Here is a 1,153,433-nt window from a genome sequence, read left to right on the forward strand (position 1 = left end):
AGGCAAAAGCAGCATAATTAGCAAGGCATACATGCAGCATTGGTTCACTTTCACACAGGACATTTTCTTCATATTTAAATTTTCAAAACTATTTCACCAAGGTCTTTTGAAATAATTATCCTTGTGTTTAATCCTTTCACATTTTAACTATTCAGATTTGTTCAACCTTTGTAAAATTTCAAGGGCAAATTTAACCGCAAATAATAAATTATTGAAAACCCATAGAAAATGTCTTTCTGAATCAACTCCCACAAAGCAAACATTTCCTGAATCTTAATCATCTATCACCTTCTATCAGATGCAAAAGAAACCAGGCAAGTCAAGTAATATCCCTAGAGTTTCTATTTTGTGAAATTATGCCTAATTCATTGAGACACACAGAGATTCTTGAATCTCAGATCTGGAAGGAAACCCAAAGATGGCTATAGCCCAAATCTCTCACGTTACATATGAGAAAACTGAAGCAATTTCTTGTCCAAGATTTCACAATGCGTTACCCTCTGCCAGCATACCCAAAATGTAGAATATACCAGTATCTTTACATTAGAGTAGAGATGAAGAAGAAATGTTTTTATCTTTAAAAATTTCAAAGCAGGCATAAAACAAAAATGAATTAAATACTTTCTCAATGAAATGACCAGTAGCCACAGGGTTTTTGTTTTGCTTAGAGAAGGGCTGGCACCCCAGATGGACATCACTCATCATTAATTTCATAATTAAAAACTCATTCATTTTCACCCATGAATTTAAAAAATAAAAACTTCCATTAACCTCTTTTTATTTTACAAACAATATTATTCCCTTGTTCAAATATTTTTAGTTTCTAATAAAATGATGAGCATAATAATTCTTAGGTATTATTATGTGCCTTTATATCTATTTCACAAACATATATATATATATATATATATAGAGAGAGAGAGAGAGAGAGAGAGAGAGAGAGGGAGGGAGATGGAGAGCCAGTCATGTATGATTCTAGTTTGTTTTGACTGTAGCATGAGGATACTGTGTGACTCCTGGTCTTAATAGTTTATGAAGCTGTACTGTATGACTCAGAATGTGGTCTGTCATATTGAATAGTCTATGCAAATTTGAGAAGAATGTGTGTTCTTCCATCATTGTATGAAGCTTTTCATAACTGTCAGTTGGATCAAGTTGGGTAATAGTTCAGTCCAAGTCATTAGTAAACATACTGCTTTTCTACCTACTTTGTATATTAATTACAGGTATATTAATCATAGATTTTTCTATTTTCCTTTCCAGTTTATCAATTTCTACCTCATGTTTTGGTGTTCTGGTGTTAGGTACAAGCACTGGTTAGATTGTTATGTCTGTTTGGAATATTTGTACCCTTATCTTTATCTGGGCTGGAGAGATAGCACAGCGGGTAGGGCATTTGCCTTGCACGCTGCTGACCTGGGTTCGATTCCTCCACTCCTCTCGGAGAGCCTGGCAAGCTACCAAGAGTATCTTGCCCGCACAGCAAAGCCTGGCAAGCTCCCCATGATGTATTCAATATGCCAAACACAGTAACAAGTTTCACAATGGAGACGTTACTGGGCCTGCTCCAGCAAATCGATGAACAACGGGAGGACAGTGACAGTGACAGTTTTTTAATATGGGAAACTTCCTGATCTATCTTCTCATGATTACATCAATCTATCAGTGAACTCATCATATGTATTATTTCTGTTATTGAATTTTTTGTTGCCATAACTTTCTTTTAGAGTTTTTCTTGTGAAGAGTAATTTTATATTCCCTATCTGATAATTACAAATATCTGTGCTTTTTCTGAATATGTTTATTATGATTATTTTCTCTGTTCAGATATCAGATATGTGCCTTTGAGATATATTGTATTTTTGTCAAAAGTTATATATGTTTGTTTTGCTATTGATTTATTCTGGTCATATTGATTGCAAGGGACTACATGACTTATTTATGTATTTATTTTTGACTACATGACTTTAAAGATGAACTTTGATCATTTCTTAAAGTGTTTATTTTCACAAGAACAAAGATTATGAATGTTGAGAAGTCTTTTAACTCAAGCCACGATTAGTCAAAAAAGAATTGTGTGCTACCTTATGTTTTACTTTTTGCCTAATTGCTTAGAGGAATTTGCTAATAATATTAGAGGAATACATAAGAAAATTTGCCTAATAATCTTAGAGGAATATTAAATGAAAGAATTAGAGGAAATTCTTAAATGAAAGAATTTTCATTTTTATGTTTTTTTAATGACCTCTTTAAATCCTTTTTGAAAATGGGTATTGACTTAATTTTAATTCATAGCATTCTAGTTAGGTTGGGCAAATCAGGCCAATATGCCAGCTTTAGTGTTAGTTTTTGTAAATAAAGTTTTATTGGAACACATACACAGAAACTGAAAGTTGTGCATATTGTATAAGATGAAAGGACCTGAATAAAATGGTCTTTAGTGTGAGAATTTATGTTAGTATGACTTAGAACTAAACTATGTTTAATGTTGACTAGAAAGATAGATGCCAGAACTTAAAAACTATTCTATTATTATTTTTATTGTCTGTCATCATAACTTTGATCTTCCTCAGTAGTAGGTAGGGAGAGACAGAGAGAGAGAGAGAGAGAGAGAGAGAGAGAGAGAGAGAGAGAGAGAGAGAGAGAGAGAGAATGTTAATATTTTATAGATATTTCAGCAGAAATCCACTATTACCTTAATGAAATTTTTTTGGTGTTCATAAAATATGAATGAAAGAAATATTTTTTACAATTTTCTAATTGTGTCTAAATTTTTAGTGGGCATTTTGAGGCTAGTCTGTGACATTCAAAAGCTTTTCTCCAGTGGGAGAAATTAGGAGAAATGATTCTAGATTGCATCCATGAGAGGAGGGGGTCTTAGGTGCTCTATCATATTCACTGTTCTCATATGTGGAATAGCAACCCATAAGCTAACCATCATTAGTACTGTATCAGAAATCTGGATTTTCTGACTAGCAATGTGATTAGTTGACATAAGGTATTTGTAAAGTTATTTGTTCTTGAACCACTTTATAATCATTTAAGCTGAAATGGATTAAAACCATTTAGGTAATACTGAGTACTGAGGAGAAACATGGAAGAAAGGGTCATGTAGGCCATGTGTCAGTAATATAATAAATATTGAATGACATTTACATTATCAAGTCTCCAAGGTGGGTTTGACAAGCCCACCCACAATTTTCTATGAAATATCTCCCTCCCCCACCATTTTTTGTGGTATCCTTCTTCCCAACATGTAGCTTGTCAAGAAAGGAAAAAAAAAATATCAGAGGTTACTTTTTTTTTATTACTGTGAAGTCAATTCAGTCTAGTTTCTCAGTATTCCACTGAAAACCAAGTAAAAGATTACATTATTTATTTATTTATTTATTTATTTATTTTTTGGTCACACCCAGCGATGCTCAGGGGTTCCTCCTGGCTCTACACTCAGGAATTACTCCTGACGGTGCTTGAGGGACCATATGGGATACCAGGGATTGAACCCTGGTCAGCCACGTGCAAGGCAAACACCCTATCTGCTGTACTATTGCTCCAGCCCCTTAAATTTTTTAAATAGAAGAAAAATATTTATTGAGAGTAATTTATTCCATTTGAGAAAATTAAATGAGAATACTGTTCAACTACTTGTAATGTCAGAGAAAATTCCCATGAATATGATTCTGAAAACACTTCATATTTTGGTTATGTTTACAAGCAATTCACAACATAAATAACTATTCAGAGTCAGAGTTAGTGATCTATTTAAGAATTAAAGACTTCAGATGCCTCTGCTTGTTATTTTTCTATATGATTTCTTTAACATATCTATTATTAAATAGCTATTTCAGTTTTTTTTTAACTTGTTTTCATTTCTTCTGTAGAGTAGGTAATTGAAGACATAAAATGCACTTTTAATCACATGGGGATCAGTGAAGTAAGATAGTAAAGAAAAATTTTTTGTTGTTACTGCTGGTAGTAATGCAGCACTTGAACTTTTTTTTTAATCTTGTGGAGTGTTTTTTTTATTAGATGTTTCATATTGTCTTAAATTGTGTAACTACCATAACAGTGGATTTTTTAAAAAATTTTTTAATTTTTTTTATTAGTGAAACACCATAAGGTACAGTTATAGACTTATAAATTTTTGTGCTTGGGTTCCCTCCACCAGTGCCCGCTATAGCACTCCTGGGAATATATCCCAGAGAGGCAAAAAGGTATAGTCGAAGTGACATTTGCAATTGTTTGTTCATTGCAGCACTCTTTACAATAGCCAGAATCTGGAAAAAACCTGAGTGCCTGAGAACAGATGACTGGTTAAAGAAACTTTGGTACATTTACACAATGGAGTACTATGTAACTGTTAGAAAAGCACTTGAACTTTTAAAATGTATTTTAAATTTTCTTGCTTTTAAGAAACTTTGTTAACCTATTTTGTTATTTTACATTACACATTATTCATGACTACGTTTTTTTATGAATCATTTCTCCATCTTAGTAAATAATCACCTTAATCAAAGAACATTATTATTTTTACTCCATTATGCCAAAGAGAATGCTAGCACAGAGATGCTGCTCAATAAACAAATATATACGAAGATAAAATTTACATGAAATCCAGTCTATATTTCATTCTGAGCTCTAAATTTGTGTATGTAAACTGCAGAATTGGGATTATTATTATACTCATTATATGTAAATTATAATGCATCTAATTATGATTATATTAAATCTATAAGCCATGCTAATGCATTATTACAGTAACATAATAACTCTGTGAGGAAGCATCTGTAAAGTATATATATATGTACTTTACCAATGAGATTATTGAGACTCAGAAATCAAAACCTGCCCAACATCATGCAAACAGTAAGTTTGAGAGCTGGAGTTGGACTGAGCATTTGTGCCTGTAAGTTCTAAGCAATTTAAACTTTTCTTTTTATAACTTGGAGTTTTAAAAATGTGTCATTCTTGATATTTGGCAGTGAAAAATTCTTTCCAGGAGGGTTAGGGGTAGATCTGTGCACATTTAACAGTGTACTTGGCCTCTACTAATTAGATACTAGTGGGATCATCAATCCAACTGTGCCAAACAAAAGTGTTTTCATGCATTGCAAAAGGTCCCCTGAGGTCTAAATAAATTCCACTTGAGAATCAATGGTTTTAGAAAAGATTTGGAAAACAATATGGGCGTTCCTCAAAAAATTAGAAATTGAGCTCCAATTTGACCCAACAATACCACTTCTGGGAATATATCCCAGAGGTGAAAAAAAGTACAGTAGAAATGATATCTGTACTTGCATGTTTATTGCAGCACTATTTACAATAGCTAAAATATGGAAAAAAACAGAGTGCCCAAGAACAGATGACTGGTTAAAGAAACTTTGGTACATTTACACAATGGAATATTATGCAGCTGTTAGAAAAAATTAAGTCGTGGAATTTGCATATAAGTAGATTGACATGAAGAGTATCATGTTAAGTGAAATGAGTCAGAAAGGAAGGGACAGACATAGAATGACTGAACTCATTTGTGGAATATAAAGTAGCACAATGGGAGACTAACACCCAAGGATAGTAGGGATAGGGACCAGGAGGACTCCTCCATGGCTTGGAAGCTGGCCTCACAGGCTGTGGGAAAAGGCAGCTGAGACAGAGAAGGGACCACCTAGCAAAGGATGCTTGGAGGCCTCACTCAGGATGAGATATATGTGCTGAAAGTAGAGTATAGACTGAACATGATGACCACTTCTGCCTGTATTAAAAACCATAACACCTAAAAGGAGAGAGAGAGTAAAAGGAAATGTGCCGCCACAGAGGCAGGAAGGGATATACTGGGGACATCGTTGGTGGAGAACGGGCACTGGTGGAGGGATGGGTACTTACTTGACCATTGTATGTATGACTGAAATGTAATCAGGAAAGTGTCTAAGTCTGTAATTCTATCTCATGGTGTTTCATTTAAAAAAAGTTTTTAAAAAAGATATAATGTGGTAAGTACTCCAGGACAGGTATTAGTGAAATGGTGGGAAATGTTTAGATCCTTTCATAGTAAGAGCATTGTCTTTGGATGTTTATAATATTATCTACTAAGTATTTTTTAGGAAAAAACTGCCTTGCTTCATTTTGGTTGCAAACTAACCTATAAATAAGACTGAATCATCATCTATTTGTACTGTCAAAGAAAATATGTATTCTAGCAATCTCACTTTGTAAGACGGAATCACTTCTTCAGCAATTAATTTTATGTTTGATTTTTGTTTTGGAGCCACACATTGTGTTTAAGGCTTACTTATGGCAAGACTTGGGGAACCATATGTGGTGCAAGGGCTCAAACCTTGGTCAGCCCCATGCAAGGCAGATACCTGACCAAGTACAATCTCGTAGCTTCTTTTTATAGAAAAGGAAACACTTCACTTTGTCTTAGTAAAGAATGTGAATCTGATATTCTTGGGAGACTGAAGTTTCTTCTTTGATTCAAGTTTATACTTCACTCTAATAAAACCATCATACCATAATTGTCTACATATTTTTGTAAGAAAGAAAGATAAGTGAGAAGAGTATTGTGATGTTTCTGGCTTAATATAGATACCAGTAAAATATTTTATAAGAAGTATATGAATGTATGTGTTGAAGAACCATGTCAAGAAGCAAAATTTAGGGACTGGATATATAGTACAGCAAGTAGGGTGTTTGCCTTATATACTGCCAGCCTGGTTCAATCCCCATCATCTCACATGGTCCCCTGTCTGCCTGTTCAAGCCTGCCAGGAGTGATCTCGGAGTGCAGAGCCAGGAATAAGTCCTCTGCACTGCTGGGTATGACCCCAAAACAAAGACAAAAAAGAAACAAAACTTACCAGAGTTCAGAAAGAAAAGAGGATGCAGTTATCAGAAATAATTTGGAAATACTGTTGTTGGAACTCCCCTTACTGAAGCTATTGTGGAGAACTTTGATAAAATGCAGTTTTTCTCATTTCACATCTACTGTTTATAAAACTCTATGATTAGGGACTTCCACTCTCTCCCCAATCTATTATCTGAGCCAGTTACATTGCTATCAAAAAGACTACCAGTCTCTCCACATGATACTTGATGATTTATTTTCCATTTTTATTTTACATTTCATCAATATATGACTTTACATTTTATTTTACATTTCATGAATAAATGATTTATTTTACATTTCATCAATACCATGGACTTCATTCTAGACTCATCAGCAAACTGTTGATTATAATGTGGTTTTAGATCAGAGGTTTCAGTTCTACAGAATTCTCCAGTACATTTTTAGCCCTGTATTGGGGATTGTATGTGGCAGAGGAGAGTTTGCATGCTTTTAGCACTTTTAACCATTCCCCCCACTATCACTTCTCCTCTACCCTGTGCTCTCACTTCAAGAAGTAAACTCATTTAATTTCAATCAGAGGCTGTTTTGGAATGGACGTGTATGTTAGCTCAGACTCCATTACTGAACTTTAGACACATGTATACAAATGCATGCTGATATACCCCTTGGTGCATCCAAAAATCTTCAAGCTCTATTTTTAAGACCAAATCTATTAGAACTCACCATAAACTTACACTCCTTAAGTAAAGTCAACAAATAAAAGGGTATTGTCCGCTTGTCCAGGTTGGAAATCTAAGTATAGTCTGACCACTGCTTCTTTGTACATGGTGGGTCAGTCAAAAAGACCCACCACAAAGTCCTAAAACAACTCACATTCTCTAGCTCCGTTTTTGGGTCTGCTGTGTCTCCATTATATTTACCCTGGTTCTGAGCAACCGAATTTCAATTTTGTTTCTTCTTATCCTCCATACTGAATAAAGAGGGCTTTTTTTTTAAAAAAAAAAAGAGAGTAAGTCAGATCATGTCACTTCCCTCTATTCTCAGAATAAAGTTTCAAACTGTTAACAGCATATGAAGTCCCTCATGATTTGGCTATTCTTCTCGTCAGTTAGATTCCTTGATACTGACACTATATCTTATGCAATAGTCATAATTAGGTTCTGACATTTCTTCAAGTAGACCATTTCTCTCTTTGCACATTCTGCCTTCCACCTAATCATCCCTTTATCCCCTACCCCACACAGAAGGATAGAGGCTTCATAGAGGCTAGCATTTAATTCCTAGCTCTCTTATGAAGGCTGCACAGATAAAAGTGAATATAAGATAACTCAGTGACTAGAAATCACTGAAACTGCCTTTTCTTTCATCCTGCTTTCCTAGGACAATTCACAGATAGTGAAAACAGTATAGAAGGGGGATTCCAGAAGAATTATTCTTAATATTGCACTTATAAAAATCATACTTTGACACTATCAAATCATTTATATTTTTCAAATCTCACTTTCCACATTCCTGTCACAGAATGGAGTGAGTCTATGTGTTATTTCAGCCTTCATGAAACTTCTGGGCTCCTGAGAGTAAGGATCTTCAATGATATTGGAAAAGTGGGAAAAAGCTTAAAAGATAAGAAAGATCTTCCAGAATGGGATGAGCACAATGCATATTTATAAAATAATTCAGAATGGGAAATAGTAGAGTGGTTGGAGCAGTATCCCATTCTCCACCACTTGTGCTGAACCAATAGCTTAGTTGGCCAAGATTCAAGAATTGACAGTGAGACCCCAGACATCCTGAGCACTACATGAGATACCTACTCTCGCCAAAGAGAGACTGTTCAAATTTTGCTTGCTGATGCTAGAGACTAAGAGGACCATCACTGGCTCTCACAGAGGGAGAAGGAAGATTTGATGACACCTCTTCTACTCCATACCATTCACAGCATGACCATTTTTATGTGTTGGGGATCCTCTTTGGAATTGAAAATAAGTTGTCCAAAAGTAAGTGAGTAGATAAAGAAACTATGGTACATATGCAAATGGAAAAATACCCAGCTACTAGAAAAAAATGAAACCATGCAATTTTCTGCTACACAGATGGAACTGGAGGGTAACATACTGAGAGAAATGAGCCAGAAGGAGAGAGACAGATACAGAATGATCTCTCTCATATGTGCGATAGAAAGAAGCATAATAAAGGAATAACAAGTGGCCAAAGGCAACAGAATTTAAGAAATAGTCTACAGAACTGAGCTTACAACAGAACTGAGCCTACTATGGCAGGAAGATGAGGTAGGGGGCATGCTTTGGGAAGGGACCATGGGAAGATAGGAGGGAAGTGTACACTCTAGTGGATGCTGTGGAATTAGAATGTTGTATGCATGAACCCTATCATCTAAAATATCATAAATCATTGAGACTAAAATAAAATAATAATAGTTTGAAAGTTTTATGGTTTTCCCCATTATTTTAGCTCTGGCAATATAATTATCAAACTGAATAATGCTGTTGGCATGTATGATTCAAAAGTAGCATTAGTTTTTAGAAAGCTCTTTGGCATAATGTTCTTTAGTAGGTTGTATGTTGAATGTAACTGAAATTTACCTTCCTATTGTGAAGTTTTCTCCTCTCAACTATCATGCTTCATAGATTCTGAAATTCCACTGAAGGAAATAGAACTGACTCTATTAGCCCACAAAATTCATTCTCCTATTTGATCTGGGTCTGTAAAACGTCTGTGTCTATGTTTTATTCCCTCTGAACTTTGCAATAGAAGTTCCAGCGAATTGAATGCCTCCACCCAGAATAGCAAATTCTACTGTCCCCATTTTCCAGTGATACTTTGCATTGCAAATCGTTGGGTTAGTAACACACAGTACCATAACCATGGTAACCAAATGAAGACAAGTTGGCTCAACGAAGGCTTTCCAGCCTGCATTCAGACCTCATGTCTAATAACAGGTCAAAAGCATAAAAGGAACAGTCAGAAGGTTGATAGGAATAAACTTACAACCAGAACTATTGTGTTCATCCCTCACACTCGCCTTCTGTGAGTTCAGGATTTGTTACTAATAATGCCTGCCATTTCTGATTACTTTCTTATTATGTTCTTTCCTCCTGTAAGGGGAGGGTGGAGAGAGTCAATGTGTAACTTTATTCACAACTTGCCCATGGATCTTGGCAAGCAGATTATTTCAGCTTTCTATGAGTAACTGTTAAATAGGAGCAAAAAGAAACCTGGGGATTAGTATTGGTTCTGTGGACACAATTTAGTAGTGTCAAGGAGAAAGGAAGGCACCCATGTTCTCCTCAGATGTTTTTTGAAAACAACTGCAGCAAGCTTCTAAAATCGTCATGCTCTTAAGAGAGTGACTTTTTTTCTAGTATGGAAACTCCTGTCATTTGTTTATTGGCTTCCAGACTGTGAAGGGAGGGGCATTAATTCTCTGTTCTCTTTTCCTCTCAGCTGGAATGAAAGGGCAGCTATGATGCATTCAGAAAGTTCTGTAACTGCAGCCATGTGACTGGGTGATTCCTAGGAAGGAAGACGACTATTAGCAGGTGAGTGAGTCAATAGCCATGGATTCTGACCTGGATAATTCTAGGACTGTCATGAGTGACTGGGAGCCATTAACCTTTGAGAGGGGTCCAAAACACATGGCTATGATGTTGCTTCCATAACATTATCCCTGTATTGTCATTTTCTTAGACAGTATAATTTCAAGCAATGGCTCTGAAGTGAAAAGCAGAAGTTGTGTTTTCCTTCTCTATTCAGATAATCTTGAGGTTTTTATGTCATTTTCAATTATTTATTTCCATACTGTCAGGGAGATCTAATTCATTAAGACAAAGCTAAGAAGTTAAAAGCTTTGTTTTTTAACTACTCAGGGAATTCACTAAATATGAAAGTGGATCTTGTTATGGTTGAGTAATAATAAGATTTCTTTTTTTTGGGTATTTAGGTATACACTGTATGAAAAATTTCTCCTTTTGAAGGAATGGGTTAGAGATAGGGTTTATAGATAAATACAAGACATCAAACAATATTTGAATTTTAGATAAACAGCTTTTTGGGTGTATAAATATGTCCCAAATAATGTACAGGCATTACTCACACTAAAAAATTATTTTTGTATAAGACTGAACAATCCTGATCAGTGTGCCCAAGGATGTGTCCAAGGTGTAGGAAGATACTAATCCTCAGGAATCTTGGACCTACTCCTAGGAATATTAATTTTTTAATGTAATTTTTAATATTAGAATTTCAAATGAAGCTGAAAATATGTATTTTTATATCCTGAAGAAGGCAAACCAATTTAAGAATGACAAATGAAGTTGAAAAAACATTTTTCCCAAAAAAAATCTCAATACAAATTTTTCTAAATAATTATCTTTTGTGGTGTGTGAAGCAAGATAGTGTTTATTGAAAGAAACTTGATTAGAAAGATGTCAGAGGTGAGAAAGAGAGAAAATGCATGTGCAGGAGAGAGCATGGGCTTCTTCAGAGTGGGAAAAAAAATCTAGTAGAGAGACATAGAGACCAGCGAGATGTGTGTTCAAGGGAAAACAAGGGTTTGAAAAGAGAACCTATTATTACCTTATACCAAATTAAAAAAGAAGGATTTCCCCCTTCCTCACATTTTCTATTTGTTGTGATAATCAAGGCACATACACTTGATGCCAGACATCATATGCTTATTGAAAAATCATCGATCACAAACAGCAGGACCACTGGATTGAACTGGGCATGTGGTTCAACTTAAGCTTGGGAATCAAATTCATTTTCCATTGTTCCACTCTTGCAAAGCAGTTACTCTACTACTGAGTCACATCCTCAGGCCCAGGAAACTATTTGAGTTAAGATTTTAAAAGGAGGAGGAAGCAAGAGTGAAAGAAAGTCTGGTGTTGGGCAATATACACTGGTGAAGGTATGGGTGTTGGATTACTGTGTGACTGAAATCTAATCATAAACAGCTTTGGAATGGTCTATCTCACAGTGATTCAATAAAAAAGTTAAAAAAATGGAGTGAAAGTCTAGAGTTCAAGAATGACTCCACATGCTGATACATGATTTTTTTTTATTAGTTTTTCAACTAAAGATTGAAAGTGAGCAGGATCTATATAAGATTTATGAGCACGTATAGTGTCATGTGTAGGATTTATGACTGTTGAATAGTTAATGCATAAGACTGAACAATCCTGATCAGTGTGCCCAAGGATGTGTCCAAGGTGCAGGAAGATACTAATCCTCAGGAATCTTGGAACTATTTCTCAGGAATATTAATTTTTAATGTAATTTTTAATATTAGAATTTTATAATGTGTTTATCTTGCCATTAAAATTTTTATTGGACCATAGATATTTATGATGCCATTAAAATTTATGGTAACATGTCCTAAAGTTAGATATTTGAATAACTTTGCATTACTTATCAAAAAACCCTGTCTTTTTGCATGGGTTTATCTGAAAATAGTTTTTTAAATTTATTTTTATTTATTTATTTACCATTCCTTCTTTTCTCATGTTATTTAACTGACTAGTATATCCAGAAAAAAGTTTCATAGAAGTGATGAAGCAGGTACGCTTGTCTTGTTTACAAGTTGTGGGAAAAGTCACAAATGTTCACTATTAGATATAATGCCTTTACATATTTTTATAGATGACCTCTCAGTTTGAGGAGTTCACTTTTACCCCTAGTTTGCTAAGAATTTTTTAAAATTTATTTATTTATTGAATCACTGTGGGAAAGGTTACAAAGCTTTCAGGTTTAGGTCTCAGTCATGCAAATATCAAACACATTTCCCTTTACCAATACTTATTTTTACCATGAAGAACCCCAATAAGACCCCACCCCCCACCCCTCCCAGTCCCTGTGAGGCAGATGAATTCTAGTTAACACTCTATCTGCTTTGATTAGATTCATTGTTTCATTAAAAGATTCACCACTATTATTTAGAGTTTACCCCCCCCCCCAATCAGACATGCTGAAAAAGCATTGTGAAGTGATTTGCTTTCTACAGCTGGGTTCAAGAATTAAATGTTGGTTTTGGATTTCTGCTATTTTACTTATTGACCCTGGAAGTATTTCTACTGAAAGTCAGATAGTTAAGAAATTGGCTTCTGTGCTCTGGAGTCTTGGCCATGCTGGAGAGCCGCTCGTGAGGGGCAACTGGTGGCTTTGGTAAGGCGTGAAGGGCAGACCGAAACGCCCCCCTTCCCATGAGGTTTTAATCTCCCCCACACCCCCGGCTCATACCTGCTGTCCACAAAGCTCCACTTGCGGCCGCCATCTTTCTTTCCAGAGAGGAGAGGGCGAATGGGGCAAAACCCTTTCCCCTCCAGACAGACATGATGGCCTGGATTAACGCATAGTCCGTTCACTTTTCTGCTCCAAGCTGCCGGGTTCTGCATTAAGTCCTTGTGCCTCTGGGGCTGTGGCTGTGCTGGAGAGCCACTCGCGGGGGGCAACTGGTGACCTCGGTAGGGCATGAAGGATGGACCGGAACGCCTCCCTTCCCATGAGGTTTTAGTCGCCCCCACACCCCAGGCTCATACCTGCTGTCCACAAGGCTCCCATGCGGCCGCCATCCTTCTTTCCAGAGGGAGGAGGGCGTAAGGGACCAACACCCTTTCCCCTCCGGGCAGACATGATGGCCTGGATTAACGCATAGTCCTTTCACTTTTCTGCTCCAAGCTGCTGGGTTCTGCATTAAGTCCTTGTGCTTCTGGGGCTGTGGCCGTGCTGGAGAGCCTCTCGTGGGGGGCAACTGGTGACCTCGGTAGGGTGTGAAGGACGGACCGGAATGCTCCCCTTCCCATGAGGTTTTAGTCGTCCCCACACCCCCGGCTCATACCTGCAGTCCACAAGGCTCCCATGCGGCCGCCATCCTTCTTTCCAGAGAAGAGAGGGCGAATGGGGCAACACCCTTTCCCCTCCGGGCAGACATGATGGCCTGGATTAACACATAGCCCGTTCACTTTTCTGCTCCAAGCTGCTGGGTTCTGCATTAAGTCCTTGTGTTTCTGGGTTTGTGGACATGCTCCAAACTTAACTCTGATTTTCAGGGAGAAACGTTGGGTGGTTTACTTCCCATTGATTACTTTGTATATAGAGAGATGTTGCGGTTTTGAGGAAAAGTCCTAGTTCCCGCATACTCGAGCTGTGCTTGTAGAGGCTTCTGGTCACCGGGGTTCCATCTGGGGAAGGCGGGATGCGGTACCTACCCCATCTGGGACTTCCCGATGATCTCGGCTCTTTTTGGAACCTGTTTTTTTCTTTTTCTCCGGGAGCTGTAGGTCCCGCCCTCCATGTGGCCCTTCTCTTCCGGCTGTATGCTGTAAAGATGGCGCTGGGGGGCGGGCTGTGGGCGTGACTTCCGGAATTAGAGGTTACCTGGGAGCTGTAGTCCCTGCAGATTTGAGGAAAAGTCCTAGTTCCCGCTTACTCGAGCTGTGCTTGTAGAGGCTTCTGGTCACGGGGGTTCCATCTGGGGGAGACGGGATGCGATACCTACCCCATCTGGGACTTCCTGATGATCTTGGCTCTTTTTTTTTTTTTTTTTTTTTTAAATTTTTTTTTAACAATTTATTTATTTATTGAATCACTGTGGGAAAAGTTACAGAGCTTTCGGGTTTAGGTCTCAGTCATGTAGATACCGAACACATTTCCCTTTACCAATACTCATTTTTAACCCCGAACCCCAATAGACCCCCACCTCCCACCCCTCCCAATTCTTGTGAGGCAGATGAGTTCTAGTTAATACTCTATCTACTTTGACTAGATAGATTATTTCGATAGAAGATGCACAATTATTGTTTAGAGTTTACGACCCCCCCCCCCCCCAATCAGACATGCTGAAACAGCGTTGTGAAATGATTTGCTTTCTACAACTTGGTTTAAGAATAAAATGATGTCGCGCGGCCACAATAGCGGCCGCACGGTTTTGAATTTCTGCTATTTTACTTATTGACCCTGGAAGAATTTCTATTAAAAGTTAGCTAGTTAAGAGATTGATTTCTGTGCCCTGGAGTCGTGGCCGTGCCGGAGAGCCGCTCGTGGGGGGCAGCTGGCGACCTCGGTGGGGCGTGGGGGACGGCCCACAAAGCCCCCCTTCCCATGAGGTCCCCGCCGCTCCCGCGAGCCCGGCTCAAACCCGCTTTCCACAAGGCTCCCGTGTGGCCGCCATCTTTCTTTCCAGAGAGGAGCGGGCGGGCCGGTCAACGCCCTTCCCCCTCCGGGCAGGCTTGGTGGCGCGGATCAACACAAGTCCATTTGCTTTTCTGCTCCAAGCGGCTGGTTCTCTGTGCTAAGTCCTTGTGCCTCCGGGGCCATGGCCGTGCTGGAGAGCCGCTCGTGGGGGGCAGCTGGCGACCTCGGTGGGGCGTGGGGGACGGCCCACAAAGCCCCCCTTCCCATGAGGTCCCCGCCGCTCCCGCGAGCCCGGCTCAAACCCGCTTCCCACAAGGCTCCCGTGCGGCCGCCATCTTTCTTTCCAGAGAGGAGCCTCTTGGCTCTTTTTGGAACGTGTTTTTTTCTTTTTCTCCGGGAGCTGTGGGTCCCGCCCTCCATGTGGTCCTTCTCTTTGGCTGTATGCTGTAAAGATGGCGCTGGGGGGTGGGCTGTGGGCGTGACTTCCGGAATCAGAGGTTACCTGGGAGTGCTAAGAATTTTTAAAATCGTAAATGAGTATGAATTTTGTAAAATGCGTTTTCTAAATCTGTGAGGTGATTATCCATTTTTTTCTTTTATTCTTAGTATGGTGATTCTTTTTTTTTAAATTGCAGTTGTTTTATTAGACTGTGAAACTGCAGGGTAGAAAAAGTGAAGGAAAAGAAAAGTTAGGTGCAAAATTAGTTGGAAAATAAAGCAAGGTGATGATTTATTTAGCAAGCTGGCTATTCATATATTTGGGGCAACTCTAGGCCAATATAGTGATAATTAATCAATTGCATTCTTAGGTAAGCCCTTCTTGGTTATTTCCTGATATATTTTCTACTTTACCTATCATTGGAGTTATTCGATATTTTCTATATTTTCACCTACACTTATTAAAGATATTAGACTAAAGTATTATTTTTCATAATATTTTTTATCAGTTTTGGTATCATAGTTAAGCTGGTCTCAAAGAGTGTATTAAGAAGGGTTTCTTCCTTATTTACAGTAAGAGTTTGTGTAATATGTGTTATTATTATTTCTTGAAATGTTTGATAAAAGCCACCAATAAAAAAACATCTAAATCCAGGACCCCATAACACAAAAACATCTGGAGCCAAAGTTTTCTGTAAGAAGAATTTCAAGATTTTCCTGTGAGAAGCATTTCAATTACAAGTTCAATAAATTCACTTTCTCAAAAGCAAGTGAAAATACTAAAACACTTATTTTTATTTGAAAAATAAAATAAATGACCCATAATACTCCTGTTAGATATTTATGCAAAGAATATAAAAAATTCAAAAATTTATATGTCCTTTTATGTTCCTAACAGGCTTGTTTACAATAACCAAGTTACAAAAGTAACTTAAAAGTCTACACATGAGGGGGGATGGGGGGGTGGGAGGGATACTGGGATCCGTGGTGGTGGGAAATGGGCACTGGTGGAGGGATGGGTATTTGATCACTGTATAATTGAAACCCAAGCACAAAAATTTGTAAGTCTACAACTGTATCTCATGGTGTCTCACTAATAAAAATTTTTTAAAAGTCTACACATGACTAGATAGAGAAAAAAACGATATATATTCTCAGTGGAATTTCACTCAGCTATTGGAAAGGGAATCTTTTTTTTTCTCAGAGGACTATGGGTAGAACTTGAGGTGGTTATTCTTAGCAAAGTAAGTTAGAAAGCAAAAGATTACTTCTTGCATATGTGGAATTTTTATAACCAAAGTAAGTAACAAGTCACAACAGAAAATAACTTTTAGATGTTATCAGAAATTTGGTGCATACCAGAGCAGTTGAAAAGCCCATGGGGGGTGGGAGGTGAGTCTGATCCTGCTGTCATGGGACTTGGCACTAGAAATTGGATGATGGACGCAGAAAAGCTTGTGCACTTACAGAGGTACAAAGCTGTGCAAACACACATAATGCACATATTATATTATATATGAATAAGCACATTAATTAAGTGGCTGGAGAAACTGTCCAAGAGCTCGGGCACTTGCCTTGCACACAGACAACCCCAGTTTTAACCCTTGACACCACACGGCCAGGGGTCACTCAACAGCTGACCTCTTTTCTGTCAGAAACAGCCACATCTTTGCACCACTAGCTGAGAATTACTGAATGGGGCCTCCAATATTCCTGAACACTGAGAGGGAGGTCCCCCAAAATATATGGGAAGTTTTTAGCCAGTGTATTTATTCTGATGCTGTTTTCACAAGAAAACATGATCTGTTTGATTTTTTTTCTTTTGAACTTCATTAGTATATATTTTAGTACCCAGGAAAAGGTGTCCCTAATGACTCATGTGCAATTGAGAAGACTTTTAGATCTGGCTTTTCTGGGAGCGTGTTTGGATAAAATGTTGGTTAGGTTGAGTCAATTTATAGTCCTGCTCAATTTTTTTATATTCTTTCTAAACTTATATTTTTATTATTTGTTAAAGACTGTTCAATTTCCAACAATTAACTTTTATTCTTCTTTTTTCATATTATATCTTTATGTCATTGTTGTATTAAGTATATGATTATTTTAGGTGGAATATTTTGTTGATTTGGCCCTATCATTAGAAAAATTTTCCTTTTAATGACAGTATTTTAAGTTTTATTTTTTGGGGGGGTCACATCCAGTGTTGTACAGGGGATACTTCTGGCTCATGGACTCAGGAATTACTCCTGGCAGTACTTGGGGGACCATATGGGATATTGGGAATCAAACCCAGGTCAGCTGCGTGCAAGGCAAATGCCCTACCAACTGTGCTATCTTTCCAGTCCCTTTATTTATTTAGTTAGTTAGTTTGTTTTGGGCCATATCCTGCCATGCTCAGGGCTTACTCGATTCAGAGATTGCTCTTGACAGGGCTCAGGGAACCCTATATAGTACTGGGGATTGAACCTGGTCAGCTTTGTGCAAGACTAGTGCCTTACCCATTGTACTTCACTCTCTGGCCCCCTATATATCAATATATTAATCTACTGTCCAATATATATGTATATCTCATTAATTTAAAAATAATTAGTATAGTATGCTATATATGTATATCTTTACATATAACTATCAAAAAGTATAACTTCAGTGCTTTAGCAATTTTTACTTTTAAAAGTATTATTTATTTCTGTTAAACTGATTTTCTACCTAATATAATTTCTTTTCATTCTAAAGATGTTTCTTATTCACTTTTTTCAGTTGGGGGGGTCATACCCTGTGGTTCCTTGAGTTTACTCCCGGCCCTGTGCTCAGAGGTCACTCCAAGCAGTGCTCAAGGGACTATAGTGGAGTCAGAGATTGAGCCCATTGCAGGGCAAGCAACTTACCACCTGTACTATCTCTCTGCTCCCTCATTATTTATTTTTCTACTGTGAATCTGCTGCTGCTGAATTCTTTTGTTTTTCCCTATTTAATATTTTCTGTTTGTTTTTCTTTTTTTGAAGAGTATCTACAGATATGAAACTAAAAGTTTTCCTTTTAAAAATCTTTTCAGAATAGCAAATATGTTCTTCTGTCATTTTTTTTGTTTGTTTGTTGTTTTTATTTTGGGGGGGCCACACTTGGAGATGCCTGGGGGTTACTCCTGGCTCTGCACTTAGGAGTTAAGCCTTGCTGTGCTAGTGGGACCATATGGGATGCCAGGGATCGAACTCAGGTCTGCTGCATGCAAGGCAAAAGCCCTCCCTGCTGTACTATCACTCCAGCCCCTTCTGTCATCTTTTATATAAGAAACCAACTGACAGGCACGGAGAGATAGTGCAGTAGATGGCACTCACACACAACCCACCCAGGTTCTATCTCAGCATCTATATGGTCCCCCAAGGACTGACAGGAGTGATTCCTGAGTGCAGAGCTGGAAGTAACCCTTGAGCACCTCAGGTTGTGGGCCTCCTGCGACCCCAAAAGAGAGAGAAATTAAAAAACAAAATTTGTTGGTTTGGGGGCCACACCTGGCAGTGCTCAGGGGTTACTCCTGCATGCAGGGATTATTCCTGTCCAGCTCATAATTATATGGGGTTCCAGGAATTGAACCTGGGTCTGCAGCATCGGAGGCAAGTGCCCTACCTGCTGTACTACTGCTCTGATGCTGTCAACCATTATTATTATTGTTGTTCTCTGTATAAACTGTGTTTTACCTCTGGGTGCTTTGAAGACTTTTCTCTTCAACTTTCAAGTTTGATCATGAAGTGTCTTGATGTGGTTTTCCTGTTCGAATTTCACTGCACTTTCTGGTTCTGTAGTTTGATTCTTTCTTCAATTTTGGATAATGCAGCATTCGGATAATGCTGCTACATTCATTCTTTTTGTTATCTTTTAAGACTTCAATTATAGCTTGAATAGATCATTTTATATATTTCCACATAGCCTGGGTAATCCGTTTATGATAATCATTTTTCATTGTTACTGTTTTTTTTTTATCTCCATGTGTTCTGGTTCTGGTTTGTGTTCTGGTCTCTCTTTTGTCTCATCTTCAAAGTCAAACTTGTTTTCCCTCTTTTGTGTCCTCTGTGTTGGTGTACTTATCATAAGAATTCTATATCTCTAGTACATTGGCTTTTTGGTGAAGGTAGTGGGGAGGTACTACCAATATTTTTCAGGAACTAGAGAGCCGGGCAAGCTACCGAGTGTATCCTCCCGCACGGCAGAGACTGGCAAACTCCCTGTGGCATATTCAACATGCCAAAAAATGTAACTGTGGAGATGTTACTGGTGCCTGCTGGAGCAAATCAATGAACAACGGGAGGACAGTGATACAGTGCCACTCCTAGCTCATTCCCGGTGGTGCTTGAGAGTCCATACAGTGATAGGACCTGAGCTATTTGTCCACTCAAGTTATGTGCTCCCGTCCCGAGATATACCCTCTGTCTCTACAGAACATTTTTTCATATTTAGCATTTTTAATTCATTTTATTTTTCAAATATATGTCTTTCATTTGTATTCTCTGTCAATTTATATACTTTTACACAAGTGTCAAATATATTCTACAGTTATTTTAGATCCTTTTATAATGATTTCACTATTATTCCATCTCTGTGTCTGAATGGATTGACGATTACTTCTCTGAATACTTGATTGCACTTTCTTGATTCTTTTTGTGTGTTGTAATTTTTCATTAAATGCTAACTATCGTACATAGAACCAAGATATGGGTAGAAGTAAAAGTAAATATTTTTTATGCTCTTTCTTCCATCAAACACTTGTACTGCATGTCGAGTTTAGTCAATGCTCTTGTTAGGCATTATTATTTCTTTAGTTGGTTTCAGTTCAGCACTTACTTCAAATGATTGGAGGGTAGGATCAGAAATTTCCCTTTAGCAGGGGTTGAAATTTAAGTACATATGAATTTACTATTACCTGTTTTAGTTCAGCACTGGTTTCAAATGATTGGAAAGTGAGGTCAGGTATTTTTTCCCTTTTGAAGGATTATTCTTTGCGTATTTATAGAGCTTGTTGCAATTCTATGCCTCTCTTTAGGTTGACTCAACTCATCTGTTCCTTGGTGATAGTATTTCTTTACTTCTCTGCTCACCTAGCCCAAAGCCTTTATTACTTCTTACTCAAAGTCTGGCAAACTTAGTTATGTGGTTCCATCATGAAGTTTCCAGAAACCTTTGTGTTCCTTAGCTGACTAGGAAATCTCACTCATCCACCTTGCCTTTCCTCCAGTAATAGATTGTCACTACTCACTATTAAATGTAGTGCCTGGTAGGTTTCTCAAGCAGTTTAGCTGGCTTGAGTGGCTGCCCTTCTAAGATATGTCCTCTTAACATTCCTACCTTGCTTCAAATCTTCCTTACGAGCTCACTGAAGACCTACAGACAGTGAGAGGAAACTTCTGTTCAGGACTTTTGAGGTTCTAAAGTACTGAAAAACAGACCAAAAATAGGTATATAAACATACATACTTACTCAGGAGGTTTTATTCTTTCCTTTTGGAGTGCTGCAAATACTGAAAACAGGCTTGGATATTTTCTTTGCTATAAGAAAGAGATGTGTCACTTTCTAGGTTTTAATTTACTGAGTGTTTTCTTTAAAAATTAACTTTAAGACAGATGAAGGAATAGTACAGTCAGTAGGGTGTTTGCATTACACACAGATAACTTAATCACTTAATCACTTAACTTCCCGTTAATTGTCGATTTGCTCGAGCGGGCGCCAGTAACGTCTCCATTTGTTCCTGTCGCGTGCTAGTGTAGCCCAATGGCATCTGTTCGCTCTAGGAACATGAAGAGCCTCAAACTGATCATTCATGATCTTGATGAAGAAGTCTGACCATCTGGTAGGTGGGCGGCCACGCGGTCTTTTGACATCCCATGGAATCCAGTCGGTAACAGCTCTAGTCCAGCGGTCGTCTTTAAATCTCATTATGTGACCAGCCCATCTGACTTTTGACACCTTGGCAAACGAGACAGCGTCCCTGATTCTTGATCGTTGACGGATGTCAGAACTCCGGATTCTTTCTCTCATTTGAGTGAAACGTGATATTCCAAGCATAGCTCTTTCAATTCCTCTTTGGGAGACCCGAATAGGATTCTCATCGTGTTTGCGTAGGGCCCAGGTCTCTGAGGCATATGTTAATGCAGGAAGAACAATGCAATCAAAGAGATGTGCCCGGAGACCGAGGTTCTTCGTTCTCTTAGTTATTTCTTCGACGCTCTTGAAAGCGTTCCAAGCTTCTTTCTTCCTCCTGTGCAGATCGGGTGCCAGGTCATTAGTCATGTTGACTTCTCCACCTAGGTACACACAGCTGTTGCATTCGGAGATGGTCGTTCCATTGAGAGCGAATGGGGCGTCAGGAACGAGGCTGTGTCTCATAAACATTGTCTTCATAAGATTCAGCTGTAGTCCTACCTTTCCACACTCATGGTCAAAGTCGGCCAGCATTTGTGCCGCTTGGCTGGTGTTTGGTGTTATTAAAACAATGTCATCAGCAAAGCGGAGGTGGTGTAGTTGCCGACCATCTATCTTCACTCCCATTCCTTCCCATTCCAGTCGTCGCATGATGTTCTCGAGGGTGGCACTGAAGAGTTTCGGTGAAATGGTATCACCCTGCCGAACCCCTCTCTTGACATCAATGATTACTTCTTTGTAGAATGGTGAGATCCTGGTAGTGAATCCGCAATACAGCTCACGGAGGATCTTGATGTATTGGGCTTGAATGCCCTGATTGGCTAGGGCTTCAATGACCGCTTCCGTCTCAACAGAATCAAAGGCCTTCTTTAAATCAATGAACGTTAGACAGAGCGGCATCTTGAACTCCCGAGGAAGCTCAATGAGCTTGGTTATCGTGTGGATATGGTCGATGGTGCTGAATCCTTTGCGGAACCCGGCTTGCTCGCATGGTTGACCTTCATCTAGTGTTCTGCCAATCCTATTTAGGATGACTCGAGTGAACAACTTGTAGATGACAGACAATAGGCAGATTGGGTGATAGTTGCCAATGTCATGGATGTCTCCCTTCTTAAACAGTATTACAGTCCTGCTGGTTTTCCACTGGGACAAACCTTGCATTCAGACAGGTAGCGTGTGAAGAGCCGAGCCAGTGTATTGATGAGTACTGATGGCAGGTTCTTCAGGTGTTCAGGTCTGACCTTGTCTGGGCCTGGTGCTGCTCGTTTCTTTACTGATGACATGGTTTGTCGGATTTCGGAAGGGAGAGCATTGGGAACGACATACTGTGGAATTTGGTATGTCGCCAAATTCCAACGTGGTTTATTCGCCAACATGGCTTATTCGCCAACCTGGTTTGGCGCATGCCTCAGGCAACCGCAAGCTAACGTCCGAGCTCGCAAAGCAGTGCAGAGATGCGATCAAGGAAGACCTCAAAGAGAGAAGAGCAGAAGTGCTGGTAGAAGTGGCAGAAGCCGGGAAAAGCATTCGTAACGCCCGCCTGTCCTTCGCCAACTACAAGAACCAAAGGACTGTCCTCCGACGTCCTGATGGATCTATCACATCCTCCAGAATGGCAACGGAGAAGATTATCCATGACTTCTACTCAAATCTCTTCGATATCCATGTCCACAGATAACTTACCTGGGTTCAATCACCGGTACCCCCATCTGGTCCCCTGACCTTACCAGGGCTGACCCCTAAGCACATAGCCAAGACTAAGCCCTGAACACTGCAGGATGCTGTCTCAAAACAAAACAAACAAAATTAAATTTAAATCTATAAATAATTTTAAAACATTTTTTGGCTTATATTGTTAGATTGGTGATGCATTCTTGTAACTGTTCATATTATGTGTGAATTAGTATATTTTGCAAATTTATTTTGTGATTAGTATATTTAAAGCATATTTAACCCCTTTTATTTTTTCATTTATTTTATATCTTTGAAGTATAGAAAAGTTCATTTGCTTTTTTCATAATGAAAATTATTAGGTGACATTAAAAAAGATTTAGACAAATCAGAATTACCAAACTAAGAATAAAATATCCCCCATGAGGCTTACCACTAACCTTTTGTGTGAGAGAGAGAGAGAAAGAGAAAGAGAGAGAGAGAGAGAGAGAGAGAGAGAGAGTGTGTGTGTGTGTGCCCTTTCTTGTGGGTCTTGGGTCCTGTGGTGCTGAGGGTCACCAGGACTTACCTGTGATATGCTCAGCAGTGCTAGAGAGCATGTAGTCTAGGTTCCCACTCAAGACCTCATACATGCGAGGCATGTACTTAAGCCATATCCCCAGCCCAATTTACTATATTTAGTTAGTATCTTTGCTAGAATTCTTAATTGTCAACATTTTATTTCATTAACTTTATTATCTTTCTCTGTAACACATGTAAAATTAATATTAATCACCTTTTGAGTATAATCTACAAAGTTCTCAGTGGTGCAGGGGTCACAGATACACTTATGGTGCCTGGGATCTAATTTCAGCCCTTGCACATGGATTTCCACCTCTTTCCTGACCCTGTTTGTGGGCATATTAATTAGTCAAACCCTATTAGAGAAGAGTTATGTAATAGCATCCATGTATAAATGATACAAACCTATGGGAAAAGGAAAACTATTCCTCAGAGTAGAATGCCAACAAATAGTGGTAGAAGGAATAATGAAATTGGAAAATCACCAACTAAATCAACATAGTGAAAATAATTTTAGCTGCTGGGTGCAAATATCAGTGGATTAAAAAAATCATAAAAGGAATAGACTATCTAGATTGCATCAATGCATATACAAAAGGAAATACCAGGAGATAGCTCATATTATGATACCCTAAGTTTCTATCCCTGGAACCCCAAGGCCTCCCCTTCAGGTGCAGCCCTTGGGGCTCAAGTAACAGTAGGTCTCACCTGCTCTGCATGATGATGCAAGGCTGACAGTTCGATACTTGTGTCCAGTGGTACTAAGGAACCTTCAGGGTTTAACCTGGTTGTATTTTAGGAGGAAAGGGGTGATTCCATACCAGGGAGCAAATTCAGGTCCGTGTGCATATAAGGCACACACTTTACCACTTGAACTATCTCCCTGGCCGAAATATTAAATTATTATATAATTAATTCCATCAGGATTTTTCCTTATATTTTTAGAATCTTTAGTGACATTTCTTTGCAAGTATTCTCATCACTTTACAATTAGGAAAATATTCAACAACATTTTATTCTAGGGCTATATTTATTTTTTTCTACTTAAAGCCTTAGCATATTTGGACTTTATTTTGATTCATTTTTAAAATTATAAATGTTTATAGATTAACCTACTTTTATAAAAAATAATACCAAGTCCACCTGCCTTAAGGGAGGAATATCTTCAACAAATTATAAATAACATATTTGTAAACACGTGGGATTTATTTGGACAGGATTTGTCTTCCCAACAATATCAATAACTACAAACTTGTAATATCACAGCAGTTACTTTCTGATCATTTGTAAGGAATAAACTCCTTTTTCCTGAGATTTTTAAAAAATTTTTTTTATTAGTGAAACACCATAAGGTACAGTTGTAGACTTACAAGTTATTGTGCTTGGGTTTCAGTTATGCAATGATCGAGTACCCATCCCACCACCGGTGCCCATTCTCCACCCCCACCAATCCCAGTATCCCTCCCACCCCCCCACCCCCCATCCCACCTTGCCTCTCCCTGAGATTTTTAAGTCTGTGGTTATAGTGATGAAGGAAAGATGATGGCTTTTCTGACATTAGAAAAACAGAAGCAGTGTTAACAGCTCTTTTAGAATCTTTTCACCAGGTATCCCAGTTGCTATCAGAAAGCCCCACTCCCCATCCCCAAAATAAGAAAAAGGAAGTAGAGGGTATCATAGGAATTTGTCTTTGTAAATACTGTAGGTGGTTGAAAGACAAAGCTGTCTTTGTCTCTTATTCTACCTACCAGTTATTTCTTTGTATTCTTGGACAGAACATTTCTCATTTACATAATCAATAACTTTACCATGATGGTTTCCTATTGTACTAATATTTGTACTTCTTTTTTATACAGCAATGCATTTTTAAACTTGAGGTCTGCACATTTGAAAATCTTAAAGCAAATTGACCAGTTTTTGTCATTGATTTTAAATATTTAAGAACTTCAAAGGTCTAGGTTTATACTTCTATATGGATATAGGATTTACTGAAACACCCATTCTAACAAATTTATGTGCCATTCTACTGCTAAAGAGTCTTCTTCCATTATCACACTCTCCCTCTTCTTTCTTTATGTTAGTTACCTTATGTAACTTACCTTAGTTATCTGTGAGTCTAGAAGTTAGTTTTATTGTATTTTAGCAGTTTGTATGCATTTGTTATTTTCATTCTATACATGGACAAAGCATTCTTACCATTTTTTGTTTATTATTCCACTTGGCATAATTTTGTCAGTTCTATTCACTCTGTCCAAACTTGCATACTTAACATTTTTAATATCAGAATAGTATTGATAGTATTCCACTGGCTATATATATATGTATGTGTATATATATATATATATATATGAAAGTGATATATAGGTATATGTATCAGAGTGCTATTCATAGTATTTCATTGGATAAGTATATGTATATGTGTGTATTTACATATGTAAAACATATACATGTACAAATATATCACTATAGTCTTTATCCAATCATCAATACATGAGCATTTGTTTGATTCAATATTTTTATTATTGATTATAATGCTGCTAGAAAAATAAGCATGCAAATAATCTTTCAAATTTATGCTTTTGTATCCTTCAGATCAGATGACATTTAGTAGCATTGTTGAAATATATGGATAACATAGCACTGTGGCACTGTCCTCCTGTTGTTCATTGATTTTCTTGAGTGGTCCCAGTAATGTCTCCATTGTGAGATTTTGTTACTGTGTTTGGCATATCGAATATGACATGAGTAGCTTGCCAGGCTTTGCCGTGCAGATGAGATACTCTCAGTAACTTGCCGGGCTCGCCGAGAGGGGTGGAGTAATTGCACCCGGGTCACCCGGGTCATCTGCATGCAAGGCAAATGCCCTACACACTGTTCTATCACTCCAGCCCTATGGATAACATAAATATATATTAATAAAAACATTTTTTGAGGATCGGAGATATAGTACACTTGATAAGTTTCTTGTGTTGCATGTGGTTGACCCTGGTTTAATCTCTAGCACTTCATAATGTTCCCTGAGTTCAGAGCCAGAAATAAGCCCTGAGCCTTATTCAGTGAGACCCAAAACAGAAAAGTAAGGGACTAGACAGAGAGAACACCAAATAAGGCATTTACTTTGCATGCAGCCCATCTGGGTTTGGCACACGGCACTGCATGTGATCCCCTGAGGACCAAAAGCCCCCTAACCCCGTCCAAAAAGAAAAACCCAAACAGAAAATAAACCGAAAGAAAAATAATGGTTTTTAAGGAATTATCTGTTTCCATAGAAGCTGTATCAATTTATATTCTCACCAATGCACCAACGGTATACCAGAGTTATCCTACATACTTGTCAACATCCATTATTGTTGTTTTTTTTTATTAGTGAAACACCATGAGGTACAGTTGTAGATTTACAATTTTTTGTGCTTGGGTTTCAGTTATATAATGATCCCATCCCTCCACCAGTGCCCATTCTCCACCACCAGGATAATATCCCTCCCCCCCATCCCCCCATTCCCCCCTGCCTCTGTGGCAGGGCAATCCCCTGTGTTCTCTCTCTCCTTTTGGGTGTTGTGGTCTGCAAAAGAGGCATTGAGTGGCAAACATGTTCAGTCCATAGTCTACTTTCGACATGCATCTCCCCTCCTGGGAGGATCCTCCAAACACCCTTTATTTGGTGTTCCCTTCTCTATCTGAGCTGCCCTTTCCTCTAGAATGCCCAACTGGCCACTAAGCTATGGAGTAATCCTCCTGGTGCTGATCTCAGCTATTCTTGGGTATTAATCTCATATTTTGTTACTTTATATCCCCCAGATGAATGCAATCTTTCTATGTCTATCCCTCTCTTTCTGACTCATTTCGCTTAGTATGATACTTTCCATGTTGTACCACTTGTATGCAAATTTCATGACTTCTAACAGCTACATAGTACTGCATTGTGTAGATGTACCAAAGTTTCTTTAACCAGTCATCTGTTCTTGGGCATTCAGGTTTCTTCCAGTTTCTGGCTATTGTAAAGAGTGCTGCAATGAACAAACAAGTGCAGATGTCACTTCGACTATACATTTTTGCCTCTCTGGGATATATTCCCAGGAGTGGTATTGCTGGGTCAAATGGGAGCTCAATTTCTAATTTTTTGATAATCGTCCATACTGTTTTCCAGAAGGGCTGAACCAGTCGACTTTCCCACCAACAGTGAAGGAGTGTCCCTTTCTCGCCACATCCACGCCAGCATCGGTTGCTTTTGTTCTTTTGAATGTGGGCCAGTCTCTGAGGTGTGAGATGGTATCTCATTGTGATTTTGATCTGCATCTCCCTGATGATTAATGATGTAGAGCATTTTCTCATGTGCTTTTTTTGCCATTCGGATTTCTTCTTTGAGAAAGTTTCTGTTCATTTCATTGCCCCATTTTTTGATGGGGTTGGATGTTTTCTTCTTGTGGATTTTAACCAGTATTTTGTATATCCTTGATATCAACCCCTTGTCAGATGTGTATTCGGCGAATATCCTTTCCCATTCTGTAGACTGTCTTTGTATTTTGGTCACTGTTTCTTTGGAGGTGCAGAAGCTTCTTAGTTTAAGATAGTCCCATTTATCTATCTCTGTTTTCACTTGCTCGGCCAGTGACGTGGCATCTTTGAAGATACCATTAGCTTCAATGTCATGGAGGGTTTTGCCAACTTTGTCTTCAATGTACCTTATGGTTTCTGGTCTGATGTTGAGGTCTTTAATCCATTTTGATCTTACTTTTGTACATGGTGTTAGGCAGAGTTCTGAGCCCATTTTTTTGCATGTAGCCATCCAGTGATGCCAGCACAATTTGTTAAAGAGGCTTTCCTTACTCCACTTCACATTACTTGCACCTTTATCAAAGATTAGATGATCATATGATTGAGGGGAGATGTCAGTGTATTCAACCCTGTTTCATTGGTCTGTAGTTCTCCCTTTGTTCCAGTACCATGCTGTTTTAATTATTACTGCTTTGTAGTACAGTTTGAAGTTCGGGAGGTTGATTCCTCCCATTTTCTTTTTCCCAAGAATTGCTTTAGCTATTCGTGGGGGCTTATTGTTCCATATAAATTTCAGGAGTGTTTGCTCCATTTCTTTTAAGAATGTCATGGGTATCCTTAGAGGGATGGCATTGAATTTATACAATGCTTTCGGTAGTATTGCCATTTTGACAATATTAAGTCTCCCGACCCATGAGCAGGGGATATCTTTCCATTTCCTCATGTCCTCTTTTATTTCCTGAAGTAGCGTTTTGTAGTTTTCTTTATACAGGTCCTTTACTTCCTTAGTTAAGCTGATTCCTAAGTACTTGATTTTCTGGGGCACAATTGTGAGCGGGATTGTTTTTTTCATGTTGCTTTCTTCTCTCTCACTGTTTGCATATAGGAAAGCCATGGATTTTTGGGTATTGATTTTATAGCCTGCAACTTTACTATACGAGTCTATTGTTTCTAGGAGTTTTTTGGTGGAGATTATTGGGTTCTCTAAGTATAGTATCATATCATCTGCGAATAGTGAGAGCTTGATTTCTTCCTTTCCTACATGAATGCCCTTAATATCTTTTTCTTGCCTAATCGCTATTGCAAGTACTTCCAGTACTATATTGAACAGAAGTTGAGATAGTGGGCATCCTTGTCTCGTCCCTGATCTTAGAGGGAAGGCTCTCAGTTTTTCCCCATTGAGGATGATGCTTGCTGTAGGCTTGTGGTAGGTGGCTTTAATTATGTTGAGGAAGGTCCCCTCTATACCCATTTTGGCTAGGGTTTTCATCATAAAGGGGTGCTGGATCTTGTCAAATGCTTTCTCTGCATCTATTGATATAATCATATGCTTTTTATCTTTTCTTTTGTTGATATGATGGATTATGTCAACATCCATTATTTATAAACGTTTTGGCATATACCTTTCTCAGTAATGTTAACCAGTCATTTTAAAAGACATTAGGAATGACATAGAACTGTAGCACTGTCCTCCCATTATTCATCGATTTGCTCGAGTGACACCAGTAACGTTTCCATTGTGAGACTTGTTATTACTGTTTTTGGCATATATAATATGTCACAGGTAGCTTATCAGGCTTTGCTGTGGGGGCGGGATACTCTTGGTAGCTTTCCGGGCCCTCCGAGAGGGATGGATGAATCGAACCTGGGTCGGCTGCGTGCAAGGCAAACGCCCTACCCGCTGTGTAATCACTCCAGCCCAGGAATGATATATGTAAACAAATCACGATATAAAAGAAGTAAAACCTATATTAAGAGAAATGACTGTCTGCATGGTAACGACTCTCTTGATAAGTGTAACTGAATCCATACCAACCTGTTTATTCATGTGACATATATACACGTATACGACATATACACACAAACAGCATGTTCATGTTATATATGTACACGCTAAGAAGAATCTGCAGAGTAATATCAAAGAAAAGGGCATGCTTGGGAACAGAAGTAGTTCTGTGCTTGCATAACATAGTTATAAGACAGCTGAAATGCAGTCATGTTGGAAAGACTAGGAGACCAGAAGAATATCATAGGTGTTCCCACATAATTTAATCTTCCTTCCTAGTAGGATGAAAAGCCAATGTTGAGCAGTCAAGGGTATAAATGCAGGTGGAAAAGGCATTATTTTAAAAATATCTCTTTAGGAAGGAATTGGAAGCAGGGTTATGAGTAAATTAATTAGTTTGTCCAACTTTGCCAAGTCCATAAGCCTTTATAAATGGAAACTCTCTTTCTATATGGTTTTTACATCAATAATATTTTGCTTATATTCACCAACAAAAGTTTAAAGTCTCTAAGTCTAAGAGAATTAACTTTCCACTCCAACTTGGACACAATTACTTCGTCTTTAAATCTAACTTGCTCCTAAATGGCAGCATGAGCGCCCTTCACATATTTCATGGTGGGAGGAAGCCACCCACAGAACAAGTCATCACAGACTGCCTGTTCCTCCCAGCAGTGTGTTGACAGAACACTCTATTCCTTGAGATCTGCCTCGACTTCACTGAATCACTTGGAAGTCTTTTAAAATGTTTGTGGGACTTTGATACTTGGATAGTAAGAAGGAGCAGAAGGGCATTACTGACTTGGCTTTATTAAGCAAGTTTTTGAGAGATCTTCCAAACCTATAAGTAATAGCAACCATGTTTTATTCGTCCCAGTTTTGTAGTTTTGAAGAACATCACTTTGAAATGTCTTGAAAATATGAGCTGTATGAGCCAAATACTATGTGAAGGTTAAAAATAGAATAATAAACTTAGGGGATTTTCTTCTCATCTAATTCTTTAATATTATGCAAAAGTAAATTATATTCCAAGACAACCAGAAACTACACACCCAGTGCCTTACAGTCAATTAGCTACTTGCTGATAAATTTAAATAAATTACCTTTTTTTTGTTTCCCTGGTGATAAATTAAGATCTTTCATCTGCTTAGTTGTTGAAAGACACATAACAGAGTATTTAAAAAGTATTTATTCAGTTATGTTTAAAATTGTAAAGTGGGCATCTAGCAATTACTCAAAATATACATATGTATGCATACATATAGTGTGCATATGCATTTGTGTCTGGGTAGATGTGAATATATTCATATGCATGTAGCATAAGATGTGTTTGAGTATATGTACATAATCTTGTCACTTTTATAATTGAAATTTATGATGCATTTTTCATTGATATGGTATATATTCCTGAAGAGACTCACCTTATGAAAAGTTATTTAACTGCTTAATCTCAAGATATTCTTGTTTATTAGAAAAATCATACCTATTTTAATATTCCCCAGTTCACTACTGAATTCATCTAAATATTCATTAAAAATATATCGAATACATTTCTGTACAATTGTGATATGAGAGCTAAGATCTCTATCCTGAGGAAAATCCCAGGGTAATTAAACAGAAGTGCAAACACAGACTTATAAAACAATGTGAAAATATTTACATAGTTATTTACACTCAACTATGGGATTATGGAGACGCAATTAAAGCCACAATCATATAGGGAGAAGATGTAGATAGATAAGAGAGACTGAGGATTGGGATCGAAAGAATAATATCAGCAAAAGAGCTTGGGGAAATAAAAACTTAAACTAAAGTAGAAGAAAATGTAGAGAAAGTATGGCATTAAAAAAATAAATTAAGTACTGGAGAGATCATGCAGTGGTTAAGAAACATTCAAACAACTGATCCCACTTTAATTCCTGGATCCCTGTGGTCCTCTGAGTATGGACATGTGCAGCCCTGGATGCCCCCAAGCACTGCCAGGAAACCTGAGTAATCCCTGGCACCTCAAGATTTGAGTAACACCACCACTTTAGGATTTCAGATTGAACCACTAGAATCACTGGAGTGGTCCTGAGGGCGCCCTAAGCACCACTTATGGAGGTCACTCAATTAATTAATTTCAAGATTTTTTTTTTTGGACAAACTTGCAGGCTATCGAATGTAGCCTGCCCACAGGGCAGAGTCTGGCAAACTCCCCGTGGCGTACCAAATATGCCAAATACCAGTAACAATGATGGGTCTCATTCTCCTAAAGAGCCTTGAATATAATCTCAGGGCTAGGATGAAAGAGACGTTACTGGGGCCTGCTCGAGGCAATCGACGAATAACAGGATGATGAATGAATGAATGATGAATGAAAAGATTGTCTTTATTAATAAGAAATTGTCAACTACACCAGATGCTGCTGTTGAAAGTTCTAAGATGACTAGAACTGACAGTTGGCAATTAACATGCTTATTTGAATGTGTTCTAGAGAGAAATGGAGGTGTGGATAATACTACAATGGGAGCCTTTTCCGATAATACAACTGCTCTGGTTCACATCAGGTTAATAGCAATGTAGGTAGAGGTCTGAGATATACTTGAGTTCCTTGGAGACGAGAGAAAATATAGGAGTTAAGGCATATGCTCTGCATGTGACTGACCCTGCTTTGATCTGCAGCACCACAAGTCCCCCTGAGCAGTGAGAGGGTAGCCCTGGAGGTCTCTGAGCATTCCCTGTGTAACTTTGTGTGATCCCTGGCACAGCATGGCTTGAGCAGCACTGAATTTTTTTTAGGTTATATTTGTCCTATTTGTCCTTTATTTTATTTAAAAGGTAAAGGCCCTCCCGTTGATCGTCGATTTGCTCGAGCGGGCCCAGTAACGTCTCCATTGGAGACTTTGTTGTTACTGTGTCTGGCCTGCGGAGCGATAGCACAGCAGGTAGGGTGTTCGCCTTACAAGCGGCCAACATGGCCGACCCGAGTTCGATTCCTCCGCCCCTCTCGGAGAGCCCGGCAAGCTACCGAGAGTATCCGATATGCCAGACACAGTAACAACAAAGTCTCCAGTGGAGACGTTACTGGGCCCGCCCGAGCAAATTGATATTTTATTTAAATTTAAATAAAATTTTAATTTATTATTTATTTAAATTTTATGTTTAAATTTATTAAGATACTTATTTACATACTTGTTTACACTTGGCTTTTACAATCTTGCCACATCCGATCTATGGTGTAGAGGTGAAGTGTATCAGTAAAGTACTGAACTCTTGACCCCTGACATTGAACTACTAGCTTGGTAGGCCAAAATTTGACATAAGGGGTCCTGTCTCCTGAGCACTATGGGGACCCCCACCCTCTTCCTCCAAAACATAAGCAAGTTCACTCTATCTCTTTGAATTGCTTGATGTGATAAGTGAGCAGAATAGAAGAATCAAAGGAGACTCATAGTTTTTTTTTTTTTCTGACTTGGGCCACGACCTGAATGTGTGTCACTTACTGAGGTAGGGAGAATACTGGTATTCATTTATAAGTTACTGGTAGGTATGTGTAAGTTAAGTAAAAGTGAAGGAAAGAGGAAAGAAATTCTTTCTTTTTAGAATCATATAAATTTTTTTAATGTTTATGACTAGGTGGAGATGTCAAATATTGATAATAATACATTTTAAAGCTCTTACGTTATTCTAAAATTCTGAACTCAGTTAAGAAATACAAATTTGGAAATCAACCTTAGTTGAAGAGAAGCTAGAGCAAGAGTTAAAATGAGATTCGGGGGCCAGTGGAAGATGATGTTAAAAAGGGGGATGTTATAGCATGTATTCAGAAGGGAATCCTCCAGGAGAGAGGAAAAACCCATGTCTTCAACAAAGTATGTGAATACGAGGTGCTGGATATTAACATTTTGGAGAGCATTAAATTTTAGTGAAGAAATTTGACCAAGAAAATTGTGTAAAGGAAAGTATTGTTCAAAGTGACCAAATTATTTAACTGAGTGGTCAGGTGTTTATGGGTCATGAGACTGTTCGGAAAGATATCAGGAATACTATTCCTATACATTTCAGGAAATGAAGACAAATCTTTTAGATGACTACACGGTCTGATAGATCATGCTTGGGCAGAGAGGGAACAGGTCTGAAAGCAGTAATGGGGAACATGAGAAAATTTACATTCTCTTCAGGTCTATGGTCTCAATGAGTGAAAAATCAAAAGTCAGCCTGAGTGTGTGATAAAGTAAAAGGAGGTAAAGTGATAGTGACCATCCATGAACTCTAGAGGGCATGTAGTTGGGCAAAGCCTGGAAGAGTAGAAGGTTGGGCTAGCTGAGGCAGCATTCACTGCCAAATGGGTGACTTTAGAGCGTGATGGGGTTGGTGCCATGGTGTGTAAGAAAGATGAATCAGTTCTCTTAAATGATCTGACTCTCAAGATTCAAGTCTGTGGTAGCTGTATAAGATCACTTGATCACTTGACTTCCCGTTAACCGTAGATTTGCTCAAGTGGGCGCCAGAAACGTCTCCATTTGTCCCTGTCGTGTGCTAGTGTAGCCCAATGGCGTCTGTTCGCTCTAGGAACACGAAGAGCCTCAGACTGATCGTTCATGATCTTGATGAAGAAGTCTGACCATCTGGTAGGTGGGCAGCCACGCGGTCTTTTGACATCCCGAGGAATCCAGTCGATAACAGCTCTAGTCCAGCGGTCGTCTCTAAATCTCATTACTTGACCAGCCCATCTTATACTGTTCAAAAAACAGTATAAGAAGTAGGATTGAAGTTCATGCTAGCCAGCTTTTTCTTTCCTAGTTTGGGTCACACCCGCCGATGCGGGTAACAGGGGTTACTCCTGGCTCGTGCACTCAGGAATTATTCCTGGTGGTGCTCAGGGGATCATATGGGATGCTGGGAATTGAAACTGGGTCAGCCATGTGCAAGGCAAATGCCCTACACATTATGCTATCTCTCCAGCCCCTAGCCAATTTTTTGAGAGCATAATGACATACGTTTTCTTTCTAAACTCCTGTAATATTACAACTGAGGATGTTACTGCATTTCCAGTGATGTAAGAAGCAGGTAACTAACTGCAAGACCTGTTTATGTTGACTTCTCTTCAATCTTGCTAATGGGGTCAGCAATGTATATGGAGGGTGAAGAGGAGCAAAGATAGCCCACATCTAACTAACTGAGATCATATGAAGGTTTGAACTGAGGTTTTAATAATGAGGAACCACTGCAGAGACTAAAGGTGGTGACATCCCTTGTGTACTTTGGTGTACCTGAAGACTGTTCTCCTGTGGTAATGTTCTCTTCTTGACCGCAGGGTTTATTTAGAAGTGGTGGCTAAGGTTAAAGCCACAGAGTATATCATTATAATCTTGAAAGCAAGTCTATAGTTAGAAGATATTTTCAGACTCTCATACAAGTTTTAACTCATCTTAGGGGTTTATGCACTATCAGTCACAAAAATATTCACTCTTAAGCCGACTAAATATGTTAACTCTACAATGACCTGATGCAAATAACACAGGAATGGTGATGGAGGGTCTCTGTGTTCATTTGAGATTCCCAGGTTCTTCAATATTTTCAAGAATGAAAATATTGAGTAATAAAGATGCTCAGACTTGGGGCTGGAAAGTAAAAAGTTTGTTGGAAAGTCGAAGAAAGAAAAGGAACTCACCAACTGGGGAGGAACTTAGTGTATAGGAATAAGTTAAAAGGGAGTTTTGTGTAGGCTCTTTAAAGGCTCCCTGTATTTCTTATCAGTTGGCAAGTGTTCACAAAAGATGCCAGAAAATCACAGGGACATCTAGCTGGTATAAATTTCTCCAGGCATTATTGTCCCTTATCTTAGTCTCCCTGTTGGCCTAGACTTCAGGGCAGAGTTTTACAATCCTGAGAAACTACAGGAACACTGAGGCAGGACCTTGAGGATGAAATGTATGTCAGGTTGATTGTGGAGAGATGGTACAGATGACAAGAGGAAATGGTGGCTTCCTCTCCACTGACAAGGGGAAACTCTTTCCGATCCAAACAAAGTAATTTTAAGATGAAACAGATTATGTCAAATGTAGCTTCTATGAGAAAAACTGCATAACTCTTCTACTTGAGAGGGTTTTATTAATTTGATTTCACAGATCCCACCTAAGACTTCACATAGGTAACCAAGTATTCTGCTACTGAGCTACACCCAGGCCTTCCTTGACAGTGTATTATAGGACAATAGCAGGACAAGACAGATAAAAGGGAATGAAAAACTAAGCAGGTTTTTTGGGTATTTTTGTATACACACTGCCAAACAACTTTATTGGTGGTTATTTTACACTCCTATTAGGAGATAAAGAAATAGATTATCAAAGATATTTGAAAACTTCCCACAAGGTAATATCAGAAAATCAGTTTGCAGTTGGTGGGACCCAGGGGTGGCTTATGAGAGGACAGAGATGGTCACTTTCTCCTGAACTGCCTCTGCTACTCCAGGACTGGCTGGAAGACTAAGACTTATAAAGTGTGCAATGAGCCTCTGCGCAGCATGGGCCAGACCCCACCAGCCCCACCAGGTGGATTCCAAGCCACACCTGATGTCCGCTTGATCTTCTTGGTATGGAAGTTGATCCCTACCACCTGGTTTCTGGGGGAGCCACCGACTCAGGTGGGAGCAAGGATTTGCTCTTCGCAGGAAAGGAAAATCACTCCTTGGCTTTACCCAGGGTTACTGGGTTCTTGTCTTGCCTCACAGAAAAAGAATTTCAGGAGTAGACGAGCAGTGAAGTAAAAACAGATTTTATTTGGAGTATTTTTAAGAAGGGGAAGGAGGGAGAGAAAGTGAAGGAGAGTAATGAGCTCAAGAAAGACTGTGGACTTCTCCAAATGTGGAGAGAGCCCCAGTAAGCATCTCAAGAGGGGAGATGCAGGAGACACATGTGCTTGGGCACCACCTGTGCTTGGCCACGTGGACATTAGCAGCACATAGGCTCTGGCAGCATATGTGCGTCCTTCCTTTGTTCAAGGTGGCTTTTATAGAGTTTCTCCAACCTGACCCCATGTGGGGCTTTCTAGCTAGGTAAAGTCTGTTGCTAGGGTGATTACCAACGGGTTAGAGTTGGGAGTGGTTGATGGTCCTTTTTGAAATTCCCTTCTTGGCCTTTTGTTTCTGCTGGAGCTTCTCTTGAAGGTGGGGTCCAGTCTTCTGTGGGTCTGTTACTGGTGCCAGGTGAGGGTCTTATCAGGCCTTGGTTCCTTTGTTTGCAGCCTTGGCCCTGTTGGTTTTATTACATTCTAGGAATTCCATTGCCATGAGGGTCTTTCCCTGACTACTTGCCTACATCAAGTTTAACTGAGATTGAGATCTGAAATTGTATTCTTGAAAGTCCTTGCTCTTTAAATCCCATAAAGAATCAAATATGCTGGCTTTGCCAAATTTTCCTCCACCAAATAACTAAACACTCATCTAATAGTTTTAGATTATTTATCCTGGGCAAAATAAAATGCTGTAGTCGGATCATGAAGAACAGAAATATAAAACATTTGGTATTCTGCAAGTGAGAACCTCTTTGACGGGACAACCTGTATTTATGAAATTGTAAAAATCTAAAATAACCCCAGGGGACAAAATTGTAATGATTGACACTGCTAGCTGTCAAAGTATCTAATTCAATGACATCAGTGTGGTCTGAAGATCTTCGTAGTCAAAAGGAGCCTGCACACTTAGCTTTGCTCAAGTGAAAGAAAATGCCATGTAAAATTAATGTAACAAAGTCAGGTTTTTTTTTCTCATTTTTATTATGTTTACAACTTGGAAACCTTGATTACATTTCAGTACATTTCTTTTTTCCCCCAATATATTGTTTTTACAAAACTAAATTCTTGATGCACATGTTGTTTTATCCACTTGTTTTATTCAACATGATTAATTTTAGAAATCTCTCACATTCTTGGAATTCTCTGATAAAAAGATTCTTGATGTGACCATCAAATAGTGAGGTTCTAAAGAGAAAGAAGAGGACCTTAAGCACTAAGAATAATGTAATTCAGGGAGAATATTCACTTTGGCCCAGTCAGATTTTCTAAAACTTTGATTGCAAATAAACTAGAGACAAAAGGGAGTTAACTGGGGCACTTAGCAAGGGCCTCCAGCCTTCACCGCCAGCGCCCCTGGCAAGTTAGTTCTGCCCTGACGGACCTCTCTTTCAAGGGCTGCTGTGGGCGGTAACAGCAAGTAGATACCAAAGGAAGGTTTTCTAGCACCGGAGAATCATTTCCAAAAGAAGATTTGTTTACTTACTGGGAAGTCATCGACTAAAACTCAAATGACAAAGGAGTCTTTCTTTACAAACTGGTTCCTGACTCTTGCCTTTAGCAAGGGCTCCCACCTTCCTTGGCAAGAGCCTTCCTGCTCCATAGCCAAGAACAACTGAGCTGTCAGGACACAAGACCTCACTGATTTAGTAAGGTTGATGGCTGAGGTCAGTGAAAGTCTGGAGACAGAGGAATAAAGCATTCCCCTTTACTAAAACAATGATTTTTATAGTATAATATTTGAAAATGTGGTACACTTTTGCTCCTAACACCTAGCAAAGTATTCTGTGGCTAGAAATTTCTGTGTTTAGAAATATCTTTTGCCTGCTCAGAAATAATGCACTCTGATCCACAATCAGAAGTGCAAAGCATCAGCAAAAAAAAAAATCATTTATTCAAAGTATCTAAAACCTTTGTAAAATTGAATTAATAAAAAGTCCTAAAGTTTATTTTGATTTGTGATGTGGATATTGGTGTATCAAACAATTCTATAAATGTTAGCTATACCATCTAATCTGGGCTGGAGTGATAGCACAGCAGGTAAGGTGTTTGCCTTGCACACAGCCAACATGGCCAACCGGAGTTTGATTCCTTCACCCCTCTCAGAGAGCCCGGAAAGCTACCGAGAGTATCTCACCCGCACGGCAAAGCCTGGCAAGCTACCTGTGACATATTCGATATGCCAAACACAGTAACAAGTCTCACAATGTTCCTGGGCCCGCTCGAGCAAATCAATAAACAACAGGAGGACAGTGATACAGTGATATCATCTAATCTATATTATTTTATTTTGTGTTACCATGAAAGATTTAATAAGTATTTATTTTTTTTATTGGATGTTCCTGAAGTTAACATGATGTAGTTTATTGGTCAAAATGTTCACTGTTCCTCAGATGACTGGTTAAAGAAACTTTGGTACATCTACACAATGGAGTACTATGTAGCTCTTAGAAAAGATGAAGTCATGAAATTTACATACAAGTGGTACAATATGGAAAGTATCATGCTAAGCGAAATGAGTCAGAAAGAGAGGGATAGACATAGAAAGATTGCATTCATCTGGGGGATATAAAGTAACAAAGTATGAGATTAATACCCAAGAATAGCTGAGATCAGCACCAGGAGGATTACTCCATAACTTAGAGGCCAGCCAGGTATCCTAGAGGAAAGGGCAGTTCAGATAGAGAAGGGAGCACCAAATAAAGGATGTTTGGAGGATCCTCCCAGGAGGGGAGATGCATGTCGAAAGTAGACTATGGACTGAACATGTTTGCCACTCAATGCCTCTTTTGCAGACCACAACACCCAAAAGGAGAGAGAGAACACAGGGGATTGCCCTGCCACAGAGACAGGGGGGATGGGGGGATGGGGGTGGGAGGGATATTATCCATGGTGGTGGAAAATGGGCACTGGTGGAGGGATGGGTATCTGATCATTGTATAATTGAAACCCAAGCACAAAAAATTGTAAATCTACAACTGTAAAAAAATAAAATAAAATAAAGGGAAAAAATTTTTAAAAAATCTACAAAAGAGCTTTCAGAAACAATAAAACCCCAAATGACAAAGTTAAAAAAAATGTTCATTGTTCCTTTAGATATTATTTGTTTAAACTTTGCCCTAATTTTTAAGTAATTGTGGTTTCTTAGTATTTATGTTCTACACAAAATGATTAATCATCACACTTGTGATTGATTTTGCAGTAATTTACTACTGTAACAATAAATGTACATTTATACAGTAATTGAATAATAGAATTTTAATATCTAAAAAATTTTTACTACAAATTGTTTCTAGAATTCTGACCAATACTTAGACTATTATTCATATCTTACAATAAATATGAATGGTCTCAAAGAATACTGGTTAGAAATGATGGGGTATATGTCATGTAGTAAGAGTGTGCATAGGTTTAGGAATGCCAGAAATGCTACTGACAAAAATATTTGACAATTTGGTCATTTCTCTGAATGTGCAAAATGAGCTACTATATATCCAAATAAGTGCTACAGAAGGAAATTAGTCAAAAAGTGTGGTTTTGAACATTAGTTTTGCTACTAAAATTTTTGTATATATTTATACTGTATTTTCTATGTGTTGAGAATATAGTCAAATACATGACACATCAATGAATAAGTGAGAGGCACATGTTCTGAATGTGCTGATAATCTGGGAAATTTAAACAATTTCCATAGCTAAACTCAGCTTCTGTCTTCTTTAGGCCTTTGTTACACAAGGATGTTAATAAAGACCAATAAGATAATAGGGCAGCTGATAATTTTTTGTACCCATATACATGATCCATTTCTTAATGTTGTAAATTGTCACAAATACCCAATCCAATAGGGTTAATTGTGTAGTTTATTCACCATTGGAGCATGACTGGAGTCTAGTGCTTGAATTTCAATCCTGTTTTCTGTGGAAATCTGGATATATAAACTAACTCCTCTCCTCTTCAGTTTACTTTAAAATGTGATAACTTCTTTCATTTGCAGTTAATACAAAAATCAGCATCATACTTGGGCAGAATAATATGAGCTCAGAGCTCTGTTCTTAGAGACCACTTCTAGTGATGCTCAAAGGATGCTTATTATGTAAATCTGTATTTTAAAACTTAGTACTTGGGTGGAAACGCCCTTCTGCCCAATTCCTCTGCTCTTTGTCTACATATCAGAGCATCAGTTTGGATCTTTCAGCTGGAGTGAGGAATGTAGTCTGTGACCACTGAGGTTACCTAGCCTAGCAGTAGGTCCATTGACAGGAAACTATTTCCCTGCAATGAGCTCAGCCTAGGTGGATGATCCAAGATCCACAAGGTTATGAAACAAGCTTCATTCATTGTGGGGGAAGCATTCTAGTCAATCTAACGGAGTCAAGCTCAGAGCTGAATTCAAGAGTATCTGATTTTTTTATGTGCATATTTTAAATTAGTTTGCTGAGTTCCTGTCTTATGATGGCGGAGAAGTCACATGGATCTGAGAACCCTCAAGGAGATCAGGAAAAGAACAGAAGAGACATCCTGAAAATCACCAAGAGAGCCTGGGTTCCCCTGTATGAGCAACTGCCTCCTGACACAGAGGAGGAAAGTCAGTCTTTTGCGGTTCCCAGGCTGGGTAAGAAAGGGTCCTCAGGGCTACTTGGAAAATGTACCTGTGTGGGTGGTAAGGGATATGGGAACACTGACTCGGGAAAATAATTCTGGAACAGAAAGTTGCCTTTGAGGTTCTTGCAAGAGATCAGAGCCTTGCACAAAATGGGTTCTTTTGACCTCCCGGAAAGAAACTCAAAACACAGTCCTTCCTAATCAAAGTAGACCAATCAGAGGATAATCTCTACCTTCCTTCAGCTCCCCTCACCCTGAGTCCCCAAACCTCTAGGTTGGGTGGAGTCTATGTCAGACTCATGAGGTTTCTAGCAGAACATCAATGTTTACTGGAAAGCCTTGCATGAGACATTCACAGTTTTAAGAGTTTGAAGAGCAGTAAGAAGGACAAAGAGAATAATCTCTCTCCACTGGGGTCACCATTTGGCAGTCTCATTTCTTTGCCCCCTTAGCAATTCATTTTAGCTACTGCAATTGACCCTCTCATGTCCACCTCTCTTGTTTGGTTTGCCAGATGCCTTACTCTATGGTCAAAGAAATGCATAGAGTAGACCAGGGTTAACAAAAATGAAAACAAATATTTAACAGACATGCTTTCTTATATCTCCTTTTGTCTGTTTTCTTTGTGTTAAGAATGATAAAAACCCACCTTAAAAGAAGAGTGTCTAACAAGGATGCCTTTGGCAGTCCTGGGATGCTAGTGCAATTTGTCCCTGGAATGAATGCAAATTTGGTTTGGAACCTGGCAGAAAACTCTTTGCAAAAAAACATAACTGGCTTGCTCCCTTAGGTAAATGCTGATTCAATAAGGAGAGGTTCCATGGTGATTTATATCCAACAAGAGAAAAACAAAATCTCCCATCCTTTTCACCCTTTGTATATGTACACTCCAGGTAATTGAAAAATCATTCTAACATCTCTTGCTCTTTGGTGATTTTATTTTCTTCCTGCTCATATCATCTTTTCAAGTTTTTCTTCTGCCAAGTTTAGCAGCCTTTCCCAGGAAAGGCTGCCTATAAAATCAGAAGTTTGGGGGGGAAAAAGAATGTGATTATTGAAATGCGTGATTTAAAATGTAGGGAATAGAACTATTGAATAGTCATTGAGTAATTGGGTAGAGTTGTTTTCAGTTGCTTTGGTTGACTTCTGTTTCTTTCTTACTTGTAGAAGATTTGTACAAACAAGAAAGTATTCAGCACTGGCTGGACTCTGGATTATTGTAAGTGTTCTTTTTTTTAACCTTTACAATTTTCTCTTGCAAAGATTCATGACATCAATGCGACTATCCCTGCTGGGGCAATGGCATCATATACAGATTTTTTTAAATAGGTGCTGAAATATTAACATTTTATTGAAAAAAATCATTATAGGTTAAAACACAGTAGAATACAGTTTTAGTTCCTGATTGTTATTTGGTTTCAGAAGTGTTCTCATATTCTCATATGTTTAATTAGAAAGCAATTTAGTATAATTTAGTTATGCACCTTGTTTAACTTGCTGTGTATTTGTTTATTTATAGTGTGTCTACAAATAAAAACTGCCATCAAGTCACTGACCACACTGGTAAGACAAGAGAATTCAAAAAAGGGACTGGAGCGATAGCACAGCGGGTAGGGCATTTGCCTTTCACATGGCCGACCCAGGTTTGATTTCCGCCATCCCATATGGTTCTCTGAGCACCGACAGGAGTAATTCCTGAGTGCAGAGCCAGGAGTAACCCCCCACCAATGAAAAAAATCACTAAAAAAAAGAGTTCAAAAAAGTTATGGTCTGTGAACCTGCATAAAGGGTTAATTCAAATGTATATGTGAATAAATGAAACTTATCAAAGGTTCTCAGAAGTAAAAAGGATCTGTCAAATGTATTTCATGAGACTCTGAAAGGATAGGTAGTTGGTCAAGTTAAAAAAACAAGACTCTTGTCACATTGCTAGATAACTTAGTCTTAAGCAGAGAACTCATTAAGACCTGTAAAGATATTTTGTGAGGATGCCATTGTGTAAATAAAATTGTTTAATTTTTTTCATGCTGTATTGTACTTTGACTTTGAAATCTAGTTCTTTCTCTGCTTTCAAAATAATGCTTTCTCTATTGATGTAACTTTTTCTCAAAAATAGAGATGACTCTCAAGCCAAAAGTGCAAATATTTTTAAGACAAAGAGTTTTACACTTGTATTATTTGATAAGAGTATTATAGATAATTACTAGTTTCATAGTGTTCATCTTCGTTAAATTAAATTCTGTATTTTCAGAATCTAAGAGCTCTTGATGGTAAAACAAAACTAAACAAAGTATTGGGCAGGGGAATATAGTTAAAAGACTTGAATATATGCCTGAATTTGATCCCTTGAAATTCATACACCCTAGCACTTCTGGGGGCACCCATAAGCAACATATCCTCAAGCAAAGCACGCTGTGGGGTAAGGGGTAGCCCCTGAGTACTCCTGGGTGGTACCTTCCTTTACAAAAGGCATTCACCACCTACATAAAATGCCATTTAAAGAGAAAGGAGCAACAACAGCAAATGCTAGAATAAGTGAAAGGCAACATAGACTAAAGCAAACATTAATTGATAATATAGCATATATAATGTATGTAAAAGTGACATCGATTAGGACTTCAATGATTTTTAATTATTAGCCCAATAATTACTTAGCTGATTTTTATCATTTTGCTTTCCTCACTGTCATCTTAAATTACGATTAACCGTTTGTTACGAACTGATTAAAATTTGGTTTCTTTAAAAACCAAATTTGGTTACTTTAAAAACCAAGTAAGCATATCATAGAAATTTTCCCCTTTAATAGGCTTCTTTTTTCATATAAAAGCTCCATGATGCCAAAATCCTGAAGATGATTATAAACTACTTGAACTTAAGTTCCTCTGTTCACAGTAGCTCAAACTCAAGAAAAGACAATAACTTGAGAAATAAGGGCAGAGTGTCTTTTCTTGCTGCAGTTACATCTCTTCTGGGTCATGATGAGAGGCCTGGAACTTGTTCTGGGTTATCAGCATATTTAGTAAAAGATTTGCTCCCCAGAAATTAAAGGTAAATCAAGTTGCTGAACTGGAAAGACACAGACATGAGGTGAAGTGCTGGGGAAAGAAGGTTTATTAGTATGGCCTAGAGATCAGAACTCTGCAAATTTCTATTTGCTAGGTTCTTCATCTTCAAAGAGGTCCTTAATAATAATGGAATAGCTTCTTACAAGTTTAATTGAGCCTTCATTTTTCCCAGGTCTTTCTCATTTATCTTGTTTAAACTTCAGGAACCTGTGTCATAGCTAGGTTGGTGTCCATTTGTGTTTTCACGTGAAGAGCTTGGGGCACAGAATGGTGCAGGGCTGTGATTTTGGTCACAGAAAATAGAAGCAGGTAGAACCTCAGATGTCTTAGGCATCTGTGTATTGATTTAGCAATGATCAGATTCATGCACACCGACTTTCAGAAAGCTAAGGGCAGAGTCACACTGGGAAATGTAGAAACTGGAATATTCCAGAAACAGATGACTTGAAGGTCATGGTAAGCAGGACCAGGGGAACAATTGTGGTGAAATGAAAAGCAACTAAGGAGAAAAAATAGAAGTGTCACTATTGGGTGGAAATTTTTGAAAAATGAAAATAATGAATGTACGATAAAAAGTGGTCTCTTCGTTCCTAGGTCAACTGTAACATATTATCCCAAACTTGGGCCACAAAAGAGAAATTCAGACTCTCAGTTCTGTAGGATGAAAGTCTGAACTTGAGGCATATAGAGTTGATTCCCACTCTGAAGCAGCAAGGGAAGAGCTCTTCCTTGCCCCTCTCTTAATTCTCTGGTGGTTGTTAACAATTCATACAACCTTTGACTTATAGCTGCATTGCTCTATTCTCTGCTTCTCTCTTCATATGGCTGTCTTTTTTTTAGGTCACTGTCACTGTCCTCCCGTTGTTAATCGATTTGCTCGAGCGGGCCCAGTAACGTCTCCATTGTGACACTTGTTACTGTGTTTGGCATATCGAATACATCATGGGTAGCTTGCCAGACTCTGCCGTGCGGGCGAGATACTCTCGGTAGCTTGCCGGGCTCTCCAAGAGGGGAGGGGGGAATCGAACTCGGGTCAGCCATGGCGCCATAGTCAGCCACGAGCAGCCCAACATGCCTTCTTCTTGTGGCTGTGGATGCCTTTCAGCGATGCTTTTTTGGGCTTCAAAGATTTGACTTCGGCTTCAGCTTTGGGTGGTGCTGGGGTTTCCTTTTTGGTTTTCAGCGTCATCTTTGTAAAAAGAGATATTGCTGACTTTACCTGTAGATTTTTTTCCTCTTCTCTCTGCAACAGCTCTTAAAATTTGCTATATCATTAGTTTGCAATACTATAAAACTGCAATCTAGCTCAGTATCTCAGTATATTTATAAGATTCTCCACACCCACCACTAAAATACCATTGCCACAATACCACTATAAAAGATTCTTATACCCCTTCCTCCCATTCCACTTTTTCTCTGGAAACTACTCTAGTTTTTACCAAGTCTAGTAGTTAGTTTTGCTGGGTTTCGTCCGTTCATTTACTTTATTTAGTTAGCTAGTTAAACACCACATGTGAGTAAGAAAGCTTTTATTAATTTTCAGTTTCTTATGTAGTTCACTTTAAAAACTCACTGAAAGCTCTTTGTTTTCCATAAGGACACCAACCATTAGTGTTAGAACCCATCTTAATCCAGGGAGACCTCACATTAATTAATTAAGTAGGCAAAGAACCTTTTTTAAAAAAGAATCATTCAAAGGTCAAACAATGTAAAACCATGTGTATGTATTCCCATAAATGCTTTGACTTTTACTCAACATGAGAAGGAAGTGTATTAAATTTATGCTGAAGAGCACCATAATCTTGATTCTTTCTAACTAGACGGTTCTGGTTCTTACTTTTTTTTTTTAATTAGTGAAACACCATGAGGTAAAGTTGTAGACAGGGTAGATTATGCTTACAGAGAGTATGTAGTATGTAACTAGAGCAAGAGAGAAGTCAAGAATGATTTCAACTGATTTGTCCTAATATCTGAGACAATGGATTGTCATTTATTGAAATGTAATGAGTTAAGATATGGGAAAATCAATTTTATACATATTTGATATGCATGCTTAGTAGTTTCCTCCAAATATCTTATAGAGTATGGTTTATATTAATAAAAAGTGAAAATACAAATTCAGAGTTCAGGGGTAAGTCTGGGAATAGAAGTATGTGTTTGAACTAGTTAGCATATAGACATGATGTTTGAAACAAAATTCCATGATAGAAAACAATCATTCAGCTTCTTACTTCACTCCATATCTCTCCTTTGACATAGACTGAAGACTAGAAAATAAAGATGTCAAAACTTCATTTCTTTGTCCATAAACATGCAAAATTTCAAACAGATCCATAATAATTCTTTAATCCCTAACCCTCTACTCTCTTTTCTGCTCATTTAGCTCCAACAACTCAAGTCTTATTTTTTCTTTTTATTTTATAGTTTTCTCATGTTATATAAATTATCAGAGAAAACCATATGGGATTCCTTCAAATTCTTTTTATTTTATCTTTTCGAAAACTACAAACACTTCGGTTATGGATTTAGTCCTATTAATGGTTGACAATTTCACAAGCAAGTAAGTTTTAATCTCAGTTTGAACTCAACAAACATCCACAATCACAAATACAATAAATATTCAGAGTTTCTTTGGGGTGAATCACATTGCTAAATAGAACCTGATATGAAGATCCCTCCTCTTAAACTGGTCTTTATCCTAGATTACATATTAAAGTTGTGTATAAGAAAGCTTGAAGAGTGCAGCTGGTGTGTAGCAAACAACTCCCATCACAGGGAAGAAAACCCTATATTAAGACTGTTTTATACATACACATACATACACACATACAAACACAGATACATACATACACATACATACACTCAATGACCATTCCGGAGTGTAGACATATCCAATACATTTGTTTAATGTTACATTTATCCAAACTATGGCTAAAAAAACTAAAGCTAACTTTTACAACAGAGAGACAGTTTCTATTAGAGATCTGCCTGTTGCCATTGACTACTTGATGGTTTGTTAATTCATTTGTCTTTTTGATGTTTAGACATATCTTCTCTAAGTACCCAGAGAACCCTCTGATTAATCAACAGCTCTCTTTCCAGAAGGAATCCATTGAATAATAAGAACATACATAATCAAATTATAGCTTTTGTGCTTTGTATATAAGAGGTCAATGTAAATATGAATAAGATAGTGAATGTGATTTTAATGCTTATCAAATGAAAACATTCAACATAAGAACAGTGGTATGGAGAATATGAAAAGATGTAGTTTTCAAAAAGGATATAGAGGCTGGAGAGGCAATAATGGGTAGGGTGCTTGCCTTGCACAAGGCCAATTTGGGTTTAATAGCCCAGGCACTCCATATAGTCCCTTGAATCCTCCTTGGAATAATCCCTGGGCACTGAGCCAGGAATAAGCCTTGAGCACTGCCAGGTGTGGCGCCCAAAACCCCCCACTCCCACCTTGCCCCAAAAGATGTATGTTATATGCATCCTGCTTTCAGGTATGCCATTGTACAATCTGAAAGTAACCCATACTAATTTCTCCAAGACCAATTAGTCTTTATGTTTCATTATATCTTCTTATTATTTTCCTTAATCCAATATCTCCTGCATTTCCAGTTCTGTTCACCTCTTGTCTTATTTTGAGTTTCTCTGTAAGCCCCTTCCTTACTTCTCTACTAAGAGCCACTATCTCTCCTCTGACACAAGTCTGTTCCATTATTGATTTCACCCAAAAGGCCTTGGTCTATGCTGACTTATAGTATTTTTTATAGGAATTTGTTTTATTTTAAGGAATAGTAAGAAAAATACTTTGTAGCTGGTACAAAGTAAAGGTGGTAGAATTCTCTATAAAAGTGGACATCCCCTCACTCTCCCCCAAGCTTGTTGGACTTTTTGCCAGAGCTAATTGGGCAAAGATGCACACTGGGAATGAATTTCTCTGGTGTCAGCTGATGTATGGGATACATCACTTGATGCCAGAACCTTAGTAGGTTCTCAGTGTAGAAGAGGAAGAAACATCAAGTAAGACTCTTAGCTCCATTGTGGTACACATGGTCAGAGGTAAATATTTAGGAGAGGATAGAATCATTGTTCTGAGTAGCAGTTAAAGAATGGGACTAGGAATTCTGGGAGGCTCCTGGAGAAGATGACATCTGATTAGAGTTTTGAAAACTGTCTGAGGGACATGATAGCCTTCAGCCCAGACAGAGATCTGCAGAGTAGCTGGTGTGTTTGGGGGAGCTGCAGGTAGTTGGATCTAACAGACAGATGGAGGCAGTGGGAATGACACCAGAGAAGTATGTCTGTGTAGTGGGGAGGTTTTTGCTGCAGTGCTACCTACACTCCAGCCCTTTGTGCCATCCCATCTCTGCAGCCCCTATCTGACTTATAGTATTATGTAAATGGTTGGCCCTCATCAAAACTGCAAATTCCACTGAGACAGATAGCATTTGTAACTCATATTTTCCCTTTCTAATTATCAAATACATCTTAGTAAAATACGGTCATGAGTCAAACTGAGATATCTCTGCTTCAGAGAGATAGCTCAGTAATCTGGAATGCAGACTTTGCATGCAGGAGGCCTGGGTTCAAACCCCAGCTCCTCATGGTCTCCAGAACACTGAGGATTTCTGGGTATGGACCCCAAATAGAAACCAAGCACACAAAAATAAAATTGGGAAATATTTAAAGAATAGGTGACACTTGTATTAGATAATAAAGAGAGATCTAATTGTGCTAAAACAGTCAAAATAAGACAGTGTTATTGGTGAAATCAGTATAAAACATGACCAAAGACAGTATGGACGATTCTCAAAAAATTAGAAATTGAGCTCCCATTTGACCCAGCAATACCACTCCTGGGAATATATCCCAGAGAGGCAAAAATGTATAGTCGAAGTAACATCTGCACTTTTTTGTTCATTGCAGCACTCTTTACAATAGCCAGAATCTGGAAAAAACCCGAGTGCCCAAGAACAGACTGGTTAAAGAAACTTTGGTACATCTACACAATAGAGTACTATGTAGCATTAGAAAAGATGAAGTCATGAAATTTACATACAAGTGGTACTACTTGGAAAGTATCATGCTAAGTGAAATGAGTCAGAAAGAGAGGGATAGACATAAAAAGATTGCATTCATCTGGGGGACATAAAGTAACAAAATAGGAGATTAATACCCAAGAATATCCTAGATCAGTACCAGGAGGATTACTCCATGGCTTAGAGGCCAGCAGGGCATGCTAGGGGAAAGGGCAGCTCAGATAGAGAAGGGAGCACCAAATAAAGGGTGTTCGGTGGATCCTTCCAGGATGGGAGATGCAGGTTGAAAGACTATGGACCAAACATGATTGACACTCAATGCCTCTTTTGCAGACCACAACACCCAAAAGAAGAGAGAGAACAAAAGGGAATGCCCTGCTACAGAGGCAGGGTGGGATGGGGGGATGGGGGTGGGAGGGATACTGGGATCCATGGTGGTGGAAAATGGGCACTGGTGGAGGGATGGGTATTGATCATTGTATTATCGAAACCCAAGCACAAAACTTTGAAAGTCTACAACTGTACCTCATTGTGTTTCACTAATAAAAATTAAAAAAAATACATGAACAAAGACATAACAATTAAAGAATGTTAATGTGTAAAGTATTCAATAAAGCCAGTGAAACCTGATCAGAGATTAGAGAAATAGTTTCATGTTTGCAAGAAATCTCCCACTAAAATGAATACCGTCAAGTTAAAGATGTGTACTAAAATGTAGAAGGAGGAAATCACACTTGATTGATACAGAGGCCAAGTCGAATCATCTTGGATTCTGACTCGAAGACAGGTTGCTTTAGTGAATGCCTGGTTTTTGTGGAATTCATAAAACACATCTTTGTTTAGTGGAATACAGGGTCATAAATAATTAGTGATAACTTCCATCATGACAGCTTCGAAGAATTCATTCAAGCTTGTTACACATTTGCCATCTCTATTGTTTCTACTGTAGCAAGTTAGGAGTGCTTTCTGTGAAGAAAAATGACAGATTGCAGTGTCTATCCTGGCAATGGGGAAAAGTGCATACCTTGAGAAGAAACTGTTGTGAACTCAGGCTTGACATGATTAAGAATTATTTTGGAGTCAGTGGTGGAGTGGAGAGAAAGTGTCAAACTCAAAATATAAGTCACTATGGAGATGAAGAAGAGCGGAGCATAGGAAATGCCTTATGGTTTCAGTATGTCAGGGACAATGTAAGAATCCCAATTTTGGGGTGGTGGTTGAGAATATAGATTAATAATTTGCCAGCTATTAAAGGTAATTTCTGTGAACTGCCTTTACTAAGTGCCTTGGTTTTGCAGGAGTTAAATATACAGAATGCTGCAGAATGCTATTATTTTAGAGCCCTGTGAAAATATAATATGATTAGTCTATTGGACGATATTCCAAAGAACCAAATGTCTTCCATGAATCAGTCAGAAATGCTTAGGAAAACCAAAATAAAAAATGCTTTCTAAGCCAATAAAGGTGCTAATTGGTGCCTTCTGCATATCTCACTACGTCTTCTCCAGTAATACATTTTGCAGGGTTAAGTGCGGTGTCTGCTGCTTCAGATGGCAGAAGTCCACCTACCAGTCGGGAGGGTGCCTGGAGACATGAGTATCTAAAAGGGAATCCAAACTGGCATTTTAACCCATACTGTGGAATGTATTGAATGAAGCAGAGAAGTTTTTCTCTTCACTTGTGCTTCCAACTCAGCCGTAGGAAACTTGGGGCTAATATAAACTTTTGTTTTCTTTCTTTACCCCCCCACCCCCACCCCCAAACATCTAGAGGGTAAATTTTTGTTTCAGAGGGGAAATTCTCAGAAGAAACTCTTGGAAGAAGTGAAATGAGAAAGTATCAAGAGAAAGTGTCCAATGAAATGAGGAATTGAGGCTTTCTGTGGTGAATACAGGAATATCTCGAAGGGGCTCATCTCCTAACAGTGTCTACAAGCCTTGTGCCTGCAGACAGGGTAACAGGAGTGGTTTGCATCACATTCTGACATTCTCTGGGTGTTAAATTCTTGCACTGATAAGAGGCAGCAGCTAATATGCCTATAGAAGCCTGGCAGATCATCTCAGGAAGTCCAGGCAGGCCGACCAGCCATAATAGAATTCGCACATTGCCTTCAAGAGATCAAGACTTCTCTTGCTAGTGTCTCTTCTTAGTTGCAATGACAGTTTAGGAATCCCAGTTTTACTAACAACTGAGCCTATCAGTGTTTGCGTTTTGGTTTGGGATCATTATTGACAATACACAAAAGGAAGCAAAAATTACATTAATAAGTTCATATTCAGACTCCAAAAAGTTATCTTCACAAATAAGAAAAACAGATAAAATCAAATGATTCCTCCAATGAGCAATAGATGTTGGTGTCACACTGTTCTGTGTGAGATTATCAAATGCAAAGCTGAAAAAACCAATCTGCTTCAGAGTCAGGAGGGATGCAAAGTCACAAAGACCCAGTTCTGGGACTTCAGAATGCAGCATTCCAGGAAGATAAGTGGAAAGCAAGAAGTTGAACTAAGTTGGATCAAGTAATAGTACAGCAGGGAAGGTAGTTGCTTTGCCTGCACCTGACCCAGGTTCAAGTTCCAGCACCCCACAGTGTTCCCTGAGCCCTGCCAGGAGTAATTCCTGAGTACAGATCCTGGAGCAACCCTTGAGCACATCGGGGTGTGGACTAAAACAGACCAAAAAATTCAAATAAATAAAAATAAAGTCCATTCAACAAAAATAACGGGACTTCCATCTCTCCCTTCGGAACCCCAGGCATCCTGGCAGACGCCTGGAGAAACGCAGCCGTGAGCGTCTGCCATCCCCTCTTCACTCCTCACGCGGCGCTCATCTCATCTCAAACCCAGTTTTCCGTAGAGGTGTGGCCTCTTCAGAAGTGGGCGTGGCTTCAGAGTGGGCATGGCCTATTTTCTGGCCAGCGGCCCCTTACGCGGCCGCAGGTTGTTTACCCATTCTGAGGAACCTAGTTCCCAAGGAATTTAGTCCCCAACCTACTCAGCAATATGAAGAAACAAAGAAAATCCCCACCACAAGTGGAGGACAACAAAAACAATCCAGAACATTCTGTCGATACAGCTCACCTAAGGGACCTCTCTGACACAGAATTCAGATACGAAGTCATAAAGATGTTCAATCAACTCAATGAAACGGTCAGACAGACAGCCAGTAACACCACAGAAAAAATCGACAAATTACGCAAAGAAATGAGAGCAGAAATGTCACGATTAAAAGACTCCGTAGATGAAATGAGAAACTCAGTTTCTTCTCTTAAAAATAGAATGACCGCAGCTGAAGAGAGAATCCGTGAGCTGGAAGATCAGCTGCGCCAAGCCAACACGGAACAACAAACAGTGGCAAGGGACCTCAAAATGGCTCTACAGAGAATCAGAGTCCTAGCAGATGATTCCAAGAGGAACAACATTAGAATCATGGGACTACCTGAAGCTCAGGGAAACAATCCCAACGAAAAAAACACTGTCAAACAAATCATTGCTGAAAAATTCCCAGAGCTCCACAATGCAGCCATTCAGGTTCAAGAAGCCCGAAGGGTGCCAGCTAAAAGAGACCCCAACAAAAACACTCCAAGGCATATCATAGTTAGAATGATTGATGCTGCCGATAGAGACACAATACTGCAAGCAGCAAGGGCAAATAAGGAAATCACATACAAAGGAGCACCCCTTAGATTCACAGCAGACCTATCAGAGGAAACCCTGCAAGCCCGAAGGCAGTGGCAAGATATAGTCAAAAAACTCACTGAAATGAATGCTTCACCAAGAATACTCTATCTGGCTAAACTCTCCCTCAAAATTGAAGGAACAGTACACTATTTTCTAGATAAACAGCAGCTCAGGAACTTCATAGACTCAAAACCAAACCTAAAGCAAGGCCTAAAGGGGCTACTATAAGACAAGACAAACCCTACAACCACAACACACCCTACAGAAAATGACACAAAACCCCATAACCATACTCTCTCTCAATGTCAACGGTCTAAATTCACCAGTTAAGAGACACAGAGTGGCAAAATGGATACAGAGACAGAACCCAACATTCTGCTGCCTAGAAGAAACTCATCTCAACAGCCAGAACAAACACAGACTCAAAGTCAAAGGATGGAAAACAATCCTGCAAGCAAACAGCCCTTTCAAAAAAGCTGGGGTGGCCATACTAGTATCCGACAACATTAATTTCACATTGAAAAATATTAGAAGAGACAGTGAAGGCTATTTTCTCTTCATCAAGGGATACATACAGCAGGAAGAAATCACACTCTTAAATGTATGTGCACCTAATGAGGGAACAGCTAAATATCTAAAACAACTGCTAACAGATTTTAAGGAGGACATCGCTACCAACACAATAGTACTTGGAGACTTCAACATCGCCTTATCAACTCTGGATAGATCAACAAGAACAAAACCCAGCAAGGAATTATTGGCTTTGAAAGAAGAAATAGAAGAGAAAGGGCTTATAGACCTATACAGGGCTTTATACCCCCAAAAGAAAGAATACACATTCTTCTCCAGTGCGCACGGAACATTTTCCAAAATAGACCATGTCCTAGGACAAAAAACATACCTCAACAGAATCAGGAAGATAGAAATAGTATCAGCCATCTTTTCAGACCATGATGCACTGAGGATAGAAGTGAACCACACACTGACACGGAGAACAAAATCAAACACCTGGAAATTAAACAACTCCATGCTGAACAATGAGTGGGTCAAGAACGAAGTCAAGGACGAAATCAAAAGATACCTGGAAACAAATGAGAATGAAGACACAAACTACCAGAACTTATGGGATGCAGCGAAAGCTGTATTAAGGGGAAAATTTATAGCTCTGCAAGCATATCTTAGGACTGTAGAAACGATGCACATAAACAACTTGACCTCACAGCTCAAGACCTTAGAAAAGGATCAACAGAAAGAGCCTAAATCAGGCAGAAGGAAAGAGATCATAAAACTTAGAGCAGAAATCAACGACATGGAAAACAAAGAAACAATCCAAAAGATCAATAAAACCAAGAGCTGGTTCTTCGAGAAAATAAATAAGATAGATAAACCACTAGCAACACTCACAAAGAAACAGAGAGAGAGAGAGCCTTAATAAATCGAATCAGAAATAAGAATGGGGATATCACAACAGAAACTAAAGAAATTCAAGAGATCATCAGAGACTACTTTGAAAGTCTGTATGCCACAAAACAAGAGAACCTAGAAGAAATGGATAAATTCCTGGATTCCTATCATCTCCCAAAGCTGAAGCAAGAAGATATAGAGTACCTGAATAGACCTATTCACATCAAGGAAATTGAAACTGTAATCAAAAGTCTTCCCAAAAACAAAAGCCCAAGTCCAGATGGATTTACTAGCGAATTTTTCCAAACATTTAAAGAGGACCTATTGCCAGTTCTTCTCAAGCTTTTCCAGGAAATTGAAAAAACGGAAACTCTCCCAAACAGTTTCTATGAAGCCCATATCTCTCTAATACCAAAAGGAAACAAAGACACCACAAGAAAAGAAAACTACAGGCCGATATCCCTGATGAACACGGATGCGAAGATTCTCAACAAAATACTAGCCAATAGAATTCAACAACTCATCAAAAAGATCATACATCATGACCAAGTAGGATTCATCCCAGGGATGCAAGGATGGTTCAACATTCGGAAATCAATCAACATAATCCATCTTATCAACAAAAAAAAAGATAAAAATTATATGATCATATAAATAGATGCTGGGAATCGAACCTGGGTCGGCCGGGTGCAACGCGAAATGCCCTACCCGCTGTGCTATCAAGATCCAGCACCCATTCATGATGAAAACCCTTGGCAAAATGGGGATAGAGGGGACTTTCCTTAATATAGTTAAAGCCATCTACCACAAACCTACAGCAAACATCATCCTCAATGGGGAAAAACTGAGAGCCTTCCCCCTAAGGTCAGGGACGAGACAAGGATGCCCACTCTCTCCACTGCTGTTCAATATAGTACTGGAAGTACTTGCAATAGCGATTAGGCAAGAAAAAGATATTAAGGGCGTCCAGATATGGAAAGAAGAAATCAAGCTCTCACTATTCGCAGATGACATGATACTATACTTAGAGAACCCTAAAACCTCTACCAAGAAACTCCTAGAAACAATAGGCTTGTATAGTAACGTGGCAGGCTATAAAATCAATACCCAAAAATCCATGGCTTTCCTATATGCAAATAGTGAAAGAGAAGAAAGTGACATGAAGAAAACAATTCCATTCACAATTGTGCCCCAGACAATCAAGTACCTAGGAATCGCCTTAACTAAGGAAGTAAAGGATCTGCACAAAGAAAACTACAAAACGCTACTTCGGGAAATAAAAGAGGACACGAGGAAATGGAAAAATATCCCCTGTTCATGGATGGGGAGAATCAACATTGTCAAAATGGCAATACTTCCCAAGGCACTGTACAAATTCAATGCAATTCCTATAAGGATACCCACAACATTCTTCAAGGAAATGGAGCAAACACTCCTGAAATTTATATGGAACAATAAGCCCCCACGAATAGCTAAAGCAATTCTTGGGGAAAAGAAAATGGGAGGAATCAACCTACCTAACTTCAAGCTCTACTACAAAGCAGTAATAATCAAAACAGCATGGTACTGGAACAAAGGCAGAGTCGCAGACCAATGGAACAGAGTTGAATATACTGACATCTCCTCCCAAACATATAATCATCTAATCTTCGATAAGGGGGCAAGAAAAGTGAAATGGAGCAGGGAAAGCCTCTTTAATAAATTGTGCTGGCAAAACTGGATGGCGACATGCAAAAAAGTGGGCTCAGATCTCTGCCTAACGCCATGCACAAAAATAAGATCGAAATGGATTTGTGACCTCAACATCAGACCGGAATCCATAATGTTTATCGAAGACAAAGTTGGCAAAACTCTCCACGATATTGAAGTTAGTGATATCTTCAAAGATATCACGCCACTGGCCGAGCAAGTGAAAACAGAGATAGACAAATGGGACTATCTTAAACTAAGAAGCTTCTTCACCTCAAAAGAAACAGTGACCAAAATACAAAGACAGCCTACAGAATGGGAAAGAATATTCACCAAATACACATCCGACAAGGGGTTGGTATCAAGGATATACAAGGTACTGGTTAAACTACACAAGAAGAAATCACCCAACCCCATCATAAAATGGGGCGAGGAGATGAACAGAAACTTTCGCAAAGAAGAAATCCGAATGGCAAAAAGGCACATGAGAAAATGCTCTACATCACTAATTATCAGAGAGATGCAGATCAAAACAACAATGAGATATCATTTCACACCACAGAGACTGGCCCACATCCACAAGAACAAAAGCAACAGGTGCTGGCGTGGATGTGGTGAGAAAGGGACCCTCCTTCACTGCTGGTGGGAATGCAGGCTGGTCCAACCCTTTTGGAAAACAGTATGGACGATTCTCAAAAAATTAGAATTTGATCTCCCATTTGACCCAGCTATAGCACTCCTGGGAATATATCCCAGAGAGGCAAAAAGTTATAGTCGAAGTGACATCTGCAATTGTTTGTTCATTGCAGCACTCTTTACAATAGCCAGAATCTGGAAAAAACCTGAGTGCCCGAGAACAGATGACTGGTTAAAGAAACTTTGGTACATTTACACAATGGAGTACTATGTAGCTGTTAGAAAAGATGAAGTTATGAAATTTACATACAAGTGGTACTACATGGAAAGTATCATGTTAAGCGAAATGAGTCAGAAAGAGCGGGATAGACACAGAAAGATTGCATTCATCTGGGGAACATAAAGCAACAAAACGGGAGACTAACACCCAGGAATGGCTCAGATTAGTACCAGGAATTTTGCTCCATGACTTGAAGGCCAGCCACATGTGCTAGGTGAAAAGGAAGCTCAGATAGAGAAGAGAGCACCAAATAAAGGGTGTTGTGAAGACCCTCCCAGGGTGGGAGAGACATGCTAAAAGTAGTCTATAGACCAAACATGATTGCCACTCAATGCCTCTCTGGAAAAACACAGTACCCAAAAGAAGAGAGAGAGAACAAGGGGGAATGCCCTGCCACAGCGACAGGGTGGGACGGGGGGTGGGGGGGTGGGGTGGGGTGGGAGGGATGCTAGGACCCGTGGTGGGGGAGGATGGGCACTGGTGGAGGGATGGGTACTTGATCATTGTATAACTGAAACCCAAGCACAAAAATTTATAAGTCTATAAATGTAATTCATGGTGTTTCACTAATAAAAAAAATGATAAAAAAAAATAAACAAAAAAAATGAAATGAAGCAAATTAATATTGATGCCACTTCCACTCCATTTCCAAGATCTGGAAGATGGAATATAAGAAGTCTTAGAAAGGGTGCAAAACAGTGTTTGTATAACAATGAAAACGAGGTTCAAGTGTGAGGGGCAGAGAGCGTACTTGTTCTCTACCTGTCAGTGATAGTCAGGCCTTCCAGGGGGCTGGGAGGTCAAAGAAGAAGTCCATTTCTTCGGTCGTATCCAATCTACAGCATCAGACTGGAAACCATCCAACATCAGCACTGTAATCTGGGCTCTTGTCCATTCCTCTTTGCACAATCCCAAATCAGCATTGCCCTCAGTTTCCTGCCTGGCAACCAGATGTTCCTAAACACCAATGGCTGTACTATGGTCCTCTGGATTGTGGTTGCTAGATCTGTGCAGACATTAGAATTCTATAGAATCACCCTGGGTAAAGAACTATGGATTGTCCTAGATAACAAGACTTTCTGAGGGTTAAAGTATCTGAAAACTTAGCAAAACTGAGCAAACTCTTCTCATTAATATTTGAAAATCCACAATTTCCTCAGTCTCTTACAATTTTGTTATTGTTGGGGGTGGTTGTTTAGTTATCGTTTTGGGTCACTTTCAGCTGTGCTCAAGGTTTATTCCTGGTTCTGCACTCAGAGATCACTCTTGGTGGGGTTGGGGGCTCATATGCCAGGTATTGAACCCAGGTCAGCCACGTCTAAGGCAGTGCCCCACCCACTGTACTATCTCCCCAACCCCTAATTTCATCTTTTACACTTTGAGCAAGATTCTTTGGTCACAGACTCACACTTGTGGCCTGAAAGTACACATTTCTTCAATGTTTCAGGAAATTCCGCATTCTAGCAGAAAACCATTCTACAGCAGTAGAAAGAATAGTGGTTGGCAGACTCTGAAAACAAATGGCCTAGGACCAATGGATGTGAGTGAGGAGTGAGGAGAGAACAAACACTCACAAATTTTCTGGATGGCCTAAGTAAAACTCATTGGGCCTTACCTTTGTGAATTACATGTCAACAAGTGCTGCAGGGGTTTACAGTAGGTAAGGAAGTCAGAAAAAAAGAAAATCTCACCTAATATAATAAGTATGTTTTCTTTCATTTGAGACGTTTATTATTTAGTTGATTATGGAATCAAAATTATAATACAACTCTTAAAAAATTATAGCAGAGCCAGAGCAATATACAACAGGAAGGGCTCTTGTCTTGCATACAGCCTACCAAGTTCAATCCCTAACACCATATAAGGTCCCCTGAGCCCAGTGATGAGTGATTTCTGAGTCATGTATGGTCCAAAGACATATATAATATATATTCATATACTAACACACATGTGCACACACAGTGATTGCATCTATGATATGCTAGTAAAATGGCAGGTAGGAGTTCTCTTCTGTGAGAACTTCAACTGACATTGGTTTTATGTGTTAGAAGCTCTGAGGTTATTAACTGAGCAAGAGTATTGTGGGAATGTTCAATGCCTTCCTAGATAAGATATTTGGTATTGCATAGATGGTTTTTAAATGAATCCTAGAGGTGCTTCCTAAGATAAAGAAAGTGCTAGATGGCAAAATGTTATCTTAAAAGGTCCCTTTAAATCTGTTTCATTATTAGGATTTTTGAAAAAGAATTTCTCCATTAAAACGCAAAATGATAAAACTTCTGACATAGTGGACAAAGTTTGGCTCTAACTTCTTCTCTACCTTGGTGCAAAAGATTAAGTTGATACTATTTAATGAAGTACATAAGTATTTGTCATCAGGTATCACATAGGATATTTAAGAATGGTCACATTTGTGCCATAATGATGAGAATTTATGTAGTCCATACTCCTCAATGACTCCCTGGAATGTTTTTTTGAAGAACCTTTGTGAAGCATGGTGACAGACACTGGTGCAGATAAGACCCAACACTGCAAAGCGGCCCAGAAGCAAAACCTAGCAAGAGGGAGTATCTGGGCAAAGTTGGCAAGAACAGAGTGTCAGCCAGCACCAGGTGTTCGGTCTTGAGCCTCACTTGACCTCCTAGTCACATGAGCTCTAGACACAGGAACTGTCACTTATGCTTAGCAAGTCATGCTAACTGCAGCATCTAGCCTTGATTGGGATTGGATTGGGGCAAAGCAGAGTTGGAGAGGTGATAGGCCTATAATGCTGAACTTCATGTGATTGAACTTTCTTGTAAACAGAGACCCTCTATAAAATGTGTATATCTGGCAATAAGGTGCATAGCCATCAGCTGCTCCCAAAGGGTGTTTCTCTGAGTGCCCATCATCCTTCGCCCCAGCCAGCCTGGACCCGGTGCACAATGTGTCTGGACACTGTTGAGGGGAAAACTGTTCCACGATATACCTATATATGTCCACACTCTGCTTTTCACAGAGAGGCATTTTCCATCCTATTAAGCCTACAAATTCCATTTTTCTTACAAATTCCAGTTTGTAAACCAGATATTTATTGTATCAGTTTTCTCATTACTTATTTAAATTGTTGTCTTGGATTCTGGACTTCACTGAGAATCCACCATTTCTCACATCTCAAAGATAGACCCCACATCTTTTAGATCTGTTCTCTTTTCCCATTCATCTAGATCACTGGAACTTTGCCCAAATCATTAAAAATCATGTGTGTTTCTGTCTTCTCACAATCTGACATTCAAAGACAAGTCCACAGATATTGTGAGATATCACCTGTGCAAGAACTGTAGTGCAAATGGAGAAGCCTTTCTTACTTTCAAGTATTTCCTCCATGTCTTTCAATCAGTCAGGTTTATTTTTCTAAAACAACCTCCAACCTGCATTATCTTTCTAATGGTAAGAAATTTCACGTTCTAACAGAAACCTTTGGTGGCAACACTTCCCACTTTATACATGTCACACCTTGGCAAGTAGAAGAGACATACAAGCAAGACAAAACTGGTGAACCTTATGAAGAGCTTGTCCACATGTGAAATATTTTCTACTGACTTCTGTTTCAGTGTTCCTCCATGATAAGCACTTGGAATACTACAAAGGTCCCCCTAATAGGCCTGTTTGACTTCCAAGATTTCTCTTTTCTACTTTGTGCTTATCTTCACTTATTCAAGCAAATAGACCATCATCAGCTTTTTCACATATCCTTGTTTGCCCCCAAATCTTCCATGGTTTTCCATATCCTGAAAAAAACATATAACTACCTCTTTCTGGCTTTCAAATAAGCTATAAGAAATTCTGTTGGCAATGTGATGTTTGGAAAAGAGCATTGGCAATAAAATAAAATATTCGGTGGTATGCTCCTGTTTGAGGCAAATTTATTAAATTTGCCTCAGCTTCTTCTTCCCTTTATCCAGTGAGAAGTAATGCCAGTCCTTAGATTTTTTTTAGTGAAAATTTAAAGATACTTTTCCTATGTGTATTTAACACATTATCTCATACAAAGCAAAATAAATCATAACTATTTTGGCTGTAAAAAATTAAAAGGTCATAATAATTTCCTGGACATGCTATTTTTGACTCTGGTCCTGGGGTCTTACACAATTTCTGTGAGTCTTGGTTCCTTACTGGACTACTATAAACTGTCACTGTCACTGTCCTCCTGTTGTTCATTGATTTTCTTGAGCGGGCCCAGTAACGTCTCCATTGGAGACTTTGTTGTTACTGTGTTTGGCATATCGAATACATCATGGGTAGCTTGCCAGGCTCTGCCGTACGGGCGAGATACTCTCGGTAGCTTGCCGGGCTCTCTGAGAGGGGCGGAGGAATCGAACTTGGGTTGGCCATGTTGGCTGCGTGCAAGGCAAACACCCTACCACTGTGCTATCACTCCAGCCGGACAACTATAAGAGTTGGTAATTACAAAAATGAATGAAATATATTAAATAAATGCTAAGCCCCTCATGTATTTTTATTTGTTTATTTGGGGGCTGCACCTGGTGGTGCTAGGAGCTTACTCATGACTCTGTGCCCAGGGATCACTCCTTATGGTGTGTGGGGAACCATATGCGGTGGTGGGGATCAAACCCAGCTTAGCCATATGCAAGATAAGTGCCCTATCTGCTGTATTATAACTCATATATTCTTTTGTTAGTCACATCCTTGCTCTTCAACATTTTGTGCAACTTTACACATGAGAAAGTATTCCAAAATGTTCTTTGATCCATTCAAACTACCCTCTTACTTTGCTTTGTCCTAGTAATAGACACTATTCTTTTATGACAGCATCTCTTTCTCATCCATCAAGTCCTCCCCTTCCTTAAAAATCTGAGACAGTACTATTTTCTCCACTTAGACTTTGCTGACTACTTCATTTGCCTCTGATTTCCCTCCTCACTGAGCAAGTACCATATTTCTTCAAGTGATTGTCATACAATTTAGCTATTAATTATATTGTCTTGTTCATGACAGACATGCCTTGTACCTCATGCCTATACAATTTCGGATATGTAAATCCATTCCATGTTAGTTCATTTATGGATGAGAACATCTTCCATGAGATGAAAGGGAATTCATCTTTATCTCTATTTACTCCTCCCCCCTTTTTGTTGCAGCTTCTTTACATGAACAAGGAATGGTTCAGATGACTGTGAAAGACTTCGTGAGGTAGGTGGCAGAAGCAGTGTTACCTGTTTGAATACGTTATAGCCATGTATTTCATAAATAAAATGAAATTTAAGAGCTTTCTTAATAATGCCATGGTACTATCTTGAAATCTTATTTGGTTTTAAACTAATCTGGTTTAGTCTAAGTGCCTAGAAAGTTTTTACTAGCCTTGAGAAAAATTGATGTTTTTCAAATATAAAGAGTAAGTAATAAAACCAACAAATGCTGACTTGGAGAGGAGGATTTAGTTAAAATACATACATAAAAGGAAGGCTACTATAATCGAACTGCTAATAAGCACCTATTCATAAAGTAGTTTCAGTGATGTTTTAGTTGGGCTGGTAGTATTTATCAGAATTTTACTCACTGGATAATCATACATAGATTTTTTTGATGTTAGGTAGAAAGTAGTGAGAGTCCCTTCATGGGAGGATAGACTCAGTCTCCAATACTCCTAAGGGCAGCATAATTATTCCCTGGAAACTTAATAGAATTGCAAGGATGAATCAAAACATTCTAAGGTAGGGCTCAGAAATTTGTGGGGGGGTATTTTTCAACCCATTATGGTCTAAAATACACTCTAGAGTTATTATGTACTTTTAGATTATAAAAATAATCTTTTTCCTGTGCTTCAGTCATCCTCGAATTTTAAGAGAATCCCAACTATTTAAAACCAAATATACAACACTGTATGCCTCAGACTCTGTCAATTCAGACACAAAATATGTGTTTGTCACAGTTCTTATCTCTTAAGGAATCAGTTGTTTGTGGAACTCAAAGAGACCATAGAGATCTCGTTGGCAATTCTTGTTACATCAAAGAGAAGAATGAATGAGAGCCAATATTAAGATTTGCATGGTTCTGTGAAAACTATGCCTGTTTGTGAGGTTTCCTGAATCCAAGACCAGGACAATACTGTATAAACACCACAGCTTCTCCACTTAACAGTATAAAATAAAGTCTAGTCTTCAAATCCAGAGCAAAACAAACATAAGCAGACCTAAGAAGAGTAAGAAAAAGCATATCTTCTGTTTTCAAGTCAAGATCAATTGTTTGTTAAATTCAGTCTTTGTATTGAGAAATCTACACTCTCTGCCTCAAAGTAGATAACCAAAGCAGTTGAACAAAGAAGACTCAGGGGGCTGGAGCAATAATACAGAGGGGAGAGCACTCGCCTTGCCTTGTATGTGGCCTACCAGGGTTCAATTCCCAGCACCCAATATGGTTACCTTAAGCCGGCCAAGTGAGATCCCTGAGCATAGAGCCAGGAGTAAACCCTGATCACTAATGGGTGTGGCCCCCAAACAAACCAAAAATAAATAAGAAAAAACCACAGAGGAGTCCATGTCCAGTTATCCTTATTAAATGCTGCAGAAAATATGGCAAATTTCTCTGTCCTAATAAAATAACTTGGTTTTATGGCTACTACTGTCTTGGATAAGATTGGATGCATTTCTGGTATATCTGAGTTTATCTGTATGTGACAGGGTTTCATTCAGTTTAGAAGTTCTTTCAAATCACTTGCAATGAAGGCCTAGTAGGAGAGAGACTCATTTTCTTTGCAATAGAAGAGGTTTGTTACTATTGCATATGAATGGTTCCAGGAGCCTTGGAGACAACAGTTAGAGACTGGTAACCATGCGATATGAAATCTTCCACCATTAGGAGGATTAATGTGTAGTCGCTTCAGTGGTTCCTTGCGGTATCTCTTTTCCTACATTATTTTACTTCTTCCTGAAAGTTGATGCCTAGCTAAACTGTGCTCCTGAAAGGTTCCCCAATGATTTGCCATCTGTCAAAAGTGAGACATTCTGTCACCTTTATAATGAGCACTAGCGGGTACCTAACACTTAAATTCTCACACCTTCTGTAACACAAGGTCCTTGAAAAGACAAGCAGCTCCTCTGATGCACACTCTCTCCTTCAAAGGTGTAGCCATTGTGGGATGATTAGAAATAAAGAGAAAATGCAAATGTTTGCTCTGGAAGGGAAAGAGTCACAGTGATCTCCCAGGAGAACACATAAACCAACACATCTCATCATTGGTATTTTCCTCCCAACTGTAGATCTCTGCATCAGTTTTCAGAAACTCCCACCCTATCCAGAGGGACCAGTTTCAACTCTTGCCATTCTGCTACAAGTATACCACAAAGGTATGTGATTTCCAGTCACTTGTCATCTAGAGAAATCATTCTGTGCAACAATGGATTTCATGAAATTACAAATAGGCACTTGGGAAATACTTGTTGAATGGATGGATGAGAGAATGAATAAAGGATTTCTAAACTCCAGATCACATGAATAATATGAAACAGTCATTGAAATTGAACTAAATATCCAAATAAACTAATGCCCTTTCCATGGTATGAAATTGTTTACAGCAATAAAAGGAATAGGTAAAAATATACACACTAGCTCATAATAATATTCAAGTCATATGTTTAAGGGGAGGGGGAGAAAGATGCAAAAATACATGGTATGTGATGCTATTTATAAATAAACAAATGAGAATCACAGCATATATTCAACTATAGAAAAAGTGTCTATGAGCATACACATCAATTTAGCAGGAATGGGAATAGCTTTGCAAAGATACTGAGGGGTTAAGAGAGTCTAGAACAGATTTTTATGTGTTTTCTTACACAATTGAATGTGAATAAAAGAGTTAATGCTACTGAAAATGTTTAATGGCAGATGGAATATCCCTGGACATGAGACTGTGAGCCTGTGGAAGGCAGGTTATGTCTTTGTGTCTGTGTATGCCACTGCATTGCAGGGGCACAGAGGAAACTCCTCCTACTCCTCTGGGCAATTCTACAGCTGATAGAGCAATCAAATTAAAATAAAACAGATTAGAAGAGGTAAAGAATAAATTTAATTGCATATGTAGGGAGACTATATATGTAGATTCTAAAGCAGATGAAGTAAATTGAAGTAAAGGGGCTGCTGGGGCTTCCGAGATTAAAGAGAGAATACACATAATAAAAACAGGATAACTCCTCTGGTACCAAAAGCAGACAGAGACACCACAGGAAAAGATAATTACAGGCTGATAAACACAGATGCAAAGATCTGCAACAAAATACTAGCAAATAGAGTACAACAAATCATCAAAAAGATTATACACCATGACCAAGTAAGAGTCATCCTGGGGATGTAAGGATGGTTTAACATTCACAAGTCCATCAATATAATACACCATATCAATAAAAGAAAAGATAAAACCATATGATCATGTCAATAGACCCAGAGAAAGCATTTGACAAGATCCAGCACCCATTTATGATAAAATCTCTCAACAAAATGGAAGTTGAAGGAACTTTCCTCAACATAGTCTAAGCCATCTATCAGAAGCCCACAGCAAGCAGTATCCACAATAGGGAAAAACTAAAAGTCTTCCCTCTGAGGTCAAGGACAAGACAAGGCTGCCCACTCTCACCTCTTCTATTCAGTATAATACTGAAATTACTTGCCATAGCAGTTAGGCAAGAAAAAGATGTAAAGGGCATCCAGATAGTAAAGGAAGAAGCCAAGCTATCACTATTTGCCAATGACATGATACTATACTTAGAAAATCCTAAGAAAACTACAAAATGCTGCTAGAAACAATAGGTTTGTATAGTAAGATGGCAGGATACAAATTCAATACCCCTAAGTCCATGAATTTTATATATACAAATAACAAAAGACAAGAGAGGTACTAGAAAAACAATCCCATTCACAATTGTGCCTCAAAAAAGTCAAATACCTCAGATGCAGCTTAATTAACTAGGTGAAGGAACTACGCAAAGAAAACTGCAAAACCTACTTCAAGAAATAGAAGTGGATATGAGGAACTGAAGATGCATATCTTTCTCATAGACTGGGAGAATTAACATTGTCAAAATTGCAATACTCCCCCAAAGCATTATACAGGTTCAAATGTGGTCCCTATAAAGATACTATGAGATTTTTTTAAAAAAATAGATCTGAAATTTCTGAAATTCTTATAGAACAATAAGTCCCCATAAATAACTAAAGCAATCCTTAGGAAAAAGAAGATGAGAAGCATCACCTTCCCCAACTGTAATACAAAGCAGTAGTAATTAAAACAGCATGGTAAGAACTTAAGACATATAGAACAATGGAATAGAGCTGAATTTCCTGACACAGAACCTCAAATATATGATCATGTAATCTTTGATAAAGGAGCAAGAAATATGAAGTGGAACTAGGAAAGCCTCTTCAACAAGTGGTGCTGGGAAAACTATACAGCTACATGCAAAAAATGAACTCAAACCTCTTTCTAATGCCAGGAAAAAAGTCAGATCAAAATGAATTGAAGATCTCAATATTAGACCCAAGTACATAAGGTACATGGAGGAAAATATAGGTAGAATGCTACATGACATTGATGCTAAAGGCATCTATCTCTTCAGCCTCACATATGATGTTCTTGCTATGCTTTAAATTGTGGTTTTATAATTCACAATTTGTGAATATAATTTGTATGTCTAAATTCATCAAGGTTATTAGCTTTTATGTCTATTCATAAGGGCTATTACCTTTTTAAAAATTTTTGTTAGTGAAACACCATGAGGTACAGTTGTAGACTTACAAATTTTTGTGCTTGGGTTTCAGTTATACAATGATCGAGTATCCATCCCTCCACCAGTGCCCATTCTCCACCACCACTGATCCCAGTACCCACTCACCACCTTGTGTCCCCCCCCCCCCCATCCCACACCGCCTCTGTGGCAGGGCATTCCCTTTTGTTCTCTTTCTCCTTTTGGGTGCTGTGGTTTGCAAAAGAGACATTGAGTGGCAATCATGTTCAGTCTATAGTCTACTTTCAGCATGCATCTCCCATCCTGGAAGGATCCTCCCAACACCCTTTACTAAGTGCTCCCGTCTCTATCTGAGCTGCCGTTCCCCCTACCATGTGGGACTGGCCTCCAAGCTATGGAGTGAACCTCCTGCTATTTATCTCAATTATTCTTGGGTGTTAGTCTCTTATTTCGTTACTTTATATTCCACAAATGAATGCAATCATTCTGTGTCTGTCATTATATATGTCTATATCATTTCACATGATACTTTCCATGTAGTACCACTTGTATGTAAATTTCATGACTTCATCTTTTCTAACAGCTGCATAGTACTCCGTTGTGTAGATGTACCAAAGTTCTTTAACCAGTCATGTGTTCTCGGGCACTCGTTTTTTTTCCCCCCAGATTTTGGCTATTGTGTTGCATAAATGTGGGGAGAAAGAGACTCTCCTTCACTGCTGGTGGGAATGCTGACTGGTTCAGCCTCTTTGGAAAACACTATGGACGATTCTCAAAAAATTAGAAATTCAGCTCCCATTTGACCTAGCAATACTACTCCTGGGAATATATCCGGGAGAGGCAAAAAAGTATAGTCAAGCATAGCTCTTTCGATTACTTTTTGAATGACCCAAAGAGCGTTCTCATCCTGTTTTCATAGGACCCAGATCTCTGAGGCCTATGTTAGTGCAGGGAGAACGGTGGAGTGAATAAGATGTGCTCAGAGCTGGAGGTTCTTCGTCCTCTTAGCTATTTCTTCAACACTCTTGAAGGCATTCCATGCTGCTCTCTTCCTCCCGTGCAGCTCAGGTGCCAGGTCATTCATCATGTTGACTTCTCGATCTAGGTACAGATAACTGCTGCATTTGGAGATGTTTGTTCTGTTGAGAGCAAATGGAATGTTAGGAATGAGTTTGTTTTTCATGAACACTGTCTTCGTGAGATTCAGCTGCAGTCCGACCTTTCCACACTCATGCTCGAAGTCGGCCAGCATTTTTACCACTTGGCTAATGTTTGGTGTTGTTAGAACGATGTCATTTGTGTAGCAGAGGTGGTGTAGTTATCGACCATCTATCTTCAATCCCATTCCTTCTCATTCCAGTCATCACATGTTGTTCACGAGGGTGGCACTGATGAGTTTTGGTGAGATGGCATTGTCCTGCCGAACCCCTCTCTTGATGTCGATGATCACTTCCCTGTAGAATGGTGAGATCCTGGTGGTGAATCCATAGTACAGCTCATGGAGGATCCTTATGTATTGAGTTTGAATACGTTGTTTGGCTAGGGCTTCGTTGACCACTTCAGTCTCAACAGAATCAAAGACCTTCTTTAAATCTATGTGTGTTAGAGTGGAATCTTGAACTCCCGAGAAATCTCAATGAGCTTGGTTATCGTTTGGATATGGTCAATTGTGCTGAATCCTTTTCGGAACCTGGCTTGCTCACATGATTGTCCTTCATCTAGTGTTATGCCAATCCTATTCAGGATGACTTAAGTGAACAGCTTGTAGATGAACAACAGGCAGATCAGGTGATAGTTGCCAATGTCATGGACGTCTCCCTTCTTGTACAGTAGTACAGTCCTGCTGGTTTTCCATTGGTACAGAACCTTGCATTCAGATAGGTAGAGTGTGACAAATACAGTTGACTGGTTCAGCACCTCCATGATTGTGCGAGCAATGCTGAGAGAGAGAAATCCACAAAAGATGCCTATCTTCAGAAACTCTCGAGCTTATTCACCAACGTGGGTTGGAATGAGCCTCAGGCAACCACAAGCTAATGTCTGAGCTCGCAAAGCAGTGTAGAGAAGTGATAAAGGAAGACCTCAAAGAAAAGAGCTGCAGTGCTGGCCTATGCAGCAGAAGCAAGGAAAATTATTCAGAACCCTCACCTGTCCTTTGCCAAGTACAAGACCAAGATTACTGCCCTCCGACATCCTGATGGATCTATCACATCTTCCAGAAGGAGAAGATTATCCACGACTTCTACTTGGATCTCTTCGATAGCCACGTCCACCTGCCCACATACAAAATTCCACAGGATGGATATGTCATTCCCAATGTTCTCCCTTCTGAAATCAACACACCATTTCGTTGGTAAGAAGCAAACAGCACCCAGCCCAGACAAAGTCAGAACCGAACACCTGAAGAATCTGCCATCAGTACTCATCAAAACACTGGCTCAGCTCTTCACACGCTGTCTGAAAACTCTGCCCTGAATTTTAATTCTTTAAAAAAATATTTTATATCAGCACTGTAATTTACAAAGTTATTCACAGTAAATTGTACAATTTTTCAACACCAATCTCATCATCTAGCACAACGGTAGGGCGTTTGCCTTGCATGCAGCCAACATGGCCGACCCGAGTTCGATTCCTCCACCCCTCTCGGAGAGCCCGGCAAGCTACCGAGAGTATCTCGCCCGCACGGCAGAGCCTGGCAAGCTCCCCGTGACGTATTCGATATACCAGACACAGTAACAACAAAGTCTCCAATGGAGACGTTACTGGGCCCGCTCGAGCAAATCGATGATCAACGGGAGGGCCTTTACCTTTACCTTTAATCTCATCATCAGTGTTAACTTCCTGCACCAATTTCCCCAGTATCTCTTTCACTCTCAAGCCTGCTTCCTTGGCAGGCACATTTTTAAAGTTTTGTTATAGTCTAGCTTTCATGATTTTAGTTTAAATTGTTTTGTGCTTCCTATAGATAGAAAGATAGATAGATGATAGATAGATAGATAGATAGATAGATAGATATATAGATAGATAGATAGACTACAACCTTACAAGGCAAATATGTTCAAGACTCACTGCTTCTATCTCATCTAACTTTCCCCTTTTGGTTTCTTTCCTCCCATTTCCTCTCAGTTCTATAACCTAAGGATTAGGGTAATCTACCTGTTCCCACTTTGATCCTTTGCATTCCCTGGTCTTGTTATTGTACATATCATTGATAAGTTATATCATCTGGCATTTGTGTTTCTTCTGACTTTACTTAACATGATATCCTTTAGTTCCATCCAAGTTGCCCAGATTTTCATGATTTCATCCTTCCTTGCAGCCACTTAGTATTCTGTTGTGTGTATAGGTAAGGTAGTCATTTTCCACTCATCTATCTTTGAAACCTAGGGTGATTTCATAGCCTACCTATTGTTTTTAGTACAGAAATGAATAATGGTTTGTGAATTTTCATTCTTCTAGTTAATTAAGGGAGACATAGAAGTTTCTCATGAGCCTACAGGACTTGAGTTGAACTCAGAATAATCCACTTGCTAATATGGCACATCTTTGCCTGTTCTGATCATTTGGGATTAACCAATCCATCAGGTACCTAGTTGAGAGCAAGAATATGGCAAAATATTCAATAAATATTTGTATAAAGGAAGATGAAATTTGTATAATGGATTTAATAACAAAATATGTCCAATTTTTCACTTAAAAATAAATGTATTGTTACAAGAATTGTTTTCTTCTGTACATTATTTATGTCTCATATGTTGAAATATCAAGTCATTGGCAGCTCCATACTTCCAGTCTTTTGATTAATATATTAAATGGCATCATTTGAGGCACATAGGAAGTTTTCATAGCTTACCTATTGATGAATCAGGAGACAGAACATTGTGCTTCTATTTGGATATAATTAAATGTAAATGTCCAAATGAAAGAATTGTAATGAGTCTAATTTAAATGGTGGAATAATGAGACAATCTTCAAGAAGGTCCTTAGTATTGTATATAAAGTCAAACAAAAACTTTAACAAATGAACATAAATACATAAGCATAAGGAATAAATAAACATAAGAAATGAACATAAGAAAATTTAAAAAGCGCTCATTCTGATAGAGTCCAAGAGTTTCAGAAGGTCCATGTATGTCTCAGGGAAGTTCACTAATTAGGATATGCATTGTCATATCTAAGTAAAGTTTCCAGATAACTGATTGGTAACAGCACCAAAGCAGAATAAGACAATTTGTTAAAAAGCACTTCTTTTTCAGGACTTTTTCAGTCAAGTCCCACCACAAGGATGAAAATAGAAAACAAATTTTAATCCTTCTAGGGACTTTACATCATTATTTGTAAATGTCAGATTATGGTCTGAATTTTATGATATATTCAACAGGCTTGCCGACCTATGGATGTCAGAGCCTGACATCCTCAAAATATGCTTGAAATCCGTTGTTTGTTTGTTTTTCCTGTTTCATCTCTTAACATGAATATCTATTTCTTTGTGGCTGTCACTACACTACTACTGGCTTCTGTTACACACTCTCCCTTCCCCATCTAATTGAGCATTTACTTATTATGAAATGGAAAGCCTGGTAAGTCAAATCATTGATATTGCATGTGAACTACAGGCAAGCAGTCCCTGAGTGGGGGTGACTGACTGGCCTTTAAGTAAGTGTATATGAGACTAGTAACTGTGCCATCTGTTAGCTTATTCATTCTTCTTCCACTCAACTTGTGCAAAAATTGGGATTTGAGGGAATCTTGAAAATAAATTACTTTTGGTCAAGTGAGCTATTAACTGAAAAAAGTTATTCCTGTTTTTACCACAGCATTCCTGAATTGCTGGAATTTTGGGAAAAAGATCCAGTGGAGATTCTCTTGGATCTGGGATTTGGTGCCGATGAGCCAGACATCTGTACACAAATCCCAGCCAGGTTCCTGCATTGTAGCTCAGCAGCCAGAGGAATCAATATCCGTGTTTTTCTCGAGGCTCAGAAGCAGCGAATGGACATTGAGAATCCTAACTTGTACGGTAAGTGAGTCCCTTGTTCATTCAAATTTCTGCATGACAGTGAGCTATCAAGGGGATCTACCGTATTTGGAGGGAGATAAAAATCAGTCTCTCCCTCAGAAGGCCATCAAGCAGAAAAGTTCACGTTAATCATTCTACTGCCAGTTGATCATTCACTGCCACTGCTAGTGGCTATACATGTTTAGGGAAGAAGGAATCCACTTCACATTATCCTTACTCAGGACATCGTCATTTGGACCATCCCTGGTTTAATAATAGGGAAACAAACAAACAAACAAAATCATCTTTTAAATCCTCCTGCTCGTGATTTACACATATCTTCTCTGCTCAGAATTCTCTGACCAAAAGTTCACGTGGTGCCATTGAACTGCAAAGAGGTCAAAATGTGTAGTCTAACCAATATACCAAGAAGAAAGAGCTGATAATTCTGGTGAGCAGTGTTAACATACACCTAAGCTAGGAGATAAAGAAAGTAGCATCTCACAAGGTTTATTATAAGTTACTAAGTGAAACCTTCATCTCCTCAACTGCAAGACTTACCCCCTTCTTTCTGGACCAGGAGCTATAAGTGGCAGTTATTAATCACGCATGTCTGTGACTTAACTATGCCTTAAACGTTTTGTTTCCATGCATGCTGCTATTTTCCCCCAAATTAGTGGTGAATAGATATTTTCTCATAATATTACTAAGGATGTTCTTGGGGGTATATATGCTGAGTTCAAATGATTTAGGGGAAAGATGCTTTTAAGACTATCAGTTTTGCTTACTTCAAAATCTGCTTCATAGGTAGACATATTCTGTCTCTAAGAATTGTTTTAATGCAGAACACTCTTAGAGGAGCTTTAAGAAATATCTTTTGTGGGAAAGAGATTGTAAATGTCTCCACTGGGAGAAATGCAAAAATCCTATTTCTGTAATGAGTTTTTTTAAATAAAAAAAAAACCTTTGCCAGGAAGACCAAGTGAGGTGAGGTGTTTTTCTCAAGCAAAAATTTGAAACAGAGGCTTCACTTAGATTTTTTTATTAGAATTTGTTGCTCCCGCTTTCCTGTGGGTGAAATGGGTCTAAATAATTCTTAGCAATGAAAATTTTTTTAAAGAGCATGCAAACCTGATGATATTAAAATGTGACATGTCTTTACTCTTTGGAAGAAATCAGTATTCTTTGCTCTCTCTTTCTCCAAGCCACGCAGAGATTCAAGTGCATCAATCAATTCTTTATTTGGGAAGAATAATAAGAATTAACAATATTTGAAAAGTATTTACTTCTCTGATATGTGTAAATTACTTCTCTGATCTATGAAGTAAACATTTTCCAGATAAAGTTGACACATGCTTTGTAGGGGATTCAGGAGTTGGCCCTTGGTCCTGTTCTTATTGGCCCATTCTTGTCTCATCTATTGAACACTTTGGATAGTACATTGTAGCTATTCACACTCAACCCTTACCAAGACACTTTTGATTCATGAAAGATGAGAAGGTCACATGTAAAACAAGCAATAATAAAATTAGTTGATCTACTAAAGGCATAATGAAAGTATGTCTCATTTAAATTCAATATAAGAGGTTCAACTCGGGGGTATGAAAATCAATTGGTTCATTGTTCAGTCTACCCAACGGCAAAAAATAATCCACTTCAGACTACTGTGTTCTCTAAACTGACTGAACCAATTAAATTGATAGGCTTTGTCTTAGTCTAAGTATAAAATTATGCTATGGGGTGTATATTTAGACGATCATAAAAACAGAATTATGATTCAGTTGTAACCTCAGGCTCACAAAAGAGATTCGGTTTCAACTAAAGATGAATGTAGAAGGGAAACGGAATAAGAATGCTTCCCCTAAATATCCAGTACAAAAAATACAATTCACACATGCAGAGGGATGGGAAGATGTGAGTTGTCAGTGGGCTCTCTGGATGGCTCTTTCTTGCTGCCCATGTTCAGTGCTCTGGATCCACTGTGTTTGGATGAGATCGGGATGGCTCCTCCTTTGTGCTCTGCTTCTATATATGCCACTGTGCTATCTTCTGTCTTTCTATTTTTGACTCTGTCTCTGTAGTCTCTCCTCTGGTCTCTTCCAATCTCTCTTTCTCTGGAACACTTCTGCTTCTCTCTCTGGAGCCCTTCACTCTGGTTTCTGACTGCCCCCTTCTTTCACTCTCTGCTTCTTTCCTGATCCTGACCCTGATTTCTGGAGCCCGACCTTGACTTCTGGAGTCTGACTGCTCTCACTTCTGACTCTGACCCCCTCCACTATTACAGTCTTAGTTTATTTTAATATATATATATATATATATATATATATATTGCTTTTTCTTGGGTCACACCCAGCAATGCACAGGGGTTACTCCTGGCTCATGCACTCAGGAATTACTTTTGGTGATGCTCAGGGAACCATATGGGATGCTGGGAATTGAATCCGGGTCAGCTTCATGCAAGGCAAACGCCCTACACACTGTGCTATTGCTCCAGACCAACAGACACATGCATATATATGTATATATATGTATGTATGTATATATATGTATATTAGTTTATATAGTAATCACATAGGGTGGTGACACAAAGGTAGGTTGAACATTAACATATCAAAGAAGGGTAAAACTGCTCCTCCAGGAGGTAACACAAAGATAAAAGTAAAGGTAAAAGGTAAAGGCCCTCCCGTTGATCGTCGATTTGCTCGAGCGGGCCCAGTAACGTCTCCATTGGAGACTTTGTTGTTACTGTGTCTGGCATATCGAATACTCTCGGTAGCTTGCCGGGCTCTCCGAGAAGGGTGGAGGAATCGAACTCGGGTCGGCCATGTTGGCCGCGTGTAAGGCGAACGCCCTACCCGCTGTGCTATCGCTCCATAAAAGTAATCTAAAGAGATTACTCCGGATTACTAGGAGATCCGATTAAGGGCAGGATCCCATCCAGGGTGTGTCGCTTTCTTCTTTCCTCAGCTAGTAATCCATTTAATTAGTTACAGTAAATTTTACTTCTAATATTTCTAGCAATGTCATTCTGTATGAGCACAGTAAGATATATATCAAACTTAAAGTTTGGTTCTTCCTGAGGACATCTTACTATATATTCCAGAACACAGTCCTCAGGCCAGGTTAGTCTTCCAAACCCCAGCAGGGTCCTAGTCTCGTCATTACTTTTGGATCATGACACCATTTGTCTGTGATCATGCTCTCAATTTATAGTTGAGTATTGTGGTGCTTTGGCCTAGCCCATTTTGATGCCAGGGTAGTTCACAGCTTGCCCTGGGTCCATTCAGTCCCTCGTTGGGACTCTGCTTTTGGGGTGCTAGGAACTAAGGGCAACTGAGTTGAGATAGCAGATGCCCAGGAGTAAATATTATTGAAGTCAATCAACTCCCAAGTTACAAAGCATAATATTAACTGTCTTTCTATGTGCATACAGAAAGGACATTGCTTTAAGGTTATGTAACTAAGTTCCCTGCAACAATGCTGAAAGGATAAACCTAATGTTATCCTACAACTCAGTATATGAATTCCTCTAGACTTTGAAAGAATATGTCTTATGCATCACATTTTTGGAAGGCGTAATAGTATGTGTCTTCTCCCTTTCAGGACAAGAAAGCAGGTAGGCACAAAGACAAGCTCTTCAAAAACTTAGTGGTATTGCTACTTTGGTGCAAATGATAGTCAGAATGCAGTCCTTGACTATTATTGATTTCTGATACTCTGCATGTCATCCTGGGCAAACAAAATAAAACAGAATACTCTGTTGCCATGGTTGTATTGCATGAAAATACAAAAAATATTTTTATAATTTTTTTCAAAGTGGCAATGAGTTCCCATACTAGTTTTTGCTGTCTTAGGTTTCCACAAACATAATTTAATGAACCAGTACTTGCATATTGTCTAAATAATTAATGCCAGGTTATCCACAGACTTAGAAGTTGACAAACTGATTTTTTAAGTGAATGATTTTTAAGTTTTAAGTTTTCACATTGATGACCATCTTAGAAAACTGAGGAAAATCTATTCTTTTCCTGAATCTTACACATTTGAATTGTTAATTGATGTTTTTTAAACAGTGCTTTCACAACAGATATGAGAGATAAACAAAACAGATATTATTACCTTAATCTTCAGAAGAAGAAGCTGATCTGTGACTCAAACAGGCCTAAACACCATGTATCTATTCATTCTTCAAATACTTTGTGACCACAATTTCAGTAATTGAATCAGGCATTCTGACTCCATTTGTCATGATCTTTGCACTCTTTAAGGGACAATCTAAAAGGAGTTAATAGGACTGAATGATGTATCTAGCCTAAAACTGTGGAGAAATATTCAGAATAACCTCATATTAAAAAAATAAGTTCAGTTTTTTTTTAGGTTCACTCTTTTACATGTCATTCAATTTATAACTTAAAACTTCAGATTTACCTATACTGATATGTTAATGCATAAAAATGTACACATACATTTTATTTATATAGTTTTATTTAGATAGCTGTATATTTTCAGCTAATTATAAATGTATAATTTATATATACACTTTTAAAAGTTAGAATTATGCTACTTGAGTTTTTCTAAGGACCTAAGTTAGCACAGAAGAGCCTCAAATTACAGTTTAACTCAGTGTGATTTATTGCAATAATGTGGAGGTGGGAGTAACAGGGGAAGAATCCTGATTAATGTTGAATGAAACAATGTTAAATAAAGGATATAAGTTTTAATTATACATACTTTCACTTGAAGTTGAAGTTTACAAGAAACCATTATTGACATCAAGTGAGAGCTTACTGTATTTTTATCAACCAAAGTAAATCTGAAGAGGTTTTTTTTGCATTTACATCAAAAGGTCAAAAAAAAAAGCAACATCAAAGATTTGCTATACCTTACTAGTTTAGAGGCAATTCACTTACAGCCTGTACACTTCAACATTCCTGCTTTATTTTATCATAAGGTTATTACAGGGCAAGTGTGTGTGTAGTGATGGGGTATAATTTGGTGGTGTATTTGGGCAGGGGGTGTTCTGGGAACACAATTTTTTTCCATAAAAATTAATTTACTTACTTTTGTGATTACAGCATTCTGGCTAACAAAAATGTTCAGTGGAAATGCTTTGGAGTTCCACAAGAGGGGAAAAATTGATATTTGCTTTCCAATAACCTCTTTGTAGGGTAATCAGTTCCATGACAAACAATAGCATGTGTCAAGAAAATCTGAGTTTCCACAGGACAGTTTTTCCCATTTTGAAATCTCATGTGTTAATTATTCTTTTCAGTTTTGACTCTATTAATTCAATTTTATAGGAGAGACTGGAAGAAACCTGAAAGCTGTGTGTTCTTTGTGATTTTTAGGTCGTTTCCAACAGCTTCGGATCCTGGACCATGTGGCCAATGCATTCTCATCTTTGTTGAACGATGTTAATGACCTACAGAATGAAACAGAAGATAAATATGGACAAAAGAGTGTGCAAAAGACTTCAGTGAATCGGGCAAAAGAGCATCAAAGAAGAATGAATAAACATTACAGGAGGTCTTATGAGCAGAGCATCAGGAGGGGGTGTAATATAGAAACATCAGAAGCATCAGATGTAAGGGAGAGATTTTCCCTCACCTCTGCAGAGCCAGCCGAGTGTGGAGTGAGCTTAGCAGCAACAGCAAACCACTGTGACCAAAGGAATTTGTCTTTTTCAGTGGAGTCTCTGTTCCTCCAAGTCCATGATGACTCTGATCTTTGTCATATTCCTTGTGCTCTTCCAAGCAAGCAGAGGCATCACCCATCCATGTCAGCCAAACAGACCTCCCCTTCCTGTGTGTCTGAGAGATTCATAAAGGACAGAAACCAGAAGGAAAACTCAGTTCATGCCAACAAGCTCAAGAATCTATTTTGTCGTGCACGCAATGCACCAGATTCCTTTGAAATGGAAGAGGTCAGTTTGTACCTAAGTTGTCAGTATATGTGTGTATGTGTGAGTGTACATATGTATGGTGTAGCATGCTGGGGATTAAAACCCAGGGCTTCCCATGTGCTAGTGCCTTACCACTGATCCACGCAGCCAGCCCCTGTACTTAACATTTATATATATATATATGAAACATATATATGTATATATATATGTATATATAAATGTCAAGTACATGTATATATCAGGATCACAATCATGATCATCCTGTTATTCATCGATTGCCTTGAGCAGGCACCAGTAATGTCTCCTTCATCCTAGTCCTGAGATTTTAAAAAGTGCCATATTCAAGGCTCTTTCAGGGTTAGGAGAATGAGACCCATATTATTACTGGTATTTGGCATATTGGGTACGCCATGGGGAGTTTGCCAGACTCTGCTGTGTGGACAGGTTACATTCGGTAGCCTGCCAGGTTGTCCAAAGTAAGAATGATGTGAGGGCGATCTGGCTGCAGCATCTGTCACCCCATTGATCACCAGGGTTGATTTGGCTGATCTGGCTGGCTAGGCGGGTGTCCCTTTCCTCCCTCACCACTCCATGTGCGTCCCTCCCAAAGCTGTGCACTCGGTGGAAGAGGACGGCCTTCCCTGAATACAGACTACTGGTCTTCGGTCAAGAGTCAAGGGTATATGAGTAGCTGTGCTCCCCTGCTAGAACCTACAAACAAGCTCTCAAAGTTAGAGTTGAAAGACTAAAAATCGGATTCGATTCCCAGCATCATATATATATATATATATACATATATATGTATATATATACATATATATACATATATATATCGAATTGAATCCGATTTTTAGTCTTTATATATATATATATATTTGGTTTGGGAGTCACCACTGGTGGTATACAGGGCTTACTCCTACCTCTGGGCTCTGGGATCACTCTTAGCCAGGCTCTGGGGTACCAGAGGAGATAGAACCCATGTAAGTTGTGTGCAAGGCAAGTTGCCTCCCCACTCCTGCACTCTACGTTTAAGGGTCATAATTGCATAAAAGCCTGCCAACCCTCTATTTCAGCCTGTAGAAGTTGTACACTCAAGTTCCAAATGCATGTTTAGGAAAGAACTTTGTAGTTGCTTTAGTCAGCACTAAACTATGGAAACAGCTTCTGCTTTCTTATCTACTTTTGCCTTTACTGATCACAGTGGAAACCACTTCTCACTTTTTACTTTGCTTTGATTTTATATAAATAGTTTTTTTCCCCTTTTTCTCATTGCTTGTTTGGTTAGGGCTATTCCTGCAGCTTGAGTCCATCTCACATACATTCTCGGTACCTTCACTTCCACTTATGCTCATGTACTTGTTTATACTACCATATAGCTGTCATCCTTATCAGAACTTGTCTTTCCAAGAAAATTACATTTTCATTCGTTTCTCTGTTTTTTACTATTTTTTTTTACAAAACCCAAACATTTCCCTCCTTTACATGTAAATTATCCAGTAATAAGGTATGTTTGTTGTCAGTCCCAAGGTTGGGTTTCCTCTCATCTTAGTCCCCTGTTCTCTGGGCTCAAAGGACAGACTGTGTCGAAACCATGACACAGGGTCAGGGAATGCACAGAAACCAGGTATATGCAAGGGACAATAGCCTTGCTGATGTGATTCTATGTCATTACATAGACATTTGATTTTGGGGGGAGCAATAAAAGATATTTGAGGAAAGTCATTGGTCTATACTCAGCAGTGTTTGGGGTACTATTTTTGGATTTGTTATCAGGGATCACTTTCAGTGATACTTGGGGAACTTGCAATGTTGGGAACCAAACTGGAGTTGGCCACATACAAGACATACATCTAAATCCTACTATCTCTCTGACTCAAACAGATTCTGAATCAAGCATTGACCTAAATAACTTGGGGGAGATTAAGTCTAGCCATAATTCTTTAAATTTTTACATTTTATTGAGATAACACTAGTCCACCCAAATGTCTGTGTTTTAAGCATACAATTTTGTGCTTCCTTAAAATGTGTCAGCACACTAAAATTATCACCAAAGAACCAATATTCCATCACCACAGTCCATTAGTACCAGTCCCTTCTTTAATTTCTTCACTTTCCCCTGAGTACAGAGCTGGAAGTAATTTCTGAGCACCACTGAGTGTGGCCCAAAAACCAACCAAACAAGCAGACAGCCAGTGTCAAGAAATATATCTGAGTAATTACAAATAGGCACTAACTTCTTCAATCAAAAGAAATGGAGGAATTTTTAAAAAAAATTTGTTAGCGAAACACCATGAGGTACCGTTGTAGACTTACAAATTTTTGTGCTCGAGTTTCAGTTATACAATGATCGAGTACCCATCCCTCCACCAGTGCCCATTCTCCACCACCACTGATCCCAGTAGCCCTCCCAACTCCCATCTCCCCCATCTCACCCTTCCTCTGAGATAGGGCATTCCCTTTTGTTCTCTCTCTCCTTTTGGGTGCTGTGGTTTGCAAAAGAGGCATTGAGTGGCAATCATGTTTGGTCTATAATCTACTTTCAGCATGCTTCTCCCATCCTGGGAGGATTCTCCTAACACCCTTTATTTGGTGCTCCCTTCTCTATCTGAGCTGCCTTTTCCCCTAGCATGTGCAGCTCGCCTCCAAGCCATGGAGTGAACCTCCTGGTACTTATCTTGGCTATTCTTGAGTGTTAGTCTCCTATTTTGTTACTTTATGTTCCCCAGATGAATGTATATCTGAATTCTATGTCTGTCCCTCTCTTTCTGACTCATTTCACTTTGCATGATACTTTTCATGTAGTACCACTTGTATGTAAAAGAAATGGAGGACTTTTTAATTAATACTTTTTGTATTGCTGAGCCCCCTGGCGCCGTGTAATCCCATCAACGGCCAAGACTCAGAGACTATAAAATCCAGCTCCCGGAACCGCATCTTATCAGGACATCTTTTATGACATATTATCATCTCATTCCTACTTTGGACAAACTTGCAGGCTATCAAATGTAGCCTGCCCACATGGCAGAGTCTGGCAAACTCCCCGTGGCGTACCAAATATACCAAATTCCAGTAACAATGATGGGTCTCATTCTCCTAAAGAGCCTTGAATATAATCTCAGTGTTAGGATGAAAGAGACGTTACTGGGGCCTGCTCGAGGCAATCGACGAATAACAGGATGAAATGATGAAATGAAATGATGATGTATTGCTGAGCTATCGTAATGGTTTTCTTTTTATCCCTAAGTTAAATATTCTGGAGCATATGTTCTATAATGTTTAAAACATTTGACATGTAGAAATAGATTTCTGTACAAGGATTCTCATCTCAATGTTAGATTAAAAATTGCAATATTTAGAAAACATTTCAACACTGGAAGACTCATTAAGTAAATTAATGTACCTTTAAAATATGGCCTATTGTGCAGTCATTAAAGATAATGTTCTTGAAGAAATTTATGATGTCGAAACAAAGTTCTTCCTCTAATTTTTTTTTGTGTGAAAACTGACTAAATAACTATATCCAAAATAAATGTACTAAAAGGAAAACCTGGACATAAACATTCAAAAATATTAATAGTTAGTATTCCTGATCTTCATGCTCTATATTTGTTTCTATAATATATTATTTTTGAGGAAACAGTTATTATTTTGCTACAAAAGTGACCTTATTGCCATCAAGAAATTTATGAATTTCTAGGAAAAATTTATGTAGGAATTCTACTCTATTAACTTAGAAATGAAATATTGTTTTCATTTTATAAGGTTGTCTAAACCTTACATAGCAGCTATCCTGTAGGGAGATAGTTATAATTTTCTGAATTATTCTCCACAAATTTACCACATTGCAAATTCCTTAGCTAAAATTAAATATGGGAATATATTAAAGACGGTCTCCAAATAGACTTAAAAACTCCTGGGGGTAAGAATATCCTAGCATAGTACTTTAATTTTAGTTCAATTTAAATGCTATGTCTTCCAGTACTCCACAGTACCACCAATGATCGGTTTGAGGCTCTGCATGTTCCTAGAACGAACAGATACCATTGGGCTATGCTAGCACACAACCGGGATGAATGGAGACATTACTGGCACCCGCTCGAATAAATCGCTGAATAACGGGGATTAAGTGATTAAGTGATTAAGTGATGTCTTCCAGGCAGGATCCTTATACCTCTCATTCAGAAATGATTTGTTCCTTCCCTCTCCTGAATGCCCTTAGTTTTTTAAATTTTTTTGAGGGGGCTAGAAGGGCAAACCCAGCAGTGCTCAGGCCTATCTCCTGACTCTGTGCTCAGGGATTGCTCGTCGTGGGGCTCAGGGGACCATAGGAGATTCTGGGGATTAAACTGTCACCTGCATGCAAGGCAAATGCCCTCCCTGCTACACTATCTCTCCAGTTCTTTGAATCTTTAACATAAGTATTTTGACCTGTGACCTTACTGCAGCAGATTATAAATTGTTTTGTTAGTTTTTTTCTTTTAAATTTTAGGCACTGTGATTTATAGTACTGTTTGTGATAGGGTTTCACGTATACAGTTTCCAACATCACACCCCCACCAGAGTGCCGACTTCCCTCCACCATGACCACAGTACCACCAATTTTAAATATCCCTGTCATGGTGAGCTTATACTATTTGAGCTCAAAAATCATGCTTATGTCTTAGTAGTAGCTAGTATGCCCTCACTATATATTTGCTAAATAAAATCACTGTCACTGTCATGCCCTCCTGTTGTTCATTGATTTGCTCGAGTGGGTCCAGTTCAGTAATATTGTGAGACTTGTTACACTAAATAAAATGAATTTATTAAAACGTTTCTAAAGATATTACACATTTTGATGTCTCAGGTCCTGAGCTTTGAAGATGAGAACAGTAACCCTCTTGATATGAATTCAGGAACTGCAGGTAAGAATTCAGTATTCATTCATAATTTATTGAGGTTTATAATTTCATCGGTGGACTTTCAAAAAGAGAATCTAAGTAACTGATCCTCAATTTAATGTGGAGGACAAAAATTACCTCTGAGAGACCTTGCTATATTCTATTATATTCTGCTGCTATTTCTACATACTACTATTCAAAATCTGTAAGTAATGCAAATGTCCACATAATTTTCAAGTGTTTACCACAATATTTACCACGGCGTCCTTAAGTCTTCCCAGTCTAATGCAGTATGTGACTTGTCTAACATTAACTTTTGTACACGTGTAATGGGATAGTGGGATACATTTTACATAGGATAGGGATTGTCACTGTCACTGTCACTGTCCTCCCGTTGTTCATCGATTTGCTTGAGCGGGCCCAGTAATGTCTCCATTGTGACAACTGTTACTGTGTTTGGCATATTGAATACGCTAGGGGTAGCTTGCCAGGCTTTGCCATGCAGGCAAGATACTCTCGGCTTGCCGGGCTCTCTGAAAGGGGCGGAGGAATCGAACTCGGGTTGGCTATGTTGGCTGCGTGCAAGGCAAGGGCCCTACCACTGTGCTATTGCTCCAGCCCAGGATAGGGATTAACTGAGTAAATATACTCTTGTACTTTCAGCTGCTTGGAGCCACAGAAGTCATATTTTACCTCTTTGTTCTGTCTTTAACAAAAAGATAGTGTAAACTTTTTTTTTTATTTTAATCTTATTTTCCTTCTGTCTTATTGAGATATAATTTATACATGGGGGCATTGGTGGAAGGATGCTGACCTGTGGGGCTGGAGTTGAAACATTAAAGGCTTAAAATTGGGTTTGACAGTATCATGAATCACAGTGACATTTTTTTAAAGTTTCTTAAAACTAAAAACACCTGAAGTTTACATTTTCAAAAAAGACCCTATGTCAGTTTATGGTGTATAGTATAATGATTTGACTCATATATTTTGTTAAATGATTACCACAAATTCTGTTAGCATCCAACACCTTATAAAAAGTTCTTGCATTGAAATGAGTACTTTTAGTATCTACTCTTGTAGCAATCTCAAACATATTATACAACAGTATGATAATCAGCATCTTTTTGTACTTTATATTCCTAGCATTGATTATTTTGTTTCTCCAAAATGCCACTCTATCTTTAGATATTTAAATTTGTTTTTATTTTTCATTCAATTCCCTTTCCCACCCACCCCAAAAGCCCCAAGTACAGAAAATGTTTCTGTTTTCTGCCAGTATTCATATTCTAAATTAAATGATTGCATCACATTTATATTAAACTTTCAGTGAAAACAAGTTGTCTTATTGTAACTTTCAGAATCACTTCTTAGAATGATGTTGGATCATTCTAGACAACAGAAAGGGAATCTTTTCTCACTAGTTCTTCTTATTTGTTTGTTTTGCTGGGGGATGGAGGGTAAGCACCAGGTTATGTAAGGGCTACTACTCTCATGTATTGCAGAATCAGAGATCAACACCGATAAGCAAAGATGCACTTAGCCCACTGACACATTCTCTGTCTCTACTCCTGATTCTGATTCTTGTGTCCATTCAACCTGAGTGTGAATCAGCATGTTCTTTACCTGACCCCATACCTGAGCTAGAAATAGAGGATTAGTGAAGTAAGATAAAACAGATTAAGCTAATGTATCCCCTAGTAAAAAAAAAAGGAACATATGCAAATTTTATATTTAATTTAGTGTGGTGTCAAGCACATCTTTTTCATTAAAAAATTCTATGTATGGGCTCATTTTGCTAAATTCTATTTAAAATTATGCATTGTAATTATAGGGTCCTGCTGATTGCATGAATTGTTATCCTGCTCTTTTAAGTAATTACCACATAACCCACATTGATGTTTGTAAAACTAAAATAAGCATCTTTTTTCCATCTAAATTAATGCATCTCAATGAAGCTAAAGGTCTCTTTGCCAATGGGAACTGCCTTTCTTGACATTCAATGAAGTGGTTTATTAATGTTTATTAAAGGAATTCCTTTTATTCCTCCAAAATTTTTTAAAAATAAGATAAAAGTATTCAATGGCAAATTGAAAGAGCAAACTAAGCTATGTGAACATTAACCTAATAGTGGTAACTCAAGTCATAGTAAAGCAGATATTGCTAAATGGCTTTCAAAAATCATCAATAGATTATACGTTAGATTGATGGATATGACTCTGTTACTCAAACTCTTCAAGGGTAATTTGTTCAAAACTAAAAATCACATGATCTGTTTTAACCAAACGAGTATGGCGGAAGTGTTGCTTTGCTACTTCCAATGCATAACTCTTAACAACTTTAGCTGCCATGTGGCTTTTAGTACCTCCACTCTGGAATGTTCCCTCTGAACCTAGCTCTGATATTGTGAGAAGCCCAAGTCATAACAGAATGTTGCCTGTAGCTATCCTAGTAGACAGTCACGACTTTCTCATTATCCGCTCTTAACATAAATAAGTTCGTGCTTTCAGATGCCATGTGACTGCCACTGCATAACAGGATCTGAGAAACAACCAAACTCAAACAAAATCATCCCTTGGAACTATAATAATACATTTTTGGGTTTGTTTTTCCAATTTTGTTCAGGCCACTGAGATTTACAATAATGTTGATGATAGAGCTTCATGCATACAACATTCCACCACCACACCCTCCACAAGAGTTACAGTATCTCTCCACCAATGTCCTAAGGACCCCATGCACCCTTGGCTCTCTTGATAAGCTCAGTTTTGTAGACAAACTCAGGTTCTGTTGTCTTTGGCCATTTGTTATTCCGTTACCATGTTTCTTTACATTCTACATAGGACAGAAATCTTTCTGTATTTGTCCCTCTTCCTCTGACTGATATGATACCCTCTAGTTCTATATATGTAGTGGAAAATTGCATAAATTTATCATTTCTTATTGCAGTGCAGATATATGCCTATTTTTTATCCACTCGCAATCTTGGGCCCTCAGATTATTTCTAGATCTTGACTACTGAGAATAGTGCAATAATAAATATAGGAATCCAAATATCCTTTCAAAATTGTGTATTGAGGACATTGGGATTAATACAAAGGAGTGAAACTGCTGGGTTGTACAGAAGCTTAATTCTTCTTCTTCTTCTTCTTCTTCTTCTTCTTCTTCTTCTTCTTCTTCTTCTTCTTCTTCTTCGTCTTCTTCTTCTTCTTCTTCCTCCTCCTCCTCCTCCTCCTCCTCCTCCTCCTCCTCCTTTCTCTTCCTCTTCCTCCTCCTCCTCCTTCGTCTTCTTCTTGAGAAGCTGCCATAAAGGTTGAAATAGTTGACATTTCCACCAACAGTGGTGAGAGTCCCTTTTTCCCTACATCCTTGTCAGCACTGTTACTATGCCTTCTGCTGTGTGCCAGTACCACTGGTGTGAGGACAGAGAGCGAGAAAGAAGAGGAAAATGCCTGCCATAAAGACAGGCAGTGAGAGGGTGAGAGGAGAGAAATTGGGGACATTGGTCTTGGGAAATATACACTGGTGAAGGGATGGCTGTTTGAACATTATATGACTGTAACCCAATTATGAGCAACTTTGTAACTGTGTATTTCACTTTTATTCAAAAAAGGAAAAATTGGAGTGAGTTTAGCCCTTCTTCCCTTTTTTTGGTGGAGTTATTGGTTATTTGTCAAGTGCTTTCTATATCTTGGCTACTAGCCCTTTGGACTGTGTGGTGAGAAAATATTTTCTCCCAGTTTGTGGGTTTGTCCTTTTATTCTACTTATCGTTTCTTTTGCAATGTATTGCTCCTTAATTTGATGTAATCCTGTTTGAATATTTTTGCTTTTGTTTGCTTGACCAATGGCATCAAGTCATTGAAGATGCCTTTATAGTCAATGTCATAAAGAGTTATGCATGATTTTCTTATAATTTATGTATTCAGGTATAACAGTTTTTGATCGACTTTGAATAAAATTTTGTGTATGATGTAAGATAGAATATATGTTCATTTTGGTTTGTTTTGCCAGTAGCTAACCAGTTTCCCAAATACCATTTGTTGAAGAAACTTTTCTTGCTCTTCTTCATAAACTTATATCCTTTGTCCACATACCTGAGGATCTGTCTCTAAACAATCAATTCTTTTCCATTGGTATACGAGTCTATCTTCATTCCTGTATTGAGAATTTCAAAGAAAAGTGTGGGTGCATGTGTAGGACTCAAGTGTTCAGAGGCCAAGAGCTGCCTCTCCAGGCCGGGTGACAGCAACAGAAGGACCTGGGGAACAGAGAAACAGGGACTGGATCCCAGGCTGATCAGTCAGTTTATTTCTCTCTCCTCCCCAACTTAGTCTGATCTCTCCCTTATAGCACAATGGTAGTCATAGTTTTGGTCGTAGTCTCAGTCATCATAGTTCCATAATAAAAATTATCTGATGGAAGGACCACATGGAGGGCGCGGGAACCACAGATCCCAGAGGAAGAAAAAAAAAACAGGTTCCAAAAAGAGCCGAGATCACCAGCAAGTCCCAGATGGGGTAGGTGCCGCATCCCGCCTCCCCCAGATGGAAACCCGGTGACCAGAAGCCTCTACAAGCACAGCTTGAGTATGCGGGAACTAGGACTTTTTCTCAAATCTGCCGGACTACAGCTCCCAGGTAACCTCTGATTCTGGAAGTCACGCCCACAGCCCGCCCCCCAGCGCCATCTTTAAAACATACAGCCTAAGAGAAGGACCACATGGAGGGCGCGGGAACCACAGATCCCAGAGGAAAAAAAAAAAACAGGTTCCAAAAAGAGCCGAGATCACCAGCAAGTCCCAGATGGGGTAGGTGCCGCATCCCGCCTCCCCCAGATGGAACCCCGGTGACCAGAAGCCTCTACAAGCACAGCTCGAGTATGCGGGAACTAGGACTTTTCCTCAAAACCGCGTGGCTGCTTACGTGGCCGCGCAACATCTCTCTATATACAAAGTGAACCATAGGAAGTAAACCACCCAACGTTTCTCTCTGAAAATCATAGTTAAGTTTGGAGCACAGTCACAGCCCAGAAACACAAGGACTTAATGCATAACCCAGCAGCTTGGAGCAGAAAGTGAACGGGCTATGCATTAATCCAGGCCATCATGTCTGTTCGGAGGGGAAAGGGTGTTGCCCCATTCGCCCTCTTTTCTCTGGAAAGAAGGATGGTGGCCGCATGGGGGCCTTGTGGACAGCAGGCATGAGCCGGGGGTGTGGGGGCGACTAAAACCTCATGGGAAGGGGGGTGTTCCGGTCCGTCCTTCACGCCCTACCGAGGTCACCAGTTGCCCCCCACGAGCGGCTCTCCAGCACGGCCACAGCCCCAGAAACACAAGGATTTCATGCAGAACCCAGCAGCTTGGAGCAGAAAAGTGTAAGGACTATGCGTTAATCCAGGCCATCATGTCTGTCCGGAGGGGAAAGGGTGTTGGTCCCTTCCACCCTCCTCCCTCTGGAAAGAAAGATGGCGGCCACATGGGAGCCTTGTGGACAGCAGGTATGAGCCGGGGGTGTGGGGGCGACTAAAACCTCATGGGAAGGGGGACGTTCCAGTCCGTCCTTCACGCCCTACCGAGGTCACCAGTTGCCCCCCCGCGAGCGGCTCTCCAGCACGGCCACGGCCCCAGAAGCACAAGGACTTAATGCAGAACCCGGCAGCTTGGAGCAGAAAAGTGAATGGACTATGCATTAATCCAGGCCATCATGTCTGTCCGGAGGGGAAAGGGTGTTGCCCCAGTCACCCTCTCCTCTCTGGAAAGAAAGATGGTGGCCGCATAGGAGCCTTGTGGACAGCAGGTATGAGCCGGGGGTGTGGGGGCGACTAAAACCTCATGGGAAGGGGGGCGTTCCAGTCCGTCCTTCACGCCCTACCGAGGTCACCAGTTGCCCCCCACAAGCGGCTCTCCAGCACGGCCACAGCCCCAGAAGCACAAGGACTTAATGCAGAACCCAGCAGCTTGGAGCAGAAAAGTGAAAGGACTATGCGTTAATCCAGGCCATCATGTCTGCCCGGAGGGGAAAGGGTGTTGCCCCATTTGCCCTCTTTTCTCTGGAAAGAAGGATGGTGGCCGCATGGGGGCCTTGTGGACAGCAGGCATGAGCCGGGGGTGTGGGGGCGACTAAAACCTCATGGGAAGGGGGGCGTTCCAGTCCGTCCTTCACGCCCTACCGAGGTCACCAGTTGCCCCCCACGAGCGGCTCTCCAGCACAGCCACGGCCCCAGAAGCACAAGGACTTAATGCAGAACCCGGCAGCTTGGAGCAGAAAAGTGAATGGACTATGCGTTAATCCAGCCATCATGTCTGTCCGGAGGGGAAAGGGTGTTGCCCCAGTCGCCCTCTCCTCTCTGGAAAGAAAGATGGCGGCCGCATGCGAGCCTTGTGGACAGCAGGTATGAGCCGGGGGTGTGGGAGCGACTGAAACCTCATGGGAAGGGGGGCGTTTCGGTCCACCCTTCATGCCCTACTGAGGCCACCAGTTGCCCCCCACTAGCGGCTCTCCAGCACGGCCACGACTCCAGAGCACAGAAACCAATTTCTGAACTATCTGACTTTCAGTAGAAATACTTCCGGGGTCAATAAGTAAAATAGCAGAAATCCAAAACCAACATTTAATTCTTGAACCCAGCTGTAGAAAGCAAATCACTTCACAATGCTTTTTCAGCATGTCTGATTTGGGGGGGGGGGGGTAAACTCTAAATAATAGTGGTGAATCTTTTATTGAAACAATGAATCTAATCAAAGCAGATAGAGTGTTAACTAGAATTCATCTGCCCCACAGGGACTGGGAGGGGTGGGGGTGGGGTTTTATTGGGGTTCTTCATGGTAAAAAATAAGTATTGGTAAAGGGAAATGTGTTTGATATTTGCATGACTGAGACCTAAACCTGAAAGCTTTGTAACCTTTCCCACGGTGATTCAATAAATAAATACATTAAAAAAAACTGGCTAAGCCACCCCATGACAAGGAGTGTCCAGGGTACTGTTGCCCCAATTTCCGTAACTATGTTTGGGGGTAAGGTCACCACAGTCTGAAGTATACACGGGCGGGGTTGGAGCAATAGCACAGCAGGTAGGGCATTTGCCTTGCACGTGGGCGACCCGGGTTTGATCCCCTGGCATCCCATATGGTCCCCCAAGCATTGCCAGGAGTGATTCCTGAGTGCAGAGCCAGGAGCAACCCCTGAGCATAGCTGGGTGTGACCCAAAAAGCAATAAATAAATAAATATACACGGGCAAAAAAAATTATCTGATGACTTGAAACTTTTGGAAAAAGTATTTAAAAAATCAAGTATACCTCTATTTCAGGTCTGAAAATGGAAAAACAGATAATTTGGACAGAAAAAATTACTTGAAGAAATATAATCATGCACCACCTATTGACAAGGCTATGTTTGAAGAAATTCACTGTGAGGTTATTTTGTCATAGTGCCAATGTTGCAGAATATAATGACATAAATGGCATGATATAACCTACTACATGTGTAGGTTACAGAGGGGAGAGAAGCATTGTTGTGCAATGCATGGATGGCTGTATGTTAGCAAATTTGTTAGATCTGCTGAAAGATGTACATTTATAAAGAAGCTGAACAAGTCATAAGTACGATAAATATAGAGGGCTACAACTTAAGTGGTATTACGGTTAAACTGACATAAAAATTAAAGACAAGAAAAAGTGCTCAAAGATATTATAGAAAAAATTATGTGTTTCACATAGGGAATTGCTCACTGTCACTATCATCCTGTTGTTCATCAATTTGCTCTAGCGGGCACCAGTAACTTGTGACACTTGTTACTGTGTTTGGCATATAGAATACATCACAGGGAGCTTGCCAGGCTTTGCCGTGGGGGTGAGATACTCTTGGTAGCTTGCTGGGCTCTCTGAGAGGGCCGGAGGAATCGAACTTGGGTCAGCCAGGTTGGCTGTGTGCAAGGCAAACGCCCTACGTGCTGTGCTAACATAGAGAATAAGAATTTAGAAAACAGAAACAATGGAGATTGACAGAGAGAAACTGTGGGTTAGGTTCAATATGAGGGAAAAATATTATTGAAGAATGAAGAAAACAGACATTTTCAGATCAAAAGAGATTAAGAAAAAAATTTAATATATCTGCACTTTATACAATGCTAAAATAAGTTATTCAGAGTACAGATAGACAGTGGACTGCGATGTCCACACCATATGCAGATATAATACCTAGGATAATTATCACTTAGAAATGGCAGGATTGGTAAATGAGTCAATACAGTTGTAAGGTTTCTGCACTTTACACAAGTGGTACAGTATTAAATGCTAGTAGATTGTAAGAACTGAAATATAAAACAACCACTAAAACAATACAGAGGTATACCAAAATGCTAATAAATAATAAAGGCCAATAGGAAAAGTAAAATATTATTCAAAAAACCCAGTGAAGGGAATAAGTGACAGATTGAATATTGCAGAAAAGTAACTAAAATTTTAAAGTAGGAGACATGTGTGAGAAATTATTTTTAAATTGACTGGAAAAGGACATGGATATAACAAACAAAATGTCAAGGCATGCAGTGCCAAGGAATATTACATAGATGTAACATGTGGTTGGTATGACAATTCTATAGAAGCTGCTTTCTAAGGACATTGCATGAACCACTCGCATAATTTTTGAAACTTTTGGTTTCAAAAATCACTGTATCACTGTATCACTGTATCACTGTCATCCCATTATTCATCAATTTGCTTGAGTGGGCACCAGTAATGTCTGCATTCGTCCTAGTCCTGAGATTTTAGCATCTTCTCCTTACTCGTCCTTCCCAGTGGTGCCACATTGGAGGCTCTTTCAGGGTCAGAGGAATGAAACCCATCATTGTTACTGTTTTTGGCATACCGAATATGCCATGGGAGCTTGCCAGGCTCTGTCTTGCGGGTAGGATACTTTCAATAACTTGTCAGGTTCTCTGAGAAGGAGCACTGGACTGTAAGACACAACCGCACACTTCCGGGAGCTTTGTTTTATAGTCTCTGGATCATGGCCGTTGATGGGATTTCGTGGCACCAGGGGCAATTTGTGGGTGTGACTGCCTAGCTACTGGAAAATGGGGGATCAGGGTGGAGGAAGCCCAGTCCTGATCTGAGCAGGCTTGGAGATCTCAGCCCTGAGACCCACGCACCTGGGTTCCTCTGCCGGTTTACTTCATGCATGAGGCTCATCCAAGTGTGTGGAGAGCGGCCTTGAGCATGGCTCTGGCTGGAGGTCTTCAGCTGCCGGGGCTCTGCCTGGGGCTGGGAGGGAAACTCAACCCGCCCCCCTCCGAGGGGCCCGGGTGAAGATAGCCTGGCACGCAGGCAGGAAACTCTGCATCGCTCTCTTCCGGGAGCTTTGTTTTATAGTCTCTGGATCTTGGCCATTTATGGTATTTCATGGCACCAGGGGAAGTTTGTGTGACTGCCTAGCTACTGGAAAATGGGAAATCTGAGTGGAGGATGCCCAGTTCTGAACCGAACAGGCTTGGAGATCTTGGAGCTCAACAAACTGGTATATAATGAGAGAACATGGAGAGAGAGTTACTTAATTGGTGAACACTTTTGACCTACTCTCACTGCACCATTTGGAGGAGGAGTAGCTATGTTAATTTGCTTGTTCTGTTGGGGGGCCACATCCAGTGGTGCTCAGGGTTTACCCCTGACTCTACACTCAGAGTTCACTTCCAGGGACTTGGTGAGTATATGAAGTTCCAGGAATAAAAACCAGGTCCACTGCATGCAAGGCAAGCAGCCTGCTCACTGTATATGGCTCCAACCCCAAGAATGTTAAACTTGAACTCAATAGAGTAAGAGGACTTAAGAAGACAATACAAAGAGAAGCTTCATAAAATTTAGCAAGTAAAGTCACAGTGTGAAATGCACTCTCTAGGTGCTTCACCATCACTGAATCATCTAATACTTTAAGATAAAATGTTCAGTATGGGCTATTATTTTTCATGTTTTAGAGGAGAAAAAAAAAGAGCAAAACTCAAATATATTCTCTTAGATCCATAGATAATAATAAGCAGTCTCTTTTTGTAAAGTGAACCTAGTTCCAGGGACTGCACTCTTAATTATTGCATAACATGAGTTCAAAATCATGCCCTTGCAGAAAATTATGTAGTTTGTACATGAGAACACTATTAGAATTCATGAATTCATGACTCCAGGTTTAAAACTTGTCAAGAAAAGAGGGCAAGAGAAGATCAAGACAAACATTTTCCCAATGTGTCATCTTTAAAATCAAAATACATTTTACAACTGAGATAAGTCATAGTTAATTGGAAGAGGAATTTTTTTTCTCAGTGGTACATAAAATACCAGTAGTCTTAAATTTGGTGGTACCCAATTTTTACATGAAATAGATATAAGGAATAGGAAATTTCTACCAAATTGCTGACCCTGCAATGAGTCACATTTACACAACCACAAGAATAAGACTGTTGATTGGCTGTTAATTGGATGTCTTATGTGAGATTTGACAAAAAAAGATAACAGGGAAAATTTAATTCTGGTCAGATAGCAGACTAGAAATAACAAATTGAGCATTTTGAAGATAGCAGGATATAAACAATGGAACTACATTAAACTAAGAAACTTTTTCACTTCAAAGGAAATAGTGACCAAAATACACAGAGAGCCCACTGAATGGAAAGAATGTTTACTAATACCCATCTGATTAGGGATTACTATCTAGGATATACAAAACACTAGTAGAATTTTACAAGAAAAAAATCTCTAACCTCATCAAAATATGGGGAGAAGAAATAAACAGAAGCTTCCTCAAAAAAGAAATATAAAAGGCTCATGAAAAAATGCTCTACAACCCTAACCATCAGGGAGATGCAAATCAAAACAACAAAGAGATATTATCTTACACCAGAGACTGACACACATTCAAAAGAACAAAAGCGATCAGTGTTGCCTTGGATGTGGGGAGAAAGGGACGCTCTTTCTCTGTTGATGGGAATGCCAACTGGTTCAGCCTTTTTGGAAAAAATATGAGCATTCCTTAATAAACTAGAAATTGAGCTTCCATATGACCCCGCAATGCCACTTCTGGGAATATATCCCAAGGGTACAAAAAAGCACAGTAGAGATGACATTTGCACCTGTGTTCACATTGCAGCAGTCTTTGGCTAGTCACAATAGCCAAAATCTGGAAACAACCCCAGTGCCTGAGAACAGATAACTGGTTAAAGAAACTTTGATACATCTGTAGCACTGTCCTCCTGTTGTTCATCGATTTGCTTGAGCGGGCATCAGTAACGTCTCCATTGTGAGACTTGTTACTGTTTTTGGCATATTGAACATGCCACTGGGCTCTGCCATGAGGACGGGATACCCTCAGTAGTTTGCTGGGCTCTCTGAGAGGGATGGAGGAATCGAACCGGGGTTTGATTGCAAGGCAAACGCCCTACCCACTATGCTATCACTCCAGCCCTTGGTATATCTACACAATGAAATACTATGCATATATTAAGAAAGAAGAAGTTTTGAAATTTGTTTATAATTGAATGGTTATGGAGAGTATCACTGTATCACTGTCATCCTGTTGTTCATCAATTTCCTTGAGCAGGCACCAATAACGTCTCCTTCGTCCTAGCCCTGATATTTTAGAAAGTGCCACACTCGAGGCTCTTTCAGGGTCAGAAAATGAGACCCATCATTGTTACTGGATTTTGGCATATCTGATATGCTGCAGGGAGTTTGCCAGACTCTGCCATGTGGGCAGGATACTCTTAGTAGCCTGCCGAGTTCTCCAAGAGTAAGAACTAGATAATAATCCAGATAATCCAGGAGCTGAGTTTTATTGATAGAACAGCGGTAGGGCGTTTGCCTTGCACGCAGCCAATATGGCCGACCTGAGTTCGATTCCTCCACCCCTCTTGGAGAGTCCGGCAAGCTACCGAGAGTATCTCGCCTGCACGGCAGAGCCTGGCAAGCTACCCGTGATGTGTTTGATATGCCAAACACAGTAACAACAAAGTCTCCAATGAAGACGTTTACTGGGTCCACTCGAGCAAATCGATGAACAACGGGAGGACCGTGACCGTGACCGAGTTTTATAGTCTCTGGGTCTTGGCCATTGATGGGATAACACGATGCCAGGGGCAGTTGGTGGGTGTAACACCTACTGGGTGGAGGAGGCCCAGTCCTGATCCGAGCAGGCTTGGAGATCTCAGTCTTGGATCCCACATGCCTGAAGAGTATCAAGCCAAGTGAAATGAGTCAGAAAGAGTGGGACAGACATAGAAGGACTGCACTCATTTGTGGAATATAAAATAACATAATATGAGACAGACACCCAAGTACAGTAAACACAGGAGCCAGGAATATTGCTTCATAGTTGAAAATCTGTCTCATGGAACTGTGGGAGAAAGCAGCTGGAATAGAGAAGGGATCACGAAGACAATAATGGTTGGAGGGATTGTTCGGCATGGGAGACATATGCTGAAAGTAGATAAAGGACTAAACGTGATAACCTTCCAGTATCCATATTGAAAACCATAATGCTCACTTTCCATGCTGCCCAGCGAGGGACCCATATGGCATTGTTCACTATTCCCACCGTAACTTAAAGGGAAATTTCACAATGTCCTGCAGATGAAGGAGGAGGATGTCCTCAAATTCCTTGCAGCAGGCACCCACTTAGGTGGCACCAACTGGGACTTCAGATGGAACAGTACATCTACAAAAGAAAAAGTGATGGCATCTCCATGATAAATTTGAAGAGAACCTGGGAGAAACTTCTGCTGGCAGCTCGTGCCATTGTTGCTATTGAAAACCCAGCCGATGTCAGTGTGATCTCATCCAGGAATACTGGCCAGTGTGCTGTACTGAAGTTTACTTCTACCACAAGTGCCACTCCAATTGCTGGCCGCTTCACTCTTGGAACTTTCACCAATCAAATCCAGGTGGCTTTCCAGGAGCCGAGACTTCTGGTGGTTACTGATCCCAGGGCTGACCACCTGTCCCTCACAGAGGCTTCTTACGTCAATCTGCCTACTATTGCTCTGTGTAACACAGACACTCCTCTGTGCTATGTGGACATTGCCATCCCTTGCAACAACAAGGGAGCTCACTCTGTGGGTCTCATGTGGTGGATGCTGGCAGGAGAGGTTCTGCGCATGTGAGGCACCATCTCCCATGAACACCCATGAGAGGTCATGTCTGATCTCTACTTCCACAGAGATCCCAAGGAGATTGAAAAGGAAGAGGAGGCTGCTGCTGAGCAGGCCGTGACTAAGGAGGAATTCCAGGGTGAATGGACTGCCCTTGCTCCGGAGGTCACCGGGACTCAGCCTGAGGTTGCAGATTGGTCTGAAGGGGTGCAGGTGCCCTCTTTGCCCATTCAGCAGTTTCCTACTGAAGATTGGAGTGCTCAGCCCGCCACAGAAGACTGGTCTGCAGCTCCTACTGCTCAGGCCACTGAGTGGGTTGGAACCACCACCAAGTGGTCTTAAGACTCAAGACCACTCAAACGGGAAATGAAAATAAGGTTGACAGAAAATAAATGAGTTTCTAAAAAAAACCATAATGCTCAAAAGTAGAGCAAGAGTACGGGGGAAATTGTCTGCCATAGAGGTAGGGGGAGGGTTTGGAAAGGGGGGTGTGTACTGGGACATTGATGGTGGAGGGATGGATGTTCGATCATTGTATGACTGAAACTCAGACATGAAAGTTTTGTAACTATCTGACGGTGGTTCAATTAAGAAAAAAAGAAGTAGATAGCAGGAAAATATTTGAGAAGTCCTAAGTAGAAAGGTGAAGGACAGTTAGAGATTTTTCTACAGAGAGAAATAGAATTTTATCTGCATGGCAGTAGAACGGTTTCTACACAATAGTGAGCGAGTTTTAGCAAGACCAGCAATAAAGGTTACAAAATCCTAGGTTCCAAAGCCTTTGGGAGAAATTTGTTTTCACATTTGTAGGAACACAAGACAAGAAGCTAGGATGAAGAACTGTATGGACTAACCTTGCTTTCTGTAAAGATAAAGATGCTATTTTTTTCTTTTTGGGTCACACCTGGCAATGCTTAGGGATCACTCCTGGCTCTGCACTCAGGAATCATTCCTGGAGGTGCTCAGGGGACCAATGGGATGCTGGGATTGAACCTGGGTCAGCCGCATGTAAGGCAAACGCCCTACCCATTGTGCTATCGCTCCAGCCCCTAAAGATGCTATTTTTTTAATTTAAATAATTTTTTTTAAAAAACCTATTAATCAAAACCCTACCATTTTCTTATTTTAAAATATAAAATTAATTATCCCTTAGGGGGACGGAGCGATAGCACAGCAGTAGGGAATTTGCCTTGCATGCAGCCAGCCTGGCCAAGCCGGGTTCAATTCCTCCACCCCTCTTGAAGAGCCTGACAAGCTATCGAGAGTATCTTGCCCGCACAGCAAAGCCTGGCAAGCTCCCCGTGACATATTCAATATGCCAAACACAGTAATCAACAAGTCTCACAATGGAGACATTCCTGGGCCCGCTGAAGCAAATTGATAAACAATGGAAGGACAGTGTTTGTTTGTTGTTTGAGACAAAAGTGGATGGGCTTTGAGCCTATTATGAAGTAAGTAAGACAATTATCTGTGGTTTCACTCAGCAATGGAATATGAAACGTACTAAAGCAAATGAACTAGGAAAAAAGCTGCTTCCAAAACTCATTGAGAAGGATGCTGCTTATCAGAGTTAAGAGTAAAGGATGGAGAGGGGTGATGGGATGAAAATTCGGTGGTGAAATTATTGACAGTTACACACATAGGAAGGTGGGGAGCTAAATTCCTGAAACTCCATAACATTATAAGGCAATTATAAATCAATGAAAAATTAAAATTGACAGTAAGAATTTGTTTAGTTTCTATTTTATTGCCAGAAGTCTTTGGAGATAGGTCAATTTTGAAAGACTAAATGTAGAATAGAGAAATAAAGATTAAAAATCATTACATTTATAGCAAAAGAACATGATAAACTGGACTTCAGAATAAAAGAAACTATTACATTTAAAAGACAAAATAAAGTTAAATTATAAACTTCATTTAAGATTTAACATGCTCATTAAATATGTAATAATATTCATTTATTTTAAATCTTCTTTTATAAATGTGTTAAAAATCACAAGATTTTAGATTAATGTGGAATGTAAATGCGTAAGTTGTCCAATGAAGAAATATACAATATTCACACAAATAGTAAAAGGTGATTAGTGTCTTCTAAAGAAATGCAAATTTAAACAATAGCATATTTCTTATCCGTCATATTGGCAAACATATAAAGACTTAATTTTATCAACTGATTGTAAAAATATTAAACAAATATTCTTAGTTTGGAGATACAAATAATTATTTGAAGAGTAATCTGTTTATCTTACACAATTTTAAGCATGCAATTTTGAAATTTAACTTACTAATAGACACACAAGAATTTTTACTGAAAAAAGTGTCAATTAAAACATATAACTAGAAGCAACCTAGAAACCCCAAAATGTGATTTTGCATTAAATAGTTCTGATATGTTCTTGGGCCTGGAGAGATAATACAGTGGATAAGGCGCTTACTTTCTATGCAGCCAACCCAGGTTCTATCCTGGCACCCCATATGGTCACTTGAGCATCACCAGGAGTAATTTCTGAGTGCAGAATCATGAGTGACCCATGTGCATCTCAGGGTGGGCCCAAAACAAGCAAACAAAAAAACAATTCTGATATGTTCTGACATTATTAAGATGAGAATAGGAAGATCTATGTACATAAATTTGTAAAATGAGACAAGAAAGGTGTGTAAAAGAATCTGTAGAAATTCTTTGTGGGACCTAATGATAGCAGGTAGGGTGGGCGCTTGTCCTTCACACTGCTGCTGACAACCTGAGTTCAATCCCATATGGTCTTCTGAGCTCCGCCAGGGCAAAGCCCTGAGCACAGCTGGGTGTGGCCCCAAACAAAAACAAATGAAACAGGGAGTTCTCTTATATCGAAAGAACAAATCTATTACTATTGAAGAATGTGGGGAAACAATGATAGAAATCTTCTGGAAAAATGTATAAGGAAGAGTTAAAGGAAGTTTCTTGACATAAGGGAGACTAACATATTTAAAATTAATTGGCATCTTTTAATTTCTTTTGTTATGCTGTGCATATGTTATTTTTACAACACCACTTAGCGAAAAATTCTGGCAGTACCAACGAATACTGACATAATAAAATTGGGAGAAATTTTTGTTGTTAATTTTCTGCTCCATTCCCCATAACAACCAATTCAACAATTTCATGTTTTCTTTCTTAATTTTCATAAATTTTTTTATATATTTAGGTAGGTTATATGATATTTTAATGTACATATGTATAGCGGAATAACTGTCATTGTTAAGATAATTAGCATAGTCTTAACATATTTTATTTTTTAAGTCTGATTAATGCACCTGAAATCTACTCTGAGTAAATTTCCATATGCAATATAGTATATAAATTATAATCACCACCTTAGATTTCTAGAATTATATTCACCCTATATGAATGCAATTTTGTATCCTCTAACATTTCCCACAAGACTATATTTTAAAATCCCTTTATTCTTTAATTGATCAAACATAAAGTAATAGTGATATCAATGACATTAACAATATAATTGGTAACATGCATTTATTATTAAAATTATTAAAATAAATGTTATTTAAAGTAATTTTAGTTACTAAAATACATAAATTTATAAAATCAAATATTATTTCATATGTTTATCAAACACATGTAATTAATTTTGCCATTTTACCATAGATTTCAATGCAGTCCAGTAATAAAAATATAAAGAATACTTTGCAAATACAAGCAAACAAAACAATATATCAAATCAAGAATTTGGGTACTAAATTCTCCATTCTAAAGAAAATGCTTTGTTAAAAAATACACACTTAGATATCTGAATAATAATAAACATTTTATATCAAATTGAAAGAAGCAGTAATCTGAGGCAAATTCATAGCACATTCTCTTATTTATTAAATTAAATGAAACTAAACTAAAATAATTTCCTTAAGAAGTTATTAAAATAACAAAGCATATTTGGAGATTAGAATTGAGTTATAAATTATATTGTAGCATTGTAGCACTGTCCTCCCATTGTTCATCAATTTGCTCCCGCGGGCACCAGTAACATCCATTGTGAGACCTGTTGTTACTGTTTTTGGCATATCAAATACGTCATGTGTAGCTTGCCAGGCTTTGCCGTGCAGGCAGGATACTCTCAGTAGCTTGCCAAGCTCTCCGAGAGGAATGGAGGAATCAAACCCCGGTCAGCAGCATGCAAGACAAACTCCCAACCCGCTCTGCTATCAGTCCAGCCCCGAATTAATAATGTAAAGATAAGAAAACAATTTTAAAGAGAATGTCCAACACTTAATATTTAGTGGGAGTAAAGACATATCTGTCTATCGATAAAACACAAAAAAGGCATACAAAGATAATCAAAATTAAATTTAACTCATACATAAAAATGCAAAATGTTTGGTGGTTTGAAGGCAACAAAATAGTTAAAGAATTCTAATTCTTGAACAATTAGCTTTCTTCTAAAGATTTCTGTTATAATATTTTAAGGACTAATATAATTTATTATTATAAAATATTGCTACTATAGTAGTCTATGAAAATTTTTATTAAAGTAAATATACATGATCAAGTTGTGCTGGCACGAGTCACAAATGAACAGAGTAAGAGACAGCTCAGGGTAAGATAGAGAGTTATTAGAAGCTCAGTGCTGAGGACCCAAAGTCGATAGAGAAAGACGTGGATCCCCAATCTGCTGAGGGGATCTCTTTTTTATTCTCTAAGAGTGAGCTCTAATCTACAAAAAGAAAAAAAATGAAGCATCTTTTCCGGCCTTCAGATGTTTCCAAAAACAAACAAGAGGGACTGGAGTGATAGCACAGTGGGTAGGGTGTTTGCCTTGCACGTGACTGACTGGTTTTGATTCCCAGGATCTCATATGGTGCCCTGAGCACTGCCAGGAGTAATTCCTGAGTGCAGAGCCAAGAGTAACCCTGTGCAATCCCGGGTGTGACCCAAAAAGAAAAAAATCAAGAAATATCTGTGTCAGTATATCTTGCCCATTTGGTGTGACCTTCATGCGTCATCTCCCAGGCATTGCCCTAAGTCTGGCAGGCCTCATGCTTTCCTGTTCATCTGATGGGTCGTTATCCTACCTGATTAGGGTCATATAGAGCAAAAAAACCTCTCTTCCCTTCTCTGGCTGACCTTGGGATTGATTTCAGTGTCTCAATTAATTTTCATTACATAAGTTCCTTATTTGCAATTTCTTATTTGTCATTACAAACTATATAGATTTACCAGCAGAAACTTTACAAGACATTTTAGATGATAAGAAAAGAGCTACAAATTAGAAAAGGATTAGAAATATGAACAAAAATGAATACTTAGGTTATTTAGAATACAAGGTGATTTTTTAAAGCTTTACTTAAAATGCAATAGCCTTAATAGATTTTCCTAACTAAAATTGAAAGCTAATATTAAAAAAATTCATATAAAACAAAAAGCAAGTGACGCTCGGAATACATTTTTCACCATCAGCAAAGTATTGTATTTTTTTCATATGCTTTATTGCATATCAAACATCTTACAACAATGCTTTTTCCATAAATTCAAGGATAATTCAACACCATTCAAACTACTTAAAAAATATTTCATTAGGGTCCAGGGCAATAGTACAGCAGGTAGGCATTTGCTTTGCATGAAGCCGACCCAGGTTCAATCCTTGGTCCCCAAGCACTGCCATGAATAATTCCTGAGCACAGAACTAGGAGTAGCCCCTAAGCATCACCAGGTGTGACCCAAAACAAAAACAAACAAACAAAAGAATACTCCATTAATAGTTTAAAAAACATTTAAATATTATAAAAATTTAAATAACTATTTAAATTTGGGGGAAAATATATTAAAAGGTAAAGGTAATTCATAATTAAAAGTCAGAAATAAAACACTCTGCAAATAATAAGTTCTTATTTAGAGACCAGGCATCCTTGGAAATGCTCAGATCTAGTGGTCATTTGAGATGCCAGCCCTTGGGGGCTATTAGAGTCACCCCAGGGATTTTGGGACCAAATTTGGGAACTTCTGCATACCTGCTATGCACTCCAGCAAGGGGCCTGTCACCTCCAACTGAGGAAGCACATGGGATATGGGGGTGGGGGGTTGGGATGGATCAGGCTTGGCTGTATGCAAGGCAAGAGTTTTAACTCCTGTATTATCTTTCCAGCCCTTGAAGGGAAATTTCTAAATCTAAAAGGAATCTACCAAATCTCCAAGGCAAATATACATCTTATAATCAAACCTTAGAATAAAATTCTATGAATCCAGAACAAAATTTTCTACATTGCTTTTTTAAAGCATTGAACTAAAGATTAAAGCAGAAAAAATAATGATATAAAATAAGTATATAAATTGAAATGTTTGTGTTTGACAGACATATGTAAACATTTGACAAGACATACAAAATCCAATACAAATAAGGTTTTGCAAATTGGTTAAATGTTAATGAAAAGACAAAAATCAGAATCTTTTTTAAAACAATATATCAGCGATCACCAATTCGGAAGTATTTAAGAGAGAAAATGCTTTCTTCATAATTTCAACATGGCACTAAACCTATAAATGTAACTTAGAATCTAAACAATATTTATTGAGGGAATTATAACTATTAAATAAAAGTAGAGAGATGAGATGTGTGTGAATGGGAAAACATCATTATTAAGAAACCAAATATCTACCAATAAATCTAGAAACGCAACACAATTTCAATTAAAAAATCCTGATCAAGTTTTTTTTTGTTTTGTTTTGTTTGTGAGACCTGCAACATTGCACTAAAATTCTTATGTTCTAGTAAAAGGGCCAGAGAAACCTAAGACAAGTTTGAAGACATGGAGAAGCAACTAGCTACACGGTAACTGAAAACTTGTTATATGGAAATTATAATTAAGGCATGCCATTGGTTTGTTTTGTTTTGGTTTTTTTTAAATAACTGGATCAATGAAAGAGAACTCAGTGGCAGACTCCCAATTTTTGGAAATAAGAAGTCAGAGAGAGTGTTTTAAAATCAGTAAATAATGAATAAATGTGACAGAGTCACTTAGCTTAAGTAAACAAAAGTTGACCCTGGAGCAACAGTACAGCAAGTGGGAGCAGCAGTTAAAAGTCAACCATGAGTACCACCAGGTGTGGTCCCCAAATAAGCAAACAAACAAAATCATGTCTAATCAAGGTGTAAATGGGAGAAGAAAAGCATTGGTGTTTACAGAAATACAGATCAGTGGAGAAACAGTTTCTTAAATAGAACATAAAGAAGTACACCCTCTTTATAGGTAAGCATTGATTGTGTAACTTCATTATAATTGTTAATACAGTATCTACCAAAACAGCATAAACAAAATTTAAAGATCTGTTATGAAGAAAATGTCATTTTTCAATTTATGTACATCAACATTTTCACACCCAGGTCCCCTGAGTATTGCCAGGAGCAATCATTGAGCACAGAGCCTAAAGTAAGTCCTGAGCAAGACTGAGCATGGCCCACAAACAACAACAACAAAAGCACCAAAAATCTTTTCAAATATTTATTTACCAAATTAAGTGTTTTAGATGTTGATAAGAAAAGGGCAAATGCCAAGAAAACACGGACAGAGTATACAATTCACAGAAATTCTGGAGAATAAAGAAGAAAAATTAATTTGCCACATTTTACTCAGAGACAAATCAGTTGATCTGACAAGATGCCATTTTAGATCCACAAGATAATCAAAAGAATTCCTACGATGCTGAGACCAGAGAGATCTCACAGCAAAACTGACTCATATTTGATTCCTGGATTGCATTGCCCACCAAAACGACCCCCCAAGAAGGAGTAAGCCTGAGCACAGGTGGTGCAGCTCTCAAACAAATAAACAACAACAACAAAATGATGCTAAATGGGGCCAAAGCGATAGTACAGCAGGTAGAGTGTTTGCCTTGCACTAGACCAACCTAAGTTCAATTCCCTGCATTCCATGTGGTCCCCCTACCAACACCAGGAGTAATTCTGAGTTCACGTTAGTTATCACCAAGTATAACTAGGTGTGACATAAAAGGCCCTCCCTCAACTCCAAATGCTAAGTATTGGTAAGTCCATGAAGTAAGGAAAAAACAATAACATATAAACTGGTCCTGATATAAACTGGTATCACTATTGTGCAAAGCAGTTTGCCAAAATCTAGTAAAGATTAAGATGCATACACGAATTCAGCTAAGTTTGTATTCAAGAGAAATCCATCTGTGGATGCAGAAAGATACATGTAAAAGAACACTTTTTGCAAAGTTGAAATAGTAAAGACTGAAGGCACCTAAAGGCAATCAAATTAGCAGAAAAATGTTAAAGATATTACAGCATAGTTGAGAGGGGCGGAGGAATCGAACTCGGGTCGGCCATGTTGGCCGCTTGTAAGGTGAACACCCTACCCGCTGTGCTATCGCTCCAGCCCTGTAGTAAAATAATAACATATAACAGTGATAACAAACAGGTTTATTCAGGCAAAAAATTGAAGAAGAGAAGGTGTAGGAAAGCAAATAATAATCAATTATGTACAATATATATAAAATTATCTTAACCGTAAACCTTTCTATTAAGAATAAAAATACGAAAATAAAAGCACAAAAATATGCTAGAAAATAGGTAAATACCATCTTCAAAATGTGTTTAACTCTGTAAATGAAAAACTGAGAGAAAAATGTGATTAGAAAGGCATGAACCCAAGACTTCTATTATTTCTGCACTTTAAAAAAAATAAAGTTATGACAAAATGCCAAATATTTATAAAGTTGACCAATCTATAAGAAACAAATTTATTATGTTTTTTTTTCTATACTTCCTATGTGCACTACTTCCTAATTCCTGAAAATATTACAGTTTATTGCTTTCTGGAATGCAAGATATTAAAATCCTGTGGCAGTGCTTACATTTTGACTTGTATACACCTTTAGAAAGTTTTTTCTTTTTTTTGAAACTTTCATATATTTTATTTTCATAAAGTAGTTCATAATAGTTCATTACAGATAATATTCAAACACCCACCCCACCAGTGAGCATCTTCCCACCACAATGAGAGGGAAGTGTGTGAAGGTTGTTGTATTTCAGTGGAGCAAATTAAGCCCTGATATAAGAGAATACAAACCAGTATGTTAGAACCAAACAAATGTGTGCTACTTTAGCTACAACAGTGGGCTAGAGTATAAGATGTTCGCGGCCGCGCACTCCAGGAAGTACTGCATCACTCTCTTCTTAGAGCTCTATTTTATAGTCTCTGGATCTTGGCAGTTGAAAAGATTACACAGTCCTGGGTTTGTGGGTGTGACTGCCAAGCTACTGGAAAACTGAAGAGCTGGGTGGAGGAGACTCAGTCTCGATCCAAGCAGTTTTGGAGGTCTCAGTCACAGGTCCCGCATACGTGGATTCCTCTGCCGGTTCCTTCATGGGTGAGGCTTGTCCCAGTGTGTGGAGAGTGGCCTTGAGCATGCCTGTAGCTGAGTTCTGGGGGTTTTTGGCTGCCCGGGCTCTGCTTGGGGTGGGGAGGGAGACTCAACATGCCCCCTTTCCAAGGCGCCCTGGTGAAGACAGCCTGGCGTGGGGACAGGAGATTCTGCCGAAAGTTTTCTTAAGGCACTTATGACAGATTTTAAAAAATTAGAATTAGACTAAAAACCACATGTAGAAATTGTTTATATAATTATATATAATGAAATTTAAAATGAGGAGACATTTGGTATCTTATGACTCAGTGGTTAAAGACTTAAGGTTGGTTAAGAAATGAAAACAAATAATATCACGAAACATAGCACTATAGTACTGTCCTCCCATTGTTCGTCAATTTGCTCAAGCAGGCACCAGTAACGTCTCACAACAAACTGTGAGACTTGTTGTTACTGTTTTTGGCATATTGAATACGTCATGGGAAGCTTGCCAGGCTTTGCTGTGCGGCCAGGATACTCTTGGTAGCTTGCTGGGCTCTCAGAGAGGGGCAGAGGAATAAAACCCAGGTCAGCCAGGTCGGCCACGTGAACATCTGTATAAAGCATATAAAATTGTGAATGAGGAAAACCATCGTTAATATTTTGCTGATGCCCTCATGGAAATAGAATACAGGTTGTAAGCTTTTTTTCCCCTTTATTTTCTTTTGTCTTGTATTTTCTTCCCTCAACTGTATATGATGTGGGAATAGATCCAATATCTTCACACATGTAAGTGCTCTCTGTCATGCTACATTCCTGACCCCCCTTTTAAATTTTTATGTTATGAAAATTTAAACTTTCAAACAAGTTTGTAACTCTCATCTCTTCTTACAATTTAAATAGATAGGATGAAGGAACAAAGGAAGAGATAGAGAGAGAGAGAGAGAGAGAGAGAGAGAGAGAGAGAGAGAAGGACCTAATGTGTGTGATACAATCACATCTGGTTTTCTTTGTTTGTATTTTCAAACTTGTCATCAACAGAATAATCAATTGTTAGGCAAGGATAATCCTAAATGTTTAGTTTTACAAATCGTGTGAATTGAGGGATTAAGTAAGAGCTAAATTATTAGAGTTTTGCTTCAAAACAGATTTGGAAAAAGTAACTTTGAAGTACCTTTTATATATTGTGTCTCCTGATTAGCTATCTTTCTCATCAGCTTATCAGTTACCACTAAACTAGATTGTTTGTGTTCTCCTCTCTCTCCCTCTCTCTCTCTCTTCCTGTCTCCCTCTCTCCCTCTCTATCCTTCTCCCTCTCTCTCCTTCTTTCTCCCTCTCTCCCTTTCCCGCTCTCTCTCTGTCACTCTCTCTCTCTCTCTCTCTCTCTCTCTCACACAACACACACACACACACACACACACACACACACACCCTTCTTTCTTTCTGTGCTACTTCAAAAGAGCCTATTACTAATTAAGACCAAATAAAGACAGTCCTTCTCTAAGCAAATGACAAATTCCAGAGTTCACAATACCCTTTCTCCTTTTCTTTCTCTACCTATAACCTCTTCCTTCATGCTACTTTGATCCCTGATAAATGATGCATGCACAGTTGTTTAGACAAACTCTACCATTTGCTCACATTTTACTTTATTGTTCCAGTGAGGGTAAAAATCTTGTCTTTTTTACCATATTTTCCCAAACCTAGCACAGTGCCTTTTTTTTTTCTCCACTAGGCTGGTCATGTCACATGTCACTGTCTTAGCCAAAAAAGTTCCTATTCTAATTTAAAAATGGTTATTTAACTTCCTAACAGTGCATTGTGGACAGAGTAGCAATTACTGTCATTAAAACTTACTACATAATATTTTTGATGACTTTGTTGGCTTATATTCCAGTATTTGTAAATTACAAACAATATCAAGTTTGTATATTTCTATAAAACTAATACATAATGGTGCTTTTTTGCATGTTACCTTTAGTCCTAAGTAATGTAGACTAAATTTACTTGTTTTTGCATACATTCCAGGAACATCTCCAGAAACCTAGTTTACTTGAAAGTCCTTGGAATCTCCTTTAACTTTATGTTCCAATTAGTTACAATTGTTTTAGACAGAGTTGCACACTCTAATACAATTTCAATCACATTTTGAATGTAGCTATCACAACATCTTTCCTCTTTAGAAATAAGACTTCAACAAATTATTTAACTTGCCTAAGTTTACACAGCTGGCAAAGGGAAGGATCCCAGCCCCTAGCCAAGGTCTTTCTAATTCAAAACTAGAGTTCTTCCCCTATTGAATTCATTCATTGAACAAATACTTAATGAGCAATATTCACGTCAGAACCTGCCCTAGGTGCTGACAACACAACAGAATTATAGATCTTATAGGTATCTGAAGAAAACTAGCAATTATTGCATATAATTGCGCTAAAGTTTTACTCTAAAAGAGCCTGAGAGAGTGTAGCAGGCAGGGCGCCTGCCTTGCACACTGCAAGGCTCAATTTCTGGCAACTCAGATGGTTTGCAGAACACTGCTAGGAATGATACTTGAGCAGAGTCAGGAGTAAGACTTGGGCATCGTTAGGTGTGCCCATTCCCCCCAATTGCTCTAAGTATCTTAAAGAAAAAGCAAAAGGTGCATAAAAAGCTGCTAACTCACAGGAAAGAGTTAAGTATAGACTTGATGCCTGCTAAAGCATCCCTTAAAATTCTTGGCAATGATTCCTGAGTGTACTTACTCTGCCAGGTGCAGTTCCAGCCACTTTAGACCTATTAATTAAATTCATTCCTCCCTTGGAGTTGGAGTCTTGCATTTCCAGTCCCACCATCTAGGCGAGGAAACTATAGAGATTGTCACAGACTTCAGAGACCCCTGGATGCCATGTATTTTTTTTCCACCAAAATGACTTTGAAATAATACCCCAGGTCAGAAACTTCGTGTGCCTGCCTCAAAATCCAGTCAAGCAATGGTACTGAAACAATGAAATTTACTCAAATATAAGAAACTTTTTTCAGCAACAATTTTCTGGGCATTAATCTCTTTTGCCATTCAGGGTTGCTGACGTGGATTATTATTCATTTCCGTGATCTTCCCGGTGACGCTAACTGGGAAGGGAAAATAAACTCCAACTCTGTTGGCATTGAGAATAGTGTCCAGTGTGCCCCTTGCTTTTGGTCTTTGCTGAGCGTGCATTGTGGACTATTTGTAGAGAATTTTCACAGCGAACAGGGAATGTAAAACAGGAAGGAAAGTGATTTCTGTGACTGTTCACAGGACGAATTAGGACCAGGATATTGGTGAAGCCCAGATCTCAGTGGCCCTGTCCCTGGGCTCTGCTGCCTGGCCTCAATCTGAGTCCAATTGCTTAATTCTCTGCACACCCCACACAAGCCAATTCCCATGCCGCTCTGTGTCTTCTTTATAGTTCTCCATAATGCAATCTCTGGCTGTTTAACTGCAGCAGGCTTTATGATAAGGGTTGTTATTTGGTTTTTTTTCCTCCTCTCTTGGCAGTAGGCAAAGACTTAATTTTAAAAGACACACTCAAACTCAAACAGCCCTGAATGACTTACACAGAAATCAGGGTGTTTTCTGGGCTTGTTTTTGAAATATTACAATTTTTTTATTAGGCAATTTTATCATTGTTATAAATAAGTAATTGTACTGGGGAGAAGGGATAATCCTTATTTAATTAAATTCATCTATACTCCCAGGTTGGCAGCAACAAGACATATGTGAGACTAATACCCACAGCCTGCCTCTTTGCATGTGCAATTAAAAATTCACTCTACAGTAGCACTGGCAGTTTAGTGTTGCTTTTGGCATTTACAAATTCTTTTATTTTGTGACTTTTTTTTTACCATACACATATGCTGGAGCAGATGTTGCTTATTTGTTGTTTATTCAAATCTGTAGGCTCTGGCAGCTAACTCCATTGTTCTGTAATGAAGCTTTATTCACTGTCCTGTATTAGGACCCAGCGCCCGCACCAGAGGCTGCGTTCGTTCCCAGTAGGATGCCACAGTTATTGCCCTTGTAGTTGGCTGTTTATAGTTGGAAGCTGGCATGGGGAGGGGGGGAGCACCAACAACAAAGAGCTGGGTGGTGACAGGGCCGGGTGAGTGGAAAGGAGCAGCAGACTGGCAGGAAGGTCACCCCACAATGCCGCTCTCTGGTTCTGCCTCGTGGGCTCAGCCTGGCTGAGACTCATCTGCTGTGGGGATTTGGTATGTGAGGCTTGAGGGCAATCCCCTCCTGCTCTTTCTCGTCTCTTCTCCTTTTCTGCTCTCTAGTTATTTCATTTGTTCCTAATAAACACCCAACGGCCTTATTTCTACCGGATTCAGGGATTGGTTAGAGCCTTCCTTAGCACAGGAGCTCCGTCCTTTACCAAAGCCCACCTTTCTCTCTCTCACACAGCCTCATCACATCTTGTCTCCTCCACAGACTGGCTTTGGATGGCTGTGTGTTGGGGGGAAGCCACATTTCATAAAGTCGAGAATGTCAGGTTATGTTGACCGAGATAAAGACCTGCTGATCCCTGGAGCTCCAATGCCAATTTGGAGATGTTCGCCTTCTGGAAAACCCCTGTCTTGGCCAGGAGGCAATCAATCAGAGATGTAACCACCTCCATCTGGCACATTATGACATGGAACCTCACTATTAACACATTTGTGATTCATCTTGTCCCAACGAGTGGTGCCAGGGATCAGACCCCATCCTCCCTCCCGTGGCAGCTGGGAGCACTCTAGCTTCCCAGCATGCAGGGTTAACACATTGGCTCCTGTGACATTGCAAGTAACAATTCTTTTAATTATCACACCTTCCCTCCCCCTCCCCACCCACTCCACAGACATTTTGGCACCATGGGGATATTTTGCAGCCGGCAATCAGTACTTTTCTTAATTGACTGAGTATGTTCCAAATTGCATGAAGTCTGGTATTTTCCCTCTTCAAATAAAAGGGGGCAGTGGCTTGGTGCTTGCTTCTATAGCTGTGTTACCCTACACTTATTCGTGGGCCTGTATTTCCATAAGAATAATATAGCATTCATTCATAATTTTATTTTTTCTGGTAATTATCCCGACATGAATGTGAATCTCTTTAGGATGGAATCCAAGGTCTTTTCCATTCTGGCCTCACTCCATCCTTCCCGTCTCACTTCATCTTCCATAACCCAATCACTATGTGCACTTGGTTGCTCGTTGTCTTCCAGAATTCTGCATTTTTACATCTCTTCAGCAATATCGCTAGTACCCTTTCCATGAAGTCCACTTCTTATATTCTTTGATGTATAACCAAAGTCATGTATCTTCAAAGTCTTCAGCAAATGATCACCTCTCTCCTCTCCACTAAGATCTCTGATCCCAGAGAAGACACTTTTATCAAGGGTCCTTTAAATGTTGATATATGACTTTATCTTGATATCTAACGTGATATGAATTATTATGAGCTAAGTAAAACATAGGTCCTTGACTAAATTGCTATTTCTTTGAATGATTCTTTGCATACATCTTTACAGCCAGGTCTCACTCAGGGTTGAGATCACACCTATAAAGGGGTTAGCATGGGAATGACCTTAAGGAATAGGAATAAATAAGCATTGATAGTCCTATATGTCAGGTACTATAAGAAGCACTTTATATTTCTTTGATAGGGGATGGATGTCTAAGTAGTGCTCAGGAGGTCCGAGGGTCCTCCGGATGAGTTCTGCCAACTGGGCTATTGATTCAATGCAAGGGTTGGAGAATGCAATGCTGTTTGTGCCCTAGAGTTCTGGAGGTAGTTAGGCTACCTCATCGGTGTTGGGGTTCTGTCCCCAGGGCTGCATCTGGAATTGCTCTGGAGGCCTTTTGTACCCAGGAAGGCACATGCCAGGCGTGCAGTCTGCTTGTTGTACTCTCCCAGTCCCTAGCACTTTACATTCTAATTGTCTCCAAACAACCATGAAAGTAAGTAAATTCTATTCCCATCTTATAAATGATGGAACTCAGAAAAGGTAAGAAGAGAAGAAGCTGAATCCAAAGTAACACAGTGAGTCAGCGACTGAGATAGAATTCTTACAGCCTTGTCTTAAACCAAAGCATTTCTTCTTGTTTTCTATTGTCTTAGAAAATTTTTTAAAATGTTTTTGCATGAACATTTTAAAGACTGTAGATAGATCTAGATTTGTGTTTCAGGTGATGAAATACTGAAACATTTGTTATTATTATTATTTTAAATTTGTTCATTTTTTTTGGGGGGGGGGCACATCCAGTGATGATCATGGCTTTACTCCTGGCTCTGTGGTCAAGAATCAGTCCTGGCAGGACTGGGAGCCAGAACCATATGTGATGCAGGGACTGAACCTGGGTTCACTGCATGCAAGACAAGCACTCTCTTAGCTGTAGTATCTCTCCAGCCCCAACTGACACATTTAAAAGTAGATACTAGGGCACATGTTTGAAATGATTCACAGCAAAAAGGAGCAAACTGAAATTCATCACTTAACCAGGGATTGGACCTATTTAAATTCAGGATCCAACTACTCTCTTCCCACAATATGCTAAATATGGAAATAAAATGGGAGAATGCTTACCTGAGACCCATGGGGTTTTCTTTTTAAATGATTTTTATTGAGTTTCCTGGATTTTAAATAATGTATGCTCACACTTTTCATGCATACATTATTCGAACACCAAAGAGCCTGCTTCCTTCTATAGTGCTCTAAAGACCTCCCCTCACCCCACCCTACACGCAACCCCCTCATTAAATTCAGTTCCATAGACAAAATCTTCAGTTCCATGACCTTGACCATTTGATCTTGTCTTTCTGTGTTTCTCCACCCTTACCCCTACTCCCATATATGAGAATTATTTTCTCTGTAGAGAAAATAGTTACACCAGGTACCTCTTCATAAAGGCCCTCCCGTTGTTCGTCGATTTGCTCGAGCGGGCCCAGTAATGTCTCCATTGGAGACTTTGTTGTTACTGTGTCTGGCATATCGAATATGTCACGGGGAGCTTGCCAGGCTCTGCCGTGCGGGCAAGATACTCTCGGTAGCTTGCCGGGCTCTCCGAGAGGGGCGGAGGAATCGAACTCGGGTCGGCCATGTTGGCTGCGTGCAAGGCAAATGCCCTACCGCTGTGCTATCGCTCCAACCCTCTCGGAGAGCCTGGCAAGCTACCGAGAGTATTCAATATGCCAAACACAGTAACAAGAAGTCTCACCTCTTCATGTGTTTCAAAAACCAATATCCTCCCACCCACCCAAAATAAGACAAAATGGAGGAAATCAAAACCAAATCAAACATGTGGTCTTAAGCTTCATATTTTTAAAAAATTCTTTTTGTTTACCTAGACATGTGTTTCAAAGTTTTTTCAGAAGACTCTATGTTAGACATGGTAAAGGTAAAGGCCCTCCCGTTGATCGTCGATTTGCTCGAGCGGGCCCAGTAACGTCTCCATTGGAGACTTTGTTATGTCAGACATGAAAAAAACGAAAATAAAAAAAACTTTTCTTTTAGACAGAGAGGCTTGGAAAGAGATTAGAAAATCAATATTTCTCAGGAAGCCACTCCCACCAATCCTCTAGCCTATAATTTCAGGTATGATTGCTCTCATTTGTGGGATATTAAAAAAAAACCTTAGTGTGAGACTAATCATACCCAAGGACAGTAGAAATAAGGGCCAGGAGAATTGGCTCACCATTGGAAGGCTGCCTCAAGGGTTTTGGGGAGAGGGTAGTTGGGATTAAAGAATGACAATGATGGTTGGAAGTGACAGCTCTGGATCAGAGATACATGCTGAAAGTGGGTAAATGACCAAAGAAGATGGCCTCTCAGTATCTATATTGTCAACAATAATGTCCCAAAGTAGAGGGGGTGGGGTGGAAAGTAAAAAGAAAAATGCCTGCCATAGAGACAGGCTGGGGTGTGTGTGTGCGGGGTGGGGGTTTTGCGAGGGGGTGATACTGGGGACATTCATGGTGGGAAATGTACATTGGTGGAGGGTGGGGTGTTGGAATTAAGACCCGATTATATGACTGAAACCCAATCATGAACAGCTTTGTAATCATATCTCATGGTGATTCAAAAAAAGAAGAAAGAAAGAAAGAAAGAAAGAAAGAAAGAAAGAAAGAAAGAAAGAAAGAAGAGAAAGAAGAGAAAGAAAGAGAAAAGTTAAAAAACAAAGAAAATCAGTATTTCACAGTCTTTTTTGATTCAGGTGATTTTAGAAAGGAAAGAGGATGTGGGCAAGATAATAGAAGTGATCAAAGAGTAAGACTAGGGAGGTAAAGTAAATGCATTTCATTTGGTCTTTACCTCATACATTTGATCCCCAGTTCTTCCCTATGTAATCTCACCACTTTTCCTGTATCCTCTCTTTTATTACTAAGTGTAAGTCTATATCCAACCACTAGAGGTGACGATGACATCAAGAAATAAGAGTTTGTGTTTTGCTAACTTTGAAGGCAGTTTGAATGTAATGTAAATGTCAATGGTTTGGAAGAAGAAAAATATTGCTTCCTACCTTCTTTACAGGGAGCTTTTCGAAGGAAGATGCCAGTTTTGTGCAGTAAGCAACCCCCTTTATAATAAGCATGAAGTTATAGGGAAAAGTTGGGCAAATAATATAGCCCACTGTCACTGTCACTGTCCTCCCATTGTTCATCGATTTGCTCAAGGGGGCCCAGTAACGTCTCCATTGGAGACTTTGTTGTTACTGTGTTTGGCATATTGAGTACGTCACGGATAGCTTGCCAGGCTCTGCCGTGCAGGCGAGATACTCTTGATAGCTTGCCGGGCTCTCTGAGAGGGCCGGAGGAATCAAACTTGGGTCAGCCATGTTGGCTGTGTGCAAGGCAAATGCCCTACCGCTGTGCTATTGCTCCAGCCCAAGATAGCCCAATCAGTAAAAAGAAAAGTTATGCTAGAAGAGGCTTTGAATAATAGGGCGGTTGATCCTCTGGGATTTATTTTTGTTTGGGGGCCACATCTGGCTGTGCTCCTGGCTCTGTGCTCAGAGTGGTGGTGTTCACTTTTGGCGTTGTTCAGGGGACCAAGTGGGATACCAGGGATCAAACCTGGGTTGGTCGCATACAAGGCGATCACTATCTCTCCGGCCCCAATAACTGATCTTCTGGATGTTCTCATTGCCTTGGAAAGAGTTGACATTATGCTCTCCTAGCGTTGCCTGAGAAAGTTGAAGCCAGAGGTGGGGAGAGAGGTCAGAGAGTGGCTCAAAGCCAGCTGAGTTAAAATTTTTATTGGTTTCTTCTCTTGCTAACTCTAGCCTGGTGCACACACAGAAATCATTACTCTTAGCTACCGTGGTTTATTTCCTTCTCATGTGCAACTTTTCCACCAGTATCACATTCACACATGTTTAACTTTGGTTATGAACCAACATGTCAACCAAGAGGGTTTACTTTTCAATTTTTTAAATAAAACCTGACATGAATTTGTAAAAGCTCTATTTTGATCAGATGGCTTTCTTTAAAAATTATAGGCACTTGATCAATAGGGAGTTTCAATGTTCTCTTTTATCATTTTATTCTTACTATATTTGCTCGAGGCCCTCCCGTTGATCATCGATTTGCTCGAGCGGGCCCAGTAACATCTCCATTGGAGACTTTGTTGTTACTGTGTCTGGCATATCGAATACTCTCGGTAGCTTGCCGGGCTCTCCGAGAGGGGCGGAGGAATCGAACTCGGGTCGGCCATGTTGGCCGCTTGTAAGGCGAATGCCCTACCTGCTGTGCTATGCGATAGCACAGCAGTAGGGCATTTGCCTTGCACGCAGCCAACATGGCCGACCCGAGTTCGATTCCTCCGCCCCTCTCGGAGAGCCCGGCAAGCTACCGAGAGTATCTCGCCCACAGGGCAGAGCCTGGCAAGCTCCCCGTGACGTATTCGATATGCCAGACACAGTAATAACAAAGTCTCCAATGGAGATGTTACTGGGCCCGTTCGAGCAAAATTGACGAACAACGGGAGGGCCTTTACCTTACTATATTAATTTATAATATTAGTTGTATAAGTACCTGCCTTCTTAAAATTATGACTATTTCATAAAAAGTAATATTTTATATTTGTAGGTTACAATGCAAAGAAATTAAGATTTCCTAGTACCCCAATGATCCTAACATGGGTATTATAGTAGTATAGTGAAGGATCTGACACCTATAAGAAGTCCAAAAAGTGTTTCTCACTGGGAAAATGAGATCAACAAAAAAATTTTCTAGAACTATATTTCTGCCTGTGATAGAGACACAAACAGCCCATTCTAAATAGAAATAGACTCATGGTGGCTAAACAAAGAGAATAAAATAAAGCCAAGTTCACTTAGATTAAAAAAAACTGTGAAAAGATAATGTTACCAAGTTTTATAGATCTTGTTATCTGTATTAATATGAGAAAGAATTTTGAATTTGACATCACTTAATCACTTAATCACTTAACTTCCCGTTAGTCGTCGATTTGCTCGAGCGGGCGCCAGTAACGTCTCCATTTGTCCCTGTCGCGTGCTAGTGTAGCCCAATGGCATCTCTTCGCTCCGGGAACATGGAGGGCCTCAAACCGATCGTTCATGACCTTGACAAAGAAGTCTGACCATCTGGTAGGTGGGCGGCCACGCGGTCTCTTGACATCCCGTGGAATCCAATCAGTAACAGCTCTAGTCCAACGGTCATCTTTAAATCTCATTACGTGACCAGCCCATCTGATTTTCGACACCTTGGCAAATGAGACAGCGTCCCTGATCCTTGATCGTCGACGGATGTCAGAACTCCGGATTCGTTCTCTCATTTGAGTGAAACGTGATATTCCAAGCATAGCTCTTTCTATTCTTCTTTGGGAGACCTGAATGGCGTTCTCATCTTGTTTGCGTAGGGCCCAGGTCTCTGAGGCATATGTTAATGCAGGAAGAACAGTGGAATCAAAGAGATGTGCCCGGAGCCGGAGGTTCTTCGTCCTCTTAGCTATTTCTTCAACGTTCTTGAAGGCGTTCCAAGCCGCTCTCTTCCTCCTGCGCAGCTCGGGTGCCAGGTCATTTGTCATGTTGACCTCTCGACCTAGGTACACATAGCTGTTGCATTCGGAGATGGTCGTTCCATTGAGAGCGAATGGGGCGTCAGGAACAAGGCTGTTTCTCATAAACATTGTCTTCGTAAGATTCAGCTGTAGTCCTACCTTTCCACACTCACGGTCAAAGTCGGCCAGCATTTGTGCCGCTTGGCTGATGTTTGGTGTTATTAAAACAATGTCATCAGCAAAGCGGAGGTGGTGTAGTTGCCGACCATCTATCTTCACTCCCATTCCTTCCCATTCCAGTCGTCGCATGATGTTCTCGAGGGTGGCACTGAAGAGTTTTGATGAAATGGTATCACCCTGCCGCACCCCTCTCTTGACATCAACGATCACTTCTTTGTAGAATGGTGAGATCCTGGTAGTGAATCCGCAATACAGCTCACGGAGGATCCTGATGTATTGGGCTTGAATGCCCTGATTGGCTAGGGCTTCAATGACCGCTTCCGTCTCAACAGAATCAAAGGCCTTCTTTAAATCAATGAACGTTAAGCAGAGCGGCATCTTGAACTCCCGAGAAACCTCAATGAGTTTGGTTATCGTGTGGATATGGTCGATGGTGCTGAATCCTTTGTGGAACCCTGCTTGCTCACATGGTTGTCCTTCATCTAGTGTTCTGCCAATCCTATTCAGGATGACTCGAGTGAACAACTTGTAGATGACAGACAATAGGCAGATCGGGCGATAGTTGCCAATGTCATGGATGTCTCCCTTCTTGAACAGTAGTACGGTCCTGCTGGTTTTCCATTGAGATGGAACCTTGCATTCAGACAGGTAGCGAGTGAAGAGCCGAGCCAGTGTATTGATGAGTACTGACGGCAGGTTCTTCAGGTGTTCAGGTCTGACCTTGTCTGGGCCGGGTGCTGTTTGCTTCTTTACTGATGAAATGGCGTGTCGGATTTCGGAAGGGAGAACGTTGGGAACGACATACCCATCCTGTGGAATTTGGTATGTCGGCAAGTGGACATGGCTATCGAAGAGATTTGAGTAGAAGTCATGGATAATCTTCTCCATTGCCGTTCTGGAGGATGTGATGGATCCATCAGGACATCGGAGGGCAGTCATCTTGGTCTTATAGTTGGCGAAGGACAGGCGGGCGTTACGAATACTTTTCCCGGCTTCTGCCGCATCTACCAGTACTTCTGCTCTTCTCTCTTTGAGGTCTTCCTTGATCGCATCTCTGCACTGCTTTGCAAGCTCGGACGTTAGCTTGCGGTTGCCTGAGGCATGCGCCAAACCACGCTGGCGAATTAGCTCAAGAGTTTTCGAAGATAGGCGACTTTTTGTGGCTATCTCTCTCTTGGCGTTCCTCGCACATTCATGGAGGTGCTGAACCAGTCGATCGTATTCCTCGTCAATGTTGTCAACAATGGCATCTTCCCATGTTGCCGCAATCGTACCAAAGAGTTCCCAGTTGGTGGTCATTCTGGGAGTTCTCTTTTTGAACTTTGCAGCCCTTTCTCCCCGCTCTGTGAAGTAGAATTTTGCACGAAGGAGACGGTGGTCCGATCCCGTTCGAAATTTTGGGACAACAGCGACATCAGTCAGGCAAAACCGTCGATTGAATATGATGTGGTCTATTTCGTTGTGGAATCGTCCACCGGGAGACTCCCATGTCCATCATTTAAATTCTGCCTTCTGGAACTGTGAGTTACCATGAATGGTCTTGGTCGACATGATGAACTCAGACACTACTTCCACTGAATTTGACATAATGTAATTTTATGATTATCAAATATTAATTACTATTTTTATTTCAACTTGGGGATTTCATCAAGACAATTGATCAAGAAACCAAAACCTTACAAATGAAAGTTTCATAAAATAAGTGAAGTTTTTCCAGCAACCTCTTTTTTTCACCATCCTTTGTGCCTATTATAAAACACTTTCTGATATCTTCTTAGCATATTTTATGACAAAATAAACCATTATCAGGTAAGTGAGCAAATAGCATTGGAATCTACCCTTTTACTAGTTTTCCTTATCCCCTCTCCTCCTCCTTAATATGACCATATTTAAGCTATTTGGAATCTCTCTTCTTCAGGGAGTTTTTTAAATTTTTTTGCCTCTTTCTTGAGTTTTTTTTTTTTAATTTTTTTTATTAGTGAAACACCATGAGGTACAGTTGTAGATTTACAATTTTTTGTGCTTGGGTTTGATTATACAATGATCAGATACCCATCCCTCCACCAGTGCCCATTTTCCACCACCATGGATAATATCCCCCCCACCCCCATCCCCCCATCCCCCCTGCCTCTGTGGCAGGGCAATCCCCTGTGTTCTCTCTCTCCTTTTGGGTGTTGTGGTCTGCAAAAGAGGCATTGAGTGGCAAACATGTTCAGTCCATAGTCCACTTTCGACATGCATCTCCCCTCCTCGGAGGGTCCTCCAAACACCCTTTATTTGGTGTTCCCTTCTCTGTCTGAGCTGCCCTTTCCTCTAGAATGCCCGACTGGCCACTAAGCTATGGAGTAATCCTCCTGGTGCTGATCTCAGCTATTCTTGGGTATTAATCTCATATTTTGTTACTTTATATCCCCCAGATGAATGCAATCTTTCTATGTCTATCCCTCTCTTTCTGACTCATTTCGCTTAGCATGATACTATCCATGTTGTACCACTTGTATGTAAATTTCATGACTTCATCTTTTCTAAGAGCTACATAGTACTCCATTGTGTAGATGTACCAAAGTTTCTTTAACCAGCCATCTGTTCTTGTTTCTTGAGTTTTTTTCCTGTAGTTCATATATTTTTCCTCTGACTCAAGTTTTCTTCTTTATTTTTTTGTTCAGAGAAAACATTCCAGTTATTTCATGATATAGAATGATGTAGAGTAAAAACAACAAAAAGATGACTCTCATTGTTCTTTGCCCATAAACTGAATGGAATATTTTAATGAATGATGCAGTTGTCTTTCTATGATGTTTTAGCATAATCAACTAGGAAAATCCCTTAGATAGATCTTAGCTGGTTTTTCTGCCTGGGGACACTTGCATGTCTTGATTGACTTTATTTTGTTAAAAGTCTGTTTCACTTTCGTGGAAGTCTGATTTCAATGAATTTAAAAATGTGCAAGAGAGCTCCGTTTCTTTGAGACCTTGTGTAAATAAAAAATGTCTTTAGCCTGCACTCACACTTGATAGATAAATTGGCTTAATTTCTGTGTTATTTATTTCCTTTAAAATTCTGAAAACTCCACTCCGCTTTTTTTCTGGAAGCCCATAGTAGATTATCGGGAAATCTAAAGGACGATGAACCCAATTCCCTCCCACCCCCACGCGGCTTTCCTCCCCTCTCCCGCCTTTGTGTTTTTGGGTCACACCCAGCGAAGCTTAGTGGTCACTCCTGGCTCTGAACTCAGGAATTACTTCTGGTGTTGCTCAGGTGGACCACATGAGATGCCTGGGATCAAACGATCAAACGTGCAAGGTCAAAAAAACACCCAACCCGTTGTGTTATCAGTCCGGGTCCCTCCCCCACTTCCTTAGGAGGATAAAGACTTTCTCTTATTCTCGGGTGTTCCAAAATTTCATAGTGGTATGAATGGCCTTTTCATAATGGTCTTTATCTATTAGACTAAGTTTTCAGGATCAATTTTAGTCCTAGATTTGTTTGACATTTAATTTGTATTTTCATTTGATCATTTGATTTGATTGATTTGAGATTAATAAGGTATTCTTTACCATTTCTGATTTGAGACAAAGAATATTGAGTATTTTCTAATAAAAAATTATTTATTTTTTCCCATGATTAGCCAGTGTAAAGTTGATAAGATTTGCATATATTCAAATAACCAATTTGTGGCTCGATTCTTGCCATTGTTTTCTGTAGTCTATTTAGTTTTTTCTACACTAGTCTTTACTACTTCATCCTTCTGTGTATTTTGAATTTTCTTTTTATTGCAACTTTTCAAGTTGTAGAGTTAGCTGTTTAAATTTGGTTTCTTAAAATATAGATAAAAAACAGATATATACATTTAATACATATATGCATAAATTTTCCTTAAAGAACTATTTTTGATGCATTTTATGAATTTTGATGTTTATTTTCCACTCATAATATAGCATGTATTTTAATTTCCCAGTGATATATTCTTTCACATATTGTGAAAGTTGTGTTATTTAGTAATGTGCTATTTAATTTACATATATTTGTGAGTGTCCTAAATTTGCTTGTTATTGACATCTAATTTTATTCTATTACATCCAATGATTAAAATTCTTTTTCATATTTAGGTGTATTTAATGGTCTTGCATATGCTTTATCACTAAGAATTTTTCAAGTACACTTTAAGAGAATGTGTATTATTTTGTATAGTGGAGTGTCCTATAGTTTTTAAACTGTGATTTGATCTTACAGATGATCGCGTAACAATGTTGAGGTCATGAAAATTTTTTTTGAAAACAAAGTTATAATATATTGTTAGTAAATGTTTGATTATATACCTATTTAATATAAGTTTTTATAAAAATTTATCAACCAAAAGGATCACCAGTGGAAGAGCTTAAGAAACCCTTTCTAGGGGCTAAAGAGATGTACAGTGGGTAGGGCACTTAGGTTGCATGCAACCTACCTGAATTCTATCACTAGCACCACATAGGATTCCTCTAAGCCCTGTCAGGAGTGAGTCCTGAGCCAGGCGTAAGCACTGAGCACTGCTGGGTGTGGGAACCCCTCCCCCAAGGGGAAAGGAAAAGAATAGAAAACCCTTTCATATAGGTGTTCAGAAGATTGAGTTGGTTTATTGTGTTGTTTAAATTTTCTATTTTGTAGTTCTGTTTATTATAAATGTTCTATTTAAGAATATAAAATAATAAAGCCTCTAACCATTATCTGTTTTTCTTTTCAGCTCTCTTTGATTTTGTTTCATATGTTTTGGGGTTCTGTTTTTTGGTACCTATGTCGTTTTAATTGCTTTGCTTACCTGATGAACTGGAATTTTTATCATTATAAAATATTCTTTGTCTTCAGTAAAACTTTTGACCTTAATATTAATGTAACATGGTATAACAGTATAATGGCATCTAGTTCTCTTTGCCTGGTGAATTTTTTCCACCATTTTAGTTTCAATATGTTTCTTGATAAAAATAATTTATAATTATACTGTTTATAGTCAGCTCACATTTTTTCCAGTTTTTCCTATTTCTTGTCTTTAAGTGTTTAATCTATTTAAGGTTAGTGTAGGTATTGATGAGATATTATATTTCCATTCTTCATTTTTTAAATTTTTTGTCCTCTATTCCTCCATAGCTGCATAATTTGTATTTATATATTGAATTCCAATTATCATTTTCATTATCTTGTTTATGTTATATTTTATCTTTGTTGCTTAAATATCCATTGTTTGGGGCCCACATCCAGCTTTCTCCTGGCTTTGCACTCAGGAACCACTGCTGGTGGGCACAGGGGGACCATAAGGGATCTTGGGACTGAATCTGGTCAGCCTCATGCAAAGCAAGTGCGCTACCTACTGTATTATCACTCTGACCTAAATTACTATTTTAAGTTACTAGAAATATTGTAATATGTCAATTTAAAAACACTCTTGCTAGTTTTAATACCAACTTAATTTCAGTTTGTTATATGAAAACTTTTCTCCAACTTTGTTTCATTCCCTTACTACTAAGCAAATACATTATAATTTCATTAATCAAGTACTATAATTATTCCTTTATTAAGCTTCTAATAAGTCAGTGAATAAATCAGCTAAATCAGAAAAGACATAAAAGTATTTTTTCTCTAGGAAAAAATGCAATTTATTTCCTTTACATGTGCCTCTGCAATTTCTTTTACAGTGCTATTTATTTCTTCATGTGGATCTGACTTACTTTCTAAAGGATTTCTTTTTTTCTCATAGAACAGATCTGCTAGTGATTAATTTGCTTGCATTTGGTCATCTAAGAATGTCTTGAATTGTCCTTTGCTTTGCTATATAGAATTCCTGGCGGACGTGCCTTTTGCAGGACATGGGAATGTCAGGATGCTAATCATCTCACAACCTTCTCATCTCTATGTTTTCTAATGAGAAACAGCTACTATTCTTATTGAGTTTTCTTGTATTTGATGAATTATTTTTCTCCTGCTACTTCCAAGACTTTTTTTGTGTGTGTGACAAGTTCACTGTCATATATCTAGGTGTGATTTTCTTTGAGCTTTCCCACCTTGGGTTCAATGAATGGTTTGTTTATGTAGATTTAATATTTTTCAAATCTAGAGAAACTAGATTTTCACCATCAATTCTCAAACGATTCCTATACTGGGTATCCTATTACTTGTGTTAGAATACTTGATAGTAATCTTTAGGGTTCTAAAGCTTCCTTCCTTCCTTCCTTCCTTCCTTCCTTCCTTCCTTCCTTCCTTCCTTCCTTCCTTACCCCCTCCCTCCTTTCTTCTTTCCTTCTTTCCTCCTTTCTTTCTTTCCTCCTTTCTTTCTTTCTTTCTTTCTTTCTTTCTTTCTTTCTTTCTTTCTTTCTTTCTTTCTTTCTTCTTTCTTCATTCAGGGATCGCTTCTGGCAGGATTTGAGGAATCATATGTGCTGCTAGGGACCACACCCAAGTCAGTCACATATAAAGCAAGTGCCATAGCCATTGTACTATTACAGCAGTCCCTGTTTCTTTTTCCTTAATTTTGTATCTATTATTCCAATTTGGATAATTTTAACTGACTTATTTCTTTATTCATTTTGTTTTTATGGACCTACACTCAACAGTCCTCACGTCTGCCCTTAGGAATTATTCTTTGCAGATTAGAGAACCATGTGTGGTGCCAGGAAGTAGAAATTGTTAAAAATTCTGCGTCAAAGAGAGAGGGAGAGAGAGAGAGAGAGAGAGAGAGAGAGAGAGAGAGAGAGAGTAGTGCCTGCTGTAGAACAGACTGGGGATGGGGGTTCCAGGAGAAAAAATGGGGATTAGTGATGGGAAATATACACTGGTGAAGAGATGAGTGTTGTAACATTCTATGGCTGAAACCCAATCATGACCAACTTCATAGCTGAGCATCTCACTATTCTTTTTAATTTATTGTTTTAATGATTCATTAAAAACAAAAACAAGCAGACAAAAAACAACCACAAACACACACACACACACACAAATTATGGGTCAGTTTCATGCAAGACAATCATCCTATTTACTGTACTATCTCTCTGGACTCTCAACTGACATTTTTATGAATTCTGATTCAAACTTCTGCCACCTCACATCTGATATTGAACCCTCTAAACCACTGTCCACTATCCACTGCCCTCCCACTGTTCATCGATTTGCTCAAGCGGGCCAAGTAATGTCTCTATTGTGAGACTTGTTGCTACCGTGTTTGGCATATCGAATACACCACGGGTAGCTTGCAAGGCTTTGATGTGCAGGCGAGATACTCTCAGTAGCTTGCCAGGCTCTCCCAGAGGGGCAGAGGAATTGAACTTGGGCTCACCGGGTCAGCCATATGCAAGGCAAGCTCCTTACCCGATGTGCTATCCCTCAAGCCCCCTCCAATATCAATCTTTTTATTTTTGATATTGTTCTTTTAAGATCCATAATTTTATTTTATATTTTCTATCATTATTCATATTATGCTTGGGAGTCTCCCGGTGGACAGTTCCACAGAGAAATTGACCATATCATATTCAATTGAAGGTTTTACCTGACCGATGTCGCTGTTGTCCCAAAATTCCAAATGAAATCGGACCACCATCTCTTTCATGCAAAATTCGACTTCACAGAGTGGGGAGAAAGGGCTACAAAGTTTAAGAAGAGAACTCCCAGAACGACCACCAACTGGGAGCTCTTTGGCACTATTGCAGCAACATGGGAAGATGACGTCGTTAACAACATTGATGAGGAATACGAACGACTGGTTCAGCACCTCCATGATTGTGCGAGGAACACCGAGAGAGAGATAGCCACAAACGGATGCCTGTCTTCAAAAATTCTTAACCTCATTTGTCAACATGGCTTGGCGCAAACCTCAAGCAAATGTCAGAGCTTGCAAAGCAGTGCAGAGAAGCGATAAAGGAAGACCTCAAAGAGAGAAGAGCAGCAGTGCTGGCAGATGCAGCAGAAGCTGGGAAAAGCATTCGCAATGCCCGCCTGTCCTTCGCCAACTACAAGACCAAGATAACTGCCCTCTGAGGTCCTGATGGATCTACCACATCTTCCAGAAGGGCAATAGAGAAGATTATCCATGACTTCTAGTATCTCTTAGAAAGCCAGGTACATCTTCCCACATACCAAATTCCACAGGATGGAAATGTCGTTCCCAACGTTCTCCCTTCCAAAAACCGAAATCCAACATGCCATTTCATCGGTAAAGAAGCAAAAAGCACCCGAACACCTGAAGAATCTGCTGTCAGTTCTTATCAATACACTGGCTTGGCTCTTCACATGCTACCTGTCTGAATGCAAGGTTCTGTCCCAAAAGAAAACCAGCAGGACTGTACTATTGTACAAGAAGGGAGAAATCCATGACATTTGCAACTATTGCCTGATATGCCTGTTGTCTGTCATCTACAAGCTGTTCACTCAAGTCATCCTGAATAGGATTGACAGACCACTAGATGAAGGACAACCATGTGAGCAAGTTGGGTTCTAAAAAGGATTCAGCACAATCGACCATATCCACATGATAACCAAACTCATTGAGATTTCTCGGGAGTTCAAGATGCCTCTCTGTCTAACAATCATCAATTTAAAGTAGGTCTTTGATTCTGTTGAGACTGAAGTGGTCATCGAAGCCCTAGCCGAACAGGGCATTCAAACTCAATAGATCAGGATCCTTCATGAGCTGTACTATGGATTCAACACCAGGATCTCACCATTCTACAAGAAAGTGATTATCAACGTCAAGAGAGGGGTTCGGCAGGATGATACCGTCTCACCGAAACTCTTCAGTGCCACCATCAAGAACGTCATGCGATGACTAGAATGGGAAGGAATGGGAGTGAAGATAGAAGGTCGGCAACTATACCACCTCCACTTTGCTGATGACATCATTCTAATAACACCAAACATTAGCCAAGCAGCACAAATGCTGGCCAACTTCAACCGTGAAGGTCAGACTACAGCTGAATCTCACAAAGACAATGTTTATGAGAAATGGTCTCATTCCTGACATTCCATTTGCTCTCAATGGAATGAACATCTCCGAATGCAACAGTTATGTGTACCTAGGTCAAGAAGTCAACATGACGAATGACCTGGCACCTGAGTTGCATAGGAGGAAGAGAGCAGCTTGGAACACCTTCAAGAGCATCGAAGAAATAGCTAAGAGGATGAAGAACCTCTGGCTCCGGGTACATCTTTTTGATTCCACTGTTCTTTTTTTTTTTTTGCTTGTAATTTTTTAAAATTGAATCATTGTGGCTTTGACAAAGCCACGCAGGTTCCGGGGCCGAGATCTCCAAGCCTACTCGAATTGGAGTTGAGCATCCTCCACCCAGATCCTCCAAATTCCAGTAGGCAGGGGTCACACCCACCACCTGGCCCCCTGGCGCCATTTAATACCATCAGCGGCCAAGACTCAGAGACTATAAAATCCAGCTCCTGGGACCGCGCGGCCGCATTTGCGGCCGCGCGACATCTTATCAGGACATCTTTTTATGACATCTTATTATCTCATTTCTACTTTGGACAAACTTGCAGGCTATCGAGTGTAGCCTGCCCACAGGGCAGAGTCTGGAAAACTCCCTGTGGCGTACCAAATATGCCAAATACCAGTAACAATGATGGGTCTCATTCTCCTAAAGAGCCTTGAATATAATCTCAGGGCTAGGATTAAAGAGACGTTACTGGGGCCTGCTCGAGGCAATCGACGAATAACAGGATGATGAATGAATGAACGAATGAATCATTGTGAGATACAGTAACAAATCTTTCATGTTTGAATTTCAATCATACAATGATTGAATACCCATACTATCTCTGAGCCTCTTCCTGTTCATCCCGAACGCCATGCCTGGTCTTCTTTTCCACTGTTCTTCCTGCATTAACATATGCCTCAGAGACCTGGGCCCTACAAAAACAGATGAGAACATTATTCGGGTCTCCCAAAGAGGAATCGAAAGAGCTATACTTGGAGTATCATGCTTAACTAAAGAGAGAGAAAGAATCCAGAGTTCTGACCTCCGTCAATGATCAAGAATTAGGGATGCCATCTCGTTTGTCAAGGTGTTGAAACATCAGATGGACTGGACACGTAATGCAATTTGGAGACAACCGCTAGACTAGACCATTACTGACTGGATTCCACGGGATGTCAAAAGATCACGTGGCCGCCCACTTGTGAGATGGTCAGACGTCTTGGTCAAGACCCTGAACAATCGGTTTGAGGCTCTTCATGTTCCAGGAGCGAGCAGATGCCATTGGGTTACACTAGCACGTGACATGGACAAATGGAGAAGTTACTGGTGCCCCCTCAAGCAACTCGATGAGTAACGGGATTTCAAGTGATCAAGTGATTAAGCTTGTGATGAGATATTTCTTAATTTACTCCTTTAATTCTTTAGATACTTTTTCTTTACATTCAAACATTGTATTAGTTTACTGGCCTCTTCAAACAAGTATTCTAATACATCAAGTTTAGAAAAGCATATGACATTTAATTCTCATCCTTAATAATTCATAATTGTAGGTTTAAAAAGTTCCTGATATTTGGGTACAGTGATTTTTAAATTGGTAGCTTGTAGCTTAAGTATTGACACCAGAGTGATCAGCAGGCTTTGCCAAAGGGCTGTTAGGATATGCCAAGCCATGATACCACAACTTAGATACTTTTTAATTTCTTGAATATATTTATTTGTAGTTATAGTTTCATTAGTTCAACTTTTGCACTTGACTCAAGAATACTTTAGCAGTATGTTTGAACAGATAGAACCAGGATTTAGGTGCATACCTGACTGCAGATGACCCTAGTTAGTTCACTGGCACCACATCCCACCAGCACTGTTGAGGGCTGCCCTGGAGGAGCTCAGAATTGCAGGGTGAGAAGCTGGAGACCCCAAAGGATTGTCAGGACTAACCTAGGTAGTGGACCACACGCTCAGCTCTCAGACTGAGCTAACGGTGTTAATGGGAGTGGAGGTGTAATTTGTGGAGTATTCCCAAGAGCTGCTCAGATGCCCAGGAGCCTTTAGGAGGGCTAACTGGTAAGGTATTCCCAAGTGATGCTTAGGACATCCAGAGTCTCCTCCTAATATTTTCAGTGAACTTGGCTAGCAATTTAGTGCAAGGGTACAACGATGCAGAGCTGCTCCAGTCCTGCAGAACTGAGCATCACTGGCATCACCCCTGGGTGCTCAGTGACCTTTAGGGCCACACTCTGCAGTGTCTGGAGGCCTCACGGGCTTTCCCTCGATGGCATGCTCAGAGCAGCATGTGCTGAGAGTAGTCAGTACTTCTGGGAACTGAAGTGAGGCATGTAATTTAACAGCCAAGAGCACAACCCCTCAGGAATACTTTTGATTGACTTCCCCACCCACTCCCCTTTGTCTTTGCATATCTTGTATTTTTTAAGCAGAAATTGAACTTTAGTGATTTATTTTTTGCGGGGAACTTCAAGCAGATCTCTGTGGCCTGGAAACCACTCCTAGTAATAGCCTATCAAGCAGCTCAGGCAGTTCGATGTGAAGGCCTCAAGATGCAGAACTGCATGAGCTCTGCAGTGCTGGGAACCAAACGAATCACCTTAAAAGTGCTCAGAGGCCACTAGGGCCACACCTACCTGGCAGTGCTCAGAGGACTCCAGAGTGACGGTTGTGTTTGCAGGACCATGTGGTGCTGGAGCTCTGAGCCAGAGTCTAGTGCACACAGGGTATGCAGCCCTGCCTGTTGACTTCTCTGACCTGCCCCAATCTGGTGATTATTTTTTTAAATTTTATTGAATCGCTGTGAGTTAGTTACAAGCTTTCATGTTTGGGTTACAATCACACAATAATCAAACACCCATCCCTCCACCAGTGCACATTCCCCACCACCAATATCCCCAGTATACTCCCCTTTTCCCACTTTCCCTCTGCCTCCATGGCAGAAAATATTCCCCATACTCTCTCTTTACTTTTGGACATTATGGTTTGCAATACAGACTCTGAGAGGTTTTCATGCTTGGTCCTTTATCTACTTTCTACACACATCTCCCATCCCGACCGGTTCCTCAAGCCATCATTTTCTTAGTGATCCCTTCTCTATTCTAACTGCTTTCTCCCCTTTGCTCATGAGGCAGGCTTCCAGCTATGAAGCAATCTTTCTGGCCCTTATATCCACTGTCCTTAGGTGTCAGCCTCGTGTTATGTTGTTTTATACTCCACAAATGAGCACAGTCCTTCTATGTCTGTCCCTCTCTTTCTGATTCATTTCACTTAGCATGATACTCTCCATGTCAATCCATTTATAAGCAAAGTTCATGAATTCATCTCTCCTGACAGCTGCATAGTATTTCATTGTGTAGATGTACCAAAGTTTCTTTAACCAGTCATCTGTTTTAGGGCATCTGGGTTGTTTCCAGATTTTGGCTATTGTGAACAGTGCTGCAATGAACATATAGGTACAGATGTCATTTCTGCTGTGCTTTTTTACATCCTCTGGATATATCCCAAGAAGTGGTATTGCAGAGTCATACGGAAGCTCAATTTCTAGTTTTTTAAGGACTGTCCATATTGTTTTCCAGAAAGGCTGGACTAGTGGGCATTTCCACAAAGGTTAGATACCCACCATGGTTTGATTGCCAAGGTGGTTTATCGATTGAACACTGAGCTCTCTGAGTAGAGACTTCAGTGCCTGAATATAACAAAGAATATGTACTTTTGAGAATTAACCTAGTGAAAAAGTTAATATATAAGAAGTTAATAAAGTTAATCTAGGGAAATAAATTTAAAAGGAACAATAATAAACCACATGGTGCTAGGGACTGAACCCAGGTTGCAAGGCAAACCCATCTACCTACTGTATTATCACTCCAGCCCCTTGTTAGCAAATTGTATAAGTCAATAAACATATTCCAGAATTTAGCCCTTAAAATTAACTGATAGGTTCATCCAACACATATTGTCAACATGCTTCAACTTCTTCAGATGTCTATATAGGAATGACTGGTGAAATATTAAACATCTGATGTGTAAACTTTAATAGAAAAAGCATAGATGAATTCAAGATTAGGTTTACATGAATAACATATGTGTGTGACCTGTCATAAATTAGTTGAGGTTACAAATATGAATTCTTTTATTTTCATTATGGATATAATAAAATCAACTACCTAGGCAGTTGTAGAATTAAGACAATATACATAAAACACCATAAACAATAACCATGTACATTAAAATTCTAGATAATATCTCCATTGTTATTGCTATGAATCCATTGGGAAAATATTTTTCAAATATTAATTATATTTTATGGGCAAAGATATGAAGACTTGATCAATGATTGTCAGTATATAGCTCCAAGCACTCTCTTATGCAAAATGAGTCATAACTGATTATTTTGTCATTAAGTTTTGTTTAGTAGCACTGTCCTCCCTTTGTTCTGTTCATCAATTTGCTCGAGCAGGCACCAGTAACGTCTCCATTGTGAGACTTGTTGTTACTGTTTTTTGCATATTGAATATGCCATGGGGAGCTGGCTCTGTCTTGTGGATGGGATACTCTTGGTAGCTTGCCAGGCTCTCTGAGAGAGATGGAGGAATCGGACCCGGGTTGGCCACTAATAGGACAGCAGGTAGGGCATTTGCCTTGCACGCAGCCGACCCAGGTTCGATTCCTCTTCATGGCGTCAGGGCATTTTTTGTGTGTGACTGCCTAGCTGCTGGAAAATGAGGGATCTGGGTAATCCCAATCTGAGCAAGCTTGGAAATCTCAGCCCCTGGACCCATGCACCTGGGTTCCTCTGCCAGTTCCTTCAAGCATGAGGCTCATCCTAATGTGTAGAGAGTGACCTTGAGCATGGCTGTGGCTGGAGGTCTTCAGCTGCCGGACCTCTGCTCGGGGCGGGGAGGGAAACTCAACCCGCCCCCTCTTCAAGGGGGCCCTAGTGAAGACAGCCTGGCACGCGGACAGGGGACTCTGCCATTATACATTATTATACTAAATGACTAATTTAGACCTAAAATAAGTAGTGTCTTAGTGCTATTGAGAATTCTAATCCAGTTTTTTAAGAAGCCTGACAACTGAACATTTATTTGACAACAATACAATATCCCTGCTTTATAAGCAAATGTAAATTAGTGATATTATAATTTTCAAGAGTTCTGGTTTGTCACCAACATCTTAGTACATTTGTACCTTACACTGTTGAGAACATGGACTTTAAAGACAGGGTGATCAGGAGATAATTACCTGAATTAAACTGCACTCGTGGTGCCATGTTCTTGATTATCTAACTTTTGAAAGTATCTTAACGATCTTTAGACTTTGATAACAGATTTGATAACAGAACTGAGTTTACCACGGAGGGAACGTGCAAAGAGTAAGTGAAGAGAAGGAACCTAAGGGGTGTGGTGGAAGGACAGTGGCACTTTGGTGATGGGTGTGAAGCAGCAACATTGTACAACTAACGCATAAATACCAAAACTAGTATAGACATATTTACTTCAATCATAATTAAAAAGAAACAATAATAACATGTTGTAAACATTTTAAATATATATTATTTTGAAGTGAATGCTTTTTGTCTCTTCTTAATATTTTAAAATGTAATTTTTTTCTCTTTTATCCCTATCTTTATGTGGTACTGTGACTTACAGTACAGTTAGTGATAATTTTATGCATACATTGTTCTATTGTTTTTTGCATACACACCCACCACCAAAGAGTCCACTTCCCTCTACCAACATCCCAAAGACCCTTCCCATCCATCCTTTCCCCATCCACCTCTTTTCCTTCTTAGGTAAGCTCAGTTCTGTGGACCAACTCTCCCATTCTGTTGACTTTGGTCACTTACTACTCTATTACTGTGCATGTATCCCACATAATTTTCATATGTTATATTTTGACTATCCCTTCAGGACCTTCTGATGAATATTTACATACTGGGCATGTGGTTTTCAATAATTAGATATTTTTTAAATAAAAGGGTTAAGTTATACCATCTTTACATTATCTTCTACTGGATTCCCAAGAAAGAAATAGTTGGAAATATATATATATATATATATATATATGACTTATTCACACATATTCCCAGAAAAAGCAGTGGGATACTGGAGTGGGACCATGAAGAGAAAGAGGTATTATGATTTTTGACAAGTTCTTTTACATACTAATAAAAGGACCCAATTCTTTCATCAGCTCATTGATTCTACAGGCACTATCTGCTCTTTTAAGTTTGAAAATATCTAGTACCTTTAGTCACACATAGCCTCCCCAGATAGTTGGGAAGTGGTTTTTCAATGGCTTTCCCCCCTGATTTTCTCTATGCCTAAAGCAAGAAATAGCATGAGGATTATACACAAGAAAATGAAACAAAACAAAACTAGATCAAGACTTTTCTAAAATTCATCGGTTGGCAGTGTAAGAAAGTTAGCTTATCTTTGGAACTATTGTCAGTTTCTAAACCTCTCCTGCCTACATTCTCGCCCTTTCTAAACCTGAGTATCCTACTTAGAAAAGGAATTATTTTAATCTTGGTGGTTGGAGGGTATAGGGTGGTTGTCCTGGTCCTGTTCCCATCTAGATAATTATATCTCTGTCCCTCAAACTCCTGCTGCTTATATTCCAAGCGGCATTCTTCATCCCTTTTAACCAAGTACTCCCAAGCACCTCTGTGAGGTAGTAAACAGCTGGAAGGAATTACTCTGGAGATGTTGCATGTCAATGGTAGGTGATCTCTTCCCAGAACAGTTTGCCCATTGACTTGTTCAATTTTGAAAGCATTTGGCATCTTACAGGAAAAGAAACCTGGTAAGGGGAATATCCCATTATTATTCCTATAACCTCAGTAGATTTGAAGTTCTGCTCTAATTAGAATAGAGATGACACCAGCGATTAAAAAGTGATAGACCTTTGCAGAGAAGGTGATTAATGTAAATGAGTTTCTCAATATCAAGTATTTCTCGGATAACATAATAAAATTAGTCTTAAATTTTAGATCGCCAAAGGTATTAAGTATTTCTAAGTTAAACAGCGGGGACATTGAGATAGTAACAATCATAACCAAATATCCCCAATAGTTTAATTAAAAGAAAATATATATGCATGAAATCAAAGCCATCTTGCTTTTTTGTGAAGAAAGTTTAATTTTAAGTGGAAATGACAGAACTGAGACAAAACAATTTCAGATAAAGTACATTTTGGGTTGAATGGTGGTCTCCACCATTCATGCTTACCTTCTTTCAAAAATCATTTAGATAGTTTCTTTTCCTTCCCATTTTGTTGCTGTTATAACTCATGGTCACACTTTAGTTTCAAAATGTGCTCTTACACATTTTCGTTGCAGTACTCACAAGGGTCCAAAGTTGCTAGTCACACACATTTCATTTTAATTGCAGCAGACATCAAATACTTTGATGTGGTACCAGGAATCCTAAAGTGCAATCCTAAAGTGCAGAAGTGCTGGCATCATGCTTAAGCATGTGAAGTGGTTTAAGCTTCAATCATTAAACTTTTAATTTAATTTAAACTTCCAGAATCAAACGCAATACTTCACATGTGTGGATAGCTCTACCTGTAAGTTGTTCCTAATCCTACAAGTTTTTAGACATATATCTTACCTTCTAAACAATTCAATGTCCCATTTTTTATTTTTAATATTTTACTGAATCACTGTGAGATGCAGGTACAAAGATTTCATGATTAATTTTCAGTCATATAATGATAGAACACCCATCCTACACCAGTGTACATTTTCCACCACCAATGTCCCCAGTATCCCTCCCGCCATTCCCACCCCATCCCACACCTTGCCTCTTTGGTAGGCATCTTCCTTCTTACTCTCTCTCTCTACTTTTGGGTACTATGGTTTGCAATACAGATACTGAAAGACCATCATGTTTGGTCCTTTGTCTACTTTCAGCACACATCTCCCATCCTGAGCGATCCCTCCAACCTCGTTTATTTAGTGATCCCTTCTCTATGCCAGCCGCCTTCTGCCCCAGCTCATGAAGCAGACTTCCAACTGTAGAGCACTCTTTCTGGCCCCTGTCTCTACTGTCCTTAGGTGTTAGTCTCATATCATGTTATTTTATATTCCAAAAATGAGTGTAGTCATTCTATGTCTGTCCCTCTCTTATTCATTTCAATTAGCATGATACTCTCCATGTCCATCCACTTATAAGCAAATTTCATATCTTCATCTTTCCTAACAACTGCATGGTATTCCACTATGGATATGTACCATAGTTTCTTTAACCAGTTTTCTGCTCTCAGGCACTGGATGGTTGTTGTTGTTGCTGTTGTTGTTGTTGTTGTTTTAAATTGAATCACAGTGAGACACAGTTACAAACTTTCATGTTTGAGTTTCAATCATACAATTATCAAACACCCATCCCTCTACCAGTGCATTGGTAGCACATTATTCACCATCATGTCCTCAGTCTACACCCCTCCTTTTCAACCCTCCCCCAGCCTCCAAGGCAGCCAGTTTCCCCCATTCTCTCTCTACATTTTTGGGCATTATAATTTGCAACACAGATATTGAGAGGTTATCATGTTTGGTCCTTTATCTACTTTCAGCACACATCTCCCATCCTGAATGATTCCTCCAATCCTCATCGTCTTAGTGATCCCTTCTCTATTCCAGCTGCCTTCTCCCCCAGCTCATGAGACAGGCTTTCAACTGTGGGGAAATATTCCTGGCCTTTGTGTCTACTGTCTTTGGGTGTCAGTCTCATATTATGTTATATTATATTCCACAAATGAGGCACTGGGTTTTTTTTTTCAGATTTTGGATTCTGAACAGTGCCGCAATGAAAATAAAGAACATAAAGGTGCAGATGTCATTTCTACTGTGCTTTTTTGCACCTCTAGGATATATTCCTAGAAATGATATTGCTGAATCATATGGAAGTTCAATTTCTAGTTTTTTGAGGAATGCCCATATTAGTTTCCCCCAAATGCTGTCAATGTCCCATTTTAAAAAGAAAAAAAGTGTATACTATTTTATAATTCTCTGGTTTATTATGATACCCTTGGGGAATCCTGTGTTACTTTAGGAATACCAGCTAAAATAGGTTCAAAAATTTGCTTGAGATACTTGATCACTTGACATCCCACTTGACTCATCGATTTGCTTGAGCGGGTGCCAGTAACGTCTCCATTCGTCCCTGTCACATGCCAGTGTAGCCCAATGGCATCTTCTCATTCTAGGAACACGAACAGCCTCAAACTGATAGTTCAGGGTCTTGACAAAGAAGTCTAACCATCTCATAAGTGGGTGGCCATGCGATCTTTTGATGTCCCGTGGAATCCAGTCAGTAATGGCTCTAGTCCAGCGGTCATCTCCATATCTCATTACATGTCCAGCCTATCTGATTTTCAATGCCTTGGCAAACAAGACAGTGTCCCTGATTCTTGATCATAGACAGAGGTTGGAACTCCAGATTCTTTCTCTCACTTGAGTGAAGTGTGGTATTCCAAGCATAGCTCTTTCGATTCTTCTTTGGGAGCCCCGAATAGCATTCTCATCCTGTTCTCGTAGGGCGCAGGTCTCTGAGGCATATGTTAATGCAAGGGAGAACAGTGGAATCGAAGAGATGTGCTTGGAGCTGGAGGTTCTTCATCCTCTTAGTTATTTCTTCGACGCTCTTGAAGGCATTCCAAGCCACTCTCTTCATCCTGCGCAACTTAGGTGCCAGGTCATTCATCATGTTGACTTGTCGACCTAGGTACACATAACTGTTGCATTCAGAGATGTTCCTCCCATTGAGAGTTAATGGAGCATCAGGAAAGAGACCGTTTCTCATAAACATTGTCTTTGTGAGATTCAGCTGTAGTCTGACCTTTCCACACTCACGGTGGAAGTTGGCCACCATTTGTGCCACTTGGCTGATGTTTGGTATTATTAGAACGATGTCATCAGTGAAGCAGAGGTGGTGTAGTTGCCAACCGTCTATCTTCACTCCCATTCCTTCCCATTCCAGTCGTCGCATGACATTCTTGAGGGTGGCACTGAAGAGTTTCAGTGAAATGGTATCACCCTACCGAACCCTTCTCTTGACATCAATGATCACTTCCCTGTAGAATGGTGAGATCCTGGTAGCAAATCCATAATACAGCTCAGGTAGGATCCTGATGTACTGACTTTGAATGCCCTATTTGGCTAGGGCCTCGATGACCGCTTCTAGTATGATATCATTGGTCAGATTGAGACAAGAAGGCATCAATCACATCACGTCATTTTCGACACTGGGGAAGAACTGTTCCTCGGAACAAGCGACAAAAGAGGCGTTGTTGGTGTCAGTGTCCTTGTCAACACAAACTTGGCCATAAACATTAATAAATTTGAATGCCTAACAAACTGAATCAACTATTACACTTGAATAGATGTGTCTCACTGCCAGAAGTTTCTATCTTCGTTGTCTATGCACCAACATCCAATTATGATGAAGAAATTGAGAAGTTCTACATGGAGCTGGAGAAGTTCTATAAAGAAGACTACACCTTCTACAAGATCATTGTTGGTGATTTTAATGCCAAGATAGGAATGAGAATATCAGCCGAAGAACTCCACATCAGGACCCATGGCCTACAAACAGGGTGAAAGAAAGTCCGAGTTCATCATGTTGACCAAGACAATCTATGGTAACTCACAATTCCAGAAGGCCGAACCTAAACATTGGACATGTGAGTCTCCCTGTAGATGGTTCCACAACGAAATTGACCATATCGTATTCAATCAACTGTCTTGCATGACTGATGTCGCTGTTGTCCCAAAATTCCAAACTGGATCAGACCATTGTCTTCTTCGTGCAAAACTCTACTTCACAGAGCAGGGAGAAAGGGCTGCAAAGTTTAAGTTTAAGAAGAGAACTCCCAGAATGACCAACAACTGGGAGCTCTTTGGCACTATTGCGGCAACATGGGAAGATACCATCATTGACAACATTGACGAGTAATACAAACGACTGGTTCAGCACCTCCATGATTGTGTGAAGAATGTTGAGAGAGAGATAGCCACAAAAAGACACCTGTCTTTGAAAACTCTCGAGCTCATTCGCCAATGTGGTGTGACACAAGCCTCAGGCAATCAAAAGCGAAAGTCCGAGCTTGCAGAGCAGTGCAGAGAAGCAATAAAGGAAGACCTCAAAGAGAGAAGAGCAGCTGTACTGGCAGATGCAGCAGAAGCCGGGAAAAGCATTTGCAACACCCACCTGTCCTTCACCAACTACAAGACCAAGATGACTGCTCTCCAACATCCTGATGGATATATCACATCATCCAGAAGAACAATGGAGAAGATTATCCATGACTTCTACTCGGATCTCTTCGATAGCCATGTCACCTGCCCACATACCAAATTCCGCAGGATGGATATATCATTCCCAAAGTTCTCCCTTCCGAAATACGACAAGCCATTTCATTGGTAAAGAAATGAACAGCACCTGGCCCAGACATGGTCAGACCCAAACACCTGAAGAACCTGCCATAAGTACTCATCAATACCCTGGCTGAGCTCTTCACACGCTACCTGTCTGAGTGCAAGGTTCCATCCCAGTGGAAAACCAGTAGGACTGTACTACTGTACAAGAAGGGAGACATCCATGACATTGGCAACTATTGCCTGATCTGCCTGTTTTCTGTCGTCCACAAGCTGTTCACTCGAGTCATCCTGAATAGGATTGGCAGAACACTAGATGAAGGACAACCATGGGAGCAAGACAGTTTCCAAAAAGGATTTAGCACAATCGACCATATCCACACAATAACCAAGCTCATTGAGGTTTCTCGGGAGTTCAAGATGCCGCTCTAACGTCCACTGCTTGAGTCAATGATGATAAAATATTTGAAGAATAAAGCTAGAAAAAAGTCACTTAGAGTAAGGAAGACACTTGCCTTGCATGAGCTATCAGGGTTTAATCCCTGGTACCATATACATATAGTCTCCTGAACACTGCCGAAAGTGATCTGAGAAAAGAGCCAGAAGTAAGCCTTGAGCACTGCCAGATGTGGCCCCCCAAAAAATATTTGAAGAGTATTTTAACTGCTTAAAAAGAATGGTACATCAAGTCAATTCTAGTATTACTAATCACAGCAGGAAAATGTAATTCTTTTTTATTTGTAGCCAGGAAAATCGTGGGGACAAAATTTCACAAGCATGCTTACCAACAGGTAGGAGTCGAGAAATCTTAGACTAACACTTTTGTAGTTGTAGCATAGAAGGCGAGGAAGGAAAGCTGTAGAAGAAATAATTCTTCTTTGACTAATAGGCCCTTAGAAAATTGTTCTGTTCTCTTGATACTATTATTGCAAAAGCAAAAACTATGAAATCAAAGGTATAAGCATTTCTTTAGACTTGTACTCAATGTATAACTCTCCAGTCACCATCCAATACCACCCATCTTCCCTCTACATAACAAGGAATTGCATAAGAGTATCAAAGGAGGGCTGAAGCTATAGCACAGCAGGCAGGGTATTTGCCTTGCACAAGGCCAACATGGGTTCGATTCCCACCATCTCATATGGTTCCCTGAGCACCGTCAGGAGTAATTTCTCAATGCATGAGCACCTGTGCACCTCTGGGTGTGACCAAAAAAGAAAAAAAAAGATAATTAAAGGAGGGCTTTCCTGTGGGGAAGACTTCTCAAGTCCTTTTCTTCCTTGTAACATGCTACTGGTAAACTTCTTATAGCAGATACTCCTGAATGTTGCAGTCGGTGCAGTTTTCATGAAAGTTTTGGTCAATAAAATCAAAGTACAGGAGTTTCTTTAGTGATCTGGAGCTTCATCTCAAGCCTAAATGCTTTCAGGGAGTCATTTAAACTTTTCTGCCTTCCCTTTGTTGTTGTGTAGTCATGATGCCAGGATCACATGCGTGGTCGCTAAAACACTTTTTTGCTTAGACAATGGGTTATCAGGTGCTGAGGATCCTGGGTTTGGCACTCGGTGATGGGTTATGTGTCACGCATGCAAGGCAAGGATTTTTCCACTGAGCCACATCCACAGAGTCCCTTCTCTATAAAGAAGGTACTGAATCAGGAAAGATTTGGGACCTGGTGCCAAAAAGACAAAGCATTTGTCTTGCCTGCTGTTGACCCATATGTTGCCCTCTAAAGCACTATTCAGACTGATTCCTGAGCAGAGAGCCAAGAGTAAACCCTGAGCACAGCAAAGTGTGGCCCACAGCCTCCCCCACAAAAATAAAAGACTCTGAACTTGTTAAGCAAAAGAGAGTCAAAATAGGCGAAGCACAAGATGTCACATCTTGTGTTAAATGTCCCTTCCTTAATTAGGTCACTCTGTAGAACCCCCAAGTTATATTATAGTGGAGTATTCAAACTTACCTAAACTGATTTCTAATTTGTTAAGGAGGAAACCAAGCTTTATAAAAAATCAAGAAACTCACTCAAATTCACTCAGCTGCCAAGGGTGGGTTCTAGAAGAAACTGAAGATCGCCAAAACAGCATGCCCTACTTATTCCACAGACAAACAGCAGACAGGTAGTAGCTTACTCTAAACATGCTTGACTGAGGCCGACTTTGTTTCATATGAAGTCAGAATGGATCAGATGTCTATGACCTCTGTCCTGAGGGATGGATGGGACGACCTGAATTGTTTTTAAGTTCACTCTGCTGATAGCCAATTTTATAGTTTATCTGCAAGGAGACCCCTCTATGTGCTCACTTGCTCCATGTTGATGTTTTTCTTCCAGCTCTGAATCTATATGCATATTACATCTAATCTGTGTCGATCATATTTATGAATCTCTTGAAATTTTCTCTAGCATGTCTCTCTTGCCTTTTCTGTAAATACACAGAAGATACCCTTCTCCTGCCTCCCTGGGTTAGTGGGTTCTATTCAACCAGTATACATACTCAAGGCAAAATATGAGGAGGTGGGTTATTGTTTTCAGGCAAGCATGTCATTATGAGATGGCAGCTTAAATGGACATTTTAATCTTACTCTCACACTTTATATCTGAGAAAGGTCTTATACATTAGTGATTAGTTTCCAAGTCCTGCCATGATTTGTGACAACTCCAAACCTAGTCATCTCCTTTCTGCATCTCATAATTCTATTTTATGACTAGCTATTTCTCAATGTAACATTTTTTTAAAAACTTATTCTTTGCTTAAACCATATGTATAAAGCTAAGTTTAAGCAGATAATTCACAACACCATAGCATTTTGGTGGCAGTAATATTGTTTTATTTTTCTTCAATTCCCAGAATTTACCTTAGTGCCTGGCATGTAGCAAAAACTAAAACATATGTATGTTAAGGAAACAAGGGATGAGGTAGGTATGTAAATAAAGTGGCATCTTCTTTAGCAATTAAAAAATAAGAATGGGCTTTCCTACTCATACCTTTTTCGGTTTCTTTTTTTGTTTGATTTGGGTTTTTAATGTTGTTATTGTTATTTTGGGCCACAGCTTGAAGTGCTAAGAGATAACTCCTGGCAGGTTCAGGGGGCTGTATGAGGTGCCAGGGATTGACCCTGGGTCGGCTGTGTGCAAGGGAAACAAGCACCTTACCTGCCGTACTATCGCTTGAATCCCTGAAATATCTTTTTAAAAATCTTTAAATTTTAGACCAAACATGATTGCCACTTATTGCCTCTTTTGCAAACCATAACACCCAATAGTAGAGAGAGAACAAAAGGGAATGCCCTGCCACAGAGGCAAGGTGGGATGGGGGCCATGGGGGGTGGGAGGGATACTGGGATCCGTGGTGGTGGAAAATGGGCACTGGTGGAGGGATGGGTATTTGATCATTGTATAAATGAAACCCAAGCACAAAAATTTGTAACTTTACAACTGTACCTCAGGGTGTCTCACTAATAAAAATTTTTTAAAAATCTTTAAATTTACAAATGTTTAATCAAAATAAGATGATCTCGCCTCAAATTAAGACAATGTATTTCAGATACAACTACCCTAGATGTAAGTAAGTCTTATTTTTTAATGTATAGATCTTATAATTCAATTAAAAATTTTAATTAAATAAAATAAATCAATGTATAGATCCTGGTGATGACAAAAATCTTAAGTAAACTTTTTAAAGGCCCTCCTGTTGATCATCGATTTGCTCGAGCGGGCCCAGTAACGTCTCCATTGGAGACTTTGTTGTTACTGTGTTTGGCATATTGAATACTCTTGGTAGCTTGCCGGGCTCTCCGAGAGGGACGGAGGAATCGAACTCGGGTCGGCCATGTTGGCCGCTTGTAAGGCGAACGCCCTACCGCTGTGCTATCGCTCCAGCCCTTACACAAAAGTGGCAAGAATAATTTAGTTAGCTAGAGTCAAACTTTTCGCTGGAGCGATAGCACAGCGGTAGGGCCTTTGCCTTGCACGCAGCCAACATGGCCGACCCGAGTTCAATTTCTCCGCCCCTCTCGGAGAGCCCGGCAAGCTACCGAGAGTATCTCGCCCGCAGGGCAGAGCCTGGCAAGCTCCCCGTGACGTATTCGATATGCCAGACACAGTAACAACAAAGTCTCCAATGGAGACATTACTGGGCCCGCTCGAGCAAATCGATGAACAACGGGAGGGCCTTTACCTTTTACCTTTAAACTTTTTAAAGCTTTTTAATCTCTGGATAAACTTCTGATTTTTCCAATGTTAAAAGATGTCCAAGTTGGTTCCCAAATCAAAGAACAGACAGAAGTTCAAGTGGGTTGTAAACTTGGCAAAAACATGTTTTACCAAGGGGGGGGGGGAAAGAAGAATTTAGCCTCAAAATCTGTTACTGTGCATGCAACTTCTGGTTTTTCTTTCATAAGAGCAAAGTCCAGAAAAAAAAAGAATCCTAACGTCATATGAACCAAAGAATTATAGTGTGTGTGACAGTGACAAGACATAATAAAATTCTTGTTGGCAATAAACATCAACTCCTTTGGCAAAGTGTGTTGAAACCACCTTGTGGCCACAATCACCCTTGAAGTTTCGTAGTACAGCTAACACTGGGGGACTGATGGGTTAATTCCCAGCGTCTCTGTAGCCTTGGCACTGAGTCAACAATCTTAGTATCACTAGGTGACCCCTGGGCCCTTATGTACTATTTGGAAGTACCCCAAGCTCAAAAAAAGGAAAGTGTGGGTGTGAACTTATGCTCCAAGCTCTACCATTAAAGACATTTTAAACTGCTAACCTGATTCAGTGATTAGAGGGAAAACATGTATTTCTAAGATACTTTTATTTGCGCACCACTAGATATAGAGCCATGCCTATTGTCCTTTCATTCTGCTTTGTGTCCCTTTGTTACTATGAATATCACAAAGAGAGATAGCATCGTTTTATTTGATTTTTTTTCCTGTAGGAGATATTTAGGATTTCTTTTCAGAATAGATTTCAGTATTGAATCAAAACAGTTTTCATATTAGTGAAAACCGTGCTATCAAGGAAGAACCAGTGCTGCTGAAACCCAGATGAAGGGACCTAATTTTAAATCTACCCCAAGTTTCTTGGCATAAAACAGTTTATTCTTTGTAAGGGCTACTAATGTCCTCAGAACTTATTCTCAAAAATGTTTTGAGTGTCAACATTTTGGAGAGAAAAGGCACATTTCCATTCACCACATTTCCCCCTAAATCTAGTGATTTTTCCAGTATATGCTCAATTGATAAATATTTGTGGTGTGAATGAATAAATATATATTTTTTCTTTTTATTTCCCCTAGAGTGTGACTAATTATCACCTTCAAGAAAATTTTATTTCAGGGGCTGGAGCTAGAGTTTAGCAGGTAGGGTGCTTGCCTTCACATGCTCCCCACACCCCATATGATCCTCCAAGTCCACCAGGAGTGATCCCTGAGCTCAGAGGCAGGAGTAATCCCTGATACCTGCCAAGTGTGTCCCAAAAGTCAAAATAAATAAATAAGTATTTTATTTCATTGCTTAGGAGGCATGCCTTGTTTCTACTTTGGGGAATATACATATATTATATGTATATATATAAATTTTCCTCATTAGTTTTTCCTAATATGTAACTAGTCCATAGTCCTCTTTTTGAAAAAGAACTATATCTTTCGACTCTCCCAACATCTGTCTCAGAGTAACCAAATAGTAAATGACTATTATTGAATGAATTAGAACCTATAAAATAATTTATAGTAGAACTTAAAATGACTTGAAGACAGTAAAATAAAAAATGTATCATGGGTAGCTATGTATGGGTAGCTATGCTTTATAGAGAATTATCAGAATAAATAGGACAAAGGGATATTATAAGTATGACAGATATGAAAGAGAGTGTCTAATGCTCTATGCATCTGCCCAACAAACAAGTATAAATTTAGGTTCCTAAGAGCCCCAAACTCCTTTTCATTTAAAAAATAAGAGTTTAATTAGTATTTAAAAGATGCAGTGAAGGGACAGAGAGATAGTACAGGGGTTAAGGAGCTTGTCTTATATGTGATTAGCCTTGGTTTGATCTCGGCACTCTATGTGGTTCTCTAAATGCTGCAACAGGAACAAAAGGAGATATTATTAAATCATTCTCTCTTAATATATTGCCCCATGTGTCCTTTTCAGTGATTATTAAGGTATGTTGATATTCTGAAGGTATATTAAATATTTTCACAAGGCAAAAAAAATTGTGTGAAAAGGTGGCAGAAGTAGCAATGTGAATTAGTGAATTTAAAATACAATGGTCAGAATATGCGACCAAGAAAGAAGCGTTTTCATGTTCACTAGCTTCTCAACAAATATCTTTCTCTAATGAAGATCTAGAAAATAGTGGAGATACATTAGTTGCATTTTAAAGTGGAAATTTTATAACTCAAGAATTCCATAACCTTTTGAGGTTTTTGTACGTGTATGAAAAGTTCTTAAGAGTACAAAACATCAGAAAGCAGAATACTCATGTTTTCTTTCTTAAATCTGAACACCAAAGATGTGTGCAGCCTAATGAATGAAGAATTCCTATCGAAGAGGATGGATAAGGCAACTTCTAAGGAATTATAGTTAATACAGATATAATGGGCTGGAGCGATAGCACAGTGGTGGGGCATTTGCCTTGCAAGCAGCTGGCCCAGCCGACCCGGGTTCAATTCCTCTGCCCCTCTCAGAGAGCCGGCAAGCTACCAAGAGTATCTCTCTCACACGGCAAAGCCTGGCAAGTTACCCGTGATGTATTCGATATGCCAAACACAGTAACAACAAGTCTCACAATGGAGATTTACTGGGACTGACGAAGCAAATCTATGAACAGGAGGACAGTGCTACAGTGCTACAGATATAATGCAAATATCATGAAATGTCTTTAAGAAGAAGGACCATGAGAGAAAATAATTTAACAACATTATTGATCTAAAATCCTAGCTCACATCACAAAAACTGATTGTAGAGGAAAACAAAGTTGGTGACAAACATTGTAAACAAATGACTGGTTATTTTCAGTAGATAGTTAACTCATTGATATTTTTAAATAGGTCTTAATTTTTTTAAGTTAATAACAGTTAAATTTCAGTATATACTATGTGCCTTTAAAAGAGTAGAGGAAAAAAGTTATCAAAGAAAATGAGATACAGTTGGCAAAAATTAGCATTAAAATCAGATTACTATCAATATTGACTGTCAGAAATTTTTTGTTTCTGATGTATAATTTTTTAAATATTATGTCCTTTAATTCTAAGTGTCTGAGAAAGCTATCTTGGATCCACTTCAAATTAGGTTTTCTCAAATGTAATGTATGTAATACACTCCTTTTTATATAATATAGTCCTTATGTAATATAGTCCTTATTATGACAACAATAGGATAACAAATAGAATATAACTTGATTCCCAGTCCTTGTTGATTACTACTGGCCATCAGTCATATTAAACTGAGAGATATTCTAAGACTGAGACCTAGCTCAGCAGAAAAGATTGTCATGGATTATTAGTGTTGTCTATTTTCATAACAAGAGGGAGGATTCACATCAAGTATGTTATATATTTGCTACATCAATCACAGTTACAAATAGACAGCATAAAATTTAAAACGAAATCAAATGCATATTTTATCAAAATAATTATATAGAGAGTAAATGTTTCTCACAAAAAAAGATGGTTTATTGAAAATTTTTATTAAATAAAAAACCCATACAAATTTAAATAAATGCTCAATGGCAAAGTGCTGAGAAGTTTGTTTTGTCTTCCAAAGAAACTCCTTTAAAGCTTCTTGCAGACCTGGTTTCAAGGCTATGACTAAAGTGTTGCCTGTCAATGAAACTCTGTGTCTTTGAGGTGGGCGGTGGGGTTGAAAGGAAGGGACAAAGGAGCATTTGGACCCTTGGAGAAGGGGGTGGCACACTGGTGTTCCAACTATGTTGGAATTATGTGCATAAGAAAGCTTCATTAACAGTATTATAAATCACAGAAACTCAATTAAAATGTTTTAAATTACAAAACAAAAAATTTTCAGAAAAACATTGAAATTGCCCATGACAGTATACAATTATGGCCCCAAGTTATCTAGATCAATTTATCAAGTTATCTAGAAATTTCTTATAAAATTTCTCCTAAATTTTATAAGAAAACAAATTATTCTTTTAGGTTTCAAGCCATTTCTTTCACAATGGCAAACAGATTGATCTTGATGTAACCCAGCACCAGACACATATTTCGACATAAACACTTTAGATTGTCTGTATAGAAGTGGAAAAATCCAGAGGTAGGAAAAAGCAGTCCTCTGTTCAATGGGGATCATCTCCCGATTACAAGGCTCCATCTTTTAACAGCAAATAGAATTAAGTGAGTTTTTTTTCTTTTTGGGTCACACCTGGCGATGCACAGAGTTACTCCTGGCTCTGCACTCAGGAGTTACTCCTGGAGGTGCTCAGGGAACCATATGGGATGCTGGGAATCAAACCTGGGTCAGCTGCGTGCAAGGCAAACACCCTACCCTCTGTACTATCTCTCCAGTCCTAAAATTAAGTGAGATCTTTCTTAAAAATACAAGACACAAGTGCTATTCGATATGCCAGACACAGTAACAACAAAGTCTCCAATGGAGACGTTACTGGGCCTGCTCGAGCAAATCGACGATCAACGGGAGGGCCTTTACTTTACTTTTACAAGACACAAGTATTGTGGAAAACTTACTCTGTAAAGGCTATCTTAAGTGATCTGAGGAAGTTTAAGCCAAGCAGAAAAGGCTTGGCAAATGCAAGAGAGTTGTCTTGAGGTAAATGGTTTAGACATGTGAATCCATGGAGCTGGACTATGACCAATAAACAAAAAATGCTAAAGTAAACTTGGCTTAATATAAGGATGCCTTTTCTAAATGATACAAACTGCTCTGGATGACAATGACATAGTAAGTGTGGAAATTCTAATTTGATAGACATCTGTAAAAAATGTTCCAGAAGGATTTCTGTATTGGATGGTAAATGGTGCCATCTGGTTTCAAACCTAGAGACCCATGGATTCATTGACTCAGAGGGGTTTTGTCTGTTTCATGAAACCTTTAAGATTAATTTTTGAATGCCTTTGGAGGAACACACAAACCCAAGTCTAAACAGTCCATACTGTTTCCTATTGTTTTGAAACCTCACTGTTCCTTATACTTTTGCTATCTGGCCGAATCCTAAGGGCATCTGAGTTTGCATAATCAGTAATATCCGTGAAATTTGAAGATAATTTTCTCCTACAATTCAGCTTTTACCACAGTGCTACACCAGAATTTTCTACCATAGGGGACAGAATAGAGAGGAAGTTGGCACATAAACTGGTAATGAAGAACAAAGAATGTATTTATGAAAACGGTGGACTCCAGTCAAAGGCAGAGCCTTTTTGCGGGGGCTGGAGGTGGGCAACACAGAATCAGTACAGTACGTATATCACTCCCCTTAACGACTCTATCTTTTTCTCCCTCTCTTCTTTTTATACTTTAATTCTGTTGTCTTTGTTTTATTTCCTTCTTTACTTGAGCCTGTATGAACTCGGACAACACTAAGTGTGAAACGTTGAATTCAAAAACTTTTGTTCCCAACTCTGCTCAGGAAAGCAGCCCCCTTAGGTGAACTTTTTCAGCTAATCTCAGCCTTTCAGGAGTCCCCTTTTCTCTGTGGTTTGTGTAATGCTGCCACCTGGTGATGGTTAGGACACAGTGCCCGAGGCATCTCCTCTCAGGAAGAAAGGCTTTCAGGATATGGTAGAACAGCCCTGCCCTGGCAGGGTCAACCTAATTGTTCCTTGAGGGCTTGTATGTAGATTCTTTAAGGGACTGCAGCTGATCAGATGCATCAGTAAAGAATGGTCCGCTTCTATTTATGAAGAACATCCTCTTCCAGTACTCTTCCACTGAGCACACAGTTCCAGGACTCCAGGAGGGACACGCGGGAAACCAGAGATCGAGGAAAAGTATACCTGCCTGAGCAGACAGACACAAATGGAGGCTGAACCCTGGCAACCAATGGGAGGACAGATGTTACAACTAGATCCCCTCCACATTCTAGAGTCCAACGAATAGGGAAGGTAAAATCTAACTTTGTAAGGACAGTTGTGCTGAAAAGATTATTTCTGGGCTGGAGCGATAGCAAAGCAGGTAGGGTGTTTGCACGCGGCCGACCCGGGTTCGATTCTCCCGTCCCTCTCGGAGAGACTGGCAAGCTCCCTGTGGCATATTCAATATGCCAAAAACAGTAACAAATCTCACAATGGAGATGTTACTGCAGCCCACTCGAGCAAATCAACGAACGGGAGGACAGTGCTACAGTGCTACATACTAGTATTAATATTTATACTCACTAATATTTAATATTGATATCAATAATTCTTGGGTGGTCAAAAAAACTAATATTTTCACTAGCAAAACATGACGATAGCATCTTTTACATGTAAGGTCTTCATAATGACATAGATAGGTAGATTATTGTGTATTATTTTCATCTGGGTCCCAACAGTTGTCTTATATGAGGAAGAGAGCGAGGACCACTTTCATTGGATCCACCTCTGTTACAGCTGGGAAGGCTAGGACTGATAACGTCTGTAATGAACCCCTACACAGCACAGGTTAGAGCCCCACCAGTCCCACTAGGTGGGGGCCAAGTGCCACTTGATGCCACCTGACCTTCTCGGCATGGAAGTTATTCCATACCACCTGATTTCTGGGGTGGAGGAGGGGGAAATGGACTCAGGCTGGAGTAAGGATTTGGTCTTTGCAGGAAAATAGTCAGTCCTGGGCCTTACCCTGGCTTCATGGGTCCTTGTCTTTCTCACAGGAAGTAAACAAGCAATGAAGCAAAACCAGATTTTATTTGGAGTTTTGTTGAGGAATGAGAAGGAGGGAAAGAGAGGGAGAGAAAGTGTTCAAGAGATAATGTGGGCTTCTCCAAAGGTGTCAAGAGCTCCAGTACATAACTAAAGAGGGAGATTTGGGTGGCACATGTGCTTGGGCACCACATGTGCTTGGCCACCTGGATACAAACAGCAAATGGGCTCAGACAGCATATGCATGCAGTTCCTTTTTTCAAGCTGACTCTTAGAAGGTTTTTCCAAAGCAACATCATGGGGGGATTCTAGCTAGAGTCCGTTGCTAGGGTGTTTGGTAGAGTTGGGAATAATTGATGGTCTTCTTTGAAATTCCTTTCTTTGACCTTTTTTCCTGCTGGAGCTTCTCTCCAAGTGGAGGGTTCAGCCTTCTCTGGGTCTGTTGGTACCAAGTGAAGTCTTTTATTTATTTTTTTATTAGTGAATCACCGTGAGGTACAGTTACAGACTTACAAACTATCGTGCTTGCATTTCAGTTATACAATGATCGAGTACCCAGCCCTCCACCAGTGCCCATTCTCCACCACCAATGATCCAGGTATCCCTCCCACCATCACCATCACCCCACACCCCCACACCCCACTCCATCTCTGTGGCAGGGCATTCCCTTTTGTTCTCTCTCTCCTTTTGGGTGTTGTGGTTTGCAATAGAGGCATTGAGTGGCCATTGTGTTTGGTCTATAGTCTACTTAACCACATGCATCTCCGGCAACTGAAGTCTTATCAGGCCTCAATTCCTGCATCTGCAAGGTGGGATTTTTGCAGCCTCCAGACTATTGGTTTCCATACTGCCAGTACTTTGGACCCGGAATCTCTGTGGAGTGGCCCCGCCTCCCTCGGCTCACACCGTGCCCCTTGGCCCCCAGTAGGTGGCTGGGAGCGCTCCGTGGGGGAGTTTCCCTCGGGCCTGGACGAATTTGCTGTACCGTTATGCCGCGGGGTGGGCTTGGGGCGTGGGTACCCAGCCCATTCGGGCAACCTAAGTGGTTCTGCTCCTTCCTCAGAGCTGAAGCAACGGCCCAGCGTGGCAGATAGCGGCTCCGCGGCACGGCTGGAAACCTTATTGAAGACCCACAGGAAAGCAGAATCACTCATGTGAAAGGAGATCTTTTTGCAAATAGACTCTTGAGCCCACTGTATCAGTGAGGCTTGTCGTATGGGAGCTGGAATTGCTGTTCAATTAAAAAAAATAATTGGAGGGGTACAGGATCTGTTAAGTCAACAAAAGAAAACTGGAGAAGTGGCTGTTCTGAAGAGAGATGGGCCATACATATATTACTGGGTTACAGAGAAAAGGGCATCACTTAAGCCAACAAACCAAAGCCTACAGAAGAACTTAGAAGTCTCATTGTCTGAAGAATGTAGTCCCAGACTTCTCCATGCCCAGAAGATATGATTCAGAGCCCAGGTTTGGCTCAGTGGTAGAGAACCAGCCTTGCAGATGATGAGACCTTGAATTCAGTCCCAGCACCAGTCCACAAGCCAGTGTTGCCTCAATTAAAAAACTTTCTTGGGGTGTTTTGAAAAAAATAATCATCTTGAAAGATTTCATCAAAGATTGGTCATCAACAGATTTAAGATGGTTAGTTTCTAAAGACTTTCTAGTGTACAAGACAAAACTGACCAACTATTATAGCAGTCAATTAACTTTCTTTGCTTTTCCTTTGTCCTTTGCTGTGTTATGACTGGTGTGGGTTTGTGTCTATACAAATTTTATTTGATTTCATATTAAACCTCAAATAAATGTTTCCTTATGTGAAAAAAAGACTATTGGTTTTATTGCTTTCCAAGAATTCCATTGCTATGGGTGCTCTTCCCTGTCTGCTTGCCTATATCACCCTCACAAGTATCATTATTACCTACCATATTCATTCTTCTCCTCATGAGGTAAGTCTCAAGATGGAGTTAAGTGATTTGACTAGAGCATACAATGAGCAAGTAGGAAAGTCAGAATCTGAATCCAGATCTGGCCACCAATTTTCCAGATGAGTGGGTCATAGGACTGAGAAGTTAACACCCTTGAGCAGAGCAGGGAAACAAGGGTCTCAAAGGGGCTTTTCAAACTCATGCAGTAATTGTGGTTAAGAACTAATTTCACTAAGTCAGGTTGGAGAGTTGAGATAATCAGATTAGGTATGTGTGTGTATGGTGGTGGAGATGGGGGTAAACAATGACAATGTAGGTTGACAAGTCAAGGCAATATGGATGAGCCATGTTAAGGCCTTGTCTGAGGATTTACTAAACTGTTTGTTGCTAGTTGAGCCTTCTGTGTTATTGTCTTTGTTGAGTTTAGTTGGTTTCTCTGTTACTTTCCCTTCTAATTATACTGGAATTTCGTATTGAGGAATCTGGAGGTCTCCAGACTTCAGAATCTATGATCCGAGCCATTAGTGAGTAGTGAAGTTGAATCCTTGGCATGGCTACAGTGGTGGATTTTGGGTGCAGCTACAGAGGCTTCAACAGGGCTGGTACTCACTGCCTGCCTCCCAAGAGCACTCCAGAGTTTTTGGCCACAGTGACTGGTGTGTCCATGAATTTTAGCTGCCTGACTTGCATATTCTCAGAGATTTAGTTATGAATTGGTAGAGCAGAGCAGTGGGTGAATCAACATGGCTGCAGCTCGATAAAATCTCTTTGGAGGTGATGAGGCTAAAGTTATCCCAGTCTTGGTATGACAGCTTCAGAACTGACTTGTTTTGACCTGGAGATGTTCCTATTGTAATTACTTCTACCAGATGCCCATCCTCCTGTTAGGTGTGAGGGTGTGGACATAATGAATGATGCACATTTGTATTTGTCTTCTACTTTAATCACCTATCATAGCCACCTTCAGCTAGGTGATTTCTCATCCTTTGTCTACAATCAATGGCTCAATAAGAATATTTTTAAAATGTGCAACTCCAGTTTCTAGACATTTATAGTTCAATTCCTAGATTGTCAAGAAATATTTTAAGGGGCAAAGGAAACGATTCAAAAAGTTGGAATATATACTTTGCATATTGGAACTTAGGGTCTAGTCCCAGGATCACCTAATTATCTAAGTATAGCTGGAAGAAGCCCCAGAGCATTAAGCCAGGAGAAGGTCTGAAATCATTGACTTAAACACTAAATTAAAAAAAAAAAAAGAAAAGAAAGGAAATACTTTTAGCCTCCTAAACCTAAGGCCACATTTTATTTGGTGAATTTTTCAAAATGTTTGAGATGCTTGTATTTGATATCTAACACAAAAAATCATTGAGATACTTGTATCTGACATCTAACACAATTGGGCAAGTTCTCTTAGGGGTAGTTCTCTACTCTTGAAAGAACTTGCCCAGTTCCACCGTTGGAGCTTACTGTCAAAAGGAGTTTCTGGAACTTGGTTGTTTGACAAATTCATATAAATGACTTTCAGAAGTTCTAGCTTCTTTGGTTTTTGAGTCTTGTGATTTATGCAAGTTCAGTTCATTAATGATAACCACTATAATACAAATATATCACTTAGATGGAGTTGTTCAACCTTTGTGGTAACTTTCACTTAGAATAGACCAAAAAGAATGAGCCTTTCTAAGCACAAATGGGCTCTAACATTAAAATTTTGTTTTAGGACTCTTGTATATGATTTCATACTAGAGCTATAATAATGGGAATAATGGGACCCAAAGCAATAAATAGCACAGGCGGTAGAATATTTGCCTTGTATGCGCTTGACCCAGGTTCAGTCCTTGGCATCCCATATGGTCCCCTATGCACCACCATGAGAGTAATTCCTGAGTGCAGAGTCAGAAGTAAACCCTGAGCACCACTGGGTGTGACCCAAAAAGAGAAAAAGGAAAGGGAATAGCAACCTTTTTTATGTTTATATACCAGAGTAGTAATTATTTAGAGATTTTCTAAAGAGTTTTAAAAAATAACCTGCTGAGCGCCCTCTCTGACTTGTGTTACAAATCTTACACTAAATCATATAGAAAGAGCAAATGATCCCAAAGTCTATTTTGGAACCTCCAGCCAGATTCCTCCTTGTGAGTACTTTTTTGGTACTACTGAAATAGCCATGTTATGGAAATAGGAAGTAAGGAGTGAAAGTCAAACCTATCCACAAGCTTTATACTTTTGCAGAGAGGTCCTGGGGTTTAGAGGAGAAGTGAAGGGCAATGGGTCTCAAAGTACACAAGGAAGTTGGGAACAGGAGGTTGGTATGCAAAGATCTTGAAGTTGGACTGTCCACTCTGTAAGGTTAATTAGTAGAGACACTCCAGCCAAAGTGGCCTTCATGTAATAACCCACTCAACCTGAAATTCTACACTGAGTTTTTGAAAGTTTTCTGTCATAATCAGGATTTATTTTGTAGCTGATATGAGAAAAATATAATAAAATTTGCAATCTTTTAGATTCTCTAAAATAATAGAAAAATTTTGAACATTGGCTGAGTACTTTTTAAGATAAACAGATTTCTTTACTGAAGAACATCTGAGACTATATTCTGACAATTTCCAAACTAATTGTCTTACAGAGAGAACACTGAGTCAGTGCATCCCACACTTAGTTGAATCTAGAGATTATTTTTCATCTCCATATCCTGGAGTGAGAATTCCAAGGGACACACTTTTGGAAACACTCTCTGGAATTGAAAATAAGTCAATAAATCATAACTGACCTGATTCTACACTCTTTAGCTGGATATGTAATTCATATATATTATAATTAATATAATATGGATTTGCTAGAAATAGACCTGCTAGAATATATGAATAATAATTATATGACTTACATATATAGTGTTTTCCCAGTGGAAAATACATGCGATTTTACCCTGAAGAATTTAATAATTTTATCTACATTTTTATTGTATTATTATTTAGTTTGCAACATTACAAAAACAAGGCTTACTTTCACACCTCTGTATTTGTGCAATTATTACAACACTTGCAACTAAAATACTAATGCCAATGGAATAAGACATGTCCACTCATTCTCCCTCACCACACAGACACACACAGTAACACACACACACACATACACACATTCCCTCTGGTAACCATCATGGTTTTCACTGAATTTAAGCTTGTTTTATTTTTCTTTTAACCAAGTTATTAGGTTAAAAACAGTGATCTGCAATTGTATCCCAGAAAATAAAGTATCTAGGAATCAGCTTAACTAAGGAAGCAAAAGACATGTACAAAGAAAACTATAAAATGCTACTTCAGGAAATAAAAGAAGACACAAGAAAATGGAAAGATATCTCTTGCTCATGGATCTGGAGAATTAATATTGTCAAAATGGCAATACTACCCAAATCATTGTGCAAATTCAATGTGATCCCTATAATGATACCCATGACATTCTTCAAATAAATGGAGCAAACACTCCTGAAATTCATATGGGACAATAGGCCCTAATGAATAGCTAAAGCAATTCTTGGAAAAAAGAAAATGGGAGGCATCAACCTCCTTAACTTCAAACTCTACTACAAAGCAGTAATAATTAAAACAGCATGGTACTGGAACAAAGGCAGAGCTGTAGACCAATGGAACAGGGTTGAATATACTGATATCTCCCCCCAAGCATATGATCATCTAATCTTCGATAAGGGGGCAAGAAAAGTGAAGTGGAGCAGGGAAAGCCTCTTTAACAAATGGTGCTGGCAAAACTGGATGGCTACATGCAAAAATGTGGGCTCAGATCTCTGCCTAATGCCATGTACACAAGTAAGATCAAAATGGATTAAAGACCTCAACATCAGACCGGAATCCATAAAGTTCATTGAAGACAAAGTTGGCAAAACCCTCCATGATATTGAAGCTAATGGTATCTTCAAACATGACATGCGACTGGCCAAGCAAGTGAAAACAGAGATAGACAAATGGAACTATCTTAAACTAAGAAGCTTCTGCACCTCAAAAGAAACAGTGACCAAATTACAAAGACAGTCTACAGAATGGGAAAGGATATTACCCAATACCCATCTAACAAGGGGTTGATATCAAGGATATACAAAGTACAGGTTGAACTCAACAAGAAGAAAACACCCAATCCCATAAAAATATGGGTCGAGGAAATGAACAGAAACTTTCTCAAAGGAGAAATCCGAATGGCAAAAAGACACCTGAGAAAATGCTCTACATTACAAATCATCAGGGAGATGCAGATCAAAACAACAATGAGATATCTCACCCCACAGAGACTGACCCACATCCAAAAGAACAAAAGCAACCGATGCTGGCGCAGATGTGGCGAGAAAGGAATCCTCCTTCACTGCTGGTGGAAATGAACCAGTCTTGGTTCAGCCCTTTTGGAAAACAGTATGGATGATTCTCAAAAAATTTGAAGTTGAGCTCCCATTTGACCCAGCAATACTACTCCTGGGAATATACCCCGGAGAGGCAAAAAAGTACAGTCAAAATGACATCTGCACTTCTATGTTCATTGCTGCACTATTCACAATAGCCAAAATCTGGGAAAAAACCCCGAATGCCAGAGAACAGATGACTGGTTAAAGAAACTTTGGTACTTCTACACAATGGAGTACTATGTAGCTGTTAGAAAAGATGAAGTCATGAAATTTACATACAAGTGGTACTACATGGAAAGTATCATGCTAAGTGAAATGAGTCAGAAAGAGAGGACAGACATAGAAAGATTGCATTCATCTGGGGAATATAAAGTAAGAAAATAGGAGACTAACACCCAAGAATGGCCAAGATAAGTACCAGGAGGTTAACTCCATGGCTTGAAGGCCAGCTGCCCATGTTAGGGGAAAAGGCAGCTCAGATAGAGAAGGGGGCACCAAGTTAAGGGTTTTGGGAGGATCCTCCCAGGATGGAAGATGCATGCTGAAAGTCGACTATAGACCAAACATGATTGCCACTCAATGCCTCTTTTGCAAACTACAGTACCCAAAAAGAGATAGAGAACAAAAGGGAATGCCCTGCCACAGAGGTGGGTGGGATGGGGGGTAGGGAGGTAGGAGAGATACTGGGATCATTGGTGGTGGAGAATGGGCACTGGTGGAGGAATGGGTACTCGATCATTGTATAACTGAAACACAAGCACAAAAACTTGTAATTCCACAACAGTACCTCACGGTGTTTCACTAATAAAAATTTTTAAAAAATAAAAAAAGCAGTGATCTCTTAAATATTATGCAAGAGCACGCAATTAGTATACACTTCAATATTGAACAAACAAATTTTATAAAACAGATATAAAATGACTATATAATTTTCTTTGATAAACACAAGTATTGCATTACTCAAATTAAAGACCCTGGAGCTGAAGCGATATTATAGCGGGTAGTGTATCTGCCTTGAATGTGGCAGACATAGGTTTGATCCCCGGCATCAAGCATGGTCCCCCAAGTACATCCAGGGGTAATTCCTGAGTGAAGAGCCAGGAGTAACTCCTAAACAACACTGGGCATGACCTAAAAAAAGCCCCCGAAAGTAAAAGTTCCTATAAAAGTCATACATCACAGTTAAGTGAAAAATTAATCATTGACAGTTCCTTCCATACAAACTACTCAATTTTCTCAAAACAGGTGTGGTTTTTTTGGAGACTCTTCTAACTCATTGTAACAAACCCCACAATGGATTGCCAATTTTGTCATAAAGCCAGTTATTTTAAAAGAAATAAATAATGAAATAATCTTAAAACTTACCCACATCATTTTTTTAATTTCAGTACTTTGAAGATGTTCCTCTTCTATCTTCTTGTTTGTATTATTTCTTTTGTTTTGTATCATTTCTGATAGAAATTCAATACCATTCTTATCTTTTATTTGTCAATATGCAATGTGCCTTGCCCCACTGTTTGGTTTAAATATTATACCCTTGATTATTGGTGTTATACAGCTTCATTTTCATTTGTCTATATATTCTTGTTTTTGAAGGGTGAGGATTTCTTGAAACAAACCTTGGAAATATGTCTTTAAATTTCATCTTCTCTTTGTGCTATTCTAATTACCTACATATGTGGCATTTGGAGTTGTTTCAGAATTAATTCCTTTAGATTCATAAAAAATTTTATCTCTGTATTTGGGGAATGGTTTCTATGGCTAATGTTTTCAATTTCAATATTTATTTCTGTAATCTCCAAAATAATACTATCCCTACATAGCACAAATTATTACCTGAGATATTATCACGATCATGATCACGATCATCCTGTTGTTCGTCGATTTCCTCGAGCAGGTACCAGTAACGTCTCCTTCTTCCTAGCCCTGAGATTTTAAAAGAGCCATTTCATTGCTCTTTCAGGATTAGGAGAATGAGACCCATCATTGTTACTGGTTTTTGGCACATTGAGTATGACACGGGAAGTTTGCCAGACTCTGCCGTGCGGGCAGGATACAAAAGTAGCCTGCCAGAGTCGGTTTTCAACCCCTGATCTGTGTGGGACGGGCACAGAGGCCCAGCTCTGGGCAGCAAAGCTGAACGGCTCCAATTCCAAACAGGAGACGTTCCCAACTCCTTGCCAGTGCCAGGGACTCTTTCCGGAGCTGCAGCCGCGTTAGCGCCCGCGAAATATTTTCCCACTACGTATGCCATAGGAACCATAAGCTACCTTCTTAGATGGAAACTTCTCTATTTTAGCTCAGCCACTAGAAACACAGTAGCCAATAACTCATAAGCCTATCTTAACTCACACTGCATATCAAGCAGAATAGTAACAGTGAATGTGAAGGACTAAACCACACCTCTCACAATGGTAAAGCAAAGCAAAAGCCCACCAAACTTTCATATTGAAGAGTCTAGCCCAGATGACACCAACAGTACTGTAGTGTTAGACAACCTCTCTGACAAGGAATTCAGAAGGGAGCTACTTAGGATGCTTAGGGAATTAAAAGAAACAATGGAAAGCAATGCCAATAGAAGACAAGAGGATCTGAAGGCAGAAATGAGGAAAATGCAATCAGAAATGTCAGACCTGAAAAATCTCGTAGGCGAATTGAAAAGCTCAGTGGAAGGCCTCAGCAGCAGAGTAAGAGCGGCTGAGAACAGAATCAGTGAGCTCGAAGATGAAGTTCAGAGACTCTCCAGAAAAGAGCAGAAAATGGAAAAGAGACTCACAATTCGGGAACAGATGGCAAGAGAAGATCGTGATGAAGCCAAGAGGGGTAACATAAGAATTATTGGAGTCCCAGAGGTACAGGAAGAAAACCTCGATGAAGAAGAAACTGTCAAAGACATCATTGCTACAACATTTCCAGAGCTGAAGAAAACTTGTGACCACATTCAGGAGGCCCGAAAGGTACCAGCTAGAAGAAATCCGAATAAAAATACCCCAAGACACATTCTGATCAAAATGACCAAAACCTTAGACAGAGACAAAATTCTGAAAGCAGCAAGATCGAAGAAAGAAATCTCTTACAAAGGAGCATCCTTAAAATTCACAGCTGATTTTTCTGATGAAACCCTCATGGCCCGAAAACAGTGGTGGGACATAGTAAAAAAACTCAATGAAATAAATGCCTCCCCCAAAATACTTTTCCCAGCAAGACTCTCATTCATAATAGAAGGAACAACACACAGTTTCACAGACAAACAACAGCTCAGGAACTTCATAGACTCAAAACCATGGTTACAAGAACAACTAAATGGGCAACTTTAAGGCAAGAAAGGCCCCTCAAACACACCAAATTTCAACAGAACAATGGGACAAAATCCCATAACAATAATCTCTCTCAATGTCAATGGGCTAAATGCACCAATTAAAAGACATAGAGTGGCAGGATGGATTAGAAAATTGAACCCAACATTCTGTTGCCTGCAAGAAACGCATCTCAATAGTCAAAGCAAACACAGACTCAGAGTCAAAGGCTGGAAAACAATCCTACAGGCAAACAGCTCCCATAAAAAAGCTGGGGTAACCATCCTTATATCAGACCACATTGATTTCAGAGTGAGGAAGGTCATAAGAGACAGTGAAGGCCATTTCTTATTGATCAAAGGATCTGTACAACAGGAAGAACTTACAATAATAAATGTATATGCACCTAATGAGAGACCAGCAAAGTACTTAAAACAACTACTCATAGATTTGGAAAAAGACATCAATAGCAACACAATACTAGTGGGAAACTTCAACACTGCTTTGTCACCTCTTGATAGATCAACCAGACTCAAGCTTAGCAAGGACATACTTCATTTGAGGGAAACAATGGAAGAAAGGGACTTAGTAGATATATACAGGACACTTCATCCACAAAAAGCTGAATACACATTCTTCTCAAGCGTACATGGAACATTCTCCAAGATAGACCACATGCTGAGCCACAAAACATGCCTCCATAAAATTAAGAAGATACAGATTGTATCAACAATCTTCTCAGACCATAATGCGCTGAAATTAGAAGTAAATCACACACAAAAACAGAAAACTAAATCAAACACTCTCCGCACACATGAAGGTACTGCAGAGGGACAAAGCCACGCGGGTTCCGGGGCCGAGACCTCCAAGCCTACTCGAATTGGAGTCGAGCATCTTCCACCCAGATCCTCCAAATTCCAGTAGGCGGGGGTCACACCCACCACCTGGCCCCCTGGCGCCGTGTAATCCCATCAGTGGCCAAGACTCAGAGACTATAAAATCCAGATCCCGGACGAGACCAGTGCAGTCTCTGCCCCCGCGCCTGGGTGTTCCTTCCCGGAGTCCCTTGGAGGGGAGCGGGTTGAGCTTTCCTCCCCGCCCCGACCAGGGCTACGGCAGCCGAAGACCTCCAGAACCAGCCACCACCATGCTGAGACCACTCTCCGCACACATGAAGGTACTGGCAGAGGGACAAAGCCACGCGGGTTCCGGGGCCGAGACCTCCAAGCCTACTCGAATTGGAGTCGAGCATCTTCCACCCAGATCCTCCAAATTCCAGTAGGCGAGGGTCACACCCACCACCTGGCCCCCTGGCGCCGTGTAATCCCATCAGCGGCCAAGACTCAGAGACTATAAAATCCAGATCCCGGACGAGACCAGTGCAGTCTCTGCCCCCGCGCCTGGGTGTTCCTTCCCGGAGTCCCTTGGAGGGGAGCGGGTTGAGCTTTCCTCCCCGCCCCGACCAGGGCTACGGCAGCCGAAGACCTCCAGAACCAGCCACCACGATGCTGAGACCACTCTCCGCACACATGAAGGTACTGGCAGAGGGACAAAGCCACGCGGGTTCCGGGGCCGAGACCTCCAAGCCTACATCTTAACAGAATTTTTTTTTTATGACATCTTATTGTCTTATTCCTACTTTGGACAAACTTGCAGGCTATCGAATGTAGCCTGCCCACAGGGCAGAGTCTGGCAAACTCCCCGTGGCATACCAAATATGCCAAATACCAGTAACAATGATGGGTCTCATTCTCCTAAATAGCCTTGAATATAATCTCAGGGCTAGGATGAAAGAGACGTTACTGGGGCCTGCTCGAGGCAATCGACGAATAACAGGATGATGAAATGAAGAATGAAAAATGAAAATGAATGAAATCAAACACCTGGAAATTAAACAGTGCACTATTGAACAACGAGTGGATTAGACAGGAAATCAAAGAGGAAATCAAAAGATTCCTAGAAACGAATGAAAATGAGAACACGAGTTACCAAAACTTATGGGACACAGCAAAGGCTGTGTTAAGAGGAAAGTTTATAGCTCTACAAGCATTCCTCAGGAAGGAGGAGCGAACACACATAAGTAACCTAACCTCACAGCTTAAGAGCTTGGAGAAGGACCAAAAAAGGAGCACAACCCGAACAGGAGAAAGGAAATAATAAAACTCAGAGCAGAGATTAACGAGATGGAAACCCAAAAAACAATCCGAAAGATCAAAGAAACCAAGAGCTGGTTCTTCGAGAAAATTAACAAGATTGATAAGCCTCTAGCAAAACTCACAAAGAAAGGGAGAGAGAAAACCCAAATAAACTGAATCAGAAATGAAAAGGGGGTCATTACAACAGAAACCACAGAAATTCAGAGGATCCTCAGGGAGTACTTTGAGAAGCTTTATGCCACGGAACATCAAAACCTCGAGGAAATGGATAAATTCCTAGACTCCTATAGACTCCCAAGGCTGAACCAAGAAGACCTGGAATACCTGAACAGACCTATCACCATCAAGGAAATTGAAATGGTAATAAAAAGTCTCTCCAAGCACAAAAGTCCTGGCCCGGATGGATTCACTAGTGAATTCTTCCAAATCTTTAAAAAGGACTTACTCCCAAAGCTCTTTAAGCTTTTCCACGAAATTGAAATATCAAAAACACTTCCGAACAGTTTCTACGAAGCAAATATCACACTGATACCAAAAGCAGACAGAGATACCACAAAGAAAGAGAATTACAGGCCGATATCCCTGATGAACACAGATGCAAAGATCCTCAACAAACTCCTAGCAAATAGAATCCAACTACTCATCAAAAAGATCATACACCATGACCAAGTAGGATTCATCCCAGGGATGCAAGGATGGTTTAACATTCGAAAATCAATCAACATAATCCACCATATCAACAAAAGAAAAGATAAAAAGCATATGATCATATCAATAGATGCAGAGAAAGCATTTGATAAGATCCAGCACCCCTTTATGATGAAAACCCTAGCCAAAATGGGTATAGAGGGGACCTTCCTCAACATAATTAAAGCCATCTACCACAAGCCTACAGCAAGCATCATCCTCAATGGGGAAAAACTGAGAGCCTTCCCTCTAAGATCAGGGACGAGACAAGGATGCCCACTCTCTCCACTGCTGTTCAATAGAGTACTGGAAGTACTTGCAATAGCGATTAGGCAGGAAAAAGATATTAAGGGCATTCAGGTAGGAAAGGAAGAAATCAAGCTCTCACTATTCACAGATGATATGATACTCTATTTAGAGAACCCAATAACTTCCATCAAAAAAACTCCTAGAAACAATAGACTCGTATAGTAAAGTTGCAGGTTATAAAATCAATACCCAAAAGTCCATGGCGTTCCTATACGCAAACAGTGAGAGAGAAGAAAGCAACATGAAAAAAACAATCCCGTTCACAATTGTGCCCCAGAAAATCAAGTACCTAGGAATCAGCTTAACTAAGGAAGTAAAGGACCTCTACAAAGAAAACTACAAAACGCTACTTCAGGAAATAAAAGAGGACATGAGGAAATGGAAAGATATCCCCTGCTCATGGGTCGGGAGACTTAACATTGTCAAAATGGCAATACTACCGAAAGCATTGTATAAATTCAATGCAATCCCTATAAGGATACCCATGACATTCTTCAAAGAAATGGAGCAAACACTCCTGAAATTTATATGGAACAATAAGCCCCCACGAATAGCTAAAGCAATTCTTGGGAAAAAGAAAATGGGAGGAATTAACCTCCCGAGCTTCAAACTGTACTACAAAGCAGTAATAATTAAAACAGCATGGTACTGGAACAAAGGCAGAACTGCAGACCAATGGAACAGGGTTGAATACACTGACATCTCCCCTCAATCATATGCTCATCTAATCTTTGATAAAGGTGCAAGTAATGTGAAGTGGAGTAAGGAAAGCCTCTTTAATAAATTGTGTTGGCATCACTGGACGGCTACATGCAAAAAAATAGGCTCAGAACTCTGCCTAACACCATGTACAAAAGTAAGATCAAAATGGATTAAAGACCTCAACATCAGACCAGAAACCATAAGGTACATTGAAGATAAAGTTGGCAAAACCCTCCATGACATTGAAGCTAATGGTATCTTCAAAGATGCCACGCCACTGGCCGCGCAAGTGAAAACAGAGATAGATAAATGGGACTATCTTAAACTAAGAAGCTTCTGCACCTCCAAAGAAACAGTGACCAAAATATAAAGACAGTCTACAGAATGGGAAAGGATATTCACCGAATACACATCTGACAAGGGGTTGATATCCAGGATATACAAAATACTGGTTAAACTCCACAAGAAGAAAACATCCAACCCCATCCAAAAATGGGGCAATGAAATGAACAGAAACTTTCTCAAAGAAGAAATCCGAATGGCAAAAAAGCACATGAGAAAATGCTCTACATCATTAATCATCAGGGAGATGCAGATCAAAACCACAATGAGATAACATCTCACACCTCAGAGACTGGCCCACATTCAAAAGAACAAAAGCAACAGATGCTGGCGCGGATGTGGCGAGAAAGGGACACTCCTTCACTGTTGGTGGGAATGTCCACTGGTTCAGCCCTTCTGGAAAACAGTATGGACGATTCTCAAAAAATTAGAAATTGAGCTCCCATTTGACCCAGCAATACCACTCCTGGGAATATATCCCAGAGAGGCAAAAATGTATAGTCGAAGTGACATCTGCACTTGTTTGTTCATTGCAGCACTCTTTACAATAGCCAGAAACTGGAAGAAACCTGAATGCCCAAGAACAGATGACTGGTTAAAGAAACTTTGGTACATCTACACAATGGAGTACTATGTAGCTGTTAGAAAAGATGAAGTCATGAAATTTACATACAAGTGGTACAATATGGAAAGTATCATGCTAAGCAAAATGAGTCAGAAAGAGAGGGATAGACATAGAAAGATTGCATTCATCTGGGGGATATAAAGTAACAAAGTATGAGATTAATACCCAAGAATAGCTGAGATCAGCACCAAGAGGATTACTCCATAACTTAGAGGCCAGCCGGGTATCCTAGAGGAAAGGGCAGTTCAGATAGAGAAGGGAGCACCAAATAAAGGATGTTTGGAGGATCCTCCCAGGAGGGGAGATGCATGTCGAAAGTAGACTATGGACTGAACATGTTTGCCACTCAATGCCTCTTTTGCAGACCACAACACCCAAAAGGAGAGAGAGAACACAGGGGATTGCTCTGCCACAGAGACAGGGGGGATGGGGGTGGGAGGGATATTATCCATGGTGGTGGAAAATGGGCACTGGTGGAGGGATGGGTACCTGATCATTGTATAATTGAAACCAAAGCACAAAAAATTGTAAATCTACAACTGTAAAAAAAATAAATAAATAAAGGGAAAAAAAATTAAAAAAATAAAAAATAAATAAAAAAACAAAAGTAGCCTGCCAGGTTCTCCAAAGGAAAAATAAGATAATAAGATGTCACAAGGCTACAAATGCGGTCAGATATTATAGTTATAGATAATATAATTACATTATGGTTCATTTGTATATTTTAATATATTGCATATACCCACTTATTCCCCACTTCGGACTTCAAAGTTCTCATTTGAATATTTGCTCTACCACCAAGATCTGCACCTGCAGTGGCTCCACCCAGGCCCACACCCTAGGTTTCAAGGCTCACTGCAGTGGCCCTCCTACTTATCAGTGGCATAGCGTCCTTGGGGTTTTTCTGGGACAGGCCCGTACTCAAGGTGCTCCTATGCCCCTCTCACGCACCACCGACTTCCAGTGACGGCCGAGTATGGGCCCGACGCTCCTGCACCATCCATTTTCAGGGCTAGTTGATTCCAGACTCCGTACCAGGCTGTGGGGAGAGTGAAAGCCCTCCCTGCCCCAAGGGACCACCCCAGCAGCCGACCTCCACTACCCAACCATGCTCCAGGCCACTTTCCGGACCCATTATAAGACATTTTCAACCCATTTTCCACTATTATTACACCATATCTGATGGGGTTCAGACAGTAGTCAGCAAATCATAAAGAAAAAATATATGAATTATATGCCTCTCAGAGATTCCGGCAAGCTACCGAGAGTATCCTGCCTGTATGGGCTGAGCCTGGCAAGCTCTCCATGGTGTATTCAATATGCCAAATACAGTAATGACAACAGGTCTCATTCCCCTGACCATGAAACAGCCTCCAATCATTGGGAAAAGACGAGTAAGAAGAGGCTGCTAAAATCTCAGGTCTGGGAGGATTAGAGACGTTACTAGCGCCTGCTTGAGTAATTTGGGTGGGATGACAGTGATACAGTTATACACACTTATTAAATCTTTCCTTTTGATTCTTTAACATGTGTCCTATGATCATGCTAAGTTTCTTATCCTTTGCTGGTAAATTCTAATATGCATCAGTCTCAGGTTGTTTCCAATAGATTGATTTTCTTCTGTGCTGGATTATATTTCCCTGTTTCTTTACCTTATTTTTAAAATTATTTGCCACGTATTATGAATTTTACCTTGTGAATACTAAAACTATATTGCTATAAATATTATTGAGCTAAGTCTGGGACATAGTTGAGTAATTTGGAAGCAGTTTGATAATTTTAGTCTTGCTTTTAAAATTTGTTAGATGAGAACCATGCTTTACCTAGTACAATATTCCTCATTCCTGGGACAAGATCCTCCTGAATACTTTATGCCCTGCAGACTTTATTATTTGTAAAGTTTTGGCATCTGTTAGTTAAACCATACACAATCCCAGGGTTGACAGAATGTTTGACACTATCCTTTTCTTAAAATAGGTGTTCTCTCGCTTGCGTAAATTCAATGGTATGTCATAATGCCCAAAAGTAGAGAGATTATGGGGAATCATGTCTGCCATGGAGGCAGAGGGAGGGTGAGAAAGGGAGGTTATAACGGGGATATTGGTGGTGGGAAATGTGCACTGGTGGAGGGATGAGGTTTGATCATTGTGTGATTGTAACTCAAACATGAAAGCTTATAACTATCCCGCGGTGATTAAATAAAATTTTTTAAAAATTCAATGATATGCAACAGAATTCTCAAAGGAAGTTCTTCTCATCTTTTTCCCTGCAATATCTGACCCAATCTTTCTAGCCTCTGAATTTGGCCTCTTACTCTTGGAAAGTCATCCAGTTTTCTGCCTCAGATCACCTTCCTACACTATGGCTTCTACATGCTCTCGAGGCATCATGTTGTGAAATCATAGGAGTCACATTAGTTGCTTTTACTTTTCGGTAATCGCTGTCTTTACCTGATGCCATTGTCTTGAAAACTATACTTGACATTTTTTTAGTTGTTTCGAGTAAGGTAAAAAACATTCAATTATTCCAGCTCTTCAGAAGCTATTTCATTTAGGTCTATAACTAGTAAACATTTTCTATATCTGACCTTTAGTTATTAAACAAGCTACAAAAACTAGATCAAAGATGTTGTTTTTACCAAAGGCTTTGTTTACATTTTTTTCCATCTGTCTATGATTCAGCTATTAAAAATGTATGCTCTTGGACAAGAGAGAGATAGTACAGGATTAAGACATTTGCCTTAAATGCAACTAACACAAGTTCAATCCCAGGCTCTTTCCGGAGTGATCTCTGAGCATTGTATTTAACTCAACCTCCACACCCCAGACCCCTGCCTAAAAATGTTATAAATATTATTTCCCCCAACCCTTGCTTAAAAAACAAAAAAATAGCATCTCTAATTCTGTCTTTTACTTGAGGCTGAATTATTAAAATTCAGTTCAATAAATTTACATAGACACTCATTTCCTCCAGATCTATAATGTAACCATATTTTTATGAGATTACAAATATAATATTTTATAAGATATTACCAAAAAAATATAAATTCAAAATACTAGTGTTTAGAGATTTGTCACCTGCCACATTTAACATTCTCTTATCAGCCCCTCCAGCCTCTGAGGGTGACAAGAACAACAATCTGAAACGGAGCTCTGACTTGTACAAACAGTCCAGATGAGTCTATTAAAGGACTCGTACTTACTGTGGGGAAAAAAAAAGAATGTGTGTACCACTCTCAGCTCAGGATGTAGAGCAGAATACCATGGCTTGGGTGGTTTATGAGCAGCAGAAATTTATGGCTTAGCTCTGGATACATGATGTTCAAGATTAAGGAACCAGAAGATAGTGTAAGTTGAGAGCACACAGATGGAAGTCTCTTCTCTATGTTCTCAGCTGGAAGGGGAAGGAACTCTCTGGGTTCCCTTTCATATAAGCACTATCATCATTCATGAGAGTTCTGCCCTCATGAATCATTCCCAAAAGGCACACCTCTTCATACCATCACCTGTTTGCTTTCCTGTTTATTTTTAGGGTGAGAAAGGTTTGGAGTGATGCTTAGAGGTTACTCCTGGCTCTGTGCTCCTGGGTCACATCTAGTAGTGCCCAGGGCCTATATGGCATACTAAGGATGGAACTTGGGTCAGTTGCATGAATGGAAAAATGCATCAACCCTGTGCTTTCTCTTTATTTTTTTCATTAATTTATTTATTTATTGAATCACTGTGGGAAAAGTTACAGAGCTTTCAGGTTTAGGTCTTGATCATGCAAATATCAAACACATTTCCCTTTACCAATACTTATTTTTCACCACGAAGAACCCCAATAAACCCCTACCCCCACCCCTCCCAATGCCTGTGAGGCAGATGAATTCTAGTTAACACTCTATCTACTTTGACTAGATTCATTGTTTTGATAAAAGATGCACCATTATTATTTAGAGTTTCACCCCCAAATCAGACATGCTGAAAAGGCATTGTGAAATGATTTGCTTTCTACAGATGGGTTCAAGAATTAAATGATGTCCAAATGGTTTTAGATTTCTGCTATTTTACTTATTAACTCTGGAAGTACTTCTGCTGAGAGTCAGATAATTAAGAGATTGGTTTCTGTGCTCTGGAGCCATGGCCGTGCCGGAGAGCCGCTTGTGGGGGGCAACTGGTGACCTCGGTAGGGCGTGAAGGATGAGCCGCGAACGCCCCCCTTCCCGTAAGCTTTTAGTCGCCCCATCACGACCAGCTCATAGCTGACTTTCCATAAAGCTCCCAATGTGCTTTCTCTTTAGCCCTGGGGATTACACTTTGATGTCATGACTTTTGTTATTGCTGTTGCTCCTACAGTTGTTGAGGTATCATAGTTGATAATAGTATTGGAATCATTATTTTGTGATTGTAGAACTACTTCTCCAATTCTTCCACCAGAGGCAATACATAAAGATTCAGTTCTCTGAGACAGATGAATAGATAGATATGCAGAGGTTGAAACTTGAAGATACAGAGACAGACATAGATACAGATATATAGGTTTATATATACATATAAATGATGTTCTTTTGTTAGTGTGACATTTCAGGCATCTGGGTTTCTTTCTGTTTTTAGTGAAGAGGCATCTCACAATTATATTGTCATTCATTTAACAATATTTTAGAGTTTCTATTTTTGCGATTTACTACATGACTTAGGTATCCAGTGAGACAATCTTATGTGAACTTCCTCACAATTGAGAAAAAGATGTCCTTGTAACTTTGTCATTTATTTATTCTGTCCCACAATAGGCATTTATGGAAGATATGTGGCATGTAAGGCAAATTAAGGGTTTCATCTTATGCCCACTGTGGCCTGTTCATGTTACTGATCCCAACTCTCTCTCTCTCTCTCTCTCTCTCTCTCTCTCTCTCTCTCTTTCTCTCTCTCTCCAGGTGTCATGATGAACAGAGCAAACAGTTGCCAGTCTGACAGCAGCGGCTTCCTTGAGGAACCACTGGAACCATCAGCTCTGCAGGTAGATGGCCACCTGGGTTGAATTAGGACTTGAAGGAAAGCATCTGACTGTACCTGGAACTGCTAACCCACACTTAGAAGAAACATGCTCAGACATTTAAGGGGCTGGGGATAAGGAAGACATCCTAGACAAGGTGCTAGGAAGCTCAACTTTCAATTACTTTTTGGATTTTCTCAGTAAGGAAGTTGAACTTCAAGGTAGAAAGGTCCTAGGTACAGCAGTATTTGATGGAATCTTGAATTTACAACCCTCATGGAAAGGCTCCTATGTAATATTAGGAAACATTTCACATTTCACAAACACTCTTAAACCTAATACCTGACCCTGTCTGACCCATGTGCCTCTCTCCCAGTTTCTTCTGCAGATGCCACTTTTGCCAAGCAGTCAAAGTTCTGCTGAGAATGGATGCATTATGTCAGAGGACAAGAGCCACAGCTTGCAGTCTTTCCAGGACTTCCATCAAGAATCTGATGAATCTGATTCCAAGAGTATGGCGAGCACATCTTTTTCAAGTCAAGACTGGAGTATCTTGGAAGAAAAGATCTCTTTACCTGTGGTGGAGAAACAGTCTCAGTTTGAGGACATGAGGGAGCCACCAGAGCACTGGGCACCAGGAATGGCTCCAGACGAGACCTGCACAGAGGTAGAATGTCGAAGGACAGACCACCACCTGCAGCATCCTATACCAATGCCCTGGAAAGAAAATGATGTGGACATAAGCACAGTTACTTCCAAGTGGGAATGTGCCCCAGGAGTATTGGTGTCCCACAGCACAGAAGTGAATGATCGGTCTCCAAGATCCAAAGGAGCTGGAGAAGTATATGTGCAAAGCTACCACCATGAGCCTCAAAGATCACCTGAGATTGACTATCTTCAAGACAAATGTTTATGCATCAACTGTGCAATACTAGAAAAAGCAGAAAGCAGTCAGTTTTGTCCTGACATTCACAGTGACTCACTTCCAAGAAAAAGTCTGCCATCAAATGGCCCTGAGTCCAAAGAAGCCACATCTCATCCAGTTGAGTTTGTTTTAACATCTGAAAAGTCCATTCCCCAACTTGGTGAATTGGCTGGAGATACACCCCAAAGGAAGCCACGGTGTCTAGCTTTGGGTCAAACACCCCCTGGACCAGAATCAGAGATGAAAAGTTCTCCTTCAAATGCTGACTCCAACACCAACAGCTCTAAGTCTTTATCAATCCAGTTGTCCTCCAATAAGCCATCAGCAATTCAGAAGACAGTGGAGTTGCGTACTGATTCTAGAGGAGCAACTTTAGAATGCACTCTGTGCAACCATGTCATCACAGTAGAACCAGTAGCAAGACAATTCAATGATGTTTCTGTTCAGACTGATCAATGTGAACCCAGCCTCTGGCATTGCTATTCAGCGTTAAGTAACAAGGCCTTGATATGTGCTGCCCAGCCCCTCACCAAATCTCTCTCTCTAGACACAGGCTTACCAACTGTCCGCCCAGTGAGTATCTGCTGTGCTGTACCTGCTCACTGCCACTGCATCTGTTGTCATCACCATCCTTACTGCCACCCCCAGAGACAAAGCCCCGCCCCAGTGCCTTCAGCCTGCAAGCATTGCCCTTGCTCACACAATCATCATACTGAAGCCCAGTTCCTGAAGACCTTGAAAGCTCTGCAAGAAACTACAGTGAGAGAGCTGTGCTCTGTAAGTAGCTCAACCAAGTTAGGAAGGCAGCTGCACCTCTCACACCTCAAGGGACTGCTCAGCCTTCCTTTTGGAATAATGCGCTAAGATTTGACAATGCCACTTCAAATCATGAGTGAGATTGATAGAGTGCATGATTGTCTATGATATAGCCTTACCAAACTCTTCTTAATCCTTCTTATTTGGTACTTCCAATAGCCTTGTAAAGTAAGAAAGCCAAATTTTATTATTAACCCCTATTTTCCACAGGAACATAGAATAATAAATTCATATGGAAAGTTATAAATATGAATGCATTTGTACCCCCTCTCCTATTTTGAGTCTTAAATTCACCTAGTAATATAATCTGATACAAACCATTTAAATTTCTCTATACCTAGTTTCTGTTCTGAAAAACAAGGAGACTATTTATGCCACCGAAATAAGATTGTTTTAAGATTAAATGAAGAAAAGCATGTGAAACAATTTGTATACTCACTCAGCATAGTACCTGGCACATAGAATTCAAGATAAAGTGGTGTAGACTGGGAACAATACATAGGCCTGGGGCTGGGGATGTGGAGGTATGAACTGGTAATTGTTTTTGCAAAATTTCCTTACTACTTTATTGTTTGTTGAGATCTTGAACTTAATACCTCATATCATAAAGGGAAGCTTTAAGTATGGCTTTTGCTATGTTTGTTTAAAAGCAAACAGTGGGTTACTGAGACCTGACTGACCCTCATTTTCGTTCAGCTGCTGATAAATCAATAGGAATTTAATGAGTCTTTCCAGTGCCCCCCTCTTCAACAATTCTCAAGGTGATAAATGATCTAGGCTGTCAAGTTAGTTACTGATTAAAAAGCCAAGAGTATAACATTTAAAAATACACAGAGAGTAATAAAAGGGTAAAACAAATGGTAATAGAGGAGGTAATAGAGGACTACAGCTTTCAAGTGAAAGTGAAAATAACTCAATTGGCATGAAACCTATTGTTTGGTGTCTGCCAACTTGCTTTCCTATTTTTTTTAATTCCACAATAATCGTTCAGTGCCTATGCTAACCATTTAACTGTCTTATGTCAGCTGACCCTCATTTCTGTCCAAGCATTAAATATTTATTGAGTTCCTAATATGTGTCAAGTCTCCATGTTTTTTAGATGAAGAAATAAGAACTTAATGTAATTTTCTCAACTTTTCCAACACTAAGTGATTCGTATTCAGACTTCAAATTCAACTGACAACAAATTCTTGGAAAATATAGTCTAGGAAAAGAAATTATGATTTTATCTGTGTGGGCTGCTAGAAATACACAGGGTTTTTTTTAAGCATCTACTTTGCTGGCCCTACAGCATTGGAATTTGGTTAGTGTGAATAAGGAGGGTACTATTAGACAATTAGAAACTTCTGCCATACTAATCTAGGAGAGGGTGGGTCCCAAAGCAGCCTGATAGAGAGCCAAGGCTGAAAAAGCTTTAATATCACTCAGAGTTCAGTGCATAGTGGAGACTGGGTTTCATGAACCAACCAAAACATGCACCATTGAGGCCAGAGTGATAATACAGTGGGTAGGGTGTTTGCCTTGCATGCGACTGACCTGAGTTCAATCCCTGGCATCCCATGTGGTCCCCGAGGTCACCAGGAATAATTCTTGAGTGCAGAGCCAGGAGTAACCTCTGAGCATCACCAGTATTATCCAAAAAGGAAAAAAAAACATGGGCCAGTAAGAACTGGAAATCAAGGAGAACTGGTAAGAATCAACCAAATCCTCTGCTCTTCTGAGAAATGGCTTGGGATTAGTAGAGGCAAACAGATATTGAAATCAGACAAAGCAATTGCACAGTCTCAAAAAGTAATATTTAAAGAATGACCCACATCAGCAGCAATGTAAAGGAGTAAAATTGGGAGAGTTGACAGTTCACTCCTACATTACAATTTACGGCCAGGATGGAATGTCTAATCTAGGCTCACCTAACCCTGCATGGGATTGTTAGCTGGGTAAATTTGATTCTCTATTTTTCAACCTCTAGGGATTATAGTTAGGCAGGATTTAGACTAGTAATGCATAATCTGCAAGACTTTTGCTAATCAAACACATACCATTCAGATGGATATATTCCAGATTACTGAATAAGGTAGGACTCAGAACCAATGTTAGCCAAGTATAAACAAGATTCAACTTTCCTAAGAACAGACCAACAGTATGACCCTTCCACCCCCCCCCCCACTTCACACCCCTCCCACACACATCACCATGCTCTCCAGACTTCATTCCTGTTTCCAGATATGAGGTCTTCAGGGGCCAACTGAAGGCTGTACTCTTTCTGTCCCGGCCTCTAGTTGTTTTACAAAGTCAAAGACTCGGATTTCCCTATTCACTTCCCCACACACCGCAGCAGAACTTTGCTGCAAACAGGCGAGTTTCTACGGGAAGGCAGTCTCCATAGTGGGGAATGCTTGAGTGAGTCAGAGCTCTTCCTTCTCAGACCTTTCTGTTCTCAGTGCACGGTCCAGGAGATGGAGGCTATGAAGATGGTGTGCCAGAGTTTCCGAGAGCATCTAGAGGAAGTTGAAAAGCACCATACAAGACAACAGGCCCTCTTTTCTAAAGACATGACAGAAGAGGAAAGGTAATTATCTAAGGGAGCCATAAAAGTAAGTACAAGTCCACACACCTGGGGAAAAGAAAGGTTATCAGGGCAGGACAGATGCACACCCAGAGTAATCTAATAAGAAATTGGGTGAGGTTTCCTCTGCATCTTGCTCTTATTCTTGCTTCCTTGGTGGTGTCTGTGAGAGTCTTTGGCTTGATAGCAATACTTACTCTTTAAGACCAGACCCATTTGAGGTCAGAAAATGGACTGTGAGTTGAAAGATGGGGTTCAGCCAGTGGGATATCTTTAATCAATATGAATGAGGCTAACAGAAATGCAAATATTGAGGGTTATGAGTTTGGGAAATCTATATCATTTTCACAAAGAAAAAAAGATATGTGTCACCAGAAATTAGACTAATCAAAAGTAGTTTAGCTGTTTTCTGGGGCTGAGGGATAGGATTAGGAATTAGTCAGGGGGCAAGAGATTTCTTACTGGCTAGATGGAAGTGAACAAACTTGGACAGTTGTGGCAGTCACATAAGTTGGTGGATTTACTAAGAATCATCAAACTCATTCTTCAAATAGGTAGACTATATAATATGCAAATTATTTTGTTAGTTGGTTGTTTTTGAGAGGGGTCATACTCATCTGTGCTAAGGAATTACTCTTAGAGGGACTCGGGACTATATGGGGTGCCAGAATTGAACTGGGGTTGGCTGTGGTGTGCAGGGCAACTCCATATTCCCTGCACTGTCTTTCGATCTCAATAAGAATTTTTTTTAAAAAAAAAAGTTAAAATAAGTGCATCAGATACTGGATGATCTCAACTATCTGCAGAGTATGGAAGAACAATAAGAGAAGATGCATGGTCTCAAACAGTGGGTGGAAGGGAGGAATGCCCAGATTACCCTTGACCCTTAAGCATAGAAATGAGAGGGACAAGTAAGGAAAAAAACTGAGGAGGGTAATAAGAAGAGAGGGTGAGGAGGTAATAGGGTAAGGTTCAGAGTCCTCAAACACATCATCAGTGTAGAGATAAGGTATATTTATACTGATAAACTACTGAGCCAACAATACTGTAGAGATGAAATCCAAACCACAATGCTGGAACTTAAAACTGTGCTTGTCAAGGAGGCTGGCTGGTGATGGGGAGGAATCCTGAGGACAGTGGTGGAGGGAAATAGGCACTGGTGGTAAAATCAGTGTTGGAACATTGTACTCCTAAAACTCAGCTACAAATAGCCATGTAAACCATGGTTCTTTAGTATCTAATAAAATGAAATGAGATGAAAAAATTAAATTTCAATACAATTTTTTAAGTTAGAAAAATCAGGCCGAGAAATAGATCTATAAGCCAGCAACTGGCATAATCCACCTATTTCCTTTAAGACTTATCAAAGGAGTAATGTATGTTTTGAGGAGACTGTGAAAGACTGCATCTGAAAGTGACTGTGAAATTTGTTGTTTTGTTATTTACCCACAGGGAGGAGGCGGAGGAATTGCAAACTTTACGGGAGGCCTTGTGGCAGCAGATGAAAGAACTAGAATTTCAATTAGGAGACCGGGCTCAGCAAATCAGAGAAGAGATTCTATTGGTATGAAAGATGAGGTGCAGAATTGAACTATTTCCTGTCCCCCAAAGAATGGATGAATTCAATAAGAAGCCTTGTTGTCTATTAATTTCAAATTCCAGAATTATGTGCCAATAACCTTCAAGTATGATAAAATGGAAACCAGAGAAGTACTTGTTCTATTCAAGGTTCCTGGAGAGCTAATGGTGATTCAATAAGTCAGGCCAAGTAACTCTTGTGTCAATCTTTCCATTTTGCCCAACAAACAAAATTATTAATATTATCCTGTTTTCTCACTTAGAACAAGAAACACACACTGCTTCAATGTCACAGAACCCATTTCAGGGAATCTGCCAACATTAACATCATTCCCACAAATCTGACTTAGGTGCTTGGTGCAAATAGGGTAAGTTTCTCACTCTTATTATTGTTTCTTTTTAGCAGCTTGAGCTACTCACTGGAAAATCTGAACAAAATACCAATCTCCATCAATTTAACTGGACTGAAGAAAAGACCAGCCTGACTCCTTGTGCTAAAATTCATGGATCCATGAACCCCACAACTGACTTTTCTTCAAATGCTGGCCAACAGGCTACTTGTTCAGAGGACAGCCATATTGCTGCCTTTTCTCCATTTTCCTCAGAGTATAGTATTCCCAGGATGTCTCCTCCTTCACTGTGGACAGGGGCAGATTCATCCCACTTGTCAAATTGTCCTGTAGAAGAAAAGGACACAGATATCTTCCTCTAGAAGAGAGTGAATTTTACATCCTTTCTTCAAGACCTAAGACCTAGACAGAGTAAGAAAATATGAATTTTCCAAAGAGGAATCTACCAAACTTTCACAATTTTTAAAAATATTCTAGTCTATGGGTAAACCCAGAAGGCGCTCATAATATTTTAATATTCATTCAGTATAATACATATGAGCACCTACTATGAGTTTGGCATAATATGTGATAGTCATGTTGTATACATCAAAGTATACTTGATATATAATCTTTGTTATGTTCAAATTTAGAGTCTACTGATATGTACATATATATGAATTAGAAACTGAAATAATTTTTAAGGAAATAGAGTTTTCTGACAAAGAATGGAGTGCAATTTAAATAGGGAAGTTATAGGATATAGTTGGGAGAGTGGTAGAACAGGGAAAGAAAATCCAAGGGTCAGAGGTATGAAACTTTCCAATAGCCTTCAGTTGGTCGGAAACCAGAAGTTTTGAGGAAGCACCTTCAATATAGCAGGAACTTTTCCAGTGTTGGACAGATATGGCTAGAAATGAGACAGACTAAATTTCTTCTACTCATAAAGCTTGAATGAAGAGCAAGAAGAAAAGCACTAACAAATAAAATAATTTTCCTACTGACTCATGTCTTGGGAAAGTATTTTATAATACTATAGAGGGTGATCAAAATTGGGAGGGCATTGTTGAAAATGTGCAGCTTTGCTGAAAGTGGTCAGGGAAGGCCTTGCTAAAGGCGAGCTATTTGGTAAACCCAAATGGTGACAAAGATGTAAATTTTTTGTTTAAAATTATATTTTATTTTATATATAAAAATGTGCTCCACAATTTGTTATGAAACTTAATAACTTGCTGATCACTTGAAATTGAATATATCCGCCTATTGATCAATTTATAATACTATCAATATCATTGAATTTCTCCCTACCTAATCCAATTTCTTGGCCTTGTTCACATTATAGTTAATTTGTTGCTTTTTTCACATACTCATACATGCTGTTACGCATATCCAATCTTATAACATAGTGTAGCACTGTCCTCCAGTTGTTCATTGATTTGCTCGAGCAGACACCAGCAACATCTCCATTGTGAGACTTGTTGTGTCCTTCTATTAATTCTATTTATATAATAGTGTAATAAAAATTATACCATTGATGTTTCTATCACAATTTCCACATCAGTAGTAACATTCATCCAAAACACACTCTGTATTTGAGAAAACAATTATTTGAATGGTCCAAAATTTTGTCCTGTCAAAAATTCTAATTCTCACCAATATTGTAATAAAAACAAATGCAAAACGCACATATATCTTCAGCAGAGTAAATAAACCACAAATGCAACCAAGAGTATTTCTGAATCTCATGCAAAGTTGATTTGTGCTGTTGTAGGTCAGGCGATTAGCTAGGAGGGGACAGTGTGGGGAAAGAAGTGAAATTTTAGGGAAAGAACGTTTAGAGCAGAAGGAATAGAAAGTTTAAGCACTCTGAGACAGAAACAGAGATGTTCACTTCAAGAGCAGTGGAGGAAGAGAGTCGGGAAAATAAGCTACCCTGTCAACTGCATGTGGGAAAATGTTAACCCTGGTTCTTTCTCCTAATGTGATGGAAAACTATTGAAGAATTTATGCAGGTTTGTCATATGACATGATTCACACAAAAAGTTCCCACTGACTGCTGAACCCTCTGCTGTGATCTAAGCTCTAGTCAGAACTTCCTGCTAATATAAAGAGGATATCTTTATATTCATTATATTCCTTAGGATAAGAAACAAAACTTTCCAGTTACTTCCATACAACTGGAGAGGCTGTTAGCCCATACCACAAGAAGAAGTGGGAAAGTATATACAAAAGATTCTCCAAGTAGTGGAAAAATTCAAAGTAAATTGGACTGTCATAAAAGATCATGAAAAAGTCACTTTTGAGGGGAGTTTATATCTCCTGTAGGAAGATAGGCAAGATTTCTAGCAAGGAATCTAAGAAAGCTGGTTTTTTTTGGAAACTAGCCTTCCTGGAACTGATCTCACTCCTATTCTCTTTGCTTGTTACAGTCTCTGTCCTCAGAGATGTTCTCTCGATCAGAACATCGTACAGTTTCCTCCATTGGCATAAGCTCTTTGAGTACGGTACCCTACTTTCATCCTGAATTATCTTACTTCTCTCTTCACATCATCTTCCTCAATATACATACTAACTCTATAAATGCTCTACCAGAGTTAGCAATTTATCCAGAATTTCTGTCCAGTATTTCCACTCACTACCACCTATTCTCACCTGTAAGACTTGTCTGGACATCTCATTCTGCATCTCAAGCAGATCATCTTTTCTCTGATCCAGTTTATCAGGCTGAAATTTTCTGACAATGGAATCACTATTCTTAGCATGCAGATTTGGAACTACAGATTGACAGTATCTTCTCCTTTAAAATCTCCATCTCTCACTTTCCTAGAAATCAGCCCTTGTTTTGAGTCCTGCCACAATAGAGCTCCCCAAAATTCCTTCAGCACCAATTGCCTGGTGATGGCAAGACCATAACCCAGGCCTCTCCTAAATGCCTCTCTCAGCTCTCAGCTTACTTTTCTCCAAAATTCCCAAACTGGTATCTGGCAGGAAATTTTTTTTTCTTTTTGGGTCACAGCCAGCGTTGTAAAGGGGTTACTCCTGGCTCATGCGCTCAGAAATTATTCCTGACGGCGCTCGGGGAACCATATGGGATGCTGGGAATTGAACCCGGGTTGGCCGCGTGCAAGTCAAACACCCTGTGCTATTGTTCCAGCTTTCTTATATCATATTTCACTGGACTAGAGTGAATAGCCCAGGAAGAACTCCTAAGATATCCCAGAGAATTACAGAGAATCTTCTGTGCCCTAGAATTACTATGACCATCTCAACTGCCTTGTTTGACTGCCTTAGCCACAGCACTCTTTGACTTGTGCATTATAGCTCAGCCTCCAACTCCAGCTTGGCTCCTGGTATATGGTGTTGGATCTTCTCCGTCTCTCCTCATACACATGTAGATACTTGTTTCCCTTTAATTAGACTATTTACTCTTTAGCTGTGTCAGACTGATCACTTCCATTTGTTCAGTGTAGACTTCAAAACGCTTACTTGTGTTTTTTGTTGTTGTTGTTTGTTTGTTTGTTTTCTGCTTTGTTCCTTCCCTCTTACACCTACTGAGTGCACAGGAATACATCCATCTGAACCCTCCCTATCAAACAGCCATCTACATGTCTCACAGCTTATTCTGTCCACATATGAATCTTAAATCCTATGCCCCCAAACCATTTGTGCCTTCCTGTACCTTTTCCCAAGTCAGTAAAATGAACTATCTCTCCACAAGGACCTAGAATGGACCTCATCCTCTGCAGAAACTCATTTCCTTCCCCATTTCTTTCCTTCCTTCCTTCCTTCCTTCCTTCCTTCCTTCCTTCCTTCCTTTCTTCCTTCCTTGTCTCAGTTTCCCCTTGCCAGCTGTGCTAACATCTCCATTTGAGCTATCTCCATTCCACATTTTTAATATTTCTTCAAATTCCTAGGCTCTTTCTGAGACTTGGGAAATTTACAATTTCCCCAAGACCATAAATTCTGCCTCAGACCTTGGCATCACAGGTGAATAAAAGATATTGGGGAAATACCTGGATATATGGTAAAATATATAACCTAAAACATTTTAAATAAGGGCTGGAGAGAGTATAGCATATAGAAAGCCTGCTGACATGGGTTTGATCCCTGGGACCCCGTATGGTCCCTGAACCCCTTTTAGTTTACAGTTTTTAAGAGGGGTTATACAGTTGGATGACCTTGACACTCAGGCACTTCAGGAGAAAGAGGAGAAAAGAGGAGGAGAAAGAGATCATTGTTTTCATATGAAGGGTGGTTTATGGAATCCCAAACATTCAGTGGCTTCTGCTTTGCTTCCCTAACTCTATTAGTGGTATGTATTCCTAACTTTGTGGGTTTTAGAAGAATTGCATGAAAGATTGGCATACAAAACTCAGAAGAAGCCAAAGAAGTTAAAGTTTATTGTAGAGTTCAAGTAGATGGTCTGGGCCCCTCCCCAATGTCCAGGTCTTGCCTTTTACCCATGTGCAATGTCCAACAGGCCAATGTATATGCCCAAAGTCCTGCTCTTTGCCATCTGCTGCCCCCAGGATATGATGACCTCATCTTGTCTCTACACCATTCTTTATCCAGTGTACCCCAGTGACTCCCTGTTCCCTTGGCTTAGTCTCTACTTACAGCCATGTGAGATCCCTGCTGTCCTCCTGGATGTCTGAGCTTAGGTGAACAGAAAAAAGAGAGTTTCCTGGCTGGGAGCTTCCTTTAATTTGCTCTTATCTGCCACCCCCAGTCATCCCACTACCTAGTTTGACTGGAAGCCTTTTCTGCAGAGGAGATTTCAAATAATTTATTAAATTAACTAGTCCACATACACTCCACCTTCCCACCACCACAGTATCAGATCTTCAAGAAAGAGCATGAAAAGGAGACTAGGCATCCAGTCCGAAGCCTGTGCTTGTCTCACTGCACCATGTACTGGTCACCTGTGCTACCCTGACCACCATCTTCTACAGTTCATCCCACCTCCTTCAATGCCTATGAGGTCACTGGAAACCCAGCAGGCCTAGCGATCTGTGCATTAGCAGCTGCTCTACCCAGGGATTCTTCCAGATGACCCTTTAGGTTCACTGGAAGGTTTAAAAAGTACTGCTGATGGGACTAGTGCTATGGTACAAGTGGTCCTACTTGCCATGAATACAACCCACCTGGGTTTGATCCCTGACACCCCATATGGCCTCCCAAACCCTGATAGGAGCAATTCATGAGCACAGGGCCATGAGAAATCCCTGAGCAGAACTGGGCTCTAAAACAAAAAGCAACAATAAAAATACGGGTGTTGAAAACCCTACTTCAGATTACTCAAGAATCTTCAGAGGAAGGGTTAGGTATCTATATGTGTTTAAAGCTCCCAAGATAATTCTGATGTGAAACTAAAATGGAGAATTACTCCTCTAGATGAGGGGATTACAAGACAAATTTATTTGTCCTTGTATTTTTATTTTAAGGAATCTTCCTCCACCCCCCCCACACACAATTCTTTGCCTTACAGTTCTCATCCTCTAACCAGCTCTAAACACTTATCAATAATTCATCTAGTAAAAACAAACACTGAATTAAAAATAGGAAGAAAATTAAAAGAAAAATGACATGTGAACTTTATTTCTATTTTATATCTCTTATTCCTTGCTTATCCACCTCTAGATTTTATTTTTATTTGTGAGGTGATGAAATAGAAGAATTTTTCTGTATTCTCAATTTTCCTCTCTTTCCCAATAATCCTAATTTAAAAAACTAAAAAGCCTATCCAAATCTAAAAAGTCAATATATAATATATATGTATATATATATACACACACATAGATAAACAGCACACAAACATATATTTATACTTATTATCAGTAATCAAGTTAAGAACCATTTGTTTTTTAATTGAATTCATTCACTTGCTGACATATAGGTACAAAACAGTAAATTACAAAACTTATGGAAATATAAATATTGTTTAAATGTAGCTAGTTCTGTCACCATAATTCTAAGAAAGTGAGTAATTAAACAATATCCTTTATAATATAAATACTATACAGGATCAGAAACTGGGTGTTTCAAATAGTATTTATAGCACATACGGATACAAAGTAGGTCTCTCAAGGACAGAATCAACAACACATGCTCAAGTAATACAAGCCTATATCTTTTGTATTTCCATTTTTTCCAGAAATAAATTTTAAAACAGCATGTATCTATATAGTGTGTATAGTAATACCAGTGATCAACCCCTATATCACTTGATTAACTTAAAATATAATATAAATTGTATGGATATGGGCAAAATGCCAACGCGCTTTCTGTAGCTACGCAACAAAGAAAACAACTTCAACCTCAAGTCTCCAGGTCTACCTTTTTAATTCAGTGTGATTCACAGTATTGCTCTATGCCAAGTACTCAAATTAGTATCTCATTCTCAAAATCAAACCCCACAACAAAAATTAAAGCATGGGAAAAGCTTTCAGCATGGGAAATACTTGTTTTTTCTGGAAATCTGAAAAAGCTAAATAAGATTCTCTTTTGGAATTTAGGTGTGTTTAGACAAAGTTCAGAGAGGCTTTTTGCCAATTACAATAAATAGATATAAAATTTGGAATTATATCATCATTATTGTTATTGGGTCATTATAGGGCTGGAGCAAAAGAACAGCGGGTAGGGCGTTTGCCTTGCATGCAGCCGACCCAAGTTCTATTCCTCCACCCCTCTCAGAGAGTCTGGCAAGCTACCAAAAGTATCTCGCCTGCATGGCAAAGCCTGACAAGCTACCCATGACGTATTCAATATGCCAAAAACAGTAACAACAAGTCTCACAATTTGTTGTGAGATGTTACTAGTACACACTAGAGCATATCGATAAACAATGGGAGGACTGTGCAGTGTGCTACAGTTGGTCATTATAAGTTATTATCAAATAAACTTGATAAAATAAATTGACCATGCAACTTTTCATCTGCATACACAAAATAAATTACTTTTGCATGTGAATTTTCCCTGTATTGAGCCTGACAATGCTAAAGGAAGTATTCCCTATTTTAAGAATGAGGAAGCTAAGGGATTGGCCTACACAAGTGCATTCTATTTTATCATGAATGAAAAGCTATTGAATGCAAGGATAAAGGTCACAGACTATGAAATTAAATCCAGGGTTTGAGGATTAAAACCAACTCCAGTCCTTAATGAATGTACTAGACAAACTTTCTAACCTTCCTAAGCCTCAGTATCATCATCTGTGAATTAACAGAGGCAGTGCACACATAGCTATTGACTCCAAATTTAGAACATGATTCTACTTTCATTTTGTTCTGAGTTTGGGATAATAAATTGAGTATAGCTCAATATGGTTGATGATCATGAGGATGACAGTAATAAGAATAGTCACAATTTTAAGTAGCTACTTCTCTGTAAGGTACTAAGAGACATACTGTGTACATAATTGTGTATCCTCAAAACAGTCCTAAGAAGCAGAAATTAATATACACAAACATATATACATGTGCACAAAATAAATATATATATTTATATATGCACAATCCTTTTTTAAAATGGTAATATCTAAGGAGCAGCAACTAGTATGAACTGTGACTTGATTTTTTTTGATCCCCTGTTTTTCCAGTGGTTAACCTTTATGGCTGGCTAATTTGGGGCTGATTTGGAGGCTCCTAGTATGTTCATACCTACCAGAGTGACTCTCCTTCTTTCTGCATATGCATTGTGTTTTAACCAAGATTTCCACTAAAAAATACCTTTACTATAGAAAAGTATGAAACACATTGTAATAAACTAGTCACATGGGACTATTGCAGTTTGGTAAAGATTCTGCATTGAATTGAATACAAAGAGATGACTTATACCTGGAAGGGACCATCCTAGCAGTTCTTTGCTTACTATTAGTTTGCCTAGTGCTGATAACAATGGCAAGAGTTCCTTAGTCATCCTTGAGTGATTATTAAGAAAATTTTTGTCAATGTTTCAAGTTTTAGGTTCTTGTCTTCTCTTTCCTTTTTTTTCCGCTTTTGGTCACACCTGGCACTGCACAGGGGTTATTCTTGGCTCTGCACTCAGGAATTACTCCTGATAGTGCTCAGGGGACCATATAGGATGCTGGGAATCAAACCCGGGTCAGTCTCGTGAAAGGCAAACACTCTACCCGCTGTGCTATTGCTCAGCCCTCCTCTTTCCTCTTAAAATTGACTACATTTGGAGCCAAATAGATGTACAGGAGTTAGGGCACATGTCTTGCAGTCATCTTCAATTCAATATACATAGCCACATTGTACTCCAAGCGTTTTTGGGTGAAGCCCAGGCACATCTTGGGTGGTATGTAGAATCCTGATAACTGCATCTCACACCAGAGAGACTGGCATACATTCAAAAGAACAAAAGCAAGCAGTGCTTGCGTGGATGTGGGGAAAAAGGGATACTCTTTCACTGTTGGTGGGAATGCCCACTAGTCTAGCCTTTCTGGAAAACAATATGGACAGTGCTTCAAAAACTAGAAATTGAGCTTCCATATCACTCCGCAATACCACTTCTGGGAATATATCCTGAGGATGCAAAAAAGCGCAGTAAAAATGACATCTGTACCTATATGTTCATTGCAGCATTGTTCACAATAGCCAAAATCTGGAAACAATCCAAGTACCCTAGAACAGATAACTGGTTAAAGAAACTTTGGTACATCTACACAATGGAATATTATGCAGCTGTCAGGAGAGATTAAGTCATGAACTTTGCTTATAAATGGATAGACATGGAATGTATCATGCTAAGTGAAATGAGTCAGAAAGAGAGGGACAGACATAAAATGACTGCACTCGTTTGTGGAGTATAAAACAACATAACATGAGGCTGACACCTAAGGATAGTAGATACCTGGGACAGATATATTGCTCCATAGCTGGAAGCCCGCCTCATGAGCAAAGGGAGAAGGCAGCTGGAATAGTGAAGGGATCACTAAGAAAAAGATGGCTGGAGGAATCAGTCCGGATGGGATTTGTGTGCAGAAAGTAGATAAAGGACAAAGCATGATAACCTCTTCGAGTCTGTATTGCAAACCATAATGTCCAAAAGTAGAGAGAGTATGGGGAATATTTTCTGCCATGGAGGCAGTGGGAGAGTGGGAAAGGGGGTGTATACCGGGGATATTGGTGGTGGGGAATGGGTGTTTGATCATTGTGTGATTGTAACCCGAACATGAAAGCTCGTAACTATCTCACAGTGATTTAATAAAATATAAAAAAATCCTGATAACTCATTGCCCTAACATCACTGCATCTTCAGACCCACACATTGAACTGCCATTTTGCTAACTCACAATTGCCAGGAGAGGCCCCCAGATCTACTGAGCACCTCTTGAAAGACAAAAATAATTGACTCTACTCAAGACGACAATCACTGTCACTGCCCTCCCGTTGTTCATCGATTTGCTCCAGCGGGCCCACCAGTCACGTCTCCATAGTGACACTTGTTACTGTCTTTGGCATATCGAATACGTCACGGGTAGCTTGACAGGCTTTGCCATGCAGGCAAGATATTCTCGGCAGCTTGCTGGGCTTTCCGAGAGGGGCAGAGGAATCAAACTCGGGTCAGCCATGTTGGCCACTTGCAAGACAAACGCCCTACCTGCTGTGCTATACAGAGAACAAATAACTGCAATAAGTATCTGTAGAAAGTTAATAGCATAGAAATTCTTTTTTATTATAAAACCTAACTTGGAGTGGAGTCATTTCACGTTAGTAAGAAAGGAGAATAAGTAAAATAATACACTCTAATAATTTTCAAATTCAAAAACTAGTAAAGGAACCACTTAACTCCTGCCTTACATCAAGGCATGAGTCCCTTCTCTGTATTAATTTCATTTCATCCTGATTTCATTTCAGCACTTAAAGGCAAAAGCTTTGAATAAAAAATTCTGAGTTGAATAAAAACACTTGGCAATTCACAACACATAATTTCTCTGTTTTAGTTATGCTTCAGTGAAGACCCAGAGTTCACGATGGAGACAGAAAGATAAAACCATTCTTTTTTTGAATGATGCTCTAAGCACAACATATTCCTGGACCTTGTTGATTTGTGTGAACGAATCTACTTTTTAAAGCATATTAAAAAATTTCTCCAGAAAAAGATGTCCCGCTAGATTTTGATTTTCTATGTTTAGAACATATTCCTTTGTATGTGCATTCTTTAATTTTTGTTTTATTTTATTTTATTTTTGATGTGCAGGCCAGAGTTACTTTGTCTTCTAAAGAAATTAATTCTTCTGAAAAGTAAAAATGAAATAAAAATATTCTAATGAAATGAAAAAGTGATCTGTTTAACCTTTTTCTTTGTTGAAAAATAATCAGTCTATGAGGTACAAGTTATTTGTGAAGAAGTTACAGAATCAAAGTCATTCCTTTAGAGAATAAAAAGCTTCAAAGTCTTTTATGATAGATATGATGGTGGATTGCATATCTATTTTTAAATTGTTCTTGAAACAACTAAGAACAGCCATGATTTTTAAAAAATATGGGTTATTAAGATGATTGTAAATTGACCTTCTTGAAGCTTAAGAGAATGAGAGCCGTAGCCCAAGTATGAACGGCACCTATTCCTAACATAAACTACATACTCTATAGCTTAATTTTAAACATTAACAGACCTGAATTTTAGTATGAAATATTCCCACTCTGAAACTGTCTGCAACTAAGCAAAGAAAGAAACCTCCAAATGTAGAATGTAGGTCTCTTATTCACTGCTGTTAGGAATGCCAATTGGTCAGACTTGGCCTTGGGTTCCATCCTGAATACCCATTTTTAAGAAGCTTTTAATATTCTGTATTTCTTATAGAAACGTTTTGTCAAGACATAGTAGACAACTTTGACTAAGAGAGATATTTATCAAATGCACTGATCTGTAAATAAATCCCATGTATAAAAGCAAAATATTAACTTCGATTTGTATTATCAACTGATGCAATTTTCTTAAGCTGTTGAAAATTGAACTGAGTGAACTTCATCTTCACATGATCACTTATTGCTTAGAAGGGAAAGACTCTTGCCCCGTTGCTCCACCAATCTCATTACTGCCCCTTCTTATCACCTGGCCTCCTACCACATCTGTTCCACAGTCCCACGCTACACCAACCCCTCTGCTTGTTTTTCTGTTCCCAGTAGAGACACCAGCATTTGGGAGTGCAAGCAGTAGATTAGGATATTAGTTTGATTACCTTATATCTGTGTTTTGTATTTTGTTTCAGAAAACAATTTCTTACTAGGTATTTTAATCTTAATAAGTGTAGATATGGCTCATCTACTTGCCTCCTCTGAAAATATTTTCTATATGGGAATATTATATGAAATCTATTTTCATTATATGAAAATAGACTGATTTTCTTATGGTTGGGTCATTTGTTTTTTAAAACTTTTTAGGTGGCAAGAATATATTTTATGACCTTGTGAACAAATTCAGATAACTTAGAATTATAACATATACTTCCAACCATTTTATTCACCCTTCACAATATCAAATAATAGCACCATGCTCTTAGTTACTTTACTGTTAATATAATAAAAAGTATTAAAATAACAAAAGATGGCTTAGGATGGTTTTTTTAGGGTGGGGTTAATTTTTTTAACTGAATCACCATGAGATATAATTGCAAAGTCGTTTAAAATTGAGTTTCAGTCATACAATGTCCCAACACTCATCCCTTTACTAGTGCACACTTCCTGCCACCCTATTAGTTACCCAACACTCATCTAATAAGAGGTTAATATTCAAGATATATAAGGCATAGATCTTTAAAAGTATATGAGATGGTTAAAAATTGTCTGATAATTCCCCCTCTAGGCCATCTCAGTGTTTGCTTTTGAAGTTTGTTGTAATTTTCACTTTCTTAGTAAGTAATATTATATTTATACTGGACATTTTCACTTTATCCAATGAGACTTGAGTATTATGTTAAATTTAATCTAGAGAATAAGACTTTTGTTCTTGTTGTTTTTGGTTTAGCAGAAAATCAACCAAGGAGGCTCAGGCCAGAGTTCAATCTATCTGCAGAATGTTGTTCCAGTGTCAACTTTGTCCTCACAACTTCTTTGTATGATCTGACCTGTCCTATTCATAACACTACCCAGGATTTAGTCTAATATCTATTATTATTAGGGGTCTAAACTGAAGTTCTAGCCTTAAAGATTTTTCTATGTTGTTTATAGTCAAGTTGCATGAAATAACTTACAATGAACACAAGATTTTATTTTAAAAAATGGAAGGATTTTTTTCTTCAGCTACTTTCTTTCTGTGGAAATAATCTTATGTTTGGTTTAATGTTTATGTGTTTAAATGCTTATATGATTAATGGCTTACTAGAAGGTTCTATCATGGGGAAGGGACTCGTCAATTACCATTACATACTTTGTCTTCAGGACACCACACCAGGCCCATATTTTTCTGATTCTTTTTTATGAAGACCCACATAGAAAACAATCAATGGCTTTAATATATATATATATACATATATATATATATATATATGAGAACTTTCTAAAACTGTCTGTACCTAAGGGTAAAATATACAGAGAAAGAGCATGCAATGCCCCTGTTGCTGTAACTATTTTCCCTGATTCCATTATGGCTGTGGAATGAAATGGACTTTCATCCCAATACTACACAGCACTGTGAAGACAGACCCAGGCAATAGAGTGGATTCTATGTCAATACTTGGGGATTAGAGTTAAAAGATCTCTGTTTCCTATCTCTGGCATGGCCATGACCCCAGAGGCACATGGACCTAATTCGGAACCCAGCGGCTTTCAGCAGAAATTTGAATGGACTATGCATTAAGCTACAGTGCCGTGGCCACCTCCAGGAAGGAAAAGATATCTGTCTCTTTCGCCTCCCCAACCCCCCCGCCGGAGGCATGGTGGCCACCGCCTCAGAGCTTATTGGACAGCCAGGTATAAGCCAGTGGTGTCGGGGCAACTGTGGCCTCATGCGATGTGGGAGGGGGAGGGTGGAACCAGCACGTCCTTTCCACCCCACCAAGACCACTAGTTGCCCCTCCCTCCCCCCCACGAGCATCTCTCTGGCATGGCCATGGACCCAGAGGCACACAGACCAATCATGGAACTATGAGAATTTTAGCAGAAATCCCTCCAGACTTAATTAGTAGAGTATCATGGTCACGGTCCTCCCATTGTTCATCGATTTTCTCGAGCGGGCCCAGTAACGTCTCCATCGTGAGACTTGTTACTGTGTTTGGCATATTGAATATATCACGGGTAGCTTGCCAGGCTCTGCCGTGCGGGCGAGATACTCTCCGTAGCTTGCCGGGCTCTCCAAGAGGGGTGGAGGAATCAAACTTGGGTCGGCCATCTTGACTGCATGCAAGGCCCTACCACTGTGCTATCTCTCCAGCCCAGTAAAGTATCAGAAATCCAAATCGTAGTCACGTGACATCATATGGTCCTCATAACCAGCAATAGAAAACAAATTATTTCACGATGCCTTTTCAGCAGGTTTGATAGTTGGGGTGAAATTCCAAATACTAATGGTTCATCTTCCATCGAAATAATGAATTTAATCAAAGTAGAGAGAGAGTTAAATGGATATCATCTACCTCACAAGCATGGGGAGGGGTGGGATGGGGGGTATATTGGGGTTCTCGGTGGTGGAAACTATGCACTGGTGAAGGGATGGGTGTTTGATCATTGTATGACTGAGATTTAAACCTGAAAGCTTTGTAACTGTTCTCATGATGATTCAATAAATAAATTAAAAATAGAAACAAATCTCACTTTCCATGGGACTTCTTTCCCAGCCCTCTGGCCCAAGAAAGTGGATTGGTCATTATTGAGGTGGGTGCCCTTTTTATTAGCAGCTCTTGCTCAGTTTCAAGATTCAAGATACACTTCCAGAAAATATGGAGAGAAAGAAGCAAGAGCTCGTCTTCATTGTGTTGTTCTTCGAGTTTTTAAGTTTTCTTTCAAAAGTGTTATTGTTTACTTTCCGATGATTGTATGGCCAGATGATTACTTACTACATTTTGTTCAAGATGTTCATTTATAATCAGTGGAAGAGATAGGGTGCATACATTTACTTTATCTTAACCACTAAAACTTGTCAACATATTTATTTGCATTTGTTTGTTTGGGGGTCACACTTGGCTCTGTACTTAGGAATTACTTCTGGAGGTGTTAGGAGGACCGCATGGGATCCCAGAGATCCAGTCCGGGTCTGCCACATGCAGGGCAACTGCCCAACCTTCTGTACTATCTTTCCTGCCCCACAACCTATGCTTTAAATGTTTTCTTATAATAGCTTTTAGAAAGCCAACACTTGTTTACAAATAAAGAAAACCGACAGACATTGTGGTAACCATCATTCTCCACATTCTAAAGTTATAAAACAGACCCTTACAAAGTTTAGGTGACCTGCTCAATGTCACACAACCTGAAAATCAGATATGGTCCTAGGCTGGTATGTTTTCAGAGCCCAACTGAATCCCTCTGCAATCCAGCCGTGGCCAGTTCTGTCATGCAGCCAAACTGAGACCAGAGCTGCAGACTGTGATTATAGGTGAGGATCAGGCAGCCATCTTCTTGGAGACCTATGTTTTCCTAGCTTTCAGCATTGATTAGGTCAAGTTGAAAGATGTACTTATGCACAAGACAGGTTGCGATTTCATACTGCTTTGTGTTAGTTATTGGGCAGGTGTTTGTTTAAAGGAAGTGGAAACAGGTGTGTGGGCCTTGATTCAATTACATGATGGAGGGGAACACACTGATCCATGGCCGTTTTCAAGGAGAGATGTTGATTGTGCTAATTAATCATTTGTCTGTCAGAGCAAAATAGAACATAATAGAAAATGATGTTCCGTTATCAGAGGTAGGGAACACAGGCTTTCCCACAACTAGATGCAACTGTTTATGATGACAGCAATTAAGATGCAGTACCAGCATCCTCCTGGATTACCATGTCTGAGATGGTTTGAAGGAAAGGTGTATTATAAACTCTAGCCAACAGAATGGGCTCTCATCCAACAGGAATTGCTTCTCTCAAAGGAATGCCTTTCCTTCAGAAAAGACTAATTGAGTCCTTTTTGGATTGTTATGGTATATCTGAGACAATGCTGAATAGAGTGTTTTTCTATTCCATGTGTTGGAACACTCAATCTGCCTTCACCTAACTAAGACATTTATGTTCATAATGGAGTGTCATAATAGTATTTAATTTATTCTTCACTTATCCACTTACTACCCAACAGAGTAGTCTTAAAAACATAAATCAAGTATATTGCTCTCTTGCTTAAGAATCTTTAATCACTTTTCAGTACATTTATAATTACATTCGAACTCCTCACCAAGATCTATAAAATTGAATGTGATTCAGTTCTGTATACCTCTATGAATTCATGTCATAGTACTCTCTTTCTAATTATGCTACAACATCATGAATCTTCTTGATAATCCCTGAGTACATTAAGGTCACTCTCACTTCAGGTTCATTCCCCTTGCTGTTCCCTCTTTGAATTTGCTATTCCATATTCCCCAGTTATTAATGTGGCTAATACCTTCTTATTTATATATCTATTAAAATACCACCTCTTCAACGGTCTTCCCTTGATAACTATTCAAAATAGGACTTTTTCTAATACATATCACTGTTTTCTATCTAGTTATTGTACATTGTTGTCTTCATAGTATTTATTACCTGAATTTTTATTACTTTCTTTCCATAATTTATCTTCAGGCCTAAAAAACTTCCTGTATCACTGTATCACTGTCATCCTGTTGTTCATCAATTTCCTCGAGCAGGCACCAGTAACGTCTCCTTCATCCTAGCACAGAGATTTTAGAAAGTGCCACATTAGAGGCTCTTTCAGGGTCAGGAGAATGAGACCCATCATTGTTACTGGTTTTTGGCATATTGAATACACCATGAGGAGTTTGCCAGACTCCTGAATAACTTCCTGAAAAGACTTAATTGAAGAATCTGAAAGTAAATGAACAAGAGAATTAATTGACTAATCAATATATCAATGCTATAATAAATATTATATATACATAAATAATCTAATCAATAAAGGACTTTTTACTTTAGAGGGAAAGTATGTTGCTAAAAGCTGCCCTTTTTATTTCTTTATATGCTCTAAAAAAATCTTCCCACTAATAGCCTGAGGTTACTGTTCTCTTTAGGGAGTGAAGAGATGAATAAAAACTGGGAAGATGATTTAGTGACTAAAATGACATCCTTGCAAGTGTGATGCTACAAGTTCAGTTCCTGGTGATGACTACATTACCATGTAAGACCCTGGAAACTCTTTTGTTTGTACCTAACGGGTTTATTGTCTGGGATACTTGGCAGTGCAAATGATCTTTGGAGTCATCACAAATCAGGTGTCCACTAGCATCTTAAAATGTGTGATCCCTAGTAAACTCTATAACCAGATCATGCACAGGCAAGACAACTAGAAAGTGCAACCCCAGTGCAACTAAAAACCATCACTAAAAGAGTTCAATGTATGAACAACTGCAATGTAAGGAGTGGGGCCCCTGTGAGCACTGTGGCCAAGTGTACATGCACTACAACCTGATGTATGATTTCAGCAATGCATTAGGATCAAACATGTGAGCACCACACCAAAGCATGTGTTTGATTTCTGCATACATCAACGGGAATAAGGGAAATGGGAGGGAAGAATTTGAGAAAAGTGTTAGGATAGCATCCTGGCAATGCAACCTAAGTACTGTCTCCTCTCTCCTGTTCTACTCCCTCTAAAGTGAGTTGTTTCTTGGAGCTGGAGCAATAGCACAGCGGGTAGGGCGTTTTTCTTGCACGCGGCCAACCTGGGTTCAATTCCCAGCATCCCAGATGTCCCCCGAGCACCACCAGGAGTGGTTCCTGACTACATGAGCCAGGAGTAATCCCTGTGCATCCCCTGGCGTGACCCAAAAAGCAATAAATTAATAAATAAATAGAGTTGTTTCTTAGTTGCAATATCACAAGCACAAGTCCAAATTCTATAATTTACCTCCGTGTTTGTCTTCAAAAGCTCCCCCCCCAATATAAAATAGAATAAATTTTGCTAGAAAATGGAGACAGCACACAAGAACTGATGGGTAATGTAGATAGACTGTTTCATCAATAAAAAAGAAAAGAAAATGGTAGAACTGAAAACAATACTTTTGTTATGACTCAGTGATAGAACATGTCTTGCCTGTGAGGCATGGGTTTGATCCTATGCACTGCAATTGTAGTAGTAGTAATAGCAGCAGTAATAGTAGAGGTAGTAGTTGTAATAATAATAATAAAATAATTCAAAATAAAATGATAAATAAAATAATTGGGAGGGGTTGGGGGTTACTTTGTTTTTTCATTATTTTTTAAAAGTTTTTTTTAAATTTACTTTTATTCACTTTGTTTTTTTGCTTTTTGGGTGACACCTGGCAATACACAGGGGTTACTCCTGGTTCTGCACACAGGAGTTACTCCTGGCGGTGCTCAGGGGACCATTTGGGATGCTGGGGATCAAACCCGGCTCGGCCGCATGCAAGGCAAACGCCCTACCCGCTGTGCTATCTCTCCAGCCCTGTGGGTTACTTTGTTTTATGGTCCACACCTGGCTATTCTCAGGGCTTACTCCAGGCTCTGCATTCAGAGATCACTCCTGGAGGATCATATGGGGTACCTGGAATCTTAAGGAATACCTGGGATCGAACCCAGACCAACTTTGTGCAAGGCAAGGACCTTACCTGATGTACTATCTCTCCAAACCCTAAAATTATTTTCTACTAAACAAATGTATAATATATTTAAACTAATGAGGTACTGTACTCAGAAGAAAACAGAATTCATTTTATTTCAGAAACAAAGGAGCAAAGTCAATAATCAAAACTTCAACTTAGGAAATTTGAGAAATAAGAATAATCTAAATCTCAATTAAACTGAAATAAAACCAAAAGAATTAAATAAAATTGAAGATGAAAACAATAAAATATCAAAAAATAAAAAATTGGAGCTTTGTAGAAATAAATAAAATTTATTAATCTCTACCCAGGCTAATCAAGTAAAAGTAGACTATCCAAATTACTAATATTGCAAATAAAAGGGATCATCACTATAGACTTCATGAATATAAAGGTATAATAAAGAAAAATCACAACTCTTTGTCCATAAATTTGATGAAATAGATAATTTCTTCTGCATATACAAACTACTAAAAGGGAAAAAAATCTAACTACTAATCTGTTAATCTACTAAAAGTAAAACAAATAAATAACTTTTCATGAGAAAAGTACAAAACCCAGATGTTTTTACTAGTGAATTTTTTAAAACTTCAGAAATGGGGCGGCTGGAGTGATAGCACAGCGGTAGGGCGTTTGCCTTGCACGCAGCCAACATGGCCAACCCGAGTTCGATTCCTCCGCCCCTCTCGGAGAGCCCGGCAAGCTACCGAGAGTATCTCACCCACAGGGCAGAGCCTGGCAAGCCACCCATGATGTATTCGATATGCCAAACACAGTAACAACAAAATCTCCAATGGAAATGTTACTGGGCCCGCTTGAGCAAATCGATGAACAACGGGAGGGCCTTTACTTTTACTTACTTAAAGAAAGGACACCAATTCTCCACAATAATTTTTAAAAAAACAAAACAGAGACACTTTCAAGTTATGAGACCAAAACTTATTTGACCTAAGATCAAATTAGATAAAGACATTGTAATTAAAAGAAATCCATATACCATTATCTTTTATGAACATAGATATAAATGTCCAAACAAAATGATATTTGAGTGAAATCAAATATATCATTTTGGAAAAGTAAAACTTTTAGATAGATTAAAAAGTAGTACCAAGGGATTTAAGGGTAAGTTACCTATAGGTGTATAGGTGATTCATGGGAGACATATTAGGACTGGGAAAATATTCTATGTGGAATTATTATGTGAATGTTATCTATGTGGTAAAATTCCTAAAAATTTACAGCACAAGTAAGAAATCTTAATAAAAAATTATCAATAATTCTGGAGGTCAGGGGATCTAAGAATAAAAGACAGACAACGACAAAATTAATTTTGTTCACTTGATCACTTGACATCCTGTTACTCATTGATTTGCTTGAGCAGGCACCAGTAATGTCTCCATTCATCCCTGTCACAGGCTAGTATCTCCCAATGGCCTCTGCTCATTCTAGGAACACAAAGAGCCTCAAACCCATCGTTCAGGGTCTTGACGAAGAAGTCTGACCATCTTGTAGGTGGGCAACGACGCGATCTTTTGATGTCGCTTGGAATCTAGTCAGTAACGGCTCTAGTCCAGCAGTCATCTCCAAATTGCATTACATGTCCAAGCCATCTGATATTCAACGCCTTGGCAAACGAGACAGTGTCCTTGATTCTTAATTGTCAACGGAGGTCGGAACTCCGAATTCTTTCTCTCATTTGAGTGAGTGAAGCGTGATATTCCAAGCATAGCTCTTTCAATTCTTCTTTGGGAGACTCAAATAGCGTTCTCATCCTGTTTTCGTAAGGTTCCAGGACACTGAGGCATATGTTAATGCAGGAAGAACAGTGGAATCTAAGAGATGTGCCCAGAGCCGAAGGATCTTTATCCTCTTAAGTATTTCTTCGATGCTCTTGAAGGAATTCCAAGCCTCTCTTTTCCTCCTGCGAAATTCAGGTGCCAAGTCATTCGTCACGTTGACTTCTCGACCTAGGTACAGATAACTGTTGCATTCAGAGATGTTCGTTCCATTGAGAGTGAATGAAACATCAGGAACGAGACCGTTTCTCATAAACATTGTCTTCGTAAGATTCAGCTGTAGTCCAACCTTTCCACACTCATGGTCGAAATTGGCCAGCATTTGTGCTGCTTGGCTAATGTTTGGTGTTATTAGAACGATGTCATCAGTGAAGCGGAGATGGTGTAGTTGCCGACCATCTATCTTCACTCCCATTCCTTCTCATTCCAGTCATCACATGATGTTCTCAAGTTGGCACTGAAGAGTTTCGGTGAAAAGGTATCACCCTGCTGAACCTCTCCCTTTACATGGATGATCATTTCCTTGAAGAATGGTGAGATCCTGGTAGTGAATCCGTAATACAGCTCACAGAGAATCCTGATGTATTGAGTTTGAATGCCCTGTTTGGCTAGGGCTTCATCTTGACCGCTTCAGTCTCAACAGAATCAAAGTCCTTCTTTTATTTATTTATTTAATTGAATCACCGTGCAATAGTTACAAGCTTTCATGTTTGGGTTGCAATCACACAGTGATCAAACACCCATCCCTCCACCAGTGCACATTCCCCCCCACCAATATCTCCAGTATACGCCCCCTTTCCCCTTCTCCGCCTACCTCCACGGCAGACATGATTCCCCATAATATCTCTCTACTTTTGGGTATTATGGTTTGCAATCAGACACTGCGAGGTTACCATGTTTGGTCCTTTATCCACTTTCTGCACACATTACCCATCCCGACGTATTCCTTCAGCCATCTTTTTCTTAGTGATCCCTTCTCTATTCCAGCAGCTTTCTCCCCTTTGCTCATGCGGCTGGTTTCCAGCTATGGAGCAATCAATCTGTCCCAGGTATCTACTATCCTTAGGTGTCAGCCTCATGTTATGTTGTTTTATACTCCACAAATGAGTGCAGTCCTTCTATGTCTGTCCCTCTCTTTCTGACTCATTTCACTTAGCATGATACTCTCCATTTCTATCCATTTAAAAGCAAAGTTCATGACTTCATCTCTCCTGACAGCTGCACAGTATTCCATTGTGTAGATGTACCAAAGTTTCCTTAACAGAAAAGAGTCGAATATTCTGTCACAGACCCCAAAATATATGACCACTTAATCTTTGAAAAAGGATCAAGAAATGTGAAGTGAAACAAGGAAAGCCTCTTCAACAAATGGTGCTGGGAAAACTGGACATCTCCCTGCAAAAAAATGAATGTTGACCTCTGTCTTATGCCAGACACAAAAGTCAGATCAAAGTGGATTAAAGACCACAATATCAGACATAAATCCATAAGGTACATAAAGGAAAATGTAGGCAGAACTCTCCACGACATTGAAGCTAAAAAGATCTTTAAGGATAAAACACCACTGATCATGCTAGTGGAAGCAAACATAAACAAATGGGACTACATCAAACTAAGAATCTTCTGCACTTCAAAATAAAGTGACCAAAATAAAGAAAGAGCCCACACAATGGGAAAGAATATTTACACAATACCCATCTGATAAGGGATTAATATCCAGGACATGCAAGACACTAGTAGAATTGTACAAGAGAAAAACCTCCAAAACCCCATCAAAAAATGGGGAGAAGAAATGAACAGAAGTTTCCCCAAAAAAGAAATACAAATAGTCAAAAGGCACATGAAAAAATGCTACACATCGCAAGCCATCAGGGAGACGCAAATCAAAACAACAATGAGATATTATCTCATACCACAGACACTGGCACACATTCAAAAGAACAAAAGCAACTAGTGCTGACATGGATGTGGGGAAAAAGGGACACTTTTTCACTGTTGGTGGGATGCCCACTAGTCCAGCCTTTCTGGAAAACAATAGGGACAGTGCTTCAAAAACTAGAAATTGAGCTTCCATATGACCATGCAATACCACTTCTGGGAATATATCCCGAGGATGCAAAAAAGCACAGCAGAAATGACATCTGTATCAAAGGCCTTCTTTAAATCAATGAACGTTAGACAGAGCAGTATCTTAAACTCCCGAGAAACCTCAATGAACTTGGTTATTGTGTGGATATGGTTGATCATGCGGAATCCTTTGCGGAACCTGGCTTGCTCACATGGTTGTTCTTCATCTAGTGTTCTGATAATTCTATTCAGGATGACTTGAGCTTGTAGACGACAGACAACAGGCAGATCAGGAGATAGTTGCCAATGTCATGAATGTCTCCCTTCTTGTACAGTAGTACAGTCCTGCTGGTTTTTCATTGGGATGGAACCTTGCATTCAGACAAGTATTGTGTGAAGAGCCGAGCCAGTGTATTGATGAGTACTGATGGCAGGCTCTTCAGGTATTCTGGTATGATCTGTCTGGGCCGGGTGCTGTTCACTTCTTTACCAGTGAAATGGCATGTTGGATTTTGGAAGGGAGAATGTTGGGAATGACATATCCATCCTATGGAATTTGGTATGTGGGCAGGTGGACATGGTTATCTAAGAGATCCAAGTAGAAATCATAGATAATCTTCTCCATTGCCCTTCTGGAAGATGTGATAGATCCATCAGGACATCGGAGGGCAGTCATCTTGGTCTTGTAGTTGGCAAAGGACAGGCGGGGCATTGCAAATGCTTTTCCCAGCTTCTGCCACATCTGCCAGCACTGCTGCTCTTCTCTCTTTGAGGTCTTCCTTTACCACTTCTCTGCACTGCTTTGTGAGCTTAGACGTTCACTTGCGAATGAGCTCAATAGTTTTCGATGACAGGCGTCTTTTTGTGGCTATCTCTCTCAGCGTTCCACAACCAGGGAGGTGCTGAACCAATTGATCATATTCATTGATCGAATGTTGTCAAAGACGGCATCTTCTCATGTTGCCACAATAGTGCCAAAGAGCTCCCAATTGGTGGTCATTCTGGGAGATCTCTCCTTTAACTTTGCAGTCCTTTTTCCCCACTCTGTGAAGAAGCATTTTGCACGAAGGAGATGGTGTTCCAATACCATTTGGAATTTTGGGACAACAGCGATATCGGTCAGGCAAGACCATCAATTGAATATGAAGTGGTCAATTTCATTGTGGAACTGTCCACCATGTCCAATGTTTAGGTTTGGCCTTCTGGAACTGTGAGTTATCATGGATGGTCGTGGTCGACATGATGAACTCAGACAGTCTCTCACACTGTTCATTCCATTCTAGGCCATGGGTCCTGATATGGAGTTCTTTGGCTGATCTTCTCAGTCCTAACTTGGCATTAAAACCACCAACAATGATCTTGTAGAAGGTGTGGTCTTCTTTATACAACTTCTACAGCTTCATGTAGAACTTCTTAATTTCTCCTTCATCATAATTGGATGTTGGTGCGTAGACAACAAAGATAGAAACTGCTGGAAGTGAGCCACATCTATTCAAGTGTAATCATCCAATTTGGGCTGTTAGGCATTCGAATGAATCAATGCTCAAGGCCAAGTTCATGTTAACAAGGAAACCAACATCACCAACACCACCGACGTTAAGAAGGATGAGGAAGAATAGGCTGATTATTTTGTTAGGCAGATGAAAATATTTTCTAAAACGCATAAGGAGAAATCTTTTGTTCTAAGTCACTCTGGAAATAAATTGAGTCTGTAAATATACAGGTAAAAGAAACTTTATATGATCCACAAAATCTACTTGATAAATCTTTCTGAAAAAATGTGTTAGCAATTCTCAAATTACTATACAGGTATTCTAGAATTGAACATATTGTATAAATAACATATTGCATATGGATGGCGGATAGTGAAAACTAGGTGTGAAGTTTACAAAAAAAGTAAGATCGAACAGTCCTTGTGGTAATAGGCTATAGCCAGAGATATAAGAATAAGGAATTATCTCACAGTTTTATGTTTGTGTGCATTTGTCATGTATGTGTTACTCTGCACACATATATTTTCTTGTCCTGTAGGTTTAAAAAGCATGAAAACAAAGATATTCCAAGGCCAATAATCACAGTAGCACTTGTCCTTACTTTTTGTCACTTTCAGTAAAAAAGGTGCTCATCAAGATGGAAGGAATGGGCAGGGTTGTAGGTGAGGGTGGGGTAGGAACCTGGGAGCACTGGTGGGGGAGAATTTGACACTGGTGGGGGGATTAGTGATGAAACATTGTATGCCCCAAACCCAACTATGAGTAACTTTGTAACTCATGATGCTTTAATGAAATTTTGGAGAAAAAAATTTTTTTTGAAAAACAAGTGTGGAAGCTGGGAATATGGCTCAAGTGATAGAACACAAAGGTACCTTGCATGAGACCCAATTGTGAGCCCCAGCACTTGACACCCCTGCAGAACTGAGGGGTGGGACCAGCAGGCTGGTTTACTGTGGACTCAGGGAAGTGCTCTCCACCCTGTAGGGAGACCATTGCCAGGATTGGTTCTGGGTCCTCTAAGCACTGCAAATTGATCCCTGTAGAATAAAGAAAACAAAATAAAAGTTCATTTCTCTTGTGAATGACTACTATCAAGCCCTTAATCTTCTGTGACAGTGGATCCTTAGCTACTTAGAAAACTGAGTTATGTGTCATTGTGAAATTTCACAAGCTATATGAAAGGCAGCATTTGTTCTGTATAACTGCACATTTTGGGGAATACTGTCCCAAATTTTGATAGTTCTGTCAATTAAACATTGCTTTTATAAGTTGGATGCTGAGATTTCAATAAATAACAGTTGAGTACAAATCATATACCAGGCACTATTGTAGGTCTTGAACATTCAAACCAGATAGACAAAAATATCTTTACTATGATTTGTATTCTAATATTTAGTGGAAAACTATAAATATATAATAAACAATGCAAAAGCAATGCAAATTTAAATAATAATGTGTTGATTTTTTTTCTTTTTCTGTTACACTCAGTGATGCTCAGGGGTTACTCCTGGCTCTGCACATAGGAATTACTCCTGGCGGTGCTTGGGGGACCATATAGGATGCCGGGAATTGAACCCCAGATAAGCTGCTTGCAAAGCAAATGCCCTACCTGCTGTACTATCACTCCAGCCCTAGTGTGTCCTCTTTCAAATGGATACAAAATAAACATTAAACAAATTCAAAACTCGGGATCAATTTTCAATATCTATGTCAAAGATTGAATCTCCTTACTCTATAATGAGTCCTTACATTTCAAAAAAAAGATATCTTTCTGCTCCTATGAAATTGTAGCTACAAATAGACAAAGGCTAGATCTTACATTGGGCTGGAGTGATAGCACAGCAGGTAGGGCGTTTGCCTTGCACGCGGGCAACCCGGGTTTGAGTCCTCTGTCCCTCTTGGAGAGCTCGGCAAGCTACCAAGAGTATCCCACCCGCACACCAGAGCCTAACAAGCTCCCCATGGCGTATTTGATATGCCAAAAACAAGTCTCACAATGGAGACGTTACTGGTGCCTGCTCGAGCAGATCGATGAACAATGGGAGGACAGTGACAGTGACAGATCTTACATTAAAGGACTCTGATAGTCATTATTAAATTTCTATGCTTTGATAATCACTACCATCATTCCTTATTTTTTTCATCTTCCAACTCACAACCAACCAGAGGGGGGAGGAATGTGCTCCCCAAATCAATGACATGGAATGGTTCCCATCTAGTTAGTTCATTCCCAGCTTTTCCATGTGAACAACTTCCTTTAGGAACCCACAGAAGCTTTTTATTATTTTAAAATAAAAATTTTTAAGAATCTCTTCCATTCCCTGCTTGCCCAGAGTCATAGTCTCAGACATAAAGGGATGATGGCTGACTTCCTGGTTTTAACAAGTTCTGAAGTGAACCACCAAGTCTTGCCTTTATTTTAGTGCCCTTCCTTTTTTTCCATACTCCAAGCATGCTCCAACAACATAAAGTGGCAATTAAAAACAATAAAGAAAAAAGATCAAAAGTAATATGTAATAGTTTCTAAAAATGAAAACAAAAAACACAAATTTAATACTTAATATAGTTGCAGTTTTACTCTCTCTCTCTCAAAAACAGAATAAACCAACCAATGTGGCATTCCCCACCAGCACTAAAAAAGCAATCTGTCTGAGAAAATATTCTCCCTTCTTCAGGGAAGTGCTCTACCTAATAATCATATTAAACACTCTTTTTCACTCAAAAATTTTCTTTTATATTATTGAGGGTGAAATAAGGCTACCACCTTACCCACTGCACTATCTCTTCAGTCCTCAACTTTGGCTTTTTACAAATCAAGAATCAGTAATCTGCTTCAGTCAGCTTAATCAGTGGCAGAATAAATAGCAGTACTCCTACATTAAAAATATAAATAAATACCAGTAATCAATGTTTACAGCATTATAGAAGGGATATAATGATAAATTATATATGGGACATAATTATAGAAGAGAAATAAATGATAAATGGCGTATTCTATATGCCAAAACCCAGTAACAATGATTGTTCTCATTCCCCTGACCCTGAAAGAGTCTTGAATGTGGCACTTTCTAAAACCTCAGGGCTAGGACAAAGGAGACATTACTGGTGCCTGCTCAAGGAAAACAGGATGACAGTGATACAGTGATAATGATAAAGAAAGAATTTCCATATTATAAACAATAAAGTCTTTAATTAGGGTTTAATGGAGTTAGAAGAAGGGAAAGGAGGGAAAAATATAGTGTTAATGTTGGTTTTGTTCTAGAGTATTATTGGATTCTTGGCAGATGCTGCGAGGTTTGAAAATCCCAGAATTCAGTATGCTTACTACTTTACACTGAGCTTCTGGTTGAACCACAAATGTGTCTGTCTCAAGACAATATGTTTAAGCTCTAAAGCTGTACAGACTGCTTGCAATATAACGCAAGCATGGTAGTCAATAAAGGTGTGCTTTATTTAGGGTGTGCAAATAATATGGAAGAGAGCTAGATATTCTAGTGTGCCCAAGTTTGTGTGGAGGAGATGGCATGGAGTGACAAGGCACAAGTAGGTCACAATTGAAAGACTAGCTAGCACCAAAACACAAGAAAATGAATGACCAATGAGGACAAAATGGGCCTTTGTATCAGAGGAGAGAAGACAGTCTCATAGTACAGGGTGCTTTGGTCTAATGTTAAAAGTCATCTGCAAGTTTACTTTGAAACATCGCTCTAGAATCAAGTTGTAATAGTAATCAGTCAACAGGGGACTAAGCAAAGTTCACAAGGAAACATACGATCATAAAGGTGAGAAACTGGAAGAAAATGACATTGCAGCAAGGAAAGCGTTAGAATTGACAAAGACTCTGAAACCAAGGTTGCAATCACCAAGGGATGAGTAAGGCTCAACTTATGCAGAAGTGAAGATGAGATGGCTCCATGTTTGGAGCAAGCTGAAAAACATAATGTTAAATCACTTGTATTTTCAGAATGGGTTGTTTTTCTGACATAAAATATCTGGATCATCTAGAGAGCTACTGTGGGCCATATCACAGGATTGGAGGTTTGGAAGAGTCTCGGATAAAAGTACCCTCATGGCTTACAAAATGTTTCCTCTTGCTGAGTCAACTGCCACTATCAGATGAACCAAGGGACTCAAAAAGATGGAAGATGGAGAAAAGAGGGAATATTTTGTTTTCTTTTGTTTACAAATTGTCTTTGGCAATTAAATGCCTGCAAGGCAACAATTTAGCCCTAAGGAAAGTGTCCATTGGAAATTGTGTTGAATGGCAGACCTCAAATCTGATGACATGAGTTATGGTTTAACAAAGCCTGCCTAGTCTTTGCCACCCATTTGAGCATGTATGATGGAAATAACCCCTTAAGCAGGAAGTGTGGACTAATACAAACACTTTTTTTCTACAGATGCCATTATTGTTCCTTTTTAAAATATAGCACTAGAGAGCATAATTTGTGATGCAGGAAAGTCATTTGTCTGTTGTGAGCTAAGAAATTGGTGTGGAAAGAGTTGTCACAAAGTGTCCTATATTTTATTTTGATAGAGCTATTTGAAGTGAAAAGCAAGTTTTGATACTAAATTGGGATAATATTGTCTTTATAAGAACTCATTATATAAGAGAAGTTTAAATTTTTTATTATTAAAAGATTTTTCTCTTGTTCCTGGCAATGTGAAGTTCTTGTGGGTTATTGTTAAAGGTTTACAGTGGGCCAAATATTCTGATTAGTCTTTTCTAGAACAACTCATGACATCTGTTCTGCTAAATATAAAGTGACCTTGATTTTTATTCATGATAGAGAGGGAAAGGGAAAGAAAAGAAAGCAAAAGGAAGAGAATTTTTTTTTAAAAAAAGGGGGGAGGAAGGTAAGAGAAAAGAAATATACATTATTGAATGTTGCTCACACTATTATAATAAATGCTCCTTGCTGATTTCTCTGCCTCCTTTCATGCATTCTGAAAGGAACTGAGTGAATTATTCATAAGGCATTCAGACTTATCCTAATATACATTACATTTTGTCACTATATTTCTTCAAACCTTCCAATTGTTTTTCATTACGTTGAAAATAAAATCCAAACTCCCTCCCTGCCTTAATAATTCTACCAGAGCTAGTTCAGATTGCCTTTTTTCTGTACTGGCTCCAGTATTACTGTCTTTCTTTTCCTAAAACGGGGCAAATTAATTTCCAGCTCAAGTGGTGTACTTGCTGTTCCCTCCTTAGAAACCTCTGCCTCAGGGGGGTTTGCTTATTTTTTAACAGCACATTAATGTATAATTTGCATGTAAAACAATCAAAGCAAACATTTTAATGGTTGTTAGTTTAATTACAAAATTGGGCAACCATACCCATAACCTAATTTATGAATATTTTCATAAGTCCACAAAGAAATCTTATACACACTGACAGTCCCACTCTCCAGCCCTACAAAATGTCAATCTACTTTCTATTTCTATCAAATTAAATATCCAGTAAAAAATCCATAAATTATATCATAAAATATAAATATCATGATAAGTGAAGTAAGCCAAAAAAAAGAACAAACAAGAGGATCTAACTTAAATGTGACATATAAACTATCTGGACAGTGGAATATTTTAAAGGGGGGGGGTGCCTAGATCACCATTGGCCTAAAGTATAGGGAGAAGAAGGGCAGAGTAGGAATAAAATCAAGGGGGAAAGCTACCTGCAAAAAAAAGAACTCTGACCTCTGTCTAACACCAGGCACAAAAGCCAAATCAAGGTAAATTAAAGACCTCAATATCAGACATGAATCCATAAGGTACATGGAGGAAAATGTAGGCAGAACCCTCCATGACATTGAAGCTAAAAGCATCTTTAAGGATAAAACACCACTTAAAGAAACTTTGGTACATTTACACAATGGAGTACTAAGTAGCTGTTAGAAAAGATGAAGTCATGAAATTTACATACAAGTGGTACTACATGCAAAGTATCATGTTAAGCGAAATGAGTCAGAAAGAGCGGGATAGACACAGAAAGATTGCATTCATCTGGGGAACATAAAGCAACAAAATGGGAGACTAACTCCCAGAAATGGCTGAGATTAGTACCAGGAATTTTGCTCCATGGCTTGGAGGCCAGCCACACGTGCTAGGGGAAAAGGGAGCTCAGATAGAGAAGGGAGCACCAAATAAAAGGTGTTGGGAGGATCTTCCCAGGATGGGAGAAGCATGCTGAAAGTGGACTATAGACCAAACATGATTGCCTCTCAATGCCTCTTTTGCAAACCACAACACCCAAAAGGAGAAAGAGAACAAAAGAGAATGCCTGCCACAGAGGCAGGGTGGGATGGAGGGGATGGGGGTGGGAGGGATACTGGGACCCATGGTGGTGGAAAATGGGCACTGGTGAAGGGATGGATACCTGATCATTGTATAACTGAAACCCAAGCACAAAAATTTGTAAGTCTACAATTGTACCTCATGGTGTTTCGCTAATAAAAATTTTTTTAAAAAAAAAGGATAAAACACCACTGACCAAGCAAGTGGAAACAAACATAAACAAATTGCACTACATCAAACTAAGAAGCTTCTGCACCTCAAAAGAAACAATAACCAAAATACACAGAGAGCCCACGTAATGGTAAAGAATATTTACCCAGTACCCATCTGATAAAGGATTAATATCCAGGATATACAAGACACTAGTAGAATTGCACAAGCAAAACCCTCCAACTCCATCAAAAAAAGGGGAGAATTGAACAGAAGCTTCCTCAAAAAAGAAATACAAATGGCCACAAGGCACATGAAAAAATGCTCTGCATCCCTAATGGTCAGGGAGATGCAAATAAAAACAACAATGGGATATCATCTCATACCACAGAGACTGGCACACATTCAAAAGAACAATAGCAACCAGTGCTGGCGTGGATGTGGGAAAAAGGTGTGCTCTTTCACTGTTGATGAGAATGCCGACTGGTCCAGCCATTCTGAAAAACAATATGGACAATCTTTCAAAAATTAGAAATTGAGCTTCCATATGACCCAGCAATACCACTTCTGGGAATATATCCCAAGAGTGCAAAAAAGCACAGTAGAAATGACATCTGCACCTATATGTTCATTGTGGCACTGTTCACAATAGCCAGACTCTGGAAGCAACCTGAGTGCCCGAGAACAGACACTGCTGTTAAAGAAACTTTGGTACATCTACACAATGGAATACTACGCATCTGTTAGGAGAGATGAAGTCATGAAATTTGCTTATAAGTGAATGGACATGGAAAGTATCATGCGAAGTGAAATGAGTCAGAAAGAGGACAGACATAGAAGGGCTGGACTGAACTCATTTGTGGAATATAAAAATAATATAATGTGAGACAGACACCCAAGGACAGTAGACACAAGGAGCAGGAACATTATCCCATAGTTGGAAGCCTGTCTCATGAGCTGGAGGAGAAGGCAGCTGGAATAAAGAAGGGATCACTAAATCAATGATGGCTGGAGGATTCATTTGGGATGGGAGATGTGTGCTGAAAGTAGATAAAGCACCAAACATGATAACCTCTCAGTATCTGTATTTCAGATCATAATGCCCAAAAGTAGAGAGAGAGAGAATATGGGGGAAATTGTCTGCTATAGAGTCAGGGGAAGGGTGGGAAAGGGGGGGTATACTGGAGAGATGGGTGGTAGAGAATGTGCACTGGTGGAGGGACGGGTGTTCAATCATTGTATGACTGAAACTCAAACATGAGAGCTTGTAACTATCTCACAGTGATTCAATAATAAAAAATTTTTTAAATGTAAAGAATTAATAGACCAGAAGCAACAGGAAGCTGGGATCAAGGGGACCTGAGTTTATCAGTTGTGTAGAGGAGTAGTATATAATTATCCAAACCAGAGATTCAGTAACACTGGAAACAACAGATACAGGCTTCAGCAACCAAACTTAAAAATGCGACTGTCAAGGTGACAGACCGAGGATGGGGGTGTGGGTTGGAGAGAACCTGGGAATGCTGGTAGAGGGAAGAAGACACTTGTGGTGGGACTGATGCTAGAATCTACTCTGTCTAAAACCAAACCTTGCATAACTTCGTAAATCATGGTATTTTTTAAAAAAAAATTCATGAATAATTCTTCTGTGAACGTTGATGTACAAGTTTATTTTTTCATTTACTTGGATAAAAGGAATGGAATTAGGGGGTCAAATGCTAACTATGTTTAACATTTTGAACAAATGATCCTTACTTTCTGAAGCTGTCTATACCATTTTACATTATAATTAGCAAGAAAGAGACTCCCAATTTATCCATATTTTTGAAAATGTTTGATAATATCTCATTATCTTTATTCTTTTATTCTGGTCAGCACTCCAATTGAAGAGTTGGTATACCTCCATGAGCCAATATGATGTAACTTTTATAGTCATTATATGTATAATGTACCATATTACATGGTACAGTGATTCAATAATAAAAAATTTTAAAAAACATTATATGGTACATAATACATCAGATGTATTATGTATTTTATTATTTAGTGATTACTGAGGTTTTTTCAGCTACTAATTTATATAGCCTCTTATTAAGTTAGCTGAAATTTTTTTAGCACATTCGACAATTATAAAAATGGTACTCGTCTAAGAACTGTACTACTTTTAAAAATGTATATCTAGAATTTATGTTTGTATAAAGTGTATGGTGGAAATAGAAGTTTAGTTTTCTTTTTTTTGGGTGGGTCGGAGGTGTGACCACACTTGTTTGTCCTTGGAGTTTACTCCTGGATTTGTGCTCAGGGGTCACTCAAGGAAGTGCTCTAGAGAAATAAATGTAGTGGCAGGGATTTAACTGGGGTTGTGCAAGGCAAATGTTTTACCCTCTGTACTACTTCTATGACCCCTTAATTTCTCTTTTATCACACTGACATGAAGTTTCCTCAACAACAGCTAGTAGTACATTCATCCAATGACCATCAAAAGTTTTGATTTGTAGAAAATTATAAAAGCATGTCAATTTTCAATTAAACTTGAAGTTGAATAAGTGCCTTACAGATCTTTAAATGGTATGTATTCACTCTTGGGAAGTAAATATTACCATGAGCAATTAAAACAAAATCTAGAGTTCATTATGTCAGTGGAAAAATTCATTTTATTCTCAAGAGATTATTATTACGTGTGCATCAGTTTTTTCGTTAAATATAAAATAAAATGAGTCAAATCTTAACGTAACATTCACTAACTTCTGACAAATAGTTGCTTCTATGTAACTCAGAAAATTATCAAGAAAACAAACATCATAGTTATTCCAGAAATTCTGTTTCAGAAGTTCCCTCATGTTTTTTACTGGTCAGGCCTGACTCAACCTCCTGAGGTAATCATTGTTCTCATTTCTTTTCAATGCACATTAATTGAACCTGCTGTTGTCTTCAGCTTATTTTGAAGTTAGCATAAATTTGTTCTCAATGAAAATAATTTTAAATTTTTCTGTTTATAAATTTACATAATAAAATATGATAATAAAAAGTAGGAATCAAAAAAGAGCTAAAGATCTGGGAAACCCTATTTCTTTACCAATATGAGGCCATAGGTTCAATCTCCCTCCATGCTAAGTGCAACCTCAACAGCACTGCTATTTGCACCACAATAAAGTATACAATCTCTGACACACAGCAAGCATATGTGTACAAGCACCACAACTAATAAGCGTGACTCCTGCTAAGCACTAAAATCATTGTGCACTGCATCACAATTAAAGTATTTCAAGCCCATGGGAACACCACAATGAAGTGTGTGCAACATCCAGTTATTTTACTAACAAGCAAAACAGAAAAGAGAAAAAATTTACTTAGAAATGAAGGAAGGAAGGAAGGAAGGAAGGAAGGAAGGAAGGAAGGAAGGAAGGAAGGAAGAGAGGTGGAGAGATGGGGGAGGGGAGAGAGAGGGATATAAGGAAGAAAGCTGGGAGATAAGGAAAAAGGACAACAAGTGGAAGAAATAAAATGTTAAAATACTCTGGAGAAGATCAGGATAAGGAAAATATTGATATTGATAATGTAAAGAAGTTACAAAATTATATTAATCAATACAGCACAGCCTGGTAAGAGAAAGAAAAAACTGACTACAAGAATAAAGAAGCCAGAAACAAATCTACCCAAGTGCAGAAATTAGATTTACGATGGAAATGGCATTAAAGAGCAGTGGGGGAACAATAACATCTTTTAAAAAATGATACTGGATGACAATTGGTCTTCATGTGGAAAAAAATAAAAGAAAAATTGCTTTCCTTGACAATATTAGATGGATTGACAATTAAGTGATACAACAAAATCGTAAAAGTTTTAGATGTGTGAGAAAGAGTTGACAAAATTTTCAAAATCCGTTCCTGCTTTTTCTGTTATAGGGCGTTCGCCTTACAAGCGGCCAACATGGCCGACCTGAGTTCGATTCCTCCGCCCCTCTCGGAGAGCCCGGCAAGCTACCGAGAGGATCTCGCCCGCACGGCAGAGCCTGGCAAGCTCCCCGTGACGTATTCGATATGCCAGACACAGTAACAACAAAGTCTCCAATGGAGACGTTACTGGGCCCGCTCGAGCAAATCGACGATCAACGGGAGGGCCTTTACTTTACTTTACTTATCCTTGTAATGCAAAATTTAAAAAAGTAAGTCATGTTTCAAGCTCTCAGCAGCTAAGGACAAGGTTACAAATTAGATCTCATCCACTTGGGGCACAACCCTGAGATTAAGAAGGTGGCAATAAGGTCAAAGCTACCTATATAAGGCTTTATATAAGGCTGTTTGCTGCTTTAGGCAAGTGCATAGAGGCTAGCTACCACACCAGGGGAAGAAGGTACAGTGCCAGCACATACTGGCTCTGTTCCACTTCTCAGTCACCAGCCTCAAAGACTGAAACAAATGTCCATATAATGGTTATGGCGGTTGTGTGATTATTGCTTTTTGATCCTAGATCAATCAATTCACTTTGATATTGTATCCAGATTTCATCAGATTTGAAGTGGCTCTTTTAAGTCACTGTTTGGTCCAAACACCTAGATTACACTACCTATATTCAACATTGACTGATCCACAATACAATGAGAAAATATTCTTATGGTTTTATTGTGGAAAAGTATTTCTTACAGAATGTGACTTATACAGACAAGTCATAAATCAGAGTAATTCGTCTTCCATGATTTGATGTCTGTTCAAAAAAAATACAATCCAAAAAAATTACCAAATGGTTTATGATCTTTGCTACACATATAACTGAAAGGATTCTAATTTAAAATGGTGGGATTTTTGTTTTGGTTTTTATTGTAATTTTTTTATTGAAGCATTGTGATTTACAAAGTTTTCATGGTTGAGTTTTAGACATACAATATTGAAGCACTGATCCCACTGCCAGTATCAAATTCCCTACACCAACATTCCCAGCTTCCCTTCCATACCACCTTCCTCTCTAGTGTGCCCTCTTGACAGGGATTTTTCTAAATTTGGTTGTTAAAGTTTAGGTCTCTTGATTTCAGAGTTGTCGACTCTGTAGTTTGGATATTTGGCTCTGTCATTCCTAAACACCACCTTTGTGCCTTAAACCTCTGGACTGGCCTGCTTTGCTTCTCCTCTCTCTCTTCTCCCCTCCCTTCACTCTTTCTTTCCTTCTCCCTATACTCTGGGTCCAGGTTGATCTGGGCATTCCTCCTTTGAAACATTACATTATTTTATCCAGTTGTACTACATACCACATATAAGTGATACTTTTAATCCTGCTTCTTCTGGCTTATTTCATTTAGCATGATGTCTTTCAGTTCCATCCATGTTGCAAAAAAGTGCATGATTTCAAAATACTGTTTAATAAAAATTAGAATAAAAGTTGTTTATTGACAAATATGTGAGCAGAAAAATGTTTGAATGTCTCATATTGAAATTGAATTTAATCTCACTGATAATAAAATTTCAAATTTAGATCATAAAGCAAAACTATACCCATCATGTTGACAAACAGTGTATGATAAGAAATATATTTTGGAAATAAAAAGAAATCTTAAACACCCCTAAAACATTTATCTGCTATAGCCACATTGGAAAACCTGAAATTGTCTAGAAAATTTCAACATGGCCATTCTTTATAGCATATACATTCTACTAGCAGAGAAGTAACTCTGAGGAACTCTTATCCAGAGGTAAAAATAAGAATGTTCTGGTCGTATTTATTCTATAGTAGCACGGTAGCACTGTCCTCCTGTTGTTCATGGATTTGCTCTAGCAGGCACCAGTAACGTCTTCATTGTGAGACTTATTGTTACTGTTTTTGGCATATTGAATATGCCACGGGGAGCTTGCCAGGCTCTGCTGTGCAGGCGGGATATTCTCGGTAGCTTGAGGGCTCTCTGAGAGGGATGGAGGAATAAAACCCGGGTCGGCTGCATGCAAGGCAAATGCCCTACCCGGTATGCTACCACTCCAGCCCTTATTCTATAGTAAAAGTGAAAAATAATCAATGGGCAGTTTTAAAAAGATGGTGGAAGAGTTAAAAAAAAGCAAATAAAAAATAACTGAATCACTTCCATTTCCTCGTGCCCTCTTTTATTTTGTGAAGTAGCATTTTGGAGTTTTCTTTGTACAGGTCCCTTACCTCCTTAGTATAAAGTAACAGACTGCAAGACTTACACCCAAGAATAGTAGAGATGTGTACCAGGAAGATTGCTCCACGGCTTGGAAGCTGGCCTCACATGCCGGGGGAAAAGGCAGCTCAGATAGAGAAGGGACCACCAAGAAAAGGGTGCTTGGAGGGCCAGCTCGGGATGGGAGATGCATGCTGAAAGTAGACTATAGACCAAACATGATGGCCATTTATACCTCTATTGCAAACCACAAAACCCAAAAGGAGAGAGAGAGCAAAAGGGAACACCCTGCCACAGAGGCGAGGTGGGGTGAGGGTGATGGGGTGGGGGTAGTGGAAGAGATGCTGGGACCACTGGTGGTGGAAAATGGGCACTGGTGGAGGGATGGATGCTCGATCATTGTATGACTGAAACGCAAGCACGAAAGTTTGTAAGTCTATTACTGTACCCCAGGGTGATTCACTAATAAATTTTTTAAAGCAAATAAAAATAACTGAATCACTTCCGTCCTACAGTTAAAAACAAATAATTGATAGATCAAACAATAGACCCTAAAAAAAGGAAGCTAGAAGAGCTGTATCTTTACAGAGAGGCAATGCGAATGCCAGAGAGGGTAGGAAGACACTTTCCCTACCCCAAGGGGAGGAGGAACAGCGCTGAGAAGAGGCATTCTTTCTAACTGAAAGACTTGCCCTTGGAGAGACCCGCAGGGTCCTGGGAACTGTGCCAGTGAGGACAGCAAATGTGATCAGGTGCAAAAATCAGAAGTCTCCCTCCTGAGAACAGTTACTGAGGAGCTGCAGAGGTTTTTGGCCAAGTACCAGGGGGGTATAGCGTTACCTGCAAGGCCAGATGTGATGTTGCTAGAAACTAACACAGGAGCCAGGGCTGGAAGTCCAAGTAGCCCACTCTCAGCTGTTGGGGCATCTAAGTCACCTGAAGTCCTTACCACTGCTGGTTCAGAATTTGTTCAAAGTAGTTACTGACATCTTGGGCCTAAAATTCCTGGTGTGGGAAATCTGGAATCCAAGGCTTCAAGGAAAACAGAGTTAGAGGGGCTATTTCAAACTGAAATAACCCCACTAATAGCCTCCTCAAAGAAGAGGGAACTTTCGATAACTTGCTTCTGTGTTGTTGGAAATACCTGTCCCAGCATGCCCTAGAAATCACTGGATAACTTTTGTTTCCTGAAATTTTGCTGGGCTGGAGTGATAGTATAAAGGGTAGACCACTTGCCTTGCATGCTACTGACCTGGGTTGCATCCCGGGTATTTCATATGGTTCCCCGAGCATTGCGAGGAATAATTCCTAAGTGCAGAGCCAGGTGTAACTCCTAAACATTGCTGAGTGTGTGACCCCCAAAATCAAGAAAATAAAATAAAAGTGTTTACTGTCTGTAGCTAGAGCTTAAAGCACTTTTGTGTTGACAACAGAATCTTACCTCTCTAGGAAAAACTCTGTTCTTGGAAGTTACTGGGGACAGAGCTCTGTCACATGACCTCCTAACCACCACATAATGATAGTAATTCCTTTCTGGCGTCTTAACCTCAGGATCTGAAAGGTCTGTAAGAGAAATTATATTTTACAGATATTCTCAAACCTTGGAAAACAATTTCCCTTCATCTGCCTGCAACCACTATTGGAGCTATTTTTTTAAACTTTTTTTTAATTGAATCACTCTAAGATATACCCTTACAAGGCTATTCATGATTATATTTCAGTTAGTATCCCAATACCCATCCCTCCACCAGTGCACATTTCCTAGCACCAGTGTCCCCAGGTTGCTTCCCATCACCCCCATACCCTCTCTGCCTCTATATCAGGCACTTTTCTTCTCTCTCCTTCTGTCTCTGTCTCTCTCTCTGTATCTCTGTCTCTCTGTCTCTGCCTCTTTCTCTCTCTCCCCTTTTGGCATTGTGGTTTGGAATATTTATACAGAAAGGTTATCAAGAATAGCCCTTTACCTATTTTTAACCCTAAGATTTTGTCCAGCATGATCATTCCAAGCTATTATTGTCATACTGGTCTCTTCTCTATCTTCCCTACCATCAGCCCCACTCACACTTTTGGTTAGTTCCAACCATTGACCAGTAGTCCTTTGAACCCTGTTTTCCCTGACCATGTATATTAATCTTCTGTAGCACTATAGCACTGTTCTGTAGCACTGTCCTCCTCTTGTTCATCGATTTACTAGAGCAGGCCCAGCAACGTCTCCATTGTGATACTTCTTGTTACTGTGTTTGGCATATTGAATATTGACATATTAAATACATCACGGGTAGCTTGCCAGGCTTTGCAGTGTGGGCGAGATACTCTCGGTAGCTTGCCGGGTTCTCCGAGAGGGGCAGAGGGGCAAACGCCCTACCGCTGTGCTATATATATTTTTATATGCCACATACTATGAGAAGTGATTATAAATTGTTTCCCTGTTCAGATAACACAGAGTATTTAGTTATACAAATCTAGGTGGTATAAGCTACTGGACTAGACCTAGACCATATGCTATATTCTCATGGTTTTCAACAGATCTACAGATATTAAGAGTTTGAATATCACTGTAGTACCCTGTTTGGACTGTTGTATATGTTGACTGAAACTTTTAAATGCTGCATGACTGCACATAATAATCTCAGACTGCATATTTCATGTACTCCGCTTATTTTGTGTGAATTTTACCACAAAAGTCTGTCTAGAAAAGACTGTAGAGGAATTAAAATAGAATAAAGTACTATTAACAGTTCAAGAATAATAAAACCGATTACTAGAACGTAGCTTGATGTTCAAACACAAAGCTGTAAATATATAGACTGGTTAAACAAAATCAGATGCAGTAACATACATTAGTCATATGAGTCCATTGAACAGTTGGAATGTGAGTACTAATTGAGATGTATATCATATATGCTTTTTTTAAAATATAACACACATTAGATTTTTTTACAAATGCTTATTAGATAGTGATACTGTACTATTTGTTATATATTGAGTTAAAATAGTTTGTTGAAATTGATTTTGTTTTGCTTCTTGATGTAACTACTGGAATATTTAAAATTGTATCACTTGCACCACACTTTTTTTTGGTATTACTAGCATAAAGGTAAAGGTAAAGGCCCTCCCGTTGATCGTCGATTTGCTCGAGCAGGCCCAGTAACGTCTCCATTGGAGACTTTGTTGTTACTGTGTCTGGCATATCGAATACTCTCGGTAGCTTGCCGGGCTCTCCGAGAGGGGCGGAGGAATCGAACTCGGGTCAGCCATGTTGGCCGCTTGTAAGGCGAACGCCCTACCCGCTGTGCTATCGCAGGGATTTTTACTTTTTTTCTTTTTCTTTTTGGGTCACACCTAGCGATGCACAGGGGTTACTCCTGGTTCTGCACTCAGGAATCACCCCTCGCGGTGCTCAGGGGACCATATGGGATGCTGGGAATAGAACCTGGGTCAGCCATGTGCAAGGCAAACGCCCTACCTGCTGTGCTATTGCTCCAGCCCCAAGGCAGGGATTTTTAAACTGGATTAACAGAAAGCAAACTTTGATTATACTGTCCACTATAGTTAACATGCAAAAACAGCAGGAAGGTAAAAAGGTGCTCAAACAGTAATAAGCACAAGAAAGTTAATGTGATTTTGTTAGTATCAGACAGTAAGTTTTCTTCCTGGTCAATTAAAGACAGAGTCTCCCACAGAGTCTCCTGCCCCCCACCCCCCGCCTGGCTGTCCTTGCCGGGGTCCCCTTGCAGGGGGGCGGGTTGAGTTTCCCTCCCCGCCCCGAGTACAGCTCCGGCAGCCGAAGACCTCCAGAACCAGCCACAACCATGCTGAGACCACTCTCCACATGCATGAAGGTACCAGCAGAAGAACAAAGGCATGCGGGTCCTGGGACTGAGATCTCCAAGCCTGCTCTTATTGGGGTTCAGCATCCTCCACCCAGATCCTCCATCTTCCAGTAGGCAGGAGTCATACCCACCACCTGATCCCCTGGCACTGTGTAATCCCATCAATGGCCAAGACCCAGAGACTATAAAACCCAGCTCCCAGAAGCGCATTTGCAGCTGCGTGACATCTTATTATCTCATTCTTACTTTGGACAACCTGGCAGGCTACCGAATGTAACCTGCCCACACGGCAGAGTCTGGCAAACTCCTCGTGGAGCACCCAATATGCCAAACACCAGTAACAATGATGGGTCTCATTCTCCTACCCTGAAAGAGCCTTAAACATGGCACTTTTTAAAATCTCAGGGCTAGGACAAAAGAGACGTTACTGGGGCCTGCTCGAGGCAATTGACGAACAACAGGATGATCGTGATCATGATGCCACAAATGAATGAAGTCATTGTGTATCTGTCCCTCTCCTTCTAACTCATTTTATTCAGCATGATACTCTCCATGTCCATCCATTTATAGGCAAATTTCATGACTTCATTTTTCTTGACAGTTGCATAGTATTTCATTGTGTAGATGTGCCACAGTTTCTTTGTCCGTTCATTTGTTCTTGGGCACTCATGTTGTTTCCAGATTCTGGCTAAGGCGAATAGTGCTGCAATGAACATGGAAATGCAGATGGTGTTTCTGCTGTGTATGTTTGGGCCCCCAGGGTATATTTCCAGATGTGGTGTTGCTGGGTCAAATGTAGCTGTTTTTATTCCAATCCAAACCATAGCTCTTTGATATCTCTACTACTGCTTGCACTCCTGTGAAAAATGTGGACTGTGGATTCTGCAGACCAGAGCTGGATGACAGCTAAGAGATGGGTATTAGCCTGAGACTTTTGGCAAATCTCTCACATAATTTGAACTGGTACAAAGAAAGCCATTTCTCTCCTGGTTCAGATACCAGCAGCTTTCCCAGGGAAAAAAATGGGAAAGCTCACATTCTTGGTTCCTTCATAAAGCACCATCTCTATTCCCCACTGCTTCAAGTCCTACTCTATACCTGTTAAAGATTTGAATTAACAAATTAAAATTCAATGAGTAATTGAATGCCTTATTTAAACTTTTTCAACTATAGGAAACAAATGCGGGCTCATGTTAAAAGATGTTAGAAGACAACCTTACAAGCAAATAGCAATTTTATAAAAAGATGAGTACAGCTAAAATTGTATCAGATAAGAGATTTCCAGATAGATAGGTAATAAAATGATTTGATGGAGCGTCTGCCCTCCCCTCTTCACTCCTCACGTGGTGCCCATCTCATCCCAAACCCAGGTTTCCATAGAGGCGTGGCCTCTTCACAAGTGGGCGTGGCTTCAGAAGTGGGCATGGTCTATTTTCCTGCTGGCCAACACTAACGTGGCCGCAGGTTGTTTACCCATTCTAAGGAACCTAGTCCCCAAGGAATCTAGTCCCCAATCTACTCAGCAATATGAAGAAACAAAGAAAATCCCCACCACAAGTGGAGGACAAAGAAAACAATCTAGAAGATTCTGTCAATACCACTCACCTAAGAGACCTCTCTGACATGGAATTCAGATGGAAAGTCATGAAAATGTTCAATAAACTCAATGAAACAGTCAGACAGACAGCCAGTAACACCGCAGAAAAAATCGACAAATTACACGAAGAAATGAGAGCAGAAATGTCACGATTAAAAGATTCCATAGATGAAATGAGAAACTTAGTCTCTTCTCTTAACAATAGAATGACTGCAGCTGAAGAGAGAATCAGTGAGCTGGAAGATCAGCTGCACCAAGCCAACACGCAACAACAAACAGTGGTAAGGGGCCTCAAAATAGCTCTACAGAGAATCAGAGTCCTAGCAAATGATTCCAAGAGGAACAACATTAGAATCATGGGACTACCTGAAGCTCAGGGAAACAATCCCAACGAAAAAAACACCGTCAAACAAATCATTGCTGAAAAATTCCCAGAGCTCCAAAATGCAGCCATTCAGGTTCAAGGAGCCCAAAGGGTGCCAGATAAAAGAGACCCGAACAAAAACACTCCAAGACATATAATAATTAGAATGATCGATGCTGCCAATAGAGACAATACTGCAAGCAGCAAGGGCAAAGAAGGAAATCACATACAAAGGAGCACCCCTTAGATTCACAGCAGACCTATCAGAGGAAACCCTCCAAGCCCAAAGGCAGTGGCAAGATATAGTAAAAAAAAAAAACTCACTGAAATGAATGCTTCACCAAAAATATTCTATCCGGCTAAACTCTCCCTCAAAATCAAAGGAACAGTACACTATTTTCTAGATAAACAGCAGCTCAGGAACTTCATAGACTCAAAACCAAACCTAAAACAAGGCCTAAAGGGGCTACTATAAGACAAGACAAACCCTTCAACCACAACACACCCGCACAGAAACATGACACAAAACCCCATAACCATACTCTCTCTCAATGTCAACAGTCTAAATTCACCATTTGAGAGACACTGAGTGGCAAAATGGATACAGAGACAGAACCCAACATTCTGCTGCCTACAAGAAACTCATCTCAACAGCCAGAGCAAACACAGACTCAAAGTCAAAGGATGAAAAACAATCCTGCAAGTACACAGCTCCTTCAAAAAAGCTGAGGTGGCCATACTAGTATCCGACAACATTAATTTCATGTTGAAAAAGATTAGAAGGGACAGTGAAGGCTATTTTCTCTTCATCAAGGGATATGTACAACAGGAAGAAATCACACTCTTAAATGTATGCGCACCTAATGAGGGAACAGCCAAATATTTAAAACAACTGCTAACAGATTTTAAGGAGGACATCGCTACCAACACAACAGTACTTGGAGACTTCAACATCGCCTTATCACCTCTGGATAGATCAACAAAAACAAAACCCAGCAAGGAATTATTGGCTTTGAAAGAAGAAATAGAAGAGAAAGGGCTTATAGACCTATACAGGGCTTTACACCCCCAAAAGAAAGAATACACATTCTTCTCCAGTGCGCATGGAACGTTTTCCAAAATAGACCATGTGCTAGGTCACCAAACATACCTCAACAGAATCAGGAAGATAGAAATAGTATCAGCCATCTTTTCAGACGATGATGCACTGAGGATATAAGTGAATCACACACAGACACGGAGAACCAAATCAAACACCTGGAAATTAAGCAACTTTATGCTGAACAACGAGTAGGTCAGGAATGAAGTCAAGGACGAAATCAAAAGATACTTGGAAAAAAATGAGAATGAAGACACAAACTACAAGAACTTATGGGATGCAGTGAAAGCTGTATTAAGGGGAAAATTTATAGCTCTGCAAGCATATCTTAGGTCTGTAGAAACGATGCACATAAACAACTTGACCTCATAGCTCAAGACCTTAGAAAAGGATCAACAGAAAGAGCCTAAATCAGGCAGAAGGAATGAGATCATAAGACTTAGAGCAGAAATCAATGACATGGAAAACAAAGAAACAATCCGAAAGATCAATGAAACCAAGAGCTGGTTCTTCGAGAAAATAAATAAGATAGACAAACCACTAGCAACACTCACAAAGAAACAGAGAGAGAGAGCGCGCCCTAATAAATCGAATCAGAAATAAGAATGGGGATACCACAACAGAAACTAAAGAAATTCAAGAGATCATCAGAGACTACTTTGAAAGTCTGTATGCCACAAAACAAGAGAACCTAGAAGAAATGGATAAATTCCTGGATTCCTATCATCTCCCAAAGCTGAATCAAGAAGATATAGAGTACCTGAATAGACCTATTCACATCAAGGAAATTGAAACTGTAATCAAAAGTCTTCCCAAAAGCAAAAGCCCAGGTCCAGATGGATTTACTAGCGAATTTTTCCAAACATTTAAAGAGGACCTATTGCCAGTTCTTCTCAAGATTTTCCAGGAAATTGAAAAAACAGAAACTCTCCCAAACAGTTCCTATGAAGCCCATATCTCTCTAATACCAAAAGGAAACAAAGACATCACAAGAAAAGAAAACTACAGGCCGATATCCCTGATGAACACGGATGCGAAGATACTCAATAAAATACTAGCCAATAGAATTCAACAACTCATCAAAAAGATCATACACCATGACCAAGTAGGATTCATCCCAGGGATGCAAGGATGGTTCAACATTCGGAAATAAAGCAACATAATCCATCATATCAACAAAAGAAAAGATAAAAATCATATGATCATATCAATAGATGCAGAGAAAGCATTTGACAAGATCCAGCACCCATTCATGATGAAAACCCTTGCCAAAATGGGGATAGAGGGGACTTTACTCAATATAGTTAAAGCCATCTACCACAAACCTACAGCAAACATCATCCTCAATGGGGAAAACCTGAGAGCCTTCCCCCCTTCTCGTCAGGGACGAGACAAGGATACCCACTCTCTCCACTACTGTTCAATATAGTACTGGAAGTACTTGCAATAGCGATTAGGCAAGAAAAAGATATTAAGGGCATCCAGATAGGGAAAGAAGAAATTAAGCTCTCACTATTCGCAGATGATATGATGCTATACTTAGAGAACCCTAAAACCTCTACCAAGAAACTCCTAGAAACAATAGGCTTGTATAGTAAATCAATACCCAAAAATCCATGGCTTTCCTATACGCAAATAGTGAAAGAGAAGAAAGTGACATGAAGAAAACAATCCCTTTCACAATTGTGACCCAGAAAATCAAGTACCTGGGAATCAGCTTAACTCAGGAAGTAAAGGACCTGTACAAAGAAAACTACAAAACGCTACTTCAGGAAATAAAAGAGGACCGAGGAAATGGAAAAATATCCCCTGTTCATGGATGGGGAGAATCAACATTGTCAGAATGGCAATAATTCCCAAAGCACTGTACAAATTCAATGCAATCCCTATAAGGATACTCATGACATTCTTTAAAGAAATGGAGCAAACACTCCTGAAATTTATATGGAACAATAAGCCCCCACGAATAGCTAAAGCAATTCTTGGGAAAAAGAAAATGGGAGGAATCAGCCTACCTAACTTCAAGCTCTACTACAAAGCACTAATAATTAAAACAGCATGGTACTGGAACAAAGGCAGAGCTGCAGACCAATGGAAAAGAGTTGAATATACTGACATCTCCTCCCAAACATATAATCATCTAATCTTCGATAAGGGGGCAAGAAAAGTGAAATGGAGCAGAGAAAGCCTCTTTAATAAATTGTGCTGGGAAAACTGGACGGCTACATGCAAAAAAGTGGGCTCAGATCTCTGCCTAACGCCATGCACAAAAGTAAGATCGAAATGGATTTATGACCTCAACATCAGACCGGAATCCATAATGTTTATTGAAGACAAAGTTGGCAAAACTCTCCATGATAATGAAGCTAATGGTATCTTCAAAGATGTCACACCACTGGCCGAGCAAGTGAAAACAGAGATAGACAAATGGGACTATCTTAAACTAAGAAGCTTCTGCACCTCAAAAGAAACAGTGACCAAAATACAAAGACAGCCTACAGAATGGAAAGGATATTCACCAAATACACATCCGACAAGGGGTTGATATCAAGAATATACAAGGTACTGGTTGAACTCCACAAGAAGAAATCACCCAACCCCATCAAAAAATGGGGCGAGGAAATGAACAGAAACTTTCGCAAAGAAGAAATCCGAATGGCAAAAAGGCACACGAGAAAATGCTCTACATCACTAATCATCAGGGAGATGCAGATCAAAACAACAATGAGATATCATTTCACACCACAGAGACTGACCCACATCCACAAGAACAAAAGCAACCGGTGCTGGCGTGGATGTGGCGAGAAAGGGACCCTCCTTCACTGCTGGTGGGAATGCCGGCTGGTCCAACCCTTTTGGAAAGCAGTATGGACGATTCTCAAAAAATTAGAATTTGATCTCCCATTTGACCCGGCTATAACACTCCTGGGAATATATCCCAGCGAGGCAAAAAGGTATAGTCGAAGTGACATCTGCAATTGTTTGTTCATTGCAGCACTCTTTACAATAGCCAGAATCTGGAAAAAAACCTGAGTGTCTGAGAACAGATGACTGGTTAAAGAAACTTTGGTACAGTTACACAATGGAGTACTATGTAGCTGTTAGAAAAGATGAAGTTATGAAATTTACATACAAGTGGTACTACATGGAAAGTCTCATGTTAAGCGAAATGGTCAGAAAGAGCGAGATAGACACAGAAAGATTGCATTCATCTGGGGAACATAAAGCAACAAAACGGGAGACTAACACCCAGGAATGGCTCAGATTAGTACCAGGAATTTTGCTCCATGACTTGGAGGCCAGCCACATGTGCTAGGTGAAAAGGAAGCTCAGATAGAGAAGAGAGCACCAAATAAAGGGTGTTGTGAGACCCTCCCAGGGTGGGAGAAGCATGCTAAAAGTAGTCTATAGACCAAACATGATTGACACTCAAGGCCTCTCTTGCAAAATACAGTACCCAAAAGAAGAGAGAGAGAACAAGGGGGAATGCCCTTCCACAGATGGGGGGCTGGGAGGGATGCTGGGACCCGTGGTGGTGGAGGATGGGCACTGGTGGAGGGATGGGTACTTGATCATTGTATAACTGAAACCCAAGCACAAAAATTTATGTGTATAACTGTACCTGATCGTGTTTCACTAATAAAAAAAGGATTTGATGAACAAAAAACAATACTTAGAAATTAATTCAGTAAATGATGGAGCACCGAACGAAATAACTAGTGATAGAATTTAGGAAAAATATTAATGACAATACAATATTAGTGGGTATTTTGACACCTAACTCACAATAAGGATAGAACAATCAGAAATAAAATTTTCCAAAAATGGCCTTAAATGATTTCAGAACTGATAGATTTCATAGACATGGGACACTCTCAAGGATAACCAAACCCTGGAACAGAATACAAGTGTCAATAAACTTATGAAGGTTGCAAAATATTTTTTCTGGCCACACTATTATAAAATTAGAAATTAACCATGAAAAGAAAACTGGGAAAATGTTGAACATGTGTACACTTATATGTCTCTCAATGATAATTTGATCAATAAGAAATCAAATTAGAAATGAAAAAATATGAAAAAATGCCAGAAGAATTTTTTTTGTTCCGTATACTCCAAAAATAGTCAAAAGCTCAGGATGTGGGAAACTAGCATGGACCCCATTAGGAGACAACAGCCATACTTTTCTCAAGCAACCACAACTGAAGAATATATATCCTTGGGTTGTCTTCTGGGTTGTCTAAGTTTAATTTTGTTTCAAGAAGCCAAAGCAAAAATACTTAGAAAAAATACTTACCACAAGGATACAAGTAGGATTTGAGAAAAAAAATTGAAAGCTATTTCAAGTCTGACTACAAGGCCTAAGTGATATAGCCTCCCATGGGCAGAATTCCCACATTCAAGAAAGAGTGTAAAAACCCAAACAAAGCAAAAAATTAGGTCTTTTACTCTGGAGTAAAGTCCTATTTGCTTCTTTGTAAGAGCCCTGTTTCCCTAATAAACTTTTCTTGTGCTTATAATTCTCTCAGTGAATTAATTCACAAATCTATTTACCCATACTCTACCCCTTAAAATACATATATAATGTACATATGTGTATATTAGTAATCTTAATTCTGCACAGAGTTCCCTTTAAAGAATAGTTAATGTTAGGGATGTTGAGATTGCTTAGTGGTCAGGGGTATATGCTCGGCATACTCAGGGCTCACCAGCACTGCTGCATTGTAGCCCAGCGTCCACAAGCACCATAAGGATGGCTTGCATCGTCCCTGGAACCCTGTCACCAGGAAGCTTCACATTCTGGAGCTCTAGTATCAAACTGCCCACTTGGTTGTCTGAGAATCAATAGCAGTGGCCCCCAGAGCCCCTGAGCCATTCCTGGAAGATCTTCCTTACACAAAAATCAATTTGAAAGTTCATAGCTTCAAGTTAGAGAAATAAGTAGTAACATTTTTTGAAGTATTTTTTTCTTCTATAGGGGTTTTTAATGTGAAGAGTTAGAATATTTCGTCTGATTTTCATTGAAAGCATAAGATTTTTTCCACTGAAATAAGTGCAGTTAGAAAGTGACTTCAAAGTCTTTTCAAAAATTCCCCAAAATATTTGGAAACAAATGAAAATAGAGACATGTTATCAAAACCTGTAAAAATGCAATGCAACAAAAAATTATACTAAGAGGCAAATTAAATACAAACAGAGGCTACATCAAGAAATATTTTGGCCACAACACCCATTCTTTGATGCTCCCAGGGTTCTGTGTCTACTGGCAATGGAGCCCCACCACTAGAATGCCATTTTTCCAACCTTCAGTGACCCCAAGTTTCACCTGTCCTGTTCATCTGTGGAAGCCCCCAGTTTCAATCATGCAGGCATCTCTAGCTCTGGGTTCCTGTTGCCCACTAATACAGACCCTACCAACTCACCTGTATGTTCCCCAACCTTCACTAGATGAGTTCCAGGTTCCACCTGTCCCCTCCATTTGCAGAAACCCTCAGCCAGAACTGCATGGCGAAAGAGCCTCTCCTCCCAACAGATAAGTACTCTGGTAAACAGCTTTTGGGAAATAGTAAAACAAGAAGAAAAAGCCTAGTTCTGAAGTAGTCCAAAGGGCCACATATCTTTGAGATCCAATCTAGAGCTCTTTAAAGATGGAGAAATGGAAGCATCACTCAGATGCATAAATTGAGTCATAACTCAAAGGAGGATGGACTTCAGAACAGTAGAAGGTATATGAGAATCTAAAAGTTGAGATAAGAATATGAAAGGATCTTCAAGAGTCCAAGACCTTCCCTGCATCAATAATGAAAAAGAAAGCCTTAGTTTACCCTTGTGAGTCCCATTTTTAACTATACCATCCTTATTTTTAACTTCCTGAAAATTCCTGGACTCTTTCTGATAAACAGGAAGTTAACAATTGTCCAATATAAAATTCTGCCCCAGGCTTACAAGATGACTAAGATATGGACAATGCCTAGTGCACACACAGTCAGAAACACTCAAATCAGCTAACCTATTCTTTAACTTCCTGCATTCTCTGTCATACAAATAACCAGTTTTCTAATAAAAAAAAACACACAAAATGAGCCATAGTTAACTTGGTCCAATACTAAGTTCTCCCCACATGGGAAGTTACTTTTTCTTTTTTCTTCTATTTTCCAATAAACTTTTATATTTTCTAACTCTGAGTCTGAGCATAGTTTTTACTCAATATTTTCATTCTTGAAAATATTGAAGAATCTGGGAACTGTGAATGAACACAGATACCCCACCATCATCACTCCTCATCAATATGCAGATTAACTTTCATGTACACAGAGAACTCCAGGCCCAGACAATTTTGAAAAACTCTATCAGACATTCTCCCAAAGTCATTTTCCCCTCTGGAGAAGACCATGTTCTCTCCTGAACACATATCTATCTCTTTTCCCTTATATTTCTTTAAGTAATTTTCTTGAACTAAAATTTACTTCACTATTTCACCTCCTCCTGAAATTCTTTTTCGAGTGAGAAGGTAATGTTTTTAGAATTTCTGTGCCAAGATTGGGATTGGCTTTCCTTTTCCTGAAAAGAGAAATTCCTTGTTCCAGCTTGAATCAGTGACTTCCTGAAACTTAGGTGGTGGGACTAGTTTCCATGCTGTGCAAAATAAGTGGGCTTCAGATGCAGACTGATGGCTGTTTTATGGGACAGCTAGGACTCAGCATCTAAGTCATGTAGGTCTTAACCTGTCTTGATCCTATGCTAAGGCAGAGGAGGAGGAGAAAGAGGATGAGGAGGAGGAGGAGAATTCAATTGTTTTATATATGGAGGCAGAATATATATGATAGCCATATCCACCTGCCCACATACCAAATTCCACAGGATGGATATGTCGTTCCCAAAGTTCTCCCTTCCGAAACCCAACCCACCACTTCATTGGTAAAGAAGTGAACAGCACCCGGCCCAGACAAGATCAGAACCGAACACCTGAAGAACCTGCCATCAGTACTCATCAATACACTGGCTCGACTCTTCACACACTACCTGTCTGAATGCAAAGTTCCATCCCAATGGAAAACCAGCAGGACCGTACTACTGTACAAGAAGGGAGACATCCACGACATTGGCAACTATCGCCCGATCTGTCTGTTGTCCATCATCTACAACCTTGACTCATCCTGAATAGAATTGGCAGAACATTTGATGAAGGAAAACCTTGCAAGCAAGCCAGATTTCGAAAAGGTTTCAGCACAATTGACCATGTCAACAAGGTAACCAAGATCATTGAGGTTTCTCGGCAGTTCAAGATGCCACTCTGTCTATCATTTGTTGATTTAAATAAGGCCTTTGATTCTGTTGAGACTGAAGCAGTCATCGAAATCCTAGCCAAAGAGGGTTCAAACTCAATAAATCAGGATCCTCTGTGAGCTGTATTATGGATTCGCTACCAGGATCTCACCATTCTACAAGAAAGTGATCATCAACGAGGGGTTTGGCAGGGTGATACCGTCTCACCGAAACTCTTCAGTGCCACCCTTGAGAACATCATGCGATGATTGGAATGGGAAGGGATGGGAGTGAAGATAGACGGTCGGCAACTACACCACTTCTGCTTTGCTGATGACATCGTTCTAATAATACCAAACATTAGCCAAGCGACACAAATGCTGGCCAACTTCAACCATGAGTGTGGAAAGGTCAGACTACAGCTGAATCTCATGAAGACAATGTTTATGAGAAATGGACTCATTCCTGCTGTTCCATTTGCTCTCAATGGAACGAACATCTCCAAATGAAACAGTTATGTGTACCTAAGTCGAGAAGTCAACATGACAAATGACCCGGCACCTGAGTTTCACAGGAGGAAGAGAGCGGCTTGGAATGCCTTCAAGAGTGTGGAAGAAATAGCTAAGAGGATAAAGAACCTCCAGCTCTAGGCACATCTTTTCGATTCCACTGTTCTTCCTGCATTAACATACGCCTCAAAGACTCGGGCCCTACGAAAATAGGATGAGAAGTCTATTCGGATTTCCCAAAGAGGAATGGAAAGAGCTATACTTGGAGTATCATGCTTCACTCAAGTGAGAGAAAGAATCCAGAGTTTGCTGTCTCGTTTGCCAAGGTGTCAAAAATCAGATGGGCTGGACACATAATGTGATTTGGAGATGACTGCGGGATTAGAGCCATTACCGACTGGTTTCCACAGGATGTCAAAAGATCATTTGGCTGCTGATCTACGAGATGGTCAGACTTCTTCGTCAAGACCCTGAACGCTTGATTTGAGACTCTTCGTGTTCCTGGAATGAGAAGACGCCATTGGGCTACACTAGCACGTGACAGGGAGGAATGAAGACATTACTGGTGCCTGCTTGAGCAAATCAATGAGTAAAGGAATGTCAAGTGATCAAGTGATGGAGGCAGAAATCAAGATAAGCCATCAAATTTGCCAGAATACTCAAAGAACAAAATAGTGAACTCAAAGACAAAGCACAAGATATCAAGAAAAAAGAAGTAGAAAAGGATATTCAAAAAATAAAGACAGGAAATTTAATGGATAATAGTAAGAGGAACAACTTCAGAATAATAGGGATGCCTGATGGAGCAGAGAAAGTTGGGGGAAAGACTAGTTGAGGAGGAAATAGCTGCAAACTTCCCACCCTAAAGAGGGTAGTCTGTGACCAGATCCAAAAGGCCCAAAGAGTTCTGAAAAAATCAACTAAAGTAGAGAAGCAAGATTAGATGACACTTCCACATAGAAGACATGCAGATGTCCAATGAACCAGTGAAGAAGTACTCATTATTACTTCATAGCAGGGAAACACAAATCAAAATGATAGTGAAGTATCACCTCATACCATAACACTGGTATATATTTAAATATTTTTAAAAACTGAAAACAACAAACGTTGATGGAATATGGTAAAATCTGAATCCTCATTCACTGCAAAGTGGGAATGAAAACTGGTTCAACATCTCTGGAAAACAATGTGAATTCTTTTAAAGAAAAATGGAACTTGCATTTGATCCAGATATCTCACTTGTAGGTATCTACCCCAACATACAAAAAATATAATTCAAAAAGATTTATCTACATCCATGTTTATTGGCATATCGAATACTCTCGGTAGCTTGCCGGGCTCTCCGAGAGGGGTGGAGGAATCGAACTCGGGTCGATATGCCAGACACAGTAACAACAAAGTCTCCAATGGAGACGTTACTGGGCCCGCTCGAGCAAATCGATGATCAACGGGAGGGCCTTTACTTTACTTTACTTTACATGTTTATTGAAATTTTTAGTATAATATCCAAGATATGGAAGCAACTGAAATATTTATCAACAGATGCATAATGAAGTTGTAGTATATGCACACATATATGTATGTATATGTATATGCTGGAATACTATGCAGCCAAGAGACAAAGTTAGTCATGCAGTTCATAGAAATTTGCATGAAATTGGAGGGTATCAAGCTGAATGAAATAAGCCAGAGACAGAATGACAAATACTGGATGATCTCATTCATCTACAGTATACAGAGAAACAAACCAAAGGCAGGGACAGTATAAATCTATAATAACCACGAATACTGGCAATTTGACTTGAGAGTGCCAGGCTGAGGTAGGGATAGGATGGAAAACTGAAATATTGACTGAAAATAACACAAAAGGGTGGAGGGTCTCAAGCACTTGCATAGATAAGGGAGGTAATGGCACCCACTGAAACCATAAGTGGGGAGATTTATTTATTTAAACAAATAATGGGGAGAGGAGTAAAAGGGAAGGAATGTTGTACTTGATGTGACATAGGAATAGGGGAGAAAGGGTTAGGGCATTTTGGTTGGTAAGGATGTGCAATAACTACATAAACACCAAAAACTTGATCACTATTGTAACCCTATTACCTATATTATAATTTAAAATAGGAAACATGTTAAATAACACAATCTTTCTACCTAAAACATCTTAAAAAAATTAGAACAAGAAAAACCAAAAGTTAATAAAGAAGGTAAATATTAAAACTCGCAGTGAAGGTAAATAAAAATAGAGAAAAGAAAGACAATACAAAAGATCAGGAATATTGAGCCTGTTTTTCCATAAGATAAATAAAATTAAAAAGCTATTATCAAAGTTCGGGGTGGGAAAGAGAGAAAATTCTAATAAATTGAATACTTTGAAAAAACAAGGGATTATAAGAGATATGATGTGGGGTGGGGGGGGGGGGGAGTGCTACATCCAGCAGAGCTCAGGGATTACTTCTGTGCTTCTTTTGGTTCTGTGAATTTATGATAGAATTCTCTCTACCCTGCTCCCCAGATTCTGGACTGATCATCTCTAAAATTGGCAAGGGATTTATCTTGATTATTTCTCTTTTGCTCTTCACTTTAGTGGATTCTAAGACCTGACGTAGCCTCCAGGGGAATCTCATCTCTTCAGCCCTTCACTCAACATTCAGTGGACTGAAACACTATTTAGTACGAAGAATGAACTATGAGTCATTTAATACTCATCACAACTCTGTGATGCAGGCACAACTATCTCCATGCTGCACTTGTGTAATATAAAGTAACAGAATGGGAAACGATTATGGACCAAACATGATGGCCACTTACTACCTGTATTGCAAACCATAATACCCAAATGGAGAGAAAGAGAAAAAAAGGAATGTTTATATGAGGCAGCGGGGATGGGGATGGGTTGGGGGTGGGATACTGGGAACATTAGTGCTGGAGAATAGGCAGTGGTGGTGGGATGAGTATTCAATCATTATATGCCTAATACATAATCGTGAAAGTTTATAAGTCTGTAACTATATCTCACAGTGATTTATTAAAAAATTTTTTTAAAAAATTTAAAACAGAGCTTGAATAGTCTGTGATCTCATAGAATGTAACTGGGCATAGTTGTTTTATATATATACATATATATCACATTCTTTACTATTCTATTCATGTTTTCCTTCCCAGTGTGTTAGAAACTTGAGGCAAAAATAGGAAGAGTGAGGAAAGAATTTAGGAATGGGTAGCAAGGTTAGAGAGGTACAATTCAAGTCAAGTGAGTCTTCATAATAGTTGAAATGCTTGCAATTGACCTCAAAGGCAATCGGTACCATTTGATTTCTTGGTGTTGTGATGGTAATGCCAGAAAAAGTTCTGCGAACACAGTCGGAGATAAGGTCTGGTTGACTTAGTCTCCCAGAAGTCTAAACAACCAAGCCCAAATGACACACAATCTAGTAATAACCACTTAATTTGCAAGCACAGCTCAAAGGTATATCCTCTAACCTTGCCTGCCAACCACAGTGTACCCTGGGGTTACTCCTCTGTAGATCTGCAACTTTTCCTGCGGACAGACAGGAGAAGGCGCCAGAGATCTGCATGGAATCCTTGCCAGAAACTGAGGCGCTGACCTTCTCGCTGGCAAAAGGCAACAGAGTTTCCCACTGGGCTTTATGAGTATAGTAATATGAGGCATGTAATTTCCTTGAAATCAAGTACAGAAGTTATAGCTGCTATTTTACATACATGCTGGGTTGAAAATTCGCTTTCACATATTCCAAAATTGTGGATCATTTTTCATGCTGTTGAAACCAAAGAGGCAAAGTCTTAAAACTTTAAAACATTTCTTATATCATGAAAGACCTTAGTCAACACTTTTGCTTGTGTTCGTAGAGTTAATGAACTGACTTATTAATATTTTGGTAGCACAATTCGAACATGATAACCCCTCATTTAACAACTTATCTCTGAGCAACAGAAGCTTTAAACTACATTGCACATACCTTATAATTCTACGTGGCCTTTGGGAAAATAGATGTTCTCCCTCCCTCTGTGTTTAGAAGCCCCCATAAACAGTGTGTCATGTCTGCCGCTAGTACCATCTGGTAGCTGACATCAATTCCCTAGCTGATTTTTTTCAACAAAGCAGCCTTATATGAGTGCTTGCAGCAACATTTGACAGGCTTTGGTGGCGCAGTGGGGATTAGGCTCAGTTCCTTCATTGTGCTGCCTCTCTGGTGGAGATTGTTCGGATTTCAGACAAATCTCATATTTGGAAAATTCTGCTCGCGTAAAGGGAAGGCTGCAAACTTGAGTAACAGCAATGGCCATGCTCCCTGAAGGCCTATTCATTCTCATGTGCTAAGAGCAGTAACCAGTGACCAGAGAGCATTTGGGCACCCTTAATGACTTCGAATTGCATTAGTCAGCAGATTTTCAACATGTTTCTCATCTTTAGTACACTCCTTCGAGCATCTAAGAGAGCATGATAGAATTAATATTCAAGCAAAGCTTCGAATTAGTAACCGAATAAAAGCCACATGGTTCCCTTGCTGTTGTGCTGAGTAGTGATCACTGTTTTATACAGTAGCCAGATGTCCAGCTTTGAGAATACATTACTCACAAAAGAATTAAATCAGCGTGGTTTTCAGGGGGGGGGTGGAAAGTGATGGGTCAGATCTGTCTATTTCATTGATGTAGGAAAACAGAAGAGTATAAAGCATGGGAAAACCACCAATGTGGAAAGAGCTCAGGGAAGAGTCACATTGGTGGAGGGAAGAGCAGTGACTGGGGGTTCAAATCACTGCCTTGCTTTTTAGCAGCTATTCAACTTTGGCATTTGATCAGTATCTCTGCAAATAAGATAGACCTGAATTCAATCCTATAAAATGAAATACAGACACCTGGTGGAGTTGTGATACATCTTAACCAGAATGCAGTTAAGAGACTGAAACTTGATCAGAGGTAGCATGTTCAGCGTTACCTTCAGAGAATTGAAAACAAGTCAGTGTGATTGTGCACTGACACTCAAAATCACTGGGATTGTGGTCTCTTTGGTCAAAATAAAGCCCAAGGACTTAGTAGCATGGATTTTTATTGTATAAAAATAGCACTAGATAAAAATAGATATAAAAATATAAAAAATAGTATAAAATAGCACTAGATAAAAATAGGACTAGATAGAAATACAAGCAGGTTAACCTTGGAAATGAATCACCTTCAAGAAATGAGAGAAAAATCAAGGGAGTGGTAAAGGTGGAAGAAAAGATGAGGTGTATGTGGGAAAGGAGGATGTATCACAGATAAAATACTCAGTCAGGCATCAGAAAGCTCCAAGTCAGGTTCTGGCATGGGTACATACGCTAAGAAACTTAAGTGAATTAACTGACATGAGAACATAGTTGCCAGCTCATCTGATTTAAAGGCAACTGGTTCACATTAAGATTTGTTTAAAATTTGATGATTCTTGGACTTGTCACTATTTTTTAGAACAGCAGGAAAACAGGGATGCTGTTACTCTTCACTGTCTTAGTATCCTATACTTCCAAGCATGTGATTTCTCAAATTATGGTTGGATGGATGTTTGAGTAAATGGGTGAACAGAATGATGAATAGATGGTTGAATATGTTTTCATTCGTAAATCTAGATTATATTTTCCTGAATTAAATAAGTCATCCTTCCTTTTTTCAAAAACCTCAACTTCTTCCCAGAAATGGGATCCTGCTTCTTTACTCATGTGATCCCATACATATTTCACTAATGCACACAGTGTATCCTAATAATTTCTTCTGATCTGTCTCCTTTTATTTCTACCAGATAATAAGCACCTTAATGGTAGTAATATTGGTAATATTGGTAATATTCATGTTAACTCCCTAACTGGGGGCTAACCTAAGCATGATATCAAATTAAGACAAAACTTTTTAATATTAAAGACATGTAAAATATACTGACAGCAGTCCAGAAGAAAGGACACCTACATCAAAGAAGCTCATAAGAAAGTGAATTTGTTATCAGAAATGAAGGATACAAAGGGAATGGCATAATTGTCATTGAATGCTGAAAAAAATTACATATTCTGTACCTATCACATTATCCACTAGGAATTAGAGAGAAATAAAATTATCCCTTGACAACAGAAAATTAAAACAATGTGTTGTTAGCAAGCTTACTTTCCACACTGACTTGAGATGAGCAGGGAATATGGCTGAAGTGGTGGGAACATATGCAAGGTCTGGGTTTTGTCCTCTGTGTCATCTGATCTACTAAGCAAGACTAGGTATGTCCCATTGAAAACACTGAAGTATGTTCTAAAAGAATGAACATGGTGAAAATAAAAAAGGGATCTCATGGAAGACTGAAGACACAGTACAGTGAGTAGTACACTTACCTTGCAAATGAACAGCCTGGGTTGAATTCCAGCATTGCATATGTTCCCTGAGCACCACAGGAGAAATTCCTGAATTCAGAGTCAAGAGTAACCCCTGAGCATCATTGAATGTGGCACAAAAACAGAAATAAAGGAAAAAAGAATCTCATGAAATATAAAAGGAAAAAAGTAGTATAAATATTACCAAAACCTAATATTTTCTCCCTAAATTTTCTAAGTAATTATTAAATCAAAGTATTAACTTTATCTGATATCCAAAACAATGAAGGTAAGGAAATCAAACGGAATACTAGAATTCGGTGCCCATATTTTTTTAAAGTGGTAAAGTATTGAGCCCAAGAGATAATAAAAGGGTTAAAGTACCTGCCTTGCACATGGTCAACTTGGTTCAATTTTCAAGGCTACATATAGTTCCTGAGCACTGCCAAGAAGGATCCCTGAACACAGAGTCACCAGGAGTAAGTTCTGAGCAATAAAACAAAACAAAGTATGAAAGAAATAATTGACTAAAATATTCTAGAAGTTTTTAAAATGAGCATTTTTTTATTAAAGTGGATAATTTTAACTAAACTCTCCAGAACGTGAGTGGGCTTCATCCAAATCAGTTGAAGGACTTAATAGAACTAAAGATCTCTCCTCAAGCAAAAGGAAATTCTTCCATAATCCAATTTTCAGACTTGAATTACAACACTGGATCTTTCCAGGCTCCTAGCTCCCTTCCCCAGGCTAGTCTGTAATCAATCAGTTTGCCAGCCTGAAGGTTTTATTTTATTTATTTATTTACTTATTTATTGCTTTTTGGGTCACACCCAGCGATGCACAGGGGTTACTCCTGGCTCATGCACTCAGGAATTACTTCTGGCAGTGCTCAGGGGATCATATGGGATTCTGGGAATCGAACCCAGGTCGGCCGCTTGCAAGGCAAACACCCTACCTGCTGTGCTATCACTCCAAACACTAGCCTGAAGGTGTTAGACTCTTGCTGATGCGTGAACCAATTCCGTAAAATAAAACTTCTGTATGTATCACGTCCTATTTGTTGTTTCTCCAGAGAAATTAATTTCAAAAAATATACTTAAAAACTCAATAACCAAATGAAGGTGTAGTCTTTTGAATATTTAATTGACCTAAAGGAAGACAAAAAGAAATAGAGGAACATGAATTTAAAAACGAGAGAAAGCAGATAATAAAATAATGAAGTGGAAATACGTCAAGTGACTGAAATTTATAGATTGGGGAAAATAAAAATACTACCCAACTATATGGTGCCTATAAGAAATCTGCTTCAAATTCAACATGGATAGTTTGAAAGTAAAAGAATAAAAAAGGCTATGAATTACAAGCCGTGTAATCCCATCAATGGCCAAGACTCAGAGACTATAAAAACCAGCTCCCGGAACTGCACAGCCGCGGCATCCTATTATGACATCTTATTATCTCATTCCTACTTTGGACAAACTGGCAGGCTACCGAATGTAGCCTTCCCACATGGCAGAGTCTGGCAAACTCCCCGTGGTGTACCCAATATGCCAATTACCAGTAACAATGATGGGTCTCATTCTCCTAAAGAGCCTTGAATATAATCTCAGGGCTAGGATGAAGGAGATGTTACTGGGGTCTGCTCGAGGCAATTGATGATGAATTACAAGCAACTTTTAAAAAATCTTTTTTATTGAGTCACAGTAAGATACAATTACAAAGTTGTTAATGATTGGGTTTCAGTCATACCATGTTCAAACACCCATCCCTTCACCAGTACAATTCCCACCACCAATGCCCCCCTATTTCCCTCCTGCCATCCTCCTCACCCCACCCCACCCCTGGCCTGCCTCTATGACAGACACTTTGCAAAATACTTGTAAGTAGAACCTAATGGAGAAATTTACATGAAACGAAGAATGTCGCAAAATGATGAGAATCAACATACTGCATGGAGACCCTTGCAGCCCCAGGTGACACCAGTACCATTGAATGTGAAGTATACTATCAACAGAACCATAGCAATTGAATCATCAGATTCACAGAGCCAGATAGTATCCCAAGAAGAGGTTCTTTCTTCCCAAGCATCCCCGGCAGCAATCCACCAAAAAATTTTTTTGGAATTTGCAAAAGAGTGGAAGGAACTGGAGAGAATGATGTGTACTGCACTGTACTGTCCTCCCACTGTTCGTCGAATTGCTCGAGTAGGCACTAGTAGCATGTCTATTGTGAATATGCAATTCTCGGTATCGAATCTAAGTCTGCCACTTGCAAGGCAAGCACCTTACCCTCTGTACTATTTCTTTGTTTCACCTGTAAACATTTTTATTCGGTTTAAGTTTTAGTCTTATTCTTTGGGGGAATAAAAGGAAAAAAAGAAAAGAAAAGAAAAGAAAAGAAGTACCATCAATTTACATCTGAGTCCCAAAAGGCATATAACAAAAAAATCCGTGCTGCTTTACATTAAAACATAAAAATAAGTGCATGTGTCTATATGCTGTATATATATATATAATTGCAATGGTGACTTAACTCTTGAGACCAAAATAAGACAAAAACAAAAAAAGCCAGAAGGGATTGCTGAGGTCACACATTCTGTAGGGGAAAACAAAACAATTGAAAAGTCTCACCATGGGGAGCAACAGCATGATATTTCCTATAATTGCAAATAATAACTATAGTTTCATAAAATTTTTGAAATTTTATATACTGTAAAATCATAAATGATTTCTTTAAATAGTTTAACATTTTTCTGTAAATTATTTTGGATAATTGCACTATTTCTTATTTCTCTATAAATTCTTATAATTGTAAGGAATGAATTATTTTCATTATTTCTTATCATTGAATCCATAATTATCTCAAATAAGTTAATATAACCTCTTATTTTGATAATGCCTTTTAAATTATTTTAAATGATTTTTTAAAAGATTCTGTACTTTTATTTCAGTCACATAAGAAATGGTTGATTTGTTTTCTATTAACTCAAATAGCCCTCTGTTATGGAGAACTAAAATGTGCTTGAAGCTGTCAAAAACATAGACACTTATTTACCAGAAGATATTGATTTGAAACAATTCTCCTAAGGCTAAAGAATACACAGATGATGTGATCCAGCAAGAACTCTGGAATAAAGCCAGCCTGCAAATATTTAGTTCTCTCTCTCTCTCTCTCTCTCTCTCTCTCTCTCTCTCTCTCTCTCTCTCTCTCTCTCTCTCTCTCTCTCTCCAGGAGAAGCTGGAACCCTATCACCCACTGACACAGAAACTGCTATAAGTTTATTTTGGTTGGCAAATATTTTAAGTGCATATTCAGGTTATAGACTATAAGTTGTCTAGAAATGTTCAACACTATAATCACTGTCATAATAAAGATTAAGTATTTGTGATTGATATAAAAATAATTTCATTTAAAGCTAGTTACCATTAGGCATCTATCAGGAATGAAGCCAGACCAATTCAACCAGACATCAGAGGGCCCTTGGACCTACAAATCATGTCATGAGCACGAAGATTCCTTCCACTTATACCGTGAGCGCTGTAGGCCAAGGGTCTATAACTTCCAACACTGCACATATGTGGCTGCTATTTAGAACTCTCTGAGGCATAGATTTACATTACCATCTGCCATCTCTGTTGCTGTTTACAACTGCCTTAAAGGGGGGGGGGGGTATAATCAATTAAAAGGGTGCATTAGAAAGCCCTCAGAAAAAAAAGAAAAAACAGCAACCTGAACTTGGGAGAAGTACACATGTCTAACCAAAGGAGAAATCTGAAATTTACACTCTCAAAATTATTCCCATTGAACTTGAGAAAAGAGAGAGGAGACTGCTTTAAATTCCTAACACAGTTCCATGTCACTGAAACAATAATCATGACTAAACATGCTTTAAAATGAACTAAAGGATAAATTAGACTTCATCAATTTTTTTTTAATTTTGAAAAGACTGCTAAATGCGAAAAGATAGAGAAAATATTTGCAAATTATATTTCTGAGAAAAGACTAGTATTCAGAAAAATTTTCAAAAGCCAATATCAATAAAACAAACAATCCAATTAGAAAATAAGAAAATATGTAAAATGACATTTTACCAAAGAAACATACAGATGGCAAATAAGCACCAAAAAAAAAAAAAGACGTTCGACATCATTAGACTACAGGGGAATGCAAATGAAAACACAATGAGATATCACTGTACCCCTATGAGAATGACTTTTAAAAACTGTAACAATACTGAATGATGCCAGGTATATGGGGAAACTGGATCACTCATAAACGGTTGGTGGTAAAATGGAAATTTTCCAGAACCACTCTGTAAAACAGTTTGGCAATTTACTAGAAAATTGAATGACAAGTGAACTCCTGGGCATTTGTCCTCAAGAAATGCTCATATTTCTTAAATTTGTGTGAATATTATATTTACACTAAAGCCTGCACATGAATATTGATAATAGTTTTAATTTGTAATAGACAAACATGAGAAATTATCCCAATATCCTAAACAGGTGAATGGTGATATCTTAGTACATATGCAGAATACTACTGCCTTAAATTATTAATGCATAAAATAGCTTGATGGATCACCAGGAGTAATGATGAATAAAGAAAAGTCAAACCTGAACTATTGCATTCTATATGATTTCACTTATATTATTTTTAAAAGACAAATCTATAACAATGGAAAACAATTTACCAGTGACCACGGATAGGTAATGTGAGACAGGATGAGAAGGGTATTGAGTATGATTTATAAGGTCAACATTATAGATACTTATGATGATGGAACTGATTTGTACCTTGGCTATATCAAAATATTATTATATTTATTATATTATTGTATTGTAGCTTGGCTAAATCAATATATTATTATATTGATTTATCTAGTTTTTGTTTTGGGTTTTTTGATTGTTTGTTTGTTTGTTTAGGGCCCACACCCAGCTGTGCCCAGGGCTTACTCCTATCCCTACATTCAGGGATCACTCCTATATTGAACACAGGTCAGCCAAAAATAAGGCAAGTACCTTCCTCACTGTACTAACTCTCCAGCCCCTTCGCAACAGTTTTGCAAGATGGAACCACTGGAGGAAATTGATGAAAGGATACAGATTTCTCTCTATTCTTTCAACTGCACATGAGTATAAAATTTTCTTCAAAAAGTCTTACTTTTTAAAGATAACTGAATAATGTAGAAACTATATTTCTTATTTAGATTTCAAAACAAAGAAATTGCTAACTCATTGGCCATCAGACTTTTCTTAAAATAAAGCAAGCAATTTGCAACAGAGCTGCTTCTAGGACTCCTCCCTCAGCATCCTGCAGTCCCCCTTCCTGACAGGGCATGTTAACTTTTGACAGCCTGTCTCATTCCAGGATGTTCCAGTAAAATTAGAGAAAAAATAAGCCAAATAAGAAGGCCAACTCTCCACTTGTTACCATAGCCTTCGAAGAAATTCTAACTGTAGGAGTCACCTACAGCATGCATTCATTATGGCTTCAGTCCTGTTATTGGACCAGCGTAGAAAGAATGATAAATCAATGCCTTACAAGCAGTCTGCTTCCCAGCACCTTCACTGCACAAATCTCAAGATGGAAAGCGGACTAGAGTATCGCTCAAGCATTTCCCTCTTTCTTCACATCACCAGTGGACAGTCACCTCCTTAGAATGTACCCCTAATGTCTCCCAATAATGCTGATTCCTACCAGATTCCCAGACCAACCTTCTTTTGGTGCCTAGACAATCTATGTCCCTCCAATCAGCACATGACTTTTCCTCCGGTTGGCTTTCACCAAGCACAGACCCTTCATCTGTACCTGACAACTTAGCACCCCCATTTTCCACCCTAGCTTAACCATCCTTTGACCCAAGACTCTCCTGCAAGGCTTATGAAACCATAATTTGAACATAAGATGCAATTTCTTTGAAGCAGCACTTTTTTTTTCAACCTCCACACCCCAACTATGAAAGACAGGAGCTAATTTCTCCAGCTTCTTTATGTTTTTTCTCCAGTAGCACCACAAAGTGAAGAACAAAGACTCTAGCATTCCTTTGCCCAGTTTTGTCTGGGTACTGCCATTTATCAGGATGAGACCTGGGACGGATAATCATCAGCCCTGTGCCCCTGCTTCCCTATCAGTGGAGTGATGCCAGCGGCTTATCTCACAATGCTGCTGGGAGATCACCTCAGTCAGCAGGAGGATCAGGCACATAGCAAGCCACATGTCAATGTCAGCAATTGCCACTACCATTCTTATTCTTATCATGATACTACTCTAAATGGCGGCAGGGGTAAGTGAAAGTTCTCAGAATTTAATCTCAACTAGACAGGAAAGGGAATGTAACTTATAGCTCTTGAGGGGAACCCATAACCTTTGTTTGCCTCTGTTTCCGTCTTTGCAAAGACAAGTAACAAAAACCCCGTTCCAGCCCAGAATTCTTATAGGGATAGAAGGATCTAACTAGTTTGTCCAGAGTTCTCTGGGGCTGACACTCCACGTACTTTTTTTTTATCATGAACAATTATTGCAGGTGGAGGAATGGCTGAGAGATTAGTCCTCTTTTCCTCTCCAACCCACTTGCCCTGCCGTCTGAGAAACAGAGCATCCCCATGGCAACAACGGCAGCTGGTCCCTTGATAAGAGAACTGGAGCCGAGCAGCCAGAGCCACTGCTGCAGAGGAGCCGGCCCAGCCTCGGAGCAAGCGCACTCTCCCCGCGCCTGTCTTCTCAACCCCGCACCTGAACACACTGGTAAGTGTTTGAACTTTTTACTCCAAGAACTTTAGTGGTAAGAGAAGCAAGTGTTCAGTTAGGTTCAGCTTCTTTATGAATTCTGGACAAAGAAGGCTATCTCTGGTGGTGTGGGGTGAAGGGGTGGGGCTGCGTTTTCTGGAGCGAGGCTGGTCTTGGTTAAATATAGAGCAGAATAAGGCATCATTTTTGAGTCTCTTTGCTTTTTTTTTTTTGAGAGAGAGAATGAGTGAGAAGGAGAGGGGGGAGAGTCAGAGTCCTGCATTCTATAAGAGACCAAGTCCTTGTAAATCAAGTTGGAAAGTTGCAGGATGAGTATCTGTAGCTGCATATTTCACACAAGGGGAGGCTTATCTTCCAAAGTCTCGAAGAGTGAGCTTAGCAAAAAAGCCTTTCCATGCCCTACTTTAAGTCACTGCTCCTTGAGAATACAGTAAAAATTTAGGTCTTTTGAATGAACACATTTGAGTTTATAAAGTGGCAGTTTTTGACCTGACTTCAATCTTCAGAGTAAAAAGAGATTTGATAAAAGTTATAAAATTTCTATAAACTAGAATTTTTTAAAGAAGACATCACATTAATCTATAGGAATAGTCGTATTTTTTAAATAAAATAGTCTTCAAGTTTTTATTCCACCAAATCTATACCTGGTTACTTAAAGAAAATTTTTTAGATTGCCATACCACAAAGAACACCTTGCTCCTGACAATTAGTCATAGACACATTCTTAAGATCTGAAAACTAGAATTCCATAGTTGTGTAGCCAACTTTACACCGTGGACCATTAAGATACTGTCAGTGGCTTCCAAGAATGTCAGAGATGGGACAAGGAGATGATATAAGTGATTCAATTTAGATAAACACATCTAATCACAAGTTAGGGACTGAGAAAGCAGAGAAGGCAGCTCACACACGAAATGTTAACGTGCTCTGGGACCTGGGCTAGGAGTTTTACAAATATCTGGTTGTCAATACTCTCAACAAATCTGGAGAGGAGACATTTTACTCCAATTTTACAGATATGGGAGCTAAGTGTCCAAGAGGATTATATAACTCGGCGAGTTCACCCACCTAGAGTGGTCCAAGTAACCAAATACTTGCTCCCTTCAATTGCCTCCAAGCACCAAATACAACAAGAAATATTCTATCCGTGAGTCAAATTGTTTATTCTAACACCCAACTGGGAAATCTACTTCGTGTAAAAGATGCAACAAAATGCATTTGACAAACTTCTGATCTCAAACTAGACCATTTCTTTCCTTTAACTATGGAAATACCCACCCCCATCTCCTGCAGGAAGGATTAGCTCTGATCTATGGGAGGCAGGCTCCCCCAAATGTCTTCTCAGTTCCAATGACTTTCTTTCTGCCTCTTGGTGGGATTCCTTCCCTGGAACTCCTGAACTTTTCTGGGATTTCTGTTCCTGTTCTGACAAAGGGAGAGTAACCTTTGCTATTAACAACCCCTGTGTAATGTGATATGGGCTAATAAATCTTCTCTATCAGAGACATTTCTATTTACACAGAATTAAGAATTAGCAATTTCTACAGTTTAGCATCTGGAACCTTGAAGACATTCTCAATGATATTCTGGGTCTCTGTACATGCTACCGTGAACAACTTCCATTTTCTCAAGAAACAGTAATGAGAAAAATTTTATGGACGTATATGCCTTTATTCTCTAATAGAAAAATCAGAAAAATTCTGAAGAACTTAAATTCTGGTTTGGTTAGAAAGTTTCACATAAATTCATTAGGTAGCAAGAGTGGACCAGAAAGGATCAGAATCATTTGTTGACTTTTTTTAGTCCATTTAGGGGCAATATTCCCATTTTTGCTACAGGAACAATGTGTGTGACTGCAGGGATGTTACATAATTATTTCTGAACCTATATGTACTCAGGTTATTTAGGAGAAGGCAGTCAGGGCCCTATTGTTATTTCACAATGACCATTGAAGTCACCAGGGTTTCTGCTATAACTCAAAGATTTGATTTACCTTTGGTGACAAGAAAATGTGAAAGATCACACACTTTTTTCCTAGAGAAGATTTTATGAAATACTTCCAAAGCATCCCTTATTGTCTTAGTTTTCTGGTTGGAATTCAAAAACCTAGGGACAATATTTAGGTGTGAAAGAGCTGATGCTTCAGGATGTTTCTGAATGATAGCCAGCTGCTGAGGGCAGTGAGGAGAGTAGTAAGAAGGGCCGTGTTCCCTTCATGGTGCCTGATGCTCTGGGAGAGACCGAGTTAAAGAGAGTTCTGCAGGGCCAGAATCAGGAATGGGACATAAAAATGTTCTGGTTCTTAGTTTAGAATTAATCAGACTTGTTCCTTTACTCACGAAGCTCAAACGTTTTCCCTAACACAGGGTACTCCTATAACCAAGTCTGAATTCTGGGGTTTTTGTGAAATCCAAAATCTAAAATCATCTTTCAGATTCCTAGAAAACATAAATTACATATTTACTGCCACCATTCCTATCATCACCCTGATTTAAAATAGTGCTGTTATTCCACAGATGGCATGATCCTGGAGGAGGAAGCACATATCCATTTTTGTTAGTAACTACTAGCTAACCCTCACCTCATTCATGGGCCTTGATCACTTGCATAATTCAGCTCTCAAGGGCAGATTACTATCTTTTAGGAACTGTATTGTGAAAGCCATTTTGCTCAACTGAGTCCTTCTATAATTCAGCTTCTAGGTAAGATTTGATGATTTTTTAGAGTTTCCCTGTTAAACAGGTTTTCATTAGCCAGTTACCTATTGTGATATAAAATAGTGATTCTCAATCCAGGGCCTTATGGGTCCCAGTTAACTCCCAGGTTGTTCCATGATGCCCATGATACAAAAGTGGGAGGTTAACCAATTAGATGGGGCATGGGAGGAGGTGACTCACAGGAAGGAAACAAGTTCTGAAGGAGACAACAATTGGAAAAAGGTTGAAAAACTCTCATATAGACTGATGCGTGACAGTAGCTTCTCCTGACTCAATATTTACAGTGTAAAAATCCTAGAGATGCTCAATTTTTTTATACACACACACACACATATATATATATACAATTTATTAATGGCATATTTTTAAATAATTTATTTATTTATTGAATCGCTGTGGGAAAAGTTACAAAGCTTTCAGGTTTAGGTCTCAGTCATGCAAATATCAAACACCTTTCCCTTTACCAATACTTATTTTTTACCACGAAGAACCCCAATAAAACCCCACCCCCCACCCCTCCCAATGCCTGCGAGGCAGATGAATTCTAGTTGACACTCTATCTGCTTTGATTAGATTCATTTTTTCAATAAAAGATGCACCACTATTATTTAGAGTTTACCCCCTTCCTCCAAATCAGACATGCTGAGAAAGCATTGTGAAGTGATTCGCTTTCTACAGCTGGGTTCAAGAATTAAATGTTGGTTTTGGATTTCCGCTATTTTGCTAATTAACCCTGGAAGTATTTCTACTGAGAGTCAGATAATTAAGAGATTTGTTTCTGTGTTCTGGAGTCGTGGCCGTGCTGGAGAGCCGCTCGTGGGGGGCAACTGGCGACCTCGGTAGGGCGTGAAGGACAGACTGGAGCGCCCCCCTTCCCATGAGGTTTTAGTTGCCCCCACACCCCCGGCTCACACCTGCTCTCCAAAAGGCACCCATGTGGCCGCCATCTTCTTTCCAGAGAGGAGAGGGCGAATGGGGCAACACCCTTTCCCCTCCAGGCAGACATGATGGCCTGGATTAACGCATAGTCCGTTCACTTTGTTCACTTATCCGCTCCAAGCTGCTGAGTTCTGCATTAAGTCCTTGTGCTTCTGGGGCCATGGCCGTGCTGGAGAGCCACTCGTGGGGGGCAACTGGCGGCCTCGGTAGGGCGTGAAGGACGGACCGGAACGCCCCCCTTCCCATGAAGTTTTTGTTGCCCCCGTACCCCTGGCTCATACCTGCTCTCCACAAGGCTCCCATGTGGCTGCCATCTTTCTTTCCAGAGGGAGGAGGGTGGAAGGGACCAACACCCTTTCCCCTCCAGGCAGACATGATGGCCTGGATTAACGCATAGTCCGTTCACTTTTCTGCTCCAAGCTGCTGGGTTCTGCATTAAGTCCTTGTGCTTCTGGGGCCGTGGCCGTGCTGGAGAGCCGCTCATGGGGGGGGCAACTGGTGACCTCGGTAGGGCATGAAGGACAGACCGGAACGCCCCCCTTCCCATGAGGTTTTTGTTGCCCCCACACCCCCGGCTCATACCTGCTGTCCACAAGGCTCCCATGCAGCCACCATCTTTCTTTCCAGAGAGGAGAGGGCGGAAGGGAGCAACAGCCTTTCCCCTCCAGGCAGACATGATGGCCTGGATTAACACATAGTCCGTTCACTTTTCTGCTCCAAGCTGCTGGGTTCTGCATTAAGTCCTTGTGCTTCTGGGGCCGTGGCTCTGCTGGAGAGCTGCTTTTGGGGGGCAACTGGTGACCTCAGTAGGGCGTGAAGGACGGACCGGAACGCCCCCCTTCCTATGAGGTTTTTGTCACCCCCGCACCCCCGACTCAAACCTGCTCTCCACAAGGCGCCCATGTGGCCGCCATCTTCTTTCCAGAGAGGAGAGGGCAAATGGGGCAACACCCTTTCCCCTCCGGGCAGACATGATGGCCTGGATTAACGCATAGTCCATTCACTTTGTTCACTTTTTTGCTCCAAGCTGCTGGGTTCTGCATTAAGTCCTTGTGCTTCTGGGGCCGTGGCCGTGCTGGAGAGCCGCTCATGGGGGGCAACTGGTGACCTCGGTATGGTGTGAAGGACGGACCGGAACGCCCCCCTTCCCATGAGGTTTTTGTCACCCCCACACCCCCAGCTCACACCTGCTCTCCACAAGGCACCCATGTGGCCGCCATCTTCTTTCCAGAGAGGAGAGGGTGGAGATGCTCAATTTAATCCTCAAAGTTACTCTGTGACATTAATACTATTATCTCTACTTCACAGAAAAGAAACTGAGGGCAATAATGTGGGGAGGGAGCAGGACATACCTTCCTAGGAGCAAGTCTATAAGTATACTACAAAAATTCCCACTTTCGTAAACTCCATAAAAGGAACCATAATTTGTAGGGAGAAAGGGCAACGCAATTACCAAACTCTTGGACTCCATTACCTCTAAGATTAAAGTTCTTCACCAAAGTTATCTGACTTTTTTATGAGGTAAGATTTAATCTAGACCTATTTGATGGGAGAACCCAAGTTCAAATTAAATAGCCAGCTGTTAAACACATAGGAGCAGTCAAGAAATCCAAATAGAGGAAATTGCCCATTTAGGTAGATAAGATACAGTTGCTGTTGGCACATCAGACCTACAGTACAAGGTGGAGGACATGAGTCCAAACAATCATTCTGACTCTGGGTGTGTAACCAAGGGTGAATTTTTTTATTTTTATTAGTGAGACACCATGAGGTACAGTTGTAGACTTACAAATTTTGTGCTAACCTCTTCGAACCCACATGAATATCTGAGTAAATATTTGGAAGGTTCTTTGCTGTGTGATTTTCAACACAAGTCTTTGACTCAAAAGCAAAAATTTGGTTTTATAGCATATTTGAGGTTGTATTCTTGCTGTTAGACCTCAGGCCTGAACACACACTTCCCAACTGTCAGTCTCTTAGGCTCCCTCCCTACTCAAGCAGGTAGGGCTTCCTTATGATCCCAGGGAATTTCCAGTTGCTATACAAACACTAAGAACAATGGTCTGAATTGATTTTTGCTGAAGTCACTCAGCACAATCAGTTTCCTCAGAGTGACACTAAGAGCTGGGCTCAAGTAATCCATTAATGGCCCCATCTGCTATGCTATGATCTCAGCATGGAGGGGGAGAAGCCCTCCAGCCTTCCCAAAGAAACTGGCTCATTCCTCAGAAGACTACCAGCTATGAGTTTAAAATGTTAATACAACTGGTCTGTGAGTTCATTTGCTTTGAGTGATCCAGGACTCTCAAGAGAATAAGAGGATCATTTCAATCTTATTTCTCTCTATCCGTTTGTGCTGTGAAAGGGCATGAGTAACAAATTATCTGAAAGAAACTCAAGAACCAGAATCTAGGAATATTCTAATGAATATTTTCTATAAATCTTAAACTAATGTACTTCTCTTTCAGACCTGACATATGTCTATTCTGAATTTCTATTCCTCCTGGAAAATCGCTACAACTAATAATAGCTCAGGAAGATTTACTGAGTTTGTGGTCTTGGAAATATAGGAGTTGAGAGGGGTAGCTAGGGATTAGAAGTAGCTCTAACATCAGGATATGTAGGATAAAAATAAGATCAATTTTAAGGACTAGAATCTTTGCTATCATATCTTATCACTGTAATATGACCAGGAAGGAACCACATTCCTTTTTAGTTAATTCACAGGGTTCCTTTCTGGGAAAACTAAAAGCCTGGTCCAATTTAACACAAAGAATTCTCTTTATTTTTAAGGGACTTGGGCGTACAATGAAAGTCTACAAAACTGTATTTACATTCAGTCTTGGTTCTTTATTATGTGGCTAAAAAAATCAATTTCGTTTTGGAGCCTCATTTTCTTGATCTGTAACCATAGCGGGACTCTGGAGGATCCATAGTGGGGCATAGTTGGTCTTTGTAGGATCCCAAATAAGCCAAGTTTATTCAAGATTTTCTGTGACTCTCAGTTAACTTGTTTCAAATTCACACTTAACAAATAAGTTTCCAAACTTCAAGTGCCTCTGAGAGAGAATGTGATGAATCCTGATAAATCCATGTGTGTGCATGCATGCGTTTGTGGACATCAATCTGTGTCTGTGCATACATAAGCGTCTTCTAATTTGGTTGTAATCTTGAGTCACTAAATAAGTTTTAAGAGAGAGGCAGAACAGAATTGAAGTGGGACCATGAAAGTAAGTGTTTGATAATTTAGGACTTACCGAACAAGTAAATGACTGAAATGAAAGCATCCCAATGGATTTCCTTCTTGTACCTCTATAGTGCTGGGGAAGAAATCATCTCTTGGTGATGTCCACTGAGAAAATGGAGCCATTAGAGCTCTCAGAAGACAGGCTGGACCAGCTCGACCCACGTTGTAGCCACTTAGGTAAACACTGCAAACTGAATGTTAAAGCCTGAGGGTGGCGGTGAAGAAAGGGGGTGTCTGCTGTCATTTAGTTTTTTTTTTTTATTTGAATAACCATGAGATACACACTTGCAAAGTTATTTATGATTGGGTTTTGGTCATACAATGTTTCAACACCTGTCCCATCACCAGTGTACATTTAGCTCAAAGAATTTTTTTGTTTGTTTGGTTGGTTTCACACCTGGCAATGCTCATGGGTTACTCCAGGCTTTGCACTCAGAAATCGCTCTTAGTGGTGTTCAAGGGACCACATGAGATCCCAGAGATCAAACCCTGGTCTGCCTTGTGCAACACAAACACTAACTGTTGCATTATCTCTCCAGGCCTTAGTTTGTTTCTTTACAACAGAACAAACTGAATTTCATTTGATTTGGTGATAGGAAATGTACACTGCCATTTAATTTTAAGGCAAGTCAGAGGGAAGGGCTTTGAAATCTCATAATCTGTGTCTTCTGCTGACACCTAAAACCAGAGACACAGGCAAACAGCCAAGGATATGGGGTCTATTAGCCAACACATGGAAGAGATGTTCATTTAAGTTTTGAAAAAGAGGTAAAAGACATTGCCCTCTCTTTGGAGTCCGACAGAGTCCCAGGCAAAATGTTTTTAAGGCAATAAATAAAATGTGGCTATAGAACTTATTTCCAGCATTTCCAACATACTCATAGCCCCACATGCAGTGCCAATAAAATATTTCAAATATCTCTCTTTGCCTATCAAGACAGAATTTTAAATAGCCTTTTTCTGCTTCATTGTCAATCTGTTTCCTTTCCTGAACTGACTTTTTGCATAACCTTTGTAATGAAAATACCAGAAACATTTCCGCCTCTACCCATTTCTAAAAATGAGACACTCAGACTTTTGATGGATGGGTCTTTTGCATATTCATAGTCTTTGTTTGTGTCTCGCCTGGTTATGTCTACCCCCCTCATCTCTCTCCATTTGCCATCAAGATATTTTATGTTTGGGATTTCTCCAAAATTGGGCGAAAGTACAGCTTGAAGTCAAAGTCAAATTTAAAGTTAAATGTCTTGCACTTATATGTGCATTACCTCTTAGGGTTGCAATCAGGTCCATGTTTCCTGAGACCCCACGGCTGGCGCATATCTATTCAAAACAGCATTCATTGAAGAAATGTTTATGGAATGTTTACTCTAGAGGGAAATTAGCAAACAAAGCCTTGTGATTGCCTTTTCAACTAATTCCTGAGATATACAGTCCCAAGATACTGGGTTTAATTGTGATCCCATAATCTTTCAGAAGTGTATCATTTTATCTGGCCTTCTACATCTCAGTTTCCTCATCTTCCCTAGATGAGGACTTCTATCTTCCCTAGGAGTGGACTTAGTATGAAACCTAAATGGGATGATGTGTTCAAGTTAATATCAATAATTAACAACTGACAAGGCATAGCCTTTGACAGATCAGGAAAAAAACATTGTCCATCCATTCACTAGAATGACGTGAATTCATTTAATGTAAAAGGGAGAGCCAATAAAATCCTCCCTCAGAATTATTTTTGCATCTATAAGCTTAAAGCCTATATTTAATATTTTACACATACTATAATTTCATAAATGTTGATTATACTAAACAGAATAGAACTATTTAAGGATTCTTACGTGAAATTAAATATCTGTTTCCAACAACAATAGCAAATGTTTATTAATTATATATAGAATGACTTAAGAGAATAATACTACTTAATTTGGGGGAATTTTATATTTTGTGATATTTAGTAATATGTTCTTACTAAATATTTCCAATACTGGATTTTCTGAAGCAAAGGAATATATAGATCCAAAACCCAATAAACTATAATAAGAACCCGGAAATAATATTATTTTATTCCAGAATCTAGCTCAAGTTATATCTATATATTAATATAAGTTATATTTAATATATATGTTATATACGTTGCTCGAGCTCGAGGTAAAGGCCCTCCCGTTGTTCGTCGATTTGCTCGAGCGGGCCCAGTAACGTCTCCATTGGAGACTTTGTTGTTACTGCGTTTGGCATATCGAATACATCACGGGTGGCTTGCCAGGCTCTGCCGTGCGGGCGAGATACTCTCAGTATGAAAAAAATGCTATAGATGTTCAAAAAGTGAGAACGGTACTCAGTATTGGGGTTAGTATGAAAATATTTGTAAAGAAGGGAGGGGGGGGTTCCTTGTGGACCTAAAGGAATCAACAATGGCCAGAGTGAACATTTGTTTTACATCTGAAATGTATCATATCATGCTTTGCTAATATTCACAAATTTAATTCTCTCTCACCCTACTCACATTGATCTAATATTATTTCCACTTTGAAAATCCAGAAAGCAATGAAATTTCTAGAACTAAAAGTTCAAGTTAACAAAACAAGGGTCAAGATATGATATCAGTCAAATTTGGCTTAACAGGCTTTTATCAGAGGAAAAAGCATATTAATATTTAATGCCAAAATATAATCTTTATTCTATAAGAAGATATTATCATTATAGAACAAACAAGTGCTAGTTCAAAGGAAAGCAATGTAAACAAAAGCATAAAAGAATAAGATGAATCAAAAAAACTGCTTTTATGGGTAAGGGAAGACCAGATGGGTTCATTAAATAAAATCTGATAGATATGAAAGAAAAAGCTCTGCTGAGGGGATAGAGTACTAATGAAATCATTGAGATAAATAAGAGGACAAAGGACATTGGGATAAGGTGGAAAAATAACTGCAAACTTAAGGGGCTATGAAAAGATCAAAGTTAAAGTCCAAGTACAAATAATCAGTGTGATCTCACTAGCAATTGAAATAAAGTCAGGGTAGGTGTTATCTGAGAACCTTAGCACAATATCAAAGATAAAATGAGGCTCTACATTGTTCTGGGGCCTAAAGAGAGCATGTCTTATGCAAAGAAAATTAAGAAGGACCATTTTACAAAGAAAGCCTAGACCCCCCAATCAGAAACTTAACACAATTGTGTGGCCAACCTAACTATATTTCAAAGTACCTCTTTCACTTGTATATTCATCTTCCTTGAGTTATATTCATTTGAAATTTTATAAAATTCTAGTCTTCTATGATAATATGCATGTAGATATATACATATGTACTTATAAAAAGCTACTGAATTTCACTGTAGAAGAGGTGAAATAAAACCTATTTTTTTCATACCAGTTGTTTCTATTCCAATGAGGAGGTATGATTGGGTACCATGTTTGTTATGGGATTCTTATTTGTGTTACATTCTCTTTTTCTTTGCATCTTGCAAAATCAGATGACCTTTCGGACCAGTTCATTAAGGACTGTGATCTTAAGACAAGAAAGGGAAAAAATGGGCAAGTCACCCTGAATGTTGAATCAGATAAGAAAAAACCAAGAAGAAAAGATACACCAGCACTACATATCCCACCTTTTATACCAGGTAAGGGATAATGAGGTCATTTGCATAGCTATTAAGGAAAAGTGCTTGCCATTAAGTCCATGATCTTTAACCTTATTCTACTGTGGACCAAAAATTTCTGGGAACCATAGTTGAAATCTACTGTACTAGATAGCATATTTTAAACAGATTTTTCCTTACAACTATGGATATTTAAATAATTGATGTTCTCCCTACATCTGGCTTAGCTACAGTATAGCCATCATCTGTAACAGATAAATTCCAAAGTATTAGTGGCAAAACACAAGTTCATGTTTCACTCATTAAAACTGGGGGCTCTACAGGTTGGAGAAATAGTACAGCAGGTAGGACGTTTGCATTGCATGCATCAAACCTAGATTTGATCCCTTGTACCTTATATGGTCCCCTACCCCACCAGGAATCATAACTGATCACAGAGCCAAAGGCCTGACCACAGCCAGGTGTGGCCCCACAGCAAACAAAAATAAAAAGTGAAAGTTCTAATGGGAGAGATGAGAAGGGAAATTCTGATCCTTAATTCAGTGCCCTGGACTGATGGATTCTAAAGTCACCATGTCTATCAGTATCTAGTTGGCATGGGTGTAGGGATAGGAGAGTCTAGAAGGAAAGATGCACAGCCCTGGAAGTAGCACACAAAACTTCTTCATTCTAATTGGTTTCACCTAATTTCAATGGCGGCTCGAAAATTAGGACGTATGCAGACCCAGGAGAAAAGCAAAAATAGTTTGGTGAACAGCTGATGTGTCTGTAACAACCTTGGGCGTGACATGTGCTACTCTCTGACTACAAAACTTTTGACTGGTTTCCTTCTCCCTTTCCCTCCTGGCCACTAATTTAGTTTTGTCTATTATTCACTTATCACTTGCAGTATATTGTAGAAATGGAACTTTTTTTTATTAAAGAGAGCTGAAATATGAAGTAATATTATCATGAAAGTCTTTAGATAGGACACCAGGAATCCAGTGTGGGTGAGAAGTTATAGGAGGATTCTCAGAGGTGGCTCTTTGGGGAGTTCATAAAAAATGGAGAAAAGTTTCAGGTGTAGGAATGCTGTCACATGTGGTTGTTGGAGGAGGAAGTGGCCCATCTCTCTGAATAGGATAGACTTGGATTATCGACAAGCCCAGACAGGATTCCTGCCTCTGACGCTATGAGCTGTGTTATCTTGGATATAATTCATTTGCTCAGTTTCCTCAAATGTGTGCTAATAGTAGCAATAATAAATTTCTTATTAGGTTTTATGAAGGACTGGAGTGATAGCACAGAAGCTAGGGCGTTTGCCTTGCCCGCAGTGGACCCAGGTTCGATATCTCCGTCTCTCTTGAAGAGCCCAGCAAGCTACTTGAGAATATCCCACCCACATGGCAGAGCCTGGCAAGCTCTCCATGGCATATGCGGTATGCCAAAAACAGTAACAACAAGTCTCACAATGGAGACGTTACTGGCGCCCGCTCAAGCAAATTGATGAACAGGAGGACAGTGCTACAATACTACAGGTTTTATGAAGCTAAAGTAAGAACCAGGCCAGAGTGATAGTACAGCAGGCAGTGCATTTGCCTTGCATGCAGCCAACCTGAATTTTATCTCCAGTATCCCCGAGCACAACCACCAGAAATGATTCCTGAGTGCAGAGCCAGGAGTAAACCCTGGGCATCATAGGATATGACTAAAAAAATTTAAAAAATAAAAATTAAAAGATAAGAACCTTTGCATATAAGATATCGATTCATGTGACCCCCTGATTCTAGATCTTACTGGAAAGAAATATATTGTAAAAATAATTGCAAGAGTGGGCTGGAGCGATAGCACAGCGGGTAGGGCGTTTGCCTTGCACGCAGCCAACATGGCCGACACGGATTTGATTCCCAGCATCCCATATGGTCCCCCAAGCACTGCAAGGAGTAATTCCTGAGTGCATGAGCCAGGAGTAAACCTTGAGCATCGCCGGGTGTGACCCAAAAAGCAAAAAAGAATTGCAAGAGGCTGGAGAGAATAGTACAGGGGCTAAAACATGGCCCTTGCATATGGCAGACCCTGCTTTAATCCCCATCACCATATAGTCCCCTGAGCTTTGCCTGGTACATCCCTGAAAACACTGCCAGAGTGGCCCAGGTAATCTGAACCCTCAAAGGGTCTAAGAAGCATGCCATACTGTTATGCCAGCTTGGTTGATTGGCGGGAACTGCCAGGAGGGGCCCTTACACCTCCTGCACATGGCTTGGTCTAGTCTTCAGGAAGGTTAGCATCTTACTCATTTTATATCCGAACTGGTCAAATTCAGTGAGCAAAATGAAACAGAAATGTCAGTAGGTCCTTGCAAAGAATGAAATACCCTCCACTTCGTCTTCATGGACCATGCGTTCTCTCTCTAGTGGCTGATTCTCCCAGGTCATGTCGACCGAGTGGCCAAATCCTCCCCCGCCATGATGATAAATTTGAAAGTTCGAAAATATACATTAACTCAGGCACTCAAATAATTGTGCAAATGTGGTGTTCAGTCTCAAGGAAAAAGTTATAGTATTTGACCCTATCTCTCCCCCTCTTTTCCCTTAACCATGCAGGTGTGTTTTCGGAACAGTTAATTCGAAGATATGATGTTCAAGAGAGGTACCCAAAGGATAAGAATCCTGCTCTTCATAACACTGACCTGGAACAGAAAAAACCAAGGAGAAAAGACACACCTGCTCTGCACGTGTCCCCCTTTGTAGGAGGTAAAAGAGCTGGTGCAGGGAATCTGTAAGGGTGATGGGATCAGCACATGAACTTTGACATCTGGAGGTATACAGGCATGGGCCTTGTCCCCCACCCTCCCCACACTCACAATCTGCATTGCACAGAAATCCTCCGGGGGAGGAGCATAATATTTTGCTTCCTTTCATGTTTATCTTCACTAGCAACTTCTCAGGGGCAGACTTGGAAATTTAGGAGAGTTAGCACATCACTCATTTTTTTTCAGCAGAACTGGTCAAATTCACTGAGCCTATGAAACAGAAATGTCAGTGGATTCCTGAGAAGAGTGAAATACCCTCCTTCTCATCTTCATGGATCATGCATCCTATCTCTAGTGATCGATTCTCCCAAGTTATGTGTACATAGTGACTAAAATCCTCAAAATAAGAGATTAAGAGAAGTGGTAGAAAGGCCTAAGTGAATGTACAAAAGAGAGATGGAAAAAAGGAATAAATATCTTAATATTTGTCATGTAAAACCCACTCCAAATAGTTGCTGAACTACATTTATGACCCCAGGCTATAAGTCAGGCGATGTGGAAGGCATATTTCTTATCTTAGAGAAATTTTTGTAATCTGGGGAATAAAATGTGTGCATTCATGACTAGAAATTCTATAAGAATAAGTAGTATGTGCACCTATTTGTGTGTGTATTTAGGCATTGCAGTGGGATTTCAGAACGAGAAAATAAATTGTTTACTGAGACCCTACTATATGTTAGGTACTGAATTTTGAATGTCTTTTATTTACCAATTGAATGGCAAAGTAAAGTGATTATCATTTCCTTTTACAGGTAAAGAACTGAGAAAGAATTGAAATAGCTTACTCAGTAATTCAAAGATCATGAAATGAATGTGTTCATTTCATTTCAAAGATCATGAAAGTGAATGAAACTGATGAATAATTTTCAGACTGATAGTAAGATTGAGGATGGAATAATTCAGTAGATGGATAGATGGAGTGGATAAAATTATGCTCAAGATAAAACACTATTACAGGGAAGAACTGGGGCTCAAACCCAGGCTCACCCAGGGGAATTTTTCACTATAATATGTTATGGTTCATATATCCACCTATATGTAGCCCTGTATCCTCCCATTGTTCATCGACTTGCTCAAGCGGACCCAGTAACGTCTCCATCGTGAGACTTGTTGTTACTGAGTTGGCATACTGAATACGTCACGGCTAGCTTGCCAGGCTTTGCCATGTGGGCGAGATACTCTTGGTAGCTTGCCAGGCTCTCCAAGAGGGGCAGAGGAATCGAACTCAGGTTGGCCATGTGGGCCGCGTGCAAGGTAACTGCCCTACCACTGTGCTATCACTCCAGCCCCTAAGAGTACTTTTGAGAAAAGATAAGATTAGGTTGTTACTATAAATCATGTTTTTCCTGGTTGTCCCTTTTATTTACTTTATTCGTTTTGATTTTAGGATCATATCCAGCAATACTCAGGGGAGATTTCTGACTCTGTGCTCAGGGATGGTCCCTGGCAGTGCTCCAAGAATCATATTTGATGTAGGGATTTGAATCAGGGTCAAGCCTTCAGCAGTCACATGCAAGCCAAAAGTGCCTTATCACCTATACCCTATATGGCCCCATTGTTCCTTTTAGTGAAGGAAAAATGAGTCTCGGAAGAAACATCATAAAAAGGCAATTAAGATCTTGGATTATGGTACAGCAATTAAGATCCTGCCTTGCATGAGGCTGAGATCAATTCAATCCTCAGCACCACATATGGTCTCCCAATCACTGCTCAAAGTTATCCCTGAGCACAGAGCCAGGAGTAAGCCCTGAGTATGCCAGTTGCCTCCCCACCCCCCAGTAAAAGTGAAAATAAAAACACACAGGGTTACACACAGGTCCACTGCTTATCAAGAAGCAGAGATAGGCAAAGCATAGGCTCAGAGGTATTCTCTGGAGAAATGGACCAAAGGACCAATTTGAGAGGGTCTGGATCTGCCTCTGTGAGCTTTGAAGCTACAGTAATTCCTACTTACACCCATATATCTAGCCCACACACATTTCTCACCCTCTGACCAGATTTCATTCCAAAGACGCCGCCATTTCGTCTCTGCTAACAGATTCATCCACGTTCAAAATAACTCCTTTCTATTCTAAATTAATTCTGCACTAGTCATTGTCATGGAAGCACCAAAATGTTGTCATCTCTGTTGGTCTTACTGTTCTTGTTGCTGTTTTTGTGACTGTTATTGTCAGATAAATTTATGAGAACTGGCCTATCATTCTGGCATTGAACTTGGTGTCCAATCCAGTCCCTCATACATAGAAGTGCTCAGTAAGCAGCTTGATTTGATTTTCTTTTGGCAGTCAGAATTGTGTAGCTAACCCTGGGCAGCTAACACAAACAACAGAAGCCTCATTTGTCACACCCATATCTGAAAGAAAGATGATAAAATCTGTGTGGCAGGTTGTTCACACAAGTACACAGAACACTTAACAGTTTCTGTCTCATTGAAATCCTCAATAGTTTCTTTTCCCACCATGCTTGGTTCAATCTTAAATTCTCTTCCCCAACTCAATTTTTAAGGGTAAGAGCTAAAGGTAATTTACCACTCCATATAAACTTGCTTATGCAAGGACGCTCCTAAAAAGTTGAACGTTACCTGGCAATGAGGGCTTAATCTATACATTCATCTCTACATCAAAAGAGAGTAACCTTCTAGGATAATAAAAAAATGTTTATCAATTAGTACAAAGTACACAAAACTGATGGGAGGAGTTGGATGTCATAGTCTCTACATATTATAGAATTTCTTGACTCAGCAAGTTCCTGCTGCAAGTTTTTTCAGTTCTAGATGGTGTTCTGTAATTCCACTTTATTAGCATATTAGCTGAAACACTTTATTTTTGAAGAGCCTTTTAGTGTCTAAAGATTTGGCAGTAATCAAAATGCTAGTTAAGCTGATAAGGATAGATTCTTTAGCAGATGTTTAGAAACAATCACTTCGCTTCTAACAAGGGTGTTGAGAACAACTCACACACAACTCACAGACACTCCAGAGACAATTTCTCTCATTAGCCCTTGGCAAGTGTGCACTGGACAAGTATTCGTTCCTTCTAATCTTTTGCTAACTACTTTGACTCCCTTAGGTTAATGAGCTGGTTTGACAGGTTTCAATGGCCAGACGATCCTCCATGAGGACCTATGTCAGGTTTTCTTGCCTGACCAAGCTCTACTCCCAACTTGGCCCACACTTGTCCAATTGTGCCTGACAATTACTGCATGGAAAGGAACAGAGGGTTGAGATGGCTTTATATGGGCATCAGAAGCCAGCTTAAGAGAGAAGAATCTTTGAAGTTTATGGCAAAAGGAACCTGGGAAAGCAAAGAAAATGGTGCTGGAAGAACTGAAAAGACGCTGGCTGGAATACTGTCCCATGAACTAGGGATCAAAGCCCAGTACTGTGCTTGGATTTGCAGAAAGAGACCCATCTGTCCTTTGAAAGTGATATTTTGTAGAAAAACAAGTCTTGCTTCCTGCTCTGGGTGCTAACATGGCCTAAGAGAGCTGACTACAAGGTTTATTGACTTCCAGAGACCTTGATATCAGCTTTAGCTTTAAAAGCATGCCAATCTCTGACAGGCAGTCAAGTTTCCTAAACTATCCTGTATGAAATGGAATAAATAGAATTGATGCAATAGTATTGTGATAAATATTAGAACATCCTCGGAGAATTTCAGAGCGATAGCACAGTGGTAGAGCATTTGCCTTGCACACAGCCGGCTCGGCTCAGCCGGGTTAGATTCCTCCGCTCCTCTCAGAGAGCCCGGCAAGCTACCGAGAGTATCTTGCCTGCACGGCAAAGCCTGGCAAGCTACCTGTGATGTATTCGATATGCCAAACACAGTAACAAGTCTCAAAATGGAGATGTTACTGGGCCCACTCGAGCAAATCTATGAACAATGGGAGGATGGTGTTTGTTTGGAGAATTTCACAGTGAGAATTACCCAATGATCTCCACAATGTGCTTTAGAATAGAGATGCTTGTCAGGTGTGATGGAAGCCATTTAGGATATTGATTGAAATAGATTGCATTGTCCCCTGTAGAAGAGACAAATTATTTTTCTCCAAATTTACAGATAAATTTTAACAGATGGACTGAGACTCAAGTAGGTCAAGTGACCTACTCAAAGTTCTCTGAGCATCAAACACAAATATTTAAAAATACAAATGTTTTCAAGTCTATATTATTTCAATGACATACTTCTACTTCCCAGAAGAGAACATGAAGACTAAACTAGACAGACAACTGTTTGTCAAATTGTGCCATCTTCAAATTACCAAGCTAATGATATGAAACACCAAGAGCAAGATTTCAGTGATGACAAACAGATGTCACTGAGTTAAGCAGCATTCTAAAAATGATAACCATGAAATAAGACATTGATGAGGTATCACATGTATTTTTATATAAGACATTAAAATGAATGATTAACTATATTAATACAAAATACTTGTCCACTTTGGCACCTGAAAACATTACTTCTATTCCTGTGGGAAATCGAGTCAACTTTGGGAAGGACTGACTTTGATTTTAATAACTAGACTCTTCTCTTCCATAAAATCCCATGTGTGTGTGAAATAGAAAAATAAAGATGGGGGAAGAGAGAGAAAGAAAGAGAGAGAGAGAGAGAGAGAGATGAGCAGAAGTAGAGGTGATTTGGGGCAGTATACATGCATATAGGACCCGGTTTCAAGGCTATGCAAAATAACCAGAAGTTGACTTGTATGTTGGAGTTGAAAGTTTCTGACCCACTTAAATAAACTAAAACTTGGCTTCATATGAAAAAATATCAAGGTAGGTAAGAGAGCAAGTTTAGGGGAATCAGCATAGCTAAGTCTGTTCTCCTGCCAAGACAGCCTTAATTTCAACTAAAAATCCAAACCTCTACACAACTGGGAGAAAACATCTCCCTCCCACTGTGTTTCATAAGCGATTTATGCAAAAGCCTTAGTTTCAGCCAAACTCTTGAAATTGTTTTTCTCCTCCAATAAATATCAGCTAATTGGTAAAGAACCCATATGAACAAACTAGGAACTGAATCAAATGAATAGTAATTACATTCTTCACATAGTTTTCATTAATTTGCCACTGTTGAGTGGAGTCCAGTGCCAGAGAAAGGCCTCCAGTGGAGCATAACTTTCCTCCCTCAAGTTCAGATCTTTATGAAATGCTTCCCAAATGGACAGACCTCAACCTAGGGGATGGAGGGCAGGATGGTGAAAGCAGTAAAGATGGGCAGTGTTGGCTGGAGTGTGATGACAAAAGTCAAAAGGTCTAGTCTTGAATCATGGTTCCTTTGTCTTTTTATTAAAAGACTCATTCCCATATTCTTGCTTTCTTATGTGCTGTGAACTCTGTAAGCTTCTGACACTTTTGTTCTGTTTTGTATTGGTGGGTGGCCACACCTGGAGGTGTGAAGAAATTCTTCCTGGCTCTGCACTCAGGGATCACTCCTGGCAGGCTTGAAGGGACCATATGGGGAGTCAGGGGTCAAAGCCAGGTCAGCCGTGCACAAGGCAAAATGCCTTACCACTGTACTATCACTTCGGCCCCTACTGACATTAAGAACTAGGAAAACCTGACTTAGTTGATCCCTGGTGTTCCTCTGATATAAGCTTTCTATTATTTCTATATAACCTTTTATTTAGTCATTGGTGCCTCATAATACATTGAGATTCTGAGGTCTGATTGTGCTAACTGAACGCAGATTAAGTGAGTGATCAGCTGAAATGCAGAGCACTTGGACCCCACTCTGCTTTCCATCCTCCTTTACTTCAAGTTTTGAAGCAGATTATAAACAAGACTGAGTTTAGGTGTCCCTTACCACCTTAGAATCAGAGCAATGTCCTCATTGAGACACTGTACCCACTGGGAAGATCAGATAAGACCACTCAGAACCCTCTGTCTTCGTTGGCACCTTCATAGTTAGCTTTGCAGACACTGCATGACTCCTGGGCAGCCAGCTCCTTCACTCTGTGTCTATGTTGTCAGATTTGTCTGATATTTTCATTAGAGGTATCTAATTTCAGGTTTGTGCTTTGTTTTTCAGGTGTGACACTGCTCCGGGATGAGAGACCCAAAGTGATCATGGAAGATGAGGAGAAGGATAGTGACAAGATACCTATTTAAAGCTATGTCCCCTGAGATCACATGTAAATAGGTTAGATTGGTTCCCAATGGTGACCTAGGGAAAAAATAGACTTGGTTCTGCTCCCTTTTTGAAAGTCTGCCTTTGAGATCTGGATTCCTTTTCCCCCAGGAGGCATTCTGTATCAGATTGCTAGTCACCTCTTTCTCCCTTGAAGTTGATTTCTATTCCCACCTCTTGAATTTTCATCTTCTAATGCAGTGGAAATGAAGCAGACCGTCTGAAACTAGGAGATAGAAGGAAAAGGTACGTTCTCAGAGCAGAGAACATGGATCACAGAGGAATTTTTTCTTAGACATGTATCTTGCTTCTGGGAAGGACTTGACAAAGCACCATCCACACACCAGTCCAAATGGGGGCTCCCTTCTGCCTGTGGGTAAGAGTATGTTTGCTGGCTGTTCTGGTGAAGATGGACTATTTTATTCTATCTTAAGAGTTCAAAATTTTCTAATGCCAAACTTGGGAACTTTGTAGTTGATACTTTAAAAGAAAATGCATAATCTAGGGTACTCAACCCAGCTAACCATTCTTGAACAGTAAATATCTAAGGCAGAGGACTGTGATCTATGTGAGAAGCCTGGAAATAGATCTTATTTCATTTATTATTTTTTTTAAAAAGTTGTTGTTGTTTTGTTGTTGTTTTGGGGCCACACCCGACAATGTTCAGGGGTTACTCCTCTAGGCCCTGAACACAGGAACCACACCTGATAGGGCTCAGGGGGCCACATGGGATTCCATGGATTGAACCCCAGTTGGCTGCATGCAAGCCAAGCACCCTGCCCACTATACTTCACTCTGGCCCCCTATTTCCTTTATTATTTAAAACATTTATTATCCAAGTTTTCTTACAATCTGTGCATTGTCATAAGTGTGCTATGACTAATGGCAAAATGCCATTTCTTGATTAATTTACTTTCAAAACAGCAATGTCAAAGAAAGCCATTTCTACATTTTCAGTATTCTTGTTTATTTTAGACCCAATATGATTTCTTGGACAGGTGGGGAAAATGTGGTGCTAGCTAGTGAACAGAGATCTCTATTGAAGCCTGCCTGGTCCTGCAATCTGTGTGCACCACGGGAAGGCTTTGCACAAAAGCCTCATCAACCAGCGTATAGACTTGGAGAAAGGTGAAAACTATTGCATAAAGGTAGAAAGATGAAAATACAAATCCTGCCAAAAATTATGATGTGGGAGTTCTGTAGACATCCTGGCCCCAAAAGTTGTTCATCCATCTTTCTGTCCCCCTCATGGTGGTGTAAAAAAAAATGCAAGACCCTGCTGGCAATAAAAATAATTGTATTCAAATCTCTTTCTCCTGGCGCACTTCTCCTGGAAATACGGCTTACTTACAATTATAAAAGGTTGTAAAAGAGTCAGTGTTGTTCTGTCTGTTTGATTCACAAAGTTTTAAAATATTTTGAAGTAGCCATTCTCTCAATATCTGAACTACCATATTGTAAAAGTTTGTAACTTGATCAGTTGGTACTGAGAAGAAACAGCTCATACTTAAAAATAAATAAATAAAAACCTGCTGGTCTTCAGGATCTGATACCACGTTTCCATTTTAGTTCTTTTTTTTAAAAATTTTTTTTTATTAGTGAAACACCATGAGGTACAGTTGTAGATTTACAATTTTTTGTGCTTGGGTTTGATTATACAATGATCAGATACCCATCCCTCCACCAGTGCCCATTTTCCACCACCATGGATAATATCCCCCCCACCCCCATCCCCTCATCCCCCCCTGCCTCTGTGGCAGGGCAATCCCCTGTGTTCTCTCTCTCCTTTTGGGTGTTGTGGTCTGCAAAAGAGGCATTGAGTGGCAAACATGTTCAGTCCATAGTCCACTTTCGACATGCATCTCCCCTCCTGGGAGGGTCCTCCAAACACCCTTTATTTGGTGTTTCCTTCTCTGTCTGAGCTGCCCTTTCCTCTAGAATGCCCGACTGGCCACTAAGCTATGGAGTAATCCTCCTGGTGCTGATCTCAGCTATTCTTGTGTATTAATCTCATATTTTGTTACTTTATATCCCCCAGATGAATGCAATCTTTCTATGTCTATCCCTCTCTTTCTGACTCATTTCGCTTAGCATGATACTTTCCATGTTGTACCACTTGTATGTAAATTTCATGACTTCTACTTTTCTAAGAGCTACATAGTACTCCATTGTGTAGATGTACCAAAGTTTCTTTAACCAGTCATCTGTTCTTGGGCATTCAGGTTTCTTCCAGTTTCTGGCTATTGTAAAGAGTGCTGCAATGAACAAACAAGTGCACATGTCACTTCGACTATACATTTTTGCCTCTCTGGGATATATTCCCAGGCCATTTTAGTTCTTGTGTAAAAAATTATTTAAACAACCATGATTTACAAAGTGAGTGCAGAGCTTGGAGTGACCCCTGAGCACTGCTTGGTATGGACAGAAAGAAAGAAAGAAAGAAAGAAAGAAAGAAGGAAGGAAGGAAGGAAGGAAGGAAGGAAGGAAGGAAGGAAGGGAAGAAAGAAAGAAAAGAAAAAAGGACGAGATGGAGAATGAGAAATTATTTTAGATGGAATGGAAATGGGCTGGAGCACAGCAGGTAGGGCGTTTGCCTTACACGCGGGTGAGCCGGGTTGATTCCTCTGCTCCTCTCGCAGAGCCCAGCAAGCTACCAAGAGTATCTCGCCTGCACGGCAAAGCCTGGCAAGCTACCCATGACGTATTCGATATGCCAAAAACAGTAACAACAAGTCTCACAATTTGTTGTGAGATGTTACTGGTGCTTGCTCAAGCAAATCAATGAACAACGGAAAGATAGTGCTACAGTCTGCTGATTTACAAAGTGATTGATATTTAACTTTTAGACCTATACTGTTCTAGCTCCAATAACCAGTGTCAACTTCCCTCCACCAGTGTTCCCGTGGTCCCTCACACCCCCCAAGCTGCCACCTTGTTGTAATTTGAAGCTCATGTGTTCAGTGCTGTTGACTCTTGTAGCAAGATCATTGTAAGTCTCCTTCAGAGTAGTAAATGTGCCTTTTCACTCCCAAGTCCCCATCTCCTGAGTACTGATTAGCCATACCTCGTGAAAGGCCCAGCCATAACTGCAGGAAGTGTTTTCCTGGCTATCCCAGCTCACAGGAGCCTCTTCAGATCGGGAGGGGCAGGCCAGCCTCTAGCAACCTGGTAGCCTTGAGGTGATTTGGTTTGAAGCCCAACTTCCCTTTGTACCTCTCCTCTTTGTACCTCTCCTCTGGGACAGTACAGTAGATGTTTCGTAATTAGGATGACATACCAATTAAAATAGTTTTAAAGTACATGGCAAATAAGCTCCCTTCATCCAAGTAATCGTTTTTACTGAGAAAATGGTAACATTCAGAAAAAGACCCAAATGAAATAAATCACAGTAGAACTAGCAGATTAGTTGGGTATTTGTTTATTCTGGAAGCCTCTAGAATGAATCCCAGACTCCTGGGAGAAAGACCATTTCACAGGAGTCACAGAGTCCTCCAAAGCCCCACAATCCAGGAGCCTTTGAGCCCAGACCCTCTTTCTAAGTTGCTGCCTGAGTTCAGCTCTCTTCTAAAGCCCAGTTGTCATGCCAGGAACAGATGAGGGTGCTGGGTGCCAGCAGTGCAGCTTGGGAAAATCCGCCCTTAGGATTCAGTGTTTCTTTTTCACTGCAATCAAATAAATTTTCCACTTAGAACTTGCATGGCCTGGATTATTTTCTTAACAGAAATGAGGACAGGTACAGAAAGAAATCAAGGGGGTGAGGGTGGGTGTAGTAAGAGGCAGATGGGAGGGAACAGGGGCATGGGAAAGGGACTTTGGGCACATTGGTGATGCATAGCGTGGTATAAGTATATACCTAAGGGGGCTGGAGTGATAGCACAGCAGGTAGGACATTTGCCTTGCACAAGGTCGACCCAGGTTCAATTTACAACATCCCATATGGTCCCCCAAATACAGCCAGGAGTAATTCCTGAGTACAGAACCAGGAGTAACTCCTGAGCATGAGTAAGTGAATGCTTAACTTTCTGAAACTTGTTGGCCGTCCTTGTGCTTTATGGGGGCAATCAAATTATTTTTGTCTCCCCATTTCAACACATGCCCCATATTGTCCATCCATCTCTACTTGGCAGTCATAACTACTTTTTAAAATAATAATAAAAGCCTAGCCATATCAGATCCCTTAATGTTTTACTGCTTTGAATAAAGGTGATGGTTTTAGTGACTTGGCTCCTTCTACCTTCCTTCAAACACATCAATACCTCAACCATTCCCCAAGACATACAGGGTTCCCACCTACCACAGTGTCCTTCCACTGCCAGAGACTCTTCTCTCTCCTCTGCCACCCACACCCTCCCCACTCTGACCCCATAACAACCCACAAGCAACTGCTTATCCTTATCTTTGTCACCAAAATGCCTCACAGTTTTTGACAGGACAGGTTTCCCCATTTTTTTGCATGTTATGTGATTCCCATGTTATTTTCATGATCATCAGTGTACAAAACTGATTAACACTTGTTTCATTAATTCATAACCTTGTGAATGCAGAGACTCTATCTAACTTTCACACTGTTCTCTTGATGTACTTGACATAGAGTTTGGTATGAGAGAGATGCTCAAGAAAGGTGAGTGCACCCAAGCTTAATTACCCAAGTTGGAGGAAACCAAGGCTTTGAACTTATGCAATCAGCCAGATAGTCACTAGCTGGTTTAATACAAATACCAGTTACAGCCTGCTGACCAGCTTCTGGATCCCAAGTTCTTCCCCACCCAGCATCAGACAGCCCTCTCAGTAACCAGTCAGTCTCACCAACAACAAATTCTTCTACTATCAAGTCCCCCACCTCTCAGAAATGGAGGAATCCTTGAGAGCAAAGACAGCAGCATAATGACCAGAGTTTGAAAAAAATCATGTAGGTCAAGGCAATAGATGCTGGAGTTTGGGAATTCAGCGTGAAAGGAAACAAAGGGTCACTTCTCTCCAATATCTAAGACTCCACCTTTTTTTTTTTTGAACCACCGTGAGATAGTTACAAGCTTTCACGTTTGGGTTACAATCACACAATGATCAAACACCCATCCCTCCACCAGTGCACATTCCCCACCACCAATATCCCTGGGATATATATATATATATATATATATATATATATATATATATACATATATATACACACACACACCCCTTTCCCTTCCTCTCCCTGCCTCCATGGCAGACAATAAGGATAGTAGACTCCACTTTTTAAGATCTTGGCTTATAACCTATGTGCTCACCCTAGTGGTTAAACAGTATGAGAAGAAAGTGCCTATCAAAACGACAGGGTACTGGGGCTGGAAAGATGGCATAGGGATTAAGTTGTGTGCCTTCCATGCAGCCACCCCTGGTCCTAAGACCACAAGGTCACCTGAATTCTCAGGGGTAGACTTGGGGTCCCTGGGCATCAGATGGCATTGAACTGCCAATGCAATTAGCCAAGAATTGTCAGGAGGAGTCTTAAACCCCCTGAGCACTTCTTGGGAGCCCCCGTAACCAAATGTTGGAATGCTATTTTTGGTTTGACTATGCAAAAATATTGCAATTTAAATCGTAGTCTTTGTGGGAGACTTTATGCATACTGTTGTGGGATGGTAATTTCTCTTTTTTGCCTAATTGTTAACTCAACCTCCGTTCCTTGACTTCCTCCCTCCAGTTTGATGACAGCACAGATACTCACAGTTTAAGATAGAAATTGGACTGACAGACATCTTGGGAATTGGCCCTGGCCCATTCCACAGACTACGGTCAAAGTCCTTTGTCATAGGGTCCTAGAATCATCCCAGCAGGTATGTGTCTGAAACACTCTTTAGAAAGAGTAAAGTCAATAGCTGGGACCACTCCTGGCTTCTGGAACTGGAGCTACAATACCAAACTGAGACTCCAGCTACCCAATTATCAACCCGGGGGGAAAAACGGCTGGGCAGCTCTGTTCCACTTCTTTTAACCTCATAGTGAAACTTCTTGCTTCTTACTTTTAAGTGGTTGGGGGATCCTTTTGTTAAAAGAAAATAATATTGGGAAACCTAATGTGCAGAACTCAGAGAAGCTAAGGTGCTGTATTGACACTGGAACATAATGGGGAATCCATGCCTGTTTCCTATTCCTCTCTTCCTCCCTGTCACCTCCCTGGTGTCCTTTAAGGAAACCACCAAGGACTTGGCTGTTGAGGGTTAGGAAGCACTGCACTAGGAAATTAGTGAGGCCACGCATTCCTTCAGCTGCTTTCAACGTGAGTGTCCTCTGTTCACATTCAGCCCCAAGCCTCCCGTGTGGAGTGGAATGAGGGTTTTCATTGTGTGTTTAATGTATGGGTTTTAATATACGTGTTTGAAAGCTCCATCTTTGATATACCCTGTGCATTTCTGAATAGGAACAATGTCCCTGGCGATTCCTCAGCCTGAGCAGCAGCCAAATCTTCATCCAATCTCCTATAGAGCAAAGCAAAAAGCCAGCAATAAAAAACTAAACAGCAAATCAACAGGGTGTAGTTCTGAACAAATGCACATTCATAATTTGTAAGTGTGTAGTTATAAATCCCCTCCTAGAGCTTTGCTCTAAAACGTAAAACAGAGAGGAAGTTTTGGGATTTTTTTTTCTTCTGCATCTGAGTATTTGTAAAGGAGCAATGCACATTCACAAACAGTACAAATAGTTAACACTTTTTAGTACTTCAGAGACTTACTTCAGATGTATTGAAGTTTCAGAGAATTGATGCTTGATTATACCAAACTTTGACTCTGAAATTAAAAATTCTATCAGTCACAGATTTCACTTTTAGAGAAAAAAAAAAGACCTTGATTTGATACTAGATATCTGAAGCATAGTCTTCATTACCAAATCCTCAGCTGTGAGATTACATGGGTGTACGAGTCTATGGAATTGTAAGCCCATGATTCCTTTTACCCAATATCAAGTATATGATGGCTTATAAAAGGTAGAACATTCTGGCTACATTTCAAGCTCAACCCCGATCAAGAGAAATGGGGACGTCAAAGGAGCAGAACACTAGAGCAGAGACGGAATTTATCTTTTCCAAATTATTTCAGTAATAAAAGGGCTTCTTTAGGGATGGATGTTGGAACATTCCATGACTAAAACTCAATCATGAACAACTTTGTAAAGTAAAAGGGGGGAGGGTGGGGAGGCAGGGTGGATGAGGAGGGGGGGATAATGGGAGGAAAACTGGGAACACTGGTGGAGGGATGTTGATATTGATGGTGGGATCAGTGCTGCACTATTATGTCTAAAACTCAACTATGAATAACTTTTGTAAATCACAGTGCTCTAATAAGTAAATAAATGGGGTGGTCTGTATCACAGAGTTTAAACTGGAAAATCCTATCTAATTACTTGGAATGACAATAGAAGGCCAGATAATGAGATAAATGTCTATTTAGCTATGTATAATTTATCTATTATATCTATCATAACTATTTATAATTTATTTATAAACAAATTATATTTCTTTATAAAATTAAATGTTAATATATTTATCTATTTAATAATTTATCTATTTATAATACTTATAGTATCTATTTATTATTTATAATGAGATAAAAGTCTATTCAGTTCAGTATGGCATGGCATATACTAGCCATCTCTAGCTAATAGGCGCTTGAAATTTGGCTAGTGAGACGGTGGTACACAGTGTTTTAACTTGATTTCATTTTGAGTTAAATTTATTTAGCCACACATGAGTAATAGGTATAGTATTGTGCAGTGTCAATAGAATCTGACTGGGGAGACTATGTTCAGAAGACTGATAAAGTAAGTTAGGAGGTGTAAATTGGAAGATGCAGCGGCATCCTCATAAAATCAAAGCATCTAGGTTATGAACTTCATTTTGGATGTTGGCAAATAATTACAATAATGAAATTTGATAGATATCCAGGGCTGCATGCAAAAGTCCACTTCAGGTTATAAAAACATCGGTGGAGACACTTTGGTCTTTAGAAAACTAAACAAGTGCCCAGTCACATGTGCGGCACAGAGATGATTAAGCCAAAGTGCAGGAGATAGAAGGGAAATGCTGTTCCTGGGATAACTCCCCTGAATCAGGTGCTTCCCCCAGTAGACTCTCGTTTAATCCTCACAACAATCCCACCTGAAAGGTAGGAGGAAAAAAGGGGGATCCAGAGAGAAAGTACAGCAGAAAGGGCATTTGCCTTACATGCAGCAGACCCAGGGTCTATCTCCATCATCCCAGATTGTCTCCCAAGCCTGTCCAGGAGTGATCCCTTAGCTCAGAGCCAGGAGTAAATCTGGTGCATCACCATGTGTGGCCCCCAAACAAGCAACAAAAATAACAACAACAAAAAAAACGAAGTGAAGAAACCAGAAATCATAAATCCTGTAATGGAAAAGGGATTGATTATTTTAATGCAATTTTCGGATGTGATAATATATTGTAGTTATGCAAAATTTTACCATTGGGTTAAACTCGATCAGAGTACATAAGAACTTTTCATATTATCTCTTTTATATTTGCCTGTGAATTTTTTCACTTGAAATAGAAGTTCAATAAAATGGAAAGACGATCAATAGTTTATTTATCTACATATATTTATCTCTATGTCAATAGATAGTTTCAATTTATCTGTTTGTTATTACTGGATATACTGTATATAATTGCCCCATAGATACTGCTTTTTTTTATTTTATTGAATCACCGTGAAATAGTTACAAGCTTTCATGTTCGGGTTACAATCACACAATGATCAAACACCCATCCCTCCACCAGTGTACATTCCTGACCACCAATATCCCCGGTATATTCCCCTTTTCCCACCGTCCCCCTGCCTACATGGCAGACATGATTCCCCATAATCTCTCTCTACTTTGGGGCATTATGGTTTATAAAACAGACACTGAGAGGTCATCATGTTAGGTCCTTTATCTACTTTCTGCACACATCTCCCGTCCTGACCGGTTCCTCAAGCCATCATTTTCTTAGTGATCCCTTCTCCATTTCAGCTGCCATCTCCCCTTTGCTCATGAGGCAGGCTTCAAGCTATGGAGCAACCTCCCTGTTCAGTGAGGTACTGCTTTCTTATAGAAGCAAGCTCTGTTTTAAAATAGAGGAGAACCCTGAAAAACTTTTTAAAAATGCTTGAACAATGTGTTTTATCATATCACAAAATAACATTTATGTGATTTTATGATAATATTTTTGTGACTACAATTGTGTATGTGTAGCATATAAATCAATTAAAAAGTGTCATATTGTTCCCATTTTGCTTGATTCATAATCACTGAAACTGCCAGACCAGGACAGCAGCAGAGCGCATAGCAGTGGTCTTTTAGGTGGAGGCTCTCTGGAAAGATTTTGCATTTCAAGTTCACAGATCTTCTGAATAAAGATCTTTGCTAAGAGCTTTAAAAGCATAGCCCTTGAGGCACTGACACTATGACCAGTGGGTTCAAGGGAACCCGGAGCGGCCATCTGTCCTCTGGAGGGGAAAGAAAGCAAACCCTCCTCTCGGGTGAGGGCATTAGGCCTCCAGATACCACACGGCTCCCAGGAAGCCACTAGCCTAGTGCTTCTCTTGCTAATAAGGGCCATTTTAGGCTAACCAAGTCCCAAAGCGTGAGAAATACAGCCTAAGTCTTATCTGGCTCTGTTTTTGACTATGTTGTTTTGGAAATTATTGCGTAGTCCTTCCAGTCAATTTTCTATTTTAGTTATAGGATTTATATGACTCTGCTCATGTATTTATTCCCGTTCCTCAAGTTCTTATGAATCATCTATGACATGTCTGTACCCAGAGCTCAGAGATCAAATAAGACCTGGTCCCAGCCCTGCCAAGTTGACATCATCCTGGAGGAAACGGCAAGAAAATACTCACGTCCAGGAATGGCCAGTTCAGTAAATCTAAACATATTTCAAATCTGAAAGTCAAAAGAGGGAGATAGGAGGAGGTTAAGTCGCTGTTGGGAAGGCCACAGAATTCACAGGAGAGGTGAAATTTGAGGTTGAATTCAATCAGTTGGCAGAGAAAGGAAGAACAAAAAAAGGAAAGCATCTCAGAACTAAAGATAGCTTAGTCAAGCAAAGGGTAGACCATGTACCCTGTAGTGATTTACTCCCTTCAGATGCTTATGGATCTAGAGTCTAGAGTTTGGGCTTCTTGCTTTGTAATCAGTAGCCCCAGATTAGTTTCAGGCTTCATACTTGAGATCTGACCTTTGACAGACATCTGGACCTCTCTGGAATCGTGCCTCCTCTTTGTCAGGAGAAAAACAATTGAATTGCAAACTCTGTAAAGCTTTTGTGAGAATTAAATGTAAACACATAACTGGAAATTTCTCACACTTGGTATGGCATAAGAAGGTACAAATAAATGAATGAGCATTTCAATTAAAGATTTCCATTTTTTATTTTGTCACTGGAAGAAAAGAATTCTCCACAAGGTTCTTCCTCAGAAACCTGGGGGATGTCCCTGACTCCTCGTCACAGGGAGGCTTACGCTGAATGATCCATGTTGTTCCTTTCTCAAAACCGTTACATTGACAGTAATGACCAATTTCATAAGACCTTAACTCCTGAAACAAAACAAATGTGCATAGAATAGATACTCAGAAACTCTGGATCCAGAGAAATGAGTCAAACAGGCATTGTGTTTTTCAATCCTTTACCCCATGCTAAAGTGATAGCACAGTAGGTAAGGCGTTTGCCTTGCACAAGGCTGACATGACTGACCGGGGTTCAATTCCTCCACCCCTCTCAGAGAGATTGGCAAGCTACTGAGCCTGGCAAGCTCCCTGTGCCGGAAACAGTAACAAGTCTCACAACAAATTGTGACAACAGGGAGACAGTGCTACAGTGTTACCCATGCTTAACCCTTTTATAACTTATTAACCATAAAATTAAACTTAGCAATGCCTGCTGATTCTGTTTCTTAAGAACATGATGTAAGTGACTCAGTCGTTTTCAAGAAAGTGCTGCTCATGCCGAGGGCATCGTATCCTAACAGCTGCAACCCAAATCATTTCCACCCAGATATTGACTGGAGGTTGGCAACAGTTGAAGCTCAGTTCAATAAAAGAGTAAGATCAGGCAAGTGAAGGGCACTTGGGTTTTGTTAAAGTTTTGGGGAGTGTTTATCCATTGACTCAGGATCCATAAAAGCTACATGGGGTGTTTTTCTGGTTGAGTCCGCTTTAGAAAGCAAGATATTTTGAACTGTCCTCAAAAGACTTCTGTAAAAAATACGCAAATATTGTAAGTGCACAAATGAACACATGATCAATGCAGAGAAGTGAATCGAGGCCCTGGGGTCTGAAAAGGACTTGCCATCAACTCGCCAGCTCTCCTATGGCAAATTACTTATCCCCTCTCAGGTGCAATGTCTTCAGCTATGAAAATGACATGTTTATTCTTTCATAAGCAGAATTTTCAGATAAGAAACTGAGATTGTGCATGTAAAGTTTCTAGCACCCCTGAATCAGAGGTCCCTATGGCCCACTTTTCCAAACTAAAAATCATTTATCGTCCATCCCTTCCTCCCCACCCCTCAGAAATTACCTTCTTTAACAGAACAAATAGGAAGTGTCCCCAAATTGTACCTGAGGATGTGACCAACAACCCTTCTGGATCCTTCCAGGCCCCACAACCTGCTCTTTCCAGTGACAGCAGGGCACCTCACCTTAGCCTTCAGTTCTCCTGATCAGTATCTGCTCCCTCCCTCATTAACTGTTCCCTCCCTCAGCAGATACTGAGCCAGAGAACTGAAGGTGAGGTACCCTGTAATTTTTGCAACACAGTGGGGAGTGTGTGTGTTACAAGGATGAAATTGATGTACAGAGCCTTGTTTCCCAAAAGGGGCAATACTACTGTCAGTCTTGCTCCTGGATCTGCATTCAGGGACCACTCCTGGAGGGACTGAGGGACCCATATTTTTTATTGTCAGGGATCAAATTCAGGTCAGCTACATGCAAGGCACATTTGTTACCTACTGCACTATTTCTCTAGCTCATAAATGCAATCATAAAGCCACACTCAAGAACAGAGATTGTATATGAGAGGTCAGGTTATTTCTACTCATCAGGAAGAGAGTGAATCAGAAATAGCCTGATGATCAGATCTACAGAATTGATCAGAAAGAGACAGGAGACTAGGAGGAATGATACTAGGGAAAAGTCCTCTTTTCCCTAGTATCATTGGTTGGGGACCTCTCAGACCATGCTAAGATATGGGCCTTGATCACCCTGTTGATTGGAAGATGTAGAAGGGCATGATGGGAAGCAAGGACACCATGCTCCGTGTGCTCCTGCACAGCGCGGGGTGGATATGAAGTCAGCTTCTGAGGGGAGACAAGGATGAGAAACAACTTAGCAAGCTTCCTAGAACCTTCAGGGCCCATACAGAGGAGAAAGGAGCCTGAAACTCCATAGGTAAGTTAGTTTGGCTCTTCTCAGATGCCCTACCCCATCAACCCATCACTGCTTAGAAATTACTTACTACAACAAATAAATCCTATTGAGGCTCCTCCTTCTCTGCAGAGAAAGAATCTGTGCAGATCTCTTTCACAACAGTCCAGTTTATGTGCCACCAACTTAACCTTTGGACTTATATGGAAAGGAAGAGGGGATGGAAGGACATTACGTTCCCTGAGAGGCTGCATTTCCACCTTTTCTCCTCCAACAGGCTCCGTAGCTCCTCCAGTCTGAATCTGATAAAGCAGGGTCTTACTCAGAAAGGACTCGCCCAGGTGGAGGAGGAAATGTTGATGAAAAGTACCTCTCAGCCTAGAGATTGATTGCCTCCCCTTGAGCACAGCGATGCAGATGTTCCCACACCCACTCAGATGTTCCCATTCATCAGAAGGGTCGAACATGGGTGTCTGAGGAGGAACTTGAGCATTTCATGTTCCCTAAGACATTTTCCTGGGAAACTTCTTCCATCCTGAATCTTTCCTCCCACTTGTGCCAACTGAATTGTGACAAATAGCTGGTTTTATGCAAGTTTCGAGGGCTTCAGTCATTTTTCAGACATCAATTGTGTGTCTACTTGGGTGGCTACAGCACACAGTTGTCTGGGTGTTGCTGCAAAGACATTTTGTTGATACAAGTAACATTAAAATCAATAACCTTGCTTGAAGCATGGTGTCAGTGGTCCTATCCAATCAACTGAAGGTTTTTCAAACACTAGGTGAAGATGTCAAAGAAGGAGAGATTTGGTCCCAAGACAGCAACATTAAAAACTTTGCCAGAGTTTGTGTCCTGCCAGCCTGCCCTGAAAATGCCAAACTTGCCAAAACCCATAAATTTCATGAACCACTTCATTTACGTTATTGACTGTGTTTCTGTGAAAAACACATGAATAATTCATCGGTACACTGATAGTTCTTCCTTTCTACATGTATTTGTTCTGCTCACTATTCAATAGTTAATATGGCTAACTCAATAACAGCATGTAGTGAGCCCTAGGAGGGCCTTGGGGATTAATTGGTGAAGTCCTTGGATCCAATTCTCCAAGGGGAGGGTTGGCAGAGCCCGGAGGACTCATGATTTGTGGTAGAGGACTGCTCAGTTAGCTGGGTGGAAAGAGTGAGTTGTTGGGACGCAGAAGTGAGGCTGTAGGTCGTGCTATTATTTTAGGGAAATGTGTCAGACTCTGGACTTGGAATTTCCATTATTTCGTAGGTAAGCAATTAACTGAGCACTGTTGGGAGTCAGGACATAAAGTACCAAGAATCAAACCCACATACCTGGCATGTGACCAATCACTTGAATCATACTGCTTTGAAATCACTGTATTTAAAGGGTGTATCAAGGCACCCTGGGGTAAGATAATTTTCACTTTTATTTATTTTTATTGTAGTTCACATGATTCAATAACATTAAAGTTTATTGTGCCAACATAAAAAGTAACTACACCCAATTTAAAACCAAAGCACTAGTGACCCTCTAGCACTTTCTCTTCATGATCCCTAGACTGGTCTTCTCCCTTGCTGCCCAGTATCTGGTAATTGGTTTTGTATTCCAACGCCTCAGGTCCACCATTTTCAGTACTCTCTAGACCCTTCTTTTGTGTCTCTACGTTCCACAGATAAGTGAAATAATCAAGTATTTATCCATATCCCTCTGATTTATTTTATTTAACATGATCCCAGTTCCATTCATGTTGCAGCCACTCAAATGATTTTATCTTTGCTTATAGCTGCACAGTACTCCATTAACAATAGAACACTTTTAATTTCCAAGGGAAAGAAAACAATACTTAATATCTGTCAGATTCCCTGTGAACCATAGAAACCACTAGTTCAAGTAACAGTTTATAATTTCAATATATATTTCTTTTATATTTCAGTTTACAATTTCAACATGTGTTATAATGTCATCATTTTTCGCCCCGGTTTTGGGCTGCAATTGTGCTAAAGAATGTATAACTCTCAAAATTGTTAGATCTGAAGGTGATGAGATCCAAACTAATTCCAAAGCTTAACAGTTGTACAGAGCCTAACAGAACAGTGCATCTATTTCATTAATTGTGGTCTCTAAGAAAATTAAACTGTCAGAGTTTCTTTTAGTTTCTATTACAGAAACATACTTAATAAGCAGTTTGGCTCTAACAACAATAGAATTTGTCCTTGAATACTGAGACAAGTCACGACTCAGTGACAACATGTGGAATCTCTCAAGACTGAGCTTTGGAAATCAAGGTGGGTGCCCAGTCAACCCCTTGACTGTCACGTAGGAGCTAGGGCCTTAAAATGTAGCCTCACCTTCCAGGCCCACACTAAGACTGTTTCTACCTGGATCCCAGGTAAGCCTTATCTGCTTGGTTCATGTTTCTGCCCTTCCCCTTCATTTTGTTATTACTGCTTGCAATAACCAAGGGTTGTACACGCTTGACGTGGTGTTCCCACACTTGGTTGTGGTGTGCTAAGTAAGACACATCTTTCATGAGAGGTATAAGGGCAACACAATCTAATCTTTAACTAGCGGCCTGGGACAAGCAGAGTCCTGAGTGCTGAATCCATGGTTCTGTTGCTCACTGCTCCGTCGCTGAGTGTTGAAAGAGAGGCATAGGTTCCTTCAGGTGATAGCAACCTGTTACGATGCTTTGAAAGAAGGAGAGAAATGGAGGGGAGTGGGAGCAAGGAGAGGAGGCCCTGGAGTATCATAGAAGCATGAATCAGGGGCGCTGGGCCCCTCTGTGGTGGATAAGTGACGGAGCTGTATAAATAAAAATTACTAGTTAGAAGAGTAAGCTTGGGCCCCAAAGTACAATGATTAAAATTTACAAATGTAACTGTCAAGGAGTCAGGTTGGCAGGTCAAATGGTGCTGGGCAGGACCGGGTGGAAGGATGAGGGTATATGAGTGGTTGGGCTGGAAAAAGGGAACATTGTATGCCTGGAATCCATTGCAAATACTATGTTGTAAGGGTATAGGCACTAGTAACTCCATCTTGTTCAGATTCTAAATAAACTTTTTGTTAAATCATGACTTGATTTTTGTTAAAATTAAGATGCACTTGTAAAAATCTCATTGTACTGGAGAGATAGTAAATACTCTAGATCATTTGCCGAACATGGCTGACCCAGATTTAATCCCCAGCATCCCGTGTGGTGTCCCGTGTATCGCCAGGAGTGATTCCTGAGTTCAGAGCCAGGAGTAACCCCTGAGCATCGCTGGGTGTGACCCCAAAACATACAAACAAACAAATTTTGCTTTCAGGCTTAGACTTGTGGTTTATAATGGGGGCTGGTGGCTAAAGTAGACCAAGCAGAAAGACTAATGGGCTAGCCGGGGAAGAGTTCATCATGCAGCATCTGAACTTCAGAAGTTTGACGAATTCATGGCTGGAGCCCAGGGTCCTTTGTAAAAGAAGGCGGCAGAGATGCGCATTTGCGGTGTCTACCTTCCTGGATTTGTGACGTCATTAGGTAGCTCATCTTTCAGTTGCTCTTCAGGTCTACTTTTGGCTCCTAGGTCAAGCCTGAACACGCAGTTTATAGAAACATTTCTTAACATTAGGAGAAAGACAAAAGCAAGGGGAATGAGAAAAATCAAAAAGCCTAAGGAACCAAACATAATGGCCTCTTAGTATCTGTATTGCAAATCATAATGCCCCAAATTAGAGAGAGCAAGGATTGTACCTGCCACAAAGGCAGAGTGTAAAATGGGGGTGAGGGTGGTGAGTGGGACACTGGAAATAATGTTGGTGGAAAATGTTTAGTGGTGGAGGGATGGGTACTCGAGCATTGTATGACTGAAACGCAATATGCAAGTTTGTAACTGTCTCACAGTTATCCAATAAAACTTATTTAAAAATTTTTAAAAGTAAAATAAAAAGCCTGAGGAGAACAAGATGGAGTTGTGAGTGTCTATACTCTTACAACTTCTTTTATTTTTTATTTTCTATTTTTTTTGTAGCTGGCTTAGTTCATGGGATAACGTTCTTACCCTTGGGATAACGTTCTCAGATTCATCTATATTGTACCGTGAGTCAACATTTCTTTCCTTTATGACAATAATATTCCCATGTATAAATATCTTGTTTGTCTGTTTATGACCAGTGAGCATCTGGATTCAGGGTTTTAGACATTGTGATTAGTGTGAAAAATAGCTCCTTGAGACTTTGCTTTCAGTTCTTTGTGGTATGTACCGAAAAGTGGGATTTCTGGGTTTAATGGTGATTCTATTTTCAGTGTTTGAGAAACCACCATGTTGTCTTCCAGTTTATTGTTTATTTCAATGATTGTTTATTCTTGCCAGGAGTGCCTAGGATGTAAGGCTTGTTTTTAAATTATTTTCCACAAGCCACATGAATGAATGGTCCTGCCTGATAAAAAAGGGCACATTTCTCTAAGATTGCGAGTCCCCCAAGCTAGGATGCTCTGCCTCACTCCCGTTAGATCCATTGCACATCTCTGGTAGCGTTTTGGAGTCAAGGAAGGCTCAGAAGGGTTTGCGGACTTAAACAGACCTCAACCAGCCCTTTCCTCTCCATCCTCGGCGCCGTTTTTCTTCCTACACGCTACCGCCACCTGCTGGAATGGCCATCACATAGCAGTTGCTCCGCTGTTTGTGCCTTTGAAAACAATATTCCTAAGGATAAAACACCGTACCTTTATAGGCCGATTCAGATATTTCCCTTTAAATTGTCATAATTCTCTTCACTCTTACTAAATTTTACATTTGTAGGCTTTAGCTATTCCATGTAAACTCCAAAAATATATCAGCAAAGAATTTTTTAACGGTTTTATTAATGATGAGGAAAACACGATTACTACCACAATGAGACCCAGGGACAAAATAAAATTAAATGCAATATAATTTAGATGCCAGATTTTAAAACCTGTTCATATTATAAATTATAATAGACATTATTTTATATTGTATTAATTTGGGCTGGAGCAATAGCACAGCGGTAGGACGTTTGCCTTGTGTGAGGCTGACCCGACCGACCTGGGTTAAATCCCCCCGTGACTCTTGGAGAGTTCGGTAAGCTACTGAGAGTATCTCAACCACACTGCAAAGCCTGGAAAGCTACCCATGACGTATTCGATATGCCAAACACAGTAACAACAAGTCTCACAATGGAGACATTTCTGGGCCCACTCAAGCAAATCCATGAACAAGAGGACAGGCACAGTGACAATGACAGTGACAGTGACAGTGACAGTATTAATTTGAGCTTAAACAGGTTAAAATTATGGAGTAATCATTACAAATGGACTTTCATTGATTTATTTTCTGAGACTTCCATTTGCCATTTCTTCAAGAAATATGAAAAAAATTTCTCTGTGTCTTCTAAAGGGGCAGGCTAGGGAGTAAGAGGAAATTCAAGTCATTGGTCGAGGAAAGTCACACTGGTGGGAGATCAGTGTTGCAGTATTATATGCCTACGACTACTTTATTATGAACAACTTAGTGAATCATGATGTTTTAATAAAAAGTAAAATCAGCAACGACTTAAAACCATTGTATTCAGATTCTTGAGATCCTTTAGATAAGGTTGATAATTATATTTTATTTTTTTCACTTTTGGTCCGAGATAAAATAATGGAATTAAGATTATAGGTGCATGAAAATCATGTGTGGCATGCACATGCATACAAAAGCCAAAGAACCTAAATGCCATTCCAAATCATGAGGACAGCTGTGTTGAGGGACAGTCTGTTAATAAATGGAACATCTCGAAGTGTGACAATGGTACAAAAGGAGGCAGGAGGCGAAGGCCAGATCAGGTCAGCCTGGAGGCGTTATAAAAGCAGCTACTTAATGCCACTGATGTTCTAATTACAAACTATTTGTTTATTTTAACAACTCTTCTCCCTCTCACCATAGCTGCAGGGAAAAAAATTAATGAACACCACCACCATTAACCTAATTCGGTTTCTTTGTCTCCATAGACAATCACACTGCTCCTTTTGAAACCTAGAATCAAGGGTTGGCTTCCCAGCAGTTCAAATGAATCTCTCCCCAATAATCCTGTAAATTCACTCACACTCGAAGGACATCAATTTGTCTGAAACCTCAACTTGCATCTGCTTCCTCTGCAATGGCCCTTCTGAGATTTGACCTGGGTCACTGTCAATAACATGAGATGACAAATAAGGGATTTAAGCCCTGTTGCCTCCAAGCACTGTTAAATAGGACAATATCACAATAAAAAGCTGTGTAGTTGGGGAACCTCCAAGAACCAGGATTATACCTGTAGCTCTTTAAGCCACATCTATAGACCGGGAGGCTCACCAACCCCTAACCCCCTTCTTCCCAGCTGAGCACAGCTGCTATGACCTTGACTCTGCAGTGACCACAGTTCTCCCTGCAGGCTATGAAACTGATGCAGGCCGGGGAGGGGCGATAGGGAAAGACCACCTCTACTTGTCCCTCCACCCCCAGTGGCAGGAATTCTTGGGAAGTAATAAAACCAACCAGTCCTAAGGCTGTCAGGACCCAAGACAGGTGAGCTAAGGCCTGATAAGACTGCCTGGTGCCACCACAGGACCAGAGTAGGATGAACCCTTCCCCGCCTCCTCTATCCAGAAGCTGCAGCAGGAGCAACAAAGGTCAGGAAAGCAACATCAAAAAAGACCATCAACTTCTCCCAGATCTTCCTTTAGCAAAACCACCCTAGCAACAGAGTATTATCTAGGTAGAAACCCCCACAACATTCCCACCCCAACCATAGGGCAGCTTGGGAAACCCCTATATAACCAACTTGGAAGGAAGCTTGCACATGCATGGTACCTGCCTGTGCACATGGTGTCTGTACACACAGGTCACCTGCACCTCTCCTCTTGAACTGTGTGATTTCAGGTTGTAATGTTCCAATGTGTATTTGGGCTCCCTCTCCACTCTGGAGAAGCCGTGTTCTCTCTTGAGTGCATTACTGTGTGTCTCTCTCCCATATTGCAAAACTTCCAAAAAAAACCTGTTTTACTTGACTCCTGTCTCCTCCTGAGGTTCTTTTCTGAGAGGCAAAGGCGAGGAACCCGAAGGACCTAGGGAAGGACTGACTCTCCTTTCCTGCAAGGAGCCAGGTTCATGGCTGATGCTTACCAGTCCCAGATTTCCCTGCTGATCTCAGGGTGGCAGAGGTAAATAGAGAGAAAGCGATAGATTTCTTTCTTTCATCCCCATTTCATATGTCACCCAGAGTCCCCCACTCGCATCAAAACCCCAACCAACCCAGACCCCCAGGACGAAGCCCCAATACAGTCCCTACCTGCTGGGTCCTGCTCCTCCCTGTTCCCAATTCTGCCTCCTCAGGCAACTTAAGTGATATTTATGAGAAATTTGGAGCATTTACATTAGATGGTGGTAAGCATATTCACTAGCTTTATCTTAATTTTCCATATATCTTAAGTTCTATAGTGTATATAGAAGTCCCATGGAACCCAGATAATGCAGAACTTCGTGACCTTGGACTCTGGATTCAATGGGACCCCAGAACAGAGATCCTTTGCCTGCTTCCCCCAGTCCCTGATGACTCAGGGATCATACCCATAAGCCACACCCTGCTGGCACTAGATAATCTCCTCATCGGCCACCCTCTAGAACTCATGATGATCCTCCCAGATGGAAGTATAAAATGAGGCTCCCAGAACCGAACTCTGAGCCAGGCTATGGAGCAGGTGAGAGCAGCCGTGTGACACATTATAAGACACTTCCTACTCATTTTCCACAAATACTACACCATATCTGATGGGGTTCAGACAGTAGGCAACACATCATAGAGAAAAATATATAAATATATGCCTCTTGGAGAACCCGGAGAGCTACCAAGAGTATCCTGGCCCACACAGACAGAACCTGGCAAGTTTCCCGTTGTGTATTCGATAAGCCAAATACAGTAATGACAACAGGTCACATTCCCCTGACCCTGAAAGAGCCTCCAATCATTGGGAAAAGATGAGTAGGAAGAGGCTGCTAAAACGTTAGGGCTGGACTCAATACCTCTCTCTCTCTCTCTCTCTCTCTCTCTCTCTCTCTCTCTCTCTCTCTCTCGACATTATGGTTTTCAATGTAGGTATGGAAAGGTTATCATGTATATCCCTTCACCTCCTTTCTGATTTTTTTCAGTAGTATCACCTTGCTGTACTTATTTTAATTTGTTCTATTTTTATTTTTTTTATTTGTTCTATTTTCTCTAAATATTATTCTATACTACCTCTAATCACTTACTATATAATTTGAAACTTTTACTTTTAGACTTATCTTGATTTTTGTTTGGGTTTTGTTTGTTTGTGTGTGTGTGTGTGTGTGTGTGTGTGTGTGTGTGTGTGTGTGTGTGTGTGTTAGAGCCACACCTGACTGTACTCAGGTATTTCTCCTGGGTCTGTGCTCAGGGATCACTTGTGGCAGAGCTCAGGTGACCCCTATGTGGTGCTGGAGATCAAACCTGGGTCAGCTGCATGTGAGGCAAGTGCCTGACTTACTGTACTATCTCCTCAGCCCTTATTAACCCATTTTTGTTTTCTTTAAGATCCTTCTACCTCCACTACCCAGCCGCCACACTCCAGGACGCTTTCCGGACCTGCGTGGCAGCTCCGGCCGAGACTCACGCATGACTGAAGACCCACAGAACAAGATAAGTGGAACTCTCCAAGACCTTGGACTCCAGGCTCAACGGACCCAGGGACAGAGATTCTCTGCTTGCTCCCACCAACCACAGGTGACAAAGGGATTCTAATCAGGAGCTCCACCCTACCCTGCCCTGTCTGCTTCCACCAACCACCCAGGGATCGAATTGTGCACAGAAGACCCACCCTACCCCTACTGGGACCAGATAAATACCCCACTGGCAGACCTCCACTACCGACACTACCTCCACTACCCAGCAGCCGCCACACTCCAGGATGCTTTCTGGACCCGCGCGGCCGCAAAGCAGCCGCACAACACATCATAAGACACTAAATCCCCATCTTCCGGAATTGTCGTATTCCGGAATGGCACATATTTGATAGGGTTCAAATATGGTAACACTTAACGAGGGTGATTAGAGGTCGCCCCAAAAGCCTTTATCCCTCTCGGAAAAACTGGCAAGCTACCGAGAGTATTCTGCCTGCACAGAAGAGCCTGGCAAGCTATCCGTTGTGTATTCAATATACCAAAACCAGTAACTACAATGGGTCTCATTCACCTGACCCTGAAGGCTTCACCGACATGGCAGCACTAAGAAGGATGAGAAAGGAGAGGCCGATAAAATCTCAAGGCAGAACTAGGCTGCCACAACGAAGGAAGACAAAAATGATCACTGTACTATCAATGCACATACGCTAGCATCAGATGCATCCATCGAGGACCTGATGGTACAAGTGCAAATGATCAAGTACGACATCATTGGTCTGACCGAGACAAGAAGGCACGAATCTCAACATGCCGTTTTCGACACTGGAGAAGAATTGTTCCTCGGAACATGCGATAAAAGAGGTGTCGGAGGCGTCAGTGTCCTTGTCAACACAAACTTGGCCATGAGCATTGATTCATTCGAATGCCTAACAACCCGAATCGGACATTTACATTTGAATAGATGTGGCTCACTGCTGGCAGTTTCTATCTTCATTGTCTATGCACCAATATCTCATTATGATGAAAGAGAAATCGAGAAGTTCTACATGGAGCTGGAGAAGTTCTATAAAGAAGACCACACCTTCTACAAGATCATTGTGGGTGATCTTAATGCCAAGATAGGACCGAGAAGATCAGCTGAAGAGCTTCACATCGGGACCTATGGCCTAGAATGGAACGAACAGGATGAGAGACTGCCTGAGTTCATCATGTCAACCAAGACCATCCATGGTAACTCACAGTTCCAGAAGGCAGAATCTAAACGTTGGACATGGGAGTCTCCCAGTGGACGATTCCACAACGAAATAGACCACATCATATTCAATCGGTGGTTTTGCCTGACCAATGTCGCGGTTGTCCCAAAACTCCGAATGGGATTGGACCACCGTCTCCTTCGTGCAAAATTCTACTTCACAGAGCGGGGAGAAAGGGCTGCAAAGTTTAAAAAGAGAACTCCCAGAACGACCACCAACTGGGAACTCTTTGGCACTATTGCGGCAACATGGGAAAATGTCATTGTTGACAACATTGACGAGGAATACGATCCACTGGTTCAGCACCTTCATGAATGTGCGAGGAACGCCAAGAGAGAGATAGCCACAAAAAAAACGCCTGTCTTCGAAAACTCTTGAGCTTATTCACCAGTGTGGTTTGGCGCATGCCTCAGGCAACCACAAGCTAACGTCCGAGCTCGCAAAGCAGTGCAGAGATGCGATCAAGGAAGACCTCAAAGAGAGAAGAGCAGAAGTGCTGGTAGATGCGGCAGAAGCCAGGAAAAGTATTCGTAACACCCACCTGTCCTTTGCCAACTACAAGACCAAGATGACTGCCCTCCGATGTCCTGATGGATCCATCACATCCTCCAGAACGGCAATGGAGAAGATTATCCATGACTTCTACTCAAATCTCTTCGATAACCATGTCCACTTGCCGACATACCAAATTCCACAGGATGGATATGTCGTTCCCAATGTTCTCCCTTCCAAAATCTGACACGCCATTTTGTGGGTAAAGAAACGAACAGCACCCGGCCCAGACAAGGTCTGACCTGAATACCTGAAGAACCTGCCATCAGTCCTCATCAATACACTGGCTCGGCTCTTCACACGCTACCTGTCTGAATGCAAGGTTCTGTCCCAATGGAAAATCAGCAGGACCGTACTACTGTTCAAGAAGGGAGACATCCATGACATTGGCAACTATCGCCCGATCTGCCTATTGTCTGTCATCTACGAGTTGTTCACTCCAGTCATCCTAAATAGGATTAGCAGAACACTAGATGAAGGGCAAACATGCGAGCAAGACGGGTTTTGCAAAGGATTCAGCACCATCGACAATATCCACACGATAACCAAGCTCATTGAGGTTTCTCAGGAGTTCAAGATGCCGCTCTGTTTAACGTCCATTGATTTAAAGAAGGCCTTTGATTCTGTTGAGATGGAATCGGTCACTGAAGCCCTAGCCAATCAGGGCATTCAAGCCCAATACATCAGGATCCTCGTGAGCTGTATTGCGGATTCACTACCAGGATCTCACCATTCTACAAAGAAGTAATCATTGATGTCAAGAGAGGGGTTGGACAGGGTGATACCATTTCACCGAAACTCTTCAGTGCCACCCTCGAGACATCATGCGATGACTGGAATGGGAAGGAATGGGAGTGAAGATAGATGGTCGGCAACTACACCACCTCTGCTTTGCTGATGACATTGTTTTAATAACACCAAACATTAGCCAAGCGGCACAAATGCTGGCCGACTTTGACCGTGAGTGTGGAAATGTAGGACTACAGCTGAATCTTACGAAGACAATGTTTATGAGAAACAGCCTCTTTCCTGACGCCCCATTCGCTCTCAACGGAACGACCATCTCCTAATGCAACAGCTATGTGTACCTAAGTCGAGAGGTCAACATGGCAAATGACCTGGCACCTGAGCTGCGCAGGAGGAAGAGAGCGGCTTGGAACACCTTCAAGAACGTCGAAGAAATAGCTAAGAGGACAAAGAACCTCCGGCTCCAGGCACATCTCTTTGATTCCACCTTTCTTCCAGCATTAACATACACCTCAGAGACCTGGGCCCTACACAAACAGGATGAGAACGCTAGTCAGGTCTCCTAAAGAAGAATAGAAAGAGCTATGCTTGGAATATCACGTTTCACTCAAATGAGAGAAAGAATCCGGAGTTCTGACATCCATCGATGATCAAGAATCAGGGACGCTGTCTCGTTTGCCAAGGTGTCAAAAATCAGATGGGCTGGTCACGTAATGAGATTTAAAGACGACCGCTGGACTAGAGCTGTTACCGACTGGATTCCACGGGATGTCAAAAGACCGCGTGGCCGCCCACCTACCAGATGGTCAGACTTCTTCATCAAGATCATGAACGATTGGTCTGAGGCTCTTCATGTTCCCAGAGCGAACAGATGCCATTGGGCTACACTAGCACGCGACAGGGACAAATGGAGACGTTACTGGCACCTGCTCGAGCAAATCGACGACTAACGGGAAGTTAAGTGATTTAAGTGATTAAGATCCTTCTAGAAGGCAACAACCTGCATTCTTCCAGTGTTTCACCAATAACATCTCTTCCTTCTTGGTCTTCATACACTAGTCTTCATAGTAAGCAAATTCTTAGAAGGGCTAAGAAGCTCTGGGCTGAGCTATGGAGGGCAAGAGATTAATTCTGACCTCATTGGAAGGGCTGTGGGGTTGGGCTGGCTGAAGTTGGGCAGGTAAGGGTGGGGTTGAGTTGGAAAAATAAAGAGTTGGAGTACTCTTTACTTTTCTTCATACTCCAACTCTTTGTTTTTCTTCATATTTTATTTTATTTCATTAAAGCACTGTGAATGACAAAGTCACTCAGAGTTGGGTTTTTGACATACAATGTCCTGACTCATCTTAAAGCAGATCAAAAGTTAGCAGCTTTCTCTGCTCTAATAAAACTTAGGTCCAACATGAGCACAGCCTTCACTGTGTAGTTTGGTAGCTGTTTGCTCACATAGCTGCTTATTTAACAGAGAGAGCCCCTGAAGGCAGAGGGTCACAGATTTCAAACGCCCAGCACATAGAGCACTGAACGAATTCAGTTGCAGAGATTCCAGAAAGCATTAGGTGCGTGGCATTCAGATTCAGGAATAAAAGGCATGAATGAGGAAACCGTAGAAACCAACCTCTCAGGATGTTCACTTTTTCAGAAAGCCCTTTGGCCCTGAACTCCAGTCAATAGGTTCTTAACAAATGCACTGATTTGACATCTTCCAAAGATTTCATTGATGACAGCTTCTGCTCTTTTCAAAACAGTAGTTTTATTTTTTTAAAATAAAACCTAATAAACCGAAATAAAACCCTAATAAACCGAATCAGAAATGAAAAGGGGGTCATTACAACAGAAACCACAGAAATTCAGAGGATCCTCAGGGAGTACTTTGAGAAGCTTTATGCCACGGAACATCAAAACCTCGAGGAAATGGATAAATTCCTAGACTCCTACAGACTCCCAAGGCTGAACCAAGAAGACCTGGAATACCTGAACAGACCTATCACCATCAAGGAAATTGAAATGGTAATAAAAAGTCTCCCCAAGCACAAAAGTCCTGGCCCGGATGGATTCACTAGTGAATTCTTCCAAATCTTTAAAGAGGACTTACTCCCGATGCTCTTTAAGCTTTTCCACGAAATTGAAATATCAAAAACACTTCCGAACAGTTTCTACGAAGCAAATATCACACTGATACCAAAAGCAGACAGACATACCACAAAGAAAGAGAATTACAGGCCGATATCCCTGATGAACACAGATGCAAAGATCCTCAACAAACTACTAGCAAATAGAATCCAACTACTCATCAAAAAGATCATACACCATGACCAAGTAGGATTCATCCCAGGGATGCAAGGATGGTTTAACATTCGGAAATCAATCAACATAATCCACCATATCAACAAAAGAAAAGATAAAAAGCATATGATCATATCAATAGATGCAGAGAAAGCATTTGATAAGATCCAGCACCCCTTTATGATGAAAACCCTAGCCAAAATGTGTATAGAGGGGACCTTCCTCAACATAATTAAAGCCATCTACCACAAGCCTACAGCAAGCATCATCCTCAATGGGGAAAAACTGAGAGCCTTCCCTCTAAGATCAGGGACGAGACAGGGATGCCCACTCTCTCCACTGCTGTTCAATATAGTACTGGAAGTACTTGCAATAGCGATTAGGCAGGAAAAAGATATTAAGGGCATTCAGGTAGGAAAGGAAGAAATCAAGCTCTCACTATTCGCAGATGATATGATACTCTACTTAGAGAACCCAATACCTTCCACCAAAAAACTCCTAGAAACAATAGACTCGTATAGTAAAGTTGCAGGTTATAAAATCAATACCCAAAAGTCCATGGCTTTCCTATACGCAAACAGTGAGAGAGAAGAAAGCAACATGAAAAAAACAATCCCATTCACAATTGTGCCCCAGAAAATCAAGTACCTAGGAATCAGCTTAACTAAGGAAGTAAAGGACCTGTACAAAGAAAACTACAAAACGCTACTTCAGGAAATAAAAGAGGACATGAGGAAATGGAAAGATATCCCCTGCTCATGGGTCGGGAGACTTAACATTGTCAAAATGGCGATACTACCGAAAGCATTGTATAAATTCAATGCAATCCCTATAAGGATACCCATGACATTCGTCAAAGAAATGGACCAAACACTCTTGAAATTTATATGGAACAATAAGCCTCCACGAATAGCTAAAGCAATTCTTGGGAAAAAGAAAATGGGAGGAATCAACCTCCCGAACTTCAAACTGTACTACAAAGCAGTAATAATTAAAACAGCATGGTACTGGAACAAAGGCAGAACTGCAGACCAATGGAACAGGGTTGAATACACTGACATCTCTCCTCAATCATATGCTCATCTAATCTTTGATAAAGGTGCAAGTAATGTGAAGTGGAGTAAGGAAAGCCTCTTTAATAAATTGTGTTGGCATCACTGGATGGCTGCATGCAAAAAAATAGGCTCAGAACTCTGCCTAACACCATGTACAAAAGTAAGATCAAAATGGATTAAAGACCTCAACATCAGACCAGAAACCATAAGGTACATTGAAGATAAAGTTGGCAAAACCCTCCATGACATTGAAGCTAATGGTATCTTCAAAGATGCCACGCCACTGGCCGAGCAAGTGAAAACAGAGATAGATAAATGGGACTATCTTAAACTAAGAAGCTTCTGCACCTCCAAAGAAACAGTGACCAAAATACAAAGACAGTCTACAGAATGGGAAAGGATATTCACCGAATACACATCTGACAAGGGGTTGATATCCAGGATATACAAAATACTGGTTAAACTCCACAAGAAGAAAACATCCAACCCCATCCAAAAATGGGGCAATGAAATGAACAGAAACTTTCTCAAAGAAGAAATCCGAATGGCAAAAAAGCACATGAGAAAATGCTCAACATCATTAATCATCAGGGAGATGCAGATCAAAACCACAATGAGATACCATCTCACACCTCAGAGACTGGCCCACATTCAAAAGAACAAAAGCAACCGATGCTGGCGTGGATGTGGCGAGAAAGGGACACTCCTTCACTGTTGGTATTAATGTCGACTGGTTCAGCCCTTCTGGAAAACAGTATGGATGATTCTCAAAAAATTAGAAATTGAGCTCCCATTTGACCCAGCAATACCACTCCTGGGAATATATCCCAGAGAGGCAAAAATGTATAGTCGAAGTGACATCTGCACTTGTTTGTTCATTGCAGCACTCTTTACAATAGCCAGAAACTGGAAGAAACCTGAATGCCCAAGAACAGATGACTGGTTAAAGAAACTTTGGTACATCTACACAATGGAGTACTATGTAGCTGTGAGAAAAGATGAAGTCATGAAATTTACATACAAGTGGTACAATATGGAAAGTATCATGCTAAGCGAAATGAGTCAGAAAGAGAGGGATAGACATAGAAAGATTGCATTCATCTGGGGGATATAAAGTAACAAAGTATGAGATTAATACCCAAGAATAGCTGAGATCAGCACCAAGAGGATTACTCCATAACTTAGAGGCCAGCCGGGTATCCTAGAGGAAAGGGCAGTTCAGATAGAGAAGGGAGCACCAAATAAAGGATGTTTGGAGGATTGTCCCAGGAGGGGAGATGCATGTCGAAAGTAGACTATGGACTGAACATGTTTGCCACTCAATGCCTCTTTTGCAGACCACAACACCCAAAAGGAGAGAGAGAACACAGGGGATTGCCCTGCCACAGAGACAGGGGGGATGGGGGGATGGGGGTGGGAGGGATATTATCCATGGTGGTGGAAGATGGGCACTGGTGGAGGGATGGGTATCTGATCATTGTATGATTGAAACCAAAGCACAAAAAAATTGTAAATCTACAACTTTAAAAAAAATAAAATAAAATAAAGGGAAAAAAATTTTTTTTACAAATTTTGTGCTTGGGTTTCAGTCTACAACTGTACCTCATGGTGTTTCATCAATAAAAATTAAATAAATAAATAAAACATTATTATTTGCTTGGAAAAAAAACCTTTACCTACATTCATGTCTCATGTGTATCTATCTTATCTCCATAATAAATCTCTCTACTATTACTTAAAAAATTATAGCATAGGCAGTATGGTTGAGATAGGGTTAAAGTGTACGGTATTGCTGTACAAATTTACTACACGGCCTCCTCTCCACCATCAGAGTGCCCATGCCCCCTCACTACTGCTTCTTCTGCTCCGATATTCAACCCTCCCTTTTTCTTCCCACTGTTTGATAATCTGAGTTTTGTACCAAAGCTACGAGTTTATTGTTTAGTACTGTCAGTTTGAAGGAGGGCGCCTCACTTCCCCTTGCCTTCTGTTGCTGAAGTCATTGGGCCCCACAGGTGGCTTTGTTGGGATCGGGAGTTCCCTAGCCCTGGGAGGCGCGGAGAGACCAGATAGACACAATTCCTGCAGGAGTAAAAATGGGGTTTATTTAGACCAGCATGCTGGGGCTCCGCAGCATACCCCAAAAATGGGCAGTGGCTGAGAGCCCTGAACTTCCTCAAAGAGGATCTTATATAGACCTTCACTGGCCGTTACAGCAAAGCCCGTGCATTTCATAGCCAATAGATTTGTAACAACATATACTTTCTTAACCAATCCATTTAAAAGTACCTCACTCCTTAGCCTATAGATTCAAAGATCAGCATTTACGTACATCGATTGTCAGCACAAGCAAGGTTATAGCCGGAATCATTAAGCCTTAGGTAATCTCCCTTGACCATCCTCGTTTTGAGTTACCCAAGTCTGCAGGGTGCTTTACTGAGACAATACATTTCAGGGACAGTAAATACACCTGAATCCTGTCACACTTGGTTTAGAAAGAAGTTATGCCCTATTCACTTTCCAAGTCCCCTCTCCCCCAGGTGCAAAGCAGCCAAGCAGTTTTACAGAAAGCAATGTTGCAAGTTAGCTAAAGTACACAAAAATGTGATGCCCTAATATGGATTCTTTCAGCTTGTGTGAAGCAAGAACAAGAAAGACGGTCACTTTCTCCCCATCTGCCTCTACCTGGAGCCAGAATTACTGAGTTCTTGTCTCAACTCGCAGAAAAGTATTTTATGAATAGATGAGCAGTGAACTAAAGCAGAGTTCATTTGGATGTTTTTGAAGGGGAGGAGGGAGAGAAAAGTGGGAGAGAGAGTAACACACTCAAGAGAGAAACTGGGCTTTTCCAAGGGCGGAGATAGCCCCTACACATATTCTAGCATTAGGCATGAAAGCATGAAAATACACATCTCAAGAGGGGAGACACGAGTGCCACACGTGCTCAGCCAAGTGGACCAAGCAGCACATGGGCTCGGGCAGCATATGCATGCCCTTTCTTTGTTCAAGGTATGTTTTTATTTATTGTTATTTTTTTTTTTAGTGAAACACCATGAGGTACAGTTGCAGACTTACAAATTTTTGTGCTTGGGTTTCAATTATACAATGATCGAGTACTCATCCCTCCACCAGTGCCTGTTCTCCATCACCACTGATCCCAGAATCTCTCCAAACCCCCCAACCCCCCCATTCCACCCAACCCCATCAAGGTGACTTTTATAGGTTTTTTCCCAACTGCCCCCATGTGGGTCTTCTACCTAGGCAAAAATCTGTTGCTAAGGAGGTTGCCAAGGTCCTTTTGTTTCTGTTGAAGCTTCTCTGGGTCTGTTCTGGCCAAATGAAGTTCTTTCCAGGACTTAGTTCCTGTTCTCTTCAGGGCTATTATTTCCCAGGAAATTTACTGCCATTGCCTTGGAAGGGGGCCTTCCCTGCCTGCCTGCCTACAACACTGCGAGTAGTTCCAGTTTTGATAGTCCCATCCTACATGTTTGACTTCCTGTGAATTCCTGGGCTCTTTCTGATAGATGAAGTCGACTGGCCCCCACAGGTGGCTAATGTGAGGCAGAGAGGAGAGAGATGGTCACTTTCTCCCAATCCACCTCTGTCACCCCCGGGACTTGGCTGGGAAAGCTAGGATTAAGTCTGTGATGAACCCCTTCACAGCACAGGCTAGAGCCCTGCCAGCCTACCAAGGTGGCTGTCAGACCACACCTGACCTTGCTTGGTGTTCTGGGCATGAAACTTGATCCCCACCACCCAATTTCTCAAGTAGCCATTTAGTTGCTGCAGTGAGGAGTTGCTCTCAGTGAGAAAGGAGAAGAATGGTCTTTTCAGCCCCAGGCCTTACCCAGGGTTTCAGATACTTTGTCCTGTCTCACAGGAAAGAACTTCAGGAGAAAACAAGCAATGAAGTGAAAAGAGATTTTATTTGGAGGGTTTAGGAAATCGTGGACCAACAGAGACCCACAGTCACCACTCCCGCATCAAGTTCCTTTGGTTTGTTTCTCTATTTACTATAGAAGAGCAAGATAATTTGGCTTTTGTCCTCTCTCTGACTTGTTTTGCTTAACATGGTGCCCTCCAGCTCCACCCAATTCGTAGCCAACTGCATGGTTTTGGCTTTTCTTACAGCTTCATAGTATTCCACTGTGTACATATATCACAACTGGAAAATTATACTTGAGCTGAATTCAAGGAGAATTTCCCAATCTTCTTTTACTAAAACAACACATTGGCCCTCTCAGAGATCTCGACTTTCACATTCTCAAAGTTTAATTCACCCCCAAGCACCAACTACTGTTGTGCAAACAATGCTAAGTGCAACTAGGGGCCAGGGGAACCTGACCATGGACATTTGGAAATGACACAGCTTGGTTTCTTAGAGATATGTCATTCAATTTTAATCTTCTGAGCTCTCAAGCAACCCATTAAACGACTAATTGTGTAACTCATAGACTAATTGTATAACTCATAAACTCATAAACGCTACATGAGCAAAGCAGAATGATGGCTCCCAATCTGTCCCCAGGGCACCCGTCGTCCACACTCTGCCCCCTGCTCTCCATCTCAGTCATCAGAAAGTTAGCTCCCCTCTCTTCACTGCCATCCAGATCTGCGAATTCTACTTGGCAAGCTCAGTTCTCAGTTCCAGCTCCTGTGAGCCAATGTCTTTCTTAAGATAGACTCTCTATACCTTTGCCCTCTCCTTAGTTTTCTCTCATTACACTTTGTATTACACTTTGTAATACACTCCCTACTTGGCAGTCTCAATGACCCTTTTGGAACATGAACTGAGGGGGCTAGAATGACAGTACAGCAAATAGGGCATTGAACCCGGCCAACCCAGGTTCAATCCCTGGCATCCCACATGGTCCCCTGAACCCACCAGGAGTGGTCCCTGAGAACAGCTGGGGGTGGCCCCAACACTGAAACAAAAACAGACAAACAAAACATGAATCATATCTGCAGGAACCTTGCTAAAAACATTTTTAGTTTCCATCTCATTACTGTTACTGTGGTCCGATCCCGTTCGAAATTTTGGGACAACAGCGACATCAGTCAGGCAAAACCGTCGATTGAATATGATGTGGTCTATTTCATTGTGGAATCGTCCACTGGGAGACTCCCATGTCCATCGTTTAGATTCTGCCTTCTGGAACTGGGAGTTACCATGAATGGTCTTGGTCGACATGATGAACTCAGACAGTCTCTCACCCTGTTCGTTCCATTCTAGGCCATGGGTCCCGATGTGAAGTTCTTCAGCTGATCTTCTCGGTCCTACCTTGGCATTAAAATCACCCACAATGATCTTGTAGAAGGTGGGGTCTTCTTTATAGAACTTCTCTAGCTCCATGTAGAACTTCTCGATTCCTCTTTTATCATAATGAGATGTTGGTGCGTAGACAACGAAGATAGAAACTGCCAGCAGTGAGCCACATCTATTTAAATGTAAACGTCCGATTTGGGTTGTTAGGCATTCGAATGAATCAATGCTCTTGGCCAAGTTTGTGTTGACAAGGACACCGACGCCTCCAACACCTCTTTTATCGCATGTTCCGAGGAACAGTTCTTCTCCAGTGTCAGGACCACCGTCTCCTTCGTGCAAAATTCTACTTCACAGAGCGGGGAGAAAGGGCTGCAAAGTTCAAAAAGAGAACTCCCAGAATGACCACCAACTGGGAACTCTTTGGTACTATTGGGGCAACATGGGAAGATGCCATTGTTGACAACATTGACGAGGAATACGATCGACTGGTTCAGCACCTCCATGAATGTGCGAGGAACGCCAAGAGAGAGATAGCCACAAAAAGTCGCCTATCTTCGAAAACTCTTGAGCTAATTCGCCAGCGTGGTTTGGCGCATGCCTCAGGCAACCGCAAGCTAATGTCCGAGTGTGCAAAGCAGTGCAGAGATGCGATCAAGGAAGACCTCAAAGAGAGAAGAGCAGAAGTACTGGTAGATGCGGCAGAAGCCGGGAAAAGTATTCGTAACGCCCGCCTGTCCTTCTCCAACTATAAGACCAAGATGACTGCCCTCCGATATCCTGATGGATCCATCACATTCTCCAGAACGGCAATGGAGAAGATTATCCATGACTTCTACTCAAATCTCTTCGATAGCCATGTCCACTTGCCGACATACCAAATTCCACAGGATGGGTATGTCGTTCCCAATGTTCTCCCTTCCGAAATCCGACACGCCATTTCGTCAGTAAAGAAACAAACAGCACCCGGCCCAGACAAGGTCAGACCTGAACACCTGAAGAACCTGCCGTCAGTACTCATCAATACACTGGCTCGGCTCTTCACTCGCTACCTATCTGAATGCAAGGTTCCGTCCCAATGGAAAACCAGCAGGACCGTACTACTGTTCAAGAAGGGAGACATCCATGACATTGGCAACTATCGCCCGATCTGCCTATTGTCTGTCATCTACAAGTTGTTCACTCGAGTCATCCTGAATAGGATTGGCAGAACACTAGATGAAGGACAACCATGCAAGCAAGCAGGGTTCCGCAAAGGATTCAGCACCATCGACCATATCCACATGATAACCAAGTTCATTGAGGTTTCTCGGGAGTTCAAGATGCCGCTCTGTTTAACGTTCATTGATTTAAAGAAGGCCTTTGATTCTGTTGAGACGGAAGCGGTCATTGAAGCCCTAGCCAATCAGGGCATTCAAGCCCAATACATCAGGATCCTCCGTGAGCTGTATTGCGGATTCACTACCAGGATCTCACCATTCTACAAAGAAGTGATCGTTGATGTCAAGAGAGGGGTGCGGCAGGGTGATACCATTTCACCGAAACTCTTCAGTGCCACCCTCGAGAACATCATGCGACGACTGGAATGGGAAGGAATGGGAGTGAAGATAGATGGTCGGCAACTACACCACCTCCGCTTTGCTGATGACATTGTTTTAAAAACACCAAACATCAGCCAAGCGGCACAAATGCTGGCCGACTTTGACCGTGAGTGTGGAAAGGTAGGACTACAGCTGAATCTTACGAAGACAATGTTTATGAGAAACAGCCTTGTTCCTGATGCCCCATTCGCTCTCAATGGAACGACCATCTCCGAATGCAACAGCTATGTGTACCTAGGTCGAGAGGTCAACATGACAAATGACCTGGCACCCGAGCTGCGCAGGAGGAAGAGAGCGGCTTGGAATGCTTTCAAGAACGTTGAAGAAATAGCTAAGAGGACGAAGAACCTCCGGCTCCTGGCACATCTCTTTGATTCCACTGTTCTTCCTGCATTAACATATGCCTCAGAGACCTGGACCCTACGCAAACAAGATGAGAACGCCATTCAGGTCTCCCAAAGAAGAATAGAAAGAGCTATGCTTGGAATATCACGTTTCACTCAAATGAGAGAAAGAATCCGGAGTTCTGACATCCCTCGACGATCAAAAATCAGGGACACTGTCTCATTTGCCAAGGTGTCGAAAATCAGATGGGCTGGTCACGTAATGAGATTTAAAGACGACCGTTGGACTAGAGCTGTTACTGATTGGATTCCACGGGATGTCAAGAGACCGCGTGGCCGCCCACCTACCAGATGGTCAGACTTCTTCGTCAAGATCATGAACGATCGGTTTGAGGCTCTTCATGTTCCCGGAGCGAACAGATGCCATTGGGCTACACTAGCACGCGACAGGGACAAATGGAGACGTTACTGGCGCCCGCTCGAGCAAATCGACGATTAACGGGAAGTTAAGTGATTAAGTGACTGTTACTGTGTCTGGCATATCGAATACTCTCGGTAGCTCACCGGGCTCTCCGAGAGGGGCAGAGGAATCGAACTCGGGTCGGCCTTGTTGGCCGCTTGTAAGGCGAACGCCCTACCACTGTGCTATCGCTCCAGCTCCCGGGAGAGAACAAGGAAGAATCTCCTACCCTGTGCCTGACTGTCTCCACCAGGGCCCAACAGCTGAAGACCTCCGGGCCCCAGCCAAGACCATGCTGGGACCACTCTCCACACACTTGGATGAGCCTCATGCATAAAAGAACTGGCAGAGGAACCCAGGTGTGTGGGACCCGGGGCTGAGATCTCCAAGCCTGCACGGTTTGGGACTGGACCTGCCAGTAGCTAGACAGTTACACCCACCAACTGCCGTGTAACCCCAACAACGGCCAGGATCCAGAGATTATCACACTCAGCTCCCGGATGCGCGCTGCCGCATTTGCGGCCGCGTGACATCTTATTGTCTCATTCCTACTTTGGACAAACTGGCAGGCTACCGAATGTAACCTGCCCACACGGCAGAGTCTGGCAAACTCCCCGTAGTATACCCAATATACCAAATACCAGTAACAATGATGGGTCTCATTCTCCTAACCCTGAAAGAGCCTTGAATATGGCACTTTTAAAAAAAATCTCAGGGCTAGGACGAAGGAGACGTTACTGGGGCCTGCTCGAGGCAATCGACGAACAACAGGATGGTCGTGATCATCGTGATCCCATTACACAAAACACCAAGTTCATGAAACACTGTGTGTTTTAACCCTTATCTGTTGTGAAAGGCTTATCTCATGTCTTTGTCCCAGATGATAACCATTTTCCCCCAGAGGAGTTGAGGCCACTCCAGTGCTCTTCAGCTCTGCAACACAGTGCTCCTGGGAGTACAGCTACCAGGACCATCTCCTGGGATGCTGGGGTGAGAACATCTGGTGCAGGTTCCAGCAGGTTCCCCACATACTAGCCATGTGATCCCCCACTCTGAGCTGTCTCCCCGTCCCTGACGGGAGCCATTGATTATTTTAAGCATGTTCTTTAGTGCCAGAATGCTATTTGTGCTCTTTCTGACCCACGCCCACTTCTCACTATCTTTCAGATGCCTGAGTTCAACCTCCTACAGCAAATAAGATGAAGAGTAAGAAGAAGTAGCTGCTGTGCTTCCAGGATGTCAACACTGGAAGTCAGATCCACCTCAGCGCTGCACAGATACGCACATTTACACACACCCCAACCTGTTTAAAAAAGTGAAACAAAAGTGGGATGTGGAGAGGGTAGGATTTTGAGTGTTGGGGGGGGGGGGTCTTTGGGGACACTGGTGGAAGGAAACAGGCACTCTGCAGGTGGTGGTTGTGGTGTTGGCATGAAACTATCATTAACAATATAGCAAAGAACAGTACTCAATAAAGATGGGGACTCAAGAAATAAACGGTAGCACTGTAGCACTGTCCTCCCGATGTTCATAGATTTGCTCAAGTGGGCTCCAGTAATGTTCCAAAACAAATTGTGAGACTTGTTGTTACTGTTTTTGGCATATCAAATACACCACAGGGAGCTTGCCAGGCTCTGCCGTGCGGGCTGGATACTCTTGGTAGCTTGCCGGGGTCTTCAAGAGGGGCGGAGGAATTAAACCTGGGTCAGCCACGTACAAGGCAAACGCCCTACCCGCTGTGCTATCGCTCCAACCTGAATGTGAAGGAAGAGAAAGAAATCAATACAACCAAGGAAATGCCAAGTAATTAATGAAAACCCCAAGGCTTTTTGCTTAAGCAATGTGTAGCATTTCAGTGAAATTTCAAACAAGCAGGGTTTTTTTTTTAGTTATGAATAGGTTTCAGAGATGGCAAAAAGAGAAAAAAACATAAATAGTAGTACTTCAAAGAGTTTGTTTTCGGGGGAGGGTGGTGGGAGGGATACTGGAACCCGTGGTGGTGGAAAATGGGCACTGGTGAAGGGATGGGTACTTGATCAATTACTTTATAATTGAGACCCAAGCACAAAAATTTATAAGCCTACAACTGTACCTCATGGTGTTTCACTAATAAAATTTTTTTTAAAAGTTTGTTTTTCTGGGGCTGGAGCGACAGCACAGTGGGTAGGGCGTTTGCCTTGCACACAGCCAACATGGCTGACACAGGTTCGATTCCCAGCATACCATATGGTCCCCCAAGTACCGCCAGGAGCGATTCCTGAGTGCATGAGCCAGGAGTAACCCCTGAGCATCGCTGGGTGTGACCCAAAAAGGAAAAAAAAAAGTTTGTTTTTCTTACACTATCATTCCAAGAAGTCAGTTCAGTGATGATGATGCTGTAGCTGAGTGGAATCTTGGGAATAGCACCCTTTCTCTCTCCTTCACTATATCCAACCATTAAAACCAGTTCTAGCTTTATCACTGGCTCTTAGACCCAGGATGCTTTTGTTCATCCAGGCTAAGTTGGTTTCCAGGCAGAGGAAAGAGAACTGGGAGAGCAGCTTTACGTCACAGGAACTTCAGAACTTAGAAAGTTGGAAGAGGAAGGCTGGTGGCATCTCTGGGCTCAGCTCCTGCCCAGCCCAGTGCTGGCCTCTAGGTGAATGCCACTGGATGCCCATCCTCCTTCCCCTGAAGAAGAGCCCAGCACAAGCTCCAGCTTTATCTCTGGGCTAGCCAGGCTAGATACCTCCCAACTTAGCACCCCTCCTCCAGGAACCTCACAGTCAACATCTGTTGCTCATCAACCTCACAACCTCTGTAAACCTTCTGGAAGCCCACACTGCAGACACAGCCCACCCCTGATGTTTGCTCTTTTAAGCTTGGGACCCACTGGCCATTCCCGGTTTTGTGTCGCTCAATCATCCAACTTCTTCCCGCGTCTGGCTTCCACGGTTCCTGAGTGGGCATCGCCTGGTAGGACCCTGCAGTTCTCCATATTATCACCGATGAAAACCCAGAAACAGTGCTTAAAAATCCAAGGATATTAGCTGCTAAGGCATCAGGGTTCAGACGTTCTCAAGCACATCAAACCTTGGCATCATTTGGGGAGGACCCCTGAGTGAAGTCTTCACATCAGTGAAGAAATGAATGAATCTCTGGGAGAGAAATTCAATCAGCTCAATGAAAAACTGATGCAAAATACTAAAGAATACATGGAAATGGAATTGAAAAAAGATATAAAATACACCAGAGGAGTGGAAGGGGTGGATGTTGTGTGAGTGGGAGGGTGTGGTGTGAGTCAGAGGGTTTGGTATGAGTGGAGGGGTATAGTGTGAGCAGAGAGGTGTAGCATGAGCGGGAGGGTGTGGTGTGAGCGGGAGGGCTTAGTGTGAGTGGATCTGTCCTGGCCGGGTCCAGGGGTAAGCAGGGATCCCTTAGCTGGAAGTGCAGTGGCAGGCAGTATTGGGTGATTTCACAAAACTGAGCATCCTTGTGATGAACACGGTGAAGGGAAATGGGAGTGTTGGCGGCTAGTGGAAGAGGAGGATGGGGCACTGGGTTGTTCCATCCCAAGGTTGGCAGCATCCCAAGTGTTGTGGACAAGAGGGGTATAAACATGGACTGTGAGCCTGGAAAGGCGGCAGATCAGATCAGGTAAGCATTGGTTTCAGTCATGGAGAGGCTTTAATCGTGCAGAGCTTTTATGTTTGCTGGTGCATTACATGGTGTAAAATCTGTATTATTCTGGTTCAACGAATTAACCTAATTGCTTAAAAATAATTTTTGAGGGGGCAGAGAGATAGTACAGAGGTTAAGATGCTTTCCTTACACGCAGCCAACCCAGGTTCTCTCTCCAGCACAGTATAAGACCTTCCAAGCAGTGCCAGGAATGATCTCTGAGCACAGAGCCAAGAGTAAGCTCTGAGCACAGCTGGGTGTGGCACAAAAACAAAACAAAAATAATTCGTTTTAAGATTTAATTGAGATGGATCTAGAGAGAGTTCAGTTGGAAGGGCACTTGCCTTGCATATGACTCAGCAGGGTTCAATCCCCAGCTTCCCAGCATCCCAGATGGTCCCCCATACACCACCAGGAACATCGCCAGATGTGGCTCCAAAACAAACAAACAAACAAAAAACAAAGAAAGAAAAAAACAGAAACAAATTAAATTGAAATTAGCAGAGGCTGGAGAGAGATACCCAAAGACTGGAGATAGAGTTTAGGTTGGATACGTGGTGTTTCTGGGAGCAGCCCCCAAGCACTGAACCAGGACTAGCACCTGAACACTATTGGGTATGACCCAAATCCCCCTCCTCCATACAGCCATAACGGTTGACTCGAGAACCCTGAACTCTCAAGGTGGTCTGCCCTCACACTGGCCTATGTGTGCTGGTGTGGGGAACATAGACTCTTCTACGTGGGGGGTTCCTGTTGGTGCTGGGTGGGGGGCAGGGGCTCCACCAGTGATTCTCAGCCAGCTGGACCCGTGGTTCAGTGCAGGGGTTCAAGGCTGTGATGCTGTTTGAACCCTATAGTGTTGGGGACCCCTGAGCCATTCCTGCATTGCTCAGGGGACCACGCATGCCGGGAAGGAATTTGGATCAGGCAACCCAATCACTGTACTGTTCCCCGTCCCTGGGTTCTTTTACTTAATTGAAACAGGTGTTTTAGAATTTGGGACCCTTTTCCTAATTCCTTCTGTTCTCTGCCAAATGGCAGCTACCAGGATGTGAGACATTGTGTCCACTTTAGAAGCTCTGTCTCAGTCCTGAGCATTAGTATGGTGGGGAGGGCATTTGTCTTGCATGCACCTGACCCTGGTGTGATCCCCAACACCACATATGGTCCTCGGAGCCACACAGGAATGACCCCTGAGCACAGAGCCAGGACTAAGCCCTCAGCACCACCAGGTATGGACCAAAACCTGAAAACAAGAAAAAAAAATACAGTAGAAAGTCACAGCAATAGAACCCAGAATTTCAAGGATCATGTTAGTGATTGTAAAGACAAAACACAAGCTACATAATAAAATAAGTGGCAATAGAAAAGCCACTTAAAAAAATAAAATAGAAAATTTTGTAAACCATAGTGTCAATAATAATTTAAAAGAAAACAAAGGAATCTGGGTCATCACATGTTAGCTACCCGAGAAGAGAAAGGTAATGGGAAAAGACTTAAATATTTATCTTGGGTTATTATTTTTACAAAATACATAGGAATTAAAGGCATTACAATGAAATGATAATTAATCTAATAAAATGTAATAAACAAGAATTTTTTCATATATAAAATGGTACAGTCTTTTACTTAAAATTTACTTTAAGTCTTTTACTTAAAATTTTTATGATATTTAATAATATTTCTTACATTTATTTTCCACTACGTTCCCAGCTTTATTTTAATTTTCTTCATAAATATATTTAGCATGCATATACATGTTTCAGCGCACTCACTTATATGTAGTTTATGTTGCATTTTCCTTAATCACTATTTGATAACATCAACTCTGGGTTTTTAACAGACTATGCATTTAAGTGAATGTAGCCACACTATAATAAAAACAAGAATGGTATTCTTTGCTGCCTGGTCTTTTGATTTCTAATAAAATGTCAAAACTGATGTCAAGATCTTGGACTTAGCGTGCAAGCCACCAGGTGGCAGTGTAACACAAGAAGTGATTTGTTTTCATGCACTCCGCACCTCAATTCCATCACTTTAAATAAATGGGTAAAATTGTCAAGTGCAAATTTTGCCAAATTTCCTGTTCCACCAATTCATTAATGTTTCAATCTCATTTCCAGAAATAAGCAAAGCATAATGTCTTTTCAGTGACACACATTTTATTTGACCTTTTAGCATTCAAAATTCTGCTGGGGTGGGAATTGCACAGAAAGATAATACAGGAATTGAGACACTTGCCTTTTATGTATGTGGCTGACGTTGTTCTAGCCTGAGCACTGCAGATACTCCCCCAAACACCACGAGGAGTGACTTCTGAGCACAGAGCCAGGAGCAAGCCCTGAACCCCTCTGAGTGTGGCTCCCAAACAAACAAACAAAAGAATTCCTTTTAATGGGAGAGTATTCACTGAAATGGTGTAGTGGAAGATACCACACAAGGCATTTTTGGCCTTACTTATAAAAAGGTGTGATCATACCCTAATTGTTTCCACAGTTCTGGATCAATTGATAGATACTCCTATGCCAGAATGATTTAAGGCCAATGCACATGAGCTGCAATGCAACTTTTGTTTTGTTTGTTTTAGAAAATCTTAATGATATTCTAATCTCTAAACACATATTCTTTTTCCTCTGCCAAAATTTTGACACATGAAGAGACACTGAATCAATTGGAGTGAAAACAAAACTAGGTCATATCTTTATCCAGGGATGAAACAATGAGCCACTCTTCATTGCACAGAGGTCTGTGTGGGTAATATTTCCGAGGCTTTGTCTACGCCTGACTGATTAATGGCATTTACCATAAGCAGGAAGATGAGGCCTAGTAATATGTGTTAATAGTCATAATAGTCATTTTCTTTCTTTGGCTCCAGAGTGGTACCATTTCTGACCATTATGCTGTTGAGTAGTACTGTAGCACTGTCTTCCCGTTGTTCGTGGATTTGCTCGAGCAGGTACCAGTAACATCTCCATTGTGAGACTTGTTGTTACTGTTTTTGGCATATCGAAAACACCGCAGGGAGCTTGCCAGGCTCTGCCGTGCTGGCGGGATACTCTCGGTACCTTGCCGAGCTCTCCAAGAGGGGCAGAGGAATCAAACCCAGGTGAGCCTAGTGCAAGGCAAATGCCCTACCTGCTGTGCTATTGCTTCAGCCCATGCTGTTGAGTATCTGTTTTAATAAGGCTTTGTTGTGGGTTTCTATGAGGAGACACATGGTCTGGCTTTGGAGGTTGGGATGGTCTCTGCTTTCCCAGAAATCGTAATACAAGAGAATAATAAAAAAATCTAAAAATAAACAAATAAAATGTAACTTGAGTCAACCACTGAAGTTTCATTAAAGAAGTTAAAACAGCATTCTAAGGATAAAGGATCTTTTATAGTGAAGAAAATCAAAGCATACATTCAAGAGGTAAAATTTTATGCTACGTCTTGAATAAAAAGATTGCAAAGAGAGACTTGATGTGGAGGAAATTCTATAAAAAACATATTATAAGAAGTTGAAAGAGCAGGGTGGAGAGAGAGCACAGAGGGTTAAACACTTGCCTTGCACGCAGCCAACTGGGGTTCCAACCCTGGCATCTCATATGGTCCCGGGAGCACTGCCAGCGTTGTGCAGAGTCAAGAGTAACCACTGAGCATTGCCAGTTGTGGCTCCAAAACAAAGCCAAATAAACTCAAAAGGAAGTCAAATGAGTACAGGTCTTCACTAAGTCAATGATGTTTGGAGGGATCGCTCAGGATGGGAGATGTGTGCTGAAAGTAGACTATGGACCAAACATGATGGCCTCTTAGTACCTGTATTGCAAACCATAACTCCCAAAAGGAGAGAGTAAGAGTGAATGTGCCTGCCACTGAGGCAGGGGTAGGAAGGGGGGTTGGTGGGAGGGATACTGGGAACATTGGTGGTGGAGAATGGGCACTGGTGGAGGGATGGGTGATTTATCATTGTGTTATTGAAACGTAATCATGAAAGCTTGTAAATCTGTATCTGTGTCTCAACAGTGATTTTTTTTTTAAAAAAAAATGAGAACAGGTCTTGTTTGGATAACAATCAAAGTGAAGGCAGAGACAGAAAGAATCCAGCAGGAGTGAGATGGAGGTCACTAATGTGGGTCCCTGCCTCCAGGGACAATGGCATTCATAGATTCTCACTGATCCTTCACTGAATGGAACCACCTGGTGCTGTCTGCATGCCCCTAGGCCTTGGAGACTTGCATTCCCCTGTGTTTCTGTGCTGCTTGTAGTTGAGGAGCAAGGAACAGCTCACTTCCTGGAGAAGTCTAACCAGCCTAAGTGTGCCGACTAGCTGAAAGAACTAGCCTTCCAACACAGGGGTAATGAAAGAGTCAACAATACTTGTCCACGTTAAAATCCCTGGGACTCACATGCACTCAAAAAGCATTCACTGAAACGTAGTATATACTTTACTAGAGCAGTAGATGGATAATTTGTTTTTCAGTAACTGATTGAACTTACTTGTCTTTATTTTTATATTTACTTAGCACCCTGTCACCTTTATTTCTTCACATTGGGGTCTCCTTTTATCCAGCAGGTCACGAAAATGTGCTGCTCAAGGGAAATGATAAGTGGATTTATTTTTGTAGCTTGGTGTTAGAGAGCTTCCGAAGGCAGCCAAGCCTCAATTCAAGTTCCAAACCCAGCGAACCATAGAACAAACATTCATGGAGAATCCAGCTAATACAAGAAAATACACACAAGAAAATACAGTGTTCCAAACAGTTGCTATTTGTAAATTTCACACAAAAACACATGTCTACTTTAAAAAAAACCTGGGGGGCACACCTGATGGTGCTCAGGGCTTAATCCTGACTCTGTGCTCAGGGATCACTCCTGGCAGTGCTCAAGAAGACTATATGGGGTACTGGGGATTGAGCCTAGATTGGCCATGTGCAAGGCAAGCATCCCACCTGCTGTACTATTGCTCCACCCCGTCCACTCTCTTTGAAAATAGAACAGTGGTTGCTCATAAATCTCCAAGTTTTAAAAACAATACTTATCCATCTGTGACGCTGCAAAATCTTCTCTGGCTCAATGCGACAGCCATGCTTTAAGCTCTTGGGTCCAACCTGAGAGTCAAGTCATTAATCCTTCACCAATTTCCAACTCTTACCTCTAAGGTAACTTCACTTCTAATTTGACAGACTACCAACAAACAAAGTATTGACCCAATAGAATTTCTTAAATTTAGAAATGGTTCAAAGGAGTATAATTGCTGAAGTTGGTATCCCAGTGGGAATATAAAACCAAATCTTGTGGATGAATAAGTGGTTTTCTTTTTTACCTTGTAAGTAAGGTCCTAGACTTCAAAAAATAGTGCTGATTTCCTTTCTTCTCACAGGGCTCAGAACTCAGAGCCAAAACAGTGTTAAGTATTTTCCTTATTTCAAAGGTGCAGTGCAGGAACTCCTGGTAATACTCTCCTGAGCCATGGTGGGAAGAGGTAGAAAGAGAAAGGGATGAATAATCCCTGGGAAACTTGTGTGATCTTACTGCTCTGCCAGGTCAGGTTACTTTCATAACTAGGCAAAAAAACAACACAGAACCAACCAGAACTCCTAGGGGCTTCTTCTCAACAAGGTAGAAGGGATGTAGTGGTAGATGAGTATCAGTCACTTTTTTCTTATAAGATCTTATCCTGTAGTCCTTATTTAAATTTAATTAAAGAAATTAAATATCTCAGTAGAAGGGAAAGTCCAAAAAGAGGCAAATTGGGAGAAATCTAAATACAAAGAACTATGGATATTGTACTGAAATTCTAAGTAGCTGTTTCCGCTGCGCCATTTCATCCTAAACCTACTGTAGAATCTGTCTTACTTAGTTGGTGTGTGTTGGTGAAACTAAAGAAGAGTAAAGGAAATGAAGTCTGATGATTAATAATGGAGAAGGAATAACTACAGAGAATGAGATGAGATAGGCATTATCAAAAACAGACGGAGACCCAAGGACCCCAAGGGTCATGGGTGAAAGGAGCAATTAGGTGATGTGGGTTGCCAATAAACGTCAGAATTTATACATGAAATATAGTGCAGTCTGTATAGAAATTGCTGCTAGTGAGTGACAGCTAACAAAATCATTCATTTCTTTTGACTGAAGCTGAGGAACATTAATGACATTCATGGTGCCCTAAAATTAGGGAGGATATTTTTGTCTAACTCACAAGCTTAACTTCTCTTTATTGTATTTTCTCTAAGAAATAATAGCTAATATTGAGTTCTTACTATGTGTTCAGGTGTTATGCTGTGTCAAGTTCTACTAGCATTTTCTGTTAAGTTCTCTTATCATTTTCATTTTACAGGTGAGGAAACTAAAGTTCAGAGAGATGGCATAACTTGGGAAAGTTCACACAGCAAACAAAACACAGGTATAATTATAGCTGTTTCCAGACCTCAGGTTCCAGTTCCTAATTATTAGCTTTCAGCTTCGTCTGGCGTGATACAAGCTCTGTTGATAACGCAGGTGTTTACACATGAACTAGCTGCTATTATGGGTTACTCATGTCTCAAATTAATTCATTGGGTCTTTGGTCTAAGAAGAAAGAGTTTTTAAAGTTAAACCAGGAAGCAAAATGAAAAGCATTAAGTTCTACTATTCGTCTTAATAAGATATTCAAGACTGAATAGTGCCAAATACCAGGGGTGGGGGCTTGCGGCTAGGGGTGGGGAATCTAACTTTTTTCAAATGAATCCCAGATTCTGGAGAAGAAAAAGATGATTCACAGAGTAAGAAGTCTTTTAAAGCATCTCTTTATTTTCTATAAGAATATAGTCTGACATTTCTATACAATCCATCATGCAAAAATCATAGTAGGCACTTTACAAGCCGAATTCTCATAACTGTCCATTTGCTCGTGTAAAATATTAGCCAGGGAGCTGGTTGAAAATAACGTATTAGGAACACAGAGGGAACTGCTTTTCTGTCCCAGGATCAAAGCTTCCAAGTCAAAAAGCACAGTCAAGTAAGCATAGCCATGTTAAGGAAGAAAAGACTCAACAGTTAAGACTAAAGGTATTAAGAAATTAGTGCTGGGCACCATTTCTGGACTGACTCATTGGGCGGCAATGAGGCAACTGTGGGCAGTTTTACTGTGTGGCCAAATGACTTTGTGCAGTAAGCATTAAGGCATCTGCTATAGACAGGCAAGAATTACCTGTCAAGTTAACCAAATTCTGGTGTAGCCATCACTACCAGCCTATAGAAAGGTCCTCTTACTAGGCAGGGAGTCAGAATTACAACAGCTTTCCTATCAAAACTCAGTGATTTTTTTAAAATATAGTAATTAAATTTCTCTGAAATACCATCAATAAAGCACATTATATATAAATTACTTGGTAGCATGATGGACACTATATTCTGGAACTGACTCAACTTGCATAATAGCAACTTATCAGATGTGAACTACAGAGGCTTCAAGAAGGCAATGACATGAAACTCTATCATCAGCACCCAAGACCTCATGCTCTGAGGGTGTCTGGAGAAACTGCAGGATATGGACTGCCCACCAGTCCTTTTTCATGCTCCTATTCTTTCCAGACTCAGCAGTGGCAATCTGAGCCTACATCATCTTGACTCTGCAGCACAAAAGGCAGAGTGGTTATCATGAACCCAAATTTCTAGTTACTCAAAGTGAAGATTTTTAAAGATCACACCGTTAGTCCAATGGCTTATAATGAAATGGGATTGGGTTGAAGATCTGGTCATCAATGACAAAGTGTTCCCACTGCACCAAACTATTTCTGAAGGGAGCAAAATCTATTTCTGGCCTTGAACCTGTCATTAAAATTTCTGTGACGTTAGTCCCAAAATAAAAAATATATAGCAGGAGACAAAAAGGGCTAAAAACGTCACCAAGGAGAGAGGTGAGTTATAGACTTCCCATTCACCAATAGCAGGAAAAACAACTGAGATCTCAAAGGACCTCAGATATGTCGTAAAGTGACTTGAGGATTAATTTAAAGTATCTCCAAACATATGGAGGAAAATCTGCAATTAAGAAATTAAAATCAGGGGTGGCATACCATAGCCTTCTGCCATGGGCGCTCAAGGCCAAATGATCGCTTTGGGATGAATCTCAAATTTGCAATCTCTGAGTTTAAGCATCCCATGGATTTCTAGCAGTATACAGTGAATGAAAAAAAAGGGATTAGAGGAAGTGGAGTGAGAATGCATCTCCCCGAAAACACTAATACCCTTTAAAACTACGAAGAAACTATTAGGCATGAGTTGCACTCATATGAAAATCAAAATAAAAGTCTTTCTTTCTTCCCTGCTTTGGCGCTGTTTTGGGATATATTTATTCAGAAATACACAAACCCAACAATTCAGTCTTCTTTCTCCTCTAACATTGTTAAACTTAGAAGCACAACTCTTGCTCTGAATACATTTTCTTCAATGGTCTACTTGAATTTGAATTCAATGTTTATTTGAATTTTAAGCATTGTATTTAAAAACTGAAAGAGAGGTTTTAAGAAATGCATTTAAGTACTTGAATAGGATACCTATGATGTGAATATACTCTTATTAGGATAAGGGAAGTTTGGGAATAAAGAATCACAACGGGAGAAATTTCTTTTTCTTTTTTATCATCCCGAAGAAGTTGCAGTACTTAATTTTCGGTCCAATTTATCATTTGAAACAGCTCTATCAATCAAATCCACAAGAAACAACCCTTTAACTGATTTTTTCTGAGTCTGTATTGCCTTTCAAATCCAGCAGCTGAAAAACTATATATAACCTAACAAAGGGAGATCATTTGACTTTGCCCTGGAAGAGTCAACCATGATGGCACCAGTCCCAAAGACCCTCCAGGATGGAGCAGGAGCATCTTGCAGTGGCCAGTTGAGTGCTGGGAGATGGGGACCTCTTCACTTCCTCTCTTCCTTTTCACCTATTTTCTGTTCCAGTTATGTGAGATGTTCTGAATCTTTTTCATTTTGATCCTCTGATCCAGCATCTTGTACCTTGCCGGATGTTCATCAGTCTTCTTTGGGACTGAAGGTGCATAGGAGCTAGAGGCATAAGCAGGGCGTTTAAAGTGGCGCAGAGGCGGCTTGATGACTGGAGGCATGCAAAGGAATAGACAACTGTTAGCGTCCAGCAAGTGGCATAGCTAGAGCGACTCTCTTACCCATATCCTTGTTTTCTTAAAAGAAGGAAAGTTAACACAGTGACTTCCAGGGATGGGAGATAAACACTCTACGTCTAAAATATGTATGAATAACTCTGTAAACCATGGTGCTTTAGTAAACTTTTTTTTTAATGTGGGAGATAAGCAGGGTGAGAGTCATAGAAGAGTTTTATTATAGATCGCTAAATGAGCACATTATCAACTTGCGTCATTCACTTAAAGTTCCTGATGATAGATGGCAATGAACCCAGGACATGAAAGTCCTTTGACAATAAACAGATGCAGTTTTATAAAGTGAGAGGAAGCTTTGGGGGTCATGCTGGGAACAACAAAGCAAACATAAATGAGCAGAATCATACCTGCGACTGGCATTAGGTGTATAGCTTACATGGTTGCAAAGAGGGGCACAATCCTGACTGGTGAGTAAAAAGGCCTATCGCTGAAAAAACACTTGCTAAACACATCTATAAAGCTCTATATCCAAAAATAGGAGAAGACCTATGTTCATTGCAGCACTATTCACCATCGCCGGAATCTGGAAACAACCCGAGTGCCCAAGAACTCTGCATAGAGAAGCTGCATAGAGAAATTATGCAGCTGTTAGGAAAAATGAAATCATGAAATTTTCATATAAATAGATGGACATGGAGAGTATAATGCTGAGTGAAATCAGTTAGAAGGAGAGGGTCAGATATAGAATGACTGCATTCATTTGTTATATATATATATATATATATATATATATATATATATATATATATATACACTAATATCCATGATCCATGGCCAGGGAAAATGGGCTAGGAGGACTGGTCAATGGTTGGATCTAACTACAAGTGTGTGGGGGGCTGAGGGTAGGTGAGATAGAGAAGAGACAGCTATGACAATAATAGGTGGGAATGATCATACTGTAGAAGAACAGAGTGTTAAAAGTATTAAGGGGATACTCTTGAAAGCCTTTCAGTTTCAATATTGCAAAACACAATGCCCAAAGAGAGGGGGGGGCAAGAGAAAGAGAGAGAGGAAGAGGGAGGAGGAGGAAGAGGGGAACGGGGTGGGGGAGGGAAGAGGAGGAGGAGCAGGAGGAAGAGGAGGAGGAGGAGGAGAAGAAGAAGGAGGAGGAGGAGGAGGAGGAGGGGGGGAGGAGGAGGAGGGGAGGAGAGGAGGAGAAAGAAGAAGAAGAAGAAGAAGAAGACGAAGAAGAAGAAGAAGAAGAAGAAGAAGAAGAAGAAGAAGAAGAAGAAGAAGAAGAAGGAGAAGGAGAAGGAGAAGGAGAAGGAGAAGGAGAAGGAGAAGGAGAAGGAGAAGGAGAAGGAGAAGGAGAAGGAGAAGGAGAAGGAGAAGGAGAAGGAGGAGAAGAAGAAAAAGAAGAAGAAGAAGAAGGAGGAGGAGAAGGAGGAGGAGGAGGATGAGGAGGAGAAGAAGGAGGAGGAGGAGGAGGAGGGGAGGAGGAGGAGGAGGAGGAGTGTGTGTGGGGTGATGGGAGGAAACCTGGGGACACTGGTGCTGGGAAATGTGCACTGGTCGAGGGATGAGTGTTGGAACACTGTATGACTGAAACCCAATTATGAACAGCTTTGTAAGGGTCTATCTCACAGTGATTCAATAAAAAAAGGTTTTTTTTTAAAAAAAGGTAGATGACTAATGTTTAGGGAATGATAATCCTTGCATACGGTTGTGGGTAGTAATTTCTTCACAGTCTGCAGGCTATTTTATAATCAAAATATAATTTTCTTCTTTGTTTTAAGCCTGGTACAAAATATTTTAAACATTGCAAATATAGACAAAATTTGAATAAATGGGCAAGAATTCTGAATAAAGTAACAGGGCTTCAGTTATACTTATTATACGGGTGAGTGGTAAAGCCTTATATCCCAAACACAGACTAAACAAAACTGAAAATATGAGATCTAAGCTGCAACCACTGATACTTTGTAATGTGCCTGTCAAGTTTACAGGTGGGGTGGGGTGGGGAGGGAATAGGGGTACACTGGTGGAGGGAAGTTGATGATGGTGATGAAATTGGTGTTGAAATATAATATAATATCTAAAACTCAGATATCAATAACTTTATAAATCAGTTTTTAATAAAACAATTACAAAAAAAGAAATTCTGAATAAAGTAATTTCTGAATCCTTAAAAAATATAGAAGAACCCTCATATTCAGCAAAAGGAAGCAACCTAAGTTAAATATAAGTGAAAGATCTGAAGAAACTGTCACCAAGAGAGAAAAACATATGGAACAAAGTACAGGTCATATAATTGAACTTTTAGTTTTATTTTGGGGGGCTAGATTTTGCCGTTATCAGGGCTTACTCCTGGCTTTACTCCTGATGCGGCTCAGGAAACTGTATGTGGTGCTGGGGATCAAACTCTGGGTTGGCCTCATGCAAGTCAAGTACTTTATCTGCTGTACTATCATGCTAGTCCTTGTTTAGCACTTTTTTCCATTAGGGAATTACAAAGTAAAACAACAGTGATATATGCCTTATGGTTACTATAATGCATAAAATACAAATAAAAACCTAGTGATACGAGATGCATCCTAATGGTAGAGTACCTGGAACTCTTTTTGGTAGAAATATAAGATGTTACAGTCAGTTTGCAAGACTTTGCCAGTTCTTATGAAGCTAGACAGTCTTACATATGACCCAGTAGTTGTGTTCTTAGGTATTTGCTCACTCAACTGATTTAAAAATTTAAGTCTCCCCCATAAAAACCTGCATATAAACTTTTATAGAAGTTTACTTATAGTACCAAAATCTCAGAAATCATGATGTCCCTCAGTAATGTAAATAAATGGAACAGTCATACAATAACATTATTCAGTGATTAAAAATGAGTAGTTAAGTTAAAGACAGATGAATATTAAATGAGAATTGTTAGATGAGAGAGGTCAATGTGAAAAGGCTGCATTGTATTATTCTGTTCAGGTGCCAATCTTGCATGTTCACAACAAAGAGTTAAAAGAGATGAGAAACTGGAGCCAGAGAGATAGCACAGCTGGTAGGGCTTTTGTTTTGCATGCTGCAGACCTGGGTTTAATCCCCAGCACTGCCAGGAGTCATCCCTAAGCATAGCTGAGTGTGGCCCCAAAACAAAATAAATAAAAAGACAAGGAATTTCTGGGTTCAAAGATAAAAGGAAGGATTATGTTGAAGTATGGTGAATTTTAGGGCAGAAAACGACTCCATATGATACACATGAGTTGGTTTACACCTTAATTCCTTGATCATCTCACTGAAAGGGCACAGAAAAAAGGCAGTACTTTCTGACCTACTACAAGCCTAAACAGCATTATTTCTACCCAGATCTTGGTTTCTAATATGTTTCTCCAGTAAAAGGAGTTAGAATTCCTTAAATAAATGACTGATAAAAGAGTTAGAGAAGAAAGTGAACTTGCTGAATCTGGATTACCAGAGTATCCAGGAGGTCAAGATTACCAAAGTATCAAGATATGCTTTGAAAGAAAAACAAAAATCGTAGCAGCAGGATAAATATTCAAATACATATATTTCTCCAAAGTAGGAATAGGAATCATTTGAGCAACAAAATGAATATAGCAGAATTAGATTGTAACTAATCAATATACAAAACAAGTATAACACCATCACAATTAAATAACGGCTAGAGTCAATAATTGTAAGAGAACAGACACATCTCTCATTAGAAAAAATTCCAAACAATTTATGTACATCTCCTCTGTCAGAAAGAAAGAACCCCTGCGGTGCATCTGAAGTAGTCACATGCTTCCAGAGAGTCATCAAGAATAACTTTACAGTGAGAAATAAAACAAACAGAGCCATGAGAACAGTGCTACTGTCAGGAGGGATGTCATGTAGATAGTAGGCAACTGTGGTACATATGATGAAACTGATTTTTCGTGAGGAAAATACCACTTTACTTCCATAGTCTCACTCCCAAACACATAAGACCCCCACTTAATGATGAAAAAACATCACAATTAAGGAACAAGTAATGTGGTTCAAATGCCTCAAAACTGTCAGTGACCAAACCTTCCCTCCCCAACAAGGGAAGCTTGAGAATGTATCACAACAGAGAGGAACTTAAGGAGACAGGACTAAATGCAGTGTGCTAAACTGGATGGGAGCCTGAAATAGAAAAAAGACATGGCTCTCGGTCAATGCAGATAAACCACAGACTGTTGGTAATAAAAGCATCAGCTAACCTCCAGGCCTATAAAGTGAAGTCTTAGTGGATCTTTGCCCTCTGCTCAAGCCCCCCAGCTCCGACCCAGCACCCACATCTTCTCTTTCTTGGTCCTGTTGGTATGTTCAGTGAGCGAGACAATGAAACATTAAATGAGGGTGTAAACAGGTTAAATGATAATCACAAGCAGAAGAGCTCAAACTACTAGAAGCAAGGTGTGAAGAAGTGGGGCTGGGGCAATCCTCTGCCTCCAAGGTTCGCTCTCACAGGCTGCTTCTAGCCCTCACTTAGTAGGCCCACAAGGAGAGTGATACATGCCTTGTCAGTCTGAAGGGCAAAGACTGGGGGATAGGTTTGTTGTACCCTGAGGTTATCCATATGAAATATCAGCTTTTCAAATGTCTTTCATTGACATGAAAATGCATGGTGCTTATGATATGTACACGTTAGAACAGGGCTGGAGCACAGGTTTTGCAAGCAGACAGTCCTAGTTCTATCCCAGTACTACCATGTTCCACCAATCACTGCCAGGAATGACACCCCCCCCCCCAACCCCGCACGGAACTGGATTAGCCCCTGGAAAGTGCTTGGAGTGGCCCAAATAACAACAACAACAAAATAAGAACAACAACAAATAATGACATCCAGATTAGAAACGATTTCAATATACAATCATAAGAAACTTAAGTCCGGATACAATCTTAAAATATACTTGGCAAGGGAAAAGGGAGTATAGAGTAAATAATATCATTACTATAAAAATATACTTAAGTGTAAACGGAAATCTGAAAGTGCATCTATCCAAATCATAGCAGTGATTTTCTCTGGGTAGCACCGTATAAACACAGCTATTTAATGTCTTTGTAACCGTTTGTAATTCGACTTTCTTATTTGGACTTTCTAGTTGTTCTAAGATGACCATGTTTCAATGGTGGACTTTTCAAAAATAAGTATACTGCTACAAATGTATTCCATAGAAGCGTGTGTCACAGTTCTACAAAATCATGCACAATAGAAAGTCAGTGAAACAAATACTTCCGGCATATTAGACATCTTAGAACTTTCACGGTTGACTAGTCTTTTCAATGCCTATTCACTAATATTCTTACATCAATTTATTTGAGTATTCTCTGTGTCTTGCTAATACAATTGTGAACCAGAGAGAAATCTTTGGCCTCATGGGGTTTACATTCTAGGGACCCCCTGTGAAACTGTGGCTTGCTAACACAAGAAAAATGTTCATGTACATAATACTACACCATTTTCCCTTTGGAGTTAACAAGCAGTACAGACTCTGAAAATGGCCCTGACATAACACGGAAATACCTACACTGACGAATAGAGATTTCTTCTTAAATCTTAGAGTGCTTAATTCTGCTTCTTGGGGTAAACGAGGGGTTGGGACACAAAACATCCCAGAAACAAATGCAAAAAAGAGTCTTATTTTACTGAAGAACAGAATAGAGGCAGGAGAAGAGTTCTGATTAAAAGCTGGTTGCTGGAAATGACCGGGCTTGCTGATTTACTGCTCCCTGCTCCCAGAGTCACCAGGCCTCTCCATATTCATTCTATTTTTGCTACTCAGCATGAGCCCAGCCAATGTATTATTGAATTTCCCACTTCTCAGCATGAAGAAACATTTACCATTTGCTGGAATTCTGATTGTCAGAACAAAAAACTCTCCTTGCCACTGGAGTCACTGCAAATAGAACTGAACTCACAGACAGGGAAAGGACCCCTGCTGCAATTGTGGAAGTACTTATAGGCCTGGTGTCACCCTCACTGAAAAGGCAAGCGGGGGTTAGGGGGATAAAAATCCTACAGTTGTTTCTTATGCATTGATTGCCCTTCCCACTGCAGGGGAATGTGATTTGGTTCAATGGCAAACCGGCAGAGGAGGAACAAAAGGGCTTTTCTTTAGAGTTGCTCCTGTGGCTATGGCCCCTTGGGATTCTTTCAAGCTATTCTTGACATAAGTGACAGGAGTCTGACCCTTCGCATTTAAATGAATATCCCCCATGAACCCAAGCAGTGGAGTTACACTCCCACCCCACAGAGAGGAGATAGACTTTCCCCTCTGGACTCATTATTATCAGCTTGCTGGACCCTTCGCCTTTTGGGGTCACAATCAAAAAGTCTGATCTCCTCTCTTAGAGCATTACTTACAAAATGTATGAGAAATTAAGATAAAATTAGCTGATAAATACTTGGCAGATGTACAAATTTTTGCACAAAATCTGCACTTTGGGAAGTCTATTTTCCTTTCAAAATGTGGTTAAGAAAAGACAAGCCCAAAGTGGATACATTGGGACGATCTCATGGGGGCACTGACCGCCCAACAAAGCCCTGGAGGCCCCTCCCACACCCCAAAGCCACTGGCATTGCTTCTGAGGGGGGACCCCACCCCCTCAGAACTGAGTGCCTGAGAGAATCTACGTTCAAGGCCTTCTTGGAGTTGGGTTGGGCAACCTCCCCCCAGTACTTCTGGAAGGCCCAGCAGCCATGTCCAGTTAACTGCCCAGTTAAATATTCTGGATTTTCTGGAGCGACATGTTCAAAATCTCCAACCCTGAGGTCCCAGTAGTAGCACACTAGATCGAATGGGTTGGAATGCAGAAGCCAGCCAGGGTTGACTCATAAAAACACCGACACAGAAGGATTCACTTGAAATAACAGCTTAGTGAAACCTCAGACAAGGATTTAATGTCTCAATAGCAAGATAGAATTTTCAAAATTTTTTCCTACGGAAATAATTTTTTGATCATTGTTAGCCATTTAATGGTAATAAGCAATATAAAATAAATTATTGAGGACCTAATAAGGGGGAAGGCTTGAGGATGGTTGGAAAAATAGAGACAGTAGTGGAGTGACGGTGGTGGTCGGATTGGTGCTGGAATACTGAATACCTGTAACAAATCACCGTGAAAAACTCTGTAAACCACAGTGTTTAAAGAAAGGGGGGTGGGGAGGGAAATCCCAAAGTCACCTTTTCGTTTTACATTACCATCTTTTATTTTACAATGACATATTTGTTTCCCATCAAAGACAAAAAACAATTCAGCAGTTTCCATCTTTGTTCATTTAAATCTCTTCTTTTTCACAAGAATACAATATCTTCCTCAATATTTCCCTTTTATTTGCCAGCCACAATACCTTTTGTTTTATTTATTTCTGTCTTTATTTCTCTTTCTCTCTGAGATCATTTTACTTATTAGCTACTTTAGGGGGTGGTATAGTGGACTACTGCATTTTTAGAAAACAGACTCAGAAATCCGGATTGATATTTATTTCTTTATCAAATTAAAAATAACTTTTGGAAGAAAATGTTAAAATATGATCAAGGATTTAAAAATTTTAAGACTGTATTAGTCTACTCTTCCTTTTTTATCTTCAATTAATGGTAAATGTAATAGATGTTTGTGCTGAAGTGATAGCACAGCAGGTAGGGTATTTGCCTTGCACGCAGCTGACCTGGCAGCTGGAGTTTGATTCCTCTGCTGTTCCTCTCAGAGAGCAGCAAGCTACTGAGAGTATCTCACCCACACAGCAAAAGCCTGGCAAGTACCCATGATATATTCGATATGCCAAACACAGTAACAAGTCTCAAAATGGAGATGTTATTGAGCCCGCTTGAGTAAATTGATGAACAACGGGAGGACAGTGCTACAATAGATGTGTTGGGAATGGGTCAAATTCCTCAGTCACATTTAGCTGATTAAAATTGTATTTTGGGGGCTGGAGAGATAGCACAGCAGGTAGGTCGTCTGCCTTGCACGCAGCCGACCCGGGTTCAATTGCCAGCATCCCATATGGTCCCCCGAGCACCGCCAGGAGTGATTCCTGAGTGCAGAGCCAGGAGTAACCCCTGTGCATTGCCGGGTGTGAACCAGAAAAGCAAAAATATAAATAAATAAAATTAAAAAATTAAAAAATTGTATTTTTATATCAGGACTATTCAGGATGTAAATAATGATGATGCTTATTACTAATCCCTAAGAACTGCCAATAAAACATTTAAAAAATTTCATTAATTTGAGGAACACTCTTCAGCAGGAGTATCTCAGAGCAAGTTTAGCAGAAAATGCTTTCAGGAAAATGGTTAATTCACTATTGCACATAATAGCATATCTCCCTCCCCTCCGCTCCTCCTCCCCTCTCCTTCCCTCTCTCCATGCCCTACCCATCCTTCTCGCCTCTGCTCTTCTAACCTCTCCATCTCTCTCCTCTCCTCCTCTTTCTTCCCTCTACTCCCCTCTCCTCTTCCCAGCCCTTCCATCTCCTCCCCTCTCCTTCCCATTTCTCCTCCTCTCCCTTTCCTCCTCCCCCTCTCTCCATTCTCCTCTTTGCTCCCTCTCTTTCCCCTACCTCCACTTCCCTTCCCTCTCCTCTTCTCCACTCTCCTCCCCTCCCCTCTTCTCTTCCCCTCCCCTCTTCACTCCACAAATTCAGGACACTCTGCTGTTTTATGCTGAGGACAGATCTGAAAGAATAGTGACTCTTATATCTCCTATCTCCTATCTAATAATAATAGGTTCTAATTATTACAATGTAAATAATTTGCATTAGAAGGCTGTTTTTTTTTCAGGTTCCATGACTTTAGTGTGATCTTCTGAAGCCACTGAACTCCAATGCAGTAACAACAAAATACAGGTAAGTTCTCAATCTCTGCTGCAAGGCACAATCTTTATGGGCAGCAAGGTTCTCTTAGCTTGAAGAAATTTTAATGTGGCACTTTAAAAGGAAAAGCAAGAAAGGTGTTGGCTATGTGGTTTCTTCACTTTCAAAGGTAATGTCATGCTGTGACCTTGGGGGGGGGGAACTTCTATTTATGGGCATTTTCTATCAGCTTCTGTACATCCATAAGCAATACATACACTAACAAGAAAAACAATGATAATTGCTTCATAAATGTTGTTTTATATGGGGGGAAAAAACCCTGTCCTGAGTGAAGAACCAGAATAAGCCCTGAGCATCACCCACAAACAAAAACAAAACAAAATAAAAAACAAACAAAACAACAAAACTGAAACAAACAAAAAGCCCTGCTTGCATTTCATTTCTAACATCTGTGTGGTACTTGCATGAAATGTCTGTACAAAAATATACAAAAAATGATCCATGAGTTTTGAACTGCAAGGAAATGGAGTTTTAACATCAGTTTTATGGAGGATGAAATGATATTAGAACAAAGTCTGTGATTTTCTTTGCAGGATCTGTCAAGGTAAAGTAATTTCAGTACCTGACATAGGTTCTATATGAGATACAATGTTAACAATTTAGTGGGAAGTGATCTTTAATCTTCCCTGTAGGCAATCTTATGAGGCAAGTATTATTATCACATCACCCCATTTCTCACTGGGAATGAGAAAACTGAGGCTTTCAGAGCATACATAAATTGCAAAGCTTACTTACACAGTTACTATGCAGAAAATCTGCATTTATGAGTTATACCCATACAGTCTGAATTTAGAACCTTTCTCTCATATATAAACCTACCTTGTCCACAGTTCAGAGAGTATACTTTCTATAGCAAATTAATGCAGTCAAGTATAAATTGTACCTCACTTATACTATTACCATGACATATATTTCTGCATCTTACAGGCTTTTTAAGTACCCTTAAGTATTTGTTGCACTTATTAGTACCTGTTATATTTCCCCCAAACAAAATCAAATTATCACCCCTTCCTTCAATATAAGTCATCATTATCTGTGGTAATGGCTCAGGAAGGAATTAAACCAAAGATCCTGGCTGGTAGAGTACTTAAGTAACTGTTTTAGCCTCTTCCTTCACCTGCACCAGACTGGAATGCTACCAAACAGATATTCCCAAAGGGTAGGCCACTGGAAGTGAGCAACCAAAGCATATGGGCTCCACACTGGGCAACATTTCTAACTCTGTGTCTATACCCATTGCTACAGTTCTGAATCACTTGTGGAGCTTTTCAAAATCCTGGTTCTCAGGCTGTATCCCAAACTGATTAAGTAAAGCAAAATAAATATATCAGAACATAACTTAAATCTGAATAGTTTTTAAAGTTTCCTGCATAATTCCACTATGAAGTCTGAAAAATGCTTTACTCTCTCCAATCCTCTTCTCCCTCTTTGTCCTGCTAAAGAAACAACAACACAAATGATTTGCACTCACTAAAGGAAACTGGAAAGAGTAGGCAATGCTAATTGCTATATTATCACATCAACAAAACTGACTTATCTTCTCTCAGGACTTTCTAGGACATTTTCCAAAGGATTTGGAATTCCAATGCAAGCTTAAGTCTAATTTGACCAAGTCAGACACTTTTTCTAACTTGGTAATAATCAATAGCAGTTTGAATATTAGGGTGAGAAATACCAAAAAAATAGTATAGTAGGCAGAGAGCTTGCCTTGCATGCTGCCGACCCAAGTTAGATCCCCAGCATCCAATATGGTCTCCTAAGCACTGCTGGGAGCAACTCCTGATTGCAGAGCCAGGAGTTACCTTGAGATTCATTGTGTGTGGTCTAAAAATAACAACTACAAATTCAGCCCTAAGACCCTTAACGTTCACATCAGCTCCATGGAAGAACCGAATTCGAGCCAGGATCATTCCAGTTCCAAAGGCAGAAGCACACCTTTGCAAAGTAGTTTGACTGGACTGGTTTTCAACTCTGTTCTTTTTTAAAAGGGGTGCAGGTAGGAACTACTAATTTATTTCACTAGAAAGGGAGACTTAGTCCTGGTTCATTGACCCAGCTTTATACTGAACATTGTTTTGAAAGGAAAATATAATAACCTTTTACAAACTCAGGTGTCTGATTTTATTTCTTTTTGGGTCACACCCAGTGATGCTCAGGGGATACTCCTGGCTCTGCACTCGGGAATTACTCCTGGAGATGCTCAGGGAAGCATATGGGATGCGGGGAATCAAACCTGGGTCGGCTGCTTGCAAGGCAAACGCCCTACCTGCTCTGCTATCCCTCCAGCCCCAGGTCTCTGCTTTTTAAGGTAAGATGTCTTCTCCTTTGGCACCCTTCAAGGTACTTTTACATTCATTATATCATTTGTATCCCCCTTTCCTCCTACTTGTGAGCAGATTCTGCACCCTTAGGACACATAGCACATGATTCCTGTTTCTCATTTAAAACGTAGAAAGAACAGCACTAACTTTGAAGGGCTTGTGCTGAGAACACAAAGAAGTCATGATGGGATTTGGTGAACAGGGCACCTGGCCAGATGCTGCCTCTCTCCTCTCCCTTGGAGCAATTTCTGTATGTTAGAAACTGTCTGGAAGATTTGCAATTCCTGGGAAAATTCAGTTGCAGCAAACTTTTCCAATCTGGAATTGGTTGATCTCCCAAGACACAAAGGCATTGTAAAGTAATCCTTCCCTTTGTGAAAATACAACTTAGCAACATGGCCTCAGGTAGAAAAAGGCTGTTAAAATAGGCACGTAAGATATGGCACTGGTTATTAGAACTTAACAATCTATTCTTAAATTCTTCCAAGTGTATTTTATACTAAATCTAGAACAATTAAGCCCAGTGTCTACATTTGAAAAGTTCATAGGGTTTTGAGGGCTTTAACTCAAGAAAACACGAATGTAAATAATCTGGTTCTGTATTTCACCTGGTCTACCAAAGAGGAGAAGGCAAGAGGCCTGCTCTCAGAGAAGAGAGTTCGAAAGAATCAAGTTAATCCTGTCACAACCTAACCAAACCCATCTGGAGGTGACCTGGCCAGCATGTAACCCATAGTTTTGTTGCCCTGCATCAAACCTGCTGCAGTTGGCTCCGACCTCTGGCTCTCAACCCAGGAGACATATGAGACTAGCCAGAGATGGCCTACTCCCAATAGTCTCTCAAGCGATCCACTGTGTTTGAGGTAAAAATTAGCATGTTTTCCATATCCACTGGCCCTAAATATTTAGCCTAGTTGAGATTCAAGGTCGAAGTTTATGCTGAGAAAAAGAAGATGTTTACTCAGTCTTTGCAAGGTATGATTAGGGCAGCTCAGAGGGTCTGGTCATCACACACCAGTGACAATCATTGATTATTTGCTAAGATCTATGGCAGGGAGAAATCTATGAAAAAAGTACTTTGGAGAGACATCAGGGGCTTAAGACACAGGACTTGCATGAAACTGATCCTTTTTGACTCCCCGTGCCACATCATCCTCAGAGCATCACCAGATACAGTTCTGGAGGACCTTGAGCACGGCAGGCTGTGGTTATGGACTACTGTGAGGTTGGGGGTGGAGTGGGTGATCTCAGCTCAACAGGGCAGCTGCAGAGAAGGAGGATGGTAGAACCAGAAGAGGAACATAAACTAGGGTCAGGCAATTGGGGTCAGCTATTTCTAGCTGTAAGGTCCTAAAGGAGGAAGTATGTTCTAGAACTCAATATTTTAAATGTTTTCTTGGGCTGGAGAGGTAGTACAGGAAATAAAGCAGTGCCTTGCATATAGCCTACCCCAGTCTGATCCCCAACACACTGCTCATGGTCACCTGACTACCACCAGGAGTGATCCCTGAGTACAGACCCAGGAGTAAGCCCTGAGCACAACCAGGTATAGCCCCAAACTAAAAAAGAAAAATCACTCTAAATTTTCTCCATAAAATGGGACAAACAGCAAGCAACTACCTGGTTGTTGTGAGGAAACTGAACTAGAAATGTGATAATGTGAGTTTTGCATGCACCTCGGCAGTCACACCCAGGCCGGGCATCACAGGCACGTGGTGTGTGGCTACCATCACATTACACAGCACAGATGGTCATTTCCAGGGATCTGACAGTGTACCCTCCATCATTGACTTTATTTCCTTTTTTTGTTTTTCAGTCGCACCCAGTGATGCTCAAGGATTACTCAAGGACTAATCATTACTCATGATTCCCTCAGGAATTACTCCTCATGGTGCTCAGGGGACTATATGTGATGCCAGGAATAGAACTGAGGTCAGTCGCACGCAAAAGAAATGCCTTACCTTCTGCACTATCGCTCCAGCTCTCCATGGGAGGTTTTCTTATTATATAAAAGTCATATTATTTTTCATATAATTTTACTGGATTTTACTACACTAAAGCTCTCACCAAACAATAAAGAAAATAATTTAATGCATCTACTTGTGAATGTTTGGCTGAGAACATGACTCTCTGGTTCACAAAAGATTCATTTACAGAATGTGCATTTGTGAGAAAATACATTTATTTCTTCATTTATCTACCTGGGGAAACCACTTCACTGGAACCAATATCATTCCAAGCAGAGAAAAACCACCCAGCCCACATTCTAAACTATTTGTGCAATATACAAATATGGAGGTTTATTCTGCAAATCCCAGATGTAAAGTGTAGCTTTAGTCAAGACGAAATAAGTTTCAGTCCCTGAATTCTAATTGTGCTTTAATTAGGAAAATGAAAAAGGTACTCATGATTCTGAAGATTGTCTGTATTTGTTATACTGTCATAATTCAGTTTTTTAGTTGTCTTCATTAGAAATCATTGTTAAAAGATACTTGTTTTTTGTGTTCACCCATGTAGATAATTGGTCTTACTCTGAATTTCATAAAGGGACAGATGGTTATGTACATTTACATTTCTAGAACTTAGCCATAGTACTGATATTAGTTGAAATATTTAAGGATTGTGTAAACTATTCTATATACTACTCGATGTCTTTAATAAATATCTTTTTTACTAAAGAACAAACGAATCTCATAAAATATACATCAGCTAACAATATTGCTCAGAATCTATATAATCTAATATTTCTTCCTGCATCAGCAAAGTCTTGATCTAGATTTGTTACCCATGTTTGTTCAAGAAGAATGTCAGCAAGTTTCTTTCCTTTGAAGTTTCAAGTGAGAGGCCTGAGCACCTTTGTTTTACATATATGCTAAAATTTCATCTCAGTTATATAGGCCTTGGTGTTGTGTGAAGAGGCTCTGAGGCATGGCCTTCAAGCCCCTCATTCCTTGAAGAATAGATAAAACAGGAGGAGCAATTAATAAGGCTGGTAGCTCAGCTATTTTCAAACAATGACTATCTAGTAAATGGCCTGCAGCCTTACAATGATGATTACTTAGTTTAATCAAATTAATTACCACTTTAATTTTAAAAGAAGGATAGGACAAACCCTTCCTGAATGAGATGATTATCTCCAATTCACTTCATAGCTTTCATTTGTTTACCCTGGTGAGTTCAAAATACATGATGCATGCTGTTTTAAAGAGAAAAATATTTTGGAGATTGTGCAAGCTAAGTCTATGCATTTTCTTGTCATCCAGTGTGTCTCCTTTATGCATATGGAGATGGAAAAATGAAGCTCAATCAGGAGCTCGATGACCTTTGTTCTCAGCAATGATTCATGCAGAAGAAGTCTGTAAGTGACACTTCTGAGTTCTAGGGCTTGGAAGCAGTAAATCAATATATAATGATGAATTTTGATCTAATCTATAGGAAGAATGTTAACTGTATTTCCTCCAACTGAACTCAAGTTAAAGACTGATAAAAGAGAACTCATCAGACCACTGGAATCTTCACGTAAGAAACAGCGCAGGATCCCTTCACCTGACAGTTGTGTTTGAAATTGCCCATCTGACAGTTGTGTTTGAACTTGCCACAGGGGTGACACAAACCTCTCGCATTGCACAGATGTGGGAGAAAGACAGTGACAACAGGGCAGCCTGACAGCAGTCTTACTCCACAGGCAGGGAAATGAAGCAAAGAGCATGGCTTTGTGTCCTACTAGCTTTTGACAAACTCTGATCATATTCCAACTTCTTAATTTGTGAATTTCCTTCCATCCTTCATGGTTGTTGTGAGGAATATGATACACGTTAAGAACCAAGCACCACTCCTGATACTTGAAAGCTACACAACATATAACATAAGATTTATTGTGAAAAAGCAATCTGTTAAAAAGAGCAGGAGTTACCATTTTTGACATCAATCTCTCCACAACTTATAAAACACATTACATTTTGTTTTCAGAAAGGAAATAAAAGCTTCCTGAAATGTCTTCAGACCTCAGAGCTGGTCCCTTCTCTTCTGAAGGATCCTCTGGAAGAACATTTTATCCGTAGTCCCCTGGAATGGGACACAAAACAATGTCATTGCAAGCCAGTGGGCCTCTAGACACACAAACTCTACATCAGGCTATGGAGATTAGAAGCAGGGCTGCATCTACTGCCAACACTACTGTGCATGCCAGCAGCTGCACAAAGAGGAGCGATCATCTATCTGCATGAGCCTATCACTATGGTACTGTACCTTTCCATGTAAGGCCCACTTCGGGAAAGTCACGAGACAGGTGCCCTGGGGAATCTGCTCGGAAGCACATCACTGACTAGTCTCCATCATTAGTGGTCCTGTCTGTACTCAGTGGTGCTGGGAGCTCTGGCCACTCCTCCAGCGAGAGCCAAGTTTACCTCAGCTCTCCTGGAGCTTGGCTGTGTTCAAAAACTTCGGGGGCATTAGTTGAAGTTGGCTCTAGAAAGAAATAGGCTGCAGGATCTATTACTTGACTATACACGTTGTTCTACTACTGGCACAAGTGAATCAAGGAGGTTCCCAGAACAATTTCCTGGTGCTGAAGTTCCAGGGTCTCCCTTTTGATAATTTTGAAAATCACAGAGTTTGTTAATGAACTGGTCTACAATAGCTTCTGGTTTGAAGTATGGAACCCGCAGAACTTTCTGATTTATATCCTCATACCCCAACACCTACCCCTCCCACTAGGTTAGGAAGGAAAAATGTTAGATTCCTCTGAAACATATGGAATATCATGTCAACACAAATGAAACAAAACAACACTGTCTCAGAAGACTGTGAGAATTAAAAAAAATTTTTTTTTTTGTTTGTTTGTTTCTGGGTCACACCCGGTGATTCACAGGAGTTACTCCTGGCTTTTGCACTCAGAAATTACTCCTGGTGGTGCTCAGGGGACCATATGGGATGCTGGGAATCGAACCCAGGTCGGCCGCATGCAAGGCAAACGCTCTGCTATCACTGTACTATCACTCCCGCTGTACTATCACTCCCGCCCCGACTGTGAGAATTTTTTATTTCTTTTATCCCCTTTTGCTTAAAAGGTCTTTATTAAATTTTGAATATAGAGAAAGTATAATAAATAACAAATACCAGCTATTCTCAATGTTAGGTAAGGCTGTGAAGTGGTGATGACATTTTGGAAAACAATTTGTGTGTCTCCTAAAAGAATAGTCAACATAGAGTGACCATATGAGCTATTCAGATCCTAGGTATCTTTCCCAAAGAATTCAAAGCATATGTGTTCCTGTCCCCAAAACACATGACATTCTTAGAAGCATTATTCATTATAGAAAACAGTGGAAGCAAACTAAATGCCCATCAAATGATGAATATATAAGCAAAATGAGATAGATTCATAGTACTGACTATTTGAACACACTAAAGAAATGAAGAAATGAAGTACTGGTATATTTTAGAACATGAATGCATGAATGAGCTTTAGAAACATTTTGCTAAGCACAGATTGTCACATATTTATGACTCTATTTATGTGAAGTATCTGATCTAGACTAATTCAAAGACTCAGAAAGTTTGTCATTTTGAGAGGCTAGAGGGAGTAAATTTCTGTATATTACTGTAAACACGTGGGATTACTTGTTTTTTCATTTCAACATATTAATACATGTAAAGTGATATATTCTTGTGCCTTTGATTTGCATTCCTTATTGTTCAATGATGCTGAATATGTTTTCACATTTCATTTATTTTCCTCAGAGAAATATTTGTTCAAATCCATTGTTCAATTTTAGTTGAGTTATTTGTCTTTTTATCTTTGAATTGTAAAAATTATTTTCATAATGTGATATTAAATCCTTAGTAGCTGTATTATTTGCAATAGAAATAATTAGTGATTATTTTCTTCCTTGGTGTGGAAGGATTTCAAGGCCCATCCATTTATTTGCTTTTTAATTTTCAGATTTTGAAATGCTTTTTTGGGTCAGATTTATGTTCTTGTTTTGTTTCTATACAATTATACTTTATTAAAAAGGGATTATGATGCCTCCATTTGCATATCACTATATATGCTATTTTAAATTGCTTGGTAGCCTGCAACAAGAGCCATTTGAGAGGCAGCATGGGATGTTACTGAGGTAGGAAGCATGAGTTGGTCATCTTAGGGATTGAGGGGCAGAGTGACCCCTAGACAAAGCATGATTTATAAGGTCAAGTATTTTGCAAAATACCCATTCTACCCCTGCAAGCTTTGGAGTAGTGAGAACTTGGAGCCTACAACACCCAATGTGGAGTCAGTTTACACTGCCAAACTAAAACAAAGACCAGGTGAGGGACACTGCGCTGGAGGACCTGGGAACCAACCGGGGTGGGGGCGGCAGGTGCAACCTTCTCCAGCAGGAGGAGTCAGGTCATCTGCGCATGCTCCTGTTCATGCCCACACGATTGCGGTTTCCCTGACCGAGGAATACTATGACTTTATACAGAAGAGCAAATCCATTGCTACACACTGAAGTAGCTTGGTTTAAAGTTGTGTTCCTCAGAATATCTGCAATCTGAGCTGCAGAATAAGCAATGTCAGAGGAAGATGAAAATCCCAGGGACTAAAGAGTACGGTTTGTTGAACACGAAAAAGCACGTTTACTAACTAGACACAAAGCCAAACCTGAAAATGTGACTTAGGAGGGTTATTTTCTATAGAGTTTTCAGTCAAATCGGAGAGCATGCAGATTTATAAAGAGTACTGAGCACCAAGTCTCTGCTTGTTACTTTGGCAGGTACTGGGACAGAAAATAATACAAATATATATATATATATATTCTTTAAAATGCCACCTGTCAATTAATACAAAAATTTATATAGAAATTATTATGTCAGTTATGTGTTAGTATAGTTCCTAGATGAACTGGAACGACCACAAAGAGAAATTAGGGGAAGAAAGCGTAAGACATATTCCAGGCACCATGACAGGCAATAAGGTTAGAGTGGACAAAGATGGTCTGGCGGGAGGAGGTTATAAAAATTGGGTTGAGAAAACAGATTGGCATAGATTGATTATATTTCATCCGATTTATAACAGCACTGATTATAAAGTCAGCAATTATTGCATATAAAACTAAGACAATATTATACCAACTATTATAAACAATGAATGGCAAAACATTTATATTTCAAAGTGGCTAAAATTGCAAAGAATGTGCTTCTCAGATGGATAAAATAAGGCAATTCCCAAAAGTAAAAAATGTAAAAAAGATTAAGATAAATAGAAACCTAACATGAATACATTTTCCTCATCAAATTGAAAAGCTAGCACTAGCAAGAGCATAAATATAATGGCAAAGTCATACCTGATGTATAAAATCATGCTACTTTTCTGAAAATTGCACAGACAATAACATGTCAAAAACCTAAACATGTACATATTCTTTGCACTATTATTTCCACCTACAGAAATAAAAACTAATTATGCATTTAAAGATTCAGAAGAAAATTTATATTAAATATGCATGGTTGTTTATAAAAACAAACTATAAGTTACTTAAATCCCAAGTTACAATGACTAAACATTTATATGGTTTAATCACATGCAATATTAGTCCATCACTATTTTAAGTACTTAATAACACATGGAAAAATCTCATGATATAACAGCAACTTTTAAGAGAGGTAAGTTACAGTCCATATATGTATAATTCTAACACAGAAAAATGAATATATATTAAAGATTGGAAGAAGCAGTAGTAACTGTGGTTGCTATAGTAATAAAATGGCAATATTTTTCTTCTTTTATTTTTATTCAAAATTTGTTTCTGCAATTAACTTTGATTAGCTCTATTTCTCCTAAACATGTGTCTTTTTATAAATTCTACTTGAAAAAATTAAATTCCATTAAAGCATATAAACCTACAAATAGAATGGAAAATACACATCCCTTACATGAAATAGTAGTTATACATGGACCATAAATGCTTCACATTTTTCTAGTAAATGCTAGATGGCTTCCAACACAGATCAAACATGATCTTTCTACCACTCAATAGGAGGGACTATCAGTACCCACCCTGAGTAAGTATTATACTAAGTTTACAAGAATTATTTCTAATCTTTATCTGCAGATTGATGGGAAAACGAAAGCACTGCAACTCTGAATGTTTAGTCAGCTCACTGTCTTTGAACATGGCAGAGATGTGTTTTGAACCTAACTTTCTCACCAGAGTTGAAAGATCTTTCACTACATTAATGAAAAACAAACTCCCTTAGCATATCCAGGTGAACTTCAAGGTGATTCTCTTGTTCATATCAGTGAGCAACTATCCAGGTGATTCTCTTGTTCATATCAGTGAGCATAAGAGATTGTCAAACAGCGTTGCATCTATTGTGTCAATTCTGGGAGAAGAGGCAAAATTCTAACACAGAATGTGTAACTAAGGGGCCAGGTTCTTGATGAACTGCTAAGCTTTGAGAAACCAGTGCTCTCTTACTAACCAGATGACTAAGATATTTGGTGCAGTGCTGCTCACTCACCTGGCAAGGTAAGGCGACTCGTGGAGCTAGTACTTGGGGCTGGTGAGCCATGCGAGCGCTTCTTACTTCCTGCAAAGAGGAAAAAAGTAGCATGAGGAATTGGGAACTGACTTCTCAGAGAGACAGTATTTGGTGCATGATAGGTGAGATTGTTAAGATGCAAAATGATCCAGAAGTGTGTGTCTGAACACATTTGTAGAAGGAAAAATTCTGGATTTAGAATTAAAGATTTAGAGGATTGTTCTTATGCTGTGTCTGTAGACTTTGCTATTAGACTCAAACTGCTAAAACCTGATCTCTCTCAATACACGAGATCAAGTACAGGTTATGTACAGGCTATACATAAATCTATGTCTTTATATATAATGAACGTGGGAACTACACACACTTTGGAACCTGTGAGTGTTCTGGGAACAATCTTCCGACCATAGCAAGAGATACTTGTTTATATGCACAGACATGTGCTTTTGCACATAAAGATACCACTATATTTATGTGTACAAATAGTCAGCCACTCATTCATTCATTCATTCATTCATTTTGTCAACCAGAATGGGGAAAAAGAGACTAAGAAGTCAGAATTTGGCAAAACAGTAGATGCTGGCAGAAATGGAGAGATGCTTTATTAGAGTATATACAAGATTATGTGTTATTTCTGTAACAAGTCCCTTGAGTCTCCCTAAACAATCCACAAAGTCAGCTTTAAATTTTAGCTTAACCTCATGTGAGCTTTTTGAGAAAACTATGCCTGAGTCAACAAAGTCATGGGTAAAGATAATAAGATAACCCGTGGGCAGACCAACATCAGAGGAAAAAGGAACTTGGGGTGCAGTGAGTAAGCATTCTCTCTCTACAATGGAACACCAGGTGAGATATGGAGAAAAACACTTGGGATGGTATTTGACATGCTCTCATTTCAGTCTCACAAAACAGGCACCACCTCTGCCACTTTGTTTTATTATTTCAGTAGGAGTAGGAGTAGTGTTGATAGTTATACAAGTAAAAATAGAAAATAAAAAATTAACTTAAACATTCCATTTTATTTGGTAGGATGTGGGAGAAGCTATATGGCATGGCCTTGAGTCTCCATTTCCTGTAGAAGTTCAGAAGGCAGAGTTGGTGAGGGAATTTTGGAGGAGCAAACATAGTACCTGCCTCAAAATCAACCAAGGTGTCATTACAAACCTGGCGTGCAGGACTCTTTCCTGAACCCACAGGGCAGAGTCCAGGGAAAGGAGTCTGAAGTTTATAGTACAAATTCCTTGGGTGAGTTTAGCTATCACTAGTCTAGTGCAGTCTCTCAAGCAAGGACTAAAGGGTCCTCAGTGGGCCTCCCAGGATATTCCAAGGGGCTCATGGGTGGAAATCACATAAATTGGGCTCTATAGAATGAGGCGAGAAGATTAACAGGTAGAAAGGGGGAGGGGTTCAAGAACTAAACAATGTTGAAATGGGACATTGGAGGAGGGGGGCTGAGTAAAACTGGTCTAGTGGGAAGTCACCTCTATCATGAAGAGATAAAAGAATTATACAAAAGGATGCTGTGAGTCAGAGCTGAGGCTGGTGCTGCCTATTACTGGCTTCACAACCAGGAAGAGGGGCCATTCACTCTTTGTCCACACAGAGAACAGTGAATCTGAGTGAACAGCAATTTAGCCCTTATCAGAGTACTCTTGGAGAGCACAGTTATGCTTCTGACCTCTGTCCTGGTCCACAGAAGCACCTGACTCCCAGAAATGCATCTTTCCCAAGGATCTACCTCTTCAAGGGGGTTACAATAACCTGAAGAGTTTATTTGTCCAGTATAGGACTTTTTACTTGTCTCACAGTGTCTAGGGGTAAGGCTTCTCAATAGCAATATTATGTTATGTGGTGTGGGCCACACAATTCTTTGTTGTGAGAACTACCTTTAGCTATCGGTTGTGTATTCAATATGCCAAAACCAGTAACTACAATGGGTCTCATTCACCTGACCCTGAAGGCTTCACCGACATGGCAGCACTGAGAAGGATGATAAAGGAGAGGCCGACAAAAGCTCAAGGCCGACCTAAGCTGCCACAACGAAGGAAGACAAAAATGATCATCTGTACTTTCAATGCACGTACGCTAGCATCAGATGCATCCATCAAGGACCTGATGGTACGAGCGCGAATGATCAAGTACGACATCATTGGTCTGACCGAGACAAGAAGGCACGAATCTCAACATGCCATTTTCGACACTGGAGAAGAATTGTTCCTCGGAACATGCGATAAAAGAGGTGTTGGAGGCGTCGGTGTCCTTGTCAAAACAAACTTGGCCAAGAGCATTGATTCATTCGAATGCCTAACAACCCGAATCAGACGTTTACATTTGAATAGATGTGGCTCACTGCCTGCAGTTTCTATCTTCGTTGTCTACGCACCAACATCTCATTATGATGAAAGAGAAATCGAGAAGTTCTACATGGAGCTAGAGAAGTTCTATAAAGAAGACCACACCTTCTACAAGATCATTGTGGGTGATTTTAATGCCAAGATGGACCGAGAAGATCAGCTGAAGAACTTCACATCGGGACCCATGGCCTAGAATGGAACGAACAGCGTGAGAGACTATCTGAGTTCATCATGTCGACCAAGACCATTCATGGTAACTCCCAGTTCCAGAAGGCAGAATCTAAACGATGGACATGGGAGTCTCCTGGTGGACGATTCCACAACGAAATAGACCACATCATATTCAATCAACGGTTTTGCCTGACCGATGTCGCTGTTGTCCCAAAATTTCCAACGGGATCGGACCACCGTCTCCTTCGTGCAAAATTCTACTTCACAGAGTGGGGAGAAAGGGCTGCAAAGTTCAAAAAGAGAACACCCAGAATGACCACCAACTGGGAGCTCTTTGGCACTATTGCAGCAACATGGGAAGATGCCATTGTTGACAACATTGACGAGGAATACGATCGACTGGTTCAGCACCTCCATGAATGTGCGAGGAACGCCAAGAGAGAGATAGCCACAAAAAATCGCCTATCTTCAAAAACCCTTGAGCTAATTCCCCAGCGTGGATTGGCGCATGCCTCAGGCAACCGCAAGCTAACTTCCGAGCTCGCAAAGCAGTGCAGAGATGCGATCAAGGAAGACCTCAAAGAGAGATGAGCAGAAGTAATGGTAGATGCGGCAGAAGCCGGGAAAAGTATTCGTAACGCCCGCCTGTCCTTTGCCAACTACAAGACCAAGATGACTGCCCTCCGAAATCCTGATGGATCCATCACATCCTCCAGAATGGCAATGGAGAAGATTATCCATGACTTCTACTCAAATCTCTTCGATAGCCATGTCCACTTGCCGACATACCAAATTCCACAGGATGGATATGTCATTCCCAACGTTCTCCCTTCCTAAATCCGACATGCCATTTCGTCGGTAAAGAAACAAACAGCACCCGGCCCAGACAAGGTCAGACCTGAACATCTGAAGAACCTGCCGTCAGTACTCATCAATACACTGGCTCGGTTCTTCACTCGCTACCTGTCTGAATGCAAGGTTCCGTCCCAATGGAAAACCAGCAGAACCGTACTACTGTTCAAGAAGGGAGACATCCATGACATTGGCAACTATCGCCCGATCTGCCTATTGTCTATCATCTACAAGTTGTTCACTCGAGTCATCCTAAATAGGATTGGCAGAACACTAGATGAAGGACAACCATGCGAGCAAGCCGGGTTCTGCAAAGGATTCAGCACCATCGACCATATCCACACGATAACCAAGCTCATTGAGGTTTCTCGGGAGTTCAAGATGCCGCTCTGTTTAATGTTCATTGATTTAAAGAAGGCCTTTGATTCTGTTGAGACGGAAGCGGTCACTGAAGCCCTAGCCAATCAGGGCATTCAAGCCCAATACATCAGGATCCTCGTGAGCTGTATTGCGGATTCACTACCAGGATCGCACCATTCTACAAAGAAGTAATCATTGATGTCAAGAGAGGGGGATAATACCCAAGATAAAAAAAAAAAGCACCAGTAGAACTTTACTATCGAATGTAGCCTGCCCACAGGGCAGAGTCTGGCAAACTCCCCGTGGCGTACCATATATGCCAAATACCAGTAACAATGATGGGTCTCACTCTCCTAAATAGCCTTGAATATAATCTCAGGGCTAGGATGAAAGAGACGTTACTGGGGCCTGCTCGAGGCAATCGACGAATAACAGGATGATGAAATGAAATGAAAAGAACTTTACTAGAAACAAAATTTAACCCCATTTAAAAAATTGGTGACCTCTTTTTGCCCAAGAAATTTTTATGCAATCCTTGTATAAGGATACACAAAAAATATTTACTGATAATAAAGCATATTTAATTTGAAACATATTTTTCATGACCCCCACATTGTTATGCAACCCATTTGGATCACAACCCACAATTTCAGTTACTTACTTCCAAATGACAAAAGGCCTCCAGGAGCACAGTCACCCTCAGTAAGAGCCACTGACTGCTTCAGAAGTGAGCAGGGACGCAAGGGCCTTCTGAGCCGTCAACGCACTATTAGAAGCTTCAGATGGGAGTGTGTGTCATCTTTATTCTGATTAGCATGAGCACACTGCCATCTTCCCTCCCTTCTTATCATCGATCTGATAGTCTTAAGATTTTTTTATTATTTTCATTTAGTTCATCTATTCAATTGTCTTTTACATATACCATTTGTAAATGAAAAGTACCTGGTGTTTCTATGCCCTGTTCATTTCATTAAGCATAATACCATCTACATCAGTAGTTTTTTTACAGTGAAATAGGAGAAAGATATAAAGGACCACTGAAGCATAAATAAAAATAACATTTATAATGCAACTGCTTTATATATATTTATATATATAATATCCCATTAGATGTTGATATTAGTACGAGATATTAATCAGCAATATCTTTTGCTCAGACATGCAGGAAATTCGTCCAGACTAGTCCCAGACTGGTGGTTGAAAACATCTGCTCTAAGTCCATACATGTTGCTTGTTGCTTTTTGTTTGTTTGTTTCGGTGTTTGGGCTATACCCGGTAGTGGTCAGGGCTTAATCCTGACTCTGTGCTCAGGGATCACTCCTGGCAGGTGCAGGGGGCCATATGAGGTGCCAGGGATCAAACCCAGGTCGGATGCATGCAAGGCAAATGCCCTACCCACTGTACTACTGCTCCAGCCCCCATACATGTTGTTTTAAAGTTTTAAGCAACTTTCTTTAAAGTTGTTAAGTATTACATCATATGTGCATGTATTCTAAATATTTTTTCCTTTGTCAGTTGTCACTCTTCACAGAATAGATGTAGAAGGAATGTACCTGAACATGACAAAGTCTATATATGACCAACCTACAGCTAAAATAATCAAGAGAAAAAAAATAAATTCTATTCTTCTAAGGCCAGAAATAAGCCAAGGATGTCCAATTTTATCACCATTGCTCAACATAGTATTGGAAGTCCTTGCCTTAGCTATTAGACCAGAAGAGAGTATAAATTAAATTCAAATTGAAAAGGAAGAAAAATTAACCTATAATTATTTATGGGTTTGTGTACTTGATTCAGATGAATGGTTTACAGTTTGATCATTTGGACATTGATCAATAATAGTCACATTACACGTCATGTTCCTAGGCAACTATAATACAGCATATTTTTCATACTCTCTAAGAATGATTAAACATACACAGCTGTTTTTTCTGTTACTCTGATTTTAAAAGATTCTTATTAAAAATAAATAATTAAATATTCCTATTTTACAGAATTTGGAGAAAGAAGAGTTTAAGAGTTTGCAGTTACTGCATTTTGAGGCCAAATTTTAAGCCAAGATGCTGCAGAGTTCAACCCTAGGGAAACTTCTTCCGATGACTCTTGCTGTTTCTTGGACAATCATTGACCAGGTTTCATTCAAGTCCAGTCTCCTAAATTTGCCCAAGGATAAATACAAGCCTGGGACAAATATTTTAATAAAAAAGAAAGAAGACTAGTTTTCAGGGCTGACCAGGCTGGGACACTGCTTGCATTTCTAAAAATCCTGATCATTTCACAACTGACCCATTGATCTTAATCTTCAGGTCATCTTGAAAAACGCCATATGAGTTTGGATAGAGCAGCCCACTGTGTCAGTTGTAGTTGGAAATGTTTATTCTGGACAAGAATGTAATGCTGGAAGTAGGTAAAGAGATAAGCACTATTCAGTACTGGTATTGCAAATCATAATGCCCAAAAAAGAGAGAAAAAGAACGAGAGCAAGAGAGAGGGAGGGAGGGAAGCGGAAAGGGAGCGAGAGGGAGAGAGTGTGTGTGTATGTGTGTGTGTGTGTGAGAGAGAGATAGACAGAGAGAGAGAGAGAGAGAGAGAGAGAGAGAGAGAGAGAGAGAGAGAGAAGGAAAGTTTTGGGATGTGGCAGAAAGGAAAGAAGAGAACTGAGGTTTTCTTTTTTGTTTGGTTTTTAGACTGCACTTGGTGCTCAAGACTCACTCCTGACTCTGTGCTCAGGAATCACTCCTGGTGGAGAACAGGGGATTTGTTTTGGTTCTAGTTTTATCGCTATTTACCAACTTAAAGTCTGATGTGGTCCTATTTGTTTATTTTTTACTTTTTTCCCCTTGCCTTAGAGTAGAGTCCCCAAATAAATTTCTGAGGTTGATGTCTAAAAACTTTTAAAAAAAGAGAGAGAAGGGAACTGAGGACTTTGGTGTTGGGAAATGTATACTGGTGGAGGGAAGGGTGTTGGAACATGGTATGACTATAAAATTGTGAATAACTTTAACTGTGTATAAAAAATTAAAGAAAAAGTAAAACCCCATATTTGTGAGAGATGAGAGATTTTTCTTGTCTAAGTACTGGAAAATTTGGAATGCTCTTTCTATGGATACTTGCATGAGACTGAGTGATCAAATTTAACATTGCTTTGCAAGTACTTGAAAACCTGTAAAGTACTCACTGACTCAGCTGTCAATGTTATTTTTGCATGTAGAAACATTCACTTTTACCAGGTTATTGTGAACGCTTGGTGCAACTTTAAAAAGCCTGTAATGCAATGGTTTCCCCTGGGCCAGTTTTCCTTTCTCTTAAGGACATCTACTTTGCAGACACTGAGAGTGTGAACACTGGGGACAGTGAGTCAGAGGAAAAACAGAATGGGAAGTCCCCCTAGAGATGCTATTATGTTCTCTGTGTGCTTGAGGAATTCTCAAGTATCAGGGACATGGGGAAAACATCCTAGTAGTTCCTAGTCTTGGCATCTGCCTAGGTAGCAGTCAGACACACAGAAGATAAACCGGATTGTGAATTCTCCAGACCTCTGGGCAGCAGCCTAGACTACAGTGGGTGATTAGGTTCTGATTCAGCCTCCCACTAGCTCCCACTTACCTGAGCTTGTATTCCTAGAATCATTTCTGACTCTACAATCATCCAATTACCTCTAATTTTACTCCAAGTTCCACTGCTGGGAATATTTATGAAAACTGTGTAAACTGCATTATCTAAACCTCTTCACCCATCTCTTCTTCCCAGTTCCAGTGATTCCAACAGAAACTGAGCTGGAAGCAGAAGTCCAGATCCAGCTTCATGACTGAAACCAACCAATCCAGGCCAGCAGCCAGTCCAGGAATGCATATACCTCCCCGAGGGTCTCCTGAAGATAAATCTACATAGGGAAGCTACACATGTCACGCCTCATACTCATTGCACATTATGAACACTTGGCGGGGGGGTTCAAGGAAATATGCGACTAGCAGAGAGCTTTCTTCAGAGATGCTGTTGAGTTGGCCTAGAGCAGGTACTGTCATGATCAAGACACCCAGCATAAGGGGATGCTTTCTTTCTTCCTAAAAACTGGTGTGCTTTGTCCTCAGGGATAATGTACATATGAAAAATGTTTTTTTAAATCAATTTTCCTGGAAACTAAATTTATGACTGAGTAGAAGTCATAAATTGTGCTAACTTTTGATCTGGTGTGCCTTGTATAGACTCATTCTACTTTTAGCTTTGGATTTTATTTGAATTTCCAAAACTTAAAAACAATTAATGAGCATTATTTTTTAGAATTCTGAATTTCTATACACATGAGGTGGGTCAAATAAAAACAAATTGGGCTGGAGATAAAGTATAGGGGTTAAGGGTAAGACACTTGCCTTGCACGTGATTACCACCACCCTGGTTCAATACATGGGACCACATATGATCTCATGAGTACCAAGAGTGATCCCTGAGCACTGCTAAGAGTGGTCCCTATCCCCACCAAATAATCACATTGATATTGATTTTCCTCACCCGCACAGTTTTATTTATTTATTTTTATTTATTTATTTTTTCCCTTAAATTTTTATTAGTGAAACACCATGAGGTAAAGTTGTAGACTTACAAACTTTTGTGTGCGGGTTTCAGTTATACAATGATCGAATACTCATCCCTCCACCAGTGCCCATTCTCCACCACCACTGATCCCAGTAACCCTCCCACCCCCATGCCCCTCATCCCACCGCACATCTGTGGCAGGGCACCCCCTTTTGTTATCTCTCTCCTTTTGAGCTCCCACACAGTTTTAAAGGCATCAATTTCAGAATGTAACTGTGAGGACCGAGAAAAAGGAAGCACACATATAAACATGCTTAGGCAATTGGTCAAACAGTGCTTGTTCCAGGTTTCTATTAAAGAAATGTTTAAGTATATATATGTATATTATGTGTGCATGTGCGCGCACGCGTGTGTGTGTGTGTGTGTGTGTGTGTGTGTGTGTGTGTGTGTGTGTGTCTAATATGTTCTCATTGAAGGAAGTTAGGCATTTTCAGGTCACAGATTACACTGTACTCAACTGAGGCATGTGAATATATGGAGAATAAACAACCCAATCAGTCAGCTCAGGGCAGAAATGCCATCACCACATTATGTATGACTGGAAGTATCTTTTGACAAACGAATAGCCTTCAGATATTTCAAATTAATGCCCTTGGTTGCCTCAGCTAAAGGGCAACAAATCGAATTCATCAAGAGTCTGGAGAAGAAAAGAATGATGGTAGTGACAACAAGGCTGCCAGCATTGGGGGCAAATACACACCTATGTCCCAGACGTTTGCACTGACCCTCAGGGATGTGTAGTTTGACCTAAAACAGTTTCACTTCTGCAAAATAGGGTTAACACAGCGAAGCCCAGGCCTACTGGGAAAGGGTAATTTCAAATCTCTTGAGAGTGACAAGATCACTGTTAGTAATGGTCCAACAAGAGCAATGCTATTATCACACAACCAGGTCCCATAGGGCAGGCATGGAGGCTGCAAGATTGAAAAAGGAAGTTTCTGCCAATTTTTGCACAGCATATTACAAGCAAGCATATCCCCCGACATCTTCTCTGCAGTCCCCCTGGCCCATCACAGAGGACAACTGCCCGATGCCTCAAGTCACATCATTATTTGAGCCCCTTTATGGTCTTGAAAAAAAGAACATCAAAAAAAGCTTAAGATTTGCTTAGGGTCATGGAATTGCTGAAAGAGTAGACAGAGTTTTAAACTTGCTTGTATTTCTCTAAGAATTTTTTTCAATTGTATAGAAATCAAAACTGCACATTCATAGTGTTTAATAATCTTCTTCTTTCTCACTACAATCACCATGAGACTGCTTTGGTGTCATGATCTCTTTATCACAAGGAACAATGAAACTAAACACAAGAGCTATTCAGATATGCAAGGCTATATACTTTCTAATTATGGCTGTTTTACTCTTTGAATAGAATGAAGCAGGTGAAGGAGTCTGAAAAAATATGGTAACATCCTTTGATACAATGATTATTTATCCAGGAATTTGTCTTATTCCAAAATATAACAAAGAATTATGCACAAATAACCCCAATTCATTGCTATTCTCAACTATCACTGTCATTGTCCTCCCATTGTTCATCGATTTTGCTCGAGCAGGCCGAGTAACGTCTCCATTTTGAGACTTGTTGTTACTGTGTTTGGCATATTGAATACGTCACGGGTAGCTTGCCAGGCTTTGCAGTGCGGGCAAGACACTCTCGGAGGCTTGCCGGGCTCTCCAAGAAGGGCAGAGGAATCGAATCCGGCTTGGCCAGGCTGGCTGCGCGCAAGGCAGATGCCCTACCACTGTGGTATCGCTCCAGCCCTGCCATTCTCAACATAAAAAAATAAAGTAAAAGTAAGTAAACTGTGCTAGATTCACTCTAAAATATGCTGCTACTGAAGTGATATTAGTTTGTTTTTATTTTATTTTATTTTAAATAGGACTTTTTTATTTGGGGCAGAGAGATAGACTGGGTAAACAGCTTCAGTTTCTGGCACTGTATGTATATGGTTCCTCAAGGAGCACTAAGCCACAGAGCCAGGAGTCAGCCCCAAGTACTGTCAATTGTACTGAACAAAACAAAGCGGGATAGTGCTTCTAACTAATGTTAAACAAACCATAGTATAATGTCAAATATAGTAGTGTATGGCCTTATGGTGTAAAACCGGGTAGTTAAAGAGGCCTCAGAAAATAGCAGGCATGAGTGCAGTAGTATGAGAGATTCTAGTATTTTTATACTTTTATATATGACTTAGGGGGGTCTATCCCCAGGTAGAATGTACTTACAATACTTGACCAATGGATCAGTGGTTAAGTGCTAAGGCCCAATGATGCACCCCAGTGGGGATCTCTAGGGCTATAGTTGGTGATGTTTCGGAGGTCGGGCGGTATAAGAAATGAAACCCAGGTCAGATACATGGCAGATATGTACCTTTGCCACTCTCTGTGCCTACTTCTCTTTATTTTTTAAAATTAGCAAACTATGGTTTTGTTTCCTAAAGGGATACAAAAATATTATTTCCGTGAATGAAAGACCATCACACACTCATTGGCAAATGTAATAATCCGGCTGAAAAACTGCACAGGAACAATACAAGGAGTTGGCCCAGATCAGAGTGCTGTATGTGTAAAATGAAGGGTATCCACATGAGGAAGTCCCTCTTAGTGGCTGGTTTGAGGGGGCCATTTGTATACAAACCACTTGTATGCCCAACAAACAGTGCTAATGATCAATCTCTCTTCAGACTCCATATTGGTCTGGGGGACACAGGTGGCAGTATTCAGGGCTTACTCCTTCCTCTGCACTCAGGGATCACTCCTGGAAGTGCTTGGAGAACCATATAGAGTGCCAGGAATTGAACCTGGGTCAGCCACATGCAAGGCAAGAAGCTTATCTGCAGTACTATCTTGCTGGCTCTAAAAGACTCCTTGTATTTGTGGCTTGAGAGAAAGAAAATATTTCCAAAGTAGTTATTTCAAAAGAAAAAGAAAGGGATTTTGGAACTTTAAAACTTAGACTATAACACCATATCTAAATAAATCCATATATCTGAGCTAATCTTTGTAAAATCTAGAGATAAACTGAACACATGAAAACTAGCCTAGTTCCATGAATGTGGATTTCCTTTCCCTCTCTGGGCTTCTGATAACCTATCCACCTCATTCTTCAATGTCAGAAAGAATCTCTGACATGTGATATTCTATGCACATCTTCTAGAGTACAGGCAAAAGCAGTTAGGACCTGGAATTAATGTGCTGTCTAGAGGAATACAAGAGAGGTAGACAGCTGAGTGATTTTGGGAAGCCCCACATCTGGCAGAGAACATGAACAACAACATAAAGCATTAAAAGAAAGAGATGACAGCCTTGTTGATTTTTAAATTTCAACCAGTGAGGTCAACTCAATATTTTTATTTGGTAATTAGACGAACATACAAGTACTTATTCATTACTAGATGCTGGGGAGAGATTATGCATTGAGGAACTGTCAGTATCATCTGTGCAATAAAGACTTACAATAGACACATCTTGGATTTATTAAGAGTAGGTTAGCATATTATGTTTTACATGAATTTAAATGATTTATTTTTGTATTTGGAGATGTGATGCTATGGTACCTGAATAGTCTGTTTAGAGAAATCCACATCATAGGAAACCAAACACTCTTCTTTAGAACAGACAGCCATTATTTAGCCCTATGATAACAAATGCAAAGTGGAACTCACATTTTTTTTTCTGCTAGAAACAGTTTTTAATCACAGAAATACATTCACTCACTGCAGTAAAACCACACCAAGTTTGCTTTATCAACTTCCTTTTAGGAGAGCATCCTCAGAACACAACCAGAAATCCCTTCCTTGTTCCTCCAGAAAGTTATTCATTTGGCATGATTTGGATTGAGATTTAGGAATTCGGTTCTGTTCGCTTCCTTTCTTGAGTATTTTAAAACATTTTTAATATTTTGGATACGTCCTACAGATGCAGCTGAAGGGCAGCAAATGTAAGGCTGAAGAGATGAGCTGATATATCCACTCATCTTATGGCAAGTTCCCTTATTTGGAAAGTCTACAAACCAATGGTAATGCATAGCATTCAAAAGAGAAAACTCCTGTAACAGCAGAATATCTCTCTGCTATATGTAGAGAAAATAATAAGAGCGTTATGTTAGCTCCAAAGGGGCCCACCTTACTTTAGAGAATGGGTCTCCCTCAAGGGTCTCATTTTTCCTGCTTCATTTTCTCTAAATATTTCCCCCTCGCCCATCTCCTTTGGCCCTGACATTTCCTCAATTAGATATATCAGAACAAGACACTCTGGCTTTATTCCATTACTATGGGTTTTCATTTGCCATAAAGATGCTAAGAGCAAAATGACTTGCTGAGACAGAAGCAAAATAAAGAATTTGCAAAGGGCAGAAAAACAAGGGAGAGGTTGACAGAAGAGCATGAAAAGGAGAGGGTGTTTAAATTAGGTAAAGTGGGGTGGGGGTGGGGGAATCTGGCTGTACAGTGGGTACCAGAGCTGATAAAAACTGAACTGAGTTCTACAAATAAAAATAGAAATATTTTAAAAAATTTTACAGCATATAAAATTGTATAAAAATATTAAAGGAAGACAGAAAGGAAAATGTGTACTTTACAGATCTAGTCCTAGAATCAGATGCTGGAGGATACCCATGGTCGTAGATTTTCACTATCAATTTATGTATATTGGCATGTGACTGTTTCTGACACATCACATATATATCCACTCAACGACAAGGACACTGTTACTCAAATCCCTATTCTTTGTATGATACATATGACAGAGCAGCAAATATACAACTATGTGTTTTTCTCCTGGCAATCAATTTCAAGACTATTTGACAGTTATAGTTTTAAAAGGCTTTATTTTTCCCCCAAGAGGCAAAAGTTACACACATGTTTTTAAAAATTTCTTAATTTATTTTTTGGGTAATAGGTTTTAAGTGAGTTATCCTGAACCATGATCTCACCAAGTAATGCATCGTGAGTTTGGAAGTCACCTCCCATGGAGATACAAGGGTAGAGAGGTCCTGGAGCTCAGTGGTCTGTTACCCCAGTATTTACCCTACTGAAGGGTATTTACCAGTATTTGGGCTGGAGCGATAGCACAGCGGGTAGGACCTTTGCCTTGCATGCAGCCGACCTGGCCAACCCAAGTTTGATTCCTCCATCCTTCTCGGAGAGCCTGGCAAGCTACCGTGAGTATCTCGCCTGCACAGCAAAGCCTGGCAAGCTCTCCATGACGTATTCATATTCGATATGCCAAACACAGTAACAAAAAGTCTCACAATGGAGACGTTACTGGGCCCGCTTGATCAAATCGGTGAACAACGGGAGAACAGTGCTACCCAGTATTTACCTCCCCAAAGGATGCTGACTAAGAGAGAGAGAGCTGAGAAGCCCCACTCAGTGCCTCTGTGGTCCCTCCCAGCCACCAACAGTATCAATTCACTTCTGCTTGGAGATAGAAGCTATGATAAATGTGAATTTCAAATGCCAAATCCAGTTGCTTTTGGGAAATACCAGAAAAATGGCTGAAGTGAGGAAATTATTTGCAGATCAGGAATTGATGCTGAAATGAACTTTCATGACTCTTGCAAGCCAGATCTCCCATTGTACCTCACTCGTATCTGGGCATGAAACCAACACCTACCTTCAATGAAACAATTTTAGCTTATTACAAACTATCCTAGGGTAGTGTGCAGTCTTTTAAAAATGTCCACTAAGACCATCCAGAGGCCACTGAAATCTTTCAGGGGCCTACTTCCCATTTTTCTCACCTCCCTGGACTGAACTCCACATCAAATGTACTCTGTCAAAAGTCCTAGATGGGGCTGCTACCATTGTAATTCACATGTCACCTCTTTGCCTACAAGTTATCTTTGGTGAAAGGAAACCTCAAAAGCTGAAACCTAGTTCTGGAAGGTAATGGGTCCTTTGATTCTCAGAATGATATTTTCACATAAAATCTGTGGCTCATTCTAATTTTTGTATCAAGTTCATTTTCTAAGAGACAATGAAGCTAATAGTCAATGATTGCTATTGATGAATTACAATGATTGCTCTCCATTTATTCACACATGTGATCAAATATAACATTGCTATTGAAATAGTATGTTCTTTGATATCTAATTTTGCTATATTCAGTGCTATACTAACCACAATAGTCACAGAGAAAAACAAGACAATGATTTTCTATATTTCCTATATAGGACCTCCTATTTTCTCCCCAAGAGTGTATTAGTATTTTAAAAGTTTCAACTTGGATTATAAGTAAGTCCACGGGTATTTCATAAAAATGTTTGTTATCTTCCCTTTTGAAAAACTACTCCCAGAAAAATCTTGCTTTGTTTTTCTAAAATCTAAGAGTTAATGATGGCAAGTTTGAGTGTTTTGTTTTTCATCAATGGAGTTCTAACAGTTTCTCCTAAACTACCGACAATTCCCCATTGCTTATCATAAACTGAAGGTTATGTCCACACTTACTTAGTTGTCATCTGCTTCACCTGTATGGCAGATGTTGAGTAAAATAACAGGAAAACTGGAACTTTGTTTGCACTTGCGTGGGGAGTGAGACCCAGCAGCACATTTTTTTGTGTTTCCTGAACGTGGTCTCAGAGTCAGTCTCTTTGTGGGGGACATGCAGCTTGCTGCTCCCGCGGGGAACTGTCGAGCCCTTCAAATCAGAGCAAAGTGTCCAACTGGAAAAATAAACTTTCCTTGATCCCCCAAACTCCCTTTATTTGGGTTAGTTGCTATAATACAACATAAGCATTTATTTCAGAATCTCCTCTATCTCATTGTGAAAGATATTTTGTGCTTCTGGTTTTGTTTTTGTTTTCTCCCAAACTCCATGGGACATGCCATGAAGTCATTTCTATTATGTAAGCTTCTGTTCAGAAGCTAAGAATAGAAGAACATATATTCCACATTCTAGCTATCTTTGGAAAAATTATCTATAAAAGAAGTGATTTTAAAGGACCACAGTCTTACTCCCAAAACATAGATTACAAAATTGCTCTCCATCTTTTTATTTACTTGTTGGCTCACATCCTGTGATAATTTCACTCTTCAGTTTTTCACAATTACAAAAGGCAGGGTTCCAGGTGGAAAATATAATAAAATGGCTTTAATTCTGCAAATGAAATGAACAGGTGCACCAGATTATTCTTTGGTTCTCAGATGTTTAGGTAACATTTTATTGTTTAAGTAGATCAGGTCCTTAATGGGATCCTGTCAGATGTTACCAATAGTTTTTTTTTTAATTCCAAGAAAGGAATTGACAGTGAAAAAAATACCTTTGAATTTAACATGTTAGAAATGAGTCCCTTGCCCACTGACATGGCTATCAGGGCTTGTAACCTAAGAAAGATTGATGAATAAAAGATGGACAAACACAACTCCCAAAGAGTGGGTGATGATACCACAGAAACAAAGCACAGACAAAACCTGGATGTGAGAATTGTTTGGTGACATGAGGACTCAAACTCAAGGGCCAAATCCACTTGTCAGTTTCCATCAAAGGACACTTGGAACTTGCATCAGGGATGGGAATGCTTTTACTGCTTTCCCACATAGCATTAACCTTTTGATTTTTTTTTTATTTTGCTTTTTGGGTCACACCCGGCGATGCACAGTGGTTACTCCTGGCTCATGCACTCAGGAATTACTCCTGGCAGTGCACGGGGGACCATATGGGATGCTGGGAATCAAACCCAGGTTGGCCGCGTGCAAGGCAAACGCCCTACCCACTGTGCTATCGCTCCAGCCCTCAGCATTAATCTGTCACTCTGCTGTTTAACCCTTGTTTTCTCTGTGACCGTGGAACATGGCATAAAAGGCCATAATCTGTGTGGTCGAAGCATGTGTACCATAATGTTATTCCCCTTAGAGGAAGCTACTTCAAAAGCAGAAACCACAAACATGTGAGCTAGAGCTTTGGAAATACTATTCTTCCAGCACTGACTGGGAGTCATTAATCTAATGTTTCATCAGCTTCCGTATCAATTCAAACATTTTTTAAACAGAGAATTTTGCAATTTTACTCAGTGTGCCCTCTAAACACTTTCTGAGAATGAAAAAACAAAAGATTTACACAGAGATTTTGTTTTCTCACATTGATAATTACTGGCAGGGTTCTGTACTAAATTCCCTTCCCATTCTTTATCATTTAATGAATGAATGCCAAGCAAGTTCGTCTTTAGTGGTGCTAGAAAAAAATGGCTTATTCCTATTTCCTTTTCAAACATTGTTTAGTCTTGTTTGATAAAATACAAAAGGGAAGTTGGCTTTCTATTGTGACTGGCTGCAAAGCAGTTAAGTAGAAAAATACAGAATAGAAATGAGGTAAAAGATTCTGGCTCTAACGTTAAGAATTGGCATGCACTTGCTGGATTCTGTTCCTAACAGATTTATCTCACCTCAAAAAACATCATTTGCATGTCCTATGGACTGGGTGAAGGTCATAGGCATATTTTCTATGACTAGCATAGTGTTTTAAGTTTCTGAATTAGTTACCAATATTTTCAAATCTGGAAAGGGCTTATATAAACTCCTAGGTATCTACAATACCCCTCCTATGGAGTACGGAGCTTGTAACTGACTACCAAGTGCCATTTTAGGTCCATACATTAATCACCATCCCTCCTGCTCCTCCACACTCGCTGACAACACAGTCCATTGTGAAGCCATTGCCACCACCATTCTGGATTTATTCATCTATTTGACCACAGTTATGGTCAGAAAAGCAGGGTGGGGAAGGCAACAGGAAAAATGGTTATTAAGAAGCGAAACATCAAGTTCTCCAAAGCATCCTGTTTAAATACCAATATGCCACTGTGTATTCTGTACGATAGATTCATTTCTTCAGAACATTCTGTTGGGGGATACTTTAGTGACACAAAAGTTCTTGTAAACTATCGACATGGTCTCCTATTTGGCTGAAGATATAGTATTTTTTATTATTAATAAAAGGATCAAACTTTTTTTGTGCTTAGTAGAAATTTAATTTGGCAATAAGGCAGACACTTTATCTGTTTTTGAACTTAATCTCTTCCTACTACTAATCCCCTTCCATCACCAGCATCTTAATGTGATTTACTCAAAGGTTTTTCTGTATATCACAACCACATTTAAAGAATTGGTTGCATCCAAATCATAGCACTTCGGATCCATGAAATTACACTGTACTTACATTCCACTGATTTCCATTTTTTTTTTTTGCTTTTTGGGTCACACTGGGCGATACACAGGGGGAGTTACTTCTGGAGGTGCTTGGGGGACCATATGGGATGCTGGGAAATCGAACCTGGGTCGGCCACATGCAAGGCAAATGCCCTACCTGCTGTGCTGTCGCTCCAGTCCCAATTTCCATTTTTTAAATTCCATTTTGTTTTAGGGGCGATCTTTTTTATTCTCTTTCCACACTACATCTATTCATCTTATTTTTTATTTGTGCTATTAATTTCCTACCTCATTTTTCTCAAGACTCATTAAAAGGAAAAGAATTATGTAACATTTTTCCAGGATAAGAATCCCATTAACACTTTCCTGAATGGAAGGAAGAACGGTTAAATCAAACCAACAACAGCCAAAAGAGGATCAACCAGTGGTAGAAGTTATGACTGTTGCCCAACAAAACATAGGGATTTCTATCTGATTACTGTGGCCAGCAGAGAAACATTCAAACTCATATTAATGAATCCAAGCATAATTTAACATCAAGAAAAGAATCCTACAATATAATCTCCCTGTTTTCAAAAACCAAGAAAATCATGTTATATAAACGGAACAAAAATCGTAAGAACAAAATTTTAAATGTGAGGGGAAATTAGAGACAAAGTATATTCCTGACTTGGGAAAGGAACAACCAGAGACTGTAATAATCCTTTTGGCTGTGATAAAGGCCAGCTTGGCTGTCTCCATCAGTAGTAGTCAGCTCAGAAAGGAACAACATTGAAGGAAATTGACATCGACAGTAATGACATGGTGATTACTGTGTGTGTGGCTTTTTCAGGCCTCTCTCAGCACATCTCGGATGTCCATTCTCATGAGGCCAGACAGGTGCCTTGAAAGCCAGGGCATTAGCAAAGGATTTTGAGGAAGTACCTTCATGTTTTATTTCAGTTTGTGCCAAAAAAAAATCAAGTTGTGTTGTTTTCTCAGGGAAAAATCCCCCAATATCTAAGATCCCAAACCAACACCCAGGGACTCAGTGTCCAAGAGGGGATGGCATGAGAGAAGGCAAAGTGTGGGGGCTTGTTTTTGAAAGTTGAACACCTTTCTCAGATAGAGGTCTTTGTGGAAGAAGGAGAAGAATGAAGAAGCTCAGCTAAAATGATGCAAGACATTGTGGCAGCCTCTTTTATTGTATATGAGGTGTTTATTACTCTTCTGAATCTGAAAAAAGAAAAAGAAAAAGAAAAGTGTCAATTCTGCCTTTCCCCCCACCCTCCACCCTCCAATTCTGAGGAGAAGAAAATGTGAGGAACAAAAAAAGGAGATGGGTCAATTCAATATTTCTGATTACAGTTACTACTCTTGTAACAAGATCATTTTATTCCTACAGGGAAATATCTCAACAGTTACATTTCAAATCTTGGTAGTGATAATCTACATTGGATTACAAACATCTGCCTCATGCAATATGTATATTAAAATACCTTATTTTCAATCAGGATGAAAGTGATCTGGCCGTTTTGCCTCAGGGGGTCAGTGAAAAATTTTTTTCATCGATCCCTATCACTTCATACCAAAAACAATTCCTTTCTCAGAAGTCTTATCCAACCCTCAAAAGGTTTTTTTCATCAAGTTTTAAAATATGACCCAAGGGAAATCTTTGTGCAGATGGATAAATTACATATATTTTCTATTTCAAGTGCTAGGTGATAGTGGAGACAAAAATGAAAACATGACTGACTTAAATGGAAATAGAGAATACTGGGTTTTCCTTTCACACCCCATGTGCGTCAATGGCTTGGGCAGAAATTTTAAAAACAAAATAGAAACAAAACCTACTCTGCTGCTGCTTCCTCAAAAGAGTTGCATATTCCACACGTCATCATGCTTTAAGGTTAGAAAAGGTCCCTCCTGTTCTGAGTTCCAAACTTTATGTCCCAAAGCTTAAACTTTCAGAAAAATAACACTATCAGTTATAGCAAAGCCAGGAGTCATTAGAGGACAAGATAAGTGGCCAATTTTCCTCAACAAGACTTAGCTGAAATTAGGTGGTACACTAATGGAGAAATGTGCAAGCTCTTTCTTATCTCCTCTAAGTAAGGTCAATTCTCAATTTTCTAGGGGCCATTGACCCAGGCCTCCTGCTGTCCCCCTTTTTTTTCTAGTATTGGGAACAGTCTCCCTCCATTAGCACCCTCACCCATTTTGGAAAAAGAAAAGTGAAAAACTTCTGAGTAGTCCCTTTACTCTGTTATGAGCATGGCCAGGGAAGGACACAGTAATTAGCTAGACTGGACCTCAGTCACAGATCTTCCAAGACTTCCTGAACACTTGCTCCCTCTCTGAAGTAAGCTTCTGATTCTAAGTCTCTTAGGGTATTTACTCAGAGGTGCCTAGTATCTGAGCTTTCTGCTAGAAATCTTCTCCCCACATTCTTCAAGAGAGAGATAGTATAATTTATCTTTCTTACTCTCCTTGCAATGCCTGATGCACAGGCAGGTGATCAATAAATTATAATGGAAAGAAAGTGAACTGAATAAATACGTGACAATGGGATGGACAAAGGTATAACGAAGAGTAGAAAGCCCCTATTTACTCTTTTCTAATCTTTACCTCTAGAGCATGAAATAAAAGTCGAAAAGAAAATAATAAACACATTGGTTTTATATTCTATTCCATATCAAGGTATGTCAAAATTAATATTTCCACTTAGCAACAACAAAACCACCTGTTTTTTAAAGGGGAAGAAGCCTGGATAGACATTTCTCCAAAGAAAACATAAAGATGGCCAACAGGCATACACAGAGATGTCCATCATTACTGTGAGAGAAAATCAATGATTTCAGTGACCAATCAGTGGGAATACAAATTGGTGCAACCACTACATAAAACAGTACGGAGATTCCCCCAGCATTAAGAATGGATTTGCCATATGATACAGCTAATCTGCTTCTGGGTATTTATTCAAAGAAGCAAAAACTTGAAAAGATATATTAAATTCTATGTTTACTGCTTCTTTACTGACAAATAGTTACAACATGGAAACAGCCTAAATATCCATGAACAAATGAATGGATAAAAATAATATGACATATATATATAGGCAATTTAGAAAGAAGGATGAATTTGTGCCATTCATGACAACATGAAAGACTTTAACATTATTAAACTAAATGATATATCAGATGAAGAAAGAACAAATAGGGCCACTGAGATAGTACAGTGAAGAAGGTCCTTCCTTGCACATAATCATCTCTGGCACCTTATGTTGTCCCCAGAGTCAAAAACTTGAGCATCACGGGTGTAGCACCCAAAACTAAAAGAACAAATATTGAATGATTTTATTCATATGTGAAATAAAAAGAAATAAAACAAGCAGACATATAAAACAAAAATAAAGTTTTAGATGCCAGAAACAAACAGATTACTCGTTATCAGAGTGGAAGAAGATTGAGGGGTGAGTCAAATGATATATTCAGATGCTGAATTATAATTTTTTACTCCTCAATTATTGACTATTATAAACTAATACTACCTCAATAAAAATCATTCTTCTACATGAGAAGAAATAGCCCCGCTGTACATGATTTTTGTACTGTTAATCTCCCAGAGAAGATCAACTCTCCAGACAACTTTGACAATTTGTAAATACGGTCTGCTCTATCTTCACCCCACACTTCATTCCTTCAACTTCAAATATTTGTTATGTGTTGATTTAGTCTTATTTATTCTTACTTAACAGTTATAAACATCTTAACCTAAAATGGGGGTGAAAGTAACAAAAATGAGGGACTGAATAGATAGTATGCTACAGGTCAACCAGAGTTTGTTCCCAAGCATCCCATATTGTCTCTACCACCAGAAATAATCCCTGAGTGCAGAGCCAGAAGTAAACCTGGAGCACAGCTAGGTGTAGCCCCCAAACAGTAACTACAAATGTATATACAAATAAAGATCTAAGGAAGAATTGGAGTGATAGCTCAGAGAGCTGGAACACAGGTCTTGCAGATACTAGGATAGTTGAGTTGGATCCCTGATACCACCTGGACCCCTAAGCATCCCAAGTATGTTCCTGGTCGTGCCCAGAACTATTTGGCCCTGAGAATGAACTATAAACCCTGCACAATCAGCGAGAGTAGAATGAGGAATGGACCATGGGCATCCTAAGCACTGCTGGAAAGTTCCCTCCTCTGCCAAAACTGAGGACCTGAAGATTAAATGTAAGGGTAAGAGGCCACTTTGAATTTGAGATACCTAGTTGTCTGTTACAGCTGTTCCAGTGACTGTGAATCTATGCAGGTATTTTGGAACATTACAAGGGAAGCTTTGTATTGGGTCCACCCTTCCCTTCTTTGTATTTCTTTTTGAATCATGGTATATATGCTATCAAGAGAACAGTGATGGTGTTAAACTTTCATTCTAACTTTGTTGCCCTCTCTTGTCTTTATATACTGTGGTGTCTTGTTCCAAAATTAAATTACAGGAATAAGCTATGTCTATACTTCTGTCCCACACTGCTTCTCATGGTCTCATAGTGCTATTATTATCTGAAGGGACAGTAGCGAGATATTGGTACTTCAGTGGTGAATGTAGTGCAATAACATTGTATTCTATTGCCTAAATAATACTACTGCTGTAATCCATGCTATATCAATAAAAGAAGAGAATTTAGTGCCAAATATTGAAGGAAGCATTTACAACACACCCAACTTATGTGTACCATGGCCTGCAGCATTATTTTATTAATTTTTAAAATCAAATCACCACGAGACAGTTAAAAAGTCACCCACTATTGGGTTGCAGTCATACAATGTTCCAACACCCATCCCCTCAATAATGTATATTTCCCACCACAAATGCCCCAGTTTCTCTCCTTCAACCCACCCCCACTCCCAATCTGCCTCTATGGTGCGCTCTCTCTCTCCTTTCTCTCTCTCTCCTCTCTCTCTCTCTCTCTCTCTCCCCCCTTCCTCCCTTTCTTCCCACTTTTGGTCATTATGGTTTGCAGTATTACCTATGCTATAAGGTAATATGTATATTCCTTTACCTACTTTCAGCACTCAATTCTTGTCCGGAGTGATTATTTCAACTGTCATTGTCATAGTGGTCTCTTCTCTAATGTAGCTGCCCTCTCCCTCACCTCCCTCACCAATTGTGGTAAGCTTCCAACTTTACACCAGTCCTCCTGAACCTTTTTTCTACTGTCCTTGGATATTTTTCTCATACTATGACTTTTTTTATATCCCACAAATGAGTGCAATTATTCTATGTCTATCTCCCTCCTTCTTACTCATTTCACTCAGCATGATGTTCTCCATGTCGATTTTATTAACAAGTAACTTAGGACACTAGCAGCTCCTACACTGCCTTGGTGAGTCCTGGTTTTGGGGGCCATTTTTCAGCCTGCAAGCATTTTTTTCCTGATTAGATTTTGAATTTGCTATTTTGAAACCTCAAAGAATCCAGAGACCACAGAAGCTAAAGAAGTCTTTCAAAGAAAGTTAAGTAAGTGATGCTGGGGCATTTTAGGCATTCTACCCATGCCTCATAATTTTCTCACAACTATTAGTTCTAAGAAAAACTCAAGATTAATGAAAATAACTGTCTCCAATGTGAAAAACTCAAGATTAACTATATATATATATAGGCACACATGTATTCTATATAGTTGTGATATATATATTAAATAGCCAAAAAGAGAATATATTGTAGAATGCCACTACATAACAAATACAAATGTCATCACTTGACGATCAGCATAATTTTGGGCAGGAAATGCAAAGAGCTCTGATACTTATTGATGCTGCAGTTTAAAAATTACCACCAAATACCGGGATTCTCAAAAAGAAATGGCATCAGTAATGTAGACAATGTTAATCCCTGGCTTTGGCACATATTTATTTCAAAGGAAGCTGCACTATAAAGAAATTTTATAACATTAATAGTTTCTTTGGAAAATGTATCATTACTTGTATTTTTCACATAAAATCTTACAAAACATAATTTTTTTCCTAGGGGCAAACAGATAACTATTTATTTCATGATTACCTAAAAATTATATTGAGTTGAATGTTAGTAGTAAAAATAGAAGAAGCATCATATTTTGCCAGTTGTTTCAAAATTTTAATCCTTTGTCAAACTGGCTTCCTTTAAGAATACAATGGTACATTGAGAGTGCAACGAAATGTCTAGACGATGAAGTGAAACAGTGAAAGCTTATATACCAATAATTGCAAGAGGAAGGTAGTTTAAAAAGATAAATTTTGTCATTAACAAAAAGTATACAACATTTTTACTTGACATTTCTGCTACGTAGCTAAGTAGTTAAGAGACTAGAAACTAAATGGCCATTTGAAAGCATTAATTCACTATAGAGGTTTTTTGTAGAATAAGTAAGACAATTTAACTTTGATTCCACTAATCTGACATCATTATGCTTATACAAAATAAATCATGTAAATATAAGCATACAATTTTATATATATGTATGCACATAGGTGTATACACAGATACACAAGTGAATTTCAGTGACACAAAAATCTACAGGAGGAAAACAGTGACAATATATAATCTTATTCCTCAATCATCTAACATAAGGATGCTTATTATATACTTTACTTGAAAAGCACAGGGTTAGTTACTACACCTAAAACTGTATAAAATGCATTGGTTTGACATGGCTATTTATAACCCAAAGAACGGACTCTTCTAATTCACTGTGACTTATCAGTATTGGGATCATACGCACATAGCAAGCTCAGTATTTCCATACTCTCAAGAGTATAAGTTCTTCAGAAAAAGTAACAAGAAGTTCATCCCACTTGATCACTTTCCACACACATAATGGGTCAGTGACAGTTTTTCCCAAAATCCATCCCAGAGTCAATTGCAGTAAGTAAGTCGAACATCATTGAATTCATAACTTTTATTTGGTCAACCTAGGAGCACAAGTTCTAAAAAGCAGCTAGGAAATGACACTGAAGTATATCACTCAGAATGTTTAAGCATCAAGATCTTTTAAAATCTACTTAGTGAGGCCTTATCTAAATGCATGAGAAAATGAAAATTCTCTCCACTTCTTATCTTTTTGCTTATTTTCCTTTGACAGGCTTAGTTACTTAGGTTATCTCAGTTACTTAGTTACTTAGGTCATCACATGTCTTGAGAAAATAAAATTTTTTATATGTCTTTGTGCCGAACCATATATTTTTGTTTGATGTGCTACATAAATTATTATATAATACAGATTCATATATAATAGTATTTATTGTGAATATATTGATATGCAATGTGAATATTCCTATTTAATACATGGATCATTGGAACTTTCAGGGACAAATGGTTAAAGAAGTGAGATGAAATCAGGCAATATATTGTTATGTGGCATCTTAATTGGGACCCAGAGCACCCCAGCTGTTTGGTTCTATACACTCATGGGGAAAACCAAAAGGATACTAGAGTCTCATGTTTCAGAATATTTTACTCTGAGATGACTTTATCAACTGAATTATTTAACAATTTCAGCTTGAGAAACAATCTTTTTTTATGTGAGTTGACTTTACAAATAGGTTTTAGTTTAGGAGAAAGAATCTCCTGACAGGACCACAGCACTGATAGACACCGAATTCCTGTCTATAAAAGCAGAGGGCTTCTTTTGGCTGGCAGGTCTCTCTCAAAATTGTCCCATACCTTCTATGCACCTAAATAAAGTACTATCTTGTTCTTGTTCATAAAATAAAGTCACAAACCAAAGAAAGTTAGAGCAACAGAGTAGTTTCCTGTCAGATTTCAAGAATTCTCAAGATTCCATAACCCTTTCTATCTTTAAATTGTCTGACGTGTATTTATGCAACATACAGTGGGATGGAAGACTGATCTAAGATGATCACTATCTTCTAAGAATTGTGAAACTACTATAATTCTGACTACAATCATATTAATAGGGCTGGAGATATAGTACAGGGGTAAAGGAATTTGTCTTGAATCTTGCCAATCCTCGTTCAATTCCTGGAACCACATGGTCCCAAGGCATTACCAGGAACCACTTCTGAATCCAGAGTCAGAAACAGTCCCTGATACAGCCAGGGATGATCCCCATACAAATAATAATAATAATAATACTTCAAAATCTGCTTAGAAATAAATCAATCTTTCAGAAACTTGGAAAAGTATAAGGTGAATAATACAATTAGCTTTATAAAGTTTATATGGAGTTGATTTAAATAGAAATGTGCTCAAGATGAACAATATATTTGTGTTTCTCTGGCTGCACATAAGCCAATGCATAGCTAGCATCAGCTAAACCTGATAACAAGAAACACAGTGGGAAGAAATAGTCTATATAGTGATACAGGAAGTATCAACAATATATGGAGACTCTGATAGACCTGAAATTCCACTGTTCTGAACTGTGGTTGTTTTTTTTTTTTAAAGACAGTCCAATAATACCATCCTGGGCAAAGTGGAGGAAATGTTTAGAAAAACGATGAAATGAGTGTGTCCCTTGAAATGAGAATACAGGGGTACAGGTGTTTATACCAATATAAAAAATAATGATGGCCTCAAAAAATGCCTGCCCTCTAAACAATATTAACCAGACACCAAATAATGCTAACTTTGCCAGAGTGTTAGTTGCTTATCAAATACACAGACATGAATCTAAGTAAAAAAATATGTTTTAAATATTGCAACATGTCAATTTTGTCCTAAAATTTGATGTTTAATTACTTCCACCTCAGACTTATATACTAAAGTACACCTCCAGGAGTGTGGCAATCCCATTTATGGCATTTTTCTGAGAGTAAGTCATGTTGCTTTACTCGTCAGGCAACTAACACATCTTAAGAACAACTTAAGTAGAAAGACTTTAACTATACCCCTGGCTTATCTGTTATTAAAAAGACATTTAAAAAACAAAGCCATTCATTCCACTTTACTTCACTACAAAGTAATTTGACAGGAATTAGGTAGAAGGAAAATGGGAAAAACAGTCATTACTTCAGGTGCCTCATAAAGCAAGTCCAAGTCATGAAACATTGCTCTTGTGAAGAATCAAATCAACACTATCAACCTGGTGATTAGCCACCCCAGCATTTTTTGACTAGTGTTAGTATGACCAACTTCCATCATTTTAGTTTTGGACTATTTATAGCACAGCAGACTATACCTCACACTCTGAAAATCCCTACCTTTTAACTGGGACATTAGCTTATTTACACTTAATGTAATGTTTACACTTAATGTAATGTTTTAAGTCTATGAACTAATCATTTGTTTCCTATCAGGCTCATCTTGTTTTTTGTTCTTTTCTTAACCCTTTTCAGCCTTCATTGGAGTACTTAGCTTTATTATTTTGTTTTATCTCTTTTGTTGGTTTCTTTACTGTATGTATTTTGTTACTTTAGAAACCACTTTAGAATTGTTACCATATACTAGAGTTCATAGAAAATGCTCTTTATTTCTCAATCAACCTTCAAATGATATTATACTTCTTCATATATAACATTAGAAATCATGATTTTTTTCATTTTCTCTTCCTAATTTTTATGCTACTTTACAATATACTTTAGTTTTTATATGGTATAAGTCAAACAAGTTATTATATCACACAATCATTATCTTTGAGACAGCTAAACAAGACAGTATCTTGTATAACTGGCCATTTGGTCACCATTTTCAGTGCTACTCATCCTTTTACATATCCTTATCTCCACCTAGTATAGTGATTCTTATGCTTCCCTTTGACATTTCTTGTATTCTAAGACTACTGAATAAATACTTCTAGTTCTTATAAAGACGTTTTTATAAAAGTTGTTTCTGATCAGTTTGTAATTTCAAGCTAGATTTTTTCTTTTGATACTTGAAAGAAGATCCTCTGATGTCTTCTCATTTACATTATTTCAGATAGGAAATTATGCCACTATTATCTTTGTTAATTTTATATATATATATACAGACATAAATATATAGGTGTATTTTCTCTGACTGATTTAAAAACATTCTCTGCATTTATAGTTTGAGAAAATTGATTAATAATATGTTTAATGTATTTTCCTCATATCTTTGTCCTTCTATTGCTTTTGTTTTGGGCCATACCTGGCTATTCACAGGGATTAGTCCTGGCTTGGTTCTCAGAGACACTCCTGGGAGATGCTAGGGGACCATATGTGGTACTGGGAATTGAACCTGGGTTGGTTGAAATCAACCTTATCTGCTATACTATCTACTGGGCCCCAAGGAATATTTTATTTTTTTTTCTTTTTGGGGCAACCTGACAGTGCTCAGTAATTAGTCCTGGGAATGTCTATCAGACTGTATATGTGCCAGAGATAGGACCTGGGCTGGCTGCAAGCAAAGCAAACATATTAACCCTGTTTCCACCAGTGCCCATTTTCTACCACCACGGGTCCCAGTATCCCTCCCACCACCCATCCCCACCATCCCACCCGGCCTCTGTGGCAGGGCATTCCCTTTTGTTCTCTCTCTCCTTTTGGGTGCTGTGGTTTGCAAAAGAGACATTGAGTGGCAATCATGTTTGGTCTATAGTGTACTTTCAGCATGCTTTTTCCATCCTGGGAAGGACTCTGACATTCTTTACAATATTTTTTCTGTGTTTAATATTGGATAGTTTGTACTGCTATTTTTTTTACTACTCTTTCTTTTCTACAATGACTAATATTACCCATATTATTTGTTGGGGATAGGGAGCTTGCCTTGCATGTGGCCAATCTAGGATTACCCCCTGGTCAGATGATCCATTGAGCTCACCAGGAGTAATCCCTGAGAGTAGAGTCAGGAATAATCCCTAAACCCCACAGGGTGTGGCCCTAAAACCTTTTTTTAAAAAAAATAAAAAACGATTAATCGGGCTGGAGAGATAGTACAGCGGGTATGGCAGGTAGCGTGATTGCCTTGCACGCAGCCGACCCAGGTTTGATTCCCTGCATCCCATATGGTCCCCTGAGCACCGCCAGGGGTAATTCCTGAGTTCAGAGCCAGGAATAACCCCTGGCTCTGCACTCAGTGCATCTCCGGGTATGATCCAAAAAGAAAAAAAAAACATTAATCTCATCAAATATTAGTTAGTTGAAGTCATCTGGTATAATTTTTATATAACACTGTACTTTTTTTTAATCTATAGAAGTTTGTTTTGCTCTCTTTATATCTGTCATATCTCTACACAACTTGCAAACATATGGGCTACAATTATAAAGAGCATAAGAACTGCTTTAATGTTTTTGTTTACTAATCCTAACATCTGCTTCAGTCTGAATGGTTTCTTCCTCCACTCTCACATCTTATTATAAGGGAATATTTTCTTGAATTTTGCATGTCCAGTAATTATTGACAGAGTATCAGACATTGTGAACTTTACCTTGTTGGGTAAAGTTGCTGAAGATTTCTGTATTGACAATATATCCATGAGTTTTTACCAGGAAACAATTAACTTTTGAGAAACCCTTCGATCCTTTCATGTCTTTCAAGAATTGTTAGACAGAACCAAAGCAGTATTTAAGTCTACAGATAATTATTCCTATTTTTAAGGCAAAACAATGATGAGTGTTTCATTTATTACCTTTCAAATACAATGTTTTCAAATTTATTTAATGGGAACAGAACTTTCCCTGACCATTGTGAAGTGAGAACATTAGCACCATTCCCTTTTCTTTGAATGTTTCATTCCTGGTCTCTGGCAGTTTCCATGTTGTATGGGTTGGCCAATACTCATAAACATTCTTCAGATCACTCTCTTCAGAGCTCTCTCTCCATGTACATACTTTATCCTGTAATCTCTAACCACATAATCTCTCTGAATCATCATCCAACTCCTCAACTCAAGGACAATAGCACTCTTAATGTCCTACCCTACACTTCCTCAAACCCCCTTATATGGATATATACTTGGGCAGTTGTAAGCTTCACTTAGTTTTCTGTCTCTCCGAAATTGCTATCTTTCATTTATTCATGTCTAGTATTTTGAAAAGCACTCTTACACAGAAGTTGTTTATTGTTGTTGTTTCAAATGAAAGGAAAACTCTTCTGCTAACTCATCTTGGGCAAAAGCATATGTCATAGATTTCTTTGATACACTTTTTCCAATATTCCCAACTGGCTCTTACTTGTCACGAACCAACATCTTAAAATGTTACAATCTTCAAACATACAAAGGAGAAATTCTTGTCAAAATCAGTCCTTGGGACTTCACAAATAACCCTGTGTGATCATTATTTTTTAAAGAAACAATTTCTTATATCTAATAAAATAAACTTAAGTGAAAAAAGCTCTTGTTTCATGGACACTATGAAAAACGGTAGCAGATCCAAAAACTATGTTGTTAAAAACATGACTAAGAACACATTGAAAATAACTCATTTATATGTCACTTCTTCCAAGTTTTCCAATGACAGTGTAAAAGTTTAGGTACTGAGAGAACTTGGCTGAGATCAGATATTTTTCTGTTAGTATCTTTCCCTTGAAGGGTAAATCAAATACTTCAAAGTACTTCAAAGTTCTTTGGAGTCAGTTAGAAAATGAGTGTTGTAGGGTATTAAATGATACCTTAGAAGCCAAATGGAGATAAAGTACAACTGCAATGCGTTCATTAAGCCAGAACGTGATTTGCCTTTTCACCATACAGTCCTTCTCTCTGTGGATGCTCGCTTCAGCTCAGTAAAGGTAAAGACCCTCCCGTTGTTCATCAATTTGCTTGAGCGGGCCCAGTAACGTCTCCATTGGAGACTTTGTTGTTAACTGTGTTTGGCATATCGAATACATCACGGGGAGCTTGCCAGGCTCTGCCGTGCGGGCGAGATACTCTCGGTAGCTTGCCAGGCTCTCCGAGAGGGATGGAGGAATCGAACTCGGGTCGGCCATATTGGCTGCGTGCAAGGCAAACGCCCTACCGCTGTGCTATCGCTCCTAACCATCTGTTGTTCAGTGTCCACAGGGTTTCTTTCTGAATGTATATAGTGTTGGAGTTTCAACCCACAGTAGGTTTGATCACAGTGCAGTGAATCATACCTGCATACTTGGTTCTCAGAAATGGACAGTGTAGGTCATCACTGCTTCCAGGGACCATGAGTAGGGGCATTAAGATTAGTTAAATAGGTGCCAGAGAGATGTCCAGCAGGTAGGGTACTTCTCTTGCACGCAGTCTACCTGGGTTCGATCGTCCCCTGAGCCTTGCCAGGAGTGAGCCCTGAGCACTTGTACTGATCACATTTACAAACTTTTTTATTACCATAATGGCAAATGTAGCTAAGAATGTTCAAATTCTTTTCCGTTCCATGCTGCCAATAATTAGCTTAAATTCTCATTGATAATTGGGACTAAGATAACACAAGTAACTAAGATAACATAAGAAATCTGGTGATTCTCATTGCTAGTGCACCAAATGCGCATAGGACCCATCTGATGGTGAAGATTGGGGTTGTGGAAAACAAGGACCAATTTTAGAAAATGTTCTTTATGAGCGTAGCCTGTTCCTCTGCCCCCTGGGATAAGACTACTATTCATTAAACAGTCAACGTAGTAAAATCCCTTTATCGTGCTTTTTTTCTCTTCAGTGTACCTGCTACTTACACCTGCTTTATTATTTTGTTTGCCTCCCACTCTAAAATATATCTCATATGGTCTTATCCATTTTAGTTTTGGTGTTACCATTCTCTCAACTGAATATATTCAGTTACCTAAAATGTGGTCTTGATTTAATTTACTTTTTCATTTCCATTCACTCAATTCTATCTCTAATATAGAGATGTATCATAAAAGTCCCCAAACATAAAAAGTATCAAATGTGAAAGTCCCCAGATTCATTTTTGATGCTACCCACTTCACTTTGCTTATTTATATGCTTACCACCTTTTACAGTATTTTCCGATCTGATCTGCTCATTCTACATAAGAGCTGGAGAGGTCTTAAACCAGTGATCAGATGACGTTATTCTTTGCCCAATACCCTGAAGTGCATTCCCGTTGTACTTCATTCCTTGCTCAGAAGATCCTGTTTACCTCTTCAGCAATGCTTCGTAGCAATTAACCCTCCTCCACAAAAATCCAAGCTACAAGTGTAACTGCATTTTTTATTTGTGAGCTATCTGTAGGTCCTCTGCCCTTACCTATTTTCTGATATGTGTTTTAAATTAAACAGCCATGATTTACAAAGTTATTGATAGTTGAGTTTTAGCATATAATATTCCGGTACCTATCCCACCATCCCCATCAACTTCCCTCTACCAGTGTGTTTCCCTGCTCTCTCCTGTATCCTCTCTCCCCTTCTCTCAAAGCTTTCCTCTTCATCAAGCACATTTTTAAGTTTAGAAGTTGTAGTTTGGATCTCACGATTTCAATGTTGTTGAGTCTGTGGTTTATGTAGAGAGCCAAATCACTCCTCCCGACATTACCATATACCTGACCCCTGTTCCCTGTTACTTCCCTGTGTCATATTCTTCCCTCCTCCCTTCCCATGATTTCTTTTCTTCTCTGTCCTCCACCCTGTACTCTGGGGTAAAAGATGATCTAGGAACCCCTCCCCCACCACTTTAGTATTTGCATTTTCTCATCCAATTACTTACTCTATATACCACAGATTAGTGAGATCATCCTGTGTTTGTTGTTCTTCTTATGGTTACTTCACTTAACATTATATCTTCATCAAAAATTTGATTCCATCTCACATTCACTGAAATGTACTTGTACTCATAAAGGAATTCCCTAACCTATGTAAGGAAGTACCTTTCCCTAAACGTCACTAAAAAATAATGTATTTATCTAATACCACCTCAAAATATTCTAAAATTATTAAAAATTAAAAATTTAGTAGAAAGACAGAAGTGAAATAAAATATCTTAGTGTTATTAAAGTTATCAATACACATATTGTAACAACAGAAGTGGCATTTATAGTACAATACAGAAGGGTAACAATATTCAAGACCCATATGAAAGTTTTGTGACTTGATTTATATTTCAAGTGCCAGATGCAGGATGAAGCATGTGTCCAGGGGGTGGTTTTACAGCTATACTATTTTCCTCTATTGTACATTTTCTGGCTTCTGACTTGTTTCTAATTATGTCTGGCAAAAAGGTATTTGATTGAATTCTCCAATAACAGAATCCGACTAAAATGAATGTCATTTTTACTTCCGTAATTCACATCTTAGTCACAATCATTTAAGGAGCCTATATTTAACAGGTAAGTGGTTCTATTTGCATAAACAACTTGGTGAAAACATACACGTGTTCCCAGATACTCTGTGCAGGGTGAGACACCTGACATGAATTATTTGAGTGATCCTAAAAGGTAAGATTTGATAAATGATGTCAAGCAGTTGAATAAAGAAAGTATATCAAAATGACTTAGAAATGAATGTTGAAGGGACTGTTTCCATTTTAACAGATGTGTGAGAACTGCATCTCTATGTCTTCTTACTTCAAAATTGCTTTCCTCAATATCTGTTCTTTAATGACACTCTAACTAAACTATGCAAAAGGCTTAGTTTCTCAGATATTCCCAGAAAGTTAAGAATCAAAGAAAGTCAAAGACTACCAAAACCACCTTCTTGAAGCTTTAATTTTTCATTTAATATCATAAACATGCTTTAGAGAATTAACTAGGAGTGAGCCCATATTATAAGGAAAACAAGAGATTACATAAAGTGCAAGCATAGTTTGTTTCTCAGTATTAAAGTACAAAGTCTGATGCACAGCTAGCTCCATCTCCTAGAAAGCCGGTTTTCTCCCCTGATCTGCGCGGGACGGAGACGGAGGCCAAGTTCTGGGCAACCAAGCTGAACAGCTCCTATTCCAACCAGATACAGCCCGCCCCCAAGGGCCTGGGACCCTTTCTGCGCATGCACAGCTAGCTCCATCTCCTAGAAAGCCGGTTTTCTCCCCTGATCTGCGCGGGACAGGCACGGAGGCCCAGCTCTGGGCAACAAAGCTGAACGGCTCCTCATTCCAACTGTAGACGTTCCCAACTCCTTGCTCAGTGCCAGGGACTCTTTCCGGAGCCGCTAACGAGGCCACAAAATATTTTCCCACTACATATGCCATAGGAACCATAAGCTACCTTCTTAGATGGAAACTTCTCTAGTTTAGCCCAGTCACTAGAAACACAGTAGCCAATAACTCATAAGCTTATTTTAACTCACACTACATATCGAGCAGAATAGTAACAGTGAACGTGAAGGACTAAACCACACTTCTCACAATGGTAAAGCAACGCAAAAGCCCACCAAACTTTCTTATTGAAGAGTCTAGCCCAGATGACACCAACAGTACTGTAGTGTTAGACCACCTCTCTGACAAGGAATTCAGAAGGGAGCTACTTAGGATGCTTAGGGAACTAAAAGAAACAATGGAAAGCAATGCCAATAGAAGACAAGAGGATTTGAAGGCAGAAATGAGGAAAATGCAATCGGAAATGTCAGACCTGAAAAATCTCGTAGGCGAATTGAAAAACTCAGTGGAAGGCCTCAGCAGCAGAGTAACAGCTGCTAAGAACAGAATCAGTGAGCTCGAAGATGAAGTTCAGAGACTCTCCAGAAAAGAGCAGAAAATGGAAAAGAGACTCACAATTCGGGAACAGATGGCAAGAGAAGATCGTGATGAAGCCAAGAGGGGTAACATAAGAATTATTGTAGTCCCAGAGGGACAGGAAGAAAACCTTGATGAAGAAGAAACTGTCAAAACATCATTGCTACAACGTTTCCAGAGCTGAAGAAAACTTGTGACCATATTCAGGAGGCCCGAAGGGTACCAGCTAGAAGAAATCCGAATAAAAATACCCTAAGACACATTCTGATCAAAATGACCAAAACCTTAGACAGAGACAAAATTCTGAAAGCAGCAAGATCGAAGAAAGAAATCTCTTACAAAGGAGCATCCTTAAAATTCACAGCTGATTTTTCTGATGAAACCCTCATGGCCCGAAAACAGTGGTGGGACATAGTGAAAAAACTCAATGAAATAAATGCCTCCCCAAAAATACTTTACCCAGCGAGACTCTCATTCATAATAGAAGGAACAACACACAGTTTCACAGACAAACAACAGCTCAGGAACTTCATAGACTCAAAACCGTGGTTACAAGAACAACTAAATGGGCTACTTTAAGGCAAGAAAGGCCCCTCAAACACACCAAATTTCAACAGAACAATGGAACAAAATCCCATAACAATAATCTCTCTCAATGTTAACGGGCTAAACGCACCAATTAAAAGACATAGAGTGGCAGGATGGATTAGAAAATTGAACCCAACATTCTGCTGCCTGCAAGAAACATCTCAATAGTCAAAGCAAACACAGACTCAGAGTCAAAGGCTGGAAAACAATCCTACAGGCAAACAGCTCCCATAAAAAAGCTGGGGTAGCCATCCTAATATCAGACCACATCGATTTCAGAGTGAGGAAGTTCATAAGAGACAGTGAAGGCCATTTCTTATTCATCAAAGGATCTGTACAACAGGAAGAACTTACAATAATAAATGTATATGCACCTAATGAGAGACCAGCAAAGTACTTAAAACAACTACTCATAGATTTGGAAAAAGACATCAATAGCAACACAATACTAGTGGGAGACTTCAACACCGCTTTGTCACCTCTTGATAGATCAACCAGACTCAAGCTTAGCAAGGACATACTTCATCTGAGGGAAACAATGGAAGAAAGGGACTTAGTAGATATATACAGGACACTTCATCCACAAAAAGCTGAATACACATTCTTCTCAAGTGTACATGGAACGTTCTCCAAGATAGACCACATGCTGAGCCACAAAACATGCCTCCATAAAATTAAGAAGATAGAGATTGTATTAACAATCTTCTCAGACCATAATGCGCTGAAATTAGAAGTAAATCACACACAAAAACAGAAAACTAAATCAAACACCTGGAAATTGAACAGTGCGCTATTGAACAACGAGTGGCTTAGACAGGAAATCAAAGAGGAAATCAAAAGATTCCTAGAAACGAATGAAAATGAGAACACGAGTTACCAAAACTTATGGGACACAGCAAAATCTGTGTTAAGAGGAAATTTTATAGCTCTACAAGCATTCCTCAGGAAGGAGGAGCGAGCACACATAAGTAACCTAACCTCACAGCTTAAGAGCTTGGAGAAGCACCAACAAAAGGAGCACAACCCGAACAGGAGAAAGGAAATAATAAATCTCAGAGCAGAGATTAACGAGATGGAAACCCAAAAAACAATCCGAAAGATCAATGAAACCAAGAGCTGGTTCTTCAAGAAAATTAACAAGATTGATAAGCCTCTAGCAAAACTCACAAAGAAAGGGAGAGAGAAAACCCTAATAAACCGAATCAGAAATGAAAAGGGGGTCATTACAACAGAAACTACAGAAATTCAAAGGATCCTCAGGGAGTACTTTGAGAAACTTTATGCCATGGAACATCAAAACCTCGAGGAAATGGATAAATTCCTAGACTCCTACAGACTCCCAAGGCTGACCCAAGAAGACCTGGAATACCTGAACAGACCTATCACCATCAAGGAAATTGAAATGGTAATAAAAAGTCTCCACAAGCACAAAAGTCCTGGCCCGGATGGATTCACTAGTGAATTCTTCCAAATCTTTAAAGAGGACTTACTCCCAATCCTCTTTAAGCTTTTCCACGAAATTGAAATATCAAAAACACTTCTGAACAGTTTCTACGAAGCAAATATCACACTGATACGAAAAGCAGACAGAGATACCACAAAGAAAGAGAATTACAGACTGATATCCCTGATGAACACAGATGCAAAGATCCTCAACAAACTCCTAGCAAATAGAATCCAACTACTCATCAAAAAGATCATACACCATGACCAAGTAGGATTCATCCCAGGGATGCAAGGATGGTTCAACATTCGGAAATCAAACAACATAATCCATTATATCAACAAAAGAAAAGATAAAAAGCATATGATTATATCAATAGATGCAGAGAAAGCATTTGTCAAGATCCAGCCCCCCTTTATGATGAAAACCCTAGCCAAAATGGGTATAGAGGGGACCTTCCTCAACATAATTAAAGCCATCTACCACAAACCTACAGCAAGCGTCATCCTCAATGGGGAAAAACTGAGCGCCTTCCCTCTAAGATGAGGGACAAGACAAGAATGCCCACTATCTCCACTGCTGTTCAATATAGTACTGGAAGTACTTGCAATAGCGATTAGGCAAGAAAAAGATATTAAGGGCATTCAGGTAGGAAAGGAAGAAATCAAGCTCTCACTATTCGCAGATGATATGATACTATACTTAGAGAACCCAATAACCTCCAACAAAAAACTCCTAGAAACAATAGACTCGTATAGTAAAGTTGCAGGCTATAAAATCAATACCCAAAAGTCCATGGCTTTCCTATATGTAAACAGTGAGAGAGAAGAAAGTAACATGAAAAAAACAATCCCGTTCACAATTGTGCCCCAGAAAATCAAGTACTTAGGAATCAGCTTAACTAAGGAAGTAAAGGACCTATACAAAGAAAACTACAAAACGCTACTTCAGGAAATAAAAGAGGACATGAGGAAATGGAAAGATATCCCCTGCTCATGGGTCGGGAGACTTAACATTGTCAAAATGGCAATACTACCGAAAGCATTGTATAAATTCAATGCCATCCCTATAAGGATACCCATGACATTCTTCAAAGAAATGGAGCAAACACTCCTGAAATTTATATGGAACAATAAGCCCCCACGAATAGCTAAAGCAATTCTTAGGAAAAAGAAAATGGGAGGAATCAACCTCCTGAACTTCAAACTGTACTACAAAGCAGTAATAATTAAAACAGCATGGTACTGGAACAAAGGCAGAATTGCAGACCAATGGAACAGGGTTGAAACACTGACATCTCCCCTCAATCATATGATCATCTAATCTTTTATAAAGGTGCAAGTAATGTGAAGTGGAGTAAGGAACGCCTCTTTAACAAATTGTGCTGGCATCACTGGATGGCTACATGCAAAAAAATGGGCTCAGAACTCTGCTTAACACCATGTACAAAAGTAAGATCAAAATGGATTAAAGACCTCAACATCAGACCAGAAACCATAAGGTACATTGAAGACAAAGTTGGCAAAACCCTCCATGACATTGAAGCTAATGGTATCTTCAAAGATGCCATGCCACTGACTGAGCAAGTGAAAACAGAGATAGATAAATGGGACTATCTTAAACTAAGAAGCTTCTGCACCTCCAAAGAAACAGTGACCAAAATACAAAGACAGTCTACAGAATGGGAAAGGATATTCGCCGAACACACATCCGACAAGGGGTTGATATCCAGGATATACAAAATACTGGTTAAACTCCACAAGAAGAAAACATCCAACCCCATCAAAAAATGGGGCAATGAAATGAACAGAAACTTTCTCAAAGAAGAAATCTGAATGGCAAAAAAGCACATGAGAAAATGTTCTACATCATTAATCATCAGGGAGAGGCAGATCAAAACCACAATGAGATACCATCTCACACCTCAGAGACTGGCCCACATTCAAAAGAACAAAAGCAACCGATGCTGGCGTGGATGTGGCGAGAAAGCGACACTCCTTCACTGTTGGTATTAATGTCGACTGGTTCAGCCCTTCTGGAAAACAGTATGGACGATTCTCAAAAAATTAGAAATTGAGCTCCCATTTGACCCAGCAATACCACTCCTGGGAATATATCCCAGAAAGGCAAAAATGTATAGTCGAAGTGACATCTGCACTTGTTTGTTCATTGCAGCACTCTTTACAATAGTCAGAAACTGGAAGAAACCTGAGTGCCCAAGAACAGATGACTGGTTAAAGAAACTTTGGTACATCTACACAATGGAGTACTATGTAGCTCTTAGAAAAGATGAAGTCATGAAATTTACATACAAGTGGTACAACATGGAAAGTATCATGCTAAGCAAAATGAGTCAGAAAGAGAGGGATAGACATTGAAAGATTGCATTCATCTGGGGGATATAAAGTAACAAAATATGAGATTAATACCCAAGAATAGCTGAGATCAGCACCAGGAGGATTACTCCATAGCTTAGTGGCCAGTCGGGCATTCTAGAGGAAAGGGCAGCTCAGATAGAGAAGGGAACACCAAATAAAGGGTGTTTGGAGGATCCTCCCAGGAGGGGAGATGCATGTCGATAGCAGACTATGGACTGAACATGTTTGCCACTCAATGCCTCTTTTGCAGACCACAACACCCAAAAGGAGAGAGAGAACACAGGGGATTGCCCTGCCACAGAGGCAGGGGGGGATGGGGGGATGAGGGTGGGAGGATATTATCCATGGTGGTGGAAAATGGGCACTGGTGGAGGGATGGGTATCTGATCATTGTATAATCAAACCCAAGCACAAAAAAATTGTAAATCTACAACTGTACCTCATGGTGTTTCACTAATAAAAAAAATTTTTAAAAAAAGTTCAAAATCTGGAGACTATACCTCAACATTTAGGCTTTATAATGAACAAGGTAGCACTTGTGAAAAGCTTTGCTCAGGAAGCTCAATACCATGTGGGTTCATGCTACTTGGTTTGAATATGTCATTCAGAACTTGCCCCTCTTCTGACCAAACCCACTGCTGCACATGTTCTCATGTATGTTGCCCTTTCAACATAATGAAAATGCTAAATAAATTTTTGGTTTCATTTTCACCAAAAATAAAAACTCATTCAAGACTCAAAACAATGAAGACATGGGACCTTTCTCATTTAGGTTGCACAATTCATAATAGAAATTTTGTATTCCATTCTATTTGAATAAGCAAGTCCAGAACCAAATTCTTACAAAATATAAAATGAAAAATGGCAAATGGAAAAAGCAAGAGTACAGAATGCATTTGTGATGAAGAAAGTATGTGCAGGAAAAAAATGACACAACATTCAATTTTTAAATTATTGAGAAAAAGATAATACTCCTTAAATCTAGTGAAATGGTTTTTCCAGTACAGAAGGTTAGAATATATTTACCACTACTATTTAATTTTAGGTGTAATTCTAAGAACCTTTCATTAAATCACATATTTTTATGGAAGAAAGTAATGGAATTCTGCTCTTACCATCTGTTTTCTTTGAGTCATTTCCGACGTTGGATTGATCCTTCTTGTCTGCCTTATTTTTACCATCTTTTAAGTCACCTGAAAGCAATAAACACGGCAAACAGAATATGTAGACAGCTAAGTAGGAAGTTATAAATATCATTAAACCTATCAAAGTGAAAACAAAAAGTACAATATACTTTTAGTCATGAGGGGATGTGTTTGATTGTAAATATCTTCTGTTAGCTCATACAAAGGCTCAGGAACTGGTATTGTGATTTATAAATTAGAGCTTAAAATATCTGTTAAATAGGCTTGTACTTAAGTCAAAATATTTATCTTCTAAGAAGGTAGTTTGGTTGTACCGATAGCCTCTGGAATGGGGAAAAATATGGATTAAAATGTATATTAATTAATAATCATAATACTTCTAAGGGTTTCAGTTTCCTTATTTGAAAAATGAAAATAATGCCCATTTTCTGAGCACAATGTAAGGGTGAATTAATACACTGACTGTAATATCTGGTATATCACTCAATATATTTATTATTCTAAAAAGTTATAGATGATATTTAATGAATAAACTTACTGAAACATAATGGCCATTTAAAAAATGTCTAACTTATTTATGGGAGAACTCAGGAGAGACTGAGGATACTTCTAGAACCTTTAAAGAACTGAGTATTTTTAGGAATTTTAAACATACATTAAAATAAAAATTTTAGGTTAGAGTAGAGAAGAGCCCGTTATGCCCTAAAGGTAAATAAAAGGTTATTTGGGGGTTAACTCCACTAGGAGAAAAAAATTCAACAAGTTAGCACGTAACTTCACAGTACCTAGTGTTAACTAGATAATAAATGCTAAGTTAAATACAGCATGTTTTCTTTGAGTAGAAGCCAGTAAATTATGGCCTGTGAGTTTATCTTCCCACTATCTATTTTGTAAGTAGTTTTATTGGACCTCATCACATTGACATATTCATATTGTTTAGGGCTTCTTTGGTGCTATAATGATCAGTTAAATAATTGCAATTGTTTAGGGCTTCTCTGGTGCTACAATGGTTAGTTGAATAATTGCAATAGAGCTTCCCCCTTTAGAAAAAAAATGTTTTTTTCCTGGCCTCTCCTCTGTCTAACATAATTAAATAATCTATGAAAGGTCTAGTCAACAAAATTTTATTTTGTTTTGTCTTGTTAGGCCGCACCTAGTGGTGCTTAGGGCTTACTCCCGACTCTGCATTCAGAGATCACTGAATCAGTATGGTAGGCACACAGTATGAAAGGATATGGTTACATTTCTACTCATATTCTCAAATTTTGTATTTTTTTCTCAACTCTGTTACTAATGGTATATTTCCTTTAAGCCTGCATACAAACTAGAATAGATTACTATTACACATCTGAATGTGTGAGAACAGTTTTCACAGTGGATGAACGGGATTAGCACTCAAGGAGTACAGAGGATTATAGTAATATCACATGGCCTAAAGCTTAAATATTAATACTACTGAAGGGCATGATAGAATTTAAAAGAGTAAAATAAAGGGGACAAAATGATAGTACGGTATGTAGGGCTTTGCAGACAGTCAACCCACTCCCAACTATCACATATGGTCCCCAGAGCACCACTAAGAGTGATCCCTGAATGCAGAGTCAGGAGTAAGCCCAAAGCACCACTGGGTGCAGCCTAACAAGAAAAAATAAAATAAAATAAGCTAACTAAATTATTGCTACTTACTGAAGCTGCAAACTCTAATAACTGTAACTGGGAGTAATCAGGGTCCAAGTCAGGAGTGATAATTTATAATTTCTCTCTCTTTTTTTCTTCTTTGATTTGCCTTATGCCAGGAAGTATGCTAAATATTTTATGACAATTATTTCATTAAATTCTTACAACAACTCTATTATGAAAGCATTATTATTGAAAGTAGATGACTTTGCCAAAAACTGGTTCACTAAATGATTAACTTCACTGCAGTCACGTGGTCACCCATGTGGGAAGTCTATGGTACCGACCACAGGACTGTGTATCTACCTGTGCTTCTGAACACACCATACAACCCCACCTCTGCCCCTAACTTGTAAGTATGAATGGTAGCCGAACTATTCTTGGTAGCTACTGTATATTTGGCCTAAGCTATCTGATTGACATTTGAATAAATGATCAATTTGTCTACAAAATTATTCTGCTGAAGTCTATTATGAAGCACTGATATAGACCTTGTATTACAATCTCTATTTTATGGCTCTGTAAATCTTCTAAGGCAGATTGTGCAACAGCGCTATGAAGATCAAGTTCAGGTGGCAGCTTATTGTTTGCTTCTGTTGACATTTCTAAGTGGCTTGAACCTAAATTTTTATAAAGAAATGGTTACTGAAGAATAATTCAAAGCCATGTGAAATATTCTACAAAGTATTCTTAAAGGAATCTGACAAATCATAAGTAAAGCTAGGATTCAACAAGCTTTCCAAAATTCCTCGTATTCGTTTGTTTCTGTTTCTGTTTTTTTTTTAAGTGCTATTCTTTTTTTTATTTTATAATTTTTATTAGTGAAACACCATTCTGTTTTGGAGTCACACCTGGTGGTTCTCAGGGATTACTCCTGGCTCTGTGTTCAGGGATCACTTTGGAGTTTCTCAAGGGACCATATGTGGGAACTGGGATGAAATTGTGCTCTCTTTATAGTCCTTGTTTTTTTTTTTATTATTTGTAATTCTTAAAATGAAGTGACTACAGGGAGTGAAGAAAAGGGGAGTGAACTCTGACCAAGATGGAGGCAACCTTAAGTGAAGCTCTTAGGCATCAGCCTCTACCATCATCAATGACTAGACAGATTCCAAGGAAATTTCATAAAACAGCCTACAGACTTTCCCCTGTTTGCAAGGATGGCATACATATAGTTAATCAAATTTTCTGCAGAAAAAAATGATAGTTCTTTCTAAGTGCACCTTCCTACCTCTAATCACGTTATCTTAAAAGTTGCCATGAAAGTTGCCCGGCAATGGAACTTTCTCTCCCTAGATCTGCAGCAAGACCAGTTATCTTCCCAAAGTCAACAGGAGCTATTTGGTTTGCTGGATGCCAGCAGCCTTCTTAGTCAAGGCTGGGGAAGCTGAGAGAGGAAGTATCTTCACAGAAACCAAAGTTGGAGGAATTTAATAACTGGTAACAGTAGAAATACCTAAGCAGGTGTTTCTACTCCAGCCTGGAAATATCTTAGGCAGCCACAAAGAGGTGTGCTGGGAAAGTGACACGTGCTTGTTTGATGATGTTGGTTGAGCAGATCCATTAGGTAATTTCCCTTGGGTTGTCTATGGAGTAATGGCCAGTGTGAGCTGTTACCCAATAAATAGGAGGAAACTAAAGAGTTCTCCATGTAGTTATAAATCACTTTAATTAGGCTGCTGCAACATAGTCCCAAACTGCTATTATTGCCCCTAAATTGATTTCTTTTCCCACCTCTCATTTACTACTTAATTTTTAAGGGAAATGGTAGACAGGTGCTTACTCTGGGAAATACATAGTTGAGAAACAGATGCATCTGGTTGAAGACTTGGGCCTCTGTTTTTTCTTTAAAGTTCTCCCTAATAACTGTCTTAATAAACCAATGACTGCTCTTCCTGGGTATTTAGACCCCTCTCAGAATCTAAAATCCCTGTGACCAGCATATTCATGTTAATTGGTTTCTCTGGACTCAGTCTGGTTTTATATGGCCCCCAAACTAAAAAAAACTTTGTATTATTAAATGGTTGGGCAAAATAAGAGGAGCACTTCAAAATATGTGAAAATTATGTAAAATTCAAATTATAATTTCCATAAGTAAAGATTTATTGGCGTATAGCCACTCTCAATTGGTCAACACTTATATCTGACTGTTTTGTGCTAAAATGGCAGAAGTTGGTAATTACAAAAGAGACTGTGTGGGCTGTACAATCTAAAATATTTACTCTCAGGGCTGGAGAGATAATACAGCGAATGGGGCGTTTGTCTTCAATCTCCAGCATCCCATTTGGTCCCCCAAGCACCATCAGGAGTGATTCCTGAGTGCAAAGAGGAAGTAACTCCTGAGCATCATCAGGTATGGCCCAAACACCAAAAATATAAAAACAGAATAAAGTATTTACTCTCCAGTACTTTACAGAAAAAATGTTTCACCTCCTGGAATAAATATACCATAACTGTCTGGTGGGGAATAATTAAATCTCAATTTTTTGTTTGATTCTTCAGTATCCTTAACAGCACAGAAACTTGAAAACAGGGATGTTCTGGAATCTAGAAATTTCACTCACCAAGGTCTGAATTAAAACTGACAATTTCTCCTTCACTGTTGCTTGACCTTAAAGAAACCATCTGAAGCAGTGTTTACAACCTTTTCCACACCTGCAGACTAGCAACTGTTGGTTGTAAACAAGTAAGTGGCTCCCACCACTGGAGTTCAGCCTTTCTTCATTGCAAAGCAGCACCAACCCATGGACCAGTGGTGGTGAAGAGCTGATTTAAGCTCTCCAAGTCTCTTTCTCAGGGAGTTATTTTGACTTAGAGTAGGTAAAATAAGAAGTACAACAGGGTTTTTTTTTTCTGTTGGATATACCAACATACAATGGACACAAGAATGCAATAATAACCTTGATATGTTCACTGCCAAGTTTTCTAAATGGGCTCAAGTTGCTGTAGAAAGAACAGTCAGAAAGCTTATTAAGCTGTTTTCAATTCTCCTGTTCATTTTAACGGCAAACTCAATTATATGATCCCTTGATTAAAGCTTCTTATATTCTCTAGAAATGCTGGTGTTTTAAAAAATGTCAATACACCTGAAATATATATAATGTTATAAGGAAATGTTACCTTAGGAAGAAAATTTAAAGGTATACATGAATGTTAATAAGGTGGAAAGAAAATGCCAAGTACAATGCCTGGCACACATGAAGAATTTAAGTAATTGTGCGTATGTGTGTGTGTGTGGCCGTACCTGGCAGTGCTCAGGGCTTACTCCTGGCTCTGTGCTCAGAGATCACTCCTGGGAGTGCTCAGGAGACCAGAGGTAGTGGCTAGGATACAACTGGGGTCATCTGCACTCTAGGTCAATGTCTTAATCCATGTTATCTCTCTGGCTCAGGAAAGCCATTTTTTTAAAGTTATTTTAAAACAACTCCTTTCTAACAAAAAGTACAGAGGAAAATCTTTCCTTGCATCTCTCACAAGTCATCCATGCTCATCTTTTGGGAAGGGGAGGCTCATTTGGTAGGAGCTAAGCATGCACATCTCTGTCCCCCAGTGCTCCAATCTCCAGCCCACCTGGCATGTATTTGCCACTGGACACAATCCTTCTGTGTCACTCTGGAGGTCGGGAACGAGGTTGGTGGTGAGGGGAAGAGCTGGGTCCACCTGGCCTGGCAAGTGTGTGGAGAGCTAAGCTTACCACACACTTACCTGACTGAGTTCATCTGTATAACATAACTCCATACGCAGTGGAGCTCATATTTGAATCACTGACTTTCTGACTTTGATCTCTCTGTCTCTTCCCTCCCTCCCAATACCTTCCCCCTCCCCAGCCATACACAATCTTAAGCTCTGGAATAGGGAGAGGGTAAGAGAAGAATGTTTTGCACTGCTACTTAAAATTTCAACAGGCATACCATCAAACCTCATTAAATTGAACTTTTCTTTTCTGGGCTGTAATGCAGTTTTTGAAATTAGGTTAATGAAGTGCTGAAAAGCTAGACCATGGTCTTTCCTAGCTCCCAGATAGCCATAAGGGTTATTGGGGGGAAATGAATGTAAATTTTTTGGACACAGCATCAGCTATTTTTCTTTCTGTTTACCTTTTGGACCACACCAAGTGGTGCTCAGGGCTTACTCCTGGCTCTGTGCTCAGGGATCACTCCTGGCATTACTTGGACTATGCTATAAGGGATTGATCCTTATTTGGCTGCATGCAAGGTCAGAACACTACCATTGTACTATCTCCAGACAACAGTATGAGCTATTATTATTATAAGTATTTAAATATTGTTTTCTGATTCTACATGTTATGTTCATCCATTGTAAAAATAAGCAGAGAAAAAAAAAACCCTAGAGCATTGTAAAAAGAGCCAGACAAAAAATACTGATAGTGTTAAGTGCCTTCTACCTATTTCTCCTTTTCCTGAACTACGTAATAAAAAAAACCTAGAATAGGTCGCTTGGTGGGTCATGGAAGGTAAGAAAGTGAATCTGTAAAGATAAAACTGAAACAGCATCAGGTGTATGACAACAAATGCTGTTTTATATCTCTGGGTTGCCATCATTATCACTGGAAGTTCACCAGTGTCCCATGCCCTGAGTGATCACTTAATCACTTAAGTCACTTAACTTCCTGTTAGTCGTTGATTTGCTCGAGCGGGCACCAGTAACGTCTCCATTTGTCCCTGTCGCGTGCTAGTGTAGCCCAATGGCATCTGTTCGCTCTGGGAACATGAAGGGCCTCAAACTGATCGTTCATGATCTTGACGAAGAAGTCTGACCATCTGGTAGGTGGGCGGCCACGCGGTCTTTTGACATCCCGTGGAATCCAGTCGGTAACAGCTCTAGTCCAGCGGTCGTCTTTAAGTCTCATTACGTGACCAGCCCATCTGATTTTCGACACCTTGGCAAATGAGACAGCGTCCCTGATTCTTGATCGTCAACGGATGTCAGAACTCCGGATTCTTTCTCTCATTTGAGTGAAACGTGATATTCCAAGCATAGCTCTTTCTATTCTTCTTTGGGAGACCTTAATAGCGTTCTCATCTTGTTTGTGTAGGGCCCAGGACTCTGAGGCATATGTTAATGCAGGAAGAACAGTGGAGTCAAAGAGATGTGCCCGGAGCCGGAGGTTCTTCGTCCTCTTAGTTATTTCTTCGACGTTCTTGAAGGTGTTCCAAGCCGCTCTCTTCCTCCTGTGCAGCTCGGGTGCCAGGTCATTTGTCATGTTGACTTCTCGACCTAGGTACACATAGCTGTTGCATTCGGAGATGGTCGTTCTATTGAGAGCGAATGGGGCATCAGGAACGAGGCTGTTTCTCATAAACATTGTCTTTGTAAGATTCAGCTGTAGTCCTACCTTTCCACACTCACGGTCAAAGTTGGCCAGCATTTGTGCCGCTTGGCTGATGTTTGGTGTTATTAAAACAATGTCATCAGCAAAGCGGAGGTGGTGTAGTTGCCGACCATCTATCTTCACTCCCATTCCTTCCCATTCCAGTCGTCGCATGATGTTCTCGAGGGTGGCACTGAAGAATTTCGATGAAATGGTATCACCCTGCCGAACCCCTCTCTTAACATCAATGATCACTTCTTTGTAGAATGGTGAGATCCTGGTAGTGAATCCGCAATACAGCTCACGGAGGATCTTGATGTATTGGGCTTGAATGCCCTTATTGGCTAGGGCTTCAGTGACCGATTCCATCTCAACAGAATCAAAGGCCTTCTTTAAATCAATGAACATTAAACAGAGCGGCATCTTGAACTCCAAAGAAATCTCAATGAGCTTGGTTATCGTGTGGATATGGTCGATGGTGCTGAATCCTTTGCGGAACCCGGCTTGCTCACATGGTTGTCCTTCATCTAGTGTTCTGCCAATCCTATTTAGGATGACTCGAGTGAACAACTTGTAGATGACAGACAATAGGCAGATAGGGCAATAGTTGCCAATGTCATGGATGTCTCCCTTCTTGAACAGTAGTACGGTCCTGCTAGTTTTCCATTGGGACGGAACCTTGCATTCAGACAGGTAGCGAGTGAAGAGCCGAGCCAGTGTATTGATGAGTACTGATGGCAGGTTCTTCAGGTGTTCAGGTCTGACCTTGTCTGGGCTGGGTGCTGTTTGTTTCTTTACCGACGAAATGGCGTGTCGGATTTTGGAAGGGAGAACGTTGGGAATGACATATCCATCCTGTGGAATTTGGTATGTCGGCAAGTGGACATGGCTATCAAAGAGATTTGAGTGGAAGTCATGGATAATCTTCTCCGCTGCCTTTCTGGAGGATGTGATGGATCCATCAGGACGTCGGAGGGCAGTCATCTTGGTCTTGTAGTTGGCGAAGGACAGACGGGCGTTACGAATATTTTTCCCAGCTTCTGCCGCATCTACCAGTACTTCTGCTCTTCTCTCTTTGAGGTCTTCCTTGATCGCATCTCTGCACTGCTTTGTGAGCTTGGATGTTAGCTTTCGGTTGCCTGAGGCATGCGCCAATCCACGCTGGCGAATTAGCTCAAGAGTTTTCGAAGATAGGCGATTTTTTGTGGCTATCTCTCTCTTGGCGTTCCTCGCACATTCATGGAGGTGCTGAACCAGTCGATTGTATTCCTCATCAATGTTGTCAACAATGGCATCTTCCCATGTTGCCGCAATAGTGCCAAAGATTTCCCAGTTGGTGGTCGTTCTGGGAGTTCTCTTTTTGAACTTTGCAGCCCTTTCTCCCCGCTCTGTGAAGTAGAATTTTGCACAAAGGAGATGGTGGTCCAATCCTGTTCCGAGTTTTGGGACAAGAGCGACATCGGTCAGGCAAAACCATCGATTGAATATGATGTGGTCTATTTCGTTGTGGAATCGTCCACTGGGAGACTCCCATGTCCAACGTTTAGATTCTGCCTTCTGGAACTGTGAGTTACCATGGATGGTCCTGGTCGACATGATGAACTCAGACAGTCTCTCACCCTGTTTGTTCCATTCTAGGCCATGGGTTCCGATGTGAAGTTCTTCAGCTGATCTTCTCAGTCCTATCTTGGCATTATAGGGTTCATATATGGTAACACCTACAAGGGTGATTAGAGGTCGCTCCAAAAGCCTCTATCCCTCTCGGAAAGACTGGCAAGTTATCGAGAGTATTCTGCCCGCACAGAAGAGCCTGGCAAGCTATCCATTGTGTATTCGATATGCCAAAACCAGTAACTACAACTGGTCTCATTCACCTGACACTGAAGGCTTCACCGACATGGCAGCACTGAGAAGGATGAGAAAGGAGAGGCCGATAAAATCTCAAGGCCGAACTAGGCTGCCACAATGAAGGAAGACAAAAATGATCGTTTGTACTTTCAATGCACATACGCTAGCATCAGATGCATCCATAGAGGACCTGATGGTACAAGCGTGAATGATCAAGTACGACATCATTGGTCTGACGGAGACAAGAAGGCACGAATCTCACCATGCCGTTTTCGATACTGGAGAAGAATTATTCCTCGGAACATGCGATAAAAGAGGTATCGGAGGCGTCAGTGTCCTTGTCAACACAAACTTGGCCATGAGCATTGATTCATTTGAATGCCTAACAACCGGAATCGGACGTTTACATTTGAATAGATGTGGCTCACTGCCTACAGTTTCTATCTTCGTTGTCTATGCACCAACATCTCATTATGATGAAAGAGAAATCGAGAAGTTCTACATGGAGCTGGAGAAGTTCTATAAAGAATACCACACCTTCTACAAGATCATTGTGGGTGATTTTAATGCCCTGAGTGATATTGTGCATAAATGATAAAGACAGTGAAAGATGACATCACCAGACAAAGGCCACAGGAAAAGGAGAAACACAGTTGTGACTGTCACACCTATGGACTTGAGTGTGAAACCACCTGGCCACCGTCTGGAGGTGAGAGGGCCACAGATTCCTAGCCTTGTGCCCTTCACTAAAGGAGGGAACTGATGCGGGGGGAGTTAGCTGAGCTCCTTCTCCATCTGAGAAATCCCTGGATCCCATCTGACAACCAAACTGCAACATTTAAAATCCAATTCAGACCTCACTGCCTTTTGAAACCCTCCTTGACATTTACTTCATCCTGCAGTCAGCACCGACCAAAGTGTCTCTTTCTCTGCTCATGTCTGTGGGCACTCAGTTGGCCATAACTTCTTGTTCACTTTGCACTACTGCACTAGAATTACTTCTGAGATTGTTGCTCTCTCTTCAAAATCATAAACTCTTTACTATTTTTTTTCATTTTTAAATCCCTAGTGCCAAACCAAATACTTAGCACTGGTTAGTAATAAGTACTTGTTGCATTAAAAAAAAATCATCAGCTTCATGCACTGCCTGGTGTTTAAAGGCTTTCTGGATTTAAAACTAAAAACCCTTGAAGCTGTGGAAGGCACTCAGACTTAGGTAAATTGAGACAGTTGGCCACCCCAGTGTATGCACTCACTCTCTGTATGAACGTATACATACTGAGGTAGGTAGGTCTAATGTGGACCTGCTTTCCAGCCTGATTAGGGACAGTCCACAACAGAGGTTGATTTTTCCACAAGGCAGTAAGCACCAGAATCCATCAGGATCGTTCCTGAAGATTTTCCCTATTGGCAGGCAGGCACTGGCCAGAGTGTCCCAAACAGCTGGGAAGAGCCCAAAGGTATATTCTCCCCAGACTGTGGGTTGCTCAGGCTTCTGACTGCTTCTGATAGGATCCTTCTAGGATTCCCAGCCCTGCCTGCTGAGAGGAGCTGGTGCAGCAGCTGATACAGATGTCGGGGCAATGCCTGCTGTGGGAGCTCTCTTTCAAGGCACAGCTGTCTTCCATTTCCGACTTATCTATTAGCATTTATCTCCCCACAAAAGTTTTCCATTGGCATAATTCAACTCACCATTCTGTTGCTTTTCCCCCGAGGACTTCTCAGCTTTGGAATTTTTCCCTCGAGGGTTGTCACTCTTGTTCGCTCGGGTTCCATTGATGTGATTCTTCCCTTCTCCAGAAGTCTTTTTCTCAGCTTTGCCGGATGCATCTTCTTCAGCCTGACTTTTGGCTTCCATTTCCTTCTGCTTCTCCTCTGCGGCCAGGCGAGCTTTTTCCTCGGCTTCCTTCTTGGCTTTCTCTTCTGTGTCCATGGAAAGTTATGAAAGGCACAGAAAACAAACAAAAAATGGCCATGCCATTAGAAGAATCATATACCTGAAGAAAGACAATCATCTACACTAGATTATGACATGGTATTTTTAGAGTGTTCTGGGTGTAGCTCTGACTGATTCAGGCCATACAGGCATAGATCTTTAGGAAAATAAAAGGTTAGTAGTGAAACCATTTCTAAAAACATTAGGTGGGACAGACAGAAAGTAATAATAAGGACAGCCATAATTAATATAAAATACGATCACTGACATTACTAATACTATGATCACCAGTGTCCTTTATGCCTGGTAATTGCTAAGTGCTTTTCAAAGATTGTTTCCCCTGATTCTCAAAACAATCCTCTGCAGACTACTATTATTGTAGTGTTACCCACCTTGCAAATATGAAACTGAAGTTTTAAAACATTACAAAATCCTCCCACGTCCACAAAAAAAAATCATAGTTTCATATAGATTTGCTTAGGACTCTAAACTTAAATATGAATAGCTGATTAAAAAACCAAGAAGACAGGGAAAATAATCACCACTACAATAATGCAAAATCAAGCCAGTATTTGTAAATGTTGACATAGGAAAATGGTGGGTAAGCCTTACAATAAAATTTGGTTGTTCTTCAAGCTGTCTCAGAAGACTAAAAATTGGCTTTTAGTTTACCCAGGTCTTTTTTTAAAAACATGCCTTACCCCCTTTTTTTTAGTAGACATCATTTTTACTTCTAGTATGGTTAACTATTAGGGTCTGGTCAGCTTACTTGGAAAGCAGACTCTAAAGCTGCTCAATTAAATTCATAGCATAACTGCATATGGTTAAGTATTTATGAAAAGACACTATTGTTAATTCAACTGTTTATTATTTTGCTGCAGTGCATTCACACCATTTTGGGTAATGTAACAGCAAGTAAAAAGACTTATCAAAGGAAATACACAAATCACTAAAATAACTTCTGAGGGTAAAAACCACTTTGCAAAAGAGTCAATCAAAGCAGATTAATGGAGCAGGATCAATATACAGGAGGGAGGGACATTATATGAGAAGTTGAAATCTGATCAAATCTTGAATGACAGGAGTTGGTCCTACAATAGTTGAAGGAATGGGTTTCCTAGCAGAGCAATGAGAAAATGCAAAGGCCAGGAGACTGGAATGAGCTTGTTTTGTTCTAGGGAACTGAGTTTGGCAGCATGGTTAAAGAGAGTTTAGCAAAGGGTAAGTGATAGAGTTGAGATCACTCAGGATATTGGGAGGCAATGAAGTGAAGTTGTATTAGAAGTTGTGTTTATAATAGAAAGCTCTTTACAAAGATCAATCTTCCTGTAGAGTCTGGAGATTCACCTCATATAGCATTTAATTTGCTCAAATGACCTTCCATCAACCTCTATGTTGCATTCTTTATCTTTATGTGTTAAAAATGCCCAACACCTCATAATCAGCTGTTATCTCTATTTGCCCTGGTCATTCTTGATTCCAAAAAGAGCTATCTTTCACAGATTAAAAAATACTAACGTGATTATGCATCTGACAAAGTTCTCCTTTGCTGCTAAAGAGAACAAACTTCAAATATAATCTCCTCTGTGCCCAGAGGGCTTTATGGCGAGTTATTGCGCAGATGTCTACAATCTCTGTTTTCATCTCACTTCTTATGCATCTCACACTTGTGTGGCTCAGATTTGAGTTCTCAATGATAGATTATGAAATTTGTGTTCATACTTAATTGATTCATCAATTCGCCTACTCAAACCAAAGCTCTGGCCTTATCTCTGAGGAATTTCATCAGATTTTGGGAGGAATGGGTAAGAATACAGTATTTTAAGCACTTTCTAAATTTCTAAATAATTCTAACATTCAATCAAGGTTGACAGCACTGATTTAAATTTCCAATGTTTGCCATTAGTATTTCATAACATTATACTTTCAAGCTGGATGTAGTTATAATTTATACTAAAGAGGCAAAGGAATGTTTCTTTACAAAATAACATAATTTTATGCACATATAGTATCTTCTGACTTCCTTAGAAATATATGGAAAAAAGAAAGTCCTTGCAGAAGATGATGAGATATAATTCTCAGTAGAATGAAGGGCCATGGAAGTAATACCACCCACACCACCCCCACCCCAACTTATCCAGGTTTCTGTTCAAACTTTTGTAGTGTCCTGAGTAGTCAAATGCCATTTCTATTACTTAATTCCCAGAGCTTGGTAGAAGATCACCTGTCAAGTAGCAGGTGTTCATACCGTATTTGTTGACTAAATGAAATATGTCCAATGGGTATGATTCACAAATGTGTATCCACGGACCTGACTTTACAAATTCCATCTTTGGAAATGTAGACCTTTGTAAAAATATAAAAAGCTTATGCATGTGGAAGCCCTATTTTGGAAAAGTTGTCATTTGACTTTTTGGTGGGGAGGCATACCGAATGGTGCTCAGGGGACCAAATGGGATGCTGGTGATTAAACCCAGGTTTGCTGTGTGCAAGGCAAGGACTGCACTGTACTATCACTTCGGTCCCAAAGTTGTCACTTGATAAATGTTGTTTTTCTTAACCACTAGAGCAACTGCGTAAAATAATGACTGCTTTTACTACATGGAGAGAAAATAAGGCAAGGGGAGGAGAAATTCATGCCAACTTGGGTCTAAGCAAGATAATTTAAAATCCTCTGACAGAATCCCTACTAAGTTTGTGAAAAATGCTCAACATTCAAAATTGCCCCACACTAAAAATAATTTTAATAAAAACTGAAGGTGTTAAATTCTGGTTTGCTACAACTGAGAAAAAAATATTATGAGCAAGAAAAGTTTATTTGACAACTAAGTCAGACCAATTTTTTATGGGTATGTAGCACACACACACACACACACACAACCACTGGTAAATATATTTTCAGAACTAAATCTACTTTGGTTCAACTACAGCTGACAGCCAACAATTAGTGCTTAAATTATTGAATGGTGGCTCTTATGACATCATAATCAGCCAGATATAAGGCTGCATCATTCTTATTCCTTTCCCTGAAGCAATCTTGTTCCTGGAGGCAGATCAGCAATGTCCTTTACTTTCTCAACTCTCTCCCTATCCCTTCTTCCTATCTCTGAGATATTCAACATTGGTGGGATTGGTCATCAACATCCAATGATACCACTCAAAATAAATAGACAAAATGGCACACATCGGAAAAAAGAAAGAATCAGGCTGTGCCACAGTGATGAAATTCTCTTATTTTTAGGGTAAAGTTATATATATGTGAAACCTTCCTACCACGAGGAAAAGTAGACAAGAACACAATTTGTATGTGCTGACAGGTTCCAACAACAACAAATATGCAGAGCTTAACCTTCCAGAACTAGTAAAAAGCAAATGTCAGAGTTAAATCTCATTTCTTTTGCATCCATTTCACATCATCTGTGGTAGAGTAACATCATGAAGATGGTCAAGGTGGCAGACAAGAGTTAAGGCAGAGCAGAGCCATCACGGTGTATAAATTAACCGTTCTCCTGAGATTTGCTCAATCCCATACTGAGTAGCTGTGCAGTCTTGGAGAAATACATCGATTCCTTGATTTAATTTGCCTTTCAAATAACGATACTATAGACTCTTGGTTATAATGGTATCGGGCTAGTTGTTCCCTGGAGTAATTTTCTGAAACACTTAAACTACCTATAAACAGAAAAAAAGGAAGAAGGGAGAATTGCAAAAACATATATACTACATGAATAGTCAATTCTTGTTACTCATAACAGAAAGGTACTCATGGACACCCAGGACACCAGAATGTACTGCCACAGGAGCTTTCTAAAAATTTTAGCTAGAGTATTTCAGCCGACAGAAAAAAACCCCAAATTTAATAAATATAAATGGAGGAAAATAACAATGTGTAGTGAAACTAATACAGGTGAGTGTTAAACAAAATAATTTCTGATAAACTACATTTATTTTTGATAAATGATGTAAATATTGACTGTAAAATGATTTAAGTATTAAAAAATACCAAAATAGAGTCTGGGAAATAGTTCAACGAGATGGAATATAGGCTCTGCATTCTTGGGTTTGACTTGGCACTGAGTCTCAGAGCACTGCCAGGAGTGAGCCCCGGTGTCAGGCACTTCCATGTGTGTGACCCCCAAAGCAAAAACAGAAATAAAACTATGAGTGTGAAATAATAATAATGAAATGCCATAATTTCAGTAAATACTGGGTGATGATTAAAGAAATAAAAAATTCCTATATGTATCTCAGAATTTTAAAACAAGAATCACTATTTAGCACGATACAAACTATTTAATATCAATGTTGATAGAGATAACTCTTGTCAAAATTAGAGGTAATCTATACAATAGATAAGAATATATGAAAATGACTACATAAAATTAAAAGGCATGTGTAAAAATGAGGGCTAAGTATAAATTGCAAGATATTTTATCAACTGAATAATTACCATACATAATATGCAAAGAGTTATGGGCAATAATAAAAATACAACCACCTGAGAGTCCAAAAAATGAGGAAGATAGTGGAAGTAGAGAAATAGGTCCTCTTAGTATGCTACTACTGGGATAGGTAAAGGTAAAAGGTAAAGGCCCTCCCGTTGATCGTCGATTTGCTCGAGCGGGCCCAGTAACGTCTCCATTGGAGACTTTGTTGTTACTGTGTCTGGCATATCGAATACTCTCGGTAGCTTGCCAGGCTCTCCGAGAGGGGCGGAGGAATCGAACTCGGGTCGGCCATGTTGGCCGCTTGTAAGGCGAACGCCCTACCCGCTGTGCTATCGCTCCAGCCCTACTGGGATAGAAAATTGCAAAAAAAGCCCAAAAAAATCTTACAGAGAAATTTATCCGGATATATAAAGATTTGATATACCAAACACAGTAACAACAAGTCTCACAATGGAGATGTTACTGGCCCTGCTGGAGCAAATCAATGAACAATGGAAGTACAGTGACAGTGATATAGAGATTTAAATTTTTCATTTCTCTGACAAAGAAATTCCACATCTAGAAAGTCATTCCAGCAAAATAATCAAAGGTAGGCTCAAGTACTTTGAAATTTGTTTAAAACATGTTAGAAACATCTATGTTCCAACAAAGTGCACAATAATGAAGAAATGAAACCACACACTAATATAGAAATAGTTCAACTCTGGTATTCCATAGAACGCAATTACTTCAAATACATTTCAAGGAATATTTCATATGAGGAAAAATGCTTAAATGGGTTGAAAAACAAAATACAAGACAATTTGATTCTAACTTATGGGAAAACTCTTTACTTATACAGATACGTGGTCCATTATATTAAAAAGAATTATATCAAAATTTCAACAATAATCCTATCTGGCTGGAGAAGAGGTTCTGTATAACTTCATTTTCTTCTCTATTTTTATATTTATCAATTAAAATATAAATACATACAATTACAATACTAGATTTTTTAGTTTAAAAATGTAAATACTGGAGTTGGAGAAATAGTATAGCATATTGCACACAGCCAGGTACAATTTCAGGCACCCCATATGGTCCTCTGAACCTTGCCAGGAGTAATCCCTGCACAAGAATGAGGAGGAAGCCCTGAGCACTGCTGGGTGTGGCCCTAACTCCCAAAATAAATAAAATTTGAAAAACTTAAATAATCAAATGGAAAATATTGAATTGTATGTAAAATACATGTAACTTCACAACTCTGCTCTCTTCTTTGATATTAATTAGATATTCAAATGTTATGCATATGTTTTGGGGAATAGTGATTTTTGAATTCATAAAAAACTAAAAAAAAAAGGCATATATTGATTTAAGACCTTTCCTAAAAACTGTGGGATCTGACCTAGTGTTAGCTCTGTAAATCAGGTTGATTTATAAGAGCAAGATTTTAGAAACAACCCTATTTCTGATTAGTTTAATACAACACAGGTTCAAGTATGGAGAGAAATTTACTTTAAATTGGGGCATTGGGGTAGGGAGAGATCAGGTTTCACAAAAGTCTGGGATAATCTAATACAAACCGATGACTAAGAGAAAAATAGATATAAATTTAATCTCTTAATAACAGCCATTCATCAACATCAATGGGAGGCTGGAAATGTTAATTAAATAATGTAGAGTGGTATTTTTTACATCATCCTGACTTTGCATTCAAATCTCTAACTTTCTTTTCCAATTTTCTGAAATGACTTACCACTTTTCAAACATTCACTATGGGCAGGTTCTATGCTATGCAGTGGTTTACATATACTATTTCTATTTTTTTGCATCAACTCTGTATATTATTATCTTCCAAGTGAAAATTTCTCAAAGAATCTAGTAGAATTTGCCAACGAAAACAGGATTAAATTCTCCCTTGTCCTAACTGAAATCTGCTTTGATAACCTAACTATCTTCCAACAAAATACATGTAACTCCACAACTCTGCTCTCTTCTTTCTTCCATGGTTCCCTACTTTTAATACAACACTTCAGAGCTCAACCAGACTACAAGACCACTTCAGTTCTTGGCTACTAAATACCTTTCTATACAGCCCAAGCAAAATTAGACAAGTCTTTCTACTCTCTTAAAAGAGTTAAGCAGATCAGGATACCTAATAGGATTTAAAAATTAATGTTTAGTTGCCCTTTTGAAAGGGGTGGTTTTGCCCTGGAATAGAAACTGTCTAATGCTCTGCCCCAGGTGATTAGTTTCAGAGGTAATTTTAGTAAGCCAGATAATTGCAAACAAATTATTCTGAAGTACCTCTTTAAATTGCGTGTCGTGAGGAACTGGATTTTCGAGAGTAATGAGTGTAATTGATTATAAGAGAGAGCTTATTTTATTTTTTTTTGAGAAGATGCAGTCGCTGCCACTGCTGCTTGCAATGCCTGCCAATAGGGAAGCCTTCAATGTTTAAAGCGCCTGAATGGACGCTGAGAGGCTACTCTTAAAATATGGATGAGCCTTTGGCTTCCTCCACAGAGCAGGATGCAACATCTGTCCTAAAGTGATAAGGGCTCAATTATGCCTTTAAAGCATCATAAATATAAACCACCATCTGAAATAAATAGTCACTTAGGATTTTGTGATTCAGACACAGTGGCTGGACCTTTCATGACTTCAAAAGTAAGGTCCCTTCTCTTCCACATTGGAAGACTCACTCTTCTTCGTAAATGCCTTGTTGACACTGTGTGGCTAAAAAATGTGAAATATTTGGTACTGGAGAAGCAGTAAAGATGGTAAGGCACTTGTCTTGCACACGATTGCCCCGGGATTTATCCCTGGCACCACATACAGGTCGAGGACCACCGCCAGACATGGCCACTGAGCACAGAGCTAGGAATAAGCCTTGAGCATTGCCGGATGTGGCCCCCAAACAAAGTAAGTGTGATGTGTGTTTGGTAATAAATCTCTTGTATCTGTTGAACATAAGGGGTCAAGGCTAGGGACCTCATTGGTGAGGAGCACAAATCCAGTAAAGGAACTGCATTCTTTCTTTGAAAGAAACCACACTGCAATTCCTCCTCTCCCCAAGACTAATGGCTTTGAAGATAAGGAAGTCTGTTACTTTCGACTTCATCCTTGACATGGAAGCAGACAGCCTGGCCCAGGGTTCAATAGATACAAAACAAAACTTCCATTCTGAAGTCTCATCTCCACAAATAATGGGTCATCCATGTCTGTGTCTCTCCATGGAAATAGACTCCACTGCTTTACATCTCTAATCTCAGTTCTGAGCCCCTACCTAAATGGCATTAAGAGCCACTAGTACATGTTGGTTATTTAATATATGCTCAAAAACACAAAGTTGGGTCTGAATAACTAAATTTGAGATTTTAAGGAACATACATATTTCAATCTTGTTCTGTTTACACTAACAATAATTTACTTTTTTTTCAAGTTACCATCATCTCAGAAGACCCTGAGTAATGAGGAAAAGGAAACTATGAATAGAAAATAAGAAAGGAGAAAAGAAACTCAATATTCCTTCTATTCCAAGGAAATGGCTGAGATGGCTTATGGTCAGAATTTGCTTCAATAGAGAAAGGAATAAAAGCTTCATGCTTATAAGGGTTACATGAAATGGCAAAGATGAGCTAGCTGAGCAGAAACCAAGAAATAACAGTCAATCACTGTAGAATCTTCATATCAAGAAAAATACAGAGGCTCTACAGCACAAAGGCCATACCATCAGGAGACTTGGCAGTCTGTGTCACTCAACATGAATTGAGTGTCAGACATAGTAAAGATTTTTAAAAGGTAGATAAAAACATTCAGAATTTGAACAGACATACTGAGGCAATACTTAATTTGCAACACCTACAAAATCAGGGGCTGCATACTTCCAACCGGGTGCTGAGTGGTTTGGAACCTTCTGAAAGATGACTTAGAGCACATTACCTTTGGGCACCTTGGCCCTCCATCTCTCCCGATTGATATGCACCACCTCCGTCCAAGTGGTCTTAAAACTCTTATAGTCAACAGGGAGGACAGAGTTGTTGACGGGGGCACTTCCTTCTGAGCCAGCACTCTTGACAGCTGATCGTTTTGTGTCTGCAGAATTGATGTTGTTCAAGCTGGAGAACAAAGAAATCACAGCAGAGAGAAGGGTTAATGTTGAAAACCTGCCTGCCAATGAACAAGACCCAGGAGGGAGCAGTTAGCATCATCAAGTTACTACCACAAAGTCCTGAGGTCCATAATCAATCTATTTTCCACAGGGGACATATAGGAAATTCTTTATTTTGGGTAGAAAAATATCTAGATTTCAGTCTAGTGATCCTCATATTACGTTTCATTTTCTTTTTCTCTTTCCTTCTTTTCTTTTTTTAAATTGGGGTAGGGAATGGTAGGCCACACCTAGCAATGCTCAAGGCTCACTCCTTGCTCTGTGCTCAGGGATCACTCCTGGTTTGCTCAAGGAATCATATGTATCATATCAATCATATGTTGGAGATAAAATCAGAATAGGCCACATGCAAGGCAAAAGCCTTACACCTGTAATTTATCTCCACTTCCCCACATTACTTTTCTGTTGAGTCTTTTCTTTCCATTAATTTTCTTTTTGTTTGCAACTCTCTAAAATGAACTCATTTCAACTTGGACTTGGTTCCAGAGCTCACTGATCTGCTTTCAAATCGACCCAGTGTGATACTCCCAAGTTTACCAGTGTGAAACTATGATGTAAATATGCATCTAAATATGTTTAAATCAGTGATTTAAATAAATAAATGAAATTAAGTCAGTGATTTGTATACACATATGTATACATTGAACGATATATATATATACATATTGTTCATATATATGAACAACATTTACGTATATATGTTGCTCAAACCACTCTTGAGTTCCTGAAAATCATTGGAATTTTTAAGAAATGAGAACAAAAAGAGGGTTTGTATTATGTTAATAAAAATAAAGAGACTTTTGGATCGTACCTAAGTTTAAAAACTGGTTGTCTCTTGATTCACTGTCCACTCATCCAATCTCTGGTTAACAGGGAGGGTTGAACATGAAATCAATTGTGAAGAGTCAGTGAATCTATCCATTATGTATATTCAAAGAAGCTTCCATAAAATAATTTAACATAATGGGGTTCAGTGAGCTAAAGGGTAGACCAGTGTTCCTAGAGAGGTCATCTCAATTCTCTTTTCACACAGATAGAGGCTTCGCTGTCTTCTGGGTGTTTCTGAATTATATTCCCTTATAATAATCTAGGAAGTGAATTTTTCTCTGAATCTGTGATGACCTCCGTAGCAAATAAATTGAATCTGAGTTGGACTCAGAATGTCTCATGTGGTTGGGGTCACAGACTCCCAGGTAACAATCTGGATTCAGGGTTAGTGTCTTCAAGTTCAAGGAGGAAGTCATGAGAACTTCTAATGTGTACTTAGAGTTAGAGGCTAGCCTGATATGAGACTGTACCTGAAGTGGGGAGCAGGAGTACGGCTGCATAGGACTGAAGCCAGGTGACCCAATGCTATTTCAAGTCAGGAGCTGTTGGAAATGACCTGACTGTAGGGTGCCCAGGTGGTTTCTGAGTACTGTTTATTGTTAATACACATACATGTATCTGTAGGAAACTGGTTTAGAGATTGTTTTTACCCTACAACTTAGTCTTCTTGGTCCCATCTCCCCTTGTTGCCTCTAATCCACAAGGTCAGGATAAAGTGATTTTATGGGTTACTGCCAGGCCAGTCTGGCAAAAGAACATTTAAAACATGAATATTGGGCTAGAGAGAGTACAGTGGGTAAGGTTCTGTCTCTGTATGTGGCCAACCTGGGTTTGGTCCCCAAGAATAATGTCCCATGAACACCGCCAGGAGTGATCCCTGAACAGAGAGCCAAAAGTCAGTCCTGAGCACCACTGGGTGTGGCCCCAAACCAAAAAATATTACCTATAACCTAAACATGGGCAACTGTGCAAATAGGAGAAAGTGCCATCATCTGGGAAAACTTTAAAGAACCATCACATGCCTCTGGGTGGCTAGATCAGAAGTAATATGAGCACAAACCACTGAGTGGCTAGGGGGAATGAGGGGGCGAGCTGTCTTTCAGGCAGAGCAGTAAGGAGTCTGAAGAAGTCAGCAGGGGCAGCAGCAGCAGCAGTCGAGGTTCCATCTACCCCGACCTTCCCTGGAGTCCCGGAACCTATCATTTTGTCCTCCCTTCTCCCTGATTATTTCTTTTATTGCCCTCTGTCCCTTTCTTATTCCCTTATTTCTCTGCTTTGTCCTCGGGACTGTCACTGTCACTGTCCTCCCATTGTTCATCAATTTGCTCGAGCGTGCCCAGTAACATTGTGAGACTTGTTATTGTGTTTGGCATATCGAATACATCACAGGTAGCTTGCCAGGCTCTCCAAGAGGGGTGGAGGAATTGAACTCAGATTGGCCCTGTCAGCTGCGTGCAATGAAGATGCCCTACCACTGTGCTATGGGCTGGAGTGATAGCACAGCGGGTAGGGCATTTGCCTTGCATGCGGCTGACCCAAGTTTGATTTTTCTGTCCTTCTTGGAGCCTGGCAAGCTACCAAGAGTATCTTGCCCGCACGGCAAAGCCTGGCAAGCTACCAGTGATGTATTCGATATGCCAAACACAGTAACAACAAAGTCTCATAATGGAGATGTTACTGGGGCCACTTGAGCAAATCGATGAACAACAGGAGGACAGTGCTACTGACAGTGCTACAGTCCTTGGGACAGTCCAAGGTTCTGCATGGGAAATCAAGGAAACTAAAGTAGTACTAACAGTAATTAATAGTACTAGCAGAGGCTACCAGTATTACAATCTACAGTTTCCCCACTGATGAAACCAAAGCAGCTTTCCCAATTTCACAGCTAATAACTGAGGTCAGGATGCTGTCCATTGTTAGCTAAGTGGTAATCTACTTTCAATAGAAGGGTGTTAGGCAGAAGATGATTTAAAGTTTCCCATTCTCCCCTCCCCCACTCTTTTTCTTTTGGTTTCTTTTTGTGATAACTCTGATGAGGGGCACTTTCTTATAAGAATATCAATAGTGAAAACGAGTTGAGAATACCAGGTTTTTACGCAATAATCGCTACTGCCACGAGCGAAAGTATCACAGGGGAAATGGGTGGGAGCTCAAGGATGGATGTACAGGTGCCTGCGGCCATGTATCGGAAAATGCTCACCCCCTTCCATGCAAGCCTGGGGAACTCAAGACCTCTGAGAAAACAGAGATAAACATTTCTTCTACAAAGAGGCTGTGCTATCACTCTACTTCTACAAAGAGGCTGGAGTGATAGCACAGCGGTAGGGCGTTCGCCTTACAAGCAGCCAACATGGCCGACCCGAGTTCGATTCCTCCGCCCCTCTCGGAGAGCCCGGCAAGCTACCGAGAGTATTCGATATGCCAGACACAGTAACAACAAAGTCTCCAATGGAGACGTTACTGGGCCCACTCGAGCAAATCGACAATCAACGGGAGGGCCTTTACAAAGAGGCAGGACTAGTGCCACAACTACACCTTACAAAAGAGGCATCCTCTATTCCAGCTGATATAGACAGGATCACTAAGTCAATGGTGATTGGAGGGATCGCTTGAGATGGCAGACGTGTGCTGAAATCAGATATGGGATCAAACATGATGTTCTCTCAGTATCTGTATTGCAAACCATAATGCCCCAAAGTAGAGAGAGTAAGAAGGAAACTGTTTAACATAGAGGCAGGGGGAGGGGGAGGTGAGAGAGGGGGATACTGGGGACATTGGTGGAGGAAAATGTACACTGATGGAGGGATGGGTGCTTGATCATTGTAACACTGAAACTCAATCATGAAAGCTTTGTAACTATCTCATGGTGGTTCAATAAAAAAAGAGTCATCCTATCCTCATGGATAAGCCAATCTGAGTCTCAGGCCTTGAGCATTCACTGACCTTGAACGCCTCTGTCCAGTCCCACCAGGTTGGGAGTTTTCGTCAACTACTGGATTCACAATCTTTTCAGTCATGTCTGTGAGCACAGTGAAAGTGGGTTCCACGATGAAATCAATGAAACCTGAGGAGAAACAGCAGTGCTTCAGAGAAATTACAGATCTTCCCTTGAAAACTGTGAGTCCCTTCTTGCTTTTTAAATCCATCTGCATAGAAACTCCTCAACAAATTGATTTCATCCACGTAATACATTTCTTGATTTGAGAATTATTAGTAAATTTTACTTCTCCTATATAACTTTCCTAGGTCATTGTCAGTAGGTCATTCAACACATAGCTTTAAAAATATTAAATATAGGGTTGGGAGCGATAGTACAGTGGTAAGTCACTTGCCTTGCATGTGCCCAACCTGGGTTCGATCCCAGCACCACATATGGTCCTCAAAACTCCATCAAGCATTATTACCAGGGGTCATTCCTGAGCACAGAGCCAGAGCCAGGAGTAAGCCCTGAGCACTGCTAGTACTGCCCCAAAACATATATATATATGTATGTGTGTGTGTGTGTGTGTGTGTATGAAATACAGCAACAATCGTAACAAGTGCTATGTAAAAGCTAAGATACAGCAGACCACACCGTCTTCCCTGAGTTTAAAGATTATAAATTATTGTAAAGTGCACAGAAATGTCAAAAAGGAGAAGCCCAAATAAAGCAAATGGAAGTTTTCTTTATATATATTTTATATGTATATATAAAATATTTATATATACACTTCCTTACCTGTTAGTTTTGGGGCCACATCAGACCATTATTAGGGGCATACTTGCTCTGTGTCCCCCATTGGTGCTTGGGAAGCAGATGTGGTCCGGAAGGGTGCAGAGCAAACACCTTAACCCTATCTTCTCCATCCTGATGAGTATGTCTTAAGCCTAGTCATAATACCAAAGCTGCCCTAATCAAAAAACAATTTCTAAAATGTGTTTTTACAAAAAATAAGGCATGACAGACTTGAGGGGGGCCATTTCTGGAAATAGTATGACCCAGGAAGTGGCAATGTCCTGGAAAGGGAGTTAGAAGAAGCATAAGGTAAAGGTAAAGACCCTCCTGTTGTTCATCGATTTGCTCGAGCGGGCCCAGTAACATCTCCATTGGAGATTTTGTTGTTACTGTGTTTGGCATATCAAATACGTCACGGGGAGCTTGCCGTGCAGGCGAGATACTCTCGGTAGCTTGCCGGGCTCTCCGAGAGGGGCGGAGGAATCGAACTCAGGTCGGCCATGTTGGCTGCGTGCAAGGCAGACGCCCTACCGCTGTGCTATCGCTCCAGCCCAGCACAGCGGTAGGGCGTTCGCCTTACAAGCGGCCAACATGGCCGACCCGAGTTCGATTCCTCCGCCCCTCTCGGAGAGCCCGGCAAGCTACCGAGAGTATTCGATATGCCAGACACAGTAACAACAAAGTCTCCAATGGAGACGTTACTGGGCCCGCTCGAGAAGAAGCATAAATGAGGAAAAACATAGCAGAGATTGCATTCTGATGCTGCATGCAGAATGGGCAAAGAATGGTGAGAAAGAACACAGGCATCCTGCCACTGACTCTTGTGATCATTTAGAGATTTAGAGTCTATTTTTATCTAGGAGGAATCATGGAGACAGCAGAATGGCACTGACTAAACTTTTCATGAACCAGCCACATTCCATGAAGAAAGATGGGGCAGCCTTCATCAACCCAACCAGCTGAACACAGGAGCACAGCATGACAGAATGGAACCAGATTCCCAGCCAAAGAATCACCGGGAACGTGTGAGTTTATTTCCGTAGACGTCTTTCTCTGCTTTTCCTTTCCATCACAGAGGCTGACAAACACCTACCTACTTGAGATTGAGCAACCATGGTTGACTTTCGATCGCACAAAGGAGAAAAGGGCAGTCCCAGCTCTGCTTCTCTGTCACCCTAGGAAAACAAGAGGTCAAAATAAATTAGGAACAGTGGGCTACACTTTCTGATCTGATTCATCTGTCATGAAGGCCATAGTCTTTATTTTAATTATTGCAATTACATTATGTAACAAGTCCAGATAGGGCCGGCTCCTCTGTGTGAAAGACACCAGGAGGCCAGAGCCCTCTGGGGTCCAATCATTCCACCCAACCACAAAGGCACATGCTGTTGGTACAGAAAGCCTCAGCAGATAGCAATAGGGCTCCTGAGGAAAGTAAGAAAAGCGAGGCGTCCTGGCCTACAGCCAACCCTGCTGTCAGAATTCCTCTCTTCTCCAGGGGGCTGAGGTTGACCCCTGGCCTTTCTTGAGCCAGTGAACCCTCCCAATTGTGGGAAATATCTAAGACACAAATTCTTCCTGGAGGGACTCTCTGATTTTATTTTTTTGTGTTATTTCAAGTCACATACTCACTGGAGCAAATGTTCCTGGACCCTCTCTTTTTTTTTCCTTTCCCCCTTCCCTTCCCTTCCCTTCCCTTCCCTTCCCTTCCCTTCCCTTCCCTTCCCTTCCCTTCCCTTCCCTTCCCTTCCCATCTCTTTCTTTCATTACTATTGTTTGGGGGGTCATGCCAAAAAGTGCTGAGGGCAAGCAGAGTCACCCATGGAAGTTTAGGAACCAAGCTCAGAGTCTCCTTAGTCTCAAACATGCCACGTATGTGCTCTGCCACTCAGCCAGCTACATAGTCCAAAATAAACAATGAAACAAAGAAGAACAAAAATACATACTTGTATTTATCAAGCTGTACAATGATAAAACATGATTATCTGACCAGCCTGTTTTAATCTCACTCCAAAAAAAGCTTCACTATAAAAAGAAGATTGATGGAAAGTCTAAATCCTGATGGACAGTTTTAATAACTTGACCCAGAAGCTCATTGTCACATACCCAGAAAAGTGATGATCTATCACCCTTTTTAAAACATAAAGTTGTCCTGATTAATTTCATTAGGAAAGAATATACTCAGGGTTTGTGAGCTGGACTTGTGACAGTGGACTTGTTAATAGCTTGTGAGTTGAAATCCTTTATTCTACTAGCCATGTGACTCTATGAAGGTTATTTTCCCTCTTCAATTTTATGATCTTTAAAACAGATGAAAACTCTTTTCCACACAGGGTTATAATGGGGATTAAATAAGAAAATGCAAGTGAATAAAAAGAATGTTACTATTTTAAGTATTTTTTGGGGGGGTGGACTGTGCAACACCCAGGAGTACTCAGGAGATACTAATGGATTGGTGCTCAGAGGTCATTCCCAGTGTTTCTTGGGAAACTACAAAGTGATGAGATTTGAACACAGGGTCTCACACATGGAAGGCACATGCTGCATACTGACTGAACCACATCCCAGGCCTCTAACGCTTAAGTCAAGATTTGAGATATAAGTATGTATAACAATATAAAATATGTAAATACATAATATATATAACATATTAGAAATAAAGACTTTGCTATTTCTAATTCTCTCTGATCATTAACAATACATTAATGGTAAATAGTAAAAACAAACTAATTCTAATACCACTCCTTGATCAGAACTGGAATGCTATCTTTCAGAGTAGAAGTTTGGGGCCAGAGTCATAGCACGGTGGATAAAGTATTTGCTTTGTATGCAACTGACCCAGGTTCCATCCCCTGCATCCATATGGTCCACCAAGCACTGTCAGAAGTGATCCCTGAATGAAACCCCAGGACAAGCCCTGATAACTGCTGGGTGTGGCCCAGCAACCAAACAAAAAACCCAATGTGAAAGTGTGCAATTTCTGCACAGATTTATCATTTACGGAAAGGAAAGGAATGAGTGAACAAGAGGAAGTGGAGTGTAGGATTAAAGTGGAGCAGATGTGTCTGAGAGACTGTCCTGAGCGCCGCAGTTCCTTCTGCTCTCATTCTGTGCAGACACCTCGGGGGACATACCAGCTCCTCTCTTTCCCAGCATGCCTTGCTGAAGGCTGATCAAGCTTTCGGGGGGCCATGATAAAAATAACTTACCCCCATGCTAATTCCACAGTCTTTATAACAAAAGCAGTAGTTGTGAGGACTGTTTAGAGACGATAGCTTGCTTAAAGTCAACAAAGCTATTTCTATTCCCTACTTAACCACTATAACTATGAAAGCACTCATCAGTACTATAGGGAAACTGCATTTATTTTGGGAGAGAGTTGAAGGTCCCACCTGGAGGGGCTGTGTTCAAAGGCTTTTGCTCATATACAAAGTGCTGGTTGAACTCCGCAAGAAGAAAACATCCAACCCCATCAAAAAATGGGGCAATGAAATGAACAGAAACTTTCTCAAAGAAGAAATCAGAATGGCAAAAAAGCACATGAGAAAATGCTCTACATCATTAATCATCAGGGAGATGCAGATCAAAACCACAATGAGATGCCATCTCACACCTCAGAGACTGGCCCACATTCAAAAGAACAAAAGCAACCGGTGCTGGCGCAGATATGGCGAGAAAGGGACACTCCTTCACTGTTGATGGGAATGCCGACTGGTTCAGCCCTTTTGGAAAACAGTATGGATGATTCTCAAAAAATTAGAAATTGAGCTCCCATTTGACCCAGCAATACCACTCCTGGGAATATATCCCAGAGAGGCAAAAATGTATAGTCGAAGTGACATCTGCACTTGTTTGTTCATTGTAGCACTCTTTACAATAGCCAGAAACTGGAAGAAACCTGAGTGCCCAAGAACAGATGACTGGTTAAAGAAACTTTGGTACATCTACACAATGGAGTACTATGTAGCTGTGAGAAAAGATGAAGTCATGAAATTTACATACAAGTGGTACTACATGGAAAGTATCATGCTAAGTGAAATGAGTCAGAAAGAGAGGGATAGACATAGAAAGACTGCATTCATCTGGGGGATATAAAGTAACAAAGTATGAGATTAATACCCACGAATAGCTGAGATCAGCACCAGGAGGATTACTCCATAGCTTATAGGCCAACCGGGCATTCTAGGGGAAAGGGCAGCTCAGATAGAGAAGGGAGCACCAAATAAAGGGTGTTTGGAGGATCTTCCCAGGAGGGGAGATGCAAGTTGAAAGTAGACTATGGACTGGACATGTTTGCCACTCAATGCCTCTTTTGCAGACCACAACACCCAAAAAGAGAGAGAGAACAAAAGGGAATGCCCTGCCACAGAGGCAGGGTGGGATGGGAGGAATGGGGGTGGGAGGGATATTATCCATGGTGGTGGAAAATGGGCACTGGTGGAGGGATGGGTATCTGATCATTGTATAATCGAAACCCAAGCACAAAAAATTGTAAATCTACAACTGTACCCTGGTGTTTCACTAATAAAAATTAAAATAATAATAATAATAATAATAAAACAGAAAATCATTTTTTTTTAAAAAGTCTTTTGCTCATGGCTATGTGCTTAGGGGCTACACTATTGGTGGTGCTGGGTGGGGCCAGAAATCTACCATGCTAGAAATAGAAATGGGGTCAGCAGTGTATAAACTAAATGGTCATGGTCCTCCCGTTGTTCATCGATTTGCCCAGTAACATCTCCATCATGAGACTTGTTTTTACTGTGTTTGGTATATCGAATACGTCACGGGTAGCTTGCCAGGCTCTGCCGTGTGGGTGAGATACTCTCGGTAGCTTGCCGGGCTCTCCAAGAGGGGTGGAGGAATCGAACTCGGGCCGGCCATGTTGGCTGCTTGTAGGGCAAACGCCTTACCGCTGTGCTATCGCTCCAGCCCTGCTATCGCTCCAGCCCAAACTAAATGGTATTGACTGACTTTTTAGGGGCTAGAGTATTAATACGGTGGTAGGGTGTTTGCCTTTAAATTTAATTGAGTTGAGTAGACTCAACTATTAAAAGCTGATTTCGGGGAGGGGGAAATGGCTATTTTGGGGGCTATACCCAGTGGTGCTGAGGGTATCAGTGGTGGAGGGTATCAGAGGAATTTATAAGGTACTGGGGTTCTAATGTTCTAATGTGGGTTAGCTGCCTGCAAGGTCAAGCATTCTACCTGCTGTATTATCACTCTGGCCCTTAGAAAGCCTATTTTTAAAAAAGTGGTCAATGCGTTTCCTTTGGAGAGAAGACATATTTATGAACTGGAAACAACCTGTGAAAGTAACACAGAGGAGCTTTTTCATACATGTGAACTCACCTGTTTGATGTTACTAACTGTATGACTACTGCCACTGTAGCAGTACCAGTGGAACTATCTAGACACATTCCTTTTTCCTAAAGAGGTCAAGGGAAGCATGGGGAAGGAATGTTCATTCTTTTTTTTTACTCTTTTGCTTTTTGGGTCACACCCGGTGATGCACAGGGGTTACTCCTGGCTCTGCACTTAGGAATCACTCCTGTCAGTGCTCGGGGGACCATATGGGATGCTGGAAATTGAACCAAGGTCAGCCGCATGCAAGGCAAATGCCCTATGCTGTGCTATCGCTCCAGCCCCATGGAATGTTTGTTCTTTATGAATACATCTGAACAAATTCAGACTGATCTTCAACCCACTAAGAAAATCTCCTGATTATGGGAGCAGACTTTCAGGGGTGGCTTTCATGGAAAATACCTGGTCTTGGTTCTTTTGGGTCCTTCCCATCTCAGTCCCTTGGCAGGCCTCTGTTTTGTTTTAAATTAATGTATTAAATCACCATGAATTACAAAGTTACAAAGTTGCTCATGATTAGGCTTCAGGGGTACAATGTTTGAACACTCCCTTGAGTAGTGTTCACTTCCTTCCACAAACGTCCCCAGTCTCCCTCCTGGACCAGGGCCTGTCTCTCTGGCAGGCACTTTTTTTCTTTCTCCTTACCTTTTAGGTCTTATGGTTTAGTCAGAAGGTGTCCTACATATCACTTTACTTCCTCTCAGCACTCAGTTCTCATCTGGAGTGAGCACTTCTCTCTATCACTGACCTCTGACTGTTTTTACTGACAGGACATGACCTCATAACCTTCTTGTCAAATGTGTTCCTTCTAGGATTGATGATGCCAAACAACAGATGGTGAGTCATGTGTAACCACTGGTATAGGCAAGTGAGGCATGGTATCACGGACCTCCAGGAAACCCTCTTTCTAAGACTCGGTGATGCAAGGGGCCCCTGTTAGACGTCCCAAAGTCAGCAGAAAGTAGCTAGATTGATTCAATATCTCAGAATTTCATCTTTGAGAGAGGAGAATTAAAGAGGAAACATCAGTTTCCCCTTACAGCTACAGCTAGAAGCTCCATTTTAGCTATCTCCTTTCTACATTTTAAACATACCTGCATATTCCAGAGCTCTTTCTGAGAACGGATAGTAAATAATTTCCCAGGACCATATACTCTACTCCAGACCTTGGGATCATAAGAGACTATGAAATAAAGGAATTACCTGGACAGAAGGTCAAACAGATTCCCTGAAAGGCCTTAAGAGCAACATCCAAAGTGGAAATATAAAAGGGTCATAAGCTTAGCCTTACTAAACAACACAAAAGGCTCTAAATTAGTCAAACCCCTCTGTAAACAATTCTCTGGGAGGGTCTTGTCACTACAAGGAATACCAAAACCCAGTTACCTATAGAAAACCTACAAGAAGGAGTCACACTTAACTGAGTCCTAGACAAGTTCCTCCCCTTGTGGGAAATTCTTTAATGCTTTTCAATAAGCTTTTCCATCTTTCCATCTTTCCAGGTAAATGGTAAATTAAAATTTAACACATGTAGAGATATTTGATCTCTGAGATTTTGGGTAACCTAAATTTCTAGAGCTAGTTATCACAAAGTAAATTGTGGGTTATTTCCAACAGCATCCTAATAACCTGAGGCCACAGCAATGTGCCTCCATTAGTTTGGAGTTATCAGATTTTACTGCTGGAATTCCACTTCCGCCTCAGAACTTCTCTTAGTTGCTAATGAATCATCCCCAACATAAATAAAGGAGAAAAAAGAAGGAAAGGGGTCACTCGGAAGAGGTCAGTTTCAAAAGAGCAAAAATTTCTGATAGCTGACACAAAGTAATTTTTATACCCAACACATTATTTTCCTTCTAGGACAGCACACACACACACACACACACACACACACACACACACACACACACCATCATCCTTTTGCTAGGGGATATAATTCTGACTGTATAAAGAAACACAATGAATATTTATGGAATAAACAGGAAGATGAATTTGGTAGGAACACTTATGCCAGGCAAACAGCCTAGTTAGGCTGCTAGCTCTTCACGTAATTTCACTCCTTCTCCCTCCCCTTGTCTACACAGGTAGATTGCATTTCCTGGAATTTATTGGTTCATGTAGGTGATGTTTAAAAAAAGGACAAGGGATGTTTTCCTACTACAGTCTGACTCATACAGTATCTTATGTCTACTTTCCAGTGCTTTTACTCCATCCACTGGGTTTGTAGAGACAAGCACCCAGGAAGCTCTGCTAATGGGGAAAGGACCAAAATCACTACTCATTTTAAACCACCTACAATTTGAAAAAAGACTGTCTTGTACTCTACAAGAGTATAAGATAAGCATCTATTTCATTTGTACTATTGCATATCTGGGTGTTTTTTATTGTTTTTTTCAGCAGCTATATGTACTACTTCCACAGGAAATCAATCAAGAGAAATATAAATTCTTTCTACACTGCAAGTTTACAGGGTAGATAGCATCTATCAAAGCAAGAGCTGAAAAAGACCTTTAGATGACATATCAGTGAGTCTTTTTGGGTGCAATGAAGAAAAATGATTAGATTGGAAAGCAACAAAAGCATCATATTGAACAAAACAGCAAATATAAAGTATGAGAAAACCATTGTGATTTTGGATTTAAAATAGAGTAGTAAAGGCATCTTTGGTTTTTACTTTCAGAAATCTTTTTTTAACTTTTTTTAAATTGAGTCACCCACTGTAAGTTACACAGTTAGAAAGCTGTTCATGATTGGGTTTCAGTCATACAATGATCATATTGAACAAAAAAGCAAACAACACCCATCCCTCCACCACTGTCCATTTCTGACCATAAATGACCCCAGTTTCCCTCCGGCCACGCCCCTCCCCAGCCTCCTGCTTCTATGGTTCTATGGCAGGTTCTCTCTCTCTCTCTCTCTCTCTCTCTCTCTCTCTCTCTCTCTCTCTCTCTCTCTCTCTCTCCTCCCCTCCCTCCACAATTGTCTTCTTCCCCAGCACTTGAGGCAGGTTTCCAACTGTGGACTAGTCCTCCTTGCCCTTGTTTCAGACATTATTATTACAAGACAAGGAAAATGAGGACACAAACACAATTACTAGAAGTAACTTCAAATCAAAACAATGTGAAGAGAGACTGCCAGCTGCTGTGAATATCCAAGGAGTGCAGTAAAGCCTCAGAGAAGAGGGACATGGCATTAAATCTCAAATGATACTCCAAGAATCTAGTTCTCCAAAGCTCTTCCAGTAGGAAAATGAATGCCCAGTAACCACTGTGTGGGAAGAAATATCATATTATATTGAAAGCATATTTGAAATAATTCTGGAAATATCTTTGGATTTCAAAGGCAAAAAAATAATCCTTATGCCACAGAATCATAAAGACATTATCACCTGGCATGGAAAGAATCCAGTGTGGTCTCGTCCTCTCCATAAAATCATTAACAGGTGGAAGATGTTTGAATTAAATCTTAAAAATACCTTAGAGAAATAAGGTTTGATAAAAAAAAATGTCTTCTTCAAAGAAATGGAGCAAACACTCCTGAAATTCATATGGAACAAATAGCTAAAGCAATTCTTGGTAAAAAGAAAATGGGAGAAATCAACCTCCCTAACTTCAAACCCTACTACAAAGCAGTAATAATTAAAACAGTACGGTACTGGAACAAAGGCAGAGCTGCAGACAAATGGAACAGGGCTGAATATACTGACATCTCCCCCCAAACATATGATCATCTAATCTTTGTTAAGAGAGCAAGAACTGTGAAGTGGAGCAAGGAAAGCCTCTTTAACAAATTGTGCTAACAAAACTGGACAGCTATATGTAAAAAACTGGGCTCAGGTCTCTGACTAACACCATGTATAAAAGTAAGATCAAAATGGATTAAAGACCTCAATATCAGACCGGAATCCATAAGGTACATTGAAGACAAAGTTGGAAACACCCTCCATGACATTGAAGCTAATGGTATCTTCAAAGATGTCATGCCACTGGCCAAACAAGTGAAAACAGAGATAGACAAATGGGACAATCTTAAACTAAGAGGCTTCTGCACCTAAAAAAAAAGAAAGAAAAACAGTGACCAAAATACAAAGACAGTCTACAAAATGGGAAAGAATATTCGCCCAATACACATCCGACAAGGGGTTGGTATCAAGGATATACAAAGTACTGGTTGAACTCCATAAAAAGAAAACATCCAACCCCATCAAAAAGTGAGGCAACGAAATGAACAGGAACTTTCTCAAAGAAGAAATTCAAATAGCTAAAAGGCACATGAGAAAATGCTCTACATCATTAATCATCAGGGAGATGCAGATCAAAACCACAATGAGATATCATCTCATACCACAGAGACTGGACCACATCCAAAAGAACAAAAGCAACCGGTGTTGGCACGGATGGGGCGAGAATGGGCCCTCCCCTGCTTGTGGAACTGCTGACTGGTTCAGCCCTTTTGGAAACACAGCATAGACAATTCTCAAAAAACTAGAAAGAGTTCCCATTTGACCCAGCAATACCACTCCTGCGAATATATCCCAGAGATGCAAAAATAATAATTCTTATTTATGAAAGAGAATCTCCAACAAAATATTTATGACACAGAAACATTCCTAGCTGTATTTACTCTGTGTAATGTTACTTAGCATTGTATTAGGATACCCCCAGACTTTCTTCTATGTCTCTCCCCCTTTTGGCTGATCGGGCCTGGAGAGATAGAACAGCAAGCAAAGTGCTTGTTTTGCGTGGGGCTGGCCCAAGTTCATCCCCTGGCACCTGTTATGGTTCCCTGAACCCTGACAGGAGTAATCCCTGAGCACAGAGTCATGAGTATGCCCTGAGCACCACCAGGTGTAGCCCCAAAACTAAAAAAGTATTAAAATCTTACTCTTTGCATTAATTAAACTAATTCAAAGTATGGCTCTTTTCTGCATTCTGTGAATAGTTCTGGTGGGTTATTAAATCACAAGGAACTATAGGAATCCATGAATTTGCATCCAGCTGGTAAGAAGTTCTGGTGACCTGTGAACTCCCAAAAATAAAAAAAAAATTAATTGTGTTTGGGGTGGGGGGGTACCACCTCCAGTGCTGCTCAGGGATTACTCCTGGTTCTGCATTCATGGATAAATTCTGACTGGGTAAAAGGACCGTATGGGGTGCCTGGGATCAACCTGAGTCAGCCGTGTGCAAGGCAAATGCTCCACCTGCCATGCAATATCTCAGCCTTGAACTTCCAAACTTGCTGCTTGGTATTTAAAATGATGACAGTAAATTGGAGAACTGAGCCCATAATCTTGAAGTTTCCGTTGAATAGGTAGTTGATGCCAACGCTATGTTCTGAATCACCACATGAAAATTTGTGAAATTCCATGCTTATTATGTGACTGAGAAACACCTATTGCTGGGGCTGGTTGGTGTGGGGTGCGGGGGGTGTGAGGGGGGTGCAGGTGTTGGGGGTGATAGGAGGGGAATCTGGGAATACTTGTGAAGTTGACACTGGTGGCAGGTTCGATGATGGAACGTTGTATGTCAAAAATGCAACTATGATGGCTTTGTAATTTATGACACTTTAATAAAATAAAATTATCTTTTAAATATAAAAAAATAGTATAGTCAAAGTGACATCTGCACTTGTTTGTTCATTGCAGCACTCATTACAATAGCAAGAATATGGAAAAAACCTAAGTGCCTGAAAACAGATGACTGGTTAAAGAAACTTTGATACATGGACACAATGGAGTACTATGTAGCTGTTAGAAAGGATGAAGTCTTGAAATTGACGTACAAGTGGTACTACATGGAAAGTATCATGCTAAGCATAATGAGTCAGAAAGAGAGGGACAGACATAGAAATATTGCATTCATCTGGGGAACATAAAGTAACAAAATAGGAGACTAACACCCAAGAACAGACGAGATAAGTACCAGGAGGTTTACTCCATGGCTTGGAGGCCAGCTGCACATGCTAGGGGGAAAGGCAGCTCAGATAGAGAAGGGAGCACCGAATAAAGGGTGGTGAGAAGATCGGCCAAGGATGGGAAATGCATGCTGAAAGTAGACTATAGACCAAACATGATTGCCACTCAATGCCTCTTTTGCAAACCACAGCACCCAAAAGGAGAGAGAGAACAAAAGGGAATGCCCTGCCACAGTGGTATGGTGGGATGGGTGGGAAGGGGGGTGGGAGGGATACTGGGACTGGTGGTGGTGGAGAATGGGCACTGGTGGAGGGATGGGTATTCGATCATTATATAACTGAAACCCAAGCATAAAAATATGTAAGTCTACAACTGTGCCTCATGATGTTACACTAATAAGGTAAAGGTAAAGGTAAAGGCCCTCCCGTTGATCGTCGATTTGCTTGAGCGGGCCCAGTAACGTCTCCATTGGAGACTTTGTTGTTACTGTGTCTGGCATATCGAATACTCTCGGTAGCTTGCCGGGCTCTCCGAGAGGGGCGGAGGAATCGAACTCGGGTCGGCCATGTTGGCTGCGTGCAAGGCAGACGCCCTACCTGCTGTGCTATCGCTCCAGCCCAAGGTAAAGGCCTTCCCGTTGATCATCGATTTGCTCGAGCGGGCCCAGTAACGTCTCCATTGGAGACTTTGTTGTTACTGTATTTGGCATATCAAATACTCTCGGTAGCTTGCCGGGCTCTCTGAGAGGGGCGGAGGAATCAAACTTGGGTCGGCCATGTTGACCGCTTGTAAGGCGAACGCCCTACCGCTGTGCTATCGCTCCGCGATAGCACACTAATAAGATTTTTTAAAAAAATGTCTTATATAAGCTTTGACCCAAGGAAAATAGTAGAAAAACCTGGGGGCACACAGAAACATGCTTTTACCAGTGCATCTAGAAAAACAAAAGCAAAAACACACTTGGGTACTAGAGAGGAATACAAGTGGTATGGCACTGGCCTTGTATGTGGGCAACCCAGGTTCCAAACCTGGCACCTCGTATTGTCCCCTGAGTTCTGCCAGGAGTGATTTCTGAGCTCAGAATTAGGTGTAAGCCCTAAGCACTACCAAGTATAGCTCTCAAATAAACTAAACAAACAAAACCAATACAACAACAACACTCATGAAATAGCTAAGTACAGTCACAAGATGAATGGATTTGTCATAGCCAAACTGACAGCACAGAGTGGAACCAAGAGAAGTACTACTGGAAAGTCATGCCTTTGCCATTTTATTTTCCACTGTCCTGAAGTACCTTTCTTCTGAGAGGATCTTTTCCTCTCTCACAAACTGTATGCACAAACAAGAACACTCAGGAATTAAGGACTATTTAGAAATAGTATACTCAACAAACAGTAAACAAGTAGTTATGTTATGAAAGGAAAATTGGAAAAAGTGTTGGGAAGCAAAGAATAAAAATTCAATATCTATTCTAATGTGGTCTAGAACTATATCTTATAAAATGAATTATAGGGGCCAGAGATATAGTGCAGCTAGTAGAGCACTTGTGTTGCATGCAGCCAATGCAGGTTCGATCCTTGGCACCACATATGATACCCTGAGCCCTGCTAGGAGTAATTGCTGAGCTCAGAGCCAGGAGCAAGCCTGGTGCACTGCCTGGTGTGGCCCCCAAACAAAAAGAACACAAAACCCCTAAAATGAATTATAAACAAACAGAGCTATGTATAAATAACAAAGGTACTGATTACAATAATTAAGCAACATAACCACCTAAAATCAGATGCTGGGGAAGAGAGTGAAAAGTAGATAATTTTTACAGCAGAGAAGCAAGGCAATCTATCTATATAAAAATAGGATAGGCCCTCCCGTTGATCGTCGATTTGCTCGAGCGGGCCCAGTAACGTCTCCATTGGAGATTTTGTTGTTACTGTGTTTGGCATATCGAATACTCTCCTAGCTTGCCGGGCTCTCCGAGAGGGGCGGAGGAATCGAACTCGGGTCGGCCATGTTGGCCGCTTGTAAGGCAAACACCCTACCGCTGTGCTATCAGCAATATAGGATAGAAACTACATTATCAAGTTAGCCACACATTTTATGTGTGTGTGTAAAATAACAATATAAAGTTTCTAAACTATCAGAAGTAATAAATACATAACAAAACAGAAGGCACAGACAATAAAGTGAATAATTTTTTAAAAAAACATAAAAACCAAAAAGAACATTATAAACTATGCTCAAACATTCCTGTCATTTCATTTGATCTTAATATACAGCCGAGTTCAAATAATAAAATAAAATAATCTTACATTGGTTCATAAAAGATCTCAAATAAGAATAATGTTTAAAAGACATATCCAAATCAGTGTCCCTCCAAACAGGTTAAAAGTGATGTGCTGCTTGTTTGTTCATTGCAGCACTCTTTACAATAGCCAGAAACTGGAAGAAACCTGAATGCCCAAGAACAGATGACTGGTTAAAGAAACTTTGGTACATCTACACAATGGAGTACTATGTAGCTCTTAGAAAAGATGAAGTCATGAAATTTACATACAAGTGGTACTACATGGAAAGTATCATGCTAAGCGAAATGAGTCAGAAAGAGAGGGATAGGCATAGAAAGATTGCATTCATCTGGGGGATATAAAGTAACAAAGTATGAGATTAATACCCAAGAATAGCTGAGATCAGCACCAGGAGGATTACTCCATAACTTAGAGGCCAGCCGGGTATCCTAGAGGAGAGGGCAGTTCAGATAGAGAAGGGAGCACCAAATAAAGGATGTTTGGAGGATCCTCCCAGGAGGGGAGATGCATGTAGAAAGTAGACTATGGACTGAACATGTTTGCCACTCAATGCCTCTTTTGCAGACCACAACACCCAAAAGGAGAGAGAGAACACAGGGGATTGCCCTGCCACAGAGACAGGGGGGATGGGGGGATGGGGGTGGGAGGGATATTATCCATGGTGGTGGAAAATGGGCACTGGTGGAGGGATGGGTATCTGATCATTGTATAATTGAAACCAAAGCACAAAAAATTGTAAATCTACAACTTTAAAAAAATAAAATAAAATAAAGGGAAAAAAAAGTGATGTGCTGTGCTGTGCAGGGGTCATAATTAATTTTTTGGTTGGTTTATTTGGGGTCATACTCAGCAGTGTCCAGGGATTACTCCTGGTTCTGTGCTCAACAGTCACTCCTGGTAAAGTACTCCTGGTAGTACCAGGGAACCATAATGATGCAAGAGATCAAGTAGGGATTGATCAGATTAAAAATCATATTTTTAAAATGAGTAGAAACTGACTTCTACTGGAAAAAAACACATTACATGTGACAAAGAAGCAGACTTTATATCGATAATCAGTAACAATGAAAAATTATGAAGGTCTCATAATTAAGGCCAAACAATACTTCCAAGGCAAAAATTACAATGGGTTGAGAGAAAAATGATAAAAACATATTGTTAGTCCACCATAGATCATTTTTTAAAATGATGCATCGAATACCTAAATGATAAGTAAATGGGAGATATACATGGTTTTCTTTGAATTCTTTACCTTGCATATAGAAAATAAATCTGTTTTTCTAGAGCCATGAGCACTATTCACATGAGCAATCTAGAAAATTTTCTTTGAGAAAATCCCAATAAATTATAAGACTAGAAATCATAAAATAACCCTAACCCTCACTGGAAAGATACTTTTTTAAAAAAAATTGCCTCAATTTGAAGCAATTTTTGGGCAAAGTGTAATAAAAAACAAATTGTAGAGTATTTAAAAATGTGAACATAGCACATTATAACCTAATATTTATCATAAAAACTAATTGCTAGTTTTACATGTCATAAAATGAATTAGGCCAAATAAAAACAAGTGATTTAAAGAACTAACTCAGAGTTAGTAAAAGAATATAATACAACCAAGCAGAATAAATAAAAATGAAAAATGAATTAAGGCATTAAACATAATAAAATAATCAATGCTCTAATTCCATAGAATAAAATAAAAAAATAATGACTTGAAATTAAAAATGGAGAAATAACACAGGTAAAATATTTAAAAGGATGGTATAATATATTTGGATCTGTCACTGTCCTCCCATTGTTCATTGATTTGCTTGAGCGGGCCCAGTAATGTCTCCATTGTGACACTTGTTACTGTGTTTGGCATATCGAATACATCACAGGTACATATTTTTAAAATTTATTATTCAGAATCCAGAGACAGTACAGAGTAAGTCACTTGCCTTGACTCTAACTCAGGTTAGACTCCTGGTATTGCTTATGGTCCCCAAAGCATAGCCAGGAGTGAACCCTGAGCATAGAACCAGAATTATGCATGAGCCAAGCTGAGTGTGACTCCTTCCAATAAAAAAAATGATTGTCATTAAGTAAGTATATTTTTGTGCTAGAGATTCAATCCCAGATTTCAAACAAATGAAACATGCACTGCATAACATTTTTAGTCTAAACTTTTTTAAAACACACAGACAGAGACACACACATACACCACACACACACACACACACACACACACACACACACACCCTCAAGCCCTCAAGATTTTTATAAGATTTATTTACGGAGGTAGCAAATTCATGATTTTTTAATATCAATATTTCATTGAAAAATACCCAGAAGCAGTGATTGGGATTTTGAAAAATATAGTTACAAAAAGACATAATGCAATACTATTTCTAACAAAGCATGCTTTGTATACCAACATTGGGGTCATAACCTTATTTTAAAACATAGACAAAAAAATAAATTAAATGTATATAAAAATAGCCTAACGTTCCAAGTGGAATTGTTTTCAAAGACTCCACAGATCCAGTGAGATTTCCTGTTTGAATTGACCAATTTAAAATCTATAGTTAGGAACTGAGGCAACATTTCTACAACATGAATTACTTATAACGGCTAATGGCATCTGGGTTAAAATATGAAATCAATAAAAATAATTTACTAAATCATAATTACTAAAAAAGAAAACTCCAATCCAGTTAGCTATATTCCATTCCTCATAGGCAAGAAATTCACTTGGTTACTTTCACATCACACATAGCATATTTTCATTTCACTGAAACATTATGCACTCACAAATAAGGATGCACACGTTTCACAGATTTCTTCAATACCTCAAACTTGTATGAGGTAACTATGGTCTACTCTGGCTACAAGTTAAATATTTATTCCTGGTTGCAAGAGAATATTAATGCAAAATCAATGTCATATAAAACATATAATAAGTGTAGTGAATATTCAAAGAAAATGTTGTCATTGCTATTAGAAAAAGAGCTCCAGAAAAGTGACTCAAAATAGACCTCCATTAAGAAAGAATTTGCAGTGGCTTTCCTGAATATACAACAGGGCCACACTTAAATAGTTGCTATTCTCCCACACCAATGGATTACACCTTGAAAACTCCTCTGTGAGGCTAAGAGATGACTTTGCAAAGAAAAATAGATGCTAGACAGGAATCTGCCTGTGTGTTCATCTAGCCACTTGGAGTTCATGTGAGTTTCTGCTTGGGCTGACATGGACAGAATGAAGCAAACTGCAAACATTTAATGTTAGAAGGACCTTAAGAAACCATTTGGTCCAAACATAACCTTCAAATCCCTTCAACAAAAACAAATCACATATAAGACCATTGAGAAGAAAGAAGATGAGTGATCTGATGAGTTTTGGGCTACAAGCCAATAGGAATAAAAACTTGTGTAAAGGGACTCTATTTAATCTGCTTCTAATTTTAGTCAGGTATGAATATTAGGAAAGAAGAAAATGAAAGCCACAAAGATGTCTTCTACCATTTCCCCATTCATACCAGAATCTTAAGAATGAGTAGGTCTGCCTGTTCCAAAGAAACACTGAGACTAATTATAATAGAGATGTGAGTTCCTTATTCTCATAGTCAATGTAGAGGTAACCAGCAGTCCATTAGGAAAAAACAACAAGCAAAAGAGCCCTTTAGATGATATTTTTTACAAAACTACCATGGGGCAATGAAATGAACAGAAACTTTCTCAAAGAAGAAATCCGAATGGCAAAAAAGCACATGAGAAAATGCTCTACATCATTAATCATCAGGGAGATGCAGATCAAAACCACAATGAGATACCATCTCACACCTCAGAGACTGGCCCACATTCAAAAGAACAAAAGCAACCGATGCTGGCGTGGATGTGGCGAGAAAGGGACACTCCTTCACTGTTGGTGGGAATGTCGACTAGTTCAGCCATTCTGGAAAACAGTATGGACGAATCTCAAAAAATTAGAAATTGAGCTCCCATTTGATCCAGCAATACCACTCCCACTCCTGGGAATATATCCCAGAGAGGCAAAAATGTATAGTCGAAGTGACATCTGCACTTGTTTGTTCATTGCAGCACTCTTCACAATAGCCAGAAACTGGAAGAAACCTGAATGCCCAAGAACAGATGACTGGTTAAAGAAACTTTGGTACATCTACACAATGGAGTACTATGTAGCTGTGAGAAAAGATGAAGTCATGAAATTTACATACAAGTGGTACAACATGGAAAGTATCATGCTAAGTGAAATGAGTCAGAAAGAGAGGGATAGACATAGAAAGACTGCATTCATCTGGGGGATATAAAGTAACAAAATATGAGATTAATACCCAAGAATAGCTGAGATCAGCACCAGGAGGATTACTCCATAGCTTAGAGGCCAGCCGGGCATTCTAGGGGAAAGGGCAGCTCAGATAGAGAAGGGAGCACCAAATAAAGGGTGTTTAGAGGATTTTCCCAGGAGGGGAGATGCATGTCGATAGCAGACTATGGACTGAACATGTTTGCCACTCAATGCCTCTTTTGCAGACCACAACACCCAAAAGGAGAGAGAGAACACAAGGGATTGCCCTGCTACAGAGGCAGGTGGGGACGGGGGGATGGGGGTGGGAGGGATATTATTCATGGTGGTGGAAGATGGGCACTGGTGGAGGGATGGGTATTTGATCATTGTATAATTGAAACCCAAGCACAAAAAATTGTAAATCTACAACTGTACCTCATGGTGTTTCACTAATAAAAAAATTATTAAAAAAAAGAAATGTATTCATGCCCAAATATAAATGCACAGGACAGGACTGACATAATTTCTGAGAATCAGATTTTAGTCAAAATTTGGACATTACATGATTAGAAGTGTAAAGTAAAAGGCTACAATCCCTCCCTCACTCCTCCAAATTATTGCAATCTCAAGCAATAGTACTTATTTTTGCATTGCTTAAATAGGAAATTCAGAAAATACCCACTGATGATAACAGCCCTTAGTAGTATAGCAGCAAGATACCTGTCTGAAGAATTCCTCCAGGAGAGACATTGTCCAGCGATGATGGAGCTCCCAAGCTTTTGCTGGGTGGCTAATGTCTGCTGTGTGCAACATCAGGGATAATGCTTTGGGCTTCTCAATTCTGAAACCCAAAGAACAAGAACAGATAAGGACCAAACTGTCAGAACCTCAGTAAGAGAAAAATTTGTGAAATGTCATCCCTTCCATTCTTCCATTTTAAACCAGACTTCAGCTGACTTGGCAAAATGCATCATTTCATCCTATAATTTCAATATGCTTCAGCCTGGTTTCCCTGTGTATTGAACTGGACATCTCAAAAGTGGACTATTTCTGCGATGACTGCAGTATTCAAAAAGACATAAAGAATGATTTGTATGGGTAGCCTCTGATGAGTGACTCATTAGCTTCGCAAGGGAAATATTGAATTACAGTGGAGGGAAAATGTTTCTGACCTATGATCTCTGTTGATCCTGATGGGGCCCTACCAGTAGCATGTACAACAGGAAGCTCTTTGCTGTGAAAATGCCCCTTGATGAGACCACTCAAAGTTCTGTGGATGTGCTTTTAAGGCGCATCAGCATCATTACCAGTCCTGGCACCCATACAAGCAGCACGATGTCACAGGTCTACTCACGCTTCTGGCTGCTGCAGGGCAGTCTTCATTGCTTTGATTTGTTGGAAATGACAAGACATATCCGTGGCCATCACCATCTCAATCACCAAGGTCCGAAACTCCCTTTTAGAGATATGCCATGGAGGGAAAAAAAAGAACAGAATGTTTACAAATGGAAAGTGAAAATGAGTTTTCTTGCTGAGTCAAAGTTAATTATATGTGACATTTTTAATCTATTTTGACACTACTAGGCCATGTATTTGAGTTCATTTGTCATAAATATACAGAGTGCATATGTCATTTGGAAAATTCTGAGAAAACAATTCCAAACAGTACAGAGAGCCCCTATATATATTTCCCATCTCCTGCAGAGCTTCCCTTATTATTATCATGATTATTATTTTGTTGCATTAGTATGGTACATTTGTTACAACTAATAAGCCAACATTAAAAAATTAAGTTAACTCAAGTCCATAGTTTAGATTCCATTTCACTGGTCATGTTGCAAAGCTCCAAGTTTTGACAAATGCATGTCATGTATCCAGCATTACAATTTCACACACCATAATTTCAAGAGTCTAAATTTCCCTGTCCTTTAGTTATTCACTCCTCTTGACCTTCCCCAGTAATTACCAAACTGCTTTATCTGCTGTCTCTAGAAATGTTATTGAAGTATGATTTACATCCGATAAACTGATTCCACCTAAAATGTACAATATGATGAGTTTTAGCAGTTGAACACCACCACAATATAATACTGCAAATTTCCATTACCTTCAACCCTTTAGTAATTAACCCTGCCCTCTGCACACAGGTTCTAGGAAACCTTAGATCTCACTAGATCATTTGCTTTTCCTACATATAGCTACATATCCATCGCTGTCCGTCACTGTCCTCCTGTTGTTCATCAATTTGCTTGAGTGGGCACCAGTAACGTCTCCATTGTGAGACTTGTTGTTACTGTTTCTGGCATATCGAATATGCCACGGGGAGCTAGTCAGGCTCTGCCATGCGGGCAGAATACTCTCAGTAGCTTGCCAGGATCTCCGAGAGGGGCGAAGGAATTGAACCCGGGTCGGCCTACCCGCTGTGCTGTCACTCTAGCCCATAGCTATATATAATGGTAGAAAATGTAAATGTTCTAAAGACATAGATGTGTTGATGAATATATGAATATATGTACAGGGAATACACACAAATACATATCTTGAACTAGATGTCTTGATATCAGAAATCACATAGCAACACAGAAGCACAGACTTACAAACAACTTTAAGTAGTGAAAATATTTCCATTACTTGAGACTTTGCAACGATAATACATGCAAATAACCTCACCATAGTATGCCATTTGCCTTAATTTTGGTCATCACTGTCACTGTCACTGTCCTCCTGTTGTTCATCGATTTGCTTGAGCGGGCCCAGTAACGTCTCCATTGGAGACTTTGTTGTTACTGTGTTTGGCATATCGAATACATCACGGGTAGCTTGCCAGGCTCTCCGAGAGGGGCAGAGGAATCAAACTCGGGTCGGCCATGTTATAATTTAATAATATAAACCACATATTATTGGTTTATAGCCCCCCGTGCCCCCCAAAAACTTTCCTTTGTTCCTCAAATTGATCTTTATTTTTCATTTTTTAAATTAAAGAATGTGACTTACAAAGTTGACTGTTATGTTTTAGGCAGTATTTCAACACAAATTCCACTGCTAATGTCAATTTCCTCTACCAGTGTTCCCATGTTCCCTCCCCATCGCTGTCCCATATCATCCGTATAACTGATGACATCTAGTATCCTACATACCACGGTTTATCTATCTTTTCAAGTTCACTGATTCTTTCTTCTGTGTTTTCCAGCATTCTACTTAATCAATGTCATAAACTAGAAATTTAGGTATTTTGCATTTTAGTTCTAAAGTTCTGCTTGCTCTTGCTTATATTCTCACTTTATTGATGAATTTTATTGTGCTTTATTTATTGCAATCATGGTTTACTTCACTGGGCATAAGAACTGTTTCAAAATTTTTTATCTAATCATTCCAACATCTTTGAACTGTACTACTGATTGTCTTTTCTTTTGCGAAGAAGTCTGTTTCCTGATCTGTGCGTGCCATTTAGATTGCATCCTCAAAATTACTGTTTTAGCTTAGATACCACACTAATATTGCTCAGAACAGAACTGTTATTTTTGTACTAATGGTCAATTAACCTATTTGATTCAAAAAACAAATTCTGTACTGATTCAAAATACAAATCCCAGATCAGTCTGGTCCATATATTTTGGGTTCAAAATCAGCAGGATACTTAAACATGGTCAATATATAGAATTAGTATTTCTATTTGACTCTTCTGTGATTCCAACTTACTCTCCCACAGATATGTGGCTGTTCATCCAGAAAGATGGTGGAGCATTTTGTACAGTTATAAATAGCATTACTCACTAAGTGTTGCTGCTCCGAACCAGACTGCATTTAGGTGGTTCTACATCTTTGTATTTTGCCCACACGTGGTCATTGTATTAGCCTATCTGTTATACCAAAAGTGGTTTTCCATGTAACTCCACTTTGGACTTTTTTTTATCTGTTTGTTTTGTATATTTGCTACTGTGCCACACCCAGTTGCACTTAGGGGTCACTCCTGGCACGGCTCTGGGGACCACATGGGAGGATGCATGGGATTGAATCCAGGTAGGCTGCATACAAGGCAAGCATCCTACCCACTGTACTTTTTGCTCCAGCCTCTTTCAAATTTTAAAAGTTAATAAATATCTAGTGACTTAATCAAAGGCCCTAAAAAGTCTAATGTATTTATGTAACAAAACAAAAATCAGATATTAAATTTGCTTTCTTAGAAAGACATAATACCTACCCATCACTAATTATTTTGGGACTAATAGACTTAACAGACTAAGAGCCCTAAATAACGTTAATTTATTATCTTATCATATAATTTATATTCATTACAATATAATGACTATATTGTGATAATATTGTCTTGATAAATTGCACACAAACATTATTAAATAAATATAAAAATAAAACATTTTAAAGCTCTAAATGGAAAAGAGTAGCACCCTCAATTTGCGTAACTTACATTAGAAAATCATCACCCACACAAAAGAGAGTAAAACCAAAGCATGGTGCTACATACGCTAGCAATAAAATGTTAGTATGTTTATCTGAGACACTCTATAGTTCTAATTCAAATATATTCCACTCCTAGAGATAATAAAATTGTTTTCAACCAATAAAGACAAATACATAAGCCTAGTATATGAGCATATTTCATTATATCTTTAAATGAGTAGATATAAACAATATTTTTTTCTTAAAAAAATTGGGGGGGGCGTCTCAGAGGGAGACAGGTGAGCGCCCTCCCCGCCCCAAGGGACCCAACTCCGGCAGCCCAAATCCTCCACAACCCACCACTGCTATGCTCAAGGCTGCTCCCCACGTGCTTGGGCCAAGTCTCAGATATGAGTAAACATATTCCTGGACCGCGTGGCCATGAAAGAGGTCACGTGACACATCATAAAACACTCCCTACCCATTCTCCATAATTACCACACCACATTTGATGGGGTTCAGATAGTAGGTAACAAATCATAGAGGGAAATATATATGCATATATATGTATTTTCAGATATATATACCAAAGCTCACATCACCCAAACCTTAACAATTTGTTAGTGATATCCCATAGAATATGGGCTGGAGTGATAGCACAGCAGTAGGGCATTTGCCTTGCACGCAGCCAACATGGCCGAGCCGAGTTCGATTCCTCCGCCCCTCTCGGAGAGCCCGGCAAGCTGCCGAGAGTATCTCGCCCGCAGGGCAGAGCCTAGCAAGCTCCCTGTGATGGATTCGATATGCCAAACACAGTAACAACAAAGTCTCCAATGGAGACGTTACTGGGCCCGCTCGAGCAAATTGATGAACAACGGGAGGGCCTTTACCTTTTTACCTTTATCCCATAGAATGTCTTAATGGCTCCTGCCAAAATAGTACAATTTTCACTCTGTTTCCTATATGAACACTTTTTTGTAAGCATGCTAGCTGTTCTTCATAACAGACAATATGAAATATATTATTTTGGTTGTGTTTTGACACAGGGATTAGGGTTTGGGATGGAAACATCCCGAATTTTATGGAGGGAAGGTGTAATGATGGTGGGATTGGTGTTTGAATATTGAATGTAATCAAACATTGCGAACTAATTTATAAAATTAGACAATTAAAAAAAATAATGTGGAGTCCATACCCAATTCAATCAGCTTAATCAATAGCTGAATAAACAGTAGTGCTCTTACATTATTAAAAAAAAAAAACACCAGGGGTGGGGTGGTGTGCTTCCAAGCAGTGCTCAGGGATCCTGAGATCATTTACAGAGATAAGTTCCAACCAGACCAGACAATTCAATGCTTAATCCCAGGGATGCACTGGAGCTCTGGCCCTTGTTTCTGGTCCATCCCAGTACTTGTGCCTAGTGTAGAGATCATTCAGGAATATACCAAGCAATGCTCAGGGATCATAAAATGTCAGTGGGCTAGTTCCTGCATGCAAGGAAAATGCTCTGACCTTTTGAAGTATTTCTCCAGGGCCTTAGTCTCTTTTATACTAAACTGACCATGTTTTGCTAATCTTATAACTTGCTCTGATCACAGGTAATAATCAAACTTACAACTGGTACTTTATGAATACCCATAAATGATAATGTGGAGCTAATGATAAACTATTAGCACAGTTTCCCTGATGTACACCAGTGAGTTCAATGTGAACTAACATGTCATAGTCATGCCTAGTGATTCTGGATTTATACACTGCCAACTCAGGTCTCACAAACCTACCAGTAAAGTATAAGAGTCATACTCTATGTTAGAGTAAACTTACAAACAATAAGGCTAAATTTTTGGCAAAACTATAGTTGAACACAAGTAAGGAATTCTTAGCAAAAATACAGACCATGGAGGAGGCATCTTCACTCTTTGTAAATACAATAACTAGAGGGGCTGTGGGGTTCTTTTTTGACTTTTCAGAAAGGCCGGAATGTTCATTATTTGAACAATCTCTCACAAAATTTCTTCAAAACCACGAGGTATAAGAATATGCTTAAAACAGTTCTTTACTATTTTAAAATTGTTTATAAAATACCTTTCTTAGCAACTGAATTGGATAGAGGGTTTTTTTCCCCCATAAGATGCACTGATCACCTGAAAAACTGCTTTTTAAATGCTTTAAACTACTTTCCCATAAAATCCAGCAGAATACTCCTCTATGTTTTAAAACACTGGAGTTGAATTCAAACTAATTGGCAAGTTTTACTAGAAATTAGTTCCAAATTAATGGTTTTCTATGCCTTATTTCTCTGAACCTTTAGATAATGACCAGCAGAAAAACAATCAACAGACAACAATTTAATGAAAATACAAATACGATCTGCAGCACAATGATACAAGAATTTGAAAGAATTCAATAATTTTGACTACAAGTTTTTTAATACCCTAATCTGTGTTTATAGCTACAATGCTTTGCAGGCTTGCTCTATATGTCAGAGTGCAAGATGAATATTTTAAACAGGTAGTATTATTTATGATGACCCTAACCAAAACACTGCTAAAATGGTATCTCTTTTCTAGGAATTAAAACATGAAAGATTTGAAGACATTGAATAACTTCCTACATGGCACAGACTGGTGAGCAGCTATGTTCATACCAAACTCAGGTGCTGCTAAATTCAAGAAGGAAATGTGTTTTCAGCAAGGGGATTACCTGGTCTGTGATATTTTGGGTGGTGTCAAACTAATTTTCTTTAAACATACTGAGAGAATATTTCAGAAATTCAAATCATGTAAGAGGTGAAAAACAAATATTATATGCTAAAACTCAGATTTAAAAAACTAATATTAAAAACAACACCATTTCCTAAGAAAACAAGCAACACCAATTTTCAAAGTGCTGACAAGGTACTTGAATATTTGTGAAGCGGCAGTGAAGTGGGAGAGAAGCAGCAATACAATTTTTAGACAGAATATTACTTCCTCAGAAGTAGCAAATTTTATCTCACAGTCTGTCCCTGGCCTCCAAATCTCTTCATCTTATCCTTACCTCCAGTCATCCTTTGAGAGGTTAATCAAGATATTCATTTCCTCATCCTCTTGCAGAAGGCGGTAAGCTGCACTTAAGTGGTGATTTTCCAATACAGATCTATCATTGTACAGAATAGCTGGATCAGATCTGAACAGAGAGACAAGCAGAGTAATTCAGGATGTGCAACAATGGGATTTTTTTTGTAGAACTGTCCAAGGCAGACTGAATCTTCCGTTCTACACTCAGTGATGATCTTTGTCTGCATACTGTTTATATCAACCAAAAAGGCTGGCACGCTGTATATTTTTTGGTTATTCACAGTAGTACCAATATTCTTATTTTATTATTATATTGCTGCTATATGACGTCCTCCCCTGTTACCCCATTGATCCTTCCCTTGCTTCAGCACCCTTAGATATTAGTTCTGCTGACCATATCTCAGGGTACCCTACAAATAAAAGATAGATGGATGGAAAGTATCAATGTCAATATGCGAGTACAAAATATGTTCTATATAACCTGAAAATTCTTTGAAAACTCTTTCCTAATCTCCTCTCAATTATCTGGCTAACTTTCTCTCAATTATCTGGACTAATAGAAAAGTTGTTTTTAAAATGCAGGTCAAATAAAATTTCCCATAACCTTTCATTTTCAGTATTTGCAAACCATAAGGCCCAAAAGGAAAGAAAGGGAGAGAGAGATAGAGAGAGAGAGATGGAGGGAGGAGGAGGGAGGGCGAGGGGGGGATTGCCTGCTATAGAGGCAAGTGGCAGGGTGGGGGTGGGGGAGCGGGAAGGAAACTGGGACCATTGGTGGTGGAAAGTGAAGGGATGGGTGTTGGAACATTGTATGACTGAAACCCAATCATGAACAACTTCGTAACTATGTATATCACTGTAATTCAATTAAAATATTAATAAAAAATTAAGTTTCTCAAAATTTTCTGAAATTACTTTTTAATTTAAAAATATATCTGTTTTATAGAAGCTACACCTCATAGTGTGTGGGTAGGTGATCCTGGGATCAATTCTGGCATTCTTAGCCCAGTGGTTTGGGCCTGACGGTTTTGTGCTCAGGCGCTGTGGAGTCACAAGGTGCCAAATAAGAAACACAGGGACCCACACCCGAGACAGGTGTCTACTACTTAAGCTATTACACTTATTGTTCAGGTTTTTATTTGGCTTAGTAAAACTCTTATTCTAGTCACAGTTCTCTATAGTTTACAAGTTTTCTGTTACTAGCTTGATCTTAAAACTTGGCATTGAAAGGAATGGGAAAATAGCACAGGGGTTAGTTATGCATGTGCCTGTCTCGGATTCCAGACCTCACCCCACAAGTCCCCTGAACGCAGCTGGGTGTTACCCTGGAGGTCACTCAACCATGAGAGGGATTCTCAGCACAACTGGCCCATCTTGCTGACTGAGAATTGTAGAAAACAGCCTGTGGTTCATTGAGCACTGATGAGGATCATCCTCCCAAAATGTTTAGCATGCTAAGCATAGAAAATTGAGACTAAAGAATATAAAGATTACATGGCAATTGCTAGTCACTTTCTTCAAGACTACTGCATACCCAAATGACACCAAACATAGAACTATATTATTTCAGCACATAATTTAAGATGAAATTTTAGATTAGCTAGAGATTATTCATTTCTTATCAAGTAAGTTGGAGTGAGTTTTTCAAACTCCACAGTAAATAAGAAGCTAGGCTGAGATGAAGGCAAGATCTTTGGGTATTTTTTTCTTAGGTTTTCTAATACATTTTAAATGTTTTATTTTAAATATTTATAATCAGATGCTATTTATTCCATTTCAAATATATGATAATATATCAACTGCATAAAAAATGGTCTCCAAATAAATTTAGACATCTTCTTACCAAATTCTTATAAAGGCAATATCCTCCTAGATTTATTTGTTTATTTTTATTGAACCACTGTGAGATACAGTTACAAAACTCTCATGTTTGAGTTTCAGTCATACAATGATTGAACACCCATCCCTCCACCAGTGCACATTTTCTACCACCAGTGTTCCCAGTACCCCTGCCCCAATTCCACCCCTCCCCTTGGAAAGCAAGCTACTTAACTGTAAAATAACTTTCAAAACTAGAGAGATAGAACAAAAGTTAAGGTGCTTTCTTGGTACGTGGCCAACCCCAACTTCACCTGCAGCATCACATATGGCCCCACAAACACTGCTGGGAGTGACTCCCAAACACAAAGGCCAGGATTAAACCCTGAGCATGGCGGGAAGTGGCCCCAATTCCCCATGTCTCCCCAAACAAGTAACATTCACCTATCACTGGCCAAGTTTGGGACTATATTCAGCATAAGTTTAAAGTTTAAGACAACATTTTGTCCATCAAAGGGCAATGAACCTGATCAAAGACTCAGTTTACTGAAAAAGAATCACAAGAGCTGAAATGCTTAGGATAACATTCTGTTGAAGGCCAGTGTCTAAATTTTATTCCAAACCATGCTTAACTGAAAAACCATTGGAATTTCCTTCTCCAGTAGAGGTTATATCAACCACAAAAAGCCTGAGGCGAAAGATCTGATCTTTTTTGCTATGTAAAGCTCCAGTGGAGGGGCTGGAGCAATAGCACAGCAGGAAGGGCATTTGCCTTGCTTGCAGCCAGCCTGGGTTCGCTTCCCAACATTCCATATGGCCCCTGCGCACCGCCAGGGATGATTCCTGAGAGCAGAACCAGAGGTAATCCCTGTGCATTGCCGGGTGTGACCCAAAAAGCAAAAATAAATAAATAAATAAAGCTCCAGTGGACTTATATTTTGTCATATTGCCCTTTTCCAATTTCTATAATTAAGCCATTTCTCTCTGAATGAAAACTGATTTTGATAGTGGCTTTCACACCAGATCCATGTACAACTAACTCTTTTCCCTACTTCTTTTCAACCATGCTTATCACCAACCCCTGTCCTCAGAGCAAGGGTTCCACTTGCAAATAGCCATTGGCCAGAGCTGCTCTGTGGAATTCCATGAATGTCCAGGACTGTGAAGTAGATCTTTGTGACAGAACTATTAAACGCTGTTTCACAGCAGCCGAGTCTACTCTGAGAGTAGAGCAAGACCAAAAAATGCAGCAAGCAGCTCACATCCTTTTGTCCACTTCCACCCTATTAAATCCCCTTCTGAATAGGGATCAGATAATATTGTCTTCTTTTTTAAGTTTCATAATTAAGTGTTGGCTTCATTAAATACACGGAAACTGCTTTTGTGAGTACAAATTTATCTGGAGTGTGCACCTGCTTTTTCGAATTAATAGGAAAATATTTATTGGGTGTTTGAACTCTCATCCCTCCCTGCATGGTTCTTTGTCTCTGCTTTGCTACTTGGCCCAAGAGTCTAGCTTTTAAAATCCCCATGTTAAGACTCAGGCCTACTGTCATATTCTCTCCATTTTGTATCACCATCTTAAGAGAAAGCAAGTGTTTAGGCCAGAGAGGACAGAGAAGCTGAGAGTAGAGCAAGACCAAAAAATGCAGGGAGCAGCTCACATCCTTTTGTCCACTTCCACCCTATTAAATCCCAGTAGAGATCCACGTACAACTGTTTTCCTTACTTCATGTCAACCATGCTTATCACCAACCCCTGTCCTCATGCAATTCCATTGGATTTTCACCAATGGAATTCTATGCTCACAAATACGAAAGGTAAAACCATAACATGATGAGAAAAATATATACCAAAGTTGATTGGTGATATTTACTAGAGTCAACAGGTTTGGTGGGGGGCACTTGGGTCATATTAAACATCTCCCTCAAGGTTTGTTTTCACCTGTGCTGCTCATTAGAAAGGACACATGGTGGAGACATTTGCATGAGATGGTCTAACTGCCCCAAGCACTTGCCAGGGGCCAACATAAGCACTAAACTGAGCAGAGAAGACATCAGATGGGAAGAACATCACCAGGTACCCAGAGAGCAGGTTATTATTCAATTATTGTTAATGCCAATAGAAACCATCCAATCCCCTCTTGTCCTGATTTTGTTTACATGGCATTTACATCACTATGTAAACTATTCCGCCTCCTTTGGGAAATAAAGTATGCACTGTATATACATAAATCAACAAACAGCTAGCATCATAATAACAAGGACAAAAAAGATGGTATTGACACAGGGCGTGAATAAAATATAAGAATTAGGAGCAGATGGCTTCTTAAATTCTAATTCTTAATTGAAGCTGACTCACCAATCTCTCATTTTAAATCCATTTTGTTTCTCAGAAATGCAAAAGAGAGCAACCATGCAAAGGAAAATAAAAGTGACAAACACCTCTCTTTCTGCCAAAACTCTTTCCCTGATCCCTTTGCCTCATCTCCAAACACTGAAATATCCTCACCGAGTCTGAATGTGAAAATTGTTGGTGGTTCCGGTATGCTCATAGTCATGGATGGCAGCTGAGAAGATTATCGCAAAGATCTCCAGCTCCGTCAGCCAGTTCTGCAAAGGAGATTACAGAGCAATCAGATCATCTGTCTCTTTCTCACACAGTCTTCAGTTTGCTGGCAACAAACTCACACTGATACCTTTCCACTCTGTAGCTGCAAGCTATTGCCAAACATATATTTTCTTATGGACTGGGGCGGGGGGAGGAGAAGAGAGAGGTGCTTGTATATGTGTTGCATGCAAAAGAATATGGAGGTTTGAGGAATGCCCTGCCACAGGGTGGGATGGGGAGGTTGGGGGTGGGAGGGATACTGGGATCCGTGGTGGTGGAAAATGGGCACTGGTGGAGGGATGGGTACTTGATCATTGTATAACTGAAACCCAAGCACAAAAGTCATAAGTCTACAACTGTACCTCATGGTGTTTCACTAATAAAAATTTAAAAAATTTTTAAAAAGACAAAAAAAGAATATGGAGGTTTGAAAACAGCATAGTGGTTGAAAACAGCATTTTAAGGAAAAAAGAAAAATCAATGAATTTTTTTACATTCCCATGTTTTCTTTTCTAAATTCCAAATAAAATTCCCAGGTAGACAAAAAAGAAGTTAAACATCAATTAAATGCATACCTATGTTTATCACAGCATTACAGTAGCCAAGATATAGAAACAACCCTAGTGCCCAACAATAGATGAGTGGATGAAGAAGCTGCAGAATCATATACATGATGCAATATTATTCAGTATGAGAAAAGATGAAATCTAGCAGTTTTCTGCAACTTAGAACTAGGAGGTATCATGCTATGTGAAGTGAGACTGTATAAGATAAATTCCAGTTGACATGGAAGGAAGAAGAAAGAAAGAGAGAAAGAAAGAAAGAAAGAAAGAAAGAAAGAAAGAAAGAAAGAAGAAAGAAAGAGAGAAAGAAAGGAGGGAGGGACGGAGGGAGGGACGGAGAGAGGGGTGAGAGGGAGATAGGGAAGGAGAGGGAGGCAGGGGGGGAGTAGGAGGAGGATGGGAGGGGAGGGAGGAAGGGAGGAAGGGAGGGGAAAGCCCAATGGAATAAATCTTTAGACAGGATAAGTAATAGACACTGGAAACTGAGTGGGTGGAAGGGACTGAAAAAGTGACCACTGGATAGGGTAAAAAGATCCTGAAACACTGGTGGAAGGATTTAGATTTAAGTTCTAAATCTTTTAAAACAAGACTAGGATACGCCATACTAAAACCTGTAAAGGTCAATTCAACTTGTAGCAAAAGTAACCCAAGGGTACTAATGCATGGACCAATAATCACAGATTAACATATCACCTGAGATTTGGGAAGGACTGTTTACAGAAGGGATGGAGAGCATCAGTGAATGTATAGAGTTCATGAAATGAAATTCACCTAGAGAACTTCAAACACAGCCATCTTTCACTCTGGTGTCTTTCACTCTGTAGCAGGAAGATCTGGCTGTCTTGGGAACAAACAGAGTTGCACTGGTGGACTGTTCCTGATCTACTGGGTTGGGTGAGGTTCATGTTGCTAACTAGATTCCTGTTATAAATACTTGTTTTTTCCATGAGCTCTACTGTCAGGTAGCATTCTAAACTGCTTTCTCATATTTCTCTACACATAGAGATTATACTGAAAATATCTTTAAATGAATTTTTATTGATATGTCCTAGCTGATAATAATATTAAAGAGATTAGAATTTCAGAGCATGTTCTGGTGAGCTGTACTTGCTATTGAGTTACATCAGTAATATGACAAGAACCAAAAAAAATAAACAATAATAAAGAATGTTCATGTCTAAAGAACTAAAGCTCCATGATTTCAACACTGAGAGAACTGCTATCAAAAGAGCTGTGAAAACTACAAAACAGTAGAAGGCAATTTCAAAAAGTTCACATTCCATTTTCTTCATGAGTTTACATGAGTTTATCTATGCTCTTATTTTACCTTAAGGAAATAGAGTGGACTTTGATACTACATGTGTGCATCTGGAGAAGATCAAACTGAGTAAAGTTAGAGTGTGAGACCAACACAGAATGATCTCTCTCATATGTGGGATATAAAGAGACATAATGATGGAATAACAACAAATACAAAGACGGTTGCCACAAGAAACATGCGAGTTGATCTTCAGTAGGATGTAAAACCCTTGGGGAAGAGAGATGGGGGAACAGGACTGTGAGGCAACAGTAGTGGAAGGAAGTGTTCGACCTGGAGCAGGGGCCAGGGAGCTGATAGGTAGTGCTATGCACAAAGCCCTATCAGTAACAGTACTGTAAACTATAGTGCCAAAATTTATAAAGGTAGCACCTCTCGTAGAGGCAGACTGGTGGGTGGGAGGGAAAAGGCCGTGGGTCTGGCACTGGGGAGGGAAATGGACAATGGTGAAGGGACAGGTGTTGAATCACTGCATGTCTAAAACACAATCATGAATAACTGTGTAATTCACCAAGACTAAATAAATTTTTAAAAAAAACAACCTAGAAGCCTTCTATAGGAGCAGCAAGGATTACAAAACAAATATGGTGCCCAAATCAATAACTCAGAAAGAGTTCACAGTTTGAATGAAAAACTATAAATAAAATATATTTGATTCAAATTAATACAAAATCCTTTATAAATGAAAGATTTCATCATTTCAAGTTGGTCTTTTAAAAACATTAATTACTAATTTCACTGTTCCTCTAAGAAACTTTCTGAGAATAACTGCTATTTTAATGAGGGCTATCAGAATTCAGTCTGGTAACAAATAAGTGCAGAATAATTGGGGTGAAATTCGAGTTTTGAGAAATATTTCTACCCAAATCCAAAATAGAATATCAGAAACTTTTGACACCATGAATAATACACCTTATATACAATTTTTACTGTGATGTAAACTGAGTGCTGGGAATGGAAAGAAAGAGGAAAACTGATTTGGCGGGATGGGAACGGAGGCCCAGCTCTGGGCAACAAAGCTGAAGGGCTCCTATTCCAACCAGGTACAGCCCGCCCCCAGGGCCTGGGACTCTCTCTGGGCATGCGCAGCTAGCTCCATCTCCTAGAAAGCCGGTTTTCTCCCCTGATCTGCGCGGGACGGGAATGGAGGTCCAGCTCTGGGCAACAAAGCTGAAGGGCTCCTATTCCAACCAGGTACAGCCCGCCCCCAGGGCCTGGGACTCTCTCTGGGCATGCGCAGCTAGCTCCATCTCCTAGAAAGCTGGTTTTCTCCCCTGATCTGCGCGGGACGGGAATGGAGGTCCAGCTCTGGGCAACAAAGCTGAACGGCTCCTATTCCAACCAGGTACAGCCCGCCCCCAGGGCCTGGGGCTCTCACTGGGCATGTGCAGATAGCTCCATCTCCTAGAAAGCCGGTTTTCTCCCCTGATCTACATGAGACGGGAACGGAGGCCCAGCTCTGGGCAACAAAGCTGAACGGCTCCTATTCCAACCAGGTACAGCCCGCCCCCAGGGCCTGGGACTCTCTCTGGGCATGAGCAGATAGCTCCATGTCCTAGAAAGCCGGTTTTCTCCCCTGATCTACACGAGACGGGAAAGGAGGCCCAGCTCTGGGCAACAAAGCTGAACGGCTCCTATTCCAACCCGGTACAGCCCGCCCCCAGGGCCTGGGACTCTCTCTGGGCATGCTCAGATAGCTCCATCTCCTAGAAAGCCGGTTTTCTCCGCTGATCTGCGCGAGACGGGAACAGAGGCCCAGCTCTGGGCAACAAAGCTGAACGGCTACTATTCCAACCAGGTACAGCCCGGCCCCAAGGCCTGGGACTTTCTCTGGGCTTGCGCAGATAGCTCCATTTCCTAGAAAGCCAGTTTTCTCCCTTGATCTGCATGGGACGGGAACGGAGGCCCAGCACTGGGCAACAAAGCTGAACGGTTCCTCATTCCTACCAGGAGACGTTCCCAACTCCTCGCCCAGTGCCAGAGACTCTTTCCAGAGCCGCGGCCACATTAGCGGCTGCGAAATATTCTCCCACTACATATACCATAGGAACCATAAGCTACCTTCTTAGATGGACACTTCTCTAGTTTAGCTCAGCCACTAGAACTAGAAACACAGCCAATAACTCATAAGCCTATCTTAACTCACACTGCATATCAAGCAGAATAGTAACAGTGAACGTGAAGGACTAAATCACACTTCTCACAATGGTAAAGCAACACAAAAGCCCACCAAACTTTCTTATTGAAGAGTCTGGCCCAGATAACACCAACAGTACTGTAGTGTTAGACAACCTCTCTGACAAGGAATTCAGAAGGGAGCTACTTAGGATGCTTAGGGAACTAAAAGAAACAATGGAAAGCAATGCCAATAGAAGACAAGAGGATTTGAAGGCAGAAATGAGGAAAATTCAATCAGAAATGTCAGACCTGAAAAATCTGGTAGGTGAATTGAAAAACTCAGCGGAAGGCCTCAGCAGCAGAGTAACAGCTGCTGAGAACAGAATCAGTGAGCTCGAAGATGAAGTTCAGAGACTCTCCAGAAAAGAGCAGAAAATGGAAAAGAGACTCACAATTCGGGAACAGATGGCAAGAGAAGATCTTGATGAAGCCAAGAGGGGTAACATAAGAATTATTGGAGTCCCAGAGGGACAGGAAGAAAACCTTGATGAAGAAGAAGAAACTGTCAAAACATCATTGCTACAACGTTTCCAGAGCTGAAGAAAACTTGTGACCACATTCAGGAGGCCCGAAGGGTACCAGCTAGAAGAAATCCGAATAAAAATACCCCATAACACATCATTATCAAAATGACCAAAAACCTTAGAAAGAGACAAAATTCTGAAAGCAGCACGATCGAAGAAAGAAATCTCTTACAAAGGAGCATCCTTAAAATTCCAAGCTGATTTTTCTGATGAAACCATCATGGCCCGAAAACAGTGGTGGGACATAGTGAAAAGACTCAATGAAATAAATGTTTCCCCAAAAATACTTTACCCAGTGAGACTCTCATTCATAATAGAAGGAACAACACACAGTTTCACAGACAAACAACAGCTCAGGAACTTCATAGACTCAAAACCATGGCTACAAGAACAACTAAATGGGCTACTTTAAGGCAAGACAGGCCCCTCAAATACACCAAATTTCAACAGAATAATGGGACAAAATCCCATAACAATAATCTCTCTCAATGTCAACAGGCTAAACGCACCAATTAAAAGACATAGAGTGGCAGGATGGATTAGAAAATTGAACCCAACATTCTGCTGCCTGCAAGAAACACATCTCAATAGTCAAAGCAAAAACAGACTCAGAGTCAAAGGCTAGAAAACAATCCTACAGGCAAACAGCTCCCATAAAAAAGCTGGGGTAGCCATCCTAATATCAGACCACATAGATTTCAGAGTGAAGAAGGTCATAAGAGACAGTGAAGGCCATTTCTTATTCATCAAAGGATCTGTACAACAGGAAGAACTTACAATAATAAATGTATATGCACCTAATGAGAGACCAGCAAAGTACTTAAAACAACTACTCATAGATTTGGAAAAAGACATCAATAGCAACACAATACTAGTGGGAGACTTCAACACCGCTTTGTCACCTCTTGATAGATCAACCAGAATCAAGCTTAGCAAGGACATACTTCATCTGAGGGAAACAATGGAAGAAAGGGACTTAGTAGATATATACAGGACACTTCATCCTCAAAAAGCTGAATACACATTCTTCTCAAGCGTACATGGAACATTCTCCAAGATAGACCACATGCTGAGCCACAAAACACTCCTCCATAAAATTAAGAAGATAGAGATTGTATCAACAATCTTCTCAGACCATAATTCGCTGAAATTAGAAGTAAATCACACACAAAAACAGAAAACTAAATCAAACACCTGGAAATTAAACAGTGCGCTATTGAACAACGAGTGGCTTAGAAAGGAAATCAAAGAGGAAATCAAAAAATTCCTAGAAACGAATGAAAATGAGAACACGAGTTATCAAAACTTATGGGACACAGCAAAAGCTGTGTTAAGAGGAAAGTTTATAGCTCTATAGGCATTCCTCAGGAAGGAGGAGCGAGCACACATAAATAACTTAACCTCACAGCTTAAGAGCTTGGAGAAGGACCAACTAAAGGAGCACAACCCGAACAGGAGAAAGGAAATAATAAACTCAGAGCAGAGATTAATGACATGGAAACCCAAAAACAATCTGAAAGATCAATAAAACCAAGAGCTGGTTCTTTGAGAAAATTAAGAAGATCGATAAGCCTCTAGCAAAACTCACAAAGAAAGGGAGAGAGAAAACCCAAATAAACTGAATCAGAAATGAAAAGGGTGTCATTACAACAGAAACTACAGAAATTCAAAGGATCCTCAGGGAGTACTTTGAGAAGCTTTATGCCACGGAACATCAAAACCTCGAGGAAATGGATAAATTCCTAGACTCCTACAGATTTCCAAGGCTGAACCAAGAAGACCTGGAGTACCTGAACAGACCTATCACCATCAAGGAAATTCAAATGGTAATAAAAAGTCTCCACAAGCACAAAAGTCCTGGCCCGGATGGATTCACTAGTGAATTCTTCCAAATCTTTAAAGAAGACTTACTCCCAATCCTCTTTAAGCTTTTCCATGAAATTGAAATATCAAAAACACTTCTGAACAGTTTCTACGAAGCAAATATCACACTGATACCAAAAGCAGACAGAGATACTACAAAGAAAGAGAATTACAGTCCTATATCCCTGATGAACACAGATGCAAAGATCCTCAACAAACTACTAGCAAATAGAATCCAACTACTCATCAAAAAGATCATACACGATGACCAAGTAGGATTCATCCCAGGGATGCAAGGATGGTTTAACGTTCGGAAATCAATCAACATAATCCATCATATCAACAAAAGAAAAGATAAAAAGCATATGATCCTATCAATAGATGCAGAGAAAGCATTTGACAAGATCCAGCACCCCTTTATGATGAAAACCCTAGACAAAATGGGTATAGAGGGGACTTTCCTCAACATAGTTAAAGCCATCTACCACAAGCCTACAGCAAGCATCATCCTCAATGGGGAAAAACTGAGAGCCTTCCGTCTAAGATCAGGGATGAGACACGGATACCCACTCTCTCCAATGCTGTTCAATATAGTACTGGAAGTACTTGCAATAGCGATTAGGCAAGAAAAAGATATTAAGGGCATTCAGGTAGGAAAGGAAGAAATCAAGCTCTCACTATTCGCAGATGATATGATACTATACTTAGAGAACCCAATAACCTCCACCAAAAAAATTCCTAGAAACAATAGACTTGTATAGTAAAGTTGCAGGCTATAAAATCAATACGCAAAAGTCCATGGCTTTCCTATATGTAAACAGTGAGAGAGAAGAAAGCTACATGAAAAAAAAAACAATCCCGTTCACAATTGTGCCCCAGAAAATCAAATACCCAGGAATCTGCTTAACTAAGGAAGTAAAGGACCTGTACAAAGAAAACTACAAAACGCTACTTCAGGAAACAAAAGAGGACATGAGGAAATGGAAAGATATCCCCTGCTCATGGGTCGGGAGACTTAATATTGTCAAAATGGCAATACTACCGAAAGCATTGTATAAATTCAATGCAATCCCTATAAAAATACCCATGACATTCTTCAAAGAAATGGAGCAAACACTCCTGAAATTTATATGGAACAATAAGCCCCCACGAATAGCTAAAGCAATTCTTGGGAAAAAGAAAATGGGAGGAATCAACCTCCCGAACTTCAAACTGTACTACAAAGCAGTAATAATTAAAACAGCATGGTACTGGAACAAAGGCAGAACTGCAGACCAATGGAACAGGGTTGAATACACTGACATCTCCCCTCAATCATATGCTCATCTAATCTTTGATAAAGGTGCAAGTAATGTGAAGTGGAGTAAGGAAAGCCTCTTTAATAAATTGTGTTGGCATCACTGGACAGCTACATGCAAAAAAATAGGCTCAGAACTCTGCCTAACACCATGTACAAAAGTAAGATCAAAATGGATTAAAGACCTCAACATCAGACCAGAAACCATAAGGTACATTGAAGATAAAGTTGGCAAAACCCTCCATGACATTGAAGCTAATGGTATCTTCAAAGATGCCACGCCACTGGCCGAGCAAGTGAAAACAGAGATAGATAAATGGGACTATCTTAAACTAAGAAGCTTCTGCACCTCCAAAGAAACAGTGACCAAAATACAAAAACAGTCTACAGAATGGGAAAGGATATTCACGGAACACACATCTGATAAGGGGTTGATATCCAGGATATACAAAATACTGGTTAAACTCCACAAGAAGAGAACATCCAACCCCATCAAAAAATGTGGCAATGAAATGAACAGAAACTTTCTCAAAGAAGAAATCCGAATGGCAAAAAAGCACATGAGAAAATGCTCTACATCATTAATCATCAGGGAGATGCAGATCAAAACCACAATGAGATACCATCTCACACCTCAGAGACTGGCCCACATTCAAAAGAACAAAAGCAACCGATGCTGGCGTGGATGTGGCGAGAAAGGGACACTCCTTCACTGTTGGTGGGAATGTCCACTGGTTCAGCCCTTCTGGAAAACAGTATGGACGATTCTCAAAAAATTAGAAATTGAGCTCCCATTTGATCCAGCAATACCACTCCTGGGAATATATCCCAGAGAGGCAAAAATGTATAGTCGAAGTGACATCTGCACTTGTTTGTTCATTGCAGCACTCTTCACAATAGCCAGAAACTGGAAGAAACCTGAGTGCCCAAGAACAGATGACTGGTTAAAGAAACTTTGGTACATCTACACAATGGAGTACTATGTAGCTGTTAGAAAAGATGAAGTCATGAAATTTACATACAAGTGGTACAATATGGAAAGTATCATGCTAAGCGAAATGAGTCAGAAAGAGAGGGATAGACATAGAAAGATTGCATTCATCTGGGGGATATAAAGTAACAAAGTATGAGATTAATACCCAAGAATAGCTGAGATCAGCATCAGGAGGATTACTCCATAACTTAGAGGCCAGCCGGGTATCCGAGAGGAAAGGGCAGTTCAGATAGAGAAGGGAGCACCAAATAAAGGATGTTTAGAGGATCCTCCCAGGAGGGGAGATGCATGTCGAAAGTAGACTATGGACTGAACATGTTTGCCACTCAATGCCTCTTTTGCAGACCACAACACCCAAAAGGAGAGAGAGAACACAGGGGATTGCCCTGCCACAGAGACAGGTGGGATGGGGGGATGGGGGTGGGAGGGATATTATCCATGGTGGTGGAAAATGGGCACTGGTGGAGGGATGGGTATCTGATCATTGTATAATTGAAACCAAAGCACAAAAAATTGTAAATCTACAACTGTAAAAAAAAAAATAAAATAAAATAAAATAAAGGAAAAAAAAACCTTCACTGCCTCATTTATTTATGAAATACTAATCTCACACATGATGTCAACAATTTATTTCTTTTTCTTTTTTATGCTTGTTTTTATTGAAAATTTGTCACTTTTCTGCACTCATTTGTGGCATATAAAACAACATAACATGAGGCTGACACCTAAGGATATTAGATAGATGGGACAGATAGATTGCTCCATAGCTGGAAGCCTGCCTCATGAGCAAGGGGGGAAGGCAGCTGGAATAGAGAAGAGATCACTAAGAAAATGATGGCTGTAAGAACAGGTCAGGATGGGGAGGTGTGCTGAAAGTAGATAAAAGACCAAACATGATAACTTCTCAGTGTCTATACTGCAAACCATAATGCCCAAAAGTAGAGAGAGAGCATGGGGAATATTGTCTGCCATAGAGGCAGGGAGAGGGTGGGAGGAAGGGATATACCGGCGATAATGGTGGTGGGGAATGTGCACTGGTGGAGGGATGGGTGTTTGATCATTGAGTGATTGTAACCCAAACATGAGAGCTTGTAACTATCTCACGGTAATTCAATAAAATTTTAAAAAAAAGAAAGATAGAAATGGATTAAAGACCTGAACATGATTGCCACTCAATGCCTCTTTTGCAAACCACAACACCCAAAAGGAGAGAGAGAACACAAGGGATTGCCCTGCCACAGAGGCAGGGGGGTTTGGGGATATGGGGGTGGGAGGGATATTAACCATGGTGGTGGAAAATGGGCACTGGTGGAGGGAATGGTATTTGATCATTGTATAATCGAAACCCAAGCACAAAAAATTGTAAATCTACAACTGTACCTCATGATGTTTCTCTAATAAAAAAATTTTTAAAAAAGAGGAAAACTGATTTAAAAAAGTGAACAAAATAAGATCAAAATGAAATAGATATGATTACTAAAATAAAAAAGAAGCTGCAAAATTTTCTCTAAAATAACCAAAGGATACTCTGATAAGGGTTAATAGCTCCAAAGGCATATTTTGTACCAGGTCTATACCAGGTGCTGTGCATACAGAAACTCATGCAGTTAACACAACTCCATAAAGGTGGATATGCCATTGCCTCTGATGTTTAGTTAAGAAAACAAACTGAGAAACGTTTGCTAAGTGTATAATGGTACGCAGGTAGTCATGAGATAAGATGTAAACTATGACCCTGGAGTTCCGACTCAGAATCTTTATTATCCTTTTTTTGTATCATCATTCATGTCTTTACTCAGTTTCACATAAAATCACATGTGTTTTACTTTCATGCACATTCTTCATATTTTTCATGTGTATTTTTTCTTATTTTGATGAAGTTTTTCTTTTCTTCCTCAATGCTCTGATCCACCCATCTCTCCCAACTTCTACCCACAATATCCCCATGCATCATCTCCAATCTTAATAAATACTGATTTAAATTCATTAACAACTAAATTGCTTAATAACTACTTTCACTGTTAATTCCATCTAAACAAATCTGAATTTATAGAACATCAACTTGGGTAATTCTGGTGTATATATAATCTGGAATTATGTAATTATACATATTATAGTTATATATTAGTGAAACTTCCCTTCTTAACCAATTACACTAACAAGTCCCACATGCATTTTATTGTGTTTCCATCAGAGTGTGACAAGCCACAGGTTCTCTCATTTTGCTATCTACATACCGTGAGTGTCACGACCAATTTAATGACAGTGATGCCTTGGTCACAAGTGAACTTTGAATTTTCTGAGCACTTTTCTTGTTCCCTCAAAAGAACAAGCTCTGTGTATGTGCATATGTATGTGTGTAGCCTGCATGATGGCAGGAGAGAGAGAGAGATAGGGCTCAGTATAAAACTGGAGGAAAATGACAGGAACAAAATTGCCAAAGAATACATAACTAGAAAGCTGTTCTCTGTAATGTAGAACAGTTTTCTTTTGTTGTCTGTTTCCACCCCTATTTAAACTCTCTATTTCCCCCTTAGCCGACAATCACAAACTTAAGGCTTAAAGAAACTCTTCCTGACAGAGTGTCCGGTATCTGAAGTTTGGTCAGCGTCTCACAAGACTGAAACATAGAGTTCATGTGGCGCTCGCTGTTTCTTTCTGGATGCTCTGTGGAAAATCCACTTTTAAGCACAGTTCAGACACTGGCAGATCAACTCCACTTACTGATCCATGGTTCTCTCCAACGTCAAGTTAGCAGAGGGTGGTCGGTTGATTCCTTCTCTTACTCCTTGTGCCACAACTTTTGAATTTAAAGAACTTAAGAGATTACATTGGTTCTACCTAGAAAAACCCAGCATAATCTCCATTCTTAAAGATGCCCTGATTAGAAATTTCATAGTTTCTAATGAACATGTCAAAAGGTTTGACAAGAGAGCAAAGGTCATGGGAGCCAAGTTATGCAACCATAAATCCTAGTAACTTACTTAGCACTCTTTAACCAGATGTCATGTCATTATATGTCCTACTGCTTCTAAGTATGATCAACAACTCTTCAATCTAATTCTGTTCTAACAATTCTTCAATCTAATTCTAAGTATAATCATCAACTCTTCAATCTAATTCTGTTCAAGGAGTTTTCTCTTAGAAATGAGCAAATTAATTCTGAGAAGATTCAAAAATCTTTTAGGCACTCAAGTTAAGTAATAATGAGTGACAGAAATAGATTATAATGAGTAATAATAATATTGATGCTAAAGCTCAACCGACCTCACTTTATGAATGGCATATTTTAATTCCTTGTGCATCTTACAGCTTACAAAATTCTAACGATTTAATGGCTTTCCCCTCATGGTTTGAAAAGAAAGTTACAGTAACACTATGTTCTTCATTCACAGGAATGTTCCCTACTGTTTGTATAAGTCTGCAATGAAAGAAGTTTGTTTTGAGTTGCATTTCCAAGAGAGAGTGGGCAGAAAGTTGTTTCCATATTTAAGAATGACTTTGACTATAGCTTAAATTGATAACAAAAATTCAATGGCAAAAGTCAGATGAACTCATTTATGCAAAGCATGCAAGACATCATGATTACTGGCTGCTATGATGTAACATTTAAGTTAATGATAACTTGCATTAACATAAAATGCTTAAGAGTTTTTCTTGAGGGCTGAAGAAGTTGTGTATGATTCACTTTTAAATCCCCATGATGTAATCGCTCTCTCCTCTCTGGAAAGAAAGATGGCGGCCGCACGGGAGCCTTGTGGACAACAGGTTTGAGCCGGGGGTGGGGGTGGCAGGGACCTCATGGGAAGGGGGGCGTTCCGGTCCGTCCTTCACGCCTGACCGAGGTCACCAGTTGCCCCCCACGAGCGGCTCTCCGGCACGGCCACGACTCCAGAGCACAGAAACCAATCTCTTAACTATCTAACTTTTAATAGAAATACTTCCAGGGTTAATAAGTAAAATAGCAGAAATCCAAAACCGCGTGGCCGCTATTGCAGCCGCGCAACATCATTTAATTCTTAAAACCCAGCTGTAGAAAGCAAATCATTTCACAACGCTTTTTCAGCATGTCTGATTTGGGGGGGGGGGGGGGGGGTCATAAACTCTAAATAATAATGGTGCATTTTTTATTGAAACCATGAATCTAGTCAAAGTAGATAGAGTGTTAACTAGAACTCATCTGCCTCACAGGAATTGGGAGGGGTGGGAGGTGGGGTTCTATTGGGGTTTGTGGTTAAAAATAAGTATTGGTAAAGGGAAATGTGTTTGATATTTACATGACTGAGACCTAAACCTGAAAGCTCTGTAACTTTTCCCACAGTGATTCAATAAATAAATAAATTATAAAAAAAATAAATTAAAATGGTAAACCAAAAATAAATAAATAAATAAATAAATAAATCCCCATGATGTAGTACGCACAGTAGGCAGTAAGTGGAAGAGATGAGCTCAAAGTATATTTTCACATCCGGTTTGTTCTTTACCACAGTACTCCGAAGTATCATAGGAATATTAAAGATGTCTTTTTGGTCGAGAGTACTGCAGAAGCAGGACTAAATATTTAAATGCCTGCAATCCAGATATGTCCTGGCTCCTTCCTTCTTCTCTAAACTTTAGTATTTGGTTTTCGTGGCCACACCCAGTGGTGCTCGGGGGCTGACTCCTTGCTCTGTGCTCAGGATCTCTCCTGGCAGTACTTGGGGGCCATAAGCAGTGATTAAACCAGGGTCAGCCACATGTAAGACAAAATCCTTAACCACTGTATTTGCTCTTTCTCTTTGGTCCCTATCCATGCTGTATCTCTGTACGCATACACACTGATCTCATCTGGTCCATGACTGCTACGAAGCTGTCAGGAGAGCCTTCATACTGGTCCTCCACTCATTCTGCTCACATCCTCTTCCTCAGGTCTTAGTATTGCACAGCTCATGCCTAAAATCACTTTACATCAGGCCAAATACTACCTTTGGAGAGAGGATTTTCCCGTCCTACTTTAATTCTTGGTTGAACACTGATGACATTCTCTGGCTCTTATTCTCACTGTTCTATCTGAAATCTCTCACTAGGATGACTATTCTGTACTATCTCCATATGCATCCTCATCCTGCAAGAAGAGACCCAGAATGTTTGTTCTCAGTATATATTTAGGTTTAGTTTTTGAAACTTTAATTGATTCCACCTTGTTTTTATTACGATAGTTTCATTAGTTATTTTAATATCAAGCAGAGTAAGAACTATCCAACCACAAACATTATCTTTTTCAAAATTGTCTTAACTAAGGTGTGGAATATTTAATTCACATAAATTGCAGGGCCAGCTGATCATAGATTTCATATTAAATTTTATGAGAAGTTTCAGTGGTATTACTTTTAATCCATTTTTTTTAGTAATTTCCACACCTATGGGTGCATGAAGACCATAAGGGCTATACCCAACAGTGTGGGGAGGGGGCATGTAGTGTCAGAGGTGGCATTCGGAGACATGCACTGCATATACCAGGTTGCACTCCACCCTTGAGCTGTCTCTCTGGCACCTGCTTTGAATTTAGAAACTAGTTTGAGGAAGCAGACATCTGCATAAAATCTACATTTATTCTTCCACTTGTTTAAAAATTCATCTTGGTGCCTTTGATTCATTTTCATTGTTTCCTCGGAGAGCCTGGCCAGCTACCGAGAGTATTCTATATGCCAAACACAGTAACAACAAAGTCTCCAATGGAGACGTTACTGGGCCCGCTCGAGCAAATCGAGGATCAACGGGAGGGCCTTTACCTTACTTTACCTTACCTTTACCTTACATTTTTAAAACTGCTAGGAATATATATTATTTCTATGATGCTTATTAATTTTCAGTGAATAAGACAACTAATTTGCCCAGCTCTTACTGAGAGTTGATCTAATAATTTGAATTATTTACTGGATTTTGTAAAATATAGTAAACAAATTATTATTGTAGTGTGCTTTCCAATTTTTTTGGATGTCATATTGCATTATCTAAGACCTCTAGGAAAAGACACAGTAGCAATATTAATGTGGACCATTGGCTCTGAACTTACTCGGAAAAAACATTATCCATTGAATAATACTTTACTAAACTGAGTTAGTATCCTCTATAGTATTTCTATAATGCAAAAAATAGGCTTTTTAGGGGCAGGAACAATAATTCAGTGGGTAGGGCATTGGCCCTGCACATGGTCGACCTGGATTCGATCCCCGGCTTCCCATATGGTCCCCTGAGCACCGCCATGAGTTACACCTGAGCATCACTGGGGGTGACCCAAATACCCCTAAAACTGGGTTTTTAAAAGAATATTTTCTTGCCTTTTTATTTCACTTTTTAAATTTTTTTTTTATTGAATCACTGTGATATAGTTACAGACTTACAAACTTTCATGATTACATTTCAGTAATACAATGATCGGGTACCCATGCCTCTACCAGTACCAATTCTCTACCATCAATGTTCCCAGTCTCCCTCCCACAACCCCCACCCCTTACTACCCCCTGCCTCTGTGGCAGGCACATTCCCTTTCACTCTCTCTCTCTCTCCTTTTGGATGTTATGGTTTGCAATACAGGTATTATGAGGCCATCACATTTGGTCCATAGTCTACTTTCAGCATACATCTCCCATTCCGAGCAATCCCTCCAACCATCATTTACTTAGTGGTCCCTTCTCTATCCCAGCTGCCTTTTCCCCCAGCATGTGAGACCAGCTTCCATGCTGCGGTGTGATTCTCCTGGCCCTTATCTCTACTGTGCTTAGGTGTGAGTCTCCAATTATGTTACTTTATATTCCACAAATGAGTGCAGTCATTCTATGTCTGTCCCTCTCTTTCTGACTCATTTCATTTTGCATGATACTCTCCATGTTCATATGCAAATTTCATGATTTCATCTTTTCTAACAGCTGCATAGTATTCCATTGTGTAGATATACCAAAGTTTTTTTAATCAGTCATCTGTTCTTGGGCACTCCGGTTTTTTTCAGATTCTGGCTATTGTAAATAGTGCTGCAATAAACATACAAGTGAAGATGTCATTTCTACTGATTTTTTTTTGTACCTCCGGGATATATTCCCAGAAGTAGTATTGATGGGTCATATGGGAGCTCAATTTCTAGTTTTTGGAAGAATGTCCATATTGTTTTACAAAAAGGTTGGACTAGTTGGCATTCCTATCAAAAGTAAAAGAGAGTCCCTTTTCTCCCCTCACGTCCATGCCAGCACTGGTTGTTTTTGTTCTTTTTGATGTGTAACAGTTTCTGTGGTGTAAGATGGTAATTCACTGTTGTTTTAATTTGCATCTCCCTTATGGTTAATGATATAGAGCATTTTTATGTGCCTTTTGGCCATCTGAATTTCTAAAAGAATATTTTTAAATAGTAGCTTTATAGTATAGAAAAGCTAAAAACTGGCTGACACATTTTGTGGAAATCCTGCACGGTTTTAATAACAAATCCCAATGTCTGAGAGTCCTCTCTCAGACTTCCTAATTTTCCTAATTTTGAAGTTCTATCCCTTTTTGAAGCCTTGGCACTTTTACAAGGTAAAATACATTTCACTATTTTAGAAAGGAGGAAATCCTGACTTAGACTTGAGCAATTTTTCACAGGTCACAAAATTTAATAAGTAATTAAGTCAGAATTTATATCCAACTATATCTAGCTCAAAATCCTACACTCCTCCCACTGTATTCCATTTTTAATTCAATGAGACATCAAACAAAATCTATTAGCGTGCTTTAAAAAGAACAAATTTGTTGTGGGTTTGGGGGAGCTGATTAAGAACCCCCACCCAAAGAATGTCTATAATGATATCAGTTCTGAAGATTTCAAAGTAAAAAGTCATAAAGGCATAGTTGTTTGTCACTAATAACTATATATGTACATAAATATGTGTATACACATATGTGTTCTACATAATAATGGCTTATAAAAAGGCAAAAAGCACAAACACAACCATGTTGTGTATGTCAGTTAATAGAAAAGATTATAAAACAGAGACTCAAAAACATGTAGATATCAAAAATTGAAACCAAAAACGTAAATGTTAAAAGTAAAAATTGATTTCTAGGCTCAAAAGAATAAATAAGAAGGCAAATAAAAAGCATGAGAATAACCTTAATGCTTGTGAAAATAACCTAGTGGTTAAAACAAACTTGACTTTGCACAGCATGGCTGCCACGTACACTCAATATGATTTGGGTATGCATGGATATCATGATTGACCATAGCAAGAGGTGAATAGCACTACTCTCCATACCTGAGAATACATATTTATTGACATAACATATGGTTAGCTTGGTTATAATCTGGTAAGGATGGTAATCACCACAATTATCCATTCCACTAGTCAAGAATGAAAATTTAGAGGCAAGAGGAAACACAAAGACTTCACAAGACTGGTTAGATAATTCCTGGGTAACGGGAAGCTCCACAAAATGAGGCACTTCTTGCAGCTTTGATATCTTGAGAATTGAAAAACCCACCATTTAAAAAAAGCCAATTAAAAAATGTCATCATTGCATCACATACTGAGTAACCTAAGAATTCCTCTGTGTACTTACGGCCACTCCTGTCTTATAGAGGAGATAATGCACAGTCTGTGTAACATCAGCAGCATGCATTAAGTTGTGGTAAGGATTTTTATGCTTGCTGTACCCCACTTCCAGGGCCTCCACAAATGAGACAAGAGCGGAAATTGGGATCTGAAAGAGAGAAGTAAGGTTAATTAGCTGGGGACTCAGTAGCTTTAAGTGAGGAAACGAGAGTCCAAGACACTCTTAAGTGCCTCCTTCTGGAAGTGTATCACTTGCGCAAATTAGACCTTTTCAAAGTGAGTAAAAAAGAAAGAGTAACCAAAGAACTGATAGAATAATTTAACAGTCTTACAGGAAGTCCATGGTTTAGGAACAGTCTGCCCTGCAAGGAGTTCTTTGTGCTCTAGTTCAGAGGGCCAGGAAAGGACACAGAGCAACATTTAGAACATAATAAGGGTAGGTGCTCATTTACTTCTAAGGCAAGGAGCACATCTTTTGTTTCTTAAGAACTAATGAACAACTGGTAGGCAGCACATTTCATTTATGTGAAGAAAAACACAAAGATCTCTGTTTTAGAAAAACCAATATCTTGAATGATAGTGTGATTTCAGAGCAACCAAGAGTTGCACCCTCCTGAAAGCAACGTGGTTTAAAAGGAGAGACTCTGCACTGGACATGTGAAAGTAAAAACCAAAAATCACAAGATAGTCTATTATATATGGGAACAGAAACAAGCTCTGTCCTAATAGATAGTACTGAGAATTTCTTATTAGTGTCTTATAAATTGAAATAATGCCTCTAATAAACCTAGTTGATTTTCTGTATACTTATACAAATACATATAATCTAATTCCATAAGAGTGAAGAACAATTGCACAACGTCTATACAGATTGATTAACCCCTGAAAGCATTTACTGTATTTGTTTTCTGGATCAATTCCTTGGTAATTTTTTATTCCAAAAGATGGTGATAAAAGAGAGAATGTGCACGGAAAGTTAATAAGGAGAAAAGCACATTAATTTAAAAAAAAGGAATATGCTACTTCAGTTCTTCACAAATCTTTTGTGGATACTTTCTTCAATACTGAATATCAGATATAGTTATTAATTCATTGTCATATTAAAAAATGAAGTTACAAGACACCCAGGTTCTTTAAGATGTTCTTGGGAAATGCTTGGTAAAGGGTATGTATGTACATAGTAGATTTGTTCTCAGCAAAGGCTCTACACCAGACTCTGAAGGGCCAAGCAAGTAGAATCCTGCTATAAATAACACGTAGTTATGTAGAAAAACATACTTACAAATATTTAGCTCTTAGGAAAGTTAAACATGCAATCCAGAGACATCAGTGCATTATGCCCATTCCAGAGGCTTCCCCATGACAAGGGAAGCTGGGAAGTATGCCACGAGCAGCACCAGAGATGAAGGTGCTGGTTCCCTAGAGAACTTGGCATCGCCTCTAATGTTGATGGAATGAGAAGGTTGCAGGAGCTGGACTTGGGAAAGAACTCCTGCTCTCTACTTAAAGCTGAAGAATCCCCCTGAAGCAGGAATGGCTGGGGAATACCAAGCATCTGTCACAGACAATAAAGGAAAGGATTTGTCTAAATCTGAATCAAGTGGTGGGGATAAAAGTCTGCAGCACACTCTGTCTCCATTATTGTTGCTTTGCTGGTGGCGGCTAGTAAGTAGGACATGAAGAGAGGCTGAAAGGCCTCTATAGGTAGCGCTGACGGGACCTCCGTTAGTCCAGGTTGTTAATTGTCCTTCTAGGATGGAGGATCCTAAACATGACCCCCACCAGACAAAAAGATGCCCCCCACTGAAGAGGTCAGAGCAGTCGCCTCCGGGTACAGAGCAAGTCGTCCAGGGTAACATGGGGTATATAACTAAAAATCTGAGCCCCAAATTCATGCCAAGATGGACAAAACATGAGTTTTAAAAAACAGTATTAGTCACTGACCTTGAAACGGCTGATTAGATCGTAGCGTGTAAGTAACTCATAGAAAATGAATTTCAGTGCGTGATCACCGCTGGCTTCATTGAGGGAGAAGACATCAAAAGACCACTTATCCACATCCTGCACAAGGCCGGAAGAAGAACGCGTTAGCAGCAGTCTTACCAGCTGGAATCAGCCAGCAGCCTGCAGCCAGGATCTTTTAAAATTATTAATAATTAAATTGTCATGATACACAGTTACAAAATTGGGCTTCAGTCATGCAATACCTGTCCCTTCAGCAGTGTGCATTCCCCACCACCAATGTCTTCAGCTTCCTTCTTGCCACACCCCTTCCCACCCAATTCGTCTCTATGGCAGAAACTTTTATTCTCTCTTTTCTCTTAGGCACTGTCATTTGCAATACTGTTACTGAAAGGTTATCACGTATATCACTATCTCCTTTCAGCACTCACTTCTGGCCAGAGTGATCATTTTCAATTATCATTGTCATAGTGGTTCCTTCTCTGACCAAACTAATCTCCCACAACTTGTGACAAGCTTCCTACCATGGACTGGTCCTACTGGCCCTCAATTGTACTATCTTTGCGTATTATTCTCATACTTTTTTTTTAAATACACTCTAAATGAGCTGGATCATTCATTCTGTGTCTGTCCCTCTCCCTCTCCCTCTGATTCATTTCACTCAGAATGATACTCTCCATGTCCATCCATGAATAAGCAAATTTCATGACTTCATTTTTTCTAACTTCAGCCTATAGACCAAGATGCTAATGCCCTTTCCTCTCAAATATTTTCTCTTCTCACTGACTTACAGTGTGTACTGAAGAAAAAAAAAGGAGTCTCATAGTATTTGAGTACTAATGAGACCAGCAACAGCAGCTAGAGTTTATTGATTTCCTACCTTTTTCTAGGTATTGTGATCTGGGTTCAATACCCAACACCAGATATGATACCCTGAAAACTGTCAGAAGTAATCTCTGTGTGCAGAGGCAGGGGTAAGCCCTGAGTACCACCAGGTGTGGCCCAAGCCCCCAGCCCTCAATAAGAAGAAGAAAAAGAAAACTGAGACACAAACTGATTTCCCTAAGACACATGAAAGTTCTTAGGAACACCGATGTCTAATTTTAGGGTCTTTAAAACCTTTCAGTTACCGCTACTGAATTTCAATTTTTTATTCACTTATGACCACCTAGACTGCTTCCAGGCTCTAAACTTCTCCCCAGCCTTTCTACACTACTGATTGGCATTCTCATATCCCATAGTTGAGAAGAATTCAAAGGCATTCAGAAATACTTATGATATAGAGCACAAAATAATGTGTGATTCCAATCTACTGAGCCAATTCCATGAAGAAAACTAATTCCAATTCTAATCCAATCTACTGTGCCAATTCCATGGAGGAAACCATTATTTCATATAAAAACACATCTATTTTTGGAATTGCTAATGTGGTGATCAAGTCTTTAAATCTGTAAGTCACAAATAAAAGTTAAGCTGAACATACTCTGAATGAATACAATGTTCCTAGAGTTCAAAGTCACTTTTACCTATGAATAGGTACTCCAAAATATAGGTATCATAAAGTTCCCCAGTTTTACAAATGTAACCTCAAAGAGATGAAGTTTCTAAAGTTATTCAGTAGCATACATGGGTAATAACTTCACTAACAATCCTCAGTGATACTACCAGAAGTTGACACTGTAAACTCAATGAATAGACAACAAATTTATTGTGATCCAGACCTCATGCCCTAAATATGCCAGTAGGGACCCAGTCCACAGACTATGGGACATTTAAGATGAACCTACTAAACCTTCCCCTTGAAACTACAATTGGCATTGTCATGAGATTTAACGTCTAGTTAGTTCCAATCAATATTAGTTTTGCTCTAATAAAAGCCCACTGTAAGCTCACAAATAGAAAAATGCTGTGACATTTGATGAGTTTTAATCCTGTTTTCCAGAATATAAAAAGCAAGAAAGGCTCTTTACCACTGGATATAAAGAGATAAATATAGTAAGATTCATGATTTATTCTGAATCTCTGGATTTAGAAAAGCAGAAACTAGAGACAGGGAGATGGATAAACTCTGAGACCATATTTTCTGGAATTCTTAACTGGGATTCTCAAATTTTAACGTTCTTCAAAATCATCTGGAACATACAAGAAAAATCCCAATTCTCTAGTAGGGTCTCATGACAAGGGGCTTAGAATCTACATTTTTAACAAGTTGCTTTAATCCTTTCTTTCTCTATTTCCAAACTAGCCATGGAGAAATCATGTGTACTTCCTAGTAGTCTAATGGTAAAAGGAGTCTAAAACTTCTCACTTCCTCCCCCTTCAAACATGGAGAAAGCCCAAAGTGTCTCTTCCTGAGTCACACAATAGACAATTTTTAGAGACAACCTACTGGGACATTTCCAATGACCCCACCTTATTAGACAAGAAATCAGTCACCTCAAATTATTAACTAGCATTTATTGAATAGAAACAATAAAAAAAAACAAAAGTCAGTATCTTTCAATTCGTAGATATGTGGCTGGAGAATTCTCTTACTTGATATTTTGTTAGTTTTTCTTTCTCGGCCACATCCAGCTTACTCTTGGCTCAACATACAAGAGATCATTCCTGGTAGGACTCAGGGGACCACCTGGGATGCCAGGGAATGAATCCAGGTGGGCCACATGCAAAGCAAGCTCCCTACTCACTTAAGTACCTATCATTCCACCCCACTTAAGTATTCTTACATTAACACATTGTTTAACATGACAGAAGCATGATGGGTAATTTTTGAATTGTATTCACTCAGTCTCTGGGGAAAAGTTCTGTAATAGAAAAAAAAAAAACATCAGCAATTCCAGATAAACTGCTAGAATAAGTAAAAAATTCTAAAATGCACAGAATAAGTAAAAAAAATTCTGTCTCTGTGCCCTTTCCAGCTCACCATCAATCCACTGCAAATAAGAGTTGAGAGAGATGGAAAAATATTTCATTGTAAAAAAGTTTTGAACTAGTGGCACTATATAGAAAGTATCATGCTAAGTGAAATGAGTCAGAAAGAGAGGGATAGACATAGAAAGATTGCATTAATCTGGGAAACATAAAGTAACAAAATAGGAGACTAACACCCAAGAATAGCTGAGATAAGTACCAGGAGGTTTACTCCATGGTTTGGAGGCCAGCCACATATGCTAGGGGAAAAGGCAGGTCAGATAGAGAAGGGAGCACCAAATAAAGGGTGTTGGGAGGATCCTCCCAGAATGGGAGAAGCATGCTGAAAATAGACTGTAGACCAACATGATTGCCACTCAATGCCTCTTTTGCAAACCACAGCACCCAAAAGGAGATAGAGAACAAAAGGGAATGCCCTGCCACAGAGGCAGGGGAGGATGTGTGGGAAGGGGGGTGGGAGGGATACTGGGATCTGTGGTGGTGGAAAATGGGCACTGGTGGAGGGATGGGTACTTGATCATTGTATAACTGAAACCCAAGCACAAAAATTTATAAGTCTACAACTGTACCGCATTGTGTTTCACTAATAACATTTTTTAAAAAGTCCTGAACTTCCCAGTATACAGAGGACAGAATCAAGGGAAATAACAGGTTCAGAGTTATGCACAATAGTTGTGGAGAAAGCAGACATGCAGAGTGAGTGTTCATTCTTTATCAGCAAGATAACATGTGGGCATCTGAGAATTATATTTTCCTAAGTATAAAATCATAATTCATGCACACTCAATTATTCTGCATAAAATTATGCTTCAATTTGGAATAGTTTCATAAATTTCTTAGTACTGATATAATCATCTATATTCCACAATAGAGGAAACCATTAAAGATAAAGAATACTCATAAAGTTCCTTAGAGCTTCACTGAATGCTTCTGGTTTGATTATAAAAATCGATGTAATTTCTTAGTGGGTATTATGAAACATCAGTTCCCATGAAGTAATTCTCCTGAGTATATGGGAAATGTCACTGTAAACCATATTGATACATTACGCATTAGAATAAGGGTGAAAGAAGAGTAATAGAAAAAGTTATCTTCTTCTTGACTTCTTGACAATGCTTTCTGATTTATGGTAAAGAGAGAGTAACCAGATAACTGAGAATATGCGCCCAAACATATGTGAACTCTCAAAAATTCAGTCAGAGGGGCTGGAGTGATAGAACAGTGGGTAGGGTGTTTGCCTTGCATCCAGCTGAGCCAGGTTCAAACCCGTCATCCCATATTGTCCCTTAAGTATCGCCAGGAGTAATTCCTGAGTGCAGAGCCAGGAGTAATCCCTGAGCATCACTAGGTGTGAGCCAAAAAAAAAAAATTCAGTCAGTGAATATTCTTCATACAAGAGAAATCACTACAAATATACAAGCAAAATAACCTTCAAGAACTATATCTTGATGTTAAATTAATTAGGCACTTAGTTTATTTAATTAATTAAGTGTTTAATTAAATGCCAACCCCATTTTCACAAATCGGCCATTTAAATTATCTTCTGGAAATACCAGGTAATTCATTTTCAGAGAAGACAGCAATACTTTAACAATAAAATGCTGAAACACTCCTGAACAGATGGGTGAGTATATGCACAGTCATCAGGCAATGTCAACCAACCCCGTTACCCTGCGTCTTGGTGCAGCCACATTCTCCAACATAAAGATCCAAAGTGTTTCAGTTCATGTCTCACACTAGTGGCTCTGAACCAACATGTACCTACAGGCATACATCTGTTTGGGGTCTCTTGATATTCCACTGAATACCAAAAGCTTGCCTGTTTGGAAGTAATTCTGAAATATTTAGCCTACTTAAACTCAAACATCTGCCTGATTTCCCATGGAACTTTTGGGATTAGTGAGAATTTTAGTAAATCAGTATAATCTATGAAGAGGACCAGGGCTCTGGATACAAATACTCACGCCGTGAAATGTTAGTGAAAGATTATTACTATATGACGAGAACTCTAATACAAAGAATACGTTCTACCTCAATTATCTAGATCTTTAAAAATAAAAAGCTCTCTCTGGGTCTTAGCTTCCTCATCAAAAGTGAACTCAGAGTAGATAATAATGGTGCAATAATCATCAAAGATGCTCTTGATATAGAATCCTTACAATCAGAACAACTATGATCTCTTGTGGTTGTAAGTCTGACTCAGTCATGTAATGCTAGATCACTCTAAAAACCACTAATGACTTCAAGAGTATCTGAAGAAATAAAGACCCGCACAATATGATTTCTTTTAGAATTTACACATAAAATGGGACTAGAGAGATAGTACAGTGGATAAGGTACTTGCAAGTAGCTGATCTTGGCTGGATCCATTGTACCCCATATGGTCCTCTGAGCATGCCAGATAGGCCCCCAAACCAGAAATAAATAACAACAACTAAACGTTTGTAAATATAAAAAATGGCTTAAAGGTAATGGTAAAGGCCCTCCCGTTGATCGTCGATTTGCTTGAGCGGGCCCAGTAACGTCTCCATTGGAGACTTTGTTGTTACTGTGTCTGGCATATCGAATACTCTCGGTAGCTTGCCGGGCTCTCCGAGAGGGTTGGAGGAATCGAACTCGGGTCGGCCATGTTGGCCACTTGTAAGGCGAACGCCCTACCCGCTGAATTTTGGTGTTTTTATAATGCTCAGGCTTACTCCGAGCTCTGCTCTCAGGGATCATTCCTAGGGTTGAGGGTTGAGGTGTGGTGTGGTTGGGGACTATATGAGGTTCTGGGACTGAACCCAAGTGAGCTATTTGCAAAGGAAGCACCTGCTGTACTATCACTCTAGACCCCAAACTGGGTTAATTAAAAAGAAATGACACACAAAAAAGTGCTGTAACTGCAGATAAGAAGATTTAAAAAGTCAGAGGTGATGGGAAATCTGTAAGTGAACTATAAATGAAAAATCATGACTTTATGACAAATTTTACTGTAGTTTTTTATGGGGTACTGGGTACATTGTAAAATATTTTTAGTGGTATTACCTTTAACGCTTCAATAACAGCTGGAGGATAGCTCAGTCCAACCATATTTGATGTTCGTCTATACATCCTGGAAAAATCAAAGGAGAAAATACTTTATCTCACAAAGAAGGATGACCCTGCTACAGACTAATATCAAGTATTGACACATAACAGAAATTCATGTCATGGGAAAGCCCAAGGCACCTAAAATTTCTTTCATAATCTTTTTTTGTAGTCACTCAAGTGGCTAAAGTGCTAAAATTCAAGAGGAACCGAAACAATGCCCAATACATAAACTGTTGGGGGAAATGGTCTGTGTGTTCTAAATTAGAAATTAAATTATTAAAACAGATCACCTCTTCTGCCAGAAGTGAGTTATAGCACAGCCTAGACAGCATACAATGTGGTCATTTAAAATGGAAAAACCTTATTTAGAAGAGGTTTTAAAAACCTTATTTAAAACCTTATTTCAAAAGCTGGTGTTACTATGGCTGTTCTTGAAAACAGTCAAAACCTAAAAGAAAAAAGTGTTCCAGGTTAGCTCCAAAATGATTTTGGCATGTTCAGTCCTATAATTATGCAATAAGGATTAAAGGAAGCGTGAATCAATTTATGAAATCTATTTCTAGAGAAGGGACCTATTCAAATTCAAAGAACAAAATCTCTAAAACAAACTGGAATGTCATGGGGACCTGAAACCCCTAAATGAACTCCAAACCAGCCCATTCCCCATGTGGATATCAGGAGAGCATCTGGGTACATCAAGGGTTCCCTGTACAGGCTGGCTTCCCTGCTGTGCTTTAAAATTCAGAGACTGAACTCAAAACAACTTTAGTTAATAAGAATTCTGAGAAAGGCAAAAGTGTGCCTGAATGATGTTCCAGAGCTTAGTAAGATAGGCTTTTGCAAGACTTTTCAGCAAGAATTTTCAGAATTTGTAAACATACCAAAACTGCATTAAAGTCAAGTTTCCAGTTATTAAAGCTGGTGTTACTATGGCTGTTCGATTACTGAATGACAGTTATTTTTACCTCTCCACAAATATCCCAGCCTGCACAGCGTGGACAATAGTCTTGAACCGAGGCTTCTCTTCACTCCTTCTAAGCATCATCCCCATCTGCCGGGTAAAGGTGGAGGCCAGCCAGTCTCGGACCTCAGAGGGCACTGCATCCGATTGAATGTCGCTGAGCTCATCTTCTGTGTCCAGGAGCCGCCTGTAGACAAGAGATACAGGACACTGAGAAGAAGTCTGAAATTAGTGCTCTCTGGCCAAACTACAAACTTCTCTCCACCTTCCCTGCATAAACAGGCACAAAGAGACCAAACAAATTTTGCCATGAAAGAGACAGCACTGCTTTGGCTTCAAGTTGATGAAAGTTTCATCTATTTCAGGGTGGTTTGTACCAACCATTTCCATTCCAGGGAAGCTCAAGCAACTGGGTCAATGGCTCAAAGGAATCAGATAAAATCCACTCTGGTCCATCTCATGTTCAGTGGTCTCAGATCCACTGTATTCAGGGGACCCAGAAGGCCTGTGCGATTTGAATAGTCTAAACCTTCCATTTTTAAAAAAATGCATGAACTGGAGCAATAGCACAGTGGTTGGGATGCTTGCCTTGCACCAGACAACCTGGTTCAATCACCAGAACCCCATAAGGTCCCACCAGGAGTGGTTCCTGAGTGCAGAGCCAGGAGTAAACACTGAGCACCACTGGGTACAGCCTAAACCGCCGAAATAAACCAGACCTTGCATTCCCAGGGGTCTTATTTACTGACAAACCATGAAACATTTATTTATTTCATGAAGATGGATGTTTGGGGCTGGGAAGATAGCACAAGAGTTGGAGTCTTTATATGCACAAGACTCTGGTTCAGCACTGATTGGCCTCTGTACATCCCGAGGTGCAGTGCTGGGGGCACCCAAGCAGAGCTGAATATGGCCCTGGTGGACCCGACTACTGCCATAAGTAGGACTAATGGTTCCTTGTGGAGCCTGGTGACAGACACTGGTGCAGATAAGACCTGACATTGCAAAAGCAGCCCAGAAGCAAAGCCTTGCACGAGGGAGTAACTGGGCAAAGTTGGCAAGAACAAGGTGTCAGCCAGCATCAGGTGTTCAGCCTTGAGCCTCACTCGACCTCCTAGTCACATGAGCCCTAGATACAGAAACTGTCATGTATGCTTAGCAAGTTATCCTAACCGCAGCATCTAGCATTGACTGGGATTGGACGGGGTCATAGCAGAGAAGGAGCAGTGATAGGCCAACAATTCCGAACTTCATGTGATTGGACTTTCTTGTAAGCCGAGACCCTCTGTAAAATGTGTGTATCTGGCAATAAAGTGAACAGCCATCAGCTGCTCCCGGAGGGTGTTTCTCTGCGCGACCGTTATCCTTCGCCCCATTCCTGCCCCGACCTGGTGCGCAACGTTTCTGGGCACCATTGGGGGCAAAATTGTTCCCCAACAGTTCCCAGTACTGGGCTGAGGGGGATGCATCCTTAGGTCCAACCACTGAAATATCATGCAGTAGGCTGGGAGTGGCCTCCAGGCTCCCCAAGCACCATCTGGGAGGTTCACCTCCCTAAAAACCACTTTGAAGATTTTTCTAGACACATTGCTGTATTTTAAGCTTCAAAGTTATTAAGAAATAGGATCTTAATGTATCGAACATAGAGAGGAAATGATAAGTACATATGATAGTGCTATCAGCTTAGCTAAAAATCATATTTAATACATAGTTGTACACAAATGTATGAAACACTCAAATTGTACCTCCAAATATTCTACCATGTTGTATATCAGTTAATCTCAATAAACATCATTTTGGGAGAGGGCCCAATTGGTACTCATGCGGCCCAAGTCCCTCTCACGAGTTCTTGACCATCTGAGCCAGTGGTTCATTGTGAGGGCCTGAGGTTCTGGTGCTGCTTGGGTCTGGCAGTGCCAGGAATTATCTGGACCAGCAGTGCAAATGCTAGTCAGAAGCCTCTGAAGTTGTATCTAGCAATACTTAGGAAATCAGCTGGTGCTGGGAATCAAACTGGGGTCAGTTAAATGTAAGCCACAAATATAACCCCTTATAATCTCTTTAACTCTAAACTACATTTTAAAATAAAAAGAAAAACTTTATCAAGTACTACCCCAGTCACTATAACGCAGTCCTCTAACATAATGAACTAAATAAGAGTTTCTCTACTTTGATAGAGCATTTATAAACACTAAGAATCTAAACTCTAAACTAGAAGAGTCTAAATTCAAGCAAAATTTCCAAAATAATGCAATTTTTTCTTTGAGCACAGTGATTTAAATCATCAGTGAACTATACTTATTTTTTTTAGTTATTTGTTGGAGTACACGGAGCTTAGGTTTATCAGAATGTACCCATCACAGTGCTCCCGAGTCACTCCCATTACTTTGTCAGTCTGTAACCACTTCTATGCTCTCTTCCCCAACCAATTTGTAAGGTCTCATCCTTCTTAGACACTGAAGCTGTACTGTAAGTTAATATTGCCTTTCTCCTCTCCTTATGTCTTTTGAGCAGTTTACTTTAATGCAATGTCCTTTTGTATAGATACAGGAAGACAATTAATTAATATTATGCTTTATAACTTAGGAATTAATTGGCTTTGGATATTATTCACTCCTGGGCATCTGCCTTCTCAACTTAAGCCTCAGTTGCCCTCACTTCCTAGCACCCCAAGGGCAGGGTCCGACGTGGGACTGGATGGAACCAGGGCAAGCCGGTAAGTTATGTGCTACCCTGGTATCGCGATGGACCACGATTCTTAACTTTAAGTTAAAAGGTTGGTCATAGGCAAATGATGTCATGATCCAATAGTAACGACAAGACTAGGGCCCTGCTGCTAGGAATAGGAAAGATGTCTGGCCTGAGCACTGCAGTCTGAGATCGAGATGGCCCTAGGAGAGCAATTCTATAAGCTCAAAGTATTTCTTACTGTGTCCATACAAAATGATTAATATTATGTATGCTTATATGTTGGTTGGACAAGGAGAGGAGAAACACGTCCTAGAAGCAGTTTTCCTGTGTGTTCTGACTAGCTTGGATGAGACTGCTTTCTCCCCTTCAAACTGTCTTCAGTAAATGATTTCATATATTGAGACAGTTTCCCCTTTCTCTCAGAACCCTGGCTGGTCTTAGATATGCAGATCTCAGGTGGTAGCCAGGCTGGTCTTTGGGATGCAAATCAAAGTGCTTGCAGTTTGTGAAAGTGCTTGTGAAAGGTTTCAGCTTGGCTTTGTATCTTCTTTCCGGAGGCCAGTATTACTGGCCTGCAGATGTAAGGAAACAATGTGGATGTAAGGTAAAGGTAAAGGTAAAGGCCCTCCCGTTGATCGTCGATTTGCTCGAGCGGGCCCAGTAACGTCTCCATTGGAGACTTTGTTGTTACTGTGTCTGGCATATCCAATACTCTCGGTAGCTTGCCAGGCTCTCCGAGAGGGGCGGAGGAATCGAACTCGGGTCGGCCATGTTGGCCGCTTGTAAGGCGAACGCCCTACCCGCTGTGCTATCACTCTGTAAGGTAACAATATATGGTTTGCCCCCTCAATATTCTTTCTGTAACTCCTTTTGATGACATCACTATATTGCGCCCTTTAGAGGTACTACGATCTATATAAGGGAGATTTCAGGGCTCTCTGGGGGGACACGCGCACCAGAGAATCTGGGAAGATGGGGCTGAGGACAGAAGCGGAGAGAACAAAGGCGCACGTGCTTGAGGATTCCTGAGGCCTCCATGACATACATCTCTTCCATGTAATAAACGGCTGCTAAGACCAACCAGCCTGGTCCCCGTTTCCTTCCTTCGTCTGACCATCGCCATCGACCTTCCTGGAGTGGGGAAGCGGCCTGACCGCTGGCCTTTTTATTTTTTTTGTGTTTACACAGTTATTCAAAGGCAGGCTATGGAAAGGATCTCATGAATACTGAGGGAGGGGCCTGATTGAATTTGGCAGGATTGGGTGAGGAGAAGGTGCAAAGCTTTCATCTTTGTCATTTTAACATTTTCAAAAGGTAAGCAATGTGGGCTGAAGAGAGGTCAAACGGGAAATCACAGGCCTAGCTGACATGAGCCCTAAACTCAATCTCTGGTCTCCAGAGGTGCCTATCACAGAACTATGAGGCCCACACAGATGAACCATGCACTACTTGTCAGAAAAAAAGAAGAAAAACAGATTTGTCACTTTCCAATTCCATTATAACGGGAACTGCTTTAGTACTTTGGGGTAACTGGAGTGGAAGCAGCTTAGGAAATCAATGAAATATAGAGACTGGAGGAAGAACATGGGCCCTGCAGAGCACAGCTGCATCCTCAAGATACTCCACTTGTGGATGGATGTTGTGAATTAAAACAGGAACATAATTTCTAGGCTGAGGCTAATTCTTGTGTAACTGCAGCTTTTAAATTTTCTCCTCTGACGTTACATCACTTCACATCATGTCCGTGTTCTCAGCGAACTTCTGTATCTCCTATGGATGAGGTGAGACAGAAGATTTATGACTTGTCAAAATCTACCCCATTTGTTTGCGGAAACGAATGTTCCAGGAATAGTTATTTGAATCCTACCTCATACCATCCTGGGGTCAATTTCAGAAAAAAAGTTTTTTCATAGAAAATTTACTATCACTGCAAAAACCTTTGTCCATTAGATCTTACCTGGTTTCATCAATGTATACAGATTCAAGCACTGTGGCTGCATATTCCAAATTCTTCTTCAGATCTACTATGGAGGCCTCCCCTCTCTCTAACTGTTTGACCAAAGACCGCAACCTGTGGAGGAAAGATACGACCCACTGAGAACAGAGAAAATCAAAAAGCCTTCTAGTATAGTGAAGACAGGTTACAATGAGTGCTTTTAATTACTTGAATATAACATGTGAAAGGAAATGCAAATTGAATGGTGGGATTGATCAGTAGCTCTCAATGGAATTATAAAATAAATGTATAAATGTATAAAATTTTGCCCTTGTAAAGCAAAACCAAAAACATTCTCATCCATCATGCATTAACAGCTCCGATACCTAACAGCCTTTTAGCATTTTTAATTTTATACTGAAGTCACATTGGTTATTAACATTATATTAACAAGTAAAGGTGCTCAAATCAGATAACATTGGTTATTAACATTATATTAACAGGTAAAGGTGCTCAAATCAGATAACCCTCAGATTCTCAGAGTCTCTCTCCTCTAGAAGTCTGCTTTAGAAACCAACTATTCTGAGTTAAGAACACTGAAGGCCCTAGATGCTAAGGAAAAGCTCAAACCTTTCCTCTCATCTTTTTGCCCCGCTATGAGTCAAACAAGTGGTCATAGAAGAATGGCCTAGAAGGCCCCTATGGCCTAGGAGAATGCAGTTTGGGGGTATCTCTAATGTTCCTTAGTAAACATGCCCATCTCTGAGAACCACCTTGCTCCTTTCAGGAGAGAGGAAGTGTCCCCTCCTTATCATGGAGAGTCCCTGTCCTCTCTCCTTGGCACCCTGCACCCCCGTATTTCCTCCCTTGCCTTAGGTCTTAAATCTCTTTCTCCCAAACTATAAGGGAGAACTGTGTAACTACTGTCTCTCCTCATGAGCACATTGAACTGACTGTGGTAAGCAATCTGATGCTGTTTTGATTACTCTGCCAGCTCAAGAAGAACACAGAGGGACAGGTCATTTTCCCCTGTAGTTGACATCAGTTTTTGAGGATATGCATAAGTAAATGTGTATATACTTCCTAATGCTCACCACCCAAAGCCTAGTTTCCATCCTTTACACTACAACTGATTCTTTGATCCAACTGATCCTTTGATCCAAATGATCTCTCAACAATTCCAAAGGGATAATGGGATTAGAAAATATATATTTTTTAAATTTTATTTTAGGAACAATGTGGCTTAAAGAATTGCTAATGGTAAGGTTCATGCACAAAACATCCCAGCACCACATCCTCCACCAGTGTCCACGTCCCAGTGACTCCAGTCCACCTCCACCGTGCTAAATTTCCTACTGAAGACCAGTTTTCTCTTTCTGTTGTCTTTGGTATTTGTTGTTCCTCTACTATGTGCATTTATACTAGATCATATAAGAGCGATCAAAACAAAGAAATTTTGGAGCAACAGCACAGCAGGGAGGGCATTTGCCTTGCAGGCAGCCAACCCAGGTTCGATTTCTCCGTCCCTTTTGGAGAGCCCGGCAAGCTACCAAGAGTATCCCACCTGCACGACAGAGCCTGGCAAGCTACCTGTGGCATATTTGATATGACAAAAACAGTAACGACAAATCTCACAATGGAGACCGTTACTGGTGCCCATTTGAGGAAACTGATGAACAACAACAGGAGGACAGTGCAGTGCTATATTGAATACAGGAAAGCTAGTCTAGCAATATCAACACATACTGCTGGAGATTTGGCTATGCTTAAGGTACTCTTCAGGCACAGCCATAGAGAATAGCAACCCCATGGTTCATGTATGTTCCAAAACCGGGAAGGAGACTCAGACCACCAAAATAGTCAGAAAGAGCAGCACAAGAAGTACATAAAATATTTTACTGAACAGAAAGAATTCTTCTAGGAGTGGATACATAACTAGTTTAAAAGAAATAATGATGAATAATAAACTGATGTACTGAAGACAAGACCTTCCACGCTGCTAGTAGAGATACAGACAATATGAAAAACAAGCAAATATGCTCTTGCCTTATCCACTGTTCTCACAGAGGAGAACTTAATACAATATAGTGACAGAGAGTGGAGAAATAGTACAGTGGGGAGGGTGTTTGCCTTGCATACAGCCGACCAGGTTCAATCCCCAGCATCCTATATGGTTCCCGGGCTCCTCCAAGAGTAATTTCTGAGTATAAATCCAGGAATAAGTCTGAATGCTGCTGGGTGTGCCCCCAAAACAAAAACAAACAAACAAAAATGCCAGAGTGACAAAATACCGAAAAGATGGTCAAAGTTTGGTATCTGGGAATACTGAAAATATCACAGAGATTTGAAGACCGGACGACTTTTCAGGCTGACAGCCAGCAGAAAGCAGAAACTTGGAGGACAACTTTGCATTTGCATCTCACATTGCAATGTACTAGCTCTGAGATTCCAGGCAAGCTGACTTCTTCATGTCAGCTATAAAGGGGAGCCAAGCACCACATTTTTTAATCTTGCTTTAAAACAAAGAAATCAAGTTGATAATGATATATTCGCATACATTTACTATGTCAAGTGATATACTCATACAATCATATGGCCTATGACTTGACTTTTATCTGCTTAATTGAGATATAATAAACTTCACATCATGTAAGTCAAAAACATACAACAGGATGACATGTTATACTGTCAAGAAATTGCCACAATAGTCAATTCACTCATCCATCACTTCAGACAACTACCATTTGCAAAAGAGAGTGGGAAGAACATTTAAAACCTAGTTTTTTTCCACTAAAATATACAAAGTTGACTGAAATCTAATCATGAACATCTTTTTTATTGATCTCACAGTGAATCAATAAAACAGTAAAAAAAAGTCGTATTTCTAACTACAATCGTCATGAAGCATATTGGGTTCCCACACATTGTTTTCATAACAGGAAGTCTGTGCTCATCAAGTCTATTGCCATTTCATTCATGGACCTTAACAATCCAAGGGAGACAAGGATAACACATTCTAGCAAAATACTGAAGGTTACAATCAAGAGAATATTCTCCAAGGTCCCCACCTTCCTGACATCACAGATATTCATCTTTGAATTCTCGAGAGACAACAGAGCTAGTCCTTGACAAGTAAACTATTCTCTGCAGATCTCTATCAAAATAACTAACACAGAAAAAAAGAGTCTGGATCAACCAGAAGAGAGAGGTGAGGTATCAGTCAGAACCACCCCCAGCATCCATCACCACCACCACCACCACCACCACCACCACCAAATCCCAGGATGCCAATAATGTCAAGTGCAAAGGATATGAGATTAAGGACAGTGGCCACCTGACTTAAGACTTCCAGTCAAGTAAAAGGGAAATGAGCCAAAGATGTCAGCAGAAACTTCTGTATGACTTGAAATGAAGGGAACTCCAGAGGTCTTAGGAGCTGTACCAGGTAGTACTGAAGACTTCAGAGGCAGCCCAAGACAGGGAACTGGCATGGAAGACCTTACCCGTCCCACACAATGCAGAGCCAGCCTGCCAAAGAGTGGGGAACCAGAGTATCGAGTCCTGAGTGCAAATAAGGAATGGCAGTTCTTTAGCAAAATCTATTCCCAGCTCAGTCTGTCTCCAATTTTCACTCTCACCTCCAAAGGCCAAACTTACCTCCTTGTGGTGTTTAGACCTTGAAGTGGCAAGTAAAATGAGAGTAAATTTAAATTTATTCCCTGCACTCCCTTCATCTGAGGTTTAAAGAATCTACCAGAAGTTGTTAGGAATCCCTAATAGAACCCATATTAATTCTTGAAATCTAAGTGTAAAGGACAAAACAGAAAATATTATAAGAAAAAATATAAAATTAATAGAAGAACCAGATGTTTCTAAATAAATAGAAGCAGCATTAATCAAGTAATTCTTTTAGACTGGAAAAAAGAGTTCATTCCTCAACCCCCCTGATGGTTCCCCAAATCCCTCTAGGAGTGATTCCTGTGCACAGAATCAGATGTAAGTCCAGGTATGGCCCCCAAGCAAACCCAAAAACAACAATGGCAAAAACTAAACCTTTGAGAAAGATTTACTTATAAAATAGCCAAAATCTAAGTTTGACTTGGATCAAGGGAAATAAAGACCAGAAAACACTTCAATTATACCAGATTTTGAAGCTTATGTGGTCCAATTTAAGATATATGCCTATTTAAATATATATCTAAATTTAGTAGAATTCCCATAGCTTGTAGTGAAGCCAACAAATGTATTCTCTCACAAACAAGTTCAAAGCTCCATGCTGAAGTATGCTGGTCATTATATAACAAAACCTAAAAAATGCTATCTCTTCTCCCTTTCCCCAAGCCAATTCATAATTCTAGTGTAAATGCTTCCAATATCACTTTTTATGACCCTAACCCTAATTCTGTTTTATTTTAAATTAAAATTATTGAGAACTTTAAGTGGAATAAGGTATATATTCACTATTGTTAACTTCCCCCACTTCTGGGAAAGAACAATCCAAAGAGAATCAAACCATGGAGAACCTCCTACAATTTACAAACCAGGCAGCAGGACCACAGGCCAGTGCAAAAGTGATGCTGCAGGGAAGAGAGCACCTGGAGTCCCACCCATGGTTTGAAAAACATCTCCTCTGTCAAAGTCTCACGATCAACAGCAAATTATTGTGGGGTTTCTCTCCTGACTGGTCACCTGTAGTGCATGTCAGACACTAGACACATCACCCATCCAGGGCTGGAATCTGGCCTGGCAGATATCCCCCTCTCATGGGTCTCAAATATTCCAAAGCACAATGACACTGACTAAAGGAAGTCCAGAATACATACAAGGTGGTAAAATCTGTATCCACCCTCATCTTCCTAGTTTATGAGACGGTAAGGACATTCTACAAGATTCTACCCAGGGAAATGCGGAGAGGACTGAAGAAAAACACAGCCACTGTATTTATGGAACACACTCTGTAAACTCTTAGCGCTCCTTACTCAAGGGTAGAAATAAATAAAAAATGACAAAGACTCAGCAACAAAGAAAGCAGAAACAACGGGCACTCAAATCACAGAGAAAGGATGTGTTTTTTGGGGGGTGGAAAAGCAATGTACAATGTACAGAAGTAAATTTTAGGGAGCATCTGTGTTCAATAAAAATTCAAGAAAATTGAGCTGTGAAACAAAGGTGAAAGCTTGTGTCACAGTGTAATAAAAAGTGAATGTACTGAGAGAGAGAGAGAGGAAGAAATTAAAAAGAAACAGTATGGTAGTTTTTCAAAACACAACAGGAAACCTGTAAGAATCCTTTAAAAAAAATTTTTTTTTGCTTTTTTGGGTCACACCCGGCATTGCACAGGGGTTACTCCTGGTTCATGCACTCAGGAATTACTCCTGGTGGTGCTTGGGAGACCATATGGGATGCTGGGAATCGAACCTGGGTTGGCCGCGTGCAAGGCAAACACCCTACCCACTATGCTATCACCCCAGCCCCTAAAGATCCTTTTTGAATAGAAGAAAATGGTGACCAACTTTCTGTGCACCTGGGTCCTTCTGGACTAGCACCATCAGCTACAAGTGATGGCCATCCCTCCAGCCCCCCCCCCCCCCCTCCACCCGTACAGCTTCTGGTCTTCTGCTTTTTGAAGCTGCCATGCAAACTCTTGCACGGTCCAAATGTCCCCATCATCAAATATGGTTGAGCATCCCGTAATATACTGCTCTGCTGGCACCTCACACATTCCTCTCCCACAGCCCTTGAATCTTCTCGAAGCACCTTTTGTCCTGCACACTTTACCAGCTACCTCTTCATGAAACCGCTTTTCAGTGGGCTGAAATTTGATTTAGCTTTATCAATAGTAGTCTCAAAAAACAGAAAAAAAAATCCCCAAGTTTTCAGGAAAAAGTGACACCCTCCCCATTTTTCCATTATAGTAAATTTTTTTCCTATTTCTCAGTGCAGAAGGGTTGTCTGGAAATACTCAGGATCTTTTATTACCTGTATGAGCAAGCATTTTTGTTAAATCTGTAGATGACTACCTAAGGCAGGAAGTCTCAGATGCCTGTCTTTACTTTCCAAGTCAATTTTATCTAGATATCTTTCCACGTGAATTCATTTTCCCTAAACGGCTGATGTTGCGTGGTAATACAATCTAGTTTTTCCACAGTACTCAAAAGGATTTGGGATCTGGGCACTGAAAGGAAGAGATGAATGATGGAAGGAATGGAGGAAAGAGGGGAAGGAGATGGGAAATATACAATCAAAATAATAATAAAACTTCTCTTCTAAGGAAATGTTCATGGATTCCAGCACTTCATCCATTTCTGTCACTGTAGCTGCCAAATAATAATTCTAGCAGAGAAACACAATGCCATTTTAGGAATAGCTTATGCTTTTATACTTTGGCAAGATGCCTTTATGTTAAGATAGTGCATAATTACATGGTGAATGAGCCATTGCATCGTTGCATGAGTATTTTATTTCACCACACACACACACACACACACACACACACAAATTGATTTTTATATGCTTCTTTGAAGCAGGGCATATGCCAAAATGGTGCATTTAGTTTTTGTGTCTTTGAGTCCAGAAAAGTCCTGAATTCTGGCTTACCCTGGATCATATCATTTTGGGGGATGTTTAAAGGTATAAGAAGAATAGAAGTGATTAAGTTATGAGAGGCCTGTCTACCTCATTTCAGAAGCAGAAAATTTATTAAGTGGAAGAGAATATTTTTCCCACAAAGAAAAATTTGTAGGAGGAATGGAGTTGATGTTAATTAGGAAGCAACTTACTGAATTCACTTCATAACTTATAGTGGACAGGGCAGTATGCCTGGAGAGTGTATACACTCATTCCATTTTAGGCAGCAGTACAGAAAACACCAGAGAAGCACCAGCAAAAAAATATTTGGAATTAAAACCTACAAAACACACTTTCTGTATCTGTCCATTCTTCCAAAGGTTATGTCAGCATGGCTGACATTTCAGATATAATTTCAGCTGTTAGGGTTCTCTCAGAACGGAGAGAGAAACTCAACCTGCTCCCCTCCAAGGGGCCCCAGTGAGGACAGTCAGGCGTGGAGGCAGGAGACTCTGTGTTTTTCTCTTCTGGGAGCTTGGTTTTATAGTCTCTGGATCTTGGCCGTTGATGGGGTTACAGGGCAGTTGGTGGGTGTAACTGTCTAGCTACTGGAAGATGGGGAATCCGGGTGGAGGAGGCCCAGTCCCGATTTGAGCAGGCTTGGAGATCTCAGCCCCAGGTCCCACACACCTGGGTTCCTCTGCTGGTTCCTTCATGCACGAGGCTCGTCCTATCATGTGGAGAGTGGTCTCAGCATGGCTGTGGCTGGGTCCCGGAGGTCTTCAGCTGCTGGGACTCTGCTCAGGGCGGAGAGGAACTGAAGACCTCACTGGGGCCCCTTGGAGGGGGGCAGGTTGAGTTTTTCTCTCGGCCCTGAGCAGAGCCCCGGCAGCTGACCTCTTATTGTCTAGTTTTCACTCTCAGAGAACCCATCAGGCTAATGAGAGTATCTTGCCCGTATATATGCCTAACTGGAAACACCTGTAAAGGTGATTAGAGGCTTCCCCAAAAGCCTCCATCCCTCTCGGAGAGCCCGGCAAGCTACCGAGAGTATCCCGCCCACACAGCAGAGCTTGGCAAACTACCAATGGCATACTCAATATGCCAAAAACAGTAACAATGATGGTCCTCATTCCCCTGACCCTGAAAGAGCCCCCAATATGCCTTCACTAGCAAGTGACAGGGATGAATGGAGACGTTACTGGCACCTGCTCGAGCAAATCGATGAACAGGGTAATAGTGATAGTGATAGTTATAGGAAATAATTCGAAAGGAAAACCCAAATGTTTTTATAGAGCTTCCCAAACACATCCGAGTAAATCAGAAGTCCTAAAAAACTCATTTTAATAAAATAAAATCGGTATTCCGTCCATGTATTTGTGAAGCAAATCGTGTACTTTTCATACACCCGTTTCTGCTCTGTCATTATCTTTCCCTGATGCTTACCTAACAACCATAGAAAGAACTAAAACAACTCTTCCAGAGGGTCGGGATGAAGCTCAGTGGCAAAGTGCTCACCTTGCATTTGTGAGGCCCTGAGTTTGATTCCCGATCACCCTGTCCCCCAATCACTACCAACAACAACTAAATGCCTCCAAATGGAATGTCTGAAGAGATTTTGGAGCTTTAATGCCAACCAAAGATGCCATGTGAGCCACCTTTTGGTGACTTGTTTTTAATTAATGAAAGGACCATAACTTGCAACACTCATTCAACATTGACTGGACACTTTCTGGTGGGACACTGATAGGCTCCAGGAATACAAAGGTTGTCAATGCAATGTCTTCTCTCAGAGAGAACCACGGCTGATTAGCATCTAGCATGCAGTAAAGCAAGCTGGCACAGAGGTCTGGCAGGGTGCTAAGGAACACAATAGAGACTGTAGCAATGTAGCACTGTCCTCCCATTGCGCATCGATTTGCTCGAGCGGGTACCAGTAGCATCTCCATTGTGAGACTTGCTGTTACTGTTTTTGGCATATTGAATACACCACGGGGAGCTTGCCAGGCTCTGCCGTGCAGGCAGGATACTCTCAGTAGCTTGCCGGGCTTTCCAAGAGGGACAGAGGAATCAAACCTGGGTCGGCCGCATGCATGGCAAACGCCCTACCCACTGTGCTATCACTCCAGCCCAGTAGAGACTAATCTCCAGAGAAAGGGAACTTTCCTAGAAGGGCAGCCACAGAGGCAGCAGGCAGGGAAGACAGGATGGAGAAAGGGGTGACTCTGGGAAGCAAGAGTCAGTCTAGAGGCTGGGACCCTTTCAGGGATTTTATGGATAGAAGAAACTCAGAATACATGAGAAGAAAAGAAAAACTCTTGCAGAAGACAGGAACTACGTCCTCATGGGTTTATTGTACCAAGCTAAAGAAATTGAATTTTCTTCTGAAGACAGAAGAAAGTCTCTAGGGGATTTTAAAATGGAGAACGTGAAGGCATGGTAAGTTTAACGTAGAACCATCAACCTTACAGCAAAGCACAGCTATTAGACATGTATGGTTTGGCCGGAGAGGTAGTGCATTGGGTAAGGCACTTGCTTTGCACATGTCTGATCCAGGTACGATCATCAGCATCCCAGAATGTCTCCCGAGCCCACCAGGAAAAGTCCCCTGAGTACAGCCAAGTGTGGCACACAAAACCAAACCAAACCAAAAAATACGAAAGGAAAGAAATGTATGAGTTTGTTATAATTACACTGCTCTGCTTCCCCTAAAATGTGTAATAAAGCCACTTAAGTTCACCATTTGTATGAGTAGCTGATTTTAGAGTAAATGGGTGAGGACTTGTTTTGAGCATATAGCTTCCTCATGTAGTGACCTTTAAACCAAAAATAAGATGCCAATAATAACAACAAAGATAAGGTAAAGGTAAAGGCCCTCCCGTTGTTCGTCGATTTTGCTCGAACGGGCCCAGTAACATCTCCATTGGAGACTTTGTTATTACTGTGTCTGGCATATCGAATACGTCACGGGGAGCTTGCCAGGCTCTGCCCTGCAGGCGAGATACTCTCAGTAGCTTGCTGGGCTCTCCGAGAGGGGCGGAGGAATCGAACTCGGGTCGGCCATGTTGGCTGCGTGCAAGGCAAATGCCCTACTGCTGTGCTATCGCTCCAGCCCTTACACAAAAGTGGCAAGAATAATTTAGTTAGCTAGAGTCAAACTTTTCTAACATGATCAGTAAGTTGGTGGCTTTTGCTTCTGAGATTCCCAATTACACACGCTTAAGAGGTAAAAGTACAAACAGATTTAAATTAATTATTGGGCTCTAGCTACATTTTCATAAATTTCTTTTCTGGAACCAAAGCGACAGGACAGTCGGTAAGGTCCTTTGCCTTGCACCAACAGGAGTAATTCCTGAGTGCAGAGCCAGGAGAAACCTCTGGGCATCACCAGTGTGACCTAAAAAGTCAAAAGCAAAAATCTGACTTCTAAGTCTAAATTTAAAATACCTTAGTTATGCATCTCATACATCAGTAAAAATTTAACAAGGCTATGAAAGATTTAAAATATAATCATTAACATAACTGACCTACTTGAAGTCTATACTGAAATTACAATCAGTTATTGAATACATTCAAATCCATGTAAGTTGTCAAAATTGACTATATTCTAGAAAAATTAAGACATTTCAAATAATTGAAATCACACAGATAGTGCTTTCTAATAAAAATAAAACTCAGTTTAAAGCTAATAACAACAAACATTACTAGAAATACTCCAGATGTTTGGAAACTTAGGAATATGTATATAAGTAACCCAGGGTCAGAAAGACATTTTTTTGTTTTGGGGGAGCCACACCCAGAAATGCTTAAGTGTTACTCCTGCTCTGCACGCAAGGATCACTTCTGGAGGCTTTGAGACCATATGGACTGACAGGGATCAAACCCAGGTGAGCGGCATGCAAAGCAAATGCTGCCAGAAATTTAAGTGCAAAATAATTAAAATGATACTGATACTAGGACACATCAAATCTGCAGGTAAAGCACTGTTTCAGGGACACACACAAGCTAACAAGAATTCACCAGAAAAGAGAAAGTCCTAAAATCTGTAATTTCATTATGTAGCTCAAGAATTTAGAAAAATAAGTTAATCCAAATGAAGTAAAAGATACCAAAAAATAAACTCAAGGACAAACAGCCCAGTAACTCTCAGTATTCGGGATCTGAAAATCCATACTACTACTTTAAGAAGTCATATCCAGTGATAAGCTAAAACAAACAAACAAATAAACAGACAAACAAAAGAAAACGGGGGTGGGGGGTGGGGGGCAGGGAGCTGGTAACAATCAGGATTGGGAACATAGTTCAATCAAAGGGCTGATCACAAGCTTGCGTGCAGGCGAGTTAGATTGGATCCCCAACACCACAGGGCCCCCAAGCACAAGTAGGAACCTCCCCTGAGCATAGAGTGGAGGGTGGCCCCTGAAAGTCACCAGGTATGGCAAGCAAACTTACCGTAGCACAAAGCTGCTTTAACATTTAAAATTAATGAACAGATGAGAAAAGCCATATGACCACCATAACAAACTTAGAAACAGCAAGATTTAGCAAAAGAAGTTCACGGTAAATAGCAAAGAAGTAAAAATAAATTTCTTAAAAGATTTTGAGTCTTTAAAGCAGAAATGTTCCAGTAAGCAACAAACATGATATTGAAATGTGAAAATGATATTGAGCTGGCTAGACATTTGAAAACACCTACTAACTACGACTTCTCTTCAAGATTCCATGGGAACTTTATGCCAGTTCAATAAGAAAAGTAAATGAAATAAATGCTATAAAGAATGGAAAGAAAAAATAAACTTGTAATTATAGATTAAGTAATATGTAGATAATATAATTACATTTTTAAGTTTTTGTATTTAAAAGTTCAATTTAGCCAGGTCATTAAATATGAGCATTAATTTTTTAGTGTTACCATTTACAAATATTTACAAAAATAATTTTTAATTTTACCATTTATAATCTGTAATATGAAATATCTAGGAACAAATTTTACAAAAGGCAAAAATGTCCTCTGTGTATAAAACTATAAGATATTATTTGGAGATGTTTCAATAGCTTAAATAGAAGACAGTGTGCAAAATTTTAAAACTCAGCAATTTAAAATACAAAATCTTCCTAAATTTAGATTCAGTATAATGCCAAACAAATTCTCCACAGGTCATTCAACAAAAATAAAAGACTGATTCTAAAATTTATCTAGAGATACAACCAACCAAATATACCCATTATAGTTTTTATTTTATTTTTTAAAGCTACTTGGCTACTAAATACCGACTCACTGCATTTTATGTTTTTATTTTAAGACTTACTTAATTTTATGCTTTCTGGGCCTTCTCTCTATTCTCCCCATCCAGCTGGTATGTGTGAGAATGTGCACATATACTTTTATATTAATATAAGCACAACATAAGTAGTCAAGAAAATCTGCTACAAGAAAAAATGAAGTAGCCAAATTTAAATTGCATTTGAATTCTGCAATTGGACTTTTTTCCCCATTAGTGTGAACTCTTTCACTGAACTCCCAGTTGACATTGTCATTACATATACTCTTGGTTGCTGTGGGTTTTCTGATGAGTATTTGCTTTCCATTTCTCTTCAAGAAGTGAGACGATGGGATAATCATGCATATCCAGTGTTCTCCTGTTTCTGTCCAATAGAATAAATCTCTTTTCAAGAAGCAAGTATGTGGGTATGAGAGTAAGTGAGTATGTTTGCAAGCTTGCTGACTTGGACCATGAAACTTTTGTCCATTAGAGTTCATGTGGTAACAGAACGTTGTGATTTACAAAAAGGTTACTCTCCCAGTCGATTGTTGGTCTCAAACTGTTTTGCGACTTACTTGTTTTCACCCTCACTTAACTCACTTACATTTTGGGGGTGGAGAAATATTGTCAGGGACTTAATTCAGGCCCTCACATAAACATGCAAATATGCAGTCCACAACTGAATGACATCCTTGCACAGCTCATACATTTGCAAAATAATTTTAGGTGCAAAAATAATCATTCACATTATACAAGAAATATTCCCAATGGGGAGGGGGAGGTAAGTCTATCTAAAGCATGTTTCAAGGGAGCAGAACTTAAATGGGAAAGAAGATTAAGAAGCCATTTCCTAAGCCACTGTTGTTTGGGAAAGAAAAATATAAAATAATGAAAGGAAAAATCACTTGGAATCTACCATGAGGCCAAACTGTGAACTGTGGAGAGACGAGACAGTGAAATCATGCCAGAATGCCAATAGGTAAGTTCCAGAAACTATTTTTCATTTGTAGCTATTCATATGGAAAGAATCACCATCACTTTTCCCTGCCTATAAGCCAGCCACTTCAAAAACATCTGTTTCAACAGACCAAAGAAACATAAAGGCCTAAAAACATCATTGAACAGTAGAAATGAGAAAAGCAAGACAAGTAGCAATGGAGATATAAGTCAGTAGAAGATTTAGGAAGACTGATATCACACATGGAAACACTTCATCACAGTTGAAGAGTCAACTCAGCCCCATGTTTCCCTCAGTTTCCTTTCATGAATTTCATTTCTTATTCAGACCAGACTGTATTATTGATATGATTATTCTGGAAACTAAAGCTCATCCATCCAGCAAGTATACAGGAATTGTGCATACTAGTCACACAGTATGTCTTAATAAGATGAACTGCCTTTTAATCATTATTGCTGCTTTTAAAATTTCCTTTTAAAATAATATAAATAGGGGCCACTTGACTTGCACACAGCTGACCCAGGTTCAATCCCTGGCATCCCAGAGCCCCTCTAGGAGTGGTCTCCAAACTCTGAGACAGGAGTAGGTCCTGAGCACAGTTGGGTGTGGCCCAAAACTTAAACATACATCAAACACTGTCAAACAAAACTTAAACATACATCAAACACTGTCAAACAAAACTTAAACATACATCAAACACTGTCAAACACTGTCCTCCAGTTGTTCATCGATTTGTTCGAGAGGGCCCAGTAACATCTCCATCATTAACAAAATTAATTCATAGAGACCAAGGAGATAGAACAGCAGGAAGAATGCTGCCCTTGCACATGGCTGACTAAAATTTAGTCCCCAGAACCACATTTATAGCCACCTGAACACCTCCTGGAGTGAACCCTGAGCACAGAGTCAGAAGTATGTCCTGAGCAAAGTTGTGACCCCAAAACAAAAACAAAAAATAATTTACAGTTTAAAAGGCTGCAAAGGATGACTAACAAGATGCTGAATTTGTATAACAGCCTTAAGAATAATTCCTGGGAAGTCACTGTCACTGTCACGGTCCTCCCATTGTTCATCCATTTGCTCGAGTGGGCCCAGTAAAATTGTGAGACTTGTTACTGCGTTTGGCATATTGAATACGTCATGGGGAGCTTGCCAGGCTTTGCTGTGAGGGTAAGATACACTCGGTAGCTTGCCCGACTCTCTAAGAGGGGTGGAAGAATCGAACTCAGGTCGGCCATGCAAGGCAAACGCCCTACCCGCTATGCTATCGCTCCAGCCCTCCAGGGAAGTAATAAAATAAAAATAATCAAAGATAACTGGGATTAATTTCCATGGTGACTTGTGGATGAAGCTTTGAAGGTGTGAAGACCTGCCAGTGTGTGTCCTGGGACAGGGAGGGAGGCCTCCCACCTCCCACCTGGCCAGGAAGGAGACAATAGAAAAGAATTGTCTGCCACAGAGGTAGGCTACGGATGGGGGGTGGGATGGGATAACTGGGGACACTGGTGGAGAGATGTAAACACAGGTGAAAGAATTAGTGCTGGAACACTGTACTACTGAAACTCAATCATAAATTAGTTTGTAACTTTGTGTTTCATGGTGATTCAATAATTTTTTTAAAAAAGATACTTCATGAAATTTGCCTATAAATGGATGGATATGGAGAGTATCATGCTGAGTGAAATGAGTCAGGAGAGGGACAGATATAGAATGACTGCATTCATTTGTGGTGTACAAAAGAAATATATAGAAGACTAATATCCATGGTCAGGGAAAACAGGGGCTAGGAGGACTGGTCAATGGTTGGAATCAACCACAAGTGTGTGTGAGGCTGAGGGTAGGTAAGATAGAGGAGACCAGTATGACAATAATAGCTGACAATGATCACACTGGACAAAGCTGAGGATTAAAATTAGCCAAAGGGATATTTTTGATAACCTTTCAGTACCAATATTGCAAACCACAATGCCCAAAAGGTGTGTGTGTGCGAGAGAGAGAAAGAGAAAAGAGAGAGAGAGAGAGAGAGAGAGAGAGAGAGAGAGAGAGAGAGAGAGAAGGGAGGGAGGTGTGGTCCCTGCTCCAGAAAAAAAGAAAAAAGAAAGAACTATAAAGGTCAAGGATTCTGGAGAGTTTCGTCAGGATTGCTAGTTGCACTTGTTACAGCTTCACTAAACCTGATACTGGTTTCTAAGATAGCCACAGAAGAGACACATGTCGAAGTTTCTGAATGAGGTTAGAATGGGCTTGTAAATCAAAGTGCTTTTAATCTAAAAAATAAAAACATATTTAAAAAATAAAGAAAGAAAAACCAGTCACAGGCCACATGCCAAAAGAGAAAGAGGAGGATGTGGCCAGTTAATGACTTGGAGCAAGAGAAAGTGACAGCCTCTGTCACTGACGGAAAACAAAATCCTGTTGTGTATATCTGGTTTTTATTTAGGCCTTCTGTTTCTACCCTGTGGAGATTAAATATTACATTTCAAGGTGATATGGTAATTTTATAATCCTATGACAATCTACCAAATATTCTGATGAAAGTCAGAGAGCTCTCAAGGAAATTATGCTGAATGAAAAATGCCAATCTCACAAGGTTACAAACACCATGATTCCATGTATATGACATCCTTGACCTGAAAGAATTAAGAAATGACTACCAGGAGTGGAAGAGATGGGAGGGGATGCAAGTGATTGCAAAAAGAACACAACTGGGGGTGTCTGATGATGAGGGAACTATTCTGTATCTTGACCTTGGCATTGGATACACACATCTACAAGACTCACTCACTCACTCACTCACTCACTCACTCACTCACTCACAATGAAACTGAGAGGATCTTGAGCCAGACAGATAGTACAGGGCTGTGGAGTATTGCCTTGCATGTAGTTGATCCTGCTTCAAATCCTCAGCACCACATATGGTTGCCCACTTTCAGGAGTAATCCCTGAGTTGATCACTGAGTCAGGAGTAATCCCTGAGCATCATATATTGTGACTTATCACCCTCCACGCTTCCAAATATTTGGGCCCAAGATACAGTGTGGGGTTAAGGCACTTGTCTTGCATGCAGATGACCCTGGTTTGAATTTCCAGCTGCAATGGTTCCAGGAAGTGATTCCTGAGCATAGAGCCAGGGATTAAGCCTGAGCAGCACCAGATGTGGGCCCCAAACCAACCAAATAAACAAACTGGAAAGTCTGAAGATTAATGCATTGTATTCATGTCAAGATCTGGTTACACTGTATCTTCTTGCCAAGGTGTTTCTCTGGGGGGAAGAAAGTATACATGGGAAGATTTATTATTTCCTTGAATAACGTGAATCTATAATTACCTTAAATTTTTTTGGCTTTTGTGGGTCACATTCAGCGATGCTCAGGGGTTACTCCTGGTTCTGCACTCAGGAATTACTCTTGGCAGTGCTCAGGGGACCATATGGGATGCCAGGGATCGAACTCAGATGGTCCATGTGCAAGGCAAATGCCCTATCTCCTGTACTATCGCTCTGGCCCCTGAAATAACATTTTTAATTAAAAAACAGGACACAGTTTTGTAGCTCAATGAAAGATTAATGATAATAGCTGGATTTGAATTATCTTTACCCCAGCTGAATGTAGGAGCCCCTCTCCATTCTGATGGCCTGTTTAATATCTATCTTCCAGATCTGAAATATTCAGGATGGGCTGTTACCCCTTCCTTGTGGCTTTGAGAGGGGATCAAGAGAAGACTAAAGGCCAGTGACACCTGAAGCAAGGCCAGCACCAAAGGGATACTCAAGGTTTTTTCATGCTGGTGGCTTTCAGTGTCAACAGGAAACAAAATGCTCACAAATGGTAATTGCAGGAACAAATTAAGTGGAAAAAGGGTAAGGCACTGTGCCGACACTGACCACAATTCCTCTTGGACCCCTAAATATCAGGTAGTTTCTCCTCCTTCTCAATTCATCCTCAGAAGACTGTTTTCTTTGAAAGTAATTTCCTTAGGCCAATTGTCCTTGAGGATTTGTGAGGAAGGAAATTCAGAATTGGTTTGAGGTTGATGGAGTGGAGTAGGTAGGAGTATGAAAAGAGCTGTTGTACTGTATAGTTGTTTCCAATCAAGTAGGAAAACAATTTGCATATTATTAACATTTCAGTTCATTTTCAACATAATCGCCCTTCAATTTCCTGCCAACCATAAATCATTTTGTAATAGCTTTAGGTTGGGGGGGGGGTGGGTAGGAATCTGAACCTCTAATGCATTATCATTTGTTGACTGGCTGTACTTGTGCATTCTAATAACTGAATATGTCAAAACCTAGAAGCCTTTCCATTTTTTAGTTCCCCATTAATAGGAAAAGAAGAATTAAGGAGAGGTTTAGTTGTGTGCTACCAGCTCACTCACCAGCATTTCCTCTCTTGGTAGATGAGGGTTGGGGCTTACTTCTCTTTTCCTTCTATTAAAATAGTGTGTGTGCTTTCTCTGTGGCTTGAAACATGATTTTCAAATAATTCAGGTGGTTGAAGGAGGTAAATGCTATATAGAACCCAACTCCCATAATCATTTAGTAACAAAACTTGTCCCGGGTTAGCTATTTTCTGTAAGAATTTGCAAGGAAAGTTGATTTACAAAGGAACTTACAGCAGTAGTAGCACATACTGATGGATCAATATGGATAATGCACTCAGATTGCCCCAAGTAAGCTATTCTTCAATGTTCACAATGGTAACTTTTGCAATTTAAAAAATATTGTCTAGCACTCTAGAATTTCCCCTCATGATCTGTGCATGCTTCGCCTGCACTAGACCATCCTCACTTACATCCCCAAAACCTTCCAAATCTCTGCACATACTTTGAGTGATTGTTTTTAATGACACTTGAACCTACATGGCATCATAATGTGTTCTATTATTGAATGTACAGGAAGAATTTTCTTTTTCAGAAAATCTTGCTTGAACTTTAAAGTCTGGTTGGGGATTAGAAAGAGTAAAAAAAAAAAAACACTGACATTAAATGAGTTTCTGCTGTAGGAACAAGAGACACTGAGGGAATCACAAAATGTTCTGCACTTGTTATTGAAGCTGGAAGTCTACATTCCAAAACTGTGAGGAAGAAGTGGTATCCCGACACCCATCCTGTCCAGTGTTTCCTGAGAGGAAGTTTCCACTTCTCCTGACCAGACCACAAACACTAAGAACTGGGCCCACTCCATGTCCTCAATCTGGCAGAGCAGACCTACCTGCTCAATTCACCTGACATACCAGAGGACAGTCAAAGTAGGTGTGATGTCTGATGACTGGTCTCCCCACAGAGTTGGGGACTGGCTGAGCTTCGCCTAGTATTGGTGCAAAATAAAAATAAAATTAGCGTCTCTATTGGAGTTGGTTCTAATATAGGACTGGCTGAAGAACAAAAGTCACTTCTCTGTATGCTTATAACTCTGGGCTACTATTATTGTTCATTGAGGACTTAAGAGTTGAGTTTACTGCTTTCCCTCTTCCTTCCTGCCTCTCCACTCAAACGTTTCCCTAAACAAAGATATCCCTAGAACTGGAATTGGAATGCTAAAATTATGGCTTAAGGGACCTATTGTTTTCTACTTTCTCACACAGAAACCCAGGAGCTCTTATCAGATAGAGAATTACACTCCTCGAATTCATGGATACAGAATAGAAAAGAGTAGCTCATATTTTAATTCTTTTTTTTTTCTGGTAGATACTTTTATTGAAGTCAGTGTCCAGATTCTCTACTTTTTATGGCTAAATAATAGTTTTAATTTTTTTTTAATTCTTATCCTGAGCAGTTTCTAGTCCAAAGTTCAAAGTAGGAAGCAGTGGTATGGCTCGGGGCAGAGGGGAGAGTGCAGAAATTCAGTCCCACTGCCTTCCTGAACAGCGAAAAGGGAAGAACTCCACAGACAGCCTCATGCCAACACAAGCTGCAACGTCAATGCAGCAGCAGTTGCTCTGTAACAGATGATAGTGGCCCAGTGAGTTTCAAGTCTTAGCTTCTGTCAGAGACTCCTGTGCTCTACAGATAAATAACTGGAGGAACTGGAGCCATATTACAGCAGGTTGGACACTTCCCTTGCTCATGACCAACCCAGGTTCAATCCCTGATATTCCATATGGTCCTCCAAGTTGACTAGGAGTGATCCCTGAGTATGGACTCAGGAATAGCCCCTAAACAATGCCAGATGTTCCCCCCAAATTAAAACAAAAACCAAACCAAACAAACAAAAAGAAAACATGGGAAATTGCTGAAGTGCTGACTCGAAGTATTATCAAGCGGGACCAGCATGGCTTAGGGCCACAGAACAGTCTCCCAAGCCAGGGACCAGATAGCCAGAGTAGAGCAGGGTCCCTGGCTCACAGCAGCCGAGCAGGGCAAGCTAGCAAAAATGAACACAGACGCAAAATTAGCTAGAACTGTCTAGTTCAGACTTAGAGTGACCAAGTAGAGAAAAAATATCACTCTGGAGACCAGGGGTAAAAGAGGACCACACAAGAATACAGGGACCTGGGCAATCTTAGAGAGCAACAGAGAAGAAGAAGGGAACCTGCAAGGGTACACATTTAAAATGTTCAGTGAAGTATGGAATTAGACATTATTTTTAATTATATTTATTTATTTTTAATAGTGAGGCACCATGAGGTACAGTTGTAGAATTATACACTTTTGTGCTTGGGTTTCGATTATACAATGATCAAACACCCATCCCTCCACCAATGCGCATTTCCCACCACCACGGATCCCAGCATCCCCTCCCCCCCCCCAGCCCCGATCCCACCCTGCCTCTGTGGCAGGGCATTTCCCTCTCTCTCCTTTTGAGTGCCATGGTCTGCAAAAGAGGCATTGAGTGGCAATCATGCTTGGTCGACAGTCTACCCTCAGCATGCTCTCCCATCGTGGGCGGATCCTCCCAACACCCTTTATTTGGTGTTCCCTTCTCTTTCTGAGCTCCCCCTTCCCCTAACATGTGTGGTTGTCCTCCGGGTCATTGAGTAAAATTCCTAGTACTAATCTCTGCCATACTTGGGTGTTAGTTTCCTATTTTGTTACTTTATGTTCCCCAGATGAATGCAATCTTTCTATGTCTATCCCTTTCTTTCTAGTCATTTCGCTTAACATGATACTTTCCATGTAGTACCACTTGTATGTAAACTTCATGACTTCGTCTTTTCTAACAGCTACATAGTACTCCATTGTGTAAATGTGCCAGAGTTTCTTCAACCAGTCATCTGTTCTCGGGCACTCAGGTTTTTTCCAGATTCTGGCTATTGTAAAGAGTGCTACAATAAACAGACAATTGCAGATGTCACTTCGGCTATACTTTTTTGCCTCTCTGGGATATATTCCCAGGAGTGGTATTGCTGGGTCAAATGGGAGCTCAATTTCTAGTTTTTTGAGAATCATCCATACTGTTTTCCAGAAGGGCTGAACCAGTCGGCATTCCCACCAACAGTGAAGGAGTGTCCCTTTCTCACCACATCCGTGCCAGCACCGGTTGCTTTTGAAAAAACGGAGTTTTCTATGAAGACTAAGTGATAATATTGAAGTTTCACAAATTGGGATGTGATCAGTTTCTCCTCCTTTCTCTGTCTCTGTGTCTTAATCCCCACCCTCTTCCCCTTCCCTCCGACCCAGATGCAGGAGGATGGGACTATGAAGAAAATTAGATCAGCGATAGCACAGCGGGTAGGGCGTTCGCCTTACAAGCGGCCAACATGGCCGACCCGAGTTCGATTCCTCCGCCCCTCTCGGAGAGCCTGGCAAGCTACCGAGAGTATTGGATATGCCAGACACAGTAACAACAAAGTCTCCAATGGAGACGTTACTGGGCCCGCTCGAGCAAATTATAATAAAATCATATTATTTTGCACATCTCAAGAGTGTGTAAACAGATGTCTACCCTACTAAATCCATGGTATCAAGCAACTCCATGGCAAAGACAGTACATGAGAGCCAGAGCCAGATCTGATGCCATCCTTATCTGATGCCATCCTTAAACCCAAGGCGCTCATACCCAGTATGGGAGGCAAATGCAAAAACAAGCATAATATTCTATCACAAATCCTGTTATGGACCTATAATCAAACATAATCCAAGCACAGACAAGTGGGAAATTACTTCCTGCCATGGCAGGCCTATGCTTTGCAGGGACCAAAATGCAAGTGAGATTTGATAATTCAACTTGAACGAGAACTTCATGCATGCTCATAATATACCTGTTATTGTGCAGACCCATGCACAGAGAGTATAGTCTGGTTGGAAGGCCGACACTCACTGATAAATTCCAAACCACATTTTCATGCTTTAAAATAGACTACACATTGGGAAAATTCACAAACTTGGAATTTGTAAACTTCAATCTCTTGGGTGACACCAAGGAACAAAAGCTGAAGCCCTGTAACAAAGTTCATTGGGCCCTTCCCCTGCTTGCTGAGAGCTAAAATGTGCTTTAAGAGAGATAGTTACTGGAAGGAATGTGGGAGATAGGGGTAGATAATTGATTAGTTTCAAGTGATCTCCTGCACTGTTTTCCTTCAGATGAGGAAATACAACGTATTGGGTCCCGCAAGACAAGCCAATGTGAATCCAGCTTACTGATGTCTCCCTAGGCATCAGAGTGTGCCTGTCAGTTAGTGGGCCCGCTTCACCTGCCAGGAAGGGTGGAAGAGCCACAAACACGGAGAGGGAGAAAGAGACTGAAGAGCACTGCTGCTGGCCACTCCTTCCACCAGTCACCACCACCAACAGAGGGGAGTACATGGGAGAAAAGGAAGAATTCTTTAATGAACTTAAAGTTGTCTCTTTTCCTAATATGGTCTGTCAGGAAGGGTGGGGCTCTCCTAAAACGCACAAAGGAATATGGAAGCATTTGCTGGTGACTTTGGTTTCTCTAAAGATCAGGTGCAGAGGGAGAACAGGGCCATCCCTGCTTTAGAGACAGACTGGTGGTCACTTAAGAGGATTACATGTTACTGGGGCAAAGCTAAGGATCATTCCAGAGAGACCAAGGCACAAAGGTGTAAACCATCTGCTAAGGATTCCTTCCAAGAGTCCATAGCGTTCCCAAGGCCAGCCCAAAGTTCAGATACTGGCCAGAATGATAGTTCAGCGGTAAGTCATTTACCTTGCACGTGGCCAACCTCGGGTTCAATCCCTGGCATCCCATAATGATCCCCTGAGCACTGCCACGAGTGATTCTTAAGTGTAGAGCCACAAGTAACCCCTCCCAAAGAAAAAACCCCCAAAACAAAATAAAAACAAAGTTCAGATACTAGGTAAACAGATACCGTGAGAATACTGTCATACTGGGATTTCCTCAGGGAAGTTTGGATGAAAACTGCTCCACAGAGAAATAGACAGAAATGAGGTAGAGACGGGGGAGTTACATCCCCAAACACATGATTCTGTTACCAGAAGTACAGTGTTGTCCTTATTCTCAGCATGTAACACTCTTTGCTCTACTTGCCCTAGTGTGCCACTTGGTAGCAATGTGGTGCCACCTCCATCATTTAAGAACCAGGAAAGCTAAGTGGAACTTGCTGGATGTGTTCTCCAGAACCCTTTCCTTTGCATTTTTTAATGGCATAATGATAATGAAGTAAGAAAGTATTTCTGAAAAGGAGTTTTGACAAGATAGAACAGCATTCAGGAAGAAACAAGAAAAGTTTTGAAACATAATAGGAATAATACCATATGCATAATAATAAAGCAATGTTGGTAACAGCGTTGCCGTTTTTCTAAAATTTTTATAGTATGATGATTGTAATAATTTTCAATGTCAAAGAACATTCCAATTCCCAGAAAAGTTAAAAAAAAAATAGAACCGCAAGATAAGCATTAGCCCAATGTAAAGTGACTATTGAAATAATTACTGTATCTTAGAATTTTCTATTTCACAGTCTTATTTTTAACCAAAAAAAATCTAAATGTAACTTCTAAAATGTCTGAGAATTACACTTTTTCATGGATTTTCTGTTTGCTTACCTCTTATGATTCACATTACCAAGAATGATTCAATATTCTAGAACATATTAGTACAAGATATCAAATTAATAAGTGCAAGATAAAACTTGTATCTTTTTGAGAAATAATAAAAATACATTTAATACAGAAACTAAAGTATATAGTATCTGTAAATTAATAACAAAAAATACTAAGTCCACATAAAATCCACAAAAAATATGAGGAAGTTAATACTGAATAAATTAAATTCCATGTTGGATTTCTGCAATGAAAAGTTTACTAAAGACAAAATTTTTTCTCAAATTACATTTTTGGGATTTGGGGGCCACAACCAGCAATGATCAGGGTTTATACCTGTCTCTGCACTCAGGGATCACTCCTGGCTGGATTTGGGGGACCACATTGAGCTGCTGAGAGGTGACTCAGTCAGCCACGTGTAGGGTGTAGGGCAAATTCCCTCCCTGCTATACTATTCTAGTTTTTTTAAATTCTTTTTTTTTGGGTTTTCTTTTGTTTCTGAGACAAAGCCAGATATGCTCAGGGGTGACTTCTGGCAGGACTCTGGGGACCGTGTGGGATGCCGGAGATCAAAATTAGGTCGGCTGTATGCAAACCAAGTACCAACCACTATACTATCACTTCAGATCCCACATTCTACATTTTAAACATTTAACTTGTTGTAGAACTTGAGAGCCTATTCTACACTTAAACTAAAAGGCTAAACTTTCAAAGAGCCAATCAATCTTCAAATAAAAATAATACAAAAGAAATGTAATGTTTTGCACTACCAGATATAGAAACGTAAACTTGGAAGTTAAAACAATACATCACTGTTGTCGGATTAGACAGTACTTTTGATAGAGTAGAAAAGAATTTACAGAAAAATTATTGTCATGTTGTAGTACAATTTATGATAAATTTACTTCATATGATAATGAATCTTAAATTTCTGTACAAACTGTTGTACAAAATCATTTGTATAAATACTATGTAACAAATTTGTTAAGGAACTTTAAAAAGAATAAGCTAGGTGCCTTTGTTTTGTTAAGTCAAAATATTTTTTAAAATGACTGAAGCTTTGAAAGTGGAAAAATGAGTCCGTGTAACCACTCAAAACAAGAATATGCTACATTTTTATATAACTTGGGACTGGGAATAGGTTTTTCTAAATACAGCAGTAAAGTTCTTAAGCATATGTTGACCAATAGGCAAGCAATGAAAAAATCATTGCTGCAAAACGCTTAAAGTTGTATTATTAGCAAAGGATCATTTAGAAGTTATTTTAAAAAATCAAAATGTAGATGCACTACTTTCAGGGAATATATGCAAAGAAATAAATGTATTTTTAAAAGAAATACAAATGTCCAATTAACATAGAAAAATTTATGAGTCTCAGGTAAGCCATTAAAATTTCACCAGGGTTTCATTTATTACAGAAAAACAATTTTAAAAAGCACAGGAACAAATATTCAAAGTCATACCAAACTTTCTTAAGAATTAGTAATGTGGACCAGAGTGATAGTACAGCAGGTAGGGTGACCCAGCTTTAATCCGCAGCATCCCATATGATCCCTTGAGCACTGCCAGGAGTAATTCTGAATGCAAAGCCAGGAGTAAATCCTGAGTGTCACTGGGTATGAACCAAAAAGAAAAAAAAAAAGATTTTTTTAAAATAAAAGAATTAGTAAGGAATGATTAAGAAATGAAGACAATAAAGTAAGTTTTATGAAACTTTCATTGCGGAAAAGGTATTTAAAATTTTATTAAAGAAAATAAAGCTTTTTCAAATATTAGGGTCAAAGATGATACAAAAATTATTGTTAAATACGGAAATGAGTATTTCATCTCTCATCAGCGGTTAAGAAACCCAAGTGCCCAAGAACAGATGACTGGTTAAAGAAAGTTTGGTACATCTATACAATGGAGTACTATCACGATCACGACCACCCTGTTGTTCGTCGATTGCCTCGAGCAGGTGCCAGTAACGTCTTCTTCGTCCTAGCCCTGAGATTTTTTTTTTTAAAGTGCCATATTCAAGGCTTTTTCAGGGTTAGGAGAATGAGACCCATCATTGTTACTGGTATTTGGCATATTGGGTATACCACGGGGAGTTTGCCAGACTCTGCCGTGTGGGCAGGTTACATTTGGTAGCCTGCCAGTTTGTCCAAAGTAGGAATGAGATGATAAGATGTCGCGCGGCCGCGAATATGGCCGTGCGCTTCCGGGAGCTGAGTGTGATAATCTCTGGATCCTGGCCGTTGTTGGAGTTATACGGCAGTTGGTGGGTGTAACTGTCTAGTTACTGGCAGGTCCAGTCCCAAACCGTGCAGGCTTGGAGATCTCAGCCCCGGGTCCCACACACCTGGGTTCCTCTGCCAGTTCTTTTATGCGTGAGGCTCATCTAAGTGTGTGGAGAGTGGTCCCAGCATGGCCTTGGCTGGGCCCCGGTGGTCTTCAGCTGTTGGGCCCTGGTGGAGAGAGTCAGGCACAGGGTAGGAGACTCTGCCTTGTTCTCTCCCGGGAGCTGAGTGTGATAATCTCTGGACCCTGGCCGTTGTTGGAGTTACACGGCAGTTGGTGGGTGTAACTGTCTAGTTACTGGCAGGTCCAGTCCCAAACTGTACAGGCTTGGAGATCTCAGCCCCGGGTCCCACACACCTGGGTTCCTCTGTCAGTTTTTTTATGCATGAGGCTCATCCAAGTGTGTGGAGAGTGCTCTCAGCATGGCCTTGGCTGGGCCCCGGTGGTCTTCAGCTGTTGGGCCCTGGTGGAGACAGTCAGGCATAGGGTAGGAGACTCTGTCTTGTTTTCTCCCAGGAGCTGAGTGTGATGATCTCTGGATCCTGGCCGTTGTTGGAGTTACACGGCAGTTGGTGGGTGTAACTGTCTAGTTACTGGCAGGTTCAGTCCCAAACCGTGCAGGCTTGGAGATCTCAGCCCCGGGTCCCACACACCTGGGTTCCTCTGCCAGTTCTTTTATGCGTGAGGCTCATCTAAGTGTGTGGAGAGTGGTCCCAGCATGGTCTTGGCTGGGCCCCAGTGGTCTTTAGCTGTTGGGCCCTGGTGGAGTACTGTGCAGCTGATAAAAAGGCGAAGTCTTTTGAACTTTACATACAAGTGGTACTACATGGAAAGTATCATGTTAAGTGAAATGAGTCAGAAAGAGAGGGACAGACAGAAAGATTCATTCATCTGGAGAATATAAAGTAACAAAATAGGAGACTAACATCCAAGAATAGTCAAGGTATGTACCAGGAGGTTCACTCCATGGCTTGAAGGCCAGCCGCATATGCTAGGGGAAATGGCAGCTCAGACAGAGAAGAGAACACCAAGTAAAGGGTATTGGGAGGATCCTCCCAGGATGGGAGATGCATCCTGAAAGTAGACTATAGACAGAACATGATTGCCACTCAATGCCTCTTTTGGAAACCTCAGCAACCAAAAGGAGAGAGAGAGAACAAAAGGGAATGCCCTGCCATAGAGGCAGGATGGGATGGGGGGGAATGGAAGAGGTGGGAGGGTTACTGGGATCATTGGGGGTGGAGAATGGGCACTATTGGAGGGATGGGTACTTGATCATTATATAACTGAAAGCCAAGCACAAAAACTTGTAAGGTCAACAACTGTACCTCATGGTGTTTCACTAATATAAATAAATAAATAAATAAATGAACACTGTCTCTGTAGCTCATTGAACAGATAGAGAATCTGTTCATTTTATTTTCTTAAACAGTCTCTTATTGAAATATATTTACAAGAAGATTTTCATTCAAGGTATAAGAAAAAAACAAATATGGAAAAGCAAAATGACTCATTCAAAAATTAATTAACTACATTCATGGAATACAGAAAAAGACTTAGAGATAGTTATGATTAAAACTTTCAATGATTTATACATGTTTTTTGCAAAGTACTAAATCAAGAGATGGCTTATTTGACAAATATGCCATTAAATACAAGGACAAAAATTAAATCTTATCATCATGGCTGATAAATTAAATCAATTCAAGCAGTACAGAACTCTAATGATCCAACTCTTCATACTCCAGCACTCCTGTGAATTGTAAATAGCACTCAAATACCACAAGGCCAAATTCAAAATTAGTTCTTGCATTAATACTCACTATAAAACATGTTGGTTGCTAGGTACTAGATACTCAAGTAAGTCTAAACATAATACTATAATTGAAAAAAATTAAATGTCAAGATTAGTTTATTTGTTTGGCATAACTTCAAAGTAGGTGCATGGAACAGGGAAGGCTGTCTTCTCGAGTGAGATTTCTCCTGAGAGAGCAGCCTGAGCCAGACAGAAAGACAATTGGTCAAACTCACTGATTATCACAATCTAATCAGGTTTTACAGCTGCCCTTGGAATGCCTAGAAAATCACATTTACGAACTTTGACCAAAGGGTCAGCATAATACTTATTAAATAATCGGTTCTTCTTTGGATAGCTCTTTACTGAGATAAATATCATTAAGATTTGATAGGGAATAGCCATTTCCCCTTACACTTATTCTGACCCTCAATCTTGATTTTTCCTATTTATACTTGCACAAGTTTACAGCAGTGGTCTTAAGTGCATAAAAAAAATTCAGTCAGAATTTTTTAAACTTCACGAGCAACCTTCTGAGCGCACATGAAGATAAAGGAATCCACTGATCTACATTTTTAGAAATACTCTTCATTCTAGCTCAACACCAACCAGAAACAAAGTTGAATTCAGCCTGGATTTACTCAGAAGTAGGCTACAGGAAATAAATCACTTTATCTCTTGGTTTGATAAGCACCAAAGTATAACACAGAAAAAAATGAAAAAACAGAGAAAGAACTTTTAAACTGCAATGACTCTTTGAAGAAGTCCTTTATGAAAGTGTTTTTTTTTTTTTGAGATACAACAATTTATTTATTTTTTTTCCCTTTATTTTATTTTATTTTTTTTAAAGTTGTAGATTTACAATTTTTTGTGCTTTGGTTTCAATTATACAATGATCAGATACCCATCCCTCCACCAGTGCCCATTTTCCACCACCATGGATAATATCCCTCCCACCCCCATCCCCCCATCCCCCCGTCTCTGTGGCAGGGCAATCCCCTGTGTTCTCTCTCTCCTTTTGGGTGTTGTGGTCTGCAAAAGAGGCATTGAGTGGCAAACATGTTCAGTCCATAGTCTACTTTCGACATGCATCTCCCCTCCTGGGAGGATCCTCCAAACATCCTTTATTTGGTGCTCCCTTCTCTATCTGAACTGCCCTTTCCTCTCGGATACCCGGCTGGCCTCTAAGTTATGGAGTAATCCTCCTGATGCTGATCTCAGCTATTCTTGGGTATTAATCTCATACTTTGTTACTTTATATCCCCCAGATGAATGCAATCTTTCTATGTCTATCCCTCTCTTTCTGACTCATTTCGCTTAGCATGATACTTTCCATATTGTACCACTTGTATGTAAATTTCATGACTTCATGTTTTCTAAGAGCTACATAGTACTCCATTGTGTAGATGTACCAAAGTTTCTTTAACCAGTCATCTGTTCTTGGGCATTCAGGTTTCTTCCAGTTTCTGGCTATTGTAAAGAGGGCTGCAATGAACAAACAAGTGCAGATGTCACTTCGACTATACGCTACTTCAGGAAATAAAAGAGGACATGAGGAAATGGAAAGATATCCCCTGCTCATGGGTCGGGAGACTTAACATTGTCAAAATGGCAATACTACCGAAAGCATTGTATAAATTCAATGCAATCCCTATAAGGATACCCATGACATTCTTCAAAGAAATGGAGCAAACACTCTTGAAATTTATATGGAACAATAAGCCCCCACGAATAGCTAAAGCAATTCTTGGGAAAAAGAAAATGGGAGGAATCAACCTCCCGAACTTCAAACTGTACTACAAAGCAGTAATAATTAAAACAGCATGGTACTGGAACAAAGGCAGAACTGCAGACCAATGGAACAGGGTTGAATACACTGACATCTCTCCTCAATCATATGCTCATCTAATCTTTGATAAAGGTGCAAGTAATGTGAAGTGGAGTAAGGAAAGCCTCTTTAATAAATTGTGTTGGCATCACTGGACGGCTACATGCAAAAAAATAGGCTCAGAACTCTGCCTAACACCATGTACAAAAGTAAGATCAAAATGGATTAAAGACCTCAACATCAGACCAGAAACCATAAGGTACATTGAAGATAAAGTTGGCAAAACCCTCCATGACATTGAAGCTAATGGTATCTTCAAAGATGCCACGCCACTGGCCGTGCAAGTGAAAACAGAGATAGATAAATGGGACTATCTTAAACTAAGAAGCTTCTGCACCTCCAAAGAAACAGTGACCAAAATACAAAGACAGTCTACAGAATGGGAAAGGATATTCACCGAATACACATCTGACAAGGGGTTGATATCCAGGATATACAAAATACTGGTTAAACTCCACAAGAAGAAAACATCCAACCCCATCCAAAAACGGGGCAATGAAATGAACAGAAACTTTCTCAAAGAAGAAATCCGAATGGCAAAAAAGCACATGAGAAAATGCTCTACATCATTAATCATCAGGGAGATGCAGATCAAAACCACAATGAGATACCATCTCACACCTCAGAGACTGGCCCACATTCAAAAGAACAAAAGCAACCGATGCTGGCGTGGATGTGGCGAGAAAGGGACACTCCTTCTCTGTTGGTGGGAATGTCCACTGGTTCAGCCCTTCTGGAAAACAGTATGGACGATTCTCAAAAAATTAGAAATTGAGCTCCCATTTGACCCAGCAATACCACTCCTGGGAATATATCCCAGAGAGGCAAAAATGTATAGTGTTTTGTTTTTTTAAGTTGAAAATTATTGAAAATCCACTTACACGTGAAAATTGATAAATATGTGTTATCAGCGTGAATCTAATTAATTTCACACTAGAAGTAATAATCTGGATTTGTAGAGTAGATATTGCCCCTACAACTTAAAGTTTGCAAGAAAATCACTCAAGGTCATCAGAGAAATCCATCAGTGATTATTAAGACATCTCTTTTCATTTATGGTTCTGAGATAATTCTTAATTTTATAAATTCTATGAATTCTCCTATGTTGAGATACCACACAGGCACTTAGTCAAAAGAGTCTAAATTCAGAATTTACAGATGCTCATACATGGAGCAACTGAGTTCTATGTTTAATTATTATTTGCCTACTGATCACTGATAAGTAATCACTGTAGAAATGGTTAAGAATAATTTTTCCAAAATATACTATTTTAACATTTCTTCTAAATACCAATTCAGTAAAGCCTTCATTGAAAGTTCCACTTCAGTATTAAGATGCTAACAGTAAAATTATGTCTCCTATCTTCTGTGACTCATAGTTATAACTGACTTTAAATGATTTGTGGAAATAGTTTGGATAGGCTGATAAATGGACCATATTTGTGGGTGAAATAGTTTTATCATCATGAATTAGAGCTATCTTAAGCAGAAGTTTGGTATATTGAATAATTACTGTTAAATTGAAAGACTTGGTTTCAAAATATTTTAAGCTGTTTCTGCTTTATTCTTTGACATATATGGGAACATACTCAATGTAGGTTAGTATTTGTAAGAATTTATAGACAGCAACAGAGGAATACAACATGAGCCTTGGTCTCATATGGCTCAAAAAACAATACAAGCTTGCTTCAATGTATTAAATGATTGAGTTCATTTAATTTAATAAGTGTCTAAAAATTTAATCAATATTTGAAGACTGCAAATGTGCTTATATAGTATTCTAGACTTATGGAAACAAAAACATATAGTTGTTTGTGCAATAAGATTCTATTTGATGTCAGACAAAAGAGAGATAGTCTATATTCTTATTATTATCTAAGCATTATGACTACAACATATAACTAAAATTAAAATAGATGTGGTTTTTTATTTTTGCTTTTTGGGTCACACCTGGCCATGCACAGGGATTATTCCTGGTTCTGCACTCAGGAATTACTCCTGGCAGTGCTCAGGGGACCATATGGGATGCTGGGAATCGAACCCGGGTCGGCCACATGCAAGGCAAATGGCTTACCTACTGTGCTATTGCTCCAGCCCTGTGGGTTTTTTTTTTTAGATTGAAAGGGGGTCCACTGAATAAGATAAAAATGTCTATTTAAAAGGACTGTCTTTAAATCTCCGAGGAGATTCAGGCCAAGCAACTAAAATTCATGGGTACACTGGTACCCTGGCTGGAAACTCTGCAGCACCCTTGGGAGTGGGGCAGGCCAAGTCCCCGCCCAGTCAGAGAGAGCTCTGTCAGCTGCACCCACACTTCACCACTGCAGCCACGCCAAGGGCTCAATCTTGTTGCATCACTAATACTCTGTAGAGATGCCAAACTGGAAAAATTCAGGTACTCAGGGGTCTTCAGAGTGGGGCAGGTTGCCTCTCCCCTCCATACTTCCAGATGCCAGGCAGTCAGGCCCAACTCCCACAGTCCACACAGGGATCCTGAGGTCTCTGATTGGTCCAAACTACAAATCCTGAAGTCTCTGAACCACATGGCTGAAATAACAAAATACTGAAATTCCAGTAGCAGCACAGCAAATTATGTGGGAAAGCAAAATAGAACCAACTAAACTAAACTCTGAAGACCTCCAGGACCAGTCACCACCATGCTGAGACCACTCTCCGCACACATGAAGGTACTGGCAGAGGGACAAAGCCACGCAGGTTCCGGGAACGAGACCTCCAAGCCTACTCGGATTGGGGCCGAGCATCCTACACCCAGATCCTCCAAATTCCAGTAGGCATGGGTCACACCCACCAACTGGCCCTCTGGCGCCGTGTAATCCCATCAACGCCCAAGACCCAGAGACTATAAAAACCAGCTCCCGGAAGAGAACAGTGCAGTCTCCTGCCCCCGTGCCTGGCTGTCCTTGCTGCGGCCCCTTGGAGGGGAGCGGGTTGAGCTTTCCTCCCCACCCCGACCAGGGCTCCGGCAGCTGAAGACCTCCAGGACCAGTCACCACCATGCTGAGACCACTCTCCGCACACATGAAGGTACTGGCAGAGGGACAAAGCCACGCGGGTTCTGGGGCCGAGACCTCCAAGGCTACTCGGATTGGGGCCAAGCATCCTACACCCAGATCCTCCAAATTCCAGTAGGCGGGGGTCACACCCACCAACTGGCCCCCTGGTGCCCTGTAATCCCATCAACGGCCAAGACTCAGAGACTATAAAAACCAGCTCTCGGAACTGTGCAGCTGCATTTGCGGCTGTGCGACATCTTAATATGACATCTTATTATCTCATTCCTACTTTGGACAAACTGGCAGGCTATTGAATGTAGCCTGCCCACACGGCAGAGTCTGGCAAACTCCCTGTGGCGTACCCAATATGCCAAATACCAGTAACAGTGATGGGTCTCATTCTCCTAAAGAGCCTTGAATATAATCTCAGGGCTAGGATGAAAGAGACGTTACTGGGGCCTGCTCAAGGCAATCGACGAATAACAGGATGATTTGTGATTTGTGAAACTCTAGAAATAAAAACAGTAACTGAAGGCTCAAGTAGCAACAAGGAGCTTAGTAAATTCTCAGATAATGACTTAATAACCCTGTGTTGAGATATACAACTTTACACAAATTTTCTTTTACTTAAGCATTTTTATAATTTTATTAGCCATTTAGTTGTAAAATAAATTAGTGTGTCTCCAAAGGGGACATGCTTAAAACAATGGGGACAGATGTGGAGGGAAGGTCACTCTGGTGGTGGGATTGGTGTTGAAATATCAATAGCCCTAACAACTGTATTATGAACAACTTCTAAACCAGAGTTTAAATAAAGTATTTTATTTAAAAAATAAAAAACTATCTTTTCTTGAAAATTATGTTATGCAAGAACACGTACAATAAATTCCTTCTGCACACTGAGTGATGCTTCAATTGTGGAATAGTAATTGTCAAATGTGTACCAAGTTTTGTTTTCTTTTAACGCTCTTGTTCAAAATTCTATTCCATTACATTGCAAAATTCCATTTATATGACTGAAGCTAAATACTAAATATAGAAATTGGACTAAAAATGAAGACAAAACTTTTCACTTCATATATATATACATATATATATGTTTTCCTCTTGTGTTGAAATTGCATTAAAATGTTACTATTGGTTTCTCTCAAATATTTCGAATCCTGGACAAGAGAGATAACTCAAAGAGCTGAGAACATGGTATGTACATGGGAAGCGAAGGTTCAATTCATGGTACTGCATAGTTCTCCAAACACAGCTTGGAGAAAACCCTGAGCCAGAGCTGAATGGAGCCTCCAAATACCACTGTCTGTGACCAAAATCCTCTAATCCTCTAATTTCATACCCTTGAAGTTATTAACTGACCACAAACTTCTCTTTATACTAAGTGTTCCTAAAGCATTGCCTCATATACATACTACCTCACTATTCTTAGTGAACACTCGCACTGTGCAAGTTCTTTCAAAAGTGTTACTGTCATGAGAGTCTAGCGAGTTATTATCTCTCAAATGTCGGCTTGTCCTAGGAATTCCCCAGAGCATGCTAATTTTTTATATCACTATGAAAGTTTATACATCAATGATGGTCAGTGACTCTTGTCATTACCTTTGCTATTATTAAACTTTAGATATTAGAAACTTTGATGCTGAGATTAAGTCAGAGAAAGAAAGACAAATACAAAATAATCTCACTTGCACCACAGAATATAAAGAAATAATGTGTATATACGATATAAAGCAACAAAGAAAATCATCTGTACAAAGGCTGTATAGGGGAAAATAATCCCAAATTGGCTCTTGGATTCCAACCCCAAAACTGAGGCTGCCACAGGCAGGAGAGTTTAGAGGCACAATGGAGTGCCAAACGAGAGGATAGTGGGATACAGACTCTGTGGTACACATCAATGACAACTTACTTTTCAAGAGTTGTGAAAAAAAACACTGCTGAAATTATACATAATGTGAATTTGAAGACAACTAAAGCTATTACTAGACTTGATGGACTAGAGCTATTATTGACTGGATTCCATGGGACATCAAAAGAACACTCGGCCGCCTATGTACGAGATGGTCAGACTCCTTCGTTAAGACCCTGAACAAACGGTTTGAGGTTCTTCGTGTTCCTGGACCTAGCAGACGCCATTGGGCTACACTAGCACGCGACAGGGACAAATGGAGATGTTACTGGCACCCGCTGGAGCAAATCGACGAGTAAAAGGATGTCAAGTGATCAAATCTAATTATGTATAAACCAATGTGAATAAAAGAAATGAAACGTGTATTCATATGAATGGATCCGTGAAAAAACACAAAATGGCAGTAAGTATTCCCTTCAATCAATGTGTTATTAAATAGAGCCTTTCCAGAGCAATGTGCAAACTAATTTAGTTATTTACTTATTTACTTATTAGCTTTGGGGACACACCTGGCAATGCTAAATTTTACTCCTAGCTCTGTTCTCAGGAATCGCTCCTGGTGGTGCTCAAGGGAATATATGGGGGTGCAGGGCATCAAATCCAGGTTGAGCACATGCAAGACAAACACACTACATGCTCTACTGTTGATACAGCACGAGACATATTACCTTAGTAAACAAGTTTATGGCATTAAAAAGAACACCTATAACACCAAAAAGAGTAAAGACTTATTTAAGTAAAAGACGTATAATGAACTTCCTTTGTGTTTGAGTTGCAATAAAGAGGTGTTTAGATCAGAAATAACCATGTGCTTGGCCAAGAAAACTGTTGTGTCAACAGTGCAGTGAGTACCATATGGATTAATGAGGGAAAAGACAAGAAGTCTCCAGTAGCATGAGGAAGACGTACTTCTTTCATACTTCTGAGAATGAATGAAGATGGCGCAGCAAGTGGTCCTCAGAGTTTAACATCCACTGCTCCAAAGCCTGGCATTTTTTTTTAACATTGTATAATACTGATACAAGTTTTTCAAATTCCCAATATTTCTGTTTCTCCTTTCATAAAATAAGGATGATAACAATACTTATCTTTTGTTTTGATAGAAGATGTGTATAAGGATTAGCATAGGTTTTAAACCTTCAGAAGCTGCTGCTGCTGCTGCTGCTCTGTGTGTGTGTGTGTGTGTGTGTGTGTGTGTGTGTGTGTGTGTGTGTGTGTACTGCTCGACTCTGCTGGAGAAGACAAATCGCTATGATCTAAGGCGGAATTTAGTTAAACTAAGGATCAAGAATAGACTTTGAGGATTGAAATCATAACACAGGGGGTAGGACACTTGCCGTGCATGTGACTGACCGGAGTTTCATCCCTGGTTTCACATATGGTTCCCTGATCCAATCAGGAGTGATTTCTGAGCACAGCAGGAGGAATAATCTCTGAGAGGTACAGTGGGAGGAATAATCTCTGAGAACCACTGAGTGTGCACCCCCGCAAAACAAAACAAAACAAACAAAACAAAACATAAGTTAAGAATACGTCAAGGGGCTGGAGCAATAGCACAATGGTAGGGCATTTGCCTTGCACGCGGCCGACCCGGATTCGACTCCTGGCATCCCATATGGTCCCCTGAGCATGGCCAGAAGTAATTCCTGAGTGAAGACCCAGGAGTAACCCGGGTGAATTGCCGGGTGTGACCCAATAAGAAAAAAAAAGAGAGAGAGAATATGTCAAGCACCCATTACATGGTGAGTATATGAAAAAAGGAGGTAGAGAGAAGAGGGAGAGGAAGGAGGGTAAGTGTGTGTCAGGGTAGGGGGATAAAGAGAAAGACAGAGAGGATAGGGTCAGAACTAACCTCAGAAGTTGAGAAGTTCACTATTCACAGGTAGTACCAGGATACCTATCCTTGTTCAAGGAATCAAACTGCAAGAAAAGTGTTATTACGAGCTATCATTATAGCTCCAAGTATTATTAGAGTTATCTGCAAACCTGCATCCTTGTACGCAATTTCCTTTCTTTCCCAAACATACAAGCCTCTGTACATCGGGTCAACTGTGAGTGTACTCAGTCTATACAGAGGCTGTTCCTGAGAAAAGTCAATAAGCACAAAAAGTATATAATATATTAGTATCTCTAAAACTTTATGGGAAGCAGGTGTTCTTATGGAACATAAGCCAAATCAAAAAAGGTGATATGAAATACTGTGAGGGTTTTTTTTTTGCCTAGAAACAATGATAGTAATGCAATCACATGGCCCACAAATGAAGTTATGATAAGCCTTGTCTTGTTAAAGTAATGAATTTATATCACGGTCACGGTCCTCCCGTTGTTCATCAATTTGCTTGAGCGGGCCCAGTAATGTCTCCATCATGAGACTTGTTGTTACTGTGTTTGGCATATCGAATATGTGACGGGTAGCTTGCCAGGCTCTGCCGTGTGGGCGAGATACTCTCGGTAGCTTGCCAGGCTCTCTGAGAGGGGTGGAGGAATCGAACTTGGGTCAGCCATGTTGGCCGCTTGTAAGGCAAACACCCTACCGCTCTGCTATTGCTCCAGCCCATGAATTTATATATCTATCTATAATTTATATTCCTTACTTTCATTTCATTTGTCACTGAAGGTTAACACTGCAGTTCATTGGCAAGCAATTTATTTCAGAGTGAAACTTAATCTAATAAAACACAATAAAAACTGTGAATGTAAAAAATTTCCCACGAATAGAAGGAAATCTGTTATGCCCTCAGGTATTAAGCATAGTTCATACCTGAACTATAATACAGTTCTTGTATGCACTGTAGCACTGTCCTTCCGTTGTTCATCGATTTGCTCATGCGGATACCAATAACATCTCCATTGTGAATATAAATTATGATAGCTTTCTACATAGCTATAGTACACTTGTATGGAGTCATTCACTTTCAATATCAGAAATCACTTGAGAAGAGAAGGTTAATATTATCCTTGCAAGTTGAAAAGATGCGATTAAGTTTATTTTCAATTAACTTTAAACAAAAGATTAGACAATAGGGGTAGAGCACCTGAACGGCTTTAAAAGCAGATCATCTGAGGCTTCCCAGAAGAACAATAAATTCCGAGCAGTAATTGGCCTGGCCCAAGAGTTCCCAGCTACCCTTCCTTCAAGCATTCCCTGCAGATTTCCTTGCCCTAAGCACAGCATTGAAGATGCCTCTTCCTAGCATGTCTCTTTCAACATCTATATCCTGGCCACACTACTCTTCCAACTGAGTCTTGATTGATATAATTACTCGAGCAGTCTTACATGGCAGAGCTGTAATGATTCTGCTCAAGAAAGACACAATGTTTTCAAGCAATCAAACATCTAAAATTATTGCCATAAGCTTAATGAAAAAATATTATTTGAAATCAGAGCAGCACACATGTAAGTGTTTTTTAAAATAAAGACCACAAACTCTTGTTCATTTTAAAACATAAGTATTGCACTAAATATTCAGAATATTTTGATTTGGCATACAGATGTAATTCAATTTAAGTAAAACTTTAAAGTAAAATAAAATTTACTTTGATAGAAGGAAATACTAGTTGTATCATGAATTGATCAAAAAATCATTTTAAAAGTTTCTAAAATAAATTTCAATTCTTGAGTAGTTAAAATAATTTTCAAAGCACAAATAATTTTTTTCAAATGGCTTGTCTCTGAAACAGGGAGCTTATTCCTGTAAAAGGGTAGGATGCTTTCAAAGAGATTTTGTTTTTTGTTATTGGTTTTTGTTTTCTGTATCTGGGGCACATCTCAAGACTTACTCCTGGCTTAGGGATCACTCCTGATGGGACCTGGGCGACCCTATGGGGTATCACGGTATCAAACTCCAGGGGGCTGTATGCAAGTCAAGTGTCCTGCCCACACACTATACTACCTCTCCACTCCACACAGGGATATTCTTTAATACAGCAGAGTTAGTCGGTTAACTGGCTAACACACACAGGATCACAGAAAATAATCCCTGAAGAAAATGTGTTTTATAGATTTTGCCCATATAACTAGACTTGATTTTAATTTGATGGTCCTAATGGCTAGATGGTGGCCCCATTCTAACCTTCTTCCCTTTCCTATCATTTGACTCCTAGTCTGGTACCACGGACCCCACTGGACATACTAAGCTAATATCTCCAGTTAAGCTAATATCCTGGGAACCCTTGGGAACATATGCCCCCCAGTTGAGAAACACTGATGTACTGATATCAGATTTAAAGATGTGACTTCGGACAAGTATGGGAACAGTTTGGAAAGGTGGGGAAGAAAGTAGAATCTGAGACTCAAAGGTAACCTGAGAGATCCAATCAAATTTGTGATTTGGAGTCTCAGATCAAATGAAAAAAGTATGCAGTAATTTCAAGAGATGACAATGTGTAAAGGATGAAATACCACGTCCTTACATAGGACAAATGCTAATTTTCCAATTCTAGCCTCATAAAATTGATTCAGTTCAGGGTTTGGAATAGCATTTGTGTGTTGATTTTGCATCTCTATTCTTGAGTATAAGAACAAAGCTTTTCAAAAGAACCTGCTCAGTCCACTTCATTAATCTCCCCATACCTTCCGCCTCCATTTCACAGTTTTATGCCAGTTAAATCTACAACAATTCTATTTTCAAACTGGTAATTATCTTCATTCCTTCTTACTGACACTCCATACAGATAGTCTGAGTTAGATCCAAGGCAAAGGAGAGAAAAAGTCTATACCAGCTAAAATAAAACCACATTAATATAAATCATATTGGCTCAAAGTCACTCAGATTATTTTTAAACAACTTCAATCTGATTTACAGGTCAGATTCAAAAAGTTGGTTCTATAAAAAGTAGGAACCAGTTACAAAAATATTCCTAAAATTAAGCTATCTACAAAAAGGCAAAAGTTAAAATATTAATTAAAATAGTTTGTTTTTAAGCCAAATACAGAAGTGCCTAGAGCTTATACCTGGCTCTGTGCTCAGGGATGAATCCTCATGAAGCTTGGAGGACCAGGTATAATACCAAGGCTCAAAGCTGGGTAGGTTACATGCAAGGACAGTGTCCTGGCCCAAAACATAGTTTATTTTAAAAAGGGTAGAGATTGTATTTGGAAAACCTATCACAAAAAAGGGCAAATTATAACAGTTTGAATTCTATGTATAATAAGCAGTGACTAAAAAGGAAAAATTTGTGATGGAGGGGTTCAGAAAACAACTTAGCAATTCTACATCCAACTTGATCCAGGCACATTCAAATGTCAGTATATACTTTGCTTTTTCTATTTGTGTATTTAACATGAATGTTCACACTTAGCTATAAAAACAAGAGGAATCTACTGAATGCAGCTAGCAGACCTGCTAGCACTCACTTTATCTGTAGTCAACTCCTCAAATATCTGTCATCAAAACAAGGATGTTTGCATTAAGCAAGTTGCTATCCTTACCCCTCAATTTTCAATTGCCTTTCTTCAATCATACATAAACCCTAGAATATGTGCAGCTGAAAAAAAAATATTGCAATGTCTGGCAGTTAATACATTTTGCCTAAATTTTATTGTTGGTATTATTATTACTGCTATTGTCGACTGCCCCAGTGAACTGAAGTAACCCTAATGACAAAGATTGTATCTAAAAGGTGATTTGTAGCTCTTTTCTTACTCAGAGCTTAAAATGAGACTCCTTTTCCTTTCCATAGATAGAAACAACATCACTACTATTCATCACCTACAAGCAAATACAAGCAAAAAATAAACAGTATTGGTAGGCATAGTTCTCTCTTTACAAAAGAAAAATAAGTTTTGTCAGGATTACTGCTCTAGGATCTCAAAGATTAAAGAAAAATATTTTCGTAGTCATCAATTTCATCTGAAAGTTTCTGAGATACCAGCAAGATGTTAAGACCTTCTAAGAATGCAATCATCACACTTGGATATTGCTCGTAGAAGTAAATTAATGTCAACCTAAATATACGTGAGTCAGACCTATGAGTCTCAAGCATTATGATTCTTTATGCGGAAAAAACACAAGCCTTTATAGAGTCAATTTAGTTCTCTGATTCTGAAAATAAGCCTTCTGAAGAGACAGTTTATTTAATGACATTAATCACCTTGATATTGAGTTTGAATAGGCTACCTTTTCATATGGCAAAGAAATGAAATCCCATCTCTACCAAGAACCATGAAAAACCAGAGTCAATCAATAACATTATTTTACTTGAAAATCATAATATCAAACTTGAAGTAAAGACACGAAAAGCTATTAATCCACTCTTCATAATTCTGTTTCTTTCAAGTAACTTCTGCTCTTCAATATCTAATACTCTTTCAACATGATAGTTGATAATCAACTTGCCTATTTAATAGTTGATAATAGTTGATAGCGCCCCCGCCCTAAGGAGTGACCCCGACTGCCTTTTTCTTTAAGTCTGTCCCTGGGTTGCCACCTGGACCTTGCAATAGTGAGAGGTCAGTTGCAGGGGGTGCGAGTGCAGGCGAGCACGAGTACGTGCTTGTCACTGTGTCATGTCACCATATCACTCTCCTCCCACCTGGGGACAGTGCGTCACATGATGCATCACCATTGTCTGCAGTTTCTGTAGTGCCCAAGGATCAGCAGGAGGCTCCGTAGAAACCCCCCAAGAGCCAGTATCCAGGGATCGCCCAGTCAGGGAGAGATGAAGCATAGAGGATTTTTTGTAATTGAAGATGAGTCTAAATTCCTCACCCTTATAGTACTGATGTCACTGGAAGCTTGTCTCATGCTACGTGGATTGCTTCCTTCTTGGCTGCACTTCTGCGGCCACCAAAACTCCACAACAGCTGACGGTCGTCTAGTGAGGGTGGGATTCCATGTGTGGGGTGCTTTGCAGCTAGTCCTTAGGAAGCTCGGCTCTTCACTCGCAACCTGTCTGAATGCAAGGTTCCGTCTCAATGGAAAACCAGCAGGACCATACTACTGTTCAAGAAGGGAGACATCCATGACATTGGCAACTATCGCCCGATCTGCCTATTGTCTGTCATCTACAAGTTGTTCACTCGAGTCATCCTGAATAGGATTGGCAGAACACTAGATGAAGGACAACCATGTGAGCAAGCAGGGTTCCGCAAAGGATTCAGCACCATCGACCATATCCACACGATAACCAAGCTCATTGAGGCTTCTCGGGAGTTCAAGATGCCGCTCTGCTTAACGTTCATTGATTTAAAGAAGGCCTTTGATTCTGTTGAGACGGAAGCGGTCATTGAAGCCCTAGCCAATCAGGGCATTCAAGCCCAATACATCAGGATCCTCCGTGAGCTGTATTGCGGATTTACTACCAGGATCTCACCATTCTACAAAGAAGTGATTGTTGATGTCAAGAGAGGGGTGCGGCAGGGTTATACCATTTCACCGAAACTCTTCAGTGCCACCCTCAAGAACATCATGCGACGACTGGAATGGGAAGAAATGGGAGTGAAGATAGATGGTCGGCAACTACACCACCTCCGCTTTGCTGATGACATTGTTTTAATAACACCAAACATCAGCCAAGCGGCACAAATGCTGGCCGACTTTGACCGTGAGTGTGGAAAGGTAGGACTACAGCTGAATCTTACGAAGACAATGTTTATGAGAAACAGCCTTGTTCCTGACGCCCCATTCGCTCTCAATGGAACGACCATCTCCGAATGCAACAGCTATGTGTACCTAGGTCGAGAGGTCAACATGACAAATGACCTGGCACCTGAGCTGCGCAGGAGGAAGAGAGCGGCTTGGAACGCCTTCAAGAACGTCGAAGAAATAGCTAAGAGAACGAAGAACCTCCGGCTCCGGGCACATCTCTTTGATTCCACTGTTCTTCCTGCAGTAACATATGCCTCAGAGACCTGGGCCCTACGCAAACAAGATGAGAACGCCATTCAGGTCTCCCAAAGAAGAATAGAAAGAGCTATGCTTGGAATATCACGTTTCACTCAAATGAGAGAACGAATCTGGAGTTGTGACATCCATCGACGATCAAGGATCAGGGACGCTGTCTCATTTGCCAAGGTGTCGAAAATCAGATGGGCTGGTCACGGAATGAGATTTAAAGACGATCGTTGGACTAGAGCTGTTACTGATTGGATTCCACGGGATGTCAAAAGACCGCGTGGCCGCCCACCTACCAGATGGTCAGACTTCTTTGTCAAGATCATGAACGATCGTTTTGAGGCCCTCCATGTTCCCGGAGCAAAGAGATGCCATTGGGCTACACTAGCACGCGACAGGGACAAATGGAGACGTTACTGGCACCCGCTCGAGCAAATCGACGACTAACGGGAAGTTAAGTGATTAAGTGAAGTGAATAGTTGATAATGTCACTGTCATTGTCACTGTCCTCCCATTGTTCATTGATTTGCTTGAGTGGGCCTGGTAACATCACCATCGTAAAACTTGTTGTTACTGTGTTTGGCATATTGAATATGTCACGGGAAGCTTGCCAGGCTTTGCCGGTGGTCAAGATACTATCAATAGCTTGCCGAACTCTCCGAGAGGGGTGGAGGAATCAAACCCGGGCCCTACCGCTGTGCTATCGCTCATTACTCTGAGAAAGTCTCTGTTATGAATGTTATTATTGAATAGTTTATATTTGTTGTTACTGTGTTTGGCGTATCGAATACGTCACGGGGAGCTTGGCAGGCTCTGCCGTGCAGGTGAGATACTCTGGGTAGCTTGCCGGGCTCTCCGAGAGGGACGGAGGAATCGAACTCGGGTTTGGCCATGTTGTCTGCTTGTAAGGCAAATGCCCTACCGCTGTGCTATCGCTCCGGTAGGGCGTTTGCCTTGCACGCAGACAACATGGCCGACCGGAGTTCGACTCCTCCACCCCTCTTGGAGAGCCCGGCAAGCTACCCAGAGTATCTCGCCCGCACGGCAGAGCCTGGCAAGCTCCCCGTGACGTATTCGATACGCCAAACACATTAACAACGATGGAGATGTTACTGGGCCCACTCGAAAAAATCGATGAACAATGGGAGGACCGTGATACCATGACCGGGAGTTTATATTTTAAATCAGCACCTTAATTTAAACCCTGTGGAAATAATATTATAAAAAATAATATTGAATACTATATACAATCCATGGGCTGGAGCAATTGCATAGCAAGTAGGGTGTTTGCTTTGCAGGCGGCCAACCCAGGTTTGATTCCTCTGCCCCTCTCAGAGAGCCCAGCAAGTTACTCAAGAGTATTCCGCCTGCACAGCAGAGCCTGGAAAGCTCCCCGTGACGTATTCGATATGCCAAAAATAGTAACAAGTCTCATAACGGAGATGTTACTGGTGCCTGCTTGAGCAAATCGATGAACAACAAGAGAACAGTGCTACAGTGCATATACAATCCATATATTACAAATCAAAGATGTTTAGGACTAAACACTTTTCCAATATTAAGTTCAGGAAATTAACAAAAGTTTATGGTGATCAGACCTTCTTAATTAGAACAAGTATTCACTTATTGGTTTATTGAATCAAGGAGATCTATAAATATTTTTGTTTTACAGGATTTTTTTTCTACAATGCCAAATGTCACTTAATCACTTAACTTCCTGTTAGTCGTCGATTTGCTCGAGCGGGCACCAGTAACGTCTCCATTTGTCCCTGTCGCATGCTAGTGTAGCCCAATGGCATCTGTTCGCTCCGGGAACATGAAGGGCCTCAAACCGATCGTTCATGATCTTGACGAAGAAGTCTGACCATCTGGTAGGTGGGCGGCCACACGGTCTTTTGACATCCCGTGGAATCCAGTCGGTAACAGCTCTAGTCCAGCGGTCGTCTTTAAATCTCATTCCGTGACCAGCCCATCTGATTTTCGACACCTTGGCAAATGAGACAGCGTCCCTGATTCTTGATCGTCAACGGATGTCAGAACTCCGGATTCTTTCTCTCATTTGAGTGAAACGTGATATTCCAAGCATAGCTCTTTCTATTCTTCTTTGGGAGACCTGAATAGTGTTCTCATCTTGTTTGCGTAGGGCCCAGGTCTCTGTGGCATATGTTAATGCAGGAAGAACAGTGGAATCAAAGAGATGTGCCCGGAGCCGGAGGTTCTTCGTCCTCTTAGCTATTTCTTCGACGTTCTTGAAGGCGTTCCAAGCTGCTCTCTTCCTCCTGCGCAGCTTGGGTGCCAGGTCATTTGTCATGTTGACCTCTTGACCTAGGTACACATAGCTCTTGCATTCGGAGATGGTCATTCCGTTGAGAGCGAATGGGGCGTCAGGAACGAGGCTGTTTCTCACAAACATTGTCTTCGTAAGATTCGGCTGTAGTCCTACCTTTCCACACTCACGGTCAAAGTCGGCCAGCATTTGTGCCGCTTGACTGATGTTTGGTGTTATTAAAACAATGTCATCAGCAAAGCGGAGGTGGTGTCGTTGCCAAGCATCTATCTTCACTCACATTCCTTCCCATTCCAGTTGTCGCATGATGTTCTCGAGGGTGGCACTGAAGAGTATCGGTGAAATGATATCACCCGGCCGAACCCCTCTCTTGACATCAACGATCACTTCTTTGTAGAATGGTGAGATCCTGGTAGTGAATCCGCAATACAGCTCACGGAGGATCCTGATGTATTGGGCTTGAATGCCCTGATTGGCTAGGGCTTCAATGACCGCTTCCATCTCAACAGAATCAAAGGCCTTCTTTAAATCAATGAACGTTAAACAGAGCGGTATCTTGAACTCCCGAGAAACCTCAATGAGCTTGGTTATCGTGTGGATATGGTCGATGGTGCTGAATCCTTTGCGGAATCCTGCTTGCTCGCATGGTTGTCCTTCATCTAGTGTTCTGCCAATCCTATTTGCATTCAGACAGGTAGCGAGTGAAGAGCCGAGCCAGTGTATTGTTGAGTACTGACAGCAGGTTCTTCAGGTGTTCAGGTCTGACCTTGTCTGGGCCGGGTGCTGTTTGTTTCTTTACCGACAAAATGGCGTGTCGGATTTCAGAAGGGAGAACGTTGGGAACGATATATCCGTCCTGTGGAATTTGGTATGTCGGCAAGTGGACATGGCTATCAAAGAGATTTGAGTAGAAGTCATGGATAATCTTCTCCATTACCATTCTGGAGGATGTGATGGATCCATCAGGACGTCGGAGGGCAGTCATCTTGGTCTTATAGTTGGCGAAGGACAGGCGGGCGTTATGAATACTTTTCCCGGCTTCTGCCGCATCTACCAGTACTTCTGCTCTTCTCTCTTTGAGGTCTTCCTTGATCGCATCTCTGCACTGCTTTGCGAGCTCGGACGTTAGCTTGCGGTTGCCTGAGGCATGCGCCAATCCACGCTGGCGAATTAGCTCAATTCCAAATGTCATTTACATATTTCTCTGACTCCCTCACCTCACTTCTAAGTTCAGTGTTTGGAATTCAATTAAACAAGACAAAGGCATTTAATACACACATTCATATGGCATGCATATTATTAATATTTATAAGAAAATTGGAATCAAGAGAGGCTAATAAATAATTTGCCATAGTGGCACAGCTGATAATTGGCATAACTATAATTTGAATTCTGTCACTCTCCAGAGTTTATGACTTCTTTATTATACTACCGAAAACATATGTATAAAATTCCATAGTCAGAAGAATGAAAAGGGAGTCTGAATTCATGACATTTAACTTTTCTTTAAATAGGTCTTGTGTGATGTCCTTGGCTCCTTTTAGAAATACATCAGAGTAGTTTGAATAGACTCTATTTTAACAATCTTAGGGAAATTCTCTGGAAACAACAAGAGAATGGAATGCTTAGTACATAAAATCTCATTGCCTCAAGCAAGAACACTCTCCAAAATTAGAGCCAGATTTTGCTTATAATTTAATTGCTTTTCTCTATCATTTGCATAGTGATACAGCACTTACAGAGATTTAATTCTGAATTTATATTCCAGAAATGTCAATCTGGAGGCTGTGATCCTGCTAACTTTTCTATAGGTCTACTTCTCTGAATACTTATAAATGGTTATTTTCTTTAAGCAGCATATTTGAGAAATGTATTCTAGAAGCTTTCTTCTAAACAGAGGCTGTCACAAAACTTTCATCACCTATATTTCTCTTATAGTTAACCAAATTAAATTTGGATATTTGAGGCAGGTTAAGATACTATAAAGAGAAAAAAAGATACTACAAAGAGATTTGGGTGGACAAAATGTATGAACTGCATCCTATTTATGGGACATTTTTTTACAATTGTATAGACTGATGGGTTATGCTTGGAGAAACAGTTGAAGAAACAAAATGATTCACTCAGTGGTTTATAAGCAAAAGAGAAAAATGGATGTTAATCTTTAACATAAAGTGCAGAGTAAGACTTTAATAGACAACACAATTTACAGTGAATGGCAAAATGAGCCCACTGTCCTACTCTGGAAATCCCTGTCCTTCTTTCATTTGAAGTTTCTTTATAAACAAACTTTGCTCTCAGGGTCTGATAATAGAGTGGGGAGGGCACTTGCCTAACATGTGGCTGACCCAGGTTCAATCCCCGGTACCACATATGCTCCCCTAAACCTGCCAGAGTGATACCTGAGCACAGAACCAGAGTAGGCCTTGAGCATAGCTGGGTGCAAAACTAAATATAAAATAAAGACTTTTCTGTCAACTGGTACAAAAAATGTACATTTGAGAAGCTATGACTAAATGTAGACCTTTGACTATGCTGAATCAACTTGGGTAGGTATGTGTGTGTGAGGGGTGGGGGTTGGGGGACACGAAGGGGCTAGTATTTGCAGCAACTGATGCTGAAGTTCAATAAAGAGTTCCCAAACAGAAGGAGCCTATGGAGAATTTAAGTATGAGCCTTCAAAGTTGTCATTCCACTGGCAGCTGCTCTGAATTGCGCTTCTGATTTCAGATGAGTTGATTTTTACCTGGGCTGCATTCAGCAGCATCTGAAGGACTTTTGTTTTTAATTTTTTTTATTATTTTTAAAAAAAATTTTAATGAATCACCATTTGCTACAGTTACAGACTTACAAACTTTTGTGCTTACATTTCAGTCATACAATGATCGAATACCCATCCCTCCACCAATGCCCATTCTCCACCACCACTGATCCCAGTATCCCTTCTACTAGCCCCTTTCCCGCCCCCTCCCTACCACCTCTGTGGCAGGCGCATTCCCTTTTAATCTCTCTCCTCTAGGGTGTTGTGGTTTGCAATTCAGGTATTAAGCAGCCATCATGTTCAGCCTATAGTCTACCTTCAGCACACATCTCCCTGGACTTTTAAAGACTGTAGATTCCTAGATCCCAGTCAAGAGTAGTTAAATCCAAGTATGTGGGAATGGGAAGCAGGTAGGTTAAAGGCCCACAAACACCAGTATTTTTCAAATCTCTTGCAGAATTCTCTGAAGTCAAAATAGATCAACAGCTCAGAATTTGGGGTGCACAGCAGCCCAGAATTTCTCTTATAACTGCTAATAATTCTCTCCCAAATAACGCAGAAGAGGTAAACTGATAAATGGCTCTTCGCTTATGACTAGCTGAAATATTTTATGTCCACTCCATGCCTGTGCTCCAGAGAAAGCTTGCAAAGAACATACACATTGAATAGTGAAAACATTTTAAGATATGCGATGTGGATTCTGGCCATTTCAGGTTGCCCCCCTCTCCACCTGCCCCAACTCAACCCAATGCCATACCTGAGTATCCGAAAGCAGCAAGTGGAATTAGCCCCAAATTCCTTTTTCTCTCACACAGTGCCCCATACTCTGTAACTCTGGTTTTATGTCAACAGTAAGCCGAGTTTTAAAATCCAAATATGAGGGTGTTTATCATCTTAACCATCACTGTTTTAGAGGACCTTTCACTGAAGGACAATAATATAGTTTTCAAAATATAGTCCCTACCCTCATCAGGTAACAGATCCATTTTTATTTCTAACGGACATACCATTAAGCTGACAACCATTATCCATTCCCTTAATGCAATCAGTTTTTTTAGTTCAACCTGCACACAAGGGGCTCTTGTTTCCTGTAGACAAATGACTGGTGCTAATAAGTCCTTTGCAGCATTTCACAATTTGATCAGTAAATCAAGAGAGTCACTAGCACCTGGTGACTGTAAACTTTTTCATATAAGGATAAAGGTACTAAGCTGTCTTATAAATTTTGATAGAACTCACCAGTAAACCCACCTGGACCAGAGCTTTTGTTCCTGGGCAGATTCATAATTACTATTTTGATTTGCTTGCTCTGATTGGCCTGGTCAGGTTTTCTATATATTCCTCACTCAGTTTTGTGAGATTACATGATTCTAGGAATCTGTCCATTTTCCAAAATTTTTTTTCAGTCCAACAGCATAAAGTTATTCATAGTAACCTCTCATGATAATTAGAATTTCTGTGTCTATTGTAATTTCTCCCCTTCATATCAAAACTGACTCACTGGAGCATTTTTTTCTCTTGTTTATTCTTTCAAAGAACCAGCTCCTGATTTCTCTGCAAAAAAAGATTTCTGCTTTTTTAAAACTTAGTCATGGAGAATGCAGGAATCGATCTCATCACCTCCCACATGCCAATCCAGTGCTCTGCCATCTCAGCTAATCCCTCACCCCTAACGCGATTGCTTTTTAAACATCTATATCATGATTTTTGCTGCAGTTTTTATATTTCCTTCATTCTACTAGTTTTTGGAATTCACTAGTTGTTTGCTCCTCAGACTGTTATTCATTAAGTATCTTCCATTCACTAATTATTCCCTCTTTAGGTGTTTAAGATATATGTTTAGGTTGTTGATTTGAGTCTTTTACTCCCTAATGTAGGTCTGTATTGCTATGAATTTCCCCTTAGCACAGCTTGTGCTGTGTCTCATAGATTTAGACAGAATGAAAAAAACTTTAGAATAATTTTTTTTCATTCAGTGCTTTAATATACCATCCCACACTTTTCTTGATTGCATGGTTTCTTAAGAGAGATCTGTCGTAATTTTATGTTATTTCCTTTGTATTTGAGGTTTTTCATCTCTCTTGATGCTTTAATCAGTCTCTCTTGCTCTCTCTTTTTGGTTCTTGGCATTTTTTTCTTGAATTTATTTGCCTGGCGTTCTTGGGATAGCCTGATTCTGAATAAGCGTTCTTTCAGACACTGGGTTGGTTTTATTATCTCTTCACCAGCTGTTCTTTCCTTTTTCTCTTTTCTGCTGCTTCTGGTGCTCTCATAATTCAGACTATTCCTCTTGCTGTTATCCATTAAGTATCTTCCATTCTCTTTCATTCTTTTTTTTAAATGTACAAATTTTGCTGTTTATTCATCCTTTGATTAGGCTGATTGAACTGGGCATGAACTCCACCCTATTTTTTTTCTTTTTTATAAATTTATTTATTGAATCACCAAGAGAGCAGTTACAAAGCTTTCGGGTTTAAGTCTCAGTCATACAATGATGAAACACCCATCCCTTCACCAGTGCCCATTTTCTGCCACCAAAAACTCCATCATACCCCCCATCCCACACCCTCCCCCTACCTGTGGGGCAGATGATTTCTCCATTATTCTCTCTCTAATTTGATTACATTCAATATTTCAACACCAGACCGACCATTATTATTTGGGATTTTACCCCAACACTCAGGTCTGCTGAGAAGGCAACCGTAGAAAATTTGTTTTCTATTGCTGGTTATGAATAACATATGATGTTGCGCAGCCTCAGTAGTGGCCACGTGATTTTGGAATGCCAAAATTTTAACAATTAAATCTGGAGGCATTTCTGCCAAAACCTGCGGGGTTCCGAGATTTGTTCCTGAGTCTCTGGGATCATGACCATTAAGCAGTTTGATCAAGAACCAGAGAAGTCTTTCCTCCAATAATATAGCTGATCCAGAGGTGGTTTGTGGGTGCGTCTCCTACATACCTAACTTTTGGCTATTTACTTTCTTGGTAAACTTAACCCAAAGTTGTTGGAGTCTGGCCAAAGGCAAAGCAGCAATTTGGGGGTATCTAGAAGTCTGAAGGCACCATCAGGCTGCTGATGCACTCATCTCACAGGTATAGATTGACCTGCTGGCGGCACCATACCCCATTCTTCCATTCTTTTATTTCTCTTTTGTCACTTCCTTACTCTTAGTGACTTTTATTTTGTTCTCAAGTTCTCTGATAAAGCTCTTTGCATTCAGAATTTTGTTGCTGTGCTTGCTATTGTATTCTTTAGTTCCTTCGATACCATTTGTATCGATTCTTTCATACCCTGAATCAATTCTTCTTTAGGTTGATTGGATTTCTCTGCTCCAGTCATTGTTTAATTTCCACTTGCATTGCATAGTGTGCAGATTTGAGGTCGCTGAACTTGGGGACTTGCCTAGACTTCTGACCCTATCTCTCAGTGCAGCTGCATGTCTTTGTTATTCCATTGTTCTTAGAGTTTTGTGGGTGCTGACAGTGAAGCTTTAGATTCCTGTTTATCAGAGTACACTTGATTCATTTACATGAATCAGGCTACCCATTTGTGCTGTTCTACTTCCATTACAATGAAATAGGATTTTAGCAGGATAGGCATTTGTAGATCTAGTTCCACCATTTCAGTTGCCAGTACTTTTATTGGGTTACTCTGGTACTGAATTAAGACCTTGTAGTTTCCCTCTAGTCCTTAAGACTGTGAGAAGTGAGAGGAGTACAGCTGTTGGTACCAGATGTAGGCACGGCCCCTGGAGCGGGGAGGGAGATATCCCTGGGGCAAGCGAAAGGGGCAGGTTCCCACATCAGCACACCTAGACTGGGAGAATTTTAAATTGGCAGCAGCTGGCACAAGTTCCAACAGCTTGGTGGTGGTTAGACATAGGCACTGAAAATGAAGTTATTTTTAAAGAACCACACATTTTCATAAATGGTGTTCAAAAATATTAAACCTTAAGACAGTATTTTTCCTTCATTTTTATGTTTTAGGATATACTTGGCCATTGTTTAGGGCTCATTCTTGGCTCTGGGTTACAGGGATCACTCCTGGCAGAGCTTGAGGGAGGAACCACATATAGTTATTCAACCTTGATTGGCTTCATACAGCTTATCCACTGCACTCCAGCCCCTGGACAATAAATTTGTTAGTAAATTAAGTGTTCATGATGACTGAGGGTTTGGCAAACATAGTTAATCTGCCAGTAGCTCTAACTCTGTGCCCACTATGTGTCCTCTAAAACATTCCTCTTCCTTGTCTACCCTGCCCATTTCTGAACAAGATGATCCTTCCCCAGGAATTGTCTGTGATATAAAAAACAATGATATTTCTTTCTACACATTGCAATTTAGAAGCAGAATGCTGTGCTCTCTATTTGTGTTGAATGAGTAGAATCCATGACAATTAGGCAACACACATCCCTGTTTTGGCTCACATGCTCACAAACAGCCTGACATTCATATATATTCCAATGGTGTGTCCTCTACTTTTCAATGAGTAATTCGCTTGTCTATGACATAAAATACTTTCCTTTTAGAGACTTATGCTAATGTTCAAGCCTATATATGCCATTACTAAGAGAATTATATTAATTAAAGCATGTGAGATGTCCTAACTTGAATTCCAACAAAATGCTGTCACTCAGTATGTGCATGCAAACTGAGTATGCAAGTTTAACTCCAAACTATGAACATTTTAGGAAAGGGACCTCTAACGATAGCCATGTTAAAAACTGAAAATTCTGTTCGCTAGATGTTTTCCTCTTTGATTAGATAAGGCAGCACCTATATCCATGTATCAACACAGATTTTTTAATTTAGTGAAACCATTTAAAACATGGACAGCAGCAAATAATACTTTTCTTTTCTGAAGTAATGCTACAGTAAATGCTGACATTAAGGACAGTTTCAAGTTTATTTTCCAGAATTGAGGAGGCTTGCTTTTTAATACTGATTATCAATTTAGACAAAACCTAGAATCTAAATAAAAGGTTTTTATGCCTGATCATTACAAAAGGCCCATTATGTTAAACCAGTGCCTCACAGTTTGGGGATGATACCTTAATAAGTACAGAAACACCCAAAGAGTTAATCTTTCTTTTTAAAAGATATTAAGTTTCCACTTTCCACAGGGTAGATAGGAACGGGGATTTGTTCCAGTAAGGTGCTCCCTTCTGTGTCTCACCAAGAGACTCCATATCTCATTGCTTTACAGTACAGCAGTGCTAAGACACTCCAGATCTCCCTTGATGCCAGGAGTTTTACTCATCTCTACTGCGAGAATGACATCCATTTCAGTGATTCAATGCAACAATGGTAGAGAAAAGCGGTCACTCTGGACCAGCACTAGGTGCTGAAGGAAGATAAAGTGATATGCAAAAGATCCTGTGAGTGAAACTAACTCACCTTGCCTTAAAAGGTTGGGGGATATAAATGAAGAAAATAGTGTCTGCACAGAGGCAGGCAAGAGGGCAGGAGGGAAGCTGGGGGCACTGATGGAGAGAAGTGGATACTGGTGAAGGGATTGGTGTCAGAACACTGTATGTCTGAAACTCAAATACAAACAACTTTATAATCTGCTATTCACAGTGATTCAATAGCATTTTTTAAAATGTGCCTAGAGGAGTCAAATATTTATGCAACATATTTCTAAGACTCTTTAGTTCATTAACAAAATACCTACAAGAATAATAATATATTTAGCATATAATGATATAATAACTATGATCCCTTTTACTTATTCTATTGCTATCTTTCTCCAGATAACATGTTTTGCAGTGAGATTAGTTTGTGTTCATAGTACAACCACTTTAAAGCAGAAAATTTGTAACATAAAAAAATCTCCTGCAAATTCAATTAGTATAACAATAAAAAGTTTGGATGAGTTGATGTCAGTTGGGTTTATATAATAAAACTGTCTTACTTTAAAAGTTCATGTGAAATACTTGAAAGTATCAAATTTGTAGTACAAATGAGGAAGATTAATTTCTTTTTATGGCACTATTCTCTTAAAAGGCAGTATGTAACCTAAAATTTTCTGGAAAATCATTTGTAATGCTTGACATTCATGGACAGTCTTCTGTTTTTGGTAGTCACTATGGGCCAGAAAATTTTATAAAAAGCAAAGTATACCCACATATGATGCTCCCACACTTTGTTTGTGCCATTCCCAGTAGTACTCAGGAGTTACTCTTCGCTCTATACTATGGAATATGCTCCTGGCAGTGCTTGGGAGTACTTGGGGGACAGTATGGGATACTAGGGATGGAATCTAGGTTGGCTGTGTGCAAGGCTGTACACAGTGATAGTACCTGCTGTACTGTCACTGAGGCCCCATGCTCCCACATTTTAGTTGTGGTGTTTGCACTGGATCTCTGGCCAGCATCATAACCAAAATGTGAGCAAGCATCAAAACTAACAAATGTGACTGACCCTCAGAAAACAAAAGGGGATTAAAAACACTGGCAGCCAAGTCTGTGTGACCCTTAGTCATTACAACAAAGATAGGGAAAATAATTAATTACTAATCAGACAATATTTAAAGAAAGATCTGGAATACTGAATTTTCTTTCCAATAATATAAACATTAGATTTCAGAGGAAAATGGTAGAAAATATATCTAATTTTTTAATTCAGTAAAAGCACTGTATTTTTAAACTTAAAATTTTTATTTACAGAATGTGTGTGTGTGTGTGTGTGTGAGAGAGAGAGAGAGAGAGAGAGAGAGAGAGAAGTTAATGGACAGTCTTATTAAATAACCATCCTTTCCTTTATGGCAACAGCAAGTTCAAATGTCTTCTTCATAAGAGTCAATGCATAAAGCTATCATCTATACATGGGTCCATAAACTAAAATGTCAAGATAATGGTGAATTGAAGGCACCCCAGGAAGATAGAAAAAAGCAAATAATTTCATATATAGGCACAAAACTCTTTTGTTTAATTTAAATCAATGCACTTTTAAAGGTTTGACTGACAACCCTGAGCCCTGGGCATTTTGCATTAACAAATCAATTATTTCTGGTTGGCTCTTGCCCAAGGCCTGTACTCCACTCTATTACAGAACTTCCCTCTTACTGATTTCAGGGCACAAGTTCATTCTCCTCTCATTCTTGCTTTTCACACTTGAAGTTCATGTTTGTGAGAGGAAAACCTATAAATCAGCTCTGAGGACAAATGAAAGGCCAGCAATGCCAAGGTCAGAGAAAAGTTCCAATAAACAGGGGGACACATTTCAATTCATTATACAAAAGCTCCCACTGAGAGTCAGGACCCATTGTTATAACTCTATATGGGACTTAGTCTCTTGTCTTATGGTGTTTACAATCCAATTAGAAATAATAAAATGGATCACAGCAAGTCACAGAAGTAAAAAAATAATATATGGGAGGGTTGCAACAACTGGGTTTATAGATCTTTCACACTGTAACTGTCTGGTCGCTAAGGTCTCCTATTTACTGATCATGGTTGGGGGGGGGGCAATTACACAGAGCATGAGTTGGGGAGTTTTGTCACATTTTGTCAGCAAAGAGGGGCTTTGCTCTATTCCAATAGGGAGCATCAGAGATAATGCTTCCCTTCAGGTGATCCAGGCAGCAAATTAGGTTTAACCACTTGGCCTGATCGACTTCTACAGTGACCATTATGATATGACCTGACAGAGGATAGGTGTTTTCAAGCTTAAAACTCTATATATTTGTATTTCTGTTTTCAAAACAACCTAAGGACTGAATTACACACCGCTATTATACCTGACATATAGCTTTTATTTGTCTCATTAGACAATGGCCCAATGTTTAGGGATAGAAAATAAATTTCACCACATTCAAATTACACTGATGCTGATGAGACAAAGTGTAATCAGAAGGGACTGTTTCTGCCAAATGCTGATTGAAGTTTTAGTTTTCTTCTCAGAGATCTCAAAGACAAGGTCTACAGAGACAAAACTCAACACAGACCTTACCAACAGCACTTAAGTTCCATTTTATCCAAAAGAGAGGAAAAAAAGGCAAAAACATTTATTCCAAAATTATAAGTCAGGAGGGTGATCATAACAACCAAATATTTAGAGTTCCATGAATTGTATAAACTTAAACTTTTAATCAATGTATAAGAACTTCTCTGATTCAACAGGTGATATAAAATTAGGAACAAGGAATTAGAAAGCAAGTAGAAAGAAAAACTACATACATGAGGTTTATGGACTTCAGGTTTAATGAGGATACACAGAATATGTGCTGTAAACATTTGGTCTATAAATAAATAATTGAATTTTAAAATAAGCCACATATAGTAGCCTTGAAAGGCAATCTATTAAAAAAAATCTGATCAAATGACGCCCAGAATGAACAACTAAGAAAATACTCGTTCTGCCAGAACAATAGTACAGCACATATGGTACTTGCCTTGCATGCAGCTGACCTGGGTTCAATACCTGGTACTCATATTATCCCTGAAGTCCCATCTGGAGTGATCCCTAAGCACAGAGCCAGGAGGAAGCTCTGAGTGCTGCCAAGTATGGCCCAAATATGAAAAAAGGGCCAATTATTATATAGCTTATTAGATTAATTAAGTTAATATGGGGCTGGAGAGATAGTACATGAAGTAAGGAGCTGGCCTTGCATGCAGCCACCCTGAGTTCAATCACTGATATCTCATGTTTTCCCTGAGCACTGCCATGAGTGATCCCTAAGTGCAGACCCAGGAATAAGCCCTGAGCAGATGTGACCTGTAACAGGTGTGACCTCCCCCAAACAAAACAAAGTTTATGTAAATGTGTGCACATATAATGCCTATAATTTAACAGCAGCAACAAAAGCAAATAATTTGATCACAAAATAGATAGTTTTTTATCTCTCCTAAGAAGTTATAAAAATCATGAAAAAACAAATTAAAGATGCTCGATATCATCAAACATTAGAGAAATACAAACCAAAACCACAATGAGATACTGCCTAACATCTTTTAATAGAACTATTATCCCCCCAACCCCTCAAAAAGTTCAGATAACACTGTATTGGTAAGAATACAGTGAAATGGTAACCCTGTGCATACCATGGACTGTTATTCAGCCTTTACATGGAGGGGAATCCTGCTACAGACTATAGCACAGACAAACCGTAGGGATAGGATAGTTGTGCCAAGCAAAATAAACCAGCCTAAACAACAAATTAACTAATTCAACTCATATAAGGGGCTAAAAATGATCAAAGTCATTGAATCAGAAAGTACATGAATGATGGCTAGAAGGGGTCGGGAGAGGGTGAGCTGGGGGATTGATATTTGAAGGGGGAAAACTAAAAGCTTAGTTTTGCAAGTTGAAATACATCTGGACATCTGTTGACAACAATGCAAATAGTCTTAACACTATTGAATTATATGCATAATAATGATTAAGGTGATGACATTTATGTTAATATGGTTTTACTGCAATTAGAAATCTTTTTTAGGGCTGGAGAGATAGCACAGTGGGTAGGGTGTTTGCCTTGCATGCGGCCAACTCGGGTCGATTCTCAGCATCCCATATGGTCCCCTGAGCTCTGCCAGTAGTAATTCCTGAGTGCAAAGCCAGGAGTAACCCCTGAGCATTGCTGGGTGTGACCCAAAAAGAAAAAATATTTTTTAAAAGCATCCAGAATTACTTACTGTCCTATATGTGTATTCGCATTAGTTATATTCACCAGTATTTGCTATGGTTAATACAAAGCACTAAGAACCCAAGAACTTCAAATTTTATTCACTGTCACTGTCACTGTTCTCCCGTTGTTCATCGATTTGCTGGAGCGGGTCCAGTAACATTGTGAGACTTGCTACTGTGTTTGGCATATCGAATACATCACAGGTAGCTTGCCAGGCTTTGCCATGCAGGCGAGATACTCTTCGGTAGCCTGCTGGGCTCTCCTAGAGGGGCGGAGGAATCGAACTCGGGTAGGCCGTGGCAGCCACATTCAGTAAATTGTTGTGTTATGATGCTAATATGAGTCTCTCAGAGCTCCTATATTGATCAAATGACACAAAAATGCTTTGATACTATAACTATAAACATAGCTATTTCATGCTATGTTCAGTGAATTTGAGTTGATTTGATGCAATCAATAAACATGACTGATCTTTTTTAAAAAATCAACAAAGAATAAAATAAGGAACAAATACTTCATACCCTGAGAATCAGACAACTATCTGAGAAACAGGTATTGGTTCAGATAAATATGCAGAAAGGAGGTAGAAGCTATAGGAACTTCCTTTTTGCATTAACCTTGGAAGACAACAGTTTCACGTGCTGGAGAAAGGAGGAAAAGAACAACTCATCCCATAGCAGCCTGAGATGCCCATCCAGGTCGGCTGTGTGACACTGACTCCAGCTGAAGAATGCGTGGGCATCATCTTTCAGAACTCAAGATGAAAATCATTAACTGCATTGTGTTTTGTGTCACTAAGAATCATTAACGCCCTCCAAATTTCTGCAGGAAAAGTATCAGTTTCAGGGTTTCACCTTCCAACTTATGCCCTCAAACCAGCCTTTCATCATAACTCAATTCCCTCATGCTGCCTGCATTTGCCCGAGAAAAAAAAAGGATACATTTTTTTTAAAGTTCTGACCTTTCATTGTTTACAAACCTGGAAGAATGATGTCAGTGCCATTTTGATCCCCCAGAGAAAAAAAAACTCTAGAAAAATCATGAATTGAAATAGATTCAACAGGTACAGAAATGGATATATTGTCTCCTAGGTTAAAAAAAATGATTCCAAAGGAGTAAGCAGTAATACAAAATAATAGAAGAACTTGAGGGCCAAAATAAGCACAAAAGCACTCTTCTTGGAAGCCACTCATTTTGAGAATCAAGCGATAGTTACTGTCTAGAGGCTATAATACGAAAGCATAACTGTGTCTGGGTAAAATTTATCATAACGTTTGGTTGCTATGCTTAGGACATGTTTAAAAGTGAAAAGTCAACAAGATTTGTATTGTACTCATTTCAATTTCATATCACACAGCTATCTTCATGTGCAATAACATAGATTTCTTCATTCTGTAAGGGAATTTTTTTTGCTGCTAAGTCTAACAATCTTGTGCCTGTCAACTAAGATGTTTTCAGAAAAAAATATTACCATAGACTTTTGCTATTGTGGATAAACAAAAAATGTACAATCTTAGTATGTACAACTTGGTGAATCTGGAATTTGCACACACACATGAATCTGTGTTTCACTTAAACAGCTACATAAAATAAATGCTCATATAGGGGTCAGAGCAATAGTACAGAAGGCAGGGTGTTTGCCGTGTATACAACCAACCTGGCTTCCATCCCTGGCATTCCATATGGTCCCCACTGTCAGGAATGATCTCTGAGCGCAGAGCCAGGAATAAGCCTTAAGCACCACCAGGTGTGGCCCCAAAACAAAAAAAATAGGTAAATGAAAGAATAGGACTGTGCAGACTATTTATTATAGTAGCAAAGCGTCAATGATGCTTAAAAACAGAATTAGCTGTACCTGGTGAAGGGCAAACAGCTGTAGGCACTGAGGGGGAACAAACTCTAACCCCAGTGTAAAAGAAATTCCTCATGAAAGCATGCAAAGTATCGTCCCTAGAAAAACACTGGTTAGACTACTCCCAGAAAAGTAGTCTGGTGCTTTGGCAGTTTAGAAATATTTAAGTTTCAGGGTGCAGGGCGGAAAACACCACTGACAGGTGTTTATTTTACATTTCGTTTATATTCACATTCTCTTCTGTCACCTCTCATGTCAGCAATACAAAGAGCCATCTGCCTATGACCTGTCTCCCAACATCAAAAGCATATTTTGATCTAGCCCACTGAGGCTCAGAACAGATTTGTTTTCTCCCCCGTTGGCACTGCTCACCATTAGAAGCCCTGATGAGTGAACAGAAAGAAAGTGCAGAGATTAAGGAACATGCCATGCATAAAGCCAATCCAGGTCCAATCCCTAGAACTTCATAATTCCGTAAGCACCACATCCTTGGGCTGTTACACTGCACTGAATGTCACCAGGAGTGGCTCCTAGCACTGAGTACTGCTTCCCAAGCTAGTCAAAGATATGTTTTCTTTATTTGAAAGCATATTCTAGAGATTAACATTGATAAAAACTGCAGACTTTTTTTTTTATCAATGAACAGGTGGGAAAAACATTTTTTTTTGCACCCAATCCTTATTAATGTGGCCCCCTGCCTGGATGATGAATAATTTGACAACAGTAGGACTATGAAAGATGATAAATCCTGAATCTGAGTTCAGAACTTACCAACTTTTGAGGTGACAAAATATATTTATAAGCAGCACCATTCACCAAATTACACTGTATGAAACATTTTATGCCTGAAACCCAATCATGAGTAACTTTGTAATTTCACCGTGACTAAATAAAAAATTTTTTTCAAATGTGGTCAGAGAATTGAAACTTCTTGAAAAAAAATACAGGTGTCCAATAAGCACATAAAAAGATGCTCATCATCTTATTATTAGGAAAATACAAAGCAACAATGAAATATCACATGACAACTGTGAAAATGGCCTACTTCTTAACACAAGAAATAATAGTTGATGGCAATGTGGAGAAAAGGGAAGCTTTGTACACCACTGGTGGGATTGTACAATGTGGTTCTAGGGCATGGTGATTCTTCAAAAAATCAAAAATATAAATTCTGTAGGAATGAGCCAGTATCCCAGTCTGGGTTTATGAAGAGTTTAAAAAAAAAACACCACTTATTCCAAGACATATATGTAATTTCAGTCCATTATTTCTAAAAAGAGAAATAAAGCTTACAGTGAATGATATAAACTACCATTGGTGGTGAACACGATGCAACATATACAGATGCTTTTATAACATTGTACAATTGAAACCCATAAAATTTTATAACCTATGTTCAACAATATTTTTAAGAGTCCAAAGGAAAATGTTTTCCCTCTCAAGTATGATAAGTGTCACATTAAGCAATGGAGTCTTTGTTTTGTTGGGGAGTCACAGCTGGTGGTGCTCAGTACATCCCCCTGGCTTGGTGCTCAGGGATCACTCCTGGCAGAGCTCAGGGACCATCTGGGTGCCAAGGACCAAATGTAGGTCAGCCACATGCAAAGCAAGCCTTACCCATTGTGTGCAAGGCAAATGCCCCACCTATTGATCGCTCAGGCACCTAAACAGTGTTTTCTTATTCAAATATTCAAGGAAAATTACTGCACTCATGCCAGAGTCAAGCCAAGTAACAAGCAAGCATAGATTATATTTCCCCAGTCTCAATCATGTTTTCAGTGCTCACCATTTAATCCTAATGAATCTCCAACCACCATACATAGCACGAGCGATAGCACAGCGGGTAGGGCGTCTGCCTTGCATGCAGCCAACATGGCCGACCCGAGTTCGATTCCTCCGCCCCTCTCGGAGAGCCCGGCAAGCTACCGAGAGTATTCGATATGCCAGACACAGTAACAACAAAGTCTCCAATGGAGACGTTACTGGGCCCGCTCGAGCAAATCGATGATCAACGGGAGGGCCTTTACTTTACTTTAGCTTTTATAAACACTTAAAAAGAGGTGCACATAACATAAATGGTAAAATAAGATCTTAAGAAACTGTCTATAAGCATACTTTTTATTTCAACATAATCAAGGTAGTCATTATTTACCAAACCCTATGACTTTCTTTCACAAAGTTATCTTAAACATCTAGCCCTGATTTATCTATTTTATAATATCTAATCTTCATAGATCAAGAACGCTGAAAAAGCTTATCACAGCATCTGGAAAACAATACCCATTCAAGAAATGTTCTCCTTTGATGATTTTTTTACAAAATGGACAAAACAGCTTATAATCAAAGTGCACCCACACATTTTGTAAAACGTTGTGGGTGTTTACAATTTTAGAATAATTGGAGCACATTAATTCCTTTCCAGATATGAGATGCCTCCATGAACATTTTTAATTTTAGAGTAATCTTATATTAAGTGGTAGACAAGTATCCATCCTGGGAATCAATTTTCAGACACTTCACTTTCATCTGTAGTTTTCTTAGAACTAATTTTCCTACAACTAAATTTCTGACCATTTCTTCATTTCACCCCTTTGCATTGCTGTAATAGTCTCAGAAATAACGAACAGACATTCAAAATAGAATATACATTGCTAGCTTTAGTATTTGAATATACATTGCTAACTTTAGTATTTGTATGCGATATTTAATAAAAATTAAAATACTGGGCTGGAGCGATAGCACAGCAGGTAGGGCATTTGCTATGCACGCAGCCGATCTGGGTTCGATTCCCAGCATCCCATATGGTCCCCCGAGCACCGCCAGGGGTAATTCCTGAGTGCAGAGCCAGGAGTAACCCCTGAGCATCGCTGGATGAGACTCAAAAACCAAAGAAAAAAATTAAAATATTTAATATTTTTATTAACTTTATACTAAAAACAATTGTAATGATAACCAAATGCAGCAAAAAAAAATAACTTATGGGTGAGAGGGGTTGGATATACAGTACAGAGGGTAAGGTGCTTGCTTTGCATGCAGCTGACCTGTTTGATCTCTGGCATGAATGGTCTCCAAGTATTGCCAAGAATGAACCCCAAGGACAGAATTAGGACTAAACTTTGAGAACAGTCATATATGGTCCAAAGACAAAAACAAGAGCTACTTAACAGATAAAGACTTAATATCCCAGGAAAATGAAAATAAAGCTCAATTAATATCCATACTTTCCTGATTATCATGATAGGGTGATCAAAAAGAGATGATTATCATATTAATCAGAGCATAAGTGAAATTTAGTTTTTAACTCTTAAATAACTTGTCTCTGTTTATAAAGATGATATTAGATATGAGATCAAACCAAATATTACTGCTTATGTTTTAAGGAGCAATACAACAGTTTCATTTTTAAAACATCAATATTACATCAGGAATTTCAACATACTGAAATTACAAATTTCCATTAGTGAACTCTAGAGAACACTGTCCTAACCAAGTGATCTGACAGTACCACATGGGGACAGTGGGTGTCCTGTGGCCGTGAGCTGCCACAGTGAGAAAGAGACATAACAACTCTGGGACCTTCCTGCCGAACATTCAACACCTGAATTTGAGTCGAAGAAAATTTCCAACAAACTCAACTCGAGGGATATTCTAAAAAACTGGGAGTCTTGATTCCATAAAATATTAAGATTATAAAAACACAGAAAGATAGAGAACTTATTTTTTAAGCAAAACATGATTCTCAGCTAGAGGGAAATGATCTGCATAAAGACAAGAACACAGAAGAGAAAATAAGATGAGAGTAAGGAGATGATAGAATTCCATCATTAGCCTTCTCGACTTTGATTTCTGCACTACTAGTTTGTTAGAGAATGTCAGTCCTTACACAATGCACACTCGAATATGTACAAGCAACTGAATGCATACTCTCAAGTTCTTCTGAATAAAACTAGATAGATGGGTATATGGATGGGTGGATAGACAGAGAAAGAGAGAGATGGATAAGAGAGAAAGAGAAGTGAAAGAAGGAAAGCAGATAATGATGAAGCAAAATTGGCAAAATGTTAACAATGAAAGAATCCAAATGAAGAATATACGGGGGTGGGGATGGTACAATTCCTGTAATTCTCTGTGCTTGCAATTATTTCAAAATAAAGACATTTAAATTAAACCTACATGTCAAATTAAATTATGGGAGTGACTACATCATTTCTCAACATCTTATCAGTTGTATAGGTTAAACTATTTCAATATAGGGGCCAGGGAGATCCTCAGCAGTATCTGGCTGGCCAGGCTGCACTAGTATGGGACCCAGGTCCCCTGGACAAGACCGGATGGCCTCCCTCTCAAAACTACCTAAGTTCCGAATTGTTTTTTTTTCCTCTGCAGGATATCTGTCATAAAATTCTACTCTCCCTAGCTCCTCATATTCAAACATTTTTCAAACAATAATATTAGTGTATGTGTTCAATTTTACCGTCTCCTTTCTCAATTTTATCTAACAAATTAACACTCCTGTCACCCTCCTAAGAAATAGAAGTTACTTTCTATTCAATTAGCATGAGCTGCTTACCTCGAGAAGCAATGAACTAATTAAAGAAAGGATAAATGATCTGCAATTAATCTAGCTGAGTTTATGCTATGAGCATATGGAGAAAACTCTGAAGAGTAATAAACAAAATTATATCCACAACTTTTCACTGCTATAAAAATACTTTATCTACAGCCTACATGTTATCTTAGAGATGTTATGTATTATACATATACATGTGTATAGTCTATATACTTGTTTGACACTCCCATTCCCACAAGTATATATACATATACACACATGTCTTATGAGTATAACCCTCACACAGGTATAATATATGGATAAATTTATTCTGTATATTGCTGGAAAACACATACAAAAACATATTACTAAAATTGCCTTAAAAGGTATAAAACTAACTCTAAAAGAAAACTTCTTATTTCATATTTGATTTCTGAATGAGACATTTATCCTCACAAATGAGATATTTATCTCATTCATCCTCATTTCATTTTTCTTGGGGGGAAGTAAATAAGCCCATCTGAAGATCATTTATAACGGGACAAAACAGAACAAGGCACGAGTGAAAAAATCTTAAGTAGGCATTGATCATTTCAAGTAAGAAATTAGCCTTCCCAGTTGGTCATCTTCATGAAAGGCCTATATTCTGCCCTTTAAGCTACCTCTCCAGCACCAATATGAAATTTCTGGCATATAGTCTGTCTATAACTCCCATAATTTCATCATTCGAAATATACTGACTTGAAAAAGTTCAAAATCCAAAAGGGAATGCCCTGCCTCTGAGGCAGGGTGGGATGGGGGTGGGGCTGGTGGGAGGGATATTGGGATCACTGGTGGTGGAGAATGAGCACTGGTAGAGGGATGGGTACTCAATCATTGTATCACTGAAATGCAAGCACAAAAGTCTGTAATCTGTAACTATACCCCATGGTGATTCACTAATAAAAAAATTTTTTTTAAAAAAAGAAAAGATAAAGTTCAAAATCATTCCAGTACTTTTTCCATCAACATATAACAAAATAAAAAGATACTTAGTTTCCACTGACTTCTCAGGTTTTGAAATCAAACCAATTCTAACTAGAAGAGCTTAGATGATATGAGAAAATTGGTACTACTCTTGAGGCCATGAGTACAGCAGAGTCGGCGTTTGTCTTGTATGTGTCTGACCCAGGTTCAATCAGCAGTACCACAGAGGTCCTCCAGCCCCGCCTTCAGTGATCCCTGAGAGAAGAGCCAGGAGTAAGCCCTGGGCACCACTGGGTGTGGCTCAAAAACAAAAACAAACAATTTTATTTGATTAAATTCAGACAGTTTAAAGAATATCTTATTTCAAGACCAGAGAATTATCTCAAAGGATTAAAGTATTTGCTTTGCAGGATATGGACAAGTTTTATTTTGGTTCGGTTTGGTTTTAAGGTCACATCAGGCGGTATTGAGGACTCACTCCTGGCTCTGCACTCAGGGGTTACTCCTGGCGGTTGGGGTGAGGGTGAAGGGGTGTGGGCGGCGACTGATAAGGACAAGTTTGGCACCCCCACCTTCCACAGCACCAGGTGTTCAGCTGGAGGTCTGCCAACTACTCTCAGCCAAGCAAACAACCATGCACTGGCCCAGACTGCCGGAGCAGAGAGGGAGAGGCCCAATGGCAACAAAAGTCAACAAAATGGACAAAATGTCTTGCTAAGAGTGTGTTTGGGAGGGCTGGAGGGATAGTACAGTGGGTAGGGCTTTTTCTTTGTACATGGCCGACCCAGGTTTGATACCCAGCATCCCATATGGTCCCCCTGAGCATCTCCAGGAGTAAGTCTCTTAAAGTCTATAGTTACTACAAATACTCAATTACTAACTAATAATATTTTGGTCTGTGCAAAGGAAATGTTTAGATCACTAAGCTGGTGGGAAACGAGTCCCACCCAAAAAAATTCATTTTATTATGGGATCATGGAGAAATGGCAGGTAATATGCCAATCTAAACACTGTAGAACATGAAACCAGGATATCTCTATGGTAAGTACTAAACTCTAACATGTATTTTCCCAAACAACAAAAACAAAAAAAAATTCTCTTCCTAAAAATCCTGAGGTGGAAGGGGGAAACAGATTGGGGGACAACAAACCTATGAAATCTATAAATTTGCTTCTCAAAACTGAAATATGTTTTAAAAGTGTGGGAGAGTTGAAAAACATGGCTGCCTCCTTCCTAGAATATTAGTCTATTCCATCACTTTGAACATGAATCTCCTTTTTCTAGTTATGAATGGGCTGTAGTTCCACCTATTCTAAACAATGGAAATTGCAAATGCTAGATAAACAACTTGTAAAGATATCTATTTTGTTGACACTTATTAAGTGCCCGTGCTCCCTGCATTGAATTTCTATTTAGTTGCTTTCCTCGACACATCACTTGATCTAAACTGATCTGTTGATTACAATCTGTGAAGGAATAAAGGGGGAAAGTCTTATTAAAGCACTCTGCCTTCACAGGAGAGGACAGCATCCTAGCCACTTGCACTGGCAGACCTCACTGCTTCCCCTCACCCTGATCTGGAAAGAAGATAATGAAAGAAAAGGCAGGGAATGAACCATGACTGAGTAGATCCTATGCACCTGGCCTGTACACAACATTTTCTAGAGTCTTCCTGGGAAGGAACCTTTTGAAAGAGGTACAGTACTATTATCAACCAGAGACTTCACATAATTAAAACCTAACTGATGCATACTGGCAGGTTTGGGCGCATAAAGCTAGGGTTCAACTCTCAACTTCGCTGTTTTCTATAATATCATATTGAGTGGCTTCTTAAATTCTTAACTCACGATGAGGCTTGTTTTTTTCATTAATAGATGGGAAGTGATTGTTAATAAACAGAATTAGTACTTAAACCTTGCTTTATTATGCTATAACTACTCATAGGCCCACCCAGAAGCCTAACGTATAAAGTCCCCTATTAGGAGCGCCTTGGGTCAATAATGGCAATTACTTACATAGAGCACTGTGCCCAGTGCCAGACAAACAGCAAGAACCCAGTGACTGGCAGCCCTTGCTATTGTGACCTATATGGTCACTTCCTTTGGCCTCCACTCTCACTCTGAACCGTTCTATTGTCTCTGCTCTGTTCTGTTATGACCCATTACCTCCTTCTAAGAATGCACTGCCAGAGTATCATAGCACTGGCAGACTTCAGGTAAAACAAGACCAGTTGGAGCCACTACCAAGCACTCAGAGATCTGGAGGTCAGTCAGGTATAACTTGTCATCCTCTACTTTCTCTGAGCTACATTTTCTGGCAATGCCTGCATCCCTCTGTGACCAGTTGCTATCAAGAAACTCCTCTTCCACAGCTCTTGTGCTTACTAGCTTCCGGTAATGCTAATTCCTCTCCTGCCCCTTAACAACCATTTGAACTGTTGAACAAATAGCTCAAATCAAAAACCGTATGTTAGGAGTGAGGATAATTATCTTAGAGGTAAATTGCATGCATCGAATATGTGACACTCTGGGTCCAATCCCTGAAAACACACACACACACACACACACACACATACACACAATCAAATGTTATAAGTAAGGTGGACACCCACTTCCCATTATGATCGATTGCCAATGCTTTATAAAGTACTACCTGCCAATGAAAATGAAAATTGGAGTAGTCATGTCTACTGCCAAGTAACTACAGAGCATTTTTGAGGTGTAGCTGGCAATCTTCAATAAATGTACCTGATGGTTTATTTTGAGAAGATAGTGAAGACTTGCTGCATCTCACTCCAAAAGTTCCACATCAATTGTACCAGTGGATTCAAACCCAGTCCTGCATGTAACACCAACTCTATTACAACTTTTTCTCTGAGAAATGTCTACCTCACTTTATTCTGAGAAAAACAAAGACCACAGTTTTTTTTCAGTGAGTCAAAGGAAAATTTGAAGACATAGTCACTACAGTTTTTTCATGGTCCTGCTGAAAGATGTTTATCACAAAGTTCAAGGGATGGAAATCACAATTATCAAAATACCATCAGAGCTATTTTATAGACCATCATTTTCAACCATGTTCTAGTACTTGACAGAAGCCACTTTAGCAGATCTCATTTTTTCCCTAGCAATTCCAACTATAATTGCTAATCAATCCACAGGGCATGAATAAGCATGCAATTACTCAGTTAAAGAGTAATTATATGGGCATTTATTTGTACCCTCCAAGCTCGGGGGATTTTGGATGCAATATCCAAAAGAGGCGTACTGTATGTTTTCAAAGAGTCAAATTTGTGTTTGCTTCAGTGTTTCCTTTATGCTGTTTTTGCAGATCTTTTTATAGCTTTTGTTTTGGTGCACAGTTTTGCTGTGTGAAGCTTAGAAGCATTAGATGAAATGTTCAAAGTAAAGCACCACAGTGTTTCACATGACTGTGTAATCAGTTCTGATGATTTGAAACGATTTTATAAGTGACCCCACATTATTAGTGAATCACTGCAAATTTCCCATTTTGGAATGGAACAATGAAACAGTGGTCTTGACAATTGTTGGTCATCAACAAGCTTCAAGCTGGCAAGGCAGGCACAAAGTATGAGCTCTAAGAACCTGGAGGCTGGCCACTTTCAGTAATTATATTCTGCCAATCTTAATTCCCAGCTGCAATGTCAGCTGGATACAAAACTTTTACCCACTTCCTGCCCTGTACACTATAGCCCACAGCTACCAGGCTGCTGGGTTTCACCCCAGATGCCAGGGTTTTCCACTGTGGATTAAGTGATGGCCTTGAAAATTCTTCCTATTAGAGAAAGTCTGGATTCAAACGAATTTGTGAAGAAAGAGGCAGCCTCAACCACACTTCCTTGTCATCTGGGCCTCCTGGGACACACATTCTGTCATCCAGCCTATTTGCCCTTCTGTCAGTATGTCTCTGGACTTATATCCATCTTTCCAGTTATCAACCCTCATTTCACCTCTCAGTTTCTCACCCAGCAGACAGTGGACCTCAGATGAATACATGGTAAGTGAGTATGTGAATAATTAAACAGATGAATGGATGTGTCCACCTGGCTGTTTCCCATGTGACTTGTGTTGCCCATCTAATTAGATTCTGAATACTTAAGACCAAATGGCCTGGGGATCCTAAACCCTCAAGATCTTCCCAGATTTGCACAAACTCCAGGAATTCAACCGGTGACTACACTTGCTACCACTGATATCTCAACCAGAGAGGTAAGCTCAGGCTCTGCCTTCATCCTACTCCAGCTGTGACAGCAGTCATGTAGTGCTCCCTTCAAGAGGTACTCTAAGACTCCATTCCAGGGTCACAAGCTCCCCATCCTCTCTATTTTTGCTCTACCCACTGCCAGCCCATTGCAATCAGCCACTACGAGGAGCCATTCCTGGTATCTAGTGATTACTCAACAAATGTTCACCATTATCAGTGTGAGCAATTAAACAAATGCTATAATTTCATCTGAGTACTGACTTAAAAGTTGCCTGCCAACTTTTAACCATTTTGGAAAGAATAGCATATGGCAATAGTATCAAGCCAAAAGACAAAGAGAAAAACAAAAAATACGGCTGTTGTTAACTCATGGACTGGTTTCCATTCAGAAGGGAAAAACAGGGTACTGAGTTCATGTAGTACCTTCCTTTCAAAAGCAAAAATTCCTACAGTCCATCAAAATGAAGCTCTTAAGCAGAAGTCCCAAAGCTAATTCACATCAGAGCACGGGCCTCACTTTGGGCTTCTGAATTCATAGACTAGAGAAGAAGTTGGGGAAAAGCAACACAGATGATGAGCAAGACAAAAGTGAAATTAGAATGATTAACTGCATGGAAAAATGGGGTTCTGATATAGTTTTAAAAAACTTTTAGGGTATCAGGGAAACAGTTCAAAGTGGCAGAACACACTACTGGAATGTTTGGGTTGAGACCAGGTGTCACCCAACTTCCTAGAGCTATTCAGGTGTGGCCCCCATGCCCCATTGGAGAAGGCCCCTCTTTTAAAGATTTAGAATTGATGCTTCCTTCCTGTCAGCAATTTCTGCAGCATATCCCTTCATTGACAAGAGGTACCCAGTGATTCAAAGTTTGTCAAAGTGCATTATACCTCTTTGTCCTGCACAAATTGTGTGTTTCAACACCCAGAAGCTCAGGATTTAATGAAGGAAGGTCTTTACAGAGGCAACTGAGTTAAAACACCAGCTGTGGAGTCCATCTGACTGGTGGGTCTAGAAAAAGAAATTTAGACACACAGAGAGTTACAAAACAAAGAGGCAGCAAGAGGGTGACCAACCATAGATAAGGAGGCTGGCTTCAGGCAAGCAACCTGTCTAAACCTGCATCTTAGACTTCCGGCCTCCAGAACTGTGAGAAAATTACTCAATTTTTGTAAGCCCAGTGTGTGCAGTGATTTGTGTGTGTGTGTGTGTGTGTGTGTGTGTGTGTTTGCGCGCGCGTCTGGGGGAGGGGGCGGTGCATACACAGCAATGGTCAGGGGCTACTCCTGACTCTGCACTCAGTAATTACTCCTGGTGGTACTTGGAGAACCATATGGGATGCTGGGAAACAAACACAGGACGGCCGTGTGCAAGGCAAACACCCTATCTTCTGTACTATGGCTCTGGCTCTGTGCAGTGTTTTGTGATGGAAGCGAAGACGAACTACAGTACATTCTGACCCTCCACTTCCAAAGGCTCCAATTCTATACAATGATGGAGATGCTGAGAAGTCAAAAGGAAGTCATTGAGCAAGCAGATCAGAACCCAAACCTAAACACCTCCAGCCAAGTCCTGCTACCTGCTCTGCTGGCTGGGTGAATGAAAAAGTCTCTTCCCTCCTTATGTCACCAACTCATGCTCTGACATGCCCAGATGCTGTAGAGAAGCGCTAGCCTACACCCTAAATGAAATGACGACATGGAGAAAGTGCTACAAACATTCACACCTCAGAATGATTCTTTCTGTTATTTGAATGTGTAACCCTGAGATCTCAGTTCTAGGATTTGGAAGGGGGGAGGGGGGAGTTGTAAAATTGCTTAATTTCAGACAAGATGGCATAGACTCTGCTTCCTGTTCCTTCCCCCTAAGTACAGCTAAAAATATTCTAATTAATACAAGCGGAAGAAGAAGAAATGAAAGGGAGACTGACGCGGGACATCCACCTAGATCTAAGAAAGAGCATGGTGTCTCCCCCGCTACAGCCAGAGAAGGAAGCCCCTCCTGCAGGCAGATCCTCCAGTCTGGAAAGTCACAGCAGCCCTCTACACCACCAGTCTTTGCAACGTCCACTCCCCAATTTGGCTGTGCCATCTGGACAAAGGGAGTATTTTCTGCCTTTTGGACACAGAAGCAAGTATTTAATCAGAGATCCACCAGCACCAGCACTCTGTTAGCTCAAGACAGAGATTTCTGCTCCCACACTTGCCCATCATGCCCCGGGCAGGTGGCGCAGGAGAGCCTGGGGAGTGCCTTCTCTGGCCACATTGGACAGCAGCAAGGAATGAACAGAAAGCCCAGCAGCTTTATTCTACCAACAATTAACAGAACAGCACTACAAAAGCCCTGAAAACCAAACTTTCCTTGAGACGACAACTCACAAAAGTCAGCCAGTACCTGTTTGCATAATATAAATCCACATTTTCCTAATATTGTTTGCAAAAGTCCAGGACATCATAAAAATCATCAAAGAACCTATCAAAAATCAAGAAAATCACACCTTGAATGAGAAAAAAGAGTCAACTGAGATGGAGTTGAGATAGGTAAGGTAAGGTAAGGTAAGGCCCTCCCGTTGATCGTCGATTTGCTCGAGCGGGCCCAGTAACGTCTCCATTGGAGACTTTGTTGTTACTGTGTCTGGCATATCGAATACTCTCGGTAGCTTGCCGGGCTCTCCGAAAAAGGCTCGAGCGGGCCCAGTAACGTCTCCACTGGAGACTTTGTTGTTACTGTGTCTGGCATATCGAATACTCTCGGTAGCTTGCCGGGCTCTCTGAGAGGGGCGGAGGAATCGAACTCGGGTCGGCCATGTTGGCCGCGTGCAAGGCAAACGCCCTACCCGCTGTGCTATCACTCCAGCGATGGAGTTGAGATATCCTGACATATTTTTAAATAGTCGTAACAATGTTTCATTTTTATTGCATAAAGGAATTGAAACTACCTTTAAAAATAATGAGTAGGACACTAAAAAGAGAAATAGAATTTGAAAGTGCAATAACTGTGGGTGGGACAAAGTGGGGTGGAGGGAAACTCACTGGAAGGAATTAACAGCAAAATAAATAATAAAGTAAAAGTGAGTGAGTTTGAAGTTAGAACAACAGAAAAACACATCTCTGTAAAAGACACATCCACAGAAATACACATCCATCAGCAAGGTTCTGGCAGAGAGAGGGGCTGAAAACATAGTCAAAGAAATAATTACTAAAAATTTATCATATTTGGTAACAAACAAACCCTGATAGATTAAAAAAGATAAGCAAATCCCAAATAAGGAAAAAAAAACTCAGAGAAATCCATATAACATAATCAAATTCCTAAAAACTAATGAGAAAATAGTAATACAATGCATATGAGAAAAATTAAAATTCAATCCTCTTATTCACTGGAGAGTCTGCAAATGAGAATGCAAACAGATTTTTGTCAGATAAACAAAATAAACCTAACATTTAATACAACCTGGTCCTTTTAAGCACTTTGGTAAATATTAATTCATTTAATAGTCAAAACAACTCTATTAGATAGCTCTTACACACTAAGAAAAATCCCAGATCTGGCTCCTAGTATCTGTTTCTAGTAAATATTTTTAAAATATATGAGGGCTGGGAAAAGTAGCTCAGTGGCAGAGCCAAGGACTCACAAATTCGTGTCCTGGGTAACAAACACACACACAACACAAATATGTATATTTGTATAGAGAGATGAATTTTCTAGGAGCTTGTAGATCTGAATCTGAATTTCAATTGTATTTGAAAGGAACACAATTTTCCAGTCAGAGTAACAAAATACAAGAAAAAAATTCTGTGATTTTTTTTAAGTTGCAAATAAACAGGAGTCTTATTTTCATAATTTCATCAGGTATCAATTCTAATGTATTTTTCCAAGTGTTTTTGGAAACACTGCCTAAGTGTTTTTCTCATTAAGACAAATATACTCTAAATTATAGAAAGACATTCACTATTCTATTCTTCACTAATCTATTACGTGAAAGGGAAAGGGGAAAAAGAAAACAGACAGCTATGCTCAACAGTAGAGGCACAGTGAACAACAACAAAAAATCTTTTGTCACATTTAAAAGTGACACAGATCTCCAGGGCAAATTGTCTTTTATAGGACTGCCAGGCCAATAGCATATTTTTGTTCAAATATGTAACCATTTCCTACAATGTGGTTTCCTGCAGACTAAAAATAAATGGAAGCGTTTTGTCACACAATAAACCACACAAACGCTCATTGTAGATGACAGCACGTTTTATGGGTGATATTTACTCTGGAGCTGAAAGAGGCCACTTTGGGGAGACCATCATGAGACACGCTAGCATTCAGGAAGTGTAACTCAATGCAAGGGAAGAAGGGTAAAGGGGAGCCACCCAGACTCAGACACTTAACTCCTGCAAACTTTCCTCACCTTACTCTTCAGGATCTTGAATAGAGTGCATAACTAGTACCTCTGTAAAATCTGCTGAACAGAACATTTCTAAACTGCTACCTTTTGCCCAATCTTTCCAAAGAAAGTCTACAAATGGCCCAGATATACATGAATAAATGTCCAACGTAACTTGTAGCTTTATGAGATAGCACAGCACAGTATCACCTCACACCTCTAGGAATGGCTGATCACAAAAATGCTGGAAATAACAGGGGCTGGCGAGGATGTGAAGGGAAGCCTGCATCATGAGTAAAGGGGAGAAGGCAGCTGGAATAGTGAAGGGATCACTAAGAAAATGATGGCTTGAGGAACTGGTCGGGATGGGAGATGTGTGCTGAAAGTAGATAAAGGACCAAACATGATAACCTCTCAGTGTCTGTATTGCAAACCATAATGCCAACAAGTAGAGAGAGAGTATAGGGAATATTGTCTGCCATGGAGGCAGGAGGAAGGTGGAAAGGGGGGGGGTATACCAGGGATACTGGTGGTGGGGAATGTGCACTGGTGGAGGGATGGGTGTTTGATCATTATGTGAGTGTGACCCAAACATGAAAGCTTGTAACTATCTCAAAGTTAGTTGATTCAATAAAATTAAAAAGAAAGAAAGAAAGAAAGAAAGAAAGAAAGAAAGAAAGAAAGAAAGAAAGAAAGAAAAGGAAATCTTGGGCTGGAGCGATAGCACAGCGGGTAGGACGTTTGCCTTGCATGCAGCCAACATGGCTGAATCAGGTTCAATTCCCAGCATCCCATATGGTCCCCCGAGCACCACCGCAAGTGATTCCTGAATGCATGAGCCAGGAGTAACCCCTGAGCATTGCCGGGTGTGAACCAAAAAGGAAAAAAAAAAAAGAAAAGGAATTCTTGCTCACACCTGGTGGAAGTGTAAGTTGGTGCAGCCACTGTGGAAAATAGTACGGCGGTTACTTTTTAAAAAAATAATAAAGGAGGGGCCAGAGCAATAGCAAAAGGTAGGGCATTTGCATGCAGCTGACCTGGGTTCGATCCCTGGCATGCCATATGGTCTCTGACATTACTGTGACACAGTCAGGAGTAATTCTTGAGTGGAGAGTTGGTGTTCAACCTGAGCTCTGCTGTATGTGACCCTCAAAACAAGCAAACAAAACCTGCAAAACCCCTGAAAATTCCATGTGATCCTTTGATACCTCTCCTGAACATTTATATACAGTATACAAAAGGACCCATTTGAAAGGTCATCTGCATCGTTTAATGCATAGCATCATTATGCACAAGAGCCACAACATGGAATCAACCTAAATGCCAGATGCGGATTAACAGCTTCAGGATCTACGCTCAGTGAATAGGACTTGGCCATTCAAAAAATTAACATGAGGGCTTTGGATTAACCATTCATGCTATGTGACGATGCTACGTGAAATAAGTGTGTAAGTGAAAGACTGCCATCCAAAGACAGTTTCATTCATGTCGCAAATAAACTGGTAAGAAACAACAAGCTCCCAGGCTCAATGAAACTCCCAGGAAACTCCTAGACTCAGTGGAGACTGGTACCAGGAAAAAAAAGAGGAGGGTGAATTGGATGAGCAGAAGAATCTCTCTGATGGTGGAACAACACTAGAAATCTAGTGGTGAGAGTGGTGATAACTACACACATTTGGGGTAGGGAGAAAAACCTTTGAAATTCCAAGTATTATAAGTCAGTGATAAGTCAATAAAAACATAAAAAATTGAGTTGTACATGTAAACAAGTAAATGTCATGATATAAAAACCATACCAAACAAAGCCTTTTTCTTTTCACTATATTGTATTTTTGAAGTTCCCCAGTCTTTGTGGAAGAAGAAAATTTAAAGTCACAAAACCTGTAAGATCCTTGATGCTAAAGCTTAGTTCATAGCTTATTTAATTCATAGCTTATCTTTTATCTTTTATAAATTCATAGCTTATCTTTTATCTTTTACTTAATTCATAGCTTATCTTTTTTACCACCTGTGTTTCTCTGGAACTCTAACCACCATTACACTTAGCATCTATCTGATGAACAATGTGAAGTTTCCAGAAAACCTTTCAATAGATGTGCTTGTCCCTGTTCCCTTGCCTCTTATATTTGTCTTCAAGCAGCCGTAATACAAAATTCAAATGGGGGTTCAAGATACAACTCAACCTATTCCCCATCTGGGAAACTTTCCTGACTCTCTTGGTAGAAGTGGTTGTTTCTTTTTATGGACCTTCAAAATATCCAGTAACTCAAAATTCATAAAAACTTTTCTATTAAAGGTGACAGGCACCCACATTTTAATCAAAATGTTTTTTTTCTTACTCAGACCTATTAAGATGATAACCAAGATGTATTAAGGCTAATGAGAAGGTGATTCATGTAGAAATATTATGTATGTTCTGACTGTTGTGCATGTCAAAGAACCATATTAACAGATATGAAAAGTGTTTGCTTCTTTGTTTTTTAAAAAGCAAGGTGGGGACTAACTAGACTCTAGTTTCCGTTGCACAATATATGCTGGTGTCAAATCACTATACTTTACACTTGAGATCAATAAAATGTCAATTATTACTTAATTTTAGTGAAAAAAATCAAGAGTGGAGGAAATAATACATAAACATTTGAATGGGCTTCTAGAGAGATCTGAATTTGAGCCTTACTTTACCACTTACTAGCTATATAATGACACAAGTTGTTTAGTCTCCCTGAGAGCACTATTATAAACCCACAAAAATCTTTTTTTTCAAATTTTTATTAGTGAAAAACCATGAGGTACAGTTGCAGACTTACAAATTTTTGTGCTTGGGTTTCAGTTATACAATGATCAAGTACCCATCCCTCCACCAGTGCCCATTTTCAATCACCATGGGTCCCACCCCCCATTCCCCCATCCCACCCTGCCTCTGTGGCAGGGCATTCCCTTTTGTTTTCTCTCTCCTTTTGGGTGTTGTAGTTTTCAAAAGTGGCATTGAGTGGCAATCATGAAACCCACAAAAATCTTATGTTGAAATCCACTCCTCAATGTGGTGGTGTTTCAGAATGGAAAATTAGGTTATGTGAGTCCTTTCAGTTCTAAGAGATATCTCACATTCACTGCTCTCCACTGTATGAGATTCAGTGAGAAGACAACCATCTGAAATGGGGAAGAGAGTCCTCACCAGAGTCCAAATAAGCCTAGCACTCTGGTCTCAGAGCTTACAGCCTTCAGACTTGGAAAAATAAATATCTGTTCTTTATACATCACTAATTCCATGGAACTTGGTTATGGAGCCAGAAATGATTAAGATAATTATATAATTTTCTCATCTGTAAAGAATAATTTTAATATTATAAGGAATGGTTAACAATTAACAATTAGTTCACTTCCACTTGCCTTCTTTATTTAGACTGTTGGGCCAATAACTAATGTTACCGAAAACCAGATATATTAAGAATCGCACTGCTGATTTATACACTTCATATTGATTCAAAGGTCAAAAAAAGCAAAAACCATCACACTGAGATTGACAAACATTTACTCTCACCATTCACATCTCCATCTACTTTTAAACCACACATATGTAGAGCTTAGTCAAGTTAGGTAGTGAAAGACCTACCAGTTTCTTATTTCTAAGTATGGGTACAGAAATTCAGGGCATTATGATTACATAAAAACTGTCTTATTGATCATTCTCAGTCTTTGAAGAATGTCATCTGAAAACAGTGGTGTCCCAAAGTATAAACCTAACAAAAAAGTGCCATATTTGTACCACAAAAAGTTTAAGTTACTTAAGAAAGAGAAGAACTCCTGAAGTGGAAAAATGTTCATGTACTCTATTTTCATGTACTAGAATAATCATATTGTCAAAATGACCATCCAACCTAAATTATTATATAGGAGAAAAGACAACCCAGTGACTGGCACTTTCCAGATAGACAGATGGTCAATAGGCATATGAGAAAGTGCTCATCACTTATTACCAGGAAATCCAAATCAAGATGACAATGAGCTACAATTACACACCAATAAAAATGACACATACAGAGAAAAGTAAGAACAGTCTGTGTTGGTAGGTATGTGGAGAAAAAGGAGCTCTCATCCACTGTTGATGGGAAGATTGTCTGGTTCAACACCTATGAAAAACAATACGGATATTTTTCATACAAGTAAAAACTCAGCTGTTCTATGAACCAATAATCCTACTTCTAGGTATCTACCTCCAGGATGCTGAAACATTCATTTAAAAAGGACATCTGCACACAAATATGCATTGTAGCACTTACACAATAGCTACACTATGGAATCAACCATTGGGCTGGAGCGATAGTACAGCAATAAGGCGTTTGCCTTGCACACAGTCAACATGGCCGACCCGAGTTTGATTCCTCCGCCCCTCTCGGAGAGCTCGGCAAGCTACCGAGAGTATCTCGCCCACACGGCAGAGCCTGGCAAGCCACCTGTGATGTATTCCATATGCCAAACACAGTAACAACAAAATCTCCAATGGAGACATTACTGGGCCCACTCGAGCAAATGGAATCAACCAAAGTGTCCAATAACAGGAGTGAATTACAAAGGTGTGTCTATATATTTACAAAAAAAATAACAGAATTGCGAGGAACAATGAAATCATGCCATTTGTTGTAACCTGGATGAAACTGAAGGAGATCATGTTAGGTGAGGTAAGCCAATAGATGGGACACAGGATAATCTCACATATCTGTAGTATTTAGGAAAACAGGAAGAGGGAAAACAAAGTATTAAGAGTGTGTGTGGGTGGAGGGGGAAGAGGGTGGTATGGGGTTTTCTAGATAACTCTTGACCCTAGAGTATAAGAGAAGGAAAGAAAGAAACTTACAGGGGAGGGGTGACGTTAAGAAGGGGTGGGGTGGGAGGTAACAGGGGGACAGGGGGCAGAAGCCTCTAGTATATCAGGAGAATAGAGGTGTGATATATATCCAAGCCACAGCCAACAACACTGAAAGCAAAATAGCCAAACTATTGTGCATTTTACCACAATGACACCAATCAGATTGGTACTTTGACCTCTGTCCATCCATTGCAAAGAATGAGATGGATGGATGCTGTAGCAAGCCAGGCTTCAAGTCAGCTTTAAGAGCTGGAATAAAGTGCTGAGCTGGCCATTTATTGAATACAATTTCTCTTCCTCATCCTGACTGCCTGACTCCAGACACATGAACCATTATTTATGTTAACAGATAGTCTAAGAAAGTTTGCAGATACATCAAAAACTAACAGATGCATTTAAAGTCTGGGAAACTTACACTGGCCAATTAGCAGTCACCTAGGTGCACATTTGTAGCCTCAGATATAAACTAAACTAAGCTTGTTTTATTCGGTCCTTGCCTGGGTGCACGTTGCCAGCCCTGACTATATAAACTAGCTAAACTTGCTTTGCCAAGGGGACTGTCCTAACATTGGGGTTTTTATTAGAGGGACAATTGAGATGGTTTCCACAAACTGCAACAAACAAAATTTAAAATGTGCCTGTCAAAGAGGCAGGCTAAAGAAGTGGGAGGGAACCCGGAGACACTGATGGAGGGAAGTTGACACTGGTGGCAGGATTGGTGCTAGAACACTATGCCTGAAACTTAACCACGAAGAACTTCATAAATCACAGTACCTTATAAAAACTTTAAAAAATATTTTTTTCTGCTTTTCCTCCTTTAACTCTCCCTGAGCTCACAAAAGTGCAAGCATCATTACCAGCGCAGAAATCAAGACACTGAGATGCAGAGAAGCAAAACAAATTTCCCTGGGATGACAATGATGGGACTTGCAGAGCCAGGATTCAGATCCAGTCTGTGCCACTTACTAGGTCATACATTTCATCAACACTCCATCACTTCTACTGAAAGGTATTTTCAACATGGCCTTTAGCCACCACTCTTCAGGGATGCCCCCGCAAGGAAGCAGTCTTCCAGAATCAGATCTACAGATGGAAGCTGGGCAGAAGGGCAGCCAAGTCTGCCATCTGAGCCACACAAAATTACAATGTTAACTGATGGGTACTTAGAGAATGTACAATTCAGAAGACTCTTAAATTAAGTACAGATGTTTAGAAGATTAGTGTCAAATTAGGAAGCTCTAAGCCAACAGGAAGGCAGACCAAACTGGTCTTCTTAGGAAGCTGGGTCAGGATGGGAGAAACATTTGCTTCCTAAGTAGGCCAGGTTCCTCCTCAGTCGGCCCTGTGATTCTGGAATGAGAGGAAAGCCCAACTTTACCAGAAACAGTTTACAGATACAGCATTGGTAAAGCAGAATTTCAGAATCCTAGCTTTGTTTTCCATTGTGGCTATAAAATACACACACACACACACACACACACACACACACACACACACACACAGATAGGAGCTAACTTTTAACAAGTGCTTAATTATGCAGTATTTTATTTACTATAATGCTGCAGACCAAATATCTGGAACTTTTTTTCTTAAATCTTGCAGGACTGCCATTGGAGACTTTGCACAGTGTTGGGAGGGAAAAAAGCATACAGATTGCTTTAAAATTTTTTAAATGAGGGGAACCAGAGAGAAAGTACAGTGGGTAAGGCACTTGCCCTGCCTGCGGCACACCCAAATTCAATCCTCAGCATTCCATATGGTCCCCCGAGCAACACTGAACATCCTGAGCACAGAACCAAGAGTAACCTGAACATCACTGAGTGACATCAAATAAATAAATAAATAAATAAATAAATAAGAGATAGGATATAAACAAAAGTAGTCAGAGGTATCTCAAGAAACAGACCCAGTGTATATTTTAGAAGTCAATCCATTGGTTTGTTTTTTATATTGGCTTCAAAGTGATAGGGAAGTCACTCAACGAAATATTTTTCAGTGAAGAGAGAAGAGTTACTATCAAATAATCTTTAGTGAGATGAGAAAAAGTTAAAAAATATAAATCTATGAAAATTAGAAAATAGGAGGAAATAATTTTAGTGTTATTTAAACCTAAAATATATGACATGGCAAGATAATCTTTTTTAGTAAGTCTCCCTGATAATTATAATGATTCTTTTTTTTTTTTGCTATAATAAGGAGAGCATTTTCCAAAATTTAACACTCTGATTTCCTTCATAGACTTGGACCAGGCATCTACCCGGGGACTACATATGACTATTGTAGTTGTGAACTTTAAAGAGTCTACATTAATGTACAATTAAATAATTAATTTGATTATCTGGGTGTTTTTACTAAGTTCTGGTATACTGGGGTTTCTCGAATATATTCCACAAAGACTTTCTCTAAGCTATATTGTTACACTTTATCTTGAACTAAAAACTAAAGTATACTAAAATGATCACTGACAGAAATGACTTTATTATTCAACACTTAAAATGATTACATTGTTATTTACAGATGGGAACTTTCTGTCTACTCCTATTTTAAATGGTATATTCATCTGGAAATGAAATTTGTCTTATAAATAACACATTAATAGAAATTCAGAAATAAAAAGAAAAAAAGAAGGAACATGAAAGATAGAAAAAAGAGCTGGAATCCATCTTTTCATGCAAATGGCCTGAGTTCAATTTCTGGTACCATATTGTCTTCTAAGGTATCTCAGGAGAGAGCCCCAAGCCAGGAGAGGCCTTAATAAGCACCTCCACGAATAACCATCCCCCCCAATAGCCAGAAACTGGAAGAAACCTGAATGCCCAAGAACAGATGACTGGTTAAAGAAACTTTGTTACATCTACACAATGGAGTACTATGTAGCTGTTAGAAAAGATGAAGTCATGAAATTTATATACAAGAGGTACAACATGGAAAGTATAATGCTAAGCGAAATGAGTCAGAAAGAGAGGGATAGACATAGAAAGATTGCATTCATCTGGGGAATATAAAGAAACAAAATATGAGATTAATACCAAAGAATAGCTGAGATCAACACCAGGAGGATTACTCCATAGCTTAGAGGCTAGCCAGGCATTCTAGGGGAAAGGGCAGCTCAGATAGAGAAGGGAGCACCAAATAAAGGGTGTTTGGAGGATCCTTCCAGGAGGGGAGATGCATGTTGAAAGTAGACTATGAACTGAACATGTTTGCCACTCAAAGCCTCTTTTGCAGACCACAACACCCAAAAGGAGAGAGAGAACACAAGGGATTGCCCTGGCAGAGGCAGGGGGGGTGGGGGGATGGGGGTGGGAGGAATATTATCCATGGTGGTGGAAAATGGGCACTGGTGGAGGGATGGGTATTTGACCATTGTATAATCAAAACCCAAGCACAAGAAATTGTAAATCTACAACTGTACCTCATGGTGTTTCACACACACACACAATAATAATAATAAAAAATAATAATAAAAAAAAGAAAAAAGAAAAAAAAGAATGAAAAATGAAATTTAATAGAACTTCCAAATGATCCAGCAATCCAACTTCTGGGAACTCATTCAAAATAACTAAAACCAAGGTCTTGAAAACATATAAGCCCTCTCATATTCTTGCAGCATTATTCACAGTAACCAAGAAGTGAAAGAACCGAAACATCCACTGATGGATAAAGACATAAAGGCAATGTAGGATGCTTAGAATAAAAAAGAAGAAATCTGGAATGTAGGGTGCATCCACTGCATGTGGCTGACTTGGGTTCAATCCCCGGTACTCCACACGGTCTTCCGAGGTCCACCATTACAAATGATCCCTGAGTGCAGAGCCAGGAGTAAGCCCTGAGAACTGTTGGCTGTAGGTAACCCCCTCCCCCATACTGAGACTATCTTTGAAGTCCATTTTTCTGGGGAAAAAAATCAAAAGAAATTTACGAGCACCTATTCCTTAAAGGTCAGGCAAAACCGTCGATTGAATATGATGTGGTCTATTTCGTTGTGGAATTGTCCACCAGGAGACTCCCATGTCCAACGTATAGATTCTGCTTCTGGAACTGTGAATTACCATGGATGGTCTTGGTCGACATGATGAACTCAGACAGTCTCTCACCCTGTTCGTTCCATTCTATACCATGGGTCCCGATGTGAAGTTCTTCAGCTGATCTTCTCGGTCCTATCTTGGCATTAAAATCACCCACAATGATCTTGTAGAAGGTGTGGTCTTCTTTATAGAACTTCTCCAGCTCCATGTAGAACTTCTCGATTTCTCTTTCATCATAATGAGATGTTGGTGCATAGACAACGAAGATAGAAACTGTAGGCAGTGAGCCACATCTATTCAGATGTAAACGTCCGATTCGGATTGTTAGGCATTCGAATGAATCAATGCTCTTGGCCAAGTTTGTGTTGACAAGGACACCAACGCCTCTAACACCTCTTTTATCACATGTTCCATGGAACAATTCTTCTCCAGGTCGAAAACAGCATGGTGAGATTCGTGCCTTCTTGTCTCAGTCAGACCAATGATGTCGTACTTGATCATTCGCGCTTGTACCATCAGGTCCTCGATGGATGCATCTGATGCTAGCGTACATGAATTGAAAGTACAGACGATCATTTTTGTCTTCCTACGTTGTGGCAGCCTAGGTCGGCCTTGAGATTTTGTCGGCCTCTCCTTTCTCATCCTTCTCAGTGCTGCCATGTCGGTGAAGCCTTCAGGATCAGGTGAATGAGACCAGTTGTAGTTATTGGTTTTGGTTGTAGTTGTAGTTACTGACCGATGTCGCTGTTGTCCCAAAATTTCGAACAGGATCGGACCACCGTCTCCTTCGTGCAAAATTCTACTTCACAGAGCAGGGAGAAAGGGCTGCAAAGTTCAAAAAGAGAACTCCCAGAACGACCACCAATTGGGAACTCTTTGGTACTATTGCGGGAACATGGGAAGATGCCATTGTTGACAACATTGACGAGGAATACGATCGACTGGTTCAGCACCTCCATGAATGTGCGAGGAACGCCAAGAGAGAGATAGCCACAAAAAAAGGCCTGTCTTCGAAAACTCTTGAGCTAATTCGCCAGCGTGGTTTGGCACATGCCTCAGGCAATCGCAAGCTAACGTCCGAGCTCGCAAAGCAGTGCAGAGATGCGATCAAGGAAGACCTCAAAGAGAGAAGAGCAGAAGTACTGGTAGATGCAGCAGAAGCTGGGAAAAGTATTCGTAACGCCCGCCTGTCCTTCGCCAACTACAAGACCAAGATGACTGCCCTCCGACGTCCTGATGGATCCATCACATCCTCCAGAATGGCAATGGAGAAGATTATCCATGACTTCTACTCAAATCTCTTCGATAAGCATGTCCACTTGCCGACATACCAAATTCCACAGGATGGATATGTCATTCCCAACGTTCTCCCTTCCGAAATCCGACACGCCATTTCGTCTGTAAAGAAACAAACAGCACCCGGCCCAGAGAAGGTCAGACCTGAACACCTGAAGAACCTGCCGTCAGTACTCATCAATACACTGGCTTGGCTCTTCACTTGCTACCTGTCTGAATGCAAGGTTCTGTCCCAATGGAAAACTAGCAAGACCGTACTACTGTTCAAGAAGGGAGACATCCATGACATTGGCAACTATCGCCCGATCTGCCTATTGTCTGTCATCTACAAGTTGTTCACTCGAGTCATCCTGAATAGGATTGGCAGAACACGAGATGAAGGACAACCATGCGAGCAAGCCGGGTTCCGCAAAGGATTCAGCACCATCGACCATATCCACACAATAACCAAACTCATTGAGGTTTCTCGGGAGTTCAAGATGCCACTCTGTTTAACGTTCATTGATTTAAAGAAGGCCTTTGATTCTGTTGAGACAGAAGTGGTCACTGAAGCCCTAGCCAATCAGGGCATTCAAGTCCAATACATCAAGATCCTCCGTGAGCTGTATTGCGGATTCACTACCAGGATCTCACCATTCTACAAAGAAGTGATCGTTGATGTCAAGAGAGGGGTTCAGCCGTGTGATATCATTTCACCGATACTCTTCAGTGCCACCCTCGAGAACATCATGCGACGACTGGAATGGGAAGGAATGGGAGTGAAGATAGATGGTTGGCAACGACACCACCTCCGCTTTGCTCATGACATTGTTTTAATAACACCAAACATCAGTCAAGCGGCACAAATGCTGGCCGACTTTGACCGTGAGTGTGGAAAGGTAGGACTACAGCTGAATCTTACGAAGACAATGTTTATGAGAAACAGCCTCTTCCCTGATGCCCCATTCGCTCTCAACGTAACGACCATCTCCGAATGCAACAGCTATGTGTACTTAGGTCAAGAAGTCAACATGACAAATGACCTGGCACCCGTGCTGCGCAGGAGGAAGAGAGCGGCTTGGAACGCCTTGAAGACTTTTGCTTCATTCTATGGATATGGACCCTTCTCAGAGTCTCCGCAAAGTATCTTCAGATTTCCCTTGCCTCCCATATCTTTGCCTCCCTCTTTTGAAAAGTCATGTGATTAAAGACTGTAAATCTACCAAGAACTTCTCATCTCACAATCCTTAACTAAATTACATCTACTGAGTCCCTTTTACTGCAAGAAGGTAGCTTATTCACAGGTTTCAAGGACAAAGGCATGGGACACAAGATGACTGTGGCACGATTCTACCTACTATAGTGACAAATAGAGCTTAATTCTTGAAGTTTTTTAGAAATTAAAAAAAATAATGGGCTTTAAGTTAATTTTGCAATTATACACTATCTTGTTCACATCTTGTAACTCAATGGAGAACAGTAAGTCATGTCCAACTATAGTCAAGAATATTGACATCACTTATACGAACCTGAAACAGAAGAAAATAAAGAACTCACAAATCTTGAACTCTGTTTTTGTGCACTAATCATAACAATATGGTATGTGTCTTTAATTTTTCTGCTTTACATACGTTAACTGTAAAGTGTAATGCTAACAAAAATCAAAATCAGTTAAAATTACTTTGCTTCCTATTAAAAAGTTTAAATCAATTTATCAGTAAAAAAAGTCTTCTCATTGGATTATAATATATAATAATTTAGTACTTAAAGGATTCATGAACTATGATCTACAGTTAACCCCAACCCCTTTACCTCATATGACAAAAAAATTTACCATCGTTTTAACTTTTAAAACATATATACCGGGGGCCAGAATGATAGACAGTGGATAGGGGTTTGCCCTGTATGCAGTCGACCCAGGTTGGATCCCAGACATCCTATATGTTCCCCCCAGCACCACCAGGAGTAATTCCTTAGTGCAGAGCCAGAAATAACCCCTGAGCATCATCAGGTGTGAGACAAAAAGCCAAAAAAATGTGCATACGTAAATCAAAACTCATAGATACTATGCCTACTGTCTAAGTTAAAGTAGGTGGCATTATAAACTATTGTATATAGTTGTATGTGTCAATATACATTAAAAAAGAAGATAGTAGAAGTCCTGGTCTACATGTGTTTTAATTATATATGCATTTAACTATATTTAAACTATATTTGAACCTGATGGCCTAAGAGCAATTTAAAATGCTTTATATCTGAGAGCTAAATATGCAATAAAAAAGGGAAGTGTTTCTTTTACAGATGAAAATAATGGAAGAGAATATTTCTGAGCACATTCTACATGTAAAAAAAATTTTTTTATCTGGGGTTTTGGTTTTGTTTTGCAAGGGGCCATACCTGAAATTGCTTGGGGCTTACTCTTGAGTCTGTGATCAGAATCACTCCTGGCGGAACTCAGAAGACCATATGTAGTGCCAGGAATCCAACCTGGGTCAGCTTCATGAAAGACAAGTGTCTTATACCTTGTACTACCTCTTTGGTTTTTAAAACTTTAATTTAAGTGCTCTACTGAAACAACCATTCTCAAATAATCTAATGAAAGTACTTTAAAAACATGCTACCCTACATTACCCCATCAAAGCTAAACAGCAGAATTCATTTGTTCTGCTATTCTACCTGAAGTGCATAGCAGCACGTTCTTCCGCCTCACAAATACCCAGACATAGGTGAAGGAACCATATACAGCTCAGGGGATGGCTGTCGGTTTCTGACACACCCCCACTGAAATCTCCCACCCTACCCCATGTTTCCCTCCATGCTATATCATTGCTGGAAAAACAGGTTCAGAGGTACCCTAATGCTCCGGTATTTCAGACATTTCCTCCTCCAAAGCATACGTAGTATGAATTCAAAATAAAGAACAATAGTTTTATATAATACTCATCTAATTTATTTTGCTCAAATCATCACCAGGTAGCTTCTGTGGTAAGTTACAAAATAGGAATTTTATGTCAAATCTCTGTGTCACTATATTATAATAGTTATATTTTAGAAGTTACAAAAAATGATGATGAAAGGATAAGAATCAAGATTAGTACAATTCACCCCTAAAACTCAGTAAGTTTGAAACCAATAGGTGGAACAAATTCCTCAAGATATTAATATAAGCAATTCGATTAATGTAATACACCATATCAATGAATGGATAGATAAAAATCATATGGTTCTATCAACCAACAAAGAGAAAATTTTTGACAAGACCCAACATCTAGTCATAATAAAAATCCTCCAAAAACAAGATACAAGGAAACATGCTTCAAGATAGTAACAATTGCCTACAACAAATTTAAAACCAATATCATACTCAATGTGAAAAACTGAAAGCCATTCCTCTAAGATCAGGCATAAGACAAAGACGTCTACTTTCAACCTCTCTTATTCAACACAGTTTCAGAAGTCCTCACCACATCAATCAGATAGAAAACAAGCTATCTAAGGGATTCAAATTGAGAAGAAAAAAATAAAAACCATCACTGTTTGCAGATGACAGTATACACTGAAAACTCGTAAGACTCTTAAAAAACACAAAACAATAATCTATCAAAAAACTTTAATAAAGCAATACAGTGAGGTAGCAAGTTATACATTACACAAAAATGTATACATTCTTGTAAGCAAATAATAAACTAGAAATAAGAAACTAACCTTTTTAATAAATTTTAAACAGTCTCATTCAAAATTGTGCCCCAAAAATCAAATCCTTAGAAATCTAAAACTTAGTAAAAGAGGTAAAATACATACAGTAAAAAAAGATTGCGCATCCTTCTCTCCTGAGAGGATAACATGATGCTCACCACAACCATGCTGCTGGACCCCATGCCAGGCTGTTTCACTTGAGACATCCTAGAGGGGGGGTCGGTGAGACACCCCCCCTCGCCCCAAGGGATCCAGCCCCAGCAGCCAAAAACCTCCAGAACTCAACCAACGCCATGCTCACTGCCGCTCTCTACATGCTCAGACCAAGTCTCAACCACGAGTGAACCTTTTCCTGGATCTGGACACTTCATAGCACACACCCTACCCATACTCCAAGAGTAACACACCACTTCTGATGCTATTCGAAGTATGAGACCATCAAACTTTAGAGGGAAATATTGTATTATTTCAGTTTTGCATTGGGGCAATAGATGGAAACATCCACTGGAAACACCCGAAATAAGGTGGAGGAAGGTGTATGGTGGTGGGATTTTTGTATGAATATTAAATGTAGTCAAATATGGTGAACTACTTTATAAAATAAAAAATAAAAAACAAAAGACATACAGTAAATGCCTGGAGGACCACTAAGTGTGTCCCCCAAAAACAAAAAAATGCAAAGTAAAACCTAAATATTAGTACTTATCAGGGAAAGTCTAGCAATTTAGGACTAGAGAAATCTGGGTCACCACCAAACTGTGAGGCTTCGGGAAAGTTATTAAACCTTTCTTAGTTCTAATGATAATATCTGTGTAATAGGGCAAAAGAAGCATGCTAAAAGTAGTCTATAGACCAAACATGATTGCCACTCAATGCCTCTCTTGCAAAACACAGTACCCAAAAGAAGAGAGAGAGAACAAGGGGGAAATACCCTGCCACAGAGGCAGGATGGGACGGGGGGGGGGGGGTGGATGGGGGGGGGGGGAATGCTGGGACCCGTGGTGATGGATGACGGGCACTGGTGGAGGGATGGGCACTTGATCATTGTACAACTGAAACCCAAGCACAAAATTTGTAAGCCTATAACTGTACCTCATGGTGTTTCACTAATAAAAAAAGAAAAAAAGAATGAGTATTTTGCCTCACTCAAGCGAGATAAGGAATCCAGATTTCCGATCTCCATCAATGATCGAGGATCAGGGATGCTGCTTCGTTTGCCAAGGCGTTGAAAATCAGATGAGCCAAACACATAATGCAATTTGGAGATGACCGCTGGAATAGAGCCGTTACCCCCTGGATTCCATGGGACATCAAAAGAACGCATGGCCGCCCGCCTATGAGATGGTTGGACTTCTTCGTCAAGACCCTGAATGAACATGATGCTCTTCACATTCCTGGAGTGAGCAGACGCCACTGGCCCACACTAGCATGCGACAGGGATGAATGGAGACTTACTGGCACCTGCTTGAGCAAATCAATGAGCAATGGGATGGCAAGTGATACAAGTGATCAAGGGCAAAAGAAAATGTGAGAGCATACAAAAAGTGATGGAGATTGGGAAAACTGTCTGAAGCCTAAACCAGCCCACAGGCAAGAAGGTTTTGCGGTCCATCTGAGAAGCCCAGCCTGAGAATGCACTTAGATGTGATGCAGAATTCCAGGCCCAGAGCAAGCCTAGGGAAGGGGCTGTGGGGGAGGGGCAGAGAGCACCAACCTCAAAACAAAGGTCATGCTAAGAATATCCAAAGAAGATCTCAACAGCCCTAGGCTCTCCCTTTGGGCACCACCCTAGCATCCCCTTTGCAAGGGGAGCTTGGGAAAACTGTATATGGAATTACCCAGCAGAGGAAATGGCGCATTTGCACTCCCTGAGATATTTTCTTACCTTCAGGCATATCTTCCAGCATCTGCCTGAGCTGTGGCACTTATTACGCTGTGGCATGTGTCCTCCCATCTTGGGAATTCAGTGCAGATCCCCATGGCATGTGTACTTTGCTTTTCCCACTCTGGCGAAGCCCATGTATACCCTCTTGAGCACAAGTCTCTCTTTCCCTCCCCTCTCGTCCCATATAAACTTATTTTAATTCACTGTCTCTTGAAATTCTTTTCTGTGAGGGGGAAGACCTGAGTAAGATTTAAGATTGACTTCCCTTTCCTTCAGAGGGCAATTTCTCACTCCAGCCCGAGTTCCACATCTCCCAGAAAAATGTGGTGGCAGGGATCATTTTCCACACTGAGTAGAGAAGTGTGACTCAGGCACATTTAACATCTACCTCATGGAGTTAGTGAGGCATAAGGTCTGCACTGTTGTAGGTTCTCATAGCAGACTTTCATCATTCTTCAGGAGGTAGGAGCTAGGACCACACCCAGCTATGCTCAGGGCATACTGCTGGCTCTGAGCTCAGGGAGCACCCTGGCAGAGCTAGGGAGACCATATGTGGATTTGGAGCTCAAACCTGGGTCAGCTGTGTGCAACACAAGCCCTTTATCCACTGTGTATCTTTCAGGCCCAACTTTCATCCAGCACTACCCAGATGACCCAGGTGGATAGAGAGGGAAGTGGCAGACTTCCTTTTGGAGGCTGCAACCTCTCTGCTTCTCACTTCACCCATGCCACCTCGGGAACCCTACTCCTTCTGGTGACAGTCACTTCTCCCACCCCTGAAGGACCATATATTATATTTTGAAACTGTATTCCCCCAAACTTAAACAAATCAGGTAAACAGGTACCATAATTAAGAATATTATTGAAACCTCAGCCTTGATGTAAAAATGAGGGAAACAAAAGTCTCTTGCTCACCCACAGTCTGTCTGAGAATTCAGGAGTGGTCTCTATGAGAGGCAAACTAGGGAAATTCAAGCTAGGATATCATGGCAAAAACTCCATCCTGTGGCCTGACCCAACTTTCCTCTTCTCTCCTGTCACCTTCAGTTCCTCTTCCCACTCCATCCCTTTTGACTGTCTTCTCTCATCTCCTCAGATCCCACCTTCCTTAGTTTTTGCTTGCTTTTCCTGGGCAGCCTGCTGTATCACTAACCTACCCCATACCACCTTTGCCCTCCAGTCCAACCCCTGCAATCTTCAACCTTTGTCCTGCAGTGAGGCCTGAGCCACAAACACAGATTCAGAAGGGCCCCTGCACCTAACACTCTGAGGGTATCATCTGGAAAATCTTAATAGTTTTATTTTTTAATAAGGACCCCATGTTTTTATTTTGTTCTGGTTTCCACGAATGACATAGCTTGTCCTGTCTAAAAGATTTAGGGTTTCACTAGAGTAGGTGGAGAATTCTGGAAAATAATTCCTGAGGAAGGCCACCTCTGGTGCAGTAATCCTTTCAAAATTGATTTGTTTGTGGACTGTGTACAACCCTGATTTATAAAACTCACTACATGCTAAATAAAATGCTGACACGGATGGATCTTATCACAGAGGAATACAATCTCTTTCTATCTCTGAGAATTTCTGGTGGATCAACAACAAACTGCAGCATGAAAGCCACAGATGGGAATCCAGGAGCTCAACAAGTCACGGTGCTTCAGCACAATTGTTCGCTGAACTCCCTCACCTACAATGCCACAGCCTTTCTGCAAGGAGGACCCTTAATTCAAAATACTGGGGGATAAGTACGGAGAAATGACTACTTAGAATTCAATGATTTAAGGGAAAAAACGTGGAGACTGCAGCCAAGATTCCATTATGCCATGAGCACATAACATTTGTCTTGAGAAAAGATTGACAGGTCGAGAGGTTAGGCTGAAAGCAAGGTAGTCATTCAGTGTCACGAAGGTCATAAAATAATATCACATCCACACAGGGAAAGGAGGCACTTGCTCATGGTGCCCCTTTGTGCCCCTGAAAAAAGCAAAAGAGTCGTAAGCCATATTTTTTTCAGATTAGTGAAGATGTTTACATAACTTAATAAACTGTGTTTGTGAGAACCCTCAAAAAAAGAGTTGTTTTGTTTATTTTTTATTTAGGATTGGTTTTTAACTTGGAGACCACACCCAGTGGTTCTTCACTGGGTTCTTCACTACTGGCTCTGCACTCAGGGTTCACTCCTGGCAGGGCTTGTGGGAACCAAATGGGGTGCCAAGGGCTGATCTTAGGTTAACAGCATTCAAGGCAAGCACCTTACCTGCTGTACCCTCAAGAAAAGAGTTTTGAACTTAAATTATAATAAAAATAAAAGCAAAAACCTGAACATAAGTTCCCTTACCAGCTTGTTCCTCATTAATACCCTAAATGACAGAAGGACCTGGGCCAATTCCCCTCTACTCCAGAGATACCAGTCACTGGACTAAGGACCCTGTGAAACTTCATCTTAACCAACTAACTCTGCAAATACTGTCTTGAAAGAAAGTCACAATCCAGATAAACATGAATTTTGGACAGACATTATTCAACCCACTACAGTGAATTTACTTAGAAACAGAACCTTTGAAGATGTAATTAGCTAATGACCAAGGTGAATACCCTAAAACCAATGACTGCTTTCATTATTATAAAGGGAGAGGGCACAGAGTGAAAACTGAGACAGATAGGAGAGCAACATCTCCAACACAGGGACATGAGAGTCACCAGAAGCTGGGGGATTGCTCCCCTGAGTAGCCAGAGAGACCAGGGCCCATCTGCATCTGGATCCTGTGCTCCAGTCAACTGACCTGTGTCAAAATCAACTTCTATTGGCTTAAAACCACCAAGACTAATTGTGGCAGGCAACCGGGAGCATATAAAGAGTTTTGAACATGACCAAATGACAGTAACATTTATATGGTTTTCCAATTAAAAAAATAAAAACTATAGAGAAAGGCAGCTGTGATAAGATAAACTCCAAACAAGTAAGATTTGTTTTCAAAACTGATGAAATAAAGGGGATATTAGTTGGAATTACTTAATTTTGCTGACTCTGTAAAAAGCTCTGTAGAAGACTTCATTCTTGAGGACACTGGGATTAAGTCACTGGATATTTTCCTCTATTCAAAAAGCACCTAGTTTTTATTGAGTAGAGTGGATTTTTTTTTTAAAGAAATTGTAAATTTTTATCAGAAACCCCTATTTAGAAAAAATACAACAGAAAACAGCTATTAAGTCTGGGGAAGTAGCTCAGTGGCATACTTCTCATGTAAAAGGCCTTGAGTTTCATCTCCAGTACCTCTCCCTACAATGACTCGCAAATTTAAAAATAAATAACCAGCTCTATGTATACCAAAGGTTCATTTAAATTTCTTCATCTTTATTTTCATATCTCTTTTCTCTGGATAAAAACTCCTTTCTCTGGATAAAAAAAAAAATCAATGAAAGAAGGAAGTATCCTAACATGTCCCTTCCCAACTCAGTTATTAGTGGCACTGATGAGTATAGCTGCCTTCCAACTCAGTTACTGCAATACCAAATTTGGTGAATGTATTCTGCTGCTAAGATCTAGTCCGGTAGCTATTGTGAAATATTTTCCATCCATTAAATTAAGATTATTTTCATAAAAATGCATATCAGGTTTTCATCTCATATATCCATATTATGTATCAGCATACTTTTTTTTGTAGTAAAGGTAAGGTAAAGGCCCTCCCATTGATCGTCGATTTGCTCGAGCGGGCCCAGTAACGTCTCCATTGGAGACTTTGTTGTTACTGTGTCTGGCATATCGAATACTCTCGGTAGCTTGCCGGGCTCTCCGAGAGGGGCGGAGGAATCGAACTCGGGTCGGCCATGTTGGCCGCTTGTAAGGCGAACGCCCTACCTGCTGCTATTTATTCAGTCACTGATTAGCTGATTGAATTGGGCATGAACTCCACCTTAATTTTTTTAATTTATTTTTTCCCTTTTTATATTTATTTATTGAATCACTGTGGGAAAAGTTACTAAGCTTTCAGGTTTAAGTCTCAGTCATACAATGATCAAACACCTTTCCCTTCACCAGTATTCATTTTTCACCACCAAGAACCCCAGTATACCCCCCCTCCTGCCCTCCAAATGCCTGTGAAGCGGATGATTTCTACTTAACTCTTCTCTACATTGGTTACATTCATTATTTCGACAAAAGATGCACCATGTTTGTTTAGAATTTCCCCCCAAACAATCAGAATTGCTGAAAAGGCATTGTGAAATATTTTGTTTTCTATGAGAATTATGAGAATCATATAATGTCACGCGGCCACGATTTTGGACTTCTGCAAAGAGCCAGATAATTATGAGATTGGTTTCTGTGTGTCTGGTGTTATGGCCGTGCCAGAGAGCTGCTTGTGGGGGGTAACTCGTGACCTCGGTAGGGCGTGAAGGACGTGCCGGTACTGCCCCCCTTCCCATGAGACTGCAGTTGCCCCGTCACCACCGGCTTGAACCTGGCTTTCCTATAAGCTCTGAGGCAGCAGGCACCTTGCTGCCAGGGGGGAAAAAGGCGGAAGGGAGCAACACCCTTTCCCTCCTAGGGAGGAATGGCACTGTGGTTTAACGCATGGTCCATTTGCTTTTCTTCTGCAAGCTGCTGGGCTCTGGACTAAGTTCTTTTGCCTCTGGAGCCATGGCCATGCCAGAGAGCCGCTTGTGAGGGGCAACTCATGACCTCGGTAGGGCGTGATGGACGAGGTATCAGCATACTTTTATATTGAAATTTTCCTCTCTTTTCCTTTTCCATTTGACCTTTTCTATATATAGAGTTTAATTCAGTTTCTTCCTTGTCCCCATTTTCCTTCAGTGGGTGGTCTCCAGAAGCTGCTCATTACAATCTTTGTTGGGCCTTCGGTGCCTGATTTCTCTTTCTGGCCTTGATACCCAAGGAGACCACTTGTGACCTGTCTTCACCTACTTTCCCCTGTCTGTACTATCACTTATTATTTACACATCATGTGCAACCATTTAGTCTAAATTTTACTTTCCTCAATAAGAAGCAGAAATTATTTGGCAATTAATTGTGAACTGGTTATTGAGTGAGCGTTTCACTGAAAATTAGTTCATTCGAACAAGGGAATAAAGTTAAGAAGCCCTTCCTACAAGGAAGCTGCATTCTAAGGGGGGGAGGGAAGGAGCAGAGTAGTGAGCAATGTGAAGGGAGACAGTAAGATAGTAAATGATAGGGCAGGGCCCTGTGGGACCACCTGGGGGTGTTCTACTCCAGGTAGTCAGTGAGATGGGGTGTAGGAAGGCTCCCCAGAAAAGAAACCATTCAATCCAGCCCCCCCCAAATTCAAAGCTGAATTTTACATCCTTGATATCTAGCTGATTCTGAGAATCGTGGAAAATAAGTCCAGCCACCATCACAACAGTGAAGAGACTGTTTTCATCATTGAAATTAGTACAGATTTACTTGAATTTGACTAGGTGTAAAGACAAATGACCTACTTTGGTGAGTCTGACAACTGAACTTAATTGAGCTTCAAAATTAAATTATCCATCTGCTGGAGATTCATTTAAGAGCAGTATGATGTAGAAGAAGAGTCTACTGTAAATTAAAATTATATTTAAAACTTCAATACATCACTGTGATTTTACAATATTGTTTCTTACATTTTAAACCACCACACTTTTCTCCTCCTACCTACAGTCACGACCTTCACCAGCAACTCTGAGAGGTCTCCAGAGGGCCAGGGAGATTCCAGGCCATTGAACTACGAAAGCATGTTATGGAAATTAATGAAAATTTTTTATTTGTAATAAGTTTAACTATATCAATGCTACTGCTATCCAACTTGTACATTATAATATTTAATTTTATGCATATGCACATGGGCTGGAGTGATAGCACAGCGAGCAGTAGGGCGTTTGCCTTGCACACAGCCAACATGGCCGAGCTGAGTTCGATTTCTCCGCCCCTCTCGGAGAGCCCGGCAAGCTACCGAGAGTATTTCGCCCGCACGGCAGAGCCTGGCAATCTCCCCATGACGTATTCGATATGCCAGACACAGTAACAACAAAGTCTCCAATGGAGACATTACTAGGCCTGCTCGAGCAAATCGATGAACAACGGGAGGGCCTTTACCATATGCACATAATTAAATACAAACTTCATATTAAAAGTTGATTTGCAAGACATATAAATGGAATATAACATGCAATTTATTTCTTTTAAAAAATAATTGTTAAAAAAATAATTGTTTGTTTTGACTTGGTTTTGTATATCTTGGGTAACATGTTACAAAGTGCCAACATCAAGTTACTGCATCCCAACCACGACCAAAGTGTCCTAGATTCTCGACCACTGTCTCTATGTCACTGATCTCCGTTCTCCCTTCCCCCACTCTCCCACCACTGCTTAGCAATCTCAGTTTTGTAACCCAATATAGTAGTGTAAATAATATAGTTCCTAATAATCTAATGGATGGAGGGATAGCATAGCGGTAGGGCATTTGCCTTGTGTGCAGCCAGCCCGGCCGAGCCAGGTTCGATTCCTCCGCCCCTCTTGGAGAGCCCAGCAAACTACTGAGAGTATCTCGCCTGAACAGCAAAGCCTGCCAAGCTACCCGTGATGTATTCAATATGCCAAACACAGTAACAAGTCTCAAAATGGAGACATTACTGGGCTTGCTTGAGCAAATCGATGAACAACAGGGTGACAGTGACTGTGAATAATCTAAAAGTATTTTATATTTATATACAATAAAATAAGAAGCTATAAAAAGATTAAAATCTTATCCTTTGAACAACATGAATGACACTTGAGGGAATTATGCCAAGTGAAACGTATCACAATGAGAAAAACAAATACCAGGGGACTTCACTTAGATGTTGAATATAGGGGAAAAAATGGGCTGGAGAGATAGCACAATGGGTAGGGCGTTTGCCTTGCATGCGGCCTACCCGGGTTCGATTCTTCTGTCCCTCTCAGAGAGCCTGGCAAGCTAACAAGAGTATCCCACCCGCACAGCAGAGCCTGGCAAGCTTCCAATCGCGTATTTGATATGCCAAAAACAGTAACAACAAGTCTCACAATGGAGACATTACTGGTGCCTGCTCGAGCAAATGGATGAACAATGGGAGAACAGTGCTACAGTGCAGTGCTGAACAAAACAAAACTCCAAGACAACAGAACTGAGATTACCAGAGAGGAAAGTAGCCAGAGAGGGAGCAATGGAAATAGGTAACCCCGTGGGCTTAAGTAGTGATGGAAGGTTACTGAAACTTTACTGCTATGGAACCATACATCTGAAGAAGTTAAATGGCACTTCTAAAACACATTCAGTGCCATTAATCAATGTTACCTCAACAAACAACAACGAAATAAAATAACATGCTTTTAAATATAATGACTCCCATATTAATAGGCATGACTCTCCCCATTGGAAGTGGGGGGCACAGCTGACAATACTCCTGACTTTGTCCTCAGGGATCAGTCCTGCTGGTGCATGGGGGACCACATGTGGTATTGGGAAGCAGAGACAAACCAAGGCAAGCGACTTAACCCCAGGTCTTTATTCTAAAACCTACAGTAGAATGTTCAACCCAACATTCATACCTTTATGCCATTCCAGAAAGATAACTAATAGTTGTTAGACACTGCATGGATCTTAAGTGGCTGTTAAACAACAGCAGCAGGTATTAGTAAATGCTTGTTTACCAACAAGTCCACATTTGTTTACCAGCAAATCCCTCATTCCAATCAAAATGCAGTGAGAGCCAGTAAATCTGGGTCTTTATCCAGGGGAAACTGTTAGAATAGACTGGACCATGGTCACACTGTTCAGCAGGAGACTTTCCATTTTCTACTCAAATGAGACTATCCAAAAAGGAACCCAGATAATTTCAGAAGACATTTGGTCCTTTAATGAAATCACTTGTTTCCAGGTGCTATTTTTATTTTTATTTATTTTTGATGGGGTCAGGGGGAGGCAATTTTCCTTCTCCCTGAGTACTTTCTACAAGCCCTTTAATCAGAGATATAGCTACTGTCAGAAGGTGCTCTATAAGTTATAGGAGCAAGGCAAGAGGAGGGAAGAAAGGTAGCCAGGTACCTCGGTTGGAGGTATTCATTAAAAATAAATGGACAGGCGCCAGAAATATAGTACAACAGGTAGTGAAGTTGCCTTGCACACAGCCAACCCAATTCAAACTCTGGCATCCCATAGGGTCCCCTGAGCACCACCAGGAGTTATTCCTGAGAGCAGAGCCAGGAGTAAACCCTGTGCATCATTGGCTGCTGTGCAAACACAAAAAAAGTGAAATTAAATAAAACGGATAGGCAAGTCTATTATACAAGCTTTGTGGGCTGAAAACACAGATCTATATATCCATCTGCAGACACTCATTCTCTGCCACATTTGTGCCCAGAAGCCCTGTTCTAATGTTCAGATAGTTCCTCAACATTTTTCCAGCTTTGCATCTAAATCCATTTCATAGTAAGCCATTCTTAAAAGTATGTCTAAATTTGTATAATATTATGTTTTTAATTGTGCAGAGGCTTTTTTTTTCTTTTATTAGTGAAACACCATGAGGTACAGTTATAGGCTTACAAATTTTGTGCTTGGGTTTCAATTATACAATGATCAAGTTCCCATCCCTCCACCAGAGCCCGTCATCCATCACTACGGGTCCCAGCATCCCCCCCACCCCTCATCCCCCCTGTCCCATCCTGCCTCTGTGGCAGGGTATTCCCCCTTGTTCTCTCTCTCTTCTTTTGGGTACTGTGTTTTGCAAGAGAGGCATTGAGTGGGAATCATGTTTGGTCTATAGACTACTTTTAGCATGCTTCTCCCACCCTGGGAGGGTCCTCACAACACCCTTCATTTGGTGCTCTCTTCTCTATCTGAGCTTCCTTTTCACCTAGAACGTGTGGCTGGCCTTCCATTCATGGAGCAAAATTCCTGTACTAATCTCAGCCATTCCTGGGTGTTAGTCTCCCTTTTTGTTGCTTTATGTTCCCCAGATGAATACAATCTTTCTGTCTATCCCGCTCTTTCTGACTCATTTCGCTTAACATGATACTTTCCATGTAGTACCACTTGTATGTAAATTTCATAACTTCATCTTTTCTAAGAGCTACATAGTACTCCATTGTGTAAATGTACCAAAGTTTCTTTAACCAGTCATCTGCTCTTGGGCACTCAGGTTTTTTCCAGATTCTGGCTATTGTAAAGAGTACTGCAATGAACAAACAATTGCAGATGTCACTTCGACTATACCTTTTTGCCTCTCTGGGATATATTCCCAGGAGTGCAATAGCTGGGTCAAATGGCAGATCAAATTCTAATTTTTTGAGAGTCGTCCATACTGTTTTCCAAAAGGGTTGGACCAGCCGGCATTCCCATCAGCAGTGAAGGAGGGTCCCTTTCTCGCCACATCCGCGCCAGCATTGGTTGCTTTTGTTCTTGTGGATGTGGGCCAGTCTCTGTGGTGTGAAATGATGTCTCATTGTGGTTTTGATCTGCATCTCTCTGATGATTAGTGATGTAGAGCATTTTCTCATGTGCCTTTTTGCCATTCGGATTTCTTCTTTGCGAAAGTTTCTGTTCATCTCCTCGCCCCATTTTTTGATGGGGTTGGGTGATTTCTTCTTGTGTAGTTTAACCAGTACCTTGTATATCCTTGATATCAACCCCTTGTCGGACGTGTATTTGGTGAATATTCTTTCCCATTCTGTAGGCTGTCTTTGTATTTTGGTCACTGTTTCTTTTGAGGTGCAGAAGCGTCTTAGTTTAAGATAGTCCCATTTGTCTATCTCTGTTTTCACTTGCTCGGCCAGTGGCATGACATCTTTGAAGATACCATTAGCTTCAATATCATGGAGAGTTTTGCCGACTTTGTCTTCAATAAACATTATGGATTCTGGTCTGATGTTGAGGTCATAAATCCATTTTGATCTTACTTTTGTGCATGGTGTTAGGCAGAGATCTGAACCCACTTTTTTGCATGCAGCCGTCCAATTTTGCCAGCACAGTTTATTAAAGAGGCTTTCCCTGCTACATTTCACTTTTCTTGCCCCCTTATCAAAGATTAGATGATTATATGTTTGGGAGGAAATGTCAGTATATTCAACTCTGTTCCATTGGTCTGCAGCTCTGCTTTTGTTCCAGTACCATGCTGTTTTAATTATTACTGCCTTGTAGTAGACTTTGAAGTTAGGGAGGTTGATTCCTCCCATTTTCTTTTTCCCAAGAATTGATTTAGCTATTCGTGGGGGCTTATTGTTCCATATAAATTTCAGTAGTGTTTGCTCCATTTCTTTGAAGAATGTCATCGGTATCCTTATAGGGATTGCATTGAATTTGTACAGTGCTTTGGGAAGTATTGCCATTTTGATGATTTTGATTCTCCCCATCCATGAACAGGGGATATTTTTCCATTTCCTCGTGTTCTCTTTTATTTCCTGAAGTAGCGTTTTGTAGTTTTCTTTGTACAGGTCCTTTACTTCCTTAGTTAAGCTGATTCCTAGATACTTGATTTTCTGGGACACAATTGTGAATGGGATTGTTTTCTTGATGTCACTTTCTTCTCTTTCACTATTTGCGTATAGGAATGCCATGGATTTTTGGGTATTGATTTTATAGCCTGCCACTTTACTATACAAGCCTATTGTTTCTAGGAGTTTCTTGGTAGAGGTTTTAGGGTTCTCTAAGTATAGTATCATGTCATCTGCGAATAGTGAGAGCTTAATTTCTTCATTCCCTATCTGGATGCCCTTAATATCTTTTTCTTGCCTAATCGCTATTGCAAGTACTTCCAGTACTATACTGAACAGTAGTGGAGAGAGTGGGCATCCTTGTCTCGTCCCTGACCTTAGTGGGAAGGGTCTCAGTTTTTCCCCATTGAGGATGATGTTTGCTGTAGGTTTGTGGTAGATGGCTTTAACTATATTGAGGAAAGTCCCCTCTATCCCCATTTTGCCAAGGGTTTTCATCATGAATGGGTGCTGGATCTTGTCAAATGCTTTCTCTGCATCTATTGATATGATCATATGATTTTTATCTTTTCTTTTGTTGATATGATGGATTATGTTGCTTTATTTCCGAATGTTGAACCATCCTTGCATCCCTGGAATGAATCCCACTTGGTCATGATGTATGATCTTTTTGATGAGTTGTTGTATTCTATTGGCTAGTATTTTGTTGAGAATCTTCGCATCCGTGTTCATCAGGGATATTGGCCTGTAGTTTTCTTTTCTTGCGGTGTCTTTGTTTCCTTTTGGTATTAGAGAGATATGGGCTTCATAGAAGCTGTTTGGGAGAGTTTCTGTTTTTTCAATTTCCTGGAAAAGCTTGAGAAGAATTGGCAATAGGTCCTCTTTAAATGTTTGGAAAAATTCGCTAGTAAATCAGTCTGGGCCTGGGCTTTTGTTTTTGGGAAGACTTTTGATTACAGTTTCAATTTCCTTGATGTGAATAGGTCTATTCAGGTACTCTATATCTTCTTGATTCAGCTTTGGGAGATGGTAGGAATCCAGGAATTTATCCATTTCTTCCAGGTTCTCGTGTTTCGTGGCATACAGACTTTCAAAGTAGTCTCTGATGATCTCTTGAATTTCTTTAGTTTCTGTTGTGATATCCCCATTCTTATTTCTGATTCGATTTATTAGGGTTCTCTCTCTCTGTTTCTTTGTGAGAGTTGCTAGTGGTTTATCTATCTTATTTATTTTCTCAAAGAACCAGCTCTTGGTTTCATTGATCTTTCAGATTGTTTCTTTGTTTTCCATGTCGTTGATTTCTGCTCTAAGTTTTATGATCTCTTTCCTTCTGCCCGATTTAGGCTCTTTCTGTTGATCCTTTTCTAAGGTCTTGAGCTGTGAGGTCAAATTGTTTATGTGCATCGTTTCTATCGACTTAAGATATGCTTGCAGAGCTATAAATTTTCCCCTTAATACAGCTTTCACTGCATCCCATAAGTTCTGGTAGTTTGTGTCTTCATTCTCATTTGTTTCCAGGTATCTTTTGTTTTCATCCTTGACTTCGTTCCTGACCCACTGGTTATTCAGCATCGAGTTGTTTAATTTCCAGGTGTTTGATTTGGTTCTCCGTGTCTTTGTGTGATTCACTTCTATCCTCAGTGCATCATGGTCTGAAAAGATGGCTGATACTATTTCTATCTTCCTGATTCTGTTGAGGTATGTTTTGTGTCCTAGCAAATGGTCTATTTTGGAAAATGTTCTGTGCGCGCTGGAGAAGAATGTGTATTCTTTCTTTTTGGGGTGTAAAGCCCTGTATAAGTCCATAAGCACTTTCTCTTCTATTACTTCTTTCAATGTTAAACAGTTTAACAATAACTCACAGGGCTGTAGCGATAGCACAGTGGTAGGGCGTTCGCCTTACAGGCGACCAACATGGCTGACCCGAGTTCGATTCCTCCACCCCTCTCGGAGAGCCCGGCAAGCTACCGACAGTATCTCGCCCGCACGGCAGAGCCTGGCAAGCTCCCCGTGACGTATTCGATATGCCAGACACAGTTACAACAAAGTCTCCAATGGAGACGTTACTGGGCCCGCTCGAGCAAATCGATGATCAACGGGAGGGCCTTTACCTTTACCTTACTTCTTTCAAAGCCAATAATTCCTTGCTGGGTTTTGTTCTTGTTGATCTATCCAGAGGTGATAAGGCGATGTTGAAGTCTCCAAGTACTATTGTGTTGGTAGTGATGTCCTCCTTAAAATCTGTTAGCAGTTGTTTTAAATATTTAGCTGTTCCCTCATTAGGGTTGTATACATTTAAGAGTGTGATTTCTTCCTGTTGTACGTATCCCTTGATGAAGAGAAAATAGCCTTCACTGTCCCTTCTAATCTTTTTCAAGGTGAAATTAATGTTGTCGGATACTAGTATGGCCACCCCAGCTTTTTTGAGGGAGTTGTGTGCTTGCAGGATTGTTTTCCATCCTTTGACTTTGAGTCTGTGTTTGCTCTGGCTGTTGAGGTGAGTTTCTTGTAGGCAGCAGAATGTTGGGTTCTGTCTCTGTATCTATTTTGCCACTCTGTGTCTCTTAACTGGTGAATTTAGACCGTTGACATTGAGAGAGAGAATGGTTATGGGGTTTTGTGTCATGTTTCTGTGCGGGTGTGTTGTGGTTGTAGGGTTTGTCTTTTCTTATAGTAGCCCCTTTAGGCCTTGCTTTAGGTTTGGTTTTGAGTCTATGAAGTTCCTGAGCTGCTGTTTATCTATAAAATAGTGTACCGTTCCTTCGATTTTGAGGGAGAGTTTAGCCGGATAGAGTATTCTTGGGGAAGCATTCATTTCCGTGAGTTTTTTGACTATATCTCACCACTGCCTTCGGGCTTGTAGGGTTTCCTCTGATAGGTCTGCTGTGAATCTAAGGGATGCTCCTTTGTATGTGATTTCCTTCTTTGCTCTTGCTGCTTGCAGTATTGTGTCTCTATCGGCAGTATTGATCATTCTAACTATGATATGTCTTGGAGTGTTTTTGTTGGGGTCTCTTTTAGCTGGCACCCTTCGGGCTCCTTGAACCTGAATGGCTGCATTGTGCAGCTCTGGGAAGTTTTCAGCAATGATTTGTTTGACGGTGTTTTTTTCATTGGGATTGTTTCCCTGAGCTTCAGGTAGTCCCATGATTCTAATATTGTTCCTCTTGGAATCATCTGCTAGGACTCTGATTCTCTGTAGAGCCATTTGGAGGTCCCTTGCCACTGTTTGTTGTTGCGTGTTGGCTTGTTGCAGCTGATCTTCCAGCTCACTGATTCTCTCTTCAGCTGTGGTCATTCTATTTTTAAGAGAAGAAACTGAGTTTCTCATTTCGTCTATGGAATCTTTTAATCGTGACATTTCTGCTCTCATTTCTTCTCGTAATTTGTCGATTTTTTCTGTGGTGTTACTGGCTGTCTGTCTGACTGTTTCATTGAGTTGATTGAACATCTTCATGACTTCGTATCTGAATTCTATGTCAGAGAGGTCCCTTAGGTGAGCTGTATTGATGGAATGTTCTAGATTGTTTTCGTTGTTCTCCACTTGTGTTGGGGATTTTCTTTGTTTCTTCATATTGCTGAGTAGGTTGGGGACTAGATTCCTTGGGGACTAGGTTCCTTAGTATGGGAAAACAACCTGCGGCCACATAAGCATTGGCCCGCTGGAAATTAAGCCACGCCCACTTTTGAGGCCATGCCCACTTTTGAGGAAGCCACGCCTCTACGGAACCCTGGGTTTGGGATGAGATGGGTGCCCGCGGTCAGGAGTGAAGAGGGCAGGGCAGACGCTCAAAACTGCTTCTCTCACAGAGGCTTTTTTTTTTTTTATCTCAGTCCTTCTAGATTTCAGCACTGGAAAAATTAATTGGATTGTCAGGTTTTTGTGAGCAAGAACAGACTTCCTAGTCAACATTTAAATTTCCCAAAGGACCTCTTGGTATTTTCGATCTATACAGAGTTATTGCTGTTTGTGACTGATGAGCCAACTGGTCTCCTAGCAAAAGGCATCATATCTTAGGACCAAAACAAACAGTAAAATGCATCAATTCTGAACTGTCACCAGTATCTATCCAGGGCAAACAAATGCTGTTGTATTTGTTCACTGTTTCTAATTGGCCGGTGCTTTTTCTGCCTACTCAAGGTCCAAGTCGCTGATGCAGAGAGTAGAAGGACCTTTGGCAATGGGTGTAGGTGCAAGAAACATAGGTTTATTGGACAACGGGCATTACCTCAAGAGGGACATCTGTTCAGCAGGAAGTTCCCACTCTGTGCCAGTTTTCGGAGCCATCTGCCTCTTTATGCTTCACACACACCTTCCATGCATTGACTAGGTGTGAAACCCGAGCTGAGAGAGAAGCTGGCAGCATAAAACACCTACCTCCTGGCACAGAGCGAGGGAGCACACAATAAAGAGTTTGAATACTCTGGGGCCTTGTGTCTGGATGGGAGGAAGCCATTTCCCACACTGCTCTCATTCCACAACTGTCCCGGCCACCTCATGCCAGCACATTAATTCGCAGTCTGGGAGACTTAATAAAGATCATCCATGATGAAGTCCAAAGCAGAATCTCAAGGTCAGAGATCTATCATAAATGTCATGTCTTTCAACACTTAGAAAACTGCTTCCTGCCTGCTTCTCCTGGTTCTGCTTTTCATCCCTCCTCCTAGAATCCATGCTATCATCTCGGCAGGTATAGGAGACAGAGCTCAAGTCCGATCTCTATTCCAGGCATCCTGTGAGACAGGAAGAAACAGAGCCCGACCCTCAGCTCACAGCCAGCCCCAACCAGGGGGTGATCCTGCTGGGCAGGCTGCTTAGCGACATGGAAAAAAAGAACATGAATCTTTTAAAACAGCTGTCGTGTGGGGGAGTCAGAAGGGTGAGGCGGAAGCATTCTTTGGTTGAATGACCTTTAATTACACGCATGTCTGGCCATGTCAGAGAATAGGTCAAAACGAGATGAATATCACACAAGAGCGACAGGTGCGTGGAGGCTGGAAAAGTTGCTCGGTGGTAGAGCACATGACTTGCATTTCAGGGACCCTATACTTGATTCCAGGCCCACAAAAGAAAAAGATAAATGAAGAGACAAAGATTGGAGAAAGAGACAGACAGACAGACAAACAGAAATAGTGAGAGATCCAAACCAAGGGTAGTCAGAGACTCCAAGTACATTCCCTACTAATATGTGTGCATATGCATAGATTATCTTTGCCTGCATGTATGTGTGGAAAAGCTAGGCATGAAGCTACTGCCTCAATGGAGTCAGCATTTCCTCATCTCTGTGCACTGTTAAGCTGATGTCCAAGATGGGGAAAGAGATATTACTTCGAAAATTACTATAATGACTTTCTCATTTACACCAGATTCTAAGAAATAATTTGGAAGCATGAAAGGCAGTCAAGTAAGTGAAGAGAGTGGCTGTAAATTCTGAGTAAAAAGGAAGAAATAATAGTACAGAATCAAAGATGAGAATGATTGCAATTGAGTACTCAATCTGGCTCTCCAGTCAAGCAAAAAGAATACTATGAAAAGTGAACCAGCCTTCATGATGTAATAAAAGAGAGTATTATCAGTTTAGGAAAAGAGTGGCCTTTCTCGTACTGATTTCAGGAGGAACTGATTGCATGAAAATGAGCTGATAGATCATTGAATATTAACAAAACATTAAATTACAACAAACAGTGCTATACAAAGCAAGTTAGTAGAGAAGTTATGAGTGAGGGATTTTCAGCAAACAGGTTCAAACTATTAACTAGGAAACTGGGTAAGCTACTAGCATAAATGAAGCTTTTGATTCCTCTGAAACAGAGGTGATGGGGCACTGACACAAAGATTAAATGATAAGAAGCAGCTAAGGAATTTCAAACAGTTCCTAACTAGCAGGTGCATAATAAATGTTGTTCCATTGCCCATCACTAGCCTCCATGCATGACTGTAGGTTCATGTCTTTGTGGAAATAAACTTCAGATATCAGGGCCAGAGAGATGGTACAGTGAGTAAGGTGCTTGTATTGCACAAGGCCAACCTGGTCTGACCCCCAGAACTCCACATGTGGTCTCTTGAGTCTGCCAGAAGTGATCTCTGAGCACATAACCAGAAGTATAGCTCAAATACAAACCCAAAAAGGTAAGAGGCATGATGGTCTTGAAAGCATTTCCACTGACATTGCTGGTAATAAAAAGGTTAAAAGAAAGATTCCCAGCCAGATACAACAACAAAGCATGGCAAATGGAAAAGAATGGTAGCTGATCTGTCTTAGAGGGAAAGTGAATATGAGCCACTCTCAGGAAGTTGCTCCAAGAGTGCCCAGACTTAGTAACCTGGTAAGGACCTCAACAACAAACACACTCTGTTGCTGACCAGATAATTTGATGTTTGATATAATAGAGGCAAAGAGGTAAACTAGCATCTTTTTGACTCTCTTACACAGACATCAAGGCATTCACTGCTATCTAGGGAACTGGCATTCCTAAAGACAACGCCACCTCTCTGACTCAAAGGAAACATACCATTACTCATGACTTGCTCAACTATTTGGACTAGAGTGAACTGGAATTCCAGAATTTGCCTCACAGAGCTCTGGAGTAATAACCTCAACTTGGAATATTTAAGAATGAATATCATCTACTTCAACAACCATCAAAAAATAAAATTTCTCTACATGGCTGCTAACAAATTTTTATTTTTAATAGCACTATTACCAGATGGAAAAGTAAGTGTGTACATACAGGGTGAATGACTAAATACTTAGCAATACTCTACCATATGGCTGGCTCTGTGCTAAGCTTTTGCAAAAATACAATTTCAATTCATTATAGCAACAGTCAAACAAAAGTAGTAGGTGATGATCATCAATTACTCTTGGTGCAACTCTAAGTTTATATTAGATATCCATAAAAGAACTGTTAACGAATACAACATGGCTATATCTATAAAGATAATTAAAAGGGCTAAGGCAGAAAATGACCATTAGTAGAAAACTAAGGTAATTTAATGTCCATGCACATTGCTTTGAGCACAATTATCCATGTGATTAACACATACAAATTTTAATAATAAAAATTCTTTAGCTAAAAGATGGATTAACCAAAATTCACTTCCAGAGTCAAATTCCAGCCTCTGGCAAATGTTCTAGTGACTTCCCATTTTTTTAGACGACAAAAGAGTCACAACACCAAGCCAATATGAGAGTTTAATTTTAGCAACTATGTGCAAACACCACTGTCACCAAGAAGGTCAGGGCCAAGGTTGCAGGGCCACCTCCTACTCTGCCTTTTGTCAGAAACACCAGGAACCATTTGCAAGTACTGACATCTGAGGGAAATGTCAGGGTTCAGTCACGGAGAAACCAAGAAAGGTGCTTCATCTTCAGAAACTCTTTCTTATCCAGACCTTTATTTTCTGCTAAAAACACAACCACTCACTCGGTCGATGGTTATCAAAGTGCCAGGCACTGTGCTCTCACAGTGACATAATTCACATTCCTTTAAGTACATACAGACAAGCTTCAGGACCTGAACCCCAACTTCAGGTGCTGGGTTTTAGGGACAGGAAAGCACCGGCTGCAAACCCATTCTCTGTGAAGCAGCAGCAATGTTTTGATGGACCTGCAGGTAACTGCAGTCTAGCAGCAATGATTGAAGTAAATGACTTAGATCGAAATGCAGGCACATTGAATGCTCTTCAGAAGGGAACATAATCTGTTCACCATACTCAGAGCACACTTGGGGAGATGATCTGATGTAAGTGATACACTTTATAATAACTCCATCCAAATTGTCTTCTTAGGGTCCACATGACAGGCAAGGGTTTGGTAAGGGTAGCTGTGTAAAGCACTCTAGGTAGACCACAACAGAGCCTGGAAAGCCACCAGGAATCCCTGCATTTCCCTATCTCCTGGGCTTTGCAGGCAGGCTCAGGATTAGTCTCATGTGGTACTGATTTTTTTAAGGGTTTTTTTTTTCAAATTGAATCACAGTAAGATGCAGAGTACAAAGCTGGTCATGCTCCAGTTTCAGTCACAGTGTTCCAACATCCACCCACCCTTCCTTCAGTGTACATTTCCCAACACCACTTTCCCTCCAGTCACTCTCCCTCTAAGGCAGGCACTTTCCCCTTTCTTCCTCCCATCCCCACCCCCTCCCTTTTGAACATTATAGTTTGCAGTATAGGTACTGCAGTATAGGTACTTTAACTATTGTCAGCAAGCAGCTCTTAACTGGAGTCATCATTTCTAATTATCTTTGTCATGGTGGTCCCTTCTCTATCCCAACTGTCTTCTCCCTTAAGGCAGGCTTCCAAAGGTGGACCAATACTCCTGGCCCTTGTTTCCATTGTCCTTGGGTATTAGTGTCATATTATATATTTTAATATCTCACAAATAAGTCCAATCATTCTGTATCTGTCCCTGTTCTCCTGACTCATTTCACTCATCATGATACCCTCAATGTCCATCCATTTATAAGCAAATTTCATAACTTCATTTTCCTAACAGGTGCATAGTATTCCATTGTGTAGATGTACCATAGTTTCTTTAACCAATCATCTCTTCTTGGGCACTCAGATTGTTTCCTACACTGATTTGAATAGGTGGCACTGATTATTATATCTGTTGCTCAAGAATCAGATCAGGAGCAAAGAGTTAAAGGAGGTAAGACATAGATATTAAAAACACCCTCTGGCATTAGAACAGATGAGTTCTGGTGTGAATATGAAAGTAATCTCTGGTTTTTACACCAAACGATGACAGTGAGACTTACTTTTACATTGGGGAAAGGAACCCTCAGAGCAGCCGAGAGAAACTGGCTGATGATGTAACAGTTAGTGACTAAGCACCTACTCCACCAGAAACAATCTCCACCATGGCTGTTATTGGGGGCGAAGGAAAAGAACCCCAGGAGTGGGGGATATATCAGGCACAGGGGCATCTACTGCCAACGGTGCAAGTGTAGAGAGACAGGGAATCAGAAGGGAAGTAATATGAGAGTTGGAAGGAAAACCCAGCTCTGCAAGCAGCTTGCCCTCAGACGTGCCATTTCCTCTTGTCTGAAACTGAAATGTCTCCACTTCCTACACAGCCTGGTGAGGACCATGTGGCAGCACCAATGCTTACCATCTCGGATGGTGCTGTCAGAATGTCAGCATCTGAAATGGGGCTTCACCCATCACAAAAGGGGTGGATTTTCTTTGCCTCAAACATCCTCACTGGTAAAATAGGAATGAGAATAGTCTCTTACAGGATGGAGGTGATAGTGCTTGGAGTAAACTCAGAATTCAGGACAATGCCTGAAACACAGTGCACACAAGGAACAAGTTAACTCTTCTCCAGTTTAGAAAGGAAGGATTTTACCAGGAAAGGAGGGTGGAGGATTGAGTGGGGCTGAAGGGCAGAAACAGAGAAAGAAGAAAAACACAAAACTTCCCAGAGAAATGTCCTGGAAAGCTGGGACCAGACAGAGGCCTGGCCCTCCCTGCCTGCCCTATCATTAGCTGCTTCTTTCCCACCCAGGGCCTGGGCCAATCCCAGAACATCACTCTCTTATCAGACTCAGACACCAGCCAGAGGCCTGGGAATCAGTGTTTTCATCACAAAGCAGGTGCTCCAGATGATCCCCAGACACGCACATGACCAACAAGACAACCCCACACCTACCCACTTGCCACACACTTACTTTCCAGCCTCCACTCTCTGCCTGGGAGGTCATACTGCCCCGGAGTCCTTTCCTGATGCCACTTAACTCGAGTTCTTCAGCATTTAGTGTTTTTACATATCCCTTTTAGAAGAAACTTCTCTAAGTCACAATCTTCTTTGCATGTAGATTCCATTAGACAGAACATTCCCTGCTATCAAACCTGAGATTGAAATTTGCTCTCAGTGAAAATACAAGGTGCAGAATTGTACATAATTTGATTGCATCTCTTGTAGGAGAATGGATGCCAGCATATGCTAATAAGAATTCTTGAAAGATACAGAGAACATTTATAGAGGGTGTTTTTTTTTTTGACAAAGGGCTGAAAATCTATAGAAAGGACCAACATTCTTTTTAGTGTCCTTTTGCAACTCTTAATTGGTAAACAACTTTAATGACTTTAAATGAGTTGAATGAGTAAGTAAGAAATCCCAAATCAGAACTGTATTCTTGGGCTGGAACAATAGTACAGCTGGTAGCGCATTTGCCTAACATGCAGCCAATGTGGGTTCGATTCCCAGCATCCCATATGGTCCCCCGAGCACTGCCAGGAGTGATTCCTGAGTGCATGAGCCAGGAGGAACCCCTGAGCATCGCCAGTGTAACTCAAAAAGCAAAAAAACAATTGTATTCTTTTGTTTCATTTTGTTTTGTTTTCGTGCCATGTCTTCAGTGCTCACGCACTATCCTGAGTTTAGTGCTCAGGGGGTCACTCCAGGCAGTGTGCAGTGACCATGTGGTGCCAGGAATCAAAAACACACTGTCTGCATGCAAAACATGCACTGCAGCCCATAGAGCTGTCCCTCCATCTCCAGAAGTTGATTCTTATGCTTAAATCAAAGAATGTATTCCCAGTACCCAGTTCCTAGCACCTAATTTGTTGATAAACGGCAGCAGCCTATTGCTAATATGGTTAATATCTGCATTGTAACAACTACTGAATAATTGATAATTATTTGTATATAACCTATTTTCCTGGTAATCATTGAATTCAAGCTTATGCATCAGATTTTCTCTAGAAGCGCTGAGCTTCATGAGAATGGCACTGGATTGGTTTTCGTTTACAGACCACACACAAGGGCCTTCCATTGTGTATGGGAGTGGAGAGTAACACACATCATAGAATGACTGAAAAAACAGCTGAGGAATGACGGCCATGCCCACTGAGTCCCTGGAAGGAGTAAATGCACTGTTATCTCCATTTGACAGATTTCAGCACTGAAGTCAGTAGGGCCACAGAAAAGACCGAAGGTTGGAAGAGTAACTCAAATAATTCAGGTCTCTGAGCACAACTACTTTTGACCCATTGTAGCAGTCACATTAAAGTTCAGTAGACACAACTCCCTGTTAGAGACTAATAATAAAGTAGACCCTAGTCTAAGATCTGTGGGAACTGCTAAGAAGTGAGCCATCTAAAATAGACCACCAAAGAGCATTTCTTTGTGAATTTATAAAGGAGTTCCCCCAAACCCTAAGGCAAATTTTATAACTCAGGTACATATTGGTTTAGGAATATTATAATCTAGTCTGGTATATTATGTTACTTTGTATAACTACTGGCTACGTATACTAGAGAAACAATATGCATGCACACAAACCAATTTATTATGACAAATGTCTCCTGAGATTATTGAGAATTTGCCATCTAAATAAGAAGGTGGTGCACAGAATAAGTGCAAAGGTTTTTGGATGTCAGGGGCACTTATGTACAAGTTCCAGTGTAAGGACTGGGAAGACAAGATAAGGTATATCAGTTCAAACAATGTAGCCAGAGCCAAAAGGAGAATGACTCCTTCCTTCAACTTTTATCCTATTCAGAGTCTCAACAGACTGAACATTTCCCACCCATAATGGTCAGGGAATCTACTATGTCCCCAATTCAGTTCTCATTTCATTGAGAAATACCCGGGCACACACACATACACCCTGGAACAGTAGGTCATCTGAGGCCAATCAAGTAGTCATAAAATTATCATCTCCCTGAGGAAGTCACCTGAGAGGCATGGGGATTCCAAATGGGAAGAGAATAACGTATTGGTGGAGAAAACAACCCTTAACATACACAGAAAATGCTTACAGAAAGTCCTGACAACCAATAGGAGACTGATGCTACTGAGTAGCCTCAGAGGATGAGAGTCTCCTAGTGCACGCAACCTCTGCCATGGGACTTTGGATAACACAGAATTCTATGCACCTCGGTTTCCTTATCTGTAAAATGAGGTCAGTTCAGTATCTACTCCCACAGGACCTACTATAAAAAGATTAAGGAAAGTAATAGGAATAAATCGAACTCAGGTTGGCCATGTTGGCTGTGTGCAGGGCTGGAGCGATAGCACAACAGTAGGGCGTTTGCCTTGCACGCAGCCAACATGGCCGACCTGAGTTCGGTTCCTCCGCCCCTCTCGGAGAGCCCAGCAAGCTACCGAGAGTATCTCGCCCGCACGGCAGAGCCTGGCAAGCTCCCCGTGACGTATTCGATATGCCAGACACAGTAACAACAAAGTTTCCAATAGAGACGTTACTGGGCCCGCTCGAGCAAATCGATGAACAACGGGAGGGTCAAACCAAATCAATAGGAATAAATAATTAGAAAAGTGTCTAACATAAAAAGCACCCACAAATGTATTTACTATTTCTGTCACTATTAAATACAAGTAATAATAGAACACATACAATCATTTGTACAGAGGCACAAGAAGAATCACTTGACACTTTCTATGGTATTTTGCAGTGTTCTATCAGACTATTATCATAGCTTCTAAAATTGTATTCGATATGTCAAATACAGTAACAACAAGTTTCACGATGGAGATGTTACTGGGCCCGCTCGAGCAAATCGATGAACAACGGGAGGACCATGACCATGAGTCTTAAAACTGAAAATTATATTCTTTTCATATTGTTGATGTCTTCTATAATAATTTTTCATAAAATATCTATAAATAAAAGTAACTATATTCTGAGGTCCACTAATGTGCTAAATTATCACCCCTGAAGCTTCTCTTGATGTTCATTGAGTTTAATTTCTGCAAAGTTTAAGCCAACACATTGGATCAAATGAATCCAATTCATCAAGGAACCAGCCAGCCACATACCTATCCGGATTCAATCATCATGTTCTCTCTGGAATGTGGAAACGTAGACTTCCTTTAATAAGTTCCATCACTCTAGTAAGTTATTCTCACAATTTGGCTGCAGAAGGAGGCATATATCGGGGACCTGACATCAGGAACTCTAACTCACAGGTAAAATTCTATGAATTTAACTACTTCAATAATTCTGCCAAATATATTGTGGAACTGTGCATTTCAAGATTACATTAATAAGAAACGTAATTTCACTTCTACATAGCACAATCACATTTGTCGTCAGATGCAATTGTGTGGTTTAAGATAAAATACTGTATCCCAATGCTTATTGTCTTCAAGTATAGTAAATCACATCTATCACTGAGGCCAGACTTATTCCTTGCCTAGAGTCAGTAATCAGGAACGGCCTCGTTCCTGATGCCCCATTCGCTCTCAACGGAATGACCATCTCCGAATGCAACAGCTATGTGTACCCAGGTCGAGAAGTCAACATGACAAATGACCTGGTACCCGAGCTGCGCAGGAGGAAGAGAGTGGCTTGGAACGCCTTCAAGAACATCGAAGAAATAGCTAAGAGGACTAAGAACCTCCAGCTCCGGGCACATTTCTTTGATTCCACTGTTCTTCCTGCATTAACATATGCCTCGGAGACCTGGGCCCTATGCAAACAGGATGAGAACGCTATTCAGGTCTCCCAAAGAAGAATAGAAAGAGCTATGCTTGGAATATCACGTTTCACTCAAATGAGAGAAAAAATCCGGAGTTCCGACATCCATCGACAATCAAGAATCAGGGACGCTGTCTCATTTGCCAAGGTGTCAAAAATCAGATAGGCTGGTCACGTAATGAGATTTAAAGACGACCGCTGGACTAGAGCTGTTACTGACTGGATTCCACGGGATGTCAAAAGACCGCATGGCCGCCCACCTACCAGATGGTCAGACTTCTTCGTCAAGATCATGAACGATCGGTTTGAGGCTCTTCACGTTCCCAGAGCGAACAGATGCCATTGGGCTACACTAGCACGTGACAGGGACAAATGGAGACGTTACTGGCACCCGCTCGAGCAAATCGACGACTAACGGGAAGTTAAGTGATTAAGTGATAAGTGATTAAGAGTCAGTAATATATCTATGGATAAAGTACAAACTTTGGGAGTTAGTAACATCACTACATTATATGACCAATCCATTCTAACAATAATCTATGCTATGTTACTATTATACTCAAACAAACCTCCTTTACAAAAGAATGTCTGCTTCTAGAGACGCAATAGAAGCTTCTAAGAATTGATGTTTTATGGCATTCATTCATGTCCTAGTAACTGTTTATTGAGTGTCCACTCTGTGCCACACACTATGTCATGAATAGAGAAGAAAATAAAGTAAGAAAATAAAGTTTTCCTATTACATAATATTAGTGCTATAAAAGTCACTGCTAAGATGAACCTGGGGAGAAAATGTGAACTCAACAGCACACACCAAAATTCTCTAAATCCCTAGAGAGAGCTTGTCATAACCCAGAGTATAACCTTGTAATTTGGGGGATCACTCTTATTTTATTGTCTGTAAATAAAAAGTCACCATCAGGGCATCTGAAAATAGAAGGAAATCACATGCTAAAATGGAATTATCACCATCTCATTAAGGAGAATCCCTTACCTGAACAGGAATGAATTACTGAGGGCTAGCAAGGTGAACCAAGGGATCCATAAACGAAGGGGTCACTGGTGCCCATTTAGCCTTTATTTCAATAGTAGCACCCTCATTTCAGTCTAAAGTCACTGACTTTGGGAGGACTGCACCTTCAAGAAGGCACTCCTGACCACCATGCATTCTCCACTCCTATCTTCTCCAGAATCGGCAAAGGGTGAACATGTGACCCAATATTTTCTCCATTGAGTGAGTCCCAGGATTTTTTTCAAAGAGTAATTTAAGACTCTTTTATTTATGCTTCACTAAACATGTAGCTGTGTGAATCCTACTTGGACCAGGGGAGCTTGGCACAATCCGCCAGGAACAGGAATCTGGGAGATGGAGGACAGTTGGCCTGTAAACTTAACCTACGCGCCTGAATCAAGTCACAACTAAATCCAAAATACTCAGAGATACTCAAATTCACAATTATCTCTTTTTATACTAGTTTAAGATGACTTTTCTACCACATGATTCAGAAAAAGTCCAAATATGTGGCATAGGTAAAATGTCCTTAGTGTCAAATTATTGAGAATTGAACATGTGTCAAATTATTGAAAACTGACATGTCTTAGTATATCCAAAGAACCATTAATAGAGAATTCTAGGTCATTATGAGAAAAATCTTGATCTCTTAGAATTTCCATTAGGCAATAATTATTTGACATATCTATGTGCTCATACTGGTGCCAGACCCCATGGAGAAGGAACAATGAATGAAACAGTGTTTCTCTAACCTCAGAAATCACCTATAAGTAATTACTGATGTTTTACCAATCCATAAAGCCTTTCTGGTTACACACCACTTTAAAAATATTCAACTTCAGGTACAGAGTCAGACTAGACTCATCAAAGTCTCTGAGATGGGTCAGTGCATCATGTCTCATAAATGTGCCTTTTTTAATTAAATGTCTCACCAACCCCTTATGTATATCATCTTACTGCATCATTACAAGAAAGAAGCTCAGATTCTGATGAATAACCTAAAACTTCGAACAAATGTGCACCAGTTCCAGAATTTTTACTGGGATCAGACCACTCATCAATGAAGAGAAGGAATTCTTTTAGTTTCACTAATAAGGGATCACTGAACTGACTGGTGTACTTCAGAGTTCAGAACAGAATTTTACCACTAAGCACAGAGTTAGGGGTTAGAAAATTGCTTCTAGTACATCGCTGATTACTATCTTTAAATGAGATTTTCGAGAGATTTTGCACACATCAGTTGGTACCTGAAGTAAAGTAAAGTAAGTAAAGGCCCTCCCATTGATCATCGATTTGCTCGAGTGGGCCCAGTAACGTCTCCATTGGAGACTTTGTTGTTACTGTGTTTGGCAGATCGAATACGTCACAGGGAGCTTGCCAGCCTCTGCCGTGCGGGCGAGATAATCTCGGTGGAATCAAACTCGGGTCGGCCATGTTGGCTGTGTGTAAGGCAAACACCCTACCGCTGTGCTATAGTGAAATATTGAGGAGAGACTTAAAATCAAAATTTTCAAGTATAACAATAGAGTTAAATTAAAATATTCATGACTTTTCTTTCAAAAGTCACCTCTTTAGGATGTCATTACTGCCTTTCTTTGGTGGTATTTTCATTTTGCATATCAATAGTAAGTTTATAGTCCCTTTCTTGGTTCCCTAGTTCTAACTGAAGTCAGCCGGGGTTTTAGGCGGAGGAGAAGCACCCAGAATTCATTTATTTAATCAAGAGATAAAATCACCTAAAAAAAGAATTTAATTTTTTTTAACCAGTGATTGATTTCTACTTCTTCACCTAAAATGGCTCTTTTATTGTTCTCCTGGCATGCTAATTTGGTGAAGCTGTTTCACTTTACAGGAACAATGCTCTCAGAATAATTAACATTTTCTGTATTGGTTGATCAACTTACAAAAATGATTTTATTCATCTTAAAATACAAAATTCTCTCTCACCCTCTAGAACTTAAGGGAGTGGAGAAGGAAAGAGTAAAAAACAGAAACGCTTCCACTCTAGTATGGTTGCTGCGAAGAAACTCACAGCTCAGAACCTAGGTCCTTTAGATGCCATGTAGATGGGTATCCTGGATCAGCTGCCCTGTGACCATGAAGAGCTCCACACTCCACCATCACTCCATCACTTACAGGCAGAGTTGGCAGTGTAAGACAGATAGGTGTCATTTTCCATAGGCGGGCAGTTCAATGTTGTCGTGTTCCTGCATTGTAGAATTAAGTATTGCAACCCATCAACACCACGGCAGGAATCTGCTGCAACTCCATAAGCAGTTAAGTTTGAGAACTTAAGAGCAACAGAGTTGACACTGGCAATTTAGGATCAACAAAGTTGAGGAAGTAGAAGCTATGGTTCTCAGAGCCACCAAATTCATTCAGAGAAAAGAACCATCTTGACACAAACCATAATACATTACCATGATATACCACCATAGACACAAAATTCCCATCTATGGAGCCAGACAGGACTGGTCCTTTCCCACCTTTGTCACTGTCCAGCTTCACTGTCAAACAACAAAGACAAGAGTATGAAGAATCCATTGACTGATGAATCAAAACTTAAGAAGTAGCAGTCTCCCTCTCTACCTCTCCTCACTCATTTTCTATGACGGCCTTTGGTGTTACCTTATGTCTTCCAAGAATTACCTTATTTTTTGATAGTCAATGAATGCATCACGTTCCATGCATCATGACTAAAACTATAGTACCAAATTTAGAACACCATAAGCAATCTATTTTTCATTAAATTATTCTAATTAACTATATGAACACCCGAGGCAGTCTTAAAAATAGAAATTGACTGTCACAGAGTAAATTGTACAAATTATCTGTTCAATCCTTCTGTGCACACATGGACTTTCTTTCCTCATAAAACAAGATTTAACACACAAATCTCCCATGAACTTTTTCCCTAAAGGTCCAGCCTAGCATAGCTATCACACTGATCTCCTAACTCTACTTTGTTTCTAACACAGGCTCTTAGAAGAGGAAACATCACATGTAATACTATTCCTCTTGATTGGCATCAGAAATAAGAGTAAAGAAGCCCACTACAAGGAATTGTGTTCATAAAATGACTTTAATTTCTATTTTTAATGAATATTGTAGATGCTGACTATGAGACAAACAATAACATAGCTAATGATATAAAAATGATCAGCTCAAGACAAGACTTTCTTATCTTCATTATTTTTGTTTGAATGCCAATACACTAATATCACCACCACCATCATCAGTATCAAGAAGCCTTATTTTTCTCCTTAGTCCTGCTGGCTCTCTACACTGTATTTATTTACTTTTTTTCTTTCTTATTTTTCCCCTTGTCTCACTACATTAGAAGGGAGGCTGGAGGAAATCACTGACTTGTGTGTTTATTTTCATTTTGGTACCCCAAAAGTAGCAACTGGCACAGAGTAGCTATTCAGCAAATACGTGTTAAACAAATGCTCAGAGATATTTCGTTATAAACTTCTTTCTAACATGAATGTAACTCAAAGAAGCCAATATAATATATACAAATAATATATAATAGGTTTTAGAAAATGGTTCAAGACAATGGTAGAAATACATTCTTCACAAACAGAATCTTTAAGCTGGCTACTTATCTTGCTTCCCAATGTTCCTTTAATGAGTACTTAGTTTAAAATCCTCTATTTTCAGATGTCTGCTATACCACTGATCTATTCATGCATGGGCATCTACAATACATCCCACATTAAAAACCTGACAATTATGGATATCCGCCTGCCGTTTGGATCAATGGCTTAAATCTCTATTCTACTGACTTGATTGCCAACTCTCTGCTGTTTTAAACCATTGCTGCAAATCCCTCAAGTTGGAAAATAATGAGCAGACTCTTAAACAAAGATGCTGTACAATATAGGTGATGAGGAATTAAGTGTGGAAATATGCTCCTGACTAAGCTGGAGGATCAGAGACCAGCTTCACTTAAAAAGAGGCAATATTAAAACAATAATTTCTTAAGAGATGACATCAGGCAACAAGCAATAAGCAATGAAGAGCAATAACTGAGATGCTGTAATCCAATGGAGGAAATTCTATAACTGCAATAGCTCACTACCTTGGGAGGATTTCCAATCTCAGAGCAGGAACTGGTACCCCAGGTGGACACAATACATGTAGCAAAAACTCTTAGAACAGACTACTGGGAAAGAAAAACTGCAAAGGAAAAAGATAAGAGCTGTATAGTCAACCGCACTGAGTGGACAGCTAGGTCATGTCAATGCACACGTGTGAGGAAGACAGGGATGTCTTCATAGAACAGAGCTGAGTAGCTATGACAGAAACCATGTGACCCTCGAAGTCAAAATGTTGCATTTGCTCTTAACAGAAAAAAAAAAAAGGAAAAAAAATCCAACTCAAAGGGGATCTCGCACCTAAATGTGGGAGCTAAAACCATAATACTCTCAGAAAAAGTATATGAGAACATTTATGTGAGTTTAATCAGGCACTATTTGCATAACTCTGCCACCAAAAATATGCAATAAAAGGGAAAAACCAATGGAGATAATTATATCAAAGTCAAATCTTAGTGCTTCAGAGAATAACATTAATAAAATCAAAAGAAAATACACAGAATGGGAGAAAATACATCAAAATATACATCTTATGACATAGTAACATATAAAGAATTATTAACATTTAATAACTAAAAAGAAAAATAACCTAATAATTGTGGAATGCACCTGAATAAACATTTCACCAAGGAATATACAAATAGGCAATAAGCATATGGAAAGCAGATAAATTTCAATATCTATTAAAGAAATGTAAAAAATTCAAATAATAGATAACAAAGTTGTTACTGACCAATTAGAATAATTAGGACTCTAATTTATTGCTGATAGGATAAAAATATAGTACAAGAGCTTTGGGAAGCAAATAAATCTTCAAAATGTTACTAACACAGTTTTCGTATGCCCACAACTCAGCACACACTCAACAAAAATTAAAACATTTTTTCACACACAAAAAGAACAAGAATAACCAATACTGACATGGATGTGGGGAGAAATGGATTCTCTTTCACTGTTGGTGAGGATGCCGACTGGTCCTGCCTTTCTTAAAAACAATATGGGTATTCCTCAAAAATCTAGAAATTGAGCTTCCATATGACCTAGGAATACCACTTCAGGGAATATATACCGGGAGTGCAGAAAAACAAAGTAGAAATGACATCTGCACCTGTATGTTCATTGCACCACTGTTCACAGTAGCCAGTATCTCGAAACAACCCGAGTGCCTGACAACAGATGACTGGTTAAAGAGAGTATGGTGCATCTACACTATGGAATACTATGCAGCTGTTAGGAAAGATGAAGTCATAAAATGTGCTTACAAGTGGGTGGATATGGAAAATATTATGCTAAGTGAAATGAATGAGAAAGAGAGGGACAGACATAGAATGACTGCACGCATTTGTGGATTATAAACTAACATAATATGAGACTAATATGGACTAATAAGGACAGCAGAGACAAGGGCCAAGAAGACTGATTCACAGTTGGAAGCCTTCCTCATGAGCTGGGAGAGAAGGCAGCTGGAATAGAGAAGGAATCACTAAGTCAATGATAGTTGGAGGGATCGTTCAGGATGGGAGATGTGTGCTGAAAGTAGATAAAGAACCAAACATGACAGTCTCTCAGTATCTGAATTGCAAACCATAATGCCCAAAAGTGGTGAGAGAGTAAGAGGGAAATTATCTGCCATAGGAGAAGGGGTAGGATGAAGGGGGAGGGATACTGGGGACATTGGTGGTGGAAAATGTACACTGGTGGAGGGATGGGTGTTGAATCACTGTATGACTCAAAGTCAAATATGAAAGCTTTGTAACTGTATCTCATGGTGATCTTCTGAACTCAAATTTTGGGAAGATCACACAGATAAATATACAAAACCAATGAACTGTATTCTTTAAATGAGTTAATTCTGTGATACTGAATGATATCTCAATAAAGATATTTTGCTGCCCCCACCCCCAGATTAACTGATAATGTGAGCTTGATTTCCTAAGAAGATCCTTGGAAAAGCCAGCAGTTTATAGAGGAAACAAAAGAACACAGCTTGAAAAGACTCCTACCAATTCATTGAGGCTGCAAATATATAATTTCACATCCATGATCCCTCTTGTCTGATTCATTTACTGTCTAAGTTGAGGGACTATGACAAGCCAGGAGGGATGCAAAGAAAAGAGCCAAAAAAGTTACTGATCCCTAATGAGGTTTACCGTGAAGGGCTCCATATTGCTGTCAAGTGGGGCCAAGTATATGGCACTTGGCAGCATGGGACAAGTAGATGAGGACAAACCATGGAAATAGTGCTGAGAAATGAAGGATAAATTTAAGTGAGCAAGCAACCCTTCTGGAGAGAAGAGTCAATTATTTCTGGGTAAAATGAACATGTACAAGAAATAGTCCAAGGAATTCAAATACACACAATATGATTGGTGTAGACAGTATGCATGGTCATGCGAAAGGTTAGAGGGTTGCTTGTAAATGGTGAGGCACACCATGCTAGGAGATTCTGACAATCACTTGATAGCAATGCAGAACTATTAATGGAGAAAGTATACTTAGAACAATAGAGCTTGATGTTTCAGAAATTTTATTCTGGTCTCATATAGCAACATATGCCTTGAAGGGACTATGATTTTTAAAAAAAAAAGCACGTGTGTGTGTTTGTGTGTGCGTGTGTATGTGTGTGTGTGGAGACCATATAAAAGATGTTCCACGGGTGGCAGAACCACTGATGAAACAAGGAAGCTGGATTGAAGAGGTGTGGTACAAATAACATAAACCAGCTTTAGGATCAAGTCTATAGGGAATGGAAAAACAACTGGAGGTGAGGACAGCCTTCAGATTTGTAGGTTTGCCAACAGGATGAATGATGATCGAGCATCTCTAGGAGTAATCTTAGAGCCTTAAGAGTTCCACTGACATGAGCCCTATAAAAAGAGAATGAAACGTAGCATCAGAACCCATAGAAAGCTTTATAAGGATCAGAGATAGTGGAGGAAAAACCCTAGTTTTTTTTAAAAAACCCTAGTTTTTCAGCCTTGCTTGCTATCAAGCCCTGTTCAATTCGTAGCATGACATAGGATCCTCCCAGTGATCCACCAGGAGTGATCCCTGAGCAGAGTCAAGAGTAAGCCCTGAGTACCACCTGGCATGGAGCCCAAAACTAAAACTAAAACCGCCTTATGAGAAAGGGAATGAAAAGAATTCAAGTGACATCAGAGCCACATCACAAGTAACTCAAGGAGACCCACAATGTCCGGAGCTCTATAAAAGGAGTCAGGGATAGGGGTGAGAGAAGACAGAGGAGGAGAGAGGGAGAACACCTCCATATCCCAAAATATAGGTGGGTCAGAGCAGAGCGTACTCCTAGCATATGATTTAAAAGACAGGAAGAAATCAAATGCGCAGAAGTGAAATATGCCTGAAAAAGTTCAGGGGCTGTAAAGATTTTAGAAATTTTTAAGCACTTGATCAAGTACAAATGAAGAAACTCTTTTAATCTCAGCATGGAGGAGCCACTGAGGATTCTGAGTAAAAAAGTGCTCTGAAGTGGTTTCTATTTTAGAGAAGAAAGCAGTATAGAAGAAAATTCTAATCTAAGAGTCAAATCCCAGGTACCACTCAGCACGCTACCTTTCAAAGGTGCAAAACAAGAGTTAGTTTATAATAATTTTGCTATGTGCTAATAGACTCACAGCCACGACCAAGAACTTTATAAAGGAGAATTTATCCCAGCCAAAGGGAATGAGCAGTCTCAGACAGAATATAAACCAAGCACTGAAATTTCTGAATCTCTTCATTTTACCTGAAATAAAACCAAAACCTGCAGAAGTTTTCTATATATTTAAAATAAATTTTCTAAATTCTGAGCTCATTTTCCTGAACCAGTAAGTACATAAATTACAAAGAATTTCAGATTCTCACCATTTTAATTAGCTCCTCTCTAAACTAGCATCTTCAATCAAATCACAAAAATCTTAAGCACCATAGAAAGAAGAGAATTCAAAAATGAAGGCAGGCAAGGAAAGCCCAAATACTTGATTTTACAGAGCAAAGACATTAAGTGTTCAATTGCAGTTATATTTTCTGAAAAGCACACTAGAGCCTCAAATTCTGGCAATTTGTACCAGGGTAAAGTGTATTCAAACAAGGCCCCAAAGAGTTCGGTCTGTGTCAGACAAATTTCACACAAATCTAAAATTTTGCACCAGGGAGCAAATCAAAATCATCCTGACGAAGTACAGATCATCAAGCGTTTGTTATCATTGCAATTGCCAGGAACATAAAATTCAGAGCTACGTGTTACATTGCAGTTACTTCCATAGCTTCCGTCTGCTGAAACACTTAGGCCTGGTGAAAAAGGGAAAGTGAGCATACTTTAACTGCCGCACTCCAGATAGAAATCAACTATCTGCAGGATATAAATGCCACAAAAGTAGTATGAGGAGGGGGGAGGGAAATGAATTTTAGGTAGATTTCCCCACTAATCTCTCTGTATCTTTTCCTAATTTTCACTGATACTATTTTGCAGGCACTGTCACTTGGTTTTAAAAATAAAGTCAAGTCATTACAGGCTACCCTAACTTAGTGCATCTCCTTGGCCTTCCACATACACAGCTTCACAGGCCTTCCTCACTTTTCCTGGCAAGCAATGTTTCCAGAGAATTCTAATGTTTAGAAATGGACTTCTTCCATTCCTGTGCCATTCATGATTTTCATCCATGACACCGACCTTTTGACTGCTTTGCAGACTTTTCCCTCCAAAGTCCCAATCCACTGTCTTCTCTTTAAGCAGAAGTTCCCAAATTTATGTGGTCTATCATTTTAGAAAAAAAAATATTTACCATCACCATGGAAATCTACCTTAGTTTATTAGATGAACACAAAGTTTCCCCAGTCACACCTCTGGCTTCCATCACCTGGATCATTCCAACACCCCCAGTAAGGTAATATCACCAACCTTGGGAAACACTAACTTTAAACAAATTATGCTCAGTGGAAGGGCCCAGCTTGAAGAAAGTTCTTTCCAAAATAATGACTGTTGAGAAGGGAGAAAAAGAAGAGTTAGAAGATGCTATAAGAAAAACATATCCTACCTTTACAGACACAATCCTAGCTTAGAATTTATCAAGCACCTCAGTTATAGCTCAAGACATAAAAACTAAATTAACATGCAGTACAGGTAAATGATGGACAACCAAATGATGGTTCTCTACTTCTGTTTGTCTTTTTCATCCTCAGATCTTTCAGACTGCTAAATCTGAAGCTTTCTGTATACCAATGAAACTTATCTTCTCATATCATTTTAATTTCAGTAATATAATTTAATTCTGGCATTTTGACTTTATATCATCAACTGTACCCAGCTGATGTTAGGAAAAAAAATACAAAAAGCCACAACATTGGATATGATGTAATGTAGGAGACAACCAATCTCGATCAACTAAATATAAACACAGAATGCTTAACCTGTACAACATCTTAGCAACCTTTTATACAAAGGTTTAATGGTGAGATACAAATATCTTCATTAACTTTCTTCTATGGAAACATTCTTTGATCATCCTTTTAGCAAATTAATTATAACAAGCAATAAAATAAATTATTGATGATCTGCTATGGCGGCAAGCTCAAGGTGTAGTTGGAAAAATTGGAAATAATAGTGGTGAAAAGGTGCAGTGGTGGTGGGACTGATGTGGGATTACCGAATATCTGCAACTAAAGTAATGACGTAATAAAGTTATTTTAAAAATACAACAACTTAGGAACAAAATAATCATTCAGACATTCAAAGAATCCTGAATCTGGGAGTAAAATTTGTCTTGTTCAATCTACTTCCCTTTAAAAAAGATTACATTTACACATCCTTCTCTCTCTCTCTCTCTCTCTCTCTCTCTCAAAAAAAAAAAAAGCTTCTAAAAATGTAATATTCTCTCAACGTCCTCCCTGATAGCTCTACACTAAGAAAGTCTTTTTAAATTCCAATTTTTTAAGTTTGACATATAACAAAATATCAAATAACTCTAAGAACTGTTTTTTAAGTCTCTCCCCAGAACTGGGGAGATAGCACAGGGTTAAGGTACTTAACCCCTTCCAAGCAGTAAAGGGGTGAAAAGCACAGAAATAGCAAAGTCAAATTGCTGAAGGGCCCCAGATAAAATGTTAGGCAGAATCAAAAGAAAGTTATGTGATTTATAGGTAGGAAAAGAAATCAGGAGCAAGACAAGAGATGTCTCGCAAGGCTGTGTACTCCACAATGGCAGGGGACTGTCCTTCAGTCCCCAGCACATGACAAGCATCCAGTAAATATCTGCTGAATTCAAAAAGGGGGAGATATCTGAGATGGGGCTTCTCAAATAATCAAAAGGGACTTTCAGACAAGTGATTAAAACTCACCAACAAAAACAAAAAATTCCATCCAAAAATGAGGAGGGAAGATAAAAGACACTTTGCCAATGACATACAGATGGTCAGCTGGCACATGAAAAGTAGTTGTCATCACTGATTATCAGAAAAATTGAAATCTGAACAATGAGATAACACCTCACACGAGTGAGTCTGACCTAAACCCAAAAGTCCAAAACCAGGAGGATCTATTGGTGGGAAGGTAAACAGGCCCAGTCTCTGTGAAATATAGTAAACATACTTCTCAAAAAAGTAAAACTTCCAACTAATATATGATCCAGCAATTTCACTCCTTGGTGGAATCTATCCCAAAACACAGAAACATTAATTTAAAAAGATATCTGCACACCTATGTTCACTGCCGTGCTATTTACAGTAGCCAAGCCCTGCACAACCCAACTTCTCAACAACAGACAAATGGAAAAAGAATTTGTGCATTTATACATAATGAAATACTAATCAGCTATTTTAAAAAGTTGAATTCTTTCCTTTCATAACAACTAGGGGGAGAACCAGAGGATGTTAAGACAGAAGGTAAAAGACAGATACTGATGATAACAAAGATGGTATATAAAGGAACAAAGCAAGGGAACAAAAAAATCCAATGAAAACAAATTATTACATTCTAAAGACAGAACTTGGTTACCATGGGGGAAGGGAAGTCTGAAAGGGTGGGGTCCCACGGACAGTGGTGGAGAGATGCTGGCACTTTATGTTATGGGAAAAAATATGTGAAATCATTGAGTATGGGAAATAAAGTGGCTTAAGAAGGGTACAGACTAGCAGATGGGTCCCATATAATTGCCAAAATTATAATAATAGAAAGTATATAGTGATAGTTGTTTAAGGGACAGACCATTTGGATGAATTATAGGAATGAATTAATGAGCAAATAAGTAAGCTCAGGCCTAAAGAAAAAAGTAAAAGGAAGAATATGGCCCTTTTATCTATAATCCATTCACTGATGTCAATTACAACTGATATCTTCAGCTCTATAAAGTATCTTGTGGGAAAGCTTTCTAACAAATTAGATCTACTTGAGAAAAAAAAGGAATGGCAGAATGTCGATTATTTCATAGCATTTGCATGTCCTTTTCTTTTAATCCCAAGAAAATGGGAAATCACTCTGAAATAGACTATTACTTTCCAATTACCTACACAACAATCCAATATCAGTTCATTGATCTGGCCTTTTTTATTTCTGATAATTTGTTAACATTTAAAGCAAATGAAAAATAGGCTTTATTCCTAGTCCTGTTCTTGACTATTTTCTCCCCCATCTAATACACATACACATTAAAGACTAGTCTACCAATCTGTTCATGAAAGACTCTCCTGCTGGCTTTTATGCCTGAATTATTTCTATTAGAGTATTAAGAAATAGGACATACTGCTGCTCAACTGGCCCTGGAAGAAATGTTAGCTCAAGAATAAGATGAATAAAACGAAATCAGTGTAAAAGCTGGTGGGATTAATGAAAGCTTCAGTATTCCGGTTGCAGTGATTAAAATCTCTTCTGACCTATGATGTTTGTTAAAGACTGTATTTGCTGAAATACAACTTCAGTCACGATCATGAAGCTCTAATTGGGTTTTCACGCTATAGCTATAGAATTTTGATACAACATGATTCGTTTTTTCATAGGTAAAAGCCCCAATAAATTTTTAAACACATAGCAGAATAACTCATTCACTGGTGAGGGAGATGGGGGAGGGCCTCTCTCGCAGAGTTGGAAAGCCATAAGAGGCAGATATTCAGGTCTGGGCTACTCAGGCAGCTAGTGCCAGGAGCAATGAAGAACATACCCGGGAGTGCTAAGGAAACCACACCGGGCCAAGGAGCAAGTTATGTTCTTGTGTACCACAGGCAACTGCACCGGTCCTCAGTGTTATCTCTCTAGCACCCGAAATATTTTTTTTTACATTTTGGGTCACACTCGGCAATGCACAGCAATGCACAGGGGTTACTCCTGGCTTTGCACTCAGGAATTACTCTTGGAGTTGCTCGGAGGACCATATGAGATGCTGGGAACCAAACGCGAGTCAGCTGTGTGCAAGGCAAATGCCTTACCCACTGTGCTATCACTCCAGTCCCCCGAAATATTTTTAAATGCAGGAATTTGTACTCAAATATTCACAGCAAATTTCCTTTTAAAGCTCCAAACTGGAAACTACCAAATATTCTTCAATGAGTGAACTGCTGAACTCTGGTACATCCATATCATGATTTATATTACTCTGCAAAGTCATGTCAGATACACAAGTTGGAAGAACTCCAGGAAATTATGCTGAGGGAAGAAAAAAGTCAGTATTATCTGCAAATCCAGTATGTTGTTCCATCTATGTAATGCCCATGAAAAAACACACTGGCCAAGCATTAGGAATAAAGAGAGAGGAAGGAGCAGATGTGGCCATAAATTATATGAGATTTTTATGGTGGTGATGCTAAAGAATCTTCTGGTTGTGCAGAATATTGTACAAATCTTCACACAACAAAATTTTATAGAGGTACACACATATGAGAGTGTGTGCAAGCATAACTGGAAGTATGATCAAGTCTATGATGGCAATAATGCTGATGATTGGTTTTGATATTGTACCACGGTCAAGTAAAATGTGAGCACTGGCAGAAAGTAGGAAGATGGATGCACATAACCTCCCTGCATTTCTCTGTTACCTCCTATGAAATTAAAACTTATCTAAAAATTAAAAGTTTCTAAAAATACATGGTCAATTCACATCAGGTTAGGTCAAGAGAGTTCCCATGCCTAAGCACAGCGGGTAGGGCGTCTGCCTTGCACGCAGCCAACATGGCCGACCCGAGTTCAATTCCTCCGCCCCTCTCAGAGAGCCCGGCAAGCTACTGAGAGTATTCGATATGCCAGACACAGTAACAACAAAGTCTCCAATGGAGACGTTACTGGGCCCGCTCGAGCAAAGATGAATAATATTAAACAAAATACTAAGTGCAGAATAAAGTGCCAAAGAAACACTCTTACCAATATTGCAAACCACAATGCCCAAAAGGTGGGAGAGAGGGAGAGGGAGAGGGAGAGGGAGAGGGAGAGGGAGAGGGAGAGAGGGAGAGAGAGAAAGAGAGAGAGAGAGAGAGAGAGAGAGAGAGAGAGAGAGAGAGAGAGAGAGAGAGAGAGAAAGTGCCCGCCATAGAGGCAGGCAGGAGGTGTGGAGGTGTAGAGTGGGGGATGATGGGAGGGAAACTGGGGACACTAGTGCTAGGAAATGTACATTGGCAGAGGGATAGATATTCTCACAGTGATAATTTAAAAAATTATCACAGTGATAATGAAAAAAAAACACTGTTGAAGAAAAATGAGAAGGTGGAAAAATAGAGGAAGCAGCATTATCCCAAGGAGAAGCAAAACTGCAAAGCTGACAAGAACCTGGTTTGGGAAACACATCATAAAATCATCTTAAACATTCAACATACTTTTACATACTGAAGATTCTAGCACAAAATTTGTAAGGTGATCGTACAAATTAAAGAAATACAAGATGTACTTAGTAAGAGCCCAGGAGTCATGATATATTAATTCTCTCTTAAAAGGCAAAAAGAGAGAGAAAATTTGTTATCCCTTTATTATTCTTTCCCTGGTCTCCTGTGGCATGATGTTACTCGTTGGTAAAATACTTTTCCATGCCTTCGAGAATCAAAGACAGCAAAGATTAAAACTAAAATCTAAATCTATTTCTTCTAGGTACAGCTGGGATAAGTAAGCCTAAATTTAATCATGGGACCATAGTTCTGTAAGTTCTCAGAAGTGCAGAATCCTGTATTCTCAGAATTCCAAATATTGTTCAGCCACAGGCCTGAAAGGAAACACTTCAACAAGAGCCAGGCCTTGAAAGTTTAACCCCAGACTCTTTTCCTTAAGAATTCTTCCCAGGGTAACTGCAATTTCACTTTTCTCCGTGACTATAATCCCTTGCCTTTTACCCTCATAGCTGTCTATAATGACCTGAACAAAAGGCAGAGCACCAAAAAAAGTCATGTCTTCAAATATCACCCAATGAGGGAATTCATCCAGGGAGCTAAAAATGGAACAGCCGAGCAGGCTAAGGACCAACAAAGCAGGAAATAAATTGTCCCTGAATTGACTGATGGAAGTCATAACTATCTCCGAATGCAACAGACTCTCTTTGACCTCAGGGGTCCAAGGGGAGAAAACTGGCAGCACATGAAGAATTATGTTCCCATGACCTCTCATCATTTCAGAAAACACCTTCCTATCCTAATTGGCATCACTGTGCATGCCTGACACTAAAAAGACAGAGAAATAGAGAGGCCAAGCATGAGTCTCAGGCTATCTGGCAGTCAAGGCCAGTGGCCAGGCAGGGTGAGGAAAAAGTCAGCAGATACCAATGAATGGTGGAGCAGGAAGCTGACAATTGGGAGTAATTAGGAATTTGTATGTATGGATGACAGTATCAAAGCAGTTGCTTGCTGTCGTTCAGTACATGAGGAGAGCTGATCCCAGCACAGCTCACCAAGACTTCCAAACCAGGAGAAGGCAGAAAAACAGGGAAGAAGTGGGCACTGCCAGGGAGGAAAGGGACAGCAGCACCTACTGAGCCCTAACTCTAACAGCATCAGGAAAGAAGCAGAGTAACAAGACTGGTTCCCAAGGGGCTGGGAATTCACAGCAGAGGGCGAAGAATGGTCAAGGTAAATCATTAGTTGACTCAGATTGATTTTCCCATAATTAACCAGTTTCCACACTCTGCATACAGTTCCCAATCCATAATTACAGCCAAAGGTCACATCATCAAAATACAGGCCACCATTACCTTCATGAGGGGGCCACACTTTCTCTGAAGATAAAGAGGGAGATCAGAACTCCAACTATGCTGGACCCCGCTGTGCTTTTCTCAGCCAACAAAGTTCAGACTGCTTCTGCTTCCTTCCAGTGCCTTCTCAGGAATTTGCTTTGCTAATGAGACCCCTCTGGCTCACAGCTGCTTATACCGACTACTCTCGGAAAACATCACTGTATGTTGAGATAACCATAATGGCTCTTTCCCCCCATGCACACATATCCCCCTGTACAGTTCAGCAACAATGACCAGATTGCCCACAGCATAGATTCAGCATTCCCATTTTTCTTTTGCCAAAGGCACAGCCTACACAATGACTATGTTCATCCACGGAGCAGTTAATGCATAGCTGAGAAGTAGGTGTCCTGTCCTCTCCCTGCCATCTTCTTTAGCCCCGAGAGTCACCAAAGAAAGCAGCCACTTGCACTTCAGAACACAAAGACCATACCACAGTTCCCTAAGAACATCATGAGTCGCTGATCTGTCATATTCATGTCTCCACTGAACACTGACGACAGTGACCAAAATCCAAAACAATAACACCAAATGCTGCTGAGGATGTAGAGAAGAGGAACTTGAATTCACTGTTGATGGGAATACAAAAAGATGCTGCCATTTTGGAAGACAGTTTGGAGGGTTCTTTAAAAAAATTTATAATGAGATAGAGATAGTTCAGAAGGTAAGGTGATGGTTGCATGCAGGCAATACAAATTTGATCCCTAGCACGATATGTGGTTTCCTGAGTCCTACCAGGAGTAATTCCTAAGCTCAGAGTCAGTAGTAAGCCCTGAGCATCACCAGCAATGTCACGCAAAAATAGAAAAAGAAAACTAAATGGACTCTTACTATGTGACCCAGTAACAATCATTGGTATTTCCCCTAGTGAAGTGAAAGTGTAACTGCACACAAAAACATAACACAAAGTATTTACAGAAGCTCATTCATAATTGTCAACACTAGGAAACAACCAAGATGTCCTCCAGTAGGTGAAAGATAGCTGTGGTACAACCAGATGATACTAAAAGAAATATACGATCAGCCCTAGAAAAACACAGATGAAACTTAAATGCATATCACTAAGGGAAAGAAATCAGTCTGAGAAAGCTACTATTATATGATTCAGAGTTATGGCATTCTGTGAAAAGCAAAACTGTGGAGCTAGTAAAACAATTAGCGCCTGCAATGTGGGAGAAATATGTGAATAAATGAAGCACAGAGGATTTTAGGGTAATGAAATTACTCTATATACCAAAATGATATATGTAAGTCATAAGCTTATTCCAAAACCAAGACTGAATCTTAATGTGATCTATGTACTTCGGGTGATAATGATGTCAGTGGAGGCTTGTTAATAGTAACACATATGATTTAGGGGGAAGGAGTAGCTGAGTATGGCGAAGGCTGTCTGCGTGCTGGAGGGGGCACACCAAACTCCCTATATATTCTACCCCTTTTTGCTATGTTCTTAAAACTGCTCTTAAAAATAATGTTCACTAGGAAAAAGAAATTTGCACGGTTGACAAGGGCCAAACCCAAAACAGTGGCTGGCTTTCAAAACTAATGATATACTGTATATTGGTGTGTGATTCTTATGTGTTTTTTTAACATATTAAGTAATACATAAATGTGTTCATGTAATAAATATGCATGTAAATTTAGCAAATTTCTAGAGGAATATCATCTTTACTAACATGGCAATATCAAAACCCCCATATACCACTAATAAAAGCCACTGCCTAGATATTCTTGCAAAGTCAAAGAAATACACTAAAAAAGGTGGAGAGATTAAAGAAACTGTTATCTAAAAGCACAACACAAATTCTCTAACAAGCTGTGCTTCACTGGCTATGGACTGCATACTAACTATTGCATATAAAATAAAAAAATAAATATTATCTCAGGCTACTATGTTGGTTGCCATCTCAATTTTTTCAAAGCCGCAAAAATCTGATGTACATTGGGATCATGTTCAATTTTCAAACATCACTTTTTAAAAAAAGTATTGGAAAGACTTCTAGGGATTCAGACTTAATCGCCTTTGCTGACTAACATTTGGATCAGAACTTAAGTATGTCTTTAATAAAGAGGATGAGGCAGAAGAAATCCTGCTCAAAGCCTGTCTTTCATCCATTTAACAGCCAGAGCAGTGCTCTCCAACAGAAAGATAAAATGCAAGTCCCACATGACACTCTAAATGCCTTAGTAGTTGCTTCACAAAATATTTAAGTAACAAAGGGCTGGAAAGATAATCCATGGAGTAAAGCAATGATCAGGTTCAATCCCTGGACCACCTAGCCTGCCAGAAGTGATCCTTGAGCACAGAGCCAGGAGTAACTCCTGAGCACTGCCAGGTGTGGTCCCAAACCAAAAATAAATTTAATAAATACCATAAAACTAATTCTACCCGTATCCACATGTTCACTGTTTTCAAAAGTTGCGGTAGTGTTCGTGTTTCAGCTCATATAGTGGGAGTGGTTGCCATATCAACACAAACAAAACAGTTAATGTTTCAGCATAAATCTAAAAGATCCCAAACTTCCCCTACCAAATATTTATTTCTGCATTCAAACTCACTAATTAAATAACTCCACGTGTTATATTATTTTGGCTACAAGAAGTCTACTGATTCTGGGATCAGAGTGATAGTAGAGTAGGTAGGGAATTTGCCTTGCATATGGCCAAGCTGGCCAATCCCCAATGCCCCATATAGTCCCTGAGCCTACCAGGAGTATCTGTATCCCCATGTAAAGAGCCAGGAATAAGCCCTGAGTACTGCCAGTGAGGCCCCCAAACAAACAAAAATAATTATCTACTGATCTTACACAGAAAAAATAGATCAAGAAACATTATGAGCAATGCTAAGAAGTAATTGTAGCATTGGGTTGAAAGAAAGAAAAAAAAGGAGAGAGAAAAAGAGAGAGAGAGAGAGAGAGAGACGAGAGAAAGCAGGAAGGGTCATATTATCACAGAATTTCATAAAAAATAAACTCAAAAAACCCAAAGTTTAAGAGAAGAATTTCACATATAATGACTTTCCATCAAACAGAGTTTAAGAATTTGTGCAAATGTTATAAAAGGAATTTTCAAAGCAATGAACATTGATTACATGCACCAATACATCTGAAAGAGAAAGAAAGCACGGGGTTTACTATTGCATTTGTACATTTTAAAACCTGTCCCTTAATAAACACAGTAATAGGTGCTCATACTTCACCACAGAATAATTTATCACAACAAAAGAACTGGAAAAAACTTAAACACCAGCCTTAGGAGATCAGTACCATTTTTTATGATAGCCATATTTTGAATTTTTTTTAAAGAAGCTCTTTTTTGTGTGTGAGTGATTTTTTTTAATAAGCTGATATAGAAAAGTCCCCAAGATACGACTGAGGAAAAATCAAGACATAGAAAAACACCTATTAAATAAAATACACATACCTCATATTAATGAGTTAAAACATCCCTAGAGAAATCTCGGGTAAGGATAGCTGTGAGGACAAAGAGAATCCAAGGGAACTGGACATGACAGCATTCTCTGAAAGATTTTAATTTTTATAGAATAAATATATTCATATTTAGCTTGTGTAGAAAAAAATTAAAATATACACACTCAAATGTGTTTATCCCAATCCAAATTGAATATATTGGTCCTTGCCATATATATATATATATTTATGCTCACTGAAAAATAAAGTTCCTTTCAACAGAATTGTGTATATTTGAATATGTGGTCACATCTTAGTAGCACTTCTGAACTGCTTCCTTTTAAAATTTCAAAGGGGCTAGAGCACTTGCCTTGTATGAGGCTGCCCCAGGTTCAATCTCCAGTTCCCCTATATGTGGTTCTCCGGGCCCCTCCAGGTGTGATCCCTGAGAGCAGAGTGACCCCTCAAACCAATAATTAATTAATTAATTGATTAAAATACATATCACTGCAAGTTCTATCATGTGAAATTGAGTATCAATACATCTTCATTTATATCTGCATGTGAATCAGGGTTTGGATGATATTATAAAACTACGATAAAGATAAAATAATCTAGATGAAGTGGCCGATGCAATGGATGCATGCATATAAGGAGTCTCCCTCCAGTGCTCCCTGAGTCTATTATCCTCCACTTCCTGGTGCTGGGTGTCACCATTAGACTTGCTTTGCCCAGAGGAATGTGAATCATAAGATAATACAAAATATCCCAAGATATGTCTCACAAACAGCTAATTTGATGGGAAGTGGTTTCTGGAAGCCACCTGGAAGTAACCTTTTATAAAAGATAATTATTTATATGGCTCCCTATAAGGGTCACTCCCTCACTGGATCAGAAAGACCTCATCTCCGTGGTTTTTTGGTGGGGAGGAGAGCTTGAAAGCTGCAGACCTTAGTCCACTTTGCCTTCCCTAATAACCTCCCTCACTGACTCTCCTTCCCCAATGTTCTGTCTCTACTGAGATCCTGAAAGATGGCTTCTGAGACCAGATGAGTTCCTTAGTCTCCGTGGATCTCTCCCCAAGTGGATAGGAGAGATGTTAATAATACGCTCTGTCATGCACTTCCTTTCATCAATCTGTGACTATTCAGCCTCTGAAGAATCCTGAAAGGATACAAGACATTGAGAGAGAGAGAGAGAGGAGAGAGAGAGAGTGTGTGTGTGTGTATATGTGTGTTTTCCAACAGAAGCAAAATCTTTGAAGGTAGTTTTTTGCTTTGTCCTCCCCACAAAAGAAAGGCATCGCTCAAAATTCCACAATCCTGTAAACTGGGGGGGGGGGGGGGGGGGTGCGGGGAATGCAAAAAGATTCTTATCTTATAGATGTGCAAATACATTTGTCTGATAGGTAGTCCACAGACTTTTCCCCTTTTTGGAAAAACCTTTAATGTAGGTAGACAGGCAGATAGGGAAGGCCCCATGCCAAGGCAACGGCAGTAAATTTCCTGGGAAGTCATAGCCCTGAAGTTTCAAAAGCTAACCTTGCAGAAAATGGGAACTAGGGCTCAATAAGACCCTCACCTGGCACCTGCAACAGACCCAGAGAAGCTCCAGCAGAAACAAAAGGCCAGGAAAGGAATTTCAAAGAAGACCATCACCACTCTCAACCCTACCCCCTTGGTAACCTCCTTAGCAATGGACTTTTACTCAGGTAGAAGTATCACATGGGGACAGGTTGAAAAAAAAAACCATAAAAGCCACCTTAAACAAAGGAAGGTCATGCATTTGCTGTCCAAGCACATGTGCTGCTTGTGCCATTGTGGCTGAGCACATGTGGCACTCAAGTACATGTAGCGCCTGCATCTCTCCTCTTGAGATGTGTATTTTCATGTTTAATGCTGGGATGTGTGTAGGGGCTCTTTCCATTCTTGGAGAAGCCCAGGATCTCTCTTGAACACGTTGCTCTCCACTCTCTCCAACTATCTCTTCCTTCTTCCCCTCAAAACCTCCAAATGAAATCTATTTTACTTCACTGCTCGTCTACTCCTAAAGTTCTTTTCTATAAGGTGACACAAGAACCCTGTAACCCTGGGTCCTGAGTGGTAGAGGCAGATGGGGAAAAAGTGACTGTCTTTCTCCTCCTGCTTCATGACCTTTCCTAATGTGGGTATTTTTGGATTGTCATTGAACAAATGACAACACCTTCTCATAGCTGCAGGCTTAGTCCCCCACAATACCCCCAACACCCTCTTTTGGAGAAATGATAGAACTTAAGGAGAAAAGGTTGGTGGGAGGCCAGAATGATAGTACACCAGGTTGGAAATTTGCCTTTGAAAGTAGCCAAGTTAGATTTGAACTCGGGCATCCCATAATGTAATCCCCACCCTCACCCCCAGTCTGCAATCGTTGATGCAAATCCAGAGCTCTTTGGAGAAACCTAGGCATCCCATAGAAAAGGGTGGAACCTTCTGAAAAGGACAAGTTACAGGGGAATCTAGGATGCTAAAGCTAGTTCAAAAAGCCACATGGGACTGGAGCAATAGCACAGTGGGTAGGGAGTTTGCTTTGCACAAGGCCAACCCAGGTTCAATTCTCAGCATCCCATATGGTTCCCTGAGCACCGCCAGGAGTAATTCCTGAGTGTAGAGCCAGGAGCAACCCATGTGCCAGGTGTGACCCAAAAAACAAACAAACAAACAAAAAGCCACATGTTGTCCTGGAGAGAAAATGATGTACCCTGGGTCTTTGTTGGAGAAGGAGAGACATGATTCTTAAGCACAGGAAGAAAACAACACAACTTGCCATCAGTGGCTGATGTCAGTCCATGTCAGATCAGCAAAGACTTCACAACAAGCCCAGACTGCTTTCTCTGGTTGAGAGATGTGCTACTATCAAAAATTCACAGCTCCTGAGTCTTTCCATCTCTTGCCTTCCGGGCATAGCCTGCTTCTAACAGCTCTAATGCAAAAATCAAGTTCATGGTAAATCCTCTCCATGCACAGGTGTGTAGAAACAGCTGCTCACAAGGACCTCTATTTCTCACAAGGACATACAAAATGCAAGAGGGATTTCTTTATACAAGATGAATAAAGAAAGGACATGAGATTGAGGACAAAAATCAACACTAGCTACAAGGAATGGTCCCAGAATCTTTTACTGTAGATTAAAATCTACAATAATATATAGTTGCATGTTGGGTATAATAAAAATGAAAGACTGGGTCAGACAGATAGTGCAGGGGTTAAGGAATTTGCTGTGCACAGTGCAATCCCTGGCACAACATATGGTCCCTCAAGCACCACCACGAGTCACTCCTAGCATAGTCAGGAATAGCCCCTGAGCACCACCAGGTATGGTCCATCCTAATCCCCCCACCAAAAGAAAGAAAGGATAGACATACACATAGACAGTGCTTTCTGGCCATCTCTACAACAACCTATACGATATGCTTTTCAAAGAAGGACCAGGAAAATCAGAGGTATCAGCTTCACATGTCGAAAGTAGACTATAGACTGAACATGTTTGCCACTCAATGCCTCTTTTGCAGACCACAACACCCAAAAGGAGAGAGAGATCACAGGGGATTGCCCTGCCACAGAGGCAGGGGGGGATGGGGAGGTGGGGGTGGGGGGGATATTATCCATGGTGGTGGAAAATGGGCACTGGTGGAGGGATGGGTATCTGATCATTGTATAATCGAAACCCAAGCACAAAAAATTGTAAATCTACAACTGTACCTCATGGTGTTTCACTAATAAAAAAAAAAAAGAAAGAAAGAAATGCCAGCCCCACCCATATCTTCTGGTTCAGGACTTACATTCTAACACCTCCAGGAAATTATAGTCAAGTTTCAGAAGTGCTGTCTAAAGAATCCCCGGGGGTTAGTCAGCAGTGCTCCAAGCACAACCATGCCAAGAACTAACAAGTGAGCAGGTAAATGAAGATGGGGGGAGTTCACACTATAAACCAGAAGACATAAACTCTAGGATCGGGCAAATGCCTAGATCACAATTGGTGCCAGAAGTATAGAAAGAGGAAAAGAAATAGAGTGAAGTGAAAGGTAGAAGTGAAAGGTAGAAGAGAAGCTGTTAGAGTACAGAGTCGACCATCCCTCAAGGACAGAGAACAGAGCTGATAATGCAGATCACATAGCAAGGTTTATTGTTTCAGCTAGCTGGGGTCCAAGTATCCGCCCGATGCAGGGGGCTTCAACAAGGACCCCGAGTACTAGGTTCAGCAAGTTCTTATGCTTTCATTTTGGCAAGTAAGCATTAATCAGCAATTTTCTATTACCTACAGAGTACACATCTATTTTGTTGTTGTTTTGGCCCGCAACATCCAGCCTTCCTTCCTGACAGTTACATTCCGGAGATGTAATCTTTGACAAAAACATCTGTTTTTTCTGCTTTTCTTGTCCCTGGAAGAGGCCTAAGTTACTCAGAGCCTGTCATGGCAGTTCTCCGGCTAAGCAGGTCTTAACAAAGCAACGGGGGGGAGGGGCAGAGAGTCAATGTACATTGAGTGGTGTTAAGGAATGACAGAGCGGGAGTCAATGACACTGAAATCACAAGACACAGCTTTAATAACTAAACTTAAAAGGTGCCTGTCAAGACAGCAGGCTGGGGTAGGGAGTAGGAGCAAGAACCTGGGAACACTGCGGGGGAAGGAAGTTGACACTGGTGGAAGGAAGATGACACGGGTGATGGGATGGATGATGTAACATTGTATGTCAAAAACCCAACTATGAATCACTTTGCAACTCACAGTGCCTTAATAAAATAAAACAATTAGAAAAAAATTAATTTAAAAATAAACAAAATGAAAGGTTAAATAAAAGAGGAAATTCTAGTACCAAAAGAACTGAGAGAGTCACATCTCAAAACTCATCTTCCACTAAGAAGATACTTCTTGGAGCACCCCATGGTTACTGAAGACTATATGAGCTCACAGTCAGGGCCAGGCAGTAGGGAAGTACAGAATAGGTGGATCCCGGCGGACTTGAGTGTTGGTTCCCAAAGCTGTGCTAGGCTGTCTGATGCTCTGTGGAAAATGTGCTATTGCTCTGTGACTCACCCACAGATGAATAGGCTTATCGAAAAGAGACAAGTGAGCCATGAAATATAGTAAATTACAGCTTAATCTCTCTCACCAAGGAATCAATTCAGCAGTCTTAATGAACTTAGTCTAGAAGCTAGGGTGAAAAACTTACAGGGAATACATTAGCAGAGAGCATTTCATACCACCCCGTGCACCTTAGGAGTACAATCCTTTCTGTTATTATTGGGATAAATGTTCTTCCACTGTCAGGACTTTGGCAAAGGAAAAATTAAAGATCTTCCTCCCCAAACTGTGACTGTCTACAAGAAAATCCCAAAGCATGAAGATTCTTTAGGGCTTATTAGAGCAGTTCGTGTTTCCAGACATAGGCATCTGCTATTCACAGTTACTCTAAACAGCAGGCAGAAAAAAGGACAACCCTGAAATTCACCATGAAGCCCACCAGGATTTCTTTTCTATGGGCTGCTTCCTTTGGCTTGATCCATTGATCTGAGTGATGTCCCAATTACTTTATCTAATTCTACTCAGAGGAAATCTCAGACTTCTAGAAAGATGTTGAGTTACCCAAAGGGGAGCGTAATGTGGTACCTAGACTTATTACTATGTGTAAGTGAATATTTCATTTCATCCATAAAAGAATGCTGCTTGGGGCTGGAGCAATAGCACAGCGGGTAGGCTGACCCTGGGTTCGATTCCCAGCATCCCATATCATCCCCTGAGCACCACCAGGAGTAATTCCTGATTGCAGCCAGGAGGAACCCCTGACCATCACCGGGTATAACCCAAAAAGCAAAAAAAAAAAAAAAAAAAGCTGCTTATGTGCTGATACTCAAGTATAAGATCCCCATCAGTAATTTCCAAAGTACGGGTGATGTGACTGCAGCAGACAGGAAGATAGGAAGACCCAGCTATGAGTTTCTAAGGAAGTAATAAAACCGAGATGTTATTTTAAAACATTACTCTAACACCAGCACTAAAACATGAAGGATGGACCCATGTGGATACCATAATTGGGGCCTGATAAAGCTCTAAGTGGAGCAAACTCAAGTCCAGACCAAGGTGGACTCCCAGAAAAAAAGACAAACTTTGAAAGGATCAAAACTATGGTAAAAATATGAAAGACCACCAAAAATGCAAAACACTTCTTCCTAACACGCCCTCGCTACATTCCTAACTGTGCAGAAAGCCCTGAGCTGGGACAGTTTAGGAAGAGACTTCTGAAACCCAATTTGCAAAGACAAGCTTCTCGTTGCCATATCCTAGGGTTACCCAAATCTCAAAGTGAGGTATATAATCTTTTACTTTATGGAGGCCCCTCGGCTTGCTCTCTCTTCCCGCCTCATATTTCCCTAATAAAATTACTTCATCATTCATCTTCTAGAATTTTTGTTTGCAAGGGTAAATAACAAAATAGAAACTTGAGCAGAAGTCACAACTGACTCTTTTTCCTACAAAGAGCATTTCCCCCATCCAGCCTGGCTCCTGCAGAACTCAGGTGAATGGATCAGGCATGGTGCTGTGGAACTAACGGGATGCTGGGCTCTAAACTCTGGAGGTACTGGTCCCCTATTTTACCAGTCAGGGCTACCAAAGTTCCCACACTTCCCTGGGGAGACCAAGGTGGGCCACCTAGAAGGGCAGTAGCTCCCTCCAGGCACCACCTCCCTCTGAAAGAATCCATATTAGGGCATCAAATTTTTGTGTACTTTAGCTAACTTGCAACATTGCTTTCTGTAAAACTGCTTGGCTGCTTTGCACCTGGGGGAGAGGGGACTTGGAAAGTGATTTACTGTCCCTGAAATGTATTGTCTCAGTAAAGCACCCTGCAGATTTGGGTAAAGGATAACTCAGGATGCGGGTGGTTGGGGGAAATTGCCCTTTCCTGGAATGTCTTGTCTCACGAAAGCACCCTGCAGACTTGGGTAACTCAAAATGAGGATGGTCAAGGGAGATTACCTAAGGCTTAATGATTCCAGCTATAACCTTGCTTGTGCTGACAATCGATGTACGTAAATGCTGATCTTTGAATCTATAGGCTAAGGAGTGAGGTACTTTTAAATGGATTGGTTAAGAAAGTATATGTTGTTACAAATCTATTGGCTATGAAATGCGCGGGCTTTGCTGTAACGGCCAGTGAAGGCCTATATAAGATCCCCTTTGAAGAAGTTCGGGGCTCTCAGCCACTGCCCGTTTTTGGGGTATGCTGCGGAGCCCCAGCATGCTGGTCTAAATAAACCCCGTTTTTACTCCTGCAGGAATTGTGTCTATCTGGTCTCTCCGCGCCTCCCAGGGCTAGGGAACTCCCGATCCCAACACCTCCTTGGCTTCCTCTATCTGCCACAGAATTAGCAAACAGCCAGGTGTGTGGCCATTTGGAGAAAATTCAGGACACACAGCATTATCACAACAGTGAAGAATAAAATCAGTTGTGGGTCACAATGAACTTTTTGTTGTTGCTGCTTTTGTTGTTGTTGTTTCAGGGCCACACCCAGTGATGCTCAGTGTACTCCAGGTTCTGCACTCAGGAATTACTCTTGGCAGTGCATGGAGAACCATATGAGGTGCCAGGGATCAAATTTGGGAAGGTCTCTTGCAAAGCAAACACCCTACCCACTGTACTATGGCTCCAGACCCCATCATAATGAATATTTTTATGTACAAAAACTTAAAGAGAACATGAAATATTAAATTCAATCACTGGTGGTCAGATGAAAGTTCTGCTTCAGTTGTGTGAATAGGCACCTGTGTATGAGAATGAGTGTGAGTGTGAAACTATTAAGTCATTGTGTAAAATCTGTCTTACTGTAGATCACAGTGGCAGGAAGGGCACTTGCCACCTGAAAGTGAAAAAAGAAGCCAGTTTCTCTTGCCAACAAGAGGAGAGCCCAGTTTCCCCTTGCCAGTGTTCCATTTTTCCCCATCGACCAACCACATCTCATCCCCTAGGCCCTATCTTGGACATTCCTAGAGTTCCCCAGGACCATATTCTTCTGTTCCAGAATTAGAAGTCACAAGGTTAATATAATGAACAATATCCAAGGCAGGTACCAGAAAAACAACCTGACCACCCTGTAGATTCCCTGAATTCTCTACCTCACAAAAACCCAGTTTTCCTATCAAAATCTCACAAAAAGAGCCACAGTTAACTTAGTGCTATACTAAGTTCCTTGGGGATCTCCTTTTCTTTTCTCTTCTACTTTCCAATAAACTTTTCTACTTTTCAACTCTGAGTTTGAACATCTTTATTCTGGGAATCGTGAATTAAAACAGAGACCTGCCACTGCCACTTCTCCCTCAACTGCAGCAAAAGTGCTGGAAATCTGGCCCTTCCTATAAAGAGGAAAGAGCAGAACCATGAGAAAGAACTGGGAAAACTGGTTTCCTTCCTGAGCTTGGTACAAAGGCAGAAAAAGCAAGAAATCAAGTCCTCTTGTGTCCGGACAGATGGGGCAGTTGCTTCCAGGGAGTCCCCTCCAGCTTCCACCTCCTTTGCCTATGATGGCTCAATCAGAAGCTGCAGCTCATCATAAATCTCACAAAAAGGAAAGGTTGATTTGTGCCAGCATAGATTTGTGCCTCTGACAGAAATGCCAGTCTGGCATGTGGACTCCCCTTAGCAATACAAGAGGCAGCTGAGCAATTCAAAGACCTGAATCCTTGCACAGTTTTCATTTGGTTCTTCATTATTTTCAGAGATTTTTTTTTCTCCTCCAGGTGTGTGCATGGCAGCTCCTAGCCCTCTCAGCTTTATTCAAAGGAACAAAGAAATAAAGCAGATATCCAAATCACAAGCACCAGAATGACTACAATCAGACTGATGATGAATTAATGTAAATGTCCAGTCACTTATTTTCCTATATTCTAATATTCCCAAAGTCAACAGGGAGATGGAACAGCATAAAAATATCCAACCCCATCAAAAAAATGGGGAGATGAAATGGATAGAAACTTTCACAAAGAAGAAATCCGAATGGCTAAAAGGCACATGAGAAAATGTTCCACATCATTAATCATCAGGGAGATGCAGATCAAAACCACAATGAGATATCATTTCACACTGCAGAGATTGGCCCACATTCAAAAGAACAAAAGCAACCAGTGCTGGCGTGGACACTCCTTCACTATTGGTGGGAATGCAGACTGGTTCAGCCCTTTTGGAAAACAGTATGGACGAGTCTCAAAAAATTAGAAACTGAGCTCCCATTTGATCCAGCAATACCACTCCTGGGAATATATCCCAGAGAGGCAAAAAAGTATAGTCAAAGTGACATCTGCAATTGTTTGTTCACTGCAGCACTCTTTAAAAAGCCAGAATCTAGAAAAAACCTGAGTTCCCAGAACAGATGACTGGTTAAAGAAACTTTGGTACATTTACACAATGGAGTACTATGTAGCTGTTAGAAAAGATGAAGTCATGAAATTTACATACAAGTGGTACTACATGTTAAGTATCATTTTAAGCGAAATGACTCAGAAAGAGAGGGACAGACATAGAAAGATTGCATTCTTCTGGGGAACATAAAGTAACAAAATAGGAGACTGACATCCAAGAATGGCCGAGATTAGTACCAGGAATTTTGCTCCATGGCTTGGAGGCCAGCCACACATGCTAGGGGAAAAGGCAGCTCAGCTAGAGAAGAGAGCACCAAATAAAGGGTGTTAGGAGGATCCTCCCAGGATGGGAGAAGCATGCTGAAAGTAGACTATAGACCAAACATGATTGTCACCCATTTCCTCTTTTGCAAACCACAACACCCAATAAGAGAGAGAACAAAAGGGAATGCCCTGCCACAGAGGCAGGGTGGGATGGGGAGATGGGGGGTGGGAGGGATACTGGGATCTGTGGTGGTGGGAAATGGGCACTGGTGGAGGGATGGGCATTTGATCATTGTATAACTGAAACCCAAGCACAAAAATTTGTAAGTCTACAACTGTACCTCATGATGTCTCACTAATAAAAATATAAAAAAAAAGTTAAGAACTTGGGGGTCAAGAGTCAAATTAGTGCCAACTAAAACCAAACCCTTTGGTTTTCTAATCTGTGGAAAGTTATTCATGTTCTCTAATATTCCATTTTCTCACCCATAAAATACGAACTGTCACTGTATCACTGTCATCCCGTTGTTCATCGATTTACTGGAGCGGGTACCAGTAATGTCTCTATTCTTCCCAGCCCTGAGATTTTAGCAGCCTCTCCTTACTCATCTTTCCCAATAATTAGAGGCTCTTTCAGGATCAGGGGAATGAGACCTGTTATTGTTACCATTTTTGGCATATCGAATATGCCACGGGGAGCTTGCCAGGCTCTGCCCATGCAGGCAAAATACTCTTGGCAGCTTGCCAGGCTCTCCAAGAGGTATAGATATAGATATATAGATATAGATATAGATATAGATATAGATATAGATATAGATATAGATATAGATATATGACTTGTTGTCTCATGTCTGAATCCCATCAAATATGGTGTGGTAATTATGGAAAATGGGTAGAGAGTGTCTTATGATGTGTCCAGGAATATGTTCACTCATGTGTGAGGCTCAGCCTGAGCGTTTGGCAAATGGCCTAGAATGTGGCGGCAGTTGGACAGTGGCACTCAGCTGCTAGGGCTGGATCTTTTAGGGCGAGGAAGGCCCTCACCCGCCTCTCTCTGGAGCGCCCCGAGTCAAAACAGCCTGGCTTGGAATAGGGACATGAATAGTATATTCCATAAGCTGTGAGAAAAATTAAATGAGATAAATATGGAAAGCATTTTGCTCTTTACCAAGAGGACATACTAAATAAAATGTTAATCACTATTACCATCATAGTCATTATTATTTCAAAGCAAAGTTTAATTTCTCCTGAGTCTAACTTATTTTTAGTTCTATGCCACTCGTCACTTGTCACTTGTCAACCACTGGTATCGATTTTAAAGCATTAGAATAAGATGACGATAATATGCTTGGGGGTTTGGGTTTTTGTTTTGTTTTATTTTTCATTTTAGTTTGCAAAGTGAGGTGGTGAGTGGTTTGCCAAAATTCAAATCCAGGGCCTCATGCGTGCAAGGCAAGGGATGAACTCTATCAATAAATTACATTCCCAACCCCAGAAATGATACTGTATTATTAATGTCTATTGTTATTATTGCATAATAACGAACTCAAACAAAAATTTACAGGCAAAAATTCCCATTTCCCCTAGGAAAACAAACATCATAATTCTTCTTACTTTAAATGAGTTTTCCAAAGCTTGACAATCTACAACCGTGATGGTTTTTAATCTCTGAAGACATGGGAGCTTGAAAGTCCAATAGGATGAAACTGAAACTGTTCTAATATATGAAGTACATTTGCAAAGAACAGTTCTGATCTCTCTCAGCATCACACACCACTGCTACTGAAGAAATGGGAACATCTGCTACAAAGCACCTGGTCAACTGAAAATTCCAACTTGAAGGGAGAAGAATTTCATTTAACCCTGACTGTAATGAGCAAACAAGGCAGTCTGATCTCCAAAGGACAGATCTGATAGGGACATCTGAGAAAACAATCAACAGACACAAATGTTGAGTAATGTTCTCTGAAAGGCAGTCTGCCCTCATCTGCTATGCTTTCTCTAAGTTAGGAATTTCTCTAATTACACATACTTTTTTTAATTTTAGAAATGACTTTTCCTCCATTAATGATGTTCCATTTGTCAAAGAACCACATACCCAAAGAACAAAAGGCAAAGGAAGTGGTATCTCTCATCAGGTCAGCCACATCCACTCACCCATGTGCTCCAATAAACTCATTTTATAAGCTTACCAGGGACACAAAATGAGTTAGCTAGTCTTTTCCAGGAGTTATAGACAAATAATAGACCAGTGTGCAGGTGCAATGGTATGAAAAAGAAAGCAGGGAGACACAGGGGAGGAATAGCAATTAAGGGGAACTAAATCACTTAGATGCTTAGAAATCAGAAAATCAGGCCCAAAACAAGCCAAAATAAATAAATAATAAAGAGCACAAATCAATGAAATAAATAACAATATAAAAAGATAATAAAAAATGCTGGCATTTAAAAATAAAAGTAGAGACTGGAGTGATAGCACAGCGGGTAGGGTGTTTGCCTTGCACACGGCTGACCCAGGTTCTATTCCCAGCATCCCATATGGTCCTCTGATTACCAGGAGTAATTCCTGAGAGCAGAGCCAGGAGTAACCCCTGTGCATCACTGAGTGTGACCCCAAAAAGCAAAAAAATAAAGTAAAAAGCAAGTAGCGGAATTGATTAATAAATAGTAAAAAAATATATAAATTCTAATATTAGCAATGAAAGAACGGATATAACTATATCTTAATATATATAAAGATGGGAAACAATAGTCTACCAATTTCATCTATACTATCTTGATAAAATGAACAAATTTCATGATGAACACAACTTGCCAAGAATGACAAAGAATGACACCAAAAGAAACAGAAAATTAAATAGTCCTATATGTATTTATTGTGTCCTCTGACCAACAACGGCAGCAATACCAAAGAACTTATGATGTGGAATTTAAAAAGAAATATTGTTATAAATGTATGTTGACCTGCAGAGTCAGAATTTTGGGAGTGGAGTTTCAACATACCAAATGTTAACTTCTTGAAAATTCTGATTCTGTTTGACAAATACTTGAACACTGTCCTCCCTCAAGAAGTCCAGGCCCATGTTGTTTTATTGTTGAATTTATAAAACATATCAAAATAAATAATATACCCGCCCAACAAAATCTCTTTGAAAAAATGAAGGACTTAATTTACTAAATACTTAGAATTCATCCTATTTCATATCACTTCATATCTCTTCTAGATGGCATTATTAATACAAACCAAGACCTTTCATTTTACAAATCCAAATTTTCCCTTGAAATCTATTATAGAAGATAAAGGTATATTAGGTCCAATGACCGGTGAAGGAATTCACCAAGATTGGGTACACAGATAGCAATGAACAGATGATAGGCTAAAATATTCTCTGGCTAAAACAGTAGGATTCTTTCCTTTAGGGTCTTTCTAAAAACCTGTAATTTGTCTTCATTGTCCTCTAAATCTGTCTGAAGCAGAGCAGCTTTTTTACCTCTACCCATAATTTGCTGGCACCATTCCAACTACTCCTGACAAATGAGATCCTGAAGCACTAATCTCCTATACTAGCAGAATAAATCCTTGAGAGATACCAAATATTCCAGAATTTACACAATTTCATTCTTAATTATGATTTTTTTAAAAATAGCATTCTGGGGCATTTTTGTTGAGAAAGAGAACATTATATGAAATGCAAATGTTTATAAATTACTCACAATATCTAGAACTTGGCCACAAGCGATACAGATATTGTCTTGTTTAATCCTTACCAACAACCCTGTGTACTATGCCCTAATAATAATCCATATCTAGACAGTATGTTTGTTTGTCTAGTTGAAAAATCAGAAAATTAAGGGCAGTAAAAACATGATATAAATTTAGGTCCATCAAATGCCCAAATCCACCCTCAATTTTAAGACTGTAGTTGTATTATTTATAGACCACTGGTATAATTATGCCCCTACAATGCCCTGCATAAATCAACTGCTGAATTAAATCACTAATATCAAGGAGGGGGGAATCATCCACCCCACCAACCAAAAGACCAAAAGTAGCCCATAAACATGATTCATTTTCCACACAAGAGACTAATTTAAAGGAACATTCATTTCTTTCTATACAAAATAATGAAGCCAAATAGAAAGCAATTTAAACTTTACAATGGCTTTCTCAGAACCTCATCTGTCAAATCATCTAGCAAAACACGGAAAAAAAAAACAAGGCAATAAAGGAAAATAGGTAAATCAAATAATCAAAAGAGTCAAGTTAGTGTGATCTAATAAGCATACACCACTGTCTTCATTGTGTGCTACACAATTAATTAATCGTGTCTCCTGTTCTACCACCTACCATCACCACCACCACCATCAGCACTACCACACCATCACCATTACCGGGACAGGTAAGATTGAAGTATCTTTATTATTACTAGAAGCACTAGGTTTATTGAAGAAATTAGATTTCAGTTTATTCACTCTTGGTAATAGGTCACGAGTAAGTAATAATGATTAGTAAACACATTACACATAGTATGTGAGGATTTGTGAAATTGTCACAAAATCATTACAAAATGATTTTGGGACTTGCATAACAGAAGAAACATAATTCTTCATCACAGTCTATATTGCACATATCAGATTTTATTTTAAGCTATTTAATTGCCACGCAATTAAGAAACTCTTTACTCTGATCTAAATGACAAACACATCTAAACGATTATAGAACAGTGCAAAGTTAACCCATTAAGCTGCCTGCTTGTATTTGTACTATAAGAAACAATAAGAAATCTGGGCAGAGCACTACAATTCATAAATTCGTAGCAGAGGGGGGCTGACCCTGTGACTTCAGATACTTTCAGAATCTCTTTACTGACTAATGGACTTTACTGGCACTTTTTGTTGTCTTGGAATACTAAGTAAGAATCCATTCCAATTTATATTGGGGTATGCTTTACAGCTACCAGTTTTTGCTGTTTTTACTATAATTGACTTTTTTCTGTTGTATAAGGAATGGGAATTCATTTCCTAGTAAATATTTTGGGGAGGTGGCCACACCTGGAAATGCTCAGGGTTTACTTTGACTCTGCACTGAGGTCATTCCTGGTGGGCTTAGGGGACTAGGTGGGGTTCCAGGGACCAAATCCAGGTCAACTGTGTGCAAGATAAGTGCTCTATTTGCTTATTATCGTTCCAGCACCTCCGAGTAAATTTTTTACTTATTGTCTCTTATATAACACTATGCGATAATATCAAAGTGCTTCTTTTAAGATCTGTGGCATATCTTTTTTCAGAGGATATAACATGCAGAACTTGCTATTTATGATTTCAGTATAAGTATATTATACTTACAAAAACAGAACAATATTATCTCTTCAAGACAACTTTAAAATCCCTTTCACAGTTCAGGATTAAAAGTACTTAAAATGTTTTTCTTGTAAAGTTTAAATGCATCAGTACACCTGTAAATATTGTACATCAGCAATATAAAGTATGGAAGAGAACGCACAAATTGCTACATGAACAATGAATCACAGATCAAAAGAGAAATATTAATAATAATAAACCAGCTGAAATATTCTTTGCACTTAGAAAACTAGGAAGTACATTAATGCTTTCCATCCTCCTCTTTTTTAAACCTTACAATAACCATTTGAAAATAAGTATATCATTACCCCTTTTTAACAATAATAAAAGAGAAGCAACTAAGCAAGATTGTTTTCCATCTCAGCATTACTGACATTTGGTACCAGGTAATTCTTTTTCATGGATGTTCTTTGTACTGCAAAATATTTCCACTCATTTTGGACTCTATCTACTGAATGCCAACAGTATTCCAAACTCCCAAATATGATAACCTAGAATGTGTCCAGTCACTGCCCAAGTTCCTCTGGGGGCAAAAAAAAAACCCACTTAAGAGCCACTGCCTTAGAAAAAATAAGTAATTTATTCATGGCTACACTCAAGAAACAGCAGAAGCAGGGTTTAGAAGCCATATATTTTTTACTCTGTGATAGCTCAAGGAACATAAATTACCATGCAAAATAGAAAATTAAGTTTAGAGGACTGGAGAGATAATATAATGGGTGGGGCATTTTCCTTGCATACAACCGACCCAGATTCAATCCCCAACATCCCATATGGTTCCCCCGAGTGCAGAATCAGAAGTGATCCCTAAACACAAAGCCAGGAATGAGCCCTGAGCACTGCCAGGTGTGACCAAAAATAAAAATAATAATAATAATATTCAGGTGAACAGTTGACTACTTTTCTCTGGAGAGCTCTTCCATAAACACACTACATGGGCCCTTCCAATTTTTTTCCTCCTACATAAGGCATCATCCCAATAGCGATACCCTTGCATAGTTTGCTCCTCTTCATTCCATACTGTTACAAGTGCCCCCCAATACAATCAACAATCAGTTCTGTTGATTCTACCCCTCAGACAATAAGACACCAAGAACCTCTGTGCTTCATATCAATTTCCTTACAGGACCAAAGATTCCCCCCTTGAATGTCAAAATGCAAGACCCACCCTTGACACTGAACTCAAGCTTCTCTCTACAGAGACTCCCAAACTCTCATAATGGTACATTTCCCATACAAGGACTTATTATGTGCTTAAATACACTGTTTCACTTGAGGGTCTCAAGAACCCTAGGAAGCAAATATTATTACTTGCACATGGCCAAAATGAAACAACTCCTGAGAAGTAGAGAAACTGCCAAACATTAAACAGAATTTGTGTAGACTCCAATTTCTACCAAAGGAAGAGATGGGTTGTCTTGAGCCAACCCTAATCCCTTCTCAGTTTGAAACTGAGTAGAGGGTATGGGCTTTTCTAGTCCAAAGAATGTTCTTGGCTCAATGTACTCTCCAGATTGCTAAGAAATTTTCACTCAAGTTCCTTCTACGTAACAAGTTCCAAAGTTGTAAGAATAAACAATCTACTTGTGGAAAGAGAAAAGGGAAAAAAATCAGGCACTGACCCAATGAACTTTACAAATGCACTATCATACCAAATCAAAGAACAGAAAAATACAGAACAACTCTTCCTTTTTCTGATGCTACCTGTTTACTTTTTATTCATAAATAGTTATGTATTTATGCATGAGAGATTACATTATTACTAAATATTTTAGGCTGTTAAGTACTAAGCTTTTTGGAGGGGTAGGAATCCTGGTAGTAAAAGTAAAGGATCTTTCCCCCTTCAATAACATTATTTAAATAACTTTTCTCAAAGTTTTGATTACATTTTTCCATAAGTTTACAGTTTGAGGTTGGGTCCAAAACCTAAAATTTTCAAATATAAGATGTCCTGAAGAGAAAAGAACAACAGGCTGAGAAGGAAAATGAATTTCAAAGGGCATCCATATCATTCTTACCCTTTTAATTAAATAAGACTTATTTTTTGTTATTTGGAGTTACAAGAAGTAAAAATTAGGTCTGGGAATATAGTACAGTGGGTAAAGTGTTTCACTTGCATGCAACCAACACTGGGTAGATCCCCCATACTCTCATTGGTCCCCCAAATTCCACCAAGAGAGATTCTTGAGCAGAGAGCCAGAAACCAGCCCTAGCATCAACTATGTATGGCCCACAAACCAAAACCAAATCAAAACAAAGAAAGCAATTGAAACAGAAAGAATTAAAAAGTTTCTGACACCTCAAAAGCCTACCACTTCATACTCACCCAACAACTTCTCTGCTCTGCGACCCCAGTGACATGTCATCTTCATGTCACTTTCACTTCTAAGTATAATCAGTGTAGAGATTAAAACAAGATCATTCTCTGAAGCACCTAACACCCAGTAGATACAGAGCTTTAATTAAGTCACTTTGGACATATCGATGTTTTTGCCAAAATCTATGCTTTGACACTTGTCCCTTTATTGTCCAGCTCATGATTAGTTCATGCTATTTAGGTAAAATGACAAATGTCTAAATCAAGGATGATCTAGTAGTGGGCAAGAGATTATCAGTTTAGAATCAAGCTTTGGTACTTGCCCAGAAACCTCTGACTGGCAATGATTAAAATCAGAGAATATCACTTTTAATCAAAAGGAATCAGAGAAATTCTTATGTTCAATCTCATCCCTTCACAGATGAGACCATGAAAATTGAGCAGAGCTGAACTGTGACAGAATGCAAATCTGACTCTTTCAGCTACACCAGTGGTTCTCAACTAGAGCTGATTTTGTCTATAAGGGTCCATATTTAGCTGTCACCACTAGGGAAATGGGGGCTGCTACTGGTAGCTAGTGAGTAGAAGCCAGAGGTAATGCTAAGCATCCCACAATGTGAACATGAAAACACCAGGGGTGCTGGGGCTAAAACATTCTGGAGTTGAGGAGCGAGCTCAATGATCCATTAGGTGTGTTTTACGTGTAGAAAGTCTGGGTTCAATTCCAGGTACCACATAGTTCCCGGGACACCACCAAGAGCACAAATCTAGGAGTAGTCCCTGAACACCAATGGGTCTGATCTCCCTCCCTCCAAAAAAAAAAATGCTCAAGGGATGGAACAGTAGTGCAGTGCTAAAAATACATGCTTCACACACGTATGTTCAAAGAAAACACCACATAAAAAGGTTAAAAATAAAAGGTTCTGACCTTGCCCACTACTAGATCGTTTTTAGACACTATTCTCTAAGGAATCCAAAAACTGTTAATCTGCTGCTGTTGGGAGCTGGATTTCACCCCAATTTAAAAGTGCTCATCAAGCAAATTTTGCCATTTTAGCATTGAAGACCCCTTAAAGTACAAACTTTATTTTTGAAGCATAATCATCAGGCCAGCTTGAGTGCCACTGAAGACTTAAAGACACACTCAGGTCTTATTAAGCAATCTAAAAAAATGATACACAAAACCAATGTGCAATGCTCCAAGACAGAGCCAAATGACACACACCTCACAATTATCAAATATTCATGATAATGCAACTCAGCAAATACACTGGATACTCCACAGATTAATGGTTTCAAAAAGAAAAGATAGACTGAGGAATTGATATAAAATAAAACTACTGTCAGAGATCCCACCCAAAGCTCAAATTCCATGCTGGAAGAATACAAATAGAAAAGAAAGGGAGATTCAATGATCCAAACAACTTTGTACTTTCTGGTTCTAGTCCAAGTACACCATCTGGCTTAATGACCACAGAGACCTCCACCCTGGCCAGTATGAAGGCCAATCAAGAAACTCAGGGAGGAGAAGCACATGATGATCTGTGAAGTCATTTAAGTATGAGTCATTTACCTATCTGAGGTTATTCACCTGTGTTTCTACCTGTAATTCTGATCAGTTCTGACCATGGTAGAAATATATAAAGAACCCCAATCTGACTTATTCACTTAATCTGTACTCCCATTGTTTATCGATTTACTCGAGTGGGCCCAGTAACGTCTCCATTTTTTTTTGAGACTTGTTGTTATGTGTTTGGCATATTGAATATGTCACGGGTAGCTTGCCAAGCTCTACCGTGTGGGCGAGATACTCTCGGTACCTTGCCGGGCTCTCTGAGAGGGGCGGAGGAATCGAGCCCATTTAATAAAACACCAGGATGTTCATGGTCTCTCATTTTGGGGGAGGCATATTCCCTACTCAAATTAAAATCACAGTGGTGCCATGAAAAATAGCATGTATTCAATTAATTCTTGCAACTAACATAGAATTAAAATAGCAATAACCGAGAGAGTAAGACCTTCAAGTGGAAGATCCAAGCTGGTCCCATAGAAAAGAGTGATATTAGAACTGGATCTTGGATAAACAATGGTATTGCTGTAGGAAAATTAAAACATCCAAAATGCTAGAAAAAAAGTGAGGAAAGAGGACAAACATGACAGTGAAGAGTTCACCTTGATTGGAACTGACTGGAATTGAGTTCACCTTGATTGGAACTGATAAATAGAAGGGAGGAATAGAAACAAACAGAAAAGACAAGGGAGAGACAGATGGGTCTTAAAATGCAAGATAAAGATGCATAACTTTATTAGTCAAAAGCAAATGGTGGGGTTTTCTGTTGTTAATTTTTGTAAACCTCCATGTGATAACCAAAGGCATGATGGGAAACATAATCAGAAACAATATGCAGAATGAGAGAGGTGAAGGAAATAGGATAAAGTGACTAGTGGGTAACTCAGTATTCTATATTAAGAGCAATTTAGACTAAAATTACAAACTTAAGGTTTATAAGAAAGAGTTTATGGCCAGTTAAGAGACCCATTTAGCATGGGCAAAAAGGGAGAACAAAAAGTTAATTTTTAAAGGGATGCTCAAATTTTAATATGGATAAGTGAAGAATAATAGTAATTCTCAGAATAGAATAGAAAAGTACAGAAGTTATACCTAGATGATACTCTTGACTCAGAAATGACAACCCTGTACCAGTTATTTCTGCAGCTACTCTCTAGATGAGTTCCCAGACTCAGTTCAGGAGTTGTTTACTACAGTCCACTGCCCTTTGTCACCACGTGTGGTTCCTGCTCCACGTGTGAACTCTGCAATTGCACCCCCCCAAACTCTGCCAACATATGAGCAAGATGACTATGTGCTAAGGAACGGGTCCATGGCAACTGCCCCAAAATCTGACCATCATGTAGGCACTCCATAACTCTCCACTTTCCCTTGGCCATGTTTCTTTCATCTAAAATCCTTGTACTTCTGGGGAACATAAAGTAACAAAATAGGAGACTAACACCCAAGAGTGGCTGAGATTAGTACCAGGAATTTTGCTCCATGGCTTGGAGGCCAGCCACACATGTTAGGGGAAAAGAGAGCTCAGATAGAGAAGGGAGCACCAAATAAAGGGTGTTGGGAGGATCCTCCCAAGATGGGAGAAGCATGCTGAAAGTAGACTATAGACCAAACATGATTGCCACTCAATGCCTCTTTTGCAAACCACAACACCCAAAAGGAGAGAGAGAACCAAAGGGAATGCCTGTCACAGAGGCAGGGTGGGATGGGGAGGATGGGGGTGGGTGGGATGGATACTGGGATTCGTGTTGGTGGAAAATGGGCACTGGTGAGGGGATGGTTACTTGATCACTGTATAACTGAAACCCGAGCACAAAAATTTGTAAGTCTACAACTGTACCTCAAGATGTTTCACTAATAAAAATTTTAAAAATAAATAAAATAAAATTCTTGTACTCGTAGCACAATTTCCACATTGTTTGCTATTTTGTCTTTTGTGGGCTAAGTAATGGTGTCCATGTGTGATCTGTCCTCTAGCCAGACCCCTTTGCTGATTTCCCTGGTCAAACTAATCCACCACTGTTCACGATAAAGTTCACCCTTATTCATGGTATCTTGACATGCAAATGAATATATTCTCATAGCGAATGTACAGGCTCTTACTGCTTTGAGGGTATTTTAGTCAACATTAATGCAGAAAATTGCCTTTACATGACTTTTCCTCTTATAAATCCTCTGGCCCCTGATGTCACAATTAATTCTTAAGCTCTCAATACACTATTCCAAAAACACAAAAGCGCTAATTCAAAAGGATACATGCAAACCCATGTTCATCACAAGAACCAAGATAAAGAAACAACCCAAATGCTGGACTGTGAATAAATAGATCAAGAGGTTGTGGTCTACATACGCAATAGAATACTCTCCAGCTCCAAGACAGAAAAAAAAATCATGCAATTTGCCATAACATGAATGGAACTACAGTAGAACATGCTGAGTGAAGTCAGCAAGAAAGAAAGAGATAGACACAGAATGATCTCTCTCATATGTAAAATGTAAAGATACACATCAAGGTTCAAAAAAGGGCCAAAAGCAACACTACAGGAAAACTGATATAAAGTACTGAGACCCTGAAAGCTGTGGTAGAAAAGAGGGACACTGGGAGCCTTTGGGGAGTGAGATGAGTGCACTGATGATGGGTGAGGTGTTGGAATTGTGGAGACAGGAATTTATCTTTAACAGTATTCTAAATCAATCTAATTCTCAATCCAAGAAAAAACAGTAAAAGTTATAAAAAATAAAGAGTAATATTAAGTAAAAATTATTATATAATACTGGTTGTTTGCATGCATATGTGCCTTGATTTAGCCTATCACCCATCTTTATTTTTCCTAATAGTTATCTTGCTGTCAACTTTCACTGAAGTGTGGAGGACAACAGTTCAGTGATTCTGTATCAATGATACTGAAAAAGCTTCAGAATTCACCAGTGAGTCTGAAGTCTCAGGAATGAAATGGGGTCATGCTTCAGCAGACATTGAACCTGCTAATATGAGAATACAGTTGCCTAAATGCAGCCTCTCAAAGGGTGATACACACTCATTTTCCTACTCCCACCCACATAGGACAATCTATTTGAACAAACAACAAAAGTAGCTGATGACTCATTAAGTATGCTGATTTATGAAAGCTGAACACAAGCAGACCTGAATAAGGAAATCATTTGCTGGACTTAATCAATTACTGGGCTCATCAAACATGATTACTGAGCCATATAAAAATCCAAGTGAAAGGCGGCATTAGACACATGAGGGAAAATAACTCTTGTTAAAGAGACCTCTCTACTTGAGTCTTTTATCTCTTTGAGAGAAACCCAAAAGAACCCAAAATTCTTACACACTCAAGAGTTGGGGTAAAGAGGCACATGCCCTGCATGCTTGCAGCCCAGAGTTCTGTTTCTGGCACTTCCTGCTCCATGAGCCCTGCTGGATGTAGCCTTGTGGCCCCTGAGCATCACTAGACCCAAGGGTTGACCTGTCCATCCCAACAAACCAAGTATCACAAATAGAGGCACTGGGACCATGAGCATAATTTGTAAGTCTTCAAAATAAGAACTGGAAATACTACAAAGACAAGCTATTCTCCAATCTCTTAGCAGATGTTAAAATGCTCACACTTTCAAGTACCATGAATAAGAAGCCAATCTCCAGGTTCTCTAAGAGTTGTTCTCTTTTGTGAGAAGAATGTATGATCATGTACATATCCTTTAAAAAGATCCAGTTGTTCCTAATGACCCTCATACTTACATATATTAAAGCACTTACAGTACTTTTATTTTATCTAGTTTTTTTTAGTTTATTATTTTTATTCTGTTTTACCTCTATTCTCCTAGTGTCTTTTCAAAGAGGTTATTTCTTATAAATATTCTAAATGCCAGAACTTTAATATGTATGTGGTGATGGTGTTTCACTGAAGGATGTGTAAAATATTTGCATATAACTATCAGTAATTACCAGATGAAAGACACCGTTAATTATTCACTGATAAATCTAGACATATAAGACCATATAGCCAGAACCAAAATTCTACTGAACTATCTAAAAAAGAGCTAGGATTAATAACAAACTCATTAACAAAAACAATAAAAGAGTTCCACTCTCTGATGTGACTTAAAACTCCAACTCCTGATTAGTCTGCTCAAAGTGTTTTCATAAGTCCAGATACATAAAAACTTGGTGTGTGTTTGCAGTGGCCTCTCAGGTTTGTGGACATGTAATTATATGTATCACTGTCTCTATACTCACCAACCACATGTGTGTATGTGTATGTGCATGCATGCGCATATGTCAGAAGTGTTTCAAATATCAGTTTATAACATCATCTATGAGCAATTCCTTTCTTCAAGTTAGTCCAACAGCTGATCTTTTTTCTAAGTATTTGTTACTATTTTGCTGATTGTCTGGGAGGCTATCTCAAAGATACTCATCTTTGGATCAGACCCTGATAATTTGAAGCTGCTACTTTATTAAAAGCAACTTGACAAGAATTTTATGGAGAGGCAGATTTTCAGTATAATCCTCTCGATCATATTACCATTTTACCTCTTCAGCAAGTCTCTTGGAAGGACTGACCCTGTGAACAGTATTTATTCACATGACAGAAGGATAAATCCTCTTAATCTTGGTGATTAAAATCCAATAAAATCTTCTGTGCAGGAAAAGAACTATCTCCTATCACTAGGTGCCTTTCTGACATACTAAAAAGTTTCGATAATATCAGTCTTTTGCTTTAAGTGCTAGTCTTTGAAGAAATGAGTACATTTCCCTTCATGCTAAAAGTAATTCAGTAGAATCTCTATCATCAAATCTATTCTCAGGCTATGAAGATTTGCCTAGAATTTTATAAAATATCTAAAGAAAGACAAGCCTACCCCTGTTGAGTAGTAGTGAGATGGTGACTTTGAAGTCAAATTTGGTTTTGGAAGGTTAATAGACACATAAATAAAATAAAATTTAGAAAGAAAAATTTAAACACATTTTAAAGGCTGTAATGCTTGCACATCTTTTCAGGGAGCTCCACGCCCCTTAACCGGGATACTGGTACACATAGGACCACAGTGCAGCCATGATCATGTTCAGCTCATGAAATGGCATCAGAGATTGAATTTGGAGCCTCATACTTTGCTAGGCAGGTGATTCACCCATTGAACCATCTCTGGACCCATAACATGGTGCTCTTTATCAGTGGTCTGGTCACCTCTACCAGACTATAACAGTGCATTTACGTATTTCTTCCCGAACTGTTAAGTTCTTCAAAAGGAAAACCTGCATAGTCACACTGGTGTCCCCAGAGCCTTGTGCAGTGCCTTGCTCAGAGGAAGCTTTGCATGAATTTCTCGAGGGGTGAACAGGATTTGGGCCATACTTGGCAGTGCTTGGGTTTCTTTCCGGCCGGGTGCTAGGAAGAGGCACCCAGTTGTGCTTGGGGCACCATGTTGTGCTGTGAATTTAAGCCAGAGTTTCAGCATTAAAAGCATGCAGTCCAGTGCCAGTGAAACAGTATAGCCAGTGGAGTGCTTATCTTGCACGTGGCCAGCCAGTTTTGATCCTTGGCACCCCATATAGTCCACTGAGCTGCCAGGAGTAATTCCTGAGTGCAGAGACAGTAGTATCTAATTTTTTGGTTTTTGCGCCACACCCGGGAGCTGGTTTTTATAGTCTCTGAGTCAAACCTCAGCGCAGAAGATATTAGCTAGGCAAATTGGGAGGTAGACTATAAAAACCAGCTCCCGGAATGTGGCCGCGCAACATCTTATTATCTCATTCCTACTTTGGACAAACTGGCAGGCTAACCGAATGTAACCTGCCCACACGGTAGAGTCTGGCAAACTCCCCGTGGCGTACCCAATATGCCAAATACCAGTAACAATGATGAGTCTCATTTTCCTAAAGAGCCTTGAATACAGCACTTTCTTAAAAATCTCAGGGCTAGGATGAAGGAGACGTTACTGGGGCCTGCTCAAGGCAATCGACGAATAACAGGATGGTCGTCGTGATTCATGATTTTAAAACTTTTTATCAATTTTTTTCTAGGTTGTCTTTTCCCTAGTGGTCAAACAAAATCCACAATATTTAAAGCTTCTTGTACATTTGAGGTATTTAATTTTCCTAAATAAAGTCACAAGCTTTATTTGACTTATTACTAACTGAATTCATAAAACTACACTTAGACTTCCACTAACCAGTTGAATGCAATTAGTATGCTTAGCCTACTATGAAAAAAATCACAGCTATATCCAATCAAAATAAATCATCAAATAAATATGCATGCAACCAAACAGACCAGCAACTGAAGATTCTGAGAGATATTCTAGCATCCTACAATTCATCAAAAGAGGCAACCACATACTTCTAATCTACATATCCCTGGAAAAGTTCTCATGAAAAATCATCCTCTCATCAAAAGATGAAGTCTGTATTCCCTTCTTTTTAATCTGTGTAATTTCTGAAATAACCACCAAAAAAATATGCCAGAAGTTCTACTGTGTCTCATTGTGGACCCAAGAAGCAATTAAGAGACTAGCAACTTCCATTTCTTTCTTATCTCTTGAAAAGGAGACTCAGAAAGACAGTAAGACTTCACCTGCCCTGAGATCACTATGGAATGAGTTCAGTTTTTTCTCATTACACCCTGGAGGATAAAGCAACGTAGGGAGGGAGAAAGACAGAAATAAGGTGCGCCAAGGTTCTCACTGTATGAGTAAAGAACTGCCTTGGGGCTTGAGGAACAGTACAGTAGGATGGGCACTTGACTTGCATGCAGCTGACCAGGTTTAACCCCTGGTACCATATCTAATGGTTGCTCAAGCCCTGACAGGAGTGATCCCTGAGCAGAGAGCCAGGAATAAGACCTGAGCCCAGATGGGTATGGCCAAAAACTTAAAAACAAAACAAAACAAAACACCCTATTTTGGAAGTGGTTCCACAGCCCCAGCAACCAACTGATACCCGTGAAGGGTCGAGTCCAAAGCATGCAGCCAAATCCTTCCTGAGTCTCTAAACTATAGCATCATGAATGAAACAACTGTTTTAAGCCGTGAGTTTAGGGATGGTTTGTTATTTAATGATAAGAGAGTAAACATAAATCTATTTGCTATGAAAATATGTATGTGATTAAACACAGAAGAGTTCAAATCAATCCTTTATCAGTTTACACTTCACTCAATCTCAATGAAGCCAGTATGAGACAGACCTTTTTTATATTACAATGACATAATAAAAAATGCAACACCATTCTCATCAGATATGTAAATATATATTTTGCCTATAATCGACATATTAATTTAAAACTTGATAAGTTTGAAAAAAACCCTTTAAAATTTCCTCTCACCTTTCTATTTATTGCATAGTGGGCAGGATGCTTGCCTGGCACATGGTAGATGCAGGTTCCACCCCTGGCACTGCATATGGAATGCAGTCGAGGTTTGATTCTTGAGTGCAGAGCCAGGAGTAAGCCATGAGCATAGCCAGGTATAGCCCAAAAGTCAAAATAATAAAAATTAAAAAGTACAACAGAAACAGCCCCGAGACAGCCGGTTTTCAACCCCTGAGCCGCGTGGGACGGGCACAGAGGCCCAGCTCTGGGCAACAAAGCTGAACGGCTCCAATTCCAACAGGTACAGCCCGCCCCCAAGGGCCTGGGTTCCTCTCTGGGCACGCGCAGCTAGAAACAGCCCCGAGACAGCCGGTTTTCAACCCCTGAGCCGCGTGGGACGGGCACAGAGGCCCAGCTCTGGGCAACAAAGCTGAACGGCTCCAATTCCAAACAGGAGACATTCCCAACTCCTCGCCCAGTGCCAGGGACTCTTTCCGGAGCCGCGGCCGCTAACGCGGCCGCTAACGCGGCCGCGAAATATTTTCCCACTACATATGCCATAGGAACCATAAGCTAACTTCTTAGATGGAAACTTCTCTATTTTAGCTCAGCCACTAGAAATACAGTTGCCAATAACTCATAAGCCTATCTTAACTCACACTGCATATCAAGCAGAATAGTAACACTGAACGTGAAGGACTAAACCACACCTCTCACAATGGTAAAGCAACGCAAAAGCCCACCAAACATTCATATTGAAGAGTCTAGCCCAGATGACACCAACAGTACTGTAGTGTTAGACAACCTCTCTGACAAGGAATTCAGAAGGGAGCTACTTAGGATGCTTAGGGAATTAAAAGAAACAATGGAAAGCAATGCCAATAGAAGACAAGAGGATCTGAAGGCAGAAATGAGGAAAATGCAATCAGAAATGTCAGACCTGAAAAATCTCGTAGGCGAATTGAAAAGCTCAGTGGAAGGCCTCAGCAGCAGAGTAACAGCGGCTGAGAACAGAATCAGTGAGCTCGAAGATGAAGTTCAGAGACTCTCCCGAAAAGAGCAGAAAATGGAAAAGAGACTCACAATTCGGGAACAGATGGCAAGAGAAGATCGTGATGAAGCCAAGAGGGGTAACATAAGAATTATTGGAGTCCCAGAGGGACAGGAAGAAAACCTCGATGAAGAAGAAACTGTCAAAGAAATCATTGCTACAACATTTCCAGAGCTGAAGAAAACTTGTGACCACATTCAGGAGGCCCGAAGGGTACCAGCTAGAAGAAATCCGAATAAAAATACCCCAAGACACATTCTGATCAAAATGACCAAAACCTTAGACAGAGACAAAATTCTGAAAGCAGCAAGATCGAAGAAAGAAATCTCTTACAAAGGAGCATCCTTAAAATTCACAGCTGATTTTTCTGATGAAACCCTCATGGCCCGAAAACAGTGGTGGGACATAGTAAAAAAACTCAATGAAATAAATGCCTCCCCCAAAATACTTTTCCCAGCAAGACTCTCATTCATAATAGAAGGAACAACACACAGTTTCACAGACAAACAACAGCTCAGGAACTTCATAGACTCAAAACCATGGTTACAAGAACAACTAAATGGGCTACTTTAAGGCAAGAAAGGCCCCTCAAATACACCCAATTTTAACATAACAATGGGACAAAATCCCATAACAATAATCTCTCTCAATGTCAATGGGCTAAACGCACCAATTAAAAGACATAGAGTGGCAGGATGGATTAGAAAATTGAACCCAACATTCTGCTGCCTGCAAGAAACGCATCTCAATAGTCAAAGCAAACACAGACTCAGAGTCAAAGGCTGGAAAACAACCCTACAGGCAAACAGCTCCCATAAAAAAGCTGGGGTAGCCATCCTTATATCAGACCACATTGATTTCAGAGTGAGGAAGGTCATAAGAGACAGTGAAGGCCATTACTTATTGATCAGAGGATCTGTACAACAGGAAGAACTTACAATAATAAATGTATATGCACCTAATGAGAGACCAGCAAAGTACTTAAAACAACTACTCATAGATTTGGAAAAAGACATCAATAGCAACACAATACTAGTGGGAGACTTCAACACTGCTTTGTCACCTCTTGATAGATCAACCAGACTCAAGCTTAGCAAGGACATACTTCATTTGAGGGAAACAATGGAAGAAAGGGACTTAGTAGATATATACAGGACACTTCATCCACAAAAAGCTGAATACACATTCTTCTCAAGCGTACATGGAACATTCTCCAAGATAGACCACATGCTGAGCCACAAAACATGCCTCCATAAAATTAAGAAGGTAGAGATTGTATCAACAATCTTCTCAGACCATAATGCGCTGAAATTAGAAGTAAATCACACACAAAAACAGAAAACTAAATCAAACACCTGGAAATTAAACAGTGCACTATTGAACAACGAGTGGATTAGACAGGAAATCAAAGAGGAAATCAAAAGATTCCTAGAAACGAATGAAAATGAGAACACGAGTTACCAAAACTTATGGGACACAGCAAAGGCTGTGTTTAGAGGAAAGTTTATAGCTCTACAAGCATTCCTCAGGAAGGAGGAGCGAGCACACATAAGTAACCTAACCTCACAGCTTAAGAGCTTGGAGAAGGACCAAAAAAAGGAGCACAACCCGAACAGGAGAAAGGAAATAATAAAACTCAGAGCAGAGATTAACGAGATGGAAACCCAAAAAACAATCCGAAAGATCAATGAAACCAAGAGCTGGTTCTTTGAGAAAATTAACAAGATCGATAAGCCTCTAGCAAAACTCACAAAGAAAGGGAGAGAGAAAACCCTAATAAACCGAATCAGAAATGAAAAGGGGGTCATTACAACAGAAACCACAGAAATTCAGAGGATCCTCAGGGAGTACTTTGAGAAGCTTTATGCCACGGAACATCAAAACCTCGAGGAAATGGATGAATTCCTAGACTCCTACAGACTCCCAAGGCTGAACCAAGAAGACCTGGAATACCTGGACAGACCTATCACCATCAAGGAAATTGAAATGGTAATAAAAAGTCTCCCCAAGCACAAAAGTCCTGGCCCGGATGGATTCACTAGTGAATTCTTCCAAATCTTTAAAGAGGACTTACTCCCAATACTCTTTAAGCTTTTCCACGAAATTGAAATATCAAAAACACTTCCAAACAGTTTCTACGAAGCAAATATCACACTGATACCAAAAGCAGACAGAGATACCACAAAGAAAGAGAATTACAGGCCGATATCCCTGATGAACACAGATGCGAAGATCCTCAACAAACTACTAGCAAATAGAATCCAACTACTCATCAAAAAGATCATACACCATGACCAAGTAGGATTCATCCCAGGGATGCAAGGATGGTTCAACATTCGGAAATCAATCAACATAATCCACCATATCAACAAAAGAAAAGATAAAAAGCATATGATCATATCAATAGATGCAGAGAAAGCATTTGATAAGATCCAGCACCCCTTTATGATGAAAACCCTAGCCAAAATGGGTATAGAGGGGACCTTCCTCAACATAATTAAAGCCATCTACCACAAGCCTACAGCAAGCATCATCCTCAATGGGGAAAAACTGAGAGCCTTCCCTCTAAGATCAGGGACGAGACAGGGATGCCCACTCTCTCCACTGCTGTTCAATATAGTACTGGAAGTACTTGCAATAGCGATTAGGCAGGAAAAAGATATTAAGGGCATTCAGGTAGGAAAGGAAGAAATCAAGCTCTCACTATTCGCAGATGATATGATACTCTACTTAGAGAACCCAATAACTTCCACCAAAAAACTCTTAGAAACAATAGACTCGTATAGTAAAGTTGCAGGTTATAAAATCAATACCCAAAAGTCCATGGCTTTCCTATACGTAAACAGTGAGAGAGAAGAAAGCAACATGAAAAAAACAATCCCATTCACAATTGTGCCCCAGAAAATCAAGTACCTAGGAATCAGCTTAACTAAGGAAGTAAAGGACCTGTACAAAGAAAACTACAAAACGCTACTTCAGGAAATAAAAGAGGACATGAGGAAATGGAAAGATATCCCCTGCTCATGGGTCGGGAGACTTAACATTGTCAAAATGGCAATACTACCGAAAGCATTGTATAAATTCAATGCAATCCCTATAAGGATACCCATGACATTCTTCAAAGAAATGGAGCAAACACTCTTGAAATTTATATGGAACAATAAGCCCCCACGAATAGCTAAAGCAATTCTTGGGAAAAAGAAAATGGGAGGAATCAACCTCCCGAACTTCAAACTGTACTACAAAGCAGTAATAATTAAAACAGCATGGTACTGGAACAAAGGCAGAACTGCAGACCAATGGAACAGGGTTGAATACACTGACATCTCTCCTCAATCATATGCTCATCTAATCTTTGATAAAGGTGCAAGTAATGTGAAGTGGAGTAAGGAAAGCCTCTTTAATAAATTGTGTTGGCATCACTGGACGGCTACATGCAAAAAAATAGGCTCAGAACTCTGCCTAACACCATGTACAAAAGTAAGATCAAAATGGATTAAAGACCTCAACATCAGACCAGAAACCATAAGGTACATTGAAGATAAAGTTGGCAAAACCCTCCATGACATTGAAGCTAATGGTATCTTCAAAGATGCCACGCCACTGGCCGAGCAAGTGAAAACAGAGATAGATAAATGGGACTATCTTAAACTAAGAAGCTTCTGCACCTCCAAAGAAACAGTGACCAAAATACAAAGACAGTCTACAGAATGGGAAAGGATATTCACCGAATACACATCTGACAAGGGGTTGATATCCAGGATATACAAAATACTGGTTAAACTCCACAAGAAGAAAACATCCAACCCCATCCAAAAATGGGGCAATGAAATGAACAGAAACTTTCTCAAAGAAGAAATCCGAATGGCAAAAAAGCACATGAGAAAATGTTCTACATCATTAATCATCAGGGAGATGCAGATCAAAACCACAATGAGATACCATCTCACACCTCAGAGACTGGCCCAAATTCAAAAGAACAAAAGCAACCGATGCTGGCGTGGATGTGGCAAGAAAGGGACACTCCTTCATTGTTGGTGGGAATGTCCACTGGTTCAGCCCTTCTGGAAAACAGTATGGACGATTCTCAAAAAATTAGAAATTGAGCTCCCATTTGACCCAGCAATAGCACTCCTGGGAATATATCCCAGAGAGGCAAAAATGTATAGTCGAAGTGACATCTGCACTTGTTTGTTCATTGCAGCCCTCTTTACAATAGCCAGAAACTGGAAGAAACCTGAATGCCCAAGAACAGATGACTGGTTAAAGAAACTTTGGTACATCTACACAATGGAGTACTATGTAGCTCTTAGAAAAGATGAAGTCATGAAATTTACATACAAGTGGTACAATATGGAAAGTATCATGCTAAGCGAAATGAGTCAGAAAGAGAGGGGTAGACATAGAAAGATTGCATTCATCTGGGGGATATAAAGTAACAAAGTATGAGATTAATACCCAAGAATAGCTGAGATCAGCACCAGGAGGATTACTCCATAACTTAGAGGCCAGCCGGGTATCCTAGAGGAAAGGGCTATTCAGATAGAGAAGGGAGCACCAAATAAAGGATGTTTGGAGGATCCTCCCAGGAAGGGAGATGCATGTCGAAAGTAGACTATGGACTGAACATGTTTGCCACTCAATGCCTCTTTTGCAGACCACAACACCCAAAAGGAGAGAGAGAACACAGGGGATTGCCCTGCCACAGAGACGGGGGGATGGGGGGATGGGGGTGGGAGGGATATTATCCATGGTGGTGGAAAATGGCCACTGGTGGAGGGATGGGTATCTGATCATTGTATAATTGAAACCAAAGCACAAAAAATTGTAAATCTACAACTTTAAAAAAAATAAAATAAAATAAAGGGGAAAAAAAAAAGTACAACAAAATCTAGAAAACTTGGAAATTCTAACCTGAGAACCTGAGTGATTACATCCCTCACTGTATTTAGAAAAAGTATATAAACCTCTAGAATGTTTTTTATGATTCTGGGATCACATCCAGCAGTACTCAGGGCTTACTCCTGGCTCTGTGTTTATGGATTACTCCTGGCAGTGTCCTGGGGACCATATGCAGTGGTTGGGGATCAAACCTGGGTCAGGTGTGTATAAGGCAAATGCCCTACTACTATACTATCTTTTTGGCCTTCTAGGAAATATTCTGAAGTTTTAGCTACTTTCCTCTCAACAATCCATACACATTTACACTTAATAACAAAGTACTGTATCACTACTTTGGACTACTGATTTCATTTGGAAGCCATAGGACCTATGAGACGATGCTAAATTAGAAAAGGTATGAGTAAAGCAGTCATCTGAAAGTATCATTGTGGAAACCTCACGGTAGATTTTAAGCCTTACTAGTGATTCTACATCTGAATCTATTAAATCATATGCAATCAATTAAAACAAAAAGACACTAGGTCTTTTAGACTGAACAGGGAACTTCTAATGCTTGCCAAAACAAAAATAACAAAGAAAACTAAAACAAAACAAATAATGGTAGAAGCAACTATCTCTTTGCAATGTGTCTACCGAACTACGCAACAAGATTACAACGTTGGCATTTGCATTAAGCATATTCTGAACAATTTCTCCTTAATGTAAGGTGATTGAGACTAGAGCAGCTGACAATACCTTTTTTAAAGAAATTTATTTGGGGGCTGGAGCAATATGACAGCTCCAGGGAGTTTGCCTTGCACACGGCTGACCCAGGTTCGATTCCCAGCATGCCATAAGGTCCCGCGAGCACCGTCACAAGTAATTCCTGAGTGCATGAGCCAGGAATAACCTCTGTGCACCGCCAGGTGTGACTCAAAAACCAAAAAAAAAAAAAAAAAAAAAGAAAGAAATTTATTTAAGCACCTAATCTGCTAGCACAGCTGTAAGGCATTTGCCTTGTGAGCAGCCAGTCCAGCCGAGCCGGGTTCGATTCCTCCACCCCTCTCGAAGAGCCTGGCAAGCTACATAGAGTGTATCGCCCACACGACAGAGCCTGGCAAGCTACCTGTGACGTGTTCAATATGCCAAACACAGTAACAACAAGTCTCAAAAAAATGGAGACGTTACTGGGCCCGCTCGAGCAAATCGATGAACAACGGGAGGACAGTGCTTACAGTGCTTATTTGAAGCACCATGATTTACAATACTGTTCAAGATAGGGTTTCATCAACTTTGTAACTGTGTTAGCTCAAAGTAATTCAATAAAACATTTTTTAAAAAATGGGGTTTCATCTACACAGCATTCCAACACCACACCCTCCACCAGAGTGGCCCATTCTTTCCACCATTGTCTCTGTGTTCCCTCTGAGTTGCTCACCCCCATCCCCATGGTAAGCTCATTACTTCTGGAAAAACATTACTTTTGTTATGAAAAGAATGAGAGGGGATGCCCTAGGCTCCAAGTTTAATCCCTATGCTACAAATTCCCCCCAACACATCAATAGCTTCATGGCAAACAATACTATACCATCAGCTCAAGCACTGAAGCACACACAGGCTGAATGTCACCAGGTATGGCTCCCAGGCTCCTTCAATACTGCTTGGGAACACTTTCTCCACAGTTAATAGACGAATGAGAAATATTTCAGTTTTCATTTGGGGCAGACCACTGTAATCCTGACCCTGCGGGAAGTTACTGGGCAATTTTCTTTAAAAAAAAAACCTCAGAAGAGCTACGTAATTAATCAAATAGGGAATATACACAATAAGAAAAATAACTTAAGTTTATGCTCCAGTTAACTCCACATGCAGTTCTATACAATTCAACTGTGGCACCTCTCCCTGGAGCTATCACCAACAATCTGAAAAAATTATCAGTTCAAGAGTTCAGTCCATCTGAACAGCAGTTAATAATCATTCAGTGATTTATTCAACAACATTTGCTGAGGAGCTAATTACTATTTCCCAAGCACCATGGTAGATTCAGAAGCAATAAAAAGGTGTAATATACAAAACATTAACAATTACTCAAGGTAGAAAAAAATAGCCAAAATAGCAAACAAAAGACAACCTAGTTCAAACAGTATTATTTAGCAAAAAAAAAAAAAAAAAAAAGAGGGTACCCATGGGAAAGAAGGAACAGCACATGCAAAGAGACAGAGAAATGAGTCAGCTTGGCAGGTTCCAAGGGATGCAATACGTTCTCACTCCCTGTTGACCTAGCTGGCTTCCTGAACTTTGAATTTAACACACTTTGTCCCACTTGACTTGAGTTATTTGACACATATGAGAACTACTCTTGAGGAAATGGATAAGACAAATATATTCACTAGAAGCTGATCAAAGCTCTCTTAGAAAATGCCCATCATCCTATCCAGACCTTTAGAATCACAACTTTTACAGGAAGCTATTACTAAAGCTTAGAGAATAAAGAGCGAAGTTGGAAGGGATGTGTTGGTTCTAGAGAAAAGAAAGTACCCTCTGTGTGTTATTTTCTAACCAAATGAAAACAATTGTAAAAACAAAATCATTATACAAAATGAGCCAGTAAGTAAGAAATGCATGACATTTCCTAAGCCCTGTCATTATTCGACTATTCTGAGACACATAATCCCTTTACCATGTTCATTCAATCTGCATAATACACAAATACAAATGTTCTTCCTACAAGTCAGATAATACTTATCAAAGGGCATTTTAATAAGATTTTTTTTTGCTTTTTGGGTCACACCTGGTGATGCACAGGGGTTACTCCTGATTCATGCACTCAGGAATTACTCCTGGCAGTGCTCTGGGGACCATATGGGATGCTGGGAATCAAACCTGGGTCGGCATGTGCAAGGCAAACGCCCAACCCGCTGTACTATTGCTCCAGCCCCAGAGTGTTTTTTTAATGCACTGAAAAAATGCTTCTCTACTGGGGCATACAGGGCACTCATCCAAAGAACCAATTAAGTCAGGGGGCTGGAGAAAAACTATAGCCCAGCCCAGGGGCATTTGCATTGCACACAGCTTTCCTGGGTTTGATCCCCAGTACCCCATGTGGTCCCCTAATCACCTCCAGGAATGATATTTGAGCTCAGACCCAGAAGTAATCCCTGAGCACCTCCAGATGTGCCCCACGAAAATAAAAGCAAAGAATCAGTAAGTCAGAGACTGGGAAGGCAACATAAGAACTTGGGCACCTGCCTTGCTAAGAAGGTTGAGTGTAGCTCTGAAGGCTCCAAGCACTGCTGGGGTGACCTTTCACCCTCAGCACCACATAAACAAAGAGCACCACATCGTATCCTCAGGGCCCACCACTGGCCAGGGTAGCTGAATATATGAGCCACCTACACCATCTCAAAGATCCTGCCCACCCCTGCCCCACACAAAAGAACCAGTAGTCAGTTTCAACTTGGAAATACATCATTTGACAGTCTCATCAGTAAGTAAGCAAATAATGGAAATACATCATTTGACAGCCTCATCAGTGAAGGTCACGGTCCATCTGACCCCAGATCAAGGTTCCTCTCACTGAAGGGTCTACATGCAAAGCATATTTTCCCATGCAATGGCATACAGAGAGTCATAGCTGATGATACAGTACTTATATAAATATATACCTTTCATATTTTAGTCAAAAGGCCACCACTAAAAGGAGTAACAGCATCACAGCATTTTAGTAGTGAATTGAGCAAAAAACTAAGAGGGGGAAATTCAAAGAGTGAAAGTGTATTTAATGACACCTTTGGGCTCTTCATTCAAAACCTTTTGCATCCCCAACTCAGCACCCCCAGGCCAAGATTTGAGCAGAATCACTAAGATGGCGGTACAGCAGAGACAAGCGTTTTACCCCACACTATGATGAACTCTCATAGGAAGGTACTCACTTCCTGTGTCACACTAAATGCCACAAACCAATTTGTAGTTACAGAGGCAGCGATTTGAAAATAAAGTAGGCAACTTGCTGAGAAGGAACCAAGAGGCTGTTTATTACAATGAATATCCATCGAAAGCCAGACATTAACACAGTTGGCCACAAAGGATTCAGCCAATCAACTCCCTTTTTCAGAAAGACACTCTTACCTCTGGGACGTTTTCTTATATTTCCTCCTGTAGGAAAAGAAGCATAAACACACATCAGAACAGGGTTATTGGCTGGCCAAGGGACAGAAAAAGGAAAACTCCTCAATGAAGGGTATGGAGTTGAAATACTTGGGGGAAGCTTCTCTATGAGGCTGGTGGATTTTGAAGCCCAGTTAAAAGCTGAATTTTCTGGAGTGATTGTTGAGATTACAGTGTTCTGTGGTCAATGTATATAAGCATAGTTTTAATGGTTATAAACAATATCCCATGAATTCAATGACTCCTGTAATTTTCCTTTCCCTCTGTGAGCTTGTAGCATTCCCGCTGGGGTCAGTCTTTAAAGATAGAAAGAACATTCTAACTACATGTAGAAATGCATGTTTATGAGACTTTCTTGTGGTGATAATCTAGCATTTATACATATATTTATCAAATATATATATAAATACCAAATCATTGACATATCATGTAGATTTGATATGTCAATTATCTCTCCTTTTCAAAGAAAGAAAGAAAAGAAAGAAAGAAAGAAAGAAAGAAAGAAAGAAAGAAAGAAAGAAGAAAGGAGACAATGAGAAATTCTAGCATTAGGAGACAGCAGCATTAGGAAGAGGCTAATGACTCAATTGTGGGTTCAGTCTTTTCGAAGAACATTTCCCCCCAAAAGCCCAAGTGGTTGGAATTGTAGCCCAACTCTGCCACTTGAAGTTTTCATCAAGCATTAGGAAAATCTGTTAGATTTCTGGCTCAGTAATCTATCAGATGGAGGCGATATCTGTTCTGGCTGACATTTAAAGGGAAAATGGTCAGAAAGCATGTTGTCTCAAAAACCCAAAGTTTTCCCAGGATACGGTTTTTGTAGACTTGTAAGATACCCACAAAGGTCTTGACAGGCTCTTCCTGGAGGAGAGGAGAGGAAAAGAAATGCTGGGAGAAAAATGGGCATCTCTTTGGAGCAGCCCCAGAAAGTGCAAAGCCTCCTGGTGGTCCTTAATTCCACATCCGAATTTCCATTACAGTCACTGCACCCATAATCTAAGACACAAATTTACAGGGCTGTATGCCACACTTTTTTAAATGGCACAAATGTTTTAAATTCAGTATCATGATGGCCTGAGACACATTTGTTCAAATGAAAACATCCGTGGCTGTGATAGGTGTTAATGGAAAAAGCAGCATGTAACACAGAATCCACAGTGCGAACTTGACTAGCAGCGCACTAATATCTATTTGTCTGAAAGAAACAGAGCAGAATGATAACTAGGACCTCAAGGAAGCAAGGTAATGGATGACTTCTTCTATTTTCAGTTCTAATCACTCCTCACTTTTTCTTTCAATAATGAAGATTTTGATTATAATTAGAAAAACGATAAAATAAGTAGGTCCTAGGAATGTAAGGTACAGTAAGATGACTACAGTTCATAATACCGTATTATGTATTTGAAAGTTACTAGAGGAACATATCTTAAAAGTGCTCATCACAAGAAATTATGTTTTAACTATGTATGGCAAGTGAATATTTATAAGACTTTTGTGATGATTTAGTTTGCAAAATACACGATATTGATTCATTACAAGGTATATATATAAAACTAATGTGTGATATGTAAATTATACACAAGTTTCAATTACGTACACATATATCATCACATATATATATGATTATATGAAATATGGAGAACTTTTATGTTGGAGCTTTATCCTCTGTAGAGGAAAGAACAGAGTGGGCTGGGACTAGCACGTTGGTGCAAGCTAGTAATGTTTGGTACTTAGCTCCACATTATAAATCAGTTATTCAACCTCTCTTGCTCAGTGTTTTCATCTGTAAAGTGGCCATACACAGAGTGCCTCTCCCCCAAAGCTTGTAATAAAAAATAAGATAACACCTCTGCATGCCAATCTCCCAAGGCAGTTGAGTTCTTTACAGTGCAGTTCTTCACTGTACCCCAGTATCTTTGTACTCCGCCAAAAGTTGTCAAATGGATCCTGTCATCCGCATAGCTCACACCCTCAGGAAGCAGCCAAGACCAGAGGCTTCATCTACAGGAAGAACAGAATAAGCTGGATACCTGGACAACACTAGGCTATTGCTGTTTTTTGGCCACTGGAGTAAGGGGCTCTGGGAAGACTAGAGAGGAACACACTGAGAGTGCAAGAATCAAAGGCAAGAGGGCAGACAGGTTCGATGGATATCCCTGACTCCTACACAGAACCCCAATGCTCTTCATCAGCAGAGGGTTCTTCAGAGACCAGAAGAAGACAGACTTTGCTACTGGCTTAGACAGAATTCTCCCTGCATTGCTAAGGACCCGACAAAAGTATTACCAAGAGCACTGCGAGAATCAAAGACAAACAAAAATACAGAAATAAGAATAGCTTCCTTCTTCAGCATCTACTAGCAACAAGCACTTAAAATAATTCAGCAAGACCCATTTTGTGGCTACGGATCCTAAGAAGAAGTTCTAAAATTCTAAAATGTAGTTAGAACACTATGAGCATCAGCACTGGACTTGTAGGAGAGCTAGGGTAGCATGAGGAAAACCGGGGGAAAGAAGTCATCCTATCTAATGGGTAGAGTATGGGGCTCAAAATAGTCAAGAATCTCCTCTGATCCTATAAAAGAACTCCTTTTGACTGCCTCACTTTATACATGACAGAAATACAGCTCAGAGAGCTTAACTCACTTCTCTAAGGATACAGAACCTCAAGGTAGTGGAGAGAGAAAGCAAATCCTGAAGCTTTCAAAGAATACCAATGAAATCATGCAAAGAAGTTCACAGGGAGACAAAAGTTTGCGAGACAAAAACAAGAAAACTCCACAATAGAACATGAAGAGTTCTTCCCATGGAGACTCAGGAAGCAAGTTGGGAAACAACCCAGTTTATTCTGGGCCTTTTGTTTGTGAAGCACTTCCATGTATCCCTGATTCATAACCTGAACGACAAAGAGAATGCTTTTATGCCCTTGTAGGGGCAAGTTCAAACTGTAGAACTATTAGGCATCTATGCATTGCAAATCTCAGGACACCAGTAGTTCACTGAGCTAAAGTGGAAAACAGAGAGTGGGGAGGAGCTGAGGTGCCAGGGGCAAAGCTGGCAATGTGGAGTGGCCACATACAGGCTGGAGGCAGAGCCACGCCTGAGGTCAGACTAAAGAAGCTGCCTCTGGGGAGGGAGGTGTGCAGCAGTGCTATAAAGCACGGTTCCCATCAGTGCTTCTACTGTACACATCCACTCTCTGTGGGTGTCTTGGAGCTTTGTTTTGTTTTGTTTTAAGGAGACACGTGACAACCTCATGCTTGTGACCACTACTTGAGCTCTTTTCTATTCTCCAACTTACTCTGTCCAAAAAGCTGCATGGCACCTGCAGCTATTTATATCACCTGGCCATTCCTTTCCTGACTTGTGACCTATGGATGGATAAGAACAGGGCCCAGGAAGATAGAGCAATGGGTACTGCATATGCTGGTCTAAGGACTTGACTTTGATCCCCATCCCTGCATTGTCCTTCCCGCTCACATGAATATGCCAGGTTTGAGGCCAACCTATCAGACCCACACCACCAAGTCAATAAACACAGGACATAGCCCCCAACCCCCCTACGATGGTATCACTAAGTGAAGTCCCAGTTCTTTTTCAAAAAAGAGAAAATATGGGTAACAAAAATACTCATTTCTTGTGTGTATTGGAGTGAGAGTAAAGTGTAACAACTAATCTGAAACATAAAGCAAGTGCAGGACATCTGGTGAAAATTTCACTAAGAGCCAGCTACTATAACAACAGCCCTAGTTTGCAGGGGGAAGAAATTATTGCAATTGAAGGCAACTGGACTCCAAATTTTGCTGGGAAAAATAAATTTCATTGATTATTTCTAGAGTTAAAAAACTGAATACTCCTCAGTTCTCCATATCTTAGGACATTTGAGAGCAAAGAAAGAAGTTTCTGTTTTTCCTTACCCTGTACCCATTTCTCTGCCACCCATCACTGCCAATATACAGAAAGTCTTGTCTCTCAGCTCCCAGCTCCCTTTTGGGAGAGTAGGTTAGAGTAGGGACTCAAGTAAAATACATATTAAAAAATCCCATTTAAAAATTACTAAGATTAACACCACATAGAATGTGAATTCTTCTCCATTCAGGCCACATGCAGCTCACTCAGGAGAAAAGGGTTCAAAGTTAAAACACCACCACAGGTGGGATTGGTGCTCGAATATTAAATGTAATCAAATATTGTAGACTGCTTTATAAAAATAAAATTTAAAAATTTAAGAATAAATAAATAGGGTGGTATGGTGCCGCCAGCAGGTCAATCTGTACCTGTGAGGCGAGTGCATCAGAAGCCTGATGACGACTTCTAACTTCCAGATACCCCAAAATTGCTGCTGTACCTTTGGCCAGAACCCAAAAACTTGGGTCAAAGTTTACCAAGAAAGTATATGGCCAAAAGTTATGTTATGTGGGAGACACACCCACAAACCACCTGAGTCATGGCCTCTCTAATTCCTGATCGAACTGCTTAACGGCCATGATCCCAGAGGCTCAGAAACAAATCTCGAAACCCAATGCTTTTGGCAGAAATGTGTCCAGTCCCTGCAGTAGGTTACCAGTGGGAATAGGTTTCATGCCTTGGCCTATTCCTCCTGGCGGCCCAGTTGCCGTCATCCTCCAGAGGCCACTGGTCAGATTTGGGCCCACAGTGATGAGACACGTGGGGACTCACAAGATGGGGGTGAAGCCAGCCCTTTCCTCCCCACCCCAATGAGACTCTGAGTCACCACCCATGAACAGCCTCTCTGGCTCCTGATCAAGCAGCTTAACAGCCATGATCCCAGAGACTCAGGAACAAATCTTGGAACCCAGCACGTTTGGACAGAAATCCCTCCAGATTTAAGTGTTAAAATTTTGGAATTTCAAAATGGTGCAGCCACTACTGCAACATCATATGTTATTCTTAACCAGCAATAGAAAACAAATTGTCTACTGTTGCCTTTTCAGCAGATCTGAGTGTTGGGGTAAAATCCCAAATAATAATGGTGGATCTGGTGTCAAAATACTGAATGTAATCAAAGTAGAGAGAGAGTAATATGGAAATCATCTGCCCCACAGGTAGGGGGAGGGTGAAGGATGGGGGTATATTGGGGTTTTTGGTGGTGGAGAATGGGCACTGGTGAAGGTATGCGTGTTTCATTGTATGACCGAGACTTAAACCTGAAAGCTTTGTAACTGCTCTCACGGTGATTCAATAAATAAAATTATAAAAAATAAAAAAAAAAGTAAGGTGGAGTTCATGCCCAATTCAATCAGCTAATCACTGGCTGAATAAATAGCAGTACTCCTACATAAAAGAAATTAAAATTAAAAAATTTAAAAAATAAATAGGAGGCTGGAGAGATAGTACAGTAGGTAGGGCATTTGCCTTTTACACGGCCAACCCAACTTTGATTCCCAGCATCCCATAAGGTCCCACAAGCACCACCAGGAGTAATTCCTGAGCACAGAGCCAGGAGTAGCCCTTGTGCATCACTGGGTGTGACCCCCCCAAAATAAAAAAGCAAAAAAAAAAAGAATAAATAAATAAACCAACACCACATCTATGAAATAAGCACAGATCTGAACAATGATCTGATCCTTTGTTTTTGTTTTCCACTGGCATGTGGAATACAGACAAAACAAAGTTGTATATCTCTAAAAATTTCTACTGAATGTCTTAAATCATTTTCATGGACAAATCCAGGTATTGTTAAAAATATGTCCTTGCACTTTCCTTATCATTTCTACCAGTTACTTCATTTCCATGATGCATATTTTAAAACCCTGATTTTCAAAGGTAGGTATTGATTGCTTACTGGCCTTTCCATATTTTGAAAAGAAAAATGACAATAAATAAAATTTCTCCTGACACTTTCTGGTAGACAACTGAGGCAGGGATAGAAGAAAAGAAGGAAGAGAGCAGAGAAAATGATGAAATAGTTTTTCCTTAGCTGAAGAGGTGGAAAATTAAAATCCAAGTCGTCAGCTCTGTTTTATTGTTTAGTCAAATACGCATGTCAAGACAAAAATTTTAAATAATGCAACGACATAAACTGACTTTCACCTACAATGCAACAACTAGGGAGAAGTTGTCTTTGGTCTAATCTTCTAAAGAATTTTTCCTGCTAGGTTTTTTGTTGCAGATAATAGTCCTACTCACCCATGACACTTTATTTAGCCTTCTTAAAAAGAAAGATCACGTTCAGGGACAGCAACTTTACAAAACAATATCCTAATATGTTCAGTCAAGGTGATGAGATTCGAATCAGATGGAAGAAGCCTTTGTGAGGAGAAACTAGGGTGGGAATGATCCATCTGAAGATGAGAGAATGCAAATCTAAGAAAGAGTAAATAAAATGATCCGTTTTCTACTCACTCCAGGAATCAAGTTCTGCTTTCTGGGCAGAGGAAAGAGGAGACTCTTTGACAAGGTTTAAACCACAGGAGTCCTACATGGAAAGGGATCAACTCACAAAATTCACACTATACCCAGAGCACCCACATTTCAAAGCCCTTTTCTTCACTGCTGCCTTTCCCAGGCCACTTCTCAGCCTGCATACAGCAGGCCAGACACAGAAATCCGTATCTCTAGTTCGTGCCTGCTTTTCTACTGAATCTGGATTAAAAATTGCAGCACTGAAACTACATTCTGAGGGACTCCAGTGGGGGACTCCTATCCAAACAAAGGAGGAATCTGAATTCTGTTGGAAAGCAAGATTTTTTTTTCAGTAGATCATACACTTTTTTCCTCTAGTTAAAAATCTGTTGCTCAAAGTTGGGCACTGAATTCATTAGTGATATCAGTGAAAACATACAAAAAGGCTCTGCTCTCTTACTTCTTTTCTTCTACCCCTGCCTCAGTTGTCTGCCAGAAAGTGTCTCTTTGTAGAGAAAGAAAATAGTAAATGCCATGTCTATAGAAGTACAAGTAGTATTTTGTTTGGTTTTTTTTTTTGGAAGCCACACCCAGGTGTGGCTGAGGTGTGCTCAGGGTTTACTCTTGGCTCTTCATTCACGGATCACCTGAGTGCAGAGACTGGGGTCAAAAACTAGGGGCCATACGGGTGCCAGGGAATCAAACCCAGATCACCTGTGTGCAATGTAAAAGCCCTACTTGCATGGTAGTATTTCTCCAACCAGTACTTTTTGCATAAATGATTTATTCCTCTATATACTGATTGCATCTTGCTGTGTTGTAAGTATAGCAAAACTATGTGGGCGGGAACGAAAGAGATTTTTGTGAAGTCCTTCCTGGGGACCTCACTCATATTTAGATAAACATCAAAGAGAAACACTAAAAACAAATGTATTTCCTGTCAGCTGTAACAACAATGCTAATATGTACATATATCCCAAGGATTAACAAAATCTCCCTCTTCACAAAAATCCATATGATTAGGGAAGAGACAGATATTTTTATATAAAATTCTCCAAAGAGCAGTTTCAACTATCCACCTAATTTTTTGCCCCCATGAGACATAACCCTAACAAAAACTGTATCTTCTTCCAAATTTAACTTTAGTGACTCATCTGATTTTTATAGGCCTTTCCCACTTACATCAGTAGTATTCCTTCTCTCTCTCCTCTCTCTTATTTCTCCTCCCAACTATTAGGAGAACAGCTATTGGTCGTTTACAACTACAAAAATTCAAGTCAATACAAGAGGTCCTTAGGAACTGAAAGTCTTCTCTGGACAATTATGGAAAAAGATTGAAGTCTGTATATAAAACCCAGAAGGAAAAATGCCAGAGACGTTTCTGGGACAATTCAGTTCATGGACCAGTTCTACTGTCAACTGAAATCCATGAGCACTGGAAATGAGTTCTCGTTAGCTATAGCTATCTTCACTGAAATCCTTGCATTGGTGCCCCAAAACGGGTATTTTGAACAATCCCTGCACTTTTTTAACAAACACTAATTTCTGTTGGTGGTTTTATAGACAGAAAGGCAGTTCTAGACTCCATTTATAAAAGCTTGATTATGACAGTTGTAAATTCTTTTAACTTCAGAGCCTGGCAAGCTTCCCGTGACGTATTCGATATGCCAGACACAGTAACAACAAAGTCTCCAATGGAGACGTTACTGGGCCCGCTCGAGCAAATCGATGAACAACGGGGGGCCTTTACTTTTAACTTACAAAAGTAAAAAGGCCCTAAAGTACATTAAATCCCTATTTGTGGGAATGTTCACAATTCTTCATTTGTAAGTAGACAGTACTTACATGTTTTCAAGTAACAACCATCTGGTCTACTATATGAAATACAGTAAACTTTGGGGGGGGGGGGTATTTAAAGATATTCCAGCCCACCCCCAACTCCCCATAGAGTCTTCTACAGGAAAAAGGGGCATGGGGTATTAGTCTAAATGTAACTACTCCTAAAACACAAGTAGAAGTAGTTTTGAAAGATTGGTTTTTCACTACTAGATTTACTCAGTGTGTCTCTAGAGTGCAGGAAAAGCCTTGGTTATTTAAACATGTCGGTTGTTTGGAATCTGGATAAACAGAACTTAATGTTCGTTGGATGCACCACAGTGATTTCCAGCCAAAACACTCAATGCAGTCGTGTCAATGGTGAACTCATGTCTCTACTCCCATTCATTCTGTTCCCACACACAACCAAACTGCCTAACTTGTTTCCCCCTCGCTGATACTGATGTAAGTTAATAGCACCTGGGGAATAAACCTACTAAAAACTCACGAGTTTCTGTTAATTCTAATTCCTCCCATTTTCCCATCGTCCAAGTCTTACTGTGTCTCTCTCCTGAAAAGCTCTCACATCCGTCCCTATAGTTACAAAGCTTCTCACTGGCAAGGCCTCTGATCTAGAAGACAATGCAAATCCTCTCCAGCTGGCTCTGGGCCCCTCGCTCCAGACCTTCTTTACTGAAGCTTCTTGGTCTTCTTTTGTTTTCTCATGTTCCTGACTCTGTGCACAGGCTGTTTTTCCACATCTTAAATACCCTACCACAGTCTTCCTCCACTTTATGATTGGAAGAACTCTGCCCTTAAATACTCAGCTAAATACTCAGCTTCCTGCCCACCCTTAACGCCTTCTCTAGAAGAGCCAGCTTCCCATGAATCTCTCTGCAAGTAGGCCATTACTTCCAGCTATACAAGTCAACATCTCCTGTTAGTCTGAAAATTGCCGAAGGACCTTATGGTTTACAATACAGATACTGAGAGGTTATCATGTTTGGTCTGCTTGGTCCATTATCCACTTTCTGAAGATATCTCCCATCCCAAACGATTCCTCCAGCTATCATTTTCTTAGTAATCCCTTCTCTATCCCAGCTGCCTTCTCCCCTCCGCTCATGAGGCAGGCTTCCAGCTATGGAGCAATCTTCCTGGCCCTTATATCCACTGTCCTTGGGTGTCAGCCTCATGTTCTGTTATTTTATACTCCACAAATGAGTGCAGTCCTTTTATCTCTTTCCCTCTCTTTCTGACTCATTTCACTTAGCATGATACTCTCCATGTCTATCCATTTATAAGCAAATTTCACTACTTCATCTCTCCTTTTAACAGCTGCATAGTATTACATTGTGTAGATGTACCAAAGTTTCTTTAACCAGTCATCTGTTCTAGGGCATTTGGGTTGTTTCCAGATTTTGGCTATTGTGAATGAACAGTTCTGTAATGCCCAAAAGTAGAGAGAGAATATGGGGACTATTGTCTGCCATGGAGGCAGGGGGAGGGTGGGAAAGGGGGGATATACTGGGGAAATTGGTGGTGCGAAATGTGCACTGGTAGAGGGATGGGTGTTTGATCATTGTGTGATTGTAACCCAAACATGAAAGCTTTTAACTATCTCATGGTGATTCAATAAATTTTTTTTAAAAAAATTGCTCAAGGATGGTAAGTAGCTTGCCTACTTCTGCATCCCTGAAAACTTATCCAAAAGGCTGCACATAATGGACATAGAGTAAATGTTAACTGAGTAAATTCATGTGGTCTAAACTTTGATGATAGTATTTTTTAAAATCCAGAAAAATCAATTGAAAATACAAAGAAGGGCTAATCAAATAAGAATTATAAAACCAAAGAAATAGTTCCTCTGCCTCACTCTGCCCCTCCCCGCCCCCCGGTATATTAGCCGTGTAGTTTATAAAAGACCCTTAGGATCTTAGTGGGAAAAGTGAAAAAACTCTCAGAGAAATCAAACATTAGGCAGTCTGAGTATCAACAGAACTAAACTGGCTCCTGGAGTCAGTGAAACTGTCAGAATCAGAGGAACACTCCTTTTCCCTTCTGCTTCTCTTCAAATGCTGACCTCACCATACTCTATCAGAGAAAGATCTCTGGGAAATGGGAAATGGAACCAGCAATCACAACTCACAAAGTCAGGAGAAGGAAAATCAACACATTCCATAAGAACTACCACAGGGCAAGAGTTCCCTCGGGCAAGTGTTCCCTCAGGGTCTGTGTCTTACTTGAGACTCACAACTAGAAAGTAAAAATCCTGTATTTGTTCTGTCCTGGATTAGGGAGGGCAGATTCTATTGCCAATGGTGGTAGAAAATCTTGGAAGTGAGATAAAACAATAAACTCAGAACAATAAACAATAGACATCGCAATAAATCAGACTTCATTGTGTCTGTGTTAATTGTGTATGAATGCAAGATAACTATTTGCACACTAATGAAAGATGTTGATAAAATTTAAAAACTTGACTGTTTATTGCCCTGATACCTCCTAACCCTATTATATTAATAATATTTAGTTAAATGGAGACGTTACTGGACCCACTCAAGAAAATCGATGAACAACAGGAGGACGGTGACAGTGACAGTGAGAGATTTAGTTAATGCAAAAACTATCATTTATAGAATGTTAAATAAATTTTAAAAATCTACTATTTTAACTGCTTTATCATTTGGCAACGTACACATGTGATAGCTGAGTTACAATTGTGGCAATGAATCCCAAGGAATAAGTGAGACTCGTTCTTTCTCAGTTTGAAGAAAAATGTATAGCAGTCCCATTTTGTCACACCATCCAGCAGACTGACAATTGGAAAACTCTTGGTCCAGACGCAAGGCACAGGTCATGACTCAAATCCATGTATCCGTGGAGTTTACCCACATCTTCCAGGGAACTCTTCCAGTTCAGTCTTTGTCATATTTCCCTCAACTGGAAGATTCCTTCCCAAAAAAAAAAAAAAGCCAATGGGAGATCCTTAAAAAAATTCCAGGGGCTGGAGGGATAGCACAGCGGGTAGGGCGTTTGCCTTGCACACGACCAACCTAGGTTCGATTCTCGCATCCCATATGGTCCCCCAAGCACCACCAGGAGTAACTCCTGAGTGCAGAGCCAGGAATAACCCCTGAGCATCTCCAAGTGTGACCTAAAAAGCAAAGAAAAAAAAATCCACCCACTCCTGCAGAGGAAAGAACTACACAACTACATAAGGAGGACTAGTGAAGTTTCAGGAAACCCCAGAGTGGCTCCCCCGGAAGGTTAAGGCCACAGCAGCCCTCTAACAATATTTGTACTCTATAGACTGTTGGGGGTCTGCAGTGATAGCACAGAGGGCAGGGCATTTGCCTTGAATGAGGCTGACCCGGCTTCGATTCCTCTTCCCCTCTCGGAGAGCCCAGCAAGCTACCAAGAGTATGTAGCCACCAAGGCAAAGCCTGGCAAGCTACCTGTGACGTATTCCATATGCCAAGCACGGTAACAAGTCTCACAATGGAGTCTCACAATGGGCCTGCTCAAGCAAACTGATGAACAATGGGAGGACAGTGCAGTGCAGTGCAGTGCAGTGCTATAAACTGGGAAATGGGAACACATGGATGGGCGGTTGCAGGGCTGTGAAGGCGGGCTTAGGAATAGCACCTCCATGTCGAAAGTGGACTATGGACTGAACATGTTTGCCACTCAATGCCTCTTTTGCAGACCACAACACCCAAAAGGAGAGAGAGAACACAGGGGACTGCCCTGCCACAGAGGCGGGGGGGATGGGGGGATGGGAGTGGGGGGGATATTATCCATGGTGGTGGAAAATGGGCACTGGTGGAGGGATGGGTATCTGATCATTGTATAATCGAAACCCAAGCACAAAAAATTGTAAATCTACAACTGTACCTCATGGTGTTTCACTAATAAAAAAAAATTTTTTTAAAAAGAAATAGCACCTCCCTCAAACCACAGCTGGGCTCATAGCAACACACTACCTACACAAAGGCTAGGGGAACCATCACAGGATGGGTCATCTCAACTGTGACAGTCTCTCAAATTCACATTTCCGATATTCAAGACACTTGTTCAAAGCTGATGATGCTCAAAAGCTGAGTTCTTTATTAGCTTTTCCTAGAGAAACCTATGAAACAGCCATGTGTTTTCAATGAGTATTAAAAAGGTACTCTCTCCCAGGAGGCAATCCCTGCCCTCACAGAGCTTCAAGTCTACTTGGAGGAAATAGACAATAGCCTAACAAAGAAATGAAATAGATCTAACAGAGTATGGAAGGTGGTTAAGTATGAGGGTAATAACTTTAGAGGATTATTCTCTGTAGTCTCCTATGTGGCAGATTCATGACAAATAATAATGGCAATCATCCTCTTGCAGCAAGTAAGACCACTTCTCCCCAGAAAGAGAAGGAAGCAAGAGAAATGAGAGAATTTCGGCAAACACAGAGCCAGAGCTTTGCCACATCTTGCCCAATGTTTCCCCACTACCCTACTCAGGGAACACTGTTCATAAAGTCTTCCTCCCATCTAGTTAATGGTCATATGGTTGATAAGCTACCCAAATCTGTATTTTTTCCTCTTCAAACACTAAACTATTCACTTTTCGGTCTCTATGCTTCCTCCATCATTGATGGAGCGCTTACTGTAGGCACTGGAGGTTTAAGAAACACAAGGAACTTTTACTCTAGTGGAGATGGAAAAAGTCAGCTGTACCTCAATAAGGGAGATACCAAAGAGATAACATTGAAGAGAACAGGTGAGGGAGAATCTTGCTGTCGATTTGACTTTCAAACAAGCTGAACTTGATTAGCAACAATTTGTGATCTCTTACAAAGTCATTTCTCTGAGGGTATTATGGTAACAAGTCAATAGGAAATGCCTAATGCCACTATTGGGTCTTTGTAAAATGCTGAATGATGGCTTCCTTCTCTTACTGAAGGCCTAGACTTCGTGTGAACAAAGAGACACACTCTTCCATTTTCTAAGGGAGACACACACTTCCATCTCCTAAGGGTGCCAATTTTGTGAGCTGCAAAAGTGTCATCTCAGCTTGTATAAACAAGCGTGTGCTCTGATTCCTGAGTCTTAAAAGGCAGCTCATTATAACACAACAGTGTTTTTTTAAGTGGTAGTAAGAATTTTAACACTTTTTTCTAAACACCAAAATGACAAGAGTAACATGTCCTTTTCATATCAGAAAGTGAAGCTAGAACTCTCCTGGGACTGCTGCTGGCCAAGGTGTTTCCGTAGGAAGGCTAACAAGACAGTTTCCAAACACGGATTTGGAGAAGGAAAAACCTGTACTGTTCATGCTTGAAAGCACCAGGTACTGGGTAGACACAAGGAACTAAAAAACAAAAATGTGAATCTATCACACCTCAACACTGAGGGGGAAAGAACCCTGGAACAGGAAAGAGTGAAAGCGACAAGACTGTGCTGTTAAGTGAGAAACGCTTTACTGCACCAGCTCCATCTCAGTCTTGCTGATTTGGCCCCACACTGTGGAGGAGCTCCAAGGAGTTGGTGACAACTGTCAAACAACCAAGAGGAGGCTTTCCTGAGTAAACACATAGATCCCTCCAGCTCTGATGACCACAAGCCAGGCTTGACAACCCCTTGTGCCTAGACTTTGCTATTCAACAAACTTTCTGTACGATCAGTGGTAACCTTCGTTACATATCACGTGCGCTGGTGGCAGGCACCAAAAGAGGTGTTCACACAACAAACATCAAAAGCCTCCCAGCTGTAAAGACAAGACTTCTGTGTAAGTCTCTGCTTGTAACAGTCGAACTGTACAAAAATCAATGAATGGGCATGCCTTCCCATTCAGCTCAACAGCCATCAAGCTCACTTGGACTGTTGGTAGAAGCACTTTCATAAACTTCACTTTAAACGGGGACCCCATAAAGAAACACATACTACCTTATTTTGAATAGGGCACTTCTGAATAGAAATCCTTTGATTCTCTTAATTGGGATGTAGTCTTCCCTTAGATAAACTGGCTGACATAGACCAGTGCCTTTAAAAAAATGTTTACTTGCTGTGTGTGTGTGTGTGTGTGTGTGTGTGTGTGTGTGTGTACGCATGCACCTGCTGGTGTGTGCTCTTGCAAACATCAACTGGAACAAAACAAACTTCCCCTGCTTCTGACTTTGGTAGAAAAAGAATGGAGAATATATTTTTGAACACTAGATATCTGATGCCAAAAAACCTCATGAAATAAGTAGCTGGTAGTAATGCACTTTGCAACCAATGCATCTTTACAACATTCCTAGCTAATTGAAGAGCAAAGTATATTCACAACAGATAATACAAAAACTTCACACCTGGAGTGACCAATAGTTCATTGCTTATGACATCCTTTTCTAGGAAACAGCTTGTATTTTCAGATCATCTCTTCCCAGCACACAAAAGCAAACAGGAGCCAATAAAGAAATGCAGAGAATTCTGGTGACAGAAAAATGAATGGTGAAATAATGCTAGGAAACTCAAATAACTGTGCCACAGCCCCACTCACTCAAAAACACCCCCATCTTCCCAGCATCTACTTGTCAGCAAGTCAGAAGTTGAACTAGGCTGGGAAGAGGAAGAAGAGAATTTCAGTGGCTAAGAAAGCAGGTGGAATTTTGAACTACTATTATGTTCTTGGATCACCTACTGAGATGTTGGCAAGCACTTTGCAAAGGAAAACTCTAGCTTTGATTACTGTGTTCCTAAACTTTTCTCCCTGGGCAAAGAAAACCAGAAAAGCCACCTACAACTGAAACTGAAGGACAATTTCTCCTTGTCCCCAGGAAAGTGTGTCTTGAACCCAGAAAGCAGTGTCAGTGCAAAAGACACATCTCTAAAAGGGTGCAGTGACTGTAAGAGGGAAAAGCGGTGGTGGAACTTGGGGATCGCATTTAAAGGGACGTGCAGGGCCACGGACACTGGTGGGAGAGGGACACGCGGCAAGAGACACAGATTTACTTACAGCCCTCGGAGCCGAAGCCAGATTTTCTCGATCTGTTCGGGTTGCAGGTATTTCAGAGAGTTGCTCTCGAATTCTTCAATCTCCTTGGTCGGGGACTCCATAGCTGCAGGTCACCGCCGGGGGTGAGGCTGGAGAGTTGGAGGGGGCCCTCCCGACCTCCCCCTTCCGCCCCCGCCAGTGCGCGGGGCGCGCCTCTGCCTGTCACTTGCTCTGTGCGTGCGCTCCCGCTCGGGTGCCCTCAAAAGCCAGCCTGGGTGCGGGCTGGGGTCCGGGGTGCCCCGGGACGTGGGGGCCCCCCGGGGCAGCTGCGGGCGTGCGGCATGGTCAGGGCTGCTGGGGTTCTGCTCGGATTCTCTCTCTTTTAAAACAAAGCCACAGAGGCGATCTGGTGACAGCTGAAGGATGGGGCGGGGGGGGGAGGGGAGGGGGGAGAAGGCCAGAAGGAGAGAGTGACCTGGGGACAGGGGACGGGCAGAGGAGGGCCAGGCGCGCGCGCCTAGGGGAGCTGGAGGGCGGCCCGGCCCCTTCCCGCCCCGCACCCACCGCGGCGCCCCCCTCTCGCTTACCCGCAGCTCGGCTGACAACTGAGAAAGTCGTCTGGCGTCTGGTCTGGCACCCGCGGGCGCGGCAGGGGCCCGTCTGCGCGCCGATCCCCGAGCCCCCGCGGCGCCCCCGGCCCCCGACGCCCGCCCCAAAGCAATGACACGGCGGCGGCCCGGCGCGGAAACCCCGGGGACGGGTGGGCGGACACGCGAGCCCGCTCCGCCGAGTTAGCGCCCGAGATCTCCCGGGGAGCACGCCCTCCCGGGCCGGCCCTTTGTGAAATATTAAAGCAGTTGACAGAATTAAAGTAACCACACGTCTCACTTGCAAAGTCCTGACATCTTCTTTGCTAATAGGACTGTCTCTGTCTCTGTCTCTCTGTCTCTCTCTCTCTATACACACACACACACACACACACACACACACACACACACACAATAGCAAAAGATAGAATAGGAAACTGTCACGACTTTATACTTTACGGTGCCTGCTTATAGGCTCTGTGAAATCCCCCAGCCTCTGCTCTGCAGGTACCCAGTGAATCACCAACTATCCTTAAACATCTGATAAACGTAAACAATGGCTCATGTGTCAGGATCCAGCGTCCTGGGAAAGATAGTGCATAAAATAAATAGCCAGTATGGTCACTGCATCACTTCTCGACCTTTTGGCTAAGATCAAGTGTGCAGACTATTCATTGTTCACCGGGACCCTAGAGCTTGGACAGTCCTTGACTGTTTCCTTGAGTGTGTCAAGTTGGTCTCATTCTCTGCAACAGAGACCCCCACTGGACAGAGGGCAGGCGTGCTTTAGACACCGCCGCAGTGGGAAGGAACCTAAGCTTATGATAAGGAAGTGGCAGCCTCTGCTGATCAGCACCGGATTCACCTCAGGGTCCCTGGTAGGCAGCAGGGCTGATCATGGAAACAGTGTGACTCTCAGCATCTCAAAGCTGCAGCTCAATGCAGTGTCCCTTGAGGCCATTCACGATGAAGTGGGCTGTCCTAAACTTGGGATGGACTTGGGAGAAGGATTCAGGGCCAAAGAGAGAAAAGCTCTTTGCTCAGCTGAAGGCAGTCTTGACACCAAAGAACTAGTGCCAAACTCCTTATAAACGAAGCCAATGCCACTTCCCAGGGGTTCCGTCAAACCTGGTCGTTCATTCCCACTCTGCAAGTAATGGTTCTTTCTGTCCCACTCCCAGGATTCTTTTCTATTCATCCAATGCTTCTTCTCACAAGTAAGATCACGTTACAAGAAAGAATTTTTTTCCCCTGGGGCTGGAGTCATAGTACAGTGGGTAAGGTATTTGCCTTGCATGAAGTTGACCTAGGTTCAATCCCCAGCATGCCATATGGTCCCCTGAATAATTCCTGAGTGCAAGGCCAGGAGTAAGCCCTGAGCATCATTGAGTGTGCCCACCCACCTCTCCCCTGCCCACCAAAAAAGAATTTGTTTTCCTTCATGTGATCTTGATAAAGAAAGAACATGACAGGATCTAAATTCTCACCCATTTGTAGCTGGCATTCACTTTCCAGTACTTAGAGGTAAGAGCAATAGGGCACTATGACAATCCTACACACACCAAGATAACAGGGGCCCTGCTCACGGCGATGTGCAGACCTTCTTCACTAGAAGGGATGTGAGATCTGCCACACAATCCAATGATAGTCCTTGAAGATTTTCAAGACCCACTACATATTTTCACTGAGTTAAAGCACTATCAGGCAGACACAGCTTTAAACAGTCAACATATTGACATGAAATTCATATACTTGAATTAAAATTAACCCAGTATCACTCAGCAAGGAAAAAATGGCGAGAGTGAATGGGATCATTTAAAGAGAGAGACAGAAGGGGAGAAGCCACAGTAGAGCCAGTAAGCTGCTTACCTGGCATGCCGCCAACCTAGGTTCAGTCCCCAGAATCCCATATGGTCCATAGAGTCTACCAGAGGTAATTCCTGGTACAGAGCCAGAACAAACCCCTAAGCATTTCTGAGTGTGGCCCCAAAACAAAACAGAAAATAAGAGGAGAGAGAGGGAGGGAGAGAGAGAGAGAGAGAGAGAGAGAGAGAGAGAGAGAGACTGGGCCAGAGAGATAGTACAGTGAGTAAGGCAGAAAAGGCACTTGCCTTGCTTAAAGTCAACCTAGATTTGAACCCCGGCATCCCCCCCCTTATAGTCCCCCAAGTCAACCAAGAATGATCCCTGAGCATAGAACCAGGAGGAAGCTCTGAGCATCATCAGATGTGGTCCCAAAACAAACAAACAAAAAGACTATTTTAACAACTTTTTTTTCTGGAGGCAGAACAATCCCAAATGGGGATTCCATGAGTTGGAGCACTGTAGACAGCCTGTAGCACTGTAGCACTGTTCTCCCATTCTTCATCAATTTGCTCGAGCAGGCACCAGAAATGTCCCCATTGCGAGACTTGTTGTTACTGTTTTTGGCATATTGAATACGCCATGGGGAGCTTGCCAGGCTCTGCCGTGCAAGTAGGATACTCTCGGTAGCTTGCCAGGCCCTCCGAGAAGGACGGAGGAATCAAACCCGGGTCAGCCACGTGCAAGGCAAATGCCCTACCTGCTGTGCTATCGTTCCAGCCCATGTACATATGTGTATATATATTTGGTTTGGGGACCACACTCAGTAATGCTCAGGATCTGTGGTTTTGGTTCTGTGCTCAGGGCTTACTTCTGGCTCTGTGCTCAGGGGTCACTCCTGCCTCTGTGCTCAGGGGTTACTCCTGGCTCTGTGCTCAGGGATCACTCCTGGCAGTGTTCAGGGTGCCAAACAGGGTGCCGGGGATCAAACCCAGGTCAGTCAAGTGCAAGGCAAATGCCCTCCCTACTGTGTACAGAGTATAACTGAAAAAGGAATCTCCTAGTTGAAAGCAGACCATGCGCTCGCCAATTGCCTGTTTTTGGATTCATTGCCCAAATGGAAACAAATTGCACTTGGAGAAATGGGTGATGATGAGCTGCCCATGGTGCCCAGCTAGGAAGGGGCCCGAGGGATGGTGGGAGAACGAGTTGCTAGCTGTGGACAGTCTACTGATGAAATATAAATGAGTCATCATGATATTAATCGTAAATGTATCTGACTTCTGTGATCCAAGCATTCACTAAGGGGTTAAACCTGATGTAATACTTACAATAACTCTGTTATGTTGGCATTACATACAGACGAACCACTCTTGAATTGAAAATACATAGACTGAAAGCACATTTAAGACATCTAACACATCAGACATTACAGCTTAGCCAACATGTTCAGAACATTGACAACTGACAATAGCCAGCATCTGGGGGTGGGAGGAACATCTCAAACAAAATCAGTTTTAAAAAAAAGTGGAACATCTAAGACACAGGCCAACATTTTGTGGATATCACAGCACACAAACACACAAAACATGACATCCAAAAAACACTGGCAACACTATGACTGTAGAATATTGGCTGAGTCCCCTCAGGATCAGGTGGATGCGTAGGACTGCGACTAGTGCTACCAAGGATCATTAGCATTTCATACTACCTGTCTCTAGCCTGGGAAAATAGCAAACTTCAAAAGCTGAAGTGCAGCTTCTTTCAAATGCAATTCCTATTACTGTTACATAATTACAAAAACAAGACAATATATGCTGCATTATGTTAAATATGGGACCATTTGTATTGACATCCCCATTCTGTAATAAGAAAACGAAAGTATGGAGTTTTTCTAGACTGGAGAGGTCCAGAGTTTGAACTTCAGTTTCTTACCTTATCAAACTTTTATTACTTTATCTAACAAATCAGTCCACCTCACAGGATCACACTCTCCACATCTTTGAAATAAAGATTAGAGACACCCCCGCCAACAAAATTATTTGTTTCACCTTTATGATTCTGAGTCATCTGGAAAGATCTGGGAAAAGAAAGTGCTGAAATGAGAGTGACATATTGCTTAAAACATACACAACACCATGCTTCTCTGCAAAATAGCCTGCACTGTGAGGACAGAAGAGAAACATAATGCATGTTTTTCTCTTCCTGCCCAACACCATGTATACAACTCTTCCCTAGTGTTCATAGACTGTTAGTAAGAATGACAAAAAAAACATATTTCATATGATGAAATATCACTAGGTATATGCCAACTGTATTCACATATCAATACACTATCTATTTGTATACACATGTTTATATTATATACACATATTATATAGGTGTCAGTTTAAAATAGATCCTCACAGAGATATACAGTAGCTTATATGCTACCAACATCTGCATTATCAGCATCAAGTATCATAAGTCCAGAGAGAACGTACAATTGTTAAAGTGCCTGCCTCACACATGCCTGACCTAGATTCAATTCCCAACACTACTGGCATATGGTCCCCCGAGTCCCATCAGGCATGATCCTTGAGCACAGAGCCAGGAGTAGGCCCTGAGCATCACTGGATGTGGCCAAAACAAACAAACAAAACTCCCCAGTAAAAGGGTTCCTGGCAAAGTTTAAGGAAAAGCTATTTTCATGCCTGACTTCGTAGACATAAGAATCACCACTCTGTTCCCTTTCATATCTAAGATTCCATGTTTCAAAAATAACCACAACCACTACTGCCCTTTCAGTTACTGAGAACTACCATATGCCAAGCACCAGGCTAGCCACATCACATGTTGGGTCATTTTGTTCCTCACCAAAACACTTCATCGCCATTTACAATACAAGGGAGTCTCTAAAAGGTCAGATCACTTTTGCAAAGAGCTATAATTAATAAGTAGTCAAGTCATATTTTCAACCCTGCCCAGCATGCAAAATCCATGTTTCATTTCATTCCCCTTTGTTACACCAACTCCCTGCTGAAACAAACAAACAAAAAAAGATAAGTAAAAAAGGCATAAAACAGTAGGGTTGCAGAAGCACAGGTAAAAGATGACTAATACTGGCAGGGAATCAGGAAAGCTACAGAGCAAAGATGTATTTTTAAATTGGCTGCATACATGGAAGGTGTGTAAAGGCAGAAGATTGCTGAAAGAGAGAGCCATGCATGAAAAGTGCACAGGGCATGAGAAAAGGTGGTACCCCTTTTTTAGTGAAGGTGATTATTACAGGTAAGCAGAAGGAGTACTAAGCAGAAGGAAGCATATATTTCCAGCACTGAAAATACATTATACACTGAGGTTAGCTCTCAAAACCTGCCTCAAGAGTATGCAGCAACTATGGGGCAAATGATAACCCGGGCTCCTGAAGAGGAATCCAGCTGCCAGATGCAAATAAGCTCCTTTGTTTACAAAGAAGGAAGAGTCAGACCAGGAGACAGAATAAGAGAAAGCACATCATTGTCTCCCATGGGTGACCATCTTCCAACTATGAGATCATCTGCTTCTTTGACCTCCACAAAGCAAGTCAGTGTCCTGGATACATTTTTCATGACTTGGCAGTGGCATCCTCAAGCAAATCTGTTGAGGTGGAAATTCTGGAGAAGCATCAGAACATCGGAAGTAACATCACTAGGCACAGCAGCCCCTCCTTCCTGCCCATTCCAAATGTGGACCAGTCCCCAAAACACAGAGTTGAAAGAGGCTCTCCCCTCCCACTGGCTTCCTTTTCTTGCAAAGCGGTGTCTCTGGTGACAGTAACACTACTTCCTCTACCCCATAACACCTTCTCTGCTTTAGAATTTGGGGCAGACTGTCCCAGGAATCACTTCCACTAGAATAAACAGCAATTTTATTCAAATTGGTCAAACCCAGACGATCCCATTCTCAGCCCCATCTAAAGTGAGGCTCTGAGTAACCAACATGCATACTATTCAGTTAGTGGCCCAGAGAAGTAAGGAGTGAAGATAGAAGTAGGAAGAGGATGGAATAACCACGCAGAGGTGGTCTGGTGAAACCTGTGTGGGCCTGACCCAGTGTCTGTACCTTTTTCTGGCAGGATCCTTTCACTTGTCCAATGCCAGGAGACGCTCACAGAATTCTTCCAATAGAGATGTACAAGGAAAAGACTTGGGTAGGCACCAAGTAATATGTGACCTAGGGCAAGACCCTTCTTTCCTGGCCAAGGCTGGGAAGGGCTAGGTGCCCTTTGAATGGAAAGGATCTAGAAAGGGCTCCAGCTCTCACCTACGTTGATCAGAAAATCACACAGCCTGGCCTGGGCTAACCAAGCTATTCAGCAGCCGAAAAGAACTTCAGAAAAACCTGGACTCTGTTTTCCTGTTAAATATGACACTAATAACCGGAATTGAGGTTGACCAATCAAAAGCCATCTGAATAACATGATCACTCAGGATCTAAGACTATCCAATCCCATCTCCTTGTGGAAGATTGGATGTGGCCATAGGGAAAGAAAGAGAAATCCATTTTCCCCAAGATACATATCTCCAGGGCTTCAGGTTCTCTTAGTCCTGGGGTTATCTTTATACCAGTGCGAGTATACCAGAAAAAGCAGCACTAACAGAGAAAGAATCAGAAGTCAAGAGAGAAAAATAACACTCTCCCCCCCGCCCCCCAGAAAAAGGTGTCAAAAAATCTTTTCAAGCCCTTGATTCCACTACTACTGAATTTGCAGCTTCAGGGTTTGGTTTTTTTGGTACCTTCTTTGATTTGGGCACCATACCTGCTGGTGCTCAGGAGTTACTCCTGGCTTTGTGCTCAGAAATCATTTTTGGCAGTGCTTGGGGAACCATATGGGATCCTGGGAATCAAACCTAGGTTGGCTGTGTGCAAGGGAAACATCTTACCCTACTACACTATCTCTCTGGCTCCTACAGCATCAGTTTTCAAGGACTTTTAAGTGACAGAACCCTATATATCATCCTACCTATGATGTCTCCACCTAATTAGTTTGAATGAGAGTTCTGTCTCTAACAACAATATGAATTTAACACATATCATTTCTTCGACATTTGTTGTAAGGAATTTTTTTTAAATCTGACCCATGACAAGTATTGGGACTGATAGAAGTTCTCACAAGTCCAACAAGAATGGAAGGAAGGAAATTGGAAAACAGAAAAGGAACTTTGGACTCAGCAGAGCTTCCAAAGTGAAAAATAAGAAGACCTAATTATCCTGATAAATCTATCAAGAAATTCGTCAGCTTACTCTTCAAGCTTGTGTTCTCCTTAAACATCTATCTTACATGCTTTTATCTTAGCTTACCTTTCCGCACCCCCTCTGGAGAAGCCGTATTCTCTCTTGAAGACACACTTCTCTCTCTCTCTCCTCATATCTTTCTAAAAAAATTTTGTTAAATAAAAATTATCTTGCTTGACAAGAAAGAAAGAAAGAAAGAAAGAAAGAAAGAAAGAAAGAAAGAAAGAAGGAAGGAAGGAAGGAAGGAAGGAGAAAGAAAGAAAGAAAGAAAGAAAGAAAGAAAGAAAGAAACTTGCCTCAACGACTTTTTTGGTAATGTCTTATCAAAGCATTTCTACATCATGCATATTAGCCCCTGAAAACAACCTTAAGTCAAAATACATGTTCTCGTCCCCAGTTTCAAAAGGAAATGAATGAGATCTGAGTGCGCCACTGGCTTGTCTCTACCTATTCCAGGTTCCTGCCAATAGCCAGGTCGCTTGACATATAAAACTTCCTCATCCTGGCCCTGGTGGTCATTCTATCTTTCAGAACACATTGCCAACCCAGCAAAATTAACTTGGCTATACTAATGATATTTAAAATTTTGTTCATGGAAAACTGCTGATGCTATACCATCAGCCAAATTCTGACTCAAATGCACATTAATCAGCGGGCTGTTCTTCCTATCTCTGTAAAACAAATTTGAACGTGGAAAGATTTGGTCCTGAGAGGGACCTTCACAACTCCTTTACCAAAGCTCCTAATTATGCTGATTGGCGCAAGCCCTCCAAGCAGGTTAGATAACCGGGCAACAGGCCCAGTGATTTCTGGTGGCAGAGCTGAGACCAGAAGCCATTTACGCTCATGGCAGATGCTCTGATACCTCCAAGCTGACTGCCCAGGGCTTAAGAAAGCCTCCTATTTCCACCTGAGGGTTTAGTGGAATGCCTTGGTTATAGTCTCAAAGAAGGCATGCCAGCTAAAGGAAGGGACATCGGCAAAGCCTTCCCAAAGGGGAAAAAAATAAGGAAAACTTCCAGCAAAGCAGAATTGTATTGACCATGTATGAAAAGCAGAATGGTGCTTTAACAAGCATCACTACATTTTTTTACACTGCTTTTGACGCACCACCAGAGATGATTTGCTGATTCTAATTTCTGTATTGGAGGTGCAGGGAGTGTGGAAGGAGAAACAGGGCGGGACTTAGGGGACTAGAATCTCACAAATAATTCTGGAACCTTTTAAATTTATTCATTGACCAAACATTTGCTCATTACTTTCTATCTGCCAGCACCGGGAGATCACTTTGAGACTATAACAAGCTTGCAGCAGTCAACTATTTTTGTAAAAGCCCATGGCTGCACCATGGAACATCAATGTCATTGTGGAAACTGCAAACAAATTCAAAACAACAAATACATCATTGAAAAGTGTCAAAAAGCCTCCGTGCTAAACGTAGGTAAAGGAACAATCATGAGAACTTCACAGTATCTGTACTGCAAACCATAGTGCCCAAAGGCGGGGGGGGGGGGGGAGGGGAGGGGGGGACAATGTAAGGGAGGGGGGTGGAGAGAGAGGAGAGGGAGAGAGGGAGAATGAGAAAAGGAGAGAGAGAGGGAGAGATAGAGAGAGAGAGAAAGTGCCTGCCATAGGGACAGGCTGGGGGAGAGGTACTACAAGTAAAAAGGGGGAACACTAGTTGTGGGAAATGTACACTGGTAGAGAGATGGTGTTGGAACATTATATGACTGAAACCCGATCATGAACAGCCTTGTAACTGTGTATTTCATGGATTCAATTTTTAAAAAGTGTCTTTAGAAGAAAGTGAATTGTGATAAGGGCTGGATAAAAACAAACCCAGAAAGCAATGTGGGTGTAACCTATACATACACAGGATGGCATTTTAACCAGCTATTCCTCTATAACAAGAAATATGAGAAATAATACCATGACTATTGTTCTGCAGCACTTTACTGTCTTATTTTCCAGGGTTGTCTGGCTTCAGCCAGACTGCTCCTGAGATCTTCCTTGTTTGGAGGTGTCTCCTGTAGCTGCAGGAGGAGGGAGAGTGACTAGAATATCCAGTATGAGTTCACTATGGTTTCACTTATGTCCGGGTCTGGGCAATGAGATCATTATAGGGTCGGAACTCTCTCCATATTACATCTCCAAATGATCTTAGACCTCATTGAGTGGTAGCTAGATGCTAAGACCAATTGATCCAGGAGAGTATAGATGCTAGCAGTCCTCCTATGGCCAGACCAGAACTTCCCAACATGACTTCCACTGTCTTGGTCAGTTAAAACTGTCCTCGTGGAAGGGGAAGCTATAGCACATGTGATAGATAGCAGGTAGGGTGTTTGCCTTGCATGCGGCAGGCCTGGAGTTTGATCCCTACCACCCCATATGGTTTCCAAAGCCTTCCAAGAGTGATCCCTGACCTCAAAGCAAGGAGTAAGCTCTTAGCACCACTGGGCCTGCCGCCAAAATAAAGTAGTCATAGGAATCGCCTGGATTCAAGGGCAAACTCCACTTCCATAACAAGGGTGTGGGGATGGTGTTACCAATATCAACGTTTCCCTTTAGTCCACCTAAGTGATTAGGAATGGCCTCAGAGAGAAACTGACATCTAAGCTAAGGAGACCTGAGGGAAGGAAAGGAGACACCAGGTACCAAGCAGAATAAAAACGTTTCTGACAAGAGGGAACTACATTTGCAAAGATTCTATGGCACGAAAAGGCCTGATAGGAAAGATTAGGTAAGTGGTTGCTAGAGTGTGGCAGCTTGGGATGGTGGAAGCAAGGCCAGAGGAGAGCCCGAAGGGTGTATATAAGGACCAGCTGTCCTCTGAAGTCTCAAGAGAAATAACGGGAATTTCAGAGATTTTGCTTAGAAAGAATCATGCTGCTAGATGAAGCATGGACAGGAAGGAGCAAGAATTGTCCTGACTTAATCAGGATGTTAATGAACCCAGGAAGTGACTTGAGATAATACCAGGAGATCCAGCATCCCAAATCCACAGTGACAACAGTGAACTAAATTATCAGTGACATGAGCTAATTTCCCTGGTGGTAGTGTCACTGCAAGATTCATCAGAGTCCTGGAGAGCAAAGATCATGAAAGCGGTGCCATCACATCCCCCAAGTAAATAACAGAATAACTGACCAATTACTACCTAGCCTTCTCTGAAAGGACTGTGACATTTATTTCACCTGTGACCCAATGTGTTTCCTACCACATAAACTATACTCAAAGAGCAAACTGAAGGCCTGAAAACAAATGAATTATCAACTAGACCAGAAGTTAAGATGGGGTTACTCAAGGAAAGGCAGTGAAGCACTGCCCAGGTTACTTTTTAGATGCATAAAGGGTTTACATTCAATTATCTGGCAGCTGAACCTCCTGATAAGTGAAGTGTTACTTTCTGTGTGATTCAGCACACAAGGGAAATAAGGGACATTAACTACTCTTGACAGGATTTTCAAAAATGTCCTCAGGGAATCTAAATGGTTGACTGCAGGCCATGTGATTCTCAAAAGTGGAAGACTTTTCAAGATGCATGAAAATATCTCTATGAACGTCTTCTACCAACATGCTTTCGCCAAGTTTATGCTAGTAAAAAAGACCCTGAAGGAACCTTGATTTGATCCAAATTCCTTCACACATCCAGACTGACGGGACTCTCAGACATTGATAATAGGCTTACTTCTGCTTCGAAGATATTAACAAACTCCTGTAAGCAGGAAGTGGGACTTAATTTATGGAGAGGAATGGAAACCCATGGAGAGGACTGGAAATTTATGGACACATTTTAAAAGCAATAAGCACTCAAAGGCAATCTTTGAAAGAAGTTCTGAAAGCATTTCTGTGCCACAGTATCCCCAGTGCAACTGATGACCTCTCACAGAGAGTTACATGGCTTCCCCATGGCCTGGGCTAAATGTAATGAAGAAATGAAAATTGTTCTTCTCAATGCGTTTTAGGAAGCACTTGAGAATTACAAGCAAAAAGAGTGCTGAGTCCTTGAAAATAGAGCCAATCAAGTCAATTAAGGTCTGTTAAAACCATTCTGCTTTCACTATGCCCAAACCAAACTGCCTTCTGAATAAATTAGCCTCAAAATAACAATGATTTCATTTAATGCTCCCCTTCCCCACCAGGACACAAAGAGCATTTGTGAAAACCAACCATTATTTTGTGTTTGTTTGTACTGGGTTTTATTTTATTTATTTATTTATTTTGGAGGGAGGGGTGAGGAGGAACAATCTTGGGAGGGTCCGCCCACACCCGGCAGTGCTCAGAGCTTACTCCTAGCTCTGTGCTCAGATCACTCCTGGCAAGCTTGGGGAACATATGCAGTGCTGGGGATTGAACCCGGGTCAGCCATGAGCAAGGTAAATGCTCTCCCCACTGTACTAGTGGTCTGGCCCAAAAATCACTCATTGCATGTCTTGCCCATCCACACAAGATTCAGAAGCACCTTCTGAATACAGTCCAGAAATCAGTGCCTTTTGTTATCATGGATCTCATTTTAATTATTCAAGCAATAATTTCCCAGATACTGGTATAGTAAATTCCCTCAAATAGATAGAAACCATGCATTTCTGTAAATTCAAGTACAAGTAATTCCTAAAGATCCCTTGGACTTGTGATCTCTTTTCCTCTTTGTTCTTTTGTTTTGTTTTGTTTTTAGCAGGATTTGTTTATCTACACGTAAACGACCCAGCCAGGCAGAAAGGACATTTTTATGTATGATATTTTCAAGAGGTCCCCCACCTCCCCTTAGCAAAGTCACACTCGGTTCCAGATTTATTCAGAGGACTGGTCATTCATGACTGACCTCAGGACTTGGTCAGTTAACTGTGCCTTTAGAACCAACACTTTCATCAATTTTTCTAAATGTGTTTATGTTAGACCATTAACAGGGAGATTGGCACGGTTCAATCTGACTATAAATTTGGTTAGAACTTCAGTGCTACTTTTCCTCCTAGCTAGCCCTGGCAAACGCCACCAATAAAGGCAACCTCATCATCTATTTAAAATGTAAAGAACGGAGAAAACGGAAAAGAAGACAAGAAAATCACTCCTGACTCAGCTGCAGAATAGTTCATGTGTTGGGGGTGGGGGGGAGTGTGAGGAGAGCCCCTGAAGACGTAGCGAAGATGATTAACTTTTCTTTCTCTGTTTTTAAAGCACGGATTAAGCAAATGCTTAACACTGGGGAGCCTGGCTCAGCTCTCAGAAGGACGCGCAGAAACGTCTGCTTCTCGGCTCCCGGGCTCCCCCGGCAGCAGCCTGGCCCGTGTCAGTCCCTGTCCCGGCTGAGCACATCCCAGGCGTTTGCAAACACTCAGGTCACGCTTTTCCTGTTGGCCCGGGGTTGCCGGCCTCAGCCGGGGCCTCATTTGTCCCAGCTGCTGCTGAAGCTCGCGCCAGATCAATATCCCATCAGATGGCGCTTCCAGGGCTGCAAGTGATAGCGCCCTCGAGGCTCGCTGACGTCGCCGGGTGTTTGCAGAGCGGAGGAAAATCCCTTTCTGCGCCGCTGTCTGACCTCAGCGCCGGGGAGCTCGCCTGCTCGCCGCTAATCAGCCGTGAAATGGTGCAGGGGAGCGACCGGAGGCGGAGGGAATGCGCTGGAAAAACGCACAGGGCGGCCAGATGTGACTCATGTTTGTCACCTCTGACGGGAAGGAACATTTGGAGCAAGACTGCACTTTGGCCTGATTCCAAAGGAAGGGGGGTGAGGGGAAGAGAGAGAAAGAGAGAGAGCAAGATCGAGAGCGAGGGAACGAGTGAGAGTGAGCAAGAGAGTGAGAGAGACAGAGACCCTTCCTGTTCCCTGCAGACAAAGACCAGGCCAAGGAGTTGGAAGGGCCAACACCAACAACGCATGTGATCCACATGCAGACTTTTCAACTCTTGATAACTGAGCCCTTGTCAAAATAGAACTTTGAAAGGCCACGTATGGACAGAACCAGCCACTGTGATTAAAAGGGCAGGTTGAACCCTGGATCCTATCCAGAGGACACATCTAATCTCAGTCCTTCTCCAGACATAAACATTGCTCCAACAAGAGCAGTAATGGTAATAGCACGGTGATTTATGGTAATAATAATAATAATAAAAGCTACTATTGATTAGACATATTATATGGCCTACCCTCTTTGTAAGCATAATCTTCACAGAGAAACTAAACTCAACCAAGTTCACACAGAAAGTGGTAAAACTGGTTTTGAACTGACTTCTGTCTGTCAGTGACTTACCCAGAGCGTCTCCGAAGGTGTTTGTGTGTGCATGTCAGAAGGCTAGCCCCATAGAGCTGATCCACTAAAAGGTCTCTGACCCCAACCTTCTACTCTATTATGATTTTGAAGCAACCAATATGCCAAGCCCTTTTTACTGAGCAGCTGCAGGAAGAAGATTATGGATGCAAAGGAGAAATCAGTGCCCAAGGTCACATTCGAGGACAACAGACAAGTAACATTAAATTAGTGGGCGCAGAGAGCTCCTCCTCTCTTAGCAATTTCAAGTACACAATAAGCTGGGGTTGCAGGAGGTGTCTGGAGTGCATTCATCCTGCATAACTGAAACACCGACCCTTAATCAGTAGGTCCCTTTTTCCCCCACGCCATATTCCCCCGATCCAAAACCCCATCTTCTGCTCCTGGCAATCACTAACCTACTCAAATTTACAAAAGTTCAGCTGCTAGGGCAGGAGATGTGGCTCTGTGGCAGAGTGCCTAACTGTAAGCCCAAGTCCACCATAATGAAGTGTATGCAAAGACCACCAGCAAGTGTACAACAACACAACAGGAACAGAAGGGAAAGGCAAAGGCAAAGGACCAAGCAAGAGCTTACATCTTCAGTGTGTAAGGGGACAGGTACATTACTTAGCTTGGTGGTGGTAATCATTTCATTCTGTAAAGGTGTGACAAAAACATCACCCATTGTTCACCTTCAAGCCACCCAATTGCTATTTTCCAATTAACCTCTGGCTGAGAACAAAGGAAGCAACAATGATTGTTGTTGCATTATTTTCATCTTTCATATGAGGAGAGTCTCAAGTAGACGCGGATCAGTCACAGTAAAGCAAAGCATGTTCTAGGGCTGGAGAGACAGTTCAGCAGGTACAGCTCTTGCCTTGCATGCAGCCAAAGCCAGTTCAATGCCCGGTATCCTATAGGGTCCCCTGTGCACCACCAGGAGTAATTCCTGAGTGTAGAGCCAGGAGTAACCCTTGAGCACTGACAGGTGTGTCCCTAAAACAAAACAAACAAAACAAGTGAAGCTTGTTCAAATTTGGAGGGTGGAACGTGATGCAGGAGCTACACACGGGAATTACAGGGAAGCTTCTTCCCAGAGGTTTTAAGTGATGTGAAGGGCCTACTGTAGCCTGCTGTGGGATGCGTGGGGACAGAGCAGCTAAGGAGATCTCCAGAGCAAGTGCTCGGGAAACTCTGCTCCGCTCCCACCCCTCTTCATTTTCTTGGGTTTATCTCTGCAGCACCTTGCCACACTCTGCAAGAGAAGAGACCATACACAAATTTTGCTGGCTAGTTTCAAGAAAGCAATGGGGTTTGTTTGTCTTTTGTTTTGCTTTGGAGTCTGCAGGAGGGAAAGAGGGGTGCATTTTCTTATCTTTTCTCATTCCTGTCATCTACTTTTTCTCTCGCCAGAAATCAAAAGGGAAAAAAAGTTTTCCTACATTTGATTCTCGGAAGACATAATGATGGAAGCCAGGGTGAAATGCTACTAAGCTGAAAATAATGTACAGGGCTTCGTGAGCCATCAGTTAATGACATTAATAATAATGATGATGATGATGATGATGATGCTATTTGAAAAGCAACATGACTACATTTGTCTCTCTTTGGTATGGTCCTTTTCTCAGGCATCCCAAATGAGAACTCAGACATGTGCTGAAGGCTCAGCGCTCTGTTCCCCGTGATCTGTGCTCAGCCCAGATTAACGAAACATTGCCAGCACCTGTGCTTCTACTTCTCACACTGTCATCCCAGCCGCCTCAGGGGTGGTTTCAGCTGTGGGAGAGCAAATCTCTAAATTCCAGGGAGGCCAGGGATTCAAAAAAGCAGTGACCTTGACTGACCCAGACTCCCCTTACCACCCAGGAAGCAGGGGCCCAACACCAGTGTGAAACAAAAGGCAACTTCCACCTGGAAACAACGATCATTTTCTCATTTTCGAGGTTTTGTGACAAATCAATGTATAAAGAAACCAATTGTTGAGGGCGGGGCAGGAGAGGTTCAACTTTTGCAAATCAAGGGTTCCCTTGAAAACTTTGATAAAAATATACAGCCTTTGTCTCCACCTATTTATATAATGTATGCATAGAATGATCCGCCTGTATTTTTAGGAGGCTCATGACACCTCCAGGAGCTTATCCCAAAATTCTTTGCCCCATATCCTCCTGTGACTCAGTGATGTGTGTGTATATGACTCTTGTCTGCTCTTCTTAGAAAAAAAAGATATGAATTAAAAGAGAAAATGAGTAGAAAGTATATTTAAGTCCAATATGCCTCTTGCCTTTTGTTTTGTTTCGGGGTCACAACTGGCAATGTTCAGGGGTTACTCCTGCTCTGCACTCCTGGCAGTGCTTGGGGGACTATATGGGATCCCAGGGATTGGAGCCCAATCCACCACACGCGAGGAAAACACCCTCCCCACTGTGCTGTGTCTGCAGCCCCATGCCTCTTGCCTTTAAACCTCTTTACAATCACATAACAACACGACTGTCTTCCACATCCCCCTCTCTACCCTCAATGCCTTCGATAGTGTTGGCACTTAAACACAGGTCACAAGAGCAAATTATTAGTCGGTGAGGAAACTGAATGAGCAGACAACGAGCAAAGCCTTCAAGAGATGTGAGGGAGAGCACATACTTCAGAGAAGTATGTGAGTCCAGGAAGCAGGTAGAGCTGTGGAAGCATATGTGGGAGAGCAAAAGAACAGGAGCCAGGGCAGCTTCAGTCAGATTTGCCAATGGGAGAGTCACTGGAGACGAGACTGCTAGAGTCACTGGAGGCCATCGTGCGCTGACCAGAACCTGTCATGGTCAAGTCTTTGACTTTTACTGAGAGGGAAGCAGAAGCTTGTTGGGAGATTTGCATGGGACAGGGGCATGATCTGACATTCATCTTAAACATCTCTCGGGCTGGCAGGGGCCAGAGCAGGAGAGCTAAGACCAGTGGGGGTCCGCATCCAAGTGTTCAAGTACAAGATGACGGTGGGGGCTAGGGTGATGACTCAAAAGGGTAGAGCATATGCCTTGCACTAAACCGGGTTGAGTTAGAGTCCCAGCTCTACATACACCCCCCCCCACACACACACCCTTAGTGCTTTGTATATGGTTCTGATGTCCCCTAACCACCAGACCCTTTAAAAAATTATGGTGGTTTAGCTGGAGTGGTAACAGGTTCCGGATATGTAAGAGAAGAGAAGAATTTCAGTAGGACCGCCAAGGGTTAGGGCCCAAGGAGCAACGCAGGCATCACTGCAGGCTCCTGCCAACAATTCCAAACAAGCAAACCTTGAAAGCCACCTCTCCTGTTTTCAAGGGCTCAAAACTAATGGCAGAGAAATCATGTCTACAACTCAAAAAAAAAATAATGAAATAGGGGCTTGGAGCGATAGCACAACAGGTAGGGCGTTTGCCTTGCACGTGGCCAACCCGGGTTCGATTCCCAGCATCCCATATGGTCCCCCAAGCACCGCCAGGAGTAATTCCTGAGTGAAGGGCCAGGAGTAACCCCTGTGCATCGCCGGGTGTGACCCCAAAAGCAAAAAAAAAATAAAAATAATGAAATAATCCCCCCCCCGCCCCTCAGAGGGATGTTACTCCACATGAGAAGAGAAAACAAAAGGAGTTCCTATGAAAGGTTTGGGGTTTGGTTTTGTTTTTTAACTTGAGTTTTGGAAAGTGACCTCCCTGTCTCCAGAGTTCTTCAGGCTGCATGATTGTCCTTTCCACCTGCTGGACACCAGGTCTGTGCTTGGATGTGCCCCAACTGGCCACTAACCATGGGTGCTTCCAAACTTAAAAGCTCTCTCCATCTACTCATGAGGAGCCTCAATCTGACACCAACTGGGAGAAGCCAGGGCTGTCTCCTAGCTCCCAAGAAAAACAAAGGGATTTCCTGCATGTCTGGGCTGCCAGGCATGTGTCACACTCTCCACTCTGGAGACAATCAAGTGTGAATTTAGTGCTCCCTTCGAGGCAATACTGAACAGCCAAAGAGACAACCTACAGGACGTCAGGAGAGCCAAGAGTTCTGCAAAGAACAAATCTCCCACTTCCTTCCTTTGCGGGTTTCCCTTTTAAAGATGCTGAAAATGGGGAAGCTACGTGGAGAGAAACACTGTTTTCCTAAGGAGAAATGCACTGCACATCTACAGGTGCAGGCTCTGGGTTGTGTTTTTAAGAGCTCTCTTGAGAAACTTAAATAGCATCCTGGCACCCTGGAGTTGCTCTTGCCATTTTTCTCCCAAAGGAAAGTTAGAGAGGTTAAGAAACTTGCCCTACGTGACGCAGACCTACCAATCCTATTTTCCCCACAGCTTCCTCCAGGAAAGCCAGTGGTCGCTCAGTCTGAGAGGAAAGGGGATTGATTATTCGGAAGTGAGACTTTTTGTTAAGTGTGTAGGAAAGACCTGGGCAAACCAGGACAAGATAATCACCCTCCTTGCTTTTGAAGTGAAAATATGCACATAGAAAATGCAATCATCTCAAAAATACCTAGAAGATTTGGTAGAAAAATTGACATCGTTAAAAACATCACTTGGAATGTTTCGAGGGCACATTCACCTTACTCAACTAAGACAGAGTTCACCTTTAAGAACAGATTTCTTTCCCATCTAGTTAATTGCGACTCTTCTGCTATCAGAATAGTAGACTGCCATGAGAATATGCTGCAGAATATTAATCCCAAACTTCCTACACATTCATCCGACACCCGGATAAATTCCACCAGCTGACTCTAAAACCTGGGCCCGCTCGAGCAAATCAATGAATAATGGGAGGACTCTAAAACCAAGCTTAATTTCTGCATTCCCAAAATCCCCTCCCACTTTTTTATTTTTGGCATCTGTTTGTTAAAAAAATGCAAACTGTGTATTGTTCTGGTCATTGTGATTTATACTGATGACTAATGTATTCAAGAACTCTGGCCCAATAGCTGACTAAAAGGACACCAACAGCCCAGCTGCTTGGTAATAAGGTTCAGCTGCTTACACCAATGGTGTTACTTCTCCAGAGTCTGGTTTGCACTGTTTGCTCACTACTCATTTATTCAATATTAATACCATCTGTGTGCTAGACTAAGGCCTATCACCTTCCTAGGACTTGTCAACTGGCAATGGCTTCTCTCTCCAAGGAATCTAATTGGTACAGTCTCCTGGGGCCTCGCCTATGACTGATGAGTTAGAAGACATCATCCTCTTCACCATCCAGTTACTCCATCAATGACACCGAAGGAGCAAAAAAGCCAAGACTGTTGAAAATTTGTACCAGGGCCTCACAGGCTTGGAGCAGTCAGCTCAGCTGCACATGGGGTGAGGGGCCCTTGACATGAGCTTGTGTGCTGTAGCCCCATTGGCAGGAGAGCTTCAGGGGCAGCCAAGTCCTTCAATATGTCTCTCTGCACCGTGGGAACAGTCAGGCACAATCTCATGGCTCACTGCTCAGAGTCAGGGACAATGCTGCTGACACTGTGATTTATAAGAAATACATGTCTCATCAATCAGATGACTAAAATGTGGTTCATGCACACATTTGGTCTTCTTCCACAATTACTGCAAAACCCTCAGAATTTCCCCCCAAGTTTTGAGCATAATCAAAGTATCTTTTTGATTGTGCAAATGATGAGATTTTTTAAAGCACCTCAGGTTGGAGGTGGGTTAGCATGGAGGATGAACCATTTAAAAGGATGTAACTTCCAGTCCCACTCCCAGACCTTTGGCAAGGAGTGGAGACTGAGTTCAGTGGCCAACAACCAATGAGCTCAACAATCTTACAAAAATAATGAAGTCTCAAAAAAGCCCAAGAGAGAAGACTCAGAATTTCCTGGTTGGAGAACCAGAGCACTTCCTTCTGCCACGATGTTGGGTCCTAAACTCCACAAGGAATAACCTCCCTTATTCTTTTATTCAACACCTCACCCTAGGTATCTTTTGATTTGGGTGGTGATTTGCATCTTCTGTAATAAATTGGTGATCCAGTGAATAAACAAGTTTCCTGGGATATGAGAGATGCTCCTGTCAATGAATCAAACCTGACAAGGGAGATGTGGAAATTACCCATCCATTACCTAGAAAAGCCTAGGCTTGAAACTGGTACCAAAAATCTGGATCAGGGGTATCTGGTAGCTCCAATCCATAGCCCCTTGTTCAGAAGCACAGATAACAGACTGGCACCTCGAGATCAAGAAGGGAATCATGGCACCCACCAATCTATTACTTCTTGGTCTACATACTTTTGATCACGAAGGTGAAGGACACTCAATGTGTAGAATGCAATGCTATCTCCAAGTAGATGTACCAGAACTGAGCTGAATTCTCTATCACCTACTTGATGTCTAAGAATAGCTAACGATGCAGGGAGCTTCCACCCATACCCACAATGCAAATGGATCCAAAGAGTCTTTTTTTTTCAATGCCCAAATGGAAAGGAAGGTTAAAGGTGTCTCTGACCCTGGAACAGAGAGAAAACAGGTGTGTGTGTGTGTGTGTGTGTGTGTGTGTGTGTGTGTGTGTGTGTGCGCGCGCACGCGCGCACTGCACATTTGTCTACCCTCTCTCTTGCCATCAAGTTTTACCCTGTGCAAAGGTGTGTTGGTAAATGCTTAACATCTTGGAAATAGGGAGCCCTTATTTGTAGCACTTGCTGGATTCTGTGTATAAATACTCCCACCATGGCCATTTTCAAGCTACCAACATGATATCTTTGAACACAGTGTTGGTGAGAGATACTAATACTCCCTTTTCTGAGCTATATCTGGCACACTACCGCTCAAATCCCCATACCATAAATTCAACTCATTATCCCTCTTTAGTAACATTCTCTTCCCATTTCTAAGTAACTAAAGAGAAGGACTGTGTCCTCCTAAGGATGACCAAGCAACAAAGAGTAGGTGGGAAGAGTAGTGGTGGAAGGGACATGGAATTTTACTACTTAAAGCAAAAGAATTTCCTCTTCTAGTGCTGAAGTTTACATCTATAATTTTAGTACAACTTAAAAATAAAATCTGGTAAGTAGTGATTATTATATGAGTAATGAAACTCCTGCAAATTTGGTAAGAGACTACTAACAAATCACATGAACTGAAGTGCCAAGCCCTCTTAATTATTCACTCACTTGTTCACATATGCTCACAAAGAGTCCAGGGGGGTTGTTTACGGTGGGTAAAACAGCATTCCCCAGTTTGAAGTCTTTTGGTGATTCCCTATTACTTACAAGACAGATTCCCCAGACATGCCATATGGTATCTAGGCCATATCAGCCGCAACCTCATTTCTACAGCTTTATCTCTTGTATCAATAGCCACCCTTCTTAGAGCTTCCTTAAAATGACAGATTCTTTTTCAGCTCTGGTCCCAAGTCACACCTCACCCTTCACTACTATTTGAGACATTTTTCTCTGCCCACCATTCCCTGCCCCAGCTAAGATACACAGGTATCTTTTTCCTATGTTATTGTCTTTATTTCTTTAAAGGACAGTCTTCCCTTCTAAACTGTGTTTCAGAATAGATAGGAATTATTGAATAAATACTTGGCAGAGTCTTGTTATTTTGTTAAGAAAAAAAATAGTCCTGCAGCACAAATTCTTGCTCTGACAGCATGAAGATTAGAAATCTTGGAAAAGCAAGCGTACGGCACTGGGCCCTCTATGGATACACATATAAACCCCACCTTCATCTCCACTTGTTTTCCTCCGGACAATAGTGTCTAAGTTGTGTCCCACCATACTTCCTGCACTAGGACTCATCTTCTGTGCTCACTATAGTAATTCCAGAGTCCACATCATACCTCAAACATATGTAGAGTTTTATCTGATTCTTCTAATATGCTATATCCAGTACTATGCTCCTCATCACTCAGCCTGTAAACCTGTAGAACCCTAATGTTGTTGCTGCTTCCTCTTCTTCTTCTTCTTTCTCTTTTATATCTTCCACCCCCAGTGGTGCATAGGGCTTTCTCCCAACTCTTCACTCAGAGATCACTCCTGGCAAGATTCAGGGGAACCATATGCAGTGTTGAGGATCGAACCCAGATCAGTCACAATGCCAGGCAAGAGCGCTACCCATTTACTATTGCTCCAGTTCTTCTCTTTCTTCTTTTTGAACTTTAAAGAAAGGTGCATCAGATGATCTGTGTATGAATATAGATATATATCCCCTAGTCCTTTACCCTAACCAAGGCTCTCATTTACAGAATAGCATGATCAAAGATACCTCATACTTAGCCCCTTCCAGCTTCTACAAGCCCCAAATCCAAAAGGCTAAGCCCACCCTTTGGTCAGTACTTCCCATAACTATAAGCTGTCTAATAATATGTTATATGGCATAAATAGCCACTGGTCAAGTAAATTACTGAAACACTGGATTACAAGATATAAAGAAGGTATCTTTACTGGAATACAACTGAGAGCTTTAATATACAAGGCTTGTTTTTAAAAAAACCAAAAATACAGCCCTCCAAAACGGGATAGACTTACTAAAACATGGGACACCCCCCCCCTTTCACCTCTCTCTCTGGTTGCTCATCTTATAGTATTACTCTCCCAAACATCAGGTTGGGAATCCAGCTGATTCCCAAAAAGACAAATCTATTACACAATAAGAAGTTAATGCTTGTTTTAAAATTTATCATTTTTATATGATATAGAAAATGGACTTTTATGTCCTACACAATGATGTATGTTTTAATTTTTGGAAATGTTGGTTCTCTTCCAAGCTTCAGTTATTCAGTCAAGACCCCCAAAGAGGGTCGGAGTAATAGTCCAATACGTAGAACACTTGCCCTTCCTCTGGCTGACCTAGTTTTCATTCCTGGCATCACATATGGCCGCCAGAGCCCTGCCAGGAGTGATCCCTGAGCACATAACTAGGAGTAAGCTCTGAGAAGAACCAGATGTGGCCTCAAAAACAGAAACCTCTCCAAAGAAAGAAAATTATCTCAAATTAAAGAGAACAACAGTTAATTTATATAGATAGATATGTAGATATAAATAATTATATCTGATATGGACACATATATGCCTATATACCATTTACATATATGCCTATATATCATTTATGGAGCTATATTAAAGGGCATAATCCCACACAATTATGGAAGTTGAATAGTTCTAAGACTGGATCAAAACTTCAGTGGATGGGAGCATGCCTTACATGCAGCTGACCCATGATCATTCTCTGGCCCTGCCAGAAGTGATCCCTGAGATCCAGAGCCAGGCCTGAGCACTGCCAGGTGTGCCCCCTCCCCCACTCCACCTCCCAAAACACACACACACACACACACACACAAAATTTTTTTAATAAAATTCCCAGGATCAGCAATTAGCAAACTGCAGTCCTAGGACCAAAAGTTCAAAGTTAATCTGAAATACTGCAGCTTGAGAACCAAAAAAAAGAGTAGATATTTCAGTATAAGTCTAAAGTCAGGAAAGACCAATGTCCCAACTCACACATCAGGCAAGAGTTCTTCTTACTAACCTTTTTTGTTCTGTTCAGGTCTTCAATTAATTGGATGAGACCAACCCACATTAGGGAGGGCAATCTCATCTAGAAATACTTTCACAGGCACATCCAGAATAATATTTGGCCAAATGTCTGGAGACCTCAGAATCCAATTAAGTTGATACATAAAACTACCATCACGACATCTAAGTATAGGTACCGAATTAAGCAGGTTGAGTAAATTTGGGATTTGGAGCTATCATAAGACCAAGAGACAAGCAGCAAGTTGAAATGCCAAATGACAATCTAACTCCTGTGCCAAGATGCTTAAATCACTGAAGGGATCATTTCATAACCAAGCAAGAGTGAACTATTCTATAGTCATGTCTGTTGCCAACTTACTGACCACCAAACATCAGCAGATAAAGGCTCCACCTTCAGTGTAAACATTATTGGAGAACTTTAGAGAAAAGAGAAACTGCCTTTTATCCTGCGAACAAAGCATCCTTTGCTAAAAGCAATGTTTTCAAAATCACACAACCCACCCTTTTGGTATATATTAAAGATAAAAACAATGATTCGCCCCAGCATCTTCCAGCAATGAAAATCAAATTAGAGGTTATAAATTAAACTACAGCTGCCAAGAGAACTGAACCCTCTACTGAACCAAAAATCTGCTGCCGCTGAACTCCACACTCCATTTTCAGTGGGGACACAAGTCACATGGCAGGAAAGGAGGTAGAGAACTAATAATTGCTAAGCACTGATGTGCCAGGCCCAGTGCCAAGTCCTTTAAAGACACTGACCCACATAATTCTATCCACAACATTGAGGCGAGTAAACAATTATTTCCCCCATTTTATAAATGAGAGAACTGGGGTTCGCAGGAGTGAAGAGACTTGCTCAAGGTTCTATGACCTTGGAAGAGTTTTTATCCTCAGAGACAATGAGAGTTATGTAAACGGTTTTATTTGCCACCTTGTTAAAGATGCCAGAAAACTTCCTGGCATCTTTAAATTCAACTCAAATGATCTCAACATGATATCATTCATGGGATTTATTTTATTTCTATGTTTTCCTATGCTTGCACAATGTATATTAAATCCTTTACGAATCAAAGTAGAAGAAGAAACGTGGCTGTATAGAGCATTTGGGTGACAATCCAGACTTACCTGCTTTTACACTTTTCAATCCTTCAACTAAGGTTTGGTTGTACTGCTCTACCCTGCTACAACATAGACTTTTGAACACTTTCCTGTAAAATTTCCCTATCTCCTTCTCGCCTACTGAATGCTACTAAAGGAAAGGGGAACTAACAGTTGCCAAGAATGGAAAGCAATTCCATATACATTCTTTTCCTAAAGCTTTGAACTATCTGGAAAAGACAGTCCTCTGATGTTGAAAGTAAAAAATATCTACTTTCTGTCATAAACAAATGTTGAGATCTAGGTAAGATGCATGCTACAGTTAGGAAGAAAGACACTGATATCTGCAACTTACTTTAAAATGTATTAAGAAATAGGATGGGTAAAAACATGGGTTTATGGATAATAGAAAGATGGGTAAGATGGAATAGCATTCACCTTAAAGTTAATGTGCTTAATTTGTGCAATTAATTTATTTTAATTGCATCTAAACCAAAGCTTATTTTATTAAAATATTGGGGATTCACAGAAAGAGAACATTTAATGGCAATTTCTGGGGATGAAGGGAAGGGGAGAGTTTTGATTTCGAATGCTAAAAATTTAGATCCAGGTAAAAATGTATCTGGATGGGGATGGTACTGATGATTTTACACAATGTAAATGTAGCCAATGTCACTGTATCAGACACTCTGAAATAATTAAAACAGGGGGCGGAGCAACAGTACAGCAGGCAGGGTGCTTACCTTGCATGAGCTGACCAGGTTCAATTCCCAGCACCTCATGTGGTTCCCCAAGCCCACCAGGAGTGATTCCTGAATACAGATCCAGGAAAATTATCCCTGAGCATTTCCAAGTACAGTTCAAATGCAAAAATTAAAATTAAGACAATGAATGTCAAAGTGGTAATTTTATATCTACTAATTTTATATCTACTTAAACAGAATATAAGTAGTTAGACAGGCAGAAAAACAGAATGAAGAAAAAAGCAAATTATAGTCAAATTTTTCTATAGCAACAATTGTTCTTGACAATACAAAGAAAGAAGGTAATAAAAATAAGTTTACAAATATTTTACATGAGCATGGAAAAATAAAATAAATTAAATATGCCAGAATAAAATGTTAAATCTTTAAAAAAATTACACAAGTCTTTTGGTTTCCATAGAAAAAACTACCTAGAGGGAGAAAATGTCATCGTTGGAATTATTACCCTGAAGTAAATCAGGAAATCTGATTATCCTTCCAAAATTTTCCACGTTAATAGCTGTGTGCTGTTCTGGAAAGCAGAGTGCGCAAGACACCACTGTGTAAATGTCATCTGAAAGAATGGTGGATTAAGTGATACTTCTGATCTTTTTAAAATCTAACATTTCATAAATTGTGGAATATTCTGCATCATTTGCAAAGTCCTTGTATAGTAAACTATTGAATAGATGCTAAACTGATTTAACAAACAAGGATCACAGAACCTTGGCTGGATGCCTCTTATCTGCAAAACCAAGTCTGAACTCCTATGCAAGGCAAATGAGGCTCTTCAAACAAACTGACCCAGGACTCTTACCTTCTACACAGTATGGTCACTATCTTTTTTTCCAGGTGGACCATCTGAGTGTCAGGAGCACACTCCTGCTGGCTGGCTCCAGTTCCCTGCTCTGCCCCCCTCACTTCATACCTACCCCCAACACAGACACATGTTCCTCTGGTTCATTCTGACTCCTCCTTAAACCCAACTCAACTTTCACCTTCATGTGGAACCTTCATTTCCCACACTTCATCTCTTTTCCTCCCCCTTGGAGTCTTTAAATATATTCTGAGTTCTGGTAATTTGGAATCCAATGGTAAGGTTCCTTAATATGCATCCTATTTCTCACAATGCTGGGCACTCTGCAGACCCTTTCAATTTGGAAACTTGTGTCCATCTATGAGAAATATTATTTCATTATTTCATTCACCATAATCACCACTCACATGAAAGCAAAGCCATTTCCTACATCTCATTATTAGTTTACTCACATTGCACCTTTTTTTAAAACACAACGCTTCTTCTCTCCACGGTGAATAATTAACAAAGAAGAGCATCTTGAAGTCCATTTCATCCCCCTCCCCTACCACCACCACCATCAGGGATCCGGAATAGTACTTGGCATCTGCTTTCGTACAAAGAATGAAAGGAAGAACAAAGAGAATAAAAGAGGAGAGAAAACAAAGGGGGAAAGGAAGAGGAAAAAAGAGGTAAGCAATATTTTGGCATGCCCTATCAAACTTTTGAAATGCCCTATCAAACTTCAGTTGTTTTACCATTACATTCTTATTTGAAGAAGTGGTATATTATAAATAAATCCATACTTCTGGTTGGTCCCATTATCCATCCAGTACCACAATTTAAACTCCTGCCTGGTAGCATATTAATCTCATTTCCCTTAAATTATACACTCACGCAAAACACTTTGAGCTTCCAATCTCTACTCAAAAAAAAATCAAATAAAGGTGTTTTAATTAATTTTTTCAGAAATCTACATAAACCTTCAATCTAAGCTAAAGCAGTGCACATGCCTTCAGAGAGCATATCATCCTCTTTGAACCAACCCACCCCTTGTTCATGACCAGAATAGAAAGTGAGCAACAACACAAACCTGTATCCTATGCAACACCTGAGATGATCACATGGCCATGTACATATGTACCTGCACCCACTGATACTTTTACATACACACACACACACACACACACACACATGGTCCCTGTGTGCAGTGGTTTGGTGTTCTTCTAATTTTTATTAGTACTTGAATTGATAGCATGCAACTGACCTGGCCAACCCGAGTTCGATTCCTCCGCCTCTCTCGGAGAGCTCAGCAAGCTACCAAGAGTATCTCACCCGCATGGCAAAGCCTGGCAAGCTACCCGTGATGTATTCAATATGCCAAACACAGTAACAACAAAGTCTCACAATGGAGACGTTACTGGGCCTACTCGAGCAAATCGACGAACAACAGAAGGACAGTGCTTGAATAAATACGTGGAGAAAAGACAGAATAAAAAAAAAAACATGTCCTTAAAGAGTTTACTGTTTTGTTGGGATGGCAAATGCACACTGGTGAATGGACAGGTGTTGGAATATTGTATGATTGAAACCCAACCATGAAAAATTTTGTAACTGTGTATCTCACATTTTTAAAATATACTACAAAGGGGCAGGATAGGGAATTGATTTGCTTTATTTACCATCATCTTCTACTTTCCACATGCCATGATAGACTCAAAAGAATATTTTGGTCATATTTAATGACACTTCCAACACTTGGGACCCCTGACCAAACATATAACCACGGTGCAGAAAATAAAGAAATAAGACCTAGATCAAAATTCTCTCAACCCCTGAATATAAATTATTTTAGCAATGCTACATTTGATTTTTTCTTTTAAAACATGATCATAAAGAGGAAAAATATATGGGTGGGATTTCAACTAGAAAATTTATTCTTATAATAAAAGACCCACTGATGAAATGAATTGAAACTAAAATTTGGCTTGGGTATTACCAAAATAATCAAAATATATTTTTTAGTCAAGCACAATTAAAAGGTGGTTGGGTATTTACATTTCCAGATTCTCAAAAACACTAATTTTTCATTCTAGGTATTCTCAGAGCTACTTAAAGAGCTTTAACTAAAGAGGTGAAGGACATATGCAAAGAAAACAATAAAAAAAAACTACTTTAAGAAATAAATAAGGACACAAGGAAATGGAGACAATTGCCTACAAATGGGTGGGGAGGATTAATAGCTGATAAAACATCAATGCTCCCCAAAGCATTATACAGATCCAGTGCAGTCCCTATAAGGATATACATGACATTTTTCAAAGAAATAGATAAAACACTCCTGAAATTCATATGGCAATAAATTTCCACAAATAGCTAAAGCAATCCTGGGGGGGGGGGGGAATGGAGGTATCACGTTCACCAACTTCAAACTGTACTTCAAAGTGGTAATAATTAAAACAGCACAGTATTAAAATTTTAAAAAACCCACAGGCCAACAAAATGGAGCTGAATAACCTGATACAAACCTCATATATGTGATCACTTAATCTTTGATAAAAGAGCAAGGAATGCAAAGTGGAGCAAGGAAAGCTTCTTCAACAAGTGGTGCCAGGAAAACTGGATAGCTACAGCAAAAAATAAAAAAAAAAAAACAAACAAAAACCTCAGAGCTCTCTTTAACATCAGGCACAAAAGTCAGATCAGAATGGACTAAAAACCTCAATATTAGACCCGAATTCATAAGGCTCATGGAGGAAAACATAGGCAGAACCCTCCATGACACTGAAGCTAAAGGCATTGTCAAAGATGAAACACCACTCACCAAGCAAGTGGAAGTGAAAATAAACAAATGGGACTACATTAAACTAAGAAGCTTCTGCACCTCAAAATAAATGGTGACCAAAATACAGAGACAGCCCACAGAATGGGAAAAGTTATTTACCCAATACCCATTAGATAAGACATTAATATACAAGATACATAAGGCACTGGTAGAACTTCACAAAAAAAAAAAAAAACCTCCAACCCCATCAAAAAAAAAATAGTGAAAAGTAATAGACAGAAACTTTCTCAAAGAAGAAATACAGATGGTCAAAAGGCACATAAAAAAATGCTCTGTGTCACTAATCATCAGGGAGATGCAAATAAAAACTACAATGAGATATCTCACAACACAGAGACTGCAACACATCAAAAAGAACAAGAACAACCAGTGCTGGCACAGATGCAGGGAGAAAGGGACTCTCCTTCATTGTTGGTGGGATAGCTAACTAGCCCAGACTTTTTGGAAAACACTATGGCATTTCTCGAAAAATTAGAAATTGAGCTTCTATACAACCCAGCAATAACACTCTGGAAATATACCCCAGGGTGCAAAAACACACAGCAGAAATGACATCTGAACTTCTATACCCATTGCAGCACTACTCACAATAGCCAGAATTTGAAAACAACCCAAGTGCCAGAGAACAGATGACTGGTTAAAGAAACAATGGTACATCTACACAAAGGAATATTATGCAGCCACCAGGAAAAATAGTCATGAAAATCTTTTATAAATGGACAAACATGGAGAGTATCATGCTGAGTAAAGTGAGTCAGGAGGAGAGGGGACTAACAGAATGATTGCATGCATTTATGGGCTATATAAAGAGCACTGTCCTCCCATTGTTCATTGATTTTGCTCAAGTGGACCCAGTAACATCTCCATTGTGAGACTTGTTGTTACTGTGTTTGGCATATCGAATACGTCATGGGTAGCTTGCCAGGCTTTGCCGTGCGGGCGAGATACTCTCGGTAGCTTGCCAGGCTCTCCAAGAGGGGCGGAGTTATAGAACCCGGGTCAGCTGTTTCAGCCATGTGCAAGGCAAACGCCCTACCTGTTGTGCTATTGCTCCAGCCCATGGGTATATAAAAGAAAAAAAAAAACATAGTATGAGACTAATATCCAAAAACAGTAGGAGCAAGGACCAGGAGCACTGGTCAACACTTGGAAGTCTGCCTCAAGTGCTGGGGAGGGGAAGGCAGTTGAGATAGAGAAGGGACCATTATGACAATGTTAATTGGAAATGATCACTCTTGATAAAAACTATGTGCTGGAAGCAGATAAAGGAAACATGATAATCTATCAGTATCTTTTATTGCAAACCATAATGCCCAAAAGGAAATAGAGAGAGAGAGAGAGAAAGAGAGAGAGAGAGAGAGAGAAGAAATGTGCCTGCCATAGAGGCAGGCTGGAATGAGGGTGTGGGGGTAGGAGGGAACTGGGTACATTAGTGATAGGGAATGTACAATGGTAGAGGGCTGGGTGTAGGAACATTGTATGACTGAAATCCAACCATAAACAGCTTTGTAACTATGTATCTCATGATTCAATAAAAAGGGGGAGAGGGAAATACAGTTAAAAATTGGTTGAATATTTATACTTCTGGATTCTTCAAAACAGTAATTAGAAAGGAAAAATCCAAAACCAGAGAAATAGCACAGCAGATAGGGTATTTGCCTTGCACATGGCCAACCCAGATTCAATCCCCTGCACCCCATATGTTCCCTGCCAAAAATGATCCCTGAGTTGCAGAGCTAGGATTAAGTCCTAAGCACTACACAGTGTGGCCCCAAAACAAATAACAATATTAAAGAGAAGTCCTTTCGACCATTTTTTAAGGACATTACTTTCGCATGCCATGTATGGACCAAATATAGACCCTATGGTGTCTTCTGAAGTGCCCTGAGAATGGATGCTACTTTTTCTATCATCCTATCATCATCCACAATGATCTAATAAAGGTCTAATCAGTTTTGATCTTGGCAAACCTAGCCTCTAATCTCCATTTCTACCACTTAGCAGTGAAGTCTTTGTGCAAACTATTTAACAGTCCTACAGTTGATATTCTTCTTTGTAAAATTTGGGTGAAAATACTCCATTCAATAATTCATTCAAGCCTTTATGAGAATGAGGTCAGCATGCCTATATAAAATCACGCAGCATGTTGCCTACTCCAGATCAATGTCAATTCCTGTTCCCTCTTTCCTTTATGAAATAGCAGAGGAAAAAATTGTCCAGAAAGACAGTCAACTTTTGAGGTCCTGAAGTGGCAAATACTTCCATAAAATAGCATGCTGCCAAATGAGAGGCAAAGAAGCAAAATATGACGCTGAAGTGACTTCTGTTCAGTGAATATTTCTCCTACTGTCTTCTGGAGACCCCTGGTGAAGGTAGTGGCCACTCACCAGTCAAGATGGCAGACTTTGCAAAAGTAATTTGTGTGAACATTTTGCATTCTTCACCTGTTTCCATGCAGGTCTCTCAGCATCGAGGATTTACCAACACAGGTCACCGACTCGGCCTCTCAGGATGGAACAGCCCTGTCCCTCCTAATCTGGCTCAAGGTTGGGTCTGCCTGGACCTGCCTAGCATCAGAAGTCATGGACACATGGGAAAAGTGAGACTGAGATGACTGAAGGTGATTGAAGAAGCCACAAAAAGACAGAGCCATAAAAAAAGTCACAGAAAAGATCTTGAAAATTTATACACATACAGAAATAGCACAGTTGCTTTGAGAACCGGTCTGGCCAAAGCACAGTCTTGATTTCCAATTCCCTGTGTCCCACACATCCATTGGGTGAAATCCTCTGTCTTCTGATATACCCAGAACCTAAATGTCCAGCCATACCACAGCCAACTGTGTGTGTGTGTGTGTGTGTGTGTGTGTGTGAGCACCACAGAAAGGGGTGGTGTAACGCCCTTCAGTGCCACATCTAGGAAGTTGTGGGAGCACTGTACCCAGAAAGCACGACCTTGGGAAGTCCACGTAAACTCCACAAGAATCAACCAGCAAGCAGCACAACCATAATTTGTGGGCCTCAAAGAGGAATATGACTTACAGTGAAGCAGGTGTGCATGTATCACAATGAAAGGATTGCAGATGTCAGTGAGCACCACGGCTACATTCATGAACACGACGATCTGATGCTGGACCCTCAGTAAGGGCCACAGGTAAGACTGCAAGCACCAAAACTGGGCATTAATCCCCAGCCACATGAGAATGGCATCAACAATAAACAGAAGAGGAATAAAATATATTCTGAAAATTAAGTGTACATATTGGACCCAGGTTCAATCCCTGGCACCACATATGGTTCCCCAAGCACCACCAGGAGTATGTTCTGAGCACTACTAGGTGTGGCCCAAAATCAAAAATTTTATTTTACTTTTAAAAATTAAAATTACAGAGGAAAGAGAAAATGAAAAGAAGAAGTTCTCAGAGAAATGATACAGTAATATTTTCCAGAACAGGAGTTCCCTGGTTAAAAGCGAGAAAGATGTATATCAAGGTATACCATCATAAAATTTCAGAATACCAAGATTATACTAAAAAGGCTATACTAAAAAGGTTGGTTGTTTTGGGGGGTGCGGGGGGGGGCGACAGAGAGGTGGGAAGGAAGAAGCTCATGTTTATATAAAAAGAACTGGAATCAGGGAGCATGGTAGTTCTTTATAGCATAAGAACCCAAAAGACAAAAAAAATTTTAAAAATTTAAAAAAACCCAAAAGATAAGGAACAATGAATTGCTTTGAGAAAAATATCTCCTTCTACCTTAATCTGTATGCCTACCTAATATTTCAAAATAGTGCGGGGTAAAATAAAGACATTTGCAGACAAACAAAGTTTTCAGTTGTATTTTAATGCCTACTTTTTTTCTCAGAAGCTATAGGAAACATACTATCCACAGTGCTCAAACTTGTCTTCTTGGCCAGCCACATGTGCTAGGTGAAAAGGAAGCTCAGATAGAGAAGAGAGCACCAAATAAAGGGTGTTGTGAAGACCCTCCCAGGGTGGGAGAGACATGGTAAAAGTAGTCTATAGACCAAACATGATTGCCACTCAATGCCTCTCTGGCAAAACACAGTACCCAAAAGAAGAGAGAGAGAACAAGGGGGAATGCCCTGCCACAGAGGCAGGGTGGGATGGGGGATATGGGGGATGGGGGGGATGCTGGGACCCGTGGTGGGGGAGGATGGGCACTGGTGGAGGGATGTGTACTTGATCATTGTATAACTGAAACCCAAGCACAAAAATTTATAAGTCTATAAATGTACTTCATGGTGTTTCACTAATAAAAAAAATGATTAAATAAAAAAAAACTTGCCTTCTTTCCAGAGGTGAATTTCCATTTCTTGGGTCCCATATCAAGAAAATATAAACACTAAATATTAATGATGGAACCAACAGGATCATAAAAACACACTGAGATTGTGAAGAAACGGAAACTAATATGGCAGGAAAAGAAAAATCCTACCAAAAAGAGATGTCAATAGATTCTAATTTAAGCTTCAAAATATTGGTACTATTTAAATGCATTATTTTTATTTGAAATATTAATTTAAAGGTAAAAAGGTTCAAAAACAGCAATGGCTCACCACAGAATTTAGTCTGGTTAATCCAAAAGTGTAATTGGTTAGCAATCCAGTTCAAATGCAAGGCTCAAGGGGTCCTTTAAATATTTTCTCTTTAAGATCTGAACCCCATTTACTTCACTCTTTAAGGCACCAGGAAAAAATACATTTTTATTCCCCAAACCTGTAAGAATCCTTTCATACAAACTGCAGTTAAGAATCCCACTTCTTGGGGGCTGGAGAAATAGCACAGAGGGTAGGGCATTTGCCTTGCACATGGCCAACCCAAGTTCGATTCCCAGCATCCCTATGGTCCCCTGAGCACCGCCAGGAGTAATTCCTGAGTGCACAGCCAGGAGTAATACGTTTGCACCCCCCGATGTGACCAAAAAAAGAAAAAAAAGAAAAAAAAGAATCCCACTTCTCTCTAGCTGGTGAAACTAAGAATCTTATTACAAAAGAAATTCTGGTCTGGTCTGGTCATGCCAAGCCTGCTGTAAGGTACTGCTACTACAACTGATGAGACGGTAGAAAATAGAAAAAGAGGAAATGTTTCTAGTGAAAAGTGGTAGATAAGACTTACACACTTCCTTCCTCTCCCAAACTCTCACTCACAGAGGCATGAGAGTTTTTTTTAAGGCATTAGCATACAAAGATAAAATGAAACACATAAAATGAGGTTTTAAAACACAGAGAGCACAATCCATGGAAAGTAAGAAGAAAAATCTCCCTGAAAGGTTGAGTGATTTATGTGGCAGCAAGATGTTCCTCTGGAAGAGATAAGACTGAATGTAGGAAGATTTGCCAAGAATTCTTGAAGAATTGCACCTCCAGGGGTTCAGGGAGATAGTACGGGGATTAAAGAACCTGCCTGCACCCTGAGCACCTACCAGAAGTGATTCCAAGCACAGAGTCAGAAGTAAGCCCTCAGAACCACTGGTTGTGCTGCCCAATCAATAAATATTTAAATAGATTATTATTCTAAATTTTTTTAAGATTCCTCCGTCCCTCTAGGAGAGCCTGGCAAGCTACCGAGAGTATCCCACCCGCATGGCAGAGCCTGGCAAGCTCCCCATGGCGTATTCGATTTGCCAAAAACAGTAACAAGTCTCACAATGTAGACACTACTGGTGCCATCTCGAGCAAATCTATGAACAATGGAGGACAGTGCTACAGTGTTATTGCATTTCAAGATTTGTTACCATGTTCCACATAGACAATTCCTATATCCCACTACGTTTTAAAGATTAATCCTTTGGGTTGTCAGATGTTATAATAAATAACTGAATGTAAATCTCATAATTTTTAACTCAAAATTGTCAGGAGGAAGCATTTAGTTTTCATGCAAACATAACTATAGTCTCTGAGCAATCTGGACCAGCATAAGATGAATATATATATATGCATATATATGCTATTTCTCCCCCACTGCTAATAAAAACTGCTGCCAGGCCATAGTACAGGCCATACTCTGCAAACACCACCACACAAGTTCCTTCCTCACCTACATATAGAGCTTACAATTGGCACACTAGTGCCATTCTATGACATATGACAAGCTGGTCAAGGAATACCAGACATTCGAAGAAAGTCTCCAACATAAAAGATGGGGTCTATAGAGAGAGTAACAGAAAGAGAGAAAAGATACTTTTATAGATGATTAACTTAAAACTATTATAGCCAGACTCCACCACCTCACAGCTGAGCTCCATGGAGATGCCAAACTGCCAAAAATTTCTGGTACACCATTTTTATTGAGAGAAGGGAGCTGAAAACTCTGGGTCTTCTCTGAGCCCAGTCGGGAAACCTCCCCCAGCCCCCACCCCTATGCTTCTGGAAGCCCTAGCAGCAATACAGATATTCCACCACCCCCACCATGTAACCTCAGTGCCCAGTTAAATATTCTCAATTTTCTCGAGAGTGTGGCCACATTCATGGCTGCATAACATCTCTAAACTCTTCCACAGAAACATCCCAGTAGTGGCACACCAGATTGGATGGGAATTCAATGCAGAAGCCAACTAAGCTTGAATAACAGAAAGCTCAACTAGCAACAAGAGGTTAGTAAAATCTCAGATAAGGACTTACTGCCCCTATGGTGCAACAATTTCACAAATTTTCTTTTACTGAGGTATTTTTCATAATTCCATGAGCCATATATTGTAACAAGCAAATAAAGTTAATTATTTTCAGCCTGCTAAAGGGGAGCAGGTTTAATGAGAGGTTGAGAAAACTGGAATAATTGTGGAGGAAAAGTCACAATGGAGGTGGGATTGGGGTTGGATTACTGAATGCCTGCAACAAATGCATCATGAACAATTTTGTAAACCATGGGGCTTAAATAAAGTGGGGGAACTAACATACACCTTGCCATCACCTCAATACATAATGAAAGGGGATTTCAGCTAAAAGAATTACACTGCTTAAGAGGACTCTGAAACAACCCAGAATGTGTGTGTGTGTTGTGTGTGTGTGTGTGTGTGTGAGAGAGAGAGAGAGAGAGAGAGAGAGAGAGAGAGAGAGGACAGGGAGGGAGGGAGGGAGGGAGGGAGGGAGGGAGGGAGGGAGGGAGGGAGGAAAAAACACTAGCCAGAGCAATAGTATAGCAGGTAGGGAGCTTGCTTTATATGCCACTGGCCTGGATTCAAGCCCTGGCACCCCAAATCGTCTCCCAAGCACTACCAAGAGTGATCCCTGAGTAAGCCCCAAGCACTGCTGGGTGTGACTCCAAAACCCAAAAGTGGAAGGCGCTATTGGAGAGGCAAGGAGAGGCAGCGGACAGACACAAATTAACTCTAGTGAGGCCTGTCACACATCAGGTTTCTAAACCGGTGGCAAAACCAGGCTCCTGAAGGTGAGGAGCTGTTTCAGTAATTGTATGTCCCACAGAAAATTACAAGTATGAAATGATGATACAAGATACGTTTCTGAGGTAGCAAAGATCCTGAACTCCTCTAAAGAGCATTGACTCCTTAATAGCATCAATAAAAAGATACAAAATTGTGAGAAGTATTGGAGTGCCACTGGCTATATTTAACTCTGGAATCCTTCTCCCATCATTAGAAATACTGCAGTGAAGAGGGGTGGGCAAGGTGGCAGGCAAAGGTGACTTGTTCATACCCAGTTAGTCCAAGCCTGTAGAACTATGGAAAGGGACTGAGCTCTTCTGGGGTCACAAATGTGTTGGAGCCACAATTCCACCAGCTGGAAAAACTGTTGAAGAAACTGAAGCTCAGACAGGGGACCTTTTGCACCACAATCTGGCAGCAGCTGAACTTCAGGAAAACAGTTCAGAGATAAAGATAGGTTAAGATCAAGTACAGTTTGTGAGGTGTACCCCTGACCTGTGGAGATCAGAGTTCTTATTTAAAGACCAGCACATGAATGGTATAAAGGGCCTTATGAAGACTAGAGAGAGGTCAGAGCAAGAGTTCAGCAGGTAGGGCATTTGCCTTGCATGTGGCTGACCCAGGTTTGATCCCCAGCATCCCAATTGGACCCCTGAGCAACACTAGGAGTAGTTCCTCAGTGCAGAGCCAAGAGTAACCCCTGAGCACCAGGGATTACACCATGTGTGACCCAAAAACCAAACAAAACAAGATTCAAGATTCAGTAATGAACTCCCATAAATCACCTGCTTACTCACCTCACAGGGAAATATTAATAGAAATAAAAGCCAGTTTTTCTTCATGTTTATCCCAAGATCATTTTGGAATATTTGGAAAATACTGCTTGCATTCCTTCACAGTTATTTGGAATACACAATAATACTTGTTTTAATAGTGAGACTGTAACTATCGCTCCGTCTAGAAAGCTAAGCTTTCTAGACTCCCTGGGAATAGTGGATCTCCCAAAGTGGACTGACCACAAGTCCGGATCCTCAATCCAGGCATATAGAGATGAACACTCAGCTTTCCTCAACTCCAAAACGTTGCATCCTGTGCTTTCTTTTAACTCCCTTAGGTAATTTCCCTCCTCCTCTTCTACCTCCCTCCAGTCACGTTTAATCACCTTCTTCCTTTTTTCTCTTCCTCATTTTATACTTTTCCTAAAATCTGTTACGAATGACATGCGATTAATTTCATTTTCAACAAATGTTTTCCTAATGTTCTCAATATACCATATTGACTTATCCAACCTGTACCCACCAATTAAAAATTCCTCTTTATTGTCAGAAAGAGAGGGATAGACATAGAAAGATTGCATTCATCTGGGGGATATAAAGTAACAAAATATGAGATTAATACCCAAGAATAGCTGAGATCAGCACCAGGAGGATTACTCCATAGCTTAGAGGCCAGCCGGGCATTCTAGAGGAAAGGGCAGCTCAGATAGAGAAGGGAGCACCAAATAAAGGGTGTTTGGAGGATCCTCCCAGGAGGGGAGATGCATGTTGAAAGTAGACTATGGACTGAACATGTTTGCCACTCAATGCCTCTTTTGCAGACCACAACACCCAAAAGGAGAGAGAGAACAAAAGGGAATGCTCTGCCACAGAGGCAGGGTGGGAGGGGGGGATGGGGAGGGATATTATTCATGGTGGTGGAAAATGGACACTGGTGGGGGGATGGGTATTTGATCATTGTATGACCGAAACCCAAGCACAAATATTTGTAAATCTACAACTGTACCTCATGGTGTTTCACTAATAATAAAAAAAATCCTTGATTCAGCCGAAGAAAAGGACAACATGGAGGGCGGGATCCACAGATCCCGAAGGGAAAAAAAAAAAAACAGGTTCCAAAAAGAGCCGAGATCATTGGGAAGCCCCAGATGGGGTAGGTACCGCATCCCGCCTCCCCCAGATGGAACCCCGGTGACCAGAAGCCTCTACAACCACAGCTCGAGTATGCGGGAACTAGGACTTTTCCTCAAAACCGCGCGACATCTCTCTATATACAAAGTGATCCATGGGAAGTAAATGACCCAACGTTTCTCTCTGAAAATCATAGTTAAGTTTGGAGCACGGCCACAGCCCCAGAAACACAAGGACTTAATGCATAACCCAGCAGCTTGGAGCAGAAAAGTGAACGGGCTATGTGTTAATCCAGGACATCATGACTGTCCGGAGGGAAAAGGGTGTTGCCCCATTCGCCCTCTCCTCTCTGGAAAGATGGCGGCCACATGGGAGCCTTGTGGACAGCAGGTATGAGCCGGGGGTGTGGGGGCGACTAAAACCTCATGGGAAAGGGTGCGTTCTGGTCCATCCTTCACGCCCTAACGAGGTCACCAGTTGCCCCCCGCGAGCGGCTCTCCAGCACGGCCACGGCCCCAGAAGCACAAGGACTTAATGCAGAACCCAGCAGCTTGGAGCAGAAAAGTGAAAGGACTATGTGTTAATCCAGGCCATCATGTCTGCCCGGAGGGGAAAGGGTGTTGGTCCCTTCCACCCTCCTCCCTCTGGAAAGAAGGATGGCGGCCACATGGGAGCCTTGTGGACAGCAGGTATGAGCCGGGGGTGTGGGGGCGACTAAAACCTCATGGGAAGGGGGGCGTTCCGGTCCGTCCTTCACACCCTACCGAGGTCACCAGTTGCCCCCCGCGAGCGGCTCTCCAGCACGGCCACGGCCCCAGAAGCACAAGGACTTAATGCAGAACCCGACAGCTTGGAGCAGAAAAGTGAACGGACTATGCGTTAATCCAGGCCATCAGGTCTGTCCGGAGGGGAAAGGGTGTTGCCCCAGTCGCATTCTCCTCTCTGGAAAGAAAGATGGCGGCCGCATGGGAGCCTTGTGGACAGCAGGTATGAGCCGGGGGAGTGGGGGCGACTAAAACCTCATGGCAAGGGGGGCGTTCCAGTCCGTCCTTCACGCCCTACCGAGGTCACCAGTTGCCCCCCGCGAGCAGCTCTCCAGCATGGCCATGGCCCCAGAAGCACAAGGACTTAATGCAGAACCCGGCAGCTTGGAGCAGAAAAGTGAACGGACTATGCGTTAATCCAGGCCATCAGGTCTGTCCGGAGGGGAAAGGGTGTTGCCCCAGTCGCCTTCTCCTCTCTGGAAAGAAAGATGGCGGCTGCATGGGAGCCTTGTGGACAGCAGGTATGAGCTGGGGGACTGGGGGCGACTAAAACCTCATGGGAAGGGGGGCGTTTCGGTCCGTCCTTCACGCCCTACCGAGGTCACCAGTTGCCCCCCACTAGCGGCTCTCCAGCACGGCCACGACTCCAGAGCACAGAAACCAATTTCTTAACTATCTGACTTTCAGTAGAAATACTTCCAGGGTCAATAAGTAAAATAGCAGAAATCCAAAACCAACATATAATTCTTGAACCCAGCTGTAGAAAGCAAATCACTTCACAATGCTTTGTCAGCATGTCTGATTCGGGGGGGGGGGGGGTAAACTCTAAATAATAGTGGTGAATCTTTTTTGAAACAATGAATCTAATCAAAGCAGATAGAGTGTTAACTAGAATTCATCTGCCCCACAGGGACTGGGAGGGGTGGGGGGTGGGGTTTTATTGGGGTTCTTCATGGTAAAAAATAAGTTTTGGTAAAGGGAAATGTGCTTGATATTTGCATGACTGAGACCTAAACCTGAAAGCTTTGTAACCTTTCCCATGGTGATTCAATAAATAAATAAATTAATTAAAAAAATGTAAAAAAAAATCCTCTTTATTATATATACATGCCTGGGTTTATGTGAGCATTTCTAGACCATTACTCTATTTTCTCTATCTCTATATATACTTGAATTTGTATAATGTTTTAAACTTTGAAACATTTTAATACACGTTTCCATAAGTGAATCTCTCATTACTATCTTTTGTGTTCTGAAAGTAACTATCCTTCCACTTCAACTTTTATAAGAGATTTACATAGAATTAGAATATTGACACTCAAAATATGACACTCAAAATCTGTTAAAAGGATAGTTCTTTGTCATATGTGTTCTTGTCACAGTAAGATAAATTAGTAACTTTTTGGGAAAAGTAAAAGAAATGGATATTTTCTTTTAAATACCAATTTATTGACTAATGCAATGAATTTCAAATTCTAAATTGCCCTTACAGTTCTGGCTTGATCTTTACTTGGTTATAATGCTACTAAATTGAGCCAATTTGATAATGTTTTAGAATTTTGCCTCTACATTCAAAAAGTAACCAGTAGTATCTTTAAAGTATGTTTTGTAAGAAAAATTATAACCAAGATATAACTAAGTTCTCTGTATAGTCTCATTTTGAAACTTTTTGTGACTCAACAGTCCTAATGAGAACAGATAAACAAAAAGTCAGAGTCTAGACAATCTGAAAAATGGCTAGTAAAGAATAGCAATACATCCTAACCATTATAGGAAATAGTGATGCTTTTAAATAACAATTGGGATCATACCCAACAATGCTGAGGGTCTATTCTTGATCTTGTATCTAAGAGTGGCCATGAGTACAGCTAGGGAGAACCTATATGGTGCCAACCATCTAACAGGGTTCAGCAGCATACAAGGTAGCTCCTAACCTCCTGGACTATCTCTTAGGTCCCAGAACAAACATAAACATAGGAGACTTTATCAAATCCTCCAATTCCTTTGTCCTATTGGCTTCTTCCCTGTCCCAGTTCACTGAACAGAGAACAGATAACAACTCTATAGATCAGAATAGCCCGAGGAGGAAAGAAATGCAAGAGAACAAAATTACATGAATGAAAAAAGTCTGCTCAGGCAAAAATGTGAGGAAATCATAGTAGACTGGGGCACTAAATGGGAGATGCTTTCAAAAGAGTTTCTTCTGACCAAGCTTGGACAGTCCCTAAATCCTAGAAAAGCATAACTTAAGGAAGTTTGGCCTTCAATGCAACATTTGCCTAGGATAATAACCACAAGGTGATTTGAAAATTCAATTGATATTTTGATAGCGTCACCTTAGTCAATTCATTCCCTATTCATTTCTGCCATTAGTTCTGGCACAAGCAGTAATGCATGACTTTTACGTTTTGTGGGGGGTTTGACATATTTTCCTTCCTCCTAGTGAAGAGTTGTACATATTTCACTGCCAAAAGACATTCTTAATATCCCAGAAAACCCCGAAAGATAGTATCCCTGCTATTCTCAGGAGATCAGAATGGCGATAGTGGGGGCGGGGGCATGTCCTTGCTGTTTCTGAGTAAAGCTGATGCATCATAATAATCAAGATGCAGGCAGGGGGTTGTCAGATTTATTCCAAATAAACACCTTAAAGACCTCACCAAATGGCAGGGGACTACTCATAATAGGTGCATACATATGTAAAATAGCAAAAGTAAAGGTGCCAAAATTTTTCTGCCACCTGTACTTTTCTGGTAGATTCTACCACCTGCAGTAAGAGAAGATGAGCTGTTGGAAACATAGAAAATACAGTAACCTTGGAAAGCTAAGGGCTTAGGGAGTAGCAAGTGAGCAGGAGAGGAGTGGAAGCCAGACATGAGAGGTTGGTTCAGATTCTTTTGATCCATATTCCCTGAGAGATGCCGCATATGTGCTACTGGTATTGTTTAGGATGAGCAGAGCTGTGGAATGATAAATCTCCTACCTTTTATAAACACAGACTTATTTATTCAAACTTATTTACTTATTTATTAAACAGCTTCAGTCACATTGCTGGACAAGTTCATCATAGCAGCATATTACTGTTATTTCATGCTAATAAACTCTGCATCAAGATGGCACGCAAACACTCCTCATCCCTCCATGGCTTCCTGGACCATATGCGGGGAGGGGGAGAAGCAAGTTTATTGACAAGTTAACCAGCCAAGTTCTCATTGTAAATTTCTGCTTCTCTGTACTTCTAGTGGGAGTATGCAGATGCAAAACACAGGCTCACATCTTTCACTCGGTATGCATCTAAAGCTTATCAAAGGAAAAACGTCTTAGAAATTTCAACCTTCCTACACAGAAATCAACTTTTTTCTCAATCCAACTTGCTATGAGAGATTTTGTTTTAAAGATCAAGAGAAAAAAAAGAAGAAATCAAGCAGTTTTGCTGTCTAGGCTTTGCAAACAATTTGAACAAAACCTTTTTGCCAAATTCCACTAATAATAATAACTGTAAGAAGACAATCTCATCTGTAAATTGAACTTTATAGCTCACCTGCTGCTTTAGTGTAAATGATTGCTGTAGAGTTTCAAGTCCCCATGGAGAAAGGTTTTTGTTTCACTCTTTTGTAGACAATAAACCTGAGGCTCATAGCAGCTGAAAGACTTGCTCCAAATGATCATAGCTGCACGTGCAAACAGCCTTCTTAATGCCATTGGGGCACTCTTTGCACAAATATTTTAAAGTTATAATAACTGGTGAGTTTATCATGTACGTAGTATGTATACATTTATCACACACTTTTGTGTGCTAAGATCCATAATACTATCCCTACCTTTATTACTAAAACTCGTCATTTTCCTACCAGTTTTGTGAAAAGTGTTTCTTAGGGTAGACTGTAGTCAAAAGTGCTCAGAATCTAATGCACATATTTTTCCATCAGATCACTATTTTAAAACACTGCAATAGAGTGAGTTACTGAGAAAATGAAACTGGTAACATGCTTTTCATCAGGGAGAGGATGATGAACTCATTAGACAAAAGGAGAGTAAGTTGTTTCCCTCCTCCTGGGCTCATCTTTCAAAAAAAAAGTGCTGGGTTCTGAGTCCCTGAGGGCTGTGAATTTGAGGAAAATACTTCAGGAACAATAAGCCAAGAGACAAAAGAATGGGTGTTGGTACAAGAGGAAGAGAGAGCTGTCCTTTCCCTGAAGGTTAGATTCCAGTTACCTGGGAGGGTATTTTTGAGTATGGGAAAGAAAGGGCCAGAGATAGGAAGTAGGGGTTTCATCATTATGGGAAGTCTGCAGTTGGTGGCAGCATCCCAGTAAGTATAGAAACAGTCTCAGAGGTTGAAGGACTAGATGTCAGATGGAGTGTGTCATCTCTGATGAAATGATTCCTATGATGGACTGAAGCTAATCTTTCTTCCATTTTCCAAAACCTTATAAACGCTGAAGTCCTTATATATTCCATGAAGAGGAAAAAGCTGTCCAACATAAAATAAACACCAAAGGCAGGAGCAATAGTACAGTGGGTGAGGCCTTGGAGGCATCCGACCCCAGTTCAATCCCCAGTGCTACATATTGTCACCTAAGCCCAGCAGAACTAAAAAGAAAACAAACATCACAATTCTTTCATAAAGTTAATGGACTTACATCCAGGTTTTCTTTAATCAAGAAAAATGAAAACAAGATGTGACGTGAGTTATACACCTAAGTCACAAAGCATTTTGCAGTTGTTCTCCTTTTGTTAAGAAAAGGGGTGATGTGGAAGGTCTCTGACCCTGCCCAAAACTACTTCCAGAACAGAGCAGTATCAAATAGCATGCCAGATACTGTCAGGCATATCCAAGGTCCTGTGACTGGGGAGCTGCAAGAGACCAGCCTGAATAACAAGTTTACTTTCTCCTCTTTCCCTCCCATACTGAATCCCTGCCTTTCATAATGATCCCTGGCTATCCTCGGACATCTTCTGTTTATACTAAAATTCCAATTCTACCCAAAAAAAAAAAAACTCAAGAGGATTCTCAGAGAACAAAAATTAATGAAGGGAGACTGCAAACACTCAAGCTACTATGCCAAAACCACCAGCTGGAAACATAGAGAATGACACTGAAAAGTCCCAGGATGAACAAAAGTTTTAAATACAACTTAAACTTGCCTCATTTAAGGTTCCTACTGTGAACTCCTAGTAGACTCTCAGAAAAGAAACAGCATATTACAAAATGTTCCCATTTCCATAACAGCTTGAAACTGACCCTCCTACATACAAGTACAAGAAAATCTCCCAGCTTAAGTGCCTTGGGTTTCTAGCTTGCTTACATTTCAAATGGAACTACACCGTCAACTCTGCTGGGCCACCAGCTTACCACAACTACACATCTTGGGCTTTGTCAGCATCCACAGTCTTGTGAATCAGTTCCTCATAATAAATCTTTATCTACAGAGACATCTTATTAGACCAGTATCTCTGAAGAACCCTACCTAATGCAGAAGCTAATATAAAATACCAATTTATGAACTCTTCAGAATAAAAGAAACATAAAGCAATGAGAGCAATATATTAGCGGTTCCAATAAAAAAAGAGGATCAAGAATAAGAACCAAAAAGAAAACTTTGTGTTTGTGTGTAAGTGGGGATAGAGTACTTACCTTGCATGTGGTCAACCTAGCTACAATTCCCAACATCCCATATGACCCCTCAAGCACATCAGAAATAATTCCTGAGTACGAAGCCAGGAATAAACCCTGAGCAACTCCAGTTGTATCCCAAAAATGAAAAAGAAAGAAAGAAAGAGAAGTAAGGAGAAAGAGAGAAAGAAAGAGAAGTAAAGAGAAAGAGAGAGAGAAAGGGAGAAAATGAAAAGAGAAAGAGAGAGAAAGGGAGAAGATGGAAAGAAAGAAAGAAAGAAAGAAAGAAAGAAAGAAAGAAAGAAAGAAAGAAAGAGAGAGAGAAAGAAAGAGAGAAAGAAAGAGAGAAAGAAAAGGAGAGAGAGAAAGGGAGAAGAAAGAAAGGGAGAAGAAAGAAAGGGAGAAGAAAGAAAGACTAAAACATATTTTATCTTTTATATAAAATGGTTACACATGCAATGGCTGTATCTGGCATTTGAAATTCATAGTTTTTCCTTCTTGCTATCATTAAAGGCTAAGATAAAATACATACCACTGAAGAAGAGAAAATATTCACACACATCTGAAAGAATACATAACAGGCTCATTAAAATTCAAAAACAAAAACCCCTAATTAGTCCATCAAAAATGGTCAGAGTAGTAAGTAGACCTGTCTCCAAAAAAATAATAATAATAATAGAGAGAGAGAAATAGACAGACAGCTAACAGGCACACAGAAAATGTTTATTATCACTTATTATCAGAAAAATGCAAATCAAAACTACAGTGAGAAGCTACAATGCTATCACTTTGCACCTGCAAAAATGGCCTATAACAAAGTGACTAGGAATAATAAGTCTGGTGAGAACGTGGAGGAAAAAAGAAGCCTTGAACAGCAATTGAGAAGGGGAACGGGGGGGAGATACTGTAGCCTGTCTAGCCTCTATGAAGAACTACATGAAGGCTTCTCTCTTCAAGTGAAGGTTCTCTCTTCAAATCACCCCACAACGACTATGCACACAAAGACAGTCTTAGGGTACTGAAACTTGTGCATTGTTTTCATTCAAAGACCCTAAATTGTTTTCATAAGATAATGGAGTTTTCCCCCCTTCTCTTAGGACAGAAATGATCTTTACAGGACTGTCAGCTCAGTTCAGGATCAAAATAAGGCACATTGCTGTTTAAATATAATTATCTCCAAACTTTTTCTACAGGTTTGGGGAATTGTGAAATTTCTCCAGCTACAATTCCCCAAACCTTTTCTACAGGTTTGGGGAATTGTGAAAATTCTCCAGCTACAGAACTGGAGAATTTTCACAAAGTGATTCTAAGTATTGTGATGTGATTGATGCCTTCTCGTCTTGGTCCGTCCAATGATGTCGTACTTGATGCATCTGATGCCAGCGGAAGTGCACTAAAAGTACAGACAGTCATTTTGTCCTTCTTCGCTTTGGCAGCCTAGTTCGGCCTTGAGATTTTATCAGCCTCTCCTTCCTCATCCTTCTTAACGCTGCCATATTGGTGGCTCTTTCAGGGTCAGGGGAATGAGACCCATTGTATTTACTGGTTTTGGCATATCGAATACACCACAGATAGCTTGCCAGGTTCTGCCATACAGGCAAGATACTCTCCGTAACTTGCCAGTCTCTCTGAGAGGGATAGAGGCTTTTAGGGCGGCCTCTAATCGCCCTTGCAGGTGTTCCCATGGTTCAAACCATATTTGAACCCTATCAAATATGGTGCAGTAATACTGTACTACTGTACAAGAAGGGAGACATCCACGAAATTGGCAACCATCGCCCAATCTGCCTGTTGTCTGTCGTCTATAAGCTGTTCAATTGAGTCATCCTGAATAGGATTGGCAGAACACTAGATGAAGGACAACCATGCTAGCAAGCTGGGTTCTGAAAAGGATTCAGCATGATCAACCATATCCACACAATAACCAAGCTCACTGAGGTTTCCTGGGAGTTCAAGATGCCGCTCTGTCTAATGTTCATTGATTTAAAGAAGGCCTTTGATTCTGTTGAGACTTAAGTGGTCGTTGAAACCCTAGCCAAACAGACCGTTCAAACTCAATACATCAGGATCCTCCGTGAGCTGTATTACGGATTCACTACCAGGATCTCACCATTCTAGAAGGAGGTGATCATCGATGTCAAGAGAGGGGTTCGAGTAACGGGATGTCAGGTGATCAAGTGAACTGATCAAGTGATTCTAAGTATAAAAGATTTTTTTCTCACTACTACCTAGAAAAAACATGCCTCATCAATGTTTCCATACTCAAATCCAAACTGCTTCTCAGTTTTCTTCTATTTTTTAACATAAAACCAATTGCAGAGGCACTTGTCTTATATGAAACTGATGCCAATTCAATTCCAGGCACCATAGAAAGTTCCCCAAGCACTGTCAAGAGTGATTTCTAACACAGACCCAAAGCAGGGGGAGCCTAGAGCCGAGTCATAGGAAAAAACAGATAATAACTGAAACTTGTCATCAATCTGACCACAGCACATGGCAGGCACCTGCCTCCAGATCACTGAGCTTTCTCCCACGCCCCAAGGCTTTCTCTATAAATCCAACATTTATAAAGTATTGCATTTTCTTTATGTAGCCATCCATTTTTCCTGTCTATCGGTTACTAGCATTAAGAGAATAGCACAGTGTGTTAATAGAGCTCTGTTTTAATAAAGATCCTATAAAATACTGGATGTTATATGTGTTCTATAGGGGAGTGCGCTTCCAGAAACCAGATTTCAGGCTGCAAAAAAAGATGCATAGCAAGCAATCCACAGCAATCTAAATATAGATCAAGATCCACCTCCAGCCCGCGCACTTTCCATCCTCAGTTCCCATCAGGAAAACACATCAGCATTACCTGTTTCTCTAAGAGCTGTGCATTAAAACAGTCTTGGAGACTAAGCTCCATTTTCAGGACAACATAATGAGATCAATCCCATAGTTACAGGCTTTGCTAGGGTGTCACCAATATTAAACAGCAATATGTTGACAACCTGGGAAAAAGCTGATTAGTGGCCACAGCTAAATAAGGCCCTAAAAATTGAATAATCAGGCAGATGAGGGATGGATTCATTGCCAGCTGTTGTATTTTTGCTGTCCCCTGGAAAAGAATCAGTAAGGGAGATGACCATGTCTGTTAATCATCAGATAAAATAATGGAAAGAGCCAATAATCATTTTCCACTTTAATATTTGTCATCCAATTCACTCGGCCTATTATTCAAGTGTTGTCTACGTCAGTTGAAAGAGTGTTTCCTCTCTGTAAAGGGTGTTAACAGAGAATACATCATTTTATTCAACTCTCCATCTCCTATCCTATTCCCCATTCTCTGTGACGTCACACTGGTGTGTACCCATGTACACATAAACAACTATTTATAGTAAATAAGGTGCTCGCACACAATAACAACGTCCTCACGGTCTTCATGATTACTTACAAATTAGGTTCATTTGTTTTATATTTCACAACTTCCTGTGAGAGTTTGGCACAGCCATTTCTTAATTATCTCAGCAAAGGGGAAAGATACAAAGTCACCGTGGAAAACAAAACAAAACAAAAAAAGATAGAGATAATATAAATAGCACTGAATTTTAACTTAGAAGTTTCGTATTCAAATTTCAATTTTACAACTTTTGAAACACACGCTGGGTTCAAGGAACTTTAATGGCATCACATGTCAACAAATTTGGTTAACATGATGTACATTAAGATATTTTGAAATTCAAATATAAAACTGAATAAACAAATGATCTAATCTCCTTATTTCTCCCACCAGCCCTTCCCTCAAGACAAAGCTGCACTAATTCTCTATTTTAATTTAATACTTTCCTCCCCTAATTCCTGTTTGATGATGGTGCTCACAGCTAGGAAGTACCAACTAGGAGGCAAACCATGACAAGAAAGAAATAATAAAATTAGGGATAATCCCTCCTGGAAAATTCATAATCATAAGTGGGCAAGCATAAAATAAATTAAATATTAATTAAAATTCATACACAAATGTAGTCACTTTAATTTCAATTTATGAGGTTAATTGTCAATTCATGATAAAACTTCTAAATTCTGATTCATAAATAATTTTTGAACGATAGCATAGCGGGTAGGACGTTTGCCTTGTACGAGGCTGACCCAGGTTCGATTCTTCCACCCCTCTCGGAGAGTCCAGCAAGCTACCAAGTATTCTGTCCACACGGCAAAGCCTGGCAAGCTACCCATGACGTATTCGATATGCCAAAAACAGTAACAGCAAGTCTCACAATGGAGACATTACTGCTGCCTGCAAAAGCAAATAGAAGAACAACGGGAGGACAGTGTTACTTTTATACCAATCAAGTTACAGCGCAAATTATTAAATAGACATTAGCAGTCCTGACCCCTCACTTCTTTATAATTTTAAAACTTAGAATTTTGGAGGAAAATCAAAAATAGTACTATCCAGTAGAATTTTCAGCAATAATAGAAATGTTATACCATTTGTATTAATCCATAGCAATTAGTCATCTCTGGCAACTGAATACTTTCATTTTCCTAGGCCAAATGAACAAGTGAATTTGAAATTATTGTTTAGTTTCAACTGTTCTTGACATAAATCATCTGGAGATAAAGTTCAAAGGTTGGTTCACCAATAGACATTTAGTTGTGTTATTTCTTTACCAGCCAACAGACTACCTCAGCACCACCTTGCATGACACAAAGGCTTCAAGGAATTCTGAAAAATTTGGGCATCTCACCGTGGGCAGTCGCAGTGAGGCAGTACAGTCATGAATAATGGAAGCAGTGAGTGAATCGAGCAGCATTTTTTTACTATTAGCCAAATCTAAGCTGTGCACAGAATGACTGTATCTAACAGTTTCTTTGCTTGCTTTGTTTCTACAGGATTAGTACTCTCTCTCCTATCTCTCTCCTCTCTCTGTCTCTGTCTCTGTCTCTGTCTCTCTCTCTCTCTCTCTTCTCTCCCTCCCTCCTGTAGAATTAAAATTTGCAAGATTCTTCAATTCATTTTCAAGATCATCTGATCATCTGTAACACTATGATTCATTTCTGTTATTGACTCTCAATTCATTCAGGAACTTTGAATACATTTAAGTCGTGGGGGGGGGGGTGAAGCAGAAAGAATAGGATGTTCCAAATAATATTAGTAACTATTTTCCCTTCCAGGAACTGAAACTCAAACACAGCTTTCTCGAGTATGGGCTAGATTTAGTGACAACTTCATTGATATCCAATGAATGGAAAGAGAAAATATATGGAAAGAGAAAACTTTACAAGAATTACCTTGGAAAACAATACCTTAAACAAGTAATAAGTTCAGCATAATGAATGATATCATTTGGCTAAAATTAATCCTCTGGTATGATGTGTTCAAAAAGAACTTCACCTCTATGGTCTTCTTCCCAAGAACACATATCCATAGACAAGTCATAAGAAAAGCACCAAACCAACCCAAATTGAGGAACATTCTACCAATGACTGTACTCCTCAAAACTGCACCACCATCAAAATAAAAATGATACGAAACTGGCACAAACCAGAGGAATCTAAGAAACAAGGAAGCCAAATGCAATTACCAAAACAAACAAACAAACTAACAGACAGACAGGGGCTGGTCCCCAGTAGGAACCGACATTTCAGTTAAATTTAACTGGAACAGTGGGAAGCACTGAAAAATGGGTATGTGAAATAACAGTTCATACTAGACTGAAGCAAGTCACTGCAAAATTAGCGAGGTCCTTAACATATGTAAGCAAGGGTGTAACTGAAATAGAGACAATCAGCAAGACCATTCTGATCCCAGCACATAGGAAAAATTTTATATGTTTAGAGAGACAGGCAGGGATTCCCGTGAGAATACTACTGCAGGAGTCCAGTAAAAAGTCCTGACCTCAAGAAGGGTCAGAAGGAAAGAGTACAAACAAACTTCCCAGAGGTTGCGTCTCATCTATTGGTGGGAGTTTTTCAATTGTGCAGGAACATTTCGCTGATGGTGACCTTAAGTCACTTACAATCACCAATTCGATCCCTCTTCTTCTCATCCCCCATGCTATGCTAAATTCCCCCTATCAAGAAGTGATCAGAGGGCTAGAGTGATAGCACAGCAGTAAGGCATTTGCCTTGTATGCAGCCGACCCGAATTCGATTCCCAGCATCCAAGCACCGCCAGGAGTAATTCTTGAGTGCATGAGCTAGGAGTAACCCCTGTGCATCACTGGGTATGACCCAAAAAGAAAAAAAAAGCTATCATACATTTTGCAGCTGACAAGGATGAACAGTTCCCAGAAGAAGGGATTAAATAGGTTTAACTTGCTATTCAACAAGTGGTTTAAAACATCCTTTACCCATCGCTCAAGCTCAAGGGTTACGTTTTATTTATTATTTATTTATTTTTTATTTTGAATACCCATCCCTCGCCCGCATGGCAGAGCCTGGCAAGCTACCCGTGATGTATTCGATATGCCAAACACAGTAACAACAAAATCTCCAATGGAGACGTTACTGGGACCGCTCAAGCAAATCAAGGAACAAGGGGAGGACAGTGAACCCATCCCTCCACCAGTGCCCATTTCCCACCACCACGGATCCCAGTATCCCTCCCTCCCCCCATACCCCCATCCCACCCTGCCTCTGTGGCAGGGCATTCCCCTCTGTTCTCTCTCTCCTTTTGAGTGTTTTGGTTTGCAAAAGAGTTAAGCCTGATTTTCAGGGAGAAACGTTGGATGATTTACTTTCCATTGAGCACTTTGTATATATAAGGAGATGTCACGCAGCCGCATAAGCAGCCTCGCTGTTTGGAAAAAATGTCCTGGTTCCCGCATGCCCAAGCTGTGCTTATAGAGACTCATGGTCACTGGGGTTCTGTCTGGAGAAGACAGGATGTGGCACCTACCCCATCTGGGACCTCCCAGTGAGATCGGCTCTGTTTGGGACCTGGAGCATTCTCTGGGAGCTGTGGTGCCCTCCAGCAGTGTTCTCAAAGGTTATGTTTTAAAAGGCAAAGTATACATTTTCCTTTTATGTTTTCTTTCCTCCTCATTATTTCTCTTTTTCTGCTAAATTCTGGTAAAGAAATATTTATTGTCTAGTCAACATAAACTACAAAAAGTGTGACAGATACAAATGTTTCTCTGTCTGAACCTAAGTATTTCATAAGTAAAGGGCCACATAGGTGGATGACTAAGATAAAATGCCATGATGTGTATGGCCCTGTGCCACAGAGGGGTTTGTTGTCCCTCCTGGCTGATAGAAAGTCCTCAGGCATATCTGACCTGGGCCTGGACAATTCCATGCAACACTGCTGGGCTGGGAGAAGGGCCGAGAATCCTGGCCCTGAGTGTTCCTGGCCACAAGATGATAAAGAGCTTGCCAAGTTTGGACTAGTAAGAAATCCAGCACGTTGGCAAGAATCTTAGTTTGAATGAAAGAAACATAACTCAAACCTACTTAAGCAAGAGAGGCAGATAGAGACGGACAGACACTATATCAGCTCGTAAAAACAAACAGCACTTCAACTGCAATCAGAGGATCGAATGAGACCACCAAAATTTTGTATTTGTGTCTCTCACTGACCCTTGCTGGCTGTCAGTTCATACTCAGCAGGCTTTTTTGAATGGCAGCAAGTATAGATGTAAATCCTACCAGCTTAGCACCACTGTCCAACTCTTCCTGTAAAAGCCCAGGTTGGTTCTTACTGGTACAGTCAGAGGTATCTGCCCCTTTCCATCAATCTGCATGGGGCAGGAGTACAGTACTTCTCCTGGTCAGCACAGGATGATGAGTATACTGGAAGGGAGGGTTGGAGGTGGAGTCACCCCAAGCATGTCGAAAAGGGAAGGAAAAAAAGCTTCCCCAAAGGGCACCAGGCCATACTAGAAATAAACATCAGTATGCCTGATGTGACTGGGGCTTAAATAGTGTAGGAGATGCAGACAGTGGCAGTGGTGGAGAATCAATGTAAAAGAAGAACCATATCGGGGCTGGAGTGATAGCACAGCGGGTAGGATGTTAGCCTTGCACACAGCTTACACAGGTTCTATTCCCAGCATGTCGTATGGTCCCCCGAGCACTGCCAGGAGTAATTTCTATATGCATAAGGCAGGAGTAACCCCTGTGCATTGCCAGGTGTGACCCAAAAAGCAAAAATTTTTTTAAAAAAAGAAGGACCATATCATACAGCCCTTTTATGACATGCAAAGGAATGTGGATTTTGTTCTTCGAATTACTGACTACTTCTTGACAATTCTCTCCCACAACATAAATGATAAATGACACCGCCTGCAGATATACCTGGGGGCTAGTCAGTCAAGATATTTCCAAGCATTAGCTCTAATTCCACCTTTATTCTCCCACACTAGGTAGCAATGATACAGTGGGTCTTGCTCTAATTGGTTTTTAAAGAGTAAAGCAAAAGGAATAAATTATTCACAGACTTTCTGCTCTCTACTTATTAGTAGCAACAAACTACTTTGATTCAACAATGTCTCCCAACGCTTCAGTTGAGCACAGATGTTGGAGCCAATAGGGAGGCACTGAAGGTTTTAAGATGGAGGATGGCAAGATTTTAAGGTAGAGAGGCCAGCTGGGAGACCATTATGGTAGGAAGGTGAGAGGTGCCAGGAACATGAGCCAAACTAATAGCTGGAGAGAATGGAAAAAGAGAAACTAATTACAGAGGTCCTGCCCAGGAGGTAACTACTCCCTGAAAAAACAACCACAGAGAGATGCTTCGGGTTTAGCTGACATCCATTTCATCACCTCCATCCCATTAACTCTTTCAGTTGTTTGCCTGCCATAATGTATGCATTGAAAAAGGTAAACGGTAAGGGAGAAATATGGAAACACCTGTCTAAGCAAAGCCCAAACTCTCGGATCCAGCACATTAACTATGCTTCAAGATATAAAAACAATAATTTATCACTGTCATAGCAGTTGGTGATTTATAAAATTATTAACTATTGTATGCACATTATTAATTATACACACATTAGGATTATTCATTATTGCAAAATTGTTATTACTAATGACTTTAAAATAGTACCTTGTGTTTTTTTTTTAATTTTTATTAGTGAGACGGCTGGAGCGATAGCACAGCGGATAGGGCGTTTGCCTTGCACGCAGCCAACATGGTCGACCCGAGTTCGATTCCTCCGCCCCTCTCGGAGAGCCCAGCAAGCTACCAAGAGTATTCGATATGCCAGACACAGTAACAACAAAGTCTCCAATGGAGACGTTACTGGGCCCGCTCAAGCAAATCGATGATCAACGGGAGGGCCTTTACTTTACTTTACTTTATTAGTGAGACACCATGAGGCACAGTTGTAGACTTACAAATTTTTGTGCTTGTGTTTCAATTATACAATGGTCAAATACCCATCCCTCCACCAGTGCCCATTCCCACCACCACGGATCCCAGTATCCCTCCCACCCCCCAACCCCCCCATCCCACCCTGTCTCTGTGGCAGGGCATTCCCTTTTGTTCTCTCTCTCTTATTGGGTGTTGTGGTTTGCAAAAGAGGCAATGGGTGACAATCATGTTTGGTCTATAGTATACTTTCAGTATCCTTCTCCCATCCTGGGAGGATCTTCCCAACACCCTTTATTTGGTGTTCCCTTATCTATCTGAGCTCCCTTTCCCCCTAGCATGTGTGGTTGGCCTCCAAGCTATGGAGTAAAATTCCTTAGTACCTTGTGTTTTATAGCACTTTGCTAGCTTACACTTTCTCTTCTCCCACTTATTTTACCTCATACTAATTCTGAAGCAGGTTTTGTTTTGTTTTGTTTTTTGTCTTTTTGGGTCATACCCAGTGATACAGAGGGGTTACTCCTGGCTTTACACTCAGGAATTACTCCTGGTGGTGCTCGGGGGACCATATGGGATGCTGGGAATCAAACCCGGGTAGGCCACGTGCAAGGCAAATGCCCTCCCCACTGTGCTATCGCTCCAGCCCCTGAAACAGGTTTTACTGATCTCATCTCCCAAGCTTTATCAGACTGACTTTTCCATTTCTTACAACTGAGATGTGGCAGAGACGAGGTTGAAAGTCCAGATTTCTAACGCCTAGGAGCTAAGAAGTGATTTTGGCACTTTGTTTTGGTATTCATTATTTGCAGTAAATATTAATTTAAAAAAGTCCCCAACCAGAAATACAGTTTTAGAAACTTAGCTGCTGACATTTTCCCATGGGGAAATTCTAAATAGGAGTAATGAGAAGCTGCAGACAGCATGCAGAATAAAAATGACCAGCTTTGAGGTCAGATGAGCCCACGGTCACCCTGTAGTTTGGCTCCAAAGATTTACAAGACTCTGTCTGCAGGTCGGCTCGCCCTCATGCACTTGCAGAGTTCCAGAAACTATCAGCCTGTGTTCTTACTGCACTGCGATCTTCAGAACAGACCAACTATTATAACTACCTGGGGAGTGTATTCATTTTCTGGTGGTGGTGTAAATAATTATTATACATTTAGCAGCTGACAAACACCACAAATATATTATCTTGCAGTCCGCAAATATATTATCTTGCTGTTTGGAAGGTCAGAAATCCAAAACAGACTTCATTATACTTAAAACAAAACAAAACAAAACCAAAAAATGGTGTAATCAAAACGAGGTTCTCAAGAGGAAAGTCATTCCTTCGTTTCTAGCATCGAGAGGACACCTGCATTTTTTGGCCCATGGCCCCTTCCTCCTCATCCAATCAGCGTAGAAGCAACAAATCTCCTTCTGGTTCTGATCTTCTGCCTCCCTCTCTAACCTGTAAGAAGATGTGTGATTAATCAGACCTTCTATGATCATTTTAGATCTAAAAGATCTGATCTTCAGATTTTTAACCTAATCATATCGCAAAGATCTTTTTTTTGCCACAGAGGGTTACAACTGATTCACAAGTTCCAGGAACTAGGCTGTAGACACATTAACTATATAGTAACTGGTGGATGGATGAAGTCAAGGCAAAACAGATTCTAAGTTTCTGAGATTTCAATTAACTAAAACTATTTAGCAAGAAAAATGTCAAGTGAAGAAAGGTTTAGAACAGTCTGAAAAAGGACAGCAATGGCATTACTAATCAGAGTACTTGTGATCTTAGATTACTACACTGATCTGGAAATTCCACAGATTCTTCTGGGATAAGAGTCAATCTAGAGTGAAATATCCTACACTGGGGAAAAAAACATACTATTTATGCAAAGACATCTGAAACAGTGTTATTTATATTTCCAAAATCACTGGACATGCAAACATCAACAAATTGATTACTAAAGTAGAGTAGGTCCAGCTATGTCATGTTTATTTCAAAACGACAAAAATTTCCTGATGTCATAAAAGTTTAAACATGGGAAAATGTTGACTGAGTGAGTTGTAATGCTAACTTTTATAATGTGATAAAAGAGAAGTGAAGCATGTTCAGAAGAAAAATTAACTTTCAACAATTTGAACAGAATGAACAGGGGACCAAAGAGAGAGCACAGCGGGTAAGGCACTTGCCTTGAACACAGCTGACCTGGGTTCAATCCCCAGCATCCTATGGCATCCCAGGCTTGCCAAGAATGATCCCTGAGTGCAAAGTCAGAAGGAAGCCCTGACCACTTCCAGGTGTGGCCTCAAAGTCAAAATTGGGGTGGGGGTGGGGAAATGTTTCTTTTTCTGTCTAAAAAATGCAACTACACTCATAAATAAGGAAATCATCCTTTTCTCTGAGTTCTTGATCTAAGCTTCTTGGTAAGTCAGAAACTATCATCACCCTTTGGAAGGATGTGGCAACTATTCTAACAACACTAACTCAACACTTAAGGTCACACAGCTCTGCTGAACTAGTTCAGGCAACAGATAAAATTCAACTGTCAAAGCAGAGCTGTTTATAGTCCCAAAATACTCTGGCTGGGTCCCAGCAGACCTGCCTCCCACTGGATCACATCCATGCAGAGATGCCTTGCACACTCAGAAAATCGCCACCCACCTCTGGGAAACATTCACATTATTTTAAGAGAGTGTGCCACATTGAGCCTCAGTGATAAAGAGCCTAGAATCGGAAACCTCCCTCTGGCAAGCTGGGGCTGACAAAGACAGCTCCCCATTTCTTCCAGCTTCCCCTCTGGCTTGGGTTGTGAAGTAGACTCTCTCCTAAATAGAACTGAGCAGGGACTACACTGAAGAAGAAGCCTTGCCAAGATGACACAATCTCACACCTTGCCAATGATGAGTCCTTGGACAGGTGGAACCATTCAAATTCAAATGAAGGGTTAAGCCTAGTTGAGTGACTGAAGACTTGGATTTTAGAGCACACTGCAGGGGTTCAAAGCCCAGCTCCGGAGATGATCAAAGGGAATGAATACATACTTTGCATTTGACAGATCCAGGTTCCTCCTCTAGCACTGATACAAGCACTGGTGAAATAACCCCCACCACTCTCCCTTGCCACTATCCTGGGAGTAGTCTGAGCACTATAAGAGTGACCCAAATAAAAAGCAAACGACAAAAAAAATCAACAAAACCCACAAAACTGGTGAGCTCAGTGATCTTGAACAAGGTATCTAAATGTATTTCAACTTTCCCATCTGTAATCATCATAGTATCTATCCGAAAAGAGTATTGTGTGAATTAAATTAGTTAATATATTTAAACATCTAGGGGGAAAAGTGAAGCCCTGAATAAAGGTTAGGGCATCATTTTTTTGCAAGTACCCACAGGGGTGACACCCTGTATGAGCCTCACACAGTGATTTTATTCCTCATAACAGCCATGAAGCACAACTATGAGCCTTTCTGTTCTCTAGGTGAGGGAACTAATTCTTGGAGGAGTTCTGCAGCTTGCACGGTCACACATGAAAGTCCCATTCAAGTCACATCTTGAAAACAAGATGTCTTCCCAGGCAAGGTCGAGATTTAGACTAAAATATTTATGAGGAATACACAGATTTCTCTATCGTACTCATTTGTTAAGAAGGTTTACTGACTCTTTTAAGTATGAGGTTCTGTTCTTTACCGTGTACATCATGTATATGAGATTTTATCCTTCCTTTTCCTGGCAACTGATTTTTACCCCAGGATAAGTTGGGTGAATCAAAGACTCTGAGGCAGTGGCAGAGGTTTCTAATCCTCCAGTTCAGAAGTTCCCAATGCCATCCCTGTGGGGACATTGGAATAATCAGGGGGCAAAGCAGTAGCAGACTTGATATAACTGGGAGGTCTCCTTTGATGGTAGATTTCCAAGGGTCTCTGAATAATATTTTTTTTGAAAAGGGAATGGGAAACCAAAAGAGTCTGGAAAACAGACCTTGGGATACATGACTTCTCCATCCTTTGTCAGTCCTGCCTATCCTGTACCCCCTTCCCTGAACACTACCCCCATCCTTGCAATCTTCCATGGAAATATTAGCAACATTGTACTTCATGGTACTGGGCCATTTCCCAAGAACTTTTGTGCATAATCATGGAAATATTAGCAACATTGTACTTCATGGTACTGGGCCATTTCCTAAGAAGTTTTGTGCATAATCATCTCTTTTAACTTCACAATAGTTCAATATGTAGGACAAGATTGTGTGTGTGTGTGTGTGTGTGTGTGTGTGTGTGTGTGTGTGTCATCTAGACAAAAAAGTTGAGGCACTCAGAAGTTAAAAACTTTTTAAAGCCATATTAGGAGAAAAGTCCAGGATGTCTGACTCTATTTGATGCCCTTTCCAATGCACCAAAGTTTTGGAGCTCATGAGAATATGACCAAAAGCCCTGTTTTCAGACTGTCCCATGCCACTAAAGTCATTCATGAGGTCCTGATCCTCAGCAGGATTAACCCACATTAACCCAAAGAAGAAAACCTGAAGTCTGAAGTCTGCAGAGAGGTGCAGAGGACAGAAATCTCAAAATTCCTCTGTTTTTTCTTTTTACTTTAATCAACACAGGACAGTGAAGTCAAAGAACCATTCAATTTGCCACTAAATGCCTTGTGAGTTTCAGAACTGCCCAGGCAAACACCCAGGACACCAGAATCCACATTTCTTAGGACAGAAAAATCTCAACATTTGGTCCAGTGCCTTATCTGATGTTTTGTTAGGACAAACATGGTTGACCTGGAAGGTCTTCTTGAGTTCAGGCCTCATAAAGTCCTTAGCTCCCTGCCATGTACATAAGCTGTAAATTCGATGACAGTAGCCATAGTGTGTTTCCTTCTGTTTTATACCTCACACCTGTTACATGGCAGAAGATGGGACTCAACAAAGACCTATTACAGATGAGTGAAGCTTACGGAGTTGCCCTCATCAAGCCTGACCCAATTCCCCAAGTTGTAGAAAATCATTCTTATCCAAGTCACCCACTGCTTGACACTGCATGTTGACCACACTACTGATTGAACCTCCCCTGTACAGTGGACGTGGAAACTGTGGACGGAGCACCGTACCTACTTGGTGATGAATAAAGAGATCAGAGAGGAGCAGTTGGAGACAGCAAAAAGCCTTACAATGGGAGTAGGGTGGTTAGTTCAGAGAAAGGACCACAATAATGATAGTGGGAAGTGATTTCAAAAAGAAAAAAGAAAAGGTGGCTGCCATAAGGCAGGCAAGGGGGAGGGAAGGAACCTGAGGACATTGGTGGAAAAGAGTGGACATTAATAAAGGGCTGGGTGCTCCAACATTGTATTACTGAAACTCAATCATGAACAATTTTGTATCTCATGGTGATTCAATAAATTTTTTTACAAAAGAGGAAAAAATACAAATAAAAAAGGGAAGGAGCATTTTGGGATCATAAAGAAGGAAAGGTATAATGCTTAATGTAAATTATTACCCCAAATGTATGAATTATTATTCACAGAATAGAAAATTATAAAATGTTGAAGGATGAGGTAGAAAATAGCTCAGTTTTTATACAAGACACTAGTAGAATTGTACGAGAAAAAAACCTCCAACCTCATCAAAAATGGGGAGAAGAAATGAACAGAAGTTTACTCCTCAAAAAAGAAATACAAATGGCCAAAAGGCACATGAAAAAATGCTCCACATCACTAGCCATCGGGGAGATGCAAATCAAAACAACAATGAAATATCATCTTACACCACAGAGACTGACACACATTCAGAAGAACAAAAGCAACCGGTGCTGGCGTGGATGTGGGGGGAAAGGGACACTCTTTCACTGTTGGCAGGAATGCCGACTAGTCTAGCCTTTCTGGAAAACAATATAGACAGTCCGTCAAAAACTAGAAATTGAGCTTCCATATGATCCCACAATACCACTTCTGGGAATATATCCCAAGGATGCAAAAAAAGCGCGGTAGAAATGACATCTGTACCTATATGTTCATTGCAGCACTGTTCACAATAGCCAAAATCTGGAAACCACCCAAGTGCCCTAGAACAGATGACTGGTTAAAGAAACTTCGCTACATCTACACAATGGAATATTAAGCAGCTGTCAGGAGAGATGAAGTCATGAACTTTGCTTATCAATAGATAGACATGGTGAGTATCACGCTAAGTGAAATGAGTCAGAAAGAGAGGGACAGACATAGAAGGGCTGCCCTCATTTTTGGAGTATAAAACAACATAACCTGAGGCTGACACCTAAGGATAGTAGATACACGGGACAGATAGATTGTTCCATAGCTGGAAACCTGCATCATAAGCATAGGGGAGAAGGCAGCTGGAATAGAGAAGGAATCACTAAGAAAAAAGATGGCTGGAGGAATCGTTCGGGATGGGAGATGTGTGCAGAAAGTAGATAAAGGACCAAACATGATAAATTCTCAGGGTCTGTATTGCAAACCATAATGCCCAAAAGTAGAGAGAGATTATGGGAAATCATGTCTGCCATGGGGACAGGGGGAGGGTGGGGAAGGGAGGGGGGGTACACCGGGGATATTGGTGGTGGGGGATGTGCACTGGTGGAGGGATGGGTGTTTGATCATTGTGTGATTGTAACCCAAACATGAAGGCTTGTAACTATCTCACGATGATTCAGTAAAATTTTTTTTAAAAAAAGCTCATTTTTTTCTTCCTGCATTTTTCTACTAAGTTTGAAAGTAGCTTTTTTGCATTCCACATGATATAAAAAGTAAAATTAATATAAGAAACATACTCTAAGAAATATAAAGAGTTTTTAAGAAGCTCTTGTCCCCACAAAATGATTCATATAATTCTTTCATTCTTTTGGTCATAAAGCATAAAATCCTAAAATCAATACTCACTCCTACCTATAATCATAGTTATCTCTAAGCAATAAATCTTTCTAGCTAAATGGGCTCTGTAAACACAATGATGTTTCTCAAAACTTGTAAAAATTACCTAATTATAAATGGATATTAGTGCCATCCTCATATGCAGAAAGGAGGAGAAGGAGCAAGAAGGAGGAGGAGGAGAGAAGAGAATGGAAGGGGGAGGAGGAGAAGGAGGAGAGAGGAAGGCGGAGGGGGGGGGGGGAGTACTCTACTAACCAAATGTTCCCAGGAGAAGCTCTAATTCTCTCCCCTATTTATCGTCAAAGACAAATTTCCCAGGACATATGGAGCAGACTCTATTTCATTTCTCTTCCAACCCCTTACTTTTGTCATCATATTGATAATTAAAAATTGGCCAAGTGGGAGGGAATATTTATACTCCAGAGATTGACAAGTGCCAATATGCATCAAAAGCTGAATAAATAAATAATGGCAGAGCTACATAATAAAGTACTGCTCAGCAATAAGAAGGAATGCTTTATTGTCATATGCAGTAGCATGGATGACCATTAAAATAGATAAACTAAGTTTAAAAGGTCACATTCCTCTGTGTGTGTGTGTGTGTGTGTGTGTGATATGCCATATGGTCCCAGTTACCTATAATATAAAGACGCAAACTATTTACAGTGAAAAAATAAAATCAGAAAATCAGCAGTTGTCTGGGGGTGAACTGGTATAATATAGTAAGAAGAAGGAGTTACAAAAGAGCAAGAGGATGGACCAGAAAAATAATAGAAGATTAAAAGATGCATGTGGCCAGCCCATTTGATCCCCAGGACTGCATTTGGACCCCCAATGACCATCAGGAGTGATCTTTAAGCTGAGAGCTGGCACTAATTTCTGAGCTGGGTGTAGCCCAAACTCTACCCTCACAAACAGAGCAAAAACAGATTTCAGAGTAATGAGTATGTTCAATATTTAGATTATAGTGGTAGTTTCACAATTACAAACAAACATCAACTGTATCTCTTTGGATACAGCTGATCTATATCAACTATATCTTAATAAAGGTTTTTATAAAAATGTTCTCTGTTAATTTCTATTCTGTAGCACTGTAGCACTGTCCTCCCGTTGTTCATCGATTTGCTCGAGTGGGCCCAGTAACGTCTCCATTGTGAGACTTGTTGTTACTGTGTTTGGCATATCGAATACATCACAGGGAGCTTACCAGGCTTTCCCATGAGGGCAAGATACTCTCGATAGCTTGCAGAGTTCTTCGAGAGGGGCGGAGGAATCGAAATGGGGTTGGCCAGGTTGGCCGCTTGCAAGGCAAATGCCCTTCCCACTGTGCTACTGCTCCAGCCCAATTTCTATTCTAGCTATTCTAATTGTACTTTTTAATACCAATTACATAAAGGTATATTATAACAAATGTTTCTCTGCCATTCAGTAATTCCTTTTTGCTTTCACATTTCTCTAAGTCCTGTGAAGGCAAGAACTTTCCTAAGCCCTTCTTGGGAATATTTTCTTCTCTCTTCAGACCCAGCTACTCACACTGGAACATGACTGACTCCATTCACTGTACTTGTATTTCCAGGAAAGGAGTGAGTGAAGTAGTTCTAAGGTCGGAAGAACACAGGTTTAAGCCATGTCTCTGCTGTTTCTTAGCTGTGTGTCTTTATACAATTCATTTTTTTCTTTTCTGAATTTTACTCCTCTATTATAAGGGCGATAAAGACAGTAGGAACAGAAAGAAAAGTAACTATGTTATCCCATCAGACAATATGTCAGCAACAACAAAGAAACTGGGCCCAAAAGAGTACAAGGTTAAAACACTAACCTGGCTCAATTCTGGTTACCACATTCCGTCTCCAGTGCAACACCAGGAGTCATTTCTGAGTATGTACCCAGAAATTAGGCATTTATGGGTGTAGCCGTCCTCACCCTCCCTCCCCCCCCACACACACACACATACCACCACCATCCTCACCACCAAAAACAACAAAAAAAAGGAAAGAAACCATCAGTATAGAAACTCTATAGGTTTAAAGAAAGGGCAGGTTATCTTAAAAAAAATACAGTCTATTCAAAGCTAACTGCAGGAAGATGTCCCATCGAAAGCGCTCCTCTGAGATCCTCTTGTGATGTGTTTTTTTTTTACAAATTAAATTTAGTGCCTTTCAAACCCGTGTTTCCACTTCTAGTTATCAATCATCTAGTTAGGATAGAGTTTAAAATATGGCAATATTTGGGGCCAGAGAGATATTGTAACAAAATTTATACTATCTCTTTCCTTGAAGGCTGGAGCGATAGGATAGCAGGTAGGGCGTTTGCCTTGCATGCGGTCGACCTGCGTTTGATTTCTCCATCCCTCTCGAAGAGCCCAGTAAGCTACAGGGAGTATCTCGCCCGCATGGCAAAGCCTGGCAAACTACCCGTTACGTATTCAATATGCCAAACACAGTAACAAGTCTCACAATGGAGATGCTACTGGTGCCCACTCGAGCAAATTGATGAACAATGGGAGGACAGTGCTACAGTGCTTCCTTGCAATAGCTGGTCCACATTTGATCCCCGGCACCACATGTGGTTCCCCAAGCCTAGTAAGGAGTAACTCCTGAGCAAAGAGCTGGGAGCAAGCCCCACCTAAAGGGTACTATCAAGATGCACGAGGATTTTTATTCTAACTTTTCTGTAAAGTGAAGAAAAGTTTAACATAAATATGCAATATTTCTCTCTCCCTCCCTCCTTCCCAACGCCCCCCCCCCCCACACACACACAATGTGGCAATAGAGGAAAAATGCTCAAGATAAAATATTCAGTTAAAAAAAAATTACGACCTCAGGAGGATGCCAAAAGATAGCAGGATTACACTCAGAAATTTTTTTTCCTTTTCTCCTTTTACCATTTATCAAATGCTTAGAGTATTATTTTCATGACAAAATTATATTTTGAAAAAGATGAAGAAAGGAGAACTGGTGACTAAGAAACCAAGACAATGTCTCAAAGTCAGCTTCTCCAGGAGGTGGTGAAAACATGTCAGCCACTGACACACTAAGTAAAAATAGTCAGAGCCTAGCAAGCTTCTGGAAACTTCCACATATCACATTCCCCAAAGAAAACATGCAATTTGCCTTCATTCTGTTGAATTGGCTTTTGGAGAAAGACAACATAAGGGACAGTTGGTGACACTTGAGCTATATAAAATGGCAAGGACATATGGCATCTCACGGGGTGGGAGAGTTCATTCTCTGATCATTCCAAAACTCTAGATGCCCATTCCAAATAAGTACTATAAGGAGAAAGAAGCAAAGTCTGCATCTGGGAACTATGGCCTTATGGTCATTAGAAAATTGGTGCCCTAGAGAAGCAGGACATACCAAAGCAAAGTGGACACTTGGGGTACAGAAAAAGTAGTGGTGATCGGGCCTTCTGTACAAAGCATAATCAAAGACGTCTTTACTTTTCTGTTATTGTTTTGCTGGGGGTCACAGCCACAGTGCTCAAAGAAATAATGATTCCTGATGTGCTCAGGAGACCACATGGGGTGCCAGGGATCGAACCAGGGTGGACGGCTTGTAAGGCCAGCACCCTACCCACTACACTATCTCTCCGATCCAGTTCTCCATTTTCTTAATCAAAGCTTATTTCTAACCATTAAGATCAAAGCATTTTAGATGGAAAAACTCCCTAGACATCCCCTCTGCTTGCCCTTAGAGACTGTCCTTCAAAAAGAGACTTCTGGATTCTGGGGAGAATAAAGATATAGCAGCTTATAAAACATATAATGAAAAAGAATTCAGAATCCATACCAATGCTAGGTAGAATCTAGACAGAGAGGGAAAAAGATAATGGGGAGCAGTAAACTCTCAGTCTGAGGCCTAAAACTATCAGAACCTTCTTTCAAAGAGGACATCATGGAGACAAATAAGGAGGGAGTAAGGGAGTAGGGGGATTGGACACATGATCAAAATTAACAAGCCCAGAAATGGGAGAGCAAAGAAGTCTCATTCTTAAAGCTGAGGGCAAGGAGCCAACAACATTTCTCACGTGGTCTTCCTGTCAGCATGCACAACCAGAATCAAATCACAAAGCAAGGTGTCTGCAAAACAAGACACGTGACCTGCTTCAAAATGGTCATGTCATGAAAGAAAAGTGGAAAAGATGTTCCCAATTAAAGGAGACCAAAGAGAAGTACAACTAAATACATGATTCTGCAACCCCCAAATTTTTTTTTATGAAACATTTGGTAAAACTTGTATGTTAGGTAATATTTTTAAACCAGTCTTCTTCTTGGTAATTTATACTAAATTTTCCATGTAAGAAAACTGTCTCATCCTGAACAGCTACAATCGGTGACAGATCATGATGTTATAATTCAGGGTCATAAGGTTTGAAAAGAAACAATGACAGATGATATGCAGAGAGACATTTATCATAGGCAGTTTGTATTAAGTCTGCCTCAACATATTTGAATCCCGTTATCTGATCCAAAGCTATCACTTCTTCAAGATTATTCAAATAAAATCCAACTAAACTGACCCCCAGGGTCTGGAAGTAACTCATTCATTCTAGCTGCCTTTCACAGTAGCCAATGAAGACCAGCTAGGTTAATCTCTATGACGTTGTCTGTTCAGTAACAATTAGCTACTACCACATTTAACAATAATAGAAAATAAATAAGTCTCTGTTTGAATCCATGTGGGGCAACGTATTCTCACAAGTTCCCCTTTCCCCCGCTACCCTCACCCCGCCAATTGTCCGTGTGCTTGGTCCAGGCACCAGGGATACCCAAACTCTGAGGCCCTTTCCAGCTCCAAGACTCTTATCTCCGCCACAGGCAAACAAACAGAAGCCTCTGTTTTGATGAGCTAAGTGTAAGGAACTGAGGCATGAAATGTAATTCTTAATTCTCTATCTCAGTGGGAAAACATGCAGTTTTCTCTCTGCTTACCCACAGATTTCCGAGAGCAAATGTCTCTTCTTGTGAAATACCGAATCTCCTTCTCAAGGTAATAGCAAGGCGCTTCTTAGACTCAGCCTCAACTGTACCTTTCCAACATCTCCCTTTCACATGCTGTAGGTGCAAACCAAGAGGCTCTGTAAATACGTGACCCCATCTTCCTTCCTCCTACCTCTGGCTCACCAGGTTTCTTTCGAGTCCCTTACAGCTTTGTGTCCACCATGATCCAGGGTGGCATGTTTCTGATGACACCAAGTGTCAATACACTTCACTCACAGATGGGAGGTCCACCACAGCAGCTGGGAAGGTGCTAGTTCAGTTGGCCCTTTGTGGGTGCCTGAGTGCTTGGTGGATGCGGGATGTGTCTACCAAGTGAGCCGAACCCTTGAAAGGAGAGACAGTATCTGATTTTGGGAAGATTCTATTGCTCCTTTGCTGCTAGCAAGAGCAGAAACCTTGACCTAATAATGCTGTATGCAGGAGGAACTAAAATTTCTACAGAGCAATACATGAGATCAAATTAGTGTGAGGTTAGTAACACGACCACTGCAGCGGACAGGGACCAAGCACCAATAAAGGATTTTGCAGAAATGCAATAGCATGGGGCTCCGTTTTAAAGGGCTTTGCTTTATTTTCATTTTGGGATATCTTAACTTGACTGGGGGGGGGGGGGGAATGCAGTTGACACTGATTGCCAAAAGTTTATAAGAAATAACATATGGAACTTTTGAGATATTTCCAAGCGTGGGGTCTCTTATCAGTAAGCCAATCTGTCTTTTTAACCTCATTAAAAATTAAGGTCTGGAACTGTGGAGAAAGGGGATAAAATATAAAAGTAAATGGGGCAAAGGAGATAATCCAGTGGCTAGAACCTATGCCTGATAAGCAAGAGGCCTCAAGTTCAATCCCTAGCACTGCATGACCTCCAGGCACTGAGGACCAACAGGTACCCTCCCTGACCCCAAAAACAGATGTGGTGAGATAAATAAAAGTGGAAAACAAGACCCATAATCTTTCACTTTAAGGAATTTAGAGAAAATGGGAGATCCCTGTAAGATCAGAACATATACCAATAAACTCAAGGATCCACATCAAAAGAATTAGATAGAGGAAAACTGAGTTTTAGCTTTCCCAAGTTGGCCTTTAGCTCCACGGGATTTGGACAGATCCCAGATTCTCACCAACTCTCCAAGCTAAACTTCAGAAGTCACCTGGCGTTGGGATTGAGGAAGTTGGTCAACGAAGACTTAGCAGCCAAGAGCTGAATGCTGGGACCACCTAATGCAGAGCCAAGAGAATTATCAGACACCAAGGGGTCCAAAGCACTGAAGGAAGGGTACACAAAGGAAGCCTGCCTGCCGTTAGAGATAAATTCACATTTCCATGTGGCCTAGGGGTGAAATTCCTGTTCCAAATCAGAAAGTTTGAGAGGTTGCTCCACGGGCCCCACACAAAGATATCGGTGGAAACGGCAAGACTATTCCTGACCCTTGTCCCCTCCTGACAGTAGGGGGCGCTCCTTGCTACAATTCTACAGTGAATTATTTAGACTCTGTACAAGACGCTGTCAGAAGTTACCCTGTTAGGTATATCCCAGAAGTCCGAGGACACCTCAGATGAGCTGCATTCCTCTGAGCAAAACCTGGCTTCCCAGAATGTCTGGTTTGAAGCCAAATGTGCTCTTGAAGGGAATTAGCCTGGGAGACATGTCCACTGACTAGGAACCAAAATGTCAAAAAAACTGAACTGTCAGTGCGGCCCTCAACCTTGCTGGGCACGTCCCTCAGACATGAAAATAGTCAAATTAAAATGACCCCCTCCCTGATGCAGTTTATTTAGACAGATTTAATGTTTCCAGTTGTTCCCTTTTGAAGAGCCCGGCAAGCCACCAAGAGTACCCCGCCTGCACAGCAGAGCCTGGCAAGCTACCCGTGGCGTATTCAATATGCCAAAAACAGTAATAATAACAGGTCTCATTCCCCTGACCCTGAAAGAGCCTCCAATATGGCAGCATTGGGAAAGACAAATAAGGAGAGGCTGCAAAAATCTCAGGACTGGGATAAATGGAGATGTTACTGGTGCCGCTCGAGTAAACTGATGAACAACAGGATGACAGTGACAGTGAATGTTTCCACAAACTCTCTTATAGGTAATAAATTTTGAGACACTAAAGGAAATTGCAGCTGCCTGTGTTCTCTCTATCACTAGATGAGGCCAGTGGGCGTGAGCTGTGACCACAGCACAGAGCCGGAAACTGGTCACAGCATGGTGGGAGCCTGTGAGCCTCCTACGTCCTCTGGAAGCAGGAGGCAACAGAAGATCAGAAACACAAGAAACTCCTCAGGGGGAACATCTGTGAGAGAAAATGGGACAGAAGTGAGATGGTGGGGAGAGCTAGAACTCATGCGACGAGATGGAAAGGAGGAGGTGGGATCAAAGCAACTTTGTTTTGTTTTCGTTTTTGTTTTTTTAATTTTTATTACTGAAACACCATGGAGGTACAGTTGTAGACTTACAAATTTTTGTGCTTGGGTTTCAATTACACAATGATCAAATACCCATCCCTCCACCAGTGCCCATTTCCCACCACCACGGATCCCAGTATCCCTCCCACCCCCCATCCTCTCTATCCCACCCTGCCCCTGTGGCAGGGCATTCCCTTTTGTTCTCCCTCTCCTTTTGGGTGCTGTGGTTCGCAAAAGAGGCACTGAGTGGCAATCATGTTTGGTCTATTGTCTACTTTCAGCATGCATCTCCGATCCTGGGAGGATCCTCCCAACGCCCTTTATTTGGTGCTCCCTTCTCTATATGAGCTGCCTTTTGCCCTAGCGTGTGCAGCTGGCCTCCAAGCCATGGAGTAAACCTCCTGGTATTTATCTCGGCTGTTCTTGGGTGTTAGTCTTCTATTTTGTTACTTTATGTAAAGCTCCTTTGACCACTGTGTAAATCTTCCAGAGAAGGTTCACTAAGGACATCAGCAGGACCTCCAGCAAAAATCAACATCAAAGTCATCCCAAATCAAAGGCAGCTGGAATAGAAAAGGGATCACTAAGAAAATGATGGCTAGAGGAACTGGTTGGGATGGGAGATGTATGCTGAAAGTAGATAGGACCAAACATGATAACCTCTTAGGGCCTGTATTGCAAACCATAAAGCCCAAAAGTAGAGAGCAATTATGGGAACTCATGTCTGCCATGGAGGCGGGCAAAGGGTGAAAAAGAGGGGGTATACCAAGGATATTGGTGGTGGGGAATGTGCACTGATGGAGGGATGGGTGTTTGATCATTGTGTTATTGTAACCCAAACATAAAAGCTTGTAACTATCTCATAGTGATTCAATAATTTTTTCTTAAAAAGGCGTCGCACATCTCACAGAAATGACTGGCCCTTAGCATATCTGGTGCACAGAGTCTGTGACTGAAAGTAACCTTGAAATCAGAGCCCCAGCCACCTCACCAACAAGTTTCTTCTCAGAGAAGCTGGAGGAATGAGTTAAGAACACAACTCATGGTCTAAGGTGTAAGAGGCATTTTCACGTGGATGCCATGGAGATAAACAATGTTTTCCCAAAAGACCAACGGAAGGACCAGGAAGAATGGAGAGGAATGTTATCTGCAAGACAGACTTTAGCGGTGTCCAACACTGAAAACAACATCTATAAAAACTGATAGGGTTTATACTGTTGCTCAAGTGTAGAGTACAGGACTGACATGTGCAAGAGTCTGGGTTAATCCCCAACACCACATGGTCCCCAAGCACCACCAGGTGTGACACATACCCCAACTGAAAAACAAATGTACTGACAAGGGGTGGCCTAAATATTTCTCTCAGGAGAAGTGAACACTGAAATGGGAACTCCTCTGAGCAGAAAAAAAAACTCAGAACACATTCTTGCATTTTTACCAGAGCAAAGCTGAGGAAGAGTCAACTGGTATGATCAGCAAGGACTAAAGGAGGGAATGTCAACTCCAAGGAGGCAGCACTAAGTCAGGAAAGTTGGTGTCCCTGAAGCTCTGGCTCGGTAGGGGACCAACACCCTCCATATAGAAAGAGGTGTGACCAGACTGCCCCATGAGCTAATGGGGAATTTTAACCCATGACTCATGCCGGGGTGGGGTCTGAAGCTGCAGGGGATGCCACCCCACACCACGCCATATCATCAGCCAGATTGCACATTTCCTGAAAGTAATCAAGTCAGAAACTGGCTTCTTGGCAGCAGCCTCTGGTGGAAAAATGACTGCCGAAAACCAAAATGAGGATGAGTTCAACAATTTAATTCTGCATGGAAAACGCAATCCATTAAATGGGATCTGACAAGGCCATAATCTCATCCATAGCCAAGGGTTTTGGCTCAATGCATTACTTTCTGCTCTCTGGAACATATTCTTAGTAAGCTATGTATAGAATCTAGAAAGACTTTGCCAAAGCCCAAATAAGTCCATTCTACATGGGGAAAGAAGCTCATCAAACCCCCAGTGATTCCTTGGGGAGTGAGCAGACTATTCTTCCAAATGCAAAATGATGAAAACCTGGCAACTCGATCTATGTCCCAAAATGACCAAATGCACTGATGAACCTCAGAATTTCTACCACTGTCCAAAGATGCTAGTCCTGTGGTCAGCCTCACTTGCAAGGTTTATTTCCCAGACTGGAGGCTCATCTCAGCACACAGTAACAAAAGGGGTGGGGTACGAAAAATTCATCTGCCCCTAGGAAGGGTTCTGCAAGCTTGGGAAAGGAATGAGGGGCAGTGCCAAACACTAGCCCATTGATTCCCAACAACAGCCCCCCCAATGCCAGAGGTGACGATTGACTGCTACCAAATCGGAAAATGAGGAAACTAAGGATAAAAATTCCTGCCTAAGCCACATTTGCACTCCTTCCTGTGGCAATCAAAGCCCACATCTCCCTGCTCAGAGTGAAGTTCACATCACCTGGAGCTTATTAGAACTCAGGCCCAGAGGCTGCAACCCATCCCCCTACTGTATCAGAGCCGCACGAAAAAGGATGCTCAAGGAATTCATTCAGATATGAAGTTTGAGATGGAATATTAAAAGCATACACCTGGATGAGTGAAAGGGAACAGGGTCAATATCATAGAGAAAATGTCAAACTACATTACCTAATGCAGTGTTTTTCAATATGTCCCCTACTGTGTCCCCCTTCCAACCTTACTTCCTTCCTGCGGCCCCTTGTTCTATCAACTGCCCTCTTGTCTCATGGCATGGCTCCCTATTTATTGATTTTTACCCGTGAAATCCCCCACCCCCAGCTTGGAACATCCTGAGGACTCACAGGGGACCAACTGACCCCTAGTGGACCCAAGCACATTATATGACTGCACCAATAACAAACTCAAAGCACAAAAGTCAAGATGATGTAGTGGCAATAGCAGGTTATGAACTTGTCTACTAGGATTAGAGTCAGGTGGGGCAAACTGAAATCTCCAGATCTGACAGCTACAGGGTGTTGTTTGTTTGTTTGTTTGTTTGGGGGCTACAACTGGCTATGCACTCAGAGATCACTTGTAGCAAGCTCAGGGGACTATATAGGGTGCCAAGGATTGAGCCAAAGCCGGCTGTGTGCAAGGCAAGCACCCTACTACTATACCATCACTGCGGCCCTTGCAGGGTGATTTAGATAAGAAACATGATCTGTTGGAATCTCTTAACTTGTACAATTGGGACAGTAAAATTGACCTTCCTAGGGCAGTAGCTCAAAACGGGTGGAGAGCATGACTTGCAGGTACAAAGATTCAATAGCATCTGAATCATTCAGATATCATCTTAATATCCTCAGGAGAGGTCTCTGCAAGTCCTACCGAGGACCCCCAAAATCAGTTAAATGCAAATCAGTTAAAGAAGTCAGAGAAATAGAATAGCAGGTAAGGTGCTTGCCTTGCACACAGCTGACCCAGCTATGTTCCCTGGCACTGCATATAGTCCTCCAAGCACCACAAGGAGTAAGCTCTGAGCACTGCTGAGTGTGACCCAGAAACCATACCAAAAGAAAACAATCAGTTAAAATTCAATTAAAAATTAAATAATACCTGGCCAGGGTTTGGGAGCATCTACCTATGTAAATGATCCTGCAGTTCCTGGGCCTAGCAGATGCTCAATAAACGCTGGTTTCCTTGACCTTGGGTGCAATGTGGGCTGGATCTCATCTTTGCAAACATGCTCCCTAGAGACTGAGGAGAGCAAGGCACTCACTCAGCAGCCAACTCTTTCTTGTTCTCTTGGGTCCTCTAGTGGCGGTACTGAGATTCCTGCCAGAGCTTATCTGAGTACGTGCTTGTCTGAGTCAGTGTACATTTCTCCTGAAGAAACCCTACAGAGAACAACAGGTTCCGAGGGGAAGGTTCTGAAGAACAAGGAGCATAGGCAATCGGGTATGAAGCTACCAAGAATATCCACTTTCCAGGCTCTGACATCTTTTCACTTGGTTGCGGTTCCACTTTCCTCTCTTCAAAAGTCTCAGGTTTGAAAGCCTGCCAGAGGCTTAGTGAGCTCTCAGGGCCCACAACTTTGCACTCAGAACCACAAAACCCATTTCAGATCCAATTTACTCCGTGTTCACACTCAAAGGCACACGAAGTCTCCGGTGGGGCCGGAGCAGAGAGATAAATTTGATTTCCCGTGCACACTCCATGGCCAGCCCTCTGTTCTCATTTGTGTCTATTCTCTCCTGTAGTCCTCCCAAACCCTGGCAAGTGGGACTCTTTATCTCTCTTTCTCAAAAATGAAAAATCTGAGGCCAGATTGCAACAAAAATCCTGCTCAGTTTAACACAGCCAAAATATTTTAAGCGTTCAAAGGGATATTAGATTCCATCTAGTAGATCCTAGTCCATCGGAAGATAGAATCCATCGGAAGATAGAAAGACTCATGCTAGGACCTGCCCAGCCCTGAGGTAAATCCAAAATTAAATCGTAGCAGGTGGCTGTCAGGCACTCGAGTTTTCAAACCACTGTTGACTCCTAAACCCAACCTCATCCACCCCTCAAAGATGGCAGTTAAGAGAATTTCAGTGACAGAAAACAATTTGCACTTAGTGGTAATAAAATTGAGAGTCAATGCCAGTATAGCCACTCACAGAAATTCAACGATCCTACCTGGATATCTTAAAAGGTTTCTTTCATGGGGAGAAAAGATTGAAATCTATAGTATAATAAGAAAAAACCTGCTCCCCGTGATGTATTCGATATGCCAGACACAGTAACAACAAAGTCTCCAATGGAGACGTTACTGGGCCCGCTCAAGCAAATCGATGATCAACGGGAGGGCCTTTACCTTTATCTTCACCTATTTTCCAGCAATTGGAAACAAGATAAAGTATTGGGAAACTTCTCAAATAACAGCATTTCTTTCCAAAGGCTGCTGAATCAGCTACCACAAGACATGGAACCTCTGCCTCATTATCACTGTCCAGCAAACAGGAAGCTGAGAGGGGAGAGCTCAACAAACACATAGATCAGAGGTGACATCCCACAAATCTCAACTATCAATTTCTAACCCTCAGGAAGGAGCACCCCTCATTCTCCAAACTCTAGTTCTTTGGGGTTAGGGAGATAATTTCAGTGGTAGGGCACAAGCATAGCATGTGCAGGGCCCTGAATTTAATGCCATCACTGCATACCCCTACTCTGAAAGCACTGTGGAGCGGGGTTCTGATGCTCCGAAGCTCAGCAGGGCCAACCACTGATTTATCAGCTCACCACTATCAGCTGATCACCAGGAATGCCCATGGGCCCCTCCAAGCAAAGACGAGTGGAGTGGGGTGAAGATTGGAGGCTATAAAAAAATCGCTATGGCAAACTCTCACTTTCTTCTTCACCCTCTGGCATTCTGGCCAGCTGAGTGCTGGACACCAATGGCAACCCTAGCATGTCTTCAAGACTGACTTGGGAGCAGCCCACTTAGAAGAAGAACATTATTTATGTGCATCATAAGCAAGATTTTCATATGAGTTCATAGATGACAAATAATACCCAGCATCTGATCAAGACTAAGGACTTGAAGTCTACCCAAGCAACCCCTTGCTTCTGCCCTTGGTGACCACCAACCTATAGGCAACTTCCCATATTAGTTTCTATTTGAATTCAATCAGAACTGTAAGGCTCATGCTTATGGGCTAGTGGTTCTTTATCTCTAAAGTAGAAATTAGGGGCCGGAGACATGGTACAGCAGGTAGGACACTTGCCTTGCAAGCGGCTCACCCGGGTTTGATCCCTGATACCTCATATGGTCCCCTAAGCCCACCGGGAGTGATCTCTGAGAGCAGATCCAAGAGGATATCCTGAACAATAATGCCCCCACCCCAAGAAAATAAAATAGAAATCACCTTCAGGTTTGGAATCCAATTATTATTATAACAGGGACTCTGAATGGGATTTTTGAAACTTTGGTGAAGGAAGGGATACTTACTACTTACAAATAAAAAACTTCCTTTCATCTTTGGGAATAGAGAATGAAATTTACTTTTAGGTAGATTCCAGATGCCTTCCAAATGTGAACAAAAGAAAAAGAAGGAGTCATCACTTAACCTGTGTCGCTCAGCACTAATACACATATAGAGGAATAATGAGGACAAATGAAACTAACTTATAGCAATCATGTACTCCTCTCAGCAAACAAGATCCCTCGAATTGAGAAAGGCAGCATGTTAACAGTCACATACGAGATCCCCTGTATATGTGTCAGTGCAAATGGACACGTGTGCATGCACATACACAAAAGCATACAACAGGGTTAGCTGAGAGGCTTGAAACCTCAGAGTCAGAGAAAACAACCCAACATCTTACACTCAGAAGAGGGAACAAAGCCTGTGTCACTTGCTGGAACTAAGAACAGCAATCATGAATGCAATCATCGATGCATGAAGAATTTTCGAAAATGCAAACACCATTCCTCTTAGATTTCCCAGAGACACAATTTTGGGAGTGGAAAAATTTCCGTTTTTTTTTTCACTCTTTGAGTAAAGTAAGAACTGGGTAATATATGTGTGGTACACTACCATCAGTGTTATTTAAAATCTAGTCACGCACACTTAGTACAATAGTCACTAGAGACAATCCAAATGCCTAAGAACAAGTGAACTAATAAAGAAATTGTGGTATATACACACAGTGGAGTAGTATGAAGCTGTAAGAGAAAGCTGCTGAAATCATGCAATTTGTAGCAAATGGAAGGTACTCTGCTAAAGAAAATAAGTCGGAGGAAAGACAAATATCAGATGGCATCATTCATCTGTAGTACAGAGAGAAAGAGAATAAGGTTTGTGTCAAAATGTGAGAGAAAAAAAAACCTTTGCCCTAGATTACAAAACTCAGATTATCAAGCATTGGGAGGTGTGGTAGGGAATGAAGACAGACCAGAGGTGACATAGAGACAGTGGTGGAAGGTCTTGGGCACTTTGGGGGGGCATCTATACCTTACTTTAATGCTACCTAATTAATTATTAAAGTATGCAATTTTTTAGACATCCAATTACCAATTTTTTCTTTGCAATCTGAAACACACAGAAAAAACAAGCTGCATCATTATAAGGACATCCTTATGATGTGTATTGGTTCTTCACTTTGAATAATGTGGCACAACAAATATCACATCTAAAAATGATGCTTCAGTTCATGACAGTGCATTTGGACATATGTGCCAAGAAACAGTACTTTTCAAATCAACCATATTCTTTGGAAAAAGACCAGAATAACATACTATTGTATTAAAGAAACCATGACCATGAAATATTAGTTCTAAATCATGAATGATGGTATATTAGTACCTGCTGTTCTCTCTACTGCACAAAAGCCTTACAAGGATATAACCTTTAAGTTCCGACCTTTAAAACATTATGGTGGATGATGGCAGGATAGTATAAGGGTTAAGATGTTTGCCTTGCATGCAGCCAACCTGGGTTCAATTCCTGGCATCCCACATGGTCATCCAAGCACTGCCTAACTACTGATTGCAGAGCCAGGAGTAATCCCTGAACATCACCAGTATGTCTCAAAAATTAAAATAAATAAAAATATGGTTCAATTACTTTTTGGAAACAAGATATTTGCACATAACACAAAGATCAAATAATGTTCATGGCCATAGTACAGTACTCTACTGCAGAATACCAGAGAAGTGAAAAGAAATGAGATGGTGGCAATGGGTGGACTTGGCAGACAAGTTGTTCCTTTCATTAAAGCACCCCACTTTTCTTTTTTTTAATTTTTGTTAGTGAAACACCACGAGGTACAGTTGTAGACTTACAAGTTTTTGTGTTTGTGTTCCAGTAATATAATGATCAAGTACCCATCCCTCCACAAGTGCCCATTCTCCACCACCAATGATCCCAGTACCCCTCCCACTCCTCACCCCCCCACCCCATCCCATCTCGCCTCTGTGGCAGGGCATTCCCTTTTGTCCTCTCTCTCCTTCTGGGTGCTGAGGTTTGCAAAAGAGGCACTGAGTGGCAATCATGTTTGGTCTATAGTCTAGTTTCAGCATGCATTGCCCATCCTGGGAGGATCCTCCCCAACACCCTTTATTTGGTGCTCCCTTCTCTATCTGAGCTGCCTTTTCCCCTAGCATGTGCAGCTGGCCTTCAAGCCAGGGAGTATCCTACTGGTACTTATCTCAACTATTCTTGGATGCTAGTCTCCTATTTTTTTACTTTATATTCCCCAGATGAATGCAATCTTTCTATGTCTGTCCCTCTCTTTCTGACTCATTTCACTTAGCATGGTACTTTTCATGTAGTGTCACTTGTATGTAAATTTCGAGCGATAGCATAGCAGGTAGGGCATTCGCCTTACAAGTGGCCAACATGGCCGACCCGAGTTCGATTCCTCTGCCCCTTTCGGAGAGCCCAGCAAGCTACCGAGAGTATTCGATATGCCAGACACAGTAACAACAAAGTCTCCAATGGAGACGTTACTGGGCCCGCTCGAGCAAATCGACGATCAACGGGAGGGCCTTTACCTTTACCTTTACCATCTTTTCTAACAGCTGTGTAGTATTCCATTATGTAGATGTACCAAAGTTTCTTTAACCAGTCATCTGTTCTCGGGCACTCGGGTTTTTTCCAAATTTTTGACTATTGTGAACAGTGCAGCATGAACATAGAAAAAGCACCCCACTTTTCACATGTTCACTGAAGGCAACAATGAATCTGGTGGAAGGCGTAGCTGTAAAACAACTTTATTGGGACACCCCACAGAGACAGCAAGTAGAGAACACACTGACCAAGAAAACCAACATCCTCCCCTTCCAGCCACTGACAGGAAGCCAAACATTCACAGAATGCACGCTGCTATATTCAAGTGGGTCTTCTTGGATTTAAAACCGCTGAGCAGAGTAACCAAACCCAGAAAAAATAAAGGCATTTTGCTTTCCAATTCTTGTTTCACCACAGCATCAGACACTTTGTGTAAAGAAATTCAAACCCCTACTCATGGCTTCTTTTTAGACCTTGTTTCTAATTCTTAGTCTTCACTGAAAAACCTTCACACAATGAAATGACTTTTGCTAAGCAATTACACATGTCACCTGGATGCAAAATAGAGCACATTTGTCAAATATATTTCAGGAACCTGGGAGCCACCTGAAATGTTTAGAGGAGGAGGAAAGCAAAGCTTACATACTCTGCCAGGCATGTGAAGACTATAGGAGTTCATAATGGAAAGAAAACGAAAAGAAATAAAACTAAGATAAAAGTGATAATGGAAGACAGCAGGATAGCAAAACCTTAATCTCTATTCCCAGTCTTACCATATACTTCACCCATGAATTTGAAAGATCCAATCAGGGAAAAAATAAGTTTTTTTTGTATACCACATCCATAACCAGGCTGATTTTTTAGTACGAAAAAGAAGATAAAGGCCAAAGTTTTAATAAGTGACAGCAAAACTCAATAACTAGGAGTCTTTGTAGGAAAAGTGCAAGATTAATAGAGAAACAGGAAGAGAACAAACAACCACCTGGGAAAGCACGGAAGCTTTCCAGGCAATTCTCCCCTCACTTAGAACTTGAAATCTCCCCCTAGTCAGAACCTCCTCCAGTAAGAGACTCAGAGCTGAGAGGCACAAAGCGGAATTAATTCCCACCACATGCAAGTCCTCTGTATACTTATCTATGCGCCATCCTGCTCTAAGGCAAAAGACTCATTAATCCAATTCAAATTGCTAACAACAGTAAATCTGTTGCCTTCCTATGTAAATGCCAATACCAGTTAAATACCAACAGCGACTTAAGTACTGATATGATCTTCACTAGATTCAGAAAACTCAGCCAAAAGTCCAGCTAGCAGTATTACAATACGACTTCATCAATTCTAATTTACTTAGTAGGGGGAGAAAAATAAGGTAGTTTTTTGTCACAGTGATTCATTAAACTGAAATAACTCCACCAACAACAACAAAAAAAAAGAAACAAACTCAGTTGCAATCCACCGAACCTGAATGATGTCTTCACCAAGGCTTCTGGGCTATCCAGCTGAGGCAATTCATCAGCTAGAATTTCCTCTGGTGGACGAGGATCATTGACAATTGTTGGCCGTGGTTTCTCCTTGACATTGCCTGTGAGTCCATCGATGAGAGAATTCCACAGACAGTTCTGTGACTTAGACCCTGTAGCAAAAAGAAACAAAACATGTGCAGGTGAACTACCAACCAACTAAGTCCTGCTTACGCAGGTCAGGATCTAAAAGTGTAGCAGAAAACTTTACATAGTTTGTATGATCTTTCCCAACATCAGAGAACTCCAGAAAATATAAATTGGTACCTTATGATATAATCAGGACATACTTTTATTCATACACAGAAATAATGTATGAATTATGACACTGAATATTTTGACTCATAGTTGGGCATTAGACACATATCCCAGAAATATCTAAGATATAAGAGAATATATTTTAGAAATAATATTAAAAATATATGTTAACTGCAGCACTATTCACAATAAACAAAATCTGGAAACAGCCCAAGTACCCAAGAACAGATGGCTGGATAAAGAAACTATGGTACATCTACACAGTGGGATACTACTCGTCTTTAAGAGAAGATGAAGTCGTCCAATTTGCTGCCTTGTGGATGGATCTAAAGAGGACTGTGCTGAACGAAGTCTGCAGAAGGAGAGGAACAGACACAGAATGATCTCTCTCATGTGTGGGATATAAAGAAACATACTGGAGGAATAACAAATATCCAATGACAACAGACACTGAGAACTGGTCTCAGCAGAAAGCTCCCCACAGAGAGGCGAGAGGAAGGTTATAGGAGGGGGCAGAGGACACTGGGACAATGATGGAGGGAAGCAGACTCAGCTATTAATATGTTTTTGCAATGGGTGATCTTTGATATGAGTGCCTTTGCAAGCAAATGCCGAACGGAAGGCACCAACACCTTAGTCAGCAGCTCAAAGTCAGGCACTTACCCCATAGGCCTTTTCTGTAAGAACTATACCTAAAACTACAGTTAGGCTCTTTCTTCTGGGGATCAAAGCCTAAGTAAATGACACTACCTGGTTACTGATACTCTATAAAAAAAAACTGCAGACATGGTAGATGAACACCAAGACTTAGTCAGGAAGCTGAACTGGCGTCACTGCAAAAGCAGGGACAGGTCATCGGGATCAATATTATTTAACCTTGATACGATGTGATGCAATGGTACTATACATCTGTGCCGAGACACCCAATCACAGTGTACTAAGCATGTTTCTAGCTAGCGTAAATTTGTCTTACATGCATATCACAACACATTCAAGATCATCATACACAATTTGTTCACACATCTAAGTCATCTTACACTGGCCTCAACTTCCCCTCAGTGTCTCTAGCCAGATCAAAGCAACCAGAGTATACACTTCCAACCAGCTCTTAACAAACCTTCACACACAAAAAAGAGATCTCAGGAGAATCCCTGAACTATAACCGCAGACATCTGTGTATCAAGAAACAACTCTTAGTAACCATCATGGACCCTCTTGAAATGCCCCACATTCAAACTACTTTTACGCCCTTCTCAGAGAGCCCGGCAAGCGACCAAGAGTATTCGATATGCCAGACACAGTAACAACAAAGTCTCCAATGGAGACGTTACTGGGCCCGCTCGAGCTCGAACTTTTATGTCAATCAAGAAAAAAAGTAAAGCATATTAGTAGCAGGAAACAGACCCTCTACAAGCCTCTGAAATACAAGTTATTTTTTAAGCCCTAAACATATATCTTAATAAGATCTTGGCCTATTAATGAAGGTCTGGTTCTGTGTTAACAAAGGTCTGCTCTATGTTAACCAAGGTCTGGTTCTAGGGAGAATAACAGTATCAGCAGCCTGTTTCCTTAAATTTGATCTAAACGAAGATCTTACAGTAAATTCTCTGCCATTTCCCTTCATTCTTTCATTTATTCATTCAGTATGCACATATTGAATTCCCTCCAAATGTCAACTTCAATTCTTGGCCCTAGAAATAAGAAGATGAATGAGACTCATTCCCTAAGGTATCACTCAACCCATAAGCCACCACATTCAATAGAAAAATAAGATGTATCAAAGGGCTCATCTACTCTGCCTCAGATCCGAGGCAAAGCCACTCAGAGAATATGATGTGGAATCAAAGTGGGAACAAATATTTCGGTAAGTGGGGCACAGAGAGAACAGTTAGCACCAATTCAATCCGTGCAAAGGTTCAGAGGGAAAACAAAGAAGTTTGTTCAAGCTAGAACAAAGTAAAACCACAGACAAGGGACAAAAATAGGTAGTCAAGGCTCGTCTGGGCCAACTGCAAAGGTCAATGAATAAAATGCTGGTTATTTTGGAATTTCTCCTGGAAGCAAAAAGAGAACCAAAGATTTTATTTCTTGTTAGGTCACACCCAGTGATGCACAGGGATTACTCCTGGCTCTGCACACAGGACCATATGGGATGCTGGGGATCATATAGGTTGCCGGGGATTGAACCTGGGTTGGCTACATGAAAGGCAAACACCTACCCGCTGTGCTATTGCTCCAGCCCCCCAAGTGTTTTTAAGTATAATTGTGCTAATATGACCAAGTCTTACATGCATATATAAATCACTAATTTTAGGTATACATGAATTAATAAATTACATTATGTAAAAGTACCAATGAATTTGTGCTTTCTCAACATTTTTAAGACAGTGTATCACAGAGCCAAGTGACCTAAGCCATGAGGGGTCCCAAATGTGATAACATCTCAAAGTTTCAGCAACAGCTAAAAGGATACATTGCAACTTTGAAAGAAGACAGTGGCAGAAGCTACAGTTTTCTCAACATTCATTCCTATCTCACGTTTTACTTATAAAGAAACTAGAAAACAGCAGGGTCAATTTTTACAGTCTTCCTGAATGCTATGATGGTGGACACATCCTGAGGCTAATGTCAATTTCTAAATTTAAAAGCAAAGAATCAACAGAAGAAATAGATTTTTGTCCCTTTAAACTTGGCCTTTTCAGGGCAGGAGCAATAGTCCAGTAAGTAGGGGCTTGCCTTGCCTTGACCAACACTCGGGGCACCACAGATGGCACCCCAAGCCCCACCAGGAGTAATTCCTGAGTGCAGAGCCAAAAGTGAGTCTTAAGGATCACCAGGTGAAGCCTAAAAACAAAACAATAAATAGAATTTAAGCCATTAAAATATAATCTATACACATAAATACTTCTATATACATAATGTAATGTTAGCACAGCAGGTAGGGCGTTTGCCTTGCACGCAGCTGACCCGGGTTTGATTCCTCTGTCCCTCTTGGAGAGCCCGGCAAGCTACCGAGAGTATCCCACCTGCACAGCAGAGCCTGGCAAGCTCCCTGTGGCATCTTTGACGTGCCAAAAACAGTAACAACAAGTCTCACAATGGAGACGTTTACTGGTGCCCACTCAAGCAAATCAATGAACAATGGGAGGACAGTGCTACAGTGCTACAATGCTACAGATAATTCTTGATATGTGATTCCTAGTTGGCTTGAAATAATTGTGTGTACTTTTCCCTTCCACTCTTCAATCACAAAGACAATACTTCTAAATATTTATGATGATACTTTGGAGGACAAAACTCTAGCTACTTTTCCCAGTCAACATTCTAACAGTTATCCATTTATAAGTTTTATTATAATTAAAACTGTTATGAAAACCTTGTGTTATAAAGAAAACTGTAGCAACTGGATACATATTATACCCAATATGTATATTGAATTAAAACTACAAAAAGCATAAAAAGTGGAAGACAAAAGTAGAAAACTACAAAAAAAATACAAAATAGTAATGAATATAAGTATTGATGCACTCATATCAATAATCACTTAGAATATCAATGGTATAAATATACAATCAACAGAAATTTTCATAATAGATAAAAAAGCAAAAACCAACTATGGTTGTTTACAAGTAATCCACTTTCTATCTGATTTTTTAAAAATTTGAGATATAATAAAACATAACACATGTAAGTTTCAGATACACAATGCAATTATTTCATTTTTTCTTGTATGTTTTGTTTTACGGTATTTTTCTTGAAATGTATCTGACATTTAACATTATATTAGAACCCTACTTTAAATATTAAGACAAATTTAAAATAAATGGAGAAAAATATACCTTGCTAACAATAATCAAAAGAAAACAAAGTTCAGACAATTGAGACAGAACTCATTAAGTTCACACAGAACTGTATTTTCTGAACTATATTAAGCTCAGACAGATCAAACTTCAAAAGCAAGGAAATATATCAGGGATAGAGAAAGGCATTGCATAATGACAAAAGGTTAAATACCCAAGAAGATATAATGGTATTTAATATATGTAGCACTGTAGCACTATCCTTCCATTGTTCATCAATTTGCTCAAGCAGGCAACAGTAACATCTCCATAGTGAGACTTCTTGTTACTGTTTTTGGCATATCGAATACATCATGGGTAGCTTGCCAGGCTCTGCTGTGCAGGCAGGATACTCTCGGTAGCTTGCACGGCTCTCCAAAAAGGATGGAAGAGTCAAACCCAGGTCGGCCATGTGCAAGGCAAACACCCTACCCACTGTGCTAACGCTCTTGCCCACTTAAAACACACACACACACACACATATATATGTATATATATATATATATATATATATATATATATATATATATAAACAGATCATCAAACTACATGGGGCAAAGCTAATAGAATTGGAAGGCAAAATATATGAATCTATAGTTGAAGACTTATGGACCTCTCTACCACAGCGGACATATGTGAACAGGCAGACAAGCAGTGAAGCCATAGTTGAACTCAACCATACCATCAATGCATTTGCATTGGGTTACAAAGTAGTCTATTAAGTTAGGTTTTTTTTTTTGTCCTAGTCTCAATCTGTAGATATGACATTAGAGTTGAAGCTCTATACATAATCCCTAATCAATCTTCTCTCCTTTATTAGCATATTGGCTATAGTTCTGTTTTCACTTTTTAGCAATTAACCTGGAGTTCAAAACATACATTTAGAATTAATCCAACATCACTTTCATATAGCATTAGGGGCTGCAGCAATAGTAAAGTGGGTACAGTGTTTGCTTTGTATGTAGCCAACCCAGGTTGGATCCTTGGCATTCCATATTGTCCCCCTGAGCACCACCAGGAGTAATTCCTGAGTGCAGGGCCAGGAGAAACCCCTGAGCATTGCCAGGTGTGATCCAAAAGCCAAAAAAAAAAAAAAAAAGGTCAAGTAGCATCAAGCCTCTTCACAGGTAGTCTATCATCTTATAGTAAGAGAATAATATCAAATCTTTCATCCTACCCCTGGTATCAAAGCAATCACTTATTTCTCATACATATGCACTATAAATCATATACGTTACATAGTTATGTGTACTGCAGCACTGTAGCGCTGTCCTACTGCTGTTCATCGATTTGCTTGAGCGGGCCCAGTAACATCTCCATCATGAGACTTGTTGTTACTGTGTTTTACATATTGTATACGTCATGGGTAGCTTGCCAGGCTTTGCTGTGCAGGTGAGATTACTCTCGATAGCTTGCTGGGCTCTCTGAGAGGGATGGAGGAATCAAACCCAGCTCAGCCGGGCTGGCTTCGCGCAAGGCAAACACCCTACCACTGTGCTATTGCTCCAGCCTATATAAGCATAAACATGCAATATACATTCTACAGTCACAATATAAAATTATATAGTTGAGTAATTATTGGTACTATAGTTTTAAATAAATTTTTACCTGCTAGGTGTTTTGTTTGTTTGTGGCCTACACCTAGCAATACTCACCTTTGCTCCTGGCTCTGAACTCAGGGAGCATTCCTTGATGGAACTCGGGGGACCTTATGAGGTACCAGGATCATATCCAAGTTGGCCACATGTAAGGTAAGCTCCCTACTCATTGTATTATCTCTCCAGCCCCTTTATGTATTAATTAAAAAAAATAAATGATTTTATATTATAGTCATTTATTTCTTCTTCAGATAAATTTTTTACCTGAGTTTTTTTTCCTTAGCACTGAATATGTTTATTTAACATTTCTTGAAAAGCAGGTCCTACTGGCAACACATCTTGTCAATTTCCATCAAGAAAGTCCTTATTTGTCCTTCACTCAAGATAGGTAATATTTATCTTTCAGGGTAAAAAGTTAGAGGTTGGTGGAATTTTTCTCTCCTAGCTTTTAATATTTTATTCCATTCACTTGATTCCATGATTTTGGAAAAGCTGGATATAATATTTGTATTTGTTACTCTTTGTATTTGGGGCTGGAGCGATAGCACAGCGGGTAGGGCATTTGCCTTGCATGCACCCAACTCGGCCGAGCCAGGTTCAATTCCTCCTCCCCTCTCAGAGAGCCCGGCAAGCTACCGAAAGTATTCTGCCTGCACAGCAAAGCCTGGCAAGCTCCCCATGACGTAATCAATATGCCAAACACAGTAACAACAAGTCTCACAATGAAGATGTTATTAGGCCCACTCGAGCAAATCGATGAACAGTGGGAAGACAGTGCTACAGTGCTACTCTTTATATGTGTGTGTATGTGTGTGTATTAGTCCTTTGTTTTTATCTTTAATTTTCTATGATTTTGAAATAATATACTCATCCTGGTTGGTGTTCTCTGAGCTTCCCTGATCTGGGTTTGGTGTCTGATATTAATTTATTGTTTAAAAAATTTCTTCTATTAAGTTCTTTGTTTTCCTTCTGGTTTTTTTATGCATATTATAACTTCTGCAGTTGCATAACAGTCTTTTAATGATCTGGTTTTGCTTTTATTATGTTCTCTAATAATGTTGCATTAGAATTTTCATTGCTTTTTAGTTTTGAAGGGTCTTATCACATATCTTCTAGCTTGAGATTCTTCCATCAACTATATACTAATAATTCCATCAAAAGCTTCTTCACGACGAGACAAGGATGCCCACTCTCTCCACTGCTGTTCAATATAGTACTGGAAGTACTTGCAATAGCAATTAGGCAAGAAAAAGATATTAAGGGCATTCAGGTAGGAAAGGAAGAAATCAAGCTCTCACTATTCGCAGATGATATGATACTATACTTAGAGAACCCAATAACCTCCACCAAAAAACTCCTAGAAACAATATACTTGTATAGTAAAGTTGCAGGTTATAAAATCAATACCCAAAAGTCCATGGCTTTCCTATACGCAAACAGTGAGAGAGAGGAAAGCTATATGAAAAAATCAATCCCGTTCACAATTGTGCCCCAGAAAATCAAGTACCTAGGAATCAGCTTAACTAAGGAAGTAAAGGACCTGTGCAAAGAAAACTACAAAACGCTACTTCAGGAAATAAAAGAGGACATGAGGAAATGGAAAGATATCCCCTGCTCATGGGTCGGGAGACTTAACATTGTCAAAATGGCAATACTACCGAAAGCATTGTATAAATTCAATGCAATCCCTATAAGGATACCCACGACATTCTTCAAAGAAATGGAGCAAACACTCCTGAAATTTATATGGAACAATAAGCCCCCACGAATAGCTAAAGCAATTCTTGGGAAAAAGAAAATGGGAGGAATCAACCTCCCGAACTTCAAACTCTACTACAAAGCAGTAATAATTAAAACAGCATGGTACTGGAACAAAGGCAGAACTGCAGACCAATGGAACAGGGTTGAATACACTGACATCTCCCCTCAATCATATGATCATCTAATCTTTGATAAAGGTGCAAGTAATGTGAAGTGGAGTAAGGAAAGCCTCTTTAACAAATTGTGCTGGCATCACTGGACAGCTACATGCAAAAAAATGGGCTCAGAACTCTGCCTAACACCTTGTACAAAAGTAAGATCAAAATGGATTAAAGACCTCAACATCAGACCAGAAACCATAAGGTACATTGAAGACAAAGTTGGCAAAACCCTCCATGACATTGAAGCTAATGGTATCTTTAAAGATGCCATGCCACTGGCCGAGCAAGTGAAAACAGAGATAGATAAATGGGACTATCTTAAACTAAGAAGCTTCTGCACCTCCAAAGAAACAGTGACCAAAATACAAAGACAGTCTACAGAATGGGAAAGGATATTCGCCGAATACACATCTGAAAAGGGGTTGATATCCAGGATATACAAAATACTGGTTAAACTCCACAAGAAGAAAACAACCAACCCCATCCAAAAATGGGGCAATGAAATGAACAGAAACTTTCTCAAAGAAGAAATCCGAATGGCAAAAAAGCACATGAGAAAATGCTCTACATCATTAATCATCAGGGAGATGCAGATCAAAACCACAATGAGATACCATCTCACACCTCAGAGACTGGCCCACATTCAAAAGAACAAAAGCAACCGATGCTGGCGTGGATGTGGCGAGAAAGGGACACTCCTTCACTGTTGGTGGGAATGTCGACTGGTTCAGCCCTTCTGGAAAACAGTATGGACGATTCTCAAAAAATTAGAAATTGAGCTCCCATTTGACCCAGCAATACCACTCCTGGGAATATATCCCAGAGAGGCAAAAATGTATAGTCGAAGTGACATCTGCACTTGTTTGTTCATTGCAGCACTCTTTACAATAGCCAGAAACTGGAAGAAACCTGAATGCCCAAGAACAGATGACTGGTTAAAGAAACTTTGGTACATCTACACAATGGAGTACTATGTAGCTCTTAGAAAAGATGAAGTCATGAAATTTACATACAAGTGGTACAACATGGAAAGTATCATGCTAAGCGAAATGAGTCAGAAAGAGAGGGATAGACATAGAAAGATTGCATTCATCTGGGGGATATAAAGTAACAAAATATGAGATTAATACCCAAGAATAGCTGAGATCAGCACCAGGAGGATTACTCCATAGCTTAGTGGCCAGTTGGGCATTCTAGAGGAAAGGGCAGCTCAGATAGAGAGGGGAACACCAAATAAAGGATGTTTGGAGGTCCCTCCCAGGAGGGAGGGGAGATGCATGTCGAAAGTGGACTATGGACTGAACATGTTTGCCACTCAATGCCTCTTTTGCAGACCACAACACCCAAAAGGAGAGAGAGAACACAGGGGATTGCCCTGCCACAGAGGCAGGGGGGGATGGGGGATGGGGGTGGGGGGGATATTATCCATGGTGGTGGAAAATGGGCACTAGTGGAGGGATGGGTATCTGATCATTGTATAATCAAACCCAAGCACAAAAAACTGTAAATCTACAACTGTACCTCATGGTGTTTCACTAATTAAAAAAAAAAAGCTTCTTCACTTATGTTATGGTGTGTGTGCCTGAATGTTTAATTTATAGAATTATTTTTTATACTTTTTAAAATACTCCCATATATTTATATTGCCCACCTATTCGTACCTGTTGTCTACTCTATCCAACAATCAAGCATAATGACCCAGTGTTTTAAGTATCTGGTCTGACCATTTCCACTTCAACCTGCCTGAAATATCTGGTATTGATCTTGCTCAGTATCTTCAAGCTGCTTTCTACCTTTAGGTGCGCTTCAAAGATTTTTCTTGATGTTGTACTGTTGACATGTTGTACTGAGTAGAAGGAACTGTCATAAATGGCCTTATGAAAGGAACTGCTGTAAATGCAAGGGTAAGGTGGGAAGAATGTTAAATTCTTTGACTAGGTCTATCATAAAGTAATCCTGTGCTTCTGGAATGAATTTGACAAGTATGTTTCAAAGGATTTCTTCTTCCCCTTAGGGCATAGACATGACTGGGTATTTCCATCCTCCCTCACCTCCATCAGATACCATCTCAGGGCTTACATACTAGCAACTAGTTTCCCCAGAGGTAAACCATGTTCCAGAGTATTTTAGAATGATTTCTTTCCCCCTTCCCCAGACAGATTCAGGTATAGTCTTCACTATTTACTGTGGTGACCTGGTTGAGCTCCTGAAGGCAAATTTTATTATTCATGGGGACATCCACTATAACTGGGAGTCTGGAGACTTCCAGATTAGTCCATAATGAGTCCTCAAAAATTCAGCAATTACACGTCATGTTCTCTTTCCCTAGTACTGGTTCCTGAAGCAGTTTCCCTTCACATTTCTACTCCAGAAAGCAGTAATTTCCATAATTCAGTTTTCAATCTCAATCCCAGTCTTGGGGAGAGCAGTTTCCTTGAGGTCTCCCCTCTCCTGCTGATCCAGGAAGTCTTGATTTTTTTTCTCTCTATTCAGTGTTTGACTTGTTAGGAAGCAGTAATATCACTGATCTCCGAACCTGTGGATTAGACCAGAAGTCCATCAAAACTAACTTTCCGTGTCAGTCATATGATCTAGTAACCTTACTATATCTTTATAAAAGATAAAACCTATGCCTCCTTGGGAGGGAAAGGGTGTTGCTCCCTTCTGCCTTTTCCCCCCCGGCAGCAAGGTGGCCACCACCTCAGAGCTTATTGAAAAGCCAGGTATGAGCCGGCAGTGATGGGGCAACTGCAGTCTAATGGGAAGGGGGATGGTACCGGCTTGTCCTTCACGCCCTACCGAGGTCACGAGTTGCCCCCCACAAGCGGCCCTCTGGCACGGCCATGGCTCCAGAGGCAAAAGGACTTAATCCAGAACCCGGCAGCTTGCAGCAGAAAAGTGAATGGACCATGCATTAAACTATGGCGCCATGACTCCCCAGGAGGGAAAGGGTGTTGCTCCCTTCCGCCTTTCCCCCCCCCGCCCCGGCAGCAAGGTAACTGCCACCTCAGAGCTTACTGGAAAGCCAGGTATGAACCAGCGGTGAAGGGGCAACAGCAGTCCCATGGGAAGGGGGCCGGTACCGGCTTGTCCTTCACGCCCTACCAAGGTCATGAGTTGCCCCCCACAAGTGGCTCTCTGGCACGGCCATGGCTCCAGAGGCAAAAGGACTTAGTCCAGAACCCAGCAGCTTGCAGCAGAAAAGTGAATGGACCATGCATTAAACTATGGCGCCATGACTCCCCAGGAGGGAAAGGGTGTTGCTCCCTTCCGCCTTTCCCCCCCTGGCAGCAAGGTAGCCGCCACCTCAGAGCTTACTGGAAAGCCAGGTATGAACCAGCGGTGAAGGGGCAACAGCAGTCCCATGGGAAGGGGGCCAGTACCGGCTTGTCCTGCACGCCCTACCGAGGTCATGAGTTGCCCCCCACAAGTGGCTCTCTGGCACGGCCATGGCTCCAGAGGCAAAAGGACTTAGTCCAGAACCCAGCAGCTTGCAGAAGAAAAGTGAATGGACCATGCGTTAAACTACGGTGCCATGCCTCCCCAGGAGGGAAAAGGGTGTTGCTCCCTTCCGCCCTTCCCCCCCCCCCCCCCCCCCGGCAGCAAGGTGGCCACCGCCTCAGAGCTTTTAGGAAAGCCAGGTTCAAGCCGGTGGTGACGGGGCAACTGCAGTCTCCAGGGAAGGGGGGCGGTACTGGCACGTCCTTCACGCCCTACCAAGGTCACAAGTTACCCCCAACGAGCAGCTCTCAGGCATGACCATAACACCAGACACACAGAAACCAATCTTGTAATTATCTGGCTCTTTGCAGAAATCCAAAATTGTAGCTGCTTGACATTATATGATTCTCATAACCCCCTATAGAAAACAAAACATTTCATAATGCCTTTTCAGCAATTCTGATTGTTTAAGGGGAAATTCTAAACAATAATGGTGCATCTTTTGTCGAAATAATGAATGTAATCAATGTAGAGAAGAGTTAAGTAGAAATCATCTGCCTCACAGGCATTGGGAGGGGTTGGAGGGGGGTTTACTGGGGTTCTTGGTGGTGAAAAATGAGTACTGGTGAAGGGAAAGGTGTTTGATCATTGTATGACCGAGACTTAAACCTGAAAGCTTAGTAATTTTTCCCACAGTAATTCAATAAATAAATATAAAAAGGAAAAAAATTTTTAAAAATTAAGGTGGAGTTTATGCCCAATTCAATCAGCTAATCAGTGGCTGAATAAATAACAGTACTCCTACAAAAAAAAAGACAAAACCTATTGAAATAAGGTAACGTGGGCTGGCTCCATATATATCTTCAGAGGAACTGTGAGGAATGGTCGGTTATTCTCCTGAGGAAAGGAAGAGGGAGTATTTTTCTGCTGTTTCAGTGGGCATGGGTGATGCTACAGAATATTAATTCCCAAGTTCTTCTGGGTCAATTATGCATGTGTGTGGGGAAAATTTCATTATGTTAGTAATAACAGGATTAAAATCTACAGGACAGAAATCAATACAGAGAGAACCAAGAGGAGAGGAAGCTAGTCTCAAATGGGTACCCAATAGAGTTTATGTAGTCGACAAAATATGAAGTCTCTTGCTACTCAGTTCTGCCTTACTAAGAAGGATTTACTAAGGTTCATCCAACTCAATCCTATGTAAATTTTTTGAGCACTGTACTTTGAAATAATGGGCAAGAACTCCTCCTCTGAATCTCCATAATTGTGGGCAGCACATTCTCCTGAGACCGTAGGATGGTCTACTCGGACAAATGAAAAATAAAAATTCCTGGCCCTGATTTGTTTTAAGCTGATTTTGAAAGCATGAAATGTGTCTGATTAAATAGAATCAAAAATATGAAAGCAAATCACACAGGTCTCTCTCAATAATATTAAACCCCCATGAGGAAAAACAAATAAACTAAGCCTTCAAGGTGCCAAAAATAATTCGGCTCAGGTGCAGGAGATAAACAACTCCATTCATCCCACTCCACCTCATCTGCCGCTAGAACTCCTCTCCCTCCCCAGTTCACCTCTTGCCTTTGACTTCTCCCTGCCTCTCATCCAAATGCCTATTACATTTTCCCTTCCTGATATCTTCCACAAATTCTCTTCCTTCTTTTCACAGTCATCATTTCATGTACCTTCTTTACCTTATGAATCCTCAGTGTTATTAAAATCTTCCAGTGTCATAAACTTTGGTAGCAGTATTCAGACCACCAAGCTTATCAAGAAAACAAGTACTCAGAATGAAAAATGATTGTTTTTGTCTTGTTTTAGTCTTGGTGCTTGAGCCATACCCAGAAGTGCTCAGGACTTACTCCTGGCTCTGCATTCAGGGGTCACTCCTGACAGTGCTCAGGGGACCATACAAGGTACCAGGGACTGAACCCTGTTGGGCCACATGGAAGGCAAGCACCCTGCCCCCTGTACTATGGTTCCAGCCCTTCAGTACTAAATTTATTTTTATGTTTTTGTTTTTTGTTTTACTTTTTGGGTCACACCTAGAGATGCACAAGGGTTACTCCTGGCTCTGTATTCAGGAATTACTCCTGGCAGTGCTCAGGGGACCATATGCTGGGAATCAAACCCAGGTCGGCTCATACAAGGCAAACAACCTACCCGCTGTGCTAACGCTCCAGCCACAATTTTTTTCTTTTCTAAATGTTTTGTTGAGTATTTGCTTTGTGCATTGCCATGATCTCCTCACCTGTGTTACCTTAGTTCATCATCCATTCAACTCTTTAAAGTACTACTGAAATGACATTGAACACTATGACTTCAGTTCTCCAAAAGAATAAAAATGTATCTCATTGGACTTGAAAACAGCAGGTTTTTCTAAGTCAGAATTTTCTTCTTAACCCAGGGTTCTAGGTGTTACATCCATAGTTCATACTTTATTTATAAGCAAACAAGTATATACAAAGTATAAAAGCAGAGTGGTTCTTGTTACTATGACATGACAGCCATTTGCACATGAAAAAAGATAAACATTCTCTGAAACTACCAAAAGCCTAGCCATTGATCTCTTCCATGAAGCAGCACACTGTTCCTTTCCAAAAAAAAAAAAAACGAAGAAGGAAAAAGAGTTTGGGCATCAGGGATGAAGTATAAATAATGCAAGATGACTTTAATGGGTTGAGGAAAGACAAGAATGTAAGAAATGAGATGAGAAGAATCTAAATCAGAAATAACTACAAATCCATTTTTGAGGTGCAGCTCATGGTGGCACCTGATAAATGACTGCTACAGAGAGCCCAAGGTGATATGGTAATCCCACTGAAATCTGCCAAATGACTTATCAGCTCAGTTCTTTATAAAAAATACACAATGGTTATGCTGGCAGAAAGCTAAAAGTTAGAGTGCTGCAGCATGCAGAGGGGAAAAGAAGCTTAACTGTCCACAAAAGGAAAAAGAATTTTCTTGGAAACCCTCAATGGTTCTCAAAATAGCCATTACATGAGTGCAGAGACATCCCCCTATCCCAGGAGGCTGAGACTCTTGAACTATCTAGAGGGCAGGAAAAGTGGGGTTGAGATACAAAGGTCAAGAGCAAACCTGAATTTAGAGGGTGACATGAACGGAGAAAAAGAGAAAAATAAAGGGATGACAAGGTGGAGAAATAGAGCTCCAAGTCATAACCACTTGCAATCAAAGTGTGCACTTTCCAAGAGCACATAAGGCGCTGAGCTTGGGGTGGGGGGAGGGTTTGAGGGGAGGGACCTGAGGGAACAGTGGGGGAAACAGTGAGCATCATAGTGGAGAGTATGCTGAGAGAATGTTGAGTGAATGAAACCCTATCATGAAGTCTGTAAATCACAGTGCCTAGAATTTTAAAATTTCAAATTAAAAAGGGGAAAAAAGAGCATATACGTAGGAATGATCTTTAATGTTTGGTGAAATTGCAAAAGAGTCACCTGTCCAGAAGAGGGAACATCTTTCCCGCAAGCAACTTAAATGAGACGGATAGTAAGGAGTAAGGAGACAATTTGGAAGCTGTGAAGTATGGGCCACGACCTATTTTTGGTTGGAAAAAATGTAAACCAACAACTGAAAGACATACAGTTGAGGAAAAGAATCAACAGACTCAGGAAATAACAGAATTCATGAGAAGAATCCTAGAGAAGTTCCTAAAAAAGTCACTGGTTGAATTTGAGGGATCAAAACCTAATTTAGAGATGAGAGTTTGAGACAAATACTTGTAAGTCTTAGAGGGCAAATCTATGTGATATTTTCATTGTACACTGAAGTACTTCTTAGTAAAGAAGCCACCTTGCATTACTCAAGCAAGTTCTATGAGGTCATGCATTATTTTTGTGTACTTATATATTTGTATTGGTACAATTCTAAAGCTTTTGTAATTATATTCATAAAGATTAGCCTTTTGTTTCTTTTTTTGCATACTCACCATCATAACCTCCTGCCTAATATCTGAATAAAACTGCCCATAAAACTTTTGGAATTCAAGGTATTTTTAAGCAATTATTTTACACATTTGTCAATGTCATCTTTGCTATTGCTACATCCAGGTTATCTTCTTTTTTGCAGTTAATATTCACACCTTTGGAAATTGCCATTTTTGTAGAGACATTCAAATTTATTAGCATATAATTCTACATGTTTTCTATAAATACTGATTTTAATGTTTTATTTATCTCTTGAAGAATTTTCTAGTGCTATCCAATATGGTAGCCATTAGTCTACAACACAGTGAAATGTAAATTAATCAGAGTTGAAAAAATAAAACTGTATTTCCTCAGTTGCACTTGATAAATGTTACTAGCAGTTACTGTACTGAAGAGCACTGATATAGAATATTTAATCATATAATATCTTACTGAAGAGCACTATCAAGAGGTTTGTATTCTATTGCTTTCTTCCTAAGGAGTGAAGTTCGGAATTTATATATAATGCTTTCCTTGCTTCTAATTTGTTTTTTCTTTTAGAACTAACATTTTCATTCTCCTACTTTGAGTAAGTTTGCCCTCTTCTTTATCACTAATTTGTTTTCTCTTTAGTTTGGGGGGTAGGGCATGTGGTAAGGGTCTCCCCAAGTGGTGCTGGTGGACTTTTGGATCACTCTCGGGTATCCTCAGTCAGCTGGGCTGTTGCATTGTTGTGAGGGTCAAGGATGCAATACCGCTTGGACCCTGTGGTGTCAGGGATCACCAGGTCCAGCAGGGCAAGCCGGTAGTGCTCAAGGACCTCAAACTTCACCTGAAGGTGCTGGAGTGCAGATGAGAGGCAGGGGATGAAACTCAGACACACACATTATACACCCCTATCCCTTTATCTTCCCAATGCTACATAGTATTTTTTGTCAGCACATTTGCTTGTGTTCATGGTTTTTAATGCATATTGCAGGGGATTCTGTTCTTCTTCATTGGGCTTTGTGGGGTTTGCTTTTTTTGGAGGGGGGAGGGGGTGTTATTTGAGCTGGTAATCAGGGCTTACTCCTCTCTGTGTGTTTAGAGATCACTACTATTGGGCTCAGGGGAACATACGGGGTGCCAGGGATCAAACCCAGGTTGGCCTCATTGTAAGCAAGCACTTTACCTGCAGTACTATCTCCCCAGCCCACTCCTGTTGAAGTTTTGATGTGCCAACTTCTTACTGAATATACTTTGTAAGACTCTATCATGGCAAGGATCACTTCCTTCTTGGAAAAACCTTTCAAGTGATTCAGGTTCGGATGTTATCATTTAAGCTTCTCTTTCTTGGTCTTTCTTTTATTGTGGGGAAGGAGTAGCAGGAGGCCTCCCCCAGCAATGCTCAGTGCCATGGACTGAACTCAGGCCAGCTGTATTCCAGGAAAGTGCCTTATGCTGGTACTATCTTTCTGGACCCTTTCCTACTTTCCGACTTACTTCTTACCACCCTACTTCCTTTCTCCCTTTTACAGCGTATACCTTTTTATCGTTTATTAAAATTTCTGAATTTTGAAAACAACATGGTAAGATGTTTTCTCTGTAACCTTGATTCAGGGGATTTATGCTTTCTCCGTCATCCAAATCAAGGTGATTTTTGTAACTAACTTAATTTCTTTGATTTTTTAACTACTAAATATCAAGAAAACACTCATCTTTGTTCGGTGTAGATATAGTGCTGTTACCATTTCATGTTGCACTCTGTCCTGTAGTGAACTTTGAGTTCTGCCTTTTATAAAGTTAATATTGCCACAGCAATCTATCTCCTTTCCCTGTGCCCTTGCCAGAAACATTCATAGGGAACTGTTACGGTTAAGAATGTTGCCTGAGCTAGAATAGAGAAGGAACCACTAAGAAAATGATGATTGGACTCAGGACTTTTCCAGATTCTACCTATTGTAAACAGTTCTGCAATGAACAGACCACTGCAGATGTCACTTCAACTATACTTTTATGCCTCTCTGGGATATATTCCCAGGAGTGGTATTGCTGGGTCAAATAGGAGCTCAATTTCTAGTTTTTTTGAGAATTATCCATACTGTTTTCCAGAAGGGCTGAACCAGTCGGCATTCCCACCAGCAGTAAAGGAAGGTCTCTTTCTCGCCACATCCGCGCCAACACCTGTTGCTTTTGTTCTTTAGGATGTGGGCCAGTCTCTGAGGTGCGAAATGATATCTCATTGTTGTTGATCTGCATCTCCCTGATGATTAATGATGTATTTTCTCATGTGCCTTTTAGCCATTTGGATTTCATCTTTGAGGAAATTTTTGTTCATTTCGTTGCCCATTTTTTGATGGGGTTGGTTGTTTTTTTCTTGTGGAGTTCAACCAGTACTTTGATATCCTTGATATCAACCCCTTGTCGGATGTGTATTCGGCGAATATCCTTTCCCATTCTGTAGACTGACTTTGTATTTTGGTTACTGTTCTTTTGAGGTGCAAAAGCTTCTTAGTCAAAGATAGTCCAATTTGTCTATCTCTTTTTCACTTGCTTGGCCAGTGGTGTGACATCTTTGAAGACACCACTAGCTTCAATATCATGGAGGGTTTTGCCGACTTTGTCTTCAATGTACCTCATGGATTCAGGTCTGATGTTGAGGTCTTTAATCCATTTTGACCTTATTTTTGTACATGGTGTTAGGCAGAGTTCTGAGCCCACTTTTTTGCATGTAGCCGTCCAGTTTTGCCAGTACCATTAGTTAAAAAGGCTTTTCTTACTCCACATTTTTGCTCCTTTATCAAAGATTAGATGATCATATGTTTGGGGGGAGAAGTCAGTATATTCAACTCTGTTCCATTGGTCTGCTATTCTGCTTTTGTTAGGGAGGTTGATTCCTCCCATTTTCTTTTTCCCAAGAATTGCTTTATCTATTCGAGGGTGCTTTTTGTTCCATATGAAATTCAGGAGTGTTTGATCCATTTCTTTGAAGAATATCATGGGTATCATTATAGGGATCGCATTGAATTTGTACAATGCTTTGGGGAGTACTGCCATTTTGACAATGTAAATCCTCCTGATCCATAAACAGGGGATATTTTTCCATTTCCTTGTGTCCTCTTTTATTTCCTGAAGCAGCGTTTTGTGATTTTCTTTGTATAGGTCCTTTACTTCTTTAGTTAAGCTAATTCCTAGGTAGTTGAATTTCTTGGACACAGTTGTGAATGGGATTGTTTAATTCATGTCATTTTCTTCTCTCTCACTATTTGCAGACAGGAAAGTCATGGACTTTTGGGTATTGATTTTATCGACTGCAACTTTACAGATCTATTGTTTCTAGGAGTTTCTTGGTAGAGGTTTTAGGGTTCTCTAAGTATAGTATCATATCATCTGCTAATAGTGAGAGCTTGATTTCTTCCTTTCCTACTTAGATGCCCTTAATGTGTTTTTCTTGCCTAATCGCTATTGCAAGTACTTTCAGCACTATATTGAACAGTAGTGGAGAGTGTGCATCCTTATCTTGTCCCTGATCTTAAGGGGAAGACTCTTAGTTTTTCTCCATTGAGGAAGATGCTTGCTGTAGGCTTGTGGTAGATGGCTTTAACTATATTGAGGAAAGTCCCCTCTATCCCCAATTTGGTGAGGGTTTTCATCAAAAACAGGTGCTGGATCTTGTCAAATACTTTCTCTGCATCTATTGATATGATCATGTGATTTTTATCTTTTATTTTGTTGATATGATGGATTATGCTCATTGATTTCCGAATGTTAAACCATCCTTGCATCCCTGCTATGAATCCCACTTGGTCATGGTGTATGATCTTTTTAATGAGTTGAGTTCTATTTGCTAGTATTTTGTTGAGAATCTTTGCATCTGTGTTCATCAGAGATATAGGCCTGTAGTTTTCTTTTTTGTGGTGTCTTTGTTTCCTTTTGGTATTAGGGAGATATGGGCTTCATAGAAACTGTTTGGGAGAGTTTGTTTTTTTCAATTTCCTGGAATAGCTTGAGAATAACTGGTAATAGGTCCTCTTTAAATGTTTAGAAAAATTCGCTAGTGAATCCAACTGGACCTGGGCTTTTGTTTTTGGGAAGACTTTTGATTAAGGTTTCAATTTCCTTGATGTTAATAGGTATATTCAGGCACTCTATATCTTCTTGATTCAGCTTCGGGAGATTATAGAAATCCAGGAATTTATCCATTTCTTCTAGGTTCTCTTTTTTCGTGGCATTCAGACTTTCAAAGTAGCCTCTGATGATCTTTTGAATTTCTTTGGTTTCTGTTGTGATATCCCCATTCTCATTTCTTATTTGGTTTGTTAGGGTCCTCTCCCTCTGTTTCTTTGTGAGTGTTGCTAGTGGTTTATCTATCTTATTTATTTTCTCGAAGAAGCAACTCTTAGTTTCATTAATCTTCCAGATTGTTTCTTTGGTTTCCATGTCGTTGATTTCTGCTCTAAGTTTTATGATCTCTTTCCTTCTGCCACTTTGGGCTCCTTCTGTTGATCCTTTTCTAAGATCTTGAGCTGTGAAATCAAGTTGTTTATGTGCATCCTCTCTACCGTCCTGAGATATGCTTGCAGAGCTATAAATTTTCCCCTTAATACAGCTTTCGCTGCATCCCTTAAGTTCTGATAGTTCGTATCTTCATTCTCATTTGTTTCGAGGTATATTTTGATTTTGTCCTTGACTTCCTTCCTGACCCATTCATTGCTCATCATTGAGTTGTTTAATTTCCAGGTGTTTGATTTGGTTCTCCGTGTCTGTGTGTGATTCACTTCTATTCTCAGTGCATTGTGGTCTGAAAAGATTGTTGATTCTACTGAGGTATGTTTTGTGGCCTAGCATGGTTTAAGAAACTTTGGTACATCTACACAATGGAATACTATGTAGCTGCCAGAAAAGATGAAGTCATGAAATTTACATACAAGTGGTACTACATGGAAAGTATCATGCTAAGCAAAATGAGTCAGAAAGAGAGGCATAGACATAGAAATATCGCATTCATCTGGGGAACATAAAGTAACGAAATAGGAGACCAACACCCAAGAATAGCCGAGATAAATACCAGGAGGTTTACTCCATGGCTTGGAGGCCAGCTGCACACTCTAGGGGTAAAGGCAGCCCAGATGTAGAAGAAAGCACCAAATGGGGGGTATTGGGAGGATCCCCCCAGGATGGGAGAAGCATGCTGAAAGTAGACTCTAGACTGAACATGATTGCCACTCAATGCCTCTTTTGCAGGCCACAGCACGCAAAAGGAGAGAGAGAACAAAAGGGAATGCCCTGCCACAAAGGCAGGGTGGGATGTGGGGGATGAAGGGAGTGGGAGGTATACTGGTATTAGTGGAGGGGCAAAATGGGCACTGGTGGAGGGATGGGCACTTGGTCATTGTACAACGGAAGCCAAGCACAAATATTTGTAAGTCTACAACTGTACCTCATGGTGTTTCACTAATAAAAATTTAAGAAAACATATTAAAAAAAAGAAAGAAAATGACGATTGGAGGGATTGGTCAGGATGGGAGATGTGTGCTGAAAGTAGATAAAGGACCAAACATGATAACCTCTCAGTATCTGTATTGCAAACCATCACTTGATCACTTGATCACTTGACATCCCATTATTCATCGATTCGCTCGGGCAGGCACCAGTAATGTCTCCATTCATCCCTGTCACGTGCTAATGTAGCCCAATGGCAAGGAACACAGAGGGCCTCAAATCGATCGTTCAGGTTCTTGACAAAGAAGTCTGACCATCTCATAGTTGGGCGGCCACGTGATCTTTTGACGTTCCGTGGAATCCAGTCGGTAATGGCTCTAGTTCAGTGGTCATCTCCAAATCTCATTACATGTCCAGCCCATCTGATTTCCGATGCCTTGGCAAATGAGACAGCATCCCTGATTCTTGACCATCGATGAAGGTCAGAACTTCGGATTCTTTCTCTCATTTGAGTGAAGCATGATACTCCAAGCAACGCTCTTTCGATTCCTCTTTGAGAGACTCGAATAGTGTTCTCATCATGTTTTTGTCGGGCCCAGGTGTCTGAGGTGTATGTTAATGCAGGAAGAACAGTGGAATCGAAGAGATGTGCCCAGAGCTGAAGGTTCTTGTCCTCTTAGCTATTTCTTCGAACATTCTTGAAGGCGTTCCAAGCTGCTCTCTTTCTCCTGCGCAACTCAGGTGCCAGATCATTCGTCATGTTGACTTCTCGACCTAGGTACACATAACTGTTGCATTCAGAGATGTTCGTCCCATTGAGAGTGAATGGAATGTCAAGAACGAGACCATTTCTCATAAACATTGTCTTTGTTAGATACAGCTGTAGTCAAACCCTTCCACACTCACGGTCAAAGTCGGCTAGCATTTGTGCCGCTTGGCTGATGTATGGTGTTATAAGAACAATGTCATCAGCAAAGCGGAGGTGATGCAGTTGCCGACCGTCTGTCTTCACTCCCATTCCTTCCCATTCCAGTCGTCGCATGACGTTCTCGAGGGTGGCACTGAAGAGTTTCAGTGAAATAGTATCACCCTGCCTAATCCCTCTCTTGACATCAATGATCACCTCCCTGTAGAATGGTGAGATCCTGGTAGTGAATCCGCAATACAGCTCATGGAGGATCCTGATGTATTGATTTTGAATTCCCTGTTTGGCTAGGGCCTCGATGACCACTTCAGTCTCAACAGAATCGAAGGCCTTCTTTAAATCAATGAACATTAGACAGAGCAGCATCTTGAACTCCCGAGAAACCTCAATGAGCTTGGTTATTGTGTGGACATGGTCGATTGTGCTAAATCCTTTTCGGAAACCATCTTGCTCGCATGGTTGTTCTTCATCTAGTGTTCTACTAATCCTATTCAGGATGACTCAAGTGAACAGCTTATAGATGACAGACAACAGGCAAATCTGGAGATAGTTGCCAATGATGTGGATGTCTCCCTTCTTGTACAGTAGTACAGTTCTGCTGGTTTTCTATTGGGACGGAATCTTTCACTCAGACAAGTAACGTGTGAAGAGCCAAGCCAGTATATTGATGAGTACTGATGGCAGGTTCTTCAGGTGTTTGGGTCTGACCTTGTCTGGGCCAGGTGCTGTTCGATTTTTTGCCGACAAAATGGCATGTCAGATTTCAGAAGGGAGAACTTTGGGAATGACATATCCATCCTGTGGAATTTGATATGTGGGCAGGTGGATGTGGCTATCAAAGAGATCTGAGTAGAAGTCATGGATAATCTTCTCCATTGCCCTTCTGGAAGATGTGATAGATCCATCAGGACGTCAGAGGGCAGTCATCTTGGTCTTATAGTTGGCAAAGGACAGGTGGGCATTGTGAATGCTTTTCCCAGCTTCTGCCACATCTGCTAGCACTGCTGCTCTTCTCTGTTTGAGGTCTTCCTTTATTGCTTCTCTGCACTGCTTTGCGAGCTCGGACGTTCACTTGCGGTTGCTTGAGGCTTGCGCCAAGCCACATTGGCGAATGAGCTCAAGAGTTTTCGAAGACAGTCATCTTTTTGTGGCTATCTCTTTCTCGGCGTCCCTCACACAATCATGGAGGTGCTGAACCAGTCAATCGTATTCCTCATCAATGTTGTCAACAACAGCATCTTCCCATGTTTCTGCAGTAGTGCCAAAGAGCTCCCAGTTGGTGGTCATTCTGGGAGTTCTCTTCTTAAACTTTGCAGCCCTTTCTCCCCGCTCTGTGAAGTAGAATTTTGCATGAAGGAGACGGTGGTCTGATCCTGTTTGGAATTTTGGAACAACAGCGACGTCAGGCAAAACTGTCGATTGAATATGATGTGGTCAATTTTATTGTGGAACCATCCACCAGGAGACTCCCATGTCCAATGTTTAGATTCGACCTTCTGGAATTGTGAGTTACCATGGATGGTCTTGGTCGACATGATGAACTCATACAGTTTCTCACCCTGTTCATTCCATTCTAGGCCACGGGTCCCGATGTGGAGTTTTTCGGCTGATCTTCTTGGTCCTATCTTGGCATTAAAATCACCAACAATGATCTTGTAGAAGGTATGGTCTTCTTTACAGAACTTCTCCAACTCCATGTCACTGTCACTGTCACTGTCTTCCCATTGTTCATCAATTTTCTCAAGCGGGTCCAGTAATGTCTCCAGTGTGAGACTTTGTTGTTACTGTGTTTGGCATATCAAGTACATCACGGATAGCTTGCCAGGCCTTGCCATGCAGACGAGATACTCTCAGCACCTTGCCGGGCTCTCCGAGAGGGGCAGAGGAATCAAACCCAGCTCTACCAGGCTGGCTGTGTGCAAGGCAAACCTTTGCCCTACTGCTGTGCTATCGCTCCAGCCCAACACAATCAGCATCAAAAACTTTTTAAAATTTTTTATTATTTTATTTTTTTAATGAATCAACGTGGGGTACAGTTACAGACTTATGAACTTCATGCTTACGTTTCAGTCATACAATGATCAAGTACCCATCCCTCCACCAGTGCCCACTCTCCACCACCAATTATCCCACCACCCTCACCTCATCCCCCTACCCCCACCCCACTGCTGTGGCAGGGCATTCCCTTTTGCTCAAAAACTTTTAATTTTATTTTTTTCAAACAGCATGATTTATAAAGTTACAGCTGATTTTTACATATGCAATATTGTAGCACTGATGCCACCACCAGTGTGAACTTCCCTTCACCAATGTTCCCAGATTCTTTCCCATATCCATCCCAACCCCTTCAGCCCACTGCATCCGTTGACTCCTACTGGATGAGATGACGCAATATCCTTATTTTCTAACTTTATGTCCAGAATAATAATTTAGAAATCAGTCTGGCATGGGTTCTCATCTGTTCTTTGACATTATTTATAAATTAGAACAACGTTTTGCTACAGAAAGCAGGAGGATGCCACCTACATATGTAATTTTATATATTTTTGTAACTATGTTTACTAACAAAAAACAAATCAATTTTCATAAATTACTCTAAGTTGATAAACACAAAACATTATCAGAATAACATGCAATCAATTTCTGTCAAAATAAGTATCTGTTTTATACAGTACAGCACAACTCAGATAAATTTACATACATTTAAAGTGCTTGATAGTTACATTTTTGTGAAACAAAATGACTAGAGAATTCATTTTGATTTATGTTTCAACTGACAAGTATGTATGTGTGTGTGCGCATATGTACGTGTGTGTATTTATGTATCTTTCCAAGAATGACATGTTGGTTAATGAGCTATGCACGAACAACTCCAATACAGACTTACTGAATTTAGTTTGAACCTGGAGCATATTTCTGAATTATCTTCTATTTATGGTGACCAAAGTTTTATTGGTTTGTGTTGGGTTTGGGTTTTTCTTTGGAGGCAACATTTTTCTTTTTCTTTGATTTTTTTTTAATGTAGGTAGAATTTTTTATAAACAAATGGGTTTTTTGCTTGTTTTTGTTTTGTTTGTTTTGTTTTTTTTGTTTGTTTGGCGACACCCAGCTGTGCTCAGGGCTCACTGCTAGCAGGACTCTGGGGACCATATGGGATGCCGAGAATCGAAACCAGGTCAGTCATATACAAGGCAAGTACCCTACCCCTGTACTAGCACTATAGCCCTTGAAATAAATGTCTTTTCTTTTATGTAGGAGATAACTTAGGGATTAGGGTTGCCCCAGCAAGTTAAGAATCAAGAATGTACCCTAATACTTCTAAGCTTATATGGTAGCCCCAGCCTAAAAAAAAATGTAGCTAGCATCAGTATAATTGTGTATTATTTGTATTATAATTATTTTTAATTCATCTTTATGAAATGAGCCCTTTCAAAATGAGAACACGTCTTACATTTTTCTGCTCAGACACGAACCTTTACCTTTACACTTGATTATTGCTTCTCCTCCAGTTGTTTGGCTTTAGATTCCAAATACCCATCATTCGCTTCTTTACATTAGTTTTTTCTTATGTGACCTATTATCATTTCTCATCGTTTGCAATTCTTCATGTTTATATTCTAAAACAGTGCTTCTCCAATATGTCTTCCAAACATCGATTAAAAAAATTAGGGGCAAGAGTTTTTTGTCTTTCTCTCCCGAAAGGGAGCAAAACACGAAACATGGCATAGCCATGCCACTGAAACGCATGCCAGGATGTTTCATTCAGGGCTCCCTAGAGGTGGGTGGGTAATATCCTTCCCCGTCCCAAGGGACTAACTCCCGGCAGGTGAAAACCTCCAGAACTCAACTGCTGCCATGCTCACAGTCACTCTCCACATGCTTGGGCCAAGTCTCACCCACAACTGAACCTATTCCTGGAACACACGGCTGCATTTGCATCCAAGAATGAGACAACTCATACCTCATACTACCCATATTCCAAGAGCACCACACAATATTTGATGTGGTTTAAAGTAGGAGGCAACAAATCTTAGAGGGAAATATTTTTACACACACACATATGTGTGCATATATGTGTGTGCGTATACATATGTATGCACATACACACAAATATACATTTATATATATGCACATAAGGCTTAACCTTTAACAACATGTTAATGATCTCTTATAGAACCCGGGTTCAATTCCCAGCATCCCATCTCTCTTAATGGCCCTTGGGTGAAATACAACAATCTTCATACTCTTTCCTCTAAGGAAACTTTTTGGGAGCATTTTCAGCAGTTTTTCATAACAAACAATATGATCACAATCATGATCACGACCATCCTGTTATTCGTCGATTGCCTCGAGCAGGCCCCAATAAAGTCTCCTTCGTCCTAGCCCTGAGATTTTTAAAAAAGTGCCATATTCAAGGTTCTTTCAGAGTTAGGAGAATAAGACCCATCACTGTTACTGGTATTTGGCATATTGGGTATGCCACGGGGAGTTTGCCAGACTCTGCTATGTGGGCAGGTTATGCCAGTTTGTCCAAAGTAGGAATGAGATATTAAGATGTCTGCGGCCACGTGGTTCCGGAGCTGGGTTTTATAGTCTCTGAGTCTTGGCCATTCATGGGATTACACGGCTCCAGGGGGCCAGTTGGTAGGTGTGAACCCCTCCTACTGGAATTTGGAGGATCTGGGTGGAGAATGCTCAGCCCCGATCCGAGTAGGCTTGGAGATCTCAGCCCCGGGACCCGCATGCCTTTGTTCCTCTGCCAGTACCTTCATGTATGCAGAGAGTGGTCTCAGCATGGTGGTGGCTGGTTCTGGAGGTCTTCGGCTGCCAGAGCCCTGGTCGGGGCGGGGAGGGAAACTCAACCTGCTCCCCTCCAAGGGGCCTCGGCAAGGACAGTTAGGCACGGGGGCAGGAGGCTCTTCCCTGGCGCCGTGTAATCCCATCAACGGCCAAGACTCAGAGACTATAACACCCAGCTCCCGGAAGAGAACAGCGCAGAGCCTCCTGCCCCGGCGCCTGGCTGTCCTCGCCGGGACCCCTTGGAGGGGAGCAGGTTGCGTTTCCCTCCCCGCCCCGTCCAGGGCTCTGGCAGCTGAAGACCTTCGATGTTCTTGAAGGCATTCCAAGCCGCTCTCTTCCTCCTGCGCAGCTTGGGTGCCAGGTCATTTCTCATGTTGACTTCTCGACCTAGGTACACATAATTGTTGCATTCGGAGCTGGTCGTTCCGTTGAGAGCGAATGGGGCATCAGGAATGAGGCTGTTTCTCATAAACATTGTCTTTGTAAGATTCAGCTGTAGTCCTACCTTTCCACACTCACAGTCAAAGTCAGCCAGCATTTGTGCCGCCTGGCTGATGTTTGGTGTTATTAAAACAATGTCATCAGCAAAGCGGAGGTGATGCAGTTGCCAACCATCTATCTTCACTCCCATTCCTTCTCATTCCAGTCGTCGCATGATGTTCTCGAGGGTGGCACTGAAGAGTTTCGGTAAAATGGTATCACCCTGCCGAACCCTTCTCTTGACATCAATGATTACTTCTTTGTAGAATGGTGAGATCCTGGTAGTGAATCTGCAATACAGCTCACGGAGGATCTTGATGTATTGGACTTGAATGCCCTGATTGGCTAGGGCTTCAATGACCACTTCCATCTCAACAGAATCAAAGGCCTTCTTTAAATCAATGAATGTTAAACAGAGCGGCATCTTGAACTCCCGAGAAACCTCAATGAGCTTGGTTATCGTGTGGATATGGTCGATGGTGCTGAATCCTTTGCGGAACCCTGCTTGCTCACATGGTTGTCCTTCATCTAGTGTTCTGCCAATCCTATTTAGGATGACTCGAGTGAACAGCTTGTAGATGACAGACAATAGGCAGATCGGGCGATAGTTGCCAATGTCATGGATGTCTCCCTTCTTGAACAGTCGTACGGTCCTGCTGGTTTTCCATTGGGACGGAACCTTGCATTCAGACAGGTAGCGAGTGAAGAGCCGAGCCAGTGTATTGATGAGTACTGATGGCAGGTTCTTCAGGTGTTCAGGTCTGACCTTGTCTGGACCGGGTGCTGTTTGTTTCTTTACCGACGAAATGGCGTGTCGGATTTCGGAAGGGAGAACGTTGGGAACGACATATCCATCCTGTGGAATTTGGTATGTTGGCAAGTGGACATGGCTATTGAAGAGATTTGAGTAGAAGTCATGGATAATCTTCTCCATTGCCATTCTGGAGGATGTGATAGATCCATCAGGATGTCGGAGGGCAGTCATCTTGGTCTTGTAGTTGGCGAAGCACAGGCGGGCGTTATGAATACTTTTCCTGGCTTCTGCCGCATCTACCAGCACTTCTGCTCTTCTCTCTTTGAGGTCTTCCTTGATCGCATCTCTGCACTGTTTTGCGAGCTCGGACGCTAGCTTGCGGTTGCCTGAAGCATGCGCCAAACCACGTTGGCAAATAAGCTCAAGAGTTTTTGAAGACAGGCATTTTCTTGTGGCTATCTCTCTCTTGGTGTTCCTCGCACAATCATGGAGGTGCTGAACCAGTCGATCATATTCCTCGTCAATGTTGTCAACAATGGCATCTTCCCACGTTGCCGCAATAGTGCCAAAGAGCTCCCAGTTGGTGGTCGTTCTGGGAGTTCTCTTTTTAAACTTTGCAGTTCTTTCTCCCTGCTCTCTGAAGTAGAATTTTGCACGAAGGAGACAGTGGTCTGATCACGTTCGGAATTTTGGAACAACAGCGACGTCAGGCAAAACCGTAGATTGAATATGATGTGGTCTATTTCGTTGTGGAATCGTCCACTGGGAGATTCCCATGTCCAACGTTTAGATTCTGCCTTCTGGAACTGTGAGTTACCATGAATGGTCTTGGTCAACATGATGAACTCAGTCTCTCACCCTGTTCGTTCCATTCTAGGCCATGGGTCCCGATGTGAAGTTCTTCCGCTGATCTTCTCGGTCCTATCTTGGCATTAAAATCACCCACAATGATCTTGTAGAAGGTGTGGTCTTCTTTATAGAACTTCTCCAGCTCCATGTAGAACTTCTCGATTTCTCTTTCATCATAATGAGATGTTGGTGCATAGACAACGAAGATAGAAACTGCAGGCAGTGAGCCACATCTATTCAAATGTAAACGTCCGATTCGGGTTGTTAGGCATTCGAATGAATCAATGCTCTTGGCCAAGTTTGTGTTGACAAGGACACCGACGCCTCCAACACCTCTTTTATCGCATGTTCCGAGGAACAATTCTTCTCCAGTGTCGAAAACGGCATGGTGAGATTCATGCCTTCTTGTCTCGGTCAGACCAATGATGTCGTACTTGATCATTCACGCTTGTACCATCAGGTCCTCGATGGATGCATCTGATGCTAGCGTACGTGCATTGAAAGTACAGATGATCATTTTTGTTTTCCTTCGTTGTGGCAGCCTACGTCGGCCTTGAGATTTTGTCGGCCTCTCCTTTCTCATCCTTCTCAGTGCTGCCATGTCGGTGAACAAACAATACAAAATAAATAATTTTAGTTCTGCTTTGGGGCAGGGGTTGGGGTTCAGGATGGAAACATCCAAAATATGGTGGTGGGGAGGTGTAATAGTGGTGGGATTGGTGTTCGATTATTAAATGTTATCAAATATCGTGAACTACTTTATAAAATAAAATAATAAATAAATAAATTAGGGGCGAGGGATGTTTGAGCCACACAGCAGTGCTGAGGGCTACTCCTGACTCTGTGTTCAGGGTTTGCCCCCAAGATGACCGTGTCTGTAAGGCAAGCAAGCACCTTAGCCCCTGAACTATATCTCTGGTCCCAAGAGGATTTTTTGGTTCATTCTTTGTGGTGCTGGGGGCCAAGCCCAGATATTATGCATTCAAGGCAAGTATGCTATGCCATATCCCCACCTTCAGTGATTACATGCTAGTCCACTGTTATCTCTTTGTTTCAGTGTGGGTTGTTTTATGTGCTCTCTCTTTGGAAGGGGTGTGCTTCCCAACTGTTGCTCAGGAGTCATGGAGACTCCTCCTAGCAGTTCTTGGTCAACTGAGCCAAAATGAGGACCCAATGATGTGGTGCTCTTCAAGCCCTGTGGTGCTGTGAACAACTGGGCCACCACCACAGTGCTCACTGGCCTCCAAGGCCACACTTTACAGTGCTCAGGAATCTCTGGGGCTGCATCCAGAAATGCTGGGGACCATGTGGTGACTGGGATTGAACAAGGGTCGACCTTAAAAAAGGCATGTGCCCTAACCCTGGTGCTCTATCTCTCTGGCCCCTTTGTGTAAATTTTAATTCCTATGGTGTATATTTATTTTTGTTGCTATATATGTCTCTTTGCATCTTACTCAAAATCAACCTGCTTCTTCTCTTAAGACTGTCTACCCTCATCGCACAGAGGCTTTGCTTGCTCACACAGAAAATGCAAATTAGCATTATTCGTTTTATCTTTGGACCTTCTATGAAGTCATTTTTTAATGATACTACCTCTCCTGTAAATCTTTAATATGATTTACAGGAAGAATATTTCCCAGGTTCTTCATATTTTGTTTTATTTACTTACTTATTCTGTTTGGGGACCATGGCTCATGATGTTTAGGCCTCGCTGCTTGGCTCTGTATTCAGGAATCATTCAATGGGACACAGGGAAACATATGCAGCATCAGGGATTACAAGCAAGGCACTTACCCATTGTGTGATCTTCCCAGCCCTATTGCTTTTAAAAAAAATTAGTTAACTCGGGGCTAGTGTGATAGCACAGTGGGTATGGCATTTGCTTGCACAGGGCCAACCCGGGTTCAATTCCCAGCATCCCATATGGTTCCCCGAGCACTGCCAGGAGAAATTCCTGAGTGCAAAACCAGAAGTAACCCCTGAACATTGTGACCCAAAAAAGCTAAAAAAAGATAGTTAACTCATTTAATCATCTAGAATAGAGTGTTTTGATCAGAATTTAGTGTTTTCCTAAAGGCACAGTATGTAGGTCATTCTCAATTATTAGCTCTTTCTACTTGGCCCATCAGATCAATTTAGTGTAATGAATCATTAGTAAGTCTGACATTTGTATCAAAAGAGCTAGTGAACATATCAGCAATGCATAAACAAGCCTAAAGCTTGAGCAGAATGGTGCCCACCAGGACTCGGAGTACGGCCTTGCATCTATCATATCTGATTGATAGCAATGCCTCCTGCACAGTTTTCAAAGTCTATTTAGAAATTCATCTGGTGCCATGGATCACTATAGAGTGAGACCATCAATCCCAAGAGGAAGTATCTAGATTACTCTTTTGTCATTCATCAAATAAATGAGGCTGTTAAGCAAAGTAATGATGTAGACAGATGAAAGAAGGACTGTTTTCAAGAACTTTGACAATATTAATTTACTATACTAATTAAAAGAACTTTATCTATTAAGAGTGAAATCTACTTGACACTTTGTTAAGGGTTAGTGCAAATTAAGTACATGCAAGTTACAAAACAGTATTTTTAACATTTTCTATAATTAAAACTTTCACTAGTTTATACATTGCCTTTTTCATAATTAAGTGAAAATTTTCCAGTGCCTGGAAATATGCTAATGTCTGCAAAGCATGCAAAAAATCCAAGTCTTACCATCTGCTAGATGATTCATTTGTAAACCTGCCTAGTATTCCTTTGGGAAGTTCGAGGATTAAATTTTTTTAACCCAGTTGTGAAAACTTGAAGGGAATGAACTGAGTAACAAAATATGTATAAAAGTTCTCTGAGCACTTGGAAAATGAACCACATTCCTCCTGCGGGGTTTAAAAGGATCTTGATTAGATCCAGCACCCATTTATGATGAAAACCCTAGCCAAAATGGGGATAGAGTTAAAGCCATCTACCACAAGCCTACAGCAAGCATCGTCCTCAATGGCAAAAAACTGAGAGCCTTCCCTCTAAGATCAGGGACGAGACAAGGATGTCCACTCTCTCCACTGCTGTTCAATATCGTACTGGAAGTACTTGAAATAGCGATTAGGCAAGAAAAAGATATTAGGGGCATCCAGGTAGGAAAGGAAGAAATCAAGCTCTCACTATTCGCAGACGATATGATACTATACTTAGAGAATTCTAAAACCTCTACCAAGAAACTCCTAGAAACAATAGGCTTGTATAGTAAAGTGGCAGGCTATAAAATCAATACCCAGAAGTCCATGGCTTTCCTATATGCAAATAGTGAAAGAGAAGAAAGTGACATGAAGAAAACAATCTCATTCACAATTGTGCCCCAGAAAATCAAGTACCTAGGAATCATCTTAACTAAGGAAGTAAAGGACCTGTACAAAGAAAATTACAAAACGCTACTTCAGGAAATAAAAGAGGATACGAGGAAATGGAAAAATATCCCGTGTTCATGGATCGGGAGAATTAGCATTGTCAAAATGGCAATACTTCCCAAAGCACTGTATAAATTCAACACAATCCCTATTAGGATACCCATGACATTCTTCAAAGAAGTGGAGCAAACACTCCTGAAATTTATATGGAACAATAAGCCCCCACGAATAGCTAAAGCAATTCTTGGGAAAAAGAAAATGGGAGGAATCAACCTCCCTAACTTCAAACTCGGCAGTAATAATTAAAACAGCATGTTACTGGAACAAAGGCAGAGCTGTAAACCAATCGAACAGGGTTGAATATACTGACATCTCCCCACAAGCATACGAGCATCTAATCTTCGATAAGGGGGCAAGAAAAGTGAAGTGGAGGAGGGAAAGCCTCTTTAACAAATTATGCTGGCAAAACTGGACGGCTATATGCAAAAAAAAAAATGGGCTCAGATCTCTGCCTAACTCCATGTACAAAAGTAAGGTCTAAGTGGATTAAAGACCTCAACATCAGACCGGAATCTATAAGGTACATTGAGGAAAAAGTTGGCAAAACCCTGCATGACATAGATGCTAATGGTGTCTTCAAAGATGTCACACCGCTAGCCAAGCAAGTGATAGACAAATGGGACTATCTTAAACTAAGAAGCTTCTGCACCTCAAAAGAAACAGTGACCAAAATATAAAGACAGTCTACAGAATGGGAAAGGATATTCGCCAGCTACACATCTGATAAGGGGTTAATTTCAAGGATATACAAAGTACGGGTTCAACTCCACAAAAAGAAAACATTCAACCCCATCAAAAAATGGGGCAATGAAATGAATAGAAACTTTCACAAAGAAGAAATAAGAATGGCTAAAAGGCACATGAGAAAATGTTCCACAGCATTAATCATCAGGGAGATACAGATCAAAACCGCAATAAGATATCACTTCACACCACAGAGACTGGCCCATATCCACAAGAACAAAAGCAACCAGTGCTGGCTGGCGGATGTGGTGAGAAAGGGACACTCCTTCACTGCTGGTGGGAATGCCGACTGGTTCAGCTCTTTTGGAAAACAGTATGGATGATTCTCAAAAAATTAGAAATTGAGCTCCCATTTGATCCAGCAATACCACTCCCGGGAATATATCCCAGAGAGGCAAAATAGTATAGTCGAAGTGACATCTGCAATTGCCTGTTTATTGCAGCACTCTTTACAACAGCCAGAATCTGGAAAAACCTGAGTGCCCGAGAACAGATGACTGGTTAAAGAAACTTTGGTACATTTACACAATGGAGTTCTATGTAGCTGTTAGAAAAGACGAAGTCACGAAATTTACATACAAGTGGTACTACATGTTAAGTATCATGTTAAGCGAAATGACTCAGAAAGAAAGGGATAGACATAGAAAGATTGCATTCATCTGGGGAACATAAAGTAACAAAATAGGAAACTAACACCCAAGAATGGCCGAGATTAGTACCAGGAATTTTACTCCATGACTTGGAGTCCAACCACACATACTAGGGGAAAAGGGAGCTCAGATAAAGAGGGGAACACCAAATAAAGGTGTTGGGAGGCTCCTCCCAGGATAGGAGAAGCATGCTGAAAGTAGACTATAGACCAAACATGATTGCCACTCAATGTTTCTTTTGAAAACCACAACACCCAAAAGTAGAGAGAGAACAGAGGCGAATGCCCTGCCACAGAGAAAGGGTGGGATGGGGGGGATGGGGGAGTGGAAGGGATAGTGGGATCCGTGGTGGTGGGAAGTGGGCACTGGTGGAGAGATGGAATTTGATCATTGTATAATTGAAACCCAAGCACAAAAATGTGTAAGTCTGCAACTGTACCTCATGATGTCTCACTATTAAAAATTTTTAATAAAAAAATAAATAAATAAAAGGATCTTGATCGAGTTGCTTCCTATCCCTGAACCTCGTTTCCTTTTTTGTGGGAATAATGAAGAAAAACCTGATTTTCAGTGACTTGTGGGTATTAAACTAATGTCAAGGGGTGTACTTGTCTAACTACATATGCTGAATAAATGGAAGTAACATTTTCAATAATTATTACTGTGATTTAAAAAATGAAAGAGGGGGAAGGGAGGGAAACTGGGACCGTTGGTGGTGGGAAAAGTACATTAGAGAAGGGACAGATGTTGGAAAATTATATGTCTGAAAACCAATCATGAACAACTTTGTAAATGTGTATATCACTGTGACTCAATTTAAAAAATGGGGGAAAAGGAAAACGAGAATAAATAGTATGTGTAGTAAAGGTAAAGGTAAGGTAAAGGCCCTCCTGTTGATCATCGATTTGCTCGAGCGGGCCCAGTAACGTCTCCATTGGAGACTTTGTTGTTACTGTGTCTGGCATATCGAATACTCTCGGTAGCTTGCCGGGCTCTCGGAGAGGGGCGGAGGAATCGAACTTGGGTCGGCCATGTTGGCCGCTTGTAAGGCGAACGCCCTACCGCTGTGCTATCGCTCTTGGTATGTGTAGTATGAGCAGAAATAAGTGTTTGAAAGTTGCTGCACAGATATGTGAAGATTTAAAACAAGAGTTCCAGAGAAAAGGGAGCTGGAGTGATAGCAGGCTGAGTGCACGTGCTGCATGCTGGAGATCTGGGTTCAATCCCCCATATCACATGATCCTGGGCACTGCTGGGAGCAATCTCTGAGCACAAATCAATGAGTAGCCCCCAAGCACTGCTGGGTGTGCACCAGAAAAAATACAGACAAAAGAATTCCAAAAAAAATAGGTTTTACATAATAGTCACAGAAGGAAAAACTCTTCTTTTTTAAAAAAAACTTTTTATTAAATCACTATTGAGATAGACCCTTACAAAGCTGTTAATGATTGGATTTCAATCGTTAGATTGAATCATTGAATTTCAGTCATACAGTAGGAAAAAACTCTTTTGTAATTTTCACCCAAATTAACCATTGCTGGTAATAAGACAATAGCTCATCTTGGCAATAAGCTTTCCTCCTTTAAAGAAACAACTGTTTTTTTTAATACATTTTTAGTAACTAAAATAACTTTTCAAGATTAAGTTTTTTAATCTATGTCTAGGATGAGGCTGTAGAATTCACACTTTTTTAAAAAAATGAATAAATACCTTATCTTTCAAGTGCTTGAGTTGATCTTCCTCTCTATCTTTCCAATTCTATTAGATGAGAGAACTTATTTTCCACAAAATTTTCTAACCTGGAAATTAGACAATTCTTTCACTGGCTCCAGTAGTTGAAGCTGCTACCAACAGAGCCTCAAGGTCTATACAACTGTTAGGAGGCAATGTTTAGAGCTTTGATTGCAAGGTGATACCCACTAGCAATGCACATGTCACTACCACCAAGACTATATTCATCCAACCTGGCATTCAACCCAAGGCTTAGCTATGGGGAAATGCACACCATGCCAAGAACTACTGTCATCCATTACTAGCTTATCCAGAGCAAGAGTTATGCATAGAACATGGCACCCTGTAAGTGCTCCCTAAATATCTGTTGAAACAAAGTATGATGGGTAAATCACGAGAGACCTGTAGGTTAAAATGCACTGGTATCACCAGTACAGCACGGAGGGCACTTGCCTTGCACATAGCTGTCATGAGTTCTATCCCCAGTACCCTATATGGTTTCTTCACCTCTGCCAGGAGTGATCTGTGGGTACTACCAGGTGTGACCCCCAAAGCCCCCAAAATTATAAAACAACATGCATTAGTAACTGAGTTGGGAATCCTTAAGGACTATTCAGGGAATTAAAGGATTCCTATCCCCTTGTTTAGAATTACTACAGATCTACACTTTAATCCACTCCTCTCTTAGTCCAACTGAACATACAAAGAACATACAAACACTGAACACTATTGGCAAGAAACGGTTTCTGCTTTCCAGGAACTCTAAACCTAACAGGTAGGCAGTCATGAGACATAGGTTCAATGTAATATGAAGCAAGTATAACTATAGAGATATGCAGAACAAAGAAATAAGCGATTACCATGTTGTGCTGGGGCTCAGACCAACCTTCTAGAAAACATGGCCTTACTCAGAGGCTTGAGAGGTGAATGGGTTCACTTGGGGATCAACAGAAAGAACACTTCAACGGTGACCTCATGTGAAAATTCAAGGAGGAAACAAATGGCATGAGAGGGCAACTATATTTTTCATTTCCTGGAGCTTAGATGATAAATTAAGGTATGACAGGAGAGGTCAGCTGGGGATAGATATTTGGAGAGCTTTAGATGATGTACCAAGGGCTTAGCTCTGATATGGCAGGCCATTGAAGTCACTGGAGGCATTTTTTTAAAAAATTATTAACCCTTTCTTCATTAAAAAAATAAGTTCACAGTAAAAACAAGGGCGAGGAGGACTGGTCCTTGGTTGGAAGCCTGTCTCAAGTGCTGGGGGAGAAGGCAGTTGGGAAAGAAGAGACCATTATGACAATGATAGTTGGAAATGATCACTCTGGATAAGAGCCGTGTGCAGAGAGAGACAAACATGATAACCTCTCAGTATCTGTATTGCAAACCATAATGCCCAAAAGGGGAGGGAGGAAGGAAGGGAGGGAGGGAGGGAGGGAGGGAGGGAAGGAAGGACAAAGACAGAGACAGAGACAGAGAAGTGCCTGTCATAGAGGGGGCTGGAGGAAGGGGCGAGGGCCGGGATGGAAACTGGGAACATCAGTGGTGGGAAATGTACATTGGTGGGGTGTTAGAACATTGTATGATTGAAAATTCAGTTATAAACAGCTTTGTAACTGTATATTTCACAGAGGAGAAAAGGAGGAGGAGGATAGGGGCGGGGGAGGGGACAAGGAGGAAGAGGAGGAGGAGGAAGAATAACTACATAAATAATAAAACATTGTTAAGTTCAAGTGGATATATGGTGGGAGTAATACAAAGATCCCAATTCCCCTGATGGTACTATTTTGAACAGTATCACTCTCAGGAAAACTATCATCACCAAAAAGAGCACTTATTCTGTTCATTTATAAGTCCTCTTCCCTCCCACTCTTCTCCTTCCTTAGCAACCCTCTAATCTCTTCATTTCTATAATTTTGCCACTTATGTTATATTCATGGAACTATACAATATATAACCTCCCTTTGTTTACTGGCATTTTAATTCCACATAGATCTCTTGCAATTCACCCAGGTTGTGGCATGTATCAATACTTTGTTCGCTTTATAGAGTACTATTATTCCATGGTGTAAAAGTATCATTGAGTGTTTATTCACTGGATAAACACAGCTGGACTGTATCTAACTTGAGTTATATATAAAGCTTCTGTAAATACTTATGCACATTTAAATTTAGTGGTAAAATACACATAATACAAAATGTACCACTCAACCATGTTAGGTACAAGTAACACAGTGAAACGAAGTGTTTTTAGGTTCTTGTGCAACCATCACTACCATCCGTTTTGGGATTCTCCTCATCTTGAAAAACTGAGGCTGTGTCCCATGAAGCAATATTCTCCCCTCCTCTCAGTCCCTGGCAATCAGGATGTTACTTTCTGCTTTTATGGCTAGGATGCCTCATATAAGTAGATGTCTCACACCATAAGTGCCTCATATACATAGAATCACGTTTGTCCTTTGTGACTTACTAATATCATTCAGCTTAATGTTCACAACATTTTATTGGTATTGTACTTATGCATTTTTCCTTCTCCTGAATAATATTCCAGTTTTATTATATATATCACAGTTATAAACATATGTATACATACATGGATACATTCACACATATACACAAATACACGTGTATATATATGGATATATACACATACACACATATTCATCTATGAATGGTCAGTTGGGTTGTATCTACTTCTCCATTATCATTCAATGTATGTTTTACTTCCCAAAGATTTCTTTTTGGTCCACAGACTTCTTAAAAACATGCTGATTAGTTTTCAAGTGTTTCAAGATTTTATTATGTTCTCATAATGATTTCTAGCTTGAGTCCATTATGGTCTGAAAATATATTCTATATCATTTCAGGTATTTTAAATTAGTTTCTGTTGGCCTTTATGACCTGGAAGATGATCTATCTTGGTATTTGCCCTCTGGGCACACACAAAAAAAAAGCGCAGGCAACTGTTGCTCATAAAACATTCTATAAGTAACAAGAAGACCCTGCTGCTGGAAATGTTGAGAAGTTTTTCTATAAACTGCTTAATTTTTGCGTACTTGGTTAAGATCATGGAGAAATGTTGAATGGTTTGGGGTTTACTTTTATCTCCTTATCATCCTATTCCTATCAGATTTTGCTTCACAGATTTTACAACTGTTTTATTTGGTGCATACACATATAGAATTACCATGTCTCTTTATTATATTGATCCCTCTAGCATTATATTTTGTCCCTCTTTAATAATTTTCTTAGCTCTGAAATCTACTTCACTGACTGCAACAGATACTCCTACTTTTCCTTTTCTTCTTGTATGTGGTACTTTTTCCAGTCCTTTCCATTTCAACCTACCTCTATCATTAAATGAAAAATAAGTTTCTTTTAAAGAGTGTGTAGTGGGGTCACACTTTTAATCCCTGTCTTTTAATTAGTATATTTAAATCATTTGCATTTAATGCAACTACTGATTTGTCAGCTATACCAACAGTTTTCCAATTTTTTTCCCCTTTCCATCTGTTTTTACTACTTTCTTGTAGACCACTTGAACATTTTGTTAATATGTTTTGATTTTTCAATATCGTGTATTTCTTCCTATAGCTTTTTTTTCTTTTGGGGCCACACCCAACAATGCTCAGGGGTTAGTCCTGACTCAGCATTCAGTAGTCACTCCTGGCAGTTCTCAGGGAACATATGAGATTGCAGGGGAGCAAACCCAGTTTGGCCACATGTAAGACAAGCCACCCTCCCTTGCTATACTATCTCTCCGGCCTCTTATGTGGCTTTTGAAGTGCTTGTGCCATATACAATTATGTTTATAAACATAACTTCTCATCCTTTTCTGGTGTCTGCATTTTACCAATTTCAGCAAAATATAAAAAACCTTTCTTCCCTTTATATCTCTGTATTTCCTCCTACTTATAATTTTCTTAAATATTTCTTCTCCATACATGTATCCCCACATCAAACAGTGTTACATTTTGTGCTTCAACTACTGACATAATTCAGAACAATCAAGCAATGGAAAGTCCATCTTATTTACCTATATTTTTGTTTGTCTTCTTTCTTCTTTCCTAACATTTCTTGGTTTGTCTCTTTCCTGCATGGAGAACTTCCCTTAAACATAGTCCTTCAGCAGATCTGTTAGCAAGAAATTCTAGAAGCTTTCCTTCATCTGAGATGTGTTCTCCAGTATTCTTGAGGGCTATTTTCTATGGATGTGGAACTCTGAGGTGAGAGTTCTTTCATTTCAGCGTGTGAGAAATATTATGCAACTTCCTTTTTTGCCTCCCTGGTTTCTGATGAGAAATGTGATGTCATTTGAATTGTGTTCCTGTGTAGGAAAGCTGTATCTTTTCTCTGGCTGCTTTTAAAACTTCCCCTGAGTTTTCACAGGCTTAACTGTGATGAAGCATGTCATGAACTTTGTTGGGTTTAACTTGCTTAAACCGAATTTCTCTGGCATAGATCTAGCACTGCTTCAGTACTGACTGCTATGAGGCCTCTACTTCTGCCCAGACACTGAAGGGGAGGGGGGGCAACTTTCTTAATACTGGGAGGCAAGGAGCTCCAGTTTCCCAAGGGGGCTCCACCCTACTAGATTGGGAAGGCCTCTGTACTGTGGGCAATGATGCAGGACCAACGCTCCACTAGGCCTCCATTGCAACAAACCAACAGTGAGTAAAAGCAAAGAGGAATGCTTCATTTGCTGGTGACTAGAACTGGAGTCCAAGGTCCCTACATATTCTTCCCCAATACCGCAATGGCAAAGGGCTTTACATGCCAGTGCCCTACTCTCTATCTCTGAGAGTATCCCATTGGGATACTGCATCTCAAAGTCTTCTAAGGCTGCCCCATGGTTTCCCCCACTCAGCCATGGTTGGGCATGAGTAAAAATGGGGCTCAAACAAGTGTGGAAGCGGGGCAGATAGAGAAGGGACCACTATAATGACAGTTGGAAATGATCACTCTGGACAAGAACTGAGTGCAGAAAAGAGGTAGTGATACACATGATAACCTTTCAGAAAGGCAGGCTGTGGGAGGGGGTTGGGGTGGCAGGAGAGAAACTACTGGGGACACTGGTGATTAGAAATGTACACCGGTGGACTGATGGAGAGATGAATGTTGGAACATTGTATGACTGAAATCCAATCACAGAGGAGGAAGAGGAGGAGGAGGAGGAGGAAGACGAGGAAGACGAGGAGGAAGAAGAGGAGGACAAGGAGGAGAAATATACACTGGGGAAGGGACATATGTTGAAACATTGTATGACTGAAACCCAAATATGAACAACTTTATAACTCTGTGTCTTGAGGGATTCAAAAAAATTAAAAGAATTGGTATAGGGAAAAAAAAGAAAAGGGGGCCCCAGTTTTCTGTATTGTTTGACTGTAGTGCACTATCTACTTATTGTCTAAAAGTGTTCTTACTAGGGCTTCCCATTTCATGGTCCTTTGAGTAGAGAAAATAGGACTGGGGGAAGGGGGCTGGCATCTGCTTCTGTGAGTCTAGGTTTGTTGGCATTTCCAGATCCCTGGCTTCTCTGGCTCTGAATCTTGGATGCAGCAGGGGAAGGGAAAACGCAAAGAACTCCACCACGGTCCTCATCAGGGTCCAAAGTCTCTAGCTAGAGTGGCTTCTTCCTCCCATTTTTCAGAATCTTTGCTTACTTGCTCACATACAGTGACCAAAATGTTTAGTTAGGCTTAATGCTAGGAATAAGAAAAAGGATGCCCAGACATCTTTAGACTTTTAAGGAAAGGAAAAGTATGGTCAGATTTATCTTTGGTAATATTGTTCGTTGGGGGAAACAATTTCACAAAGGAAGATGGAGGTTCAGTGCAATCTATTAAGAGATTACAAAGGACTAAAATAAAGTTGTAGGGATGAGAATGGAGTGACTAGGTCTGAAGGAGACATTCAGCACTGATGACTCGTGTGGGAGAAGGGGGATGCACATATGTGTCTGAGGTTCCCAGTTGGTGCGGCCTAGTAAGCAAAACCGTAGAATATAGCAATTCAGTTAGAAAACACTGAGTTGAACATTACATAGAGATGATGAGTATAGCTTGGGAACTGCTGCTTTTGAAGTTGGTTCTTCTCTACCTTTTCTCACCTACTTTGGTAGTCTTTTAGTGGTCATGGTTTTTTGTCTTTGTGCCCTTTCTTATCAAGTAGTAACTCAAGAAATGAGATGTGCTTTATCTTAAAAGCTGCTCTTTAAAAGAAGATATAGAAATGACCCCAAACATTAAAAAAATGCTAAGCATCATTTATAATGAAGAAAAATGCTAAGCAGAGCTGTAACATGGTATCAGTTACACCCCCAAGGTTTAAAATCTAAAATAAAAAGCCCATAAAGTGTAGGGGAGGGTTCGCAGAAATTTAAACCAACAAAGGGTGCTGATAGAAATATAAAATGGCTCAGTGACTTTGGAAATTAGTCTGGCAGTTTCACAAAACACTTCTGAACTGAGAGTCACCATCTGATCCAACAAGCCTTCTCCTGGATGTATAGCCAAGCCAAATAAAAACACACACCCACACAAAAACATTACAAACAAATATTCGCAGCAACCTTATTCATAATGGCCAAAATGTGAAGACAAGCCAAATGAAAAGGGGGAAAAATCAAATGTAGGGGCTTGAGCGATAGCACAATGGGTAGGGTGTTTGCCTTGCATGCTGGGTTCAATTCCCAGCATCCCATATGGTCCCCTGAGTACAGCCAGGAGTAACTCCAGAGTGCAGAGCCAAGAGTAACCCTGTGCATCACCGGGTGTTACCCAAAAAGCCAAAAAAAATCAAATGCAGCATATTTATACAATCAAATAGTACTTCACAAATAGTACTTGTCTTCTGATTTCAAATCTGCTACTGAGAAGTACAGCAGGTTCACTTCCACTCACTGGTAATTATAACAATTAGGATCAAGAAACAGACTCAAAATTGCAAGCATGCATGCTGATGGCAGCTAATACTTTAAGTCTGATATTCACCTTTCAGACAGCAGGATGTTGAATGGAGAAAGAAGAAAATGAGTAAGGGTACACAAGAAGGGAAAAAGATAGCCAAGACTTATTTACAGGGACACATTTAGCTTCAAGAGAACTTGAGAAGTATTGGAGGGAGGAAGCACGAATCCCACTAAAACTCAAGGTTCTTTGCATACAGGAGGACTAAACCTGTACTCTCAGAGACAGTGTGTAGTCCACCTTCACTCCACTTATCATTAGGATTTTCTCAGTGCTAATGACACTCTGAAAGTTTCATTAGAATATATCGAGAAAATTAGCTGTCTGTCTTTCCTACTTGCAACCTATGTATGTTTCTTTAAGATGATGACTCATATCACCAAACAATTCTGAAAACTCTCCATCATTCGGTTTTGTTTCCACAGTTTCTTCCTGGTATTTCACTTTAGGACTACAAAGAGAAATAATGAACTTAAAGAGGTAACTGAAAAAATCTAATGTACATTGGTTCTTCTCCTATCATTTTTTTTTCAATGGTTAAGCTATTCTTTCAAATTTACCTAATTTCCTTATATTCTTTCATATTTGCCTAATTGGCCTAACTTCAGTTGTTTCCCTTGTTAGCCTGATCCAACAAAGCCAAATCAGTTGTGTCTGGGCATTGTTTTCTGACATTTCTTGAAATTTTACATACTCTTAAAAATATTTTTTTCTTAAAATGTCTTATTCTTTCCTTAAAGTTTCGATTCTTTTTATGTTCAAGGAAACTTTTTTTTAGATAGATACAGTTAGTGTTTTCTTCCAATTCTGTCATTATATTATCAAAGGTGTTATGGCTTTATTCTCTACCGATTATGTTCTAGTTCTTGCTCAGTGGAAGTTGCTGCCACTGCCCCCTGCCTGCCCACTCCAGGCCTCGAGACAATTTTTATAATCTTTTTTATTAGTGAATCACCATGAGGTACAGTTGTAGACTTACAAATTGTTGTGCTTGTGTCTCAGTTATACAATGATCAAGTACCCATCCCTTCACCAGTGCCCATTTTCCATCACCATAGGTCCCAATATCCCTCCCACCCCCATCCCCCAATTTTTAAGGTATCTGTGAACTTACATTTAGTGTGTCTTGTTTTCTCTGTAAGCACACTTTATAACTTGGGTGTACTTCAGAAGATTTTTGCATTCCTGTCAGTTTTACATGTGATTTTTGCCAGTGTCATTAATTTCTTAGTTTAAACTATGGTGGTGAGAGATAGTAAGTGGGCAAGGAACTTGTCTTGTAGACAGCTACCTGGTACGATCCCCAGCAACCCTATGATCTTCCCAGCACTGCAAGGAGTATTTCCTGAGTGCAGAACCAGAGTAATCCCTGAGCATCGATAGCTGTGGCTCAACCCACCCGCCCCACCCGACCCCCCCAAAAAATAAGGTAGTTTCAGGGAAGAGTTTCTCAAGAGCGTGCAAAGGAAAATTTGTTTCCTTCCCTAAGCTGACTGCTCTAGTTTGAGACTGTATCTCCCATCCTACCTGGTCCTCTGACAACATGATGTGGGTAACTTTCCACTGAGGTGTGAAACTTGGTTCTAGCTATCAGTTGCTGCGAGATAAACTGCCCCAAGTGCTGAACCTTCCCATCGGCACCACCATTCAGTATAAGCCTGCACTCCGGGCAAGGTCTCAGCGGTGAGCTCCATCTGCTCTGGGTTAGCTCATAACAAGCTAAGCGGGTTCCAGAGCAAGCATCCCCACAGGGCCCGGGGGCCAACCGCATCACCTCTGATGATCTCACTCTGCTAGTCACGGAGCACGATTTGTGCCACAGTCACAGCACCCTCCCCACCCCACCCCCCAAGATTCCAGGGGAAGGTACAAGCTCCACATCGCAGAGGGAGACTTGTCAACATCACACTTGCCACAGAAGCTTGTGGGATGAGAGATGAAGTGGCGAAATATTTTTGGAAAATGCAATCTGCCATATGTTTTTGTGGGTCCAAGTCCAAGCAGAAGTCTGAGAGTCAAGCCCCCACCCTGCCCAGCCCCAGGCCTGGACCTCCTGGGTCCATGTGGATGTTAAATGGAAACAGAGATCCCTGGACTTTGCAGCTCCAGCCCCTCTGGCCACGCTCAGGCATGAGCAGGCACATTTACAGCTGTGTTCACACAGAGCTGCTCTCTCATTTCCGTCACCTGCAGAGGGTATGGCAAGCCTAACTGTGCATTTCAAAACATTTTTTAGAATTTTTTACTCAGCATTTCTACATGCATATAAAAATAGGAGAATTTTCAGGTTTCTCTTTTACTAGAAGCAGAAGCTTCATCATCCTAATATCCTAATATATTTATTATATATGTATATATATGTGTGTGAATAGATAGATAGATAGATAGATAGATAGATAGATAGATAGATAGCACTGTCCACTGTAGCACTGTCCTCCCATTGTTCATTGATTTTCTCGAGTGGGTACCAGTAACGTCTCCATTGTGAGACTTGTTACTGTTTTTGGCATATTGAATACGCCACAGGGAGCTTGTCAGGCCCTGCCATGCAGGCGGGATGCTCTCAGTAGCTTGTCGGACTCTCCAAGAGGGATGGAGGAATCGAACCAGGTCGGCCGCGTGCAAGGCAAATACCATACCCACTGTGCTATCACTACAGCCCAGATAGATAGATAGATAGATAGATAAGCGTCATAAAGAAGTAGGAGCTTGGTGTGAAATAAACAACCCATTTTTTTTCATGATCTCCCAGAAATCTCACTACCCCCAAAAAACTGCATCAGATTTTTTTTAAGTTGTTGAGTCACAGCAGGCAGTGCTCAGGGCTTACTCCTACCTCTGTGCTCAGGGATCACTCTGGCAGGGCTGGAGGGCCCATCATATAGGATGCAAGGGTGAAACCCAGGTTAGCTGTGTGCGAAGCAAATGCCCTACTAGCTGTTCTATGTCTCTGCCCCCAGATTTTTTTTAACTGAGCAGGCTTATCCAAAAATCACAAATAATAAATGTTTGTTATTATCTCAAGAAGTGAAACCAGGGGCTGGAGAGATAGCACAGCGGGTAGGGCATTTGCCTTGCACGCAGCCGACCCAAGTTCAATTCCCAGCATCCCATATGATCCCCTGAGCACCGCCAGGAGTAACTCCTGAGTGCAGAGTCAGGAGTAACCCCTGTGCATCACCAGGTGTGACCCAAAAAGCAAAAAAAAAAAAAAGGAAGAAGAAGTGAAATCACAATTTCTACTAAAACAAGAAGATATTGGTCAGTGTGTAGGGAGAAAAAGTGTTGAGAGAGGTGAGATGCTAAAGGCCTGAGGTCAGCTGCTTTTCCTAGGATGAGAAGGAGCACCATTTTATTCCTAAGAGGGAAATGAAATTAAATAATCAAAAATGAAGAGGGTAGGGAAAGAAAGATCAACTTGGTAGTCCAGGAGACCCATCAGTAAAGTGATCTTTTAACAAATTATTAAGAGCCTCTGCCAGATGTGACCCAAAAAGGAATAAGGGAGATAGCTCAAGCTGGAAAGGCACATATCTGGCATGCCGAGACCCTGCATGCAATCACTGGCACCACATGGTTCCCAGGTACTACCAGGGGCAGTCCTGATGGCTCACAGTAACTGCATCACACAGCATTCAGACACTGAACCCTCTGGACTGCACCCCACACGCACCAGTGCCTGCAGAGGCCTGGCCTGCCCCAGCACTGACTGTTATTTTACACACACACACACACACGCACGCACATACGCACATACGCACACATACACACACGAAATTAGTGGTGTAAACTGCAGAGTGTGTTGATCCCTAAACTTCAGTCAACTGCTACTTTTAGCCTTTGTTTACGCTGCTAAAAGAGAAGGGGCTTTGAGTTGCATCTCAATCTATGTCAGAAGAGATGAGAATAATATAAAAGCAGGCAGAGGGCAATATAACCAACAGAGGTAGGAACCAAAACCAGCCAAATATGAGGTTACCCAGGTAGTCAGAGTCTGGCGTAGCCCGAGCATTGCCGGGTGTGACCCCAAAAAAGGAAAAAAAAATACACCCTGATCAAGTGCGACACATCCCAGGGATTCAAGGACAGTTCACATAAGGAAATCAATTAACAATAAACCACATTAATAAATGGAATGATAAAAATCATACGATCATATCAACTAATGCAGAGAAAGCTTTTGACAAGATACAATATCCACTCATAATAAAAAAAAATTAAAGATCTCAACAAAATAGGGGTGGAAGGAAACTTCCTCAATATAATAACGGCCATTTTTAACAAGCCATCCTTAATGGTGGAAAACTGAAAGAATTCCCTCTGAGATCAGTTACAAGACAAGGATGTCCACTCTCTCCACGCCTATTTAGCATAGTATTATAAATCCTGGCTACAGCAACCAGGCAAGAAAAACAAATAAAAGGGATCCAAATTGGAAAAGAAGAACTCAAATTATCACGATTTTCAGATGACATGATAATGTACACAGAAAACCCCAAAGTGGGGCTGGAGCAATAGCACAGTGGGTAGGGCATTTGCCTTGCATGCACCCGACCCAAGTTCAATTCTCGCCATCCCATATGGTCCCCTGAGCACCACCAGGGATAATTCCTGAGTGCAGAGCCAGGAGTAATCCCTGTGCATCGCCAGGTGTGACCCAAAAAGTAAAAAAAAAAAAAAAAAAAAAAAAAACCAAAGAGTCCAACAAAAGTTCCGAGAAACAATAAACCAATAAAGCTAAGTGGCTAACTACAAAATCAATACACAAAAATCAGTTGCATTCTATAGAAAGAATGAATCGGAAAAGAATGCAATCAAGGAGTAAGTTCTATTTTAAATTGTATCCAAAAACATAAAGTGTCTAGGAGCTATCTTAACAAAAGGCATAGGAGGTCTATACAATAAGTATAATAAATCACTTAAGAAAAAGAGGATCTTAGGAAATGCAAAAATATTCCATGCTCTTGGGTTGGAAAAATCAATATTATTAAAATGACTATCCTACTTAAGCTATAATGTAGATTCAATGCAACCCCCATCCAAATTCAGACAACATTCTCCCAGGATCTAGAAAACTCAACAATAAAGTTTGTAAGAAATCAGAAAAGGCCACGAATAGCCAAAGCCACACTGAAAAATAAAAAATTTGGGGGTTTTTCATTACCTAATTTGGAACTGTATTATAAAGTATTATAAAGTGATCAATCTGCATGGTACTGGAATAAAGATAGGCCCTCTGATCAATGAGTCAGAATCAAATACCCTATGATGATACCCCAGATGTATGGACAGTTAACTTTCAATAATGGATGTGAGAGCATGAAATGGAGTAAAGATAGCCTCTTCAACATATAATGCTGGGAAAATTGGACAACTACATGTAAGAAATTAAACCTGGATCCATATCTTGATTTTTTGGAATGAACCAAAGTCCATTCAAATTGGATCAAAGACCCTGAGATCCAACCAGAAACTATAAAGTACACTGAGGAAAATAACAGGCAGAACACTCCAAGATCAAAGATAAGGTCTTCAGTGAGCTTATACACTGGCAAAGGCAACACAATCAAAAACAAATTGAGACTGCATAAAATTAAATAGCTTCTGCATGGCAAAAGAAGGTTGGGTTAAAACAAGAGAAACGGGTTAAAACAAAAAGAAGCTAACTTAATGGGAAAAAATATTTGCATTCAACACATCAAATAAAGGTTTGAAATCCAGGATATAGAAAGTACTTACAAAGATATTTTTAAAAAATTCCAAAACCCTGTCAAAAATGATGAAAGGAAATGATTAGACACTTGTCAGAGGACGATAGTGGACAGCCAGTAGGCACATTAAAAAAAATTAAAAACACTCTTTCAAAAGGACATACACCATTTCATTGCTGCACTTGGTACAATAGCTAAGATATAGAATCAACCTAGGTGTTCAGGATAGATGAATGGATTATGTAGATGTATATACATATATATGTATGTAGATGTATATCTGTATGCATATGTATATATGTGTGTATGCGCAAACACACACACACACACACACACACACACACACACACACACACACCTGGGTTCAATCCCTGGTATCCCATATGGTCCCCTGATCACTGCCAAGAGTAATTCCTGAGTGCAGAGCCAGAGCCAGAAGTAACCCCTAGGCATCACCAGGTGTGACTCAAAAACTAAAAAAAAAAAAAAGTCTAAAGATCTTCCTTTGCATTTGCATTCATACAAACCCCTCCAGATCCTTTGGCATGTAATTTCTTTCCAACATCTGGATGTTTGCCTGCCAGAGCCCAAGAGATCACATTTTCAGGCCCTGTTTTCTTACTGCTTTGGATTTTCTTTTTCACCACTGTTCGGCTCCGGAAAGAAATGATTCTCCCCTTCTCTCCTCAATGAGGGAAACACTGAAATCTCCAGCACACAGCTGTGCAGCAATGAGAGGCGCTCCGGGGTTGCTGCCCCATCTGCGGACTCTCCCACTAATCAGTGTTCAAAAGTAACATCCATCCCACTGCCCCGGCTGCAGCCCGGGAGTCTCCGGCCGCAGACACACACACCAGATGCAGACACACACACCAGATCTGGGCTTTTCCTGCCACACTGTGGCCATGTGTGAACACTACACATGACCCAATATCTCTGGAAAGTACCATTTTAATTTTGTTCCTTCTCTGCAGGAGTAGACGTGTCCCTGTGGACTCCCACTGGCTCTAGCCAAGGTCCGTCTCCAGGAAGACGCGCTCACAACCAGTCCACCCGGGTCAGCTCAGACTCCCGTGCCTGTGCCCACAGTTCTGGGTACTGACCACTAACGCTTCCCTCATGCCCTGCTGAGCCATTTCTTTCTCCTCCATGAGACTGTGAGCTCTGAAGACAAACTTCCTCAACCCTGTCGTCTCCAGGGCCTGCTCTATAAAAACCTTCACTAAACATGCATGGAAGGAAGGGAGGTGGCATGAGGAGGACTGAGACAGCTCAGGGTAGTGGGAGAATGGCCACACACACACACACACACACACACACACACACACACACCTGGACTACCCTGTACTCATCATGAGCTGCAACTGGACTTCCAACACTTTTCCCATATGATGAGAGTTGGTCTCCACCACAGCTGACCCAGCCTCATCCAGCCACTGGCCACTCACAGTCCTGGGTCACCCCCTGACCAGGCTCAGTTGGGTCACAACCACTGTGCGGTGTTTCCAGGCAGCTGAGTCCTCACCTCTACATGTAACCAGTCACAACCCTGTCAGTGAGTTCTAATGGGGTCTCCGAATCCAGACAGAGCCCAGCAGGGTTAACTGCCTGGGACACAGAATTATGAATCCCTGGGCCCCGGGCCCAGCAGGCAGCTTGGCAGCTCAAAGGGTTGAAGTGCAAGCTTCAGTTTAAATGTAGGTGCCCTGGGAGCGATCCCAGACACTTCCAGTCTCAAAAGCAGTGCTGGGAGTGACTCCAGGAGTAGACCCCCAGCACCACCTGGCAAGGTCCCAACCCAGAATCCGATAGCAGAGCCTGGGTTTCATGTTCCAGAGATATACAGGGAGCATCCAGATCCTGTGGATTCCCACCTGACTATGGCAGGGTTTCAGGAATGTGGGTGCAGGAGTAGGGTGGGGGTGTAGGGCTCCTCTCTCTCCTGCCTTCTCTGTGCTACACACACACACACACACACACACCCCTCCTCAGGGGGTCAAATCACACCCCCTGGTGGGAGATCTGCTCTCTGTGTCCCTTGCAAAGGCCCTTTTGCTCCAAGCCCAACCACTGCAAGCCCCCTTCCATAGCACTTTCCACACTGCCAACTATTCTTTCTTTCTGCTTGCTAAATGAAATTTTTTATTTAGGTACCATGATTTACAAATGGGCCGGAGCAATAGCACAGCAGTAGGGCATTTGCCTTGCACACGGCCGATCCAGCCAAGCTGGGTTTGATTCCTCTGGCCCTCTCGGAGAGCCCTGCAAGCTACCGAGAGTATCTAGCCTGCATGGCAAAGCCTGGCAAGCTACCCGTGGCGTATTGGATATGCCAGACACAGTAACAAGTCTCAAAATGGAGACGTTACTGGGCCCACTTGAGCAAATCGATGAACAACGGGAGGACAGTGCAACAGTGCTACAGATTTACAAATATGTCCATAATAAAGTTTCACATATAGGGTATGCTACTCCCAGTGTCCAACTTCCCTCCACCAGTGCAACCAGGTTCCACTCCCCACCCCCACCTGCTTCCTTAACACCCACTTCTGGGGAGCTGTGGGGGGTCAGGGCAAGGGCCACACACAGCTGTGCTCAGAGATCACTCTTGGCAGCTCCGAGAATCACAGAGGGTGTGGGAGATGAACCTGGATCACCCATATGCATATGGAAGCACCCTGCCGGCTGTACCATCTCTCCAGCGCCAAATGGCACATTTTAAAGTCTTGTTGCTGTAGTTTGGGTCTCCTGCTTCCAGACATACCTCACCTCAACACCCATCCCGCCCCTGTGACCTCTCGCCCATCTCTTCTTACGCCCCCTCCATCTCTCTCTTACCCTCAGACCCGGCCTTTTCAGTTCTATCACCTGGTAGCTTTCTGACTCCTCACTCCAAGCCTTACTATCCTCAATGGCAGGGATCTTGTCCTGGTTGAACCCATTTCTGATGCAAAAAGTAGTGTAAGTTCATCAGGGTATTCAGTAACTACTCAGGAAACATAAATGAACAGTAGCTGAAATAGTCCCACCGGTCCCCTCTGTTTCTATACTAAGAATTTATTTTTGGGTGGGGAGAGGAATAAAGGGCCTATTACCAGTCATTTTCACCAGAGTAAGAATGAGGATTTGCATTTCCATCCTTGAAGCTTTTCCCTTTGTTGAGGGAGTTTCCGGGAGCTGGCAGAAAGGAGTGTCCCAAGAAAGATCTTCCTGCCCCAGATGGAACCATCTGCAAGAGGGGGTCAGGACACTGTGGACCTAGGAAGCCATCCTGTGCAAATGGCTGCAGGGCCTCCACCATCAAGCTGCCAGGTCCCCAAGTCCCTAAGTCACTGAATCCACAAAGCCCAGCACCTCAGGCCAGGAATGGACAGACACCAGAATCAAACAAAATTGGAACTAAGGACATAGAATTCTAGATGTGAGCAAATTCCCAAAGTTTTATCTGGACAGGTTGCCTTCATGTGTAAAATGGAGACAGCCACGGTGGACAGAAGCCTGGCCTGCAGTGCCCACAGTGAAACTCTGCCAGCTCCCCTTGCCCATGGCATTGGGGAACGAGGCCACACACACGGAGTCCAAAAGAGCTCACTGCATGATGCAGGTCACTCTGAGCTCCCACACTAAGCTGATCCAAGCCCACATGTCTGGAGCTCACCCAGTACATTAGTCTTGTTCATTCTTGGCCCTCGTTCTCTGAATACTGATCTCCTGTAGGTTTGGGAAGGAGGATAATACTATTCCCCACTTCCTGGACCTCATCTCCCCACCTTCATTTATGCCCAGGGAAATGCCTTCCTTGCTACTCCATGAGCCTGCAGTTGCTATTAAAGAGCCACTCTGATGAAGACAATCATCAACAATAGTGTAAAATCACAAGGGATGGTGATGGATGCCTAATAGGATCTGGAGTCCCCAGAGCATCTGCCACACCCATACTGCCCTTTATGGCATCACAGTGCCTCCAGCCTGTAGGTGACAGGCACTGAGCTCCACTCAGGAGCAGTGATATCAGTTTCTTCGAGGAAGACACCATGGTTGGAGGTGGCGGAGCCAGTCAGTTACACAGAGACAGGAAGTAGCGAGAAGAAAGGGGACCGTGTTGTAGAACAGACCTCTCAGAAGAGGACCAGCTGGAAAACCAGCTGCTGGCCAAGGCAGGGTCAGAAGTCAGTGTGTGGCAAACTGGATTTTGTTCTGTTGTGTTTCAGTGGGAGGTCACACCCAACAGTGCTCAGGGCTTACTCCTCGCTCTACACTCTGGAATCATTCATGGCAGGACTCAGGGAAACTATACCAGATGCCGGGGCTTGAACCCAGGTCAGCCACGTGCAAGACAAATGCCCTACCCACTCTACTATATTGCTCTGGCCCTGGAAACCACGGGGTTTTTTGGGGGGGTGGGTCACACCTGGCGATGCTCAGGGGTTACTTCTGGCTCATGCACTCAGGAATTACCCATGGAAGTGCTCGGGGGACCATATGGGATGCTGGGAATCAAATTCAGGTTGACTGTGTGCAAGGCAAATACCCTACCCAGTGGGCTATCACTCCAGCCCCCAACTGATGATGTGATGTTTCAACGGACACTCACACTCTATTTCCCACACTCTATTGCCCTCTAGTTCTCCTTTGGTTTTTGTTTTGTTTTGTTTCATTTTGTTTTTGGGGGGGTGTTTTTTTTTTTTCAGTTTTTCAGCCACACCCGGTGGTGCTCAGGAGTTACTCCTGCCTCCTGTCTCAGTGCTCAGAGCTGCTTCCAACAAGGCTCTGGGAACTACACAATTCTGAGACTCAAACCCAGGCTTCAATCTGGCAACCCACACCCCACTTCCTTTATGATTCCTTCAATAAAATCACCACTGCTCACCTCTGCTGCAATACAGGGAAAAGTACAGGTGAACAACAGGGGAAAAAGGAGATGGCCCGAGGGCATCAGGGTCCCCTTAGAATGAAAGCATTGGAAATACAAGAAAGGCGGGAAACAGACGCTCCCTTTCTCCAGGCCTTCTGAGTTTTTTTCTACTGGCCCTGAGGGCTGAGTTTTTGCAACATTTGCACCTGATCCTCCCTGCCTTCTTGATCTTAACTCCATGCTGGTAAGGTTTGTGTCATAGGGAAAGTTGCCAGGTGGCACCTTCCAGTTTCCAAAGAAAAGCCTAAATCCAGATCCACTCACCTTCCCCAGCTGGAAGCTTCATTGGAGTAAAGTGAGTCGCAATCAGAGATGCGTATGACTGACTGTTGCCTTCCTAAAAGCTGCCTGTTTTCCTGCTTGGATTTGTTACAGAAAGGTTTGGTACATTTTTTTTCTTTTGGGGTCACACCTGGCGATGGTCAGGGGTTACTCCTGGCTCTGCACTTAGAAATCACTCCTGGCAATGCTCCAGGGACTATATGGGATGCTGGGAATCGAACCCAGGTCAGTCACGTGCAAGGTTAACACCCTACCTGCTGTGCTAACGCTCTAGCCCAAGGTTTGATGTGTCATCTGGTCTCTTTTTCCAGCACGTTGCACTTGAGGGAGACTTTTTGTTCCTTTTCCTTTCCCAGGATTAGGTCCTACATAACTGGCTGTCCTAACTGTTTTTTCCTCCAGAGAAAACCTTTTCCCACCTGTCCCCAACCAATCAACCTTCCCACCCTGCTACAATATTTGGAAATCTCTTAGAGCAAAGGCACAGACTACAAGGGGCTCCTTGTGGCTTGCAGCCCCTTCCCACATTCTGAGAAATGCTCCCAGCATGTGCACGAAGGACAGTGCCCCAGGGCAGAGCTAGGATGTGGGTCCAGCTTATGAGTGTATCTGACAACTGCTCATGAGATGACCAAGCACAATCAGCATCCCCAATGAGCTGCAGGATGGACTTATTTTGGAACTACTGCTTCCAGGCAGGCAGTGAGAACTGGAGCCCACGAGAAGTGTTTTGTGACACAATTTCTAAAGGCAAGTACTTAGTGCTCTTTCACCACCATATATTATCACAGCTGCATAAAAATCATTTCTAGGAATCAGTCCCGAAGTTTTCAATCAGTTCCAAAAGTTTTAAAAGAAGCCCTGTATGTAGAGGAATAACACTTCCGACTTTACAGTGACTTGTTCTGCCAAAATCCAGTGTCAACACCTGGTCAACGAGCTGGGGGTGTGGCTCAGCTCTCAAGCACAGACCTCATGGGGTGAGGCAGCACCAAAATCAAACGTTGTGGTAAAACCCTCCCACCCACTCCTCCATGAACAATGCCATAACTAGGAATTCATGGAACTTCTCTCGTGCCACCACTTCGAAAGAGAACCATTTTTTTTATAAAGGAAAGAAAGTTGGTGTGCTTGCCCTGTATTTGCAGGTGGGAAATGTGAGGTCCACACTGGAGAAGTGGAGCGACTTCTAGTCAAAGCCAGTGCATAATAGTGGATAGAAAGTTGATGCCTGAAGATTCGCACATGTGGATCCCTCTCCAGTGAACCTACGCTCTTCACAGGACACCCCGGTTTTCTTCCCTGAAGGGCACCGTGCTCTGCTATAGCAAACGGGGTGATGCACTGACTCCTGCTCCCCCACGGGGTTCAAGATCCAGCGACACAGGAGTCAAGCAAAACGGATGTGGCTGGGAACCGCTCCAGAAGGCCCAGGCTGTGGGAAACCATTCACTCTCTCGGGCCTTCAGGATGACCTGGGCAGGGGAGCAGGCTCAGGGGCTAGTGTGCAGTCCTTGCCTGCCCAAGGCCAGGAGCTCAGTTTGCCCCCCCACGCACCTCATGTTCTGCCTCCACAGTGCCAAGTGTGGCCCCTAAAATATGTGCACCCCCAAGGACAGACACAGGATGATCCCTCTCATACAAGAACTTAAAGATACACGGCAAGGTAGCAACAGAGGGTCAAAGCCAACAAAGTGGTGGTCTGACCCCTACCTGAGTTCCTGTGTGTGTGTGTGTGTCTGTGTCTGTGTCTGTGTGTGTTGGGGGTGGAGGAGGGGGAAAGGGACAATGTGTCTCAAAGGGAGAGATACTGGGGTCCTTGGGGCAGGAAGTGGGCACATTGAGGACAGGTGCAGTGTTGGAAGTAGGTGCATGGGAAACCATCGTTAACAGTTTATAAATCACAGAACCTGAGTTAATTAAAACTCAGCTTTAAAAAATGAAGTAGTTTAAGCTAAACAAAAATATAAACATATATGTACATATGTGTCTATATTTATACATACATGCAAATACTTACATATATATGCAAATATGTGTATGCAAATATATGTATGCACACTATGCAAATTCATACACACACACACACACACACGAGCCAAGGTAAAGCCAGTAGTGCTGCTCATAAATGCACATTGTGTCGCGATAGTGTGGAGTGGACAGGAGTGGACCAAGCTCTCCACACACTCTTTTCTCACTGTCTTTATGTAAATCACAGAACCTTCCCTCGAAAAGCTGCTGCGATTCCCCAGTGTGGGGCTTTCCACATCCCAGCTGGCACAGGAGTCGGGGGGCTTGCTGAAAAGCCCACCCTGACTCAGCGGCTCTGGTGCGAGCCTGGCCTCTGCCTTTCTCGACAGGCCCTGTCCCTTCTGTGGTGGTCACGGTCAGTTCTGCTGAGTCCCGGAGCACAGCTGGGTAAGCCACAGATCTGAAGGCTGCAATAGCAACAGCAGTGCCGAGGGCACCCCTGGCGGGGCTCAAACAGGACAGCCGCCCCGGAAGAGAGCTTCTGTGTCTGTGTTGTGTGCTGACTGAAGGTGCCCGAGGCGAGCTACCAGATGAAAAGATGGCTGAAAGAGCCCAGGAAGGAAGCAGAACAAGATTTACTCACGGGAGAATCGAGCGAGAGGCCTGGCCGTCTTGTCTCCGGCTTCATTCGCAACTGGAATGAAAAAGAAAAAAGAACATGAGTGAGAGAGAGAGAAAAAAGTAGGAGGTGGAAGGGGGGCAGGGAAACTGGGGACATCGGTGGTGGGAAATGTACACTGGTGAAGGGACAGGTGTTGGAACATTGTATGACAAAAACCGGATCATGAACAATCTTGTAACTGTGTATCTCACTGTGATTCAATAAAAATATTGAATGAAAGAAAAAGAGAGAGAAAGAGAGAAAGAGAGAAAGAGAGAAAGAAAGAAAGAAAGAAAGAAAGAGAGAGAGAGAAAGAAAGAAAGAAAGAAGAAACGTTTTCAGACCGTGTCCAACCTAGAGCGCCAACTCTAGACCCTCTGTCCTTCAGTGGTGAGTGAGGGTCTCTGTGAGAAAACAGAAGTGACTTTACTCCTGCCCACTGTTCCCAAGGCTGCTCCTGGCACATAAATGAGGCCAGTTGTCTTCACCATCCTGGGAAGGACATGTGAAGAAAGCGAGAGAGACCCTCCAGAGTATTTGCTTTATTTACCGTGTCCAGAGGAAGGAACAACCTGAGCCCACTTCTTGGGTCTACGTTAAGATCTAGCTTCTCCAAGCTCCATCTGCCTAGGTCGTTCTCCAGCCCGAGGACACTCCCAAGCACCAGGCCACCAGGATTTACATGGAGACACAGGCTAGGCAGGCCGTTGGATAGAGAAGGGTCCCCATGGCAATGGAATTCCTGGAAGTAATAAAAGGGAAGGAGCCCCATAGCAATGGAATTCCTAGGAAGTAGTAAAACCAGCAGTCCCTACGCTATAAAAAGCCCACCTTGTGAGCACAGAAATTAAGGCCCTATAAGACCTTTACCGGGTACCAGCAGCAGACCCTGAGGAGGCTGGACCACTACAAAGAGAACAAACCTCAGCAGAGACAAAGACTGAGATAAGGACCTAAAGGAGATCCCCAGAAAACTTCCAATTTCAAAAAAGAAAAGAAAAGAAAACTTCCAATTTTGTCCTTTATAACAGTGCCTGATCAACTCTCCCATCTGCAGAAAACTCAGGACCAAGACAACCTGAAGAATATCGATATAAAAGTCGGTCTGAATGGCCATTCAGAGCTCTCTCTGTCTTTGGAGAAGCCCGCATTCTCTCCTGACAGTGTTTCTTTCTCTTTCTCCCTCCCTCCCTCCCTCCCTCTCTCCCCTTCCTCAAAAAATCTCCAAAGAAAATCTTTTTACATCACTGCTCACCTACTCCTGAAATGCTTCTCTGAAAGATGACGGACCCAAAAGGCCTGGGAAGGTCTAGGACTGACTTTCCTTTCCAGCAAAGAGCAATTCCTCACACCAGCATGAGTCCACTCTCTCTGGGAAACTGGGTGGTGGGGATTAACTCCCATGCCGCGCAAAACAAGTGGACATCAGGTGTGGCCTGAAGTCACCTCGTGGGCTGGTAGGACTCAGGTCCCTGCTGTGTACGGCTCATCGCAGACTTTATCAGTCCTTGACTTCCCAGCCTTCCCTGGGTTGAAGAGGTGGCTCAGGGGAAAGCGGTGTGTCAAGAATATTGCAATTTAGAGGACCAGATCAATAGTCCAGCAGGTAGGGTGCTCACCTTAACCTCCAATCAATCCCTGAGCAATTTGCTCAGGGAGCAATCCCTGAGCACTGGTCCAGGAGTAAGCCCGGAGCACCACCGGGTAGGGCCCCAAAACAAAGAATACTGCAACTTCAACACTTAATAGGGAAGCTCTAAGAGACAGAATCATGGAAATTATTCTGATTGCTACCTGAAAAAAAATCTTACCCCAAAATTCTCAGTCAGGTCATTTACTTTCCTCTGACAAGTGACAAGGCAGTATCATGTGAACAGTCACGATTAGCATCTCTTACACTTAGGAAAACCCTACTGGAGGAAAACACAGAACTCAATGACTAAGTACAAACACAAGCTTCACTCACTGTAGGTAACACTTAATCTCCATTTACAGAATGGAGGGTAGGTGCAATTTTTGTAAAGGGTGATTTACACCTTGACTTCTGTAGACAAGCACATACACTGGTGATCGGCGTGGATAAACACCCAAGGTACTCAGCTGGAAAGCTTTTCAGTTTAGGAAAAAAATTCAAAACAGAGGCAGAGTAAATCTGCTAATGTAATCACTAAAGCATAAGAAATTTCAGTCACAACATAACTCATAAACTATTGCAGACTTTATAAAAAGAAAACGGAGGGAGTTAAAAAAATTATTGTCACTCTCTCAGAAGGCGAACATTCTAGAATGCATTTAGTGTGGAAAACGTTTTACAAATTATCAGATGTCCTTTTAGCTTACTTTCATATTTCATTGGCAGCCCCCACCCCAACATGACAAATAGAACATTACGCAAAATGTCCAGCAGGGGGCAGTGGCAGTGCATTCTGCACCCAGCAAGGGTGGCAGGAAAGGAGGAAAGGAGGAAAGAGGATAGGCATGAGTTTCCCTCAAGCGTGAGTTCAAAGTCGATCTATGAAAGGACACCTATATAGATCTCTAAAGTCAGACACAGAAGTTCATTTGCCCCAGTCTGCTGCAGAAACTGGCGGGCTGTTTTTTGTTTTTGTTTTTGTCTTTAATTTTTATTAGTGAAACACCAGGAGGTACAGTTGTAGATTTACAAATTGTTGTGCTTGGGTTTCAGTTATACAGTGATCAAGTACCCATCCCTTCACCAGTGCCCATTTCCCACCACCACGGGTCCCAGTATCCCTCCCACCCCCCATCCCCCCCATCCCACCCTGCCTCTGTGGCAGGGCATGCAAGCAGGATTACAAACAATTGCCAATAGCCCCAGCCCCCACAATGCACAAGTTCCAGGAGGGAAGACAAGCACGCCCTCACCCAGAGGCCCTTTCCGCTCTCCCCGCCCGCCACCCCCCCTCTCCTGAGACAGAAGTTGTAAGGAAAAGTCAGGAATCACCATCTAGGCCACTGAGGTATGGGGTGGAATGTCTCCCTCCAGAAGCAATTGAACCCTGCCCCCAGCTTCCATATCAGTCAGAGATCAGACCTAGGTCTCCCAGCTACACCCCATGATCTCAAAGTGTCCTAATAACCGAACACCTGCCCCGGATGCTCTCCAGAGCAGCCTCTATGCCTGATCCAAGCGGGGATCAGCTTCATGCAAGGCAAGCACCCTAGCCGTGGTACTCTGGCTCAGTCACCTAGCTATATGCTTGAGAATAATTCGCCTGCCTGCCCTTCAAACCCTCTCTGGGCCTTAGCCTCCCGCCCTACCCCACGCTCACTGCATCCCCAGCCCAAGTCTTCTCATCTAGCATCAGATGTATTTATTTTGTGGCTCAAAAGCTTCCCTAGCAGATCCTCCCAGGATAAGAGATGCATGCTGAAAGTAGACGATAGACCAAACATGATTGCCACTCAATGGCTCTTTTGCAAACCACAGCACCCAAAAGGAGAGAGAGAACAAAAGGGAATGCCCTGCCACAGAGGCAGGGTAGGTGGGGGGTATGGGGGGTGGGAGGGACACTGGGATCAGTGGTGGTGGAGAATGGGCACTGGCGGAGGGATGGGTACTTGATCATTGTATAACTGAAACCCAAGCACAGAAATTTGTAAGTCTACAACTGTACCTCATGGAGTTTCACTAATAAAATTTTTTTAAAAGCCACCAGTCCTCATCCACCCCCTCCCCACCCCAGATGGACCCTCAAGCACCACCAGGAGTAATTCCTGAGTACAGTCAGGTGTGGCCCCAAAACAAAGAAACAATCACCAAAAAACTCCCACACACATTAAGGAAGTTTGCTGAAAGGCAGATTTGGACTGAGTGGTTTTGGGATGGGGGCCCAAGAATCTGCATTTTTTACAGTTCCTCAAGTCACACTCAGGAGTCTGGTTGGGGGGACCACATTTTGAGAACCACTGTTCTCAACAACAGTAAGTGCCAACATAGTTTATAAGCCAGAAGCAGTGAGTGCCACATCAAACAAAGCCTCCAGTCACTGTTTCTAGAAAGAAATGGAGCAGATTTGAGCTGAGAGCAACTGCCACAGATGGTTGTGTACAGCTCAACCTCAGAGAAGCTTCCACATGCCATGAAAAGTCCCTGGTGTTGTGTCTGACCCTTAATATATCCTTAACTTAGAGGAGTTGGGTAATGAGGAGGGAGCAGACCTAGATACGCTCTAAGCTTACTCCTCGCTGGGTGCTCAGGGTACACTCCTGATGGGACTCAGGGAAGCACATGCAATGCTGGGGATCTAACCAGGCTCAGGTATTTGCAAGGCAAGCAGCATTCTGTTATGCTGTCTCTCTGGCCCCCTTTATACTTTTCTTGTTGTTAATAAGCATTTTCTTAGCATGATAAGACATGAGAAGCAATGGGTCATTGTTATAACCAGAAAAATATATATATCTTTAGTAAGGGAGTGTGCATGGAGCGATAGCACAGCGGTAGAGCGTTTGCCTTGCACGCAGCCAACATGGCTGACCCGAGTTCGATTCCTCCGCCCCTCTCAGAGAGCCTGGCAAGCTACCGAGAGTATCTCGCCCGCACGGCAGAGCCTGGCAAGCTACCCGTGATGTATTCGATATGCCAAACACAGTAACAAGTCTCACAATGTCAGTGGGCCTGCTCGAGCAAATCGATGAACAATGGGAGGACAGTGACAGTGACAGTAAGGGAGTAGAACATAACTGGTATTAACTTATGTGCAGAGATGTATAATTTTATTTTTTTTTCGATTCCCTTTCTTTTTTTTTAATTTTTATTACTGAAACACCATGAGGTACAGTTGTAGACTTACAAATTTTTGTGCTTGGGTTTCAGTTATACAATGATCGAATATCCATCCCTCCACCAGTATCCATTCTCCACCACCACTGATCCCAGTATCCCTCCCATCCCCCATCACCCCCATCCCACCCTACCTCTGTGGCAGGGCATTCCCTTTTGTTCTGAGAGATGTATAATTTTAATAGCATGCACACAGATTTTCAGATTTCCAAGTAGTCTTAGATCACAAAATCCAAGATTTTTCATCAAAGAAAAACAAGACTCAAACAATTAATCTCCCCTCTCTCCTTCCTCCAGGGACACACAAATTTTAGGTTAGCAATGTGCAACCCGAGTTACACTCTCAAATCATAAAGAGAACTTTTTAAAAGTCCAATAGCCAGACCCCACCCCAGAGCGTAGGGATCAGACACTGGCACATTAGTTTTTTTAGCTCCAAGAAGATGCCCATGAACAGCTAATAAATGAGAAGCGCTAATAAATGGTGTAATCATCTTTATCAAAGCAACATGCAGGTAGGAGGTGTGGCTGAGGGGCCTTCAAAAACAATTACCCCATTCAGTTCTTCTTTTCAGGATGCTATTGTTGTCAGTGAGATCTTGGATGGAGACTTGTCTCAACCTTGAGAAAAACGCCACCATTAAGAGGGCAAGGGGAGCTGTGGAGTTCATCAGTTGGGGGAGGGCACTCTACTCTGTGAGAGGTTCTTTAAAACAGGCTTCACCTCACCTCACCTTCAACCTGCAGCCCCTGTACAGACCCCAACTGGGAAACATCCTGAGAGGGCAGCAAATAATACATTTCACACCAATCAGGAAAGCCAGTTGTGTCTCAGTCTGGGTTTCCCCACACGTGGTTGGCTACAGCTGTGGGTTCCAGCCCTCTCCTACCTGCAGACGGGCTCCCAGCCACAGACTAGCCACTAGGTGAAAACTCCTGAGCAGAGGGACGGACTCATCTGACGATGATTGTGATGACAGTGATGCCCCAGATCTCATGGCCCCATCCAGAACCACTGAATGAAAATGTCTTCCATAAAAGGGAACATAGCAATAACTCAGGTTTTGTTGGTGTGTGTGTGTGTGTGTGTGTGTGTGTGTGTGTGTGTGTGTGTGTGTGTTTGGCGTTTGTTTCTGTTTTGAATTTACTCCTGGCTCTGTGCTCAGGGATCACTCCTGGCGGGGTTCAGGGAAACCATATGTGGTGCCGGGAACCAAACCTGGATCAGTCGCCTGTGAGGCAAACGCCCTGCCCACCATACTATGGCTCCAACACAAGAAGCTAAGATTTAAAACAACTGCTACAGCAGCTCATGGGAGCCCACTTGTCCGACAAGCGGCATCCTGAGTGAGGTGCTCCCCTGACCTAGCTGTTGTCTACTTCTGCTCAAGAAGCTGTTCAGAAGCAGGTCTGAGAGCAAGGAAGCAGGGGAAATGAGAAGCTAACGGAGAGCTGAGCACCCTGAGTCCAGGCCAAGGTGGCATCCCAGCCACGCCTTACACAACCCAGCCCTCGGAATGGAACGTGGATGGGTGGTCCAAACAGCTGTGGCAGTGGCAGGCAGGTGCACACTGCTTTGTAACCAAAATCAGCACCCAAAATACTGACACCTTTGTTATGGACGCCCTGGCACCTGCACCTGCATAAACGCAGCTGGGAGTGCTGGGTGCCAGGGCAAACACAGTGACCAAAGGCACCCGAGGCAGAGCCTGGTTTCCTGCAAGGAAATCGACCCACTGGGCTGGTTAATACTTTGCCAGAAGCTCTGGGAACAGCTTAGGATCTGGTCCAGGTGAGGTGAGCCTGGACTCTGGAAAGCCAGGGAAAGGGATGCCCAGGTAAAGGAGACAGGAGCGAAGCCCGGGCCCCTGCTGCCCCTGGGTTGTTAATAGGTTATTGGCCTCGCTCACTAAATTTTCAAGTTCCCCAGACCTGGGCATGAGCAAGCACAACAGAAGCAATGCTGCAGAGAAAAAAAAAAAATCAAGGCCTAGATGACCATTTACTATCTTGGCTTAAACGTCACCTTTTTAGTAAGTCCTTCCAAGACCACCTTATTCAGATGGCAGTTTCTGACTCCTCCTCTTCATGTCCCCCGTCCCTCTTTCCTGTTCTACTGCTCCCCACAGCACCTGTCACCCTCTGCAATACTCCACGACTCACTGGGTTGGCTACAAGAAAAGCCTTCCACAAGCCTTGGTAGAGGCCAATAAAGAAGACTAGCTCCGCTCTACCTAAGACAGCCAGTACATGCCCTGTATTATGAATCAATGAGCGACTTATGACCAATGCACCCAAAAGAGTCAGGATCTGTGTGAAAGGTCAGCAGGCAGAGCATTTTCCTTGCTCGAGACCAAGCCGTATTCAACTCTTGGCACCGCATCATGTTCCCCTGAGCACTGCCAGAAGTAATCCCTGAGCACAGAACCAGGAGTAAGTCTGTATGCCCTGAGTACCACTCAGTGTGGCCCACAAAACGAAGCCAACAACAACAAAAGGAACACAACAGAGCCAAGAGTTAGGAGAGCCAGAAGAGGGAAGTGCAACCACCAAACACCCACCAAAGCAGCTGCTTAAAATACTCCACTCGGCCCTTCAGAAATATTTCCCATTTGGGTCTAGACTGCACGTGCCCGTGGAGTTATAAACAATCAGTCGTGGCCACTGACATCACACTAGGAGTCACTGCACTGGCATTCAGTTATGTAATTTCTCCTAGACCATGCAGTTATGTGGCATAACTCCACCCCAAACCTAGGATACCTGATTTCCAAGCCTCTTGCCTTTCACTTTGCCTCTCTCTCTTCCAAGGCTGAAGGGATGCCCCAGAGAAGGCTCCAATCAGAAAAGAGATAACTAAAGTCTGAACTTCTTGCCTCGTGCCTGAGATCCATACACCAACCTCCAGAGCATCCAGACTTTATTAGAGGGAGGTTACCTGCTTGCGACATTATACCAGCCCCGGGTATTGGCAGTGGAAGAGATGCCTTTATGTGGCAGGCACAGTGTGGCTGGGACTCACAGAATCTGGGCCCAGAAGGATAAAGTTCACCATCCTGTTCATCAAGAGTCACAGATGTGATGACTCTCTAACAGTGATAACCAGGGAATAATCTCCACATGGAAACCAGTCTAACACATAAAAACAGCCCCGAGAAGGCCAGACCAATTCTGCTGAGCAGGTGAGCAACTTGACAGGACAAGATCAATGAGCCTGGGGTCAGAGGGATGGAACAGTAGGTAGGGCACTTGTCTTGCATGCAGCATACCTGGTTTCAATTCCCAGAACCCCCTATGGTCCTCTGAGCCACACCAGGAATCATCCCTGAGTGGAGAGCCAAGATTAAGCCCTGAGCAACAAGGGTGTGGGGGGAGGGGGGGGGAAAGATGAAGAGGTTTGTCCAAGATGACAGCAAGGCCCAGAGTTGGGAATGTCCATTCCTTCTAGTTCCAAAGCCAGGCACGAACCCCATCCCTAACTCACAGATGGTGTATAATCAAGATCAGAGTAAGAGGTTTGGCTACCTTTGTGCCCACTGGGTTTCATAAACAATAACCCTTGACATTACTTGGATCTGGTTTAAAGAAGCAAAACTCAACAGAAGTATGGAATGAGGTTGAGAAGGCTTAGCAACATGTGTCTATAGGGCATTCCCAAAAATTTGTCCTTGTGGATGTGGTGAAGGAGGCAAAGAGAGAAGATAGGAAGGGAAACTGTCAAACAGGTTTAATCACACACCATAGCACTATAGCACTGTCCTCCCGTTGTTCATCAAATTGCTCAAGCAGGCACCAGTAATGTCTCCATTATGAGAGTTGTTGTTACTATTTTTGGCATATCGAATACGCCATGGGGAGCTTGCCAGGCTCTGCCATGCGGGTGGGATACTCTCAGTAGCTTGCCAGAATCTCTGAGAGGGGTGGAGGAATCGAACCCAGGTCGGCCGCGTGCAAGGCAAATGTCCTACCCGCTGTGCTGCTGCTCCAGCCTTGATTACACACAAAACAACAAAAATAGAGAATTCACAAATAAAACGGTGCTAAACGCACAAAATGTGTTGTTGCTGAAAATAAGACATGCTACATAATAAATAAGGGTCAGACAAAACAGCACTCATTTTTCACCTAATTTTATCTTCACGGCCAGTTTCTGGAGGTTTTGTTATGATTTCCCCATTTTCCAAGTGGTGGAAATTAAGTCTGAAAATTTAAAGTCAATTGCCAAAGAAGAGTCAATTAGTGAGTGGCAGAAAGAACCCAGTACCGCCTTAGACCAGAGCCAGAGCTACAACCCCCTGAGCCATCCATCACACTTACAACAGTGAGCGTCAAAGCTCTCTGAAGAGACTCAGGCTGCAGCAAAGACACCCCCACCCCCGCCGCCGCCGCCCATGCCCTATGCAGCCATAAGGAATGTACTCGGCTTCCCTGCTCCTGACACATAACACAGCTTTCAATCCAGCTGGGACCCCAGCTTTAGCCACACGAAAGACCTCTCTGGACTGGAGCGATAGCACAGCAGGTAGGGTGTTTGCCTTGCATGCGGCCAACCTGGGTTTGATTCCCAGCATCCCATATGGTCCCCTGAGCCCTACCAGGAGTAATTCCTGAGTGCAGAGCCAGGAGTAACCCCTGAGCATCGCCGGGTGTGACCCAAAAAGAAAAAAAAACTCTCTACCTCCTGGCCAAGAGCTGATTCCGGAACCACACTCGGGCTCCTTAGGAAAGCAGCGGCCCAGCACACTTCCTGAGAGTCCACTGCAAAGATGGGTGGGAAAACACACGCTGGGGAATTTAACCTCCAAGCATCTTGCTTTCATTCAGTCATTTGATCAAAGAAAGAAAGAAGAGCGAAGAGCAAGATGGTAACACCTGCCTAGGGGCAGAAAGCGAGGGGGCGTAAGGAGGCCAAGGCAAAGAAGGAGACTCAGCTGTCGAGAGGCATGAAAAGAACAGAGCTCAGCTGGGGCACCACTGCCCAGCCTGGGTCAGTCACCAGGGGGACACAAAGCCCCAAAGAACTGTAGCGCACAAGTCAAGCACACAGCTCCCGTGTTCAGCCCCCTGGGTAACCTCAGTCCCATAGTCAAAGCCCAGGAGCTTTTCTTTGGACACACACACACACACACACACACACACACACACACACACACACGTGTATGCACAAGCACAGAACCCACATGATCCCTTCCCCACAAATGTGGCTAAGCTCGTGAGTTGCCGGTACTGCTGTGTCTAGTAATATCGTGTCACATGCTTAGCAAGTGGCTTCCGGGTGGACAGATCAGATGCATGAAAAACCATCAAGTTCAGATGTCACACCACAGTAGGAGAGGAATATGGCTGGGCACCCCCAGCGAAGTTTCACGTTCTCTGCCACTGGTGTCCCTTGGACCTAGCATAGGGATGCTGGGTAAAGGTTGGAGATGAGAGGCAGAGGCCAGGCCTGGTCAGGTAGGCAGGGATCTGCAGAGAAGCCATGGTCTTAGGAATTGGCTCGAGATGCTCACCCCAGCCAGCTAAAGGCTTGCTCTAAGCCTAGTCATTGGTCTTCTAAGAGGGATGGAAGTTGGGGGACCACCTGTGGGTGAAAAGTTGAAGACATAGAGCAAGTGAGGTGTTTAAAAAGAAATAGCCAAAATTTGGAACTGACAGATGAATAAAGCTGCCGTGATGAATGCGTGGGCACACGCGTGCATGCACACACACACACACACACACACACACACACCTGTATACACACACACACCAGTGCTATGCAACTATAGGACAAGATGAAATCATGAAGTTCACTTCCCCTTGGAATGGAAAAGGGGGCACTGTGTTAAGAGAAACAGCAGAGGGAGAAGAACTAATGCCAGCTGATGTCACTTATACGTGAAACATGTCTATACAGAAGCAAAGTGAGGGAATGGACAGTGTCCAGAGAAATCAAACCGCCGACCTGCGGTTTCCAGGGACCTGGAGAGGATAAGGAGAACCAGAAGCGACACAAGGACAGAGGTGGAGGGCCCTGGTCGCTTCGGACGCAGGGAAGGTGCAGGAAGTGTGGACTCTGAAAGCCCACACATTCGCACAATCGTAACCCAGTTACTTCAACTACAATACAAAACAGATGTGGAAACTAACAAAACGCAGTTGAGTGTCGGTGAGTAACAGAATAGTCTGATGTAAAGGTAAGGTAAAGGCCCTCCCGTTGTTCATCGATTTGCTCGAGCGGGCCCAGTAACGTTTCCATTGGAGGTTTTGTTGTTACTGTGTCTGGCATATCGAATAGGTCACGGGGGGCTTGCCAGGCTCTGCCGTGCAGGCGAGATACTCTCGGTAGCTTGCCGGGCTCTCCGAGAGGGGCGGAGGAATTGAACTCGGGTCGGCCATGTTGGCTGCGTGCAAGGCAAACACCACATTGAGTCTCCGGGGCTAAGGGGGTACATCCCCTCCGCTCCCCTTCATGCAGCCTTGCAGAGTGAGGCTATATGAAAGGCCAAGGGCAGCCAAAGGAGACATGCTGGGTTCTGGGTAGAGCATTGTTGTTCCAAGTGGCACTTTCATGTGACTACAGTCTTTGGCATCTGAGTTATTTTGTGTAACACAGTGCAGAAGCAGAACTCTCGACTCTGAGTTCTAACTTTTCTCTAGCCAGTCCAGACTCCTGCACTCACACTCACAGCCTGAGCTGATTCTCCTGGGAGTTGGCTTTAAAGTAAGGATATTTGGTCAACCTTTCTGGCAGTATTGCTTTAGGAAAAAAGCTGAAGAAGCCACCTTATCAGAAAAACATCTCACTCACTGTAAAGTGATGAGTTCGAAAAGGAGGGTAGGAGTCCCTGACACTGAGATTCTGTATCTTAACCAATACAACTTTAATGGTTTGCTCCTCCGGACAACCAGTGTGACCCCTTTATTCATCTCCAGGCCGATGGGTTTAATGTGTGGTACTCCCTGCTTCCTAAGTGCATATGCCAAAGCCTGTGATGGAATTTCGAGATGACCAGGTGACTAACTCCTATGATGGATCTGTGTTCTTACAGGAAAAGTTGGAGAGCCAGGAGGGGCCAGGAAGAGCTCCCCAGGGCACCCCCCCCCACCCCACGGCCACCAAGCAGGCAAGAAGGACGCTCCGCCCACGCCGCCTTCCTTCCTGGCCCAGGGTCTCCTGAGCCTCCCCATCACCAGGCAACACTGACGCCAACCAGAGCCCAGGGGATTGGTCCTGCCCCCGGGGCTCCTGCCCATCCCAGAGCACAGGCCCAGGCAGCATTCCAAGGCAGGACTCCCAAGAAACCAGCGAACGCTGAGTCAAGCTGACAAGACATGATGCCAGTCCCAAACCCAACAAGGAAATGCAAGACCAACTCACAGTTACACACACGTACACATATGTGCACGCTCACACACGTGCGCGCGTGCACACACACACACACACACACACACGCACCTCAATGGAAATTCAAGACCACTGCCCTTGAGGCTCTCAACGACAGGGGAGGTGTTTGGGGCCCCAAAGACCACATCATAGAAAGTACTTCTGGGAGGAAAAAAAAAAAAAGCAAGTCCTCTGTAGGTGACCTCGACTCCTCATACATATTTCTTTCTGTGCCACATGCTGGGAGAAGGACATTGCCAGCCAGGTTTTTCTGCATAAATAAATAAAGGTCCTAAAGGGTGAATAACTTGTCCAAGGGCACAGATGGCTGTATCCAGATGGAAATATTGTGCACTGCACAACTCAAGAGTGCATGAGTCAGGGCTGGAGCTATCGCACAGCAGGTAGGGCCTTTGCCTTGCATGCAGCCTGCCCGGGTTCGATTCCCAGCATCCCACATGGTCCCCTGAGCACTGCCAGGAGTAATTCCTGAGTGAAGAGCCAGGAGTAACCCCTGTGCATTGCCGGGTGTGACCCAAAAAGAAAAAAAAAAAGAGTGCATGAGTCAGTCTGTAGACATACATGTCAGGAAAACATCCCCGTAGAAAGTGACTTCTGAAGAGGAATCCTGTTCTCCTGAGGCCAGCAATCATTCGAGTCAAGAAGCCTACTCTTCTGGTTGATCTGTGTCTAAATTGCAAAGCCCAGCTGACCTCTAGATCTTCCACATCAAGCCCTTTACAGTTCAACTGACAGAGACAGACACTGGCCTCTAGACCACCTCAGCTGGAAAAGACACTGACGATCAATAATCCACTGCACACCTTCCACCAGCACTGGGAAAAAGCAAAGCCCAGAGATGGCACTTGAGCTTCCAAGATCACACAGTGGCGCAGCAGAGCCAGGATTTACATTCTGAGCAAAGGAGGAGGCAGGTCCCAGCCCCAAACAAGGCTGTCCATGGAAACACAGGTGATCGGAGCTAGATTATGGAGGCAGTGACAGTCCAGAAGGTAGGGAGTTTGCCCTGTGGGTGGCTAACCTAAATTCGATCCCTGGCACCAGCCCTCCCAGGAGTAATTCCTGAGCACAGAGCCAGGAGTGACCCCTGAGTATCACTGGGTGTGACCCCCAAAAACGAAAAGCCTACAAAGAGAACGTCTCCATTTTCTTTTAGATCAGAATCACTTTCTCAACTCTAGATGCAAGTTGTGATGGAAGGGTCTCTAGGCATAGTTACACAAACGTACATATATGCATGCAAGTGCGCGCGCGCACACACACACACACACACACACACACACACACACACAGTCCGCAATGGACAACTACCAGAGAGAGCTGCAGCTCAGAAGTGTCCCTGAACTAGAGAGCGCACATTCCTCTGCAGGTCTGTAGGTCCTGGAGGGACAGTGTTGCTACACAGAGGCCTCCAAGCCCTCCCAAAAGGCTCCCGGCAGTCGGCCTCCAGCTGCAAGGGAAGACTCAGGATCTGTGACGGCCTCCCCGGGAGTCCCTGAAAACCACAGTAACTGGACTCCGTCTGGGCTCTAACCACGGTGACAGGAGCCAAGGGAAAAAGAGCACAGGGAGGAAATCCGTGCACTTGATTTGCTATTCGGTGGAAGGAGCCAATTAAAATGCTTCATTTGGAGTGACAGTACAATGGGTAGGGCCCTTGCCTTGAACTCACCTGATCCCCGGCACCCTGTATGGCCCCCCGAGCACCACCAGGAGTAATTCCTGAGTGCAGAGCAAGAGAAACCCCTGAGAACTGCCAGACATGACCCCCAAAACAAAAAAATTTAATGCTTCATTCTTCCAAAGCTGCTCATTCCCCCTGTTTGCTGGACTACTGCATGAATGGCTCTTTATGGACCCTCCTCCTTTAAGGACAGTGGAGCCCCAGCATGCTCAGGCTGTGCTAAAAGGCACAATGGCCCTGAAGACCTCAGACCGCAGGCTCAGGCCGGCACACCTACCTGGCTCTGTCCCCTGTAGCTCCACAACACATGAGAGACAGCATCACGGCGAGGGTCACTTCCAACGGCCAGCCGCCTTTCCATGCCCCTTCCTGCATCTCTCACTTCATGTTTCCTGTCTGGCTTAGGAACAGGAACCAGGAAGATCCAGAGCTCTGCGCACAGGGTTCCACAGTGGGCACCACCCAGGAGAGAACAGGCCACCACGTTACCTACAAATTGATGCTAGGAGAAGCCGTGGGTAATGCCTCGAAGAAGACCACCAGCAATCTCTCTGTACAGCAAAGTTATATTTGTACACTGAGTTCAATTTTTGACAACAGTCAGAAGACCAGTTTACCACCTCACTGAAGTTAATCTTAAAGCCCGCAGAATAGGGATAATTATTTACAAGAGAAACACATTGAAGAAATCACAGAGAAATCTTTCATACTTTCAAGGTGATTTTACATAAGCATGAATATCAGAGAATCATAAATTATACATGTGCAAACTGAATGTTAAAGTGTGCTTTATTATTACTATATGACTTCAAATGTGCTTATCATAAAGGAATTACATAAGGAATCTATTTCTATCATTCATTTTTTTTCTTTTTGTTTTTTTTTGGGGGGGCAATACCCAGCAATGCTCAGAGTAATGGCTCTACACTCAGAAATTACTTCAGGCGGTTCTCCAGGGACTATATGGGATGCTGGAGATTGAACCTAGGTTGGTTTTACACAAGGCAAAAGCCCCCAGTGCTGTACTATCTCTCCAGGTCCTATTATTCTTAAATTTTAGCACACTACAAGTGACTGTAGAGCAAAAGAAAAATATCTCCATAGACTGGAAAGAGTTTCAAGATTTAATTATGAATAAAAGAAAACAAGCAAAAACATAAGAAAAAGGGTGTGATATGGTTCCAGGCAGGATGGAATAAATGCATGCCCCTTAACTTGAAGGTCGCTTACTAAACCTGGCAAGAATGCACGGAACACCTACTTGAGAATGCCAAAAGCAAATAGTAGGAGTCAGAGAAGGGACTAGACAAGAATTCTGAGCAGCAAATAGAAGGAAAGATTTGCAAAACAGATAAAGGATTTATCGTGAAAATATATAAGGAATTCATGCAGTTTAGTAACAACAAAGCACACTCAATCCCGGACAGAGCAATGATACAACAGCTTTTTAAGCCCTGAGCCCTGCCATTTGTGGCAAAAGAAAACGAAACAAAAACCAATTCAAACTTGAGCAAAAGAGAACTCAAACAGATTATTAACTATCAAGAAAAAGCTAACTAAATCCACAATAAAAGCCTGCCTCACACTGCAACTGATGGCTATTATAAAAAAAATAAAAGATAGGAGCAGAGAGATAGTACAGAAGGTAAGGTGTTTGCCTTGCACACAGGCAACCCAGGTTCAATGCCCAGTGCTGCTTTAGTTTCCAGAGCTCCACCAGGAATAATCCCTTTTTCAGTGACTTGCTAGAATGTGACTTCCTGGTGCCAGCTGTGGAAAAGCAACAAAGAGTTTCCTTAAGATTGTTTAACACACACACATACACACACACACACACACACACACACACACACACACACGCAACATAGTCCGACTTCTGATTCATCAACCCAATTCAGGAAGCTGACATCTGAGTTCCAAGGGAAAAAAAAAAACACCTATGTTCATTTTTAAAATAAAATAAAATTCAAAACAAACAAATCTCTTAGCAAATTTAAAATCAGAAGGAAAACTTTTGTTTTGTTTTAGGCCTCACCCAACACTACTCAGGGCTTACTCTTGGCTCTGCACTCAGGGATCACTCCTGGTGGGGGCTCAAGGGACTTTATGGGATACTGGGGATCGAACCCAAATCAGTCATGTGGATGGCAAGCACCATCACCCCGCTCTGCTTTACTATCGCTCTGGCCCCAAAGAAAACATCCTCAATTAACCAAATGAAGAAAGTCAACCAAAAAATCCTGCAGAAGTATTCCTCTCAGCAGTGAAAAATCAGATTCCTTATAAAGTCAGAAAGAAAGCAGGATACCACTGAACTATTTCTGTTCAACTAGGAGTCGAACCAGACAGTGGTTTATAAATTTTATCAAGAGAATTGATAACTTACAATTAACTAGATTTAGGAAAAAAGGGCTCAGCAGTGTTGCTAGGTTTAAGGTGAACAATAAAAAAAATCTGGATTAGATTCCTTTCCACAAGATGTAGAATTGGGAAATATAATTTTTTCAAATGACATCTTCTACAACGGCAGTAAAAATTCACAACGTACCAAAGAATAAATCTAGCTAAAACATCAAGACTATTACAAAGAAATTTTTTCAAACAGTATTAAATTGGGGTGGAGGGGGAAAAACAGTGGGAAGGCGGGTAGGGGCAGGAGCGGAGTCATGGACAGAGCCCAGGCAGGGTCTTACAGGCAAGGCCAGTGCTCCACCACTGGGCTCATTCCCAGGTCTAAGAGAATTTTCTTTTTTAACCTTTGTTTTTGTTTTTTGTTCCATTTGTTTTTATTATATCACCATGAGATAAACAGTTGTAAAGCTGTGCATGATTGGGTTTCACTCATACAACCATCCTTCACCAGTATACAAATCCTACCACCAACGTCCCCAATTTCCCTCCTTCCACCCCACCACCATCCCCAGTCAGTTTCAACAGCAGACACGTTTTTTCTTCTTTTCCTCCCCCCGTCCCTTCTTCTGGTCATTAAGGTTTGTGGTACAGCTACTGTAAGGCTAATATATATATATATATATATATATATATATATATATCCCTTTACCCACTTTTAGCACTCAATTCTTGTCCAGAGTGATCATTTCCAACTGTCATTGTCATCATACTAAGTGCATCAGAGAAAGTACTCTTCTTTGTCCTACCTGCCCTCTCCCCCTTCCTCACACTAAGAGATATTTTTAAAAGCCAATTCTTTACTATGTTCATGAATGGGACGACTCAACAGCATAAAGCTGTCAGTTCTGGGGTCAGAAAAATTACAGTACATCGGGTAGAATACTAGCCTTGACATGTGGGCACTTGCCCACCAAATTCAATCTCCAATACTTCATATGGTCCCCCGAGCACCATCAGGAGTAATTTCTGAGTACGAGAGCAGCAGTAACCCCTGAATATCGCCAGGTATGGTAACACATGCGCCCCTTCTTGAAAAAAAAAAAAAGTAAGTTCTCTCCAAATGTAAGTATACCCTTTAACCATGTATTTGCAAAGCATTTAGAATAGCACCTGGCATACAGTAAGTGATATATAACTGTTGAACAAATAAATCAAAACTCCCAAAGGTTCTTCATGGAACTTGACAAACTAGTTTCAAAATTTGAAGGCAAAATAGTCCAAAAATAGCCGAAGCAATCTGAAAGAACATAGGTGGGAAGCAGGTAATTCTCATTCTATCAGTAACTAGCTCTTAACTATGAAATCATTAAGAGATGTTTTTAGGGTCAGAGAGAGGGTTCAGTTAGTAAGGCCTTGTATGTGGCCAACACCAATTCAAATCCCCCAAGCACTACCAAGGGTCACTCATGAGTACCAACTCACAAATATCCCCTGAGCAACTACAGGTGTGACCCCAAAACACAAAAACAAAATAATGTTTTCAACCGATGTAGAGGTAGATACAGCTAATAGAATAGAACAAGGAATTCTGAAATATTTGCTGTGTGGAAAACTGACCTATATAGAGAGAAGGCATTAGAAACCAGTAGATGTTGAAATGATTTCTTTTCCATTCTGAATGAAAATAAAATCCTAACTCACACCTTTCACCTTTAGGCAGAATAAAGACCCAAACATGAAAAGTAGAACGTTCCAAAGAAAAATCTGTTTCTTAAGCCTGAGAGAGTTCAGTGGGCTCATGTTCTGCATGCGAGAAGCCTGGGTTCCCAAGCCCTTCAAGAAGTGAGCCCAGGACCGAGCCATGAACCCTAAGCACCTCAGTGGCCCCAAACAAAAAAATTAAAAGAAAGAAAGAAAACATGATTTCCTTTAGATAGAAAATGATTTTGTTTGTTTGGGGGTCATACCCTACAATGCTCAGGGCTTACTCCTGGCTCTGCACTCAGTGATTACTCCTGGCAGTGCTCAGGGGGCCTTAAGTGATGCCAGGGATAAAACCCAGGTCAGCCACATGCAAGGCAAGTGTCATACCCACTGAGGTATCTCTCTAGCCCTAGAAAATGATTTCTTAACCATGATACAAAAACTATAAACCGGCCAAGAGATAGTATACATGGTAAGGTCCTTATCTTGCACATAACCAACCTTGATTCAATCTTCAGAACCAATATATGGTCCTTTAAACACTTCCAGATGTGACCCCTAAGCACAGAATCAGAAGTTTTGGTCACACTTCATGTTACCCAGGAATTATTCCTGGCTCTGTGCTCAGGGATCAATCCTGACAGTGCTCAGAGTATCATATTCAATACTGGGCTTTGAACCAGGGTTGACCAGGTGCAAGGCAAGTGCCTGAACACCGAAACTGTCTCTCCGGTCCATCACAGGAGATTCTGAAAGAAAACAAATGTCTAAAAGCGTTTATTCAAAGGATCCCAAAAATAACGATATAGGCCACCAAGCCAAACAGTAGTTATAACACTTATAAGCAAAAAAGTACAAGTGTCCAAAATACATTTTTAAAACTATAAATCAATACAAACACAATGAATCACCAAATAATTTCAAAATTTGATGGAGAATATAAGTGTGCAACTCACCAAAAGAGAAACTAAAATGGTTAATAAACACGAAAAGATCTTCAGTATTACTGAATATTACTGAGGCAAAGTAATACTCAGGGTGGTGAGAGTGAACAGCAGGTGAAACAGTGTTGTCCTCCAGAGTGGGGGTGCTTCAATTCCTGTAACTCATAACCCCTCTGCCACAAGATTTTTACAAAACTGGGGCACAGAAGTATATTAAGTATGTATGCCACTTAAAGTTTACTGAATAAATCATAGAGAAATTTATTTTAAAATAATCCGCACCGGGGCTGGAGTTATAGCACAGTGAGTAGTGCGTTTGCCTTGTACATGGCCGAACCAGGTTCGGTTGCCAGCACTGCCAGGGGTAATTCCTGAGTGCAGAGCCAGGAGTAACCCCTGAGCATCACCAGGTGTGACCCAAAAAGGCAAAATAATAATAATAATAATAATCCGCACCTTGGGCTGGACAGGATAGTAGAGCAGGAGGGGCATTTGCCTCACACAGGGCTGACCTGGGTTCAATCCAAAGCACCCCATGTATTCCGCCAAGCCCCACCAGGAGTGATCCCTGAGCACAGAGCCAGGAGTAAATGCTGAGCACTTTCGGGTATAGCTTCATCAAAAAAAAATCAATAAATCATCCCCATCTTAAGCCACAGAGCCCCATCTGAGGTCACACAGAAGAAGTCAGGCTCTAGAGAACAGGAAAAGGGAAAGAAATGGGACCTTGGAGAGCTGAGGGAGAGCTACGGAAGAGTCGGTGATACGACAATGTGTATGGTCGGGCCTAGAACTCTTCACAAACACTTGAGTTCCCTTCCTCCAGGTAGGTGGAGGAAGGGAAGTTAGTGAACTTTGTGCCTAGCACAAAGGCACTGCCCACCCCTTTGTGCTAGGCAAGTATGTGCGATTTGCTTCTGCCAAGCAAATAGATGCAGAAGCGTTATTTGTAGGTGAAAACCTTTGAGAGGCGCTGGAGCAATAGCACAGTGGGTAGGGTGTTTGCCTTGCACGAGGCCAACCTGCACGAGGCCAACCTGCGTTCAATTCCCAGCATCCCATATCCTTGAGCACCGCCAGGGGTAATTCCTGAGTGCAGAGCCAGGAGTAACCCCTGTACATCGCTGGATATGACCCCCCAAAAAAGAGAGCGAGAAACAGAGAGAAAACCTCTGAGAGCCAATTTGCCATTTGTCATCTCTCCCTTTGCCACTGTCAGCAGCTGACAATGATGTTCTCAGCTTGGACCCTCTTAATCTCTGCTCCCCTGCGGGAGGATACGCAGGCTAAAAGGGAGGCAGACTTGCGGGCCTGCTTGCACAGGCTAGCCACATGGATTTAAGAACTGTCGGACAGCAGCAATCAACTAGCCATCTCACAGCAAGTGGCAGCTCATCCTAACTGGCTGGTGGCTGGGCACGCCAGTGGGCATTCTATTGATCACATGTGTTGGATAACACTGGGTTGTCCTTGTTCTTCCCGCAGGGTTAGATTTATTGAGCCACTCCCACAACAGTGCCCCTGAGGCACACCCAATTCCATCAGGCACTAATAATCTTCTACTGCTTTACTCTTTCCTTTATGTCATTTGCATGATTTATTTCACAATGTCCTTTTTATATAGACACAGGAGGACAGTTCATGCTGTGCTTTGTAACATGGGAGTTAATTGACTTCAAAATAATATTTACTCCTGGGCATCCATATTTATTTGACTTAAGCCTGAGTTGCCTTTGGTTCCTACCACCCCAAAAGCAGGGTCTCGACAAGGGACTGAATGGATCCAGGGCAAGCTGTGGGCTACCCTGGCATTGAAATGGGCCAGGCCAAAGTGTTAACTATAAGTTATGAGCATAGTCATGGACAAACTCTGTCATGACCAAAAAAACAAGTAATTGAATGAGATCCCTGCTAGGGTTAAGAACGACTAACCTGGCCTGAGGATTGTGGTCTGGAATATATAGCAAGATGACCCAGGAAGAGCCAAATTTTAAGCTTAATATATCTCTTACTGTGTTCATACAAAATGACTAGAAATACTATAAGAAGTAAATTTACTATGACTGTTTAAATGGATTACTAGCTGAGGAAAGGAGAAAGCAATACACCCTGGATAGAATCCTGCCCTTGGGCAGATCTCCTAGTAATCTGGAGTGAAGAACCCTCAGATGAGATTGTTTCCTTGAATTAATCTCCTGAAAAAGAAGCTTTATCTGTTTGTTGTTATGATAACGTTCAACTGTTCAACCCCACCTTTGTGTATCCTATCCTTCACGGTTTCTATATAACTATGCTGTAAGGGGTAAGAGGGGACGAGATGTTAAAGACTAGAAAGTGGAGATGTTGAAGACTAGAAAGTTGACAATTAAAACGAGGACAAGAACTGAGACTCTGGGACTTTAGGACTAGAAGAAGAACTAGATGACTAGATGATGACGATGACTGGAAATAGAGAACTTTGAGGTCTACGAGGAGACTAGGATGATGGAACGCTGATGACTGGGACTCTGACCAAAATTATGTTAGGACTAACCATGAGGGGAGAGATACTACACTGGGAGGAGAGAGAAATAAATAATCTGTGGACCAGTCTGGGGCCTGGGCTCAGTTTTTCCAATCCCCCACTCCTTCGTCCATCCATTCATCGCTGTCAACTGGCCTGGAAAGATAGCTCTCGGCCATCAAATGTTCACGTCCCTCAAGTGCCCACGAACCTTTTCTTGGAAACTCACCAGATGCCTTGGGGACCTAAGCACTTTCCTAATTTTTCAAAGAATGCTCTGTGGTAAAGATGACAATAAATTATTTCCCAGTTAAATATGGGTTAGGTATGCCTTCATTCTGCAATGCTAACTGAGCACTTACTATGTGCAGATACTGCTGAGGTACTGAAGATTCAAGAGCAAACAAAAAAAGACTGTCAGCTTTGGGGGACCTCAGGAAAGGAGGGAAAACCAACATAAATACTTAAAATGTCAGGGGACATGATTTACTCTGACTTAAAAATAGGTAAAAGGGGTTAAAGAGATAGAGAGTAAAAACTACAATTTAAAAAGAGTGTGCTCGAGAAGGTCTCTGATAGGAAGAGATGGATGTGAAGAAAGAACAAAAAAACTGTAAAACAACAGGGAAATCCTTGGACCCACAGTTAAATGAGAAAGCTAGGAATGCGACCATATGGGGCCTGCTTCACCTGAGAAAGAGAAGTGTGATTTTACATGTGTTTTTAATCACATATGACCCCCCCACCCCCAACCATCACCAGACACACCACATCACCAGCTGAGCACTGTGAGACTGAGAACCACCTGGAGTGGCCCTGGGGTTCCTCAAGCACTGCTTGAGAAACTACCCACCAAAAAGTAACTGGATGGAAACAGAGAGACCAGCAGAGGGCGCTACAATGGCTGGGTCAGGAGAAAATGGTGCTTGGCCAAAGGCTAGGGTTGAAGGTGAGCAGTGATCAGCTGTGGCTGGGAGAGAATTTGCTGATGTACATGTCATATAAGAGGGAAAGATGGGCCGGGAGGTCTAAAACGCATCAGTTCAAGCAACAACACAAATGAAGATGCTAGTAACCGATGGGCTGGAGCTATAGCACAGCGGTAGGGCGTTCACCTTACAAGCGGCCAACATGGCCGACCCGAGTTCGATTCCTCCGCCCCTCTCGGAGAGCCCGGCAAGCTACCTAGAGTATTCGATATGCCAGACACAGTAACAACAAAGTCTCCAATGGAGACGTTACTGGGCCCGCTCGAGCAAATTGACGATCAACGGGAGGGCCTTTACCTTTACCTTTACCTTAGTAACCGAGTAGTAAAGAATGAAGGGAGAACAGACTAAGGGGCAGGGATTAGATCAAGACTGGCTTTGCAGTAATAATTAAAACAGCATGGTACTGGAACAAAGGCAGAGTTGCAGACCAATGGAACAGGGTTGAATATACTGACATCTCCCCTCAATCATATGATCATCTAATCTTTGATAAGGTGCAAGAAATGTGAAGTGGAGTAAGGAAAGCCTCTTTAACAAATGGTGCTGGCAAAACTGGACAGCTACATGCAAAAAAAATGGACTCAGAACTCTGCCTAACACCATGTACAAAAGTAAGATCAAACTGGATTAAAGACCTCAACATGAGACTGGAAACCATAAGGTACATTGAAGACAAAGTTGGCAAAATCCTCCATGACGTTGAAGCTAATGGTATCTTCAAAGATGTCATGCCACTGGCCAAGCAAGTGAAAACAGAGATAGACAAATGGAACTATCTTAAACTAAGAAGCTTCTGCACCTCAAAAGAAACAGTGACCAAAATACAAAGACAGTCTACAGAATGGGAAAGGATATTCGCCGAATACACATCTGACAAGGGGTTGATATCAAGGATATGCAAAGGACTGGTTGAACTCCACAAGAAGAAAACATCCAACCCCATCAAAAAATGGGGAAATGAAATGAACAGAAACTTTTTCAAAGAAGAAATCTGAATGGCAAAAAAGCACATGAGAAAATGCTCTACATCATTAATCATCAGGAGATGCAGATCAAAACCACGATGAGATACCATCTCACACCGCAGAGACTGGCCCACATCCAAAAGAACAAAAGCAACCGATGCTGGCGCGAATGTGGGAGAACGGGACACTCCTTCACTGTTGGTGGGAATGCCGACTGGTTCAGCCCTTTTGGAAAACAGTATGGACGATTCTCAAAAAATTGGAAATCGAGCTCCCAGTTGACCCAGCGATACCACTCCTGGGAATATATCCCAGAGAGGCAAAAATGTATAGTAGAAGTGACATCTGCACTTGTTTGTTCATTGCAGCACTCTTTACAATAGCCAGAATCTGGAAAAAACCTGAGTGCCCGAGAACAGATGACTGGTTAAAGAAACTTTGGTTCATCTACACAATGGAGTACTGTGTAGCTGTTAGAAAAGATGAAGTCATGAAATTTACATACAAGTGGTACTACATGGAAAGTATCATGCTAAGCGAAATGAGTCAGAAAGAGAGGGACAGACATAAAAAGATTCCATTCATCTGGGGAACATAAAGTAACAAAATAGGAGATTAATACCCAAGAATGGCCAAGATGAGTACCACGAGGATTACTCCATGGCTTAGAGGCCAGCCGGGCATTCTAGGGGAAAAGGCAGCTCAGATAGAGAAGGGAGCACCAAATAAAGGGTGTTTGGAGGATCCTCCCAGGAGGGGAGATGCATGTTGAAAGTAGACTACGAACTGAACATGACTGCCACTCAATGCCTCTTTTGCAGACCACAACACCCAAAAGGAGAGAGAGAACAAAAGGGAATGCCCTGCCACAGAGGCAGGGTGGGAAGGGGGGGATGGGTGTGGGAGGGATACTGGGATCCATGGTGGTGGAAAATGGGCACTGGTGGAGGGATGGGTATTTTATCATTGTATAATCAAAACCCAAGCACAAAAATTTGTAAATCTACAACTGTACCTCATGGTGTTTCACTAATAAAAATTTAAAAAAAAAAAGACTGGCTTCGGTTTTGTTCCATGTGCATTGTCATCAGAAAACTAAGTTTTATAAGCAAATAGGCTTTTAAATACTAAGTCTGGAATCCAAGGACCCTGAGACTCTGCTTAGCACTCACTCTGGGCTCTGCACTCAGCAATGACTCTTGGCAGGGTTAAGGAAACTCTATGGTATGCCTGGGATCAAACCCCAGTCAGCTGTGAGCAAGACAAGCACCCTGCTTAACGAACTATGGCTCTAGTCCCTGAAGTAAAAGTTCTTAAGAAGTCCCGGGAGAGGATACAGGGGCCACTGCAAAAGTGGCAGTGTTGATCTTGGTCACAGTCAAGTCACTGTACAAACAGGAAGAATGAAGTATGGACGCCAAGGATGTAGGGACAGTGGGTAGGCAGCAATGCAACAGTTCCCTCCCAAGTCTAGCTCCTTGGGGAATGAACATGCAAGCTGAGAATGAGGAGAGGGAAACAGGGGTGAAGACGTTGAGGAGAGAGGTAAATATAAACGGTGATTCCCACAGGCAGCACAGGGCCCATGAGGAGGTTTGCAAGCAGGTATCTTGGACTAAAACACCTGGCATGGCTGGATGCTTCCCTCAGCCATTCTCAGCTGATGGGAAGTGGGCAGAGAGCTGGTGATTTCCCCGACTGATTTCCCTGATATCTCTGACTGAAGGGTGGAGGCTGAGAAGAAAGGGTGTGTGTATCCAGAAAGAAGGGAGGTTCAATAGTACAGAGTACCCGAGGTGGGGGGCAGGGGGGTGTAATTAATTATTGTAGTTGAAGGAATGATCTGGAGCCACCAGAGAATGGATGTTGTTCATGGGACCACAGGGGTCAGGGGGGCAGTAAGACTGTGCCTGTGGGGTGACTAGCTATGGAAAGGCATGGTCACTAAGGACTAGAAAGAGCAGGATGTTGAAATCAGCCCTTTGTATAGCAAAACCACCAAAGTTATAACAGGAGTAGTAGACCAGGAGGCAAAATATTCCAAGAATGATTGGAGGGTTTCGAGCTGCCTGGAAGGAGGAGTGGTGGGTGGGACACTGAGGCAGGAGCTTCAAAAGACCAGGGCGCGTCTCAGCAGGCAAGAGCAAAGGCCTGAAGCAGTGGGAGGGATGCACACCCACACTCCAGGGAGCAGTAACAGCTGGGGCAGCACAGTGCCGACCAGAGGGAAGAGGTAAGACGAAGAAATACTGGGCTGGAATGATAGACAGTACAGCAGGGAGGGCAATTGCCTTGTGTGAGGCCCACCTGGGTTTGATCCCGGGCATCCCATATGGTCCCCCCAAGCATGCCAGGAGCAATTCCTGAGTGCAGAGCCAAGAGCATTGCTGGGTGTGGCCCCAAAATAACGAGAAAGATGAACAGACATAGGAGTTCCTAGTGGTAAGAGAATCGAGATCCCATAGGGCCCTTTCCCCCCACTCCAATGAGACCCCGAGTAACCACCAACAAACAGCCTCTCTGGCTCCTGATCAAGCCGTTTAATGGCCATGATCCCAGAGACTCAGAAACAAATCACGAAACCCAGCAGCTTTTGGCAGAAATGCATCCAGTCCCTGCAGTAGGTTACTGGCGCTGGACCACCCCAGGTGGGAATAGGTTTTATGCCTTGGCCTGTTCCCCCTGGTGGCCCGGTGACCACCATCCTCCAGAGGCCACTAGACAGTCAAGTTTGAGCCTGCAGTGAAGAGACACGCGGGGCCTCACAGGATGAGGCTGGAGTCGGCCCTTTCCTCCCCACCCCAATGAAACCCTGAGTCGCCGCCCACAAACAGCCTCTCTGACTCCTGATCAAGCTGCTTATCGGCCATGATCCCAGAGACTCAGAAACAAATCACAAAACCCAGCGGCTTTTGGCAGAAATGTGTCCGGACACCGCAGTAAGTTACTGTTGCCGGGCCATTCCAGGGGGGAAAGGTCCCTCCATCTGCTCCCCTTAGGCGGCTTGGTGGCCGCCATCCTCCAGAGGCCATTGAACAGTCAGGTCTGGGTCCTCAGTGATGAGACACATGGGGCCTCACAGGATGGGGGTGGAGCTGGCCCTTTCCTCCTTGTCCCAACGAGACCCCAAGTCACCGCCCACTAATGGCCTTTCTGGCTCCTGATCAAGCTGCTTAATGGCCATGATCCAAGAGACTCAGGAGCAAATCTCAGAACCCAGCAAGTTTTGGCAGAAATCCCTCCAGATTTAATTGTTAAAATTTTGGAATTTCAAAATCGCGTGGCCATTACTGCAGTCACGCGACATCATATGTTATTCATAACCATGAATAGAAAACAAATTGTCTACTGTTGCCTTTTCAGCAGACCTGAGTGTTAGGGTAAAATCTCAAATAATAATGGTGGGTCTGGTGTCGAAATATTGAATGTAATCAAAGTAGAGAGAGAGTGATGTGGAAATCATCTGCCCCACAGGTAGGGGGAGGATGTGGGATGGGGGTATGTATACTGGAGTTTTGGTGGTGGAGAATGGGCACTGGTGAAGGTACGGGTGTTTCATTGTATGACCGAGACTTAAACCCAAAAGCTTTGTAACTGCTCTCACGGTGATTCAATAAATAAAATTATAAAAAAAAAAGATCCCGTAGGGCCTTAGGGGGGGGAAGAAGAAGGGAGAAACTGAGTCCGATTAAGGAGTTAGAGAGAGAAGACAGTAAGGGAGCTGGATGGATGGATGGATGGATGGATGGATGGATGGATGGATGGATGGGGAATGAATGGCAAGCTCCCAGGGGTGGCTGGCACCAAGAAGGGAGAGACCATCTGCATGGGAAGGAAGGACACGAGGAGAGAAGCCCAAGCAGGAGCTGCCCTCTCCAGCTCTATGAACCCAGGCTTGATGCACTTCCCCGGGAAACATGATGTCCTTTGTGTAAGCGCATAAATAGCAGGTCACAAATGGGCACTGTAAGAGGTGGCTGTGCTCAGAGGCAGCGGCTGTGACTGCCTTCCTGGGTCCAAATACTGTTTGGAAGGCAGGGAAGTGGGGAACACAGGAGGAAAGCCCCGATGCCTTCCAAGATCTGCAGCAGCTGAGGGAGGGTACCTGCAGGCCAGGGGAGCAGGAGACACTGGCTCCAGAAGGAAGAGGATGCTATCTGTGGTTTGCAATGATTCACACTTGCCTTCACCCCCTTGTCATGAGAACTGGCACAGGGTGGATGTAAACAGTGCAAACTGGCCCCAAAAAGAGCCCCACGAACTCCCTCTACCATGCAGATCTGAAACGACATGCCTGGGTTCGAACCCCATGACCTCTTACCAGGGGAAGCAACACTCCCAATTTGAGTTTCTCTGTATGAGACCATGCCAGATCATGAAATTTGCTTTTCTGAGTATGGTCATGCAGAGTACAGTCTATGGAGCCATGGATAGGAAATCAGTGTTTGCTTGCTCTGTTCCTTGCCTCTTGGAGAGAAACCCTGAAACCCAGAGCACGCAGAGCTGAGTCAGGACACAAGAAAACAGCCATACACATACACACATGTGCACACACACACACACACACACACACACACACATGCAAGGATGCTCGGACACCACAGTTGTTGCACCAACAGCCGTCAAATGAAGCATGTCTCAAAACCCTTTCAAGATATGTCAGTGAAAGGTTTCCATGGAGACAGATTTTTACAAAAGTTATGATGAGAGCCACTCCTTCCACAAAGACACAGTAACAGCAAGCTCCTGTTCTCAGCCGGATCCTTCTACATCCTGACAGGTGATAGGAATGTAGGAGGAAGAGGCCTGAAAGCAAGATACAAAGGGAGCAGATCCCCACATCCCCAATGATTTGTAGAAAGAATGAATGAATTCTGCTCTCATCCCTGCAGAAATTAGGTGAGGGAGGCGAGCAAGGAGAAGGGCCTAGAAAAGTAGCCACAGGAGGTCCAAGGAGGAGACGCTGGCAGCCGCAGATCAGGCACCCAGGTCTGGAACACAATGAAAACAAGATGCAGATAACAAGAACAAACATAAGGGTCCAGATCGCCCCCAAAGCTCACAGAATACCCAAAACCCATGCAGGCAAATTCATGCCATAAATCAGAACCCCACTTTGTCATGCCTCACACTTTCCATATTTCAGAATCGGCTGGCACCAACCTGAGCAACACTACAATGAACTGAGAATGGGCTCTATGAGAAAATGTGTGAGCCTTCTTTGCTCATTCTTAAAAATGGATGTCAGTGCACAGAGATCATTAAATTAAGCAGATCTTTTGGGACATCAGAAAGTCAGCTTTACTATGGGCTAAGATTAGGTTTAGATCTAGGGTTATGGTTAGGGCTTGGGTAAGATTTATATGTTAAGTACTGCTGTGCTCAAAGATAAAAAGGGAATTGAAGAATTGGGTGATTGCTAAATTTGGGCTAATTGATAGGTTTGCCTCTATATTGGGTCATGGTTAGTATAATGATAGGATTAGCATTTTGATTAGCCTAGGGCTAGAATTAATATCAGGTTTGTTGGAGGTTTTAGGTGTTAGAATTTTGTGTTCATTCTAAAAATGAAAGCTAACTATAGAAAGATGATTAAAATTATAGCTATGCTTGGATCAAAGTTAGTATAATGATAGGAGTACCATAAGGATTAGCTAAGGGCTAGGGTGAGTGTTTGGAGTTTGAAGTTTTTAGGTGTTAGGTTTTCTATGTTCATTCTTATAAAAGAAAGTTAAGTACCGGAATGTCGTTAAGTTTAGGAAAATAGGTAGTATTTATCAATATAGACAGGCTTACTATGGGTTAGGGTCAGGATTCAGATTAGGGTTAGGGTTAGGGTTGTGTAAGATTTAGTTGTTAAGTACAATGTTAAAAGATAAAGAGGGAAGGGAAGTCTTGGGAGACTGTTGAATTTGGGCTACTTGGTAAACTTATACCTATGCTTGGGTGAGGCTTAGAAAAATCAAAGCGATAGTCCTTGCATGTGCCATGGGCTAGGGATAGGTTTGTGGTGGTTTTAGGTTTTAGTTTTTGTGTGTTCATGCTTAAAAATAAAAGTGAAGGATAGAGAGATCATTACATTTTGGAAAATTGGTTAAGTTTTTGGCATCATTAAAATTCAAGCTTAGTATGAGTTAGGGTTAAGTTAGGATTGGGGTAGGGTTAGAGTTAGGGATTTCACAGGCTTTAGGTGTTGAGTACTCTGTGTCTATCGGTTGCCTGTCCAAACATCCAACAGGAAGGGATGCTCAAAGTGGAGAGTAAGTGAGCTGTCTCTGTTGGTCACAACTGTGCCGGAGCAGCAGCACAGACTTCAGCAGCACACAGACATCAGTTGCACACAGACTTCAGCTCAAGCTCAAGTCAAGCCAGGCTCACTGGGAGGGTAATGGAGCTTTTCCCATCAATTGTTCCACTGAAAAAATAATCCTTCATGAGCACAATCTCCCACTGGAGTGTCTCACCAAGTCCACAGGGAAACCCTGCAAAGCAGGCACCTCTGTCCTGATACTATGTCTCTGGGTAAAGCATGTACAATCAGTGTGTGGCAGGTGGGGTTGTATATGGCAAGGGTCTAAGGAAACTTTCCTTTGGCAAGTTTTGTTTCCCAAGAAAGAAAAATGCATCAGTGGCTGGATAGATAGTACAGTGGAGAGGGCACTTGCCTTGCACATGATCAACCTATGTTTGATCCCAGGCACCCCATAGTCTCTTAGCACTACCAGGAATGATTCCTGAGAGCAGAGCCAGGAGCAAACCCTGAGCATCACTGGGTGTGGCCCCAAAACCAAAAAAGAAAGATGTATCAGCCACAACCCAAATGTAGTAGTACCTGCATTGAATGTGGAAGTTTTCACTGCCAATAAATACACTGGGAGAAGCTGCTGTAACCCTACCCTGGCACTGCCATCCATACAGTTCAAGCAGACAGCTTCACGCTTTGCATATCTTTAGATAAAATAACAAGACCTCTGAGATGCCCGCAGACCCTGAATGGCTTACATTGTGAAATCATTTGCATTGTAATTTGCTCTTTCAAATTACAATGAAGAATAGAATGCATTTCTGCAAGCTGACCTCTCCAGTTCCATTTCTTGCCCCTTTGCAAGCCACCCTAACTTTCTCCCACTTTGGCCACCACATGCTCCCAATTACAGCTCATCACAGCATAATAAGTTTACTGCACCCCACAATGTCAGTACTGGCCCTTATGCTCTTGAAGAAGCACCTCCCCTTCTTAGAGGCAGGTCAGAAGCAAGGGAAGGAGGCAGTGCAGGTACCTGTCCCCGCTCCCATAGTCAACTAGGTAATGCAAAAAAAACCCAGACAAAGAAGCAGGTGGAAGTAGAAATTCCTCATCTCTAGGAGGCTCCTTCATTGATACTTGCAAGAAATTACTATTGTGATAGATAGGAAGGCAGAAAGGCTAGAATCCCATTAACCGGATTTAATAAGAGTATCTACCTCTTATTATGAAAACAAAAGTCATGCAAACAGATCATCATAATCTTCTAGATTCAAGAACAGATGGACAGAAATTGGCACCAGGAGGTCCAGGAGTAACAAACATCCCTGGGAGAGTCAAGGATAACAGCAAAGACTTTTGAGTTCACAAAGGATGAGCAGGAGCTGGAGCGATAGTGCAGCAGGTAGGGCATCTGTCTTGCATGCAGATGACCCGGTTTTGATCCCCAGCACCCCAAGCACCACCAAGAGTGATTCCTGAATGCAGAGTCAGGTTCCCTGAGTACTGTGAGTGTAGACCAAAAAACAAATAAAGAAATAAAGGATAAGGAGTTTAACAGCAAAACAAGGGATTAGCTTCTGAAAGGTCAGGAGGGGATTGCAAGTGGTATGGCAGAGGGTATGAAATGGAGCACGTAGCCAGCCCTAAGAACCCAGGGCTTGGCTGGCCAAGCAGCGTTCTTGATCTATTGACTATTGCTACAACCAAATACCTGCTCTTGGAGAGGAGATGTTTTGTCCTGTGCTCCAGTGCTCAGAACAGGAACTCACCCAAAGCAAGGTCTCAAGAACTACATTCGATTCAAGAATGACATTCGATTAACTTTATTTACCCACTGGTGATAGCTAGAGAAGACAGCAGAGAAGCTTACTCAGGCCACGGGATGAAGTTGGAATGGGAGAAGACAAAGTGACACTGATAGTAAGAAAACATGCTAACAATGAGGCCTCTAAACAGGCGTGACAGGGACTGGAGCGATAGCATAGCAGGAAGGGCATTTGCCTTGCACGAAGCCAACCCGGTTCAATTCTCAGCATCCCATATGGTCCCCTGAGCACCGCCAGGAGTAATTCCTGAATACAGAGCCAGGAGTAATTCTGTGCATCGCTGGTTGTGACCCAAAAAGCAAAAAAATAAAACAAAAAAAAAAAAAAACAGGCATGACAATGCAGATGGAAGGAGGGGAATGAGCTTTATGGGCAAAGTTGAACTGACTTGATTCAATAACTGAATATACCATGTGTTCTAGTCATATTAGTTGTGGGATATCAGTTAAGTATGATACACTGTCATTCAAAACATATTTGGATGGTGCTGGTAGAGGTGTAAAAGGGAATTTCTTATTACTGCACATATTGTATCTGAGGTCTACAGGGGCTGTTCATGTAAAGAGATCCAGTTGGCAACAAGACATGGGGGTGTAGAGACTAATAATAAAGACAACAGTGAACTCCATAAAGAAACCAGTGCAAGGAGATTAATTTAAAGTGGAAGGGAAGATCAAATCCTAATCAGATCAGTACTATTCTTATTGAACACTAAGAGTGTGAAAATCCTTGGACCATAAACCCTTGCACGTACACGAGTCCTAGCCTCAAACTGTTTACTAATCTATAATTTTGTCACTTAGCAGAGGAAATAAAATGGAGAATAAAAGCAGTGTGTAAATCTGAATCAACAGATAGCTTGATTTGACTCCACAAAGGATCAGAGTCTGGAAGAAATCCTCTCAGTGAATTACTCTTATAAAAGCCAGAGGAAGTGACAGGCTGCAGAGGCCTCCGGGAGGGCTGAGCGAGCTCTGCAGGGGCCTAGAAGGACAAGGAAGATTTGCCGAAGGAAAAGCACAGGTCCACAAATAACCATCTCTAGAGGGCTCAAAGAGACAAGCCAGGACCCTCTGCTGTTGTAAATACTCTCTGAACCAGATGTTGCACCATAATTAACTTTTAATCACACTGATGGGCAAAATGTCACCAACACTTGGGAGAGAACGGAGTTGGTGAAAAGATTCCTTTTTTTTTTGAAGCATAGACATAAATTCTGTTCCAAATATGAAGAACAGACATAAAACACGTAGGATAGACCTATCAGCAGAACTGTCTCTGGAAAGAAAGAAGTATCAATGGTCATCAAAAGTAAGAAAGACTTTCACAGAGTAGAGGGATTGAGTATGTATTGTATGGTACAATGGCTGGAAACTCGTGAATCAACGTGTACATAAGAAAGAAGATGGCCAGTAGTCAAAGATAAGGGAAAGAAAGTGGCCGCCTCCGGGACAGCAAGCTGCCTTTTACTGGTGTTGTCCATGCAAAGGCTGGACAACCTCTTTTCCAGAATGTTCTGATGCAGACTCAGATATGGAGTAGAAAGAACCTTCTAAGATTCTAAATGTCTACCATTCTTAGGGAAACAACATAGATCATTTCACTGAAGAGGTAGTGTCTAACTTGCCACAAGTAGAGTTGGGAGAAGGGGTTGGTTAGAACAGAGAAGGGTTCAGTATGACAATAATAGTTGGAAATGATCACTCAGAGGTAAAGGGATATACACAATAACCTTTCAGTAACAGTACTGCAAACCATAATCCCCAAAAGGGATTATGAGAGAAACAGAGAGACAGAGAGTGTGTGTGTGTGTGTATGTGTGTGTGTATGTGTCACAGAGACACGCTTGTGGGGGGAGGGAGAGGTTGGTGGGAGGGAAACTGGGGGCATTGGTGGTGGGAAATGTACCATGCTGAAGGGATGGTTATTAGAACACTGTGACTGAAACCCAATTATGAACAACTTTGCAACTATGTGTCTCACCATGATTCAATTAAAATTAAATATAGGTGGCTTCTAGATGCTGCAGGATTCGCAAGCAGAACCATTGGTGGAGTTCTCCTACATCGGGGTGGTTCCATGCAAGCCTGCAGGAGCCGGTCAATACATGATGTGGAACTTTTTAGGAAATTAAGTATAAGCCTTGTATGTAACTGTGGGAAATAATTCCAGTGCAGAAAGAAGACTGTCACTTCAGTGGTTACAAGGGACAATGGAAGCCCTGAGAAAAACACCCTTAAAATCAGCCTAATACATACGACCATCTAATCTTCGATAAGGGGGCAAGAAAAGTGAAGTGGAGCAAGGGAAGCCTCTTTAACAAATTGTGCTGGCAAAACTGGACGGCTACAGGCAAAAAAGTGGGCTCAGATCTCTGCCTAATGCCATGTACAAAAGTAAGATCAAAATGGATTAAAGACCTCAACATCAGACCGGAATCCATAAGGTACATTGAGGGAAAAGTTCCATGACGTTGAAGCTAATGGTATCTTCAAAGATGTCACGCCACTGGCCAAGCAAGTGAAAACAGAGATAGACAAATGGGATTATCTTAAACTAAGAAGCTTCTGCACCTCAAAAGAAACAGTGACCAAAATACAAAGACAGTCTACAGAATGGGAAAGGATATTCGCCAAATACACATCCGACAAGGGGTTGATATCAAGGATATGCAAAGGACTGGTTGAACTCCACAAGAAGAAAACACCCAACCCCATCAAAAAATGGGGAGATGAAATGAATAGAAAATTTCACAGAGCTAAAAGGCACATGAGAAATGTTCCACATCATTAATCATCAGGGAGATGCAGATCAAAACCACAATGAGATATCATTTCACACCACAGAGTGGCCCATATCCACAAGAACAAAAGCAACTGGTGCTGGCGCGGATGTGGTGAGAGAGGGACTCTTCTTCACTGCTGGTGGAAATGCCGACTGGTTCAGCCCTTTTGGAAACAGTATGGACGATTCTCAAAAAATTAGAAATTGAGCTCCCATTTGATCCAGCAATACCACTCCTGGGAATATATCCCAGAGAGGCAAAAAAGTATAATCGAAGTGACATCTGCAATTGCCTGTTTATTGCAGCACTCTTTACAATAGCCAGAATCTGGAAAAAACCTAAGTGCCCGAGAACAGATGACTGGTTAAAGAAACTTTGGTACATTTACACAATGGAGTACTATGTAGCTGTTAGAAAAGATGAAGTCATGAAATTTACATACAAGTGGTACTACACGGAAAGTATCATGTTAAGCGAAATGACTCAGAAAGAAAGGGATAGACATAGAAAGATTGCATTCATCTGGGGAACATAAAGTAACAAAATAGGAGACTAACACCCAAGAATGGCCGAGATTAGTACCAGGAATTTTACTCCATGGCTTGGAGGCCAACCACATATGCTAGGGGAAAAGGGAGCTCAGATAGAGAAGGGAACACCAAATAAAGGGTGTTGGGAGGATCCTCCCAGGATGGGAGAAGCATGCTGAAAGTAGACTATAGACCAAACATGATTGTCACCCATTGCCTCTTTTGCAAACCACAACACCCAATAAAAGAGAGAGAACAAAAGGGAATGCCCTGCCACAAAGGCAGGGTGGGATGGGGGGTGGGAGGGATACTGGGATCTGTGGTGGTGAGAAATGGGCACTGGTGGAGGGATGGGTATTTGATCACTGTATAATTGAAACCCAAGCACAAACATTTGTTAGTCTACAACTGTACCTCATGATGTCTCACTAATAAAAATTTTTTAAAAAATCAGTCTAATAGAATTCACAGCTGGGAAAAAGAGACAGAAGACAGTGCACGCCGGATCCAGGGAGGACAGCTCCAGCAGGACAACTAGAGGCAGTGATTACTGCTTCTGGGAACTTGACTCTGAACTCATTTAAAAACATTTTCTTTTTAAGAACTAAATATGTTTCACAACTGCTCTCTCATGGAGCTACCCAGTCGCCCATGAGATTTCAACTTTGCAGATAAAAAACCAATGCAGGCACAAAAATAAGTCAATCATCATGATATGAGTATTGTGGAGTCATACCTTCTGTGCGGGTAAGGTTCTTAAATTAGCTAAAAAAAATTGCACGTGCTGAAGGACAGCCTTCGAAAATCCACTTAAATCAACTAACCGTACTATGTGCTTTACATATGTTTTTCTGTAGCATATAAGATAAGTACAGATAGGCATACAGTGAGGAAGTATGTTTAACAGACAATATACCGCTAAACATACCTATTAAACTTGCAAAAACTGTAGCAGTAAATAAAAATGAGGGTATACTATTGGGGGTGGGGGGGATTGGTTTTTGGTTTTGTTTTTTGCTTTGCTTTTTTGAGGCATGCCTGTTCCAAAATGAGGGTGTACTGTTAAGGCATTTTTTTTTCTTTGCTTTTTTTTTGCGGGTGCCACACCATGCTTAGGACTTAGCCCTGGCTCTGTGTTAGGGATGAATTCTGGTGGGGCTTAGGGGATCATATGCGGTACCAGGGATTGAACCCAGGTGGACCACATGCGAGGCAAATGTCTTACCCTCTGTGCTACCTCTCCAGTCCAGTACTGTTAACTTTTTTTAAGTCGGGAATGTGGATATCCCCACTCTATCATACACACAGCATTGTGAAACCCTTCGGCTCTCCAGCAAGACAGGTGGATGGGCTGCCTAGGTCAGTTGGGCTGCCAGAAACTGGAAAATTATGATAGCTACCGGTTACTGGGCACTTAACTGCAGGCCAAACTCTGCCCTGAGTATATTATTAAATCTTCTCAACCACCAATCTATGGGGTTGACTCTACGACTCTCCGTACTTTGTACCTGGCTTGTCTGAGACCGAGAGGAAGCAGCAGCCCTGGGCCACGCAGGCAGCTAGTGAGAGCGTGAACTGGAGCCAGAGGGCTGCCTGACTGTAAAGTATGTTCCAAGAGCAAGTCACAAGCTAGAGAGCAGCAGAGTAAAGGGAGAGAACCCATTAAAAGGGGAGTTTCCCTGGGAATCGAGCTTCCATATGACCCGGCAATTATACTCCTTGGAATGTGCTCCAAGGACCCAAAAAACAAGGCAGAAAAGACACTGCACTCTTGCGTTCACTGCAGCACTATTCACAATAGCCAAAATCTAGAATCTACCCGAATGCTCAAGAACAGGTGACTGGATAAAGAAGCTATGTGTAATGACAAATAAGAAGCTAGATTAATGAGAATTATGTAGCACTGTAGCACTGTCCTCCTGTTGTTCATCGATTTGCTCGAGCAGGCCCAGTAATGTCTCCATTGTGAGACTTGTTGTTACTGTGTTTGGTATATCGAATACGTCATGGGCAGCTTGCCAGGCTTTGCCGTGTAGGTAAGATACTCTCGGTAGCTTGCCGGGCTCTCCAAGAGGGACAGAAGAATCGAACCCTGGCCTGCACTGGTCAGTCGCGTGCAAGGCAAATGCCCTACTGCTGTTCTATTACTGTGCCGTGCTGGGCTGGAGCAAACACAGTAAGAACAAGTCTCAAAATGGAGACGTTACTGGGTCCACTTGAGCAAATGAGAATTATGAAACTAATGAAAATTAAGAAAATGTGATGGGGACTGAGAAACTGAAATTGACCTCCTGAAGTTAAACGAGAAGGGAGTAGCATTCCCTTTATGACCCCAATTAACCCAATTAAGGACCCAATTAAGGGCCCACCAGCCCACCAGATTGATGGGAGCTCACTGGGCCCCACAGATTGATGGGAATGCATGGGAGATGGCACCTGACAGCTGCACCAAAAATTGCCAAAATACACTGACACTGTTTTTTCTTTGAGCACCTGAAGACAGTACCATGTGGGAACAATGCACTGATTATTTTTCTCTTTCTTATTTCCTCTGTATCCTCTGTTTCACTGGTAAGAATGTATGTAGATTGTAGCCCACCTTTAAAGGATAAAAGAGAGACCCTCTCAGCAAACAGGGCTCCAAGTGTCTCTCTCTTTTGACTTGAGGTCCTCAGTGCTGAGCTTCTAATAAACTCACTATCTTATCCTGAGCTGTTCATTTGTGGCTCACACCAGAACACTATGGTGCATCTGGATCTACACCATATACTACTACTCGGTTCTAAGATGGAATCATGCTAGGCCGGAGCGATAGCACAGCGGGTAGGACGTTTGCCTTGCATGTGCCTGACCCGAGTTCAATTCTTGGCATCCCATATGATCCCCTGAGCACCGCCAGGAGTAATTCCTGAGTGAAGAGCCAGAAGTAACCCCTGCACATCACTGGGTCTGACCCAAAAAGGAAAAAGAAATAAAAGATGGAATCATGCAATTTGTTGCTATGTGGCTAGAGCCGGAGAGTATCATGCTAAGTGAAGTTAGTGGGAGGAAGAGGGTCAGACATGGAATGATCTCTCTCATCTGTGGGACATAAAGAAGCAAGATAGAGGGGCTGGAGCGATAGCACAGCAGGTAGGGCGTTTGCCTTGCACGCGGCCGACCCGGGTTCGATTCCCAGCATCCCATATGGTCCCCTGAGCACCGCCAGGGTTAGTTCCTGAGTGCAGAGCCAGGAGTGACCCCTGTGCGTCGCCGGGTGTGACCCAAAAAAAGCAAAAATAATGGGCACTGGTGGAGGGATGGGTATCTGATCATTGTATAATTGAAACCAAAGCACAAAAAATTGTAAATCTACAACTTTAAAAAAAAATAAAATAAAATAAAGAAAAAAAAATTAAAATAAAAAAAAAAAAAAAGAAGCAAGATAGAGGAAGAACAAATGCCCAAAGGCATTAGAGATAAGGAGCAGAACCGGTCCTCAGTAGGAAGCGTGGCACTGGAGGAGGAGGACCAGGTCAGGGAGAAAACACTAGATGATGGTGGAGGGAAGTGGCAGACAGAACGGACCTGCCACAGAGGCAGGCTGCAGGGCGGGAGGGACTCAGGGGATACTGGTAGAGGGAAGTGGACACTGGTGAAGGGACTGGTGTTGGGACACTGTGCACCTGAAGCTCAATCAGCAGTGACTTTGTAACGTTATAATTCGTGGTGAATCAATACAAAATAAATTTTTTAAAAAATTTAATGAATTTTTCCAAGGTCCATCTCAGGCCCTAACTCCAATGGAGTGGCCCGTACATTGCACTGAGACACCCTGCTAGGCTGGTTCGCAGCTTAATGCCCTTCTGAGTTGACCAGTGTCGGGCTGTCTGCCCAGTGCCGTGAGGGCTATTAATAAAATGCTTGATGAAGCTGCCTGATAATACCAGAGCCACATCCGCTTACTACTCAGCTCAGAAGCAACATGCTCCAAGTCCCTCCATAAATACACTCAGCCACCTGGGGTTTATTTCAAATATTCAGTAAAGCCCTGGAACCGAGACCTTTCCTGCGTAAAATGTTTCAGAGCTAATCCAAGTCGGTTTTATGCTTAAGAAGAAACACCTTCACGGACAATAAACTGGGGTTTGGCTGTCACATACCACAAACTTACCTAGTCGTGGACTTGCATTTCTGAATGGAATCAATCCTCTACTTTTGATTGAAAAGGCATGTGTGTAATCTAGTGCCAGATGGCGACATTTGTACAAGTCAAGCTGGATTAAGTCAAGAGCTTTAGCGAAGCATGATGCAGATAAATAAAAAGAGGGATTAGCAAAACACACGTGACATGCTCGGACATGCATTAATGCTAAAATTCTTTATGCTCTGGCTGTATGATTCCTCACAAATCTATTCCCGTTGTCTGTCCTTTGTGGCCCCCAGCCCCTACTAGCTAGACGGACTTCTGTCTTTTCCCACTACTGCCAAGTCCACAGCTCACGCAGATCTAGGCCTGAGTTATGGACTAAGCCCATATAACCCTCCCGCCCACCTCTGCCTGTACACCTGAAGCTCAACTAGCACAATACATCAAGAGCAGTGCAAAACTACAGCCCAGTAAAGGCACCATCATGCACCCAAATTTCCAAACCAGACACCTGGGCATCAAACATCCTTCTCCCCTTTCCCTACCTTCCACATCAGAATCTTCACCACCCACTGTCCATTCTGCCACACATCTGTCTGCCTCTCTTCTCCCTACCACTGCCAAGGAGATCCCAATTTCCTGCCCCAGGCATCAGGCTTCCTCTCAGCTGATGTCCTACCTCGAAGTGCTTCTTGGGGCTGCTTGCTCCCAGTTCCTGCAAGAGGCAGTGGGCACGCTGCATGCTCAACTGCCACCACCTGAAGTATAGGCTCTAATGAAAGTACTTCAAACTTCTCATTTTTTCTCCATACTCTATCCTGTCAACCTTTACATCTTGGCAGTTCTCTCTGCAGATTAAAATTAAGGTTCAAACCCCTTGTAAATGCCTACGAAAGTTGACCATAATGCTCTCTCCAGGCAGGTTATTTGCTACTTCCCACCTCATTCTCGGTCTGCATTCCAAAGTAAAGTTCTTTGAGTTGAGGTCCCATCTGATGCATCAATTATCTCAGTGCCATGACTGTAAAGAAAGCCCAGTGATGGCTAATGTCTCCATAGAGGATTGTCTTTCCCTGTAAAGCTAAAATACTGAGGGACTATAAACATAGGCAAATTGCAACAAGGCTAGATTTACATTAGTTCTGTAGAGACCTAACTATACAGATCACCTATCTCCTCTTTTAAGCATTAGTGCTCTCACTTTTAAGTTATAATTAATATAATTATATAACAATGTATCAGGCAACTTTTCTAGTTGATGTTCAATTCAATCAAAAAATCTTTACTGAAGGGTCAGAGTGACAGTACAGCAGATAAGAAGTTTGCCTTGCACCAGCTGACTTGAGTTCAATCCCTGGCATATTCCATATGGTCCCGACCCCAGGAAGAATGATCCCTGAGCACCACTGGGTGTGGCCAACAAAAACAGACTTCATTACTGAATATCTACCTGCTCTGTGCTTGATTCCCAGACTGGAAGAGAAGCTACGAGGCTTTTGTTGTTGTTGTTTTGTTTCGGGGCCACACTTGGAGGTTCACCAGGCTTACTCCCCACTCTGCACTCAGGAATCACTTCTGCAGGCTCAGGAGACCACACGTGGTGGTGCTGGGGATTGAACCTGGATCAGCCACATGCAAGGTGCCCTACCCAGCTGGATTATGGCTCCAGCCCACTACAAGACATTTAAGGCCTTTCCCTCATTAAACACATACATAGTCTAGTAGGAAAGTGAATGTTAGCAACAAATTAGACAATAGGTTATCTGTTGATGATTTTGTTAAGTACTAAGGCGAGAACAAGATGCAAAGCAAACATATAGCTATTATGCAGTGAGAAAAAAAACTGCTTTAGGAACCTAATGTGAGAACTGAGACTCAAAGAATAAGCAAGAAGTCAATCTGTAGTGAGGACAGGTGGGAGGAAGTGCGGAATAATGGGGGACTGTGTTTTGCAAAACCCCGCATGGCTAGAGAATGGATGTTAAAGAGGTCAAAGTGGCTGCAGCACAAAGGAAAGGGAGAGTAGTAAAACCAGATCTGGGGAAATGCACAGGGCCAGGATCCTCAGATCTGGGGTTTAGAGCCATAGTACAGTGCATAAGGTGCTCGCCTTGCATGTAACCAGCCCAGGTTTGACCCCCAGAACCTCATGACCCCCAGAGCACAACCAGGAGTGATCCCTGAGTGCAGAACTGGGACTAAACCCCGAGCAACAACAGGTGTGGGAGCAAAACAAAAATAAAAAATCAAAAAAGAGTCCTCAGATCTTGCATGTCATTTCTGCTCCAACTGTTCACAACTTCTCACAGCTTCATGGGTTGACACTTCCGTAAACTACATTGAACAGGGATTCCCAGAAAATAAAAATTTTTAAAAAGACAACAAAAACAAATCAAAACAATATACTACTAGATTTAGTAGATATAAATTCATTCCGCCAGTGATGAAAGCATTTCTAAATGCTTATAACTCTAGACCTGCATTGTGATTCCTGGTAACAAGCTCCAGCACTGAGCACTGTGCAGCAGCGGAGAGGACCCAGGCCCTCCAAAGGTGCAGGCAGTCAGAACTACGTGCTCCAAAGATTATTCTGGCAGGTGGCTGAGGAATGGGCTTGTGATATACCCAAGAGAGAATGGTATTTATTGCTTTCCAACCTGTGAACAGAGTCATCAACATCCATTCTTAAGTGACATTCAAAGTCATTTTTTAGAAAAAAAAAATCACACAATTCCAAAGAGTGAGTCAATGCACACTCTCCAAAGCTGTTTTTAAATACAGTCCTTAGGGGTCACCTTCTTGGTGACCTTCTACAAGATCCTTCCTGCTGCTTCTGTAAATAACCTTTCCATGCCAAGCTGCAATGGCCTTTACCAAAACCCCACAAGGATCCATCAATGCTTCCCAGCCTTCCAGAGAACACAGCTGCCATCCTTCATGCAAATGCCCTGTGATGAATTAAGCCCCAGAGGTAGAGAGGATCTGCTTTAGGCTGTTCTTCTCACCCTTTTCTCAGCTCTCTTAAGCTGATGAATTTCCAAGGGTCCAGACGACTTTCAAAGACAACTGAGTTTCAGTGTCCAAAAGGAGAGAGGAGCAAGAAAGAGGGGGAGTGAGTGAGGGAGTGAGCGAGAGAGAGAGAGAGAGAGAGAGAGAGAGAGAGAAGAAAAGCACCTGCCATAGAGGCAAACAGGGGATAGAGGTTGGGGTGATGGGAGGGAACCTGGGGACACTGGTGCTGGAAAATGCACACTGGTGGAAAGATGGGTGTTGAAATACTGTTACTGTATGACTGAAGCCCAATCATGAACAGCTTTGTAAGGGTCTATCTCAGTGATTCAATAGGAAGTTAAAAAAGAGAGAGAGAATTGAGTTTATGCAGATGGGGCAAACAGGGGACCACCCAGCTCTGGAGAAAGAGAAGAGGCCTTTGCCTTTTAGAGACTGTACACACGTGTGAGCTGCCCCATCACCCTCCTGTCAGAGACACTCACTGCCTCTGCATCACGACCCCAAACCCCAGAACTTTTTCCTCATCACCATCATGGAGCCAATGTCTGCTCTGTTTCTCGCAGGACCTATGTAAGGTTGACTTTGAATGTGCAGGCAGGGGGACTGGACCCTGAGGTTGTAGACTTAGGGAGCATGGTCTAAATAAATGAGGCATCTTGCTCCCTGGATACAACTCAGACATACACAAAAAGTGCCTGCAGCAGGAAATGTTCCCTGGGGGGCGGGAAACATCAAGCAGAAAAGCTAAGAACAGCATCCCAGAGAGAGGCGTCTGCTGGAGTGTCTGGAAACACAGTGAAGGAGAGGACGCACAGCAGTGAAGGGATGGGGAAAGGCAGGAAGAAAGGGTCACGTGCACCCGTCAGACACTGCAGGGCACACTGAGAATCTGGGCATATCTGAGTGCAGCTAACTGCTTATCGTCATAGCAATAATGAAAAGGTTATTAAAGGTACTCAACAGTCCTTCCTGGGTCTTCTTTAAAAAACAGTGATGCTGGGGCTGGAGCGATAGCACAGCGGGTAGGGCATTTGCCTTGCACGTGGCCAACCCAGGTTTGATTCCCAGCATCCCATACAGTCCCCCAAGCACCGCCAGGAGTAATTTCTGAGTGCATGAGCCAGGAGTAACCCCTGTGCATCACTGGGTGTGACCTTTTAAAAAGCCAAAACACACACACACACACACACACACACACACACACACACACACAACGATGCTGAGAGAGGACTGCAAGTCTGACTTTAGCAGGTGGGGATAATAGCAAGTGTTATTTGATTAAATGTTATGACTCTCTTGGACTGGTAGATCCAGGAAACTCAGCATCTCTGCATATCCATGAGAAGCTGCCACTCTTTGAGCCCTGGTCCTGGGTGGGAAAGATTTCGAGAAAGCAAGGGAAAGCCCTCTCTACACACATCCCATCCCCAACTTTAATATGGAACCATAAAGCCCATGCCTTCTTTCTTCAGCACTACCATGTTCCCAGAAGTGATCAATACATGCTATTTTAGGCACACGAGGATCAGAGACAAGAGCCTGACTGTATTGCTCTGTTTCTAGATAGAAAACCGTCTTTGGGAAATGCATGCAGAGTGGGTGAAAGTGAGTGTGGTGTGGTGTGCCGTGTGTGTGCAGACCAGTGAAAGAAAAGCAGGAGGGATCTCCAAGTCCCCTGCTGAAGGCGCTATCCACCATCAAGAAGACTTTTCTGGGCTACTACAATGAACTATCAGCTGCCAACAAAACTGCCTCAAGAAAGAACTGCTGGCCCAGAAAGTCAGATACAGACTCTTAAATCTTTTCTTATAGTGTGCTCAGGGAGCCCAGAGCCCAAGGGGGACAGGAGGTGCTGGGCTGGAACTCAGGGCCTGGAATATGCTATGTGTGTTTTCTACCGCTTAAGCCACATCGCAGCCCTGTTTAAAAAAATCTGTAGAGGCTGGAGCAACAGCACATCAGGTAGGGCGTTTACCTTGCACATGGCCAACCCGGGTTCAATTCCCAGCATCCCATATGGTCCCCTGAGCACCACCAGGGGTGATTCCTGAGCGCAGAGCCAGGAGTAACCCCTGTGCATTGCTGGGTGTGACCCAAAAAGGAAAAATAAAATCTGTACTCTGGGGCCAAAGCAACAGTACAACAGGTAGGGCGCTTGCCTTGCACGGGGCTAACCTGAGTTCAATCCCTAGCTTCCAACATCGACCCCTAAGCACCACCAGGAGTGATCCCAAGTGCAGAGCCGGGGGGGGCGGTGGTAAGCCCAGAGCACCTCTGGATATGCCCCCTCCAAATACAAATCTGTAGGCACTGTATCTGACTAGGGGGGAAAAAAATCAAAGAAAACATCTTTTCTTCCTTATCAAAAAGCACATCCGATCTAAAGCAGCCAATGGGGGCCAGAGTGATAGTACAGCAGGTAGGGCATTTGCCTTGCACAAAGCCAACCTGGGTTCAGTCCCAGGTATCCCATATGTCCCCTGAGCCTGCCAGGAATGATCCCGGAGTGTGGAGCCAGGGCAAAGCCACCAGGTGTGGTCCTAAAAACAATAAATAAAGGAGCTGAAACACTGACCTTTTTCCCTTTGCCAATCTACTCCCCAAAGATCTTTACAAGCCGAGTCTGTCTGTTTTGGAAAACACCCACTTTGATAACAAGAGTTCCCAGAGGTCACGCGAGACCAGGACATGAACCCAGAGAGGCTGTTGACACCGTGCCAAGTTGTTCAGAGTCCTCATTAATGAGGTCCTAAGAGTCAAGGTCACTCAGTTTGAAGCCTCGAGATAAACCACACAGATTTATGCCCACACCAGAGGGGTTTCGCCCTCTGCTGACAGAGCAGACACAGGCCAAAGCGGACACGGCTCTGGAGATGTTCATACCACCCCCAGCAAGGCCATACTCGAATGAATTAAATCAAGAAGGCACCAGGACTACTTGGACAACTGGCTGAAACACACATTCCTGGGGCTGAGCCCCAAAGTTTCTGATTCAGTGAAGCTGAGTGAGACCCATGCATTTTGCCCAAGCTCTCCAGAGACACTGATGAAACTGGACTGGGAACGTGTCCCACAGCCCTCGGCCATCGTGTACCAGCCCTATGAACACCAGCTTTGCACCTCAGTTCCCTTCTCTTTTAGATGATCATAACAGTGTCTGTTTGCCACCTTGGAGGTCACAGGAGCAAACGCATTAGAGGCATCTGACAGATAAAATCTATCCTTTTCCACCAAAGGAGCCATGAGCTCCCAAGACAATAATACAAGTAGAATCTTGGGGTCCTGAAATCTAAATCTTAGCAAGAAGTTTTTACACATGCACATGTGAGCACACACACACACACACACACACACACACACACACACACACATACACACACCTTCATTTACAAAGTATTACCAGGTTTCTGGTTTCCCAGCACTCTACTAGTTCTTGGGAAGGAAGAAAGAGAATGCAGCCCCAGACACCAGTTCAAAGACCTCATCAGGAAACAGCAGGGGCCACAGTTTGTGTTTGCTGGCCCCTGATGAAAGGAATCCCTTTTCCAACCCTCTTAGGGAGTCAGAGAGAAGCAAATGATTAAAATAACCAGTTTATAATATGGCACTGGAAAGATTATAAAACTCTATAGGAGCCAAGAAGAAAGGTATTTGTACCACCTCTAAGGAAGCAAAAGATGATACCACTGCAAAGGGCCACTAGGATACATAGGAAGAGGAGAAAGGACTCCCCCCCAACACACATCCCCCCTCCCGGTCCAGCAGAAATGAGAGCAGAGAGAGTACCACAGACAGTGAAGTCAGAAGAAAACTCCAAGAGGCAGAGCGAGGATGGATTCTGCAGGAAAGAGAGGCAGGGGCTAGAGTGGCAGGAGAAATCCTGGTGGAGGGGGGGGGGACACACTGAAAGCTGCAGCTGCCAAGTGCCACAACTGTGCTGTGTTTGCAAGAGGAGCTGTGACGACTCCAGAGGTGAGTCAAAAGTGCAGGAAGACACACGAGGAAAAGACGGTCTGAGTTTGACCAGAGAAACAATGCAGGGAAGATGAGAGACAGAGAGCAAAAGACACCTCACCAGGATGTTCCAAAGTGAGGTGTCACTTCACAGAAAACAAGCTTCATCCTGAGAGACCTGAAGGCTCGTCGTGGGTCTAAGGTGCACGAAGCTAGGGCTGGAGTGACAGCACAGTGGGGAAGGCATTTGCCTTGCATGCAGCCAACCAAGGTTTGATCCCTGGCACTAAATATTGGTCCCTAAACACCACCAGGAGTGATCCCTGAGCACTGCCAGGTATGGCCCCAAAATTTAAAAAAAAATACATATATATGCAGCTTATTTGACAGCGTTCTCCAAAAGCTTGGCCATGCTGTTGGGAGTTGCAGATAATGGTTGCCATTGAGGATCCACCCGCACCACCACCCACCTGGGTGACAGCCCCAAAGAAGGTGGCTCTGTGGCACAATGGATAGCACATTGGACTTCTAGTGACAAGTTCAAGGCCCCATAGATGATTGGGCTGCTGTGCCACTTGCCAGCTGACAAAGCCCAGGAAAACTGCATTCAGGTTCTCCTTCCTCCAAAAGCAAAATAAGGGATTAATCCTAATGGCTAGCAGCAGAAGGCCTGGATGTTCAGTATCTTTGTATCCAATCACTCCAGCAGCTAGTCAAGAGATGCCTTTTGTCCACCCAGCCCCACCAGGCCTCAGCGGCTGCTCTGCACCTCACCTAGCTCCCCATCCTTCTCTGGGTCTTTCAGTCCCATGGAAACCCACAGGAACAGGCAGTATGACCATGGGGAGATCATTTTCTTTCTCCTCCAGGCCTGTTTCTTCACCTGTGAAATGGAAACACTCCACCACTAACATATTCACCATGAATATTAAATAAGGCAAAGCATTAAAATATGTATTAAGAGCTGCAATCACTTGATACGGCACCATCATTTCGACTTGCAACCCAGTCTCCTACTTTCAGCCTCCTGGTTCATTTCTCCCTGCTTGGAGTCCGTCTCCAAGAAGGCAGAAACTGCGAGTCTTCTTCTTTACCCAGGGAAGATCATTCTGAGGTTGCTGACTGGGTGACAGGGCTGAAATTCCTCAGTCTAACTGTCCATCCACCCGTTCCTCCATTCCACAAACATGTATTACACGTAATTCACATACGGGGTGATAGTGCTCCAGCTGGGGTGACTGGAACATGGCTTTCAAACTCTAGAAACTGATGGGGAGCCAGAGTGATAGTACAGAGGTAGGGTGCTTGGCTTGCATGTGGCCAACCTGGGTTCAATCCTAGGCACCTGATATAGCCCTGAGCTCAGAGGTGATCCCTGAGTGCATAACCAGGATTAATCCCTGAGCATCGCGGGGTATGGCCCCACAAAAATTATCGAAGTTCATGGCAAGGTGATTCAGCCTCAGTGCAATGATCAGCTAATTGTGCACCCATGCAGAAATGAGGCCAAAATGAGGGCAAATAAAATGACTTCATGGATCTGGAAGTAAGGTGTTTATCTTGCATGCATCTTACCTCAGTCCAATTCCAACACCATATATTGGCCCCCTGAGCCCACTAGGAAGGATTCCTGAGTGCAGAGCTGCAAGGGTAAGTCCTGAATACCCACCAGGTATAGCCCGAAATTCAAACCATAAAATTAAATTTTAAACTTTTTAATTAAATTTAAAAACCCTTGTATTATTTTAGAGACATCAAAGAAAGACATGAAGAAAAGAAATAAAATCATGAGAAAAGGGAATGGAAACTTGGGGGTGTCAGTGTGCATAAGTGCGAGACTGCCGGTGTCTGCCTCCCCTCCATTCCCAGCCCAACTCCATGTCTGGATGCAAGTGGAAGTTCAATAGAGACTTATCTGCACTTCTGGGATGTGCCAAAGCTGTGTACATCCATTCAAATGCCAAGCCCTCCCTTACTGTGTGACCTAAGAACAAATAACATGACTTCTCTGTTAACACCCTCCTCTATCAAACAAAGACATTGATTATGCCTCCTTATGAATTAATATTTGTCCCATGCTTAAAACAGAGCCTGTTGTCATTATTCGCTGAGTGCTGGCTATTGTTACTGGCATTGGTGTTCTATGATCATTGATTACTGAGCAATGGTAAAAGGGAAGTGATGGTGGATTTCTCTAAGGCAGCAGGACAGACCGAGACACTCAGGTGCACAATCCCCTCAACTTCCCCTGATGAATGTGGGCTCATATTGAGATGAGATCCCAGCAGAGAAAAGGATGTTGGCCAAACAGACCACATTCTGTGCACAGCCACATTCTGCCACTGAGAGCAGAAATAGATGCCCTTGTAGCTTCCAGATGACACCCCAGCAGAGATGTGGAGGCAGCCGTCCATAGCCAAGGGTACACGCACTGGGTTCACATGAAATCCATCCATTCTGCCTCGCCAGACACATCAGATCATATCCATAGGGTAGGAGGGCAGGTTCATTCCACCCATCCGAGAACTTCCAGGGAAACATGCAAAGACATGACGCTGACGTCTCTGGATTTGAATTGGGGTTCTACATTACCCATAGGAGAATCCCTGCCCTTAGAATCTGTATGTCCTCATATGTAGCACTGTAGCACTGTCCTCCCATTGTTCATCGATTTTCTCAAGCAGGCACCAGTAACATCCCCATTGTGAGACTTGTTACTATTTTTGGCATATCGAATACGCCACAGGTAGCTTGCTAGGCTTTGCTATGCGGGCAGAATACTCTTGGTAGCTTGCCAGACTCTCCAAGAGGGGTGGAGGAATTGAACCCAGGTCGGCCACTTGCAAGGCAAATGCCCTACCCGCTGTGCTATCACTCTGGCCCATCTACAGAATGAACATCTACGTCCTCATCTACAGAATGAAAATCAAATCCAATCTTTGCACATCATAGGCTCTCCAAACCTGTGAGGTGAAACAATTCACTCCTTCTCTTGTCTAAAGCTTTTGTTTTGATGGGGGGGGGGGGGGGGGAATGGGACACACCTGACAGTGCCAGGGCTTAAACTAAGGCCAGCTGCTTCCAAGGCAAGTGCCTTACCCATTTTACTACCTCCTGGTCCTCCTAGTTGCTGACTCTGTTGTTACATCAGCCTTTGTCTATTAACCTGCTCTGACAATGACTCAACAATGCATTTTCCATGTGCTTTTCTTGCCCCTGAAGGCAGGGCCCCTGAGGGCCAGGCCCTGCAGGAAGCATGACCTGGGGGTAGCTGGTGTACACTGGGACAAGGGCAAAGGTTTGGCCCTGGTGAATTCTCAATTAACAAGCTATGCATGTGCCCAGCACACCCAGTGCCAGCCAAGGGAATGCCAGGCTCTGGGGTCTCAGAGGAATCACCAGAGTTCATGTTGCTGCTGGTTATTTGTTGTGGTTTTGGTTTTCAAATAATTGCCAAGACAGTGAATTCAAGTGCCTTGATTTGGAGACTGATGACTCGTGCCTGGAAGCACCAGGAAAGCCAGTGAATAAGGGGACTCCCCGGATTTTGGACACACTTCGCCTTTCTGCTCTGGTTTGGTTTTCTGGTGGTGAGGATTGAAGTCAGTCCCTCATCCATGCAAGAAAGTGCTGCTCTGGGCTGGAGTTATAGCACAGTGGGTAGGGCATTTGCCTTGCACACAGCCGACAAGATTCAATTCCCAGCATCCCATATGGTCCCCTGAGTACCGCCAGGAGTAATTCCTGAGTGCGGAGCTAGGAGTAACCCCTCTGTATCACCGGGTGTGACCCAAAAGCAAAGAAAAGAAAGAAAGGAAAGGAGGGAGGGAGGGAGGGAGAAAGAAAGAAAGAAAGAAAGAAAGAAAGAAAGAAAGAAAGAAAGAAAGAAAGAAAGAAAGAAAGTGCTGCTCTGTCACTGAGTTACATCCCCAGTTGAATTCTGTGACTTTTTCTAAGGTCAAAGAGCCTTTTTCTTCTGACTTGAGGCTGGATCTGAAGACTCCAAGACTCCTCTCCAGACTTCCCAGGGACACAGGCTTATCGTGGGAGCAACCATGAAGACTCAGAGGTGATAGCATAGCTGTGTCTCTTTAGGGGAAGGGTCCCTCAGGGGACTCCTGTGTGTCTCGCTCCACAGCTAGAGCCTCAAGGGGAGTCAGTAAAGGTGGATCAGGTGGGAAAGACCAGATTTACAATACTGATGCATCAACCACGGCTTGTTTTTTTCTCTCCAGACTCAGAGATGCTCTCAGCACCAGCAAACAGAAAGTCTGCCTGTTTGCCCAAATTCTCCAAAGGGAGGAAGAAGAGCGTGGACCCAATTCGGTTCTTCTTCCCTTTCTCTCTTCATTAGTCTTTTTCAACGCATGAGCACAAGAGGGCCAGTCTACGGGTCCAGGACAAAGGCCTCTTATGCTGGGTCCCTTCTGCCCTGCCTGCCCGGTCAGTACAACTCATTCAGTCTCATTCAGGGCTCCGCTCTGGACTTTGGGCAATTTCTAATCTATGTCCCCATCAGGATGAGGGAGGATTCTCAGAATCTGAACGAGATGACAAAATCACATGGTTTTCTAACTGCGTTTAGGTTGAAATTCTGAAATGAAACTGAACGATGGCATAAAACAAAATTAAAACACTTCTCTGAAAGAAGAACTTTATTTGTTTTCTCAACCACACTTTTTCCTTATTTCTGCACTGGTTATGTAAGTAGCTGGTCAACAAACTGGGACTGAATCACCTTGCCATGAGCTTCTGTTTTTAGTTTTTGTTTTAGAGGCCACACCCGGTGGTGCTCAGAGCTTAATCCTGGCTCTGCACAGAGAGATTCCCTCCTCGCGGGGCACAGGGGACTGTATGGATTGCCCAGATCGAACCCAGATCAGCCACGTGCAAGGCAAAGTCCTACCTGCTATACTTAAGCCCCACCATGAGCTTCTGGAGTTTGTAAACCACCTTGCCACCTTGTAGTGTCACCACAGAAGCCAAAATGGAACTAGTTAGAGAGAGAAAAGTGTCCACAGAGGCTGTCTGGCACCCCACAAGCCTCTGGGCCTTCAGGCAGGGGCAGGTGTTTTATTCTGTTTATTCATTCTATTCTAGAAATTCATTCTGTTTATTCATTTATTCTGCAGACTCACCTCTTAAACAATTAGACACACACATCTCTCTGTCACTGGATAAACTTTCAACATAAACCCAGAGAGGCCTTCCTTCACCCAGCCAGGGCTGGGTGCCCAGAAATGCCTTGTCCCATAGAAGGAACATCAGACCAGACCCTGAAGACTGGATCAAGCCAGTCTCCACAGAGTTGCTCAGCGGCATTTCCTGTTCTGGCCTCCTGACGAGGGCCAGCTTACCAGAGGAGACATAGGCAGTTAGGCCTTTGCCTACAAATTCTGACTCAGAGCAGGAAGTCGGAGAAAATCAGAGTCAAGGTCAGCGGCATGGAAGCCTTGAAGGGGAAAGCAGTAACTCAACTCAGTCCAATTAAAAGCCAAGTGCACACCAGCATGGCTCCACCCCACATTAGCCGCATGACCTTGGGAAAGTCCTTTCTGGTCCTCGGCATGCCCACCTGCAAAGGGAGGTAGATGTGTGAATCCTCTCCACTCAGCCTGCCGCTGTGCATTATGGGACACTGAATGTTCAAACAACCTGGCACCTCTGGGGCAGGCCCTGAGGAGACACGAAGTTACCACCCCTCCCCTGCCTTCATCTGATTTCACCCCCTTCTCTAGGGAGCAGAGCAGCTGTGTTTGAAGGGCAGCCCTCCCAGGGCTCTCTCTTGTGAGAACTCATCTCCCTCACCTCTGAGGTACTGAGGAAGACACACGACCACAGGCCTCTTGGAGCTCACCCTGGCATCTTGGACCAGAAGCCAGAAGAGTAACTTAACTTTGATTTTCACACAGAAACTGCCCTTAAGTGTCTATTAATGAGACAGCCAGAAGCTAGACTGTCATTTTGGCGAGTGGAATTCACTCACTATATTGAGAACAATTATTCCCTCAACACCAGCTCACTCTCACAACTTCGTAAATTTTTCTTTGAATGTGCCACCTGTTTTAAAGTATTATATTGCCCTTAAGTTGGGGGAGAGAGGAGTGAAGGTCTAATTATCCTGTGCCTTCTATTTTGAAAAGAAAAATGGTTATAGAAACCACAGCTAACACTGTCACTGGCTTCCTCCACCCCACCCCAGGTGACTAGCTGGTGGCTGCTCTGACACTCTCAAATGTGACACCTACTGGTGTGACTAAACCGCTTTCAAGGAGCAGGGAGAATTTCCAATTTGTGCTGAGTAGATATGGGCATATTCTTTACATTTTCTCACTTCTAAATCAAACTGTGCACCAGAAACAGATAACCATGCAACAGAATGAACTGGACATTGATTTGTATTTGTTACCATGGACTTGTATATTCTATGGTTTCCTCATCCAGTTCCAAGCAAGTGGCTAAGTTCGCGGCCCTATATCTTTCTTATCACTATAAACTCGCTCAGATTGTGCAGGTGGGGGAGTGGGTGGAGGTGGTCCAGAGGATGGCACAGGAGAAGCTGAGTGGCTCTGAAAGACAGAAAATCAATCCCCTAGATGAGGAGACACAGGAAGGTGGGTGGGGTCCTCAGAATGGAGGGCGTAAGGCCTTGGGGGCTGACACCCACGCACAGGCTCATTGGCTGGCCAAGGATTCCAATGCTGAACATGGTGAAGGAATAGCCAGGACACCACACAGACCTGCAGGGAGCCGGGCAGAGGGCCAGCAACAAGGCCCCAGGTTGGGCCATGGAGTGGTGACTGGGGACCCCGTCCCTGCTCTCATTCCCAGCAGCTTCAGGAAATTTGCAGGAGACCCCTGTAATAACTCTCTCAACTTCCCACCGACCCACTGGGGTTGCAGGTTATATGAAGCTTACATTCAGTTTTAGAAAATTAAGAAAGATCATTTTGTGCACAGGTGTGTAGATAAAAATTGCTACCTGAAGGCCTTCCTCTGCCTCCTAATGGCTCGTTCCCCTCTTTCCTAGCTTAATCCTTGAGTCCTCGGCCCCACATATCATTTCATTCAAGACTATGATTCATGGATTTACCGCCTCTGAGCTGTCAGTAAAGAATTCAGATGCGTTCTCTATCTGAGGGAGCACCAAATAAAGGGTGTTGGGAGGATCCTCCCAGGATGGGAGAAGTATGCTGAAAGTAGACTATAGACCAAACGTGATTGCCACTCAATGCCTCTCTTGCAAACCACAGAACCCAAAAGGAGAGAGAGAGAGAGAGAGAGAGAGAGAGAGAGAGAGAGAGAGAGAACAAAAGGGAATGCCCTGCTACAGAGGCAAGGTGGGATGGGGGGGATGGGGGATGGGAGGGATCCTGGGACCTGTGGAGGGATGGGTACTTGATCACTGTATAACTGAAACCCAAGCACAAAAATTTGTAAGTCTATAACTGTACCTCATGGTGTTTCACTAATAAAAAAAAAAAAGAATTCAGATGCCAGGTGTGCTACTGGCTGCAGTCAGGTTGCCCACTCCACCTCAAGGAAGGTCACCTTGAACATTTTTTTCAGTACCCATGTAATCATCACCAAAACCTCAAACACCTGGAAACCCAGGTTTCTGGGGGTATGGGAAACAGGGAAGGCATGATATACTGTGTTTTACTTTTGGAAAATAATGCCAAGCTTTTAAAAAGTTGCAAAGATGGCACACAGAACTCAGAACCACTTTTACTCTAATTATCCACCATAAACATTATTTTATCTTGTTAGCATTATACTCTCTCTTTCGTTCTCTCTCTCTCCTTCTCTCCCCCTCCATCCCTCCTCCTTCCATACGCACATGCACAACTCTATGTAACTGGGTGCTCATGAGCCACTAGAATCAGTTCTCTTCCCCTCTAATTCTTGAGAATAGTGATAACCACAATGGCCATCAACTTCATAAATTTATCCTGGCACAGTATTTTATGCATTTCAAGTCCCTGTTCCAATTTTGCTAATGATTCCTGTACAGACGCTGCCTCTCCCAAAAAGGCTCCATCCAGGCTCACTGCATGTATTCGCTGCCTCTCAAGCTTTCTATTAAGCCTCATGGCTCTTTTGACCATTTCCAATCATCTTTCCTTGCCTTGTATGACTTGGGAATTTTTGGAGAAATACACACACACACACACACACACACACACACACACACACACACACGAACGTTCCTCATTCTGTTCCTGCATGTTTGATATTTAATCACTATTCAACTGTGGGACTGAATAGTGATTTTGTTTGTATTCTCTACCAGAACACTGCACAGACAATATTGCTTCTTCTCAAGGTCTGAAATTTGGAGAAATTTAATGTCTAACTGTCCCTCAGAATTCATTTTTATCCATCAAGATAGTTCCATATTTTTCCTTAACAGCCCAACACTTTTATTTCCTCTCTTCTAAGACGGTCTAGCAAATATCGACTCTACATCAGAACCCTATATTTAGTACCTATTGATGACCTGTATTTAGTCAGTGCTCACTGTCCTGGCTACTCAATGATGACTGCTATAGATCCCAGGCCACTGCTCTACTGGACCTGGGCACTGGGGCACTGCTATACTGCAAACAATGGGTAGAAAACAATGGCGAACAACACTGACAGTTGTTGGAGGAATAATGTGCAAAAAACCTGTGTCCTGAAAAACGCTGTTGCCAAAGTTGTTAAGGTAGTAACAATTTCCTTTGATAATAGCACAGCGGTAGGGCGTTTGCCTTGCACGCAGCCAACATGGCCGACCCGAGTTCGATTCCTCCGCCCCTCTCGGAGAGCCCGGCAAACCACCGAGAGTATCTCGCCCACACAGCTGAGCCTGGCAAGCCACCCGTGATGTATTCGATATGCCAAACACAGTAACAACAAAATCTCCAATGGAGACGTTACTGGGCCCGCTCGAGCAAATCGATGAACAACGGGAGGGCCTTTACCTTTACCTTTTTTAATGCTTATTAAAAAGGGAACAGAGGGGCTGGAGCAATAGCACAGCAGGTAGGGCATTTGCCTTGCACGCGGCCAACCCGGGTTCAATTCCCATATGGTCCCCCGAGCACTGCCAGGGTTAATTCCTGAGTGCAAAGTCAGGAAGTGGCCCCTGTGCATCGCCGGGTGTGACCCAAAAAGCAAAAAGAATATAAATAAATAAAAATAAAAAGGGAACAGAGCCCACATTTAACAAGGACCTACTATATTCCGAGCCCTGTCACTACAGTATCTCGTGATCCTTCATCATTACCACCTGGGGTGGGTACTTTCACTCTTTCAAAGACCCTAACAGTGACACTCAGAGGAAGAGTAAACAGGACCAGATCAAAGAACTACCATGTCTGCACTAAGATTCGAACACAGCTCCAGCTGACTCAAAGGCCTTTTATGCTCTGCTCCTTCCATGACATGCTTTGGTTTCCCTCCGTAACAGGTCCAAGCTCGATTGTTTCCCCACTCTGACTGTCCCTGAGCAAGAGACAGCACTCAGAAACACCCCCAGGCCAGCCAGAACTCTCTTGGTGGGGCCCATGAGCAATGGTCGGGGTCAGCCAAAAGGAGCCACAAAGATCATGCGCACAACAGAGCCCACTCATGACAGTCCTTTTCCAGCTGTCCTGACAGAGGAAACAAAGTCTCCACACGCTCCACACCCCTGGCAAACACCCAGAACACGGAGCAGTAGCAGAGACTCTGCCTTGAGTCTGCACAGCCTCCTTCCTTTGCAAAGGCTTTCCCCAAATCCTCACACAGATGCTCTCCTGCTCCTCTATTTTCACGGGATAATAACCCCAAGGTTCTTTCATCCTAATTACAGTAGAATCTGGAGTTAGCTTTGCCAAGGTGCAGGGAGAATGACCCAGTTTGTGCTGAAACTCGCTCACAGACATATAATTAAGAGAAGTGATAGTTTTAAGCAACTAACAGAAACGATGAAGCACTCCTGAGAGATCAAGATTAGCAGGAAATCTTTCTATGTCTATCCCTCTCTTTCTGAGTCATTTAGCTTAACATGATACTTTCCATGTAGTACCACTTGTATGTAAATTTCATGACTTCATCCTTTCTAACAGCTACATAGTAATCCATTGTGTAAATGTACCAAAGTTTCTTTAACCTGTCATCTGTTCTCGGGCACTCAGGTTTTTTCCAGATTCTGGCTATTGTAAAGAGTGCTACAATGAACAGACAATTGCAGATGTCACTTCGACTATACTTTTTTGCCTCTCTGGGATATATTCCCAGGAGTGGTATGGCTGGGTCAAATGGGAGCTCGATTTCTAATTTTTTGAGAATCGTCCATACTGTTTTCCAAAAGGGCTGTATTCATCTGGGGAACATAAAGTAACAAAATAGGAGACTAACACCCAAGAATGGCCGAGATTAGTACCAGGAATTTTACTCCATGGCTTGGAGGCCTGCCACACATGTTAGGGGTAAAGGGAGCTCAGACAGAGAAGGGAGCACCAAATAAAGGGTGTTGGGAGGATCCTCCCAGGATGGGAGAAGCATGCTGAAAGTAGACTATAGACCAAACATGATTGCCACTCACTGCCTCTTTTGCAAACCACAACACCCAATAGGAGAGAGAAGACAAAAGGGAATGCCCTGCCACAGAGGCAGGGTGGGATGGGGGGATGGGGGTGGGAGGGATACTGGGATCCATGGTGGTGGGAAATGGGCACTGGTAGAGGGATGGGTATTTGATCATTGTATAACTGAAACCCAAGCATAAAAATTTGTAAGTCTACAACTGTACCTCATGGTGTCTCACTAATTTTTTAAAAAAAGATTAGCAGGAAAGAAGTTTTTTTAAAAAGTAAGTAAGGGGTCTGGAGCGACAGCACAGCAGGTAGGGCATTTGCCTTGCATGCAGCCAACCCAGGTTCGATTCCCAGCATCTCATATGGTCCCCTGAGCACCGCCAGGAGTAATTTAGAGCCAGGAGTAACCCCTGTAGAGCCAGTAGTAACCCCTGTGCATGCCGAGTGTGACCAAAAACACAAAAATAAATATTAAATAAGAGAATCTGTTTCCCCAGCATTTCGTGTGCCCTAACAACCTTGGTGCTCTAATAATTCATTTGTTACTAACTGTGAGTGGTCCAGGCCATGCAGGACACACTCGGCCCTGCCTGAGGGGAGGGGGTTTCAGTGAAACTGGCACCATTCATCAGCTGCAGGAGTGGGCGTGGGGCTTAAAGCCTGGCTGGCTAATCAGTGCATCCAACTGTCCCCAGACAGAGTGATTCATTTGGGGATTGGCACAGGACCCAATCTAGGTCCAGACTCTATCACAAGACTTTATGGAGGGACAGTGGGACAGGAATAGAATGTCCTTCCCTTCATGCAGCTGCAAGCCAACATGCAGAGTTCGCCAGAGTGTGGAGCCAACATGACAGGAAGTCGGAGTCAAGAGATGGATACAGGGGGAGGACAGGGGTGAGCCAGTGCATCCGGCTATGCCTACCACTAGGTTCCTCTTGCTCTTGTTTTGGGAGCCAATATAAAAGTTTTTTTCTTCACTGAAGTCAGTTCAACTGAATCTCTGTCACTGGCAATCAATGGAATCCGGACTCGTAGATATACCTATCCAAATAACTAAAACGGGTCCGAATGGTACCACAGGAAGGAAAGCCTACAGTATTGTGTTTACAGGTGTCACTGCTTCCAGCGGGGCAAGCTCAAAGAACACTATATAGAAATCTTGAGTTTTGTTTAGGGAATGAAACTTGGGTTTACTCTTGGCTCTATACTCAGGGGTGACCCCTGGCAGTGCTCAGAGTACTGTATGAGGTGTTGAGGATCAAATCAGGGTTGGCCATATGCAAGACAAGCATTTTAACCCCTGAAAAATCTCTCCAGCCCCAAGAAATAAGTCTCATTTGAATAAGTCCCTAATGGAAATGTGAGAAAATCTGGGAAATCTCCCCCAGAGAATTTAAGAGAGAATGTTAACCGTCCTGGAGATGATATAGCAGATAGGTGCATCTGCCTAGCCTGGGTTCAATTCCCACACAAGGGTTAGAATTTCACTGAAAAAGATGCCAGGGAGTTCAGGGCCGCAGAGGCTAGAGGAGCAGAGCACAACGCAAGGGTGGGCCCTACTGAGCAGAGGGGGAGCAGGGGCAGGGGGCGGGGGCTGGCACCTCACCCCTCACCCTTTCATCAAGTCTCAAGGAGGTATGCAGGCACACGAGTGTGACTCCACTAAAAATAAATCCAACCAGGATTCAAGGAGTCAGGGATAGGCAACCTTCCATCTCCCCCCCCCCACCCTGTCCTTCCAGTTTCCTGGCAATCACTCCCACAAACCACCTCTGGGCGCCATTTAAGCTCATTAATGGTCATGATTCAGAGACTCATGAATGAATCTCAGAGGAGAGCAGCACACCACAGAGATGCCTCCGGACCCCAAATATTTAAAATTTTAAAAGTCCAGGAGTGCGCCTGGAACTATTCATAACAAGCAATACAAAATAAATTATTTAGCATAGGCTTGGATGGTGGTGGGAAAATTCGAAATAACGGTGGTGGGATTGGTGTTGAAATATTGAATGTAATTAACTATTGTAACAACTTTATAAAAGTAAATTTCTTTTTAAAAAATTTTAAAGAGATGTGCAGGACATGGACACTGTTAGACACACCTGGGGTTCAGAGAGTCCCCCATGAGTCTGCCCATGCCCACCCAGCTGTTGGCTGAGGATGCTCAGTGCCCAGAGCCTGGAGCTCCCCCAGTCAGTTACATGAGTCAGTTGCATTCCCTCCTGAGAGGTCCTAAGTACTGTGAGCATAGCTGGGGGTGGAGGTCAGGTCGGAGAGGAATGCCAAGGACAGCAACAAGCACAAGGAGACAAGGGGACTTTGATCTAAGGGAAGGGGGTACTAAGGGGACACTGAGCTCGGAGTGTACTCAGCAGCTGTCCAGGGATGTTCAGTGGAGATGTCCAGGAGCCCATGAGTGATGGGGAGCTGGGTCTGTACTTGGAGCATGGCTTTTGGAGTCTGGCCCACAGGGGGCCAGCAAACACCTTGGAGTAAGCGGGGCCACTCCCAGCAGAGGGCACCTCAGTACGAGATTCATGGAGAGGGGCTAGAGAGAGTATAGCGGGTGAAGCAATTGTCTTGCACACAGCTGACCCAGATTCAGTCTCCAGCAGCATGCTTGGTCCCCCAAGCCTCACCAGAAGCCAGGAGTAAGCCCTGAGCACTGTCAGGTATGGCCCAAAAATGGAAAGAAAGGAAGGAAGGAAAGATGGGAGGGAAGAAGGAAGGGAGGAAGGAAGGGAAGATGGAAAGGGGAGAAAGGGGAATGAAGTGCTGAAGAAAGGGAAGGCTGTCCTCTCTCTCCTCTCTCTCTGTCTCTTGCTCTCGCTCTCTCTCCCCCCTCCCACTTCACTGCCCACCTCACTCTACCCCCACCTTGGTCCCAAAGACTGAAGCCCCTTCGGGTGGTTGGAAATACTGGAAATAATAGTGGTAGGAAGATACAATGGCGGTGGGATTGGTGTTGGAATACTGAATATAACAAATCATCACAAACAATTTTACTAAAAAATAGGTAAAAAAAGGTAAAAGGCCCTCCCGTTGATCGTCGATTTGCTCGAGTGGGCCCAGTAACGTCTCCATTGGAGACTTTGTTGTTACTGTGTCTGGCATATCGAATACGTCACGGGGAGCTTGCCAGGCTCTGCCGTGCAGGCGAGATACTCTCAGTAGCTTGCCGGGCTCTCCGAGAGGGGCGGAGGAATCAAACTCGGGTCGGCCGTCTTGGCTGCTTGTAAGGCGAACTCCCTACCGTTGTGCTATCGCTCCAGCCCACTAAAATACTAAAATATAAAATTTTTTAAAAGGGCAGAAGCCCCATTTCAACCACCTTAAGTGGTCTCCCTGACGCCCCTGGCCACTAGAAGGAAGGGTTAGGAGCCTCACAATCATTCCTTCTGGCTCCTAGTCATGCCTCATTTCCACACCCAGGGAGAGCTATGCTGGCCTCTGTGCGAATCTGCACATCAGGGCCTCCAATCTAGGAAGCTTTCAAGCCCCTGACATAACTTAGTGCTTTGTTTTGCATTTTTTTAATAGTGGCCTCATTTGGCCAGGGCTGGACCCAGCAGGACTTAGGGGCCACAGGGTGCTGGGACTGAGCACAGGCTCCCAAGCCTGGCTTGCCGGTCTGCACTTGAGCTATCTCCCTGGCCCCAGCTGTGTTTTTCAGTCACAGAATTAGGGGTTATTCTTCCCCCTCTCCAGGAGTGGAAACAAGCGTGTGGCCGCTTAGTGAGGACTACAGTCTGGAAGGGGTGATACCCCCATAAAGAAACTGCTGGCTGCAGGCCACCAGGACATGTGCGCCCTCAGAGCAAGACGAGGGAGCAGCAGGGCCCTCCGCAGTGGCCAAAATTCCCAGGTGGCCCCCCAGAGCTCCACCATGCCCAGCCCCAGCCCTGCACTTCCCCCAAAGGCTTAGCCTTCGCTCACCATAAGGTATGAACACAAGAACAGGCCTGGGGCGGGTTTGGATTCAGACTCATCCCTCCAGCCTCTGTTCCTTCAGTAGGAAGTTGGGGGGAATTTGGCTGAACTGACAGGAAGAACGAAGATACAGAAAGCTGGGAACAAGGAAGACACAAGAATTGTAACTGGGAGAAACTCTGCCTAAATCAAGGCTCCAGGTTCATTACACTCTGGACTCAGTTGTGTCCAGCTGGTGGGGTCCATCATTTATTGTCTGGGGCCCTCCCTCCGATCTCCAATCCCTCCCTCCTCTCTCTTTCATTTGCTAAATTTACTTGGTGCCCAGAAAGTAGAGGCCCCCATATGAAATAAATTCATTTGCATTAAGCCAACAAAGACATAACTCTCCCATTTAAGTACACTCTGAAAATTCCTAACACAAATTAACAGCTCCAAGTTAATTGTCCACAGTGAGATTTATTACACAGCAAAAACAAACTTTCAATGAGCAAAATATTCAGTTAAGGTTACCTGTGCCAAATTTACTATTTATTTAGACATTATTTATTTGTACCTTGCCTTGTTCCAAAAGAGAGTTAAACAGCTGGTACACAATAAATATTTGTTGGCTGTGTCCATGTAAAATAGAGATCAAAGAGCTTGACCTCCCTCAGAAAGACCTAAAGAGAAAAATAAGGGGGAATGTGTCTACAATGAATTTCTAAAATTGTTTTTAAGAGCGATGATTTGAACTGCATTGATTCACTATGGGGGAGGGGGGTGAGTTGGTTCAGTAAAGGCTCTCTGAAGCACAGAGCACTGCAAATAGTAGACAGCTTGGCACAGACAGCACTGACCGAGGCCTCTCCCTCCCATCTGCAAAGGTATGGGTAAGAAAAGCATCCTGAATACTGGCCTGAGCTGGGGCTACAAGTGCTCAGGACCAGCAGCACCAGACCACTGTAGCACTGTCCTCCCGTTGTTCATCGATTTGCTCGAGCGGGCCGAGGAATATCTCCATTGTGAGACTTGTTACTGTGTTTGACATATCAAATATGACACAGGTAGCTTGCCAGGCTTTGCCGGGCAGGTGAAATACTCTCGGTAGCTTGCCAGGCTCTCTAAGAGGGGCGGAGGAATCAAATCCAGGTCGGCTGCGTGCAAGGCAAATGCCCTACCCACTGTGCTATTGCTCCAGCCCACAGCACCAGACCATCAGTATGAATTATTCTGGAGAACCTGGCCCATCCCAAGAGTTCTTTCCCATGGGATGGACCTGAATGAGGCCTTGAGCACCAGATTCTAAGGGGAAAAAACCAGCCCTCACTAGAGCGAATCTCGCACACTGGGGAACTTCTTCCTCCACCATCTGCTCCAAGGGCTGGGATATGATCTCCACTTTGAAGGGTCTCACCTGTTCAGCCCAACGACGTCTCAGCAGGAACAGTGCCTGAGAAATAAAGATGCCACTGACTTGGTTCAGCAGATTCAGGGATGCAACAATAGTGCCATGAGACAGAGCAATAGGTAGCCCTCTGTGATCAGTCCAGAGAAGAGAGACTAGGCAGACAGAAAAAAAGAGCTGCCTGGCCAGCGGGGGAAGGTCTGAGAACCCAAAACCCAGCCTGATCCAGCAGCACAAAGGTATATGGTGGGGCTGAGAAATGACTGAATTCTAACATCCGGGACAAACATGTTAATCATGACATTAGATCAGTTCAGATACATGTACACCTAGGTCATATACACAGCTCCTGCTTCAAAAGGAAATTCAGAGAATACATTCATTTACATTAAGCCAACAAAGATTTAATACTTCTATTTAAGTACACTCTGAAAATTCCTAGCACAAATTAACAGAGCTTCAAGTTCATTGTCCACAGTGAGATTTATTACACAGCAAAAACTGACTTTCAGTGAGCAAAATATTCCATTAAGGTTACCTATGCCAAATTCTACTTTTTTCTGGAGTGGGGGAACACCCGGCAGTGCTCAGGGATCACTCCTGGTGGGCTCTGGATACCATATGAACTGCCAGGGATCAAGTGTGCAAGGCAAGTGCCCCACCTGCTGTACTACAACCCAGCCCCCTGTGCTAAATTCTTTTTTCTTTTATTTATTTATTTTGACATTTGGGATCACACCCAGCGATTCTCAGAGGTTACTCCTGGTTCAGCACTCAGAAATCACTCCTGAAGATGTTTGAGGACCATATGGGATGACGGAGATCAAATCTAGGTCAGCCTTGAGCAAGGCAAATGCCCAACCCACAGTACTATTGCTCCGGCACCCCTATGCCAAATTCTTAACTGTCTAACCATCAGATTTACTTTCTTCAAAGACTAACAAATCCTGGCAAAAACTAGTTTGGGTGAAGTACACCTGGTCTCGTGGAATGACTTATGATGGATCTAAGTAAAGAGGGTCTCCTTCTACTAAGTTAGTGATTGGTCTAGAAGTGTGCATGTGACCCAGTTCTGGCCAATCAGAATTAAGTAAATAACGGCTGAGGCAGTCAACTATTAAATCGTCATATGATGATGAGCCAGGAAAAAACTGAGAAGTGTAAAGCTATTTTTATTGGATATGCATGTCCAGTAATATAACAGTATTAAAAGAAAAAGGTACATTGAGCAAAATGAGACAGCCCACGTTATAATTTCAAAATTATTTATTAAGCATCAATCACATGCTTATTAACACTATGGTATTAGGTCTGAAATAATCAATGGGTGTGTCTGTAGCACCTGCTTGGAGAAGGGGTCTTTGAGGGGGCTTTTAAACAGGAAGTGCCTCTTTTAAAACACCTGACAATCGAGTAATCTGCCTCAGCTTGGGTCATGCCCAGAAAGGGACTCTTCAGTCAACACGAAAATACTATAATTTGCAAAAAAAAAAAACAGTAGTAATAGGAGCTGTGACAGTAGTAAGAGACAGACATCAGGGCCAAGGACGCCCACTCTGATGCTGAGAACAGGAAGCCTGGGAAAGATTTCTTCAAACCAGGGAAGTAGACAATCAGTACTGGGTAAAGTGTGTTAGAGGAAAGAAAAATCTATTCATATAAATGGATTGGTGAACGTCAGGGAGATCGCTTCAATGGCTGTGCAGTGTTTGCTTTGCATGAGAGAGCCACAGCTGTGATACCTAATCCCAAATGGTCTCAAGAGCACCCCAAAGGGAAGCCCCACAGCAAGGCCAGAGTAACCCATGGCAGCACCAAGTGTGACCCAAAATCCAAAAGAAATTCAAATTAATTCACTGGCAAAAGTATTGGGTCTGGGCTGGAGAGATAGCACAGCGGGTAGAGCGTTTGCCTTGCACGCGGCCAACCCAGGTTCGATTCCCAAGATCCCATATGGTCCCCCCCACCACCACCAGGAGTGATTCCTGAGTGCAGAGCCAGGAGTAACCCCTGAGCATCGCTGGGTGTGACCCAAAAAGAAAAAAAAATTCTTGGGTCTGTGCTTTGAGCCAATGCATAAACATAAACTGAGTACTTCCTGTAAGTGCAATGCTTCTGAAAGCATGCTGAGGCTACAGCAAAGGACAAAAGTCATCCCACAACTATTTCCTGAGTGAAATCAGCGTTATCTGAGTGAGGAGGAGGAGCTGGAATCCATCCATGTCTTTTGTGGACCTTGGTGCTGGTTTGCTAGGACAGTATCCATTTCAGGGCTCAGGTCGTCAAACTTGATAAAGGTGAGAGGAGAATATCCCTGAAAACCAGAGGGTGATCTCTGAATTAGGTCCTCAGTGACCAGTACAACAGATTCGTGGTGGGAGTGGGAAGTAGCTGCAGCCCTGACTGTGTCTATAGTCAACATGAAGCCAAGTGAGTCATTAACAAAATCAGCTGTATCAACATCGTAATTGCAGTAGCAGCCCAGTTAAGAGAAATTAAATGTGAAAGTGTCGAAATCAAAAAACACTGATTCCTGGTATCACCAATATGGTGAGTTCCCGGAGACAGTGATATACACAGGCAGCCAGTTCATGCTGCTGCCTCTTTTCTGGAGTTCTCAAAACATGAGCTCAACTTGCACTGTAGAAGAGAGGAGAGAGGGTTGCCTGGTATCCATGCATACCAAAGGGCAGCAGAAAGACAAATCTGTTTCTTTTTCAGTTATGTGGTAGCCACTCCTGTGGATGCTCTGGTGGGGCCATAAACAGACAGTGGTGCTGGGGATGGGGGCTATTCCAATCCCTTAAAATTAAATCATGATGAGCACAGGGGTGCAGGAGGTGGTTTCCAAGCAATGTCAGGGGACAGGACACTGTGGACTGCGGGGACCAACCTCAGGGCCTGATACATACAAGGCATACATTCCTGACCCCTGAGCTATCTCCCTGGCCAAAAAGTTTAGTCTTAAGTGACTTCCATTCTGTTTTTGCAACAGCGAGGATCAAACAAGGGCTGTCATATGCAAGGCACGTGCTCTACCCACTGAGTCAAATCCCTGACCACAGAGAGGGTTTTTAAAACCTTGGGGGAAACACAGAAACATTGGGTTACTGTGTACTGAACTTCAGTTCTAACATCAGAACATTTTATTCAAATGAAATTTTGCACAGAACCCCATATTGATATAACTATATAATGGTATGTAATTAGTTTCGTTTATTTCCAACGTGAGTTTTGTATACATTATAAAGAAGAGTGATAGTACAATTAGTTCTGTTTTGCCGTATGTGAAAAATTTCAAATTGGAGGTCCAGAACAACTGCTGTGCACTGTATCAGCTCTAGCACCCATGTATTTCTCTGTATTTCTCTATACTGTTAAAACAGAATGAAGAAAGTCCTGATTGGTACTTACAAGTTGGGATAAACTGAACAAGTTTTGCTAGTCACTCTGCAAACTCAAGATACTTTTCAAATAAACTGAAATAACAGAAGTCTTATTCCAAGATCCAGTAGAAAAATAGCTAATCTTTCAACACAAATCAACATATTTATAACTATAGCTCTGCTTTTGTAAACTGGAACATTTTATGGAAAAAAAAGGAACCCTTTTAAGTTAAAAAAAATTTAAGTTAGGGGCTAGAGTGATAGCACAGCGAGTAGGGCGTTTGCTTTGCATGTGGCCAATCTGGGTTCGATTCCCAGCATCCCATATGATCGCCCGGGCACCGCCAGGGGTAATTCCTGAGTGCATGAGCCAGGAGTAACCCCTGTGCATTGCCGGGCGTGACCCAAAAAAGCAAAAAAAAATTAAGTTAAAAATATTATGTTAGAAGCCAGAGAAACAGTCCAGTGAATAGGGCACTTGCTGTGTACGTGGCCAACCCAGATTTGATCCCCAGCACCACATATGGTCTCCTGAGCATCACCAGGAATGATCCCTGAACACAGAGTCAAAGGAAAGCCTTAAACACTACTGGGGTGGCCCAAAAACCAAAAAGAAAAATATACAATAAAAATACTATTTTAAAACTGATTTTTGTAAGGACCAGTAGATCTGCTCCATGGCTTGGAAACCGGCCTCACATGCTGGGGGAAAAGGCAGCTCAGATAGAGAAGGGAACACCAAGTAAAAGATGCTGGGAGGACCCACTCGGGTTGAAAGATGCATGCCAAAAGTAGACTATAGACCAAACACGAAGGCCACTCAATACCTTTATTGCACATCACCCAAAAGGAGAACAAAAGGGAATGGCCTGCCACAGAGGTGGGGTGGGGGCAATGGGGCGTGGGTGGGAGGGATACTAGGAACATTGGTGGGGGAGAAAGGGCACTGGTGAAGGGATGAGTAAATGATCATTGTATGACTGTAATGCAAACATGAAAGTTCATAAGTTTGTAACTGTATCCCACAATGATTCACAAATAAAAAATAAATAAATAAATAAATAAATAAAACTGATTTTTGCGCCAAACAGTTGCTTAATTCCTAAATAACCTCTGCCAGGCTTCAGGACTCTACAATGCTGTTTAAAATCACTGGTAGTATTAGTTTCCCTGATTTTATAAATGAAGAGTTTAGAAGCAGATTGGGGAGAAAAGTGCTCAGTCTTACAGACAAGGTACATCTGGAGACCTGAGACTGCGAACTTTTGTTTGGGAGGGCCACACCCAAAAGTGCTCAGTACTTAATCCTGGCCTAAGATCTAGAATTTCTTTTATTTAAATATATATTTATTTTATATTTATGTTTTCTAATAGTCCAGTTGCCCAGATCCTTTAGTTACCTTTAAAGAAATGTTTTGAATTGAATCACCATGAGGTACACAGTTACAAAGTTGTTCATGATTGGGTTTCAGTCATACGATGTTCCAACACTCATTCCTTCACCAGTGCACATTTCCCACCACCAATGTCCCCGGTTTCCCTCCTGCCCTCCCCATCCCTCACTTCCACTGAGCATGCTGCAACTCTAAGAAAAACTCTTCCTTTCCATATAAGAATGCAAGCGCATATATTTTATTTCATCATATGGGAACTTGGATACCCAGATCTGTATTTCAAAGTTTAAAAGCAAGAAGAGAGCTGGAGCAATAGTATAGTGTGTAGGGCATTTGCCTTGCACAGCATCCTATATGGTCTTCTGAGCACTGTCAGGAGTGATACCTAAGTACAGAAACATGAGTAACCCCTGAGCATCACCAGATGTGGCCCAAGAACCAAAACACTCATTAGTTAAAAACAAGAAGAAGTGGGGAAAAAACTTCTAAACACACACATCTCTGCCAAATGCCCACATTCACCCATCCTGATGACTTGTCGCTGCTGAAGGCATGGCCTTTGCACACCTCTCTACAATGAACCTTGCTGAATAAAAATGTGAGAAGGGTAGTAAACCCAAAGATGTTTCACGGTGAAAATTTGGTATCAAATAAATAGCAGCAATCAATTAGACAACAGTCAACTCTGGTGTGAAAATTCTCCACACTCCCTTATCTGTATTTCAGTCTTTATTCTAAGGCTTCCCATACCTACATATTGGCAGAAAAAAAACTTGGGGAAAGAAAAAACAAAAACACAAGCCTTCTTGGAATATTCCTGCAAATAAATCCTGGAAATGAGTTATGGGACAAGGAGGGCAATTAAGTCAAGCAAATAGGCAGAGCGCCCCTAGTGGTTCATTTATACAAGCACTCCCAAACCCAGGACCTGGAAGAGCATAAATATTGTCTGTTTCAGAACCTAACAGAGTGCCTAAAACAAGTGTATCTCCTACCCATAAACAAGTAATTGGTAGCAGCAGTTAGCAGATTTGTTGCTGTGATGACACAATACACCATCACGTTGTATTAGACTCTAAATTTGTAGATGACAGCTCATCACGTTGACAAACCTTGCCTAGGACCAATCTAGTCTGTAAAAATGCAGAAGTACAAAAGGCTATAAAAATAACACAATTTTATTATAGACTACCTTTTTTGGCTGGATTATGACAACAGGTGCTGAGACTTCAGCTCTGACACAATGATGCAAAACACAGAGCCCACACAAAGAAAAAGAGAAAGAAACAGAAAGACAGATGCTTCAGACAACCCCTGCATCACTCAGCCTCCAGTTCTGTTCCCAGACGTCCATCTTGAATTCCACCTCTTCCACACCTAAACAGTAACCGCAATAGAGATGGGAGAGGGGAGCGGAAGAGACGAGACATGATGGTATCAGATTAGAATCCTTATCAATAAAGACAGTATGACATCAAATGCACCATGACGGCATGCAGACTGGTAACTCTTGTGTGTCTGTGTTCAGAGGGTCAGAGAATTGGACAGTGAAAGGAGAGAGAAGACGCTACCCCCACAGAGCAGGGAAGCCCTAACGGAAATTAAAAACTAGACTGGAAGTAATGCACAGCAACATGCTCATGTGTGATAAGGGCAAAATAAATGGGGAAATAATCATTAGAAATATGCAGGTAGGTATTAAGGTAAAATACACTGCAAATAACACAAATGAACGAGAGAAGGATGAGGTCAAAGAAAACAATAGTAAATAATGAACACATGGAAGATACTTATGAGATCTGATTTAATGATGTAAAAGATAGATTTGGTGGTCAAATAAAAGCAAAATTAAAAGAGATAAGGCTGGAGTGATGATACAGTGGGTAAGGTGTTTACCTTGCAGCAGCCAATCTGAGTTCAATCCCAGCATCCCCTATACAGTTCCCCCCACCAAACCTGCCTGCTAGAAGTAATCCCTGAGCATCACTGGATATGGCCAAAAACATATATATGTATATGAAATGCCATGGAAAATAAAGTAATTCTGGTTGTGGAAATCAGAGAATGGAAAGTCAGCTTTGAATAATGTTGACAATTCCTGGAGAATTTAGAACGAACAGGGAAAAAGTAATAAAATATCATAGAAAAATTCATTCCCAACCTGAAGGAACTGCCTAAGAAGAGCACATGGGTTCTTAGTTCTCCTTAAAAATTATGTTTGCCATTCAATGCCTCTTTTGCAGACCACAACACCCAAAAGGAGAGAGAGAACACAGGGGATTGCCCTGCCACAGAGACAGGGGGGATGGGGAGATGGGGGTGGGAGGGATATTATCCATGGTGGTGGAAAATGGGCACTGGTGGAGGGATGGGTATCTGATCATTGTATAACTGAAACCAAAGCACAAAAAATTGTAAATCTACAACTGTAAAAAAAATAAAATAAAATAAAGGGAAAAAAATTAATTTAAAAACCATAATGCCCCAAAGTAGAGAGAGAATATGGGGAATATTGTCTGCCATGGAGACAGTGGGAGTGTGGGAAAGGGGGATATATAGGGGATATTGGTGGTTGGGAATGTGCACTGGTGGAGAGATGGATGTCTGATCATTGTGTGACTGTAACTCAAACATTAAAGCTTGTAACTATATCTCATGGTGAATCAATAATTTAAAAAAAATTAATTTAAAAGGGGCTGAAGGTGGAGAGAAGGTATAGCAGGTATGGTGAGAAGAAAGTACAGCAGGTATTGCCTTGCATGTGGCCAACCTGGATTCAGTCCCATATGGTCCCTGAGGCCACCAAAAGTGATTCCTGAGTGCAGAGCCAGGAGTAAGCCCTAAGCACAGTCAGGGATGCACACACCCTTGTACCCCACAAAAAAAGAAATTTTGTGCCACCAATTTATCTGCCAGTTTAGGGTAGGATTTTCAGATAATTTCAAGATATACAGGAGCTTCTAGAACGTTTCTTGAATGTGTAGTCCAACAATCTGAAGATTCCAACAAGAGCTCGAGAAAGGGTACAAAACTTACCAGCACTGAGAAATGAAATTAGTTAAGAAGCAAACAATTTTCATGAAGGATAAATATAAAACAAATCAATCTGGCAGTTTCTTTCTGGAATGATGAAAACATTCTAAATCAGGGGGTGGTGACAGTGGAAAATTCTGTTAATTTACTAAAATTTATTTTAAAAATTAATTTATTTAAAAAATCACTTAACAGTGCACTCAAAATTGACTGATTTTTATGATAAACCACACCCAAATAACTGCTTATCTTAGGTTTCTCAAAATAAATACAGCAATAAATATTCACAACAGTGAAAATTACAGCAAAGTTTAATAACCTTAAATATTAAAAATTATATAAATTAGTGAAGTAAATACTACATGAAAAATGAAAAACATGAACTTACAACCTAAAATATACAGATGCTATTTATTAAATAAAACATTTAAAATAAAAGGTTCAACCTCATAAATAAGTTATGTTTTCAATCAATGTAATGGTAAAATAAGGGTCAACAAGTAAACTTTTTTTGTTTGTTTTGTTTTGGGGACACACCTGCCAATGCTCAGGTGTAATTCCTGGCATTGCATTCAGGAGTTATTCCTGGCTATGTTTGGGGGATCAGATGGGAAATGAGGATCGAATCCATGTCTGTCACATACCTACCTGCTGTACTATCTCTCCAGACCCCAAAAACACTCGTATTTTACATGTGAAATTATAAACAGGTGTAACCCTACAGTGGGGTGCCTTATCTTCCTTTGGGAGTATGTCTTCCAAGCACTCCAAAATTCAACTCTTTCTAGGCAACAATTGCCCTTCTAGAAATTTACCCTAAGGCAAAGAGGACTCAAAAAGAAGCAGGATCAATACCAGATTCTGTGACAAGAAAGCAGAAGGATTTAAAAACCCAACAAGTCAGACCAGCTAAGTCAATCACAGTACCTGAAAGCTCTGCTGAAGATGGATATGATATGAAATTGTGTTCCCCATACATTTTTAGATAGAAGGGAAAGTAAACAATCCAGTAATGGCTTGTACTTGAAAAAATAATGTGTGTACATGTGTAAAAATTCTAGTGGCATAAATTAACTTACCAAAATGTCCAAGCGACTTTATGTGTTGGTGTGACCAATAAGATTTTGCGTTCTCTGTGCCAAACTCTATTTTATAAATCTTTATCTTTCCATGACTTCTTTGTACAACTTGCAAAGTTGTTTAAAATGGTAGCAATTCCATGTTTAAAAATCATTCAGCTTTATCTTTTTTCCAAGAGCTAGACTTTTTTTTTCTTCTTAGCATGGAAGAAAGCACCATGAATCTCCATTAATGGAAAAAGATGTGGCCTGCCCTGAGGGATACTTCCAGTGGGATGATTACAGCTACCATGACAACCAGGAGAGGATGTGATGTCACATAATGATCCGGGGACTGTGATGTTCCCGTCCCAATGCAGAATTCTGCCTGCCAGCTGGAAATCCAGCAGAGACCTCATTAAAGGCATCTGTTCAGTAATTACTACAAGTTTCCCCTCATCAGGCGTCCAACTCTGAAAACAGCTCTAGCCCAGAACTCTGACTTCTGACTCACACAGGGCCTCACTGCCCCACTTCTGTTGAACTCAGACTGACAGTCACCAAACCTCTGGGGTCAGGTGTCGCCATAGTGGACAAATGCTGTGGGAACAGCTTGCACCAGGCAGAAGGAGCCTGAGGACATACAGGAAAGATTTGCTTATCAACTAAAGACTCAAAGCGTCCAACTCATCTTTCACTGCCTCTTCCAAGAATGTGTGACTTCCACTGGAGAAATGGCAAATAGCAAAGACTGCAGAACATAGCCGGAGAGACAGTATAGTGGGTAAGGTGTTTGCCTTGTACACAGTCGACCTGGGTTTGATTTCTGGCACCCCATCAGATACCCAGGACCCACCAGAATCCCAGAGCACAGGACCAGGTATAAGCTCTGACCACTGCCGAGTGTGGCCCAAAACACAAAAACCAAACCAACCAAAAAGTCAAAGATTGCAGAGCAAACCAGAGAATCAGTTGCAATGTCAGAATTAGAATGAGTTCTTCAATAATGCATAAACGGAGTCCCTGTTCTCACTCTATTCTGCACAGAATGGGGACAAACTGCTGTGTTTTAAAGACTGGAGTGCCTCAAATCTTCTTTTATCACTCTCCATCTCCCGAGTTTTCTCGCCTGCCAATAATAATGAATAAGGCTAAGTAGGGGAGGGCACTTGCCTTGCATGTGGTCAACCCAGATTCGATCCCTGGCATCCCACATGGTCCCCCCACATACTGCCAGGAATGGTTCCTGAGTATTGCCAAGTGAGCCTCAAAATCAAAATAATAACAACAACAATAAGTTTTTCAAAGAAGTTTTGAAAGTTAAATAGGTGCTTGAACTGAGCACCTAGTACTCAAAACCTTTAGTTCTCCTAAGGAAAAAATTCCTTGCAGAAAACTAAATGAAGCTAGAGCCAGAGAAATAGTACAGCAGGTAAGACGCTTGGCTTGCATGCAGCTGACTGGGGTTTGAACTCCAACACCACATATGGTCCCCAAACCCCACCAGAAGTGAGCCTTGAGCAAAGCACCAGGAGTAAGCCCTGAGGAGCAGCCCAAGTGCAGCCCCAAGGCAAACACCAGGTGGGAGGAGCATCACACAGACAGTACTGGGGTTAAGGCACTTGGTTAGCAATTAACTCCACTTTGATCTCTGGCACTGCATATGGTCCTCCAAGCACTGCCACATGTGATTCCTGGGCACAAAGCCAGGAGTAGGTCCCCCTGAGCACAACAAGGCACCCTGCCCCCACACTGGCACTGTAATGGATTTAACTTTCTGGCTTTTTTTTAAAAAAAAAAAAAAAAAAGAAGGGGCCACGCCCAGCTATGCTCAGGGCTTACTCTTGGCTCTGCACTCAGGGACCACTCCTGGCAAGCTCGGGGAATCATATGGGGTGCCTGGGATCGAACCCAGGTTGAGCGCATGCAAGGCAAATGCCCTACTTGCAGTACTATCACTCCAGACTCTGTAATATATTGCTCGAGCTCGATTTGCTCAAGCGGGCCCAGTAACATCTCCATTGGAGATTTTGTTGTTACTGTGTTTGGCATATCGAATACATCACGGGTGACTTGCCAGGCTCTGCCGTGTGGGCGAGATACTCTCGGTAGCTTGCCGGGCTCTCCGAGAGGGGTGGAGGAATCGAACTCGGGTCGGCCATGTTGGCTGCGTGCAAGGCAAATGCCCTACCCGCTGTGCTATTTTTTTAAAAAGCAGAGAGGGCTGGAGCGATAGCACAGCGGGTAAGGCGTTCACCTTACACGCAGCCAACATGGCTGACCCGAGTTCGATTCCTCTGCCCCTCTCGGAGAGCCCGGCAAGCTACCAAGAGTATCTCGCCCGCACAGCAAAGCCTGGCAAGCTCCCTGTGATGTATTCTATATGCCAAACACAGTAACAAGTCTCACAGTGTTACTGGGCCCGCTGGAGCAAATCGATGAACAACGGGCGGACCGTGAAAAAGCAGAGAAAGAGCCGAGAGACAACACAGCGGGTAAGGCACTTGCTCTGCATTCTGCCAACTTGGGTTTTGTCTTGGCACACGGTATGGTCTCCAGAGCTCCCTCTGAGCACAGGTGTCCAGAGCACTGCCACGTGTGCCAAAAAAATCTTTATCTGCTTAGAATATGCTTTTCCTCTGTCCATCCCATCTTCGAGTTCATGCAGTTCAGGAATTTCCAAACTAAGTTCCACATCAGAGTCACTTGGAAAGCTTTCAGAATATACAGACAAGGCTGGGCCTCGTGTCTAACTATAAAACCAGAATCTACAACGCATGATGCCCAAGAACCATTAACAAGCTTCCTCTCCAGTTCTTTTGCAGTCGGCCTGCCTCTGCAGTATTCAAAAACCACTGATCTAACTAATTCCTACTCCTTTAAAAGTTGGTTGGAAGTTTGAGTCTCGCGATTTCACCTGTCGACTCTGTAATCTGGATATTTAACTCAATCATTCCTCAGCATCACAAGTTTACCTGGGTCTCCTTGAACCATAACCCCATTGCTTCTCATCAGTTTCTACATCTCTTTCTCCTTCACTGTTTCTTTCTTTCTCCTCCCTATTCTCTGGAGCCAACAACGATCTAGGCAATACCCCCCACCCTTAAACCACTGCATTTCCCCCACAGAAATTGTGAGACCTGAACTTTAATAGGTGCCTGTCAAGATGGCAGGCTGGGGCTGAGGGGGTCGGGGGGGAGATGAGAGGGCACCGGGGAACACTGGTGAAAGGAAGGTGACGCTGGTGCCGAGATTGGTGATGGAACATTGCATGTCAAAAACTCAACTAAGAATAACTTTGTAATTCACAGTGCTTTAATAAAATAAAATTTTGAAGAAAAAAATAAAGACTATCTCAGAATATGCCTCAATTCTTGGTTGTGTTTCTCCCATACTAAAAGGAAACTCTTGGTCAAAAAAAGAGAAAATCTTGGTTCGAAGACCCTCACATCTCGCTGGAAGAATTGTTAAAATGGCAGAAAACAAGTTGGCATTTCTTCGAAGTTAAGTATTAATTTGTCATACAAGCCAGTCATCTATTCCCTTCCTAGGAATCTAACCAGGAGAATGAAGACATGTGTCCACACAAAGGCTTGCCCATGAATGTTTACAGTAACATTACTCATAAGACAAAAACCCAGAAACAACCCATGTCCATCAACTGGTGAATGGGTTCATTTTTGCATATGTCAACATAAAATGGAACCCTATTCAAAACAAAACAGAATGAAGTAGTCATCTGACTATAAATCATTAACTGCACACAGCTTATGGCAGGACAGTCAGCAGGCACTGAACAGACAAATGTAAGAGAATGGAGGAAGGAACGAGGGGCTGATGGAGTTGTCAGTTGAAATAAACTACAAGAGATATTCTGGTCCTGGGAATCTAATATGTGATTTGCCTCCAACAAACAAGGTTATAATCTCTTTCCTCCTTAGAAACTAGGAGGAGATGGTGGATGTTCCTCAAAGTGCTTCAAATTTTTATCCAAGGCATGTCCCACGGGTATAAGGAGGTCTCTTCCTGTGACAGCCTCAAGCATAATCAAAGTCCGCACAAATATTTTAGCTTTAGATGCACTGGATTCAAAACTCAGTCTATGTCCCTGAATATGTGTTTTTGTTTCCTGAGAAACATGGAAACATATGCAGCATTCTCTCTCCTCTCTTTCCTCTCTCTCTCTCTCTCTCTCTCTCTCTCTCTCTCTCTCTCTCTCTCTCTCTCTCTCCCAATACTCCTTTTGTGGGGTTTGCAGAGTTTTTGCTTTGGTTTGGTTTTGGGCCACACCCAGTAGTGCTCTGGATTTACTCCTGGCTCTGCACACAGGGATCAATCACACCTGGCAGTGCTCAGGGGACCATGTGGAGTGCCCGGGATCAGACCTGGCTTAGCCATGCAAAGCAAGTGCCTTTATCACTGTACTATTTCTTGGGCCCCAAAGCATATTCCCAGAACAAAAAAGTGAATAAAGTATTCAGGTTCCCTGCTTTTCGGAAGTTTGCATTAGGTAGGTCACTTTGCTTTTCTGAAAACCCTATATAGTAGAACCTCTTTTCACCAACCTAAAGAAATAGTAGGAGGATTTTTCCTTCTCCAATGCAGGCAGAGAGGGAAGAACTATCAGCACTTGTTTGAAGTGAACATTATAAGGAGGAAGCACCAACCCCAGGAGGAAAAGCAACACTTCCAGGGCCAGGGAGTAGCTCAAAGGGCTGGAACACATGCTTCACATGTGTGAGGCCCCGAGTCCGATACTGCGGGTATGGGGGGTGATCCCAGCCCTCCTGGCCCACATGGTACAGAAACACAGCCTGATGCAGGCAAACACTCTCATAAGAGATACCATCATGTTCCTTCCCTGGGAACTTCGTACAGGCTCTGGATTTACAACAGATCACTTCTGCTTTTGCTGAAAATGACAACAGTATTTTAAGTTTTATGCGTTATTTCTTATGATTTGGTGGATTATTTTTGGATTCTGGAACACTAAAATAAATTTTCCCTATAAATGAATGGTAATTGCTTTAAGTGCTTAACTCTTGAAAAGTATTTTATAGGAATATTTTCCTTTTATATGAAAGGGATAAACTTGGGGCTAGAGCGATAGCACAGCAGGTAGGGCATTTGCCTTGCACGTGGCCAACCCGGGTTCGATTCCCAGCATCCCATATGGTCCCCCGAGCACTGCCAGGAGTGATTCCTGAGTACAGAGCCAGGAGTAATCCCTGAGCATCGCCAGGTATGACCCAAAAAGAAAATAAAAGAAAGGAAGGAAGGAAGGGAGGGAGGGAGGGAGGGAGGGAGGGAGGGAGGGAGGGAGGGAGAACCTTACATTGTGTGTGGGGAGAGAGGGAGAGTGAGAGAGGTGAGAGAGGGAGAAGGAGAGAGAGACTGGCATGGAGCACTGCACATATGTGTATGTGTAGGAGAAAAAGGGAGATAAAAATGGGGAGTGAAGAACATTAAACCCTAATAGGCATGATGTGAAATGCCATTTCCCTTAGCTAAAGGTAAATTCCAAATTTAGGGAAGCCCAGATGATCACAAGAGGGTCTAGGCATTGCCTGTGAGCACCAAGTAGCTTTAAATACCCTAATAGAACTAAGTTTTAAATACAGAAAATGTATTAAAACGACAGCTGCATTCAAATATAAAACTTTAGTATCATTATTACAGAAATCTAAGATAGTGAAAAATATAGAAGCTGATTCACCAAAATATTTTTAAAAGGTTATTTCTGGATAAAGAGGTCATCTTAACTGCATTTCTAAATCGAATATGGATCACTTTAGGCAAGTAAAGTTAATAATCTTGTCCTTGTACTGTGAAAAAACGTGTTCAATAATCAGGAAAATTAAGAGAACCTGCAAGTCCCCATGCCACCTGCTCCTCTGGTGGCTTGAAACCCAGTGCCATGTGTCCTGAAGAGAGAATGAACGCTCAGAAGGCTACAAGAAGGCTCAGGAGAGAAGGAATTCCATAGTCACGACTCAGGGCAGAACCAGCTAACAAACACAGAATGCTATAGAGTGTGCTTTTTCTTTTAGAGCATATTTTATTTATTTAGCAGAAAGTAATACAAAATCTGGGCAGAGAGATAGTCCAGCTGGTAGGGTGCTTGCCTTCACATGTTGCCTACCTCTGTGTGCATGCTTTGGTTTGTTTTTTAATTTATTTCTATTGAGTCACTGTGAGATACACAGTTACAAAGCTGCTCATAATCGGGTTTCATTCAGACAATGATCCAAAACCCATCCCTCGCCCAGTGTCCACCAATGACCCCAGTTTTCCTCCCATCATCCCCCCTCCACCAGCCTGCCTCTATGGCTGTATGGCAGGCACTTTCCTTCTCTCTCTCTCTCTCTCTCTCTCTCTCTCTCTCTCTCTCTCTCTCTCTCTCTCTCTCTCTCTCCCCACCCCACTTCTGGAGAGAGTGCTTTTATAAAATATAGATTTTTTTAAGAGAGCCACACCTGGAGTGCTCAAGGGTTACTCCTGCACTCAGGAATTACTCTGATAAGCTTAGGGGACCATATGGGATGCTGGAGATTAAACCCTGGTCGGCTGCACACGAATCAAGTGCCTTATCCACTGTACTATCACTCAGGCCCTTGAGTGTGCTTTCGGGAACACAAATATGATGCTGCATCTCCTAAAAACCAACATCTGTCTTATACTGTTCTTAGGGAAATGACTAAATCCATCCGCCAGTCTACAAAGACCCTGCTCCCACCCTCTAGTATCTACTTGATCCATATTCCTCCTCTACCCACCCTCCAACCATACCCTCCATCCATAGGACTTCTGTGCAGGCTTTCCTGCCCCCTGCCTCCCCCGCGGACCTCCCTCACTAGGGAAGCCCACCCCTAAACTAAGTTCAATCTTTCAATCTCACTGTGCAGACACTAAATACAGAGTTGTGTCCCAAAAGAACATTCTGGCTGCCTTGCTGAGAAGGATGCAATGATGAGGCAAGTTAAGAGACAGGAAGGTCACTTGGAAATACGGCAACCATCTCAGTGAGAAATAAGAGAAGAAAATCCAAAGGCAGATCCAGGGCCAAAGCATATGGGATGGGCACAGGGACTTGGGATCGATCGAAGGTGAGTCCCAGATTTCTATGTGGATTGCCCACACTCTCTGAAGCAAAGAAACTGTTTCTCCATCCCTGTTCTTGAAGAAGCCACTTTGCACTCCTGAAACCCCACTTTCTCCAGCTGCGAAATAAACCTACTCACAGTTATCTTGCAGGACAACTGGCAGTATCTAAAGAGTTGATAATGTGGGAAAGCATTTCACCAACAGTAAAACCCTTCTCATCACCATCGGCAGCATGGGAAACTACCATGTAACAGCTGCCAAGAACATTACAAGAAAAATAACCTCTGGAAATGGTCACTAAGACCAAACAATCTTAAACAACTGAGCTGATCTCTACAACTTTACTGTCTTCATTGTCCTCAGCAACTGGCCTCATGATCAAGAAGGAAAGAGAAAAATGGGATGAGAAGGAAGATGAAAAGGAAGAGAAGGTATGGTATTAATAGTGAAGGATCTGCAGATGGCCATGATCTTCTTTTGCTCCCATTAAGTTCTCTTCAAGAATGATTGGAGGAGAACAATCAGTGCTGGCATGGATGTGGTCGAGACAGGGACTCTCTTTCATTGTTGGTGGGAATGCCAACTGGTCCAGCCCTTTTGGAAAACAACATGGGCATTCCTTAATGGTCCCCTGAGCACTGCCAGGGGTAATTCCTGAGTACAGAGCCAGGAGAAACCCCTGTGCATCGCCAGATATGACCCAAAAGAGAAAAAAAAAAACTAGAAATTGAGCTTCCATGTGGCCCTGCAATACAACTTCTGGGAATATATCCCGAGGGTGCAAAAAAGCACAGTAGAAATGACATCTGCACCTGTATGTTCAATGTTCACAAAAGCCAGAACCTGGAAATAACCCTAGTGCCCGAGAACACACAACTGGTTAAAGAAACTTTGGTACATCTACACGATGGAATACTATGCAGCTGTTAGGAAAGATGAAGTCATGAAATTTGCTTATACGTGGATGGTCATGGAGAGTATCATGCTAAGTGAAATGAGTCAGAAAGAGTGGGACAGACATAGAGTGACTGCACTCATTTGTGGAATATAAAATAACATAATATGAGACTGATACCCAAGGACAGTAGAGACAGGGTCAGGAATATTGCTCTGTGGTTGGCAGCCTGCCTCATTAGCTGGGGGAGAAGGCAGCTGGAGTAGAGAAGGGATCACTAAGTCAATGATGGTTGGAGGATTAGTTGGGGATGGGAGATGTGTACTGAAAGTAGATAAAGGTCCAAACAAGATAGCCTCTCAGTATCTGTATTGCAAACCATAATGCCCAAAAGTAGAGCGAGAGTATGAGGGAAGTTGTCTGCCATAGGGGTAGAGGGAGGATTGGGATGGAGGGGAGGGGGATACTGGGGAATCGGACGTGGAAAATGTGCTCTGGTGGAGGGATGGGTATTTGATCATTGCAGACTGAAATGCAAACATGAAAACTTTGTAACTGTATCTCATAGTGATTCAATAAAAAAAGAGAGTAACAACAACAACAAAAAGAATTATGGGAGGTTGTAGTGATAGTACAGCGGGTAGGACAGCTGCCGTGCATGCACCCAATCCGGGTTTGATTCCTAGCACCCCATAAGGGCCCAACAGCAGTGATCCCTGAATGCAGAGGAAGACCTAACCACCACTGGGTGTGGCCCAAAAGAAAATCAGAAAAGAAAGGGGGTAGGGAGGATATTTCCTTCCTTCCAATACTGATTAGACAAAAATTTGAACAGCTAAAGTAACTTCCAGTTGTTAAAGAAAAATAAATCACCAAGCCAAATAACAGCCCAGTGATAGCACAGCGGGTAGGGCGTTTGCCTTGCATGCGGCTGACCCATGTTCGATTTCTCAGTCCCTCTTGGAGAGCCCAGCAAGCTACCAAGAGTATCCTGTCCACGTGGCAGAGCCTGGCAAGCTCACCGTGGCATATTCGATATGCCAAAAACATTAACAAGTCTCACAACTGAGACGTTAGTGGTGCCCACTCGAGAAAATTTATGAATGGGAGGACAGTACTACAGTGCTACAGAGCCAAATGAGTCTTTCTTGCAAATGGAAAGCTAATGACTTCAAAACTAATCCATCCTGGAGTTCAAAGCAATAGTACAGCAGGCAGAGCATTTGCCTTGCATGTGTCTGACCTGGGTTTGATCCTCAGCATCCCGTATGGTCCCCCGAGCACCACCAGGAGTGATTTCTGAGTGCAGAGCCAAGAGTGACCCCTGAGCATCACAAGGTATGACCAAAAACAATGACAAAATAATTAAATTTTTTTTAAAAAATGCTCACTCTGGGAAAAGATTCCAACGGGCTGTGGGCACGGGGGAGGACTTTGTGATTTCAGGACAAATGTCTCAACCAGATTAAATACCTGCAGTCTTGGCATTAACTAAGGAGAAAGGAGATGGGAAAAGCATTAAGACTTATAAGGACCTAGAACGGTATCATTACTGGGCCAGAATGGCATGCCACATGTAGCTTTTATTTCTACCTTCTATGATTCATAAGAGTAAAGAGAATATTCGGAAACAGTAGACATCGGAGTCATAGCGGTGAACATCAGCACCCAGCAATTCATCTCCAGTGTACCTACCACAGAACCCACAGGATTCTTTATATGCCACATTTCTTTCTCTCACAGACACCAAGAAATACTTCTTAGAAATCATTTTCATGGGGCTTGAGCGACAGCACAGCAGGTAGAGTGTTTGCCTTGCAGGCGGCCGACCCGGGTTCTATTCCCAGCATCCCACATGGTCTCCTGAGCACTGCCAGGAGTAATTCCTGAGTGCAGAGCCAAGAGTAACACCTGTGCATCACCAGGTGTGAACCAAAAAGCAAATATATATATATGTATATATATATAATTTTCAAAAGCCAAAATGCCTGATGAATAAATCGCCCAGCAGGCCCAAAGAACATTTCCAACCATCCAAAAATTTAAGAATGAGTCAAAGGGAACGAGAACAGGGGCTGCATCCTGCAGGCTTGCACTGACCAACACTCCCCAATAGCTTCTCTAACCAGAGCCTCATTAGCAAAATGGGAATTAAACCAATGAATCAAAACTCTTTCCGAGAGGCTCCATGAGCACTGACAGTTACCGGACAATCAAAGCCAAGTAGCTGCTCTTCTCTTTTTCTTCTCCAAGCTCATGGAATCACACCTGGGCACTCTAAGGCTTTTCCAGTTAAAAGAAAGCCTCATCTGCGGTTTCCTCTCCAAGAAATCACCGTTGGCAGCACCCTAAGTGACTAGCACTCATGGGCGGAGTCCCGGCTACTCTGGTCTAGTCTCACTGCCCACTGACTGCCCTCCGACCAGCGAAATGGTCATTTCCAGGAACTTGGCCTCCAAGCCTTCCCAGAACCCTTTTGTTAAAGGGCTGGGTCTCAGGCCAGGCTCCCACCACACTCCGAAGTACGCCTGCTACACAGTACAGCAAGTGCCAACAGCCCTCCCCAGAGCAGCTGGTACCTATTACCCACAGCCAGCTGGAAGCACTCAGCTGGCCTGAGGTGCTCCAGATCCCCGGGCTGGTGGGGAAGCCTCCAGGAACACAACGATAGCTTTACTGCCATGACCTCTGTGCCGTGGCTGGCGGGAGCCATGGGGGGCACCCAGCGGGCATGCTGGCCAAGCACCATCCAGAAAAGCAGCTGTGGGTCTGGGAGATTTGCCCACTGGTTTCAGAGCAACTCCATCATCACAACCGACAGCTACCAATTACTGGCCCCTCCAGCGGGCTGGGATCTTCTGTTCCTCGTCCGACTGAGCTTCCCCAGAAACATGACAGAGAGAGAGGCATCATCCTTTTGATGGACGAGGGACACAAAGCTCAAAGAGTTGTTGGCTGTTCCCTCAATCCCAGGGTTAGGCAGTGGCCAGAACTGTGTCTGGAGCCCAATCTTCTCATCACTCTCCCTTGCACTGAGCATCCTGGCCGAGGAGGGCTAGACATCTGAGCACAGAGGGGCTCACCTTGCAAAGCCATTACAAGTGAAACACCAAATCCTAAAAGATGAAAAGCTTAGAAAACAGAAATTCATGGAGGAGTCATCACAGGAAATGGTACAGCATATACCCCAGGGCACAGACGGGAATGTCCTGCGGCAGGAAATAGCAACTCTGGACAAAAGAAAAGCAAAAAACCAAGGTCATCCTTACAGATTTTAAAAGAACCATATATTTGGGTGCTTGGGTGCTTCATCCAACAGAACTCAGAGTTGACTGTTCTTATTATTAATTTTTGTTCATATTTGAACTATTATTTAAAATACCATCAATTAAGTACTGTATTATTAACATATATATAACATATGTATAAAAGATTGTCATAGAAATAACAACATTGATATAGGACTTGCTATGTACCCAGTGCTTCATTGCCCATTTCATGTACATTAACTTATTTAATCCTCCAACTCCCTAAAAGATTGGTGATATAATCTTCATTTAACAGGTGAACACTGTGAAATGCAGAGGGGCTAGGTAACTTGTCTAAGATCAGGCTGTTAATATGCCGTGAAGTCAAAATTCAAACCAACACCGTCAAATTCCAGGACCTTGCTCTAGTATCTCTCCACATACTGCTTCTCAAATCCAGCAAGCAAATTAAGCTGGACCCAAACACCAGAAGCTTCCACAACTATTATCTATTGCCACATTTCTTACTCCTACCAAAAAAAATCTGTGGTTCAGGCTGAAATTACATAGGCTTCCTATCAGATGAGAGTAAAGTTAACCCCTGCCCCCTGCAGGCAAACACTAACTCCTGGAGCTTTCCCATTTGATATGATAAAGGCAAAGTGACTGGAAAACCCAGGCTGCTCCGCATTAACCTGCCTTTGTATTCTTCCTGCAACAGAGCTCAGTAATATCAAAGTTCACTGAGAGGAAGAATTATTATACAAAGTAGGATACAAGAACTCTACATACTTCCACTCTAAATCCAACTGACCTCCCCTTTGCTCTGCAAAGCATCATTCACCTCAGAGTGGACGTCATTGGCCCATTCCCTGGAAGTTTCTCATGCTGGAAAATCTAGAAAGCTCTGAGATGCAAATCTCATCTCCTTCCTGAAATAGCAGGAACAGAGATTTCCTTACCCAACCAGTATACTCTAGAAGGAGAAACTGAGGCCATATATAAATAACTTTCCCCAGACTAAAGAGCAAGTGAATGAGTGAACTTACCCCATCCTCAGTTGTTGATCCAGTATGTACTGGCCACTGCCCTCTGCATTTTTCCCTGTCCATCCCCACACTGAAGAAATATATGTAATCTCCTAATACAATTGTGCTATAAACTGTGCCCCAAATTCATATTTAAACCTAATCTCCAATATATTGGGCTGAGTGATAGCACAGCAGGTAGGGCGTTTGCCTTGCGCGCAGCCAACATGACCGACCTGAGTTCGATTCCTCTGCCCCTCTAGGAGAGCCCAGCAAGCTACCGAGAGTATCTTGCCCGCACGGCAAAGCTTGGCAAGCTACCCATGATGTATGATACGCCAAACACAGTAACAACAAAGTCTCACACTGGAGACGTTACTGGGCCCGCTCAAGAAAATCTATGAACAACAGGAGGATGGTGACAGTGACCCCAATATATTGACAAAGTATGGATTTTGGAGTGATGATTAGGTCATAAGGCTGTTGCTCTTGTGAATGGGATCAGTGCCCCTATGTAGAGGACTCAAGAGCTCCCTCCTATTCTACCATGTGAGGACAAGGCTGCCTTCACACCAGGAAGCACCTTCCCCAGACACTGGTCTGCCAAGGTCTTGATCCTGAACTTCTGAGTCCTCTGAACTGTCAGGAGTGACTTTCTAAGAAACAAATGGTATTGTTAACAGCACCAAGAAAGATAAAATGAAATAAGACAATACCTAGGAGCTTACTAGTCTCACTTAAATTCCCCAGCCCAACTAAGTATAATATTAATTATTCCATTATGCAGTGAAGGACCTATTCCTGTGATGCATCACTCCCAAAGGCAAAACAACAGATAACAGAGTTCTGGTGTTGAATTCCAGCGCCTAACTGCAGAGATGTTTCTATTCTGGCCTCTACTAAATCCAATCCTGACTTGTCCCCTCCCCTTACTGTTCCCCAGGGTCCAACTGTTAAGCTAGACTTAAATGTCATTTCTGCAATGCCTCCCCCTCTACACACACACACACACACACACACACACACACACACACAAACTCTGTCTCTATCTGTCTCTCTGTCTCTCTCTATCTCTCTCTGTCTCTCTCTGTCTCTGTCTCTCTCTCTCTCTTTCTCTCTCTCTCCTCTCTCTCCCCATGTCCTTGGAGAACTCTCTGCACATTGCTCCACCCGGTCTTCAAAAGCTGGGTAGATACAGGAGACTAAGAGAATACCCACTGCACACTCTCTTTTTCCTACTTGCTGACAACAGCCATCACACTGGTGGCGGGTATCCTGGCAGTCTCTCTCACACCATCGCAGCCAATATTCAACCACATCAGGACTATCCTTGAGTGTACCCACAAATCTTAAGCATCTTGTCAGAGCCAACTCAAATCAGTCTGCTACCATCGATTTCAGTGGAAGGGAAGGGACATGAGCAGCCAAATATGTGACAGCTAGGGACTCATTCCACCCCCTGGTCACGGATGACATGCCCAAACAGTAGTGCAATTCCAAAGGCCAAAGGGGACCACTCAGCAGACGTGCTCTCCAAAACCTCATCCTCCAACAACTGGCTGATACGCCAAGCCCCTGGTCAGAGCCTGACTCCTCAGCTCCCTTCGACTGAGGTGCAAGTATCACACACAGAGGGTTCGCATTAAGTTTCCAAAACAAACAAAGAGCATTTGAAAGGTGTTTTTGTGCTAACCTGGCCATTTTCCACCTCTAACATCACATGTTCCTGTCCACAGCTTTTCATCTGAGGACCACACTCCCCCATGTTCCCCCACTAACAAGTAGAGAAACTGAGGCTCACAGACACAGCCTGATTTGCCAAGATGCAGACTGGGGAGTGTGGAGCAAGAGGAGGACTCAGGGATGAATAGAGATGGCAATGCAACTGTAAAGTATTTCACCCTGGATCCTTATTTGTTTCTCTGCTTCTCACCATTGTCCCCAGCCAGCATACACCGCCCACAGCCTTTCCTTCTGCACCCAGTCAGACACTAGACCAGAAGTTCCCAAACTTCTACCACCCCCTTTTCAGAAAAAAACACAGGTGCTCAGGAGCCCCCTTCTCTAAGGGAACAAGCAGAAAGTGACCCCCCAAGGCACACAAGGCCACGACCACCCTCTGACCATTCCCGTGCTGGCCTGGGAGAGGGGAGGGTGCACCCCACTTCAGGAAACACTGCACTAGACAGAAAGAACACGTCTGGGCTGAGAAAGTCCTCGCCATGTGCACCTGGGCTGGGAGCCCTGTGCCAGGGCAGGAAGGGGACACACCCCCTGTGTATGCACCCACACCCCCAGGCCTCAGCTGCACCCAGAGACTTTCCTTCCCTCCACCCCCCCAACCCCTTGCGCACCCTGAAAATACTGGCAAGCTGGTCTTCCCCCCCCCCCGGCATGGGTTCCCAAATCCCAGCAGTCCTGGGACGTGGAGGGCACCCCCAGCCACAGAGTGCTCCAGCTGCTCTCAAGGGGCCCCTTGTTTTTCCTCCTCTGGGACAAACCCATGGAGAGAGACACAGGGACAAGTGAGCCAGTGGCAGTTGCTATAGAAAACACATCCCTCTGTTAGCAACACTCCTTTAAGAACAAGCCTAGAATTTTCCATAACACCACCAGGCTTGGTTTCGAAGGAAGCCATTTCTTTGCCTTATTCTCCGCCCACTTCACATCCCCCCAGTCTGAGCTTCGCCCATTTCCTTCTGGCACCCTGGAGGTCATTGCTATGGGGAGATGGGAAAATGAGGGCCCCTCCATGAGCCCCAACTCTCTCCTCTATCAAGAACAGGGGAGGAAACCCCAAAAGAGATGGTGAGGCCCCCAGGGAAGTAAGAAGCACTGCTTTGGGGTTCTGCAGCTGTGACTCACTCCAGGGGAGTGTGTTTGCATTTCAGGCAGCTTCTTGGAGGAAGAAAGAACGTGTGAATCCACTTAATACCAACCCAAACAGATCTCCAAATCCCAGAAGGCCAGGAACATTCTTCTGGAAGGCCAGTGATTCTGCAACTTCCCCCATCACAACCCTTTATTTCCTATTCAGATGGTTCACCAGTACCGTGGGGAGTCCAGTTCTACTTGAACCCCAGCCCTGACTTCAGTCACCGTTCAACTGACATTCCTGCATTCAGAGGATGGGAGATCTCCCAGGGAAGGAAAGCTCCCTGACACCCAGCCCTTCAGCTGGACATGGCACAAGTTTCACCTCCTTTCTGGTTTCTGAGACCTGCCCTGAGAAAATTATATAAAGAAGACACAGGACATTTTGGCCGAGGACACTGGGCGCCTGGGACCTAACAGGAAGTCCTCATGGGAGACAGACCAACAAGCCTCTTTTCTCTGACTCAATCTTGCTCCCGGGAGCAGCCCTGCTCCCTGGCAGCTGCGGTCCATCTCTTTCTGGCTTTGCCCCAGCCTACTCTGGCTCAGCACCCCTGGCGAACTCCCAGCTCTCTCTTCACCAGAATGAGGCTCAGATTCTCTGTGAGAGGCAACAAGGTGCGGGACAAACCCAAGCTGACGAGCGGCTGTGACCTCAATCCAACTCCATCACTGCCTAAACCCAAGACTTTCCGAAAATGACTTCCTGGGACTCTAGAGTATAGTGAGCAGGGTTCTTGCCTTGTATGTGATCTACCCAGTTCAATTCCCAGCACTTCACACGGTTCCCCCAAGCCCTAGGAGCGATTCCTGACTGCAAAGCCAGGAGGAAGGCCTGAGTACCACAGGTTGTGGCTCAAAAACAAAACAAAACCCCCAAAAGTTTCTCCTTCTAAACTGTGCAGCACAACCAGCACCTATCAGAGTTGCTGTGAACAGTGATAGGAGTGGAACGAAGCACCTCGCTCAGTACTGTTGCCGACACAGTTAAAAAATCCCAGATTCCCTCAATTTAGATGCCCAATGATAGTAAGTGGATTGTGCAGATGTGGTATGTATAAAAAATGGAATACTATGCAGCTGTTAGGAATGATGAAATTACGCAATTCACAGCAACATAGATGGAGCTGAAAGACATCATGTTGAATGAAGTCATCCAGAAGGATAAACACAGGATGTCGTAAAGTATGTGGCACTGAGAACAGCTGGATGAGGAGATGCAATGTTTTAAAGGGGGATGCCCTGATCAACCTTGACCCAAGAGTTTACAGAGGAGAAGGAAAAAAAGAGTAGAGGGGAGGGGGAGAAGAGAGAAATGAGAAACAATGGGGCCAGGTCATGGGATTAAAGTACAAGGGTGGGATTAAGGAATGACAGAGCCAAATATCCAGACCAACAAGTCAACAACATTGAAGTTAAGAGACCCAAACTTTAACAACCAGCCTTGGAGAGGTGCATGTCAAGAGGGCAGGCTGGGGTGGGGGTAGGTGAGACAGCTGGGAGGGAACCTGGGAACACTGGTGAAGGGAAGTTGACACTGATGGTAGAATCAAAGCTGTGATACAGTACATCTAAAACTCAACTATGAATAGCTTTGTAAATCACGGTGCTTTAATTTTTTTTAAAAAGTGGAAAGAAAATAAAATGATAGAAAATTAATAAATAAAAATATAAATATTCTTCCATGAAACACTAAATTAATAATTAAAATTTATATTTGTGTTTAAAACAAAATCCCAAGTTCCCATGCAAGAGGTCGGGACGCTCACAGGTTTTCCCCTTGGAGGGGAAAGCGGGTTAAGGGAAGTTCCTCACCATTGTAATTGGCCTTCACCCAGCAGGTTCCTTCAGCCTCTGTCTTCTGCTCCTATCCAGAACGTAGAGTTCGCCCCAGGCTCCCAGAGAGAGGCTATGTCAGGTGCTCACCAAGAAAAGCATTTGCTTCGAGGCGGTCACACCTCTGCTCCCATGGCCCCTGACTACTGCCACAAGCGTCTCCTGACAAGAGCTCATTTTGCCAGGAGCACAGGATGGACCCCTCTCACAGAGGAATATCTTTGACCTCAACATTTCACATGATCAACAGACTAAACGCAAAGGTGATTCGTAAGGAAAGTTAGACACACCAGAGAAAAGGAGGAGCAATCTGGGACCTGGGCCCATGTCAGGATTCTTCTCTCATAGGGTAGGACAGTCCACTGATTAGATGCTGAGCATTAAACAGCCTAGCCCACCTATCTGGAGGAGGCCCACAGAGCACTGCTTGGGAGTCTCCTCCCCCCAAAAAATGTATTAAAATAAATTTTAATGCGCCCAAAGGGAAAACATACAAGAAACAGACATATAAAGGCAATTTTACAAAAGAAATGAAAAATCTTGTCAATCTGAGACTCTGCCTTCCTCCTCTCCAACAGTACTTTACCAGGTAAGTGGCCAGTCCTCGCGAGATTGAGTGAGCACTGCCATCCACAATTCTAAGGATGTAATTTGCTATTTCCAGAGGGGAGCTGAGCAATTTTTTTAAGTCCCTAAAAATACACATACTTTTGGATGAAACAATTGGGCTTTTAGAAATTTTCTTCTGTAAAACTATTCTTGAATATACTTAAAGATTTCATCTATACTCAATGCTTTTACAGCAAAAATTAAGCGTAACTACAGGGCCAAAAGTAGAAGATTAAGTGCATACTTTATATGCGTCATGAAACAAAACCAGAAAGACAGTAAATTATTAAAGATTGATTGTATTTTATAAAAATAAATTAAGTTTACCGCAAAAACATTGGCAGTGCATACAAGAATATTGAGAATTGAATTATAAAATTACAAGCAATTCTTTATAATTATTTGTATGGTTGATTATGGGCCTAAAACATCTAAAATGTCTCATGTGTCCTTAGTAGACTCTATTTTGTAAAGCATTATGTGTAAACATACTACATCACCCCAAGAGAACAAATTCCTGGAATGCCAAGTTCTAAGTCTGAATTATCATCATAAACTTCCCAAGACATTTGCTTAGTTCCCTGAATAATTAGAACAATTATCATTTATTGAATGTCTGAATGTGGCAGACACCATGCTATACTGTACCTTTTAATATAATGAAATTTAATCTGCTACTGCTGAAGAAGGGAGGGAAGAAGAGAATAAATAAATGCTCAGAGACGGGAAATTAGCTGGCAGTGACAAGCTCACTGTCCAAGGTCCCTCTGACCAGCAGACAATAGCAGTCTGACAGCCCATTTCCACTAATGAGGACAAGAGCATAAGGGAAAGGTTTGGGTAGAACCACGGAATGAACCTGAGTTTTAGGAGTCACGCCTCTGGGGAAAGATGCCACAGAGACTAAAAGATAAAGGGTTAAAAAGATCGTTGTGGGAAGTTTTCTTAACAGACTCAAGAAAACTAATGTGAACATGTCAGAATCTTTCCTTTTGCTTCTATGTAGTTTTCATTAGTCATGGGGTTAGTTATTGTAGTACCAGAGGTTGAGCCCAAGCAAGAAATGCGTTTTTTCCACTGAGCACATCTCTAGGCCTCCCAGTGGTCTTTTAGCCAAACACTTGACCTAGGCCACCTTTGGTTTATTTCAAGCCTCCTGAATGCCCACCAGCACCCTTTGAGGCTGAAGGAGAAAGCAGACAGTTCCACCCTTAGGAAATCTGTAATTCAAGCAGATGACAAAATAATTGGTCTGAGGCAGGTATGAGCTCCAACAGAATTACAGGAATGAGGAGAGCGCAAAGGAAGAAATTCTTTCCAATGGGGAAAGCAGGGGGCAACAGAGACAAGATTTCTCAGCGCGGGGTGGGGGTGGGGATGGCATCCATAGCAAAATGGAGTGAGTGGATGTGTTCGGGCAAGGGTGAACAAAGTGAAGAAGTGAGAAGAAAGAAGCAGGTTAGAAGTGATAGCTGGGGCAGGGAAGGTGAGCTCAAGCCAGTGGCCAGTGAGCGAGCGGTGGAAGGCAGAAGGAGCTGTTCAGACTCAATTCTGGAAGCATTTGGCAGAAGCACAAGTGGTATAGAGAGGATGTCCTCTCACGCAACCCTTCTCCTCCCAACATTTCCTGTCTACACCTCCAAGCAGGTGCACCTCACCAATCTGCACACTAGGCACAGGACTAGCATACCTCTCATCTCCCTTTCAAAGCCTCTGGGGTTCAGCTCATATTTCAAGTAGACCAGAGCTCACTCAGGAGAAAGACTGCAGCAGCTCCACACCTGGCTCTGCCCTGCTGTTCTCACAACTGAAATTTCGGAATGGAATCCTTCCAGCTGAAACTTCAGAACCAAAACCTTTGGGCACTGCCCAGCTCCCCGCGACAAGGCAGGACCGCTCTGGACCAGTATTTCACGCATAGTAGGGACCGGGAGAAAAAGGGCACAGAGACCCCCCTCTTCAGCTGGTCAGTCCTGCAGCCCTGTTCCCTCTGACAACTGTGAGAGTACCTCCAGTACCACAGGGCACCCCGGTGGGGAGGGGTTTGGAAGAGAAAAGCAAGAGCCACCATGGGCTGCGAGGGCAAGAAAGAGCTTGTTCTCAAATGTTTCTGGAACCGGCTACATCACTCCCCGCCTGCCTGATGATGCTCAGCCTGTCTCGGAGACTCCTGCGGGGCTATTTTTCCTGCACCATCTTCTCCCTCTCCCTCTCTTTGAGCTCCCCTCTCTGCCTGTCTTTCTTCCTCCGGGTGTCCTTTCCTCGAAGTTGAAACTTTTGTAGAAACTATCGCTAATTTCTTCTTCTCCTTCTCTCCTTGTCCATCCCCACGTCTACCTAGCGCGTCTCTCTCTCTCTTTCTCTCTCCCTCCCTCTCCCTCCCTCTCTCTCATTCCTTCCCCCCAGCCCCCTTATTCGTCCCCGCGTCTGCCCTGCAGCCTGTCCCTTTCCCTCTCCCCTCCTCTTCCTTCCTATTTCTAGCCCCTTCTCTGCAGCTCCCTGCCTGCCTCCATCCCGCCCAGCTCGCCTTCCTAAACTCTCCTCCAGCGCTCGCTCGCTCGGGCGAGGTGACGAGCCGCGGGTGGGCGCCCCGGGACAGCGCGAGCCCCGGGCGAGGACCCCGCCACCGCCGCCCAGGGCGGGCGCGGGAACCAGGTGCCGGCGGTGCTCACCGATGGTGAAGCTGTAGCCGTCGATGCTGAACGTGGCGCTCCGGCATTTCTTGAAGCCCTCCTTTCTGTTGTTGGCGTCCGTCATGGCTCAGCCGGAGGCGGGGGACCCCTGCGCCCCTCTGCGACCCCTGCGCGCTCTGGGATGCGCGACTGCTGCAGGCAGCGCCCGTCCGTCAGCAGCTGCACTAGGCGCGCGGCGCGGGGCGCGGGCGGCGCGGCGGGTCCATCGCCTGCCTGCCTGCTGCTCGATCTAGCTGCTGGGGGTCGCGGGGGGCGCCCCGGGGACGGCGGAGGGCTGGTGTCCCGCTTCTGGCCGCTGTTGTCTCCCGCAGACCCGAGCCCTCCCAAGGAGCACATCAACAGATGGAAAAGCAAACAGCGGAGCGGGTCACGTGCTCCCCAAGTTTACTCCAAACAAGGAAGTCGGGGAGCACCACGCCCACTTCCTCCCGGCCGCCGGCCCCTGCGGCTGGAGGGCCCCTGAACCTGCCCGCCCGGGGTTTTGGCCCGAGCTCACTGCCCGAGAGACCCGCATCGGTGGACCAGAGCGCAAACGGACGCTCGAAGATGAGCCCTTTCCAGCCAAGCTTTAGCTCCTTAGCATCCCGTGGAAATGGATGGTTTGCGTTATTCCCCATTGCCCCACACGTTAGACTGCTAGAATTTATGGGGATCTATTAATGAATCTGATCGCTCTTTCTAAAAAGACAGAGAAGTTGAAGCAGAGAGGGACTGGAATAAAGTCCTACCGCCGGAAAGTGGCAGGATTTGGACACGGGAGCTGCGCTCGATATCACCAAAGAGTCACTGGCGCTTGAGCAAGAGCAAGGAAGGCTTCTATGCAGTAAATCCCTTTACCATCCCGCAGGCTGCTCCAACTTTACACGCTACATTTTTATGGGATGAAAAGCTCTTGTGAAGAGCCGCAGATGAAACCCTGTCTAACAGTTTTAACAGTTTCACCCAGTCCGACTCACCCGGGTGAAAGGCAAGTGTTGTGTTCCAGTTCTTACTAGGACTGCAATCCATTTGACCTTAATTTTTGTGAAGGAATTTGATCCAATTAATAAGCACTTGCCAATAATTAGAGCCCATTAGGCATGTGCCTCATTGGGTCCAATTGAGTTTAGAGAGCAGTGATTCACCACCGTCCTCAGCATCTGATTACAAGTAGAAACCCCCCAAAAGGCATATATGCACACACCTGCAGTATTCTATATACAGTTTCGGCAGAGTTTCAAACCTATTGACACCCAGCGAAATGCATGTTCCTGGAGCTGAATCTTCTTCCACTCTCCAGATTATTTTTAGAAAAAAATTGTTTAATATATTAGGATGTCTTAGAAGTTTAGTTCTAAAATCTCTCAGGGAAAGACTGGAAGCACAGCCACATGCTTGGTGCTTAGGTCGAAAACAAGATTTCTTCATTGAAAAGGCAGGGTCTCAGGGTCACGCAGAATAGCATCTCAGCCTGGTAGTCAGGGAGGGTAGAGATTGTGCAAACAATGACAGCCTCCCTGTGGTGCACGGGAACTCTTGAAGCTTGAGAGCCTGGAGGACTCTAAAAACAAACGCACCTGGGTGTGAACTCTGCAAGTCGCTGCCTGCTATCCGATTGTACCCAGTGCTGCACTACCTGAGTTTTTCTTTCCTTCCCGTAGAATGAGCACTGAGTGGGAGGAAATAGGTGGGCTTTGGTTCTTGCAATCACCATTCTCATCACTCAAACCTCCTTCTGCAGACACTGCGCAAAATTCTTCTCCACAGCAATAACATATTTCGGTTACCACTATCACTGTTAGTTTTATAAGAGAACTGTCCAATGTAAAAGAAAAAAATCATATATGTGGTGCATATAGTATATGTAGCAACCACCAAGTGTTTCTTGCAGCTCCCATTTGCCTGTATATCTCCCCCTGTCCCAAAGTTTTAAGGAGTGTGTGCCTTCTTTTGTTTGTATCACCAAAGTCCTGGAATGAGGAACCTGAAATTCCTAAGTTATAGTCTACTGTAATAAATTATCAAAAAATGATATCCTCCTGTGATAGAAATTTTTCCTTGAGTGAACGAGATGAAAACTTGGTGTCTAATCATCCTCAGCAGAAAAGCTTCTTGAAATAAAATCTATAAAAATAATAACAACGTGATCACTTCTCTGTCCCCCCCAAAAGACTGGTAAAAATAACTTGCCTGAACAATTAGAACTGTTTTTAAACGACTTCTCCCCAGAATCATTATCTCTCTCCTTGGATTTAGAGATTGCACACCTACAGCACCACTAAATGCTTTGCTTCAAGTACAGTCTTAAAACAGCCTTCCCAGTATGGGGCTCTTACTGGAAACCAAGTGAAGATGAATGCTAACATTACATAAGCAATAAAAAAAAAGAGCTCAGTACTAACATCAAAGGAGACATTGGTGAGCTGGAGCCAAAGTCCAGCAGGTAAGGAGCTTGCCTTGCATAAGGCCCACATGGGTTTGATCCTCAGCACGCAATATGGTCTCCCGAGCCTGCCAATAGTGAGCTCTGAGCCCAGAGCCAGGAGTAAGTCCTGAACACTGCTGGGTGTGGCAAAAACAACAACAAAAGCATTTGGACATGGGAGCTGCCCTCGATGTCACCAAAGAATCACTGGCGCATGAGCACGGGCAAGGAAGGCTTCTATGCAGTAAATCCCTTTACCATCCTGCAGGCAGCTCCAGAAATGGAACTTTTGCTTTGCTTTGCTTCAGAAATGTCCCTTAAAATGCCTTTAAAATAGAAAGAACTGAAGCATGCTAATCAAATAGATACGTGGTCTTTCGCTCTTACTAAATATAGCAATCAGGAAACAAATACTTGCAAGCCCCTCACCTTGTATATATCTTCTAGCCATCTTGGGTTCAATCCTCAGCATCCCATATGGTCCCCTGAGCACCACCAAGAGTGACTCCGGAGCATAGAGCCAGGAGTAACCCTTGAGCATCACCAGGTCTGGCCCAAAAACCAAACAATAAGAAATAAACGAAAGAGAGAATAGCTGTGCCAAGATGTATGGTCTGTGAAGCTAAAAACAGTTACTATCTGACTATTTACAGAAGATATTTAGAGATGCTAGATTACAGTTCATCTTTTATACTTATCTAAACTTGGATCACTTCTGTTTTTATCATATTTTTAAATTTGAAGTTGGAGAAGATTTGATCTAACAAAACAGGCAGAGCAACAAATGTCTGAGGAAGAAAAAGGAGCACATATTAATAGTTTATTCCGATCATTAGGCAAGATTAATTATGTTCAGACTAATTTCTCCTAGAGAAACTAGTGCATGAAATGAATGCCCTTCATCCCAAATTCAAGTAGAAATTGAATCAGTTCATAGATCAAATAATGTCCTCCAAAATAGCACAATTACATGTGGAAATATTATCAATTAATATTTCATATTTTAATTACTATTAAAGGTTCTGATTCTGATGTTCTTACATCCTTTGACACTGGCAGGTATATTGGAAATAATTGCATCTATATAAGAGAAATAGTGCTAATAGTCAGGACTTGTTTTTCGTTGGTTTTCTAGGAAAATATGAGGCACCATATTTATTTTTTAAGAAGTTTTATTGGATCACCGTGAGGTAGTTACAAACTTGCATGATTATGTTTCAGTCAAACAATGCTTGAGCACCCATCCCTCCACCAGTGTACATTTTCCACCACCATTGATCCCAGTGTCCCACCAGCCACCCCCACCCCTCCACTCCCTGCTTCTGTGGCAGGTACAATGCTTCTTACTCTCTCTATCTCTAATTTTGGGCATTATGATTTGCAATACAGATACTAAGAGGCCATCGCATTTGGTCCTTGATCTACTTTCAGCATACATCTTCCATCCTGGGCAATCCCTCCAATCATCATTTACTTAGTGGTTCCGTCTCCATCCCAACGACGTGCCATATTTAGCATATATTATCAGAAGATTGACTTCTTAAAGTAAATAATTCTTGGGAGAAGAACCGAACAGACAGTTCCTCAAAGAAAATGTATAAAAGGTCAATTGTTATATGGGAGGGAGGGGGAAATGCTCTTCATTACTTATCAGGAAAAATGTAAATCAATCAAAAGTGAAATATCACCTCACACCAGAGGGATTAAAACACATGAAAAGTAGAAAAAACTAATAGTGCAAATGTGGGGGAAAAGAAATAAAAATGTCATACTCATTCACTGCAGTGGGAATGTCAATTGGTTCAATGTCTATGGAAAACAAGTATGAAAACTTCTCAAAAAAAAAAAAAGAATAGAGCTTCCATATTATCCAGCAATTCTACATCTTAGTATCTACCCCCAAGAACCCAAGCACACTTTTGAAAATGCAATTATGCTCTTATGTTCATTGTCACTCTATACACAATAGATAATATCTGGAAAAAACCCAAGTGTCCAAATTTTATATATATATATATATATATATATATATATGTGTGTGTGGGCTGGAGCAATAGCACAGCGTGTAGGGCATTTGCCTTGCAAGCGGCCAACATGGCTAACCCGAGTTCGATTCCTCTGCCCCTCTCAGAAAGCCCAGCAAGATACCGAGAGTATCTCGCCCGCATGGCAAAGCCTGGCAAGCTACCCGTGGCATATTTGATATGCCAAAAACACAGTAATAATTGTCACAATAGAGACGTTACTGGGCCTGCTCGAGCAAATCAATGAACAACGGGAGGACAGTGACAGTGATACATATAAATATATATATATACATATATGTATATATGTACAATGGAATACTCCTCAGCTATAAGGAAATATTGAACCATGCTATTTGCCCCATGGATGGAACCAGAGGGTATCGTGCTGAAGGAAGGCAGTCAGAAGGAAAGGCACAAATGCAGAATGATCTCTCTTACTGGGATATTTTAGGAAAGGGGATCAACAAATAGACAAAGGAAACAGAATGAGAGCTGGCCTCTTGAACCAACTTTACCAAAGAGGGGATGTGCGGAGGTTAGAACAGTGAGATTCTGAGGCAATATTGGAGGGATGCAGACACCATGGTGAAGGGTGTTATGTTGAAATGTTGTATGCATGAAACTCTATCATTAACTGTTGTAAATCATGTGCATCAATAAAAATTGTGGGCAACAAGAGTAGAGAAAGAGTAAGAAGAGAATTATCTGCCATAGATGCAAGGGAAGGGGTGACAAAGGTGGCAGAAAGGGTACTGCAGACATTGGTGGTGGAAAACGTACAATGGTGGAGTGATGGGTGTTCAATCATTGTATGACTGAAACTCAAACATGAAAGCATTGTAACTGTATCTTACGGTGATTCAATGAAAAAAATAATGGGCAAGAAATTTGGGGGTGAAGGAAGAAATATTACAGGGGTTAAAGCACTTGCCTTGCATTCAGTCATCCCCAGTCCAGTCCACAACACAATCAGGAATGATCCCTAAGTATTGCCAGGTGTGATCCCAAACACCATACACACACGCGTGCGCACACACACACATACACACAAAGGAAAGTAGTCATTTCCTTAATACTAAAGAGAAAACAGGAGCTTAGCATCTTCTTAACACATTTTAACCATTTTCTGTAGAAAGCCAACTACATTTGGGATTCTCCCAGCAGCTCATGGTTTAAGAACTCTAAGTGTAAATAGCTGCATTAAGAGCATTGTGCACATCCTGGTGGATGGCCACCGGCTGACAGCCATTCCAAATTCTAGGAAAAAGTCCCTCACTTTCACACAATCACAAGATTACTGAAGTTTCTTGGCTGAAAGTTTGCTCCTCAGCACTTCACACCTGTCCAGGGTTCTTGCTAAGCCTCTGACCCATCTTCTGGCCACTTCCTTTCTCACAGGGCAGACTCTGGTCCCTAAGAGCAGAACTGTCAAGATCACTTCATAAGTGTAAAGGTGGAATCAGAGTTTGAACTCAAGGCCTTTCACTTACTGAGAAAGTGCTTGAAACCACTCTACCTTCTCTGGGCCTCTGAAGACCCTCTTTGTGAGTGGACCAGCATCAGGAGTTTCTGCTGCTAGTAAAATCCATGGTCCCTACTAACCCATCAAACCATCTCCCTTCAACAAGAGGAGGAGATAAGGGAGGAATAAACTGAGCAAACGAGGAATTAAACTAACACTACTAAGTGCCAACACTACATTAGACACTATAATAACCAAGAAACAGAGGACGTTGCAAGAAAGAGGGTAGCCCAGGAGAATCTCTGAAGCCAAGGTCTGAGTGAGTGAGCAGTCTCAGAAAGTCTGGAAGCAATTTCTCTTCAGGTGCCACTTCTATCCCCTCTTCGTCTCATTTCTTTTCTACCTTATTGCTTCCCTAGAGCCCATTCTTTGTTTCTCAAAATAATTAGGCCCAGGAATGGCAGAGATGATCTAAATAAACAGTGCAACCAAGAAAGCAGAGAGCCAGAACACTTGAGGCCCTGCGGAAAGTGTCAGAGAATTGCCGTGAACACGCTGAGGGGGAGGGCAGGATTCTGTTCGCACCATGAAAGCATTTTTCTTTGGGCTTGGAATGACTTCCTCGATGTTCTCCAACTTTTTTTCTATTTATATATTATAGTGCACCTGTGAAAGTGATGGTTTTTTTGTTTTTTGTGTCAAATTTTTCTTTAGTGGCTCAAAAAAATATTATTGCCTAAGGGACCCTCAGACTAATGATTACCCCTAAAACATTAGGTAGCAAAGGAGAGCCAATTAAATTTCCTTTTTGGAGACTAAGAATTTGGCAAGAGATTTTCACAAGAGACACTGTGGGTGGGCTAAGGACTCCAAAATGACTGCCTTGTATTTCTTTTCATAATCCTGAGTAACAAGGTTCGACCTTCCTCCTTTCAGCCCCGCTGGTAGCCCAGGTACTCCCTCCACAGTTATCCCAGGTCCCAAGAGAGCACTTCCTGCCAGGCCCTCCTCGAGGGAGGGGTCCCTCCATCTAAAATCTCCCCCTAGGACTCTCCTCAGCATCTACCCCCTGGAGCTACAGGCTGTGTCCACACTGTTTATTTGCTCTCTGGCCTTTGTGATATGGCAGCTGGTCACAGGGATGGGTCTCCCTCCTCGACCCAGCACAATGACTAGCCACACTGGCCTTCACTAAAATGGCTGGTGAATTAAAGAGCAAATGAAAACAACACAGCATGGTCAGGCACTGGGGGCTTGGGTGGGGCCATCGTTGCTCACTGTACCTTCAGTCTTCCTCTGTGTTAAGCTTTGGTGCCAGCTTCAAACATAGCTTCATCATAAATCAGCTAGGAACAATTTATTTTGAACTTTTTTAGTCCCTACTTGCCAGTTGCATGACCTTGGGCAAGTTCAGTCTCTCTGAGGCTCTGGTTTTTTCCTTCTGTAAAATGGAAATACCATATCTACCTGAGAGAGGATACATGGGCCATGGTTCGGTCATCGACATTAAAGACTTACCCTGAATGTGATTCACAGTAAACTTCCAATAATGTCAACAACACGAGGACACAAGGCCTCTTTTGTGCTCTTATCCAGGGTGTGAGGTAATCCACACTCAGAGGTCAAAGAACCCCTAACCCCTGGCCAGTGCTGTAGAAATGGCCGAGTCCATCACATATCTGTTCTATAAACACTGTCTCTGTGTCCAGAGAGCTGGTGCCCAGAGTGTGGACAGGGCCTGGCTCAGAAACACCTCAGAAAACACTTACTCCCCAGCCACCAGCCTGCATGCCCCTCTCCATCACATAGCCACGCAGCCCACGGCCCTCATTTTCTAGGCCTCTCAGCAGCATTGGTTGTGGTCAGTGAGCTTGGATGCTTCTCTGCCCCAGATGTCCAGGGACCCATTAGTTCCTGGCCTTCCTTTGGGCTTTCCAGCCAGTTCCTTCATCATAGGGGTTAACAAGGAACCTCTTAGCTCCACACTCCATTTCCTCACCCCTTGCTTCCTCTTCACTGGAGGCAATTCTGTTAATGACACTCCAGGAGCTATTTTCAGCCCAGATCACTTTCAAAAGCCACAGGGTGGCTTCTGTTTCCTCAGAAGATCTCTGAGAGGCACCTTCACATCCAGTCATTCAAACACGAACCCTCGTCTTCCACTTCCCCTGGCGTGCAGGGGGAGGACTTGTGTGTCACCCTCCTCCCTAAGGCAGGCCCCCACCTTGACCAGCATTTTTCCACATGCTCCACAGAAGAAACATTCCGTCTCTGACTTGGCGTTCCAAGCATGCTCTGGGCCAAGCTCTCTAGGTCAAGGCTCTCTCCTTGTCACAGCCCACTACCCCTCTGTGAGGATTCCAAAAGAGCCCCCTTCTCCAGGGGAAAGCATCAGGTACTCAGAGTTTGATGAATGGAGTATGTGCTGAGTGTTGCTTTGGCCCTACCCCTTAGCCCAGGCACTTGGGGATTCCCTGTCTTATATATCCAGAGTATCATTAAAGGCCCACTCTTAAGCTCCAATAGTTCCAGTGCTAAAAGTTGTGTTTCAACCTCTCTACCATCGCTGTAGACCCCCTGAATCACTCCTATACCTCTGTCTCATCTGAACAGCTGGGATTGTGGCAGAAGTACTAAGTGTCTGGTGTCTGTCTATACCTCTTCATACCCCCCTTCCTGGTAGGTAGTCTGGGAGTTTCTCCTCTTTCTCTCTCTCCTCTCTCTCTCACCCTCTGTCTCTCTCTCCCTCTCTCCGTCTCTCCCTCTGTCTCTATCTCCCTCTCTCTCTACCTCTCCTCTCTCCTCTCTCTCTCTTCTCTTTCTCTTCTCTCTCTCCCCTCTCTCTCCTCTCTCTCTCTAGTCTGCTGACTCCCAGTCTACTTGTATTCTTATTCAAACCACTGTCTATCCAGCAGCCCAAGTGATCACTATAAATAAAAATGTTGGGGCCAGAGAGATAGCACAGTTGATAGGGCACTTGCCTTACACATGGCTGAACCCACCTTGATCTCCAGCACCACATATGGTCCCTCAGCAAAGAGTGTATTCCTGAGCACAATGCCAAAAGCAAAATTTGAGCACTGCCAGATGTGGTCCCAAAAACATACTCTTTTCCCCTGCCCCCTGCCAAAAAAAAAAGCAGTCATATTCTTTCTCTACTGAAATCCTAATCATTCTAGTAAAGCTCCACAATGAAAGTTTTAAACTAAAATAACCAAATTAACTCTTAAATGCACATTAAAACTCACATATATATGAGTTATATACGTATAAGAACATATATACAGATACATAAATATATATATATGTTGGCTTTTTGGGTCACACCCAGTGGTGCTCTGAGGTTCCCACAGTGCTATCACTCCAGACTCAAATCTCTTAATAATATAAAAATTGATAAGACTCCAGAATCTTGGAGACTGGAAGGAGTTTGGAGACTGGAAGGAGTCCCGGGAGCAGAGGTAACACTCAACGAGGTCTATTTGAGTTTAAGTATGAGGGCCCTTGGTTTTTATGGTAGGAAGGTTGGGCTTTTCCTTTGGAGAGTGGAAACATGACCTACTTTTAAGTAGAAGATGCGAATTAGCAGAAAAGGAGTAGGGAGGTAACACCAAAAAGAGAAATCAGTGGTAAAGGCAAACTCTGCACTGTGGACACCAGGGGCTCATGCCATAGTTATCAACCTAAGGAAGAATCTTGGGAATCCCTGTAATCATTGTTTAAAGATTGCCAGGAGAGAAGCCAGAGAGATAGTACAGGGGCAAGGCACTTTTCTTGCATGCAACCAACTGGGGTTTGATCCCTGACATCCTATATGGTCCCCTGAGCCTTGCCAGGAGTGATTTCCTGAGTGCAGAGCCAGGAGTAACCCCTGAGCACTGCCTTGTGTAGCAAAAAAATAATAATAATATATTTCAGGGGCCAAGAGAAACACAGGAGTTAAGGAGACAGCGCACACAGTAGAGTTTAACATGCACAACCTGCACATGCACAATCTCGAGAACCTCCAGATCCAGTCTTTGGGGCCCTCCAAACAATACTGAGCACTGGTACCATTAGGCCTGCATCCCAGAACAAAGCATCACTAGAACTTGATTCAGTAGCACCATTGACTGGGACTCCTTTTAAAAAGAAAATTGGGGAGGAAAAGGAAAGGAAATTCCCAGAAGACAATAATTCCTGGCATTTCTGATATTGCAAAGATTTTGTCTGGGAACCAGATCTTCAAAGCTCTAAGAAATGTTGATGCAGTCTTTGGAAGTGTGAGAACACAGCTCAGGACCTCGACACACTCTAGCCATTCTAGCCATCACAAGGAAAGTGTGAAGCCAAGGACCATTCCAGAAAGGCAAAATGAGTTTGAGAAGAGCCCGACACACTGAATGTGACAAAAATCTCTCTTGGCCCCTGAAGTCATTTCTCTCCATCCGTCTGACTGTACTTCCTATGACACAGGTACACTCTACCTCCTCTCTCCATCTCTGCCTCCCTGCTCCCTTACAGTAAGGAGATCTCCGAATCAAAGACACAGGCATGGACTCTGATTATTTCATCATTTGGATAGTCTTGGATATATGTACATGTCTCTATGTCAGAACACTTCTCCCTGGAAGGGAACTTCCCCCTTGGTTACCACCTCTCGCCCCTCCAGCTTTCCACAAGCATCAGCTCTTCTCCCTGGGAAGACCACTGAGGAAAGTCTGCGAATGCTGAGTCTGAAGTTCTGTGTGACTATACAGGTGCTGTCAGATGTAATCCAAGTCTTACTTTCTTCTGAGAAATGAAAGAAAATTTAGCTCCTTTTTATGTGCTAGAAATGCACATATTGCAAGTAAGAATTCCTTCAAAAAGGTCTTTGAAGCCGGGGACCATGTCTTATTCACACGTTCAGCAGTCTGGTAAGCCAATCCATTAGAAGCCATTGAATAAGTAAATCCCATTAGAAGCTGCTGAATTGCTGTGCAGTAGCGAGTGGTCCTCCAACAGCACAAATGCTTCTCTGAAAAGAAAGGTCTAATCAAGAGCAAGTGGTTTCACTGCTTTCAGCACAGGCTGCCACCTTCCTCTTTATACTAATTCATGTGGCAATTTTAATAAGGTAACTTAAGTTTGAACAGGTTTTCTGAGATCACGGGACCTACTTAAGCTCAGAAAATCCAATTTTATGATGCCATTCTTTACTATAGGGCTTGAAAGAAGATCCCAGAGTCTGGCAAGTGGTGGCCCCACCCCACTTAAGCTCAGATTTGATCTTCCACTCAAATTCACTGGCCCTGAAGGACATAATATTTCCCAGAAATTACTATTATTGGCCTCATTATATACAATGGCCCCTAACTCCCTGATGTTTCAAGTCTCCACAAAACCAGCCTCTTACATGTGAAGTCCATGATTCCCCAGAGGATATGAACATGGCTATGACAAGTAGGGACTTTCAACTCCAGAACCTTAAAATTCACCCCTAACCAGAGCAAAGAAGACTGCTCAGAGATACAGTGAAAATTCTGTGAGCTGATCATCCATCTCTCCATAGAAGAAGTCACTCATATCTTGAGAAAAGTATATTTACCATACATAATTCTTTCCTGTACAGTCATCTGTGACACTAATTTAGTGTATACTATAGATTACTTTGGGGTAAGCCAAAGACATTTCACACTAGTACTCCTTACTCAGTAATGTAAGTCACAGATACTATAATGTTGAGGATCTCAGCTCCAAAAGCATACTGAAATCACCCTGGAGCCAATAAATTACAAATTAAGATCTGCCCCCATGTGAGATGTAACCTTTCAATCTTCATCAAAGGTTCCCTCAATAAAAGTATCTAGGACTGTTACCACTATTATATAAATCAAGCTTTGCCTCGGAAAGAAGATCCCTTTCAATATGGTCTACTATTATCACTTACACAAAGTTTAAGGGTATAAATAATTTTGATAGTGTGCCATAACTCTGCTTTTCGAAAGCATGCCAAAAATATCACTCATTGAGGATTGAAAATTGCATCATCTCATACAATAATGATTTTCTCTTCTTTCTGTGACTAGAACACACGAAGATAGAAATACAAACATCAATATATGAAGAGGCAATATGAACTTGAAAATCCTTTGAATGATTTTTGGCACCAATAAAGTTTGCTACATCAAAAATGCCTGATGAGGAGGGGTTTAAAATAAGTAAAATGCATCCAAGGTTACAACTTGCCCAGCGATAAGTCCTGGGTGAATAGCCCATTATAGTAGAGAGAGCATACACCTGCACTTGGACTTGGGGAAAGGAGCATGATTTCTCCCGGGGCCTGCCCAGTGCAGGGCCACCACTTACCAGACTCTGGGATCTTCTATCAAGCCCTCTGGTAAAGAATGGCATCATGAAATTGGATTTTCTGACTATACTTCCAAAACCCCTGAGACAGTAGCTCTTCTCTGTGGCAACCTTGGCAAGAGAACTATTAAGAGCACCAGGGATGTTAGGATAAAAGAGAGCAAATAGGCCATACGGAAAGGGATTTCTGACACAGAACCAACTTTTAGCTGAAGTGACTTCTAAATCTCTCCCATCAATTGTTTATGGCTGCTTAACTCACCAACAACTTTTTTCCAGCTTAAAATGATTCACTTCAAACATAGTAAACATGTTCCTTGTCACTAGCAAACAGGTACCCACACAGATATGCATGCGCGCCCACACGCACACACACACACACATACACACACACACACACTTCACATTTTCTATGCTAGTACTTTGAAGAAAATGTGTTAAAGAACAATACAATTAATGAAATTAAAAAATCAATTATATTGAAGACAGAAAAAGCAAACTACAGGTAGAATGCAATATATTTACAATTATGTGAAATTTACACTGGAATAACAGGTGAGAAATAGTAAAATCATTAGATTGCAGTGCTATGATCACTGATAACATGGTTTCCCAGCTCTAGCAAATTCAGATTTCCCATAGTTTTTATGGACATGGAGAGATTGGCTAAACACCCATGGACCCTCACTCAGAAACACTGATGTAGTCCAGTTTCTTTTTTTAAGTGTATCTTTTAAATGCTCTACTATACCCATAACTCAGATGAAAAAGAAACACATTTTTAAAGTAGGTTGTCAGTACAGACATAGGCACAAAGTCCTTCACGCCCTACCAAGGTCACGAGTTGCCCCCCATGTGCGGCTTTCCGGCACAGCCATAACACCAGACACACAAAAACCAATCTCATAATTATCTGGCTCTTTGCAGAAATCTAAAATCGTGGCCACGTGACATTATATGATTCTCATAACAAGCTATAGAAAACAAAATATTTCACAATGCCTTTTCAGCAATTCTGATTGTTTAGGGGGAAATTCTAAACAATAATGGTGCATCTTTTGTCAATTTGCTTGAGCGGGCCCAGTAATGTCTCCATTGGAGATTTTGTTGTTACTGTGTTTGGCATATCGAATACATCACGGATGGCTTGCCAGGCTCTGCCGTGTGGGCGAGATACACTTGGTAGCTTGCCAGGCTCTCCGAGAGGGGCGGAGGAATCGAACTCGGGTCGGCCATGTTGGCTGCGTGCAAGGCAAACGCCCTACGGCTGTGCTATCACTCTAGCCCAATGTAGAGAAGAATTAAGTAGAAATCATCTGCCTCATAGGCATTTGGAGGGGTGGGAGGGGGGTATACTGGGGTTCTTGGTGGTGAAGAATGAGTACTGGTGAAGGGAAAGTTGTTTGATCATTGTATGACCAAGACTTAAACCTGAAAGCTTAGTAACTTTTCCCACAGTGATTCAATAAATACATATAAAAGAAAAAAAAATGAAAAAAAATTAAGGTGGAGTTCATGCCCAATTCAATTGGCTAATCAATGGCTGAATAAATAGTAGTACTCCTACAAAAAAAAAAAAGAACATATGAGCAGCTCTCAGGAGAAATATGAAAATTAGTAAGACTGCTTCCAATGAATATGCGCTGACCATCTTCATAGCTCAGTACACTGACTCAGATGAATTCCTTGATTCCAGTGAATTTCTTAATTAGGGCTGGAGTGATAGCACAGCGGTAGGGCGCTTGCCTTGCACGCATCCAACATGGCCGACTTGAGTTCGATTCCTCCACCCATCTCGGAGAGCCCGACAAGCTACCAAGAGCATCTCGCCCACACGGCAGAGCCTGGCAAGCTACCCGTGACATACTCGATATGCCAAACACAGTAACAAGTCGATATGCCAAACACAATAACAAGTCACATGATGGAGACGTTACTGGGCCCGCTTGAGCAAATCGATGAACAACGGGAGGACCATGACAGTTCTTAATTAGGTATCTCCATTATCTCAAAACTCTCAATGCCTCATTTCAGAAAACATTTTGTTCTTTTCCATCCAGACCAGGATCTAATTTTAAAAAATTATTGCTACCCCATTCCCGGCAATGTGACACCTGATATCCCTGTGCTTTATGAAACATTAGGCATTTTCCCCATACAAGGCAAGTTGATGCCAAATTTTTGAAATAGCTCATCGGCTTGTGTGATTGAAATTTTAAATTGTGTTCGTGAGTGATAAAAACCTTCATGAGTGGGAAATCAGAGTCTCTACCCTGACAAGATGACTTGAAATCTCAGAATCACAAGCAAATTTTTCCAGATGTTGATTACGCTGCTGCCCCAAAAACTCAGCAGAGAATCAGACAGTCTGCATTATCATGATAAAAGAAAGCAGTTATAGTTGGCAGCAGGTGGGTGTATGCATGACTTAATGCTGAGATGCTTTTGTCAGGTATTTAAGTTTCCAAAAGGCTTTTTTTTTTCATTGTGATAAATTCTTGCTTGCACATTCGGCAACTGAATCTTTTAACAAAAATGTCTCTCAACCCAACAAAAAGCCTGTGTGAGGCAGAGACTGTTTGGTTTCCTCTTTTCATATGTTCTGCCTCTTAGTTTCCTTAAACTTCCCTCTGGTTTTGAAGATTTCCTCCAAACTACCCTACAGCATCACTGACACCAGCCTACACGCAGCACATGGTTAGAATATTAGCTGCAAAAGGTTAGCAACTAGGGCAAGTCCCGGTGAAGTTGGTGGAGCCGCATAGGTGGCTTATGTGAAGTGGGGAGGAGAGACATGGTCACTTTCTCCCAATCTTGTCACTCAGGGGATCTAGCACTGTGATGAGTCCCTCATGGCACAGACCTCAAGTTCTGCCAGTCCCACTAGGTGGCCGTCAAGCCACACCTGACGTCCACTTGGTCTTCTCAGCACAGGAGTTAATCCCCACCACCTGATCTCTCAGGGAACCTCAGACCCTCCCTCAGGCTGGAGTGAGGAATTGCTCTTCACAGGAAAGGAGAGTTAATTCCAGGCCTTACCCAGGCCTTACAGGAGGAGACAAGTGGTGAAGAAAAAATAGATTTTATTTGGAGGCTTTTAGGAAGGAAAAGAAGGGAGAGAAAGCATGTGTGTGTGTGTGTGTGTGTGTGTGTGTGTGTGTGTGTGAGAGAGAGAGAGAGAGAGAAACACATTCAAGAGAGCAAGTGGAGATAGTGGAGATACTCCAAAGACAGAGAGAGTCCCAGTACACATCTCAACAGGGGAGATACCCTTTTGTCACTCCAAAAGGGCATAATCAAAAAGTGACAGACTTGGTTGTTTGGGGGTTGTCCGGGTTTTGTGATTGGCCTCCTTTTTGTCCTATCTTTATTTATGTTACTGCAGCAACATTACAATGAACTACCTGCACAGGCTCCACAGTCCACCCTCCAGGCCTATCCTGCATTTATCAAGCCTTCTTGCTAGTCTAAAACCTGGTTTCTTAGTTTCCGCAGTGCTAATCCCAGCAGTTTACATGGCTATCGTGAGGACTGAGTGGCCTAAGACAGAAGTAGTCATCATAGCCGCTGCCAGGATTTCCATTGTTGGGTCTGGGGCCTTACATGCTTCACTGCACATTTGCACAATGTCTCATTTGAAACAGTAACCTATGGAGGGAGGGCAGTCACAAGGAAAGGACAAGGGCACAGGGGGCAATAAGCTCCCCTAAAAACTAGTTCCTGTGGTTCTGACTAACCATGTTTGTCCCATGCTTCCCAGTGCTTGATGAAGTCACTCAAAATCCCTGTCCACTTCGTAGAAAGATCCTGTGAAAGCCCAACTGGCTCAAGTGCTCCTTTCCCAGAACCAAGTGGAGAAACGGCACGAGGAGAAGGTGTATTCAACAGACCCATGCAAGCCCCTGCATCTTGGGTTAACTTGTGACTATTCAGACTATAAGCCAAATGTCCCTCTGAAAATGTCTATACTCCAAAGAGTCTCACAGGATCCAACCTCCCCATAGGACACAGAGCACAGGGGGGACAGCCTGGGGAAGATTTCGCAGAGATCAGCGTCACACAGTGGGGCTTACCTTGCTCTTTTCCATCCTGGGCTTTCTGCACCGTGTCCCCAGGGCTGTCCCATTCAGCGGCCGCTATCCTCCGGGTTCTCATCTCTATTAGCAAAGAGAAGAAGCAGAGCCTGTCAGAAACTGTGAGGGCTGATAGAGGAGTAAGTTCCTCTGATTCCTTCAACTGGAGCTTTGGCTGCGCTCCATGCCTCGCTCTGCTTGCTGTCTCCTGTCGTCCCCTGCTCCTTAAATGGTGGTGTCCTCCGCGTGGCCCCAGGTCCCTCTGCACTGCTAGGGATGGCCCCTACTTGAAAAGTTGGTGTTCCAAAGAACGCTGTTACAGTCCTTTACTCTCCAGATGGAGGCATCTGTCACTCAGGGGGCTGCTGCTGCTTCTCTCCTGCCGGCCCAGGAGGGGACCAGCTCTCCGGGTGCTGAGCCAGGCAGGCATCATGGAAAAAGAGAGCAACTGAGAGGAGCTCCCTCCAGCGCCCTAAATGGCCCCAGCTAACATATATGTCTGCACTCTGAGGACACTAAAAGTGAGAACTAGGCCGACTCTGCAGTACATGCCATTTACCACAACTCTGAGTATTCATAACTCCTGATTTTCCTAGTGCAAAAATACACAGTGGTTCAATAATACGCCTGAGATCACAGAGCTCTGAAGTGGCAGAATCATGATTTGTGCACATGTCTTCAGTAAGTCCAGTTCACTTTCTTCCTCCCACCAGTGACCCCCTCTGGGAAGGTAACCTGAAAACGCGTTATTGTATAGTGAAAAATACACCTACAGAAATTTTTCTTAAGATGGTGGAATTACACCGATGAAGAGAACTGAGAGTATTTTCCTTCCATTTTATGCTTCCTGAACCTGAAGAAATCAATGTCATTTCCATTGGACTGAGTAGAGAGTTTGGCGGTCAGGAGAACATGACTTACAACAGTCAGGACCAAAAGACGAACTGCAATCCAGTCAGGCATAGCCTCAGAGGCTAGTTTTCAAGGTCCCTAGCATTGAACTGTCTGGCCCAGTTGACTATTCTCAGCAATTGCTCTGGGGATACATTTAATATATCTTAACTCAAAACTCAAAGTGAAAGCAGTGGAGGAAAGATGCCCTGGAATGCTATGACCTTGGACCTGCAAAGCCTCCCCACCCACAAATCAGAAAACAACACGGAGGTGAATGTGGGGATTTCAGGCCAACTCAATGAACAGCTATTTCCAAATCCCCTAATGAACATATGATTAATTCGCTGAATCCCTGTCAGTAATAACATTTTGTGAATTTACAAAGGTTTGGATTTCACAGAAATACACGCTTTTGGAATGACAATTGTTTCTGTATTTTCAGTTTCAAATATCCTCCTTGTCACAAATATCAACAGTTTTATAAAACTAAAATGGAGATCTGATGGTGGAGTTGAGTGGTACAGCACACGCTTTGTACAAGTGAGGCCCTGATTTCAATCCTAGCACATTAACAAGTGTCCGTCCCAGCACCCCAATAAAAACAATCCTTTAAGCCCCACCCTCCTGACATTGCAGCAACAACAAATAAAAGTTAATAAATAAAATTCAGCCAAAAAAGGAAAAAGTAGTAAGAAATCATAGCCATAATAGTAAAAAGTAGTAAAAAAAAATAATTGCAATAGAATGATTTTGCCATCCAATACATTTTCAGACACCCATCACTCTTTTTTCTCTTCTTTGTCAATGGATTTTTTTTTTGACAGAGAGAAGGAGTTTAATGTAATAGGCATGGAATTGTACCTAGAAATAGGGCCATATTTTCTTTTATTCTGACTTTTTTGGGTCACATCTGGAGATGCTCAGGAGTTACTCCTGGCTCTACACTCAGGAATTACTCCCAATGGTGGTTGGAAGCCCATTTGGGATGCTAATCCCAGGTGGGCTTCGGGCAAGGCAAATGCCCTGTCCAATAGATTATTATTCCAGCCCTAGGGCCACATTATCATAATCGTCAAGGACCAGTCCTGCATTCATTCATCCACACTCATTTATTTTATATAAATAAGAGACTCATTTGAATATTATTTTTATTTATCGATGTAATTTTCACATATTTAAGGGAAATTCTGTTTTTGCATATCATGTTGGGTTCTGGGGGAAAAAAATAACTTTGAAAAATGAGGTCAGAGCTCTGATGCTCTTTCACAGTCTGTCATATTCTGTCATAACAGAACTCCATGTCACTGGAACATTTACCATTTGCCAAGAAAATGTTTACAAAAAAGGGAAGGTGAAAGTCAAAGTAAAAGGTTTGGCATGGGCACTACTCACCCATTTATGAAGTGACAGAATCCTCATTTTAAATCTAACCTCTTCTAGATGTCATAATTTTGGGGACCAGGAGAGGACTGCGAAAATAATGACAAGCCAGTCCTGGTCCATCTGCACAGCAATCCCCATCCTGTGCTCTGGTCTACTTTTACCAGTTAAAGAGCAATTATTCAATGACAAAAGAAGAAAAACCCTGGAAAGAATTAAGCCAACATCACTGCACAGGTCCTAAAAAATCAAATTAATAGTCATCTTTTTGTCTCTCGTATATCATATGTACTGGCTAGAGCCATGCATTTATTAGCCTTGGCTTTGATTCCTCAAAAGTTAGTGCAGTGGAGTTCCAAAATGCAGGTGTTTAATTGTCTAAGAGGCAATGTGGCAATGGATGTGATGAAGAACAATTAAGGGGCCGCATTCTCTGTCAAATTATTTTGGGATAGTTGTGGAAATGTTGCAATGAGATGTTCACTTCTCCAGCACACATAAAATAGATAACCCATAGTTAAGCAACATTTCTGATGACTTTCTTCCTGATTTCTCTTCAACTGCATCACTCAATAATTAAAACCTATTGTATTTCTAAAGCAAAACACTTAGTAACACCTCAGCAGATACTGGAGAAAAGAGAGAGTGACTTTTGGGATAGCAGGTCTGTTACTAACTTGAAATGAGAGTAGCTTCATGCTAATTATTTTTTGCATTCAGTTTCTATATTTACCAGATGGCCTAATTATCAGAGATCAGGTTTCTTTTTACCACTGCCTGCTGAATTAACCTTCCCCATCCATCCACACCCCAACTCTTCAAACTCCATATCAAACCTCCTCGGATGTCCAAATCCCTTAATTCTAGACTATTAAAATCGCTCCCTTCTCTAACTCCACTTGCACTTTTGCCATTAATATTTTACATACATAAGTATGCTAACTATGTTTGATATGATGTGACAGACAATGTGATGGAGGTTGTAGACAAGATGATCAGTAGTTAGAATGAAATTCACTAAACACTTATTAAGAGCAAGTAATATTCTAGGCATATTTTTTGATGTTCATTCAATTATTTAATCCTTGCATTCTATGAAGAGTGACCTATCATCTGCCTGTTGGCTATCTGTAGGTCTTCTTTGTCTACCCTTTCTCATTGTGTTCAGTCATATCACATTTTTGTGTTATCTTCTCACTCTGTGTATGTTATTCAATTGTGAGCTCCTTGATGGTAGACAATGAGAACAACTTGTAGAGAAATGGTTAGCTGCTAGTGCTTTAGAGCCATGTTATCTAGGTCCAAACTTGGGTTTTATCACTTATGATTTAAGTGACTCTAAACTAATTGACTTAGTAATAAATGAAGTTTATTTGTAGTATTTGGTGGAATCCCAGCACCTCTATGTTTTCCTTAGCCCCTCTAGGAGTGACCCATGAGTGCAGAGTTATGAGAAAACCTTGAACACAGCTGATTGTGGCCCCCAAACTATATGTAGTACAAATACATGTATATATTACATATATACATATATCTGTCACTGTCACTCTCCTCCTGTTGTTTATCGATTTGCTCGAGTGGACCCAGTAACATTGCAAGACTTGTTACTGTGTTTTGCATATGGAATACATAACATACAAAATATACTTAAATATATATTGTGTATGAGATTATCAATCATCTCTGGATATTAAGAAGCAAAATAATGAAAGAGACAAACTCAAACAAAATTCCCCAGACTCTGTAGAACTGAAGTTATCTACAGAGGAGGGAGAATATTGACAGTGTGAAGAGGGTATAGCAGTTGAAGTGGCTGCAGAATTAGTATTTGGGTGGTGGCTGTGGTGTGGATACCTTCATTCTGATGAGGTAAAAAGTTGTACTTCTAAGCATTTACTGTCTTGTAAACCAACATTACCACAAAAGTTTAAAACAAAAGTAAAAAATAAAAGTAAAACAAAAGCCTCAAAAATGTGGGTGTATACCAAAACCCAACCAAGGAGCAGGAAAGCAAGAGCACAGCAACAATTCTCAGGTAAACGCTGAATGTTAGGACTTGGTTAAAGACCTCAGAAGAGCCTAGAGCTGAGTTCAGTCACACCCACCCTTTAGGCGGTCCTCATTCAAGTCTGGAAGATGGAGCTGGAAATCCAAACTTCCTTTCCTGGTGGATTTCCCCAGACCCACCCAAACTCTCCCTGGCATAGACTGTGAGCTGTTCTTCCAGGCATTAGAGCATCTTTGATGACTTTGGCTGAAAACCTCTCCCTCACACCACGTCAGACATAGCTCGCTACTTGCATATACAAAGCACAATAAGCTGGCCCGAATACGAGGCATGTCAAAGCCAGGTCCTGTGGGCAGATAGAGAAAGCAGGGGCTAGTCACTCAACCAGTGGACCATCCCTGCTTTCATCAGTTATATGTACTAAGAATGGTTTTCACATATTTAAATGATTGGGGATTACTTTAAAAATATAATATTTTGTCACACATGTAAGTTACACGAAATTCAAATTCCAGTGTCCCTGAAATGTAATGTAGTGATGCTCATGCATGGCCATATTGTCTGCAGCTGCTATTCTGCTAACCTCACCCCCCCCAAAAAAGTTTATAAGATGCTTGTGATTTGTTCTTTTGCCAAAAAAGTTTGCTAACCCTTATCACATTGCATACTAAAGATAAAAGCACTAAATAAATGTTTGATTAATGATTACTAGACCCTAGATTCACCCCCAGCCCTTTTGAATCTATCCAGGTATTCCTAGTTGGAGGATTCCACTCATCCTAGTAACTAGCTTTGTTTTTCAAAATCTTCTCCAAGTGCTTTGCTCCTAGTGAGAATCCAAATCTGAAAATGCTAAGTACTAATCTGTCCTATGTGAGCATTTCCAAGTGTGCAGTTTCAGTTCCATGAACCTGGTTAGGAGTGTCATAAAAAGGGGGATTCCACACTAAATAAGTTAAATTTATGTTGATATCTACACTTCAACATGGTTTTTGCAACTTCTCAAGGTGGGGGCTGCACAGTGGCAGTACTCAAGGCTTACTCCTGCCTCTAAGCTCAGGGTCACTCCTGGCGGGGCTTGGGGGACCAAACGGGATGCTAGGGATCAAACCCAATTGACCACATACAAGGCAAGCGTCGTAGCCACTGTACTATGGCCCGGACCCCTCAAAGTTTTTAAGATGCTTTATTCCCCCATAAAAGTCTAAGATATAAGGAATATTTGCCAAAGTATTTGGAATTTTTTGGGTTGAGAACTAGGGTTTGGAACCAATTCATGAGAAAAGCTCTCCCAAGCACATTTTCATCAAGGCTGCACAAAGAGCTCATTATTTTGGCCCATATTATCTGACCTGACCATGACCATCAGCTCTGAACTAGGGGACTGACAGGATGAGGTCTGCACAGGTTCTTCAGCTGACCCAGGCCCTTGCCTGCAGATCTCAGGATGTGGTTTTACACCCATTAAAACCAGCTGAGTCCAATACAGTGTTCAAAGCCAGCTTGCACTGACCTTGAAACTTCTTATACCCTAAATGTAATAATTTAACATGGGAAAGGACATGCTGCCTTACACCATGATTGTCTATAATTGCTCTCACTCCCCCCTGCTCTCCCCCAGCCCCATAGAACCTTATAAGATACTAAAGGCCCCTGAAGGGGGAATCCCAGTTCCTGGAACAACCTTCGAGTTTTTCAGAGAACTCATGGTATGCAATCAAAGAAGGTTATAGAAAGTTGAATTCCACTATGAGTTGGGGCCACTCTGCTTTGTCCCTGGAGCAGCCTCTGCATGCTGCCTGCTTAATAAATTCTACTTTTGTTTTCACCCCCACTCACTCTTGAATTCTTTCCAGTGTGAAGTTTAGAACCCATGTGCTTAAGACTAGAGACTTCCACAGTCAGGATCTCATCTCCTTTCCCTGCACCTCCACCACAACTTGTCCTAAGAAACATGAATTACATGGTACCACCCTGCAGGGAGCATCTGAGGCTCCACTCCAGCATGGCCACAGCCTAAAGACCCCATTACTGCTGCCCCTCAGGATAAGCTCTTGCTCCTCCTGCAAGGCTTTGCTCAGTTGGAACCATCTCATCAAAGTTTCCCAAGTTGAAATCACAATTACCCCTTTTCCCCCAACTAGAACTCTGGATTTTTTTCACCCTGTTCTCCTTTCCCACTAACACTTATCCCATTTGTTACCCCTCCCGTATTACATGGACACAAAGCTAATTGATAAAATAGTGGAAGGGGAATCAGTGACTACAATCATTTGTTTTTTTCAATAGAACATTTTATTATGATTATTTTTAACACTTCCAATGTAAATGTGGAGGTTATCTCTTATGTGCTGGGGACTTGATAAAGATTGTCATGTGTAATACTTAGCCCCTTTTGCTTCTTTATTTTTAGTGGTGATGATATGCCTACATGCCAGGGTGGTATATCTGGCTAACCTATATTAGATATTAGCCCAAGAGGCTAACTTTTTAGCCAATGTATATAGCACATAGCAGACAGTAATTTGTGATACCTAATGCCCATTGCTTATGGTCACAGAACTAGTAAATGTTGAGAAATAATTCAAAGTAATATTCCTAGTATAAAAGTCTTTCATATATCCCTTTTATAAAGATCTGTCTTTTATAAAGATCAATGTCATAGCTAGTGTCTGCAATTCTATTCTCCCAGGTGTGTGGCAGTGAGGGAATGCAGATATGTGGAAAGTTAGTCTCAGAAGCTCAGGGAAATTTTTGAAATAAATGTTTGAAGCAAACTTGTACGTGGTCCAGGTGTGATAAATGCCAGAGAATTGGCACTAGAGTCAAAACAAGGAGTGACAACACAGGCAAGAGTTTGTTCAACAGGTTTCAATAAATAATGAGTTCAAGCTAAAGCTCAGGCTAGAAGCAAGCAAGCAAGTAGAGGCTGTAGAAGATGAATTAAACTCTCCCTTTTTGAGAAAGAAAGAAAGAAAGAAAGAAAGAAAGAAAGAAAGGAAGGAAGGAAGGAAGGAAGGAAGGAAGGAAGAAAGAAAGAAAGAAAGAAAGAAAGAAGAGGGAGGGAGAAGGAAGGAAGGAAGGAAGGAAGGAAGGAAGGAAGGAAGGAAGGAAGGAAGGAAGGAAGGAGGAAGGAGGAAGGAAGGGAAGAGAGAGAGAAAGAGGGAAACAAAGGGAAAGAGGAAGGGAGTAACTTCTAATTCAACTTTAGCACAGACTCAGTAGGAGTATAAATATATAATAAATATATATATATTTAATTCTCTTTTTTCCAGGGCTAGAGAGATAGTACACTGAGTAGGGCATTGACCTTGCACATGGCCAGCCCAGGTTCGATCCTCGACATCCTGTATGGTTCTTCAAGCGTGATAGGAGTAATTCCTGAGTCCAGAGCCAGGAGTAAGCCTGAGCATTGCCAATTGTGGCCCCAAAAACAAAAATATATAAATTAATAAATTTTCTTTCCCCTTAGACTTCAAATAAGTAGAGAAACAAGACAACCAGTAAATGGGATTAAAACACCATCTTGGTAAAGACCAAGCCGAGGTGGCAGGGAGATAGCTCAAAAGGCTACAGTAAATGCTTTGGATGGGATGATCAGCTGGGTGTGGCCCAAAAAACAAAGAAACAAAAAAAAGTTCTTATCATGACAAAAAATATTCCACACTATGTATATGTTACATGGGAATTGACTTATTGTGATAATCATTTTGCAGTATGCATATTGAAACTGTATACTGTATGCCTGGAACTAATAAAATAAATATACACACAATTATAGTACATTACAATATTTCATTACATACCTCATTGCACTATATATAGTATAGTTTTATATGTCAATTACATCTCAATTAACAAAAGCCATAGAAGCAAACCAGGAAATGTTGGTGAAAAGGAATGGGACAAATATCCTCTAAACTGGTGTTCTTCAAGGTGGCAAAGAGATCTTCACTGTTCTACAGATAGCTCAGCAGAGTCTGCTTTCTACCCAGGGCCATGAACTGAGCCTCTAGAAGAAAACTGAGTCAAAGACCCAGGCCCCCAAAGTCCCTCCCCCAGGGTCCTGGGCTTAGGAGGCTGATACTATCTCATTTGTGAGTGCAAGGGCAAGCCTCACTCAGTCACCGCTGCCTGCCCATCCCTGGGCCGCAGTGAAAACTTGATAAATGCCTTTTTGATTGATTTAATACATAGTGTTCTTGTCAGGGAAGGTCTAAACGGGATAGCCTATTCTCACTGAGAGATCAGTTTAAAGCTACACATCCTGAGGTATTCAGGACAGAAGCAGCATTTATTTATCAGTTGGACCATCCTTTAGCAAGCACCTGCTAGGGCTGGGCTGAGCCAAACAATCTTCATCAGAGCTGCCTCTCCCTCATTTCCGAGCTTTTGATCTAGCATAGGTGAATTTAAGGTGCTTCCAACCCCTATTTTTTTATGTTTTGATCCCATAGATTCATACATACTCAGAGCATCATACAGTATCCTTTTAATTTATCCTTTTTTTCACATTCAGAAGGTTGAGAGGTCTAATAATAATGTCAATAAATGATCACTTACAAAATGTGTAAAATTGTTAAGTAGAAAATGAAGAGCCGGGGCTGGAGCAATAGCACAGCGGGTAGGGCGTTTGCCTTGCACACAGCCAACATGGCTGACACAGGTTCGATTTCCAGCATCCGATATGGTCCCCCGAGCATCGCCAGGAGCAATTCCTGAGTGCATGAGCCAGGAGTAACCCCTGAGCATCGCCAGGTGTGACCCAAAAAGCAAAAAAAAAAGCCAATCATAATTCTAACATCTACAAAATAATTAGCAGACTCTCTTTGAGTCTATGCTCTTTCTTTTTTTCCATTACTGTCAAGTGCTGTTCAGAATACTCAGGAGAGAACTTTCCCGAACAGCTGCATAGAGCCAGGCTTTGGGGGGATTGCTATTATTCAGGCCTGCATTGTCCCCTGTGCCCATAATTGGAGAGCATGAATCAAGAATGAACTGGAGACAGATTACTAAAAGCATCAGGGTTGGGACCTATTTCTAGCTCATTTGCTCAAGTCACCTTCTGAACGTTGCCTGTGACCCCAATTAGGGATTCTGGGGAGGCTGACAGTATTATAGCACTTCAGCAATTACTGTTCTGATCAAGAACAAATACAGTATATTGCAATATAACCCTACAGAGTCAGATGTTGTATCTGGCCAACTTCCCAGATGATGAGAGGACCAGTTTGGAAACTGAGGCATGCAGAAGTCCCCACTCTATGCTAGGTAGAGAGCCGAAACGTCCTGTAATTTATTTAATCCCGCAGATAATTATCTTCCTTTAAACAGTCAGGGGCATTGAGGTTCAACACAGTAAGTGAACTGCCCACTTAGTAAGATGAGTCAGAAAGATTGTTAATTAGATGTCTAGCATCATGACACCCTGATACCACATATTCTTCTCAGTACCATTAGGCATAACCCTGGTGTCCCCCCAGCATTTCTAGGCTCAAGCAACATTATGTTACTGGAACAATCATCCAACCATCAGACACACACCAAGCACAGCTGTGAGTGAGCCCCAGGCTCCCAAGAACTTCGAGGGAGAACCCCAAAGTAATAGCAGTTAGTTGGATCACGCTCGAACCCAGATCTCTCTGGCTCCAGGCTTTGTTCAGCCACAACAATAGATTTTTTGTGGCAGCAAGCAGCAAAGACAAGAAGCAAGAACAAAGGAAGTCATTGGCAGGACTTAAATGTTCAGGACCCATAGTGCTGTGTGCAAATGCTCTGAAGGGGACTGGGGAGAGCTCACATTAATTGAGATCAACACAGGGTGAGATTACTACTTAATAGAGGAGCTACACACTGGAGATGTGGCCTCAATACAGGCAGAATTTCAAACGGCGTCTTGTCACCTTCCGGAGGCATCATGGAAGCATAACTCCTCACCATCACCTTTGACGACTTTTGTTAAGCTCTTCCCCACATGGGCCCCGGGGAGATGGAAAAGACCCATTCCAGAGTCCTAGGCCACAATTTCACTCTGGACCTCATTTCCAGGAAAAGAGGTCAGAGGCAGGACATGGGAAAGGATCAAGGAATTGATATTCCCAAGCTTACTTTGTATTCCAGATAGAAGCAATAACTGTTGGGGGAAAAAAAAGTCAAGCCCAAAAGCCTGTAACTCTCTAACAAGAGAAACTTTCCTTCTAAAACAGTAAGCGATAATGTGGGTGCCTTGGGAAGATTTTCCTGTCCTCAGTGTGGCCAAGATCTGGAGCCAAGATCCAATATATGTTGCATATTTTCCTCTTCTCTGAACACTGAAGTGAATCCAAGGTGGGTGACTTCAGGGCCAGTGACAGTTTGCTCCCCAGGAGAGGCTGCAAGGCCATGTGAGAGGGACATACCACACTGATCCAAGATTGACACAAGACATTAATTCAATCACTCAAGTTCAAACTCAACAGCCATTTGCTGAGCTTCACTCATCTTCAAAATAGACCTGATGCCTTTGTGGATTGACAACTAAACATGAAAACTAAGGCTAGAAAATTAAGAAAGAAATGTGTAATTACCTATTGTGAAGGAATGAATAGGGAATCATGAGGAAGAATAAAGAACTTTGGGATATGGAATAAAACACTTTTACATCCATGTTTTCAAACATTCTTTGTTGCATTTGGAAGTGCCATCATAGGCCTTGAAGAGAGATGAGGAAGCAGGAAGCAGGGCAGGAGTTACAGAACAGGGTGGGGAGTGGCAATATTACTGGATACAAATATTGGTCATAGAATCAACAGGACTTGGTGGGACTGGAGAGGTAAATGCTTGAAAAAGAGAGAAATAAAACGGAGATAACTCCCCTATCCAGGACTAGACAGAACCATCTGGAACTGCTTGTGTAATACTATGTAGAGATTTCAAGACTAAGGGACTTCAAAATTCAGTTTAATAAGCTTGAAAGTCAGTAGACAGTCACTAGGGGCTTTGCTACCTAGACTGAGAGAAGAAAGTTAGCTCTAAGTCTGGTACTGCAAGCTCCTTCTCTGCTTTCTCCCCTCTGTACCTGCCTCTTGGGATTTCGGGACGCTCATATGTCTCTACCACTGCCTTATAGGGAGAGTTGTGTTATCCCGCCATTCAAGAGAAAAATATAGACGTAAAGATGGAAAGAGGTATTTTTTAAAAGGGTACCCAGTTATAAAGAAACATGAAATAAAACCATAAGGTCTTACCACATACCCCTCAAAAGGCTAAAATGGAAAAGACCAACAAGCACACATGTTAGGCAAGATGCAAAGTTATTGAATGTTTTTAGAGAAATTAAATTAATCTCTTATAAATTACTGGTGGGAATTTAAATAGATATGCCAAATATGGGGAAGTGGTGACATTTTTTCTGGATGGACATATGCATATCTTAGGAAGCAGCAATCCACTCCAAGGGTGGATTGGGGCAATTTATTCTTGGGCACAAATATATCCAAGGAATGTATGAAGATTCATTTTTGAGGACCATTATCCATACATAGTCAAAACTGAAAAAAATACTCAAATATCCATCCACCAAAAAGGGAGAAAATTAGGTATGAAATTCATACAACTTGAATGCTTTAGAGAAATGAAGGTGAAAGATAAATGCTTGGCATAACAATGGAAGTTAAGCTTATAAATATAAAGACAAAAACCAAATGCAAGAATAGTATCACGATCACGGTCCTCCCGTTGTTCATCAATTTGCTCGAGCGGGCCCAGTAACGTCTCCTTCGTGAGACTTGTGAACACAGCAAGAATAGTATATTATTTATTATTTCTTTTTATACACAGGCAAAACTAATCAATGGTGATTGGTCAGAATAGCAGGAATCTGTGTGGAGGGCATGATGGTGACAAAGCCGGGTACCCAAAGTTTCCCCTAAAGCTGATTATATTCTTTCCCTTCATCTGACTGATCGGCTCCACAGTGAACATGATTCACAAAAATCCACAGATCTTTATGATGTCTTTTTTTTATAAAATATATATTGCATATTTATAAAATATATTCATAAATAGGAGAAAGATTTGCCTGTGATGACAGAACACTTTTATGAAAACAACAAATAATCACAATCATAGTCAAGGGAAACCAAGGTCATAGCCAATCAGTGCCAAGCATTAGTTAGACGAGTCAAACTGAAAATAAATGAAGACATAAAATAAATAAGGCAAGATCACTGCATTGACTGTTAATTTTCTGAGAATTCTTCACATTTGGGGGTTTGAAATATTATTACATAATTGGTTTTCCATATTTATTTAAAGGTGTATTTGACTGTTGTTTTCGGGTTTCTGAAGGACATCATCTTTTCCCTTTAAGTTGTCTTTTGTACACACCCATCCACCCACAAGGTTGTATACTGTACACAATGGGACCACAAATAGTGACAATGATTCCCATAACCACCCACAAAATGAGTCTGATTATTTTGCCATCACACCTGGTCTGTGTGTACTCGCTCTTTGTCACAAAACCCCGGTAAAGAGCCCTAGGGAGTTCCTCAGGACCTGTCCTGGTCATCAAAAAATGTGTGCTGTGTAATGACAAAGTCCCAAGCATTGGAACTTTCCATTTATCATCAAACATACTCTGACAAGTAGTTAAACACTTTTTCCTGGGCCAGGGGATCTTATTCCATGAGCAGTGCATGGGAATCCTGGCAGTACCGGGGACTGATCTTGGGGCTCCTGGAGGCAAAGCATGTGCTCCCACATGTAGAGCTATCTCCCAGCCCCTCAGTTTCTGCCCACATGAACCAATGGAACCTCTAATTGAATTGTGGGACTAGACTCAGAATTAAACAAAACAGGACCAAAGAGACACATCAATGAGCTGGTCATATTTTTTGCCTGTGGGAGGCCCTGGGTTTGATCCCTGGCACCAATGGGCCCTCAGCACCATTGGAAGGGACTCAAGCACTAAGCATGAAGCAGCAGCCTCTGAGCATGCTAAGTGTGGAGCAACTTCCAAGCCCTCGGGGGGCGGGGGGAGGGAATAATCATCAAATAAAACAGTTAACAGGACAAGTGCCTGCTACTGTGTCACCAATAACTAAGACAGTTGAAACATTTGCGGCGGGGGCAGGGTGGGGTGCGGGGGGTGGGGACGGTTTAAAACTTAAATTCTGTATATCCTATTCATGTACTTATTTTGGTTTGGGGGCCATACCTGATGGTGTTCAGGGTTTAGCCCTGGCACTGTGCTCAGGGATCACTCCTGGCAGAGCTTGGGGGACTACATAGGGTGCGGAAGGCTAAACCCAGGTGGCTGCTTCAAAGGCAAGAACCTTACCTGCAATACTATTGCTCCAGCCCAGTTCTGTTTAGTTTAAAGTAAATATTCTCTATTTCTTCCATAATTGAATGAAGATAAAAGACTTTCTGAACTTGCTTCATAGACTAGAAATTTTCAGAAAATGCTTAAAAACATCCCAAATGCTGTCATTTCAGAAAGAGAAGGAGATTTATATTGGAACCTAAAATTAGAATTCATGGTATGGGCACCTTTTACAGCACACATTATAAAATTAAAAATAAACTAACTACCAATTAATAATTCAAAGAGAAGAATATTGAGAATCATAAAATAATTTTATTTCAGTTAGTTTTATATTTTAATCCAATAAAGCTAAACTTACCTTTAGTGAGAATGCATGATTACTGAGAAAGAATATCTTCAATAGCAATCATCAATGTAAAGATATTTTGGTAACAGAATATATAATATGTTCCTTAAAAAAGTCTTATTTTAGAGCCAGAAAAATAGTGCAGAAGGTAAGGTACTTTCTTTGAACATGGTCAATCCTGGTTCAATGCCCTGGTACCATGAGGAATGATCCCTGAGCAGGAGTAAACTCTGAGCTCAATTCATATATATTTAATTATATATTATATATATATATTTAATATGTTAAATTAAATATATATGAATTGAGCTTCCATATCATCCATAAATTCCACTTCTTGGCATTTACTTTTGAAGTAAAAAAAATCTATTGAGAAAAGACATTTGCATTCCTATGTTCATTGCAGCACTATTCACAATAGCCAAAATATGGAAACAACCCAAGTATTCAAGAACAGACAACAAGTGATAAATTATGATGCAAACACACAATGGAATGATTACTTGGCTATAAGCAAAAATAACATCATGCAATTCGCAGCTCCATGGATGGGTCTGGAGAGTATCAAGCTGAGTGGAGTTGGTCAGAGGAGAGAGACAGATACAGATGATCTCCCTCATATCTGGGATAGACAGAAACAGTAAGGAAACCACAAATGCCCAAGAGCAATAGAAACTGAGAAGTGGCCTTTAGGAGGTAGCACCAGCAGGAGAAATGGGCGCTGAGATAGTGGGGGAGCGGATCAGACACTCTGGGAGAGGTGAGGTGCTAGAAGAGTTTATGCAGAATAATCCATACTGCAAATCTCAATGCCTAAAACAAAACTGTAATTTAATGTTTAAAAACTTTTATCTTTTCAACTTACACAATAAAATATTCATTAATCGTATAATAAAAAGATTTTTTGAAAAATAATGTACAATACTGGTTGAACTCTACAAGAAAAAATATCCAACCCCATCAAAAAATGGGGTGATGAAATGAACAGAAACTTTCCCAAAGAAGAAATACAAATGGCTAAAAGGCACATGAGAAAATGCTCTACATCATTAATCATCAGGGAGATGCAGATCAAAACAACAATGAGATATCATCTCACACCACAGAGACTGGCCCACATCCAAAAGAACAAAATCAACTGGTGTTGGCGCGGATGTGGCGAGAAAGGGACCCTCCTTCACTGCTGGTGGGAATGCCGACTGGTTCAGCCCTTTTGGAAAACAGTATGGACGATTCTCAAAAAATTAGAAATTGAGCTCCCATTTGACCAAGCAATGCCACTCCTGGGAATATATCCCAGAGAGGCAAAAATGTACAGTCAAAATGACATCTGCACTTCTATGTTCATTGCTGCACTATTCACAATAGCCAAAATCTGGAAAAAAACCCAAGTGCCCGAGAACAGATGACTGGTTAAAGAAATTTTGGTACATCTACACAATGGAGTACTATGCAGCTGTTAGAAAAGATGAAGTCATGAAATTTACATACAAGTAGTACTACATGGAAAGTATCATGCTAAGTGAAATGAGTCAGAAGAGAGGGACAGACATAGAAAGATTGCATTCATCTGGGGGATATAAAGTAACAAAATGGGAGACTAACACCCAAGAATAGCCGAGATAAGTACCAGGAGATTCACTCCATGGCTTGGAGGCCAGCCACGCATGCCGGGGTAGAAGGCAGCTCAGATAGAGAGGGGAGCACTAAGTAAAGGGTATTGGGAGGATCCTCCCAGAATAAGAGGTGCATGCTGAAACTAGACTATAGACCGAACATGATTGCCACTCGATGCCTCTTTTGCAAACCACAGCACCCAATAGGAGAGAGAGAGAGAACAAAATGGAATGCCCTGCCACAGCGGTGGGGTGGGATGGGGGGGTGGAGGGTGGAGGGTGGGAGGGATACTGGGAGCATTGGAGGTGGGGAATGGGCACTGGTGGAGGGATGGGTACTCAATAATTGTATAACTGAAACCCAAGCACAAAAATTTATAAGTCAACAACTGTACCTCATGGTGTTTCACTAATAAAAATTTTACTAATAAAAATTTTTTAAAAAAATAAAGATGTAGAAAATGAAAAAAATAAAAGAAATCTATTGGTAACAAAAAAATAAATAATAATGTCCAATAGAATGTCCTGACCCCACGCCAGGCTGTCTTCACCCCGGCAACTTGGAGTGGGGCAAGTTGAGTTTCCCTCCCCGCCTCAGCAGAACCCTGGCAGTCGAAAACCTTCAGAACTCAACAGCCACCATGCTCAGTGCTGCTCTCCAAAGGCTCTTCAGCCTTACCCATGAGAGAGCCTGCAGAAAAACCTAGGTATGCGGGACCCGTGACTGAAAGCTCCAGGTTCGCTTGGGGTGGGACTAGCCCTCCTTGCCCCAGCTCCCTAGTTTTCCAGTAGCTTGGCAATCACACCCACAGACTGCCCCCAGTGCCATATAATCTCACCAACAGCCAAGAAGAGAGTGACATAGACCTTACCCATGTGTGAATCTGCTCTATGATCATATTCTAAATTTCAGAGTTCATGGAGTGCATGGCCACATTTGTGGTCATGTGACCTCTCATGCTCTAGCCTTCTGATGTATCAAAAGTAGCACACATTTGTTTAACATACATGCTTATACAAGGGTTTAAATTGTTCCGGGATGAAATACAACAATCTTCACACACTTTCCTCTTATGGTGGTGGGAAGGTGCATGATAGTGGGATTGATGTTTAAATATTAAATGTAATGAATTATTGTGAACAACTATATAAAAATAAAAAAATTAAAAAGAAAAATAATGTGCATGTGTGAGCAATTTATTTTTTAGTGCTTTATACCTCTGGGAAGGAACTCAAGTGTAGATTTATAACTAACTTTCCTTCCTTTTTATTGTTTTCATCAATAACTTTTTACTTTGGGTCATTTGTGTAAAACATTGATGGACATTAGCATGTAGTCTCAGGCAGAACAGATACCCATTTTTGTTGATTATATGTAATCAAGACTTAAGCATTTTAGGCATGAAATTTCATTTTATTTTCTCAGTGGAATGAAAAACTGGCATGTCCAAATCTTCTAATGAACTCAAACCTAGCGTCTGACCTCTACCCTGGTGTGTGACCCTAGAGAAATCATCTGACCACTCAGAACTCTACTTCTGGGGCCAGAGCTATAGTGCACCTTTGCACATGTCCGACCTGAATTCAATTCCTGCCACCACATATGGTCCCCTGAGCCCACCAGAAGTCATTTTTGAGCACAGCCAGTGTAACCCAAAAATTCAAGGGGGAAAAGGAAGAAAAATAATTCTGCTCCTCCTCCAGACCTTTGGACCTTCCTGGCTTTGTCTCTCCACCCCTCAGGGTAAGACACAGTGGGTCGGGCTAAGAGGCTGGCCAAGAGAGCACCACACAGCTAGTGCAGCTGGTCACAGACTATGCTAGTTTGCTCTGACTTCGAGAACCAAATACCAAGAGTGGCTTAAACGACAGAACTTTGTTTTCTCACACTTCTGGAGGCTAGAAATTCCATTTACAAGTGTCAGAAAAGAAAATGTGTCCTAAGATTTTCCCTTTGGATTGTAGATGGTGAGCTTTCCTCGAGATCCCACAGGCCCCTCTGGTGTCTGTGGTGTCTCAGCTCTCATAGTCACACCACAGTCACCCGAATGACCTTATTTTACCTGAGGTTTTTTAAAGACCTGGTCTTCAAACACAGTTATGTTTTGAGGTACTGGGAGTTAGGATTTCAACGTAGGAATTCTGGGAAGACACAACTTGGCTAACTGTAAGTTCCTGTCAAAGCAATGAACACTGTGTCCAACCGAAAGAAGAGTACCCAATCTGAAGAGAGTATAGCAGCAACTTAAGATTCCCCAGAGGAAGGGCTCCAGTTCCCTCACACCACTTCCATCAGGGTACTGCTTAAAGGATGCCCCGTGTGGGAATCTAGCAAGCACACTGTTCATGCTCTCAAGTCAGACCTCAGCTCAGAGATCAAATTTAGCAGCACCCCATTCAAGAAAAATTGTTTATGAAATTATTTAAGTGTCTTTCTGCATTTTGACCTTATTCTGTCAACTGAGTGTGTAGAAAAAGGGGAAAGTGACAGGCTAGACCAAGTAATTAAAAACAACTAAGCCTCAACCTCACTACAACAAAAATAAAAATGGGAATTATCCTGTGGGCTGATGTCCAGGGTCCTCTCAACTGGCACGTCACTGAACTTAGCCTGATTTGTGTATCTCTATGAAAAGGAAAAAACATTCTAATGAATGCAACTTAGTTCTCAAACCAGATAATCAAAGGCTGGGCCTAAAAAATGACACAGAACCAGAGATGTGAAAGTATGTTTAACTCTCAGAGAATGAATTTTCCCTTGCAACATCCAAGTTCCTGTTTGTTTTGATTTGGGGGCCACACCTGGCAGTACTCGGGGCTAACTCCCGGCTCTGCGCTCAGGGATTATTCCTGGCAGGGCTTGTGGGACCATTTGGGGTGCCAGGGATTAAACTTGGCTCGACCACGTTCAAGACAACTACTCCATCTGCTGTCCTGTCCCTCTTAGCTGACTCCCAAGTATCTGTACAGCCTTCAGATATCAGACATGTGTACAACTTTTCAGGACCAGCCTATAGAAAATATTCTATGTAATAGAAGATAATTATAGATTTCCTATGTAACAAAAGAAATCTCTATAGGCAAGTGGACAGCTATCTGATGCAGTTCTTTGCTGACAATGTTTAAGTAAGTTATATTAAACAAACAACTCCAGTGAGCATGATTTAACAAGTCCCTGGGCACATTATTGAAACTTGCTTTTTGTAGCAGACCTGAGTCTCATTACCCTCTCCTAGACTCCCCATCCCCAGACAGTCACAGCCCCTAACTTCAGCTTGTATGTGTCTTAAATATATCATTCCCTTTCCTCCCCTACTTTCCTTGCTCAGATATTCATCATCTCTTGCTTAGAGAGACCCTGAAGTCTCATGAGGCACTTCCTTAGGTGTCCTCATCTCCAACTGCCCCACTCTCCACTGGCAGATAAGTCAAGTGTCCAATCAACAGGTCTTTATGGAGCCCCTACTGTGTGCTGGCCACTGAGGGTTCAACCTGTGTGGGCTCCCATATGGAGGTGGGAGTCTAGTGGAGTAGTTAAGGAATCACTACAAATAATTATAGATAACTGGTACCTGTACGGTTTGCTCAGGACCAAACAACAACATGCTGCTGAGATAGCAACATTCCTGCAATCAAAGATCACTGCTCCCCCTGACCCCCAACCCATGCAGAAGACAAGACTTACCGCCTGACCTGGCTGGCAACAAAAAGTCACCAGGCTGCATTCCATGCTTCCTCACATCCATCCTCTACAGATAAGAGAAGGCTAGACCGAGCACACTGGCCCCACTGGTCTCTGTTCCCTTGTCCTACCCAGGACAAGCGAAAATCCCACTTAGATTCTCCCAGGGCACAGCTCCACCCCAACCTTACCAGGGGCCCAGAGGTTCTGCCTGAGAGCTCACCCCAACAAACTCTTCTCATTTCTTCACTTTACTCGTCTCTGTCTCTCCATCTGTGCCAGATAAGGTCGCCAACCTATCAGTACTATGAGTGCTTCAATGGGTATGAGCACAGTGCTGGGGCTGGGGAGATAGCAGAGGGTTTTGGGTACAAGCAAGGTATGCAACTGAGGATCGATTTCTGGGACCACCAGCAAACAGCATCACATCCTCTGGCCCTCGTGCTGTACCTGCATCCCAGCCAAATGAGATGAGCGGTGAGCGCAGGATACCCTAAGTAACTCTTGGGATCCCCAAAGCTCCCCCAAAACAATGCAAGTGCTAAGAGCAGACAATTAAGAGCCCATTTCAAACATGCTTACTGCTGGGCACATCCTTTCTTAGGATAAGCCAAAAGAGAGGGACAGGAAGAGGGAGGAGCAGATTTCAAAGTGAGGCTAAAATGTCTAGGAGACGTCTGAACACAGACATCGAACAGGAAGTGCAGCAGCCAAGTGATAACTCAAAGGTCTGGACAAATGTTTTTCACATTCAGTCCCCAGCACTGCGTGGCTCCCTCAGCACTGAGCCGGTCGGTAGTAGCCCTGCAAGCATCGCCCCAAAATAAAAGGCAAGTGGATTTGTGAATCCACTGTCAAGAATCTGAGTTGGAGGTTGAGAACTGGGTGCAGTGGGGCTGAGGGGTGTCAGTATTTAAAGCAGAGAATTGGATGAGAGCACCAAAGGAGGAAAGAAGGAGAGGGAGCAAAAGGAGAGAAACATGTTTTTAGAGATCAAGAGTCAGAAAAAATAAGGAACAGAAAGAGAGAGAGAGAGAGAGAGAGAGAGAGAGAGAGAGAGAGTACAATAAGTCAGGTGCTTGCCTCGCACATGGTCAGCGTGAGTTCAATCCACTGCACACCCCAACTGGTCCCCTGAACCCTGCCAGAAGTAATTATTGAGCACAGAGCCAGGAGTAAACCCTGAGCATCACCAGGGGTGGCCCCCAAATGAACAAACAAACAAGTAACAAGAAAAATAGATAAAGCAGAAAAGGAACAGTGGTTGAAGCCAGAAGAAAAGCAGAAGGCTGAGAAATTACTGAGCATCCAGAAAGGAAGTCTTCCAGAAGTGAGAACAGTGGCCCTTTCCAACAGACAGCGGCCAAGCAAAACTAGATTTTCACATGCACAACAGTGAGACTGATTCCTTGCCCAAAATCAAATAGCAAGGACTAAAGCAAAGAGCAAGTGAGGACACAGGATTTTGTAAGACTATTTTAGCTTTGAGAGGAAGCTTGGAGATGAGGATGTCATGCAGAGTAAAGCGGCAACATGGAAGAAAGTTCCTAGGAAACCTTGATAGGGGCGCTAAGATTGTTGGTATCTTTGCTCTTGCCTGGGAAATGGGCCCCTTCAATAGACGTGTGATCTGTTCTGCAGCAAGGCTTAGCAATTTAAGGAAGGGCAGAGTTAGTGGGTAACCTGCATTAATCAATGGTGTGTATGTGTGTGTGTGTGTATGTGTGTTTAGGGAAGGACAATATAGAAAAGAAAGACAAGAGGTTTGAAAGACTTTACATAGGAACAAGTCCAGTGTTGGTCATTGAACTTTCACTGCGAGGAGGCCAGGGAGGAGATTATATCTGAGAGGAGCAACTGTAGTGTGGTCTGGACACGCCCAGGTGAGAATCCGAAGCAAGCCAGCTGCAGGTCAAGGAGGGAAGGCCCAGAACGCAGACTTGAAATCTAGGTTCAGAGGTGGGGAACATCTATAGCCAGTGAGTTAGGTGTACTAGTCAGGTACAGAGAAAGTCTTCAGAGATAATTAAGGAGCTCAAGGAAGAGTCCCAGATACTCATTGGATCACCAACATGGGTGTGTAGCCACAAAGAGGAATAAGAGGACAAGTGAAACAGAGGGTATTAAGTAGGGTGGAGAGTAGGGAAGGATATAAAGGAGGAGGGAAAACTGCATGTGCAAAGATCCTGAGGTCTTTGAAAAGGTGTCACTGTGAGAAATGGGAGAAGCTCTTTAAAAATGAAGAAAAGAGTAGCAGGAGGAAGATGAAACTAGAGTAGAATGAAGAGTCATTGTGGGGAAGTTTGGAGTGTATGCTAATGAGTTCCTTTTATTCATCAGAGAAACTATTAACCATTTTCAAATAAGGACAACCAGAATTATGTTCGTGGGGTTGATATGAATATGTATGTGTGTTTTCAATGCCAGGGATAAAACCAAGGGTCTCACATATGTGAGGTATTAACCCTGCCACTGAGCCACACTATAGCCCAGACCTGTATTTTTTAAATTACTCTGATGAATAAAGTGAGATAAATCCAGATGATGAAATATTCAGCACTTACAAGAAATAAACTGTCAATCATGGAAAATCACACAGGAGGTTCAATGACAAATTTCTAAGTAGAAGGAGCCAATCTGAAAAGGCTGTTACAGAATGTGTCACTGAACTGTGTTTTATTGTTGAAACTACACCTAGCAGTGGTTTTCAAATCCTGACCTAGGATCGGTGCTGCTCAGCAGGTATGAAAAGGTCAAATCCCATGGACATAGAGGAGAGGTCCCCGTGGGCCAAGCCTGGGTGTGCGGTTGGTTCTGAGGTCTGCCTCACTGCATGCCATGACCTTCCCATAGTGACAACACCACCCAGCACTGCAGCACTTCTCAGAATGCACCTGACATGTAGCTGTATCTCAGCCATGCACCTGACACACGACTCCATCTCATCTTGCGGGTGTGACAGTCTGGAAAAGGCGAACCCACAGAGGTAGGGAACAGATCAGGGACTTCCAAGAGTTAGTAGGTAACAGGAGACCAGCTAGAACACTCAGATTATTCTGTGCGAGACTGTCATGATAGATACATGGGATCACACTTTTGCCCAAACCCACCAAACATACAACAGCACAGTGGACCCTAAGGCAAAGTTTAAACTCTGGAGGATCATAATGTGACAGGGAGGGTCTGTCGCTGTCAGATGTGCCCTTCTGGTGTGGCAGAGAGAGTAGAGGGCTGCGTGCGTGCATGCGTGCGTGCGTGCGTGCGTGTGTGTGTGTGTGTGTGTGTTGGAGGTGGGTGGAGTGGACAGGTGGTACCAGGATCTCTCTGTAATGTCTGCTCAGTTTTGTACTGAGTCTCAAACTGCTCTGGAAATGAGCAGGGTCGCTAAGCAGCAAACGTGCAGGAGGGGAGCCCAGAGCAGAGGCCTGACGGACACTTGCTGAACAGGAAGCACAGAACTGATGTCAGTTTGGGCTTGGGGAACAGGCACGGCGAGATCAGTTTGGGGGGCAGGAGCCTGTGAAGTGTGTTGCCCAGGACTGAAGGGTGTCTGTAGTGCCCAAGGTTTTGTCTGTCTAGCCACTAAGCACGGATTACAGAATCACGGTCAGGCTAAGCAAGGCCAGCAGCCCAGCTGCATGAGGCCACGCAGGTTGGAGGCTGAGTTTCTAGACTCTGGGGCCCAATTTCCTGGTCTGAATCTTAGCTCTGCCACTTACCAGTTCGAACAAGTAATTTAACCTTTCTACTTGAGTTTCCTTGTCCATAAAAGAATGCATACTAAACAGTGTGAGAGTTCACTCCTATGTGGTAGACAGAGAAAATAAACAGGTGAGTTGACTAAAACAATAATAAACCTTTGAATGATAAGACCAATAAGTGGTTCCCAGAAAGGAAGGGAGAAGGCAGGCTTTGCGGGCACAGAAGGGGGTCGATAAATCAGGACAAAACAGACACAAATGTTGACTTCCAAGGATGTCCACTTGAACCTTATACAATAATATAATGATGTATACATTATATATATACATTATATATACAATGATGCTTCAATAAAAAATTGATTAATAAAACAATGCAGAGTCATAGCACCTACCCCTTAAGGTAACTGTAGATTAAGTGGGTTAGTATACCTAGGTAATTCAGAAAGCAGAGAGTAATGGATCCTGAATCCATCTGAGCTCTTAATTCTATAAACCCAGCTTTGAAGAACGTTTAGCTACTAGATGTATTCACCCACGCTTTCATGCATTTATCCAGCATGGATTGAGGAAGTTTCCACCAGTGGCACTCAAACATAAATCAAATTTCATATTGGTTCTTAAGAAACTGAGAGTCGGGGGCTGGAGAGATAGCACAGCGGGTAGGGCGTTTGCCTTGCATGTGGCTGACATGGGTTCGATTTCCAGCATCCCAGATGGTCCCCTGAGCACCGCCAGGAGTAACTCCTGAGTACAGAGCCAGGAGTAAACCCTGTGCATCTCCAGGTGTGACCCAAAAAAGAAAAAAAAAAGAAACTGAGAGCCACAGAGATCAAGACATGCTGAATTTTGGATTTCCAATCCAATCCAAAAAATAAGTTGAGCTAATTAATGGCAGTAAAAGTAAAGTAAGTAAAGGCCCTCCCGTTGATCATCGATTTGCTCGAGCGGGCCCAGTAACATGTCCATTGGAGACTTTGTTGTTACTGTGTCTGGCATATCGAATACTGTCGGTAGCTTGCCGGGCTCTCTGAGAGGGGCAGAGGAATCGAACTCTGGTTGGCCATGTTTGCTGCGTGCAAGGTAAACGCCCTACCCGCTGTGCTATCGCTCCAGCCCAGTAAGGGGTATTATTAAGATATATTTAAACATCACACACACTCACACATTACACATACACACACCCCTTTAAATGCTTTTCTTTAAAAATGAATGGGGAGGGGGCAGGGCTGGAGTGATAGCACAGTGGGTAGGGCTTTGCCTTGCACGCGACCAAGCCAGATTCGATTTCCAGCATCCATATGGTCCCCTGAGCACCGCCAGAAGTAAATCCCGAGTCCATGAACCAGGAGTAACACCTGTGCATCACCAGTGTGATCCAAAAAGAAAAAAATATGAATAGGGAGTAGGGAACAGGGCATTGTCAGAGGCCCTCCTTGCTCCCTAGCTCCATCCATGCACCAATTCTCGTGCTGCCATAGGGGGACCCCAAGAGGTGCCACACGAAAAAAAACAAAACATGTGGTGTCCAGTATACAGCAACCAAGCAGGAGTGACCTTGGTCCTTACAACAACAACAACAACAAATGGGAAAGGAAGGACCAGAAGCTAATAGTAAATGAGATGGAGAGGCCTCAAGTGAAAGGGCATGTGCCTTAACTGCTCAAAGCCCCGAGGAGGGTCCCCAGCACCTACGAGCCCTGAGCACAACCAGATATGCCCACTGCAGAAAGAAAAAAAACAGCAAAATCTGGGGCTGGAGCAATAGTACAGTGGGTAGGGCATTCCCAGTATCCCGTATGGTCCCCTGAGCACCGCCAGGAGTCATTCCTGAGTGCATAAGCCAGGATTAACCCCTGGGCATCACCGGGTGTGACTAAAAAAAAAAAAAGGAAAAAAATATCAAAAACCAGATATTTTTTTGACTTCTTTCTTCTTATAAATATCTTCAAACACATACTTCAAACTAGACTTTTCTCAACCTTTCCAACCACAGCCCCTTCCAAACTTTCTTCCTTCCTGCGGTTTCCCTGTCCTTCTGGTAACTCTAGTCTCATGCTGTGTCCCCCGCAGTCCATTTACACAATTTTGAGCTGTAGCACCCTTGAAGTATCTTGAGGGCTCCCAAGGACTCATCGCCCCCAGCTCTAAATGTTGCATGTCACTTCACATGTGTGCCTAGCACTGTGCTTTGGGAAGCATCGATGAAGAACAACCTTCAGTGCCAGAACACCGAGCCCCCTTCCTACCCTCCTGGCCATGGGGACCCAAAGTGATTTGGAGACAAATGGCATTACCTGAGTTTCCACTTTAGTGATCCCTCTTACTCATTGTGTGAGCTTCACAAGCGAGGTCTCTTTGTACCCCAGTTTCCCTTTCTATAGAGTGGGGCTAAAGTGGCACCACCCAGAATTGTTGTGTGGCTCTAACAGAGTGAATAAACATGATGTGCTTGAAAGTAAGAATCACTCAAGCTCCTATTATTTGGACACACCCCCCCAAAGTTTTTATTGTAGTCATTATTTTGTGTTTACCCACTTTTAAGACCAGAATAGGCTAAGAGGGGTTTAGCTAGGTAAAAATTTAGCCAAAATTTTCAAGTTCTCTTTGGAAAATCCAGGTACGGGCCAGCAGTGACAACACATGCCAGGCCTTACAGGATAGGGGATGAGCCTGTCCTTCTCCTCCCTCGCCTTGATGGGACCCTGAGATGATGCCCATGAATGGCCCCTAGCTACTTATTAAGCTCCTTAATGGTCATGATCCCAGAGACACACAAAAGAATCTTGGAACTGAGAGGCTTTTGGCAGAAATGCCTCCAGATTTCTCATTAGGCCACCTTCACCAGGCCACCCCAGACTGGAGCAGGTGCTGTCCGTCCACCTGTTCCCCAGGAATCTTGGCAGCCGCCATCTTCCAGAACTTATTGGAAAATCTAGGTATAGGCCAGCAGTGACAGCACACAACAGACCTCATGGAATCAGCCAGCCCTTCTCCCCTGCCCAACAGGACCCTGAGATGTCACCCACAAATGGCCTCTGGCTACTTATTAAGCTCCTTAGTGGCCATGATCCCACAGACACACAAACGAATCTCAGAACCAAGCAGCTATTCATATGCTATTCATAACCAGCCATAGAAAACAAATTGTCTAATGCTGCCTCTTTGGCAGGTCTGAGAGTTGGGGGGAAATTACAAATAATAATGGTGGAACTGGTGTTGACATGTTGAATGTAATCAAAGTAGAGAGAGAGAGAGTAATGTGGAAATTATCTGCCAAACAGGCAGGGGTAGGGGTGGGATGGGGAGAAGATACTGGAGTTGTTGGTGGTGGAAAATGTGCACTGGTGAAGGGATGGGTGTTTGATCATTGTATGACTGAGACTCAAACATGAAAGCTTTGTGATTGTTCTCACGGTGATTCAGTAAATATATTAAAAGAAAAAAGAGTTCTCAATGAGGGCTGTAAGGAAATGGCCAGTTGCTCGCCCTCAGCTTGAACCTGCCACCAGAGGGTGCAACAAATGGGCCTCTGACAAAACTGCAAAGGCCAGGAACACTGGAACACAAACCAGGCCAGTTTAAGGAGAGGAAGAGAGAGCCTGGGGGGCGGGGGGGGGTGGGGGGGTGGAATGAGGGGTGTGGGGAGAGAGAGAAAAAAACAGAAAGGTACCTGCCATAGAAGAAGACAGTGAGGGGGTGGGGGGTGATGGGAGGGAACCTGGGGACACCGGTGCTGGGAAATGTACACTGGTGGAAGGATGGGTGTTGGAACACTGTATGGCTGAAACCTAATCATGAACAGCTTTGTAGGGTCTATCTCACAGTGATTCAATAAAAAAAGTTTAAAAAAAAAGAAAAAGAAAAGAAAAAAGATAGTCAGTTTACATAAATCACCATCAGTTCCATTCTCCTAAGTCCAGGGAGGTCAGATTTTTTTTTCTTCTTTACGCTCAAGAAGATTCAACTTCAGCACTGTAGGACCCTCTGGTTTGGAGAGCTTCCTGGTCTAAATGATTACATTTGTTTGCATTTTAAGCCACATGTCCCATGTCTTTTTCTAAGAGTCAGATTACACGCAACTTGTAGAACTTGTTGAAAACGTTTACTTCCTCAAAGACCATAGGCTGGATTCACAAACCACCGACGTGAGCCCAGCCACTCCTGAACCGAGGAAAGATGACAGTGTCACCCCATGTTCCACCATACCCACCCCTACCCAGTATATGTGTGTATAATATATCTATACTTATATTTTATACTTATATATAAGTATACATGTACTTATATATACATATATAAAGTCCTATGTGTGCTTCTTATGTGTATCTAATTATTTTATTTTCTGACAATCACTTTTCAAAACTGTCTTCATTATTTAGATACACCCCTCCAAAGTTTTTTTGTACTATTATTAGGGCTGGAGCGATAGCACAGCAGGTAGGGCGTTTGCCTTGCACGCAGCCAACATGGCCGACCCAAGTTCGATTCCTCCACCCCTCTCGGAGAGCCCGGCAAGCTACTGAGAGTATCTCGCCCGCATGGCAGAGCCTGGCAAGCGACGTGATGTATTCGATATGCCAAACACAGTAACAACAAAGTCTCCAATGGAGACATTACTGGGCCCGCTCGAGCAAATCGATGAACAACGGGAAGACAGTGACAGTGACAGTGACCTGCTTTTAAAATTGTAGTAATTTCTTATTTATTACCAGTTTGTAATCGAGTATCCTTTGTCCTTTCTCATAACCTATTTAATTAATCCACTTAAAATCTATCTGTTTTGGGGTCAGAGTGATAGCACAGTGGGTAGGTCATTTGCCTTGCACACAGATGACCCAGGTTCAATCCCCCGCATCCCCTGTGATCTCCCAAACACCACCAGGAATAATTCCTGAGTGCAGAGCCAGGAGTAGGCCCTGAGCATTGCCAGGTGTGATCCCCCCCAAAAAAATCTATTTGTCTTCCATAAGCTACGATTTTCATCACTTGGGCAGTCCTGCAAAGATGACATAGATCCATTTGTTTACTTTTATCATACGTACTTGATGATTTGCCATTCTAAAACGTTAACAAAGAATTCCATGTATTGGTTGGAAGAAATAATCTTAGGAAAATGGAACAGCTGTACACCTCAAGGGCAGAAAAATTCAGAAAAAAATAGTTGTGCAAAATCATAGATTCACTCTCTGTTAGGGTTCACTTGTCCAGTTTCTCCCACCTCACTGCCCCCTGATTTTGCCTGACAATGCAGATTGTGATGTCTGCAACACACATCTGTGGGCACCTCAACAAAGGATGTGAGTACCACAACCACGTGTGTGACCACCCCCCTTCCCATTGTAATCAAAATGTGGGGGAAATGAAGTCACAGATTGGAGAAAATATTTTCTAATTATGGGGGTTGTATCCTGAACACATTATTTTAAAGTCAAATAACTCAAGAATAGGACAAACCAATTTAAAAACAAATAGGCAACTTGGAGACACCTCCCCCCAAAAGAAAATGCACCCATGGTCCCCGAGGGACCTGAGACCCAACCCACTGGGCTGCCCTGCCAAATTTGACTCAAGAAAATGAAAATCAAGAATCTATGGAATAAAGTGAGAATTAGAGGGCTGGAGAGAGTACAGTGGGTAGGACACTCGCTTTGCACACAGCTGACCTGGATTTGATTTCTGGCACCATATATGATTCCCCAAACACCTCCAGAACTAATTCCTAAGCATGCAGGTGCATGCCACTACCCTCCCCCTGCCCCCCCCCCCCACACATACACAGTTGAGTAACAGAGCACAGCTCTGAGTTTAATCCCCTGCACCCTATGGCTTTCTGAGAACCTCCAAATGTAGCGCTGGTGGCCCATGGTACCAGAGAGCCACAGCCCCAAACAGGCCAAACAGGCACTGGGCGTGGCCTCAGGGCACTTGAGCACTGTCAGGAGAGATTTTTTACAGAAAAGAAAAATAAATTGCACATCAACTCCATAATGAGAGAAACCACATTCCCAGCAGAAATGCCATCATTAAAAAGGTAGAGAATAGATATTGATGCAGACGCCCACAGACATCATTGGGGCAAATGCACAGTTGTCCAACCAGTGTGGAAAATAATTCATTTCTCTTCCTGGTAGGGGGATACTCATACCCAGGTGCTTGAAGACCCTTAAACCTGAGACTCCCGCATACAAAGTCTGTACTGGGGCACTCTGATCCTTCTCCCTAGTCTCTGACAGTCTTTTAAAAAGTTAAACAATCTGGCCCCCAGGACCATGTGGCCCCTGAAGTACCACCATCAGTGGTCCAGAGTCCACCCCCCAAAGTCAAATGCACACTTATTATATGACAATAACACTCAAGTCTCATCCAAGAGGAAGAAAGAATTAGACACCAGACACACTAGCTGATTCTGTGCACGCACATTTCCAGGAAAAACAGAACAGAGTCAGAAAGCAGATAAGTGGTTTACTGGGGGGAAGGAGGGGCAGGAATCAAGTGCAAATAGGCCCAAGGGAACTTTCAGAGCAAAGGAAGTGCTCTAAAACTATATTGCAGTGATAGTTTCAAATATAATTATACTAAACCCTACTGAACATATACTTCAGAAGGGTGCTTTTCATGGTGTGCAAATTTTACCTCAATGGAGTTGCTCAAAAAAAGAATCTGGCACTGCCTTGTTAAGTATCCCCAGGAGTGGCCCCTGGCTTCCCAAGTACCACTGAGGAGATTCCTATTTAAAAACAAACAAAAAACCCTCTGAAATCACCCCGTTCCTCACAGCACCCACGTGTGTACCACAGTGAGTGAGGAAAGTAGAGACCCAACTGCGAAGGGATGCGGCAGCCTACGGCCCAGGGCCACCCTCAGCAGAAAAAAACAAGACTCCCTCTCAGCCGACTCGTGGGCAGTTGGTGGCACCGGGGTCCTGTGTTTTGAGAAATCTAGGAATAGTGGGACTGTCCAGTCTCTGCCTTCGCAGACCCTGCAGTCTCCCGGGAGCAGGAATAAGAGAGTCAAGAACATTCTTAGGGGGTACGGAGCGATAGTACAGCCGGGAGGGCGTTTACCTGGACACAGCCAACCCAGAGTCTAGCCCTGGCTCCTCTTATGGTTCCCCAAGCACCGCCAAGAGTAATTTCTAAGTGCAGAGACAGGAGTAAACCCTGAGCATCACCAGGTGTGGCAAAAAAACAAAAACAAAAATAAGAACGCTCTGCAGAATTCGCAGGTGGCGTCCGTGGTTACTGCCCCCTGGTGGTGATGCCCTGTATACGCCTTTCCCCAGAGGCTGTAATGGCATCTAAGCGAACGAATAAGGCAGGCATGAAAGTGCTTTGCAACTGCAATTAACTTTCCAAACCAGGTGATTTTTGAGTTCAGCAAAAGGGAGATCCTCACAGTAGCGATTGTCCTGATTGGCTTGATTGATGCGGAAACTCACAGGGGAAGGAAGTGACAATGGCATCTAAGATGTTATCTGAAGACAGCCCGTCTCTGAAAGTCTGTGCAGAGCCTTCAGACAGCAGAAGGGAAGGGGGGTTCTCAATAACCTGTGCAAGTGTTAGCTCAAGCCATCTCTCAAAGCTCTCCAGAAAACATCTTGCTTGCAGCCTCCTGAGAACCTCAGCACCCACCAGCCACACTAACCTCTAACACAGTAACAGTGGGAGACAATAAATTGACATGATGTTGCACTGCCATGTTTGTAGCAACTGAACAACAAGATAGCCGTCCCTCTGACAGATGCTTACTTTCTAATGAAGACGTTGTGTTGCTATGCCTGTGAAAGCAGATGAGAGGCTTGTAAATATGCCCGTCGAACTGAAGACCAATACCAACAGTCTGGTGTCCTCAAAGGACTTTATGGGAAAGATGCGACCAGCTCTGAAATTTTATCCCCTAAATATCAGAATTGGTGAGGTGTGGATGCATCTGATGCTAGCGCACGTGCATTGAAAGTACAGACGATCATTTTTGTCTTCCTTCGTTGTGGCAGCCTAGGTCGGCCTTGAGATTTTGTCGGCCTCTCCTTTCTCATCCTTCTCAGTGCTGCCATGTCGGTGAAGCCTTTAGGGTCAGGTGAATGAGACCAGTTGTAGTTACTGGTTTTGGCATATCGAATACACAGCGGATAGCTTGCCAGGCTCTTCCGTGCGGGCGGAATACTCTCGGTAGCTTGCCAGTCTTTCCGAGAGGTATAGAGGCTTTTGGGGTGGCCTCTAATCACCCTTGTAGGTGTTACCATATTTGAACCCTATCAAATATGGTACGACAATTCCAGAAGATGGGTATTTAGTGTCTTATGATGTGTCGCGCGGCCGCTTGCGGCCGCGCGGGTCCGGAAAGCGTCCTGGAGTGTGGCGACGGCTGGGTAGTGGAAGTAGTGTCGAGAGTGGAAATCTGCCAGTGGGGTATTTATCTGGGTAGGGTGGGTCTCCTGTGCACAATTCGATCCCTGGGTGGTTGATGGAAGCAGACAGGGCAGGGTAGGGTGGGGCTCCTGATTAGAATCCCTTTGTCACCTGTGGTGGTGGGAGCAAGCAGAGAAGCTCTGTCCCTGGGTCCGCACCAACATCTCATTATGATGAAAGAGAAATCGAGAAGTTCTACATGGAGCTAGAGAAGTTCTATAAAGAAGACCACACCTTCTACAAGATCATTGTGGGTGATTTTAATGCCAAGATAGGACCGAGAAGATCAGCTGAAGAACTTCACATCGGGACCCATGGCCTAGAATGGAACGAACAGGGTGAGAGACTGTCTGAGTTCATCATGTCGACCAAGACCATTCATGGTAACTCACAGTTCCAGAAGGCAGAATCTAAACGATGGACATGGGAGTCTCCCGGTGGACGATTCCACAACGAAATAGACCACATCATATTCAATCGACGGTTTTGCCTGACTGATGTCGCTGTTGTCCCAAAATTTCGAACGGGATCGGACCACCGTCTCCTTCATGCAAAATTCTACTTCACAGAGCGGGGAGAAAGGGCTGCAAAGTTCAAAAAGAGAACTCCCAGAATGACCACCAACTGGGAACTCTTTGGTACTATTGCGGCAACATGGGAAGATGCCGTTGTTGACAACATTGACGAGGAATACGATCGACTGGTTCAGCACCTCCATGAATGTGCGAGGAATGCCAAGAGAGAGATAGCCACAAAAAGTCGCCTATCTTCGAAAACTCTTGAGCTAATTCGCCAGCGTGGTTTGGCGCATGCCTCAGGCAACCGCAAGCTAACGTCCGAGCTTGCAAAGCAGTGCAGAGATGCGATCAAGGAAGACCTCAAAGAGAGAAGAGCAGAAGTACTGATAGATGCGGCAGAAGCCGGGAAAAGTATTCTTAACGCCCGCCTGTCCTTCGCCAACTATAAGACCAAGATGACTGCCCTCCGATGTCCTGATGGATCCATCACATCCTCCAGAACGGCAATGGAGAAGATTATCCATGACTTCTACTCAAATCTCTTCGATAGCCATGTCCACTTGCCGACATACCAAATTCCACAGGATGGGTATGTCGTTCCTAACGTTCTCCCTTCCGAAATCCGACACGCCATTTCGTTGGTAAAGAAGCAAACAGCACCCGGCCCAGACAAGGTCAGACCTGAACACCTGAAGAACCTGCCGTCAGTACTCATCAATACACTGGCTCGGCTCTTCACTCGCTACCTGTCTGAATGCAAGGTTCCGTCCCAATGGAAAACCAGCAGGACCGTACTACTGTTCAAGAAGGGAGACATCCATGACATTGGCAACTATCGCCCGATCTGCCTATTGTCTGTCATCTACAAGCTGTTCACTCGAGTCATCCTGAATAGGATTGGCAGAACACTAGATGAAGGACAACCATGCGAGCAAGCAGGGTTCCGCAAAGGATTCAGCACCATCGACCATATCCACACGGTAACCAAGCTCATTGAGGTTTCTCGGGAGTTCAAGATGCCGCTCTGCTTAACGTTCATTGATTTAAAGAAGGCCTTTGATTCTGTTGAGACGGAAGCGGTCATTGAAGCCCTAGCCAATCAGGGCATTCAAGCCCAATACATCAGGATCCTCCGTGAGCTGTATTGCGGATTCACTACCAGGATCTCACCATTCTACAAAGAAGTGATCGTTGATGTCAAGAGAGGGGTGCGGCAAGGTGATACCATTTCACCGAAACTCTTCAGTGCCACCCTCGAGAACATCATGCGACGACTGGAATGGGAAGGAATGGGAGTGAAGATAGATGGTCGGCAACTACACCACCTCCGCTTTGCTGATGACATTGTTTTAATAACACCAAACATCAGCCAAGCGGCACAAATGCTGGCCGACTTTGACCGTGAGTGTGGAAAGGTAGGACTACAGCTGAATCTTACGAAGACAATGTTTATGAGAAACAGCCTTGTTCCTGACGCCCCATTCGCTCTCAATGGAACGACCATCTCCGAATGCAACAGCTATGTGTACCTAGGTCGAGAGGTCAACATGAGAAATGACCTGGCACCCGAGCTGCGCAGGAGGAAGAGAGCGGCTTGGAATGCCTTCAAGAACGTCGAAGAAATAGCTAAGAGGACAAAGAACCTCCGGCTCCGGGCACATCTCTTTGATTCCACTGTTCTTCCTGCATTAACATATGCCTCAGAGACCTGGGCCCTACGCAAACAAGATGAGAACGCCATTCAGGTCTCCCAAAGAAGAATAGAAAGAGCTATGCTTGGAATAACACGTTTCACTCAAATGAGAGATTGAATCCGGAGTTCTGACATCCGTCGACGATCAAGGATCAGGGACGCTGTCTCATATGCCAAGGTGTCGAAAATCAGATGGGCTGGTCACGTAATGAGATTTAAAGACGACCGTTGGACTAGAGCTGTTACTGATTGGATTCCACGGGATGTCAAGAGACCGCGTGGCCGCCCACCTACCAGATGGTCAGACTTCTTTGTCAAGATCATGAACGATCGTTTTGAGGCCCTCCATGTTCCCGGAGCGAAGAGATGCCATTGGGCTACACTAGCACGCGACAGGGACAAATGGAGACGTTACTGGCGCCCGCTCGAGCAAATCGACGACTAACGGGAAGTTAAGTGATTAAGTGATTAAGTGAGGTGTGGAGAAGTAAAAATTCACACATCAGAGGCGTTCAATGCCACACACCCAGGGGCAGAATCCGGAGGAGACATCATCAGACTCCACCAGGCTCCAGGGGCTGGCGGCAGTGACAGGGATCAACTTCAGGTCTAATGAAGCAAGACAGGTGCTTTGCCACAAAGTCACACCCTCTGTCCAATAACTCAATTAAGTGACACTCTGTTCTTAACTGGCGTGAAGATTCTCTGCCTAAACCAGAACATAAGCCGGGCTTTAACAGTCACCTCCCAGGGGCAACAGATCCAGGCTTGGTTCTTATCAACGGGGCAGAAGACGAGCTAAGGAAGCATCTTAAATCTGTGACTTCTGAAGCCAAGCCGTTCACACCAACTGAACAGTCCTTGTCATATCAATCGTTCTGTCCGCTCTTATAGAAAGAGCAGCACATGAACAACTGCTGCCAGTTACAACACAGTTGCGACAAAGAAGGGTTTTAAGTTCTCCCCCTGCACACAACTCAGGCTGAGACTGAGACAGCCCTTGAAAAACCAACCTAACAGGTAACCACCAGGGGGCGCACGGCATCAATGAAATGCTCAAGGAACTACCTCCTGGCAGGGAAGCAAGAGCCAAGGACCCTCTCCATGTTCTTCCATCCCTGAGCCAATTCACAGCCTGGATCAATTGTTATTCAGTGCCACTTAGCTGAGAGCTGAGATTGGTGATACGAAGTGAAAGGAGGTACACCCTGGAGCTTAAAGGAGAAACCTGTTCAAAGACCAGGTAATGATCCTTAGGCAGTTTTGTCACATGAAGGCCTCCCCCATCTCCTTGGCAACCAGGTTCTTATCTTGAGATTGATACTCCCTTTCTTTCTGGACCTAGACATCCCCTCTGTGTCACATTACTATATTTCTTTTTCTGTGCTAACATGTCTGGCACTATTTTGATTACTTGTCCAACCGAAGAAGAATCCAGAAGGTGGAAGAATTTGCCCCAGCAACCCAAAATCAACCTGGCAAAATGTAAGTCCATTAAAATTTCATGAAGTTTCATCACTGAAATTTTATAAAATTATGCTTGCTATGGATCTACAAGTTTTTATAAAGATTAGAATTGGCTTACCTGTCAGGTCCCACATATGCTAAATCACAGGCTCATTCTGAAGATCCCACATGGCTACTACTCTTGCCTTCTTGCTGAGATGTGTTTGTAGAGAGAAAACGCATTGATAGTTTTGTAAGATGGCTATGTGATGGGATCTGATCTGAGAACCAAGGCGACAGTGATGTGGAGGCACAGGGCATGTGAGGGACGCCACACACCCAGGGGCAGAATCCAGAGGAGACATCATCAGACTCCAGCCAAGACTCAGACGAGAACTGCAGGGAATGCGTGATCTCACTCAGGACACTGGTCAAGCAGCAACAACTCCCTATATCTTCTTAGCAAAATAGTGTCCCTCACACTGGGAGGATGTAAGTACTGGCAGTGTAGTGGCGAGTAAAGCTCCCTTCCCACATACGCTCTGGGAGGAGAAAAAAAAATCATCTCAGTTCTCCTGAGCTGGGAAAACTGCCCAGCAGGTGGAGCACCTGCTTTGTGTGCAGGAGCAGGAGGAACTATTCCCTGCACCAAATGATGCCCCAGCACGGATGGGAGTGGCCCCCAAACAAAAACTAACCAAAGGTTCTCCCATCTGTTAACTTCAGTGACCCGCCCTGTCTTCCAGACCTCAAAAGTCCAAGTCAACCTTAAGTCTAAGACTTAAGTCCAAGGAGCTGTTAAAAGTTAAGTCTACCATGCCCTCAACCCACCCCCAGTACCATCTTGCCGCACACAGCAGTGAAGATACTTAGCCGACGGGCACCACAACACCTGGAGAATTCTCCGGGCCCCATACCAAGCCAATATCGCTGGGAGGTCCCAGATGGGGCAGGTGCAGTCTCCCCGCCTTCTCCAGATGGAATCCCGGTGACCATGAGCTTCTACAAGCATGGCTCTGGTATGTGGGCACCAGGACTATTCTTCAGAACTGTGCAGCCGCTTATGCAGCCGCACGACCTTTCCTGATATGCAAAGTGAACAATGGAAAGTGAATGATCTAGCATCTGTCCCTGGAAGGCAGGCTTGAATTGTGGTGGAAAAAAATTGTGCAAAATATAATGCCCAACAGAAATGCATCTGGACTGTGCATTAAACTGCGGTGCCATGTCACCCCAGGAGGGGAAGGGTCTTTGTCCCTCTGCCTTCCCCCTGGCAATGGTGGCATGGTGGCTGCCATCTTTCAGAGCCTAATGGAGAGCCAGGTATAAGACTGCAGTGACAAGGCATGAGGGACCTCATGGGATGGGGGGTGGAACCCACCCTTCTCCCCACCCTGACGAGGCCCTGAGTTGCCGCCCATGAACGCCTCCTCCGGCTTCTGAATGGCCATGATCCCAGAGGCACACAAACCAATCTCGGATACCACCAGCTTTTGGCTGAAATGCATCTGGACTTTGCATTAAACTACAGTGCCATGCCACCCTGGGAGGAGAAAAGTTTTTGTCCCTCTGCCTTTTCCCTCTGGTGGCAGTGGTATGATGGCCACCATCTTCCAGAGCCTAAAGGACAGCCAGGTATGAGACGTCAGTGATGAGGCACATAGGACCTAGTGGGATAGGGGGTGGAACCGGCCCTGCTCCCTGTCCTGACAGGACCCCGAGTTGCCGCCCATAAAGTCTCCTCCGGCTCCTGAACGACCATGATCCTGGAGTCACACAAACCATCTCAGAACCCAGCAGCTTTTGGCAGTTATCCCTCCAGACTTATTAATAAATATCAGAAATCCAAAATCGCATGGCCACAATAGCTCTTCATAATCAGCAATAGAAAACAAATTATCTAATGATGTCTTTTTGGCAGGTCTGATTGTTGGGAAAAATTCCAAATAATAATGGTGGGTCTTTTGTCAAATATTGAATGTGATCAATGTAGAGAGAGAGAGTAAAGTGGAAATATGCCACACAGGCAGGGGAAGGGAGGGTATACTGGGGTTCTTGGTGGTGGAAAATGTGCACTGGTGAAGGGACGGGTATTTGATCATTGTATGACCAACCGAGACTTAAACTGAAAGGCTTTGTGGCTGTTTTCACGGTGATGCAATAAATAAATTTTTTTTAAAAAGTTATGTCTAAGGAGCTGTTAAAAGTGCGCACAGAGGGACTGGAGAGATAGTACAGCAGGTAGGGTGTTTGCCTTGCATGCCATCAATCAGGGTTCAATCCCCAGCATCCCATATGGTCCCCTATGCACTGCCAAGAGTAATTCCTGAGTGCAGAGCCAGGAGTAATCCCCTGAGCATTGCTGGGTGTGACCCAAAAAGTAAAAGAAAAAAAAAGAAAACAAACAGAACCAGGAGCAAGCCCTGAGCACAGCTGGGTGAGCCCCCCCTCCCCCTGGCCAGTAAATAAAGAAGTGAACACAAAGCCAAGTGACAAGAGTCATAGTGAGTTTAGTGAGTGAAAGGAAATTCTCTGCATACGGTGCTTGAAATGATAAGGATGGCCTTTGGGTGGCGTCATTTAGGAAATTAATTATTAACCATCATGAAATTTTAAAATATTTTCTTGCTCTTCTTTCCACAAAAGAAGTACTTATGTGTGATCTGTTATGATTCACTTTGAAAAGAAAACCCACTTGCCTCACCCGGTGAGGCAGTCGATGGCTTATTAATTATGTTACTAATAAGCCATAGTTACCTAATCACCCACACCTGCTTGCCAGCCTTGATTTTTTTTCCAGATTTATACTGAATTAATTACATCTGCTTTTCATACATAAAACTCATTTACTTTACAAATTGACTATGAATAAGTGTACTCAGGTTCATTTCCATACCCCAAAGAGGAATAGTTTCTCTCTGGATGGAGAGGGGAGGACGCGGCAGAGGTCGGGCGGGAGCTGGTGGCAGCGCACTTCCCTGACAGCACGGTCCACGCCAGCACCGGACAGTCTGCTCTGAGCATGCCTGTCTTCATTTTTGAGCTTGTCTTTAAGTCTCGAAACCTTAGGTTTGGTTTTCCTTAGATATATCTCATTGGTGTGTAATCCAGAGGAAATGTAAAAATAAAACAAATTTCCATTGAAAATTGAGACTGGGTGAGGTCATGCAGGGCATAAGACACTTCCCTTTCATCCCGCTGACCCCAGCTTGATTTCCCAGCACTATACATACTCGCCCAAGAATGGCCCGGAATCTCTCCTGAGCACTGAGTCTGGAATAGATTCTGAGCACTTCTGGGTGTGGCCCCAAAACACCAAAAAGCAATTTTTTTTAAATTTACCCTTTTTTTTTTTTTTTTGCTTTTTGGGTCACATTTTTCAATGTTCAGGGGTTATTTCTGACTCTGCACTCAGGAATCACCCCTGGTAGTGCTCTGGGGACCGTACAGGATGCCGAAGATCACACCCAGGTCAGCCACATGCAAGGTACACGCCCTCCACACTGCGCTATGGCTCCAGCCCCTATTCATCTTTCTTTTTGTTTTTTAATTACTTTATTTTATTTTTATAAAGTTGTCACATTTAATATTTGTACACCAATCCCATCATCATTACACCTTCCCACCACCATATTTTGGATGTTTCCATCCTGAAACCCAAACCCTGCCCCCAAAGCAGAACCAAAATAATTTATTTTGTATCGCTTGTTATGAATAATCTGCTAAAAATGATCCAAAAAATTATCTTAGAGGAAAATGTGTAAAAATTGTTGTGTTTCACCCCAGAGCCATTAAGCCCTTCTGTAAGAGAAAAGTAACATGTTGTTAAAGGTTGAGCCTTGCGTGATTATATCTATATCTGTATAAACGCATACGGGAGCAGGAAAACAATCATTCTATGCTTAGTAGCAGCACAGTACAAAACCAGTGAAATCTGACTCTGCTTCCAAGGGAGGCAGGGGAAGACCATATCGGCCGATTTTAGTTCATTCAAATCCTGTGAAGTCAAAGTTCTGTAGGAGGGAGGCTTCCGGGGAAGCTTCCGGGAAAGCTTGCGGATCTGCAATCACAAAGGCACTCCTCTTGGAGGGGGCACTCCTGGGGTGAATGCTGTACCACCCCTACTTGAAGTTCCTAAATCTTCAGACAAGATGCCCCACGCATCGCTGTGCACTGAATTCTGCTTGCTGCGAGGAACTCTCCAGAAGAGAAAGCCAAAGGCACAGATGCTCCTGCTCTCTGAAGGTACAGATCTGTCACTGAATTCTGGGCTCAGGATTGGAAGGACGGTAGGTAATAGGAAGACGGAAGGTAACAGGAACCATGGGGAGAGGGTCGAGTGAGAGCACAGTGGGGAGGGCTTTTGCCCTGCAGGTGACCCACCTGGGTTTGATCCCAGGCATCCCATAAGGTCCCCTGAGATGTGCCAGGAGTAATTCCTGAGTGTAGAGCCAAGAGGATTGCTGGGTGTGGCCCCCAAAACAAAAACAACTACAACAAAAAAGGGAACAAGAGAAATAAAACATGGGGAGATCTATAATGACCACAGCAATACTTTATGTACCTAGCATGATTTTAGATTTTCATGGGCTAGAGCGATAGCACAGCCGTAGGGCATTTGCCTTGCATGCAGCCAGCCTGGTCGAGCCGAGTTCAATTCCTCCGCCCCTCTCGGAGAGCCGGGCAAGCTACCAAGAGTATCTCACCTGCACGGCACCACAAAGTCTGGCAAGCTCCCCGTGATGTATTTAATATGCCAAACACAGTAACAACAAGTCTCAAAATGGAGACATTACTGGGCCCGCTCGAGCAAATCGATGAACAACGGGAGGACAGTGTCAGTGAGAGATGGGCATTAACTTATTCCATTAAAGGAAACTTCTAGAGAGATCTGGATCCCTCTTTTTCTGTCTGGGGATGCAGCCCCACCTTCATCTCTCTTCTCTCTTGCCACTTAGTGGCTCCAAAGTCAACGGTGGGGAGGGTGGGAAGGGGCAGTTTCCAAGGACATATGGGGTTTATGCAGAGCATCTTTTGGGGTGTTCTGGGGGGCCTGCTTCACCCCACCCACATGGGCCCTCCCTTGCTCTGAGAGCTTCTTCATTTCAGTTTATATTTCATCGTCTCTTGATTTATTCTTTATGAAGCAGGGCCCATTGGACAAAAAACCCACTTTGGATTTGGGGAGGGATTCCCCCAGACTATGATAATTTTACAGACAAGGATAAAAGGTAAAGAAGAGAGGAGGAAGGAGTCGCTGTAACTGGATGACCCTAAAGAACACACTCCACATCCCAGGGATGCAAGGATGGTTCAACATTCGGAAATCAATCAACATAATCCATCATATCAACAAAAGAAAAGATAAAAATCATATGATCATATCAATAGATGCAGAAAAAGCATTTGACAAGATCCAGCACCCATTCATGATGAAAACCCTTGCCAAAATGGGGATAGAGGGGACTTTCCTCAATATAGTTAAAGCCATCTACCACAAACCTACAGCAAACATCATCCTCAATGGGGAAAAACTGAGAGCCTTCCCCCTAAGGTCAGGGACGAGACAAGGATGCCCACTCTCTCCACTGCTGTTCAATATAGTACTGGAAGTACTTGCAATAGCGATTAGGCAAGAAAAAGATATTAAGGGCATCCAGATAGGGAAAGAAGAAATTAAGCTCTCACTATTCGCAGATGACATGATACTATACTTAGAGAACCCTAAAACCTCTACCAAGAAACTCCTAGAAACAATAGGCTTGTATAGTAAAGTGGCAGGCTATAAAATCAATACCCAAAAATCCATGGCTTTCCTATATGCAAATAATGAAAGAGAAGAAAGTGACATGAAGAAAACAATTCCATTCACAATTGTGCCCCAGAAAAGCAAGTACCTAGGAATCGCCTTAACTAAGGAAGTAAAGGATCTGTACAAAGAAAACTACAAAACGCTACTTCGGGAAATAAAAGAGGACACGAGGAAATGGAAAAATATCCCCTGTTCATGGATGGGGAGAATCAACATTGTCAAAATGGCAATACTTCCCAAGGCACTGTACAAATTCAATGCAATCCCTATAAGGATACCCACGACATTCTTCAAAGAAATGGAGCAAACACTCCTGAAATTTATATGGAACAATAAGCCCCCACGAATAGCTAAAGCAATTCTTGGGAAAAAGAAAATGGGAGGAATCAACCTACCTAACTTCAAGCTCTACTACAAAGCAGTAATAATCAAAACAGCATGGTACTGGAACAAAAGCAGAGCTGCAGACCAATGGAATAGAGTTGAATATACTGACATCTCCTCCCAAACATATAATCATCTAATCTTCGATAAGGGGGCAAGAAAAGTGAAATGGAGCAGGGAAAGCCTCTTTAATAAATTGTGCTGGCAAAACTGGACGGCTACATGCAAAAAAGTGGGCTCAGATCTCTGCCTAACGCCATGCACAAAAGTAAGATCGAAATGGATTTATGACCTCAACATCAGACCGGAATCCATAATGTTTATTGAAGACAAAGTTGGCAAAACTCTCCACGATATTGAAGTTAGTGGTATCTTCAAAGACGTCACGCCACTGGCCGAGCAAGTGAAAACAGAGATAGACAAATGGGACTATCTTAAACTAAGAAGCTTCTGCACCTCAAAAGAAACAGTGACCAAAATACAAAGACAGCCTACAGAATGGGAAAGAATATTCACCAAATACACATCCGACAAGGGGTTGATTTCAAGGATATACAAGGTACTGGTTAAACTACACAAGAAGAAATCACCCAACCCCATCAAAAAATGGGGCGAGGAAATGAACAGAAACTTTCGCAAAGAAGAAATCCGAATGGCAAAAAGGCACATGAGAAAATGCTCTACATCACTAATCATCAGAGAGATGCAGATCAAAACAACAATGAGATATCATTTCACACCACAGAGACTGGCCCACATCCACAAGAACAAAAGCAACAGGTGCTGGCGCGGATGTGGCGAGAAAGGGACCCTCCTTCACTGCTGGTGGGAATGCAGGCTGGTCCAACCCTTTTGGAAAACAGTATGAACGATTCTCAAAAAATTAGAATTCGATCTCCCATTTGACCCAGCTATAGCACTCCTGGGAATATATCCCAGAGAGGCAAAAATGTATAGTCGAAGTGACATCTGCAATTGTTTGTTCATTGCAGCACTCTTTACAATAGCCAGAATCTGGAAAAAACCTGAGTGCTCGAGAACAGATGACTGGTTAAAGAAGCTTTGGTACATTTACACAATGGAGTACTATGTAGCTGTTAGAAAAGATGAAGTTATGAAATTTACATACAAGTGGTACTACATGGAAAGTATCATGTTAAGCAAAATGAGTCAGAAAGAGCGGGATAGACACAGAAAGATTGCATTCATCTGGGGAACATAAAGCAACAAAAGGGGAGACTAACACCCAGGAAGGGCTCAGATTAGTACCAGGAATTTTGCTCCATGACGTGAAGGCCAGCCACATGTGCTAGGTGAGAAGGAAGCTCAGATAGAGAAGAGAGCACCAAATAAAGGGTGTTGTGAAGACCCTCCCAGGGTGGGAGAGACATGCTAAAAGTGGTCTATAGACCAAACATGACTGCCACTCAATGCCTCTCTGGCAAAACACAGTACCCAAAAGAAGAGAGAGAGAACAGGGAGGAATGCCCTGCCACAGCGGCAGGGTGGGACGGGGGGGGGGGGGGGATGGGGGGGAGGGATGCTAGGACCCGTGGTGGGGGAGGATGGGCACTGGTGGAGGGATGGGTACTTGATCATTGTATAACTGAAACCCAAGCACAAAAATTTATAAGTCTATAAGTGTACTTCATGGTGTTTCACTAATAAAAAAAATGATAAAAAAAAATAACACACTCCATGCTGAGTGCTCACTCGGGCCCTGAAGAACAGTCACAAACCACACATATAAGTACCCTCAAGCTCTCAAAGTTCCTCTCAGGTGAGAGTGACAGAACCAGCATCCAGCCCTGTTTTGCTGCCAGGTCATATGTGTGTCCCTTCCAGTGGACGCATATGAGGCCTTGTTGGACTCCTGATGTCCAGCACCCCTGGCCTAAATGTGCTGCATGCACGTCTCTGGGTCCCTACTACTGTCAGGGCCCTGTCATCTGCTCTTGGGTGAAACCATGAATCCCCCTTCACCATGGTCCCCTCAGAAGCCCCTCTCAGACAGACTCAACAGAAGGCCTCAGCCTCTGTGCAAGGCAGGCACAATTCACTGCATCCTGGTCATTGGTTCACAATGGATCTATGGTCTGAAGTGAAACAAAAATTGGCCTAAATCCCTCTCACAGGACTCAGCTTTCCCTCAGCTAATCAGCCAGTTCTAGTCCACAGTGCCCAGCTCTACTGGGGCCCAGGATGAAACTGAGCATCACATCCTGGACAAGCCAGGATGGGATGGGGATGACTTATCCCCAAACTCAGATAAGTCCCAGTGAGTTAGCCCAGAAACCAGGCTGCCCAGATGTCTTGCATTGTTTTTAGTCCTATCTGGAAACAAAAACGATCGTACGAAGAGATTTCAAAAGTCTGTGTGACGTGGGTAAAGACAAGATACACTGATGAGTGTTCTTCCATGCCAGGACAGCTCCTACAGCAAAGCATTGCACCCCAAGCATCAATAGTGCCCAGGTGAGTCATGGTGGGTTCTCTGAAAAACCTGGTATTGGGGTCATACAATTTGGGGCCCAGCTCCTGCTTCTTGGCATTCCTCATGGCCTGAACCACTGACACAACTTCCGTGGCTTTTCTCCAATCTGCCAAATTAGGATCATGGGACCATTGTTATTTTCCTTAGAGGACGTGTCTTCGATGACTTGACAGCATTTAAATCTTGAACTATTAAGAGGATCCCGATCAATGACAAACTCATGCCACAATCTTAGCATAAACATCCATGGGAATCCCATCTGCCAGCCAGCTTTAGGATTCCTCATCGAATTTTTCCTTTGGGAGGACCACATTAATTTCACGCACCGAGGGAGTTTTATAAAAATTATTTTATATCATGCTTTTTCAGATTCTTATAAAATAGAGTCCCATTCCTGTCTCCCCTGTATGCCATGGCTAGTGGGAGGTCCTCGGCCACCAAGTATGGCAACCTAGAAAAGATGTTTCTGTTCTCCGCATATGCACCTGCCAGCCATTTCTGTGTCTTTTCTTTCCCTCTGACCTTCACACCTTCCCTTTTTACAGGGAACCCTCCAAAGTAGCTAATCTGCTGGAACATCAGCTGGGGTTTCCTAAACCCATGTTTCTTTGTCTCAATATAAAAATATGATGACTTCGCCTTCCCAAAGGTCACATTCACCTCCTTCCCAGCATGAGCACTGCCCCCACCGTGGATGCAGATATTAATCACTGTCTAATTTCATGCAACCATCTCTTCACCTGTTTTCCATTGCCTGGATAACCTAGAAAATGAGACGGAAGGAAATAATGAACCAGGACATTCAATAGCTGGACAAAGTGGAAGCTATCCAGAGGGAGTTCAATCAGAGTGTTCAAGCCTGGATCTTTGGGAAGGATTTAGAAGCTGGATTCACCTCCCCATCCGGCCCCATCCCAAGAAGCACTGATCCATCCCAGTTTCCCCAGAGCATTTTGTTTATCCTACCATTATAATCACAGAGTACTGCAGCCTGGGATACTGGTGTCGGGTTAACATACACTTCCGATCTATTCTTACTGAAATATAATTTTCCTGGTGGTGTATGGTGGGGGAGCATACCTGGCTGTGCTTGGGGCCTACTCTTGGTTTAGGGATCATTCCTGGCAGGGCTCAGTGTACCATAAGTGGTGCCAGGGACCAAATCCCAGTTGGCTGCATGCAAGGCGGGCACCTAACCCACTGTACTATCTCTCCTGTGCTAACATACAGTATTTCAGTCTTAGCCATAGAATATAATGGTTCTATGTTTGTGTAAGTCGTGAAGTAAACATCGCAATATGTCTAGTTACCATCTCTTCTTATCATCTTTTCTCTAATTTGAACAACCATATAATTGACAATAATCCCTGTGCTGTATATTACTCCTCTTTGTCTTATTTAAGTTGGAATACTTTTTAACTGGAAGCCTGTTTTTCTTGATTCCCTTTGCCCATGTCACCTACCCACTCCAACCATTGACCTCTTTGGTAACCATCAGTCTGTTTTCTGTCTCTGTGATTTGAGTTCAGTACATTGCTCGTTTTATTCTTCATATTCCACATGTAAGTGAAAAGATACAGTAGTTGACTCTATCTAAATTATTTCACTAGTGTAATCACCTCAAGGTCCAGACATGTTGCCACAGTTGACAATATTTTGTTTGTTTATTGATTCAATAGTATTCCAATGCATATATATACCTCATCTTCTTTATTCTTTCATCTGTAATGCTTGATTTGTCTCTATATTTTGACTGGTATAAATAATTCTGCAATGAACACAGTAGTGTTCAAATTACTTTTTCTGTTCCCTATGAGTAAATGCTTAAGAATGGAACTGCTAAATTCCCAATACCCGCTAACTTAAATTTAAAAAAAATTTTTTTATTGAATCACCATAAATTACAAAATAATACAGATATTTATGATTGAGTTTCAGGCATATGTAGTCCTAGTACCAGTCCCTTCACCAGTGTACCCTACTCTCTACCAACGTCCCCAGTTTCCCTTTCAGACCCCAGCCTGCCTCTGTAGCAGGCGCTTTTCCTCTCTCCCATTTTGTCATTGTGATTTACAAAGTAATTCACAGTTGAGTTTTAGGCATACAACTTTCCAACACTATTCTCATCACCAGTGTCAACTTCCCTCCACCAGTGTCCCCAGTTTCTCTTCCACCCTCAGCCTGCCTCCTGGTCAAGCACATTTTTTAGTTTGGTTGCTGTTGTAGTTTAGGTCTTATGCTTTCCGTTTTGTTGGTTCTGTGGTTCAGATAAATGCACCACCAATGTGTCTAATGCCCCTGCCCCCTATCCCTGTTACCTCCCATCTATCCCTTCTTGTTTGTCCGCCACCCCTTAGTTTACTTCTTCCCCTGTTCTTCTCTATTCTATAATCTAGGGATCTGGGTAATCTAGGTATCTCCTCTTTGATACTTTGTGTCTCTTTGTCTATATATCACAAATGAGATCATCTGGCATTTCTTTTTCTTCTTCTGATTTATTTAGATTAATAAGGTATCATCCAGTTCCATCCAACATGATTTCTGCATGATTTCATTCTTCCTTGCAGCTGCATAGTTTTCCATTGCATGTATAAATACCATACCTTCCTCATTCGCTCATCTGTTTATTGACTATTTTTAAATGGTCTATGGGCCCCATCACTGTCTCTTTGGTGTCCCACTTGGGATATATTACTTTGGCGGGCCTCTTTTTTTGGCATAAATTTTATTTTATTTACTTAATGTTTTTATCTAATTTTGATATCATTTTGTATAAAATATTTTGGCAAATTCTCAACAACCCTTTAACATTTAAGCCAATACAACAGAGACTGAAGATTTGTCAATATGTTATGTAGCTTCATTATATCAGGGTCCTAAGCTTTATTAAAATCTTATATACATTTATATATGCATAAGCATGGCAGATCCTGGCAAGCTCCCATGACGTATTCAATATGTCAAAAGCAGTAGCAATAACGGGCCTCGTTCTCATGACCCTGATAGAGCCTCCACCACGACACCATTGGGAAGGAGGAGTAAGAAGATGTTGCTAAAATCTCAGGGCAGGGATGAATGGAGGCGTTACTGGTGCCCGCTTGAGTAAATCGATGAACAACGGAATGACAGTGATACAGTGATATATGCATATATGTATTTATAGATACTGGGTTTGTTGTCATAGTTTACCCGGGGCTTATTCCTCATTCTGTCCTCAGGAATCATTCTTAGTAGGGTAAAAGGAGAGTGTATATAGTGCCAGTAATCAAGCAATGCACATGCTGGGAAAGCAACTTACTGTGATATCTCTTTTGCCCTCATTTATTTTTAATTTATCAAATTATAGAATTATATTTATTAAAATATCCATTCTGGAATGTTCTCTCTCTCTTTTTAAATTTTTATTAGTGAAACATCATGCCTCTTAAGCATTTCGTCAAATATACCAAGTTTTCAACAATAACAGTTAAAGCATTAAATCCTTCAATGGCCAAGCCATTGTGCTTAGTCTATGTGTTTTGCAGGTCTAATTCATTTAATTTCCACAGTAATGATATGATAAATTTACTATTATCTTCACTATCATAGAGATGAGGAAACTGAAGCACTGGGCATGACCACTAAACTTACCCAGGGTAACTAGTAAAGCTGGGATTCAAATCCAGGGAGTGTAGTTACAAACTTTATGTTCTCTGCACCTGTACTCTACTACCTCTCATCAAACAAAACCACAAGAGAAAAATAAAAACTTTCCTGTTCTGCTTCATCATAATGTCCCATAAACAGGGGCTGGAGTGACAGTACAGCAGGTAGGGTGTTTTTCTTGCACATGGCTGACCCAGGTTTGATCCCCAGCATCCCAATATGGTCTCCCAGGTACCACCAGAAATGATTCCTGAGTGCTGATCCAGGTGTAAGCCCTGAGCACTGTCAGGTGTGACCCCCAAACAAACAACCAAACCAAAAAAAAATCCCATAAACAAGAATTGTGATCGCTAGTGCAGAAGAATCCATGAAGAGAGATAAACACCCCATTGCCTCTACTAGGAGACAATAGTCCCAGGAGTGGCAATCAGTATGAGAGTCACATCTCTGCCAGTTCCATTCAAGTGAAGAAGCCTGCAAGGAACGGGGGGAAAGAATGTGCTGAGATATTTCCAGTGTACAGTGCTCCAAAGCCAAGTCTGCCAAATGACTACATTCACTCCCATTGGTGTTCACTCCTCCTCCTCCTCCTCTAGGCCTTTCCCTGGGTCTGGCAGATGGAATGATAAATCTGAAATCTCTTCAGTCTTCCTGCCCCTTCTAATGCATACTACTCCCAGAAGTAGCAGCCAGAAAGATCCTTGCAGACAAACCTCAAATGCAAATCTGACCATGGCGCTGTCCTTCTGAAGCTCCCAATGGTTCCCCATGATTCAGTGTGAAGTCCTAACTCTGGTCTGCCTACCTCCCCAGATTCCACCCCTGAAGATTTGTGAGAAGGATCAGTTGTGTCTCTTTCTGGCTTGCCTGCCTACCCACGGCACCTTGAGGGCATGTGTCATTCAGCTCTGAGTCCCATTGCCAAACATAGGCTGACACAGAGTATGCTATGGGTTTAGACATGAGAATGGCACAGACAAATAGATGTAGGTAGGATGAGAGACACCAGCCCTCTGCCACAACAGGCTGGCAGTCAGAAACGTAGCAGCCAGATTGAACCAATGGTCAAAAACATCAATAGACAGTCAGTTGGGCTGCAGACCAAAGGGACAAGGAGGAAAGAGTGGGGAACTAGAAATTATGTAAGAAACATAAACACACACGGCAGCAGCAACAACCCCAAGAGCCCTTTTGAGGGTAACCCATGAACTCGCTCAGCTGGTTTGCAGAATTATAAACCATAACCAGGTCTCTCAGGCAGAACATCTCCAAGTCAAGATTCATGGAATGAAGAGGTTGTGCCTTTCTATCCAAGAGGAAGAGCATTGTCCATGAACTACAGGAAGTGGCCTGTTATTTGATGGTCATCCTGCCAGCCTGTCCATTCCAGCAGCACTGAGATAAAGCAACCCCAGAGTCCACCCTTACAAATGGCCCAAAACATCTAAAAATAAGGCCAATGGTAGACTTCCATCTCATTAGTTTTCCTCAGGGTTTCTCTCTGACCCTTTTTACTGAAAACACAGCTGACAAACCACTGCAGGCAGAAAGCTTTCACTGAGCTGTTGATGGACAACTGCATAATTTGAAAGCCAAGAATTTCCTACAGCTGCTATTAGTGGCTGCCCTGTCTGGTTTCTGATAATAAGTACATCAAATTCGCTGTATATCTATGACCAGAAATCAGAATCTATAAAAAGAACTTAGTGGGGTCCCCTGAAATGAGTCTTCCAATATACTTCTCTGCAGGGCTAACTAGCCCCACCCATACCCCTATCTCCCCCAAGGAACCACAGAGCCAAGCTCATGCCAGCTACCGCACTCTCGCCCCGGGGAGCAATACTGCAGCCCCACAGCTGTCTTGGGGAGAAGCTTGAGCCCTCAGCAGTTGAGCAGCCCAGCCCTCGTCTACCAGAGCCACTGACAATGCTCCAGGCTCTCTGACCAGGCCAAGAGCATCCCACACACTGACCTCTTATGTCATCCTGTGAAATGTGCAATATCTAGCCCACTTAATTATGGTATTAGTGTCCGTTTTGTTGTTTTTGTTTGGGAATGAACACAATTGTGCTCAGAGCCACTCCTGGAAGTGCTCTGAGGACCATATGGGGTACAGAGGGACTGAACCCAGGCCAACTGCATACACAAAAACCCACTATATTATCTCTCTGCCCATTTGCAAAGGTTTTGAACTTTGCCAACGGAGGGTAAGCTCACAGACACTAGCAACATTGCTCTCTCCATTCCTGCCTCTCCCTGTCTCTGGACTTGTCTGCTTCAACTCATCATCTCAAAAACAACAAGGTAGAAAATTCTGAAATGCTTGCTTCTGGTTGTCTGAGTATTACTTACACACACACACATACACACACACATCATGAGGCAAAACCTCAACCAACGGATATCTCTGTTCCAAATGAACAGACAGCTGCATTTGGGTACCTCAGGACTATCTCCATTTCCATTTAATAATAACAATGAACTTATTATCTTTGACACTAATTGCAGGAATTTGAACAGATAATCATAGCTCAAGACATGCACTTCTCTTATGCTTACTAAAAGTCACAGGGGCTTTGCCTGTGACTGGGGCCTGAGTCATCACATACATGGCAGAGCTGCCAGCACAGAGCAGCAGTCACAAGACGAGCAGGGAGTATCTCTTACACACCTACTATGGAGAGGGTAGCAAGGCCCAGTGGAAAGCCCAGGGAACAAACTCCTCAGAGGTTAAGGATTGAGCCCTAATTTTGCTGTTTATTTACTGTATGTGAGAAAAATAAAACAGAAGGAGCCCATCTTTGTTACCTTTGAAATGTCTGCTATATAAAACAATCATTTTATGTATACTCATTCATTTCTTCATTTGGGATAGAAATGACTAATCTTATCATTATTTAGGTATTAACTCCCCAACTTGGTCTAAAATGTCTGCAAAAAATGTAGTGATAGTCGATAGTTTAAGCTCTCTGATCATCATTTTTCAGATATCTTTCAAATATTTAAAATGAGATCAATTCTCTTACCTATCAGAGTCCGAAAGTCTAGAATTGACCTGTTTGAACACAATCGAAGGAAGTAAAAGTTTGTTACCTATTCAGAAATCAGAGAAGTGCTCAAAAACCTAAATTCACCACTCCATCCTCATCATCAGTATAGTTGGAACTCCCCGTTCATTGAATGAACCTCTATTGTGCCATTTTGTACCAGGTATAGTGCTACTTCTAAGGATCACATGTGAATAAACAGACATAACAAGATGAGAAATCTGGGAGGTGGGGTGGAGAAGGAGGGCTAGAAAAGAAAACAGACAAATATGAAAGGTTATAGGGATTCCTTGAGGGATAAATGTTACAGAGGAAGAATATTCTAGGCATAGGGACAATCAAATACAAAGTCCTGGTGATAAGACGTGCAATTCAGTCTATCAGAGAACTGAGGCAATTCAGCAAGTTTAGCTCGGAGGTCCCAGGCAGTGAGAGAAGAGACAAACGTGCAGAGGTACATAGGGACTAAGTCATCAAGGGCATGGTGGAGTCAGCTAAGGAAGGATATTTTCCTGGGGCTAATAAGGTGCTTTTTGTGTGTCTGCAGAGGGCAGGAATGGGGGGAGGAGGTAGGAGTGTTGAAAGGGAAGGGCATTGGAATCCTTTGGGGAGGGAGGTGGATACACTCGTATTCCATATGGTAATCTGTGTGGTTTTGGAATACATACATGAGAGACATCACTACCAATACTGCAAATCACATAAACAGGGAATAGTATAGCAGGTAGGGTGCTTGCCTTACACACAGCTGATCTAGCTTCCATCCCTGGCACTCCATTTGGTCTCCAGAGGTCTGTCAGAAGCAACCCCTGAGCACGGAGTCAGGAGTAAGACCTGAGCACCACTTGGTACAGCCCGAGATCCCCTCCCCAAAAAAACCCAAAATGTTGTAAATCAGGCTGGAGCGATAGCACAGCGGTAGGGTGTTTGCCTTGCGTGCAGCCAGCCCAGCTAAGCCGGGCTCAATTCCTCCGCCCCTCTCGGAGAGCCCGGCAAGCTACCGAGAGTATCTCACCCATATGCCTAACACAGTAACAGCAAGTCTCAAAATGGAGACGTTACTGCGCCCGCTCAAGAAAATTGATGAACAAAGGGAGGACAGTGACAGTGACAGTTGTAAATCACAGTACCTCATTCAGTTTAAAAAATATAATACTCTTTTCATCAATGATTTTTTTTATATTCTGTACATGCAGTGTGTGATCATGTATGTTCATTTTAAGTTACTCACCTATACATGCTCAATTCCCCCTGAGAAACATCCATTAATTTTCCTAGAAAATTCCTAAATATATATGGGCTTTACATCACTCTAATCTACTTAGAAAAATGCCAGATACTTCCTCTGTTTTTGGAATCTTACTCTACTGCCTATGATGGCCAGAACAGCTTCCCAAGTCCTCTTCTTGACAAAAATCCCTCCTTAACTGTTATTTATTCCTATAATTTTTGGACACCATTGCCAAGAAGAATATCTCTTGGTATGTTACATCTAAAATACTAGTAAAACATTTTTTAATATTTTCTTTTATATTACTAAGCTAACATGAGAATAAGGACAGTGATTAGATCAGAGATCAGAAACAATGAGAAACTATAAATCCAGAGAGATAAGCAAGTACTGAAACTGGCATTTTCTCTAGAGGCATATGTCAATCCCTGATGGTTTAGGAGCTGATTTTAATGGGTCTCATGAGTTTGAAAGAACAGGAAATGATGCTTAGAACCAAAAGGGGGTAAAAGACTGAACTAGAAATAATCACCCCAAACCTCCGAAAATCAATATCCTCAATGAAATTAACTAGATTTAAAACAAAACAAAAGTTCCCGATGGGCAATGGAGATCTTGAGTGTTTTGACTTTTACTCTAAACATGGATAATGGCAGGAAAGGGGGGAGGCCATGAGAGATCGCTCAAGTGAATTCTTAATCAGAAAACTTTGCACACATAGATTTAGAGATGGAATACTACCACCTGTGGGAACAGAAAACTCCCAAGTCAAACACTGAAGTGGTCCCAGATTGATCAGCAAATCCCAAACAGAATTAACAAAAGAAAAAAAATCATGTCAAACTCATGTTGCATTCGAGCTGTAAACATTAAATATAAAGAGAAAATCTTTTTTATAATAAGAATTAACCCCATTTTTGGAGAAACATCCCCTATTCATGGATAGGGAAGATTAACATTATCAAGATGGCAATATTGCCCAAAGCACTATACGAATTTAATGCGGTCCTTATCAGGATACCCATGACATTTTTCAAAGAAATAGACAAAACACTCCTGAATTCATATGGGACAATAAACTCCCATGAATAGCTAAAGCAATACGTGGGGGAGGGGGGAATATGAGTGACATCACCTTCCCCAGCTTCAAACTGTACTGCAAAGCGGTAGTAATTAAAACAGCATGGTACTGGGCTAGAAACAGAACCGCAGACCAATGGAACAGAGTTGAATATTCTGTCACAGACTCCCAAATATATGACCACTTAATCTTTGACAAAGAAGTAAGAAATGTGAAATGGAAAAAGGGAAGCCTCTTCAACAAGTGGTGCTAGGAAAACCGGATAGCTACCTGCAGAAAAAAATGAACTCTGGCCTCTGTCTAGTGCCAGGCCCAAAAGTCAGCTCAAAGTGGATTAAAGACCTCAATATCAGACATCAATCCATAAGGTACATAGAGGAAAATGTAGGCAGAACCCTCCATGACATTGAAGATAAAAGCATCTTTAAGGATGAAACACCACTTACCAAGCAAGTGGAAAAAAACATAAACAAATGGGACTACATCAAACTAAGAAGCTTCTGCACTTCAAAAGAAATAGTGAGAGAAATAGTGCACTTCAAAATATAGAGAGAGCCTACAGAATGGGAAAGAATATTTATCCAAAACCCATCTGGTAAGGGATTAATATTCAGCATATACAAGACACTAGTACAATTATATAAGAAAAAAAATCCAGCCCCATCAAAAATGGGGAGAAGAAATGAGCAGAAGCTTCCTCAAGTAAGAAAATACAGATGGCCAAAAGGCACATGAAAAAATGCTCCACATTTTTAGTCATCAGGGAGATGCAAATCAAAACAACAATGAGATATCATCTCATACCACAGAGACTGGCACACATTCAAAAGAACAAAAACAACCAGTGCTGGCATGGATGTGGGGGTAAAGGGGCACTTTTTCACTATTGGTGGGAATGCCGACTGGTCCAGCCTTTCTGGAAAAAAAATATAGACAGTTCTTCAAAAACTAGAAATTGAGCTTCCATATGACCCCACAATACCACTTCTGGTAATATATCCTTAGGATGCAAAAAAAGCACAGTAGAAATGACATCTATACCTATATGTTCATTGCAGCACTGTTCACAATAGCCCAAATCTGGAAACAACCCAAGTGCCCAAGAACAGATGACTGGTTAAAGAAACTTTGGTACATCTATACAGTAGAATACTATGCAGCTGTTAGGAGAGATGAAGTCATGAAATTTGCTTATAAGTGGATAGGCATGGAGAGTATCATGCTAAGTGAAATGAATCAGAAAGAGAGGCGCAGATATAGACTGCACTCATTTGTGGAGTATAAGAGAACATGACATGAGACTGACACCCAAGGACAGTACATACAAGGGCCAGGAGGACTGCTTCATAGCTGAAGTCTGTCTCATAAGTGGAGGGGAGAAGGCAACTGGAATAGAGAAGGGATCACTAAGAACACTAAGAAATTGATGGCTGGAGGAATCGGTCGGGATGGGAGATGTGTGCAGAAAGTAGAAAAAGGACCAAACATAATAACCTCTCAGTATCTGTACTGCAAACCATAATGCACAAAAGTAGAGAGAGAGTATGGAGAATATTGTCTGCCATGTAGGCAAGGGGAAGGTGGGAGAGGAGAGTATACCGGGGATATTGGTGGTGGGGAATGTGCACTGGTGGAGGAATGGGTATTTGATCATTGTGTGATTGTAACCCAAACATGAAAGCTTGTAACTATCCCATGGTGATTCAATAAATTTTTTTAAAAAAGAATATTACCATCTCAATAAACTAAAGAAAAAAGAAAATTAACACCATTTTATTTTATTATTATTTTTTAAACATCCAAGTTTTATTTTATTTAACTTATTTATTTTTGGGTCATACCCAGCAATGCTCAGGGGTTACTCCTGGCTCTGCACTCAGATATTAACACTTGGAGGTGCATGGGTGGACCATATGGGATGCCAGAGATTGAACCCGGGTTAGCCATGTGTAAAGCAAACACCATCCCCACTGTGCTGTCACTCCAGGCCCAAGAGAAAATCTTTAAGATGAAAGAAAACGAGAAGAAATATTACCTGTGTCAAACATTAGACTGACAGCTGACTCCTCTCAAGGCAATAGAAGTTAGAAAGAAAATGGAAGCACAAATGTCAGGCCCCTCTATGTTCACCCATATGAACTACAGGCTCACTCCCTGATGTGTACACAAAAAGTATAGTTAGCAGTATCATAAATCCTGAAACCTCAATTAAAATGATTTTTAAAATCCTTTTGGTTTAAGAAAGAGCCAGAAAGGACCCACTTAGTGTCATCTCTTTAATCTTGCTTGTGGCCTTTATCTTCTTTATTTCTCAAATAGTATTTTATTCAACATAGAGAGAGAGAGAGAGAGAAATGTGAGTGACAGCACCTTATACATCTGTCATAACTCTAGAGTAAATACCCAGTTAATCTCATCACATTTTACTTTGAGTTAGGGGAGAAAAGCATTCCATTGTAAGTAGAGGAGGGGGCAAAAATAGTACAGAGGTTAAGACACTTGCTTTGCATGCAACTAACCCTGGTTCAAACTCCCAGAACTACATGTGGTCCCCTGAGCATTTCCAAGGGTCATTATTGAGCAAAAAGCCAGCAATGACCTCTGAGAACAAGAAAGGAGGTAAGGAGGGAAGGGAAAAAGAAGGAAAGGAGGGAAGGTACAGTGGGTGGGGTGCTTGCCTTGCATATAGTCAAGCCGGTTTAATCCTCAATATCCCATATGGTCCCCCCGAACATTCAGTAGTAATTTCTGAGTGCAGAGTCAAGGATAACCCCTGAGAATTGCTAGATGTTCCCCAAAAATAACTAAATAGAAAAGAAAGAAAGAAAGAAAGAAAGAAAGAAAGAAAGAAAGAAAGAAAGAATAAGAGAAGGAGGGAGGTCAGGGAGGGAGGGAGAGATGGAAGAAGGAGGACAAGAAAAGAAGCATTATTTTGACATCACTATTTATTATATTTTTTATTTTTATATAAGCATCTTCTCTCTAAGTCCTCATTTAAAAATAAAAATTTGAGGGACCAAAGAGAGAGGGGGGGTACAGCAGGCAGGGCACTTGATCCAGGTGTTGTAAAAGAACCAAAAAATTAAGTAAATATTTAATATAAATATTTAAATATGTCATAAATTAAAATTCGAATTGTAAAAGATCAAAATTTCTTTCCAGGTCAAAAAGCCTCATTCACACATCTATCTAAGGCCCTTGCTGTGTCTGGCTCTAACTGAATGTTTTCTCTCAAATATAACAAGGACAGAACATGACTCTTAAAAGTCCTCTTGCTAGACATCTAGCTTTGATCCAATTCTTGATTACTGTACATAGTAAACACTTTTATCAACAGTAGGAAAGTCCAACAGCTGACAGAGAACGTGCTTTTTCCAGAGTAAGTGCTGTCATGGAAGAGGGCGTGCTATTCTCCGGAGTCACTGACTGAGGTCAGGAAGGGACACACACACAGCTGGTTCTCGCAAGTGAGCTGCAGTTTCCAGGATCCCACTCACTGCTGCTCCTAAATCCCATCCCCAAATTGGAAAATAATCATAGAACAAATTCCTAGAAGTAGGACGCTTGGAATAACAGATAGTTGCAAATACTCCACAGGATCCTTACACCTTCAAAACAGATATTTCTTGGGGCCGGAGTGACCGTGCAGGAATCACATGTTTGCCTTGCACGTGGCCAACCCGGGTTCAGTCCCCAGCACCCCATATGGTCCCCTGAGCACCACCAGGAGTAATTTCTGAGTGCAGAGCCAGGAGTAACCCCTGAGCATCTCCAGGTGTGACCCAAAAACCCAAAAAACAAAAACCAGATACTTGTCAAAATCCTGGAAGAGCTTAATTTTTAAATTTTTATTTATTTATTCCAGTGGTACTCAGGGATTACTCTTGGTGGTGCTCGGCAGACCATATGTGATGCTGGGGATCAAACCCAAGTCAGCTTTGTGAAAGGAGAATGCCCTACTTGCCATACTACCATTCTGGCCTCAGTTTTAGACCCAGGGGGGTTTGTTGTCCCCTTGTCTGAGGAGCACAGCACACTGTGCATAGCCTCTAAATTCAAACTGTTTTTTATCTATCTCACCAACATCAGCATGAGCCCTCAGCAGAAGACGACCTCACTCAGGTTTAAGTGCCCGCACTCAGGTTTAATCACACAGTTTAGCTGTGTGATTGGACAAATGAAAAAAAAAAAACTTATCTCAGATCTCAAACTTGCCTCATATTGAAGGCATGACATTTGGAAAATCAGTCTGCTTTTCTAAGCCTGCATTTCTTCATATGTGTGTCCCATTGAGATGTTATATGCAAAACAAAAAGAAAAGGAAAAAAGAGAGCAGGTGCTCTCTGATCGAGGCAAATGGAAAACACTGAAAATGTTTCTGGATTCTGCTTCTGGAGTCACAATGCACATATCTGGAAGAAAGTATCTGAGAAGTCCAGCAGTGAGGAAGCCAGTTTAATGTTTTACCTGCAGTTCCCACGCATATTTACCATGGAGGGTTTCTTGTCTCAGGGAGATAGTGGTTTTGGAAAACACTAAAGTATCAAGGCATTTAAAGTGCTTTTCTCTGTTGGTAAAATGTAGTTTTGTCATGGAGTGACTCCACTGCATTTAAAAAGCACTCAAGCTTGTCTCAGAAATGGAATCATAGGCTAAGATGATGAGCTCATAAGCGTTCTGCTAGGCTGCATTTGCCTTTGGAGGGCCATGAAAGAGACCCTTACAAGTGCCTGATCAGTTACTGCTGAGGATACTCACACATACTTTCCAAACCAAAGTCACCAGTGACTCATATCTTCCCTCTGACTCAGAGTTCACCTTCACTTCACCCAAGTGTTGTTCAATAAATGCATCAAATTCCCACCTTAGGTCCCAGCATACACAGGTTTCCCATTTACTTGTCCTGGGTTAACTGGCAGGAACCAGAAAAAAATGATGGTGAAAACCCTGTTTGGCCCCCAGACTAGCAGCCTTCAAAGGGAATAAAACTGTGTATCTGAACCAGTGCAAATATTTTCAAATGTATTCCCTGTATATGCATATTAAACCTATATACATATATCATATGCATGTCCTGCTGTTCTATTATGATCTTTATAAAACTCCTCATAAGGTCAAAAATGTATGGATTAGGTATGTGGCTAAAGGATATGTCTTGTGGGCCAGAGCGATAGTACAGAGGGTAGGACATTTGCTTTGCACGCGGCTGACCCGAGTTCAATCCCCGGCATCCCATATGGTCCCCCAAGCACCGCCAGGAGTAATTCCTGATTGCAGTGCCAGGAGTAACCCCTGAGCATCACTGGGTGTGTCCCAAAATGCACAAAAACAAAAAGGATATGCCTTGCATATATGTGACCTGCGTTTGATCTCCAACACCACACACAAAACACACACACACACACACAGAGTAAGATGAGAAAACAAAAAAATTTCTCATTTTTCATAGCCCCTAACAGGTCACCTTAGGTTCCTTGGGTGTTCAGACTCCTCACTCTGGAAACGCAACCCCTGAACTGACACTCATGTAAGTCACCAATCTAAGAGAAGCTGTAGAAACTAGAACAAGCTGAACAGACAAACAAGTTCTGCTAAAGTGACCATTCCCTTCTCAGAAGGGATAACTAGCTTTCATCAGAAGAGCTGTAGCAGGGCCAGGAATAGGCTAAAGCAGGTAGGTGCTAGCCTTAACATGCAGCTCCTGGCATCCTCTGTGGTCCCTCGAGCACCTCCAAGAATAATTCTTGAGTGCAGAGCCAGGATAACCTCTGAGCACTACTGGATGTTTCCCTAAAAAAAAGCAACAACAAAAACAAAAAAACAAGAAAATTTGAGCATTTCTGCAGAGTATGGGAAGATACTAACCACACTGGTCCTCAAGTTTTTATCTAATCAACTTTACTTTGAGTACATATTATTAAGTACTAACAGTGTATCTTATTTTGTTTGTTTGTGGGGTGTGTATGTGTGCCTACATGCACCACCTGGTGATACTCAGGGATTATTCTTGGCTCTGCCCTCAGAAATTATTCCTGGCAGAGTTTGGGGGATCATATGAGATGCTGGAGATCGAACCATATGGGATGCTGGAGATCGAACCTTGGGTCAGACACCTATACAGCAAATGCCCTCCCTGCTATACTCTCTGGACTTGGGCATCTTACTTATTAGGGCTTACAAGGGTGCCAGGGTGTCTGTGAAGCAATTTAATACACATAATTTATCCTGTTTCTCATGCAGTGAAGATGGTGTTTCTCTCATTGAATAACATAAGTAGTTGAAGGCACTTGGACTGTGAAAATTGCCTGATGCTAAATCCATTTCTTTCTGCCTTCAGTTTCCTGACTCCTGAACACCTCCTGCATCCTCCTCTCCCCATTTTATGGTCTAGGAACTGACAAGAATTGACACTTCTACAGTATGGGCACAGGACATCAACAGGGATTGTCGAAGGTTAATCCTGAAGAGGTGAAGAAGGTGAGCCATCAAGATAAAGTAGTAGAACACACAAATCACTGGTTGCATCAAGCCCTCCACATGCTTTTCTACCTATGCACACATCAACACAACGACAAACTCTGGGCTGCAGAGTGAGTGCTGGGGCCAAGTCCTACATCCATGAGCTGATCTTAACCTTGGACACGTCTCTGTACTCCGCAGGCTTCCCTTTTCTCATTGGTCAAATTGGAATTACAAGAGTAGTCCCTACCTCAGAAGTCTGTTCTACGAACTCAAAGCACAAGAAAGTGCCTGCACCTAAAAAGGAGTAAATAATTGGGGCGGGGGGCAGGGGAGAGTTTGTGAATGAGAGCATCCACACTAGTGTTTCACTTCATTTTCAATGGCTGTGATTTGTTCCCTCACTGGCATCGATGATGCTCTATGGTCTCTGTGCCCATGTGCTTCATCGCTGGGGCTGTGGATGCTTTGGGGGGCTCTTTGGTCTTTGTCAGGTGAGAGAGAAGCAGACAAATACCCTATCAAGTAAAAACTCCGTAAGTGTGGGGGACATGGATGGGAGAAAGTATAGCAGGACTGGGGCTGGAGCAATAGCACAGCAGGTAGGGTGTTTGCCTTGCAAGCGGTCAACCCAGGTTCGATTCCCAGCATTCCATATGGTCCCCTGAACACCGCCAGGAGTAATTCCTGAGTGCAGAGCCAAGAGTAACCCCTGTGCATCGCCAGGTATGACCCAAAAAAGGAAAAAAAAAGGAAGAAAGAAAATAGCAGGATTGGGTGGGCTTGTTTTCCATCCCAACAATTCCTTTACCACTCTTGTAACATTGGCCCTCCTGCCTTCATACAAGCAACCAATAAGTGTCCTGTGCTTTGTTCTTTTTTGTTGTGACTTGGTTTGGTTTGGGGGCCATACCCAGAAGTGCTCAGGGCTTATTCCTGGCTCTGTGCTCAGGGATCACTCCTGGTGGATTCGGGGGACCCTATGTGAATCCAATAATTGAACCTGGGTTGGCTGTGTGCAAGACAAGCATCTTACCCACTGTACTATCTCTCTGACCCACTCCCCCTACTATCCCTTGTTTTGTTGTTATCTAATCCTATGCTGCCAACTTACAGAGAAGGGTCTATGTGAGTGTGAACGAGGAAAAGAGAAATTAAAACTAGACCATGAATGGTGAAGGGATGGGTGTTTGATCATTGTATGACCGAGACTTGAACATGAAAGCATGAAAGCTTTGTAAATGTTCTCATGGTGATTCGATAAATAAAAAAAGAAAAGAAAAACAGGGGGAAAAAACTAGAGCATGTTTCCTTAGAGATAGGTTCAAACCATTCCATACATTTCTATCTTTTTTTCTTATTTAAAATACCTCAGAAAAAAAATAAATAAATAAAATGAAATAAAATACCTCAGAAGGGGCTGGAGCGATAGCACAGTGGGTAGGGTGTGTGCCTTTGCACGCAGCCAACCTGGGTTTGATCCCCAGAATCCCATATAGTCCCCTGAGCACCGCCAGGAGTGACTCCTGAGTGCATGAGCCAGGAGTAACCCCTGTGCATCGCCGGGTGTGACCCAAAAAAAGCAATAAATAAATAAATAAATAAATAAATAAAATACCTCAGATGAAGACATTAAGTGTGCAATATTTTATGGGTTGGAGAGGTAATATAAGGATTAAGGTACCTGCCTTGCAATGGCTGACCTGAGTTTGGTTCCTGGAACCACATATGGTCCCTGAGCGCCACCAGAAGTAATCCTGAGCACAGAGCAAGATGTTAAGCCCTGAGCACTTCTAGATGTGATCCCCAAAACCACACAATAAAGTGTGTGATTTTCCTTGTTGTTATTTTGGACTGAATTATCCCAGCAGTGCTCAGTGCTTGCTCCTGGTTCTGCACTCAGGTTCACTCCTGGCAAGGCTCAAGGCAACATATAGGGGGCCAGGAATTGAATCTGGGTCAGCTGTGTGCAAAGTAAGCACTCTACTTGCTGTACTATCTCTCTGACCCAAGAGTTCGATTTTAGATAGAATCTTAACTTCTAGCAAGACTTTATCTGTGGAAGTCCTTCTGAAGCCCGAGCTAAGGTTCCATCTCTCTAGCAAGAATCTCCTTTCCTGGATATTCGCTGAATACACATCTGACAAGGGGTTGATATCCAGGATATACAAAATACTGGTTAAACTCCACAAGAAGAAAACATCCTACCCCATCAAAAAATGGGGCAATGAAATGAACAGAAACTTTCTCAAAGAAGAAATCCAAATGGCAAAAAAGCACATGAGAAAATGCTCTACATCATTAATCATTAGGGAGATGCAGATCAAAACCACAATGAGATACCATCTCACACCTCAGAGACTGGCCCACATTCAAAAGAACAAAAGCAACCGATGCTGGTGCGGATGTGGTGAGAAAGGGACACTCCTTCACTGTTGGTGGGAATGTCGACTGGTTCAGCCCTTCTGGAAAACAGTATGGACGATTCTCAAAAAATTAGAAATTGAGCTCCCATTTGACACAGCAACACCACTCCTGGGCATATATCCCAGAGAGGCAAAAAAGTATAGTCGAAGTGACATCTGCACTTGTTTGTTCATTGCAGCACTCTTTACAATAGCCAGAAACTGGAAGAAACCTGAATGACCAAGAACAGATGACTGGTTAAAGAAACTTTGGTACATCTACACAATGGAGTACTATGTAGCTCTTAGAAAAGATGAAGTCATGAAATTAATATACAAGTGGTACAACATGGAAAGTATCATGCTAAGCTAAATGAGTCAGAAAGAGAGGGATAGACATAGAAAGATTGCATTCATCTGGGGGATATAAAGTAACAAAATATGAAATTAATACCCAAGAATAGCTGAGATCAGCACCAGGAGGATTACTCCATAGCTTAGTGGCCAGTCGGGCATTCTAGAGGAAAGGGCAGCTCAGATAGAGAAGGGAACACCAAATAAAGGGTGTTTGGAGGATCCTCCCAGGAGGGGAGATGCATGTCGAAAGTGGACTATGGACTGAACATGTTTGCCACTCAATGCCTCTTTTGCAGACCACAACACCCAAAAGGAGAGAGAGAACACAGGGGATTGCCCTGCCACAGAGGCAGGGGGGGATGGGGGGATGGGGGTGGGGGGGATATTATCCATGGTGGTGGAAAATGGGCACTGGTGGAGGGATGGGTATCTGATCATTGTATAATCAAACCCAAGCACAAAAAATTGTAAATCTACAACTGTACCTCATGGTGTTTCACTAATAAAAAAAAAATTTTAAAAAAAAAGAATCTCCTTTCCCTTTGCCTGGAACTCAGGGAACTACTAACCAAAATTTACTATATAGTGAACATTATAGTTATGTATACTCCCTCATGTTTTACACATTCTACATTGTAAAATCTATTTCCTAATTTCATTTCATTTCATCATCCTGTTATTCGTCGATTGCCTCGAGCAGGCCCCAGTAACGTCTCTTTCATCCTAGCCCTGAGATTATATTCAAGGCTCTTTAGGAGAATGAGACCCATCATTGTTACTGGTATTTGGCATATTTGGTACGCCACGGGGAGTTTGCCAGACTCTGCCCTGTGGGCAGGCTACATTCGATAGCCTGCAAGTTTGTCCAAAGTAAAGGTAAAGGTAAAGGCCCTCCCGTTGATCGTCGATTTGCTCGAGCGGGCCCAGTAACGTCTCCATTGGAGACTTTGTTGTTACTGTGTCTGGCATATCGAATACTCTCGGTAGCTTGCCGGGCTCTCCGAGAGGGGCGGAGGAATCGAACTCGGGTCGGCCATGTTGGCCGCTTGTAAGGCAAACGCCCTACCCGCTGTGCTATAATAAGATAAAAAAGATGTCCTGATAAGATGTCGCATGGCTGCAAATGTGGCCACGCGGTTCTGGGAGCTGGATTTTATAGTCTCTGAGTCTTGGCCGTTGATGGGATTACACGGCGCCAGGGGGCCAGGTGGTGGGTGTGACTCCCGCCTACTGGAATTTGGAGGATCTGGGTGGAGGATGCTCAACTCCAATCCGAGTAGGCTTGGAGATCTTGGCCCCGGAACCCGCGTGGATTTGTCCCTCTGCCAGTACCTTCATGTGTGCGGAGAGTGGTCTCAGCATGGTGGTGGCTGGTCCTGGAGGTCTTCGGCTGCCAGAGTAATCCCATCAACGGCCAAGACTCAGAGACTATAAAATCGAGCTCCCAGACGAGAACAGTGCAGTCTCCTGCCCCCACGCCTGGCTGTTCCTCACCGGGGCCCCTTGGAGGGGAGAGGGTTGAGCTTTCCTCCCCGCCCCGACCAGTGCTCCGGCAGCCGAATTTCCTAATATCCAAGATTATAGAAGTAGCCCCAGGTACCATGACTCTCTGTTTACACACATACCAATAGATATGCAGAGCTGCAAACTTAAAAGACAGGTCTATTTCTCTACCTGAGTCCAAACTCAAATAAGTAGATAGTTATTGTTCTTATTGTTGGTAGAAAAATTCCTTTTAGCACATTCATTAGAAATTTTTATGTGGTACCTTCCACGTCCCTCACTAGCCCTAGCCTGGGGTCTCCCCCTGCAGGTAAAACCTGGCTTCTAAATTATTTTCCTTCTAACTATTAGGCATAATTCTGACATGGACATGGCATAAATGCTGCATAAATCTCTCAAAAATAATAGGTTTTTTATGTTTTTTTTATGTAATGCAGTCTTCTGCCCCCGCGCCTGTCTGTTCCTCGCCGGGGCCCCTTGGAGGGGAGCAGGTTGGGCTTTCCTCCCCGCCCCGACCAGGGCTCCGGCAGCCGAAGACCTCCAGGACCAGCCACCACCATGCTGAGACCACTCTCCGCACACATGAAGGTATTGGCAGAGGGACAAAGCCACGCGGGTTCCGGGGCCGAGATCTCCAAGCCTACTCAGATTGGAGTCGAGCATCCTCCACCCAGATCCTCCAAATCCCATCAATGGCCAAGACTCAGAGACTATAAAATCCAGCTCCCGGAACCACGTGGCCGCGGTTATGTCTTATCAGGACATCTTTTTATGACATCTTATTATCTCACTCCTACTTTAGACAAACTTGCAGGCTATCGAATGTAGCCTGCCCACAGGGCAGAGTCTGGCAAACTCCCCGTGGCGTACCAAATATGCCAAATACCAGTAACAATGATGGGTCTCATTCTCCTAAAGAGCCTTGAATATAATCTCAGGGCTAGGATGAAAGAGACGTTACTGGGGCCTGCTCGAGGCAATCGATGAATAACAGGATGATGAAATGAAATGAAATGAAAATTTATGTAATAGGAAAACTGGAGAGCATGGGATTTTTTTTTGGAATTTTCCAGGGAATCTGCATATTACTTCTCTAGGGGTAAAACCAGTTTTCATACCCACCAACAGTGTTTGTGGGTTTCCTTCTCTCCACATCCTCCTCAACACTTCTTTCCTATCTGTTCGATAACGATAGATAAGTAGATAGATAGATGTTGGTTTGTAATGCTATATACACAAAGCATGTATAACTTTGTAAACAAAAGACCTCAATGTTATTTTACTTTTGGTTTTTGGGCCACACTTAGCGGTGCACAGGGTTTATTCAGGGGTCACTTCTGGCGGGGCTTGGGGGACTGTATGAAATGCAGAGGATAGAATCCAAGGAGGCCAAATGCAAGGCAAGCACCCTACCCACCGTACTATTGCTCCAGTCCTCAATTTTTTTTTTGCTTCTTTTTTTGGCGTGGGGTCACACCTGGCAATGCACAGGGGTTTCTCCTGGCTTTGCACTCAGGAATTATTCCTGGCAGTGCTCGGGGGACCATATGGGATGCTGGGAATTAAACCCGAGTCAGCCACATGCAAGGCAAACACCCTACCCACTTACTATTGCTCCAGCCCAGTCCCCACTTTTTTAAAGTTAGTTTTTAACATCTGCAGCCCCACTTCCCTTTCAAAGGCCCCCCATGAGGTTTCCATTATTTCTTTGCAAGCTCAGCACTGCAATTAAAAATTGTTTGCTGTGCCTCATCAATTATTCCAAGACTTTTTAAATAAGTGTTTTCAGGCTCTCTGTTCCACTGCAAAGAGCAGATGAAAGTCAGAAGCCTATTGTTAAACCCGTTTGTCCATTAGCTGTGTATGGGCCCTGAGCAGTACACTTGTGTAGCTTAGTATAGCTTTCAAAGTACAATTTCATGTCCATTAAATCCTTTGATAAACTCACCAGCCCCATGAGATGGCCATTACGGGGATTAGTATCTTCATTTTATATAAAATAAATGAGAAGCAAACTCCACATAGGTTAAAAATCAGAGCATAGGCAAAGCCAAATGGAACCTTAATAACAGTCACTGTTTCTCCTGCACTTTTTCCTGGTCCCTCATATGAACTTTTCCACTTCAGTTCTCGAGTACCACGAACCAAACTCTGGATAAAAAAAATATTCTCAAATAAACATACTTAGGTTCAAATGGTGGACAGAGAGTGAGGAGAAAACTGGATTTGTCCAGATACCATTAATGTCTCCTATATCTAGAAGACAAGAAACATTTTTTTAAAAAAAGTGCTATTCAGAGTTGGCTGTAGATTTCCTTTTATTCAGCAAAACATATTGATGTTTACAATAAAGTGCCTCTATCAAGCAAAAACTGGAATCCATAAAATCCAATTGCATGAAATGCTGATGTTGCATTATTGTGGAGCTAATGAAAAGCAATATATTTCAGAAAGGTTTCCGGTTACTGTATAATGTGTATGCACGTGGCACTCAGAAGATGCTCCTGGGGGATGTTTGATTTTTCTTGCCTGACACGGAAAGGCAGAAAGATCCAGATCAAAGATGCTCACCAGGACTGAGAGGGTCCGGCTGTGTGAGAAGCAGGAAAAGGCAGCTTGCAGACCCCAACTCTGGAGCTGCTCCTTTGTGTCCCAGGGTTCTGGACTGGGAGACAGAGTGTGCTGGTGAGAGTCAGGAATGCTTCACAGTCCCACACGATCACAAAAGAGTTTGCTCACCCACCATACTCCCCCACACCTGCAATGATGGCAATTTAGTCAGAGCAGAGGGAGTGAAACATCAATTGTGTTTCATCTGAATTTCATCATCCTGGCACACTTATTTCTGGGCTTTATTGTATCTCATTGTGAAAGGCAAATCCCGGAATATTAACTAGAGGAAGAGTAAGACTCTTTGTAAGAGAACGCAAAAACTCCACATAATGGGTAAGAAAAATTTGGAGGAGTAGGGAAGATGATAGTAGACAGAAAAGAGAAGAGGAAAAACAGCAGAGAAAGCACAAGAGAAAAATGTGAAAAGAACAGATGTTTGGGCCAGGGAGAAAGCTAAGAGGGTTGGCAAGGGCAGAGCCCTCCCTCTGACCCCTGCCACTTGCAGGGCCTCTAAAGCACCATCATATGTAGCATAACCACCCACACAGAGAAAACTATTTGCTACATAATCATTTTAGGTTCAGTGCTGAGCTGAGTTTAGTATGACCTTTCTCTTCTGTCTCTAAAACCTGCAAATGGCCACCCCTGCCCTCGTGTGTCAAAGAGACCCTCGGGAAAATGACAGAATCACAGTGTCCACTGAAGCTGCCACGGGGTGACTTGCAGGCAACGACAAAGGAAGGAAGAAGTGAACAGACAGCACAGCAGAATCTAGAAGTGGGAAACTTGAGGTAACTAGGAAGGCGTGCCCAGTCCATTACTGGGAGGGAAATGTGAGCGCATCCTGAATCGATATGAAATAACATTAAAGGGGAAAGAGTTTAGTGGCTGGCGCACGTGATTTACCTGCAGAGGGCCCTGTGAGATCCCCAGCACCACATGGTGCTCTAAGCACTACAGAAAAAATAATAAGTAAATAATAATAAATAAACAATAAACAAATGATATTTAAGCACCACCAGCTGTGCCCCTTCCCCCAGAAAGAAAAATAATATGTTAAAAATAATATCTTAAAAATGTTAGGAAATCACTCAGTCTCAAATGAATAAATTGCTGGGTGAGGGAGTGAGGTGAGAGACCTCCCCAGTGGTGCTCAGGGGACCCCAGATCTCTCCAGCAATTCTTGGCCAACCAGGAGAAAGGGAGTTGGAGAAAGAGGGTCATAGGAATTGGTGTTTAGAGGGCAGGATTTTTCTTCATGTTTTTGTTTTGGTTTTGGTGATACTCAGGGTTTTCCCCTAGCTCTGCACTCAGAAATTACTCACTCCTAGAAGTGCTCAGGAAACCATATGGGATGCTGAAGATTAAGCCTGGGTCAGCCTCATACAACCAAACACCCTACCAGTTCTACTATCTCTCCAGCCCCAGGTTTTTCATTTTGAAGGATGAAAAAGGTTTTGTGAATGGATAGGGGTGCTGCTTGTACAACACGAGTGTACTTGAAGCTAATGAACTTTGAATGTTAAATGATATAAATGCTAATTTCTGTATATTTTACCACAATTAAAAGTAAGTAAGCAAATAAATAAAACCAGAGGAAAGTTGATAGATTTTCTTGTAACTTTCAATAAGGACCTTTATCTCGATATATAAAATATATAAAGGCCCTCGCGTTGATCATCGATTTGCTCGAGCGGGCCCAGTAACGTCTCCATTGGAGACTTTGTTGTTACTGTGTCTGGCATATCCAATACTCTCGGTAGCTTGCCGGGCTCTCCGAGAGGGGCGGAGGAATCGAACTCGGGTCGGCCATGTTGGCTGCGTGCAAGGCAGACGCCCTACCCGCTGTGCTATCACAAGGCATTTGCCTTGCACGCAGCCAACATGGCCGACCCGAGTTCAATTCCTCCGCCCCTCTCGGAGAGCCCGGCAAGCTACCGAGAGTATTCGATATGCCAGGCACAGTAACAATAAAGTCTCCAATGGAGACGTTACTGGGCCCGCTCGAGCAAATTTATCTCGATAACTCTGATTAAAAATCAGAGATTCTAAGATTTTGTTTATTACAGAATTGTTCATAATACAAACGGAAAACAACTTCAAATTCCATCAATTAGAAAGTGAAAGGTAAATTACATACAGAAACGCACTCATTTAAAATAATGATATATATTTATATTAATTATTTATATGGATATAAAATGCTATCAAAATATTGCTGAATGAAAAGAATTACATTATTTAAAAGCATGTAACTATGATCCAACTTTATGTGTAGGGCAGAGACTGTCCCCCAAACCAAATACAGAAAAAGAGTTCACCAAAATGTTAACAGAGCTCTCTGGAAAGAAAGATGGCGGCCGCACGGGAGCCTTGTGGAAAGCGGGTTTGAGCCGGGCTCGGGGGAGCGGCGGGGACCTCATGGGAAGGGGGGCTTTGTGGGCCGTCCCCCACGCCCCACCGAGGTCGCCAGCTGCCCCCCACGAGCGGCTCTCCGGCATGGCCACGGCCCCAGAGGCACAAGGACTTAGCACAGAGAACCAGCCGCTTGGAGCAGAAAAGCAAATGGACTTGTGTTGATCCGCGCCACCAAGCTGCCCGGAGGGGGAAGGGTGTTGACCGGCCCGCCCGCTCCTCTCTGGAAAGAAAGATGGCGGCCGCACGGGAGCCTTGTGGAAAGCAGGTTTGAGCCGGGCTTGGGGGAGCGGCGGGGACCTCATGGGAAGGGGGGCTTTGTGGGCCGTCCCCCACGCCCCACCGAGGTTGCCAGCTGCCCCCCACGAGCGGCTCTCCGGCACGACCACGACTCCAGGGCACAGAAACCAATCTCTTAACTAGCTAACTTTTAATAGAAATTCTTCCAGGGTCAATAAGTAAAATAGCAGAAATTCAAAACCGCGCGGCCGCTTATTCTTAAACCAAGTTGTAGAAAGCAAATCATTTCACAACGCTGTTTCAGCATGTCTGATTGGGGGAGGGGTGGGTCGTAAACTCTAAACAATAATTGTGCATCTTCTATCGAAATAATCTATCTAGTCAAAGTAGATAGAGTATTAACTAGAACTCATCTGCCTCACAAAGAATTGGGAGGGGTGGGAGGTGGGGGTCTATTGGGGTTCGGGGTTAAAAATGAGTATTGGTAAAGGGAAATGTGTTTGGTATCTACATGACTGAGACCTAAACCCGAAAGCTCTGTAACTTTTCCCACAGTGATTCAATAAATAAATAAATTATAAAAAAAAAAATGTTAACAGAATGTCAATAGTTTGCTGGCACTTTTTAATATTATTCTACAATGTTTGATTTTTTGCCACAACATTGCATTGTATTTATAAAATAATTAAGCCATTTCAATATGGTTTCCACCACTAGATGATCTTCCAGCTATAAAAACCCATTGATACCATGTGTGCCCAAACATTGAACAAAGATTGTGTGTGTGTCCTCACACATGCGTGTGAATGTGCAGACTTTACCAGTAGAAATATAAACTCATTTATATTTGCATTTTCCTCCCTTTCATTTTCATCATATTAAACTCAGAGTTCACAAAAAGGGTAAAAAGATAAATCTGAATGGCTGGATGCTAAACCTCCAGCTATTCTTGCTATATAAAATTGTAATAACGGCTTTCTTCACAGATCCAAAAGGGCACTGTATCCTATTCAACATAGGAGCAAGTGGAGATGCTGTGGCAAGAGAACTCAAGTAACACAAAACTGACTCACAGTCATGATACTATCACATTCGCTGTATCACTGTCATCCCGTTGTTCATTGATGTACTCAAGCGGGCACCAGTAACGTCTCTATTCATCACATTAAAACATTAAATTATTCTATTCATGAAATAAAGAGTGAAAATGTGATCTTCTAAAGTAATGTATTTTCTGCAACTTGAGATTTTTGTTTGTTTGGGATTTTGTTGCTCAGGGGTTACTCTTAGCTCTGTATTCAGGAATTATATCTGGCTGTGATTGGGAATCATATGGGGATTGAACCCAGGTCAGCCAGATGCAAGGCAGATGCCCTACCTGCTACACTTTTGCTTCAACCCCTGAGAATTTTTTTAATAGGTTCAAAGAAATGTGACAGGTTTTCCTAGTCCCTTCAAAGTATATTCAAATCATCCATTTAAAAAACTGTTTTTTGAGAAAACTTAAAGAAAAAAAAGGACTCGGCTAATATTTGGAATTATTTTATTGCTAAACAGCTTAAAGAGGGGTGTAGGATGAAAGCAGAGGTCCCGACACTCATAGGCTTTTCCTTCACTGGCCCAGTGGAACCAGCATCCCAGGTGTGACAATGGCGCATGTCTCCTTCCCGTCCCTGGGGAGTCCACAATTAGTGTGGCTGTGGAAAATGTGACAGAGCGGAAAAAGCAGAAACTCTTCTGGCTGACTTACAGGTTACTGGACTTTAAGGTCACCTGGTGAGTGAAAATCCCAGCAGAGCCCTTTCCCCTGAGGTGGGCAGGGCCTGGTTCTTAATCAAAGGACCAGAAAATTCTGAAGGAAGCATGACAGAGACTCCAATTGTGCTTGGCCCAGCTCTCACCACCTCCGGCCCCACCTAGAGAGCTGGACCAGGCCCAGAGGGGACCTTCACATGTGGTGTGACCTGGGAATTCGCCAAGACACTCAGTGCTCCTTCACAGTGGCAAGGCTGATAAAGACTGGCGGGACACATTGAATATATTGAATCTAAGATCGACGAGTTCTCCCCAAACTCTCTTCCCTCCCTTCCTCCCATCTGGGATTCAGGAACTAAGAGCAGGTTTGGGACATTTTTATTCAGGGGCAGGTATGAGAAGGGTCTTTGGTCACACTTCCGACCTTGGTGTATGGTCTAGAACCGAGAGGGGTGGGGGAAAGAGGGAGATAAAGAGAAAGAGAGAGAGATCCCATGCCCTTCTAAGAAATTCAAAATATAAGTTTGGAAGGATTTAGCCAGGATATTATGAAACACTACAAAACAGGCAAAAAGCATGATTTTTTAGTGGGGGCAGAGCGAGTGGTATGCCTCGTGGGACTCAAGGCTTACTCCTGGTCTGCACTCAGGGATCACTCATGGTGGGCTTAAAGGGCTATATGGGGTATACAAGGATTTGACCTGGGTTGGCCATGTGTAAGACAAACACCATATCTGCTTTACTATCGCTCTGGGCTCCACTGTGTAACATTTTGATGGCCATTCTGACCAACATTTTGACAAGTTTGTTTTGATACAAACAACTGTTTTTAAACTGAAACATATTATTCTACAAAGTAGCTGCTAGACTTGATGAAAACTATGGTGACAACCAGAGAGAAGGGAGACAGGGTCAGGGATGGGAGGAAAGAGTGCAGGACTCATTTTGGTGGTGGACTGACATGAGAATTTTGGTGATGGAGTGGTGAGAGTGTCATATATAGAAAGCAATAAAGCTTGGAAGTTTTATGATACTGAACACCAATGAGAAAAAACTTTAAACTTGCTATTAAGAAATATGAACAGTTTAATTAGCCAGTCTCATTGATCCTAAGCCAACACCCAACCCTTAGCCATCCCAGTTTCCATTCTCTTCCAGGGGATGGAAAGACAATCTTTCCATCTCATGGAAGAGATGGAAAGAGGGGAAGGTGGGACAGTAGACAATCTCTGAAGCTTAGGGACCCTAGAGATTGACAGAGCATCAGGAACAGGGAGAGAGATAGGGTGAAGTTTACCTTCTTTGGAAAAACAATGGGTTCCAATCAAATAACAATATGATGTGCTCAGAACACCCTTCTCAAAACCAGAATGAGCCTAAGAGGCACGCAGGAGTAGGTGAACAATGAAGAGTGAGCTTATGAACCTGGGAGGTAATCACTGTCTGTGTGCATCTACAGAGCCCAGAGATGAATGGGAGCCTGAAACCCTACACTTTGCCCAGGCTCAGGAGGATGAGAATGTTTTCTTTCAAATGCTGCCTGCCCTCTGGGTCCGGCCTGACAGCTCCAGAGGATCAGTGCTCTAAACCTCTAACAAACTAGAAGCACAACCAGGAACAAAACTCTGATGTCAGAGGGCCTTTTATCTTTTCCTTCACTCTCAGTACTTACACTGTGAGCTAAGTGGTTCCCAGCTGAAATAACTAGTTCTGGAGCACAGGCACCAGCACCAAGAATTAAAGCATAGAGGCATCTAGCGAACTTAGCATGAAAGGAGAATGAATGCTGATTCTAACTGATAGCCTTGAGAAAGAGATTCAAAGAAGTCTAGACTTGTTCCCTTGGGCAGGAGAGGTAGTACAGTGGAGAGGGCATTTGCCTTGCATGCTGCCAACCCAGGTTCGATTCCCAGCATCTTATAGGGTGCCCTGAGCATGGCCAGAAGTGATCCCAGAGTGCAGAGCCAGGAGTAAGCCCTGAATATGCCCAGGTGTGGTCCAAAATAAGCAAAAATAAATAGTCTCACTGGTTCTGATAAAATCAACTTAACAGAGATTCTTCTCTGGCACCTCCTCTCAACCAGGGTGCAAGCTTGGTCTTCTCTGCTAATCCTATGCTGGCCCACAAAACTCAACTTTAGTAAGAATCCTCCTGAATCCAATTAACAAAAGTTCTGCCACCCTGGACATCTGAGCAAGCCTCATGTCTCACCTTGCATGTCTAAGTTCTTCCCCAGCCTTGAGCAAAGCCCCTACTGGTTCAGCTTAACAAGAATCCTTACATGCTTAATTACTCAATCCTATAAGCCTAATTAAAGGGGGGAAAAAATCACATCATGCACATAGACTTCAGAATGAGAAAGATACACAAATACCAACATAAGTGATAGTTCAGGAGTCTGTTACTTCAAGTTTTTCTTTATATTGCAATTACCTTGTTTCACAATTCATATAATGATATAGATGGAGAGACAGAGAAATGATTGATAGATATTCTATTTCAACTTTAACCAAGCAGAAATACCTGATTCAGCTGAGTAAAACTATTACCTATAGTTAATATATCAGGGTTTATTTATGATCATATTTAGACTACTACTTAAATAATAGAGGATAACTATAAAACATATTTCTGGAAACTTTAACAACATTTTTTTCTTCATATACTATGACTTCCCATGACAGCAGGAAATTGGCCACATTTTTTAAAAAATTTTATTAAAAACACTGTGATTTACGAAGTTCTTCATTATACAGTCGTTTCAGGTATTTAGTGTTCCAACATCACCAGTATGACCTTCCCTCCACCGATGTCACCATTTTCCCTCCCATCCGAAACCTGCCCCCTTGGGAATTGAACACATTTTTATTTCACCTACTTTAACCTCTACTGCACCAGGCAGTTCAGCACAATGCTGAAGAAGAGGTTTCAGGGACTGGAGCAATAGCACAACGGGTAGGGCGTCTGCCTTGCACGCGGTTGACCGGGTTCAATTCCCAGCATCCCATATGGTCCCCCAAGCACTGCCAGGCATAATTCCTGAGTGCAAAGCCAGGAGTAACCCCTGTGCATCACCGGGTGTGATCCAAAAAGAAAAAAAAAGAACAGGTTTCAAATCCCACCCCCAACATTTTCTCATATTCACTAGCTGTGTAGCCTTGGATAATTCGACAAGTTTCAGTGCCTCTGATATAGAAAGCATTAAAAAATAACATTATCTCATAGGTCCATAAAGAATGTTTTAACTGCCATATAAAGGACTCAATAAATATTAGCTTCTATCAATTCTTTACCATATAAGGTATACATAATGAATACAATATTTTCACACTTTTCCAATCATCAAAAAACTCACTTCATGCCTTCCAAACAGCATCAGCACATAATAAAATTCGTACATGGAAATATACAGCAATATATATATACATTTAGGGCTAAGATTAATATTTTCTTCAGAACAGAAGTTTTATTCTGAAAAGATGCCCTCATATTGGTAACACTTCTTGTCTCCTGAACTGGAAGAATATGCTACATATTAAGGGGTGAGAGTGCAGGAACTAATTGAATAGTCCCCAAACTGTACATAGTTTGTTTTCCCAAATACAGTCAGACTGGGCTAAAGAACTGTAGAAGACTGTTTTTTCCAAACAGTCCTTCCATGTCATCTTCAAACAACACGGCCCTAAGCTCCACCCAACTCTTAGAGCATTTCATTGTGAGTAAAACACACAACCATGGCAAGAAGTTTGAGCATATAGATTTAGGGCATTTGCCTTGCACGCAGGCAACATGGCCGACCCGAGTTCGATTCCTCCGCCCCTCTCAGAGAGCCCGGCAAGCTACCGAGAGTATCTCGCCCGCACGGCAGAGCCTGGCAAGTTCCCCGTGACGTGTTCGATATGCCAGACACAGTAACAACAAAGTCTCCAATGGAGACGTTACTGGGCCCGCTCGAGCAAATCTGCACAAGTCTAATAATTCACTCTTTCCCATTGTGTCTTAGGGTTTACTGTGGTTTGTTTGGAAGATCTAACATTAGTAAAAGAGGTCCGCACTCTAACTGAAAGAAAACAGTAACAGAGAAAAACCAAACCTGATAAAATACCTGAAATCTGTAAAGTGGGGAAAACAAGGAGTTAGGGAGCAAAGCTTAAAGAAAAGAGCCTGCTATTGAAGGTGGACTTCTGATGCAATTGATGGATTGTTCTAGTATGCTCCAGAATATGCTTAGTAAGGTTTGTTTTTCTAAGAGTGCACTCAAAAAATAGTAGGTATGAGGAGAGAAAGTGTGCATGTGTATGTGAGAGAAAAAAAAGAGAAAGTATGTGAGTGTGTGTGGAGTGTGTGTGAGAGTATGTATGAGTATGTGTGAGATAGTGTGTGCGTGAGTGTGTTATATGTTAGAGAGTAAGCAGATAAGAGTATGTATGGGAGAATTTGTGTGTGAGAGAGGAGGAGTTGTACGTGAATGACTGAGAGTGTTTGTGCATGGCAAAGTGTGTATGTGTGAGAGAGAGGGAGAGAGGTTGAGAGAGAGAGAGAGAGAGAGAGAGAGAGAGAGAGAGAGAGAGGCCCTCTGAGCTGTCCATCTCTACTCAAAAGGGTCCTTGAAGGGATAGAATTCCCTCAGCAGAAAGGGCTGGGGCGGGGGTGGGGGGGACTGCCATCAACTACTCTGTATAGATTATCTATGGAGAAATCTTAAATTCTGTGTCTTTCTGGTAGTATGTAAAGAGCATGGCAGTCATCTCATCAGGTTACCAAACACTCCCAATCTCCCTGTTCAGCAACCCACCACTGGGCTTCATGGCCTTCCTACTGGGAAATGACAGTACCAAGTAATTTGGCCCTTTGATGTGAAGGAAGAACCCGAGCCACTGTCACTTACATCAAAGACCAAAAGCATGCCTCTTACCCCTCTTACCCTCCCTGAGATTGTTCTGCTGTGACAGCATACAGCCAATTCAAGAGCTGACCTCAGTGGTTATTGTCACCACAATGACCCTCAATTCCTTCATAGCTAGAGTGCCTGTCCCAGCTGTCTCAAATGTTTGTGGTAAGGTTCCAGTAAGATTGTAGATTTTCACACAATGTGAAAACTCTACAATGCAAAGTATCCTTTGATTTTAAAAACAACTTGGCAGAGACTGAGCAATAGTACAGGGAATAGGACTCTTGCCTTGCAAACAGTCGACCTGGGTTCAATCCCTCCATCCTAAAACCAAAAAAAAAATTTTTTTTTCAATTTTAAATAAAAAATATTGACAGGGGCAGAGGAGCTAGCTCAAGAGAACTCAGGAGACACGAGTCCAGCAAACACAAGGCCTTGGGCTCCATGCCTGGAATTGCCTGGACCCTGAGCACAGCTGGATGTAGCTCTGCTGGTCCCCTAGCATAGAAATTTCTAGGTCAGCATCTCTGGGAGAGAGTCACTAAGCTCTGCTGAGCTGGGAGCACCACGGAATAAAGTAAGGTAAAATAAAATACAAATAACGTGACAGATTGAAGTCGATAACTGGATAAAGGTTTTTCTCTTTAAAAAATTTCCTTGGCAACCACCCCATGTCCACTCACACACCGGCCAGCTCCAGCAAACTCTGACTAAATCTCCCAGGAGATGCACACCAAGCAGCTAAACTTTGTGGAATCACCAGTGCCCGAAGCTGAACGCCCGAGAGCGCCCATGGGAGGCTGGGGGAATGAATACCCACCTAGACGGAACTCTGGAGGCAGTCCCCTCACCCCACCATAACATCTACACCAAGGGCACAGCTCCACCGCTTCATGAATGCTCTCTGCAGAGGATCAGTCTGCAAATAATTCCAGATACCCAGTGCCCAGGCTGAGAACGCAGGTGTTTTTAATCAGAGTCAGGGGGTGTAGCCTCCCCCAACCCCCACAACTTTCGGAAGTCCAGGCAGCCACACCCACTACCCACAGCCGCTGCCCTGTGGACTCTTTAGCCCAGACCATACATCCTGACGTCTCTGGACTCCTACAGCTACAATCCTCTCAATAAATTCTTAACCAAGGACTTCACAACCCTGCAATCAAATGTAGCAGTGGTCACGTAACTTGATTTTCTAGATCTGTTTGTTTTAATATTGCAACTTTGTTACCAAATCACTTTTAATTCTAGAATTTTATCAACAGCTGTAGCTTTTTCTACATTAAAATTTTTTAACTTAATTTCCTTTTATCAGGTACAGGAATTCTTTTATTTTTTTCCCTTTATTTTATTTTATTTTTTTTAAAGTTGTAGATTTACAATTTTTTGTGCTTTGGTTTCAATTATACAATGATCAGATACCCATCCCTCCACCAGTGCCCATTTTCCACCACCATGGATAATATCCCTCCCACCCCCATCCCCCCATCCCCCCTGTCTCTGTGGCAGGGCAATCCCCTGTGTTCTCTCTCTCCTTTTGGGTGTTGTGGTCTGCAAAAGAGGCATTGAGTGGCAAACATGTTCAGTCCATAGTCTACTTTCGACATGCATCTCCCCTCCTGGGAGGATCCTCCAAACATCCTTTATTTGGTGCTCCCTTCTCTATCTGAACTGCCCTTTCCACTAGGATACCCGGCTGGCCTCTAAGTTATAGCTGATCTCAGCTATTCTTGGGTATTAATCTCATACTTTGTTACTTTATATCCCCCAGATGAATGCAATCTTTCTATGTCTATCCCTCTCTTTCTGACTCATTTCGCTTAGCATGATACTTTCCATATTGTACCACTTGTATGTAAATTTCATGACTTCATCTTTTCTAAGAGCTACATAGTACTCCATTGTATAGATGTACCAAAGTTTCTTTAACCAGTCATCTGTTCTTGGGCATTCAGGTTTCTTCCAGTTTCTGGCTATTGTAAAGAGTGCTGCAATGAACAAACAAGTGCAGATGTCACTTCGACTACACATTTTTGCCTCTCTGGGATATATTCCCAGGAGTGGTATTGCTGTGTCAAATGGGAGCTCAATTTCTAATTTTTTGAGAATCGTCCATACTGTTTTCCAGAAGGGCTGAACCAGTGGACATTCCCACCAACAGTGAAGGAGTGTCCCTTTCTCGCCACATCCACGCCAGCATCGGTTGCTTTTGTTCTTTTGAATGTGGGCCAGTCTCTGAGGTGTGAGATGGTATCTCATTGTGGTTTTGATCTGCATCTCCCTGATGATTAATGATGTAGAGCATTTTCTCATGTGCTTTTTGCCATTCGGATTTCTTCTTTGAGAAAGTTTCTGTTCATTTCATTGCCCCATTTTTGGATGGGGTTGGATGTTTTCTTCTTGTGGAGTTTAACCAGTATTTTGTATATCCTGGATATCAACCCCTTGTCAGATGTGTATTCGGTGAATATCCTTTCCCATTCTGTAGACTGTCTTTGTATTTTGGTCACTGTTTCTTTGGAGGTGCAGAAGCTTCTTAGTTTAAGATAGTCCCATTTATCTATCTCTGTTTTCACTTGCTCGGCCAGTGGCGTGGCATCTTTGAAGATACCATTAGCTTCAATGTCATGGAGGGTTTTGCCAATTTTATCTTCAATGTACCTTATGGTTTCTGGTCTGATGTTGAGGTCTTTAATCCATTTTGATCTTACTTTTGTACATGGTGTTAGGCAGAGTTCTGAGCCTATTTTTTTGCATGTAGCCGTCCAGTGATGCCAACACAATTTATTAAAGAGGCTTTCCTTACTCCACTTCACATTACTTGCACCTTTATCAAAGATTAGATGAGCATATGATTGAGGAGAGATGTCAGTGTATTCAACCCTGTTCCATTGGTCTGCAGTTCTGCCTTTGTTCCAGTACCATGCTGTTTTAATTATTACTGCTTTGTAGTACAGTTTGAAGTTCGGGAGGTTGATTCCTCCCATTTTCTTTTTCCCAAGAATTGCTTTAGCTATTCGTGGGGGCTTATTGTTCCATATAAATTTCAAGAGTGTTTGCTCCATTTCTTTGAAGAATGTCATGGGTATCCTAATAGGCATTGCATTGAATTTATACAATGCTTTCGGTAGTATTGCCATTTTGACAATGTTAAGTCTCCCGACCCATGAGCAGGGGATATCTTTCCATTTCCTCATGTCCTCTTTTATTTCAGGTACAGGAATTCTTTAGGTTTTCTTTTTTTTTTTTTTTTGGTTGTTATTACTTTGGAGCTACATCTAATGAATGATACTCCAGGGTTACTCCTGGCTCTGTGCTCAGGAATCATTTGTAGTCGGCTCCAGGACCATATGGGGTGCTGGCCATTGAACTAAGGTCAGTCACATGCAAGGCAAACCTCCTACCTGCTGTACTATGTCTCTGGCCCCCAGTATAAGGATCTTTGTGTGTCCTTCAAAAACTAGAAATTGAGCTGCCATATGATCCCACTTCTGGGAATATATTCTGAGGATGCAAAAAAGCACAGTAGAAATGACATCTGTACCTATATGTTCATTGCAGCACTGTTCATAATAGCCAAAATCTGGAAACAACCCGAGTACCCTCCAACAGATGACTGGTTGAAGAAACTTTGTCACATCTACATAATGGAATACTATGCAGCTGTCAGGAGAAATGAAGTCATGAACTTTGCTTATAAATGAATAGACATGGAGAGTATCATGCTAAGTGAAATGAGTCAGAAAGAGAAGACCAGACATAGAAGGACTGCAGTCATTTGTGGAGTATAAAACAACATAACATGAAGCTGACACCTAAGGACAGTAGACACACGGGACAGATAGATTGCTCCATAGCTGGAAGCCTGTGTCATGAGCAAAGGGGAGAAGGCAGCTGGAATAGACAAAGGATCACTAAGAAAAAGATGGCTTGAGGAATCGGTCAGGATGGGAGATGTGTACAGAAAGTAGATAAAGGACCAGACATAATAATCTCTCAGGGTCTGTATTGCAAACCATAATGCCTAAAAGTAGAGAGAGATTATGGGGAATCATACCTGCCATGGAGGCAGAGAGAGGGTGGGAAAGGGGTTATACCGGGGATGTTGGTGGTGGGGAATGTGCACTGGTGGAGGGATGGGTGTTTGATCATTGTGTGATTGTAACCCAAACATGAAAGTTTGTAACTATCTCATGGTGATTCAATAAAATTAATTTTTTAAAAATCTAAAGAAAAAAAAACCAAAGAATCCTTGTGTGTAATTCTTGCACAGGGCCATGCTATTCTTCTCTGTACCGTTCCAATCTTAGTATATGTGCTGCCAAAGCGAGTGCTGTATAAGAATTCTTAAGTGAAGGTCACATCAGAAAAATACAAATCTGAAAATATTTATATAATTTTCCTATTATATTTCCTTACTCACTTCTAATCACTGTTATGACCAAATGTGAAAATGCACTTTTCTAGTGTGTCACTCCATAAAAATTAATCATCCAACTCTTTCAAAGTCCCTGAAAATCTGTGATCTCTTTGATCTCAATTATGTTCCAGTCTATCTATGAACATCAACTAATCTCAAATGCTTTAAACACTTCTGGGGAGCAATTTCAAACTTAAAAGACCTCTCCTGGTATGTGTGCTACACTGCAGTTCTCTGGGCCTCATGATTAGGCACTGTGATTCAGTTAGCCTAGAAGGACACCCAGAGGAACACCTCTTAACAGAACCCTGAGTAATTATGAGGCTGAGAGTTTCCAACTGCTTTGAGAAATACATGGTGGTGCTTAGCACGCAATTTAACTAGAGTCCACCTCACACCCTTCTTCTTTGTTTAACTCTAATATACCATCTACACATTCAATTTCAAGTTTGAATCCTAGCTTTGCTACTTACTAGCTCTGTGACCTCAGGTAGCTCACAGGTCCTGAACACTAAGTGTGTTAACCTAATTAGTTCTCCTAGCACTTATTCTGTACCTCTTCCTAGACGCGTTTCCAGCCCCATGCATGTGGGAGTGGGGGACATATATTAGGAGGATCAGTCAGCAATGCAAACATGAGCAAGCCCCAAATAATCAGCTAACGCTGAAATTAAGAGTCAAATCACACAGCTGGGAATAGGGGAGATCAAGATCGCTCACCAGTTTCTTTCTTTTTCTCCTTTTGTATTGATTTGAGATTCTGTGGTTGACAATACTATTAATAGTAATTTCTCATGCACATAATTCCAACACCACATCCATACCAATGTACCCAAGGACACCAAAACCCCTCCTTTTCACACCTTTTTACCCAAGGACACCAACACTCCTCCTTTTTACACTTTCCACCTCAGCAATATGGATCAGTTCTCCCATTTTGTTGCCTTTGGACCTTTGTTGCTGCCTTGCCAACTTATCATAAAGTCACACACATAAGGAAAATCATTCAGCATCTATTCCTTTCTCTCTGTTTTCACCATATAACCTAACAATATACTTCTTGATATCTATCTCCAAAACACAAAAACATTCATTTGAAAAGATATATGTACAACTATGTTCATCAGCACACTTAGTACAATGGCCAAGATATGGAAATACACAAATGTCTAATAACAGATGAATGGATCAAGAAGTTGTAGTATAGGGGCTGGAGTGATAGCACAGCAGATAGGACGTTTGTCTTGCATGTGGTAGACTCAGGTTCGATTTCCAGCATCCCATATGGTCCCCCGAGCACCGCCAGGAGTAATTCCTGATTGCAGAGCCAGAAGCAACCCCTGAGCATTGCTGGGTGTGACCCAAAAAGCCAAAAAAAAAGTTGTGGTATATTAGGGCAGAAGTGATAGTAGGGCATTTGTCTTGCATGCAACTGAATTTGATGCCAGGCACCCCACGTGGTCCCCCCAGGCCCACCAGGAGTGATCCCTGAGTGCAGAGCCAAAAGTCCCAGTCACCACCAGGTGCGGTCCAAAAACAAACAAACAAAAAGACTGGTTTGCATACACAATGCAATACAATGCAGCTCTAAGAAAGAACAAAATTATGAAATTTACAACAAAATGCATGGATTTAGATTATACCAAGATGAGTGAAATCAGTAACTAAAACCAGTAACTTGGTTTACGCAAGGACTAAAAGTGTCAAACAGAATTTCTGGCAAGTTGACTTTCCTTAAACACTACTCATTTTTTTTCTTTGTTTTTGGGTTGCACCCAGTAGGTGCTCAGGGGTAACTCCTGGCTCTGTGCTCATGAATTACTCCTGGCGGTGCCTAGGGGACATTATGAGTTTCCAAGGATGAACCAGAGTCATCCATGTACAAGGCAAATACCCTACCTTCTGTACTCTTGCTCTAGGCCAGCACTACTCATTTGCTCAAAGAAAAGTATTTACAATTACTTTTATTTTGATTTTACAACACTTGAATGCAATTATATATAACACACTGAGTTAAAAATTGAGGGCCAGGGAGATAGCCCTCATTAATGATTAAAATCATTAAAAGTTATTTTAATTAGTTAATTAATTAAGGACTGGAGCACATGCTTTGCATTCATGTGATCTGGATTTGGTCCTCAGCATGACTGGAAGTGGCCATCAAACATCCTCAGGTGTGGCTATCTTCACAAAAAAGAATTAAAATAGTTGATAAATGATAGATTTTTATTTAGTGCTTTTTATTACACTTATTGTTAACAATAGTCTATTATAAGATGTTAATCTTACCCAAGCTTCGCGGCCACGCGACTATTTATTTACTTTTCTCTAAGTTTTCAGGGTATCTTTAAATCCCACCCGCATGGCAGAGCCTGGCAAGCTATCCGTGGTCTATGCCAAATAGACCAAATTGATATGCCAAATCCAGTAATAAATGGATCTCATTCCCCTAACCCTGAATATGGCAGAGTCGAGACGGATATGGAAGGAAAGGCTGATAAAATACCAAGGCAGAAATAGGCTGCCAACCTGCCACAGAGACAGGGGGGGATGGGAGGATGGGGGTGGGAGGGATATTATCCATGGTGGTGGAAAATGGGCACTGGTGGAGGGATGGGTATCTGATCATTGTATAATTGAAACCAAAGCACAAAAAATTGTAAATCTACAACTTTAAAAAAAATAAAATACAATAAAGGGGAAAAAAAAAAGAAATAGGCTGCCAAAACGAAAAAAAACAAAAATGATTGTCTGTACTTTTAATGCTCGTACGCTGGTATCTGCTGCATCCATTGAAGACCTTATGGTACAAGCACGAAAGATCAAGTACGACATCATTGGTCTGACCGAAACGAGAAGACATCAATCTCATCATGCCATTTTCGACACTGGAGAAGAACTGTTCCTTGGAACATGTGATAACAGAGGCGTCGGTGGTGCGGTATCCTTGTCAACACAAACTTAGCCACGAGCATTGATTCATTCGAATGCCTAACAACCCGAATCGGACGATTACACTTGAATAGATGTGGCTCACTACCGGCAGTTTCTATCTTTGTTGTCTATGCACCAACATTCAGTTATGGTGAAAGAGAAACTGAGAAGTTCTACATGGAGCTGGAGAAGTTCTATAAAGAAGATCACACCTTCTTTCTACAAGATCATTGTCGGTGATTTTAATGCCAAGATAGGACCAAGAAGATCAGTCGATGAACTCCACAACAGGACCCATGGCCTAGAATGGAACGAACAGGGTGACAGACTGTCTGAGTTCATTATGTCAACCAAAACCTTCCATGGTAACTCACAGTTCCAAAAGGCTGAATCTAAACATTGGACATGGGAGTCTCCTGATGGACGGTTCCACAATGAAATAGACTACATCATATTCAATCGGCGGTTTTGCCTAACCGATGTTGCTATTGTCCCAAAATTCCAAACGGGATCAGACCACCGTCTTCTTCGTGCAAAATTCTACCTCACAGAACTAGGAGAAAAGAATGCAAGGTTTAAGAAGAGGACTCCCAGAACGACCACCAACTGGGAGCTCTTTGGCTCTGTTGCAGCAACATGGGAAGATGCCGTCATTTGACAACATTGATGAGGAATACGATCGAATGATTCAGCACCTCCATGATTGTGCGAGGAATGCCAAGAGAGAGATAACCACAAAAAACCGCCTTTCTTCGAACACTCTTGAACTTATTCGCCAACGTGGCTTGGCACATGCCTCAGGCAACCACAAGCGAACATTCGAACTGGCAAAACAGTGCAGAGAAGCCATCAAAGATGACCTCAAAAACAGGAGAGCAGCAGTACTGGTAGATGCAGCAGAAGCTGGGAAAAGCATTCGTAATGCCCGCCTGTCCTTCACCAACTACAAAACCAAGATGACTGCCCTCCGACATCATGATGGATCTATCACATCTTCCAGAAGGGTAATGGAGAAGATTATTCATGACTTCTACTCAGATCTCTTTAATAGCCATGTCCACTTGCCCACATACCACATACCACATGATGGATATGTCGTTCCCAATGTTCTCCCTTCCGAAATCCAACATGCCATCTCGTCGGTAAAGAAACAAAGAGCACCTGGCCCAGACAAGATCAGACCTGAACACCTGAAGAACTTACCATCAGTACTCATCAATATATTGGCTCGGCTCTTCACATGCTACCTGTCTGAATGCAAGTTTCCATCCCAATGGAAAACCAGCAGGACTATACTACTATACAAGAAGGGAGAAATCCACGACATTGGCAACTATTGCCCAATCTGCCTATTGTCTATCGTTTACAAACTGTTCACTCGAGTCATCCTGAATAGGATTAGCAGAACACTAGATGAAGGACAACTATGTGAACAAGCCGGATTCCGAAAAGGATTCAGTACCATCGACCATATCCACACGATTACTAAGCTCATTGAGGTTTCTCGGGAGTTCAAGATGCCACTCTGTCTAATGTTTATTGATTTAAAGAAAGCCTTTGATTCTGTTGAGACGGAAGCGGTCATGGAAGCCCTCGCCAATCAGGGCGTACAAACTCAATACATCAGGATCCTTCGTGAGCTCTATTGCAGATTCACTACCAAGATCTCACCATTCTACAAAGAAGTAATCATCCATATCAAGAGAGGGGTTCGGCAGGGTGATACCATTTCACCAAAACTCTTCAGTGCCACCCTCGAGAACATCATGCAACGACTGGAATGGGAAAGCATGGGAGTGAAGATAGATGGTCGGCAACTACACCACCTCCGCTTTGCTGATGACATCGTTCTAATAATACCAAACATCAGCCAAGCGGCACAAATGCTGAACAACTTTGACCGTGAATGTGGAAAGGTCGGACTACAGCTGAATCTTACGAAGACAATGTTTATGAGAAACAGCCTTGTTCCTGACGCTCCATTCGCTCTCAACGGAACCACCATCTCCGAATGCAACAGTTATATATACCTAGGTCGAGAAATCAACATGATGAATGACCTGGCACCTGAGTTGCACAGGAGGAAGAGAGCGGCTTGGAATGCCTTCAAGAACGTTGAAGAAATAACTAAAAGGACAAAGAACCTCCAGCTACGAGCACATCTTGATTCCACTGTTCTTCCTGCATTAACATATGCCTCAGAGACCTGGACCCTACGAAAACAGGATGAGAATGCTATTCGGGTCTCTCAAAGAGGAATCGAAAGAGCTATGCTTGGAATATCACAATTCACTCTAATGAGAGCTAGAATCCGGAGTTCTGATCTTCGTCAACGCTCAAGAATCAGGGACGCTGTCTCATTTGCCAAGACATCAAAAATCAGATGGGCTGGACACATAATGAGGTTTACAGACAACCGCTGGACTAGAGCCATTACTGATTAGATTCCACGGAACATCAAAAGATCACGTGGACGCCCACCTACAAGATGGTCGGACTTCTTCGTCAAGACCCTGAATGATCGGTTTGAGGCTCTGCATGTTCCTAGAACGAACAGATACCATTGGGCTATGCTAGCACGCAACTGGGATGAATGGAGACGTTACTGGCACCCGCTCGAGTAAATTGATGAATAACGGGGATTAAGTGATTAAGTGAAGTGATTAATCTTACCCAATGATCCCTAAAAGGTAAATAAAAAACAGCACACACACATAAACCATTATGTAGATTAAATTATTTGTATAAATTACAGACAATAGAACTCTAAGGATGACGCATAATATGTTGTATCTATGTTCTTACCCCAAGAACATTCTCACACCCAATGGACTGCTTTGCATTTTCTTGGGAACGTTCCCTTTGCCTTCTGCCTTTTATGGTTCTACACCCTTTCTTGACTTCCTTCCTCACTCCACCTTTTCCGCTAAATTAAAGATGATAATATTGTTAAAAGAGAACTGAGCTTCACATCAAGATCTCTATTCTAGTCTATTTGTTGGGGGACTCCAGAAGAGACTTCACTGGTGTGCTTGTTGTAAAAGGAGCCAATAACCATTAAATAATTATCATGTCCCAAGTCATATGTCTAGTATTTTACATAGTTTTATCATATTGAGGTGAGGCAACACCACCTCCATTTCCCCAGACAAGGAAATAGGATCTGAGAAGTGAAGTACTTGTAGGGAGGAAGTGTCAGGGCCAAGAATTAATATTTCAAGGCCTCTTTCCCCAGAACCATACCTCCTGGAAGAATTAGTTACTGACCACCTGAAGGTCTCACTAAATGCATTTCATCAATAATTAATAAAAAGCTGATTTAAGTTTGCTTTCTTGATCAAACGGGGAAATGGAGACAATGGTGGAGTGATAGTGACGGTCAAGGTGGAACTGGTGTTGGAAAACCGAATTCCTGTAACAAATCATCATGAACAGCTTTTGAAACCATGATTTTTAAATAAATTGTGTTTGTGTGGGTAACACCACACAAACACATTAGAAAACTTGGCCAAGTATATCAGCAAGAATTACACTAATACTCTTGTATTATACTAATACAAGAGTTATACATTAATCGATTAATGTTCAGATGTTAAGTAAGGATGTGACTTTCAAAGGATATGTGAGTGGGTTGTTGAGGCAATGTTCCATATGTATGGTTAGCAAGGAGTAAATACACCTTAATACTGGAAAATATTACCCTTTCAACTACTCCTGTGTAGATTCTCAATAATAAAGGCAACAAATTTCTTTGATTTATTAAATGTAAATTTTAACTGCTTATGCTGTAATATTGCAATGTGAATTAATAAAACACTTTCAACTTTAAAAAAACGGGGAGACAATAAAGCCATCTATCCCCTCTACCCAGAAAACTATCCTAAAGATCAAAAGATAAAGAGACACTCTTTGATCTTTATAATATCCCAAGTGCTGTCTAGATCTGAAGTTTTGCACACTGCAGGAGTAAATACAATCCCGGTTACTGACTAAAGAAGGTGCCTGGTTAGCAGAAACGAACTTTGGAAGCAAAGACTCTAGTAACTGCCAAAGTGAATCCCAAGAAGTGGTTCAGAGGCTTTACAGTCTTAATCAGACACTGAGACCCTGACTTGCCTCCCTAGAAGGAAGAAGTGTGGCAGGGCGGCAGCAGTTTCTATAGAAAAGGCCAAAGCCAGCACTTCTTAGCCACTGCCATGCTGCTTCTCTCTCATCAGCTCTCCCTGTCACCAGCCTAAGTTTTTAGAAAGCTGCTTGTGTCTGCTGGCTGGAGGTTTGGCACAAGTGGCAAAGCAGGTACCTTTCTTGCGCCCTGTCACCACCCAGACCACGGAGTAATGCCCTGATGTCTCCCAAGCACCAATGCTTTGTTCCCCAATAATAAAAGCCACCACAGCCACTAAAACCGATTAATTAACATGAAGTGGAGACATGCAGTTTGGGGATGCTGTTAGTGTTGAAATTTAACCCTCTAGAGTCATCACCCACCCACCCACCTCTGATCTTTAAGATGAAAAGAGTTTTGTTTTATTGTCACATGAATCAGTCATTTTAATTCTACTAACATTTTCCTTAAAATTTTACCCCATATTAAAAAGCATTGCTGATAAAGAATCAAAATTATCCTGACAGTTTGGAAATTGGCAGAAGAAGGGTTGCTAATGGGTGAAGTAGATGTGAAGATGTGAAGCAGAGAAAGATAACGAAAGCTGCCTAGAATCCAGTCTCACTTCTCCACTGTTCCTGTAAGGATCCCATAATCAAATGAAACTGGTCCAAAGAAACAGAGAGTTGAATTCAGTATTAGAAACCAGAAAACTGGGGACAGGATACATAACACAGTGGGCAAAGTGCCTTCTTTGTACTCAGCTGACCTGGGTTCAATACTTGTCATCCCATATGATCCTGAGAACTTCCAGTAGTGACTCCTGAGGACAGAGCCAGGAGTAAGCCCTGAGCATCACTGGGTGTTGCCTCCCAAAACAAAACAAAGCCCCAAAACCAAGAAACCAGTAAACTTGTTCAGGCAGAAGTGCTTTTAACATGCTAAGAATGCGTCCCCCCCTCCCCCCACCCCCGTCCCTTGTCTTGCACTAAAGGGTAAAAGGACAGAAAGCTCAATCAGAAATCTTTATTTGGGGAGTGCGGGGGTGGGAGGAGGTGGGGGAGTCAGGAGGGAAACAGGGATATTGGTGCTGGGAAATGTACACTGGTGAAGGGATGGGTGTTAGAACACTGAATGACTGAAACCCAATCATGAACAGCTTTGTAACTGTGTATCTTGCGGTGATTTAATCGCCCCAAAAATGTTTTAATTAAATTTTTAAAAATTTCAATAATTAATAACTGTTTTTTGAAAAAATAAATCTTTATTTGTAGTTACAGGGGAAATTTGCTTCTGGGGCCCAGCCAGGAGGGGATTTACTGATCACCCTGGCACTGCCAGTCAGCACGACCCTTCCTAAAAACAATCTTCCCCAGTCTCTTTTCTTATAAAAACTGCTTCTGTCCATGCAGGCAAGAGGGTTTTGGGGACATGAGTCACCATCTCAGGTGACCCAACCTCTGAACAAGCCTGTTTTTCTCACATCACCTCTTATCTCTTGAATATTGGTATTTGAGCACTGAGCACCTGAATGTAGGTTTGGTAACAAAATGACCAACAAAAGAAGTGTCTGTTTTACGTGGTTCTTATGCCTTGAGCAGTGGCTTTCAAAGTCGGCTTCTGTTATCAGCAATATCTAACAAACTTAGTAGAAATGTGGCTTCTCAGACCGTTTGCCAGATTTCTCAACTAGAAATTCTTGGAGGTGGAGTTCAGGGTTATGCCACTAAGCAACCCTTCCTGTTGCTGCGATACACTTCACTGGTAACAAAATTACCTGAAAATTCTGGTTAAAGCACTAAGGCCCCCTTCTCTATCCCATATCCACAAATCTAGATTTCTGAAATTTACTCTCCAAAAACACCAAAACCATAGATCCCAGCACATGAGAGGACTGAGAAGTAAACCGTGAAGTGAATGTAGCCCAAAGCAGTAAGAAATTTACTTTCAGATTAAAATAACAGATTGGGGGGCTGGAGCAATAGCACAGCAGGGAGGGCGTTTGCCTTGCACGCAGCCAACCTAGGTTTGATTCCCAGCATCCCATATGGTCCCCCAAGCACCGCCAAAAGTAATTCCTGAGTGCATGAACCAGGAGTGACTCCTGTGCATCGCTGGGTGTGACCCAAAAAGCAATAAATAAATAAATAAATAAAACAGATTGATCAACAGCCACAAAGAGAAGTATTCTACATCCTGACCCTTGCATGAGGCTGACCTGGGTTCAATTCCCAGTACCACATATGGTCTCCCGAGCCCTGCCAGGAGTGATCCTGTGCAAAGACCCAGGAGAAAGTCCTGAGTATCACTAGGTGTGACTACAAAACAAAAACAAACAAAAACTTTTCAAAAGAACATTACTAAATAAGAAAGTATTAACAACTGGGAAATAAGCACATAGCACTTAAAATAAGTAGCATAGAGAAGTGGACCAAAACAGGGTTCTAGAGCCAATCTACCTGGATTTGACTTCTGACTGTCACTTGTTAACTGTGTTATACAACCCCTCTGTACCTTAATAGCCTAATCAGTAAAATGACTATAAAAGTATATATCCCACGATCCCATAAAACGGCATCTGATACACATGTATATTTAGCTTGGCCTATAAGTACAAGTTTTAGTTTGCAGCAAAGCCACTTTGCCTCTGACCCACCAGTCTTTCACTCTTCTGCCCAGTGTCTAAAGAAATCCAATCTAGGTCAGTGACCAGTTTCATAGACAGGGCAATTGTACTTCAGTTTTACAGATCATAAAATTGAACTTCATTCAGCTAGATACGTCCATCACACTTCAAAGATTTTAGCTCACATATCATTCTGAATTTTTTAGACTAATTAACAGAAATTCAATATCTTTGCATAAATGATTTAGATGATATATAGTACTATAATTGATGTTAACAGATAATAAAAGATAAAATTTAGATTATTATTTCAAAAGGGTATAATTTTTAGCCATGCTTCCCTCCTTTTATTTAAAAACTGATAAAATAAAATGGGTATATACCTTATTAAATAAAATGTAAATAACAAATAAAGTTAGCTTTTGTATCAGAAAAAGTTAGATTTATGTGACAGAGAGATAGCACCATGCGTAGGATGCTTGCCTTGTATGAAGCAGACCGAAGTTCAATCTCCAGCTTCCCCCAAACACCATCAGGTGTAATTCCTGAGTACAGAGCCAGGAGATACCCCGAACACCACCAGGTGTGGCCCAAAAACAAACAAACAAAAAGTCAAATTTAGTATTTCTGAGGTGTATTCATTCAATCTAGAACAAAAATTAATTAAATGAAAATTTCTAAAAATATTTTTAAAAAATAAAAAAATTTCTAAAAATATTCATGATCTTCATCAAGATCATGAACGATTGATTTGAGGCTCTTCGTGTTCCTAAAAATATTTTAATAACTGTAAATTTTTTATTTCAATACTTGAATTTTCTGTCCATGTCTCAAAAATTAAGAACAACATGATAATATTCTTTAAACAATCATGTGTTATTTTCAATTTAACTGATAATATAAGTACACACATCCAAATCAATATTGAAGAGTTTTGTGAGGGTTCAGACAAGAAAGCTCACAGGGCTAACCACAGACCCCAAGCTTGGTCCCAGGCTTCACATGATCCCTAAAACACTGCTGTGTGTAGCCCTAGTGGCCCTTGAGAGCCACCAGGTATGGTCCTAGTGGCTCCCCCAAATGCCCAAGTCCAAGCATTGAACCAACTGTCTGGACCAAGCAACAAGTATTTCTGAGTGTCCTTCAGTATCCTGAGCCATAAATAAAATAAAATAAAATAAAAAATAAATTCCAAAACTGTGACTTTTTGAAAGTTTCATAAAATCTATTTTGCCCAATATAACTCACTATAAGATTACATAAAAACTAAAGTTGCACCCAATACATTAGAAATATTGTCTCCAAATACTTTAATAAAACTTTTACAACTCTGTCGTGCTGGAGATCAAACCAGAATCCGACACATGCAAAGCAATGCCACAATCCCTGTAATGCCTCTCCAGCCCCCCAAAAGTAATTTATCATGATAAATCTCCGCATTGAAAGATAATATCCATGAACTTCTTATCATTTCAAGAGCTATTTAAATGAAACAAGAAAAGTTCTAAAATTTTAAGAACATTGAGAGAGCTACTGGGATCATTGGTGGTGGAGAATGGGCACTGGTGGAGGGTTGGGTACTCAATCATTGAATAACTGAAACCCAAGCACGGAAGTTTGTAAGTCTACAACTGTGCCTATGGTGTTTCACTAATAAAAAAAATTTAAGAATACTGTCAAGGGAATAACAGATATCTGACCTCTACGTGCGTCAAAGTTTTAAGTTAGCATTCCTCTTGTGGAAATCAACTTGTCTCACTGAATCTTCCTTGAAAGATCAATTGTCAGAGTAAGGAGCTCAGGATGAATGAGGATTTATGTACGAAACCAAAAGATAAACTGATGCATTTAGAAAGTTTTCTAGTGTGAGCAGTGTGGGTTTTTTTTATTGTCATTTTGTTTATTGGGGGGGTTGGGGGTTTTGTGTTGTTGTTTTGTTTGTTTTTTGCATTTGTATATATCAGCTAATGACCTTTTTTTTCAATTACGCTTAAGAGTGTTCTACTCTGATAAAATGCAGTGTCTGAGTAGCTCAAACTAAACATTGACACTGTTGTTCCCTTGGAGGAGGTTCAGAGACAAGATTTAGAGATCTGACTCGGGGACAATTCTTGTTCAGGCTTATTTACATTATGCTCTACAGTTTCCAAAGGACATTTAACAAGTTCTATTCCTGGTCAGATTTTCCAGCTACCTAATGAGTAGGTATTGTTGTCATCCAGATGTCACAGGTAACAAAACCGAGGAACAAAGAGAATATCCCGCCAAAGCTAACAAAGAAAGCAGCAGATGGAGGTCAAACCCAACTCTGGCTTCAATTTTTCTTTTTTGGTTTTTTGGGTCACACCCGGCGATACTCAGGGGTTACTCCTGGTCCTGCACTCAGGAATTACTCCTGGAGATGGTTGGGGGACCATATGGGATGCCGAGGCTCGAACCCAAGTGGCCGAACCTTGCGCGATCGCGCGCAAGGCAAACGCCCTCCCGCGCTGTGATTCCAAATTTTATTCTCATTTCACCTCTCCCTTGTTGTCTACTCCAAACATGTCACCTCGCAACCACACACCCCAAGTCCCTTCAGAAGATATCAGTGCAAATACATATTCCCTTCTTCACACGGGGAAGAAAGCCGGGGACAAGCAGGAATCTCGTGCTTTTTTCCCAACTCCCCTGGGAGGAGAGGGAGCGAGTTCTTAGGAAAACCAGGCAGATTCCCCGCCTCGCAGAGCAAAGCTGGGGAAAGGGGTGTAAACTGCCCTCCCGTCTGTTTCCTGTAAGACGATCCTTCCGAACTAACCCAGCGAGCCAGAAACGAGTGTGAACTTGGCGAGGAAGTTCGGGGCGAGAGCAGGAGCCGAGCGCACTCCCTGCCCGGGCGCGGGGCTCGCGGGGACTCACCGGCTGCGCTGCGGCTCCGCGGCTTGTAGGGCCGGGCCATGGTCGGGACGCGCTTCAGCACCGCGGACAGCTCCGGGCTCTGCGGCGGCGCGGGCCTCGGGCTCCGGGAGACTGCGAGCGGGTCCCGGGGCGGCGCGGGCGCGGCGGGCGGCGGCGGCGGCGGAGAGCCCGACTGCACCACGGCGTTGCGAGAACGCGCCAGCGCCGAGGAGACCGAGCCCATCTCAGCGGGCCGCCGAGACTCCCCGGGGGACCCCGCGCCCTGGGCGGCCCAAGTGGCCCGGTCCTCGCTCCGGGACGCCCCCAGCCTCCAGCACGCCTCCGAGCCCCGCGGGTGGAGACCAGCCCGGCCGTGCCCGCGCTTGGGTGACGGTGCGGGCTGGGGTCTCCGGCGCCCTTGGCAAGGTCCGTGTGCAGAGAATTTATTGGGGGTGGGAAGAGGCGAAGGTGGGAGGAGGAGGGGTGTGGCATGAAGCGAAGGGCACTTTTTCCTCTGCTTTCTGAGCTTGGCTCACCTGGGGCCAAGGGGCCGCCACGGCCTTCCTGTTCTGACACATGTGGGCCACCTCTGTCCCTCAGCGAGGGGGGTTGGAGGGCTAAGGAGCCTACATGTGTTACTTTCTCAGAAACTTCTCTTGGAGCCTATAAGACTGTTCTGGCTGTGCTTTCCCCCAGGATGCCTGTCCCAGAGGCAGATTTGGCCAAAACGTGCCTTCTCCAGTGCCCTCCAGCCAGGGACTCCAACTTCCTTGCGTGCACAGAAACTGCCAAGTTCCTCTGTGGTTGAGGCCGGGGAGGACCAGCAGGCACCAGCAGCGGGTTAGGTGGGCGCTGAGTTCTACGGCCCGGCTAGTTCCATGCAGGAAATGGGGAGGCAGGTCACAGCCTGTCCTGGGGATTCCCAGGCTGTGAAGAAAGAGAAGGCGGCCTGGGACCCTTTGCACAGAACAAACCAGCTGACCCCCCAAAGCTGGATGGGCCACCCGCGCGCGGGATTGTGTTTCAGCTCAAATCCTGTGTCCCAGAGAGGTCTTAGATCGTGCCCAGTGAGTTATTAGTAGTGGATCTGTATTTTGTGCTGCATCTCCTTTTTTCAGATCCAGACTGCTTCCCTCACTGTTTCCCCACTGAAATGGTTTCCCAGCACTGAATTGGTTCCACAATCACGACAGCAATTGACATTGTAGTGTGTGAAAGGAGAATGACTTCGTTAGGCCTTCCTCTGGGAGCTGGGGACCAAACTCCTGGTACAGGAAGGACTGCAAGCAGTGGAGTAACAGACAGATAATCACAGAGTCGAGTCGTTTGTCATGGAGGGGGCTTCAAATCCCCAATTGAGAAGAAGTGAAAACGGGGTCTTAGGAGCCGCAATTTGGATAAGAGACAAGTCAAAGGATTGTCTGTGGTGGAGAAGTTGTGAGTCCGGTCCAGCCCACTCTCTCTGTCACAGTTTCTGACAGACAGAAAGGAGCCAGAAGCCTAGGCCCTGTGCAGTGTTACACAGATGCACTGCCATCTATTTAGAGAAATACATACCATGATCCCCACAGCTTTCCAAGAACCTGGGAAGGGTCTCTCACCTCTGCCAGTATCAGGCATCTGATACACTCAAGGAAGAAAGACAACAGGAGTACAACAGGGACCACAGACCCAGGGGTTGATATAATTGCACCAAATACTTAGTCTCTTCATTGCTTTTTATGCTTCCCTTGGTCATCTCATGGTCAAATAGCCTGGTATAAATGGTCAATCTGGACATTTTAGAAAGAGAACTTTCTGAATAGATATTTCCTATTCCTGCTTTTAGACAGGCCTTCCCTAGAAACCTGTCCTAGGCATCATTGACAATCACAAAAGTGGATATGGAAAAGATATATTCTGGACCTACCTGAAGTCCCATATTCTATTTGGTTGAACCTATTTTGAAAATAACTAATATAATTGGGCTGATACTCAACCCCCCAGAACATATTCTCTCTCCTCCCTCCCCCCTCGCTCTCTCCTCCCTCTCTCCCTCTCTCTCTCTCTCTCTCTCTCTCTCTCTCTCTCTCTTCCCCCCCCACCCAATGTTGTGGTGGGGGTTGTTAATGATGCTGCTAATAATCAGACATTCTCAGTGGGAATAAATGAGTTTTGGAAACCAAAATGGTCTTCTCCATCTTTTTTTCCATTTGTATTCACATAGTTGTTGCATAGTCATCTTGAACTTGGGGAGAGAACCTGTTAGAAAATGTGCCTGCCATGGGTAATAGGTTATCAGTTTTCTAGAATTGAGCCTTTCCTCTTCCAGCTTTTGACCTTATCCATCAAAGGCAGTGGAGTTCCCTCCAGATTTCAGCCAGTGGGTGCTCAGTAGAATGTTCACTGGGAAGAAATGACTCACTTATCAACAACCTCAGGGATGTCGCTGAGCAGGGAATTAGAGCCCTGAAGGTTTTATCATTTACAGTATTGACTTTTATCTAAAACCTGTGCTCTGAGACACAGAAAGAGTGGCAAAGTTCCCCGTTCTTTTATGGTCTGGAAAACTACCTAAGAAATACCCCTCTTATTCTCAGAGAGATGACTCAAAGGACCGTTGCTCATGCTTGCATGCTGACACCACCACCCACCACCCATCCCACCCCCACTGCCATTAAAATCCCCAACACCTCCCAGTCCCAAGCACCATCATGTTTAGTAAAATAAACATAACAATAATAGTAAGACTCAATGATACCTCCATGACAAGGTGAGACACTGACTCTTTCTTTGTTTCATAAATTATCAGATGAGCTGTTTCCTCCCCAAAGATCAAATGGGCAAAATATTTATTATTTTGCTATTCTTCTCTTCATCATCCAAGCTTCTGAATGTTGGCCTACTCATAGTCTGAGCCAGCATAAAACCCCTACTGAACAAAGAGGTTGTGTTGGGATAAAATATTCTCTGATATACTATCTGTCGTGGCACCCTTCATCCCACTTCTTCCTTCTAACCTTGTCTACTTCTCTCTATACAAGGACTGAGCACTGAGCACTGTCCTCCCGCTGTTCATCGATTTGCTCGAGCGGGCCCAGTAACATCTCCATTGTGAGACTTCTGTTACTGTGTTTGGCATATTGAATATGTCACGGGTATCTTGCCAGGCTTTGTCTCGGGAGCGAGATACTCTCAGTAGCTTGCTCGGCTCTCAAAGAGGGGCGGAGGAATCGGCCAGGTCAGCTGCACGCAAGGCAGACACCCTACCGCTGTGCTATCGCTCCTGCCCTACACAAGGGCATTCCTTTTTTTCTTTTTTGGCAATGCTGGGTATTAAACCCAGAATCTCACACATGAAAAGCAAATTCTTTAACCACTGGACATATCTCTGAACCAAGAAAATTCCTTTTTGCCTAACTCATTAGATGCTTGCATAGTTCATCATTAGAGCATTCTCCCTATTGAAATAATAACTTTCCTGCTGAAATAATTCTTTCAAATAAATTTTCTCCTTACAAAGTCCAGATTTTTTTATTTGACACCGTATCATTTTTATACAGGATAATTTACCCTTCCTTGAGTAAAGGGAAGAAGGTAGGCAATGATATTTTCAAAACCCATGGGGCCTTGTATACAGCCTTGAATATTACATACACTTTAATCTCATTTGGGTTTTTTTTGCTATAATATTATGATTAAAATATTATCCCCATTTTAGAGATGAGAAAAAACTGAAGTTCAGAGACATAAAATGATTTCCTCAAGTTTCCCCAAAGGCCAGAATCTCAGTTATTACCTTGAATTCACAGACTCCACAAAGACAACTGCTTCCTGATGGAACATTAAAGACTCCAGGGACCAAGGTCTTCCTTGATCAGTCTGGGAAACTAGAGTCAACCAATAAGTTAATAACAACAGTATAGAGTCAAGTCTGAATCTTCATCCCTAGTTTCTTCCTATTTCTAGTACAGTACAGACAATTCCATGTCATCAGCCTTATTCTATTTTGTTTTGGTTTGGATGTTTTGTTTTGTTTTGTTTTGTTTTGAGTTACTCCTGGCTCTCAACTCAGGGATCACTCTTGGTGATGCTCAGGGTACTGGGATTGAACCTAGGTCAACTGCATACAAGTCAAGCACCTTTCCTGTTATACTAACTCTTCAGGCCCTGGCTGGATTTTGGGTTTTTTTTTCTTTTTAATTGTAGTTCATGCAAGGTTGCAATGGTGTTAAATGTTTATAATTTTTATGTATAAAGTTACTGCATCTTTACCACCACCGAGAACCCAAGACTCTCCACCACTGCTTTTGTGTCTCCCTCTCTCATTTCTAGTCCCCATCTTCCTTTCCTGCTCCAAACCCTCCCTGCTTGGGAATCTCAGTTTTGTAATCCAAAGTCATGAGTTTGTCATCAGTCAATAAGGGTATGCTTTTTTTTTTCTTTCTCCACATGCCTTTGGTTATTGTTTATTGTGGTGTCTGGATGTGATGCCTGGAAATTTGATATCCAAATCATGAGGCTTTATTGACCTTATTCTAACTACTCCCTGCTCAGGTAATTGAATAACTCCCACGAAAGTTGAGCAGAATCCAGAAAGTCCATGCCCACAAAATGAAATTGTCTCAAGTCACAACACATAAACTCAAGAAGCAATTCAGATCCTTCAATGTTGATTGATCTCAATAGCTTTTCTTGATCAACCATATGTAGAACAAGGCTCCTGCCCAATGAAGCCTAAGGGAATATGTTAATAATGCTGATAGCCTGGCTGTACTACAGGTAAATAAAGAGAAAAGGTAAATAAAGGGAAGAAGCACACAATTCAATCTTGAAAGATCAGAAGGTAACATGTTCCAGGGACATCTGGAAGCTGGAGAAGGGTTGGGATGTAGAGCCCAAGCTCTGTGACGTCATTGCTAAGCCTCTGGATGCAGTCCAGGAATAAACATCCTAAGTATTGTTCTTAAAAACAATGACACACGGATGTTTTCTACTAGGTGTTCCATTGTTTCATTTGGCTTTGCAGTAACCTGGTAAATCACAAAGGTTAAAGATATGATTCACCCTCATTCTATATTCCAAAAAATCATCATCATCATCATAATAACAAAGGTTTAAAGGCCAAAATGAACTACCCAAGTGTAAGTGGTGAGTAAAAAATAACAAGTCTAACTCTAGCTCTCAGGTCTCTGATTCCAGCCAGTGTTCTGTCTACTGAAAAAATCAAAAAGCAAGGTTGAGTTGGGTGTTGGATTCATCTGTCTATTCCAATGTGTAAGCTCAGCTTAAGAATTTTTTCCAGGCGCTGGAGTGATAGCACAGCGGGTAGGCCGTTTGCCTTGCACGCGGCCGACCCGGGTTCGATTCCCAGCATCCCATATGGTCCCCTGAACACCGCCAGGAGTAATTCCTGCATGCATGAGCCAGGAGTAGCCCCTGAGCATTGCCGGGTGTGACCCCCCCAAAAAAGAAGAATTTCTTCCATTGTTATGATAGGAAAAGTAAATTTAAACTTACAGCTCCTGATTAAGTTCTCAGTAATGAAGAGTTCATTGCATCTTATAATACACTCCCTCTTTTAAAGTGATATGCATCCATAGGATAAAATTTGAAAATCATAAGAAAGCACCAAGAATAAAATTTAAAGTACAGAACCAGAGCAATAGCACAGCAAGGAGGGTGTTTGCCTTGCATGCTGTTGACCTGGGTTACATCCCTGGCATCCCATTTGGTTCCCTGAGCACTGCCAGGAGTGATTTCTGGATGCAGACCCAGGAGTAAGTCATGAGCGTCACCGGGTGTGACCCAAAAACAGAAACAAAAAAAATGTGTATAAATAATGCCACCACAGCAGCATGCCTTTAATTTTGCTCTTAAATTATATTTATATACAACTACTATATGAACTTATTATTAAGCCTTGTGTTTAGTGGAAATCTGGAGCCACTTCCAAGCAAAGCAGCAAAGAATGCTATGATAGATTAAAAGTGTTTGCCAAAGATAGAAGTAAGGGAAAAGAGGCAAGTAGGCCAGGCCTCATGGGTTTTATTGTTCTTGAATTTCTGCCAGAGGTCCGGTGACTGAAATCTAAAGGCTATTAGGAGTGTTTCAATTGCTCTTATCTCTACCCTATCATAGGAAATAAAGCCAGAAAAGGAAGCCTAATGTCTATAATTCTCAGACTTCAAAGGACATCTGCATTCTAGGCTGATTATTCTGTTTCATCCTCATCTACTCAGTTCTGAGCAAGAGTCTAAATCAGAGAGAATAGAAATCTAGAGGAAACAAATGGGTAGGAGAAAACATGTATTTTTAATTAGACATTCTATAAGATACATACAAAAATGCTATACTTTATGATCAACTTTTCATCAATAGTAACTACTGAAAAGAGAAAAATATAGTTACTGCTAAAAAGGAAGAGCTTTATTTTTCATGTCAGAGATGAGGGTTCAGTGGTGAGCACCTGCCCTGGGCATGTGAGGCCTGGGCTGCCCAAGCACCACCACAAAAGTGTATGATTGGCAACGAACCTTTAGCTTTGAATTTAAAAACTTATTAATAAACAGTGAGTGAAAGGGTGAAGCTTGGACTAGAGATTAAGAGATTAAGGACACTTGGTGTCCATGCACTATGCATATCAATAACTTAAACACTATTGTAGCCATATTACCTGAACTATAATATTAAAAAGTCCCAGGTATGCAGTTGGGCAGCAAGATAGCTCAAAGGGCTAAAGTGTGTGCTTTTCATGTTGGAGCTCAGAGTTTGATCCCTGACACCGCATAGTCCCCAAGAATTTCCAGGAGCAATCCCCAAGCACGAAGCTGGGAATAGCCAAAAACTACCATGGGATGCTCCCCCGCCAAAAAAAAAAAAAGAAAAGAAAGTGTACAATTTCCAGCACTCCACAACCAAAGTACAACCACCAAGCATGGCGACCTAGTATGTATGCAAGCTTTGGTTATCGTGACAACGTCAGCAATGGAAGGAAAGGACCCAGACACAGAGTTCTGATCTGCTGCTTCCCACCCTCCCTGAAACAGGGCCCAACTTTTATACTATTCCATCAGGCCCACCTAAGTACCAAAGAAACACTCATGTTAATGCAACAAAGTGCTTGTTCTAGAAATGAAGTATATGGTCATTTGCTGACATCCTTTGCAAGGGAACTATATTGCTTGCATTCAGGGGATCAACATCTCTCTAGGCAGATGCAATCTATGGGTGAAATATGCAAGAACTAGGATATAAATTCTATCATTAAACAAGTTTTTCCTTAATATCAATAGAACTATAATTTGAGGGTGCCTGGGAAGGACTTTGGTGTAATGATAGAAGGATCCGGGCACTCTGGTGGTGGGCCCCAGAACAGCCTCATGTTATCCACAGAATTAACCACAAAAAGTTCTGGTTTAAGAAATTTTGTTCCATGGCTTGGAGGCCAGCCACACATGCTAGGGGAAAAGGAAGCTCAGATAGAGAAGAGAGCACCAAATAAAGGGTGTTGGGAAGATCCCCCCAGGATGGGAGAAGCATGCTGAAAGTAGACTATAGACCAAACATGATTGCCACCCATTGCCTCTTTTCCAAACCACAACACCCAAAAGAAGAGAGAGAACAAAAGGGAATGCCCTGCCACAGAGGCAGGGTGGGATGGGGGGGATGGGGGGGAGAGGAATACTGGGATCTGTGGTGGTGGGAAATGGGCATTGGTGGAGGGATGGGTATTTGATCATTGTATAATTGAAACCCAAGCACAAAAATTTGTAAGTCTACAACTGTACCTCATGGTGTCTCAATAATAAAAATTTTTTAAAAAGAGTCCTGGTTTATTCCTTTGGATTGTACTGGGCCTCCTGCATGTAGTCCATAACCCTACACCCGAGACACAGAGCAAAGAATGCCAGGGGGCAGAATGAGTCTCCTCTGCGTAGGTGCTGCCTCTTATTCCCAACCCTACCCTCCCCTCCTCTCCCCTCCTCTCCCCTTCCCTCCCTTTCCTTTCGTTGTTGGAGGTTCTCACCTTCTCAGCCCAACCTCAATTTATTAGAATTAATGATGTGGAGAATGAGCAAGGAAAAACAATGCTTTCCCCTGCTCTACACACAAAGTTGGTAAAAGAAGCAGTCACACGTGGCCAGAGCAGATAGGGCTTTTGCCTTGCATATAGCTGACCTGAGTTTGATAACCAGCACTTCATGTGGTACCCCAGTCCTGCCAGGAGTGATCCCTGAGAACAGAGCCATCAGAAAGCCCTGAGCACAGCCAGGAAGGAAAGAGAGTGAGAGAAAGAGAGAGAGAGAGAGAGAGAGAGAGAGAGAGAGAGAGAAGAAATCACCATTATATTGACCTTTCTGCCTGAACCAACATCCCACGTGTCAACTTGCTAAGTTTTCCTAACCAAGAAGCTATCTAAGACAATTATGTTTTCACTTTTCACCCCCTTAAGTCTGTGATTTCATTTGATCTCCTTTCTTAATCATGTATTGTCCTGACAAAGGTCTTTAAATGGGTATCTTTGTTTTCTGGAAGAAACCAATATTTGGATGTTGTTACAAATTTAGGAAAAAATAAAATCTCTTTCCTTTGTTCCCAGGTCCACAACCACAAGTTAAAGTATAACTTGTGGACTCTCACTAGATTATTTAATCAGTGTTTGGAGGTCTGTATTCATATTAGAGTTAATAATAATTGTGAGTGAAGGAAATGGTTCAAAGGACTGGAGTATATTCTGTACATGCATGAACCCCAGACTCAGTTCTCAGCATCATGTGGTTCCCCAACATGACTGCAATTAATCCCTGAGCAACTACTAGGAGTGACTCTGAGCACTCCAGGTGTCACTGCATCACAGAAAAATAAAATAACAATAATAGTATCTGGCTTGTTGTGGAAAATTTAGTGAATCCAAAATAGAATATGATAAATAATTCTGTAGCACTGTCCTCCTTTTGTTCATTGATTTGCTCGAGCGGGCACCAATAAACTTGTTGTTACTGTTTTTGGCATATCGAATACACCACAGGGAGCCAGGCTCTGCCATGCAGGCGAGATACTCTCGGTAGCTTGCCAGGCTCTCCAAGAGGGACGGAGTTGAACCCAGTCGGCCACGTGCAAGGCAAATGCTCTACCTGCTATGCTATTGCTCCAGCTCAATAAATAATTCATAAAAATTAATTTAAAGAATAAAATCTAGGGGCCAGAGCCATAGTACAGTGGGTAGGACACTTGCCTTGCATGCACCTGATCCAGATTCAATCCCCAGCACCCCATATGGCCCCTCAAGTCCCACCAGGAGTGATCCCTGAGAACAGAGCCAGGAGCAAACCCTGAGCACCACCACCCCCCAACCACCCCAAAATGGCATCTCTCTGAAGGTGAAAAACTTAAAAAATAAATAAAATAAAACCTAAAGGGATTTAATATTAGCAATTTAAACTATCAATAGGGCATTAGAACACTGAATATTGGTGACAAAAATGAAATATTTAAGTGTGATAGGATTTTAAAAATTAGCATTATAAAAAAATAAAACTAAGTGGACTAATGTATGAAAGTAATAAAAAATACACATTAAAAACAGTTATTTCTGGTGAGATACAGTGGGAAAGGTGCTTGCCTTGCACATGGCTGACCTGTGTTTGATTCCCAGTACCACATATAGTTCCTTTAATACCACCAGGAGTGATTCCTAAGCATAGAGCCAGGAGTAACCCCTGAGCACTGCCATGTGTGGGCCAGAGAGAGTATGTTGTCTTGCATGCAGTCAACTGAACTGGGTTTGATCCCCAGCACCAAATGTGGTGCCTGAGCACCAACAAGAGTGATTCTTGAACACAAAGTCCAGAAGTGAGCCCTGAACATCACTAAGTGTGGCCATGCTCCTTAAAAAGTTCACTTATCTCATTGATGACTCTTCATATTCCATTCACTATACTTCGTACAATAGCCAAGATATGGAAACAATCCAAATGTCCAACTACAGATAGTATGGATCATGTAGTTGTGCTATATATACACGATGGAATATTATGCTACTATACAGCTCTAATAAAGAACAAAATCATGCAATCTATAGCAAAATGGGTGGGAATAGAGTATATCAAGCTAAGTGAAGTCAGTCAGAAAAAAAGGGGTAGATACAGAACAATGCCTCCTCCATGTGAAACTTAGAGATATATAGCAAAGTAACAACATAGCACAGCGGTAGGATGTTCGCCTTACAAGCGGCCAACATGGCCGACCCGAGTTCGATTCCTCCGCCCCTCTCGGAGAGCCCGGCAAGCTACCGAGAGTATTCGATATGCCAGACACAGTAACAACAAAGTCTCCAATGGAGACGTTACTGGGCCTGCTCGAGCAAATCGACGATCAACGGGAGGGCCAACAACAAAGGACCAAAGACAAAACAACAAGAAAGCTGATCCACACAAGCAAGTTGTTGGGGGAAGAGGGTGTTGAAAGAAAGAGGCATTAGAGTCCTTGGGGGGAAGGAGGTGGGTGTCCTGGTGATGGGTGTGCTATTGGAATATGTATACAGGAAAACATCAAGAACAGTATTGTAAATCACAGAAGAGATAGAGAGAAAAAGAGAGAAACTCACTCATCAAAATCTCAAACTAAGATTTATTTAAGATTAAGACTTATTTAAGATATGTGCACATGCACAATAGAACAGAAACTCTAGGGAGAGCAGTAAAGGAGCAGGCCCTGTGTTCTGCATGCAGGAGGCATGGGATCGACCCCAGCACTGCAGACCAGGCAAGAGCCACCACTGAGCACCACCAGATGTGACCAAAAAGAAAAACAAAAACCAGAAGCTCAGAAAATAAAACTAAAAGGGGGCATGAAACAGCCCTGCAAGAGTTTTTGAGTCTGTAACCAGTTTTTTGTTTGGACCATATCCAGCAATGCTCAGGAGTTACTCCTGGCTCTGCACTCAGGAATTACTCACGGGAACCATATGGGATGCCAGGGATCAAACCTGGTCAGTTGCATGCAGGCCAGTGCCCTTCACATTGTACTATCACTCTGGCCCCATGTAACTATTGTTCCTCAAACAAAACATCTAACTTTATCCTTCAATACTGTGTGTGATGAGAAAGATATGAAGGGGAGAGAGTAAAGTAACTGCTGATAGGAAATATGAGTAGGGAAGTGTTACTTGCTATATTGTGAAAAGGTAATTGTTTGAATATTTTAGGTAGCCAAGAGGAGCTCTTGTAGAATTGAGATTTCTGTCTCTGTGAGATGAACAATTTGCCCAAAGGAAGAACAAGCAAAGTCACTTTAGTTTATTATACATTATTTACATTAGCTCTCATTTCTTATTCAAACTCTTTTACATGTGTACATGTATGTGTGTGTGGTACAGATCAAGAATAATTAGCCAAACTGAACCAATTCACAACCCCCACGAGAAATTGCTATGGTGAAACCAATTTCACAGGCGTCTGTCTCACATAGACAGCCAATTACCAGAGTCCCTCTAGAATCCCCAATCAGCCAGAGGCCTTGCCAGGTTCCCTCCCCGCAGTGACATCCAGGACAAATGGAGGGGATAAAGAAAGACTAGGAGGCACTTACACACCTGCTCACAGGAGCCTAGTCAGCTGGCATGGGCAGTCGCACTGGTCTTTGCTGCAACAGGAGCTGTGCTAGGTCAGAATTGCTAGGGTGACAATATTTCACACTGAAAACTGGCACAGAGGGAACCCCAGTATTTTTTTTTCACTTCTGGTAATGGTTTCAGACTTCCATGCCTCTCTCCTCCCAAATACCTGTGGTCTCAGATCCTAACCATATTTGGACATGATCATAGGTTGTCACTGTCACCTTAAACTGTCATGGAACCAGAGGGTATGATTCTGGTATGTTAAAGTATAGTGACATAATGAACGAGTGTTTGCTCATGATCACCTGGACCTGACCAGGGCACAAAACACCAGAGAAGTTTATTAGTACCATCAACTAGGACTGGGGATGGAGTTGCAGCCCAATGTGGGCAGTCTATGAACATTGCTTGCCCTTCTCATCCTACCCTCACTCATTCCATGTGCTAGCCACCTAACACTCTCCAGGCTGCTATCATCTTACTTCAGTTACCTATAGTTATATGAAACACACACACACACACACACACACACACACACACACACACACACACACCAAAATTGGTGCTTTCCAATCCTCATGAGGAGCTAGAGATAATACCAAGATTAAGGTATATGCCTTGCATGAGGCTGACCCCAGTTCAATTCCCTAGCAACACATGGTCCATCAGGCGCAGCCTTGGAGGCCCCTAGCCCTGCAAGCTCCTGAGCACTGCAGTGTGGGAAGCCAAGAGCCCTCTCATAGACCCTGGCCATGGTTCCCATGTTAGGAACTGCTTGGGACAGACATTGGTGACAGATTCCCAGGACTTCCTGATCTCAGTGGATACCTAATCTATAGCCACACATCAGGCTGACAGCTTATCTGGCCTTATCTATAGTAACCTCCAGGATGCATCTACTCCCTAAGACCCTTTGTTATACAGATGTAAAGCTCAGGATGCACCTACTGCCACAAGACCCTTTGATGTACAAATGTCTACCTTGAATGTTAGGTAAAGCTCTTGTTGCTGACCTTACCATATATGGTTATATTGCTTCTGCTCCTGACTGAGCTGCCCGAACCCTATATAAACAGCCTGTATCCCTCAATAAAGCCTGTCCCTTTTTCTCTCTGTTTCTAAACTGTCCTCTGTCTCTTGTGTCTCGTGTTCCTTCGGTTGGTCCCTCCTTGCACCATCGGATCAATCCTCAGGCCACCTCCGCGGGCTGGAGAGTGGTTACCGGGGCACCCTGCACTGCAGGGATGACCTGGGTGACCCCCAACACCACATGGCTAGAGCAGCACCACATCCTCACACCCTCACATTGAACCACAGGCATGGTTAGCTAAGAACTGTTGGTAGGGTCCTCAGGATCTCCAGAGCACCCCATGGGAGACATTCCCTCCATCCCAATAATTCCCCAGTGACTTTTCATTTCTCTGACCTTTGTGGATGGGGTATCTCGTGCAGTCTGCAGTCAGCTGGGAGCTGAAATAGGGATATAGTTCCTCACTTGATCTTCCGTTCCACAGTCTCCAACTCCTGAGTCTCCCTTATGTGACCCTCCTTGAAACAGGACAGCTTCCAACTTCATTCCAGCATGTGCGTTGGGTTCTAGAGTATTCTAAAAAATGAGTCTCAATCACAACCATGTATCCAGACTCTGCTTACTCCTGCTCTGTGCTCAGATTTTTACGGTCCTCAATAAAATGTATGTGGTGTGAGGAATTAAACCCAGGTTTGCCACGTGCAAGGCAAGTGTCCTGACACTATACCATCTCTCTGGCTACTTCTGCAGTGAGTCCAGTTGCAAGACCAAGTGGAATAATGGCTCTGAGTCTACGGTAACAGTGCTGTAACCTAGGCACAGAATCGAACAAAGAGGATTCTAGAATGCCTATCTTTATGAACACCCACTTGATGTCACCAAAAAAAAAAATCTTATTAGTAAGAGGAAGTCAAAAGATAAACCTAGGGCTGGGGAGATAGTTGGTTTTATTTTTATCAGTAAATAATAAAAATTTTGATTTCGTTTTTTAGTTTAATTTTATTTTTATAAAGCTGTTCACAATATTTGATTACATTTAATATTTGAACACCAATTCCATCATCATTACACCTTTCTACCACCATATTTCAGATGTTTTCATCCCAAAACCCAACCCCTTCCCCCAAAGCAGAACCTAAATAATTTAGTTTGTATTGCTTGTTGTGAATAATCCACTAAAAATGACCCAAAAAATCTTTCTTAGAGGAAAGTATGTGAAGATTGTTGTATTTCACCCAGGAGCCATTAAGCTTTTTTATAAGAGATTAGCAACATGTTGTTAAAGGTTGAAACTTGTATGCTTATATCTATGTCCACATAAACATATTTCCCTAAGATTTATTGCCTTCTATTTTAAACCCCATCAAATGCGGTGTGCTACTCCTGTCATTTCAGTGGTGTAAAGTATGTGATGTCCAAGGAGAGATTCACTCATGGGTGAGGCTCGTCCAAGCATGTGGAGAGCGACCATGAGCATGGCAGGGGTTGAATTCTGGAGGGTTTCGGCTGCTGGGGCTGGCTCCATTGGGGCAGGGAGGTGCCTCACCTGCCCCACTCCAGGTTGCCCCAGATGAAACAGCCTGGCACAGGGTCCAGTGATATGGCTATGGTGTATCATTCTGTGCTCTCTTCCAAGACATTTATTATTGTGTCTCTTGATCACGGCCATTAATGAGATTATATGGCTTTGGTGGTGGCTTGTGGGTATCACTGACAGGTTACTGTAAATAGGGGGAAGTGGGGGAGGTCACCCATTCTCAGTTCCATTGAGCCTAAAGTTTGCAGTCATATGTCCCGTAACCTGGGTTTTCTGCGGATTCACTCATGGGTGAGGCTCATCCAGTCATGTGGGGAAATAGTTTTTAAAAGCTGGCACAGATGCAAAAAATCATTTGGGAGTTCACCGAACCAAAATTGATCCCCAAAACCATGTGGTCCCCTCAGTACCATTCCAGAAGTAGCCCTCTGAATGTGGTCAAGTGTGGCCCCCAAATAAAAACAAACAAAAAATACTCAAAAAAAATAATCAGGGAGGCTGGAGCAATAGCACAGTGGGTAGGGCATTTGCCTTGCATGCTGCTGAACCCAGATTCGATTTCCAGCATCCCATATGATCCCTCAAGCACCACCAGGAGTAATTTCTGAGTGCATGAGCTAGGAGTAACCCTTGTGCATTGCCAGGTGTGACCCCCCCAAAAAAATTAATCAGGGAGGTTTCAATTCAATAGTCTAGAATATAGTGGGTGCACCTATATAAAAACTCATCTATAGAAATGTTTCTCTGATATGTTCTTTTTCTAAATTTAGTACTTAATCCACCCATTTTTTCCCTGCAGTGTTTATGAAGCATTGGGTATCTCTCTGCACACTAACACTTTGTGATCAGCCTTCTTTCATGTCTCCTCTCTCCTCCATGGCCTTTAGCTTTGGCCTAAACTGTGTCTCTCCACCCTAACCACGTAGACTTCAAAGTGTTTTTCAAAACACAAGTCTAGGGGCCAGAGAGATAAAACAATGGCAGATCACTTGGCTTATACTTGGTCAGTCGGGGTTTGATCCCTGGCACTACATACCGCTTCCAGAGGCTGTCAAAGTGTGAGCTCAGAGTCAGGAGAAATCACCGCCAAGTGAGGCCCCCAAACTAAAACCAAACAAGCAAAAAACCACAAGTCTAAATTCATTCTGTTTAAATTTGTGGACAATGAGACTAATTAACGACTACCAAAGAGGAAGTGAGAAGCAAGGCTGGTGGGGCAGGACAAAGGTGGCAATTGTATGGTGAGAGAAAGAGTTGGACTTTGATGGGAAGCATGTGGTAGATACTCATGCTTATTCTCAAAGGTCCACACCCAAAACATTAATGTTACAATCCAATGTTATTTTGGGAAAACTTAAAATATATAAAGACGGTCAAAGAGAGCTCAGAGGCTGGAATATATGCTTTGTAGGCACAAAATTCAGATTCAGTCCCAGATGCCATACCGTGCTTCAGGTGCTATCAGGAGTAACCCATGACGCATCAAGCCAGGAGCTGCCCCTGAGCATCGCCAAGTGTGGGTATCCTTTGTGTGTGTGTGTGTGTGTGTGTGTGTGTGTGTGTGTGTGTAACAAATTCATTTTGCTCCAGTTTTTAAAATTCTCTCATGTTAAGTCTGAACCCTCTGAAGCAGCTTTCAAGGCCTTCAGAATCTAATTCTCTACTACATTATTTTACAGAATAACTTAATATAAAGGGTAAAATCATGGCTTTCATACAAATATAAAATGAAGAGCTGACAAAGATGTCATTTCACCTCGTAATTCATGAGGAATTGGTAAAATGTCAAAGGACTACACATTTAGGCATTCAGGAATGCTGACATGACTTTATTAATAGAAGCAAAACTAGATATTAACAGACAGAAAATTTGTAGGGTTTGGCGGTAGAGAATAAATTTTACCTCCATCAGAACTAAATTCATTTTCATTTCTAAAGAATTATCTGCCTGACCATCAGAGCTGTGATACCTACAGAGTAGTGATATCTACAGAATTGTAAAAACACAACAGGCCTCTCTGGAACCGGCTAACACAGAAAGGTGAATCAGAGTTCAGCGTGCTGTAAAATGCCCAGAAATCACTTATTTTCATTTTTCCATACCAAGAAGTGAAGGTTCTCAAGTGAAAACGGCTTCATTCTAGGCTAGGTACTTTTTTTAAAATTTTTATTAGTGAGACACCATGAGGTACAGTTGTAGACTTACAAATTTTGTGCTTGGGTTTCAATTATACAATGATCGAGTACCCATCCCTCCACCAGTGCCCCTTTTCCACCACCATGGATCCCAGTATCCCTCCCAGCCCCCATCTCCCCCATCCCACCCTGCCTCTGTGGCAGGGCATTCCCTTTTGTTCTCTCTCTCTTATTGGGTGTTGTGGTTTGCGAAAGAGGCATTGTGTGGTAATCATGTTTGGTCTATAGTCTACTTTCTAGGCTGGGTATTTTGGATGGTGCTATTTATCTCAAATCCTTCAGACTTTGGAAAATGTCCAACAATTATATAATTGTCAGTGATGATAGGGTTTTCCTTGTAGAGCATAGATATTTCCACTGTTGATCATGCCGAGGGAAAAAGGAAGCCTCAAAGGAGTTTGAAGCAGAACATTCCGAAAGGGAAAAAAAATCAAGACAAAACAAGAGGAAGAGAAGGGCAGAGCTGAAACTACAAAGCAACTGACTTCGAGAAGTACAGTTAGAATATAAATTAATACACCAATAGGTTTTGGAAATCACTCTTGGTGTATTTAAAAGGAAATAAGGAGGAAGGCATCCTGCTGCTTTGGGCTACAAGATCGTAGTAACTGTGTTTTATTTATTTGTTTGTAAAATTGTAGTGACTTGGTCTGACTTTTTCTTTTTTGAAAGAACATGTGTTTTATGTTGAAACCACAAACAGGGGAAAGATAGGAGAAAAACATGTGGTTTTGCTGCTCTGTCATTTCCAAAGGAATGTCAGCTATATTCCCCTACTCCAAGACAGCTGAAGGGATATAGGAAGAATACTAAAAATTTGTGTTCAAAAAATGCTCAACAGGGGGCAAAGAAATAGCTCAATCAGCTAAGCACATGCTGTGCATGCAGGAGACACAGGTTTCGGCCTTGGCACTGCATACTTCATGGAGCACTGTGGGGCGTGACCCTAAAGCATAAAGCCAAAAGTGTTTCCCAAGCACCACCACGTTTGGTCCCAAAATAAAAATCAAATACTAAAATCAAATGAAAGCAAATGATGGAATTAATGTATCAAGATGACTCAGCATGCTTTGCTTTGTATGCTAGAGGCCCAGGTTCAATCCCTGATGCCACATGGCCCTGGCTGCACCCCTGGAAATGGACTCTGAGCAACACCAGGTGTGGTTAAAAATAAAACAGGGAGTACTCCAGGTGCCCCAAAGTGGGGGAGTGAGACCCCTCTCCCCCCAAAGGACCCAGTTCTGGCAGCCGAGAACCTCCAGAACTCAACCTCCGCCCTGCTCACAGCAGCTCTCCACATGCTCGGGCTGAGCCTCACTCACAAATGAACCTTTCCCTGGACCACGCAGCTGCAAATAAAGCCACGCAAGACTTCATAGAATACACCCTACTCATACTCCAGGTGTACCGCACCACATTTGATGGGATTCAAAGTAGGAGGCAACCAACCTTAGAGGGAAATATTATTTTATTTCGGTTCTACTTTGGGACAGGGGTTGGGGTTCAGTATGGAAACACCCAAAATATGGTGGTGGGAAGGTGTAATGGTGGTGGGATTAGTGTTTGAATATTAAATGTGTTCAAACATTGTAAACTACTTTATAAAAAAAATAGAAATAAAACAGGGAATCCTACAGCTGTTTTAGAATCAGGTTTTCTGGTTGCTACCAGAAAGCCCCCCACAAAAAAATAATAAAACAGGGGCCGGAGAGATAGTGCAGTGGACAGGGAGGGCACTTGCCTTGCACATGCTGATCCTGGTTCAATTCTCAGCATCCCATATGGTCCCCCCAGCATCATCAGAAGTAATTCCTGAGTACAGATCCAGAAGTAACCCTTGAGTATCACCAGGTGTGACCCCAAAATAGAAACAAACAAACCCAAAAAACAGAAAATAAATATAAATTTCACACATGTATTTCATTTATGTATAGGAAACTGTACCTTTTATTTATTTTTTTATATTTTCTTATTTATTGAATCACTGTGGGAAAAGTTACAAAGCTTTCAGGTTTAAGTCTTGGTCATACAATGATCAAACACCTTTCCCTTCACCAGTACTCATTTTTCACCACCAAGAACCCCAGTATACCCCCCTGCCACCCCTCCCAAAGCCTGTGAGGCAAATGATTTCTACTTAACTCTCTATCTACTTTGATTACATTCATCACTTTGACAAAAGATGTGCCATTATTGTTTAGAGTTTCCACCCAACAATCAGAACTGCTGAAAAGGCATAGTGAAATAATTTTCACTATGTTTTCTATAGCTGGTTATGAGGACCATATGATGTCGCATGGCCACTATTGCGGTCGCACAATTTTGCATTTCTGATATTTTACTTATTAAGTCTGGAGGGATTTCTGCCAAGAGCCAGATAATTATGAGATAGGGTTCTGTGGCTCTGAAACCATGGCCTTGCCAGAGAGCCGCTCATGGGGGGCAACTTGTGACCTCAGTAGGGCGTGAATGACAAGCCAGGAATGCCCCCCTTCCAGAAACTGTACCTTTTAAACTTAAGTTTTGCTAAGTGAAACAGGTAAGGAAATAAAAGACAATAACCTCACGGCTCATTTACATATGGAATATTAATTACTAAAGGAATTTAGTCAGCATAAATGACAAAGCTAACTCCTAGACTCTGAAAACTGTGGTAGTTACCCAATGGAAAAAAAGAGGTAGAGGGAGGAATGAGGAGAGAGGTTTGTTCTTTTTTGGATGACTTGAAACTTTGGTGGGGAGAGTGGTAGCAATTACACACCTACACAGGTACAAAAAAAAACTCTTGGAATTTTATAATAGTACAAACCAATGGTAAGTCAATACGATTTTTAAGGGGTTTTGGGGAGAGCAGAATTCAAAGAAATAGCTCAACGTATTACTTGCCACGCCTGAGTTTGATCCCCAACACACATGGCTCCCCTGAGTACCAATCAGATATAGCTTTGGTGACTGCTCAAGCAATGCTGTATGTGCATCACTGACTTCCTCAGACTGAGCACTGTGAAGTGTGGCCTCTTAAAAAGGTAGCAGTTGAGGATGTGGCTTAGTGGTAGAGCACTTGCCTTGAATGTGTGAGGCCCTGAGTTTGATACCCTGCACTGGATCAAATGAAGATAAACAAATCCTGTTTATGAGACTTGGAGGTTGTTAAGGAAAATCTTTGGACCTCTTTTTCCCCCTAGATGCTTATGATGGAGATGAGAAACTACAAATTTCTCTTTGCACCAAGAATACATAAATACCAAAGAACTGAACAGTTGTTATAGAACTGACACAATCCTAAGCTTCCTACAACTCATTATTCACCAACCTCCTTCTACCTAACTATCATTCCCACCCTCAAAAGGAAAAATTAACTGCTTGGAACAGACAGATGTAGGTTTCCCCTCTGTCCTACAGAGGAGAAAACAACTTCACTTTCTTTCCTCTAGACAGCATCCTAATTTGTCTCCACTTAGCCACATAACTCAGGACAAGAGCTTTTGAAATTAATGATGCTTTTCCAGGAGTAATTGCTTCTGCTTTAATCACATGCTATTTCTTGCTACCCACGGGGCTCAACATTAAGATTGCCTAAAGGAACCAGCAAGTGCCCGAAATGCACTGCTCTCAAGCCTCTAGGCTGCTTGATAAATGATGATGAGTCATAATGATGGTGACTAAGCCAGGTAGTCACCTCACATCCCTTAAACATGAACTCGCATGTCATCATGCTTCCAAGGAAGCAAGCCAGCATGTGGTGTTAGGAGAGTTAGGGACTCTGGTTTTTTCCAAACTTTTCTTGCTGTTTATTTTTTAATTGACATAAAGTTCACATTACATACGATTCACCATTAGAAGTGCTGAGTGCTATTTAGTGTTTTTAATATGCTGCACACTTCCTCCAGTTGAAAACTTTCTCATCAGCCCATAGAAATACCAGGTACCCCTGAAACAGTAGCATCTCTTACCTGCTTCCTGTCTTGTGGATCTGTCTATTCAGGTACACTGTACTAGAATCATACAATGGGACCTTCTGTGTCTGAATTTTTTTCACTTAATATTTCAAGAACAACCCAGTTTGTAATTTACTTCTTTCCTTTTTATTACTGAATAATAAATTCACTGTATGAAATCATGAAATTTGCCTATAAATGGATGGCAATGGAGAGTATCATGGTGAGTGAAATGAGACAGAGGGGAAAAGATATAAAGAGAGGGAAAGATATAAAGATATAAATGAGACAGAAAGAGAGGGAAAGTCATTTATAAAGATATAAATGACTGTATTCATTTTTGTTATATATTAAATATATATATATATATATACATATATGAAGACTAATATCCACAGATCCACAGCCAGGGCAAACAGGGGCTAGGAGGAGGACTGGTTCAGAGGTTGGAATCAACCAAAAGTGTATGTGGGGCAGAGGGTAGGTAAGATAGAGAAGGGACCAGTATGGCAATAATAGCTAGAAATGGCCACAGTGGACAAGCACTGAGTTGTAAAAGTAAGTGAAAGGAGATACCATCTAACCTTTCAGTATCTGTATTGCAAACCACAATGCCCAAGAGGGGAGAGAGAGAGAGAGAGAGAGAGAGAGAGAGAGAGAGAGAGAGAAAGAGAGAGAGAGAGAGAGAGAGAGGAGGGGTGCCTGCCATAGAGGTGGACTGAAGGGGGTGGTGATGGGAGGGAAATTGGGGACACTGGTGCTCACAGTGATTCAATTTTAAAAAATCTAAAAATAATTAAATTTTCAAAAAAAGTGTAGCTCAGTAGCTGGAGCAATAGTACAGAGGCAAGGCTACAGAGGTAAAGTACTTCAAGCCTGCAGCCAACCCGGGTCTAATTCCTACAACCCAAATGGTACCCCAGCCCTGCCAGGAAGTAAGCCCTGAGCACTGCCAGGTATGGCCCAAAAGCGAAAAAAGTAAAATACAATTGTGGTTTAAATAATTATTTGCATGATAGGTGATCATTTCCTGTTTCACCATACAAAAAGTAAAAGTACATCCAAGTTGAGTTAAATAAACAAAGAAATACAAAATGAAATAAAGAAGGGGTTAAAAAACCGCATTTGAAACACAGACACTTGGGGCTGGAGCGATAGCACAGCGGGTCGGGAGTTTGCTTTGTACACAGTCGACCTGGGTTTGATTCCCAGCATCTCATATGGTCCCCCAAGCACTGCCAGGAGTAATTCCTGAGTGCACAAGCCAGGAGTAACCCCTGTGCATTGCCGGGTGTGACGCAAAAAAAAAAAAAAAACAGACACTCATAATAGATTTAATATAGTCATTATTTTGAGGGGAAATCCATAGCACAAAATTATTGATGAAAAATAAAGGGTAAAAACTAAAAATAAAATATAAAAATACAGAAAGACATATCAGAACACATCTTAAATAATTGAAAAATACTGTATACTCTAACTTCGATTTTTTTCTAACTTCAATTTGTAATGCCCCAAGCAGTTAGAATTTGTTCTCAATTAGTGATGAGCTTACAGACCACAGTTCTGTTACTGGATTTTAATATGGAGAAGTTCAGGTCAGAATGAGTTGTATCACTGTATCACTGTATCACTGTCCTCCCGTTGTTCATCGATTTGCTCTCACGGGCCCAGTAACGTCTCCATTGGAGACTTTGTTGTTACTGTGTTTGGCATATCGAATACATCACGGGTAGCTTGCCAGGCTCTGCCGTGCGGGCGAGATACTCTCGGTAGCTTGCAGGGCTCTCCGAGAGGGGCGGAGGAATCGAACTCGGGTCAGCCATGTTGACTGCGTGCAAGGCAAATGCCCTACCGCTGTGCTATCGCTCTAGCCCAGAATGAGTTGTAACCACATAATTTTAGAAGTGATAGTTTATTGATAGTGGTTTCCCAATTGGATTATCAATACATTCTAAAAATGCATTTGCTTACAATGACATTGCCCCTGAGTTGTTTACATTTTGATTACTCCTAGACTCAGTCAACAATCATGGTGGTTAGTAAGGGAAAGGAGAGAAGGGAAGGAGTCAGCAGACAGATGACACCAGAAGTATGGTAGTGGATGAAGAGAACTCAGAGAGAGAGGAGTCCAGGTGCACGTCTGAAACTAAATTATGAGCAAAGCAATTCTGAAAAGAAATTAAAACAGTATATATTGGGTCGGTTTCCAGCAGTAGATCAAAAGACCTGACATCTACTCAGAACCTACAACATGCCACATTTTGCATCTGTATGGCTATGTATAGTAATAGGGAGATATATTATCTCTTTGTAAGGCTCGAGTCCTATGATGAGCATCAAATCCCCATTCCTATAAGCACATACACTGCATATATACATACAAGGACTATATTAAATCATATAGATATGTTTATATATATATATCTACTTATAATATACATAAGGAAACTAGACATAAAAGGGAGGTAATTTATTCCATCTCAGATGGGTAGGAGCCACACCAATGCAACTGACCCTGAGACTTTGTACACAAAATTCATACACAAAAATTTTGCACCAGTGCCTTCTCACCTTCCAGGAAGTACATTCTTCCTTAAATCAAAGCCCTATGGTAAAAAAATTCTTAGGACCTTCAGAAAGTCCCAGAACTCCCAACAAACACAAAACAAAAACATTGTCCTCCCATTGCTCATCGATTTGCTCGAGCGGGCCCAGTAACATCTCCATTTTGAGACTTGTTGTTACTGTGTTTGGCATATTGAGTACGTCATGGGTAGCTTGCTGGGCCTTGCCATGCGGGCGAGATACTCTCGGTAACTTGCCAGGCTCTCCGAGAGGGGCGGAGGAATCGAACCTGGCTCGGCTGCACGCAAGGCAAACACCTTACCGCTGTGCTATCGCTCCAGTCCAGAACTCCCAACAAGTAGAGGAAATTAACCTGATTATCATATACCTTCTCCTAATTTTGAGATTGTGTGCATGACCCACCCCTCCCTGACGCAAAGCCTTTGCATGTCAAGTCGGCCGTTTTTGCAGGTTTGAGTTTACAAGAATGAAGCTAGGTGCTGGACTGCAGGTGTCCAGAGGTTGGGAACAGCTGTCTACTGGCTTGTTTAACACTGCCAGTGAGAGGCTAGTGTGCAGGTGTGCAATGGTTAAAGAATATTGGAATGAGCTGCATGTACTTCCCTCGGGGAGGATGGAGACATATTCTTCAAGGCTGGGGGATCGAGTGAATGTAATAACTATTAAATGGAGAGACTTCGCCTTGAAGGAGTAGCAAGGACTTGTTATTGTTGTTGCTGTTTTTTTCTCAACATTTTATTTTATTAAAGCTCCATGATTTACAAAGTTATTCATGGTTGGATTTTTTTACTTACAATCCCACCACCAGTGTCAACATCCTTCCACCAGTGTTTCTAGAACCCCTCACCAACCTTGTACCCCACTCAGCATACCCACACTTTGCCCCAGTCCCAGCCTTTCATCGTGACAGGCCCTTTCAAATCTGGTTATTAAAGTTTGGGTCTCACAATTTCAGTGTCATTGACTCTATGGTTTGGGTATTTAGTTCTTTCATTCCTATCTATCAGCAACACCACTGATGTACCTGAATTCCCTTGACCCCTGCTCCTGTAGCTTCCCATCTGTCTATTCTCCCCTTTCCCCTTCACTCTATTTCTTTCCTCCTCTTCCTCCCTATACTCTGGGTGATCTAAGCATCCCCCTTTAAGCCTTGGCATTGCCTCAAGGGCTAGCATGGAGTTTTAAAGAGTATGAGTGATGTCTGAGGTGTGTTTTCCAGCCGAGGGAGTTAGAAAAGGAGTGGATAATTTTAGCAAGTTCACCTGCAGATGATTTCCACAATGAGTCTCTGGAGAAGCTCCTCCTCTCCTCTCCAGGGCAACAGAAACTCGGATTAGTCTTTCATCTCCTGAAAGGTGCTGAATTCCACATAAAACCCTTTGCCCCACCCACAAAGCTCCTAGCAACGGTCACCTAGGTTTCCTGTTACACCACACAGCAATAATACCATTGATTAATAGGCATTTAATCATCGTCTTCACTACTCTCAGTCTGGTGAAAGCATCGAGGATATGAAACTGAACAAGGTCTGAGATGCCCTCGAGGAACCTCAGTGTAGGAGGATTTTTACATATGGGGTATTAAATTTGACAACATATGTACTGACATTGTGTCTGGCACATAGAGAAACACAGTCTCAGGTTTCCTTTTTCATTCTCTTCATGTGTTTTTAAATGCTTTTATGGGAATCGTCATATTGATTTCTTAGAGCCGCCTCAAATCCAATTTGGAACAGGAATTAAAGCACCTCCATAAATCCTGGAATCCTATGAGTGGAAAGAGGCATTATTAGTTTCATCTGTGTGGGAGGAAATTGCATTGAGTTCAGCACAGAGCAGCAGAGAAAGGAGGGCCAGAGTTTGAAGCCGGGGTTGAAATCTGATTCAAGTTAAGTGACCAGTCCACGGACCATGGTCTCTTGTTGGACTGGTGCCAGCCTTGATCCTGTGCTGTGCTGCCTCCCTTATGCTCACATACAAACCCCTCCCCCATTTATCACAAGTCCCCCTCCCCCAATAAAATTTTGCCTGTGGGGTGGTGGGGAGGGGAAGAAATAAAGCAGAAGTGATGGGGCTGAGATGCCTAAATGGGGAGGAGTCACACAGCACTCTCTCATCAGCACCACAAAACCTACACGAATTTAGGGGTGGAGCAATAGGATAGCAGGGATAGTCCTTGCACACAGAGGACCCAGATTCAATCCCCAGCACCTGATATGGTTCCCCAGTCTTGGCAGGAGTGATCTCTGAGCACAGAACCAGGGTAAGCCATGAGTATTGCTGGGTTTGGCCCAAAACCAGAGAAACAAAAAATTGAATGTAATTCTGAATGTTTCTTGGGGCCCTTAAAAAGGTCACTGGTGGGGCCAGTACAGTGTGTAGGGTGCTTGTCTTGCATTGCAGTTGAGCTCAATTCCATCCCCAGTAACCTGTATGACTGCCCCCAACCCCATCCCCACCCCATGTCCCTGCCAGGAGTGATCCCTGAGTGCAGAGACAGGAAAAAGTCCTGAGCACTGCCTGGTGCATCCCCACCTCTTTGAGTTCACAAAGCAGCATGTGGGTACTGCGAGGACACTTGTGTGTTCGGTGGCCAGGAGCAGCCTCCCATCCTCTCCAGGTCACCCAAGCAGAGAGACAGAGAGATGGGGACCACAGCCTGATGGTGAAAATGGCCTGTTTACTTCAGAGCTGCTGGCATACTTATAGGACATCTAAAGGGGTCTATTTAATATAAATAGATTTATATTAAATCTATTATGAGTGTCTGTGTCCAAATGTGGTTTTTAACAATAACCCCTTTCTTTATTTCATTTTGTATTTCTTTGCTTATTTTACTCAACTTGAATGTACTTTTACTTTTTGTACGATAAAATAGGAAATGATCACCTATCATGCACACCTATCAGTGTGATGTACAGAGGTAAAACATTTCAGCAGAGGCAATTCTCTGGGGGAGATAAACTCAAGGAGATGCCCTATCTCCCAGGGACATCTATGTTGCTTTTCTCTTTCCTTCTAGTCATATATATCAAACATTTAAGTCAAACAGTTAGTAAAACAATTAATTCTACTTCTTACTAATACTTGCACTCATTTGGATAAACACAGTAAGAGATAAAGATCCCAAAACTTGGTTCTCTGGGTTCTGAGAGCAAGTGAAGCTTTTACTGTAAATCCCAGACTAAGTCCTCAGGCCAGTTCAGCTTGTCCTTCCCCATGGGGGTCCTGTCTCTCAAGTCATAACAGCTTGCATCAAGATGATGCATTTATACTTTCTAGAATGTCCCATTTCGATGTCTGGGTAGCTTTGCCTCACTCTAGGTCCATCCCAGTCCCTCGCTGAGACCTCCTTTTGGGGTGTTAGGAACTATAGTAACTGAAGCCTGAGTCAAGTAATTATGACCAAGTAATTATGCCCAGGAGTAGGTATATTTCAGAGTCAATAAACTCCCAAATATTAGGAGCATAGCATTAAAGTCTTTCTGTGTTTAAGCAAAGAGCATTACTGTGTAGTAAAATATGAAAAGACTATAGGGGAAATAGAAAAGCAAGTATTTCACTACAAATACAAAATCCAGAATTATCAAAGTTTTGGCTTATAATTAATGAAAATTGACTTGGGGAACTGTGACAATGAGAGATAAAACACAAAGAAAAGGTTAAAGATAAACTCAGAGCATTAGGGATGCTTGCAGAGCACTGTAAGCTTCACTGGGAGGAGGAAAAGGGGCAATTCACTGATGAAGCCTAAAACACTTAGGATTAATATCCAACACACCTCATCCAAAACACAAAGGTCGGGGCTGGAGTGATAGCACAGCAGGTAGGGCGTTTGCCTTGCACGAGGCCAACCCAGGTTCAATTCCCAGTGTGCAGAGCCAGGAGTGACCCCGAGCAGCGACAGGTGTGACCCGAAAAACAAACAACAACAACAAAATAAAAAACCACAAAGATCACTGGAGGGACCAGATTGAAAGACAGTGGTCCTAGCGCTTGCCTTGTGCATGGCTGACCCAGCTTGGATTCCTGGCACCCTATATGGTCCCTCGAGCCCTGCCAGGAGGAATTCCCGAGCGCAGAGTCAGGAGTAAGCCCCAAGTACCACCAGGTATGGTCCAAAAACAAATAAAACATAAACCATTTCATAAGTGAATTATTACAAAAACAAAAACTAACAAACAAAAGTGTTTATCTTTGAGTCAATCATGGGCCTGTGGATCCTATTACTTGACATCCAGATCTACTCACCTTCCTCAGATGGTAGGCAGAATTACACAGACTTTTTTTTTTTTTTGGCTTTTTGAGTCACACTCGGCGATGCACAGGGGTTACTCCTGGTTCATGAACTCAGGTATTACTTCTGGCGGTGCTCGGGGGACCATATGGGATGCTGGGAATTGAACCTGGGTTGGGCGCATGCAAGGCAAACACCCTACCCGCTGTGCTATCACTCCAGTCCCTACACAGCCCTTTCCTGCAGATCATTTGGTTGGAGCAATTCTGGTTAAAGGTTCATTGATACAACAACCAAGTGCAACAGGTAGACCTGTCAGATCCTAATTCAAACTGAAGTCAGTGGAACCCCCTGGGGGGCTTATGAGAGGCAGAGAGGAGAGAGATAGTCACTTTCTCCCTATCCACCTCTGCCACCCCAGGACCAGCTGGAAGACTAGGACTGATAAAGTCTGCCATGAGCCCCTGCACAGAATGGACCAGAGCCCCATCAGCCCCACCAGGTGGCCATCAAGCCACACCTGATGTCCTAGGGACGAGAGTTGATCCTCACGACCCCAACTTCTCAGGAAGCCGCAGACACACGTTGGAGTGAGGATTTGCTCTTCGTAGGAAAGGAAAAACAGTCCAAGGCCTTATCCAGGGTTTAGGGGTTCTTGTCTTGCCTTGCAAAAAGAATTTCAGAAGTAGGCAAGCAGTGAATTACAAATAGATTTTATTTGGAGGTTTTTAGGGGCTGGAGCGATAGCACAGCGGGTAGGGCGTTCGCCTTACAAGCGGCCAACATGGCCGACCCGAGTTCGATTCCTCCGAGTATTCGATATGCCAGACACAGTAACAACAAAGTCTCCAATGGAGACGTTACTGGGCCCGCTCGAGCAAATCGACGATCAACGGGAGGGCCTTTACCTTTACCTTTTCTATGAAGTGAAAAGAGGGAGAAAAAGTGAGAAAGAGTAACACGCTCAAGGGAGAACATGTGCTTCTCTAAAGATGAAAAAGCCCCAGTACACATCTCGAGAGGAGAGATGCGGGCAGCACATGTGCTTGGGCACAACTCATACTCAGCGGGCACAAGCAGCACATGGGCCCGGGCAGCATATGTGAGCGCTTCCTTTGTTCACGGTGGCTTTTATAGGGTTTTTAACAAGGTGCCCCACGTGGGACTTCCTAGCTAGCTATTCCCACTTCTAAGGTGGTTGTCAAGGGGGTAGAGTTGGGTGAGGTCATGGTCCTCTTTGAAATTCCTTTCCTGGCCTTTGTTCCTGCTGAAGCTTCTCTCCAGGGAGGTCCAACCTGCTCTGGGTCTGTTGTCTGAGCCAGGTGAAAGTCTTATTGGGTCTGAGCTCACAAGGTGGGCTCTGCAGCCTTGTACTACTAGTTTTATTACATCCTAGGAATTCCACTGCCATGGGGGCCCTTTCCTATCTACTTGCCTATATCATATTAATCTACAAACAGAATTACAGAATATTATAGAGTTGTTTCTAATTTGACTAGATGTAATTGTGATATTTTTGTTCTGTCAGAAAATAAGTTTTTTGAAAAAATATGCACAGAAGTAGTTAGAGATGCAACAAAATATTGACAAGTTATTTTACAACTAAGGCAAAAATGAGGCCAAAGCAATAGTACAGGGGGTAGGGCATTTGGCTCGCATACGGCCGATCAGGGTTTGATCCCCAGCATCCCATATGGTCCCCTATGCACCGTCGAAAGTAATTCCTGAGTACAGAGCCAGGAGCAATCCCTAAGCATCACAGAGTATGACCCCTTCAGGTCCCTCCCCCCCCAAAAAAAAACTGGCAAAAAAGGAGAGAGAGGAAAAGACAAAGAGAAGCTGAGGAAAGGATAGAGAAAGAAAGAAAGAAAGAAAGAAAGAAAGAAAGAAAGAAAGAAAGAAAGAAAGAAAGAACGGAAGGAGGGAGGGAGGAGGAGGGAGAGGGAGGGTGAGAGGGAGGAAGGGAGGGAGGAAGGAAATAAAGCCAAATATGAATAGCATACCCTCCCAAATCTCAGGGAGTTGGGAAGTGAAGATTTTGTTACTCTCAATACAGGATTTAGCTCCTCAAGAACTTGGGTCCCTCCAGAAATCCTCTACTTGGACCTAGTCTAGAAGGGAGAAGGAATTCATAAGAAAAGATGAAACTCTGCAGTTCACTGCTATGTGACTACAACTAGAGACTATGTAATGCTGAGCAAAGTGACACGGCGAGAGAGTGACAAATATTTCATTCACATTCTATTGGTGTGAATCTTGGGTACGGTTCTTGCATGAGAGGGAGGCTTAGATATGTGCTCCTCAGTTGAGCTAATACTGTGTAAGGACCAAGTGAAACTAGTAGCTTCTTCTTCGATGCCCAAGCAACAGAAGATTCTTCTTTCCCTCTGCACATATTTCTCCTGGAGACCACTTAGACAGAAGTCATTGGCCAAAGACAAAAGCAGGTTTCCCAGGTCACCTACAAAAATATTATCTAAAAAATCTTTCACTCTACTTGCTCTTTTATGCTGACATAAGAAAAGATGAAATCATGCAATTTGTTGCTAAATGGATGGTTCTGAATGCTGTCATGCAATTTGGTTCTAAATGAATGGATCAAGATTGATGAGGTTACCCAGGAGGAGAGGGACAGACACAGGCTGATCTCTCAGAGGTGAGATATACAGAAACCTAGTAGGGATCACAGATGCACTAATATACAGAGACAGAACTAGTTTCCATTAGGAAGCTCACGGTGAGGGGGTGGAGGGGAGGGAGATGGGGAGACTTTCTTCTCACTTTTTCCAATCCACCTCTCCCACCCCAGGCCCACTGGGTTCCTGTCTCACCTCACAGAAAAGAATTTTAGGAGTAGACAGACGTTATTTGGTGGTTTTTTTATGAAGGGGAAGGAGGGAGAGAAAGTGAGAGAGAGTAACATGCTCAGGAGAGAAAGTGGGCTTCTCAAGCAACAGAGAGAGACCCTACACATATGCCAGCATTAGATATGAAAACACACATTCCAAGAGGGAAGATGTGGGCAACATACATGCTCAGCCAGGTGGGCACAAAGCAGCACTTTGGCTCAGGCAGCATATGCATGCCCTTCCTTTGTTCAAGGTGGCTTTTATAGGGTTTCTCCAACCTGCCCCACCTAGGTAAAAGTCCTTTGCTAGGGAGGTTGCCCAGGGGTTTGGGAGTGGTTGATGGTCCTCTTTGAAATTCTTTTCCTGGCCTTTGTTCTTGCTGGAGCTTCTCTCTGAGGGGGTCCAGGTGTCTCTGGTGCCCTGTGAGTGTCTAATCAGAACTTAGTTCCTGTGCTCACAAGGTAGGCCCCGATGACCTTAAGACTAGATGGTTTTCATAATGCCCAAAAGTAGAGAGAGAGTATGGGGAATATTGTCTGCCATGGAGGCAGGGAAGGGTGGGGAAGGGGAGTATACTGGGGAGACTGGTGATGGGGAATGTGCACTGGTGGAGGGATGGGCATTTGATCATTGTGTGATTGTAACCCAAACATGAGAGCTTGTAACTATCTCAGAGTGAGTCAATAAAATGAAAAAAAAAGAAAGAAGAAGAAGAAGACCCTGTCTACTTGGCTCCATCCAAACCAGGCTAGAGACAAAGCCTAATGGGCCTCAGTCTGCCCTTTCCTTAAAAGCCTGCCTCCTGCTTTCTTTGGGTTTGCAGATGAGACTGTGCCCCAGGTCAGCCACACCTGCCTTGCATCCTCCCACATTGGTCCTTGAGTGGTAGCAGAACCTGAGCTTTACAATAGTGGGAGAACTTACTGAGAACTGAGGACAACAGAACAGAGCACAGCACTGAGAGAAACAGGGTTGTGTAATGGGGTTAAAATTATGTGGTACGATAAGCATCTCCAATTTTTCCCTTAGAGGGAACAACAAGGGCCAGGGATGGAGCTCAGCCAGCTGGAAAGCTTTGCATGCAGGAGCCCCAGGTTGGATCCCCAGCCCATGGTCTACCAAACACCACCAGAAGTGATCCCAAAGCACTGAGCCACGAGTACCACTCCTCTCCCTACCAACAACATAGAGGAGGTGCACACAACGCTTCTCTTGAGATGTGCACTTTCATGCTTTCATATCTAATCCTGGGGTGTGTATAGGGGCTCTCTCTGTCCTCGGAGAGCCCAAATTCTCTCTCTCTTTTTTTTTTGCAAATTCTCTCTTGAAGCCTGTTCTCCCACTTTCTCTCCCTCCTCTCTTTCAACATTTCCAATTAAAATCTGTTTTACTTCACTGCTTGGCCACTCCTGAAATTCTTTTCTGTAAGACAAAACAAGAACCCAGAAACCCTGGGTACCAAGTGGCAGAGGCAGATGGGGATAAAGTGACCGTCTTTCTCCTTCCCGCTTCATATAAGCCACCTGTGGGGCCCACCGACACGACAATAACTACCAAGCAATGCTTTGACCTTTGTCTCCACTGGAGGAGAGTGTGGTGCTCCAGACATGTGGCAATTTGCAAGAGGAAATGTGACCTACTGAGGTACTTTACATATAGTAGAGCAGAGTACCATGCGGTGTTTCCACAGTCGGTGTTTTGGCACATTTTACTTCACATATTTCATATATGTGTCATACACAGTCTTATTTAATTTTTATATAGCCCTGAATTACATGTTATCCTTCCCATTTTGCAGATAAGGACAGAACCTAGCTAAGAAACATCTCCACGGACCATTTCTGGGAATATATCCCGAGGATGCAAAAAAGCACAGTAGAAATGACATCTGTACCTATGTGTTCATTGCAGCACTGTTCACAATAGCCAAAACCTGGAAACAACCCAAGTGCCCTAGAACAGATGACTGGTTAAAGAAACTTTGGTACATCTACACGACGGAATACTATGCAGCTGTTAGGAGAGATGAAGTCATGAACTTTGCTTACAAATGGATAGAGATGGAGAGTATCAAGTGAAATGAGTCAGAAAGAGAGGGACAGACATAGAAGAACTGCACTCATTTGTGGAGTATAAAACAACATACCATGAGGCTGACACCTAAGGATAGTAGACACATGGGACAGGAAGATTGCTCCATAGCTGGAAACCTGCCTCATGAGCAAAGGGGAGAAGGCAGCTGGAATAGAGACGGGATCACTAAGAAAATGATGGCTTGAGGAAATGGTCAGGATGGGAGATGTGTGCTGAAAGTAGATACTGAACCAAACACGATAACCTCTCAGTATCTGCATTGCAAACCATAATATCCAAACGTAGAGAGTATGAGAAATATTGTCTGCCATGGAGGCAGGGGAAGGGGGGGGGGTATACTGGGGAATGTGCACTGGTGGAGGGATGGGTGTTTGACCATCGTGTGATTGTAACCCAAACATGAAAGTTTGTAAGTATTTCATGGTGATTCAATAAAATTTTTTTTTTAAAAAAAGAAAGAAACATCTCCATGGTCAACCTTCTTCAAGTTGCCTGTGGTCCAGGAGCAAATAAAGCATCTCTCCTGATGTTTTGATTTGGTTCAATTTTTGGTTTGAGGGTTTTCTTGTGGGGGGTGGGGGGAATGTGCAGACACCTGGCTGTTCTCAGGGCTTGCTCCTGGCTCAAGCACTCAAGAATCACTCCTGCCCAGAACTGAACCCAGGTCGACTGCATGTAAGGCACGTGCCCTACCTGCTGTATTATCTCTTGCCCCTAGAGTGTCTCTTTGTAAATAAATGCAGAATGCAGGTCTTAGTGACACCCAAGGAGAAGTGCAGATGTCCAGAAAGAAGTGGGTTCTGCCTGCTTTGGGGAAAGAGGGGGTAATTTCATGCAGGAAAATCCAGCCATCACACTGACTACAGAGCTGAGGCATAGCTGAGAGCTCTGAGCTAGTCCTAATGCTCTCAGCTGAGCTGAGTCCTGGATCTACGCCCCTTACTATTCTCCATAGTGCTAGTTGGGACATGGGGTTGCTAGTGTTGGGGAAATTCAGTCTCAAACCAAGCAGCATGCCTTGAGAAGTGGGGAGACAGTGTTATATGATACTAGAGGATCCAGTCATCTTGTGCTACAGAACTGGACCCATAACAAAGGCAGGAGCTTCGTTTATAGAATTTCTGATGGGGTGGGGCATTGGCAGGCAGCTGGCAGGGGAGAACAGAAGCAGAAATTCCAAAGCATGTTCATTTGCAAAACAGGGTTTGGACCACCTCAAGGATGTGAGCGCATTTGGAGGACATGCCCAGGTTACCAAGATTACAAAGCAAGACCAGGACCATCTAGGGGCTGTCCCGAATGCACTCCCTGGCTGGTAATGTCGCCCGGACTCACCTGCCCTTTGGCAGGGTCTGCTCTCTGCTGTCATCCTGTTTGGAATCTGGGCAGGTGCACTCTTTCCTTGTCCCTGGAAGGGTCCCAGCTTCCCTCATCCTAGATTCTCTGATCTGCGAGGTCACAGATCTGAGTGCAAGTGTGTGTCACCTTCAGTCACCAGCCTCCAAGCCAGCTCGAGGTCAGCTTTGTCGGGTGAGCCTCTTACCACTCAAAACTTCACTGATTTTCCCATATCAGGTGTAAGAGAAGAAACTAAGTGTCGAGGGGACTCAATGAAGGTTCCTGTTACTCTGGCAAGTCCCTTAAGGTTATGCCCCCCTTGACCTCCAGTGAGGCGAACAGCCAGCTTGGATCCAGGAGAAAACCTGGGCCTAATTGCCTGCCTGGGCCTGTCGCTTCTCCTCAGCCTGCCCTCACAGTCTGCTCTTACCTTACTCCACTCTCTCCACTAATTAAATGTGACACTTTCAGCTGTGATCATGGAGATGCTCTCCAGGCAATTCAGTCGAGAGGAAAATAAGGTCCTTTCTTCACTGTACCCCCACGAGATGTTGACCATGAAGTTGGCCAAAATCAATGACAAATAACAGGCTTGTTATGAGGAAGTGTTAATGGGCCCCATGACTCAAGAAGTGGCAATTATGAGACAAAGGGAAATGCTTAAAAGGAAGTAAACAGATTCTTTTCCCAGAGAGCAAGGAAAGGCCCTGTAAGCATATGATGCCCCTTTACCTATGAATCAACACCCCATAGTCATGATCGGCTGGTATGGAGAATTTCTCTGTTTTATAGGAAATATAAAGACCCACTGCATGAGCATGCTGGTAGGCTGGCAGAGTTCTTCTGGGGTAGTGGTGGAGCAAAGATGCAAAAGTCAACCAGGGTAGCAGGAAGATGGTTGAGTGACTAAAGCATTGGGCCCAAGCATGAAACCATGGGCCAACACCTCTGGGCTGAGTATTTCTGGGAGTGACCCAGTACCTCCAACTCCACTGGGTCCAACCACCATCAATATTTTTTTAAAAAGAGGCCTGAGCAATTGTACAGCATCTAGAGCATTTATTTTGCAAACAGTTGTCCCAGGTTTGATCCCTGACACCCCATAGGGTTCCCTAAGCTTTGCCAGGTCTGATCCCTGAGCTCAGGGCCAGAAGTAAACCTTGAGCACTGCTGGGGTAGCTCCAATTCTCCCCCCACCAAAAAAAAAAATAGAAAAAGAACAACAAAAAATTAAAAAATGGGAGCTGGAGCAATAATATAGAGGGTAGGACATTTGCCTTACACATGGGTAACCCGGGTTCAATCCCCAGGAACACATCTGGTCCCCAACCCTGCCAGGAGTGATTCCTGAGTACAGAGCCAGGGGTAAGCTGTGTGCACTATTGGCTGCGACTCAAGCATTCCCCCTCCCCCATCAAATAAATAAATAAACAAATAAATAAAGGAATGGAAGGCTTTGATGTAGCTCAGAGGTAGAGCATGTGCTTTGCATTTATAAAGTCCTGGGTTTGATCCTTGGCACCACAATCCTTCTTCCCAGCACTTCTAGGAGACGACCCCACACCAACAGTGACAAAAATGAAAAAAGACAGAGATGGAAAGATGGAAAGGTACTGAAGGCAGCTGGGTGTTGCCCAGCGGCTGTATAAACATGAGCAAGTTGCTTTTTTTTTCTTTTTAAGACTTCTCTTTTGTGAAGCAAGAATTTAATAAGGTTATTTCCCTCCTAGGAGCCAACTCGCTGCTTTACATTTCTGAGTTTCAACAGAAATCAGCCCAGTGAGGTTTAAGGGGAGGGAAGGACACAGCAGCAGTGTTGGGAGCCACGGGGGACAGGGAGCTATCCTCACAGCTGCTGACTGCCCGCAGCAGTGAGAACCTTGTCCTAATCTCTTTGTTGGTTGGTTTGATGGTTTGTTCATTTGGGGCCACACCCAGTGCTCAGGGCTTATTGCTGGCTCTGCACTCATAGATTACTCCTGGTGGGCTGGAGGGACTGCATGAGATGCCAGGGATCAAATCGGGTCAGCTGTGTACAAGGCAAAGGCCCTCCCTGCAGTATTATGGCTCTCGCCAATGGTCTCTTAAAGCAGAGGTGCTCCCTGTTCCTCCTTTCTAAGTCTTCCTTTTCTGTGGTCTCAGTGAGGTGAACTTCAAACTGTCAGGGTGGAAACAACATCAAAAGGAGTCAGTACTCGGTATGAAGGCCAAATCATTCACAGATAATCCTCTGCGGGTCTTGATTTCTTCATCTTCTAAACCAAGGCAAGAACTTGTGGAGAGAAAGTAATAATTCAGCCCATTTTCAGTCTCATCTTACGGTTGGAGCAATAGTACAGGATTAAGGTGCTTATCGTGCACGCAGCTGACCCAGGTTGATCCTCAGTACTTTATCTGGTTCCCTGAAGCCTGCCAGGAGTAATTCCTGAGTGCAAAGTCAGAAGTGAGCCCTGAGCACTGCAGTATAACTACTCCACCAAAAATAGTAAATAATAAGAGAGAAGCGGGGGGGGGTGGGGGGAGAGAGAGAGAGAGAAAGAGAGTCCTTCTCTTATTACCACTCAACTCAACAAATGTCATCTGAAGCCTAATGCCCAGACACTGAACTTTGTGACAGGAGAGTGTCAGGAAGATGGCAATCTTCCTTGGCATCTCCCTGACATTGGATTCTACCCACTTCCAGGGAGAAGACTCAAAGGGCTGGAGAGCAGACTTTGCTGTAGGAGGCCTGGATTCAATCCCTGGCATTACATGGTGCTTTAAGCACTACCAGGAGTAAGCCCCAGCCACTGAGCCAAAGGAAAGCCCCCCACCACACAGACACCATCAGATGTGGCCCCAAAACAAAAATAAGATACTATACAATAGCCTAACTCAGGAGTTCTGAGCCTTTTTTCACATATAATTCCTTACACACACACACACACACATACACACACACACACACACACACCCCACAAGTTCATGCAATCCCAGATTCATATAACAGATGATTGACTAAGATTACAAATCTGATTCTAGAATCCACATTTTTAAAAAATTTTAATTGAATCACAGTGAGAGTTACAAAGTTTTCGTGATTGTTTTTCAATCAATGTTCCAATATCCATCCCTTCGCCAGCGTTACATTTCCCACCACCAATATCCCCCTAGAATCCACATTTTTATCCAGTGTAATTAATACTTAAACATTTTTGTAGTCGAAAAAGTATCTCATAAAGAAGCTATGGATGAAAATTACTCTTTTTCAAAAAAGGAGTGAAAAATATCATAGATTCAACCTGTAACCTGTCCTTGCAGTGTGATCAAGTGAAAAAAGACGGCAGAGAAAAGAAAAATCTGAGTCCCAGCCGGGAAAGCAAAAAGCCTCATCAACCAGCTGCTAACTCCACAGTACCCTCTGGTGGTCAATAGTGTCACACATGATTTTGCTTATTAAATTTCAGAAGGAAATGTCTAATAATCAGGTTCAATCAAGGGCCACCTTAAATAAAATGGATTAAGCGAGTTTTTCCCCCAGCCATTTTCTATTCTACTCTCATGCCCACTGACTTTACACTCATTGTGACTGGAGTAGACAGCATGGATTTGTGTGCTTGCTGACCCAGGAAATGGCTCTCACTGGGGAGTTCTTTGGTTTTTCACCTCTGATCTTTCCTGGCTAAGTTAGAGCCCAATTTTATTACTGCACGAGAGTCAATCAACCAAACTCTCAGTAAACAAATGAATGTGGTGTTAGTGGTGGCCCAGAATGTATTTCCCTCAAAGTCAATCCTTTGGAGCCTGGATGTGACTCAGAGATACAGCACATGCCCTGTACATATGAGGCTCTATATCACAAAGTACATATTTGGGCCCAGAGGAATACAGAGTAACTTAGTCTACCTGCCCTTCAAGTATATGGCCATGAGTTCAAATCTCTGGTGTTCCACATGTCAACTGTGATCCTGGCAGGTTTGCTCTCTGCAATTCCTGGTGCTGTAAGCAATTCCGGTGGCACTACAGCCAGGTGTGTGTGAGCACCACAAAACAGAGGTGCAAATCCCGGAGAGCACCTCCACTGAAAAGATGGGTGCGCACTGCAGGGACTCCTGGCAACCTGTGTGCCTCAGAGTGTGGGCCCAGCAAGCCCCTGGGCAAGCAATGCAACCAAAGGAATGCAAGCCGCAGGGAGAGTGTGTACACACAAGTAAAGGAGTGTAAGCCTCAGGGAGTGTGTGCACACGCAAGTAAAGGAGTGTAAGCCTCAGGGAGTGTGTGCACACGCAACTAGAGTACAAGCCACAGGAAGTGTGTGCACACACAACTAAAGGAGTGTAAGCTGCAGGGAGCATGTGCACATACATCTAAAGGAGTGTAAGCCTCAGAGAGTGTGTGCATACGCAACTAAAGGAGTGTGAGCTTCAGGGAGTGCTGTGGCTGAGCATGAAGCCCCTGGAGAGACCACAGCTGGCACATGTGCACCCCCAGAAGGTTGTCACTCAATAACAATGAAGGGAAGAAGGGGGGAAAAATGTTAAATAACTATACTAAAAACAGCACTTTGCAAGGCTCGAGAGGTTTGAAGGTTTCTTTGTGGCTACTTTTTTCAGGGGAAGGAATTGGGTTGGGGGGCGGCAGGAGGAGGGGCACCAGCTATGCTCGGAGTCACTCCTGGCAGTGCTCTACTCAGCCTGCAATGCCAGGGATTGGAGAATGGTTGGCCACATGCAAAGGAAGTGTCCTAATCTCTGTACTGTTTTTCTAAGGAGACAACTGTTCAAGATAGTATAATGGACATGTTCTTGAAGTTACTAGGATGTGTCATGTATATAAGCATAGAGAAGTGGTAGAAGGGCAGAAAATCTTGTAGAACTTTCCATGGGAAATGACAATTGAGTCGACTCTAAAGGTTGAGTAGAAGTAAAGCAAGTTTACAAACTTTTAAGACAAGGGTATCCACACAGGGACCCAACATGAGGAAAGGCAAAAGTCCAAAGTGGGGGAAATATCATTACATATTATGTCACTAAAATAAAACTTAGATGATTAACAAGGTTAACAGATATTCTCAGTATCTGTCAAGGAAATCAGGTTTAGACATGGAAGCATGACATTACCATATTCTTTATTTTAAACAAACCACACAATAGTAGTAATAGCTGCGCAGTATAATGGTAAGGTGAGGCAGACAGGGAGATAGAGGATGATGCTGTATTGGAACAGATTTGGAGGCTCTTGGAGTCTTTAAGGGGACCAATAATCAGTAGCCCTTTCTATACTGAGTTCTGGTCACTTTGAAAATAATGGCAAGGGGACTGGAGCGATATAGTACACCGGATAGGGTATTTGCCATGCACATGGCCAACCCAGATTCGACTCCCAGCATCCCATATGGTTCCCTGAACACTGCCAGGAGTAATTCATGAGTATAAAGCCAGGAGTAACCCCTGTGCATTGCTGGGTGTGATCCAAAAAGCAAAAAGAAAGAAAGGAAGGAAAGAAGGAAGGAAGGAAGGAAGGAAGGAAGGAAGGAAAGAAGGAAGGAAGGGCAAAATGAAAAACAGATAGGAATCAAACCATTTTTTATTTTTTAGTATTCTGAGCCATACCCAGCAGTGCTCAGGGCTTACTCATAGCTCTGTGCTCAGGGATCACTCCTGGTCAGCTTAGGGGACAGTATATGGTGCCAAGAATCCAACCCAGATCCACTGCACACAAGCAAGTGTCCTACCCACTGTACTATCTCTTTGGCCCTCAAAATATTATTTTTGTTTGGGAGCTACGCCTGGCAATGCTCAGGGATCACTCCTGGAATGCTTGGGGGACTACTTTGATGCCAGAGATCAAATCTGAGTCAGCCATGTACAAGGCAAGCACCTTACTCACTGTACTGTCTCTCTGGCCACTGCATATATTTTTTAATATTGACATAATAATAAAGCATAATAGTGATACAGATTCTATCTGGAACTCTAGTTAACTAGGTTGTATAGAATTGAATTCAGATTTATCAACCAAATCACAGGCATTACTGGATCACTCCATACATCTTCACGTTTTCATAAGACTGTTAAAAAGAGGGAAAAAAGAACAGTTACCCCCAAATAACAGGCTGTTCTTCCTCCTGGAAGATCCCAAGCAAAAGGGGGGCTCCCTCCCCAGACTTGCACCAAAGAAAGATCAAGCACGGGGCAGGGGGGAGGGGGGTGCAAGCGGCGGACACTTCAGGCAGAGCTTCCCAGAAGCCCTGGCCGACTCAGGCTCCTTTCTGCTCTCAATATGCAGCCTGTGCCCTGAGTTAAGAGAGAAAAAAGAACTGAGGTAAGCGGACTTCAATTGCAAAATCACACCTCCAGTTTCGAGTAAAGATCCCCTCACCACCCGAAGCTAGTTTCGGGGCTGAGACAGGACCGACGAGGACTTAAAACTATTAGGAGCCCATAGGTCACACTTTTCCTCAGTTTATGATGTCCGAGGCTAGGGTAGCCTTTATGCAGCTCCATCTTTTTCTTCAGTAATGAGCTAAGCCCTTTCTGCTTCATTTCTCATTTTGGTCTTCTATTTCTTTCAAGACTGTGGCAGATGCTGAAGAGAAAGTACAGAAGGTACTTGACTTGCATCCGGCCTTTTTTTTTTTTACTTGAGTTTCAATTTTATTGCCTGTAAAATTTTTTTTTAATTTTTATTAGTGAAACACCATGAGGTACAGTTGGAGACTTACAGATTTTCGTGCTTGGGTTTCAGTTATACAATTGTTTTAATCCCTGAAACCATATACGGTCCCCTGAATGATGCCTGAGGGGCAGGAGCAATAGCACAGCAGGCAAGGCATTTGCCTTGCATTCTGGCCAATGTGGGTTCGATTCCCAGCATCCCATATGGTCCCCTGAGCACCGCCAGGGGTAATTCCTGAGTGCGGAGCCAGGAATAACCCATGCATTGTCAGGTGTGACCCAAAAACGAAAAAAAAAAATGACGCCTGAGCACAGAACCAGGAGAAAGCCCAAAGCATAGCTGGGTGTGGCCCATGCACCCACCACAATCTACCACCCAAAAAGAAACCGGATCAACCAAATTGCCCATTGTGTGACATTCTGGCTTTGCCTGTTTCTTTGTGGTGTCAGTTAGATTGTTTATCTGACTCTTCTTATAATAACCAGAGATTAAATCTTCAGCTTGAAGTTCAACAGAATATTGAGTTCAAAAGAAATATTTTTCCCAAAAATATGTCATAGATGGACCTGTGTGCTTCATTTACATCACACCAGGCTGAAGAGATAGTACAGTGGGTAGGACACTGGCCTTGCACACAGCCAACGTGGGTTTGATCTCCGGCATCCCATAAGGTCCCTGAATGTAGCCAATTTACTTTTATTAGTCTTTGAAAGCTACATATCTGATTTCTAATTTTTCATCCATTTAACTTCAAAATAGATGGGTTAAAGTGGGATGAAAAGCAAGGTATTTACATTTACATGGTCCTGTGCAGTCCCTGCCAACACTTATACCCCAAATTCAGCAAAAAGAAGAGTGAAAAATGCAACTTCACACTGGAAAACTCTGGCAAACATCATCAGAACCCAGTTCCCACCATTAGACATAGACCCGGCTGAAAGGCTGTGCCCATGGCGAGAAGTAGATGTGATCATTACTTCTGTATAAGCAGCCAGAAATACACACTATGTGCATACTCGGGGACAAACGCCAAAGCTCAATTGAGGACAATTCTATGATGGCTTTCTGCAATCTCCAGAAAGTCAGGGTCATGAAGGACTAAAGAACCTTCCAGATTTAATAAGACTGAAGAAATGTAAGATATCTCATGACCCGAACAGCGGCTTTTGCTGCAGAGAGCTGAGGCCATTAAGGAAACTGCACAGGGTTGAGATATCTTCCTGATATTGTTGCAACTTCCTTTCAGACTAAAATTCTTACGGACCTGGAGAAGTAAAATGACCCTGGCACAGGCTTCCTCCTTTAACAAGCTCACTGAGATTTCTCCCTTCAATTGCTATTCTCTTTCCTAAGGGCCCACTTTATTTTTTTTTTTAATAAAACACTTTCATGGATGAAAACTTGACCCAGAGAGGAGCCAGACAGATGGTAGAGCAGATACAGCACTTGCCTTGCAACTGGTCAATCCAGGTTAAATCTCCAGGACCCAATATGGCACCCAAAGCCCCACCAGGAGTGAGGCCTGGAGAAAGCCTTGAGCACCACCAGGTGTGACACCCACCCCACCCCCCGGCTTTAGGGGGGAAAAAAGAGAAAAGAAAATGTTATTTTAGAGGCCAGAGACACAGCACAGCAGGTAGGGCACTTGCCTGGTATGTGGTTGACCCGGATTGTATCTCCGGCATCCCATAGGGTTCCTTGAACCTCACCAGGAGTAATCCCTAAGCAGAGTCAGAAGTAAGCCCTGAACATCACTGAGTGTAGACCAAAATCCAAAACCAGAAAGCTACACTTGGCTGGGAAGATAGGTCAAAGGCCTAGTGTGTATGCTTTGTACAAGGGTAAGTCCAGGTTCCATCCCTGACACAGCCTGAGCACTGCTGGGCGTGGCCCCCAAACCAAAAATGTATATTAGAAAAATCAAAAGCTACCTCTGCAGTTGCCTACACTCAAATTGCAGGTCTTGCACCCTGGTGATACACAGAACTACCAACAGAACTTGGACCCTTGGCTAAAAATATGAAGTCAAAGACCTTTCCCTGCTTCAGCAAGCCTTGGCCTTCATGTTCTCCAAGTGATGCTGGTCCAGTTTTCAAATCAAAGCTTGAGAAAAACATGCTCAAGCACTAACATGGGGACAGTTCCTGCCTATCCTGCTCTGGTGTGGGCACACTCACAGCCCAGGGAATTCGTGGGGCAGCTCCTAAATTAAACAGCCCCTCACCAGCTATTAGCCAAAGTGAAAGTGCAATGTGGTCCACAGCCCTAACAGCCTTTTAGCTTACACCCATTACGTTTTACTTACTGCACCCTGCTGAGATCCTCGCTGTATTTCCCCCAATTTTACTCATCTGCACCCATGTTCCTCCTTCATGCACAAAATATTAAAGGATTCGGGGGTATGGTGCCGCCAGCAGGTCAATCTGTACCTATGAGGCGAGTGCATCAGCAGCCTAATGGCGTCTTCAGACTTCCAGATACCCCAAAATTGCTGCTGTGCCTTTGTCCAGACCCCAAAAACTTGGGGAAAAGTTTACCAAGAAAGTAAATGGCCAAAAGTTAGGTATGCGGGAGACACACCCACAAACCACCTCCAGCTCAGCTATATAATTGGAGGCATGGCCTCTCTGGTTCCTGATTGAACTGCTTAATGGCCATGATCCCAGAGACTCAGAAACAAATCTCGAAACCCAGCAGCTTTTGGCAGAAATGTGTCTGGACCCCGCAGTAGGTTACTGTCGCCGGGCCACCCCAGGGGGGAAAGGGTGTTGTCCCTCTGCCTGCTCCCCCTTGGCGGCTCTGTGGCCGTCATCCTCCAGAGGCCATCGGACAGTCAGGCTTGGGCCCACAGTGACGAGACATTTTGGGCCTCATGAGATGGGGGTGGAGCCGGGCCTGTCCTCCCCACCCCAACGAGACCCTAAGTCATCGCCCACGAATGGCCTCTCTGGCTCCTGATCAAGCTGCTTAACGACCATGATCCCAGAAACTCAGAAACAAATCTCGAAACCCAGCGGCTTTTGGCAGAAATGCATCCAGATCACGCAGTAGGTTACTGTCGCTGGGCCACCCCAGGGGGGAAAGGGTGCTGTCCCTCTGCCTGCATCCCCCTGGTGGCTCGGTGGCCGTCATCCTCCAGAGGCCATTGGACAGTCAGGCTTGGGCCCGCAGTGACAAAACTTGTTGGCCTCACGGGATGGGGGTGGAGTCGGTCCTGTCCTCCCCATTCCAACAAGACCCCAAGTCATCACCCATGAATGGCCTCTCTGGCTCCTGATCAAGCTGCTTAACGGCCATGATCCCAGAGACTCAGAAATAAACCTTGAAACCCAGCAGCTTTTGGCAGAAATGCGTCCGGACCCCGCAGTAGGTTACTGTCGCCGGGCCACCTCCGGGGGGAAGGGGTGTTATCCCTCTACCTGCTCCCTCTTGGAGGCTCGGTGGCCGTCATCCTCCAGAGGCCATTGGACAGTCAGGTCTGGGCCCACAGTGACGAAACTTGTTGGGCCTCACGGGATGGGGGTGGAGCCGGGCCTGTCCTCCCCACCCCAACGAGACCCCAAGTCATTGCCCACGAACGGCTTCTCTAGCTCCTGATCAAGCTGCTCAACGGCCATTATCCCAGAGACTCGGGAGCAAATCTCAAAACCCAGTGGCTTTTGGCAGAAATCCCCCAGATTTAAGTGTTAAAATTTCGGAATTTCAAAATCATATGGCCCTACTGCAGCCACGCGACATCATATGTTATTCATAACCAGCAATAGAACACAAATTGTCTACTGTTACCTTTTCAGCAGATCTGAGTGTTGGGGTAAAATCTCAAACAATAATGGTGGGTCTGGTGTCGAAATATTGAATGTGATCAAAGTAGATAGAGAGTAATGTGGAAATCATCTGCCCCACAGGTAGGGGGAGGGTGTGGGATGGGGGAATACTGGGGTTTTTGGTGGTGGAGAATGGGCACTAGTGAAGGTACGGGTGTTTCATTGTATGACCAAGACTTAGACCCGAAAGCTTTGTAATTGCTTTCACAGTGATTTAATAAATAAAATTATAAAAAATGAAAAAAAAGCAAGGTGGAGTTCATGCACAATTCAATCAGCTAATCAGTGGCTGAATAAATAGCAGTACTCCTACATAAAAAAAAATATTAAAGGATTTTGGAGACATAACTAGCACCCCTTTTATAACTGCAGAGCTTACCTGGAAGTGCTCAGGGGCTGTTTTTGCCTCTGTGCATAGAAGCAACCCTTGCAGTGATGAGAGACCGTAAGTGGTCATAGCGATTCGAATTGGCATCAGCCACATACATGTAAGGAGCCTATATCTCCTGCCCATCTCTCCAGCTTGCACCTGTTACTTAGAACAATCATTTTTAGCTACATAATCATTTTGTCCTCGGTGGACATCTGGCAATAGCTGGAGTCATTTCTGTCCCAATTAGGGGACAAATAGGATGTTACCAATCTAGTGGGCAGAGGCCAGAAATGCTGTTAAACATTCTACAATACTCATACAGTTCCCACTAGTAAGAACTACCCAGATGACAAAACTGTCCACAGTGCCGAGGTGAAGAGATCCTTCTTCAGGCTCAGGATGCAACAAGTGCTAGAAAGCATCATGACTCCCATGTGGGAGGTCTAGGTTGAAGAAGGCACCCAGCCAAAAGCACAACAGTACCATACGTCAGACTTGTATTCACTTTGAGCAAATGCAACAGGAAACAAAAGCATAGCAGATGGAGCTGTACCATTACCTTCATTAAGAGACATTGTGGAGAGCCTAGCTTCTTCAACTGTCACTTGGAATGCGGACGCTACAAAAAACTGGTAACCATAAAAGGTTTCTGAACACACAACAACCAGAAATTAATTCCATATCGAATGCACACTCAATCAAGTTATTTCTGGCAATACTTACCCATGTTGTGTTAAGGAAAAGGGGGTCATGAGTGAAAAAAAAAACTTGAGCAGCACTGGTTTGGGGGCTGGGAAGATGACTCTAAGGGATAAAGAAGGCAGGGCATAACCCCAGGAGTAACTCCACACCAAGAGTAACCCCAACACCACCAAAAAAATTTGTAATCAAGTGAGCTTCTCAAGACGGAAACCCGGTGGACTCATCCACTCAACCACAGACTAGACCAGAGGTTTCTAACCACCAGGTGGAGGAGTGGTGCTGGTTGGCAGATGTACAAAGGCTGAAAACCCTTGGCAAGATCTCAAGAATCTGAAGGGTCTCAAGGTTGACTGCACACTAGAATCACCTGAACAGAACTCAAAACTACTGAAGTTGGGTCCCACCCTCAGGATTGATGCTGATACCACTGTTGTGTCTGTGGTCTGCCCCTCAACAATGTCGCTGGAATATCAAAGTCATTAAGCATTCTTTTGTTGTTGTTGTTGTTCTTGGTAGTGCTCAGAATTAATCCCTGGGCCTCGCATATGCAAGACAAATGCTGTATCACTGTGGTACACATCAGGCCCAAAATTAAGATTAAACGTTCTCCAGTTGAAGAAAATATGCAGTTCTTTTATTACAATTATTTCCCACTAACCAGAACTTTTGGGTGTTTCATGAAAAAGGTCCTATCCCCCAAATAAAAGCTCTCCCAGTGACTCAAATACAGGGAGTTTGAGAGACTCCATCAAGGACCCTCAAACTTTTCCCTCTCCCAATCCCTTTCCCCTGTCCAAACCATCTCCAGTTCCTCCAGTTCCGGGTTAAAACCCTGATCCTGAATTCAGTTTTGGTGTTTGCTTATTCAGAAACCTTTTACTGGTGCCAAAATTTTGGCAATCCCCAATTCAGTTACGTGATCCTACTTGAACTGATGCCCTACAGTCTAAGAAGCTAGGAACTGGAGAACAGTCTGTCCAGGGAAAGACAGGCAGGCTCCTCTCAAATTCCTGGTGAGCGGAGGCTAGGAGCTGTATGTGCTTCCTACAGGCAACATATCCCTGGAGAAAAACAAAGCTGGAGTCAATACTAGAGCATCCACAACACCCAAACTATAATATGTAGAATCTTTTTGCCTTCAGGCCACACCTGGCAGTGCTCAGGACTTAATTCTGACTCTGTGCTCAGGGACCACTACTGGAAGTACTCAGGGAACCACATGGGGTACCAGGAATCGAACCTCAGTCACCATATGCAAGGCAGTGACATAATCTCCATACTATCACTCTGGCCCTAATAGGTACATTTTCTAAAAAATGAGCTTGCCAAGGAGGGAGGTAGTGGGTGGAGGCTGTGGTTCACCGGTGGTGAGTTTGAGTTTAGTGCCAGAAACTCATATGACCAGTTTCGTAAATCACAGTGCCTAGATTTTAAAACGAAAGAAAACACAACAGGCGGTAACTATACATCAAAACTATAAACATTAACACCAGTGTAACCATGTTACCTTAACTAGGAAAATATTAAAAAGTCTAAAAAATAGAAACTAAGCATGACATCTTACACCCATATGAAAGGGTGTAAAAGAATGACAAATGAGGATAACTACATGGTTTCACATCCCTCCAAAGGGAAAGAAACCAAGGGAGGGAAAGCAATCAAAACTAACCAGGGTCAGAAACAGTGATGTGGGGTAACAGGCTCTTTGGGGCTCCTGACATCTTAATGTTAAAACTTTGGCAAGTTTGCAAGTTAACTATAGAAATTATTTAGCGCTATACTACTGTCCTGTTGTTCATGGATTTGCTCAAGCAGGCACCAGTAACGTCTCCATTGTGAGACTTGTTACTGTTTTTGGCATATCAAATATGCCACAGGGAGCTTGCCAGGTTCTGCCGATAGAAGTTATTTACACCATCAGCAGAAGTCAGTTGCTGTTTTCTGGAAAATAAAGGTAGATGTATTTTGATGTAAAGACTAAAACTGAAGATGACTCAAGATCACAATGAAATAAAGCTAAAGTACTATCAAAAAATAAAAACCAGCCAGAGTAGTACCACAGGTAGGGTGTTTACCTTTCACACAGCTGATTCGGGTTAAAACCCTAGCACAACATATGGTCCCCCAAGCCCTGCTAGGAGTGATCCTGAGCACAGAGCCAGAAGTAAGCACTGAGCATTGTCGAGTATGACCCCCAAAAGAACAAAAAAAATGTTTTAATTAAGAAAAAATTATAGGGGCTGGAGTGACAGCACAGCGGGCAGGACGTTTGCCTTGCACACGGCCGAGCTGGGTTCGATTCCCAGCATCCCATATGGTCCCCTGAGCACTGCCAGGGATAATTCCTGAGCGCAGAGCCAGGAGTAACCCCTGTGCATCGCCAGGTGTGACCCAAAAAGAAAAAAAAAATTATAAAGACAGTAAGTTCAAATTCACGTGTACAATACACAAAAACCATAAAGGATGAAACACACACACCTGAGCATGACCGGGGATGTGTTCCAAGTGCCACCAGACTCCCAAAAAGAACTCTCACAAATTAGTAAAAGACAAGCATTAAAATAGCAAAAGTATTTAATTTACTAAATACAAGTGATATCAAAATAAATAAAAATCTAAAGGGACCAAGATTTCGGGTTTTGTTTTTAGTTTTGGAGTCACATCAGGCTGTGCGACATACTCTACTATTCCTCCAACTCCAAAATACCAAGTTTTGAAAAGGTAGAACCAAGTCAATGTTAGGAAGTATGTTAGGGGTACTATGAAAAACTGCTGGCAAAAGTTAAACTTGTCTTTGGCAAAATGACAACATATATTCCCTTGAACTCACATATTTATGAATTTACCAAAGAAAAATAAAAAACATATTTATGTAGAATAGTGTAACAAATAAGCTACAGATATTCTACTTAATAAAATATGCACACAGTAATGCTTAAAAATGTTCATTAAAAATTTTTCCCCCCAGTGTTTGGGCCACATCTGGCTCCGTGCTCAGGGATCATTGTGGGCAGGGTGTAGGGGAGTAATAACCGAGGGTTATTACTATAGGGTGCTGGAGTAATAACCCAGGCCAGTTGTGTGCAAGCAAGCATTCTACCAGCTGTGCTCTCTTCAGCCTTGTATTTAAATGTTTAAGTCTTAAAGCTGCAAAACAGCATATGTCTTCACACAAGACAGGGCATTTGGGATAAGCAAGTTTTTAAAAAATATGTAATGAAGATGTACTGAAAACGAAATATATTTAATTTTTCTGTGGCTTTATAATATACATGTATTACCTATATATCTTGCTAAAGTTTTTAATAGATTAAACAATTTACCTATATATCTTGCTAAAGTTTTTAATAGATTAAACAATTCAGTAGGAAACTTCTCATGACAAAGCATCTTTGAACTGAATTTAAAATTTCGTAATTTCAAGTTTAAGATAATTTCAAATTTAAAAAATTGAACTTTATCATTTTGTGTGGAACAACCTTGAAAATAATCAAGTAAATGAGGAAGCAAAAGAGCATGACAGTTAAGCAAGTGACAAAAAGATCACGATTTTGTTCCACTGATTATAGTATAAAAAGCAACATGACAATTAACCAAAAACACTTTATTTTAGTCTACAAAGAACAACCTCTTTTTTCTAATACAATAATGATTAACTTACAAAATAGGCATTTACATTTTTAAAGCGCTTCCCTTCAACGGGAAGCTTGGCTTCAATTAAATCCAAACACTGAAAATTTTTTGTCTTTTATTTTTTTTTAAAAAAGCATGTTTTATTGACATTATAACAAAACAGAATCCAACAAACGATAAGGACATCCATTCATACTTCAGGTCCCTCTCCTCCAGGAACCAGCTGCAGGAGGAAAAGGAACTTATTACCACCAACACCAGCAAGACCCAGCCAGCTACCTTCATGCTAACCGCGCCAGTGAGAGCTCCTCATAAGGTCCCTTTCACCTCTTTGCTCCTCCCTCCATTCCTATTTTCTCCAAGTCACTGCTGTTTACAATTCCAAACATCAAGTAATAGTCTGGACAATGATTCATAACAAAATAGAAGATCAGAGAGCCTTAAACACAAACTGATCTTTAAACCTAACACATCATCCTCAAAGCTATAGAATCCTAACCACCACAGAACCCCCTTTCTCAATCTTTTTTCCTTCTTTTCATGGTGCCAGAGATGGAACTCAGGGCTTCAGACAGACAGGGCAGGTGTACTACCACTGAGCTACATTACATCCCTGCCCACACTAGTTCTTACACTGAGCCATAAACATTTAGTCAAATTCTGCAATCCCTACCCTCAAAAATGGGATCCCATCTTTCCGGGCCTTACCATCGTTATGTTATTTCCGTTTAGCAAAATCTGATCTAATTTAGTAATTCTTCTTCCTTCTGGTGTAATTTCACTGAAATAAAGTATTGAAAGAGTTAAGATATGACAGTGTTAATCAAAGCCAGTATTTTATTTCCTAAAAAGAGCATGATTATATACAAATGAATGTTCAATTAAGCTGTTATAGCAGATTTTCAGAGGTACACAGCACACATCTGACAGAATCTTCCCCAAACCAACAGAGTGAACCTGACTGGTCGGTCTCAAATCCATATCCATTAGGACTGATCTTCATTGAGACCTGCTAAGGACACCAATGGTGAAATAAAATGTTTTCTAGTTTTACCAGTACTTAATGCTAATTCCACCAATATAATTAACCAATTTGACTTTGAAAACAGAGATGCCAGCTGTGATCCTTATAATTTATATGACTGGGCCATCATTTATACTATGTCACACAGTTAAATGATTTGACCTGAGCCCTAAGATTCCTGGCTAGTGTATGCAAATATCTTTAAAATCTGTTTTTAAACAAGCAATTGGTACTTTTATGAGTAATAACCCTCTAATTCTTTTACTAGCACCAGTTGATAAAACTTCATTGAGTTGATAATAACAAAATTGCATCAAGTTTTTAAAAAAAGATTCTGATTCTTTAATTTTTAACACTACTCACAATTCAGTGACATCTTCCAGTACCATATCTGAAATTCAGTGTTAAGAAAATAAACATAAACATACCAGGTTGAATTTATTTTAGCCTCTACCTTTTTTAGTTTTCAATTACAAAGTTTAAAACAGGGCTCAAATTCAAAGTGACTCATGGAAGATTTTATCTTCTTTCAGTACACCTCTTAGAAGACCATCAGCAAGTGTCCTTGGGGAGCCGGGATGATAGTAGACTGGGTAAGGAAGGTATATGAAAGGCATTTGCCTTGCACGCGGCATGGACCTGGGTATGATTCCCCATCACCCCCATGTGGTCACCTGAAGTAAGATTTCTGAGCGGAGCCAGGAGTAATTCTTGAACACTGCTGGTTGTGGCCCCAAACCCAAAACAACCACCAAACCCCCACGATCAGCAAGATTTTCCGAGGGAAAAATTTTCTCACCATAATCAGTACCAACTATGGACTGCTGTTGTTGCTGGGGGGAGTATATCTGGCACCAGGGATCAAACCCAGGAACCTTACACAAGGGACGCATCTATGATGCTAAGCCCCTTCCCCTCCCAGCACCACCACCCCACCACAATTTTCATTTCTGTTCTTAAATAAGAAAATCCCAAACCCCAACCAGCACCACTTCGGAAAGGATACTGACAAAGTCATCAAACCCTAAAAGCGTGCCAACAATTTCCTTATCACTCTTCATCACAATGTGAATTCTTGAGCCGATACATTTGTCCACAAGCTCTGTGGAAACATATTATTTTATGAGGGTGGAAAAAAACGATTTTACACATTATTTCATTTTTCATCTTACACATAGCACAGCGGGTACCAGGTTGGGGGCCGGGGGAGGGAAGTGAGGCGTTTGGGTGCGAGGCCACCTGGGTCAACCAGAAGTTCAATTCCTCCGCCCCTCTCGGGAGAGCCCAGCAAGCTACCATGAGTATCTCGCCCCCACAGCAAAGCCTGGCAAGCTACTCGAGAGGTATTCGATGTGCCAAACACAGTAACAACAAAGTCTCACACTGGAGACGTTACTGGTGTCTGCCCCAGCAAATCGATGAACAACGGGAGGACAGTGACAGTAACACATTATTTCATTATTGACACATTATTACACATTACTTGGGCGCTGGCTCACGTTCGTAGCACAGTCTATGTCTCACCACTTCAGGTCTTTAAAACTCAGTTCTCTGCTCAAATGCTTAGCCAGAGACCGTTTCCCCCGCTTCGGCACTTGCCTCCTCCGGCAACCAGGCCTGGGGGTGGGGTGTGAGGGTGTTTGTAGCGACTGAAACTTAAGGCGGGACCCCTCTCAACTCTCACTCTGTGAGGGCACAGACCCGGGTTGCTTTTTCACCCTATGACCGCTCGCAGTGTCCGCTCCACAAGGGGCATGTGCCACGCGCGTGTCGGAGGGAGAGGCGAGGAGAGTTTCCGTCAGGGCGGTCTGGGGGCCAGCCGGGCGCGCGCCCTCGAAGGCGTGAACGACCAACACGCAGAACTCCGGCTCCCTCTCTCACGGCGCCTTCCAGGACGCGGGGCTTCTCTCAGACACCCGCGCGGGTGAGGCCCCCCGAGGCGTTGGCCCGGCGAGGCGTCGCCCACGAAAGCCGGCTCCGGGCAAAGCCGCGTCTCGGCGCCACAGAGAGCGGCGCGTCCTGACGACCGGGCCGCCCGCACCTGAGGCGTCGGGCGTCGCCACGGCAGAGGCCTCGCGCCCGAACGCCTCACTTCCCTCCCACGGCCCCCAACCCGAAACGCCAGCTCCCCGCCCCGCCTCCACGGGAGACAACGGTTACCTAGAGGCAGCAGCTGAGACGGGTTGGTGGTCGCGTTAGCCGCCATGGCCACGCCGGAAGTGACCTGCGCTCCCCGACGCCGAGACGGCGGGTTTGAAAGAGCGCGCTTCCGCCTTTGACTCCGCCCCTCCGCGGCAGGCACGACCAATCTGAGGCCGAGCGGGCGATTGGGCCAGTCCCGGGCGATCGCGCTGCCGATTCCTTTTCCTGCAGAGGGAGTGGGGAAGTATTTTGCAGGCAAGCAATCGACTGCGATCTCCCACGGGTAGCCTCTCTCTTCTCGAAGTGTCCAAGACATTACAGATATCCTGTTGTGTGAATAACTTATTCCTCCAATCCGGAAGGCTTTGCAAAATGTAAAAATCTGTAAATCGCTTTTGTTTCCCTCTAAATTTGCATCTCCTCTCAATCCAAGATCTTTCAGCCCTGCATAAATTATTTCGGCTTTTCCCGATAGACCCATTCCGTTGTCATTTCGTAACATTTAATTAAGTTAAATCTACTGCTTCTTTGAAAGTTCCACAGGACTGGAAACTCACAATCAGCACTTAAGCAGTCTTTCAATGATATAAAACGTTTCTTTTAAAATTTTATTTAAGTCACCGTTCTCATATTGACAGTCTGTTTATTATAGACTTTTTGTATTCATTCTTTCATCAACTTACTATCTAATGTGGTTATTGTCTAACAATCTATTATCTGACATGCCGCCACCAGATGTCACTCTGGGGTAGTCATCACGCTTATAGAACCCTTAATGCCTTCATGGTTTGAACGAGAAAAAAATTCTCTGCTTTGTCTCCTTTTCATTTGTATTCCAGAAACTTAGGCAAGTGTCTAAACAGGAAGTGCCATACAGAATATCATTTATTCATACAACCAATCAACCAGTTGTAAAGTACCCATCATTCATTTATTGAACAAATATGTATGAGTAGCACCAAGCTTACAGGCATCTTGCCAAGTATATAACAGTGTGTACAAGATCTTTTGCATTATAGGAACTTAAGGATGAATAAGGGAGAAAGTCAGCTGGCATGTATTATGTACAAGTGCATGAGATATAAAGAAACCTTTAAAGTTTCAAGAATCCTGGAGAATTAGGTCTGACTCAAGGCAAATATCAGTGAAAAGGTTCAGAAGCTTTTAGTTCAAAAAACTTTTAGTTTAAGTCCTTTAGTTCAAAGTCCCCTAGAGTTCAGCGACTCCTAAATAAAAATTGAGCTAGGAGGCTGGAGGGATAGCACAGCAGGTAGGGCGTTTGCCTTGCACGCGGCCAACCCAGGCTCGATTCCCAGCATCCCATATGGTCCCCAGAGCACCACCAGGAGTAATTCCTGAGTGCAGAGCCAGGAGTAACCCCTATGCATTGCCGGGTGTGACCCAAACAGAAAAAAAAAAAAAGAAAAGAAAAAAGAAAACATTTAACTTTAAAAAAAATAAAAGTTGAGCTATTTTTTAAAATAACAATGTGACTTTTGTTCATTTCATAAATATTGAGCATGAGCACCCACTCTATACCAGGAAACTTAGAAATACATTCACTCTTTTATATAGAAATATATGTGGGATTAGCCAGAGGTTTAGATGATCTCAATTTTGTTAACAACACCAAAGGAGCTAGCCAGACATAAGGCTAGCCTTCTTCCCTCCATCAGGTCTAATGAGGTTGTCGACCTCGGCTACATCAATGTCATAAAGCTTCTTCACGGCCCGCTTAACCTGGTACTTGTTGACCTTGATATCCACAATTAACACAAGTGTGTTATTGTCTGTTTTCATAGCTGAGTCAGTGGTCAGAGGGAAATTGATGATGGCATAATGGTCAAGCCTGTTTCTCCTGGGGGCGCTCTTCTGAGGATAACTGGGCTGTCTTCTCAGTCCTGGTGTTTTGTGTCTTTGGAAAGTGGATGTGGTGCGGATCTTCTTTTTGTTAACAGTGGACGCCTTTCAGCGCTGTTTACTTGGCCTTCAAAGCTTTGACTTTGGCTTCAGCTTTGAGTGGGGCAGGGGCTTCTTACTTGGCTTTCAGCGCCATCTTCCTACATTCACTCTTTATGATCCTTTGAGATAGATGCTATGATAAAAATTCCTCATGCTCGGATAGGTTAAGTGACATGTCTAACCACTGGCCACATCACTTGGGAAATTTTTACAAAAGGATTTACAGGAATCTAGTCTTGAAAAATGAATAAAGCTTGACTAGGAAGGAACTGCATTCTAAGTAGGAGGAACACTATACAATTGGCATGTGTCCACCTTCAGACGTCTCTTGCTGCACTTTAACTGAATCTTATCTACTTCCCTAAGTTTGACATAAAACACTGAAGTCTTGGCTAAACCTGAAGAAACAAGACCACCTAATATGGTCTTAAAAAGACAAAGTGACCTCTCATTGATAATTGGATTAGACAAAACTCTCTCGCATTGTGTTCATAAACTGCTCTGCTGAGGCAATAAGTGCATTGCTACTGTTTTTGTGGAAAAGAAAAGCAAGAAGAAACACATTTCTCATATCTATTGGTGCTTTCCATTTGCCTTCAAGTTCAGCAGCAGAGCACAAGACCTGTTACAAAAGGGGGCCAGCGAGGTAGTACAGCAGGTAAGGCAAGCACCTCACCCCCTGTAAGGCTGGCCCAGGTTCAATCTTCAGAACCCCATATGGTCCCCTGAGCCCACTGGAAGTGATCCCTGAGCACAGAGCCAGGTATAAGCTCTGAAAACTGCCAGGTATGGCCCCAAAATAAAACAACAAACAAAAGACTTTGCCCATAAGTTACAAGGAAGAGATGCACAGAAAAGAAAAAAAAACACCCATCCTGCAGGCAAGACCAATATTCTGTTTATTGGGAAACTGGCCTTTAGAATTTCAAGAAATAAAAGAGAAGTTTCTAACCCCTCTTTCTACCTTTATAAACGTTCTCTAAAACAATGGAAAATAATGAGTATTAACACCTACATTCCTCTTTCGTGCACCTTCATTTACAGTTCCTTTTTACACATATACTATTGTGCCAATTCTTGTCTTGCTCTCTCTCCTCCCTTCCCTCCCTCCCTCCCTTCCTCCCTCCCTCCCTCCCTCCCTCCCTCCCTCCCTTCCTTCCTCACCTGGAAGTACTCAGGGTTTATTCCTGGTTCTGCACTCAGAGATCACTCCTGGCAGGGCTCAGAAGACCACATGAGGTGCTGGGGATAGAACCCTGACTGGCCACGTGCAAGGCAAGCACTACTGGTTATACTATCCCCTTGGCCCCAGTATTTGCCTTTCCGATGTACAGTGCAGCAGACGAACATTCAGCTTCAATGCTTCACTTCCCAAAAGTTTTACCTTAAAAAACCCTATACCACAGTGACTTTCATGTTTAAAGGATGATTTACTCCTGAGTTCTGATAGAATTTCATTCATCTTTCAAGACCTTATTCAAATGTGACTTCCTAGATGAAGCTTCTCTGACTTGCAAACACTCATTGCCCTCCAATAATATGAATGACTCTCAGATTTGGCGTGTATTCTTTTGCAGTTATCTATGGAGGGTGTTACCTATCAAAAAAAAACTGGAATTACTCAAAGTCAAGCATTTTGGTGGTTTTTTGGGGGGAGGATGGGAAGGTAGGTAAGAGAGTGTTGGGACACTCAAAACTTTCTCCTGATTGCTCTGAGACTGCTTTTGGTAATGATAGGATTGAACACAGATCAGTCACATGCAAGAAAATCACCTTACCTGCTGTACTATCTCTTTGACCCCCAATATCAAGAATTTTAGTGGCCAGAAAGATAGCACAGTGGGTAGGGCACTTGCCTTGCATGAAGCCAATTTTGGTTCAATCCCAAATGTTATTGCAAATGGTCCCCCAAGCACTGCCAGGAGTAGTAATCCTTGATCATCACAAGGTGTGGCCAAAAAAGTAAGATCAAAATGAATTAAAGACCTCAACATCAGACCAGAAACCATAAGGCACATTGAAGACAAAGTTGGCAAAACCCTCCATGACATTGAAGCTAATGGTATCTTCAAAGATGCCACGCCACTGGCCGAGCAAGTGAAAACAGAGATAGATAAATGGGACTATCTTAAACTAAGAAGCTTCTGCACCTCCAAAGAAACAGTGACCAAAATACAAACACAGTCTACAGAATGGGAAAGGATATTCACCGAATACACATTTGTCAAGGGGTTGATATCCAGGATAAACAAAATACTGGTTAAACTCCACAAGAAGAAAACATCCAACCCCATCCAAAAATGGGGCAATGAAATGAACAGAAACTTTCTCAAAGAAGAAATCCGAATGGCAAAAAAGCACATGAGAGAATGCTCTACATCATTAATCATTAGGGAGATGCAGATCAAAACCACAATGAGATACCATCTCACACCTCAGAGACTGGCCCACATTCAAAAGAACAAAAGCAACCGATGCTGGCGTGGATGTGGCGAGAAAGGGACACTCCTTCACTGTTGGTGGGAATGTCGACTGGTTAAGCCCTTCTGGAAAACAGTATGGATGATTCTCAAAAAATTAGAAATTGAGCTCCCATTTGACCCAGCAATACCTCTCCTGGGAATATATCCCAGAGAGGCAAAAATGTATAGTCGAAGGGACATCTGCACTTGTTTGTTCATTGCAGCACTCTTTACAATAGCCAGAAACTGGAAGAAACCTGAATGCCCAAGAACAGATGACTGGCTAAAGAAACTTTGGTACATCTACACAATGGAGTACTATGTAGCTGTTAGAAAAGATGAAGTCATGAAATTTACATACAAGTGGTACAACATGGAAAGTATCATGCTAAGCGAAATGAGTCAGAAAGAGAGGGATAGACATAGAAAGATTGCATTCATCTGGGGGATATAAAGTAACAAAATATGAGATTAATACCCAAGAATAGCTGAGATCAACACCAGGAGGATTACTCCATAGCTTAGAGGCCAGCTGGGCATTCTAGGGGAAAGGGCAGCTCAGATAGAGAAGGGAGCACCAAATAAAGGGTGTTTGGAGGATCCTCCCAGGAGGGGAGATGCATGTCGAAAGTAGACTATGGACTGAACATGTTTGCCACTCAATGCCTCTTTTGCAGACCACAACACCCAAAACGAGAGAGAGAACACAGGGGATTGCCCTGCCACAGAGGCAGGGGAGGATGGGGGAATGGGGGTGGGGGGGATATTATCCATGGTGGTGGAAAATGGGCACTGGTGGAGGGATGGGTATCTGATCATTGTATAATCGAAACCCAAGCACAAAAAATTGTAAATCTACAACTGTACCTCATGGTGTTTCACTAATTAAAAAAAAACAAAATTAAAAAAAAATTAAAAATTAAAAAATTTTTTTAAAAATTTTTAAAAATTTAAAAAAAAGTTTTAGGAAGTTGAAGAATACAGAGCTCAACTCCATTGGTTTCAGCTTTGTTTCTTAGTCAATCAGGATTTTCCCCCTTTCTTCTCCTTCCCTTTATTTTGTGGTGATATCCAGAGGTTGCACTTGGTTGTTGTGTTCGCACACTAAATTACAGTGCTCATTGAAGATTTCACAGTTGCTATGGGACTGGGATTCCTATTTAGTGATGTGGGATGGTGCTGGGGATTGAATTTAAAGCCACCCTCATGGCTTCATTTCTGTAAGGCAGGCCTCTACCACTGAACCACAGTCCCAGGACCTAACTGTCAGTTCTGAAGTCACATGACTTTAGTTCAAATTCCATCTCTACCACAATTTTTCTAGTTATTTGATGTTGGGCAAAACTGTCCATAGTCATTTGTAAATAATGATTTGCAGAGTAGAAAAAGTAAGAATAATCATATCGACTCAAAACTTTAGTTGGAGATTAAATGAAATTATTCATGAAAAGGGTCAGCAGGCATACAGATTGCTATTTAAATGTGAAGTTTTTGTTAGTTATTTTTGTTTCTTAATACCTGAAGTGATGGATGGCTTAAAGTAGGTGCTACAAAAGCTAACTTGTTAAACATGTATCCCAGTCCCATAGCAAGTGTGAAATCTCCAATGAGCACTGTAATTTAGTGTGTGAACACAACAACCAAGTGCAACCTCTGGATATCACCACAAAATAAAGGGAGGGAGAAGAAAGGGGGAAAATCCTGATTGGCTAAGAAACAAAGCTGAAACCAACGGAGTTGAGCTCTGTATTCTTCAACTTCCTAAAACTTTTTTTTTAAATTTTGGTTTTTTGGCCACACCTTGTGATAATCAAGGATTACTACTCCTGGCTTTTATTTTATTTATTTATTTATTTATTTGCTTTTTGGGTCATATTTGGCGATGCACAGAGGCTACTCCTGGCTCATGCACTCAGGAATCACTCCTGGTGTGATCCTCGGGGGACTATATGGGATGCTGGAAATCAAACCTGGGGTGGCCTCCTGCAAGGCAAATGCCCTCCCCGCTGTGCTATCGATCAAGCCCTAACATCCCCCCATAAATATTTTTGACTCTCACTATTTCATTCCTACCCATCAATGTTCTCACTCTTCATAAAATTCTAAAGGCAGAGCAATGCCAAGTTTGTTGTGAGCTTTTTCTTCTCCTTTTTCTCATCTCTTGTTTTGTTTTCACTTCAGTAAGGGACAATTCAAATAATTGTCATAGTTTGGTTTAAAATTCAGCAACATTTTCTTTAAGAAAGCCACTAACTTTTTCATTAGACCATCAAAATAAACATTAGCAATCTTAATCCTATTAATAAGGAATAAAGAAAGTTTTTATTCTCTGCAAAAGGAGCTATCTTTCTTATGCACCGTGGCGTCAATTGGGATTGCTGGGAGTGGTTTGATTCTATTATGTTCTTTTCTGAGAAAAGAAACAAAAAAGAAACCACAAGCCAATTCCAGATGGAGAATTCATTTTTTAATGAACTTGAAAATATGCCGTAGCTCTTTGTCTCCAGGGTTTTTCTCCCTTTCGGAGACATAAAGGATAACTACAAATTATGTGTAAGTGGCAGACTCTTCAGTATATCATGTGTTCAGAGAAGCACTTCCAATTTTTCCCTCGAGATAAATGTTCAAATACAAGCAAGTGGAAGCAACACCCCGGGAGCTGGAGGCAGGTGAGCCCAATCGCTCCCGGAGGCCCCGTAATCAACGCGGAGACTAGCATCCCTCTGGCGTCCAGCTCCGCTCCCCACCCTTAACCCCGTCCGTCCACAGGACTCCTCCCCTCCAGGCCCCGCCCCGTTTCTCAGACTCCGCCCTATCCCTTACTAGCACTCGCCTCAAGAGCCCCGCCCCCGGGAAGTCCCCGCCCACCCAGGCCCCGCCCCGCCCCGCCGGGGCCCTCCGGTGCAGCCCGCCCCGCCTCGCGGCCGCGGCCACCGCGTCAGGTGACAGCCCGGAAGCCGGGGGACGCGGCGCAGAGCGGGGCGGCCGCGGGGGGCGGCGCGGAGCGGTGGGTGCGCGGCCCTCGTGCAGCGCCCGAGCTGACACCTCAGGTCCGCTTGCTCGCCGTCCTCCTGGGGCTCGCCGGCCCATCCGCCCCGCCGGCCGCGGCGGTTGAAGACACCGTCTGGCCGGCCCGCCCTCAGCGGCCGCCCATGGAGAAGGCCGGGCGAGGCGGCGACGGCGCCCCCCGGGGCCCGGTCCTGCACATCGTGGTGGTGGGCTTTCACCACAAGAAGGGCTGCCAGGTGAGGAAGGGGGCCCGCGCGCGAGCGCTCCCCCGGGCCGGGGCTGCGGTCCTCGCCAGCCGGCGCGTCACGCCGCTCCCCGCCGCGCCTCAGCCTTCCTGCTGCCCCCGAGCTCGGGGCTTCCAGGCGGAGGAGTTCCGCGTTGACAGGCGGGAGCGGGAGGAAGGAGCGGGGGGGAGGGGGGTCGGCCCTGCCCCTCCCACCCCCTTCCCGTCGGCGCGGACGCTCTGAGCCCCCCCCCGCCCCCAGAACCCCCGCGCAGCCCAAGTGCGTTTTTTTCCAGGGGATGGGTTCCGGGGGCTTCCTCACAGACGCCCGCCGGGCTTGGCCGCGCGGCACACGCGGTTCCGTGGGAAAAATCCACTTCCTTTGTTTATGCGGGGACGCCCGGGGATCCGGGGTGCGGGCGGCGGCGCGTGGGCTCCGCAACCCCGCCCCCCCAGCCCCCTCCCGGCCCGGGTTTTGTTACTCCATCCGGCCCGGACCTGCCCGGATCCGGTGCCCCGTTCGGGATAGATAAATGCATTTACCTGGAAAGCGCGGTTGTAGAGCCGTCCCGGGTGAGTTTCCTCGCCCAGCCGCGGGAGCCCGGGCGCTCTGCTGCTCCCCGAGCGAGGCAACCGAATAGAAACCGGAATATTTCATGGAGAGCCAACCCTGGAAGGCAATGATGTCATGCTGTACTGGTGGTTGAACAATGCATCGAAAAGACTTCGCTGAAACAGACATGAATTTTTTTTTTAAGTACTGATTTCTGCCACTAGGTTATGTAGTATTCGGCGCCACGTTATTTCACAGCTTAAAACGTCGTATACTTAGCAGACGGGCCAAAGTTAAAGTTCGTTAGTGGATAACAAGAGAAAAGCGATACGGGGAATGAATGGAAAAGTGACCATTGAAGACTGCTTCATATTCTTGACTCTCAGGTTAAAAAAAAATGTTAGTCTTTGAAAGGCATAGACACCAAAGAGGAATTGGCATTATTCAGTGTATTTTTAAATACTCTGTATTTAAAATACAGAGTATAAAATACAGTGTATTTTTTTAAATAGCTGTAGTATAATGTAAGTTGGTTTTATGGTTTGTTTGTTTCTGTTTTGGGGCCACAAGAGGCTCTGTGCTCAGAGATCACTCCTGGGGCTCTGGAACCATATGGGATGTGGGGAATCAAACCCAGGACCGATCCTGTGCAAGACAAGTCAGCTGCATCATCACTCGGGTTGTGGTAAATTGTTTTTTTGTTTGTTTGATTTTGGCTTTTTGGGTCATACCCAGTGATGCTCAGGGATTACTTCTGGCTCTGCACTAATTCCTGGCGGTGTGCAGGGGACCATATGGGATGCCAGAGATCTAACCCAGGTCAGCCTTGTGCAAGCAAATACCCTGTCAGCAGTGCTATTGCTCCAGCCCCTGTAAATTGTTTAAATTGGCAACATTAGGGAAAAGACTGGATATTTGATACTGTGCCATGTACCATGGTATGTTAACATTGCACCATAGTTTGCTTTTTGGGTCACATTTGATGATGCTCAAGGATTACTTCTGGCTCTACACTCTGAAATTACTCCTGGGGGTACTTCGGGGACCATATGGGATACTGGGGATTGAACTCGGGTTGGCCTGTGCAAGGTGTGCAAGACATTCCCTTACCCACCATACTCTCACTCTGGCCCTTGAATATCTTTGATCTCAACAGCCTTTGTAACTTACTTTTAGATAGGACTGAAGAAACAGACTTGGAGGGAGTAAAATAATCTTTCTGAGGTCATGCTGTAAAACAGTTTTTTTTTTTTTTTAGTTACTTAGACTTCAGATTGCTTTTGGCACCATATGTGTTCATTCTGCTGGCCCTGTGGCATTTAAATCTTGCGGAAAAGAAAGAAGTGGGAGCCTGTGTCCCACCAACTGAATGTATTTTTTTGAATACAAAAAAGAATACTAGTAGAAGACAAAATCTCATACCTTTTCCTCTCATCAAAGGTCAGGATTATTTTTTTCTGTTGTTGTTTTTATAATATATATTTTTTCTGGCAGGCAGGGGAATCAAACCTGGGTCTTTCACATGCATGCAAAGTACAGTTCTCTCCTCTAGAGCCAACTCTCTTACCCAGTTATTTCAAACCTTTTTATTGGCAAAAGTGATGTCATTTTTATTTCCAAAGAAGAAGTACTCATTTTACATGTACATGATACAGGGCTGGAGTGACAGTTACAAGGCAAGTGCCCTGCATACATTTGGATCCAGCCCCACCAGGCCTGATCCCTGAATTCAGAGCCCTGAGTAAGCCTTGAGCACTGTTAAATGTGGCCCCAGACCAAAAACAAACAAAAAGTACATGATATTGCTTAGAGTTGAAAAAATAAAAAACCTGGAAAGGTGGAAGAGCTTTGGCCTCAAGATACAGTGCTACTTCTTGGCATTTCTCTGGCTTTTGATTTCAGAACAGAGATAAAGGTGAACTGCTTTTGTAAAATGAATACTACATTAGGAGTAAGGAGTCTGTTTCACACAGTTCCTATGACCTGTAGCAAGTCCAAATTGCTGAATTGTTTCTGTATATTATTTTCCTGTACCAGATATTTTGGTTTTGGGATTTTTTTGTTTGTTTGGTTTGGCTTGGTTTTTTGGCTACACCCTTGAGGGGGGACCACACACTACTCCAGCTCCTGCTTATCAATCATTCCTGACTGAGATCAGGTCACCATGCAGTGCTCTATATAGAACCCAGGTCTCTTGCCTGCAAAGCAGGCACTCAGCCTCTTCCTCTATCTCTCTGGCTCCTATTGTAGAATTCTGTATCAAAGTTTCACCCCTGGAAGGGATCCTTAAGAGATCATCTACTCCAGCTTTTCTAGTTCAGTAAACTGAAACCCAGAAAGGTTAAGTGACTTAAACATACTTACATACTGAGTTTAGCACCATCAGAGACAAACCAGAGCTGGATAATAAATAGTAAAAACAGTTTCATTCATAAAAGCTATTGCAGTACTGAGAAAGAGAACTTTATATACAACTGGACATAATACCAAATTCAGTTAGGAAAAGTGAGAATTTATAGCCAAGAAAAGGGTAGGGGAGAGCGTGGGGTATCTGTCAGTGAATGGAAAATTACAATTGCATTTAAGGATAAAGAGAGAATTTCTGGCTAAACTGACTTCACAGGTTACTTGGAAAAAATGGAGAATTTTAATGCCCCAAGATTAGGGTGAGTTGAAGAGAATTCAGAGGAACCAGAGTCAAGTTTGGTTTAGGAGCAACCCTTGGTTATCACTACTAACTTGGAACCCCAGATCTACCTCATTTTTATTACTCCATCCCTCTTAATAGAACTTTTAGGTTGTAGGGCTCTTATTGACAGGAAATTACATGCCTTTTATTTTTTTTAGTCCTTGTATTTTTGTAACGGTGCTTTACAGAGAGGAGGGAATTTTTTTTTTCCACATGGAGATTAACCCAGGGGCCTTGTCACGCAAGCTCATTGAGTGTCTGCTTATCCGGGCTGCCAATGGAAGAGGATGCAACAAAAGATGAAAACCCTGTAATAGCTTATTTTGGTTCCATAGCTTATAGTGACTTGTTTTCTTGTTGGGTTTTGGGACAAGTTTTGGTTTTGGTTTGGGGCCATATCCAGCAGTGTAGTGATGGCGACTTCTTCTGGGAGTGAGGGCTGCTTCTCTTTCTGCACTGGGGTTGAGTTGGAACAGGAGCCTCCCACATGCAGAGCACATACTTAGCCCAGTGCACTGTTTCTCCACTCTTAGGGTTTTTCTTACTGCTCACTACAAAAAAAGCAGCTTGTAAGAATTGCACTTTGCTTTTGTCTGTATTATGGCAGAAAATAGAAAAGTCTTAATTTTGCAAATCAAACTTGGAAAAAAATTTTTTAAATTTTATTGAATCACTGTGAGATAGTTACAAGCTTTCATGTTTGGGTTACAATCACACAATGATCAAACACCCACCCCTCCAACAGTACACATTCCCTACCACCAGTATCCCCAGTACACCCCACCCCCCACTACCACCCTCCTCCATGGCAGACAATATTCCCCATATCTCTCTCTCTCTCCTCTCTCTCTCTTTCTCTTTCTCTCTCTCTCTCTCTCTCTCTCTCTCTCTCTCTCTCTCTCTCTCTCTACTTTTGGGCATTATGGTTTGCAATACAGACACTGAGAGATCATCAAGTTTGGTCCATTATCTATTTTCAGCGCACATCTCCCTCCCATCCTGACCGATTCCTCCAGCCATCATTTTCTTAGTGATCTCTTCTCTATTCCAGCTGCCTTCTCTTTGCTCATGAGGCAGGCTTCCATCTATGGAGCAATCCTCCTGGCCCCTGTATCTATTGTCTTTGGGTGTCACCCTCATGTTATATTATTCTGTACTCCACAGATGATTGCAGTTCTTCTATGTCTGTCCCTCTCTTTCTGACTCATTTCACTTAGCATGATAAAATTTGGGAAATGTTTTAACTAGCCAGAATGCACAGTAAAAATTAAAAGGTTATTTTTAGATTAACTTATTGGACATTTTATAGCTTTTACAAGTGTCAAATATGTATATTTTAACTATTTAACATTAATAGAGCTCTATTTCTTAGACTACATGTGACTTAATTTGATAATTTATTGTTCTGCAGAAATTGGTTGAAAAGATAACATGATTTCTAGATTCATTTTAATTTTTTTAATTATTTTTTTTCCTTGTTTCCACCAGTTGTGCTTCTAAGCTCTGACACTATGCCCAGGGATCACTTATGGTTGGGTGGGTGGGGCATATGGGTGCCAGGAATTGAACCTGGGCTGTTGTATCTCCTGGGCTATCTCTGACTAAAGAGATTTATAGATGTGAGAATCTGTGAAACTTTTATTGGAAACACTCTCTAGTAATTAATTGGGTTATATTTGTGGGCTTGCTCTTTTAGTCCCTCTACCCAGACAGCAGAGCCCATGAATGAAAATTTCTCTCCCAGAGTTGCATGATATTAACAGGACAGTCTGGTTAAAAAAATAAACTTGCTGGAAACATATTTGTACACATTCATGGTGGTTCACTCAGCTAAAATATATGTTCAACAGTTGTGTAAGAGTATAGAAAAAGATGGGAAAGTCGTTCATTCAGCTACATTTTGTTTTCATTTTTGGTTGTCTTTTTTTACTTTTCTTGCGTCCGTTTTTATAATGTAATCAAGAACTGTGTCAATTATGCCAGGTAAAATGGTTGTACAAAAATTCCCAGTGCATATTAGTTCTCATTTTTGGAGGAGGCAGAACTGGGGAGCAGAGGTTGGGGCTCAGGAGCCACTGATGGCTGTGTGGGTCTGGGCCCATGGTGCTGAAGGCCACCATACATCCTGCAACCCTCAGCTGGGCCATGAGGTGCCTTGGCATAGACTTTGGACCTCTGCAGGCAAAGCATGTACTCCAGCCCATTGAGCTATCTCACTGGCTCCTCTATTAGTCCTTAAAGGATATTCTGTCCTTTTGCAAATGATTATCTTTTGTAGGTGTGCACAGATTTGTTTTTTTTTAACCCTTTAAAATCCAAACTTCATGTTTCAGAGTTTATGCTGTCTACCACTGTTGCAGTGTTGCAGAGAGTTGTGTTAAGATTTCCCGTCAGAATGGCTTAGGTCCTTCATTCTTCATTTTAAGATTCCCAAGTATAATAGATTAAAAGTGCAAGTCATGGGGACAGAAAGAAAGTTATTGGAGACATATTTGTGGGTAGGGCACTTGCTTTGCATTTGGTTGACCTGGGTTCAGCCAGGTCTTGCTCCCAAATTAAAATAGAGCGCAGAAAATGTGGACTGTGCCTCTAACTTCAGATGGGGTTCAGTTATCTGAGGGACCTGCTTAGATTGTTCTTCTGAGTGTTGAGAGTGCTGTGGCCATGTTGGTTACCAGTTCTTTCCGTGTACTGAGGTTATTCATAGTGAAAATCCCCGAACTTGATTAGAGTTTGTAAGTTTTAGATTTCCATGAGCCTTATTAATAGTAATGCCCTGCAGCTGCCTGCCCAGTTAGAAATGATCAGGTAGGGGAATGTGTTAAATTCCCATGGACTCCTCAATTAGGAAGGTGCTCTGTGTGTTGTGATAAGGGGGTCCTGTTATTTCACTCAAATCAAAGGGTGAAATCTGTCTTCTATTCCAGTTGTGTGAACCCTAGCCTTGGTATGTAGGGCATGTTCCTTTGTTTCATTTCCTATATTTTTATTTTCACCTTTGAGACCTGTAGATGAATTTTATTTATTTTGGGGTCACACATGGCTGTGCTCAGGTCTTATTCCTGGCTCTGTGGCTCAGGAATCACTCCTGATGGGAGTAGGGGACAATATAGGGTGCCAGAGGTTTAACCTGTGTCAGCCATATATGCAAGGCAACATGGCTGTACCAACCTACTGTATTATCTTTCCAAACCTCTGCAAATAAATTTTAAATATTGCTTCATTAAAATTAAAATAAACTTTATCTTAATATGTCTGATGATCATTTTTTTACTTTTATTTTGAGTAGTATGTGGAAATGATTACTTCTGTAGAAATATATTAGTTTTCTCTAGAGATCATTCTAGTTCATTGATATCCTTAACATTTAAGCAAGTTAAAATATTGCAGTAGCATTCAGAAGAGTTGTGAAATATTTATCCATTTCGACTCCTCTATTTCCTTTTTAGTTTAGCATTTAGCAGTGTCATTTTTTCCCTTAAAGACTCACTTACATTTAGACTCTTTAACATAAGATAATTTTGGATACCATCCATATAGTAATTTATTATAAATTGTCTTCCAGATTTCATTTGTTCTTTTGCTTTGTAGGAATAAATATGTGAGCTTTATCTGACAGGGTAACAAATACTGGGAAAAATAATCTAATCAAATGTATATCAAAGAAACTTTCTGACTCTTTCATGGATAAGTTGGAACTTTTAATTTTAATTTTTTATTTCTTTTTTTGTTTTTGCTTTTTTGGGAGTCCACACACAACAGTGCTCAGGACTTGCTCCTGGCTCTGCTCTCTGTTCCTGGCAGGGTTTGGGGGACCATATCGGGTGCCAGAGTTTGAATCCTGGTGGACAGCATACAAGGCACTCATGCCCTACCCACTGTACTCTCTTCTCCAGCCCTAATTATTTGTTTAGTTTTGTTTTTTGGACACACCTCACTGTGCTCAAGACTTAGTCTATGCTCAGAGTCACTCCTGACAGTGCTGAAGGCACTGTATGTGGTTCCAGTGATTAAACTGGGATTAGCCATGTTTAAGGCATGTCTCTTATAATATTATGTCTCCATTCTTACAATATTTGGGGTTTTGTTTGTTCGGGGGGCACACTTGTCAGTGCCTAGGGTGGTCTTCTGGTTCTGTGCTTAGGGATCGTTCTGAGGACGATACGCAGTGCTGGAGATCAAGCCAGAGTTGTCTGCATGGAAGGCAAATGTTTTACCTCCTATACCGTCTCTTTGGCCCCAGTTGCGACTTTTTTTTAAAACACTGAATAGGGAGAAAATAATTGTTTTCAAGTGATGTTATAATAGTTGGAATTATCACTCAATTTTTTAAATAATTTTTTCCAGTAAAACTCATGGTTTTATATCGATAGCAGTTCTAATTCTTGAAGAAGCTAGTCTCTACTAGTCTTCTTTTTAAAGCGCAAATTGTTAGAGAACTTGAACAAATGTTTACTCTAGTTCCAGCCTGAGTAAAGCAGCTTGAGACAGAGACAAGAAATTTTCCTGCTGGTCTGAAAGGGCTGATGAAGGAATATCTGTACCGGCAGCATGGTAACAGGTTTGGAGGAGATGGTGGCAGGCGGGCCAGGGTATTGTTTCATTGTAAGATGCACTCAGGCCCGGTGCACTCAGATTTTGGTGACAAATGGCTGGTTGACAAGATTATAGTTTTTGGCACCTGCTGTCGATGAATTCTCGTGGTGACAGTGATAAAACATTGTTGGATTAAGTAAGATTTTTGTTGGATAAAGTGTGACTATAGGCCAGAAAGTAAACCCTTGGAAAGTTATAGAGTAGGGAAGAAGGATAAAGATTCTTTAGTTTTGTTTGGGGTTCTCACCTGCCAGTGTTCAGAGGGCTACTCTAGGGTTGGTGCTTGCGGATCCATCCTGGCAGTGCTTGGGGACCACACCCAGAGGTGTTCTGGGGCATAAACAATGCCTGGGATTGAGCCTTGTTTTCATGTGAGACAAGCATCCTTTCTGTTGTACTATCTCTTGGCCCTGATCTGCCATTTCATGTAACAATATACTTTGTTTATATAGTAGGAACAAAAATCATAGGGATTGAACCCAGGACCTCATAGATCTAAGGTCTGCACTCTATCGCTGAGCCACATCCCCTGCCCTTGTATCAATATAGTTATAGTTCTTCCATATTAAATGTAGCATTTTAAATTTGCTCAAGCATTTTGTGGATACATTTGGTGAACTGATCTCTGTTTTAGGCATTTGGCATTCCAGTTTTTTTGCTTTGTTGAGTAATGCTGAGAAGAACATCCTTGTGGATGAATCTTCGTACCTTTTTCAAGAGATTATTTCTCATCTCCTTATTTTTCTAAAGATCTTATTAAAACAAACACAGTTGACTGGCACAGTCTCATAACCAGGCTCGATCTGTGGTATTCTCAGTTAAGCAGGGTTTCCCACATGCCTCTGACTAAGCTGAGCTTTTGCTAGCCTGCCAGAGGGAGGTGACAGGGCTTAAGCAATTGCTTCTCATGTTGTTTTAAAAGTGTTGTACTTGCCAGCTTCCCCCAACCCCCGACCACCCTCTTTTTGTTTCTGTAGTCATTGGGCTGGGAAACCACTTATACCAAATGTACTAGAACTATGTTTGAAATCAAATGACTCGGGTAATGAAAGAGCTCTTAACACTTAGGCTTGTACGATATTGGGGACTTGTATGAGAGCTGGTTAGGCTGATAGATGCTTTTCTCGCTTAGTTGGTTCTTCAGTGTTCTGGGTAATGGTAAAAAGTCTGACAGCTGAATCAACTGTGTTTGGGTGTCCTATTAATTAGATTTAGGACATAACTCGGTGTACCTTTCATCCTTCTGATGCTTATCACTGGTCTGTTGTGTCTTCAGATATGGGGAAGTGACCGCTTGCTTGTTATGAAACTCACCCTGTTCTTATGGCCTTGCACAGTGATGATCGTCATTTGTTAGACTCCCTTTTGTGGATTTGGGGCATTCCCAAGAATTGGAATCCGTTTTACCCCATTTACGTTCAATATTGAAATGCTGAAGAGCAAACCAGAAGTGATATGCATGATACCCTTTCAGTAACAGCGTTGCAAACCACAATGCCTAAAAAGTAGTGAGAGAGAGAGAGAGAGAGAGACAGAGAAAGAGAAAGAAGTATCTGCCATCGAGGCATGCTGCAGGGGATTAGAGAATGGGGGAGAGGAGCAGTGCTGCAGGAGGGAGACTGAGGATTTGCTGACAGGAAATGTGCACATGTGAAGGGATGAGTGTTGGAACTTTGTATGGCTAAAACTCAATCAATCATGAACAACTTTGAACTATCTCACAGTGCTTCCATCACAAATGGGGAGCACGGGAATGCAGATTGGGGTGTATAAGAATGCTGGGATAGAATTTATTAAAATTGAGTAAAGGGCAGAGAGATAGTACAGTGGGTAAGGCTATTGCCTTGCATGGCTGACCCAGGGTTTGATCCCTTGCATCGTATATTATCCCCTGAGCACTGCCAGGAGTGATTCCTGAGTGTAGAGCCAAGAGTATCCTAGGTGTAGCCCCTCCAAAAAATTAAATTGACTTATTTTCTAGGAAATTTCTACTATTTCCTGTAAGAAATATTTTATATAACTTTGATATCATCTTTGAATATATTTTCAGTAACCTACAAGGCAAATAATGTTCTGTTTAGATCATTTTGTCCATAAGATCAGTCTTTGTTCTTCCATCATGTTTTTACAAATTTTTGTCCCCTGTCCCGAGTGATGTGTGTAACCTGAGGCAGGTTTCCTATTACTCAGGGACATTGTTTCTTCATCTGTAAATTGAAAACTACAAATAAATAATTGCTAAGATTCTCTCCATGATTCAAAGATGAAATCAGCGAACATTTCCTGTACATCCTTGATCAGAGACTGCACTTAGAAATATTCTGCAGGCAAAACTAACATTTGGATATAGTAGACTGAATAAAGAGGAACTTTGTCAGATGATGATCCGTGTCTTGATGGGGTGATTTCCCATAGATTCATTAAAGACTAGGAATTAGGTACTAAAGATCTTTTTCCCTTCACTCATTATAATTTACCTCAAATCAAAATAATTTTGTTTTGTTTTTGGCTACACCCAGCAGTGTTTAGAGCTCACTCCTAGCTGTGCACTCATTGTCACTTGGGGAGGTGTTCAGGTGACCTTTTGGAGTATCAGGGATTGAACCTGGGTCAACTGAGTACAAGGCAGGCACCCTACCCATAGTACTATTTCTTTAGCTCCAAATCTGAATAATTTTAAGTTTTTTAAAATACAAAGGGCTGGAGCGATAGTACAGCGGGTAGGGCATTTGCCTTGCATGTGGCAGATCCGGGTTCGATTCCTCTACCCATGACGTATTCGATATGCCAAAAAGAGTAACAACATGTCTCACAATGGAGACATTACTGGTGCCCGCTTCAGCATCGATGAACAATGGGAGGACAGTGCTACAGTGCTAAAATACAAAAATTTCTCCCTACAGACCTTATAAATTCCTAAACTATAAACTAAGCACTCTTTATTTATTGTTCTCTTTGTCCCTACCAGTCATGGTTCTTTTGGCACCGGTTTTTGTTATTTGTTTCTTTATTTGAGGCACAGGATTGACAGTTCTGTTCATGATATGGTGTCCTGGGTATAACATTTCAGCACCGCACCCTCCACCAGAGCGCTCCGCTCCACTGCTCCACTTCCCTCCACCATTGTCTCAGTGTCCCAGATTGACACTGTCTTATAGATAAGGAAGTTGAACTTTAGAGTCTGACTTGTTCAAGGTGAACTGAGTGATCTGAAGTAATTAACTGGGACTTGGTGTTTATGCAGTTTCAAAGACACCTGCATTTATTTACGCACTGGACCAGACAGAAAGTTCCCAAACTTATTTGGCTTACTGTCTCTATGGGAAAATTCACTCAGTGATACCCCCCTCTCCCAATTTAATTTCTTCAAGCAGATAGTGCCTTCCATTGCACCTAAGACTTCTACCACCTGCCCCTCACCATCCTTCTAGCACCCCTCTCTTTGGAAAGCCCTCTAGGAGTTCACATAGTTGTTTTAGCCTCTGGGTTTTGGGTTTTGATATTGGAACCACATCTAGCTTGGGGTCTACTCCCAGTGGTGCTCAAGTAACCATGCAATATCAGACCTGACACTCCCATATATGAAGTGTGTGCTCCAGCCCTTCATGTTGATTTTTTTACTTAAGTGAAGTAAAATAGTTTAACAGGAGGTACATGGGCTTCTCCAGAGGGGAAAAAAGCTGTGAGTACACACGACACGTTGAACACTGGCCAATCTCCAGGGTGGAGAATAAGCCTTGTTGATTTTTTTTAAAGTGTTTGATTGTCATACATTAAGGTATACCTTTGGAACAGTAAAGTACATAAAATTTAAGGTCATGGCTTGATTGTTTCCATACGATACATTCATATAACTGCCATCCAAATGACATTGATCAGTGTCAGCACTTAATGACATTGATGAATGTCAGCACCTCAGATGACCTCCACATGTGCCCCATCCTGGTCAGTAAGCATCTAAAGCTGAATCTTGTTCTGACCCAGAGCACCAGAGGCTGCACTGATGTCTCTTCCATGTCTGACATCTTCCCCCTACCACCTTCTTCAGGTGAACACAGCCAGCCATTCACAAAGTTCCACCACTCGAGGGCCCACAACAACTTGCCAAGACATAGGTACATTGTCTGAAGAGCTCTCTCGTCAGCCAGCAGATTTTCAGTCAAATTTATACATCCACATTTGAGGATTAAAAATTAGTGTAGTTCTTAAAATGTCTTAAAATGGCTTTTGATAGCAGTTGAAAGGTGTGACTTTATTCCCAGTGGCCTGCTGACATGCGAACCGAGAAACACACTTATCCCCTGATTTTTAAAATCCTTTCCCCCATCCACTCTCTTTTCATTTAACCTTAGTTGTACTAACATTGATAAATATCCACTGGGTTGTTTTGTTTTATCAGTTTGGGGAGGGAGGGTTGGAGCATGGGAGGCCTTCCAAGTGAGACACAGGAAACCTGGGGATTTTCCTGGCAATTTTCAGCCAGTGACCTAGAGAATGTGGTACTGCTTGAACCATGAGTTGCTGGGGGTTACCTAGGCCATGCCAGCATTGCTGGGGTATACTGGTCATGCTGGAGGGACCGTATGGTACCAGGGGTCCAACTGGGACCAGCTACAAGCAGCGCCTGTACTTTAATCCCTGTATCACCTCTCCAGCCTCATTTCCTCAATTTTATTTCCGGATATTGCATACATAGGTGAAATCATTCAGTACTTGATCACTTGATCACTTGACATCCCAATACTCATCGATTTGCTCGAGCAGGCACCATTCATCCCTGCCACGTGCTAGTATAGCCCAATGACATCTGCTCGCTCCAGGAACACAGCCTCAAACAGATCATTCAGGGTCTTGACGAAGAAGTCTGACCATCTTGTAGGTGGATGGCCACGTGATCTTTTGACGTCCCGTTGAATCCAGTCAGTAACAGCTCTAGTCCAGTGGTCATCTCCAAATCGCATTACATATCCAGCCCATCTGATTTTTGATGCCTTGGTAAATGAGATAGCGTCACTGATTCTTGATCATTGACAGAGGTCAGAACTCTGAATTCTTTCTCTCACTTGAGTGAAACATGATACTCCAAGCATAGCTCTTTCCATTCCTCTTTGGAAGACCCAAATAGCATTCTCATCCTGTTTTCGTAGGGCCCAGGTCTCTGAGGCGTATGTTAATGCAGGAAGAACAGTGGAATTGAAGAGATGTGCCCAGAGCCGGAGGTTCTTCATCCTCTTTGCTATTTCTTCGACGCTCTTGAAGGCGTTCCAAGCCACTCTCTTCCTCCTGCACAACTCAGGTGCCAAGCCATTCATCATGTTGACTTCTTGACCTAGGTACACATAACTGTTGCATTCAGAGATGTTCGTTCCATTGAGAGAGAATGGAACGTCAGGAACGAGACCGTTTCTCATAAACATTGTCTTGGTGAGATTCAGCTGTCGTCCAACCTTTCCACACTCATGGTCGAAGTCGGCCAGCATTTGTGCCGCTTGGCTAATGTTTGGTGTTACTAGAATGATGTCATCAGCAAAGTGGAGGTGGTGTAGTTGCCGACTGTCTATCTTCACTCCCATTCTTCTCATTCCAGTCATCGCATGACGTTCTCGAGGGTGGCACTGAAGAGTTTTGGTGAAATGGTATCACCCTGCCGATTCCCTCTCTTGACATGGATGATCACTTCCTTGTAGGATGGTGAGATCTTGGTAGTGAATCCGTAATACACCTCACGGAGAATCCTGGTGTATTGAGTTTGAACACCTGTTTGGCTAGGGCTTCGATGACCGCTTCAGTCTCAACAGAATCAAAGGCCTTCTTTAAATTAATGAACGTTAGACAGAGTGGCATTTTGAACTTCCAAGAAACCTCAATGAGCTTGGTTATCATGTGGATATGGTCAATCGTGCTAAATACTTTGTGGAACCTGGCTTGCTCGTATGGTTGTCCTTCATCCAGTGTTCTGCTGATCCTATTCAGGATGACTCGAGTGAACAGCTTGTAGACGACAGAGAGCAGGCAGATCAGGTGATAGTTGCCAATGTCATGGATATCTCCCTTCTTGTACAGTAGTACTGTCCTGCTGGTTTTCCACTGGGATGGAACCTTGCATTCAAACAGGTAGCGTGTGAAGAGCTGAGCCAGTATATTGATGAGAACTGATGGCAGGTTCTTTAGGTGTTCAGTTCTGACCTTGTCTGGGCCAAGTGCTGTTCGCTTCTTTACTGACGAAATGGCCTGTTGGATTTTGGAAGGGAGAGCGTTGGGAACAACATATCCATCCTGCGGAATTTGGCATGTGGGCAGGTGGACGTGGCTATCGAAGAGATCCAAGTAAAAGTTATGGATAATCTTCTCCATTGTCCTTCTGGATGTGATAGATCCATCAGGACGTTGGAAGGCAGTCATCTTGCTCTTGTAGTTGGTGAAGGACAGGCGGGCATTGCAAATGCTCCCCCTGGCTTCTGCCGCATCTGCCAGCACTGCTGCTCTTCACTCTTTGAGGTCTTCCTTTATCACTTCTGTGCACAGCTTTGCTAGCTTGGACGTTCCTTGCGGTTGCCTAAGGCTTGTGCCAAGCCACATTGGCAAATGAGCTCAAGAGTTTTCAAAGACAGGCGTCTTTTTGTGGCTATCTCTCTCTCAGCATTCCCTGCATAATCATGGAGGTGCTGAACCAGTCGATCGTGTTCTTCGTCAATGTTGTCAATGATGGCATCTTCCCATTCACTACTTATTTACCTTTTTCCTTTCAACTGACTTTGCTTCAAATAATTACTTTGAACTCCTTACATGTCTCTGTGGGTGGCAAACTTTCTTCTTGTTATATATAGCAGTATATTCACGGTCACGATCACGATCATCCTGTTGTTTGTCGATTGCCTTGAGCAGGCACCAGTAACGTGTCCTTCATCCTAGCCCTGAGATTTTAAAAAGTGCCATATTTAAGGCTCTTTCAGGGTTAGGAGAATGAGACCTATCATGGTTACTGGTATTTGGCATATTGGGTACGCCACAGGGAGTTTGCCAGACTCTGCCGTATGGGCAGGTTACATTCGGTAGCCTGCCAGGTTGTCCAAATTAAGAACGAGATAATAAGATGTCTCTTCTGGGAGCTGGGATTTATAGTCTGGGTCTTGGCCGTTGATGGGATTACCTGGCACTGGGGACAGTTGGTGGGTGTCACCCCTGCCTACTGGAAGATGGAGGATCTGGGTGGAGGATGCTCAGCCCCGATCTGAGCAGGCTTGGAGATCTCAGCAGGAAATTATTCGATCATATAAATATGCCATAGCTTCATTACTCAGTTCGGCTGGAAGTTGTAAATAGTGCTGCGAATAGCATGGAGCATATAAATTTTTACATTAATGATTTTTGTATTCTTTGGTAAGAGACCTGAAAGTTCTGGATCAAATGGTAGCTCTAGCTTGAGTTGCTTTTTCTCTCCTCCCTCCACCCCCCCCCTTTTTTTTGTGGCGGTTGTCTTAGTTGTGATGTTTGGGATCACACACTTCAGGTTGCAGTGGTACTGCCTTTAACTTCTTGAAGAAGCTTTATACATATTCCAAAATGGTTGAACTAGTTTATATTTTCATCAGCAGTACACAGAGTTCTTTTTTCTCTGCCTCCTCTATAGCACCTATTAGCTTTTTTAGGCAACATTATCTCCATTCTCACAGGTGATGTGATATCTTGTTGTGATCTTAATTTGCATTTCCCTAATGATTTGTGATTCTTTGTTTTTTTCATATGCCATGAGCTATCTGTATATTATGTCCTCTTTGGAGAAGCTTATTCCAAACTTCAACACATTTTAAATTGGATTGTCTTTTTGTTGTTAAATTGTATGTATGTTAAATTGTCTTTTTGTTGTTAATTGTATGTTTTTATATCTTGGAATTTCACCCCTTTCAGATGTGTGGTACACAAATATTTCCTTTCATTCAGTGAACTATCTTTTCCATATATTTTCTTCTGCTCTACAAAAACTTTTCAGTTGAATGTAGTTTCATTTTTTTACTTTCTTTCATTTCATTTACTATTGAGGTCAAGTCCCCCAACACATGTATAACGGTAATGTCATGGAATGTTTTACCTGTTAGCTGTTAATGATATGACCAGGGTCCCACCACTTGATATGGTGCTCAGCGGGGGTGTGAGGGGTGTGGAAGATGTGTGGGGGTGGGCACTCACACATCCTGTTCTGGTGTTCTTCCTTAGAACTTTGACCCACGTCCTGCCATGTACTCTTTCCCAGATGTTTTTTTTTGTCAAAAAGTCTATAGAGAATCCCATATGCATTCTGCTATATAATGTTTCCAAAATGCTTACAGTACTCATTTCTTATCTTTTGTTTTTAAACACGCTAATTATAACATGTCTTGTGGTGTGTCTGGGTTTATTTTGATTGGAATTCTAGGCCTCTTGTATTTGGATGTTTGTTTCTTTCCCAAATCAGGAAAGTGATCAACTATAATTCTTTTTTTTTTTAATTTTATTGAATCACCATGAGATAGTTACACGCTTTCATGTTTCAGTTACAATCACACAATGATCAAACACCCATCCCTCTACCAGTGCACATTCCCCACCACCAATATCCCCGGTATACACCCACTTTCCCACCTTCCCCCTGCCTCCATGGCAGACAATATTCCTCATAATCACTCTCTACTTTTGGGCATTATGGTTTGCAATACAGACCCTGAGAGGTTATCATGTTTGGTCCTTTATCTACTTTCTGCGCACATCTCCCATCCCGACCATCTTTTTCTTAGTGATCCCTTCTCTATTCCAGCTGCCTTCTCCCCTTTACTCATGAGGTAGGCTTCAAGCTATGGAGCAATCTTCCTGTCCCATGTATCTACTATCCTTAATCCATAACCCTCATGTTATGTTGTTTTATACTCCACAAATGAGTGCATTCCTTCTATGTCTTCCCCTCTCTTTCTGACTCATTTCACTTAGCATGATAGTCTCCATGTCTATCCATTTATAAGCAAAGTTCATGACTTCATCTCTCCTGGTGCCGCAAAGTATTCCATTGTGTAGATGGACCAAAGTTTATTTAACAGTCATCTGTTCTAGGGCACTTGGGTTGTTTCCAGATTTTGGCTATCGTGAATAGTGCTGCAATGAACATATAGGTACAGATGTCATTTCTACTGTGCTTTTTTGCATCCTCGGGATATATTCCCAGAAGTGGTATTATGGGGTCATATGGAAGCTCAATTTCTAGTTTTTGAAGGATTGTCCATATTGTTTTCCAAAAAGGCTGGACTAGTGGGCATTCCCACCAAAAGTGAAAGAGTGTCCCTTTTCCCCATATCCACGCCAGCACTGGTTGCTTTTGTTCTTTTAAATGTGTGCCAGTCTCTGTGGTGTGAGATGATATCTCATTGTTGTTTTGATTTGAATCTCCTTGATGGCTATCGATGTGGAGCATTTTTTTCATGTGCCTTTTGAATAGCATTCCCATCCCTTTTTTCCTCTCTTCCTGGGACCCTTATAACATGTGTTATTCCTCTTGATGTAGTCTCGGAAGTTTCATGCACTGGTTTCATATTTTAAAATTCTCTTTTTTTACTTGCTCTTTTATTAGGATGCTTTCCATATTATGTTATAATTAGAGTGTTTAGAAACAAAAGATAAGAAACTGTAAACTGTATACTCTACAGTTCACTGACTCTGTAGACTTATTTCTCCTTGTTTAACGTTAAGCCTCTCTTCTGTATTCATTCAATCTGTTATTTCTGTTTGAAGACTTTCATTAGTTTCTCTGTCCTTGGTATAAATGTAATAGTTGTCCATTGATTTTTGTTTCATTTTAACACTCTATAACTGTACTTTGAAGCTCTTTCCAAGCAGGTTATGAAGTTCCACATTTGACTTTTTCCTTGAGTTTTGTTTTGTAGAAAAATTTCTTCAGTAGCAAATGACTAGGCATCTTCCTTTTGTATTAAATACAATGTGTTGAGTGGAAGAGTGGCATAGATCTTAAACTACAATTAAATTCTGCAGAATATTATCATAGGATGTTTTTCCAGGTGTCTCTGGTATCTGTTCCTGTATATACAGACACTGCTACACCTGTATGTATGATTAGCCATGGATTAACCAACACCGGATAGAAGTTAAGGCAGAGGAGGGCAATGCGGGTATGTGAACTTAAGCCTCCTGAGGAACAAAGAGTTTTTGAACCTGAGTTGGCAGGGAGGATGGGGGGTGGGTGACAGGTGAAACTCTCATCCCTTAGGCCAGGTCCACAGTGCAGGTTTTCAGTAAGTTGCTGTTGACAGTGGACTGGTCTTTGTAGGTTCTGCAGCCACAGTGAGGATGAGTGAGTCAGTCAGGGCTGTGAAAGAACATAAGATGTCTCCTTGCACTTAGGTGCTTTGACCAGGAGCCTGAAGCACAGTAGTGAACGCACTCCCAGAAGTAGCCTCTAGTGCTGATGGAACAGGTGCTCTGACCAGGCCAGGTGTGGAGAGGAGCCTTACTAATGAGGAGGCCACAGTTGGCGCTCCTCTGTTTCCAGCCAGCTGGGGTTTACACTACAGCCTCTGCACCTGGGGCTCACAGGTTTAGGCTTCACTCCCCACCCTCGATGGGCCCCAGCACAGTCTTCACCACGGGAACTGCCCGCTGACCTCCTGAACCTCTCACAGCAGAAATACTGGGTGTCTCCACCTTCACTCCGGACTTCCAGAAGCCAGTGCTGGTGTTTCATCTGTTCCCGGTGATCTGCTGCCCTCCAGAGGAAAACCTCTGCTTTGCACATGCTGTGGGTTCTTGAGTGAATTAGCTCTCGGATTCTAAAAGTTGCTGGGAGGGCTCAGAATGCAGGAAAACACTACTTTATACTTAGTGTTTTGTTATAAAGAATGAAATTTAGGAACAGCCAAAAGGAAGATATTGCTTAGGACAAGGTATGGGGGGAGAAGCATGGAGCTTCCGTGCCCTCTCTGAGCTCACCATCTTTTCAGTTTCTTCAAAGGGAACTCCTGAAGCCCATCCATGGCACTCTTGCTGACCAAGGCTTTATTACATAGGCCTGATTGCTTGTATTACTAATTATTGGTAATAGATTTTCTGATCTCCATTCACTTCCCCCTCCGGGAAGATCCAGGGAAAGACCCAAAGTTCCAATTCTCTAATCAAACCTTGGTCAGCCTGCTCCAGCTTGGAGCTTGTCTCACTTCAGTGGCATAAACTCTGCCACAGTTGAAAGAGCTTGTTAAGAATGCAAAAATATTCCTGTCATTCAGCTCAATTCCAAAGGTCTTAGATGCTCTTGGCCAGGAAACTTCAGGGACAAAGATATATTTATATATTGTTATATGACATTTGGGTAATGCTGAATAATTTTTAATAATAAAATGTAAAATATGTTAAACAGTAGACATTTTATTTAAAAATGAAATAATTTTAGCCATTAAAAGTTCTGCATAATTGAGGACTTAGAAGTCCTTAGAAGTTTGAATGAATTTTGAAATTTTTTTTTCTTTTTGGGTCACATCTGGCGATGCTCAGGGGTTACTCCTGGCTTTGCGCTCAGGAATTACTTCTGGCAGTGCTCAGGGGACCATATGGGATGCTGGGAGTCGAACCCGGGTCAGCCGCATGCAAGACAAATGCCCTACCCACTGTGCTATCGCTCCAGCCCCCTGAATGAACTTTTTTGATCTTATGGAAATAGTGTCAAGTACCAACAGAAGAAAAGAAATTGTATTGCAAATACAATACAAGCAGTCTAAATTTTTTTTTCATCACTGTTTCTTTTTTTTTTTTAATTTTTATTAGTGAAACACCATGAGGTACAGTTGTAGACTTACACATTTTTGTGCTTGGGTTTCATTTATACAGTGATCGAATACCCATCCCTCCACCAGTGCCCATTCTCCACCACCACCAGTCCCAGTATCCCTTCCACCTCCCTTCCCCCCATCCCACCCTACCACTGCAGCAGGGCATTCCCCTCCATTATCTCCTTTTGAGTGCTGTGGTTTGCAAAAGAGACGTTGAGTGGCAATCTTGTTCGGACTATAGTCTACTCTCATCACGCATTTCCCATCCTGAGAGGAACCTCCCAACATCCTTTATTTGGTGCTCCCTCTCTATCTGAACTGCCTTTTCCCCTAGCGTGTGCGGCTGTCCTTCAAGCCATGGAGTAAACCTCCTGGTACTTACCTTGACTATTCTTGGGTGTTAGCCTCCTATTTTGTTACTTTATGTTCCCCAGATGAATGCAATCTTTCTATGTCTATCCCTCTCTTTCTGACTCATTTCACTTAGCATGATACTTTCCATGTAGTACCACTTGTATGTAAATTTCATGACTTCATCCTTTCTGACAGCTACATAGTATTCCATTGTGTAGATGTACCAAAGCTTCTTTAACCAGTCATCTGTTCTTGGTTTTTTCCAGATTCTAACTATTGTAAACAGTGCTGCAATGAACAGACAACTGCAGATGTCGCTTCGACTATACTTTTTTGCCTCTCTGGGGTATATTCCCAGGAGTGGAATTGCTGGGTCAAATGGGAGCTCATTTTCTAGTTTTTTTGAGAATCTTCCATACTGTTTTCCAGAAGGGCTGAACCAGTCGGCATTCCCACCAGCAGTGAAGGAGGGTCCCTTTCTCGCCACATCTGCGCCAGCACCACTTGCTTTTGTTCTTTTGGATGTGGGCCAGTCTCTGTGATGTGAGATGATATCTCATTGTTGTTTTGATCTGCATCTCCCTGCTGATTAATGATGTAGAGCATTTTCTCATGTATCTTTTAGCCATTCGGATTTCATCTTTGATGAAGTTTCTGTTCATTTCGTCTTCCCATTTTCTGATAGGGTTGGATGTTTTCTTCTTGTGGAGTTCAACCAGTACTTTGTATATCCTTGATATCAACCCCTTGTTGGATGTGTATTTGGCGAGTATCCTTTCCCATTCTGTGGACTGTCTTTGTATTTTGGTCACTGTTTCTTTTGAGGTGCACAAGCTTCTTAGTTTAAGATAGTCCCATTTGTCTATCTCTGTTTTCATTTGCTTAGCCAGTGGCGTGACATCTTTGAAGACACCATTAGCTTCAATGTCATGGAGGGTTTTGCCGACTTTGTCTTCAATGTACCTTATGGATTCCGGTCTGATGTTGAGATCTTTAATCCATTTTGATCTTACCTTTGTACATGGTGTTAGGCAGATATCTGAGCCCATTTTTTTGCATGTAGCCGCCAGTTTTGCCAGCACCATTTGTTACAAAGGCTTTCCTTACTCCACTTCACATTTCTTGCTCCTTTATCAAAGATTAGGTGATCATGTATTTGGGGGGAGATGTCATTATATTCAACTCTGTTCCATTGGTCTGCTGTTCTGCTTTTGTTCCAGTACCATGCTGTTTTAATTATTACTACTTTGTAGTAGAGTTTGAAGTTAGGGAGGTTGATTCCTCCCATTTTCTTTTTCCCAAGAATACAAGCAGTCTAAATTTTATGGAAAAGATACCTGTTTGAAATTATGGACACATTTTTCTATGAAATAGTGGTAAAAATATTTTGGACTCAACCTAGACCTGCCTTAATTTTATCCATGAAAATTATTGGAACATAGGAGTAAATATAGTAACAGCCTTTTACTTACTTACTTTTATGAGCCTTTTTAAGCATTGACTAGATCACCCAGCACAGATCATCCTTTAAAATTCAATAGTATCAGATATGATACTCTGGTCACTGGTACTTGTTGACTCAATCTTTAAAAAAAATACGGCATGTCATCTCTTCTGTTCATTATAGTACTGGAAGTACTTGCCATAGCAGTTAGGGAAGAAAACAGTATGAAGGGCAATCCAGATAGGAAAGGAAGAAGTCAAGCTCTCACTACTTGCAGATGACATGATACTATACTTAGAGAACCCTAAAGCACCTACCAAGAAGGTCCTAGAAACAATAGATTTGTATAGTAAAATGGCAGGTTAAAAAAATCAATACCCAAAGTCCATGGCTTTCCTATATGCAAATAATGAAAGAGAAGAAAGTGATATGAAAAAACAATCCTATTCACAGTCCTGCCTCAGAAAATCAAGTACCTCAGAATCAGCTTAACTAAGAAGGTAAAGGACCTGTACAAGGAAAACTACAAAAAGCTACTTTAAGAAATAAGAGAAGACATAAGGAAATGGAGACAAAATCCCTGCTCATAGATTGGGAGAATTAATATTGTCAAAATCGGCAATACTCCCCCAAAGCATTATACTGGTTCATTGTGATCCCTATAAGAATACCTACTGACAATTAAAAACAGCATGGTACTGGAACAAAGGCATAGCCACAGACAAATGGAACAGGGTTGAATATTCTGACATACATGCTCAATATATGATCATCTAATCTTTGATAAGGGAGCAAGAAATGTGAAGTGAAGTAAGGAATATCTCTTTAACAAATTGTGCTGGTGAAACTACACGGCTACATGTATGGGTACTTGACCATTGTATGACTGAAAGCAAGCACGAAAGTTTGTAAGTCTGTAACTGTACCTCATGGTGATTCACTAATAAAAAATTGGGGAAAAAAAAAGGATACCTACTGACATTTTTCAAACAAATTGATCAAACACTCCTGAAATTCATATGGAACAGTAAACCTCCATGATAGCAAAAGTAATCATTAGAAAAAAGAAGATGAGAGGCATCACCTTCCCCAACTTCATACTGAACTACAAAGTGGTAGTAATTAAAACAGCATGGTATTGGACTAAGGACAGATCTGCAGACCAATAGGGTTGAATATCCTGACACACACCCTCAAGTATATGATCATTTAGTTGTTGATAAGGGCATTTAGTTGTTGATAAGGGAGTAAGAAATATGAAGTGGAGCAAGGAAAGCCTCTTTAACAAGTGGTGCTGGCAAAACTGGACATGCAAAAAAATGGGCTCAGACCTCTATCTAACACTATGCACAAAAGTCAGGTCAAAATGAATTAAAGACCTCAACATCAGACCAGAATTCATAAGATACATGGAAGAAAAGATAGGCAAACCCCACCGGGATATTGAAACCAAAGATATCTTCAAAGATGAAACACCACTGACCAAGCAAGTAGAAGCAAAGATAAACAAATGGGACTACATTAAACTAAGAAGCTTCTGCATCTCAAAAGAAACAATGACCAAGATACAGCATGGTCCAATACCATGCTGTTTTAATTACTACCACTTTCAGTATGATGTTGGGGAAGGACATCCTATGGAATGGGAAAGGTTATTCACCCAAAAACCTTTTGATAAGGGGTTAATATCAAAGATACACCAGGCACTGGTTGAACTCTATAAGAAAAAAAATCCAACTCAATCAGAAAATGGGGCAGTGAAATGAACAGAAACTTAAAGAAGAAATCTGAATGACCAAAAGGCACATGAAAAAATGCCCTTCATCACTAATCATCAGGGAGATGCAAGTCAAAACAACAATGAGATATAATCGCACACCGCAGAGACTGACACACATCCAAAAGAACAAGAGCAACCAGTGCTGGCGTTGATGTGGGGAGAAAGGGACCCTTCTTCATTCTTGGTGGGAATGCCAAATGGTCCAGCCTTTTTGGAAAACAATGTGGACCTTCCTCAAAAAAAAAACAGAAATTGAGCTCCTATTTGACCCAGCAGTACCATGTCTGGGTATACCCTGGAGGCCCAAAAACACAGAACAGACACACCATCTGCACTCCTACGTTCATTGCAGAAACAAACACCATCTTCACTCCTATGTTCATTGCAGCACTATTCATAATAGCCAGCATCTGGAAACAATCTGAGTGCCTGAGAACAGACGAATGGATAGAGAAACTATGGCTAATACCCACACCCAGGGAAAATAGGGACTAGGAGGACTGGTCAATGGTTAGAATTAACCACAAGTGCGTGTGAGGCAGAGGGTAAGATAGAGAAGGGACCAGTATAACAATAATAGCTGGAAATGATCACTGGACAAGAACTGAGTGTTAAAAGTAGGTAAAGGGATGTACCAGCTAACCTTTCAGTATCTGTATTGCAAACCCCAATGCCCGAAAGGGATGGGGGGCGGGGAGGGGGGGAGAGAGAGAGAAAGGGTGGTGATGGCAGGGAAAATGGGTACATTGGTGCTGGGAAATGTACACTGGTGGAGGGATGGGTGTTGGAATACTGCATGACTGAAACCAAATATCATGAACAGTTCGTAAGGGTCTCTCACAGTAATTCTATTAAAAAAAATTTTTAAAGAAAATAGGGCATGAGGAAGTATGGGGGCGGGGGGTGCGGTAGAAGCCTGCCTTGCAGGTATGAGTTGGAGTCCCAGCACCGACATCATTGATCCCTGGTGCCACAACAAAAGCATATGCTCTAGTTTGCTTTACATTGAGGTGTATGCAGCTTGATTCCTTTGAGATGTGTGAAAATGAACTGTCATATATTCACGAAAGAAGGAGCTGGGAATACAGTGATGAAGACTTGACAGGGTGGGGAGGGAAGGATGGGCAATAAGGGGACTTATCCTAGAGATACTGGTCGTAAGATATTGGCACTTGTTGGTGGTTGAGGTGCAGTAACATTGCATGCCAAAAACAAAAATGTTAATGCTGTTATAAATCAATGTAAAAATGATTTAAAATGTGATAAAGGGATTAATAAATACGAAGAGTTCTCAAAGTAATTTATATTCCTGTAGTGTTACTGTAATAGTGTCTGTGTTACCTCGTGTATTACAAATTCCTGCTTAAATGTACTTTAGGAAATTAAACATGGTGATCTGAAATTTTGAAAAAAAATAAAACATGTCACCTGTAATTTTTAAGATGGAAACAGTAATATTAGTCCTTTGCCTTTCCTTCTGCCTTGCCTTTCAAAAGTCTCATTGAGAGAACCAAAAGTGGTAGAACAGAAGGAAAAACTATATACCTGGGGAATCCCAGAAACTAGGACTGTGTGTGTAATTATATATATATATATATATACATATATATATATATATATGTTTAGAACTTTGTTATTTCCATAGCATTGTATTGGTTCTCAGCCTCCACAATTCATCACTTGACATGTTGGTTCTTACCCATCCACTGCCTGTTCAACCCCCATCAAAACCTTAACCTCAGAACCACAAATATTGGGAATAAAAAAGCCAGCTGAAGAAAACAGTGTGGATCTTGCTTCTGACTCCTTTGTTGAACTGCTCATATTACATTCAGTAAGATGTCGATCAAAAACCTTTGGCTAACATTCCTTACCATTTTAGGTTGAATTCTCTTACCCGCCCCTGATTCCAGGAGATGGTCACGACAGTCATGCTTTGCCTGAAGAGTGGAAGTATTTGCCTTTCCTTGCCTTACCAGATGGCGCACACAACTACCAAGAAGGTATGTAAATAGAAAAAAGGAACAGTTAGTAAGTCCTTTATTTCCCTTTTATTTACTTCAGCGCCTTAGATTTAAAATATGGTCAATGAGTAGCCTTTGACTTATACGATGTCCATACTAGTTAGCCTTTTCCAAAGGAGTGCCAGATGTTTATCAGTAGTGGCTGGTAAACCTTAGCTACTCTTTTGTCAGAAGCCCTGAGTAAAGCAGGAGCTTATTGAGTTCAGGGCATCTGCTACTGCATTTGTATTTCAGACTCTTATCAGAGGCAACTGTAAAGGCTCACCTGTACTGATGGTTCTAGCTCTGCAAACTTAACTAGGTTGGTACTCCAGTGACCACCTGGAAATAGCTCAGATTACTTTTCTCTCTGGGAGTTATTCTCATCAAAGTGCTTTGCTTCAAATTGTGCTTTCATGCCTGTGGAGCATGTTACACACTTCCAAGAGGGCACTACTATGAATCTGGAACTGAGTCTCCTGCCACTTTGTAAATGGGTGCTTTCTTTGACAAGCTTAATTAACAAAGAACTGTATTTTTGTCGTGGTATTAAAAACTAGCAAAACACCAAATTAAGCTTGGCCTGTTTAACTGCCAAACTATCATGTAATATTCTCTTATGACACAATGAAGCAAGTATTATGATATAGATAACATAAAAGGTAGTGTTTTCTTCTTCACATATTTATTTTCCTAACTTTTTTATAATTATAAAATGAAATCTTTTGAATATACAGAAAACTGAAAGAATGGTCTGGTGAATATTCTGCAGGTTTTCTTTTTAATAATATATGTAAACAGTCATGGCTATACTGTTGCAAACATCATAGCATACTTCTAAGTACTTCAGCTTGTACTTTTACTTCTTGTACTTGTACCTCTCCTGGGAAAAGCATCATTCCTCTAGATAAATTCTAATAGCTGAAAGATTTTAATAGTAACTCTAATTTAGTGCATTTACTGATCTGTGTTCAAGTTTCCCCATTTGTCCCAAGAATTTCATGGGTGCTTTGGTTTTGTTGTTTTGTTTTGGGGGGAAGGTCATTTGGTTTTGCTATTGTTGTTTTGTTGGGGGGGGGGGTCATTTGGTTTTGTTTGTTTTACCGGGCTGTGCTCAGGGGTTATTTATGGCTCTGTGCTCAGAGATCACTACTGGAGGTGTGGAGGATACCGTATGTAGTGCCTGGGATCAAACCTGACTTGCCTATATGTAAGGCAAGCTCCTATACTATCTCTCTGGCCCCAGTGGTCCTTGGTTTTTGTAGCAGTCGACTTTGTTTTACTCTGGAACAATATAGACCAAAGTCTTTTATTTATTTTTTAAGCAAGTGAATATGTCTCAATCTGCATCTCATAATTAAGCTTTTTTGTCTTCTCATGTTGTATATACATATAAAGCAGTAAAAGTAATTCAAGAAATCATTGGTTAATGCTAGAAATAAGTATGGCATGAGTTCCCTGCTTATTATGATTTTTGTTTTAATGACTACATTTAATAGCTGTAAATTTCAATATTTTTAAATAAAGGAAATTCACCTCTGTTTTCATTTTCCTATATATCTCCTAGATACTGTGTTTTTTCACTTGCCACCCAGAAATGGAAATGGAACCACAGTATATGGTATCTCTTGCTACCGGCAGATTGAAGCCAAGGTACAATCATTACTATGAACAGCAACAACAGCAGTAAAAATCATTCAAATTCCTCCTGAAGTGTTGGCCACTTGCAGTATAATCTTTCGAAAACACAGTAGTTCCTGTAATGTTTTAAATTTTTATAAAAAGTTCACATCTATGTTTTCAGTATTATTTGGAAAACTTGATCATTTTTCTCAGTTGACATTGGTGAACATAATTATATATTTTTCATGGAATAATTTATGCATTGATTTAAAAACTTTTTGTTGTTGTTTTGTTTTGGGACTGTACCCAGCAATTTTCAGGGCTTACTCCTGGCTCTATACTCAGGAATTACTCCTGGTGGTGCTCAGGGAACCATATGAGTTGCTAGTGATCAAACCTGGGTCGGCCATGTGCAAGGCAAACACCCTACCAGTAATGCTGCAGTATAAAGCTCTGACCCTCCCCCCCCAGACACACATACATTGATTTTTTAGTAGTGATGCCTGACCTACCCATTTGTCTTTGAGATATTTTATTTAAATATTATGATATCCTTTAATGTTGTTTTCTACTATTTTTTATGTAACTTAGGGAAATGGCACAGTGAGGTGTGAGCATTGTGGTGATGGTGCCAAGGCTCAGGCTGAAACCTCCTACATGAAAAACAAGAGCTGAATCTATCCAACTATCTTTGCAGCGCAATATATTTTTTAAATTTTATTTTATTAAAGCACCATGAGTTACAAAGTTACTTATAGTTGAGTTTTTGACATCCAGTGTTCCATCATCAGTCCCACTGCCAGTGTCCCCAGGTTCCTACTCTACCCTTTCTCACCCACTGGGCCCAGCCCCAGCCTGCCCTCTTGACAGGCACCGTTTAAGTGTGCATATTAAAGTCTGGGTCTCATAAGTTCAGTGTTGTTTGAACTCTGTGGTTTGGATTGTTAGCTCTGTCACTCCTTAACACCACTCATGAACATGAATCCCCTTGACCTCATACCCCGTTGCTTCTCATCTACCTTGCTTCTCCACAGCTCAGTGTTTTTAATACTTTCTGAATCTAATGAACTGAGAGCAAGATATTCTTCTGATTACTAAGTTTTTCTAATTTTTATATGGAAAAGAATGATTAATATCTTTTCTGTGAAATATTTCTAACTATGTTTATTCTAGGCATTAAAAGTAAGGCAAGCAGATATCACCAGAGAGACTGTCCAGAAGAGCGTCTGTGTTCTAAGCAAGCTGGTAAGAGATCAAAAATAACTTGTTAGTAACTTTGTTAAGCATTCAGTGTGGGTGACTTTATTTGTTACTGGGTTTGGGGCTGTACCCAGCTCTGTTCTCAGAACCATGGCCCTCCGGCATGCAAAGCATGTGCCTGTTGTAATCTCTCTCATCCCTTGTTTTGTTCTCAAGCCATTGAGTCATTTACTAAAATTCCAAGTATCATAGTCACTAAGTTTTTATTGAGGACATAGAAGTACATGTCTCTTTTGCTAAGATTTAACTAGCTTTTTAAAAATGTAGCTTGGGAACCAGGAACATGGCCCAGTGATGTAGCATCTCCCTTGCATCTGTGAAGCCTCTTGTATTTCTATAACTATAAAGTTCCTTTTTCTATATGCAGGGTTGATGGTAATACAATAATTTTAAAAACTTATTTTTAAAATTTTGGGGCCACATGTGGAAGTGCTTAGTGCTTTCTCCTGGCTCTATGCTCAGGGATCACTCCTGGTGGTGCTCTGGGTCCATATGGCGTGCTGGGCATCAAACCCAGGTCAGGAGTGTAGAAGCAAGTGCCTCACCAGCTTGTACTATGGCTCTGACCTCTAAAATTTCTCATTTTTCATCACTCTCTTTATTAAATCATTTGTGATGTCCATTTTTGTTACCAAAGGAAAAATATCACCTTTCCCAATAACAGAAGTGTCTTAATTCTCTGTGAAATACAGTCATTCACCCCACACCCACAGTTTTTTTCTGTGAGAAAAAAATACAGATCTTAATCTTACTCTTATAAATTTACTTTCTTTTTCCTTCTTTTTTGTGGTGCCAGGGATTGGACACAGGCCCTACACATGCAAGACATGTTTTCTGCTACTGAGCCTCACCCCAGCTCTACCCTACTACATGCTTCAACATCTCTGGGCCCAAGCTGATGACCCCTTGACCGAGTATTTCCAGGAATGGCCCCTGGGCCCCTTAGCACTGCTAAGGAGGTTTTCTTCCACCCCCCACCCATATCCCTCCAAAACCTCACTGTCCTCCCCTCCCCCCACACACAAAGAAAATAAGCCCTAAATTATGGCAAGTTAATACAGTGGGTCTTGGGCTGGAACGATAAGTCCAGTAAAATGCATGTTTGCATGCAAGAGGGCGCAGGTCTAAACCCTGGCACTACATGTGATCCCACAAGCTCCACTAAGAGTAATCCCTGAGCAACACTGGATATGGCTCCCAAAACACAAAAAAGTAATAGTAATACTATGAGCCTTAACAATAATAAGATTTTTAGAATAGAAATGCTTTGGGCCTTAATAGTAAGATTTATTTGGGGTGGGAAGGGCAGCTGGAGGGCTTCCCAGTGGTGCTTCTGGAATACAGTCATGGAGGAGCCTGGCCTAAAGGTTAGATACTCATACCAGGGCAATGCTGCTTGAGCACAGAGGTGCTGGGGAGCAGGTCCAACAAGGGGTAGGAGGGAATGCACAGTAGAAGGGATTAAACTTGTACCCTAGGATCTGAAAGTCACAAATGCTAGTCCTTTAAGCTATCTTCCTGATCCATAAAGAATTTGTTTTTTTCGCCCCTTTCCCATGCCTTTTACTGTTGACACTGTAAAACAGTGACCAGGGAGTCTGTCTTTATCTGACTCTCCCCTCCCCTTGTCATCATGCCCCTGCTGGAACTCACACTTTAGTTGCGCTTGTGCATTTTCTAGTTGTAATGCTTACCAGGAGTCTGTGTAATACTAGATACATGCTAACTGGGAACTTGTACTCCTGGCCATGTTCACAGTGCTCTCAGCGGCTGCACAGTCCAGCTGCTTGCACTTACCTGATTTTTATTCTCATTTTACAAAGGTGTAACTTGGAGAAACTTGCGTAACTCTTGTTATCAAGTAAATACTAAGTGATAAAAATTAAGGTTAAAAGTGGTTTTATTTTCCTCTAAATAGATATTTGGGATGAGGAGAGCTAGGTCAGCCTAAAAGCCTTGGTGGTTTATGGAATCTTTCAGTCTTTGTATATTGTTTTTGTATAAAAATGTGTTTCACTTCATGGTAATAATAATATATTTACAGAGACTAGGGGAAAGGGTAAGAATTCTCCTAGTCTTATTTTAACTAATGTTAATATACAAATTTAGCCTCTAATTCTGAAAATGTCATAGAAATCAGAAAATATCTAGAAAAAAATGTTAAAAATAAAAGAATAGAAAATCATATGAAATAGGGGCCCAAGAGATAGTACAGTGGGTAGGTACTTCACTTATACAAGGCTGACCCAGATTTGATTCCCAGCATCCTATATGATCCCTGAGTACTACCAGAAGTAATTCATGAATGCAGAGCCCAGAGTAACCCTTAAACATTGCTGGGTGGGGCCCCAAAACAAAATAAAACTGACACTGGGTATGGCCCCAAAACAAAACTAGGATTTTTGTGTGTATACATACATGCACGTGTGTGCGCACACACACACACACACACATACAAACACATACACGAGAAATAAGAATTAAGGAATACTTGTTTATGCATCTAAGAAAATATATGAAAAAGTAAGTGAACTTAAATTATGTACAGAATTAAAATGTTTTAAATCTTGTAATAACAGCCAGTAGTTAAGTGCTTTCTAAAACAATTTAGAAGTGAATTGTTTTACCCATGTTATTTAATCCTAAAAACAACCACACAAATGATGCTGCTTTTTATAAACTCACGTTCACATCAGCAAGCTGATAGGGAGAAGTTAAGTGCCCAGAATTCTATGGCTGAGTTGAGGAGTGGACCAAGAGCGTCAGAGCCTATAATCTCCATCAACCACGGTGTTGTATGTCAGGCAACTTTCAACTGAGGCCAGAGAACTAGATGAGGGGATCCAACTGGTGACAGTTACTTTTTTCTACCTGTTCTATTCAAGGTGAAAGGTTGTAGAGTGTTTGGCTGTCATTTACTGGTATAACTTTTGTTTGTTTGTTTTCTTTAAGCCTCTCTATGGTTTACTTCAAGCAAAGCTACAACTCATTACCCATGCATATTTTGAAGAGAAGGACTTTTCCCAAATTTCCATTCTAAAGGTAACTTTATATCTCTTAATAGATGTGTTTGGCTAAAGATAGTTCATGTATCAAATAAATCTTGACAGCACCATTATGCAAGCTAAATAACCTAAAAAATAACTAAATAGTATTTAGTTATTTTTTCGTAACTAAATAGTACTCAGGGATCATATAACTAAATAACTGTCAGTATTTGAATTTTGAATTCTCATAGCAGGGAAAAAAACCTACATAACCATTTTCTTTTTCTTTCTTTTTTTTTAATTCAATCACCATCACATACATAGTTATACAATTGTTCATGATTGGGTTTCAGTCATAACAATGTTCTAGTACCTGTCCCTTTACCAGTACACATTTCCCACCACCCATGTTCCCAGTTTCCCCGCAACCACCCCTTCACCTCCCCATCCCTAGCCAGCCCGCCTCTATGACAGACATCAGCATCTACCCCTCTTTCTTTTTAGGTGTTGTGGTTTGCAATACAGGTACTGAAAGGTTATATATATCACTTTATCTCCTTTCAGCACTCAGTTTTTGTCCAGAGTGATCATCTCAGTGACTATTAAAGGTGGCTAGCATGTTTTTCTCAATGATGCAGAAACATCGGTCTCCCTTGGATTCTCATAAAAGGACAGTTATAAAGGAAGTAGAGGGAATTTATCCTTGGATTATGTGAATGAATCAAGTTCTGAAAGACACAGGAAGGGAAGAAAAGATGGACTAGAATATGGCATGGTTTCAGAAGACCTTGTTCATTTCTAAGTTCAGAGCTTACCAAAACAAGCTTTGTTAATTAAAAAAAAAATCAGATCAGGGACAGCAAGATGGCGACCGCCTCGGGAACTTTTTGGAAAGCCAGGTATGAGCCGGCCGTAATGGGGGCGACTGAAACCTCATGGGAAGGGGGGCGTTCCGGGCTCGTCCTTCACGCCCTACCGAGGTCACGAGTTGCCCCCCACAAGCGGCTCTCCGGCATGGCCATGGCTCTAGAGCCACAGAAACCAGTCTAATAATTATCTGACTCTCGGCAGAAATACTTTCAGGCTTAATAAGTAAAGTATCAGAAATCCAAAATCGCACGGCCGCTATTGAGGCCACGTGTCATCATTTGATTCTTGTAACCAGCTATAGAAACAAATTATTTCAGCATGTCTTTTCAACAGGTCTGATTTGGGGGTGTAAACTCTACATTATAATAATGCATCTTTTGTTGAAACAATGAATCTAATCAAAGTAGGTAGAGTGTTAACTAGAATTCATCTGCCTCACAGGCATTGGGAGGGTTGGGAGGGAGGTATATTGGGCTTCTTCTTGGTGAAAAATAAGTACTGGTGAAGGGAAATGTGTGTGATGATTGCATGACTGAGACTTAAACCTGAAAGCTTTGTAACTTTTCCCACAGTGATTCAATAAATTGATAAAAAAAAAAAAGAGGAGAAAAAAATCAGATCATTATCTTTTTAGTTCGGATCTAAAGTAATATTAAAGTGAATTAAATTATATTTTTTAGGAACTTTATGAACATATGAATAGTTCCTTGGGAGGAGGTTCACTGGAAGGATCCCAAGTTTATCTTGGTAAGTAGCTTCAGGGAAGAAAAAAATTCCCTGATTTTTTTTTTGGCAAACTGAGTTGCATGTAAAATTTCATGATCAGATTGCTTTTTTATATGGGAATCTAAATTTTTTAGCTTGTGATGTTGCCTTTCCCTGAAGTATCTTCTTAGTATTTATATTGAACAAAATTATCACAGCATACATATACCATTATTTATAGCCTTTATTATATGTAGCAAATTTTGTCATTTATAATACATAGTATCTTCTTAGAATATTAGTGGAAGCTTTTTTTCTACATTAATTCTCTGTCCTGACAACCTGGAAGATCTGTTGTTGCCCACAGTTCTCACTAGACACAATTATATCCTTTTCATGATTTAAAGTTTTTATAATATACTGATTTATACTCATTCCATTCCTATTTTGTGTGTTTTTTCTGGTGGGACCACTTCCAGCTTTGTTCAGAACTTATCCCTTTCACTCAGGGACCACCCTTGTAAGAGCTCTAGTGACAGTATGGGGTGCTGGAGATTGAACTCAGGTCAACCTTGTGCAAAACAAGTTACCCACTATACTATCTTTCCCGCCCCTCCATTCCTCCTGTTAACATGAAGTAGCCAAACTGGTATCTCACTTTTGCAAATACATTTTTAAAATTTTATTTTTATGAAGTTGTTCACAATAATTAATTACATTTAATATTCAAACACCAATCCCACCACCATTACACCTTTCCACCATATTTTGAATGTTTCCATCCTGAACCCCAAACCCTGCCCCCAAAGCAGAACCAGAGTAATTTATTTTGTATTGCTTATTATGAAAAATCTAAAAATTATCCGAAAAAGTTTCCTTAAAGGAAAGTGTGTGGGGGCTGGAGCAATAGCACAGCAGGTAGGGCGTTTTTGCCTTGCACATGGCCAACCCGGGTTCGATTCCCAGCATCCCATATGGTCCTCTGAGTACCTCCAGGGGTAATTCCTGAGCGCAGAGCCAAGAGGAACCCCTGTGCATTGCCAGGTGTGACCCAAAAAAGCAAAAAAAAAAAAAAAAGGAAAGTGTGTGAAGATTATTGTATATATGTATAATACACACACACACACACACACACACATACACAACACACAACACACACACAGGAATTTCATTATTTAACATATGGTTATGCAGCAGATTCACTCAAGGGTGAGGCTTGTGTGAGCCTGTGGAGAGCGACCATGAGCAAGCCAGTGATTGAGTTCTGGAGGTTTTCACCTGTCAGGGCTTCACTGAGGTGGGGAGGGGAACTTACCCACCTCCTCTCCAGATTGCCCCGGGTGAGACAGCCTGGTACAGGGTCTGGAGGGATCTCTGTGGCGTATCCCAAACTTTTTTTTTTTAATAGTAAAATAGTTTTGTTGAGAGAAGGTATTCTAAAGATAGTCCAGAAAGAGGAGAGAAGAGAACCCCATAGAGAAATTACATACCTCAAGTTGGGGTGCAATTAACCTGCATGTGGAGAACACCCTTAAAATGAAGGTGGAAAGATGCACACCCTACATACAAAGGTGTTATGATTCCAAGATAGAATATGCCATAAAGAAGATAATTTATCAGCTCCAGCTGGGAAGCGAGAGACTCAGAGTGGAATGTGCCGTCCCTTTCATAACCCTATACATAATGTCAGCTGGATATTGATCTCTTGTTCTGAAAACATTTTTCCTCTAAATTAATTTATGTTATAGCAGATCATCAGAGAAGATTGTATTTAGAAATAATACCATACAGAGTCTAATGATCAAACACCATGTTTACTTTTATTTTATTTTCTCCCCTTTTTATTGATTCACTGTGAGATACAGTTATAAAGCTTCCATGTTAGAGCTTTGGTCATACAATCATCAAACATGCATCGCTTCACCAGTGCACATTTTCCACCACCAAAATCCCCAGTATCCTCCCCACCCTCACCCCCTCCCGTTCCAATCCTTCCCCTGCCTGTGTGGTGGACAATTTCCCCTATACTCTCTCTCTACTTTGGTTACATTCGATCTTTCGACACCAGTCCCACCACCACTCAAATCTGCCGAAAAGGCAGTGCTAGACAATTTGTTCTGTATTGCTTGTTATGGATAGAATATGTCGTGCAGCCACAAGAGTGGCCACACACTCTAGGAATTTTAAAATTTCAATAATTAGGATCTGGAGAGATCTCTACAGGGAGCTGCTTGGATCTGAGATTCTTGTGTGTGTCTCTGGATCATGGAGGAGCTTAAGTGGACAGTGGCAGTTTGTGAGCGTTATCTCAGAGTCCCATCAAGGGCAGGGGAAAGGAGAGGGACTGACTCCTCCCCTGTCCCATGAGGCCTGATGTTTGCTGCCACTGCTCGTGTACCTGGAGCTTTCATTCAGTTCTAGAAGATGGCGGCTTCCGGAATTCCTAGGGGGCAAGCGGTGGGACAGGTCCAGAGTGGCCCAGCAAAAGTGTCCTATTGCAAAGTCCAGAGGCATCTCTGCAGTGAGCTGCTGGGTTCCGAGATTTATGTGTGTGTCCCATGTTTATTTTTAGAGAGGGTATTGAGATGACGTTGGTTTGCACGACTAAAAGTTTGTATATATTAGAGTACAGTATTAACACACCAGTCCCAATACTAAAGCCTGTATTCCTCCACTAGAGTGCATTGGACCATTTTTTAAAATTATTTTTTATTTATTTATTTATTTATTGAATCACTGTGGGAAAGGTTACAAAGCTTTCAGGTGTAGGTCTCAGTCATGCAAATATCATACACATTTCCCTTTACCAATACTTATTTTTTACCATGAAGAACCCCAATAAAACCCCACCCCCCACCCCTCCCAGTCCCTGTGAGGCAGATGAATTCTAGTTAACACTCTATCTGCTTTTTTTTTTTTTTTTTTTTTTTTTATTTATTGAATCACTGTGGGAAAGGTTACAAAGCTTTCAGGTTTATGTCTCAGTCATGCAAATATCAAACACATTTCCCTTTACCAATACTTATTTTTTACCATGAAGAACCCCAATAAAACCCCACCCCCCACCCCTCCCCGTCCCTGTGAGGCAGATGAATTCTAACACTCTATCTGCTTTGATTAGATTCATTGTTTCAATAAAAGATTCACCACTATTATTTAGAGTTTACCCCCCCCCCAAATCAGACATGCTGAAAAAGCATTGTGAAGTGATTTGCTTTCTACAGCTGGGTTCAAGAATTAAATGTTGGTTTTGGATTTCTGCTATTTTACTTATTGACCCTGGAAGTATTCCTACTGAAAGTCAGATAGTTAAGAAATTGGTTTCTGTGCTCTGGAGTCATGGCCGTGCTGGAGAGCCGCTAGTGGGGGGCAACTGGTGGCCTCGGTAGGGCGTGAAGGACGGACCGGAACGCCCCCCTTCCCATGAGGTTTTAGTTGCCCCCACACCCCTGGCTCATGCCTGCTGTCCACAAGGCTCCCATGCGGCCGCCATCCTTCTTTCCAGAGAAGAGAGGGCGACTGGGGCAACACCCTTTCCCCTCCAGACAGACATGATGGCCTGGATTAACGCATAGTCCATTCACTTTTCTGCTCCAAGCTGCCGGGTTCTGCAGTAAGTCCTTGTGTTTCTGGGGCCGTGGCTGTGCTGGAGAGCTGCTTGCGGGGGGCAACTGGTGACCTCGGTAGGGCATGAAGGATGGACCGGAACACCCCCCTTCCCATGAGGTAGTCGCCCCCACACCCCCAGCTCATACCTGCTGTCCACAACGCTCCCATGTAGCCGCCATCTTTCTTTCCAGAGAAGAGAGGGCGAATGGGGCAACACCCTTTCCTCTCTGGGCAGACATGATGGCCTGGATTAACGCATAGTCCATTCACTTTTCTGCTCCAAGCTGCTGGGTTCTGCATTAAGTCTTTGTGCTTCTGGGGCTGTGGCCGTGCTGGAGAGCCGCTCGTGGGAGGCAACTGGTGTCCTCGGTAGGGCGTGAAGGACGGACCGGAATGCCCCCCTTCCCATGAGGTTTTAGTTGCCCCCACACCCTCGGCTCATACTTGCTGTACACAAGGCTCCCATGCAGCCGCCATCCTTCTTTCCAGAGAAGAGAGGGCGAATGGGGCAACACCCTTTCCCCTCTGGGCAGACATGATGGCCTGGATTAACGCATAGTCCGTTCACTTTTCTGCTCCAAGCTGCTGGGTTCTGCATTAAGTCCTTGTGTTTCTGGGGCTGTGGCCGTGCTCCAAACTTAACTCTGATTTTCAGGGAGAAACGTTGGGTGGTTTACTTCCCATGGATCACTTTGTTTATAGAGAGATGTGGTTTGGAGGAAAAGTCCTAGTTCCCGCATACTCGAGCTGTGCTTGTAGAGGCTTCTGGTCACCGGGGTTCCATCTGGGGGAGGCGGGATGCGGGACCTACCCCATCTGGAACTTCCCGATGATCTCGGCTCTTTTTGGAACCTGTTTTTTTTTTTTTCCTATGGGAGCTGTGGATCCCCGCCCTCCATGTGGCCCTTCTCTTTGGCTGTATCGCATTGGACCATTTTTAAATGACTAACCTTTGGTCACTGTCACTGTCCTCCCATTGTTTATCGATTTGCTTGAGCGGGCCCAGTAACATCTCCATTTTGAGACTTGTTGTTACCGTGTTTGGTATACTTCTTCGTTTCTAAACTTTTGTTAGTAGAATGGGGAGATGTTAGAGCTACATTATCTAGAATAGCCACTAACCACATGTGAGCATTCACATTTGGATTAATAATAAATATTAGTAATTTATGCTATTAAAGTCAGTAAGATATGTTATTTATTATACATAATTTAAATTATGGAGTATTTGACTTAATTCAGTTTCTTTGTCATGGTGACCATATTTCAAGTAATTTGAGGCTACTATATTTGACAGCAGTCATTCAAAACACTTCATTATTGTAGAAAATTCTATTAATTACCAGAGAGACAGTTCAGTGATGCCTTTCATTTGACCCATTTGGTTTGATCTATAACATTTTCTGAGGCTACGTGATTCATTGAGTACCACCAAGTGTGCCTGCCCCTGGAGGCCTTGAAGTACCACTGAGAGGATTAGACAGTCCCTCTCACCGCACGGCCCAAACAGCACCACATTTGGGTCCTAGCACTGATCCTCTGGGCTGACTGACTGAGAATTGCTGGAAGGGGTACCCCAGATTCCTGAGCACAAGGGAGATACCATCCCGCCTCTCCACCCCCACCAAAAAATAAAGCTCTTTTGGATAGTTCTGTATTTTACTCTTCTAATTATGTGCTAAATTCAAAGTATGTGTACATGATCATCTATTACAAACATTTTTTTTGTTCGTTGGTTTGTTTTTTTGCTTTTTTGGATCACACCCAGCAATGCTCAGGGGTTACTCCTGGCTCTGCACTCAGGAATTACTCCTGGCGGTGCTCAGGGGACCATATAGGATGCCAGGGTTCGAACACGGATCAGCCTCGTGCAAGGCAAACATCCTACCTACTGTACTATCACTCTGGACCCTAAAGACATATTTAATATTTGAGGATTTATGATTTTTTTAAACCTTCCTTTGGTGGGGTAGGGGGTTCTTTCTTTCACCAAAACGGTGTGTTTATAGAGTCATTTTTTGTTACTATTGTAGGTCTGTCTCCTCGAGATCTTGTGCTTCATTTTCGACACAAGGTATGGTACTTTAATTGATGGTGTACTGAATTGTTGTCGTTTAACAAGGTAGTAAACTTTCTGTGTTACATGGTCCAGTGCAGATTATGACATAACCATGTTTTAGTTCTAAGATAGCTCTCCTAACAATGTAAAAATGAAAGTGGTCATGTTCATATGATAGAAATTTCTTTAAGAGTATGTAAGTGTTGGACCAGAGAGATAGTAGAGGGGTTAATACGTTTGCCTTGCGCAGCCAGCCCGGTCCAAACCTTATATGGTCCCCTGAGCACACAGCTTTAAGTGTACCCAGAGCACTTCTGGGTATAGCAAAATCACCCCCCACTAAATAAGTAAAGATTTAAGTGGTTTGGGACTGGAGTAATAATACAGCGGGTAGGGCATTTGCCTTGCATGCAGCTGACCGGGTTCACTTGCCAGCATCCCATATGGTCCCCTGAGCACCGCCAGGAGTAATTCCTGAGTGCATGAGCCAGGAGTAACCCTTGTGCATTGCCAGGTGTGACCCAAAAAGCAAAAAAAAAAAAAAAAGATTTAAGTGGTTCTTACATTTTGGGGGGAGGTATAGATAATATCTAATTTCTTAATGTAATTTTGCCACTTTTAGTGTTTTTTTTTAAAGCACCATAATTTGATAGTACTGATTGATACATTGTTATATTGGCGGAAGTAAATGTATAACAAGCTTGAATTTATTTTAATATAATATTTTTTTCTTTAGGTTTTAATTCTGTTTAAACTAATTCTTCTTGAAAAAAAGGTGAGATTTGAATATTTCACATTGACTAACATTTCTTAAACATCATGTAAAATTTAAACTAATGATAAGACTTTCAGGCCTAGAAACATAATTCATAACATCTTTATGGAGACAGTTTGATACTGTTTAATTATCAGAATGGTTTTGGCTATAGGTAGAAGAAAAAAAATCTAAACTGACTTAGATGATGAACCTTGGCTCATTTTTGACTTTATAGAGTTGGTGACTGGCTCAACTGTGCAATTCAGTAACTAGATGTTTTTTTTCCCCTGTCTCTTTGTTCTACAGACAAAAGTGCCACTTTCATTCAGAGCATAGTCCCTTGTTGTTTAGGATAGGAGCAGCAGCAATTTTGCCTCTTTCCAAACCATTTATTAAGAATCCCTTCCTTTTAATTTCTTTTTTTTTTTTTTTGGCTTTGTAATACCATGTGCCTACCCTCAGCTAATAATTGTTTTTAAAAAAGAAAAGCATTTAAATTTGGGTTTCAGACCACTCTAGTACAGAGAACAGGGATTCCCATGATTTTGGTCAAAGATTTGGGACTAACGGTCCACCACCTATATTTGTAAATAAGTCACACCCATTCATCTATTATTATAGCTGCTTTCACTCTAAAAAGGCAGAGTTTAATGGTCATGTCAGAGACCATTATCTGCCCCTTTTTTTTTAGGAAAAGTTTTCTCACCTCTACTTTAGCTAATGAGGAGCCTTTCCTGGATGTGGAATTTTATGTTTCGAGTTACTGCACTCAGTGAAGTAGGGTGGAATGGATATTAGAGATTTCTCAGTGCCCAGTATAGTTTTTATATGTTCATTTTTCTCAAATCATATTTTGAAAGTTATTTGAAGAATCATGGTATTTATCTCTAAGTAAAATGTATTTCTTAAGAATAAGGGTTGTCAAGGACAGTAGATATAAGGGTCAGTAAGATTGCTCCATAGTTGGAAGCCTGTCTCATGAGCAGTCGGAGAGAGGACAGCTGGAATAGAGAAGGAATCACTAAGAAAATGATGGTTGAAGGAATCGATCGGGATGGGAGAGGTGTGCCGAAAGTAGATAAAGGACCATACATCATAACCTCTCATTATCTGCATTGCAAACCATAATGCCCAGAAGTAGAGAGCGAGAATGGGGAATATTGTCTGCCATGGAGACAGTGGGAGGGTGGGAAAGGTCGGGGTATACTGGGGATATTGGTGGTGAGGAATGTGCACTAGTGGAAGGATGGGTGTTTGATCATTGTGTGATTTTAATTCACACATGAAAGCGTGTAACTATATCTCATGGTGAATCAATAAAATTTTTTAAAAATATTTTTTAAAAAAGAATAAGGGTTGTGTATATATTGAACTTGGGCCTAGTAGGCTAGAATTACTAAGATGAGCTCACTTGGGGCGGGGGGAGGTGTCCTTCAAACCAAAGAAAACTAGCAAAAAGAATAAAGGCATCATCCTACTGAGCCAATTAGCATTTTATGTTCAAGAAATTTAGCATTGATTCAATAAATGATATCTAACATACAGTTAATTTTCAAGTCTCCTCAGATGTAGACCTGTCCTTTCTGACTGGCTATTTTTGAATCTTTAGATAAAAGGATCTTATTAGCTCTCTTTGCTCTTTTCTGATTCGTTTTGATTTTTAGTCCCATGAGATTTTAGTAGGGGATGGGGAGGGGTTGTTTGTTTCGAAGAATCTTGACATGGAACTGTGGTTTTTAACTCGGTGGTAGAGTATTTGCTTTGCTTGTGTGAAATCCTTGATTTAAACCCCTGCTTGTATGACTCCATACACCTCTGGGCATGGCCCCCAAACTCTACTACCAGGTCTTGCCCCAACAACTGCAACAAAAAATAAAGAGAATTCAGAGTAGTTGTATTATACTATTGGATTTGTGTGTTTCTTTGTGGCTACTTTCTCATCACACTTTTTTTGGTGAGAATTCTATAAAGGTGCAATGTTTCCTGCTTAGCATATCACATCAGGAAGCCCATAAATGTTTCTGCTGTTTTTGGTGATATGAAATTTGATTAGCCACCTTTTTTGGCTAAGGTGGGGGTTGCCAGATTTCTTCATTTGAAGGTACCTTTTTCCCCCTTTGAAATTAGTAGATAATCTCTGGGGTACAAAGTTTAAGACTGCCTGAATGTCCTCTGGCTGCACAACCTTTTGCTATAGTTTTAGTATCCATTGGTAATTTTTACTTGAGTCATAGTGGATGCTTGGGGGGCAGGGGGGAGGGTTTGTTTCTGTCACTGATTCTATATTTCTTCACTGTTATTCTTGAATAAAATGAGTTTTCCTCCTAACTTCCCCAGACATTTTTTAAGTGTTATAAACTCAAGGATGTCTAATTTAAGTTTGATTGAATCTATTTCAGGTTCTCTTTTATATTTCTCCAGTGAATAAATTGGTGGGTGCCCTCATGACTTTGTTATCCCTTTTTCCAGGTGAGGAATACTGATACTTACTTTCTTTTAAGTACTGATACTTAGCTTTATAGTGGAATTTTCAATGATAAAATTTCTTAAGGATAAACTGATTGGGATTAGCAGTTCTATTTTTATTTGCGACTTTTTTTTTACATTAGTTTTCTCTTTTGTCTAAGGTTTTTATTTTGTGTGTTAAAACATGCAATCATGGCTTATTAAAACTTTCATAGGAGAGTTTTGCTTTGTAGGACAGTAAATACAGTAATTTGTCAACCCATTAAAAATCAAGCTGTTTTCTAACTATCATACCAATTTTTGAGTTTTGTGTTTTATAATAAAGAGCTTACTTTAAAATCAAGCTGTTTCATGTTTCAGGCATGATTGAGCATGGTCTCAGTGACTGTTCTCAGTACAGACCTCGAAAGAGTATGTCTGAAGATGCTGGGCTTCAAGAAAGCAATCCCTCTGCAGATGATTTTGTTTCTGTGTCTGCTCCTGGCATTTCAAATACCAACATGGGAACTGTCAAGAAAATCACAATAGGACACCACGGTGGAGATGTTGCCATCACGACGGAAGAATCCTTGTTCCAAGTGGAAAACAACAATAACAAAGAACAGGAACCCAGGGATACCAATCAATATTTGAAACCCCCTTTACGCCCATCCCCAGAGTCTTCAGAAAGTGACTGGGAAACCTTGGATCCTAATGTCTTAGAGGACCATACCTTGAAAGAAAAAGAGCAGGAGGAGTCAGAACAGACAAACTCATTTCCAAAGGACTCGGTGCCTGCAGACACTCCTCCGATTACAGTACAGCCTCAAGCTAATACAGGCCAAGTGGTCCTCATACCAGGACTGATTTCTGGTTTGGAAGAAGATCAGTATGGCATGCCCCTGGCTATCTTCACAAAGGTAAAGTTTAGTGTCATTTAGAATCCTTTAGAATTGAGGACTTTAAAGAAGCTGACAACATTCTTTGGGAATTTAACTTGAAAACATCTTCCTTACAAACTAAATACAGACCAGATGTATAGTCCTGAGGCATCTGTTTGCATGATATAAGGCTACAAGGACATCATTTAGGGAACTGATTGGAAAAGAATATTAAAATATTAGTATTCCTGAACCAGGGTAATAATATGGCATTTAAGGCGCTTGCCTGCATGTAACTGACCCCCAGTCTGCTCCCCAACACTTTGGTCCTCCTAGCCCTGTTGGGAGCATCACCAGGTGTGACCTATAACCCACCAAAAAAATTAAAAAGCCCTCCCATTCCAAAGAGTACAGTTTTATAAGGAACAAATGTTCAGGCAGCTAAAATGTATTTGTGTATCTCAGAGTTTTTTGATTAGCTTTCCCTAAAAATTAGCTTTTAAATATTTCTATGAAAAACCTTTGAAATATATTTGAAATTCTCAAAATAACTTAAATACATTATAATCTAGTTGGATATCTTGATTCAGGATTTTACAGGCTACAGTATGTTTTTCTATTTTTTTTGGTTTGTTTATTTGTCAGTTTGTTTTCAGATTAAACCCAAGGCCTGTGTTTTTAAATGTCAATAATACATTAAGATTCTGGAAGCATTATCATTGGGGTGCGTGCATGCATCTGTGGTGTGTGTGTGTGTGTGTGTGTGTGTGTGTGTGTGTGTGTGTGTGTGTGTTTGGGGTGGAGGTGCTTTTTTTCCTACTCAAAAAAAGTACTTCTGGGCTGGAGAGATAGCACAGCGGGTAGGGCATTTGCCTTGCACGCAGCCAACCCGGGTTCAATTCCCAGCATCCCATATGTTCCCCTGAGCACCGCCAGGAGTAATTCCTGAGTGCAGAGCCAGGAGGAACCCCTGTGCATTGCCAGGTGTAACCCAAAAAGCAAAAAAAAAAAAAAAAAAAAAAGTACTTCTTTTTTGTACATTCCCATTTGTGAATTACTTTTCAGAATGGAATTGGGAAATTTTTTAATTTTATTCCTTACAAAATATTGATTGCTCTCCTGTGTACCAGAAACTATACAGATTTCTAAATTTTTGCCATCTATAATCTTGCAGTCTACCATAACAAATGGGAACATCTTTCCAAAAATTAAAGCAAAAATCTTGTTTTTCTCCAGACGCTATTGTTTTGTTTTGGGGCCACACCCAGCTGTGGTCAGTGCTTACTACTGTTTCTGTGCTTAGGGAATCACACCTGGTAGGGCTTGAAGGAGCACGTATGGTGGCAGGGATCAGAACTCAGCTCGACTGCCTGCAGGACAAGAGCTCTACCCATCATACTGTCACTCTGGCTCCCTCTAAATACTATTTTTTATACACAAATTAAAACATAATTTTGTAAAGAAAGAAGAGTAGTATTGAAAATATTTCTTCACTGTAATTCTGACTTCATTTTTCAAAAGAATTGTTCCCCTGGATGATTATTACTGAGTGGGTTAACAGAGCACAGTGGGGGGGCTGGGGGGCATTTGTCTTGCAGGCAGCCAGCCAGGCCAACCTGGGTTCAATTCCTTTGCCCCTCTCTGAGAGCCTGACAAGCTACTGAGAGTATCTCGCTCGCATGGCAAAGTCTGGCAAGCTGCCCATGACGTATTTGATATGCCATAAAACAGTAACAAGTCTTACAATGGAGACATTACTGGGCCCGCTCCAGCAAATCAATAAACAACGGGAGGACAGGGCAGTGCAGTGCAGTGGGTTAACAGAGAATTGTTTCTTTGTTTATTTGTGGTTTACTGGGGGTAGAGCGGGGACGTAATTCTGAAATTGTCTTAATTGGTTTTATGATTAAACTAAAGTAGAATTGGGTTAGTTTATTTGTTTTGGGTTTTTTGTTTGTTTGGGAGCCACAATCAGCAGGTACTCAACCTTATTCCTGGCTCTGCACTCAGGAATTACTCCTGGTAGGCTCCAGTGACCACATAGGAAGATGGGGATTGGGGAATTGAACCCAGGTCACCTGCATGCGAGGCAAATGCTGTACCTGCTGTGTTAATAGTTCTGGCCCCAGGATTGTATTTTTAGTTATAATAGCCCAGTTAAATGTTTATAATAGTGTTTTATCTGTGGGTTTGGTATACCTAATTACTGTACCTCACCATCAACCAACCAGTGTCCTTATGTTGCTTCCATTTCACCTCTTCATTCTCTTCTACCTCCTCCCTCCCTTGCCTGGTATTTCCAGTTTTGTAATTCAGGCCAGGGGGTTGTTATTATTTGATACTGTCTAATTCATTGTTTTATTTCTCTTTGTACATACACAGGTGCATGACTGCATCTGGTATTTGTCCTCTTTCTCACTTATTTCCCTTAACCTGATATCTTCCAGTTGCCTCCAACTTGCAGCTAACTGCAAAAATTTCATCTTTTCTTATGGGTACATTGTATTTCACACATACGTGTGTAGGTGTGTGTGTGTATACACACAAAACAACTTCTTTAATCCATGCATCTGATTTTGGACATTTGAGTTGTTTCCATACCCTTTCTATTGTACGTAATGCTGCAATGAACAGAGATGTGCATATACTGTTCTTGTGTTTGGGTAGGCAGGTGCCAAGAATTAAGTTTTCTGGGTCTTATGGAAGCTCTGTTCTTTTTTTAGTTTGGTTTTGGGGCCACACTCAGTGGTACCCAGGCTTTATTCCTGACTCTGCTCAGGGATCACTCCTGGCTGAACTTAGGGAACCATATATAGTGCCAGGGATCAAATTTCAGTCTGCTATGTGCAAGACAAGCATAATACCCACTGTACTGTTGCTTTGGCCCCATATCTTTTTATTTTAGCCTGAGTTTCTTTTGCCATGTAAAAACATTTTATTTTGATGTAGTCTGTTTATTTGGTTTTTATCTTTACCAGTGGAGTCAAGTCATTGAAAACACTTCTGAAGTTCATGATCTGGAGAGTTCTAGGCTTTCCTCAGTATATTATATGGATTTTAGCCTAATCTATAATACACTTTGGATTAACTTTTCTACATGGTGAGAGATACAAATTCAATTTTTTTTTTTTGCATTGGTTATCCAGTTTTCCCAGCACCATTTGCTGAAGCTCTCCTTGCTAAACTTAATGTACTCACCTCATTTGTCACAGATTACTGTCCTCTAAGCACTCAATTGGTCTTGGTTGTTCTGAAAGTCTGTCTTTATTCTAGTACCACACCTTTTTCATTATTTTAACTTTATAGTAAAATTTACAGTCAGAAAATGTGATGCCTTCCATCTTTTTATTCAGAATAGTTTTAACTATTTGGGAAGTTTTGTGATTCCATACAAATTTTAGCAGTGTTTGTTCAAAATTCTTGAACGATGTCATTGGAATTTTGATGGGAGTTGTATTGAACCTCTATAAAGCTTTTGGTAAGATAGTCATTTTGACAATGTAAATTTTTACAATCTATGAACCTGGAATATTTTCCATTTCCTGATGTCCTCTATTTTTTCTTTCTATGGTGATTTGGTTTGCAGTGTATAAGTCTTTCACATCATGTTTTAAATGTTCTAAAGTTGATTTTTTAAAAGTTTTTAATTTATTTTGGGAAGGGCCAGACCTTTAATTTTTTTAAAAATTTTTATTAGTGAGACACCATGAGGTACAGTTGTAGACTTACAAATTTTTGTGCTTGGGTTTCAATTACACAATGATCAAATACCCATCCCTCCACCAGTGCCCATTTCTCACCACCACTGATCCCAGTATCCTTCCCACCCCCCATCCCCCCATCCCATCCTGCCTCTGTGGCAGGGCATTCCCCTTTGTTCTCTCTCTCCTTTTGGGTGTTGTGGTTTGCAAAAGAGGCATTGAGTGGCAATCATGTTTGGTCTATAGTCTACTTTCAGCATGCTTCTCCCATCCTGGGAGGATCCTCCTAATACCCTTTATTTGGTGTTCCCTTCTCTATCTGAGCTGCCTTTTCCCCTAGCATGTGTGGCTGGCCTCCAGGCCATGGAGCAAAATTCCTGGTACTAATCTTGGCCATTCTTGGGTGTTAGTCTCCTATTTTGTTACTTTATGTTCCCCAGATGAATGCAATCTTTCTATGTCTATTCCTCTCTTTCTGAGTCATTTCGCTTAACATCATACTTAACATGTAGTACCACTTGTATGTAAATTTCATGACTTCATCTTTTCTAACAGCTACATAGTACTCCATTGTGTAAATGTACCAAAGTTTCTTTAACCAGTCATCTGTTCTGGGCACTCAGGTTTTTTCCATATTCTGGCTATTGTAAAGAGTGTTGCAATGAACAAACAAGTGCAGATGTCCAGACCTTTAAAGTTTTTAAAGTTATTTCTAGGTATTTTATGTTTTGGGAAACTTATAAATAGGATTTTTTTTTAATTTCTAGTTTTTTTTGTTTATAGAAATGTGGCCTATTTTTTGTGTGTTGGTTTTGTAGCTTGCTGTCTTACTGTTTTATTGTTTCTAAGTTTTTTAGTGAAGTCTTTAGAGTCTTCCATGTATATGATCATCTCATCTATAAATAGTTCCCTCAATTTCTTTTTTGTGCCTCTTGTCACAAGGAGTTTTATACTATATTGCATAGCAGTGGAATAAAAAGGACATCTTGCTTTGTGTCTGATCTCAGAGAGAAAGCTTTCAGGTTTTTTGCCATTGATTATGATGTTGACTGTAGGTTCATTGTAATTGACTGTTACATTTACTGTCTTGAGGACTGTTCCTTCTATCCCTATTTTGTTGAAGATTATTTATCATGAATGGATATTGAATTTTGTCAGCTTTTGCTCCACCAGTTGATATGATTGTATGAATTTTCTCTCCTTTTTTGATATGATGTATCACACTAATTTATGTATAATGGTTGTTTGCAAGGCAAGTGCCCCACCCGCTATACTGTCTCTCTGGCCCAATTATAACTTTTTAAGGATTGTATTTTCAGTCCCTTTAAGAGCGTTGAACTGGTTTTTGAAAACACACTTCTTAGTTTTCATGCTGATAGACTTGACCAGTGATTTCCTTGACAGTGAACATTAGCAGAATCAATTCTAAAATGTTCACCTGAGTGATTATGTTCTTTTCCTACTAACTTGCAACATAAATATTTTGTCATGAATACTTTGGTGTCTGTGCTTAGAAGCAGGTAATGAGGGAGCTGGAAAGTTTGTTATTTCTAAATACATGACACAAAGCATCAGCCATGAGCCTTGACCCAGTTGTTCGGACTGAAAGGTTGTGAGGTTGTGAATGAGGAGTGGGGCTCTCAGTCACCAGAGCTGGTGGTCTGGCAAGTACCTGTACCAAGCATCTGTGATGCACAGATGAGAATTTATTTATTTATTTATTATATTAATTGGGGGGGGGTGTCACACCCAACAGTGCTCTCCTGCCTGGCTCTGCACTAAGGAATTACTCCTGGCTGTGCTCAGGTGACCATATGGGATGCCGAGAATTGAACCTGGGTTGACTGTGTGCAAGGCAAATGCCCCACCCACTGTACTATCACTCCGGCCCCATGTGGATTTATTTTTGCAGCCTCTTGTCTGGGGTTTTTACAAACCAAGTGAAAATTCTTAAAAATAAGGGTAAAACCAAGTTATTAAGCCAGTGTTCCTTTTGGAAGTCTTCTCTCATCTTAAGTATTTCATGACTACCTCTGAGGTTAAGGCACAGCCTAGATGCGTTGATAAAGATGAAAACAAAACAGCATCCAGATAACTATAATTCAGTTTTTGTTGTTACTGTTGTTTTGGGTTTAGGGTTTTATTTTTTTGTTTGATATGGTTTGGGGTCACACCCAGCGGGGTGTTCAGGGCTTATTCTTGGCTCTGCACTCAGGACCTATTATGCCCAGCAGTGCTAGGGGATAATATGGGATGCTGGGATTGTACCTGGGTCAATTGTGTGCATCGCAAGTACCCTACCTGCTGTATTATCTCTGCATTAGGGATGGCTCAGGTTGAGGGAAGATTGGGAGGTATTTTTCCTACTATTAGCCACTTTTTTCCACTGTGAGCTTTGAGTACTTGGAGAGAAAGGTAGGAGTTTCACTGTGTAATATTTTCTCTTGCTCTTTAATTTGTAGGGATATTTGTGTTTGCCTTACATGGCTCTGCAGCAGCACCATCTTCTCTCTGATGTCACAGTCCGGGGATTTGTGGCTGGCGCTACTAACATCCTCTTTCGACAACAGAAACATCTCAGTGATGCCATTGTGGAAGTAGGTGTACTAACGATTCTGTGTCCTTAACTGTGCTGGTCTCACCGTAAATAAAGGTTGAAGGGTACAGTAATTGGATGATCATGTGACAGTTGTTTCCTGTGTGCCAGGCAGTCTGCAAACCATCAGTACATCTTTTAACTGATCTAGTTCTCATCCCAGCCTGTGAAATAGATATTGTTACTGTCTGTATTTTATACCTATGGACTTAAGGAACAGAAAGCTCAAAACTCTAGAAAAGTAGGGGAGGCAAGACTAACTCAGAGGCTAGAGTGATAGTACAGTGGGTAGTACGCTTACCTTGCACACTACCAACCTGGTTTTGATCCCGGCTTCCCAAATGGTCCCCACATCCCACCGGGAGTAACCTCAGAGTGCAGAGCCAGGAGTAAGCTCTGAGTGCTGCTGGGTGGGGCCCAAAAAAAGAGAAAAAGAGAAGAGAACAACACAAGCAACATAGTTCTAACTATAATATCATAACTGAAATAAGTTTATTGTTTAAATACTTCTAGCCTGATATCAAGAGAAAGAAAAATACAGATAATGTTTGCCATCCTAATAGTGTGTAAGAAATCAAAATCATTTATTCATTTATACAGTTGTAAGTAATTTTTTTAAAATCTTTTTTCATGGGGCAGGTGGTATTATGAGGATTAAGGTACATGTCTCGCATGCACCTGACCTTAGTTTGAGTCCCAGCACCACATGGTCACCAAGCACTGCCACTGTGATCCTGGAACCCCCAGCACTGCCCAGGTGATCTCTGGCACCACAGGCCCAAGCCACATTACATCCTTGGGCCCCCATATTGAACCATCAACCTGTTTGGTTAGGAATCACCAACAGAGTCCATTTCCCTCCAGTTTGCGAGGCCTCCCTCCCAAATTAACTTTTTTAGCCACTCGGAGATTTTTGTTGTTTATATAAGAAAATACCATAATGCCCTTCTTAGGAAAATGTTTACAACAAAATCTTGGATTCACAACTATATGTATTAAGAGATCAATTTTGAGGGTCAATTTTGAGGAAGACTGGAAGGAAGAGATGGGAGAACCACAGTTACTTCAGTATTTTTAATTTTGAAGGATTTTTTTTAATTAAAAATTTTTAATTATTTTTACTAAGGTACCATGATTTACAAGGTTGTTCATAATGGAGTTTCAAGCATACAATGTTCCAACACCAGTCCCACCACCAATATCAATTTCTTTTCCACCCCCCCAGCCTCCTTCCTGTCACAGTCACTGTCCTCCCGTTGTTCATCGATTTTGCTCTAGCAGGCCCAGTAACATCTTCATTGGAGACTTCGTTGTTACTGTGTTTGGCATATCAAATACATCACGGGTAGCTTGCCAGGCTCTACCCTGCGGGCGAGATACTCTCGGTAGCTTGCCAGGCTCTCCGAGAGGGGCGGAGGAATTCAACTTGGGTCGACCATGTTGGTTGCGTGCAAGGCAAACGCCCTACTGCTGTGCTATCACTCCAGCCCCACCTCCTTCCTGAATGGCACATTTTTAAAAAAAAAACGTTTTAATCGAATCACTGTGAATTACAAATTTATTCGTGATTACACAATACACAATTACACAATTACAAAGTTATTCGTGATTGAGTTTCCAGCATACAGTGTTCTAGCACATCTCTTCACAAGGGTCCACTCCCCTCTTCTAGTGTCCCCATCCTTCCTCCCGCCTTCCCAGCTGCCTCTGGTTTTATCCTTTTCTTTTTTTCTCCCCCGTCCCCTGCCCCATTTTAGGCACTGGTTTACAGGACTCATAGGGCATCATGCATGTCACTTTACCTCCTTTCAGCACCTCATTCTAGCCCAGAGTGACCACTTCCCTCTACCGTTGTCATGGTGGGCCCTTTCCTAGACTGTCCTGTCTTTCCCTCCCCCTTCCCCATTCTGCTAATAAGCTTCCTGCTACAGCCCAGTTCCTCTGCTCCTCATTCCTATTGAATAGGCACATTTCTAAGTTCGGTGGTTGTGGTTTGAGTCTCCTGCTTACAGTGTAGTTGGCTCTGTGGCTAAGATATATACTTATACACCACCTCTACTCCACTCATGTGCCCGAGACCCCTGTTGCCTTTCATTTGCCTCTTCTTACTCCTCCACAGCCTCTCCCCACCCTTTGTCCCCATGCACACACCTGGGTTTTTTCCCTTCCTTCTCCTCCCCATTTCTATAATGTAGGGTCAAGGATAATATAGGTTCCCCCGTCCCCCACCTTTGATATCTTGTATTTCCTCTCCTGTTACCTATAAACCACAGATAAATGAAATAATCCAGTATTTGTCCTTCTTCTAACTTACTTCACTTAACTTGATATCTATCATTTCCATCCGTGTTGCAGCAAATTGCATGATTTTATCATTCCTTGCAGCTGCATAGTATTTCATTGTATATATATATACACCACATAAAGATGTAGTGTGTATATAACACCTAGGTTGATACACACACCTGGGTTGACTCCATATCCTAGATATTATACTGTCATATCCTAATTGTTGTACTAAGTGCTGCAGTGAATAATGGTGTGCATATGTTCTTTTTGAATTCATGTGTTTGTATCTTGGAATTAGATACCAAGAAGTGGAATTGCTTTATAGAAGCTTTATCGATAGCACAGCGGGTAGGGTATTTGCCTTGCATGGGGCCGACCTGGGTTCTGTTCCCAGCATCTCACATGGTCCCCTGAGCACTGCCAGGAGTGATTCCAGGAGTAACCCCTGTGCACCGCCGGGTGTGACCCAAAACACACACACAAAAAAAAAAATAGAAGCTTTATTACCACCTTTCTGAGAAATCTCAATACTGTTTTCCAAAGTGGTTGAAACATGCTTGAGTATTTTTTTTGTAACATTCTAGTTCTGAAGTTAGTTGATAGGGGTTCATGAGTATTTTTAATTATACTTCAAAACTTGCCTATAACTCACATATTTTGTGTATCCAATATTACTTAATAAAAATATTTTACAAATTTCACTCTCAAATGGAAAAATATTGAACTATATTCATTTCTAGTCATGTAATTAAGATGATTTTGATACTGATTTTTACATTTTCCAAAATACTTGTTTTACATTCAAAATGAAAAAGTTTACATATGCTTTCTAAAAAAATGAGAATTTTTCAGTAAAAAAAAGCCTGTAGTGTACAAGCTTGTCTCTTCGATTCATCATCTGAAAATGTTGTTGCTTGTCCAGATCTGACTTCCCAGTAGTCGTGGTTGATTGTGGCATGGGTGCATTTCTGTGAGAGTTCTGCCAAACTCTAACTTGTACCTGACTACCTTCTAGGTAGAAGATGCTCTGGTCCAGATCCATGATCCAGACCTCAGGAAGCTGCTGAACCCCACCACTGCAGACCTAAGGTTTGCAGATTACTTAGTGCGGCATGTGACCGAGAACCGTGATGATGTCTTCTTGGATGGCACTGGCTGGGAGGGAGGTGATGAATGGATCCGAGCCCAGTTTGCAATCTACATCCATGCACTGCTGGCTGCCACGGTGCAGTTAGGTAAGAGCATGCAGCTACTTCCTCACTTTCTAGCTGTGTGATGTTCTCAGTTGTCAATGTAGAAATTTGTTGACACGGTTTACATCTTTCAGCTATATAAAAGGAAAAAATAGAAATCCTAGGAAATCACTTTCTGAGTGGCTAAACCTTCAAATATATGCCCCATTCTAAAAAAATTTATTTCTGTTGAAAGCTTAAAAGGGGAGAGATAAGCTTAGAATTTCTCCTAAATTAAAACCATCTCACTCAAAGATGAAGGCACTTGCCTTGCGTTTGCCTGACTGGTTCAGTCCCCAGTACCCCAGGGTCCCCTATGCACTGTTGGGAGATATGCAACAGAGCTGGAACTAGCCTCTAAGCACCACCAGGTGTGGCCCCAAAACCAGAAAATACAAAATAAAAACATCTCCTTTTGTGAAAATATAATGAAGACAAAAAATGAAATTCTGCAATGATCTTTTTCATTGTAGATACTCAGCACACTGGGTCACTGGCAAATATTCTGTTGAGTTGTTAAAAGTGTTGAAATTTTTCAGTTTTCTTTACCGCAGTTTTCCAGTGCTTCTAATTGTGAAGTACCCATAACTTGACTTTACCATCTTAGCCATTTCTAGCATATAGTCCCTTATTGACCTTAGATATGTCACACCATTGTGTCAGTGGATTTTTTTTTCCCCCCTCCTCCTTGCTACGATCTTCCAGGTCGGTTCTTCATACAGAATATTTGGAGTTTTAAGTTCAGACTTCAAGCCCAGGGAGGTGGCTCAGTGGTAGAATGCCTGCCTTACAGATGTGACGCTGGAAGTTTGATTCTTGGCATCTCTCCACATGGCAAATGTGATCTCACTGACACTGCCAGGAGTGATCCCCAGCGCCACACCAAAATACAATAGCCTCCAAGCACCACCAGGTGTGGCCCCAAAACCAGAAAATACAAAATAAAATAAAAACATCTCCTTTCATGAAAATATAATAAAGACAAAAAATGAAATTCTGCAATGATCTTTTTCATTGTGGATACTCAGCACACTGGATGACTGGCAATACAGTTTCTGCTGCACCATCATTAAATATGTGCAGGGACCCCAACTAAGTGGCAGCCATCAGCAAGTTCTAGGACCGCAACCAAATATATGCCATCTCCCAGTCATCACAGAACAGCAAAGGGAAGGGAAGGTGTGGGAGAAAACAGCCCAGACTCCAGTTGTATTCTTCACTTACAGATGAAAGCTAAAAAACAGATCTGTAGTTTTCAGCTTGGTGGGAGGTGTGTCTGTGTGTGTGCATATGCATGTATGTTTGTACGTGTTCCCATGCACACTCAGGGAATCAAGCCCAGGGCCTTGTCATGTAAAGAAGACACCTTGCTGCCCTGCAAGTAAGAGTCACTGCCCCACCTCTGTAAGAGTCAGTGTCGCAACACCCACCACTGAAAATCCTAGAGCCATCACTGTCAGAATGACACACTGTCATTTTCCATACCTTTCCTTTTCCCTTCCGGTAACCATCTTTATCCTAGGTTTATGAATAGCATGAGATGTCGCATGGCTGCAAAAGCGGCCAGGTACTCCTGGAATTCTAAAATTTTAAATAATTGAGGTCCGGAGACATCTCTGCAATGAGCTGCGCTGTTCTGAGATTCATTTGCGAGTCTCTCGATCATGGCCGTTAATGCGCTAAAATGGCACCCAGAAGCAGTTCGTGGGCATGGCAATCAGGATCTCGGAAGGGTGGGGAGATGGGAAGGGGAAAGCCATTACTGGCTCCTTGAGGCCTGGAGTTTTCAGTCACAAGTCCTACATACCTGGGTTTTTCAGTGGTTTCATTCTCATATGGGGGGGGGGGGGGGTTCAGGACAGGTCTGTGAAGATTGGCTTTGAGTGTGGCAGCAATTGGGTTCTGGAGGTTTGCAGCTGCCAGGGTTCATTTGGAGTAGGTGGAGGGACATGCCCCCCCTCCGAGGTGCCTTGGTAAAATCAGCCTGGTATGGGGTGGGGAGACATCTCTGCAGCATGCTGCTCTCTTCAGAGATTCATTTGTTGTATGTCGTCTTTGAAGAAGTGTCTTAAGGTCTTTGGCCCATTTATATTAAGGTTGCCTACTATTTTTGTTGTTATTGTGTTGAGTGTTTTTTTTTTTTTTCATTAAATTCTCAACCTCTTGTTGAAATATCTAGTCTTGTCAGCTGAGTCTCCCAGTTTCTAGGCTACCTTTTTGTTTTTGTAGTAATTTCTTTGACTGTTTAAAACTTTGTATTTTGATGACTTCCCATTACTTCATTCTTGCTTTGTTTCCCTTGCCATTAGAGTGTTTCTCTTATGATTTCTTATATGAATTTTTTTGCTCTCAGGTCTTAATACACAAATCTATAGTGCAATTTGAGTTCATTTTTGTGTCTGGTATGAAATAGTAATTTTGTTGCATTCTTTTGCATGTAGCTCTCCTTTTTTTTCAACACCATTTGTTGACAAAACTTTCTTCTTCATTATAAATTTTTGGTTCCTTCATCATAACTTAAATGTTTATGTTTTGTTTTATTTCTCAGCTTTCTTTTCCATTGGTCTGAGTGTCTAATTATAGGCTTGTTCATCCATCTGGTGAGAGACTGACCTAGGATTTAGACCCAGGTAGTCTGACTCAGGAGCATACTATTAGCCAGGGCAAAAGAGGGAATTCAGCCCAATGAACTCCTTAAGAAGTATGTTCTCTTTTTTTCTTGTTGACTTTTGGGCTCAACACTCAGAAATCATTCCTGGCGGTACTCAGGTAATCATATAGGATGCCTGGGATCCAACCTGGGTTGGCCACATACAAGGCAAATGTCTTCATTGCTTTTCTTCCAGGCCCAAGAAATAGGTTCTTAATAGAACTTCCTTTGCTGCATGTGGAAACATTTGACTTCTTTTCTTTTTCTGGCAACAAAAGGCACATATTTCACCTTAAGAGCAAGGAAGATATAAATAATATAGAGAAACAATAATCATTTGAATCAACTTTCCAAAAAGTTTCATTCTTCCAAGTAGGATAAATATCATACATTAAAGTTTACCCGTGAGGGACTGGAGAGATAGTACAGAGGGTAGGGCATTTGCCTTGCACATGCGGTTGACTGAGATTATATCTTTGGCATCCCATATGGTCCCCAGGAGTGTCCCCTGAGTGTAGAGCCAGGAATAAACCCTGAGTATAGCCAGGTATGGCCTCAAAAACTAAATAAATAGGGGCTGGAGCAATAGCACAGCAGATAGGGCATTTGCCTTGCACGTGGCTGACCCGAGTTCGATTCCCAGCATCCCATATGGTCCCCTGTGCACTGCCAGGAGTAATTCCTGAGTGCAGAGTCAGGAGCAACCCCTGTGCATTGCCAGGTGTGACACCACCCCCCCCAAAAAAAGCAAAAAAAAGAAATAGTAATAGAATCAATTAATATGTTCATTATTTGTCATTTTCATAGAAAAGTGGAATTTGTAAAAATTTACCTGTTTACCTGCTCCTTTCAATACTTTTACTCACTGTTCAACTGATAGTTTTTGTTTAATAAGTAACGTGATGCCTCCTCTCCTTGATAAGGAGAAACTTGGAAATACTTGGAGTTGTAAGGAACTTTAGAAAACATCTGGCTCAATCCTCTAATTTACCATTTAGAAAAGCTGAACTTTTGAGAGATTGTGACTTTTGCCAAAAGCCACCTAACTTCATTTTTTTGTTTGTTTGTTTGGTTGGTTGGTTTTTGTTTGGGGGGTGGTCACACTCAGTGTTGCACAAGGTTACTCCTGGCTCATACACTCAGGAATTACTCCTGGCAGTGCTCGGGTGACTATATGGGATGCTGGGAATCGAACCTGGATCAGCCTTGTGCAAGGCAAATGCCCTACCAGCTGTGCTATTGCTCCAGCCCCCCACCTAGCTTCTTAACAGGATTTCTGAAACTAGACCTAAGTTTCCTGACATTTCATAGGCTCTCTCTCCCTTAGCAGGGTGGTTTGGGGTGTGGAGGCCAAACCATTCCTTTACCCCTTTTGGTGGTTACCTTCACATCCGTGACAGGCTATACAGTCCAGCTCAACTTTCAAATATTTACTTGACAGATAATGAGAAGATATTATCGGACTATGGCACAACCTTTGTTACAGCATGGAAGAACACACACAACTACAGGGTATGGAACAGCAACAGGCATCCAGCACTCACAGAAATAAATCCAAAGTAAGTGCATCCTCTGAAGACTGATTAAATGGTTGATTTACTGAATGCCTAGACAGAAAGAAAGTCATAGTTTTGATGGTATTATGGCTGTCTTTGAGGATCTTATCAAATAGGTAATAAAAAGGCTCCCAGCTTCAGAAAAGCAGTTGAAAACTGCTTGTCTGTTCATATTTCTTACTAAAGGCATTGTTGGAAGCACTCACATTTCTCCCAGCTCTCTGTTTGCTTCCAAGAGGAAATCCTGACATGTGATGATGCTTCGAACATAGTGGTTCTTCTCTCTCTCCCCTTCCCTTATCAAAGGTAGAGTCAAACCAGAGAATGGTCAAATAAGGTAGAAACTTTCAAGGAAGTACTGCTGCTGTAAAAGAGAGGTTGTTTTATTTTTAAAGGATATATAATTGACACAGTACTTTAGTTTTGGTTTTACAGCCTGATGATTCATTGTGTACATTGTGAAATGGTCTGCAGGGTAAATCTGGTTACCAGCTGTCACCTTAGAAAGTTACACGTATTATTTCCCTCTTTGAAAAGGGAGCTTTCAGGAGTTATTATCTTTGAGTCCAAGAGACTGAGCACAGGATTTGGCACGCAAGAGGCCTGGGTTTGACCCATTGCGCCAGCTAGTCTCTTGAGCATCAGCTGCAGCAGCCTCCCAGAGCTGGAAATGTGGCTCCCTCCTTCTGGAAAAAGTTGCTGTTATCTTAAGGAACATTCAGATTTGCTAAAGTATAATTTTACTGACTACACTCATCATACCATACATAATATGCCTGGGGTTATTTTATTCTATTTTTTTTTAATTAAGACACTAGGATTTACAAACCTGTTCATAATAGAATTGTTTCAGGTATACAGTGTTTCAACACCAATTCCAGCATCAGTGTTCCTAAGGTCCCTGCTGTCCTCTCCCCTGCTTCCTTGGCAGGCATATAACAAATGCTTGAGGTTATTTTAAAACGTGAAAAAACTAAAGAACTAAGAACTAAAGTTGATATTTGAGTTTTTACATATACAGGTAAACCAAATTTCCTTATCGGGTTCTAAAATTCAGTGAAATTTAATGCTTAGTAAATAAAGTGTTGAGTATTGACTGGACAAAAACTTTATCATACTTAGGCATAAAAGATGTTTAAACTGTGCAGGAATAGTATAGGAGGTAAGATTGTTACATGTAGCTACATTGCTGCAACCTCAGTTCAGTCCCTGGCACCACATAACAGTTCCCTGAGCATTACCAGGGCTCACTCCTGAGCACACAGCAAAAACAGGTGTGAGTTGTGTCTCAAACCTCTCCAAAATTATTTCATTTAAAAATAAAAAATGAACATGCTATGAATAAGGACCTTTATGAAGTAACTCAGTTTGTAAGTGGAAGACTTAAGGAGATGAATTGATACAATCTATTGTATACTCTTATCACTTATTTTCTAAAGTGAAATATTAAAGTGCTAGTTTGGGGTTGTAGTTTCCTGGGTTGTTTTTTTTTTTTAATTGAATATCAGTGAGACCATTACAAAGCTGTTCATGATTGGGTTTCAGTTATACAATGATCCAACAACCATCCCTTCATCAGCATACATTTCCCACTACCATTGTCCCGCATTTCCCTCCCACCATCCCCCAACACCACCACCACTACCACCTGCCTGCCTCTCTGGCAGGCACTTTTCTTCTTTTTTGCTCTTCTTTTGTGCGTTTTGGTTTGCAATACTAAGAGGTCATCGTGTTTGTTCAGGGCATTCAGTATTTTTATCAGGAAGAAAAACTGGAGTAGCTTTTGTAACTGGGTGGCAGCTTTGGGGTGTGGCTGTGCCTGCCAAGGTTTCTTTAAGTACAGGGAGATGGGGAAAGGTAGCCATTCCAACCCTGAGAAAATCTGGAGATTTTAGTCACAAAACCCACATACCCAAATTTTCAGCAGATGATATCTCAGTGAAGTCCATCCTGTGGTGGAGTCCGGCGGGGGGCATGGCAGCGATTTTGGATTGGGGAAGCAAGCAGCTACCAGCGGCTCTGCCTGGCCAGGCACCAGACTGACTGGCTCCCTCCTTTTTAACCCGGTTTGTTTCCCCTTGCACAGGTTCAATATTAAATGCAGCTTTTGATCTCTTTTGAGATTTATATATGGGTCTGTGAAGGAAGGCCAGTAGAAAATTTTACATGGTGGCACTGGAGTTGGTTTGTGGGGGTGACTGCAGTGCTTCCAGGAGCATAGGAAAGTGGGGTGGGGGGAGGTAGCCCATCCCAACTCCGGTAAAGCCTGGAGATTTCAGTCACAAAACCAATATATTGAATTTTCAATGTGTTAATATCTAGCTGAGGCCCACCCTGAGACGGTGGAATCCAGCCAGGGCCATGGTAGCAATTTTGAATTGTGGGAGCAAGCGGCTGCCAGGAGCTCTGCTTGGGCAAGGGACCAGGCTGACCCCTCCCCCCATCCAGTTTACCCTGGTCTGTTCAGCCTTGCATGGGTCCAAGATTAACTGCAGCTTTAGGGGCTGGAGAGATAGCACAGAAGGTAGGGCGTTTGCTTTGCTCACGGCCAACCCGGGTTCAATTCCCAGCATCCCATATGGTCCCCTGAGCACCACCAGGAGTAACTCCTGAGTGCAGAGACAGGAGTAACCCCTGTGCATTGCCAGGTGTGACCCAAAAAGAAAAAAAAACATCTCATATGGCATATGGTCCCCTGAGCACTGCCAGGAGTAATACCTGAAATACCTGAGTGCATGAACCAGGAGTAACCCCTGTGCATCGCCGGGTATGACCCAAAAAAGCAAAAAAAAAAAAAAAAAAAAAAAAAAAGATTAACTGCAGCTTTTGATATCTTTCAAGATTTATTTATGGGTCTCTGAAGCAAGGCTGATAAGTGAGCTGGTATGGCTGAAACAAAAGTGGTTTGTGGGTATGGCTCCCACATACCTAACTTTTGGCTATTTAATTTCTCGGGAAACTTGGTCCCAAGTTGTTGGAGTAGAGCCAGAGGCACAGCAGCAATTTTGAGGTATCAGGAAGCCATCAGGCTGCTGATGCACTCACCCCACAGGTACAGGTTGACCTGTTGTTGGCACCACTCCCCCAGGTTTTTTGGTTTTGTTTTGGGGGCCACACCCAGTGGTGCTCAGGGCTTAATCCTGGCTCTGTGTTCAGGAATCTGTTCTAGGAGGCTCAGGGGGACCATATGGGACGCCAAGGATAGAACCTGGGTTGGCTGAATTACTTCTCTTTCTTTTTCTTTTCTTTCTGGCCCTTACCCCGGCAATTCTGAGTGCTGCTCCCTGCTTGAGGCAGTGCTGGGGACTGAACATGGGCTCTTAGCATGCAAAGCATGTGCTGCTGCCCTGTGAGCTTTCTTAAACCCATTATGTTTTTCTAATAGTACAGAGGATTCCAATCTGTCCACTGAATTTCACATGACCAGTAGCATATGTTTTGAAGATGAAAGGAACTAAATATGGCTATAGCATAAATCTTAACCCTATCTTGGAAAGCTTTTTTAAAAATGTGGTACTTGGACAAATGAGAGAACTTGCTGGGCTGTGTGCTTGCTTTGCATGTGGGAGGCCTGGCTTTATTCCCCAACACCACATGGTCTCCCCAAACACCCCCAAGGGAGAGCCAAAACCAAAAAAACTGATGCTGGAGACCCCACCCCACCCCAACTCAAGTAAATCAGGTCACCAACACCCACCCAAGATGGGTGAAAAGCATTCATTTCACAAATGAACAAATAAGGTCATGGGTTACTACATGACTGCTGTGGAGTATCTGTGGTCAAAACTCTGTTCCTTGGGGTCACCTCAATAGCCCCACACCCTGCCGAGTCACCCCTGCAAGGCTTATTGATATTTCCTGTGATCGCTGTTTTTCACAGCTTGATTGTTGAAATATTCTTGAGTCTAACCCAAACTTTTGTTTTACAGCCATCCATTTCAAGGCCAGTACTCAGTGTCAGACATGAAGCTAAGATTCTCACAGTAAGTATTTAGAGAGAATAGGAGGAAATTCTTAGGTCTGAATGCATGCCATGTGTTTCTTTGCTAATTGAGAATATTTTTTCCTTCACTTGATAGACTTGGGCTACAAATAGTAACCAAATATGTGCATAACATTCTCTAACTCAGCAGTGTGTATGTTTCAAAGTGAAAACACTGCTGTTTCATGGAGAATGGTGTGAACTAATAACAGGATTTGCCATTTTTAATCTGGTGAGGTAACTTAAAACAAATTATGACAAGACAATCACATCCTATATCACTACCACTTTCTGACTCATCTACATATTTGCTTTCCTTTTTTTCTTCCTGTTTCTAGGGAACATTTTATTTCTCAGTTTCCCATATTTGTTTTTGTTGTTGTTGTTTGTTTGTTTTTTGGTGTTTTGTTTGTTTTGAGGCCATTCCTGGCCATGCATAGTGGTTACTCCTGGCTCTGCACTCAGGAATCATTCCTAACAGTGCTCTGGGGACATCTGGGATGCTGGGGATCTAACCCGGGTTGGCCGCATTCAAGGCAAGCGCCTTACTCACTGTACTATCTCTCCAGTCCTTCTTTTTTGTGTTTTAATTGAAGTGGCATTAAATTGCAAAGGTATAAGTGTTTCTGTGGTTTAGGGCTACTTAAATTTTGTAAAGCTACATAATTTTCTTTATCACACTCACTACCAAAGTACCAGTGTAGTCCATTGGGCCTTTTCAGCCCACTTCCTTGCCCAATCCACAATCTCAGTTTTGTGGTGAGAGCCTTATCTGCATATTCTTGGAGTATTCTCTGAAAATTTATATGCTTACAATGTAAGCAAGTATATTCATTTATGTATAGCAAACAATAGTTTAGCTTCTTTTCCCAAATAATTCTACTTTGAGATGGTTTGTGTGATATTTTTTAAATATATTTGATAATTCTTTCCTTTACTCAGTTCTGTTCAAAACAGTGAACGTGGCAAAAAAATTGGAAACGTCATGGTCACAACCAGCCGGAATGTTGTACAGACAGGAAAAGCTGTTGGTAAGGCATGCTCTTAGCCGAGCACAGGTTGCCGGTGTAGTATGTATCGTCTCTGTCCTATGTTTGATGAAAAAGCATAAGTCTTAGAGATATGTGTGTCACCTAATAAGATAGTTGTTAAATGATGGAGGGGTTTATTATTTTGTTTTTGTCTTACTCGTTTAAAAACTTTTGGGGGGAGAGGGGTTGGGGAGGACCCAGGGGAACATTGGTCAAGTGACAGAGCACATGCCTTGAACTTAATCCTCACACTATGTGGCACCCCCTCCCTAGCACTGTGAGACTGCCTCCCCTCTAAAAAACAATTGCTATGGCATCAAATAATCTCTGTTTGACAGACTTTACCACATCTGACAGAAAGTGACAAAGTTTCGGATATGTTCACTATTTTATTAGTGATTCAAGCAAGGATGCAAAACTTCTCTTGATTTTCTGCAACACACACACACACACACACACACTCTTACCTCAGCTACCCATAGTTCTTTGTAAATGACAAGAACATGGTGCTGTAGCCATGGTATGGGGTAAAGGCACTTGCTTTGCATGTGTCTCACCCCAGTTCAATCTTCAGCACTCTGTATGGTACCCAAGTTTCACAGGGAGTGATCCCTGAGCACAGAACCAAGAGTAAGCACTGAGCTCTGCCAGGTGTGGCCCAAACCCTTCTTCTATTAGCATAGTTTTAATAAACTAGGCATTGGGAACTGCTATTGACGAAAGTAATATCCTATTTATAAAAAGTGAAACCACAGGGTTTTTTTTTTAAGATGTTAAGTGCTGTAAAACTCTTTAAGCTGTTTGGGGGCTGGAGCGATAGCACAGCAGATAGGGCGATAGCACAGCCAGTAGGGCATTTGCCTTGCACGTGGCCAACCCGGGTTCAAATCCCAGCATCCCATATGGTCCTCTGAGCACTGCCAGGAGTAATTCCTGAGTGCAGAGACAGGAGTAACCCCTGAGCATCACTGGGTGTGATGCAAAAAGCAAAAAAAAAAAAAAGCCACTCTTTAAGCTGTAAAGAGAAAAAGAAGATATAAATGATCAGTTTTGTGAAGGAAAGAGAAGATAACATTGCACCTCTTACAGCAATTTAAAGGATAGGAGATGGATGGAACCAGAGAGATGATTCAAAGAGCAAGAGTGCATACTTTGCAAGTCATGCTGGTGCCCAGATTTGATACCCACCACCACATGGTCCCAAAATACTGCCAGGAGTGACCCCTGAGTAGATTCAGGAGCATTCCTTGTATTACTGGGTGCAGCCAAAAGAAAATTTATTTTAGGCAGTATATTTACAATTAATAATGGCAGAGTTTCATACAAAGCATGCACTCAGTCTTTGAGCTCTCTCTCCAGCCCACCTTTTCTATCTTTTTTATTTTTATTGTTTATATAATTTCTAATTTTAATGATATACAACCCATTCAGTTATCTTAGATCTACCAATTATTTACATTTTTTTCACATTTGCTTTGTCATATCAAAAGGTAAACATAAAACTCATCTACCAGTTATCAGAATTTTTCATATTTGCTTTGTCATGTCAAAAGACAAAAGTAGAACTCATCCCCTTGGCATCTGGGTGAGACTGGCCAGCCCTCACGGAACATAATTTGAGGCCTGGGAACTAAATGCTCTCTGACCCCAGTGGGCCCTTCTGGGCCTGACCTTTCTACTAAAGAGAGGCAGAACGAGAGAGTTAGTCTGCAGGTAAACCCTAAAGGACAAACAGCACACAAAGCCCTAAGGTCCATCCTGTCTGTAATTGGCATGCCTGGCCACATGGTTCAATACTGGGGCATTTTGATACATACACACTAGTTGAGCGAGGCAGTGCTGGGGTTACCAGGTCCATACCTTGCAGTGCTAGGGGACCAAGTACCACAGATCAAACTCAGGTCTGTGTATATGCAAGCCATTTATCCTTGACCCCTGAACATTTTATTTTTCTTTTTTTATTAGTGAAAAACCATGAGGTACAGTTATAGGCTTACAAATTTTGTGCTTGGGTTTCAGTTATACAGTGATCAAGTGCCCATCCCTCCACCAGTGCCCGTCATCCATCACCACGGGTCCCAGCATCCCTCCTCCACCCCCCCGTCCCATCCTGCCTCTGTGGCAGGGTATTCCCCCTTGTTCTCTCTCTCTTCTTTTGGGTACTGTGTTTTGCAAGAGAGGCTTTGAGTGGCAATCATGTTTGGTCTATCGACTACTTTTAGCATGCTTCTCCCACCTTGGGAGGGCCCTCACAACACCCTTCATTTGGTATTCTCTTCTCTATCTGAGCTTCCTTTTCACCTAGAGCCTGTGGCTGGCCTTCCATTCATGGAGCAAAATTCCTGGTACTAATCTCAGCCATTCCTGGGTGTTAATCTCCCTTTTTGTTGCTTTATGTTCCCCAGATGAATGCAATCTTTCTGTGTCTATCCCGCTCTTTCTGACTCATTTCGCTTAACATGATACTTTCCATGTAGTACCACTTGTATGTAAATTTCATAACTTCATCTTTTCTAACAGCTACATAGTACTCCATTGTGTAAATGTACCAAAGTTTCTTTAACCAGTCATCTGTTCTTGGGCACTCAGGTTTTTTCCAGATTCTGGCTATTGTAAAGAGTGCTGCAATGAACAAACAATTGCAGATGTCACTTCGACTATACCTTTTTGCCTCTCTGGGATATATTCCCAGGAGTGCTATAGCTGGGTCAAATGGCAGATCAAATTCTAATTTTTTGAGAGTCGTCCACACTGTTTTCCAAAAGGGTTGGACCAGCCGGCATTCCCACCAGCAGTGAAGGAAGGTCCCTTTCTCGCCACATCCACGCCAGCACCGGTTGCTTTTGTTCTTGTGGATGTGGATCAGTCTCTGTGGTGTGAAATGATATCTCATTGTGGTTTTGATCTGCATCTCTCTGATGATTAGTGATGTAGAGCATTTTCTCATGTGCCTTTTTGCCATTCAAATTTCTTCTTTGCGAAAGTTTCTGTTCATTTCCTCACCCCATTTTTTGATGGGGTTGGGTGATTTCTTCTTGTGGAGTTTAACCAGTACCTTGTATATCCTTGATATCAACCCCTTGTCGGATGTGTACTTGGTGAATATCCTTTCCCATTCTGTAGGCTGTCTTTGTATTTTGGTCAATGTTTCTTTTGAGGTGCAGAAGCTTCTTAGTTTAAGATAGTCCCATTTGTCTAGCTCTGTTTTCACTTGCTCGGCCAGTGGCGTGACATCTTTGAAGATACCATTAGCTTCAATATCATGGAGAGTTTTGCCGACTTTGTCTTCAATAAACATTATGGATTCTGGTTTGATGTTGAGGTCATAAATCCATTTTGATCTTACTTTTGTGCATGGTGTTAGGCAGAGATCTGAGCCCACTTTTTTGCATGTAGCCGTCCAATTTTGCCAGCACAGTTTATTGAAGAGGCTTTCCCTGCTCCATTTCACTTTTCTTGCCCCCTTATCAAAAATTAGATGATTATATGTTTGGGAGGAAATGTCAGTATATTCAACTCTGTTCCATTGGTCTGCAGCTCTGCTTTTGTTCCAGTACCATGCTGTTTTAATCATTACTGCCTTGTAGTAGAGTTTGAAGTTAGGGAGGTTGATTCCTCCCATTTTCTTTTTCCCAAGAATTGCTTTAGCTATTCGTGGGGGCTTATTGTTCCATATAAATTTCAGGAGTGTTTGCTCCATTTCTTTGAAGAATGTCATGGGTATCCTTATAGGGATTGCATTGAATTTGTACAGTGCTTTGGGAAGTATTGCCATTTTGATGATGTTGATTATCCCCATCCATGAACAGGGGATATTTTTCCATTTCCTCGTGTCCTCTTTTATTTCCTGAAGTAGCATTTTGTAGTTTTCTTTGTACAGGTCCTTTACTTCCTTAGTTAAGCTGATTCCTAGATACTTGATTTTCTGGGGCACAATTGTGAATGGGATTGTTTTCTTGATGTCACTTGCTTCTCTTTTAAATGGAGAAATTCTTCATTTTGTTGACTTCTGCTGCTAAGTTCTGAGGCTACATCTCTTCCACATAATACTAAGAATAGCGGGAGCATATGATTAAGACGTTTCATTTTTTTTTCTCTACACCAGGACTGAACTCATGACCTCATTCATCTAAGGTATATACTACAAGTCCCGTTACCAAGCTCTATATGAGACAGTACCCCTTCAAACAGAGTAGACCTGAGGTTGGAGGATGTGGTGCAGCAGTAGTGCACTTAATTTGCATGTGCTAGATGCCAATTTCAATCCCCAGCACTGCCCAAAAAAAAACAAAGTGCAAAATTGACCTGGGGCAGAGCAGATAGAGGTCTGTATGTCTCATTAGAGGGGGGCAAGTAACTTGTGTTCTTTCTCTTTTTTCAGGGAGAGAATTATGCCAGGGATCAAACCCTGGAGCTCATATATGTAAAGTATTTGTGTGCTCTGCCAATAAGCTCCTCCCCTCTTTTCTGTCTTTAATGCAGCATCATTTTAGTTGACAAAAGCAGTAATTGCTAACAACTTACACTCTACTGTGTACTGATTGGATTTAGGGTGTAGAGAACACATAGGACTCTTCTAGCTCTCTAAGTGATTCTGTTTGGGGGGTTGTTTTTTTGTTTTGGGTTTTTGTTTGTTTGTTTGTTTGTTTGTTTGATTGTTTAGGGCTTACACCTGGCTGCGCTCAGGGCTTACTCCTGGCTCTGTGCTGGTGATGTTTAGGGAACCGTATGGGGTGTCGGGGATTCAGCCTAGACAGGCGACTTTCAAAGTAAATGTTCTATCCACTGTTCTATCTCTCCAGCCCCTCTCCAGGTCATTTTGATCCATAACCAGTGTTTGGTGCCATTAGCTGGCAGTGTAGGTATGAAGGAAGGAGTTTGTCAACTCCCTTCAGAATGCATATGACAATATCCATTTCCTGATTGGTGTACCCCTGAAAAGGGGGTGCTTTGAAAATTGACATTTCTGTCAACTCATGTGTTACTGAATATTCCATATAAATAATTGAATAATTATTATAATCAATAATAATTGAATAATCTATGAATATTCTGTAGACATTCATGTGTTACAGTAAGTTTTCATTTATTAATTGGTGTTCATCTTTAGCTGTCCTGACAAGAGTGAAGATCTTTTCTCTTTTGTTCCCTGCCTCTCATCCATCCAGGCCAGTCAGTCGGAGGAGCGTTTTCCAGTGCAAAGACCGCCATGTCTTCATGGCTCTCGACTTTCACGAGTTCCACGCCCCAGAGCCTCACAGAGCCACCTGAGGGGAAGCCATGAACTTGAGGCCAGGGGCCACTGTTGCTTTCCTAGGGTCAAGTGTTCCTTGTCTGTCCACTGTTCCCAGACTGTCCCTCTTCATTGGCCACAGGTCCACAGCCAGGGGCCAGTATGTCGGACTTGTTTACATGCCAGTTGTCCTCTTTCTGAATGTCACAGGATGCTTGGAAAGATGAAATCACAACCAGAGCAGGACTGGCTTTTCAGGTTGGGGTTTAAATTGACTACTTTTATTTTCAGTCTGAGCCTGATTAAACACAGTGAACCTTCCAGTGAAGTTTCAAGTTCTGCTACTACACCGTTGTTTACTTTAGAAAAGTTTTCACTTATGTAAATTTTATTTTATTGTTTTATTGTCCAGATGGTCAATAGGATTTATATTCGTCGAAAATTAAGTTATACTGCTATTTTAATTCCTTTAAAGCTGGTCCTAAAAATGTACTTATAAAGTTATGGGACCAGGCAGTCCAGTTCTTTGTTATTATTTTGTTTTTCTGTGTGTTGGAGTTTTGTTTGTTTGTTTGCCTACAAAGCACATTCAGCAATTTACTTTCTCCCAGCAACTTGACAGTCAAGGAAAGTAGTTCTGAAATGAATGTTTTGTTTCCTGTTGTTGTTGTTTATTCCCTGGTCCTGAAAAACATGTGCCTGTGGCATCAAGGAGTATCTTTGTACTTTCTCTCTCTTCCTAATTGTGGGAGTAGGTGTGCAGAGAAGTCACCACAGGGGGCTAGGCACGGTTCTAAGGTTGTTTGAGCTGTTTAATATTAAAGTATGTGTTAGGGCAAAACTTTACAGACCTGGGTATTAGTTCGGACTCCAGTCATGTTAATCTCTTAACAGGCTTTTTTTTTTCCATATCCCAAGTCCGTGCCTCCTATTTCTTCTTTTGAACAGTTTTCCATCAGGTGTTTATAGATTTCCAAGGCCTTGAGCCTTCCAGATTCCCTGACCAAAAAATTCTGCCACTCTCATTCCCTCCTCTCTTTTGAAAAAATTTATAAAAGAAAAACAAGATCGTCCACAAATATTAAGTAGAACTCTTATCTTAGCTCACACTTAGAAAAGCAAGAGGTAAGAAACAGTTTCCATGACATCAGTCATGTCTCATAAGGGGTGTTTTGTTTCATTTTAGACCCATGCCTCTGTTCTGGCCACTGAAGATTTTTGCACAACTGAACTTTGTGTGTTTGCCATGCTCAGCTCTCATTTGTTTTTCATGGGAACTTTGAATGGGTTTTCTCAGGGAGTACTAATAGAACAGATTGCTTTCAGTAGCAAAGCTATTTGGAAAGTACATTGTGAGTATGATCTTCGTATAATATGAAGACTATTAGGAAAATGGGGGCTTAATTAAGAGAGACATTGGTTATTGATTTATCCCTTCTGAAATGTTTGTATGAAAAGTCCTCTAGGACAGGTGAAATGAACATAGGGACATAAGCTAAAAACCCCTCCATTTCCCATTTTGTGTTTTCACACAAGTCCACCACATCTAAAAGTTGTGCTTTCAGTTGAACCAAGTAACTCAAGAATTAAGGTGATTGGGCCTGGAGTGATAGTACAGTGGGTAGGGCATTTGCCTTACATATGGCCAAACCCAGGTTCAATTCCCAGCATCCCATATGGTCCCCCCTGCGCCACCAGGAGTAATTCCTGAGTGCAAGACCAGGAGTAACCCCTGAGCATCGCTGAGTGTGAACCAAAAAGAAAAAAAAAAGAATTAAGAAAGAATTAAGGTGATAAAACCAGGGACTTATTGTGAAAACTCCATTAGTTCCACTTCTCTTAGGAAAGTCAACCTTCTCAGGAAACATTATTTGAAGAGAAGAAAGTAATAACCAAACACAGCCTTCCATTATACTTAAGTCAGTGTTACACTGAGACTGTATATAATTATTCTAACACTCTTTTCCATGAGATCACATCATTAGCTAGTGCAGTAGTGTGTTGAATACCTTTCAACTGCCAAACATTCAGGTGCTAAGAGCACCAGGGGGAGTTGGGCAGCAGGCTGCTGGTTCATCCTTTAATTCATGTGATTCATATCCGTGCCCATCTCTCAGTACTCTAAAGTTGTCCACAACTTAGAATTCCACTGAGGGACTGGAGCGATAGCTCAGCGGGCAGGGTGTTTGTCTTGCATGCAGCCGAGCTGGGTTTGATTCCCAACATCCCATATGGTCCCCTGAGCACCGCCGGGAGTAATTCCTGAGTACAGAGCCAGGAGTAACCCCTGTGCATCGCCAGGTATGACCCAAAAAGAAAAAAAAAAAGAATGCCTGTGAAATAAAGTAAATAAAGTTGCAGTTGTGTAAGCATTCCACTTGGCCTTAGTAGCACTTGCCCCTCCCTTTTTAATATTGATTGTAATTGAACTTTGTATTGATGTTTTAGTCGAGACTTGACTGCGTGGGCCTGGGTGCTGGAGCACAAGCTCTGCCTTCAGGAGCCCTCGGTTCTGTTCTGGGCTGTTGGGAGTGTCTGCTCAGCAAGAAGCTGCAGGGTTGTTAAACAAGGTACTTAAAACCAGAACCAAAGTATTTTGTGTGCCCGGTGTGCCCTGCACCCTTTAAAAGAATAGTTGGACTCTTCAGTGGCTCGCTGCATAATGTGAGTATGTCTGAAGGGAGAACTTTGCCCGGAGACCTGGTTAAAAGATGACCCCACATTCCCTCCAGCCTCTGAGAAGTATTGGAGTTTTCAGGGAGCTCAAGGAGGTGAAAGCAAGCAGAGTTAAGAGCAAGAGTTACAGGCTCTAACTGGAACCTGTGAGGCCAGTTGAGGGGTCCCAGGAACCCACTCCAGCTGGCATGGTCCTTCCTCTCCCTCTGGTAGGCTGACAAGCTGTGTGTCAGCCTTACTTGCCCCTGGCTTTTGTGTTTGAAAACTAAGTAGGCCTCAGGAAGTAAGGCTCCAGCCAGGGCATACCCTTCCAGGGTGAGTGCCAGGCACTCAGACTATATCTGTAGGTTGGTAGTGGCCTGGCTGCTGTGTCTGTGACTTCAGTTCGTGTTTAGGGAAAGTTCCTGGCATGTTTGAATCCCTGGTGGGCTCTTGCGATATAGTAACAATATTAGCAAGAGAAAGACAGAAAACCAAATGAACTGACAGAGCTGCACTTCTGAATAAGGCTGAAAGTTATATACATTTGGCTCTTAAAATCTGTATGACAGATCTTCATGCCCCTCTTCCAAGCCCTTAAGTAATTCTCATCCACTTTTTTGCTTTAACTCCATAGCATTGTTCTTGGGGAGTAAACTAGAGCGAATTTCATCAACTTCCTCAACCTTATTTTGCTTCCTGAGTTCTGTATTGAGCATTGAAAAAAAAATTTTTTTATTGAGTGCAGAGCCAGGAGTAACCCCTGCGCATCGCCAGGTGTGACCCAAAAAGCAAAAAAAAAAAAAAAAAAAAAAATTAATGACAGGGAGGGCAGTTCCCCTGGCTCTGTGCGCAGAGGTAACTCCTGGTATTGCTTGAGGGACCACATTTGGTGCTCGGAATCTAACTGGGGTTGCCCGCATACCAGGCTAGCACCTTACCTCCTGTACTATCCCTCTTGCCCAGAAGTTTTTTAAACATGAATATACCTTGAAAAGGTAAACAGGAAGCAAGCTGGGACAGTAGAAAAGTAAGAAGCTGCAAGGCTGCTAAACATGGTACTAAAAACTAGAATGAAAGTATTTCGAGAGCAGTATTTAAAAGGCTAAAGAGTAGAACTCTTTTACAGACAAGTTTGAATTTTTGTCTTCAGGTTATGTTTTGAAATGAAGCTATGACATTATCTCACTGACAGGAAGGTTCTTTTATTTTCTGATTTCTGGGAGCTACAGTCCCTGATCCTGCCTCAGCCCCATCGGCAAGTTCAAGAGCACACAGTCATTTCTCTGCGCACCTTTGCGGGACCCCAAACGCATGAACTTTTCTCTACTTCAGCAGTTTGAGGAATAACCTGTTGGGATAGTAGCCGCTATATGCTGCCTTTTGTATCAGGGTGTTGGTTGGAACCCTTCCATGTCATCACCATTTGCATGCTTGAATTCTAGGGCCAGAGGCAGCACAGAGTTCATGCCTTCCCACCCATTTCCTTGAGACCCTTTAAGCTTCTGATAGCTGGTGGTAAAAAACACAAACCTCATCTCTGAAGGTGGTTGTCATTCCATGTTGCAAAATGTGCCACTAGTAGTGTTTTTTATTCCAAGCCTTTGTACGTCATACCATTGGAATTACTTTTCATAATTTCCAACATTCCATAAATATTTGTCAAGGGCAAAGAAAAGGAATGTGGTTCTTCATTCTTTTCATATAAATAATTTTGTACATGTGACTTCCTGCTTTCATGATGAAGGAGAAGAAATGAGCTCCCTTGTATGATAACTTCAGAAGATTATGCACGTTGAGGGGTTGAATATATTTTGTAAAATTCTAATGCATTTGTATTTCTGTGCTGTTCTAAATTTTACCTTTTTACTTATATTAATTAAAGATATAGAAACTATATATTTAAATCATGTAAATGGGATGTAGGGATTTTTATCCAATCATACTTTTCATCAGCTTCTCACACACACGTAGTATGCTGCTCACTGTGTGTGTGTGTGTGTGTGTGTGTGTGTGTGTGTGTGTGTGTAATATAAACATTTGAACATTTCAGTCAGGTACTGAGCCAGAAAAAGGTAATGGAAGTTTTTAGAAAGCTTCTATGCTTAGGAAATAGTTTTTCATGTTATATTAATAATTTAAAGCTGGGAAGATAGGATCAAGATGTACAGTTTTCAGACTAGTTAGTCATTATTTCCTTAATTTAGGAAGTATTTGATTAACAAGTTGGTGAGGCATTTAGTGGTCACAGAAATTAAAATTTGGAATTAAAGACTTTCCACATACCCTTTCTAAGAAAGTTTTCTAAGGAAGTTTCTCTTTGCTCTGATAGTTCTATGATTTGTACTAGTTCTTTGTTCTGTTGTCATTAATTTAAAAAAAAAGTTAAGATTATAAATCATGTCTAATCATACTGAATTAGAAAACAACTTCTGTATCTTTATTTTGAGAGAAAGTGATAATAAAATATTGTTTGCCCTGCATCCACCTGCACTTGCCTGTTTTTTTCTAGAAATTCCTTTTGCCTACATGTCGTCAGTATGATTTCTAAACTGCTCCACACTTGGACATGTTGGGGGCTAATGTGAACCCAGAGTGAACCATGACTCATTGTTTGAGCTCTCGTGCTAACATTGCTTACAGTAGTGCCTGGGTTTTGAGATAGTGAGCCCTGGATGAAGAACCACTTGGCTTCTGTGAAATGGAAAGTGTTGCAAAGCGCTGGTCCAGACAGAACCCAGACCCTTTGCTTGCTTATTGGTTTATCAGGTAAGATTGACTTTCTAGCTGGTACCTTCAAGGCCCATTATTATTATTATTATTATTATTATTATTATTATTATTCAGTAGGGGAAATGCAGCCCCCTCCCTCCCACCTGGATCTTAGCAGCCTCCACGCCCAACCTCTGGCCACGCTACAGCTCTGCTTATCGCACCTAGCACTGTACACATTGAACACTTCCTGTCTTTGGGTGAGATTTGGTAGAGAAGGAAAAGAGCAACACTTAGCCTTATTCCCTCAGAGATCTCCCACAGAGTAAACTACAAAGACTTACCCTTAGACCACAGCAGACACAAGGGATGGGTTTCTCAAGAAGCTCAGTGAGTCAAGGAAGTAGCACAGAGCACTCTACTACTACCAGCCAGCTCTGTAACCCCTCGGATTAGGACTGTGGTGGTACCACAGTGGTGTAACCCCTCGGATTAGGTACCAGGGTGTTTGTGAGCACAAAGAAGTGATGGTACAGGTAATCAGCAAAACACAAGAAAGTAGGAGAAAAGCAGACATGAGACAACAACAGTCAGGCGTGGCAGAACTGTCCAATGTGGTAGGTGAAATACAAGTAGTAGGAGGCCTCAGAAATAGTAACAGCAGTGGGGGGGGGGGGGGGGAGCGGAGTATGTGAGCTCTTGGGGCTACAGCGATAGTACAGTGAATAGGATGTTTGCCTTGCATGTGGTTGACCCAGGTTCAATCACCGGCATCCTATATGGTCCCCCAGGCATCAGCAGGAGTAATTCCTGAGTGCAGACCCAGGAGTAACCCCTGAGCATTGCCGGGTATCACCCAAAAAACAAAAACAAATAGTCTGTGAGCTCTTAAGATCTGATGTAAGAAACCTCTAGAAAACAACAGAAGGTGGGGGAAAAGACTGAAAAGAAAGGTACTTCATACCAGACAACTATGGGGTGAGTTCAAGAAGAGCAATGTAAGAACCATAGGAATCACTGAGGAATAGGAAAGCAAATTCACTAAAGAACCACTGGTCAAATGAATCATAGATAAGAATTTCCCAGGGTTGAGTACATGCATCCAGATAGAATTGGCCCCAAGGGTCTCTGCAAAAATAGGCCCAAATAGAGAAGCTCCCATGTAAGTTGTAATCAGAATAACAAAAACCAAGACAGAATATTGAAAGCAGTAAGACTAAAGAAGGAATTTACATAGGAAGTAACTACTATGTAAGAGTCACAATCACAGCAGATCTATTGAGGCTACAGACCAGGAAGGAATGACGGGATATAGTGAAAAAACAAAACATTGAAGTGAACCCCTCGCCAAGGATACTCTGTTCAACTAAATTATCATTCATATCTGAAGGACTGATGCAAAGCTTCACGTGTAAACAACAGTTTGGGAACAGCATAGACTTGTAACGAGTTTTGCAAAGAACATTACAGGAGCTTCTATGAAAAAGAAAAAGTTCTCAGCATTTTGCCACTAAAGTGGCATTCACTTATGACACTTCTGATTGCTTCTAGATTAAGAAAGGTCTGGGGTCCGGAACGATAGCACAGGGTAGGGTGTTTGCCTTACATGTGGCCTACCCTGGTTCGATTCCCAGCATCCCATATGGTCCCCTGAGCACCGCCAGGAGTAACCCTTGTGCATTGCTGGCTGTGACCCAAAAATAAAAATAAAGAAAAAGATGACTAGATAGCTACTATACACAATGGAATACTGCTGGTCGTAAGAAAAGGTGAACTCATTCAATTTCCTGCTATGTGGATGGGTCTGCAGAGTATCATGTTGAATAAAATCAGAGGTAAAAAAACAGACTCAGAAAATTATCTCTCATACATGGGGGAAAAAAAGAAAGTTCATAGGGAAATACCAAATACCCAATGGCAATAGAACAGGAGAACTCATCTTCAAAACTAAGCTTGCCAGTGGGGCCCTGGTGGGACTCAGGATTAGTTAGGGAAGGTAACACAAGAATAATTGAGGAGGGGGAAAATGTCTGTCAGGCTTGGGAGTGGGAGGGAAAATGGGGACACTGGTGGAGGGAAGTTGACACTGGTGAAGGAATTGGTATTGGAACAATGTATGCTTGAAAATCACAGATACCTTTGTAATTCAGTGATTCAATTAAAAAATGATTTTAAGGGGATATGGTGCCACCAGCAGGTCAATCTGTACCTCTGAGGTGAGTGCATCAGCAGCCTAATGGTGCCTTCAGACTTCCAGATACCCCAAAATTGCTGCTGTGCCTTTGGCCAGACCCCAAAGTCTTGGGGCAAAGTTTACCAAGAAAGTAAACGGCCAAAAGATAGGTATGTGGGAGACACACCCACAAACCACCTCCGGCTCAGCTATATAATTGGAGGCATGGCCTCTCTGATTCCTGATCGAACTGCTTAACGGCCATGATCCCAGAGACTCAGAAACAAATCTCAAAACCCAACGGCTTTTGGCAGAAATGTGTTTGGTCCCTGCAGTAGGCTATCGGTGCTGGGCTACTCCAGGGGGGAAAGGATGCTGTCCCTCCGCCTGCTCCCCATGGGCGGCTTGGTGGCTGCCATCCACCAGAGGCCATTGGACAGCCAGGTTTGGGCCCACAGTGACAAGACACTCGGGACCTCACGGAATGGGGGTGGAGCTGGCCCTTTCCTCCCCTCCCCACCCCAACGAGGCCCCCGAGTCACCACCCACAAACAGCCTCTCTGGCTCCTGATCAAGCTGCTTGATGGCCATGATCCCAGAGACTCAGAAACAAATCTCAAAACCCAGCGGCTTCTGGCAGAAATGTGTGCAGACCGCACAGTAGGTTACTGTTGCCGGACCACCCCAGGGGGGAAAGGGTACTGTCCCTCCGCCTGCTCCCCCTAAGCAGCTCGGTGGCCGCCATCTTCCAGAGGCCATTGGACAGTCAGGTTTGGGCCTGCAGTGACAAGATACGTGGGCCTCATGGGATGGTGGTGGAGCCGGCCCTTTCCTCCCCATCCCAACAAGACCCCGAGTCACCGCCCACGAACAGCCTCTCTGGCTCCTGATCAAGCTGCTTGATGGCCATGATCCCAGAGACTCAGGAACAAATCTTGGAACCCAGCAGGTTTTGGCAAGAAATCTCTCCAGATTTAATTGTGAAAATTTCAAAATTTCAAAATTGCGCAGCACAACTGCAGCCACATGACATCATGTTATTCATAACCAGCAATAGAAAACAATTGTCTACTGTTGCCTTTTTGGCAGATCTGAGTGTTGGGGTAAAATACCAAATAATAATGGTGGGCCTGGTGTCAAAATATTGAATGTAATCAAAGTAGAGAGAGAGTAATGTGGAAATCATCTGCCCCACAGGTAGGGGGAGGATGTGGGATGGGGATATACTGGGTTTTGTTTTTTTTTTTTTTGCCTTTTGGGTCACACCTGGTGATACACAGGGGTTACTCCTGGTTCTGCACTTGGGAATCACCCCTGGCAGAGTTCGGTGGACCATATGGGATGCTGGGAATCAAACCTGGGTCGGCCGCGTGCAACGCTCTACCCGCTGTGCTATTGCTCCAGCCCCCTATACTGGGTTTTTTTGTGGTGGAGAATGGGCACTGGTGAAAGTATGGGTGTTTCATTGTATGACCGAGACTTAAACCCGAAAGCTTTGTAACTGCTCTCATAGTGATTCAATGAATAAAATTTTTTTTAAAAAATGATTTTTAAAAAAGTTCTGTTTAGAGCCAGAGTGATAGTATAGCCAGGAAGGCACTTGCCTTGCACACAGTCAACCCATGTTCAATGTATTTTTAAAATAATGTATTAGTGGACAAGTGATAGTACAACAGGTAGGTTGTTAGCCTTGCATGCAGCCAATCCAGGTTTGATCCCAGGCAGCCCATATGATCCCCTGAGCAACACCAGGAGTAATTCCTGAGTGCAGATCCAGGAGTAACCCCTGAGTATTGCTGGGTGTGACCCCAAAAGCCAAAAAAGAAAAAGTATTAGTGTTTTATTTATTTTGAATGTTCTTTCTATATCCAGATGAATTTTTTATACAGAGATTTTTAATACAGATAGTTCTATCTGTAATATATTTTCTTTTTTTTCCTGAGGAAGAGGGATCTGTTTTATTTAAATTGATTGAATATTGGGTTTTTTTATAATTTATTTATTGAATCACTGTGGGAAAAGTTACAAAGCTTTCAGGTTTAGGTCTCAGTCATGCAAATATCAAACACATTTCCCTTTACCAATACTTATTTTTTACCATGAATCCCAATAAAACCCCACCTCCCACCCCTCCCAATGCCTGTGAGGCAGATGAATTCTAGTTAACACTCTATCTACTTTGACTAGATTCATTGTTTCGATAAAAGATGCACCATTGTTATTTAGAGTTTAACCACCCCCCCATCAGACATGCTTAAAAAGTGTTGTGAAATGATTTGCTTTCTACAGCTGGGTTCAAGAATTAAATGTATTGCGGCCGCGCGGTTTTGGATTTCTGCTATTTTACTTATTAACCCTGGAAGTATTTCTACTAAAAGTCAGATAATTAAGGGATTGGTTTCTGTGCTCTAAAGTCGTGGTCGTGCCGGAGAGCCGCTCGTGGGGGGCGACTGGTGACCTCGGTAGGGCGTGAAGGATGGGCCAGAACGCCCCCCTTCCCATGAGGTTTTCGTCGCCCCCAGACCCCCGGTTCATACCTGCTATCCACAAGGCTCCCATGCGGCCGCCATCTTTCTTTCCAGAGAGGAGAGGGCGAATGGGGCAACACCCTTTCCCCTCCGGGCAGGCATGATGGCGTGGATTAACGCATAGTCCGTTCACCTTTCTGTAATATATTTTCTAACATAAAACAAACATCTATTTTAGGATAAAGCACACTATATGCTTTTATAATCTATTCAGATTTTTCCTTAAATCTTTTTAAAATTCTGAAATAAATCTTGAAAGAGAGCAACAACCACAGAGATTCCTCTACGCCCTGTGCCAGCCTGAATTCATAAGAACACCCCAGAGGGGGGGCGGGTGAGCCCATCACCCACCTCAAAAGAGTACCAGCAGCCAAAAACCTCCAGAACCTAATCGTTGCCATGCTCATGACCAATCTCCGAATCTGCAAAAGCCCCCCCGCCAACTTTCCCCCCCACATGAAAATAAATCTGCTGAAAAATTCAGGTATGTGGATTTTGTGACCGAAATCTCCACCCATCTCCCTGTTCTTCCAGGGCCTGGTGGTCACACCCAAGAACTGCTTCTGGGCTTCATATAAGCTCACTAACAGCCATGATCCCGAGATTCACAAACCAACCTCAGAAGAGAGTAACAAGCAGCAGAGATGCATATAATCCAGTTGTATTACTCTATTTAAAATTTTAGAATTCCTGGAGTGACATCTCATACTCCACCCTGGCATCCCATATTATCTCCAGGAGTAAGCCCCGAGCATCGCTGGGTGTGACCCCAAAACAAGATCAACAAAACCATAAAATGAGCTTTGTGGAGAGCGTTTCCTCCTGAGAGGAGTGCTTTCTTGATTGGGGCTCATATTCCACTTATTGTTGATCTCTGCCTTGGGCCACTGGTGTCCTGGAGCTGGTAAGGTGACTTGAGGACATTGGGATTGTTTGTTCAGACTCTGCCAGTGATGGGATGGTTTGCCATTGTCTCTGAGGTAGGAGCCGCCTTCCTTTGCTTCCAGCAGGATGGCAGCTGCAGTGCTTGAACCCTGGTAACATCTGGAAAAAATGTTGTGATTGTGGAGCCCATTATCTTCCCTCTGGGTAGGACTTGCCTGGGGATAATAACCAGGGCTAGGAACCACCCAGTAGCAAGACTGCTTTGTCCAAGTCCACGATCAGCTAGTCCCCAACTGACCTTCAAGTCAATGACAGACAGACAGCTCTAGTTGAGACAGTTCAGGTCACCCAGACATGTCACACTGTATGATCGTGGGGTCAGGAACCAGGTGGACCCAGACAGGAGATCAGATGATTGCTCTTTGCTCTTTGGGGAGGGCTGAAAGGGCCCAGGAATGGGCACATCTCCCAAATAGTATTTAGGGGTTTCAGGCCTCTCCAGCCATCCTTGACCTACCAGACCCTACACTTGTAGAAACAGCAGGGCAGCACCGTATGCTTGGGGATAGGTGTGCAGCCAGTGTTGAGCACAGGACCACACACATGAAAGGCCCGTGCTCCTGTCCCCCCCCCCACACCCCCCCCCCCCCCGTGCTCTTTCTGCCCCACAGGCTCTTTGTTCTTAATCCCATGAGCATCTGCACTAAGAATCACCAACATTCAGACAGGAACACATAAGTATTTCCCCTTTGGCTGTAGGACTGACTGCGCTCCTGGAACACAGAGGTAAGGGTTGGTACTAGAAGGACAAAGCCATTGATCATTGTCGGAGCCAGGTGGTAAGTACATAGGGATTCATTAAACTCTGGTTTTGTGTACGAGAATTTCCATAATGGAAAGTTAAATATTCCTTGCTAGTCATTAGTCATTAAACAACTCTTGATGAAAAGACTCCATGCCTCCCCTAACCCCCCCAACCACCACTCTTAATTTTCTGTTTATTCCTGCCCAGGCAAATCTCCTAAATAGTTGTGGGAAATTAAAAAGCCTTAATTTGGACCCTAGTGTAACATCAGTGTGTCTGCTAATTTTGTTCTGACCTTGTGTGGTTTGAGCCGCTCGTCTATGAAGCAATCTGCCTTAGATTCTTGGTACTCCTAGAGTTAGCTTTAGTGTTGAAGAACTTTAAAAAAAAAAACAGAAAACTAATTTGGGAAAAATTAGTTGAAATCCCACAATCCTCCATCCCTCCTCAGTAATGTCTCGGTTCCAGCTCTTTCTAGTTTTATTTCCGTCACCATCCTTTGGGTTGAGTACCCTACCCCCATCCCATCATTTATCTCCCTTAAAAAAGGGGAGGCCCTATTTGTCTTTTTTGGGGGGGTCACACCCGACGAGACTCAGGGGCTACTCTTGGCTTTGCACTCAGGAATTACTCCTGGCGGTGCTTGGGGGACCATATGGGATGCTGGGAATCGAACCCGGGTCAGCCGCATGCAAGGCAAATGCCCTACCCCCTGTACTATCGCTCCAGGCCCCCCTATTTGTCATTTTGCTGTACAAAAAACCCACACCATCTCCCTCCTGTCTCCCGGATTCCTCAGTTGGGCACCGGGTCCACACAGTTCTCTGACACCCATGCTAGTTCCTCTACTCAGCAGGAGGTGCCAGGGGCTGTTTCCAGTTGGGGCTAATGTGAACAGCAGTGCTGTGTGTGCACCAGTGCACGTGAGCATGTCTGCAGGGCGTAAATGTGGACTGGACCCTAAGGAATCCTGGAAATGTGTGTATCTCCCACTCTTCTAGTCAGTATCAATGTGTCTTCAATATAGTGCCACCACAACACTCCCACACATGTGAGCAGGTCAGGGTTCCACATGCCTCCACTGCATGGGAATCATCAGGAGTTCCACCTGCTTTGCTGCTCTCGGGGATGTGAAATGTTATCTCCTCGCTGGTTTGCATTCCATTTCCAGGAGTACTAATAAGGTATTAGTAGAATTCTAATTCTACTGAAGGACCATTAAGATGGCCTGCCCATTTTTGTACTAGGTTGTCTCAACTTTTTAATTTTGAGTTCGTGTGTGTGTGTGTGTGTGTGTGTGAGTTGTTTTGGAGGGTGGGAGTGATTATGTACAGTATGTTTTCTGAATTATTTTTCCATGCTTGTTATACATGTGCAAATATCTCATTCTGTGACTTGTCTTAATTCTGGATCTCTTTTGGTGAATTGGAGTTTTTATCATCCTCTTTTTATAGGAAATCGTATATCCTTGTTTTTCTTTTTTTACTTTGCTCGTTTGCTTTTGTTTTGTGGCCACACACCCAGGGGGGTGCTCAGGGCTTCCTCCTGGCTCTGTTCTCCAGGATCACTCCTGGCAGGCTCAAGGGACCTTATGGGGTGCCTGGGTTTCTGGGTCGGCTGCATTCAAGGCAAATGCTCTACCCACTGTACTATCTCTCAGGCCCGCCTATCTCCTTGTGTTAAGGAATCCTTCTCTACTTCAGGTGAGATTATTAGAATGTTTTCTATAATTTTCTAGAAATATTTCAGGGGGTAGGGGATAGCTCAGTGGTGGAGTACGTGGTTTTGGTTTTCAGACTAGGTTTTCAGTTTTGCCTTTCATACTTGGTGACTTTGTTCACCTCCTGGCATTTGTAAACTGGTGTGGCCCCGGCTTCAGTAGACCCCACCCCACATACCAGGTTTTATTCTTTTCCTCTGCAGCCTGGCAAGTTGCTGCTTGTTCTGCTCCAGGCCCCAGCCCAGCAGATGCATTTCCCTAATGTGATCTCACAGATGCAGAATGGATGTCAGCTGCCAACACCAGCATCACCTCCTGCCTGCCACTCCCTCACCACCACCTGTGAGCGCTGTTCTGCGGCCCCTGGGCCTGCTGTCCCCAACAGCCTCCCTTTGTCAGGCCCTTGGCCTTAGAGTGGGCTGAGCAGAGCTGCATCCACCTGTTGCAGTGATGGAAACAGGGGACGGAGCGATAGTAGTGGGTTGGATGCTTGCCTTGCACGTGGTTGACCCATGTTCAATCCCTGGCATCCCATATCATCCCCAGAGCACCGCCGGGAGTAATTTTTGAGTGCAGAGTCCAGAGTAAACCCTGAGCACAACCAGGTGTGGCCTAAGCACCAAAAGGGAAAAAGAAAAAAGGAGAGAAACTTCAGCTTTGGAGTCCTGGGTTGGCAGGTCCCTCTCTGGCCTGGGCTCCTGGCTCAAGGCCCAGCTGAGTCTTGCTCATGGCCTACAGGCCTCTGCCCAGTGTCCCCCTGCTGGATGCCCAAGCCCTGAAGCCTTCTGGAGAGGATACTCTCTGAAGGCCTGAGAGGAGCCTGAGATGCTCTCACCTTCCAGAAAGTTCCTTTGCCCTTCCACATCCAGGGTTTTATGAAGAGTATAGATGTGTAAGGGGAAGAGGGTCACTGGGTGGGGTTGTGGGTGTGCTTGTTATGATAAAAGAAAAAGAGGGGCTGGAGCGATAGCACAGCAGGTAGGGCGTTTGCCTTGCAAACGGCCAACCCGCCAACCCGGGTTTAATTCCCAGCATCCCATATGGTCCCCCGAACACCGCCAGGAGTGATTCCTGAGTGCAGAGCCAGGAGTAAGCCCTGAGCATCACCGGGTGTGACCAACCCCCCTCCAAAAAAAAGAAAAAGAATTTTACTATTTTTCTTTTTTTAAAAAAGATTCATTGAATCTCCATAATCTTTTTTTTTCTTTTTAAAAGAGAATTTTCGAAAAAGAGTAATAGAAGGATTATGTGTGAGGTGGCTTAGGGAAGGGAGGGAGCTGACACTGGAGGTGGGTAAGGTGTGAAATGCTGGACATGGGGGGTGGGAGGCTCAGCAGGAGATTCTGGCATTCACCTTGCACACAGTTGACCTGGGTTCTTTCCCCAGCACCATGTATGGTGCCCCAGGCGCCTCCAGGAGAGACCCCTGAGCACAGAGCCAGGAGTAATTCCGTGCACCTAAACAAAACAAAGAACAGTTTATGCATGAAACCTGATTTGCAATACTGCAAAATAGAGCAGTGCTGCAAACCATGATGCCTCAATGGAAGTTGGGAGAAAACAAAAAGTCCATTGAGCTTCTGTTCGTAGTCTGATTCATGGAGTTTTTTGGTTTTTGGTTTTTGTTTTTCAGATAAGCTTTACCAGATGAGCCTAACGGCTCCCTGAGGGTTGAGTGGGTGGAAGGTGAGTAAGTGTCACAGGCAGCGCCCTCCTGGCTCTGTCCTGGAAAACAGTCCCTCAGCCACTCTTCCTGGAAGCCAGAGACTAAAGGACATCACCCAGGGGGACAGCGATTCGGAACTGGTTCTTGGTACAAGATCAGTTATCTTGCACAGCTTCTTTCTGCTACTGTTTTCAGGTTTTTGTCTGTTTTGTTTTGGGGTCACACACAGTGGTACTCAGGGCTTACTCCTGGCTCTGTGCTCTGGGATCACTGGTGGTGGGCTGGGTTGGGGAGGGGGGCCCCTCCCTTCTCTCATGAGTGAGTCAGGCATTACCTGGGCTGACTGGTTCTTGCCAGAGGCGGCGCCCTACAATGCAGCACTGTACATAGATTAGGCTCGCTCTCTATAGGTTTGGTACTCACACACGTGCTTGCTAGGAGAGCTCCTGATTTTTTTTGCAGTGCTCACCCAAGTCGGGCCCTTTGGTTGTGGGTTCACACACACCTGGCGGGCAGTGAGCCAGAAATCACTTGTGTCACAGAATAACTTTGTAACTGCATATCTCAAGGTGATTCAATTAAAAAGTATTTTTCAAAAAAGAAGCACACTAGGGGCTGGAGTAGCACAGCGGGTAAGGCGGCTGACCTGGGTTCGATTCCCAGCATCCCATATGGTCCCCTGAGCACCACCAGGAATAATTCCTGAGGCCCAGTATCTTGACAAATGCATCAAAGTCCCTTTGTTTTTTATTTATTTATTTATTTATTTATTTTAATTTTTATTAGTGAAACACCATGAGGTACAGTTGTAGACTTAAAATTTTTTGTGCTTGAGTTTCAGTTATACAATGATCGAATACCCATCCCTCCACCAGTGCCCATTCTCCACCAGCACTGATCCCAGCATCCCTCCCACCCCTCCATCCCCTCATCCCACCCTCCCTCTGTGGCAGGGCATTCTCTTTTGTTCTCTCTCTCCTTTTGGGTGCTGAGGTTTGCAAAAGAGGCATTGAGTGGCAATCATGTTCGGTCTATAGTCTACTTTCAGCATGCATCTCTCATGCTGGAAGGATCCTCCCAACATCCTTTATTGGGTACTCCCATCTCTATCTGAGCTGCCTTTTCCCCTAGCATGTGTGGCTGGCCTCCAAGCCATGGAGTGAACCTCCTGGTACTTATCTCGGCTAATCTTGGGTACTAGTCTCCTATTTTGTTACTTTATGTTCCCCAGATGAATGCAATCTTTCTATGTCTGTCCCTCTCTTTCTGACTCATTTCGCTTAGCATGATACTTTCCATGCAGTACCACTTGTACATAAATTTCATGACTTCATCTTTTCTAACAGCTACATACTACTCCATTATGTAGATGTACCAAAGTTTCTTTAACCAGTCATCTGTTCTCAGGCTCTCAGGCCCAGGACCAGATGGATTCACTAGCGAATTTTTCCAAACATTTAAAGAGAACCTTTTGCCAGTTCTTCTCAAGCTTTTCCAGGAAATTGAAGAAACAGAAACTCTCCCAAACAGTTTCTATGAAGCCCATATCTCTCTAATACCAAAAGGAAACAAAGACACCACAAGAAAAGAAAACTACAGGCTGATATCCCTGATGAACATGGATGTGAAGATTCTCAACAAAATACTAGCAAATAGAATTCAACAACTCATCAAAAGCTCATACACCATGACCGAGTGGGATTCATCCCGGGGATGAAAGGATGGTTTAACATTTGGAAATAAATCAACATAATCCATCATATCAACAAAAGAAAAGATAAAAACCATATGATCATATCAATAGATGCAGAGAAAGCATTTGACAAGATCCAGCACCCGTTTATGAAGAAAACCCTCACCAAAATGGGTATAGAGGGAACTTTCATCTAAGTCCCTTTGAACTAATTTTGGGAGGTGCAGGGTGGATAGCTGAAGAGGGCTGAGTGCCTCCAACTGCTTGCAGGAGGCTGGGTTCGTACCTGTACCTCATGTTCCCTCGAGCACCCTTAAGCACAGAGCTTGACCCTACACACCTCCTGGTGTGCAGCCAAAGCCCAGACCTCATCCCTATCCTCAGTTCCTTAGCTTCACCAACATTCCATATGTGAGAGTTAACTCCTAAGAAAATAATCCCAAAGAGGAAAAAGTCAAGGGATTCTCGGCCACAGCATTTGGAGGGGGGGCGAGGGGTGCAGTAAGGATGCTCCTTACTTCTTATACTGTCATCAGGTACAGTCATGGTGAAAATTCACAGTGATTGAACTGTAAAGAGACTTCAGGGCCGCCAACTGTAAGGTCACTCAATGGCCAGCAGGGCTCGGCGTGTCCCCTTGATGGTCCTTCTTGCTCTATCCTGGGCCTTTTCTCAGTTTTTCCCACGTGGGCATGAGAATGTGGGAAAAGATGGATTTCTGAGGTCTCTGATATGGTGGTAAGTGTCTTCTGTCCCAAACTGATACTGGAGTGGGGCCAGGAACAGAATCCCACCACCAATTAAAGCAGCAAAGAAGCACATGTGAGTGAAAGCTCGCAGGTCGTCAATGAGGACCTGCCCCCGTGGATCCCCTGTGTCCATACCCTCTTCTGGTTTCGCGATACACTCTGAGACCAGGGGTTGGGCATGTAGCAGGCACTTTGTGAAAATTGTGACAAGAACAAAACACTGCTGTCCCATGCAGGACTCTGCGGGGTTGGCTTTCCAAGAAGCGTGATGTCATGGGCTCACTGAAAGAGCAAACGGAATTGAGCACAAGAAAGCAGGGCTTTCAGCTCGATTTTGCAAAGAACTTGGTGGAACTGTAAAAGGATATTTAGTAGCAAAGAAAGTAGGCCAAGGGTAAGGAAAACTCTCCATCCTCAGGAGAATTCAGCTGTCCAAATTAGGTCGGATCCAGAATAAACACTTCTTTTCTGGAAATCTAGCTCATCCAGAAAGCACTGTTCATGGTGGGGAGAGGCCTTGGGCATAGAGCTGTGTGATTCTTTAGCCCTGCGGGGAAAATGGGCTCCCGGTCTTGGGAAAAATTAAATGTGGCAGAATAACAGTCCTTAAGCCTCAAAGGAAATTTTGTGACTGAAGAGAAATAGGATCCTTGCCCTTTCTCATGAACTCGACAAACCTCAGTTTTCCCTGTGCTTACCCAGCTTTCAAAGCTTAAAAAAAAATCTATTCTCAAATGCATCCAACAGGAATGACTTCAAATATTCATGGTGTGAGCATGACTTAGGAATGTCCTTGTCTCCGATGAAACTAAAGTTTAGCTGTTACCAGGAAGTCATGACCGCTCACTGCAGTGTTTTATCAGGACAAATATCATTATCCACATGAGCATTAGAGATACCTCGTGTCCTGACTTCCCTCCGTGCTTCTTCACAGCACCACAGCACTGCTGGGCATGACCCTGGTGACACCGCCAGCAGCACCGGGAGTGGTCCCAGAGCCCCAAGTCCCATCACAAAAAATCACAGGGCTGGAGAGAGTACAGGGGAAAGGCACTTGCTGAGTTCAAATCCTCAGTACCGGGGCCAGAGCAATAGCACAGCGGGTAGGGCGTTTGCCTTGCACGCGGCTGACCCGGGTTTGATTCCCAGCATCTCATATGGTCCCCTGAACACCACCAGGGGTAATACCTGAGTACAGAGCCAGGAGTGACCCCTGTGTATCGTCAGGTGTGACCCCTCCCCGCAAAAGCAAATCCTCAATACTGTAGGTGGCCCCTTGACAGATGGTCACTGCTGAGTTCAGAACAAGGAATAGCCCTGAGCACTTCAAGGTATGCCTTCCCCTTCCCCTTTTCTCAACAACAAAGACTTAAAAATAAGTAAAATGTTATGTCAAGAGACATTTAAAGTATCATTTTATCTATGAAATTATGAAAATCCAGACTTGACACAGAAAGCAGAACTTGGAGAGATATATACAGACCCATGTTCAAAAAGTGTTTTTCTCAGGGGTGGATGGAAGCAACAGATAAATGGGTAAAGAGAACATCAGACAGATGTGGTGAATAGTATTCAGCCTTAAAAAGGAAGGCAATTCTGGGGCTGGGGTGAAAGTCACTCATGAAAGTCCCTCAAAGGGTGAACTTTGGAGACCCTGGGCTTCGCAGCAACAAAAATAACTCAAACCAAAATACTTCCCCACCAAAAGGGAGGGCCAGGGAGATAGTCCAGAGGTTGAGATGCTTGCCTTGCATGCAGCCCACCTCATTTTGATCCCCAGCATTACATATAGGTTTCCTGAGCATCATCAGTAGTGAGATGCCAGGAGGGGGTCACTAAGCATTGCCAAGTGTGGCCCCCACACTCAATGAAATAAGTAAGAAACAAACAAAAAACAATAGAAGAAATCCTGGTGCAGTGCCCAGGGTACAGACTTCGCCTAAAGAGCCCCAGGTGTGATACCCCACATAGGCACTGCACGTCCTCCCAGCACCACCAAGAGTGAAACCCAGCACTGCCCAATGTCGCTCACCCCCTACCAACAAAAAGTTATGTCTCATGCTATTTCAATGGATGATTCATTGGGGGTGGGGGGCTTGTTTTTGATTTTATTCTGGGGCATGTGAGTTAGGCTCTTGCCTTGCAATTGGCCGACCTGGGTTTGATCCCCAGAATCATGTATGGGTCCTCAAGCCCACAGGAGTGATCCCTGAGTACAGAGCCAGGAGTCAGCCCTGAGCACAGAGCCAGGAGTCAGCCCTGAGCTTCACATTAATCATTAATGGCAAACTGTATGTGTATTTTACCAACAATATCCTAGGGATCCTTTTTTCTTATATGTTCACCCACACTTGCAATTATTCCCTTTGATATGGGCCAGTCTCAGTAGTGTGAAGTGACTTCTCATTTTATTTGGATTTGCAGTTTCTGATAATGTGGTGATGAGCATTTTCCCTCTCATGCACCTAATAGCATCAGATGGTCCCCTGAACATCCACCACACTGGGGGTCCCCAGCGTCCAGGGCCTGAGCAGTAGCTCAGTGCCAGACTGAGCATTGAGCTGTTTTGGTTGGCTGAGCACTGGCCAGGAATAGCCTCAGCCCTCCCCGACTGCCGGCTGGGAGAGTACCCCTTGAAAACAAGAGAGGGAGACAACTGAACATTATGTTGGTAGAATAATAGGTTGCCTATAATCTAGTTTTGCTGCCCTTGCCATTAAGTCTGAATCTGATTAAAACTTTACTCCCAGTTAGCAATTTATGAAACTATAGGCGTTTGTATGCGCTAAAGTGCTTCTAGCAGAGCAACCAGCAAAATCCAGATTTTGGTAAACTGTAGAGGAAAAGTTTTATAAAATTAAAAGAATATGAAGTCGTGGAGGGAGAAATTCTAGGGGGGGGGAAATGATCTACCAAACAGTGACGTGGTGCACATTTAACTATGGTCTTGATTCAAACTAAAATTAAGTATGTCTGCAGGCAAAGAAAGAAAGAAAGAAAGAAAGAAAGAAAGAAAGAAAGAAAGAAAGAAAGAAAGAGAAAGAGAAAGAAAGAAAGAAAGAAAGAAAGAAAGAAAGAAAGAAAGAAAGAAAGAAAGAAAGAAAGAAAGAAAGAGAAGCGGGATCTAAGGCACAGGGTCTCTTTGGTGGGCAGACTAGAGAGTGATGTCAAGATTGTGAAAACAACACAAACTATTGACTCTGACAATTTATCTTTCTCACTTGATCAACTTGATGGGAAAGTGGGGGGCTGCCAGCTCTCCCCACACAACCCTCCATGCCCCATCAATGTGACTCTGCCTTGGGAACTCTAGACTTCCTGTGGACTGACGGGACAGAGTGAGAGGGCCCAGACAGTGGATTTCACCCTCCACACAGTGAAGGTGGGCTGAGCCCTGCCCCTTCTCCCCCTCCCCCCTCCCCCATCTCTGGTCACCAAATCTCACCCATGGCCATGGGTGATTTTCAGCTGATAACTGACAAATTTCACACTTGAAAAGGGGTGAATTTTATTGCATGTGAATTGTAGCTCAACTTGAAAATTATGGCCCAGGGGATGACTTTAAAGCTAGAAGCATCTGCCTTGTAGGCATGAGACCACGAGTTCAAGCCCCCAGTGCCACCACATGCATCGAACATGCTTCTGATGGCCTATATGTCTTCTTAGAAAATGTGTATTGAGATCGTCTATGAATTTGGGGTAGGGTCTTCTCAGTGGTCTTCTCATCCCTCATCTCATCAGGGATGCCCCCCTTGGTGCTTTTTTGGTGCTTGGAGGTCAGACAGTGCTGGAGATCGAAACTAAGCTCATGCCAGACCTCTGAGCTATGCCACCATCCCCTTTGACACATTTCAAAACTGGATTCCTTTACTGTTTTGTTATTGAGATGCATGCATTCTTCATATAACTTATATACCAAACTTGTATCAGGCATGTGATGTGCAAATATCTTCTCCCACCCAGTAGTTTGTCTTTTCATTCTGTGGATTCTCCCTTGCCCCTTTTTTAGCCTTTTAATTTTGATAGTAGTTTAGGTAGTATGTTTCTTGATACCTTCTCTCGCTTTGGAAAAGTTCTTGAACACAATGTAGTTCCAATCGTTTATTTTTGCTTCCATTTCCCTTGTCATTGGGGCCAATTCTTCAACATCTCTAATGCTGATGTCTTGCTATTTATCACCTACATTCTCTTCTGTATGTTTTATAGTTTCAAGTCTTACATCCAGGTCTATTAATCCATTTTTAATTAACTTTTGTGTATGGACTTAAAGGGTAAAACATTTTCATTCTTTTTCATGTGGCTGTCCAATTTCCCAATACCATTTGTTAGAGTGTTTTCTTTCTCTATTATCGTGGTCAGGATTTTATTTATCATAAATTATTTCCATAAATGTATGCATTTATTTGGGGGCTCTCAATTTTATCCCAAATATCTGTATATTTACTTAGCACAGCGATAGGGTGTTCGTCTTATAAGCGGCCAAGATGGCCGACCCGAGTTCGATTCCTCCGCCCCTCTCGGAGAACCAGGCAAGCTACCGAGAGTATTTGATATGCCAAACACAGTAACAACAAAGTCTCCAATGGAGACGTTACTGGGCCCGCTCGAGCAAATCGACGATCAACGGGAGGGCCTTTACCTTTACCTTTACCATACTATTTTGCTATTGTTTTTGTTTTTTGGTAACACTCTCCAGTGCTCAGGGATAACTCCAGGCTCTGCTCTCAGGGATCACTCCTGGTAGTGCTTGGGGGACCATATAGGGTATCGGGGACCAAACACAGGTTGGCAAGCATCCTACCCACTGTACTATCTCTTTAACCCCTACCATGCTGTTATAATTACTGTCACTCTATAGTATAGTTTGAGATCAGGCAGCATAAATACTTTATTTTCCTTTATTTCTCCAAGATTACTTTAACCATTTGGGGTCTTTTAAGGTTTCATATACATTTTAGTAATTTGAGGTTTTTTTTTTAATTTTCTTAAAATCTATCATTGGAGTGACTAGTTAAATAGTACAGCTTGTAAGTTGTTTGCCTTGCAATGTGCAAGGTTGCACATGTGTCCAACCTGGGTTTTATTCCCCGGCATTCCGTATGGTCCCCCAAGTCCCGCCAGGAGTGATCCCTGGGTGCGGGGCCAGGAGTAAGCCCTGAGCACACCCAGGTTGTGGCCCAACAACCCTTCCAAGCCCTCAAAACTGCATTTAACATTTTCAGTTTTTCTCATGAGAAATGTTATGAGTACGGTGATAAGTGGTAGGAAAAATGAACCCAAATAAGTGTAGGGGAAATGTGTTATATTGGAGAAGCGTTAGTTTTCAGTACATGACCAATCTATGTACCTTCCTCTTACTGGAGTGTCTATTCTACTGTTGCATTTATTGTTTCCACTTTGGCTAGTGGTTGTTTTGGTTAACTGGCTGCCAGGTATTTTGAATCATCTTGATAACTTCCTTGGTATTTGAATTAATATTTTCTCCAAAAACCAAATGTTTTTGATTTTGGGCCACACCTGGCGATGCTCAGGGCTTACTCTGGCTCTTGCTCAGGAATCACTCCTGGCAGTTCTTGGAGGACCATTTGGGGTGCCAGGGATCAAACCCAGGTTGGCTGCATGCAAGGCAAGGACACTACCCACTGTAATATTGCTCCAACCCCTATTCACTTGCTTTAACACCCAGCACCTATGCAATAATCACAGAATGCTAAAACATTGCCATTAAAAAGACTAAGAGCAGGACCAGAGAGAGAGAGAGAGCTCAGTGGGCTGAGCACATATGAGAAGCACAGGCTGGATCCCTGGAACCTTCTGGTCCCACCAACTATCCCTGCCCAGCAACTGTCAAAAACAACCCCAGGACTATGGCGTGGGGGTGGGGGAGGAAAGACCAAAAGCAGTTCCAGACTTTCCCCTTTGGGCTTATTCCAGTAGGAATGTAGCAATTACTGCTTTACATTGATTAAAAGTTACTTGTGTGTGTGTGTGTGTGTGTGTGAGATTATGCCACCCACTGAATACTAATTTAGATCCATTAACTTCCTCTTAAAGTCTTTACATTTAATTTTGGTTTTTCAATCATGTAAAATATTTACTGGTTTCAAAGTCAAATTTACAAAAAAAGGTGTGTTCAAAGACTTGTTTTTAATCTCTCTCAGTTCCTCTTCCTTCCCACTTCATGTAATCACTTCTAAGTGTTTACAATTAATTCTTTTACTTCAAACACATAAGAAGCAAAGATTATAGGAAATGTACATTTTGCTATATACATATATGCACGTACATATATACATGCACATGCGTGTGCACGCATGCACTCACACATACAAACACACACACACACATACTTTGCTCTTTTGTATCTTTTATATTCTGGATAAGTGTTCGTGGACCTAACATGTAGCCAATCCTTTCTTGAGGGATATTTGGGTTATTTCTTTCTTTTTATTTATTCTTTGGGACCAGCCAAGCAGTGCTCCAGAGGTCCAGGTGACCTTTCTGGCAATTCTCCACAAACCAGGCTGGTGGTTTAGTGTGAGGCTCCTGCTGTGTCAGGCATTAACCAGGCTCCTGAGGGCTCAGGCCCCCAGGACTGCACCCAATGATGCTCACAGACATGTGGTGTTGGGGATTGAATTTGGATCAGCTACAAGCAAGTCAGATGCCATAACCTTTCTGAATCTCTGACCTCTGTTTCCATTCTTTTTGCTATTATAGTGTTGTGGGCTGGAGTGATAGCACAGCGGGTAGGGCGTTTGCCTTGCACACAGCCAACATGGCCAACCCGAGTTTGATTCCTCCGCTCCTCTCAGAGAGCCCGGCAAGCTACCGAGAGTATCTCGCACACATGGCAAAACCTGGCAAGCTACCCGTGACGTATTCGATATGCCAAACACAGTAACAAGTCTCACAATGTTACTGGGCCCGCTCGAGCAAATCGATGAACAACGGGAGGACAGTGACAGTGACAGTGATTATAGTGTTGTAAGGTATAACTTCACACATCAACTTAAAATTATGTTTGCCAGCTTATCTTTGAGATCGCTGGTCAAAGGAATTAGTAATCTTGTCAGATATTGCCAAATCCTCCAAAACTACAATAAGAGTAACTTGTAAGGCCATCAGCAATGTATGGGAGTACCTATTTGTCCATTAGTAAGATGTCAGATTTTGGGGCTGGAGTGATGGCACAGCGGGTAGGGCGATTGCCTTGTAGAGGCCAATCCGGGTTTGATTTCCAGCATCCCATATGGTCCCCCGAGTGCCACCAGGAGTAATTCCTGAGTGCAGAGTCAGGAGTAACCCCTGAGCATCACCAGTTATAATCCAAAAAGCAAAAAAAAAAAAAAAAAAAAGAGATGTCAGATTTTATGATTTTTGCCAACATATGAGAAATAGGATCTCAGGAAATATTTTGCATTCCTCTTAATATGAATGAGGTGAGTATGTATTCATACAGCTGAAGGGTAGCTTTTACCTGTTGTTCATCTCACAAGCTTTCTGTAGGGTTTTCTTGATTTTAAATGTCCGTTGAGAGGCTGTGGAGATAGGATTTAAAAACTTGCTTTGCATATGGCAGACCGTGGGTCAAACACTGCCAGTGGTGGTCTCAAACTACACTCCACACTTAGAAAACTGAAGATATTAACGATACTAATACAGATATTTTTTCTCCTTCTGTCATTTGTCTTTTATGCTGCCTTGACCTATGGAACTTTGTCAACAAAATTACATTAGCATCCCCTACTGGAGCGATAGCACAGCGGGTAGGGCGTCCGCCTTACAAGCGGCCAACATGGCCGACCCGAGTTCGATTCCTCCGCCCCTCTCGGAGAGCCCGGCAAGCTACCGAGAGTATTCGATATGCCAGACACAGTAACAACAAAGTCTCCAATGGAGAGGTTACTGGGCCCGCTCGAGCAAATCGACGATCAATGGGAGGGCCTTTACTTTACTTTATCCCCTACTAATTACTATTTACTAATTACATCCCCTACTAATTACTAATTACAAAATACTAATCATATTTTGGCTATAGAGGAATTCACCCTTTTTCTCTAATACTTTCATATATCCATATATAATAGGTTAGAAAATTAATAGGTAAACAAAGCACTGAGGTGTTTTTTGTTTGTTTTTCCCTTTTGGGTCATACCCGGCGATGCTGAGGGTTACTCCTGGCTCTGCACTCAGGAATTACTCTCATGGTAGTGCTGGGGGACCACATGGGATGCTGGGAACTAAACCAAATTTGGCCACATGCAAGGCAAATGCCCTACCCGCTCTACTATGGCTCAGGATTTATTGCATAAGACTCTTTTACAACCCACTGCATTACATTGGTATCTGTTAAAATATTAACGCATCTTATATGAGAACGTTTTTTCTGGATTCTATTAAGTCCAGGCTGGAGTGATAGCACAGCGGGTAGGGTGTTTGCCTTGCACGTGGCTGACCCCGGTTTGATTCCTCGGTCCCTCTTGGACAGCCCGGCAAGCTACTGAGAGTATCCCACCCGCATGGCAGAACCTGGCAAGCTCCCAGTGGCGTATTAGATATGCCAGAAACAGTAACAAGTCTCACAATGGAGATGTTACTGGTGCCCACGCAAGCAAATCGATGAACAACAGGACAGTGCTATAGTGCAGTGCATTAGAGTCCATTTATCTATATCTATTCTTACATGGTACTACAGTGACGGTAAGCTTTTTGCTTTTCTACATAAATTTCTAAATTTAGTCATGAATTTTTTGGTTGTTTGGGTTTTTTGACCACACCTGGCTGTGCCCATAACTTACTCTGGCTGAGTTCAGATTACTCTGGTAACAGAGCTAGAGGGACTCTATTCAGTGCTGAAGATTGAACTGGATTTGGTCATGGGCAAGCCAAGCACCTTAGTTCCTGTACTTTTATTTTTGAATCGCCGTGATAGTTACAAAGCTGATCATGGTTGAGTTTCAGTTTTCCAACACCCACCCCTCTACCAAAGTACATTTCCCACCACCAATGGCCCATTTCCCTCCTCCTCCCAGCCCGTCTCTATGGCAGGCACTTTTCTTCCCCGCCCCCCCAATCCCTTCTGGGGCATTGTTTTCAGTACAGGCACTGAGAGGTTATGATGTTTCTTTACCTGTTTTCAGCTCAGTTCTTATCCAGAGTGATCATTTCTAACTATCTTTGTCACCGTGGTCCCTCCTCTATCCCAATGCCTTCTCCCCCAGCATTGGAGGCAGGCTTCCAAACATGGAAAAATTCTCCTGGCCTGTTTCTACTGTCCTTGGGTACTGGTCTCATACCAATTTTTAATATGCCACAAATGAGTCCAATCATTCTACTTTTCTCCTTCTGACTCATTTCACTCACCATTCTCCATTTCCATCCATATTTAAGCAAATTTCATGACTTCATTTTTCCTAACAGCTGCATAGTATTCCATTGTGTAACAGTTACCAGTTTCTTTGACCGGTCTGTTCTCAGGCACTTGGATTGCTTCAGTCCTTAGCCCCCCTATATCTTGTTTGAAATTCAATCACCCAGTGGTGATCATGTGCTACTCCTGACTCCAAGCTCAGGGCCACTCTGGGGTTCCCAAGGACCTGTGTCAACAACTGAATCAGGGACGCCTGCCTTATAATTCTCCTGTCCTGTATGAGTCCTTCTCAGCAATGTTGTAGTTTTTAGTGCAGGCTGTTTTTGTTATGTAACATTTATTCAAGTGCATTACAAGTACCCAGAGGCACTCGGGGGTTCCAGGAGCCAGTTGGTATGATACTCAGCAGGGTAATAAAGGTTTGACAGTTCAGGGCTTAGCGGGCAGTGGTGTTTGGGGTGCCAGGGGCAAGGGGCGCTAAGGAGTCCACACAATATCCCTGTTAGGCATAAGGTCCATTCCTTTGAGCAGTCTCTCTAGTCCTTTATATACATGTATGTAATGCCAGTGCTGGTGGATTTGTGGTGGCAGTCACTGTGGTACTCACAGCAGGGGGTGTACTTCATGCCCACTGCAGCTCACACACCTGGTGACATTATGACTGAAAATTCCTTGGGGAGCCAGAGATCTGAGAGCAGAGCTGACAGGCTCAAACAGCAGGACCACACTAAGCATACCCATAGGACTGAACTTAGTCTTCAGCTTATGAAACAGCACTCAAGGCCTGTTTTTGTTTTGGGAAGCACACTGTCTGCTCAGGGCTTACTCCTAGCGGGCTCAGAGGACAGTGTGGTACTGGGCATCAAACCCATGTTGGCTGTTTGCAAGATAAGTGCCCTCCTCACTGTGTATCACTCCAGCCCCACAGCACTGGCTTCTTAGAAATGGCAGGTTACAACTCCATACAGGGTCATTTAGTGGAATGTGGAAGAAGTCACCAAAATGTTTTAAGATAACTTTATCATTAACTTTATCATTTATCAGTATCAGGAAGTGTTTTGTATTTGTATGCCTATTTTACATACCCAGAGCTGTATAAAAATTTCTGGGTCAGGAGCTGGAGTGATAGAAAGCAAGTGGGGTGTTTACCTTGCACACAGCTGACCTGGGTTTGATTCCCAGCATCCCATACAGTTCAGTTTCCAGCCCTCCAGCAGTGATCCCTGAGTGCAGAGCCAAGAATAACCCCTGAGTATGCTGGTAACACCCCCTTCCTCCCCACCCCACCCCCCAAAAAAACACCTCACCTACCAGAATGGCTCTAAATGAGGTGTTAATACTTAGAAATGGCAGAGTCCTACCAGAGATTTTATTTCATTGTGTTCAGGGTAAGGCCCCAGCATCACTCCAAACTCTTAGGTGATTCTAATAAACCATTAGGGTGGAAAGACATTGCTTTGGCTGGTAATGTATGTTGATACAGTAAAGCTCAAATTTGATCCCCCCCAAATGAATTTTTATTTGCATAAAACAAAATTCTGAAACTACCTGTAACAAGCTAAACTGACCCACTCAAATTAAAACTCAAAGCACATAATTTTATACCATTCCCATCACAAAAGAAAAGCAGATATTGAATATATACAATTTATTTAATAAATTAATGTCATTCAAAATACAGTGCCAGAACATTATGCAGTTGAACATGCTAGTAATGTTTGTCATGAAGCACCTGTGCTCATGTTAGATTGGCGGCGCCCCGCTACTGCTAGTGGTTCCTGGGATTAATGCCAGAGCAGCACTAGGTATCTGCTCTTCTGCACAGCTAGTGCAGAGAATTCCTGAACAGTTCACCGTCCTAATCCTACCCACCCCACACACACAACATACACAACAGGCTAAAAAAACACACCCTGACAGCTAATGGAGATCTATACACAATCACTCTACAGTAATGCTTGTTATTAATTTAAGATGTAAATTACCTGGTTAACCCACTCTAAATCTTTAAGATGGAGAAATACATCAGCAGCAGGTAGGTATATGCATGAGCCAATGTTAACATAATACAGAAAGTGGAGCATTTCCTGATTAAAGCTCCACCCCAACCCGCACAATGAGGGACCAGCAATTCTTATTGCAAGCCCAGCAACTTAAGTCCATACCTGGTAAATGACCAGCTGATTGGAAGACCTATATTCTAGATAGACAAGTATAAGTTATTGAAAAGGGAAAACATGCACCTAATAGTATAGTTAGACTGATCCTGCAGTCTTAGCTTCCCTGTAATACCATAAAATGGAAGATCTTCCTCAACTATAAGATTTAAACAGTTTTATACCAACATGGACATTAGTGTTAAGTGCAGCTGAATTAATTACACTGAAAAAATTATTCCAGGACTTCAGAACAGAAGCACGAGAATGAAATACATATACTAAAATAACTTTAGCACAATTTGCAATATACCACACTAGGAACAGAAACTACTTTAATAAGTGAACTTTTTGATCTGTACATACACAGGGCTAACAATGTTATTAGATAATCCAGATTTTTATGCTCTCATGGATACACATAGAAGCTCCTCAATTATTGGATAATCTATTTCATATTATGGAAGCATATTTTTCTGTAAGACTCACTGATATATATTATACTGATGCAAATATTAAGTAGGGCATAAAAATAAAATTTATCAAAGATAGATTTTTATGTAATCATATTTAGTCCTTTCATAGCTTTTCTTGTTTAGCAAAGTAAATGACAAAGCACATAAAACAGGCGTGCATTCCCTGAACTATACAGGTGGTAATCCAATCAATTCTCCATCCAGTTCAAACTCTTCTGTCCCGTCTGGTGAAAAAAAGTAAGTTGGTGGCTTCCATGGAGATTCTTCAAGGCAGGATGGATAAAGTTTCCCCACAGTGCATCGAAAGTCTCTCCCGAGGTCCCATAGAACACGTTCAGATATATGCTGCCGCAAAGACCACCGGTCAAGTTCCAGATCGTACTGGTAGGTGACATATTTAGCTCTCTCATTTAGATGTGTTTCTCGCATGAACACACACAGGGAATTAGATATCACAACAGCTCGAACACAGGGGTCTGAGTACCTCTTTGCAGGTATGTTGGCAGCCATTTTCCACTCATTTTTATTCACATCATAAATTTCCACAGTTACTGAAGATCCATCTACTGTTCCAGAGGGGAATCTTATGCCAGAATTGGTAGCAATATGCAATCCGCCGATATAGAAAATTTTATCACCAAAAGCTGCAGCTGAAGCAAAAGACCTACTTGTCTGTCTCATGGCCATTTCTACCCAGGAATCAGATCTTGGGAAGTAGCAGTACATAAGGTTCAGTGTCATGACATAAATGCAGTCATGAACCACAACTGCGGCACTCCACTGCCAAGCACAAGGCAAGGGACTGACCATTGTCCACTCGTCCTTCTCAGTGTCATATCTCTCTACAGTCCTCCGATTAAGCTCTCCACCAACACTATCACCACCAATTGCATAGATATAGCCTTCGCAGCAAACCAAAGATGGTTTTATGCGGACAAAATGCATCGGGGTCTTTGGAAACCAGGTATTTTGCTGTGCATCAAACCAGTAAAAGCAATTCACAGTTCTGAAGGCAGTATAAAGTTTGCTTGTTTTACTGTGATTTGTTTTTGAGTTTTTCAGAGGAACTTGACCACCAGCTATGTAGATGTCATTATCGGGAGTAACAACGGTGCCAACTTTATGTAAATCAGCTGGAGGGCTGCAGAGCTTGTAAACTTTTTCTGCTTGGGGGCTGTAACAGACAGAAGAGTAAAGACTACAGGAATTTTCTGAAGATGCTTCAATGAAAATCATCATCTCTTCTTTGGTCATCCCCAATCTTGGTTTGAAAAACTTGGGCATGGACTTATAGAGACCTTGAACCACCACAGACTTATCATTCGGTGGCAAACCTTGAAACCAAGCTCTCTGTGTTACTTCTGAAAGTGCATCAATTCTAATTTGGCTAAGAACTGAAGATAAATACTGGGATCGCGATTCTGTGTTATATTCTAGCCAGAGCATAGCAGCTTCACGAACTGTCTCCTCCTTCTCTACGTTTAAATTGTCACTACTGAGAATGTCAATCAGTAGGTCATGTGACAGCTGCATGAACGCTTCCTGGTGATAAACAGCAGTGAACTTGTGTTCCACCATCCTTTTAGCACTTTGTTTTAATTCTTCACAGCTGAACAGATCAGCAAAACTCAACAATCGCACACAATTCTCTGCATTAATTTTTTTAATTAAATATTCTCTGCAACGTTGTAACACATCTTCTACCTACAGGGAGAGGGGAAAAAAGGTTTATGAAACAAGATATGTTTTATCTTTGTAAAATATAGTATATAAATCATATCCCAATACAGTATTTTTTTATTTTCAGATATGTTTGGGCTCAGAGATGTTCTCTGATAATTTTTTCTTTCTGGGCCACACCTGGCAATGCTCAGGACTTATTCCTGGTTCTGTGCTCAGAGGTCACTCATGGTGAACTTGGGAGATCATATGGAGTGTTAGGGATTGAACCCAAGTTGACAAGATGCAAGGCAAGTGTACTATCCTCTGTACCACTGCTCAGGCTCCAAATATACCAAAATTAGATTATGCAGAGTTTTGCACTTTTGGTTTGTGACCAGTGGCCTACTTAACTGCTCCATTTAAGAGCTAATAGTGTAACATTAAATAGGCACTTAAATTATCTGCATTTAAGTAACTCAGATACAAATTTCTTGGATTTGTACTTTTTTGGGGTTGGGAGGGTGGTAGAGGGTCTCCAAGGAAGTTCTCAGAAAGTTCAAGGACCTCAATGGTAATTCTTAAGTCAACTGGGCCAGTTCAATGCAAGGCCCAAGGATGTGCCACTGTGAGGGTCCTGCAGTGCCACAGATTAAAACTCATCTCATGTGTCACTAGTGAAAGTCATCTATCTTAGTTACAAAATGCCCCATCCCACAAATGTCCAAGAAAAGCAGTCCACTCCGAGAGGCAGAGCCCTTTTGCAGTCACATAGATGCAGTTTAATCATATGGAAAGAAAGAAAAGAAGGCACTATAACACTGCTTAGAGTAAATAAATGTTCCAGAACTTACCTTTCTTTGAAGTTTTACATTTTTAATAGAAATTCTTAATAAGCATCTGCTTTTCAGTTCCTGACTTTATAAGCTGATGGCAAGTTATTAAGTATAGAGAAGGCATACCGATGCATTTCTTTCAAGAGTTTGAATTTAGAGGCTGGAGTGATAGTACAGTGGGTAAGGTGTTTGCCTTGCACGCAGCCGACAGGGGTTTGAGCCCCAGCACTGGTTTCCTGAGCACTGCCAGGTATAGCTGCCTCCACAAAAAAGTTTAAATTTAGAACTCAGTGTCTTTGACTCAAAACCATCAAAAAGTCACTACTGCCCAAGTTCCCCAAATTTATAAACATAGCAGGACACTGCAGTTCTAAGGAAGGAAAAAGGAGTAGAGATCTAAAAGAAAAAGTTACATTAAGGCAAGGATTGAGTTCCAATTTCAGGAGTTACACTGAACTATTGGCATTTAACCAGTCAGTGTATATACAACCAATACACTTTTAATTTTTAATCTGAAGGTTCTCCCTTTGGAGAAACTTTTGTTTCTGAAACATGAAATAGTATCCTACAGTAAAAGTAAAAGACACTGTTATAGTTCCTAGTCCCTTTAAAATTAAAAAATTCAAGATTGAAATATACAGTGAAATATATTTGGGGAGTATGGGGGGTAGAGGGAAGACAACATCAAGAGATGCTCAGGGCTTATGGGGATGGACTCAGGGGGCTACATGGGATGCTAGGGATCAAAACAGGCTACAAGCAAGGAAGACTCCCTAGCCACACTATATTATCGCTATAGTAAAATAATTTATCATATGAATATTTAACTTACTAGCTCACAATGGTCACAAATTATATTTAACCTTAATTAATAATTTTCATAAGAACCATGAGCTTTTCTGTGGAACATACAATGTTTTCCAGATCATGGGCCAGAGAGACAGTAACCCCTCCCTGATACCACATATGGTGGCTATAGCGATGCCAGGGGTCGCTCCTGAACAAAGAGCTAGATAGCCCCCAGTACAGTTGGGAGTGGGGGGAAAAAAACCACTATCAGTATGTCACAGGTGTAATCCTGCAGGTATGCAAGCACTGTCAGCTAATCCTCCAAACTTAAAAAAGAAACAACATAGCACAAAAAAACCCAATCAATCTTAACAAGGTTAAAGCATTACTTTTACTTGAAATAACAGTATCAGGCCTATTTGGCAGATTGTGAAATTTTAACTACCTTTAAATTAATTTCCCACCCTAAAACTAAGTTTGATTGACTGATCAGATTCTATATTTTGGGTATACATTTTAAAGAGAAACCATTTACCTTCTAAAATATGCAATAATAAAAATCACATAGATAATACAAGCAGTACTGATGAAATGCTTCTGGTAAAAACTAAAGAATACAGAGTTACAGTTGATGACAAAGCTGCTTACCTGGAGGAAACATGCTGTTTCATAAAGCTGTTCTACAGTGCTGTCATTTATTGCCAAGTTACCCGTGTATGCGTAAGTGATAATTATCTGTAAGGTGGCTGCATCCACGTTCCTCAAGTGTACATGCGTCTGTTTGCTTTCACTCAATCCGCTCATGAACATAGCCCTGAAGTGGAGAAGAAAAGCGAAGTTTAATGGTTTTGTGCAGTGTTTCCTAAAGTGTGTGATTCTTCCTCCCAAACCAGGGCAGACGACAGTAGAATGTAAGAGTGGGGGAAATACCTAGTAGTGGCCCTGGGTACAACTGGGGAACACTTCTGTTTGCACTGATGCTTTACAAAAACACTGACTCCAGTTTGTGCTCAGGGAATTGTGTGCCAGGGATTGAACCTGGGCCTACCCCCATGCAAAGCATGTGCTCAGTCCTTTTAACTACTTCCCTGGTCCAGTAATTTTTCTTCTGAAAAGGGAGCAGTACATCAAATAAGTTTGGGAACCACTTGTACTATATATAAAACAAAAGGTAGAATTAAAAATGAAACAAGATGTCTGAGGCTGTTTGAGACCCTTGGTTCAATTCCTGGCACTGAAAAAACAAACAAACAAACAAACAAACAAAAAAACAACTAACAAAAAACCCAAAAAATTAGTCAAGTATAATAAACGCGGGAAAAGCAACTAAGTGGTCACAGGAAACTGCAGGTACAGCTCAGATCAGAGACACAGCTTCGCCTCAGACAGGAAGAGTGGTTGGAACAATCCCTGTCAGATTGGTTAAAGATATACCTTCCTTAAGAATACAGGATGACTATTAAGTAACAAACAAAAACATCTGAGGCACAAAAACAAACAAGCTGTTTTCCTCTTGTGTTTTTGTTTTGGGGCCACACCTGGCTAAACTCAAGGCTTACTTCTGGCTCTGTGCTTCGGGATCACTCCTGGTTATGCTGAGAACCATATGCAGTGCCAGGGATCAAACTCAACTTGTTCACATGCAAGGCAAGCACCCTACCCGCAATACTAGCTCTCTGGCTCACAAATGTTCTTTAAAACACTCATTTACTACTGGTCTCAACAGTATGATAAGGGAGAATGGGTGATAACCCAAAGAAACCTGAAAGAGAAATATGAGAGCACTGAGTGAAAACAGAAGATTTCAGGGTTAAGTGGGTTTTATTTCAAGTTACAGTAGACTAGTAACTTAGGGAAACTGATCAGGGTAAAGGGACAGTGGACAATACACTTGACACTGATACTTGTTATTCTAGACCAGACATCCCAATCTTATTTGGCCTACTGCCCCCTTTCTCGGGGGGCAGGGGTGGGGTGGGGGTGGAGGAAGGCGGATGGGACAACAACACACATACCAGCCCCCACCAGCAGTGTCGGCAGCACCCCATTTACCTTTCGTTCTCCAATAATTGTACCTCAGGTGGCTGCCAGTGCCCACCTCCCGCCAACTCTGAGAAACACCTTTGACTATGGTTTAAACTACTATTTAAACTGTTGTTTCTCAATCTTTTCCCAACTGGCCCCTTCTGACCCAGTTTTCTTCCATGACTCCCCAATCCTACCTTTTGGTCCTCCCAGTCTCATGCAGCGCCCCCCCCCATTTATACAATTTTCACCTGTGGCCCCCTTGAAATATTCTGAGGGCCCACAGGGAGGCAGATGAGAAATGCTGGAACACCAGAAAGATTAACTTCTGTGAAAGAACCGTGATTTTTCTGAAGACCAAAGATAGACACGGAGCCAACCCAATACTATGAAACAGCAGAAATCTCTATTTCAGAGGTTCTTTATTCTGTAATCTGCTTATTCTTGATAGGATGGAATTTATAACTAGAAAGAAATGTAGTTGAGGCAAAATTTCTAATAGTAAAGACTAATAAAGCACTATATACAAAGATACTGAAATGTACACACTTTTCTTCTTTTTTTTGCTTTTTGGGTCATACCTGGCGATGCACAGGGGTTACTCCTGGCTCTGCACTCAGGAGTTACTCCTGGCGGTGCTCAGGGGACCATATAGGATGCTGGGAACCGAACCCGGGTCGGTCGCGTGCAAGGCAAACGCCCTACCCGCTGTGCTAACTCTCCAGCCCCCAAAATGTACACACTTTTAAGCAGAATCCAACTAAACAACACTGGGAAAATATAAAATTATGTGAGTATAAACTACTGAATGTAAAGAAAATATATGCAGAAGAAAGTATCCCTAAGTCAATAAAGTAAAATAACTGACCAGCTGACCATCACAGTTTTTGAGGCCATGCCTTTTTTTTTTTTCTTTTTAAACACAGAGCTGGAGAGCAAAGCCAAGGGCCTCACCTGGGGTAGGTATCTGCTCTTTCACTAAACCAGATCCCCAGTCTCTTTTAAATATCCAAATTCTGAAATCCTAACTCTGAAATCTTAGGCTTGGAAATGCAAGCATATCCATTGGTAAAAGCACCCAAAGGATTCTGATGATGAACCACATGTTTTTTTGGGGGGGGTGGCGGGCAGGGAGGGGGCACACCCAGCGGTCCTCAGGGGCTACTCCTGGCTCTGCACTCAGGAATTACTCAGGACAGGCTCAAGGGACCATATGGGATGCCGGGGATCCAACCCAATCCAACATGCTAGGCAAACACCTATACTAAAACTACTGCTCTGGCCCCCAACACGGTTTTAGAAGCACTACTTGCAAACAAAAGCCTCCTAATTCAGGTAAAAAAAGTGGTGATGAGCCAAATCGATAGAACGGCAGGGAAGGCATGTTTGCCTTGCACGTGGCCCACCAGGGTTTGATCCCTAGCATCCCACATGATCCCTGAGTACTGCCAGGAGCAATTTCTAAGTTCAGAGCCATGAGTAATCCTTGAGAATTGCCAAGTGGGACCCAAAAAAGCAATCAATCAATAAACAGAAACAAAAAGTGGTGATTCCAAGCCCCAACCCCTTAAAAAAAATAATAACTCATATCTCAAACTGTGTGAAAAACCCCACAGCTCAATCTGAAATTGCTGGCACAGCAATGGCAACTGGTACTGAGGTCTGAATCTCTAATAATGAGACATTTACAAAGTAACGGAAGTCTGTCCACCTCATGTACATGTTGTTTATTTTGAAAAGCTAAATTAATCTTGTCTTATTTACAGGTGCCACTTATGAATAGCAGCAATTTGCATTTGATTCTACTGATGTTCATTAATATTTGTAGTTCAGTAGCCCACACTTATTTTTATAACCACTCTGCCCCTTTTAAATATTAAGTAAAAATTCAACCTAAGATGAGGCAGAGAATAAAGTTAGTTCTGTCCTTTCTCTTAATGAAACACATAATAACCCATTTTAAAGATGAAAAGTTGTGGGGCTGGAGCAACAGTACAGCAGGTAAGGCGCTTGCCTTGCATGGGGCCAACCTGGGTTCAATTCCCAGCACCCCATATGGTCCCCCCAAGCACTGCCAGGAGTAATTCCTGAGTACAGAACCAAGAGTAACCCCTGTGCACCACTGGGTGTAACCCAAAAAGCAAAAACAAAACAAAAAAAATGAAAAGTTGCAATGGATCACAGAAATTTAAAGCTTTATTTTTAATGAATATGTAAATAAAGTTCTAAATTCCAAGGCATAGAATATTATGATTATTTGCCATATTTAAACCTGTCAAGGAACAGTTTTTAAGGCTAAAAAAAGTATGACTTATTAGCAGTAATCAAGAAAAATACATTCTGCAAAGGAAACAAATTCTAAACGTGTTTATTTTGTAAAAATTGGTACTAAAACTACTATAATTCTTAAATTTACAAATTACCACCATTTTCTAATTTACTATTTTTAAATCTTATGGGTAAATAAAAATCACTTCATTCATTTTTCTCTATGATCAGAAAAATCATATTCTTTTGGTCTCTCATTACAACTTTTAGATTAAGTCAACTAGTATTTTGCATTTAAGCCTTTTTAAAGTCTTTCATGAATCCTCACAACACAAGCAAAGTTGTGATTTGGCAAGCACAGCATAAGAAAAACAGTAAGCAACATGTGTTTATTTAAATAGCTCTGAAAAGAATTCCTATTTTAACACATTAAAATAGGCTAACATTCCGCATTTAAAATTACAAAATAATCAAGGTTAAAAGTACTTACCTAAAATATGCGCTACATGTTGCAAGAACCATCTTATGACAAGGGAATTCAGTACCCTCAACAATTAACACTATGTCAGTAAACAACTGCTGTTCATAAAACAGTTTTAACTGTTCCAACAAGGATACAGCATATTCAGTATTGATCTGCCTCTCGTCTTGAGTGGACATGACTGTATTCCATTAATGTCTCCCAGAACAGAGGTTAGAAAAGTCAGGTTTACTGAATGGGAAGGTCAAGTGAATGCTTCAGAAATAAAGAAAGAAGGAATTCCACTTGCTGTTATCTGCAGCATTCAGAACTAATATTGACAAATGCACTAATGAATAGTATTTTGTCATAGGCTTAAGGATCAGTCCTAGGTCATCCTGTATTAATTAGGTTCTTCAGAGGTTTTCAACACAGTCGGAGGACATCTTGCTCCAACTTGCAATTGTTGTACACTTCATAAGTGAGCGGGAATAACACTGGAGGTAGGTTTTGTAGAGACATCCTATGTTCTGTGCATCCTCTGGAGTACCTAAAAGGAAAATAAAGTTCAGTTAGAGGAACTAGCCCATGATCTGAGAATACAAAGTTTCAAATGGGAGCTTTGATTTTAAAAAATGTATTAAATTTATAAAAGCAGATTGAAGAAAATGAATTACTTTAATACAAATATGAACATCCTAAAATAATAGGTAGCACATTAATAAATTTACATCTTAAAGGTCATTTCAGTAAAGAATCTAACTTATCAGCAAAGCCTAATGAGTCTAGTGATTTATCTAGTGGTAATTTAGGATCATAAATAGAAACAGGGAACGTATTTTCTCTTACACAGAAATTCAATTTGCTTATTTCCATAGAATAAACTTGAGGAAAAAAAGCTATTCATAGGCTGGAGAAATGGTATAGGAGTTAAGTCATTTGCTCTGCATAGGGCTACAGTGTCATGACCCTGGCTCAAATCCTTGGCACCACTAAAGGTCACTCCAGAGCACAGAGCCAGGAATAGTCCCAGAGCACTGCCGAGAGTGATCCTCTACCCCTACCCCATCAAACTGCAATTAAATCCTATAAGGAAAATAGACGTATCTCTTTGTACAGTGGTTTCTTCTATAAATCTTTATGAGGATCATGTAACTGGGGGGAAGAGACCTCCCCAACACTGGCAATGCTCAGAGGACCATAGAGGATGCTGGGGACCAAAACCTGGTTGGCGCTGTGCAAGGCCAAGCATCCTACCCACTGTACTCTCTCTGGCTTGTAGGATAATAAAATTTTACTAGAAAAATCTCAAACATGGTAGAGATATCCCTACCTCCAAAACTTCACTCACAGTATAGAGGTATCTTCCAAATTGGTGAGCAAATTTAATAAAATCCAACCTAAAGTCTATTTGCAGGGAAATTCAAATGAAAGAGTGCACAAACGTTGCCAAGGTATTTGAGGGGATAGGAGGGAAAATTTTTCTCATGACTCATCAAATATTAAAAATATCCCAAATCTGTAATAAACCCAAATATACAAAAAAAAGTAGCTTATCTGATAAACTGAGCATTTCAAATTAGGAAGAGTGGCTTATTTCAAGAAATAATAATGTTTATTTCAAAAAATAACTGCAAGTACTCAAAAAAAAATCACTTAGGTTCCACTAGTACATATCACTTCAGGCAAAATTCCAGGTGAATTAAAAGTTTAACTTCAGAATACTGTTTGGAAATTAGTATTTGTAAGTGGTGGAAAATGAATTACCGAATAGGAAACCCTTATGTAGAATGCTGGTAATAGCTGAAAACAACCCCTGCTTTCCTAATGAGTTCCCATAATTATAAAGTCAAGACCTGTGGACATGAAACATTAAGTATGACCATCATTAGAACCACAAAAACAAAGTATCTATAAAGAAAGGATCACATTATACTTCCGCCAAAAGACACTACTACACAAAGGCTACCCTGATGTACACAAACAGACTTCTAGCCAAGTTAATAACCAGTGCAGTGTTCTTCAATCATCAGTCTGTGGTCTGTACAGGTATACAGAAATACAAGAAAGGCTGAAAAACAGTAACCTACCACCTTGGTTGTATCTGCCAGTTGGTGGACCAGTATGCAGTGAGATACAGTTTGCAGGTATAAAAATGTTAAGAAGGCTGGGACTGGAGCAATAGCACAGCATGTAGAGCATTTGCCTTGCACACAGCCAACCCGGTTCGATGCCCAGCATCCCATATGGTCCCCTGAGCACCGCCAGGGGTAATTCCTGAGTGCAAAGACAGGAGTAAACCCTGTGCATCGCCAGGTGTGACCCAAAGTCAAAAAAAAAAAAAAGTTAAGAAGGCTGAAGCGATACTAGAGCACATAGGGTACTTGTCTTGCATGCAGCCAACCATTCTATTCCCGTTGTCCCATATGGTCCCCTAAGCCTGCCAGGAATGAACGGAGTGCAAAGCCAGGAGTAACTCCTAAGTATCTCCAGGTGTGATCTAATAAACAAAAATGAAAACCCAAAGGTTTAAGAACACTGAACTATGAATGTAAGTTCTAAGACCGAGCTCTAAAACTAATGATACCCCCCAACCCCCCCCCCCCCGAAAAAATCGCTTGCTATTTTCATGTTAATAATGCACCAAGGCAAACGATACAGAGATTAGCACTGGCCCTGAGCAAGGATGACAAGCAACAGGATGTATATAGTGTGTTAAATTCCTTACAACTGTACTTTTAGCCTGCCTCATGTGCTGGGGGGGTAGGGCAGTTGAGATGGCAAAGGGATCACTAAGTCAATGATGGTTGAAGGGATGGCTTGGGATGAGAGATGTGAGCTGAAAGCAGACTAAGAACATGATGGCCTCTCAGTATCTGTATTGCAAACCATGATGTCCCAAAGTGACTGCCTGCCACAAAGTGACATTGCCTGCCACAAAGGCAGGGGGTGGGATGGGGTGGGAGTGGCGGAAGGGATACTGGCGACATTGGTGGTTTTCGAAAACGCACACTGGTGGAGGGACGGGTATTTGATCACTGTATGACTGAAACTCAATCATGAAAGTTTCGTATCTGTATCTCACAGTGATTAAAAAAAAATGTCCTTTTAAAATTTTGAAGTGAATACTTTTTTGCAAGTGTGTTTTGAATAAAGTCATGACAATGTTAAAAACAAAAAATAATGCATGAAAGCTTTGTAAGAATTTTCAGTCATTCACATAATTACAAGTCCTTATTTAAAATACTGAGTAACACTGTAGTTCAATTAAAAAAATATTTTTAATAAAATCCTGAGTAAGACTGTCATGGACAAGAGTCAAAGACTTTAGGGGAACAATTATAATTAAATGCATCACTATAGTCACTATGGGAAGTATGAATAGTGTGAAAAATAATACTAGATACATTTCCTCTGATGTCAGAATCACTAAGTATTTTTTAAAGTATTGATTCTAGAAACATTTTGAAATTCAGAATTACGTAGCACTCTATAATGATTCCGTCAATCAATTTCACCTATAGAAATTTTAAAGCTGCAGGACCCAAAACTTTCCCCACCCATATTAAAATCAGAGGGAAGGAACCTTAAACCAGGGCCAGAATTTAGATTTGGACCACACAGTAGACCCCAGAATCCCTTGCAGAGGAAGAGCTCATTCATTTCATATGTTATGACCAAGATTTATATATACTTTTCCCTTCAGTGACTTTTCTTGGCTCTTTTTTTACTTTGTTATGTCTGGGTTTTACTATATTTATTTTAAAAAATCATATAAAATATTTAAAAAACTGAAGTGCTTTTAGAAAATTAGTGAGCCAACTTTATGTAACCCTCATTATCACTGCTTTATATACTCATTCCTACCCTTTGCATGCATGCTAGGGTACATTTTCTTCCTAATAAGGTGATTTTAATTTAAGCTTTTTTAATATTACTACATGCACAAAAAAGCAACTCAGATACCAAAATACCCATATTTGTATCTAATACAAAATGAAATTATCACTTCTGTGGGAGCATAAATTCAAAAAGTATTAACATAAAATATGAAGTGTGAAAAAATTTAGCATTGAATATCAATTTTCAAATGCCCACAACACAAACTTGTCCCTTTTCTCCTAAATATAAAAACCTAAGGAGTGAAGAGCTAGTACAGAGGCTAAGGCACTTGCCTTACACACAGCCAACTCTGGTCTGAATCCCCAGCACCATATATGGTCCCATGAATACCTCCAGGAGTGGACCCTGAGCATAAAGCCAAGGAAAAACACCTGAGCAATATTGGATGTGGCCCAACAAATAAAAACAAACGAATAAAACAAACTTAAAATTAATATCCTAAATACTCCAAAACATCTTAAAGTCTTTATTAAGAGGTTGGAACAACAGTACAGAGTGAGTAGGGTGCTTGACTTGCATACAACCAACCTGGGTTCAATCCCTAGCACTATATATGACCCCCTGACCACTACCAGGAGTGATTGTTGAGCACAGAGCCAAGAATAAGCCCACTTGGTGTGATCCAAAAGCAAACAAAAATCTCTATATTACACTTATCACATATTTTAGGAATTTTCCCTTACACTTAAGGTTTCATTTATCATTCTATATTATAGCTTAAAGTTAGTATCAGAATAAGTCACAGGCTGCTATTTTTACAAGCCAGCATCTTCAGGTTTTCAAGAAACTTATTTTCTATTATGAATCAATTGCTACTCACATTTAATTCAAATGTTTACTAAGTTTCTGCCATTGTACTTTAAGAACCAGAGAAGTTACTGAATGACTACAGCTATGAAACACCAAATATTATTTATAAATAAAATGGGTACTTAGCCAAAAACAATGACTATCACTTAGTGCTTTACAAATCAATTATCCCAGACAAACTCAAAAACCCAAAGAGACAGGCAAACGAGTAAAGCAAGTAGATTAAAAAAAAAAAAAAAAAAGCTTCCTCAAGTCTGTCTTGGGGCCAAGGAGATAGCTCAATCGACTACATGCATGCTCAATCCCTGGAGCTGCATGGTCCCAGGCACTACCAGAAAGCATTGACTAGGTCTAGTCCTTGAGTGTGGCAGGCTATGGGACCCAAATTCTGCCTCCAGAAAGTTTATCTTTCATTTACAGCTTCTGATAGAACTACATTTTCACTAATTGGAGAGGGGTGCACAACTGCCAATGCTGGGGGGGATGGGGGCTACTCTGGTTTCCCAGAGGAAGAGTTGATCAACTCTGGCTCTAGCATAAAAAGCATGCACTCCAATTTTCTGAGCCATCTCTCTAAGAAATTTTTTCTTTATTATAAGAAAATCTATAGTAAATGTGTGCTACAAATTGAGCACAGAAGACACTCTACCCCAATAAGTAAACAATAACTCAAATGGGAAAGAAAAGACTCGATTAAAGTTTAATCTTCCAAATTGTATTAACATGTGTAATGACTGCCTTGGGGCTGGAGCAATCACAGTGGTAAGGCGATTGCCTTGCACGAGGCTGGCCCGCGGACCCAGGTTCGATTCCTCCGCCTCTCTCAGAGAGCCCAGCAAGCTACCGAGAGTATCTCGCCTGCACAGAAAAGCCTGGCAAGCTACCCGTGACACATTTGATATGCCAAATACAGTAACAACAAGTCTCACAATGGAGATGTTACTGGGCCCGCTCGAGCAAATCGATGAAAAAGGGGAGGACAGTGCTACAGTGCAATGACTGCCTTAATAAAAACTTTTTGGGGAAAAAATGTATACTATTTTTCTTCTGAACATGAAATAAAAATATCGGGTCTTGAAAATCCTAAGGGCTCAAGTTCTAAATTCTTTTACTGACGCTTATAAGCAGTATAAACATATAAATAAATGGACAAAGCTGTGTTTCAATAAAATTCTATTTACAAACCAGAGAACAGTAAACATGCCTTGCAAGTGACGCTGGTTCAATTCCTAGTACATGTGGTCCTCTGAGGACCACCACTCTCAGAGAAAGGAGTAAGCCTTAAACACACCAGTTATGCCTCCAAAACCAAACTGAACTTTACAAAAACAGACTGTAGACCACCTGAACCAATCTCTACTTCAGAGCTTCATGAACACACTGTGTATACATCTGGTTGTTTTTCCTCAGAGTGTTTTCTCTTCAATTCACAAGCAACACAAATCATAAATGCCTAGAGGTTGAATTAAAAATTGAGATGTAAGAGATAGTACAAGGGGTGAAGCATTTGTCTTGCAGTCAATGCCATCTGGTCCCCCAGCACTGCCAAAAGTGATCCCTGAACACAGAGCCAGAAGTAGCTCCCAGCACTGCTAGGTGTGTCCATCAAACCTAATAATTATCCTAACCATCACATATTCATTCCACTTAATTAAAATATTTCAACACTCTTATCTGATCACACATCTGCTCTCAACACCTACTGTAGGTTCAGTGAATTCTGATAACACCTTTCCTTTTATCTATTTTGAGTATGGTATCTTAGTTAAGGTTTGTTTGCATAAAAAGAAAAAAAAAAGAAAAAAGGACATTATTCCCCATATGTAAACTGGAAAAAACCCACAATGAAAAAAGTTTAACACAAATTACTTTCCACTTTTATCAATAACAGTATGTACAGACTTATTTGGGCAAGAGAGAGAGCTCAACAGGCTGAACAATGTTTGCATGTAAGAGGTTCGATCCCTCGCACTGCATGGTCCTGAGCACCACTCAGGGTGAGCTAGAGTCTGGTATAGACCCAAATCCAGAAAGAAACCTTTCTGAAACAAAGCTATGTTACAGACTTCTAGTGGACACATTGCTCATTAGCTAAATCAAGGCACAAAATGGAGAATTACTAAACTGCCAACTAGAGCGGTGTTTTTAATCTTTACACCTGTGAACTGGCACGTGTCCTGTCACACTGGACAACATAGCACAGTTATAACCAAGGTGCCAGACTGGTGGTTTTCAACCTTTCTATTCCTTTGAACTGGTGGTTGAAAAAAGACTTGAGTAAGAATTTAATTAGGAGTGGGGGAGAGAGATGCAGGGAAATCATTCAAAAAGTGGGAGCACTTGCTTTGTACTCTGGAGTCCTGGCTATCTCCCATGTACTGTATTGGTACCCAAGCACACTATATGGAAACATCATGTGTGGGCCTAAACATGACCTCCCCCAAGGGTTAAAAGAAATGGTAACACATTTTATAGATTTCGAATCTATTGCTCAGAAAGGAATAGGAACCAAAACTGAAAATGATTTTAAACATTAAAATTTAAAACATTAAAACTAAGAGAACTTACATAGTTTTATTTTTTGTTTGCTTTTAGGGACACTTCTGGAAGACGGTCTGCACTCAGGAATCACCCCTGGCAGTGCATGCATGGGGAGCCATATAGGACGCCAGGATTGAACCGGGGTCAATTACATGTAAGGCAAGTGCCTACTGGCTAGACTATCTTTCCACTACCACAGAGGGGAGCCACAGGCAAGGCAAACAACTTAATCCTTGTACTGAACTGTAGTATTCTATATTAAAAGGAAAGGAAATTTTTTTTTAATTTTTTTTCCTTTATTTTATTTTATTTTTTTTTAAAGTTGTAGACTTACAATTTTTTGTGCTTTGGTTTCAATTATACAATGATCAGATACCCATCCCTCCACCAGTGCCCATTTTCCACCACCATAGATAATATCCCTCCCACCCCCATCCCCCCATCCCCCCTGTCTCTGTGGCAGGGCAATCCCTTGTGTTCTCTCTCTCCTTTTGGGTGTTGTGGTCTGCAAAAGAGGCATTGAGTGGCAAACATGTTCAGTCCATAGTCTACTTTCGACATGCATCTCCCCTCCTGGGAGGATCCTCCAAACAAGGAAAGGAAATTCTTAATTTCGCTCTGAAACCTAACTTTATTCCCACAAGTGTGCCATTTGGAGTACCCTTTAATGAGTAGCTACAGGAACACAAATGAAGGCAAAGCAAAACTGGAGAATTTTAAAAAGATCAAAGGGTTAAATAGGTATTGAATGAAAATTACTAATCAGCACTGAACTCAGGGAGATATAAGAAAGGATAAAAAAGATAACATGGTAACAAGCCAAGGCCTGCACAGGAATTAAGATAACCAAAAATAGAAGGGACAGGGCAGAAGAGAAATTGAGTGAGCTCAATGGGTTAGAGCATGTTTTCTACATGCAGGAGGCCCAGGGTTCATCCTTAGCAGTACATGCCTCCCCCCACCCCCCAACTAGGATTAGTACCACTGGGTGTGATTGCAGGACACATAAATTTTAAGAGCATAAAATTGTGGAGCCAAATTACTTGGGTTCAGAGCCCATTCTGCAACATAGTAGTTAGATGACCTTTTGTAGATTTACTTTCCTTGACATGGTATACTCTTCTGAAAAACAGGGAATAAAAATAGAACTCTCTTCAATGGATTACGGATTAAACTACTTTTATTAAGAACCTGACCCACTGCCTAAAAAATAACACTATTACTAAAATATTTGCCATTATCTCCACATCATATCAAGTCTAGAGGTCTCATTACAAGGTCTCAGCTCCCAGACCCCGTTCTCTTTTAACCCTTAAGGATCACAAGAATTCAAAGATTTCACAGGGCACATTGATGGCATTCATCATGAAACAAGTTAGTTTAACAATGTCTAATCTTGAAAAATGGTGTCAGTGCAGAAAGACCAGAAGAGTGTGAAGAAGGCACAGTCTTTTTGCTTATTTTGAGTTATACAGATTGGGTTTGGGTAATTTAATCCTGGCTGAGCTCAGGAATCATTTCTGGTGGGCTCAGGGGTACAAGAGATCAAATCCAGGTCAGCCATGTGCAAAGGCAAGTGCCTCAGCCTCTGCACAACAAACCTCTCCATTTCAGTGAGGTAAAGTTTCTCTCCATAGAGGACAAAATAGGTGTGCAAATTACAAAAACAACCTGACTTGGACCTTCAGATTGTCAACCACTAAGGACTATCTAGAATTGTGATAAGCAGAAATAAAAAAAACATCTTGCCTTCTGATTTATGATCAAGTTTGATAAATTTCAGTATAGCTGCCCTTTCTCCAACCAAATTCAGAGCTTAGTTTACTGCCACTGTTCCTTTCCCCTATGCGGCTATACTGAACCAAAGATATGACTCCATCAGGCAAAGCACACTAAAGAAATTCAGGTCACAAGAATAAACTTCTGTAGTAACTATGATTATAAACTATTCTACTTTTAAATTACACAAGAGGGTCCGGGTGATAATACAGTGGGTAGTGTTTGCCTTGCATGCCTGACCTGGATTCGATCCCTGGCACCCTATATGGTCCCCAAAGCATTGCCAAGAGAAATTCCTGAGTGCAGAGCCAGGAGTAACCCTCAAAACCAAAATAAATAAATAAAATTACACAAGAACATAGAGGAGATGCCATATGTGATAGAACGTAGTAGTATAGTGTAATAAGAGTGTAGTAGGCCTTTAATTTTGAAGCGGTTTTCTGTTTTCGCTCTCAGCTCAGCATCGTCATGTTAATAAGGTGAGAAAATACAGGGTAAAACAAAACTGATCCTAACTTTTTCACTGGAATTCCATTTTCTACCAAAATCAATGTTTTGGTGGGGGTCTATTTTTAAACCACAACAGCAGTAGAAAATATTTTCCAAATAGTCAGACTTTTGAGCTACCTAAAACAATGGCTACTTTTTTTTTTAAAAGGAGGGTAAACTGAGGAACACTTTGAATCCTCAAGCATGGAAGCTACTACATGTCAACACTCGTCAGAGGCACGGGCGTAGAGTAGAGAAAGGGAAGAATTTTAAAAGCATTTCTCATTAAAGGATTATATCTTCTCCAGATTTCATATAAAATCTTTTCTTCCCACACAGAGGAATTTAGGTACTGCAATTTCCTGGCAAAGAAACCAAGAGCAAGCGTCACATACTTAAAACACTTACCTGAACTCAACCTGTCATTTCAAATACTCTGAGTTATTTAAATAGCATTTGCTATAATCAAACTCTACTAGACACAAAACTGAGATACAATGAAGATATTATAAAAATTTGACCTAGGTCTCTTAAGATTCATATTCATTCACACATCCTGTGAAGGCAGGATCAATTCCTTTTCCTGATCTTAGGAAGCAGACAAGGAGACAATTTTTTTCTAAAATGTGTAAATCTTTGGGAAAATCAAGGTATCACTCAGTTAAGAGTGTATTCAGACGCCAGAGCTATAGTAAAGCACGGTAGGGCGCTCCTTTTGCAAGCATCAGACCAAAGTTGGATCCCTGGCACCTCATATACCCACCTCCCAGCCCCCCCACACCAGGAGGGATCCCTGAGAACTGTCTGGTGGTCCCTGCCGCTAACAAAACAGAAAGACTGTGTTCAAGTTCCTAGCAACTTACTAACCACCTAAAAAATATTCAACGCTCCACTAACTTAAAAAACAGCTACCTCCACTAACCCAGAGAAAGAAAATCTCTGGGTGTGCTGAGTCTGCAGACATCTCTATTCTGACCGGTCTCCTAACCATCCTACGCAGAGCTGAAATGAACAGAATTTGGATAATGCTGCTTCTGGGAGCAAAAGTTCCTAAGACTTACTGCACTTAAACGCTTCACACAAAGAGGGCAGGAAGAGAAAAGAGAGCCCTATGTGAGTCACACAGCACTCATCAACAGAAATGCTACAACCTTGCAAGTTCACCGGCAAGGTCTTCGGGTCTAGACAGGGGCTTCAAGCAGCCCAGGACCAACAGGTCATCGTTAAAACCAATTGAGTAGCCAGACCCCTGGGTGGTGGGAGAAAGCAGCATTCCACAACATCAAGTTTGAAAAGACGGATCTGACTGTTCAAACTAGCTTTGACGTCAGCTTAAAAAAAAAAAAGTCCTTACCAAAGGTTAACTGAACAAATCACGCACGATCGCAAGACACTGGTAAGTTCCACCACACCACTAAAAATCAGGCAAACAACTCCAAGGAGGGAGAAGGAGGAAAAACAGGACACCCGGTGGGTTAGGGGCTTCACCGTTCAACAGCAGAATCTGAGTTCAGCCCACACAGCTGCTCGGCGTTTTCCCCGCGATCGCCCCGAGAAAGCTCAGGGATCCAGAGCTACCGATTCACATACAAACAACACGTGACCAGCCGGGTCCCCGGCGTTGTTTTCCCGCGGCAAGTGGAGGCAGCGGCGCTTCCACGCAAACGGGGCGGCGGAGTTGCTTCAACAAGCTCCGCTTCCTTCCGCCCCCCCCCACTCTATTTTCACTTTCCGAAGGGGCCCTCGTGGTGGTGGTGGTGGCGGCGGACAATCGCAGGGACAACTGCAGAAGCCAGGAAAGGTGCCAGGCTTCCGGCGCTCTCGGAACGCGGCGACCCTTCGGGCCCGAGATTCGTTTGTCCAGCCCGGCCAAGAAGACAAAAAGAAACAAGCCCAACCCGAAAACCCCTCCAAATAACCCTCCTCCCGCGTCCCCCCAACTCCGGGGGCCGTGGCGCGGAAGTTGCGGGTTGTCGCGTCCAGCACCCGCGCTGGGTTTACCCAGCGTCGTCCCCGGGCGAGAGCTCCCGCATCCCCTCGGGAGACCCGCTCGGGCCGCCCCGCGCCCCGCGCCTGCTGTCGCCCGGGGACGGCGGCCGTCCGCGGGGAACGGACGCGGAGCCAGGCCGGGCTCGGCGGGGTCCGCGCTCGGAGCCGCCGGAAGAGCCGCCGCTCGCCGCCTCAGCCCGCGCTCCCGCCGGCCGCGCCGCAGGAGACGCCGCCGCCGCCCCTCCCCCGCCCGCGGCGGAAGCGTCTCGGGTTCGAAAGCGGCCGCCACCGCCGCCGCCCCCCCCCCACACACAGACACACAAACACTCACACAGCGCTCCGGGCCACAAAGGGCCGAGCCCCCGCCCGCGTCCCGCCGCCACAGGTAGCCGCGCCCGCCAACTCCCGCTCACCCGCGTTCCTCTCAGGCGAGCCTCGGGCTCCGGCCGGGCCGGCGGCGCCGCAGACACTGAGTCCCTGAGGCGCGGCGCGGCGCGGCTCGGCGGCGGCGGCGGCGGCGGGGGCGTGGCCCTCCCGCCGCGGCCCGGGCCGGGGTCTCGCCTCCGCTTCCCGCCGAGGAAGGCTGGCGCCGCCGCCTCCTCTTCCTTCCGGTTCCCCCCACCCCCCCCGCCCTCCGCGCGGCCCGGCTTGCGCGGGCGCCGCCGCCAGGCTCCTCCCCCGAGAGCCGGCGCGCCGCCTCGTCCGCCCAGCCCGGGGCCGCCCGCCGCCCTCCCCGCGCCAGTCGCGCTTCCCAGTTTCCCGGGCGCCCGCGCCCGCCCCTCCCCCAGCCCCCGCCCTTACCGCGCCGCCCCCGCCCTTTTCCTTTTGCCGGATCCCACCGGAAAGCCAAAACAATTGGGGCCGCGCAGGCGCGCGGAGGGAAGCGGAAGGAGCAGGAAGGGCGGGGGCGGCGCCGCCGCGAGCTGACGGGGAAGCGCGAGGGAAGGGGGTTCCCGGCGAAGGTCAGCGGAGGGCGCCCCGCGCGCCGGCGGCCGAGCTGCGGGCGGATTCCCGGGGACGCGAGCCGCTCCCCGGCGTCCGGAAGCTGAAGCGGCAGATGTTAAGAAGCCGCAGGCTGCGTTTCCCCCCGTCCTCCCACCCCAAGGGGGAAATAGACTTGCAGGCGGCTGGGTAGCGGGGTAGGAATGGGGAGGACGAGACGACACCACGTGGGTCAGGGGAAGCGTGGGGGCGGGGCGGAGACGCTGAGCTCAGGCCCCTCGCTCACGGGCGAGCTCTCCGCTCGCAAGTGCTGCTTTTAAATTTTAACGGTTCCATTCGGGCTTCTTGTCGCGGGCTCTCTAGGCCAAAAACTCAAAAGCAGCGCTTGCAAGCACTTCTGGGGAGGAGCCGTCTGTGGCTGTGAGGAAAGGGGGTTTCTACGTGTGAGCCCTTCAGATAGTTGGTTGCTGCAATGCAGCAGCGACTGCCCGCTCGCACCGCGCGCTAACCCCCTCCGCCTCCCTTGCACCTCACCCGCCCGCCGCTTGCCTCTCTCAGCGAGTTCACCCAAGGAGCCCTTTCAGCTTTGCTGCCTGGGCGGAAAGAAACATGTGCAGCAGCTAATGGCCGTGGCCCGCTCTGCTTTGGTTAACTTGGCACGGCTTGCTAACAAGCAGAATGTTGTAGATTTGCTCTCTTTGATAGAAGTTAGTTATTCATGGATCAGAAATGCCCACACAAGGCTCCACCTCCCTTTGTAGCTTCCACTCTTGGCGCACCAGCCCCATCTGGAGAATGTACATGACTGATACTGAGCCAAAAGCTTCTACATTACTGAAGAGCTATTTCCTGTAGGTTAAGTCTGGATCAACCGAGTGCTCCCCAAGAAGCGTCTATGGGACTACTGGTACAGCATTTTACCGGAGCACATAGAAGCTAGACTCATTAGACATCTCTCTTATCTCCGGTGACCTATATTCTATCGTGGGGCAGTTTTAATATTAAACCAAGTCATCTCACAAAGGTTAACTAACAAACACCTGAGCATCTGCCCGGTACCAGATTGACTCTGGACACAGCAGCCTAAACAAGAAGGCAGCAAGCAACCCATGGTGTTGACGTCGGTTGGATGCCTTATGTGAGGTGGAGAAGAGAGACCGGTCACTTTCTCCTCATCTGCCTCTGTCACCCAGACCCACTGGGAAGGCTAGGACTAAAGTCTGCGATGAGCCCCTGCAGGGCATGACCTCAAGTCCCAGCCAGCCTCACCAGGTGGCCATCAAGCCACACCTGACATCTGCTTGGTCTTGGCACAGTAGTTGATCTCCACCACCTAATGTCTCAGGGAGCCACAGATTCAGGCTGGAGGGAGGAATCGGTCTTCGCAGAAAACGAGAGCCAGTCCTGGGTCCTACACAGAGTTTCTGGGTCCTTGTCTTTCTCATAGAAAGGAATTTCAGGAGTAGATGAGCAGTGAAGTAAAATCAGATTTTATTTGGACACTTTTAGGAAGGGGAAGGAGGGAGAGCAAAAGGAGTGGGAGTCATGTGCTCAAGAGAAAAGGAGGGCTTCTTCAAAGGTGGAGAGAGTCCCAGAACATACATATCACAAGAGGGGAGATGCAGGTGCCATATGTACTTGGCCATGTGGACACAAGCAGCACATGGGCTCGGGCAGCATATGTGTACCCTTCCTTTATTCAAGGTGGCTTTTATAGGATTTCTCCAACCTGCCCCAAGTGGGACTGTCTAGCTTGGTAAGAGTCTTGCTAGGGTGGTGATGGGGTAGAATTGGGAGTGGTTGGATGGTTCTCTTTGAAATTCCTTTCCTGGCCTTTGTTCCTGCTGGGGTTTCTCTTGGAGGGGTTTCCTGGCTTCTCTGGGTCTGTTGGCAGCAAGTGAGGGTCTTATCAAGCCTTAAATTCCCCTGCTCACAGGTGAGCTTTTTGCAGCCTGGGGGCTATTGGTTTTATTACTTCCCAGGAATTCCATTGCCACAGGTCTCTTCACTGTCTGCCTGCCTACATTAGTATTAAGCTAAGAATTTGTGTTTCATCTGAGGATGACAAATACTTACGTAATCATTGGGGTGGGGGGCTGGGAGGAAAGAAACTCCTAGCTGTGCTCGGAAGATCCAGGGTCTTGCCTTGAGGATGCAGTGCTGGTTGGACCCTGTGGTGCTAGGATTACCCTGGCTATTGACAAAGGCCAATCAGCTTTATTGGGGTCAGGGTGCATTGGGGTGGGGATCATGTGATACCTTAGACCACTGAATACAAGGCTTGGTCCTTAACCACAGTACCATCTTTCAGCCCCATTCTCATAAGATTTTCAAGCAATAGTTTATCTTTGGGCTGGAGCAATAGCACAGCAGGTAGGGCGATGTGGCAATTTCTCTGCCTTTGATTCCTCCTCCCCTCTCTGAGAGCCAGGCAAGCTACCGAGTGTATCTCGCCTGCACGGCAAAGCCTAGCAAGCTCCCCATGATGTATTCGATATGCCAGACACAGTAATAAGTCTCACAATGTTACTGGGCCCGCTTGAGCAAAATCGATGAACAACAGGAAGGACAGTGACAGTTTATCTTCATAAAATTTTAGAAAAACAATTCTTAATCAGCTTTATGAGCTATCATACTTTCAATAGTACTGAAATCATTGCTTTATACATGGAATGCTATTTGTCAATCCCTCCACCCATGCATGTCAAGGTCCCTCCATCTTTATCCCAAGGTTCTTTCACCTCTCTGCCCCTTAGCCTCTGTCCCCAGTTGTATTGACCGGTCTCAGAATTTGTTTACATTGGGGATTGCATAATTCTTTTCTTGGTTTGGGATTGGTTGTTTGTTTTTTTAGTGGCTTTTTTTTTATGGTGTTGTTTGGTTGTTTTGAGGCCACACCCTACCTACCATGCTCAGAGATTACTCCTGGCTCTGCAGTCAGAAATTACCTTTGATGGACTTGGGACACCATATAGGGTGCCAAGAATCAAACCTGGGTCGACCATGTGCAAGGCAAAAGTGCTTCCTGCTGTACTATGCCCAGACTCTCTTTTGTTTGTTTTGGTTTGCTTCTTTATATTCTGCTATGAGCACAATCATCCAGTATTTTTCTTTTAGAAAAGTAATTCTGACCATAGTGGATATTGAATTGAAAGCAGGGATACTAGATAGGGGGCTATAAAAATAGTACAGACAGAGAGAAATAGAGTCAAAAATAATTTTGTGGCAGTGAGAGTGAAGCAGAGGTGGATTTGAATTTAGCAAGATACAGTAAACAAGTTTAGTTACTAAGAGGATGTGGGGAAATATAAGTGAAGGATGACTAATTGGGATGAAAGATAAAACTGGGGGTGAAAGGTGTAATTTTAGTGGTGGTACATTTAGGATTATATTTGGCTGAAGTTAAAAAAGATTTTTTTTCCTGGTGGGATCGGTGTTGGAATATTGACAAATCATCTGTCTGTAACAAATCATCATGAACGGTTTTTAACAAAAGTAGTAAAATGACAAAAAAAAAAAGATTTCATTGCAATGATTTAAGCAAATCAGAATCTAATTGGTTATATAAGTCTGCAGATGGGCAAGTTACCCTTGGTTCTGCAACTCAAAAACAGCAGAACCACAGTTTCTCTGATTTTTCTTTATGTTTCTCTCATAGTTGCTAAATAACTGCCCAAATTTTAGCCTTCACACCTTTGTTCAGAGCAGGAAGATGGGGGAGGAAAAGTGACTTCATCAGCCACCTGCCCCCAGCACTAGGAAATCCATAGCTATTTCATGACCATATCTCATACCCTCAACACTACTGACTTAAAATATGTATCTCATGTTCTAGTAATAGTAACTTGGATGCTTTAACTGCAAAATTTTCCTAAGCTTTGTCACAGAGTATTAAGGGAGAAAAACAGTGGGAATAGATGTTGGGTCTGGTCAGGATCAACAATCTTTTTAAACATTTAAAACACTTTAGGCTAGCAGGCTGGTTGATGGTTCTTGAGTTTCAAGCAAATCAATCTTTTCTGTGTTATCTGAACTAGGAAAAGAACAGGCTGAATGTTTATCTTCAAATATTTGTACTTGTTCGTTATTCCTTCCCTCAAGGTTGCCATCCCCTTAAAAGGTCTGAGAGGAGATGGGAATCATTAGTAAGAAGAGGTTAGTGCTGTCGCAAGTGGCTGACTTTTCAGATTCCCTGGTGCAGCTGCTATCCTAGAATAACTGTACACAGCTTGGCATCATTAATATCAATATCGCCTTGATTTCCTCACAGATCGTGCTTCTCTTCTTGGAAGCTGAATACTGACTTCTTTGGAATGTGCCGCAGTGCCCATGTGATCAATATCTAAAACTAGTCACATGGCATTGCCTTAAGCAGTCCTTTTCAGTTAAGTATTTGTCTTTGTTATTAAGGGTCAATGGCCATGAAATAGTGTCCTCCTAAAACTGCACTTTAAACATTGGAATGATTCTAGGAAAAATATGTTATTGGAAAATAAAATTATAACTTTACTATGAACGTTTGAAATTTTTCGTTGCTTAGCCACTTATGGATATTATAAATCAAAACCATTTAAGATAGTAAAACATTAAATATTCTTTTTTCCCCCATATCTGCCATATTTGACGGCTACTGCCAGCCCCATCTCTGTGGGCCCCCTAGCAGAGCTTAAGGACCATGCAGTGCTGGGGATTGAACCCAGGCTGCCTGTGTACAAAACAGGTGCTCAGGGGCCAGACTGAGGGCGTTTAACCTTTCACATGGCCAACCTGGGTTTGATCCTTGGTATCCCATATTGTCTCCCAAGCACCACCAGGAATAATCCTGAGCACAGAGCCAGGATTACCCCTGAATGTGTGGCGCATATCCCCCACCCCCAAAGGAAGCCAAAAAAAAAAAAAAAAAAAAGGTGTTCACACTCCAATTTAAATTTTGTTGTTGTTTTTGGACCACGCATGGCAGTGCTCTGCGCTCTGGGATCACTCCTGGCAGGCTTTGAAGATGATATGGGATGCTGGGATCGAACGCAGGTCGGTTTCATGCAAGTCAAATGCCCTACCCACTGTCCTGTCGCTCTGACCCTCAGTATTCTTAATTTTAGCCTATTTTTAAAACCTTAGATTTGGGGGAAGAAATTACAAAGGGCATTAGTAATTCCAGGGTGAATATACAATACACCCTCTCTGTTTTGATTCCCTGTGATAATACAAAGATAATCTAGTTAAAATGGACATAATTATTATGAAATGGTACAAGAGAGTTTTTGTGGTAATGGAACATTTCTAAATCTTAATTGTGATATCATACCAAATCTTAATAGAGCTATACATAATGTCCTTCAAAATGGATGGATTGGTTTACAGAGGTGCCATCTATATATCAGAGCCAATTTTCTAGTTTGATGATGGGCTGTATTTAAATAAGATGTTACCCCTGAGGGAAGCTGTGGGGTAGGCACCCAAAGAACTACCTGTTTGCTTCTGAAGTAACTAAGTCCACAGTTACTTCAAAATAAAAAATATTTTTATAGTGAACTTTATTCATTCAACAAACCTTGATTCTTTTGTTACTCTGGATACAGAGATAATTGATATGTAGAGGGTTTCAAGTGTCAGAGGGAAAGCCCCAGCAAATCAGGAGTGAGATAAATTCTGTGGAAATTATGTACACAGTATTTTGAGAACACATATGAAGAATAAATCAAGAAAGGCTTCAAAACAGAAGTGTTTCAGCTTGGCAATATCAAAATAAAGTAATTAGCATGATCTGCCCCCACCCCCCACAGCCCCCAGCACTGATGAGTCCTGCCTGGAGACAACCCTGCCCCCACCCAAGTGAGACTAGTAGGCCTGGTAGTCCCTACTACCACTAGACCCTAGCTCTAAACTTCAGCCTCACTGGCCACATACTTCTGGGTAGGGTCCAGGCCCCCTTGAGCACCCTGGGAGTTTCACAATTACATGTTTCACGTTTTCAATGTACTCAGTATTTTTCTCTCATAGCCCTTATGACGATTACAATGTTTTTGAGTGTTTGGGGGGAGGGGGGACTGGCAAGTGGATGGATCTGGAGAATGTGATGTGAATGAAATCAGCCAGAGGAAGAGAAATAGACTCAATAATCTCTTTCATACGTGGAAAATAAGCAAACCTTCTAGAGGAATATCAAATTCCAAATGCCAATAGAAACAAGAGCAGGAGAATTGCTCTTCAGTAGGAAGCTTGGCACTGGGGCAGGGATGAGGGGGATCAATTAGGGAAGGGAAAATCGGGGAGGGGAAAAGTGTCTGCTACAGAGGTAGCTGGGGGGTGGGAGGGAAACTGGGGACATTGGCAGAGGGTAATGCATGGTGAAGGGGTTGGTGTTGGAACAATATATGCCTGAAACTTAATCATAAACATCTTTGTAACTTTGTAATTCATGGTGGTTTAATTTTTTAAAAAAGAGAAAATAACGAGAAGTAAAAATTTGGGGGTCTTTTTTCTTTACATGATGAAAGTATAGTTTATTTTTATTTTTTCACTTAATCCTTAATCACTTAACTTCCCGTTAGTCGTCGATTTGCTCGAGCGGGCGCCAGTAACGTCTCCATTTGTCCCTGTCGCGTGCTAGTGTAGCCCAATGGCTTCTGTTCGCTCCGGGAACATGAAGGGCCTCAAACCGATCGTTCATGATCTTGACGAAGAAGTCTGACCATCTGGTAGGTGGGTGGCCACACGGTCTCTTGACATCCCGTGGAATCCAATCAGTAACAGCTCTAGTCCAACGGTCGTCTTTAAATCTCATTACGTGACCAGCCCATCTGATTTTCGACACCTTGGCAAATGAGACAGCATCCCTGATCCTTGATCGTCAACGGATGTCAGAACTCCGGATTCGTTCTCTCATTTGAGTGAAACGTGATATTCCAAGCATAGCTCTTTCTATTCTTCTTTGGGAGACCTGAATAGCGTTCTCATCTTGTTTGCGTAGGGCCCAGGTTTCTGAGGCATATGTTAATGCAGGAAGAACAGTGGAATCAAAGAGATGTGCCCGGAGCCGGAGGTTCTTCGTCCTCTTAGCTATTTCTTCGACGTTCTTGAAGGCATTCCAAGCCGCTCTCTTCCTCCTGCGCAGCTCGGGTGCCAGGTCATTTGTCATGTTGACCTCTCGACCTAGGTACACATAGCTGTTGCATTCGGAGATGGTCGTTCCATTGAGAGCGAATGGGGCGTCAGGAACAAGGCTGTTTCTCATAAACATTGTCTTCGTAAGATTCAGCTGTAGTCCTACCTTTCCACACTCACGGTCAAAGTCGGCCAGCATTTGTGCCGTTTGGCTGATGTTTGGTGTTATTAAAACAATGTCATCAGCAAAGCGGAGGTGGTGTAGTTGCCGACCATCTATCTTCACTCCCATGTTTTCCCATTCCAGTCATCGCATGATGTTCTCGAGGGTGGCACTGAAGAGTTTCGGTGAAATGGTATCACCCTGCCGCACCCCTCTCTTGACATCAACAATCACTTCTTTGTAGAATGGTGAGATCCTGGTAGTGATTCCGCAATACAGCTCACGGAGGATCCTGATGTATTGGGCTTGAATGCCCTGATTGGCTAGGGCTTCAATGACCGCTTCTGTCTCAACAGAATCAAAGGCCTTCTTTAAATCAATGAACGTTAAGCAGAGCGGCATCTTGAACTCCCGAGAAACCTCAATGAGCTTGGTTATCGTGTGGATATGGTCGATGGTGCTGAATCCTTTGCGGAACCCTGCTTGTTCGCATGGTTGTCCTTCATCTAGTTTTCTGCCAATCCTATTCAGGATGACTCGAGTGAACAACTTGTAGATGACAGACAATAGGCAGATCGGGCGATAGTTGCCAATGTCATGGATGTCTCCCTTCTTGAACAGTAGTACGGTCCTGCTGGTTTTCCATTGGGACGGAACCTTGCATTCAGACAGGTAGCGAGTGAAGAGCCGAGCCAGTGTATTGATGAGTACTGACGGCAGGTTCTTCAGGTGTTCAGGTCTGACCTTGTCTGGGCCGGGTGCTGTTTGTTTCTTTACCGACGAAATGGCGTGTCGGATTTCGGAAGGGAGAACGTTGGGAACGACATACCCATCCTGTGGAATTTGGTATGTCGGCAAGTGGACATGGCTAAGGAAGAGATTTGAGTAGAAGTCATGGATAATCTTCTCCATTGCCTTTCTGGAGGATGTAATGGATCCATCAGGACGTCGGAGGGCAGTCATCTTGGTCTTGTAGTTGGCGAAGGACAGGCGGGCGTTGCGAATACTTTTCCCGGCTTCTGCCGCATCTACCAGCACTTCTGCTCTTCTCTCTTTGAGGTCTTCCTTGATCGCATCTCTGCACTGCTTTGCAAGCTCGGACGTTAGCTTGCGGTTGCCTGAGGCATGCGCCAAACCACGCTGGCGAATTAGCTCAAGAGTTTTCGAAGATAGGCGACTTTTTGTGGCTATCTCTCTCTTGGCATTCCTCGCACATTCATGGAGGTGCTGAACCAGTCGATCGTATTCCTCGTCAATGTTGTCTACAATGGCATGTTCCCATGTTGCCGCAATAGTACCAAAGAGTTCCCAGTTGGTGGTCATTCTGGGAGTTCTCTTTTTGAACTTTGCAGCCCTTTCTCCCCGCTCTGTGAAGTAGAATTTTGCACGAAGGAGACGGTGGTCCAATCCCATTCGAAATTTTGGGACAACAGCAACATCGGTCAGGCAAAACCGTCGATTGAATATGATGTGGTCTATTTCGTTGTGGAATCATCCACCGGGAGACTCCCATGTCCATCGTTTAGATTCTGCCTTCTGGAACTGTGAGTTACCATGAATGGTCTTGGTCGACATGATGAACTCAGACAGTCTCTCACCCTGTTCGTTCCATTCTAGGCCATGGGTCCCGATGTGAAGTTCTTCAGCTGATCTTCTCGGTCCTATCTTGGCATTAAAATCACCCACAATGATCTTGTAGAAGGTGTGGTCTTCTTTATAGAACTTCTCTAGCTCCATGTAGAACTTCTCGATTTTTCTTTCATCATAATGAGATGTTGGTGCGTAGACAACGAAGATAGAAACTGCAGGCAGTGAGCCACATCTATTCAAATGTAAACGTCCGATTCGGGTTGTTAGGCATTCGAATGAATCAATGCTCTTGGCCAAGTTTGTGTTGACAAGGACACCGACGCCTCCAACACCTCTTTTATCGCATGTTCCGAGGAACAATTCTTCTCCAGTGTCGAAAACGGCATGGTGAGATTCGTGCCTTCTTGTCTCGGTCAGACCAATGATGTCGTACTTGATCATTCGTGCTTGTACCATCAGGTCCTCGATGGATGCATCTGATGCTAGCGTACGTGCATTGAAAGTACAGACGATCATTTTTGTCTTCCTTCGTTGTGGCAGCCTAGGTCGGCCTTGAGATTTTATCGGCCTCTCCTTTCTCATTCTTCTCAGTGCTGCCATGTCGGTCAAGCCTTCAGGGTCAGGTGAATGAGACCAGTTGTAGTTACTGGTTTTGGCATATCGAATACACAGCGGATAGCTTGCCAGGCTCTTCCGTGCGGGCGGAATACTCTCGGTAGCTTGCCAGTCTTTCCGAGAGGTATAGAGGCTTTTGGGGTGGCCTCTAATCACCCTTGTAGGTGTTACCATATTTGAACCCTATCAAATATGGTATGACAATTCCAGAAGATGGGTATTTAGTGTCTTATGATGTGTCGCGCGGCCGCAAGTGGCCGCGCGGGTCTGGAAAGCATCCTGGAGTGTGGCGACGGCTGGGTAGTGGAAGTAGTGTCGAGAGTGGAAGTCTGCCAGTGGGGTATTTATCTGGGTAGGGTGGGTCTCCTGTGCACAATTCGATCCCTGGGTGGTTGATGGAAGCAGACAGGGCAGGGTAGGGTGGGGCTCCTGATTAGAATCCCTTTGTCACCTGTGGTGGTGGGAGCAAGCAGAGAAGCTCTGTCCCTGGGTCCGCCGAGCCTGGAGTCCAAGGTCTCAGAGAGTTCCGCTTATCTTGTTCTGTGGGTCTTCAGTTGTGCGTGGGTCTCGGCCGGAGCTGCCGCGCGGGTCCGGAAAGCGTCCTGGAGTGTGGCGACGGCTGGGTAGTGGAAGTACTGTTTAATTTCATTTATTTTTTTTTTGTTTTTTTGTTTCATGGGCCACCTCGTCAATGCTGAGATTACTCCTGGTTCTGCGCTCAGGAATTACTCCTGGTGGTACATATGGGAAGCCAGGAATGAATCCTGGGTCGGCTGCGGGCTAAGCAAGCGCCCAACCTTTGTACTCTCTCTCTGGCTCCCAAAGTACACTTTATTTTTAGGCACAATATATTCTCTTGTTTTTAGGCACATTGTATGTGCTTACATTTTTGTTTTCAAAGAAGTCCTCAGGAGAGATTTGATAATAAGAATAAACGTTGGCTTTTTGTTTTTATAAATATCATATGTATCTTAAACTAAGTAGGTTTTCCTGATAACTGTCACTGTCACTGTCCTCCCATTGTTCATCGATTTGCTTGAGCGGGCCCAGTAACGTCTCCATAGTGACACTTGTTACTGTGTTTGGCATATCAAATATGTCAAGGGGAGCTTACCAGGCTTTGCCGTGCAGGCAAGATACTCTCGGTAGCTTGCTGGGCTCTCCGAGAGGGGCGGAGGAATAGAACTCGGGTTGACCGTGTGGGCCGCCAGCAAAGCAAACGCCCTGCCCACTGTGTTATTGCTCCAACCTGATAATTAATACTCAAAAAATTAACCATTCCATTTTTTAAATTTTTGTAACATTTTATTTTCATAAAGTAGTTCTCAATAGTTTATTACAGATAATATTCAAACACCCACCCCACCAGCGAGTATCTTCCCACCACAATAAGAGGGAAGTGTGTGAAGGTTGTTGTATTTCATTCTGGAGCCCTTTAAGCCCATATATAAGAGAATACAAACAAGTACGTTAAAACCAAATATATGTGTGCTACTTTAGGCACATCAATGGGCTAGAGTATAAGAGGTCGTGTGGCCACGAATGCAGCTGTGCGCACCAGGAAATACTGCATCACTCTCTTCTGGGAGTTTTATTTTATAGTCTCTGGATCTTGGCCATTGATGAGATTACATGGTGCCAGGGGCAATTTGTGGATGTGACTGCCAACCTACTGTAAAACTGGGGAGCTGAGTGGAAGAGGCCCAGTCCTGATCCAAGCAGTCTTAGAGATCTCAGTCAAGGGTCCCGCATACCTGGCTTCCTCTGGCAGTTCCTTCATGGTGTGGCTCGTCCGAGTGTGTGGAGAGTGGCCTTGAGCAGGCTGCAGCTGGGTTCTGGAGGTTTTCGGCTGCAGGGGTTCTGCTTGGGGTGGGGAGGAAACTCAACCTGCCCCCCTTCAAAGTGCCCCTGTGAAGAAAGCCTGGCGAGGGGTCAAGAGATTCTGCCTAACCATTCTATTTACATATAAAACAGACTCTACTTAATTTTAAAAGTTTTATTTTATTTTGTGTTTTTTGTTGTTTGTTTATGGATCACACTCAGTGATGCACTGAGTGCTGGCTCTGTGTTCAGGGATCAATTCTGAAGGTGCTTGGGAGGCATCTCTGGTGCCAGATTGAACAAGGTTAAATGTTCAAGGCAGACTTAACCCCTGCACTATCTACCTGCCCAGCTACATTTTATTTACATGAAAAACAGAAGCAAGACTCACTGATTTGAGCTAAATTTCTATTAAAAAGCCACCAAACAACTCTTACTACAGTCATCAAACCACAGGACATCAAACATGCCATTTCCTAAGTGAATGTTGTTGAGTAGAATAATTTATTTTTTTAAAAAAAGCCAACTCTAAAACATTCTCTCCCTGTCTCTTGCTTCCTCCCTTCGTTGGTGGTTGAGAGCCAGCCTGAGCACTTGCCTACTTTAGTTGTGGTGCTCGCCAGGGTTCACACACTTGGTTGAGGTGCTCATTGAGGTTTGAACCCCTTTAATTGTGGTGCCCCCACACAAGTTCTCAGGAGTCTCACTTCCTATCCATAGTGCTGGCACATCTAGTGTTTTGGGGTTCCAAAAAGGTGCTTAGACAACATACAGCCCAAGAAAAGGACCACATGGAGGGCGGGAACCACAGATCCCGGAGGAAAAAAAAAAGGTTCCAAAAAGAGCCGAGATCACCGGGAAGTCCCAGATGGGGTAGGTACTGCATCCCGCCTCCCCCAGATGGAACCCCGGTGACCAGAAGCCTCTACAAGCACAGCTCGAGTATGCGGGAACTAGGACTTTTTCTCAAAACCGCACGGCCACTTGCACGGCCACTTACGCGGCCGCGCGACATCTCTCTATATACAAAGTGATCAATGGGAAGTAAACCACCCAACCTTTCTCCCTGAAAATCAGAGTTAAGTTTGGAGCACGGCCACAGCCCCAGAAACACAAGGACTTAATGCAGAACCCAGCAGGTTGGAGCAGAAAAGTGAACGGACTATGCATTAATCCAGGCCATCATGTCTGCCCAGAGGGGAAAGGGTGTTGCCCCATTCGCCCTCTCCTCTCTGGAAAGAAGGATGGCGGCTGCATGGGAGCCTTGTGGACAGCAGGTATGAGCCGGGGGTGTGGGGGCGACTAAAACCTCATGGGAAGGGGGGCGTTCCGGTCCGTCCTTCACGCCCTACCGAGGCCACCAGTTGCCCCCCACGAGCGGCTCTCCAGCACGGCCACGACTCCAGAACACAGAAACCAATTTCTTAACTATCTGACTTTCAGTAGAAATACTTCCAGGGTCAATAGGTAAAATAGCAGAAATCCAAAATCAACATTTAATTCTTGAACCCAGCTGTAGAAAGCAAATCACTTCACAATGCTTTTTCAGCATGTCTGATTGGGGGGGGGGGGGGTAAACTCTAAATAATAGTGGTGAATCTTTTATTGAAACAATGAATCTAATCAAAGCAGATAGAGTGTTAACTAGAATTCATCTGCCTCACAGGGACTGGGAGGGGTGGGGGGTGGGGTTTTATTGGGGTTCTTCATGGTAAAAAATAAGTATTGGTAAAGGGAAATGTGTTTGATATTGGCATGACTGAGACCTAAACCTGAAAGCGTTGTAACCTTTCCCACAGTGATTCAATAAATAAATAAATTAATTAATTAAAAAAAAATAAAACAATCTCCCCTAAATAAAAGAAAAAGACTCTTCCAAACCTCCCCATACACTTTATTATCAGCCAGTAGAGACAATTTTTGGATGAATAAACTGATGAGTAAATAAAATGAAATGTTTTACTCATGGTAAAAAAAAAAGGTGCTTAGGGTTTGGGGGCCACCCCAGCAATGCCTGGTCAACTAGGCCATTCCGTTGAATTTGAGGGCATGATGCAATACTGCTCAGACTTGCAGTGCCCAAGATCATAAGGGACATCCAGGGCACTTGAAGATCTCCAGGGCTACCACCAGAATATTTGGGAGGAGCTTATATGACCAGGAATCCAATGGGCAAGGCACATGCTTTACTTCAGCCTATGTACTGTCTCCCTGCCCATCCCAACTATTTTTAGTTGTGGTGCTCTTGCTGGAGCCGCACCTCTTTGGGTGAAGCTTATACATACACACACACCTGGATGTAGCACAGCGAGAAATTGCTATAGACCCACATAGTGGGTAGCCTCTTCAAAAAAGCAAAAACAATGAAAAAATTCAACCTAACAACCCAAAATGTGGGTTCCACCAAGGGCCTTTTTCTGTGTCTGAAAGCAAATATCTGGGGTTTTTTTCCCCCCTGTGTGGAATTGTTAAAATATCTGGTGTAGAAACCTCTTGAAATAACTGAGGTTAAAAAAATAAGAAAACTGGTAATAAATTACCAGTTTAAGACATAGATTATAAAAGTTATAGAATTGGGAGAATCCAAAGAACAGCAAAAAGCTCCATCTCGCGCATCCCTTCCAGGAGGACTAAGGGAGCAGCTGCTGATAAGAAACTGAAGAGTATCTGTATTGCAAACAACAATGGAGAGAGAGAGAGAGAGAGAGAGAGAGAGAGAGAGAGAGAGAGAGAGAGAGAGAGAGAGAGAGAAAAGAAAGCTCCTGCTATAGAGATAGGCTAGGAAGGTGGAAGATGATGGGAGGGAAACTGGACTGGTGCTAGGAAATGTACACTGGTGGAGGTATGCGTGTTGGAACACTGTATGACTGAAACCCAGTAATGAACAGCTTTCTAAGGATCTATCTCACAATGATTCAATTTGGAGTGCCCTGCCACAGAGGCAGGGTGGGATGGGAGGTGGGAGGGATACTGGGATTAGTGGTGGTGGAGAATGGGCACTGGTGGAGCGATCATTGTATGACTGAAACCCAAGCAGAAAAAT

General features: G+C 41.6%; 6 protein-coding genes and 4 pseudogenes across 14 annotated transcripts; 5 read left to right on the forward strand and 5 right to left on the reverse strand.

Moving 5' to 3' along the window:
* The first annotated feature begins 10,331 nt into the window (after positions 1 to 10,331).
* On the forward strand, positions 10,332 to 173,411 carry ITPRID1 (ITPR interacting domain containing 1). The gene is made up of 14 exons (XM_056118703.1): positions 10,332 to 10,403; positions 41,053 to 41,234; positions 42,395 to 42,443; positions 42,744 to 42,787; positions 62,168 to 62,219; positions 64,286 to 64,372; positions 71,584 to 71,786; positions 77,114 to 77,688; positions 82,514 to 82,571; positions 166,730 to 166,812; positions 167,165 to 168,490; positions 170,971 to 171,098; positions 172,548 to 172,659; positions 173,077 to 173,411. Exons 2-14 carry the CDS (start codon positions 41,072 to 41,074, stop codon positions 173,383 to 173,385), a joined length of 3,189 nt encoding a protein of 1,062 aa, XP_055974678.1. The 5' UTR covers positions 10,332 to 10,403; positions 41,053 to 41,071; the 3' UTR covers positions 173,386 to 173,411.
* On the forward strand, positions 95,149 to 96,014 carry LOC130027544 (40S ribosomal protein SA-like; annotated as a pseudogene).
* A 62,409-nt stretch (positions 173,412 to 235,820) lies between the features above and the next one.
* Positions 235,821 to 255,964, forward strand: PPP1R17 (protein phosphatase 1 regulatory subunit 17). The gene is made up of 6 exons (XM_056118704.1): positions 235,821 to 235,944; positions 236,296 to 236,405; positions 243,383 to 243,488; positions 246,783 to 246,929; positions 249,491 to 249,640; positions 255,732 to 255,964. Exons 1-6 carry the CDS (start codon positions 235,821 to 235,823, stop codon positions 255,809 to 255,811), a joined length of 717 nt encoding a protein of 238 aa, XP_055974679.1. The 3' UTR covers positions 255,812 to 255,964.
* A 45,440-nt stretch (positions 255,965 to 301,404) lies between these two features.
* Positions 301,405 to 963,172, reverse strand: PDE1C (phosphodiesterase 1C). Of its 7 annotated transcripts, none has more exons than XM_056117979.1 (20): positions 962,935 to 963,172; positions 870,617 to 870,700; positions 763,442 to 763,492; positions 708,085 to 708,256; positions 447,075 to 447,188; positions 442,431 to 442,613; positions 441,421 to 441,487; positions 435,445 to 435,561; positions 433,508 to 433,648; positions 416,107 to 416,207; positions 411,758 to 411,886; positions 405,675 to 405,776; positions 405,041 to 405,161; positions 387,543 to 387,624; positions 385,678 to 385,798; positions 381,678 to 381,853; positions 373,062 to 373,292; positions 362,486 to 362,563; positions 322,936 to 323,004; positions 301,405 to 303,191 (listed from the first exon to the last, which is right to left on the reverse strand). In XM_056117979.1, exons 1-20 carry the CDS (start codon positions 963,155 to 963,157, stop codon positions 303,022 to 303,024), a joined length of 2,532 nt encoding a protein of 843 aa, XP_055973954.1. In that variant the 5' UTR covers positions 963,158 to 963,172; the 3' UTR covers positions 301,405 to 303,021. The 7 variants fall into 7 exon arrangements, with proteins under 7 accessions (XP_055973954.1, XP_055973955.1, XP_055973956.1 ...); XM_056117974.1 differs by lacking the exon at positions 301,405 to 303,191 and adding an exon at positions 318,270 to 318,495; XM_056117980.1 differs by lacking the exons at positions 870,617 to 870,700; positions 962,935 to 963,172 and adding an exon at positions 854,300 to 854,399.
* Positions 950,185 to 950,285, reverse strand: LOC130027860 (uncharacterized; annotated as a pseudogene).
* Positions 963,173 to 980,901: 17,729 nt separating the features above from the next.
* LOC130027867 (uncharacterized) lies at positions 980,902 to 980,955 on the forward strand (annotated as a pseudogene).
* A 30,528-nt stretch (positions 980,956 to 1,011,483) lies between these two features.
* On the reverse strand, positions 1,011,484 to 1,014,799 carry LSM5 (LSM5 homolog, U6 small nuclear RNA and mRNA degradation associated). Its single transcript, XM_056118515.1, has 5 exons — positions 1,014,693 to 1,014,799; positions 1,013,539 to 1,013,634; positions 1,012,896 to 1,012,923; positions 1,012,217 to 1,012,289; positions 1,011,484 to 1,011,731 (listed from the first exon to the last, which is right to left on the reverse strand). Exons 1-5 carry the CDS (start codon positions 1,014,736 to 1,014,738, stop codon positions 1,011,699 to 1,011,701), a joined length of 276 nt encoding a protein of 91 aa, XP_055974490.1. The 5' UTR covers positions 1,014,739 to 1,014,799; the 3' UTR covers positions 1,011,484 to 1,011,698.
* Positions 1,014,800 to 1,016,312: 1,513 nt separating this feature from the next.
* Positions 1,016,313 to 1,016,730, reverse strand: LOC130027812 (60S ribosomal protein L23a-like; annotated as a pseudogene).
* Positions 1,016,731 to 1,022,019: 5,289 nt separating this feature from the next.
* AVL9 (AVL9 cell migration associated) lies at positions 1,022,020 to 1,094,154 on the forward strand. Its single transcript, XM_056118263.1, has 17 exons — positions 1,022,020 to 1,022,343; positions 1,047,430 to 1,047,550; positions 1,049,118 to 1,049,203; positions 1,050,347 to 1,050,418; positions 1,053,386 to 1,053,475; positions 1,054,971 to 1,055,037; positions 1,060,638 to 1,060,678; positions 1,061,400 to 1,061,438; positions 1,063,820 to 1,063,889; positions 1,064,247 to 1,064,785; positions 1,070,910 to 1,071,044; positions 1,074,348 to 1,074,567; positions 1,078,656 to 1,078,773; positions 1,082,700 to 1,082,753; positions 1,083,695 to 1,083,783; positions 1,088,952 to 1,090,607; positions 1,090,807 to 1,094,154. The coding sequence occupies exons 1-16, from the start codon at positions 1,022,251 to 1,022,253 to the stop codon at positions 1,089,065 to 1,089,067; spliced, it is 1,950 nt and encodes a 649-aa protein (XP_055974238.1). The 5' UTR covers positions 1,022,020 to 1,022,250; the 3' UTR covers positions 1,089,068 to 1,090,607; positions 1,090,807 to 1,094,154.
* A 23,454-nt stretch (positions 1,094,155 to 1,117,608) lies between these two features.
* Positions 1,117,609 to 1,138,976, reverse strand: KBTBD2 (kelch repeat and BTB domain containing 2). Of its 3 annotated transcripts, none has more exons than XM_056118239.1 (4): positions 1,138,957 to 1,138,976; positions 1,126,675 to 1,127,194; positions 1,122,540 to 1,122,705; positions 1,117,609 to 1,120,311 (listed from the first exon to the last, which is right to left on the reverse strand). In XM_056118239.1, the coding sequence occupies exons 2-4, from the start codon at positions 1,126,842 to 1,126,844 to the stop codon at positions 1,118,776 to 1,118,778; spliced, it is 1,872 nt and encodes a 623-aa protein (XP_055974214.1). In that variant the 5' UTR covers positions 1,126,845 to 1,127,194; positions 1,138,957 to 1,138,976; the 3' UTR covers positions 1,117,609 to 1,118,775. The 3 variants fall into 3 exon arrangements, with proteins under 3 accessions (XP_055974214.1, XP_055974212.1, XP_055974213.1); XM_056118237.1 differs by lacking the exon at positions 1,138,957 to 1,138,976 and adding an exon at positions 1,138,569 to 1,138,645; XM_056118238.1 differs by lacking the exon at positions 1,138,957 to 1,138,976 and adding an exon at positions 1,137,521 to 1,137,613.
* Between the last annotated feature and the right edge of the window lie 14,457 nt (positions 1,138,977 to 1,153,433).

Source organism: Sorex fumeus, unplaced genomic scaffold (genome assembly GCF_029834395.1).
Source record: "Sorex fumeus unplaced genomic scaffold, SorFum_2.1 ptg000037l, whole genome shotgun sequence".
Taxonomy (NCBI): domain Eukaryota; kingdom Metazoa; phylum Chordata; class Mammalia; order Eulipotyphla; family Soricidae; genus Sorex; species Sorex fumeus.

Bases quoted from the DNA above. Each gene is read 5' to 3' on its own strand.
- ITPRID1 (XM_056118703.1), top strand. From the start codon at position 41,072: ATGATGGCGGAGAAGTCACATGGATCTGAGAACCCTCAAGGAGATCAG. The intron at 62,220-64,285 runs GTAGGTGGCAGA...TCCCAACTGTAG, and splicing joins ACTGTGAAAGACTTCGTGAG to ATCTCTGCATCAGTTTTCAG. The intron at 64,373-71,583 runs GTATGTGATTTC...TTTTTACCACAG, and splicing joins GCTACAAGTATACCACAAAG to CATTCCTGAATTGCTGGAAT.
- PPP1R17 (XM_056118704.1), top strand. From the start codon at position 235,821: ATGCTGCTGGGAGATCACCTCAGTCAGCAGGAGGATCAGGCACATAGC. The intron at 235,945-236,295 runs GTAAGTGAAAGT...TCCCTTGATAAG, and splicing joins TACTCTAAATGGCGGCAGGG to AGAACTGGAGCCGAGCAGCC. The intron at 246,930-249,490 runs GTAAGGGATAAT...TTAACCATGCAG, and splicing joins TATCCCACCTTTTATACCAG to GTGTGTTTTCGGAACAGTTA.
- PDE1C (XM_056117979.1), bottom strand. From the start codon at position 963,157: ATGGGCTCGGTCTCCTCGGCGCTGGCGCGTTCTCGCAACGCCGTGGTG. The intron at 447,189-708,084 runs GTTCGGTGGATT...TTTCCTCCACAG, and splicing joins TTGGTGAAGACATCATTCAG to GTTGCGGTCTTTGGTCAAAC. The intron at 381,854-385,677 runs GTCAGTGAATGC...TTTGTTCTCCAG, and splicing joins ACTGGACAGAGGCGTTCAAG to CTTGAACAACATCAATTCTG.
- LSM5 (XM_056118515.1), bottom strand. From the start codon at position 1,014,738: ATGGCGGCTAACGCGACCACCAACCCGTCTCAGCTGCTGCCTCTAG. The intron at 1,012,924-1,013,538 runs GTATCCTTTCCG...ACTGAATTTCAG, and splicing joins AGGGTTTGATGACTTTGTCA to ATATGGTACTGGAAGATGTC. The intron at 1,012,290-1,012,895 runs GTGAGTAGTGTT...ACTTTATTTCAG, and splicing joins CTGGAAGATGTCACTGAATT to TGAAATTACACCAGAAGGAA.
- AVL9 (XM_056118263.1), top strand. From the start codon at position 1,022,251: ATGGAGAAGGCCGGGCGAGGCGGCGACGGCGCCCCCCGGGGCCCGGTC. The intron at 1,049,204-1,050,346 runs GTACAATCATTA...TGTTTATTCTAG, and splicing joins ACCGGCAGATTGAAGCCAAG to GCATTAAAAGTAAGGCAAGC. The intron at 1,071,045-1,074,347 runs GTAGGTGTACTA...ACTACCTTCTAG, and splicing joins TCAGTGATGCCATTGTGGAA to GTAGAAGATGCTCTGGTCCA.
- KBTBD2 (XM_056118239.1), bottom strand. From the start codon at position 1,126,844: ATGTCCACTCAAGACGAGAGGCAGATCAATACTGAATATGCTGTATCC. The intron at 1,122,706-1,126,674 runs GTAAGTACTTTT...TCTCCACTTCAG, and splicing joins ACATGTAGCGCATATTTTAG to GGCTATGTTCATGAGCGGAT. The intron at 1,120,312-1,122,539 runs GTAAGCAGCTTT...CTCTCCCTGTAG, and splicing joins AAACAGCATGTTTCCTCCAG to GTAGAAGATGTGTTACAACG.